This window comes from Lissotriton helveticus, chromosome 2_1 (assembly GCF_964261635.1).
Source record: "Lissotriton helveticus chromosome 2_1, aLisHel1.1, whole genome shotgun sequence".
Taxonomy (NCBI): domain Eukaryota; kingdom Metazoa; phylum Chordata; class Amphibia; order Caudata; family Salamandridae; genus Lissotriton; species Lissotriton helveticus.
In genome coordinates, this window is record NC_136059.1 from 1,902,775,407 (window position 1) to 1,903,928,839 (window position 1,153,433).

The following is a 1,153,433-nucleotide window of genomic DNA, read 5'->3' on the forward strand; positions in this document are numbered from 1 at the left end:
GATAGTTGCAGACTGTTATCTATCTTCTTCTATGCTTCTGCTGCTGACGTCGGCGAAGATGGCGGCGTGAGTCTTCACCTCCTCCCTTGGTACAGCTCAATCCCGCGTTATTACCCGCAACCCGCGGGAACAGATATTACCTTTAATAGGGAAAAGGCAGCGGGAGGTGGCGTGAATTCACCGAGCTCGCCTGGGAAGCTTTTGAAACTCAGAGAAGGTGCTATGCTACATTGGGTATCCCGGTCTCTTACCTGACCGCATTGGCATCGACACCGAGACCGGAGACCGGAGCCCAGACGTGGCTGACAACATGGTGGGCTTGCTGGTGGTCCTTCGGCTTCAAACTCAGCGACCGGAGCGCTCTTTGTGTGCTGCGTGGGCTTTGTTGATCAGCTGCGGAAAGAAGGTGGCACCAGCACCGGCAGTAGTGCTTAATTGTTCACCGGTAAGGCTGCGCGCGCTCGCACACAAAATGGCGGGCGTACTTGCTCCCTGCAAGGCGATCTACTAATGAAACGTGCCTACATCACACAGCTATACCTTCAAAAGGCACTAAATGACACATTTGACATAAGCTGTCTGTAGCAGGTTTAAGGCCATCTAGTAGCAGCTTATAAACACTGTTTGATCAATGTCTGCAGTCCATCAGGCCCACCAGGTGCTTACTTAAAATGGCGGCAACTGGCACCGAATGCCAGTAAAACGACTGATGCGGGCAAGATTACCGATGTATACTGCAACGGCCGGAGATCATAAAAAACAAACGAATGTCGACCAGCTCATCTATTTAATTCACCAATGGCAAAATCGGCGGCAAAAGCAGCAGTATAGCAGCAGTAAAAGCGGCAGTAGAGGCAGTAAATCAGTCAGCCCTAGATATTGATGGCCAGAGAGAGAGGCGCCCACCACAGTTTTATTTAGTAAATTAAAAACAAAGGATATAGTAACACAGTACATGTAAGTACAAGGCACATCAGAATGTGAAAAAAATTAAAAAGCCTAAAGCAGATGAATCATTTATAAAAATAAATATAAAACTTTAAAATGTTTGGGGAGAAACATAAAGACCTAAAAGATCAGCCTAAAGTAAAGCATGTGTTTGTCAAGGTCATTCAGAGTAAAAGACCTGTTCTGAAAGGAAGGAGCCCAAGTAAAAATAAACTTATTTTAAAGTTATTGTCCACAGGTCATTTAGTTTAAATTGAAAACTGGTCTCTAAATGGCAACTCTGTTGGGACAGGCACTTCTTCCTTTGAAACCAACATTTGGGTGGTCACTTAAACATTTGCACATTTATCCCATCTAAGGAGTTTTTTAGGACCTCATTCACCCTGCAGGAGTCACCTTTCAAAAAGGCTGGTCTTAGTCATTTAATTCTTTCTCTTAACAATTGGGGCATGAACATACAACGTGAGCTAAGGATTCGAGTCTGTACCCACACAGAAGGCAACTAATTGTGGAGTGGTTGTAATTTGCCCATTCTTGGCAACAATACAGTATTGGAATTGATAACTAGCTCAGAATAAAGCACACTGGTGCTTCACAGACCCTTCCCTTGATTTAGGAATCCTGCTGGAAATGGTCAACTTGATTCAGAGTGACAGCACTTGTAGAGTTCCATACCTTAGCTTTACATCTATTTCTTCTGCCTGCAATATAGGTCCTGTCAGAGGCTCGACGAGAACTTGAACTCCAGGCTTGACTTTCAGGTTCTTCAAAGTTACCTCGCTGAGCCCAATGCTACTAGCGGGGAATCCCGATATTGGCCACGCAGTACAGACCTAACAAGAAACACAAAACACAACACAGCGTTTCATCAAAGAGCTTGAAGATTTATAATCACAATGTTTTCCAGGTAAGGCAAATCCAATGTAGAAACATGAAGGAAAAATAATATGCTAAAGTAACATGGTACTCGCTGTACTAGTAGTGTTGGTAGAAGCTGTCACACCAATCACAGTAGTATTAAGAGAAGAGGCAGCAAGACCAATAGTTCTAGAAATAACTGTAGTAACAGTGATCTTGCCAACAGAGCTAGTATAGTAGCAGTGCAATACAACTTCCTGTAGTAGTAGCACTGCTACTACTAGTTGTAGCACTGATACTAATAGTGGTATTCCGATTAGAAGTTGAAGCAGAAGTTGAACAATTACTAATTCCCTGAATACTTTCCAGTAATAATGTTCTATGCCACAATCCTCATGAAACAAGAGTGGCCATCCACAGTCAAACACAGGCCTGTTGTTTTGTCTAAAATCAATACTTGAAATAAAGAGTTGGGTTTTTTTCTGCAACTGAGGAAGGACACCAGAAAGTAAGCACTATTTAGCTCATCTGGTCAAGTCTAAGACAGAAGTGCAAAAAATGATCAATGCTTGTTTAAATCACAGGGCTGGCAGAAGGAAGGCCGGACTGGAATAAACAAGAGTGGAAGTCAGTGTAATTAAGATTACTGATGATGTCTTTTTGAGAAACACAGCAGTTCAGGGCAGAACTACCAAGTTACCAGGTGAAAACTCTACTAGAATGTATCATGAGTTACACAGAGGATGTTAATGAATGCTTGATTGAGGTCCATTCTGTTCACCACCTGCATCCCCTCCAACCACCAGAAGATATTGTTGTCTGAGGACATGAGACTGTACCCTGCCAGTTTATGTAGTGACTTAGTTGTGGAGATAATCCTATAACGGAATAGCCAGAGTGCTCTTGCCAGTAGCAGATATTAACTCATGAAGTCATAATGTTTGCTCTCCCAATTACTACAGACTTTGCAAGAGAATCTGTAACTATGCCTGAATTGCTCTCAGGAAGATTATTCTCTCCAAGTCAAGAGTATTTGTATAAGGTCGCAGAATTATTTTATCTTAATTGAAAACTACGCTTACCTCCTAGAAGGCATTGCTTTACAGTCATACATGTTGAAGATCTTTATTTAAACTTTATTTCCCAGTTTTTGCATAAAGAACAAGGTCAGTCATTACAGTGCAGAGTATAACCAGCGATAATAGATCACATGTACAGCAAATATAAGATAGAATGATCACAGAAAAAAAAAATATTACTGATGATGAAATCAGTTTCCCCTACAGTACGGATTGAAGAGATATGCCAAGCAGTAGTAGGTCGAGCATTCGAGACCTCTTGTATATACTTTAGTATATACTTAAGTATATACTTAAGTGTGTGTGTACTTTGTGGGCTCTGGAGATCAGCCCTAGGACTTGTCTGCTTCCGCTTAGGGACTTTTCTTTCTGTTCAACTGCCTCTATTTATCTTTCTTGATAGAAAACGACCAGCAGAGGTCAGTAAAATACTAGAATCACTTCAGCATTCTCTAGATTCCAGTCCATAGAATTTGTCTTCCACGAGCACCCGTAGACAATAATATATTTTTCAAATCCTTTATTTTCAGTGATATGAACACCGAAGGCCCTGCTTTTATATTAAAAACAGAGCTTTGGACTATACCATTTCCCGCTGAAAGGCAATATTTCTTTCCATGTGTTCCCATACCTGGCATGTCACGCAGTTTGGTGCTTACTTTCCTTCCATGTTAAAGAACAGTAGATGTTTCAGCACCCAGGCTAATGTGCTGCATATAAGGTCCCAAAGGCGAAACCGATTCCATTGCAAATGCTTGTTTTGTTATAGATCATACCGTGGCAAAGATATTCCCTTATATGTGCATCTTTAATTCATCAGAAAGCCATCATTTTCCAAGGCAACTGTGTTGATAACCAAAAGGAACCAAGGTAGCTGCCGCATGAAGATTGTAATGCGAGACTGAGGGTATCAAGAGATACTAAAGTCATTTGCAGACAAATGTTGGTCATCAAACTACTCGCCCTTGAATCCACTCACATCAGATGCCGCAGAGCCCCCGTCGAAAGACCCTCAGCTACATCAGACTGCTCGATGCCAATGTGTGATGCAGAGCAAAGAAATGTAACACTTTGGTAGCAACCAAATGTACCATAAAGAAGGTACACATTTACTGATCGACCAACATCAAAAAAGTGTAACTGCGCCTCCTTGTAGAAGAAAGGCTCTGGAGAGAAAGGAAGAAGAACTATATCATATTTCAGGTGAAAGCTTGAGTGGATACTAAGGAGAGAGGTAAAGTAAGGGGCAGCATTCATCCGTCACAAGGACAACATATGTAGGGCTGTCTCCATAACAGTACATCTAGTTTGCCCTAGCAGGGAGACATTTAAATCCAACCAGGAGGAGGACCTACGTTAACAAAACATTCAGAGAGCTCCACCCATAAGATATACAAAAGAATCCTACTGTAAAGCCCTACATACCAGGGACCCTGGAAGGGGCAGGGAACATACAGCCTAGGCAGTTCATAAATACACTAAATCTGGATGAATATGATTAGGCCACTACTATCCACTTTCAAGGTCACCATCAAAAGATGTGTTCCCAGGTACGTGGAGTAGACCTGCAGTTCAATACCCCCCTTCCCACACGTTGACAGGGGAGGGACCTCAGGCCACGGGGCAGTGGGACACCAGCCAAGAGGAAGTAGCCGGGACAGGCTACATACAGGGTCCTAGACAGAAGCTGTGACACTTGAGTGGGAAAAAAACACCATATCGCAGACGGGAGGGACATAGGCAATGTGGCAAGAGTAGGGGGACACACGCCACAGGCCAGGAGTGCAATGGGAAACAGGTCATGGGGCAGAATTGTTGGGTGGGATACAAGCCAAAGGGAAAGAGTGCGGTAGACGTAGGCCAGGGAGCAGTAGTGAGGGGGGGGGGATACAAGCTATAATACAGTGCTAGGAGGAAATAGGCCAGAGGGCAGCAATGTGGGGCACAGGCCAGGAGCACGAGGGCAGGAACAGGCATGGGGAAGGATGATGGTAAAAAGAGCACACAGGGAGAATGCAGGGAAAAACGCAACAGTGCTGGAGTGGAGGACATAGGAGTTAGGGGGTCCACAACTCCACATGGAAGAAGTGGGAGGGGAGAGTCCATGGGACAGGAGTGGGAGCACAAGCCATAGCGCAGCAGAGGACGAGCGAAGGTCAGAGGGCAGTTGGAGGGGGGGGGACACAGGCCACGTGGCAGGAAATAAGGCAACCTAGGCCATGAGGCAGGAGCAAGGGGGCATTTGTTAAGTGAAAGAGTGAAGAGGCAATGGCCAAGGGGAAAAAGTGGGGGGAGGTCGCACTGGCGATGGGGCGGGAACGGGGGACACCACACGTGAAGGGGCATGAGGGGGAGACACAATCCATTGGATAGAAAGAGACGCAACCCACAGTGTAAGGAGGGGGAGACAGGAGTGGGAAGCAAGTCTTGGAGGAGTGAGCGGTGGAAGGAAAGCGACACAAATCACAGGGAAGCAGAGGTAGAGAAGCTATGAGAGAGATGGGGGGACATAAGCCACGGGGGTTAGCCAGGCATTTTGCATTTACTCATGTAGTGAAAGATGTATTTGAGAGATGAACCAGGCACTATTTTTTGATGCTGAAGGGAAAGAGACAGAATTTGGGAATTCAGAGCCCGTGTTAAATCTAGATCCTGCCAGGAACTCTGGGTGAACCCCGCAGGGGCTTTAAAGATAACTTAAAATACCATCAAAGGGGGGAAAAGTCCCTAAGCTCATCTCTAGATTTGTCCAGGAGGCACCAGACAGCACAGCCTTGCAGCTTGGTGAAAAGGCACTATAGAGAGCCTCCGATGTGGCCCAGTGAGGGGCACCTACAATAAAAGCCTACTAGGAGTTGGGGAACCAGAATAAGCTGATGCGAAAGGGCCAAAGTGCTCCCAAAACAAGCACTGTATGCAGCAATCCACATTTTTTGACTTTTCACTATCCATATCTCAGGTTGTGGGCAGGCAGACAACCTCTGATATGGAGGGATATTCTCACAATCCCTTACAAGAAAGGTGGATTTTCAGTCCCAGATCTCAAGAAATACTACTTTGTGGCAAAAGCTCAATTTGCTACATTTTTTAACCAAACATAGCTATTGTATTAGACCAAATAGACGTATGCCCACTGCAAACAGCTCTCGCGAAAATCTTATCCCCACGCCCCACTGTCATCCACAGCGTCACGGTCATCTGCATTACTTGGGCTTGCCACAAAATGTGAAGGAGGGCCAGATTCAAAGTAGTATGCTCTCCTGTTATTCTTCTCCTAGACAATAATATACTGCCTTTAGCCAGTAAAAAACATGCACAGACTGCCCTCAACGATAGGTTACTTACCCAGATTGATCACCGATTCATTGATAGTATGTGTCTAACACACTTGAGCAATTCAAAGAAATCTACTGTACTATAACACTGGAGGTCTTCACATATTTCAGACAAACATGTCGGTCACTCCACATATCTTATTTTTCCCAAGGAGCCTCCAGACTTCACTCTTGCAACAAGTCTGATTCAGATGCCAACCACTCATTCATGGTTGCCAAAATATATGCTCTTTTTATATGGGTCCGTGTTCTCCCAATACACTGGGCTGGCACTACATGGGAGATGGGCCTGGGTGCACATATCAGCGACGAGTGCACGAGGTTCTGTTGCACTCAAGCTAAATGAATATCTTTCAAATACATACATAAACTAATTCACTTTAAATTTCCATCACGGGTGTACTGCACCCTAATGGCATTTACAGGGGGTGATAAGCTTCTGGGACAAAGTGATTGCTGAGAAAGTAATCTTATTCATAGCCACACAGAGCCAACACTTCTCCTAGCTTTCCTTGGCAATGTTGCTGATATACCATACAAAGTAGGTCAAGGACTGCTTTGTTACCACTACTTGCAAAACACCCAATGGCAATGGCTCGGGTCAAAAATGCTACCCCAAAGCATACAGACCGGATACAGGAAGCTGTATTCCTTTGTCTCTTCAAAACCTAGTCACAGTGTTAAGGCACACCCCCTTTCACTGGGAGTTGCCCGTGTAGATACTGGCATCGATCCAACAAATGGCTGAAAATATATCATTTGAGGAATACCGGAACGGGAGCTGTGAGCTGTTGGGGGACTTGTACCCCAATGTACACTTTATTTAATTTGAGGATGCAAGGGCGGAGTTTGCATTGGGGGGGAAATTGACGGGGGTAGGATGCTGTAAGGAGGCAGGCAGATACACTCATGCGGCGGGCCCTCCCTCCACCCGGCTTGATTTAAGGTCCCTAGCCTACATGAGGGAGACACTGAGGCCTGAAGGGGTGGGAGAGTGGGAGACGGAGGTGGCTCCAGCCGTGAAGTACACTCCACCGAGGTGCTTGAGAGACTTTGTGGCTGCCCGTGGCCCTCCCTGGTGAAGCGTCTGTACATCGAAAAGAGAGAGCAGGGAGACCCGTGCCCATAGACCCAGGTGCTGGGCAGAGGATGGAGGCACCTGAAGGCCCACAGAACGGAGAGAGGGCTCAATCCCCTCTCCCCTTTGAGACATCCAGGGGGGTCACTACCCCTTCCCGAACCGCTGCCACGGACATCCACACATCCAGACAAGTGTGAGGATGCCGTGGTGCACCCCTCTTTGGATAGCAAAGGATGGCGAACCTTGAGGCCTCAAAGCCCAGCAGGGATCCATGCATAAATATACCAAATTTGTCCCAGCTATGTGGAAGTTGAGCAGATAGCCTTCCCCAGCAGATTGATGCGCTGTCCACATCCACTATACTCCAGGCCTTAAAAGAATCTTTCGAGGCGCGGAAACTTCGGATAGATGGTGTGGGATCAGAGGTGCCCCTCATCCACCACGACTTGCACGGAGCGCATGATGGAGATAGAGACCCTCCTCTGCCGAAGACGAACTTAGAGTCCTGAAAGATGGTTTTGTAAAACTCCATAGCTACCCACCCAGAGCTGTCGCCGAATAGGCAACAAATGACGACATTTTGTGTAGTGTACCCAGTCTTTATACACAATGTTCTATGGTATGATATTGTGCCTCTGAAGAAAAGTAACTGCAAGCAAACCTTTTCTGAGGACACTTTCTCTTATGGACACGTAAGCAAATGTGTGCTAAAAGTCATTGTCTAAAAAGATGTCAACTTTAAACTGAACATGTAGAATGGAAATGTTTGTGCACAGGGACTACTGCTGCAGCTTATTGCGGCACAGCAAGCCGGGAGCACGAGGAGGCCCAGACGAGCATTATGGGTGACCAATAGACTGGACAGGAACAGAGAAGCTGTGGAGATCCAAGGGACTTCTGAAATGAAGACTTGCGGGAGCGAACTTGCCCCACTCACTGTGCTCCCCTGCTAAGCAATCTGGAGCAGGGGGTGGAGTAGGTGACGATCGGAGAACCAGGGAAGCTTCAGTTCTTTCGGCAGGAATTGAAAAGGAGGGACCACAAAACACTGGTGGGAGCTGCACGGGGACTAGCATAATGGTAGGAGGGGCAGACCGTCAGGAGGCGTACCCCCATGTAGTAGTGGTTGTTTTGAACGATGTTGTAGGAGTTTGCATCATAGGGCGACAGACACTTCCACTCTAGAAGCGTGGGGAATTCTATATTGGGAACCGTTCAGGGACCTATGGTTTGGGAGGCTTCTTGACATTTCTTGTCCTGTTGTCTTGTTGACGTCACTATAGGTACATTCTCAGCGACACCTGGAAAGGAGGACCTAATAGAGTCCCAGTACCATCAGCGTGCAAGACCGCATGTCAGAGATGTTATCGCTCCACAGTCAAGCGCTTCCTTCTGTTCAGATCAGGAGTCCCACAACTCATCATAACCCATGGCAAGACTTGCATTAGGTGATAAGAACCAATTTACATTATTTTCCCTGGAATGTGAACGGTCTATTGAAAAAGATCAAAAGGGGGGTGTTACCCAATATATGCTAAGACATGCACCAGATTTGGTGCTGCTGCAAGAGACACATCTGGCAGGAAACCACTGCCCCTGTACGAACAGGGGACAATATACAGTGCTTGCACACACAGGATATACAAGGTGATTGCAAGGAGTTTACCAAGAAAACCTCCCTTCCCTGTTCCAGATAGTAGGGACATGGCAGGACCCGAAGAAGGTGGCAGATTTGTGGGTGTTGTAGGCTCTTGAGACAGGAAATCATTGCTCATACTCAGTGTGTATGCTCCATCCCATCCCCATCAATCTGTCTTTGACGCATTAAGTCACATCCTGTTAGAAATGGCAGCTGATGTACATATCGTGGGGGAAGACTTAAGCGCTTTCATGGACACAGCGCTTAACAGGTCAACCATGAGACTGCTGAATGTGCACACCCCTTCCCCTTTGTCACAATTCACATCATCTTCGGGGCTTCTGGACGTGCGCAGAACCAGACATTCCTGGGTCAGAAACTATTACATCAATCAGGGTAGGTAAAGCGCAATTACTCACCCGTGAGGGTCTCAAGGCGAACTATTCCTTCTTTTCCAAGGACTACAAGGTTTTTTCCTGCATTGACTATAGCCTAATACCATCTGCAGAATGCCCAGCCTCAGCTGACGCCAAATTTCTGCCAAGGGGTATCTTGAACCATGCACCGCTTAAGGTCACGTTGGGCTTCAGACACATAGGACTGGAAACAACTGGATATTAAATAGCTGGGATCTGCAGGATTGCAAGGTAGTGTCAGAGCGTCGCAGGGAATGCTCCCTTCATTTCAAGGAAAATGTGGGTAAGCTGGACTCACCAAGGATGATATGGGAAGCATATAAAACAGTGCTTTCAGACAAGGCCCAAACTATTATATGCCACATGAAACAACATAGATAGGAGCATCTAGCAGCACTTGAACAGGAGATCCACAGTGCAGAGGAGACCTATAAGAACAATAACACCCAAGCAAAATTAAAACCCCCGGAGGCCCTCTGCACAGAATATCATTCCCTAACATATTACCTGGCAAAAAATTACTTCTGGCGACACAATAGAAACTGTACGAAGTAGGGAACAGGTGTGGCGTCGCGGCCAGGGTGACTGACTCCGGAATCTGGGGATCACGGTTCGATCCCCGGGGCCGGCAGCAGATTAGCCCAGCACCATGTGTCTCTGGGCAATAGCTTGCTTAATCTTCCCGACGGCACCCAGCGCCTAGAGACCCTTACGGGTTATTGTTCGCGCTTTACAAATGTGGATTATTATTATTATTACAATGCGGGTCGCCTCTTGGTGTGGCTCACCGTAACAGAGGCGGCAAGCAGATGGGTGAGGGAGCTGCAGGCATCAGATGCAACTCCCATTGCCACAGATGGAGAGATCATCAAGAGGTTTGCCCCATACTACCAATACTCATACAGTGAGAGATCTGGAGGCGTTTCTTGTGGAGCTGGCCCTTACATTTCTACAGGGAGACGATAAGACCTGCCTAGAACAGGACCTCATTATTGAGGAACTGACCGAGGCGATGTGCCTAATGCAATCTAGGAAGGCTCCAGGCCTAAACGGCATACCAATGGAGTTCTATAAGCACACTCTGTCGGTAGTGGGACCCCATATACTTACTATACTGGAGTATGCCCTGCAGTCAGGTGAACTCCCTCCAGACTTGCATCAGGCCACTATCATAGTGATAGCCAAACTAAAGAAGCCGCACACTCAGTGTACTTTTTTATGGACTTATTTTCTTCCTAAAAATGGAGGTTAACATTCTCTTGAAAATACTGGCGCTCCGCCTTATGAGGATCCTTCAGACCCTGGTAAATAGGGACCAAACAAGTTTCATACCAGGTAGGGTTACCCGATAGAACCTGCTATAACTCCATAACTGGCTGGACTACCGTCACAATACACATGAACCCCTGGCCCTGCTCGCGTTACGTGCGGAGAAGGCCTTTGACTCCATCAGTTGGCAATACCTTTTCCAGGACCTTCAGAGACTGGGATTTGGCCCAAGATACTGTGACCTTGCTGCAGCAGCTTTACAGCCACCCAACAGCGAGGGTGAAAGTAAACAGTGTGTTCTCGAGGGAGTTCCATTTGGGGTGTGGGACACAAAACAGTTGCCCCCGTCACCGCTGATGTTCGCCCTGTGTCTGCAGACACGGCGAACTGGCTGAGACTCAGGATAGACATGGCAGGTTTCCCAGAAGTGATGGGTGAGTAAGAGAAAGTGTCTCTACACAGACAACATACTGCTACATCTTGCAGAACAAGTAACCTCTTTGCCTGAGGTTTTATCGTGTTCCGCACCTTCCAACGCTAAGCAGGTTACAAACTTAACTGGGACAAATCCATCCTGTACAGGATGGGTTGCTGGCCCCCTACAGCTGTGATCCCTATGGAGGGTTTCCATTACCTGAGGACAGAAATCACGACATGCCCAGTCCGGTTCCTGGAGCAGATCCCGGAGATGATCTACCGAAAGTTCCCAGATACATTGAACATTGGAGACGTTTGCCTCTTTCAGTCATGGGCAGACCTATCCTCTTTAAGATGATCACATTCCCAAATTCGTATATGTTCTCCAAAACCTTCCATTGGAAGTGCTGGAAAACTTAATCTACAAGGTGGAGGATACATTGCGTACCCCCCATATCGCACTCCAGACCTTAGTGCTTGCTACTAGGCCTTCCAGCTACAGGTGGTAAATGAATGGAGCCACGCACCCAGAGATGACCCAGCTACAAGGTTGGTGAGATACTGGATGGAAGGGAAATCTCATATACATTATATTTATGGTAGTCCATTTAGGCCCTCCCTGCTAGGACCAACAAAGATCTCTCTCGAGGTCTCTGATAAGGTGACCACCTACGTGGGATGGAAGGGTAAGTTATCTTGAGAGACCCCTTTTGGCTAGGTAGCCAACTGCAAAACTTTAATGGGATGAGACCTTGGGACTTCACAAGATTCTTAACCCTCGGAGATCTAGTGGGGAGCGAGGGTATGAAGTCCTTCCATGACCTACAGGAGGAATATGACGTGCATAATTCTCAGTTTTCAAAATATGTAGAGATCCAACACGCACTACGTAACAAGAGTATTGCATAGGAAGAACTTGAAGACTGTAGCCCCACAGAATACAGGATAATCTCGGTAGAGAGGGTCTCTAAGGCTATCTCGTATGCATATCACACAAATACCAAACCTGCCAATCTCCAGCCCCCCAGATTCAAGTGGGAGGCTGAACTAGGCCCAATGGCAGATGTAGATCAGGAAGCAGCCCTGATGCACCCCCGGGAAGTGGCGATTTAAACGACACAGAGGTTTATACAACTGAAGGTTCTACATAGGGTCCACTATCAGAAGCAATGGTTATTTAAGATGGGTAGAGCACAGACACCCAATTGTTTGCAATGCGAGCAAGGGGAGGGTTCCTTTTTACACACAATTTAGCAATATCCCCTTATTCAAACATAATGGAAGGCGATAACCTTAAAGTTTACCGCCATCCTGGGGTTACAGATCTCCTGCATCCCCCATCTTCCTTATATTGGGTATACTCAAGAGACAGCTTATTTCCAGCATGCTAGGTTACACCCTGACAAAACAAGACACAGTCAGAAGATGGGGCAGTCCAAACCCCATGACTCAATGGGTGACAGGCATGACACACTGTATGAAGGCAGAGAGGGTGGTCTATAGTCAACGGGAAGCCTGAATAAATTCTACAGAGTGTGGGGACCCTGGGAAGCCTATTATGGCCTAGACTGGGATTCCATAGCTTGCCCGAACACTCTGATGGAAGGAGATAACACACTGGGGGAAGGAGACCTCTTTGTACCAGTGGAAGCACAGCCTGAGGGTTAATGAGAATGGAGAGGGTGAGGAGGGTGCACTATTGGCTGGACTGCATCTCCCCGTCACTGTCTATCTGGGTAATATGGCACTTCACCCAGGAACGCTTCTGTATTTGTATGTAATGTATGCTGATTCTACAAGTTAATGCGGTGAGTTTTTATTTTGTATTCCCACAAAGCAAAAACCAATAATAAAGAGTAAAATAAAATAAACTAGGGATAAGTATAGGCACAAGCAGGACTAGGTAGAAGATGATAGGTAGAAGTGAAAAAAAAGAGTGAGAGCAGTAACAGGAGGGTAAGAGTACATAAAGTATATGTGAGTAAAACCAGGGCTTAGAGTAAATACGGGTGGGAGTAGAAGTAAGCAAGAGTAAGTAGGCATAAGAGCAGGATTAAGAATACGTGTAGGAGTAAGGGGGAAAATTAATAGTGGTAAGCAGGGATGAGATCAGGCATGATTAGGGGTAAGAGTAAGAGTGATAGAAGAAATCTAGTGTAGGGAGGAGGAAGGAGAAGTAAAAATTATAAAGAGTAACTGAGAGTGGGAGTAAGAGTACTAGCAGTAGTGGGCAGGTGAAAGTAGAAGAGTAAGTAGGAGTTTCATTAGGAGTAAGCGGAAGATTTGCTGCTAGTAGAATTAAGTGTAGGCGTAAGAGTAATGAAAGTAAGATTGAAAGAAAGAGATAACAGGAATAAAGATGATGAGAAGAGAGCAAATCCTTTCCCCTGCTTCCGAGAAAGAAGCCAGTGTTAATTATATTCGGGTGTGCTTTCTGTTTAATGCACAGATCACACGAAACGTAAGGGCCATTAATTAAGCATTGTTGTGGCATGCCTCACTTTCTTAAAGATCACGTGTGTGCAGCTGAACTAGGTAATATTTACATCTTTTTATGGTGATCAGAAACGGCAGACGTGTGTTACTTGGCGCTTCATAAAAGAAAGTTATTACTGCGCCCCTTGGTGGAGGTACAATCTCGGTCTGTACAATAGATCACAGGCACACCTGTCTCTGTAACATGGCCTGTGTGGAAGCAGCGAGCAGGGGAAGGTGGTCTGTGGTGCAGTAGCGAGCATGCACTCAAGGCCTGACTGCATTTACCGGGCTGGGTCCCCTATGATCTCCCTCGTATTGATAGATAGGCGTTTGCTGTGCCTGCCATTCTGCGGAAACAAAGCGCCCAAGACAATAACAATACTTGTGAACATACAATGCGACTTTACTGCAGACAGTTTAAAACAGTGTTTGTCTTAGGCTGGCTTATTCTGAGAGAAGGGAATGTGTCCTCCCTTTGAAGGAGCAGAATTAAGTGTATGTGACAATAGGCCTGTCATGAAGGCATGGGTGCAACGTATTGGCAGAGCACGAGAAATACCGTTTACAGCACTTCTGTCTTTACCACTAACATTTTATTTTTGGACATTTATATAAATTTTAAAACTCATGTTATTAACCCGTAATAGCCTGTGAGGTAATTATAGCACACTCTTCCCTGATTCTTACGAATGATATAGAAACTGGCATGCACATTTTAATGATAGTGCACTAAAAGGTTTACATTACAGAGCATAAAATGATTTCTCAAATCCACTCGGGCAGCACTTTTGAACTGTTCAGCTCAGGCTGAGCACGTGCAACATAACCCGGGGATCAGAAGTCTTTTTTAGGTAAAGCATACCAGACATCACAAGCTGTTTGGTTGCAAAGGGCATATTCTAGAGCGCTTTTAATAGATAAAAATTAATACAATTACATGTAGAAATAATTAGCAAGTGTTCCTAGAGTAGTGTATGGGGATTCTTCAGGCCCTTTGTCAGAGGGACTTATTATCCTTGCCTGAATCGATGCTGCTCTGAGACTCTACTGATTATCGTGAACTTTTCCTTATGGAAAGTGCTAAAACTGGTTAAGAATTGCTAAAAGCTTTAAGGTTCCACCTCTCGATGTGGAACTGTTTATGGGTTCTAAAGATACCTTTTCTCTCATTTCCTAGACATAGAGATTTACTTGTATGCAACACACTTTATGCAATTGTTCTGTATTGAATTACTGATGAATTGATTACCTATCTCGAAAGGAGATATTTACAAAAATACTCAAAAATTTGAAAACTCACCCCAAATCTCTTCACTGACTTCCAAGTAATGATAGTTGAACTGTGATGTATAGATTGATTTGATTTATAGTTCCTAATCATTTCTCTTCTTACATCCAAGGTCCTTTGAACCTTCCTCCAGATGAGTGGTAAAATTGATACTGTAAACCACATTTTTAAGGCCCTGCTCCACCATGAGCTTAGAGCCCTCCCATTGCTTACCACTGGTTGGCTTTACTGTCACTCATTTGCTTTGTTCTTATTCAATGGCTTGACTTGTCTATCTCGTGTGTGGGCGCTCCAAGCGATTTCCTTTCTAACCCTCATTCACTTGTTTATTGTATGCATAGAAAATGCTTCAGAGAGCTGTGAAGCCCTGATGCTGTATCGGTTGTTCTTGCACACACTCCTGCTTACCAAGAGAAGCTCAAATTGGGGGAATCCACAAGGCTCGCAGCAGCGTCTGAGGAACGCATGCCCCAGCCCCTACAACTTTACTGCTTTCCAAAACACCCTGCTACTTCTGGAAGTGAACACTTACATTATATTATCATTTTATTTTCCGTTTTGTGCACTGCTGAATTAGCAGTGGGGCGACGCTCCTCCGCCTTAGGGAAGGAGCCGCTACTGCATATTTAGTGATAGCATGTTCGAAACCAAACAGTCACATAATCACTACTTAGAAAGTGTTTTCCTTGTACAGGTTTGCCCATTTTAAGTGTAAGTGGACTATTTTTATTCATCAATTGCATTTCAATGTTTTTAATTCTGATTTTCTTAGAATGCCCGGTCGTATCTTCCAGTAACTTTAGAGTACATGAGTGGGTCAGTGTGCAAGGCTGCTATCAATACTGCACAAAGTACAGTGGCACCGGGTCCCAGAATGTGGTGGGGTGGGGTCAATACACATTAATTAGGGCTCTTATATGGTACATATTCACAGTTCTGGGAGTCTATTTTTTGCTTTCATCATGGTACGTGGTATCACTTTGAAGGGGAAGGGGCATAAACACATACTGTCCAGAGAGTTCTTTAAAGTAAAAAGGAAGCACACAATTCCCTTCAGTATACACCACAGCATAATACTTCCTACACAAGAAGAACACTACTGCCTTTAAAGTGCATATGTGGCCCACAGTGCTCTTCACTATACGGTGCCTGCCCACTTTCTCATTTAAAGCACAAGTGCATTCCAGTCCCCGCAATATATGCATGTTGCACACTATTATACCATAAAACATGCACCCATCACACAGCTGACTGATACATTCCATAAACACTTGGAGAATAAAGTTTCTTACCATATATAACTGCAACACACAACCTCTTCCAGTCATGTATTATACTAACCCCTTCCATGTGAATAACCATGTACACGTCTTCCCTTACATACAAACAAGCATGCTCGTACATGCAATATATCCATGAAACACACTACCACCTTCTTCATAATAATCTAATACACAGTCCTCTTTCGAACACGTGCCCTTTTTATAGACAGAAAACACAGCCAGCTATCATACACTCTAACATATGACAGCAGTTTCTTTCATGTTTCAAAACAGCATGATGCACAAATTCTTCTTATCTACACACTTGATGTGTACACTCCATTTCTGAATACTCTTGTATCACACAGCCCCACAATTTATTTTATTTTATTTATTTATTTGTGTGTTTTGTAAAGCGCGCAGCTACCCCAACGTGGTGTCCCGGCGCTAATAGAACAGGCAATAGATGGACGCAGACAGGTGCGTAGGAACCAAAGAGGAAGGTTTTGAGAGATTTGCGAAACTCAAGCTCAGACCGGCTCAAGCGGAGGGACAACGGAAGCATATTCCAACGCTGTGAGGCACAGGCTTCAAAAGTTTTACCTCCCATTCGGGATCTTTTGAATCTGGGACTCACAAGCAGAACTTGAGAGTTGGAACGAAGAGTTCTGGAATTACAGTAAGGACGTAAAGTGGACTTAAGGTGAGCGGGTCCTTTACAATCAATACAATCATTCTACATGGTACAAAATACCCCTTTCCCATACACAAGTATTTATTTATTTATTTATATGGTGCCAGAATCGACCCCTGAAGTGGTAACTCTGCGCTGCGGACAGACAACAGAAAAGCTGAGGGACTGGCACATGATCAGAGACAGAAAAGAAAGGTCTTAAGGTGCTTCCGGAATTGGAGGTGGTCCAGGCATTGTCTCAAGTACAAGGGGAGCAAGTTCCAGTAAAGAGGACCAAGGTGGGAGGAAGCCTTTCCACCCCATCTGGCCTTCCTAACTCGGGGGACCACGAGAAGGGATTTGGTTCCCGAGCGGAGTGGTCTAGATGGTGTATACGGCGTGCATTTCTCGGCCAGACAGGCTGGGCCGAGATTGTTTAAAGCTTTGTGGACCGTGCAGCAAACTTTAAACTTAATCCGCTCACGTACTGGGAGCCAGTGTAGCTGATGGAGGAGAGGGCGAGAAGCAGTCCGGGGATGGGCATTTAAGATCAGTAGATTCACAGTGTCCTGGGCTACCTGCAATCTGCAGAGCGAGAACTCATTGGCGAGGCCAAGAGGCCATTGCAGTAGTCCAGACGGCTCAGTATTAGTGCCTGCATCAGAGTCTTCCGAGTGGAGTCGGGAAGCAGGGGAAAGACTCGGCGTAATAGGCCCAATATATGTAAATAGGATCCAGCTGTCATAGCAGCGTGCTCTTTCAGAGTAAGACCCCGGTCTAGGCGAATGCCTAGGTTCTTGACAGTGGACTTGGGAGCAGGGTGGGGTACCTAGGTCCACCGGCCACCAATCAGGGGTCCATAGTAGGGGGGTGTCTCCGAATAGCATGATTTCTCTCTTCCCCACGTTGAATTGGAGAAAGTTACATCTCATCCAATTGGAGATGGCTTTCAATCCGGACGAGAATGCCGACTGCACAGAGGAAGTGAATTTATTGAAGGGAAATCGCAGCTGTGTATCGTCGGCGTAAGAGATGGGAATGAAACCGCAGGTTCTAAGGAGATTGGCCAAGTGAGCCACATAGATATTAAACTAAGTAGGGCTCAAACACGAGCCCTGGGGGACTCCCTTGGTCACTTTCATAGACGTAGAGTGATAAGGGCCAAGATTAATAGTCTGGGTGCTGGAGGAGAGAAAGCTCGTTATCCACCGGAAAGTAGAATCTCTTAATCCAATCTCTTCCAGTCTCCTGAGCAATATCTCATGTGAGACCGTGTCGAACGCGGCAGAAAGGTCCAACATCACCAGAATCGTCGATTGGCCCCTGTCTAGGTTCATCCTGATGTTATCTGCGACCGCTAGCAGGGCTGATTCGGTGCTGTATTTGGGCCTGAAGCCTGACTGGGAAGGGTCTAGACTGCCAGTGAGTTCGACGTGGTTGGACAGATGTTTGTTGATATGTTTCTCTAATAATTTGCTCAGGAGAGGGAGAAGCGAGATAGGACGGAGATTGGAGAGATCAGTCATAGGGGCCTTGGAGTTCTTGCGGATAGGCATAACCTGTGCTGCTTTCCTTTCCAGAGGAACGTGACCCTCTTGCAGGGAAAGATTGAGGAGAAACTCTATGTATGGAGATATTTAATGGGACAAGGAGGCTGCGACTTTGGCCGGAATGATATCTAGGGGTGAGCCAGATTTTACAATAAGTAACATTGTTTCAACATCTCCCGAGGTCGCAGAAGGGAAACTCTCTAATAGCTAAATGTTTGCCTGTTCAGGCAAGTTGTGAGTCAGGGTGACCAGAGGCTGGCTCCCTGATGAGACGATTTTATCGTATATAAGCTCTACTTTCTCTGAGCAATAGTGTGCGATGTCATTGCAAAGAGATTGTGAGGGGGCCTCCAAAATATCACATGCCGAGGGGTTAATAAAAGACTGGAGAATACGGTAAAGGGTTTTGGGGCGTTTCCAGCATGTGCTAATTGAGACGCGATATGCGCTTTCCTAGCGGCCTTAATGTTTTTATGGTAGTCAGAGAGAGTGGCCTTAAAACTATCTTTATCTCTCTCATCAAGGGTGCGGCGCCAGCATCTTTTGAGTTTTCTGCATAATTGTTTTTGAGTGCGAAGCTGAGGGGAAAACCAAACAGTCTGAGGGCGTTTTGAGGAGTTGGAAAAAGATTTCAGTGGCGCGTGCTGGTCTATGGTGCAGGTGATTGCAGAGTTGTATTTGGCAAGAGTGTCCTCTATATTGACAGGTGCATTGCCCCAGGGTGCAAGGAAGGTGGCCTGGAAGCGTTCTGGGGTGATTTTCTTCTATTGTCTATGGGCGGAGTAGGCGACAGGGGTGGGACCGTTCATCTCCCTAGGGCCATGAATAAAAAATTCAATTGATGCATGATCTGATCAGGTCAGCGGCTGGGGAGGATCACACAAAATGCAAGGTGAGTTAAAAAAATTATGTCCAGTGTGTGACCTACTATGTGGGTAGCATGAACTATCCTATGATCCTGCCACATAAATAGAGAGCGCAATTATCATTCCTGTTCCCTTCGGACACAAATGTAGTACAATTCCTTTCTACACATATGGCACACTGTGCCCTACGACACAGATGTTTCCTCCTTACACAGAAACTACCATGTCCGCATATAAAAACACTCAATGCACTGCAATGTAAACTGCTGTATACGGAGGCGTTGCCAACTAACATGGCCGGATAGATTCGTTTTTCGGCGCTCCCGCTGACGGCAATTCGCCATAATCTTGAGGTGTAGTCAAGACACGACCCCACCAACAGTGCCAGAATAATTAGCAGCCTTTCCCAGCGGTGTGTGACGAAAGAGCCGAGGGCCCAGCCGGCAAACGAGCTCCTGGAGGTTAAGGCCCTGAAGACCCCCGCAGACATCTTGGATATATACGGTAGACCGCCTGCAGGTCCCTGCAGGTCCCTGCGAGGGAGAGACGATCCGGTGAGCCACTCCAGAGGGTGACCAGATGGAATTAAGGGGTCCGGCTGACGAATGATTGGGGGTCGGGACCAGGAGAGATCGCTGGTCCGGGCTCCCTGGAGGCGGAGGGTTTCTATCCTCCAAGCAGAGAGCAGTGGCGGCACAAACTGCTGACAGAGGGGACGGCCGGGAGATGTACAGCTGCTTCGGAACAGTACAGGGGCTTGGTGGCTGTCGCTCCCAGAGGAACGAGTGAATCCAGGCCCCTGGCACAGGGAAGCAGGGTTGAGTCATAAAGAGCGGATCATGGTGGACGGCCAAAGGACGGTACCACAGTAATAGTCCCAGGTACAGAAAAAGTGGATGAGCGATGAGTACCAGAGATTAGGCCCAATGACCTGGGGAAGGTGAAGAGGCAGAGAGAAAATAACATCATACTAGACGGCCCTTATCCAGAAAAGAGGAGCACACAGCGCTACTTATAAGAGACCTGGACTGCAGAAGGAAGTGAAAGGAAATAAAAGGCTACCGGAGAAGAATCTGAGGGACAGTCCCTTACGTCAGTAGGACTGGGAAACCAGACTAAAGCATGGCCCACCGACAGTGACCGCGGGTAGAGCCTAAGAGAGGACTAATAATCCCTAGAAGAAAGCGGGACACCGCGTGGCGCAGTAGCATCCAGTCAATAGGAGGCAATTAGATCACAAATGGTGAAGGATAAGAGTAACAAAGTACAGACCAATAGAATCCTAAATTATGCACAGCCATGCCCGCAATGTCCAGATACACAGCAACTAAGTGCCGACAAACAGGGGGAGACAATACAACACCCCACAGACTGGGATGCCTCTCTAGCGGGTATCCTGGTTGCGATCCAATCCATGCAGGAGGATATGGTGCATAGGATTGATGTGGTGGCGATCAATGTCAACCTGTTAAGATGCGACCTGCACAAGGTAACTGAACGAATGACCACAAATGAGCGGAAGGTGGACGCAGTAAAAAAAGAGGTCCAAGCTCATTGAGACATGGTACTTGAACTGAAAAAAAAGTTGGGCAACTAGACGAGAGAGTGGAGGATGCGGAAGGCCTATCAAGAAAAAAGAATCTACGATTTGTGGGATTTCCAGACTGGGCCAAAGGTCCTTACGCAGAGTTGTTTTTGGAGAACTGGATTGTTAATGGCCTGGCCCCCAAACACCTTTCAAAACTTTTTCATGTTGAAAGGGCGCATAGAGCATTGGTTCCCCCGCCTAGACTATGTGCACCACCACGAGCAATCATAGCCCGCTTCTTTAACTATCAGGAGAGGGGTGCTATTCTACAGGCCACCCAGAGTGTAGGACAGTGATTCTACAAGGTCCATCTTAACGCGGTCTACCCCGGCTACACACAGAGTGCAAGATCACAGGAGATCCTTAAAGGCAGTCAAGCGACGTTTACAAGACATCGGAATAAAATACAATCTCCTTTATCCAGTTAAAATTTTAGTGGACCACAGAGGGAAAGCCATGTTTTTCTTTTCGAAGGAGGTGAGTAAATGGTTGGATGAAACTAGACAGTCTGACTGCTGCTTGGTGCCCCCCACAGGGTCCTCTAGATTGGCCCAAAGTGCGACCACGAATAAAAGCCGGAATCATCCGAATCAGGGGAGGCAACGTGCAGATAGTGATAGTCCAGGACGAATTCAGGTACTGCCCAAAGGCACTTTACAACTGGTGGAAGAGGTATCTGAATGAGAGGAGGGAACCCAAGACATTCTTCCTGACTCTAACAAGCCAAAGAACGCACTACGCTGCAATGGCAATAAAGAACATTCTGCTGGGAAAAGGATAAGTGTAAAACTGTAAAGTATACAAGCTACTGATGGGGGGTTAGGGTGGGAACTATGGTATTAAACAATTCACTGTCTGCGGGGGGCCTCGCCCTCCCTCCTAAGAGGCAGAGACATAAGAAGAGAACTGGAGGCCTTAGCCTCGCACTTTTCTGTCTGCTCAACCACTTGCATGGCATTAAAAAGGAAGTATGGGATACTAATCACCGACTTAACCTACAAAACAAACGCAACAAAATGAAGAGTATGGTGCACTGGATACTGATGTGGTTCAGGTTATGGGTTTGTTGGGGAATGGGCTGGCAACGGACAGTTCTAACTTTCCATTTAGAGGAGGGGATTGGACCTGCACTGCTGCCCAAGGGGTGGGGCCAAAGGGAGTTTCTAACGTTAACTGTATTGAATAATGGGGGTAGGGTGGAACATAATGTCTATGGATGTTGCTGATAAATGGTGTCTTGGGTTGATTGGGACGAAGGATGGGGGACAGAAGATGAAAGGGGAGGTTGAACTACACCACATGCAATTTGGCGGATATGGCATCTACCATAATGAAAATGCTCATTTGGAATGTTCGGGGGGTGGGTACTCGTAGGCGAGTATTTGCTAACTTAATAAGATATAATCTCCATTGCCTGTCTGCAGGAGACACATTTGTGGGATAGTGCCCTTCCATGTATCAGGTGAAGATGGAGGGGCTAGCTCTACGCAACTTCCTAGTACAGATTTGCCCTGGGGAGGGTGCTTATATGGGTGGCACTGGGGTGCCCTTTCAATACTTGCACCATGCGGTTGACTCGGAGGGTAGATATGTTATATTATATGATAAGCTAGAGGGACGAGAAATATGTATAATTAACGTTTATGCTCCTAACGTGGACTGTCCCAACTTTTTCCCAAATGTTATGACGGCTGCAACTCCCTATCTAGGAGCAGCAGTATTCATGACGTGAGACGTCAATTGTGTTCTTGAAGGTATGCTGGAACGCGAGCCCCCCCCGACTGAACACAAAACCGAATATGAAAGGGTCCCTGAAGGACACTATACAGGGCATACAGAGGGTGGCATCTGGAGGGTATGTTACCTGAAACCAAGGTCGTTTTCATGACCCCGGAAACGAATATTTTTAGTCAACTGGATTACTGTTTTATTTCCAAAGCTAAATCATCGGAAGTGGAAGGAATAGTCTACCTGTCTAAATATCTCTCAGACCATTCACCAGTTCACTAAGTGTTGGGGAGAAACGACCGGGACCGGCAATCCCCATGTGGAGGCTCCAAGAGAAGGCGCTGTTGGATCCTCCCTTTGCTGCTGCAGTGTCAGAGGCGATGACCCAATACTTTGAGGAAAACTGGGGGTCAGCCTCTAATAGAGCGTGTGAATGGGAGGCCATAAAGGTGGTACTCAGAGGGATGTGCATGCAGACAACTTATGGAGTTAAGCTAGACCAGGATATCCATAGGCAAGAAAGTAAGCTGAGTTAGAGGGACCCCTCTAATTTTAGAGGTCGACCTCCCCAAATCCCCACATGTCTTGGACGAGTGGTGTGCGGTGCACACAAAATTATTAGAATCTTGGCGGCGGATTGAAAATTTCACGTATTCAGCCTTCCGAGGGCGGATAGAAAAATTCACGTATTCAGCGTTCCGGCAGTGCCTGCATATGGGAGGGAGATAAATCCGGAGCTATGATCGCCCGGCTGGTGCGTAGAGAGACAGCCGGGGCGCCGATATTACAGATGCATGATACCAGCGGAAAAGTGGTACATAGCCAGAAAGCAATCTTTGAAGTACTAACGTAACATCTAGAAAATGTCTTTAAGAAACGGAGCCCTCTGCCACAGTGCATGATAAGGGAATTTCTGGCAACCATAGAGTTACCACATCAAGACCAAACCTCGACTAAAGAGGAAATATTAGCAGCTATCAGCCAACTTAAACCAGGAAAAAGTAAGGAAAGCGATGGTTTCCTGGCAAAATTTTACCAACTGTTTGCTGCATTGTTGGTGGAATGCCTCTTAGAAGTATATAATATGGTCTTATCACTGCAATCACTGCCGACTTCTATGAGAGAGGCAGTGGTAATTATGATGCCCTAGCAGGATAGGGGCCCTTGTTACCGAGAACCTGCAGACAAAGATCACTTTTAAATTTAGATGGGAAACTGCTGAGCCGGATCCTTTCGGCCAGATTTCTTCCACACATGTCCTACCTGATCCACCTGGAGCAGGCGGGCTTCATACCCAAAAGTAGTACCATGTATAATCTACGACGTCTATCACATGTACAGCACTCTTTAAGGTTTGAGGAGGATGGCTATTCTTTGGCGTTCTTTGACATAGAACAAGCCTTCGATTCGGTGGACTGGCCATATATGTAGTCTGTCCTCCAGCGGATGGGTGTGGGACAGGTCAGGTCAAAATAAGCTTTATTCGAAATCACAAAGCGAATAATAAAAGCTACAAAATACATCCATAACAAAGTTTCAAAAAGCCAGTATAAACGCAAAAAAAAAGACAAAGTGCTAAAAACTACTGTGCATAAAAACAGTAGTCGACTGCGCAATCAATTGCAATTTACTGCTTCCTACAATTAATAACGGCCAATAAAACCCGGGGCATTACTGAACATATGAATAAATTCATCAGCATTGCAGTTACATAAAAGCTTGTTGGTGCAAAAACAACAATTGATATGGACAGAATGCAGAACAATGTCATGCATTCACCCCAGTACAGACTAATTCAAGTCTCAGATAACCTCCAACTCCTTTATGTAAACGTGACAAAAAAAAGCATATATGGAAGAACACTAATCAAGAAATCAATCACTACTTGTCCCATGCTCCAGATGAAAGTAGAGGAAGTAAAGCCAGTATTACCTCTCAGTTCAGTTTATAACTTTATTCGAATGTTTAAAAAACATCATAAAAGTATACAATTTAAAACATTACATACACATGGTACTCAGAATACAGAGACAGAAATAACATTGTCACATGTTGTGGGAATTGCTACACATAAAATTACAGGAAAACCATGCTAAGTCTAGCTCTAATAGATTTCAGAATAAAAGTGGCAGTATAAAAACAGATATCTGGGCTTGAAAGTGAAAAAAGAAGCCTCAGAGCGCTATCAGTAGTACACATGTTATATTTAAGGAACATAGGCTTGAGGAAACAGATGCGTTGTGCTTTATACAGAGGACAGAGTAATAAAAAATGCATTGTACTTTGTTTTGAAGAGCCGTCACATGGACATGGGGTGACTGGATGAGATTTCATAATCGGGAAAGCAACCAAGTTATGCACTAAACCTAATCTTAGCCTTGAAAGAACAAACTGGTGGGACTGTCTGTGGATAACTTTAAGGTACATTGGGATACCCCGGCTATCATCATTCAGGGACAGGTGGAAAATATGTGTGGAATATTCTCTAGTAGCATAACTTCGCACATCCGATTTCGCCCTAAGATAGACATTTTTTAGTTCCTGTTTGTCTAGAGTGTTCAGACTGGTAGGGTCATTTCCTAGGTCCATGTCAAACAGGTCTTTAACAGTCATAACTACATATTTTAACCATGGAATACTTGAAACTTTATCCAAGAGCAAACAGTCTTTGATAATATCTTTGGTGAATGTTGTTTCCGACTTGGTAAAAATGGATTTCCATACCAACAGTGGCCTTAACCCAGTGAGGTCGGACAGGTAATCCAGATCTAGTTCCGAATGGGTTAGAACAGTAGATGCCGAGGTGGGGAGGCAAAGCAGCCGTTTAATGAACTTGTTTTCTTCAGTCTGCAGGGCCTTGGCATTGCAATGTCCCCATACCCCCGAGCCATACAATGCTATCGAAGTACATCTGTGCTTGTATATAGTCAACATATCAGCAATACGGCGGCTTCCTACTTTGGAAGCAAAGCGGAAGACGCCTAAGGATGCTTTCCCCATTCTCGCTTTGACATTTGTTTCCTCAGGGGCCCATGATCCTCTGTCGTTAAATGTGACTCCCAAATAGCAAAAATTTGTGACAGTTGCAATATGGTTTTCCTTAAAAGAAAAAGGTTTAAAAAGTTTCAACTTTTTCCCACACACCATGACAAACGTTTTAGAATTATTAATTTTGAGTTTCCTTTTCAATATAAAATCATAAAACCCATCCATCAATTTTTGTAGGCCTATAGGGGTCCTAGAGAGAAGAACTGTATCATCGGCATACAGTAATACCGGTATAGGGGTGCCTCCTACTTGGGGGGCATCAGCATGAATTTGCTTTAGTTCTTGTTCCATCGAGTTAATGAAGAGGGAAAAAAGCAACGGGGCTAATACGCAGCCCTGTCGAATGCCAGATCTTACTCTGATCTTCCGTGTGCACTCACCCTCGGACCGTAACGAATTTGGGCGGATAGGTTAGAATAAAGTGTGGCCAAGAAATAGATAATATCGGGGGGGGCTCCCATACCCAGCAGAGTTGTCCATAACAAGGCATGGTCGACCAGATCGAATGCGCTTGAAAGATCTGCAAAGCACAGAAATAGTGATCCCGGCTTGGCCTTGGTATACTTCCCTATTAAAAGGTTCAAGTTAATACACTGGTCGATCGTACCAAGGCCCTTTCTAAAGCCGTATTGGGATGGGGCAAGAATGTTATTATCTAAGGCCCAATCTTCCAAGCGTGCTAACAGGACCCTACTCAAGATTTTTAGTGAGGAATCCAAAAGGGAGATAGGGCGGTAGTTCTTGGCCTCTCCTCTATCCCCCTTTTTATAGATTGGAATGATAATGGATTCACCCCACGTGGAAGGGGTCCTGTTATCCATAGCAGCATTAAAGGCTATGGTCAATAATGGACTCCAGAGGGCTGGATCATATTTGTATAGGTCGATCGGCACCCCGTCTGGGCCGGGGGCTTTTCCCCCTTTACTATTCCTTATAGCCAAATCCACCTCATCGGTCGTTATTCTCGGGGGTTCAACTAGGGTAGTGCAAATGGTGTTATCACTGGCTAAAGACTCTCCAGTTGGATCGAAGATCCCTGAAAAGTGGGCCATCCATCCCTCTTCATTAACTTGGGCAGTGAGGACAGGGAATTCCTCTTTTTGCAGGAATGGGCTATTGATGGTATCCCAGAACAGTTTACTGTCCCGGAGGGCTGCGGCTTTACTCAAATCTTCCCAGGCTATTTCTCTAAGTTCTTGTTTCCTGGTTTCGAGCGCATTTTTATAATCAGCCCTCAGGGATTTAACCGCATCCCTGTCTCTCGGGGTGCTTGAAAGGGCAAGTTTAAGGGATTTTAGTGCCCTTGTACAAGCTTGGTTGAACCAGCCCTGTGTGGCCTGTCCGGATTTGGCCTTCTTTGAGGTGAGTGTTTGCTTGATTATGATACCCAAATTCTCAAAGTTATTTATTGATTGTGCTGCGGGGGCTTCCGTTTCCAGGCAACTGAATATCATATTTAGGCCAGCTTTCACCACCCTGCGATGTAAATTCTCTGCTTTTTCCCCACTCCACTTTATGCGGGTCCCGTTAGGTCTACATGGCGTAATGTCATCGACTACCCTACCAGAAAATACATCCCTATGGAGCTCATAATATAAGACCATGGTAAGTGCATTGTGGTCACTCAGGTCGTGATCTAAGATCTGGGTAACCGAACAATGGGGAGCTACCCGGTTGGAAATGATCAGGAAATCAATAATGGAGGTGGTCTTTCTCCCCGTGAAGGTAGGTGCCAGATTACCCTCCTTATCAGGTGCATGTTGGTGGATTGATATATCAATTTTTAACATCAAATTGTTAAGGGAAGTGCCACATGGAGAGTGTAAAAAGTGGAGTAAATTTTCCCCATTTTCCCCATCATAACCACAGGTAGTAGAATATGAGAGAGGGCAAGTTCTAATATTAAAATCTCCACCCCAAACAATATCATAAGATACAGTTGTTTTACAAAGAATAGAATCCAGAGCCGATTCAAGTTCGTCTACTACAGTGGTGCTGGAGGGGTCAAAGGTATTATTATAATGGTTAATCAACAATAGGTTTTGGTCCCTGCCTACCAGAATTTCCAAAATTTGCGAATGGGACCCCACAATATGGCTTTTTCTTACTCGTAAAGGTAGGTGTACAGAGAGTAAAATCAACAATCCCCCTTTGGCCCTCCCCATTGCAGATTCCACCGCATTACAGTTATAAGCAACAAAACCATCAAAGGCAATATCTTCCACTGACCACGTTTCCTGCAGACATAGGATATCATGAACCACAATGAGTTCCCTCCAACCCAGTGCTGAAACCTTCTGCCGCCACCCGGCAATGTTCCAGCTCATCAATGAATAACCCTTGGCCCTTTGGTCCATACCTGTATTAATATGGATAGTTGAGACAGAGGGTGTAATACAAGTCATATCTAGCGGAATCAATTCCGGTACAGTGGGGGTAGCTGGGGTAGGGGTGATGGGGGTGATTTCAGAACATTGTATGATGGGGGTTGTAACGGGTGTAATCTGGGCCAAATTAGTGGGAATAGCTTCGTTAGGGGTGGTTAAATGGACCATGGGCGGAACATCGGGTTTAGCCTGAGTGTTAGTCGGCTTCAGAGAGCGAGAGACAGGGTGTAGTCAGTCTACCCCCTCTAGGCCATCTAAGCAACCATAGCGGTTAGGATCCATGAAGGAGTGAAATTGGGGTGCGTATTGGGGTAGTCTTGGTGGTCTAGCATCATATGCTCGTTGTCTGCCCCTCCGTTCCACAACGGACCAATCCCCTCTTCTTTGTTGGTGGCGGATATTGGTTGGTGGGAAAAAATAGGAAACGGGAAGGGTCTGGATCGTTGAATCGAAGGACCTGTTAAAACCTGCACATATATGGGATACTGTGCGAGGGTCTCTAAAACTAACGGTTAGGCAGTCCCCATTGATGTTTTTAGGGGTCTTGCCTATCCAGGGGACCCTCCTTACCATAATTATCTCATTGTGCAGGTGGCCCGGGAGCGGTCTATTCCAATTGAGCCATTTTATAACTTTATTCTTCAAGGAGCTAAAGGTTTCTGATTCCCCTGTTTCTAGTGGTGGTACTCCGGCTAAGATGACAGTTAACCGGTTAGCCTCCGGTGGTAAATCAGGCCACCTGGGTCTAGGGGTATTAAATGCCTCGCTTGGTACTCCCTGGGTCCCCCCGGCCATATGGTCTGGTGGGTTAATTTGGCTTGGTTGTTGACTCGCCCCATTGTCAGTTGTTAAATTATTGGGCTGGGATTGGATAAGGGGTGGTATACAGATATTAGGTGGGGGGATATTAGGTTGATTCAAAACCGGATTGGGAGGAGCGGGAATAGCAGGGGTTATGGTAGTCGTTGGGGTGTGTTGGTTCTGAAGGTTACCAAGGGTGGCTAGGATGGCGGCAGATGTTTTCTCTACATTTGATATTCTGGAGCAAAGCCTATCCAGTTTAGCCTCTAATGGGGATATGATTGATTTAAGTAGTGCCACGGCCCATTCCATGGATATTTCTCTATTCGGGAATTGAGCATCACGGAGGGTAAATGTGGTCTGGGGTGGTGGTTCCTCCCGTACTTTAGCAGTTTTTGTAGCCCTTCCCGTTTTAACTTCTTTTTTATTGTACACTCTTTTCCGTTTCCTCACGGCACCCTCTCTTTCCCCACGGCTCTTAGACTCAGTAGTACTCACATCAGGATAAGATAAAATGGAGGCATTTTCACTTATGAATACACAGGTAGGGTCAGCAACAATATCCGTTGATATAACCGGGGTAGCTAAGTGGCTAGGGTCTTCTATGGGCGGGGATATTTTATCCGCAATAGCAGACTGATTACTATCTCTAGTGGGCGTTTTGGCGTTAGCAAGGGGTCCTATGGATGATCGTTTAAGGGAAATAAGTTCAGTAGATAAACGCTTTTCCAATATGACTATCTCCTTGTCTATTATGTTATTGGCCCTAATGAGGAATTTTTCCATACCTCCGGCGGTTGACAAGCTGCCAGTCAAGGAGGATTTAATCCTATTGTCTCTGCCGGCCATAGTCCTTAGGGATGGGGACGCACACAAGTTAGAGGGGTGGCCCGGTCCGGTCACTCCGGGTCACGAACGGCCACAAATGGTCCCGCCCTTGTCCCGGGCTTCTCCCGGTCGCTCCCGCGCGCTCCCGCGCTGCGTCGCTGGTCTAGTCAATTTGTAGGTCTGTGATAAAGGGGAGGGGTCCGCAGGGAGAGCAGCCCAGGTGCTGTTAATCTGGGCGGCAGGCGCTTCTGGGATAGGTAGTCCCAGCCCCCGCTCTCTGCTCGCAGCCCTGCAGCTCCTACGACCCACCTCTCAGGAAACAGGCAACTCCTGAGGCAACAACCAGACGATCCCAGCGATGCGGGACCCGCGGAGCGGGTTCCGCGAGAAGTTGGCTGTAAGCAATGTGGATCCCTGCACGCTCAGCCCGGCACACTCCAAAGATAACAGCAAAGCGTCCCACAGGTACAGCGAAGGCTCGGGTATTTCTAGCTGATGGGGAGGGGCCCGCAGGGAGAGCAGCCCAGGTGCTGTTAATCTGGGCGGCAGGCGCTTCTGGGATAGGTAGTCCCAGCCCCCGCTCTCTGCTCGCAGCCCTGCAGCTCCTACGACCCACCTCTCAGGAAACAGGCAACTCCTGAGGCAACAACCAGACGATCCCAGCGATGCGGGACCCGCGGAGCGGGTTCCGCGAGAAGTTGGCTGTAAGCAATGTGGATCCCTGCACGCTCAGCCCGGCACACTCCAAAGATAACAGCAAAGCGTATTACCTCTCTAAATAGGAGTCACCAAATGAGAGTGACAATGAAGTCCATGAATGGTAAGCAATGGGCAGGCTCTAAGCCCCTCCTAGTAAACATTATCTCTCGCAAGTGAGATCGTATGCGCTAGCAGCACTTGCGCTGTCACAGGCAAGACCTAAAAAGGGATATGAGAATATCTGAAAGGCATATATTTCTAATATTCAGACTTTTAGGAACTTTTTTTATCGTAGCTTGGAAGACATTTAAAATCATGATCCATATTGAGTATTCTTTTAGCTGCAGCAATACAAGTGCAGCTCGACATAGGACAAGCAAGTAGTGTGTGAAGGAAGTTGACATTATGTGAGACTCTGTTGGTGCTCCAGTTACTGCCTTTGGGGACAACCAGGGACTCCACAAAGTTTTGAAAGTAAGGCAGCAGTTTTTATAAGCCAATCACTTAACTGTACCATGCTGAAGCAAATCATACCTCTTGACGCCCATTAACACTGGTAAGTAAGACAGGACGCCCAATGCAAATACCAGCAGACTTCATACTGTTCAGCCCCAACTGCGCCAGGGAGCTTCTGTAGGACTTGGGCACCTTATCAACCTCTGCAATGACACAAAACAATAGTGATTAAACATGGTACAGACAATACAATATCTACCACGTGGGTATGATGAAGAATGCTTAATTTTGAACCTTTTTAGAGATTTTCAACATTGATAGATTTATTTTATTTCTATAGGTCTGTATGGGGTGTACACAGCCAACTGCACTAACAGCGCTTTTATAGTAAAAGACAAAGTTAAAGTTTTCCAAAAAAAAAAAGAATAAACACATATGCAAGGGACCACTAAAACCAAAGATCATACTTAACAAATATACATTAAAAAAACTGCAAACTAATAGTGGCAAAAGGGAGAGTATACAGGCGAAAGGAGAGATAAGAGAGCAGTTACCTCAAAGAATAAAATCAATAACAATTGCATGAGCAGGAACTTAAGTGCAGGAAAAATAAGGAGGGTTGTGGGAGCACTATGAGCCTGTGAATGAAGAAGACATAACAAGTAATAGAGGCCAGGCAAAATTATCTTCATGAGAAGAAATGGCAGGGGGATGATGAGAAGAAAAGGCAACAGGAAGAGGAGGCAACTATAGTAGTTAAGGAAAACATGAGGAGATACAAGAGAAATAACCTGGTTGATGCACATTCCGCTGGAGAAAAAAGGAGCGAAAACCCGGTGAAAAGACAAGGTTAAAAACAGGTGAGTGCACGCGTAAGCTAATTAAGAACCGAGGGAGGAGTACACTAAGAAAAATCTAAGTTAGAAGGCAGTGGTCAGAAAGGCAGTTAGATGGGTCCAATTTGGAAATGTCTGTGGGAAAAGGCAGTTGAAGGGATGTTGTAATATTAAAATAGCGCGTGTGGGTATTCTGTCGTTTGACGGAATGCATCCGCACCTGAACATCTGAATATTATCAACGGCATATACATGGCGGATGTCTTCACAAACTTCTCAGTCAGATACGACATCAGTCTATTCCTATACACTTCTCTCCGGCCTTTACTGTGAAAGCGATGCTTCTAGCCCCTCCCACAGTCACCAGCAGGGAAGTGTAGGACGTGGAGTTTCAACATGTGGCTTTAGAATTGTGTCGTGTGCTTGGAGTGGTATGTGAAATTCCCTCCCATTAGGTCAGCACTCTTACGTGATCTGGATCTTGTGTTAGGTGCCACAGCCTCAGAGGTAAAACGCTCTCGTGTGGTCTGAGGGGTGTGACAGGAGCTGGAGTGGTGCCTGAAATTTCCCAATTTTGTTAACGCTCTCGCACCCCTGAGTAGGCCTCAGGAAGGGGAGTTGCTGTGTCTTCTAAGTGCATATCTGTGCGCATTAGCTGATGCACAGAGGCGTAGCCTCAGGTGCAGTTATACCAGGGGGCCAAAAGTGTGAGGAACCCGTTACACCCCAATTATAGCTATATTATACTAATATATATATATTATACTACCAAAGTAGAGATTGGAGGCCCATTTTCCTTGCGTGCATTTTGGCCCATGGTGTCCTTCTTGCTCCATAATATCGCGGAGCTCCCTCGGTGGAGCGGGGACCTTTGCAGAAGTTGTTTGCACTCACCCTTGGGCACTGCTGTTGCTTGCTGCTTGCTGCTGCTGGGGCTGGGCTCCTGACGCCGTTAGTGATCCCCGACGCCATCTACCACCTCGGCCGCCGCGGGAGGAACTACGGTTCCCAGCATCCCTAGCGGCCGGACACCACCACCACCACTTCCTGTCCCGCGCACCAGGAGGTGCTCAAAATCGCGGAGCTCCCTCGGTGGAGCGGGGACCTTTGCAGAAGTTGTTTGCACTCACCCTTGGGCACTGCTGTTGCTTGCTGCTTGCTGCTGCTGGGGCTGGGCTCCTGACGCCGTTAGTGATCCCCGACGCCATCTACCACCTCGGCTGCCGCGGGAGGAACTACGGTTCCCAGCATCCCTAGCGGCCGGACACCACCACCACTTCCTGTCCCGCGCACCAGGAGGTGCTCAATATCGCGGAGCTCCCTCGGTGGAGCGGGGACCTTTGCAGAAGTTGTTTGCACTCACCCTTGGGCACTGCTGTTGCTTGCTGCTTGCTGCTGCTGGGGCTGGGCTCCTGACGCCGTTAGTGATCCCCGACGCCATCTACCACCTCGGCTGCCGCGGGAGGAACTACGGTTCCCAGCATCCCTAGCGGCCGGACACCACCACCACTTCCTGTCCCGCGCACCAGGAGGTGCTCAAAATCGCGGAGCTCCCTCGGTGGAGCGGGGACCTTTGCAGAAGTTGTTTGCACTCACCCTTGGGCACTGCTGTTGCTTGCTGCTTGCTGCTGCTGGGGCTGGGCTCCTGACGCCGTTAGTGATCCCCGACGCCATCTACCACCTCGGCTGCCGCGGGAGGAACTACGGTTCCCAGCATCCCTAGCGGCCGGACACCACCACCACTTCCTGTCCCGCGCACCAGGAGGTGCTCAATATCGCGGAGCTCCCTCGGTGGAGCGGGGACCTTTGCAGAAGTTGTTTGCACTCACCCTTGGGCACTGCTGTTGCTTGCTGCTTGCTGCTGCTGGGGCTGGGCTCCTGACGCCGTTAGTGATCCCCGACGCCATCTACCACCTCGGCTGCCGCGGGAGGAACTACGGTTCCCAGCATCCCTAGCGGCCGGACACCACCACCACTTCCTGTCCCGCGCACCAGGAGGTGCTCAAAATCGCGGAGCTCCCTCGGTGGAGCGGGGACCTTTGCAGAAGTTGTTTGCACTCACCCTTGGGCACTGCTGTTGCTTGCTGCTTGCTGCTGCTGGGGCTGGGCTCCTGACGCCGTTAGTGATCCCCGACGCCATCTACCACCTCGGCTGCCGCGGGAGGAACTACGGTTCCCAGCATCCCTAGCGGCCGGACACCACCACCACTTCCTGTCCCGCGCACCAGGAGGTGCTCAATATCGCGGAGCTCCCTCGGTGGAGCGGGGACCTTTGCAGAAGTTGTTTGCACTCACCCTTGGGCACTGCTGTTGCTTGCTGCTTGCTGCTGCTGGGGCTGGGCTCCTGACGCCGTTAGTGATCCTCGACGCCATCTACCACCTCGGCTGCCGCGGGAGGAACTACGGTTCCCAGCATCCCTAGCGGCCGGACACCACCACCACTTCCTGTCCCGCGCACCAGGAGGTGCTCAAAATCGCGGAGCTCCCTCCGCGTCGCGGACGCGCGCGGACGGCGTCGGGCGGAGCCCGGGCAGAGGGCGGGCCGTCTGTGGCCGTCCGGGGCAGGAGGAGGCAGGGCAGGGCCACCCCACTTTCATCCACCGTACCGGTTTCAACTTGTGGCGCTTCACTGTGGTGCCGCAACTCAGCATGTCAACTCGCTCCGGTAAGGCCTTGAGGGGTGGCGGGGAAAGTGCCCCCGGGGGCACTATGTTCGGCTCTATGGATAAATTCCTGACTAGGGTGGCGGCTGTCATCGACAACGAACTTGCCATATCTGAACGGCGTCTTTCTTTTGACTTTCCTCCTTCTAAAAGCCCTTCTCCAGCAATAGTGTTGTCCCCACAAAATTCTATTTCCCCTGCACCCTTGCCTGGGGATCTACCTGGGGATTCTTATATTGCACATTAGAGGGTGGTATAGAAGGGGTAGAAAGCTCACTGACCGGTAACCACGGTACTAGCTCCTGTGCCGTGCCTATAGATCCATGTACTGAGTTTTCCTTAGTAGGCCCCCCTGGCATTCAGTCCCAACACTGCCCCGAGGTTTCTGCTCTTGTCCCACAACCTCCGCCTAAAACTCGACCTAACCAGGAGCCTAACAAAAGGAAGGGGAAGAGGGCAATTTATACTCGAAAGGGCTGTCCATCCAAGAGTACTAACCATCCCAGGTACCCGCCCCAGAGGGGTTCTTCCCCCCTGGGTGCCGCAGGACCTGTATCTTCAGGGACATCTATCTGTGCTCCAACTGCTATTGATACAGTACTACCTTCCCTGCTGGCCCCACCAACGCCTGACCAGGCCAACGTGGGTCCCTCCTTGGAGTCGATCGAGAAGCTGGTCAAGTCTCTTGTGTTGCCACTTGTAGACCAGGTCAAGAGGTTGGGGGACAGGCTTGACTGCTTTGAGCAGGTTACCAGGGACAATTTTTTTGCCCTGAAAACCCTGCTCAAGCTCCAGCCAAAGCTCAGCGAGGATAGGACAGATAGGTTAGATAAGACTAATGGGATAGAGGTTCCAGTGAGACCCCCCTCGGGAGATCAGCTGACGCAGCCGCCCAAGCAACCAGCCTCTGGGAATTCTATCTTGGCTGCTCCTAAGGTTGGTCCTAGGCAGTTAAAGCCGAATGCTTCCACTCATGCTGCTCAAGTGCATGCTACCCCTCCCCCAGTAGTAACAACCCTGGTGTCTACCCAGGGCCCAAGGCAACATCAGAAGGGAGGGACGGGCCCTACTTCGCAACCTGGGGCCGTTTTATCTGCTACAACTGGCGGTGTAGCATCAACTCCTAAGGTTGCATCTATCCCCGTTCCACCTATAAACCGTTCCCCTTTAGGTCCTCCTCAGAATAGTAGACGAAAGTGCCCCCCAGTTAACCTCCCCCCTGAGTGTCACCCGTACGTTGTTATCCTTACCAAAGTCCCCCCTATTGGGAGTACCCAGCGGGAAAACCATCAGGCACTCAAGAATAAGGTCATCCACTGGCTGAAAGCCAACAGGCCCTTGCCTGCGGGAGTGGATGGTATTATTCTTGGTGTACGCAGGGTGGGATGGATTGGAAACGGGAAAAAATCGCTTGAAGGGGATTGTGTGGTGGTAAACTTCCAAGATGCTAGGGTCGCCCAGCTAATATGCTCTCAAGGTCAACCCACGGTTGGAACGGGTATCGACATAGTCGACTTGACATTCTTCTACCCACGGTCTATTATGACCACTCCCACCTTTCACCTTGGACAACCCACCTATATCAGCAGTCCTGGGGGCCAATTCTCTGTGGAGAACACTGTCCACGGCCTTTCGACCCCGGGAGTTTTTCCCCAGCAGCTATGCCTAGCTCCAGTGATACCAAACTGGGGACCCTGGAGCTGTTGACTCAGTTATGTTCCCGGGGAGGTCGCTGTGGCTCCAAGCCTTGTTGCTGAGTCAACACCTTACCTCAAATCCAATGGCTCCTCCTCCTCATCGCAAATTCAGACTACGGCCGAGCTTGTAGAGGAGAAGGGGGAGACTGGGGCATCCTATAATCTTCTGGCTAGTCCCCCTGGTGTGGGTCCTGTGGTCTTATCACCTCCTGTCGAGGATTGTAGTATTGCGGCTGTAACGGACCCCCAGATTAGGGTTTTCAGCTGGAATGTGGCGGGACTCGAGAGGAAGCTGGCGCTGCCGGACTGGAACGAGCGTGTGGAGCAATACTCCATATGCCTGTTCCAGGAAACCTGGAGTCGGGTGCCCCTACACAAGGCGGGCTATTCCACCCACTTTTCGCCGGCAGTAGAAAGTGCAACTGGCAGGGGCCGCCCTTCCGGTGGCCTGTTAATCTGGGTAGCCACTGAACTCAACTGTAGGGTGGAGGAGAGGGACACTAATTGCCCTGATCTCCTAAATATTTTGCTGAGAAATTCCCAGGGCAGAGTTATTCTAAACATTTTTAACATCTACGCCCGTGGCACTAAGGGGGGAAGAGAATCCCCAGTAATAGCTTGTCTGGAAGCCCAACTCCGCTCATCTCCCCACAGGTCCTGTACCTTGCTGGCAGGTGACCTGAACTGCACTTTCGAGCCCCTGGACCTGGATATCCTAGCAGACCAAGAGGAACTTGATAATGGGTGGGGGATTCCGCCCCTCGAGCTTAGTCCTATTAAAAAGTGGACTGAAGTGGCCCTCCAGATCAACTCACTAGTTATGGAGTTTGGTCTTAGAGCTGCCAACGGCAGGACTAGGTCCGACAAAGTAGGGGCGCACACCTACAACAGGCCAGGGCATATGTCACGGATTGATTATTTTCTCCTTGACATACACCTGTGGAGCCTGGTGGAGGACATGGTAATTGTACCTTCTGTAGAGAGTGACCACAATCTCCTGTCCCTCACCCTGTCCCACAGGTGTTTCAATAGCACCGTGAGTAGATCTCCTTGCAACCCCGCCCCGGACCCGTCAGTGGTTACAAACTGTGGTCGAAGGTTAAAGTGGGCAAAGCTAGCTCTTTCGGAGGAGAAAACTTCTGTGATTAGGCAGCTTCTGGTTTCAGCCCTAGCCAATCTTGATTGTCAAGAGGAAGGGCTGATGGAGGTGGCACCCAGGTTCTGTGTCATAATTCAGGCCATTGGCGACCTCTTTTTAGTTCCAGCTCACCCGAGTGGAAGGAAACCAAGCTTACGATCGGGTCAGGGCTGGTACAATCAGAAGTGTAGGGAGGCGAAGTCACTTCTCATCGAGGCAGTCAAGTCCAAATTACCGTCTAGGACTAGGGAGGCCAGGAGATACTATGCACTCTGCCAGAAAAATGCAAGGATGGAGTGGGAGGTTAATTTCTGGCAGGACCTCCTGGCTGCCAGTCGTGGGAAAGATGCCAAAGGTTTTTGGGACATGGTGGGCAAAAGGAATCGTCCTGACGACTCCTGGAGGACGTGTACCATCAATGCCCAGACTTGGTTCTCCCATTTCCAAAATCTCTATTCTGCTGTCGAAGGCCCACTTAATGATTCCTTTAAACTCCCACCCTTTACTCTAGTTCGTGACCTGGAACTGTTTTCTCCCTTGGATGTAACAAAGCAGATCAAAACCTTGGTCCCTTTGAAAGCAGCTGGTCCGGATGGCCTACCGGGGGATATCCTCCGTGCTTACCCGGAAGAATGGGGGGTATTAATCTCTGCACTCCTCAACGCAATCATGGGGGGAGGCCCTGTGCCTGACTCCTGGAGAGGTGCGGAGGTGGTCCCCATTTTCAAAAAGGGCAGTCGGGACTTACCCGGGAACTATAGGCCTATAAGCCTAATAGACTCAAGCCAGAAATTGGCTGGGAAAACCATCTTGGGGAGAATTACTCAATGGGTGGACGACAACCACATTCTGTCCGACATGCAGGCTGGGTTCCGTTCGGGTACAGGAACTATTGAACAGGTCTTTAGGCTTTTGTTATTACACTGGAAGGTGGTGGTACTGGGCAAAGGCAGTCTTTACTTGGCCTTTATTGACCTTAAGACTGCCTTTGACCTGGTACCAAGGGAGGAACTTTGGAGGGTGCTTCACGGTTTAGGGATGCCCCCATATTTACTAAACCTCCTTATTAATCTGCACACCAACACCTATGCCCAGGTTAGATGGGGGCTGAATGGGGAAAAGACCGATAAGATCAGGGTCGAGAGGGGAGTAAGACAGGGCTGTGTTTTGGCCCCTACCTTATTCTCCCTCTATATTAACGGGGTGGTAGATCATCTTCTGGGCGAACCATCAGACGCCCCCATTTTGGGAGGAGTAAAAATTCCAACTCTGTTGTTCGCCGACGACACCCTCCTCATCTCTAAAACCCCCCAAGGTCTACAGACACTGCTGAACCGCTTCCAGGACTTCTGTACCACCAAGGGCCTCGTCATCAACATAGACAAGACTAAGTACCTAGTCATGCATCCACCTCGCAAACTTGGCCGCCCTCCAATTCTGAACTCTATACCCCTAGAAAGAGTGGCAGAATTTGATTATCTGGGAATCCGACTGAATGATGCGATGAGCTGGACTGCCCACATTGATAAAATGACTTTGGCGCACAAAAGGGTGGGGGGCGCCCTTCTTAAGGAGTACAATAACTCTACAAAACATTGTGTTGCTCCTATACTTGAGATCTAGAAAGTACGTGCGGTCCCAGCGTCACTCTATGGATCGGAACTGTGGGGCTTGGGCAAAGTTGACCCATTAAGCAAGGCCGAAAACAAATTTATCAAGGATCTCCTTGCCATTCCATCGAGCAGCCCGACCATCCCAGTGCTCATGGACACTGGCTGTAAAGCCATAAGGGACCAGGCTCGGCTTCGTCCCCTTCTGCTCTGGGCACGCTTGTGGAGGGTCCCGGAGCTACAATCCTATGCCAATGGCTTGGCAGAAGTGATGCACGCTGATGGTTGGAGTAGCATCAAATGGCTGAAGGACATAAAACATCTCTTAGGGGAACTAGGTTTGGACTCTTGCTGGCATAGTCACTCCGCTCCTCCAAAGAAGATTTTAAAAAAACTTTTCTGGGAGTGGGTTTGTGTGAAGCGCTCTAGAAGTCAGCAGCACTGCAAAACCACCGCAGCTTTCCTGCTGTTCAAAGACGCTGTCTTGTACGAGCCATACATGGATATTATATCAGTTGCTATGGATAGGTCCTTGTATATCAAATTCCGGCTAGGAACCTTGCCCTTGGCCGACCTCTGCTCGAGGTGGAATAAAGCCCTGCCCACATCACGCTTCTGTGCTCTTTGCCAGGATAAACCAGAGACGGTGCCACATTTCCTTTTCGAATGCCCGGACTATGGTCGCCCCAGATCACGTTGGCTTGGTCCCATCTGCAGAGAACTGGGGACTTGTCAGCACTCCGTTGCCCTTCGGATTCTTTTAACTAATACAGCCCCTCCTATTGTTTGTGCTGTTGCCAAGTTTTTAAAATGGGCCTGGTTGATTAGACTTAGAAGACTGTCCACATCAATTTAATTCTTTTTTATCTAATTTATGCTGACCTAACGTGTTTTTAATTTTCATAATATTTGTACAGTCTTACTTATTTCGACATGCTGTTTTTATCTTTTTGTACTGCTTTTATGATATATGCATATCGAAATAAAGCAATCAATCATCAATCAATATTAAAATAGAAGTTGTAGAGCTGGAGGAAGGGAGCATGGTCAGATTGGTAAGGCGGACAATTGAGCAATGGTGCAGTGCCTAAGCGTGACCTGTGGGCTGTTTTTTTTTTTTAAAGTCCTCTGTTTCATTCCTCCCTTGCCAGGCCATCGCACTTTCTGCATTTCAGGCTATGGTGGGCGGGTAAGAGGAGTGAGTCTGAAGATCGGCCTCACGGGGGCTAGGGTTAGCCCTGGCTGTTGTGCCATTCTCACTTCAGACCCCCATGGGGACAGCCTGGCCCAGACACAGCATATTTCCCCCTCCTCCTCCCACACAGGCCAGGGTGGGCTGGGGAGGGTGGGAGTATGTAGGTGCTTCGCTGGAGCAGTGAGGTGATGTTATAGCCAGTGCTTTAAATGGAAAGAATTAAGTGCAGGTACTCATCAAATTGAGATGTGGACCAGGGGGCGGGGCTTTGGGGTGGGGCTTTGGGGGCAGGGCTATGAAATGTGAAAGGGATCCGACCCGGGGCACATATTTAATGTGATTGAGATTGAATTGGTGTGCAAATGTGCAAAATGATACTAAAGCATTTCTGGTGTATTTTTGATTATTTCATTTCCCTGATATGTACAAAAGGGTACATTTATCATTAAAGTGGACTTCTTTACTAAACCTTAATTCCCAGTGGTGTGCTACAGCATCACTGTCACCACCTTCCTCCTCGCTCTGGCTGCTGTACTCCGCTATGCCAGCAGGAAGCCTTCCCTTTGATTTTCTGAGTCAGGAGATAGGCCTGTTAGCAGGCCCTGCCCACACGCCTACCGTGCTATTGTCAGGGCTTTAAGTGGATCAGGTCTTGCCGGTGCTCAGCACCGCATTTCTAAAAAGCAGGCGCCAAAACGGGTCTCTATCGGGCTCTCCATTCATTTTTGCCCTCACCCTTGTTGGAAAAAATGATCTTAACTCTGCAGCAGGGCCAGCCTTCACTGCCTCAGATGTACATTCAAAGTGACTCGTTATACTTCTTACATAGTCTCATCATTTTAGAACTGAAGAATGTTCAATATTATATACAACGAAGCCAAAGTTGTTGCTTTTTTAATCTTATACAACTAACAGCCATTGACAAATTGAATAGTGCTGGCTTGGTGTAGGTGTAATATTACTTGTAATATGTATCCAGATTCTGGATGCAATGACAGAAGCAGTAAAATACCAGTCAGGCGACACACTGTGCTAACCACATATGTGTAGCTTAAGTGTTTTTAAGCCATGCCCTTAATTATACCGGTCACGTCCCTTTGAGAAACCCCCCAGTTATTTCATCTCACTTAAAGCCCTGCTATTGTCTCCACAGAGCGGACACAGTGTCAGTAATCACAGTGCACCTTGGGCCCCTCCCAAACGTCCTTTCAGCTCAGAAGGAATGCCTACGGGCCGCCCCTCAATTACCACGATAAAAGGAGAGAATAGCACTCGATCAGAGTGCTTCATGAAAACAAACGGACCCACTCATTGTCAGCTATGATGCGCTTCTCTTTAATGCCAATTTCAATAAGCTTTGTTTACGGCCCCATGAGTACCGGTACTCTCTTTGGACAAAGAGAAGTTCCGGTACTCAAGCGCCAGAAATTTAGAAGTGCCGGTACTCAGTACCGGTGAGTATCGGCCCATTTAAAGCACTGGTTATAGCCATAGGCCATCTGCACCTCAGCCCTTTCTCTCCCAGAGCAGCAGTAGCTGTGTGCTTTTTCTTCATTCCACCCCTGCCATGCCATCGCGCCGTGGCTTTGGTAGGCTGAGGAGGGCCTGAAGTAAGAGAAGCAGCCTCAGATTCGCTGAGGGTGAGGTGCTGTCATCTTGGTCTCAATGTCTTTCAGGTCTTCCAAGAGGGTCTATGCGTATTTCCATAGGCCTCACTGTGAGGAAACCTTTATTAGACCTTTATTAAACTTGAGAGGTTGTAGGGTCATGGGCAACTTTGGAACTGGGAAACCAGGTTCCAGCCACCGCGTCAACTCAACATCCTGTGATTCTGGACAAATAACGTATTATTTTATTTTATTTATTTATTTAACTTATAAAGCACACTGTCACCTTCCAGGCATCCTGGCGCTGACTGACTAAAAGGGCGAACAAGTATCGACGAGACGTGACAGAGCAGTAGGTAAACAGCCAGGTTTTTATCTTTCTCCTAAACGGGAGAAGTTCCGTGGTTTGTCTAATCTCAAACGGGAGCAGATTCCATAGTTTGGCAGCGGTCACCTCAAAGGTTCTGCCCCCTGCTCTAGCCTTCTTGAATCTAGGCACCTTCACCAACCTAGCCGTTGAGGATCGAAGCAGCCTGGTTGGTGTATACCAAGCAAATTTCGATTGCAGGGAAACAGGGCCAATTCCATGGAGAGCCCTGAAAACCAGGCAGAGTGCCTTGAATTGTATCCTCTGTCGCAGAGGTAGCCAGTGCAGTTTCGCAAGGACAGCCGTCCCATGTGCTCTTCTAGGAAGCCCCAGGACCAACCTAGCAGCCGCTGATTGCATCCTTTGGAGCCTATCCAGCAGAAACTCAGGGGACCCCAGCAGAAGGGCATTACAATAATCCAGCCTACTGAGGATTGTGCACCTTGCAACTTGAGCACGAGCCTGAGATGGTAAAAGTGGCAGTACTTTCCTCAGAGACCGCAAGATGGCAAAGCAGCAGGCGGGCATTTTTTTGACATGCGTCTCCATACTAAGCTTTTGATCAAGCATGACGCCTAAGTTACGGACTGAGTCCACAGGCCGTACTTTAGTCGCTGTTTCGGGAGGCCAAAAGTTTTCTGGAAACGGACGGGGGATCTTATTCCCAGCGCTAAGGAGCACCTCCGTCTTGCCAGCATTAAACTGAAGGGAGTTAGCCTTTAGCCACCGTGACGTATCCCGCAGACAATTGTGGAAAACCTCCACAGGTGTCGATTCCTCTCCCTCAAAGGAGAGGATCATCTGCGTATCGTCAGCGTAGTTTACAATCTTGATTTTATAGGTTTTAATGAGCGAGATCAGAGGTCTTAGATAAAGATTGAAGAGTATGGGACTGATTGCTGAGCCCTGTGGAACCCCATGAGGCACCTGAGTAAAGGCCGATTGAAAGGGGGGCAAGGACACCGCCTGCTGCCTATCCTGCAAAAATGATCGAAACCACATCAAGGCGCTACCTCTCACCCCAGCCTCAGATAACCGGTTCAACAAGATCTTATGGTTGACCGTGTCAAAGGCGGCAGATATGTCTAGCAGGATCAGAAACGCTGCCTGTCCCCTGTCTGCACGCCTCTGAAGCTCATCCACGGCAGTGACCAAGGCCGTTTCGGTCCCATGAGCTGGTCAGAAACCAAATTGATCGTCCTCTAATAAATGATGCTGTTCCAGGTGTTTGGAGAGGGTTGCACTGACCAGACACTCGACAATTTTGGCTGGGAAAGGCAGTAGGGAAATGGGCCTGTAGTTCTTGGAGCAATCCGGGTCTAAAGAGGGCTTTTTCAACAGGGGAGATATCACCGTCTGTTTCCACTGGGCAGGGACAATACCAGTAGCAAGGGATTGGTTACAAATCAAGTGAAGTGTAGGAAATAATTCCTCCTCATACTCCTTCCAAATCTTGTGTGGCACAGGGTCCAAAGGAGACCCGGAGGAGATCCCCCTTGCCAGCCCACTAAATGCGTCTTCCATGAGGAGTGTGGACCTCAAGTGATGGTGTCCCCGGCGCCCAGACAGGCTCGTCAGTCTTGTCCACCGGCAACCCAAGCATAAAGTAACAAGAATTTACAATGCAATCAGTCTCACATTTGTGAAAGTTATAGCCAATGGCGCTGTAAATTTACTTTTGTTTTCTTGTTTACAGTGATCGTTTTTGCATAGCACGACAGGACATACTACCACTCTGAACAAAGGGCAAACAGACTTGGATGGGAAAAATCGGTGCAGTACCATCCAAACTCTCCCTGCTCAGAGCTGATTTGAAGAACATGAGCACCAGAGTCAAGGAGGGAGTGAAAACCACCAAGAACTTATGCACCAAGACCAAAGAACTCCAATGAAAAGTGCGCCTATTGGAGACAGAAACCAAGGTACTTACCGACAAACTCGATGATTACGAAGGCCGGTCTTGGCGCAACAATGTTTGCATTATTGGGTTGCCGGAGGCGAGCAGCTGACCTATTTGTAAAGGAAATCATTCAACAATGCCTGCAACCCAAAGGACTCAAATTATTTCTCGTGGAAAGAGCACACCGAGTCCCGGGAGGGAGACCGAGACCAGGGGCACCCTCTAGACCAGGGGTCTTCAAACTGTGGGGTGCGACCCCCAGGGGGGCCGTGGAGCGATGCAAAGTGGGTCGCACATTCCCAGTCACACTTCTGCCCAGGCCCAAGGGTTTCAGCCCCACTCTTCCCCCGTTCTGTGTCTCAGCCCGGGCTGCTGCAGTGCAACACGAGCTGCTGGGGGCTCAGCTGGGCAGTGTCTGGAGTCTTATCTCCAGTGAGTTTTTCACAGGTCTTTAAAGACCATTTGCATATTTACATGCCTTTGTAAACTGGTTATAGAGGCTTTGTTTTTTTTCTGGTTCCAGTAACCCCTGGGTCCCCGCTCTGCCTTTTTCTTACATTTGTATTTTACATTTACTGCTGTAGTGTGAGAATGCATTTCATTAAAATGAATATAAAGTTGGGATGCCAAATGAAAAATGCCAGCCGTGAGTTGTTTAAAGAGCCTGCAAAAACCTCCTCATGACAATAAATAGACTTACAAATAAAAAAGTATGTATTCATTCGTTATGTGACTTTTCTGTTTTTGTTCTCTTTAATTATCAGTCATGGATCATTGAGGCAGCCCTAGAACACATTTAAAAGTGCTTTCTATTTATATTTGCTGTTCGAATTATGCACAGATTAGAGCTGAAAATACAGCTTTAGGCAACTGCTTATTTTTGTACCGACTGGGCCATCAAAATAATGAGCTGGCAACCCTAACCATAGGACTGGAAATGTATTTCCTCCACCCTCGATTAATGCCATAATAGCAATAGTTTAACTTAGATCTTAAACCCTACGCCGCTGTCAATAACATGCTGAGTCACTTCAAGTGTCTGGGAATGCACCCTGCATTCAGACAACTCACTCCACATTCTCGCCCTTCACTTTCACGCTCACCCTGTACTCACAACGATCACAATGCATTCACATTGATCACCATGCACTCACACCATTCACCAGCTCACCCTGCACTCACCGTGATCACTCTGCACTCACAATGCACTTGCGCTGTTCACCCTGTATCTCACTCTGCTGTCACACGAGCATACTACTCCTCCTGCACTCATGTGACACGTCACTTACCTGTCCCCCTCACTGCTCAATCTCAACTCACTCAAACAAGCCCATCACTAATCATACATTCATTCGTCCCATTCTGAACTTGCATACGCACCCAAATTCATACGGCCACCTCGTTCACCCTGCAGTCACTCCTCTTACCCTACTCTCACACTGTTGCATCGCTCACCGTGCACTCACATGGGTACTCTCGTCACCCACACAGTCAGTGTGTTAATGTGCCTGCTACAAAGAATATGTACCATGCAGATCACAGAAATGAGTGTGAGTAAACTATGAGTAGCGCTATAAAAAATGAAATGTTTGTCACAAAGGTGCTATAGAGAGATGAGGAGCATTGTTGGTGAGTGGTAGTGAGGGAATTCCTGGAGGAGGACACGGGGGTGGGGCACCAAAAAAGACTGTTAAACCGTGTGCGACCAGTGCTAGGGCTAGCCCTGTTTGGTAGTGTTAGCCCCCCTCCGAAGTTCTGGTCCAGTGGCTCCCCTGCTTCTGCCTATTATTATTATTTACATTTGTAGTGTGCTACTGTTACTAAAAGATGTCCTGGGGGATAATAACTTTCTTCTGCCTGAAGGAAAATGAGAAACACACAGAAGGAGAAGGAGAACCAACCAAATGAGGTAACCTACAGAGCATAGAGAAAGGTTTTTAAATCTTCCTAAAAGATAGATTCTTAGTGGAGCGGAGCAAAGAAGGTGCAAGTTCCATAACTGCGCGGCCTGCACCAAAAACAGCGAGACAGACAGCTCATGCCTTCTTGAATTAGGGAATAATAAGCAGAGTGGCACAGGCCAAGAGGAGCATACGGGTCCGACCCATATTCTTGGTGAGGAGAGATGAGAGAATTTGATTGAAGAGGTCAGGGATGAGGAGAAATGTGAAGTGCCGAAGAGAAGTGTGGACACACAAGAAGTGAGTGTGAGCCAAAGGTGAGGGCTTCTGTTAGGACAAAGGGAGATGTGAAAGATGAATGGGGGGACTGGAGGGCTGTAAGATACAAATAGACAAAAATTTGAATGGAGAGACGAGGTGAATGAGAAGTGCTGAGGGGCACGGGAGGTGACGGGGCCAGAGACACCATGAGATGAATGCGAGAGACTGTTAGAGATGAGGGCAGTGAAAAGACAGAATGGGAAGAGGTGAATAAGGGTGATGTGAGAGGTTAAATGGGGAGAGTTCAGAAGTTGTGAAAAGGGGTGAAAGAAAATGGCCTGCAAAGTGAGAGAGGGATCCGGGGTTGGGAGAGGAGAGAGGGGTTGAAGGGAGGGGGTGAGAGGAAAGCTGCATGGGTAAACTGCTTAACTCTCCACAGAACCACCAGGGTTTTAAGGGACCCCTGGCTTCTTCCGGCCAGGGCCAGGTGAGCTTCTAATGTGGCAGCACGTATTCCTGCGGAGTGGAAGGCCCTTCACAAAGGTTGACTAGAAATCTTTCTGATGTTGATTGCTGTATTTTGGTTATAAACTGGTACTGATGGGGTGAAATCTTTCCTCAGTGTTCCTGTGTGTAACAAATTTCAAAATAATGAAGCAATGCAATTCCAAAATATGCGGCATCACAGTACGTCATTTACATTGTCTTCCCAGACAATTTAGTCAAGCCTGTCGCGTAATTTGGTCCTCGCCTGTCTCATAATTCCAGTGGCCTGGCCTACAGGTTTAGAACATTTTGTCAGGAGGGGGTCCTTAAGCCTCCAAATGTTGATAGGGGGGTCTCTGCATCCAAAAGTTTGAAGACCTCTGCTCTAACCCGATCCTGGCCCGCATTTAAAATTTTAAAATTTTAGGGACCAAGACATAATTTTACAAACTGCACAGATTGCTCCTCCAGCCCACTTTGAGGACAAAACTATTACTTTCTTTCTCAACTACACGGCAGCAGTCACCAAACAGCGTTGCACGTTCCTGGAGGTTAAGAAAGAACTTAGGAAGAGGGAGCTGAAATATTCCATGCCTTTCCCGGCGCGTCGGAGGGTGGAGGCGGAAGGCAAGGTGTGGTTCTTCCACGCGCCGGAGGGGGCCCGAGACTGGCTGGAGGGATGGCGCCCTGCGGCAGCATCAGGGAAACAACACGCAGATCGGGCCAAACGTCCGCAATGAGTGCACGGCCTGAATCTAATGCTACTTCTATACCGCAGGATGGTTCACCTGAGCGGTACTGACCAGACTGGGACTAAACCTAAGATTGTCGGGGCTAGAACAACATTGTGGTTTCTCCACCCAAAGGCCAAAGGCTTGCGACATTCACCTGCTAATACCCAGGAGAATGGGATGAAGACGTAGCACGGACATCTCACTGAACACTACTATTACCAAACGCTCACTTGTTTGGTGGTGTTGAATTCAGGATTAAATCAATCATTGCTTCATGATGAGATGAAGGGGGGGGTTGGAAGGAGGGACCAAACCCCACTAAGGTAACTGGGTATGGGACATAAGCGCTCTGCAAAGTTGGGGAGGCGGGTAGTTTTAAGTCCGTCATGCAGGGAGGCAGGGAGGGGGAGGGACATTTTCTAAGGGGTACTAAACGTTTTGGTTTTGGAAATGTAGTTTCTTTTGTTGGTATTGTTGTAATGGTTGAAGACCTGCAAATAATAAGACACAGTCTCCGTGAGAACATATGTACACGTAACCTCAAATATCCAGTCTGTGATAGGGACCCACGCCATGTAAGACCTCACCTAACCCAATGACGCAACACACCATAACACCAACGCTATCGTTTGTCTCGTGGAAAATGAATGGTCTGAGATACAAGGTAAAGAGGGGGTTGGTGTTGCAATATCTAAAACGCAGGGCCCAAGCAGTCACATTCCTACAGGAAACAAATTTTGTGGGGTCCACGTGTAAAAGCACTGGACCGATGGGAGTTTAAGCTCATAGTACATTTGGAATTTACCTCAGGGTCCTGAGGGTGGGAATCCTGGTTAGAAAGCAATTCCCCCTTATTGTTCACTGTACTTTCCAAGATGATCAAGGTCGGTTTGCTGCGACCTCGGTCAAATGGGATGGCCATCTACTTAACATAGTGACTGTGTATATCCCACCCGCCTTGCACTCCTCAATGGCCTTCCAGGCTTTGGGTGCATTCTTGCTTACGCTGCCAGAGGAAGACTTGATACTGGGGGCGACTTTAACATGACATTAAATGACGCAATGGACCGTACACCCACCCAACCTCAACACCGTCTTATATCACGCTTGGCTGATTTCCTAGAGGCACATGGCTGTCTGGACACCTGGCGATTTCAAAATCCATACATGAGACAATATACTTTTCACTCAGGGGCGCACAATAGTCTCTCCCGCATAGATTACATTCTTACAGCAACAGACAATATGGGAAGGTTTGGGGCGGTCTCGAATCTGCACAGGGGACTCTCTGATCACTCCCCAGTGATGGCGGAGTTTAGATTACACGCTCCCACCCAGCATCGTGTGTACCCCATATATCTGGGATTCCTACACAATCCTAAGATTAGAAAAGGTATCATAACTACAACAACGCATTACTTCAAAGAAAATGAAGCTTCAGTCTCTACGGGCAGGCCATCTCGCTTATTGAAGGTCACAAAAAAGACATGAAAAAGAGATAGAAGCCTTAGAACAGGAAGTGCACCATTTGAAGTCCCAGCATGCCGGGGACCCCTCCGATGCCAACACACATAGGCTGCTCACGAAACAACAGGAATATAAGGAGTGCCTCTGGGCAGATGCCAAGACCCACATAACAGTAGTTCAACATAGGGTCTACGAATCAGGGGACAAAGCCGGCAAACTTCTTGCTTGGTTAGATAAGAGGGATCCGGGGACTAGTTGGGTGGCGGAGCTCAGGTCGGAGAACGGGGAATTAACACCAGACCCGCAAGAGATAGTGACTGCGCTGGCCGCCCACTTTGAGCTGGTGTACACGTCCACGACCACAACCACAGTCCAGGAAGCACTTGACTTCCTTAGGGACATACGCATGCCGGTACTCACGTTAGAGGAGACTGAAGGGCTTGATGTAGATATCACAGTGGATGAGCTCAAGGTGGCCATCCACAAACTACAGTCGGGTATGGCCAGCGGCCCCAACGGCATCCCAATAGAACTATATAAACGTACGGCTGATAGGGTGGCCCTTAATCTGTTGAAAATGTATGAAGCAAGCCAGGCCCAAGGCGAGCTTCCTAGAGATCAGCGTATAGCTACCATAGTGGCCATCCATAAACCTAGCAAACCCGTTGCGGAGTGCGCATCATATCGGCCGATATCATTGATTAACTCAGAGGCCAAGATTTTGGCCAAAACGTTGGCACTCAGACTTACCCCCTACCTAACTAAATTGGTCCACCCGGGCCAATCGGGATTCATGCCTGGCAGGAATACAGCTTTGAACCTTCGGCGCCTACATAGCAACTTGGGACGAAAGCATACAATATGCAATGACGCAGTGGTCCTGTCTCTTGATGCAAAAATGGCATTTGACTCCGTAGAGTGGGAGTTTCTTTTCGCTGTCCTCCAACACTTGGGGTATGGGTCTAAATTCTGTTTCTGGGTACACCTACTTTATGCTAACCCTATCGCACATGTGGTGGCTGATGGACACATGTCACAGGAATTTGCTCTGGGACACGGTACGCGGCATGGTTGTCTGCTGTCGCCACTTCTGTTTGCACTGGTCCAGGCGCTCCATCTTCAAACACCGTTACAGAGGCTAAGGCGCGATATTAAACATTGGAGAGCATTGCCGCTCACCCTACTGGGTAGAGCGGCACTTTTTAAAATGATGGCATTACCCAGATTTCTATAAGCCCTACACAACACGCCCTGCCGAGTCCCCAGTTCGTATTTTAGGGCAATAATCTCGGAAGTCACTAATCTTTGGGATAGCAAGCCGACAAGAGTGGCCGCATGTAAACCGATTAGAAGCTGGTACAACCGGGGTATCGATCTACCCGACATCCGGGCCTACTAATGGGCCTCACAACTGACAGAAATCAATCAGTGGATTCACGCACCTGACAGTGACCCTGCATACTGCTTAGACAGAGTAGCTCTGGGAACAGGGGGAGTCAATAGGGTACCCTACAACAAACAGAAAACGCGAGGGCTCCTGGGACCACCAGCGCACACGGTTCATGTTTGGCACACAGTGACAAAGCACCTGGGATGGGCTGACAAACTTAAGCAATACACCCCACTATGGGACACGAGCAGGCTGGGTACCCTGGTAAAGAGCAAGAGGTTTAAAAAGTGGGACTTGATAGGGATCTCCCGGCTGGGGGATCTCTGGAAAGAGGGAAAGGTCGTCACCTTTGCCTACCAGCAGGAACACTACGAAATGGCTCCTGGTGAAAAGTTTCGATATATACAGGTTAAACATGCACTAGAAGCAGCTATTCCAGCAGCGGAGGTACTCCCTGAATCGTCCCCCTTAGAGGACCGACTGTTGACAGACCACTTAGAAAGTAAGCAATTTCTCTTAAGGTTGGGGACTTAGATGACACTGACTGGCAGGAGGCGATTGCATCGCCTAGAGAGGTAGCGGTCTCCTTGAGGCTGCGTCTGATACAGCTAAAAATCCAAACTGTGGCAGGGCGAAGGAGCAAGCTCAGATGCTTTTTAGTCCCGGCACTGCGACTTGAAATTATTGATCCGGGCAAGACCAGAACCGGAACAGTTAGAAGCACATGAAAGGAGAACTGTTTTTTTATCATTTTATACACCTTATACGTCATAGCTCCTGTGGTTTCTTATGACCAAGCCTTTATAAAGCACTGCTGAAATACTCCAGGATAGAAGAGATGATCGATCTTTTCTACTCAATATATAATCATTGCTGCTGTTGTTTATTAAAAAGAACGCCAGAAAGAAGGCATTACTAGTAGAGCAGATGCTCACGCCTCTACCTTTGACGGCCTCTGAGGGATACATGTGGATTGAACAGCCACCTGTTTAGGAGGAGTCAGATCCCCTAATTACATTGATGCTTTAATTTTCGGATTGTGTTGGGAGATCGTTAATGGTTGTTGTAAGCCTGAAGAAGGTAGTCTATCAGCTTATGCCACCGAAACGTGTCGCTTTGCTTTGAGAAGTGCACCCAAGAGACCACCTGGTTCTACTAGGAGAAAACATATTTGGAAAAGTGTAAAACCTGGGTTATTAAGTTTAGTGCTCTGCACTTGGTGTGCCCATTTTGATTCTCTACTATTTGTGATATTTATAATTTTATTTTGACATTCTCATATGTTGTTGTCTTTAAATCATGTTTTAACCAATGCGGATATTTAAAGTGTAGTAATTATATATGCATTATTCTGAAACTCGCTTTTTTTATAAAAAATGTTTTTAACTTAATGATTTTGATAAAGAGCACAAACAAGAATAAAATATATTGTATTTCTCATAACACATTCTTTTGGTTTCCATATAAGGTTGGTGATGCATATAGTGTATGGATGATATTAATGTGTATGCATGATAGTGTGGATCTGGATGCTTAAAATAAACCCAAAGGGAATTTATTTTTGACAGAAACAGCTAAACATACTGCATAGGACCTACTACATAAGGGTGACAATGCTTAAGATAGGTAGAGCCACCAACCCGCGCTGTATGCGCCAATGTGATGAATTAGGCACATTTTATCACACTTTGTGGGAGTGTCCTCTGATTACACTATATTGGACGGCAGTAATGGATACTATCACAGAGGTTAGCGCGAACCCAGTCCATCTTGATCCCAAGTGTTGGCTATTGAACATATGGGAGCCAACGTACCTCAACCATGCGGATCGACAATAGGCAACAACAGGGATGATGATAGCTAAGTGGAATATAGCTCAGAAATGAGGGGCGGCGCAAGCTCCAACCCTGACAGAGTGGTGCAGGGATATGGACATGATCATGGTGGCGGAGAAGGCTACGTATAATGACAGAGGGTGCCCCAAGAATTGGGGGAAAGTGTGGGGCAAATGGAATGCCTATAGTGGCCATATATGTACCTCTCCTGTTGTAGATCGAGACTCAGATGATGAGGTATAATAATTGAACCTGTGGAACTTGTGTATCACTATGTACGATGTTGATTGGTGAGACATTGCCCTGTATTGTCTCCTTCATAAGAAATTTAATTGCAGATCTTGTTTTATGTACAATAAAATGTTTTTTTAAAAAACACATTGCGTTCTTATAGCAAGGAATTACGAGAAAAAAACATTACAATGACAGGCAGCTCTCCCCTGAAAGTTAACCACAAGATGGGAAACAGGACTGGAGGGAGAATCAAGTGAAATGTGACAGCTCCTCCTTCAAACATTTATCTCATAAGAGTAGCAGCAAGATAAAACAATAAGGCAGCACAAAAGTGGATGCCTGCTTGTGCCCCAGGCGGACTGCTGAGTGTGCACTCGATGGGAGCGTATTAATGCATTTTAATGCTTTTTGCCAGTGCATGTAGTTTTTGAAACCGGTTATATAAATGCAGGCTTGCTAGTAGCTTTGAAATAGGAAACAACTGCAAAACAAGTGATTGTAGGGCTGAGGGTTGTTTCCCTGAAGAAGCCCGCGGGAGAAGCCGGGTAGGTGGGCCTTTGGCGGGACATGAACACAAACACTTCTAACTACACAAGCAGAGGCAGGCCAACAAAAAAATTGCTCTGCAAGTATCATAAATTACATGAAGCATAAGAGCACATGTAACAGGGCAGTCCGTATGCACTCCATATGGGGGGTTACAGAAGTGCAAAAGGAGGGACTAGTAAGGTAATTTCACCAAACAAAAGCTGGAATTTACGAAGAACAGTAAGAGGGGCCAATAGAAAAGATGGGGGGCTTGAAGGCTGTATTCTAGATACAGCTTGCCTAACTGATGCTCAACCTAAGAATTAATTTGATCTTGTGTAGTGTAACAGGTGCTTATGTAAATTGCTCCAAAACCCTTGCACCAAGTTCACTCTATATAAAACTACAAAAAAAGCAATAAAACAGTTAAGAATCTGCAAAGGCTGGGCCAAGACAATTAAAGAGCACTCTTTATGTAAAAACATCTATATTCTTTTTTTAACATGGCTTTTCTCTCTTTGCGTAGTTTAACTATTAGTCACGGGTAAATCAAGCAGCTTTAGAATACATTCTGAAGTGCATTTAACCTTATGCTGACTGTTTAAAATACATACTTGATCAGAGGGAAAAACACAGACTTTGGGTGATTTTCTTCTTTTTCGTACTAGCCATGATATTAAAATGAAATACCTGTCCTGCCAGTAAAAAACAGCCATGTGGCAACCCTAGCCAGATCAGGTATTATGGGCCTTGGGCCATTTTACTTTACCACGCCAGTCGGCCAAAACACAGTGCTTCTACTTTTCCCTAATCTTACTTGTTCGAAAGACTTAAAAATGCTTACATTGCCAGATATTTCTCTAAAAAAAGAGTCCAATGAGACTACCCAAAAGATGTTTCATGAAAGGGCACCACACGTAAATGTGGGCCACTTTTTTTTAGCCGCCCCAGACCGAATTGCAATCCCAAACTGACCCTAGAAGGGAGTTCCAGATTCCAGTTGCATGGTCCAGGCACTACTGAGCTATAGTGCACTGTTTAAAGACAGATGGCCTTCAGAAGCTTTCAACTTTTTGGTGAGATAAAAAAAAGTTTGAGTGTAAGACTTTATCAGTAATACAGTCTTGCCATATAGATCTACTTAGCCTTAAAGGGAAGTCACTGGAACATTAGTAGAATGGCAGTGACATGAGCTACTTTTTTTGTCACCATTGTAGCCTAGCACGTGATCATAGTTTTCAAAAAAAATTTTTTGCGAACAATAAGTGTTCATAGACATATCTTAAAATAACCTTGTTTTCCCACAACATCTCAGACCAGATTTAAAATTGCAGTCTATGCCACAAAAACGAAATTTACTCTAAATGTATTTATTTATACTTTGACACCATGATACACTTAGAAATAAAAACACACACATAGTTAACATACAATACTATATAGAGGTGTGTGTACACGCTCTCTTTCTCTCTCGCTCTCTCTCTCATAAATATATGAAGTAATAGGGTTAGGTTAAGATATTTATAAATGTCAATTAAAAAATATAGGTAAAAATTGGGTATAGATTAAATTCATACAAATATAACAAGCATTGGAAAATCCAATAGGTCCCGCCTATGGGAGAGCTATCGGCTTTGTCAATTTCTTTCAGCCATATTGTACAGCAGCACGGCTGCTGTGAAACATGGCAGAAAGTTAGAAACCAAACGCTATGACATGGCCAGCACTACAGGAAACATCTGATCGCAGGACTGGCTGACTGCTCCTCAAGATGGTGGTGTGCCGCTGCCCATTCTTATTGGAGCCGTGCCCTGGCTTCGGTACTCTGTCACTGCTGGGCCTGATTTGCTGTATTGGAATGTTTTGCCCTGTTGCTTTTTCTATCTTAAAAACGAATTTAGTATGCAAGAACTTCCACCACAACAACATTACCTCCCTTACAGCTGCAGCCTACCCTCTATTGCAATTCTGTACTGCCCTTCCGTCAAGTCTTTGGGCAGTGAGCGTGATCACAGTCCAAGTTTGTTGGTGTGAGCGGTAGTGTTAGGCTTAGGTTCTGAGCTTTTCTGTCATCTTCATCTGCACCTTCTTCAGCTTCTTAGAATATCCACTATCCACAGAATCTCAGCTACTACCTGTGATAAGTAAAAAACACCTTACAATGGTTCTCTTCATGGGTCACTCCCAGTTTCAGCACTAGCAGTGAGGTCTGGTTAACAGGCCTCAGTGCACTTTCAGAATAAAAAAAAAACAGCAGCATCCTTCCAAAACTTTCAGGGTGACCATACAAAAAGAGGCATTTCATTATATGGCCCAACTCCAGACGAAGGGTGATAAGCAACTAACCTATATCCTGGTAGTTCTCAGCATCTAAGTGGAAGAACCTGGAAAGTCCACCTGCACTGGAATGGTCAGTCCCAGGTCTGTGTCCCACTGTAAAGGGAAATGGGAATTGCAACAGTTTGGGGTAAGCATGAGCGTAAAATCCGTTCCGCTCGCGGATTTTCGGCAAATTCGCAATCCGCGAACTTGCCGAAAATTCGTAAAATCCGTGCGAAGCGGATTTTTTGCTTGGTCGCACTTGCCAACTAGAATACTATACAATTTCGCGGGAGTAAACACTTGCGAACACGTAGATGCGGCGGGCAGCGACAATCTCGCAATTGCGAGATTGCAAAATTTGCAATTTCGGACAAGAAATCCACCAGCAGGCAGCATAAACCTTGAAAATTATGATTTTTATCAGAATAACTCCTCAGGTTGACATTTGCCTGCACTTTTTCTTTGCAAGGAGTCCATTTTGGGGGGGGCGGGGGGGGGGGGGTGGGAGGAAGGAAGTGCCCCACAGTCTCCAACTTCCTGTTCCTGTCCGGCAGGCTCCTCCCAGTGCTTTCTTCATGTGCTGGTCACTTTGATTTGGATCTTGACCTGGACGATTACTTTTTGTGGATGCTGCTGGATATTTGGATTTTTGCAAAACTGAAAGCACTCAGCAGGTGCAAAAGTTCAATCTTATCATTAGTAACCATTTCCTGTAGTGCTTCCTGAGGGGCCCCTTCAGAGTTCATTTGCCTACTTGCAACTATTCTATGACCCTGCTCTGACCCTCACAGCAGGCTCAGAGAATAGCTACAAGTATACAACAAAGGTCCTGTTAAAAAAATTACACTGCAACAGAAAGCAATTACAGACAAAACTGAAAGCACTCAGCAGGTGCAAAAGTTCAATCTTATCATTAGTAACCATTCCCTGTAGTGCTTCCTGAGGGGCCCCTTCAGAGTTCAGTTGCCTACTTGCAACTATTCTATGACCCTGCTCTGACCCTCACAGCAGGCTCAGAGAATAGCTACAAGTAGGCCACAAAGGTCCTGTGAAAGGAAGCAGGTGCCAGCCAGACTGGAAGTTTAAATTCAGTGACACATTAATCAACCCCAAATTAATTCATGTCAGTTGAAGCAGGGCAGGTGTGCTTGCTTTTTTTCACCCCCATAATCTACAGTGAAAAACCAACCAGAGGGTGGAAGTGATGTACCAGAGGGTGGCATGGGTGTACCAGAGGGTGGCAGTGGTGAAACAGAGGGTGCTGTGAACCTGTGATGATGAACCAGACGTAGAAACAACATATTCGCGGCCGTTGCGAGCCGAAAAGTAAGTTCACAATTGCGAACTGGTACACAACCCTCGCGAACTGGCAGAAACCCTTGCGAACACAAAAAAAATAAAAAATCCGCAAATTCGCGAGAGTTCGCGGATTTTGCGGATTGCGAATCCGTAAATACGCAAGTTCGAGGATTGCCAATTCGCAAAATCCGCCCATGCTTAGTTTGGGGTTCTCTCCTCTCTCAGCCACTAGAGAGGCCTGTGTTGTTTTGAGCTCTAAAATGAGTCCCAAATAGGTAGGGTCTCAGCTTCTTCAGGGGCCAAACCACAGCAAAGGCTTACCTCTCAATGGCACTCCAACACTGCTCTCTAGGGGGCAGTCGCCTACTAATAAAGGCAACTGGTTGATCATGGCCCAAATCATCACTTGTGACAAAGCTGCCCCAATTCCATGTTCAGAAGCATCTGTCTGGACAATGAACTCCTTACTGAAATCAGGTGCCTTTAGGACAGGTGCTGAGCACAGAACTTCCTTGAGGGTGTCAAAGGCCTTTTGATAATGCTCAGTCCAGATAACCTTTCTGGTTGCTTCTTAGAGGGGAGTTTTTTTTTTTTACTGATGTCATACCTTTTAACAAACCTTTTATAATACCCCATCAGGCCAAGAAAGGTTCTGACTTGGGTCTGGGTCTTAGGAAACTCACAGGCCAAAAGAGTCTGGATTTTGGGTTGGAGATGTTGTACATGGGCTCCACCTACTTGATGGCCAAAGTACACAACACATCCATGCCCTATCTGACACATACTTGCCTTGATAGTCAGGCATACCTACTGCGGGGCCGGAGGCACTTCCTTGAGGTGGACCAGGTGATCCTTTCTGTTGGAAGTGAATACAGCAATATGATCTAGATGTGCTGCACTGACGCTTTGCAAGCCTAAACATACTCTATTCAACAGCCTGTGAAAGGTGGCAGGGGCATGCTTCAACACGAAGGGTATCATTTTGAACTGAAAGTGGCCTTCAGTTGAAGAGAAAGCAGACCTCTTGTTGGCTCCTGTGGTGAGGGCTATCTGCCAATAACATAAAGCCAGGTCAAAGGTACGCAGATATTTTTCAGCCCCAACTTATCAATGAGCTCATCGGCCCTGGGTATGAGGTACGCATCAGTCTTGGTGACTACATTTAAGCCTCTGTAGTCCACATCTCAAGTTTCCCTCCTCTGGGATTGGGTTTGGGCACAAGTACCACTGGGCTGACCCAAGGACTAAAAATAGAGGGCTCTAAAACACTCAACTCTAGTATCTTGGCAACCTCCGCCTTAATGCTAGCCTTGGCCTGGTCTGACAGTCTGTAAATTTTACTCTTAGCCTGCATCCACATCATGAGTACACCAAGTAGTCAGACCAGGGGTCAGTGAGAACAGCCCAGCAAACTGCCTCAGCAACTGATAGCAGTCCTCCTGTTGCTGGTCTGTTAGGGTGGAGGAGAGGTCTACTCCTGCCACTGTACCATCTTTGATACCTAATGGTAGTACGTCGGGGAGTTCACTTGCCTATTCCTCTCCTCCATCTGTCACCATGGGAAGTGTGATATTTGCTCTGTCATGGTGTAGTTTTAGCTTGTTCACATGGGTAATCCTGTGAGGGTTCCTAAGTCTACTGATAGGTGACTTCCCTCTTCTTTTTCAGGACAGGATAAAGCCCAGTCCACTTGTCCTTAAGTGCTCTGCGTGCTACAGGCTCCAAAACCAACACCAACTGTCCTGGCTGGTATTCCAACATTGAAGACTTCTTTTCATACCGGGAGCTTCATTAGCTCCTGGCTGGCCTTCAAAATCTTGTTTGCCTTTTTCATGTTTTCAGCCATTCTAGACCAAAGACCCAATACATAGAACACAATGTCTTTCTTGAGCTTGTTGAAGGGTCTTTCCCAACCGTCTTTTACCAAGCTTAATGGGACCCTCCTCACAGGATGTCCAAAGAGTTGGTCAAAGGGACTGAACCCTTCTTCTTTTTGAGGAACCTCCTTGTAGAAAAAACAGGCATGAGAGGAGAACATTTCATCTCCTCCTGAGTTTTTCAGGCAAACCCATGATCAAGTCCTTTATGGTCTTGTTGAATCTTTCTACAAGGCTATTTTCCTAGGGATGGTAGGCGGTAGTGAACTTTTAAGCCACACCACATTCATCACACATTGCTTTCAGATAGGCTGACATTAAGTTAGTACCTCTATCTGATGACCGCCTCAGGTTACCCAACCCTGGTGAATATTCCAAGAAGGGGTCTAGCCACTGCCGGAGCAGTGACAGTACTAAAGAGAATAGCTTCTCTGTATCTATTGGCACAGTCCAGTACCACCAAGATAAACCTGTCCCCAGGAGCAGTTTATGGGTCTAGGGGGCCACAAATGTCAATGCAAGTCTCCACCACAGGCAGTGGTATCAAGGGAGCCTTTGGCTTGCCTCCGGCATTGTCACTGGCTTGACAGGTGACACAGGAGCAAAAAAAACCTCCCTCACCTTCTCAGTCATCTGGAGTAGGAAAAATTACTGACCACCCTTTCCCAGGTCTTGGCCGGTCCCAGGTGTCCAGCCATGGGGGTTTTGTAGGCCATGTTAAGGAGGAACTCTGTGTATTACTGGGGAAAACCAATCAACAGGTTGCTGCTGGTTTGGGGTCCCTTGCTTCACTATAAAGGAGCCCCTCCTCCTAGAATACCTTATGGGTACCACTGGCATCCCTTGTTCCTGTCTCACAGCTAACTGTTGAGGGTCCTCAAGAGTGGGACACGTCCTCTATCCCTGGCTCAAGTTCTCCATGGAGGGTCCTCCTGCTCCCTGGAGTTCTACCAGCTCTGGCATGTTTCCTAGGGAGGCTTCTCTTCAGGCAACAGGCCTTCCCTCTTAATGTAGGGCTCCTTCAGCAGACTTTTGGAAGGTGGCTTACCAGCTTACCCGCCCCTTCTCTTGATGCTAATAACCTGCTCCATTATTTCAGGCTCCAGAGTCCCTTGATTTTCCCTCAGGGCCTTTTGTGCTCTTGTGGAGAAACACACCCACTCAGGACGACCCAGCATAGCTGCATGGATATTTCTCTCCACCTCTGCCCAGGCAGAAGTCTTAAGGTAATTTCTCAGCAGACACTCCACTGGGATGGCAGGTGACACAACTGCCTTCTTAGAGCCAGTAACACCTCCCCACTCAATGTCCACCACAGCCATGGAATGGGACTTGGTTATTCTCTTAGCGTTGACTACTTGGTGCACCTCTTATGATATGATTTGCTCTGCGGAAACCAGCTTAGCCATGACTATGGTGAACTGACTCCTTTCCTCCTTGGAGCCTTCAATTCCACCCCATTGATCTTTGGCCACTACCTGCATTTCTCCATACATGGAAGGCCAGTGAGCCAAAGTTTTGATTATTCCCCCCCACTCAGGAAAACTAAGGTGGCCTCTGTGTACCTTTTGTGATCCCCAGAAACAACTTCCACTCCCATCCCTACATTAGCCATGTTTTTGGGATGGTCACAGTTGGTGCCTTTTTGGTGCACACAAAATCTCCCCTTTTGTGCCCGGTTGTCTACAGTCAAAGCACACCCCAGCCTTAGAAGGGTCATAATTCTTTCCCAGGTGTCCCCTCCCCTTGGGATGGAATGTGGCTCTGGGCTACTCCCTGAGCATGTATTGGGGACTCTTTGGGAGCCCCCCACTACTCTTTCCCTTGAACAGGGGGAGGGGGCTTTCCTTCTTTTATCTGGTCACTACCCTTTCTCTGCTAGCCACTCGCAATAACTCCCAAAGTAGGGTCCCCCAGTGTTGCATGCCCACCTTCCTCATGCTAAGAGCTGTCTGATAAGATGCTAGCCACTTATCTAGGTCATCCACCTTGACATAGCCAGGTACAATCCCTTTGGGCAACCGACCCCTTGAGCACACTTGTTAGGTAATTCACTCACCTGGTTGCTGCCAGCATTCTCTTTGGGCCTCATGCCCAGCCGGGCTCTTCTTTTTACAAGGGGCACATTATTTTCTTTCAGGGCCAGGGCTCTCTCTTCCGGCTCCAGTGCTGCTAGCTCCTATTCAAGTGAACTCCTGCTGCTGAAGGAGCTTCTCACACTTGCACTGGCAGGCACCCTTGGCCAGGTAATTATCTCTTCCTTCTCTTTCAATGACAGTCCTCTCATCCTCCTCCTTTTCTTCCCCACTGCTTTGATGCATTTCCCTCTCCAACACTGGTGGAGCTCTGTGGGCTTACTCCGAAGCCTTGAGGGTCATTATCAGGTCATCCTTCCTTGCTCAAGCTATGATGTTGATTTTTCTGTCCCTGCAGTGCCCTCGGCTCATCTCTCTTGAGGGTCAAGCTCCACGTTTCCTTGCTTGAAAGTAACTTTCTAAACTTTTTTTTTTTTATATATATTTTTATTAATTATAACACAAGAGTAGAAATGTACATTTCGGGTATCATTGGTATAACATATTACAGTGGCGAACGGGCAGATGAAATGAAGAAATACAATCTAATTGTAGGCCTCTGGAAAGTATCAATACCAGCCAGAGCTGGGTCAAAACAATACAAGACAAATAACCATAAGCAAACATTATCAGAATCTGCCCACCAAGGATACAGGATATAAAATTAGACACTCGACACCCGAATATGCATAACAACAGGCTCAGGAGAATACGCCACATCTCTTGTGGAGAGGGGAAAAGGGAAAAGATAGGTCATAGAACAAAAAAAAGGAAAAAAAAAAAAAAAAACCACAACCCCCCACCCTGCACCCCTGCGGATGGCTACGACCTAACCCCACTAGCAGTGTGCCTGTCGCCCCCTAAACTACACCCCAAGGAAGGGAAAAGACGGAGGAGGAATATCTTACGACCCAATGCGGGCTCCCGGACTCCCCTCCCCCCCCGCCGCGAACAGACGTTCCCCACCATGGTACTAAGAGAGGTAAAGCAGACTTATAAGCAAACTGATGGAGAAATCACCAGGAGAGAAAATACCATCCCGCCCAGCCCCAGACATAACAGAGGCAGCAAATCCCATTGCCGAACACAGTCAGTACACCAAAGCCAAAAAAAACCAGAATCCCATATGGCCCTCACTCCCACCGATACCACCCAGCAGTGTCAAAGGAAGTCTCTGAACAGAATTAAAACAGTCAAGTTCAACCCTGGCCTCTACGATCCATCACACAAACCCTCTCCGATAGGACCAGCACAATAGCAAAGGAGTCAGAACGTTGTAGAAAGGGGAGAGGATCAATATAGCATGAAAGGGTCAGAAGAGTCAAGTCTCGAAGTCTATCAGGGATACGAAAGTCAATCCAATGAATATCGATGGAGGTCCCCAGAAACGAAGAAAGAAATAAGTCCTGTGAGGGCGATGACTTTGCCGAGTTTGCTGGCTGGTCAGGGGCTCCAGTCGCGGGCCGCTGTAGTTGCGCAGATATAATAGGCGGCAGATTAGAACGATGCTCGGGGTTCTCCTCCCGGATAAAATCAAACTTTGCGGGGGTCACCATATAGTGCGGGTCTGACTCTGGACTAGGGTCCGGTCTCGAACAAACAGTCTCAATGCGTACGGTTAGGTTGTGGAGAGCAGCCTCCATTCGCCAGTGAAGAGCCCCGATGGCGGCCATGACGGTCCCCAGTGTCGGTCCACACGCCGTCCGATCCATCTCCGCTTAATCGATGACAAAGCAGATCATCAACCCCGGAGGCCGGCTACTCCGGGGAAACCAACTGGAGTGGGGTGGGCGAAGTCGACTGGCGACCGTCAGGCCGTGCGCTCTTTACACCGCTGCCGAGAGCGGGGGCCCCCCCCGGACCCCGAGGGCTGCAGCAGGGTCCCAGGAACCGGACCCCCACTCACCACGGCATCCACGTCTCGTCGCTGTCTAGCGAATATACGCAGGGACTCGAGACAACCACCAGGATCGAGAATTTGTGTCACTCCAATGAGACCGGACCCTGCCAGGTACCCGCGGCCGATGTTGTTCAACTGAAACCCGGCTGGGTCAGTACTCGAGGCCCCGGCTTACAGTCTGGAGAAGGCCCGAAAATGACAGACGGTGTAACTTTGTCAAAAAAGGTTATAAAGACTCCGGGATTGCGTTCCTGGACTCAGTGACGATTCGGACACACGGGAGTCTGGCGGGAGGTCAGGATTAAGTTCAGGATATATCCACCAGCGACGGAGGTCGACGGAGCCGGGAGCTTATGCGGCCATCTTGGTTGCTAGCGTAGCTCCTCCTCCTTTCTAAACTTTTTAAAAGAAAATATTGAAAAATGTTCCCAAACATTTTAAATTTTGTTGAAGCTTTGTCACAACTTTTCACAACTTCTGAAAAGTTAGTAACCCTCGGAACAATGCCTTTGGAGACTACACAACTTGACCACTACTTGGGAGACAAGAGAACTCTTTTTTCAGGGAGAAAGACCTCTTCAGCCGTACTGCCTGGAGAGCGTGCCCTTGCATGAGTAGTGCATAAAGTACACATTTTATATCAGTTATGGGTACACACATGGTCAGTTCTAAGATCATAGCACGTAAGATATGGTGGGGGCAACTCAAGGGACAGTTCAAGACACACACAGATGCCAACTCAGGCATGTAGAGATAACATGCCCCATCGTGGCCCATGGTGTGGTGAATGAAGGAAGCCGGAACACATACACAACCTGACACTTCTGGCGTGGAACGTCAATGGCCTAGGAAACAAATTGAAGAGGGTCCTAGTCTTTAAAGAGCTAAACAGATACAGTGCAGATGTAATACTGCTCCACGAGACCCACTTAGTGGAGACCCAATACAACTGCCTGTGGAGAGGTAGATATAGAGTTGCAGGCCACGCAGGATACACTTCCGATTCCAGTGGGGTGGCAATCCTGGTCAGGAAAGCACTGGCCCTCCATGTGTCCAGCACCTGATTGATGACAATGGATGTAACCCTGCTCTACTGGGCATCTGGGAGGGAGAGAGTGGGATGCTGTTTAATGCATACCTTGGACCAGGCCTTGAAACAGTGACTCTCACTAAACTAAGACGCCTACTGACGGAGGTCCCACTGGCCTTTACTATTATTGGAGAGGACTTCGACCTAGTACTTAATACACAGGTAGACAGGATGAGCGCCAAACCAGAAGGAGAAGCAACTGTAGGGAAACTGGAAAGTCTCACGTGAGAACTAGGTCTCGTGGATGTCTGGAAGGCCCTGCACAGGCAAGAGAGGAGTTATTAATTTTATTCAAATATGCACATGTTGTCTAGACTTGACTACTTTTTTTGCGCCACAGGAGACCCTGGCCAGATTCTCTGAGGCCATATATCTGGCACAAGACATTTCAGATCACTTCCCCTTATGCGCCACCCTAAACACTGGCAGGATAAAGGTACCCGAGGAATGGCGAACGGCAACCTGGCAGCTTCTAAATATGCAGGTGGTGAATGCGCTCAACAAGACCACAAAATACTACTTTCAGGGAAGCATTAGCACTTTCAAAAGTGCAATCGCACTGTGGGAGGCCTACAAGGCCACGATCAGCGGTGTAATTATATTGGGGGAATTGGGGAGAAGAGGGAGCGACTAAAGCAACTGACTGCATTAGAACAAAATCTGGAACAACAAGAGAGGGATCACAGCGCTAACCCGTGCCTCAACTGAAGCGCAACCTCGAACTGAAGTGTAAGGAATACAGTGAGATGGCAAAACATGAGATAGGCATCCGATTCACGACTCTGGACACGGGACACGAGAGAAAGTACACAGCGTACTCACACAGATACTTGGATATGGGGTTTCAATTTTGAAGACGTTTGGGATACTTTAATCGACCGATCACCAGAATTTTTTTTATATGAACATAAGGGACCATATTATATGATAAGCACAGTAACTCCCTGAAGTATTCAAATTCACTCAAAACCACAGGACCAGCCAGGTCGGAAGTAGAACCGGCGGAGAGGAGTTGTACACTAGAATGTTTTACACCTGACAGCCCTGAAGAAGTCGTGGGGTACACCCCTAGTGACGAAACACGTGTTGGCTAGGCACTGCGGATTAAAAAAGAAAAAAACATTCGGATTACGCTTTCATTGTGCGGTGTATACTGTTTGATTAAGAAAAGTTCATGATTGATTAGAGTGTGAGAATCGTATCAGAAATCCATTCACGAGGCCAGAGATAATGCTGGGAAATGTTTAGCATGGAACGGTAACAGGAAAAGGGAAGGGATGCACATCCATTAACTCAGACTGGAACAGGGAGTGACTGTGCAAGTTAGCAAGCAGATAACCAAAGCATTTGTAGACTACATGACTGCGTTCTATGAACCGAAGGTGACCGCCTCGGAGGAGTAGGTGAGAGACTTTGTGCGAGATGGCCCTGTGAGGCCCTTGAGTCTGGACCAGAGATAGGCATTGGAAGCGAGCTGACTGTATCTACAGTTCCACTGGCACTCACACAGATGCAAACCCGGGAAGGCTCTGGGCCCAAAAGGACTACCTGTTGAATTTTTCCCGCAAAATGTCCAGGAGAGTAGCCAAACCTTTACTCTAGCTGGACTTAGAGGCTTGTTGCACTGGGGAACTACCGGTGGACATGGGTATGGCGACTGTTGTCCTTATCCCCAAGGCAGGGAAACCCTGAGACAACTGCGACTCATACACACCAATCTCTCTATTTAATTTAAATTTAACTTAATTCATTTGTAGAGCGCCTGGTTACACCACCGGTGTGTCCCGCGCTGAGAGATGGCTCTGAGAGATTCGGCATTGAAGTGCAAGACCGGCCGCTCCGAGAGGCCAGACTGAGTCTTATCCTTGTTTAGGCTGCGCAAATAACCATGTCTTTAGCTGCCTACGAAATCTGCTTTCGCATGGCTCTATTCTTAGTTCCATTGGTAGGCTATTTTTACATTTTGCTGCATAGTACCTGAAAGAGCATTCCCCCATTCTTGCTCTGAAAATTCTAGGTATAGTCACCAGGGCTTTTACCAACGATCTTAAACTATGTCCTGGTATATATTTGGAAATTAGTGATTGCAAATATCTTGGGCCTTTCTTTTGTAGGATGCGTTGGCAATAGCACATTGCCTTAAACAAAACTCTCTTTTCCACTGGCAGCCAATGGAGAGCTGACAAGGCTTTCTTAGTGTTAGATCTTCTCGGAAGGCCGAGTACCAGACGAGCCGCAGCATTCTGTACTCTCTGTAATTTAGACAGACCCTTTTTTGTGGCTCCGAGGTATAGAACGTTCCCATAGTCTAATTGGGAGGTTATTACTGAATGTACAATGGTTTTCCTGCCATTAGTTGGTAGGAGATCCAGGACTTTCCGTAGAATTTTCATGGCCCCATAGCATTTTCCCGCTACCTTCCGGACTTGGTTCTCAAATGTTAACTAGGAGTCAAACCAGACTCTGAGGTTTTTCACCTCTTCTTTTGGGGGGGGGGGGGAGTCGGCCCAGTTCACCCGGCCACCACGCGGTTGACCATATAGATGGCATCTTGCCTACAATTAATATCTCGGTTTTATTCCCGTTTAACTTGAGGCAGTGATTCGACATCCATTGTGCTACCTCTTTTAAACATTCAGAGAAACGTATAGCTGCCTTGTCTTCATTCTGTGAAAGCAACACAATAAGCTGTGTGTCGTCTGCATAAGAGATTATCGACACCTTATGTTTCACCACTCTCTCTGCCAGTGGTCCCACATAAATGTTGAATAGAGTGGGGCTCAAAATTTGAGCCCTGTGGAACCCCCTGGGACAAAGGAAAACTTTCAGATAGATAGGTTTGTTGTGTGACTTGGAAGCTCTGAGCTGAGAAGAACGATGTCAACCAGTTCAGAGCACCAAGCCTGATGCCACATGTCTCTAACCTGTGGAGGAGCAACTTGTGAGAGATGGTATCAAACGCCGCACTAAGATCCAGCAGGATCAGTGCGGCTGTTTGGCCTTCATCTGCATGTTTTCTCAAGAGTTTCCGATGCCATAAGTAGTGCTGACTCTGTAGAGTGAGCCCTTCTAAAGCCTGATTAGGAGGGATGTAAGACGTCATTCCTGTTTATATGTTCTACCAGCTGTTTGTTTGTTACCTTCTCTGCAATCTTGGCCACAAACGGTAGCATAGATTTTCTAAAATGGTTTGATCAAGCAATGGTTTCTATTCAAGTGGTTTGACAATGGCCTCTTTCCATTTTTTGGGGACGACGCCGGTTTGAAAGAAGCGTAGCATAAGTTCCAAGATGTACGGCATAATTGCAGTAGCTCCCTCCTTTATTCTTTTTAGTTAAGCTGGATCCAAATGGGAGCCGGAATTGATCCCCTTTGCTATGACTGTAAGTTCTACTATATCCAAAATCTTAAATTCATCCAGCGTCACACCTGCAAACTTTGCCTGACTTCCGCCTAGTAGGCCTATTCCATGTCTCACTTCTACTGGAAAGGTGTCGTATATCATGGTCACTTTGTTCGCGAAGAATTCTGCTATCTTATTGCAGCTCTCCGTGGAGGCGATGGTTTCCTCTCTAGTTTCGTGTGTACTAAGAGACTTAAGTATGGTGAACATTTCTTTGGAGGAGTTGCTAGCCTTCTCAATTCTTTACGAATAAAAACTACTTCTGGATTTCTTAATTAGTGTGTGGTATTGTATTAGTTCCTTTTTATAGTTTTTCTTGCTCCTACTACAGTACTCCTTCCTCCATACTCTTTCAAGCCTTTTACATTTTTTCTTGGCCATTTTTAGTTCATCATTGAACCAAGGTGCCGTTTCCTTTTGTCTCCTTGGGATCCTGGTACTCCAGGGTGCTGCCTTACCTAGTGCCTCTATAATCCAGGTATCTAGTTTGTTATTGGCTAAATTTAAGTCTTTATCTAGTATAGGCTTTTTTTCCAGCAGCGCCTGGGTGAAAGAGGTGGGGTTAAAATTGTTCAATTTTCTACTAGTGATTTCCTTGGTCTGTTGTTCTAGCCTCATTCTGTGGGAGGGTACTGTAAATTGGATTAGATAATGATCAGACCAGGGAATTGGCCATGGTGTGTCGACCTTTATCTCCATAATGTTTGAAAAAATGGGGTCCAAAAAGTGTCCTCCTTGGTGCGTTTGTGTCTCTACCTTTTATGCTAAGTTGTGTGTCAATAAGTCCTTACATATTGTATTAGCTTCTTGGTTCTGTTTATTGAACAAATGTATATTCAGATCTCCAAGCACCAGAAAAGGTTTGTGTTGTAGAGCTCGGTGTACTACTTTCTCTTCCAAGCTCGTGATGAATTGCGATAGAGGACCTGGCGGGCGGTAGGTTAGAAGGCCAGCTGTGGTGTTATTTAATGCAGATACCAACATTTTAGCAAAAATACTGGCAAATAGTTTACGCACAGGGGTGACCGATTTAATACATGTGTAGATACCTAAGTTTAAGGGTTTTAGTATATAGGAAGTAATGGCGCTCAGCAAATTCACGTTAGTGTATATGGGTAAAACTAGTGAGTATGGTGCTAGCCAGGAAGGGGAGACCCTTGTAACCCCTTGATGTGTGTAGGGAAACCCTACAGCAAAACAGTATAGCTAAATCCCGTGCACACATACATAATCAAACAAGTAAATACAAGTGTCAATCGTAAGCAAATTGTACAGAATTTTGAGTGATGCCGTAATTTCTTTATTTTGGTGAAAAACGCTACCAGCCGACACGTGTTTTGTCAGGGAAAAGTGGTCCCACGACTCTTCAGGGCTGAAGATAGTTGCGTGAACTCAGTGATGTCCCAAGGCCGGTGATAATTCCAACCCGGTTGGGCACGAGTACAGAATAAAGGGTCCCAAACTAGATAGAAGTGAGGCATCTGGAAAATGTATCAGTAGTATTTCATATTCGGAATGCCGGTGATACTTCCAACCCGGCAGTCCTAAATCGGAACTTGTTTTTGCCTATTCCAATAGTTGTTTAAGGTTTTTTTTTGAGGGGGCATAAACAATTGGAGATTGAAGGTTGTGAAGTAGTACCTGTATTATAACACTAGCAGCGGCCAGACGCTGGGGGGGAATCAACACATGGCAGATTCCGAGAACAGGCTCAATCAATCAATCAGTCATTTGTAAAGCGCGCTACATACCCGCGAGGGTCTCAAGGCGCTGGGGGGGCCACTACTGATCGAACATCCAGGTCTTGAGAATCCTCCTGAAGGTCAGCAGGTCTTGGGTCTGTCGTAGGCTCAATGGGAGGGTGTTCCATGTCTTGGCGGCGAGGTGGGAGAAGGATCTCCCGCCGGTGGTTGCTCTTCGGATGCACGGGACAGTTGGTGAGTGAGAGGTCGGCAGAGCGTAGCTGGCGGTTTGGGATGTAGAAGGAGAGCCGTCTGTTGAGGTAGGCTGGGCCGGTCTTGTGGAGTACCTTGTGTGCGTGGATGAGGAGCTTGAAGGATATCCTCTTGCTGACGGGGAGCGAGTGCAGGTCCCTCAGGTGGGGGGTGATGTGGCCGTGGCGTGGAAAGTCGAGGATCAGTCGTGCCGAGGCGTTTTGGATGCTTTGTAGTCGTTTGATGAGCTTGGTCGGGGCTCCCGCGTAGAGGGCGTTTCCGTAGTCAAGTCTGCTGCTGATGAGACCCTGGGTGACTGTCTTTCTTGTATCTGTCGGGATTCATCTGTAGATCTTGCATAGCATGCGTAGGGTGTTGAAGCAGGAGGAGGAGACGGTGTTGACCTGCTTGGTCATTGAGAGCATTGAGTCGAGGATGATTCCCAGGTTGCATGCATGGTCGGTGTGTGTCAGGGCTGCTCCCAGTGCAGTCGGCCACCAGGAGTCGTCCCAGGCTGAAGGGTTGGAGACGAGGATGAGGACCTCCGTCTTGTCTGTGTCCAGCTTCAGGCGGCTGGTCTCATCCAGTCGGCGACGGCCTTCATTCCTTCGTGGAGGTTGGCTTTGGTGGTGATGGGGTCCTTGGTGAGGGAGAGGATCAGTTGAGTGTCGTCGGCATAGGAGATTATGTTGAGGTTGTGCTGTCGGGCGACATGTGCGAGCGGGGCCATGTAAATGTTGAACAGTGTCGGGCTGAGGGAGGATCCCTGGGGTACGGCGCAGATGATCTTGGAGGCTTTGGACCGGAATGGGGGGAGGCGGACACTCTGGGCTCTGCCGGAGAGGAAGGAGGTGGTCCATTCCAGAGCCTTGTCTTGGATCCCTGCGGCGTGGAGACGTGCGCGTAGTGTGCGGTGGCAGACGGTGTCGAAGGCGGCGGAGAGGTCTAGGTGGATGAGTGCTGCAGTCTCGCCATTGTCCAGCAGGGTCCTGATGTGGTCGGTGGCAGCGATGAGGGCGGTCTCGGTGCTGTGGTTGCTGCGGAACCCTGACTGGGAAGGGTCCAGGATTCTGTTTTCTTCGAGGTATCGGGTTAGCTGTCTGTTGACGATTTTCTCAATGACCTTGGCTGGGAAGGGGAGCAGAGAGATAGGCCGGAAGTTCTTGAGGTCTCTTGGATCAGCCTTGGGTTTTTTCAGTAGGGCGTTGATCTCGGCGTGTTTCCAGCTCTCTGGTAAGGTCGCGATCTCAAGGGAGAGATTGATGACGTTGCGCAGGTGTGGTGCGATGGAGCTGCTTGCTTTGTTGTAGACATGGTGCGGGAAGGGATCTGACGGAGAGCTGGAGTGGATTGTGCTCAAGGTCTTGATGGTGTCATCGATGCTCACGCTGGCCCAGGCTAGCAAGGGGTGGTGGTCGATGGTGTTCAGAGGGTCTGTTGTGTTGCTGTCTGTTGGGTCTGTCTGGGTGTTGAAGCTGTCGTGGATGCCTGCTATCTTGCGGTGGAAGAAGGTGGCGAGGGAGTCGCACAGGGCTTGTGACGGCGGGATGTCGTTGGTGTTGGAGCTGGGGTTGGGGTTGGAGAGCTCCTTCACGATGTTGAAGAGCTCCTTGCTATTGTGTATGTTGTTGTTGAGGCGGTCTATGAACGAGGATCTCTTGGCGGCTCTGATGAGGTGGTGGTAGTTGCGGATGGCATCCTTGTGTGCTGTGCGGTTGTCTGGAGTTTGTTCGCTGTGCCATTTCTTCTCTCGTTTCTGGCAGGCATGCTTGGAGGCTAGGAGTTCTGGGGTGACCCAGCTGGCCCTCTTGCTGGTGTCTCTATGTGGAGGTTTCTTCAGCGGGGCGAGGGTGTTGGCGCAGTCTTCGATCCAGCGTCTGAGGCTGTGTGCAGCGTCGTCGGTGTTGGAGGGTTCGGTGAGTGGGCTGAGCGCGAGGTTTGCAAGTAGTTGGTCTTCGGTGATTTTGCTCCAGCTGAGGTGTGCTGAGTGATGTTGAGGTGGTACTGGTGGTGGTGGTGGTGACTGGTGCTGAGACGATGCTGAGGTGATGTTGAATGATACTTAGGTCTTGCTGAGTGATGATGATGTGGTGGTGTACTATTGCAAAGGCGATGCGGAGTGATACTGATGTGGTGTTGAGTGATGTTGTGGTGGTGCTGAGTGATGCTGTGGTGGTGCTGAGTGATATTATTGTGGCCCTGAGTGATGCTGTGGTTGTGCTGAGTGATGCTGTGGTAGTGCTGAGTGATGCTGTGGTGATGTTGAGTGATGCTGTGTTGGCCTTGAGTGATGCTTTGGTGGTGTTGAGTAATGCTGTGTGGGTGTGAGTGATAATTTGGTGGTGCTGAGTGATGCTGTGGTGTTGCGGAGTATTGCTGTGGTAAGCTGAGTGTTGCTGTGTTAGTCCTGAGTGTTGCTGTGGTAGCACTGAGTGTTGCTGTGGTGGCCTTGAGTGATGCTGTGGTAGCACTGAGTGTTGCTGTGGTGGCCTTGAGTGATGCTGTGGTGGCCTTGAGTGATGCTGTGGTGGCCTTGAGTGATGCTGTGGTGGCCTTGAGTGATGCTGTGGTGGCCTTGAGTGATGCTGTGGTGGCCTTGAGTGATGCTGTGGTGGCCTTGAGTGATGCTGTGGTGGCCTTGAGTGATGCTGTGGTGGCGCGGAGTGATGCTGTGGTGGCGCTGAGTGATGCTGTGGTGGCGCTGAGTGATGCTGTGGTGACGCTGAGTGATGCTGTGGTGGCGCTGAGTGATGCTGTGGTGGCGCTGAGTGATGCTGTGGTGGCGCTGAGTGATGCTGTGGTGGCGCTGAGTGATGCTGTGGTGGCGCTGAGTGATGCTGTGGTGGCGCTGAGTGATGCTGTGATGGCGCTGAGTGATGCTGTGATGGCGCTGAGTGATGCTGTGGTGGCGCTGAGTGATGCTGTGGTGGCGCTGAGTGATGCTGTGGTGGCGCTGAGTGATGCTGTGGTGGCGCTGAGTGATGCTGTGGTGGCGCTGAGTGATGCTGTGGTGGCGCTGAGTGATGCTGTGGTGGCGCTGAGTGATGCAGTGGTGGCGCTGAGTGATGCTGTGGTGGCGCTGAGTGATGCTGTGGTGGCGCTGAGTGATGCTGTGGTGGCGCTGAGTGATGCTGTGGTGGCGCTGAGTGATGCTGTGCTGGCCCTGAGTGATGCTGTGCTGGCCCTGAGTGATGCTGTGCTGGCCCTGAGTGATGCTGTGCTGGCCCTGAGTGATGCTGTGCTGGCCCTGAGTGATGCAGTGGTGGCCCGGAGTGATGCAGTGGTGGCCCGGAGTGATGCAGTGGTGGCCCGGAGTGATGCAGTGGTGGCCCAGAGTGATGCAGTGGTGGCCCGGAGTGATGCAGTGGTGGCCCTGAGTGATGCTGTTGTGGTACGGAGTGATGCTGTGGTGGTGCTGAGGGATGCTGTGGTGGTGCTGAGGGATGCTGTGGTAGCCTTAAGTGATGCTGTGGTGGCGCTGGGTGATGCTGTGGTGGTGCTGAGTGGTGGTGTGGTGGTGCTGAGTGATGCTGTGGTGGTGCTGAGTGATGCTGTGGTGGCGCTGAGTGATATTGTTGTGGCCCTGAGTGATGCTGTGGTGGCGCTGAGTGACGCTGTGATGGTGCTGAGCGGTAGTATGGTGGTGCTGAGTGATGCAGTGGTGGCGCAGAGTGATGCAGTGGTGGTGCAGAGTGATGCTGTGGTGCATCTGAGTGATGCTGTGGTGCTGCTGCCGTGTCTTTGCTAGTTACAGTGAGTAGAAAAGGGGTGGTAGAGGGGTAGACTGGTGCTGAGACGATGCTGAGGTGATGTTGAATGATACTTAGGTCTTGCTGAGTGATGATGATGTGGTGGTGTACTATTGCAAAGGCGATGCGGAGTGATACTGATGTGGTGTTGAGTGATGTTGTGGTGGTGCTGAGTGATGCTGTGGTGGTGCTGAGGGATATTATTGTGGCCCTGAGTGATCCTGTGGTTGTGCTGAGTGATGCTGTGGTAGTGCTGAGTGATGCTGTGGTGATGTTGAGTGATGTAGTGTTGGCCTTGAGTGATAATTTGGTGGTGCTGAGTGATGCTGTGGTGTTGCTGAGTATTGCTGTGGTAAGCTGAGTGTTGCTGTGGTAGTCCTGAGTGTTGCTGTGGTAGCACTGAGTGTTGCTGTGGTAGCACTGAGTGATGCTGTGGTGGCGCTGAGTGATGCTGTGGTGGCGCTGAGTGATGCTGTGGTGGCGCTGAGTGATGCTGTGGTGGCGCTGAGTGATGCTGTGGTGGCGCTGAGTGATGCTGTGGTGGCGCGGAGTGATGCTGTGGTGGCGCGGAGTGATGCTGTGGTGGCGCGGAGTGATGCTGTGGTGGCGCTGAGTGATGCTGTGATGGCGCTGAGTGATGCTGTGTTGGCGCTGAGTGATGCTGTGATGGCGCTGAGTGATGCTGTGATGGCGCTGAGTGATGCTGTGATGGCGCTGAGTGATGCTGTGATGGCGCTGAGTGATGCTGTGGTGGCGCTGAGTGATGCTGTGCTGGCCCTGAGTGATGCTGTGGTGGCGCTGAGTGGCGCTGAGTGATGCTGTGGTGGCGCTGAGTGATGCTGTGGTGGCGCTGAGTGATGCTGTGGTGGCGCGGAGTGATGCTGTGGTGGCGCTGAGTGATGCTGTGATGGCGCTGAGTGATGCTGTGATGGCGCTGAGTGATGCTGTGATGGCGCTGAGTGATGCTGTGATGGCGCTGAGTGATGCTGTGGTGGCGCTGAGTGATGCTGTGCTGGCCCTGAGTGATGCTGTGGTGGCGCTGAGTGGCGCTGAGTGATGCTGTGGTGGCGCTGAGTGATGCTGTGGTGGCGCTGAGTGATGCTGTGGTGGCGCTGAGTGGCGCTGAGTGATGCTGTGGTGGCGCTGAGTGATGCTGTGCTGGCCCTGAGTGATGCTGTGCTGGCCCTGAGTGATGCTGTGGTGGCGCTGAGTGATGCTGTGGTGGCGCTGAGTGATGCTGTGGTGGCGCTGAGTGATGCTGTGGTGGCGCTGAGTGATGCTGTGGTGGCGCTGAGTGATGCTGTGATGGCGCTGAGTGATGCTGTGATGGCGCTGAGTGATGCTGTGGTGGCGTTGAGTGATGCTGTGGTGGCGCTGAGTGATGCTGTGGTGGCGCTGAGTGATGCTGTGGTGGCGCTGAGTGATGCTGTGGTGGCGCTGAGTGATGCTGTGGTGGCGCTGAGTGATGCTGTGGTGGCGCTGAGTGATGCAGTGGTGGCGCTGAGTGATGCTGTGGTGGCGCTGAGTGATGCTGTGGTGGCGCTGAGTGATGCTGTGGTGGCGCTGAGTGATGCTGTGGTGGCGCTGAGTGATGCTGTGCTGGCCCTGAGTGATGCTGTGCTGTCCCTGAGTGATGCTGTGCTGGCCCTGAGTGATGCTGTGCTGGCCCTGAGTGATGCTGTGCTGGCCCTGAGTGATGCTGTGCTGGCCCTGAGTGATGCAGTGGTGGCCCGGAGTGATGCAGTGGTGGCCCGGAGTGATGCAGTGGTGGCCCGGAGTGATGCAGTGGTGGCCCGGAGTGATGCAGTGGTGGCCCGGAGTGATGCAGTGGTGGCCCGGAGTGATGCAGTGGTGGCCCGGAGTGATGCAGTGGTGGCCCTGAGTGATGCTGTTGTGGTACGGAGTGATGCTGTGGTGGTGCTGAGGGATGCTGTGGTGGTGCTGAGGGATGCTGTGGTAGCCTTAAGTGATGCTGTGGTGGCGCTGGGTGATGCTGTGGTGGTGCTGAGTGGTGGTGTGGTGGTGCTGAGTGATGCTGTGGTGGTGCTGAGTGATGCTGTGGTGGCGCTGAGTGATATTGTTGTGGCCCTGAGTGATGCTGTGGTGGCGCTGAGTGACGCTGTGATGGTGCTGAGCGGTAGTATGGTGGTGCTGAGTGATGCAGTGGTGGCGCAGAGTGATGCAGTGGTGGTGCAGAGTGATGCTGTGGTGCATCTGAGTGATGCTGTGGTGCTGCTGCCGTGTCTTTGCTAGTTACAGTGAGTAGAAAAGGGGTGGTAGAGGGGTAGACTGGTGCTGAGACGATGCTGAGGTGATGTTGAATGATACTTAGGTCTTGCTGAGTGATGATGATGTGGTGGTGTACTATTGCAAAGGCGATGCGGAGTGATACTGATGTGGTGTTGAGTGATGCTGTGATGGCGCTGAGTGATGCTGTGATGGCGCTGAGTGATGCTGTGATGGCGCTGAGTGATGCTGTGGTGGCGCTGAGTGATGCTGTGGTGGCGCTGAGTGATGCTGTGCTGGCCCTGAGTGATGCTGTGGTGGCGCTGAGTGGCGCTGAGTGATGCTGTGGTGGCGCTGAGTGATGCTGTGGTGGCGCTGAGTGATGCTGTGGTGGCGCTGAGTGATGCTGTGGTGGCGCTGAGTGGCGCTGAGTGATGCTGTGCTGGCCCTGAGTGATGCTGTGCTGGCCCTGAGTGATGCTGTGGTGGCGCTGAGTGATGCTGTGGTGGCGCTGAGTGATGCTGTGGTGGCGCTGAGTGATGCTGTGGTGGCGCTGAGTGATGCTGTGGTGGCGCTGAGTGATGCTGTGATGGCGCTGAGTGATGCTGTGATGGCGCTGAGTGATGCTGTGGTGGCGTTGAGTGATGCTGTGGTGGCGCTGAGTGATGCTGTGGTGGCGCTGAGTGATGCTGTGGTGGCGCTGAGTGATGCTGTGGTGGCGCTGAGTGATGCTGTGGTGGCGCTGAGTGATGCTGTGGTGGCGCTGAGTGATGCAGTGGTGGCGCTGAGTGATGCTGTGGTGGCGCTGAGTGATGCTGTGGTGGCGCTGAGTGATGCTGTGGTGGCGCTGAGTGATGCTGTGGTGGCGCTGAGTGATGCTGTGCTGGCCCTGAGTGATGCTGTGCTGGCCCTGAGTGATGCTGTGCTGGCCCTGAGTGATGCTGTGCTGGCCCTGAGTGATGCTGTGCTGGCCCTGAGTGATGCAGTGGTGGCCCGGAGTGATGCAGTGGTGGCCCGGAGTGATGCAGTGGTGGCCCGGAGTGATGCAGTGGTGGCCCGGAGTGATGCAGTGGTGGCCCGGAGTGATGCAGTGGTGGCCCTGAGTGATGCTGTTGTGGTATGGAGTGATGCTGTGGTGGTGCTGAGGGATGCTGTGGTGGTGCTGAGGGATGCTGTGGTAGCCTTAAGTGATGCTGTGGTGGCGCTGGGTGATGCTGTGGTGGTGCTGAGTGGTGGTGTGGTGGTGGTGCTGAGTGATGCTGTGGTGGTGCTGAGTGATGCTGTGGTGGCGCTGAGTGATATTGTTGTGGCCCTGAGTGATGCTGTGGTGGCGCTGAGTGACGCTGTGATGGTGCTGAGCGGTAGTATGGTGGTGCTGAGTGATGCAGTGGTGGCGCAGAGTGATGCAGTGGTGGTGCAGAGTGATGCTGTGGTGCATCTGAGTGATGCTGTGGTGCTGCTGCCGTGTCTTTGCTAGTTACAGTGAGTAGAAAAGGGGTGGTAGAGGGGTAGACTGGTGCTGAGACGATGCTGAGGTGATGTTGAATGATACTTAGGTCTTGCTGAGTGATGATGATGTGGTGGTGTACTATTGCAAAGGCGATGCGGAGTGATACTGATGTGGTGTTGAGTGATGTTGTGGTGGTGCTGAGTGATGCTGTGGTGGTGCTAAGGGATATTATTGTGGCCCTGAGTGATCCTGTGGTTGTGCTGAGTGATGCTGTGGTAGTGCTGAGTGATGCTGTGGTGATGTTGAGTGATGCAGTGTTGGCCTTGAGTGATAATTTGGTGGTGCTGAGTGATGCTGTGGTGTTGCTGAGTATTGCTGTGGTAAGCTGAGTGTTGCTGTGGTAGTCCTGAGTGTTGCTGTGGTAGCACTGAGTGTTGCTGTGGTAGCACTGAGTGATGCTGTGGTGGCGCTGAGTGATGCTGTGGTGGCGCTGAGTGATGCTGTGGTGGCGCTGAGTGATGCTGTGGTGGCGCTGAGTGATGCTGTGGTGGCGCTGAGTGATGCTGTGGTGGCGCGGAGTGATGCTGTGGTGGCGCGGAGTGATGCTGTGGTGGCGCGGAGTGATGCTGTGGTGGCGCGGAGTGATGCTGTGGTGGCGCTGAGTGATGCTGTGATGGCGCTGAGTGATGCTGTGATGGCGCTGAGTGATGCTGTGATGGCGCTGAGTGATGCTGTGATGGCGCTGAGTGATGCTGTGATGGCGCTGAGTGATGCTGTGGTGGCGCTGAGTGATGCTGTGCTGGCCCTGAGTGATGCTGTGGTGGCGCTGAGTGGCGCTGAGTGATGCTGTGGTGGCGCTGAGTGATGCTGTGGTGGCGCTGAGTGGCGCTGAGTGATGCTGTGGTGGCGCTGAGTGATGCTGTGCTGGCCCTGAGTGATGCTGTGCTGGCCCTGAGTGATGCTGTGGTGGCGCTGAGTGGCGCTGAGTGATGCTGTGGTGGCGCTGAGTGATGCTGTGGTGGCGCTGAGTGATGCTGTGGTGGCGCTGAGTGATGCTGTGATGGCGCTGAGTGATGCTGTGATGGCGCTGAGTGATGCTGTGATGGCGCTGAGTGATGCTGTGATGGCGCTGAGTGATGCTGTGATGGCGCTGAGTGATGCTGTGGTGGCGCTGAGTGATGCTGTGGTGGCGCTGAGTGATGCTGTGGTGGCGCTGAGTGATGCTGTGGTGGCGCTGAGTGATGCTGTGGTGGCGCTGAGTGATGCTGTGGTGGCGCTGAGTGATGCTGTGGTGGCGCTGAGTGATGCTGTGGTGGCGCTGAGTGATGCTGTGCTGGCCCTGAGTGATGCTGTGCTGGCCCTGAGTGATGCTGTGCTGGCCCTGAGTGATGCTGTGCTGGCCCTGAGTGATGCTGTGGTGGCCCTGAGTGATGCTGTGGTGGCCCTGAGTGATGCTGTGGTGGCGCTGAGTGATGCTGTGGTGGCGCTGAGTGATGCTGTGGTGGCGCTGAGTGATGCTGTGGTGGCGCTGAGTGATGCTGTGGTGGCGCTGAGTGATGCTGTGGTGGCGCTGAGTGATGCTGTGATGGCGCTGAGTGATGCTGTGATGGCGCTGAGTGATGCTGTGGTGGCGCTGAGTGATGCTGTGCTGGCCCTGAGTGATGCTGTGCTGGCCCTGAGTGATGCTGTGCTGGCCCTGAGTGATGCTGTGCTGGCCCTGAGTGATGCTGTGCTGGCCCTGAGTGATGCTGTGGTGGCCCTGAGTAATGCTGTGGTGGTCCTGAGTGATGCTGTGGTCGTGCTGACTGATGCTGTGGTGGCCTTGAGTGATGCTGTGGTGGCCTTGAGTGATGCTGTGGTGGCCTTGAGTGATGCTGTGGTGGCCTTGAGTGATGCTGTGGTGGCCTTGAGTGATGCTGTGGTGATGCTGAGTGATGCTGTGGTGATGCTGAGTGATGCTGTGGTGGTGCTGACTGATGCAGTGGTGGTGCTGAGTGATGCAGTGGTGGTGCTACGTGATGCAGTGCTGGCCCTGAGTGATGCAGTGCTGGCCCTGAGTGATGCAGTGCTGGCCCTGAGTGATGCAGTGCTGGCCCTGAGTGATGCAGTGCTGGCCCTGAGTGATGCAGTGCTGGCCCTGAGTGATGCAGTGCTGGCCCTGAGTGATGCAGTGCTGGCCCTGAGTGATGCAGTGCTGGCCCTGAGTGATGCAGTGCTGGCCCTGAGTGATGCAGTGCTGGCCCTGAGTGATGCAGTGCTGGCCCTGAGTGATGCAGTGCTGGCCCTGAGTGATGCAGTGCTGGCCCTGAGTGATGCAGTGCTGGCCCTGAGTGATGCAGTGCTGGCCCTGAGTGATGCTGTGCTGGCCCTGAGTGATGCTGTGCTGGCCCTGAGTGATGCTGTGCTGGCCCTGAGTGATGCTGTGCTGGCCCTGAGTGATGCTGTGCTGGCCCTGAGTGATGCTGTGCTGGCCCTGAGTGATGCTGTGCTGGCCCTGAGTGATGCTGTGCTGGCCCTGAGTGAATCTGTGCTGGCCCTGAGTGATGCTGTGCTGGCCCTGAGTGATGCTGTGCTGGCCCTGAGTGATGCTGTGCTGGCCCTGAGTGATGCTGTGGTGGCCCTGAGTGATTCAGTGGTGGCGCTGAGTGATGCTGTGGTGGCGCTGAGTGATGCTGTGGTGGCGCTGAGTGATGCTGTGGTGGCGCTGAGTGATGCTGTGGTGGCGCTGAGTGATGCTGTGGTGGCGCTGAGTGATGCTGTGATGGCGCTGAGTGATGCTGTGATGGCGCGGAGTGATGCTGTGGTGGCGCTGAGTGATGCTGTGGTGGCGCTGAGTGATGCAGTGGTGGTGCTACGTGATGCAGTGCTGGCCCTGAGTGATGCAGTGCTGGCCCTGAGTAATGCAGTGCTGGCCCTGAGTGATGCAGTGCTGGCCCTGAGTGATGCAGTGCTGGCCCTGAGTGATGCAGTGCTGGCCCTGAGTGATGCAGTGCTGGCCCTGAGTGATGCAGTGCTGGCCCTGAGTGATGCAGTGCTGGCCCTGAGTGATGCTGTGGTGGCGCTGAGTGATGCTGTGCTGGCCCTGAGTGATGCTGTGCTGGCCCTGAGTGATGCTGTGCTGGCCCTGAGTGATGCTGTGCTGGCCCTGAGTGATGCTGTGCTGGCCCTGAGTGATGCTGTGCTGGCCCTGAGTGATGCAGTGGTGGCCCTGAGTGATGCAGTGGTGGCCCTGAGTGTTGCTGTTGTGGTACGGAGTGATGCTGTGGTGGTGCTGAGGGATGCTGTAGTGGTGCTGAGGGATGCTGTGGTAGCCTTAAGTGATGCTGTGGTGGCGCTGGGTGATACTGTGCTGGTGCTGAGTGGTGGTGTGGTGGTGCTGAGTGATGCTGTGGTGGTGCTGAGTGATGCTGTGGTGGCGCTGAGTGACGCTGTGATGGTGCTGAGCGGTGGTATGGTGGTGCTGAGTGATGCTGTGGTGGCGCAGAGTGATGCAGTGGTGGTGCAGAGTGATGCTGTGGTGCATCTGAGTGATGCCGTGTGTTTGCTAGTTACAGTGAGTAGAAAAGGGGTGGTGGAGGGGTAGAAGAGGGGTAGTAGTGGGGTAGAAGAGGGGTAGAGGGGTAGTAGAGGGGTAGTAGAGGGGGAGAGGGGTAGAAGAGTGATAGAAGAGGGGTAGAAGAGGGATAGAAGGGGGGTAGAAGAGGGATAGAAGGGGGTAGAAGAGGGGTAGAAGGGTAGAGGGGTAGTAGAGAGGTAGAGGGGTAGTAGAGGGTTCGAGGGGTAGTAGAGGGGTATAGGGGGAGTAGAGGGGTAGAGGGGTAGAAGGGTAGAAGAGAGGTAGAGGGGTAGAAGAGAGGTAGACGAGGGGTAGAGGGGTGGTAAAGTAGAGTTAGAGGGGTAGAGGTAGAGGGGTAGAAGAGGGGTAGAGTAGAGGTAGAGGGGTAGAAGAGATGCAGAGGGGTAGAAGAGATGCAGAGGGGTAGAAGAGAGGTAGTGTAGAGGTAGATGGGTAGAAGAGAGGTAGAGGGGTAGAAGAGGGGTAGAAGAGGGGTAGGGGGTAGAAGAGTAGAAGAGAGGTAAAGGGGTAGAAGAGAAGTAGTGGGGTAGAAGAGTAGAAGAGAGGTTCAGGGGTAGAATAGAGGTAGAGGGAAGAGAGGTAGAGTAGAGTGTTGCTGTGGTAGCGCTGAGTGTTGCTGTGGTGGCCCTGAGTGATGTTGTGGTGGTGCTGAGTGATGCTGTGGTGACGTTGAGTGATGCTGTGCTGTCCCTGAGTGATGCTGTGCTGCCCCTGCGGGATGCTGTGCTTGCCCTGAGTGATGCTGTGCAGGCGCTGAGTGATGCTGTGGTTGTGCTGACTGATGCTGTGGTGGTGCGGAGTAATGCTGTGGTGGTGTTGAGTGATGCTGGTGTGGCCTTGAGTGAAGCTGTGGTGGCACTGAGTGATGCTGTGGTGGTGCTGAGTGATGCTGTGGTGGTGCTGAGTGATGCTGTGGTGGTGCTGTGGTGGTGCTGAGTGATGCTGTGGTGGTGCTGAGTGATGCTGTAGTGGTGCTGAGTGATGCTGTGGTAGCCTTGAGTGATAGTGTTGTGGCCCCGAGTGTTGCTGTTGTGGCGCTGAGTGATGCTGTGGTGGTGCAGAATGATGCTGTGGTGGTGCAGAATGATGCTGTGGTGGTGCAGAGTGATGCTGTGGTGGTGCAGAGTGATGCTGTGGTGGTGCAGAGTGATGCTGTGGTGGTGCAGAGTGATGCTGTGGTGGTGCAGAGTGATACTGTGGTGGTGCAGAGTGATACTGTGGTGGTGCAGAGTGATACTGTGGTGGCGCTGAGAGATGCTGTGGTGGCGCTGAGAGATGCTGTGGTGGCGCTGGGAGATGCTGTGGTGGCGCTGGGAGATGCTGTGGTGGCGCTGAGAGATGCTGTGGTGGCGCGGAGAGATGCTGTGGTGACGCTGAGTGATGCTGCTGTTATTTTATTTTATTTTATTTAAAGAGTTTTATATAGGGCTGGCTAGACCCGGAGGTATCAGAGCGCTTTACATGAGAAACAAGAATGTAACAGAAAAAGTTCAACAATAACACAATAAATCCACAAACGTTTGGCAATACAAATAGGAGAGGAGAGAAAGGAGAGAGAAAAGTAGTGGAGTGGGCAGGGGAGGTGAGAGAGGGAGGATAAAGGAAGAGATAATACGGAGAGACGAAAAGAAGTCTGTCTAAAGACCGACTGGGTAGGTGAAGACCAAGGAGGGAATCCACGGCCCATCTCACCTATAGCTAAACCAGGTAGCTCCATCGGGTCATCAGACAAAAAAGTTCAGTCTCAATACATTGATAGCAATGCGAACCAGAAATGTTGCAATATTAAAGTAGCACTATGTATGTGTATACCGCAATGGTTAACGTTTGGTACTGACACCAACAAAAATCAACAGTGAGTCTGCACACACTAACAAAGTACCCTGAAACAAAATTCTAAGGAAAAGTTTATCAAAAACGAGTTCCCATCAGTCCACCATCGAGACCGCCCTTCATCATCTGGGATCTCTTTAGACACATATGACTATTGCTGTTAAAGGTGAAAAAACCTGCACTGGCTGATAACAAACCATGTACCAGGAAAAACCACAGCAATTATGTAGGATGTGAAAGAAGACGTGTCTGGTGGAGTACTGAATAGCAGTGCAAAAGAAAAAGTGTATGTGAAAAGAATAAGAAAAGGGGTTCTAAAATTAGGTCGTGTTCAGGGACAACAATTTTAATAAACACCGTCACACTCCTAAATCAATAAAAACAGTGCAATTAAGTGGCGTAACAAATAACCACTTAGTAGATGTATAAGGTCGACATGTTTCTGCAGTCTAATAGAGTCTCGATATCTCCTGCTGCTTCCTCAGGACCATTAGTGCTACTGCTACTCAAGATTGAGCTTAGAGGGACGACCGGTGTACCGACGGATAGTGCGGTGCATCCATCTACCTGAGCTCGCGCCAGGTGAGGTGGGGCTTTTCCTTCCCATCGAGTGGGATGGGAAGATGATTACACAGTAACCTACACTATCCAGGTGATATGGTTTATTTATTTTTTGATTCTTTGATCTTATCTAGCAGTAGCACTAATGGTCCTGAGGAAGCAGCAGGAGATCTCGAGACTCTATTAGACTGCAGAAACATGTCGACCTTATACATCTACTAAGTGGTTATTTGTTACGCCACTTAATTGCACTGTTTTTATTGATTTAGGAGTGTGACGGTGTTTATTAAAATTGTTGTCCCTGAACACGACCTGATTTTAGAACCCCTTTTCTTATTCTTTTCACATACACTTTTTCTTTTGCACTGCTATTCAGTACTCCACCAGACACGTCTTCTTTCACATCCTACATAATTGCTGTGGTTTTTCCTGGTACATGGTTTGTTATCAGCCAGTGCAGGTTTTTTCACCTTTAACAGCAATAGTCATATGTGTCTAAAGAGATCCCAGATGATGAAGGGCGGTCTCGATGGTGGACTGATGGGAACTCGTTTTTGATAAACTTTTCCTTAGAATTTTGTTTCAGGGTACTTTGTTAGTGTGTGCAGACTCACTGTTGATTTTTGTTGGTGTCAATTCTGTTCAGGGGATTCAACAGGTAGAGTCTTTAATATACCCTTGGGACCTTCCTTTTGTGATTAGTAACGTTTGGTACTAGCATAAAGCTCAATGTGCACATGGGTCAATGTTTTTGTTGTAGGTGATATGCAAACATATTTCACAAAAAGTAAAAACAATATGCTTTCAGAATGTACTTTTCACTTATTCTTACAGCAGCTACACTTGGTCCTGATGCAGGAATTATGCACTTTAAAGCAGATTCTGTGTGTCATTGTCACACAGCTCATCACAAAAAAGGCCAGCCACATACGGAAAGCAGACGATCAGTTGCACACTAACATATCCACAGCATTTTAACAGCATATTAGACATAACTTACCATCAGATTGACTCAAATTTGGTACTAGGAGCCCAACTTCCTCTTTGGAACAATATACTAATGTAAATGTACCATGCATAAAATTATTTAACTGCTTTTCGTTCAAAGATGTAATGGTTTGTCTTCGCAACTCTCTCCCCTTTCCAGCATCTCTGCCAACAGAAGTTATATAGTCCCTATCCAGCAAAGAACTTTCATCAGGGGCCTTGATAAAATTGTGCAGCGGGCACTTTTTAAAAAAATGGAATAAATCGTATGGCTATTAATTTTCCATCCCTTGCTTCTTTGACAAGAAACTATATGCTAAATGTTCCGATCACTAGATCAGTTCATCAAACCCGTGCACCCAGCCAAAAAGAAATGAAATATCCAAAAAAGAAGTGACTTAAACCAATGGACTCGCCAAAGAGCTCAAATATATTTCCACTACATCGTTTCGGCTACTGCCTTCCTCAGCTAGTACAAGAAAGCTTGCTCAGTGATTGATTCCTCTGATTGTTTGGACAGCCAACATTGCACAATTTCCAAAAAGAATCATCAGTGAAGATGTCATTTGGAATGTGGAATTAAAGCAGTGAGATAGCTCTTGAGATATGTAGTAACTAGGTAGTATTGTCAGTGATGTTCAGTCCATCTGGGTACAATGGTTTTAAATGCATCATCCAAATGTTTTTATAAAGTCCAGTAGTTCTTCTTTAAGACATGTTGCACAAGAAAAATCACCAAATCCAACAGCAAATGGTTAAAATGATTGTGTACATGCTGGTCAAGTTTCTTATTCATTATTGCCGATTTGCGATTCCTGAATCGTGTACGGAGGTTATTCTGTGTTTGGCCGACATATTGTTTTTTTACAGCTTTGGTATTGGCACTGGATTACATAAATGATGCATGCTGATCGACATAAGATGCCGTCTAATGCCATAGGTTCTTTTTGAGCTCAAACTGGTTACTGATTATGTTTGTAAAGGGTAGTGACACATGATGCTGCGCTGAGTGATGCTGTGGTGGTGCAGAGTGATGCTGTGGTGGTGCAGAGTGATGCTGCTGTGTCTTTGCTAGTTACAGTGGGTAGAAGAGGGGTAGTAGAGGGGTAGAAGAGGGGTAGATGGATGGTAGAGGGGTAGTAGAGGGTTAGAGGGGTAGAAGAGGTGTAGAAGAGGGGTAGAAGGGTAGTAGAGGGGTTGAAGAGGGGTAGAAGAGCGGTAGAGGGGTAGAAGAGTAGAGGGTAGAGGGGTAGAGGATAGAAGAAGGGTAGAGGGGTAGAAGGGTAGAAGAGGGGTAGAGAGGTAGAAGAGGATAGAGGGGTAGAAGAAGGGTAAAGGAGTGGAGGGGTAGTAGAGGGGTAGAAGAGGGGTAGAGGGGTAGAGGGGTAGAAGAGGGGTAGAAAAGGGGTAGAGGGGTAGGAGAGTAGAGGGGTAGTAGAGGTGTAGAGGCGTAGAAGAAGGATGGAGGGGTGGAGGGCTAGAAGAGGGGTAGAGGGCTAGAAGAGGGGTAGAGGGGTAGAAGAGGGGTAGAGGGGTAGAAGAGGGGTAGAGGGGTAGAAGAGGGGTAGAGGGTAGAAGAGGGGTAGAGGGTAGAAGAGGGGTGGTAGAGGGGTAGTAGAAGGGTAGCAGGGTAGTAGAGTCGTAGAAGGGTAGAAGAGAGGTAGAGGGGTAGAAGAGGGGTAGAGAGGTGGTAGAGTAGAGGTAGAGGGGTAGAAGAGAGGTAGAGGGGTAGAAGAGAGGTAGAGGGGTAGAAGAGAGGTAGAAACGGGGTAGAAAAGGGGTAGAGGGGTAGGAGAGTAGAGGGGTAGTAGAGGGGTAAAAGAGGGGTAGAAGAGGGGTAGAAGAGGGTAGAAGAGGGGTAGAAGAGGGGTAGGAGAGTAGAGGGGTAGTAGAGGTGTAGAGGGGTAGAAGAAGGGTGGAGGGGTAGAGGGGTAGAAGAGTGGTAGAGGGGTAGAAGGGTAGAAGAGGGATAGAGGGGTAGAAGAGGGGTAGAGGGGTAGAAGAGGGGCAGAGGGGTAGTAGAAGGGTAGCGGGGTAGTAGAGGGGTAGAAGAGGGGTAGAAGGGTAGAAGAGAGGTAGAGGGGTAGAAGAGAGGTAGAGGGGTGGTAGAGTAGAGGTAGAGGGGTAGAAGAGAGGTAGAGGGGTAGAGGAGTAGAGGGGTAGAAGGGTAGAAGAAGGGTAGAGGGGTAGAAGGGTAGAAGAGGGGTAAAGGGGTAGAAGAGGATAGAGGGGTAGAAGAGGGGTAGAAAGGGGTAGAAGAGGGGTAGACGGGTAGAAGAGGGGTAGACGAGTGGAGGGGAAGAAGAGGGGTAGAGGGGTGGAAGAGGGGTAGAAAAGGGGTAGAAGAGTAGAGTGGCAGTAGAGGTGTAGAGGGGTAGAAGGGTAGAAGAGAGGTAGAGGGGAAGAAGAGTAGAAGAGGGGTAGAGAGGTGGTAGAGTAGATGTAGAGGGGTAGAAGAGATGTAGAGGGGTAGAAGAGGGGTAGAGGTAGAGGGGTAGAAGAGCAGTAGAGGGGTAGAAGAGCAGTAGAGGGGTAGAAGAGAGGTAGAGTAGGGTTAGAGGGGTAGAAGAGGGTTAGAGGGGTAGAAGAGAGGTAGTGTAGAGGTAGAGGAGTAGAAGAGAGGTAGAGGGGTAGAAGAGGGGTAGGGGGTAGAAGAGTGGTAGAGGAGTAGAGGAGTAGAAGAGAGGTAGAGGGATAGAAGAGTAGAAGAGAGGTAGAGGGGTAGAAGAGAGGTAGAGGGATAGAAGAGAGGTAGAGTAGAGGTAGAATGGTAGAGTAGAGGTAGAGGGGTAGAAGAGAGGTAAGGATATATAGGCAAATTAAAAGGAAGCTGTCGACTTCAGGAATGTGAAAGAAAGCTCTCCTATCTTGAAAGCTGATTACAAGCATCTCCTGAGAAACGCGGCGAAACTTTCAAACCACGGAGTCGTTTAAAAGTTTTGCTGCGTTTCTCCGGAGATGCTTGTAAACACGAATAACCCGATTCATTTAATTTAACAGTTGGCTCCGCCCAGGATTGCTTAGTAACACAAATGACAAGGAAGCTATCGACTTCAGGAATGTGAAAGAAAGCTCTTGTATCTTGAAAGTTGATGACCCATGACGAGAGAGGAAAGCCAGATGGCGTCTCTGCTCGTAAGCGCGCGCCCGCGCGCGTAACAGCAAGCTCTAGGCCACAGTGGTAGCATTTTCTAAAGCCCGCTTACTAAAAGTCTTGTTAGAGCAACACGTGTTGGCTCAGGCGAGACCTAAAAATGGTCTTTTCAATCAACGGCAAAAAAGCATTGGCAAATTCAGCGAATTGGAAGCAAACTTTTTCAGCAAAAAGTTACTTCAAGGATGGATGCAGTTCCTTAGAAGCACTTTGGGGTACAAACTCCAGCGGGGAGACAGTTAGGGGGGCCAGGGAGGTCCTGAAACAGTTACTGTCACAAGGAAAGCAGTCTCCAGTCCAGTTACAGCATTAATGGTCACTTGCCATTGACTTCTATGACGTGGTCCTGATGCAAGGGATACAGGGTGTTAAAGTTGCTGAAGATGCTGTGTGGTTGACAGGGTTCTTCCTGGGGCTACTCCTCAGATTACGGTCCAGGTGGGGCAACTTTGGCCTGAGGATTCGACATCCCTCAAAGCCCGACGTGCACAACGGAACCCATGGTTTGCTTCTTTTCGTGATTTCTCTCTTTCTGGGTGACCAAACAGCACTCTGCCTGGCCCAGCAGAATCAGGTGCAACCTTTGGACCTCAGGTCTTAGTCTCCCAGGCTGCGCTGTGACTGGGAGTGACGATCCGTGATCTGGGCTACCAGCTCACCCTTGGCAGGCTTCTTCAGCTTTTGTGGCCTTGTGCTACAAACAGGAAGCCAGATAACTAACTTTTGGAGTCTCTGCTTCTGGCTAGGCTTGGGGACAACTTCTCCATGAGCAGGACATAGCAGGCACAGCCCTCTCCTATTCTAACCCATGGAGCAGCAGGTGCAGACCAATATCGGTGCAGTCTCTCTTTGCCAGGTCCAAGGTCAGCAAGGCAGTTTTTCTGCTCTCCTTTTCTCCAGTTCAAGCAAGACTTGAGTTCTGAGTGCCAGGGGTGCCTCTTTTATGCCCAGAGAGTGCCCTTATTGGAGGTTGCACTCACTAATCAATGGGCTACTTTGCTCCCTCCCACCCGATGACAACTTCCTGTGAAGTGTGGCATCTAGCTATCCTACTGTGCTCTCATGCCAACTCCCAAGACTGCTGAACCATTCTCTTGGTGTGTGGAGCTCGGTAGTCTGCTCTGCACAGTAGGCTACCTGGGGGGTTACACACCCATAGAAAAAACAGTTTGGACAGCTTTTCTCCTTCGCTGACCCCCACAGGCACCAGCCTACCTGGACGAAGGAGCAGCCCCTCACCATTTGGCCTTCAAAGATGGCTTCCCCTCTAAGCTCTCCTTTTGTGCTAACACCCAGTGTGGCTTCCTTTCAGGAGGAGATAACACCTCCTCCAGAGGCAAGTCTCTATTGTTACCTGTCCTGAGACTCATTAACATGTCTCCCCAGGTGGGCAGAAGACGGTTTCGTGGCATGCTTCAACAAATGGATACTGGACAACTTGGGCAACAGAGTGGCAACTTTCTAAAAGCAGCAGGTAGCAACAAGTTACAATAATCTCAACATGGGCATCAAGTCGGGCTTAATATAACTAGTTGTTTGATACCTTGAAGTACCGACTTTAGTAGTCCCTATCAGGAGTTAGCACGGCTGTGTGTCAGTGTGTAACCTTGTACTGGCCAATGGGGCCACTAGCCTCTCCCACAGTAAAAACAACAATTGTGACTTTTCACTGTGAGAAAATGTGACTACTTTTTAATATGCTGTCCCCTGCCTTAGTCCTCGATAGGCCTGCTGTAGGGGTGACTTACATATATTAAATGGGGATTTTTGGCTTTGTCACTGTTTTAAATGGCAGAGTTGAGTTAGCAGTTTTAAAACTGCTCTACCAGTCTGCAGTGGCATGTTCGGAGACAAGTTTTACCGTATCCATCTGAGGGTGGAACAACAAGTGCTACAGTCTCTGAGGTGACACTTAAGCTTACAGGCCCTGGGTACCCCGGGCGCCACATACTCAGGACTTATAAGTAAGTTAACTTATGCCCTTTGGGTATAGGCCAATCAAATATCAATCAATTTGGATTTGTGGAACGTGGCTAATCACCCCCAAGGGTATACAGGCTTTCGGTTCTTGCTGGGTTGAGTCGATGAGCAAGGTCCTGAGTTCCTTTCTGGATTCTGGTAGAGAGGATGATGTACTGAGGTGAAGGGGAAGGTTGTTCCAGGACTTGGCGGTGAGGTAGGAGAAGGATCGTCCTCCACTGTAGCTTAGGGAGTGTGTGCGAGGGAGATGTATGCTGGTCCTTGGCCGTAGAGGGTCTTGTAGGCGTGTGTCAGCAATCTGAATTGGCATCTTTTCTGGATGGGGAGCCAGTGGAAGTTCTTGAGGTGGGGGGTGATGTGGGTCCGTTTGGGTAGGTTAAAGAGGAGTCTAGCAGTTGAGTTCTATATCGTCTGGAGTCTCTTAACCCCTTCGACGCTCATGACGAGCTGGGCTCGTCATGAGGTAGCCTCCTCGCACGCTCATGACGAGCCCAGCTCGTCATGAAACATGGGAATGAGCAAATCCCAGCGTACGGGCGGAATTCCGCCCGCACGCATGCGGTTAAGGAGTTGGGTGGCGATTCCTGCGTAGAGTGTGTTCCCGTAGTCCAGCCAGCGGATGACTAGGGGTTCAGTGATTAATTTCCTGGTGCTGATGGGGAGCCATATGAAGATCTTTCGGAGCATGCAGAGGGTGTGAAAGCAGATGTAGGAGACTTTGTTTATCTGACATTTCATGGTGAGCTTGCTCTCCAGGATGATGCCACGGTTGCGGGCACGGTCTTTCAAAGTGGGTGAGGGCCACCAGGTGTTCTAAAAAATCAGCACTTCCGTCTTGTCCGTGTTCAGCTTCAGGCAGTTGGTCTTCATCCATCCAACCACACTCATCATGCAGTTGTGGAAGTTGGTCCTAGTGCTGGAGGTGTCTTCGGAGATTGAAAGGATGAGCTGGGTGTCATCTGCGTAGGAAATGATGCTGATGCCGTTGATTCTGACAATGTCGACCAGGGGCATCATATAGGTGTTGCACAGAGTGGGGTTGAGGGTTAAACCCTGAGAGATGCCAAGGTGAAGGGTGGTAGGTGGATACTCTGGGTTCGTCCTGTGAGGAAGGATGTAACCCATTTGAGGGCGTCTCTCTGGATCCCAATGTAGTGGAGTCTCTTGATGAGTGTGTGGTTGGATAAGGTGTTGAATGCTGCAAGAAGGTTGAGGAGAATCAGGGCCACTGTTTCACCCTGGTCGAAGAGGGTTCTGATGTTGTCAATGGCAGCAATCAGAGCGGTCTCAGTGCTATAGCTTTGTTTTTTATGCAGTTTTAAATAAGTTGCATTACAGACAGACACAAAAAATATTTTTTTAGGCATGGGTCATTAAATAATTTACCAAGAATCATTGAGCCTCCCGCCAGACTAGAACCTGGTACCCCATCTTTAAAGTCGGCCGCTCTGGAAATCAGATTGAGAGGCCTTCAGCAGGTTGTTTCTCTCCAGGTGTTCGGTGAGCTGGTGGTTGATGGCCTTCTCAAGGACTTTGTCGGGGAAGGGGAGCAGCGAGGTAGGGCAGTAGTCTGACCTCTGTGTGTTTACATCCATTGGGGAAGGCGGCCATGGTGATGAATGTGATAAGAATTGAGGTGAGATCACAGCTGATTTGTCTGCTCCAGAGGTAGAAGCAGCAGTGGACAGGAGTCTGTGGGTGCTCTGGAGTGCATGGCGTTCATGATGGCTGTGGTGTTTTGTGTGGTGAGCTGTTTCAATGCGGTGATCGGGTGGTTTTGGGTGGCGTCCGTTGGTGTGAGGAGGTTGTAGAGATTGGTGGATTGGGGTTCCAAGTTACTGTAGATGGCGAATATCTTGTTGTAGAAATAGTCTGCCAGAGTGTTGCAGAGTTCCTGGGAAGGGGAGATTTTGTTCTCGGTGGCTGACAGGCAGGAGAACTCTCTGGCGATGGTGAAGAATTCCTTGCTGTGGTTGGAGCTTGCTTCGATGGTGTCTGTCAGGGCGCCTTTTTCGTGTCTTTAAGGTATTTGTTGAGGGCTAACTTGAAAGTGGATTGGTCTGTGGAATCTCAGCTGGTGCGCCATCTTCTTTCTAGGCGCTTGCAGTTGTGTTTAATTGCCCTAAGTTCTGGTGTGTGCCAGCTGACTTGTTTAGGGAATTGGCTGGTTTGATGGGGGCAACTCTGTTGGGGCAGTTGGTGATTCAGGCTGAGAAATTGTGGACGACCTGTTCCAGGTTGGTTAAGGAGTCGAGTTGGTGGAGGAACCGGCTAGTGGTGTTTAGGGTGTCATTCCATTGGGTATCTAACACTTTGTTCCAGCTGCAGAGTGAGGAGCTGGGGGTGCCTGGTGGAGGTGCATGGGGATCCTGCGATGGTGAAGTGGATGATGGCATGGTCAGTCCAAGTGAGTTCGGTGGTATGACTGTACTTGACTCTGTCTCTGGCAATGAAGATAGGGTTAAGCGTGTGTCCTGCGCTGTGTGTGGGGTTGGTAACCAGTTGGGTGAGGCCGATGTTGCTCATGCTTCCAGGAGGATGGTGGAGTTAGTGTCTTTGGGATCACCGAGGTGGAAGTGGAGGTTGAGGTTGAGTGTTTGGAGTCAAAGGCTAGTTGGGCGATTAATTCGGGGATGGTGTTGCAGAAGTCGGGCGTGGTACTGGGGGTCTGTAGGTGAGGGTTTTCTGATGGTTGTTCAGCTATCGGTTTGGAGTTATAAGTGGAGGTGTTCCATGATCGCTGTGGTGTCCTACTCTGTGGCGATGCAATGGATGGTCTCTTTGTAGATAATGGTGAAGCCTCATCCGTGTTTGTTGGTGGGGTCCTGGTGTATCATCTTGTAGCCGGTGGGCGCTGGGGTGGCATTGTCAGGGAAGGAGGAGAGGTTGAGCCAGGTCTCTGTGATGAAGAGCACGTTGGGTATGAGGGTGGTCGTGGTGTGTTTGCAGAGTGATCGGGCGTTGAGCAGGAGGCAGTGGGGTAGCTCCAGGGTAGTCACAGTTGGTGCGGCAGGTGCAACAAGGGTTTTTCATGAGGGCGGGAGGGCCTGAGTTGCAGGTAAAGATGCAGCGACAGCAGGTAAAAAGGTCCTACTGTTGATCGAGGAGAAGCAATGCAGCAGTGTTTGCGGCATCGGGGTCCAGTGCTTGGAGCTCCACAGCGGAGTAACTGTGAGTGGACGGAGGGCCACGAATCCCGTCGCTGGGCACAGTTGTGCCGGTGGCACGCACGCTGAGCAGTTGTTCTGCAACCCTCATTAGGTAGATCCTTGCCGGCGGGTGTGGAAAAAAACAGCAGGCAGCAAGTGTGTGGTGGGGGGCGACAAACATAGTAAGGAGACAAAAGAATCAGGCAAGTGAACACAACATAGGCAGAAAATTATAAAACAACTGCAAGATGGGCAATGACCAGAAAATACAGGGGGCACAATAGCAGCACACCAATCAGAGGCATAGAATAGCAGAATATGGCAAAAACAAACGTAATATGGGCAAGGGCAAATAACCAGAAAAACAAAGGGCATATTAGCAGGCAAAACAATCAGATGTACAGAATAAGGCGAGAACAAATGCAATATGGGCAAAGAAAAATAACCAGGAAAACAGTGGTTAGCAGGCCTCGATGCCCTACCATAGTCGAACAACCAGTATGCAACAGTCCAAAACTTTTGGGGTGACCAAGTACAAAGAGGCAATTCCTTACAAATCTATACTTGCACATCACCCAACATCATCCGTATACGTTAGACATAACTTCTAGCACCATCATGCACACAAAATGGCTGAAAATCATACCACTGGCTAAGTGTTTGCTACCTCAATAGCATGTAATGATTACATCATACTTATACATCACCCTACAACAGTATACATTACCACAAATCCTGTTGCCATTATATGCACCATACAGCTCCAAGCTTTGAGTAGACTAAGCATGTAATGCCTCATCATGAAAACACAAAATGAAACCTACCATACTCACAACTACATACAATAGCATTAAAGCCCACAGTTAGTAATGGTATCTCAAAACTTAGCAACCACTTGAAACTGTGCAACGGACAACCATAGACCCCATTAGAATGAAACAACCGCCAATGTTTTTCGCCACAAATCCATGAACATAATCTTCAGATCTTTGAATTTGTGGTATTATTTCTATATTTTTAATTAAAAGGGAGAAATAAAGAAGGGTCACTGGTTCGTTGCTGTGTAAAGTACCACAGAGCACAAGGGATATATTGTCCAGATCGTTTCTGACAATTTCCACTGATGGACATTAGGGCTTCGAGTCATTACATACCGCTGGGTATTCTGCAATTTTTCCTTCTGTTTCACTGCTTTCACCTATCTTGCTTTCTCTGTATCCCTTCTCTTTCCGAGCTGTAAAGCATGATTTTCTGCAGGGTCTGGCTATCAGGCCTGCTCTTGCTGCCCTCTCAATGCCTGCTCTGCTAATGCTGGATCTGTGATGGTGGTAGGCCTGCTCTTCATGGCCTCCCTGCCCCATGTTGCTGTGCATAGAAAATGGACTGCAGTGGACAGCATTGTCCAGACTGTCTCACTGGGACCCTGTACTGACTGACTAGACTACCATCACACTGGAACCTTGGAGATCACCTGTCCAACGACAGATTGAGACCAGGCAAGATCAGAGTTCACTCACCAGCCTGCAAACACATCAGTAGCCAATGTCATTGCCCGAATACCGAGGGATGGTGGTGCTGGAGCTAAGGCAAGGGTGTACAGCAGTGGTTCCCAAATTGGGTGCTGCGGCTCCCTGGGGAGCCACCAAACCTAGCCAGGAGAGCCACGCATCAAGCACTTTAATGCATTTAATGTTGAAGGGTCTGTTGGCTTTAGTTAAACTAATTAGACTTAAACGTATGATGTTGATGATTTGTAAGTGACACACCTAAAGTTGTAAACGTAGTTCTTAATTGATGGCAGGTCGAGGGAGATGACCTCCATATTTCACTGGATACCCACGTTCGAACACTTCCAAAGTAAGCAGAAGATGCCCGATTTATTTTTTTTAGACTCGTTAATAGTTTTGTTTTTTTGCAAATGCATTTTACACCAATGCAAGTTATCAGGAAAGTACAGATGTCCTGTCAATTAAACACACTAAGTATTATTAAGTATTGACATGTGTACTTGATTCATAGGTACTTCCAGTACACATTTCTTTCAGTACACACACATTTCTAGATAGGCCTAGTATCTCCTGGAGCACAGGCAAGTAAAACACCATATATGACATAATGCCAACATTTGGAAGCAAGAAAGAGGGGAGTTAAAAAAATAAAGAGGAATGTATTTTACTTGCATTGATTTGGAGGCAATTTTAGGGAGGACACGGCAAAAATAAAGCTGTATGTGGTTTACAAAATCGTGAGTCACCCTGCTGAGACAGATGTGTTGGCACGTATGAAATGGGTAGAAATGGAAGGGTATGCAAATATTCTTAAAGTGCAGAAACACTTTGGCAAAAAGTCCTACATGCATAGGGGTGCTATCCAGCACTATAAGTTGGATAACAAAGTTTGAGAGGGTACTCTAAAAAAGGTATGTGCAAAGAAGTGGAACTATGAATATTTTATAAGAGGCGCCGCCTTAGTAATACGAAACACCCTGCGTATAGGATTATAATACCTTCATCAGCTTCATCCCAATCGTTTTCAGTGAGAAAAATGCAAGTACTCTGAGGCCGGGCTTACACCACCCCACCCTCCCCAAAAAATAACAGTGGGGAGCCATGGGCAATGGCCAATGGGTCAAGGGAGCCGCGGGTCAAAAAAGTTTGGGAACCACTGGTGTACAGGATAATATGATGTTTGCTCTTGTTTCATTAAGGCAAATAAAGCAAACACAAGGAGACGATGGATAAAACAAACTTTTCAGACACTCACCCCCAGTGACAGTGGAAAGACTTGGCTTGGCAAATCAGGTTAGACTGTTCCCATGAGGAACAGAGTCAAGAAGTATTTTCATATGGCTTTGTTTGCTTTGTTCTCCCTAAATTGGCAGGGTATGCCCAGACGTGGGTTCCTGATTCACTTTGCCACTGAATTCAAGCTACCCTTCCGGCTGATTTAATGCTATTGAATGAGAAGGGGTGAATGGCGAGTAAGCGCTGCCCGAGACGATCAGCACATTGGGGACTGCGCAGCGACAGGTCATTGGCCTAAACAACCTCCATGAGTCAGGTTCTGGTCTCCTGTGGGACTGCTGTTGGATATTCAATATGCTTTATGTCTATGCCCGAAGATAGGTACCACCATGACATGTTAGCTCATATTACATTCCTGCAGACCTGCAACTGCATAAGCCAAGGGTCCACCCCGGGAGTGGTGGAGAGCGAACCCAGCATATACTTGAGCCTGTTTATATGGCTTAGGAAATTACAGGATATGTCACCTCTGCCAATCGCTGCCAATGTTTTATTTTTATTTTTTTTAATCTGTTTTTTATTTTCATTAATAACTTCGGCAGAATAGTCAGGTTGTACATAATTACATATTACAGTTAGGAAACATAACCACAGTAGCAAATCACGTTTGATGTCTTCACCTATCTGTCTGATCACAATCAATTCACCAGGCATTCCATAAAGATTTGTCCTAATACATATATTATTGCTCATCTTCTGAACTTGCATCATCACAATCTGGCGGTGGCTCACTTATATCCCCCCCGGTACCTATTCAACGCGCTGCCAATGTTTTAAGTTAGTTATCTGTGTTGTTATTGTTCATGATTCAGTTAATTGGAATTGTACAGCACATCCGACATGGAAAAGTGTGAATTGCGGAATTGCCAATGGGCTATGCCCTGGGCCACTTTCGAGTGCACTGCAGGTACAGGAGTACACTCGGATATATGTAAGACGTTTTTTGTCCAACTAAGGTTGTGGAGGTTGAGTGTTCAGATGGATAATGAAACACTCATTGTTTGTAAAAATACCCCTCACACACCAACAGGCCCCTTGGTGTCATGCTTCATCATCGGGGTCTTCGCACCCCTCTATCGGGATGCGGCGTGCTGCGACCTACGGCTACGCGGGAGCACTACAGGTGTTGGCTATGTGTGGTGTCCAGTGTGTGGGATATGTTTATAAGTGAGTAGGGTGTGCAGTGAAAGTTAAAAAGTACCTGGCGCTAGAGTGAAAAGAAAATTTTTTATTCTGTGCTCTGGCTGGTACTGTTAAAAGAAAGTGCAGGGTGAGGTCTGACCTGTTATGTTGATGAACAGGACCTCTAGTGTGCTATTTGTGTCGACATGTTTCGGAGACAAGCTCCTTCTTCAGGACAGGGGCACAAACTCCCTTCCCTACTCACGTCTGTTTTACATAAAAAGTGTATTTACATAAAAAGTGAAAAGTTTTAAATTGGCTAAGTGGCTTTAGACTCAGGACGCTCTGGTCACCGTTTTACCCCGCACGCTGCTCCGCTGATGAGATCAGCGGAGCAGCGTGCGGGGTAAAACGGTGACCAGAGCGTCCTGAGTCTAAAGCCATTGATGCCACACCCCGACGTCCTACTTGCTCATGAAACCAGCCAATTAAGCTTCAGAAGTCATTGTGCCTCTAGCAGACCGCTGTAGGCACACTTAGCCAATTTAAAACTTTTCACTTTTTATGTAAATACACTTTTTATGTAAAACAGACGTGAGTAGGGAAGGGAGTTTGTGCCCCTGTCCTGAAGAAGGAGCTTGTCTCCGAAACATGTCGACACAAATAGCACACTAGAGGTCCTGTTCATCAACATAACAGGTCAGACCTCACCCTGCACTTTCTTTTAACAGTACCAGCCAGAGCACAGAATAAAAAATTTTCTTTTCACTCTAGCGCCAGGTACTTTTTAACTTTCACTGCACACCCTACTCACTTATAAACATATCCCACACACTGGACACCACACATAGCCAACACCTGTAGTGCTCCCGCGTAGCCGTAGGTCGCAGCACGCCGCATCCCGATAGAGGGGTGCGAAGACCCCGATGATGAAGCATGACACCAAGGGGCCTGTTGGTGTGTGAGGGGTATTTTTACAAACAATGAGTGTTTCATTATCCATCTGAACACTCAACCTCCACAACCTTAGTTGGATTTCTTTTGTTTATTCATATACCATTGGAGCACGAATCCAGCGATTGGCTCTACCTCCCCCCTATGTTTTTGATATAGACGTTTTTTGTCACCATCCTTGTATACTGTAACCAAGTGCGACATCATGTATAATGAGCAATGTGCTATTCTGGAACAAAAACAAGGTGGAAAAAAACTAAACGGAGCCTCATTTAGAGGGTCTCTTCCTCATATCATTCATATCTATCATCTTGAGCAACACAAATGCCCTCCACATGGACTAAAATCAAATCACCCTCTTTTCAAAGCTGAATTGCCCTCCAAACACTGCTCCTTTTACATTTGCTTTAATGGGCTCAGTCTCTTAAGCATCTGACTACAGCCTCATTGGACAGTCAAAAGGTTGACAGTACATTTATGAGTAAATAAAATGAATGCTTGTAAACTGGATTAAGATAAGTCATATAATACACTGAAGTCTGCTTTAAGCAAAGAAGGAAACCCAACACATGTCAAATTAATTGCAGTTTCCATTTGTTTCTGACCGGTTAAGTGTAGATGCCAGCAATAAAAACGCATCTATCCTGCAACTCTAGAAATAAGGCAAAAGTTAGCCTCCTATTTGGCCAGCATCTTGTTCACTGGTGGATGTTATCACCTTATTATGCCAGCATCTTATTCACAGGTAGAAGAAGTTAGCACCTTTTTCGACCAGTTGTCTTTCAATCATAACACATACCACTATTATGTCTATTAGGATTTAGTCTAAGACGAGCAACCTTTCCACCAAAACATGGCACCACTTTGGCGTCCTTAAAATTCATATTCATCTTAAGAAATGGAGCACACCTTTACAATACCTGCATTGTTTTGTAAACTGTCTGAGCTGATCATTATTTGTCACAACCGGTGGCACCAGATGGGTCGCCCTGACCTCATTGCATTCCTAAGCAGTTATGAGTGAATAGGTATTTATACTTTTCCGATAAGAAAATCACATTTACTCAAATATTTATTCTGCATTTCAAACACACCACATCGCCCTCCATAGTCCATGAGGAATTATTCTGAGCCCAGCAATGTTTCTACCTGGGGCCACTATGCCAACCCCCGAGCCAATGCATTCCTATAGAGTTATAGGTTAATAAGTAACCATCCTTTCTGTTGAGAATATCAACTGGCCTCACCAATTTTCATGTTGATCCTACTCAAGGGAAAATACCTCTGTACTATCTTTATGTAAATTGTAGGAGTTAAGCACAATTTGTCACAACACCAAAAAGGTCATCATTACCTCTATGTAGTCCTCTAAGTCCTAATAAGTAATCATAGGTCGGGGTTTAAAGCCAAGTCGGATCCCCTGTGGCATGGGACAAGTGCTGGCCATGCCCGACAAAGCTCAAGCCAAGGGCAGGCCCGATCACACCCATCAGAGCCATAGGCTCGGCCACCCCTCTTGTTTTTGCCTCTCTAAAAGGTACTCTGATTAATTCTTTTGTGACTATTTTATCAGTATATATGAGCTTTGTTTTGTCTCAACTTCTTCAGGGCAAAAACTTTTTGGCGAAACCCACACACTGACTGGATTGCGTGTGGTTATTATGCCGCTTGAAGACTGTTAGAACACTACATTGGGTGTCTTACTTATACTGCCTTTTGAAATACTGTGCGTTGCCAGAGGATCATAACATATGCAATATATATGAAGCCCTGAAGAAGTCTCTTAATGAGACGAAACGCATTGGCTATGATGATCTTGTCTATGGAAGAAGTTTCTGTTCTATGAATAATAAAAATAATTTTGGAACAAGAAACAAATCGATTGAATCTGGAAGCCTTCTTTCCTTATGTGCAATTATTTTCTTAACATTTACTTGAAGTAGATTGTAATAAGAAGCATTACTAATTTGTTTATAGAGTGCTGAGACAGTGTTATAGTGAATTTCAGATCTCCCCTTCTGGTGCAGAACCTATTGTTTGGACCCATATGTAAAGCTGGCAACAAGGGTGATATCAATCTGGTGCCACTAGGTTATTTCTACAAACGCAGCTCTCTTCAATCACAGGTAGTTAATCAGAGGGTGCCCATCGCTGACAGTGGCAGGAGAAAACGGGTTCTTACCCCAACTGTGCCCCAGACCTTGCAAGTGACTGAGTCCACCCAAGACGGTACACTCCTTGGTGGAGATCAGCTCTCTATACATGTTGCTAATCGATATGAAGCTCTTTCTAATGTGGACTGTCCCGTGGATGGTGCCAAGAAGTCTCTTCACACCACTAATTACAGGAGGGAAAGGGCAGTAAAGAAGGGCCTTGTGCCTAAAAGTGCTGATCATGGCTATTCCTTTCCGAGCTGGAACATTGCTGGATTCAAGGATAAGCTCATTAACCCGGCCTGGCTTAAACTTGTTACCAAATATGATTTTATTGCCCTACAGGAAAATTGGGACACCCCCTCTTCTTCTTGTAAAGGTTTTGCTTGCTATTCCCACCCTGCCATTCTTTCCACAGGTGGCAGGGCTCAGGGTGGTCTTTCGATCTGTGTTAACCTGAACCTAGGAGTGGACGTTTCAGTTATTGATACAGGAAGCTTAACCTTATGGCCCTGCTCGTTCAAGGACAATTGTAGTCTCTTTTATTTGATCAACTTCTGTAATAATGGATTTTTCAAATTCTGTTTGTGTTCCTTTGGCTCAGTTGTTTTCTTTCTTATCAGAACCAAAGACCTTAGAGGTTGGGTTTTCTTCCTAGCCCTTTGGGGGGACTTTAATGCCAAACTGTCCAGCACCTATGTGGAGCAGGGGTTAAAGCATTTTATCCCTTTTAGCTGCCACCCAGGTAGTAGGGGAAAGGAGCTTAGCCAGTTCTTGGCTGCACATGATCTTATTGATGTGGTTGATAAGTTTGGGGGACATGGACCACTTTCTGCAACTTTTAGAGGATCCGTATGGGTATCGATCATTGTTATGTATTTGTTGCCAAAAATGTTTTGTCCAGTTGCTCACAGGGTGCTATTATTGAGACAGAGCAGAGGGACCACAAAGGTCTAACTGCAATACGGCATTTCCAGGTGCTGAGGATAGATAGCCCCACTGAAATTATTTTTGTCCATCGGTATACTAGCAATGGCCTTAACTTAGTATGTCATCTAAATAAACCAGGAGGTACTCTTGGTCTACTCTTGAAGGCACATTTTAAGATTTTCTTAGACTGCCCGTCTGATGTGAGTGGAGAGAGTTTTGATAGATTTGTATGAGAAAGTATGTGCATGTATTAGAAATCATTTGTTGAAGCCAAACTGGAAAACCTCAGAGGGTCCACAATGGTTTGACCAGCACTGCACTACAGCAAGTCCCAGGCTGAGAAGGGCACTCAATACTATACCCAAAGATAATGCTGAGGTTAGTGTAGTCAGGAAAATCTACAAGCATAGCCTGAAGGCAAGGAAGGACACTCTGAACAAAAAGGGACTGGGAGTGTCTAGAGACTCTAGAATGTGCAGCGCTTTTGCCACATAGCAAACTATTCTGGGATGTGGTAAAAAGTTTAGACAAGGGTATGCCCTGGCAAATCCCCTTTCACAGTGCAAGTATCGGACCTGAATGGGTCTCACACTTTAGTGAAATCTCTCATACAGAACAACAGGAGGGTTTGGGGGAACTATTACTGGGCAAACTGGTTATTTCACCTACCATCTATTATCGTTCAGAAGTAGACGAAGGCATCAGAAAAAACCCAGGTGGCAAAGCTCGAGGGCCGGAAGGGGTCCCAACAGACCTCATTGAGTGCAATGTAAGTCTGTGAGGCCCTTTGAATATGAACACATTCCATAGTTCATCAGGCAGAAAGATCCCTCGCTCATATTTAAGAAAGGTGATCATACATCTCCAAAAGGCTATTGCCCTATTTCACTGATCAACAGGTCTGAAAAAATCATTGGGAGGGTGATTTTAATCTCTTAAAATCCTGGGCAAATTTAAATAATATCCTGATTCCTTATCAATTTGGCTTTCACTCAGGGCTGGGTATAGTGGAACAGTGCTTAAATTTACATCTGATGGTTGGAAAGTATACCATCGCCAAGCGCTGTCCACTGTACCTGACCTTTATAGACTTGTCAACTGCATTTAATTGTGTAAACATAACCAAATTATGACTGTTGCTCTTAGATCTGGGAGTTGAAGTGGACTTGGTGAATTTCTAATACAATCTCCATGGGAATACTGTTGCAAGGGTCCTTTTCGGCCCAGCAGGGGAAATGTCTGATACCTTCTCAATCGCTAGAGGGGTGCATCAAGGTTGCATCTTGGCCCGTTGTTGTTCATCAATAACCTGATCCCCCTTTCGATCAATGATGTTAAGGATATGCCAAGGCAAGAAATCTGTATGTACCAGACTTGTTATACTAACTGTACGCTGTACTTATGGTACGGACTGCGAAAGTCCTTCGACTATTAGCAGAGTCCTTTCTGACTTTCATGAGCAATTTCGATCTTCTAACAAATGTTTGATAATCAAGCCTGTGGCCCAGACAGGAAACATTTCTCCAAACTGGTGTTCAGCGGTAAAGCACTGGATAGCATGTCCAACTTTAGCTATCTGAGGTTCATTTTGATTCATTGGCCTCCTCGCAACCGCAGAGTAGCAGCTCCCACTTGAGGTGTAGTACGTCGGCAGGGGTTCTATCACACTTCCCACAACTATCAGGAAGGGAGACTATCTCTCCCCATTTGAACATATATAACGTCTCAGTATGTTCCAGCAGCTTTGTATGATGCTGGATTATTATAATGCTACCGCCTTACAAGTAGAGTTAAATTGTTTTTGCACCTTCCTCCTACCAACTACCATTTTATTATCCACTCAAGGTTAAATCTGGAGTATATATTGGACAAAGCTAGGTTAGCCCCACTCATGCTCTGGGTAAGCATCTGGACAAACCCAGAGGCTAGTTTTAAAGGGAACACCATATTAGATAGACTTCAAGAAGAAAAGGGCTCATCCCTTCCCTGGTTGGGTTACGTTTTTAAAGCCCTAAAAGAATTGAGTCTGCTAGATGTGTTTAATGTATGTACCAATCTAACTAAGAATGATAAGCTGAAAATTAAGGCCAGTTTCCTCGAGCATTGTCAATCTCAAAGATTGAGTCTTGAACTTACTAAACCTCTGTTAGAGATTTGTACACCTATTTGGCTTCTGGCAATTCTGCCATAAACTTAACTTTACTATTTACTTACTGGGAGAGATCTCTTCTCATTCGTTTTAGGGCAGGTACGGTGTGGTGACTCCTTTGTTTTTAAAAGCCATCTCGTTTCTAGGATAGTTTAGAAGAGGCTTTTCCCTGTGATGGGTTGCCCCAGCAAACATTGTTGTATTGTATGTTTTTTTGTAAATGTTATAGATTTTTCTGTACTCTTTTTCTTTAGCAAATTTTAAAGTCATCAAGGATTTGAAAGTGCAGGGTAGCACTATTTTATTTGCAGCTGTTAGGCAGTACGGATGTCTGTCATAGGGTCTGCTCATTTCTCAAAGGAACAGTGAGGAGCAGCAATAAATAAATAAATAAATAAATACATCGATGGGGGGCGAAGCCCTTTAGAAGCCATGTTGTAGTCACTTCTTATGTCAACTTATACCTACCAAAGTTCCAAGTGGCAAGGTTGAAGAACCCTGTTAGGCATCTCTATCACACGACCCATGCATTATATTTCACTTGGTTCCTTAATCTCTGAAGTATTACCAACATTAATTATGCACTATAAGCTAAGTGCTAACAGTGTAGATTTAAATGTAATGAGATTGTTTTATCTTCGTATGTTGTTTTATTGTATGTACCTTATTGGTCACTCCACTTTAGAATGTTTCACTATGCTGCTATTCTGGCTGTGTTTATTCTATATGTAGAATTATATGAACCTTTTATGGCCATTCTTTTGTGCCAAATAAAGAACATGATTGGTTGATTGAAGTAATCATAGTCCCTTAAAGGAAAATCACATTGTCTCACAAACATTTCCCCCTAATTCCCCCTAGAAGGCCCATAAGGATGTAGCCTGAGCCAGGCAATGTTTTTAATAAAACTTGGGACCACTGTGCCACCCTCCAGAAAAGGTATTCCTATGGAGTTATAGAAGAATTAATAACCATCCTTTCTGACATGAAGATCAACTTGGCTCACCAATTTTCATATTGGTCTTAATAACGGGAGCATCTCTCTACAATACTTGTATGTAAATCATCTGAGACAAGCAAAATTGTCACAATAGGCAACACCATACATGTAACCCTCACCTCAATGCCTTCCAATGAAGTTACATCAGAATAACTAATCAGACTTTTCCGATCAGAAAATCACATTGGCTCACAAATATTAATGCTGCGTTTCAAATATACTACAACTCCCTAGAAGGTCCATGACGATTGATCCTGGGACAAGCAATGTTTTAACCTGTGCTTACTGTGCCACCATCAAGCCCTTGCATTCCTATGGAATTATAGACGAATAAGTAATCATCCTTTCTACCATCAAAATCAGCTTGGCTCACTAATTTTCATATTGATTCAAATAAAGGGAGCATCTCTATGTAGTACTCAGATGTAAATTGTCTGAGCCAAGCAAAATTTGTCACAACAAATGGCATCAACCAGGCTGCTGTGCATTTACCTCAATGTATTACTAAGCAATTATGTCCAAATAAGTAATCTCAGTTCCATTATAGGAAAATCACAGTAGTTCACAAATATGTATACTGTTTTGGAAATACACCACATCCCCCTACAAGGTCCAAAAGGATATAGCCTCAGCCAAGCAAGGTTTCCACCAAAACATGTGTCCACTGTGCCACCCACCAGCCAATGCATTCCTATGGAGTTAAAAGCACTTCAGTATCCATACTTTTCCTTATGAAGATCAACTTGGTTCAGCAATAATCATAGTATTCCTCATAAAGGGATTATCCCTCTACACCACCTGTATGTAAATTGTCTGAGCTGAGTCACATTTGTCACAACAAGTGGTACCAATTAGATTGCCGTCACTTCAAAGCATTCCTATGCTGTTAAGTCACTGTTCTCTAATAAGAAAATCACATTGGCACACAAATATGCGTGCTGTTTTTTAAGCATACCATATTCCCCTATAAGATACAGGAGTATTTAGCCTGAGCCAAGCAAAGTTTTCACCTGTGCCCACTGTGCTACCCTCAAGGCACTACTATGGAGTTATAGATGAACACGTAACTATCCATTCTACCATGAAGAACAACTTGCCACCGAAAACATCATTGTAGATCTCTCTAAGAAAATAAATCACATTGGCTCACGAATATGTATGCTGGTTTTCAAACACACCGCACATCCCTACAAGCTCCATAAGGATTTAGCCAGAGCCAAGCACGTTTCTACCAAAACAAGAGCCCATTGTGCCACCTATCAGCCAATGGATTCCTATGGAGTTATACACAAACAAGTAACCATCCTTTTTGTCAATAAATCAATTAAGCTCATCAATTTTCAAATTGATGTCAATAACGGGAGCATCCTTCAACATACCTTTATGTAAATCACCTTTACCAATCAAACTTTGTCACAACATGTGGCACCTGGCAGGTCACACTCACTTTAAAGCACTCCTTTGCAGTTAAGTCCTAATAAGCAGTTATAGTTCTCTTATAGAAAAACCACATTGGCTCACAAATACGCATGTTGTTTGCTTAAGCATACCACATCCCCCTATAAGGTCCAGGAGTACTTAGCCTGAGTCATGCAATGTTTCCACCTGTCCCACTCTCAAGCCCACATTTTGCTATGAAGTTATGGACGAATAAGTAACTAACCCTTCTTCCATGAAGAACAACTTGGCTTACCAATGTTCATATTGATCGTAAAAGAGAAGCAGCCCTCTACATTATCTTTATGTAAATTGTGGGAGTCAATCAACATTTGTCACAACAGGTGGCACCAAACATCTCACACCCCACACCACAATGCATTCCTATGCAGTAACGTTTGAATACAAAATCATAGTTGTGTTATAGGAAAATCACACTGGCTCACACATATTTATATTGTTTTTCAAACCACATCCCCTACCAGGTCCATGAGGATTTAGCCTGAGCCATACAGCGTATCCACCAAAACATGGGCCCACACTGCCACCAACTAGTGAAAGCTAGATAGGAATCTATAGAGTTATAGAGAAATTAGTAACCATCATTTTTTCATGAACCCCAACTTAAATAGACAATATTCATATTGTAACGAATAAAGGGTGCATCACTAAACACTACCTGTATGTAAATTGTCTGAGCCAAGTCAAATTTGTAACAACAGGTGGTACCAAGAGGGTCGCCCTCAAATCAGTGCATTTCTATTCAATTACGTCTGAATATGTAATCATACTTTTTCTATAAGAAAATAACATTAGCTCACAAATATGTATGCTGTGTTTCAAACATACTACTTCACCTTCAACATACATGAGGGTTTTGTCTGAGCCAAGCAAGTTTTCCATCTGCTCCACCCTCAAATCAATGCATTCCCCAAAGAGTTATAGACAAATAAGTAACCATCCTTTTTCCCATCAAGATCAACTTGGCTCCCCAGTTTTCACACTGATCCTAATAAGGGGAGCCGTCCTCTGCATACTTGTATATAAAATGTCTGAGCCGAGCAAGATTTGTGACATGAGGATGCACCAAATTGGTTGCTCTCACTTTAATGTTTCCCTAGGCAGTTAAGTCCTAAAAAAAAAAAATCATATTGACTTACAAATATTTATGCTGTTTTCAAACACACCATATCCCCATACAAGGTCCATGAGGACTGAGCCAAGCAACGTTTGAAACAAAACATGGGCCCTCTGTGCCACTTCTCACCCAATGCATTCCTATGGAGTTACAGACAAACAATTAATTTCTCCAAAGAAGACTCTAACTTGACTCGCAAATTCTCATATTGATCCTAATAAAGGGAGTATCTCTCTACACTATCTGTATGTAAATCGTGTGAGCCAATCAAAATTTTGCAACAAGTGGCACCAAACGTGTCGCCCTCAGACTTCAATGCATTCCTATGCAATTACATCTGAATAAGTAATTATAGTTGACGTATAGTTAAACCACATTGATTCACAAACATTTATGATGTTTTTCAATTACACAACTTCTCTTTGCAAGGTCCATATGGATTTAGCCTGAGCCAAGCACCCAACATTTATCAAATAAGTGCCAACTGTGCCACCCTACTGCAGTGCAGTAAATCCTGGTGATATAAGTTCATCTGAGCTCAGGGAGTTTCCATTGACATGGGAGTTCTAGTATTACTGCTAGCCTCCATTATTCTCGCCTGGATAGCTACTTTCAACTTCAAAAGATAAATGATTTATAGTGTCTAAGTTTCATTTGACAGACCTGTATGTTTACTTCCAATGTATTCCTTACAACTACAGATGTTGATGTCTTTGCTCCCTTTCTAGCTAGAGATATCAACTCTGTCCCTCTTTGCATCCACTTTTTCTGAACTGTATTACTTTTCAATCCAAACTGGGAGACCAATCTAATAAAATGAGTATCAGCTGTATCTAAAACTATACTAAATGTAGCTGACACGACATTGTCTGAGTACAAATAACAAATAATAATAACATATTAACAAAAGCAGGTTCAGATGGATCCATCGTTTAGCATGCATTCTCAAGCTCTAGTGATAGGCTGTCACAGACAATGATACATCAGATTCCAGCAGAAGCTTTAGTTGAAAGCTCAGCCAGAAGACTGGCCTCCAGCCATCGCTGCTTATGTTCAAGCGCTGCTCAACTGTGCTAGGAAATAGCAAGCTTGCTATTCCAGAACGTTACAAGAGTCCACGTTGTGCCCACCACCTCCAAAATTCGAGAACAGACTTATTATTTACTGTCTCGGCTAAATCTAGTATAGCCCCTAGAGTAGCTCTAGGAGGATGTATAGAAATTAACAACAATGTTAGAATGTTTCCTGTTGTTTTCATTATCCATAACCAGCTTTGCTGCATTACTGTTCATATCCTGTGTAGTTACCATTCACATTTTTTGCACTAGAGTCAGATTTTAAAATACATTTCCTGTTTCTTAGTGCTGTTTGAGTGTATTATCCATTAACAAGAGGATTTGAAGTTTTACTGCGTCCCTGAACATTTCTTATGGGATCAGTCATTACCAGGATGCACTTCGTACACAATATTATTAAGTGGGTTGTTTGTGGGTTGCAGTCCAACTGGATTTCTAATTCGGGTTGGCACACTGACTAAATTCTTGGTGCCAGGGGGATACAAATCCAATTCCTGGGATTCTAGGAAGACACTAGAAAATGTACTACGAGAGTTTGAGGATGCATGCCACAGGATGTAACCATCTGAACATTTTACGTTTATTCTGTATGGTATCACTGTTACTCTCATACTGATTTTGTTATGTGCAAAGCTATTTCTAATCAAGGGATATAACATGTCGTTAGTCCCCAGGGTCTTGTCGGTTTATTGAGTTCCTAGAAGGCTTTTGTTTTGTGAAGCAGATGAGGGGTTAAGAAAATTAAGTGCTACACCTGTATTTGAAAACTACTCTTTAATGGAGGCTTCATCTAGAGGTTTTCGTTAATGATTGCATTATTCTGTAGGGTCAGCTAAATCTAGCATGTTTTGAGATTAGTCTCCCAGTTTGGATTGAGAAGCAATACAGTTCAGAAAAGGTGGATCCAAAAGTTGATAGAGTTGGTATCTCAGGACAGGAATCAAATCAAATTCTGCAGGTGTAAGGAAGAAGTTGTAAGTAAAATTCAGGTCTGTCAAATTGAGCTTAGACAAAATGTACCATATGTCTTTTGAGGTTGAACATAGCTATTCAGACAAGAATAATGGAGGCTGGCTGTAATACTACAACTCATATATCAGTTGAACCTCCCTGAGCTCAGATGACCTGAAATCACAGGGATCTACTGCATTGGTAGGAAGGTGGCACAGCTGGCATTTATTTTGATGGAAATGTTGCTTGGATCAGGTTACATCCTTTCAGAGCGGTTTGGTGGGTTTGGAAAATCAATATGAATATGTGTGAGCCAATGTGATTTTCCTATAAAAACAACTATTTGTTTGTGCCAAAACTCTGTCACCCACAACGACCACCAACGCGAAGCTCCGGTGAGACCTGCACTTTGCACAGACAGCAACGATTATCCAATGCAAGACTCATGACTGGCTTCTTGCAATACAGCAATGCCCAGGCACAATGCTCGACCTGTTCTTTGCATCGAAAGCCTTCTTCCTGTGGCCTCCTCTAATGAAAACATAACTCTATGCACCAGACTTGAGAAAGTAACTTATCAGCAGAACTAACCTGGTCGCATTATCCGACCCGATCAGAGTTGACCTGGACTGTTGACTTTCCCCTGGTCTAGCGTGACCAGATAACCACGAGTGGAGCCTTCTGCTTCTTGGTACTATTTTCACCAAAAACTTTGAAAATCAATACCTCTGGTTTTTACTGATTAGATTTTTTTTTCTTGCTTCATTCTATGTGTTTATGTTTACCCATTTTTCTAAAACGTTTGGGATTTTTCTTGTGTTGGGTTTCTACATTATTATTGTTTGTCTGATGCATACCTACTTATTGACTCTAAGACTCTCTGCTTTGTGTTCAAGATACCAGAGGATTAAGCACTGGTTAATTTAGTGTGGTTTGCCCTGATGAGGATTGTGGTTGTTGCCTGGGTGAGGCTTCCAACCTTCTTAACCAATAACTTAAATTTCTTAAAATTACATATTTGAACAGAAAACTGCATAGGAATGCATTGTGGTGTGGAGACGACCCGTTTGGTGCCACCTGTTGTGACAAAATTTGATTGCCTCACACAAATTACATAAATCTAGTGTAGAGGATTATTCGCAATATATATGAATATTGATGAGCCAAGTTGATCTTCATGAAAGAAATCATGGTTACTCATTCTACTATACCCCCATAGGAATACACTGCCTTTGGTTGAAACATTGCTTGGCTCACGCTAAATCCTCATGGACCTTGTAGAAGGTAACTCTATAACTCCATAGAAATGTATTGGCTTGGTGGTAACACAGTGCCCCAGGGTAGAAACATTTCTTGGATCAGAAAAAATCCTCAAGGATTTGGGGGTTGGGGTAGGGGGGTGTATGTGGTGTGTTTAAAAAACAGCATAAACATTTGAGAGCCAATGTGGTTTTCTTATTGGAAAATCATGATTACTTATTTGAACAGAACTTCTTATACATGCTTTGAATTCAGGGGGACCCACATGGTGACACTTGTGGCAAATTATGATTGGCACAGATAATTTACATACAGGTATTGTAAAGGAATGTTCCATTTCTCAAGGTGAATATGAATTATGAGGGTAGCAAAGTTGCCTGATGTTTTGGTGGAAAGTTGCTTGTCGCAAACTAAATCCTAATAGACTTAATAGTGGTATGTGTTGTGATTGAAACCCAACATATTCATAGTATGGCAATGCAAAGTCCGACAGAATAAAGTTAGCTGAATTATTTATGGTTCACTAAATGCACTGTATTTTTTATAAAATGTTCCCTGCAAATAAAATACTGGCCGAATAAGAATCTAACTTCCGCCGGCAAATAAGACGCTAACTTCCACCAGCGAATAACATGCTGGCTGAATAAGATGCTAACTTTCGCCTACAAATAAGATGCTAATTTACGCCAGCGAATAAGATGCTAACTTCCACCAGCCAATAACATGCTGGCCGAATAAGATGCTAACTTCCGCCTGCAAATAAGACGCTAACTTCCACCTCCGAATAACATGCTGGCAGAATAAGATGCTAACGTTCGCCTACGAATAAGATGCTAATTTACGCCTGCGAATAAGATGCTAACTTCCACCAGCCAATAACATGCTGGCTGAATAAGATGCTAACTTTCGCCTACGAATAAGATACTAATTTACGCTTGCGAATAAGATGCTAACTTCGACCAGCCAATTACATGCTGGCTCAATAGGAGGCTACCTTCTGCCAGCGAATAAGATGTTGGCAGAATAAGAGACTAACATCAGCATCATTCATACTAAGTTTATATAAGTTAAGGTTCAACAATCATAAACAAGACTTTGACGAAAACTCAACCCGGTGCGTGCATTAAGAGATAAAGGACATTTAATTTCCCGTGGCACTCTTTGGGATGACCTCGTCCCCAATGTATTACTTAATCATCCTGCAACCTGCCGGGGCCAACCTCTCATGTTTCACGCGTTTGTGAGTGATGCTGAGCCATCTGGAGAGGCTTGCACAGTGAAACTTTTGAAAACAAATGAGAACACGTGCGCAAGTAGAGAATAACTTGGGAGATGTGGAAGGAGGGTCTGAGGACCACTGCTCAGCCAGTCCCAGACAACGCACACGTGAGTGTAGACAGCCTAGCTGCATGATTCTAGTTGCCGCTTCCTTACCTTTCTCCAAACAAACAGTCAGGATGGTACTGCCGGGCTCTGCGCGGGGACACTCTGTCATGGTCCCAGCAGCTGCAACCAATGCTTTATTCTTTTTCTTGCTTGAAGACATAATTGTCCGATCCCTCAAATACTACAGTAAATGTTTATGCTTTCCAGTTCACTAAAACTACTAGACTGCGCATGCCTTAACCACCAAACCCGGGTCTATGTCCCGAGCGATGACCATGTTGAAGCCAGGCAAAGTGTCTTCTTCTATTCTGAATGATGGATCCCATGGAGTTGATACCGCTACGAGTAATCTGCCTGACTATAACATGGACTCTGCTTATAGCGTAGCACTGTGTTTAGATTTGGAGATCCATAAACACAACCACACGTGTTGATCGCAACAAGCGGGAAATAATGTCACTGACACTTAGCGGCCATCTTGGAAGTACAATTTCCCCATCTGAACGGGTACATGGTTTTCGCCAGCAAGATCAGGAAATAATCTTTTTTTAAATCAACTAAAGGACTGCGACGCGAAGATGCATCTATTGAAATATTGCTGTTTTATAGAGTGTTTAAGTTATTTTTTTATCGATTTCGAAATCTTAGTTCCGTCCGCTTTGTTAAGGGCGGGGCTAAATCGGCTGTCATCATCTAAGACAAAGTTCAAGTGACAGGTGTAAGAGGTGAAACGTTTAACGTTTTCGAGACAACGAAACTACTTTCGTTTTATCTCAAGCTCATTTAATATTCTGTGCACTATATTATTTTTTACTGTTTTCGATAAACTCGCATTATAATCAACAGTTTGTCCAATCAGTGGCTTTTGGTATACATTTATCACGACACCTGTTTTATGGTCGTCAGTGTCTAGGTTCTTTAAAGCGAACAAGTCTCACACATTTGGAGGTCTGGCGGAGCTGTGTCACGCGTAATTGCCATGACAAGCGCATTTAATGTTCATGGTTATTAATCTGTTCTTTTCAACCGAAGAACATTGGAGGTTATAACACATTTGATAGAGTCAAATTTACACTGTTAAGGTAACACATGAAAATATTCTCATAGAGTAATCTAGTTTGTAGTGAAGGGTGTAGAGATGCAGGCATACACTAATAAGGACTCTGAGGCCAGGAGATGGTTAACTGCTTTTATTTATATTCTCCCCTAAAGAGCGCCGAGCCTCTACCCTATTCCGGCTCTGCTCTGACTGCTCCGCGCTCTTCGCGCCACTCACACGCCTCTGCGCGCGCAGCCGATCCCGACCGCCCACACGTCACGTCGCCGACGTGACGTGCATCAACTAGACTGTCTCTACATATCTCCCTTTTTTCCACACAAACATTTGTAACTTACAGTCCGTCGCTCAGCTCATAGTCTCTGAACCTCATGGGCTTCACCACCACTCTGCCACTCCGAGTCTGTCTTACTGGGGTGGTGTGGTTCTCCTCCTTGCCGTTCCTTCTGCTTCCTCTTGCCTCTCCTTGTCCATTTCTGTCACCACCATTCTCATCTGCTCTTGTTTCCTGCTCGATGCTCCTTGCTTCCACTTGTCGTTGTTCTCCTCCTCTCGGGGCTTGTTCATTCTCCTGATGTTCCTGATGCCCAAGCTCGTTCTCTTCTTCTTCTCCACCTGCTCTTCCATGGTCCCAAGTTAGGATCTTATTACATCTGGCCATGCGGTCCTGTGACCATGTGTTACCGTCACTGAATCTGGCCGCTCTAACCTTAATTTCCTTCACTTGCATGGGCTTGCTGTATTTGCTCTCTCCCTTTCTTTGTAAGGGTGGGCAACTTTACTCTCACCCATTCACCTTCTTTGAGCTCTGTGTCACGCACATTCCTCCTCTCGTTGTAATGTCTTGTGTATACTGCCTGGGCTTTTTCTATGTTGGCACGCACCACTGCGGGGGACCATTCGCTTACAATCGTTTTTTCCTTCCATACTCGGTTGTCCTGGGTGAATGGTTCCCGGCCACGCAATAACTGAAAGGGGCTATAGCCAGTGCCCGTGGGAGTGATCCTGTATGCCCATAACATGTGCCATATGTCCTTCTCCCAGTCTTTGTTGTCCGAGATGGCCGCTTGGATTGATCCCATCACCACCCTGTTGAAGCGTTCCACTTGGCCGTTTCCCGCCGGGTGGTAGATGGATGTGTGTTTCGCCAGGATGCCATTTCTTTGCATGAAGTTGTCCCACTTTTCCGATCTGAATTGGGGCCCATTGTCACTGAGGATGGACTTGGGTATGCCCTCCCTCACAAAGGTGTCTGCCAAAAACTTTACTATTGTTTCGGTGTCCATGGTTTCCTCTATCTTCACTTCTGGCCATTTCGAAAATTTGTCGACAAGAACACACACGTACTTCTGGACTCCTTGTGTGTCTAGGATCGGGCCTAGGATATCCACTGACAGCTCTTCCCACGGATTCCTTGGCGTTTCAAATGTACCCAATGCTGGGCGCAGTGGTTTTAGTGTCTTGTCTGCACCTTGGCATCTCGCACACTCCCTTACGTGCCGTTCTGCTCTTATGTCCATTCCGGGCCACCAATAGTCTTGCTTGGACCGCAGTTTGAGTTTTCCGATGCCCAGGTGCCCTTCGTGTAGCATGTCCAACAGTCTGGGGATGATGCTTGTCGGGGGAATGACCTTTTCACCTCTATACATGAATATTCCTTGGTTGTCCAAGGATAGTTCTTCCCTTACTTCAAAGTATGGATTGAGTTCTCTCTGGATGTGTCTCTTGTCTGGCCATCCTTGGGTGATGTATGCTTTCACCTCTTCCAATGTCTGGTCCTCCTCATACGCCTGTGTCCATTCTTGAAGGCTGATGACTCTTTCGTGATCCTCCATTAGTGCCACCCATTCTTCTGTGCCGGCCTTGTCCTCCTCACCTGGTTCCATGGCTGCCGCTCGGCTCAAGTAGTCTGCGACCTTGTTTTTGCTGCCTGATATATGTTCCACATCGTACCTAAATTCCAGAAGTTTTAATGACATTTTCGATATGCGGGGCGTGGCATCCGCATGTCCGCTCGATGTTAGCACTCTCAGTAACGGTTTGTGGTCAGTCCGCAACTGGAACCTGGTGCCCCACAGGAATTGTCTGAATCGCGTGGTGGCCCACACCACCGCCAGCATCTCCTTCTCTATCACGCTGTACTTTTTTTCTGTTTCACTCAGTGTGCGTGAGGCGAAGCTAATCGTTTCCAACTGTCCTTGCCCTCGATCCTGCATGAGAACAGCACCCAATCCTTTATCGCTGGCGTCAGTGGTCAGTACGGTTTTGCCTTGAGGGTCGAATCCTTGGAGAGGTATAGCTCTGGCCACTTCTTTTTTGATGATCTCAAATTCCTTTTCTGTGTCCTCTGACCAGCTGAATTCCGTGTTTTCTTTTGTAAGCTGTCTCATGTGATGAGTCTTTGAGGCAAAGTGCTGCACGAATTTCCCGTAGTATTCTGCCATTCCCAGGAATGACCTGACCTGTCCTTGTTGGTGGGGGATGGTGCTTCGCATATCGCCCTGACATTTTCTGCTTTGGGAGTTACCCCCTGCTCTCCTATCTCATGGCCCAGGTAGGTTACCGAGTTCATCCCTATTCGGCACTTGGACCATTCAGCCGTGAGTCCTTTCCTTTCTAGGGTCTTCAGTACTTTTCCCAACTTGACATCATGGTCTGGTATGTCTCTTCCCATCACCAAGATGTCGTCCTGGAAGTATTGAACGTCTGTGATGTCCTTGAATAATTGGTGCATCATTTTCTGAAACACTGCCGCTGCTGAGGCTAGGCCGAATGGCATCCGGCGGAACTGATAGCACCCAAAAGGGGTGATGAAAGATGTTAGTTTTCGACTGTCCGGGTGCAGGGCTATTTGATGGTACGCGGAGGTCAAGTCTATGGTGGAGTACCACTTAATCCCCCTGGTGCTGGCCAGCATCTCCTCTATCCTGGGCAAGGGGAACCTTTCCACCACAATGTTTTTATTCAGTTCTCTCAGGTCGACGCACAGCCGGACCTTTCCATTGGGTTTCTTAACCACCACTAAGGGCGCGAGCCACTCAGCGCACGTGATGGGTTCGATGATCCCCTTCTTTTCCAAGTCTTGGAGTTCTTCTCTTACTGCTTCTCTTATCGCCAACGGGATATTTCTTGCTTTGTGGGCCACCGGGACGGCGTCCTCTTTCAGGATGATTTTGTGGGCGAACTTTTCCAGCTTCCCTACTGTTCCTCCAAACACTTTGGGGTATTCGCTCTTCCATTTGTCCAGACCTGGCACTGCTTCTTGGTCCGTCACAAGTATTTGCTCCTTGCCTCCCGGATCCAGCTTGATGCCCAGGTCGCCTTGATCCAGCCATCCCAAGACCGACGGGCCTCTCTCCGATACGTAGAGCTTGCAGTGTGCTGACCGGCCTCGAAATTCAAAGGTCAGGGGTCTGAACCCCGCCATAGGTATGCGGTCTCCGTTGTACGTGACTGGGCGGATGTCTAGTTTCTCCAGCTCTGGGCCGAGACGTGGTGCGAATTTCTCCTCCCATACTGCTCTCTGGATGATGGTGAAGGGCGAGCCTGTGTCTGCCACCACGTTGATCTTGACACCACCCATTGCCATTTCTAAAACTGGTTTCGTCGTTCGTCTTCCTTCTCTGTCCAGGACCTTGCCATCCGTACTTAGTACCTGGTCTTCAATGTAGATCACCGTGACCTCTTCTGCCTCGGTATCGTCGTCCGGATCTTCGTTGCTTTGACCCATGCATCTCACTGTGCTCTTGGAGGCTTTCTTCCTGCAAACCTTCTCGTAGTGGCCAATTATTCCGCAATACATGCACTTGGCGCGGAATGCCGGGCACTTCCTATCGTGTGCCTCGTGCGACCAGCTTCCACATCTGTAGCATGGCTTTCTGTTGCTCCCTGCTTGTTTCCCTGACGTGCTTGCGTTGCTTTGCCACTTGTTGGGTCCTCTCTCCGACGGTTTCCTGTTCTGATACTCTCTGCGACACCCTTCATCATCTACCTTGTTCACCATTGTACTGGACGCCGCCTCTTTTCTCGTCACTTCAGCACATCGACGTGCTAATTCCGCTCTTTTTACGATGACTAACACCTCTTTTAGTGTGGTGTCTCCGCTGGCCCATAACTTGTCTTGTACGGTCGTGCACGTGGTGTGCATCACCACCTGGTCCTTGATGAACTCTTCTTCCCAGTTGGCGTACTTACACGTAGCTGCCAGCCGTTTCAGTGCCGCCACGTACTCCTCCACCGTTTCTCCTTGCCGCTGCTTCCTCTGTTGGAAATTATACCTGTCCACCGACACGCACACTGCCGGTCTGAAATGTTCATTGAGGTCGTCGAGTGCATGTGCGTACACATCGTCGTCTGTGGCTGTTCTCTGTTTCGGGACTAAGCTCTTGTAAATCCGGAGACCTTCCGGGCCTAGGTTCAGTAGCAAGATGCGCTTCTTCCTCTGGGGTTTGAACACTTCTTCGTTCTCGTCTTCCAGAACACCTATGAAATTGTCTATGTATTCTCTCCAGTCCTCCCACTTCATGAGGGGTTCTCCTGGGCGAGGTAAAAACTGTACTGGCGCCGTCGCATAACCTGTTTGCGCGCTCATCTTCTCTCTCTTTACCGTGGGTGGTGTTCCTCCTCGGCTTCGGGGACTCCCCGGTGCGTCGTCCTGTTCTTCTTCACTTGCTAGGGTTCGGGGACTATCCGTGTCGGCCCCCTCAGTTCCCTGTGGGTTCTTCAGCGCGTGTTCTCTGGTCCTGCGGGTGGCTGTGTGGATTGGTGCCCTTTTTCTGGTTCCTGGGGTCTGTCCCCCCTTTTTTCACTCCTCTGCGCCACCCCCTTGGGTGTTCCTGGCTCTGCCACGCTCTTTAGGGTACCTGTTGTCCTGCACAAGGGTGTTTCTGCTCCTCCGTCCCTTGTGTGGTGGTCCTGGTGCCTCTGGTGCTTTGCTTGCTGTCCTGAGGTCGTTTGGTGGTCCTGCTTTGCTGGGGGGTCTTCATCCCACCCTCGTCGCCATTGTAGCGATGCAGGCATACACTAATAAGGACTCTGAGGCCAGGAGATGGTTAACTGCTTTTATTTATATTCTCCCCTAAAGAGCGCCGAGCCTCTACCCTATTCCGGCTCTGCTCTGACTGCTCCGCGCTCTTCGCGCCACTCACACGCCTCTGCGCGCGCAGCCGATCCCGACCGCCCACACGTCACGTCGCCGACGTGACGTGCATCAACTAGACTGTCTCTACAAAGGGGTAGTTTAGTAAGCATAAATAGGAACAAATGTGCCCAATAAGGAGGATCGTTGGGTTCAACTGAATTGAAAACCTGGAGGGAAATACGAGCATAACGTGGAAAATATGGGCTATAGTCAGGGCCGGCCATGAGCAAGCTGGTCGCCGGCCCGCGGCGCCAATATTACAAGGGGCGCAGCATGGAGCTGCCTGACTTAATGTTATCCAAACAGCATCTCGTCCATCCCACTTGGTCTCAATAGGGTGCCATTAAAGACTTTGTAATCAGTCTTTAATGTACCTCAGCCAAACTGTTATCAACCCCCAGCCTTCCTCACACCTCCTGTCGTCACACCGCAAACTTCGGAGTTTTGTTTTTCAGAGCTTCACAGTGTTCTTATACTGGAGACATTTGTGATGATGACATTCCTTTTGCCCTCTACCAGCTCAGCCACCACTATATCTTTGTAGTTCGACATTGCATCTTTTATTCTTGAGGTCCCCTTAACCCCTCCCCTGCTGGTGACGGAACCACTCCTTCATCAGCTGCGGTCGCACTGTGCTGATGACGGAGCGGTTCCGTCACGGCCCGCTCGGAGCACCTGCGCGGTGCGGATTCCGCACCTGCGCTGAGCGTTCCATTGAGCGGGCGGGGCCGTGACGGAACCGCTCCGTCATGAGTACAGCGCAACCGCGGCTGGTGACGGAGCGGTTCCGTCACCAGCATGCGGCCGCCCCGCCCCCTTAGCACTGCGGCGGAATAGCCGACGCAGTGAAGGGGTTAAAAATATTTGACTTGTTATTTGGGTGACACTATGAAGTTTTCCTATTCAAGTGGCTGAAAAGAACTGTGACTGTATTTGGATTTACCACTTAAAAGTTGGATTGGATTCAGAAGCCTAAATTTGAGAGAGCAGAGCTTCTTTACTTTCTAAGCAGACGACATCTGAAGGAGTCTTGTGGCATACTTCCTTTCCTCTTCAAAGCAGGCTTTGTGATGATGATCGTCTGAGTTCCACAAGTTTTGGTTTTCTTTCACTTTTTTTTTTTGATAAATACAGAGGAGGTTTGATGGTGTTTGACAAAGTGCAGAGTTTTTTCTTGAGAATGCAAATCTTTCATTTTGCCCTTTAACTAAGATCAGAGGTTCTTTGTAGGTAGAATTAGGGCCTCCTTCAGAGATATGGAGAAGATGAATAATAGTGGAGATGTTTGCAAAAGAAACAATTGATGGACGGAATGCTGGACAATGCAAACATTCACCCCCAGTCACAAGGATCTGGGTTTAATCCATCATTCTTTTGCTCACCACATCACCCCATGGCATGGTGGCATGGTGAGCAAAAAAACGATGGATATAGGCCCAGATCTCTATGCTGGGGTGAATTTGAATGTATGACATTGTTATGCATTCTGTCCATCAATTGTTCTTTTTGTAATAGGGGAGATGTATACATATAACATATATAGTGGTATTGTAAACGGTCTTACTCACCCTGATTGCTCAAAAAAATCAACCCCTCCCACACAGGTCCTCTGTGATAATCTGGCTCTGTTCTTCAATGATAAAATCGAAGCCATTATTCACAACTTGAGTACCACTCCATCTCTGCTCTGTACCCCGTGTTCTTGGGATGGAAGCACAGACGCTGGAGTTGGGAGCCCAGGTTGGCGGCCTGCGGACTGTCTGCTGGAGTTTCCCCCTATTACGGAGATGGACCTCGGCAGACTGGCTAACGGTATTTCATCTGGATCTCCTCTGGACCCTATCCCTCATAAGATTTGAAAAGCCTATGGAGAAGAACTCTTTCCTACTCTATGCAGGATCTGTAATCAGTCGCTGCTTAGTGGCACAGTTCCTGCTTCCTGGAAACAGGCTCTTGTCTCTCCATTGCTGAAAAAACCCTCCCTAAATCCAGAGTGTCTACAGAACTACAGACCCATCTCCTTGCTACCGTTTCCTGCAAAAATTGTTGAGCGCTGGGTGAGCTCATGTCTCTCTAAACATCTGGAGCATCATCAATTTCTGGACAAAATACAATTCGGCTTTCGCCCAGCCCATGGCACCGAAACAGCTCTACTTACTGCTATGGAGGACCTTCGAATGCATGCAGACAGGGGTCAGGCAGTGGCTCTGATTCTGCTGGACCTGTCTGCCGCATTCGATACGGTAAATCATGGGATCCTCCTGGAAAGACTGAGGGACGCCGGGGTAGGTGGCATTGCCTTGCATTGGTTTCGTTCCTTCCTGCTGGATAGGAAGCAGGCAGTATTCCTTCCCCCGTTTCAATCTGCCTTCTCCCCGGTGTCTCGTGAGGTGCCTCAAGGCTCGGCCATCAGCCCGATTTTATTTAACGTGTATCTAAAACCCTTGATCACGTTGATAAAATCTCACAGGCTAAAAGCCATCCATTATGCAGATGACACCCAACTCATCCTCTCTTGGGAGGGTGAGGAATCGATTCCTTTGGAGTCCTTTCATGATTGTCTACGAGATACGGCTGGTTGGCTACACAACAACTCATTACAGTTTAATGCCTCCAAAACTGAGGTTCTGTTCTGTGCTGGAAGTCGGATTCCTCGGCCTTTCCCGGTGGATTTCTGGCCCCCAGAATCTGCGGGAAAAACCCAGCCGGTCACCACTGTTCGCAATCTGGGTGTCATGATGGATAACAAACTGAGCATGGAAGCCCAGGTTGCGAAAACAGTGTCCACCTGTTCTGCCCTCATTCGGTCCCTTCGCAAGATCTTACAGGCCCGGACACTATTAGTCAGGTGTACTATTCTAAGTCACAAATGGGGGTGGGGTCGCACACTACTCACACACCGGCGGTGTCGCCCCTAAGGACTCTGGTCAATGTAGTAAAGTGTTCGGGATGCATCATCTTTCGATCTTCTGCTATCTTCGCTGTCTTCGCCATCCTTGGACACGTGTTTCGGGGTATGACCAGAGTCCTTAGGGGCGACACCGCCGGTGTGTGAGTAGTGTGCGACCCCACCCCCATTTGTACTATTCTAAGTCGCCTTGATTATTGTAACGCGCTGTTACTTGAGTCTCCAGGCCTGCTGTTAGACAGACTTCAAAGAGTTCAGTCTGCTGCTGCTAAACTGGCTCTTGGCTGGTCCAGAAGATCCTCGGCCACAGCGGCGATGGCTGAACTCCACTGGCTCCCGTTAAAGCAGCGAGTGACCTTTCAATCTCTCTGTCTCGTTTTCAAAGCCCTGCATGGACTTGGGCCTAGCTCTTTACAAGCCATATTTGCCTGGTATATCCCTACCAGAGCTCTTCGATCTGCAACGGCCTGTCTTGTCAAAGTGCCGAGATTTAAAAAGGTCAGGGTCGGGGGCAGATCTTTCGGAGTTGCTGCTGCTAAACTCTGGAACAGTCTGCCCCTGGACCTCCGCCAAACGGAAGAACTTCTTCTTTTTAGGAAACGTGTCAAAACTTGGCTGTTTCCAAAGGGTTAATTGATGGCCACCTTACTGATCTGCCTCTCTCCCGTGCTTCTTCCTCCTCGAGAAATTCTCAGCGCCAAGATGCCTGTAAGGTGATAGCTGCGCTATACAAATATTCTAAATAAATAAATAAATAACATTTTAGTACTGGTAGCATGGCACCTATCGTGAAGGGCCTGCGGATTTCTCGGAAGTCATCCAAAAGGAGGATTGCTCTGCAAATTCAAAAATATATATTAAGTGTGGTATGGAAAAACACTTGGGTCAGGTCTGTCAACCTCAGTTTGCAGGTCCAGTCCCAGAACTAAGACAATCTCTGATCCATCGGAGGAAGGAGAATCTAATGGTAAGTTGTATGTCATTTTGGCTGCACAGAAGGGGGAAAGGAACTGTGAGAGTCCTCCAAAGTAACCATTCAAAACTGAACAATCACACCTTTCATTGATAAGTGGACTACAGTCAATATCATTGCCAAAGACCAAATGTCACCCCATTGTAGCCTCTCCCAGACAGACCTCTTGTCAGAAAGCACATTCTGTGGAGTATGCTCCTGAACCAACTGCCCGCCTGCGGGCCCTCGAAACAGCATAGCATGAAAACTACTGGAGTTCTAAGCAGGTAATCGGCAATCGAATCTTCATCCTCCAGATAAATACAGACTCCTAACTTAGCAATTCTATAGGAATTTTTATCACCATCCGTGGTAGCTTCTTTCCACATTAAAAACAATTAATATTTGCCCCAATTAAAATGAAACCCAGAAGTAGCACTTACTTTATTTAACACTTACCAGGGGACAGGTCGATTACCGGCTTCCGTACCAACAGGAAACCATAATCTGCAAAAAGGACAAGCGAGTGCCATGTACGATATGGTTAAAATGTCTCTAGGAAACTATATATTATGAATCCTACATGCTGATGGCTTCACTCTCTTGACAAACAAGATGGATAATAAAGTGCAACCGTATCTTGCAGCGTGTTCTGTTGGGAATAGCACCAATATCATCTAGCCAGTTTTTACTTGTGCCAGAGAAGATTTTTTTTTTTATTTAAAAGACATTTTATTAGTTGCAAATGAAGAACAGCATATATGAATAAGGTCACCAAAAGCCGGGTCTGGTGGCTCAGTGGACTAAAGCAACCACTGCAGGGGTATGTGTTCGACCTCATTGTCATAGGTTCAAATCCCGGCGGGTCCACTTAGCCTTTCATCCATTTGAGGTCGATAAAATGAGTACCATTGAGTTGCGTAACAATAAACATCTGTTATTCAGCGCCAGGACACCTTTGGGAAATCGTGCACTTTACAAATACACCTGTTATGTTTTGTTTATCCCATGATACATATGTAGAGCACGTTGCAGCAATCGACATACGGGTTACAGAGACACACGAATTACAATATATTACACAAGATTGTGCTAACAATCGTCCATGGCCAGGTCCCTTCGAGAGTAATGTGGGGGATGCTAACATACGGGGAGACCCCCTTTTTGCCCTGTGGAGAGTCCGCCAGTGGTCTGTGTGTAGGCCCAGAGTGCTCCGCTCATCCTGCGAGGCCAAGTAGGTCCCCACAAATATCTTTAGGGTGGGATGCATTGGGCATGTGGTGCCAATCTTGCTCGAGTTGCTTGCGGCAATATGCCAGAACTCTCAGCCAGTCCAAAAGTTTAGCGACCGAGCCACTACCCCAGTGCACCGCTACTCTGCACTTGGCAAAGAGAAGTAACAGCACCGTAAGCCAACAGGTGCCAGCTGCAATGCCATCAACACACCCCAAGAGAGCAACCAGATGGGTCTTAGGGACCTGAAAGTCTGTAATGCGGTGTATAGTATTAAATATGGATGACCAGTACAAAGTCATCCGTGGACAGCTCAATACCAGGTGCATAAAGTTCATGTCATGTGACTAGCAGTGTGCACAGCATGCATCCTCAGCAAGATCTATTCAATGGAGCAGCACCGGGTGTGGTATAATCTGTGAAGGAATTTAATGTGTATTAAGCATAGTCTATAATTGGGTGAGAAGTCTCGGTTTGGGAGCAGCAGTATCACCACTGTTTCTCTAGGGTGAAGGGATCAAGATCCCTTTGTCACCCCATCTGAGCCTGTGGAGTGCATATATGGGCCTTGGCTTGCATTGTGGTGTACAGGCGAGCGATGAGCACCTGGAGCAGGAGATGCTTATGACAGCCCTACCAAGGCTAACATCTTGAGACAAAATTGACACCTACAATAGACTGCCTGGAGGTAGGTCAAGCTCGTTTGAGGTGTCACAGGCATCTTTCGACTTCATTAGACGCCACTTAGTGGCAATGTTTTATATTTTTGATGCATTAGGTGGGATAATATAGTTGCCTTGGAATAGATGATCAGTTCAATTTCAGAGCAAAACTGTTCTAGTCATTATGTATAATGTGGAGTAATACCCTTATTATACATAACAGAAGTTTACTAAGAATTTGACAATCAAAGTTGATCATTGGTAATGGTTTAGAGGAGAACTTTTGCAGGTGGACTCTGTCAGGCTTACAAATCACAACCATCATAGCCTCTCTAGTGAAAGTGGAAGGACACCGACTTCCCTAGTTAGCAGCATCATAAAAGTCTCTAAGAGTTTCTAAGAGCATGTCATGTAGTATGCATAAAACCCAGTAAATCATCCCACTACAAGCACATCCTTTTTTGTTTTCAATAAAGATCAGACCTTCCAAAGTCTTTCAGTTTTTCTACAATTAGTCCAGACAGGTCAGCCTTATCAATGAAGTGTTACAGGGACAGCAAATCCATATCTATGTATATTCCCTGCATAGTTATGTATAATAATCTAGGAAGATTCCATTTGTGCCCTCCCGTGCAAAAACTACATTGCCCGACCCACTGTAAACTCTGTATTTTGGGGACCAGTCCTGACAACCAGGCAAACAGCCTGACATTTCTATCCCTTTCCTCATGCTGTGTGGCAGAACACACATGAAATGTCAAACACTGGAGTCTGTATCTTTCTGTCAGTGTAGGTGCTTTAGATGTATTCTTCCATAAGACCTGGGTTCGATCTCCACCCAAGATAGTGGAATATTCCTTCCAATTGGATATGTCCTAGGTTAATTTCCTAGTTCTAACTATCTCTGACTTGCATATCCCTCTTAGGATGACCTTGAAGTCCCCCCCATTCCATAATAACATCACTATCTGTACCTGGGTTAGTTGCAATGTAACCACGGACGGCCTCTTTAAAAGATGCACTGAATTCACCGTCTCTCTAAGTGGTAACCTAGAATTGCAATATAGACAAACCCGTACGAGGGCATCCCGAACCAAGGCCCGATTACAAATTAGGTGCGGCTGAATTTTCAGTTACTGCCCAGAATCTCCACACATACACCATTACCTCCCTATTATGAGATAAACCCCCGTGACTGGGGAATAAATGTGGGAACCCAGAACTACCTGATGAAATTCTGGGTCTGAGTGAAGAGGATGATATTGCCGTGCAAATTGGAGCATCTTTCTCTCTGCCTTGCTAGCAGGTTAGGCTGGGGGCAGGCCTCAATACAGCTTATTTTCAATGCAATTTTACTGGCTGCAGTTTTTGTCTGATAAAATTAGGTCTAGTGTTCCTGCAGGAACAGAGGGCCACTCATAATTGAAGGGCATGGAAGTCTACCTGAGAATGCTCCTCAGCTCTACTTCTCTTACCAAGATATTCAAAATTCAAAACACAGTGCACACCCATCAAAGTAATCAGAAATGTGTTTAGTTAACTGTGCAAGTCATGTACTGTCAAGGAGGCTGAATAATCTTACATTAGGGGGGTGGACAGATTGACGTAAGTCTATAAATTCCTACTGCATTCCCTGCATTGTAAATCATGCAGTATCTTTGGTGTTGGCCACTATAGTAGGAGGTGGGTAGGACCTGTCCAAATTCAGGTCTGCATTGTAACTGATTCAATTCTGCAATGTAACTGAAGACCCCATCCCACAATACATAGGATGTTACGACAGCAGCCAGTTGTAGCTATTACGTGTAATAATGTACCTAGGTGCACATCACATAACATCATCAAATGAGCACCCTCCAGATGTCCCATAATCATTACACACTTGTCCAACCACACCCTTTCCTTTAAAAAGAGTTTCTGTATGAAACCAGAATAAAACATCTCTGGCATAAGTAGTGTAGTGATCATCTCCCCTTTCAATACCTGGGTGACTTCATCCTTTCCATAGTTAAGCTGCATCTCTTTAAAAATGCAAAGTGTGCATGGCGGTGTTGTAAATATGCTAAGACCTTATGATGTTTACCTGATTTAGCTAACCCTTGGACGTTCCCGGTCTGAAAGTCATTCATGGCGAAAGGTGACATTTTCTCTGCGATGGCTTATTTCCATGTGCCCCATTATGAGATCTCACACATTCCATATTTCTTTAATCCAAGAACCGGGATCCAGGGGAGACTTATTTGAAATACCACAGACTCAAGGGCCAGCAACCAGGACTAGCATCCTCTTGCCCTGCGATATCTCTTAGCTCACAGCTTGAAAAATCGATCAATACCCATGTCATCCACTTTAAACAATCATACTCTCCACATCACACTTCGCATCCTCGCAGGAACAAGATTGTCATTGCCATAAGGAAACCAATTAACACAGGCGTACACAGATCAAAACAGTGCATATACCGCCCTCATCACCACCATGGACAACATCCTAAGGATCATGGGCAGAGTTGACACCACAGCCCTCATCATACTGGATATTTCCGCAGCCTTCAACACCATAACCCACCCCATCCTTATCTAATGACTGCACCAAGCAGGCATTCAAGGTCCTGCACTGTACTGGATTTGTCTCTTCATGACAGGCCACACCCAGACGGTCAGCCTAGCCTCCTTCATCTCAGATGCCATCAACCTCATCTGCGGAGTTCCACAGGAAACCTGTGATAGTGAAAGAGGCAGGGTACCAACAACGTTACTGTTATGGGTAAGATTTATTGAACTTAAGTCTATTATCAGGGTGTAAGTTGATGGGTACAATCATATGGGTCCAGAGTAGAAGGGATAAGTGTGTTGCTTTAGGTTCGTCTTTGTCCTTTGGTCTTCAACATCTGGTGGATGCTTCCTCCCCACTCACTGGTTGGCCGTCAGGCGATGGGATACCCTGGAATGGAAACCCAGAAAAAGGATCTAGTTATTAGAATTAACTCTTTTTAAATATAGGCGCCACATAACCAATAGTGTGGTTTGCCGCTTCTTACTGTTGCACATGCCTCGGTGCACCTGCTCCCACTTGCGTGAGTCAAGTCCCCTTGTGCCTATTTATAGTGTATTGCGCGTGCCTCACCACCTCCACCAGAACGAGCGTGCTGACCCGGGCACTTTCCTCTGGCCTCGACCTATCTCCTGGATCATGGCATTGGGACCCTGGACGTCCCGTCCACTCCCTTAGCTGGCGAGCATGATAGTGCTGTATTGGAGCTCTTGGCTTCCTGCTCTCTCCTCTCTCTCTGCCTCAGGATTGAAGCAGACTGCTTTCCCCTTGAAGTAGCATCCTCCGGCATCATCTGTCTGCTTCACGAGGACAAACACCTTGCCTTCTCTCTGCAGTCCGTCTTTCTCCCTGGCATTGCCTCCTTTGACGAAGCTGACAGCAGCAACGTCACTCCTCTTCGTATCCTCTGTAGCACGTCCTGCCTCGCTATTTGATTCCCCTGGTCCTCTCACACTGGTCCTCCTGCAGTGAAGGTCAGAACACCTGTATCCTTCACGGGTCTAGTTTTGAGCAAGTAGGGGACGTGGTCTCTCCCCAGCTACTGCCTCCTCAACTACTGGAAAACTAAAGGCCGTGTCATACTGTCCTGCTTCATCAGCCATGCCATCCTTTGGGGCAATACCCCGTGACTCCTTAGAAAACCTCACTCAGTCCCACTCTGTTCAACACCTACATGACCTCACTTGCCAGCGTAATTCACACCCACGGAGCCCGCATCATATCATAGGCTAACAACACCTGCCTCATACCTTCCCTCTCTGACAAGACACCAAACACCCCAACCAATTTCTCTGCTTGCATGACCGAAGTCGCCAGATGGATGAGAACCAACTGCCTCAAGCTCAACACAGACAAGACAGTAGTAATCTTCAGCAAGACACCTAGCACCTGGTGGCCTGACAAACTTAAAACCACACCCCTCCCTGAAACCTATGCAATAATCCTCTGACTAGAAATCGACAACCAGCTCCCCATGAGCAGCCAAGTGAATGCAGTCTCTGTCTCCTGCTTCCACACACTCAAGATGCTCGAGAAGATCTTCAAATGTTTCTCCACCAACACTCGCAAAACTATCACCGAAGCCATCATCACCAGCATGCTGGACTATGGCAACACACTATGTGCTGGAATCTGCTCAACTGACCAGAATACTCCAGCTCATGCAAAATTCTGCTGCCAGGCTCACTCTCAACTCCCCACCCCACACTCACATCACCCCACACCTCAAAGAGCTTCACTGGCACACAATCCACAAATGAGCACTTTTCAAACTCCTCAAGCACGCATACAAAGCCTTACACACCATTGATTCCACGTACTTCAACAATCGCATAAACTTCCACAAATCTACTAGACACCTCCACTTGGCTGGACTCCTACTCATACCCCTCCTCAACATATGTAGACACAGATCCGGAGGTCGTGTCTTCTCCTTCCTTGCTCCTAATGCCTGAAAAGACATGCCCCTGCACATCAGGGTCTTATCCTCAGTTATTGTAGTCCTCCTGAAACTGAAGACCTGGCTCTACACCTAACCCTGACCCTGGCTCAGCCCATACACGCCCCTGCTTCAGCACCAGGATACCCTCACAGGTGAGTTTTGTACTATACAAATACTCAGAACATGACATCACATTATGGAAGGTGTCTATCAGACCATTCTGACACCTGTGATGGAACTGTTGGCCTTCAAGACAAGCCTATGCCATTATTATCAGCTCCAACCACTCCCCTCTATTTCATTGCCAATAAGGCACCTATACAAGAAAATAAACCACAAAAAAATAAACATCAGGATAATCAGCATAACGTAACTAAATATGCTCCGTTGGCCCCAGAAACGTAAAAGCAGATTAATCCACACTATTGTCTCATATTTATGCATAACACATATTTATGAATTGTCCATTGGACAACTTATATAGGTTTCATGTTATCCCTATTTAGATTCAGATGTTCGAATGCTCTACATGAGGCACCCCTGTTCCTTTACAAATACATCTTCTAATCATGTCACCATTCATGTATTCATACTTGGTTCGGTCATCATTCAGTTCCATCACAGTTTCTCTTAAACAGCAATCTGTTCAGTAGGGCAGACACTTTTTCACGTCACTCAAATTCCACATGGCACATGCTAATTTAAAGCCTTCAATCACCTTAATCATATGAGCCCTTAAGGTATGATTAGGTAACCGGGGGCCAGATGTTGCAAAACAATAATTGCAATTTGCAACCAGTATTTTTGCACCCAGCATGAAATTTTATGAACCAACCTAGGCAATAATAGGCCGGTTTGTAAAAAATTTGATTCAAATTGTTTCAATTTCACCTATTTCATGAATATTAACTCCACTGTTACTCGCTCCGATTGGCCGTAATCACAGAGATAGTGACCTGTTAGGCCTGGTAGGGTCAGAGACCACCATGTCTGTGATTGCCTTTAAATAAAGTAAACTGGAGGGCGCATACAAGATGGGGGAGAGAATGTGACCTAAGGGCTCGAACAGTCGACCTCGGAGCTGGGGAACCGGGTTTGAGACTCGACAGGGACGCTCAACATCCAGTGATTCTGGGCAAATCATTTAGTCTCTCTGTGCCTAACAAAATGAATTTGTCCATCTGTAACTCAACTGGTGCTTATGTAAAGCACTCTGATGCCTTCTGGTTGTGTTTGCTCTAAATAAAACTCCCAAAAAAGAAAATGGTGTCCCAGTAGCTGTTCACAGAACTCCGCCACCCACTTTGGTGAAATAGAGGATGCAGAGTGTCCTGGGCCACCATAAGCACCAATATTTGGGGGAAGTCGATTTCCAATCGAAGAGCTGCACTTTTGGACACTGAGCGGCCCTTACAACGCATAGCAGAGAGCTCCCTGACCTGCGAGAAATGCGCTGACACTCCCAAAATGGCAGCTTGCTGTGAAGCCCTGAATGTAACTGGCCCGGCGAGCTGACCGGCACAAACTTTATCCCTTCACTGCTGTTGAGGACTCATTAAACAGTGCTGGTAAGTCCTGATGCGGGGGCTGCATGAATTGAGTGACTGGCAAACTGCGGTGAGTGTGGATGTAACGTTAGGCTGGAGAGCTAGGTCCTACTGGTGACGATTACAGCAGAAGGCCAGAGGGGGCCCTGCCGTAATCCCATGTCCGTTTCCTTCTCCTGGGGTCGCCGAAGCAGAGGGGTCCTGCACCGGACCTGCTGGGGGCGACGCTGCGCCACTGGGAGGCATGGGATTGGAGCATGGGAGGCGCTATACTGCATACATTGCAACATTATAGGACAGGGACGTGGGAGATTTACAATAAAAAATTGGGAGAATGAAATTTCCCCATTGACTTCTATTATAGAAAATGCAATTTTAGGCGGGTGACAGCTAAAATAAAGCCATTTTTGGTTTGAAAAATCGGTAGTCTCCCGCCTGAATCAGGTATATTGGCATGTATGATACTGTGAAGCCACAGGACAGACGTTGCGATACCTGCTGCCTGCTGGGAGTAGCATCGTGCCCAGACATTTCAGAAGACACTTGCCCCTCACAGACAAATCTGCAATAAGGGTGAGAGTAATTGTGGTAGCGGCTCAGCAAGAGGGGCTGCACACTGCCTGGGGGCCTTTGCCGTGTGCTTGATCCTGCGCCTTGGTACGGCAGCTCCAGCGGCCATCTTAATTGACACTCACAGAGGGGCACCTGCTGCCTTCGTGGTCCCAGGGACCTTTAAACCCCCCTGGATACCATAGGCTTCACATTGGTGGGAGTTGACATCAGAGCTCAGGAGCTGCATAGGAGGGGCCTGCCAGACAGTGATCATCCAAACTACTAGAGAGATCGAAAAGACAGCAGTACACGCCTAGGCATCCAAAGTAGGGGATCCCCTGCCCCAATCTTGGGACGCCCTCAAGACGCAGTCATGGCCACACACCGCCACAAAAAGAACACTACTTCAAAAGACATACTTAGTAAACCCCCTACAAAAAAATCATAACAACGTCGTGATGTCTCGCCTACGGCTCCTTCCCACGCGGCCGGGAACACTGTGGATTCATCAGAGGAAGAGACGCCAGTCACCCACGCTTTTCTGGAGACTTTATTTCTCACACCGAAAGATAACATTGTGGTCCTCCAACAAGACATGGCAGCAGATGTCAAAGACATTAAGAGTGACCTGGAAGACCCGGGCCAAAGAGTAGCCACTCTGGAACAAACCAACAACTCATGCGAAGAGGAACTCGACGAACACTGATGTAAACTACTGGTGCTGCTGGACAAAATTGAGGAATTGCAATACCAGCTAGAGGACCTGAAAAAAGGTTGCTTTGCTCCAATATCAAAATCAAAGGAGCCCGCTCCAAGCAGACTTCTGGAAACTAGGGGACTATGTCACTCCCTTGTTCAGACAGGTAGCGCCGGAGCTGGCAGACAAGGACATTGTGTAAGATAGTACCCACAGAGTGGGCCGCCCCGCTAAGTCACCATGCATGCTGTAGGATATGCTAACATGCCTACACTCCTACCAACAGAAAGAAGCCATCATGGCATCCGTACAAGACCAGAACGCCATTTCCTTTGAGGGCACCAATGTATGGCTGTTCCAAGACCAGTCCCCCATAACGCTTAAGCACCTCAGGGCACTCCGTCCCGCCACAGCATTCTTACTAGAGAAAGAGATTCGGAATAAGTGGGGACATCCCTTTCGACTGATTTTCGTTTGGAATAAGAAATTACACGTTGTCTGCACCTTGGAAGAAGGACATTCAATATTGGGGTTTGAGACCCCCCAAGGGGATGAGACTCAGCACTCCAAGACGCGGAGGGAACTAAAGGTACTGTATCAAGACAGCGTCTGATTCGATAAAGATAATAGCTTCGAATTCTATTTTCATGGCCCTAGGGAGGTGCCAACTGAACTCGGTACTACGAGTTCCGCTTCAATTAAGATGTACCGAATTGGCTAAGGAGCCATGGCCTTCTTTAATAAACACCCAGCACCTTGACAACCTCCCTACTAACCTCTGCATAAAATTTTAATCAGACCTGGCATATGTTGGCTCAGCAGCAGGTGTGCAATAAGCGGCAACTTATGGTCTGAAGAACAAAATTAAATCCCTGGTCAATAAAATAACATAAATGCTAAAGGAGGTGCAAGTCTGTATGAGTTATTATACATATTCCAACAGATCTGCAATTATAACAAGGATGTGGCTATCATATACCCATGGGCATATATATCCAGATGACCATGCTATGCTATCCATTACAGCCCCAATGTCCAGTTACTGCCTCAATACCAGCCACAGCACCACATGAAAAGGCACATCTATGTATGAAAGTCACAGCGATCAGGAACAGCATCGATGGTAGCAGTGCAGGTTCCAATCATATTCATAGACTTCTGCTATAAGGGCTCAGGGAGATTCTCCACTGGGAAAATTATGAATGATATGGGGGTCAAATTTTACACTGATTGGCTCAATAGCCATTGGTGTGCCAAGCCAGTGCAGCCTGATGCTCCCCAGGTGTGGACCCCATTTATTCAAAATGTGCAGTGGATACACTGTGTATGTCAATTGGTGCACCTAATATGAATTGGGTGTATTCCCTTATGTTAACAATTACATAGAGTATGCCAATGCCAGCATTTTGCCAAGAATTACTTTAATATGCCATTGCCAGAAATGTGTAATTTCCACTCACAAACACACATGCTCACATGTTCACACAGAACCACATTCTCTCTCTCTCTCTCAGTTTCAGCAATAAACCAGCTCTCTTTCTTCTCTTTCCAGTTTAATCATCTGACCCTGTTGTGGCCATGCCTTGCCTTGCCGAACTGAGCCGAGCCGGACTGCCTGAGGAGAGACGCACGTAGACGTACGCAGCCCAGCTAATCGAGCGCAGAGGAGCGCCGAACACCGTGGACTGTGTGTGCCGTGAAGTAGGAGCGGCACAGAAGAGCGGTGGGGGAGCGGTCTGAACCCCTATTCTCACCCCGCGTTTCCCATCGAGCCAAGCCAGCGCAGAGAACGTAAGCCCCACGGGAGCCACTGCTCCAAGCCGGGGTGATCCAGCGGGGTGTGGCGCAACAGGCTTGGTGGGCGCAGAGGAGGACGCCAAGGAGCAGGAGCTCGAGTGCCCCTGTAGTTGGGGGCGGAGGCTGGTGCGGCAAGCCAGAGGAAGCTGCATAGAGCCCAATTCTCCTGCACCAAACCCAATGAGGCAAACGAGCAAATGAGTGGCTAAATCCTAGCCCAGCCCATCCATAAAAATACCAGGACACCCCAGTCTAGGGGCAGAAGACGAAAAAGGGAGACAACACCTGAGTGATAACACCAAACAGGGAAAAAGAGGAGGAAGGAGTATTCCCTTCAACTTTCGGCAAGGCAGGCCGGCGGATAGTGGCACAACAGAGGTAAGTGAGTAGGAGTGTATGTATAAAAGTCGGAGCATATTAGCAGTATCTTTTTACCATATTTGACTTCACTGGAAAGCCAAGAATAAATAGGGGAGCGCTGCAGATATAAGTCAGGCACTTCCCCAGTATAATATCAAAGAAAGGACATGGCCCCAAAACGCAAGCAAAAACCACGGAAGGAAGCTCAAGAAAATAGCCCGGAGACGAGAGAGTTACTGGCAGGATCAAGGTCATGGGAAGAGAGCCAGGAAAGCCAGGTCTCACATGAGGATATTATTGAGGGGCGACGTAAGAAAGGGAAATGTAAAAAAGGAACAAAACAGGCCCCGCAAGCAAAAAAGGGGTGTACTTCAATATCTTCCAAAAAAAAGATTACTGCATCTTCTAACCCCGTAAAGGACTTTGTAGGCAAACATTACAAAGTCCAAAATTTATCTGCAATAAACTTGGAATCTGAAGAGGAGCCCCGCCCGGAGAACACAATAAATATAGAAACAGAAGATGTGCTCCAGGTGGAGGAAAGCAGGAGGGGAGCGCCAGAAAAAGATTTGGAGGACGAGATAGAGGACCCCTTGCTAATGAATCTATCCCTCCAGAGCCAAAACTCAAAAATGGTGCCACCACGGCTCTCTTCATCCCCAAAACTTTTTTCCCTGCAAACGTCGGGGAATGAAGGGCAATTGAGAAGGGAAAGTCTTGAGCCTAGCTTTATTTGGGGGGCACCTTCAAACCAAGTGTTACTTAGCCACGAGGGGAAAAACAACTCAAAACCGCAGGACCCAGGAAGGACTGGAAGCCTAGTAATCCTAGAGAGAAAGAGTCCACAGGACTCGGATTTGTCAGCAGCACCTACCTCGTCAATTATGGAGCTATTACTAATGCTACAGAAAACTCTTCAGGGAATCCTTGAAGTTTCATTGCTGAACAATGGGGAATTAAATGCCCAAAAGTTATTCTTAAAAAAGATAGAAGACGGGCTGACAGGAATCTATGGACAAATGCCTCTCATGTAAGACCAGTAGGGTCTCCACAAACTATTGATCAAAGTATAGGAAGTGAACTGGAAGAGCCATTAGATAATGTGTATATATCTAGGCGTCCTATGCTGATAAAAAGGAGGTGCGATCATGTAAGGGTCCGCACTAAAGGCAGGGTAGGCAAAAAGCAGGTTCCACAGGTAGCGACAAAGGAAAATAGGAAGAAAAAGGAAGATGGGGGTACACTAAATGTCTCGGCCCGGTCCTTTGTACCTATCGGACCCCCGGCAACAGTGGCCATAATAAATGCGCAAAATACACAAAAGAAGAGGCAGAGTAGTAATGACCCAAAATAGAAAGCACTAAAAACCAAAACTATAAAGCAGAGAATAACTCCATCGTTGAAAAGCCAAATGCAGACCCCCCTGAGGCATTGCAACCTGGAGGCAACATCACAGCCACAGGAGCTAGAAACAGGGCCCTCAGGGAGGGAAGAGTTTAGACAGATAAACCTAGCTTCCCCAGAGAAAGGATGTGAGTGGGGAAATAATAAATGGGTCTATTTGGAACCAGCAGAAGCAGGCCAAAGGGGTAAGAAATCAAGGAAATTAAAGCCCTTAAATAGGGCACAAGTTCTGTCAGTCTTCTCCAAATGTATTAGCCTGAGTGGGATTGGTACAAAAGATTTGAGACAGGTGGGCTTTATAGAAAGCACAAGAGGAAGGGAAGTAACAAAAGTACTACTATACTCGGACCTGGTAAAAATGGCAATTATGAAAGCAGCCAGTGAGATACTCCAAGGGGGAGTGAGGGTGATCACAGAAAACGATCTACGGGGCGAATTACAACCTGGAAGGAATTTTCTAAAGTGCCATGCAGGTCTGGGGAGGAGACAGGTAAGGCTACAAAAGGTTAACGAAGAAGAGGGTAGCCGCCTGAAGGTAGTGATAAACAACACTGAAAAAGAGGACTTGTGGCGTAACTGGAGCCAAGGTAGTTATCTAGGAGACCCCTCGGAGAGATACTTGGAAGGAATGGAGGAAGCTGGTGGCTTAAGTGAGTTAGAATAGGAGAGAGAGGTGCCACATAGCCTATGTCTCTTATCGTGGAATGTAAATGGGTTAGGCAATGAGGTAAAACAAGAACATATAAAGAAACAAGTAAACAAAGTAGCAATTGTCTGCCTACAAGAGACCTGGGCATGTGGCGAAACCCCTAACTTCGAGGGCTACCACCAACTAAATCGTCTGGCCAAGAGGCAAAGATTTGGTCGCCCATCAGGGGGAATTATGACACTAATCTCGACAAAAATACTAAGTAATGTAGTACTGTTAAAAGTAAAGTGTAAATGGCTATTGGCTTGCAGGTTAAATCATCTGACCCTGGATAAGACATGCAAAATGATAATTGTCATAATTGTATATATGCAGTGGGACAATGTGGGTGAATATGTAAATTAGATGGGGAATTTTAAACAGGATATAGATGTTATTTTAGAAATGTATGCCTCAGACGTACTGTTAATTTTGGGGGATTTTAACCACAAGCTGCACCCAATAAAGGCAGATCGCTGGTATACAGAACTACTACATACCTATGGAATTAATTATGCCAGCTTCCCAGTATGTGTTCCCTCGAAACAGGATTGCGATTTGGTCAACTATTTAGGGGAAAAGGGCCTTTTTTGCTTAAATGGCAGGTTTAAAACAGACTGCCCGGCAAAGAAGACCTTTAAAAAAGGCTCATAAAACTCCCCAATTGACTATGTCTTCATGCTAGCCTGGAATTTCCCCTTAGTGCAGGAATTTAAGGTACATCAAAGCGAGAGTAGTGACCATAACCCGCTCCAATTGATGTTAAAAGGGGGAAGGTTGGAACCAAGAGAAAAGGCGATCCCACAAGAGATGGATTACCCAAAACGGGCGACAACAAGATTAACAGACGAGTACCAGGAAAAGCTAAAATCATTTCAACTAAAGGTAGAACTAGTAAATCACGAGAGGGAAAACTTGGAATGGTACGAGGAGAAAATAGCCCAAGTAGTCCAGTGCCTTAGGATAGAATTAAAAAAGGATAAAAGAAAAGGTACAATAAACCGGGTCAGTCGTCTGAAATGGTTTTCAATGGACTGCCAAAGTAAAACAAGCATTGGAAATGCAATAGGTCTTGCATTAGAAAAGTTGGAGCTATTGGTCTTGTAAATGACAAATATTTTATTTATTTGTTGGTTTTTAAAACAGCTAAATTGATAGCTTTGTCATTTACAATGCCAATAGTTATAACTTTCGCGAATGTGACACCTATAGCATTTGGAATGCAACACTGAAGAGAGGGTGCTGCCACAGCACTAAGTCATTCAAACTAAAACCTCCCTCCTCTAGATTTGCTTGGTGTGTTTGGACCATGGAGGCTGCGAGCATTGGAGGTTCGGGCACTGTGGTGGTGGTGTGTGTGTGTGTGTGTGTGTGTGTGGGAGGGTCTCTGTTTACATTTAGAGCTGAGCATAGGTATATAACCACCTCCCGCCTCACGGGGTTCACCGGTGGCCTACAAGTTGGAGACCCCCGGGTGAAATGCACAGGGCCGGAGGCTCCCCGGATACATATTTTGGCACCTGTAAGAAGTGGTGGACGGACGAAGTGGGAGAGTGGTGGGGGGGGGGTCAAGTGGGGAGGCTAGAGAATGGAAGATATCTCGTGACGGGCTCCTGATCATCTGCGACTTTGTGCTGATAAAATGTGTTTTCATGTTACAGCTATAGAGATGCACCTGCTCTCGCGCGCGCTTGTCCACATGCCACAAGCCTTACTGTACTTCCCAAGACATGTCTGCTAGGATCACACACCCTTTTTGCTATGTACAACGGAATCCAACAATTCCACAGTTGCTGCTCCACTCAGTTTGCACTGAGCCCAGCAACTTAAACCTGACTTTGGCCACATTATTTCTAATTTGCTTATTTGCTGCTTTTTGCATAAACGTGTCCCTACTTCGAATGAAAAAAGACTCATCTTTTATAAAAAGTCGACAAAAACACCAACATCGCTGGATACATAAGAAAATGGAATACTGTATTTGATTTAGAAAGTTCTTTTTACATATAGATAAACACGCAAGTTAAGGAAACAATGGCCAGCGCCCGAGGGAGCTTAGCGGGGGCCATAAGCTGCTATCAGATTCTCAGCAGAGCCTTTGCATAAAATGACTACAGCTGGCTCCTAAGCTCTCCAGAGCCCGGGGGCGGACAGTCAGGTTTGTCTGGGAACGGTAAGTGCGGGAGTGAGCAAGCGACGAGTGGGCATAGTGGAAGAAGTGGGGGATGAAACAAAGAAAGAGAGAAGGGGCGAGAGGAGGAGGAAGGATAGAAAGATGAGAGATGGAGAGAGGGGAAAAGAAATCGAGAGAAATAGAAGAGAGACGAGGGAGAAAACAGATGCTCACAGACAGGGAAACAGCACGAGAGGGGTTGTGTGGAGATATAGAGAGAGAAATAAAAAAAAGACTGAGAGAGGGGGTAGAGACAGGGAGAGAAAACATGGGAAAGGTGACAAAAGAAAGATGAAAGCGATATATTAGGGAAAAATGCGATATGAAAGGACAGAGCGTAACAGAACGAGCTGTCAAGAGAGGGAGACGTAGAGAGCGGGAGACCGTGAGGTAAATGGAGGAGAGTGAAACAGAGCGGGAGATATGAAAGAGAGGGCAGGGGGAAGACACGAGCCGGTGGAAATAATGGAGATAGTGCAGAGATAAAGTGAGAGGGCGATTCAGCTAGACAATGAAAGATAAGAGAGTGGAAATGTGTGAAACACTGACAGAGAGGATTGGAGAAAGAAAGAAAAAGAAAGTGGGGGAGAAGGGAGCAAAAAGAGATGAAGGTGGGACACGAGTGAGGCTGAGAAACAGAAAAAATTATTTAGAAATGCAGCAAGTGTAACAGAAATAAATGATTTACTAAGTAGGACATTTTGAGCGAGAGAAAAAAGTAAGAAAGTGGGACTGAGACAAAGAGAGGAATGGAGCGGGAAAGTAGAGACTGACAGCGAGGTATGAGAGTGAGAGAAGAGAGTGATTGGGAGAAATGGGCGAAGCTAGGAGAGAGAAATGAGAAAAAAGTAAGAAAGTGGGACTGAGACAAAGAGAGGAATGGAGCGGGAAAGTAGAGACTGACAGCGAGGTATGAGAGTGAGAGAAGAGAGTGATTGGGAAAAATGGGCAAAGCTAGGAGAGAGAAATAAAAAAGGGGAGGCTGAAAAAATAACACGGCCTGGCGGCGGTGAGAGAGAGGGTAGGTGCTGGCGGCTGGGGAGGGGGAGGAGAAATGCGAGCAAAATAACACCGCCCAGCTATTTTCCATATTTTTATCGGAATTACCGGATTGGCTAGAAGTGAAGTGTAGTGCCAGCCCAAGAATGAATGGTAAAAAGGTGCCGTGTCTGTTAAATGCAGACGATCTCGTAATAGTGGACCAAACAAAAATAGGCCTTCAAAGGAAGCTGAACTCTTTTAATGAATATTGTACAAAGAAATTTTTAACGGTAAATTTAGACAAGACAAAAATCCTATGCTTTGGGAAAAAAGCGACTAAGTTTAATTGGTTTTTAGGGGATCTTAAATTAGAATCTGTCAATGAATACCGCTACCTAGGTGTGTGGTTCGACAAAAGATTAAATTGGCAAACACACCTAGAAGACCAAAAAGCGAAGGCACAAACATCAATCGCTGGTTTAAAAATGTTTAACCGTGACTATGGGGATAAGTCTCATCGACCATTATTAAAAGCCTTCGGTGCAATGATTCCACCGCGAGTACTCTATGGAGCAGAAATCCTTTATTTGAGCGGTAAGGGAGCCTGGGACCTAGAGGAAGGAAAATGCCTGGAAAATCTTTTATCCCTGCCCCCATCAGCAATGGTGCAAGCAATAAGACCAGAACTAGGAACAACAGCTTGGGGGGTTCAATCACAAGTAGCAGTGATTAGATTTTGGAAACGCCTTGAAAAAGAAAAAGGACAAAAAGTTGCACAATGGTGTCGGAAAGAGATACAACTAAGTAACTTAAATTGGGCAAAAATGTGCAGGAAGAGAATGGTACAAGCCTGCGAGACCTTGAAAGTGGACATATGCCGAGACTCCCTAACAGTAGAGTGTACAAAAAATGAGCTAAAGTTCAATGGACAAGTAGCTACTAGAAGTGCGGATAGGAAATACCTTGTTAAGAAAATATCGGTAGAGTTCACGATGAACTCATGGGCAAAGGAAAACTGGTTCCCTTACCTGGACACCCTACCAAACCCGTGGTTTAGGCAAGAGATCCTAAGGTTGCGCATTGGGATTAACCCCTGGCTAATAAATAAAGACATTAAAACCAAAATGTTGGACCCTAATGGGTGTTGTAAATGTGGGCTGGGCACAAAAGGGGACGCCGTGCACATTTTGCTGGACTGTATAAACATCTTAGATTAGCGTAAACTTTGGCTGCGCCCTATATTTGTAAAATATGGTATAAGAACTAGGGTGCAAGCAATTGGGCTGATCACGGAATTACCTAGTATCGACATTGCAATTGCCCTAGGGAAATTCATAAAGGTTGTACAGAGTTTTATAATAAGTCAGAAATAATATTTTAGAATTTTATAACGAGGAATTTGAATCTTGTCTAGAGTTAGTTGGTTTTATTAATTTTAATAGGATAGGAATTAAACGAAGGAATCATTTGTATGAGCATCCATTTTTAAATGTCATGTATCTAGGGGGAGAAGATTTTAACTTTTAACCTACTTGAGAGATTGTTGGGGAACATTTTAAAACAATAATTAATTGCTATGTATTTGTATTTGTTTAAAGATTACGATCTAAATAAACATACTTTTTGACTTGACTCTCTCTCTCTCTGTCTCTCACACATACACACAATCACCCACACACACACACACAAACGCATACACATGCAATCACAGTCTGTCTCACACATAGACAGTTTTCCCCAACTTTCCAAGCATCAGCTGCCAGCATCAATCCACTACTGCTCCTCAGCTGCTGTTGCATGGACCCTCAGGCAGCATGCAGTTACTTCCAGGCTCAGGCTCTGAGGCAGGTAACTGAAACCTGACATCTGGCTGTCTTCACTGCGCAGAGTTCAGTTTTTCACTTCTAGATTTTTCTCTGTACCCTCTCAAATCATGTCACAGGATCGAGTGAGGTCAGAGAGGCGCCTGAGCTCACCCTTTGATGAGATGTAAGATGATGAGATGACAGCCTGGTATAGGGATGGGCCAGTCGCCAAGGCCAGTCTACTCTGCAACAAAACGAGCAGAGTTGCCACTGTAACTGGCGGTTGAAGTTCTCAAAGAGTGCTAAACGATTTTGTTGGAAGACAAAGAATGAAAGTGTGTAGAGAGTGAGAAACTGCGGAGGCCTGGATGACAGGGGGACAGAGTGATGGTTGTAAAAGGGAGGGAATTACAAAAAACACAGTTGATGGACAGAATGTAGAACAATGTCATACATTCACCCCAGTACAAGGATCTGGGCCTAAATCCATCGTTTTTTTCACTCCACACCACCCTGGGTTAGACACTGGCTATATGCAAATCAGCTCTGACCCTTTGCCACTTGGAGTCAAGCTAGCCGGGCTGAAGAGAGGTGTTACCTCGAAACCGGTCCGGTCCTCGGATGCTTGATTCCGGTCTGGGAAAGATATGGCTGTTGTAGTTCGGACTGGACTGTTCCCATGGGGCAACAGGGTCAGAGCTGATTTGCATAAAGCCATTATCTGACCCAGGGTGGTGTGGAGTCCAAAAAAACGATGGATTTGGGCCCAGATCTTTTGACTGGGGGAGTGTGTGACATTGATCCACATTCAGTCCATCACTTGTTGTTTTTTGTAAAAGGGAGGGGGCGGCATTTTTCAATTCTCGCCTAGGGCAGCAAAACACCTAGAAACGGCCCTGTGTCTGGTATTTTTCTATGGGAATGGTCACAACCCTGTTTAGAGACCACCGAAAAGGCCGCAGTATATTTGCCTTATTTTCACATAATCAAGATTCAAGAGCCATACTTAAAATTGATGTAATAGTGAGGATGTGGTCCGTTGGCATAAACGCCTGACGCTGGTGCTGGAAACCAGGGTCCGAGCCTCTGGGTCGCGTCCACGTCCTGTGATTCTGGGCAAATCACTTAATCTCCCTGTTCCTAAATGTGTAATGTAAATACGGTGCTCATGTAAAGCGCTCCAATACCTTCGGGTCGAGTTCACCTATATAAAATATGCCCAAAAAAAAAACATCTGTAAAACTTCCACAACACTTGCATGTAGATGTCAAACTAAAGCTGTACTAGTGGAGGAAATGTATATACTGGAACAACTTTGTTCAGGTATTGTTTATTGCGACAGACAGATAGTAACAAAAGTTTGTTAGTGAAAATATGCGAACTGAAGCAATTGTTGTTATATACGCTTCTCTTAACAAAATTACGGGACATTCTGTAGAGTGTCTTTCTGCGGCATTATAAGAGAGAGTACGGTAGTTGGTAAAGTGCTGTATTTGGCTTGCGCGTCTATTAAGGACAGCAGCGGGGCTGCTGTAGGGACACGTTAGTACGGTACGTCTATTACGTGCTTTACGGGTGCCCCCTGCTCAGCAGTCCTGGACCCTGGCCCCTCTGCTGGGAGTGGACTCGCCACATATTACGCAACCCTTGCTGTGGACTCCCCACAGTGGCCGTTGGGACCATGCTGGCTCAGGTGTTGATGCTCCGGCGGAGGCTTCTCGCCGCTCTCCCTGTTTCTCTGGGGTGTGTGCCCAAAGCTGCCTGCTCCTCTCTCGGCTTCGCCCTTCAGGGCCAGCTGGACAAGTTCGGGGGAGTCTTGGTATCTCTGGACACCCCTCACCCGGCTGACCGCCTAGACCCGGCCTCCTTCCAGCGCCACCTACAGGGCAAGTGTGATCCTCGACACCGCACACAGGTAGCCCTGCTTTTACAGGGCATGCAGCTTGACATTACATAACACCTCGTGTCAGCGATTCACAGGTCCCTCTGACCCCCTTCAAAACAAATCTAGTTACACAAGCAATCTCCGGAAACAAACTGACACCTAGTGTACAGAGCTGTGAAATCTTTCTTAAGGTCTTTCAATTATGGGTTATTTATTGTCCTCAAACCCGAGCTGTGATGTTAAATACAATCACATACGAATGAGCGACAGTAACAGAAAATGTATTGAAAGTATGTATAAGCTCTTACGTTAACACTAGTGAATAACTTGACGGCCATCCTGGATATCCACAGTTGTCCATAACATATGCACCATTTACTAATATAAATAGAAATCGGTACATAGTTGCGAATGATCCTGAAAATGTTTCAGGCCAGCCTTCTTCAAACAAGTTGTACACCAAGACCCCGGGCTCATAGATCTGGAGTCAGAACACATTGCTTCGATACAAATGGACGATACAGACTTGCACGCTTTTTATGAAAAAAAAATGTGTGGGGTAGTGTCTCTAGGTCGTGGATTAAACTTGTAAACGAAATATCTGCGATTCCCATAGCGTGCAGCCAAGCACCGTACTGGCATTTTGGTTCCTGTCTGAGCTTTGTTACTGCATCCAGCTATATACCATAATAGCTGACATATACCTAAAACCAGCCAGGACTATTTGCTTTTTAGTGGTTGTTAGTTGTTTAAGATAAATGAGTAAAAGCTTTGATATTGTGGTAAAAAATTATATTAAGAATGTTACAGTTCTATAATTGGGAGACTGTGAATTAAAGTTACCAAGGCTTATGGAAGGTGTAGTGGTCTTAGAGTGTCTCAAGCACTCCTGTTAAGTTCACTCTGTGTTAGACATGTACGCCTTTTTAGGGCTCGCCCCTTTCCTATTCCGCAGGAATAGGAACAAGCATTTACAATGCAATGGTTTCGCCTTTGGAAAAGTTAGAGCTATTGGCATTGTAAATGACAAAATGTGTATTTATGTGTTGGTTTTGAAAACAGATAAATAAATGGCCTTGTCATTTACATTGCCATTAGCTTAATCTCTCGCAAATGTGAGACCTATTGTACCCTACGGACGAGCTCAGCAGACAGCAATTAGTACCACACACACACACCCAGAGCCACACACACACACACCCAGAGCCAGCCGCACACACCCAGAGCCAGCCACACACACCCAGAGCCACACACACCCAGAGACTGCCATAGTGTACGAGCTATTACGCCTGCAGAACGCAATGTTGTCTGCCTGTATCTTGCTGCCTATATCTTGTCTGACTTTTTTTTTAACCTTCCCATATTTTGTGTGCTATGAAAATCGAGAATTTAGCTGAGCAATTAGCATTTCGGTCACTTTAAGGTGGCAACAGGGCACCCTCGCTCTGTCCCATCAGCCCAGCCACTTCTAGAATTTTTATAGTGTGGCCGTTTGGTTGAAAGATTGTTCCCTGTGGTTAAATTCCAAGCGAATTTGAGCTTGGCAAACAGAGTCCGATAATTAAAAAAAGTGAGCGATATAATCTAGTCTGCTTTAGTAAACCACCCATCTAATTTAAGAGGGCAGACTATCAGTCTGTATGTTAATGATGGCAAGAAAATTAATAATTAGTACGTTTTGTAGTAGGTCTGATCATATGGTGTGCTATAAAACGACCACTTTAAAAGAAAGGTGGTGGAAAGGTTGTGTTGTGTTAAAAAAAAAAACAAGAGAGTATTCTTTATTGGGGAATTTTGAGGTTAGGAATTTGAAAGTATATGTTTATCGAGTAGGGTAATTTTCGTTAAGAGGCAAGAGAGAAAGGACTGTCCGGGAGCTGCTCGGCCTCGTCGCCTTAAACCAGTTCAGCATAATTTCCAAGTTTGTCAGTCAGCTGCCTGCTTGCTTCGAGTTGCTTCCCAGCTCCGCGGCCCTGTTTCCGTGTTTTATACCTTGGAATGATGAGCCGCTGGCTGAGTCTGCCGCAGCTCTCAGCAGTAGGTGCACTCGCACACCGAGCTTCCTGTCCATCTTTCCAGGCTTCTCCTCACCTTACTGGCAATGTACGGAAGAGGCTTAGAAGCATCAAAACACGGGCTGTAATCTGAAACAACCCAAAACAGAGGAGTGCCCTTCCGGTTTTGCTTTTCCTGAGCGCCTAATCGTCAACCGCAGCATCGCCCCCAGGAAGTGGCCTCGCGATATTTCCTCTGCCAGTGCGCCCCAGCCCCATCAGAGCCTCACCCCCCAGGAGGCACCGGGGGCAGGGCACCGGCCTGCAGCAGTGGACAACTGCCGTGCACATCTGGATGGATCCCCCACTGGAGTGGAGCGGGTCTGACAGACTCCACCTCAAGCTCCTGTGCCGGGACAGGAGCAGTGGGGGCCTTGGGGCAGTACTCCTGTCCGGTGCAGGGGGGCGACCAGTAGTCACCCTTGCGGTAGGGACACCCAGTCTGTTATGGAAGAATGGGAGGGCCTCTTTTAATACCCATGTTGACTAAACAGTGCCCTCGTTACACGCACCCTAAGAGAAGAGCTCGTGCCCAATTGGCCGTAATTAGGCTGTGTTGCGCCAATTATTCACCCACTCCCAGGCCCTCCGAGGGGCAGCAGAGGGGGCTCCTGGGTGATCTGCCCTGGGCCTGGCATGCGCATCCGTCCGAGGAGCTGATGGGACAATTCACTACAAGAGAGCCCCACCCACTCGCCTTGCACCCAGAAAATCGAGAAAAAAAGTCCCTCTGTTCGCCAGACACAATATCTTTGTATTCCTAATGTCGGACATTTATTGAAAATCATTTATGGTGGCAGGAAGCCTTTGACATAGAGTGTAGAAGTGAGTTTTTAATCCCACTTATTTTAAAGCGCAGAGACGGCAAATGACGTTTTTGATTACTATGGGAGGATAAGTCCAAAGTCCGCATAAGTGCAAAGTCTGCTGAAATGGAATAATGTTTCGATATAGTGCACTGGCCATAAAAAAAAGTTTGTAGAAAATGGCCAGAAAATGTGGGGTTACGGCCAGAGGTGCTGATTTTCAGAAGTGGGGAGATAGGTTCGATTCTCCGCAGCTCGGCATCGTGTGATTCTGGGCAAATCACTTAAACTCACGATGCTTAACAAAAAAAAAAAAACATGAATTTGCCCTTGTGTAATGTAACTGGTGCTCCTGTACACTGCTCCAGTGCATTCCGGTCAAGTTCACGCTAAACAAAATGTGTAAAAAATCATAAACACTCTGTTGAAAGAGTTAATTTGAAAGCGGTCTGCATGCAAATCCCTCTGTATGTTTTTGTAATTTCGGTCAAATTCTTGTCAACAGACATGACAATGTGTAAACCGAAAAAATACATATGCCACTATGTTGGCGGAGTTCGCTGTTGTACACATTTATCCATTGTTTCGACATTTCTGTTTCAGCCATTTAACACAAAATAACAAAATCACAATATTGCACCCATTTTAAAGTAGATTCCGAGAAGGCGAGGGAAGAGAGAGGGAGAGTACCTCAATTTCTCAGCAGAGATGTAATACAACTTTGAATGGGAGCGTACCAGCACTTTCAACAAGCACCTACGGGCACACGGACAACGGGAGGGGGGGCGGGAACACGAACAACGGGAGGGGGGCAGGAACGGGCATACGGACAGCGGGAGGGGGGGGGGCAGGAACGGGCACAGGGACAGCGGGAGGGGGGCGGGAACGGACAGCGGGACATCGCGCAACCCATCCCTGAAAACGCCATTTTGGAAGTGTGGCGAAAACAAAACTTTAAAAAAAATAAATAAACCACCGCCCACCGCCGCCTGACGAGTGCAAAGGGGCGGGATGAGTAAAAATCGCGGGAACGCCCACGAATCTGCTCGGGGAATGAGTGACGCATCTATGCTCCAATGGCTAGCCTCCATTTATGGAGCTAGCCAATGGGACAGAGGGGCGGGACGAAGCCCCATACATGTAAACAAAAGTTTTTCGCTTGCGCAGCTTTCGGCGAGGCGAAACCTAAAAAGAGCCTAATGCAGCTAAACCAGTACTTCAGGCCAAGGGCTCTCCTCCAGAGGATTTTGGACAGTTCACGTGAATCACAATCACGTGACCTGCTCTCATGCATGAGCCTTCCCCCTGGCAGCAGTATTTCTCCTTTCATGGCCGCCAGGCCACATCAAAGGGTTCCACTGCCCTGCCCCCTGCTTCACGACCATCTGTTCCTCTCTCCCCGCACACAGCCTTACTCGGATTTCTCCTCCCCCCTCTCTTTCATCACTGGTCACCCAGGGGCCTCCCATGATTGTGCGACCTCGACCAGCCCTGCACTTCCCACCTTCAGGTAAAGCAGCCATCGGCAGCAGGCTTCCCCCTCTTTCTCTTACATTGGGGCCGTCGCCAGCAGATTTCCCTGTGCTGCTTGTTGTCCTTTTGCCTCGTTTCTCATAAGCTATTGCTCTTCAGCGATTTATTTTTTAAAACTTTCTGGTCTTTACCAGCACCAACTCTTTCTACCGCATCTATATCTTTCACTACTGTTCTCTCTTGAGCTCGCACCCGAAATGTCAGAGCTCATGCAAGATGTGGGCACAGCACATCTTTAGGGTCATCTGGCGCACTGTTGCCAACTTTCCTAGGCACACCCAATTAAGGCTGTGCTGCGGCACAAACCGGAACTCGATGTTCATTTCAGACCCTTGCATCTTTAACCCCTTCCACGCTCATGACGAGCTGGGCTCGTCATGAGGTAGCCTCCTCGCACGCTCATGACGAGCCCAGCTCGTCATGAAACATGGGAATAAACAAATCTCAGCACAGGAGGGGAAAATGCATAGCATCGATCTGGTTAAGGACTGGTTTCCAGCTAGGGATCCTGATAATAAGATCTGGTAAAAAGAATGTGGGTCAACTTTGTTAGGGAGGGAAAAAGTTATTGTGATCACAAATATACACTGTTAGGTTGAGCCCTAATCGGATCACAGCAGTACGCACATTTATTCCCAGCCCAAATAACTTCATCCCAGGGGGCGAATTCCCAGACAGCTCTGAACACCATTTAGTACGCCAGTTGCCCACCTCCACACGCACATCCACCCCCACCGGTCGCGCTCGTTTTACACCCCATATGCTCGCCCTCCCGCCTTCAGCCTCTTCCTCTGCAGCGCACTCTCTCCCCCTTCCCTCCTCCTCACCCCAACATTTGTCTCTCACACCACAGGCTGCTGCTATGTACTTTGGGGCATAGCTTTAACTAAAATCTTGTTTTGGTTCAGGACATGCTTTACTGCAACTGTGTCCCTTTTCAACTTCCTGCTGACTATTACATTATACGTGGTGGTTTCACCCGGCATGATGCGGGTGACGCCTTTCATTTGTTTTGCATGCTACTTCACATTAAGATCATTTGGCATGCTGCTGCATGCCCCTTGAATGTATCTCCTTCCCGTTGCTTCGCATTTAGAGCCTTCCATCCATGCAATATGCGTGCTTTCCCTTTAGCAATAACAGTACAACAAAGGCAGAAGTCGCAGAAACCCTCTCTTGGGCACAGACATCGAAGGTACATGGTGCTTCACGTTAAGAGCACCCCTCCTCCCCTCCCCACCCCGTCGGGATTTCTTTCTCACACCGCTTCATATTAAGGTCATTTTACATGCCGTTACATGCCCCTTGAAGTTATCCCCGTCCCTGCTGCTTCGCATTTAGAGCCTCCCCTCCACACAATATGTGTTCTTTCCCTTTAGCAATAACAGTACAACAAAGGCAGGACGTCGCAGAAACCCTCTCTTGGGCACAGACATCGAAGGTAAACTGCCTTGTATGCGGAGCAGTGCACATTTACCAAAGTCTTAATAAAAAAAAAACTATCTATACAATCGGAGCCCTGGACGTTCAAAGAGAGCGCAGCGGTGTGATGCTGGCTTACACAGCATCATGCCGAGATGTCCATTGTCTGCTTCTTTATTCACTTGCAGAAGTCTGCCACTCACTTTGTAACTGGTAAAAAAAAGTTTAGTTTTTTTTCTAAACAGAAGTGCCCACCACTAGGTACACAGACTGGCATTTGCAGCTAAATCATTTACCGTTTATTTGTTTAAAAATCGATTTCTGCCTCGGCGTCTTCTCCGAGTTTCGGCTAACTGTATTGCGGATGCTTTCAGCCCACCAGCTCCTCTTCCTTTTTTTCCACAAATGGGTCGGATTTGTCCGAGTATTGAGTAGTCAAGAAAACGGGGTTCCAGTCCCAGCTCCGACACTTAGCTGAATTATGTGATCCTGGTCAAAGAAATCTTCTCTGGGTTCTTTATTTGGCAAAACCGGGAGAGATGTGAAACTGACTAAACAGACCATAAAGTGCAATACTCTGAGTGTCATTTATTCTGCGAGGTGCCTCACGGAATAAATGATACGTTGAGTATTTTACTTGAGATGGACACGTCACCCTCATCATGGGCACCTTTGAACTGGGCAATTGTAGCATTTATTGTTACTACACTTAGAAACGGCACAAATATAGCATTAAGCGTTATGTGTTTTAGTATTGCTCTTTTATAATTATTATGATCACTGCAAATGTCACCCTGGCCTCAGCATACAGAGCAGTTGCCTGCATGATGCCACGTGCACATTAAATGATACTCAATGCTGTTCTGGTTGTGTTCCTGTATTTGTGGAACATCTTTTTAATTGGCTACCTGCATTGCCGATGCTTTCAGCCCTTCAGATCCTCTTTTTTTTCATAAATGGGTCGGATTTGTCTAATTATTGAGTAGGGTCTTATTTGTCCAACTATTGAGTAGAGTCAAGAAAACGGGGTTCCAGTCCCGACTCCGACCCTTGTTTTTACATGGATTCGTCAAGTTTGTAGGCGATCATTCATTTTAATAAATTATACAAAAACAGCTCTGCCTTATGACGCATAAAAGTTCACCCAATGGATACACCTTGGGTCACATTACCATAAAATTACATGAGTGTTTTAAAGTGCACGTTCAAACAGAAAGGTATCTTGGTACTGAATAGCATAAGTATATTGTGACTCAATTCAATGGATTAATTTTATCGACCTCGCAAGGATAAAATGCTGAGTGGGCCAGCCAGAATGTAAACATATCACCATAAGATCAAACTGGTCCTTCAAATTGTTGGTGCATTCGTGCAATGAGCCACCAGGCATACATTATGTTAGCACTACGAAATGTGCGTTGGGTCTGAACAATTTTGAATTGACCCTTTGTGACTCATGATTATCCAAAAACCAACATTTGCAACAACTGACATCGTACACAGCATATTTTCCAGTTGCCAATAAGAGCACATATCAGTATAAGACTAATGCAAACTGTACTGTCCCTAGTGCAAACATGCTCAGGGTAAGTGCCTCACACCGAAGAAATGTATGTGATCCAGAGAGCATCTTGAGGTGCCCTATTACCCCATAAAGCAACAGAAACGCTAATGCACTGCAACCCTCTCATCTTCGTATAATCTTAGTGTCCATATCTATCTATCTATCTATCTATCTATCTATCTATCTATCTATCTATCTATCGCCCTCACTCTATCTATCGCCCTCACTCTATCTATCTATCGCCCTCACTCTATCTATCGCCCTCACTCTATCTATCGCCATCTATCTATCTATCGCCCTCTATATATCTATCGCTCTCTATCGATCTATCTATCGCCCTCACTCTATCGCCATCACTCTATCTATCTATCACCCTCACTTTTATCTATCACCCTCACTCTATCGCCCTTACTCTATCTGTCTATCTATCGCTCTCACTCTATCTATCTATCTATCTATCTATTGCCCTCACTCTATCTCTCTATCGCCCTCACTCTATCGCTCTCACTCACTCTATCTATCTATCTATCTATCTATCGCCCTCACTCTATCTATCGCCCTCACTCTATCTATCGCCCTCACTCTATCTATCTATCTCCCTCACTCTATCTATCGCCCTCTATATATCTATCGCCCTCTATCGATCTATCTATCGCCCTCACTCTATCGCCCTCACTCTTATCTATCACCCTCACTCTTATCAATCACCCTCACTCTATCTATCGCCCTTACTCTATCTGTCTATCTATCGCTCTCACTCTATCTATCTATCTATCTCTCTATCGCCCTCACTCTATCTCTCTATCGCCCTCACTCTCACTCTCACTCTATCTATCTATCTATCGCCCTCACTCTATCTATCTATTGCCCTCACTATATTTATCGCCTTCCCTCTATCTATCTATCGCCCTTCCTCTATCGCCCTCACTCTATCTATCTATCTATCGCATCACCACAGCATCACTCAGCACCACCACAACATCACTCAGGGGCACCACAACATCACTCAGGGGCACCAAACCATCACTATGCCCTACCACAGCATCACTGAAAGCCACAGCATCACTCGTCGCCTCCACAACATCACTCAGCGCCACCACAACATCAATCTGTGCAACCATTCAACAACAACTGGTTCAAATATGTTCTCTCAATGTTTCAAGCTTTATTACAAATGTCACAAAAAGATGTTAATATTTCACTTCTGTGCTTGGATTTTCGTCACAATAATACACTGAACATAATCTTCACAAAAGTTATTTACAAAAGTTTAAGCTATTGCCATTATAAATTACAATAACTTTTATTTAAGTATTAATTATTAAAAAAAATAAAAGCCATTGTTATTTGTAATATCAATACATCTAAGTCACATAAATACAACACATATTGCATTACAAATGCTATAGGTGTAACATTTGCAAAAGTTAAAACTATTGGCATTGTAAATGTCAAAGCCATTAATTTCGCTATTTTCAAAACCAACACATAAATAAAAAATGTGTAATTTACAATACCAATAGATCAAACTTTCCTAATGCGAGACCTATTGCATTTCAAATGCTTGTTTCTCTCCACAACTCATCCATCTACATATCTAACACCTTAAAGCACACAATGCACCCACTCACTGTAAGCACTGCATTTTCATTTACTTTCGTCTGGCCAATATTTTGGTAATTGTATATCCTCCTTCACCCACATTTTCAGAGAATCAGAATTGCAACTGGAATACATGACCTTTGAGCTGTACACTCTGCAGAGAGGCAAAGGATTGGATGACTATGAATTCTGAACACCTTTTTGATCACTGACAGGCACAGTGAGAAATTCGCATTGCCTTTAGCCTCAACTCTATAGTGCTCAATTGTGTTATCAGTTCTAAACAACCGGTGGCAACTCAGTTCAAAGGATGCACTACACAAGAGTAATATGCGACACAAAAAAAATAGAAACCTAACACCATGGAAATAGCTAACACTCTTATGGAATGTTAGATTAAGTAAAATATGTAAAATATAAACACGAACTAAATTGCTGACGTTGATTAGCTTATCTTTTTTGACATTGATTTTTAGGGCTCGGCTGAACGCGCGGAAGCGCGTCTCCGCCGAGAACTTATTGTGGCCGTGTCTCCTTTCCAGGAGACAATCCTGGCCGCGCGCATCGCCTTGAAGGCGATTTGAAACGCGCACGCGAACGCGCTCGCTGCATTCTCTCAGACACACACACAAGCGCCCATGCACGCACGCACATACAGGCCCCCCACACACATAAGCACGCACACAGACACACGAGTGCCCACATCGCAGCGTTTTATTTTCAGTTTGTAGCTTGAAAAAATGAAATGTCTGAAGGGGGCCCGTGCACTATTTTGGTGGCCGTGGGACATCAAAGGGATTGTTTCGTTATTTGTTGACTATAGCGGAGCCTTGCAAACTTTCTTCTGGGTTTAGTATCAGATGCTATTCCCGTGCCTCCCCAGGGGATTCACTATTAAGCCCGGGAGCTCAAAGACACCGCTTCCTCCGGCCCGCCAACTTTTCACTGTTATAGTAAAGCATACCAGTGTGCGGCTGTAAGTTAAGACTTCCACACTCCAGCCTCGTGAAAATGCTTGTCTGTGCCGGGGGGGGGGGCGGATCGGGTTGCAGCTGTGTGTCGGCGCCTCACCTTGGCTTTGCCCTCGGCACACGCAGTTTCCCAGCAGGCTGACTAATGTTCTGACCCGGCCCGGGCCTGGTTGAGCAGCGCCTGTCAGACCTGTTCGCGTGCTCACTGTCCTGGTGTCCGTCCTGCAGCCCGGTCAACGAGGGCACGTGGGAGACCTCTCACTCCCAGTGAACCCAGGGAAGCCCTTTAGGAGTAGGCCACCATTTTGGCTGATGAAAAAACACGTTTACCTGCATTTTCATCGTTTTCGAAATCGTTCGCAGCTATTCAGCTTTCTGATGGGTGTGGTACCTACTTGTGGGAGACTCGTGCAAATACCACGACTTGCATGTACGGGGACTAATCACTTTGCACTTCCCGTTTCTGGCTAGCGTTGTTATTTCGGGAGATGACTGGGTCAGGAAAACCTAAAATTCTTTTTTTTTCTGTTGTTTTTCACAACATGAATCCTCCCGCGTCCTGACAGCTGAAGCTCTGCTGCTGCCGCGAGGACATTTGTAATCAAGGTGTGTGCAGGTGTGTTTGCAGGTGCACTCACCCTGCTCCCCTCGGGCTCGGCGCACGCGGACAGCTGGCCGCCTGTCTGAGGGCAGCTGTCAGTGAAAAGCCTGCAAACGCCACGCCTGCCTACACTACAGCAGGTGGCACTGAGTCCACACCACCGGCCAGGAAGTGATGCGCGTGGGAGGACACCCTGCATGGTGACGGGACACTGTGAGGGGGCAGACAGCACTGCTGTGAGAGGACTGCGAGCTCTCTGGGGAAACAGTGAAATAACTGGGATTTGTGAAGAAACAGTACTTGTGAGGGCAAAAAGGTGATGTGAAACGGGACACGCTGCACTCTGAGAGGATACTCCATACTGTAAAAGGGCGCAATTCGCATGGTGGAGATATACTCCTTTGTTAAAGGTTACAGCATATTTGCTCTCAGTGGACTCTGCGGTGAACGGATGAACTTCAGTGTCAGCACACATTGCAGTGTGAGAGGAGACTGTAGGAAGTGAGGCCCGCTACATTGGGAGTGCGCAGCACTGTTAGTGACTGTGCCGCATAGCATCTGTGTACACTGTGCACTTTCAAGATATACAGTGCACCGTGAGTGGATCTACGGCACTGCGAAACTACATACTACAGTCTGTGAGGATACAGCGCACCGCCAGTGAATCCACTGTGAGAGGGCATACTGGCACACTGCGCAGTGAAATGATACACGGCACCGCAGGTGACTGAGCTGCACTGTGAGAGGATACGCTGAACCGTCATTGTGTCGACTGTGAGAGGTTAAACTGCGCCGTGAAAGGACAGTTTGCTGTGTGCTGTTGAGTGCAGTGTGCTGTGTGCTGTTGAGTGCTGTGTGCTGTTGAGTGCAGTGTGCTGTGTGCTGTTGAGTGCTGTGTGCTGTTGAGTGCTGTGTGCTGTTGAGTGCTGTGTGCTGTTGAGTGCAGAGTGCTGTGTGCTGTTGAGTGCAGTGTGCTGTTGAGTGCTGTGTGCTGTTGAGTGCAGAGTGCTGTGTGCTGTTGAGTGCAGAGTGTTGTGTGCTGTTTAGTGCAGAGTGCTGTGTGCTGTTGAGTGCAGAGTGCTGTTGAGTGTGTCTGTGTGAGGGTGGTTCTGTGTAGGGTGTAGCTATTGGCATTGTAAATGGCAATGCCATTTATTTAACGATTAAGCTATTGGCAATGTAAATGACAATGCCATTGATGATTTTTAAAAAAAAACATGTCATGAGCAATGCCAATAGCTCTACCTTTAATGATGCCGAGACCATTGCATTGTAAATGCTTGTTTAGTATTCTGTCAGTATGTTTTCCATTACAACTAAAGACCAGTGGTATAACAGTAGCCCCTTTAGCCCCCATGGTGCTGTGGCCTTCAAGCTCCTGGTAGCCTTCTCCGGCACTATGCATAGGCGGCCCCTGGCCTGAGATCTTCTGACTGAGTCTGGAGCATGGGGGCCACTCCACGTACTCTGAAGGTAAGGCCCCCTTAAGCTTCGTTACGCCACTGCCAAGGATGTGAATAGAGGACCTGATGGGCCCTTTTCAATTATGTATTGTTTACTTAAGGTGCTTTGGGTCATCCTCTTCCAGTCGTTGGCTTCATTTGCTTTGGAAGCGCAGCTGTTGACCAGCAACATTGTCCATCTTTGACGATTATTGTAGTCTATTTTACTGTAGCATTGTATTGTACTGTATATCATTGTATTGAGGCATATGTATAGGACTTACTAGCAATAGGTTACTGGTGAAGTGCTTACTCACAGATAGTAAGATACATTGCGTAGCTAGGGTGTGTGGTTGAAAGAATATTGCTTTTGCTTTGAACGTGTGTAGTAAGTGTTTTCATATTGCGCAGGATGACCTCTTCCTCGCGTACGACTTCCACCCTCATTGTGGTGCTTACCACCTCTCCTAGCTTTTCTGTAAAAGCAAAGCATTAGGTATATTTTTGCTGGGGCAAGACAAAAAAGCAGACATTAAGGATAGTTTTTCACAATTCTAAATATTACTTGAAAGCACACGTCTATGCACACAAAGGCATAGCACTGATACCCCATAGCCCCCCTCAACTCTTACTTTGCATGCAACCACTGGGCTGAGAAAACCTGGACAAATACAAGGACACCAGAATTTTTTGGGGAGAAACGTTTTGCAGGTTTATTATTGCATATGTAGGCAAGACAAAATTGGGTTAACGTACGGACGATCCAGGACTGCCAGTGGATGAACAACCTATGCTGTGCACCCACCTGATTGACCAAAGAGCACCTGAACTACATACCAACGGGCTCTATACCTTTTGGGGTCCTCCACCCTTTGACCCCCACCAGAACTGAACTCACACTAGTGGTGGAGCGGTACAGGGCAAGCCTCCAGTTGCTCCCGTTTACAACTGCCCATGGGACTAACAGGGCGCCGTCACTTTTTTCCCAGTGTCCTGCTGTATGGACTAGCGGGTAGTTAGCAGGGAGCACCCCCACCTGGGCTCCCTCCTTGGTCGCTTTCTGCACCAGAAACCCTTGGATTGCCCTTAACTCCACCTGCAACACAAAAGAGTAACCACATGTGCCAATATAAGAAAAAAAACATTCCATCTCTTGAAAACATAGGGAGAGGGAGGGTGGGTTGTAGCCACATGTCTGCCAAAGATGGTGATTGGCTGCAGATGCTGGGTATTTATCCTTGATGCAGCCCCTCCCCCCAAAGTTTCTTCTGCCCCCGGAAGTGCTTGCCTTGACCCCAGAAGTCAGTTGGAGGCTTTCCAACCTGTCTGAACCCACCAAACCGGATGGTCGTGGGACGGGGGAGAGGGTATTGTTCTGAGGGGCATGGGGATGGCGTGCTACACCTCTGCCCCCAAAGTAGTCACACTGCGCGTAATGCGGGCAGCCTTATAGTGCTCATAGCCCCACTCAAATCCCCTTTTGCATGCAACCCCTGGGCTGTAAAAACCTGGAAAAAGACAAGGACATCAGAATTTTTGTTGGAGAAAACTTTTTGCAGGTTTATTATTGCATATGTAGGCAAGACAGAATTGGGTTAACTTATGGGCGATCCAGGACTGCCAGCGGGTGAACAACCTATGCCAACTGCCCACCTGATTGGCCAAAGAGCACTTGGACTACATACCAGCTGGCGATAAACCTTTTGGAGTCCTCCACCCTGTGACTCCCTAGAACTGAACTCACACCAGTGGCGGAGTGGCACAGGGCAAGCCCCCAGTTGCTCAGGTTTACAACAGCCCATGGGACTAACAGAGTACTGTAATTTTTTTCCTGGGATTCTGCCGTAAAGATTCGCGGGTAGTTAGCCTGGAGCACACCCTCTGTGCTCCCTCCTTGGTTGAATTCTGCACCAGAAACCCTTGGACTGCCCCGTAACTCTGCCACACCCCTAGGGGCTTTGCTTGCTTTGGAAGTTCAGCTGTTGGCCTGCAACATTGTCCATCATTGACGATTATTGTAGTGTATTGTACTGTAGCATTGTATTGTACTCTATAGCATTGTATTGAAGCATATGTTTAGGTTTTACTAGCAATATGTCAGCTGGGGAAGTGCTTACTCACATTGATAGTAGGATACATTGTGTAGGTAGGGTGTGTGGTAGAAAGAATATTGTTTTTGCTTTGAGCCTGTGTAGGAAGTATTTTCATATTCGCATGCTGGCCTCTTCCTTGCTTTCTACTTCCACCCTCCCCGTGGTGCTCCCCACCCCTTCTAGCTTGTCTGTTAAAGCATTAGGTATATTTATTCAGGCGCAAGACAAAAAGCAGACATTAGGATTGTTTTTTCTCCATTCTTCATATTACTTGAAAGCACAGGTCCAGGCACACAAAGCCATTTATGGTGCTGGGCGGCTACTGTGTTCATTTAACTGGTGTTTAAGGAAACTGGTGTCTCTTCTCCTGGTGGGCCTTAAATCTGCTCCTTTGGCTACAGCAGAGGACCAAATGGCTGAGCATTTGTTTCAGTTCAGAGTCCTGTCGAAAGTAAGTTAGGCCTTGGCAAGCATTTTACTTTAATTCTGACACTTCATTATGATTTGTAGAATCTGTTCAGAGTTTCCGGTGTACAAATATTTTAAAAATAAAACCATGGTGTTTATAAACATTGAAAATAAGGTTTTGAGCTTCCTTAAGATATATGTTTACTTTTCCTCCAGTATTTTGAAATGTTTTCTCTTTTTAAACAGTGCTTTACAAACAAGCATGGGCAAAGCCAATGTCTTTGCACTTACATTAGGCATGCCGGACCTATTTGCTTTGCCTTGCTTGTTCCTTTTTAGTTCTCGCGACCTATCAATGCGCGCAAGCGCATTGAGCGGAGCGAGAATTCAAGTGCTCAAAATCCTCGTCAAACCAAGGGCTTCTTGGTGAGGTTTTCTTTAAGTTCACGTGAATCACGTGATTAAACAAGCACGCGCATCAGCCTCCCTCCCTCCCTCCTAGTTGCATTTTTTCACGGCCGCACAGCACATCAAAGGGCTTCTCTCAGCGTGTGCTGTGCGGCTTCTCCTCCCCTAATTATTCATGGCTGGCCGGTGGCAGGCCGTACTTTCAGTTTCCAGGCCGCTCTGCATTATCAGGTACGTTTTGGTGACGATGTACACAGAACGCTTGTTTGTACTGCTTGCCACAGCTGAAAACAGTTTCATATTTTGCAGCGCTTGTTGCCTGTGTGTCTGTGCAACAGAAGCGTCCGTGTCTTTACCCGTGTGCCTGTGTGTGACACACATGTTTGTTTTTCTTCTCCACTTTGAACCTTTGCTTTCAATGTCCGCATGCTTCACGTGTGATCTTCCGCCGCCGGCACCCATCCCTCACTCTTACTCTGCTTCCATGCCCCTGATTTACCTATATTACCCTAGGTATATCCCCGGATGTGCAGTGCTTCTCTTGATTCTGTGCTTCACTTGTAACTCTTCCACACGTGTACCACTGCTCCACAAGTACCCAGCTTCCCATGCCTGATGCTTTGTGTGCGCTTTTGCCTCAAGTGTAACCGTCCTCCACATGTGCCGTGCTTCCTGTGTCTGTGCTTTCCTTGTAATTCTGCTCTCATTTACCCCTTCTCCCCACAAGTACCCCATTTCCTTGACGGATGCTGTACACGGAGTTCTGCTTCAGGTGTAACCCTCCTCCACATGTGCTGTGCTTCCCGTATGTCGGTGCTTCTCTTGTTATTCTGCAATGTTTTTACCCCTACTCCACAAGTAATCTGTTTCCCGTGCCTGATGCTTTACTTGGAGTTCTGCTTCAAGTATAACCTTCCTCCACACGTGCCGTGCTTCCCGTCTGTCCCTGCTTTACTCGTTATTCTGCCCTGTGTGTACTCCGTATCCCCACTAGTACTCATTCCCCGTGACAAATGTAGGGTTCTGCCTCCGGTGTAACCCTCCTCCACATGTGCCCTCCTTCTCGTGTGTCTGTGCTTCCCGTGTGTATGTGCTCCACATGTTATTCTGCCCCGCGTGTACTCTGTATCCCCACAAGTACCCATTCCCCCTTGACGGACTTGGAGTTCTGCTTCCGGTGTAACCCTCCTCCACATGTGCCCTGCTCCCTGTGGTCCGTGTTTCCTGTGTGTCTGTGCTTCACTTGCTATTTTGCCCCATGTTTACCCCTTCTCCACAAATACCCATTCCCCTGTGACGGTGCTTTAGGTGGAGTCTCTACCTCGGGCGCAGCCCTCCACATGTGCTGTGTCTCACGTGCAAATCTGCCCCCCGTGTGTACCACTGCTCCACAGTTACCTTGTATCCCGTGCCACATGCTTCATGTGTAATGTTGCCCCAGCCCTTTGCTTCCTGTCTCTCTGTGTTGCTGACATGCAGTCGTGCTTTTGCCGTAGCACTGCCCTACGTGCACCCTTGCTTCCTTTACTCCCGTGTTTCATGCATAACACGACCCCAGGCAATCTCTCCCTTTTGTGTATCAAGGCTTTGTGCTTGGCTCCTCAGGGTAACCTAGTGTCCCAGCTCCACGCAAATCATTGCCTCCTATGTCCCCATCCCCTTCTCGATCCTCAGATTCCTGTGTACTGCTGTTTTTTAAGCAGTTTTCACATTTAAGCCATCTCGGCTTTTACCCCTGATTTTGTGTTCCCTGCTTCATGTGCATCCCGTACTTCAAATCATGTAAACATGGGTCACTGACACCCAACTTTAGATTGAACACATTGGCTTCATTAGTAGCAGACCCTGGTGGCGTAAGATGATCACTACTTAACCTAAAGTCTGTAAGGTGTTCTTTAAGGAGGTTTTTGTATAGGTGGTGGGAATCTGAGGGTCGTCATCCAACACATAAATAAAAAAGCACTGGCGTTGCCAATAGGTTTCGCATTTGGAAAGTTGGAGCTTATGGTTTTGTAAATGACATTTTATATTTATATATCGTTATTGGCATTGTCAATAACAATATATAAATATAAAATGTCATTTACAAAACCAATAGCTCCAACTTTCCAAATGCGAGACCTATTGGCAACGCCAGTGCTTGTTCTTTCAGCACTCCATGGCAGTGCACGTTTTCTAGCTTTCTCCATCAAGTGCTGCTTCCACCCCACCAAACACCCCTGTATGTTCCTTGTTACTCCCTTCTCCCAAGCTTGCTCACTTCTTTCCCCCCTCCTATCTGGGTTTTCTTTTTTGTTGTATTTCTTTGGCCTTTCCTGGACCCAGTGAAAAGCACCTCTGTTGCTTCCTCGTCGCTGCCCTCTACGCATTCCTTTGTTGGTCCCTGCACTCCTCTCAGTCCTTCAATTTAAAAATAAATAAAATTTTTTACTTTTTTTTGTATTATCTGTTCCTACCATGTGCTCGGCCACTCGGAAACGTCAATGACATTTTCTTTATTCACCAATCCAAATGATGTGCACCATCTTGGTTTGCTAAATAAACAACCAAAACATTGTGCCCGTGTATGCACTGTGATGCGTGCAGTGGCATTTGTCATCACACATGCATGCGTCTAGGAAATGACATTGATGCCAGTACTGTCTGCGTCATTGTGCCTTTAGTTTTCTGTTTCCCCCCGATGCTACGCAATATCTGCAAAAAGCATTGGCAAAGCGAATAGGTCAAAAGGGTGAGACCTATTGGCTTTTCCAATGCTTTTTCTATTGTCTATTTAGGTGTGCACGTCTGCCTGGATTGAAATGTATGAGGGACTGTTTTGCAGTCTGCAAGTGTTATGGTAGGCCATGGGAGAGAACGCTGTCCACAGCTTCTGATAAATGGATGCTACAGTAAAGAAAGCAACCTTTTTCTGTTGCATCCATATTGCAGATGCTTTTGTCTGCACATTTTCCCAGTTCACAAACAAGAGTTGGCAAGCCAATAACACACAGTGCCAATGTCAAATGTGTTGGCTTTGGCAGTGCTTGTTTTTTCCCTTGTATTATCTCATTATCTTCTTGAAATTGGTTTGACTTATTTGGGCAGTCCACAGAGGACAGAGTTACCGAAATGGCTACAGTGCACACACACTGCACAAGATATGCAAAATCCAAGGCAGTACTTTATTCCATGTACTACTTAAACAGTAATTTCCATAGCACCAGCATGTGGCCTTGCGACTACTTGAGTATTTTCTAATAAATAAACAATACTGCGGTGTTGATGGTAATGATAACAGAGAAACCTTACAGGCGCTGTTTCTCTTTTCACACATAATCTAAATAATATGAACAACACCAATAATAGAACTGTTATCATCAGTTGACTGCTACCCCCTTTTATTATCTCCTGAGCTCTGATCCCAGCCATGCATTAATCTGGGAAGCAGTCTCATGCTTCACAGGTGAACGCTGGGGATTCATTCCCTGGATAGTATCAGTCTCCTCTGTGGCAGTCAGGGGTCTTGATATTCCTATAGTCATCGTAGTCAAAATCTCAACTAAAGGCAATGAGATGCTCTGTAGTCACTTGACAATGCAATAGTTGTGTGACCTGTCTATTTCTCTCTCCAGCGTGATCCTAGTTCCATTTATGCCACCACCTTCCATGACTGACTCTCAGACGTCCTCCAGGATGTCACTCTTAGACAAACAAATTGTCTCTAATTTGAATGTTTGGCTGATGCGTGACATGCATTAAGGCATGCAGCAGGTTATGGTTGTTGCTTCTTCATGTTGTTGTCCTGCCAGGAATGTTTTCTATTTGTTGTGTTACGAGGTCAGCATTGCTACCTGTAAGCGTGCATCCGTTTTCTTAGCCTCACATATTTCTTTGCTAGATAAGGTCTTGGATCTTGCTGTTGGAATTCAGTCTCGTATCTTGCTTAACATAAATTGTAGTGGCCTCCACACTTCTGCATCTGATCAGTGTGTCAGTGCGAGTATCAGTTACATAGAATTTTATACTGACTGAGCTAAGGCCACAATAAATGCGTGTTTCAGATGTTCCTGTCAAGGAAAGGGACTCATGCCACCATTTGCATACATTGTGACACAGGTTTGTGCTAAATCATTGTACATGACATTGACCAATGCCCACTAGACTTTGCCTGTTTACTCAGCGCTAAGGTTGAAAGTTCCTGTCTTCTCCTCCTCTGTACCCACACTCTCCATGCTGTGTGTGATCGATCACCACCACCTACTTTATTGAGTACCCCGCCCAGTGGTCACCAGTATTCGACCCTGCATGTTCACTGTGAGGTTCAGACGGCACGTGGCCTGGGAATTGTTTTGTGGCTCGAGCATAGGATCACTTGTGTGATTGGCTTAGGGTGATGATCGCATCGAGTACCATTTAGAGTGCTGTATTATTAAATTGAGGAAGTTTGAAGACAAAGAAGGCCACAATAAAGCCTTTGTTGGATTGGAAAATTAGGAATTTCCAGCCTGAAAGTGCAATGTTGTCTTGTATGCACCTCCTTGTTGGGACCATCTTCTGTGCAAGTGCTGGCAAGTTCCCTGAGCCTTCTTTTTTTTTTTTTTAAAGCTTCCTTTCTTGGTTTTTGTATAACTTGTATTACAGTAAGTGTGTTGCAGTTCAATGAGAAATAAAAGCAGTTTCAAAGTTGGCTGTAGCACGTTTAACATCCTCAAAGATATTAACAATCTATACAGTTGTGCCAGCAGCAAGGTCATAACAATAAGACATATCTGCAATTTAACGCCTTAACCGCGGCGGTTTTTCCGCCGCGGTGCGGGCGTTCTATTAGGTGGGCGGGGCTCGGTCGGCCGTTGGCCGACGGCAGCACTAGGGAGCACGCAAGGGGTTAATACAGAGCATTGTTATTGGTCTCAGGCCTTGTCACGGATTAAAGCTGTAACAGTTATTTGTGTTGTGTAACTTAAACTTAAAGAACATACCAGTTTCGGTTCCAAAAGCGTTCAGTATGATTCATGGTGTTGGAGTCTATGCGTGGGTCAGTGCTGAGTACCGACACCAGTCTGTGTCTTGGTGGGGAGTGTGTGTGTGGGGGGTTTAGGTAGGTAGCATCACAATCTGCTGAGCTATTCCAGGTGATATGGTTGCGGGTTTCGTCGCTTGGGGAGTCACAGGTTACGCCGTGCATCTACTGACGGTCGGGGGAGGGGGTGAAAAAACTGGTCACTACCTCCAACCACTGTTCTACCTGGGGTTGCTAGCATAGCCCTCTGTATTCCTCCACGTAGGACGTTCCTTCAGTCCCTGCCGAGTTGTCAACTTCCGCCTTCCATCTGCTATGCAGTGGGCAATTTGGGGATTTCAAGTGACGTGCTGAATCTCTGTGGGCCACCCTCAAGGCTAGGTCCAAAAATCTATTGCCGGCCTTCCGTTCAGGATGCCTGCCATAAGGGCCCAATAGGTATATCTCTGCCTGAGCAACTGATGTCTGTTTAGGTTGTGCTCTAAGTTGTCTACGGCTGTGTTCAGAAGGGTGTCACCACTGGGCAGCTCCACACCATGTGTAGGAAGTCGACATCGGTGAGAGCACATTTAGGGCATTTCAGGCCTGTGGTGTGCAGCATAACTTTCAGTCTGTTGGGTGTATAAGTGCAGTGCAAGTAATTGAACTGTGTAAATTGATAGGAATGTTTTACAGGTGCCGCCCAGTGTTGCACAGTAGATTTGCTTACACCAATTGTATGATTTCGTTTTCACTTCCAGAATCTTCTTACCATTCTTAATTGATCTTCAAGTTCTCTAGGTCCCTCCCTTCATAAGTTTTCTCCGCTCTCTGAAACACAAGTACATAATTTTCTTATGTCCACGAAATTGGGCTCTCCTACCGATCCTTGTCCACCTCCTAATTTACAGTTAGCACCCAGTTAAATAGTTACTCAGATCACTACTCTGTGCTGCCTCTCTATTGAAAATGCCACGGTTCAGCCTGCCTGGAAGTAAGCCCTAATTGTTTGTTTCCTGAAAAGGCACAACATCTGCAGGACGAGATGTCTTTGGCCGAGTTTCGATGAGGAACAGCAAACAGGATGACAGGGCTGGTGCCAAGTCAGTTGCTCTTCTTCAGTCTTCTGCTTCTTTCTCAGCTCTTTAGTGTCCTTCTTCGTAGTTTGACAGGTTCTGGGGACCAGGTTGACCCAGTTTTCCTACTTCAGCTCGGGCTAGATGGTTCGGGTGCAGTGGGGCTTTCCATCATCAGGGTTTCACAGTCCTGGCGCCTCATAGCTGCGTCTTTGGTACCTGCAGGATAAAGGGGAGCAGTTCCACTGCTCCACAGGAGTTCTTGATTCCTGGGTGAAGGGCTGGCAGGTCTCCCAAGATTTGAAGACTCAGCAGCTGCAGGACAAGTTGTCTTTTGGTGCAATTTAACAAAGTCAGCTGGCAGGCTGGCAGGGTTGGTGCCAAGTCAGTTGCTGGGTCTTCTATTCTTGCTCTTTGCGACGCTTCATGTCCATCCTTTTTTTTTGGGTCAGCAGGATATGATATTCTGTTGCCAGGGCCTCCCCTAAATGCTTAATTTAGGGGCGTTAGGGGAGTGTAGGGTAGTAGCCAATGGGCCACCTACCCTTCGGGTCACTACGCACCGGTATGACCACTTCCTTTGGGAAGTGGGCATAACCCTGTCTCAGAGTTTCTAAGTTTACCATCACCAAAATGGCTAATTCTGAAAAGTAGCCTCCGCTTTAGGTAGCCCACCTAGGGGTGGTACTGGCCTGAGGGCGTACATGTCTATCAGACAAGCTAATTTTTACGTCTGTCCGGGTGCCACAGGGCTCTGGACAAAGGGGGCCTTCACCCTCTTCTGTGAGAGAAGCCAGATTCACATACCAAAGGCAGTGGGCTCTTTGAAGCCCCCCTGCCCTGGAATGCTAAACTGCAGGTCATCCTGTGGGTGGGTTGTCAGCACCCTCTGTACGAGCAGGCTTGATTTCTCACCTCCTGAGACCGGAGGCCCTTACCCTTATGGTCAGAAACTTGTCTCTGGTGGCAGGCAGGGGAAACCCCCCAGAGGCTGGTAGGTTTTCAGGGGGCATCTCTAAGGTGCCCTCTGTGTGCATGTATCAATAAATCCAACACTGGCATCCGTGAAGGTTTATTAATACAAGGTGCTTGATACCAAACATCCCCATTTTCAATGAACTTTATAAATAAAAATAAATAAGCCATCATGTAGCTGGTGAACTCGTTTTCACCAGTGTCCAGCACATGAACCTAAATTGGCTCCCTTTTTCACTTGTTCTGGCAGCAATAGAGCTGACCAGCACAGGAGCAAATCGGCTCATGCAGATGTGTGCTCGAATGTAGCAGAGTGCACCCTGCCATAGGGCAGTAAAGCCTGCAATAGGGGTTACTTACCTATACTGCATGCAGTGTTTGTGGACATGGTGCACAGGGATATTTGCCATGTCAGGTTTTCATTTTTGTCTGCACCAAAGCACACAGCCTGCAGTGGCATCTGTATGTGTTTGGTGAGGGTTGCTGTAGGGTGGCACAATTTGTGCTGCAACCCTTAAGGACCCTCTTTAGCCTCCCTGCCCTAGGTACCAGGGATACCACATTAAATATTTTTATTGGTATTTTACTTTTTTAACATGGCTGACATCACGGATCCATACAAAAAGATTTAGATGTGGGTATCAGAAATGCAAATCCCATGTGTAGAATAGCTTTAACCGTCACAGCAGTATAGAAGCAGCACATAAATGCTATTCCCTAGTACTGACATTTATATCATACTTGAACATATGCACGAGTACCTCTGTATGCTATTGCCCACAGCTGAGCTACATCGTAGATTACCAATTAATGTCATTGCTATCTACTGCTTACTCATAACACATCTTATCTAAGCAGTCCTAACAGGAGCTTGCATGTGTGCACCAGGTTCATCCAGTGCTTAGCCGGTTGGGTCCTATCGTCAAATCACTGTTTAATAGGAGAAAGGGCGTAAATAATGATAGAACGCATATATCAATCACTAGTGAGTATCAATAAAGCACATTTCCCAAAATATTCTAAACATAACTGAAACTTAAAACATCTAAACAACATCTGCCATCTACTAAATACAATCAGTATTAACCATGCATGATTGTATGCAAAGATGTATTATCAGAACACCCCCACATATCCGCACACCTAATGGATAGTTGTCACATTGCACATAACAGGGCAGAGCAGCCGCCAACGAGGAGGACCCTTGTGTCCGAGGACGGAGGGGGTGTGAGGAGCCATCCATTACAGATCAGGAGGAGCGACATTAATCTACTCTGCGAACTCTGAGGCGTGTCAACTCTCCTTAGCTGAGTAGTGGGGGGGCTGGTGAGCTTATCACTGATTGGCTAACAGGGTGGCATCAATTACTGTCAGATTGCCAGTCTGCAAGGCGATTAGCAGTGTGTTCCAGTCTTGTGCAATGGGGAACTTACGAAGCCCAGCTATCTCCTCTCTGTGCAATGCTGTAATTTCAGCCTGAGCCCATACTATGAAGAACGCCTCCAACTAAGTTTCTCCGGGGGGACTGCATTTTTCCATTTCTTAGTTATGAGACGTTTTGCAGTGATGAGACCCAGGTCCCGAAACTTTCGAGGTAACTTTATTCTTTTTTGATCTGGCGTACAGGCCTAGAAGGCATACTTCCCATGACAATGGCAACCAGGGATACCGCATACTGGGGACATACAGGGAGTACCAAAGGTATTGCCAGTTGGAGTACACTCTCACAGTTTCGGGATCGAGATCTGGCACTGGGGATTTGGTTAGCAGGAACCCAGTGCACTTCCATTAGAAATCACATCAAATACTTGGCAAAAAAGGTGGGGGTGACCATATCAAAAAGGGGACTTTCCTACAAAAGCTAAATTAGCTGTAAAGCTGGTCCCTATGGTTTTCCAAACATTTGCTGCAATAAAGGCAGCAAAAGCTTGCAGTCCGTTGACACCGTGGCAAAGTTCAAAGAAGTGTACTATAAAATGGTTACCACATTATCTGTATTGACTAATGTTATGAATCTAAGGAGAAAAAACTTTTGAAAGAAATCATCATAACTTTTTTTCGGTGTAATTGCCATCAAAGTGCGAATAACACTGCTTTTACAAATAAATGAAAACATCAATACATAAATTGAGTTACAAAACCATAAAACCTTCACTATACATATATATAACTTTAGTAAATTAATTTATCTAACGAGGAAAAGAATAACAATACATATGTGTGATTGTATAATTCTATGTCATCTAAACAAGTATAAAAAAAGACAAAGCGATAGCCTGCACGAATGCAGGGACAATTAAGCGTTGACACCTAGAGCTACTGCTGCATTAACATTTTATGTCTGAATCTCCAAACGTCATTAAAAACCATGAGACTAAAAGAAATCATGAAACTCCACTTGTTAATTAAATTAATGTCAACTGCGACGGTTGGTATTTTTTGTCAGTTGTATATTTCGGTATGTAAACATTTTAAATGTGTATGATCTATCCTATATATAACAAACATAAAACATTTAAAGAAAAGTTTTTTTTTTACTCCACTTCATTGACAGTTTTTTTACTACAACACCATATTACACAATTCAAGTCATTTATGTCATACAATGAAAATTGTTTCGCTTATTATTATTGCTTATTATCATGAACCTATCTTCGTTACAACAACGTTCTCACTTGCTGTGTCATTTCTATACTCTCTAGGACAAATTTGCATCGAATTTTAGCAACACAGTGCAGCAATAAAAATTGCTGCGTAGTATTGTGTGAAAGGGAGAGAGTAGAACCGCGCCAAATCTACTAAGAACAAGCATTGGCATAGCCAATAGGTCTCGCTTTTGGGACCTTATAAGTATTTAGTTCTACAGCACAATATCCTTGGTGCAACAACTTCAACTGTTGCATGGGTAAACCACTTATAAGGGCTCAAAGGCGAGAACTAAATGCTTGTTTCCCCTGGCCCTGCCTTACACTTGCTTCCAAATGAGGCTTCCGGTGGGTTGATTTAGGAAAATGGAACACAAACTTGACTTTGCAGTCTTCAAATGTGAATGAAATCCGGTGATTGTTTAGATGAAAAGTAAGCAAAGCATGGATCTGTAAATGTATGGACTGGGCCATGTGATGTGATGTGAACAGGTGCTGCAGATACCTGCATTTGGTGATATAGAAATCATACTTCCCACTCTATGGGGATTGCTACTGTTGCTAGACAAACTGCAAAAATTATGGTCACTTAGAGAAGGAAAGTAAAAGAGAGACAGGTATGGAGAATTCTGAACAGAAGAAAAGATGGGATAAAAGGAGATATTTGGGTGTGGTAACAGCATAGTGAAGGGGATATCTGAGAAGAGCAAGAGGAGTGGTGAAAGGAGCATTTCAAGAAGTAGGGACAGAGCATGGAGAGACAGGCACCCAACCCTCCAAGTGTACTTTGAAAGAAGTGCTCTGTGGCCTAGCAGCCTGCATACGACTTGAGCACAATGCGGGTTTCGACCACAGGTTAAGAGCCACACTGAGTTAAGTTACAGCGCTGGAAAGTATAACTCATCACATTCAGGGGAACAATACTCCCACTTTCAGTGCATGTGTGCCAGAAATACTGACTAATGGGGCAAGAAGGCCCGATATATGAATGTAGGTCTCCGTCTAGAGGCAGGTAACCTAAACCAAGAGTACCGAGACGGAGAGAGCGAGAGGGGAACAGGCAGTTCCAGGGACACAGGGGCAGAAGACACAGAAATTCACTGAAGGTAGGGACGTGAGACAGTTAAAATAAATCGTACCAGGGGCAGTAGACAAGAGAAGTGGATCGGTCAATAGATAACACAGTGCTGGGGAAACTGGGGCAAAAGATGTGGGTGCTGACTGGAGGAGAGGGCAGGTGATACAGAGACATTACTAACAGACCGTGCCAGGGGGACAGAGACAGGAACAGGCTGGGTGGGGGCAGGAGATAAGTATAACAGGCAGTGCCAGGGGAACAAGAACCGGAAACCTGAGGGACGAACTGGAAGAGGAGACATGAAGTGGGTAAAACCGACAGTGCAAAGTGTACCAGGGCAAGAGACATGGGAGCTGAGTGGAGAAGGGACATGGGATAAAGAAAAGAAAACAAGCACTGAGCACTCTGTGGTGGGGGAGGGGCAGAGGGGTGCCGCGAGGAAAGCCAGATGGTAGAGTGAAGCCAAAAGAAGTGAGGAGCACAGTGGGGGCCAAGAAATGCACGAAAGTTAATTACCCACATGGCGGCTGCGCGCGTACACGCGCACCTGCAACCAAGTTTGAGGCCAGCAAAAGTCTCTGGTAGTAATCTGAAAACCCCCTCACTAAAAGTCGAGCAATCAGCGCATGCGCTGCTCTAGGCTCTACCTAAAAAGCACTGTTTATTCCTCTCCTTCTGCTGGCACAATGTTGGCTGCTTGTAGCTGCTTGCGAAAATGCGCACACCCGTGTACCATAGCGTCGGGATGTGTGATGTCAAGCATAGTTTTTGTATTTAACTGGTGTCCTTAAAATATAAAATACTATTCTTTGACATGTTTAACCCTTTTATAACTTTGTGTGTGTGCTGTATAGTATAGCATGCATGTAACTGTAGAATAGGTTTGAGAAAAGAAAACTTTTCTCTAACAATATGCCTGTCTCAAGGAGGTGTATAATTTTGGTACAAAACCAATGTTAGTAGATAGGGATTTTCGTCAAAAACCCTTGGATGGTTGCATGGGAATAGCCATGTACTACCCACTGTATGACCCATTGATGCAAAGTAGTGCTACATATTACAATGCGCTACTTTGTGTTTCTATGAAGCTACTTTCCAGCGCAAAACATGGATGGAGGATATGTGCATATAGTATGACTCGGCCACCCAAGCATCACATGAATGGAAAGCAGCAAAGAAAAAGATGACTCTCTTCCAATTGATTTGCACCAAAAACTGCACAGCTTTTCTAAGCAGTGCAACGGACTATCATCGTGGCACAATTATTTCTAAAGTTGACATTCTTTTGGGAGGGAATAGAGGCAGGATTCCAGGTATATTGGACTTTGAGGATTGCTTGAGTGCAGCAGGGTGCCTACAATGGACTTTTGGGAGTAATTAGCCCACTGAGCTATCCCAAAAGAATAGAAAGATGAAAAACAGTTACATTATGATAATTGTACTTAACGCAAAAATGCTGCAATAAATGGAATTGTGTGCCTCCAAATGTCAATTTTTATGCTGCAATTTCTTTAAATCGATGCCGCAATATCCCGGGGGCTCTTTAGCCCTCATCAGGAATGTTTCAGTATTTGACTGTGGCTTGAAGAGCCCAGACCGGTTTTGCTGTGTTGCAGTTTTTTCATCCTCGAATTCTGCAGACCAGAAAGGGGTTTGCACAGTAATGTCCCATGTTTCCTGTTTGCAGAGAGGAAACACAAATTTTGCCAGGTTTTCCCAGACAGAATTTCTGCAGGGACATATAGCACTTGATAGTATGAAATTATTGCACCACTCAGAGTTGAAAATATGTAGGCCTTAGCCCGAGGGTCTTCGCTTGGCATTGACAGGAACAATGAGTAGTAATATGGAGGCTGCACATTTTTCTCATAAGTGGAGGTTGTTAACGCACCCCTCTAAAAGGGAAACCACGAGTGGGCACTGCTTAATAAAAAAGCAATTCTTAAATAGGAGAAGATATAAGAGCTTGGAGTGGTATTGAGAATATGAAAATATACTGTTGTTGGCCAGTGTAGATTCAGGCAGTTACTAATTGGTTCCTATCAAGTAGCATGGTAGTGATTTATGAATAGATGCATGTTGATTTTTTTCCTGAATTGCAAAAAGATCAGAGAAGTTATAATGTAACAGGGATGTTGCTCTTGTATTTAGGTATGTAGGTAGATATAAGGTGCTTTCTAGTCTTGCCTTTGTGCATTACTTCATTTCTGTCTGGCGATGAGTTCATGGCTCCTCTGGTGGTGCTTCCCATCTGAGTTGGTTAGTTTCTCGGCCCGGTATGCATTGGCATGGCTTTGGGTGGCCTTATAGGCTATGCAGCTGGTCTTTTAGATAATGCAGTCTTGGAGTGGGAGCCAATGTAGTTCTTGGGTTGATGTGGTCAAACTTGTTTACAGCGTCGATGAGACGAACCACAACTTGTAGCATGCCTCTCCGGGGTACCAGTGTGATGTTGTGGAGGTACTAGAGCAATACTTGCACTATCATTGTCAAGTCAAATGTGGATTCCATAGTTTAATTCAGGGGTCTCCAAACCGGTCCTGGAGGGCCGGATCCATGCCAGATTTTTTGGATATCCCCATTGAGATACATGTAGTTATTTTAAAAATCTGGCATGGATCCGGCCCTCCAGGACCGGTTTGGAGACCCCTGGTTTAATTCTTTTAGGAGTCAGCTGGTACCATGCAGTCTTGTTCTTTTTGTTGCTATGTTTTATGTATGTTGTACGTGAATCCAAAGGATTTTGCATTAGTTGTAGATGGATGGAAAACCATCAAAGTTCACGTCAGATAGCCGTTATTTTTTAAAATGTCCTTTTGCCATTTATATCTGCCTTTTCCAACGGATTTCTACTTGCATTTTTTCAAAGACAAATTGGCAGGACAAGTATGCAAGCATTGTGATGTGAACTGTTAGGTCGCTAAAACCTCACCATTTAGGATTCGTTACTCGTAGGGACTGGAGCAGCGGTGATCATGGCTAACTTGTGTCCTCTTTCTTCTCTAGATTCCATAAAGCAATGGAAAGCAGAAGGCAGAATAGCAGTGTGGCTCCACATTCCCATACAGCAGAGCAGGTTGATTGCCAGTGCTGCATCAGAAGGCTTCACTTTCCACCATGCAGAAGCGACCTGTGCCACCATGACACTGTGGCTGGGGGACGGGCACAGCAGACTGCCAGGATATGCGACCCATCAAGTCGGAGTTGCAGGTTTGTTCTTAGTACTACTCAGCGATTAATGTTTTTTGGGACCTGGTCCCAAACATCTGTTGCATGGGATCACAACTTTCATGATTCGAGTGTTTCGGAACTGTTTTTCATGAAGGATTGAATCAAATTCGACATAGATTTAAATGGTTCAGCAATTCATAATTGTGTAAGTTAAATAGTTACTAGGCAGCTTATTCTTGTCTAACCCCAGGTCACCAGCATGTTCATCTACCACATTAACTGAAAGGTGTGGTGGATATTCCAGTTGTAAGTTTTCTCAGGACTGTCTGGCAGTGGTCCAGGAGCGGTGGGATTCTTGCCACGTTTCCAGGATATCCCAATCATATAGATTTATATACAACAAATGTAATGGATCATGTACACATAGTCGATGGTTAGCCTGAAAATCTGCTGTGGGTCCAGTGTTCCTGAAGCAGCATTGGACATCTATGGTTTAAATAATTAAAAGATATTCACAAGTAACGTACATTTATAGTGATTTTTGATCCTTGTCAAATGTCTGTATTTGAGTTCCATGACTAACCTGTGCACCAAGTGAGTCTACGACATATGAGGAGAGATCACTATCAGTTGTGCAACCATGTTTTTCAAATCTGTTAAGTGAATTTGAGTCTTGTGGTTTAAAAATCATAAACTCAGATGGTGTTTGTGGAGGTAATGAAACGATGAAACAAGCCCCGCCACCTATGGATACTCCTATTGTTCATCCCGCTTTCCTTGTATAGCCCTATTAGGAACAATCTCGCCGTGTCATATTCCACACTGAATTTTCTAGCTGGGCTCTGATATTACGACCTGCAGGTTATTGGCAATTCATTGCTTTAGGTGCATTACGCTATGAGCTATTCCCAAGGTAGTGATCCCAGACTGCTGAACCTTCCAATGCCGGCATCAATTACCAATCCTGACCACAACAGAACACTAGCCAAGAGTGACAAAATTCCCAGGAATGCTACAGTGGGATCATTCATGACTGAAACAGGACACTGCACCAGTGACTAACCGAAGGTCCTGGTAGGCAACAGCAGAATCCTCTCCTTGCTTAATATAATCAAGGCAAAATGTACAACAGCGATGCACAAATTGAATAGGAGCTATCGCATTGGGAACTTGAACTATTGCACCACAGAGCCACATTACAATCCTTTTGTGGATGGCTGTAATTAGTGCAAGTCAGACAACTGTAGAGACCAACCTGCAAAGGAATCCTCACTACTGGAGGTTACAGAAAGACTTCCCAACCACCTTCACCCTGGTGAACTCCCCGTCTTGCTTGAATCTGTTAACATTGCATAGTTCAGTGGTGAGTTTCTTGTCATTTAGTAGGAGCGATTTCTCAAATCTCACCATGGTTGGCATACCTGAGGCCCGATGAAGTTGTGGAAAACCCAGCGACGGATCTTACAGTGCTGAAATCTTTTGCTGCTGATTCAACATCAGTTTGAATAAATGTAAAGCATTTAATTCCATAGGCGTCAAAGAGGTCCCCCACCCTTATCCATCCCATCTTCCTCCGTGCGTTAAATCTAGTTTGATACGTATATGGGGAAAAGACTGTAGGGCCTTAAGTGGAAGTGAAAGCGAGGGTACCGACAACTTATCCCAAATGCCTACTCTAGTCTTGGTCACTTGGGAGGAGCCAGTCCCCCACAGCCCAAAATTCTGTAACCACAGGACCTTCTACATGTGCACCTCTGCTATCATCTGGTCTACAAAGCACCATTGGTTTTCAGACTTTACCCTTCTCATTCTACCATGTGCCACATGATGATATCTCAATGAGCAGGGTAGACCAAGCCCTCCTCTTTTAGCTGTTAGATTCAAAAGCTGTTTTGCAATCATTTGCTTCTCCCCTGCCCAAGTAACATTAGGTGTGATCTATTGTAGTTCTTTGCGATGCGAGGCTAAGGGAAGAGGGAGGCAGTGGAGTCATGAATCCTCCGCTTTAGCAGCTTAAATGGGGGGGAAACACTAAACGTCTCGCTGTCTGCATAGCTGCAGGCAAAAAATATCTGTGGATAGCAGGACATAACTGAGAGGTCGGGGTCAAGTGCTGTTATGTAACCCAAGATCAGTAAAGAAGAAATAAGTTATGTAAATGAGGAAAAAACAGAAGAAGGAACAGCAAATAGTGGGAGAGACAAAGACAAGTAAGAAAAAAATAATATCAGAAATGAAAAAATTGTGGTAGAATCTATAAAGGAGAAAGTGGAGAAGGGAGAAAAAATTGGAAGGAAGACAATATGAAAAGACGGAACGAAAGGTAACATGGAATTGTGGGTGAAAGAAAAAAGGAAGGATAGGTGCAAGGACTGATAGTTGAGAGGATGAAAAGTGAAAGAATGAATGGCTAAAAGAGTAAACGTATGGATAGATTTATGTGTGAAAAAAATGGTCGAAGGATGGCTGGACAGATGGATGAAATCATGGAAAGGGGAAAAGAGGGATTGTTGTGAGAGCTGATGGATGGATGTTGCCATATTTATTGCTGCCATTCTGCAGAGCCAGTACAACTCTTGAAGTTTCTGACTAATGGATTTTATTAATGGAGTATAATTACTATGGGCTATCTGTTCTAAGGCGAAGGGGATATGAAACCATAAATATTGGATTGATGCGACAGTCTCCTGAAACAGAAAGCATGCTGCAGTGTCTTTACTTGCTCATCCTGCAGCTGGACATTCAGTATCTGGAATTTCATCATATTGACTTTGAACAGTGGCGGCTCCTACGCAATGACGGAGGAGCGTCGCCTCACTTCCTGGCTCAGAGCCAGCAAATGAAAAAGGAAACAATGTCATCGTTTTATTTTTCATTTGTCGGCTCTGAGCCAGCTTGCGCAGGGAGGGGCGGGGCATGGGGAGAAGGTGTGCTATGTGCACCCCCTAAGTGCGCATATGTGTTTGGCCGGCCTTCTCAGACCAATCCCTGCACTGCTCTCCAATGAGAGCAGCGTGGGGATTGCAGGGAGTCCGTGACGCGGCTCCAGTGCTTGCTGGGACAAGGAAGGACGACGCGGGAGGCAGGTGGCTGCCCCAGGTTAGTGGTTTATTTAAAATAAATGTATTATTAAACACCCCCGGCCTGCTCGTAGCGCTCAAGCGCTTCAATTAAGTGTGGATTAGATGCCCTCGGGTCTTGGATAACCGGGACATCGTCAGTGTACATGGTCATTTTAAACTCCTCTCTCTGCACAAATTCCAATGATGTTGTTCGATCTCATTCTTCCTGTCAGAGAGTCCATCACTAAGGCAAATACATAAGGGTGGAGCGGGGTCAGACCCGGTTGTAGAGGGGTGGCCCGGTGGGCAAGTCCCTCCCAAATGAGCCCTCTGGCCCACCCAAGGCCCATCTATAAATAGAAGGGTGCCCATTTGTTTTATCTTTAATGTTTCATGTGTGCCTTAGGCCCATGGTTTTTACGCCATTCCCTTGCATAACTAGAACGTGCTGTTGACTTGTAAAACTTTGTGTCTGAGTGAAAGGTCGGTCACAGTGGGAATGCAGCCCTGGCTGTTATCTTCAGGCCTGTGCCTCAGGGGAACAACATGCCTTCTTGTTTTGCTTTGGGGACAGTGAACAGCGTCTGCTTTGACCCTTGCAGGCTACAGTCAGGTCTTTAAGTGTGGTGGCCCTGCCATTGCTCAGACCCAGCAGTAATTCATATAAAGAAAATATAGGGACATATTTTCAAGTCCTTCACTTCAGCAAAACATTGATCGATTTCTTAACAATGACTGTAAACACCTTTCTAATGTCCGTAATGTGATAAGTATTTACATTTCACATTCCCTTTCATCTTGCCTTGCCTATGCATGTTTGTTTTGTTCCAGATGTGTTACAGGTTTTTTGTTCATGCAGCGTATGAGTGTTTTACAGCTCATTCTGTGAACTGAGTAATCTCTACCTGTCTGGGTGAGATCAGGGTGTGTGTATGGCTCTTCATGATGGGACACAATTGAGAGCTCTGGAGTTGAGGCTGGATGCAGTGCTAGTTTCTCACACTACATGTCAGTGGTCATAAGTGCTTTGATTTCCTGCCTATGAAATCATTGTCTCTGCAGAGTGCCCAGAACAGTGGTCATATATGTGCCAATTGGTAATTGCCATTTTATGTGAAAGTGGGTATACAGGGCTGTGAAATATTGACAGAGCCAAAAGAAAAAATAAATCCTGCATTTACAGGTGAGGAGAGAGAGAAGGAGAGAGGGCATGGTGATTGGAAGGAAACACAAGGAAGTGCATGCATAAGGACAGCTTGAAAAGGTAGAAATGAAGAGAAATCTGGTGTGTGAAATAGAAGGATTATTTCAAAAATATATGGGGAGAAAAAGGGTGTACGTATCTACCAGAGTGAGATATATTGCCTAGGAAGATGGCGTTAAGGGGAGGAAGGGAGTGACTGAGACACTCCAAAGACTACTACCCTTTCCATAGACTTTAGTAATGGTTAATTTGCAGTCCCTTATTTCGAGAATGTATTTTTTTTTTAGTAAACTCTTTTTAATGTTTTGTGCTTAGCAAACAACGTGGCAGATACATTGTTAATTTCAAATATCCGAGTCATACAATGGTTAATTTGAGAGAGAAGGCAGTGAGCAATGTACAGAATGACAACCTCCCACCCTGACCCTTACAAAACCCAATATGACCGCAAGGGACACCAAACTTTCTCCCATTTCCCGGGGCACCCTATAGACTGATAAAAAGTCTGCTCTGCTTGCTGGCACCAATCTAGGTTTGTTTTCCTTTCTGATACTTTGGTGGGTTGGGCTGCTCCCCAGTGTTTCGCGATATTGCGCTTAGCGACCACAGCGGCAAGTGTCAAGCATAGTCTTGTGTATATAGGCCATTCTTCCTCGCCTGAAATCATTAATAGGAACCATTTAGGCTCCAGCGGGACCCCTGCGCCCATCACCATGGCCATAGTTTCCCCCATTTCTGCCCAGTACCTTTGTCTCCTTGGGCATTCCCACAGTAAATGGAGGAAGGTCCCCTCCTGCCCGCAAACTCTTTGGCATAGCCCACTCTCTGCTCGGCCCAGTCTATGTAGTAATGGCCTGGGGTAGTAAACTCAGCGTAGGACCTTTAATTGGCCTTATTTTCAGAAATGAAACATTTTCAATTTTAATTGTTTGCAACATTATCTGTGTTACTTTTTTTATCTGATACTGCTAACAAGCATTGGCAACATAAATAGGTTTGCCTTGTTTTAGGCATAAGTCCATTGTTGTGAGATGTCTGGCGGCCTTAATGAAGTGCACACAACTAAGCTGGCTTTTACCACAATATGTAGTAATTATTGTACCCTGACCTAAATGTGCCTCCATGAACTTGCGTCTTCTACTGCTCTTAGGTGGACTCCATAAAGTGGTCTGCTGTAGCCGTATTATAGAAGTGCCCCGGGGGCGCAACGGGCGTTTGCGCCCTCTTTGCGCACCCCCAGGGCAGTTTGGTGTTACAGAAGGGGTCGCAGATACTTGTGCCTCCCCTTCTATAATACCGAAAATGCTGGTGCTTCCTCAAGAAGGCATTCTCTCATTTGCATGGGGCCATATTGCAGACGTGTGCGCAGAGGCAAAGAAGCTCTCAGGAGGTGCACTGACAGAGTGCCACCTAAAAGGTGGTGCACTGTCAGTGCGCCCACTGATTGCAGCCCTCTGATGGGGGAAAGGGGGTCCATGGCCCCCCCCAGACATCCCCTTGCAGGTGGGTGCACTCACTCACTGCACCTACTTGCAAGGGGATCCTTAATCCCCTTCAAAAGTGCAGGCGGATTGCCGCCTGCACTGGGAAAACACAGTGCTGGTTTAAAGCAGCTGCTCCGTTTTTCACATGAATGCACTGCCCTGAGGGCAGCACAAGTTCACAGCTTCCCTGGGGCAGCGCATTCACCCCAATACTGCGCATTTTCCTTGATTGCACCAGGCTCACGTTTTAAAAGTTGCGCCCGGCGCAATGAAGGAACAGTCGCTGTATGTATAATATGGCCCCTGGTATTGTAAAAGCACATCCACTGGTCGGGCTCCTTTTGCTCTTGGATGGACTCAATAAAGTGATGCACTTGGTGGCCTAAGAGTACTACCAGAGGTTAGGCTCCTGTCGCAACTGGGTAGACTCCATGAAATGGCTTACTAGTGGCCTGACAGTGCCTGCAGCGGTTAGATTGTTTTGTGTCAAGACTGACTCCAGCCATATCCCCTTCAGGGGCCACCTTTTCTTGTCCTGCCAAGTAAACCTTGGATCTCGCCTCCATAAAGAATAATCAGTGTCAAAGCCACTGCTGTACAGATCACCAACAAAGACAAGGGCTCTCCTAAAAAGCAATGCAGATGAACTCCAATGACACTCACACTCACCTTTTGTATACCGCTTTATATGTGGGTGTGTTTTAATACTGCTTTGACAAATTTGACCCACACTCTCCGGGCACTCACCCATGACATGAAAACTCCACACTATAGATGGCACTGCAACCAACACCCATCTACATGTAAGATAGCGTCTGACCTAGTAGCCCACTTGGGGAGCGCCCTGAGGCCTCAACAACAGGTGTAGAATGCAATATAGAAATGCTACAATACCAATTGTTGAATAATGGTTATGAGTCATTACAGATGGTGTCTCTGAGAGGCTGATAGGGCTGTGTCAGACTCCATCACATGTTAGTGAATACATCATATATGTGGTTGCTGGGCATGTGGCGGAATCAGTCCCAGGTTGTTTCCACCTTTATACAGGTTTCAGGTTTCATACGTCTTTATTTCGATTTTTACATCATAAAAGACAATTATACAAAAGGAGATAAAAAATACATAAAACGAATTAAAAACACGATACATGCATAAAACATTCCATCATAAAAGGAATTAAACAGTGTAATAAAGACCCAGTGTATGAAATACCCGGCTTAAATTATGAATCAAGTAACTGCAAGTGTCTGGCTCTTATAATCCACGCCCACCCCCAGTACTTGGCCACACCTATTACCACCATCTCTGAGGTGTTGGTGCGTAACGCCCACAAAGCCTCAATACTCCCTTTGATTTTCATTTGACAACAGATAGGCCTAATCCATTTAATTCTTGGGGCATGATAAGCTGGACATGCGAATAGGAAATGACCCACACTCTCCTTATGATCAGCACACCAGGGGCAGAGATCGTTAGAATGAGCAGACCAGTTTTTGGTAAAGGACCTTACTGGTAGGGACCCAACTCGAAACTGATTATATAGTTTTTTATCTAGAGTTTTTGTAATAATGTCCCAATAGTTCTCCAGAAGAGGGTCCAATTTATGGGCCAACAATCTACCTGACAAGCTGATAGCATCAGATTGCACAATAGATGGAGGTTTAACAGATGCCCAGTAAAGTGCTTTAAAAGCTTGCTTCGGCGGGAAAGTAGTGGACCCCGGCGAAACCCACAGTTGGTTTAGGCCCATGTCCTCCAAAATTAGTTTCACCTCACGTAGCCAGGGAATATTACTAGAACCCAATGCTGATCTCACATCCGCCAGTTCGCTGGCAAATAGGCGTAGATCCGGTGATGTCCAGATCCGTCTCCACAATTCCACTAGCCGATATTGCGCCATCTTGTTGATCGGTTTGCAGCCCATATCCAGCAAAAGTGGTTTAATTGGTGAGGATTGGGGAAGGCCTACCAAATTCCGCATGAATTTGTTTTGTACTTTTAACAAAGGCGATAGGTCCTTGTAACCCCATAGATCAGCCCAGTACAAAATGGCAGAACTAATTTTGGCTTCGTAAATCCTAAGTGCTGGTGAAACCCGTTTGGTCAGCGACATTTTTTGCTCCCGAATTAAGCAGCCCGTAAGGCGTGCAAATTTTAATTGGAGCACATCAATCTGGGGTTTCCAGCGGAGGCGATAATCTGTGGTCACTCCAAGATATGTCATAGCCTCCACTTGTTCGAGACTGACACCATTCATTGTAACAAAACTTTTGACTGGCCGATTTTTGGTTAAAACCATAAATTTGGTCTTGCTCACATTTATTTGCAGATCATTTAATTTACAGAACACCTCAAACCTATTTAGTGCAGTTTGCAGCCCTTTACGTGTCTTTGAGAGGAGCAAGGTGTCATCTGCAAAGATGAGCATTGGAAACTTAGACCCACCTAGGGATGGTGCATCAGTGGGGGTATCAGCAAAGAACTTCACCACCTGGTCAATAAACAATAGGAAGAGGGTGGGTGCCAGGACACACCCCTGACGGACACCTCGTGTTACGGGGAAGCTGTCCGTCACCTGCCCTTGGCCTCCCCACCTTACCCTGGCAAAATTGCCCTCATGTAGTCTAACCACAAGGTCTAGGAGGTCTAGCGGTAATCCCAAATTTCTCAGGACCGCCCACAGTTTGGCCCTTGGCACAAGATCAAAGGCCGACCTCAGATCTACGAAGGCGGCGAAGATGTGTCCACCGCCTATCAGCACCACCTTCCAGTATATCAGAGTAAATCTGAATACCTGGTCGATGGTGCTGGTGCCTGATCTGAAGCCCGCCTGTAATGGGGAGAGAATGCTTTCCGTCTCCATCCACCCCTGGACTCTAGCAAGGACCATCCTGGCAATTTTTTTTGTAGGGAATCGATTAAACTGATGGGACGGTAATTCCCCGGTACCGAACGGTCCCCTTTTTTAAATATGGGAAGAATTTCTGCCCCTTTCCAGGACTCTGGGATCCTTGCCCCCTTAACGATAGCATTAGCAATCAGAGTTATATAGGGAACCCAAAGTTGGAGATTTGTTTTAAATAGGTCAGCCGGAATAGAATGCATCCTTGGGGCTTTCCCCGATTGGACCAGACTGAGAGCAGACTCGGTATCAAGAGTCGTAAAAACCAGCGAGTGACTATGGGCATGGTACAAAGATATCTGTGTCCTTAGCCCATTCAGAGGTTCTAAGTTAGGATCCTTAAACTGACGGGAAAAAAAGTCCACCCAATCTTCCGCAGACACATGGTTTACTGGGATTTGAGAATCGGGGTTCCTACCCCATTTCACAATTTCCCAGAATGTTGCCTGATTTGTGGACAAGCAGGCCTCAAAAAGGTCGGACCAATGGCACTTGTCCCACTCTCTCTTCGCCTCCCACTGGACCTTTTTATACAGTTGGCGTGCTGTTTTAATATCACTGGAGACCCTAGATTTAATAGCTTTGATTAGGTTACTATGTGCAGCCCTACAGTTCTTATTATACAATTTTTTCCGATGACCCATTGCCATCTCTTTCCCTTGTTTTAACGGTTGAGTCAGGAGAGCCTTAAGTTTGATGAAACACTGTTCATGAAGTTCACTAATCTGAGGAGCAGCATCCACAGTGGACGATAAATTCAACATGGCACTCAATATCGTCGAAGCTTCCTTCGATATGCCATCTAACAAAGTAACATCCTTCACGGCCCTACACCATTTGACCCTTCTTCTGGCATTAGTCAGGATGGCCTCGGCCGTTATACACGAAGCTAGTAGGGGCCTAACGGGGTTGCCTGGGAGCTGCATACTTAAGGACAGGGGGTTGTGGTCACTTTCTGGGCGAACCACAACTTCCATGTCAACCAGAAGGGGCCAATATTCCATTTTAATCAGGATATAATCTATTCTACTTTTGATAACCCCATTGTCAAAGGTGGGATGGCCAGCCTTGTCGGAAATCGAACGACCATTGGCCGCTCTCAGACCCCACTCCAAGCACAGCCCTGACCAATGGAGAGCGGCCTCAGTGCCCTTCTTGATATTATTCAATGACAATGACGGAATATTCCACACTGCATCTTCCTCGGACCCCAGGTCCTCACCCTCGCTAAACAAGGGTTCGAAGGTCCAGTTTAGGTCCCCTGCTATGAGAAGTAGTTTGTCTCTCCCAATCAGATTAAGGTAGGAGTCCAGTTCATCTACAATAACCGGACAACGCCCACCAGGGCGACCTCGGGCATAGATATTAATAACAACTATGTCCTGGTGATCTTTCTTGCATAACTTGATTCCCAGAAGGTCCGGATTATCCACTACAATTTCTGTTAGATTGTAGCCAATTGACTGCCTAACCCAGATCACTAGGCCCCCTGAAGCTCTGCCCTTGGGACCCTGAATCGCTGGTTTGTAAAAGTTTAAGAACCCTACCCAATATATTGGAACCGGAGCCCAGCTCTCTTGAAAAATTAGAATGTCAAAAGTATCAATAAAATCTGTCCAATCCCCTGAACCTAAACGCCCCTTTAGTCCTGCAATATTCCATGACGCCATTTTAAACGGCACAACCTGACTGGCGGGAGCAACGCGATCCAGAACGCACTGCTCCAAACTTAGACTCCTATTAATGCTGAAATGACAATCAATCAGCCGGCTGGTTATCATCTTTGTAACTCACAAGGGCTGTCCTCATCCCCTTCACTAGGTTTTCTCCCTCCTTACTCATTGTCACATTACATACTCCATCCCCCCCCACTATCATGATTGTTAGATTCACACCCTCTATCAGGTGCAAGATGGAGTCAATCGATGCCCTCCAGGCCAGAAAGAGGTTCAAAACGGTTAAACAAGCGAGGGTAAAAGGGGGAAAGTGGGAACCCAACAGCTTGGGATCTCCCGGCTGGTCTATTCGGCATCAAAGAATTGGCCAAGAGCACACCATGTCTCTTGGGGTAAAAATAGCCAAGACCCAGGGACTGCACATCACCCACCCTCCCAAACCTTGCTTCCCTACGTACGAAGTTCACCACCCAAGGATCCCTGAAGTTTATAATAATACAATCCCCTTCTAAATCCTTTGCACAATGTCCCACCCAGTCAACTCTTCTCACACTCCATATGTCAGTAGCGGAGGATGGTGGAAGGGGACGGTTTTTATGTAACCAAAAAACAACTTTATTTTTAAGATCCCCATAAGCTTCAATTTGGCCCTCCCTAAGGGGTGAGACACCTGTTAGGACGATCGTATAAGGGGTAGCTTCTATAGGTAGGTCAGTGCAAGGGGGTCCCCGTTTATTAGCCTTCAGAGGGGGAAGGATAGGGTTAGTAGAAGCACTCCCCATTGCTCTGGAGCTTATTTTGAAATGCGTAGATGGTATGGAGTCACCCCTCACATGGTCCTGAGGCCGAGTAGTAGGCATAGAGGTACTTGGCTGGGGCAGGGGATTAGGTTTAGAGCTGGCCTTCTTAGGTTTCGAAACCTGTATACTTGAGGCCGGTGCAGGAGTAATAGCGTTATGAGGAGACCTACCCCCTTGGCCCATGCAAGCAAAATTATTTGGGGCTGGCCGAATAGTGGTTGGCTTGCCAGATGCTAAAAGGGGCTGCCTACTGGTAACAACTGCTCCCTGAGATGTAGACTTAGTGGAGCTGATATAATTAAACAATGCCACTGGAGCTTTAGCTAACTTTTTTAACAAACCAGTGTTGATATTAACAAGATTCTCAAGAGCATCCAATTTTGAATTCATAAGTCTAGTTCTTTCAAGTAGGGGCAGCATAAGTGTTTTAAATAATACTTCAATTTTGCCCAGTAAGCCCTCGTCACCACTATAGCATACGGGATAAGAAACCGAAGACCCAGGTTGTACTTGGGGGGAGGGTAAGGGATCACTTACAGACAGGAGAAACTGTGTGCAGCTAGGGGCTTCACGAATAGTTACTGGCTGGGGTATACTGGTTGTTTTAGATATTTTAGGGATACCCCCCCTCTGGCAACCCTTACTTTGTTTTCTTTTACGAGGTGGATTCATAGGCGAATCCCCGTTTAATGATAAGTCTGATTGAAATTGACTTTCCAAGAGAACGCTCCCCCCGCCATACTCCTAGATGACTCCATAGAACACGAGTCGCTGTCAGATGGAATCAGAGACAAACCCTCCGCCTCACAATGTATGTCCAACGGTACAGGGACCAAAGAAGGAATAGTATCTGATGCCGGGTTTTCGGGACTAGGCACTGTGGCAAGGGCGCCTAACGAGGAACGTTTCCCACTAATGAGGTCAAGTGAAAGCCTTTTTTCGGCGAAAGCTATCTCCTTCTCCAGAATTCCTGTCGCCTTAATAATATAAGCGTCCAAGGGACCAGTGACCACCCCCTTAGTAGTCTGTAGTTGAACAGTTCGTTCCTTTCCGGAACGTAAAGGCATGATAGCAACAACTAGTATCAAGAAGGGGAACAAATATTTAGTGAAACCACAATAACTCGCGAAGTGTGAGAGGAGGACCAGGGGTGGTGGCCCAAACCAACCTCGACCGACCGCGGACGGCTGCAGACGGCCCCGCCCTGCCCTTGTCCCGGGCTTCTCCCGGGACGCTCCCGCGCCGCGGTCGTAGGTGCTGTTAATAAGGGGTGTGTTGTGCGCAGGGGGCGGGGCAAGCAGGGAGAGCGGGCCAGGTGGTACCAATTGGCCAAGCAGGGACTCCTGGGAGATAGAGTCCCTGCAGTGCCGCTCGCAGCCCTGCTGCAACCCCCAAGGCTCCCCAGTTAACACAAGCCTCCACAAAGTCCAGATTTTCCCCACTGTCTTCCTCAACGAAGCGGGACCCGCTAAGCGGGTCCGGCGAGCAGTTTGCCGAAGAACAGGAGAACAACCCAACAGAAGAGGTCCAATGGAAGAAGTCCACTCAGGGCAGAGTCAGTGCGCTTGCAATCCATCTTTATACATACCAACTTCTTATACTTTCTAAGTACATTGTAAAATAATTCTCTTATGTGCTTCTTCCTCACACCCTTCCAAGAGTTTATCACTGTACCGGCCCCAAGTGGTTTAATTGCACTATGCATTTTCTTAAAATAATTATTAGAGAGAAGCAAGAAGTCCCATGTAAAATCGAGTTTAATCTTTTGTATTTTAAGCAAAGTTACTGGCCCATTATGCATGAAAATGCACCATTCGCCGGTTTCATTGAAATTCGGCCAAAGACCCATCTCCTTAAAAGAACAAAATATATTTTGTTTTGATCAATGTTACTTGCCCACACTGTTATGCCAAACGTCTAGGGTGGTCGACCTCGGAGCTGGGGAACCGGGTTCGAGTCTCTGCAGGGACGCTCAGCATTCTGTGATTCTGGGCAAATCACTTAATCTCCCAGTGCCTAACAAAAATGAATGTGTGTCCATATGTAACGTAACTGGTGCTCATGTAAAGTGCTCTGATACCTCCGGGTCTAGTTAGCGCTATATAAAACTTCCTCCCTCCCCCCAAAAAAAAGAAAAGCTACATTAGTCACTGGTGCTTCCAAAAGTTCCCAAATAGAACTCCTAACCATATGTAAAAATATATTTAAATACTCTCAACTTTTGACAAGTGACACTGCTATATCTATGAAAGTGAAACATGTGTGGATGTTCCAAAACATTTTGACTGACGGCCAAGAATGAGATCCTGCAAGTAATCATTCACCAGGGCCACACAAAACCTTCTGACTTGTCTGCTATATGGATAGAGTTGAATTACAACACAGCACTCCAACTAAACACATACAGTGCAAGCTCCCATTAGAAGGTAGTTTCAAGTCAAAGATAAAAAAAGTTGGTAGTAAGGCTTATTTAGTAATGCTGGGTGCAGTGGCTACAGGTCGTACCCACTAGATGCAACATTACCAAAGATGTTACTTTTGCTTCTTAGACATGTTCATATGAGACAGATTTTGTCAGAGATAATAAGTTAGGAGTACGAAATGAAGTCAAAAGTTTATTTATATTTGCAATGTGGTCGCATTTCAGTCAGTCAAATAACTTAATTTGAATCAAATGAATCATAAAAGTTCACAGAAGAAAAAGTATACATTCAAGAATAAAAGTTTCTACACCAAAATGTTAAGTATACAGGACAAAGACAGCTTGCGGCCTGATCACACGACCCCTGTAAATTACTTTTACATTGCATAACGTTTCCTTATTATAAAAACAATTTTGATAAAACTAAGCACAGAGCTGCAGATGGAAACAGTTGATAATGACAATAAATAATTCAAACCCTCCTTATAGAAGCAGGGACGAATTGTAATTAAAATCGGTTTAAGGAAACGCACCCTAGGGTCTTTATAAAATGTCCAAAATAGCAGCAATGTGCATTGTACTTTGTTCTTTGTTGTGCTAAGTTATTACACTCAGTCATTTAGATTTTGGCTGTGCAGGGCAAAAGCACGCCTTCTTCTTTCTGAATTCCGCACATTGAGTTAATTACATAAAGTAATTGTAACACCTAACTAGTAATAGTGCTTCGAAATAAGAAAAACACTGCAGCATGAGCCGCAGAGACATGCCTTTGTTATAAGAAAAGCAGACCACCACTCTATAGTAACTTGGGCTTATGTTTCGAGTCACCAAAGAAAGTTCGTGTAACAGATCCGCAGAAATAAATGGTAGCACTGTTTGACCTGACGGGATGATTAGCAGGAGAGAGTTTGTAGTAATTCCCAGCACGATGCAGAAGGGGGCAGCATTGTCTTACAACTTGTATTGGTTCACTTTGGAACATGTTTCAACATGTCTTTCTGAGTTCTGAAAACGATAAGGCTTCCAGCAAATGTTTATCTAGTTCTGGCAGGGGTGCGACCAGGTATATACCCTCCAATCTGTTGAGTACCAGTAAACAGAACTTGAACATGAAATTAAGTATCGGGGCGAGTTTCTTCTCTGAAACATTTTTCAAAATGGTGGGAAATAGTGCCAAATCATGCATTTAGAAACAAACATAAAACATAAAACATAAAACTTAAAACATAGCCTTCCCACAAAAGAATGCAGCATGCACAGCACTTTGTATCGGGTAAACCTGGCAGAACTGTCTTAGATGTCAGAACAATATTATTGCGGTGTTCTAATTAGCCATTAGCTTATTCCTTCTTCAAAACCGGCTGCATTAGTTTACAAAGCCATCATGACCAGCGCCCCTGCTTATCTTTCATAGGAGCTCTCCATTTCTGTGTTCTTGGCGATCCCACAACCAGGATACCATCAGGCTGCAGTCTAAGAAGTGTGCAAACATTTCAAAACAAAGGCAGGAGGCCTTTTCCATCTATGCATTTAAGATCTGAAACACACCCCTGAATCCATCCTGACTGCCCAAAGATACCCCACTTCAGGAACACGTTGAAAAGCACTGCTTTGAAGAATACTACAATCAGTGCCTTAACATTCACTCCTTGGCTTAATGCCTGTCTTTGAGCCTGTACAGGACTCCACTGCCTTTTGGCCAGGTTTGTGCTATACAAATACAGCATACATTCCAACATAACACCCCTAGTTATAGTGGTGCAAATTCACTCTGTTGTCTCTTCTATAAAGTGCCAATCCTCTCTAATGGCCTCCAAGTGACACTCGTTATACATTCGCTCCTACCAACGTTAGCCTAAGACTCTGTGCCGCCTGAACCCCCCCCCCCCCGACCCCCACCCCCATGTCAGAATCCCTTTAGTTTCCAGCACCAGAGCCTGGACATAGTGTGTTCTCTCTCATCCTCCTCTCCCTTGTGTTAGTCCTCTGTGAGGAATCCTATGTGACTCTTAGTACCCTCCTCCTCAACTTTGCACACTCTACCTTGTTTCATACAAAAGCAGACACATCAGTTCACCCTTTTAATCCTTATTGTGTCTGATTGCCCAACAAAGGTTCCTGATGCCCATGCCAGCAGCTCTTGTTCCCTGTTTCTAAAACCAATACCCCAGCCACTTGTGGCCTTGTTTCTTCTTCACACACATTTTCGTATCAGCCTAAGCATGTTGTTGACACATACACCCACCCACTCTGTCATCCATGTATCCAGCCACTCACCAGTCATTGATCGGCACTCTCCTAGCCACTTACCAAACCATACTCCTCCTCTATCCACCCACTTGAGTACCTTACTCATCCACTTAATGACTGGTGGACCTTCAAACATCCACCCACTTACCGTACCATATGCCTCCCTTCTCAAGCTATGTGGTTACACAAACATACGAATAAACAACGTTTTTTACTTAACACTGCAGTAAGTACATCTTTTATAGTTCACAGTTAAAAACAACTATTACAAAGCATATATTTGCTTGTGGTTCAGGAAGAAGTGCACTTGGCCCATTGCGTTTACCGTTTACTCTCCCTGCTCTAAATTTGCCGAATGGACTTTTTGTCTAGATGTACCCTCGTTTTACTTCGACTGAATATCCCTTTCCTTTTCAATCTAAAGTTCTTAGAAGACTGGACTAAACAATTGGATGCAGAACTACTTTTACTCACTCAGTCATAGTGCAAGCCGATGATTCTCATCAAGCAGCAATGATGCTAGCTCCAAACAGGAGTATCCAAAACAAGGGTGCAATGAAGTGTGAGATGTCACCACCTGGCTGTCTGTATTTCTGAAGCAGTAATCGTAGACAGACAAAGGAGCAGGGCCTGCCTAGAAATATTCTGCAACTTGAAAAACAGATCCTGAAGCTCCACCCCTCCCCCTATCATCTATGGTGGTGCTCTTCAAGATCTATTCAGAAGCTCTTCTGTTAACAAGGACCTCATTGATTTCTATGGGCACCCCTGTCTACTTCTTCCCTCACTTCAGTGTTTCGATCTCTACCCTGCAGCCACAGGAATGCAGTCAGTACATTTATGTTCTATGGGGTAGGTGTATCCACCCTCCATCGCATGCCAGACTAAATCAGGGATCATCGAAAATGGATCCTACTGGTTCCAGTTCTCAGACTCTCACCACACACAGAGTCCTACTACCACACTTGTGCTATACATGTACTGGAGAAAGACATACACAGAATGTCAGTGCAAGGGATCGCGGTTCACATACAAGCAGAAATTTACACAGGGTGGTCAGTAAACAATGATTTCTTTTCACACAGAAAAAAAGGTCTGGTCACACTAATGATTCAATACCACCACTGCTTTATGTGACTTACCTAGTGTATCCCCTTTGGTTTTTCTTTGTTCGCCCTAAGTTGGCAGGGTATGCTCAGACGTGAGTCCCTTGCTCACTTTGCCACTGGATTCAAGCAAAGCCGGCTGAAGACGGCTGTAATGATGGCTGTAATGCCAGAAACCGGTCCTGGGAAGCTTGATTCCGGTCCAGGGAAGACATGGCTTGACAGTTCGGGCTGGACTGTTCCCATGAGGCACAGGGTCAGACTGATTTGCATATGGCCATGTCGGAACTGGGGTGGCGGAATGAGCTAAAGAACGGTGATGGATTAAACCCAAATCAGTTGACTGGGGGTGAGTGTTTGTATTGTCAACGCTCCGTCCATCATCCCCTTTGGTTTTTCCTTACCTAGTGTATCAACAGTAGTCCTATGCCTGCTGAGAGGGTACGCTTGGTGCACCCCTCCAGACCACGGAACAGGTTCTGGACTTTGTGTTACAAGGGACAGGCCTCTGTTCACACGTTTGATGAACATGATGGCAGGACCAAACAAAAATCAGGATACCAGTTTCAGCTGTACGCTGGCTCTCAGCGCAGGGGTACACACCCTTTTGCCATACAGAGAACATATGTATCCCAGCAGTGGGCACAGGCTTTATGATTGTGATGTTTATTACAAGGTTGCTGAGACGTGATCTTCCTCCAATCGTGAGAAGACTTTGAGATTTGCAAAGCGACGCTTATCAACAGCAGCAGTGGAGGAAGCAAGGGCTGAATCCAGGGTTAACATTTACTGCATTTGTTACTTGTACTCTATTTGTTTGGTTGTTTTTGTTGAGGGAGAGGTAGCATTAACTATTGCTTAGAAGGTTAATATTCAGCCATGGATAGGTTTGTATTTGTGTTAGAGATGTATTTAAGTAGAGACTTCCCTAATTTAGCCAAGTGCAAAAGGATAGAATTGGTGGTGGGGGGGGAGCTCTCCATCCTGTGTGGACTTGAGGATTTGTGTGGCTCAAAAACAATGTATAAGCAATTAATCCAGTGTAATAGTGCTTGGATAATAAGATGATCAGAATCACAAATTATAGGATTATTGATCAGTGCTGCAACTTTCTAATTGGGAAATGTATCCTCTTGTCTTTGGCATTTTCATCGGCACATGCTTAGACCAGTTAGGCTAATTTGTGAATACAGCTTTTGTGTAGAATCCTACCTTCACTGGATTTGTCTCCTCTGTCTCTAGAATTTAATTCAGTTGGACACCTCCTACAAGTTTCCTACTCTGGTGTCCATTGTTATGTTCCTTCGCCTTGTTGTGGCTCTTTTACAGTGAACAGGAGAGGTGGCACATGCTAAGATTTATTGTAGGACTTTGTGATATATTTGAACCTACATTATGGCACTCTGAGTTAGTTGCCTTTCTGACATCATTGAAGCTGAAGTGTAAAATCATTGGCTCAATTGTTATTACTGTGAGGTGGTGCCCGGATTCTAGGACAAGGCAGTGATAGGCGGCTGCCTAGGGTGTCAACCAGCAAAGGGAGCTGGGGGTAGATTACAAATAAAAAAGCAAATATGGGACCTCTGCCATGATGATGTAGCATTTGCTGGAGTTTTTGAAAAACAGATTTTTTTTTTCTCGAAATAAGTACAGTAGTCATAATGGTGAATGCAGGTCTTGGTGACTTATACCGGGATGGTGCGAGAAGCGAGGGTGGCTCTAAAGAACGAAATACATTTAGAAAAAAAAATAAAACCATGGTGTTGCTCATCCTAGAATGCTGCTTGTTTATCTCTCCATGTTAGAAAAGCATGTATAATGGATAATGTTTAGTCATTCAACAGCTGCACTTAGTCTGAACTTCTCACGAAGGCAAGAGTTCAGCGTTTGAGCTGTGCCAGACCATAGTTTGTGTGCCAAAGATGAAAGCTTTTTAAAGAAAATTAGTTTAAATGGTTTTGTTTGGGTAAACAATTGTCTGTGAGGAGGAAAGACTCCAACCATTACTTCTGCGGCCTCTCTTTTTTAATCGATACAGTGTACTGAAAGATTAAATCAGGTAATTCCACCTCCTGACCAGGTTATCAGCTTAAGCAAAAATCAAAATAGGGAGTGAAGAGGTAGTGCTTAAGAAGCACTGGGGTGGATGCACCCTCCTCCAGCCAATGGTATATTCAAACAACAAGATCCACCTCTAACAGGTTTTCCTGTGAGCCAAGATATGACAGGCATACACAGTATTTGTTAAACTACCCCTCACATACCAAAAGGTCCCTTGGTGTCATGCTTCATCATCGGGGTCTTCCCGCCCCCCTGTGTGAGGGGTATTTTAACAAATACTGTGTATGCCTGTCATATCTTGGCTCACAGGAAAACCTGTTAGAGGTGGATCAGGTTATCGGCTTGACAGAACTGGGCCAAAAAGGATCCTCTTGCTGATTGAGTGGGCGGATGTCTAGGTTCCTTATGGTAATGTTCAAGATAAAGCTTAGTGTAACACACTAAATGTTTTGAGAAAATCTGAATATATTAGTCGCCCTAAATACTAACACAGAAACAATGACATTGGACCCATAATGCTATCTTAGCAACTCTTTGCTTCTTATTTATAGCACCCAAGCTATAGAATTCACTCTCCTTAGTGTTGCATGTATGTAGGTGGTATTTGCATATAGTGAAACTAGCCAAAGGGCCATGGACCGCCATAGGTAAGGTACTAGAAATGGGGTCTCTAGTTGGCAGGGTTTGCACCTTTGTCCAAGTAGGGACCCTTCTTCCTTGTCAGGGTAAAGGGGATACACTTTTAAAATAACCCCTGCTTGCCCTCTTGGTAGCTTGGCACGAGCAGACAGGCTTATCTCAGAGGCAGTGTGTAAAGCATTTGTGCACGCATACAGCAACACAGTGAAAACACTACAAATGGACACCACACCAGTTTAGAAAAATAAGCAAACTTTTATCTAAACCACACAAGACAAAAAATGACAAATATCCAACATATAATATTGTAAAAATAGTTACTGTGCAAAATAACCTTTAAATTGCAGGAATAACATGAAAAACACAGTTACTCCGACTCGGTAGCTCCTTTCGGGGACTACTGCTATACTGAACACAACAGAGTCCAACATTTCCAGCCAACTGCGTCGGTACGGATTAGTGAAAGCATCGACAGACTGAGAGACAGTACCTTTCTTGTTGCGGCTGACACAATGGTACGAGCCGGTCGGGGGCAACCGTCGCGGTTGCGATGTGAGATGGAAGCATTGCAGCTTGCGGTGTCCTCACGACTCGGTGCAGGCAGCGGCTCGCTGACTGAGTCAGTGAGACCAGGGTTGCGTTGCGAAGTGAGGCGGTGCTCTCAGCAGTGCCTTCAGGACACGGAGTCTGCGACGGACTCGGTGACGGAGCCGGTTGCCCTTTTCTTCTGCGGCGACTGGAACCAGCGGATTCAGAGACGGTGCCCCGAAGGATGATGAGGTCTTTGCTATCTTTTCCTTTGTTCTCTGAAGGCAGAGAGTGTCTGTGCCCCGCAAAAACCAGTTCTGTCCTCACTGGTGCAGCTTCCTGGCACGAGGTGGAGACAGCATTGTGGAAGGCAGACCAGGCCCATTCAGGTGAAAGGACATCTCCTCCCACTACTCTAAATGCAGCCCAGGTCTATTCAGCCCAGATCTGCCTCATCCAGACTCACTGGAGCCACTGCACCTCCCCAGCCCCTGTCACACTAAAGCCAGACAACCAATACACATCGTGGCAGAAGCCCACTGGATGGCTAAGCAAGAAAATACCTACTTTATAAAAGTGGTATTTTCAAACACAGATGTAAAAATCACCCTCACTAAAATATGCATCTTAACTTTCTGAGTTCAGGCATATCCAACTTTATTTCCTTATGTTATTCCCTGGAGCAGTTATGTTGATAAAATGTTATAAGCAAACTCCCCATTCTATCCTATGGGAATAGTGAAAAACGAAATTGGCAGTATTTCACTATCAGGACATGACACACACACATGGCATATCCTACCGTTCACATACACTGCACCCTGCCCACAGGGGTACCTTGGGCCTACATTAGGAGTGACTCACATGTAAGAAAAGGGAACGTTGGGGCCTGGCAAGTGGGTGCACTTGCCAGATCGACATGGCAGAACCAGACTGCACATAGGCTCTGCAATGGCAGACCTGAGTTACATTTACAGGCTGCTTATGTGGGTGGCGCAATCAGTGCTGCAGCCCACCAGCAGCATTTGATTTGCAGGCCCTGGGCACACACAGTGCACTGCACTAGGGACTGACTAGTAAATCAAATATGCCAGTCATGGGATCACTAGTCCATAACTACAATGTGAGGTTGGCCCCACTCCTGTACCGAGAACCGCCCCTGTACCAAGCCCAGAACGAATCCCCACCCCTATACAGACCCCGTGGATTCCTTACCGGCATGAGGACGAGGACGACTCCAGTGTAGGACCGCCATCCCTAATGCACAATTTTCCCCTCCTCTCACAGCCACACAACCCGGATGCGCCCTGCTCTCTGGAAGGCAGGAACAACGGGCGCGACAGCCATTCGGAGCCCTTCCTACGAGAGGAACCCCTGCTGAAAAAGCGAGAAGCCAAGCTATTCGAGGCAACTGCGGGGAAGACACCGGAAGGAGTTTGTTCGAGGACCCGGGAGCTGCCAAAGGACGCGAACACCGAGGACGCCGGAGCTGAAGAGGATGAGGAAACCTGGAGTGAGGACTGGTGGAGCCTGGAGGACGCAAGACCCGCCACAACTCAGGAGAGTTGTGGCCACTAGCGGTACGTGGCGGGACAAGGGTCTAGGGAAGGGGTGGGTGTTACACTGTTCGGGAGGGGTGTTTATTCCACTTGCCTCCTTCCGGACCTATCCTAGCACCATCCTACTTTTCCCTGCTAAACGGCCTCACTAGAGTATAGAGCCTAACTCCAGCCCAGTTAAGCAGACTCCTCTATCGCCCAGAGCCTAACCTGCTCCAACAAAGTGCACAAAACTTCTTTAATTTTCTTTCACTTCCGTGGTGGGGTTACGGTATCCCTAAATAATTCCCTTTAACAGACAGACCCTGACGCCACTCTCTTTTTTGTTTGAGGTATCCAAGGGACCGGGCAGAACCCCAGGAAACCCGTTATAGGTTTCCCAAGACCAGAGGGACCCCTGAAACCCGTAATAGGTTTCCCAAGACCGGAGGACCCCCTGAAACCCGTAATAGGTTTCCCATGACCGGAGGACCCCCTGAAACCTGTAATAGGTTTCTCCAAGTCGGCAAGACAACTAGAAGTCAAGAACGGACGTCTAATAACAGAAAGAGAGCTGTTACATCCCAAGACTGTCTGTACCACGACCCTTCCTTTGTGTTTCTTTAATCTTCCTGAGAGCTATAAGAACCCAATAAAAGCTTCACTATTGACCATATACGGCCTCCCCACTTCTGCTTCCGACCATCCCTCCGACTTTTGGTGCCAGAAGTGGGATCGGAAGCCATGGAGGCCGTAATTAAGAAGATGGCCGAAGGGCAAGAGAGACTGGAGAAAATCATGGCTCAATTTTTGGAAACAGCAGAAACCGATAGGGGAGCCTTACACAAGACTATTACTGGACAGAGTCAGTCCCACGAAGCTGCCATAGGAAAGTTGGCAGAGACACTAGGACATCCTCGGGTTTATACTGCTCCCCCTTCAATAGTAGTACAAAAATATGTACCTGGGGAAGATCCTGATTTCTTTCTTTCCAACTTTGAAAGAATGGCCCGTGCCACTCAATGGCCAGAGGATAGGTGGGGCCAGTATTTGAGACCCCTCCTGAGTGAAGATCTTCAGGCTGCATACCAAGCCGCAAATCCCCTAGGTACAACTCCCTACCCGGAGATAAAACGTTGTGTCCTAGAGAGAATGGGTATAGACGAAGAGACCTACCGAATGCGCCTACGTCACATTGAGGGGCCACAAGAAAATCCTCGAGCTCTTTGTTATCGCATAAAAGATGCAGCAGATCGTTGGTTAAAACCAACTAGCACCTCTAAAGAAGCTATCCTTGAGAAAATCTATTTAGAACAGTTCCTTACATCTCTACATCCACCTATCCAAAAGTGGGTTCGCCAGCACACTGATCTGACCCGAGAAAGAGCAGTAGAAGTAGCATCAGCTTACTTTAGAGCCTAAGAGGTACAGAAAGGAAAAGACGAGGGCAACTGGAAACCACCTAACCATCCTGCCGTCAGACCCCCTAGAACATCCATGTTCCCCAAGAAACCCGAAACTGTGACACTGGTACCACATCCTCTCCCGACCGCTTCCAGACCCCCAGCCCCCTTAGGACCCCAGTGTTTTCATTGTAGGGCCTTTAGACATATAGCAAGGGTATGTCCACAAAAGGAAGAACCAATGGAAGTCGGTTATACCCGAGTCTTGTATGGGGGATCAGACAATGACCCCTGGTCCTTTCACCGACAAGTCGCTGTAAACGGAGAACCCCGAGAAGCCTTAGTAGATACGGGAAGCAAACAGACCCTCATCAGGCCTCAGGTAGTTCCAGGGAAGAATCCTCTTCCCAGAGGGGTGGTGAACATCCAATGCATTCATGGAGACAATAAGCTGTATCCCATGACCGATTTAGAGATTCAACATCAACCCACCCAGAATCCCGTAAAAATGAGAGTTGGCCTTCTTCCCCATCTACCTGAACCTATGATCCTTGGAACAGACTACCCTCATTTTAACCAACTCTTACCAGGAGAAAGAAAGGATACCATAGAATGGAGGGAAGAAGCACCTTTTTTCTCAGAGCCTTGTACTGGCTGGGAACCAGGCAAAGACAGGAAGAGTAGGCGGCAGCGAAGACCAGAAAAACAAAAAGGGAAGCCGGTTCTCTTGACAAATCCTGTTACCTCTCTATGGGAACATGACAGAAGTTTTCATGCATCACAAAGGAAGGACAGTACGCTACAGGAAGCTTGGAGACAAGCCAGCGAAGAGGAAGATCCCCTTCAAGTAGGTCCACAGTTTTTTATCAATAAGGGTTTACTATATTGGAAGGCTGGTAAGACACAACCCACACAGCTATTGGTCCCTGTACCTTTTCGAGAAAAGGTTTTATATCTAGCCCATAGTCATTTGTTAGGTGGCCATTTTGGTGCTGAGAAAACTGAGAAAGACATAACAGAAAGATTTTACTGGCCAGGGATTTACCACCAAGTCAGGAAATATTGTAGGGAGTGTGCCGTGTGCCAAAAAACCAGCCAATCTCTTCCTCCTCGGGTACCTTTAAGACCCCTGCCAGTAATAGACGTACCCTTGTCCCGGGTGGGCATGGATATTATAGGTCCTCTCCTTCCCTCTCGTAGTGGATGCCGCTATGTGTTAGTACTAGTGGATTACGCCACGAGGTTCCCAGAGGCTGTGGCTTTGAGACAGCCTAACACTACTCAAGTGGCCAAAGCGATGATTAGTATTTTTTCTCGAGTAGAATTTCCAAAAGAAATATTGACGGATCAGGGCACGCCTTTCACCTCCAGACTTATGAAGGAAGTATGTCAACAGTTGCATATCAAACAAATACGCACTGCAGCTTACCATCCCCAAACTGATGGTTTGGTGGAACGGTATAACTCTACCCTAAAACTACCCTAAAGAAACTACTGAATCTAGAGGCACGGAAGTGGGAGGACATGCTTTCTTTAGCCCTTTTTGCTATACGGTGCCACCAACAAAAGAGCCTGGGCTATTCTCCCTTTGAATTACTTTATGGAAGGCCTCCCCGCACCCTTATGGATATGGCCAGGGAGGAGTGGGAGGAGGAATCTGACACCTCTAAAAGTCTCTTGGATTATGTAGCCAGTTTAAAAGCTCACTTGAATCAAGTCTGAGAGATTGTACGCACAAATTTAGAACAGTCACAAATAGCTCAGAAAAAACAATATGACAAAAGAGCTAAAGAAAGATCCCTAGAGGTCGGAGATCAAGTGTTGTTACTCCGTCCTACCACTGAACACAAACTACTGAGTCAATGGCAGGGACCCTTTTTGGTAGTAGAGAAAGTCACTCCCGTGACTTATAAACTGGAAATGGATCCCCAGAATAAAACCACTCAAATCTTACACATAAACTCGTTAAAAAAATGGGAAGGACCCACCCCGGTACTGATAGCTCAACCCTCTAAAACATTAACCGAACAAAGCATCAACCCTGATCTTTCTGATGGCTTAAAGGAAGAGCTAAGAAACACTTTAGTTCCACTACAAGACTTCTTCTAAACAACACCGGGAAGAACTACCTTGATAGAGCATGAGATACACACTCCACCCAAGCAAATAGTACGGCTGAAACCATATCATGTCCCTGAAGCCCGTAGAGAGGCCATTGAGGAAGAAATACAACAAATGTTGCATATGGACATCATAGAACCTTCTAAAAGTGAATGGTGTTCTCCGGTGGTCTTAGTACCCAAACCGGATGGGTCCATACGTTCCTTTATTGACTTTAGAGAGGTGAATGAAATCTCCCAGTTTCATGCTTATCCCCTCCCTAGGGTAGACGAGATGGTTGAGAAACTCGGGAAGGCTCAGTACGTCAGCACCCTTGATTTATGTAAAGGGTACTGGCAAGTACCTTTGAGACCTCAAGACAAGGAAAAAACTGCATTTAGTACCCCCAAAGAATTGTATCATTTTAAGGTCCTGCCCTTTGGCTTACATGGGGCACCAGCAACGTTTCAGCGGTTGATGAACAAAATTCTTCATCCTCACCAGCAGTATGCTGCTGCTTATTTGGATGATATCATAATCTACAGTGACTCCTTGGAGGAACATTTATATCACCTGTCCCAAGTCATACAAGCACTAAAACTCGCAGGTTTAACTATCAATCCAGCCAAAAGCCACCTAGCCTCTAAGTCGGTTAAATACCTAGGCTTCTTTTTAAGGGGGGGGGTTGTATGAGACCCCAGGAGGAAAAAGTTGCAGCCATAGACCAGTTTCCTTTCCCCAACAGTAAGAAGGATCTTCGAGCCTTTTTAGGCCTCCTTGGTTATTATAGACGGTTCATCCCTCACTTTTTGGATATAGCTAGTCCCTTAACCAACCTACTAAGGAAGACAGGTCAGGCCGAGAAGAAACTAAAAAGTCCCTCATCCCTAGAATTGGATGCTTCCCATCAACTAAAACGGGCTATTACCTCTAAACCCGTTCTGGTCAATCCTGACTATAGAAAGCCCTTCCTATTACAAACAGATGCCTCGGATCATGGACTTGGTGCAATCTCACAAGAAGGTGACAATGGGGAAGAACATCCCATCCTCTTTATTAGCAGGAAGCTCTTTCCCCGAGAGTCAAAATATGCAGTTATCGAAAAAGAAGCTCTTGCCATTAAATGGGCGGTAGAAGCTCTCCTGTATTATTTAGATGGTAGAGAGTTTTTACTTTACACAGACCACACCCCTCTTGAATGGCTCTCTTGCAATAAAGGACAAAATCAAAGGATTTTAAGATGGTTCCTAGCCCTACAGCCTTTTAGGTATACTGTACACCATAGGAAGGGGAAGGATCATGCAAATGCCGATTTTATGTCCTGCTATCCATGTGGTCCGTTTCTTGAAGATAAGAAAGTTAGGGAAGGGGGATGTGAGGTTGGCCCCACTCCTGTACCGAGAACTGCCCCTGTACCGAGCCCAGAACGAATCCCCACCCCTATACAGACCCCATGGATTCCTTACCGGCATGAGGACGAGGACGACTCCAGTGTGGGACCGCCATCACAATTTTCCCCTCCTCTCACAGCCACACAACCCGGATGCGCCCTGCTCTCTGGAAGGCAGGACCAACGGGCGTGACAGCCAATCAGAGCCCTTCCTACGAGAGGAACCCCTCCTGAAAAAGCGAGAAGCCACGCTATTCGAGGCAACTACGGGGAAGACACCGGAAGGAGTTTGTTCGAGGACCCGGGAGCTGCCGAAGGACGCGAACGCCGAGGACACCGGAGCTGAAGAGGGCGAGGAAACCTGGAGTGAGGACTGGTGGAGCCCGGAGGACGCAAGAGCCGCCACAACTCAGGAGAGTTGTGGCCACTAGCGGTACGTGGCGGGACAAGGGTCTAGGGAAGGCGTGGGTGTTACACTGTTCGGGAAGGGTGTTTATTCCACTTGCCTCCTTCCGGACCTATCCTAGCACCATCCTACTTTTCCCTGCTAAACGGCCTCACTAGAGTATAGAGCCTAACTCCAGCCCAGTTTAGCAGACTCCTCTATCGCCCAGAGCTTAACCTGCTCCAACAAAGTGCACAAAACTTCTTTAATTTTCTTTCACTTCCGTGGTGGGGGTGACGGTATCCCTAAATAATTTCCTTTAACAGACAGACCGGAGGACCACCTGAAACCCATAATAGGTTTCTCCAAGTCGGCAAGACAATTAGAAGTCAAGAACGGACGTCTAATAACAGAAAGAGAGCTGTTACATCCCAAGACTGTCTGTACCACGACCCTTCCTTTGTGTTTCTTTAACCTTCCTGAGAACTCTAAGAACCCAATAAAAGCTTCATTATTGACCATATACGGCCTCCCCGCTTCTGCTTCCGACCATCTCTCCGACATAGAATTTATAAATAATAATAATAATAATAATAATAATCCACATTTGTAAAGCGCACAATCACCCTTAAGGGTCTCTAGGCGCTGGGGGCCGTCGGGAAGATTAAGCAAGCTATTGCCCAGAGTCACATGGTGCTGGCTAACCTGCCGCCGGAGCCGGGGATCGAACCCTGATCCCCAGATTCCAGCGTCAGTCGCCCTGGCCGCGGCGCCACACCTCTCCACCTGGGAGCATACGCACCCGTAGCACTGATCAGCAGTGGTAAAGTGCTCAGTCATAAAACCAACAAAAACAGGTCAGAACGAAAGCTACAAAGCAAACAATCTGGGGATAAACCCACTGTAAAAGCCAGGTCTAACATAAGGAAAGTAACTTGTGCAGATACTTAGCTCGTCCATTCACATTCTCAGCCACACAAAAACAGTTTACCTCTTAAGGTTCATGCCACTGGACACCCCTTCCTTTTAAGGAGACCCAAAAACTCCTGCGCATAAAAACGAATAGAGTTAAATATACATGAAAATGAATAGTCTTAGTTATTCAATCTGCCATACTCAGTGCACTATTCTAGCAGTTAAAGACAGATGTATCCTCATTAATGGATCCGAAGTCATCACTGCTTGCCAGTAAAGCCGACTGGGCAGTGAGAGGTTCCCTTGCCCCTAGGGCTAGAGAAACCGTAGTGACACCAAGGGAGCCGAAACGATGGAAGGGCGAGGACCAGTAGAAACCCCGATGGTCAAGGATAGTGTGTTCTTCCTAATTATCTTCCTCCGTGCCATTGCCAGGATCTTAAAAAGTGAGCTGTCTGGCTCAAAATGCACTTCTGCTGATAACCTGTATGAGCAGCAGCTTCAGAGAATTGATGATCTGCCTTCTGGTGAATGATAGGAAGCAGCCAACACATGTCGAGGCGAGTAGCTTTAGTCGGAGTCCACCAACCCCCCAAGAATGTGTTCACTAGATTAGAATTGAACTGGTAAAAATAGGATGGTGTAGTAAAGGGTGTAATGTTGGAAGGAAGAGTAACCTCCTTTGTGGAGGAAGTCGTTGAAGACCAGAACCAGAACAAGGTCAGTAAGGCATCAAATGCATGAAGGCAATAGTATGGGCAACAGAAAATTCTAGCATGTCTTATTTCAGCCTGAGGAAGTTGCTTAGACTTTACCCTTCTAGGGCTGTGCCTGTTTATAGGAATTCTCCTGATTACTAGTTGATTTCACATGTGCTGCTGTGCTGCCTGGGTGTGTGATCACCGGGGAGCGTTGCCCTATGAAAGCAGACTTTGCTTGCCATTGTCTTCCCGCTCCCTGCTGGAAGAGGTGTATTTGGGGAACCTGTTACTCTGTGGACTGCTATCTCCCATAATGACCACCGCCTCTATTATGCTCTTGTCCACTACTGCAGTCTCCTGATGGGACAAGTGTTAATACTCCTGAGTTTTAGGCCAATACTGAAATAAAATAAAAAGACTTATTCCTAAATGGTTCCTCTTTAGCAACATACCAGCATTGCTCCCGTGTTTGCAAATGACTTAGCTAGGGATAGTCAACATAGGCTGTCTTTTTCTGTGTTTGTGTTCCTGTATTTCCGGTTTTGCAACGAAACCATAAATACGTGCTAGTGCCTCATCCATAACACTTTTGAAAGGCAAATCCGAAGTATTCTAGTAAACAACTAGAACGCTAACTCTGCTGAAAGAATGTGCCAGCGCTGGGAGCTATGCTGCATCAGTCCAGGTTCCAATGCAACAGGTGGCAGAAAATTGTACATTTGTGCTGTTGTTTTCTGTACAGGCAAGAGTAATCCCAACCAATATCCTTTATTCCTCCGTAATTTAGATATTAAACGGTGGCAATTAATAGATTATTTATTCCATGTAAATTAATTGACACATTGTTCACACTTGCACTGGTACATTGCTGTGGGAATAGCCACAAACGAGAAGAGGTTTTAGGTTTAATAAATTGATCATTTTAGAAATGCTTGATTTATTGTCTGCCGTATTAAACATTATCCACCTCTCTTGGTTTGTACATTCTACATATTGGTGTATACTGGATTATTCAGTTCTTGACCGCGACCGCACTGGTCAGTAAAGCGCATATAGAATTATGTAGACGAAGATGTGCTAATAACTTAATTTCAATCAAAGCCAGTGATACGCGACACCTCAAGAGATAAGCTTAAGTTTAATTTCTACTTATTTTATTTGCAGTGTGTAGGCTGTCAGAAGAAGTCAAGCTTCCGAGCGCAAAACAAACAGTACAGTCATAAACAATATTTGAAACAAACAAAAAACATAAAAAATACAGCAGACATATGTTCGAGTAAGAAATTGAACAGCTTTACGCAATAGAATGCAGAGAGTACAATTTCAGTTTGTGTTTGAATAAATCTGTGGTATATTTTGGAAACTCTAGCTGGAAAGTTTCACATTATGAATAAATGAGAGGACTTTGTAAAGCACACACTGTTATCTGATCAGCGTGGCCTGGCACTACATAAACTGCTAACTTGTCTAAATTAAATCTTGTGAATGCCCACTCGTAAGTGCCGCTCTATGAGATGATGTCATGTGTCAGCTGTGCAGACGGGGAGAGGATGAAGGAAACATGCACTTTATGGCAGGGGCAGCTCCTCCATTAGGGCGGAGGAGCGTCACCTCACTGCTTTCTTGCAGTGCGAGAAGCAGAAACATACAATTGTATTTTAAATACCATTTTATGTTTCTACTTCTCACGCTGAGAGAAAGCAGAAGGGTATGCCTGGTTGGGGGCGGGCGGGTCGGGGAGGAGTGGCTTGCCAAATGCTTTGAGCCCTGAATGTTTGGTCAGCCCCTGGGGGCTGACCAAACCAGTCATGCGCACTCTGGATTTTCTCTATGTAGGCTGCATGCAGCCTCAATTGAGAAAATGGCCTCCCCATAGGTTCCCGGCTGGGCGCTGTCCTCACCAAACACAACGCTGCCATTGAAGCGTTGTGATTAGCTTAGGGGATGGAAGGGAGGCTGCCTTCTTCCTGTTCCTGTCGGAGGCAGGAGAGCAGGAAGGCAGCAGGAAAATGTGGGATTCGGCCAGGAGCGGAGGCTGCGCGGGACCCGATATCGTACGTTTTTATCTTTATTTTGAAACCCCCCCTCGCGCAAACCTCCGCACACCCCCACCTCCCCTCCCCACCCGTGAGTAATGCGGGCCGTGACTTCTTTATGGCTATCCATAGCTTTGTGAACATGCCTCTTCCTGCCCCCATTCCGTACCTTCAAAACTGTAGCCGGTGTCTTGATACACTATCCCATCTTCCTATTTAAAGCTCTTCCTCTTTTCCATTTGTTTTTTTTAAGGAAAACTTGGAATACTCCAACATTCCTCCACCACGACCAGGAGCCCATCCTCTAAAATAGAAACATTTCTGGTATCCTGCAAACTCTCTCCCCTCAAAACCACACCTCCTTCCAAAAATAGACCATCATACCTGGTATCCTGTCACCGTCCTCAACCTCCCTCTGAGCCTTAACTCTCCAACCCAGATAGCTGCGTTCTCCGCTTTAAATAGAGATTCTAGAGTAGGTGTCATGCTGGTATTATCTCAATCAAAGTCAATGAGACCTCAGAGAGAACTGTGATGATAAAGGCTCAACACAGCTGCCTCCAGACCCATGGCAGATCGAGGAGATGGCGTTTAGCGGTTTTCGAGTCACTAGCTCACTTCTGGTCTGCAGAGAACCAGGGGAGCTGGAGGAAGGAAGGAGAGTCGGCGTACCACCATCTGCTTTTCCACTGACTTCTGCAGGTCTCTGGAGATCCCAGGTGATGTTGTGGATCTGTATCCTAGCGAAGTAGAGAACTATGCCCCTTGTTTCTGACACCTAATTGTAGCCCCTCCACCACTGTGCTTCTTTCGCCTCCTTGCTCATGCACTCTGTGTCTCCAGCTCATATATTGCGTTCCTGCTTACCTCAGTACCCATTAGGCCTCTTGCTCATTGTCAGAATCCCGTTCAGAGTACCACGGGGGAAGAAGGAGCTGCTGGGCCCAACCAAGGGAGTTGAGAACATTTACTTCTGATGTCCTGGGACCAGACCTACTATGGATCCTGAGCAACTGGGCAAAGTCCCCTTCAGTACTTGACTCTCAGTGGTAGCGCGGGTAGAGCAGTCCAAGGATTTTCTGGCTGGGGTGGGTCGACAGGTAGACACATGGGAGTGAACGCAGGTTCACAACTTAAAATATGTTCAGCAGCAACAATAAATGACTGCCCAGTTAAATACTTACATTTACCAAACAAGCATTTACAATGCAATGGTTTTGGCTTTGACAAAGTTAGAGCGATTGGCATTGTCAATGACAAATTTTTTATTTATGTGTTGGTTTTGAAAACAGATAAATTAATGCCATTGTCATTTACAATGCCAATAGCGTAATCTCACGCAAATGGACGATGGTTACAAAAATTTTTGAAAAGTGCTCTATAGAATCAGGAGGAGTCGGGGAGGGATAATGAATAGAGATAGAGCCAAGAAGGGAAAACAAATTAGGGTGAGAGAGAGTGGTGCATTGGAGAGAGTTAGCAGTGTGTTGAAGGGAGAGTGAGTGACGGGATGAGAGAATGAGCAGAAGAAAGAGAGGCAGTGAGAGAAGGAGAGTGTGGTGAAAGGGAAGAGTGAGTGACGGGATGAGAGTAAGAGCAGAAGAGAGAGAGGCGGTGAGAGAAGGAGAGTGTGGTGAAAGGGAAGAGTGAGTGACGGGATGAGAGTATGAGCAGAAGAGAGAGAGTCGGTGCGAGAAGGAGAGTGTGGTGAAAGGGAAGAGTGAGTGACGGGATGAGAGTATGAGCAGAGGAGAGAGTCGGTGAGAGAATGAGAGTGTGGTGAAAGGGAAGAGTGAGTGACGGGATGAGAGTATGAGTAGAGGAGAGAGTCGGTGAGAGAATGAGAGTGTGGTGAAAGGGAAGAGTGAGTGACGGGATGAGAGTATGAGCAGAAGAGAGAGAGGCGGTGAGAGAAGGAGAGTGTGGTGAAAGGGAAGAGTGAGTGACAGGATGAGAGTATGAGCAGAAGAGAGAGAGGCGGTGAGAGAAGGAGAGTGTGGTGAAAGGGTAGAGTGAGTGACGGGATGAGAGTATGAGCAGAAGAGAGAGAGGCGGTGAGACAAGGAGAGTGTGGTGAAAGGGAAGAGTGAGTGACGGGATGAGAGTATGAGCAGAGGAGAGAGTAGGAGAGTGTGGTGAAAGGGAAGAGTGAGTGACGGGATGAGAGTAAGAGCAGGAGAGAGGGAGGCAGTGAGAGAAGGAGAGTGTGGTGAAAGGGAAGAGTGAGTGACGGGATGAGAGTAAGAGCAGAAGAGAGAGAGGCGGTGAGAGAAGGAGAGTGTGGTGAAAGGGAAGAGTGAGTGATGGGATGAGAGTATGAGCAGAAGAGAGAGAGGCGGTGAGAGAAGGAGAGTGTGGTGAAAGGGAAGAGTGAGTGACGGGATTAGAGTATGAGCAGAAGAGAGAGAGGCGGTGAGAGAAGGAGAGTGTGGTGAAAGGGAAGAGTGAGTGACGGGATGAGAGTATGAGCAGAAGAGAGAGAGGCGGTGAGAGAAGGAGAGTGTGGTGAAAGGGAAGAGTGAGTGACGGGATGAGAGTATGAGCAGAAGAGAGAGAGGCGGTGAGAGAATGAGAGTGTGGTGAAAGGGAAGAGTGAGTGACGGGATGAGAGTATGAGCAGAAGAGAGAGAGGCGGTGAGAGAAGGAGAGTGTGGTGAAAGGGAAGAGTGAGTGACGGGATGAGAGTATGAGCAGAAGATAGAGGCAGTGAGAGAAGGAGAGTGTGGTGAAAGGGAAGAGTGAGTGACGGGATGAGAGTATGAGCAGAAGAGAGAGAGGCGGTGAGAGAAGGAGAGTGTGGTGAAAGGGAAGAGTGAGTGACGGGATGAGAGTATGAGCAGAAGAGAGAGGCGGTGAGAGAAGGAGAGTGTGGTGAAAGGGAAGAGTGAGTGACGGGATGAGAGTAAGAGCAGAAGAGAGAGAGGCAGTGAGAGAAGGAGAGTGTGGTGAAAGGGAAGAGTGAGTGACGGGATGAGAGTATGAGCAGAAGATAGAGGCAGTGAGAGACGGAGAGTGGTGAAAGGGAAGAGTGAGTGACGGGATGAGAGTATGAGCAGAGGAGAGAGTCGGTGAGAGAAGGAGAGTGTGGTGAAAGGGAAGAGTGAGTGACGGGATGAGAGTAAGAGCAGAAGAGAGAGAGGCAGTGAGAGAAGGAGAGTGTGGTGAAAGGGAAGAGTGAGTGACGGGATGAGAGTATGAGCAGAAGATAGAGGCAGTGAGAGACGGAGAGTGGTGAAAGGGAAGAGTGAGTGACGGGATGAGAGTATGAGCAGAGGAGAGAGTCGGTGAGAGAAGGAGAGTGTGGTGAAAGGGAAGAGTGAGTGACGGGATGAGAGTATGAGCAGAGGAGAGAGTCGGTGAGAGAAGGAGAGTGTGGTGAAAGGGAAGAGTGAGTGACGGGATGAGAGTATGAGCAGAAGTCCTGCATCCTGGGAGCTGCATGACTGCAGAGCCAGGACCTGCCGGTGGCACCGCTGACCCCTTGCCACTCCTCGGGTTCCCCGCAAAGCTCAGCCTGGGATGCGGCCCCACCGGTCGGCACTGCTGCTGCCGGCAGCGATGTTCCTGCATTGCGAGGCAAAGTTCGGAGAGAGGAGCGAGTCCCGAGGGAGGAGACGGTGTAATACTTGACTTGACTGGGCAATGGAAGGGACAAACTCAAGCTGAACAGTCCAAATAAAAGCAAGAAAATGTGAGGTACAAAGCCACTGGCAAGCAATGGGTGAAATGCATTCTCATGGCCGCTTTCCGAAGGTCCAAAAGATGTAGGCTTTGACCAAAAAAACAACAAAAAAACACAATAGGTACGCCTGTCAAAGACACTCACCTAGCCAACAGAAAGCGTGTGGGGCCACAACACACAGGGCCTCTTGGTAGTTGTGTGACTACTGTTCGAAACAGAATGAGGGCATTCACACCCACCTTTCACTGCTGCTCTCTTCCTTTGAGCCTGTACACTGCTCTGCTGTCTTTTGGGAATGTTTGCGCTATACAAACACAACACATGTACACACAGTAAAAGTGGCACACAGTAATGTACTCCATTTAGGGTTAAATTTATAAATAAGTGCAGGGGCCTAAAGATTTTTTAAGAGCCCGCCACTGGCACTTACAAATGCCATGTTAGAAAAATACCAAGGCTGTCTAAACTGGATTCCACCTCACACCTTTCTTCCAGCAAGCCACACTGCCTGTCTCTTCATCTCACTTTCTTTTCCATCCATGCTTTCTCATTTATCACAATTTCCCTATTTTTTCTCTTCCTCCTTTCTTCCTCTCCTTCCGGTCTCTCCTACTCTAGATGAAGTCCGAGGATGAAAAACAAGCCTTGGTCCTTAAAAATGAGGGACAGTGTCCACCACCCGTTTAAAAAAAAAAAAAAAACCTGCACAAACTCCTTCTTTTGAAATAGTGGGTTCAACTTGCTGCTGCTTAAGCCCTGCCGATAGCCTCACAGTGCACGAGACAGCGCTCCACATAATTATTACATTCATTGTCCAGGACTTTCTATTGTACTCACCCTGCATCAAAGGTCAGCCAACAAGTGGTAACTGGGTGTCCCAACCTCCAGCCTTACTGTCTACTCTGCCAACACATTTGGCCACTATTTACTTTGGCACAAGTTAATCAGGTGAAAGGCAACCCGATTCTCTTATACACTCATTCCTACTATTGAAATGCAGAAACAAATATACAGGATAGCTCTATAGATACATGATCGATCCTTAGTTCTTTTTTTTGCATATTGAGAGGAATCTTAAAACGAATCTTCTGTGTATAGTATATTTAAGAGCATCTGCCTAACTTTCTTCACGCAACAGCCGGCTTGGCTTGAATACCTTATTTCGAGAACTGAGAAATTGATAATTTGAAGTTAACTCAATTAGATGGGATATAGTGATATTGTCTTTACGGTTGCTAGGCTTTGTGGCCACCCACAAACTGTGGAAAGGCATGACCAATCAGAACAGAAAACATGACGCATAGTGTATACCCCAGGGGACCGCACAGTGCATTCCGATAGAGAAGCACTCTAGTAGGCCCCTGCTTGTGCCCCAGGGGCAATTAAAGGTCACGCAATGGAAACAAAGTGAAGCGAGGAGAGGTGGCGTAACACATAAAGCTGCCGACCTTGGAGGTGGAGAGCAGAGTTCGATCCTCAGCTTAGGCTGTATTAGTTCTAAATAATTAAAAGAAGATCCCTGGCTGGGCTGTATATTAAATAAACCCATCAGTAAAATTTCTGTCTAGCAGACTTAGACTATAACCGGACCAAAGAGCCTTATCTATCATAGGCACTCTCCCCCTTCTCTGCCCTACAAGTTCTCACGTTATCCCTGTGGCCCAAAGAAGAAGAGAGTGGGGCTTTTATTAATATGTAATGCTTCAACCTAGCACTGCCACTCGTGAACACAAAGAGGCACTTTTGAATAAACACCTCGGTAAAATAGTGAGCTACGGAGCTTCTCCCACACGGTGGAGTTAATAGGGGCGTGAAGAGTATGCTGCCACCCGTCCGCCGGAGGCCCCCCCCCCCCGCTCCCGATGCCACTGCTAGGCAGTACACATTAAAGCTTTTAAAAAAAAAGTTGTATATAGCGCTAACGAGACCCGAAGGGGTTAGAGCGCTTTACATGAGCACATGTTGAGTTAGAGACGGACACATTCATGTTGTTAGGCACGGGGAGATTAAGCATCGACGGCGGGTGCCGGCAATGCCGGACCAGATTCGGGGGCGTTCCCGAGGGCTTTTGGCTGACGTAGCGTGACGTAGCCAAAAGCGAAAAATTCTCGGGAACGCCCCCGAATCTGCTCCGGGATTGACGGACAGAGCCGTCTCCCAATGGCTAGCCTCCATTTATGGAGCTAGCCAATGGGAGCAGGGGGCGAGTCCCTGTTCCCCACTGTAAGACATAAGGTTTTTCTAGCGAATGCGCACTTCGTGCGCATTTGCTAGGCAAAACCTAAAAAGGATTATTTATGTACAAACGCAAAATGCAACTCAACATTCACAAACATTACACACGTTCCGTTGAGGTCAAGGATCTAATGTTTTAACAGGCGGGTTCTTCAGTCCCACTTCTCTCTCGCTAGCGGTAGTGGTTATTCCAAAATTCATGTAAAGTTCCACTCCGACTCTTTAGTAAAGTCTAAGTGTCCCAGTGGCAAAGCGCTGTATGGCAGGCAAGTTCTTCTGGGTCAATCTTGCTCACAAATCACTCTTACCCGCACCAGCATGATGTGAACAACCAGGGTTTTTAAACAATCCCCTTTGTGGGCACTGAGGCTGCAGCAGCTGTTGGTGGTAAGTTGTTTACACGCATCCCTGGAGATGCAACGCTCAAGTGTCCTGGAGTTCCTCACACAAGATCCTCCTGAGGTAGCGGCCAGAGGTTCCTCGATGCTCCTCTGATTGCTAGTAAGTTTCTCGTGATCCTCCCAACAGGTGGGGGGAGGAAGGGACATGCCAGGTGCTGGTCCTCAGTTGGGGCTTGGGCCCGCTCTAGTCCTTTCGGCAGTCTCCTCCTCACAACGATTGTCTTGACCACACCATGCTCCTTGTATGGTCCCAGTGACCTCAACATTTGGAGGCACCATCCTGACTGTACACAGGTTATCACTTGATCAGCACAGCAGCAATATTCACGGCAACAGCACCTGACATACAGGGTTGCCGTCTTCCCTCTGCACGTGATCTTAATGGCTGCAATTTTTACTGTGAGTCCACCTGACATATGGGGTCACCGACTTCACTCCATTCACAGGATACTGCCCAACAGCATGGTAGCAATCCTCACGAGGACCCCTTGGCACATGAGGCTACCAACCTCAAATCTGCACACAGGTAATGATCCGATCAGTGCAGCCATGTTTACGGCTGTCTTTACAGCTGCCCTCCTCTAGCATATGGGGGATGCTGAGTTTTCCTTGCACAACTGCTATGACCCAATCAGTGCAGCCATCTCCTCACACTTTGCTGCAGGGATCCAATCACCAGGATCCGCCCCTGGACCTCGCTCCCTCCAGCCCTCCTCTTCCTCACACGGCACACTTGTCTTGGCAAGCAGGCAGGCGCTGGTGCACCAGGCTCCAGGTACATGTGGTCTTGGATTCCCAGAGTGATGGCCCCTCACCCAGCTTGGAGACTTGCAGGCCTCGGCCCCCAGTCTTAGTCACAGGCAAAGTCTTACAGAGCTTCTCCTCCTCGCACAGCCTAACTGGCTGCTTCACAGTTTACAGTTTTGGGGGCCTTTAGAGACCCTTCTTATACTCTATTTCCTGACACCAAACGTGATTTAGAGACTGATATTTGACGTTTATGTTGAGGGTCTGCTTCCTTTTGAAGTGCCCTCTCTTATACCCTGGCTTTCCTCCAGAAAGTAGCCTGTCACAGCAGGAGTGACTCCAAATCTGATAGCCTCACAACACAGGCAATGGGAGGTTCCGACCTGGATGTCAGCCACAGTGATTTGTGTATCAAAAGGTTACTACAGGGCCGCAGCTCTACTCTTTATGATTCTCTTATTAGCCCCATCTCGTTCCTGAGAAGTGTCCCGACCCCTTCCTAGAGACCCTTCTCTGAATTAAAGAATACCTTTTGAAATCCACTGAAGAGCCTGGCTCTCCTTTCCTCCAATGTATCCCACCTAACTCACAGGAATGCCGCAATTCATTAATCTGTCTGGGTGGGATTCCTCTACCTCCCCATGTTTCTCCAGTTAGCCCTTGCTCTCCCAAAATAGTATCCAGAATCTCCCTTATGTTGTACCTTTCACAGGCACAGACACACCAGCACATGTATTTAACACACACTCACTGCATCATCCCTGTATTGTACACACCAATCCAATGTAGGCCAAGGGTGAGTTAAGCACACTGCAAAGGAACTGTCAATGAGTGAGCCTGTAGGCCTCATTCCAGTGACACGGGTAAAAAGACCTGTTCAGTCCTACTGCTCACTACATGGTATGCCGGCACCACGGTGCTCATGGAGCTTAACTCCTGTGAAAGGCAGTAGCCTTTCACCACCATGAAGGTAGCGCTCTGGGCGCCCCTCCAGGTCCAAAAAGCGTGCAGAGTGTGAGACAGGCCTATGTCATGGCGCACACGCATGATCCTTGTTCGCCCATGACAACAAACATCAGCATCAGGGATCCAAGCATCATTACAGTTGGGGGCACTCCGGGCAGGGGAGCACATCCATCACCATGCGAGTGACTTTTCTGTCCCAATACCCATGTGGTTCCCCCACACTTGTGCCTGTTTATCCAATGGCCACTTTTTAACGTTGCTTTCATGACTTCTGCATCTCATCTCTAAAGCAGTACCAGTTCAGATCGACTCTTCACATATCTTAAAACCAGAGCTTCCTGCTTCCTGCAACATAAACTGAAACAACTGACCCATTTAGTAATTTATACCTGAAGCTTCTAGTGCTCTTGCTCGTTATGTGTCTAAAGCTTGCATACTCCAGTGTATTTACTGCACCTGGGCTTATTGTAAAGGAGTCTTGCACTGCTGCAGCCTAAGTATTTCCTGTATGGTGTCTCTTACGGAAGCTTGTAAAACCCTTTTCGATGCACAACAAGAATTGGCAAACCAATATGTCTCACCTATGACACCAGGCACAGACCTATTTACTTTGCTGCTGCTTGTTTGGGCTTTGCCACTGTTTATGGGGAAAAACCTTTACAATGGTCACCTGTCTGTGTGCACATGAGGTGGCCTCCTTGTTTTATACTTCATAAAGCATTGGAAAGGGGATTTTTAAAAAGGCCGCTGTGTGTTTATTCCACATTGGACTGTTTTTTTGTAAAGTATAAGAAAATGCATTCCAAGATGCCCTCCAAGTGTGCACACATGCACAAGTATATGTGGCCATCTTGTAATGATTTAAAATAACTAAATACATTCGCCATCTGCTGTATTAGTGGGAAGTAGACGCCAAGCTTATAGGGGGCGGTCAAACAGAGCTAGGAGAGATCTTTTTGTTTTTAATAAGTAATGAGATTTAAGCAGAAAAAAGGGTACTCTTTGCGTTTAAACTTCTTCAGTTTCATGGAAGATGTCATTATGTATGACAATAAAACTTAATAAACAGAAACAGAAAAAATTGACAAAGAAAATACAGTATAGAGGTGCAATTTAAGCGACACAGCATAACTTTTGATTCTTTACTCTTAATTAACCAAGGTGGACCTGATTAATTCGTTAAGATTAGGTTTAGAAGAAAACGCACTGAAAAAACTCCACAGTATGCCCATGTTCGATATTAATTTGTTTGTAGGGTCAACGGCATCCATAAGTTTAATACTGTTTTGTAACTCCCTTTGAATATTATATTTTATGCTGTCTTCTAAGTTCAGTAGAACAGCATTGAGATATTAAAAATGTGGTTGTAGCCTTTAAAATGCTACTTTCTTTTAGTGGTTATCTGTTGGGCATTGTTTTATTTAGTACGCTTAAGTTCTTTTGGGCCGAATTTATTTTCAACTAATTTCTTTTGCTTTTAATGGTACATTTCCAGGGAAGGAATCGTATATTTAATCTTTACCCAGGTTGAGCTTCGTGTTTTCCACATTACACTGAAATTGTATTTTAATGCCACCTTATGACCCTTCTGTTTTCAACATTTATATTTGTCTTGTTAAAAGCCTATCTCTGCAGACATTGAAGTAAGTTTTCATAGTGTCACCAAACAGGGATCCTGAGTTCCTTTCTTATGAGTTTTGTCTCGTGTACAGCAGGAGTTTGCAATATCGCGCTGTTTGTATTGCTATTTTCAGTCTTTTTGTGCTATATGTTAAATAATACAAGTGTAAGGAAGAACGCAGCCACTTGGTTTTCCTTCTATGATTCCTCGCATTCACTTTCCGCTACTCCTGTTTTTATTGTTTAATCTTAAAAAGTAGCATTTTGCATGTATGTCTCCTTCATCAGTTGTGCAGCGCCCCTTTTCCAATGGAGTGTCACTGGGCACTGCTCACACACCTTTTCCCCAAACGTAAAAAAAAGTCAAATTTGTGTGCAGAAAAAGTGGAAATTCCTACGGCAACATCCTGATTCAGAAAGGCTAGTTCTGCAGGTTTTTTCCATGCAGAGATATCACTTACGACTGAAGAGGTTCCACAAATTCTGGACTGTTGTTTTCCATATGAAAAAAGACAAACAGACATAAATGTGAAACCCCAACCATTCACCTTCAGATTTATTTATGATACAGATTTACATCAAAAAAAGATAGGCATTCACCGGCATAAACTACTGCAATCTTATTTTTACCTGCTGTGTACCCCAGGCTTCCGTGAATAGGGCGAGATGTTGGAAATCTACAGAGCCATAAGTATATGCCCACATAATTGTAAATTCTGCCAATAATTATGTGACCTATTGCAGTTTCTCCTAATCCTGTGATAATGCGCTCAGTTACTTCACTTTCTGACCAGGGTAAATGTAATCAATTATTCAAGCTATAAATTCAACTAGGCGCTACTGCACCGGAGTGAGAAGCGAGTGAGCAGAACGTTGCAGTATCTGATCATCATTTTTCCGTTTTTTCAGGTGCCGTGTTAGACGAAGACACTGGTAAAGTACTGGTTGTCCAGGACAAGAATAAAGTAAGTTAAGCACAAGCTGTTCTTTCCCTGCCATAAGGATGGCTCTGAACGTCTTCTCTGTGCCAAGAAGTTGAGTGACTTGGGTGGGAGGAAATATAAACAGCTATGCACTTATTGCACATGTTGGGAGATTAAGCAATTTCCAGACCTTCTAAAGAACGTGGATTCCTGGAAATTGTTTTGGAAATATCCGGGGGCAGATTCTTATCTTCCTCCTTTCAAGTCGGCCTGTAAAAATGACCCAAATCGTTTTTTTCTCTTTTTAGACTCTTACTTTAATTTGCAGTAGAAGATCACTGCTGTAAGACTTGCGTCCACTACTCTTCAGAGTGCTGTTTATCCAGCTCTAGGTCAGTGTTGTGCAGTTTATACTTTCCCTGTCCCCCTTTGAGCCCACCTTCCTACCCTCTCAGGGATGCATAAGCACAATCAATAATTCCTCAGCTGGTATAGACAAAATGGCACCCTACCTACCTGCCCCGTATGCTGACATTGAAGCACGCTAAGCTGGAGGACGGCTCAAGGGTGAATGTACATTATCTGATATATCAGAGTTTGGTATTTTATTGTTTAGCAATCTTAATGTTTTTTTCTTTTCTTCTGGTGTTCGTTTCCAGTATTGTTGGCTCTTAAAAAGACCCCCTTTAATTCTGTTTACTAACATTTCAAAGGTCCTTGTGCTTCAGTCTCAGCTGATCTAGACATGAAAATGCCCATGATTGGGTCCCTCCACCTTGGTTCCAGTAACACAAGCAAGAAACAAGAGTTGGATTGAATACACACTGTATGCGCATTACAGCAAATGTGCCGACACAAAGAACACGCGTGGGTAGTGGGAGAACGGTGGATGGTGGCGGGCACACACCTGTGTATACATGTGAACTGATAAATGTCTCCGAATTGCCAGTGAGAACACCTCAGCCAGTGTCAGCAGCTGTCCCGTCTGCCTTCAAGTTCTCTGCTGCATCCTGATCAGAGTTCTCCTTTCGGGGAATTCTACTCCTTGCTTGTTCCAGAAAGGGAAGTGTTACTGTGTGGCAAAGTGAATCTGAGGTACTCTGAGGATCAGATCCGTTGTGGAATTCGGTGCTACGTAGATGATCATCCGAGGAGCAGCTGCAGCCTTTGCTTCTACATAGAAGCTTCTGAGAATCAGATCAGCTGTGGCATTCACTTCTACATAGAAGCTTCTGAGAAGCAGATCAGCCTTGGCCTTGCTTCTACATAGAAGCTGCTGAGAAGTGTATCAGCTGCAGCATTCAATGCTACATAGTTGATCACCGGAGCAGCAGAGCAGGTGTGTCATTCGCTGCTACATTAAAGCTACTGTGAAGCAGATCAGCTGTGGTATATGATGCCGTGTAGGTGATCCCGACAGCAGCAAATCAGCGGTGGCATTCATTGCTATGTAGAAGCTGCTGAGAAGCACACCAGCTGTAGCATTTACTACTACATAGGTGATCACCTGAGGAGCCGATCAGCTGCGGCATTCATTGCACCGCGTCTCGGGTATTAAAAGCTTTAGTGAAAACGTGTCGCAACCTCAAAGAGTGCACTGCATTGGTTGTTACCCTGGGTTCTCCTCCATCGCTGTGCTTCACTTGACTTCTGTAAGTGTGTCGTTTGGTCGTAGGGCAGATTGCGTCTTTTCACACAAAGTCCTCCTATTATGTGGGTGTTCTCACTTATGAATCTTGTATTTATCTCTGTTAAATGATTCCTAGTCATTAGTAGATCGGAGACAGCCCAGAAGCCTTGGTGGTAGTTTTCCAACCTGCTGCTGTTGTCAGCAGAGATGCTGCTAATCGTGAGTTCGGCTCCCTCTGCATCGAATAGGGAAGGTCACTAGAACCTTAGCCACACCCTACTTTTGCAATGATAAAACCATGCAGCACCACGCAGCAAAGAAGGCAATGCAACGGCTTCTGGGACAGAGCTTGTTGAGGGTTTATAGGTAAAGGTAATGGTTTAACTTATGGGTGACCCCAGTGGTCGCTGCTGATGATGACATCCTTACTTGCCAGCCCACCAGATTGTACAACAAGCATCAAGGTACACTGCAACAGCACAAATGAAGCAGTTTTGTAACCGGTCATCCAGGGGCTTACCCCACTGCAGGAGACCAATGATCAGAGGAAGCCCCAGAGGAGTTACACCTTCTGGGTGGAGTGCAGGTGGGGCTAAAGAATGCATGGCCCAAGGCAATGCAGTGCTATGCTGTCACCCACTAAAAAAGACCCACTAAGTGAGACATGGCAGCCTCATACCAGACTGAAGATGGTGTCAAGGGCTGTCTCATGTCCCTATGCTTTTGTGGCAAAGATCACTCCTAGACCAGACAATGACATTTGGAGCTCCCCCTTAAAATTGTGGACAAATGGGAACCTTATTCTTAGTCTGCCTGCCTTCACGATGAATCAGAGTGGTTATAAGTGTTCCAGCTTCTAGATCTCTTGCTTAACATGGTATACAAGACAGCTGATTCTTATTGTGTACTGGCTGTGGAAATGGAAATTTTAAATTAATAGAGAATGTCCACAAAACGTCCTGATCACTTGCTTTGACAGCCACAAAACATGACATTTGCATCCCCTGTGGATGAAATGGCCTCCGTAACAATAAATAATCCCAGAGCAAGAGTAGTTGTGGCTGCAGATGGTCGCACAAGTGCTAGCCTTGTATGGTGTTGTTAGTAGGCACTCACCCTCTAATGGTCAAACTGCTCTAAAACCATAGATCAATGTAAACAGAAAAAAACTCAAAAGGGGGTGCCTCAAGAGTCCAACAATTGTATTATAGAGCTTGTTCTCTTTTTTCTCTCCTCCTTTCATGATAAACACGTAGTTCAATGGTGTAAATCCCGATATACTCTTCTCCAATACCGAAATAACGTGGAAGGCGTTGTGTGAAGTCTCAAAAACAGTTCTCTTTATTAGCTTCAATACATCAATGAAACAGCCCAGCTTTTTGTTAAGCATTTCATGAGAGTCCATATGTTTACCAGCTTTCACCGTCTCTTCCCAAGTGCCCTTCCATATTTCCACTCCCTGCACTACTTGTTTCTCTCTTGTGTACTCCCCCCCCACCCTCTCTGTGGTGCTCTCGCACTTTATTATTGTTTTTTTTTTTACCATCATGGTGTAGACCATCGTCTAAAGACAGGTCTGAAAGGTGAGGCCTGTTGGTTTGGCCTGTGTTTGTTTATTTTATTCCTCTAAGTATATGTTTTCATAATGTACAGTCATGTAAAGTAAAGATATCCGGCTGATACGGGAACATTAAGAAAATAATTTTGTTCAAGAAAAAAAGTTTGATTAACTGGGCATGTGTATTTTTTTTACGTTCTTGAATAAAAGTTGATTACTTCGACTTGGGGTGCAGCTGCTATTTTAAGACTGTTGCTAACGGCGTAGGCCGGAGCCTCGAATCAGGGACGCAGATGACATATTGGTAGGTGATTCGGAAGGCCTGTCCACTTCTGCAGACATATTCCCTTTCTGTTTTCTATCAACTCTAACTGTAGTTATTCAAAGTGCACACACAACTTCCATTGCTTTTTAACTTGCAAAATGCATCTCACACTGCGGGAGGCCACAATGGCAACTGAAACACGATCCACGGGAAATTAAACTTTTATCAAAATCAAAGTTGATGTGGCATGAATTGGCCTGTTCCTTGTCATTGCTGACTACTTCATTTGGTCACTCTTGTTTTTAAATTATGAAAAACAAAGTTTTTACTTTGGCCATAGTTAGTAAATGCGGAGAAAGACGGAAAAGAGTATCTCACGCTTATAAAATAATTGTAGTTTCACATTACTAATATGAAGTCGGAGCGCGCACGTATGGTACCTGTAACCGGAGGACAAAATGTGGAACCCATTACGGCAGCTGCGCGAGCTCCATTTAAACGTAAGCATCCGCTTCCCCCTCCTGCATCACTTCACATGTGCCAGCCCCTTTCCAAGGGTGCGCTTATTGCCTTGTCTAAAATAACGAGCTGCAGACCTTTCTCCTCGGTTGGGACCTCTACCTCCCGGCGCCTCCAGGCTCAGTTCTGGTGAAACTCCTGAAAGGCCGCATTCATGCTGCAGGTAGGCCCACTTGTACAACATCCCGAAATCCAAACCCTCGATGACGCATGGGATTAGGGGTGCCCCCCATGCAGGAGGAAACGCTACAAGTACTCCCCCGCTGCAAGGATGGGGCCCTTAGGAGGTTATTTTAAGGATGTGCCAGGATTTGGCAGGGAGAGTCTGGCTTATTCGCTGCTTGCAAATTTTGGCTGAAACGCAGCATGATGCAAGCTTCTGAAAACAAAACCCCACAAGGCAGATAACCCTAGCAGCACAGAAAGCCCGTGTGCCTGTTCATGCGCCTGTGTGTATTCAGTGAAAAAACACGTTAATGGACAGTTATGATTCTTTGTGGGCAGGAGAAAATAATGTTACTTATAACCTAGAACGGTCGACCTCAAAGCTGCGTGTACGAAAGTGCCCTCTTTTTGTATGGTAGCCTACACTTTTTGCTAAACTACTGATGTACTGTGACTGATTGTGCCCTGGGTTCCTGTCTAACAGGTACCCAGGGCCTATATTTTCCTAATCTGCATTAAAAACAAAACCCAATTGGCACTCTGTGGCCACAGCTCAGTCCCTTGTAAATGGTACCACAGCTACCAAGGGCACTGTTGCCAGGGAAGACCTCTAAGGGCTGTAGCATTTATTGTGCTACCCTTAGAGGCCCTGTACCCTGACACTCACACACACTGCCTTTGCAGACTGCGTGTTTTGATGCAGGAAAAAGTGAAGTCCACACACATCCCTGTGTGCCATGCCTACAACCCACTGGCCTGGCAAAGGTCAGCCACCCCTCTAGCTGGGTGCACTATACCAGTGGTGAGGGTACAGGTGCATGAGCCCTGTACCCCTACAGTGTCTAAGCCAATTCTTAGACATTGTAAGTACAGTATAAGAGTATATGGTGCTGGGAGTCTGTCATTACGAACTCCACAGCATCATTTTGGCGTTACTGAAAACTGGGAAGTTTGGTATCAAACTTCTCAGCACGTTAAACCCACGCTGATGCCAGTGTGGGATTTAATGAGAAATGCACTCAGAAGGCATCTTAGAGGTGCCCCCTAAAAAATGACCTAACACTAGTGTCTAGGCTGAGTGGCTGCCCGCCAGCTGCCACCACCAGACACGTTTCTGGACCCCTGGGTTGAGAGCCTGCTGCTCTCGGGGGTCTGAAACAATGCACATCCTGGGAGAAGATGCCAAGTCCTGTCCGCCGCGCCCCCCCCCCCCCCCACAGGATGGGCAGGGTACATGAAAGGGAAGCTTCGAAGGCTTGCCGCCTTAGTGAGCTACACCGGGCCTTTGCTGCTTCCAGCAACTGGCCTCCACAGGTTCTGACCCACACTTTGGGCACTCTGCACCTGGCCGTCCTAGTGCTGTTGAGGGTGTTTCAAGAGTGCATCCTTGACCCTGGGGGAACCCTGGTTCTAACCCCAGAATACCAACTCCCACAAATAACTACTTACCTGTAAACCGATATCTCAATTTCCTTTCATAGGATTGCATTGACTGCATTACTTGAAATTTGTGGGGTTTTTTTGTATGAGAACTTGAAAAACTGTAAATATCTAAAAACTGCTTTACTTACCTTTTCTCTAGGAAATGTCCCAGTGTGATATCTAGGCATATCACACGGAGTAGAAAAAGTAATCCATAAATTAATCCGCAAAGTAATCTAACAGTAATTTCAACTGTATTCAAAGTATTTACAAACTTGTAACAAAGTAATTTCCATTCAGCTTGCTTGTATTGTTGAACTTGCTTTGAAATGTACCATTTACAATTACCTGTGCCAGGCTTGCTTGGTTCTAGAAAATAAATATAAATAATATTTTTATGCAAACAAATTGGTGTGAGTTCAGTCTTTTGAGTATGTGACATCATTTGGTACCTGAGTGTGTAGAACAAATGCTTAACACTACCCTCTGATAAAGCCTTACTGCTCACCCACACTACCAGAAATAGAGAGTATGGTGCTTTCTACTTTTACCTCTGCCTACCTTTGGGGTTCCACTGGACTCTGTGCACAATATACCTCATTTTGGTATAGTATATACAGAGCCAGCTTCCTACACTGGGGAACTGGGTTTGAGTCCCGGCAGGAATGCTCAACATCCTGTGATTCTGGGCAAATTACTTAATATCCCAGTGCCCAGAAATGGATGTGTCTGTCTGTAACTTGTGCTCATGTAAAGCGTTCTGATACCTCCGGGCCGAGTTCATGCTGTATGTGGCATGGATTGTTTCAGGCCCGTCAACTTTTCGACCCAGATGTAAGTGCAGTTTGTGCGTCTCGGCGGGTCTTCTTTCGGACAGGGGATGCGCAATAGGACAGCCTGGATGAATGGCAAATAGTTCCCCATCCGGTGCTGGTGAAGAATAAATCTGAAGAGGTACGAGTCAGGTGCTTCAGACGCAAGAAACGTTGACTTGAACAATCCGGACCCTAATTTCTCAGCTCTACGCCAAAAGGAAAATCAAACTCCCAATGGTTCAGAGATTCATGCAATTAGGGATGATGGTTTTTAAAGCACTGTATCACTGTACATACATGTTCACAATCATCACTCCCTTGCACTTTGTCACTTCAGCACCTGCGCCGATTATTTATGTATATTGTCTGCAACAGCCTTGCATTGTTTTCCACATGCTAGAAAACATACAAAAGTACAAAAAGAAAAAAATCTTAACAACAAAAAATCTTTTTTCCTTTTGAATATTATACTTGATTTTTGTCATGACTTTAGTGTGTTTCTTGTTTTCGTTTAATTAATTATGAATATGGCTCCCGGTTTTATGGTATTTATATTTTTGTCATTTCCGTTTGTATTTATCCTTATTTATTTTTTGGCTAATTTTACCTGTATTTATCCATATTTGTTTTGGGTTTTGTAAAAAAATTAAGCTGAAATGTGTGTATATTCTGCATTTTTTTAACCAGTTAATGTGCACTTGTGCCTAAACGCCTGACAGGTTTCAATGATATATATACAGTCAGATGTTAAAATATGCACTTGTAAGAAAATATGTACATTTTAGTATCAAGGATGTGCAAATCTACTGGTGTTTAAGGCTCTTAACTAAAATCCCTATTTTTTAAAATCCCCTTGCTTGTCAATCCGCACAGCTATTGACCTGGCAGTCCTGATTGACAGCATTTTGCAGAGTTTTTTTTTTATATAGCGCGAACTAGACCCGAACCGAATCAGGTATCAGAGCGCTTTACATATTTTCCAGTTACGTTACATGAGGACACACTTTTCTTTTAATTTTCGGCACGGGGAGATTAAGTGATTTGCCCAGAATCACAGGAGGTTTTGGCGTCGTTACCGAGACTCGAACCCAGATCCCCAGGTCCGAGGTCGAGCGCCCTAGCCGTTAGTCCAACTCCTCTCTTAGAATCACTAAAAAACAACCCATATTTCCGTTTTTATCCACATTTAAAAATAAATACAGACAGGAAATAAATGTTTTTCTGTCTGTATTTATCTGTAAAAATCAGTAAAAACGGAAAACAGGGAGCCTTAATTCTGTATGAGACCAAAATGTCTGCATAAGTCATTCTGCACACCTATGAAGATAAGTTTTTATTGAATTATCAAAAGAGCAAATCTGTTCCCAACAGAACCACTTTACCTTTATAACCACCACGGTCCAGGACAGTTATCCACCAGAGCCGGGCCCCCTCTGGACATTGGCACACTTGGAGGATGACTAACGGACTGCTGAGACCATGCTTACGTTCCCAAAATTTGGAACCCTGTAGCCCTTGAGATGCCACTGCACAGGATCTTGCTACACAACGTTAACTGTTTGGGCAGCCAGATGTTGGTCTACCACCCTAGGATTGGGAGTTGGGAAAGTTGTGTTATTGTTAGATTCAATTCTGCCCTCGCAGACACACAGTATTATGCCTGGGAATGGTATTATGCCTGGGGATTACCCTTAACACCAAATTTACTGATGGTTGGGGATCCATCCTCCTGGCCTGCTCCCCTCCCAGGAAAATTGCCATAGGTAGAGTATCGTTCCAACCCTGGAATGTACGGGGCATGGGCACTGCCAGGATGTGTCATGCTGTCCACCAATGTATCAGGCGGCGAACGTTGGAGGGTTAAATGTATTGGTACAACTTATTCAGGCTTTGATAGGAGGGCAATAATTTGGATATGTCTCTCCGTAACTTGTCAATGCATAGGGATTGAGTTGGACCTAGGGGGGCGATATGTGTTGGTGGATGTGAAGTTGGATGGATGGTAGAAATTGCTGTACATGCCTAATATTGCACAGTCATGGTTTCTGGCACACATATCGGCCTCCTGAAAAATGGTCCCACCTGCCATGGGACGAGTGGTCTCACCTGCCATGGATAATTGAGACCAACTTTAACTGCGTACTGGACCCCTTAACTTGATAGGTCCCATCCCTCCATCTAAATTTCTTCACAGCACGCCCAATGACACAGCTAACGCAATGGTTTACACATTGGTCAGTAATAGATAGTTGACAGACCCTGAACCCGATCACTAGAGAATATTCTTTTTATTCCCCACCCCATGGTCTCCATGTCCGGCTCAACCATATCGTTTGTCACCCTAACACACAGCTTAAGGTAACGGACAGAATACCTAAGCAACACCATGTCAGACCATAATTCACTACTGCTACACACTGAATGGGGGGACACCCTCCCTGTCACTTACAACCTACTGCAATTGAGGACCCAGTATTCTGTGAAACAGTCCGCAAGACATTAGTTAATTACATAACCGGCAATAGTAATACAGCCACCACGTGCTTGATGGAGTGGGAGGCGCTGAAAACCATAATCCGCGGTCATTGCATTCACTCAGTCATGGGGGTATGGGGCACATAAGTCAGTAAATCACACAGGTAGAGTCCTTATTGAGGGCCTTGAGAGGGCAGTGCTGTTGGAAGACAGCGTGAACGCGCTGTTGGAAAACACATAGCGTACTGCCCTGTCGGATGCATGGGACTGCCATGTTCAGTTGCTTGAGTAACTGCATTGCCTAGACTAGAAGGCATACCAGACTAGGATGCATGTGGAGGGAGAGAAACCTGGCCGCCGACAGGCGTGGCTGCTTTGATGTGCGAACATCGAACTGATCACCTGTATCTGCATTTACCCTAATTCATTCGCCACCACTCAGGAGACGATCCATGCGGTATTCTATGGACATTACCAGACCCTCTTCAACCCCACGCCTGTCGAGTGGTAGCCTGCTGTTCAGTAATTCCTTTCCACTGTTGTTCGGCCGGGGATACCCACAGATAACAGGAAAGCCTTAGAAGGCCCAATAACGGAGCAAGAGATATGGTGTGCCATGCATGCCTCTCCCCATGCAAAATCCCGCCCTTGATGGCCCACCTATCAAATTCTACAAAACTTGTGAGACCCTCCTAGTCCCCAGGTTGTCAGAATTGTACTCGACAGCCCTGGCGGTCTGGCACCTGCCCTCATCTTGAGGGTGGCACTTCTGGTGTTGTTCCCGAAGCTGGGTATGACCCAGCGTTGGTTGCTTCATTCAGACAGCTATCCATGATGGGTAGTGATTATAAAATCCTTTGCAAGGTACTGGTGGCGTGCCTGTTGGAGCTCATGTCCACACTGATACACAAAATGGGTTTATACCGGGTAGGTTTGCAATTTGCAATAGCCAGAGATTGCACAGGCTGCTGCATGAGGCCCTATCGCACTGGCCTTACTCTGCTTGCTTAGTCCTGGATGTTGAGAAATCATTCAACACCCTGGACTGGGACTACACGTTTGAGGTCTTGTAGGGAATGAGTATTCAAGGCAGGCTCTCACGATTGATTAAAGTCCTTTACACAGAGCCGATGACAAGAGTCAAGATAGGGCAATAGATCTTGCAGTCGTTCCCAATAGGCAGAGGAGCGCCCCGGGGCTGTCCCCTCTCGCCTTTGTCTTTAGCCCTGGCGATGGATTCCCTTGCACAGCAGCTGCAGCAGTCTGGACACACCCCGGGCATACTGGTTGGTGGCCAGCTTCATGCTGTTTCCCTATATGCCGATTACATCCTATTGTACATCAGGTATGTAAGTGCTGGCATTGTGGACGTACTATATATTCTAGACCGCATCAAAGGCGCCTCAGGACTGGGAATCAACTGGGAAACCTTCGGGTAGCTGCGCGCTTAATAAATGTAATTATAATAATAATAATAAGTCCTGCCTATTCCCGCCTATTCCTGCTGCACTGACTGCCCTGAGCAGGTCGTCAATGCTGGAGCTCATGTTCCTCAGTGGGAGCTGCGAACCTTCAAATATCTGGGCATTAATATATTCCATTCAGCGCAGGACCTAAAAGATGGCAGTCTCTCAAAGGCGCTTTCCTCCCTGTTGCCCCAAAGTGCCTTCTGGTGTTCCCTTCCCCTCACAGTGCAGGGCTGGGTAGCGCTCGCAAAAATGGTGATGTTGTCCAGGCTCCTCTATTACCTCTCTAACCTACTGCAATGTGTCTCTCACAGCACCTTTCGAGTTTTGAATGTGATGCTGTACGGATTGATTTGGCATAGATGGAGGTACAGGGTTGCCCTCTCCAAACTGCAGATGCCACATGAGCATGGAGGGTTGGGGGCCCATGTGTTTGAGCACTACTACCTGGCAGCCCAACTGAAGTGGCCGGCGTAGTGGTTCGCAGGGCACAACCTAGGGTAAGTGAGGGGGTAGACAGAGGCTAGAGTGCGCACTCATATGCGGGAACTATTTCTCCCCGGCACTGCATTGCTGGCTTCCGCATGCCATGGTTCATCTCCGCATGTTCGCTCCCGTTAGCCTGGAAGAGTCCCGCCAGGCGATACTATCCAGCAAATCCGGCTCTCCTTTTGACCCCTGCCCCCCTATGATGCTGCACGCTCTAGTGGACACAGTGAATCCGATCATTAATACCATCATTAACTCCTCTCTGTCCTCTGCAGTGATCCCATTGGACTGGAAAATGGCCGCAGTAAAACCGCTGCAAAAAAAACCTCTAGCAGACCCTACCATGCTCTCAAACCTTCGTCATATTTCGCTGCTCCTGGTACTTTTTAAACTTACGAAAGCAGCAGTGAATAAACAACTGACAAGGTTCCTAGAGGAAAATTATATTCTGCACCCGAATCAATCCGGGTTTAGGGCCAAGCACTCCACGGAGTCCGCTCTATTATACACCGTGGAGAGCTTGAGGACTGCCATGGATCAGGGGAAGAAGGCTGTACTGATCCTGCTTGATCTGTTGGCGGCCTTCGATACGGTGTCACACTCCGTATTGATTGGCCGCCTTGTAGCATCAGGGATAGCAGGGGCTGTGCTTGAATGGCTAAAGAATTTCCTCAGCCACTGGAGGCAAGTCACGGTGCTCGGGGAGTACCATTCGGAAGAGAAAGCGCTGACAACAGGGGTGTCGCAAGGCTCAGGCTTAAGCCCCGTACTGTTCAATCTGTACATGACCCCCCTGACTGAGCTTATTACATCCTTCCACATCAGCACAATATCTTATGCTGATGATACTCAGCTCATCCTGGTACTAGATGGCAAAACGGTGAAGGCTGAGGAAAATCTTAGAGATTTCCTCGCCGCTACCTTTGACTGGATGAGAAACAATCATCTTAAGTGCGATTCGGGAAAAACCGAAATTCTACCGTTCGGACAGCAAAACTTCTTTTCCTCAAGACTATGGTGGCCGCTAGATGCAGAGGCCCCCCCGAACACCATTGTTACGGCCCGTAACCTAGGGATTAGGTTTGACGAGGCACTATCATTTAAGCAACAAGCAGGGGCTGTGGCAGGGTCCTGTTTTAGTATAATGAAGGGGCTAGAAGATTCTTTGACCTCCTTCCATTGGCAGCCAGGAAGACTGTGGCGGTGGCACTCATTACATCTCGCCTGGACTACTGCAACAGCCTATACGCAGGATCAAATAGATCAGTCCTGCATCGGCTGCAGATGGTCCAGAATGCCACCGCCCGTCTTGTCCTGAGATGGCCAAGGAAGTCATCTGCCTCAGCAGCACTCAGGACCTTGCACTGGCTACCTATCCACAAACGGGTGCTGTTTAAAATCTTAGTTATCACCTTCAGGGCATACCATCAACAAGGACCCAAATACTTTCTAAATCGGTTTCAGAGATATGTGCCGTCTCGGAACCTTAGGCCATCAAACTCGAACTTGCTGTTGATTCCTAAATTCAGGCTATCCACCAAGGGAGGAAAATCTCTTGGAGTACTGGGCTCTAGGGCCTGGAATAAGCTTCCGCTCCAATTGCGCCAAATCCCTCTGGAGAACCCTTTCAGAAAGTCCCTGAAGACCTGGGTTTTTAATCTTTCAGACAAAGCATGTATAGCTCTGATATAAGTATAATGTTATAGGAAATAGCAGACTGATGCTTGACTAGTCTTCCGGCCTATTCCACTCTAGGTGACGGGTTTTCAGCGCCAAGATGCTCCTTGGAGTGAAAGCTGCGCTCTATAAGAATTAAATTACATTACATTACATGCAACCTTCTTTGGGTGGCTCACAGGAGCCACTGCAAAGCATGCAGGTATTGCCTGAGGTTCCCAGGTATACCCAGGAGATACCCCTTGGGTCAGTGGGCATCTTTTGGACTGCTGTGGGCTGTGCTGGATCTAAACTCTGGGAGGCTGCATAGGTGAGCACTCTGGGTGATATTTTTTAGGGCGGAGCAATTATCCTGTTCGGCCCACTGATTAAGCAAACTGATCTCGCAGCGGGTCTATTCCCACCACATGGACGCCTTGTGGCGGAGTTGGAGCGCCTGTGAGCCATCACTGGCATGGAGCCTGTCCTGCACCCCCTGCATATGATAGGAAATGGATGCTGCCTGATTTCCTGGCTTACAAAAGCCATTTTCTATAAGGCACACAACCCATTGGCGACGCACCTGGAAACAAAATATTGGCCACGTGTTGACTGCGAGGGAGTGGAGAAAAGCACTGGTCTACCCACGCAAGGTCTCCCACAAATCCCTGTTCCAGTATATCCAACATTATATATTGCACAAAGCCTACCTAACATCAGCCAGATTACATATAATATACCCTGCAGTGCCTGCACTATTGCGCCACAGAGGTGGATATGATACTTATGTTTTGGAGCTGTTTGAGGACCCGCAGGTTATGGGTGGAAGTCTGCCCAGCCCTCGGTGTCACAGACCATGCCGACTTGGACAATACAGCTAGCAGCCTGCTAGGCATCTACAAATGTAGAAAAGCAGTTGGCACCACAAACCGCTTTATAGCTTTTGGTGGGCAATTGCAATGCATTAGAAGGTCCCGAAAATTCAGAGCGCGGCATAGTGGCAGGTGTTGGTTGTCCAGTGGGGAGGGGTGGAGACAGCTGCGCGTCACAGGGAGTAAGTGCAGGGAATGAGGAAGCGTGCCTGAGCTTCTCCCGGCGCTTCAGAGAGCTGCGGAGAGCAAAAGTAGCTCTGCATAGTGGAGGATCCCCGGCGGGATATCTACACCCCTCCGTTTCTTTGTTCCTCCCTGCCCCATTTCCCCAGGGTGGATCCTGGGGGGGAGGTGGGGGGGGGCTTCCTCTGCACGGCATCAGTTTGAAATTATTGCCCCAGATGCGACATTTATGAACACACTATGGCTAGTAATCTGTAAAATGGAAGCGTGCCTATTTCCCAGTCCTGCAAGGCATTAGGGTGTGATCTGACCTCCCACGAGGAGGGATCCAGGCTGAAGGTTGTTGTTCAGGTACTCATGTTCTAACACTGTTAGACCATTTTGATCCACAGGGCTTTGTTGGCATTGAACATCTATGTTGTACTATACAGTATGTGCAACACTATAATGTGATGCTCGTCACGACTGATGTATGAAGAATGTATCTAATAACCCAATAAAGATGATAAAGAAAAAATTTGGCTGTATTTAAAGTCACTTTTTATTTTTCCAAGAATTTTTACATTTTTTACTACTGGTCTAAGTAGCTTATCTAATTTCGCAAAAAGTTATGTTACTGAATAAAGCTGTTCTTTCTGCTTGGTGTGAATTTCTATTAAATTGTTGCCTAGAGAGTTAAATCTAAAAATCCGTACCTAGGCTTGTTTTACTTCGTTCTATTATGTAGTCCGAACAGGCAAATTCTTGGGTGTGAAGACTTCTCTTACCAGTCACCTATGTCAGGTTATTTTGCAACACTTTCTGTGTAAATGCTAACAGAGCCTCCCAGTTCTTGTCACTTAGCTCACTTTCCATGTTCCCAATTGCTTCCCAGTCCACTATAGGCTCTGATGAAGTGTTACTTGCCTCTTTCCACTCCGTATCGTATATAGCGGTCCAGACACTTAGCCCAATGTATCTTGCACTAGCTTAGTTAGTGACCTGTGTTCAAGTAACACCTCTTCACTGGCTTGTATTTGTGTGGTATTTCGGCAAACGTTGTAAGTTTACTGTTGTTGTATAACTCTCTCATTGTGCATACTCCCGATCTTAGCCACACGGTCACAGTATTAGTTTTCTCAGATGTTGCTCTGCCTGTCAGGCTATGCAGTCCCTGGGTTTAAGTTATCATGTTGCTGTGGTTAGAAACACCCATCGACTTGATAGCTCAGACATTTATGAACAGTTTAACCCTCTAACTTACGACAGAGATCTCCAACTCCGCACCAACTCCTTCTCTTGATCGACAGATCTTTGCTACCCTTTTAGAATGGAGCACAAGTGAAAATTCATCATCCTACCGCAGTTTAGAGTTCAGTTAATGCTGAGAGGTTTGGTAAAGTTGTAAAAGTTTTATTTCTCACTAAGAAATTTGTAAAAATGTTTGTCTTTTATTCAATTAGTCAGATATATCCAGTTATAGAAATATCGATAACATTTGGTTAGAGGCAGCAAAGAAAATAACAGCGTATTCCATACAGGAAATAGTCCCTATCTTAACCTAAACACCTACCCTATTATGAAACCCGTCAAGAGATCCTTTTCGAAAAGAGCACGAATGCAGATCATCAAGCTAATAGTTGCAAGAGAGCAAACTCCTCATTAAGAACAGTTCTGGAAACTCAGCCGAGTTCCTCGACAGCTGTAGTAGCAACCTCAAATCCAAGTTAAAAGGGATTTACTACAGCAGTAGCTGTGAACCATCATAAAGAAGGAAATGTCCTCACAAAGGGTAAAGAAACAAGTAAAAATCACTTTAGCAGTAGCTCACAGAAATTCGGGCAACAAAGTGCTAAGGGGCATGGGAGGGTAGGTGTGCGTAGCATGCATGCATTAATAATTCTTTGTAGCTAGGAGCACGTACTATATAGAAAGGCACAAAACATATGTTGCAAAAACAGGTGCTTAACAGCCTGATTCATCAAGCTAAATTGCACTTGCAAAGGGCAAGATTCTCAGAATCTTGCCTTTTGCGAGTGCAATTTTTGCATTTGGGATTCATCATCCCAAATGCAAAATTCGCTATTAAAGAATTCGCACATTTGCGAAGAATTGCATTTAAGGAATCTCTATTTGAGATTCCTTAAATGCAATTCATGAATCATTTTAAAATTGCAATTTTGGGCCGCTATTTACCGAGAGGTCAGACCTCGTGGTAAATAACAAAAACTAAGAAAAATGCATTTAAATGCATTTTTCTAAGTTGCATGTTACACACACACATGTCCTTTGGACATGTGTGTGTGCAACACCAATGTAGATTACATTTCAGGGGTGCTACAGGGTGTCCTTTGGACACCCCTGCACCCTTGAAATCGCATCCTTATTTGCGATTAGCAAATTGCTAATCGCAAATAAGGAACATGTAGGAATCGCAATATTTTTTGCAATTCCTACATGAATCCCGTTTTGCAAGTCCTTAATAGCGATTCCTTATGATTCGCTATTAGGGGCTTGCAAAACGGGAGATTGATGAATCAGGCTGTAAGTCCTTTCCAACCAATGAAGAAGGATCTTCTGATGGTCCGTCCCCTCTCCTCTCGGTTCCCACGAATAGCACGCAAGTTGACGTAAAGTTAGCTGAAGAGTGCTAAAGTTTTATGCAGTAGATACATTTGAAGAAGGTTCTCAAGAGGACTCTCAGTAAGCCTGTACTGCTAGTTCTTCACCGACCCGTTGTTCAATGGGCTAGTCTAATAAATGAAACCTTTTCTACTCGCAATGTCCTGGTTAAATCATAAGAAAAGTTTTCTTCAATAAGCCGTAATTCTACTAAACATTTTATGTTATCATAACACATAGCAGGGGACTTAATGTCATATGATGAAATCATATGGTGTGAGGAAAGAAAGAAAGACATTTTCTTGAAACAGCACATTTTCTGACAATGACATGTACTCCCGTTAAATATTAGAATAAATCAGAGGTTCTAAAAAGCATTATTTTATTAAAGGGAATGAGAAGGGAGAGAAAGAAAAACAAATATGACACCTAGTCATGTGAGCACGATGAAAATGAGAGCTTTCTACTGACTAATAAGCTGCACGTTTGATTTTACATATTTAAGAAATGCACATATTCCTACGGTTTGTTTTTTTATTAAGCATTGTCTACGTCATTTGCAAGGTACATTTTAACATCCGTGCAAGGTTAGCATGGTCTAAAATGTTCTGCTCTATCAACATTCTAAATCTTTAGATGTGCCATTAAAGAGTGTTCCAGTGCATTCACCAAATGTGCTTTGTACGGGGATTGTTGTTGCTGCCCCTTTTTGATCTTTTGCTTCACCCTGCCACTCCTCCCAGTTTTTTGACAGAAATGAAATAAAACTCTTGGTCTTTGATCAACATAAGTGAGCTTATTTGCTGAAGTGCTTGTGATAGAATCAGAGATGTTATGGAAAAAGATACCCACATCGGTCTTTTCTTCTTTGACATCATGTAGCACACGTCTAGGCTATATAGAGGCAATCACATTCTCCGTAAAACAAATAAAATTATTAATTTGATTGATCTAAATTGTACCACACTTAAAAACCCACAGACTGCAAAAAAATCAATAAAATGTTTCTAAGTTGCTTTATTTAGTTCAAAGAACACACATTAAATATTAAACCGTTACTATACAGATATTAAATATTGTACATGTAGTAAACAATTATTAAATATTGCATATGTACTATATAGTTATTAAATACTCTACTTCTACTTAATAATCAATATGTGAGCAAACAAATTCACCTTGAAGCCAGTGCAGGGTAGAACAGCACTACCCCTAAAATATATAGCAGTTCAGTATCATCGAGATTAGAGTAATGTGTGGGTGATTGATTATGTGTATAATTAACAACTGCATGTACACATAGCAGCTTTAAACGTGTCTCCTTCTGTGAACAAATGAAATAGCAGCAGCTTTATAAAATTGGGTCCGATTTTCAATGTATGCCTAAGGCCACAAGAATCCTTTATTTTAAAAAAAAAAGTCATACGCAGTAAAGATTGTCCTTGATGGCGATAGAAAATATTTATGACACCTTGTTTGTCCTAGCCTTAGGTTTCCAAAACTGTTTTTTTATATTCGTATTTATTATTCTAATGTTGGAGAAGAGGACGTGAATTTGGTAATTGTTTATTAGACACTTCCAAACTGGCAAGTGTGCAGTGCTGCAGAGGTACCAGCCCACACATGAAATGCAGCATGCTCTGTTAATAACTATCCGGTGCATCACAGGAATGAGTGCAAGCTTCAGCCCACACAGAATGGAATGGAGCCCTTTCTAAAAATGACTTAGCAGCCAAACAGCTACACAGTTGTCCAATTTAAAGCATTTGACTTGTAGATTTAGATTGTGTTATGTTATCTACCTCTAGGACACCATTCTCAGAAAAATGTGCGCAGTCTCACTTATCCAGGAATGAGCGATGCTTCAAAGATCAGTTCAATTTTTGGTAATAATGGGTATAAGAAATAGGACACTAAAGGTTGAGCAGTGTTGTGATGGATCAAGTGAAAATAATAGTGTTACTGATAGTTTATCTGATCATTTTTTGTCTTTTGTCAGTTTCTTGGTACTAAATGTTATTAATCTAATTACAAATGGAGCACTAATTTGTGTACATTTTCCACTGTGCAGACAACAAACGCATGGAAATTTCCAGGTGGACTGTCGGACCACAGTGAAGACATCGGTAAATATTTCCATATCATTGTTTCATGCCAACATCAAAATGTGTTTTTAGTAGAGTTATCATGGTTACACACACACATATATACAAACACTGTAAATTCAATATTTAGCAATACATTATTTGAAAAGGCAACGGTGTATTTATATGTGCAGTTTTCGAGGACCCTATCAAGCACATGTTGCACTCACATTGAACTTGTTTTTCTCCTCATAACCATTATTATTATAAACAGCTCGGCATGTCATGACTAATTGCTGAAACCCAAAAGTGGGTTCCAATGGAAGGCATTGCAGTAAAACAAGTTTGAAGACCTTTTAGATAACTGAGTAATGTTAATACTGAAAGCAAGTTGAGTAACACTGCTTATGCAGGCCTATTAATAAGACTGTACGGACTCTACAAAATAAATTCAAAGACATGGAAATGACTTGCACAACACTGATTCATTCAGTTACTCCCATGGTGAATTAAATAAGTTCAGTTTATTAACAAACTAAGTGATAAGTGAAGTGTTCAATTTCCTTAACATTTTACTAATGAACTACATACAGCTGCTGTGAAGATTTGATAATGACCTTTTTCCCTGTTGTGTTGCATCTATTTTAAAATTGGCAATTGTCCAATACCAATGTTTTTGCAATAAATGTGCACAAAAGCCACCTGTATACTCAGAAGGCTTGATAACTGACATTTAAAAAGGCTAGTGATAGTTTCACAATGCAATACTCCGCGGAACAAGAACATTTTGTAACTAGTCATGGAATAGCCACTGTTGCAAGGACTATCCCTATCAGATCCGAAGGGAGAGTGGACAAGGAAAAAACAGACAGCATACTGTCACTATTAGAGTAGCAACCATGCACAGTAGTTGAGGCATTGAACACTATATATCAGGAATTCATGTTCAGCAGGACTACTCACAAGACAAGAGATTTCCACACGAGGCCAGCTCGTACCCAATTCAGTGATTGCATACATTTGGAATCAGGAACAATATATGACTGTAACTCCTACATATGATTACATTCTGGAACAGTGTTCAACAGAAGGGTGCCCGGACCATGACACCAACGATGAAACGATGCTTACTGGGCTACTGTTCCACTGGCTATGGACATGTTAACACTAACGTTTCATGACTAGGTTACCGAAAGAGTATTGTAGGATAGCAAGAGGGATTTTATAGCCGAGGATGTACGTCCCATTCCCATTGCCTCCGGGTAATCAAGCCAAGCCAACTAAAAACATGCAAGAGAAGGCAAATAGTACTGCCACAGGAAAACACCACCCTTAATATGCTGGTGTTTTATGACCATTGTTAATTGCATTGTGAACACGATACTGAGATTCTTTCTTGATCCCTGAAACCTACAATGAAGTAAGATGCTGTCCACGAGGAGAAAGGGTAGGAACGAGAATGGTGACCTTTCTACTGATTTTTGTAATGACCTCAAGATGTATCTAATTATGCTCTACCTCAGCAGGACTACTAGTCTTGAGGCACAGCAACTGTCATATGGGTCCCCTTCAACGATCTATAGGTTTGCTGAATGAGTAATGCTAGTTTCTCAGCCAGACAAATTGCCAATGTTAGGGGATATCCTACAGGCAGAGAAACTGTTTGAAACACTCTATGCAGTCAGAGCAGATCTGCGAGTTTACACTTTGTAAGAAAACTGTAGCAGAGCAGAGATAGAAGCCCTATTAGCATGATTTATTATGGCTTCTCTACAATAAGTTATAGTTGACACAGTGAGGCTGTATACCACACAGGTGCGTGGGTGTATACTGGTGTGATTTCCTTTTGGTACACAGTTATGCCCCCAAATTTCAATACAGCCGCACCCTAAGGTCATGCCCCAGGCATGGCCTTTAGGCATGGTCAGCTGAGTTTGGGAGAGGATTGTCAACTTTCGACCACGTTGTGAGACCAAAGGAAATGGTCTTTAGGCCGCAGTTTTTGTTTCTTTGCTTGCCAAGAATTTTGAATGGTAATTCATTGAAAATACAACTTTTAAGTAACCGCTTAGTTGCCCTCTCTTCTCTCTCGACCAACCTGCATGTATTTATCTGTGCAAGGTCAAACCTAGGTAGGCCGAGTTTTTGGAAACTTTCATTCAAATGTGTCATAGAGAGCCAAAGGCCATTGTTTTTTAATACACAAAGCATGCACATATGCCTATGGAAATGTGTATGTATGATAAAGTCAGTTTTGGGACTCTTCCATAACAATCTTCATTAATCAATCTGCACTAAACTATGAGCATGTGCACGTTTTTACACGGCTTTCTATAGATTCACCACCAAGGCCAGCATTATTATCAAATGTTTTTTTTCCCAATACAAAGTTCAATTCTACCATAACTGCAGGGTTATTACCACAACACTGTACAATTTATATATTGCAGTGTCAGTGAAATTAACTGTTGTTATTACTGAGTTGATTAGTCAATAGGAAAAGCTCATTTTGATCTCTGATAACTTTGGTTGTTGTATTTACCTACATAAAACTTTTTTTAAACAGTGCTTATGCAATTTTATGCACTTACCACTGGGATATTTGGTCTCCACTGCAGTATAAACTAATATTCAGATTTGCACCTAGATATGAGGATAGCGCCTGAGTTAGGACTGAAATAAATTGATCATGTAGTTTGGTGTAAATCTGCTCAATAGTTTTGGTGAAATTTAAAATATGTGGTTATATCTAAGTGAAGCCTTTGCTTTCTTTTGGTTCCCATTATGGGCTCCGTGCGTTGTTATCTGTCTGGCAGGGAGGCTCAGCAGTTGGCGCAGCATCTCAACCAATTCACATACTGCAAGAAGCGCCGATTGGATGGGGAACGTAATGCTTTTTCAGCTTGCAAACTTGTATTGCAGGAAACACAGTGTGTGAAGGGAGCACAAGCCTTGCGTCAGAGGGGTGGGGAGGGGGGAGTGGTTCAAGGGGATACTATAGAAGAGTAAAAATGTTCTTCCAAACCAAAATGGAGGACCTGGGGTTTGCAAGCCAGAATATGTAGTTCACAAACCAAATTGCATCAGAACATGCCTAGTTTGTGAAGCGAGTCTCAGTTCCTCAACTGACTGTTAGGTTAAATAAAGGATATGCTGAGGGTGTGGACAAAGGGGACTGAGAGCAGAAAGAGGGGGCACTGCTGTGGTCCTCGGTTTCTTGGGCAGGGGTACTCTGGAGGGGCTTACTTGAAAGTGGAGGGTTCTCATTCTCCTGCCCCCTTACTCTACCTCAGTGATTTTCCAGACATTTCTCATTCAGCCCCGGATGTTGGGTCGCGTTGTGTATTAGAATAGAATAATACTCTTTCCAAGGATTCTTTGCATTTTAATCTGCCTGTACTTTCTTCACTATCATCAGGCTTCTTGTTATGGCTTTTCGGTACCCCATGGGCTCTCTTGCTGCATATACCCAATCCTCCTCAGCTGTGCCCCTTGCCTTCTTCTCTGAATACTCACTTCATGGACTGAGGTGTTCATATTTTTTATAGATGTTTTTATTCATTATAGTGCTGGCTTGACAATCAGGATGGCTTTTCACACCACCTAATGGACCACTAGTTACTGGTAGATATTGCCATTCTTCATATGTCTGGAAACTTTATGAAGAGTGCTGCTATGGCCTTTTTCTTTATATATTTGCTTTCCAGAATTCCCAAACCCGCTTATGTGCCGGCCCAGTAGTCGCAGCTGTGTCTAGCCATTGCAGCTGCATTGGTACCTAGATTCATTTCAGCATATCTCCTGCATTAATGCCTACCTCTTTATTCCATACCCCATGTTCTTTACTGTGGATTCTGCATCTGGCTACCATTGTGAGCCTCTGTCTTAATGAGTTAATTCAAAAACCTGAAATTGTGGCTCAGATCTTGATAAGATGCTATCTGTTACATCACAAGTCAGCACTTCACTATGTATGTAATTGTCTACTTCGTTATATAATGCTTAGATCTAGAGTGACGTGCTCTGCCAAACATGTTCTTTTCTTTTGAATTGATATAAAATTCCACACCCATCTCTCATGCCATAATGACATGTTTTGAGCTTTCAATTTATGACAGGATTTGTTAGTCATTACCTTGTGTCTTTACACTGTGAGGTGATCTGCTAGGACATGCAAAAGCCTACTCTTGAAAAAAAATCCTCTCTTCTCCATGAGATAGCGTTACAGTCTTTCTCCTAGTTCCATGCCTCCTTCCCGGGAACCGCACTTCTGTGTCACAACACTTCCTACCTTTTTACCTGTTGACCTGTTGTCAGATGAACTTCAGTCCTCAAGAAACCCTCTTCTTTGACTGGTTACTTTCATATTGGGGAGCATTTTGACACATGGCGTTTCCTGAAGGGGCATTCTCTGTTTCTCATATTCAGTTGCCTGAGGGTGGGATTACTTTGGGGTTCGTAACTAAAGTGTTAACAGGCATCAGCAAAGGCATAGAGAGCTTCTTGGGGTTTGCTTTCTACTGTGGATAACTGGTGTATTCCTTGCTTTGAAGCTTCCAGTTGTGCCACCTTTGTGTTTCGAAGGCCTTCTTTGTGACCATTACTCAATAGGTGGTTGAAAGGAAGGGAACAGGGGGTTGCTCTGACGATGTCTGAGCCATACATAAATTGCAGAGGCTAGCTCGATCTCTTTTTCTGGGTTGGAGGTTTGTTTATAGATTGTCATCAAGAAAATTGGCTTCCCCCTTTCTTACCACACTAAAAGACGAAGCATGGGAAGGCCTTGTACACTCTCATTGTCATGAGAGCCTTATGATGTCGCCCTTCCATAAAAGTATATTCATTGTTGTTAGATAAAATTACTTAGTTGTCCCTCTCAAACCATCTGCCATAGGATGATCCTCCTAGTTAGAGAGGAAAGGGTTCCTCTTTTATGAAGCTTGGCTGGTTCTCCCAGAGCAACAGAGCATTGTTAGTTGGAGTTTCCCTCCTGGGAAACTAGGTCCTTTGTCAAGGAAGTTCAGTGTGTGGTCTAATTGTAATATAGCTGTTCAATTTATTTGTAGCAATACTCTGGTGTAGGTATCCTATTTCATGTTTAGTATGGTATTATCACGTGTGAAGACTTGACTTAAACTTGTTTCATTCCAATGGTGTAAGGACTGGAACAAGGATGTTAAACAAGGGGGTTGGGCCCAATCAATTGCTAATAACTGCATTACTTCAAGTCCAGGTTTTCCTAAGTCCTGCCGTCCCCCCAGATTCTTGGTTCTCATGCTTGTGATTACACAAGATTGGTGCTGCACAGATGTGAATTTATGGAAAGGTGGCTTAGAACAAGCGAAAAGACTGGCACTGCAGAGCATATGAAGAAGAGGTTTTCTTTTAGGATCTTATTCATTTAGGGTGTCTGCTTCATTGTGTTAAGGAGTAATGAAGATTAATGCTGGTAAGTAAATAGCCATTAATTCTTACTGTTGCCTAATCTATTAAAATATATGTTGTAAAGTAGCACCCCAACTTGGGAACCTGGAATCATTGTGTTACCAACTGCAACAATGCATCCGATTCCAAGATTTAATACATTTCCGAATAAAACAGGAATGCATATTGAAGGTACACAATTAAAATCACTGCCATTGGCATTTGTCTTTATTACCTTTCTAATTTTATTTCGTTGTCTACTTAAGATATTGGTATGTCTGTTGCGTCTACTCCTATTTTGTAGTAGATTGTGTTGGGGTGTTGCACCTCATATCGGATTTACTACTAGTTAAGGGTGCACGTGAGGAGTAGAAAGCAGTAACCAGGGCAGAGTCCATGCAATATTGTATTTGGAGTCTGCTTATAAAATTAGGCGCCACCAATTCCGTAAATTTGTGGAAGTACTTACTTTGTATCATTAACACATTTGAAAACATAAAGTCGTGTTTCTTTTTAACCCCTTGCGTGCGGCAAAAATAGTTGCGCTGTGCGGGGTTTTTAATTATTGAGTGGGATTCGGACACCCACCGTGACGTGCGACGGCTCCCGGCCGTCACAAGCATGCAAGGGGTTAAAGTGAGAAAACATTACTGCTTGTTTCTGAAACAGAAATGGTAATTTGCATGTAGAGAAAAACTGTTTTCGGCTGGCTCATAAAGCTTTAGTCACAGTAAGGTTGCCAGCAGCGTGCACTGTAGGTCTTTATACACCGTGCCTAGGTGTACAACCTCCGCCACTGCGCTAACTAAATTCCTTTATGCCAGTAGTCTAACAATCTCAGGTTACTCACCAAAGAATGACTATTTGTGTTGATGCTAAAGAAAAAGACGCGTAGAATGATATGTGAATGTGCACAGAGGTTAATGCAAAGGTGTGATAAAAACTATACAAGCATTTTTGTAACTAGCATCAAGACCAAGCTCTTTTCTTGATTTGAGCACCAGGGAAGACCTACAGTTTAAGCAGGCCATCCAGTGTAGGGAAAAACAGTTCTCTTTGCCAGAAGTCTAGAACATTTTCTTTTTTTTTATGATAGCAGCTGGGGTTTTGAAAAGTACTGTGACATCAGTCCTTGATGACTCCTTTAACATCTCAAACCTTAATTTGCTAAAAGTACATAGAGATGTCTGTTTTGAATAAAGCAACAGCAGACTCACTATTTCAAGAATCTAGCCAGCAAAACCTTGAAAAATGATCATCATTCTTGGCATGCTCAGAAGAACATAAAACACAAATGTCCACTTTAGTTTTGTAGCTTTGACCTACATTGAACTACGGCGGTAATATATTCATCGTGAAAGGTTCTTTCTTTATGGTATGAAATAATGTTTTCATATATGTTCATTTCCTTTCAGGAGACACAGCAGTCAGGGAAGTGCTTGAGGAGACTGGCATAAAGTCGGAGTTTAAGTCCATCTTGAGTGTAAGGCAGCAGCACAATCACCCAGGAGCCTTTGGGAAGTCTGATATGTACATCATCTGTCGGCTGGCACCTCTGTCGTATCGCATTAACTTCTGCCCACGTGAATGCCTCAAGTGCGAATGGATGGACCTTGTCAAGCTTGCCACGACTACCCATACCACTCCAATCACCAGCAGAGTCGCTAAGTTACTGCTGTACGGGTATAGACAAGGGTTCGATAAGATTGATCTGACGATGAAAGAGTATCCAGCAGTTTACTCAGGCAAGGTTTACAAACTCTATCACAGGGAGCTGCCAGACAATTTGGGAAACTCTTCTGAGTCAAAGTGAACTTCATCTTTATTATTTATTAATCAGTTGAAACAAGTGCCTCATTTTTACTCTAGATTTCCAATATCCGAAAACAGAAGGCAGCTAATGCCCTTTCACTAGACCAATTTGAAATACAAAAAACATAAATCCAGCCAGAGCTACAATGCTCATGAAGACCTGTCCATTTTCTTGTTAATTCAATTTTCTTTCCACATCTTTCATGGGACTTGTATGACTACTCATTGAATATTTGCCTAACACTTATAACCTTTTTATTTTTTGCTTTTTTAACCACTGAGTTATGACTTGCATAAATTGTGGCAGGAACTACACTATTGTAAGCTTCTTCTCTTAAATGTTAGCATTTCCCTTTGTATGCATTCTTGTATTTCTGCACAACCCTAAAATCTATAAGTACCATGAAACTAATTAATGCAGGACAGAAATCATTGTTCCGCATACCAAAGTGAAAAACATGTGGATCTCAGTTAATGTGAACATTTTGTTGAATCGTCCAAAATGTATTGTTGGACAGGCAGAATGAATTTCCATAACATATAGTGAGGGTATATATATATTTGATCGTTGTTTCAACTTCAGGGAAATCTTCATTACACTATATTTAAAGGTAAAAATGGCCCTTCAATAACAAATGGTGAGGGTATATATATTTGATCGTTGTTTCAACTTCTGGAAAATCTTCCGTACACTATTTTAATAGGTAAAAATGGACCATTAAAATCAGCTCTTGGCCGACATGGGTAGAAAAAGGATTGCTTTCTGTCCTGCTCCGGTTTTTGATCCATTTTTGTATTGTCCAGTTCGTTTCAGCGCCACATACCAATCTGAATATTTCCGTGATCGGTACGTGTTATAGTTGTTGGACTCCAGTCGCTCGAAAAAGAAGCATTCATCGGTTATCCATTTCTGCAAAGAAAAGAAAATTAGGTTAGCACTGTTGGATACAGCCTCTGTAGCACAAAAAATCATCTCTTTGTGAGTATAAACCAGGAGAGCTATAAGATGCTAAACTGTGTTTCCGTGGATCAAACCTATGAAATCCTAACAGAAGTAGAGATTGCCAGTGGCTAATCAGTCGTCCACGGAAGTTGGGCAAACATGAGATACAAATAATAACACAGGTGTAAAAAAACTGGATTGTTGCTGAAATGGTCAATCTTACCTGCAAAACAGATCATAAGGAAATAAACTAAAAGATACATTTAGACACACCACTTGAACTCCAGAAAGAAATCATCATTTGCAAAAATAAGATGCTGTGAAGTGAAATAGTAGAAATTTAAAAACATAATGCATGCTTGTTTTTTCACTAGTGTAATTGCAGTAATGTCACAAACACACAGGCAAGGAATATGGTTCTTAAGGTCCCGTTAGAGTAGGAGGAAGAAGAAGGAGGATTTTGGGTCACATGATTACCTCACTGGTCCTTTCTTGCTAAACAAATTATGTCAGCTCAGAACAGGGCTGGATGGGGAATGAAAAGCAGCCCATGTAAAAATGTTCAGGTAAGTCCTGCTTCCTTCCTCCCCTTGCTTTTCTTCTATCCATGCTCTTTCTCTGACGTTTATGGTAGCTTGCGTGTGTGAGAGGCACTGCTGGTGAGTTGCGCTCTTGATCAGCCAGCCATCCCGGTAAGGATGGCTAACACATGGATGCCCGTGTGCTGCAGGTGTACCACCACTGTTAAACATTTTGTAACCACTTTAGAGGAGGTGATGACCCTGAAAAGCAAAACCTTGAACTGATGTTTGTCACTTACCACACACCGGAGGTAATGCTTTTGAGCTAATTGGGATGTGGAAATAGGCATCTTTGAGATTGAGGGCAGTAATAAAGTCGCCTTGTTATAGTAGAGGTAATACATCCTGTAGAGTGACAATGTGGAAATGTTCTGATAGGATTTATTTGTTGAGGAGACTGAGGTCTAGGGTAGGCTGGAGGGACACATTTTGTCTTGGGTATGAGAAAGCAGACGGAGTATACCCCTTGAAGCTGTGATGGTACTAGCTCTCTGGTGCCCTTGAGTAGGAGTGTCTACCTGTTCCAGAAACACACATTGGTATTTTGCGGGGGAGCGGATGTGTCTGTGGAATGGGATGTTGGGAGGTGTATTGGTGAGCTCGAAACAGTAACAATGCAAAATCAAAGGGGATGATGGACGGAGTGTTGAACATTGCAAGCACTCACCCCCAGTCAACTGATCTGGATTTAATCCATCATCATTCTTTAGCTCACTCTGCCACCCCAGTTTAGACATGGCCATATGCAAATCAGTCTGACCCTGTGCCTTATGGAAACAGTCCAGCCTGAACTGCCAAGCCATGGCTTCCCTGAACCGGAAACACTCATCCTGGGGCCGGTTTCTGGCTAATCAGCCTTCATCAGCCAGGCTAGCTTGAATCCAGTGGCAAAGTGAGCAAGGGACCCACGTCTGGGCATACCCTGCCAAATTAGGGCGAACAAAGCAAAACCAAAGGGGATAATGGACAGAGTGTTGAACATTGCAAGCACTCACCCCCAGTCAACTGATCTGGGTTTAATCCATCATCAATCTTTAGCTCACTCCGCCACCCCAGTTCAGACATGGCTATATGGCCTGGCTGATGATGGCTGATTAGCCAGAAACTGGTCCCAGGATGCTTGTTTCCGGTCCAGGGAAGACATGACTTGGCAGTTCGGGCTGGACTGTTCCCATGAGGCACAGGGTCAGACTGATTTGCATATGGCCATGTCTGAACTGGGGTGGTGGAGTGAGCTAAAGAATGATGATGGATTAAACCCAGATCAGTTGACTGGGGGTGAGTGTTTGATTTGCTCAAACGCTCCGTCCATCATTCCATTTGGTAATGCTTTGTTCGCCCTAAGTTGGCAGGGTATGCCCAGACGTGGGTCCCTTGCTCACTTTGCCACTGGATTCAAGCTAGCCTGGCTGATTAGCCAGAAACCGGTCCCAGGATGCTTGTTTCCGGTCCAGGGAAGACATGGCTTGGCAGTTCGGGCTAGACTGTTCCCATGAGGCACAGGGTCAGACTGATTTGCATATGGCCATGTCTAAACTGGGGTGGCGGAGTGGGCTAAAGAACGGTGATGGATTAAACCCAGATCTTTTGACTGGGTGTGAGTGTTTGATTGGTTCAGATGCTCCGTCCATCACCACCCCCTTTTGTAGAAGCTTTGAGGCGTTTCGATGGTTTAAGCTTATAATTCCATCTTTATCAAGACACAGTGATAATGTTCTCTCATATGTCTCTCTTGGTTTGACTCCCCTTGAAAAGTAGCGTAATTATACGGTGGCTTGTTCTTAACTTACCACATTCTTTTCATATGTGTAGCATTTCCTTAAACGTTCGTAGCTATCACTTAATTATACACTTCAATCTCGGTTGTGTTCTTTAAATCCCACGTATATATTGTGAAACCACAGCGCTCCCCTCGGGTCTTAATCCCGGTTAGGTAATGGGCCCCGTATTCTGCTTTAACTACGACGGACCCTCGAGGCTATCACTCCGCTTCTCCAACGTGCAGCCGATAGGTCTGCAACATGCTACCGGGAACACGGGTGTCGTCTTTTTGTGGTTTTAAATGGTAGAGTTGCAGAGTGGTAGCAGGAAATGTTGGATAAGAATCAATTGAAAAGGTATATTTCTGGGTATACCCACAGCCATGAAAAGTTATGCTTGTCTTGTTACACTTTGATGCTTCTATTTCAGACTCTGTATTTGATGCCCACATGCAAGTGTTTAATACCCGAAAGTTTGAAAAATCTTGCATGTCTTGTTGTAATATAATGTCCATCACAATCCACTGTATTGACTGTTCGTCCTTTATTAGGTCTCGGGCCTAGCGTCACACTGCGTAAGCCGTGTGGGCGGAGCTCGAGATTTAATGTTTTCCTACAGTGGGGCTTGAACCCGCCCCTCTTTTCCATTGGCTGGCCTCGTAAATGCTGGCCACCCATTGGAGGAGAGGGGCGTCACTCCGTTTAAGCCCCGTCTTTTTGGGACAGAGGGGTGTGTTTTTTCGTTTCTTTCTGTTTACTTTCTCTCCTCTTTTCATTGGCTGGAATTTAACATTCCAGCCAATGGGAAGAGGAGAGAACGAAAACATGCCCCTCTGTCCCAAAAATGACCCTGCGTTTCTCCGAGGCATACCTGCCTCGCCTCGGAGAAACGTGGTCGTGTGGAGCGCCCCTGAAATTTGGCTCTAGTTGCGCCTCTGCTGATATACAACACAGTACAATGACACACGACGTAGTGCTATTATTATTTAACACGTGATGCTAGGTGGCAGAGTTGGTCGTATACAACAAATCAGACATTAATACATAATATAGGTGACACATATTCGGATGAATCTTAAAAAAGCACATCCTAATAGAACTGCGGAAGTGACGGAGTCATGGCAACCTTGCAGGTTGTGACAGAAGAGAAAACTTTTTAATTCTATCCTAGGTTGTCGGACTAGGTGGGGGGGGGGCGTTGCTTCGCCTCTGCGAGGAGCCTCCAGCCCTGTTGTTGGTCTGACACAACAGCCTCCGACTGCATCCGCCATCAGGTGACTCACGCCGTCTGTCCCCGTCTCCGCGTCATGTCACACCGGAAACCAGCGCATCCAAGTGTTTGTGTTTGGTTCTTCCGTGAGACAGCACAGACTGAGCCCCCCTCCCTGGAGCTCTCGCCCCCTCCCTTCATCCCCATCTCCCCGTGTTAGGACATGATGACAGCACACTGTGTTCCAGAAGAGAGGCGGCACAACAGAGCCAGCTGCACGCAGACAAAGAGCAGAGGCGGCCCCCCACCAGAGCCCAGAGCGGGGGCTTCTGCACTCAGAGCAGAAGGGGGCATCGGGCAGGGCAGCCGCAGGGTGTCCAGGATACCAAGAGGGCGTGGGTGGGCCGGATGCACCCACGGGAAGACGAGAGCACTGGCGTGGGCGCTGTAGTAGCGCCTCGGTTTCTGGTGGGTGCTAGCTGCGCACCCACTGCTGCGTGCTGAGCGTGGCGTGGACCTCGCATGTTAACCATTGCACCCCCATATCGCTCAGCGCGGCGATCTGAGAATGAAAAGAGAGGCGTGTAGCGCTACATTGAGGAGTGAAGCACTTCTAGGCGCTTTCAGGCTAAATAGGACATGACAGTTTTGAGTTGTCCTGCCAGAACGGCTCCGCCTGTTTCAAAGCTGCGTCTTTATTGTGTCGGTGCACGCTATCACAGACATTTGTTTAAGGGGCAGCCTAGATAGACCCCAATCTCTAAGTCACAAATCGGCAATGAAGTCACTGGTCAAGTGACTTTTGATAACAACAATTGTGTGCACATTTAGCTCATCCCACATGTATAGAAATTTAGCACAAACGCGTGTGCCCATTGTGTTAGAGGCAAGCCAGCAGGTTTATAGGGCGAGCCGAGGTCTGGCGTGGCTCTCACACGCACTACACTGGGCATGTAAATTGTACAACAATCGTCAACTTAAAATATGATAAAGACGCTTCAAAGTTCTAAAGAGTGAAAGGTTTTTGTACAGCACACTTGATAGGGTGCTCAGCAAAGGGGAGGAGCTTCCACACAAAGGCTCCCCAGTTCCAACAGTAATCACATTCACAACCACTCCTTCAGATATCACCAGGAAGTGATTGAAAGCTGTCCGATTGATTCTTCTTTAGTGGCATTATTCTTTCGCAGATGGAGTTCTTGCCAGCCAACATGTTTCGTCTTGTGCCGTAATAACCAGATACTTCATCAGGGCTTCTGTAACCAAATATTCAGGCAATCGCCAAGTCAGTCCTCAACCCAGGGTATGGTTAAAAAAAGATTGGAACACGCTGACTGCTTAAACATCAGTACAGGGGGTACAAAAAGGGCCAGTACACAGAAGTGTGTGGGGCTCTGTGTGTGTGTGTGTGGGGCTCTGTGTGTGTGTGTGTGTGTGGGGGGGGGCTCTGTGTGTGTGTGGGGGGGGCTCTGTGTGTGGGGGGGGCTCTGTGTGTGGAGTTCTGTGCGTGTAGAGCTCTGTGTGTGTGTGTGTGTTGAGCTCTGTGTGTGTGGGTGGAGCTCTGTGTGTGGGTGGAGCTGTGTGTGTGGGTGGAGCTCTGTGTGTGTGTGTGAGTGGAGCTCTGTGTGTGTGTGGGGCTCTGTGGGCCCGATTCACAGAACTAACTTAAGACAAAATCCTAAACTTACTACCATTTTGGTATTCACAGAAGGCACTTACTCATGTTGGTATTCACAGAATGCACTTACTCATTTCGGTATTCACAGAAGTTAGGAGTCCTAACTTTAGGACTCTTAAATGCCTTCTGTGAATACCGAAAGTCTTAAAGTTAAGATTTTTCTCAATTTAGTAGTAGTAAAGTTAGGACTCCTAACTTTTGGAATCCTAAATGCCTACTGTGAATACCGAACGTCTTAAAATGGGGTTTTTTCTCAGTTTAGTAGTAGTAAAGTTAGGACTCCTTACTTTAGAACTCCTAAATGCCTGCTGTGAATAATGAAAGTCTTAAAATTAGGATTTTTCTCAATTTAGTAGTAGTAAAGTTAGGACTCCTAACTTTTGGAATCCTAAAGGCCTACTGTGAATACCGAACGTCTTAAAATGGGGTTTTTTCTCAGTTTAGTAGTAGTAAAGTTAGGACTCCTTACTTTAGAACTCCTAAATGCCTGCTGTGAATAATGAAAGTCTTAAAATTAGGATTTTTCTCAATTTAGTAGTAGTAAAGTTAGGACTCCTAACTTTTGGACTCCTAAATGCCTTCTGTGAATACCGAAAGTCTTAAAATTGTTTTTTTTCTCAGTTTAGTAGTAGTAAAGTTAGTACTCCTTACTTTAGAACTCCTAAATGCCTGCTGTGAATACCGAAAGTCTTAAAATTAGGATTTTTCTTAATTTAGTAGTAGTAAAGTTAGGACTCCTAACTTTCGGACTCCTAAATGCCTTCTGTGAATACCGAAAGTATTTAAATTAGGATTTTTCTCAGTTTAGTAGTAGTAATGTTGAGAAAAATCCACATTTTAAGACTTTTGGTATTCACAGAAGGCATTTAGGAGTCCGAAAGTTAGGAATCCTAACTTTACTACTACTAAATTGAGAAAAATCCTAATTTTAAGACTTCCGGTATTCACAGCAGACATTTAGGACTTCCAACGTAAGGAGTCCTAACTTTACTACTACTAAACTGAGAAAAAACCCAATTTTAAGACTTTCAGTATTCACAGAAGGCATTTAGGAGTCTAAAAGTTAGGAGTCCTAACTTTACTACTACTAAATTGAGAAAAATCCTAGTTTTAATACTTTCATTATTCACAGCAGGCATTTAGGAGTTCTAAAGTAAGGAGTCCTAACTTTACTACTACTAAACTGAGAAAAAACCCCATTTTAAGACTTTCAGTATTCACAGAAGGCATTTAGGAGTCCAAATGTTAGGAGACCTAACTTTACTACTACTAAATTGCGAAAAATCCTAATTTTAAGACTTTCGTTATTCACAGAAGGCATTTAGGAGTCCTAAAGTTAGGAGTCTTAACTTTACTACTACTAAATTGAGAAAAATCCTAACTTTAAGACTTTCGGTATTCACAGAAGGCATTTAAGAGTCCTAAAGTTAGGACTCCTAACTTCTGTGAATGCCGAAATGAGTAAGTGCATTCTGTGAATACCAAAATGAGTAAGTGCCTTCTGTGAATACCAAAATGGTAGTAAGTTTAGGATTTTGTCTTAAGTTAGTTCTGTGAATCGGGCCCTGTGTGTGTGGGTGACTTTGTGTGTGGGTGGCTGTGTGTGTGTGTGTGTGTGTGTGTGTGGACTTCTCTGTGTGGGTGTGGCTCTGTGTGTGTGGGGTTCTCTGTGTGTGTGGGGCTCTGTGTTTGTGTGTGGCATTTGCGAGAGATTAAGCTATTGGCATTGTAAATGACAATGCCATTTATTTATCTGTTTTCAAAACCAACACATAAATAAAAAGGTTGTCATTTAAAATGCCAATAGCTCTAACTTTTGCAAAGGCGAGACCGTTGCATTGCAAATGCTTGTTTCAAAGTCTTTATGGAAAATATAAATAAGCATTTCGAAAGCAATTAGGACTCGCATTTAAGGCCTATTCGGTTTGTCAGTGCGTTTTGGTGATGCTGCACAGCATTCAAAAAAGTATTGCCGGTTGGTTGCTCAGTGGGCAGTCATTTGTCCCCACCTGAATGTCATAAAGAATACATCAATATTCTAGCCCCTCACCTCCTTAAGTTATATGAGGAGTTACTAAACAAAAATATTCTCAAAAACATTCTTCCACCAACGCTTCGAGAAGTTATAGCAATCACACTGCTTAAGCCTGGTACACCCCCTCAGTTGGGTGATCCCAACAGATCCCACTCCCTAATCAATGTAGAAACCAAAGTATTTGCCAAAATGATGGCGAACGGCCTACTTTCTCTTTCTACCTTCCAGGTATGGTTGTCTTCAACAGTGGTGCTAGAACAATTTTTACAATAAGGGGGCTGTCATCAGTGTTACATCACTGAAGCAGGGATTGTGAACAATCCAAGCATCACACAAAGAACAAGTGTAGCAAATGGATTCAGTGGGAGAGTGGTAAGGGTGTGGGATGTAGCTGGTGATGCATTTCGGAGCACACTTGTGCTATATTACTAAAGCATGGCCTGGTGGCACACTCTTATTTATAGTCACTACAGTTTGCATTCAAATGGCCACTAGATTTATTTGCCCAGACATATGGTTTTATTGATATAACTATACAATGCCCAAACCATATTGTATAGAAAACCAGGTTTCAGTGAATATTTCATTTGTGCAACACCATGGGTATTCATTTGTTTGATTCTATTAAAATATTTGCTTCCATCACACTTCGAATTATATAGGAAGGACATAATTTGTGCATTCCTAACTGGTGATATAGGCTGAAATATGTGTACGGTTGATTTACTTGTATTAACGTTTTTATTTTGTTGTGTTAGGAAAAAATGATATCCTACAGCCTTTGCTTTTAAACTCACTGTAGCGAGTAAGATTATTGCATAGTTTACTATACAAAATCCTGTAACTTTGCAATAAGAGAAAGAAAAGTAAACACCAACCTCCCTTTTAAAACAATAAGCTGCAATTTGTCAGACATAGCCTGACATTCGACCTCTGTCTTTGAATGCACAGCAAATGTGACAAGATAAAATCAAAATTTAAAGATATCTTTATAGCATATTTATCTTCTGAACTCTAGCATCAGTAAAGGGCGAGGACCCCCAGTCGGGCCCGCGTGGGCCGAAGGCGCGCCAGTGGGCCAGACAGCCCAAAAAGGGGAGCCATGGCTGACAGAAATTCCTGCAGCTGGGCCGGAGTCGCCGACTGACCCGGGAAGGGTGGGTAGGCCAACGGTGACTGCGTAGGCTCTGCCGGAGCCTCTGGGGAGGCACCACCCGCACCCTCAGCCGCTCCGCACAATGGGCGAGGGGAAGCCGGAGAGCGATGGCGCTTCTTTGACTTCCTGTGATGCTTCTCCTTACCTGACCCTGAGTGCGAAGACTTCGATCCGGACGAGCAATGGTGATGGCTCCGCGACCGGTCCCTCAACCTCCCACGGGACAGGGACCTTGAGCGGCGCAGCGGGGAGCCGACAGCCGGACTTCAAGCAACTTTCGGGACCACTCCAACAAAGTCTTAGGCGTCGGGGTCCTGGTCGTGCCCCAGGCAGTAGAGACATACGTGGTGCTGGTCCGTCACTGACTTCATGCGATGACAGTCCCTGCAAGACTTGAAGCCAGGCTTCCCTACCGCACCAGGAGTCGATCGACTCGAAAAAGAGACAAAACGCCTAAAAAAACTCAGTCAAAAATGACTGGGTATACCGCTCTCACCAGATCTGCGCTTGCTGACGCGGAAAATGGAAGAACTGACGTCAGCGCGCGAAGGCGCCATCTAAGTAGCTGCCGCAACATCATCTCGGCGACCACAATGCCAAAGACAGACGTGGAGCCGCACAACGCCACCTTCCGATGCGCAGGGGTACTGCTGACGAAAACTTTCCGAAACCAGTCTGACACCGGTGGGAATTTTAAGGTAAGGAATCTATCACTACGTGTTTCTTTCGGATGTGAAGATACAGATAAGTGAGCATAAGAGCACTATCCGGACTGCCTTAACACAACCAAGCTCACATCTCATTATCTCGAGATGAGACATTCGGGCAATGATCTCCAAAGGAAGGTGATTGAGAAACTCAAAGGGGGTTTGGGAGTGTCACAAAGATTACTAGAGTAGGAACAACAATGGGTATATAGATTCAAGACTTAACGACTCCATTCTATGGAGCCAATTAATTAATAAATGAACATCCACAAGGAATAACAGTTCTAACTGAGGAGGATTCAGAGTTCTCATAGGTATACATTAACATCTTAAAACAGCACCCATAAAATAGATGCTGTCAGATATACCCATGGTACTAGTGAGATGCTGTATAACTATAGATACATTTGGTATCTCTCCCAAGTCTTCCTCTGAGATATGTGAGCCTTAAGAATGTGTACATAACCATAGCTGGGGAGGCAACATGGGCCATACATTACCATCAATTAACTGCCTGGCTTTCCCGTTACTTGCATGGGACACAAGAGTCACAAGAATACTAACATACGCATAGATAAAGTGATAACAGGGGTCACACAGACTTGAGACACAGTGGCCGCAGCATAAATACTGAAGTACTGGTAATCCGATACCATGAGTCAAAATAAGATAAATGTATGAGTGACCCTAGAGAAAGGGGTCGTGAAAAAATAAGAGTTGAACCTATGCCAAATATAATACCAATACGCATTTCTGAAATATCAATTTTAATGACCCAAGATTTACACACGGTCTGAATTACATGTTCAAGATAGTTATATGTAAAAAAAATGCGGGTGAAATGATCCTTTCAAACTATACAACTCCCATGTATCTCTGGGTGTGTGTAGTCTATCACGCACGAGCGACCACATGGATGACGTTACAGAACGCGCCAGGGGCGGGGCTCCTCCTCTGACCAAGCCGGAAACGCTGAGACAAACATACGCATAAAGACGTGTTCCCTGCACTCTGGTTACAAAGATGTTGGAAGACGTGGACCCAAGTAGGTGAGCATACGGGGCAGGACCCTTGATAAAGTAAGTAAAGCCGGTGTGATTGTGAACACGCAAGACTGGTTTGGGGGTAGTTTGGGAGGTGCCCCTTGGAGACCTGTAAAAATACCACGTTCTCTTTTTTCTTCCGATCATGCGCTTTCAAGGTTTGACTATAGGGCTACCCCTCTACCCGCAGTCTCTAGGGAAATGATAAGTCCACCATAAAAGGGTAAGGGCACATGAAATGTTTTACTGCTGGTAATATGTCACCTGTTGATGGGTGATAAAGATATGGATGACTAAAAGCACCCAGGTGTATGTTTTTAATGGTGCATGATGATATGGAATGGGTGTAGAAGCCTACACCTAGTTTTCACGGAGTGTGTGGTGATGTGCAAATGACACTACCACTTATTTGGGGGTATCTGGGGGTTCCAGGCACCATCTGAGTGCTATACAGGAATGTGAGCACCCCAAGCTTCATGCATGAATGCACGCTAAACCAGCCCACTTAGACTGGGCTTCTGGATAAGTTGGACACATGAGCTAACAGAAAATAAACTTTCTTCCACAGGCGGGACACGTTATACCAAATTACCAGATCAAGGAGAAGAATATATCAGACCGGTCGTATCAGTCGCAAGGGAGTACCTCACTGCAATCCAGGAGCGTAATCTAAGTTGCCCTGAAGAAAGCCCAGGACCCACTTGGGCCAATCTCCAAGGGCTGAAACATGTTGGCACTAAGCTCATATGACCATTACATCCTCACTTCCTTAAATAGTTTTTAATATCCCCTACATCTCTGCCAATAAAGGGAAACCTGGAGTTAACAGAGGATTTTTAATTTTTAAACCCCCTAGCCTATTTCTCCTAAGTGCTCCCTGGAAGATGGTCGAGCCCACCCTGACTTTTAGGAGTCAGGGTGAACACAATGATGAAGCACGACACTACTAGAGTGTGTGAGGGTTATATAACAAAAAGGAATTGCTTCCTTCCTGGCTCATGAGCGGATGGTGTACCACCTGATGAGAAAGGTGCCCGACTTTTCCTAGCAACAAGGTGGGATACTTATTTGTTTCCACACAATTTGAGAAGGAGGGGGGCTAGGAGCTATTCAGGAAAAGGAATGGAGGTCCTGTACCAATGCTCCATAGAGTATCGTCCTAAACACTAAATACTTATTTGTTTGCCAGAATGAACAGCCTCAAAATAAATGTCTTTTATACCTAGTTCAAACATTACCACTCTCTATTTCAAAAATGGCGATGGGCCAAATAGAAAAGGTTATATTTTCTATGGAAGGACAGACCTTCTAGGGTTGCACAGGTGACTTGTTTCCATCCGGAGGAGAATGGAGGGAGGCTTGATTTCTAGATATTAATACATATATTCTAGTGGCTTAGCTACAACCTTCCCTCGACTGGAACTTCAACTAGCCATGGTTCTCAAATGTTTCACTTTAATAAACATCATGATTTTCTCCTAAATCTAGACCCAAATCACATACTCTTCTCTGTGCCATTGCAGGTCTCCTGGATTACTTGTAGCGGGTACTGAGAAAGAGAAAATTGTTGTCCCACCCATTCCTATTGAGGCCAATCATCCACAATCACGACCTTCAATCAGGCCTGTCAGATCAGGGGTTTAGCAAATGGAACCACCAGGATTTCCCCTCAATCCCCAGGCTATGAGAGTTTTTTGGAGGATGGTGATCTTCTATTCCAAGAAGTCCTAAGGGATAAATTCAGCCTGAACAGAGAAGATGATTTGTGCATAACACAGGCACTACATTGGGTCAGCAATTGGGACCTCTAAGACAAAATTTGCAGAGACGAGACACACCTAAAATCTTCATTCATGTTAGACGACAGAGTAGTTTTGTTGCTCTACCTCTACTTGCTAGAGCTTGACTTACCTGTCAAAGATGAGTTGGGAAAGGGACTTGGGGAGAGAAATATTAGATGACACCTGGAGGGCAATCTGGAAAAGGTCAGCTGGGCCCTTTATTTGTATTCGACTTAGAGACAATGCCGATAGGCTTATGAACAGGTGGTACCTCTTCACTACTTGGTTGAAACCAATGTTTCGGGAGTCTGAAGATTGTTGGAAGGTTTGTGGAGAACAGGGCACACTAATGCAGTCATGATGATCTTCTATATACTTAGAGGCCTACTGGCAGGAAATCCTCTCACATCTCATGGCTATAAAGTGCAATTTATGCCATGAAGAAATTGACAGTGATTATACATAACAGAGTGTATAAATTCGAGAAAGTGTGGCACCTATTCACCACTCACATGAAGAGGAACCAGATGTTGGGTGGCAATCCCCGTAGTCCTATCCCAGACTTAGCGTCAGTCTGGACTGTTGAGTTAAGCTGGACATCAGAATGTGTGAGGTATTACTACTCTCGGATAATTGTCTACTTTGGCTGGCTACAAGTCCTCTATTTGTTTGAAGCATAGATAATGAAACTCATATATATCTTGTATGCTAAAGGTATTGCTATTAATATTGACTATCATATGAACTGAAAAGATTTGTCCCTCACTGCTGTAATTTTTCTTTTCTTTCAAACCAAAATAAAGATGTGTAAAAAAAGTGAAATTATTTGTATTTGTGTAAATATTGTTTACTATGGGGTGTTATTTTAAGTCTGTCGCTATTATGTTCTATTAGAGTCTTTTACAGTACTTGTGAGTGGGCTTGTGTGGTGCTAGGCCTACCCCAAAGATGGACTGGAGTACATTTACAAATATTTTGGGTCCTTTTTGACAGTAGGAACTTTAGAAGTGCTTGTCGGTGACTAGTAATGAACTTACTTTAGTGTAGATGGGTGATGTGTATTTGTATGTCCCTCCCAACCCCCCACCGCCCTAAACTCCACCCAGCTAGGTGTAAGTAGTCCCCATTTTCTAGCCACCCTCCTATCCCTCCCACATTTACTACTAAAATGTAGTCTTACCTGTATGACGATCTCTGCATAGAAAAGATAAGAGAGGTGGAGAAAGAGGTTTCCTCACATAGGTTTGTGCATTGTATTTGTAGTATGCAAATAGTACTGAATAGTACTACTGCTGCATTATTAAATGCACCAGTGCTTTAAATGGGCCAGTACTACCCAGTACTGAGTACCAGCACTTTTTTATTTTGAGAGGGAGAGTATCGGCACTTTTCAAGAAAGACGTAATACTTTAATTGGAGTAGCACTTCTCAGAAACAAGCAGGTACCCTGTAACAGAGTTCTAGTTGCATTTTGGGAATAGGCCCCTTGGTGGCAAATATTATAGAGCATCTAATTTTAATAGAGTTTTTGTTACAGCTTGCATGGATTTTCCTTACGGATACATCAACGTGAAACATTTGCCATATAACCACACAGTGAACATGAAATAATTGCTTCGGCTTCACTTTATCCAATAGATGTGTTATTTTCTGGAAACACTGGGAATTTATTCAAGACAGATGAGTGAGGTAAAAAAATAAATGGCCTGCAGACATCGCATACTGTGCCAAGGTCCCAGAAGCATTTACAAAACAACCCATATGGCTGTATCTCCGAATATTCTTCTGGATACACTCCACAGTTTGGGATCATTTAATAAGTCGCAAATGCCCTCAAATTGATACTCTTCTGACCTAAAGACACATCTCCTCCTCTACACTATAGGTTTCTGTACATACGTCCACATAGGGAAAATATTTCTCACTGAAATGGGCTTTAGTAAAGGACAGAGTGTCTATATCCAATAACGAGCTACCAGAACAGTGGATTACAAGAGTGGTTATGGACAGAAAGGAGTACCGAAGAGAGCATGTTTCCGTAAAAGGGGTTTACCAGAGTTTTCGTTGATTCCTGGTGAGTGATGTATGCACCTCTTAACACATAGGGTTGATCACAAAAAGAGGCACTAGAAAGTGTTTTTAGGTTAAGCCTGGGCAGTGCATGCGCTGCGAGGCATGCTGTATTGAAGTATTGTACTTGAAGCCCCACCCACTCTCCGCCCATATTTGTCATTGGCTTGTGTCATTGTCCATGACTTCTGATTCATTAATAGGCTTGTTAGTCCCTCCTTAGTACCACCTTGTCTTCCCATGAGGACTGCCCATTTTACTTCAGCTGTTGCACAGTACCTCTTATTTAGTCTGTAAGCACTATTTTCTACTGCAGGCACAACATGCTTTCCTGCAGCATTCAGCGCATTCAGGGGGCGCTTTTACAAACAAAAGCATTTGTTTGTCAACTTGATAAACAAATGCTTTTTTGATAAAAGCGCCCCATACCACACTTTCACTTTAATAGAAGCTGTGGACCTTTCTTTAGACACGACTGGTCTAAAGAAAGGGCAGTGGCCTCTAATAACATGAAAGTGCAGCATGGGGGCTTGTAAACAACAAGCATTTGCAATGCAATGGGTCTTGCATTTTAGAAACTTTGATGTATTGGTATTGTGAATGACAATGCCTTTTATTATTTTAGGTTTTTATAAACACATAAGTAAAAGGCATTGTCATTTACAATGCCAATAGCTAAAAATCTCACAATTGCGAGACCTATTGTATTGCAAATGCTTGGTATGTTTGGCATCAGGACAACGTAGAGCACACAAAAGTTCTTCTTTTCTATGCTGATGCCACTGTGTAGAGCTGTTGAAGAATTATTTTACAGCTAGGTGAGAGGCATGAGTGATGCTGGAGTATGCATGGTAAGAGACAGGACATGCTTGGGGAGGTAGGAAATATTTCCGTGTGTGGAGGAAGGAAGACCTGACAGCACATGTGCTTTGGCGAGTGAGAGGGAAATAATCAATTCTTGAGAGTGATCACATCACAAGGAAAAACACTCAGTAAGAGAGGAGAAGAGAGTTCATCCGGCGAAGTACATGCTGCAGTGGTGTGGAGGAGAAGGAATGCGGGTGCACAGTTGCTACACTTTAAGGACATGTTCCACTCTGCAATTTACTATGACCAATTTCACAGCATCCATAAAACTGCAGATTAAACACACACCAATGCAGTTTATACAAACAGGAGGGACATTACATGCAGTTAGAACAGGGAAAGAATGACAGGGAAAAAAACATTCTTGGTTCTCCCTTTCTGGGTACATAATGTTATCTTCGTGGAGCTATGGTGATTCTTCTCTGGATCTCAACTAACATATGTTCAAGATTTGCATACTTTTTTATTTAAACTCTAACTGCTGCAGTAAAATCATTACTTATTTATAACTTAAAAGTGAAAGATCTTTAAGCATCTTAATAATGCTATCTAAATATCTAAAATACTAAAATAATATACACAATAAAAACTGCCATTACCAAGCCAAAGTTTAATAATATGAAAAAAACACTCAAAATGGAAATGCGGTCTGTGGTTAAGCCTGGCTTGTTCAAAAGACTCAATGAAGCCAAACTATATGAAGAGAAAGAAAGCAGGCGCCTCTCCCTCCCGCTGTAGATTATTAGTTCCCGTGATAGACAGTAAAGCAGAATGACTGATGCCAGATTCTGTTCTCTTTATGGGACTAGGGATAAAAGGCAGAGTTGTACTTTAAACGACCCAAGATGACATAAAAACAATATATCTAAAATGGTTGTACTGCACTTTCAACAACTTCAAGTTTAAGTGCCAAATGAATAAATACTGAGGGTATTATTCACAAACTGCATTTTGTAGTACCTTAAGTAGTATTACAATAGTACTACTAACGGGCTCCAAAATACTATTCACAAACTGAGGTGCGGTGGTGGTCCACCTCCGTGTCTCCTATCATTTTCTGTGCAGAGATCTCCTCCTCAACTGTAGACCCTTCACACACGTAAGTATATGTTTTAGTAGTATATGTGAGAGAGGTGACTGGGAAATGGGGAATACTTACTACTAAACAGGAGGGGTTAAGGGAGGAGTTAGGATGGGTTAAAGAAGAGTCATGGTGGGGTTTCAGGGAGGTATGTGAATCCGTCCACAAAAGAGTAATCCCATTTCTTTTCACCAATGGCAATCCTTAAGTTACTACAGCAAAAAAGGACCCAAACAGTCATAAATGTACTCTAGTTCAGAGCAGGAGTATGTCAAGCACCATACATGGGCAACCGCTGGTAGTACGTGGCTACTCCTGAAGAAGGCGCTGGTCGCCGAAACGCGCGTCGTGAATTGTGCCACTTTTTAATTCTTATTCCTTTAATTATTTTGTTTTCATGTAAATTTGTGATAGTATCCTATTGTTGAAATGCTTTTATATGTTGCTATTTGAGAAATAAACCTTTTTATATGCACTATATGTTTTAAACTGAATATATTAATAAACAACTAAATGTGAAATATTATTTGTTTTCTCCTCTCTGCCTTAGTTATATGACAAGCTATTTTTAATTCTATGTCAGGACAGGAGGCTCTGATTATGCTTTTCTCATTTCTTTAATGAAATGCTCAGCAGCCAATAAATGAACAAAAAACTACATCTCCCATGAACACCCGGGAGTAACCATAGAGTATAGCGTATAAAAGGTCAACACATTAGTCTGTCTTCCTCTTTCTTTGCTGCTCCGCAGCCAGTTAAGTGCATTATCTTTATTACTCTTGGCATTCTACTGTTTATTTTACATTGTGCCTTGTTGCTTACTGTCGCTTTGTGCTTTGCCTTTGCGCAGTGTGTCGCGCGTCTGGGGGCTCGGTCTCCGTTGTTTTTCTTCGCGCTTTTCGCCGCTTTTAGCGTGCAGTTTGCCTGGTTACCGGAGCGTGTGTCTCACCTCCGTTTTGGTCGCCGAGCGCTTCCTAGCTGCTCGCGCGCTTCTTGTGGAGCGGGAGCAGGGGTTCCGTTTGTTTTGGAGCGCGAGCGCTCCTCGGCGGTTTTCACTGGCAGGCGACAGTCGCGCATGCGCGCTGTCCCGTTTCCGGTTGCTTTCTCTTCAGCTGGTTGAGTGACGGCGTTTGTTGACGTCTTGCCCACGGCCTGTCAGTGCAATTAACCCCGTCTGACGCCGAGGTCTTTTAGGACTTTGGTTGTATATTCCTGGCATAGGCTCTGCCTAGAGTGTGGTTTGGTGCAGGCTTTGGCTCCCTCCACGTCTTATTTGCTAGCAAGTCAGGTTTGTTCCTGCTTTTAAGCCTGCTTTGGGGTTTATACACTCCCCCTTGACTTGTGTTTTTCCAACACTCCATATTTTTTTCTAGTCGTCTTGTGGGCATTTTACCTCTACCTTGGTGTAGAATGGCTGACTATTATGATGACGCTGAAGACGACTACTATTATGCTGATGAGGAGGAAGGCTCCTTGGAACAGGATTTAGTTGAACAATTGGACAAGGGTGTTCAACAGTCCGTTAACAAAGCACTAGTACGTGCTATTAATCCTTTGAAGCGTCATCTCAATCTCTATGCACAGCAGCAGGGCTGGTTGCCTGCTTCCAAGAAAACGGCGAAGTCGCCTGTTAACCCTCACAAGACTGACTTTCAGCGTCTGGCGAAAAGTTTGGCATCTGCGCCATCCTCAACTGCTTGTCTTCACGATGCTGATTCGGACAACGTGCTATCTTCCGCATCTTCAGACCATGTTTCCCCTCCACCTAAAAAACGGGTCTGTAAAGAACATTTTGTAGACGCTCCCGAGCGTCCTCCGGTGCTCAATTTCGAGCCTGCAGACATCATTCATCCGAACTCTTCCTCATGGATGCCTTCTCCAGCTGTAGCTGCCTACATTGAGGCGCATATCCGCCAGCCTTTTGCGGCTTCAGTTCGTGCCCGGTTGCGCTCAGAGTGCCCGAGGCCTGATTTGTCTGCCCATTTGGCTGAGACACCTGACGTTGACCCCATGATGGTCACGTATTTGAAAAAATATGCCAAGGACCCGAAGAAAGGCCTTGATAGATCTTGGCGGTCTTGTCAAGATAAGATGTTAGACCTGCTTGGGCCTCTCACTAAGATTTTGGACCTAGGTTACAGAGCACAAGAAGCTTCTGCCCTTGTGAACCCAAAGGAGATGATCGAATGGGCGCAACGGGCGATTTGCCAATTGGGAAATGCAAATTGTGCAATGTCTGCGGAACGTCGCAGGTCCATCTTGTTGAAGCTTGACCCTCGACTCTCTGAATTAGCCACTTCAGAGTCGGGCCCTGAGGCGGACGGCCTCCTGTTTGGTCAGCCATTCCTTAAGGAACTCACGCGCTTTGTATCCACCTTCAGTGGCATCGACAAGGCGCAGGCCTCCTTGCGGCGAGCCATGCGTCCGGTTTTTGGAAAGGCCGGACGAGGTAGGGGACGCTCGTTCGGCCGTGGTTCTGCCAATCAGTCCCAGAGAGGCAATTCCTCTCAGCACAGAGGCTCCTACGACGCAGGTTATTCATCGAGAGCCAACTTTTATCCTTCCAGAAAAGGAAAAGGCCAGTACGGCAAAGGACGCTCCGGTGGTCATCAGGGACAATACCAGGATTCCCACTCTACAGGTGAGCCTGATTCGTGCATGCGATGTGATGTTGGGGGGTCGCATTCAGTTTTTCCTGCAGAATTGGCGCATGCTCTCCGGCGATGCTTGGGTGCTACAAACTGTTCAAGGGTTCAGAATAGAATTCTATCACCCGATGCATCAGACTTGTCCCCCTCCTTGTCTACGTTTTTCCCTTCAGGATCAGGTTTGTCTTTCCGAGGAGATAGACTCTCTCCTCAGGAAGGGGGCGGTTGTTCCAACCACCCGTCATCCAAAGGGTTTTGCCAGCTCTGTCTTTCTGGTCGAGAAAAAAGGGGGCGGTGCTCGCCTTGTTCTCAACCTGAAAGACTTCAACGGCGGAGTCGTCTATCGACATTTCAAGATGGAGGGAATCCATCTCTTGAGGGATCTCCTTCGAGAAGGGGATTGGATGGTCCGGCTGGACCTCAAAGATGCGTACCTCTCGGTTCCGATTTACAAACCACATCGCCGTTTTCTCCAGTTTCTCTGGCAGGGGGTCTGGTACGAGTATCAGGTTCTCCCGTTCGGTCTTTCGTCGGCACCATGGTGCTTCACGAAGCTGTTGAGACCGGTTGTGGAACATCTTCGGTCTCTGGGTGTCAGGTTGATTATTTATCTGGACGATATTCTCCTTATGGCGGATTGTCCTCTCAAACTTCTTCAACATCTGGAATTGTCCATCACTCTTTTACAGTCTCTGGGTTTTCTAATCAATGTTCAGAAATCGGTTTTGGTTCCAGCTCAGTGTATCGATTTCCTGGGCTTCCAGATCGACTCGGTAGCTTGTCAACTTCTCTTGCCCAACCAAAAGATGCGTTATATCAAGAGAGAGTTGACATCTGTTATTTCCAGACCGACTGTGTCGTTGAGGTCGTTGGCACGTGTAGTAGGTCTGCTGGCGTCGTCCATTCAGGCGATATTTCCGGGTCCTCTACATTACAGGGCAATGCAGCGCCTGAAAATTCTTCATCTCCGGAAAGGTCTCGGATATTCCGATCAGATTCCTCTTACGGAGGAGGTCCGGTGGGAGATGCAGTGGTGGTTGGACCACATGGAGGCCTGGAACGGCCGAGCCCTCTTCGGTGTGTCCCCGGATCTAGTGATAGAATCCGATGCCAGTCGGTGGGGCTGGGGAGCCCGTTGCGGCTCGGTCTCGACCGGGGGTCGTTGGTCCCCTCAGGAATTGACACTACATATCAACTGTCTGGAACTTCTAGCGGGTTCCTTTGCGATCAAATGTTTTTCCCCCCTGCAGACCAGTTGTTGTGTCCTTCTCCGGATGGACAATATATCAGCAGTCCGCTATGTAAACAAACTAGGCGGGACCAGGTCCAAAGTCCTGGCGGAGATCGCCAAAGATTTTTGGCACTTCTGTCTGCAGAGGAAGATCACTGTTATTGCGGAGTACCTTCCGGGATGCCACAATCAGATAGCGGACTGGCACTCCAGGCATCTCCGGGATTACAGCGATTGGAGGCTGCATCCTCGGGTCTTCCGTGCTCTCCATCGGCGTTGGGGTCCTTGCCAACTAGATCTCTTTGCCTCACGCCTCAATGCGCAGCTTCCGCATTTTTACAGTTGGAGGCCGGACCCTCAGGCTCTGGCCACGGATGCCTTTCTCCAGCAGTGGCCATCGGCCCTCTGCTATGCCTTCCCTCCATTTCTAATGATTCCCAGGGTATTGGCCTACTCCAAACGATTTCAGACGGATCTGCTTCTGATTGCCCCTCTCTGGAGGGCTCAAGCGTGGTTTCCGGTCCTTCTAGAAATGTGTTCGGCTCCACCGTTTCTCCTTCCCCCATTGTGGAATCTCCTGTTGGACCCTCTCGGAGATCCTCATCCCCTGATCCTCTCAGGCTCCCTCCCCCTTCTCGCGTGGAGGATCTCGGGGATCGCTGGTCGCTCCCAGGCCTTTCAAGCGACGCTTCCAAGCTCCTTAGTGAGGCATGGGCTCCCAATACTCACAAATGGTATAAGGGGTCTTGGAAGCGTTGGTGCGATTGGTGTTCACAACAACAAGTTGATCCCGTTTCAGCAGATATCAGCTTGATTGTTAATTTCTTGGCATCCTTAGCCACCTCTGGTCTGGCTTATTCGACTATCAATGGTTTCCGGTCGGCTATCTCAGCGGGTCATGCCCACATAGATGGGAAACCCGCGGGTGAACATCCTTTTGTTTCCAGGTTACTTAAAGGAGTTCGTTTTGCAAAACCCCCCACTCCTAAGTATGTTACCTTGTGGGATGTTTCAGTTGTCCTCAGATTCTTGGAGGCCTGGCCTTCCAATGCTTCCTTATCTCGCAAGCAACTATCTGCAAAACTGACTATGTTGCTATGTTTGGTCTCATGTAAGCGCGTGTCGGACGTACACGCTTTGGATCTGGCGGGTCGCAGCTTCACTCCTGAAGGAGTTTCCTTTCGTCTCTCCAGACGTACCAAATCTAATACGCCTTCTATTTCTTATCCTTCTTTTCCTTCTCACCCCAACCTTTGTGTGGTTCAATGCCTGAAGGATTACGAGGTGAGTACCGCTTCTTTGCGCTCAGACATGCAGGGTCAGCTTCTGATTGCATTACAAAGGCCTTTTCGCCCTGTCTCTCCAGCTACCTTGGCGCGCTGGGTGCGGGGGCTTATGTCTGAAGCAGGAATTGATGTTTCTGTGTTTGGCGCACACTCTGCACGTGGAGCGATGGCATCCAAAGCTTATTCCATGGGTGTTACTCTGTTTGATATCATGAAGGCTGCAGATTGGTCATCTGCTTCTGTGTTTAAGACGTTTTATTTTAAGCCTATTGATAGTGTTGCTTCTGTGGTGGTGGATCAGCTTTAAAAAAGCATAATCAGAGCCTCCTGTCCTGACATAGAATTAAAAATTTGCAAACATTCGTGACAAGAATTTTCAATTCTATTAAGGACTAGGAGGCGAGGATTATCCCACCCGTGTTTCATATTTGTATGCTAATGTATTATGACTGTATATACGCAGTTACAAATATTTCATTCCTTGTTCTCCCTCCCTGACTTGTTGTTCAGTAATATTACTTTGGATATTATGGCTTCGTATCTTTTTTCCAGGTTCAGACCAGAAGTGATGAATTTTGTTCCTCGGCGGAATCGGTTGCTCCTCCTGGTTTCTGGACCCATGGTTCTTCGGCTGCCTTTTTCAGGATCCTCTGGATGACAGCGGCCTGTTTGGAATTGTTGTTCCTGTTGTATTTAGGATTTTATTTTAACTTGGACATTTTCCCACAAAGAAAGAGGAAGACAGACTAATGTGTTGACCTTTTATACGCTATACTCTATGGTTACTCCCGGGTGTTCATGGGAGATGTAGTTTTTTGTTCATTTATTGGCTGCTGAGCATTTCATTAAAGAAATGAGAAAAGCATAATCCTCGCCTCCTAGTCCTTAATAGAATTGAAAATTCTTGTCACGAATGTTTGCAAATTTTTAATTGCCTAGGTTGTTATCTTTCATACACAACCACTGGTACTGCAACACCCTCCCATAGGTAATAAAGCTAAAATTCATAAAAATTATTTAAAACAGTTAAAATATATACCTAAATAGATTTTTTTTAAAAAAGAAAACTTTTTTTTAAACATATTTTAGTAGTTTTTTTATTTAAAAAATAATCGAACCACTTTTTATTGAAATATAAATAAATTATTTTTAATTATTCTCTACATTACTTTTAATGATAATTTATACATACAAATATATATTTTTTACCTTAGGCAAGTCATTTGTTTATAATTTGAACTTCGGAAAAATAATTTTAATATATTCAAAATAATTACATTTTAAATTTTAATTATGTTATTAATGGTGTAACATAATTTATTTTCTACTACATTAATAAAAAATCTAACATTAATTTACATTAATATTTCACATAAATTATTTTAAACTTTTTTTCTTCAAGTTTAATAAACGTTTTTACTTTTACCTATACTTTACCTTAGAGATCTCTCCCTCTCTGAACTACACACACTCCTGAAAGGCTCTATTCCACCGTCTCACGTGCAGCACTAACAAAATCTATGAGGAGGAGGAAAAGCCTTAAAGTTATGGCTAGCACCAATGAAGGTCAACATCTGTGTGGGGACCAGAAGGAATTTCTTGGCGCTGAGTGTGATATTAAATCACAGGCAAGGGTCAATGTGTGCCGAAGATGTGCAGGGAAAAATAGTTTCCAGACCCAGTCTTGTGCTTAGAGGATATTCAAGAGGTGAAGAATCAGCAGGAAGAAGTGTACATCAGAACCACAGTCAGGCAACGGTAATCAAACTGCACCTCTCACATGAAGCCCAATTTAAATAAATTTGTTTTGGGTTGCTTGTTTTTGCGTTCAAACGGGACCTGCTTCAAGCGGGATTGCTGTAACTGGCCTGGGCAAAAATATCATGGACTGGATTGCAACCCAGAGTACTTGCCAGTGACTGAGATTATGTCAAGCATTCCACCCATCACCCTTAATGCAACACCCTAAGGTTAACATGGATGCCCAGACGTAAGTCCTGTGTTCAGTATGCCAAAGAAATCAACTAGCACTTCACTGATGAAGCGGAAATAAGCAGAAACCTATCTGGGGTTGCCTGTTTTCGAAACCTATCTGGGGTTGCCTGTTTTCATTCAGGTGGGACCTGGCCAAGCAGTTTGGTCTGGAATGTTCCTATTGGAGAAGGGTCCAGCTTCGTTTGCACCCTGGTTGCTCCTGTGTGGAGTGGTACAGTTGGAAAAAAATGATGGACTGGAATCTGACCCATACTAATTGCCAGTGACTGATGTTAATCAAGTATTTCACCCTTCACCTTTTCATTTTCCTAGGACACTCTAAGAGCAATGGGTATGTCCAGATAAAGGTCCCTCACTAATGATGCCGAAAATAAGCAGAAACCTATCTGGAGTTCCTTTTTTGCTTTTCAGAGGAGTCTTAGCCTGGCAGTTCAAACTAGATAGTGGTTGTTGTCAGGAGTGACATAGTGGACAAAAAGTAGTAGACTGGGATGTGTCCCACAGTAAGTGTCAGTGGCCGAGAATAATTCAACATTCCACCTATGTGTTTTCTTTCTCCTCGCTCTGTCTATGCACATTTACAAACCATACGAGAGACCCAGTTATAATCCACCAGTATGATTTACGGATATTATTGCATAGGTTATTGCATGGCTTCACTGTGACACCTTCACCTCACTTATTCTGCTCTGGAAATCAACATTTCCTGTAACACCCTTCTCAAGCGGCTTAACTTTGATATTATGCATTTGCAAATCCGTGCCACAATAGGTAACCAATCGACTGGCCTTCGTGACGACAGAGGGGAGAATAAGAGAGAGAAAATATTAAGGAGTTGGCAGCATAGAATACGGATATAATATTCAGAAATATCTACCAGGACACGTTTTCTCAGAGAGGTGTGTGTTTATTAGGAACCTTGCCCAGACTCTGCCATAACAGCATTTTTTTTTGGGGGTGGGGCGAGTTTTATATAGCGCGAACTAGACCCAGAGGTATCATCAGAGCGCTTTACACGAGCACCAGTTGTGTTACAGACGGAAATATTTTTGTTAGGCAAGGGGAGATTAAGTGATTTGCCCATAATCAGAGGATGTTGAGCATCCCTGCTTCGAGGTCGACTGCTCTAGCTGGTAGCCCACATCCACTCGCCAAAGGCACGAACCACTCTCAGAGATGTAAATATTTGGGTGTTAGACACTTTTGAGCTCCTGACAGAGGAATGTCTGTCCATTAAATGTAACTTTAGGAATCGTGGACTTTATGCTGCAGGAGGAGCACAGTAGAATACTGTTGCACGGCCCAACTGGTAAACATATTTGTGCCTTAGTTGTGACTGTTTGATATTAAGTGCCCAACTGACAAAATGGGAATTGAAAATACTGTGCCAAAGTAACGCAGCTCGAAGTGCTGCTTTGTATTATGTCAGGCAATTTATGAAAGTAAATTCCGAATAAACATTGTGTGCCGGTTTGCATTACTTTTGTGACGTAAACTTAGAGGTGGGCTAGCAAACAACTTAACAGGAAGAGCCGAGCCACGGATCTTAGAGCTTTTGCACGCGCCAAGCCCTAAAAAATATTTGCTATGTAAATCATACAACAAACCACGTAAAATAAGATAATGTCTCACAAAATTATAAAAAGTGTATTTTACATGTGGAAGCTTAGACATAAATAGGGCACATTATTGCACTGCACTGAGAAATTGATCGTTTTCTACAACTGGTAGTCTGTACTCACACATTTGAAAGTGTTTTTAAATGCGCTAATTTATTATTCTTGGTGAAACATTATCACTTTTGGTGTGGTGCTAGTTTTCTGCTTATTTCTTTTCTTCTTCACCAATGGTGTTCTCCTGTTTTTACGTTTAATTATTTTTCCTCTAAAGAAGCCTACCCCTTTGAATGTAAATAGTGATTGTAATTTTCTTTTGCATAGTTATTGAAAACGCTCTAAAACGCTCTAACCACTGTCTGTCCTGATGATGACAGCATAGTCAACCAGCGGTCGAAACGCCGTCGACGCATTCTGTGGCCACAAACTGTGAAAGACACATTATGTTTGTTTTTGTTGTTCTTTCTGTATATGTAATGTTTGTATGTTAGCCACGTGTTTGGTAAAATGAATCGGTTGTCTTAGTCTTGCCAACACTTCTTTATGAGCGTTTATTTTACTTGGAATGTGTTTTCTAATAAATTATGAGTATTTTTTGTAATTGTTTTTGAAATATAGGCTTCTTTCGTTCTTTCTTTCTTTCCCCTTTCATTATTTGAACGAATTTTCCAGTAGAAGTTGTAGTTTGCTAGTGAATCTGTGTACCTGAACCTTTTGTTAGGTGTTATTACAGGAGCACCAGTCACATTATACAAGGTCACATACATTGTTTACAGGTTTGGGGAGATAAAGTGATTTGCCGAGAACTAGAGTACGTTGAGTCTACGCCAAGAGTCAAACCTGGTTCTTCAGTTCTACGTCGGCAGCTCTGACTGTCACGCCACATCCTGGGTAGAGGGAGGAAGGCCGAAACCAGGTAAAAGCTCGGCTCATTGTGGGCTTGAGGTTCCAACAGGACCTCGAGCTGAGCCAGAGTCAGGCTTCAGGTTGGAGCCTGGCTCAAGCTTTCAGTGGGTCGCCCATCTCCATGCAAACCTGATGCAAAATGCTAGTAAATCTGCCCCAGAGTGCCAATGCTGCAGGTCTGCTGCTAGAGACAAGGGGAAAATACTGCAATAGCAAGTTAGCCTGGTGAGCAAATAAATAGCTTACTATCAATTTCAACCTCTGGCAAATCAGCAAAATTAGAAGTCATCATGACTTCTTTTCGCTGATGGTTATATAAAGGGCACATGTGCCCCCACATTTATCAAAATTTTAAATGAACACACATTATATAATCTTAAACTAAGACCAAGTTTTATTTGTGAAAGAAAAGGTGTTATTTTAAGAATAAGCAAATACTTTGAGCTGTGTGACACTCTACAGACCTTAAGAGTGTAAAATCACATTGGATTTGTTGTCATCTGAGAACATGCCTCCAATACTATTATTTATCTCATGCCTTCGTTGCTAGGAGTAACCGAGCACTGGCAGAGGCAGAGTGGAATAAAGCGTCTGTTTTATATTAAGGAACTACCGACACTATGTTTTACAAATATATGTTTTGGCAATCATCAAGGTAGCAAAAGTGTACCCTTTTCATACACTTAACTTTTATTTCCTTCTTCGAAAAAATGAGCGTAGTATGAAAGATGACAAAATAATAATATTTTTGATCTTCAAAACCTAAAAACCTCCTCACATCTGTTCTGATTCATTGGGAAGGCTTTAAAAACGATCACAGGAAACCTTTTTAAATAAAAATACTTTCCCCCTTTTCCCCAGAAGCTATTTCATACATGTGCCACTAGATTTACTTTTTTATTCTTTTTTTTTAAACTCTTTTTTACTGAACAATTGCTCAGTATACAGCAGATACAGTTAATGGATTGAATGCATAGTGTATGCAAGTGAAAGAGCATATCAAATAATATACAGGAAAGCAATTATTGTAGCAAGCAGAGACTTACCAATGTATACCGGTGATCATGCCCTCCCATCACCCATATGAAAGAGATACAAGACAGTTCTACCCCCCACTCCCACTTTGAGTCCAGGTGTTTAATTGCCTCTGCAAGTACACCAATCACCGCCACTACATTTACAAAGTGATTTGCTAAACTTCAAAACAATTTCTTTTATTTGATAATTACCATCCATGATGGTCTTGCATATTATACAGGGGCTATGTTGTATATTTGTAGCTGAGAATGTTATCTGAGTATCCTGTACAATCATCTGTTACTTTTTTCAACAGTAGAAATTTTTACTAAGCATTAATTTATTAAACTATAATGAATATAAACATATGGACACTCCCTCTCTTCTAAAGGCCATAATAGAAGCAGTTATGGGTACAAAAAGGATATGTGACAGAGGGTTCTCTGACACCCAAGGCCCTATGGAGGGGGCTCTGAGAGACCCCCCCCCCCGACCCCCAAACAAAATCAGCAAAACAAGCTGCGATCCTGCGAGAGTCTTGCAATATTGAATTAAGAAAAATGGGGGCCAGGCCACAATTACTATTTTATGCCCCGGGGAGCCCACCCCCCGGGCTGTATTCATGAAGGGGAGACACTGGCGTAATGAAAAGTGAGGGGGCCTCCCTGCACGGTACTTAGAGATGCCCCCTCTGGGCTCAATCAGGAGCTCTCCGGCCACAGTGCAGTACCGAGGGGGCCCCTTGGAGCTAGAGGCCCCCCCGCACCGCGGGGGCTGTGTGGGCCTGTGTTACGCCCCTGAGGGGAGATGAGCTGCATGGCCCACCCCCGGGGACGATATTTCTTTATATGGGGAGACGGGCCATGCAGCAACCCGCCCCAAAAGGCCCCAGGGAGTCCAACTCCAGTGGACAAAATTTAAGAAAATGAGAAGGGGGGTTTCACGCGGCATCCCTCCCGGAGCCTCAAAAGGCCCTGGGGAGTCTACCCTCAGAGCCAAAATGTAACAAAATGGAGAGAGGGGGCCACGTGGCCCCTCTCCTTGGCCGTGGCTCAGCAGCTGTGTCCTGGGGGCCTACCCCAAGGACATAGCAGGCAGGGAAACCTGTGTGTGCTCTCGTTTGGTGGGCACATTTTTTAATTTCCCGCCAAGTGGGAGTAAACACAAAGTCTGCTCGCAGCAGGTGGGGGCTTTGAAAATACTCCCGCACGTTGGGAGGTTTGTTTCCCTGCCTACACTGCCCAGAGAGAGCAGCATTAGGAGCTTAACCCTGTGGACGGAGAAATGCCGGCTCCCGCTGTTGGGAGCCGGCACGGGCTGCGGGGACCTTGGGGCTCCCCTCACAGCCCCCAGCAAGAGTATGGTGGGTGCCCTGGGTGGGCAACAGGGCACCCACCTTTAAGTTTTAGGTCTTTGGTGAATGGGGTCCCTGGACCAGAAATCAGCCCCATACCCCTAAATATCTCACCTCGCCGTAGGGGGGAGGTCTCTGGGGCTGATATTGTCCCAGGGAGGGGGGCAGTGTACCCACCTCCCGCTGACAATAATGCTGGGCCCCAGAGAGGTGGTCCCTTGGGCTGACAAATGATCGGGAAGGGGGCAGCGCAGCCCCCCACCTCACATTAATTTTAGTAATGGCCCTGGGGGATTAGCCCTAACAAGGCTCAGAGAGGGAAGGGCACAAACCCTCCCCTCTTCTTAGTTTCTTCCAGGATAATCTTGCGCTTTTCTGCCCCCATATAAAGCTTCCAATTTTACCCTGGATTTTGTTAATGATTTTCTGTGAAAAAGTGAGAGGGATCGTGTTAAACAGATAAGTCAGTTTAGGAAGGACCGACATCTTTACTAGGTTTACCCTTCCGTAGATCGTCATAGGGAGGTTTTTCCAACTAGCAAAGAGATGATCTATGTCTTTTCCAATTTTAACCAAATTTAGAAGGTGGATTTTCTTCAGATCCTTCACTATTTTAATCCCGAGATATCTAAACTCCCCACTTTCTGAGCCTCCCCTGTGGGATGTATTCCAACACATAATTTCGGTTTTGGCCGAGTTAGCAAGGTATCCCGACAATGAGCTAAACTCCTGCAATAATATCTCGATCCGAGGGATGGCAATGTTGGGGTCACTGGTGTGAATGAAAACATCATCAGCGTAAAGTGCAATTTTGCACTGATATTCTTGTGATTTAAATGGTCCAATACCGTTATCCAACCTGATCATCTGCGCCAAGGGTTCAATAAATATATTGAATAACAGCGGGGACAGGGGGCATCCCTGCCTTGTTCCTCTCTGTATTTCGAAACTAGGAATCAGGGAACCATTTAACAAAATTTTCGCAGATGCCCTAGCGTAGCATTTTTTTAGGGTCTGCACAAATACTGGGCCCATTCCTGCAGTCTCTAACGCCCCCCATAGATATCTCCAGCACACTCTATCAAAAGCATTAGGGGCGTCTAAGGCCACTACCGCTAAGAGGTCGCCCCTACTCTCTGCCAGATCGATGTTCCTGATCAGAATTTGAGTTTGCTCCTGGATGGATCTCCCAACGATGAAGCCTTTCTGAACGGTATTTATTAGGCTTGGCGCCAATTTTGCCAACCTCCCTGCTAAAATGCCCATAAAGATCTTATAGTCGGCATTCAGCAGGGAGATTGGTCGGTAGGAGTCTGCCAACAGGGGGTCCTTCCCTGGCTTCAATATTAAAACTATTGTGGCCTCTTTCCAAGATCTTGGGACCACCCCGGAGGTGGAATAAACAGAATTAAAAAGTGTATGGAGAATAGGCAAAATCTCATCCGCTAATAATTTGTAAATTTCATTGGGAGAGAGTCAAGGCCAGCCGCTTTTTTTTTTTTTCCCTCTTAATTTGGGCCCCTATCTCCTCAATGGAGATAGGCGCTTCTAACGAATCTTTGGCAGCTTCAGTTAACACGGGTAGGGACTTGTCCCTTAACCATGAGCTAATTGCTTCAGGGGAAGGTGTTATGTCCTCTCTATACAGGGTTGAAAAGAGGGACCACAGGCATTCCTGCATTTCTACAGGCTTACTTGATTTAGTACCCTCACTATCTATGATAAGTTCGTTTATATCATTTTTTGCCTGGTCCAACCTTGCTTTCCAAGCCAACAATGCCCCGGCCCTGTCCCCATATTCAAAATTCTCCATGTTAAGTGCTTGCCACTGGGCCTTGCATTTCTCGTCTAGGAAAATCCTAAGATTGTGCCTGGCTTTCTCAAGTTCCTCCTCCAGATCATCCAAATCCCTAGCATTCTCTTGATTAATGAGATTCCTTTCTTTTTCAAGAGCAGATATTCTTGACTCTAGGGACTGTAGTTCCAGGGTCTTTTTTTTGTTTTAAATCTTATTTGACTGCCCAGCACCCCTCTCAAATTGGCTTTATATGCGTTCCAGACCTGATCTATTGAGGTGGAACCCATATTAAAAGTAAAAATTTCAATAGTAGCCTCTTTGGTTGCCTGAATGATCTTTGTGTCTGACAAGAATGCTCTATTCAAAGTCCACCTTGTTTGTGGACATGGACTACTCGTGGAGTATAAGAAAAGCAGAGGGGCATGGTCTGAAAGATGACTTGGTGCTATAGAGATACTGAGGATCTTATCTAGGGCCTCTTTGTTAATCATGACAATCTATCCTAGCTGAGTGGTGATACTTTTTACTATGGAAGGTAAAACCCTGTGTACTACCCATCTTAGCTCTCCAAACGTCCACCAGATTGATGTTTAAGAGGAGATTTTTCAAGACCCTTCGGGATCTTGGGGATCCGATGGCATGACTCTGATTGGACCTATCCTTAACCGGGTCAAGCCGGAAATTAAAATCACCTCCCACTATTAGAGGGGGTGATGCTGAGATGAGGTTATCCTGTAATTTAACCAGAAAAGAGGGGTCGTCCACGTTGGGGCCATAGAAGGAGGAACAAGTCAGCTTTTCCCCTTTGAAATTCAACTGGGCGATGATCTATCTTCCTGATTGGTCTGTTAAAACCGATTTTATTTCACAACTAAATCCCCTCTTGACCAAAATTGCCACCCCACGGCAGTTTATTGATTGTTGGGAGTGGCAAAAACATTGTATCCAGGGGAGTTTGGAAAACATGCTCTTGGACTCTGTATGAATTAGTGGGTTTCCTGCAATATGCAGACCTGCACTGGTAACCTCTCTAAATAGTTAAAGATCAGTCTTTGTCTTCTAGGACATCTCAAGCCATTTATATTCCACAAAATAAATTGGATGTTACGGCCCCCCTTCATTTTGTCTTTCCACACTGACTTGCCTGCTTAGCAAATAACACTTACAACATGGTCTAGATGACCAGTGAGATGAGAAGTTTTTTTCTCCTTTTTTCCTGCCACCCTGTGCCCCACCCCTCCCCATCCCCCCTCCCCCCTTCCCTCCCTGCCTCCTCGTGACCCCCTAACCCCCTTACCCCCTGAGGAACCCTACCTTCCAAAAGGCAAATGCCTATTCGGGCTCTTCCCCTCTCCGGGCTTTAAGAAAAAAACCATTAAAACATAATCGTAGACTTGACTCGAGGCGTTATATTGGACTTCTACGCTCCCCCCTCACAGGTCTCCCTGCTTATCAAGCTGGATTTTTGCTATCAAAGTGTTGACTTCTTGTGGTGAGCGGATCATGTGCATGTGGTTATTCCACATAAAACGCAATGTGGCAGGGAACCTCAATTGAGCCTTCGCCCCCAACCCATTCAACTCTGATAGCCTTCTCCCCAATTCCCACTGTCTTTCCGCTGTTATGTGAGAAATGTACGATCTAATAAAAAATGAAAAAGGAGACTGTTCTGAGAATGGAGAGGAGATAGCACCTTCCTTTGGAGCCGCTGACAAAATATGTTCTTTCACTGAGTAGGATAAGAAATTGACCAGGATTTTTCGGGGTTTCAACCTACCAGGGTTTCTTTTAAAAGGGTCTCTATGGACTCTCTGGATCTCAAAACGTAGATCAATTCTGGGGTAGTCTTTCAGAACTGTGCGTTACAAAAGAGAGATCAAAAAACCCTTGATATCATCTCCCTCCATTGCTTCAGGAATATTCATAATTTTCAGATAATTTCTCCTTGAATGGTTCTCCAACCTCTCGAGATCGTCTTTTAGATCTTTATTCTGGATAGATAGTTTTTCCAGCTGTGACGCAGTAGCCTCCATCGCGGTCTTGATCCTGGGGATTTCCTCTTCGATTGCATCAGTCCTTGAGGTAACTAGTTCCAATTTCTGGGCCAGCAGCTCACAGGAGGATCGGATGGCAGCCTGATTTGCCTCGGAAACCAAGAATCTGTTCGCCAAATCGGCTTGGTTTGCGTCAGAAACTGTAAATCTGTTTGCCATCTTGTCCTTCAAAGCCAAGAGAATATCAGCCAATGAGTGGGGGATTGGAATTGAGGAGACCTTAATCTCTGGGGGAAAGGAGTTTGAGTTTTTGGTGTACTGGCTGGTGGAACTACTTGGGTCCTCCAACAGTCCTTTTACCATCTCTTCATTTTGCTCCTCTATTAATGGCTCTGATGAATCTTGTTTACCCATTCCGTGCCCTTCCTCCTCCCGGGGTTGAGCTTGTTGTTTGGTCTAGCCCCTGGTCGCCCTCCTCCTGCTGGTCCAGGATGAAATATCTATTTACGAGAGTGATAGCTGGATGCACTTCTAGATCCTGATTAGATTTCATAGAACCTTCTGCCGTACCGACTGTGCCTCTTGACTCAGAGAGGGGACTCTCCCTCTGCACACTGTTCTGTCTGTTCTCGTTGACCTCCAATATTAATCCTTTCTGCCCTTGGGGTGGGTAGGAGGGGGAGGGAACGGGGGCAGGCAAAGGCACAGGGGACAGAGCGGGCTCTAATCTTGATGCAAAAGCTGCTTTGGGGCTGGAAGGGACTTGAGGTTGGGGTCGAGGATTCATTTTCGTAGAGGTGAGAGACATGACCTGGTAATAGGATTTCAGTGAAGGGGTAATTCTTACTTTGATCCCTGCCGATTTCTTTTCTCTTAGTTTCGTCTTACCCCTTTGAGTTTTTAAAAGAATAGGGGTTGCTAGGGCTCCTGAACTCCCCTCCTGTTTAATCTGTTTTCCCTTCCTGGTGAAGATGTTAACATCAGCCACAGGGGGGGAGACTCGCTGTGAGATAATCGAATGGATAATCAGCTTATTTGAAACTAAATGTGGCGCCTTAGCCCTTAATGAATATCTAGTAAGTTTGGGGGGAGAAGGGGAGGCGCTAGGGGGCGCACAGCGGAATGGCTGGGTAGCTACACAGCTCCGCCGGACGGCTCACGAAAATGTGCGTTCTGTGCCCGTTTTGACGATCGTTACCGCCAGCAACAACACCATCGGGTTCGTAAAGACATCAGGCCCCCGAACGACGCGATCACCGACGGAGGATCGGCGCTAAATCGACTGTGGGGAGGAGAAGATCGCGGACACCCCAGGCGAACGCTCACAAAATGGCGGCAAACCCCGAGAGCATTGAGACCCCGACGCACGGGTAAGACCTCCTGAGACTCCGGCACTTGCATCCGCAACAAAGATCGAGTGCGTTATGGTCAGGGGGGCGAAAACCTGATATGCACGGAGGACATGACCGAAATTCGTTTGAAGTCCAGTCACGCACGGCCCCTTTAAGAAATACCGGACGGTGGCAATCAAAATGGCGGCGCCCAGGTACACATCGTGGAGAGCGCCGGAGAAAACGGGAATGAAGCAATCTGTTTGCGGGTAAGACTCCTTGCCGCGCACTTCTAAGGTCTGAAGGCGGCTGCGGGGCGAGACGAGAAAGACGCGCTATGTGTTGACATAGCCAGTACACATGCGGCGGATCCTGGAACGTGGTAGCTGCGGACCATCCCCCCACAGATGCAGCGAGGATTTCTGTGTTCCTAGACTAGTGGCGCTGCAGATCATCCGCATATCGAGGACTGCGCTGAGCTACGGAAGTGGCGGGAAGGAACGGACAGCGTGATGGGCAGGTCAGTGCACGAAGCAAGCACACCCAAACAAAATTCCGAGGTCGCCCACTGAGATAGTGTAAGGATAATGGTGTGACCTACAGATCGACTGACACACTACATCCTTGGGCGTCAACATAAAGTGGCGTGGAAGTGGTCTTGAGATATTACCGCGAGGGGCACCGAGACATTGCACCATACTGCCACTGTTCATACCAGGGCGCATGTTACTCGCCATGAGAGGTGTAGACTATACTATAAAACAACGCTTCCAGCACTGCCCGCAAGAGCGATCTTACCAAACGAGTCATCGAGCATAGGCGAGTGGTTATCGTTATCCCGCATGGATCTGGAATGGTCCTCTAGGCAGCTACAGCACGGTACTGAACAACAGCCCTCGAGCGGGTAGATGACAGGCACGTCGCTGCTGACCTGGGTTCGGAGGTGAGAGTTGGAAGGAAGCTGGAAGCCCACGGACCCTCGAGACTCTCCGCGGGGATAACTACCAGGAGTGCTACCACAGCGGCGTCAATCAGGACCGTCAGGCAGACAACGCAGCTGACACGTACCAGGCCTCCTGAAACGATCGAAATGGGGAAATTGGACAAACAACAGACGAAAATCTCCTTTGAGAACAAAAAACCATCGAAAGGTACAGACCAAGCGTCGGAAGGGGACGGATCGGTGACTGCGGACTCTACGTCCACCATGGAAAAGATTTTGCTGTCCATACAAGCTAATGTACAAGACATTAATGGGAAATTAGACAGTCTTACTTGCAGGATGGACGGGATGTCGGGCAAACTCGAGAAACACGACGAAAGACTAGATGAAGCCGAATCAAGAATATCAGCAGTGGAGGACGAATCACATGCCACGACTAGCAAATGTACCGGTATGGAACGGGTCCTGGAGGTGATTAAGGCACGTGAGGAGGATTTGGAAGCCCGCTCCAGACGTAATAATGTACGCATAGCCGGCCTACCGGAGACCACCAACACGGGCAAAATGGAGATATATGTGGAACAGCTATGCAGAGACATTTTTGGAGCGGAGGCCCTATCCCACATCTTTATAGTTGAAAGGGCCCACAGATCATTGGCGCCCAAACCCAAAACTGGAGCGACACCACGGCCGATTGTGGCGAGAATACTCAACTACCGCGATAGGGACACGATACTGCGCCTGGCGCGCGAGAAAGGCAAGATCACACACCAAGGAAACACTCTGGAGTTCTACCCAGACCATACCATGGCGGTCCAACAGGCGAGGAAAGAATATGCGTCTGTGAAAACCAAACTAAGGGAATTGAACGTAGGATACTCCATGCTTTATCCGGCGAGACTGCGAGTGACATGGAAGGACAAGGTGGTGATACTACAGTCCCCGAAAGCAGCTCAGGATTTTGTTAAAAAAATGATACAGCAAAACAAACAACGCGCACGAGAGGAGCAACGCACGGACTCTGATGTAGAGGAGTGAGTTTGAAGGGGGTATGAACCAGACTTGTGGTAAGACGTTCCTTTCTTACTTTTGATATCACAAAGGTGCCATCTGCATAGCACATGCAGGACGCAAACTTGTGCATTAATAGTGCGTGTGCAGGTGATCTAGTCAGACATTGGGAGCGACAAGTGTGAAATTACATACACGAGGGCACTCTACCCTTTCCAGGCCCTAGTACTTTCAATTTACGGATCTATCTGTGCGAATTACATGCAAGGTTTGGCAGGGGATATTGCGGCTCCTCGTGAGGAGCATCACTGCAAAGAGGGTCTAAGATGGTGCACGAACAATCATTACGTTGCTTGGCTGAGTGGAGATTACGGACCCGGTCGCTCACAGGGGTACATGCTACATGGGAGGGTACCGAAAAGGTGGTCAACTGCTGGCATGTCTCATAAGATGTTGGCCGAGGGTCGGCGGGTGGACGTGGAACGGACACAGATAACTTGCATGGAAGTATTATGTCATTGTGGGTCGTCTGCACCCAGGCATATGGGTGTAGAGTTGTGCCCCAGGCGGACCTCCAAAAGGGTAAACCCCACCAAAGTTGTTCATATAGTACGGTTAATTGTATGAGTTAAAAATGGGTCAATGGCTTCGGCAGAATTGGGTTGCTGGAGTGGGTGGGGGAGGTGGGCAGGGGGGGTTTGTTAATGTTTTGAGACTGAAACTGATTATGCAAGTGCATTTATGGAATGTTGGTGGGGTGGAGTCTGAGGTGACTCAACTAACCTGCGCGAGGGAATCGAGATACTGTCTTGTGAAAAATAGACTCCAGTTGGCAGGAATGAAAATTCGCTTTGATATATGGCGCGGATAACAGGAGGCAACAGTAGAGATCATATTAACCTCTTAACATGGAATGTGAGGGGGCTAACTCAACCTAAAAAAATAAGACAGGTGTTCGCGTACTTGAAGAGATGGGAGGTAGATATAGCGGTAATACAGGAAACACATATTGCACCTCACACACGTACTCTGATTGGTGACAGGTGGGCGGAATCCACATACTTGGCTAACTACTCCTCATACTCGAGGGGTGTGATCACACTGATACGGAAAGGGGTGAACTTTGCGGTTAATAGGGTAATATGTGACCCGGGTGGCAGGTATGTTATTGTGTCAGGCACGCTACGTGGTCACAAAATAACATTACTTAATGTATATGGTCCCAACACGGACGCCCCGGATTTCTACCAGGAATTGTGGACACATCTTCAGTCACTAACAACAACACACATAATCTGTGGGGGGGACTGGAATGTGACAGTGTTGGAGGGGGTAGACCGCTCCCCAAATTCAATGGAGCCACATAAGCAGGCCAGGGTTAAACTTTCACACATGATTTCAGATCTATCACTGACAGACATATGGAGGCACAAGTTCCCAGAGGTTCCGGGAGCAACACACATTTCTGCAGCTCATAACAGCTGGTCGCGCTTGGACTACTGGCTGGGCTCAGATACCATTGCACTGTGGACACAGGATATTAAGGTCTTGCCAAGGACGCTATCGGATCACAACCCTGTGATGCTGACACTGGTGCTACCGAACTACACTACACCTCCCTTTCACTGGAGATTCAACTCACGCGCACTCACGGACACGATCTATGCAACCACTATTCACAAGGCGATCAAGGAATACTTCCTAATAAACGAACCTACGGTGGACGACCCGGGTCTTTTATGGGAAGCATTCAAGGCCACAATCCGGGGTATATGCATGAGCACTACGATCGGCATCTTAAAAGATATCCGACGGCAAATTACACGCTGTGAAACACGAATGAGGGAACTAGAGCAAGCTTATGACACCACACGTGACATCACACATCTAGGCGAGTTGAGGACTTTACACTCTGAACATCAGTCATTTGTAGAGGATGAGATCAAATACCTAGATAGGAAAATATCTGCCAGATCGTTTGGGGAGGGTGGCAGGCCTGGCAGTAGATTGGCGGCCAAAATCTGTGATGGTAAGGGACACAACCCTGTGCTACGTATTAAGGCGAAAGATGGCACGATACACACACAGGCTACGGACATTTTAGACTGCTTTGCTACAGAATACGGGGAACTATACAAATCGAGACCGACAGCCTCCAGGGAGGACACATTCACCTACCTAGAAAATGTGGCAATAGGATGGCTCTCAGATGGGCAGAGGGAAATGTTAGCATCACCCATAACGGTTGAGGAAGTGACAGACATAATAAAATCGCTACCAAACGGAAAGGCGCCGGGCCCTGACGGGTTCACTAATGAATTCTACAAACATTATGTTGATATCATTGCACCACACATGGTAGACATGTTTGGCGCAGCGTTCGAACACTCAGTACTCCCTCCAACATTGCGTGAAGCTGCTATAATAGCGCTCCTAAAACCTTGTAAGGACTCGGAGATCTGTGAGTCTTATAGACCACTTTCGCTTATCAATACTGACTCAAAAATACTAGCGAAGTTGTTAGCTATACGGCTGAAACCACTTATGACACGACTGGTCTTACCGGACCAATCTGGATTCATACCTACACGGTCTACGGCCCACAACACTAGATCATTGTTTGCATTATCCCACTATCTTCAACCATCGACCAAAGCTGTGGCGGTCATGTTAGATGCCGCTAAGGCTTTTGACTCCATCGAATAGGACTATTTAATCACGGTGTTGCTTAGGATGGGATTCCCCAAGCGGTTCGTGCAATGGGTCACACTCATATACACTAATCCGAGTGCAAGGGTACGCATTAATGGGTATGTCTCGGAAGCATTTAATATTCAGCGTGGCACTAGGCAGGGGTGCCCACTCTCTCCACTGCTATTTGCGCTGGCACTGGAACCCCTAGCTTGTGTAATACGGCAGAATTACAAGGCCTCGGCCTTACAGTTCCCATCCAGACCATTGCATATATCATTGTATGCGGACGACATGCTTCTGTATATACGCGACCCTGACACTCATTTAAACCCAATAATGCGTGAGTATATAAAATTCGGCGGCCACTCAGGTTTGACTATAAATTGGTCCAAGTCCTCCATCATACCTTTAACGGAAACGACAACCTCGCAAGCAACAGACTACCCTTTGGAGTGGCAGTCAGACCCGGTGCGGTATCTGGGGGTGTTATACCACAGAGATCCTGAAGTAGTGATTAGATCGAACTATGGTACGGCTATATCCAGACTGGAGGATAAAGTAACACGCTGGATACAGCTGCCTTTGTCATTAGCGGATAGAATAGCGATCGTAAAGATGAATGTCCTGCCTAAACTACTGTACCTCTTCAATAATATCCCTATTGAACCGCCAACTGCAATCTTCCGCAGCATTAAGTCCCTGATTTTACGACTGATCCGGGCGGGAAAACAAGCACGAGTGCCCTTACAAACACTCACACTACCATATAACAGAGGGGGCTTCGGGGTGCCGGATTTTCTGCTGTATTATCTATGCGCTCAAGCACAATACGCGGCATACTGGTTCCACGAAATACCATACTTAACGCACACAGCCATTGAGGAAGGAGATGCTGCACCCATACCACTATCGTCAATGCTTTCACACACTCGCCAACCTCTACATAAGCAGGATATCAATACGATTGACACCACCGTTAAAGCTTGGAAGAAATTGGCCAGATTAGCACGCAAAGAGCCATTATACGCGCCAGCGATGCCTCTTCCTCATCATCAGGCGCTCTCTGTCACGGGGGAGAAAGTAGGAATGTCACTACTGCGACAAGTAGGCATCGAAAAAATGGGGGACATGTTCCATGAGGGCAAGTTTCTGAATACAGTAGACTTGAATTATATTAAGAATAAAACTTTGCTGTTTCTATTTACACACTACCGGCTGCAACGCGCTATGCAAGCCTTTTTCCCGACATTTCCAGAGGAACCGGAAAGCCTGCAGTCACTACAAATGGTCATCACCTCGCAAGATACCTCACATTTAGTGTCTAGACTGTACGCCACAGCACAAGCCGAGATGCCAGAGGCTGGTACCAGGGCTAAGGAGAGGTGGGATGAGGCACTAGAGACCTCACTAACGGAAGAGGAGTGGCAACAAACATGCGCACTAACACAGATCCTCACACCTAACGGTAATTTACGAATTATCCACTACAAGTTTATACATCAAGCATACTACACACCGGAGCGTATGTATAAATTTGGCCTTCAAGATAATGACAGGTGTAAGCGATGTAATGCGGGGGGAGCAGGTTTCACACATCTGGCTTGGTGTTGCACAGCGGTACACTCTTACTGGCAGGAGGTAACTACTGAACTATCTACCATGTTACAGGTCGAGATAGACTGTACAATTAGAGTTTGCTTGCTGGGAGTGCTCCCACACCTAAGGGCTACAAAACGTAAATTCTGTGCGATAGCGCTGTTATTAGCCAAGAGGCAGATTGCACAATGCTGGCACAGCAGACAGACACCCAAAACGAGCAGGTGGCTACTGGATATGACAAGTTGCAGGGATAAACTACAGACTTATGAGGAGGAGTTACCTATCAGGGCTAGGCCCAAAGATTTCTGGTGCTATCTCACAGAATATCTAATGTCACGGAACACAGAAGAAGAGGGTTCACCATGAAATGATTTTGAAGGTGAAAATTAGTACGGCATCGGGTCCCGTGGGGTCCGGTCTGTCGACACCTGAATGCATATTGTTATTATATAAGAAGGAATGTAGAAGTCTCAATTTGGTTATGTTGATACTGTGGTAAGTTCTGAATCCACAACTGTCATGTTACTGTTTGTATCGAAAAGTTAAGACCTTAATATTGGCAAAATTGTATAAATGGTCTATATACACGAAGCTGGAAATGTTTGTATAATACTTACATAACGTGAATATGAAGAATTAGCAGCCGGCCCCAGGGTTGTAGGCACGGAGCTGTGTATAACTAACAACTTACAATAAAGGTCTTTTATAAAAATAAAAATAAAAATAAAAAAAAAAGTTTGGGGGGAGAAGTACCCTCTTGCGCAAAGACCCCGCTCTCCATACATTCACACAGAACTTCGCCTAAGATAGACCCCTCTGCTGTTTCAAGTATGCCTTCACTTATGCCCGTTCTGTTTCTGGAAGAGTATAGGAACGATTTATTCTTCGTTAAGTCCAAGATAGCCACTTCTACACCCGGGGATACTGCTCGGTCAGGTGAGCGAAGTGGCACAAAAACTTCCAGCAAATACTCCGAGGCCGTCCCTTGCCAGCGCTTCCTGGTCCCTCTCTGCCTGCTCCGGAGATGCATATGAGAAATCCGAGCCAAGAGCGCCGTCCGAGCAGCAGCGCGGGAATACGTGCAGCCGCCCAGTCTGCTTCAACACATCCGCCGCGTTTCCCCACCTCCAGTTCGGTGGTCGTTCAGATGTCCCACGTTCACTCTTACCCGACACCTCAGCCGTAGCCCAGCTTCCCAATCGCCTGACCTCGCTGCTCACTCCGGAACTGAAACCCGAGGGTCAGGGGCAGATTCTCCGCCCTGATCCTACCGCAGCCGCTGTAGCCGTAGACGCCAACAAAATGACAGGTACCGGTACTGAAGGAAAAAAATGAGATTCCCCATTTGTTGAATATGTTGAAGTCCACACCATGTTAAAAGAGGCTGATGCGGTTGGGTTTGTTGTTAGTTTGTGAGTTTAGCCCTGAAGTCACGCCGCCATTAGGAGCCCGGAGAGGAACGCCAGCGGCCGTTCAGTCAGCGGTCGCCATGTTCCTCCGCTGCACAGCTTTTTTTCAACTGAAAAAAAACCCGTTAAAGTAACGTTATAGTTAGGTGAATGTCATTGATAACTTTAACGTTTTGAACTAAAAAAACTCACCAGCTATATTTAGCAGAGCTAACTATAACTTGTGCCTGCATGGATTGCTTATGACCTCACATATTACATCACTCATGACATGTTCTATGACATCATTGAGGACATCACTGATGACATCATCCAAACTGTTTTTGTACACATTGCTCTATCAACAGGTATACCATTAGAGCTCTAAATTAAGTACAAAATAGCTCAGAAGAATATGAAGCATCATTAATGTATCACAGAAACAACTCCCTTAGGTGTAGAAAGCATGGGTTATGTGTCATATTAAGCATATACCATACACTTCATGGGTAGCGTAGTTCACATTAACAATCAACCACAGATATGGGTATTCAATCTATATACAACAGAGAAATCTAATTCCAAAACGAATGCCCTACTACGGACACCTTTTAGCTCCATCAAACCCCTGACAGTCACCAACCTACATTGAGAAATGAAGTTGATATAAGTTGAGAAGTGGGTTCTGTAAACAATATTCACTATATAGAGAGGGTTTACTCCATACCAGACTGTTTGCAGTCAGTGAAATTCTTATGAGGAATACACTATAGAGTATTAAAAAAGTATCTACTAAGTGTACACTGTGCAACACTTGTCACAAAAAAAATTTGCACTTAAAGTAAGCACCGCTGGGATGTGCATGTGCAGGGCTACAGGTGGAGCACATCTGAGAGTGGCACATGACAGAAAGAGATGCAGAACTAACTGAACCATTGGGTGGGTGTAACTGTAGCACAGAATCACATACAGGATAGGACTATGGAAGCAAGTGATTGAAGTGCCACAGAAACTGGTGTTTAGTAGGACCAAGACTGTCACTCAACCAGTTGATGTATATAGCAGGGAGTGGCATGGGATCAGCTTAATTGTGGAATTAGTAACTGTAAGGCACTGGAGTGCAAGAGGGTCGTTTGATAGTGGTGTGAGGGTGGCAAGGTAAATGCATGCAAACAGTGGTGCAGGGTCAAAAGGTGTGCAGAACTGATGAGGAATGCGATTGGGTGAAGTATGGAGCCACAAGTGAAGCATACATTATTCCCATGCAGCACTGGACCAGCAGAAGAGCAGCGCCAGAAGTGGCATTCAGCCATGTGAGGATCAGCAGGACTAGGGTGCGTGAGTAGAGTAGGACCGCAAATACATTGTACGCAGATTCACAGAATGATTTTGTTACAGATTTTGTATTTTAGTATAAGATTCAGTCATTCTAAATTGCTATACAGATGCTTTCTTACTTATCCTTCTATTGCGTCTGCCTGTTTTGGTCAACCTGTTTCATTCAGTGCATGTCATTTAACTAGACTTCATTTGGCCATTTCTTTCTTACCTTTTCACGTAAGTCTTCAGGCTGAGCACGTCACACAATCATTGCATGGACCCTTCTGACTTATACCTGAAGATATAAACAGGCTAAATGGGAATCAACCACCATGATGTATCTGGGGGGTGCAAAATTATAGGTCCAAGGCAGAGCAACCATTGGGGTGGGAGGAACATACAACCAGTAATGGCTGCTTTGAAGAGTAGAGTAGTGTTATGTTTTTGCGAACGTTACCAATATTAGTGATGGAAAGAGTAGCCCTTGCACTAAAGGTAGTCCTGCCCAGACTCTTCCAATCAAGATATCAGAACGGCTGTTTCAGGAATTGGAAGCTATCCGGTTAGACCTTATATAGGATGCAGATAGGTCTGGAGTAACACTGGCAAAATGACAACTTCCATAAATAAAGGCGGACTAGCCGCTTCCAATTTTTAGCTGTATTATGGGAGTATTTAGGCTGAGTGATGTGAGGAGTTGGTCGGTGGTGATTTTGTTCCATTTTCTTCGGGGAATGGGTTGTGGACGGTTGTGGGTCAGGGTTGTTTTGTAGCTGAAGTGAACACAGCTGTGATCCGTCCAGTGGAGAGCTGTAGTGTGATCGAAGGAGATGTGTTTGCTGGAGGTGAAAATAGGGTCGAGCGTGTGTCCGGCTGTGTGAGTGGGGGTGTTAACAAGTTGTTTGAGTCCGAGATTGGCCATGTTGTCCAGAAGGGTGGTGGTGTTGTTGTCGAGAATGTTGTCAAGGTGGTAGTTGAGGTCTCCTAGAAGAATGTAGTTCTCTGAGGCGAGGGCGTGCGGGGTGACGAAGTCAGTGATGACGTCGCTGAATTGAGATCGGGAGCCTGGGGGTCTGTAAATGAGGGTTCCTCTAAGTGTGGACCTGGGGTCGGTGTGGATCTGAAAGTGGAGGTGTTCGGCGGATGCAAGATTGTCGTCAGAGCTGGTTGTAATTTTGATGGTGTTTCTATGGACGATGGCGATGCCTCCTCCAGTTTGATCGGTGCGGTCTTTCCGAATGATCTTGTAAGAGTCCGGTATGGCTATGGCGATGTCAGGGGCAGAGGATGCATTCATCCATGTTTCAGTGAGGAAAGCGATGTCAGGTGACGCGGTGTCGATTAGGTCCCAGAGTTCGGTTGCATGTCTGTGGACCGAGCGGGTGTTCAGTATAAAAAACAGATATCTGTCTCCACAAGCTATTTTCTCCATTCTGATTTCCTCTGTCTAGCATCTTTCCACTTTCACCCAACTACTCACCCACTAACACAGCTTTCACCTTTAGCAAAAAGGCCTTTAATACAAGACAATACTAGCCACCAGGTGTGAGTCATTTCCTGTTCAGGACACTCTTAATTCAGGCTCCGTGGATCCTGGTTCCAGCAGGAAAGTGTGTTCACGGAGTCCGCTGGATACTGCAGCTTTCATCTGTCCTCGGAGAGCACAGCTTTTGCCTGTCTTGTTCATCCAAGAACTCTGGTTTCAGGGTCTACGAAGAAAATTTTAAGGAAAAGTCAAACTAACCCCTACTACTTCAACACTGGCCGCAATGATTTGCGCTAGCATTCCTCATTTGAAGTTGAAGTATGTTGTACGCTGCCACCTAGGAAGGATCAGGTACCCATCCTCCCTCAAGGCTGATCACAATTGCCATGGGTAGCATTCCTGATTTTTGGGTGCTTGATCCAATCCTGCTGACTCTTACAACTGCAGCTATGTCACTCACATCCTGCTTGTATGGCCCTTAGAAGGTGCAGTACGTTGAGCCCTGCCAGCTCGTAACTTTACACACCCTTTACTCTGACAGATTACATAAGCCCTTTAACACAGGAATTTTGGCACACTGTATTGTGGAGTTATCCAAGTTGTATAATACTATAAAAATCCCCACTTTATCATCAGTTACCAGCAGACAGTTCTTCCAATTATCTTGGTGATGTTTGCTGAATATGTTAAAATTTTGCATTTACATCTACTTTGCTTATTATTATTGTATGTTGACCCCTGCGCATGTCGGTTTAGACAATTAGCTGTACATATTTCTTATTGATTATGAAGCACTCTGTCGTCGACATGTGGTCTGCACTATATAAGAAAATCAGTGCAAGCTGGTGACATCCATAAGTAGAAAGGGAAGAAAAGAAATCATTTTGACCCACTGACAGGCACTGTGGGAAATCAGCAATGCCTTTGGAGTCGACGCCAAAGCTTTTAATCATGGCTCATTATAAACAATTTTTATAATGAACCATGCCTGACAGCTCTGGAGTTGAGGCTGAAGGTTGTACGAGTTTATTACAGTACCGGTCAGTGGGTCATAAAATTAAAAATAAAATGTATACTTACCCACTGGCTCGCCTCCTCTGGTCCTTGGCGTGCTTCCCGTTTGTTTGAGTGCGGTTTCTGAGCTAACTACCCTCTGCCAATCCAGACACTGATCTCATGCTGATAATAGTAAGCAGCATGAGATACGTGCCAGGATTGGCTGGAGTCGGCTGGTTCGACGCTCCCTCAGGCACTGGGGATCTGTGCCTGCTCTCCAGCCTGCTGTCTAAGACAGCTTGAGTTGGAGAGATTTAAAGTGCGCATGTCAAGCTGACAATTGCAAGACAGCTGGCAAAAGTGACATCTGCACTTGATGGAGCGAGGATGAAAATAAAACTTTTTGTACACCCCTCATGAAGTCACCTTCCCATAACCGTAATATGTATTAATTGTGTGGTTTTAAATTTTAACCAACGTAGAATAGAAAGCACATACACAAATACACGTGGAATACTAATTTGCTTGTGTTGCAAACTGTAATACATTAATTCCGTGAAATTGTCTTACAAATAGGGGCGCAAATGCTAAAATCTAATATAAGGCTATGCATGTATGCTTCTTAAAGGTATACTTGTGGCATAAATGACGGAGAATTGTAAGAAAAGAATGCATATGTGTAGCTTTAAAGCTAGGTAATAACTAACAGGGTGAACTTGGAATGGGGGAGGTAAACAGAAGGGCTTTACTTCGAACTCCAACGTTTAATTGTGTTTGTTTCTATAATAGTTCCCGTTATGGCCCATGCAGCCTAAATAAAAATGGAGGGTTTGCGAGACTCCAAGAGAATGTCTTTTTACTCATGCGCGACTGTGCTTGAGAGATGTGCAAGCAGTCCGTGCCTGTCCGGCTGGTGTTAAGGTCAGCGTGGCCCGGAGAGCAGAATGGTGCCAAGTTAAGATGTCCGTGTTGTGAGCCTGGGAAAGTTCGATGAAGTGACAAGTTAAAGGACACGAGTCAAAGAATGTAATAATCGGAACTTTATCGTGCTTAGAACTACGACTAGGCGGAAATATGGACAATGAGGAGATGAGGTTATCCTCATCCACCCCTTGAATGGACCAATGAGAAGTGAGTGCGGACCCTAAAAGTTTCAAATCTTAGTTAGATAGTTAGGGGAAAAGGGTATAAAAGAGGTTGTTTGGAGGAGAGAAAAAAAAGCTTGCTTTTAAATTAAATTACTTTTCGCACCACAACATGCTGTCGGACTGATCGATTTTTCCTTGGTGCAAAGACTTTAAAATTTTCTTGACTTTCCCTTTTGATGGGTCGGAGGCCTGATGGGTGGTGAACATCGAGAAAGAATAGAAAGGCTGTTTTTGGGAACGTTGCTGATTTAACCCTGTTTTCCATTGCCGAGAAGATTGGTAATATGTCTTTGACTTATTTTTCTGAACTATTCTGCTAATAAATGTAAACTGTTTGGATTAATTTTCTCTTTTTTAGATGATGAAAATATTTGTTTAATTAAATTAGAATCAAAAAGGTTTAATAAAGCAAGGTCATGCTAGAAGATCTAAAATAGAAAATAAATATTAAATGAATGGAGAATTAGGCTGGTCTTGCTGTCCATTAGTTAACTTTTACTAGCTGATCCATTGACCAAACAAGGGAGTGTCTTAAATGTTTTTCTCGAGAATTAAAACCATGGTAAGAGCTAATAAAATGCAAATGTATATAATGTATAGAATTTAGATTAAATAGGTGAAGTAGGACACTCCGCTATTTCCAGCAGCTCATCCTCTGGTTTTCACTGATCTTGGGAGCAAAGTGATTTGTGTGAATGAGTGACTCGCGGTGTTATGGGCCCCACTGACGAGTAAAGTGTGATAGCTCCTGGCAGATTTAGTGATGGTTTAGAGGTTTGTTTGAGAGCAGCGCTGGATCAGTTTTTCTTGGTAGCAGGAGCCTGGTTGCTATAAGTTAACTTGGACAGGCAATGTATAGATTTATTAGGGTAATGTATATAGGGTCTTGATGTACAGAAATTATGACTAACATTATATGTTGAGTCTGTATTACGTTATGTGTAGTCTGAAGTTGTAAGGCTTCTGAGAAGTAAGAAGCTGGTTACTCTGCCTAGGAAGAGGAAAGTGTTTCATGTAAGTCGCACAGTTACATTGTCTGTTTCAAAGTAGTAGCATCGTCATATGTTACAAGTTAGGGACATTCTACTTGTGAAAGTGGTGAATGTATAGCGAAGGCAACCTATAAAATCTTGGGCTTAAGCACAGGAATCAATGTGTATTCTGAGTAAAACGTATCCCTTAGAGAGTAATAGAGTTTTCACCTAAGCTTGTGAGAAGGGTAAGGTAGAGGGAAGTGCTACTTTATCGGCGAAACTAAAATTCTGTGGTAGAGGAGAGGTAAGCGATGTCTATCGGAAATACAGGATTCTTGTGAGTTTGAGGCAACTATCACTTTGGTTTTAGGGAAACAGGCAATGGGTATGTATTTTTGTAGTAACTAACAAATTTTCGTATTGAAATTGTATAAAGAATTGTACCGATAAATGACGTCGGAGGTGTCGTGCTGGGATTGGTCCGCATGACTAGAACATAGTGAGTGCTGATTGGTGCGTTAGAAAAAGCTGTGAAAGTATTGGTTGAAAGTAATTGTGACGTATTCTGTTCTGATTGGTGCATTAGTGTGAACCGCGCTGTGATAGGTTAGTGTAACGAAACAGTTTGCGGAAGAGTGTGCGATTGTTTGAAAGTTAGGAAACGATCGGAGAAAAATTTAATTTTATTATGGAGAAGAAAGAGAAAAACCTACATGGTTTAAGAAATTGAAGAACATGATTAAAAAGGACAAGGAAATAGTTACCAGAGAAGGAAAATTGCTCCCTCCACCTAAAACGCCTGCATCGTACATGATGACAAAATATGGCTATCATACCTGCATATGGTTAGAAAATTGGGCTAAATACACTAAGAATGATGGTGTGATGGCATTTCCAGAAACAGGTTCTTTTAGTACTGCTGCGTTACAAAATTTGAGAGAGAAAATGACTAAGCTTGAACCGAGACCTTGACCAACTCAATTTGAAGCATTGACCGAGTGGGAAGATGAAATGCATGAATTAGAGCGAGAAAGATCTTAGGAGTTCAGAGGACCTAGAGGTAGATTGAGAGGTTTGTGGGGAACGACTCATGAGAGTAGAATGCGGAGATGGAGAAATGCTGATATGTGTTATGGAATGTATCCGGTAAGAACAGTTGAGGAAATGGTAGGACAGAAGTGTACAGAAAAGAGGAATAATGTTGAACCAGGGAAAAAGAGTTATGGGGATGGTGAGACAGAGGATTAGGTGTTGGAGGAGATATTAAATAGAAGACCCCCTCCGTACCAACCGAGTCCAATAGCAGTGAGCCCAAATGCTCCACCAATGGAGACAATATTTACTGGTACTCCAAGACAATATTGTGAAACTAGAGATAGAATGGATAAGGTAGAAAGAAGATTTGAAGAAAATCCAAGTACGTCCAAAAATGTGCAATCGAAGAATGAATTGACTGATAAAATACAGGAACTCACTAAAATACAGAAGCTGTGACTGTCCCGTAACAATAGGTCCTGTAATTTCAGTGTTCGAAAATCAGAAAATAAAAGAACCATTGTTAACTATTCCTTTGAATCCAAGTTTACAAAAAGTAAAAGAAAAGGTTGATCCAGATTTATCTGAAGTTTGGCATACAAGTCATATGAGACCGCCTGATTTGACCTTTAATAAGAGTCTTCCATAAAAGTTCCCTATGGGTGCGGAGTCAGATTCTGCAACTCCTGAAAGGAGTTTAGAGAAAATTGATTTAACACAAAGTCCTGTAGAAAAGGAATTAATTGATTGGTTCAAAACGTTGAAATTAAGAGATCAAGAACCTAAAGCATTAGATGTGGTCAGATTAAAAATTGTCACGGAAGAATTAATAATTGGAACAATTGGAACAGATAGATTAAATACGTATCAAGATAATGAATTAATGTTCATGTATAAAAGCATTACATGGAGAGCTAAAAATCTGCATGACCGATTAGAAGGATTGGCTAATGAACTTGATATAGACTTTGCAAAGATTACATCATTACAAAAGCCTTATAGAGTAGATTTTACTGCAAAAGACATTGACAATATAAATACTGCCGGAAGATTAACTCAGATAAAATAATTGATTGTGTTGTTGAGGAAGTGGGGAGATGTGGAACGGTGGAAAAGTAAATGGACAAAGAAAGGAGAAGAAATCAATGACAAAACATTGTTAGCATTTCCAGTTAGAGAAAAAGAGCCTGTAGCAAATGGGTTTCCTATGAAACTCATTTGCTGAGAGAAATACCAGGAGGAGGATATGTGCATGTTCCTTGGACTAGACAGGATATATTGTCTTTTACAAATGACTCCCCTAGGTTACGAGAGAAACCGGTGGAATGGTACTGACAAGTGGATCGATTTGTAAAAGTCTCAAAAGTGTTATGGGAAGATTTAGATGGGTTGTTTGATATAGTAGTACCAGAAGATGTATGGTCTGAATGCAAGATTACTGTGGATTGGCCAAAAACAGAGTACAAAAGAGATTCAAAAATGGGTGCTCCAGGACCTGAAGTAATGCGGAAATATGAGCAGGTAATAACATTCTTGAAGAATAAAATTCCCCCAAAGGAAACAGAACGGGTAAAGATTGACAGGACACTGCAAGAACCCAAAGAATCAGTACATTCATATTATGAAAGATTGCTGTTAGTGTTTAAGCAGTACAGTGGATATGAAGAATTGAGGGAAAAGGATATGAGTCATTTCGTATATTGATTTGTCTTTGGATTATGATCAGAGATAGGGGATATGATCAAACATAACTTGATGGGGTGGCAGTCATGCTCTGTCAATGAAGTGTTGAGGCATGCAAAATATTGTAGTGATGAGATTGAAGTTAAGCAAAGAAAACTTAAAAAGAAAGCCATGTGGGCACAAGTGAAAGTGGCTAAACATCAAGTAACGCAATTAGTGAACAAAAGTCATGATGGAGATCAAGCGAGAATAAAAGGGAACCTAAACAAAGGAAAAGGAATGGGTAATTTAGAAGAGGCGAAGAAAAAGTTTCCATGTTACAATTGCGGCAGGTTAAGACATTGGAAGAAAGAGTGTAAGTTGCCACCAAGAGTTAATCCCGAAAATACATAATTGAATCCACAGGTGCAGAATGAGGTAAATCAACAGTCATCGCCACAGCAACAGGTAGGTACCCAGCAGAGTCAGGTGCCACAACCACCACTTCCACACAGTGTAAATCTACAGAAATGCAGAGACAGGATTCTTCGGAGGAGAGCAGGTAACAAGATCACCTCGAGTGAATGTGATTCCCCAGTATTGGATGAAGGAAGATGAGAGCGAGTCAGATGAAAGTTATTGACGGTGCCTAGGAGAGGGAGAAGAGTGCGTACTTGGCACAGCTCTAGAGGTAGTTCAATCTGGTCCTTTTGTGAATGGAAAAGTGAGTGGTGTAAATGTAACTTTCCTAGTGGACACAGGCGCTACCCGTTCTACTGTTAGATCAGTAGAAGTTCAAAATCTTCCTCTCTCAGGTGACTATAGCCAAGTAGTAGGTGTAGCGAATAGGCAGATTAAAACATCCCTTACTGAACCAGTTGAGGTTGAAATTGGCAAATTCAAAGATATGCATCAATTTGTAGTATGTGATAGTAGTCCTGTTAACCTTCTTGGTAGGGACATACTGTGTAAAATGAACTATGCCATTTATTGTTCACCAGATTGCATTGAACTCCAAACTCCAGATGAAGATAGATTGTATAGAATGACCATGTCAATGATAGATTCAGAACAAAATAGCATGTTTCCTGTATTTGACAAAGAAAAGATACCTGGTGAATTAAAGAAGACAGTCAAGGAAGAGGTGTGGGATTTCACAGGAGAAGATATTGGATTAATGAAAGGTGTGGATCCTGTAAAAGTATCTGTAAAGGAAGGAGTGAGCTACCCAAATATTCCTCAGTATAGATTGACAACAGAAATAATTGAAGGAATAACTCCTGTGATAAACAAAATGATTGAACAGGGAATTTTGAGAGAAATAATAAGCAGTCCATGTAATTCAACTATAATCGGATTGAAAAAGCCTAACGGAACATTTAGGATAGTGCAGGATTTACGAACAATTCATAAAATTGTTGTCCCATGCTGTCCTGTTGTGCCAAATCCAGCAGTGATCCTGTACTAAATTCCACATGATGCAGAATGGTATAGTGTCATTGACCTATGTAATGCATTCTTCATAGTTCCATTAGACACTGATAGCCAGCCAATATTTGCATTCCGGTTTGTATTTTGGCATGGTGCCGAATTCCTCAGGGGTGTACTGAGAGTCCCTCCATCTTTAATCAGCTGTTAAAGAAGTCACTTGAAAGTTTGAACATGCCTGGAAATTCAGTATTGGTTCAATATATTGATGATCTATTGGTTGCATCAAGAACCAAATATGCATGTGTTTCCGATACCATTGCATTACTAAATCATTTGTCAGAAGGAGGACATAAGGTGTCACCATCCAAATTACAATTTTGTCAGAAAGAAGTGCAGTATCTAGGTCACAAGATTGCTCAAGGAAGCAGACAAGTCACCATAGAAAGAATCAGAATGATACAAGGAATGAAACCTCCTAGAACTCAGAAACAAGTGAGAATGTTCCTAGGAATGGTAGGATATTGTCGACAGTGGATCAGTGGATTTTCCCTGATAGCAAAGCCATTACAGAGACTGACCAGAGCAGATGTGAAAGACCCTATAGTGCTAAACAAGAAAGAAATGGAGGCCTTTGAACGACTAAAAGCCGGTCTGTGTGAAGCACCGGCATTGGGTATGTTTGATTATGAGAAAAAGTTTGAATTGTATTGCAGTGAATGAGAGGGATGTGCATTATCAGTTCTAATTCAGAGACATGGGAAATTGAGAAAGCCAATTGCATACTTTTCAGCTGTATTGGATCCAGTTGCCAAGGCATTGCCAGGATGTCTGAAAGCAGTAGGTGCTACAAGTGTGAGTTTGGAGCAGAGTGAGGGCATAGTGATGGGGTACCCGGTAAAGGTATATGTACCTCATTCAGTGGAAATTCTCCTCACTAGAACTAAAACCCAGTTCCTTACAAATAACAGGATGACAAAGTATGAAAAAGTAATTCTGGGTGCAGATAATGTGACAATAACACGATGTGTAAATGTGAATCCTTCTACATTGCTGCCTGATGTCATGGATGTGGAGGTGAGAAATGACGTCGATCATGAATGTTTGGATGTTTTTGAGTATTGTACCAAACCAAGACCTCACATCAAGGATGAGCCATTACCTGAGTAAGATTACGTAATGTTTGTAGATGGTTCATCCTTGAGAACAGATGAGGGTGCTCTGAGTGCTGCATATGCTGTATGTACAGTGGCAGATGTCCTAGAAGCATCTTGTCTGAGAGGAATTCGTTCTGCTCAAGAAGCGGAGCTGATTGCTTTGATTCGAGCATGTGAATTGGGAAAAGAGATCAGAGTTACCATCGTGACTTACAGTCAGTATGGCCTTGGGGTTGTCCATGATTATGGTCAACTGTGGTCCCAAATAGGTTATTTAACTTCTGCAGGATCCCCCATCAGAAATGCTGAGTTTGTGAAAATGTTGATTGATACAATCCAGTTACCTGAGAAAATTGCTGTTGTGAAATGTGCAGCTCACAAGAAAGCAGATGATTATGTCGCCAGAGGCAACCGCTTTGTTGACTCTATTGCTAAATACTGTGCTAAAAATCTTGCATCTATATATCAGGACAGAAAAGAGAAGCATGTTTCAAGTCCGTTAATGCTAAAAACAGTGGTTGAGACTTGGCAGGAGGTAAGACAAATGCAAGAAGAGGCAAGTGAGGAAGAAAAAGACATATGGTTAAAAGCAGGATGTAGATAAAGAGAGGAGGATGAAATGTGGGTTTACAAAGATGAATGACCAGTAATGCCTGATAGCATGATCTCTAACATGGCCCGAATGTACCATGGTCAAGCTCATGTTGGGAGGGATGCCATGATTAGACTGTTTAGGCAAACCTGGTACAATCCCAAATTCAGGATGATCGCTGAGAGCCTTTGTCAGCGATGTCTTGTATGTCAGCAGATAAACCCAAGAAGAAAAACAGTTGTGAGTTTGGGAACCATAGGACGGGAGGGAGGTCCATTTACAAGAATGGAGTTGGATTTCATTGAATTGCCACCATGTTCTAGACCTCGATATGTGCTTGTGATCATTTGTCTGTTTTTCCGTTGGGTGGAGGCCTTCCCTACCAGGAGAAATGATGGAGTGACTGTTGCAAAACAATTGTTAAGAGAGATCATTCCACGTTTTGGTTTCCCAATAACAATTGAAAGTGACCAAGGAACTCATTTCCAGAACGAGTTAATACAAATGATTTGTGAGGCACTGGACATTTGTCAGAAATTACACTTTGCTTACAGACCAGAGGCTTCTGGGGTAGTTGAGCAGGTAAATGGAACAATAAAGGACAGAATTGTAAAAATGTGTCTGGGCACTGGACTGAAATGGCCTGATGCTTTGCCACTTGTTCTGATTACCCTAATGAGTATACCTGATAGAAAGACAGGATTAAATCCTCATGAGATTCTGATGGGAAGAGTGATGAGACAAGCATTTTTACCAGTTGGTAAACTGTTGACTGTTAATGATGATATCGTACTGGATTACTGCAAGAACCAGTCTGACGTGGTAACTTCTGTGTTCCATCAGGTGGGAACTGAGGCAAACTCAAAAGAGAAACATCCAGCTCATGATCTAGTTCCCGGAGATTGGGTTCGGATAAAGGTACACAGGAGAAGAAACTGTCTAGTTCCTCGATGGCAGAAACCAAGACAAGTCATTCTGGTTAGCACCACTGCAGTTAAATGTGCTGGAGTAAAGAAATGGGTGCATGCCAGCAATACAATCTGTGTACCTTAACCTGAGAATCCACAAGAAGAAGCAGAAAGTACAACTGACTCGGATTCTGAAGCTGAACCAGACAGAAATCCAGATACTGAAGCTCGACCTGTTCGTCGACATCTGGACATATCAGATACAAGCTCTGCATCTTAAGGAGATAGTGAAGTCATTGAAGTACCAGATTCTGAAGATCGACCTGAAAGTCGAGATCTGGCAAGGTCTGATACCAGTGTGAACACTGATAGAAATAAAGATAAAACTGGTAATCAGAAGAGTGCTAAAGGACAGTTTGAAAGCCCTGAAAGCAGGATCGTAAATCTTGAAACTGGTGAAAAGGAAACAACTCACTATAAGGATGAGCTTCCAAGTACCAGCTATGAGAAGGTTCCTAACAGAGTGAAAGAACTGATAAAAGAAAAAACAGATTCAGTGAATGAAACAGACATTATAAAGTTCACTATAAAGGAAACTGATGAGAAATCTGAAACTGAGTCTGAGGACAGTGAAGATGAAAGTCAATTAAGTAGGAGCTCAAGAAAGAGAGCTTGGAGAGTGGAACGTGGTACTGTTGAACCTGAAAACAAAAGACCACGTAAAGGAGATAATTGGCCTGAGGGAAATGATGGACTAAAATTCAAACTGGTTAACAAAGCTAAAGTTCAAGATCAAGTAAATGAAATAACCAGTCAAAAGGATTTGTTGGGAGAAAAAAATAGAGACTTTGCAAAGGCCAAAAAGAGTAAGGAGACCAAATCAAAAATACAAGTCATCTGAATGGACATATGTTGCACTGCCTCCAATAAAGGAAGTCAATAGCAGTCAAGAGAATTTGGATCATCAAAGTGAAGAAAAAGAAAGTGAGTGAATTGAAACTTAACAGAGACAAAAGAGTACCTAAATTGGGAAAACAAAGAGAGATATAAAGAGTGAGAGGAACAAGATTGTTGTTTTTGGATGATAAGGACACTTTTGAGTGAGAAGGGATTTGGAAAAGACACTAAAAAGTTAGAAAAGATTGTAATAAACGGTGTGTAAAAACAAACAAAAAAATGGCTACTAATGATGTACAAAGATCGAAATTTACTATTTTTGAAAATGGTGTAGGATGTGGTTAATGTGCACAGGGTTATTGATGTTAGTATGGTTGATATTGGCTATTGTGATTCCTTTCAGGCCTGATTTTGAAAAAGCAAAGGCAAATGAGAGTATGAAAGAAAAGGCCTATGAGTCAAAGGGTGAAATGAAACACGTTTACAAAACAGAAATGCATCAAGATAATTCCATTAGTGACTATTCTAGGAATATATTTTCGAAGCTATTGTCTGAATATGTCAGAACAGTAGATGCCAGTGATTGTTATGTGTGTGTGAAATTACCTGCATCTGTATCAGAGGTTGTAACATATCACCACCTTCCATTATCATATGGTGTTACATGTAGTGTGTTAGCTAGCCTATTTTATTAAACCGGTAAATTAGAATACTATTAGTCAAACTTGGATGATGTTTTTGCAAAATTGAAAGAGGTAGCTGGACTGAACAAAATAAAACCTGTGAAAGTTTTGGGAGAATATTTTTTGGAAACACAAGAACTGACCTAAGATTATGCGTTCCAACATAATTTAACTTGTAAATTGAGAAATGAGGAGAAAGCCATTTTGGACATGGTAGAGGAAAGGAGAATCCAATGTAAAAGAAAAGAAAATGCAAAGAAATCTAAATCTACAATGTGGACATTTGAGGATGACAATATTGAGGGACATAATGTGAATGTAGCCATAAGTATAGATACTCCACTATTAGGGAAGTTATGTATTCGAAGAGACAACACTGCTATGTAGGCCTGGTCTTTCCTAATATTTTCCATGTAGATAGAGGAACTAACGGAATTCATGAGATAGGTAAACCTTTAAGTCGTAGAAGAAGGGAGAGTGTGATAGAAATAATAGGTGATATTTTTGAGGCACTGATACCAGCAGTGGGTATATCTTTAAATGCAAATAGAATTCGGAAATTGTCAACAATAGTGGATCGTTTATCAACAGAAACTGCAGGGGGATTTTTAATGGTAAATACAGAAATGGTTGCTATGAGAGCTATGGAGATGCAAAATCGACTTGCTCTTGATATAATTTTGGCAAAAGAGGGAGGAGTTTGCGGAATTTTAAAGGTACAGCACTGTTGTACCTATATTCCTGACAAAAGTCAAAACATTGAAAGGTATATTACAAACATTACAGAATTGCATAAAGAAATTATACCACTGGAGGTTGATGGTGTGCTCGAGAAACTTGGTAAGAGTTTTTCAGCTGTTAAGAAATGGTTTTATGAAATAGGTAGATCAATAATAGGGAAAGTATTAATTCCAGTAACAATAATGATAGATTAGGTTGTAAACTTAGAAAAAGAAGAAACCTTAAAAAGTTTATAAAAGAGAAAATTGAAGAAAGCAAAGGAAGAGAACGTGAAATGGGGACATTGAAATGGAAGAGTATAAAGAAAAATTGTATCAAGAGAGAAAGAAAATGGAAGATACCAAAGTGTAAACCATACTAATTGAAAAGAACTTGAAACAGGTTTTGAAAATTTTATGAAAAAATGTTGGGTGTTATCTGGGGTAAATCACCAAAGGGAGGAGTTGATGGAGCGAGGGTGAAAACTAAAATTTTTGTATACCCCTCATGAAGCCACCTTCCCATAACCATAATATGTATTAATTGTGTGGTTTCAAATGTTAACCAACGTAGAATAGAAAGCATATACACAAATACACGTGGGATACTAATTTGCTTGTGTTGCAAACTGTAATACATTAATTCCATGAAATTGTCTTACTAATATAGCGCACAAATGCTAAAATCTAAAGTAAGGCTATGCATGTATGCTTCTTAAAGGTATAAATGTGGCATAAATGACGGAGAATGGTAAGAAAACAAAGCATATGTGTAGCATTTAAGCTAGGTAATAACTAACAGGGTGAACTTAGAATGGGGAGGTAAACTGAAGGGCTTTACTTCGAAATCTAACGTTTAATTGTGTTTGTTTCTATAATAGTTCCCGTTATGGCCCATGCAGCCTAAATAAAAATGGAGGGTTTGCGAGACTCTAAGAGAATGTCTTTTTACTCATGCGCGACTGTGCTTGAGAGATGTGCAAGCAGTCTGTGCCTGTGCGGCTGGTGTTAAGGTCAGCGTGGCCCGGAGAGCAGAAAGGTGCCAAGTTAAGATGTCCGTGTTGTGAGCCTGGGAAAGTTCGACGAAGTGACAAGTTAAAGGACACGAGTCAAAGAATGTAATAACAAACAATCGGAACTTTATCGTGCTTAGAACTACGACTAGGCGGAAATATGGACAATGAGGAGATGAGGTTATCCTCATCCACCCCTTGAATGGACCAATGAGAAGTGAATGTGGACCCTAAAAGTTTCAAATCTTAGTTAGATAGTTAGGGAAAAAGGGTATAAAAGAGGTCGTTTGGAGGAGAAAAAAAAAAGCTTGCTTTTTAATTACTTTTCGCACCACGACATGCTGTCGGACTGATAGATTTTTCCTTGGTGCAAAGACTTTGAAATTTTCTTGACTTTAACTTTTGATGGGTCGGAGTCCTGATGGGTGGTGAACATCGAGAATGAATAGAAAGGCTGTTTTTGGGAACGTTGCTGATTTAACCCTGCTTTCCATTGCCGAGAGGATTGGTAATATGTCTTTGACTTATTTTTCTGAACTATTCTGCTAATAAATGTACACTGTTTGAATTAATTTTCTCTTTCTTAGATGATAAATAAAATGTTTATTTGAATTAGAATCACACTGCCGACGAACTGAAATGGCAAGTGATTGACATGGCCACCATACCAGAGAGAGGGGGTGACCTCACCAGCATACTACAGCGTCCAGAATGCAGGTTGATAGACAGAGTGAACTCGAAAGAGAAGGGACTGAATTCAGCAGAGGAATGGAGAGGTTATGTGACAACACTGCACTGAGATGCACGCTCCTCCATACCTACCCAATTCTTCGCAGATCCCTCACCATCTGACTACAGCAGGCCTACCACCTGTATACTAGTGTAGGACTCCACGAAGACAGCAAATGGTCATACATAACACACTGTTCAGCATATGTATCAAAACACCATTGGCATTGTTCTAAGCTTACCAATATTAGCGTTTCAATAAAAAGAATGTGAGCGTGAGCCTTATACACGAGGGCTCGCGAAAGCCATAATGTATGGTAAACAAATGTAAAAATAAGTACGAATTTGCTTAATCTGCATGATATGTATATCCATATACTGCACTTAACATGCATCTCTCCTTGTAAATAAGAAAGTTAATGTATAATATGCAGACATTTTGAACTACTTATAACACGTGTGGAGATGTACAATAAGTCACCGTTACGCCAATTCTCCAGAAACCGCAGTTGGCAATCCACGTCTACTTGAGGCACTGACCAATGCTTTCACCACACACTCGATATAACTATTGCCGGCATAATATACTACATAGCACATCTGACTAGTCAGCGCCGTGTACAACCCTGACCGTCAACGTGAAGCTGGCAAGCTGTTACAAATGTGTAACGTTGTCCCGCCCTTCACTAAAGTACAGCTGGTACATTGGCCCCCGTAAATGCTACAGTGACAGTGCTTATTCAGAAACACTTGTCGTAGCCAGAACAAAGCACCAGAATCCAACCCCGACCGCCTACGAAACGCAGGCAGGTCATCAGGTTGCCTTGGCAACGTTCTGCCAATCACCAGATCGAACCGCTGAACTGAGTTCGTCCCGACTCCCTGCCGTACGGCAGCGAGGCGTGGCGGGAATATCAGTATTTAACCCACTCGCTTCCAGCACCCGGTGTCATCATACCAGAAGCGAATCATACGGCCGGGCTGCATCGGAATTCAGCACTGACCTTGCCGCCTACGGAGACCGTTCCGTATTACATCGCATATCCAAAGTAAGTAACATCACGCACTATCAGCGCATCTCCCTCACCCCAAACCACCCTCCCTCCCTCCCACCGCCCAGTTATATTAATAGCATTCTTCATCTTTACAGAAACCCGATCGCTCTGTTAACTCACAGCGCTTTCAGGAGCCCCAAGCTGGCCTTCCACAAGCCTCCACTACGAGCATGAGATTGCTACGGCCGTAGCAACGCATCAGAAGAACACATCAATCTTACAAGCCAGCCTTCCTCATTGTGAGGTAAGGTATATTTTCACAAAATCTTTGCCTGCTCATATTAACAAGGAATCTGACCTCGCAGAAACAAAGTATAACCCTTGCCCTTTGTTTTCCCCTTTGCACCCCATAATGCAGTACCCCGCTGGGTCCTCACGTGAGTTATTTTATTTTCACTCCCCTCCAAGGTACTTCACATTCACATAGGCTGCACCTGAACCTACCCAGGTAACCACCCTTCATTTTTTAGTCCTTCACTCTAGTGTCTCGCCTTTGTGCCGGTACATGGACCTGTTGCTTATCTTAATTCAATTCCAGATGTCCCTACATCGTTAGTCCTGAGGAGACCCCACATTGAAAGAATGGTCGAAACTCCGTCGACAAGCACACAGGGCGAACTATTGATCAGCTAGTGCCACTGTTTATCTATGCTGTCAAAAAAAGTGTATTTGAATGGTCGCTTGTTACAATTTATGGAAACCTTCTATCAAATCTTTCACTGTGTACAGTCACTTTTGGTTCCAACTTTCACTTGGGCACACTATGCACAAAGTGTTGCGCTTTTTGAAGGCAAGAAAGTTTTTATACTATTCACTGTGTTTTATAAATTATATTGAGAAAAACTGTGTAGTAAGTTCATTTTTGCCTTCTGACATTACCAAGTGCTTTGTATATTTATTGCCATTGCGCATTCTTATTGCTTAAATTATTTTTCCTACTATCCACTGGAACCACTGTTTTTGCATATATAACTCCGCTATTTCCAGCACCTCATCCTCTGGTTTACACTGATCTTGGGATTAAAGTGATTTGTGTGAATGAGTGACTCGCGGTGTTATGGGCCCCACTGACTAGTAACGTGTGATAGCTCCTGGGAGATATAGTGCTGGTTTAGAGCATGGGTACTCACAAACTTTCTCTCTGGGGCCATATTTACAGTGTGGTTTGTGTCCGAGGGCCGCACTGGTGGGGGCGGGGTCAGTGGGGGAGGGGGCGGGGTTAGAGCAACAAAAAAAACTGTGACCATGAGGTTGGACACAGGTCCCTGCAGCGGACGCCTTTGTCCACTGAGCCACCAGACCCGGCATACACACATTTCTCTATCTCTATCTCTCTCTCTCTCTGTCTCCCTCCCTCTATCTCTCTCTCTGTCTCCCTCCCTCTATCACTCTGTCTCCCTCCCTCCATCCCTCTCTCTCCCTTTCTCCCTGTCTCCCTCTCTCTCCCTCACTCTGACTGTCTCACTCCCTCTCTCTCTGTCTCCCTCTCTCTCCTTCCATCTCCCTCTCCCCCTCTCTTTCCCTCACTCTCCCTCACTCTGACTGTCTCACTCCCTCTCTTTCCTTCCCTCTCCCTCTCTCTCTCCCTCACTCCCCCTCACTCTGACTGTCTCACTCCTTCTCTCTTTGTCTCCCTCTCTCTCCTTCCCTCTCCCCCTCCCTCTCCTTCCATCTCCCCCTCCCTCTCCCTCCTTATCCCTCCCTCTCCCTCCCTCTCCTTCCCTCCCTCTCCCTCTCCTTCCCTCCCTCCCCTTATCTCTCTCTCTCTGTCTCCCTCCCTCTATCTCTCTGCCTCCCTCCCTCTATCTCTCTGTCTCCCTCCCTCCATCCCTCTCTCTCCCTTTCTCCCTGTCTCCCTCTCTCTCCCTCACTCTGACTGTCTCACTCCCTCTCTCTCCTTCCCTCTCCCTCTCCCCCTCTCTCTCCCTCACTCTCCCTCACTCTGACTGTCTCACTCCCTCTCTCTCCTTCCCTCTCCCTCTCCCCCTCTCTCTCCCTCACTCTCCCTCACTCTGACTGTCTCATTCCTTCTCTCTCTGTCTCCCTCTCTCTCCTTCCCTCTCCCCCTCCCTCTCCTTCCATCTCCCCCTCCCTCTCCCTCCTTCTCCCTCCCTCCCTCTCCCTCTCCTTCCCTCCCTCTCCCTCTCCTTCCCTCCCTCCCCTTCCCTCCCTCCCCTTCCCTCACTCCCCCCTCACTCCCTCCCTCACTTTCCTTCGCTCACTCCCTTACTTCCGCCTCCAATTGAAAAATACCCACTGTGTACCCATGGGACTTCAATAACCCAATTTCCGTTCTCAATTATACACAACCACCATATGTCTCTCAAAATAACCGGTATTAGATGTCATCAATATCTCCCACAACAAAGGATACTGAGCTGGGCCTCAGGAATCAGTAGATTTGAATGCTAGAAACAAAACAATTCCTTCCAATAATGGCAAAACAGAAGCAAATCATTAATTTTCTGTTTTGTTGGCGATGAAAATTCTTACGGCTGGCAGGGTGCACACAAACTTGTTTTTGGTTGATGGGAACAAAACACTGTAAACTTTTAATTTCTAAAACAGAGAGATTATGGTAGGCCTCTGCGTTTAAACGGGCTGACCAAAATAATACAAAACGACACTACTTTTACAAAGTCTTCATTTCAAGAAGGATTGTCAGAAGAGACATGCTTGCAGACAAGTGAATACAAAAACAGCTAAGCCCTTATAAAATAAATCATCTGCATACATGCCAACATTTCAGGAGAGCAAAGTGGGAGATTTGAAAAAAGAATCGGGAGAATGGGGCCTTGAATCGGGTTACTGGCATGTATGTGCTTTGGAAGTGTGCTGCTGTAGGATCGGACAATTGAAACACAAATGCACGTTTTTTTTCTTACCTTTCAGAAGCATGGAGCATAATGGCAGGCAGAGAGAGGGTGATGCAAGTGTTGTACACTGGCCTGGCAGGTTGTTGGCAGTGCATGCACCCCCCTGTGGCAGCCCGGGCTGAAACAACTCCCACCCCCAACCCCCCAGTACTTTGCCGGTCTTTAAAAGACGATTCCCTTGTTAATAATGCTTTGTTGGTTTTTCACCCCTTCGAGAGCCCCTGCATCGCCACTCTTTGCTGGAAGAATTAGCACTTCACACAATACCAAGCCCTGTCAGCTGAAACCCACAAGGAATCGGGTTTTTGCTTGTAGGAAACGGGAGGCGGGAGACTAGCCTTCAAATCGGTAGTCTCACGCCAGAATCGGGAGGGTTGGCATGTCTTCATCTGTTACAAACCAAAAACAACAACACACCAACCTACCCTGTCCATAAGAGGCAAACTATCTTTGCAGAAACAAGGCAGAAACGGATCTTGCCCTGCATAACACAGGAAAGAGCGAATGCTCTCGTGTTTACACTTACCCCACTTCTGCACCCAGCCTTCCTTGACAATAGTAATGTTAGTTATGGTAGCTCCCCTCTGCGCCCCCAACTTGAGGAATTTCTTGCTGCTGACTTCGGAGCTTTGGGGCTGCAGTCCTTTTCCTTCTGCTAGACTGAAGCTGCGAGCCCACGGTTCAGCGATGAGTCAGCCTGAGACAGGAACGGCATATCACCCTGTGTGTCGGCCCGGCTGAGACAGCTTCCAGGCACACACACACAAAGCCGCACCCGAGAACTTTACAGGTCTTTAAAAGACCATTTGCATGTTAATGGGGCTTTATTGTATTTCACCTCTTAGGCCCCTGCAGCTCCGCTCTGCCTATCACCGGAATGAATCAGCCGACCCCCACAGAGCAGCAGAGTCTCGCTCCGGTTGCAGACAATCCTTAAAAATGTGTTTTTAAAACACGGGTACGATGTCTGCAAGGTCCGCGGGCCGCCAGGGAAGGCTTGCCGGGCCGCTGACGGCCCGCAGGCCGTACTATGAGTATCCACGGTTTAGAGGTTTGTTTGAGAGCAGCGCTAGATCACACTTAAGTGTGGGAACTACTTCTCCCCTCCTGCCAATCAGCAGCAATGGCCTCGCCCTGATGCTCAGCTCTGGCTGGGAGCAGTGAAAAATAAAATGTTATAAATTAATTTTCCCATTTTGTTTTTCACCTTTGCTGTGATTTTAGCAATTGGGCGACACTCCTCTGCCCTAAGGAAGGAGTCGCGGCTGTAAAAAATTGAAATAAATAAATGATATGGGAATAAGGACGGTGCACCATGCAAAAGTCACATCTGTCCTTCTAGGACTTCTTCCAACCAAAGGGGAACATTTTAAAGAGAGAAAGCATAGTGTTCTTCAATTAGCGAAATATGCACAGCTCTGTAAAAGAAATCTGGTACTGTTCAAATAGGTATGTGTCACCCCAAGGTCAAAGTGTGCATTTCAAACCCACGTGTTTATGTGAAGTCACCATCAAATGCACTGTGTTGAGGTAACGTTGAGGTAAACATATACACCCATCCAAACAATAAACACACACCTGGCAGGTGCCTCTTTCTTCCAAGAGTCTCCCCTGCATCATTCCCCGTTCATCCATTGTTTCCTCAGTGCTGCGGACCAACTGCCCTATCCTCACTCGGCTTATTGTGTTGCCAGGTAGTATTGTCTGGCTAGAACCGGTGTAGTGAGAGTGATTGACTGGGAAGAAGGAACGCTTCCGAGAGCGATCGGAAGCTGGTCAAGAGACTGTGTGACCCCTCCCTCGTGCTTCTCAGAACTGGGCTGGTGCTTAAAGGCTTTTGTGGAACCTTTTGAGTGAACAACTCTTGCCCTCAGCCCGCTTCTGCTCTGCATCCTGTGGGTCAACTTCCAGAGTGGTGGCCAAATCCCCATTTCACAACTACCTCCTCATCAGTCCTACTACCTACCCCAACCTGTTTCCCTAGGACCCTGACTAAGTGTGACTTTGGCCGAGAGCAGCCTAGTATCTTGGGGGAGGGATGGTTATGGGTAGTCGGGGTGAGTTGGGGTGTAGGGAGGCTTGGTCCAAAGGGTCTGCAGGGTGCTATTAATTGAGCTGCAGGGTATCAGTTGTACTGCATTATGGTGCTGTGTGAGTATGTTGGCGAGTGCATTCTATACGGACCTGTCTGATATCCATTGCACCGTGTATCGGTGCTGAGTGAGTGTGTGTGTGTGGGAGTGACAGTCTGCAGACTCCCTGTGAGACACTGGCCAGTGGGGTTGCCTTACACATTGATTTCTTGCCAGAACACTACGTTTGACATTGGCTCATGTGGCTGCTAAAAAGTATAATAATTATTTGTATGTACATATTTCTAATATTGTTGTGACCAGGGGTGCACCCTATAACGAATTATAAGAATTGCCAGGGTGGGCTTGGATTTAATAACGTGTTGCACTGCATAAGGGTGCTGGGGTAGGGTTAGAATAGGATCTGTCCCTAGTGTGCATACTACCAGCGGCGGCTCCTCCGTTATGGCGGAGGAGCGTTGCCCGGCCTGATGCCAGCGCGGCAGGCAGATACATTCTTAAAATGGTAAAAAATACCATTTTATCATTTGTGGCAGGCTTGCACAGCTACAGCACTTGGGCAGGGGGTGGGGCTGATTAGTGCAATTGCACTATTACGTCGCCCCCCTGCCAGTGTGCCTGAAGGATTGGCCGGCTGTCTACAGCTGACCAATCTGACCTGCGCACTTCAGAGCCTGCAATTCCAAGGCTGAGAAACAACTGAGGAATTGCAGCCGCAGGCCCCCAGCTCAAAATGAGCGCTGGGTTAGCCTGCTCCAACCAATCCTGGAGCTAGCTCCAGGATTGGTTGGATTCATGTGGCCCTCCCTTTCTGCCAGAGTTTGAGAGCCTCAGAAGAGGAGAGAGACGGCGACCCAACCCTGTGGCCAGCAACATAATTATGGTGAGTTTTTTGGGCATCGTGCCTCACCAGATTTTAATGTTACCGGCCGCTACTGCATACTACTGATGTCATTTCAACACGTTTGGGCCTACTACTGATAGTAATATTTCCAAGTGTGATCTATACCCAGAAATACATGGTGTTCATTTTGTGTTGGTTACTGTGTGTGTTGAGTACAAACGTTCACATACATCACGTGTGAAGTGTCGTTTGTGATGCTCTGTGTATTTATTGTGCGTATGAACTGTGCCAATGTTTTACACATTGCCTCTGTGATAAGTCTAACTACTCAGTGTCAAGCTACCCAAGGCTAAGAGCAGGTTATACGGTGAGTGTAATCACCCACCCCTGATGGGAGTGGTAGGTTCTGCATGGCTAGGGCCTCGTCTCAGCTAACCAGAAAGTGCCAGTTCCAACAAGGGTGAACAATGTCTGAGTAAAGGGTGAGAGTGCAGATAGACAGATATCTACGAGCAAGGTGAGTGTTTTTTTAGCACAGAATGAATGGTCCTTAAATGCAGGGTAAGCAGTGTGTAAGTGCAGAGAGAGCATTGTGTGTAGGATGAATGTTGTGTTTAAATTGCATTTATGTAGCTTTTACTATCCCAGGCAAGGCGTTGAAGTGTGAAAATGTAGGGTCAACACTGTTGAGAGGCATGTGAGGAGCATGAGTGAAGTGTTTGCAGTGTAAGTGCAAGATGAGCAGTGTCTTGAGTGCAGAGTAAGATGTGTCTATGCACAGAGGGAGCAGTGCATGAGTGCTGGGTGAGTGACTGTAGTGCAAGGTGAGCATGCCAAGAGTAGTATGTGAGTGTGCAGGATGAGTTCAGTCTGAGTGTAGGGTGAGTGCTGTACAACTGTGCAGGATGACTGGTCAGTTTGACTGGTGTGTTTATAGTGTGTAAGTACAAGATGAGACGTATGAGCAGGTGGGTGAGTGCAGGGTGAGATGTGGATTAGTGCAGAGTTAGAGTTGTGTCAGTAGACTGTGAGTTTGAAAATGTTATTTGAGAGGCGTGTGTGAGCAGGGTGAGTGCTGTGCAAGTATAGAGAGTGAGGTGTGTGTTTGTAGAGGGAGCTGTATGTTTACACAGGGGGAACGGTGTGTCTCGATGCAGCATGTGGTGTGTGAATGCACGGTGAGAGGTGTGAGTGAAGGGTGAGAACTATGGAAGTGCATGGTGAGAAGTTTGTGAGTACAACATGAGTGGTTTGTTAGTGCAGGGTGAGCAGTCGATGAGGGCACGGTGAATGGTTTATGAGTGCAGGGTTAGTATGTGAGTGCAGTGGACGTGGCTGAGTGCAAGGTGAGGAGCATGAGTGCATCTTGAGAAATGTGTGAGTATGAGGTGGGTGAAGGCTTGATATGAGGTGAGAGAGTCCAGGGTCAGCAGTGTGGGTGAAAGGTGAGATGTGTGAGCAGACTGAGCAGTGTGTGAGTGCAGGGTGAGTGATGTTGGTGTGGGTTAAGTCTGCACAGTGATCAGTGCATGAGTGTGCAGGGTAAGCAGTGTGCATGTAGGGTAAATGGCATGCCTGTGTGATTGAAGGGTGAGTGGGTTGTCTGTATCGGAGCAGTGTACGAGTTGTGACCAAGGGAATACAGAGTGAGCTGCATGGTTTTGTGAGTGCAGGATGCAGAACATTAAAAGCAGACTTAATGAAATTGCCAGATCTTGTTTATATTAGTGAAATAACTAATTGTAACTCGAATACCAACCTGTCATATTATGGCAGTACACCGTTTGTCCACATACACCAGCGTTTTTATCTTTACAAATTAAACTAATATCCTCCAGGGGTCCAACCTCACAGCTCATGTACTGTTTCAAAAGTGCCAGGACACCGTCATGAGCCAAAAACAGCTTCTGCCCAGAGGCTGCAATCATCTCTTCCTTATCACTTTCACAAAGCTTTGTTTGGAGTCTAGGTTCAGCCCATCTATTGTCTTGTATCCACCTATGCAGTCTCAAATGCCCTATTAACATATTTAAATATTTGTACCAGAATCTGATGCCTAGGTTTAGTCTTGACGCCTTTGCGAAGTGTCACATTTCCCTGTACATTCTGAAAAACAAGCAATAGCAATGCAATAGGTCTCGCATTTATGAGCGTTTGAGCAATTAGCATTGTAAATATCAATGCCTTTTATTGATGTGTTGTTTTTAAAACGGATAAATAAAAGGCATTATCATTTATAATGGCAATAGCTTAAACTCTTGCAAATGTGAGACCTATTGCATTGCAAATGCGTGCTATACAATTTTTTAAAAACCTTTAGGAGAGAACGTGTCCTTCCTGCTGTTGCAGGCAGGACAAAGCTATTTGAGAAAATAGTGCTGGGAGGCTGTAATTAAAGCCTGCTGAGCAACAACACGCGTAACGAGATGTCGCCATGAGAGATTACAAAATGAGACAAGGCGATACTAAGGAGGGACAACTAAGCCTTTTGACCAGTGAACAGCCACAGTTTACAGTGGACAATGACACAAGCCAATGAAAAATAAGGGCGGAGAGTAGGTGGAGCTTCAAGTCCCTCCCTTAATACAGAATGCCTCACAGAGCAGCGCATGCGCTGCCCAGGCTCAACCTAACCAGTGTTGAAGTAATGTGCCAAGGACAACTTCCGGTGTCCGAGTTCAGTGTCATGTCTTATATACATCTTCAGTACTTAAGTCTGATATGGTAGAGTAGTCAAATCTAAAGCCAGCCCCTATCACAAATGCAGAGACGAACATCCACACAGTCACAAAAACGCACACATGCACATGTATCATATTTGCATGTGTTACGTTTGCTGGCCCAGTCTTTTAGGTTTTTGAGCTTTCTTTTACTGTTTATGTGTACTTGCCAAAAACAGAAGCAAAAATGCTTAGGAGGAAAGTCAAAAAAAGTATTGTGAGACTACTTATTTTTACATATAGCACGACAAGGGTCTCTTGGATCAATAAAGTTTTGTAAATGTTTTCAGAGTAAGTGGAGGAGAAAAGACTTCAGCGTGATCCGAGGTGGGCTCGATTTATCTTGTCTGTCAATGCAGCAGCCTACCGAAGTTTCTGAGTCTCACATTGATACTCAGGGTACCAGCCTCGCTATGCAGGTAGGAATGCCCGGCTGCAGATTGTCCACCTTTGAAAGCCTTCAAGAGCATTGGAAAGGGATGGACACGAAACACTTCTAAAGCTGGCTTCTCAGATATGTGAAATCTGGATAGCTACTGGTGATGTCACTATCACTAGTGCCATACCAATTGCTAAACTGTTCATCTGGAGTAAATGCATCACATTAGATAGCATCCTCGACTTTCAAAGTTTGCACAGGTATTTACCATACCGCCATCTAGATTGCTGTGTCTATTCTTTTGATGCTGCCCTGCGCTTCCTTGCTCCTCTGGATAGGTTTGTGCTGTATACAAGCCCACTATTAATTCAGCAATCCACACTTATGTCACTTAGCAGTAATACCTCCTGCAATACACATGGATGTGAATGGTCCTGAAATAACGCAACAGCATGTCTCAGATACCTCTATAGCACACTTTTTGAAAACTGCCACAAAACCAGAAACCACTCAGGGGGCTTCACATTGCGGTCTAACATCCAAAATGAACATTGCCGACATACTAGGGTAAGGGCAACCATAGCCACTTCACTCTGAAACCCAGGGGATATTTTACACATAACACTCAACATGTTATTCATGCTCTGGCCTACCATAAACCCAGACCATGCAGGAAGGCTCTCGCAAGCCAACTAAAATATAATGAGGCCATACCAATGGTAAACTAACACTACACAAGAACCACTTAACATAGTGCACATGTAAGAGGTCCGCGATAAGGGCGCGGATGCACTTTATTCAGTACTAGGGGCCCTGAAGTCAGAGTCCCCAAAAGTGGTAGACCGGCCCAGGCTTGCACCTCCTCAGACTACTGGGCCCAAAAGACAGATTGGGACATGGGAGGCACCAAGCTGGTGTGGAATGTTCATGTCCTCTGCTGCCTCCCTTTTTGGAATACACGCTTCTCCCCTTGCCATTGCAGGACTGCTTTTGGTTACCAATTGAAGCATAAAATATTATAGCATATGTTTCCCACAACTTCATCTAGCCAGTTACTACCAAAATTAAAATTACTCTGACTTCTGTCTTTTAATGAGAACAGCTGCTAAACACCTGATTTAATTAGGTGCTAATGAAAATAAAATACATTTCTAGACAAAGTGCTAAACTCAGAGAAAAATGCACATCCATCCAGAAACCAGAGGATTTTCCACCCAACTCTAAATCAGGCCTTGTGCCATCTCACGCAGTAAAGCAGCTCTTGGAAGACACGTATCATGTAAAAAACATTATAGTAATAACATATGCAAGGGTTTAAAACAAAAGAAATGAAAGTCAGGCTTCCAGTTCAGAGGGCAGTTCTATTGATTAGATCAATTTATCACTGAATTGGCTCATAACTGGGTTGGTTGGGATCTCTTCACAAGAACATTTTTTGTCGTCCTATTTAGTGATTGCCCCTAAACCGTAGCAGGAAATTGAACAGAATACTCAAAATGTTACAACAAAATCGAACTCTCTTTTGGATATTGCTCAAGATTTCGTGGCCTGCTTTACAGCTTGGTATTAACAGACAATCTTCGTATCCTTTGTGTGTTTACAGCCTTTTATATGTTTTACCTGTGTGTTTGGTTGTTTACTAGCTTCCATCCCGTTACATCACCTCTAAAAATAAAACTTGGTCTTTCTTCACTATGTTAAATAAGACTCGTCCTTGTTTTGTCGCTCTTGCAGCTTTCTCCACGTCTCACGCTGGTCCTGTTACCAGTATCTGCCTGTGGTTAGGTACAACCACAATTTCGAAACTCAAGACCCCAGTTCACTTGTTGTTTTTCGCGCTGCACATTAACACTTTTTATTGCTTTAGCCTTCGCGCGGAAGGCTCTCTGGTCGACAGACACGTCATCATATCCAAGACGGCTTTGAGATGTGTTTCAAGAATAAACATCCAAGCTCACCAAGAATACCAAAGTTACGTAGCAAAACAAAACTGTTTGATTTACTGCGCCACGGTAAACAGCAACTGTATTTAAAGCCATAATATTCCTCCTCGCTGGTAGAATATCAACACTAATGTCCAAAATTCGCATTTCATTTTTACATTTAAACTTCATAAGTCAGAAGAATATTGCATAAAAATGATGGTACACTTGTGAATAATTTCTGAATGCAGTTTTGTTTGGTGGAAACAACAGTTGAACAGTTTGAACATTTATGCTACCTCTTCTTTTTTTTTTAGATTTCTTTTTATTAAACTGTTCAGTTAACAAATTAAACACATCAAGTGACAAACTTATAAGTCTTCAATGTTTCTTAATGACATTCCATACATTTCAAAACATGTACAATTATAATATTTAGTGGATCAAGGGGACTTGTGCGCCTCCGCTTCTTCCTCACAGGTCGGTGGGGCACAAATATCACCCCTGTAGTGATTCCAAGCCTCCCAGACCTTGCCCCACCGCTGGCAGAATAGAGTGATCTCTCCCTGAACATACACCAGTCCAAATCCTCCTTCCATTTCTCTATCCGGGGCGGCTGGCTGGATCCCCATAGTTGGGCGATGTTCCGCTTCGCGATCATGAATGCCAAGGTCGCCCATTGCGTTTTGTACGAGTTTAGGTCCGTGTGCTCCCAGACATTCAGGATGCATCTACGGGCCTCTGGCTGTAAGTCTATCCCCAGGACCGTCCATAGCGTGCGGTGGACATCACCCCAATATGCTTGTACACTGTGGTAGTGCCACAGCATATGTGTGAACGTCCCTAGTTTCCCGCAACCCCTCTTACACTCACTGCCCGCTGAGCGACCCATCCGGACCAGACAGGGCCCCGTGACATATGACCTGTGTAGTATCTTAAGTTGCACCAGCCTCAGCCTCATTTGGATTGCCACCACCCGTGGGGAGGAGACCGCCTCCTGCCAGTCCTCATCATTTATCTCCAGGCCGTTCTCAGTCCAGTGTCATTTGACAGTAACTAACGGGTCTTCCATGTTGTTTATCAACTTCTTATATATCAGAGAGATGGTCCTCTCGGGGAGATGACCATCTAGCACTCTGTCCTCGAGGGGAGAAGCGTCTGGAAGTGTTGTGTCCCTGGGGATGTGCATGAGCAGCGCATGTCGGACCTGGAGGTAGCGGAAGTACTCACTGTCATTCAATTGGTACTGCAGCTTAAGAGCATCAAATGTGTATATTCCCCCCCCCCCTGTCTTTGACGCGCGTGATCCCTATGGGGTCCCACTTGTCAAACCCCTTTGACTTCCATAGACTTCCCAGCCTCTCAGAGTTCCAAAGCGGGGTGGCAAGTGTGAACTTCCCTTCCCATTTAAGGTGCCTGTTAGCCGCGTGCCACACGTGGACAGCATGCGCCGTAGGTCCTGTAAGTAGAAATCTGCGGGGCCTGGCGTACAGTGCCCTGGTATAGTCCCCCCGGGTAACTGCCATCGGTCCATAGCATATCCAGGATCCCTTGGGGGTCCATATATCCTGTGATTCACCGACGCTAGCTGGGAGGTCCAATAATATTTCCTTACGTCCGGCAATCCTATTCCCCGTCATACAAGGGAGGGTAAGTTTAGAAAAGGCGATACAGGGTTTACCATCCCAGAGTAGTTGTCTCTGGAGTAGGACGCGGGAACCAAATCCATCGCGTTCTGAAGAGCGTACAAGAACCGGGGTAACGCCATCATTTTAAAAAGTACCGCTCTAACCAACAAGGAGAGTGGGAGAGGCTTCCAGCGCGCCACGTCACCTCTAAATATCAATAGGGGGGGGCTCAGGTTATTAGTGTAACGGAGTTTCGGGTCAGGAGCAATGTAAATGCCAAGGTATTTAAAACCGTCGGGAGCGATTTGTATCGGGCAAGTGTCCGGAATGACCGGCTGGCCACCCCTTAGAACATATAGTACCGATTTAGACCAATTTACAGCGAAGCCTGATTACCTCCTGAAAATTGCCAACACGTCCAAAAAGCAGCTCGTGGACCCCCTCGGGTTGGTGAGGTAGAGCAGAATATCATCTGCGTAAAGTGAAATTTTGTCTGCCCACTCCAATGTCCATCTCATTCCACGTATAGAAAGGTCCTGGCGGACCCACGCCGCCAACGGCTCAAAGGCCAGGGTGAAAAGTAGCGGAGCTAGGGGACATCCCTGTCTGGTGCCCCTGCTCAGATGGAAGTCAGGGGACTTGCGATTGTTCACCTCCACCCGGGCCATAGGAGCAGAATACAGAAGGCGTACCCAGCCCGTAATGTCCGTGCCGACACCCAGTCTGTCCAATACTGCGAAAAGATAGGGCCATTCAACTCTATCGAACACCATGGTGGCATCCAATGACACAAGTGCCGCTGGCTCCTGAATCGACGGGGTCCTACTCAGCACACCGTGCAACCTTTGCAAATTGAGCGCCGTATTTTGATGTGGCATAAAGCCCGATGATCCGGATGGATCAAGGTGGTAATAACTTTAGTCAATCTCGTTACCAGCAGCTTTGCCAGGACTTTAGGTTCCACGTTTAGCAGCGAGATGGGCCTATATGACGAGCAGCTTGCCTTAGGCTCGCCATCCTTGTAGATGACCACTATATTAGCCACTCGCCGATCATATGGAAGTTGCCCCTCTTCCTTGCTTTCCACAAACATAGAGCGCAGAAATGGCGCAAGTTTACTAGACCTCAGTTTATAAAGCTCTATCGGGGTACCATTTGGTCCCGAGGCTGTCCCGGAGTGCACTCCTCTAATGGCCTGTGCCACTTCGTCATCTGTGAGCGGGGATTCCAGTTAATCTAGATGTTCCTTCGATAGCGTGGGCATTTGGATATCCCTGATCAACTCCCTGTTGTCCGCTTCCGTGTACACACCCGCCGAACTGTACACCTTATGATAATAGTCTGCAAACGCGTCGGCAATAGCTTGTGGGTCTGTGATAGTACTGGAATTTTCCCCCTGTAACTCTGGCACCAGCCTTGACGCCCATTCCCTCCTTTCCAGCCATGCAATCAGCTTTCCTGCCTTGTCCCCATGCTCATATACCCTACATTGAATCTCTCTGTTCTGTGCCCTGTCCCTGGCAATACCACCAAACTCATCCGGGCGCAGTTTCAAGCGGTGAAGACCCTCAGGGGTCACTGCATGAGACACCTCCCCTTCCAGCTTTATCACTTCCTCTTCAGCTTTTTTCAAATCAACCTGCTGTTCCCTCTTTTTTCCTGCTATCAGAGATACAGCCTCCCCTGGATAACAGTCTTATATGCCTCCCACAAGGTCTGCGCCAACTCCCCCATGCCCTGATTCTCCTGGAAATACCTATCCGTTGCTTTAACTATGCTTTTCTTCGTCGTAGGGTCTCTCAGGTGCCACCGACTGATAGGGGCTATCCTGCCTGCATTCACCTGGTCAAATTCCATTAGGAGCCAAACTGGGGAGTGATCTGAAACCCCCCTCCCAAGGTGCCACACCTCCCGAAGGGCGTGTGCCTGAGTGGCCGGGACAGAACGTAATCTATCCTAGACAAGCTATGGTGTGTGCACGACACTTGTGTATACTGCGCGTTACCTGGGTTGCGCGCCCGCCAGCCGTCTGCCAGCCCTATTGTATCCAGAAACTCAGGGAGCCACCTCTGCGCCGGTCTCAGCGTATGAGCAGGGTGCCGGTCCAGCTCACCGTCCATTACGGCATTAAAGTCGCCCCCCAACACCAGGAGGCCCAAGGGCAGGGTCAAGAAAATGGAGCCCAGATCCTGAAATGTCTCCGACTGTAGGCCAGGCGGTATGTAAATGGAGACAAAGGTAGCCGTCTTCCCTTCCCACTGTCCAGATATACCGATATACCTACCCCTCTGGTCGGACCAGGTAGCCTGAATAGTCAGGGGAAATGAGGTTTTTACCAGTATGCCAACTCCCCTTGACCCTGTTGTAAAACCTGCCGCGGCCCCAGCTGTTAATCAACATTATGGAGGGCCATGCACCTATTGGTACAAAAGGGGGTGGTGATGGACGGAGCATCTAAACCAATCAAACACTCACACCCAGTCAACAGATCTGGGTTTAATCCATCACCGTTCTTTAGCCCACTCTGCCACCCCAGTTCAGACATGGCCATATGCAAATCAGTCTGACCCTGTGCCTCATGGGAACAGTCCAGCCCGAACTGCCAAGCCATGCCCTGGACCGGAAACAAGCTTCCGAGGACCGGTTTCTGGCATTTCAGCCGTCGTCAGCCCGGCTTGCTTGAATCCAGTGGCAAAGTGAGCAAGGGACTCAAGTCTGAGCATACCCTGCCAACTTATGGCGAACAAAGCGGTACAAAAGGGGGTGGTGATGGACGGAGCATCTGAACCAATCAAACACTCACACCCAGTCAACAGCCATGCACCTATTTCCAATCAGATGTGTCTCCTGTAAGAGTACCACGTCTGGCGAATGTCATCTGATAAACTGGTTAACCATCCCCCTCTTTATTTTGTCACCCAATCCATTCACGTTCCAGCTCAGTACTCCTATCCCCGATCCCCTTCTATCGTTTATCATTTAACTGGTATAGAAACGTCTTGTACACTTTGCTGTCACCTGATGTAGCAAATCTAACTATAACTACAAACAATCCCCCAAACGGTGCGCCCCTAAAAACAGGGAACAACACGAACCCCACATCCCTCCCCCCTCCCTGCAGCCCTGCTCATGGCTTACGCCCATCCCCAACTGGCAGTGTGCCTGCCTCCCCCCACTCTAGACAACTAGTAACTAAAGGTAGTAATGAGGAGGAAGCTGATGTCCCATCTCCCCCCCCAGCCCAAATCCGGACAGTCTCCCTGAAGCCATCACAGCCTTGGATGTCCAATTGTCTACAAGTTCAAACAGGGGAGTTAGCCGTGGGTCAAGCCCCACTACCTGACAGTGTACAATAGTCCCATGAATCATGCGATCTCCTTCATTCCTGCTCCTGCGCTGCGCTTTCTCCATTTTGATCTCTTCCCTCCGGGCCTCCAGGGGGACGGCTGTCAATCCAATCCGATGCCACCTCCAGATTATCGAAAAACCAGGCTCTCCACTCGACCTCCACCCTCAATCGTGCCGGAAACATCATAGCGTATTTCATCCCTTTGTCTCTAAGTTTTTTCTTCACCGCAAGAAAGTTCCGCCATTGTTTCTGGACCGTTTGCTTGAAATCAGGGAAAAATGGGAGGGTGACATTTTCATACCGTAGGGGGACCCGGAGCGGGCCACCTGTAAGATCGCATCTCTGTCCCTGAAGTTCAACACCCTTGCAATCATCGGACGGGGACTGCTCCCGGCCTGGGTCGCCCTACCGGCACCCTGTGTGTTCGCTCAATGGTGAAAAAGTTGCCCAGTCCCTTAGGTTTAAGGTGATTATGGATAAGGTCCTCCACAAATAGGTCTGGGGCCGGGCCTTCGGTTTTCTCGGGGTACCCCAAGGATACATATGTTGTTGCGCCGGGCTCTCCCCTCGTAATCATCCAGCTTTCATTCAGTCAGGTCACGAGAAGCTTTGAGGTCTCTCACTTCTTGTTGGAGCAACGCCACATCGTCAGTTAAACTGGCAGTCTTGATATCCAGCGACTTGACTTTTTCGTTTATTTTCGTGAGGTCTGCCCGGATGAGGTTGACCTCTATTGTGACTGTTTCCAATTTGTTGTCAACCGACTCCATTTTCTGTCTCAGTGACGACTTGATTCCCTCTATGGCCGCCATTACATCCAGAAGCGTTGGCTCGACCGTAGGGACCGTAGAGTCTCGCCCCGCCGACTGAGCCTGTTTCGAGTCTGTAGGGGAACCCCTAGGCATTATGTAGCGGTCCAATTTGTTCGTCTGGATCTGCCTTGTCCCCTTAGAGTTTTGCAGTTGGTGCCTGTCAACCTCTGGTTTGGTCGCCATCAGAGATGCTATGCCTTGAGTGCTTCAGCACTCGTTCCTCCTGCGGGTATGATGATGGTTCCAGGCCAAGACAAACCCGCCAGCTGTTCACCCCGCTCCGTATGTACCTTGGTTTTGCCCAGGTGAGCCCAGTCCAAAGGCATGGTAAACCTGCGGGCAATGTGGTGGCGCGTAGCCTCCGGCGCCTGAGGAGCAGCTTGGATATGGCAACGCCGGGGCCCACCGTCGCCCACAACAATGTCACTCCGGTGGTGGTGCTCTTCAGAAGGCCGCACTGTTTCAGTGTACTTCCGGTCCCACAAATGGTCACCGAGGGGCCCACCAGTGATCACGGACCCCCCCGGAGCCACAAACCTAGCCACGTGGTCAGCTGCCAGGTCACCGTCTATGGCTCTTTTCACTGGCGCGGGAACTCACCGCTTATGCTTCCTCAGGATTTAGGAGGTGGGTGGGGGGGGCAACCAAACAAGTATCTGCCCTCCACGCGCTCCCGGACCCCAGGTACCTCCGGTGTCCCCCTCTGGCCCTCGCCGCCTCTTCACTGCCCTCGCGCAGCCCACTGTTCCTCTGAGTTTCTCCTGGTTCACACCTCACCGCCCGGGGGATCACATGCGAGGGGACGGGGGTGCCTCTTCAGCGTGCCCCCACTCGTCCGCCCCGCCACTGCCGGATCGCCTCGGTCTCCGCTGGACTCCACGCAAAAGCCAGGGCCGGACCGGCGACTTCCAGTTTACGGCCCCAGTGTTGTTCACTTTGAGCCTGGCCACGGCCCACTCTCAAGCCCCCGGCTCCAGGAACGGCACAGGCCGCACAGGCAAGGCGTTGTATCTCCGGCCAGTTTGTGTCACTGCGGGGCCGGAGTTACCATCGGGAGCACCGCTGCTCTTACTCTATCGGGCTGCATGCTCCGGGATCAGGATGAAGGACAGGATGATAGGGCTGGGGGACGGGTGCCGCGGAGCCGAGGTCTTACGCGGCCATCTTGGGCCGGCGTGTGGCTCCTCCTATGCTAACTCTTCTAAGGCTGGGGGTTGTTGCTTTGTACTTGTTCTGAGATGGATCAAGAAGGATTCTTTAGTCATAACTACACTTCTCATGCACATGTTTGGTAAACAGAACAAGAAACAAAGACATGAAAATATAGCTTGCTGTGCCAAGGGAAAGCTATAAAATGACCAACAGTTTAAGACAAGTGGCTATGAATGAAAGTTTGAAAAGTGTCTGGGCACCTTGGAATTGCTAAGAATTTGGAAACAGCAAGGATATATTTTTTGTGGTCAGCCCTATTTGAATTTGAATTTAAAATTATTTTTAAAGCGCACGTTCGCCAGCGGCTTCATGGCGCTACAACTTACAGAAACAGGGTGAACTGGCCAATGTGAAATAGAGCAGTTCAGGCTGTGGGGGAAGCAAATTAATTAATTAAAGGCTTTAGAAAACAAAAGAGTCTTAAGTTGTTTCCTAAATTGGGAGTAATGAGTCATGGTCCTGAGCTCAAGGGGCAGGGAATTCCAGAGGAGTGGAGCAAGGGTCGCAAATTTCGAACCGCCCCATTTCTTCCTACGGAAGCGCGGGACCGTGAGAAGGGCCTGGGTAGAAGAACGGAGGTCTCTGGTGGGTACATAGGGAGTGATTTCAGAAGAGATGAAGACCGGTGTCGTGCCCAGTCTTGCTTGGAAGGTGATAGAGGCCAGTTTGAACTGGACACGTTCATGAACAGGGAGCCAATGTAAAGATTTAAGGAGGGGAGTGACATGGTGAAATTTTGGTAGTTTGAACACCAGGCGGGCCGCCTGGTTCTGGATCTGTTGCAACCGCCTAAGACTGTATGCAGGTATACTGGCATATAGGGCGTTGCCATAGTCCAGGCGGGAGATGACCATCGCCAAGGTGATCAGTTTAAGGGCATGAAAAGAGAAAAAACGGGACACCTTGCGTATAGTACGCAGTGAAAGAAAAGAAGAGGAAACGACAGAGCTAACCTGGGAGTGAAGAGTAAGTTGAGAATTGAGCTTGATACCTAAAGTTTTAACAGAGGAAGAGGGGACAGGAGGGGAACCAAGGGAAAGGGGCCAAAACAGAGAAGACCAGGGGCTGGATGAACCACCCGTCAACACCAGCTCGGTCTTATCTGGGTTGAGTTTTAGATGGTTGTGGTTCATCCAGTCACGGATGTGGGTCATAATAGATTGAAAATTAGAGATAGAAGACAGAGAGGAGGACAGATCAAAGATTAGTTGGAGGTCGTCAGCATAGTTATATACTGCGACCTCCATCTGCTGTAAAGAAAAGATAAGTGGAGCAATGTAAAGGTTGAACAGGAGGGGAGAAAGAGAAGAGCCCTGGGGGACCCCGCACTGAACTTTCCGGAAATCCGCAGTAAAGTCACCCAGGCGAACAGCCTGGGTGCGGTCCCTCAGGAAGGAGGATAACCAGACCAGAGCAGTACCTCCGATCCCCGCCGCCCTGACACGGGAAAGTAAGATGGTATGGTCGACCGTGTCAAAGGCGGCTGAGAGATCAAGCAGGACCAAGGCCTGGGTCTTGTTGGTATCCATTCCCTCCCTGAGGTTATCAAGGACCGAGAGTACCACGGACTCCGTAGAGAGTGCGGGGCGGAAACCGGCCTGGCGGGGGGCTAAGGCCCCATGCATCTCCACAAAAGTGCTCAAGGTACGAGTAACGTGACGCTCGAGCACCTTTGCCAAGAATGGCAAAAGGGAGATGGGACGGTAGTTGGCCGGGACCGAGGGGTCCGCACCAGGTTTCTTAAGGATGGGGACAATGATTGCAGTTTTCAGCGGGGTGGGCACCACACCCTGAGAAAGTGAGCTGTTAAGGAGGTGAAGAGGGGGATCAGAACATGAAGAAAAAATGTGACGGAGGATGTGGGAGGGACAAGGGTCTAGAGGGGAACCGGATTTGACCAAGGGAATAATCGAGGTGAGACATTCCTTAGTCAATAGAGGAAGAACGTCTAGTTGGCCAGTAGGGGGGGGACACTGAGGGTCCACAAACGTGGGAGAGGGAAGAGGAATGTTGGCCTTGATGATAGAAATTTTCTGGATGAAGAAATTATTTAGGGAGTGACAGAGTTCAGGTGAAGGAGTGGGTTTCAGAGTAGTTCTGTCAGAGAATGCCAGGTTGTTCACAATCGAAAAGATTACTTTCGATTGGTTCTCTGCGGCGAGGATTTTGGAGGAGAAGTAAGCTGTTTTTGCCCCTAAGATGGCCTGCTTGTACTGGGCCAGTATATTAATAAACTCCAGTCTCAATAGGGGGCAATAGTTTCTCCTCCAAGCCCGCTCAGCTCTGCGTACAGCTAGCTTAGTAGACTTGAGGTCCTCATTGAACCACAGGTTGGCATCCTTCTCCCGCTTGGTCGTAACCCGCTTGAGTGGGGCAATCGAGTCGCAACCAGAGGTAAGCCACTGGTTGATGGAAGCGGCTTGGGAGAGAGTAGATAACCCCTGTAGTGAAGGGTAGGAGGCAGTAAGTAAGTCGGAGAGGTTGCCTGGGTATACTCGTCCCCAGGACCGGACCCAAACGTTTTTAGGAAGTGAGGGTTTAGCTGGGGAGTATATGGGAAGAGCAAAGGAGATTGAATAATGATCTGACCAAGTACAGGGTGTAATAGAAACAGAGTTTACAGGACAATTCAGGGACCAAATCTGGTCAAGCACATGTCCTTTAGCATGGGTGGGGGAGTGGATGTGGGGTATAAAATTAAAAGATCGGAGGGTTTCTGAAAATTCCTTAGAGGAAGAACACTCTGCAGGGTCTGACGGCCAAAAATTGAAGTCACCCAAGAGCAGGATGGAAGTATTATTAATAGCGATTGTAGCTAATACTTCTAGGAACGTAGGCAGAAACAATAAAGGTGATTGAGGGGGGCGGTAAATAAGTAAGCAGGTAAGAGGAGGGGAGATGGAAGTGGTACGAATGGCCAGGTACTCGGTCGTAGCAATATCGGGCAGAGGGAGAATTTGAAAAGGCAAGTCTGCTCGGGCAATGAGCGCTACCCCTCCCCCCGCCCTGCCGTTAAGGCGGTCCGAGCGTAGGGCGTAGTATGGGGCTGGTAAGGTGGCCAAAAGAGCGGGGAGGGAATCATCACGAAACCAAGTTTCGGTGAGAAACAGCAAGTCTGGGGCATGAAGGTCCAACAGCACCGACAGCTCATGCGAATGAGCCACGGCGGACCGGGTATTAAGATAGTAAGCTTTGAGAGTTTTAATGGGTACAGGATTGGTGGTACCCCTCAGAAGATTAGTGGGAACGTGGTCAGGAGGAGGGAGAACATGAGAGGGGGATAAGCCGAATAAGGAAATACGAGAACGGATGGCAGTAGGTAAAGACCAAGGGCCTTGAAGGCTTAAGAGGTCTGCTGAGGAGTAGGTGAGCAAATGGGCAGAGTGATGTGCCCCCAGCCCCGGCCGGCCGCGGACGGGCGCAGACGGGCTTGACTTGTGCGCGACTTCGGCGCGAAGTCGGCGCTCCCGCTGCGCTCGTCCGCTGCGCTTGCTCCAGGGTGTCATATATATCTGGTAGCCGTGACCCACTAGACCGCTAACCTGCACGGTGGAGAGGCAGGGCGGAAGTGGAGCAGGACCAGGTAGGAAGTGTCGCTCGTAGGCTGACCCTCCGCTCAAACGGCACACAGCCGGGGCGGACCGGGGTCAAGAGCGAGAAAGATAGAGGTAGGTTCCCCAAATACAAAATTTAAATCAGGCACAATGCTCTCATTCAGCATAAAAACATTTAAGATTTAGCCAGCATAAATGCACACACGAGCGCGCAGCGCTGTAATCAAAATGAAGGCTTTTAAAAATATACCAAGTGCGCAGCACCGCTATCAGTCAGCAGGGCTGAGCAATTTAAAATTCAAAGCGCTGGGATCAAAGATCAGAGTAGCGTGGGAGCGCGCGAGTAGCCTGCTACCACTGTGATCTATAAAAGTTGTCTGGCCGTGGGGAAAACAGGAACCAACATATACCTGGAGTACTGCAGCCACTAGACCGCTAACCTGCACGGTGGAGAGGCAGGGCGGAAGTGGAGCAGGACCAGGTAGGAAGTGTCGCTCGTAGGCTGACCCTCCGCTCAAACGGCACACAGCCGGGGCGGACCGGGGTCAAGAGCGAGAAAGATAGAGGTAGGTTCCCCAAATACAAAATTTAAATCAGGCACAATGCTCTCATTCAGCATAAAAACATTTAAGATTTAGCCAGCATAAATGCACACACGAGCTCGCAGCGCTGTAATCAAAATGAAGGCTTTTAAAAATATACCAAGTGCGCAGCACCGCTATCAGTCAGCAGGGCTGAGCAATTTAAAATTCAAAGCGCTGGGATCAAAGATCAGAGTAGCGTGGGAGCGCGCGAGTAGCCTGCTACCACTGTGATCTGTAAAAGTTGTTATTTGCTGATGGTTAGAGGTATGTACAAACATGTTCAATCTGTGCCAATATTAAGAGTTTACACAGTAAACCAATGAGTTCATTGAGACCCTTCCCTGTGTCATCTGGACCATATCCCATGGTGTCAATGGATTTTATTGTTGAGTTGACCAGAAGTCAAGGTAAACAGTACCAGTGGTTGAGAATCGTTTGATTAAGGTGGGCCATTTCATATATCTGCCTGGATTGCTTATCTCTTAAGAATGATCACAGAATATTGCACAACACATTATTAAATTGCAAGTTGTTTCACTGGCTCAAAATGACTAGGAGATACATAAAAGTCTAGATGCAACAGTTGTATGACAATGTCTGCATTTCTCACAAATATTTTAAGTTGTGTTGTAAAAAAAGCTTCTGAGCAATGTTTTCCTTAGTGTGGGAGTCACCAAGCCTAACAGCCATCTCGTCATGTGCTAAGCCACACCACAATATTTGTGTTTTTGGTTTCGAGTATTGCCACGTGTATATTTACTTATGGGTTAACCTTCAGTTTGTATAAAGCAAGTACCCAGACATTCCTGCTTCTGGTGCACATACAAATACCAAGTAGCTAATAGTTTATAGGACTATGAGATACAATTTCCTTTACAAGTATTGAAAAAGAGAAGCATATGCATAAAGATAAGACTTTGTAATTCAGAAGGAAGAATGCTAGGCCCGTAACGACATACAAGAGACATCTCAGACTCTAGCCACCCTCAGCAAAGGCCAGGTTTTTCAGTTGAATGAGCTGCAATAACCCAATTTGCACTGTAATAGTTGGATGGAAATTATAGCTTTTAGACAGGTATAAAAGCCTTCTCACAAAACTACCTGTACATGCTGTACAAGACTTTATACAAGAGTCTGCTCATCATATGCAGGCAGTGCGAATGAACTTATCCTCGTGCGATATAACAATTATTTCAAATCTGAGGAAGAAGGGATTAAACAAAACAATTGAGAAAATCCATAAAGTATAATTTACAGAGTAAAAGTAAAACAGAACATTCTTGGGAGTGTGGCCTATTAGGCCAACAAGGTGGACACAGATTATTGAGTCTCCTGTCTGGCCCGTAATCAATCCTGCACAATTCTGTATACCTGCAGCTGGCATAATTCACCTATTATTAAGCACAACTTACAGATAAGGGCGAGCAGCCATAGGCATGCAGGTAGACCAGGGAGGTGCTGAGTGAAGCTGCAGCCTGCCCACCATGAGGCGGAAGCAAGAAGAAGTGATGGCGGCTGCAGATCCCGTGCTCCATCTGCCTGGGACTCAGCACCATTTGTGATGCAGGGACATGGATCTGGGCCTGCCAGGAACACAACTCCGTTACAAGCTTGAGTGCAGTAGGCAGGCGACGTGGAGAGGAGGATGACAGCCGGGGCCAATGCAGCTGAGGCTTCCAAGGTTGTGGAGCATGGTACGGATTAGGTGGACCTGCCTGATGATGAGGTGGGTTCTGCACTTGGACAAATGTTTCTGCACAGCTTGAGGAGAGGATAAAGTCAAGCAGGACCGACACCTGAAAATGGAAGCAGGCAGCAAAAAGATGTCTGGGTGGCACTGTGCCATCCCTCCCCCGTGACTGCGAGAATAAGCAAAAGCGATAAGAAGCAACATTCTCCATTAATGATGATAGTCTATTAAACAGGCTCCTAGGGAGTCCTGTGGGGGCTATCTGTGTCAGCCCTGTGGGGGTGAGGTGCTTTTCAAGAACTGTAGGAAAGCAGAAGCACCATTGCTGACTGCACAGAAGTGGCACACTGCACCAAAGGTAGGCATTGGTAGGCCTGGTCTGACCTCTACTGGTCCTCCCGGACACTGACTTGGCGTGCCTGCAATTCCTAATATATAAGATATTTGGGAGAGAATGTAGATGAGGACAATATGAATACCCACTTGACCAGAGGGTGGACAACTGCTGGTAACGCTTCAGGGGAAAACTCTCCTGAACCATTCAGCCTCATGGAGACTGGTGGAACTTGAAACCTGGGAAACTCTGAGGATTGATGCAGGGAAGGGTTTACTCGCAGGAGGTAGACAAGCGGAGGGCCTATGGGGATCAATAACTGATAATCACTAAAAAACTGAACCAAGTATTGCAGCAACCAATAATTGACAGGTTCACGAAACCCACAACTGTAAATGATCATCAACTTGGTTGTGAGCATACAGCAGGCCAGAGGTGGAGCAACACAGACCAATGAAATTGCAATCATCCCCAGCATATTGAAATATAAGAAATGTGACTCCATCCTAAAGGCGTGACATTGATCCACATTCTGTCCATCACTGTTGTGTTTGCAATTTCCATCCTAAAGGCAGCACACAGAAAAAGCTCTAACAACTATGACTTTGCCCGGATACCCATCATCCTGGACTTCATAGCACTCATGCAACAAAAAGGAAAAAAGTTTGATGGAGTTAAAAAAAACATTATTAAAGACTCCGTCACCAATTGAAACTCAATGTTCTCCTAAATGCCAAAGCGGATTTCTTCAACACTAAATGGAAGATACAGGATATAGACCACCAGCCTAAGGACAGCCTAAGGACAGCCCTGCAGAACAGGCAGACCGGGAAAAAATCTAACCCAGAAGAGATTGAAGGAAAGACAGACAGCAAAGGAGTCCTAGGTCTGGGGAGGAAGAATGGGAAAAGACCAGTACCCGGACCCAGATTCAGAGTCGGCTCACATCAGCTCCAATGAGGAATATGATATGGTAAATGTTGTGTCCAGGTTTGTCGCTTAATTGAGACTTGAGGTTAGCTTGATGATTCATACTATTTATTTTGTTGCCAAAATAAGTCAATTGATGAGATTTTGAGGTACACAGAATATTGTAGTAATGAATAGCAAATGAAACAGAAACGGTTGAAGGAGAATTTGAAATTGGTGCAAATGAAAGCAGCACAGAGAGGAAGTCCGAGTCAACCGTACATAGAGAATGTTGATGCTATGCAAGGTGTATATCGCAGGGAGTTCCTATGATGCAAGGTGGAAATTGTTATCCACAACAGGGTATAGGACGAGGTGATCCAATTGATCAGAGTGCTGGAATTGATATTGCTACATTAAAGAAAATGAATCCATATAATTATTGTAACAAGTTAGGGCACTCGGAGATGGAATGTAGTCTTAATCCTAACAGAGTAATGAATGAGAATCACGTTCATAATTCAGAGTTCGTACAGACACAGATCAACAACTCTGTACAACAGAAAAATGTGCCAAGGCCGAGAATGCAAAGTCTGAATATATACAAGTCACAGTAATGCATTTCCTCAAGCCCCGATTCCACAGCAATATCTAAATGTCCCTAGATTTACTTCTAACCAGGTCCTGAATTTTAATCTGAATCACTTCCAGAACAAAAACTAAGGGTGGGAGGAGTTGGCGGAGTGCCACTTCGCGGAATTCCACAGAGTTGGCTAAAACTCTGTGGAATTCCGCTCCACCCCCTGCCACCTGACCTGACCCACCCAGAGTCTGCCGCAGGCTTACCTGGTCACTGCGCCACACTTCTCCGCTTCTGTGCCCTGCCTCGGCTGTACTCCTCCTCCTGGCTGTCTCTGTTTCCACTCCAGGCTCACTCCCAGGCAAAACAAAACTCCTATGTTCTATGTCTTGGGAGAACTGCGCATGCGCGCGCGCATGCGCAGTTGTCCTGAGAGTGACCTAGGGGTTTTGTTTTGCCTGGGAGCAAGCCTGGAGTGGAGAGAAGACAGCCAGAAGCTGGAGGACAGCAGAGGCAGGGCACAGAAGCACCGTGACCAGTAAGCCTGCGGCTGCCCTCGGGGTGGGTGGCACTGTGGCAGGGCAAACTCCGCTACACCACGGAGCTGGAGTTTTTTGCTGAAATCCGCACTCTCAGCAGAATGCGTAGTTGCGAAAAATCCGCAAACTCCGTCCGCGGACCAGAGTGGAATGCCCACGGTTAACAAAAACCTATTTCAAAAGTTTACCATGTTTGACACACTTGAGGGTTATGGTTCCGTCACTCTGATAGTGCCTATGGGGGGAGGAAAATCGCGTTCTTGGCGGAGTCTTAGAAGTAGACCAGAGTGGTCTATTCGTAGAAGGTGAGGTGAATGGCCATCCCGTATCATTCTTTAATGATACCGGTGCTACCCCTTCCACTGTGAGAACAGCTGAAGTTCCAGACCTATATTACTCGAGAAAAAGAATTAAAATTGTAGGATTTATAAATAAACAAATGACAAATCCAGTAACTCGAGAAATACCTGCCAAAATAGGGTCATTTGAAGAAAACCACCAGTTTGTGGTGTGTGATTCCAGTCCTGTAAATCTTTTAGGAGGTGATATATTGTGCAACTTACACTGCATCATTTATTGTAAGTTAAAGGGAGTAGAGTTTCAAACTCATGATAAAGACGTTGCCTTTAAATGAGAAAATCAAGGGACAACTATTAGACTGTACCCTTTGATGACAAATGATGATACAGAGATATGGTGAAGCCTGAAGTCTGGTACTTGTCAGGAAAGGAGTTAGGTCTCATAAAAGGAGTTGAGCTTGTCTGCATAACTGTCAAGCCTAATGTTGAGTACCCAAAAACCCCTCAGCACAATTTGACTGCCGAAACAATTGCTGGGATTACACAGGTGATTGAGTCAATGATACAACAATGCATTTTGAAGGAGATAATGGGGAGTCCATGTAACTCATCCATCACGGGTTTACAGAAGCCTAGCGGTAAGTACCACATAGATTTAATAAAAATAAATAGTACTGTTGTTCCCTGTTGTTAGAAGGCGACCTCAGGGGAGGGCAGGAAGTGTACCTGACCACCCTGGGACCCACCTCCCACGTACAAAGACGAGCACTGGCGGGAGACTTCTCAGGGGGAGAGTCTCGAATCTAGGATCGTACACACTACGCAAGCACCACACGACAAAGAGACACCACACCGTAGCTTTTTAAGAACGTTTCTTTATCTCGTGATTCAAGGGATCTTTATGATCGGCAAAGGCGGGTAGTTGCAAATAGAGCAAGAGCTCAAAGAGTCTCGGTCAGGGTAGGGGTAGCGGGACAGTCTTACGGGATCAGAGTCAATATCGGTGCGTATCCGGCGCACAGCTCTCAATCCTCGAGCCGGGGGATACGATGCGATCTTTGGGGTCCAGCCGGACCAGAGGAGTTAGGGAGCCGCGAGTCACTCAGCAGGGCTCCAGCAGGATGTCGGAGGTCTGACGATCTTCAGGCGAGCCACGAGTCACTCAGCAGGGCTCAAGCACGATATCGGAGGTCTTACGATCTTCAGGGGAGCCGCGAGTCACTCAGCAGGGCTCAAGCACGATGTCGGAGGTCTACGATCTTCAGGGGAGCCGCGAGTCACTCAGCAGGGCTCAAGCACGATGTCGGAGGTCTTACGATCTTCAGGGGAGCCGCGAGTCACTCAGCGGGGCTCAGGTGTTCCGAAGTTGCAAGGGAGCTGCGAGTCACTCAGCAGGGCTCATGTGGTTCTAGCAGTAGTTCTTCTCTGCCAAGTGAGCCGCGACCACGTCCGCAGGGCTCTCATCGTTCCAGAATCGAATCTCTCGATAGTCCCGGAGCATCCCCAGTTATAGGACTGCTCCTCTTTGATCTCCGGACCTCTGGTATGCAGGGGTCTTAACACCTGGGGGTCGCTTGTTGGGGTTTCCAGCCACCCGGCCCTTTGATCCATTCCTGTCAGGTTCGGGAGGAGTCCCAGACACACAGCAGGCATGGGGCCAGCCCTCCGGTTGGCCGGAGGGGCGATCGAAAAACCCATCTCTCGAGGGGAGGTCGGAGGTGTGAGAGGAACTGCTCCTCCCTCTCTCACTCAAGGGGAGCGCGCTGTCCTCCACCAGGGTGGCGCCTCTCGGCCTAGGCCGTGCTGGATCGGGCGGCCATCTTAGGGGCCGGGAAGTGGGCACACAGGGCCTACGGACCGGGAAGATGGAGGCACGGACGGGGAAGTCCGGGGACGTGGGTGTGTAACGTGGAGGGAAGGGTCGGCTAGGCCGGGGACTCAGGGGTCTGTTGTGGTGTAAAGCTCGGAAGGGTGTTGCTACGGGTCAGGGAGGACCACGGCACGAGGCCGGGTCTAACATGCGTCCCCCCAGCTGAAAGTCCGGGAGAACTACCCATCCTCTAGGGGGTTCTCTTCGCTGAGTTGGCGTGGTTGGTACCAGGGCGATGCTCTACAGTGAAATCCATCCCCTGGAGAGAGATCGAGCATCGTAGCAGTTTGGGGTTCTCGCCCCTCATCTGCATCAACCACCGCAATGGTCGATGATCCGTCTGGACTCGGAAATGGGTTCCGAACAAGTAGGGCCGTAACTTCTTTAGGGCCCAGACTACTGCGAACGCTTCTCGTTCGATGGTGCTCCACCTCTGCTCTCTGGGGAGTAGCCTCCAGCTAATGAAGGCTACAGGCTGGTCTAGACCTTTCTCATTCAGTTGGGATAGTACGGCCCCAATGCCGTGTTCCGAAGCATCAGTCTGTACCACAAACTCTTTTGAGTAGTCAGGGGCTCGTAGCACGGGGGCAGTGCACATGGCTTTCTTGAGGGCGTCGAACGCCTCTTGGCAGGCGGGGGTCCACTGCACCTTCTTGGGCTGCTTTTTGGACATTAGTTCTGTGAGGGGGCCTACGAGGCTGCCGTAACTCCTGATGAACCTGATGAACCTCCGGTAGTAGCCGGTTAGGCCCAGGAAGGCTCGGACCTCTGTTTGGGTGGTTCCCAGGCTAAGATGGCGTAGATCTTAGGCTGCAAAGGGGCGACCTGCCCGCTTCCTACCTGGTGTCCCAGGTAGACCACTGATCCTTGCCCAATCTGGCATTTGCTAGCTTTCACTGTGAGGCCTGCCTGGCGCAGGGCCATCAGTACCCTCCGGAGGTGCCGGAGGTGCTCACTCCATTCCGAACTGAAAACCGCAATATCGTTCAGATATGCGGCACTGAACTCTTCCAGCCCAGCCAGGACTCTGTTTACCAGTCTCTGAAAAGTGGCCGGGCGTTTTTCATCCCGAAGGGCATCACGCGGAAGCGATAGTGCCCATCCGGGGTGGAGAAGGCGGACCGCTCCTTGGCTCCCTCTGTGAGCGCAATTTGCCAGTATCCGCAGCTCAGGTCAAAGGTGCTGAGAAAATGAGCAGACCCGAGACGGTCAATGAGCTCATCGGCGCGGGGGATAGGGTGAGCGTCGGCTCGGGTAATGGCATTAAGCCCCCGGTAGTCCACGCAGAACCTCAGTTCAGGGGCGACACCAGGGGCAGCGGCTTTCGGGACCAGCACCACTGGGCTGGCCCAGGGGCTGTCTGAAGGTTCAACCACCCCCAAGGACAACATCTTCGAGACCTCGGCCTGGATGCAGGACCGGACTCGATCGGGTACTCGGTAGGCTCAGTGTCGCACCGGCTGGCTGTCTCCGGTGTCCACGTCGTGGACACACCAGTCGGTGACCTTGGGGATGAGGGAAAACAGGTCAGGGAACTGCCCCAAGAGCTGGCGGCAGTCTTCACGTTGCTGGCGAGTGAGGGAGGAAGAGAGCTTCACTCCTTCCACGGAGCCATCTTTCTCTTTGGTGCATAGGAGGTCAGGGAGAGGCTCCGTTTCCTCTTCCGCCCCGTCATCTGTGGCCAACAGTAGGCTCAGCTCCGTCCGCAAAAAGTGAGGCTTGAGGCGGTTCACGTGCAGGACCCGCAGGGGGTTCCGGGGGGACTGGACGTCCACCAAGTACGTGACTTGGCTTTTCCACTCGATCACCTTGAAGGGCCCCGTCCACTTATCTTGGAGGGCGCAAGGTTTTACTGGGGCCATGACCCATACCTGCTGGCCCGGCTGGAACTCGACCAGAGTGGCATTCTGGTCGTAGCAGCGCTTCATTTCTTCCTGGCTTGCCTCCAGTTGGCCTCGGCCAGCTCTCGGAACTTCGGAGTCTGGTTTCGGAGGGTCAGAATGTACCAGAACACCTCCTGAGGAGGGTCCCGGGGTGCCATCTCCCAACCTTCTCTGACCAGGCTGAGGGGCCCCCGGACAGGGTGTCCGTACAGTAATTCAAACGGGCTGAACACCAAGGATTTCTGGGGGACTTCCCGGTAGGCGAACAAGAGGCAGGGGAGCAGGACGTCCCACTTACGCTGGAGGGGCTCCTCGGGGCCCAGGATCACCCCCTTTAGAGTCCAGTTAAACCGCTCTACTAGGCCATTTCCTTGGGGGTGGTACAGAGTGGTGAACCGATAGGCCACTCCACATTGCTGCCAAAGGGACGTCATGTACCGGAAGATAAAGTTTTTCCCGCGGTCGCTCACGACCTCTCGGGGAAATCCTACACGGGAAAAGATTCCCATCAGCGCCCGGCCCACCACGGGGGCCGTGACGGTGCGTAGGGGGATGGCTTCAGGGTATCGAGTGGCATGGTCCACTAGGACGAGGATGAAGCGGTGACCTTGAGAGGTCTTGGGGTCGAGCGGCCCCACAATGTCAATTCCAACCCGCTCAAAGGGGGTACTGACGACGGGGAATGGTTGGAGGGGAGCCTTGCGCTTTCCTCCGCTTTTTCCACTAGCCTGGCACGTGGGACAGGACTTGCAGTGGGCCTCTACATTTGCTTTCATTTTGGGCCAATAGAAGTGCGTGACCAGGCGGCTATACGTCTTGTCTTGGCCCAAGTGGCCTGCTAGGGGTACATCGTGGGCCAAGCCCAGGAGGAAGTCTCGGAAGCGTAGGGGTACCACCAGCACCCGGGCTGACCCTAGCTCCGCCGACTTCTGTTCGCTGTAAAGGAGGTCATTCTCCCAGTACAGACAATGTGTTCCGGATTGGTCGCCCGCGGTCTGGGCTTCGGCCTGTTGCCGGGGTCCGACCAGGGAAGGACAGGTAGCTTGCTCCCGGCAGAACTCCTCTCGGGAGGGGCCCCCCTCGTGGCGCCACTGCGCCAATTCGGGCAGATCACCCAGCTCGGTGATCGGTGCGGGGTCGGGTGTATGGGTTCGTTGTCAGCGACATCCTCTCCTCGTGGTGAGAGGTCGGAGGTCTCGGCTGGATCGGCCCTGTTGTCACCCACAGAGGGGAGGCTGGCAGTTTCGTCCTCGACTTCCCCGTCGGGGGGCAGTCGGGCTGCCATAGATCGGGTGGTGGCGCACACCCACTCGGGAAGACCCATCATCCCGAGGTGGGTTCGGCGCTCGACCTGCTTCCATGGAAAACTTTCCAGGTCATTCCCCAGGAGGCAGTCAACAGGCTGGGAGGTCCGTGAGGCTACTTTTAATTTACCTGCTACTCCTTCCCACTCGAATGGTATCAGGGCTACCTTACACAAGCTCTCAGTGTTATCTGCTGAAATTACAGGGCACAGGACATTGGGGAGGATCTGGTCTTCTCGCACTAAATGGCTAAGGACACCTGTGATGCTGGCTCCGGTGTCACGGAGGGCCTCCACTCGGTGGCCATTCACTGTTACTAACTGGCGGTACTTCTTGGTGTTGGTAGGCAGGGCTTTCCCGGGGACCATCTTCCTATCTCCCAGGGATACTAGGGTCATGGCAGTAGGTTCCCATCCCTCGGTGTCCTCAAACTCCTCCCCTAGAGCTACATTCGCTATCTGCCTAGCCGGGGGAGTTGTAGTAGGGATACGTGGGGCCATGGGACACTGGGGATCACTGGCGTAGTGCCCGGGCTTTTGACATCTATAACATGTGATGGTCACTCGGTGCTGTCTGTCTGGGGGACCGGCCGTAGCTGGTGGAGGTGCGGGGATATTCGGTGGGGGGTTTCTCGGGGGGCTACGCTGGGGACCGGACTGGGCGTCCCTGGGTCCTCCTGGGTTTCCCCCCCCTCTCTGGTGGGGTGGTCCTTGACTGGTGCGGGGGTAGTCTCCTACGGGGCCCCGGGCGACCCGGGTGTTCACCCAGCGATCCGCTTTGATGGCCAGCTTCCTCGGATCTGCGAGCTTGCTGTCGAGCAGATGCTGGCGTAATTCCACAAAACAATTCGTGGACAAATGTTCCCACAGCATGAGATCAGTTAGTTCTTCCACAGTGGTCACTTTGCCGCCCTTGACCCATCCTTCGAATGCTCAGCTAAAAAAGTTTACGTATTCTACCCAGGTGGTGCCAGGGATCTTTTTGCAGTCCCGGAACCTCTGGCGGTACATTTCTGGGGTGAGGCCGTATCGTGTCAGGAGGGCCTCCTTCATGTGGCTGTAGGAAGTCTGCACAGAGGACGGTAGATCGAGCAGGGTGTCTCTCCCCTCGCTCAGGAATCGACCCCACCATCTGGCCCCCCAATCTTTCTGTGGGACTCGGTGGGAGGTCATGGCAACTTCGTAGGCCTTGAACCATTGCTGGATGTCGTCATTTTTGTAATATTCTTTGACCACATCTTTGGGGAGGTGGACCTTCGGCTCGGCCGGGGGTACGATCTCTTGGTTCCCCGGGGGCCGGTTCTCTTCGCTCCTCGCCTTGAGCTCGAGCTCCTTCAAGCTTTGCTCGTGCTCCAGCTGAAGTCTCTTCCCTTCATGCTCCCGCTGGAGTTTCTTCTCTTCTAATTCTCCTTGTACTTTCATTTGCTCGATCGCAAGTTTCTTTTCTGCCAATTTTATTTCGCCTTCGATCTTCAGTTTTGCCATCTCGAGTTCGTGGTGGCGACTTCTTTCCAGATCCGCGAGCGTTTCCGGGAATAGGCCCCCGCTGGTACGATGCTTCGTACCTGGCTGCTGCTGCTTTCTGTCTGGGGGAGTCCTGGTTCATCTGGCTGCGCCGCCGTTCCTTCTGTGCGGGGGACTCCGGACTCCACCCAAGCTTTCAATGCTTTCTGCATGTCTTCCTTTGTTTTGAGGCTAGTGGTAGCGATTCCCAGTTCTTTGCAGAATTCCTTTAGTTCTTTGTGCGTGTACTCTTCCAGTTGTTCTACACGAAATGCAGCACTCACGTCGACTTCAATGGTACTCATGGTGGTTTCTTCTGTCGTCTTTGCTCGGTAGTGCGTTAGTCGTGTCCTGTACGATCTCTAGATTGCGGCTCGTATCCCGTCGCTTGCCACCAATGTTAGAAGGCGACCTCAGGGGAGGGCAGGAAGTGTACCTGACCACCCTGGGACCCACCTCCTAAGTACAAAGACGAGCACTGGCGGGAGACTTGTCAGGGGGAGAGTCTCGAATCTAGGATCGTACACACTACGCAAGCACCACACGACAAAGAGACACCACACCGTAGCTTTTTAAGAACGTTTCTTTATCTAGTGATTCAAGGGATCTTTATGATCGGCAAAGGCAGGTAGTTACAAATAGAGCAAGAGCTCAAAGAGTCTCGGTCAGGGTAGGGGTAGCGGGACAGTCTTATGGGATCAGAGTCAATATCGGTGCGTATCCGGCGCACAGCTCTCAATCCTCGAGCCGGGGGATACGATGCGATCTTTGGGGTCCAGCCGGACCAGGAGAGTTAGGGAGCCGCGAGTCACTCAGCAGGGCTCCAGCAGGATGTCGGAGGTCTGACGATCTTCAGGGGAGCCGCGAGTCACTCAGCAGGGCTCAAGCACGATATCGGAGGTCTTACGATCTTCAGGGGAGCCGCGAGTCACTCAGCAGGGCTCAAGCACGATGTCGGAGGTCTACGATCTTCAGGGGAGCCGCGAGTCACTCAGCAGGGCTCAAGCACGATGTCGGAGGTCTTACGATCTTCAGGGGAGCCGCGAGTCACTCAGCGGGGCTCAGGTGCTCCAAAGTTGCAAGGGAGCCGTGAGTCACTCAGCAGGGCTCATGTGGTTCTAGCAGTAGTTCTTCTCTGCCAAGTGAGCAGCGACCACGTCCGCAGGGCTCTCGTCATTCCAGAATCGAATCTCTCGATAGTCCCGGAGCATCCCCAGTTATAGGACTGCTCCTCTTTGATCTCCGGACCTCTGGTATGCAGGGGTCTTAACACCTGGGGGCCGCTTGTTGGGGTTTCCTGCCACGCGGCCCTTTCATCCATTCCTGTCAGGTTCGGGAGGAGTCCCAGACACACAGCAGGCGTGGGGCTAGCCCTCCGGGTGGCCGGAGGGGCGATCGAAAAACCCATCTCTCGAGGGGAGGTCGGAAGTGTGAGAGGAACTGCTCCCCCTTCTCTCACTCAAGGGGAGCGCGCTGTCCTCCAGCCAGGGTTGCGCCTCTCGGCCTAGGCCGTGCTGGATCGGGCGGCCATCTTAGGGGCCGGGAAGTGGGCACACAGGGCCTACGGACCGGGAAGATGGAGGCACGGACGGGGAAGTCCGGGGACGTGGGTGTGTAACGTGGAGGGAAGGGTCTGTTGTGGTGTAAAGCTCGGAAGGGTGTTGCTACGGGTCAGGGAGGACCACGCCACGAGGCCGGGTCTAACACCTGTTGTCATGTGGTAGGAATCCTGCTGTGATTTTATTTCAGATTCCATGTGAGACTGAATGGTTCACTGTGATTGATTTGTGTCAGGTGTTTTACTTTATCCTCCTGCATGAGGACAGTCAGTACCTTTTCGCCTACCGGTTCCAGAACTGTGTTATGGCATACTGTTGAGTCCCATAGGGTATACAGAAAGTCCTTCAATCTTTAATCATATCCTTAAAAAAACTTTAAGTCTTTAAAAATACCCTGTAATTCAGTCCTAGTGCAGTACACTGATGACCTCCTGGTTGGATGTATGACGTTACAACGCATACTTTTACTCCGCATACCATTACAACGCGGTATTTACAACGAATACCGTTACAACGCATAGCGCTTAGAGGTGCTGGATAGTGGTAAGTATAATTTTCTATTCCAACTCCAGTCCCCGTGGACACTAGGGAAGGTGTTGGATAGAAAATTAAACTTATTCCCTATCCTAGAGCGCCCCCCAGCGCAATGCGTTGTAATGGTATGCGGAGTAATGGTCGCGTTGTAGTGGTAGTGCGGAGTAAAAATTGCGTTGTAACAGTTGTATACCCTCCTGGTTGCATCAGATACTCAGGAAGCTTGTAAACAAGGCACCATTACACTGCTAAACCATTTGTCTGAGAATGGACATGAAGTGTCCCTGAGTAAGTTGCAATATTGTCAAAAACAAGTTCTGTGTCTTGGACATCACATTGAGAAGGAAGCGAGGAAGGTGTCACAGGAAAACACCTTGGAAATTCTGAAAACAAATCTGCCAACCACCCCGAGCGTAGTCAGGATGTTTTTGGGAATGGTGGGATTCTGTCGTCAGTGGATTCCTAATACATAATTGCCTCCCTAGAGCTGAGAGAAAGTAGCTGTCATGCCCTGGCACTGGGAATGCCTGATTGTTTTTTTCATGGCTATCAATGCTCTATTTTTATATTTTTTTATATTTAAAGACCTTTATTGTTCAAGACATTTTGTTTTGTTTACACACAGCGCATAGCCTACAACCCGCAGGGGCCGGTAGCGGAAGATGGTAATCAAAGGAATTATGGGCGAGATGACACAGCCATTCAGCCGACAACCCTGGGGTCCGGCGGCGTAGTATAGATAGAACACTTAGACATTTTATAATACACAGCACGGTAAACAAGTAGGTCTGTGGAGTTTTCATTTTCTTCGTTCGGTAGTGTAGGTACATCAATGCGTCTCCGGCATCTGCACCATATGAGCAACAGTCCATATCCACAAGGAATATCAAGTAGTAGCAATGTTTGTTAGGTATTGCGTGGACAGGTAATAGAGGGACTGAAAATCCTGCGTTCGAGATGTCACTATGACGTGAACAGGTGTATAATGGTATAGCTCACTAAGGCAGGGGAGTAGGCTCGTATAGGCAGTGACGTCAGGTTGTGACTGGTGCAGCCAAGACCGAGAAGCCTGGTGGCTTGTTGTGTGTGGAACCCCCCAGTGACGGCCACGTAGGTGTGGACGTCAGAGGTAAGAGGCAACACCCAGGTTCGGTCTTCCGGTGTCGGAGGGCACCCGTCCCAGCCGTGGTCCGCAGCCCATGTGTGCAGAAGGTTGTGGCATGTCATTGCATCGGGAGTGCATTGTGTCAACAGGTACGTGACGACCCGCAACATTGTCACGGCGTGTAGAATGTCTTTGTCTACAGCAATAAAAGGCCTGGTCGTGGAACGTGACCGGTGAATGAACAAATACATGAACCAATACAATGGTGGGATAACAAAGGGTGGGAAGTAAGAGAACGATAGCGCCTGTCAGCGTGTTATGGGGCGGGGGGTCTTTGCAGTCATAGCAAGGGGTCAGTGGTCCTGGGGCTGGACGGGGCGGGGCCACCTCGTGAGCATGAGGGGGGTCCAAGTAGGGGTCCTCGAACGATATGTCCAGAGTGCAGCCAGGACAGTGGTCATGTGTCGAGGGGCATGGCCAGAGTCTGGTGCGCGGGGAACGCGGCAGGGCGTAGAGGAGAAGTCCGTCCGTCGTTAGCAGCGGGGCGTGTGGTGTAGGCAATCAGGGGCGAGAACATGGGTGCGGGTATGGCGCGGCTCAAGCATACGCGGTGTGGGGGAAAGTCAGGAGCGCTAGCATCGGCATGAGCACGGTGCTGACCAGAGGGGGGGGAAGAAGTGAGTGCTGCGGTGCCTCGCAGTGTCCCTCGTCAGCGTGGTGGTAGTGGGTCATTTCACCTCAAGTTATCCCTTGTTCCTGGTAGGCTTGCTGAAAGGATTTAAGGAGATCGTCCCAGAGCTGTGCAATGGGGAACTTCCGGAGGCCCGCTGTTTCCTCCCGCAGGAGCACCGTACTCTCTGCCCGTGCCCAATTAATGAAGGATGTGTGCCAGTGTCGGATGTGGGGGGGGTCGCTGGCCTTCCAATGTTTGGTAAGTAAGCGTTTGGCTGTGATTAGACTCACATCCCAGAACCGTGCTAGCACCTTGTTCAGCTTCGTGCGTTTATAGAGTCCCAGGATACAGGCTTCCCACGTTCGCGGCACGTGTTCGTCGGTACATTGTGTGAGCATTGTTGTGACTTCGTCCCAGTACGTTTGAATGTTGGGACAGTGCCAGAGCATATGTAGGAGATCCGCTCCCACCAGGGAACAACGCTGGCAGGCAGTGTCAGTAATTGAGAAGTATCTGTTAATTTTGTCGGGCGTGAGATAGGCTCGGTGTAGGATGTAAAATTGGATGAGCTTGAAACCGGGATTGCGTGGGATGTTAGTTGGCCCATCTAATACCATCGCCCACTCTTTGTCAGTCCAGTCCCTCCCTCTGTCGGCTGCCCACTTCTCCCTTAGCGGCAAGGTGGAAGGCTGCGTATGGGCCAGCAGGGCTTGCGGGGAATGCCTGATTATAATAAAGCTTTTGCTCTTTTCTGCAGTGAGAGAGAGGGCTGTGCTCTCTCAGTGCTTACACAATAACATGGAAATGCACAAAGACCTGTGGCCTATTTCTCTGCCACCCTCAGCCCCATAGCCGCAGGACTGCCTGGATGCCTTAAAGCGGTAGCAGCTGTAGGTGTCCGCATCACGCGATGTGAAAGTATTGTCTTGGGCCATCTCCTTACTGTATTTGTGCCCCATTCAGTAGAGATATTTTTGACACGTACATGCACCTAACGTCTGACCAATAGTCGATTGACTAAGTATGAATAGACTATTGTTGCAGCTGAGAACATGTCCCTTAAAAGGTGAGCTGCTTTGAACCCTGCTACTCTTTTGCCGCTACCTGAAATTGAAGGCGGTGACAGAGAAGCTGAGCATGACTGTCTCGATTTCACTCGATTTCGATGTTACTTTGGACAAAGTACTGATATTTTTGTTTAACAATAATGGTATATCTTTCATGAAAAGTACCAGGGGATAACTATAATTCTGGAAGATCAAGGTGGTAGCCAGGGGTTTCATTTATTTGAACCAAGAAAGGAAGACTACTCCCTATGGTGATACACTATCTCTCCCAATACATCTAAACACTAATCTAAATTAATTGGACCAGAAGTGAATATAATACAGTATTAACTTCAGTTGCGCTCAATGGATAATGCTATGAATGCCTATTTGAGCATGTAGAACTAATGTTGAGGTGAAACAGGGCTGAGATAAACATATCTATGTGGAAGTTTAGTTCCTGACCCGGTGAACTCTGCACACTGGCTAGGAATTGACAATTAGAGCCGAACACCGTCTGTCCATCCAAATAAGCAAAGTACAGGCACAGGGGAGTCTCCCCGGGAAAGAGTTGTGCGTTTCAGTACACTGGACTAAGGTGGCTGACTCCATATAGATACTTAAACATGCAAGGCTAATGCTCACTGTTGGGGCAGTCTGATAAGTGCAGTTTTTGAATAACAGATCGTGTATTAGTTGATGCCCCCGCTCTCCATGATACCACTGAATTGAACCTATACTAGATTCTGACAACACTGCTGTTACTATTACTCAGCAGATCACTAATCATCTACACATAAAAGGCTCCTGACATATGAATACTTAACTTCTAAAATATAATACAGATGTCCAGGAGTTAAACATAGAGGATGCTTTATTTATTCAAGACTGTGCAAATTCTGTCTCCTCCCCTGTTAGTTTTTGCATTCCCTGAAATGTGCCTGTAGAGCCCATTGCATTAGTGGCTTGGCCAGAAGAAACAAGCTGGACAAATATACTATGGCAAAATAAACGCTTGACAGACAAGCAAAGGGCACATCTCTTCTCAGTACCCTCAAACTTCTCAAATATGAATACAATAAGATTATAAATAAACTGATTTCAAACTCAGAAGAGCAAAAAACATTTCTACCCGAAAAAAGCTGGGAAAACACTAGCAGCCTACCTTACAGCAGTCTAATAACATCCATTAAAGATCGCCATAAAAAAAAAAAGAAACAATAGAAATTTTGAGGTATAGAAATCAATTTATGCTTCTGTCTATATAGTTCCATCAAAAACATTAAGTGAAGGATGGAATGCTTAAATTAATCTCAGCCACTGGCAATCGCTGGGGCTGCATCCCAGTGCATCCTTTTTCGACCACCAATCCACCTCAGTTTGGACCCATCCATATGTATATCAGCCTCGACCCTGCTCCAATCCAGCCCAAACTACCAAGCCAGATCCTCCCTGAGTCGGAACACAAGCAACACGGGATTGGTTTCACCCTTGTTATAAGCTCATCAGCCAGGTATCACTTGATTTCAGTGGCACAGTAAGCACGGTATCCACGTGTGGGCATACCTGTCACACTTAGGGCATGAAAAAACAAAGAGATGGATAGAATGCTTAAATTACTCTCCACCACTGGTGATCGTTCACCATGAAATCTTTATCTGATGATGACAAACTTTCTTTAAACAAGCCAAAAGAGAAGAGTGAAATCCTGAATGCAATTAAACTCACCCTCAAGAGCAAAGACCCTGGACCCAATAGTCTCTCTATTATTTTTTACAAAACAATTGGTTCCGCACTCTCAGTTCCACTTAATTTGTTGCTTAGTCATTTTGCTTCTTCTGGGAAAGTATCTGGCTCCGCAGCCGAAGCTACCATTGTTGTCATCCATAGAGAAGCAAAAGACTATTCGGATCTAAAACACTTCAGACCCATCTCACTGATAAATATTGAGGCACAAACATATGTGAAAATTCTAGCTAATCATTTGTAACCCCTTATAACCAAATTAATTAATACTTCACAATTTGGCATCATCAAAGGCAGGTTAGAGAATGATAGCATTCAGATGTTTTGCTATGTTATCAATTGAGCCGTGCTACCTCAGTCACCTGCTACTGTTGCCCTTGCAATAGACGCGAAAAGGAATTTGACAAAGTCACCTGGACTTACTTTGAAACCGCAATTTGTAGAAACAATCTTGGTGAATTTTACTCAGCGATGATCATGGCTCTGTATACCAATCCTGCTGTGTGAATTACAATTAATGGTGGCACCGCTATCCTGTTCACACTGCAACAGGGAACTAAACAGTGATGCCCACATTGATGCTACTATTTCCCCTAGCTATAGATCCTCTACTAATAATCCCTAACACTTCATCAGAGATTAAAGGTGTTTACTTTGGTTCATCCACTTTCTAAAACAGCAGCATAAGCTGATGATATTTTAATCTTTTCGGAAGATCCAGACTCAGCCATTCTGACTATCATCAAGAATATACATTAATTTTCCAGCTGCTCTGAATAGTCCTTAAATAATGAAAAATACTGAAGCATTGCCACTAAATATTAATTGTCATCCCTCATGCATTGAAGACTTGGGCCTTCAATGGCAATCTAAATGCATCAAGTATTTAGGCAGATGGATCTCTGCTGATTTATCTGAGTCAGTGACTTATAATGTACAAAAAGTGTTCAGAAGATTAAGGATCTACTCTCAGCTTGGTGTTCTAAACATTTTTCATGGTGGGGAAGATTGGAATCCTTGAATATGATGGTGACTTCTCTTGTCAAGTTTCTGTCCGCTATCTATTCATCTCTCTCAGACGATTTTCTCAGTAAAGCTGCAGAAGTTTCTCTTGTGCAATAAAATATCCAGAGTTGCCCTTAAAAAACTTTGATTCCCTTATAAGAAGGGAAGGTACAATCTCCCTAATTGTTTTTACTATCAAACTGCATTTTTAGCATCTCAAGGGACCTGTTGGTACGTTGAGATCTTGGAGGTTAGTCTCATATGGATACTTATGCAACGTTATATCTGCTATCCCATCTCCTTGACTGAAACGTTAACAATGTCTTGTTGCAACTTAGTTCACTCAGAATGCATTATTTCTGACACAATCGAGCCTTGCAACTTCTAGATAAGGACCTTTCCTCTAACATCAATAGCCCCTTCGCTCTTTCCTAATGAAATAATAAGACAGTAACAACAACCTCTGCGTCTATTGGTCCAGTCGGGATGCTTGCGGCATTTGTCTGAACTCGGATCTCTTCTCAGACTCCGAACTTCTTTCTTTTGCCTCTCTCCAAATGAAACACTCCATCTCATATCTAGACTTCTATGACTTTCTAAAAATTAAATCGAAAATAACCAAGTTAGGCCCTCGTCAGAAGCCAACGCACCTACATTCTTCAAATTAAATCTTACCAAAAGGACACATAGCATCAAAAATGTATATAAATCTATGAGCAAAGCCGGGGGCGCTAGAGGGCGCATGAGCAGAATGGCCGCCGCGAGGTGAGGCTCCTGCAACCCGGAATAATTATCCGCTATTTATCCTGTGAAATCGGAACGCATATTGCCCTCCCGAAGACAGCGTGCTTCTAACCACAGGCTCCACACTCGGTGAGACTTTGGTGGCGATTGATGCCTCGTAGGCTGAGATAACAGGCGCTGAGTTCCCTGCCAAGAGCTGCCCTGGTGAAAGTGGACCTCCTATCGGCGGCGGCCGGCGTCAGGAAAGGCCGGGGATCGCCACGAGGTGTGCAGGCCTCATCGCCTTGGGATGTGATCGCGGAAACAGGCGCTCGAAACCGGCAGCGCTGAGCAACTTCAGGCGGTGAGCATTTCACGGAGGATCAAGACGATTGCCTCATTCGCGCTGCTCCACAGTTGTATGTATAACCTCACACAACTTGTGGCAGGGACTAAGGCCGCGCACGAACTGTTGGGCGCCATCTAAATCGGCAGAGCGCTGCAAGGAGTCATACCTGGCCCTGCCACGTTATGCCACGGTCTGCCTCTGGCCCCCGCTCCCCGCTCCAGGCAGGGGGACTTTTGCATCACACTGCATAGCGCTACTTGAAGCACTCAGGGGTACGAAGCACTGGCTGTTGTAGTGGTGGTGTATACTTGGCCGAACTGTGGATGCCGGCGCTGGTCATACTCTGCCACACTGTGTGCATTGAGTGCAGATTTGAGCGCGGGCCCCCTGAGGAGTGACGTAGACCTCAGGTTTATGCACGGGGACCGGACGCTCCCACCATAGTCGGGTTTGTGCTGCTTGCAGGACCGGCAGCTACGTTGCGGTGGCATGGTCACTGGTACGCCAGCAAGAGATTGCGCTATCATACGTCGTGCAATGGCGGACATGTTGGTTACACGGCCTAGCATTGAGGGGTGACCGGATGCCGACATTGAGACCGAGATTGGCGTCACTGTGATCGATATTACTGTTGCTGCCCCGGTTTGGCGACGCGGAGGACGGCTGGTGGGACCCCGTGGTGGTACTGGGTCTGAGAAGTGCTGCATACTATCGGAATACCAGGTACAGGTGGCGACATGGGCAAGGCGGATGCTCGCCAACCGAAAATTAACTTTGAGGCCTCAAAAAGAGGGCCAAAACAAGATATGCCGGATGCTAATCTGGATACTGCGGACACATCGGCTGGCAATGCGACATCCCAAGACCTGGACATGCGGCAGATATTGCAGGAAATGCGACATGGTTTTGCAACAGTGGTTGACATGGTGGATCGCATGTCTTCCAGATGGACGCTATTGTACATAAGGTAGACAAGCATGAAGAGCGCATAACAGAGACCAAGAGACGCATTTCGGATAATGACGATATCACTGCTAGGCACGAGACGCAATTGACAAGAATGGATAACTTGCTACGTATCATCGCTGCAAAGAATGAGGATTTGGAGGCCCGCAGTAGACGCAAAAACATCTGCGTAACGGGCATTCCGGAATCCACAGACACTGGACGCATGGAGGATTTTATTGAAAAGCTGCTTGTGGCTGCCATAGGGGCTGAAGCCTTTTCCGCGCACCTCATTGTGGAACGAGCACATAGATCCCTAGGTCCGAGGCCAAAGCCAGGTACACCTCCGCGGCCCATCATTGCGCGTCTATTGAACTATCGTGACCGCGATGTGGCATTGCGTGTAGCACGTGCCAAGCAAAATCTGGTGTATAATGGGGTTTCCTTTTCGATCTTTCCAGACTTTACTCCAGTGGTGCAGGAGGGGCGGCGCAAATTCATTGAGGTAAAAAGGAAGATGCGCGCAGCACAAATAGATTATGCTTTACTAAATCCGGTGCGTCTTCGAGTGACTCATCAGGGGAAGCAGCGCTTCTTCACAAACCCACAGCAAGCCGAGGACTATCTACGGTCGCTGAAGCGGGTACAGCGAGGAGGGAATGGACGCGACACAGGTCAACAGGAGCAGGAGCATGGCGCGGACGAGGAGGCCTGAACTGTGGTGCCCAACAATTGCTCTCACTTCCTACAAATTGGCTGCTGGTGCTGCCGCAGCCTGATGGGAGATGGTACCTGAAATTGGACTGTGGACATATATCTCGGGAGGACTTAAGATGTTCCTGTGGTAATGTATTCCGGGACCCGCTACCCCCCTCAATTGGAGCCTAGAGGTCATACAGGTCCAGGGGCTCGAGGCGGGTGGAGCGGTGGTGTAACCCTCTAGAATGATCCCCTATGGGTATTCCCCAGATTTGAACTGTGTTTGTTTGGAAGGGGCTAATGTTTTGGAGGGGGGGAAGGGTGGTGGGTTGGTAGATTGGTCTGGCAAGTTGGGGTTGCTTCAGTGGGTGGAGGGTGGGGTTGGGGCTGGATGGGGGGTGGTGGGGGGACAAGTTTGTTTAGTTCATGACAGCGTAGATGCACGAAAAGACACTGTAAGAGACTTTGACAGGGGGGCAGGGGCTGATGTTATGCAGTCTGGATGGCACTATTTGCTCATTATGGTAGTTCACTGGTGCTGGCGACTCACCTAACAAATCTCTAGTGGTCCTATCCTGGAATATTAGGGGTCTTAACGACGCTCGTAAATGTAGGCAAGTATTGTCTTATTTGGATCGGCATAAAGCTCAAGTGGTGTTATTGCAAGAAACACACATTTCTAAGCAGACGGGCCCCTCCTTTGCCAACAGATGGGCTGGTAGTAGATTTTTCTCATCTTATTCCTCCTACGCCAGGAGTGTTGCAATATTGATTAATAAAGCTGTTCCATTCACCCCCCTTGGTCACCAGGCCGATGCAGCCGGACGCTATGTGATGGTGTGGGGGAGACTGGGAGATGGTACGGTTACTATTGTGAATTGCTATGCTCCCAACACTGACACTCCGGATTTTTTCACGTTGTTATGGGGTAAGATCCTTGATGTTGGCTCCACCCACGTAATCTGGGGGGGGGACTTTAATGTTGCATTAACAACCACGTTGGATAGGGCGGATGGGCTGGCACAATATCACCCAAAAACGGGGGAAGCTATACAAGGGATAATGGAGGAGGGTTCCTTGGTGGACAGCTGGCGACATAAACATCCGACGCAGCTGGAGGGCACACACTTCACATCATATACAGGTACATGGGCGTGTCTGGACTATTGTCTCTTGACACGGGGGTTAGCGGCTGGTGTGACTGCTGCCAAACATCTTGCTCGCACATACTCTGATCACTGTCCTGTATTGGTCACACTAACGGTGCCTGGATTTGACTGCCCTAGGCCGCCCTGGCGACTGCAGCCCACTGCTCTCCTAGATACAGCCTTTAGAGAAGAGCTGCGTACGGACATACAGGATTTTTTCCCACGCAACAAGGGTACTGTTGATAGCGGTGAAGTAGTTTGGGAGGCCTTTAAGGTCACGGTGCGTGGTTGGTGCATGGCGAAGGGATTTGGGGTGCTGAGTGATATCCAGCGCACTATAAAAAAAACTAGAGATATACCTCAAAGAACTGGAGAAGAGACTACAGAGGGGGGATGGGGCTGAGGCACAAAGTGCGTTTCGAACCAAGTTGTCGGAATATGAGGAGGAAGCGCACCGGGAGGTGAAATTCCAAGGTAAATACTGGGTTGCTCGGAAATACGGGTAGGGTGGACGACCGGGGAAGGCCTTATCTGGCATCATAAGGAATACACGCGGTACTAACACTATACTTGAACTCTCTGACAATACTGGAGGGACTAGTGGAGACAATACACGGCTCATGGAAATACTGGTCGAGCATTATCAGAGCTTATACACTACACGGGTGTCGGGCAATCTGGATTTTGATGGCTTTTTGGGTGATGTGGCATTATGTTGGATAAGCGATGTGCACAGGCAGTTTCTGAGTGCTCTACTGGAGGTAGATGAGATCAGGGAAGCGATTATGTCCTTGAGCAATGGGAAGGCGCCGGGACTGGATGGTATACCGGCAAAATTCTACAAATGCTATATAGACATTATGGCTCCTGTGCTGCGCGAAGTATTCGAAGATTCGTTAGAAGTGGGTATACTACCACAATCCATGCGGGAGGTGGTGATCACTTCCCTTTTGAAACCTGGTAAAGACCCCAAGGAGTGTGATTCCTACCGCCCCCTGTCCCTGATCAACTGCGACGCTAAGATTTTAGCCAAAGTATTGGCTACACGGCTATCGTTGCTGATGACTCAAATAGTGCTACCAGATCAATTGGGGTTCGTCCCGTCCAGAGCTACTAGTCATAACCTTCGCACCCTGTTATCTCTTACACAAACTGTATCACCGGAACTCCCATTAGCTGCTGTGTTTTTGGACGCCTCTAAGGCGTTTGAGTCGGTAGAGTGGCGTTACCTTTTTACTGTATTGCATAAAATGGGCTTCCCGCCCGTGTTTCTTGCATGGGTGCAACTATTATATAATAAACCTACTGCGAGAATTCTGGTCAATGATGGGCTCTCACCTGCAGTGTCTATAACTAGAGGTACGCGGCAGGGGTGCCCACTTTCCCCCCTTCTCTTTGCCATCGCAATAGAACCTCTGGCCTGCAGGATACGTCAATTACATAGGGACAGTGCGTTCCGCTGCCTCCAACGACAGATATCGATTTCGCTTTATGCGGATGATGTGACGCTATATATCACTGATCCCCAGCACAGATGAAACGCCTTGTTGAGGGAATGCTTGGTTTTTGGCAGAATGTCGGGTATCACTGTAAATTGGAGCAAATCGCAGATCTTCCCGTTGACCCCAGCAGTATCCGAATTCCCATTGGATTATCCCATTGAGTGGTGCCACTCAGATCTCATATATCTGGGGATCTGGGTGTCGAGAGACAAAGATGGGATGTTGAGGATGAACTATGGCACGGCTGTGATGAAACTAAAGGACACCATCACCCGCTGGCTTGCTCTACCTCTCTCTATGGCAGGAAGAGCCTCGCTAATCAAAATGGTTATACTGCCTAAGTTCTTGTATTTTTTCCTTAATATACCGTACCATCCCGGGGCTTTCTTCTTCAAAACACTAAAGTCGGAACTGATTAGACTAGTCTTGGGAGGGAAGCAACCGAGGCAACGATGGGCAGTTATGGCACAACTGTATAGCAAAGGGGGCTTCGATATCCCTGATTTCGAAGCATATTATCTGAGCGCCCAGGCGCACTATCTCTACCATTGGGTCCGGCCGACAAGGTATATGCCACAGATAGCAGTTGAAGACTGGATTGTGCAACCTCTACCCCTAAGCGGGGTTGTCCATGGACCCGCCACTGTTCTTGAGACACCGCCAACCACGGTAACGTGCACTATTGATGCCTGGCAGAGGATATTGCGCAAATTACAGTTCCCCATACTTTATGCACCGTTGCTGCCACTGACGTACCACCCCTTAGTGACCGTGATACAAGAAACTGGCTTCCAGAGATTGTGTAAGCGTCTCCGCTTTGCAAAGTGGGGAGATCTGTTTGTAAATGGAGAATTTCGCACTAAGGAACAATTTTTTATGATACTGCACATAGTCCCCTAGATCTCTTTTATTATATACGTCTAAGGGAGGGTATGAAGCCTCTCCTATCTGAATATCCAAGGGAACCGGAATCTACACCACCACTGAAAGTTCTATTAGGTAGCTCTGACGGCAAGCACCTGGTGTCGGGTATGTACAACAGCTTTCGTACCCACGCCTCAGTCGTGTCGGGCTCGGCCAGACAACACTGGAGTGAAGACTTAGGGCAGGAAATACCGGATGACCAATGGGAGTACTGCTGTGAGATAACGGGACGCATTACATCCAGTTGTAGATTTAAGATTATACACTATAAATTCTTGCATACAACCTACTACACACCGGTATGGAAATACAGATTTGGGCTCTCTGACTCGGATCGCTGCCCGGGAGCCGGATTTTACCATCTGGCTTGGGAATGCCCGCAGATATGGCAATACTGGGAACAGGTGCATGCTGCTTTGGAGAGCATGCTGGGTTTGAGGTTCGAGAAAGACCGGCTCACTATGCTTCTGGGTTACACGGCGCATATCCCTAAAGGTAGCAGGAAATTCATAGATACTGCGTTATTGTTGGCTAAACAAAAATTGCATGCAGATGGGGGAGGGGAAGAGCTCCTAAGTTCAAGGACTGGTTACGTGATATGACATATTGTCAGGAACAGGTTGGAATATACGCTGAAACACAACCAATGACCTCGAGGCCCAAAGACATATGGGGACCACTACAGGAATATATCTTACAACAGGGACACACTGATACGGAGGATGAGGATGAGGCGGATGGGGCTGGGGATGCTCACAATTAAGGACTGGGTCGTGCCTGGGTTGTGTTCTAAACGTTTTCAAGCTGCTGGTGGATGCATAGACCGTAAGCCCTGGTGCTCCACTGCAGGGATGTGATGGACTGTTCCCCTATACACATTGTACCAAAGTGGGTAATGTATCTCCAATCCCAAGACTCGGTCTAGATTGCTAAAGATATGAATAAGCTATTACCATGTCTAAAAGGTCAAACACTGCTCACATGTGATGTGAAATTTTCGGGGGATGTGCATTGATGTCTACGTGCTATTCAAGCTGTCTTTCTTTTTGTAATGTAACTGATTAAAATCGAAAAATAAAGTTTAAAAAAAAGAAAATCTATGAGCAAAGCCAAAGCAACTCCATTACCCCATGCAGAAAGAATGGTCTAAACATTTTCAAAATTCGAACTATTGCCCGCCATCGGAAGAGACCTGGCCTAAAATCTGCTCGAATGTTCTAAAAAATAAACTAATTCAGCCATTAGCCCAAACCAAATACTTTGCATTTCACTTTTTATACTGGACCCCATGAAGTGGCACAAACTAGGACTAGTTGACTCTGATAAGAGTTGCTGGTCCTGCAAAGAGTCCTGCAGAGATCTTGAACGCAATGTAAATGGCTGAACGGATACTGGGAGAAAGTAACTAACCAACTCAATATAATTTTTAACATAAATTTACTTTAGATTTAGTTTTTATAGTGCTGGGTCCATATGCCTCTCCTACTCCTCATCCTCTCAGATATGGACATAGCACTCTTTGATCTCCTAGTAATCATTGCATCAACATCATCTTCCTAGAATGGAAATCTACAAATAAAGTTTAATTCCATACGTGGTGGGCATGGGTCACTTACCTTAGATGCTGTCACAAAGACCTATCCCAACCTTAAAGGATCCCTTGCCTTCACAAACAATTTCGTAAATACTTGACAATTTTATTGTGACTTAACAATAGACCTTGATTCCCTACCACTCCTCCCTCTCGAACTGTCATGGTAATAAAGGGTTATTCCCATCAGAGGCAACATGACTTTCCTCCCCAATCCCGTAAACATCCTCTTCCTATTTTCCTTCCCCCTTTTCTTTACTCTTTTCTTTCCCCCTTTCTTGTTTAGTTTTGTATATTTTTCTCGAATAAAGATGCTTGCTGAAGTTGGATATTTTTACTGAATATTTCAGTATATAGATGATTCCATCTGCTATATATCTATTTTATCATTATTATAAATTTGAAATGGAATTGATGTTATTTTTTGACCGTTATATCTACATAAGGGTTTAACATTTAAAAACGCTGTACTACTTTGATACTTAATTGGTATGACCGGACAGGATTATTGCTCGTTATATGTTTCTATTCTTTGACAACCGATGAAATCTTTGTAACAAAAAAAGAAAAGGAAGTAAAAGGAACACAAAGCCCTTTGATCCAGGACAGTTTGCTGGCACTTGAGCGACATGAAACATTACTCCTACTTTCCAGTTGTTCACACTACAACACGCCCCTAATTAATACTAATTGTCCTTCTAGAGGCTTGTCAATTACACGGACTGCTTGTAAATGGATCCCGGGTCTCTGCTACAGCTCATCCCTCTCGTGCTGAGTACAGGGGCTCTGCCCACCCGCTGGTAATCCTGCACTCCGCACTCAGTTAGACAATGCGTTACTCATAACCGTGTCTTGAATAAATGAAGAGCGACAACCAAGGCGCTCAGTGCAGCGTTTCCTTATGCACACTAACAGCCTGATTCATCAAGCTGATTTGCGCTCGCAAAGGGCCAGATTCTGAGAATCTGGCCCTTTGCGAGTGCGATTTTTGCATTTGGTATTCATCATCCCAAATGCAAAAATCACTATTAGCGAAATCGCATATTTGCGAGGAATTGGATTTGAGGAATCTCTAATAGAGATTCCTTAAATGCAATTCATCAACCAAATAGAAATAGCGAAATCGCAATATTTGGTCTCAATTTACCACCAGGTCTGACTTGGTGGTAAATTGCGTAAATAGTGTAAAAAGCACTTTAGTGCATTTTTTTTCTTTTGCATGTTACACACACACATGTCCTTTGGACATGTGTGTGCGCAACACCTGTTCAAATGTGCATTTTAGGGGTGCCACAGGGTGTCCTTTGGACACCCCTGGCACCCTTAAAATCGCTATCAGATTTGCGAGTAGCAAATTGCTACTCGCAAATAAGGGATACTCCCCATTCATTCCTATGGGCCTTTTGGCCCATAGGAATGAATGGGGAGTTATTTCCTTTTTTTGCGAGTAGCAAATTGATACTCGCAAATAGAGAACATGTAGGAATCGCTATTTATTTAGCAATTCCTACATGAATACCGTTTTGCGTGTCCTCAATAGCGAGTCGCTATGATTCGCTATTAGGGCCACGCAAAACGGCCCGTTGATGAATCAGGCTGTAAATTCTTTATGCTCACTGCACTTAAAAAAGCAATGGATCAGGACAAATAATATTTGAAATAAATGGAAAATCGCAGCATGAGTAATCGTCATCCTCAAGAGAGCTGTGCTGGAGTGATACCATCCGTCGCAGAAAGCGAACTGTTTTAACAGGATTACAGGCGTCATGGCAGGCTGGTGTGGCTGAATGGTAACGGAGTGTGGCGCCCCTCTGCGGCCGCCAAGCCAAATATATTCCGCAAATACCACAACCGGCGTGACTCACCCACGCAAGAGTGAAATGACTGAAACGGGCGCCACATCCACACTCAGCATTCCTGCTCCTCTTAAGAGCGAGGAAATCACTCGGAGGAATAATCACTCGTAGAAAACTCCCCAGCCCATGTTCCTTCGTCTCCCTTGAAATACTCACACAGAGCTCTGCTTTCGCATCCTCAAGGACCAGTGCGAGGCGGCGTACACATTGCTTTTCAACTGGCAGGGCTCTGGTGCGAATTTTACCCACATCGACAAAAATTACAATATGTAATTTGGATGTCATCATTACCTACACATCCTCAATAAATAGGGACCCATTTTGGAAGCCTAATTTAAATGGCTAAAGGAAGAAGCATGGTCAAAAGTGGGGTGATCTCCATAGCTCTTCAGCACACAACACTTATAATACTTGATCTATGTATTGCCTTGGACTATTGGTGGAAAGATGCACTGCTTAAGAAGAAACACCAATCACTTGTGCCTTTTTAGAAACATCCATGGGCTTATTCAGATTTACTTTAAAACACAAAGCCTTTATCACTGAATACGGAACTGCCTCATGGTGGTTAAATAATAGCTGTAGTAAATACTGCTCACATAGATGAAAATAGGAGGGACTCATTCGAACATGTGTTGCCATGGTAACACTGAAAGCTCTGGAGCAAGAGCTCTCTTACCCTCGCTCGCGGGACAAAGCCCATCGCCAGAAACAATGTTACAAGTTTTATGTAACTTGCTGAGAAGATAGTGGTGTATGCCATAGTTTGTGGCTTCCGAGCGCTGTGGCCAACGAGGCATATTTATTTGTAGGGATGACCGAAGATTATTTTTCTGAATGTGCAGTAGAAAAGGCTCCTCTGTGACTGAAAAGTGGGACTAGTTTGCAGAAATAGTATCGTCAGGCCAAGCTGCTGGGTGAGCGTCCAGGGCTTGCGGCCCACATGGAAGGTGAGGTTGGTGAGAACCAAGAGGGTCCCTGCAGAGTAATTGTAAATTGATACTTGTATAGCGCACTACTCACCCGCAAGGGTCTCAAGGCGCTTGTACTGATATCGCTGTGGAACCCATCCTGGCTATCCCTGTGAGGTGTCCACTCCTGGGCACCCCCAAGGTGGAGGCCAGGCATCCTTAGCGTTGTGGGGGCCGTTGTGGAGATTAAGCAAGCTATTGCCCAGAGTTGCAGAGTGGGACTCCATGATTGGAATAGGCACCGAAGCGAGAATTATCTGGTCCGTGGAATTGTTTGAGCTCAAGACCGGCCGAGGCGGGGAATTGAACCCTGGTCCCGGGCTAGACCTCTGCATCAGGGTCTGCCGCTCTAACCATTGAGCCACACTTCTCCACTAGGGGGAGGAGGGGAGGTGATTACATTTTTTATTGTTGTTGTTGTTTTCTCCTATGTTTTTACTTGAAACCTGCAAGTGATGTAACTATCAGCCTGATTCATCAAGAAAGGAAACAGCGACTCTCAACTAGCGATTCACAGCGAATCGCAAATGGAAAGGCGCAGATCGGAATTCATCATAGATAGCGAGTAATCAAAGCGATTCGCACACGGGCGCTAAAATCGATAGCGAGAAAATGAAATCGCCGAAAAAGTCGCAAAAACCCAGATATTCCGTCTCTATTTAGCGCCACGCAAATCCACATTAGCGACATCTCGCCAGTAGCGAGACCTCACCAACGGGAAGTCGCTTTACGAGCGCCGTGATGACGTCGCAACCAGGAAGCAGGCAGTTGCCACACCCATTGTGAACTGCGAGGCTGACCGCGAGTCTGCAGCGAAACAGAGAGCTCCTACCGGGACACCTCCAAAGTAGCGCTAGTCACCCTTTAGCGACAGTAGCAATGACAGAGGAGACTGCACCAGGGCCCAGTGACACCGGGCGCAAGAGAAAGCTCAAGTTTACCGAGCCGGAGTTGGAGCACCTCATCGAGGGAGTGGTTGAAAACCACGCAAAACTCTTCGGAAAGGACTCCCGGAGGGTGCCAGAGATGGAGAGACGTCGCATCTGGCTAGGAATTTCTGCCAAAGTGAACGCTGTGGGCGTGACACACAGGTCACTGGACGAATTAAAGAAGAGGTGGTACGACCTCCGAGGTCGTGCCAAGGAAAGGGTGGCAGAGAGGCTGGGCGAGACATCTGGTACTGGGGGCGGAGACCCTACTGTCCCTCCCAATACCCCCATGGAGGACCGCGTGGAGGACACCCTCAAGACAGAGGCATGCATAGGTGTCACCAACCTGGACTCATCCCGACCCAGCCAAGACAGCCAAGGTAAGTGGCATGCGACTGCGACCCTGTCCCCTACCAATGGCCATGGCCCTATAGCCTCCCATATGCATTCCAAGTCATACAAACAATGCACATGAGATCATGGCCACAAGCAATGTCGGACATGTAGACTGCCCATAATGTAAAAGAACCCCAAAGCAGCCACACGTAACCCAAAATAAGCTATCGCTAAGCTGTACGTGTGACAGATACATGGCATTAATGTAAGTCCAATTCCCCTCACAGGTGGCGCCGACTACAGCAGCGACAGCGACATGCTGCAGATCGATGAGTCAGAAGAGGATGCGGAGGAGGTGCCAACACCAACACCTCCTGCACCATCAGGCGTAGCCCCACACACCGCAGCCAGGCCAACACCAACAGCTCCAGCACCATCATTGGCAGCACCAATCCCTGCAGCCAGGGCAAGACATACAGCGCCAGCACCATCCGGCGCTGCACCTAACCCTGCAGCCAGGGCAAGACATACAGCGCCAGCACCATCCGGCGCTGCACCTAACCCTGCAGCCAGGGCAAGACATACAGCGCCAGCACCATCCGGCGCTGCACCTAACCCTGCAGCCAGGACGAGACAAACAGCGCCAGCACCATCCGGCGCAGCACCTAACCCTGCAGGCAGGGCCAGACCAACAGCGCCAGCACCATCCGGCGCAGCACCCAACCCTGCAGGCAGGGCCAGACCAACAGCTTCAGCACCATCAGGTGCTGCACCTTTGCCAAGCACAACTCCACCACCCGTGGCACCATCTACTCCTGGTGCATCAACTGCGGTGACTGTGCACACACCCACTGTGGACAGCCAGCAGAGCAGCCATGTCAGGGCTTCCCACCATGACACATCACACAGCGGCAGGAGGGGGATGGCTGTGCGCATGCCAGGCATGAGCACTGAGCGCCGGATGCTACGCATTCACCAACAGCAGGCACGACGGCAAGGGGCCATCCAGCTGCAACTACATAAAATTGCCCGCAATGTGGCCAATGTGGGTGATAGGATTGAGCGCATGGCGGCAGCCATGGAGGCCAACACTGCTGCAGTTATATCGCAGCGCAACTCCGCCCGCCGACGCCACCGGCAGCTCCTAACGCGCCTGACAGCCTACACCCGCTCAAACTACATAATGGGGAATGCCACCTCCCAGCTATCACGACGGTGCCTGGCGCAGCAGCAGCAGCTGATACAATGTGTTGAGGATGTTGGACGGGTGCTGGAGCAGGTCACCACTGCCGTACTGGCACTCCATCCTACTGGTGAAGGCAATGTGGGGAGGGACGACACCAGTGAGTGCGCCTCCAGTGTCAGCAGCTTGTCTGCCTCAATGGTTGGCGTGTTACGCCGCAGCACCAGGCCCATTGCAGGGACACGTGCCGTCCCAGAGGAAGAGCCAGAGCGTCGTTTGGGGGCTGCGCGGCGGAGGCGCAATTGAGTTACTTGCAAGTTGCCTAGATAATGCTGATGATACAAGCATGTCCAGTGGCTAGTTAGGAGCAGTATGGCGCAATACTGCTGCAATATTATGAATGTAGACTTTACGTTATTATTGTGGATTTAACAATAATATTTATTCATGCAACATACATGGGCCTCCTGTCATTTTTTACATTGCCATGCAGGAGTGAATGTTGGGTGAGTGGATTGTGGCCTTCAGAAACTGTTCATAGTGATGTGGTTGCGCCGTCTGTGTCCTTCAGCAGGGTTCTCCCCGCGTGCATGCCGCACATGTGCTGGTGGACGGTCGTCCCCTTCAGACTCAGTGCCAGAGATCTCGACTGGTATCCGGCGCTTGGTTGCAATGTTGTGTAACATTGCGCAGACAGCCACAATGCGGCAGCACACATCAGGACTGTAGTACATGGCCCCACCTGTCTTGTGCAGTATGCGGAACTGGCTCTTGAGTAGGCCGAATGTCCGTTCTATACAATTCCTTGTCCGTATGTGAGAAACATTGTACCGCCGTTGCTGTGGTGTAGCCGGGTTGAGGTATGGGGTGAGGAGGTATTCCCGGAGGGCGTAGCCGCTGTCACCTGCATGTGAGGAGCAGAGGGTGAGTGCCTGTGCTGCGCAGCTACATCATTGCAATGTGTAATTGTTGACAATGTGTACTTACCAAGTAGGTGTCCTTCCCCAAATTCTCCCCTGGCCAGTCGTGTGTGGAGGCCGCTGTGCCGGAATATAAAAGAGTCATGGGTACTCCCTGGGTACTGGGCCACGATGTCAGTTATGATAGTCTTGGCATTGCAGACCATCTGTATGTTGAGGGAGTGGTATGACTTCCGATTCCGGTACATGTACTCCGTCGCAGCTGGGGGGCAGATGGCAATGTGGGTGCAGTCTATGCATCCTATCACAGATGGGAAATGGGCCACATTGTAGAAGTTTAACTTTGTCAAGTCCAGTTCCTGTTGGCTGGTGGGGAATCTGATGTGTCGGTGTAGCTGGGTGAGCATTGCGTCAACAAAACTCCGGAGGCAGCGTGACATGGTGGGCTGGGATATCCCCCCTGCTGCGGCTACTATCCCCTGGAAGCTACCAGAGGCCAGGAGGTGCAGGCTACACAATACCTGTACATGTGTAGGCACAGCATTGGTCCGCCTTGTTGGGTGCTGCATCAGGGGGTCAAGGTCGTGTATGAGTTGAATTATCATGGCCCCATTCAACCGGTACTTCGCATAGATCTGCTCCCTGGTTTGTCCCAGCAGGGTGATCCGCTGGCGGAATATCCTCTCCTGTATTCTGCGTCTCCTCCGTGCTGCTCGCTGTAGCCTTCGCCGCCTGACCACCATGTACATTCCTGGCATTGTGAGACACCAACTGCTGCTGCTGTGTCTCCTTATGTGTGTTTGGTCAGCCCTGTCCCTGTTCCTGATAGGCCAACTGTTTTTCAAAATTTTCGCTAATCACTTTTATGGTTACCACCTGCTTTGGGTTGTCCTTAATTTGCGCGGCGCTAATGGAGATTTTGAGGTTTTTCGCTATTAGAGAATTTTCATGAATTCCGATTGCGCTAGTATTGCGAATTCGCTAAATTTATTCTCTAATTCCGTGCTTTGGCGCTAACCTACAGGGAATCTGAGAATTTATTAGCGAATTCGCAATCTTTGTTTTGCGCTTTGGTTATTTTCTTCATGAATGCCGATTTGGGTAATTGCGGGCGCAATGGCATTTTCGCAGCTATTGCGCCCGCAATTTAGCTTCATGAATCAGGCTGTATGTAACCTGTAACACTCTGATCCTCATGTAAAGCGCTTGGATACCTCCGGGTCTAGCCAGCGCTATATAAAACTTCGCAAATAAATAAATAAATCTATTTGTTCGTCCATCGTGTTCCCTCCATTAAAGTTAACATAGTAACTGTGCTACTTCATTTGCTTTACAACAGAATGTACCAAAGTTAGAAATAATGAGAAAATGAACATCTCTGCCACGTGTCCCCGCTAAATACCCCACACAAACTCTTTACTGTCAAATCTCAATGACATAATCCAACATGGCCCCAATTTCATGTCTGAATGCACCAGTTTGAACAAGTGACTCCTGTAGTCAGGTGCTTTAGGCAAGTGCCTGCAGAGAGAGCCTCTTTCAAGTACTCAAATGCCTTCTTGCAATTTGTGGTAAAATCGACCACCACAGTTTGTTTCTTGAAGGTCAGTTTAGTCAATGGTGCTACATTGTTCAGTGTAAATGCAGTTCCTATATTACCCAGGGAACTCAGTCTTTTTCCATGATCTAGGTTTTGGAGATTCCTAGTATTCAATCAACACACTTGAAATAGGGCTGATGGGCTTGTATCTTCCCAATAGGCATTTGATCGCCTAGGCAAGCAGCAGGCACATGCCCTATCAGACACTCGCCAGCCTAGATACGGTATATATTTTTAGAGTGCCTGAGACACTTTCTTTGAGGTGTACAAGGAGGTCTTTGCATGTGCTACTAAGGACATGACGGGCTTCAAAATAAGCATTTAGGGATCTGAACCTCAAAGTATGTCCTGGCCTTAGGAGTTTTGCACTGACCAGGAACAACCTGATTTGGCCCAGGAGCATTTGTGTCTTCAGGATGAGGTTTCATAAATGTGTTAAGCGTTAGCGTTGTACTTTTAAATGGATAGCTTAAAAATACAATGAGCTTCAATAGGCCAAGCGAAACCAAACACACACCACCCTCATCTTGGCATACCCTCTCTTACATCTGCTGGTAGAATTTGCCTCCATTTTGCCGAACAGACGGTCTTTCTTCTCCTCTGATTATTCTTTTTATCATCATCTCAGCTCTACGTCACCTATTGCTTTTTCTTTCGTTTTTGCACCCTCACTTTCATCTCTTTCCAAATATATTTTTCTTCATCTACCACCAGTCTCGCCTGACATCCCTCTCGTTTATTTATTGATAAAGTTTTATATCTTCTGAAACTTTGCATCTTTGTAGCCCTTTCCTCCCAAGCCGGCCCCTCACTTCAAGTAACCAACTTAACAACCACATTTGGCAATGAGCCTAAATGTCTGTCATGTCCCAATAATGTGCGCCCATAATGTGCCAATTGGAAGGGGCTTTTATAGTGCAGAGAAAAACAACAACAATCATCTAAATTACACTAAATTCATACTGAATTGATAATCGTTCTCCCTTTCTTTATCCGAGTTACAATTAGAGGCCCCGGGCAATGAAATACCTTAACATCTTTAACTATCACCTCCTTTCTTTTACCGGATTAATATTTTGGATGATGGGTCAGATCAATATTGCCCACTTTTCTAACCACTGCTTTAACCGTAGCTGTGCACTTGGTACTTTGGCATTTCACAGCAGGAAACTGGCCAGAGTAGACTGCGAAGGATTACTATTTTGGAAACCTGATGCCATTTATTTTACTAAAAACACAACGTAAAAGTAGGGCCGCTTACAGACATATATGGTATTTAAATGTAAGTGATCATACATTGCTGGTCAGGCTTAACAATAATAAAACACATTTTAACGCATGGAAAATACTTAAAAGCAGGAAACTGTTTGTTGACTGCACTGGTAAATATTTTGGAAGGTCATAGCAGCAGACACTGAACTATAAAACAAAGAACTCCGAGAGTTGAGTGAATCACCGCCCTTAAAAGGTGATGATAAATCAGTGTCCTTGACTGACATGCTGGTGAAACCTATTTTCACTATTTATACAAACATATTGTGACAGCAGGAACTGGACTATTGATAGAGATATTGCACAGGCTTCCATGTTAAAAATGTGCAATCTAGCTGAATAGTTTGTAAGTGCAATAAGAAGGCTGTCAGCTGCCAAGTTATAAGAGAATAGTGCAGCTCACAGGGGAGGCTAAGCTTCTCCCTCAATACAAGCAGCTCTATTTGTGAGGTAAGCTACGAGGACTGTTCTGGATGCAGGTCAGTGCCCTAAATACTGTTTGCACTGAGCAAGCTGCTTGAGACCTCAAAACGTGTAATTTTTCTTTCCCTTTATAGACACCTCAGATTAGGAGCCTTTAGCAGAACTGTCCGTGTGGACGCCAGCACCATGATGCCGTCGGGCATTCGTTGCACTCTACAAAAATAAAGATCAAATCAAACCAAATGGCTAGCTCCATGGTGAGGTACACCATCTGGTTATTAGGGGTACGGTGGGGGAGTGTCCTCAGGTTCTCCTTGTGGGGTGCGGGCCATCATGAGTGCCCGGGTGGACAGCTTTTCCAGGTCGTCTGTACATGAGAAAGCTGCACTACAGGAAACGCATGCCACCTTACACCTCAGCAGCCGACAGTAGCCCCCACATCTCCCCTCCACCATGGTCACTCTAAGCAACAATAGGTGATCTTATTAAAGGAAACCGTTTGGGGACTCACATGCTGGGCTCCTTCCCATCTGGCTACCCTTGCTATTCTCTGCCTGCCTCCAACAATGGACTCCCCCCTGAAAACTGCCACTGTGACAAACATTAAAGAAATAAGCTCTCTACTGCTGCCTAGCAGCCATTTTCATCACAGCACTTACCCTGCACTGTTACAGTACTTTCAAATAAGGGGCAAATACCCTCGGAAGGTTTACTAATGTTTCTAAGAGGCTGCTGATGAAGGTACAGCACTACTGATTTTTGATCTAAGAATGAATGTCAACAAAAGATGCCACCCTTCAATGTTTCCATTCCATCCAGGCCCTGGATTAGTAACCTCTGAAAGGTGGCACATTAATAATTTATTCTAAAGTCTAGCACTTGAAACTAAAAGTAGTGGGTAATGTATCTCCAATCCCAAGACTCTGTCTAGATTGCTAAAGATATGAATAAGCTATTACCATGTCTAAAAGGTCAAACACTGCTCACATGTGATGTGAAATTTTCGGAGGATGTGCATTGATGTCTACGTGCTATTCAAGCTGTCTTTCTTTTTGTAATGTAACTGATTAAAATCGAAAAATAAAGTTTAAAAAAAAGAAAATCTATGAGCAAAGCCAAAGCAACTCCATTACCCCATGCAGAAAGAATGGTCTAAACATTTTCAAAATTCGAACTATTCCCTGCCATCGGAAGAGACCTGGCCTAAAATCTGCTCGAATGTTCTAAAAAATAAACTAATTCAGCCATTAGCCCAAACCAAATTCTTTGCATTTCACTTTTTATACTGGACCCCATGAAGTGGCACAAACTAGGACTAGTTGACTCTGATAAGAGTTGCTGGTCCTGCAAAGAGTCCTGCAGAGATCTTGAACGCAATGTAAATGGCTGAACGGATACTGTGAGAAAGTAACTAACCAACTCAATATAATTTTTAACATAAATTTACTTTAGATTTAGTTTTTATAGTGCTGGGTCCATATGCCTCTCCTACTCCTCATCCTCTCAGATATGGACATAGCACTCTTTGATCTCCTAGTAATCAATGCATCAACATCATCTTTCTAGAATGGAAATCTACAAATAAAGTTTAATTCCATACGTGGTGGGCATGGGTCACTTACCTTAGATGCTGTCACAAAGACCTATCCCAACCTTAAAGGATCCCTTGCCTTCACAAACAATTTCGTAAATACTTGACAATTTTATTGTGACTTAACAATAGACCTTGTTTCCCTACCACTCCTCCCTCTCGACCTGTCATGGTAATAAAGGGTTATTCCCATCAGAGGCAACATGACTTTCCTCCCCAATCCCGTAAACATCCTCTTCCTATTTTCCTTCCCCCTTTTCTTTACTCTTTTCTTTCCCCCTTTCTTGTTTAGTTTTGTATATTTTTCTCGAATAAAGATGCTTGCTGAAGTTGGATATTTTTACTGAATATTTCAGTATATAGATGATTCCATCTGCTATATATCTATTTTATCATTATTATAAATTTGAAATGGAATTGATGTTATTTTTTGACCGTTATATCTACATAAGGGTTTAACATTTAAAAACGCTGTACTACTTTGATACTTAATTGGTATGACCGGACAGGATTGTTGCTCGTTATATGTTTCTATTCTTTGACAACCGATGAAATCTTTGTAACAAAAAAAGAAAAGGAAGTAAAAGGAACACAAAGCCCTTTGATCCAGGACAGTTTGCTGGCACTTGAGCGACATGAAACATTACTCCTACTTTCCAGTTGTTCACACTACAACACGCCCCTAATTAATACGAATTGTCCTTCTAGAGGCTTGTCAATTACACGGACTGCTTGTAAATGGATCCCGGGTCTCTGCTACAGCTCATCCCTCTCGTGCTGAGTACAGGGGCTCTGCCCACCCGCTGGTAATCCTGCACTCCGCACTCATGTAGACAATGCGTTACTCATAACCGTGTCTTGAATAAATGAAGAGCGACAACCAAGGCGCTCAGTGCAGCGTTTCCTTATGCACACTAACAGCCTGATTCATCAAGCTGATTTGCGCTCGCAAAGGGCCAGATTCTTGCGAGTGCGATTTTTGCATTTGGTATTCATCATCCCAAATGCAAAAATCACTATTAGCGAAATCGCATATTTGCGAGGAATTGGATTTGAGGAATCTCTAATAGAGATTCCTTAAATGCAATTCATCAACCAAATAGAAATAGCGAAATCGCAATATTTGGTCTCAATTTACCACCAGGTCTGACTTGGTGGTAAATTGCGTAAATAGTGTAAAAAGCACTTTAGTGCATTTTTTTCTTTTGCATGTTACACACACACATGTCCTTTGGACATGTGTGTGCGCAACACCTGTTCAAATGTGCATTTTAGGGGTGCTACAGGGTGTCCTTTGGACACCCCTGGCACCCTTAAAATCGCTATCAGATTTGCGAGTAGCAAATTGCTACTCGCAAATAAGGGATACTCCCCATTCATTCCTATGGGCCTTTTGGCCCATAGGAATGAATGGGGAGTTATTTCCTTTTTTTGCGAGTAGCAAATTGATACTCGCAAATAGAGAACATGTAGGAATCGCTATTTATTTAGCAATTCCTACATGAATACCGTTTTGCGTGTCCTCAATAGCGAGTCGCTATGATTCGCTATTAGGGCCACGCAAAACGGCCCGTTGATGAATCAGGCTGTAAATTCTTTATGCTCACTGCACTTAAAAAAGCAATGGATCAGGACAAATAATATTTGAAATAAATGGAAAATCGCAGCATGAGTAATCGTCATCCTCAAGAGAGCTGTGCTCGAGTGATACCATCCGTCGCAGAAAGCGAACTGTTTTAACAGGATTACAGGCGTCATGGCAGGCTGGTGTGGCTGAATGGTAACGGAGTGTGGCGCCCCTCTGCGGCCGCCAAGCCAAATATATTCCGCAAATACCACAACCGGCGTGACTCACCCACGCAAGAGTGAAATGACTGAAACGGGCGCCACATCCACACTCAGCATTCCTGCTCCTCTTAAGAGCGAGGAAATCACTCGGAGGAATAATCACTCGTAGAAAACTCCCCAGCCCATGTTCCTTCGTCTCCCTTGAAATACTCACACAGAGCTCTGCTTTCGCATCCTCAAGGACCAGTGCGAGGCGGCGTACACATTGCTTTTCAACTGGCAGGGCTCTGGTGCGAATTTTACCCACATCGACAAAAATTACAATATGTAATTTGGATGTCATCATTACCTACACATCCTCAATAAATAGGGACCCATTTTGGAAGCCTAATTTAAATGGCTAAAGGAAGAAGCATGGTCAAAAGTGGGGTGATCTCCATAGCTCTTCAGCACACAACACGTATAATACTTGATCTATGTATTGCCTTGGACTATTGGTGGAAAGATGCACTGCTTAAGAAGAAACACCAATCACTTGTGCCTTTTTAGAAACATCCATGGGCTTATTCAGATTTACTTTAAAACACAAAGCCTTTCTCACTTAATACGGAACTGCCTCATGGTGGTTAAATAATAGCTGTAGTTAATATTAAGTTAGTGGTACTCATTTTTTCTGCTCACATAGATGAAAATAGGAGGGACTCATTCGAACATGTGTTGCCATGGTAACACTGAAAGCTCTGGAGCAAGAGCTCTCTTACCCTCGCTCGCGGGACAAAGCCCATCGCCAGAAACAATGTTACAAGTTTTATGTAACTTGCTGAGAAGATAGTGGTGTATGCCATAGTTTGTGGCTTCCGAGCGCTGTGGCCAACGAGGCATATTTATTTGTAGGGATGACCGAAGATTATTTTTCTGAATGTGCAGTAGAAAAGGCTCCTCTGTGACTGAAAAGTGGGACTAGTTTGCAGAAATAGTATCGTCAGGCCAAGCTGCTGGGTGAGCGTCCAGGGCTTGCGGCCCACATGGAAGGTGAGGTTGGTGAGAACCAAGAGGGTCCCTGCAGAGTAATTGTAAATTGATACTTGTATAGCGCACTACTCACCCGCAAGGGTCTCAAGGCGCTTGTACGAATACCGCTGTGGAACCCATCCTGGCTATCCCTGTGAGGTGTCCACTCCTGGGCACCCCCAAGGTGGAGGCCAGGCATCCTTAGCGTTGTGGGGGCCGTTGTGGAGATTAAGCAAGCTATTGCCCAGAGTTGCAGAGTGGGACTCCATGATTGGAATAGGCACCGAAGCGAGAATTATCTGGTCCGTGGAATTGTTTGAGCTCAAGACCGGCCGAGGCGGGGAATTGAACCCTGGTCCTGGGCTAGACCTCTGCATCAGGGTCTGCCGCTCTAACCATTGAGCCACACTTCTCCACTAGGGGGAGGAGGGGAGGTGATTAAATTTTTTATTGTTGTTGTCGTTTTCTCCTATGTTTTTACTTGAAACCTGCAAGTGATGTAACTATGTAACCTGTAACACTCTGATCCTCATGTAAAGCGCTTGGATACCTCCGGGTCTAGCCAGCGCTATATAAAACTTCGCAAATAAATAAATACATCTATTTGTTCGTCCATCGTGTTCCCTCCATTAAAGTTAACATAGTAACTGTGCTACTTCATTTGCTTTACAACAGAATGTACCAAAGTTAGAAATAATGAGAAAATGAACATCTCTGCCACGTGTCCCCGCTAAATACCCCACACAAACTCTTTACTGTCAAATCTCAATGACATAATCCAACATGGCCCCAATTTCATGTCTGAATGCACCAGTTTGAACAAGTGACTCCTGTAGTCAGGTGCTTTAGGCAAGTGCCTGCAGAGAGAGCCTCTTTCAAGTACTCAAATGCCTTCTTGCAACTTGTGGTAAAATCGACCACCACAGTTTGTTTCTTGAAGGTCAGTTTAGTCAATGGTGCTACATTGTTCAGTGTAAATGCAGTTCCTATATTACCCAGGGAACTCAGTCTTTTTCCATGATCTAGGTTTTGGAGATTCCTAGTATTCAATCAACACACTTGAAATAGGGCTGATGGGCTTGTATCTTCCCAATAGGCATTTGATCGCCTAGGCAAGCAGCAGGCACATGCCCTATCAGACACTCGCCAGCCTAGATACGGTATATATTTTTAGAGTGCCTGAGACACTTTCTTTGAGGTGTACAAGGAGGTCTCTTTGCATGTGCTACTAAGGACATGACGGGCTTCAAAATAAGCATTTAGGGATCTGAACCTCAAAGTATGTCCTGGCCTTAGGAGTTTTGCACTGACCAGGAACAACCTGATTTGGCCCAGGAGCATTTGTGTCTTCAGGACGAGGTTTCATAAATGTGTTAAGCGTTAGCGTTGTACTTTTAAATGGATAGCTTAAAAATCCAATGAGCTTCAATAGGCCAAGCGAACCCAAACACACACCACCCTCATCTTGGCATACCCTCTCTTACATCTGCTGGTAGAATTTGCCTCCATTTTGCCGAACAGACGGTCTTTCTTCTCCTCTGATTATTCTTTTTATCATCATCTCAGCTTCGTCACCTATTGCTTTTTCTTTCGTTTTTGCACCCTCACTTTCATCTCTTTCCAAATATATTTTTCTTCATCTACCATCAGTCTCGCCTGACATCCCTCTCGTTTATTTATTGATAAAGTTTTATATCTTCTGAAACTTTGCATCTTTGTAGCCCTTTCCTCCCAAGCCGGCCCCTCACTTCAAGTAACCAACTTAACAACCACATTTGGCAATGAGCCTAAATGTCTGTCATGTCCCAATAATGTGCGCCCATAATGTGCCAATTGGAAGGGGCTTTTATAGTGCAGAGAAAAACAACAACAATCATCTAAATTACACTAAATTCATACTGAATTGATAATCGTTCTCCCTTTCTTTATCCGAGTTGCAATTAGAGGCCCCGGGCAATGAAATACCTTAACATCTTTAACTATCACCTCCTTTCTTTTACCGGATTAATATTTTGGATGATGGGTCAGATCAATATTGCCCACTTTTCTAACCACTGCTTTAACCGTAGCTGTGCACTTGGTACTTTGGCATTTCACAGCAGGAAACTGGCCAGAGTAGACTGCGAAGGATTACTATTTTGGAAACCTGATGCCATTTATTTTACTAAAAACACAACGTAAAAGTAGGGCCGCTTACAGACATATATAGTATTTAAATGTAAGTGATCATACATTGCTGGTCAGGCTTAACAATAATAAAACACATTTTAACGCATGGAAAATACTTAAAAGCAGGAAACTGTTTGTTGACTGCACTGGTAAATATTTTGGAAGGTCATAGCAGCAGACACTGGACTATAAAACAAAGAACTCCGAGAGTTGAGTGAATCACCGCCCTTAAAAGGTGATGATAAATCAGTGTCCTTGACTGACATGCTGGTGAAACATATTTTCACTATTTATACAAACATATTGTGACAGCAGGAACTGGACTATTGATAGAGATATTGCACAGGCTTCCATGTTAAAAATGTGCAATCTAGCTGAATAGTTTGTAAGTGCAATAAGAAGGCTGTCAGCTGCCAAGTTATAAGAGAATAGTGCAGCTCACAAGGGAGGCTAAGCTTCTCCCTCAATACAAGCAGCTCTTTTTGTGAGGTAAACTACGAGGACTGTTCTGGATGCAGGTCAGTGCCCTAAATACTGTTTGCACTGAGCAAGCTGCTTGAGACCTCAAAACGTGTAATTTTTCTTTCCCTTTATAGACACCTCAGATTAGGAGCCTTTAGCAGAACTGTCCGTGTGGACGCCAGCACCATGATGCCGTCGGGCATTCGTTGCACTCTACAAAAATAAAGATCAAATCAAACCAAATGGCTAGCTCCATGGTGAGGTACACCATCTGGTTATTAGGGGTACGGTGGGGGAGTGTCCTCAGGTTCTCCTTGTGGGGTGCGGGCCATCATGAGTGCCCGGGTGGACAGCTTTTCCAGGTCGTCTGTACATGAGAAAGCTGCACTACAGGAAACGCATGCCACCTTACACCTCAGCAGCCGACAGTAGCCCCCACATCTCCCCTCCACCATGGTCACTCTAAGCAACAATAGGTGATCTTATTAAAGGAAACCGTTTGGGGACTCACATGCTGGGCTCCTTCCCATCTGGCTACCCTTGCTATTCTCTGCCTGCCTCCAACAATGGACTCCCCCCTGAAAACTGCCACTGTGACAAACATTAAAGAAATAAGCTCTCTACTGCTGCCTAGCAGCCATTTTCATCACAGCACTTACCCTGCACTGTTACAGTACTTTCAAATAAGGGGCAAATACCCTCGGAAGGCTTACCAATGTTTCTAAGAGGCTGCTGATGAAGGTACAGCACTACTGATTTTTGATCTAAGAATGAATGTCAACAAAATATGCCACCCTTCAATGTTTCCATTCCATCCAGGCCCTGGATTAGTAACCTCTGAAAGGTGGCACATTAATAATTTATTCTAAAGTCTAGCACTTGAAACTAAAAGTAGCCCTCAGGGGTGAATATTGCTTACCTCTTCCAGAAAGACAACTAGCCAGTACCCACTTGTTCAGTCAAAAGTAATATGGTTAATTGTTGGTCTCTAATATATTAATGAGCTTGTCAGCGTCAGAATATTCTCTTGGAGACAAGTAGTGGGAACACACACACAACTCATTTAAATCTCACCAGAATCAACATCGAAGACAAAAGGTATCTTTTGAAAAAAACGGGATTGCCAACAAACAGAGCACAACCATTAAATTTTAAAGTCCGGTCAGGTGAATCCTAAAGCTCCGAGAGGCGACCAGAGCAAAGGAATTGAGGGATCAGGAAAAAGACGAGAACTGAAAAGAGATTGGGAATGAGGATGCCAAATTATTATTCCGATGGCCTTCCTCAAAATCCATGCATCTCGGTGGAAGGGACCACAATGCATTGTTGGTGGCTATCCTTAGATTGACTGGACAGGAAGTACAGAGCAAGGAAAGTACAAATGAAGGACGTGAAGTAATGGGGTGAGGGGGAAGTGAGTTACCTCATTAATTAGCAGAGTTAGCAACCATGGTAGACAGCTACATTGCCACTCTTGCAGGCCACAGAGAAAGAGAACTTGAAATCAGTAGCATGTCCTCTTGTTGCTCACCATAGTATCTGCAGTCAGAGCGTTTGTGATGCCTCTGCTTTAATAATACATTTACAAGTTGGAATATGGCTGAAATGGATGAAGGAGTTGAAAAGGGAGGGCTTGGGGTGACTAGGTACAAAGCCTCACTCCTTGTGTCTTGGCGCTCAGGCGTCTGATAGGACAGCAGCCTCAAAGTTTGAGAAGGAGCCATTCATAGGCTGTTGAAGGCCAAGGCCTTTACATAGCATGAAGCAACATCACAACAAAGGTTACAATACAGACACTGACCAAGGGGAAAGATGCAAAGAACACTAGGATCGCATCAATGGTGCGGCACCATTAACATCCATACAGACAGGAAAAAATCATAGTGCTCCACTCCAAAGTCAATAAATGTAGAAAGGACTGGATCATCATAATCAGCAAAGTGGCATTTCTAGATATTGCTATAGTTTCTTTAATTAAACTTCTCACTTCCCTAAATTGGATTTTATAAATCAGATGATAATATTGTAGGGCCTCTAGGTCAGGATCTAATTCCTTCAGAGTATTGAAGTTTGACTCGCAATGAAACAGATCCGGAAACAGCCAAACCAAATGGCTGTACACAACACAGCAACACCTAACATGTTAGTTAGATAATTGGACGGATTGCAGGTCCGACTGGGCACTGTGGTTAATTCGAAGAATTGAATGTATGAATGTATGTATTCTATTGTATTGTATTGTATGTGTATTTGTGAGTGAGTGTTGTGTGTGCGCGCGTGTGAATGCAGTCGTGGAGGAAGCAAGGAGCATTTTGGATTCAGGAGGGTCAGTGGCAGTGATCCTCCTGGACCTCAGTGCTGCCTTTGACACTGTAAACCATCAAGTGTTGATCCAACGGCTGTCCAATGCGGGGGTCACAGGAGTGGCGTTGCAGTGGCTTAGGTCATTTCTGTGTGGTCGTACCTATCAGGTCTGGGAAGGCAGTGAGAAGTCTACATCTATCCCCCTCCAGTGCGGTGTGCCACAGGGCTCTTCGTTGAGCCCTACGCTGTTTAACGTTTATATGGCCCCCCTGGAGGATGTGGTTGCCCCTTTTGGGATAGAAATCGTCAGCTATGCTGACGATACACAGCTGGTGGTTGCATTATCCCAACTGGTGAAGAACCCAGACTCGCTGCGCCTATGCCTGACCAATGTACACACTTGGATGTGTGAATCGGCGCTCAAATTAAACGGTTCTAAGACCGAGATAATGCTGTTAGGGCATAAGACTCCCTCTCTTCCCTCGACCATTTGGCCTAGCTGCCTAGGTGAGCTCCCCAGCCCCAAGCAGGAGATCAAGAGTTTGGGAGTATGGTTGGAGCAAGATCTTTCTTTTAAGATCCAGGCTAAGAAAACGGCGGGGATTTGTTTTGGGCTTCTTCGCTCAGTCCGTAAAGTCCTGCCTCTCCTCCCCTTGCCATCGAGGAGGTTACTCATCCAGGGGCTAATTATTTCTAGGCTCGATTACTGCAACGCCATATTCCTTGGCGCCCCGGAAGTCACGTTCAGCAAGCTGCAGCAGGTGCAAAATGCTGCGGCCAGGATGCTGACTAACGCGCCAAGGAGGCAATCAGCTAAGCCCGCCTTGAAAACATTGCATTGGATCCCGGTGCGAGAGAGGGTTAAGTTTAAAGCTCTCTGCACTGCTCATAAGATCCTCCAGGGGAAAGGACCCCCCCCGCCCTAAGGAAGTTAGTGGTGCCCTACAAAGCGAACAGAGCTCTTCGCTCTGATCAGGAACTTTTGCTTCAGGTCCCCAGAGTTTATAAGGCCCGTACTGGGGGCAGAAGATTTTCGGTGCATACTGCTACCCTCTGGAATGCGCTCCCATTGAAAATGCGTCTTGAGACATGCACTCTTCGTTTTCGGAAGCTTCTGAAAACACTTCTTTTCCCGTCTTAAGATGCTGGATTTGGCTTTGCAACGGGTCGGCTGATACCTTGACAAGTGCTGGGATGCCCAAGGGTAACCACGCGCTATATAAGACTCATAATAAATAAATAAATAAATAAATAATGCGTGGGTGTAAGTGAATGTGTGTTTGTGTGGCTCCCTGCCCCTCTCCCTGCTAAAATTACCGACCGCCAGTGATGTGAAATATATATTTCTTCAAAGGCTATTTGTTTCATGAGTACAGGAGAAATCAGGGAAAACAGAAGAACTGGGGAACAGACAAGCAGAGCAGTCCGCAGACACTCACCAGCGCCATCAGCCGGCCGTCATCCTTCATAGCGAGATAGCGGTTTGCACAGACTCCCTTGATGGACACCACACCGCGCTCTTCTGCTTGAAGCTGCAGTTTAACTGGAGGAAATGAAGAGGGTGCGAGTTAAGTCTCAAGAACTATAACATCTCCAATAAACACTCAGCTCTGTAGCCTAAAACATGAATGACATTCTATTCTTTTCAAGTTTTAAACAAACCACTCTTCACAACAAACAAAACTAAGCGCAAACACTTACAGCATGTAAACAAACGTTGCAGTATGTGTGGAAATCTCGGAAATGACATGATTAAAGAAGTCCAGATCTCATCTTTCATCCTATAGGCCACAGGTAAAAGTTCCTTTCTGTAAGTCAAGTTGTCATCATACAAAGAATGAAAAACGATCAAATTGCCACTAGGCGCACAACCTGCCCCAATGAATGTCTCCACTCAAACTTGCTTTATAAGAGTAGGAATAAACTGCGTTTTTCTGAAAGTTATATTATTTTTTTTTTTAAACAAGTACATTGTAATGTATCAGAATTACTGAAAGGTTACGGCTTTATTATTTATGGCTCTGTGCTGTACCATTTGATTTACGGTTTCTGTGACGTAAGAGGATCAAATTAATGTTGCACTTGATATCATGGCCTTGTTAATGCAACTTTTAAAAAGAAAAAATGGAAACTTTGAAGTTGAATTTTTTTAAGTAGGCGGTGGTCCTTGGGACCACTGCTTCCTCTTAAAAAATATTTTTCAACATTCTCAAAGGGTAAGGGGTCCCAAGGGCACTCATTCCCAAATACAAATCGGGTACCGCCACTTTTAAAATGGTGGTGGTACCCTTGGTGGTATTACTCTTTAGCGAACGAAATTTGGTTGCAAAACAGTAATATATACCACACCGATTCGGTATTTGGAGGGGACGCACAAAACACCCCCCTTCCAAATACTGAATCGCAAATGCAAACTGTGATTTGGTAACAAGTTACTGAACTGCATTGTGTACCTTTGAAAAAGCATTTTTCTGGTTAATAATATGCCTGATTCTCTATTTCGACTTAGTGCCAAATGGGATCATGATGTAGCTGGACTTTAGGAGGAATGGCTCGAAGCCCTCGCTTTACCTAGGGAAACAGCCATTTCTTCAACGCTCAGACTTGTACAACTCAAAATACTTCACAGAACATATCTTGCAGGACCAACACTGGTCAAAATGGGCTTTCGATCGACTCGGACTGTATTAGGAAATGTGGGCAGGAGGGCTCTTTTATACATATACTCTGGGATTGTGCGGTAATCCAAGGGTTTTGGGCCGAGGTGACTAGAAGCATGAAGGAAGTGATGGGTACCCAAATAGATAGCAATATAAAGACATGCCTTATTAATATCTGGGACCTTACTGACCTCAACACTAAAGAAAGAATATGGGTGACACTTGGACTGATGATAGCCAAAAGGAACATAGCCAGATTGTGAGGGGCGCACAAATCTCCGTCCTTGGGAATGTGGGACAAGGACATGGATCATTGTATGTTTACTGAGAAGACAGTGTATGAATCTAGAGGCTGCCCTAACAAATGGACACAAATTTGGTGCAAGTGGAATGAATATAGGTGATTGATCTGTGAACCACCATTGACAAGACGAAGGCAGGAGTCGAAATAGACGGGTCCTATATCGATGGATTGTGTATTGTTTTAACTGTTTAACTGTATATACAATTATGTGCCTAAAGGGAACGAATCAGCGGAGAACCAACTGGTACATCGTTTGTAAATTAATTTTACTTATGTGACCTTGTCATTAAACAATAAAATTATTTTAAAAAAAGAAAAAAACATTTTTCCAGTCGCGAATCGGGCCATTTTCGATTGGAAAAAATGCTTTGTGCATCTGGCCCCGAGTTCAATAAAATATAGAGCAAAACAGTGCAAAAAAACACAAGCAAAAGTGTTGGTCTAGCCACTGAAAAAACAGCCTCATCAATGCGCATGCTGGTTGAGGAGAGGAAATATAACTGTTGTTTGGTTCCAGTACCTCCAAGGCTGTACTGCATTTCCTTTTGTTTGAGTGAATGCTTTTCTTTTTACACAGGTCTCTATAAAATGCCCCTTGCCTTCCCCAAGCCACCAGAGCTTTCTGCAGAGGCCCTGTAAACCGAAAATAACTTAATTAAATAAAATGTACAGCATCCAGATTTAAGACATCCTCATTCCCTACTCCTCATCCTTACTTATGCCAATTTCTCGGCCATCATCCCTACTTCTTATCCATCATCCCTACTTCACATCCATAATCCCTCCATCTCAACCCTACTTCTCATTTATCACCCCTACTTCTCATCCATCATCCCTATACTCATCCATCACCCCTTTGGCAAACAATTGGCATTTGGAAAAAATACTATCATATAAAGGAAGCAATTACACCCATGACCCTGTCTTAGTAAAAATACCTTTGTAAGCAGATAACATCTATTGTCACAATAAAACCTTCTGTTGGCAAGATAATCATCCATTTCAAAGGGGAAAATGGCTTCTTTGAAGAGTTTGGGGCATGGTAACTAAGTTACAAATGGCAAGAGGCTTAAGAAGGATGACAGAGTAAAGGAAAAAATAAAAGTAGTGCCTCAATCACAGTGCAATCAGCACAAGGACAGCAATCAAGCTGAAGCAATCAGTACTTGGTCCATGCTCTAGTTAAAAGAAAAGGACGTGAAGTCAGAATGCACTAGCCAATTAAAAGGCAGCAAATAACAGCAACAATTAAACTAACACATTTTGCTGAGAATGGACAACGTCTCTGTGTTTTGTTACATCAACTGCCTGGGAGGGTCCAAGTCAAGGACGTTGCCCGAACTGGCCAAAGATTTGTGGCATTTGTTCCAGGGCTTTTGAGCCAAGCTGTGCAAATTACCCAGAAGGCTTACAGTATCTGTATGACAGTGGACGTTCATCTCTGTCGAGTTCACCAGCTTCTGATTTCTATTAAGAAGCTGTTTGAGATGGTTTTGTCTCTTCAATTCTAGGTGAGTATGGTCAACCATGTCAGAAGCAGGTATTGATTTCTAGATACAAGCACATTCTGCTACTTAGGCTATGGGTTCCAAAGTAGGGGCAGAACAGAGGATATACTCAATGGAGTGGAATGGTCTTATAACTGTGCCTTCAAAAGGTTTTACTTTAAACCGGTGGGAAATATAAACTCTTTGGTGGTAAGCAAGCTTCGAACTAGCATAATCCTTGCATCCGTTTCCAATGTAGAATGAAAAGTTTTCTAGTTAAAATAATTAACGAAGCTCTTGAAATTGTTGAGGAGTTTTATTATTTGGGGGTGCGGTTCTGTACAAGGGGGTTTGCCAGCGTGTGGTGAGATTAGGGTCTTTTTAATTTTTTTAAAATACTTTATTTTTCAATTTTCAGATAGGTAATACAGCTTCTATCCCCCCATGGCATCTTTAAAAAAAAAAACACATTCGTTCACAGATCGAGGGACTCATTATGGCACATTTGCGGAGTATGGCGACTTCTGAAAGTATACAAGACAATGCAGTTAAGCGGTGGAACATCAGCTTAATCGTGAACACGTGAGGATATCAGGTCAGGCACAGCATCCTGCGCAAGTTCAGGAACCCCCCTCCCCTTTCTCCCTCCGAGTCACACTCAGAGAACAACTCCCCACTTGTCCCCTCAGAATCACTGGGTGACGAGGACCCCTCCGCCGCCAGCCCGGTCATGCACATGGTTCGCCACGCTAGCAAATCCTCATTCAGTTTCTCATCCCTCCTAGTACGTTGCATATGTGTTTCTTCTGCTAGTGTCCATTCTTTCACATCTCTGAGCCATGCATCCACCTCTGGGGCCCGCTGTCCCATCCATGTAATGGCAACCCTGCGCCTGGCCAGCACTAGCATCAATTGTAATAGCTTATAGAAGAGTTTCCGCTTCCTTGGCTTCGGGACCAATGCCAACAGACAATGTATGGGCGTGATCTCTATTCGGAGTCCCGTGGTGGTCCCCACTCGGGTTACTACCTCTGACCAACATCTCCCCACCAACGGACATTCCCAAGCCAGGAGCAAGAATCCTGCCCCCCCCCTGCGCCGCATCTAGGGCAATTGTCTCTACCTCTGCCCGAGAATCGACTGATCGACTTCGGGGTAAGGTAGGCGCGGTGCAAAAAATTGAAGTGGATAAGTTTAAATCTCGCATTACAAGAGACCCTCCGGGTGAGGGTCCCCACCCGCGCCCTTCGACTCTGTGTCAGAGCCACTCCCAGATCTGCCTCCCAAGCCGCCATGCCGGCGGCACCGGAGGCGCAGAGTCCCGCTTCATAGCCGCATACAGCAAAGTTATTAGTCTACGTCCTCTTCCGCAGGACAACATAATATGCAACGTATGGGACATCGGTGGAATCTCCGGACACTGTGGCAAAATTGAGCGTACTATGGTGCGCAGCGCCTGGTAATGTATATATTGGCTGCTGCCTAGGCCAAAGGACTCCACTGCCTGTTCGTAGGTCACAAAGCTCTCTGAGGGATACAGGTCAGCCAGAACCTCGCAGCCCCCAATTCTCCACTCCCGAAAAGACATCTGATGTTCTAACTCCACTATTGGGGCCAGGCTCCAGAGTGGCAGATCTCTGTGGAACGGGGCTGACCGTTGCACCCGTTCTATGACGCGTTGCCATACGCCCGCCGTATGTTTGACCACATAAGGCAGTCCTGTGTCAGCACCTGCCCCTCGCATCAGTGCCCTATGTAGCTCCTGCACTGTCGCCCTTCCTGCGAGCAACTGCGTCTCCCATACATCAGCGTCCGCAAACCATCTGGCCGCCAGGAGCAACTGTGCCGCATAATAATAAAGATCAAAGCGTGGGGCCTCCAGGCCGCCCTCCTCAAAGGAGCGCACTAGGGTACGGAGGGCTACTCTGCTCCTCCTACCCGCCCAAAGCAGAGCTGTGAGCAGGGTGTTGAGGGTTCGAAAGATCTTTGGCGGAAGTGGGCACAATGTGTTCTGAAGGACATACAATGTCATTGGCAGCATCACCATCTTGGATATGGCCAGTCGCCCCATTAGGGACAGCGGGAGCGTGTTCCAGAAGGACACTGAGCTCCGGAGAGACTTTATGACCCGATCTATATTACGGGCCAGGGACTGTTCCACAGAAGAGGTCACCTGAATACCCAAATAGCGAAAACTGGTGTGCTCCCAGCGGAGCCCCAATTCTGGCAGTTCGTCCTGGGGGACCGCTGCAAATCCCGATAGTGGGAAAATGAGGGACTTACTCCGGTTGATCCGCAACCCTGACGCCTCGCCAAAGCGGTCCAGGTGCTGTAGCAATCTCGGGAGTGCCTCTCTCGGAGATGCCAGATAGAATAAGGCATCATCCGCATACAGCGACAATACGTTGCATGTGTCACTCACTTGAATGCCCCATTGCCTCATCTCAGACCGTAAGAAGACGGCAAAGGGCTCGATTGCGAGGGCGAAAAGCAGCGGCGAAAGGGGGCACCCCTGTCTCGTGCCCCGCTCCAGCCGCCACTCCCCCGACCTCGCAGCTCCCAGACGCACCCTGGCTCTCGGGGAGCTATGTAGGATGCTGATCCAACGTCGGAAGGTGGGCCCGAGTCCCAATCCACTGTGTCAAATGCCTTGGCCAGGTCTATTGAGACCAAGACCGTCTGCTCGTCCCTGTCGCTCATCTCGTGCTGGATATGATTTAAACGTCTTAAATTCATTGCCGTGTTCCGCCCGGGGATAAAACCACTTTGGTCCTAATGAACTAAGTGCGCCATGTGGGGCGCCAGGCGTAAGGCCAAGAGCTTGGTCAGTATTTTGACGTCCGCGTTGATCATGGTTATCGGCCTATATGCCGAAGGGTCATGCTTGTCCCCCCCGGCTTCAGGAGCATGCATATTTCCCCCTGGGCCATACTCTGTGGGAGCACTCCGCTAACGAACGCCTCGTGAAAAACTTGGAGAAGGAGCAGAGCCAAGACTTCCCCGTATTCCTGGTAAAATTCTGACGGGAAACCGTCGCTCCCAGGCGCTTTTGCGCGTGGCAAACGGGCCAACGCCCCCCGGACCTCTGCTAACATCAGCACCGCGTCCAGCTCCTCCCTATCAGACTCTGAAAGGGTCAACACAGGTAGGTCCCGCAAGTAAGGGAGATATGTGTTTTCCGAAACAGCAGGGTCCGCCGTGTAGACTTCCTGCAGATGGGACTGAAGGACCCCAAGGACCGCCCGCTCTGAATACACCACTTGTCCGTTCTTGTCCCTCAAGGCCACTATGCGCTCCGGAGTTTGCTCTCTCCTCAATATCCATGCCAGGAGCCGCCCTGATTTATCGCCCTCCCTGTGAAGGCGCTGCCTGTATTGGCCCAGTGTGTATTTATCAAGCCTGTCTAATACATCATGTATCCTTGCGCGGGCCTCCAGTTCCTCCCGCTGCTGTTGGGCACTGGGGTACGTTACAAGCTGGGCCTGCAGCAGGGCGGCCTCCTCATTCTGGAGATCCCGGAGGAGTTGCTTCCTCACTCCGTATGCGAGCCCCATACAAGCTCCCCTTACTACCGCCTTCAGGCCCTCCCACCTAGTGGCTGCTGATAAGCCCCCCTGCCCCCAGTTGAGATCCACGTAATCCCCAATGGCCGACTCCACATGCGCCTTTCCTCTTTGGTCTTGAAGTATATCTACCGGAAGCCTCCAGGCCCGAAGACGAGCTGTCGAAGGCCCCCATTTAACCATACACGCCACCGGCAAGTGGTCCGACAGGAAACGTGCCTGGTGAGCAACTTCCACTTCCATATCGATCCCCGTGTTCGCCACTAGGATTCTATCCAGACGACTGTGAGTATTGTGTGTGGGGGAGAAGCAGGTGTATACCTTTTGTGTTGGGTGCCGCTGGCGCCAGACATCCGTCACCCGTATGTTACTCATGACCTCCCCAAGCTTCACAGTCATACAGGGCTTCGTGCCCTCCCTGGGCGGGGATCTATCTAGGGCCGGGTCCAATATGCAGTTGAAATCCCCACACCAAAGCGTCAGGGTCCCCAAATCGTGAACCAGTACATCCTGCAGATCCCCATAGAAGGCCGGGTCGTCAATGTTGGGTGCGTATGAATTTAGAATAACAATCTCCCTGCCGTCCAGCTTAGCCTGGAGGAGCAGGTATCGACCGTTGATATCCGCCTCCATATACTGCATGGCGAACGGCACCCCCGGGGCCACCCAGATTAAAACTCCCCATGCGTATGTGGAGTAGGACGCATGATACATTTGTCCTCGCCATTTTTTGGCCAACTTCTGCGCCCCGTCATCCACCAAGTGGGTCTCCTGAAGGCAAGCAATGGACAGCCCATGTCTGCGGAGGAAGGAGAGGACCCTGTATCTTTTAGTGCACGTGCCTAACCCCTTCACATTCCAGCTCATGAACTTGTAACCCATAATGCATTCTCCATCTCGTCCCACCACACCCTCTCACTTCCAGAGCCATCCCCCACTCGTGCCCGATCCGTGATACAAACAATGCCAAAAACAGTCCCCTCAAACAGTCCCTTCAAACTCACCCCCCTCCCACGAGCAATATAGCGGTAACCATCAAATATGTCCATATGCCCTTTCCCTGCCGGTGTCAGGACGTGCACAGCATCCCCATTCACCCAACTTGATAAAGTTCACTCAAAAACAAGAGCAAAGAACTCCCTCCCCCCCACCCCGGCTCCCCGCAGGCCTAGATCAATGCTTCCTCGCCGGGCTCAAACTATCAGTTTGTAAACAGCTCCCCCCAACTTCCTGAAGATTCATCTCAGTAAACTGACTTCTTGTCCATTGCACACACTCCATTCCCCCGCCATGTAGACAGTTCAAGAAGGATCCACCGTCTCAGGGGTCCCAACCCCCGCAGTCTCAGGGATCTCCGCCGCAGTTATTGACATGTCCCCTGTCCGGAGCGGCAGTGTGTCAGGGACCAATACTTCTGCATCTCCCACGGACGTCGAGGGCATCTCCCCATCTTCCCCCTCGGGGGGCTCCAGAAGCAAGGCACAGTCTGATCCCACTAGCACTCTATGCCTCTCCCCGCTCGCTGCCGCCTCAGACCGTTGTCGTCTTCTGTTCACCGCCTCCGCGGGGCTCGAGTTCCCCATTCAGCTCTGTTTCCTCCCCGTTCGCCAGGCGTCAGGTCGTCTCCGCGAATCTCCAGCCATTCTCAGACCTCTTCCGGGCACTCGAAGAAATGGGCCTTCTCCTGGGCCAGCACCTTCAATTTGGCCGGATATAGCAACATGTACTGCAAGCCCATCTCTCGGAGCTTCCGTTTGACTCCTAGGAAGGATTTCCTCTGTTCTTGGACTTGCTGGGTGTAGTCCAGATATATGGAGATTCTGTTGCTTTCATAGGAGAGGTCCCTTGACTCCCTAGCCGCCTTTAGGATACAGTCACGGTCCCTGTAATTGAGAATTTTTGCAATCAGGGCTCTCGGGGGGGGGGGGGGGGGGGGCGATCGTGGCCGCGGGACCAGCGCCCTGTGAGCTCGCTTTATCACGAATACCTCCGAGAGACCCCTCGGGCAAAGTTGCGTTCTAATCCAGCCCTCTAGGAAGCATTCCGCATTTCCTGCCTCTGCCCGCTCCGGCACGCCGAGGACTCTAATGTTGCTGAGACGCGCCCTCCCTTCTGCGTCTTCCGCTCTTCTCTCCAGAGCCCCGGTCGTAGCCTTGAGTTGAGCAACAGTCTGTTTGAGAGTCGCCACCTCTCCCTGCAGCTCTGTGATGTTGTCCTCTGCGTCAGAGACCTTATCGGCCACCTTCCTCAGGTCCGTCCGCAGTTGGTTGACATCTATGGAGACCGTCTCAATTTGTCGCTCCAAAGCCGAGTGCGAACCCTGGATCGCCTTCAAGAGCTCCGCGCGGGAGGGCTCCCCGGGCCCCTCCGCCCCCTCGTCCTGCCCCGTCTGTCGCGTGATCCTCTGGGATGGGAGCCTTTGAGTGGCAAACTGCGTAATGGTGTTCTGTTGCATGGATCGCGACATTTTGTCCTTATGCATTGCTGGTGTCCCGAAACCCTCTGTCTGCACCCCGGTGGGCCGTCAGACCGTCGGTGGCTCTTAATTTGTCCGCGTTCAGGGCAGCGTCCGTTCCCAGGGTACCTTCTCGCCGTCCGGCGTTGGTCAGCAGTCGTCACCCGTTCAGGGACGCCTCTACCGCTGCCCCTCTGGTCCGTGTCCCCCAGCCGCGTGTCCCGACCGAGTGTTCAGGGGGAACAGGGACCGCAGTCAGGCCCCACCGCCGCTTCCAGGTTCGCAAACCGGTGCCTGGTCCCGAAGGGGACACTGTCGCAGGTTTTTGTCCCAAGCAGCCAGGGCATCCCAGGGGCGGCGCAGACGGGGTTAACGGGGCCCACTCGAGGAGCTTCACTCACCACTGCTCACTGCCGTCTCACTTGCCGGGCTCCCACGCCCGGGGGCCCAAGGTGACTCCAGGGCCCTCCGTAGGCTCCTATCCTAGCCGCTCCCGCCCGCAAGCTCCGGGCGAAGTGGGCGTCACGCTGCAATGCTTAGGGCTCCCCTCCGCTGCAGGCCACCTCCACAGGTCTTCCGACGAGCCCGCCGGGCGCCCCCGCAAACTCCACAGTCTCCGGTCGTCCCCACAAGCGGCCGGGTCGTCTCCCCTCAGGAGCTGGGCCGGGGTGCCCACAGTACTACCCGGCCTGGCAGCCGCGTGTTTCCCACGCCCGGGGACCCAAGGTGACAATAGGGTCCCCGCGACCTCCCCGCCAAAAGCGTCCTGTCCACAAGTACCGGGCTCGGGGTGCCTCGCTTCTCCTCACCTCCAGGCGCGGAGGCCGATACTCAAGGCTCCTCCCCTCTGCTGATCGCCTCTGCCTGTCCCCCGACAAGCCCGTCGGGGACCCGTGCAATCTCTACGGTCTCCAGCCGGACCTCTGCAACAGTGCCTCCCAGCAGCTCAAGAGAGGAGCCGGGGCACCCACGATATTTCCCGGCCTCTCCGCTGCGATCACACGCCGGCAGCTTGATTTCAAGCACGACGTCAAGCACTTTGCAGGCTTCGCTCGCTGAGTATTAGTTGGCTGGCAGTGCTACTATAATAACAAGCATTTACAATGCAATGGCCTCTGCATTGTTAGAGCTATTGGCATTGCTCATGACATTATTTTTATTTATGTTTTTGTTTTTTAAAACATATAAATAAATGGCATTGTCATTTACAATGTCAATACCTTATCTCTCGCAAATGCGAGACCTGTTGCATTTGCACCCACACACAGAGCCTCCCACACAAAGCCACCCATACACACATACAGAGCCACCCACACAGAGCCACACACACAGAGCCACACACACACACACACTGCCACCCACACACACACAGAGCCACCCACACAGAGCCACCTACACACACACACAGAGCCACCCTCACACAGACCCACCTACACACACAGAGCCACCCTCACACAGACCCACCTACAAAAAAAGCTACCCACACAGAGCCACACACACAGAGCCCAACACACACACAGAGCACAACACACACACAGAGCCCCACACACAGACAGAGCCACACACAGACAGAGCCACACACACACACACACACACACACACACACACACACACACACACACACACCCACACACACACACAGAGCCACACACACAGAGCCCCACTCACACAGAGCCACATACAGAGCCACACACACACAGAGCCACACACACACAGAGCCACACACACACAGAGCCAAACACACAGATCCACACACACACACAGAGCCACACACACACACACACAGCCACACACATATACACAGAGCCACACACACACACAGAGCCACACACACACACAGAGTGCCACACACACACACAGAGCGCCACACACACACACAGAGCGCCACACACACACACACACACAGAGCCACACACACAGAGCCACACACACACTCAGAGCCACACACACACACACAGCCACACACATATACACAGAGCCACACACACACACAGAGCCACACACACACACAGAGTGCCACACACACACACAGAGCACCACACACACACACACAGAGCCACACAAGCACACACACAGAGCCACACACACAAACACACACCCGATTATATTAAATGGAAGATAAACACTGGAGGATGAGTACTCCGCGCACACATACGCCCGTCAGACAAATCGTAAGGCATTAAAGATAAAACTGGATGGTTAACAGTCTTTATAACCCAAAACTGAAAAGTGAGCATGGGGCATTTTCCCCGTCTCCTACTATGGTGACGCCAGTGAGCGGCAGGCTCCCAAGTGATAATTCTCATCCATATCCACATGGTACACATGCATTAACACCTCGATTCCATGCACTCTGAGAAAAATTAAAACACCAGTATCCACGCCAACAGCATTAACACAGGACCACCGTTTTAAACCTTGAACAATATATTATTCAGGAGTAAGAATGTGAGTGTTACACTGCATTCTGGTACTTGCAGTTCAGGGTTTTTAGAGGAATATAAATCAAAACTGCCAGTGCCAGACTCAAAGTAAACTCATCAGCCTCCACGGGTCCACGGCCAGACTGCTGACACGCTGGGCACTTGGGCCAGTAACTAGTAACCAGACAGCATTCACACAGGTTGCCACATCCAAGCCTGAGCGGCCCTGCAGGTGCTGCGCACTGGCAGACGGCCATGCTGCCCTCTGCACGGACTGCAACCATGAAACAGGGAAAGGCCGCGAGAGTGGATCGCAGTTTCTGGCGCACTCTTGTGATTTTAGCACCCCACGAGTGAGCATTGTGTGAGCCCCTGGACTCTCCCGCTGCCGTAGAGAACCGGGGGTCCCGGGCATGGCTTCATCTTCTAGTTCCCGGGGGCAGCAGCGCTCAGTCCGCAGCTGAGGGGCAGTAATGCCCAAGTAGTCTGAACAGGTTACGGACACCGAGTTTCCTGCATGTTGTCGCCTGATGATGCGTAGTTAGTTGCAGAGGACAGAATCATATTACCCTAATACGAACGCTGCCGGGAGTTGCGGATATATGAGTGTACTTGAATAGTTTGATCACCGGAAAGTCTGCAAATAAAGCGCACTCTCGCATCCCTGTGAATTTCGCCTTCTCTGTGCGAGTGGGATGGGCGCCAAAAGGCGCTCCCCACTGTCCTCTTTACACTTTTACTGCCCGAGGCAGGAGGCAGCTCAGGGATTTATGTTCCCGCTGAGCTTCCATGTGAAGCCCGGGCTGCTGGCTCCGAGGCCTGGTGGTGGAGGAGGGAGCAGGAGGGCGCGCAAGGGATGTCGGAGGGCCCGGGTCCTAGAATCCCCAGCGTCCGCCCGCCCGCCCGCAGCAGCACCGAGGCGAAGTGCCCCCCTAACTGTGCCAAGACATCGCCGGGTCCGCAGAGCGCCCTCAGGGCGCCGATCAGGGAGATCCCGGACTGCGACAGGCTCTGACGGCCTCCAGGGGCCCGCCATCCCAGACTGGCATGGATGCCCGCATCGGGGCACGGAGAGGGGCTAAAAATAGACTCACGGCCGAGGCGCCTCGGCCGAGTAGCCCCCACTGAGGGAAGGGGAGGGAGGGGAGGCACTGTGAGTCAGCACATCTCTGTCCCTCGGGTAGGGCCGATGAGGGGCTCCAGCTCTGATCGGCACGGGCTGGGGCAGCCAGGGTAGGGAAGAGGGAGGGCACCGAGGGGTGGGGAGGAGCACAGAAGGGGCAGAGAGAGAGACAGAGGGAAAGAGAAGGCCATTTGCATTTAAGCCCCGTCCTTTTCAGACTGGGGGGCGTGTTTTGGTCCGATGATGTCACGAATAGAAAGAACATGAAAAAACACGCCCCTCAATCCGAAACGGACCGGGCTTAAAGGGACAGACAGAGCTCTTCTCCAATGGCTGGCCGCCGTTTAGGAAGCCAGCCAATGGAGAAGAGCTGGCTCGTTTACCTCCCTACTAGAAGACATAATTTCTCGCCAGCAAGACTGCGCAAGCGCAGCCTACGCAGGCCGAGACCTAAAAAGCAGAGGAGATACACTGAATAGATGCTACTGCTAAATAAACTGAATGGGGCATATTAGCAAGAAATGGCGATAACTATCGCTAACCTAGGTTAGCGCTAGTTTTTTTATCTCCGTTGATCCCCGCAAGTTATCGCCCTGTTAGCGACGTATTAACCAACGTGTTGCTGATAAGGCGATAGCTTCACGGAAAACTGCCGCTAACAGCGTGATGCCCTTAGCGACTTAAAAAGGCATGCTAAACAGCAAGTGTGGACTTAGCCTATCAGTCCACCTCCAACATGAGCGATGTACAAATAAAAGTATAATTGCAGATTTGAGAAGCCAGGGCCCAGTGCAGCACACATCAACAACCCCTTCAAGCCACCCAACATGCCGGTTGACCAGGATGAGAGTCTGGATGCCTCACTGGATCTGCGTCTGGTTCCTGGTTCCCTCGCTGGACCTGGGTCTGGTTCCTGGATCCCTCATTGGACCTGCGTCTGGTTCCTGGATCCCTTGCTGGACTTGCATTTGGTTCCTGGATCCCTCGCTGGACCTGCATCTGCTTCCTGAATCCCTCGCTGGACCTGCGTCTGATTCCTGGATCCCTCGCTGGACCTGCGTCTGGGGCCTGGAGTGGGATCGCAATAACTGTGGAGTCGATGAGCCGTGGCGGGAGACATTGATGTGCGACGATCGCCCGTACCTGGTGGTGAAGTCTGGCAGGTCGCATGGAGACACATAGCTGACCTCTTTGAGAAGCCTGCCTTGTGCACCTTGGAGCAGTCAATGGTAGAGGTGATCCTGCGCAACAACGTAGTGAGGTCCGCTTCGCATACTACAATCCACCACTACACCGGTGTGCACGGAGGGGATTACCAACGGTGGGTGCCGTCTCCCTGCATCACAGGACGGATGATGTTGGGCTGGCCGGACGCTCTGGAGCCTGAGATCCCTGTGCTACGCCGAACTTGTATGTTCTGAGCGCTACAACTACACACCTAAGGGAGCCCTGCTGCATCAACTGCATCGGGTGGTTCACCAGCGGACTACGAGGTGACTGCTGTACCCAGCCCAGTGAAAGCACACCTGGCTCAGGCTCCTGCTGGCTGTGTCACAGATTTTGAGCGAGTGCAGTGGACTGCGCCACGGGGTCAATGTCCAGGTATGGAGAAGGTGGTACGTGTAGCGCAGAAGGGCCGAGGGGGGAGTCGCTCATGCCAATCACACATAGATGACGCACCCCCAGTGGCGGCTCCACCACTATGTTGGAAGAGCGTTGTCCCACCACTTCAAGCAGGGCAGAAGAGGAACAATCATCACATGATGATAACTCAATCAATCACTCACTCAGGGGAATTGTAAGTGCGCCACTCAACCGCGAGGGTCTTGCGTCACTGAGGGGGGGGCACAGATCTGTTAGCTGAAGAGCCAGGTCTTGAGGGTCTTCCTGAAGGTGTTCAGGGCGTGGGCACCTCTGATGTCTGCCGGTAGCTCGTTCCAGGTATTGGATGCAATGTGGGAGAAGGACCTTCCGCCTGCTCTGGCTCTGTGTATGCGCGGGGTTTCAGACAGTGCGGGTTGGAAGATCGGATGTCTCATCTGTGTATGTGGTTCTGTTGTTGAGGTATTTGATTAAGTTGTTGTGTAGGTATTTGTAGGCATTAGTGATGAGTTTGAAGGTGACTCATTTGACCACGGGGAGACAGTGGAGTCTACATAGGTGTTGGCTGATGTGTCAGTGCCGGGGGATGCCGAGGACGAGTCTGGTGACGGTGTACTGTAATGTTGGTAGTTTGTGGAGTAGGGACTTTTAAACAGCAGCCTAGAGTGCATTTCCATAGTCCATTCTGCTGGTGATGAGTGCACGGGTGACTGTCTTTCTTGACTCTGGGGGTATCCATTTGAAGGTTTTGTGAAGGATGCGGAGGGTGTTGAAGCAGCAGGAGGTGACAGCGTAAACCTGTCTGTTCATGGTATTTTTGATCTTGAGGTGGCACTAGGTTCCACGCTTATCGCAGAGCTCTTCAATCAATCAAGCATTTGTAGAGCGCACTAATCACCCGTGAGGGTCTCAAGACGCTGGGGGGGGGGGGGGATTGGTGCAGCTACTGCTCGAACAGCCAGGTCTTGAGACGGATGTATGACGTTACAACGCATACTTTTACAACGCCTACCTTTACATCGCAAGTTGTACAACGCATACCATTACAACGCATAATGCTTTTGGGCGCTGGATAGTGAATAGTTTAATTTACTATTCCAACTCCAGTCCCCGTGGATAGTAGGGAAGGTGTTGGATAGTACATTAAACCTATTCCCTATCCTAGAGCGCCCCCCAGCGCTATGCGTTGTAATGGTTTGCGTTGTAAAATTTGCGTTGTAATGGTAGTTCGTTGTAAAAGTTTCGTTGTAAAGGCTGTATACCCTTGAGACATCTCCTGAAGGTCAGCAGGTACTGCGTCTGTCGCAGATGGGTGGGGAGGGTGTTCCATGTCTTTGCGGCGAGGTAGGAAAAAGATCTGCCTCCGGTGGTCATCCTGTGGATGCGTGGAACGATGGTGACGAGGCCGAGGTGAGCGGAGTGAAGCTGGCGGTTCGGGGTGTAGAAGGTGAGTCGTTTTTTGAGGTATGCTGGACCGGTGTTGTGGAGTGCTTTGTGAGCGTGGGTGAGGAGCTTGAAGGTGATCCTTGTGTTGACTGGGAGCCAGTGCAGGTCTCTCAGGTGGACTGTGATGTGGGTGTGGCGGGGATGTCAAGGATGAGGTGTGCAGAGGCGTTCTGTATGCATTGTAGTCTCTTCTGGAGTTTGGCCGTTCTTGGGACAGGGTGATGTCTGTTGCTTCGCTGCGTGGGCTGGTGAATTCATGAATTACCTTGAAGAGTTGCCTGGAGTTGGTGGAGTTATTTAGGATTTGGTTGTGGTAGTCCGTCATGGCGTCCTTGTAGGTGGTGAAGATTTCAGGTGTCTTGGTGTTTCTCCAATCCTTCTCTAGGCATCTGCTGCTTCTTGGAGATCAGTGGTGAACCAGGTGGCTTTCCTGGGGTGCTGTTTGTCGGACTTGCGTAGCGGGGTGAGCTTGTATGCGCAGTTGGAGATCCAAGTGTGGAGTTCCTTGCTGCAATGCTGGTGTTGGCTGTATTGGCGCCGGGGTGGTGGTTAAGGTCTGCCGGCAGTGGAGGCAGGTGAACTGGCCATGGGTTATGTTTGGCGAGGCCTGTTGTCAGACTCTGAGTTTTCCCTTGTTGAGTGTGTGGAGGGTGGCTGAGCTATAGCAGGGGGTGGCTCGAGATCCAGGGCTCCTGGCGCTGGTCGCGGTCGGGAAACGGCCGGGAGCAGATGGGCTTGCCTTAGGTGCGCCTTCAGTGCACCAGCAGCGCGCGTCTTCTCCGCAACTACGCAGCGGCTGCCATTAAGTAGGGGAGGAACGATCATCTGGGATACGGGAATGCGCGAGGACAGTGGTGCGGGGCCGCAGAGATAGCAGCTGCGGGAATCGGGAAGTGCGGGCTCAGAGAAGACAAAAATACAGAATGAAAAGGGAAAAACAAAGGATAACTAACTGATGTGATCATGCTATGTATCCTCAGGGTGTGGGAGGGTGGGTAGGACTGCTCCAAACACGGAGCAGGGCATGGGCGGATTGGCACGTCACCTCAAGTGCGCAATGACTGATTGGTCGGCCCACTCATGACGCCCAAAGCAGTCATGCACACTTCCCTGTTCGCAATGCAGGCTGCATTTCAGCCTGCATGGAGAACATGGTCACCCCTCCGGCCCCTGCCTGCATGACGTGTCCCATTGTTGATTACCAATCACACCACCGCATCGCAGTGTTGTGATTGACTCAGGGGAGGAAGCCTGGCTGCCTACTTCCTTTTCATGGAAGCAGACGCAGGAGCGCAGGAGCTACGAAGACATGACACACGGCTTCGAGGTAAGTCTTCCCTCAATAAATTTTTAGCAACACCCACTCACACACACATCCCTGCGTCCATGCACCATCCAGTGTTCTTTCCGGTATTTACCACCTCACAGCTGTCCAACCCCGCACTTCGCAATGGTGGCCGCTGTGTGCCCATGCACAGCGGGCATACCTCTTGTGCCAAAGGAACATGCGTACTTGCAACGCATGGCATAACATCGCATTCCATTCCAATGCATACTAATACTAGGCACATTGTAACAGTAGAATAGGTGTTGCAGAGCGGAGACTTCAAGAACACTGTTCCTACTTCGGTGAGTGCAACCCAAAACTATCCTTTGCACCACAAACCGAACCGTGAAGCCTGGAATTCCTTTTTGAACACCCACAACACACCCGAAAATTCTCATTTGAGACTAATGCACACCCCATTTTTCATATTTTACCCCAAAATACACCCCATTTTTCATATTTTACCCCAAAATAGACCACATTTTTCATATTTATTCCAATTAAGACCCGAAATTTAAATTTTACATACGAAACCCATACCCACCCAAAATACTTAAATTACACCATTACTGATCTCACAATACGTTGTATTCAAATGCGAAGTAACGCACCTGTGTTGTCAGAGTTGCATTGTTAACGATGTACTGCCTGCGTTGTAATGGTCGTCTCCCGAGCCAAAGGCAACCACAGGCTACGACGATTGCGTCCGACTGCCCCTGGACCGCGCTCAGCACCAAGGATCATTCCTCTTGGAAACTGCACCAGTACGCCACCAGCAACCTCCTCGCCATCAACCCTGGATGCCACATCGCCTGCCAGGACCAACCTATGCTTCGGACATCGCCATCGCCGTCACTGACAGCTGCAGTGTCACCCTCAAGGAGCACCCCGACCGTCAGAGAGGAGGCATTGCCATCACCTACAGAAGCACACTCTGACTGACCACGCACTCTAATGACCCAAGGGTGAGCATGTACTACGGCAACCACAAGATCTGGACCAGGCCTATGAACATCCTCTGCGGCACTCTCATGGGCAGGCCCCCCCAGGCCATGGCCTCCATTTGCCAATTCCATTGTAGACCTCATTGCACCTCAGGGTCTCCCATCCACAAATGACGTATCTGTCATTAATTGTGTCATGGAGAGCTGTCCAGTGGCATGCTGTTGCAAGGGGGGCGTAATGAGAAGTGTTGCAACGCTGTCTTGTCACAGTGCAGCACTTTTCATGACTGGGGCACAGGAATGTGCACTATCTTCTTGATGGTGAACATTCCTGCACTGTATTTGTGTCACAGGGCAGCGCAGCAACATTGCCTGCAGTGCTGTCCAGCACCAAAAACATGCATAGATGTGGGCCCAATACTTGTCCCCCTTCTTAAAACCAGTTATTTTCTGGTTTTAAGTTTCTGCAGCTAACGGGCCTTAGCGCAACTTTTTTTTTTCAGCGGGTCCGGGCCATCCTTTCTAATAGGGTGAGTGTGGTTAGCGGGAGGTTTTTTTTCAGTTTTTTTTTTTAGATGGATCACCTCTGTTAGCGGGAGTTTTTGGGATATTTAGAGATGAAATATCTACCTTGCATGTCATTAGCGAAAATTATCGCTGGCATGCAGGGCAATAGAAAAACCGGCTGCTATCGCCGGAAAGCTGTCGCTAACGCCTGTTAGGGACAGCATGCTAATAGGGAGATAAATATATTGCCACTTTAGCGGCACAAAGGTTCTGCTAAAGCGGCTATAAGCCCTTGCTAATATTCCCCAATGTGTTCACTGTTCCGAATACGGATTGTGTTTCCAATTCCTCTCTAGGATTTTATTTTAAGACGCTGCAAGATGACCTATTCTCAGACTCGATTCTAAGGACAGGATTATATGGTCTTGGCATGTGCTACTAAATGCAAATCCAAACACTAAGTTTCACTTTATGTTGTAATTATTTTTTGTGAGGGGCAGACTTTTTGGAAAAGCAATAAAAACAGTGTTTTTCCATTGATTCCTTGGAGCTTTATTCTTCATTCAGTGTTTTAAATTCAGGTCGATCCCTTGCACAAAGTAAAAATTCTCTCACACACACTGGCATATTATAGAAACTGTAATTTCCCGAACTTGCTCTGGAAAGGAAAACAATTATGTTGTTTTGGTTACATGCACCAAAACGGGCAAGTGAAAAATTTGAAACAGGTAATTGATGCAATTAGAGCCTTTAAAAGTACAGCAAATACATTTGCAGCCAATGTCTTACAGTTATATTTATGTTGTTGTACAAATATAGACTATTTCCACTTTTAATACAGAAATTTCATAAACTAGCCAAAGGTTACTTATAAATGTCTTCATTACTCACTGGTAATCTTAGGTACTCCGCGTCCAGGGGGCAAAGTGACCTGCGGGGCAACGTTTGTGTGTGCCCTCTTTTTACACGCCACCGTCAGGACACTTTGGTATGACAAAAGGGGCTGCAGATGCTGGCACAGCCCCTTCTGTAATAAAGATAGTGCTGGTGCATATTTAGCATCAAAGCTTCAAACCTCTGTTCCCTCAGTTGCATGGAGGCATGGCTCAATGCAAATAAAGCAGATTTTTCTCTGTGGCCACATGTATTATAGATGCGAGCGCAAAGGCAAAGAGGCCATCATACTGATTGTGTGCCACTTGGAAGAGAGTAAGGGGCCCAAGGGCCCTCCCAGGCATCACTGTACAGGCTGGTGCACTTAATCACTGTCTCACCTGCAGGGTGCAGCTCTTGCAAATGCAGGCCGAATTGCCACCATCACAGTGAAAGGTGGACTGATTACGCCCCTGTGATTGCTTCAAACAGCCAGTGCAACTTTCAATAATCCACTGTCGTCAGGGCAGGCACCAGTTCGCAGCTACACTGACACTAATGCGTTCAGTGTGATAGAAGGCAATGTCCCTGTAGTATTGGTAGTCCCACTCTGCACCCTGTGCAGCCAGCTAAAAGTGTGCTTGTTGCATCACAGACCAGGGCAGTGCACCCTATCTGTAATTGAGGTCCTCGACTTCCCCATCACTGGCCTTACCACGTGAAGATGAGTCCTTACTAATGAGACAACACCCCAGCCTGCACTATGATTTTGTTTCAGATTTCTTACTTCTATATTCCTGGACATAGTTCCTTTTCTATTCTCCTTGACCAGGGCTCCTACCACCTGATAACATTAAAAGTCTAAGGTCTGGACTGTGCCCAAGAAAACATGGACTCAGAACATTGAAGCCTGCTGTTGACTCATCAGGGCATTACCACTTTGCACTGTCTACCTCATCGCAGTCCCTACTGAGAGATAATTCTCCAAGCCCAACAAGTCGGCTGGCTGCCAGGCCATAAGAACCCAGATCACAAAAATGTAGTTATGAGGGTGATTTATTGGTGATAAAAAAGTGACAAATCCACAGTGACGTAAAACAGAACTCCATAAGAACATGCATATAGCACATTCAAACTGAAGAGTCGGACAAGTGTGTGACGGGAGGGCACCTGCAATTGCTTATCCTCAGCCCAGAAATCAGACATGTCCACAGTCGAAGCCCAAGAGAACCATCTAAACTGCAGACTCATAAGTGGCAGAGACAGCAAACTTGACCAATTGACTGGGGGTCACAGTGATAGGCTTCCTACCCTCCCCACCAGACACAACAGTAACCGAAAAAGACTGACAGGAAAAGCAGGACATAGAGCAAGCTTAATACCAGCAACGCCCTCCAAATATCTACAATATGCAAGGCAGCCTCCTTAGGAACAAAGAGATTCTCATCAACTCCCAGCAAACAATGCCTTCTTTTAAGCAGAAACTGGAACATACCTTAGGGCAAAATGCCCACCCAGGCCTCGGGACAACACGATCAAGGAGGAATGTGAAGTAAGATTCAACAATAATAACACAACCATCAGTGTGTCCAAATGCTGAGCTGAAGGACTAGCCAAACAAAATCAAACCTTAGCTGGCAAAAACATAGAAAAGAGAAAGAATACAAAGGCTTGAAAGGAATATACTGGAAAACCATGAAAAAGGGGGGCAAATCCTCCGAATGCAAAGGGATATGTAGCACTAGCCTTCATGGCTCAAAACACTGAAGCAGCAGCCTGCCAATAAAACCAGTGCAGCCATTTGGACCCTGAGCAAAGAGATGGATAGCTCTTTGGGGAAACCATCCCTGAGGACCTACAGAACAAAAATGGGATCACATGAGACAGAATGCAGACCTTGAAGAGGGGTCACTTGGAAAATGCTGCTAAAGTCTGACGTAGGAGATCCAAGTGGAAGGGCAATGATGTTGTTGTACACAGAAAGCTACCTCCTGGAAATAACCCAGATGCTGGAGAGCTAACAATTTAACCGCCAGGCACGATGAAGTTAACCTTTTCGGTGCTCATGACGGCTTCCGCCCGTCATGAGTCATGGTAGGCTTGTGCTCATGATGGCCAGGAGCCGTCTGAACGTTGCCGCTCCTCCCACGCGCTGTTAATTCCCCGCCTGTGCGGGAAAATTAATCAGTGCTCGGACGGCTCCCGGCAGTCATGAGCACACGCCCACCGTGATTTATGACGGCCGGAAGCCGTCATGAGTACCGCAGTGCCACGACCACCCCTACTCCCCCCTTGCACTGCGGCGGAATTCGCGTTGCGGCAAAGGGGTTAATGCAGAGCACAATGAGAAAGACTTTGTCACAGAAGGAAAATCTTGTCAGGGGTGATTTGATAGGGTTCTGGGGCTCCTCAACGATAGAACACATTTCTAACTTATTCCTATCTTGGTTGCAGTGCTCTGAAAGGTAGGGAGATTCACCCAACTCCCTAAATATTTATGATCAAAATTACAAATACATGACATTCAAGCCTCAAGCACATGCTAAACTAAATGTCAGAATAAACAAACATATATTCTATAACAGGATTTACATTTTAGTGATCTTTTTAGGTCTCGCGACCTATCAATGCGCGCAAGCGCATTGAGCGGAGCGAGAATTCATGTCCTCAAAATCCTCGTCAAACCAAGGGCTTCTTGCTGCGGTTTTGTTTGAGTTCACGTGAATCACGTGACCAAACAAGCACGCGCATCAGCCTCCCTCCCTCACGGCCGCGCAGCACATCAAAGGGCTACGCCCAGCGTGCGCTCTGCGGCTTCTCCTCCCCCCTAATTATTCATGCCTCTCCCCGTCGGCTCCAGAACATCTTGGAAGCTCCCGGGGACTCTGCACGGCGTCAGCAGTCTCGGATTCGGATCGCCGTTCTTTGATTGTGGCCAAGTTGTTGTAATATGAAGCTCGTAAATTCAACTACTCTCTGCATGCAGTACAGCACACACAAGTTGTACCGCAAACGTTATATTGCTCAGCCCCCTTATTGTAGTGAGTACACACAAGTTGTACCGCAAACGTTATATTGCTCAGCCCCCTTATTGTAGTGAAGCTCCAGTTGCAAAGCAGACATTACAGAAAATCACCCATTTTGTACGGCACTTTCATAACCACAGTACTCGCTAAGCACAGCACTCATGTACAGTACAGCCCCCACATATAGTACAGCACCATTTCACAACGTTAAGTGTCTTCTTTTATTATACAGTGTCTGCTTGTTGACAAGCACCTATCATACAATACCGCCTGCATATTAAACAGCTCTCCACCTCCATATTGCACAACACTCCCATACAATACATCACCCCTCAGTACCCTTAAACTGAACAAAACCCATAGAATGTACTGCACACAAGTGACCACACTGTACCTCAGCGCTGTACACCACCTCCATTATGCACTGCAAACTTCACCACTATGCAGCAACCCCATATTTTCAAGGATCAATTTTGTGGCACGCATGCGATACCACAGAGCACGCCAAATATTTTACTGTTTTACATTGTATGTCATTATTCACACAGCAGAGGGCACCTTTCGTAAACCCCTAAAATCCACTTTCAACATCAAAACACTTAGGAAGGTAATGAGTGTCCCTTCAACAGACTTCCTTTCCTTAGGTTTCATATTAGTTTTAGTTTCCCAAACTAGGGGCCACCCCCAGCAGCAAGAATTCGAGTGATACAACTCTGTGCGCCTTTGTCTGAGAGGATGCAGGAGTGTGTCTGGAAGCAGTTAGTTGTCAAAAGTAGTTTATTTCACTTAAAAGCGCCAAAGGGCTTCGCCCAGCGTGCGCTCTGCGGCTTCTCCTCCCCCCTAATTATTCATGGCTGGCCATACGCCTCTCGCGCGCATATGGCTCGTGTTGTTTCAGCACAGCATGCACCTCTCCCCGTCGGCTCCAGAACATCTTGGAAGCTCCCGGGGACTCTGCACGGTGTCAGCAGTCTCGGATTCGGATCGCCGTTCTTTGATTGTGGCCAAGTTGTTGTAATATGAAGCTCGTAAATTCAACTACTCTCTGCATGCAGTACAGCACACACAAGTTGTACCGCAAACGTTATATTGCTCAGCCCCCTTATTGTAGTGAAGCTCCAGTTGCAAAGCAGACATTACAGAAAATCACCCATTTTGTACGGCACTTTCATAACCACAGTACTCGCTAAGCACAGCACTCATGTACAGTACAGCCCCCACATATAGTACAGCACCATTTCACAACGTTAAGTGTCTTCTTTTATTATACAGTGTCTGCTTGTTGACAAGCACCTATTTTAAATGCACGGAAAATGCTATTACTTTGTAGTCGTCAAGTTAAATAAAAATGTCATCTTTGCCTATATTTTACAAAGAGAACGGACCCAGGAAACTCTGTCAAAAGCCGTAAAATACATCACCAAGAAAAGATGTAAATTAAAACATTGGACCCAGGAAACTCTGTCAAAAGCCGTAAAAAACATCACCAAGAAAAGATGTAAATTAAAACATTAGCTTTACTTAAAATACTGTTGGACAGGCCCCTTGCCCCTATGCGTCTTAGTGTCACTGCGCCTGCAGCACCACTAATGCATACATGTAAATCGTCAGTGTGAACTATGCCCATGCTGTTAATAGGATCTCTGCTAATATTACAAGGAACAATTTAATAACAGCCCCAGCAACACTAACAATACATATTAAGTCCAGTAAACTCAGCTGTCAAACCGCAAGTATTAAATCGTAATTAAAGCACTAGTCCGGGCCATTACTACAGTTTCTGTGTTAAATATTAAGGGACACCACCACACCACTCAGGGACACCATCACACCACTCAGCAACACCACCACACCACTCATGGACATCACCACACCACTCAGGGACACCACCACATCACTCAGGGACACCACTACATCACTCAGGGACACCACCACATCATCACTCAGGGACACCACCACACTACTCAGGGACACCACCACACCACTCAGGGACACCACCACACCACTCAGGGACACCACCACACTACTCAGGGACACCACCACACCACTCAGGGACACCACCACACCACTCAGGGACACACCACACCACTGAGGGACACCACCACAGCACTTGGGGACACCACCACAGCCCTCAGGGACACCACCACAGCCCTCAGGGACACCAACACGGCACTCAGGGACACCACCACAGCCCTTAGGGACACCAACACAGCACTCAGGGACACCACCACATCACTGATGTACACCACCACATCACTCTGGGACACCACCACATCACTCACGGACACCACCACATCACTCTGGGACACCACCACATCACTCTGGGACACCACCACATCACTCTGGGACTCCACTACATCACTCTAATACCCCATCACATCACTCAGAACCATAACAGCATCACTCAGCACCACAACAGCACTGCCCTTGCTGGCTAACAACAAGCATTCCCATAGCCAATAGGACTTGCATTAGGAAAGTGTAAGCTATTGGATTTGTAAATAACAATGCTATTAATTTATATATTTTCAATGCCAACACATATTAAAAAAAAAATGGTCATTTACAATACCAATAGCTCACACTTTCCTAATGCGAGACCTATTGGCAACGCCAGTGCTTGTTTTATTTCTTGGCCTGCAGGCCTTTTCTTTGTTTTTAGCCTTAAAGCCAAAACGATTTTTTGTCGTATTGGGTTGTGCCCCACGACTTTCTCAGAGCTGTATGTTCAATCTAGTCTACGTAATGGATTTATCCCTAAGTCCCGGATAAAATCAATGAAACTGTTCATAAGCGCCACCACTGTCCTCAACCTTGTTATACATCATGAGTCTGTTAAATTAAAAAAGTAGCAAGGCATCCTATAAATCCACAGAAATCCTACCTTTACAGAACTGCCTGTTCCTCTACAACGTGAAAGGGTGTATGCTCTAATTCCAGAGTTCTAGAATGGTATTCAACAACTTTCGCTTACTTTCAAGGCCAATAATTAATTTCATGTATATAACCAAGGGGTGCAGTGCAATGCAACCATGATTTCCATATGTAGATACCCTAGGGCTATTGTTAGCTAATGAGGATTGGGAAATTCCTCACCATATACTGGTAGAAAATACTTTTATTGCTTAATATAAATCAGTATGAGGGAAGAAGCCGTTCCAATTGTGTTGCTCATCAATTAGCTTGGCTAATAATGAAGCTGGGGCTTAGAGTCTGCAATGGACATACTCCCTCAAATCATACTACTACCGCTACCCATGGGGCTACAAATCTTCAGAGCCAAATTGGTTATATCTGGATTGTACTATTCGGACTTGTTTTACCAAGAAAAATGTATTTGTATGAAAATTATTTATGCATTTTATTTACAATAATATTTGTAATTATTTGTATTTAAATTTTTAAATATAAAATAGATTTGTAGTTTTGTTTGTACATATTTATATTTTTCTTTATTTACTTTGTTTAAAAAAAAATTATTTTGTAAAAGATATTTTGTTTGTTTTTAACGCTGCACTGACTAGATTGGGAATTAAAAATGGTACCCCCCGCAATCCAACACTTTCACTACTGTTGCACTTACTGGAGTGGGAAAAGTAACTTTTACCCCTCCAGGTGGCTAAGGCGCGGAGCGGAATGGCTGCCTGATCGGGGAGCTCCGCAAGCCGGAATATTATTTGGCTATTACCATCCTCTAACACCCTCAAGGAGCAACGTAAACCCCCCGAGGCTGGAGACAATAGCCATTGGAAATGTCGCCGAGGTCAGGACCACTGTGGAGTTAGGAGAAGTCTGGTGAGAAAGTGGATTTCCTCCGTGGGCGCCGAGTGAGAAAATGGCGCCGGAGCAGGATTTGCGAGGCGGCCACTGTGCTATTACCCGGTGGACAGAGAATCGGAGCCCTGGGGACGCCCTGCTGCGGAGATTCTAGTGCAGATGGTGAAGGAAAGTGCGGGATCTGCGGCGTGAATCTCCCGACTAGATCAGCGGCTGTGTGACACACGGCGGGCAGTTGAGAGCGGGCGTTGCCATGGGATCAGACGGGAGACCCCCCTACCTGCGGGGGCCTGAGCTGTGGATCACTGCAACGAAAGGAGCGGCCGGAGGAGGGATCGGCTGTGGACATCGGGCTGGTGCGGGACTGTGTGCGAACCGGCACAGGAAGGCGGACATATCTTAGCTGCGGAGCAGAGCGGGCTAAAGAACCGAGCAGTGAGGCGGCGGTGCGGGCTGGGCCTGGGCTGCCAAGGTGGCGGGATCCCTCCTGGTTTCAATCCTGCGCGTGCGGGGGGGCCCGCTCTACTGGGCAGCCGTGGGTGCGGATTAGTGGCGCCACCTGCAGCGTGTTTTGGGCGTGTGCTGGTCTGCTGCCCGGTGGCGGGGGGAGGACGTCTGTGGGGCTCTAGAGTTCTGGCTGACCCGAATACAAAGGGCCGGAGGTACCAGGGCACTGCGGGCAGTCATTTTCAAAACATTAGCCCTTAATATTAAGGACAAATGTAGGGCGTCTATTATTTTCAGATCTGTCACAATTGACTTTAAAAGCTGGGTAAAATTATCTTTAACAATTGAACCTGTTGCTGAGCTAACCCTGACTCCTAGATAAATTGCTGAATCCAAATATCTATTATTGTCTCTTCTAATATTATCCGGACAGATTATTTGAGTCTTGCTCTCGCGTTCAGGAGATACCCTGAACAGTGACCAAATGACCCTGCTATTCACGTGAGTGCTGCCATAGCCCCAACTGGTTCAGGGGTAATTACAGTCAGATCGTCGGCATAAGCCAGTAGTTTGGTCTCATACCCGTTAAAAACCACTGGCATAGTGTCGCCGCACCCCAGAATCCTTCGAAACAGCGGATCCATATACAGGGCGAAAAGGGCATCCCTGACGTGTCCCCCTAGAGATATATATATATATCCTTTCTGAACTTTCACCCATTAACTGCACTCTAGCCTTAGGATCAAAAAGGGTAATGGCACATCTGATGTGATCCGTTGTTCCATGGCCTGGGATAAACCCGTGCTGCCACGAGGAGACTAGACCGTCGATGATAATTCCCAACCTTTTAGCAAGAACCTTTGCGTAGATCTTGGTATCCGCATTAATGAGGGAAATAGGGCGGTATGAGCCAGGGTTTTCTTTAGGTTTCCCTTTTTTGTGAAAGACCACAATATTTGTTTCTTTCCATGAGTCTGGAATTGAACCAGTACACATTATCCCGCTAAATAAATCCAGCAATATTAAAGCAATCTCACCCTGGATGCATTTATAAATTCTAGCGGGATACTGTTAGGCCCTGACGCCTTTCCTGCTGCTAGCTCCTGTATCGCTTCCAGTACCTCAACTATTACCAAGTCTTTGTCTAGGACTTCTTTATCTAAATTATTTAGCTGGGGGCCTATATCCTTGAACTCAAGGCTGACACCCTCTGGACCTTTCTCCTCTTTATATAGTTCCTGATAAAAAAAAAATTAAAAGTCCTCAAGATATACCTTGGCTTTGTATATTCCTGATCACCTTCCTGAATGCTTGATATTAGATTCTTACTTCCTTTTTGCCTGATCCGTAGCGCCAACAATTTGCCCGCCTGCTCCCCAGTCTCATAGAGCTTAATCCTATGAGTCTGGTATTCCCCGAAAGCACTTTGGGCTGTCCATCTTTGCAACTCTGTCTTAATTATGAGGATCCTCTGCTGACTCTCCTCTCCCTCTTTCCCTTGCCTAATATCACTCATATGGCGCTCTTCTGCCACTGCTAATTGGGCCATCAATTTCTTGATTTCTAGTCTTGCCTCTTTTCTGAGCCTAGCTGCAAAGCTGATTGTTTCACCCCTCAGAGCTGCCTTAAATGCGTCCCAAACACCATTCCTGGATGCGCTATAGCGATTCATATTATAGTAATCCAGCGCCCATTTCCTTAAGTGTTCTACGTATCTGGTGCCTGCTAATAACTTCCTCTCAAAAGTCCATTGAGATTGCCTTTTATTAGCATTGACAGCCTCTAATTCATATTGCAAGATTAATGGACTATGGTCAGACATCATTTTCGGAAGCTTATAAATGTTAACCTTTTTCAACTCTGTAGCAGATACCAAAAAGTAGTCCAACTTGGTATATTTCTGGAATGGACATGAGAAATAGGTGAACCCAGGGTCATTAGGTTCTTTAGCCCCCCAGACATCATGCGAATTAATTAAAGAACTTAGTGCCCGGAATACCCTTGATTTTCGCCCTGTGTATGGAGGGTTGTTCGTGAAATCAGCAGATATGTTCAAATCTCCGCACACGATGATGGGTTTGGGCCAGTTTGCTCATTCCAATGCTAGAAAATCAAAAACCTCCAGGTCATCCTGATTAGAGCCATATATCACACAAATTGTACGCCCCACCCCAAGCTCGATCAGTGCCCACTTCTTCAAAGTGTCTGCACCATGTCGCTTTACACCGCCAAGCGTGGATTTAGCTAATACTGCCACCCCTCTAATTGTTGACACCTGTGAAGAACAGGCCAACAAATCGAAGTCTCTAATACTGAGCAAATGTTTCTTCTCCCTTGGTAGATGGGTCTCCTGTAAACATAATACGTCTATATAATTTGAGCTGACAAAATGTCCCAGCCTTTGCCTTTTTTTCAATCATTAAGACCCCCGATATTCACTGAACAAATATTAAGTTTCCCCATTTATCCTCTTCAGGAAATGACCTTTGTAAATCCATCTATTCAGCTGTTTAAATGTATCTAGCATTGAATCATAAGACGCTACATAGCACCAGGTATTTATATTTTCTGAAAATTTAGCTCCCCTCCAACCCCCCACCCTCCCTTCAGCTCCCTCCACCCCTCCTTCCTCATCCCCACCCCCCCTTGCTCCCACCACCCTCAGAAAGCGCTCAGACCTAGGTCTGTGCATGTGATGAATGTAGCAATAATGGTCTGGGTCATTTCAAACCAGTTTCAGACAGAGCATTTTCCAATCCCCATATCCTAACCAATCAGAAAAACATAAAGAGAAGGAAAAAATAACCCAAAAACCTAAAAAAGCAACAAACCACACTTCAAATAGCTTAATAGCTACTTATTTACTTAACACCCAGTCATCCCCCAACACCCAACCTAAACTAGACCCATAGTTCCTTCGAGTCCAGCAAAAAATAGTCTTCTGAAGTGCCTACAGCCTCCAAAAATTCTTTTGCCTTTATCTCAGAAGAAAAATATCTAGTATGTCCGTCATGTATCACTTTCAGTTGCGCCGAGTTGATAAGGTAGACCTGGATATTCTTCTCCTGAAATGGCTTAATTAGCTGCCTTAGCCTCCAACGTCTCTCCACCGTTACATGACAGAAATCAGGGCGGACGAAAAATGAGACCCCCCCCCACTTAATCTCTTTGACTCGGGTCTAGCCTTTTCTGCAATTGCCTGTCTCAAAAGAAAATTTCATAGAAACACCAAAATCACCCGAGGTTTGCCCCCCCCCTTGCAGAGTCTCGAATCTTAATCGGGGTACGGTGTGCCCTTTGAATTTCGGCTGACCAGTTCCAATCAGGCATCTCGGGGAAAGCAGATCTAAACAGTTCCATTATATACATTCTTGTGTCTGATCCCTCTGCCCCTTCCGGGACCCCCAGCACTCTAAGATTATTCATTCTCTGCCGTTTTTTTAACTCTTCCAGCTTCCACTGGATATCCTTGATTTGAGCGCTTTGAGCCTCCGCTTGGGTAAACTCACTGGTCGCCTCCGCTTCAGTTGCGACTATCCTTTCCTCTAAGTTTGCCACCCTCTCTCCTATGTTTGTGCAAACCTTAGAGAGTTTCCTCACCACCCCCAGCATCTTTCTCATAGCAGCCTGTGCCTTAGGGCTATCCTGGCGTGTCTCCTCCCTGTGGGAGAGGATAGCCTGATGTATGATATCCAGCGTTGGGGGGAGGGGGCGTGATATATTCTGATAGAGTTTAACCAGATAGTGGGGTGGCCAAGGAATAGTCTCATTTTAAATTCTTCCCACCACGGGCTTGTGCATCTGTCTGGGGATTACATTTCTTGGTTGTAATGGGAGGGTCTAGATCGCTCCCTTCCGGGTCTGAGTCCAGATCGCTGCCCCCTGGGGATGAGCTCAAATCGTCAGACCACTCGGCCCCTTCTGAGACAGAGAAGAAAAAGTCTCTGGGCTCCTTCTCTTTATCCTTATCCAGGTCCGAGCTGTCCTTATCCCCAACTGCGAGGTCTAAGGCCGCCAGCAAATCACCAGCCCCTGCCTTGGCTGTCAGGTGAAGCAATCCCATCTCTTTTTCCACCTCTCCAGGTAAAACTGAAGCCTTTTCTATGATGGTATTTTGGCTATTATTTTCCCCATTTTGACTTTGATGGGGGAGTGCCGTTCTACCTCCAAATGTGTTCAAAACCCCAGACTACCCAATATTATCTTTTTCCTGGGGATATCCCTCTTTCTCAGTATTGGTGCTGGGTGGAGGGGGGTCTATTACAGGTAAGGAATCTACTTTTACTGGATTAGGCTCTTTACTTTGCGTGTACTCTTGATGCCCATCTGGGCTCAGCTCTGTAATTTGTTTCCTTTTCTTCCCTTTCACTGCACTAGACACCACCTCCGCTCCCACTGCAGTCCCAGCTGTCTCAGTCAGCGGCTCTTTGCCTCGCCTCAGCATGTCTGCCACCGAGGGGCTGGCTGGTCGAGTCTTTCCAGCAGTGCCGCCTCTGCCTCTCCTCGGCGGGTCCTGCACAGGCGTCCGCCGAGATTCACCGGGTGCCTGCTCAGCCGGACACTGCTCCATAGTTGTCTCCATCCGCAGCCTCTGCGCTGCCGCGGCCGCAGCAGCCTTTGATCCAGCACTTGCAGCGAGCTTCGGGCCATTCCTCCTCCTATCAACAGGGTCACCAGGTAAGAGAGACGATCCCTGACAGCACGCTCAGCGATCTTCAAACAGACTGCCCAGAGTCTGTAGTACGATCTCCGTCTACCCTGCACACGGATTAGGGTGTATGGTTTTTTCTTCTTTTTTTCTTTTCTCCAGTTTCTCTGATATTTAGCTACTTCATGCGGTCCGATAGGGGTCTTTTCGCACTTAAAACCTGACCCAGTTCATTAGTGCTACTGTCGACCTCCTACACGGTCGCCATCTTGCTTTCCCCGATTAGTTTAATAATAATTGTTTTGTAAGTATATATATATATATTTAATTATATATAATAATCAATATATATCTGTGTTGAACTTTTTTTATTAAGTGTATTTGTTATATTTGTTAAAATATATATGAAATCTATTTTATTTTTTTAATTAATGTTACTATTTAATATATTTAATATTTATTATTTTAATTTATAAATATTTAGAAAGCAATATTTAATACAACCATATTTATAACATCTAAAATCAGGAAACTGCACTTTAAAACTCTGAATCAAAATAAGAAACTAAGGGGCTCATTAGGATGGAGGATTTTCCGCATCCTCCGGGCCGGCGGAAGCCACCGCCGGCCCGGAGGATGCGGAAAATCCTCTGCGGACCCACAAAAGACCCACCGCCACATTAGGATGGCTGGTGGGTCCTGGTTTCAGTCCGCCGCTTTTCCGCCGCGGTTGACTTACAACCGCGGCGGAAAAGCTGTAACATGGCTGGCGGTGTCTATCAGACACCGCCAGCCATATTAGGATAGTGTGAAAGAGATGCTTTTCCACGGCGGCTTTTCCGCCGTGAAAAAGCATACGGACTTTGACTTCGGGGGCCCATTGCGGGCCGCCTGGGTGAAGGGGGTGTGGGGGGTGCACATGGGGGGTACCCATGGTACCCCCCTGATGGGTACCCCTGCATTTGTATGCAGAAATCGGCAGGCACCGCGCGGTGCCTGCCGCTTTCTGCATACAAATGCAATGTATGCATTTTTAACATTGCGGCGGGTGCAGCTTGAAGCTGCACCCACTGCAATGTTATAGAAAGAGGATGTGACCGCCACCCTGGCGGTCACATCCTAATCTTCACAGAGGGAACGCCGCTGCCCATGCGGACGTTCCCTCCTACTCTGGGGAGTCCGTCCGCGATCCTAATGAGCCCCATAATGTGCAACTGGAAAAATACCATCAGCTGAAAAAATTGCGGGAAAATGACTCCATAATAATACGAAACTCCCACAAGGGCTTAAACGTGGTCATCTGGCCAAAACAACAGTATATGGAGGAGGCCTTGCACCAACTGGGAGACCGCAACTGTTACAAACTAAGCCCAAAATCTATCGCAAAAGTAAAGCAGGATGAACTAATTACTAAATTACTAGCATGGAAAAACATGGGACTAATCAATCAGGAAGAACTCAAGTTTCTTAAGAACGAACACCCGAGAATGCCAGTAATATATTTCATCCCGAAAATCCATAAGGACAAACTGAGAACCCCAGGCAGACCAATAATATCTGTAAAGGAAAGCCTCTTGGAAAATATATCTGTTTACATAGACTCGTTTCTCCAAGAGCACGTAAAACCTCTACCGTCATATATACAGGACACTACAGACTTTTTTTTTTAAACTCTTTTTTATTGACAATTATTGACTCCAGGCAGGAAATAACGCATAGTATAATCTTAAGGACAATTCAGTCAGGCACATAGAATTTTGGTTACAATAGAACGCATCGTACTCAGTGAGACAAATTAAGTAGAATGCATGTCATCAGAGGTTGATTGCAGTGGTGGGGTACAGATGTCACCTCTATAATGATTCCATGACCCCCATATCCGGGACCAATTCCTAGGGCACCCACGGGCCACCTATACAGTCTTCTCGCAGAACATACTCCAGTCCATGTTGGTCTTCCAGTCTTTTAACGATGGAGGGGCGACTGCCCCTCAAGCCTGGGCTATGTTCCTTTTAGCCACCATAAAACCAAGCGTGGCCCATTGTGTTTGGTACGTGTTCAAGTCTGTGGGCTCCCACAAGTTAAGTAGGCACCTGCATGCCTCTAGGGGCAGGGGGACTCCCAAGACCATCCCCATCACTCGATGGACCTCCCTCCAATAGGAATGAACAATTGAGCAATCCCAGATTATATGTAGGAACGTACCCAGCTGGCCACACCGCCTACCACAGTCCCCGAGGGTGCCCTACCCATCAACACAAGTCTAGGTCCAGTCATGTATATTATGGGCAGGATTTTAAGTTGGACCAGGCGCAGTCTACCAGAGATACCCACACCTCTGAGGGAGGACGCTGCCTCCTGCCAGCCCTCATCGTCTAGCTCATCTAGCCATCCATTTTTGCCGGAGCTGTGTGAGGGGGTCATCCATATTATGTATTAGCTTATTATAAATCAAGGAGATGGATTTCTCAGGGAGATACCCGTCTAATACCCTAGATTCCAATGGAGAGGACTCAGGGGGGAAGGAACCTTTGGGGATGGCAGAGCGCAGAGCGTGTCGTATTTGTATGTAACGAAAGTGTTCTGTGTTGGCTATGTCATGCTGTTCTTGTAGGGTAGCGAACGGTTTTATGTCTCCCTTTTCCCACATGTCCTGAATGTGGGAGATGCCTATCATATCCCACTTATCGAAACCCTTCGTTTGCCATAGGCTTCCCAATTTCGCAGACTCCCATAGGGGGGTGGCCACTGTCAATTTACCCTCCCAGCCCAGAGATCTGGTGGCGGCACGCCAGATGGTCACTGAGTGCCCGATGGGGCCGGTTAGTGCCAGGCAAACTGGTTTGGAATATAGGGTTCTGTTATAATTCCCACCTGTCCATTCGATAGCCGGGGTCGTCAGGCGTTCCATAGGTGCCGTGATAGATGGAGGCCAGATGGGCGGCCCAATAATATTCTTAATGTCAGGAAGGGCGATACCTCCGTCATATCCACTTAACTGGAGCCTCAGGGGGAACAGAGGGTTCAGGCCGCCCCCCACTCAATCTGTAATGAACAAAATATGGCCTGTCCTTCCAGACACTCTTACTCTTTTTATTTCACACATAAGAAATGTAGCGGTGTAAAAACGTTTACTACCACATGCCCAATGTTTTTAGGCTGTTCATAACCATGCAAGTGTCAAAGGCTCTCAAGGTACACAAAAGATACTGTTAAAATTGTCACAATACCATCACCAACCACAATTTTTGTGGAAAAAATGTGGAGAAAAGAGTGAGCCCCTCACGGTAGCACCGCCAATGGGGTTTTCTGGCTAGCAATTGCCAGTGTACCCATTTATCATCATAGGTGACTCACTCTTGTAGTAGTGGAAAGGAAAGACAAACAAGAGAAAAAGACCAACAACATATAACAGTGCTTTTTCATAACATCAGCCAGGCAGTATACTGATTGTTCATACAATAACAAGTCAATGTAAGCACTTGCTATTTTAGTGTACACATACATCGGCACCCTCAGTGAGAAAAGAAACCGTGAATCTCACACAATTAAAATTAAAATTAAAGAGCTCACTGGCCACTCTTGATTTATTCTGGGCTGTGAGTTCTCCAAATTAAAAACGATTCACACCAAGCAGAATCTTGTGTGAATCATTGTCGCCAACATGTTTCGTTGCTCTTATTTTGCGCAACTTCTTCAGGGCAAACAGGGGTTATCCACTTCTATTTCCACTCTCTTATAAACCACAACTGTGATGGTAAAAACGACAAATCGCAAGTAAAAATGAGCCGGGGGTTCAAGACCCTCGCATACCAGCCAGCTGGATCAAATATAGTACAAGGTTGTGGCACTCAGATCATCTGTGACATAATCACCTGGGGTTAGCGTCTTTCACGCGTACCTGCTACCCCATTTACTGTGGACATCCGTGTCTTGAAAGATGTACAAAAATACAAAAACACCGGATTCAGTCAATTCTCGGCCATATCACATTCCGCTTCTCACCCGGTCTATGCTATCAATATCCTTTGATCACAAGGGCGAAGGGTCAGTTACCAGCACGCACTCAGAACAGCGCGCACCCCACCGCTGTTACATTCCTACGTATCAGCCCATTACCAGCCGATCACCTTTAAATCCGCCCCGGTAAAGATAATGGCTCGCTACTCTTACCGCATGGGATAGAACCTCTTACCGTCGCCGGATCGCCGGCAACTCTCGACCTCAGACGAACCCAGCAAAACTCCCGCGGGTGAATTTCAAGGTCCGTGGAGTTCCGTACGTGGCGTCTTGTGTCACATGACCCAAGTGTGTTCAGCGTGGCGGCCATCTTAAGACGGACCCAATATAGTGTGTTCAGATGTGAGGGTCAAACTACACTTCTTCCACCTCCTACTACTAACCTTACAGGCGCCACAAACCACTGCATGATTAATAATCTTATTATGCGTTGCGTGCCCTCAGCTTGATAACTGAATGAAAACACCTAATGCACAGGGGTCATTGGGTTTATATAGCACACCCAGCCCTATGTGGCGGCCATCTTAGAATGGGGCACTAGTGATCTGATACCATATGTGTTCTACAGTGTTCAGACCTGATCTTCCCAACATTCTACAACTTACTGATTTAAAGGACTCTAGGCCACCCAATTTTTACAATCACCGTTTGCTAATCTTGTTCCATTCAATGGAATCATTTAACCCCTCACGATCAACCTGTTCCTGGTAAATCCAGCGGGCTTCTTTCAGGGCCAAAATGCTTTCAGCATTGTGACTCTCACACATTACTCTCTCTAGCACAACCCACTCTAGATCTTTGGGATCATGTCCCATCTCACTGAAGTGTTGCACCAGTCTCGTGGTCAGCTTTTTTGCTCTAAGAGTACTGAGGTGTTCTTGTATTCGGACTTTCACCTTTCTGGATGTAAGTCCAATGTAGTGGAGGCCACATTTGCAGGTTAGTCTGTAGATCACGTTCACAGTATTACAATTACTGAACCTGGTAAGATGCCAGATTCTACCATTCCTCAGGGTAACTGCCTTCGTCGTTTTTGTCAAATTGCATACTGAGCAACTAGTACAAGGACGGTGGTCCATTTGTAACCTGTCTGCATATGGGGTATTTATGGTCCGGGTATGGACCAATTTGTCCTTCAAATTAGTAGCTCTATTAGTAAATCGTGGAGGTGGCATCTTTCCAACACTGGTGTCGAGGATCGACCAGTGTTTCCTCACAATTTGTCTCAATTTGGTAGATAAGGGATCAAAAGTCATGACAACCGGGATGCATTCCTGTTTGGCTCTCACATGTCTTTCAAGAAGTCTTTCAAGAAGTGCCTCGCGGGGCGTATTCAATGCACGTTTACGGGCTTGCTTCACAACCTTCTTTGGATATGCCCTTGCGGTTAGTTTCTTAGCCAGATCTTCAGACTGTTCCACAAATGCCTCTGTAGTAGAGCAATTGCGCCGATAGCGCAAAAATTGCCCTACGGGAAGATTATCTCGTAAGGCTCGAGGATGAAAAGATTGATAATGAAGCAGTGAATTCTTGTCAGTCTTTTTATGGTGTACAGTCGTAACCAGTTTCTGGTCAGCTGCCAAGATATCAACATCCAGGTATACTGCTGTAGTTCTGCTGATAGACCAAGTGAACTTAAGGCACTCATCCATCTGGTTTAGCCATGTTAGGAAGCCCAAGAGACGGTCCTTTGTACCTGTCCAGATGCAGAGGACATCGTCAATGTACCTCCTCCACAGGGAGATATGGTCCCTGAAGGGGTTGTTGTTCTGATGGAGGACCACATTCACCTCAAACTGGCCCACATAAATGCAGGCCAGACTTGGGGCAAATGTGGCCCCCATGGAAGTCCCGGACACTTGCAAATATAGTTGGTTTTTGTACTCAAAATTTTTTTTTGTCAGTGCAAGTTCTATACATTGCATAACAAAAGTGGCAGGCGTGTCATAAAACCACTTCAGTTCCCCCAGGGCCCGTGCTGCTGCCACCAGCGTGGCGTCCTGGGGGATACTGGTGTACAGTGACTCGATGTCGATAGTCACTAATAATTGCGAGTCAGGGTCAAATTGGACTCCATCAAGAATGTTCAAAATGTCAGTGGTGTCCTGAACATAGGACTCCTGGGTGAGCACTGCTTCACATAAAAAGAAATCGGCAAATTGAGATAACGGCTCTAGCACTGACTGGATGCCCGAGACTATCGGGCGTCCTGGAGGTGGTCGTTGGGGTTTGTGGATCTTCGGCAAGATGTAGAACGCCGGAATACGTGACTTTTTGTTGACAATAAAGTCCGCCTCTTTCGGTGTTTTCCACTTCTTTTCTAAGGCATCAGCCACCATACTGGTGATCATCTCGAGTAAGTCGGGCGTAGGATCTCTGGCCAGGGGATGGTAATTGGTGTGCACATTAAGTAGTCTCAACACTTCTGCCTCATAGTCACATGTGTTTAATACTACAACGGCGCCACCCTTATCGGCTTGTTTTATAGTTAGAAGAGTATTATCTTGCAGGGATTTAACAGCTTGCCAGTCCTGTTTGCTCATATTGCTACCATGATGTTGTTGTGGGACTTGCTCCAGAGTGGCAATGTCACGGAGCACTCTCTGTTCGAACACTGCAACCTCTGGGCCCAAAGAACCAGTAGGCGGACAAAAGTTGGAAGGGCGATGGAGATTCGTACTAAACATCGACGGATCAACTTTTTCTTTATCTGAGAAGAACTTGTGCAGTTTGATTTTCCTCATCATCTCATGTAATTCTAATCTGCAAGTGAATGCGTCATGACGCGGAGTGGGAACAAACCCCAGTCCCTTATTTAAAACCCCAATTTCTGCTGATGTTAATGTGTGGTCAGATAGATTTACCACAATATCGCTTGGTATTATGTCATCTCCAACTTGACTCATTGCTGGCCAGTCCTGCCCCTGTTGCGGGTTATCCGTGGGGAGTACTGTTGCCAATTGGGCTGGGATTGTGCTCTGCCCCTTCCTCTCCCTCTGAACGTCTGACTGCCTCCACCCCGTGTTCCTCTCTGATTGTGACCTAAAAAAGACCTCAACAGAGCTCCTAAATCCTCGTCTGTCCTGGTTTCTGGTGCAAAGTTGACCCTGTTAGTATTCTGAGGGACCGGATGGGTGGGTGCGTCCTCCTCCTCACTGCTAGTGTTGTCGAACACCCAGTTATTTGGTGTTCGTCGCTGCTGTCTATTCCCCCCTCGTTGAGGATATTGCCCCCTCCTCTGGAAATTTGGTTGTCTAGATTGATCTGCTTGTGTATCGTAGTACTGATCCTCAGTGTATGGAAATGCCCATGCGTGAGAGAACCGATCCAAGTTCTTTTTAAGACCCCTTATTTTCTGGTTGACCATATAGGTCTTGTAATCAGTCAAATCACTTTGGATCCTCTCTAACTGTTCCCTAGCATCTGTGAGTGCTGAGTTGTTCTTTATGTTTTCCTCCAAATCAAGTATTTCTTTAAGTAAATCCTCACTGAGTCTTTTAGCGGTGTTAATGATTAAGATAAGCCAATCCCGTGTGCATTTGTTCGCAATGAAGCTCCAATCCACACGGAATTGCTTGTCCTCCCAAAAACATGTTGGGTTTGAGTTTTACTATCAAACTGGGAGGTGCTGCTCCAGCTCGCAAATATTCTGTCATCAATGCCACATGTAAGGCTACTCGAATCTGACGTTTTCTAAGAGTTGATAATTTATCCCATTCCTCCCATGCTGTGGAACTAGATCCCAACGGGACGTCGGGCAGTAGGGAGGGACCAGACAATATTAAAGCTATTTGCTTGTCTGAGAACGCCAAACAATTCATCCCTCCTCACAATAATGGTGCTAGGGACCAAGAAAAGGACCAACTGGACAAATTATGCACAGAGTCACTGAGACCACAACTATGTATGCTGGGCTCAATTTTCTAAAAACCTTATGTGTACCAAAAAAACTGCTAACGCAGTTGGACTCTCACGGCTGGGCCGCCGTACTAAATCATATCAACTTAACTGGAGCCTCAGGGGGAACAGAGAGTTCACGCCGCCCCCCACTCAATCTGTAATGAACAAAATATGGCCTGTCCCTCAAGACACTCTTACTCTTTTTATTTCACACACAAGAAATGTAGCGGTGTAAAAAACTTTTACTACCACGTGCCCAATGTTTTTAGGCTGTTCATAACCGTGCAAGTGTCAAAAGCTGTCAAGGTACACAAAAGATACTGTTAAAATTGTCACAATACCATCACCAACCACAAACTTTGTGGAAAAAATGTGGAGAAAAGAGTGAGCCCCTCACGGTAGCACCGCCAATGGGGTTTTCTGGCTAGCAATTGCCAGTGTACCCATTTATCATCATAGGTGACTCACTGTAGTAGTGGAAAGGAAAGACAAACAAGAGAAAAAGACCAACAACATATAACAGTGCTTTTTCATAACATCAGCCAGGCAGTATACTGATTGTTCACACAATAACAAGTCAATGTAAGCACTTGCTATTTTAGTGTACACATACACCGGCACCCCCAGTGAGAAAGGAAACCGTGAATCTCACACAATTAAAATTAAAGAGCTCACTGGCCACTCTTGATTTATTCTGGGCTGTGAGTTCTCCAAATTAAAAACGATTCACACCAAGCAGAATCTTGTGTGAATCATTGTCGCCAACATGTTTCATTGCTCTTATTTTGCGCAACTTCTTCAGGGCAAACAGGGGTTATCCACTTCTATTTCCACTCTCTTATAAACCACACCTGTGATGGTAAAAACGACAAATCGCAAGTAATACATTTTCAGAGTCAGTTTTCTGAAGGCTATTCGCGGCAGCCCATCCCACAGAAGCTCCCTCTGAAGTCGTTCAATTTCTTTGAAATAGGTGGGGGGAACTGCTTCTAATGAGTTTTGTAGGGCATAGAGGAAGGGGGGGAGGGACATCATTTTAAAAAGGGCGGCCCTCCCCAATAGGGACAATGGTAGAGTTCGCCAACTTGTGATGTCTCTCCGCAAATGATGGAGAGGGGGAAGGAGATTTTTATTATAGCGGAGAACAGGATTCAAGAATACAAAGATCCCTAAATACTTGAACCCCGATGAACTAATTTGAATTGGGCAGTTGGAGGGCAAAGCAGGCACTCCCCCATAAAGTGGATACAGGTGAGATTTAGTCCAGTTAATTTTTAATCCGGAATATCTCCCAAATATTATCAATATATCCATTAGAACTATTAAAGATATTCGAGGGTTGGTAGGATATAGTAGGATATCGTCTGCGTACAGAGATATCCTGTCTTCCCAGTCTGCCAACCAGCGGAATCCTCTGATCATCAGACCGTGTCGGATCCAGGCCTCTAGTGCCAAGGCAAATAAAAGGTGGGAGAGCAGGCAGCCCTGACGGGTGCCTCGCCTCAGAGCGAAGGTGTCCGATTGTTTATTGTTGACAACTACCTTTGCTAGTGGCGCCACGTACAGAAGGCGGACCCAACCAATGAAATCAGGGCTGAATCCCAGTTTTGAAGTATAGCGAAGAGACAGGGTCACTCAACCATATCACACGCCATAGTAGCGTCTAGGGAAACTAAAATCGCTGGTTCACCTTTTGTAGTTGCTCTCCCAAGTACCTCGTGGACTCGGCGGAGGTTTAGTGCCGTGTTCCGGCGTGGAATAAAGCCTGATTGATCAGGGTGTATAGGAGTTGATATGACCTTGACCAGGCGATTTGCAAGAACCTTCGCAAGGATTTTCGGCTCAGAGTTGAGAAAAGAAATAGGTACGAAGCACAGTCGGTTTTTGGCTTGCCTTCCTTATGGATTACAAGGATGCTGGCTATACGCTGGTCTAGTGGAAGTTCCTTCAAATCCCTACTCTCCTCAAACAAGACTTTAAGGTGCACTGATAGTTTATCCGGACAGAGTTTATATAATTCTATGGGTGTATCATTAGGGCCAGAGGCTTTTTCCAGATTGAAGCGATTTGATGGCGTGGGCAATTTCATCCGTGGTTAGAGAACTGTCCAGTAGTTGCTTATCTGCCGAGGCGAGGGTGGGGAAGGTGATATCTTTTAGTAGTGCAGTGGAGTCCGCCTCGGCGTAGGGCGTACCCGCCATATAAACCGCCTCGAAGTGTGTTGCAAAACAAGAAGCTATATCTTGGGGCTCCACTATGTCAGTGTTTAAGGAATCGTGGAGGACCGGGACCAGTCTACTTGCCCACTCCAGCTTGTCTAACCAAGCTATCAATTTTCCTGCGTTGTCCCCCAAATCATAGAGTCGCCCAAGCTTTTCCTGTCCTAGGGTACAAACTGCGTTTGTGACAAGAGCTTTATATTCACACTGCTTAAGCCGCAGTAGATGGAGCGACTCCATAGAGTCAATTTCTACCAGTTCTCCCTCCAGCCAAAGGATATCAGTTTGTATGTCAGTTACTTCTTTTAGCTGTTCTTTTTATGGCCTGATATTAAAGACAGGGCTTCCCACCTGATCGCCGTCTTGAAGGCCTCCCAGAGTGTTTGGCAAGAGGATACTGTGTCCACATTACCTGGGAAATAGCTGTCTGTGGCGGCTAGGAGGTCTTTACGTATTTTGGGAATACGGAGGTGCCAGGGATTGAAGGGGCGATTCGACCCACCCGCATGTGATCTAGGAGTAGATGAGCTCAAACCGGTGACTGGTCAGAGATGCCTCTGGCTAAGTGACGGACCTCCCGGATGTGTGACGTTTGAGAACTAGGTACCAGGATGTGGTTAAGGCGGGAAAAACTGTGGTGGGCCCCAGAGTGGAATGTGTATTGCTTTGTTTCAGGGTTGAAAGTGCGCCAGGCGTCATTTAGACCCAGGGCCTCTAGGAAGTCTGGCAACCCACGGGAAGAGGGCCCCAATTCACGAGGAGGATGTCGGTCGAGCACCCCGGAGCACACTGAGTTTAAGTCCCCCCCCAAAAACCAACAGACCTTCCGGTAGGGAGAGATCGGTAGTACGGAGGTCTTGAGACGTAGTTGATTGTAGGCCAAGTGGGTTATAGATGGAAAACAGGGCGAGGATCTGCCCCTCCCAGGAGCCAGATATGCCAACATAGCGACCCGTCGTCGGTCCAAGTGGAGTCAATGCAAAGTGGGAACGCGTTCCTAACCATGATGCCCACCCCTCTGGGGCCAGTAGTGAATCCCGCGTGTGCAGCTAATTTGTATCCGTATGGACTCATTTCCTTATAAGTGTGACCCATAAGGCGAGTTTCTTGGAGGAGTACGACATCCGGGCCCTGCTTCCTGATATACTGCAGGACTACACTCCGCTTAATTTTGTCCCCCTGCCCTTTAGCATTCCAGCGTAATATTTTAATGCTTTTCCCTCATTGTGTGTGCGTTAAATCCATAGTAACCGTTTTGTGCCGTCTGAGTGCCCATGGTCATGCGTCGATGATAAAACGTATCAATGAGAACCCCCCCCACCAACTTCCCTGCCAACAACCCCCCTCTCTGCTTCCCTGCCATCTGGACTTAGAACTGCCCATCATAAACTGGCAGAGTGCCTGTCACCCAATATACTAACACTAGAAAATAACTAAAGGTAGAAAAGAGGAGGAAGGCCAACCCTCCGTCCTCTGCCGCCCCAACCCCGAAATCGCAGGTCAAGTGTCCCCAACAGGTCATTATAAGCTTCCCTGATGCACTACTGCTCTAGGCGAGCTTGTGTCCAACTATGGGGCCCCATGGACCCCAGTACCTTAGTGTGTTCATGGGGACGGCAAGGGTGCCCGGAAGTGTTCACGCTTGTACCTGCAACTCTTGATCTTTGCTCCCGCTCCTTCCTCCGGGGCCGTGGACAGGTCGACTGTCCAGCCAGTCCAAAGCCACTTCCGTATTATCGAAAAACCAGGCCCTGCTCCCAACTTCAACACGGAGGCGGGCCGGAAACATCATGGCGTATTTAAGTCCCTTGTCTCTGAGTTTCTTCTTGATGGCCAGAAATGTTCTACGTTGTCTCTGAACCAGCTGTGTAAAATCCGGAAAAAAGGAAAGGGTGGCATTCTCATAACGCAAGGGGGGTGCAGACCGAGCGCTCAGCAGGATAGCGTCCCTGAAATTTAGGACTCGGGCTATGAGGGGGCGCGGAGGTGTGCCGGGCTTAGGTCGCCCACCTGGGATTCTGTGCACGTGTTCAATGGTGAAGAATTTCCTAAGACCCTTAGGTTTGAGGTGGTTTAGGATGAGGTCCTCAACAAACAGGTCAGGAGCTGGCCCTTCTGATTTTTCGGGCACCCCCAGGATGCGGATGTTATTGCGTTTGGTTTGTCCTTCGTATTCGTCCAGTTTGCGTTCGGCCGTTGCACAGAAAGATTTGAGATCCCGCACTTCTTGTTGGAGCTGCGACACGTCGTCCGTCAAGCTGGGCTTCTTGATATCCAGGGACTTGACTTTCTCATTGATTTTAGTAAGATCGGCCCGAATAAGGTTCACTTCAATGGAGATAGTGTCTAGAGATGATTTGATCCCCCCTATGGCAGCCATGACGTCCTCAGAGTCAGTTCCGAGGATGGGCTCACGGATCCTTCCACTACCTTGGGGGTTTGGCGGGGGTCAGTCGGCAAGCCCTTGGGCAGAGTGTAGCAGTCCAGTTTGTTTGTTTGAATCTGTCTTGTACCTTTTCGACTCCTGGCAGGGCACTTATCCGTTTACGATTTACTGGCCATTTTCCGTTGCCCAGTGACTCTCCGGTGATGTAAGGACTATGTCACTGGATGTGGGTGCCTAAAGGAACAGCTGAGATGGGGAGCCCTCCGTGTGCAAGCTGGCCCCTCACCGGCAGATAACGAGGTCGGGCGTGGCAGGTGCAGGGGGGGCGCCAGCCACCCGCTTCGAAGTCCCATAGGTGCGCCAACCAACCATGCCAGTCTATTCCGAGAGTCACTGTGTCGCTGCAGCACTTCCCAAAATGACAATGGACAATGCTCAATTCCAAGGGGAGGGGGGGGCGCTCTTTGCTTATGGTAGGTAGCCACAGTTGAGGAAGTGATGGTGACCGCACAGGTGCAGTTTCGCAATGCTGCGGCTTTACTTGAATCACAGCATTGCATCCGCCACTATTTCAATGTACACTACTTTGGTGGGTCTCTTCTCCCCCATGGGGCCACGTCCCTGCTGCAGTGCATTAGCGCCCCGGGACAGCTTCACGTGATAGGCCGCAGGAGGGCCGGCGGGTGCTCGCGGGCAAAGAGGCGAACCGGTTCCAGCTCCAGAGCACACCCCGCCGGTAGATGCCACTAGACCTCCGGAGGAAGACAAGGGGGCAGTTCACCTCCGCTCCGCAGGCAGGGCAGCCAGGCGCCAGTCCCACCGGGCCGCCGCCTTAAGTTTCGATGAAAGGCAGTGGGAGCTGCCGCAACGATATTCGGACCCGAGGGATGCGGAGGGAATCCACTGTACCGCTGTGCTTGTGGTCGGTGCCGCCGCCTCAGGGAGTGGCGACGCCACCAGCTCTGCAGGTCCCACGCCGACCGGCGACTTCCAGTACGGGCGGCCGGCTCTTCCCCACGCCTGGCCAGCCGTTTCCAAACTCCAGCCCCCGGCCTGCGACGCTCGACCAGGCCCAAGTAGACGGGTCCCGTATCTCCAGCCCCGGGCAGTGCTCGGGGCGCGAGTCACATCAATCGGCTGCGCTTGCCCTCCGTCACAGTTCAGGGACCTCGAGGGGGAGGATACATGACAGGATGTTTGGTTAGGGGGACGGCGCCAACGGAGCCGAGGTCTCAGGCAGCCATCTTGTGCCGACGCCTGGCCACTCCCCCAATACGGACTTTTTAAGGCAATTACATGATCTCAAATGGCAAGATGACTATGTTCTGGTGTCCATGGATGTGTCCAATCTATACACTTCTATCCATCATAGGGATGGGTTAAGGGCAGAAGAATAATATCTAAGTACAAGGCCCATTGAGTATCATGTACACAACAAAATGCTTATTGATCTCACTAATTTCTGTCTGAATAACAACTACTTTATGTTCCAACAGCAGGTATACCACCAGGAGAGAGGCGTAGCTATGGCCGCGAGTTTTTCGCCTAGCTACGCCTGTCTCCACATGGGGTGGTGGGAGGAGAAGGTGTAAAGAATAGAAGATAAAAAAGCTTGGACAGAAAATGTGATCAAGTGGGTCCGCTTTATTGACGATCTGTTCATAATATGGCGTGGGGACAAAGAAAGTGCTGAAAATGTTATTACCTAACTGAACAACAATGACATGACATTGTAATTTATATCTGATATAACCACAAATTGTATATGTTTTCTGGATGTGGAGGTATATGTACAAAACAACAAGGTACATACACGATTACATCAAAAGCCCACAGCAGAGAACACACTCCTACATTCAAGCAGCTTTCATCCCAAACTTACAGTGCAGAGTATCCCATACGGGGAAATGCTGCGTATTCGTAGGATTTGTAGCAATGACAATGAATTGTATATAGCCCAACAGGAATGTAAATTAAGATTTCTAGCAAGAGGTTATTCACAAAAAGTCATAGATCAAGCAATTAAACGGACCAAATCTAGGTCAAGAGAAGATCTGTTGTTTAAGCCCTTGAACAGCAAAACAAAAGAGGCAGATAACACAGAAAATACGGCAAACACTCCTAGGCTAATCCTAACATACAACAAACAAAGGGATAGTCTCAGGAAAATAATCAAGAAAAATTGGCACCTGATTTTAAGTGACCCCCTTATAGGGGATAAAATGTCAACCAGTGACTATCTAGTAAGCAGCAGTCCTGAAATTCCCACCAATACCAATTGGTTAACAAAACGCAAAGGCTCTGTGAGGTGTACAACATGCAAAGCATGTAAATATGGAGAAAACAAAACTACATTCCATACACCTTTTAATGACAAACCAATTTTAATCAGTAAGTTTTTAACAAGTAAATCTGAGTTTGCTGTTTACGTATTAGAATGCTCTTGTGGACTGAGATACGTAGGTAGTACGCGCCTCCAGGTCCACAAACGAATATAACATCATTTACGGGCAATAACCAATAATGTAGTTCCTATCAGGTAGCCCGCCACTTCAACGAAATCCACACCAAAAATCTCAATCAGTTGAAGTATTACGTAATTGACAATGTGCCCCATTGAGAAGGGGAGGAAATAGAGATGCAATACTCAGAAGACTGAAGACAAAATACATCTTAGACTTAGATAGTAAGAGTCCACACGGATTAAACACGACTGAAGATCTGTATACTTGGCTATAATATGAATAATTTTACCCTGACAACATATCCTTTTAAATGTACTAAATGACTTTAATTATGTCCCCTCTTCCCGTAACAAAATGTGTTTTTTTTTTACCAGTGGTGCACATGGGCTCATGGCACACTGGAAAATAATAAATAAAGCATGGTGTTACTTTATTTTTAAGAGATGAATAGCAATCATCACAATAGCACTTTAGCACTTTGAGAGCACGCTTTGCACTAACTTTGTACTGTGTATAGAATATAGGAACCCAATTACAGAAAATGTTTGGACTCTAATAGGATTAAAATCAATATATGCAAGGATGGACAATGGAGTAGAGTTGATTAGCCATGAAGAAAAGGTAGATCAATATTACTAATAATTGGCATCCAAAATTGACTTGAGTTTTACTGTGCGTAATTTGCTTTAACAACATGTACAGTCATTGTTTTTAAATGGCATATTTGCACAGGATGGCTTCTCATAAGAAAAATAAATGAAACTGATGAGGAAAATATCTTTTTAAGCATTATTCAGCTATAGGCAGAATTTACTTGTCTAATTGTCACCTCCTTTTTAACATGTGTTTAATATATGTATTTATACCGCAATATTTATTGATATTTTTAACATATGTTTTTAAGAAAATGTTTTAAATCTATATACAGTGAAATTTGTTAGAAGCATGACTTCGGAACAGAGATCAAACAGATAGTCTGTCTTCTATATTTATTTTTCACGTTATGCACTGTGTCACTTTAAAAATGAAAAAAACGAGAGCATGTCATGTGATCAAGGGCTCTGGGTAGCCCGAAACGCGTCATGGCGGCGACAAGCACAAAATAAAATACTAAAGCACGTACTAAGTGGAGCCTGTTCCGTTTTTCTTTGTGGATACAAGGAAGGAGTAACGAAAAAAAAAAACACACACATATATATATATATATATATATATATCCAGTGGAAGGCTAGAGTAGCGGAAACGCGTAGGCCGTCCGTTTTTTGATGAGCTGCATCCTGCACATGGTGTGTGAATAATAAAAAGTTTTGAAAGACTTACCTGCTGCTGTGCTGTGACTTCTGCCGACAAAGTGAGGGGCGAGGAGAATCCAGGGGAAAAAAAAATATATATATATATATATATATATATATATATATATTTATTTTTTTTGCTTGTTATATTTTTATATTTGAAATGTTGAAATAATAATATAAATTAAAAGTATTTGTTTAATAATTGTTTTGCGAGTAGATATATGTAATTATATATAATAATTAATATATATGTGTGTTTAACTTTAATTAATTACTTGTATTTATTATATTTGTTAAAATATATATGAAATCTATTGAATTTGTTTAATTAATGTTACTATTCAATATATTTAATATTTACTATTTTATTTTATAAATATTTAGAAAACAATATTTAATACAACCATATTTATTACAACTATGGGTCTAATTACAATGTCAGGCGGATTCGGGACCGGCCGATTTGTGATCAGCAGTTCCAACCACGGGATTACAATGAGACCGAACACTGTTGGGTCAGATTCCCATTGTTTCCTATGGGAGCTCGTGTTAAGCCCCAGAACTGGCTGTAACACAGGCTCCTATTGGGAATTGGGGTGTGTGTGGAAAACATGTCAACCTGTCGCAGGCACCCCATGGTGCCGGCTACACAGTGCAATGTTTCACAGGTCGGTACTTTAGGTACCCCCTCGGCCACCAACCGTAGGCTGCTGGGCTAAGAAGCCTGCCAGGGGCCCCAAAGTCACTTTGCAATGCCTTTATGTGTCGGACAGGCCAACACGGAAAGGCTGTTGGAAAGCAACATCTTAATCCCGACGGTGGAAACGCTGTCCACTGGGCGTTACGATGCGGTTCTGACCAACAGGAATACTCCACAATTCGGTCGGAACCGAGTCGGAATGACCGGCCGGTTTACTTTCTGATCGTGAACATCTTAATCGGGCAGTCGCACTGTACACCGACCAAGTCAGTAGGAAGGGCTCCAACATGGTCGGGAAGATTCCGACTGTCGGGCGGTGGCTTTCCGCCTGACAATGTAATGAGCCCCTATATTGTTCCCGATATTTTTGTACTTACCAAGTATAGGATGACGATATTTTTGACATCGATATCTTGGTCACGATATTTCAGTAAGGGGATATTTTGAGTGTCCATATTCAGTAAGTTAACCATGCCAATGCACTTGACTGTAACATTCACCTCAACGTCCCTGCACTCTATGCCAATCCACTTTATATATATCCACTATAGCGGAATACCACTTTCAAAGAAGCTTACTTTCAACACTAGCTACCCAGTATAACCACTTTGATCCTCGCATGTCAGAAAGGAGATCGTAAATCAATTACATGTTTTGAGGTGTAATATGGAGATTCGCAATTAGTTATATTGGGTTTGCTGTCAACTACCTAATCCATTTCCTTGCTGTAAAATGTTGCCCGAGGCATTTGAGCATATCCAAAAATGTTGAGAAACTGCTGCTGCGCTCTCCAGATGGTTTTTCATGTAACAATTGCTGGGTAAACCATAGAATGGATTCGGAAGGCATAAAACTTTGTCTAGCGTGTGTGTGAGTGTGTGTAGACACACACATGCTTTCAAACGAAGTGTCAGATCTTGAAATTATGAATCTGGAAGTAGGTGTATATTTTCACAGGTGTGTGAGTATGGAAAAAAAGATCACTCGGTATTCAAGAAAATGTTGGCATAAAATAAGAAAATACAAAAATAAGTTAAACTATCACAAAGAGATCTCTAAAGATACAAACAGAGAAGGAGCAACTCACAGGACAAACAGTACAAATGTACGACTGAGCCAGCTACTCACAGGAGTAGTAATGAAAATTAATGAAAGCAGAGTTGCACCAAACACATGTAGAATGACAGGGGATCACAGAGAAACTATACTCACAATTGTAAGAATAAGTAAAGGTGAAGGATAATGCAGAGACACCTGATACTGACTTTAAAAGATAGTGACTTCAAAAACTCTATCACCTGAGATTGTACAGGTCAGAGACATACACATGCAAGGAAAGAGGAAGAGTTCAGGGGTAGCTAAAGGACAAGACAAGGAGAAATAACGCAGCAATAAGCATCATAAAAAGTCAAACAATCTGCCTCGCAAAGAATCGCACAATAGACTGCTGCTGGCTAGCAGCCCAGCAAACACAGAAAGTCAAAGAGGTAGTTTGTAAGTAAAACCCATTTGAAGTTAAGTAATGAGGATAACGAAATTTGGCACCAACAAAGCATTACATATGTTCCGTCTCTCCAGTACACTCTATTTCCTGAGGCTAACTTGGTGGGGACTGCCCTCATGAAACTCCCAGACAGAGAATTTACAACAGGTACATTACGTTTTATCAACCACAAAATACAAAGAGGAAATATGGTGCGAACCCGGAAATGTCCTTTCTTCAGCTACTTTTAGCATCAGTTCTTTTTCCAAGCTAATAAACTTCAGGATGTAGTGAACTGCTCCGAGCCAAGGGGCACAGCTCATAAAGCAAGTGTATCCATAAGCAAACATCTGCACTTGAGACCCATTCTGGAAAAATATATATTTGATGGGATTTACTATGATATATTGTCTAATTAACTACAAAGTTTGGGTTCTCTACAATTGCAATTACTAGCGTATAAAACATGTAGCGAGTCATGCTTCCAAATTGTCAAATGAATGATTTTACTGTTTTACACTGCACTTCACAGCCAAGAAGTGGAATACACTTAGACGGCATTCTATAATAAATCGCAGAATGGGATTTTTTTCCCACCAAGTAGAACTCATATGCTTGCAACAGCACATTTTTACTTAAGGGCAGTGTTTTTTTTGTGAAAGGCCTCAAATGTTGGAAAGCAAGACTAATTGAAATTAACTCATGCTGTCTGCTAATATTTGTGGGCAATAACTTCACTCGTCGCTGCAATTTAGCTACAGAAGCAAAATGCTATCATTAATAGTGCATAGTGCAATTTCAGGATTATGGATTGATACCAAACAATGACACATGGAATCTAAAATGTATTCATTATTGCTTGTAAAACCAAATGTATATGTTCAGATAGGATCATTTTTGAACAAGCATCGGCAAAGCAATAGGCCACAACTTTAGTTTCAATAGTTTCTATTATTGAGTGAATGCTTATAAGAAACAACATTAAGGTGGGCCCACTTACTGAAATGTGCCCCCGTAAGTCACCCATCGACAACTATCCCCTTACTTAACCTACCCACACCCCTGACCACTTGCTTATATAACCGTGAATGCTGTTACACCTCAATTGCCTCACATATATCATAGTCTAAGCAACAAGGCCTAAGGCTCTCAAGGATGATGGACAGGTAAAATTCTTATAGTCCCTGTTTAGATATAGCAAGATTGGATTCCGTAATTGGTTAAACTGACTGGAATTTTCCGCTAAATCATATGCAATTTTCCCATATCCCAACAGTGTCCAAAGATAGTGTAGTCACACCTCATATGCAGGGCGCGCTACGAAATTCGTTTTATTTATTAAATTGTTTACTTACCTTCAATTATCCATACTCCGGTTTTTAGCACCCCCCACCCTGCCCCTCCCCCGCCCCGCCTCTCCGCCCCACCATATCTCCCTCCACGGGCCGTGGCTGCTCATATGTCTCTGCAGTGGTTTGCCCCCATAGGGACAGAACAGATTTCTTGGCCACCAACATGAGGTCGTGTTTTCATTTGCCTGTGGAGGAGTGTATGGGGTGTACTCCCTCCACCGCTCTGCCTAGTAGGGTGAACCTAAGTAATTTGTCCATGGTCTGGCCATTAACTTGCATGATGGCTAGACAGATTTTGTCCCAAAAAAGTCCTTTACTGTGGGCAGGACAACATGACATGAATCATAGAACCTCCTTTGCCGCAACTCCTCCAGCAGGCATTGGCATTTGTCTGAATGATAGAAGCGCCTTGAGACCCTCCGGGTAGGTAGTGCGCTCTATAAATGTCCTTGATTGATTGATTGATTGATGGGGCAATGCAGGTGTAAGGTACCAGCAGAACAATATTTTGTGTCTCTTTATCCTTGGTGTGTCAAGCAAAATTATTAGGTCGAATGAACATAACATGCTATTGTTCTACATCAAGGGAGGAGTTGAGGTCTTTTTCCCATTGTGTCAGGAAACAGGGCTTGCTTGTGTTTACTGAGGAGTTGAGCACATATATGTTAGAGACTAGCTGCCTAATGGAGGTTAGGCGTTGAAGGAAGTTCTCAAAGCATATCATCTCCCTCGTGGGACTTTCTTTAACGCCACTCTGAGGTAATGGAAGCGCTTGTTCTCAAGGAGCCCATACTCTTGCTTAACTTCCTCAAATGATTTCAAGGTGCCTTTAAAGTAGTGTCCTGGAGCTTGAAGCATCCCATCTGCCTCCAGATCTGGAACTCAAATTTCTCCATCCGAGGCAAAAAATCAGAGTAACCAACTATCAGTGTGAGGGGTAATGGGAGCGTGGTAAGACCCACCATATGCACAATGGAGTCCCTGACCTCTAGCATAGTTCTAGTGACTGAGAAGACATAGAGGAGGAGGCCTTATGAGCTCGCAGGGACTTAGGGTACTTCTTCCAGAGGTCTAGCCACTAGGATCTGGTCAAATAAGAACAAGTGCTTATCAGTTTGCCTGCCCAATCATGTATTGTAACAGGGAGGCTTGGTAGTAGCACAGTAAGTGTTAAACTCCCAAACCGCCATCCCTCAGGTGTTGCATGAGGAGCAGTCACAGAATATCGGGTCAAAAATACTGTTGACATAAATATCGTTTTTCTGTACTTATAAAAGCCAGTACAAAAATAGTAAAACTTAACAATTTGAATACATAACTATTATATCATGTATATTGTATAAAAGCAAGTAACATTTCATAATAAAAAATAAATATATACTTATGTAAACATACACACACAAAACATATATAAGTGTGTATGTTTATATATACATATCTTTAACAAAAAACTAATATTAAATATAAATATTGTACATTAACGTCATTTTTTATTTCCTGATATAAAAAGTATATATATATATATATGTATATATATATATAAAACATTAAAAAATTAAGAAATGAAAACAAATAGAAACATTAAAAAACACATTTACTAAAAATATTAATATTTTTCTTATGTTTTATACACACATATATATACAAATAATATAAAATTTAAAAAACAATGTGACATATATTTTAACAATATAAAAAAATTACTAAACTGTGTAAAAAATAGACATACTATTTCCACTCTAGATTGTGCAGCAACAGGGAAAGCGTTAGACTTCAGAGGGTTAAAATTCACTATTCTCAATCAAGTCTGTGCAGCAGTAGGGAGAGCGTTGGACTTCAGAGGGGTACAATTTACTTTTCCCACTCCAGTCTGAGCAACAGTAGGGAAAGTGTTGGACCACAGAGGGGTAACATTTACTACTAACTAACAATGTACATAATTAATAATATATTAAATATATAATTAAAAATACTAATTGATTGATAATTACTTATTACTTAATTAACTTCCCACCCCATACCCCTACAAACACAATCCACACCTAAAAAATAATATAAAAATGAAAATTACACAATTTACATGATTAATGATCAATTCAACATTTAATAATAAATTAATAATAATCAATTATTACTTAATTAACTTCACACCCTATAACCCCTACAAATGGAGAACACCCACCCAAACTATCAGTAAAATATATAATCACACAATTTACATAATGATCAATTACCTAATTAATAATAAACAATTAATTAATAATTAATCAATTATTACTTAACTTACCAACCTATACCCCTACAAACAAAACAATACAATAAATAACTTACAAAAATATAATTACTCAACTTACATAATTATCAATTAAATACGTATTATCAATTAAAAATGAATTATTGCCGGAGGAGCTTCGCGCGTGCCCAAGATGGTCGCGTGAGCACAGGGCTCCCGGACCCTCACCGCCTCCACCGACTATCCTGTACTTTATCCTGGCTTGGACGACGGGTGTTTATTGGCGAAGATGTGCTGATTCTTTATCCGTTCTTTGAACTTTAGTTGGACTTTGGGGTCCAGAGCTACGGACCGCCACAGTTTTTGGGCCTGCTCCATGGTGACGCCCCGGGCTATCCTATCTTGGCCGGCCGTCCAGTAAGTGAACAACAACGGATTGCTGGATTCGCCTGGGCCTGGCGATCACTTTCGGTTTCGATTCCTGTCCAGAGACCGGCTTGACTCTGCCAGCTGCGCGGCAAGCCCGAAGTGTCTTTGCTTTTTGGTCTCTCCGTTTCCGATGCCGATCTATCGTGGCTTCCGGTTCTGAGACTGGCACCGACTTCATCCCTCTTGGTCCTGCTCATGCTACCGCAGTAACCATTTTCACCCGACAACAGGCGACCCTCAAGGGTCCGGGATCTAAGATGGCCACCAAGCCGGAGAGTGAGAGACGCAAGACCAAAACGGGCGTTCGAGGTAGTGCTTTGCAAACGAACATCATGGACCGGTACACCCTTACTAAGGGATCGCCGGGTGCAGCATCCAAATCCTCGACGACTATTCCGGAGGACTCCCCGATTGAAGAGGAGCTCTCGCTGCGGGATGTCATGGGTGCCATTTCCGAAATGAAGGCTTCTTTGGGACAACAATATGAGGCCTTCACTCTCAAGCTAGATACTGTTTCGATAGACGTCAACTTGATTAGGACGGACCTGGCGAAGACGAACGAAAAGGTCAAGTCCCTGGATCTCAAGACCTCTAGCCTAATCACTGACGTCTCCGACTTACAAGCCGAAGTCGGGAACTTGCGGAAAGCTAATGTCTATTTCTCTGGGCGTCTGGAGGACTTTGAAAGCCGTGCCAGGCGCAACAATATTCGCCCGATTGGGGTCCCGGAATCATCGACTGCTGCCTCGGCGGACTTATTGGTGGAAGACCTGGTGCTGAATCACTTGGCGCCCAAGGGTCTCAGTAAATTTTTCGCTGTCGAGCGTGCACATAGGGTCCCTGGTGGCAAGCCTAAAGTGGGTGCTAACCCACGTCCCATCATTGCGAGGATCTTCAATTTCCGGGACAGAGACGCTATCCTGCAGGCTTCGAGGCAGTCGGGTCCCATTGCCTTTGAGAACTCTACAGTCAGCTTCTATCCAGACTTTACACAACAGGTCCAGAAACAGAGGCTGGGGTTTCAAGGTGTCAAGAAGAGACTCAGGGAAAGATCTATGAAGTATGCCATGCTCTTCCCGGCCCGTCTGCGGGTTGTACATAATGATCGCGCCTTTTTCTTCGAACATCCTGGGGCCGTGAGTGACTGGCTTGATTCGCTGCCTACGGATCATGAACGTTCTGAGGACTCTGGCAAATCGGACCGAGCGGAGGGTGGCCTAACGGAGCAGGAGTAGATATCGTCTTCGACCCTCGTTCCCTTACAGTTGACTTTGATTTGTGCTAATGCCGTGCCATTAATGTCTGCAAGTATTAGTCCATATGGGGGCGGGTGGGGGGGCGGGTAGGTCCTTTCTCCTCCTGGGTTTTCTTTTCGTAGACTAGTTGGGTGGTTGGGCGACAGGCACACTGCAAGTTTATGGGGCTTTTTTGGTCTTCAGCAGGGGTGCGGGGTGGGGGGTGAAGTTGTTTGGGTATTGTTGGGGAAACGGGGATGTTGGTTTGACTTTTGTTGTTATTTGCAAGGCGAAGGAAAGACAAACTCCTGTTTTTTGAAGTTGCCTCGGGTGTGGGGCGGGGGGGGACTGACTTCGGGGATGGGGGGTAGGGGACTTCGGGTGCTGTGTTGGAACGTAAATGGGTTGGGGGATGGGATTAAGAGGAGGGTGGTATTGCAACTGCTGAAACGTTTGTCTCCTGATGTTGTCTTACTGCAGGAGACACATTTGCTCGGCAACAAGTGCTATGCTCTGAACAGGCGTGGTTATCGCCTTGTGGCGCACTCGGGTTTCACTTCGGGATCCAGAGGGGCGGGCATTTTGGTTCGGACTGATAAGGGACGATACGCCGCCATTGTTGGGCGTTGGGAAGGGAAGGTTGTTATCCTGATTTCCGTATACGTGCCCCCGGGCCTCCAAGCCACCACATTCGCTGACTTGAGTGGACTTATCCTGGGTCTCCCCGAGGGTCTGCTTTTGGTTGGGGGTGATTTTAATGCAGTGGTCTCGGGGATGTGTGACCGTCACCCTCCCCGGGAACTGCCTAAGGCCCAGACTTGGTTGAGCGACTTTCTGGAAACGCTGGGGCTAACTGATTGCTGGCGCTTGCTCCACCCGGGGCAGTCGCAATATACTTTTCACTCTGGTGCTCATGGTAGTCTCTCGAGGTTGGATCATATTCTACTGCCTTCTGCCCATGCTTCCATCATACGGGAAGTTAAACACCTGGCGAGGGGTATCTCAGATCACTCTCCGCTCTGGCTGGTGGTTGATGCACGGCAGGGTTCGACGGGCCGTCTGGCTCCGATTAATCCCTGGTATTTGCGGGATCCCAGGGTCAGGGCTGAGCTAGTCACAACGCACGATTGTTATTTTGCTGAGAATGTGGGCTCTGTTTCCTCTCCAAGTTTGCTTTGGGAGGCTTACAAAACTGTCATTCGTGGCCAGGCCCTCTCGTTGATTGGTGGCGTGAAGTGGGCTAACCGTGCTGAGGTGGTTCGCCTCGAGGGAGAGGTCACGGCTCTGGAAGGGAACTTGGAATCTGGGGTCACCGCTGAGGGGCTACACTTGTTGGAGCTGAAACAATATGATTACAGGGCTTTGGTTACGGACGCAGCTAAGGAAATGGGCAGGGACCAGCAGGGCCGCCTGTACGATGTGGGTGATAAAGCTGGGAAGCTGCTTGCTTGGCTGGATAAGAGGGAGAATGCAAGTCGAGTAGTCCCTGTGATTGTTGCGGAGAATGGTGAGTGTTATACTGACCCTGCTGATGTGGTTACATGTTTTGCTGACTACTTCCGCGAGGTGTATTCCCCGGTGTCTGACCGATCTGAGCAGGATTCCCACTTGCTGTTGCGGGATATCGCACTTCCCCGATTGTCTGACACTGATATGGATGCTCTAGATGCGCCGCCTAGTGTGGAGGAGATCGCCGCTGCCATCCGTTCGGTCCGATCCGGCAAGGCATCGGGCCCTAATGGACTCCCCATTGAGCTCTATAAACTGCGTCCGGACACGCTGGCCCCGCACCTACGCTCGATGTTTCTCGAATCTTTGGAGGTGGGCTCCCTCCCGCCGGACCAGAGACTGGCCTCTATAGTTGTCATCCACAAGGACGGCAAACCTCGGGATCGCTGTGCCTCTTTTAGACCCATTTCGTTGATTAATGCTGAGCCTAAAATCCTGGCCAAACTACTGGCGACACGTTTGGCGACTGTCATTGGGGACCTTGTTCACCCTGACCAGTCCGGCTTTATACCGCACCGCAACACGGCACTTAACCTTCGAAGCCGAGACGCTGCGTGAGCCCGCCATCTTGGCGTCCTTGGACGCTACGATGGCGTTTGATACTATAGAATGGCCATATTTGTGGGCGGTTCTTGCAAAGTTTGGTTTTGGTCCGGATTTCATTCGGTGGGTCAAGTTGCTTTACACCGATCCCATCGCTCAGGTGGTGGTCAATGGTCGGGTCTCTGCTCCCTTTGCATTGGGCAGGGGAACGCGACAGGGCTGTCCTCTGTCCCCTTTGTTGTTTGCTCTTGCCTTGGAACCACTGGCGGCTTGGTTGAGGTGGGAACCGTCCCTGAAGGGCATTAGATGGAATTCGGAGTTTGAGGACCGTGTATCTCTCTATGCGGATGATATTCTGCTGTATCTTACATCTCCCCGTAAATCCCTCATTGTATTGTTTGATGTCTTGACGTCCTTCCGTAAAAATTCGGGTCTTATCATTAATTGGTCGAAGTCCTGTATATACGTCCTGTCGGGAGACGCTCCTCTTTTGCCCAGGGGGTGCCCCATTGCGATTGCGCGTGATGGATTTCGATACCTCGGCATTTTTATCACTCTGAAGCCTGAACTGCGGTTTGACCGGAACTTGCCTTCGGGCGGATGTTGTTGCTTGGGGGAAACTTCCTCTCTCTCCACTGGGTAGAGCGGCATTGTTCAAGATGATGTCGCTGCCCCGCTTCCTCTATGCGTTGCAGAACACACTTGACATAGTCCCGGCCAAATATTTCCGCGAGATTGAGACCCTACAGAGACAATTGGTGTGGGGGGGTAGATCCCGAATTGCCATTGCTAAACTGACGCTCCCGTGGTATGACGGGGGTATTGCCTTGCCTGATCTCCGTCGCTATTATTGGGCGTCTCAATTGGGGGCGATAAATCACTGTATGTACGGCCCTTCCCCGAACCCAGCCTTCGAGATGGATAAGTGGCTATTGCCAGGGGGTGACTATAATAGAGCCCTTTACTCCAGACTCACCCCTCGAAATGTAACGGGCCCCACTAGGACGGCTGTCCAGGTGTGGAGACATGCCTCCATGGCGCTTGGGTGGTCTGATAGACTGACTCGTGCCACCCCATTGTACGCATCTGATAGACTTGGTTCTCTCTGGCAGTCGAAGGGGTTTGACAGGTGGGACTTGATAGGCATCAGTAGGGTGGATGACGTTTGGACCAAAGGGAGAATTAAAACGTTTGAGGAATTGAAGGCCGAGTACGCTTTGGGCGATCGTGAATTTTTTCGTTATGCGCAGATTCGTCACGCGGTGCTCTCGGTCTTCCCGTCCGGAGTTGAGATACCGGAAGCGTCCCCGCTTGAGGATAGGGTACTGGACGGACATGTTCCTGATAGTACTATTTCGCTTATTTATAAAAAGCTCATCAACTCCAGATCCGATCTCCTGCTCCGTCTTAGAGAGGTCTGGACTAGTGATGGGCTGGAGCTTGACGACGAGGATTGGCAAGCGGCGATCTCCTCCCCTAAAGAGGTGGCTATCCCGGCGCGCCTTAGATTTGTTTAGCTCAAAATCCTACATAGAGTGTATGTGACTGGTCCCCGCTTGATACACATGGGCTTTTCTGTGGATGGTTTGTGCCGGCGTGGCTGCGGTCTCCTGGGCACATTTCTGCATATCATTTGGGAATGCCCTGCGATAGTGCGATTCTGGACCCGAGTGCATGAGGTGATGAGTGAGGTTACGGGAGTGCGATCGGTGCCGGAGGCTAGGAGATGCTTGCTGAATGTGTGGGAACCGAATGACTATAACGTATCGCAGCTTCGATGGGTGACCTTGGGAAACATGATAGCCAAGAGAGACATTGCGCAACTGTGGGGTGCTCAGGGACCACCCGGGATTCGGAATTGGAAACAAAATATGGATTGGTGCATGTTCAGGGAAAAAACTATATATTTCTCTCGTGGTACGCCCCGTAAATGGGGGAAGATATGGACTCAATGGAACTCTTATCGTGGTGATATATGTACCCCCCCTCTCCCAGACCCGGATACTGAACCTGTGTCCCCATAACTCGTTAGTTCCTCCACTTACTATTATGTATTAGATTATTTTGTGCTCCCTCTGCTCCCCCGCACGAGCCTCTTTGTTTGAAGAACCCTTCTGTTCAATGGTTGACCTTTCCCGCTATCACACCACACAGTGCAACGTTATTTGTAATGATGTCTTCTCCTGTTCCTTGTTCCTTGCGAGTTGTTTGTGTTTATAAAATCAATAAAAGTTTCACAAAAAAAATGAATTATTAATTAATTATACTTAATTAGCTTGACACCCTGTACCCCTGCAAATCTCACAACATGCTACAACACTATAAATTAATATTAACAATTAAATAAAAAATTATAAATAACCGCATTAAAAATAAAAATTGAAAATTAATAACAACGATTATACAAACAATATATAACATATACAATTAAAATATGAATTAAAGCACATACAACAAATGAATATATATATTTTTTACAACATTATTGAAAATTATATTAAAAATACCGATATTCTTGTAAAGGATATTACTTACCTAAAACTTTATATTTTTGTCCAACGATATTTATGCATCACAATATTAATGTATCACAATATGAAAAACTCAATAGTTCTGTAATCAATATTAATGATTCAATATTATGTCCAAATACTGTTGCAAACAATTACTGAGAGTCTTGGTGTCCCACCCTCACAGATATAAGCCAAGCAAGTTGCTTGTAGACATGTAACATCTTCCCCCTTTGGTGGAGTGGCAGGACCTGGAAGACATACAAAATCCATGTTAGTAATGGCCTTTTCAGTACAGCTTATCTCCTCACCCAAGAGAGAGCGTGTTTTTTTTTGTGGCATCCAGGGTCGACCTGGTCTCATGAAGCAGCAATTCGAAATTCAATCCTGTGCTCATAAGAAGTCAGGAGTCAGGTATTAGCTGAATGCATAAATATTTAAATATTTAATGCTATCCAGAGTCCAACGAAGTGAATGACGTTCACTGCGACCCCCTCCTTCCGCTTCTTGTACACACTGCACTCTGCCCACCCATTATTTCACCTGTGCTGGCTGTGGCTTTTCCACCGGTAAGATGCTGCTTTCAAAGACACAAATGACTAAGACGCATCACCGGGGTAAAAGGAAGCCCACTAAGAAACTTTTAGCCTCCCTTCCTCTCCAATTTTGGAGTATAAATTGCAGATCGCTCCCTAAAAATAAATTCAATATATTTGACTTTATAAATGATGAGTCGCCTGACGCATTGTTTTTGACTGAGACCTGGCTGCACGAAAGCTCAGGACCTGACATTTCTACAGCCGTTCCCAATAATTATGCCATGGTACGTCAGGACAGGATCTCCGGGAGGGGTGGGGGGATTGCTATTATCTTTAAAACTATTTACCAATGTAAACTGGAGTCGTTCCCCCTTCCTGGAAGTGAGGCCGCACTTTTTAAATTAATGATTGGCCCTCAACTAACGCTTTCCGGTCTTCTTATTTATCGGCCTCCGGGCAATGCTGGCCCTTGGATATCATCATTGGCCGATATTATTTCCCCCGTGTTACTTAAAACGGCTAATTTCACCATTCTTGGTGATCTAAATATTCATCTTGAAGATGCGGAAGGCACCCTCAGCCAATCGTTACTGTCTGATTTTGAAGTCTTTAATCTTTTCCTGTGTAACTCTGGGGCCACTCACTCGGCCGGTCATCTGCTAGACCCAATTATTTCTAATTTGCCCTATGATTGTTCTCAGAAGGCCCGCCCATTAGACTGGTCTGACCATTTCGCGGTACATTTCATGTTACCTTTTTCTTCACCTATATCCAAGCCTTGTGCTGGTAAGAGCAAGCCCTCCTATCGGTGGGATAAGCTTAACATGACGGCATTTAACCAACATCTTACTGAATCTATTCAGATTCTGGAAAGTACTAGTTCAGAATCGAATGCCGCTGTTTCTCAATGGTTAACAGATGCTGTAATTGCATCCTCTCCTCCTTTATCTAATAACCACAGATCCCTTCATCCCCCTGCACCTTGGTTCTCTGAAGATTTAAAATTACAACGAGGCAAGTGCAAGGCGCTGGAAAGAAAATGGAGACTTTTCTACTCTACCCCTAGCAAAGTGGTATATAAAACTGCATTAAAAAGCTACCATGTTAATTGTAAACTGGCTAAGGCAGCTTTTACCGCATCTTCGATTACCCAGGCACAGAATTGCTGTGGTAAAAAAGTTAACGGGAGCAGATACAGTACCTTCTGCTCCGGTTTTGGATAAATCACAGTGTGACGCCATTGCAGAGTTTTTTATCTCTAAGGTGGAGCGTATCTATGAAACTTTAAATACTTCCACGCCGCTTGCTGACTTCCAATCAGCAGCTATTTTTCGCAGTCCTCTCCCTTCCCCTTCAATGTACATTCACGATTGGCTTCTGTTTGATGACACCACTTTTCTTTCATGCTTGAACAGTATCAGGTCAGGCTCCCCACGGGACCCTGTCCCTATGAAAATCTTGAAACTGTTGGACCTTGAACCACGGAGAGTCCTGATGAGACTCCTAAATTCATCTCTTACAGAATCTCTGGTGGCGCAAGAGTGGAAGCATGCCATGGTTGTTCCCTTGGTGAAAAAGATTGGTGTGGACACCTCGAACTTAGCCAATTTCAGGCCCATATCCCTGCTGCCTGCATGTTCCAAAATTTTGGAGCGACATGTGAACACTCAGCTTAACTCATTTGTCGAGAACGTGGGATATCTTCATCCATCCCAATCCGGGTTTCGAGCACACTATTCTACTGAGTCCGCTCTCCTCGGGGTGACGGAGAGGCTTCGGCACGGTATCGATCGCGGTGAGACCTTTGCACTCATCCTCTTGGATTTGAGTGCAGCGTTCGATACCGTGTCTCATTCCATTCTTCTTGACTCTCTCCGCTCCCTTGGTGTTGCTGGATCCGCGCAGGCCTGGATTACCTCCTTTTTAGGTGAGCGCACCTTTCAGGTGTTCTCGACAGAAGCTGAATCTGCTGTCTACTCATCGGCATACGGCGTCCCCCAGGGGTCCATTCTCAGCCCTTTGCTGTTTAATATCTATATCAGACCCCTTGCTACCATCGTGGAGGACGCCGGGCTAACAATCTATTCGTATGCCGACGACACGCAGATTGTGTTCTCTCTTTCCAGCAGTGAGGGCCATGAGATCTTGGCCTTGAAATCTGGCCTGTCACGCGTTGCTACTTGGATGCACGACCATCTGCTCAAGCTCAACGGTGACAAGACCGAGGTGGTTATCCTGGGCAAGAACAGAGATCTGTGGGGCCCCCGACATTGGCCCAGTGACATGGGTCCTCTGCCGCAACCAGCCCCCGCTGCCCGCAACCTAGGCTTTCTCATAGATGATAAGCTCTCTATGAAACAGCAGGCAACAAAGGTCGCCGCTATCTGTTTTTCCAATCTAAGATGGTTGCAAAAGATCTTGTGGATGCTGCCTTGTCCTACGCGGAGAACTGTTGTCCAGGCTCTAGTAACTTCTCGTATTGATTATGGGAATGCGCTTTATCTTGGAGCCGATAAGGCCACTATAAATAAACTTCAAGTGGTGCAAAATTCGGCAGCCCGTCTACTGTGTAATGTACCTCGGAGATCTTCTGCAGCTCAGGCTTTGTGTGACCTTCATTGGCTTAAAGTCCCGAACCGTGTAAAATTTAAAACCTTATGCCTCCTTTTTAAAATCAGGCAGGGTTCTGCTCCTAAATATCTGCAGAACCTGGTTCAAGACTATAAGCCTGGTCGGATTTTAAGATCTTCCACCAGTGGCGACTTCTCTGTTCCAAGAATTAAATTGGCTAAAATGGGCGGCCGCTCATTTTCCTATCTTGGTCCAAAAATGTGGAATGCCCTTCCGACGGTTTTGAAGGCTGAGACTGATCTCCTTTCTTTCCGTAGGAAACTGAAGACTCTTTTGTTTAACTAAATCTCGCACAGCTAGTTTCTGTCTGGACCTTCGGCTTGTTTCTCTCTTCTATCTATCCCTGGCGCCGGGAAACCCATTGAGGGTAGCTGTGCGCAATACAAGTTTAAATAAATAAATAAATAAATAAATAAATGTGACATTTTTCAGGTTTGCAGCCAGAGTGCCACCTCCAAGTCGCGCTAGGCCCTTAGATTTAGTCATATTCATGTAGAGGCCTGCCAACGCCTTGGTATTCCTTTAGGAGTGAGATGAGAGCCTGAAGTGACTGAACGGGTTCAGTGAGGCGAAGGAGCATATAATCTATGAAGGTGGACAGCTTAAATGAGTCTTGGTAGAAACACATGCCCCTGATACGAGGATATTCTCTAATTTTCTGTAAAAGGGGTTAACGAAAGAGATCAAAGAGAAGAGGGGAGAAAGCGAATCCCTGTCTGGTGTCGCTTGCTATGTGCAAGTGAGTTGAACACAGGCAGTTGGCCTTGACTATTGGTTGACGGTTGCAGTATATGGCCACCATCCAACTAAGGAATCTAGTACCAGAGGCAAAGTACTTTGCATCTCAAACAACACTTCCCAGTCAATCCTTTCAAATTCTTTTTCAGCTTCAAGTGACAGGAGAACTGCCCCCCACCCCTTTCTCCCTAGCAACATCTATGAGATGTAAGGCCTATAAGATGTAAGGCCTTCTTGGTGTTATCGCTTTCTGTTTGGTGAAGTATGCAGCCGCCTTGGTCGGGATGAATCGTATCTGTCATCAATTGGTCTAATGAACTGGCTAAAACTTTAGCAGATATTTTAATATCAAAATTAAGCAGCAAGGTGAGGCAACAGGATGGGCACAACATTGGATCTTTGCCTAGTTTTGACAGTAGCGTAATATGTCCCTCCGTCATCCCTAGAGAGACTTCAAGCGTTAAATATTGCAGTCAAGATAAGGAGTTGAGGCACAAAGTGTTTATAGAAAAGAGCAGTGAATCCATGCAGGTCCAGCCCCTTGGAAAGTTTTAGTTGCCAAATTGCACCCAATACGTTGTATATGGTAAAAGGATCATCTAGAGTGCTAGAGAGCTCTTAAAACAATTTAGGGAGTGAAACTTAGTCAAGATAGGTTACCTGTGCCCTCTAGGAGGTGTGGCGTCTGGGAGGTGTGGTTAATAGTATAGAGGGTTTGGTAGAACATACAAAACGCCTGAAGTCTGCAGATGTGTTGTGTATGGTCCTTTATCCCTGCCCTAGAGCTTTTTCGACAGTCGAGCGCCAACGTAGGCACCCTTACGCCAGGGTGCCTCCGTTGCAAACAGGATTGTTTTTGTGCAGGAAAGAGAACCTTCCTGCACAAAAACAATCTTAAGCTGTGTTTTTCTCCTGCTTTAAAGAGAAGAAATGGTCGGGAGGGATCAATATCAAAAATCTTATACAAATCAAGGGATATTAATTCCCTGATAGGGGGAACCCAATTCTCAATCTTAATTTCAGATTATTTTATATACAAAAGAACACATGCCTGGTCATCATAGTGATTACTAATTTTATTTGTAGTAATCCGTACTTTAAAGTAAACAGTTTTTTTCTTATTATTTACATTTTATCGTATCAAATGCACATATATACATACATCTCAATTTCAAAAGGATATCTATATACACATTCTTAAGTACAAAAAAACAAGAAAACACACACTCTATTATATAGAGGCAATTCTTTTTTTCTCTCTTTCTTTTTTTCTTTTTTTCACTCAACGAAGAACTATTGAATTAAAGAGAGTGCCCCCCTATTTGCTCAGGGGGTCCACTAAGAGGAAGTAGTGTACCAACACAATCGATTCTACAAGTTTGTGAATCAAACTTTCAGATTGTGTTCAACAAAGCATGTTCACTCAAGTACAACGTATCAAACAGACTCCTCTTGTCGAAAAATGGCGTGTCGACCCGGACGCGTTTCAGCCTCCAGAAATCTTGGCCTCCTCAGGACAAGGGTAATTAGAGAACCTATACATATACAAAAAAACATGCCCGTAGAGTATCAGGTCTATTTGATTAAAAAACAAATGTCTCTGCGCCACCCTAGTGCAAGGCGACTGCCACCAACACCACAAAGTGATAACGTGTGGAAGAACTCAAACACCACAGTGTCATTCAACCACTCCAAATAAGTGTATTTCCAAGTGAGGAAAATAAAAATAAAACTACAAACCCACCACGGGCAAGTACCACCTTAAATCCTTCACATTGAAACATGCACAGGAATAATACGTAAAGCGAATAAACCAACCCAATACAAGACTCAACACATAACTCGAGCGTTAAGGGACCCGTATAAGAAAAGACGCTATCGCTCACCCTCACACAGCACTCTGTTCTACCCACAAATAGTACTCTTCCCAAAGTGACTGTTGGCACCAAGGTCACGTACCTGTGTGTTTTTAAGTAAACACGTAGAGCCTCTGAATTCTATCCGATCCAGCGAACAAGGGACGCGAGAGCGGGCGCCCGACTAATACCTAGCTCGGCATCCCACGTGATAGTTTCTTCCGGGTCACATGACCGGCCCCAGCGTACACGAAAACTAAAAAGGGACTACAGCCTACAAGGAGTAAGTTCGTAAAGTAGCCCAGGGGGCGAAAAAAGTCAATGCTGGCTTCATGTTTTCTATCATAGTAATCACAAATCCCACCTACACCAGGGGTTCCCACAACATTAATGGGCTTATGTGCAAAAAAATATAATAAATAAATAAAATAACAAAAAGTTAAGTGATTAGAAGTGAAGGGAAACAGAAATGAATGTAGAAAAATAATGAAAAAAATCGAAAGAAAAAAGAGAATCAAGATACATATCAAAAAACAATTCCAACAGGTGTAGCGCAGAGACACATGACAATCAAATGTAAACGATAAGCACATACATACACACAGACTACATAACACATAGGAAGAGGAAAGAACAAGGAATCAAAAAAAGTTATTTCTCGTGGTTACGCCATACCTCGGGAGGCGTAAGGATTTAGCGCGTCCATGGGTTCGTATGATTTTGTAAATCTGGGGCAGCGTCAAAATCCATCGGTGCCTTTTTAAGAAGAAATGAGATTGGAGCACACTGTCTCACATCCCAGCAGAGTTTGCCCCGTGCAGTGAGGTGAATGCAGTTCAAAATTAGCTGTTACTTGAATATTAGTAGTAGTATTTCACAAAAGTTGGTGCAGGTAGTGCTGTTATCTCTAGACACATGTTTCTGGGTTCACCAGGATGCAATGGGAAGAACTGTGCTGGGATGAGAAGCAGTGTGCTCCCACCCCCTTGTGTTTGAAAGGCTCCCTTGAGCCAATGAGCTGACAAGCTCCCTTGGGATACACCTATGTGCCTGTGGAGTGGTACTGTGACCTGTGAAGACTTGGACAGCATTTCAGCAACCTGCGCCAACTTGAGTGAAAAAGTAGAGCAACTTTGAAGTAAGCGTACTGCATTTACCAGGATGCAATGGGGTGAACTGTGCTGGGATGAGAGGCAGTGTGCTCCTCCTCCCTTGTGTTTTAAAGGCTCCCTTGAGCCAACAGACTCACCTGGCATGCACCTGTGTGCCTGTGGAGGCTTCACTGTGACATGTGAAGCCTTTGGCAGCATTTCAGCAAACCCAGTTGTCTTTTCTCTATTCTCTATTACTTCTGCTCTCTATTGATGAAGGGCTAAACCTAGAAACACATGTCTAGAGATAACAGCACTAGCTGCACCAACTTTTGTGAACAACTACAGCAACTTTGAAGTAAGCGTTGTGCATTTACCAGAATGCAATGGGGTGAATTGTGCTGGGATGAGAAGCAGTGTGCTCCCTCCTCCCTTGTGTTCAAAATCCAGGGGTGTTGCATGGGAAAGCCCATTTCAACGCCCATGGAACTCCCAGGAGCAGAGTAAGGCGACACAGCAATTTGTGCTACTTTGACTTACTCAAGATTTATAAGGCCATGCAAAGCCATGCAGGGTGACTTTATGTGGCTTCATTACTCTGATTTAGAGCCCGCTGTCACGCATGTACCAATTTACGTGGTGCAAAAGAGACACAGGTCTCTTATAAATTAGCCCCACAGTGATCAGCCATGGGCTTTCTTTTAATAAGTGTTATAAGTTGTACTAACCAAGTTATTCTAATGAAGCCAACACTAGCATACACAATATTTTTAAATAAAAGCACAGGCCTCATCCATTGTGCCCTTGTAACATGGAGCGGGGTGGTAATTTAAAGAATGTTTTATGGAGGGAAATGTCATGGATTTGGAGGGAAATGATGTATTTTAAAGCAGCGGTGTAACGCAGGTCCGTGCAGCCCCTGCAGTGCGGGACGGTGGGGTGTGGGCAACACTTCAGGGACCCCCATTCACCCATATCCAAGTAGGATCTCTGACTAAGTGACTCATGTCACCTTCTGTGGGGGGGGGGGGAGATAATTTTGAGTTACACCACAAACTATCACTTTAGTTAAATGTCTGTTTATGCAGTTACATATGATCTGATGTACTAATGTAAAACACTTCCACATGTTAAAGAAATACACTTTTTTATCTTGAATTTTGTATTATTTTTTTACATAATGTTTTTTGTATCATATACATGCCAAAAAATGTCATGGCTCAGCTGGTGCATTTAGTCTTGGAGCCAAGCCAAATCCATAGCTCGGCCTACCTACCAATGTGCCTGCACACCCTCCTTTATTTGGACTCAGGGTTAATACATGGAGCCGCCAGTCACTTGATAAAATGATTTGTAAAAGTCAAGGACTAGAAACATAGAGCCATGCCCACATGCACCAATTTGACAACCATACCATCAAGGCTTCTTATAGCAGAGACTAAGAAGAGTGCATGCAATCAAAATACTTTTAAAATAAGGATCCCAGTTCAGGGACTCCAGGCTGCTGTGCTGTATGTGACGATAGTCATGAGTTGTCAGGGAGAACTACAATGCCAAGGTGGAACAGGCATGGGCGTAGCATCACCGGGGTTGTTTGGGCGTGACAACTCCCAAATGGATTATTGGTTCGGTAGGTGAGTCTGGGGCACTTAGTTGCAGGGACATCTTAAGGATTTTAGGGGCCTTAGGCCAAACATATTTTAGGACCTCCTGTTCGGAACAGCTCTGAATTTATGATCCAATGTCAGCTCTTTCATATCTTTTATGGGCAGGTCACTGACAGTGCACAGGCACACTCGTCCAAATTCTAATGGTGTTTACATCTAATATTCAGGGATAGTGACGTGTGTTTTTAATCTTGAATTTGTAAGACAGCAGCTGTTCACTAATATTACTGCAAATAATCAATGCGACACTTCCTGTCTTGATCTAAATGAAACTTTTTTTATTGATGTTGCATCAATCAATAAATCAAGGATTTGTAGAGGGCAGTAAATCACCCGTGAGGGTAGCTGCAATGTTAAAATCTGTTCTTTCAAACAGCCAGGTCTTGATTCCTGAATTCCCAGAGTGATGAGGCTGTCCTGAAGTGCAGGGGAAGGCCGTTCCAAGCTTTGGCCACAAGATGTGAGAAGGAACATCCTCCGCTGTTGCCATGGCAGATACAGTGGAGGGTCATGCATTTGTTGATGTATACTGGCCCTTTGTTATGCAGGGCTTTGTATGCATGGGTCAACATCTTAAACTGGCATCTCTTCTATTTCAGGAGCCAGTGTAGTTTCTTGAGGTGTGGTGTCATGTGGGTCTGTCAGGGGAGTTCGAGAATGGGTCTTGCTGCTGCATTTTGTATGGTCTGTAGGCTTTTTCAGAGGCGTGCAGTAATTCATGAAACATAAACACACATTTCTCTTCAAAATGTCTGTAATACTCTCACACATCACACACATTAAAAATAAATTAAAGGAAATCAGCATTTAAAATAATCTATTTAAGAATGATTAAAGCTCATCATGGCAAGACTCTCTGCAGAAAAGAGCTGGCTCTATCAGGGGGCCCCTGAAAGGCTCGAGCCCTGGGCCAGAGCCCACTTTGCCCATGCCTTAAAACGTCTCTGCTGAGTTGGGTCTGCTGTCTGTGTCAGGTGTTCCCACCATTCTCATTTCACTAAAAGGTTTTAACTTGTTCAAATATTTTGGATTAAGATCTTATATATATACATAGTGACTGGTGAATCAAAAAAGTAGTAAAATCTGCACATACAGACTCATTCCTTGAATAGTGTTAATTTACTACTTACTGAAATTCAGCAACATTGGCAGTAGAATGCTTGGAAAGCTGCACCACTCTCAACTTTCCAAGCATACTACAGGCAATCAAACCCCCAAAAGGTGATGGGATGAATGCTTTCAAATAGTCTAACCAGTGGCAATTTGCTCCCATCATATTACACCCACTACTCCACTCTAGCTAGAGGCCCACTTAATGCATATCACTACAGACCCTCCTTCTCATGCAAACAGTACGTCCAGAACCTTGGTCATGACACCCCTCCAGCCTGAGCTTACTGGTTTTCTAGTTGAACAATTTGAGATTCATCCCCCCCAAATCTAAGTGACTACGCTAAGCTCTTGGGCAAGAGCTGAGCACACAGCAGCAGACAGACTTCTTCCTAAACACTGGTGTGATAAAGATCAATTCAAAATGGTCAGGCGATTTCAGTAGATGTTTTCTAAGTTAAATTTGCCCGGCGTAAAACGCCTCTAATACCATACGAAGTTTATTCAATAAAGAGGCAGGCGCTGGAGACAGGAAGACAGGAAACAAGTTTATTCCGTCGGAGTAGAACACATCAGATCAGACAACAAGGTATCGTCTCGAGGTGCTCTCTCAACCTCTCTGAGACCTGGTCTTTTATACACTGGTCTAAGACATGTGAACGTTCTTTATTACAGCAAGGACATTGTGAAGTATGAGAACGACATCCCCGGCACCCCCCCAGTTCCGGCCCATTCCAACACATGACAACAGTAGAGGCCCTTTCCCCTCATATGATTGGGAGGGGCTATCACGCAGCTGAGTGTTCTGCCGATTCCTTTGGAATGTGTGCGCCTGATCGAATCTCAGGGGGTGGGGACGTCATGATCAATAGTGGTCTCTTTCAGGAGAGGCGAGTGCATACAGTAGTGGGCAATAAACTGTATCCTCGGGCTAAGGGATGACCAGCGGTTCGTACAGGCAGTCGGGCTCAGAGGAAGGGGTCATCAAAGGAGGGGTATTCATGGACGGAAAGGAGGTGTTGGTCAGGCGCGGGTTGTGATTCCCTGAGACAGAGTCATGGGGGGGTTTCATGGCTTGTGCATGTGAGCGCGGGGGCAGCCAGGAGGCGCGGGGAAGGCTTGCAAGGTTCAGGGAAGTGTGCTGATGGGCGATCGTGAACAGGGAGACCATGGTACCTAAAATGGCTGTCGTGTATGTTCATACGTGAATCGGCAAGATGGCGTAGATGATGTTTAGTACACGAACTAAAATTCCACAGTCCTCCCTTTAACATGTCTCGCCAGCTTGTCAGTTCGGATCGATCCACATGAGACCACGCACCTCTATCTCGTATAGGGGACTCATGTGCTCAGGTTTAAAGTTCAAAGTCTTTGGGCACATACAGTTGGAAATGAGTGCACATAAAGGTGGTAAACATTGATTCTCCAGTATTCAATATTTCATAGATTCACATGCTTGTATCTTCCCCGTCGTCATGGTGGGAGTCTCCCGGTATATAATAACCATAGCAGTAGAAGAAAAAACTGCCTGGAAGCCATAGAGTAGTGTAACCACTAGGTAACCTCTCCTCCTCATTATGTGGCCCAAACTACAGCCAATCAGCAGCCAGCACCAGCCTACACCATTCCCAGCAGAGCCACCATACCTGAGATTTCCAACCGCCTTCGTGTGAGAAGGAGTCTCCCTGAGCTCTGCTCAGTTTATTCTCTCTTCACTGAACTTTTGACCTTTCACAGTTGGAAGTCAGGTACTGTTCTTTATTATCAAGCTTTATTTCATTCAATATGTCTGAAAGCTCCAAGAAGAGCCTTTTCAGAGCTTGCAGGTCCAGTGGCAAGGCCAGACTGTATTCTGAAGAGCCTCACAAGGAATGCTTGTACTGTTTGTACCCTAAGCATATTCCTAAGGACTGCAAATATTGCCGGACCTTCTCTGCTAAAACACTGAAGGATAGAGAAGCGCGCCTCTTATTATGGCTTCAGAAAAGGAAAACTCATGACTCGGAGTCTGAGGGAGAAGCCAAGGGACACACCTCTAAGAAATTGAAAAGAGGGTCCTCTGAGGAAAAGGGTGAGGTGAAGAAACAAAAATCAGGAAAATCTAAGGAAGGTGAACCTTCTACTTCACTCCCTCCAACTCCTCTCAAGCCTTCCTCAGAAAAGAAGGCTCCGTCGTCGCTTCCGTCGACGAAATCTACTGAAATTCCAGTCAGACCGTCGACGAGGCCATCGACGACCTCGACGGCGACCGTCTCGTCAACGACGACAATCTCGACGACGACAGCTTCGTCGTCGACGACGACGACGACGACTCCGTCGACGGTGAGTGCCAGACCTTCGTCGACGAGTATCCCGCCGACGATGCGAATGATTGTCCCGTCGACGGCCCCGTCGACGGCCCAGTCGACGGTCCCGTCGACGATGAAAAAATCGTTGGCGATGCCATCTCCAACAAGAATAACATCAACATATATTTCTATAAAGAGCATTGCTCCGTCGACGGGAGCGTTGACGAGCAAAAAAGGGGAATTTTCTACGCCCAAAATTTCACCCTTGCTGCCCTCTACCATTCTGGACTGTCAGGAATCAGAGGAGGAAGGTTCTTTTGGTGTTGCTTACAGTCCTTCGCAACTCCATATTAAACATCAGGATTCCGAGGAGGAAGACCACCAGGAGGCACAGGAACACTTCTCTTTTGCGGATCGGCCGGTCAAAGGCCAGATGAGATACGAGTCATTTCACCAGGCCTACCACTATGATGATGAAGAGGAAGTGGATACGCCTGTGCGGGAAGAGGCCATGTCGGTGCCTATTTCTTTAATATCAGACCTTAGAAGCATGATAGATAGCTATTATCGTAGCTTTCCTGAAGATAATGCTCCTGCGGCCGCTGGAAAAATCTCTCAACCTGCAAAGGAAATACCACTGGCTCAGCCGCCGCCTCCTCCTCCTCAGAAGGAGGTCCAAAACGTTATTACAATTCGTGATGACTTAAATGATTCCGATCAGGACGATCAAGAGGAGGAAGGGGAACTTCCTCAGGATGAGGAAGTTGGAGATGAGTGGGATCAATATGTTGCTCCAACGTCCCCGGCTTCACCTTTTCCTCAATCAAGCTCTCCTCCAGAGGACATAGCAAGCTTTCATGATTTGATGGGAAAAGCGGCAAAGAGATTTAAGCTGGATATGCCAATCAAGGAAAGCGAATGCTTCCTTTATGATTTCAAGGAGTCCTCCAGGAAGTCGGTAAGAGCCATTCCTATTATTGAACATATCTGGGATGAAGGGCTCAAACTAATGAAGAATCCTGCATCAGTCCCAGCATCCATACCCAAGCTGGACAAAAAGTATCGTGCTATAGAGACGGCTCCAGCATGTCTTATTGGTCATCCTCGACCGGACTCAGTTGTGACTCAAGCAGCGCAAAAGCGCTCCAAGAACCCTATGGCAACATGTCTGGTGCCCCCCGATAAGGAGGGCAAGAAGATGGACGGCATAGGTAAACGTTTTGCAGTCATGGCAGCAGCTTCCATCAAGGCTACCAACGCGATGGCCCTTCTGAGCCGATTCAATAGACAGATGTGGTCTGACATCGCTCCATTCCTGTCGCACCTTCCGGAGGACAAGAAAGAGGAGGCGACTACCATCCTGCAGGATGGAGCTAGAGCGGCGTCGGAGTCCATAGACGTGGCAATGGACATAGTGTCTATAGCTTTCCGCCTGATGGCGGGGGCGGTAACCCTACGGAGACAAGGATGGCTCAAGGCTACATCCTTTCGGCCGGAGGTCCAGGCTAAAATATTGGACATGCCATTCGATGGCGAAAGCCTCTTCGGTAAACGGATTGATGAAACGTTACAGGGGATAAAAGCAGATACTGATACTGCTAGATCCTTGGGATCTTTACAGCAAGGTCGTTATCAGTCCTTTCGTGGACGAGGATCCAGAGGACGCTTTCAACAGCAACGTTCCTCTTACCAATCTAATCGGTACCAACCTTACAACCAACAGGGATACCGCCAATACTCCTCCAACCAACAATACCGGTCCTCGAACTCTTCTTTCCAACAACAAGGAAGAAGAAAGTCCGCCGCCAGAGGGAAACAAGACTCTGGTCGCAGACAGTGATATTTATCAGGCGCCTCCAATTCCTCTTCAGATCGACCAGTTCCACTACCTCTCTCAGTTTCTTCCGCATTGGCAGTCCATAACATCGGACAGATGGGTATTAGACATCATTACACAGGGTCACACCCTGGAATTTTCGCAAAGGCCTCCAGATCGTCCTCCTCTCTGCAGAGTTCATCAACATATGGCAGCTCTCAAAGCAGAGATCTCATCACTCATTCTGAAAGGAGCGATAGAGGAAGTCCCATCAGACCAGCGAGGAACGGGGTTTTATTCACACTTCTTCCTTATAAGGAAAAAGCAATCATCAAAATGGAGGCAGGTACTGGATCTCAGAGATCTGAACACATACATAAAGAAAATTTCTTTCCGTATGCTGTCCTTGCAGGAAATTCTTCTACTGCTCCGCAAGGGAGACTACATGGTCTCTCTAGACCTGTTGGACGCATACTTCCACATTCCGATACACAAAAAACACAAGAAGTATCTGCGATTCATGGTGGCGGGGCGCCATTACCAGTTCAGAGTTTTGCCTTTCGGCCTGAAGTCTGCCCCCAGAATATTCACAAAATGCCTGGCTCCAATAGCGGCGCATTTAAGGCAACAAAGTCTCCAGGTGTTTCCATACCTGCACGACTGGTTAATAAAAGGACCATCGTTTCAGGCAACACAGAGATCCCTTCGGATGTGCACAGATCTCTTCCACAAATTAGGCCTTCGGATAAACAAAGAAAAATCATTTTTTATTCCGACTTGTACTCTGCAATTCCTAGGAGCAATCTTGAAAACACAGGAAATGAAAGCTTACCCATCAGAAGAACGGGTAACAAAAATCTTGAATCTGACTGCATCTCTAGCAACAAAAAAGTTCACTTCCATCAGAATATTCAAGTCATTACTGGGAATGATGTCCTCTTGTATCCCATTGATTCCCAATTGCCGTTTACAGATGAGACCGTTGCAAGAAGCCCTGGACAAACAATGGGTCCAAGCCCTGGGTTCCTTCGACGACAAGCTGGTCATAACCCATCAGATCAAATATGCAATGTCATGGTGGGGTATTAGGAGCAATCTAACAAAGGGCCTGGTATTCGAAACTCAATCTCCAAGCTACGTCATGACATCAGATGCTTCATTACGAGGTTGGGGGGCACATCTACAAGACCTAGAGGTTCAAGGCCTTTGGTCTCCTCAGGAGACAAAACTTCACATCAATCTCTTGGAATTGAAAGCCGTCTTCCTGGGCCTTCAGGCATTCCTTCCCAGGATCCAAGGTTCATCGGTCTTAGTGCGAACGGACAGCACGACAACAATGTTTTACCTGCGCAAGCAAGGTGGAACGAGATCAAAACCTCTGTCGATTCAGGCACAAAGAATCTGGAAATGGCTACTGTGTCAAAACATATCGCTGCAAGTGGAACATGTTCCAGGAGTAGACAACTCAAAAGTGGATCTGTTAAGCAGGTCATCCGACATTTGCCACGAATGGGAACTATGTCAAGTCTAGCTGAATCGGATTTTCAATGTGTGGGGCAAGCCAAGTCTGGACCTGTTTGCAACTCGAGACAACAAGAAGTGCAGACATTATGCCAGCAGGTTCCCCCAACAGGGTTCGAGAGGGAATGCTCTTCACCTCCGATGGACAGGGATGTTTGCTTATGCCTTCCCTCCCTTTCCACTAATTCCCTTATTATTGAGGAAAATGAGATCAGAACCTTGCCAAATAATACTGATAGCCCCAGCCTGGCCGAGGCAGTTTTGGTATACAGAGCTTCTCCAGTTGTCGGTGGAGCCAAGAATTCAGCTACCATCAACCAGGGATTTGATTTCCATGAACAGAGGCCAAGTACTTCATCCGCAATTGACATCTCTAAAATTGTCGGCTTGGAACCTTTTGAGCACGAGTTCCAGTCACTAAATATCACCCCGGAATGTCGTGAAATCTTGCAAAGTTCCGCAGCGCTGTCTACCAACAAAACATATTCCGCTAAATGGAAGCGATTCTGTATTTGGGGACTTGCTCATGCAGTACATCCTTTGACGTCTTCTCCAGAGCAAATTCTTCCTTATTTGTTGCATTTAGCCAGATCAGGGCTTGCGCACTCGTCTATTAAAGTCCACTTGGCAGCAATATCTAGATACAGAAGATCTCCAGGATGTCCATCTCTGTGGTCTAACAGACTGATCAAGGAGTTTTTAAAAGGACTATTCAGAAGGTTCCCTCCAATTAAGCGTCCTCCACCCACATGGCAACTTAACACAGTCTTGTCACAACTTATGAAAGCTCCGTTCGAGCCGATCCACAAATCTGAACTGCAATTTCTGTCATGGAAAGTTGCATTACTGCTGGCACTCACATCAGCCAGAAGGGTCAGCGAGATCCAAGCTTTTTCTATACAGGATCCCTTCATACAATTCAGGCCAGATAAGGTGATGCTAAGGACTAATCCGAAGTTTGTACCTAAAATACCTTCGTCTTTTCATCTAAACGAACCAGTGATCCTACCTACATATTTTAAAAATCCTTCTACAGCGGCTGAGAAAGCTCTTCATACTTTAGACATTGGCAGATGCCTAAAGTTCTACATTGAAAAGACTAAAAGCTTTCGCAAATCAAACCAACTGTTTGTCTCCTACTCGGGGCCGAGAAAAGGTCTGGCCCTATCACGTTCCTCCATCTCCAGATGGATTGCATCCGCCATTGTTTTTTGTCAAGAGAAAGCAGGAAGGCCTCTCGACATGAAAGTCCGGGCCCATGATACAAGGAAGATGGCGACGTCTTCTGCATTGCTAGCAGGAGTATCACTTCCAGACATATGCAGAGCAGCGACTTGGTCGAATGTTCATACATTCACGAAACATTACTGTCTGGACACGGAATGGAAAACAGATGCGGCAGTGGGACAGGCAGTTCTACGACATCTTTTTAAATAAGGTACATGTTTATGAATGTTATTCAAATGTTTTTTCTATATAATGTGGTTTTTTCCATCTGTGCTAATATCTGAAATAGCAAAGTTTTATTGTTAGTATTTTTTTAATTTGTAATGAGTTCTTTTTCTGAAAGGAATTTATGGCACGCAGCCCCGATAAAAGAAAGGGGTCTAGCCTAGAAACACTCTAACTACAAATACTGCTATCTACTCTGATACAAGCATGTGAATCTATGAAAGATTGAATACTGGAGAAAGAACTAGTTACTTACCTGTACACTATGGTTCTCCAGTATTATCTTTCATAGATTCACATGCGCCCGCCCGCCTCCCCGTTTCCTTTAGGTAGACCACCTTTTTATCTCTGGTTTCCTGCATAGCTCACTCTTGGGCGGTAGGAAATCTGAGGTATGGTGGCTCTGCTGGGAATGGTGTAGGCTGGTGCTGGCTGCTGATTGGCTGTAGTTTGGGCCACATAATGAGGAGGAGAGGTTACCTAGTGGTTACACTACTCTATGGCTTCCAGGCAGTTTTTTCTTCTACTGCTATGGTTATTATATACCGGGAGACTCCCACCATGACGACGGGGAAGATACAAGCATGTGAATCTATGAAAGATAATACTGGAGAACCATAGTGTACAGGTAAGTAACTAGTTCTATACCTAGGCAACACCCACACAGTATCATGATTGGTATCAATAAAAACGTGAACAATCTCCATCCCCAGTTCTTCAAAGTGTCCCAGAACCAGCCTCCAAGCGACCATCCTTCCTGCTCCTGGTGAACCTCCGAGGACAGTCTGTGGAGGTGTTCGATTGCCTTGTAGACTGAAGGTGAGTTATCTGGCACGTAGGTGCAACAGCTGGAGCCGATGATGCGGCATGCTCCTCCGCGGTCGGCCAGAACCACATCTAGAACAAGACGGTTTTGAAGAGCCACCAGGCGGACGGCCTGAAGCTCAGCCGTGTTGTTGGCGAGGATGCCAGTGGTGATGTTAATGGTTGTTTCTAATGCCTGAGTCAGGTGTCGGATAGCGCGGCTATTTGCCATTGGTCCCCACAGAGGAACAAGTCCCTTTGCTGCATCCAGGAACTGTGCTCCGGTGGAGTCGGCTTGTTCAACATCTCCGGCGCGTTTTTGCCGGTGGTGGTTGGCTGGAGCCACATACGTGGGAGGAAGAACGAAGGCGATGTAGCACGTACCCCTCCAGCCTTTTAGGAGCCAAGTGTAAGCTTTGGTTCCACAAACAAAGTACATATTCGGGGAAGCAACAAAGGTGGGGGGGTCAGCTGAGACCAATGTTTTGGTGATGCGACAAGAACTGTGACCCACCAGCTGCGTTCCTTGTCCTTTGAGGCATACGAGTCCTGTGACATTGATGACAGACAGGGCCACGGTCAGGGTGGCAGCCGTTTGTTTCCGCAGGTGGGAGAAGGTGGGTCTGGCTGGATTGTGGAGCACTTGCATTTCGACCCTTTCTTTGGCAGGGATGTTCGTAAGGAAGGTTGAACCTGAAATTGCAGGACAAAAGGGCTTTCCTGTCTTGTTCAGCCAGAACCCATAGTAGAAGTGTGACACTGTCTGACCAGAAGTGGCGTTGTCCTTGTGGCTTTCCTGCATGAGGATCAACCAGGCGAGGCAGGAGCCGTGAACTGAGAAAGGAGAAGGGATGAAGGGGATGGAGTGTCCGGTAGCATGTGGGAGCAACCCACAGATCCAGCAGTTCGTGGCATTTGCAGCAAGGTTGTGCTGGTGCAACAGTTGTACGAAGGAATTGTTCCAGAACTCCCTACGCCTTTCTCGGAGCTGAGGTGAAAGGGTGATCAGGTGGTGCTCTTTCATGGTTGTTGGCTGGACAGTGGTTGGCAACATCTGGTGGGTGGGTGTGCTTTCCTCCAAGATCCAGAAGGAGGTCATGAGGAGGAGGCAAAAGAGGAAGACAATGAAGAAAGCGATTGTCTTTGATTTGTGCAAATTGTCAATCTTTGGGTTCCTGTAGTGGGTATTTCCTGTTGCTTCCGACGTCTTCTTATCTGGCGCTTCCATCATCTTCATCTTCAAGGTGCTCGGTAGTGGGCAGAACCACAGACTTTGTTTAGCTTCTCTCCGGGTAACCCTTGGTTGCTTTGGGTCACCGTTCTGAGATTTTTAACTTAGTCAGTGGCCTACTTAGCCGAAGCTCCCTCCTTTCGACGCAGGAAATACCCTTCTCGAGATGGCACAGTGGGATCAGAGTGTTTTGCAAGTTCAAGTGCCTCGGTATCAGGATAGCAGTTCAGTGATGGTCGGTCTTTGTTCAGGAGCTCTTCTTGGGTGCTGACGTTGTCTGTCGTGGCCAGGGTCGAGGAAATCTTTTTGCAGTGGTGGGCGTGCAGCCAGTGCTTCTTCCCCTCCACTCGAAGACCCGTCCGAGTGGTGATCAGTACTTGCCAGGGGCCCGTCCACAGGGGTTCCAGACTCTTCGCTCGTTGAAAGTTCCGGACTAGGATGTAGTCACCCGGTTGGATATCGTGACCGGGACACCTGGAAGCATCGGGGATGGCCTGCTGCACCTGTTGATGAATGACAGACAATGTTTTAGTTAACTTTGTATAAATAATCTGACAGCAGGACGTCGGGGACGTCGTGAATGGAGGTCGGTTTGGGGGCAGTCCAGAGGTTCATAGGCCGCCCAAACACAACTTCGTAGGGGGTCAAGTGGTGCTTAGTGGGAGTGGAGCGCATCGATAGTAATGCCAGTGGAAGGGCATCTGGCCACTTAAGTCCTGTGGTGGCCACTATTTTTGACAGTTTCAGTTTCAGTGTAGCGTTGTGTCGTTCAACCAGGCCAGCGGATTGGGGGTGGAAGACCGCATGGAACCTTTGTTTTACCCCCAACCCCTTCAGGATTAGCTGGATAACTTCAGCTATGAAGTGGGGGCCATTGTCGCTCCATAAAATTCGACAAAGGCCGTATCGGGGGAAAAACTCTTTCAGTAGTACTTTGGCAGTAGTCATGGCAGTGTTATCTCGGGTCGGATAGGCTTCCACCCATTTGCTGAAGGCACATACAATGACTAAAACGTACTTCAAGCCTTGGCACCTCTCTAGCTGGATGTAATCCATCTGAAGGACCTCAAAGGGGTGGTCGGGGATCCCAAACCCTCCCCGGGGTACCACTGTTCCTTTCCCGGGGTTGTGTTGTAAGCAGATAAGGCACTGCTGGACTAGGCGTTTGGCCGAGTCGGGGATCTTGTTGTTGTGCCAAACTTTGGAAATGAGTTCAATCATGGGGGCAGAGCCTATGTGTGCAGGGGAGTGTGCCATTGTCAGTATGGGGATCAAATATGCATCAGGCAGCAACCATTTGTTCGTGTCCTTTGTCCGCCAGCAGCCTTCATCGTCCCTTAGACCCACCCGCGCCCACTCAGTCAATTCGTGTGGTGTGCTGGCCGATTGGATGTCCCTGATCGTTTCCCTAGCGTCAGTCCATTTTTCTGCTTGTGACCTGGTCACATACATGCGTGTCGTTGTCCTATTCTCAGCTGTGGTTCGGGCAGTGATGTCGGCTAGTGCGTTTCCCTGTCCAACTAAATCTGTCACCTTCTTGTGTGCCTGGCATTTGATCACTGCTAATTGTCTGGGGAGAAGAACTGCTTCAATCAGGGCGGAGACTAAATCTCCGTGAAGGATGGGTGTACCGTGGGACGTCAGGAATCCCCTTTCCCTCCACAGGAGCCCAAAATGATGAACCACCCCGAAGGAGTACTGGCTGTCCGTGTAAATGTTTGCCGTGGTTCCTGCTGCTATGATACATGCTCGTGTGAGGGCAATTAGTTCTGCTGCCTGTGCGGATCGTTGTGTGATGCGAGCGGTTTCAACTACTGTTCGAGCTGTCGTCACCGCATAGGCAGCAGAAGTGGTGCCGTCTGGGAGTTTGATACAAGAGCCATCTACCCATAGTTCTCCATCAGGATCTGTAAGAGCAATGTCTCGGAGGTCAACTCTACTCCTAGTCTGTTCGTCCGTGAGGGTCACACAGTCGTGTATAGGGGGCACATCGGGGTCATTTTCGGGCAAGGGTAACAGTGTAGCAGGGTTCAATGTCGTGCATCTCTTCAGGGTGATGTGGGGTGCAAGTAGAGTCAATTCGTACCCTGTTAGTCGTGCGCTAGTCAGATGTTGAGTCTTAGTCTGGTTCAAAAGGGTGTCAACTGCATGGGGCACTAATACCATGAGGGAGTTTGAAAGTACAATTCCCTCACTCTGGCGGATCGAGACAGCAGCAGCGGCTACTGCTCGAAGGCAGGCAGGTAGAGCTCTGGCGACTGGATCAAGAGTGGCAGAGAAGTAGGCACAAGGGCGTTGTTTGGCGCCGATGGGCTGAGTTAGAACAGACAATGCGCATCCCTCCCTTTCGTGAGTGAAGAGGGAGAAGGGCTTGGAGTAATCTGGTGTTCCTAGAACGGGTGCCGAGCAAAGGGCATCCCGCAACTCCTTAAAGGATGCTTGGCATTCGGGAGTCCAAGGGAGTGGGAACGGAACATCTTTGGCCAACAGGGAGAGTAGGGGTTTTATAATGAGACTGAAATTTGGTAACCATTGTCGGCAGAAAGAAGTAAGGCCCACTAATGAACGGACTTGCTTCTGTGTTTTTGGAATGGGGGTGTCTAGGATGGTTTGGATTCGGTCGGGCGTAAGTTTCCTCCCTTCTTTGGACAGGAGATGACCTAGGTATGTTACTTGGGGCTGGCAGAACTGCAGTTTCTTTTTGGAGACTTTGTGGCCATTCTCCGCAAGGAAGTGCAAGAGGTGGATAGTGGCTGTGATTGCCAGTGGAGTGGTGTCGGCCGCCAGAAGGATATCATCAACATATTGGATCAACACCACTCCATCTGGTAGCTGGACGGCGTCCAGCTGTCTTTTGAGGGCCTGGCTGTAAATGCTGGGACTTTCAGTGTAGCCCTGGGGAGCTCTACAAAATCGGTACGAACGTTTTTTTAAAGTGAAGCCGAAGAGATAACGGCTGTCTGGATGGATGGGGATAGAGAAAAATGCATTTTTAAGATCAATAACGGTGAAGGTGGTGGCAGTGGACGGGATGAGAGTCAGAATGGTGGCGATGTCTGAGACTACGGGGTACTGTGGCACCACCACTTTGTTGACTTCTCGCAGGTCGATGATGAAGCGGTACGCTTTCTCATCTCCCTCACCTTGTTTCTTGACAATGGGTAGGATAGGGCTATTGCAGACATTACTAACCACTTCCTCTACCACTCCTGCATCTACCAAGGACTGAATAATCGCTACCAATGCCTTCTCGCCTTCGGGCGATATCCGGTACTGTGGGAGTTTCGGGAGTATTGCATCTGGTCGAACAGTTATGTGTACAGGGTCGATCATCATTCGTCCTACATCCGAGTCGTTTCTGGCCCATAGGTACAGGGGTAGGGTATCGAGCAAGGATAGGTCAGCATCTGCTATGGTGTACATATGTCGTGCGGGGTAGGGTCTGGACATGCTTGGGTTGTCGTACAGGATGACTCGGACTCCATCCGGGGAACACCTAATAGTAGCGCGGAAATGTTTCAGTAAATCAATACCCATAATGGCGTCAGGGGAGTTGGAGGAGAGCAGAAATGTTGTGTCAGTGGGATTGTTGCCTAGGTCAAAGGAGATAGGTACAGACAGGGGATTAGTGGAGGGCGTTCCATCGAAACCTATCGAGGTAATGTGTGAGCCAGACAAGGGTGCCCTTGGAATCAGTCGTTTTGATAATACACTACGTGTCGCTCCAGTGTCTACCAAAAATGGAGACTTTGTACCCAGGACCTTAGCAGTGACGTAAGGACCTTGCTGGTCAACACAGAGCTCGACTGGATCCCTCCCTTGCCCCTGGCAGTCCTATGCAGAGTCGTGAGCATTGTTGCCGTCGGACTGTTGGCACTGATTCTGTCGGGGGCGGTCAAATGTGTTTGGTCTGTCAGATCGGTCATTGGTGGTGTCGCGGGTCTGCCCTCGTCCCTGCCCTCCAGTTTTGGAGCCATTTGTCATGTCCCTTGTTTCTTTATTTTTAATCATTTCCCGAAGGGCCAGGCATTGAGACTTCCAATGCCCAAATTCTTTGCAAAATGCACACTGGTTCTCATCGAGGTCGGTTCGTGGAGCGCCAGGTGTGGGGTTGCGGTCTCTAGGGGCCGAATTCCTAAGGGCATTCGACTGGTAGTTTCCCCTATACCGTTCCCTTCCTGTAGTCACTCCCTGCAATTGAGCAATCATTACTCGTTCCTTTAAGTCCTTTTTCTTTTTCTCAGTTGCCCTTTCGTTCTCGTTCTTTTGGTGTTCGTAATACTGAGCCATCTGAAGGATAGCTGCAGGTTTAGAGGCTCCCCAACTACTCTCGCTAGTCTGTAACTTTTGGGAGACCTCTTGCGATAGCCCCTTTACGTAGTTTTGCACGAATAGGTGTTGTCCGGTTGCGGTGGTCATATCTTGGCCACTGTAGTCGGAGAACACTGTTTCAAATCGTGAGAAGTATTCTGATACATCTTCCTGAGGTTTCTGGCGACAAGCCGTGACTACCGACCAGTCTACCTTCTTTTCTGGGATCAACGTCTTTAGCTTCTGCACTATTTTGTCGGGGAGTTCCAGTATGTCTTTTACAGGTTTCTTTCCGGGCTCTCGCTGCCTATCTAGGTCATCGAGTTGTTTCCAGGTGTGTCCGAACAGGTCTGTGTGGTCGGCTTTCCGGATTTGCTTCCGTACATCAGCCGGCAGACACAACCCGAAAAACAAATCAATGTCCGCTAGAGTCATTATGGTTGAGCCCAAGGCTGTGCCTAGTTCTGTATAAAAGGCTGTAGGGTTCTTTCGTAAATCGGGCAGGGTTTGCCTAAAGGTTAAAATATCTTGCCGATCCCATGGTTGGTAAACCCAGTTGTACACAACCCTCCCTTTTGCATCTGCGTGGTTGATATCATCGTTTGTTCCCTGACCTCTTGGGGGAACCCAATAGGGGGCGGCTTCTCTGATAGGCATCATCGTGTTGGCTGCTTCTAATGAGGGCTCAATCGTCTCAGGGACTGTGATCTTGACCTCTGGTTTCTGTTCCGCGAGGTGGCGGAAGACCTCAAGCGTTTGCATGAAGAGGTCCGTCACATCGCTCTCAGTTCCATCTCCAACATCGACCCTTCTATATAGAGCCGTTAATTTAGCAGGACCTTTATTCTGGTACCTATCCTCATACGCGTTCAGGGTGTGGTAGCTGAACCGTAAAATGAAATGCCGTCTGTGACTACCGGCATGTGAATTGTGCATATTCATCGTATATTCTTCGCTCTCCTTCCGTTCTACCAATGTTTTTGCTATCTTGTCGATTCCATCCCGCTCATCTTTGCTCAACCTATTTGGTCTGGCTGTTAGGTGCCTGCTAGTCTCATGTTCATCTGCTGTTGTTACCAATGCGGCTGGTGCGAAGGCCGTAAGAGCCGGGGCACTAGCGCTAAGGTCACCCACACCTGCACCTTGAACTGGTGAGTGTTGTGCAAGAGGCTGGCTGGGAGCATAAGGAGGAGGCATGTAGATAATTGGAGGACCGAGCAGTAACTCGTCATTTGCCTGCTGTTTGGAGGGCATCTCCGGGTAGAGCGCAGAGGTGGTCCTGACAGGGCATTGGCCTGTCAGTCCTGATTCTTGCGTTTGTTTAACTTCCTCTCTTCTTCTTATTTCTTCATCTAGTTCTTTTGCGGCCAGATGGGCGGCTTTTCGTGACTCTCTCACTATTTTCGCTTCCTCTCTTTTCCTGCGATGTTCTGCTTCTTTGCGCCACATGCCAATACTATCAAGCATAGTGGGCGTTGCCTTATTTATTTTTACAGCTGCTTCTAGTGTTTTTATTTTATTTTTGTCAAAAGAACCTATCAGTGGCCCCTGACTTTTAGGATCCTTTTTTGTATATTTATGCCATAACTTACTATAAGCTATAGCGACTAGTCCTTGTTTAGTAAACATGTCCTTATTAGGGGTGCCTTCCAGTGGAGCTGGATGGTTCATCTCTAATAAGCGGTCCGGGTTGACCCAACTATGAACCAATGGGGAGAAGATAGGCACGACGGATTACAATGGGGGGCAAAAGCCTGCACTACCTATCTTTTCACTACTTGCAAAGACTGGACAGAATATTCTATTCTACACTATTTGCAAATAGAGAATACCTCCAAAAAGAACCAATTCCCAAAACAGTCAATGTTCGGGCAAACAATCAATCAATGAGGAACGAAATAGGCACGACGTGTTAAAGGTTTGCGTTACCTACCCTTCACTATCGGCAAAGGGAGAGAGAATATTCCTATTCTTCCCCGTTTGCAGGCAGAGAAGATCCTTAAGAGAACCAACTTCGAACAATTCAATGCTCGATTCAATCAATCAATAAATGAGGAGAAAAAAATAGGCACGACGTGTTAAAGGCTTGCGTTGCCTACCCTTCACTATCTGCAAAGACTAAACAGAGTATGGCGATTCTGTGCTTGTTTGCAAATAGAGAATTCCTCAGAAACAGTCAATAAGTAATACTAGTATTTTCAAACAATCAATCAATCAATTTCGCAATTTGTCGTGTGTCACGACCTTACCCGGACCGTATGGACAGTTTCTCGTCTTCCGCTTCCAGCGCCCGATCGTCCTCTATTCTCTTGTTGCTATCGCGGCACTCCTGGTGGTTCCCAGTCAGGACCGTAGATCACTCGGGAGAGGTCTGCTCGGAATCAGTGAAGTTCAGATGATCGGCTGTCAGACGAGGGTCTATCGGACAGGAGCTCTTCCGATCGTTGCAGTTGTTCACTCTGTCGTCGGGACCTCTCCCACTGGATCCACGTGTCGCTGATGGGCCCCGCGTTTGGGACGCCAATTGATAAAGATCAATTCAAAATGGTCAGGCGATTTCAGTAGATGTTTTCTAAGTTAAATTTGCCCGGCGTAAAACGCCTCTAATACCATACGAAGTTTATTCAATAAAGAGGCAGGCGCTGGAGACAGGAAGACAGGAAACAAGTGTATTCCGTCGGATTAGAACACATCAGATCAGACAACAAGGTATCGTCTCGAGGTGCTCTCTCAACCTCTCTGAGACCTGGTCTTTTATACACTGGTCTAAGACATGTGAACGTTCTTTATTACAGCAAGGACATTGTGAAGTATGAGAACGACATCCCCGGCACCCCCCCAGTTCCGGCCCATTCCAACACATGACAACAGTAGAGGCCCTTTCCCCTCATATGATTGGGAGGGGCTATCACGCAGCTGAGTGTTCTGCCGATTCCTTTGGAATGTGTGCGCCTGATCGAATCTCAGGGGGTGGGGACGTCATGATCAATAGTGGTCTCTTTCAGGAGAGGCGAGTGCATACAGTAGTGGGCAATAAACTGTATCCTCGGGCTAAGGGATGACCAGCGGTTCGTACAGGCAGTCGGGCTCAGAGGAAGGGGTCATCAAAGGAGGGGTATTCATGGACGGAAAGGAGGTGTTGGTCAGGCGCGGGGTGTGATTCCCTGAGACAGAGTCATGGGGGGGTTTCATGGCTTGTGCATGTGAGCGCGGGGGCAGCCAGGAGGCGCGGGGAAGGCTTGCAAGGTTCAGGGAAGTGTGCTGATGGGCGATCGTGAACAGGGAGACCATGGTACCTAAAATGGCTGTCGTGTATGTTCATACGTGAATCGGCAAGATGGCGTAGATGATGTTTAGTACACAAACTAAAATTCCACAGGTGCTGGGTCTTTAGCAAGTCCGATTTTGAACAATTCTCTTAATATAGGAACCTTTCACCATGAACTCAAGAATTCCTTTATCAGTTTTTCTTAGATACCAGCCTCTGGCACTGCTAATTGATAGGCTTGCTGAATACCAAGGCCTGATTTCACCTCATGCCTCTTTCTTCCACCCCCTACACTTACTGTATATTCATATCACCTTTACAGGTTCTTTTTCATCCCTGCTTTCTTCTTTTGTAACTATTGTCTGTATTTCTGTTCCACATCACCTCTTTGCCATTCCCTCACTTTAATTTGAGGCAGTCTCCACCAGGCATCAATCCCCAAGTAATTAGTAGATAAAAACCTCTCCCCTCTCCTACTATTTTCTTTTACCAGTAGCTGCTGGCATGGCTCATGGGTGGTGAGGGCGGGGAGTGGCGGTGGTGGGGTGTTGGAGGGGTTGGGGGGCAGTGGCGGCTGGTGACATTTGAAAGTAGTGGGGCGTAAAAGTTCAGGATGAGTGTCACCAATTTTGTATTGTGTCCACGGTTTGAACTGACCACTCTATTGTCCTCTGTACACACATTCCTCACTGTAACCAGCATCCTTGTATCCACGACCAACCAACCATGCAGTGCAATACCCATCTACTAATGAACTTTAGCACTTTGTCAGAGATATGAAGGGCAATATAAATGCATCCTAACTGCAATAAAATATAATGCTCTCAATAAGGTTACAATAGGGACGTGTGCCCCAGTGTAATATTCGAGCTGCTGCTGCATTCAGACTGGCCTCTCTCTCACAGTCACAGCCATCCCTCAGCAAAGTCTTAAGTGGACTTTCAGAGCTTGCAAACCTCCAAATGTTTACTCAGCCATGAACACGTTTTGACGTGTTTAGATATGCACAGCAGCACAGCACTGTTAGAAATACTTTGCAATCAAAGTTCAGTAAAAATAAAGAGCAGTGTATATTTGTTAAGGAATGTCTGTTCTCGTTCGCCGCCTGAGCTTCTCTGACATCCAAGGTGGAAATAGTTGCAAGAAACCCCCCAGACGAGCGATCACTCTCCTACAACTGCTCTTAAATCCTAAATCGAAGAAGCACTCAGACCCTGCGGCAATAAAATGCAAGATAACACACCGACCCCAAATAAAGAGGAGATCCGTCTTCATTATCAACTGACAGACCTGTCCTTTTTCACAGGGAGAGTGTCAATCTAAACTATGAATTACGCAGTACAAGCATGCCACATTACAAAAGCGGGTGGGGTGCAGTTCAAGTTGCAGATCCCTCATAAATCAAGTGTTTATCGTAAAAGAAATGTTCAGCAACCATAGCGTTTTTTTGGGGGGTGCTATTTCCGCATTATCTACGTGAAGGTATCAGAACACTTTACATGCGATAAATAACAAAATATAATAAAACTTACCTTGGCTTCCCGCTTTTCTCCCGAGCCGAGACTGCAGACTCACGACTCCCGCCATCCTGGATTTTAAAATCGTCTGACGTCTGGGCTCTCGTCAACAGGAAGGCTGCAGGCAGCCTCCCTCCCCTCCACCGCAGCCAGCGCTGCGATTGGTTCGGCCGGCTGCCCCAATTGCGTCACATTTCTCTCTCTGTATGCTGCCAGAGAACAGGGAGAGTGGGAGGTGGCAGGGGGGAGCGGCTTGCCCACTGTTGGTAATACTGTCTGTTTGGGCAGCCTGAGGCTGTCCAAACAGACAGTATTAACAACAGTGGGCAAGCCGCTCCCCCCTGCCCTCGAGTAACACCGCCCACTCTAAATTCTGCTTTCTCGCCGTGCGAGAAGGCAGAAACAAATGGTAGTTATTATGGTAATAACTACCATTTGTTTCTGCCTTCTCGCACGGCGAGAAAGCAGTGGGGCGGCGCCCAAACGCCCCCATGGACGAGCCGTCTGTTGGGGGGGGGAGGTGGAGGGTTGCGATAGCTGATTGTATTGGTAGGCACCCAGGCTCCCCTGACCAATCACAACGCTGCAATGCAATGTTGTGATTAGTTTTGAACAGCCCCAGCATGGAGAACGGGGTTAAGTGCACATGACTGGTTTGGGAAACCCGAGAGGGCTGACCAAACAGTCATTGCGTGCTTAGGAGTGGGCAAACCACTCCTCCCCTGACCTGCCCAGAGAGCAGAGCAGCCCCGCACACCCGCCTGCAAAGTAGCACAAACATTTTATGTTTTTACTTCTCGCACTGCTTGAAAGCAGTTGGGTGGCGCTCCACTGCCATAGCGGAGGAGCCGCCCCTGTGTTTTACCAGATCAATATGTCAGCTGCCTGCCGAGTTGCAGCTGCATCTGACTTCTAATTTATTATTGTTTGAAGTTTTGAGAAGTTGTGGAGCTCGTTGCATTGTGGTGCAGCCCTGTCTGATTTTATCTAGCAGGGAGCAGATGTGAAGAGGTTCCATGGCAGTTTCAGCAGAGGTCTGTTTGGACCAGAAGTGACAGGGTTGTGGCGGTCCTTGAGAGCTGGAAATGAGCTTCCCGGTTCAGGGAGCAAAGCGAACATGCACACTCTAGCCAGACACTGGACTCCTGGGCTTTCCAGGATTTGTGCGGCTTTCCATCATTTGTGCATTGATGCAAGGAAAGTAAGTCACAGGTTGTCTTTTCTGTATTTATTCCAAATATTATGGCTCATTGTCTGTTTTGGGATTTCTGCAACTTTGTTTAACAACCATTGGGTGCTTTAAGAGCTTGGGTGGCGGGGTCTCTATTGGTTAGCTCCCCAACGCCTAAGTAATGTATTTAAAGACATCCTGGCAGACTGATTCAGTTTAAACGGTGGTAATGGGGGGGAAGAGAAGTTCAAGAAGAGTCCTACTTCCTCTTCTTTTTCTGACCATGAAGGTCCCATTCCTATTAGAAGAAGTAGATATTCTACCTCCCCTTCTGCCACCGTGGACGTGAGAGCTTTCATGATTGCATTTGAAGTACAAAGCATGATAGAGGCAGCAGTCACCTAAGCACTGACAGAAAAAGCTAGGTACAAGCCAGCCAAAGATTCTAGAGTTCCTGCGATAGTCCCCAGTAGATTATTTGACTACTAAAGTGCGTCCCCAACTACAACTTCGTGCAAATATATAAAAAGAGAGGAGGTGCCAGTGATTTTGGGGCACATTATGAACAACCTTGGTTTTTCGCCATTCCCTTCTGAGGAGGAGGAGGAGGAGGAGGAGAGAGATTATTTCCACAATATGCAAAGCATCTACTATTTTCAATGCTTCTTCGTGGAAAGATCAGGTACTTTATTTTTAGAAAGTGGAAGGTGTTAGAATGGTCATTAGTGCTCAGATCCTTGCAGAAGTTACATAGCGTGGAAGAATCGCAATAGTCTTCTGCACAATCTAAGGGTAAACACTATTCTGGTTAATTTAACAGGAAGAACATCAATAAACCCTGAGGATTGCTCATCATCAGATGCCACAGTTAAGAAGATGGAGAACACTTTAAAGAGAGCCTTTTCAGCAGAAAAGGTGTCCTTAAAAGAGGCTACCTATTCTGCTTACGTGGCACAATCTCTAGTCAAGGATTTTGGCAATCTTCTTCTTGCAATTTGGGAAGGCCTGGATGATCTTGTTCAGACCAATTAGGTGCAGTGGAACAGCAAGCCAAATTGTTGGCAGACATATCTTCGGATGTTCTCAAATGCCCAGCTGTGGCTACTTGTTTGGTAGAATCTGCATGAAGGAGCCGCAGAATCAGAGACTAGAATGCCGAGGCATCAGAGAAGCTTGCATTACTAAAGATTGCATTTTTGATGACAAGAAAATCTTTGGGGATCAATTGGATGCGATGATCGCCAGAGCATTCAAGGACAAGAAGCATCCTTTTTCCATACAAAGGGAAGTCTTCCAGTTCACAAATGTACTGAGGTCGCTCATCACATGACCCTCCTGAGAAGGAATCTAAATCATCATCGTATTTTTATGAAGATGTTTCAGCTTAGGAAGTGAATAAGAGCAATACCAGCACTAACCAGGCTGGATGCGACAATGGGAAGTCCTAACAATTACAGTTGTGTTGTCAAACCAGACTGGGTGACAGGGAGAAGTGGAAATTCATGCAAGCTTGGAGAAAAGATGTTAAAGATCGGTGGATGTTCAGTGTCATCAGGAAAGGCTTGTTGAAAAGAGGGCAATTGTCCAGGTCCCACATTCAGATCAAGATAGAGGGGCTTATTGGTTTTTGTTCCTGGTGCTCAGGTCAGTATTAGACTTGAAGAGAGTAAACTCTTGGGTGAGCACAGTTCACTTCAAGATGGTTACGTCATATCAATGGTCAACAAGAAGGAATTTCTGACATCTATAGACTTGCTAGATGCCTACCTCAAAACACCAATCTTGGAGGATCATCAAAGAAGTTTGGGTTTTGCCATACGAGTAAACATGATTTTTCAATTCACAGTGCTCTCTTTGGGCTAAAATTAGTTCCAAGTGTTTTCACAAAGGTGTTAGCTCCTTTATTAGATCAGTTACACAGCGGCAGCACCTCCGTAATTACAGAGAAGGGTCACCCCGCTGACTCTGAGCCAGCAGCTGACAAATAATACGATATGTTACTATTGTTTTATTTATCAGCTGCTGGCTCTGAGCTTGCGTGTGCAGGGAGGGCCAAGGCATGGGAGGAGGGAGCAGGAGTTGTATGTGCACATTTAAGTGAGAATGTCAGTTTGGCCGACCAAACTGGCATGCGCACATAGGTTTCTCCAAACCGGCTGTATTGTACAGCCGGGTCGGAGAAAAAAGACCAGAATCCTTGATCCGGAGCGAACGTCTTTTCAGCCCGCTCAGGCCAATCCGCGCGCTGTTCTCAATCTTGAGAGCAGGGCGGGGAACGGATGGGGATTCCGATAATGTCTCAGGGACTGCTGGGACCAGAAAGAGATGAGCGCGAGGTGGCCAGCAGCACAAAGTAAGCCATGTTTTTTAAATGTTTTATTATTAACCCCAACACTGCTGCAAGCTTCCCGCGAGCCTTCCCTCCCCTTCGCTACCCTTGTACCCCCCAACCGGTCTTTGTCTCCATCGGCCGTCACTGCTATTACATCAGTAGGGGATATTTCTATACTCATATGTAGATGACTGGCTAAGTGAAGTGGCATCAAGGGAATGAGTACATCAGTAAACAGAAAGTATTCTTTATTTACTGCATGACCATGACGTTCTAATACATTGCTTAATACTATCACAAGACCAACTTTTCACTGGAACAAGATTCTGCATAGATCAAGGTTTGGTGACTCTTCTGTAGAGAGCCACTCGGCCTCTAACCTACAATGTATCCATTCTAACATGCATGCACACACCCTCGGGCGGGCTCGCCTCGAGGTATATAATAAATGGGCGGAAGACCGCTCTGGGTCTTTCCGGCATACCTGCAATCCAGTGTGTCCGTGTGTTTATCTGCAGCGTCCCCTGACCACGTGCGAGGCCCCGACCTCGCCTTGAACATTGGCGACGAGGCCGGTACCGCCCCCGCGCGTGCCCTGCCGCCTGCTGGTGACTTCAGCTGTCTTCCGCCGGCTTCCGCCCCTACGGAGCTGCCTGCACTGTCCAGATCTGGCCCGGAGCCCACCCGCTGTGGCCATTCGCCCGACCGGCCGGTCTCCCGGTTCATCTCCTGCCTGCGTGTTCGGCTCGAGGCCCCCGCCCACGCGCCTCCTGCACAGGAGCGTGTTCAGCCGGCGGGTGCCCGCCTCATGCGAAGACCGGGTGAGTGACTCACTTGCGGCCTCGCCCGCGTGGCGCACCTGCGGCCTAGCCTGGCCCCCCGTGCTGCGCGCGTCCAGGGCCCAACTCCCAACTCTGAGCCCAGGCGCGTAGCTCTTGCGCGCTTCGCCTCGCGCGCTGCCCCGGAGGGGGAGGGGTGAAGAGGAGAGACGGTGCACGTCTGCTCCGGGCCTGCCTTGGCCCTCCAGCCTGCGCCGCCACCTACATCGCCGCGCTGACGGCATCGAGCATCGGACATTCAATTTCCTGCTCAGTCTCTGTCACAATACAGTCGGGAATCAAACAAGCAGTGGCAACTCCAAGTGATTTCCCTCTTCTCTGCCCTGCGTGATCTCTGCACATCTGCACACGGCCACCAGAGGGACACACTCACTTTGTCCCCAACAGCCCGTGTCTGGAGGGAATAACACGTGCTCACGACCACAGGGATGTCAGACCCTGCGACAGGAGGCGCGACGGCAGCGCCCGCCACCGGCACAGCGCAACCGGGCCCCGCTGGCCAGCCCCAGAACCGCGCCACAGGCCCGCAGTTGATCAGCCATGCCCACACAGGGGTCGCCCCCTTCCTCCTTTCAGTGAGACTGCTGACCCGGCAACCGCGGCACCGCGGTGGAAGGCGTGGCTAGGCCGCCTGAATCTGAATTTTAAAGGCACCCGTGAGACCGACAACACGGTGAAAAGGTCTCTCTTGATCCTCTATGGGGGCCCTGAAGTTTACGACCTCTTTGAGACCCTCCCAAACACAGGAGGGGAAGATGACTACGACGCTGCGGTAAACGCGCTGAATGCTCACTTTGCCCCCCAGCTAAACAATGACTATGAAAAATTTAAATTCAAATAGGCCTGGCAAACGGAAGCTGAGTCCGTTGATATGTATTATGCCAGACTACGCCGGCTGGCCAGTAGCTGCCCATTCACCGACCCGAGGGAGGAAATCAGAGATCAAATTATCGTGGGGTGCAGGTCAAAATTGCTCAGAAAACTCATCCTCAGACAGCCCGGGATAACGCTGGACGAAATCCTCGTCCTCGCTCGCTCCCATGAACTGTCAGATTCCAGAGCCGATGAGATGGAAATGGCACTACGCTCGCCCATGGCCCCGCCGGCTGTCCCCAAGATGGCGCCCATCAAGGAAGAAAGGGTGGACGCGTTACAGAGAAGACCACCAGGTGGTCGCGCACGCCAGTGGCAAGCCCGAGACGCCCAGTGCGCATACTGCGGTGGAGATCATCCGGCGACAGCAGTGTGTAACCAAAAGGAAAGACATGTTCGAAATTTGGCAGACTCAACCACTTTGCTGCAGTGTGCCAAGGAGGGAGATACAGACCCAATGCCCCCAGGTCGCGGGGTGGATATGGACCCAGGTCGCTAACTCAAAGGGTGAGGCAGCTATCGCTGAAGCCAGAATATCCGCCGCCCGACAATCAAGCTCAAGACAGAAGGCCGCACTACGAAGATGAGGACGATGACGAAGTATACGTCATATCGTACGTCAGCCGAATCTCCACAAAGAGGAGACCACCACCCATGTGCACGGTCTCAGTTGAAGGTACTGAAATGAGGGCGCTCATCGACACCGGGGCGTCAGTGAATGTAATGGACTCCGAACAATATGAACAGATGTCGCCCAGGCCCACGCTTGCTCCCTCGAGCGCACGCATCTACACATACGGCGGCACTGACCCACTGCCACTGCGAGGAGTCATCAGCACCACCATCGTCAATGGCGAATACTCGACAGAGGCCCGGTTCCATATCACCGAAGGCAAAAAGGGCACACTCCTCAGCTGTCACACGGCCGAGGACCTGGGACTAGTATTCTTCGCCAACCAAGTCCATCAATCGCATGCAGATAACATGTTACAGGACTTCCCAGCACTGTTCAGTGGCCTCGGGAAGCTCAAAGGAAAGAAGGTTCGGCTACACATCGACACCTCTATACGCCCAGTCGCCCTGAGACATAGAAGGGTGCCCTTCAATCTCCGACCCCAGGTGGAGGCGGAGCTCAAAAGACTAGAAGACCTAGATGTCATCGAAAAGGTGTCGGGGCCAACTCCCTGGGTGTCCCCACTGGTCGTAGCACCTAAACCCAAGCAGCCTGGCGCCATCAGGCTGTGCGTCGACATGAGGCTGCCCAACGCCGCTGTGAAGAGGGAGCGCCACATCACCCCGACGATGGATGACATCGTCACCGACCTGAACGGTGCGAAGTGGTTCTCCAAGCTGGATCTCAACGCAGGGTACCACCAGCTGGAGCTGGAGCCTGAAAGTCGGTATATAACAACCTTCTCGACTCATGTCGGACTCCAACGGTACAAGAGGCTGAGTTTTGGCGTGTCATCCGCAGCCGAAGTATTCCAGAACGCAATCAGAGAAGTCCTGTCGGGGTTGAGCGGAGTAATCAACCTGAGCGATGACATCCTCATATACTCCAACACGTTGGAGGAACATCACGCCAATTTAAGAGCCACGCTGCAGAGGCTCGAAGAGCATGGACTGACCCTGCACAGGGCGAAATGCTCCTTCTATCAAGAAGCTGTCGACTTCTTCGGCTATACGTTCACGCGTGAAGGTCTCAAGGCAGACCCGAAGAAAGCAGAGGCCATCAGGAACGCGAGCACCCCCCGGAATCCATCCGAAGTACGGAGCTTCCTCGGAATGGCTACATACTGTGGCCGGTTCATACCCAATCTAGCGGCCCTAGCAGAACCATTGAGAGCGCTCACGCGACACGACCAGGAGTGGGAATGGACATGCACAGCGAATCAAGCATTCCAGGACGTCAAAACGGGCCTTCTAGACAAAGCAATAATGGCGTACTTTCAACCGCGCAGGAGGACCGAACTCGTCGTAGACGCCAGCCCGGTAGGCCTGGGGGCTGTGTTGCTACAAGAATACGGCCGAGACGAATGGAAACCAGTTGCCTACGCCAGCAAAGCCCTCACCGACACGTAGACTCGATATGCTATTCCCAGATCGAGCGAGAAGCGTTAGCCATAAAGTGGGCCTGCCAACACTTTCACTTATACCTCTGTGGACAGGAGTTCACCATCGTGACTGACCATAAACCACTACTGCCACTCTTCACCGGTTTATCCAGGCTGGCTCCCCCACGGATCGAGCGGTGGACTGTCCAACTGCAGGGCTACAACTTTAACCTAGTGTTCCGGCCAGGGGCCCACAACCCGGCGGACTATCTGTCTCGACACCCAGATGTGACAAAGAAGGCACTCCCGCTCGCGGATGGGCAAGGAGCCGAAGAATTCGTCCACATGGTATCTATGGCAGCCTGTCCTGACACGTTAACTCTGCAGGAGATAGGTGAGGCCACCACCTCGGATGAGACACTGACTCGAGTTAAAAGGGCCCTCGAAGATAACAGCTGGACTCGGTTCCTCGACGGGGTCCAAGGGTTGAGACCGGAGGTGAGCCATGCCCGACAACAGATATGGCAGATCCAAAATGAACTGAGCGTAGGAGATGAGGGGATTGTACTGCGAGGACATCTCATCGTCGTGCCTGAAAGCCTCCAACGACACATGCTAACCATTGCACACGTGGGCCACCAAGGGATGGCCAAAACGAAAGCCCGGCTGAGAAACAAAGTCTGGTTCCCTGCCATGGACAGCATGGTAGATGACATGGTACGCTCGTGTCACGCTTGCACCATAACCGGGCTAGACCCAGCCCCAGCCCCAATAATCCCGGAAGACGCACCGTTAACCCCGTGGACTCACCTGAGCGTCGACTTCGGGAGCTTCCCGGATGGCAGACACACACTGGTGGTGGTGGACTCATTTTCAAAATTCCCAGTAGTGGAAGTCATCCCATCAATAGCTTTTCCCCAGGTCAGGAAGGCACTAGATCACATCTTTGCTACGATGGGGCTCCCTGAGGAAATAAAATCAGACAACGGGCCGCCATTTCAAGGAAGGGACTTTCAAGCGTATCTGGAAGGCCTTCGAATAAAGCACAGAAAAATAACACCACTATGGCCCCAAGCTAATGGAGAAGTGGAACGACTCATGCGGACCCTCAACAGGGCCCTCCGCATCGCGGTGGAAAATGGGAGTGACCCGGAGGCTGCCCTGGACCAATTTCTAAGCGCATACAGACAGACCCCACACAGCACCACAAAATGTGCCCCCGCACATGTGTTATTCAAGAAGGCTCCACGAGGCAATATACCAACGTCCCCCACCTGGACACCAGAGATAAGAGACAGCGATGCTATCCAATCGCGAAGACTCATTACCAACCAGAAAGCGAGCGATGCTCGACATGCGAAACAACCCGGATTACGGGAAGGAGACACCGTGGTGGTCCAGGACCGTCATCCGGGGTGGAAGTTCAGGACTCCTTTCGAACCAGAGAGGTGGACAGTTGAGAAAGTCCAGGGAACCATGGTGACGGCGCGTCGAGGCCACCAGGCTGTCACCCGCAACGTATCTTGTTTGAAAAAGGTGGGAGGTCCGGCCGGCATTCCCACGAACACCGTGGAAGCATCGGGTGCAGAACCTGACAGTCAAGACGAAGACGGACCGTGGGCCGAGGCCCCCGCCCCGCGACCGAGCCAAGACAAACCGGACGAAAACATCAGCCAACCCAACACACCTCGAGACACCCCGGCAGGACCGTTGTCTCCAGTGCGGCAGACTGAAGTGACCCCGGCTGGGGTTGCCAGCTCCCCCGCACGTAGAAGCCACCGGTACCATCTGAGGCCTAATCCCGGCCCGAGCCAGAGACTAAGAGACTTCGTGTGGACATCACCATAATGAAAAATGATTTCCGAAACAAACTAAATTGAAGGAGGGATGTAGAGAGCCACTCGGCCTCTAACCTACAATGTATCCATTCTAACATGCATGCACACACCCTCGGGGCGGGCTCGCCTCGAGGTATATAATAAATGGGCGGAAGACCGCTCGGGGTCTTTCCGGCATACCTGCAATCCAGTGCGTCCGTGTGTTTATCTGCAGCGTCCCCTGACCACGTGCGAGGCCCCGACCTCGCCTTGAACATCTTCCACTAGAAAGAATGGTAAAGATTCAAACTCACATGCTGATATCTTTTCTCAGTCAGCTCTAAAAGTACCATGTTGGCTTCAAGTTGAGGGAGATCTAGCAGATCAAACTTTTCAAGTGCCCTGAGACAGGTTTTATCTTTAGAGGCTAATGAGGCGCATTCTGGCACACTGGAGTACTCGTTCTCAGGACCGATATCAGATTACCGATGTCACAGGAAGTAAAACTGCACCTAGTTTGGAGAGGGGTGAACTTTTGTCTCTTCCTTTCCGAGTGGTCATTACAAAGGATCCCAGTCTGACAGTCTAGGGAGATTGGTTGGGGGTCATTGTTTCATACTTTGCTACTTTTCTCTCTCTTGCTCTGAGTCAAAGCCTGCTGATGAATGAAAAGTTCTGATACCCCAGAAAGAGAGCTGGTGCCCAGCACTTGCACCTATCGGCACAAACTAAGCACTGCTTTAGCACTGGTAATTAAGCAGATACATACCTTTAAGAGTGCAAGACCTAAATTGCATAAGGAACATCAGCTGGTGCTGAGGTCGTACTTTACAGCTTGCAGTATTTTCCTTTAAGTCCTATAACAGATTCTGCAATCTCCAGCATCACGTTGGACGGCTACACAGCCTTAACTTTCAAATGTATGTTGTCTGTATTATGTTCTTCCCAGACATATAAAGCAGTGCACCTCCGAATCACCAAGTACAGACTCATGTGGAATAATTGAGTCAATCAGCACGTCAGAGGGGATGCTTGGTTTCTCTTTTCATGTTATCATTTACAGCCTCTATGCTTGAATGAGTACATCGTTTCGAAATAATGCAAAAAAAAAAAGAATGTAATGCAGTACTCAAAAAGTAGTGCAGAACAAGACTGCAAAAGTACTATTAAAGTACTTGACCTGATGGTGAATGATTCAAAGAATAAGATTAGTAGCAACACAAAGAGAAAGCAGATCGGTTATCCTGCACGTATCTACATTTCTTTGTAATAAATAATGTGCCGTTAAAGAATGGAAAGAAAGAATCACCGAAAGTACGAGTTTAAAAAGTTGACCCTGAAAACAAAGAAGTGAACATATAATAAAAACCTCACAAACGCACAAAGAAAAACATAACGCGCACAACATGTACGTTTGTATAATGACACAATGTGAAGAAAATGCAAGCACTGTTGCAAAGGTATACATCTAAGTGCCGTACTTGTAACACTAAAGCAGAAATAATACATTTATTTAAATTGAGAGAAGGAAGCCAACCACCTCCCAGAAAGCAAGAATGAGCGGTGAGCTTCAATGGTTCCTTTTACTCTGCGCAGGAGGCTGCGCTGCTTCATTCAGATATCACAGGCAGGTTGGCCATCGCTTAAGCTTGCTCAGTCACATGCACCATGGAGTCTTGCATTATTCATATTTACTGCAGGTCAAAAACTTCAATTTGAGGCTCGACGAGTGGACACACCTGAATGAAGTGACACTCAAAGGGCAGGTGACTTCAGAGGCTTAACAAAATTTGAGGGGGGCCCCTCTTGCAAAATATGCGGAAAGGGACCCCACACCCTGATCTGCACCCCTCCCCCCCCCCAATTCATTTACACACAGCACGTTTTTCATTGAATTTGCACCAACATTTACTGATAAAGCTATACTGCATTGCACACAAATGATCAAGTGTGGAAATCGGGTTTCAGGGAATATTTATACTTTGTGCATCACCAAGTAAAGTGTCTTGATTTGTTCTGATCCTAATAAAATCTTTGTTTCAATCACACTTCAGTATTTCAAAAAATGTATTTCATTTCTGAATTTCTACCTGCTGAATGTGTACAGTTCATTTGCAGATATTTACATTTTGTTGTGTGCTATCAAACATGACATCCTAGAGCTTTTCCTTTCCCTGTATTTCAGCTAGACTGTGCCATAATTCACTTTCATTTTCTTTCTCTGACTGCAAAGTGAGAACAGTTTTGTTAACGCGGGATTTCTGGTCTATAGTTATAGATCTAGATCCCAACTCAGGTCGACTGAACCGTTGGTACCTGTCATAGAGTAAAAGGCAATCCACTACTAGGTCAAACAGTTAAGGACTTACACCACTCTAAAGAACCACTTACTAAGAATAAGTTTTAAAAGTTTATGTCAAAGCCAAAGTTAACTGGAGATACAAACATCTCAAAATAAGGTTCAAAAGATATACGGGTATCAATACAAACATGAATTTTCTAAATGCTCTTAGTCGGCAGAAGAATATCACCAAAACCAATTCAAGAATCACCAAAGTTGCAAGAATAGACACAAGCTGTAGCTTGTGAGTCATTTACAGAAAGAAAGAAAATCCAGATTAGACTGTCCCTACACTAGACTAAGTGACATCCCTACTTAGCAAGTTCTTAACCTAAAAAGGTGTCAGCCGTGGTGACTTCCAAAGAAGATCACACACTTCTCTTAGTCTTCGTTGTGAATCGAGGTTTCGCCGTTAACCTATCTGCCTACCCATCCGCTCTCTTAGGTTCCTCAGATCATCTGCCTTAACTCCACCCAGGGGTGCTGTCCCTAATACAAAATCACATTTACAATAGAAACGCCCCTTAGAGACGCCCCTTGATAGGGAAATACTGGCACCCTCCCAGGAGCATATCATGAATGAAACTCACCAGACATAGCAGGTTGCACAGAAACAAAGTGAACTTTATTAAATGGTACCAAAATCATGCATCATTGCTAATTAGCAAGGAAGAAGTCAGATCTGCCACCTTAGGGGCTCTCAGACCGCTTCTTCCCAGAGTGACAAGTTTCTAGGTCTTATATACTGTAAGAAGTGCCATTTCAGCTGAACTACAATAAGGCACCAAGCCAAATATGGCTGACATGGATGTGCAATGTCTGCACCATCCAAAACAGCCAGATATGGGCAGGCCAGAGAGGCAGGCTCTGCACTGTGTAACATTTGCATATCATGTAGTCAAGACAAGCAAGGTGACCTGTAAGGGTGTACAGAATAGCTTGTTGAAGCTTGTCCAGTCAAGGTCAGATAGGAAGCCATGTTGAGCTCCAGGCCTCATGTTAATGTGATCTTATATACTCATGAACTCTTTGGAAGTACATGCAAATGAATTTATATGGATATTCATATATATTTTGTAACAATCCCCCTTTTGGATATACCTATCCAACATTAGTGTAAAACCAAAATATATATATATGTCATTAGTTACATATCTTTGGATGGCATTACACAGTCTTTGCATAAAATGCATATATTGTCACATTGATACATCTTGATGATATCAATATTATATCAGCAGGCTGTTGTGATACCAGCAGTAAGTGTCCAACAAATATTGTCTCTGTGCAATGCATAGTGCTAAAGTGTCACTCAGTTCCTGGGCACTTTTTGCAATTGTCAGTAATTTAAAGGCACGCAGTGAGCGGTCGTCTGCTTCTCTTCCTGGTCCGCAGTCGTCTTGTTCAGGGGCAGTGTCACAGTGCGTTGTCCTCTTCAGTCTATTTTTCTGCAGGTGCAGGTGCAGACCATCATGTGTACTTCACTCAACAGCATCAGTAGATGTCCATGTCGTGTCCCTCTGACACTGTATGATGGGCCCTCATGGATCGTGGAAATGGTCTGGTCTGTCCTCTTCTTGACTGCTGTGTTGCTCAGGTCCTCTGGTGATAGATGGTCATCTCTTTCTGGTACCGTCCTCTCAGGCGTTGGGGCGCTGCCTTGCATCTTCTCCCCTCAATCCATTCATGGCGTTTGTTCACCGTCTGTGGTCCAGTCCACCTAGAACTAAAAGAAACAGCTTTTATTTTTCTCGCAATGACCATGTATCCATAATCACTTTAGAAGTCCTTGCCACATTGCAGGCAGTCCTAAATTCAGAGCACCGGGCCCTTTCAGGAATGTTCCATCAGTTGCTTTTACTAATAATTTATTTCTTTATTTTTATTTTGGAGTTAATTTACTCCTCCTGGCCTCAAGTTGGAGGGTGGTATGGGGTATGCATGTTATACTTTATTCCCAGATATAACCTCTTCAGCATAAATGTAGTCACTAAGTGATCCCCTTTTATCGCTATTTATGCCCTAGTGGGTCCAAACCTTGGAGAGATGGCTTTACTGAAGTACTGCTCCCCAGCTGCTGCATTATTCTTTCCCGCTGGATACACCTCCATTCATTTTGAAAACATATCCACCCACACCAGCAAATATTTAAATCCCTTCACTGGGAAGCAACATGCATCTGCGCATTCATCCTCCCTTGTGCAATATCAGAGGTTCCCTTTCACTGGGAAGCCACTTGCATCTGCACATTCATCCTCCCTTGTGCAATATCAGAGGGTCCCTGCTCCAGTCTTGTAAGGGAAAGTATCATACTGCGTGGGGACACAGGCATCTATCTCATCCTGGTAGGCCCATACTCTCTTCATTATTCAGCTCACATCCATCATCAATCCTCCCTCTATATCTGTTGTTGGAGACCATTGTTCTTCCTTTACATTAGCTTACAACAATTGTCTCTGAATGAGCTGTATTTTTGGAATGCTTTTATTCATTAGTTCCATCTGCACTGGCTGTAACATATTTTCATTTAATGCTGTGTCAGCAATGGCATCATCTTTGGCTAACTTAGTATTAGCTCCTGTGTATGCCTCACATTTTATTACCGCTATCCTAAAGTACAATAGTATTTCTTTTAACAAGATCCTTAATAAAGGACCATTTTTAATAAGGCGCCCTGTTTCTGTTATGAATCTGTGATACTTCCACAGCTGGCCACAAATAAGGACTGCAAAGCATAATGTGAGTCAGTTTAAATGTTTAACAGTTTTACCCTTGACTAGTATTCACTATTTTGTCACAGCATACCGCTCATCTTCTTGGGAAGGTGTTCCAAGAAGCAGAGCTGCACTTCAGCTATTGCTATGGCATACCCTGCTCTGTAATCTGTGTCTATCGCTATGGCATACCCTGCTCTGTAATCAGTGTCTATCAGTCTGCTGGAGGAACCATCAGTGTACCACTCCTCTAGTCTACCTTTTTTAATAGTGTCTAATCTTGGCGGGGTGTCGTTTTCTACAATCTCAACACCAACTTACTTAGGGGTCATATCTTGTCCTAAGAGAATGGATCTCATTAGAATAACCTATTGCAGGTAATACTTTTGACAAATTAACAGGTGGGAATCTTACATGGTGCCATTATAACCTGTGTGCCTGCTAGCAGAAAAATGTTGTGTCGATCCAGACAGCAACCACTGCCCCAATAAGGCACCTAGACAATACAGGTATAGTCCAACACAATGAGAGCCATCCTCTCCACCATCACAGCTGCTGACCCCTAGTCACTGCAGAAAGCAAAGTCACATAGTTGTGTCCCACAGGTCTTTCTTTTCCAGCTGTGTCAGCACATCATTGGCAGCATCACTTCATTTGCACTGTTATTCTGCTCTGAAACAGAGATGGAAAGGCAGTTTGTAGTCAGGCAGTCTCATTCCCCATGAAGGCGCAGTACACAATGTCTCTTTCAATTTCTTGAAACAGTTAGCAAGTTCATTTTGTAACAGTCATAGCATCTGCATTCATTATCCATTGGTGGCAGCAGTTCATCATCCCCAGGAAGGACATCATTCCTTTCTTGGTGGGCAGGAGCTGAATGCCCAGAAACAATGTAATTCTGTCAGGTGATATGCTGTGGGTACCTTGGAATATCACAAAACCCAGGTAAGTCATCTCTTTTTGGCAGCACTGGCATTTTGACAATGAGGCTTCTCTTCTCTCCTGGAGGTAGTTCAGCAGAGATACAGTGTCTTTTGTCACAGGCTTTCACAGGCCTCAAGTGATGGAGATGTCACAAGGAGGTTATCAGCATACTGCAAGACAATGTACCACCTTCCAGGCATCGGTGGCCCAAGTCTCTCTTTACTGCGTGCGGCTTGACATTGGGACTTACAGTGAACATAGTGGATTTGGTATCTCAGTATGATGGCAAAGAGTTTCACACACAGTGGATGGACTTTAATGCTAAAACCCACTGAGGAGAGAAAAATACTCTGCCTCTACAGGTATAAATAATAAGCACAACAGGCTCTAAGGGACCCACAAGCTCAAACAGTAATCACTTTATGGGGACAGCATTTATTTTCACCAGCCTCTCTTTTTTTTTTTTCTTTTTTTTTTTAAACTTTTTATTTATTTATTTTAAATATCACTTTGTAGTGAGGGCATTATATCCTTCGGTATCAAGTTTGCGCTATATAAAACTTTATAATAAATACATTTATCCAAAACCTCGCTGTTCCCTATATCTATAAACTTCTTGTTAGTTATGTGTACATCCATCCATTTCCTTTTCAAATGTAACAAACTGCAGTCTAACAGCATCATTCATCATCTCTCAACACATCCATACGTGCACTACAGAGGTTGTATACAACAGAGAATCCTTACTGAAGCTGTAAGCAGTACTTGCCCTGTTCTAACCTATCATTAGGCATTTGTGAATAAATTCAATTTATTAAAAAAATATATATATACTGTTGCAAAATTATATTTATTTATATTAAAGTTGTGAAATGTATCCCTTTATCTCCCACATTAGTGGAAACACCTTCCACTTTAGTGGAACCATAATATTCTCCTTGGGCATGTCTGATATCTTCATCCTGATACACTGTGCAACTATAAAACTGATACCATACTCCTATCTACTCTCTGGTATTTACTCTGCACCCCTTGATATCTCCTTCAAAGTTATTATTTCTCAAAAACTGTTATATCCCCATCTGCTACTAAAACAATGCAATTGATCCTTTAGCTAATGGTACCTAAACAGATCTTTGGTGTCCAATGTTGTTCCAGGAAGGCTAATGTGATATCCCTAATATCATTACCATGAATTGAGACTTAATTTGGACCCTAATGTCCCTAGGCACATTATGCATTTAGACATCATTAGAGCAAAATTTACATTTACCTGTAGTGTTGTAACCTACAATGGTAGAATCAGGATATTTAATTAATATAAAGTAATTTAAGTCGTTTAAACTACTCTTCAACATTACAAGCTTTCATAGTGTAATGTAGAAATCACATACTCTCACAGTGGCTTAACCTCAGATACAAAATGCTCAAAACTCCCTGTGTGGACAGACTTCACATTACTTGTACAGGACTGCAGACACTTATGAAATTATTTATTTTAATAAAATCCAAAACTGCTAATTTTACAGGCATTCTTGTCGGTACATTTTCTTCAAGATCCAAACTATGCAACATCAGCTCTAATAAGCATGGTCAGCTTATTTACACAGACTAGCTAATAAAGCAATGTAGGCTACGTATCCTCTTATTAAAACATCAGACTGGATGGGCAGTAACATAGCAAATATATATTCATTTTATCAATGCTAACACTTTTTAAAACCTTATTACTGAATAGCCAATTAAATGTCTCATGGCTATTTCATAGACAGTTTAGACAGGCTCAAAAGATATTGAGAAAAGGGTGAGCAACCACATTTTTTCTGACCCTTAATTTGTACAGGAGCTAACCACCTTGCTCCATTTTGAAAGTAGAAAACCTGAAACAGTTTTCACTTGTGTCAACACTATCACCCCTATATGTAGAAACTGGGCATTTAACAAACTCTGAGGAAGTAAATAGCATATTTAAACAGCATTGTTCCTTAGCATGAGTGCATATAGTTCTTTCTTTAGAGCAAACTTCTCGTTTTCTCTCCCTGTGCTGCCATCTCCTCTTTCAAACTTTTTAAGAGGTCAAAAATGTCAAAGACAGCCCTTGCTCTTGAGCCCTTTTAGGCTTCTAAATGTGGACCTCGACCTTCTAACCTATTAGCAGCTGTTCTTCCAAGGCGTTCCCTATGTGTGTTATTTGTTGAAGGAACTTCTCCAGAAGCAAGACTGAGGGTCCGTGGTGATATTTTAAAAGGTACAATCACATTTGAAAGTATCTCTCAAGAAGCATGGCTGAAAAATATAGCTGCTCCGCGCCAGCACGCCCATATATCTTTCTTTTAAGGTAGGATCTTTATTATTTATTTTTTATTCTTGTGTACTAAGCTTTTCTAGTAACCTAAAAAGTGGCTCAAAATATTTCACTTTTCAGAATGCTTTAATTTTCTCCCAGTATTCTTGTGCATGAAAAAATGCATAAATGCGGGTCTCTAGATCTACTCTGCATTTCTTTTGAAAGCCTTTGTTTTTGACAATGCAGCTATTAGGCCATACTACATTTTAAGTTTGTCACTAAGAGACAGAAATATTGGTGTTGTTAGATAAATTAATATCCACACTTTTCATGTGGTGCAACAACATAGTTTAACCAGTAGGAGATACATTTTAATGTGCCCATTCAAAATCTGAATATATATTTTTATATACTTTGCGCAGAATATTTTTCAACAGTGCTAAATATTCCAAACCAGTCTAAATCTATTAGCATTTTTAATTTTACAGCAGCACATCCTCTGAGCAGCCACCCTGAGCAGCCACCAATTAATGTGAATGCCTTTTAATATTTAATATCATGTATCTAAGGCCACATCAATGTCTTTTTTCATATTTGTTATGTCCTAATTTTGTAGAAACACACAAATTCGTTTTTCTCTGAGGCCTACTTTTTCTAAGTAGTGCATTTTCCTAGGAACAGTCTTTTACATTTATCATGTAAAAATGTGTTTTAAATACACAATGAGGTAACCTGGTCCGTCTCTACCAAACCATTCCCTGCACTCCTACAAATCTATTTCTGCTGACCTTTTCTGCCCTTTTGACACGTCCTGTGTTAACAGCTGCCAAGAAACCTCAGATTCTGACTGCACCACCGCTGGTAGTTCCAGTGAGGCTATGTAGAATTATCCGTCTTTTTATTTTTATTTTTCAAAGCATGCCTTCTTCTAGGCATTGTTTTTCTAAACCCATATCAGTGTTGAAGCTGCTGGGCCCTCACCATTCTAACAAGCATTGGCAAAAACAAAAATCAATTTTTTTTTGGTCTCAAAAAGTACTCATTGCAACAGGTATTCTGTGCACTGTACAAAACTACTTTGTGGGTCTATATGCTCCTTGTGCAAGAGCAGAATACAGTCACTCACGGTGATGCCAGCTGAGAGAGAGAGTGACAGGCATACTTTTAATATACACAAAAAGTCATGGCTAACGCCAGGCCTAATTAAAAGCCCACGTGTTAAACAAAGTTTCAAAAAGTGCATGCATGGTGTTTATCCTTGCATATATAGGCCAAGAAATAGTACTCCTAGAAAATATTTGTGAACTGAATTTTTCCATGAGCATCTCTGCATGTGTAGATTTGTTCATGTGAAAATCTAAATCTTTCCAAGTTCACTTTTCAGGTTTGCACAGACTCAAAAGGGAATTCCAACCCTACTTTGTACTTGCTTTACTGTCCATATTACTTTACTTCATATTCTTACCTTCATTTGAATTTTTCTCTCCGGACGGTTTTTTTAAACAGCTTTTTAGTGCGCTTACCATAATTTTCATCTGAGATCCTGTCTTGTGATGTCTGCTTTGTACTTACAATGTGCGCTTACCCTGAAAGATAAATTTAAAATATCTCCTGCAAAGGAAAAAGTGTTAGGGCAATTTCCCTCTCTCAAGCACTAATGCGTCTAATTTTAATTTTTTTTTTTATATAAATCATGAAACATAGATATTCAGTACTGAAGATCAATACCCTATTCAAATGCAGCCATTCATCCATGACATTACTATGCATATTTCAAAATTATTCACTGTGTTCCGGTGCAACTAGCAATCAGAAGCTCCACTCACTATATTCTGGGAGTGTTTCTTTTTGTGGGTAACATTAATACCCCCTCCTAGCAGAGCTCTCCTGAAATGGATTTTATAAAACTCCCAAAGAGTCTAGCCATTTGTCAATATTTATTGACATAAAGTAACTTAGTTACTTATCAGTCACCTGCTTCACTACTTCTTATATGTGTAGGTGCACATACATTATTCTCTAACCCAGGCTCTCCTGCAGTGTATCCACATACCAATTAGTTTATTGATACAGAGAATATTTTTAAAAACATTCTCTACAGTCCCCTGTCTATTTTAAATGCCAGTCAATGTCCCTTTGTATTAATACTATGAGTTAAATACATATTTGAAAGACTGAAAGGTCACTTGCAGCAAGGCAAGTTAGTTATTTAACTTACATCACAGTCCTCCAATATGTCCCACTTCTAACACCATTCTGATAGGGAAATACTGGCACCCTCCCAGGAGCATATCATGAATGAAACTCACCAGACATAGCAGGTTGCTCAGAAACAAAGTGAACTTTATTAAATGGTACCAAAAGCATGCATCATTGCTAATTAGCAAGGAAGAAGTCAGATCTGCCACCTTAGGGGCTCTCAGACCGCTTCTTCCCAGAGTGACAAGTTTCTAGGTCTTATATACTGTAAGAAGTGCCATTTCAGCTGAACTACAATAAGGCACCAAGCCAAATATGGCTGACATGGATGTGCAATGTCTGCACCATCCAAAACAGCCAGATATGGGCAGGCCAGAGAGGCAGGCTCTGCACTGTGTAACATTTGCATATCATGTAGTCAAGACAAGCAAGGTGACCTGTAAGGGTGTACAGAATAGCTTGTTGAAGCTTGTCCAGTCAAGGTCAGATAGGAAGCCATTTTGAGCTCCAGGCCTCATGTTAATGTGATCTTATATACTCATGAACTCTTTGGAAGTACATGCAAATGAATTTATATGGATATTCATATATATTTTGTAACACCCCTCATGTGGTGTTGGTTCTGGTATGTTCCGTGCTGATACTCCTCTGGACCCTTCGTTAGAGTTGACCTTGCTTCCCAGGCTCCTCTCCGGCAGGACGGTGCCCCCCAGGAAATTCCTGAAGACTCCTCCAGGCCGGTGCCTGGTTCCCGAGACAAAAGTCTATTCATCACTCTCTTGATTAAAACCTCCTCGCACCTGCAAACAGACACTTGTACTGTGGGCCCCAAATTCCGACCTCCACCGTATCTTCTTAAGTCGTAAACCATCGAGCAGGCTTCACAGTTTGTGCCTAACACGACCTTTCTCTAACGAGCACATGCAGATCAAAAGGAATGACTTTCTCTATTCAGGCCTATTAGAATTACATGAAACGGGCCTATGCACTCTGCAAACCTTTAACTTATTTGTCTAAACCGTATTCTAACTTATTACACACAATGATTATATGAAACACTTCTATAAAACATATATTTCAGTTCTATAATCAACAATACTTTGAACTACAATAACATTAAAATCCATGTCACATGAAAGTGTAACAGCATCTTTCGTTTCCTGTGAACTGCCATGTGGCCTACACATTTCTTCGTTTAGTAGAATTACATTTTCTTCTACAACAGCAACATAACATAGGATTTCAACATCATTCTAACATCTCTACACTCTTTTACATTAGTTTTTCACACTGATATATGTATTCTTATTCTAGTTAAACACTCTTATGTATTTGCACTCTATAAATTCAACACTCCTACATAATATTTACTAGACTAATACAACGTGCTTGTAAATATGGTGCACTTCTACAATTTTTCCCAAATTGCGCTCTCTCAGTCCCCCCTTTGATGACTTTTAGTAGTCATCACCATCCCAACACCATCTCTGAGGTAAGAATTGAGTCAAACTGAAGTCGTTGCAGTACTCCCTCGTTTCATCATCTCTAGAGCTCTCAGACTCCTGTACTGATTATCCTGCATCGTGGCTAATCTCCTCTCCTGCTCTCTCATAGATCTCTGCAACCTATTTGATCTATACCATTTGTACAGTCTCACCAATCCCCACAATGTGATTACACAAATCACTATTATGATGATGGGTTTCAGTATGTACCAAATGAAACTCTTTCCTAGGTTGGCAAACCAACCTCCAACTTTACCCATTCCTTTACCTACTTTTTCCCCACACGTTTACCTGCGTCAAATCCTCAATCTCATGATGAATTTCAGTAATGTTCCGTATGTACTTTTCTAGAGGTTTTGAATTGTCTGGAATGTAAGTGCAACATTCCTGGACCTTCAAAGCCTTACAGACTCCTCCCTCTTTGGCTAACAGAACGTCTAAAGCAAGTCGGTTCTGAAGAACCATTGCCCTTATCGATTGCATCTCTCCCTCCACCAGCATTAATGATCTAGCAGTACTGGCGGACAACCTATCTACAACTGTTGCCAATCTTCTAATCTTGATGTCATTCAGTATTATCCCCAAAAGAGGAAATGCAGCACCAAATACATCTCCAACTACCTCCTCAGTGCTGACATCTCTTCTTCCTCTAGCTTGTGTTCCTCCCTCTATGATTTCTAAATCCTCAGCATGGTATATTTTGGGGAAGACAATTGCCCAATAACATGATCCATACCAATTATCCGGTAGTTTCACGTATGCATTTCTTCCACATACAAAATATACATTTGGAATCACCTGCATTTCCTTCAAGAAGTTCTTAGAGTAATATTCTAGTTGGAAAGCATGTTCACAATTTACTTCTCCCACAAACACATTTTCGTAATAGGTTTCACCCCTATGTATGCACAGTTTCCCCTTTTTCTCTCGATCTAAAGCTATTGGACCATTACTACCCTTTCGTTGGTGTGACCTTTCTTCCTCGGTCCAATCTGTTTTCCATTGACCTGAAGATTTTAAAATCTTCTGTCTCCTATACCGATCATCCACCTGCCCTACAAACTTTTTCTCAATTTCTGACACTTTACAAGTCAAATTATTTCTTCGGGCATGTGAAGTATCCAACGTTTTCCAAGGAAGGAAAAATTTCTGTAATCTGTCTTCACTCTTATAATAATCCCACTTGTTTAAATGCTTGTAGTTTGGCACTTCTGGTAACACAGAATCAAAGTTTGAAAAATAGTATTCAAAACCATCACGTTCATAAAATATGCTCAGCAACAAACTACATGTGATTCCATAAGTCAATGGAAGATGATGATATCTAATACCTTCGTCTACAGAGGCTGGCAATTTCATGCACACACAACAATGTTTAGCCTCCATAGCATCAACATATTCATAAAGCAATTTAGCATATGCATTTGATTTAAAGTTTCCCTGCGATTCATCTACATGTAACCTACGAGTCTCAGCTGCTAATAAAGTGTTATCTTTCTCAGCATTGTCCCCCTTTTTAGCAGTAATAGTAGGTTTCTGGGTCGATACAATTTTTGCTTCCTTTGTTGCTTTCTCTTCATTTTCATGTCCCACTACATAGGATATAGTAACCACTAAAACTATAAGAAAAATCACTCCCACTAAAAGTGTGCCTACTATGCATTTTGTCCTGCGGTTCGGGTTGCCAACCTCCATGATCTCAAGACAGTGTAGTTCTGGTTTTCTTTCACAGCACAATATCTCTTTCCTTTGCACAATGTCTCTTTTCGAACCACACCTGGAAGCTGATAATCCCTTCCGCAAGATCAGTCTTTGAGTTCCATAACAACAGACAACCCTAGCCCTTCTCCGTCCTCTATATGGAAATCCCTAAATCTCTTCTTCCACTCGGCGCTAGGTTATCTCTCAATCTGTTTATTTACAAAGTCTTTACAAAGTCCTTTAGCAATCCAGAATTATACGTGATCCAGCGACTCTAATCACGCACTCTAATATTTCCAAACGAAGAAGGACCTCCCCAAGTATTGACCTTCTTGGACAACAAGTCGGGAAATCTATTCTGTTAAAAATCATGTCTCTTATTCCGCTCAGATAAGGAGGATAGGGGATATTGAGTGTCAGCAACGCTTCGACCTCCACTCCCGGTATCAGCAACACTATTTCCACTGTTATGATGGGGTCAGTACTGGTCAGGGTCACTTCCCTCACCCTCCCAGATCCCTGTACACTGGACATCTGCAGCGAGGTAGGTCCACTCAGGAGTAGCGTATCTTCTGCAAGGCACTCGCACTCTCCTCGATCTTCTCGGACCTTCCTGTTCCTGTCCTTGTGCACTTTCGTCCAAATCCGAGTCTTCAGATGTAGGAGCAAGTATTCTCTCTGGAGTTGACTTCAAGCTCGGCCTCTTTCTTCTTTCAGGCCAACTAGCTTCTCCACGCCTTGTTCTCCTGTATCTTGTCCTCTCACTCAGTTCTTGATCACTCTGGACTTGTTCTGAGTCTGAGCCGTATTCACAGCAACTTTCTCCTTCTGTGGCAACTTCAGTTTCACTGTCGTCCTGTCTTTCTTCTTCTGGATCTGTAGCGCTCCCAACTTCTTCCGACACCCCACAGCTTGACTGATCCCCTCTAGTGGTTCGCTGTCCACAGCTGGATTCTCATCTGCGAGAGGAGCTGTTTCTTCCAGGGGTGCTGGAACTCTTCGAGTATGGGAAGCGTGGATCCAGTTTGGCAGCCCTCCACACTTCACGGCAGTATTCGTTGTCAATATGACCTGATAGGGCCCCTTCCAACGCACGTCTAGGCAGTTCTTCCGGACGTGCTTCTTCAATAGGATCCAGTCACCTGGGCACAAGTCGTGACATAGGTCTCTTGAAGATGGAACTTCAGCGGCCTGCACCTGAAGAGACACAGAATGAATGGCGTCAGACAGTCCCTTGCAGTAATCCAGGATCAGGTCATCTGTAATATTCAACAAGGCTGTAGTCGGTACAGACGGAAGTCTCATTGCCCTCCCCATTAAAACTTCGTGTGGAGAGAGGCCTGTCCTCCTGTCTGGTGTGCTACGCATACTCATGAGTACCAAGGGCAGAGCATCAGGCCAACTTAAGGAAGTCGATGAACATACTTTGGCTATTCGGGACTTCAAAGTGCCATTGATCTGCTCCACGATACCTGAAGCCTCTGGTCGATAGCTACAGTGCAACTTCTGATCAATGTTCAACGCAGAGCAAAGCATCTTCACAACTTCCCTGTTGAAATGAGTTCCTCGATCTGATTCCAGGGAGGTCGGCACCCCGAAGCGCGGGATCAACTCTCTAAGCAACAACTTTGCTACTGTGAGTGTATCGCACCTGCGTGTACGGTATGCTTCGACCCATCTGGAAAATATGCATACAACCACCAGAACATACCTGAGGCGGTTGCTTTTTGGCATCTCTATAAAATCTAATTGCATTCTGTTGAAAGGCCCCCCAGACCTCCCAATGTGACTCATTGTAACTGGTGTTCTTTTCCCTACGTTCAGTTGCTGACAAGTAACGCATCTCCTACAGACTGCTTCTGCTGCAATCCTAAACTTAGGGCAATACCACGTCTGCCTAAATACCCTCAGCATGGCATCCCTTCCTAAGTGTACTGGACCATGTATCTGTCGTGCCATTGGACTCACTAATTCCTCAGGTAATACTGCCCTTCCATCTGCTGAAACCCAAAAATCCATTTCACTTTTCACACAACCTGCTGTTTCCCATGCCTTTTTCTCAGAATCAGGTGCATTCTCTTGCATGTTTTTTAAATCCTCCCAAGTATCAACTGTTTCTAGCATCATGTTTAACTCGGTCTTTTCCTGAGACCCACCTACTTTCACCTCCGTGAAAGAATATCCTTGCTCCGCACAGTAGCGGGCGACTTCATCCGCATATCTATTACCTTGTGATACAAAATCTGTATTTTTGGTGTGGGCTACACATTTGACAATTGCAATTGCAGCTGGACCTTGTAATGCTTCTAACAACAGTCGCACAAATTCTCCATTTCGAATAGGCGAACCAGAGGAGGTCATGTAACCTCTCTGAGACCACAATTGCCCAAAATCATGAACTACACCAAAACCATATTGGCTATCGGTATAAATGGTGACCCTAATTTTGCTACCTGCTATACAGGCACGTGTCAATGCAATGATTTCGGCTACCTGAGCGGAGTGTACTCCTTCCAGGCAAGCGGCTTCCACAACTCCAGTAATGGTGCAAACAGCATAAGCTGCTCTCAATCGACCAGTATCATCTCTTAAACATGAGCCATCGACAAAGAAAATTTCATCAGGGTCAATCAACGGCTCATCCACAATATCTGGTCTGGGCTTCGTGCATAGTTCAGTCACATCAAGGCAATCGTGATCTTCACATTCTTCGCCTTCTATATCATTAGGAAGTGGCATCAATGTAGCAGGATTCAAAACAGAGCACCTCTTAAGGGTCACATTCTCCGCAGCAAGAATAACTTGCTCGTAGCGCGTGAGCCTACTATTGGTCAAGGGCTGTGTCTTGGTCCTGGTCATTAACAGTTCTACAGAATGTGGTACATACACCACTAATTGATGTCCCATCACAATGTTCTCACACCTCTCAATGATGACACCTGTTGCAGCAACGGATTTGAGACATCCGGGCAACGCTGCGGCTACCGGATCTAAAGTAGCCGAGAAGTATGCAACTGGTCTACGGGCATTCCCATGAGTTTGCACTAAAACTGACAAAGCACAACCCTCTCTTTCGCAGCAGTAAAGTGAAAATGGTTTCTCATAATCTGGCATTCCCAAAGCTGGAGCACGGCACAAATCCTCTCTCAGCTGTAGGAACGCCATCAAACAATCTTTGTCCCATGGTACCGGATCACTCACCTCCTTGTGCGTCAGTTTTTGTAAGGGTTTTGCTTTCACTGAAAAGTTAGCTATCCACTGTCGGCAATAACCAACCATTCCTAGGAACATCCTGACTTCTCTCTGTGTCGTAGGCGCGTTCATCTTCATTATCGCCTCTATCCTATCTGGTGACACCTTGCGCTTTCCTTTTTCTATTCGGTGACCCAAGTACTGTACCTCTGTCAGACAGTACTGCAATTTGCTCGGAGATACCTTGTGTCCATTTTCAGCTAAATGGTTCAGCAAGGCAATGGTATCTGTCTTACAAGCTTCTTCTGTTCCTGACGCAACAAGTAGGTCGTCTATGTACTGGACCAGAACCGAGTTCTGTGGCAGTACTAGACTTTCAAGATTTTTCTTCAACAGCTGGTTGAAAATCGATGGGCTTTCTGTATACCCTTGTGGGATACGACACCATGTTAAAACGCGACTTTCCAGTTTAAAAGCAAAAAGGTACTGGCTCTCCTCATCTAATGGAATTGAAAAGAAAGCCTGACAAAGGTCTATCACTGTGAACCACTCAGCTTGGAATGGTATCTGAAACAATATCACTGATGGATTCGGTACCACTGGACAACATGAAACAACTATGTTATGAATTTTCCGAAGATCCTGTACTATTCTAAATTTCGCACTAGGTTTCTGCAAACCCATAATCGGGGAGTTGCATGGACTACCCACGATTTCCTTCAGTATTCCCTGTTGAATCATAGAGTCGATCACGGGTTTTATTCCTGCAACCGTCTCCGGGGTCAATTTGTATTGGGGCGTTCTTGGATATTCAACATTTGGTTTCACCATGATCTTCACTGGTTCTACTCCTTTGATCAATCCTATCTCTTCTCCAGTGAAATCCCATACCTCTGATGCCACTGCATCTCGTAAGTCCCAAGGAAGGTCCTCCACAGTCAGGGTAGGATACAGTTCTACGCATTCTCTCGAATTTGCGACTTTAAAAGTAGCATCATCGTCTGTAGTCTGTACCTCCACTCCCTGAGGTGTGCAGTATATTGTGCAGTTCAGTTTGCACAATAAGTCCCTTCCTAACAGACACACAGGACTTGAATCACATACTACAAACTGGTGTTCATTGGTGTAGTTTCCTATTTTCACTGACACTGGTTCCGTCAAAGGGCTAGTCATTCTCCTATTAGCTACTCCTACCACCTGAATTGTTTCCCCAGACATTGGTAAATCTGGAACCACTGCCGATCTCAAAGTTGATCGAGTAGCTCCGGTATCCACCAAGAATGTTGTAGGACACCCTGCCACTTCAGCCTCAACAAACGGTCCTCTTTGATCCACCTCTAGAACTGCCCCGAGGGTACAGTCCTCTTCTCTACTTACACGTCGTCCTGTCAATGGATCGACGTAGTAACACTCTCCTTCGTCTATAAAAAGAGGCATTTGTCGATGAATCTTTCCCCCTGTCGTAATCCTTGGTGGCTGCGGGAACTGAGCTTGTGGAGCCGAAGTCCCCCCTTTGGCCACATTACTTCTTGACACTGTCACCCCTTGAACTGGAACTTCTTGAACTTCCTCCTCTACTTCTAGTTCTCCGTTTTCAGGGTTATAGGGACACTTGCGTCTCCAATGTCCCACCTGGTGACACTGGTGGCACTTTGTCGTTTTTTTCAATGTAGCAAAATCTATTCTAGGTCTCAGGCTTTCCTCGTTGTTCTTATTCTGACCATTTGATTTCCGTCCCATTGTCCCTGTTCCCTGTTGCTGCTGTCCACCCTTTCCAGCTGACTGCATCTGCACCATCATCAGTTTCTCTTTTAATTTCTTTGCTTTGGAATCTATTTCATCACTGCAATACCTTGCGTATCTCAAAATTTCATCCAATGGTTTGTTTTGACAACAAATTAAATGTTGCTGAATCATCAAACAAATATCAGGTCTCAACCCCAAAACGAACTTTGATACAAACTGTCCTATATCCTTGGGATCCATTACATCTAGTCCACTGTATTGTTTGAATGCTTTCAGCAATCGCTCATAGTACTCATGAACTGTCTCCTTGGGTTCTTGTCTTGTTCGGTCTATTTTTACCCAGTCTATATCTTGTGGTGGCACCTTCTCTTTCAGCCAAGTCATCACCCTTTCATATTTTAACATTACGCTTTCTGACAGTCCATTAGTACGAGTATCCCTTTCGGGTTCTGCAGTTGGCCATTCGACACTAACCTTGCATGCTATCCACAAATCTCCTGGGACCACAATGTCAAACAAGGTGTTCAAATCAATCCACAATACCTTTGAGATCTTCACAAACCTCTCTACCTGCTTGTACCACTCTACAGGGTTCTCCCTTAACTTCGGAAATGAGTTGGTAAATGCAGCTAAATCTCCCCTACTCCAGGGCACGTGTACATAACTCCCATTCGCTATTTCTCGCAAAGGGAATGCCTCCATCTGCATTAGCCTTCCCTCCGGAGACATCGCATTCACGCTCCGCCTAACAGTTCCCTTTTTGGACCACCTCTCTTCCCATTTGTCCAGATCTCTCCATGCTCTTATTCCTGTGATCAGTTCTCTTATGTGTGTTTTTAATCCAGTCGTTCTCCTCTCATCTAAGTCCTGATCTGAATAATGCAACCTATGGTTACCCTGCAATGCCTTGGTTCTGGACAAATCTACCATATACCTGTTTGCCAGTTCAGACAGTTTCTCATGAGTTGCTCTTGCCTTTCGAGTAATATCCTTCGCTATAAACAGCAGCTCATCTTGCTCATACATCTCAATCCTTTCTATAGGCAACGTACCCTCTATTATATCGTCCAGATCAGATCTTAAGCTGGTCACATCGAGTCTTTTAGCTTTTATCACAGCTTTCAGTATGCCATCTCTAGAGAGTCCATTAACATCTCTCCCATCACAGCTCTGAGTCCTACGTCTGGGCTCAGGCGTGTTATGGGGAGTCCTCCCATGCTCCCATCTCTCCAGGTCCCATGCAGTTCCATCCTCTCTGGGTGTATAGTGAAACACTTTCCTATTTCCCATAGTCTCACAATTCCCATCCTGCCTGGTTTCTCTAGGTGCATGGAAAGGCATTCCGTTATTCCCCATTTCTTCACCATTTGCCGGTGGTCTCTGATCACTCGACACATGGCAAGATCCTTCACTGTTCCCTATGCTCCCACGACTCCAGTGCTGTACGTTATCACCAGGTGCGTGGTGGGTGCACTTAAACCTATCCCTGTACTCTTGTGTCCTTTGGTCTCCCTCACTTTGAATGAGACGAGATGTCTCCCCACACTCCGTACTTCTGCCTCTTTGCTCCTGCCCATTCCCTCCGTCAATAAGACGTGTAACTCCTCTACTCTCCTGACCTTTACCGTCCCACTCCTGACTGCTTTCGCTAGCCCCGCAGTGAGATAATGTCCCTTTTCCTCGACTTCCCCATCCAGCTTCTGCTCTTGACCTGTTGCTCGGTGCTTCCATGGACCTATCCCATTCCCTCAAGTCAGCCCTCAGCTGCTTGAAGGATTTCGGCCGTGGTCCCCTCAGGTCCATCGGTCCTCTCTGACCCCCCTGCTCTGTTACGGGACCCACTGCTGAATCCAATGGGGTGCTCCAGGTTATCGGTCCTGGCAATTGCCTCCAGGCATTTGTCGTGTTATTCCTTCTTTCCATTTCTACTCGTTCTCTGTCTAGCTGTACCTGTTCTTCCTCTTTCCCTCTCTCTGGGTGATAAATCGACCGTATAGGACCTATGGTAACGGGTGCTTGAAGAGCATCTGGCAATTCATAAGACTCAACCCTCTCGGTTGCCGGCATCTTCTGCACTGCAACCCTTCCGACTACCTTCTGTACAGTACCATGTTGAGGTGACCCTTCGTCTTTGGTAGGTACCCAATCCGCTATAGGGAGTGGCCTATACCCTTCTATGTCTACCCCATCTTTCCTTGGGAGCCCAGTACTTTCCATCTCCCTATTGTCCGGAGGCGGTCTATCTATCAACAACCTGTTTATTAAGCCATCCTCCGACTCGCTCTCTTCATCTTCTTCTAAGGGTCTCTTTTCTCCTGTAACCTCTCTCATGGGGTACAACTTATCTACTCCAATCGTCTGTACCCTCTATTTCTTGGCTTCCTCATCCCATTTAGCATCTTGCACTGCCCTTACTGATCGCCTTACCCTTTCCTGGCGTCTGTTCTGACTCCTGTCGTGCACCGCCCTAATCCACGCATTAAGGGCCTCAAACTGTGTTCGTCTAAGCAAAGGTCTCAGTGAGGACATGACTGCTTTCAGCTGGTGTAACACCTCTAGTCTAAACGTTCCGTATTTCGGAAAAGTCAGTTCCTCATTCCCTTCTGTAATCTTACTCCAAGTATCAAGCCACAGTATAGTATGCAACCCAACATTCACTGCCATATAGTAAGCTGGTGTACCCTCTGGGGGTGCCTCTTCCCCGTAATAAGATCCTCTTCTTTTTCTCTTAAAGATCGCTCTCAAACATTTAAAACACTTCATGTTTAAAACCTACAAAATTTCTATTTTCTCCGCTTTCGTTTACTTCCTGATGACAATCCACCAATCTCAGCGCGGTTCTCGCTGACTGGCCTATCACAGCGCGGCTTCTCGCTGACGTCACACCAACCGCCCTATCACAGCGCGGCTTCCCACCAACCGCCCTATCACAGCGCGGCTCTAGCCGACGTCACACCGACCGCCCTATCACAGCGCGGCTCTAGCTGACGTCACTCTCCCCCTTCGCAGCAGTTCCCCTCCTTTCTCAGCTCGTCTCCGCGGTCATGCATGCGTCCCATTCATACTCTGAAAAATGATTACTTCCGACCAAGCAATCACTTTCCTTGACTGTACGTCCACAGTCTAACTGTAATTGTCACCTTAACTGACGAAATGTCTTTCCGTGTACGTCTAGACAATCTCCTTCTCTGATAGGTTACTTGCACACGGTAACTTTCGACCTGCGTCCGTTACCCACACACTCACTCTTGCATTCCCCCTATCTCGGTCCTGCAGGCGATCAATGGTACCTCATGACCCCCTTACTCTGGTCGACAACTACTCTGGTTGTTCGATACACCCGAACCACTTAAGCTCTGCCCCGAACTTAAGATTTTCACCAGTTCACCGGTTCACCCGTTCCCCAGGTTGCCAGTTTACCAGTCTACCAGGTTGCGCGCGCTCACAACCCTCTCTCAATCACTCTACAGGCATTCAACTCCGCATGACATTACAATACAAATACAACACAAAACACTGCAATCTGTCAACGCATGACCCTTGTTATACTCACTCTCGTCCGATTCTGCTGCTTTTCTCTCGCACCGTCAGCACCTTCTTCGGCAGGCCACCTCTCGATCTCTAGGGACCTTGGGGTAAACTTAACCTAGTCTAGATCACCTTCCTCAAGAAGGTAACCATCCTCACTCTGCTACCAACTGTTAACGCGGGATTTCTGGTCTATAGTTATAGATCTAGATCCCAACTCAGGTCGACTGAACCGTTGGTACCTGTCATAGAGTAAAAGGCAATCCACTACCAGGTCAAACAGTTAAGGACTTACACCACTCTAAAGAACCACTTACTAAGAATAAGTTTTAAAAGTTTATTTCAAAGCCAAAGTTAACTGGAGATACAAACATCTCAAAATACCAGTCTACCAGGTTGCGCGCGCTCACAACCCTCTCTCAATCACTCTACAGGCATTCAACTCCGCATGACATTACAATACAAATACAACACAAAACACCGCAATCTGTCAACGCATGACCCTTGTTATACTCACTCTCGTCCGATTCTGCTGCTTTTCTCTCGCACCGTCAGCACCTTCTTCGGCAGGCCACCTCTCGATCTCTAGGGACCTTGGGGTAAACTTAACCTAGTCTAGATCACCTTCCTCAAGAAGGTAACCATCCTCACTCTGCTACCAACTGTTAACGCGGGATTTCTGGTCTATAGTTATAGATCTAGATCCCAACTCAGGTCGACTGAACCGTTGGTACCTGTCATAGAGTAAAAGGCAATCCACTACCAGGTCAAACAGTTAAGGACTTACACCACTCTAAAGAACCACTTACTAAGAATAAGTTTTAAAAGTTTATTTCAAAGCCAAAGTTAACTGGAGATACAAACATCTCAAAATAAGGTTCAAAAGATATACGGGTATCAATACAAACATGAATTTTCTAAATGCTCTTAGTCGGCAGAAGAATATCACCAAAACCAATTCAAGAATCACCAAAGTTGCAAGAATAGACACAAGCTGTAGCTTGTGAGTCATTTACAGAAAGAAAGAAAATCCAGATTAGACTGTCCCTACACTAGACTAAGTGACATCCCTACTTAGCAAGTTCTTAACCTAAAAAGGTGTCAGCCGTGGTGACTTCCAAAGAAGATCACACACTTCTCTTAGTCTTCGTTGTGAATCGAGGTTTCGCCGTTAACCTATCTGCCTACCCATCCGCTCTCTTAGGTTCCTCAGATCATCTGCCTTAACTCCACCCAGGGGTGCTGTCCCTAATACAAAATCACATTTACAATAGAAACGCCCAGGGGGACTTACCTGCAGCGTGGGGGTGAACTCTGTCCGGGGTCCTTCTTGCGCCAGCCACCGCCGCACTTGCTCCTGTCTACCTCCCTCCCGCCGCCGCAGCCCACAGCCACCAGCGGCCGCAGTGCGGAGGGGGGGGCATCACGGACTACTACTCCCAGACGCCCTAGCGGCACCGGAAGCCGCAGCACATCATTTCCGCGCCAGGAGGCGCACAAAAAGGGTCACAACCTCCGTGGAGTGGGGGACTTACCTGCAGCGTGGGGGTGAACTCTGTCCGGGGTCCTTCTTGCGCCAGCCACCGCCGCACTTGCTCCTGTCTACCTCCCTCCCGCCGCCGCAGCCCACAGCCACCAGCGGCCGCAGAGCGGAGGGGGGGGGGGGCATCACGGACTACTACTCCCAGACGCCCTAGCGGCACCGGAAGCCACAGCACGTCATTTCCGCGCCAGGAGGCGCACAAAAAGGGTCACAACCTCCGCGGAGTGGGGGACTTACCTGCAGCGTGGGGGTGAACTCTGTCCGGGGTCCTTCTTGCGCCAGCCACCGCCGCACTTGCTCCTGTCTACCTCCCTCCCGCCGCCGCAGCCCACAGCCACCAGCGGCCGCAGTGCGGAGGGGGGGGCATCTCGGACTACTACTCCCAGACGCCCTAGCGGCACCGGAAGCCGCAGCACGTCATTTCCGCGCCAGGAGGCGCACAAAAAGGGTCACAACCTCCGTGGAGTGGGGGACTTACCTGCAGCGTGGGGGTGAACTCTGTCCGGGGTCCTTCTTGCGCCAGCCACCGCCGCACTTGCTCCTGTCTACCTCCCTCCCGCCGCCGCAGCCCACAGCCACCAGCGGCCGCAGTGCGGAGGGGAGGGCATCACGGACTACTACTCCCAGACGCCCTAGCGGCACCGGAAGCCGCAGCACGTCATTTCCGCGCCAGGAGGCGCACAAAAAGGGTCACAACAACCGCGTCGCGGGACCGCGCGTGAGCTAAGCCCGGGCAAAGGGCGGGCCCTCTGTGGCCCTCAGAGGCACGAAGAGGCCGGGACGGGCCTCTCCATTTGGCTCCAACGAAGGAGGAGGTATCGGGTTGTCTTTTATTAATCCCTGTTTTTGAACTCTCATTGCATTCTTTCTTTGGTTTCCTCTCACCATGTCCATCTGGGAGGAGTTAAATGCCTTGTGTGGTACGAACTACGCCCAGGATGTGTCCACCCCCCCTATAGTGGGTAGAGATCCTGATGCGGAAAAAGACAATGACATTGGGAAGTCACCTAATGCCGATATAATGTGCACTAGCCCCTTATTATCTCCTTCCAATCCACCTTTAATATTGCCGTTTGAGACCGTGAACACAATACCTGACTCTGTATCACCACTTCATTTGACCTTACTGGCCCAGATAGAGCAACTGTTAACATCTGCTTTATCACCCCTGGTCACAAAAATCGACGCCCTGGGAGACAGGCTGACCATTATGGAAAAAACAATACTAAGGAGCTATACCCCAACTGAAAAAACTGCTACATCCATCCTCCCCATTTTCCCCAGCAAAAATGAAAAGCTTAAGCTTACGACATGTACGACAAGTACGAAAGCTCAAACTCTTGAACCCCTTATGCCTATACCCAATCCAAGAAGCCGGAATATTACTTTTAACTCTGAACCTGTACCCCATAGAGTTCCCAGGACCGCACTCCGGATTAGTTTACCTCCGGAAGCCGCCCCCCTATGTGGCTGTTCTCTCTGGGGTCCCTGCACCTAGGCAGAGTAAATTGGAAACTCACCAAGACTTGTTACACAAAACCATTTCCTGGCTACATCAAAACAGACCATTGCCATCTGGTTTAGATGGTGGAATCCTGAGTGTCAGGAGGGTGGGGTGGCTAGGCACGTCGCCCAAAGACATCCCGGGCGACTTGATTTTAATTAAATTCAAGAGTGTGAACATCGTCCCCTATTTGCGATCTTCTCTGCCCAAAGAGGGAGATGGCCCCATTTGCATCTGGGACCTGCATGATTTCTATCCTGGCCCCCGACTCAATCTGCCCAAAACGCAAATGACATTGAACCACAATTCTTGGTGAAAGGGGTTTCTAAGAATTTTGTGCCACTGACCATCTACCCTTTTTGATTTTGCACGTACATTGTCAAATTGATTTTTAGTTGTTTTCAATAGTTGGATCCTTCTTATTTTGTATATGTTCTGCTGAGTCATTTTTACATGTATGTATTTTTACTTGCTGCTTTTATGGTTTTAAACAAAAGGAACCGAATAAAGCTTATTTTGATTTGATTTGATTTGAATAGAAACGCCCCTTAGAGACGCCCCTCACGTGGTGTTGGTTCTGGTATGTTCCGTGCTGATACTCCTCTGGACCCTTCGTTAGAGTTGACCTTGCTTCCCAGGCTCCTCTCCGGCAGGACGGTGCCCCCCAGGAAATTCCTGAAGACTCCTCCAGGCCTGTGCCTGGTTCCCGAGACAAAAGTCTATTCATCACTCTCTTGATTAAAACCTCCTCGCACCTGCAAACAGACACTTGTACTGTGGGCCCCAAATTCCGACCTCCACCGTATCTTCTTAAGTCGTAAACCATCGAGCAGGCTTCACAGTTTGTGCCTAACACGACCTTTCTCTAACGAGCACATGCAGATCAAAAGGAATGACTTTCTCTATTCAGGCCTATTAGAATTACATGAAACGGGCCTATGCACTCTGCAAACCTTTAACTTATTTGTCTAAACCGTATTCTAACTTATTACACACAATGATTATATGAAACACTTCTATAAAACATATATTTCAGTTCTATAATCAACAATACTTTGAACTACAATAACATTAAAATCCATGTCACATGAAAGTGTAACAGCATCTTTCGTTTCCTGTGAACTGCCATGTGGCCTACACATTTCTTCGTTTAGTAGAATTACATTTTCTTCTACAACAGCAACATAACATAGGATTTCAACATCATTCTAACATCTCTACACTCTTTTACATTAGTTTTTCACACTGATATATGTATTCTTATTCTAGTTAAACACTCTTATGTATTTGCACTCTATAAATTCAACACTCCTACATAATATTTACTAGACTAATACAACGTGCTTGTAAATATGGTGCACTTCTACAATTTTTCCCAAATTGCGCTCTCTCAGTTTGTACACAAGTCCCTCTATTAAAGAAAAGCAGCAATTTATCAGAAGAGGTAGCATGATATTTGTAAAGTGCAGCAAATGTGACAAGATAAATACAGATTTTAAAGGCATCTTTATTTATTGCCTCAACTTCGAGACCCACCAAAAATCACCTCAAAACCAGTAGCGGTCGGCAGTAGGTGTTTCTGTAGGGCGGTGACGTGGGCAGGGGGAGGGGCAGGGTGGGGGGTAGTAATGTATGGATTATGGAGTTTTACAGGTAAGTAAACATTTAAATAAATAAAACAAATTTCGTTGCGCACACTGCATCACATTTTGCGATGCAGTGCGCGCAACAAAATTCGTTTTATTTATTTAAATGTTTACTTACCTGTAAAACTCCGTAATCCATACATTACTACCCCCCACCCTGCCCCTCCACCTGCCCACGTCACCGCGCTACAGAAACACCTTCTGCCGACCGCTACTGCTCAAAATCCAGTAGTAGACCCAGACCCACAGTTTGGGAAACATTGCTCTACTTCTTTAAACACCTCTAGAGACCCTCAAGGATCCCCTCTGTCCCCTAATCTTTTCAACTTTTAGGTTAATCACTCATGAACCTCACAGGGGGCTTAGGCCTCTTCTATCACTAATAAGTTGATGACAACTCATTTTGACCTTGCGCTGGATTACAGTACTTATACATTTACTTAGGCATCCAATAATTTTTGCATTATTGGGGGATGGATTGCAGAATAGCAGACTGAAGCTGAACAGCTCCAATACAGATGACATGCTCCCAACCCCCTGAAATCTGCAAAATTCCCTCACAGTTTACCCTCACCTCCAACATTCGTTGGTCACTTGTTAAATTTAACATGATTTGGGAGCTCTACTTGACTCTGGATTTTTCCTAACGGGGATTTGTGGGGCAGCCAACCAAAGGGAGGTCTGCCCCGCCCCCCCCACCCCACCCGGGTATTTTGGGAAAGTGGTTGGTACCCCTAGTTAGCATTTTTGCATGATGCATATTGCAGTGTAGGATATAATCATGGGTTTGCGTGGTTAGCAGTGGTAGTATAGTCATGAGCACTTATTTCTGCATGATGGTGGCAAGTATGTCCTTCGAAGATGAGGGCCCAGGCTTGGCAGCTTCTCGACTAGGCAGGACACCTTGATTTCCTCATGGACAGGGGGCCACTGTGTAGCTGTTGCCCAGTCAGGTAGGCAGCGGAGGGGGGTCACAGCCACAATGTTCGCGTGTTCGCAGTCCCCCTGGTGGCTCAATGGGGCGGGCGGGCGGGCGTGACACTGACTTATGGCAACACACTTTGGGTCCTGCTAAGTTTTTCAAGACTATTTTATTGCTAGCAGCTTATCGATTATATATTGGCCCTTTCAGGGTTGGAAGTTTCAAACAAAGGACAGGGTATTCACCTTGGGGCTTGCTGAAACTACAATAAGGGACTCTGCATCAGGGAATTTTGTAAGTTCTGGCATGAATGCTCAAAATGTGCAGCCAGACATCTCATGGACAATTGCTTCAGGGCGGAGGGGTCACTTAGCTCAGCAGGGCACGGGCATAAGCACGAGCAGGAAGCCATAGGTGGGCAACAGCTCAGGGCCACAAGAGGGTGGCAGCATGGTTAAGGTGACGGTTACAAAGTGGAAGGGGCAGCCAAGGACCTGGAGGCAAAGCCTTGTACGCCTATTTAATCGGATGGATTGGAATTTTGTCTTTCTCATTTTAATCGGAAACATGGCGCCATAGTACTGCTGAACGGATTCAAGTGGGGGGTTTAGACTGGGATATGAAGGCAAGAGAGTAAGCTAATGGCAAAATAAGCCAGTGAACACAGGAAACTTGTGAGAGACAGGTAGCTCAGAGATTCAGGAGGGTAGGATGGCGGGTCTCTTTGAAGATTGGCCTCTCAACACAATAGTGTCTCTGACTGGTGAGGTTCCCAAAGCAGCAGGGTGATTTTAGGTTGATTGAGCATCTCTCTTGGCCAGAAGGACAGTCAGTCAAGAATTTCATACCTACAGAACAAGTCTTTGGGACATACTCATCAGTGGATGTGGCAGTAGCCTTAGTGGAAAGAGTGTGACAGGTGCACTTATGGCTAAGAGCGACATTAAGTAGAATTTCTGTGTGTTGTCAGTACACCCTGTTGACTTTTACTTGCTGGGCATACAGTTTGAGGACAGATTGTATGTAGACAAAGCATTGCCAATGGGTTGCTTTATTTCTATTCTCTTTTTGAGTGTTTCTGCACGTTTTGCAATGGATTGTCACATGGAGCACGGGACATGAGCTCATAACGCGCTACTTGGATGACTTCTTCGTAGGGAAACCCAGTTCTGCAGACTGCCAGAGTACGCCGGTAAGTTTCCAGGAGCTCATGGGTGACCTAGGCATACCACTGGCATCAGAGAAGACGATGGGACCCACCACAGTCTTGTCCTTTCTGGGTATTGAGATTTGTTCAAGGGCTATGGATGGCCGGTTGCCTGAGGAGAAGAAACCTATGATGCTGAAGCCTCGGCATGCAATGCTGGGGAAGCAAAGTCACAGTGAAGGAGGTACAGGTCCTGTTGGGCCATTTGAACTTGTGTGAGAGCAGGGAGGATATTTTGGAAGAGGTTGGGCCGATCACTCAGAGTTCATATTACCACACCATCATATCAGGCTGTCAGCAGGAGTCAGAGAGGACTTGCGGATGTTACAGGCCTTTTTACGATCGGTTAATGGGGTTCCCATAGCGGCTTTGACAGATATGGATTTGGATGCTCTGATATTTTTAGACACAGCAGGAGGCTCAGGTTTTGAACCTTATTGGTAAGGGCATTTGTGTGCCGAAGAGTGACTGTCAGAGTGGAAAAGGGGGGGCCGCAGTATTGCATTTCTAGAGTGGCACTGTGGGCCAAACAAGAGACTGCTCTTCTGAGTTGACAGCATGTTAGTTGAGCAGGTGGTTAACAGGCTAGGAGGAGGTCAGAGGCATGGGACAGGACAGGATGTAGTTCAATTGAATGTCCCTCATAGAAAAATGCCGGACAAGGGTGACTATTTCTGGAAAACTGGCAGGCATAGCATTTAAGGGTAGGCTCTAACGGGAATCTGCCCCTTTTAGGTGGTGTGTTAGGGAGGAGGATGTTAGAAGGCTGGGCCAAAGAAGTGGGGTGATGCCGAAGGCTCTTCAAAGGATTTGCAAGGGAGAATGTGAGACAGTGATGTTGACTGCACTTATTTCGTGGACGTTCTTTGGCTCCTTACGGGTGCCTGATCTTCTGGGCGGTAGAGGGGTAGGGGAGTTATTTGGGGAAGGTCAATGAGCAAGAAGAAGGTCTGCGATTCAGGATATAAAAGTCCAAAAGAGATTAGAGGTGCGCGAACAGGAGCATTCTGCTCCAGGTATATCTTGTTGCTAGGCTCGGCCCGGTTTGCTGGGGGTAGCTATTCTGACTCGGTCCGTTTCCGGGATGGAGAGGGTCTTTCAGCATGAGGAGGGTAAACTAGTTGCATCTTTTCAATTGTTGGCTATCTTGTACAACGTGCTCACCATTATTGGCATAGATGCACAGGGTTTCAGTACTCACTCTTTTAGAATAGGTATCGCTACAGAAGCAGGTAAGGGGGTTGGGGTCAAGGAGGCAAATGGATCTGGGTAGATGTTCACCAGATTGCTTCCAGAGGTATGGGAAGGGTGTAGGAGAGGTTTTGATAAATAATCGTGCAGGTTGTCAAATTTCTGTTTCGGTTTCAGGTTGTGTTTCCAGGCCTGAGGCTGCAGGTTTGCAGATATGGATTGTGTGCCACTCCTTCGTTAAGTGAGCAGAGTGATATGCAAGATCCAGCGCCCATGGGGCAAATTTAGGTTTCAATGTTGACATTCCAACAATTGCTATGGGAAGGGGACCATGAGTCGGAGAGAGATTATTCCCTGTATGAACAGGCTTTGTGTAGTACATGTAAGTTATCTTTCTAGTTTATTTGGAATACCTATTAGCCTATGTTCTATATTCCATGTTCTTGTGTTGTTCGCTCATTGGGTTCTTCACTGTGGCAGTTGGTGTCTTGCTGCTGCTGTGAAGGGTCCGCTCTTACTTTACTACATATAATACAATAAATACCTCTACATCTACCTATCTACGTTTGATGGATTCTTTCACTACAACATTTTGGCGACGATACATCGAATCCACGAATTATTGACCTCGTCTTCTGACCAGAAAACCAAGAGCGGACCAAGATGAGGTAAATCTGATGTCGTGCTGTTTCACACAACATTGCAGTGACTCCAGAGACTACATACAGAAGTCCAGTGACTCCAGAGACTACATACAGAAGTCCTACAACTTTTACATCCAAGCGCTGGCAAGTACTGTTCCCCTCTCCCTCACCTACCTGTTCTGCCGCATCGTTCTCCCTCTACTGTTCCGGTCTGTTCCGCAGAGTGAATGATGACGTGTTAGAACACTCGAGGAGAGTTAGTGGAAGATTGCCTGACGTCTGTATACGCGCGAACCCTCTAAGCCCTCTAAGCCTGCGTGATGGCAGTAGCACTTCTGTAACGTCAACGCGCATCAGTCGGAAGTCACGTGGGCAACGTCATTTGGTCTAACGTCAGCACGCATCAGGCAGCCATTTTGTGTTGCCGGAGTAACCGAAGATAGCGGTTCACTCGTTTTACCTCCAGCAAAGCAACGACGATGCGCACGTCTTTTACGCATTCACTTCAAGTAAAGTACTAATATTATATTACCCTCACTAAAGCGCTTTTGACATCGCTATGTTTAATGACATTTCGAAGTTTTTTTTCTTCCTTTCTCAATGCCTATCTTGATTAATTAGCACCTACTGACTATTACCACAACTGTTGTGATCTTGCACATTCAATAACTTATCCCAGAAACCAATATTACCATGTCAGAACATGTTGTCTTACAAAGTGGTGCTGTAGTCCTACCACCTAGCTTTCTTCCCATACCAGGTCAGCCAAGCATATCCTGGGAGGATTGGTTTCCTATGTTTGAAAACTATTTGGATGCCTTGGATGCTCAAGATTACTCAGCTAAGAGAAAAAAGCGCTACTTTTGAGTTCACTAGGTAAAGAGGGTCAACGTGTTTTTAAGTACTTACCTCAAGTCCTACAAGCAGGTGCACAAGCATCTTTAGATGAGTACAAAGAGGCTATTTCGACATTAGAGATAAGATATGCCAAGGAAGAAAATCTAGTAATGAACAGATACAAATTTTACACGAAAAGTCAAGTTTTACACAAAAGTCGTTTGTGTGGAGGGCGTTTCTGACCGCAGGCCCACCCCCTGAGGGTGTCACTCTGCACCAGAGGCGGGGACGGTGCCTACATAGCCTCCTTCACTTTCTCCCGCGCAGCGGACGCGCGCGGCGGGTAGCCGGCGCGTCGCCAAAGGCGAGCCCGTCTGCGCCCGTCCGTGCCAGACCGCTGCCCGTTGCCCTAAACCTTGGTCGCTCGTCAAGCGATGGCGCCCTATGCCCGGGAGGAGCTACTCGCTCTCAGATATCGGTCCGACTGCTTGGCTCACACATAGTATCCTAACTCCTCCATTACTCAATGTAATCAGTGTGGCTTCAAAATCCCTGCGGCCTGTTTACCGCCACCTTCTGCTACCTCAGTGACTACTGGCTCTTCTAAACTACATATATTGAGCCTGAATTGTAGGTCCCTTGTGAAACATGACGAGGACATCCATGAGCTCCTCTCTGACAAGTACCCTGATGTTCTGTTTTTAACAGAAACCTGGCTAACCGAAGATTCCTCGGCCATTTTAGCCCTGGCCCTTCCCCCAGGTTATTGTATCTGTGTTCAGAACAGATACATAGGCAGGGGAGGTGGAATAGCGGTGATTTATAAGTCCAAATTCATCTGCACTTTTGAACCCACTAATGTAGCAAACAGCGAATGTGCATTATTCAAGATAAAGGTCTCTGATACCTACACCCTCTCAGGACTTCTTGTCTACCGTCCCCCAGGACCAGCGATCTCATTCCAAGAGTCGTTGGTGTCAACGATTTCATTACTAGCGCTCCAATCAGCCAATTTTAGCGTATTCGGAGACTTCAATCTCCATCTTGAACGCCAAGACTCTCCTGTTATATTAAAGTTCCTGGGTGACTTGGAGGCATGTCAGCTCCACCAGTTGATTGTGGGTCCCTCTCATCAGGCAGGCCACCTTTTGGATCCTGTCCTTACCAACATAGAGGAAGCTACGGCTGAACCCCCTAGTCCTCTCAGCTGGACCGATCACTTCTTGGTCTCTGTTTCAGTTGAGATCCGAGTAAGCGGCAAGGAGAATCCTCCCCCTCTCATATGGAGGCGCCCCTGGAATAGCCTAGATAACTTTTTACTAGAAGCTAAATTGATCCAATCACGCCCTGTCTGGTCGAATAATATGGAGGAAGCAGATTCTGTATACAGAGAGTGGATAAACACCTCACTGGATCACCTCATTCCCATAAAATGCTCTAGGCCTAAGCAAGATTATTCTCACCCCTGGTACTCGGAGACGCTTGCTGACACCAAAAAACAATGTAAACGGCTAGAACGTATTTGGAGACGTTCGTATGACCCTATGGCTAAAAGCGAGTTTAGGCTGGCCACTAAAGCATACCACAAACTCATAAGAAAAAACAAAGCCACATACTACACTGACCTGATCACCTCTAGTACCAATCATTCCAAAATGATCTTCTCCCTGGTAAAAGAAATGACCAAGGCCCCGGACGGTATGGGCAACCCGATAGTGTCAGATACACAGTGTGAGGAACTATCCTGTTTCTTCATTAATAAGGTCAAAGGGATATATGATTCATTATAACCAGATGGCCCCTTGGGGTTCTCCAATCCTACTAGTGATCAAGCTCTTCTCTCTCACTCCCTCTCCACTATTCCATCCTTAGAGTGGACAGAGATGGAACACCTTACACTAAGAGTAAAATCAGGATCCCCAGATGACCCTATTAAACCCGAATTGTTTAGATCTCTTCGTGATTCCGCCCTGCAGGCCGGACGGGAGCTGATTAATAAGTCCTTTCAGCTAGCCTCCATCCCTAAATCATGGAAGCATGCCAAAGTAGTGCCTCTCTTGAAGAAACCATCTTTAGACCCCTCTCGGCCTGACAGCTTCCGCCCCATTTCACTGCTTCCCTACCTTGCAAAAGTGGCAGAAGCACATGTCAACCACACTTTGACTGCCTACCTGGAGTCCAATGGGATCCTGGATGAGTCCCAAAATGGGTTCCGTGCGAACCATAGCACGGAATCGGCCTTGCTAACAGCTACAGAACATCTAAAAGCTTCATTGGATATGGGCGCAGCCTCTATTTTGATTCTGCTGGATTTGAGTGCGGCTTTTGACACGGTCGCCCACAAGATACTGCTCGAGAGACTGTGGGAGATCGGAGTCAGGGAAACGGCCCTGGATTGGTTCGTGTCTTTTCTATCTGACCGTTCCTTCCAGGTGCACGCCCCCCCCGTACTCATCCAGCAGGCTCCCCCTTGAATGTGGGGTGCCTCAGGGGTCTGCGCTCAGTCCCACATTGTTTAATGTGTACGTCCACCCCCTGGCCGTGATGGCCCGGGAACGTAAGATACAACTAATATCATATGCGGACGATACACAACTTATCTTTAATTTCTCCAATAACAATGTGACAGACCAAATGAAGTTCCAAGAAGACATTTTGGCCATATCTAAATGGCTATCTAGCAACTGTCTTCAACTAAACTCCTCCAAAACAGAGGTACTTCTGATTGGCAATGGCACACAGACATGGGATGAGCATTGGTGGCCTCCTGTGTTGGGACCAGCTCCTATACCTAAGGAGTTGGTAAAAAATCTAGGAGTGATGCTCGACAACTCGCTCAATTTGGATTCCCATGCCAAAAAAGTGGCGGGCATCTGCTACGGGCGCCTGCGCTCTCTCAGACCCATTTTGGGGTTCTTCGAGCCCCCCACCCGTCAGCTCATAGTCCAGGCGTCAGTCCTTTCTCACCTGGACTATTGCAACTCCCTCATGCTAGGCTCCAACACGACCACAATAAACAGGATGCAAAGAGCACAAAATGCTGCTGCCCGTGTTTTGTTTGCTCTACCCAAAACCTGTCACACTTCCCCCTTTCTCCGGCGACTACATTGGTTGCCTATAAAGCAACGCATCCAATTCAAAACCGTCTGTCTTACCCACAAAATCTTGTATAGCGCTGGCCCCCAAACTCTTCAAGGACTATGCTCCTTTTATATTCCTACGCGCGCACTTCGCTCAGCGGACCTCTCCTTAGCACGTACCATTAAGATTCGGAGGAGCAGAGCTGGTGGCCGTTCCTTCAGGTATCTGGCCCCTAAACTTTGGAATTCCATCCCCTTAAAAGCTCGAGCCACTTCAAACCATCTGCTATTCCGCAAACTTATAAAAACTTGGCTGTTTGCGTCCATCTAATACATCCTCTGTCGCACTAGTTGTAGGCATGTCCGCAAGCGCTGGGACGCCCCGTTTCTGGGGTAGCCATGCGCTATACAAGATTCCAAAAAAAAAAAGGTTGGTGAAACTATTGATGATTTTGTGTCTAGACTAAGGGAAATGTCCGTCAAGTGTAAATTCGGCAACATGACTGATGAGTTAGAGACCAGCTCATAGTACAATGCAACAACAAAAAAATCCAAGAGCGCTTATGGGCAGCGAAGAATCCTAATCTTCAAACTGCGATTGATTTAGCCAAGATTGTTGAACAGTCTGAGGGTTGTATGAAGGAACTGGAAAAGAGAGCAGTCACTAGTGACGTTAGTGAAGTGTCTAGTCACACTCACATGTTTTCTCCACACGAGGAGGATGATCAGGATGAAGTCGCTCTCATCAAACAGAAGAGGTTTCCAAACAAGAAAATGGGGAATGTGAAAAGTCAGAACACTTTCAAACCAGCAACTCTTAAACAATGCTTGAGGTGTGGTAGCTATGGTCATGTCACCGATTCAAAATTTTGTTTTGCACTTAAACAAGAATGTCTGAAATGTGGCAAGTTGGGGCATTATGCTAGAGTATGCAAAAGTAGACCTCGGTCTTCTGTATCTTGTGTAAATGATATGCCAAAAATCTAATGAGGAATCTAACATAATTTTAGTAGTTAGCGATGATGATAATGTTCAACATGAAGAACTCAAACGGAAAAACAGACCCAAAGCTTTATTTACTATTAACGAGAAGAATGTACATTTAATGGTGGACACCGGTTCACTCTACACTATCATTCCTAAGTGTGTTTATGTGGAAGTGTGGGGTATGGGTCCTCTTCTTCCGAAAGACATTTCTCCAGGTGGCTATCAGGGTGAACCCCTAGACATCCTTGGGTATTTTCAGGCCACTATCAAGTTTTCCACGAGACAAATTCAAGGGAAAGTTTATGTCTCTGAGTCTGGTCCCGCTATCCTGGGTTGGGTTCACCAATACGATCTTTCCATCATTGTTAATCCCCGTGCAGATCCTCAAGTCATGGTTGTAGATGACTTAGAATTATATTCCACACTTTCAAATTTCAAAACGGTTTTCAGTGAAAAATTAGGCCATCTTAAAGGTTATTCCCATAGAATTATACTTAAAAAAGATGCCATTCCTGTCCAACACAGGGTTAGACACATTCCCATTATTATTAGAGACGATGTTAAAGCTCTTTTAGATGACATGTTGATTTCTGGAGTAATTGAACCAATTGAGGCTTCTCCTTGGGTTTCGCCTATTGTCGTCACGAAGAAATCTGACGGCAAGCTCCGTTTCTGTGTCGACCTCAGGTCCCTTAATCAGTGTGTTGTAGCTGACACCTTTCCATTACCCAACATAACTGAACTTGTTACTACTCTTAATGGTGCAAAGTTTTTTTCTAAATTAGATATCAGGAGTGCATACCACCAAATTGATTTGCACAAGGATTCTAAATGCTTGACAGCATTTATCACTCCATGGGGAACCTATCAATTCACTCGACTCCCTTTTGGTCTCATTTCAGCAGCGAGTGTTTTCCAACGTATGGTCTCTAGCATTTTTGAAGGTGTACCAAAAGTCGTTTACTTTCAGGATGACATTTTGATTTATGGTCAAACTGAAAGTCAACACAATGCCACACTTACGTGTGTTTTGGAGAAGTTATCCACTGCAGGTCTTACCTTGCGTAAGGATAAGTGTTTGTTTGGAGTGGACCAGGTGGATTATTTAGGTTACACCATCACTTCCTCAGGCATTAAACCCCAAAACAATTTGTGTGAAGCTATTCGTTCTGCACCTCAGCCATGTGATAAGGATCAGTTACGTTCCTTTATGGGACTGATCGAATATTATTCGAAATTTGTTAAAAGAAATTCTGATAAAACTGTTGGAATCAGATCTTTACTTAAACGAGGTGTGAGTTTTACCTGGGGAATCCAACAACAACAATGTTTTGATAACATTAAGAAAGAGATCTGTGATGCCAAAGTTTTGTTTCCTTTTGATATACATCACAAGTCTATTGTCACGGTGGATGCCAGTGCACATGGTTTGGGTGCCATGCTCTCGCAAATGAAGGGATCATCAGAGGTTACCATAGCTTTCGCATCAAGGACTCTCACAGATACTGAGAAAAATTACTCAGTCATTGAAAGGGAGGCGTTAGCTGCATCTTGGGCTGTAGAATATTTCCGCACGTATCTGTGGGGCATGAAATTCATTTTAAGGTCTGATCACAAACCCCTTATCAAGATACTCTCACCGGGAGGAGCAGGTAAAGGTTCAGCCCGGATTATGAAGCTTGCAGCCAGATTACAAGAGTTTCAGTATTCTGTAGAATATATTCAAGGGTGGAGGAATGTTCAGGCCGATTGTCTTTCAAGGTTGCCGTTGGACTGGCGTTCTTCTCTTAATTCGGAGGTGTCCTCGGACAGTGATGACATTGCTGTGGCTTCAGTTGAGGATGCTGTTTTTGTTGGTGAGGGTGTGTTCTCTTCCAGTGATTGGTTGAAGGAGATGACTGCTGACGCAACCCTTCAAGAAGTTATCAAACTGATTAGATTGGGATCAAGACGTGAGAGTTCTGTCTCAGTATCTGTGAGACCTTATATAAAGGTTTTGGATGAGTTGTCAATTGTCAATGACATTCTTTTTAAGGGTGAAAAATGTATACCACCTTTTGGGTTGAGAAACAAGTTACTAGCTTCGGCACATGAGGGGCACATGGGTCAGACTCTCACTCAGAGACGCATGAAGGATCACTTTTGGTGGCCAGGCATAGATTCGCAAGTGGTTGAGTGGGTTGAAAATTGTCCAATGTGCAGAGAAGGGGAGAAACGTCTGAAAACTGGTCCTAGGGTAGTTCCTGATACTCATATTCAGAATACTGGTTTACCTTGGCACACGATTTGCTTGGACTTCATTGGTCCGATGGGTGAGCTGAATGAGAGGGACAGGTTTGCCATAGTGGTAGTTGATGTTTTCACTAAGTGGTTGGTTGTTCATTTTACTAATGAGATCACTACATCTTGTACCATCAGATTCTTAGGTAATCTCTTTAAAGAAGAAGGTCTACCTTCTGTCATCATTACTGATAATGGACCTCAACTCACTTCCGGAGATATGATGGCATTTTTGAAAGATTGTGGTATCTCTCATCATCGCACGTCCTTGTATAACCCCCAGGGCAATGCAATATGTGAGAGGGCGAATAAGGTAGTCAAGGGCATTATTCAGATGGCTTCCAGTGGTGGGTGTGTTGTCAGAAAGATGGTGGACGAAATGTTATGGGCCTACCGCACCACGCCCTTGGTTGTTGGGGATTTGTCACCATTTCAATTGATGAGAGGGCGTGATCCTGGGTTGAAGCTGTTTCCTTCATGGATGAGAGATGTTGTTACTTTGCGGATTCAATCTAACACTTTTGATGAGGAAGAGGTTGATCCATCCTCTTCTCATGATCCTGTTTCTCCTTCTTTTTTAGTAGGAGATTTAGTTAAAGTTAAGTTGGGTAGACTGCAAAGAGGTTTGTCCAAATTCAAAGGACCTTTCAAAGTGAAGAAGGTGTTGAACCATTGTGTTATACTTAACAATGGTGAGTGTTGGAATTTTAGGCGTGTGGCTCTCTACAAAAGAGTGAAATCTACCTTGCCTTCTGTTGCTCTGCCTAAGAGTGATTCTACTTCTTGTGTACCTGATAATACAGCTTCTTCTATGAGTGGTTACCTATTGGCTGATCATATGTCCTTGGAGTCTCCTCTTCCTTGTCCAGTTACTAGCTCGGGGGGTGGTGATGCTCCTGTTTCTTCACAGGTTTTTCTCTCTACAAACAATGATCCTGTAAGTTCACGTTCACTTAGGTCTCGACGGCCTCCTGCTTATTTGCAAGATTTTATCTGTTAAGTTTTTTTTTTCTTTTCTCTCTTCTTTAATTTTCTTTTTCACAACAGAAAGGGAGAAGATGTGTAGTACATGTAAGTTATCTTTCTAGTTTATTTGGAATACCTATTAGCCTATGTTCTATATTCCATGTTCTTGTGTTGTTCGCTCATTGGGTTCTTCACTGTGGCAGTTGGTGTCTTGCTGCTGCTGTGGAGGGTCCGCTCTTACTTTACTACATATAATACAATAAATACCTCTACATCTACCTATCTACGTTTGATGGATTCTTTCACTAAAACACTTTTATTAGGGGGCAAGTGTGGAGATATACTCCTGATACACTTAGGAGAGAACAACTTAGTTGTGCAGAAAGGATTGGCATTGATAAAATGTATGAAGGCAGGCTTGAGGGAGATTCACAGGTTGTGGGCTAGTTGCCAAGTAATATGGACTGAGTTGGTTCCATGAAGGTTTTGGCTGGGGGGCGTGAAGCCAGCTCCCATAGACAGGGCTAGGAGAAAGCAGAACATAGAAATGTGTTTTTTTTGCAGGGCCTCATCTGGGTAGAGTTGAACATTCGGATCTTTGGTATGACGCAGTGGAATTCTTATGCAGGCATTGGGTGCATTTATCATTCATGGGCGTAGAACTTTCCTTGTTGCTGATAAAGCTGGTGGTGGCTTAGGTGCTTAATATCAGTTAATCAGGAAGGATTTAATCCTAGTGTAACAGTGTGGAGGGGGGCAGGAAAAGGTGGCAGGCACTTAGGCCTGCCTTCATTTTTCAGGGTGTCAGTTGGCAGAGAAGTTGCCCATGGTTTACCAAAGATTATTGCTCTTGTCAGCAGCAGTTCAGGCTGAAAGGGAACAGGTAGGCAAGTTCACACCTGGACAAGCCAGGTAGTTTGAGGTTCTGTAGGAAGTTTAATGGGTTAAGAGGTTAATATATGTAGGAAAAAGGGAAGGGATTTTAGACGTCTCATTGGCAGTTGACCAGCCCTGGAGCATATATAATATTGATGTATTACGTTGTTTTAAAAGGGGAGAAATATCTTAGAGGTGGAGGCAGCTTACTATAGGTGAATAACTTTGTATAGTGAGGTTGTAGTTTTGTAAGGCGAAAGGCAAGGTTGCTTTCTGTGATGTGCATTTGTTTCAATAAAGCAGCCTTTTCCACACACACCTGGTGTCAGTGGTCTTTGCTGCTCTCCTCTTCCCCAATCTTGAAAACTCAGAATACATTTCCTAATCATGTTACTTAAATCTGCACTAATGCCTAGGGGAGTACATCTTTATTTGCCAACGTAATTATGTGTAACTGTATACTTGGAGAAAAGAGGTACCATTGCTTATTTTCAGGGATCCCTCTATTAACCTTCAATCGGAGCAAAAGGTACGTTTAAATAGCTAAGATTAGATATTTCTGTCTTGCAAACAAATGTCTTTCCGTCAAATATTTTCATTATCTACCTTATGTGTAAGCTCTAAGGCACTCAGTCTTAAAGATTTATATTTTTGGTAACAAAGCCGTACTCTGTCAAGTTGCCAAAGTCCTTACATTCGTTGTCAGTAGAAAGGAGAACACTAACTTTTCATTTTTTTGTAAAATAATGATCACAAATACTTTTGCTTAAGTAATGGACTTTTCGTGCTGTAGTATCTATCAACATCTGAACAGTTAATTCCTAGGGAAAATGTATTTGACAATGTGCATGCTACAAATCCCCGAAATATATAACTACACTGTATGCAGTAGAGGCAAGCGCGTAATAGAAGCAAGCCCCCACATCCCCTGCAGCCCCTGCGGTGGGAGTCAAAACTCCAGGGGGCCACTCAGCTAAATTGGTAGGTGGTGGGCCGGTGGTGGGAGGGGGGCTTCCATGCACTTTGCAGCCCCCCCCCACACCCCCAACTTGCCTTACGCCACTAATAGAGGGGGTCAGGAAATAAGCAAATTGTTTAACATAAACCACTTCATACAGCTCACACTAGGTTTATTGCAATTAAGTACCCTTGCACAGTTGTTTTGCTGCATGAATAGGGCTTCAAAGCTTTACATCTTCAAAGTATAAGCTGTACTCGAATCAACTCTGCTAACCCGGTAACAGAACCGCCAAGATGTTCATGTATAAAACATTTAAGCTTTCTGCAGCTTCCAAAAGGCAACATGTCGGTCCTTAATATACAAATGATTCTGCATTAGAGGGATATAAGTCTATGGTAGTTTGAAAGGTTGCCTTACCTTCATATTCTGTAGCAGCTGAGATTTCTTTAAACTATCGTGTTTCCAAAGCAAGAGCCAGGAAATAGGAAACTTATTCAGTTAACATTATCTGTTAAAGCTAACTTGAATCAGTACAAGACCGTATAGAGATGGCAAACTCAAACTGCAGCGGACTGTATCAGGGCAGAACAGGAGCCCAGGTGGCAGTGCCAAAGTAAAATACAGTGGTCTACTGTTTTGGTTTTTAATACAGCTGATGTTTTTCTTGTTAAATTCCAGATACTTGTTGCGGTGAGAGTCTGGGAACTCTTTTCTGCAGAAAAGCAATTACGTTTCACTTGGCACAGAGTTTATTTTCCCCAGCTTTCCCTTCCTTCCTACTATTCCGTATGTAAGTATTTGACAAGTTGGACCCGCAGAGGTTTATGGAAGGGGTATGTTTGGTTTGCAGAGCCAATTACGGAGCTCCCTGAACAGCCTCACTACAAATGGGAACAGAGCAAGAACTGGTCTGCTGATGTGCTCATGTGACATCTATACTTTACTGAATCTCAGGCTACAACTGCTTAAGAGTTCAAAGGGAGTGAAGGGAGCATCAGACTTTGGAAAGGAAAGAGAGACCACAGAGAGCAAAAATCAGATCTGGATTCACAAAAGGAAACTTTTTTTTATGTAGGTAGGCATTTAAAAATTCATTAGTAGCGCTGGAACAACTAACTCAGCAACTCGTTGAAATAGGAGACAACCCAAGTCTAATCTTTCAAAGAAAATCTGAAGGAAACTTACTTTAGTGAGAGGTCAACTGCGTAACCTGGAAAATAATAGATCAAACTATATATTATCTACAAAAGGCGTCCGATTTCATGAAGGAAGCAATTAAGTGGGCACCCCTAATCAAGCCTGCAAGTATATAGGTGAGATCGTGTTTCAAATCTTCATTGGCACTGTTAATTAAAATCAGTGCATTTATAAAATAGAAGAAAAACGACTATAAATGTAGTCAATTTTTCCAGACATTTGTTACGACCGTAAAACCAAATAAGAACTAGAATTGTAAAGTGCATGACATCAACGGAAACATTATTACGCACTTAAAAGCTAAAATACATTCGACAACAATTTCAGAGCACCAAGCCATGAGCAGATTGCTGTCGTCTGTATAACCCTCCCTAAAACACAAATTTAGACAGAGCCAATCCAGACGAATGCAGCATAAACATTCGACTTAAAAACAACCCCCCTTATGTTGCAACAGTTGAAACTTAAAAAAATATATAAAAGAGAAAAAGTGCTAATCAATACGAAAGGTTAGATAATCTTCTCTTATCATCAGGGAAATCAGTACTAGCTAGCCAATGTGTGCAAATATTCTAAAAAGACATCAACAAAGTCAATGCAGACTAGTGCATCATAAACATTCAATTTAACAAGCATTGGCATAGCCAATAGGATTCGCCTTTTGGACCTCATAAGTGCAGCACATTATCCCAAGTGCCTTGCTGCCTGGGATTGAAGAGCTATACAATTACTATAAACTGGATCATGCAGTCTGAGTCAGGAATGCATGCTTGCCTCGGGAAACATTGTTGACACATTTAAAGGCTTTTTATGCACAGAACGAAAGACAAGTGCCTTGGTGCAAGTCAACAGCACTATAACATTCTGTGTGCGACTGCATCACTAGAGTACTGAACAGCCTGAAGAATCAGCATCAGGGGCAAGTTATGTTTAACACAATAAGATGATAAATTTAACACACCTCCCGCTATAAACTATGCACTGAATTTATAAAAGCCCCATTGATTGAGCAGTGCATGAACCTGGCTATACGTGAGTTCAGGCTGTCTCCGAAGCACCAGAAAAGTAGTGATCTGTTCATGGACTCCCCACCCTTCACAGTGCTGTATTGTAGTCGCAAAAATATTTTGAGAGCATTATCCTGTCTTTTTAATAACAACAAAAGAGCGAGAAAAGAGAGGGAAAATAGCTGTGGCAGCACAAGGGGAAACCTCTTTATTTAAAAGAACCCTCACTCACCAACCTAGTTGGTGACATGCTTCATCATTGGGTTCCCACCAGAGGGACTGGGTGTCCCCCTGGTGTGCTTCGACGCCTGAATTACAGCGGAGCTGGTTTTTAGATGGATAGTGTGCGTGTAGGGGTAGTGCAAGTTAAAAGATCGCTGGTTGTTTCCCTAAGTAATTTTAATGGTGGAGAACCAGTGATCGTTTAAAACAAGTGAGACGGACGTGAGCTGGCTGGTAAGTCAACCAGGAGAGTCCGATTTAAACAAAGACGTGCAAAATGGTCAACATGTTTCAGCTTGTAGATGCATTATTAGTTAAGCATTCTTCAGGACCAGAAACCCCATGGCGGTATTTGCACGCTAAGGCGTATCCTAATCTATGGGGGGGTGTGTGTAAGGCAAAACTCACGGTTTTACCAATGTAGCCCTGTTAGGATTTCCAAAGAGCCCCTGTGTTCTGAAAGAGAGAGAACAAACATGAAAAGCACACGAATACTGTGTGACCGATGTGAAATTCCTCAACAAGTGCAACGGAGGATACCAGTGCTATACCACCTCGTGCTTAAGAAAGTCTGGGCTGATTGCTCAACCGCAAATCACGTCTGGCCCAAAACCAGGCAAACGTGCCACGCATACATCCACTCCGTGTGATAGTATTGTCGGAGGGGTCAAGACACGCGTGAATTTCATTCATACGAACGTGTCTCACAGACTACCATTCTGTGGAATTGGTTGGACCGAGGAGTCCTGAGTGCAGGTCAATACCCGTATAACTTTGACTGCATTGTGGTTAAAGTTATCGCATAATTAAAAGAAAATTGCTCAGTGATAGTGCCCAGTCACAGTGCTTGGCATACGCGCTGTGGCATGGTGGATTCAGCTGAATCATAAAAGCATGGAGAACTCGGCGCTTACGTGAAGGCGTGTGGAGCTTCACTTCATGGGTTCCGGGAGGGGGTAAAGCTACCTGCAAGCTGTATAAAGGTAGAATTACAGCATTATCCTGTCTCCACTTTAAATGAGGACCCGTGATTTCTGACTGAAATGTAACTCCCATGGCTCCCTCCCGACCCCTCTCAAAAATAACCCTCACTTCCTTAACATGGATGAGCCTTTTATCTGCATATAAAATCCCAGGGTAGACGAATCAATGTAGCCTCTAATGAAAAAAAAGCAAAAATATGTTCAAATAAAATACCCTGGGAAACCAGACCATTATCTAATTCCAGATGACATTAAAATACTTGCAACTGGAGGTCTGAAAATGCCCAATATGTTCTCACATACAATGTCCCTCAATAAATAGGGTCCAAAACGCCTCAATAAAACCCAAAATATTTCCAAGGGGAAGAATGGAAACACTGCTAGTCAATGCAGTCCATAGCAGAACCTTTGTCTCTCTGAAGTACATACCTGCTGCATACCCCATTATGGGGACACTGTGCTCTGCATGTAATTAGAATCTCTTCCTAATCATTACCAAATGGCATGCTGCCGAAATCTGGTTCCAGTTAATAGTGCTTCAACGTTGAAACCAGAACAATGCGCACCACCTCCACATAAGTACTCAAAAACACCTCCAAATCCCATATACTCCTGCTTGGCTCAAAATTAATAACAAACCACGCCCACTTCTGTATCTTTACTATTCCATCAGTGTAGTCTTGTCACTCACCATACCATCATAAGATTATGTTGCAGATGGATGAACCGGTGCAGCGAGTCACAAGAATAAAGGCCAGGGCCACATCTGGTGGCCAACTTTCATGCTGCGTTATTGATATGTAATAAATATGTCCTTACCGAAACCTATTTTCGGTACTTCTCCTGGAGACAATTTGTTCTGTGAGTGCTGTACGTCTATTCAGGGTTGGCCAGCCTACAGGGCAGTCAGGCAGTGCCTGACAAGCTGTCTGACAGGTCAATGTGTGGATCGGTTTATTACTGTTTGTTGATCTTTTTTATGATCTATTGTCCTCCTCCTCGGAGACCTGAACTTCCACCTCGAGAACACCAACAACAGCAACTCCACCACCCTGCTCGACAACCTCGACAACCTCGGACTCTAACAGCTCGTCACGACTCCCACCCCCTCCGCCGGACAAACGCTCGACACCATCTTCTCCGCCAGCTACCACGTCACCACCGCACTCCACTGGACCGACTACCGCTGCATCCACTTCACCTTTGAGAAATCGACCACAAACCACCACACACAATGGACCCCCTGCCATAGCTGGAACAAGGTCACAAAAGACCAGCTAATCGCCACCCTCGCCAAGATCATCTGCGGCTTACCCCAAGGATCATCCCTCAGCCTGACACTCTTTGACGTCTACATGGCACTGCTCGCACACAAAGCCCGATCTCATGACCTCATCTCATACGCTGACGACACCCATCTGATCCTCTCCCTCACCAAGGCCCCCACCACTGCCAAAACCAACCTCCATGAAGGAATGAAGGCCGTCGCGGAATGGATGAAGAACAGCCGCCTGAAACTGAACTCAGCAAGACGGAGGTAATCATCCTCGGCTCCACCCCCTCCGCCTGGGACGACTCCTGGTGGCCGGCCACACTGGGAGCTGCACCGACGCCCACCGACCACGCATGCAACCTGGGGTTCATCCTAGACTCATCACTGTCAATGACCCAGCAACTCAATGCTGTCTCCTCCTCCTGCTTCAACACACTCCGCATGCTCAGCAAGATCCACAGATGGATCCCCACCGGAACCAGAAGGATGATCACCCAGGCCCTCGTCAGCAGCAGACTGGACTACAGCAATGCCCTCTACGCTGGAACCTCGGCCAAACTCCAGAAACTACTACAACGCATACAGAACACCTCTGCACGCCTCATCCTCGACATCCCCCGCCACAGCCACATCACACCCCACCTGAGAGGCCTACACTGGCTCCCCGTCAACAAGAGGATCATCTTCAAGCTCCTCACCCACACTCACAAAGCACTCCACAACGCCGGACCAGCATACCTCAACAAACGACTCACCTTCTACACCACGAACTGCCAGCTTCACTCAACTGACCTCGCCCTCGCCACCGTCCCCCTCATCCGAAGGGCGACCACCGGCGGCAGATCATTCTCCCACCTCACCTCCCAGACTTGGAACACCCTCCCCATCCACCTGCGGCAGACCCAGGACCTGCTGACCTTCAGGAGACTCCTCAAGACCTGCCTGTTCGAGCAGTAGCAGCACCCCCCCCCCCCAGCACCGTAAGACCCTCACGGGTGAGTAGTGGATTGATTGATTGATTAATTGATTGATTGATGTTTATTATATAGGACTTCTCAGTTTTGGCTGAGTTGCAGTAACTGATTCATGGGCATCACTGGTTTATATTGGGATGTAGAAACAAACTTTAGTAAAGAGTAAAGGCTTGTAGAGGCAGGGTTGGACTGGGACAGAAAATAGGCCACAGGCACCAAATTAAAAGTCATTTTGAGCTTGTGAAAGCGTTTTGCAATGTATGGAAGTCTGCATGGGGTTGAGCTTGCTGCAGGCAATGTCTGTTGTAATATCAGGGAAATGAACATTAGTCACTATGTCCAGCGCTTCCATAGAAGCACTGTTGTTGAGTAACTGCAAATGATTTAAGCAAATTCGTCATGACTGGACATTCTAGATGGGATAATGCATTCTAGTGGAAAACCAGCAGACACTCAAATATAACACCACAAAATGCTCACTTGCTGGTAAAATCTGAAATATACTCCAAAGAAAGACTCAAAGAGTCTTCATTTAAGCCAAAAGAGTGCTCAATATCAACGACAGAAACACAAATCCTGGCCCTGGAATGTACCATTCACAGAAAAATGTTTCGCGATAGTCTGACATCAATAACCCATTCCTGCAGACACAGAAGGCGGCTACCTTCCTCAGTGAAGCTGAACGATTCCTGAAAGATTTAATTTGGGAAAATGTTCAAACATCCACCACCAAGGTTCAAGTTGCCAGTCAGGGCACCTAATGTCCAAAACAACACAAAATGGCAGTCTCCTACCCGACAACAGGTAGCAGAGGGCGTCGGAGCCGTGATGATTGGACATAGGAGCCAAGGGGGATGATACTCTTTGTAATTGGTCATGTGTTCACACCTTCGGATTGGTTAATGGCAGTCTAATATTCTGTTGATATGTTAGATAAAGATTTATCCAACATAGTTTCAGGTGGAGAGAAAAGTAGAGGGACCTGGCTCATTTGTGAATAAATCATTAAGGGCCAGATGTAGGTAATTTTATTTTACCGACTCATAAATACCGAATTTTACCGATTCGGTATTTATGAATCGGTAAAATAGAAGTACCGAGATGTAGGTAAATCCAGATGTGGATTTACCGAATCTTTAAAAGTCGGTATGTACCGATTCGGTAAATACCGACCTGTAATGCTCCATTCATTCCTATGGGCTTTGAAGCCCATAGGAATGAATGGGGCATTACAGGTCGGTATTTACCGATCGGTAAACACAGATTTTTGGCAAGGGTGCAGGGGGTGTCACTTTGACACCCTCTAGCACCCCCAAAAAAGGTTCGGGGGCCATATGGCAGGCATACCTGCCCTAAGGGCAGGTCTGCCTGTCATATGGCACAGGTGTGCATGCGCACATTTGCATGCACACCTGAATCGGTATTTCACCATCAAATTGAATTTGATGGTAAAATACCGATTTCTAAGGCCTTGTGGGACTCATAAGAGTCCCACCTACATAACGATTTTACAGATTCTGTAAATATACCGGTCAGTAAATTTACCGACCGGTATATTTACAGATTCTGTAAAATTACCTATCGGTAAATTTACAGAACGGTAAATTTACCGATTCTGCCCCCTACATCTCAAATTCCTTTTACCGGTCGGTAACGGCCGAATTTGGCCGTTACCGACCGGTAAAACCCTACCTACATCTGGCCCTAAGTCCTAGGAAATAATGTTTCCTGTGGACAAACTGACTACTCATGTCTGAATTGGTACCGAAAAATGTTTAGGATTAAAAGCGAGCAGTGGTGTTTCACGTCCCCCAGCAGCAGACTGAGCATGCGTTTAGCAAGGGGAATGTGAGTGGGTGCAGAGCCAGAGCGGCGAGTGAGCAGGAACCTGTTGGCTGCGATTGCACCGTGCTGAAGGTGCCGAGAGGAGCAGAGGGCACAGCTATCAGCCTGCACAGCCACAGCATGATATTTTTGTGAAGACGAGCAAACAGAGAAAGGTGCCATTGAAGCCACATGCGCTCATCAAAAGCGCCGGTAAACAAAGAAAAAGTTGTCCCGAAAACAGTTCCTAAACGGGACAAGTGTAAGGGTACAAGTAATTTGGAGGTGCTCCGTGGGAGGGAACAACCCATGAAAAGGCGGGACAAATAGGAATGATTAACCACTTGGAAGCAAGGCTTTTTAAAGGACACTGCAAGAGACAAATGAAAACCAATGGGTGGGCTGTAAGCCTACAAAGTATATATCATTAAAGAAATGGGGTATCGCCCATAATGGCCACGGACCTGGGTATCGAATGATAAAAATGAAAAGTGGTCCTAGACCTATAGTTTATATTCAAGCAAATAAATCAAATAATACTATTTAACCGCATCGCTGCGGCGGCTTTTCTCGCTGTGCGCGGCAATTTTCAAAATACCGCGTTACATGACGCGCTCAGCTCGTCATCAGCGTACGGCAGGTTACGCTCATGACGAGCTGAGCTCGTCATCAGCATGGAAGGGGTTAATAGGAACTAAACCTTAGCAAAACATATCACAAGAGAAAAAGCCCAATGCGTTTGTCTATACACACAAATAATACATACCCATCAATAGTTCAGAACATAATGCTCACTCGGAACATATTCATTTATTTTGATATTTACAAATTCATAAAATACTATATACACAGATCAAAGGAAGAAATATTGCCAGGTGCAATACAGAGTGCAGAAAGTTGTGCTCATGTGAAAAAGGAGAAAAATAATTGTGAAAGAAGAGTCAAATAATTCCAAACAGCAATACTAAGGTACAATTCCTTACAAACGGAAACCTGACCTAAAAGCTTTGTCAAAACAACTATTATTCAAAATAGCACAATAGGGGGATGGGGTAAGGGAAAAGAACAAAGTTCAGGTTTCACAAAATGGGGGGGAAAAAGTCGACGTTCGACCCTAGCGCATTGGTGGGAGGATTAACACCTCAGCTGCGGGTCTTCATCAGGACAGGGGATAGGGTAAGGAACCTGAGAGAAAGCCAAAATGGAATAAATCATCAGGCCAAAGTCTAAAGAAAGTAAAATGTTTCTATAAACGTTATCCAATTACTGGGTACATTACCTAAATTGAAGAAAAGCAACGCCCCACGTTGGTGAGCCACCTACGGATAGACAAAACGCAAAAAAGGGGCTAAGCGCCAAAATACCAGATAATGGCACTAAAGTGATTTTGTACACTACTCATTCCCAATGAATGAGAAAAAGCAACAGCAAAAGATGAAGGACTCACCAATAAATGATGTACTCCACCATCAAAAATGAGTATAATCTGTCCTCAGTCTGTCAATGACGAGGTGCATCCAATAAGGGAAATTAATTCCACAGGCTACAATACAAAAAGCATTGTCCTCTTTGATAGCAATATCCAGAAAATTAATGGTGCTATTACTATACTCCAGGGAAAACTGTATGTCCTTGTTCATGTTGTTCAACCATGTGTGGAATGATGTAAGATGTTCGTTATTACCACTCCACACAACAAGGACATCGTCGATATGGAAGTCGGCTATCTCGTGCATTGAGACGCCGTCCCGCTATATGCTGTCTCGATTTTTTGGATTTAGGAGCGCTATGAGCCCTATGGAGACCCGTGCTTCTGCTTAAAGAAACACAATTAGGTACGTTTTCTGGGGCTGGATATTGGCACCACTCCTATCCGATTTTATATCTTAATACGTCGTTCTGACGAATTGGACTAATCGCGGCCTGGTATTTTATTTTGTGTTCTCCTAGACACGGTCAACAAACCCTCGCACCACCAGTGCTCCATACTGTCTTGGGGTCCTCTTTACAAAGTTATACTGACCCGGTGAGTTCCTTTATCCATACCACATTGAACAGTTTAACTAATATTTGGTAAAGCCTTTTTTGTAGTCTCGTCCTTTGTAGTCAGGTTCTTATAATTATGTTCCTCAACTCTGTTTGTAGTGTAGCCTGTGGAATTAATTTCCCTTATTGGATGCACCTCGTCATTGACAGACTGAGGACTGATTATACTCATTTTTGATGGTGGAGTACATCATTTATTGGTGAGTCCTTCATCGTTTGCTGTTGCTTTTTCTCATTCATTGGGAACGAGTAGTGTACAAAATCACTTTAGTGTCATTATCTGGTATTTTGGCGCTTGTCCCTTTTTTGCGTTTTGTCTATCCGCGGGTGGCTCACCAACGTGGGCGTTGCTTTTCTTCAATTTAGGTAATGTACCCAGTAATTGGATAATGTTTTTAGAAACATTTTACTTTCTTTAGACTTTGGCCTGATGATTTATTCCATTTTGGCTTTCTCTCAGGTTCCTTACCTATCCCCTGTCCTGATGAAGACCCGCAGCTGAGGTGTTAATCCTTCCACCAATGCGCTAGGGTCGAAACATCGACTTTTCCCCCCCCATTTTGTGAAACCTGAACTTTGTTCTTTTCCCGTACCCCATCCCCCTATTGTGCTATTTTGAATAATAATTGTTTTGACAAAGCTTTTAGGTCAGGTTTCCGTTTGTAAGGAATTGTACCTTAGTATTGCTGTTTGGAATTTTTTGACTCTTCTTTCACAATTATTTTTCTCCTTTTTCACATGAGCACAACTTTCTGCACTCTGTATTGCACCTGGCAATATTTCTTCCTTTGATCTGTGTATATAGTATTTTATGAATTCGTAAATATCAAAATAAATGAATATGTTCCGAGTGAGCATTATGTTCGGAACTATTGATGGGTATGTATTATTTGTGTGTATAGGGAAACGCATTGGGCTTTTTCTCTTGTGATATGTTTTGCTAAGGATTAGTTCCTATTAAATAGTATTATTTGATTTATTTGCTTGAATATAAAATATAGGTCTAGGACAACTTTTAATTTTTACAAAGTATATATAGCATGTCTCTAAGAAACAGTGCAAGAGCTGCCTAGACTTAACCTATAAACATCCCACCCATTAGTCACGGCAACTAAAACTATGCATAAGATGTGAAGGAGAGAGAGTACTTATATGCACTTCAATTTCAAATGGTTTCTCAGGATAGTGTTCATGTAGGTTTGAGCAATTGGAGCCTTACAGAAGTTAATTGTCATTCATGCGAGTTTGTGTAATCTGAATTTTACTTTAGCTTCCCACTAGGAGATCTTTCTTAGTTGTTTATTTAGGACATGCTTAAACAGCTGGTGCAGCAGTTTAGTGTTCCAAAGCTGTTCTGCTTCCAGATATTTTATTGAAGCTGTTATTTTTGCTGACCAGCTATTTGTGTTCTGAGTAGAATGGAGCGCAATTCTTGCCATAATAACTCTGTTAATGTATTAGCTTTAGCATTAACTAGGAGACAACCCAGGTATAACCTTTCAAAGAAAATCTGGAGCAAACTGACCAGTAAGAGGTCAACTGGCAATCTGGAAAATAATAGAGCAAACTATATATTATCTACAAAAGGCGCCCGATTTCATGAAGGAAGCAATAAAGTGGGCACCACAGCGAGTACACTTCTTGTCAATCAAGCCTGCAGGCACAAAGGTGAGATCATAAATGAAACTGGAAAAATTCAAACTTATTATCAGATGATATGCACACCCACCAGAACTAAGCCTAATGCATGATATGCTTACCTGGAGTCTAACACAGCGGAGTGCCTGAATGTTCTATAGTTGAAGAGGGACTCTTAGGGGTGATAAAGATTGTGAAATTGGGCACTCGGACCAAACGATCTAACCCCTGATTTCTATAAGCAAATTTCCCCCAAGGAGTGAAGGATCCCACACACTATGGCAGAAGCAATTTCATAGCAAAGCCAGGTAAAGGTCCTATTAAATGTGCCTTGTACCACCCAAATAACCTGCTAATTACTGATGTGAAGGTATTTGCAAAAATATTATCAAACGGCTTGTCCTAGATGATGTACCTACTGGTTCACGGTTAGAAGACAGCTTTCATTCAGATACAATCAATTAGCGACAATATTAAGAAGGCACTTCATCTGACATCGTGAGAAAACAGATCAAGGTTGCACTATTCCTGTCTCTTGACAGGGTGGAATGTGGGTTGAGGAGCGATTTGCTGATAAGGTTTGGGTTGGGAGACCATTTAACGGACTGGACAGAAGCCACCTACAAAGCGCCCAGGGCCCGATTCCGAATTAATGTTAGGCTATCACAGCAAATCAGTATTTCGTAAAGAACATGACAAAGATGCCCCCAGTCACCTTTTCTTATTGGCTCCCTAACTTGAACCCGTACGTTAAAGAATAAGAAAAAATACAGATCAAGGGCATCTCGTTTCACCAAGATGCCTACAAACTGTTGTCGAATCCAAAGGGTATTCTTTTGACGCTGACTGAGCGTGAGCAATTTCTGAGGGCTTTGATTCATCGCTGGAGGAACAGTGAAACCTGGTGGATCTTCAAATCAACCTCACTAAATTGGAGAGTTTGATTCTGGTGGGAGTCAGACATTTGTCCCTCATCTATAATCCTTGACCCCCTTTAAAGGGTCTGTGGACAATATCCAATACTTATGTAATGAACACTAAACTTGCAGCTATGCATGAGGAGAAACTTCAAGACACTTCTGAAGGATGCAACCAATCACTTTCATGGATCAGAAGGAAAGCGGCCCTTAAGATGACACTCCACCTAAAGATCTTCTACCTATTTCAGGCAATTGCACTATCACTCACAAAGGATGATTTATTCCACTATCACTCACAAAGGATGATTTATCTCGTTTACATGATGTGTACAACACATTCATTTGGACAGGGTAGTAGGGCAATGCCTTAGCTGGAAGGTATGCATGAAACATACTACGGGGGGACTAGGACTACCCCATATTTGCCACCATTACCACACCTTCTAATTTTGCTACATGGTAGAACAGTTTCGGGCGAGACTGGTAAGCACTGCTGTTTTATTAAGACTGAGCTGACCAGCATATGGGCGATGTATTTTGGATACCTAAACCTCACAGGGGCTGTAATCTATATGCATCTCCATTCACCGGCACCATACTGCACATATGGGATCACGTAGCCAAGCAAAGCATGCATAATCACTTCCTCTCACCATTAACTCCTTTATTTGGCAAATCAGACTCTCTCAGCACTAAACACTTTAAATTTCAAACCTTCGAAGTTTCATGGAAGTTTCAGACTTTAGAATTGCTCCACTGGAAACACTCTCAGAACATTTCAGGAAATCAACGAAAGGTACTCCATTCCAGAGTCAAAGTACTTCCGCTATTTTCAACTCTGACACTGGGCTCTACACCAGTCTGAGCTACATGACCCCTCATACCTTTGAGCGATTCCTGCAGACACTCAACTGTATCATATATTTAGTTTCCAATGTGTATGCGACTCTCAACCCAAGACAACCCCGTTAAGATTCACATATAGGAGTGGGAGAAAGACTTGGACATGACCCTAGATCAACAATGGGACAACATCTACACTAGAGGGAACATGTATGCTCAGCATTCCAGGGGAAGGAAATGTAATGCAAAATCCTCTATAGATGACATTACCCATCTGAACGATTACATAAAACAGTTAAGACTAAATCTAGGGAATGCTGGAGACAAAGTGGTAAGACTGGAACGATAATCCACATGTTATGGTCCTACCCGAGACTCATACAATTCTAAAAGGAGGTCAAATGAAGCATAACCCAAATAAGGGGTGGACAAATAGGCAGAAACCAGATGCATGACCGATGAATACAGAGATTATGGACTTCATTAAGCCACAAGAAGTTAGCATACGATTCAAAAATCTGTCACACAAATATAACAAATTATGGACGCCAGGTATAACAATTTGAAACTATAACAATAAAGGCTTTAAGTGCCTTACTTGGGGAATAGTGCACTGAGGATTAGTTAAACTAGGAGATTAGACTGTAAACTGGGATATGATGAGGATGGGTAGGAGTCTTATTTAAGAGATGTTATCTGCTGTGAATGCCCTTTTGTTGTAGGATTACAAAATATTAATAGGAAGGATCAACATCTAAATTCCAACAGTTCTACCAAGTATGCTTGTTATCCCATAATTCTAAGAGACACCTAGTTGATGTTCCCAGAAGAGTGGCAGGGTGGTGGTTCATAGCATGAGGTGAACTCTCACAGAATTGTAGCATTTTTGCTATACACAGGGCTTTAAGTGGGCCGGGTCTCACCGGTGCTGAGCACGGGCAGTTTTTTCACGGGGGGCCTCGAAACGGGTCTCTATCGGGCTCTGTTTTGCACCCTGGGACATGCGGTCTGCTTTTTCCCGGACTGCAGTGACAGCAGGCACATCGATGTGTGCATGCTCACACTGCTTACTTCTCACTAGTGGAGAAGTTACGGCATGATGTCATGCCAGGTGAGCGTTGTTGGGGAAGGGAAATCCTTTAAAGAGAGTCATTTTCTCTCTGGATTTCACTTCTCTTTTTGACACTCAGGAGCAGCAACATTGTTGTGATGTCACTAGGGCTTTAAGAGGAAGCTTTTTCAATATTAGCACGACTAATGCTGCACACAACAAATATGTTACTGGAAGTGCAGAAACGTTGGAGGAAGGCACTACAAATGTTTATGTATATCCAGGGCTTTAAGTGGAATGAAAAAACTGCGGGGTGTCTCAAAGTGGAGCAGCCAATGTTATGTTATGTTATGTTATGTTAAATGTATTTTTGAGCGCACAGCTGCCCCAGCAAAGGGGCGTCCTGGCGCTGTATCTGAAAAGGAACATAACAAACAACAAAGTAGGAAGCTAATAGGGGAGTGGGAAAAGATGAGTTTTCATAGCTTTCCTAAAAGCAAGAAAGTTTTCTAAAGAGCGAATGTGGACAGGAAGTGCATTCCACAATTTGGTGGCCAGCACCATAAACGATCGACCACCCAATCTGCATTTGCGAAATCGGGGAATAGATGCCAAACTTTGGCCAGCAGAGCGCAGACTGCGCGAAGGGGTGTAGGCAGTCAGGAGGTGCTGAAGAATGGCAGGAGTATCAGATTTCAAGATTTTAAAAGCAAAGCATAATGCTTTAAATTCAATGCGTCTGACGACTGGCAGCCAATGTAGTTTAGCAATTGTACTGCGGGCTGAGCAGAACCGTGGAAGGCCTACCAGGGCCCTAGCAGCCGCATTCTGGACCCGTTGAAACCGCAAGACTTCCGCCTGGTTAGCGCCCAGAAGCAGTGAGCTTGCGTAGTCAAGTCTAGATAGTACACTCGCTTGAACTACCATCTGGCGGGTGGGGGCATCCAAAAATTTGAGGATAGGCCTCAACCCACGTAAGATGCCGAAGCACATAGATGCCACCTTCTTAGTGTGACATGAGAAGGTAAGTTTGGAGTCCAGCCAGACGCCAAGGTTCTTTAATTCAGACACCGGTTTTGGGGGGAGTCCTAACTCCTTAGGCCACCAATTTGCACCCCACAGATCTGGCTGTTTACCCAGTACCATCACCTTGGTTTTTAGGGCGTTGAGCTGTAAGCAGTTGGTCGTTAGCCAGCTAGCAACTGCCCTCAAACCGTCCGCAAAGTTGGATGCCAGTTGGTCGGAATCTCCGTTAAGGGCCACCGCCAACTGGGTATAATCGGCGTAGGATACCATTGTGAGACCCCATCTCTTCGCAACTTCCGCTAATGGTTGAACATAAAGGTTGAAGAGAGTGGGGCTCAACGCCGACCCCTGCGGAACTCCTTGGGTGATGGCACGGGATTTAGATCTGAATGGTGGTACAACCACCTGAAAGGAGCGTTCCGACAGGAACGACTGAAACCAGTCTAAGGCACTGCCTGAGATACCAGCCTCCCTAAGCCTTTGGACAAGAATGGGATGGGATACAGTGTCAAAGGCGGCACTAAGGTCCAAAAGGACCAGTGCCGCCGTTTGACCGGCATCTAGTACAGAGTGGAGATGTTCAACCATATACAGGAGTGCCGTCTCTGTACTGTGTCCAGGTCTAAAGCCGTTCTGTGTGGGATCCAATAGTTGAGCTGAAGTCAGATGTTTTGATAGAAGATTATTCACATGGGACTCTGTGATCTTTGCCACCCATGGAAGGAGAGAGATTGGACGATAGCTCTCCGGCTTCGATGGATCCAGTCCAGGTTTTTTTATAATAGGCATAACACAGGCGGCTTTCCAGGCAGGCGGAACTGAACCGGTGATTAGGGATTGCTCCACAAGATGACGAATGGGAGGAAGGCAAAGGGGCGCTGATTCCACAAATTGGGCCGGTCTTAAAGGGTCATCTGGGGAGTCAGATTTAACCTTGGCCGCCAAGAGGTTGAACTCTGATTCTGATGGTATGGGAAGAGCGGCCATGCCCAGAGAAGTACGAGATGTTGTAATTGTACTATCCAGGTCAACTTTGGGAAAAGAGCGATAAATAGCGCTGACTTTTTCCACAAAGAAACTGGCCAGACCCTCACAATGATCAAGGGAACAGATCTCGTTGTTGGGGAGTCTGTTCACAGTGAGCTCCTTCAGGATCTTAAAAACCAACTTGGAAGGGTTAGAGCTAGCCTGAAATTCCCGTGCATAATAATCAGCTCGGGCCCGACAGACAGCTCTATGGTAAGCCTTGACCTTTACCAGGTAGACGACTTTTAGGTCTTTCTCAAATCTCTTCCTCCAAGCTCTTTCGGCTTGACGACAGGTAGCTTTTAATCTCCTGAGATCCTCCGAGTACCAAGGGTTAGACTGGGAGGAACGATTCCTACTCCAGGTAGCTGGTATCAGTAGGTCAAGCACTTGAACAATCCAGGCGCAAAAGGTGTGATACCCAATTTCCACGTCATCCGAATAAACTAAGGGTGTAATGGTCAGAGCACGATGGAAATCCTCCAATTTGAGCTTTTTCCAGGGGCGCCTGAAAGTTATTTTATCGGGCTTCCCGGTGGAGCAAGCTGCCGTGGTAATAAAAAGCTCAATGAGGTGATGATCACTCCATCCCATAGGTTTAGGGGGGGAGACCTCAATCAATTGAAGGTTAGTGAAGACCGGATCTAGAATATGGCCACCCTCATGAGTTGGAAGACGGACCAATTGGGTCAACTGTACAGCTTCAAGATCGTCGAGTAGACCACTAACCGCTGGTACTTCCAAGGCATCGAAATGGATGTTAAGATCGCCGATAATAGTGAGATTGGAGGTGAGCAGAGAGAGAGAACTTACCAGCTCAAGAAGAGCTTTCCTAAAGGCACAATCACTCCCAGGAGGGCGGTATATTAATAAACCAGAAAACGTTTGGTTCGGGCTAGTGCTGATGGAAAATTGAGCACATTCAGCGCCCACCAGGTCCATAGGCTTCCAAGTACAGGTGAAACAGGTTTTGAAAGCCATGGCGATGCCTCCGCCTCTCCCCTTGCGATTCAGGGTGTAAATAGCGTAGCCTGGGGGGAGGGCCAGATTAATAATGGCCGAATCCTCATCTCCTAGCCAGGTCTCCGTCATGAAGAAGACATCAGGGCCTTCTAAAGAGATAGCTTCGTAAATATCTCGGTGGTGCTTGGACAGGGACCTGACATTATGGGGCCACACTTTAATGACACTAGGAGGAGGAGGTACCTTATTCCGGTGCAACATAGCCTGACTAGGGGCCCTTTGCGGAGCCAATAATTCCCAACGGCCACAAGGGCAAGTATGGGGACCACACAGGGGATAAAAACCCATATGTGGACAGGGGGGCAATGTATGTCTGATCAGATGTAACGACTCAGAGGAATACTGGAGAATCATTCTTGCGGAAGGGAATAGAGTCTTACCACAATCCACGCGTCCTGGCGCGGACGGGCGCAGACGGGCAGGACTCTGGCTTGACTCCGGCGCGAGTCAGGTGCTACCGCTGCGCGTCACCGCTGCGCGACTCGGGCGAGCTTTAAGTAGGCTCACCTGTTGTCCTGAGCAGCGCTAGAGCGCTGAACCAAGTGGCACACTCGACCCTTGCCTCCCCCAAGATGGCGACCAGGCGCCAGACACGAGAGTATGAGGTAAAAGATCCGCTCAAAACGCGGTGGGGGGCACGATTAGAATGCAAGTGTGTGGACGCTACGTGAAAGATTTAAAAACAGGGAAAATGCAATTAGAAGAAATAAAATACAAAATGCGGTAATTTTAAAACTAAGCTGCGCTTACAAAGAGATTACAGCAGCATAGCGCGCGTGCGTGCTAATACCTTTTCTGAGGCCGAGCAAGTGAGATGCTCGCCTTAAGTAGGCTCACCTGTTGTCCTGAGCAGCGCTAGAGTGCTGAACCAAGTGGCACACTCGACCCTTGCCTCCCCCAAGATGGCGACCAGGCGCCAGACACGAGAGTATGAGGTAAAAGATCCGCTCAAAACGCGGTGGGGGGCACGATTAGAATGCAAGTGTGTGGACGCTACGTGAAAGATTTAAAAACAGGGAAAAATGCAATTAGAAGAAATAAAATACAAAATGCGGTAATTTTAAAACTAAGCTGCGCTTACAAAGAGATTACAGCAGCATAGCGCGCGTGCGTGCTAATACCTTTTCTGAGGCCGAGCAAGTGAGATGCTCGCCTTAAGTAGGCTCACCTGTTGTCCTGAGCAGCGCTAGAGCGCTGAACCAAGTGGCACACTCGACCCTTGCCTCCCCCAAGATGGCGACCAGGCGCCAGACACGAGAGTATGAGGTAAAAGATCCGCTCAAAACGCGGTGGGGGGCACGATTAGAATGCAAGTGTGTGGACGCTACGTGAAAGATTTAAAAACAGGGAAAAATGCAATTAGAAGAAATAAAATACAAAATGCGGTAATTTTAAAACTAAGCTGCGCTTACAAAGAGATTACAGCAGCATAGCGCGCTTGCGTGCTAATACCTTTTCTGGGTGTGGCTTAAAAACATGTGCGCTAAAAATCTGTGCTTAGTATAGAATGCGATTTTTTTGCTGTTTCTGCCATTGCATCCAGATATATGATACAACAAGAATCATAATACCTACAACAGGTCAGGACTATTGGCTTTGTCAATGGTTGTTAGTCGCATAAGATAAATAAGCAGCAACTATGGCTTGTATATAATATTGAAAAAGTGCAGAAACGTTTGAGAAAGGCACTATAAATGTTTATGTATATCCAGGGCTTTAAGTAGGATGAAAAAACTGCGGGGTCTCTTAAAGGGGTGCGGCCAATGTTATTAAGGGCGTGGCTTAAAAACGTGCGCTAAAAAGCACAGATTTTTAGCGCACATGTTTTTAAGCCACGCCCTTAATAACATTGGCCGCACCTCTTTGAGAGAGCCCGCAGTTTTTTCATCCCACTTAAAGCCCTGGATATATATAAACATTTGTAGTGCCTTTCTCAAACGTTTCTGCACTTCCAGTAACACATTTGTTGCGTGCGGCATAACAAAAACTTAAAATAAAAAAAAACTATTTGCAGTTTTTAAAAACACTTCAAATATCACAAACACATTAAAGAAAGTGATACCTTACAACATTTGCTTTAATAATCCTCACTTATTCTTTCATACGTGTAGAGAAAAATAAACAGTGTTCTATTTCCCGGCGTATATTACTCACAATCTTCAAAAATAAGCATTGCCGAATGCTGCTTTGTTTGATGAAGTCTTGTAACATCACTCAGTGGATGGCCCATTTAAGTATTAAAAATGTTTCCGAAAATTCTGCTGCTTAAAAAAGAACAAACCTATGCAAAGAAGATACAAATTGTCTTCATCCCCACTTAAGTAGTTGCACAATAACCTTTGTTCCCTGCACCCTCTCTTCCACATGCAGTCCTTGATTGCTTTACATTTTAAAGATTCGCCTTTGAAAAATCTATACTTAGCCTTTGAAACTTGACACACCTGTATAATCTGACAAATACCCAGCTTCACTAGTTTGTGACAATATGAAATGATATACTATGTTACTGACCTAGTGAATTAAGGGGCTTATTTACAGTTTGATGAACAGTATTCCATCTATCAAGGTAGATGCTGACTTTGTGTCCACCACCCTGCTCGACTACTATTAAATTTAGAGATGACCGCCAGCCCAGTGGTCATCTCTGTACATTGAAAGGAACCACTGTCATGGTGGTTCCTTAGAATAGACAAAATGTTTGGTGGACGGCTACCGTCGGTTTTCCAAAGTTTTTGTACTTCTTAAACAAACTCTCTGAGCGGAGTTTGCCTGAGAAAAAAACAAACAAGCATTTGCAATGCAATAGGTCTTGCATTTACAAGAGTTTGTGCTATTGGCATTGTAAATATCAATGCCTTTTAATTATATATTTAAACACGCACTTTGTGCATATTTGTGCAGTCATTGCTGATGAAAAGCTACACTGGCAGTAACTATGCCTTTTTTACTGCCAGTCTTTCTTTTCGTAAGCAGGGACTAAACGTGCGTGTTTACGCACCGCTTGCAGCTTTTCCGAACACATAAATAAAAGGCATTGTCATTACAATGCCAATAGCTCAAATTCTCGCAAATGCAAGACCTATGCTTGTTTAGAACCCAGAAAGTGCTGGTCACTGTTTTCCAACAAAACAATGATTTTTAAATGAATACTGAGTAATAGCACAGCGTCACAGGAGAGCAGTTACAGTACATTACCCCACCATGTGAATACACATGCACACCTAATACTTGTTTAGATTTAAACAAAGCTCTGGAGGGGAAACGTTGCACCTGCTATCATGTGTATGCAACATAGCTCCCAAATTTTCAGATTGCTACGTGCGACATTTTTATAATTTCAGTGTAATTATAAGTAACATTCAAAGACTATAAGTGACACTTCCCCGTTTCTGCAAGCAAATACATGGCTGCACGTACAATTTTTCAAAATGTTTCCAATGCTCCATTGCAAAGACCAAATAAAATGTTTGAGATAGAACCATAGCCGCAGAAGATGAAAATGTAGTACAAGCAGACATCCCCTTTCAGTATGTGTTTAGTAGAATACAATATGCCATGTTAAAATGTTCCCAAAAATGTAAAGGTAAATAAATTATAATTGAGCACGTCTCACACATCCATGCCATTTATTTGCAGAGTTTTCTATAGCGCTTGCTAGACCCGTAGGTATCACAGCGCTTCACATGAGAACAGATACATTTGTGTTAACCTACTACAGTTAAGCCCATGCTGCTGATATCAAATAAATACAGTGCACAGCATGACTAACCTGCCTGCTCCCATGTCACAAGTGCCTGGGGGTCTCCAAGCTGAGTACTTCGGCCAAGCTTTGTTTACACATCTTCAGCTGCCACGTTTCTTGGGCCTTGGAGATGGAGAGTCTGAGGCAAGTCTCCTCTCCTAAGGATGTCTCGCTCTGGTTGGCAGCAGTTTCAAAGGATTCGAAACCCTTCGCATGTTGTTTTCCGGCAGGATTTTGGAAAATTAAAAAGCATGCTGCCTGATATCAGTCATGCGCACTGAAAACCCTTTTAATGGCTGGTAGCATACAGAGAGTGCAGAACCAATGAGGCGCAGCGTGGACAACAGGATACCAGCCTCACATGCTCTCTGCCTGCTGTGGGCGCCGAAAAACGAAAAAGAATGTTTTAATTGATTTGCCAATAATCCAACACATTTTATCCAGCCAATTTCACACTGGCTGTCTCCTACAGCATATGGCAGCAGCTCATTTATCAACGAAAACATAGGAACCCAGTTAGATCCCTTTTCAGGCAGCACAGCCTTGCCTGTCGCTCCAATGAATCCAATACATCAAGTTTATCAATGTCTATACTTCAATTTATGTACTCTTTCACACTATTCCTTTTCTTCTTTTTTCATTTTTAATCGAATTATTTTATCCACTACTAAATTAATTCCAAGAATAATTATAAACAGGAGGTATTACCACATGTCACAACTTTATTGCAAATGCACCCAATGCATTTCGGGAAAAAGATTTCCCTTCATCAGGGGTATCTATAAAAAATCCATAAATACAGCATCATTAATTTTTTCAATATATTACAACTTTACATCTATGCCCAAACAATATGCCTCTCATGATACCTCACGATCACTCAATGAACTGTGTATATCTGTCATTAGAGCTACATGCACATAAAAACTCAACTTTAACTTTCGTAATGATTCACATGTTAATTAAGACTAAAGCCTCTGTTCGATTTCACCACTTCTTTAAGAGAAAACACAATATGTCTCTTTACACTCTTAGATTACTGCCATTAACCCCATTGACCCCGTATCATTCTCAAAGCTGTAATGACTCAGATTTATTAAGAGCGCGCTTACCGTGACATGCGTGACTTTAAAAACATCAGTCAGAAACCCGAGTTGACTCCATTTCTAGAGTTCATCATTGTTATGGCGAGTGCCTCTGCACGTCTTCATTCACTGTGGCTATTTCAACAAATACAATCTCCTGCCCCAATATGTAGCTCCTCCCCATGCCCTCAGGTGTGCAGTCACTTATCTAACGGCTTCAACTTCAAAATTTTGCACGCTCCCTTGGGTAAAAGAACGACAGTAAAACTACAATTCCCAGAATGCTGTATCTGTGTTTTAAAATGAGAACATTATATTTTGGCTCTCCCCACTTCAATTTGATATAATTATGAATGATCAATAATTAATACATGTGAACTAACTGGACGCTCCTATTTGAAGCAACCACATAGTAGAAGGTAGTATATCATCTATCATTTCTCGCGCTAATTCCAGACCAACTCCCTCCTAATATAAAAACACAACAGTCTCTAGCGTGTTAATGTTATTCCCATATTTCTTGTCGCTTCTATCTGGAAACCAACACCCCTGTATAGAGGGAAGATCTTGCTATGGTTAATGTTTCGTTTTCCTGCTTTTCACTGTTAATCAATGTGCTTAACCATGGGTGCAATATCGCCGTTTTGGATGGAAATTCAGACAACGTACTTATGCAATGATGAGATGCACACCTTTGTACTCTTGCTTTATCAATCTTTTTTGACTCTGTTTAGCTGCTTCAGACCTATTGTGGCATACAATGCAGGATACGCGCTCCGTCCAATTGCGCTTACGAATTTGAAACGAAACCACCGGCACCCAGTTAGATTCCTTTTCAAGCAGCACATCCTGTCCCCCTTCGGACGCAAAACCCACAACAAAATATCTCGCCAAGGCGAGTAGCGCATGCGCTGGGTCGCTAGGTGAGACCTAACAAGGCGCGCAGAACATGCGCTGCATCGCTAGGCGAGACCTAAAAAATTCATTACCCCAACACCTTGGGAGATTCCTCCCAGGGTGTGAGGGTCATTATTACTTCTTTCTGTCCCTCTCTGGCACAGATAGATGGAAACAAAAAAGACATTAGACCTCTCTCCTCCCTAAATAGGGCAGGCAAAGTAATGAGCTTCCTTAAACAGTTCCTACCGAGCCATGCTAGCAGGGGAAGTTTTCCGTTGCCAAAGGGGAACGGCTCCTTCGATGGAAAACAAAAGGTCCACCCTCTCTAAATGAGGCAGGAGGACCAGGGGTTTTGCACACAGAGTAGTCCATCACTAATGCGATAGAGTACCTTGTCTGCCGAACTCTATATCGGGTCCTAAGTTGTGAGAATCCTAAAAAATCTGTATCAAGAGAATTACACAGAGCTTTCAAGAATGCTTGCATTCTTCGCACACCAGCGCTTACTAAGCAATGTCTCTTAGCAATGTACAGACCACGGAAGAAGACCAAAATACATGGATTTGGGAATTAAACGTATACTGGGATTTAGGACTGGGTGATAGACAACAGATATATGGAAGGAGAGGTTCATGACAGCAGTATTTGGGAAGGGTTTGGAAACTCCTTTTTGTGGAATAGCAAATGTGTTTCATTTGTGTACATGGAGAGTTAAAAAGCCACCAAAGATTGAGTAGAATCACAACACCGCACATTTGACTGAAATGCGTTGAAGTCTGACAAATGAATAAGGGGAAATTAGTTGAGTAGGACATGACATCCGCTCTTAGTATGTAGCAGCCCACCAGAGATTTGACGAGAGCGAAATATGCAACTGGTATCTAGGGAACAGAAAAAGCAAACAAAAGCAGGACATCAGGCATTTGGGGAGGAGCAGAAGCATGGTACTGGGGATCTGGGGATTCGAAGAAGCACATTTTTCAGTATTTGTGAAAAGGAGCAGATGCAGGATATTAGTTTTGCAGGGAACTCTGACACCATACGTTTGATGAGAGACTGAGATAAATAGGACACTGAATAATGAGAATGGGGTGTACAGAATGTTTGCGCATTGAAAGTAATAAAGGAGATTCAATTATATAGAATATTACAAGTCATAGTCTTATGAAGACAGTCCGCATAAGTCCTTATGGGTCTTCATGAACCAGTATGTTGATTATGTACCGTTTGGGCTATGTTATCCCGTATATACCGCTGCAAAAGTATGAGTTGTTTTTAAGCCATATGCACAGTTGAAGTACCAGAGTGGACTAAAGGTTTTTATAGAAAAACAAGGGAATCTGCAAGGTAAACAAGCATTTGCAATGCAATAGGTCTCGCATTTTTAAAGTTTGAGCTATTGGCATTGCTAAATAATGCAACACCAATAGCTCAAACTTTAATAATGCGAGACCTATTGCATTGCAAATGCTTGTTACACAAGGTATGACTCTTGTGTGGAAAATTGAATTTTGCCTTGTTATATGTGCCTTCGTGTTCCCCATCCTATGTTATATGTGCATGATCGATATGCATATATCCCCCTATGATCGATTAAAGACGCAATCATAGTTGTGTCCAACTCTAGTATGCCAGTTTCCAGTTCTCGTGAAAGCAACGAGTATTGGGCCTATGTTGCCACGTTTTACAGTGTGCACGTTATATTCCCCGCATTGTCCCCGTTTCTAGGCCTCAAAAGGGCCCGGACACCAGATTCAAGCTCCAGTCTCCTGAACCCACTCCGAGGAGCGATACAGCCCCCACTTGCATCCCTGGCCCTTCACTTACTTCCTGCCAAGCAGCGCGGTGCCCGGCCTGGCTCTGCCTGCCTGTCTGCCAAAGAATATGTTATGCTTCCAGTTATCAGTCCAGCTTTCCTTCTTCACATTCCTAAGCTACTGAACCGCATAAACAGTTTCAGCTATAGTCTAGTCTTTCTGTCTCCATGTCAGAGAATTACTGTATTAATATTCATAGAAGATTCATAGCACACGCAATACATGTAGAATATATGCATGCACCAGCCTTAGTGTCAAGTAGCCTTTGCCCTGATAAACTTTTAGATTCTATCAACATGTACTCCAAACACCAGATACCAGATATGCTATAGGTACATGTCGTTCTGACATCGCAGACTTTCGTCTCCTCTTCTAGTGCAGAAGTCATAGCCCCCAGTTCTCCCCGGTAACACGTCATTGCCCGTTTGCGCGCACCACTAGGTTAAAGGTCCCAGCTGCTCAGGTAGCCCCCTCCATGTTTCCGCCTATTCATGACACTTCTGTGACGTTCTCATCACATGTCTACGTGCACGCCCTGTGCACGCCTTCTTTTCCGCCCATGTCTTCTTATCTTACGCTTGTCACTAGTTACGCCTACTGTATGTAATGTAATTGAAATGTTCTACTATATATATGTAACCTGAACTGTTAATGAGGCGCTGCAGCTGCCTCTCCATTTTATTTCAGGCTGTCCCGATCCAGTCCCTTCCCTTTTGCCTGAATAAAGCCTGTTCAACTCGGATACATCGGATCCTGCCTCTTATTTATTGAGCTATCTGTTATTGTTAATATATTCAAAAATAGTACCGGTATTTAATTATTTATTTACCACATAATGGCGCCCGAATAGGGACTTACCCCTTCCTCACGCGCTGGCGATGTTACGCAGGTCCCCTGACCCTCTGCAGCCGTGACGGAACTATACCGTGCACGTGCAGATATTTCTGCTTCAAGTCTCCCTCAGGCCCACGGAGGAGACGGAGACTGCGGTCCGGCATCCAGACGAAGCGGTGTGGAATGCGGTTCGTACCGACCAGAGCCCAAGCCGAGAGAGCAAGGTCCGAGGTATCCGGAGGCCCACCTGTTTCTGAAGTCCGAAGTTCGTAACCAGACGTCGTAGCAGTCCAGTCCAGTCCGAGGCCTTCCAGTTTCTGCTTCCCGGTGAGTACCGTTGCGGGGGAAGTATCTAGACAGGATCATTAGTTTGTTCCTGGTCCGATGGGTTTGGGTACGCAGATCCAGTCCGACGTGTCCATCTAGGTGGATACGGTATGACGTGTCTCTTTACGAGACCGGTATGTTCTGTACTGTTTTAGCAGTGCATCCAGTAATTCTAGTAAGTCCATTCTCGAGAAATTCATGTGTTATGTTTTCAGTGTATCAGGTAGTATTCTGTTCGAACTGTTATTAATGTGTTTTTATGTCGTGGTATGAGTGATTTGTTTGCCATTACATTACTGTGATTTTTGTGTATTGTGTTCGCAAGTAGATTCCCGAAATGCCTCTGTTCTCGAAATTACGTCAGATAAAAACCAGAAAAGGGTTACTCGAAGAAGCAGTTCCTGTCCCCCCTAGGGACAGTCCTGTACATTTTATGTATCACAAGCATGGCTTAGATGCCATATTATATCTAGATTTATGGGCGGATTATACTAAAGATCTTGAAGAGAAATATAGATGGCCTGTATCAGGTACATGGGATGCCGAGTGCATCATGCGAGTAGAAGAAGCATTATGGAAAAAGAAAGCCAGACAGTCCCAGAAAGATGCCATCGAGTTATGGCGCAAAGAATCTCATAAAAGAACCGAAAAAGAATTCAGAAAAACAGAATTAAGTAGGGAATCCTCAGAAAGAGCCCAAGAAAGGGAATTAATAGAAGAAGGTGAACGAGTTAGAGCAGAACAGTCAGACAGACAGAGGAATGCCCTTATTAAAGGCATGTATCCTCTTCTTGCCGAGGGCTTGCCGAAAGCAACCCCGGAAGCACCCTGTAATTTACCGCCGCCATTGGTCCCGATTAAGCTGCGTCATAAACCGACCGCAGCTGAAATTTTTCTTTCGTCCTACTTGGACGACACAGTCCCAGAATATGCAAATCCTATTCCGCCTGCTCACCCACAGCCTCCCGTTAATAATGTAATTCCTGTTCCTCCAGCCACTGGTCCCGTGGGTCAAGTTAATGTTACAGCACCCCCGGACCAGCCTACAGTAGATGTACCCGCTTTGCCAGTTACCTTACCAGCACGTACAGTATTCACCGACGATTCTAGTTCAGGAGCAGCGGGGGGAAGTGCTCCCAGCACCCCGCCCCAAGCAAGACGACTGACGCTGCATGACGTAGCGTTACAGCGTACGCCAAAGGTGGCGACATATACAGATCTCAAGCGACTTCTTACTGACTGTATATATGATCCAGTTCCAGGCGAAGATCACATGATCTTATATTCAGTACGTTTAAGACGGGTTGACAGCTTTTTGATCACCCTGCCCGATATGAAGGAACATCTAAACAGAATATATCGTTTTATCCGTACAGGAGAGAATCCAGGAAGTATTCACGAAGCTATGGCTCACAGGAAAGCCGAGGTTCAACTTATGATTTTAAAGTTCTTGATTAACTGTTTAATAAGAGAGCAAGATTATCCAGATAAAGACCAAGACGAGATGAAAGCCCTGACCAGGTGGAGTGACAATATAGCAGAGGGAAAACACAAGACACAAGGTAGTGTAGAGAGTATGTACAAGAAAATTCGTAAGGAAATAATACGTATACACCAGAAGGAGGAAGAAAGAAGAGCAACCGAGAAAGAGAATGACTCTTCTAGTGAAGAGGTAGACAGCGAGAATCCTTCCAGAATAGCGTATGTAGGTAGAACTAGACTTTCCGACCGACATTCACGCCTAGATTACAAGAAAGTTTTTCCTCCTTCAGTACCCGAACAGTGTTCTCTTGAGCAAGTATTCCAGGCCACCGATCAAATTCTGAAATCACGAATAGGTTATAGCGAGCTTAGTACAATGCATGAACAAGAACTAGCCCGATCAGCAGTCCGTTGGACTAGTGATTCTACCACTTTTCCAGATGAAATAGTGGCCCAAACGTTTCTGAAACTGCCCCCAGCCGAGCAACGTCTGGTGGGTATGTATATGATCCAGCGCCTCATTACACTGAGGAACAGCATTCTGATCCAGGTCCGCTACATGATATACTGAACGAGTTACTCCTAAATAGATGGAAAGGTCTAAGTACCGATTTAATTAGTGTCATATTAGAACAGCGCCACAAATACAGAGCGTTTCTGAATCCACATTTTGTTCCCGTCTCACCCCCAGAAAGAAAATCATTCTACATAGACAGACAGAACCCGTTACGGGAAGTGCATCCAGTTAAGGGAGAAGATGGTAGTCTAGAACGAGTATTTGTTTACACCCCTATCACGAAAATAGAACTCTTGGAAATGAAAAAGTTAATTCCCTGTCATGATAAAGATCCAGCAGGGTTCCACCGTGAATTAAAGGACATGCTCCGTATGGGAGAATACACGTATCCTGATATCATTAAAATGTTAAAGGTCCAGTTGCCTGCGGGCATATATGAAAAATTAAAAGAAAAAGAATGGGAGGTGGGAGAGAAAAAGATAGATTGGACAGCATTAGAAACTGAAGATAATACACGAGTTCCAGGTACCGGTCTTGGGGATAAAGCTAAAGCTTTGCCCGAATTGTTAATACAAGTGTTGCCAAGATTACTAGCCACGAAAAAGGAAGATTGGGATGCCATCTCAGCCTGTAAACAGAAACAAGACGAAGATACTAGCGATTTCTATTCTAGATTTGAGAAATGTTTCATTATTAATAGTGGTCTGAAAACAAGTAGTGAGTCGTATCCCCATCTTTTTGTTACCAAACTAGTCGAGAATTCAAGTCCACAAGTTAAAAATCGAGTACTGAAAGTCGAGAGTACCTGGCAAGCTAATACTCCGTCACAGATGCTCCAGATGCTCCAGTATCACCAGAACAGAATCAGGGAAGAGCAGGAACACGAAAGGAGACGTATGAAAAACACGAAAATGAAAGTACTAGTTGCACAGTCTGTTCCGCAAGACAGTCAGAAGAGGGGTCCGAATCAAGCCAGTCATCCTGCAGCTCCCGTTAAAGGGACATGCAATTACTGTAAACAGCCAGGTCATTATATAAACGAATGTGCAGTTCTGAAACACAACATAGCTACTGGTAAAACTAAAGAAAGACCACGTCCGCCTAGGCAAGAGCAAGTTTCACAGAATTCCCAGCCACCACAGAATGCACAACAGACAATTACAGTACCGCAGCCTATAGCTTCAACACAACAGGTTACACAGCAGATGTACCAGTACGCACAGTCAGAGTATCCAGAATATCAGCCGTATTCATGAAACAGCCTAGAGAGGGAGGTTGGCTTGCCTCTCATCGAGATACCTGTAGATCAAGAGGGTCCCTATGTACACAGTCAAGTATTAGGGAGAGACAGAAAGTTTCTGATTGATACAGGGGCAAGTAGGACTACCATCAGTCATGACGAGGTTCCAGGGGCTCCACTCTCAGGCTCTAGAAATGTTTCCCTTGGATTTTCAGGAAAGCCTATTGTTAATGAAATATCGAAACCAGTTACTCTAGAAGTTGGTCCATTGTCCCGAACTACAGACTTGTTACTCACAAAATCATGTCCAGAAAATTTGTTAGGCATTAGAACTCTGAAAGAATTAGGAGCAGTAATATGCTGCTCCCCAGAAGGGGTGCGACTGTTTCTGCGCGATTTTAAAGGTCATTATGTATTACGTGATTTTGATCCAAGATTATTGAATGTACCACAGCATTTATGGGCGCAAGGTCCAACTGATGTAGGTTGTATGCACATCACACCCCATCGTGTCACTCTGAAGAAAGGTGCTGTATTACCACGAATCCGACAGTACAAATTGCCACCTGAGGCTGTAGCAGCCTTATCCAAAATTATTGACAAGCTTATTGTTCAAGGAGTAGTTGTAGAAACTGACTCCAATGTATGTAATTCTCCTATCATTCCGATTCTGAAACGTACTGATCCAAATGCACCTCCAGTTTATCGATTAGTGATTGACCTTCGAGAACTTAATAAATGTATCATACCCCAGTACCCAGTGGTTCCAGATATTTCTTCCCTATTGACTGCCATTGATTCAGAAGCTACGTTCTTCACTGTTATCGATCTCAAGAACGCATTCTTTAGTGTCCCCATTCATCCAGACAGCCAGTTCCTTTTCGGATTCTGTTTAAATGGAAGAAGCTATAAATTTACACGAGCACCTCAAGGTTTTACAGAAAGTCCTAGCATTTACAGTCAAGCACTTAAAAGACAACTAGACAATATTCACATGCCAACTGACACTGCCCTGCTCCAGTATGTCGATGATCTATTGATCACAGCCCGTTCTGAACGTGACTGCGAACGTGCGTCACTTACAGTCTTGTATTTTCTGGCCGAGATGGGGCACAAGGTGTCCCCTTCCAAATTGCAATTCTGTGTCCAGCAAGTTGTCTACTTGGGACACTTACTGTCCAAGAGGGGTAGGCAGTTGACACCTGACCGTATCCAGTTAATAGCACGTCTTCCACAGCCCAAGACACAGAAGGAGGTACGAGCTTTTATCGGCCTCACTTCTTACTGTAGACAATGGATTCCTCAGTACGCATTTCTAGCCAAGCCACTGATACAGTTAACGACACAGGAGGCAGCCGTATCGACTGTCCTCCCTTGGACCCAGGAACATACACTTGTTTTTAATGAATTAAAGAAAGCTTTATGCCAAGCACCTGTTCTAGCGACACCGAACTACAGTAAGCCTTTTACACTTTTTGTTACAGAACGTGATGGTACTGCATTATCTGTTCTGACACAAGATCAAGCAGGACAATACAAGCCCTGTGCTTATTTTTCTAGCACATTAGATCCGGTGGCCCAGGCTCTGCCTGCGTGCCTCAAGTCAGTTGCAGCCACAGCTCTAGCTATCAGACAAAGTGATTCCATAGTGTTAGGACACTCCCTGACAGTACAAGTTCCACACTCCGTGGAAGTTCTTTTAAACCGAACACAGACTCAGCACTTGACCATTGCACGTTTAACAGGTTATGAACTGACACTGTTTCAGCCACACATAGAAATCAGACGCTGCAACATTTTAAATCCAGCTACACTGTTACCGTCAGCTACCTCAAATCCTGCCACACATGACTGTGTGGAAGTTGTTAACACCATGACAAAGCCAAGACAAGACTTGACAGACATTGCATTACCTGATCCTGACCTGACACTTTATGTGGATGGTTCATGTATGAGAACAAGTACAGGAGAACTAGTAGCCGCGTATGCAGTGACTACTGAAACCGAAGTTATAGAAACACATCGTATTGACACCCTGTCTGCTCAAGCAGCAGAGCTTGTCGCTCTGACCCAAGCCTGCATACGAGCGAAGAACCTGAAAGTAAATATATACACAGATTCACGTTATGCATTCGGAGTCGTACAAGACTTTGGAGTGCTCTGGCAAGAAAGAGGTTTTATGACTTCTCATGGAACCAAGATTCAGCATGGCCCCCTCATTCAAGCTCTGTTAGATGCAATACATTTACCGACAGCTATCGCCATCATGAAGTGCAAGGCACATACGAAAGCCACTGATATCATTTCCCGAGGTAACGATCTAGCAGATCGAACAGCCAAGCTTACAGCTCAGACTCCAGACAGTCCAGTTAACACTTCAGATCAGACTACTTGTATGACAGTTAAGGACCCTACACAAGATGTAATAGATATACAGTTACATGCTACTCCCGAGGAAATCAAGAAATGGTCCGAACAAGGAGGGGTCCAGACAGATCAAGGATGGTTGACGAAGGGAAAAGCCACATGGTTTCTCCCCGACTCTATGGTTCAAGTCATTATTAACACCGCACATAGTCCAGCACACTTAGGAGAAAAAGCCATGTTAGACAGTATTCAGAATCTCTGGTTCAACAAGCATTTACGAGCAGCAGCCAAGCAGAAAGTGCGTACCTGCATGATCTGTTGTCAGTTCAATCCAGGTAAAGGTGTCCCGGTGGAACAAGGTGGATTCCATCCTCCCGACCACCCTTTTGAAGTCCTCCAGATGGATTATATTCAGATGGAGCGATGTCGAGGTTTCAAGTATGTCCTCGTAGTTGTATGCGCTTTGTCCAGATGGACAGAAGCATATCCAGTTCCAGATTACACAGCTGCGACCACTGCCAGGCAGTTGGTTCGTGAGTATTTTCCCCGCTATGGATTACCTAGGGTCGTGTATTCAGATAACGGCCAGCCATTCTCATCCGAGCTCATGAAACAAGTATCCCTTCTGTTAGGGTACCAGTGGAAGTTCCACTGTGTACGACATCCTGAAGCAGCCGGTCTCGTAGAGAGACATAATCAGACTCTGAAAATCCGCATTGCTAAAGTATGCGCAGAGAAAGGCGTAGATTGGATGGTAGCACTGCCCGTCGCCCTTTTTTATATGAGAATGGTTGCTCATTCCCGTTCAGGTCTATCTCCGTATGAGATAGTGTTCGGTCGTCCCCCAAATATGTGGGGTACACCTAGACCACGTACAATTACAGATGTTGACAGTAATATGCTGACAGATTACCTTGCCTCCTTGATGTCTGCACTACAATCTTGTCGTTCACAGGTTGCCGCTGCATTTCCAGACAATACCGAAGTGAAACCGCATGAAGTTGTTCCGGGGGATTTTGTGTTGATTCGCAATTTCGATCGTTCAAGTCCGCTGGAGCCCCGCTGGAAGGAGCCCCGCCTCGTTCTTCTCACCACCCGGACAGCAGTGAAAGTAGAAAACAGAAAAGGATGGCTACATTCCAGCCATGTCAAGAAGTTTCATGGACTCAAACCAAAGACTTTTCTCAAAGACTGCCCCGTTCTCAAGGACTGCCCAGACACTGAATTTAAACTTCCCCTGATAGAGAAAACTCCGCAGCAGGAGTATAAACAGAAATTGAGGTCTAGTTAGTCAGTCAGTTTAATTGTCTAAGTCCCTCTCGGGTGAAACGGTTAGACAGGTTCCTGACATGTATGAAACAGACCCACACAGTGAGAGAGTTAGTCAAAACTCTAAGAGATGTATCATTACTCTGTTCTTTCTATTATTTCTGAGTCTTATGGTTACATGCATAAGTTATGCTTTACATTTATGTTTTCCTATTTCACATGTACATATGTTTTCTAATGTTACAGTAGAGCACACATTTAGTGACCTGCCTCCTCACGAGTTATCATATCGTCTTGCTATGCGTAAAAATACTTTTATCCGAATGCTGCATTATTCACACCAGACCAGCAATGCCACTAATTGTTGGGTGTGTGGTCGACTCCCCCCTTTCCAGACACCGAAGGGAGTTCTGCCACTCTTTCCTTATCCATTCTCACATAATGGTTCGTGTGGAGCATGGTCCACGTTAACGTCATCCTCAACTGATATGTCCCTTCTGAATCGAATATGTTTCCCAGACAAGGAAGGACTTTCCCATAGAACAGGGTTAGATCTAGAAAATGAAGTATATGATCTAGGTAATTATTCTTCGAATTTCATGGTTTTGAATGTTCAGTCCGAGACTACTCCAGATTTGCCTGCTATTTCAGTTCTACCAGTTAAAGGCGAATTATGTGTCAGAAAGAATGGTTCCGCACATGTAGGACATAGTGACTGTACTACTATGGTCGAGTATAGTGACAGTGGGAAATCTATTTTCAAAGCCTCACGTCATTCTTATTTTGTTTGTGGTCAGACCGCATATGTTCGTCTGCCCCTCGATTGGGATGGAACATGTTACATTGCCTTCCTACTGCCACCAGTTTTCCTAGCCCCATCCGATTATCACAGAAACACACATCTAGTACACATTAGACATAGAAGGGAGACTGAGTCCCCAATTGTCGATCAAACTGAAACTGCCCTAGAACAATATCAAGACTTCAATAAAGGTTTCTTTTTCTTTATAGGTCCGGTCCAGAATAGTAAGTTAATACGTAGGTTAACCAGAACCCTTGAAGCAGTAGTGAATGAGACTACTTTCGCTCTAGGTAACTTAACTGAAGAGCAATCTGCTATGAGATTTGTCGTGCTCCAAAATCGTCTCGTCCTTGACGTCATACTGGCCGATAGAGGAGGAGCTTGTAGAGTCATCGGATCTAGTTGCTGCATTTTCATTCCTAATAACGCGCCGTCTGTTTATTCAGCTATAACCAGACTTCATAAAATTGCCCATCAGTTACACCAGAATCCAGGCACCTGGACATGGTCCGGTTGGCTCTGGAGTATAATATCTGCCTGGGGATGGAAGGTATTGTCATTCCTAGGTATAGCAGTAATGATCATATTCAGTTGCTGCCTCTGTCTACAATGTGGCCCTGCGATTTGCGGCTTGTGTGCTCACTCTTGTATTCCTAGTCCTAAGTCCCGTTCCCAGACAATTCGAGACGAGCAAATGATGCTATATGAACAGATAGATGGTATCATGAATATTGATGTTTCCTGATGGAAACGTAGGGCACAAGGAAGGAATGTGGAAAATTGAATTTTGCCTTGTTATATGTGCCTACGTGTTCCCCATCCTATGTTATATGTGCATGATCGAAATGCATATATCCCCCTATGATCGATTAAAGACGCAATCATAGTTGTGTCCAACTCTAGTATGCCAGTTTCCAGTTCTCGTGAAAGCAACGAGTATTGGGCCTATGTTGCCACGTTTTACAGTGTGCACGTTATATTCCCCGCATTGTCCCCGTTTCTAGGCCTCAAAAGGGCCCGGACACCAGATTCAAGCTCCAGTCTCCTGAACCCACTCCGAGGAGCGATACAGCCCCCACCTGCATCCCTGACCCTTCACTTACTTCCTGCCAAGCAGCGCGGTGCCCGGCCTGGCTCTGCCTGCCTGTCTGCCAAAGAATATGTTATGCTTCCAGTTATCAGTCCAGCTTTCCTTCTTCACATTCCTAAGCTACTGAACCGCATAAACAGTTTCAGCTATAGTCTAGTCTTTCTGTCTCCATGTCAGAGAATTACTGTATTAATATTCATAGAAGATTCATAGCACACGCAATACATGTAGAATATATGCATGCACCAGCCTTTGTGTCAAGTAGCCTTTGCCCTGATAAACTTTTAGATTCTATCAACATGTACTCCAAACACCAGATACCAGATATGCTATAGGTACATGTCGTCCTGACATCGCAGACTTTCGTCTCCTCTTCTAGTGCAGAAGTCATAGCCCCCAGTTCTCCCCGGTAACACGTCATTGCCCGTTTGCGCGCACCACTAGGTTAAAGGTCCCAGCTGCTCAGGTAGCCCCCTCCATGTTTCCGCCTATTCATGACACTTCTGTGACGTTCTCATCACATGTCTACGTGCACGCCCTGTGCACGCCTTCTTTTCCGCCCATGTCTTCTTATCTTACGCTTGTCACTAGTTACGCCTACTGTATGTAATGTAATTGAAATGTTCTACTATATATATGTAACCTGAACTGTTAATGAGGCGCTGCAGCTGCCTCTCCATTTTATTTCAGGCTGTCCCGATCCAGTCCCTTCCCTTTTGCCTGAATAAAGCCTGTTCAACTCGGATACATCGGATCCTGCCTCTTATTCATTGAGCTATCTGTTATTGTTAATATATTCAAAAATAGTACCGGTATTTAATTATTTATTTACCACACTTGTATAGTGCATATTGTAAACCGATTAGCCTTTAGGTGTATGGGTGAGTTCAGGTTGTGGGTGGGTGTTTATGATGCAGCAGGACTGAGAACTCTGCAGCTGAGGCTGCAGAAGAATGAGTTGCTTTCAAGTCCTGTCAGTGGGTTATACAGGTATTCAGACCGCATGCACATCCCATCCTTGCCCTCTCCGCAGAGTGCACAGAGCGATGGTCTCATATGCTCCAATTATAACTGTGGGGAAGTGTGTGAAGGAAGTACACGGCTGTCAAAATAGAGACAGTGCCAAAGGAATAGAAATGAAACGCTTCCAGGTGTGTGGGTTGTGTGCGGCAGGGATGGTGACTTGGAGAAGATAAAAGCGGGTATGTGAAGAAAGAGAGAGCGAAAGGAATGGCGCGGAAGAGGAAAGAGATGATACGATTTTGCAACTGCGTGAAACAGAGAATTTTAGCTTTTGTGTTTTCAGCCATGCCCTTCCTAACATAGACCATGACTCCTGGAAAATAGTCCTAATTCTACTTCTTTTGACACATCCCTTCTAGAGACCTCCTCTCCGTTTTTATCCTACTTTAGCACTGGGTATGTATATAGTGCAGTAGGTAAATGCACCTGTTGCCCATATGCGCGCATAACCCGCAGACAGCAGGCTCGGTTCCTCGTTTGGCGCGTTAACACTCACGCTGCAGACATCTAAAGCTGCAGGTTCAAATCCCAGACCCACATTTCATCACCCTAAAGAGATAAAAAGTGGACCATCTAGATATATCTTGGGGAAATATCAACGTGTTTATCAATACATAGCAGCCCGTCCCGACGTTGTCCGGGTATGAAATAGAATGTGTGTAATGTGTGTATTCAGATACGGCCATTCGCGTGTTCCCCCGCTTGAGGCCCAGCTGCAGCCCTGGTTGATGTTAGCAGGCGCGTGTCCCCCCACTTGAGGCCCTGCTACAGCCCTGGTTCATGTTAGCAGGCGCATGTAATTAGTGTAGTAATCCGCCGCCTGAGCCCGGCTACAGCCCTGGCTGATGTTAGCAGGCGCGTGTAGTTTGGTTTAATGTGATAGTTCAGTAACAGCGCGCATGAGAGGCTGCAGTAATTGTCCCCGCAGACACGCTCAGTCGCGTCTGCCCCCGCTTGAGGGCCAGCGGCAACCATCTAACAATTAGAATTTTGTGAGTCTTGAATGATTGTTTCCCGCTGTGCTTATTTTTTTATGACCCACACCGACGCTCTTCGGCCCGAGTGCTTTTTAGACGCACCCAGGCCAAGCCACACACTGCGTTCGGCCCTTTCAGACGCACCCATGCCAAAGCACACACTGCATTCGGCACCCCCAGTATGTGTGAGACAACGGGCAGTCCCCCAAGGGAGTCTTGCGAATGGTTACTTACCACGCTTCGAGGTGAACGCCTTTGTGACGCCCCAGCACACGGCCACAGCAGACGATCTGATTAATGTACGACCCAGATGGCATGCAGTGCGGAACGTAGCACATGCCCCCAGCATTTGTCACGCCCCCAGTGTGCCCCTTGATGCGGCGCAATTGCGTAATTGGCACTTCACATGGCATGAAGGGCGGACACACGCCCACAGCGCGGACACACGCCCACAGCGTTTGTCACGGCCCCAGCATGCCACGCCCCCAGCGTGCCCCTTGATGCGGTACAATTACGACTCACATGGCATGAAGGGCGGAACGTACCACACGCCCCCAGCGTTTGTCACGCCCCCAGCACACGCCCACAAGGGACTACTTTGCTGGCACGGTTCTTTTACCTTTTAAATGTATATGGTGGCCGTCTGCATGCCTATGTCCTTCTGCTGCAACTGCCCTTTCCAACGCTGTATTGGATGTTGTGATTGGTGCTGTGGTTACTGAGATTACCCGCCTCAAAGGTTTGGGCTCTCTCTTTATAATATTAGTATGGATGGATATGGATTGATACCCCTCGGTTCCTTTTCGCCAGAATTTGCAGCGCTCTCTCGCCGGTTCGTAAATCCCCGCGGCAGAACCACGTCGCATTTAAATCCACAACCAATTCCCCCAGCTGGGAGAAAAACACGTTTGTCTTCACTTATTGGGTGTTGTGATTGGTGCTGTAGTTACTGAGATTACCCGCCTCAAGGTTTGGGCTCTCTCTTTATAATATTGGTATGGATTATGTGCTGGAAGACATGAAAAGTCGCTCCACGTTAATAGGAACAAACTTTACTGCCGAAGACATTACTGTAAACAATTCATAATTAAATCAGGTGGGGCTTACCTGTCATCCGCCTGCCACTCTCCCAGCAGGAGGTCCTTGAAGCGATATCTGGGGGGCAGCGACAGGGCGTCCTTCTCCAGCTCCCCCATTTTGACTTGGACGACAGGGGGCACATCTTGGAAGAAGGGGTGGGGACTGCCAGGCGGATGGGGGATGACAATGACAGGTGGTCATGGGCACGCGGGTGAACTTTAGGAGGGGGCTATGGGTGATCAGATGGGAAGCACCACCTGAGGTTGAAAGGGAGTTTAGAAAGGGTTCTGGAACAGAACTGCAACTGTGGGAGGGGCACGGGGTGATGGTGGGGTGGTCGTGAGAACGTTGTGTGTAGTAAAAGGGTGCCCAAGTGGGGCAGAAGGGGCAGCTGTGTCGAGTGTATTGCCCTCAAAAGATGCGCGGGGCCAAGGGGCTGCTGTTTTATGATGGTGAACGGGAGGGCACTGGGGTGATCCAAACCATGTGCTTGGTTTTAAAGGGGCGGGAACATATGATATGGTTTTTAAGGAATGGTTTATTAGGCGGGGGCAGATTCACCTGCTTGGAAACTGCCTTTGCTCCTGCAGGCAAGCAGGGTAAGCAGGGGTCGCTCCTACAGCGGTGAGCGGCGGTCCTGCACCGGCAGGTGTGCGGCTCTTCTGGGCGGAGGGCTTTTGTGATCCCTGGCAAGCCAATGGTCCTGCAAGGGTGGGGGCAGTGGGGGGAGGGGAGGGGGCAGAGGGCCCGGTGATAAACGGGGGGAGGGTTTCTTGGTCCTGTGAGAGGGGTGCTGTGATGAGTGGGGGGTCGACAGTTCATTGGTCCTACGGGGTGGATTCGGAGCTGTTAAAAGTGTGGGGGAGGGGACACCTCGACTCTTCCTTCGTTCTGCGGGCGGGGGGCTGCTATAAGTGTGGGGGGCACCTCGGCTGTTGCTTGGTTCTTCAGGGGGTTGCTGTTATAAGTGTGGGGGGCACCTCTGCTGTTCCTTGGTTCTGCGGGTGGGGCGGTGCTGTTATAAGTCTGGGGGGCACCTTGGCTGTTCCTTGGTTATGCGGGGGGTGCTGTTATAAGTGAGGGGGGCACCTAGGCTGTTCCTTGGTGGTTCTGTGGGGGGCGGTGCTGTTATAAGTGTGGGGGGCACCTCGATTGTTCCTTGGTCCTGCGGGGGGGGGCGGTGCTGTTATAAGTGTGGGGGGACCTAGGCTGTTCCTTGGTTCTGTGGGGGGGTGCTGTTATAAGTGTGGGGGGCACCAAGGCTGTTCCTTGGTTCTGCGGGGGGCGGTGCTGTTATAAGTATGGGGGGCACCTAAGCTGTTCCTTGGTTCTGCGGGGGGCGGTGCTGTTATAATTGTGGGGGGGCACCTCGGCTGTTCCTTGGTTCTGCTGGGGGGCGGTGCTGTTATAAGTGTGTGGGGCACCTCGGCTGTTCCTTGGTTCTGCGTGGGGGCGGTGCTGTTATAAGTGTGGGGGGCACCTCGGCTGTTCCTGTCTTGGTTCTGCCAGTGGAGGGGGCCTCGGTGGTTTCTTGGCTCTGGGGGGTGGGAAGCTGCAGAGGAGGAGGTGTTGGTGATACATGTGTGGTGGGGGGCGTGTGGGTCCTGCTGCTACAGGTCATCAGTTCTACACAGGGGGCAGCAGGCTCGAAGCTGGGGTGTGGACTGGACGAAGGAGCCTTTCGGGGGTACAACAGGTGCCCGTTCCTGAGCGGGGTGGGGCTGGGTGAGGATGGAGAGCAGTGTGGCGAGGATCTCAGTGCCAGGGGCTGCAGGAAGGGGGCGCTTCCAGGGGTGAGGGGCCTTATGAACTGCAACAGGTGTTGCTTCTGTGAGAGATACGATTGTATATAAAGGGGGCTTGAATTCACGGCGGAGGGGGAGGGGCGGCTTAATGCTTGATGCAGAAAATGTGCTTCATGCGGGAGTCGCCAAGAGGAGGCCCTTGCTTTTGGGAAAGGGTGCAATGGGGGGAGGTTAGGATGGAGGAGATGTCAGCTGCGGCAGAGGCGCCTTCGGGGGAGGCGGAAGGATGCGAGACCCTCGACCCTCTAACCGGTCCTCTGTGGCCCCTGGGAGCAGGGGTGATGGTCAGTTCCCAAAGAGCAGTAATGTCCCCGTCACCCGGCCCAATGCGAGTCAGACTCGAGCTACAGCATGCCTTGGGGCCACATGTCCCCGGAAGTGGGCCCCGTCTTCTGCGGTGAGGAGCCTTCTGCAAGAAGTCACATGTTGCACCCTTTGGCCATCTTGCCCTTGACTCGCCGTGCCCTTTCTTTCCCCTCCTGGACGGAGAAAGAGCTATTTCCCCCGCAATGCGCCCCAAAGGGATACAGAAACTCAAAACATTCAGTAGAACGATCTGTGTAAGCTGTTGCTCAAAAGTTCAGTCCTGGAGGCATGGCCAAGATGGCGACCTGAGAGGCAGCAATCCCTCGTGGCTCCCCGCTCCTGGTCCCCTTTACCGGCCTTAAACTCGTCATTTCAACCCTGCGTGGCGAGGTTTGGGGCTGGGAACACAACCGAAGTACAGTGCTCGCCTAGGAAGCACTTGGGGTACGAAGGCGCTACAGAACCAGAGGCGGGCGGTGATCAGCCCCAGCATCATGGCGGCAGCAGGACCCGGGCACTGAGAAGTGGACGCCCTGTACGGTCGGACCCTCCAGTCTGGGGAAGGTTGCTGTGGCTAGCGGACCCCCGTCAAGGTGATACGGCGGGCGCTGGTCCAGGGAAGCGGAGGTAGTGGCCGGAGAGGTAGCGGCAGAAGGTGGAAGCGTCCTGCGGTAGCTGTGGGCCCTCCGGTGGCTCCGCGAAACTCGAGCCCCCGGAACCCGAGCCTTCTTTGCAACGAGGGCCGTGGCGGAGCTGCGTTGGACGGGCTGCCAGTGGTCCTTGCCAGCGGTCGCGGCATCCCCACGGACCAGAGGCGGGGAGCAGCCCTTTGTTGAGGAGCGGAGAGAGGCGGCACGTAGCAGGCAACGACGGGGCCCAGGCCAGCGGACCTCCGGTAGTCGCGAAACTCAAGGCTGGGGCTTGGCGGCCTACGCGCCTGGCCCGGGGGCGGCTTGGCCTGACATCCAGGTGCGGTCATGAGGTGGGGGGGCGTGACCTGCAGCCCCCCCTAGGCACCCAACGGGAGAGTGTGACCGGCGGGGAGGGAAAGTCCCCCAGATAACGCCAGGAGTGGAGGCGCTGGTCAGGGCGCCATTTCGTGATCGGGACCATTACGCAGGAGCTGCTGTGGCCTGGGGCGGACAGCTGGTAGTGTCTCAGGTTACCCAGGGGTTATGGAGGCGTAGTGCGGCTAGGAAGGAGGCGGCTGGAACACAGGCTAGAGGGGCTGCTACAGGACTCCTGGGGGGTGCTGCGGGCGAGTAGCGGCCCCCCACAGCGAGATCACGGGAAATAATAGCCAGCGGAAAGCGTTGGGGCAACCAGGACGCACCCGGGGGCTGGACGATAGTGCTGCTGGAGACGGAGTCCCCTGGTCTGCCCTGCTTGGTTAGACACGACGATTGCCCCAGGGCATTGGGGCCTGGAGGAATGGAGGCCTAACAGAGCGGACGTTTGACCCCCGCATAGGGTGGGGGCGAAGCAATTTGGCCCAGTGAAGCCCTACCATTGCAGAGGTGAGGAGCGTGTTGGTGGCCTTGGGACAGCCAAGAAGTGGCCTACGACATCTGGAGCATTGGCTTTGGTCCCTGTGGGGTGGATCGCCGCCCCCAACGTGATATTCAGAGGCCGCACCGGTTCACTCTCCCACGAGGCTTCTGGAAATAAACTTGAGGGTCTGGGGGCCAGCTGGGGTGAGGTGGCTGGAGTGGGATGTCTCAGGTGCAGCAAGCAACGCCATGAAAGAGAGATCTAGTGGGGCAGCTCTGCGACAGAGCTATTTGACGCATTCTCGGCTCACTGGCACCCGATTACGTCATGGCCAACGCCAGGAAGATGGGGGAGTGATCCCTCAGGGACATGTTCGTCAAATCACCCACCGCAGGAGATGTTGGAGGAGCGTCTCAAACGAATGCACGGTCACAACAGGACTTAGCGTCAATGGTGACCCCCATTACTAGAGAGTTCTTGGAGGCTCTGTTTAATACCCTCCGGGATGATTTTCGGTCCTTAAAACAAGATGTGGAGGGCGAAGTCAGAGAAATTCGCCGAGAGGTTGAAGGACTGGGAGAGCGGGTTGCTGCTGTAGAAGAGGGGGCGCACTCTAATTGTGAGGACATCGAATCCCTGCAACAGGAGATTATTCGCCTCAAGGACCAACACCTGGACCTTCAAGCGCACGCCTAGGACCTAGAAAACAGGTCCCGACGCAATAGCATTCACGTCAGAGGAGTCCCGTCGCGAGAAGAAGGATCGGATATGGTGGGCTACTCAGAAGGCCTCTTCCGAGACATCTTGGGCGAAGATACCGACTTTGGCATTCGCATCGATCGGGCGCACCGGGTGGGCCTGGGTAGACGAGCGACGGCCCCACCTCCCGATATTTTGGCTTTTCTGCGGGACTTCGTGTTGAAGGAACGCATTCTGCGGGAGGCCAGGAAGAAACAGCCTCTTCACTACCTGGGCCACCCAGTTGCCCTGTATCATGACCTTGCCTCCATTACTCTGCAGAAACGAAAGGCCTTTAAAGATGTGACATCCTATCTAAGGGACAAAGGGGTGCCTTACTCATGCGGTCACCCCTTCCGCATCATCTTCAAGTTGAATGGCAAGCTGCACTAGCTGCGATCCCTTCAAGAAACTTGTGATCTGCTGGGCATCGAGATTCAAAACCACGAATCATCGCCTCCCCCAGCCCAGAGACCATCAAGGGATGGTTGGCAGACCGTGAACCGGCGTCACTCTCCTAAAACTGTTCTGAAGCCTGACTCTCAGGCGTCGTCCCAAGAAAGAGAAGCGGCCCTGGAGGCAGTGAAGCGTGACACCACCAACACGGAATGAACATGTGGAAGCAGCTGGGGTGTGCGTAGCACGAAGGCTTAGTTGACCGGGGGGGCGGGGTTGCCCGGACGCCACGTGGACCACTTCTTCTCTTTGCTCTTCCACATGCTTGTGTCCCAGGACTGCAGGCGCTGGACAATGGAGATGGGTTGGGACAGCATGGTTGGGGTTAGGGAGGGGGGCATGGGGTGTTGGGGGGGTTCTCGCGGTTGGGTTAGGATGGAGGGTGGACAGGAAGGGGGTTGGAGGGAGGGGACGGGTGGTTGGGAGGGTGGAGCCGGTGTGTCGTCTGTGGGGTAGACGGGTATCGAGGTTTTAGCGCCGTGGAGCTCATGCATTGTGGGGGCCTGCACACAAGTAGCTTGCACTATTCCCTGTCAGGAGACACTGTAGGACAGCGCCTTATTAAGGTCCTTCCTATGACACACGGCTTAACGCTTAATGTGAAGGGGCTGAATAACCCCATTAAGAGACGCCCGATCCTAAGCTATCTTGAGAATTCTGGGGCCTCCATCTGTTTATTGCAGGAGACGCATCTCCTGCCTAAAGACTGGCATCGAATGAGGTCGTAGGCCTTTCCTCAGCAGTTTTATTCCTCCATGCGGGACAAGAACGGGGGGGGGTGGCCGGCTATACTCCTGGCAAAGCACTTTAAGGGCAGGGTCGGGGACAAGGTGGCAGACACGAAAGGCAGACTTTTGGCATATAGGTTTTGGATGGGGGATACTTCAGTCATCATAGGTTCTATTTATGCCCCTAACCCTGGACAGGAGCCATTTCTCATAGACTTGATCTCGGACATCCTCCGTCACCGGGACAGGCGGGTTTTGTTGGGAGGGGATCTCAACATAGTCATGGACCCAGACAGGGACAGGTCAGGTCACAGTTATGGAAATACAGGGGCCCTTTCCAGGGTGGGGGTCGACTGGCTCCTCGATAGAGGCTTGGTAGATATCTGGAGGGTAGCTCATCCTCATAGCACACAATATTCCTTCTATTCCCATGTCCACCGCACTTATGCGTGCCTTGATCACTTCATAGGCTCTTCCGAACTTAATTCCCTGGCCCGTGCGGTTGAAATTATCCCTGCGGCGTTGTCAGACCATGATGCGGTCCACGAGTCAAAAAACGGGTAAGTGGTGCCTACAGGAGTCTCTGCTACAGAGGCCGGATGCCCGACAGCAACTGCAAAAATGTCTGACCAACTACTTGGCATCTAACGATATCGCCGGCACTCCCTTGCCTACCCTTTGGGGGGCTCTCAAAGCTGTGATGAGAGGCGAGCTTATTGCGATCTCCGCAGCAGACAACAAGGCGCGTAGGGAAAAGAGAGAAGAGTTGTCGGCCAAGCTGTTGGAACTCGAACGGGTTCACAGCCGGACTGGAGACCCGCGTATGTGGCGGCAACTCAAAGCAGCTAGGGCACAGTTGGCAAGTCTAGATGTTGACCGGGCGGAGTACGCTGCCCTGAGGCTTAAACATTCCTATTACATCGGTGGTGATCATACCGGGAAAATTCTCGCTAGCAAACTCAGGGCGCGCACAGAGCGCTCCAGGATTGCGGCGGTCCATACTGCGACTGGGGATAGAGTTGAAAGTGACGAGCAGATCGCGGAAGCCTTCCGTGTTTTCTATGCTTACTTGTATAGCAGACACTCCACCATTGTTGGAGCGGGTGAGGAATACCTGCAGAGGGCAGCTACTACCGCTATTAATGCTTCAGGGGCTGCGGCGCTTGAGGCTCCTATTAGGGTCGAATAGGTGTTTAGCATGATAGCGCGCCTCGAACTGTTGAAATCGCCGGGCCCGGACGGGTTCTCCGCAGGCTTTTATAAGACCTTCAGTCCCTAGCGCCGGTGCTGACGCGTCTGTACAATTCATTTCAAGGCCCAGGGTCGATTCCGGCAGAGATGCTGGAAGCCAACGTCATTGTTCTTCCTAAGCCCGGGAAGCACCCCACCCAGTGCGCGGCATATCGGCCAATCTCCCTCCTTAAGATTTGAAGATATTCACTGGTGTTCTGGCTGCTAGGTTTGGCCCGCGCCTTCCAGGTTTAGTCGAGCCTGACCAATCGGGCTTTATTCCTAACAGACAAAGCAGCGATAACACCAAGAGAATCATGCATCTAATAGATAAAGCCCTTTACACAGGCCTGGATGCCCTGGTGCTCTCGATCGATGCGGAGAAAGCGTTTGATCGGATGGACTGGGGGTTCCTTGATACAACACTGGCTCATTTCGGGGTGGGCAAACGCTTCCGGGCTTGGGTTGCGAGTTGCCATGACAAACCTAGGGCAACGATACGGGTCAATGGAATTTGCTCCAAGCCTTTTGATATTCAGAGGGGCACCAGGCAGGGGTGCCCCCTCTCCCCCTTGCTTTTTGAGTAATACGTCAAACCCTTGTCTCTGGGGATTGTCTCCAAGACAATCCCCAGATATCCGGCATCCCCTTCGGGGGGGAACAGCACACGATCAGCTTATACGCGGATGACATTTTGGTGACGCTTTCCTCTCCCCGGCTGTCAGTACCAGCCTTCCTGAGAGAGCTGGAAGAATTTGGCAAGGTCTTGGGATTCAAGGTCAATGTGGGAAAGTCTATGCTCTTGCCCTTAGGCCTTCATGAGTGCGCCCCGGGGGACACCTTTCGGGAGTTGGTGGGTTTGCAGACCCAGAACGAAATCCCTTACCTGGGGGTCACCCTAACACCGTCCACCAGCTCCACTCTTACCTGCAACTACTCCAACCTCACCCTTCAGGTGACTGCCGCCCTGTGGCGTTGGAAAACGCATCCCCTATCGCTGTTGGGTAGGGTGGCCGCAGTGAAAATGTCCATTTTGCCCAAATAAATGTATGTCTTTCAGACGATCCCAGTCATACCCCCTCTACACTATATACACACGCTGCAGGCCGAGATCCACCATTTTATCTGGGCCGGGAAACGTCTGAGGCTTCGTCGTGATAGCGCCTTTTGCCCTCCGGAGGAGAGAGGTCTGGGGATTCTTCATCTTATGACATACTACAAAGCCGCCCAGCTTCACTACTTGGTAGAATGGAGCAGACCTGAATCCGAAACGAGGTGGCTATTTCAGGACAGGGCCATCGCCTGCCTCCCTCTGTGGAAGGTCCCTTTTTTAAAACCAACCTACTGCCTCTCGTACATGAGATAAATCTCCAATCACCCGCTCAGTGATGCGCGTGTGGGATTCGGTCGCTGTACAGCGGAATCTCACGTCCTTTTCCTCGCCTCTTACTCCTCTTTTTGATAATCCAGATTTTCCTCCAGGCACAGAAGCGTGGGCCTTTCCCAAGTGGCGTGTATCTACCTGCCGTTCGGCGGGCCATCTGTTTGACCTTCAGGGCTTCATTTCCTATTTGGAGCTACATGATTGGTACGATATTAAAGACCCCCAACGGTATCAATATTTTCAGCTCCGTCATTGGCAACTCCACCCAGACGTGATGCCCTGGGTTAGCCGTAAACTTACAACCTTTGAGAGATGGCTCCTGTCCAAACACTCTGACTGAAAAATGATCACTGAACTCTACCCCATGCTGCTTCCCCCTGCACTGCAAGACAAGTCAGCGGGTCAGCACTGCTGGGAAGCGGAACTAGGCCGTAGCCTATCGCTATTGGAATGGTAACAGATTTATTACAGGGCTCATCACACAGCACGGAATATTGGGAGCAGGAAAGCGGCGGTCAAGGTGGCCACGTATTGGCATTTGACGCCGGTACGATTGCACCAAATCAACCCCGACCGTAGCCCTGACTGTTGGAGGGGCTGTGGAGAACCAGGCACCCTGACACACATACTTTGGGAGTGTAGGGAGGTGCGAGGGTTTTGGGCGGAAGTTCTAACTGAGGTGGACACCTATTTTGAAACAGAGATTTCCCGCTTTCCCGCCTATACCCTCCTAGGTTCGCCTAATGCACTTACGTTTCCACTTAAATCTTTACGGGGGAGACAGATGGGGATAGCCCTAGAGGCAGCTGTACATCACATCTTATCGCTCTGGGACTCTCAAACCAGGCCCTCACACACAGGATGGCTGCACAAGTTGTGTTATATTATAGGCATGGAGCGCTTGCAAGCCACCCTCACGGCCTCAACAGCGTCGTTCCATGAGGTGTGGCGACCACTCATCTCGCTGCTGGCTGAGGAATTTAACGAAATGACTTGCCCCAAATATCTGCGGCTGCTCAGGCTCACAGAAGCTCCGGCGCCCGCGGAAGGATCGCAGGAGGTGTAAGCTGCTATTCCCACATACTGTATGACACACCGGTTCCGGGTTTTGGGGTTGGGGTGGGGGGGGAGTTGAGTCTGGGGGGGTAGTTTGGAGGGTTGTTGGGCGGGTGCAGGTCGGGAGACGACGAGTTTCTTGTTGGCTACAGCACCATTGGCACTACACAACGGGGGGCAGGTATCTCATTCTTGTCCCGGGAACTTGCTGATGGGATATCGAATGCGACTGCTGGAGCTGGAGGCTTGGTTTGTGCGTATGTTGGTTGGACTCTGGGGGGGCTCAAAGGGTCTTTCCCTGACTAATGCACATGTGTTTATTTTCATACATAAAATCCATAAAATAAAGATATTAAAAAAAAAAAAGTTCAGTCCAGGGTTTTTTTCCAATCCTCTTGTGGAGTTATCTGCGCAACATCCAACCCAGAGGCTCCTATCTGCCTAGGGTAGCCTGTCTGGCTAGCGCGCTTGCTGCGGAGATCGGGGCGCAACCTGTGGATCATGCATTCCAATCCCACCAGAAGGGCACATCAGGAGACAAACCCTTCCGAGGATGAAGAAACGAGCTGGGAAATCACAAAACCTGGTAGCACACTACGTACAGGGCACAAACCTAACAGTGGAGAAGAAAAGGAAGCAGCACTGAAAGCGATTGCTTTCGCGATCGCTATTGTAAAATAAAAACAAGCATAGTTCTTGAGGATGTGAAAAGAGACACCGCCATCGCGAAACCGAAAGCGATCGCTGATCGCTTTAGAAAACAACAAAACCGTGAGTGGTGCGCGTGCGCGCCATATGCTTTCAATTATCGCGCCCGTGTCTGGGCACGATAATTGAAAGCATATGTCAGGAAATGCGCGTAATAGACAGGGGCAGAGCTATGCCATCGCCTCTGGCCTATTGGTGTCTATTTTACAAAACAGCAAGCAGTGAAAGGCCAATAGCAGGCCGCAAATGGAAAATCACACGCACAAGCATGTGGAATTTCCAGGTCCATTTGCAAAACCCGGACAAAAGGACTCTTGCAGCACTCCTGCGCAGTGCAACGCAGGGCGTGAGCCCTTAAAAGGACCGTGGGTAGCAGTCATGTATTGAAACATTGGTCCTTATAAAGTTCAAATAGGGATATGAATAGATATAGACTGAAATCAGAGCTATACTTGTAGTGTCCAGCCAGACAATCAATGTAATCAACAAATAAACTCAAAACAATGCTGTGAACAATACAACAATATAGTGGGACACTACAAGCATAGCTCTGATTTCAGTCTATATCTATTCAAATCCCTATTTGAACTCTATAAGGACCAATGTTTCAATACATGATTTAGATCTTGGCGGACGGGTTACTCCGTCACAACTGTGATGGATATCCTGTCTGCCGATATATTAATCCCATAGGTTATAATGGGATTTATTGTGACGGAGTAACCTGTCTGCCAAGATCTAAATTAGGCCCTAATTTAGGAAAAGGATCTAATTTCTACTCAACAGTACTGCAATACCATCATAAGTTCCAGCATTCAGAATCCACTTAATCATCCCATTAACATTCAATGTCAAGATCACTGATATTTAAACATAAACTATTTAATTTGATGTGTGTAAATTTATGACTAACTGATTCACTTACAGCCAACGCAGTAGCAAGTTTATTAATAAGCTGCACGATCGTGCATGGATTAATTACACCAGTGGGAGATCGGCCCATGTGCTGCATGGTTCTTTTTGTGCTTTCAGGGAGGCAGTATCAGGGGGCCTTGCTATGAGTTTATTGATTAAAAAGCCATGTTTGAAGTGCTTTCCAAAATTGTAGGAGATTAGTTATTTCTTTCAGTTTGAAGAGGCGAGAGTTCCACAGTTTGGTTGTACAAGCAACAAATCAATTTCCTCCCAAACTGGATTTCCTAAATTTGGGGACTAAAACATTTTTTGCTGCCATAGATCGTAATGGTCTGGCAGGGATATACCAGGAGAAGCGTTGTGTTAGATACTCGGTCCTGTATTGTGAAGTGCCTTAAAGGCACCTTCTTTTTTAATTGGTAGCCAATGCAACTCTCTGAGTGCAAGGGCTTGTGACTGGTGTTTTGGTATTTCAAAAAGGAGATGTGCTGCTGCATTTTGCAATATTTGCAGTTTAGTCAGTAGTTTGTGTTGCATATTAACATACAGCGTGTTGCAGAATCTAGTTTAGATAGAATAAGTGCTGTGACAACTGTCTTTTGGAGGTTAGTTGGGGTAAAAGGAAGGATCTTCCTTTTTTTAAATTTATTTTTAACTTTTAATGTTTTTTTTATTGCAAGCAAATCAGCTACATATTTCATACTGAGAGAAAATATACAAACATAGTAAGAGGAAAAAAGGAAAGAAATATATTACAGATCTACAGATGCTCATATCGAAAAAGAAACAAAATTAATCTTTTTAGTTTATATTAGACAAAGATCTTCTAGGTTCCCAATTCTGCCTGTATCCAATGATGAATTGGAGCCCTTAATTTCCCTCCCGCTAATCTTTTAACACGACCTTTCACAGCATAAATTGCCTGTTCTAAATTATACTTCGCTACAAGCCGGGCCCTACAAGTACAGAATTGCGGCGGATCTGGGCTAATCCATTCCTGAGTAACACAAGCACGATAAACAGACATACAGATAAATAAGAGCTTTTTTTATCTTCAGCAATGTTATCAGAGGATATACCTATCAAAACCAGCTCTGCTGTCAGGGTAATATTACAGCCAAGGATTTGAGACAGAAAAGTCTGTATCTGAGTGAGTACTGATAAGAGCAGCGGACATAAAAAGAACATATGAGCTGCAGCCGCTGCTTCTAGCGAACATCTCTTACAGGCAGGCCCGGACTGGCCGTTGCAGGCACCGGGCAATCCCCCGGTCGGCTGCGAGGGTGGGGGCCGGTTTTGGGCCCCAGGGGGCCGGTTTTGTTACAGGGTCGTTTTTTGCAGCATAGCTGCAAAAACGGCACTGTAACAAAATCGGCCGAAAACCGGCCCTAGCAAAGAGCGCGGTCGCACCCCCCCAACCACCCGGGGGGGGAGGGGGGGCCGGCCGAGCACTTTGCCAGGGCCGGTTTCGGTTCCCAGTCCGGCCCTGCTTACAGGCTGTACCTGAAGATGCTCCCCATTTAGAAATTTTTTCGGGGGTATGGTATAAATAAAAAAGGACCATATAGTGCTGAGTACGAGATCTACCTGTCAATAAAATAGCGGTAGCCATCAGAATGGAATCTTCTATCAGCACATTTGTCACCCCAAGTTTTTCTGTCCATCTGCCTTGTACTATAGATAAATCATCTGAATAAGATGAAATCAATAAATTATAAAAAAAAAAGCCTATCTTTCTTTTAGTATATAAGGATTCAAGCAAAGATATTTTCTGGAGCCCTAAACGTTGCTCTAATGATAAAGTGTTAAAATAGCTATGTATTTGAAGTAATCCAGAGTTGAAATGTTAAACTTAGCCTGAAGAGACTGAAAAGAGGTCATTTCATCATTATACCATAAATCACTGACATACTTAATTCCTTTTTTGCTCCATTTTAACATAATGTGATCCCTAAAAATAGCAGGCAATATATGCTTGGATGACAGGGGGTATATCTCAAAATTCTTGGAATTCCTAGATGTCGCTTGATAATCTTCCATGCCTGGTATGCTGATATTACAATCTTAAATTTAATCTTCTTGAAATAGCTTGGTTCTACATTCTTTAGAAAGCAGCCACGAGCTTCTACCCCTAAAGAAAATTCATAGATGGAGGGAAAGTGTGCATCATGAATTGGGGCTTTAATACCAATAATTAAGGGATTAATAAACTGTAGTATTGATGCTAGGTAGTAAAATAAAAAATGTGGCGTACTCCATCCTCCTCTATCCTTAGGGAGAGTCAGCTTTTTAAAAGCTCTGCGGTGACGTTTGTATCCCCATAGAAATCTTCCCGCCATTCTCTCCAGTTGTTTAAAAAATTCTATTGGAAACTCAAGAGGTATGGTTCGAAAGAGATACAGAAATCGCGGAACTATTAAAATTTTTAGTACATTATTTCTGCCATGTAATGACAGATGTAAGTGATTAATCCGTTCCAGAGTAAGTAGTATTTGCTTTCTTGAGAATGGGGATAAAGTTAAGCTTGGGAATATCTGAAATCGGGGTTGTGATCTTAATTCCTAAGTATGTTGCGGTGGATACTATGTTAAGGGGTGTAGGTGGATTCTGGCCAACAAATAGAATTTGAGTTTTGGAGGAATTTAATTTATAGCCTGAAAAAGCACCGAACTCTTCCGCTATCTCTTCAATCTTTGGGATTGCCTTTACAATGTCTGTGGTGGAAAAGGAAGGATCTTCCTGATTATTTTTTTGAGGATGTAGAAACCAGAAGAGGTAATCTGACTGATCTGGCTGTCAAATGTCAGCCTATTTTCAAGCATGATACCTAAGTTCCTTACTTTTTCAACAGTGTTGACAAAGCACCCATATCCTGGGGCCACCAGCTAGGGAACCAAAAGGAGGCATTGTTTCCAAAAAGGAGGATCTCAATTTTAAGCAGTTGTTATTCATCCAGTCTCCTATATTTTTTATGCAGTTCTGGAATTGGACAGCCGTGTACCCTGGGTTGCCTGAGACCGAGACCACAATTAGTGTGTTGTCAGCATAAGATATTACTGAGAACCCAAATGATTTTATCAGCTTGGCCAGCGGAGTGATATACAAATTAACGAGGTTAGGCTTCAGAGAGGAGCCCTGAGGCACTCCGCACGGGAAGGTAAATGAGTTTGATACAAATGTATCCAAAGCTACACTTTGTTAATGTTCGGGCAGTTTACAATACCATACAATCTAGGTTCATGCAGAGAGTGTACTTCCCACATAAAAGTCTTTGGAAAATGGATACGGTCCCCTTACACAACTGCCTGGGGGTGCAGGTGTGTGCACTCATTTTGTGTGCACCCAGGGCACTTTGGTATTACCGAAGGGTTGTAGAGGCTTCTGGGACCCCTTTTGTAACACTGATAGCACTGGCATGCGTGCAGCACCAGCACTATCTTAAGAGGGTGTTAACTCATTTGCATCGGGGCATGGCCTCATTCAAATGAGGGAATCCCTTTGCCTTTGCGCCAGCGTCATATTATGGATGTGGGCGCAAAGGCAAAGAAGATGTCAGGATGCACACTGACAGTGCACCACAAAAAAAGGCGTGCACTAAGTGCGCCCCCAAGAGCAGTCCCTTAGAGGGGACAAAGGGGGTTCTATGGGCCCTCCAGACTTCTCGCTGCACGAGGGTGCAGTCACTCACTGCAGCTGCCTACAAGGAAATCTCTGCCCCATCTCAAAAGTACAGGTGGGTGGCGCCGGCGCTGTGAAAAACAGAGCAGCTGATTAAAACACCCACTCCATTATTTCACTGAAAGCGCTGCCCCCACGGCAGCCCTGAGTTTGGGGCTGCCCTGAGGACAGAGCATTCATTGTAATCCGGAGCACTGTTCATGTTTACACCTGGCGGACCTGTTTAAAGGTGGCACAAACGTGAACAGTGCGCCGGATACATAATATGAGCCCTGGTGTCAATCTCCTATGGAAGGCTTTTTCACTTAATCTAGGGCTGTAGAGAGATCCCTGCATACTGGTCTTTAGTGGCCTGACCATTAGCTGAGGTCCTTCAGCTACCCACTGATTGTCTGCCAAACTGGCATTGCTGGGAATTATCGGGTGGGCGGGGGCATTCCCAAGGAGAGCCTCAACACTCATAACCTGGGATTTCTTCTGCCTAACCGAGACATTGACAGCCTCTGCCTCTACCTTGCAGGAGGACCACCAGGGAATGGACAGATGCCCCATGTTTGAAAAAAATCTATTTATCAGGCTACGGATTGTCCCCAAAAGCATGCAAATATTTGGAAGCCACGGTTGACCCATTTTACAATCAAGCTGCATCCATTTACATGGGAGGTACTGTCCCACCAATATGCCACGATATGATGCTATCCAGTGAGCGTTCCTCCTGGCACCAATTATAATCACTTCATGTGTTGAGCCACCCACCTCTATATTGTCTATCTATGCTTAACTAGTGAACAAATATGAATAGAGAGTTATGTGGCTGGGTGAGGAGGAGACAGGATGGCCCTTCCAAAACAGGACACTCAGTACTGGTGGAGGTTAGCAATTGGAAAACGCTTATTGGTATAACCCCATAACTTCGGGTCAGGACCATCCTGTATAGACCGCTTGAGCACGGACAGTAGGAAGGAAAAACAGCGAGAAGACGAGAAGCAGATTATGGTCCACACAGATGACAGAAAAATAGGAACTGATAATAGTGCAAGCAGCTTTTCAGAAAACATATAAAAAGCAGTTAGGATGGCACCACTGCAGAGCAGGTCACTCACTAGATGAGCACAGCAGAGAACCTGTGGTCAAAATACCTCACTGAGCAAGAGATGCTCCTATCTAGTATAACGTGTTTCTTGTGAGTTACTGGTAGAGATGGGTGGAATTTGCGTTGTTGCACTACACAAAGCTTAGCGAAACGGTAAAAAATCTCTGCGAGCACACAGAGCTCCACAAACACGCGGAATTGCTTGTTCTGCCCGTTAGCAATGCTTTTTTCCTGTTCGTGAACGCTGTTTGCCTGCTCGGGGGAAATATCTTGTGAACACAGATTTTGAAAGCGCAAACAGGCAAAAAATTCTGCATAGCCGCGGATCGCGGAATTTTTGGCAATTCCGTTTTCTCCACGGAACGCAAAATTACCCAAATTCCGCGAGCGGGAAGTAATTTACTGCCCAGGCCTAGTTACTGGGCAATTAAACATTTGGAGGGTCTAAAGACAGTGGAATGCTGCTGTACAATTGGGTGCAGTATTTGTGAGGTAACTAAACATATGAGATGCGAACATTTAAAAGACATGGGGCCAGATTCATCAAAGTAAAATAGGCTCGCAAAGGGCCAGATTCGGAGAATCCGGCCCTTTGCGAGCGCTATTTTTGCATTTGGGATTCATCATCCCAATGCAAAAATCGCAATTACAGAATTCGCTAAATTGCGAAGAATCGCATTTAAGGAATCTCAATTAGAGATTCCTTAAATTCTATTCATGAACCTTTTAAAAAATGCGAATTCGCAATATGGGGCTGCTATTTACCGCGAAGTGTAACTTCGTGGTAAATAGCGAAAACTTAGAAAAATGCACTTTAGTGCATTTTTCTGAGTTGCATGTTACACACACACATGTCCTTTGGACATGTGTGTGCGCAACACCTGTGTACATTTGCTTTTATGGGGTGCTACAGGGTGTCCTTAGGACACCCTGGCACCCTTGAAATCGCTTCCTTATTTGCGATTAGCTATTTGCTAATCACAAATAAGGAATGAATCCCCATTCATTCCTACCTATGGGCCTTGAGGCCCATAGGAATGAATGGGAAAGCCATTCCTTATTTGCGATTAGCAATTAGCTAATCGCAAATAAGGAAGCAGTAGAAATCGCAAAATTAATTGCGATTTCTACATGCATCCCGTTTTGCGAGTCTTTAATAGCGATTCCTTAATAATCGCTATTAAGGACTCGCAAAAGAGGACAATGATGAATCTGGGAGATAGCCCCTGTGGAAAGTGTGAGAAAGCTAGGATCATCTCTAGGAGCATCTCTTGCTCAGTGAGGTATTTTGCCCCCAGGTTCTCTGCTGTGCTCATCTAGTGAGTGTCCTGCTCCGCAGTGGTGCCATCCTAACTGCTTTTTCTGAGTTGTATGTTACACACACACATGTCCTTTGGACATGTGTGTGCGCAACACCTGTGTACATTTGCTTTTCAGGGGTGCTACAGGGTGTCCCTTGAAATCGCTTCCTTATTTGCGATTAGCTAATTGCTAATCGCAAATAAGGAATGACTCCCCAGCCATTCCTTATTTGCGATTAGCAATTAGCTAATCGCAAATAAGGAAGCAGTAGGAATCGCAAAATTAATTGCGATTTCTACATGCATCCCGTTTTGCGAGTCTTTAATAGCGATTCCTTAATAATCGCTATTAAGGACTCGCAAAAGAGGACAATGATGAATCTGGGAGATAGCCCCTGTGGAAAGTGTGAGAAAGCTAGGATCATCTCTAGGAGCATCTCTTGCTCAGTGAGGTATTTTGCCCCCAGGTTCTCTGCTGTGCTCATCTAGTGAGTGTCCTGCTCTGCAGTGGTGCCATCCTAACTGCTTTTTCTGAGTTGTATGTTACACACACACATGTCCTTTGGACATGTGTGTGCGCAACACCTGTGTACATTTGCTTTTCAGGGGTGCTACAGGGTGTCCCTTGAAATCGCTTCCTTATTTGCGATTAGCTAATTGCTAATCGCAAATAAGGAATGACTCCCCAGCCATTCCTTATTTGCGATTAGCCATTAGCTAATCGCAAATAAGGAAGCAGTAGGAATCGCAAAATTAATTGCGATTTCTACATGCATCCCGTTTTGCGAGTCTTTAATAGCGATTCCTTAATAATCGCTATTAAGGACTCGCAAAAGAGGACAATGATGAATCTGGGGGATAGCCCCTGTGGAAAGTGTGAGAAAGTTTGTGAGAAAAATATAACACGTGTATCCCCCCCAAAAAAATCAATAACTAGAACTATACAGTGCACAGAGGTGCGCTGTGAAAAGTACCTGGGGGCAGATTTACAAGCCCCTTGTGCCACTTTTGCGTCACTTTTCCCATGTTAAAAGTGACGCAAAAGTGGCGCAAGGGGCTTGTAAATAAGCCCCCTGGGTTTTAGAAATCAGTCTAGACACGCATATAAATGTGACTGAAAACAGATTCAAGAAGAACAAGAAAAGTGTGAAGTAATCTGTACACCATAAACACCCTGCAAGTGCAACGAGCTTAGAAGTCTGAAAAGAAGAAGCGATAACTAACGGGTAGCGCTAGCAGAACAAAAATGTTCATTCGGACCAAATTTGTTTGGGGGTTTACTTGGCATAAAGGTTTTATGCTGTGTGCCCTGTGGTGGCGCGAACTGTCACTCCGAAGATTCTGGAATTCCTTCAAATTTGCACCCGCAATCAGATTTCCGTGGTGTCACTAGGCAACCGACAGGCTGTGACCCAAACACATACAATATGAAGCCAGCCGGCAGAACGGGTAAAAGGTTTGACATGACAGCGGTTTGTATCATTACACTATTCGGTGTTCACTTTTTCATTTGGATACTGAATAGCTTGTTCGGATCGAAAAGTGATCTGTTTACATGCTGTTTAACATTAAACAAACTGGGAGCATGGAAAATAAAATAATGTAGAACAGTAGTTGGCCTCATACACACACAAATTAGAATCCAGGCCACACTGCGGAAGTCGCAGCCACAAAACCTTAAAACCTATAATTTAAGGTAATATCCTTTCTGTGAATTCTACTCTTTAATTTAACACTGCACAGTATAATCCAAGACTTGGTAAACATGGCATGCTGCCGGCACACCATCTATGGTTGACCATGTCGGGGAGGACAAGGATCAAATATCCGTGGGAGGATAAGATCATGGAACCAGGAGTCAGTTGTTCCTAAATTTAGGTTTGTGTTCTGTCCCTTGGATGTAGCTGTTGACGTCATTTTTTTGGATCAGAATTATTTTTGCCATGAAACATTATTGTGGGCATTTTTCATAATTTAAATATTCTAATTAGTGTCTTTCGATGTAGTGCTGTTGCACTCCCTATATTAGCCCCATCCTCTGCCTCTCCTGTTGCTTTGGTCTATACAACCAGTCTAATAATCAGAGCACCTCTAGATAGTTAATGAAAGTGTACCCCGATGCGCAATCTTGGCGGACACATAACCTGCGTGTTATATCACTATGTGAATAAATAAAGGACCCAAATTTCATTGCTAAACCCCTCTCCTTACTTCGTAACCAAGTCATCTTCTCCATTGCCAAAGTGTTTCACACTTATATATACCACTAGCAGCCCGTCCCGACGTTGTCCGGGTATGAAATAGAATGTGTGTATTCAGATACGGTCATTTGCGTGTTCCCCCGCTTGAGGCCCAGCTGCAGCCCTGGTTCCTATTAGCAGGCGCGTGTAATTAGTGTAGTGATCCGCCGCTTGAGCCCGGCTATAGCCCTGCCTGATGTTAGCAGGCGCGTGTAATTTGGTTTAATGTGATAGTTTAGTAACAGCGTGCATGAGAGACTGCAGTAATTGTCCCCGCAGACACGCTCAGTCGCGTGTGCCCCCGCTTGAGGGCCAGCGGCGACCGTCTAACAATTAGAATTGTGTGAGTCTTGAATGATTGTTTCCCGCTGTTCTTATTTTTTTATGACCCACACCAACGCTCTTCGGCCCGAGTGCTTTTTAGACGCACCCAGGCCAAGCCACATACTGCGTTCGGCCCTTTCAGACGCACCCAGGCCAAGGCACACACTGCATTCGGCACCCCCAGTATGTGTGAGACAACGGGCAGTCCCCCAAGGGAGTCTTGCGAATGGTTACTTACCACGCTTAGAGGTGAACGCCTTTGTGACGCCCCCAGCACACGGCCACAGCAGACGATCTGATTAATGTACGACCCAGATGGCATGAAGTGCGGAACCTAGCACACGCCCCCAGCGTTTGTCACGCCCCCAGCGTGCCCCTTGATGCGGCGCAATTGCGTAATTGACGCTTCACATGGCATGAAGGGCGGACAAACGCCCACCATGCGGACACACGCCCACAGCGTTTGTCACGGCCCCAGCGTGCCCCTTGAAGCGGCGCAATTACGACTCAGATGGCATGAAGGGCGGAACGTACCACACGCCCCCAGCGCATGTCACGCCCCCAGCACACGCCCACAGCAGAACGCAGACACGCCCACAAGGGACTACTTTGCTGGCACGGTTCTTTTACCTTTTAAATGTATATGGTGGCCGTCTGCATAGCCTATATCCTTCTGCTGCAACTGCCATTTCCAACGCTGTATTGGGTGTTGTGATTGGTGCTGTGGTTACTGAGATTACCCGCCTCAAAGGTTTGGGCTCTCTCTTTATAATATTAGTATGGATATATATCTATATATATATATATATATATATATATATATATATATATATATATATATATATATATATATATATAGATAGATATATTACCTACTGGCGGTCGCCAGTAGGTATATATAGTTAGGATTTTTTCCCTATGGGATTTTTGAAAATTCTATGTCTAATAACTTTGGCGTTTGTGGACGGAATTGGCTAAAATTTTCAGGAAAATGGAACATTTTGTTTCTGAGCAGCCCCTGAAAATTTGGGGGGGGGGGTTCGTCAAGGGGGGGCCGAGAAAAAAGGGGGGTCCCAAAACGCCTTTTTCCAATGTTAATTTCCATAGGGCGGTTGGCCTCACTTTTAGCCCGAACGGCTGAATGGATTTGCACGAAACTTGGCAAAATTGTAGGGACTGTTAGCCCGATGTGCCTTTGCTAGGTCTCAATATATGTGCTCCAGAGGATTTTGAGAAATTAACGTTCAAAAAAAGATATATATCTGTGACAGCGCACCGGGCAGCGCTCCGCTTCGCGTACTTTTTGCGTTACGGAGCTTTGCGAAGCGAAGCTGATTGGTTCTCCGGCGTCTGTAAACATTCCAAACAGTCCGTAGCGGCCGCCATCTTGTCTCTCGGTAGGATCGAGAGACAAGAGGAGGCCAAAGCGAAGGGGCAAATGACCATAAGGGGGCATATTAGATCCTCCCTGACCCCCTAGGTTTGATGTGGAGGTTTTAAAAGGGCCCCGCGGGGCAAAAAAAAATAAAAAATCGAACGGGTTAATGGATTTGCATGAAACTTGGCAAAATTGTAGGGACCGGTAGCCCGATGTGCCTTTGCTGGGTCTCAATATATGTGCTGCAGTGGATTTTGAGAAATTAACGTTCAAAAAAAGATATATATCTGTGACAGCGTCCTGGGTAGCGATCTGGGTCGCGTACTTTTCGTGTTACGGAGCTTTGCAAAGCGAAGCTGATTGGCTCTCCGGTGTCTGTAAACATTCCAAACAGTACGGAGCGGCCGCCATCTTGTCTCTCGGTAGGATCGAGAGACAAGAGGAGGCCAAAGCGAAGGGGCAAATGACCATAAGGGGGCATAGTAGATCCTTCCTGACCCCATAGGTTTGATGTGGAGGCTTTAAAAGGGCTCCGCGGGGCAAAAAAATAAATTAAAAAAAAAAAAATCGTTTTTTTTGGTGGGGTGCGCCCGATTAGCGTTAAGGGAAGCGGACTGGGGCGCGTACTACAAGAATGATTGACTTTTAACTTATTGTATGTTTATAGACTTTTTTTTTTCTTTTTTTTCTGCTGAGTGACGTCTCGGCCTATCTCCACGGGATGCAGTCCCTACCATCTCGGCGTTTAAGCCCAGGGGGACCGGTAGTGTGGGAGAGATAACGTCTGTTAACGTTCGATTCGAAGGAAATCAGGAAGTGTTGAAAAACATTGTCTGCGCCATCTTGCCTTTTTTCAAATGCCACACTTTTGTCGTGCACGGCAGACATTTTAGATGCCTTGACCAGACCCACTCTCTGCACGCTGTCGATCCTTAGCATGGCTCCCCACCCTCGCAAGCATCTCTCCCAGGCACTGGTCACCCCCGCTCTCTGTCTTATGCATGGGCAATAAACCTCCCCCCATCTGCGCTGTTCTTCCCTGAGAATCACACCCTGTGCCCGCCCGACACCTCCCTTTCGCCCTATTCACTACCGCACCCTCTGACACTCCTCTTCCTCTGTGTCCGATTGTCCAGGCCGGTCCCAGGCTATCAGGTAGCCCTGCAGATGTAGTTTATGGCCCCAGCTGTAAAGAATCACCCCTCTTCAAAGGAGTTATAGTAGATCAAGGCCCACACCCGATGAGATCCGTCACACCACACGCGTTCCTACTATCTGAAAACCATCCTTTATTGTGATTGGGGAGGGGACCAAGCCTGAAGCGGAAGATTCCAGGGATGCCTCTTTATACATCAAAGTTTTTACAATTATGTGTCACATTAAAAATATATAGCACTCCAACAAAGTAGTAGGATTATAAAACTTTAATAACTTATAAATATATACAACGCAACAAAAACAGTAAAAACATTTAAACATTTTTAGGAAAAAAGAAGGAACAATGGTCAGTAGCGGTCGGTTGTGCGAATAGTCCCAAGGCAGCACAACGTCCTGAGTTCTGGATGGCACCCAGGTGATGTTGCCTGGGTGCCGCACTGGTTTTGGGTATCCTACAATGCTGCTCCGAATAATGGCGTGGGGCGTCCCGGGGGGTGGGTCGTCAGTAGCGGTCTGTTGTGCGAATAGTCCCAAGGCAGCAGAACGCGCTGAGATGTGGATGGCACCCAGGTGATGTCCAGTAAGTTGCCGCACTGGTTTTGGTATCCTACAATGCTGCTCCGAATAACGGCGTGGGGCGCCCCGGGGGGGGTGAGGCGGCGTGAACGGGCCTCCCCAGGTGGAGGCTCGTCTGCTGTAGTGGGGCGCCCCTTTACCGTTTCAGTTGCCATTCCGTCCGCTTTTGGTACACTGTGACAAAATCCGCCATTCAGCTGAGTTGCGCCCACTCTTGCGGTGCAGCGATAGGCGGCTGCCACAGGACTCTCAAAATGGCGGCAGGCTCTTTCCTTTTTGGGCCTGGTCCACTGAAATGGCCCTGGGACACCTTGGAAATCGGGCGCTTGTCTGCTAGGTCTTGGACCCCATTCTCGAAAGCGTCCCCTCAGCCTTGAGGATTCTACAAAAGTCTTGGGGGCCCCCGACTCCTGCAGGCTTCCGGTGGGGAGCGGCTGCCATGATTGCTCGCGGAATGATCACGACGGAGCCACGAGATGGTGGTGCTCTCATGCTGACGCCAGCTTCAGTCTGAAACATCCAGAAACAAGGTGGGGCTTTCATCGTTTGGGAAAAAAAAAAGTTTTCATCCAATGAAAAGTGTTATTTTTAGGTCATATGATCAAGCCTTCCATCATTAGGAAACCAAAAGTAAAATGAACCAATGAAAAGTTTTATAAACAAGTCACATGACCTGTTATGCGGCATAGGGTATAAAAAACGTAGAAAATCCGTTGGCACGTGAGGCGGCGTCAGTAGCGGACCGATGTGCGAATAGGCCAAAGGCAGCACAACGCGCCAAGATCCGGATGGCACTGAGGTGGTGTCTAGCAAGTTGCCGCACTGGTGTGGCCATCCTACAATGCTGAAAGTCGGCGTGGGGCACCCCGTTGGCCTGTGAGTTCGCGTCAGTAGCGGACCGATGTGCGAATAGGCCGAAGGCAGCAGAACGCGCCAAGGTCCGGATGGCACCGAGGTGGTGTCTAGCAAGTTGCCGCACTGGTGTGGCCATCCTACAATGCTCAAAGTCGGCGTGGGGCGCCCCGTTGGCCTGTGAGTTCACGTCAGTAGCGGACCGATGTGCGAATAGGCCGAAGGCAGCACAACGCGCCAAGATCCGGATGGCACCGAGGTGGTGTCTAGCAAGTTGCCGCACTGGTGTGGCCATCCTACAATGCTGAAAGTCGGCGTGGGGCACCCCGTTGGCCTGTGAGGTGGCGTCAGTAGCGGACCGATGTGCGAATAGGGCCAAAAGCAGCGCAACGCGCCAAGATCCGGATGGCACCGAGGTGGTGTCTAGCAAGTTGCCGCACTGGTGTGGCCATCCTACAATGCTGCGCCGAAAGTCGGCGTGGGGCGCTCCGTTGGCCTGTGAGTTCGCGTCAGTCAGTGGGGGTTGTTTGAGGATCTGACTGCATTGGAAAGCAATGTGATGCTGTGCGTCGCCCCCAAGATGAAGGTTCCTCGGCTGCAGTGGGGCGCCCCTTGGTGTTTCACTCGCTATGCAGCTGAGTTGCGTGCGCACTTGCGGCGAATAGGTCGAAGGCAGCACAACAATATTTTCTGAATAGAAGACACCACAAGGCGCTGAGATTCGGTTGGCACCGAGGTGGTGTCTAGCAAGTTGCCGCACTGGTGTGGCCATCCTACAATCCTGCTCCGAATAATTGCGTGGGGTGCCCGAAGGGGGGGGGGGGGAGGAGGCGGCGTGAACGGGCCTTCCCAGGTGGAGGCTCGTCTGCTGTAGTGGGGCGCCCCTTTACCGTTTCAGTTGCCATTCAGCTGAGTTTCGGCCGCTCTTGATGCTACAGCGACAGGCGGCTGCAACAGGACTCTCAAAATGGCGGCCTGTTCTTTGGATTTGGGCCTGGTCCACTAAAATGGCCCTGGGACACCTTAGAACTCAGACGCTCGAATTTTTTTTCCTTTCCTCTACATGCAAAAAAGGTAAATGCCCGGTACGTTACACGCCTCATCTGCCACGATGTACTCTCCAGAGGAACCGAAAAAAAATATAGTTATGGTAACTATACCATGCATCGTCATATGGAGAGGTGGCACCGATTAATTATAGTGCTGCATAAAAGAGAGATTTGGAGGAGAACCCCCGACCTGCCAGTACATTCACCAAAGAAGTGGCACTGACAGCACCAGAGGCAAGGGAAACGGTCCCAAATATTTAGAAGAACTTTGGAAAGATTAAAATGACATGTTTAGATTGTGGCAAATTAATTTCATGTGGACAGATGAGTGTTACTCTAATAAATACAGCATATGAACATCATCATAGTCGATGGTTGGTAGAGACATTTTGACTATATCCTGGACCTGCCCGTCCTCGCCCAAAATGGCGCCGGAATAAATGGGACTCGTAACTCCTTGTTGTGTACTGGTTGCAGAACCTTGAAATCACGAGATACGTATGCAGTTTTAAAGCACATGGCGGGTGGCGACGAGAATTGATTGAATATTTCGACATCCCTATTGATATTAAGTTCTGATGTGTTATTGATTACTGTACTATTGAAAGTTCGAATTAACGTCACCCATGGTACTTGCCCGCAAATGTATATCTAGATAATTTTATTGTAACTGGCTCTGTCGTATTTTAATTATAAAATGTACGTCCACCGATTCCGCAACTGTTAGACACCTTAGTTCTTCCAACCTAATGGCCCGCCCGCTACGTTCCTCTACAGTGTAAATGTCTACTCATCATATACGATTACAGTTTGCTCCGTGGTCGGCCCACGTGGTTATAGGCCCGTATTTGTATACTGACATTTTCACAATAAAGGTTTTTAAAAGAAAACATGGTAGTAGTTTTTACATTGGTAAAGTTTTTAATAATAGTCAGTGTTTTAGAATCAGTAAAAGGCAAGTGAAATAAAGCAGTCCAATTACATGAAGGGTAAAAGGTATAATACGCAGGAACGCAGTAAAGATAAATGGTCAAGGGCTGTTGTGTTTTTCACTCCTGCAACATAAAGTGATCGAAAAGAATCTGATATTCAGGCGTATCGGCGACTAAGACAGCAGGCCGAGCCTCTTTTGCTCAACGGCTCCGTCATGGGACGAAGAAACGCCCTTTTTCTCGAAAAAGGAATATATTTTACTTGCAGGACAGTTGTAAATTTTCCGGGAAAGTACATTAGCCTGGAACATTAGAACATATGTTTAAGAAAAAATAATGTTCGAAAGTAATAAAAAGCGTAATTTTTAGGTCATATGACCAAGCCTTTCATCATTAGAATAAGAAAAGTAAAATGAACCAATAAAAAGTTTTATTAACAAGTCACATGACCTGTTATGCTTACGTTACGCGCTGCGCGCCGCGCCCCGGATCGCTTCCGGGAAGCTGCACTTCGCGCACCGGAGCACTTCCGGGTGCGCTAACGCGGCGCGTCATATGACGCATTACGCGACAACGCCGGTCCACAATATAGTCAAAATGTCTCCACCAACCAGCGGTCGGAACACAACTCCTTTCAGCAGGCTAAATAGTTCTGTTAAATGACAACAGAAGGGACAGGCAACAAGAACCATCAGTCAATAAGAACACCAATTTCTCTCTGACCACCTTCCCTCCCATTAAAAGTGAAGAACTTGAAACACTAATGACCCATGTAAAATCTGGGTCTCCAGAAGATCTGATTCCTGCCAAAATTTTAGTCCCCCTGAGTCCCTTGCTGGGCCCCTATATTCAAGAGGTTATAAATCAGTCCCTAAAGAAGGGAAACGTGCCCACTGTGTGGAAGAGAGCGGTGGTGAACCCCATCCGCAAGAATGCTGTTCTCCCGTGGTCGGAACTTTCCAACCTCCGACCCATCTCCCTCCTACCCTATTTTGGTAAGCTTGCAGAGAAACACGTCAACGCACACCTGTCCATCTACATCGAGGCAGCGGGCGGCCTAGACCACTCTCAATCTGGTTTTAGGCCTAACCATAGCACAGAGTCAGCTCTCCTGTCAGTGACTGATACTATCAGGATGTCACTTGATGGGGGGAGCTCAGTGATTCTGGTGCTATTGGATTTGTCTGCTGCCTTCGACACGGTGTCGCATGACATCCTTCTCGGCCGGTTGAGGGAGGTGGGAATAAAAGGGGCTGCCATGGCATGGTTAGAAAGCTTTCTTGCGGACCGCCAACAAGGTGTCAAATTAGGCTCCTACAATTCCATCTGTAGGAAGCTGACCAAGGGTGTGCCACAGGGCTCTTGCTTGAGCCCCACGTTATTTAACGTATACGTGGCCCCCTTGGCAGACATCATAAGATCCTACGGGTTCACCCCAATCTCCTATGCTGATGACACCCAGCTGCTGTTTCCCTTCCAAACTCTTACACCAACGGTTATAAAATCTTTCCAAAATGGTATGCGAGCCGTGGCAGATTGGATGGCCCACAACTTCCTCCAATGCAACGTGACCAAGACTGAAGTCATGTTGTTTGGAGGGGCCACTCTGCTATGGTCTCCCGAATGGTGGCCATCTGAGCTAGGACCTGTTCCGGCACCAAAGCAGACCGTAAAAAATCTGGGAGTGCGTCTAGATCAAGCATTGATCTTAAAAGACCACGTCAATCAAGTCACGGGAACTTGTTTCCGAGTGATAGGGTTGCTTCGACGCATATTCCCCTTCCTACCTGACATCCATAGGAAGACGCTGGTACAAGCATTGGTCATCGGTCGGATGGACTATTGCAATGGACTGCTTATTTCTGCCAACCAAGAACAGCTGGGTAGGCTGCAGGTGGTACAGAATACCGCGGCAAGACTCATTTTGAATGCTTTGCCCCGTACTCCCTAACGCCCTCTCCTCTCTTCTCTTCACTGGCTACCGGTGAAACAGCGCATTGACTTCAAAGTATGTTGTATAATGCACAAATGTATCTACGGATCCGGCCCTCAATATCTAAGAGACATATTTGTCCCCTACTTACCAAGACGTGCTCTACGTTCCAGTAGCACTATGCTGCTTCAGGTCCCTAGGGTGACGAGAGCAAGACAGGGAGGACGGGCCATCTCACTTAAAGGCCCGATGCTCTGGAATTCTCTGCCCCCATTGCTGAGACACACCTCCAACCATTTGTCCTTTAGAAGGAAGTTAAAAACATACCTTTTTTCCCAAGACTAATGTTTTCCCCCGCAATCGCAGCAGTCTTATGTCCTTGGTAGTTCCATGATACCTGCTCAGAAGCTACGCGCGGAGATACCCCTTCGGGGCTGATTCAGGCGCGAAATAAGCATATAAATAAATAAATAAATAAAGAGGGGAGGGCAAGTTCTTCTCTACCGGGTCACGTTGGGGCGCTACCGGAACTGATCGAATTGGTAGTCTACAGTGTTTCTGGATGTTTCAGACTGAAGCTGGCGTTAGCATGAGAGCACCACCATTTCGTAGCTCCGTCGTGGCCATTCCACGAGCAATCATGCTAGGCGCTCCCCACCAGAAGCCTGCGGGAGTCGGGGGCCCCCAAGACTTTTGTAGAATCTTCAAGGCTGAGGGGACGCTTTCGAGAATGGAGCCCAAGCTCTAGCAGACAAGCGTCCGAGTTCCAAGGTGTCGCAGGCCCATTTTACTGGACCACGCCCAAATCTGAAGAGCCGGCCGCCATTTTGAGAGTCCTGTGGCAGTCGCCTATCGCTGCACCGCAAGAGCGGGAGCAACTCAAGTACATGGTGAGCGAGACGCTGTAGTTGAAAGAGCGGGCGGTAAACAGCTGAATAGCGGAAGAGGCACAGTGTAGCAAAAGCGGGCGGAATGGCAACTGAAACGGAAAAGGGGCGCCCCACTACAGCGTGTCTTTAGGTGAAACGGATTGTGGGACAAGGTCAAGAATGGAAGAGTCACCAAAAGGCAAAAAGTTCCGCTTGACACCGGGAGCCGGCTACCTATGTCGGGGGCGATCTCAGGCCACACCAGGGCAACACGACTTGGGGAGGGGGCCGGAGCCAAGCGCCTCCTCCGAGTCCGCGCCATGACACCGTCCCTCGGGGGCCTCCGTCAAGCGGTTCAGGGTGGCACCGCATCACATTGTTTTTAAATGCAGTCACGTCCTCAAACAGCCCCCACTTACATTAAGAATAGTGAAGCTGAAGCAAGTGCAAGTAGGCTTCAGACAGTGTTACAAGCACTGCTCAAAACTTTGAACCATCAGAGTGCATGAGTTTCATGCTCGATCGATTGAGCTAGCCGGATCGGGCAACAAAAAGTATAAAATAGTTATGTAAATAGTTATTTAATAAAATGGTTTACCCTGTTACTTTGCTGGTGTGTTGTATATATTTGTAATATTTGCATAGAGTTTATCGTTATTTTGGGCGGGGTGGGTGGCGGAGCCGAGCTGTCTTGCATACATCATGGTGTGGAGTTCAGTTCATCTCACTAGTTTCGTATTTCTCATGAGGGGTTGTTCCTAATGTTTCTATTTTAGCGAGGTCAAAAAGAGATCCCATTAGTGGCCTACTGATTTTGCTTGATTCCTTTTGTTTTTTTACACGATTTTTCGCTATCTGCAAAGACTAAACAGAGTATTGCGACTCTGTGCTTGTTTGTAAATAGAGAATGAACCAAAGAGAACCAATTCTAAAATAGTAAATGCTTGGATAACAATCAATCAAATGGAGAGAGAAGCAGGCACGACGGATTACAACGGGGGCAAAGGCCTGCGTTAACTACCCTTCACTATCTGCAAAGAGAGAGTATTCCTAATAGAAATGAGGGGGGGGGCAGCATTCAAAGCAGATCAGTGTGCATATACACGAAAATGTTTTTTCTTACCACGTACTTGACATTCGACAGCTTATGATATTTGCTATTAAAAAACCATTGAAATTCACTGAAAAAACCATAGGTTATAGACCATATATAGTTAGGAATTAGCATTTACAAAACCTTGAAAATTCACTGAAAAAACCATAGGTTATAGACCATATATAGTTAGGAATTAGCATTAAAAAACCTTTTTTTACTCACACAAAACCATTGAAATTCCATATATAGTTAGTAGTACTAACTATATATCGCGCACCCGCAATCCACTGCTGATCATGTCACATATTACATCATTCATGACATGGTCAGTGACATCACTGATGACATCACTGATGACATCTCAAATGACATCACTGATGACATCACTGATGACATCTCAAATGACATCACTGATGACATCACTGATGACATCTCAAATGACATCACTGATGACATCACTGATGACATCTCATTTAACATTACTGATCACATCACTGATGACATCATTCATGTGATAATACGATGAACCTCTTCAGACTCTAATATAACCTTAGATACACTCAGTGTAAACAGACACTCACAGACTGTCACTCATCCATGGAGTTACTTACACACCTAGTCAGTCATGCAAAGAATCAATCACACCTCCATTTCCTCAACTATACAGTTATACACACCTTACTTATTCAAACATATACTAACACATATTTAGTCTCTTTTACAATCCCTGATACAAGTTCACAATCATCCATACAGCCACTCACACATTCACTGGCTCTTATGCACAGTTATTTATATATGCCAACTCTCACAAGTACTGTGTTTTACATATGTACTTACTTTGACATGTAGCACTGAGATATCCATTCACTCACCAATACACTGATGCACACAGTCAACCACCCATACAGCTGTTTCCACGTGCACTTTTGAACCCATACATCTAGTGAATCAACTGCTCACACATCTATGCACAGAGTCATACACCTCCCAGCCACCCACACACACACTCAGTCTCCCATACAAATACTTGAGCAACCAAACAATAACCCATACACTTACTCATATAGCTACTGATCAACACATGCAGCAGTTTACAGTACAACAAACATAATGATGCACAAATTAACACAGTTCAGTCACTAACCCATGCACTCAATGAGACACATTTAACCACTCACTCATACAGTCAGTCATGCACCTACTAAATCCTTCATCCAGACACTTCTACATCCACTCATTCTTCAATATGTAAGACATATTTTAACTTTACAGAAATACACAGTCACTGGATGTTGTCATCAGTGATGTCATTTGAGATGTCATCAGTGATGTCATCAGTGATGTCATTTGAGATGTCATCAGTGATGTCATCAGTGATGTCATTTGAGATGTCATCAGTGATGTCACTGACCATGTCATGAATGATGTAATATGTGACATGATCAGCAGTGGATTGCGGGTGCGCGATATATAGTTAGTACTACTAACTATATATGGAATTTCAATGGTTTTGTGTGAGTAAAAAAAGGTTTTTTTTCAGTGAATATATATATATATATATATATATATATATATATATATATATATATATATATATAGATATATATATATTACAACAATGTTTGTCTCCGAAGGGAAAAACTGGGTCACACCTGAAAACTTGGTTTCTGCTTCTTTATTGATGAGAAAACAGCAGCTTGTGGCATAATCCTGACATGTTTCGTTCCAACATGGAACTTCCTCAAAGGTAAGCCTTGCTCAATTCACAACCGCCGTCCGATGTTTCAAATCATTTCGTTTGCCTCCAGTGGCATTCTTTTATGGAATCACTTCCGGTTTGAAATGGCTTGTGGGACTTGTGGTCGTGCATGTGCTCCAGTCTTTTTGTGTCACAGTCCGAATTCTTTCGAGTTGGTTTTTACATGTTTTATGTCTCCCCATAACGTTCTAATTCCAAATTGCCCTTTAATTTGGAGACACCCGTTCGGACCTGTGATTTGAAAAGGCTGCTTGCTAATTGTGACCCTCCAGTGGGTAGAGCATTGTGCTATTATTTTTTCAGCGCTTGTTTGCAGTGTCTATTTATCCCAGTTCTTTTGGTTTCCTTGTCCGTTTTCTTTCAAGTTCATTTTCATATCCCCTCTCGTGTGTCATATATATATATTGATACCCCTCGGTTCCTTTTCGCCAGAATTTGCAGCGCTCTCTCGCCGGTTCGTAAATCCCTGCGACAGAACCACGCCGCATTTATATCCACAACCAATTCCCCCAGCTGCGAGAAAAACGGGATGAACTCGAGTTTGTCTTCACTTATGTGCTTTTTTATTTAATCCTCACAGCATGGAGTTTCTCAAGCAGGCAGGCACAATCAATTTGGCTCCAGGCTCTCAGTCTCAATATAGCGAGTCACATTATGACATCATTCCCTTTTTGATGTTATTTTGGCCCTCGGCCTTCTGGATGATGTAGTTTTTTGCAATTTTTTTAATACATTTTTTTTATCCATCTGCATAGCCTATGTCCTTCTGCTGCAACTGCCCTTTCCCACGCTGTATTGGGTGTTGTGATTGGTGCTGTGGTTACTGAGATTACACGCCTCAAAGGTTTGGGCTCTCTCTTTATAATATTAGTATGGATATGGATATGGCTTTGTATATGGTTAGTAATAACTTAGTAATAACTTAGGCCCAAGGACTTTTTGCCCAATCCGATTTCTGTCTGCTTGTGTATCCACTTCTAATTTCTCCATCCATAACACTTGTACTTAACTCTCAGGGCTTTCTGGAATGAAAACCCAACAATATTTCAATAGTGGCTGGAGTCTTCTTCCAGAAGGCATGAGCACCAGGTGTGGAGTCATGCCTCATTCACCACAGCCCTTCCAAACACTCATCAGAATCATATGGATACATTTCATGTACTGTCATGTACTGTCACACATTTTAGATACCTGAACGACATTATTTTGCACACCATTCTGTATTTTCCAGGTCCCACCATAGGCTAGACCAGAGATGGTCAGCAATCATTGGAGGTTCGAGGCTGTCTTCTCTGAAAGATGGATGTTGTTCAAAAGGCAACTCCTGTGTTGAGCCCAGTACAGGCCTAGGTTTTACTGCTGAACCATCATGTGCCACCGGGCAAGGGGGACCAGTTGAATGTCTGAGGCCAAGAGCTCAAGAAACATGACTACAGCCCACACATGGAACCTAGCATCACACTGGGATCATAAGTTAAATGTCCTGGACTTGTTGTGGGGGTGCAAAAGCTTTGCATGCCACTGTGTCAAGGACAGCTCCTATAAAAGAGATGCTCTGTGTAGACTGAAGGTGGGACTTCGATTCGTTGAATGACAATCCAAGGGAAAACAGACAGCTGACAGTTGTCTGCAACGGACTGTGCCGAGCCCACCTTCAGTACGTAGTTGAAGAAGTACACAAATACATGTATATGGCCGCAACTACAACCATCACCTTCGTAAATACTCAAGGGGCAGAGGTGAGGTCAAAGGCCAGGAAGGTGAAGTGGAAGTGTTCTGACCCTACCAAGAACCGAAGGAAAATCTATGTTCATAATGGGTACATGAAAGTCAGTGTCCTGCCAGCTCCATACCGGCCAAAATTACCCTCCTCCTGTCTCGAGCGTCGCCGGTCGAAATTGGATACAGAGGATTGCAGGCACTTCTTGGAACGCTCTAAGCCACCTAATGATTCCCTCATCCACGCAGCAGACACCAAGTTCTCTGCTTGGATTGAAAATTCCCTCGACTTAACCCTTCCCAAGACCCCAGTCCACATCGCTAGGGGTAAGCCGCGATCCCCATGGTTCAACCAGGAGCTCCGCTTACAAAAAAATAACTATGCAAAAAACATGAAAGAGCTTGGAGGAAAGAATCCACCCCCCAAAAAATGAAAGTTCATAGATGCGCAATCCTTATCTATAAAAAAGATCTTAAATCCGCTCAAGCAGCTTTCTTCGAGGAAAAAATTAGAACTTCCTCCAACCCAGCCAAAGAAACGTTTCGCATAATCAATAAACTTTTAAAGACACCAGACCCTCCCCTACCTGATGACCCGCTTAAGGATCTTTGTAATGAATTCGCCGAATTCTTCAACGTAAAAATTCGAAACATATTAAAATCTCTTCCCCCCCCTCACAGACGACACTTCCCCCGATCCTTTGCCCCTCACCCAGTTGCAACCCGGCTCCGGTCTGAACGCCTTCTCCCCCGCCACAGAAGAGAACCTTCTCCCTATTTTTTCATCCATCAAAAGTGGTTCCCCACGTGACCCAGCCCCCCCCCCCATATTCTTAAATCAGTCACACCAACCATCCTCCCACCTTTGGTCCAACTTACAAACACTTCCCTTACTCAAGGCATTGTGCCCCCAGGCTGGAAAAAGTCCATTGTGAAGCCTCTATTGAAAAAGCCACATCTCGACCCAATAGATCTGGGTAATTACCGCCCATCTCCCTTTTGCCCATAGTGAGTAAAACGGCTGAAAAATTTGTCAACAAGCAGCTCTCAATCTATTTTGAAAATAACAACCTCCTCCACCCTTCCCAAACGGGCTTTCGCCCAGGTCAGGGCACGGAGACAGCCATAATGGCTGTCATGGAAGAAACGCGCAAAATCTTGGACTCAGGAGGATCAGTGGCAGTGATCCTCCTGGATCTAAGCGCGGCGTTCGACACCGTGAACCATCACATCCTGATCCATAGGCTAAGGGCATTAGGTATCTCAGGGCCAGCTCTAGCCTGGTTGGAATCCTTCCTCCACAACCGATCCTTCCAAATTTGGGAGGGATCCTCTAAATCTCACTCCACTCCCTTACCCTGTGGCGTTCCTCAGGGCTCCTCTTTGAGCCCTACCCTTTTTAATGCTTACATGTCACCCCTCCTGGAAATTGTGTCCCCTCATGGACTCAAGCTAGTGACGTACGCGGACGACACGCAGCTTGTAGTATCTCTCAACCAACCTGACCGCTCCCCCGACAATCTCTATTCTTGCCTTTGCGACATCTCACGCTGGATGGACCGATCCCACCTTAGGCTTAACGGCGAGAAAACTGAGATCATGGTACTAGGTAACCCAGCCCACTTTAATCCAAACTCTCTGTGGCCTTCCTGCATGGGTCCAGCCCTGACCCCTAAATCTTCTATTAAAAGTCTGGGCTTATGGCTAGACCAGGACCTCTCGTTCACAACCCAAGCTAGGAAATCTGCTGGAGCATGCTACGGTATACTCAGGACTACTCGCAAAATCCTGCCTTTGCTTCCCCAAGACACTAGGAAACTCATCATCCAGAGTTTTTTAATATCTAGACTCGACTACGGTAATGCCCTGTATCTCGGCGCCCCCAAAAAAGTAATTGCCAAACTTCAGGGCGTACAGAACTCGGCAGCCAGGCTGCTAACAGGCACCACCCGTAGGAGCTCGGCAAAACCAGCCCTAGGGCTTCTCCACTGGCATCTGGCGCAGGAGCGGGTCAACTTCAAAACGGTCTGTCTGACCCATAAAATCCTCCACACAACGGCCCACCCATTCTCAAACATTTCATCAGACATCATGATACTAAAAGAAACCTGCTCTCCGCTCATCTCCATCTGGCACATGTACCTAGGATCAAAAAGGCCCGCTCGGGAGGTCGTCTTTTCTCCTTCATCGCTCCCAAACTGTGGAACTCTCTCCCCCTTACCCTGCGAGCGGAACCCAACCATCTCACGTTCCGCAAGGGTCTGAAAACTTGGCTCTTTCCCTGATCTTTCCTCCTCTGCCACTACTTTGTCATTAGCGCTGGGACGCTCAAGGGCAGCCATGCGCTTTATAAATCCCAATTTCATTTCATTTAATTTCATTCAAGGACACCATCCAGTCCCCTAGAGCCAGGATGGAAAGAACTTGGCACAAAGTTATCATCTAGCACTTGTCCTCTCGAAGGAAGGTGTTATCCTCTCGGTCTTGCATCCTTTTTGGGCACCAAAAAAGAGTGGGAGTAAAACCCCTTGCCTTTCTCTGCCTCTGGAACCATCTCTATGCCCCTTTGGCCAGCAGAAACTACTCTTCCTGTGCCAGAATGGAAGCCTGATCTGCTGATGTCTGAACAGACACAGGTTGAAAACAAGGGTGGTGTATGCAAGGGGAAGGGCATAACCCCCTGAACTATCTGTTGCACCCACCGGCCTGAAGTTGTAGCACATTGGTCAGACAGAATAAAAAACATATTCTGACACCTTTCAGGCACACAATATTATGGGAGGAGGAATTAAAGAGCGTTGGGCCCATCTTGGGCTATAACAATATGGAAGCTAGGAGTAGAGCACTTTGTTGAACACATTTCGTTACCAGAATTAACACATACCCTCAAAACAGAGTGTTTTGAAAAGGAGTGTGATTATGTAATTTATCTTGTAACTGGTGAAATTAAAAGGCACACACAGTAAAATACTGCACAGTAGACACTTTTTACAAAAGGCCTCTATTTTTGTTGTATCCTTAAGAAAGTATATGTGTGCTAGCTTTTGCTTTGAGAACAAAAAAACATAAATCCAACAATATGTTGTCATGACAGTAGAATAAAAGAAATACATGTGCAAAGGTGATTAGAGAATAGTACTGTCTTGATAATAAGCTAAGCCATCCAAATAGCATATACTTCATATACAAAAAAATCCATAAACGAGCAATTAAAATGTCACTCTGTCTGCAAATATATATATCAAAGAACACACACTGACTCTCATGTTGCACGTCCAGTCTAACAGAAGAGTTATTTAATGCCCTATCACCAAACCCTAAGGGAAACACAAATGGAACAATGGAACCATTCCCAAAATACTAAGGACTTGATGGATAACTCGTCCAAGCAATCAATGACAAAGTCTGACCAATACATGAAAGACAATGGCTGAAGGGGGCTGACCCAAATTCAACTGCCTCTCCGAACTTCATATTTATTGCACATTTAAAAAATAAATGATGACATGAATTCTCAACAGAGCTAAACAAGTCTGAAACCAGATCTAAACAGTATTTAAATCATCAAGTTCCATCATCAGCCAAGTTTCACAAGCCTGTTCATCATCAAAAACAAATGCACTGAACCCGAACTAGGATCTGTCCTGACACAAGAGAACAGCAAATGAGAATCATATTTTATTGGTTTCTTTGTATAGGAGTCCTCCAGTAGCAAATGAAAATTATTTTGTGATTGAATAGGAATTATTTGCTAACAAAGAAGCATGCATTACATTGAGACATCCTCTTCTAAGACTGTGATTATAGAGAACGGTTCGAACAGACCATCACTGTCAGATAGTACTGCAAGAACTCGAGTGCCGAAACACTCAACAGACCAGGCAGGCCCTCATTTTTTCACAGTACAACTTTCTTTTCTTTACACTCTTTTATATTATTTCAAGTTGCTGAATATATGACGTTACAACGAATTCCGTTGCAACGCATGCCTTTACCACGCATGCGTTACAACGGAATTCGTTTTCCACGCATAACCTTTTCCTCGAATACATGCGTGGTGACGTCATACGTCGTTAAGAGAAAGCGGAAGTTTATTTTCCGATTTCTCTTAAACGACGCTGATTTTCTGCCTATCCCGACGTGACTTCAGGTGAGTTTTTTTTTAGGGGGGGAGACCCCCCCAAGCCCCCCTTTTTTAGGTCTCGCCTGTCGATGCGCATGCGCATCGAGCAAGCGAGACTATGGGGGCTTATCCACTCTTGATCCACTGCAAGGAATCGTGGCGATTCCTTGCAGTGCCCGTGACTTTTAAGCTCAATGTGCATGCGCATTGAGCTTAAAAGCGCGTGCACGTCCGTCTTGTTTTACCCGCTCCGCCCCCTCCCCTTCCCGCTGTGTACCATTTCTCCTCCCCCCTCCCCTCTCCTCCGTCCGTCTTGTTTGTTTAATTTAACCCGCTCCGCCCCCTCCCCTTCCCGCCGTGTCGCATTTCTCCTCCCCCCTCCCCTCTCTTCCCTCAGTCTCGTTTGTTTAATTTAACCCGCTCCGCCCCCTCCCCTTCCCGCCGTGTCGCATTTCTCCTCCCCCCTCCCCTCTCTTCCCTCCGTCTCGTTTGTTTATTTTACCCGCTCCGCCCCCTCCCGAGTTAGCCCACTGCTCTCTTCCCAGCTCTGAAGATCATCCTCGGCAAAAGAGCCGCCGACCCGCAGCCAGCATCAATGCGGTACAGACCTAGGACTATGCTGGTAAGTACTGGCCTCCGGTGCAAATGCTTGTTTCCTTTGTTGAAGGATGGGACATGTAATTTCCTGCCTGACTTTAACGTGGCCGCTGGATCAGTGAGCGAATTGTGTATTTTGTCTGCCTTTCTGGCCTCTTACCAAGCCCGGTCATGTGGTTCTAGAGCGCAGATGCGTGCGAGGGCTGCAAAGAAGTAAACAAACGAGTGGGCGCTGTGGTGTGTCACCGACGAGTTGAATAAACAATTTCCCACGGCAAAAATTGTGAAATAAAGCTCTTATCTTTGATTTATGGTAGTTGCGCTGTTGAAATGAGATATACTTCTATCAGCCCCACCTCTTGACAGAATGTACACACATCATGACACCGTCCCAACTTTATTTCTTGGCAAGCAAGCGCAAATAATACAGAAATCTACCTGTTTAGCATGTACTGCAGTGCATTTCCTTAATTAGGATCCACACCACAGGGTATCCGGGTGACCCGAATGTGTAGGGACTGTCCCGGGTTTCAACATCATTCTAGCCAGTACATTTAGCAAGTAGACAAACGAGTGAACAAAGGTGATTTGTCATGCGCTCCAGTGCAGAATGAGTTAGAAGCCCTCTACGGAAAATAATTAACTGAGAAGATCTGATGTGTAAAAGTTTGCATTTATTTACTCCTTATGTTTGTTTTCTACATTGGTGTTCTGTGGCCCTCAATTGATGCAAACTTGTGGTCTTGCTTCTGTGTTTCAGCAATGTCTCGGTGTTTGGTTTTCAAAGTCTGATCGCCATGCCTTAAAAATAATGCATTTTGCAAGCTGCATGTGAACTTACACTACAGCTCGTTACAAATAAATGCATCTCTGTTGACACCACTCATTCCTTTGGACGTACCTCTTAGGCAATTGTGGGGAAGAATGACTTGTGTATTTTTAGTGTTTTGAGGGCCCAGAATGTGACAGAAAGCATTGTGAAAATGAAGTTGTTTTAAACTCACATTATACCAGAATACGGTAGGCTGTCACAAAATGTGTAAAAAAAAAATAGGTTTAAGAAAAAAGCGCTTTCAAATTATAGATTTTTTGTAATACACCATCAGACTGTAACTCGTGCAAACATTTTTATACGTGTCCATTACAATCACGCACTCCACAGCTCAGCAGCTGACACCCTTACAGTGCCTCTCAAGTAGCATAGATCTATGTCATCACAAGGTTTCAAAGGGCTCCATCAATTAAAGCCTCACCCTCACCAACCCTCACCCTCACTCACCCTCAACCCCTCACCCTCACTCACCCTCACCCTCACTCACCCTCACTCACCCTCACTCACCCTCACTCACCCTCACTCACCCTCACTCACCCTCAACCCCTCACCCACCCTCACTCACCCTCAACCCCTCACCCTCACTCACCCTCAACCCCTCCCTCACCCTCACCCTCACTCACCCTCACCCTCACTCACCCTCACTCAGCGCAACCACAGCATCTTCACTAAATATATTTAATAAACTTTAAGCTATTGGCAATATAAAATAAAATCCATTTTATTTACGTATTAATTATTAATTGTTTTTTTAAGCCATTGATTTTTTTTATATCAATACATATAAGTCACATATAAGTCCCGTTAATACAAAACATGTTGCTTTACAAATGCTAGAGGTGTCACATTTACAAAAATTATAACTATTGGCTTTGTAAAGAAGAAAGCTATTAATTTAGCTATTTAGAAAAAACAACACATAAATAAAAACCAAAAAAAAAAATAACACCTATAGCTCAAACTTTACTACTGCGAGACCTATTGCATTTCCAATGCTTGTTTACTTTTTACCTTTACCACATATGCCTTTACTACAAACCTCGTAGTAAAGGTATGCGTGGTAAAGGCTTTCGTGGTAACCACGCATGCGTTGTTCTGCATGCGTGGTTAAGGATTTCGGGAAACGGCTACGTTGTAGTGGCCGTTTCCCCAAGTTGCTCAGCCACATACATGTTGTCAGAGTATTCGATGTTGCACATTTTACAAACTCTTAGACCAAACTGCACTCTATATTTCCCAGTCCCTTTCACCCTGAACTTCTTCCATTTCATCATGCACACCACATCCTCTCAACTTCCCCAACCAAACACTTGGGGGTTCTTATCCATAACATACAGAAATACTTCTGCCATGGCATCAAACTTTTTGAAACCTTACCTGGGTGATCTCTATTCTTAAATACCCCCTTTTCCACTAGCAATCAATAGAAAATACGCTTCAACCACTTGGCAATGCTTGGTGCATCCCTCAACACTGATTATATGGTGTATTCCAGTTTTGCAATCATCACACTCTGACTCCACAAAAATGATTGTGTACTTTGCTGGCACTGACAAGGACAGCATGCTTAGGTTCCATATCACAAGCAGAATGATCTTAGGCACACACAAAGCAGAGCTTAGCCTCAAGCTATACTCCAAACGCAGTCACTCTAGTCTAAATATCTCCCACCTCCCTCCAAAACTGATGGATAATGGGCAGTCCTAATGCAAAAATGCCACGTCCTTCTCTCCCCCTGCACATTTAAAACATGGGTCCCTAGCTCAATCTGCCATGGGTCTACAGTGGCATCTCATTGATGAGGCCCAACAAGGGTGAAACTGCTCTGGAGCTGCTTGTGTTCAGAGGAAGTTAGTCCAGTGCTTAATTTGTAAAAGAATAAGTAGGGCTCAAAGCATTGCTCAGAAGCACACGGCTGGCGCAATCCAAGGTCAGGGCTGGAATATCAAGAGCGTATCATCTGGATTCCACCTGATGCTTCTTTAATCCTAAACCAGACACTTCCTGTCTCTTTATCTCACTCATACACATTCCTGTTTTCTCTCTTTGTCACTGTTCTCCTTTTTCTTTTGCCCTTCTGTGTTTTCTCTCTCTCTTACTTTGTATCAAAGTCTGGTGAGGAAAACTAAGTGCAATTCCCCAAAAATGAGTGCCGGTGGGCCCCACCTGCAACCACAAGCTAACATTAAGCACTGAGTTGGTCTAGAAGTTCAGGATAGGCTGTTCCAACTGGAGCAGGGCCATGGCCGATTGGCATATGCCAGGCCAATGTCTGTCACGACATGGACAAGTTAAAAACAATTCCCAGAGCAATTATCAGTTTCTGTTAATTCAAGCATTTTCAGCAATAATAGATTGGCGGTATCACGTGTGCAGCACATTATTCATCACAGAGAGTCTGGCTAAGCAATCCCTTCACAGGTAAATGAATTCTGCTATAATAATTAAAAAATGAAAACCCACATAAACACAAAATGCTGTTTTTTCAATGGGAATATGTGTTACAATGGTTCGTTTCACTATATAAGCAATATAGCTGCAACAAGGTGCTACGTGCAGAGTGTAAAAAGTGCTGGTGCAATAAGTGAATGTGCGTGAAAAAGACAGACATTGAACCATAATAAATTCCATATAGTTTCAGCCTAGTTACATAATGTATAAGTGTGTTTTAGCTGGGTAGGTATATGTTTGTTTTAACCATACACAGTGACGTAGTACAGGCAATTCTATTTCCGGATTTGGAATAACCCTAACCCTGGGCGTAGTGCTACTAGTTTGCGCTACTATGCACTATGCGAATTGCACGTAGCACAGTGCAAAAATGCGTAGCAGGCATTTTTTGCTTGCTCGCGGGCCGCAACGTCAAGTTGGCGACTGCGAGCAAGCAAAATCAACATCCCGGCGAGACTTTTTCCTCATTCGCGATCAACAACATCAAGTTGGCGATCGCGAGCGTGGAAAATAGACCTCCCGGCGAGATTCTCAATGCGATGAGGTCAGGCTTCTCATTGTGAGTGGTCGCGTATGCTCGCGTCCGCTCGCGATGAGAAAACTGCCGCTCGAGTACAAATCTACTTGAGCGGCAGAAAACGACTGTTTGCACTGTGCAAGATGCTGTTTGCAAGGATTGCACAGTGCGGACAAGCATCCAGCATTGTGCAATCAGTGTGAACAGTATTTTCCCTACCGCCCTACGCAGTTCGCGTAGCTACGCGTAGCGTGCGCAGTGCAAAATGCACTTCGCGTAGCTATGTGTAGTGCTACTACACAAACTACACCCAGGCTTAATTTGGAATTGATCATCTTTCATTGTATAGCTTTTTCAGACCCATTCAGTTATTGCCCAAGCACTTTTTAGCATAGTTTACCTATGAGGGATTGTTTTGACAGCCTCTCTCCAAGTATTGTAGCCTGAATTAATAGATCCAACAGAACTATGGTGTTTTATGTACTGTAACTAGTCCAGGTTCTGAGGAACACAGGGGGACACCACTGATTGCTGCATGGCATTACTAATCTCATCACATGCATCAATAGTAGGAAAAGAGAAGCGACCAATGAATGATTCTATACAAAGCATTCTAAAAACGAAATTGTCAGAGATAACTAAGCTGCGTTAGTAGCTTAGCTATGTGAGAGACAAGCTTAAGAACAGGCGTTATTATCACCCAGTTCAGAAGGACACATTTTTTTTAGCTATTTTTCTTATACTTATCCAACAATCATACATACAGGAATTTTGTCCCGAAACACCATCTTTTGCTCGTCACTCTTATCTTTGATTAGCCTACTCCTCCAACATATCGCTGCACATAATTCACAATTCTATTTCTGGGTTGTAGTACACATACAATGTGGTTCTACAATCTTATTTTTCAAGCTGTCATTCCTGTTTTGATGCCAAAAAATTATATATTGTGGAGAGTTACATCACTATACATTCTTGTAAGCCATATCTTGTTTTAATGAACATTCACACTGTCCCAGATCTTGGGAAATCATATAACATAACGTTGTCCAGTGCTGTGCCATTTGTATCTAGGATATTTTGAATAGTCTCCCGAGGGGTATGGGTGCGTGGGTTCGTCCCTAGTATTGTCACATATCTATCGCCCGCAAACCTTCAGAGGTGTCACTATCATTACCTGTGTTCGCCTTTATGTCTCCCTGTTCATTGCTATGCACATCTTTCCTACCAGCTCAGGATCTCATTATTTCTGTCCATAGCTCGGCAATAGGGCATTTATGGAGCCCTCTAGCCTCCTCCCTTTGCAAGGCTCTTATCTACGCCTTGGCCCATCTACCCACTGCCTGTTCCCATATCATTATTGGAGGACTGGTCGGAGCTTTCAAGTTTATGACGATATATCTACGTGCCAAAATTAGCACCAAGTCTATGAATGGGGAACCCACTTTCATAGCCTTCGGTCTAGGAAACAGTCCCAATAAACATACCTCAACCGTGCATGTAATTTGTCTGTGTAGGGTGAGATTTATCTGGGCCAGCACCTCTTTCCAATAATTTTGCAAGACCCCACATCCCAATGTCATATGCGTGAACCCCACATCTTGTTGGTTGCATCTAAGGCATCCCCGGATTTCGCCTCCATGTATAACGTTTAACCTATGAGGCGTAAGATAAACCATGTGCACATAATTGAATTGGATACGTTTCAGTGTAGCATTTCTAGAGATTCGTTTCGGGCTCTGCAACATGTGCCTCTACTCCTTGTCCCGTGGTCTCTCCCTACCACTCTGCTCCATCTTGCCCGCAGACCTTCCAAAGGTGTTTTCACCATATTAATTGGTGCCCTGTATTGCCACTTCACTAAGTGTCTAGCAGACCCCAGTGTTAACAACACCTGTAGACTCTCATGCGTTTGTGGTTCCTGCTGAGCTCTGCCCCATAATTCTTTAAATGTACCTACTACTACTGCATTGTGGGTAAGGATTTGGCCGCCAGCTAGGTCATAGTGGGCGAGAAAGTCCTCCAATGGGATGAGCATACCGTCATCATAACAATCTCCCACTGTTGTCACCCCAGCTTCTATCCAGCTGGCCATTTGAGCGCCTGTAAACAGAGTGGGTAGTTTACCTCCCGGAAGCCCTACCAGAGGCAGGCTTGGAGCGTACAGCAAACATTTTGCCATGAGCTTACAGCACCTTTTCCAGCAGGACAGTGCCACCCGCAGCAGCACCCCGGGGTCTTGTGTGACCAACGCGGGGTGTAGTAGTCCAGCCATCAATTGTTGGCGGTTAATAACCGAGTTCCTAGTGTGCAGTGACTCCGCATTCCAACCTTCTAGCCACTGGGCTAGCCATTGCATTTGGGCCGCCAGATAATAAAATTCAAACTCTGGGGCCCCAAGTCGCCCTCATCTGTGGTTCTTTGTAGTGTAGCCAGCGCGACTCTATGTCGTCCCCCATCCCAGATCAATTCACTTACTAATCTGTTAAGCCTGGAGAACCACTGAGGACGAATTATCAGTGGGAGATTCGTAAAGTAATATAGCAATCTGGGGAGCATATTCATTTTGGTCAGCGCAATCCAAGCCCTCCTGGGCATTTTAAGTGTGGCAATTCAGAAGGACACATTTAATCAATATCAGACCAAGATATGGCTCAGTCATCAGCACCGAGAATGAAACCAATGACCAATGGCACAGATATAAGAGGTTAAGAGAATAACCCACCTCACTAGTAGTATGTGGTGAGACACATGCCCTCACGCCCCTCCCGACTCCACGCCACCGCCACCGCCCAGCCAACAGCGCAGGATTTCACTAGTTGCTGCTGATACAATCTGAGGGCACATTTTGAAATTTGTACTAGCAGTAACAGGCAGCTCGTTTATTTGTGCCCCCACCCTAGTGCAGTAATCTTTAAATCAAACACAATTTCCACCGATGTTACTGACCTAATGTGCTTACAAAAGCACCACCCGCAGACATAGCCCCTAAATAATCTTTGGGCAAATACCCCAACATGCCTCCTTAAGTAGTCTTAAAATCATATGCGTTTTGGGCAATAGGAACTGCCATAATGTGTTTACACATGCACTATATGCCATTGCATTTGTGCCCAGCGCTTCCTGCTAAGGCCTGCCAGACGCCCACCTCAAGGTAAGTTATCAAAGTTTGTCACACCCCCGGCACCCATATCCCCCCACCACCACCTTTCTCCTACCATCTTGGATACATTCCTTATTTGTAAAAATGTGCTGTGTTTGAAGGGAGGAAGTACAGCATATTTGTTTCTATTGTAATGTTAAATGCGTTAAGATAAGATGCATTCCACCCCCCTGCACATTCATCATACACATTCACAGTTCCACACTGGAACCATTATAAACTGGTGTAGGCTGTCGACGTCGCATTTCCAGGAGCACGTTCACGGTCGAATAAATTCCAGAAGGGCTGCCAGCAAAACAGCATACTTTAGAAAAATATGTGTATCTAGTGAACTGAGAAATACCTTTCCCTCCCTGCCTGCCTGGCGCGTCTTGGGCACTGAGTTACTCGTTAAAGCAACGGTGTGCACAGACTAGTATAGAGCGACTTTTCATCTTCTTTGTAAGAGTGAGAGTTCTAACCCATACACAATCTCTGAACACACCTCCCCCGTCCCAATTACACACCAACGCATTCATGAGTACACACCGCCTAACTTGTCCATTTAAAGGCATCCAGAAATATGTGTGCGTGCCCTGGTCTGTGGCACATCTGTAAAATATTGTAAGAGGCCCACTCTGAGGAAAAGTTTAATGTAAATTCTTCTGAGGGCGCTTCCTAGGTAACGTGGAGGTGGTGCAGTGAGATCACCACACCCCCCCTCCTTCATCGAGCAGCTAATTCTGAAAAGCAGGTCCTACTGCCAGCGTCTGCTGACAGTCCCAATCCAGAACGTCTGAGTCGACTGAGGGCCACTTGTATCAAAATAGCATTTTGCGACTACCACATAGCAATTTTTATCGAATCGCTATTTGGTAATCGCAAAATGCTATCTGCCAGATTCATCAAAGACCGTTTTGCGAGTCTTTAATAGCGATTCATAAGGAATCGCTATTAAGGACTTTCAAAACGGGATTCATGTAGGAATTGCTAAATAAATTGTGATTCCTACACATTCCTTATTTGCGAGTAGCAAATTGCTAATCGCAAATAAGGAATAACTCCCCATTCATTCCTATGGGCCTAAAGGCCTAACAGCCTGATTCATGTACATTCCGTTTTGCGTGGCCCTAATAGCGAATCATAGCGATTCGCTATTGAGGACACGCAAAACGGTATTCATGTAGGAATTGCTAAATAAATAGCGATTCCTACATGTTCTCTATTTGCGAGTAGAAAATTGCTACTCGCAAAAAAAGGAATAACTCCCCATGCATTTCTATGGGCCAAGAGGCCCATAGGAATGAATGGGGAGTATCCCTTATTTGCGAGTAGCAATTTACTACTCGCAAATAAGATAGCGATTTTAAGGGTGCCAGGGGTGTCCAAAGGACACCCTGTAGAACCCCTAAAATGCACATTTGAACAGGTGTTGCGCACACACATGTCCAAAGGACATGTGTGTGTGCAACATGCAACTTAGAAAAATGCTTTTAAAAGCATTTTTCTAAGTTTTTGCTATTTACCGAGAGGTCTGACCTCTCGGTAAATAGCGGCCCAAATTTGCAAAATCGCAATTTTTGAAAGTGTCATGAATAGCATTTAAGGAATCTCTAATAGAGATTCCTTAAATGCTAATCCTCGCATATTAGCTAATTCTTCATTAGCGATTTTTGCATTTGGGATTGTGAATCCCAAATGCCAAAATTGCACTCACAAAAGGCAAGATTCTGAGAATCTTGCCCTTTGCGAGTGCAATTTAGCTTCATGAATCAGGCTGCAAAGGCCCATAGGAATGAATGGGGAGTTATTCCTTATTTGCAATTAGCAATTTGCTACTCGCAAATAAGGATGCCATTTCAAGGGTGCCAGGAGTGTCCAAAGGACACCCTGTAGCACCCCTGAAATGTAATCTACATTGGTGTTGCGCACACACATGTTCAAAGGACATGTGTGTGTGTAACATGCAACTTAGAAAATGCATTTAAATGCATTTTTCTAAGTTTTAGCTATTTACCACGAGGTTTGACCTCGCGGTAAATAGCGGTCCTAAATTGCAAATTCGCAATTTTTAAATGTGTCATGCATAGCATTTAAGGAATCTGTAATAGAGATTCCTTAATCCCAAATGCAAAAATTGCACTCGCAAAGGGCCAGATTCTCAGAATCTGGCCCTTTTGCGAGCGCATTTCGCTTGATGAATCTGGCTGTAAGTATGTAAGGAATTGCCAAACATTTTGCGATTCCTTAATATCACCTAATAGCAATTCGGTAAATAGAGAATACCTATTAAGCAATATTACAATAGGTGCGAATGGTTTTGCATTCGCTAATTTGTGATTACCTAATTGGGAAACGCAAATTAGTAAATACAAAGGCAAGGGTGCCCGGGGGCCTTAGGCCCCCCTGTAGCAGCCCAAAAAATGAATCTGCACATGTAAAGCGCACACATGCCCTAGAGGCATGTGTGCGCTACATGGCGCTTTGAAAAATGCAATTTTGTGCATTTTTCAAAGTTTGCACATGGTTACCATCGACTTGAAATCAATGGTAAATACATTTTTCTAAATGCACAGTTAGCATTTGAAAAATGCTTCATATATGTGCTTACAGAATCGCAAACTGCGATTCCCTATATTTATTCCCTTTCTTTCCCAGACGTTTTCAGCCATTTTTCTTACTTTTTCCTTGACCTTGCTTCCCGGCTTTTCCAAACATTTAATCACTCCCTGCAAATATTGACTTCCCTTTCTGCTGGTCTGTAATATTTAACTAAGCACCTTTCATTTTCCTAAGGTGGCTTGCTGCACAGCTGAGAAAAGGGAGGAATTCAGAATCAAATAGAACAAGTAGAGAAGGTTAAAGATCTGGATACAGGATAAGGCAAGGAGACAGGAAAACCCAGTATATGTGAATGGGTGCATTGAAAAGGTTGGTGAGGAAAGGGAGACATGTGAGGAGTGGTGAACAGATCGAATAGGGATGAATGAAGAGAATGAGGAGAATGGGGAACTTACAGCAAAATTGCGAAATTGGGAAAGAAGTTGTGGAGTGGTGAGCGAACTTAGAAGATGAGACAAGGTGAGAAGGACAATGAGAACTGAGGAAACAGAAGACAGCAGGGGAGGGGAAAAGGGGAAAGGAGAAACCTACACAGAAAAGTAAAAATTATGGAGGGAATAGGAAAGAGGGGAAGAACCAGGAGAAAGGAGAAACCAACATCAGACAGACATGTTTTATGGACAATGATTATGTTTTATGGTCTATAGTTGATTAGCTGATGTATATGTTTTTATTTAATTTATAACAATTGTATGTAGAATTATTTTATGCTTTTATCGCGCAATGCCGACGTTTTTAACTGACTGACCTGTGCTACAGGTTTGACAGATGACCCTACAAGATTCCTTGCATTAACATTTCCTTTAATCTAGTTACTTTTGGACTGAATATACTTACAGACCATACAATATGTTCTTCATGTCTAGTCATCTGTCCAACTAGCAATCATAGCGTTCCGAATCACATCATTCCAACACCAGCCAGGATACAACACATCCTCTTCTGTCTCTCCCCTCGAAGTAGGCTGAAGTTTGATATTTTAAGAAGGTGCTCCCATCAAAGGCTGGGTAATTATCACATTTTTGAACTGTGATGAACATTTAACGAGAGGATAACATCCTCCACCACCCACTAATTTATATTCAAAGCAATCAGATCGTTAGGGTATGAAGAGGATGTCATAATGCATTCATTGCAGGTATATGACAAATAAGTTCTACGCATTACCATATTATGTCTGAATGCGCAATATGTCAACATCTGTATTGGGAATGTCTCGGTCGCACTTGCACTGTGGCGGTCAGTTTTATCGCACACATGCTCATAATATTCCACGCTCTCAAAACACACTTTCCGCAGACCACATCACTTGCCACTCAATACCATTAGCAGCTAAGAATTGAATGTGCTAAGATTAGCCTTTGGAAACCTCACGCAGTGTAGACGTTTGGTTTCATTTCACATCAATATAGAGAAGATGTGGTCTAATTACTAAATGGAACAGAAAAAAAACCAGGGAAACAGGATTCTTATGTCTTCTTCCCACCTTGTCCACACTTTGTGATGCTGGGTAAGTGTACCAATCACCACACCTTTAGAAAAGCTACAAAAGAGAACAACCAGCGGCCATGCTAGTGACAAAACCTATTTTTAATCTTTCTAATTCTACCTTATTTTAAATTTGCTTAATTAATAGGTGGAGTACAAAAAAACGATTCCTTTTATAAAAAAAACACCTAACTTATCAAGGGTCACTGAATTTTGCGTAGCAATTAGATGTCAATTACAGAGCTGCGAAACACTTTTTCAATCGGAGAAACAATAATTATTAATTATCAAATATTTGTGGCGAACAGGCAATCTATTGTAAAAGTTGCCCAGATCTCAGTGAACAACACTAAAGTGAATACCGGATTCTGAACCTGGGTGCTCACTGCTATGACGTAGCAAGTTTCCCACTGTTGCTACTTCGTAAAGGAATTCCGGGCAGCTTTGATAGGACTCTCTGTCAGTGTATTGCTGGCTCTCTGCTCTGATGGACAGCAGAGTACAGCGTGGGCCCGGGCAGTCAATCAATCAATCAATCATAACATTTTGTATAGCGCACTATTTACCCGGAGGGGTCTCAAGGCGCTGGGGGAGAGGGGTCCGTTACTGCTCGAAAAGCCAGGTCTTGAGTTGCTTCCTGAAGGAGAGATGGTCCTGGGTTCGCCGGAGGTGGATGGGGAGGGAGTTCCATGTCTTGGCTGGCAGGTAGGAGAAGGATCTTCCTCCGGTGGTGGCTCTGCGGATGCGTGGCACGGCGGCAAGGGCGAGGCTGGTCGATCGTAGCTGGCGGGTGGGAGTGTAGAAGGTCAGGCGGTTGTTGAGGTACTTGGGGCCCAGGTCGTGGAGAGCCTTGTGTGCGTGGGTGAGGAGTCTGAACGTGATCCTCTTGCTGACGGGGAGCCAGTGCAGGTCTCTCAGGTGGCCGGAGATGTGGCTGTGTCGGGGGATGTCCAGGACGTGTCGTGCGGAGGCGTTCTGGATGCGTTGGAGTCTTTTCTGAAGCTTGGCTGTGGTTCCGGCGTAGAGGGTGTTTCCGTAGTCCTTTTTTTTTTTTTTTTTTTTTTTATTGAAAGTTCATGGTTATACAGTACACACTAGAAATAACAATATATACAAATGTAAAAATAAATATACATAATATATAGGCAGGAGCAATTGATGTAGTCATTATACAAGAAACAACAGGGATTAAAAGAGTGGTGATCATACCAAGATCAGAAATTTGAAGGACATTATGAGGCCCCACACCTCGACAACCTCCATGTAGCCACTGGTGCCCAGATCCGTAGCCCCATTTCTCTAGATTTAGTTCCCTTTAAGGCATACAATTCTGACTCGATGTTGTGGATCCCTAACATCCTACAAATCCACATTTGAAAGGTTGGGGCCTCAACATCCTTCCAACCAGCAGCAATTAATATTCTAAAAACAGCTATTGATATAAAAACAAGCGCCTCCATCTCTATGTTTAGACCCAGTTTAGCATCACAACCAATTATTAAAAGTGTCGGGGATAGGTCTATTCTGACAGCTAGCAGCCCCTCTAAAAAAGCTTCAATCTCCTTTTTGATGGGTCCTAGTTTACCACAGCTACAAAACATGTGCACAATGTCAGCTGGCCCGTTCCCACACCTAGGGCAGATGTTGTCCGCCCTCTTACCCCAGTCAAATAATTTCGCCGGTGTGTAGTATAAATTAAAAAGGGTCTTAAAATGCTGCGCTCTTAGGTTTGTGGATCGCAGGAACCTTTTATCCATTAGAATAGCTCTATCCAAGTCAATATCGGGATCCCCCAGTTTTGAGGCCCAGGCTGTCTCTGTCTTAACCATGTCATCAGGGAGCACTTCCAGGAATATCTTGTATATTTCCCTAATTCTACAGCCACCCCCCTTCATGTAATCCAGTAGTGCACATCCTTTGGACACATTTATACAGGGTCTTTTCGATTTTATTGTATTTACCAACTGTATATACTTGAACTCTTGGCACCCTTGCAATGAATACCGTGACCTCAACAGTTCAAGGGGCCTACATACATCCTTTACTTGACCCAGTGTGGTGATTCCCTGCCTTTCCCAGTGTCTCCATGGGGCATCGATACTTAGATGCGGGAATAGTCCTGAATTCCAAAGTGGGGTGTGTTGATTATACCTTGGAATGTTCAGATATTTCTGTACAGAAGACCATAGCCCCCAGATGTCTTCCAATATTTTATACCCTGATGCCTTAAAGTATCGTTTGTCGAATTTCCTCAGCAATACCCCATATGCTTCACTCCCGAGGGTCAGCTGGAAAATAGAAGGGATATCTTCCTGGCTGTAAATACGGTCCTCTGGTAAACAGAGTATCGCCATTTCTGTGAGAAGACAAGACCAGTTATAAAACCTGAGATTAGGTATTCCCAGCCAACCCCTTTCCTGGGGAAGAGACATGAGTTTGCTTGATCTCCTCACCTTACCGTATTGCCAGACAAAGTTCATAAAAATAGCTTCCATTTCCTTAATCAGTATATCGTCTATTCTGTAAGGGATAGACCTAAGTTTATATAAAATCTTCGGGAACATCGTCATTTTAATAACATTGGCCCTACCTATGACTGACAAGTGGAGTGTATCTATTCTTTTTAAATCCTGTTTCATTGTTTTCAATAGCGGTACAAAGTTATCCCTAATAATATCCCTTGGCTGAGCATTAATTGTTATACCTAAATACACTACTGAATCCACATATCTGTCATCCTGTTTGACTATATTTCTAGAACATAGTACCTGCGTCTTCGCCACATTTAAGCGGTATCCAGATAGCCTCCCAAAGTCAGTGGTAATGCTAACTATTCCCCTCATGGCACTGTCGGGATCCGTGGTGGTTATTGCTAGATCGTCCGCATATGCGAGGACCTTGGTATGGAAACCATTAGTAACAACTGACATAATACTGGTACTATTCATTATGAGAGTTATTAGAGGGTCTATATATAGCTCGAAGAGAATGGGTGAGCACGGACACCCTTGTCTTGTGCCCCTCGTTATATGAATCTGCCCAGAGCTCTCACCCATAAGCTGAATACTCCCAGTAGGATTGCGATACATAGCCTGAATTGCCTGAAGGAATATGGGACCAAAACCTCTATCTTCCATCACTTTCCACAAAAAGCTCAACCTAACACGGTCGAAAGCTTTTTCCGCGTCGAGGAGGATCATTGCGCCCCCCCCCCCCCGGGCAGCATGGATGTCAAACAGCGTTATAGCTCTTCTTATGTGGTCAGTCGTACCCCTGCCCGGGACAAAACCATGCTGCCAGGGTGAAACCAGAGTACCAATAATCCTCCCCAACCGTGTCGCCATGATCTTTGCATATAGTTTGTTATCGCTATTTATTAACGATATTGGCCTATAAGAGCCGGTGCTTTCCTTAGGTTTTCCTCTTTTGTGGAATACTACGATATTGGTTTTGGTCCAAGACTCCGGTATACCTCCAGTATTCATAACCCCGTTAAATAGGTCCAAGAGAAGGGGTGACGTTTCTTCCTTCAAGCATTTATAAACCTCCAAAGGTATGGCATCGGGCCCTGCTGCCTTGCCAGCTGATAAGTCTTGTAGTGCCTCAAGTAATTCGTCCATAGTAATATCCTGCTCCAAGGTCTCCCTCTCACAGAGGGTAAGTTTACTACCTACTTCTGGCAATTTTATACTCGGGTCGTTGATAGCGGGCTCTTCCTTATATAAGTCTTGATAAAATCTCCTAAAGACATCGAGAATTTCATTTGGTTTATTAAAGATTCGATCCCCTACTTTAATTTCAGTGATGATGTTCTTGGATGTGGCCTGCCTTATCCGTAGAGCCAGTGCCCTGCCTGCATGTTCCCCTGTTTCGTATAGCCTGGCTCTCTGGGTTTGATATTCTGCTGCGGCTTTTTTAGCCAATTGCCTCAGGATTTCAGCCTTAATACTATTCAGCCGTTCTAAACTTAAAATGCCCTGACTCCCATGACTTACATCCCTCCTGTGTTGTTCCTCAGCCTCTGCCAGATTTCCCAACAGGCGTTCTCTCTCTTCCTTAACTCCTTTCCACATTCGGCCCGTGTAACTGATTGTCTCCCCCCTCAAACCTGCTTTGTAGCTATCCCAGACAGCGACACGGGAGGGACTGTATCTATTCGCATCAAAGAAAGACTGAGACCAATCCTTCACGTGCGCTATATAGTTGCTATCTACTAGCAGCTTTCTGTCAAAGGTCCAGGGTCTGGCTTTTTTCATTTGTTTATTGATGGTCATTGTTAAAACAAGAGGGTTATGGTCTGATATTAGCCTAGGGAGCATTGAAATTCCTACATTAGAGTGATAGGTAGCCGATATAAAATAATCCAATTTTGTATGCTTATTGAATGGGTGTGAGAAATATGTAAATCCGGGATCATCTTTTTTTAAACTTCCCCACACATCCCTCAACCCATGAGATTGAATTATAGAGGACACTGCTCTAAATACCCGGGGCTTACGACCTATATACGGGGTACCGCTTTCAAAATCTGCTGAAATATTGAGATCGCCACAAATTACCATAGGGGCCGGCCAGTTAGTTAATTCCCTCTCTATGTGATCCATCACCCCCGGGTCATCCAGGTTAGAGCCGTATATAGAGCATAGAGTGATGCCTAAATTCAATTAGCATATTGCCCATCTTCCCAATGCGTCAGCCTTACATCTTTTTGCCCCCCCAAACCTGTCCTGCCTATGATTGCTACCCCCCTTATCATTGATGTCTGCGAGGTACAGGATAGAATTTCATACCCCCTTAAGTTTAACCAGTGTTTCTTTTTCCAGGGTAGGTGAGTTTCTTGTAGGCATAGAATGTCAGCCCCTATTATTTTGACATACTCCTCAAACCTGCCCCTCTTTTTCCAGTTATTCATACCACCTATATTCAGACTTACTACCCTAAGCCTAGACATAACCCTGCAGGGAACGTAGCCACTATACTAACCAATCAAATGTTCTCCTGAGCATATCATAAAAATACCATTTTTCTTTCAACGTTTCAGTTGTATTGATGTACACATTTATTGCATGAACTTTCTTTTCTTTTGCTTTCTCCCACCCCCGCCCCTCCCTCCCGCTCCAAACCCCCTCCTCCCTTGACCCCAACCCAAACCCCCACCCTAGTGGAGCGTGCAGACTGACTCTGTGCGTGTGATGGATGCAGCAAGGCATAGCAGTGGACTCCCTAAATACAACTTGATAAACCCCACCTCAAAATCAGACAATAAACCCTCAGATAGTAACACCAAAAAAAAAATAATTTAGAAAAACACAACCTCAAAAATTCATGCACTGTCCCTGACAGCCAAGATTCTGCCCCCCTTAAACTTCATCGTTCTTTTAAGCGAGTCATTAAGGAACTGGTTAGAGGGCGTGCTAAAAGTTACTGGATTAAACAAATCCATTACTAAACTGAATCCAGGTACTCCTGTGCTTTTATTTCTGAGGAAAAGTATATTGTCTTGCCCAGGTGAATTACCTTTAGCTGGGCTGGATTAATAAAGTACACCTGTATTCTTTTGTCCTGGAAAGGCTTAATTAATTGTCTTAATCTCCAGCGCCGTTCAACGGTGGTGTGACAGAAATCGGGCCTTACGAAGAAAGAACCCCCCTCGAAGGTTCTTTTAGCATCTGGCCTAGCTTTCTCTGCGATGGACTGTCTCAACAAAAAGTTCCCTATATATATCAGAATTGCTCTGGGTTTATCTCCTGCTCTGGCATTCTGCCTCACCTTGAACGGTGTCCGATGCGCCCTCTGGATTTCGGTGGTCCAGTTCCACCCAGCAACATCTGGAAAAGCTTTCTCAAAAGTTTTGACAATGAAGGTCTTAACGTCCTGCCCTTCACAGCCTTCAGGAATCCCCAGGACTCTTAAATTGTTCCTCCTTAGCCTGTTTTCTAGGTCTTCCAGCTTCCATTGGACATCCTGTGTTGTGCTCCGAAAGATTCCACTCTGCTCGTGGCGGCCGCTGCCTCCACTTCAGTAGCGACTATCATCTCTTCCAAGTTTGCAACCCTGTCACCTACATTCACACAGGCCTTTGAGAGCTTTCTCACCACTCCTTTCATTTTTCTCATCGCTGCTTGAGCCTTGAGGCTATCTGATCTTGTCTCCTCTCGGTGCGCTGTAATCCCTTGATGAATTGATTCCATCATTGACATCATTGACATCATTGAGAGTTGCGTGGTCTCCTGATTCTGTATATGGCTCAACCCCTGATTTGAGTTCCCTTGTAGCAATGTTGTCGGAGAATGATCCCATGTCAGCTCTGCTTGATTTTTTGGGGGGAACGTAGCTTTAACGGCCGTTGACGGTAGCCCCACATCTTGCTCGCTCTCTGTTTCTAAATTACTGCCATCGATATCAGAACTATGCAGATCCTCCTCCTCTGACCAATCTGCCTCCTCTGCTACAGAGAACAAGCACTCACTGGGGGTCTTCTCCTTCTCCTTCTCCCTCTCCCCATGAATTGGGTCCCTTTGATTGGTGTTTGTTAATACTCGTCCTTCCTCGCCCAGAGCCATGGTGACCACAACAGTCTCTTTTGATAGTTTGCAGATGTTCGAAAGAGTAGAGCCATTATTAGGCACCCCTGGGGTCTCTCCCCCTTGACCAAGCCTGTCATTATCACAGTTAATATCTGTGGCAGAAGGACCGGCGAGCTGCACCGCCACATCTTCAAAAGACGTAGTTGCCATATCCTTAACCGGTGTAGGAGCTCTCACCTCATTGCCCACACCCTTATCGGTGCCCAATACCACTGAGGTTATTGATCCCGGGGGGTACGTATTGCCTGGAGCAGCATTCGAGACAACATCCTCACATTCAGATTCCTGGTGTAACTGTAGCTGTGGCTGTGGATCTGTCTCTGGCTCATGCTCATGCTCAAGCTCTATCTCTAGCTCTGGCACTGACTTCAACACTGGCTATGGCTCTGGCTCTGGCTCAAGCTCCCCATCTTCTTCTGTAGCCGGTGGCGAAGTAGTTACTACTACTGGGGCCGGTCTATTGTTTTAAGTTTATTTTGCTTGTCCTTGCGGTTCATCATTTCAACTATACTTACAGTGGCGGTGGTTGTAGCAGCGGCTTGTCTTGTTCTAACGGATGGAAGCCTCACCTCTTTAGGGGTTCCTTGTCCTGATATCTGTTGCCTTGTCCGAGCCCCAGGCTCGACTTCGAACAATACTGCCTCGGTGCCAACACTGTCCGCAGCAGCGCTTACAGAACTTACGGGATTGCCCACTGCACCGGCACCGGCACCGGCATTTGTGTTCACGTTTCCTTTTTTTTCCCCGGCGGCTTACCTCCAGTGTTAGTTTTTGGAGCCATCCGTGAAAAAAGCTGCCGCTTTACCCGTCTTTGCCTCCTATCTCCACAGCCCCTGAGCACCGCTCCGCCACTGCTGCTGCCTCCACTCGACTCTGTCCAAGCGCCTGTGCTGCTCCGCCCCCAGGCTCCGCAAACACCGCGAGTCCCACAGGTGAGCCTGCCGGCTAACCCAATCCTCAGCAACAGTGCAGCGGCAACCCTCAGCAGCCCGGGGGGGAGTGCCTTGCGGTAGAAAGCAACCAGAGGCATCCAAGCCGTTCGTCAATTTCACTCCCGAGGTTCTCTTGTATTCCTTCACCTTTGTGCTTTTTCACTTGAAAAGTCTCTCCATTAAGCGCCCAGGGACCAGCGGGTGTTCTCGGCAGAAAAAGTCTCGACTTTTAGACAGAAGGTGATTGAGGTGAGCCCGCACCCATGTCCACACTGCTAGCGCTGCTGCTGCTCAGCCGTACCTTACGGCCGCCATCTTGCTCCCTCCTGTTAGAAAGGGTGTTTCCGTAGTCCAGTCGGCTGGTGACCAGTGCCTGGGTGACCGTCTTCCTGGTTTCAGTGGGGATCCACCGGAAGATCTTGCGGAGCATGCGCAGGGTGTTGAAGCACGATGATGAGACGGGGTTGACTTGTCTGGTCATCGAGAGGGAGGAGTCCAGGATGAAGCCCAGGTTACGTGCGTGGTCGTTGGCTTGGGAGTGGTGCCCAGGGCAGGGGGCCACCAGGAGTCATCCCAGGCGGAGGGCGATGATCCCAGGATGAGGACTTCCGTCTTGTCTGAGTTCAGTTTCAGGTGGCTGTTCCTCATCCACTCGGCGACGTCTTTCATCCCTTCATGTAGGCTGGTTCTGGCGGTGGCGGGGTCGTTTGTGAGGGAGAGGATCAGCTGGGTGTCGTCGGCGTAGGAGATGATGTTGAGGTTGTGTTGGTGTGCGATGGCTGCGAGGGGGCTCATGTAGACGTTGAAGAGGGTGGGGCTGAGTGATGATCCTTGTGGTACGTCCCAGATGACTTTGGTGGCCTCGGATCTGAACGGGGGAGGCGGACTCTCTGGGTTCTTCCTATGAGGAACGAGATGATCCACTCCAGTGCCTTCTCTTGGATTCCGATGTTGCTGAGGCGCTGTACTAGGGTGCGGTGGTAGACAGTGTCCAACGCTGCGGAGAGGTCCAGGAGGATGAGGGCCGCTGTTTCCCCGTTGTCGAGCAGGGATCTGATGTCGTCAGTGGCTGCGATGAGGGCGGTCTCGGTGCTGTGGTTGGTTCGGAAACCGGACTGCGAGTGGTCGAGGGATCCGTTCGTCTCGAGGAAGGCGGCAAGCTGTCTGTTGACAGTCTTCTCGATGACTTTGGCAGGAAAAGGGAGGAGCGAGATGGGGCGGAAGTTCTTGAGGTCGGTGGGGTCCGCTGTTGGTTTCTTCAGAAGGGCGCTGAGCTCGGCGTGCTTCCAGCTCTCCGGGAAGGTGGCGGTGTTGAAGGAGGTGTTGATGATGTCCCGGAGTTGGGGTGCGATGATGGAGTCGGCCTTGTTGAAGACGTGGTGGGGGCAGGGGTCGGTTGGTGATCGGAGTGGATGGTGTTCATCGTGCGGGTGGTGTCTTCGGTGCTGACCGGGGTCTAGGCGCAGAGGGTGGTGGTGGGGGCGTTGGTTCGGAGGTTGAGTGCGTGGTCTGTGCGCCGAAGCTGTTGTGTATGTCGGCGATCTTGCTGTGAAAGAACTAGGCGAGTGAGTCGCAGAGGTCTTGCGAGGGAGTGATGTCGTTGTTTCCGGCGCTGGGGTTGGAGAGCTCTTTGACGATGCTGAAGAGTTCCTTGCTGTTGTGGGCGTTGTTGTCCAGTCGTTCTTTGAATGCTGTCTTCTTGGTGGTGCAGATCAGCTGGTGGTGTTTGAGGGTAGTCATGTTGTCTGTGGTCTGGTTGTTGCGCCAGGCTTTCTCGAGGGTGCGGCAGTTCTTCTTGGAGTTCTTGTGTTCGTCAGTGAACCATGAGGCTTTCTTGCTGCCGGGTCTGCTGGGAGGGGTCTTCAGTGGTGCGAGGTCGTCTGTGCAGTTGGTGATCCACTGTGTGAGGTTGCTGGCTGCTTCGTTGGGGTCCGTTGTGCTGGCGGGAGGGTTCTGGCGGAGGGAGGTGGTGAGCTGGTCGGCGGTGATCTTTTTCCAGCTCCTGCGAGGAACCTGTTGCGGGTGGTGGTGGGTCGTGGTTTTTCTGAAGCTGAAGTGGACGCAGCTGTGGTCAGTCCAATGGAGTCCGGTGGAGTGGCTGAAGGAGATGTATTTGCTGGAGGAGAAGACTGAGTCAAGCGTGTGGCCGGCGTAGTGGGTGGAGGTGTTCACCAGTTGCTTGAGTCCGAGGTTGGCGAGGTTGTCCAGCAGGGTGGTGGTGTTGCTGTCCTTGTTGTTCTACAGGTGGTAGTTGAGGTCCCCTAGGAGGATGTAGTCAGCGGAGGGGAGGGCGTGCGGGCTGATGAAGTCTGCGATGTCTTCGCTGAATTGTGTGCGTGGTCCCGGGGGTCTGTAGATGAGGGTGCGTCTGAGTGTGGTCTTGGGGTCGGTGTGTATCTGGAAGTGGAGGTTTTCGGCGGCGGTGAGGGTGTCCTCGGAGTTGGTTGTGATGCGGATGGTGTTCTTGTGTACGATGGCGATGCCTCCTCCAGTCTGGTTGACGCGGTCCCTCGAGGTGATCTTGTATCCGTCCGGGATGGCGATGGCGATGTCGGGCGCTGAGGAGGCGTTCATCCAGGTTTCCGTGAGGAAGGCGACGTATGGTGATGTTGTGTCGAGCAGATTCCAGAGTTCCACGGCGTGTCTGTGGACGGAGCGGGTGTTGAGCAGGATGCACTTGAGGTGGTTGCTGCTGGTGCGGTGCAGGTCCGGAGGCAGGTGAATCGGCAGGCTTGGCAGGTGAAGGGTCTGTGTGTGCGCCTCGGGTGGCTTGGTAGCAGGCGGCGGGTCGGCCGGCGTTGAGTGCGTGGAGGGTGGCGGCATCGTAGGTCTGGCGGGTGGGCTGGCATCGGCAGGGGCCAGGGGTTCTGGTGCTGGGCGTGGTCCAGGCGCGGACGGGCTTGCCTTTGGCGCGCCTTCGGCGCACAATCGGCGTGAACGCTGCGCGTACGCGCGGTCCCCGCCATATATGGCGAAGTGGGAGGGAGGAGCAGCTGGGAGGCGGGAGCGGGGCGGAGAATGAGGGTCGGGGAAAAGGAAGGGGGCGGGGCCGGTGCTTTCCAGTGGTCAACACCAGAACTTATTTTACCGGGCCAGGCCTATAAGATTTTTCTCCTCCAGCAGATGGCCCGATAAGTATTAAAAATAAATTCCGGCTCTCTTGTGGCTGCCTGGTATGTCCTCATAGGAAGTTCCACCCTGGTCCAGACATATTGAAAGAGCGCCGTCATCACGTTAGCAGATCATGCCTGCCTTTCACGGAACATTGTTTCATTTCCGTTGGAGAATGGCTGAGGGCAGGCTTTTGGCTGACCTGGGGCAAGGAAAGGCTGGAAGTGTGCAGGACTGCCCATACAAGTTTTATAGTATCATACAACGTCCGGGATATACGAGCGCCCGCGATCAATATAGGTATAATTTTCATAGATTGGATTTACTTGCTTCATAAAAGCATTAAGAGCATCACAAACAATAAATAACTATCCGGCATTACGGCCCGTTCTATTCATCTCCTGTCTCCCATGCTGAGGTCCTGCGCTTCAGATTTAGTGCCTTGTAAAATCCGGCCAATGATTGCCAGAGGCTGTGCTTGAGTCTCATAGTTTGATTGCAGCATGCTTTGGAAATGAAATCCTTCCTAGATTTATTTTGCTCCCCTGCCTTTCTGAAATTAAAAAAGAGTGCGTAGGATGAATTTTTATCAGCACTGACAGAAGCTGTCTGTAATGGTGCATTCGAAGTGCTCATGGCCCACCATTAACTACGTTGTGCACGTGCTGCTCTGCAATTATTAGTCTAAGGCAGTTTGGGTTGGTCGGTGCTAAAAAATTTCTTTTGGTGGCTTACCAAGTTTGAAAACGGATTTCCATGCCTTTAGGCACATAAGCATATTATAATGGGATCACTTTTGACTTTAAAATGTTTTAATACATTAAGGATGCGACCACGGGTCTGCAATGCCGGAAGAATGTTCAATACTTTTGTCCTTTTGATGTGAAAGGAGATAGCTACGCTATAAAAGAACACATTAGTATAGCTGTTTAGATCGCTATCGGGACTAACACTGGCACATGTGATTTCTTGACATTTCCCCTAAATTAAATTACTAGATGAATGAATACAACAGCTGAAACTGATTGACCCAAACATACATGCCTGTTGATTAAAGTGTCCAAAAGCAAACTGAGCAATAGTATGCTACGGAAACCATTGTCCGTCTCCCTATTTAAATCCAATTATGGTAAAATGCCACCTCTGACCCACTGCACTGTATGTAATTGGCTTATTATAGGATGGAAAGGGTTAATTGTTTTGAAAAAAAAAATGATCATTTAGGAGCTAAATTGAAAGAGTCATAAATGACTTTTCTTCTTCCACCACTGTTGCCGCTTAAGGACTAAAGAGTAATTCATGTTGTGCAAAGAATTAAGTGCACACTTGTTAAAATGTAAAATGTCTACGATACACTACACAGGTAGGTAGACCTGTGCAAACATGCCTGACGTGGGCAAATTGTAAAAGGAAGCCACAGTTTAAAAATATGACTTTGTTTCTATCTTAACATGGAGTTAGTTAGTTTGTGATGTATTTTTCATTACTCAAGTCAATGTGAGTGGGTGAATTAACGAGTTTCTAAGTGAATGTGTTGACAGCACCGGCTTTAGCGCTCCTTACGCCAGATGCAACAATCTCTTTTGGCGGCACATGCACAAGCTCAAGAAGGTGTGGGGGAGCAACATGTTCACATACACTCTTAAAGAAATAGTCCAAAGAACTAACAATGGCACATGCTTTCAGAGTGCATGCACAAATGCCCCCCCCCCCAAACTAGCTACTCAGTGATATGGTATCTTAAATCGTTATTATGTGTCTTGGACAGCACAGCTATGCATTGATGAGACAGGCCAAGAAGGATATAGCCCTGTCACCTCATAGCTTTACATAATTATTTGCTCTACATAAAGCAGAGGTGTACTCTTTTCTTGCTCTTCCTCGGTATCTGCTTTTCTTCCTCCCCTTCACACCTTACTCATTTCCTTCTCTTCATTCTTTCCACCTTCTACCAAATGTCCACGTTTCCTCTTAATCGCCACCTCCCCTCATTAACTGCTTTTCATTTTTCACCTTCTCATCTTTCCCTTCCACTATCTTTTCACGCGCTCCCCGCAGTCTGCTCTTCTTCACTTTCTCCTCTTTCCTTTTTTCATTCTCATCATGTTCCACTCAAGTCTTACACTCTCTGCTTTCCTCACTTCTCTTCACATTTTTGTCTACCGTATCTGTCTTTGCCTTCAGACCTCCCCTCTTTCCTCACTCTCCCTTTTATGTTTTTCCTTCTTGCGCATTTCTTTATATCCCCTCCAACGATCAGTGTTTGTTCTCAGGGTCATAAATGTAAATCTTGGGGCGGCAATTCAGTCTTTCATCTTTCTGAGGTCGGCAAAATGTGTGCCATTGAGCTGGATAACAACATATTAAATTCAATGTCAAGGCCCCTTTTGGTGAATATGTGCTTTACAAACATGCATGGTATTTTAAGTACACAAATGTATTTCAATATTTTGTTTGAAAATTTCTTGGCAATATTACACTGTCATTATTCTCTCTGTCCCTCGTTGGCCCAGTACCTTTCATTCTCGTATCCATTCCAGACCTTTCTTTCCTTCATTCCATCTTTTTCTTTTCCTTTTTTCTCTGCCACAGCACCTTTAGCAATGCCTCCTTTCCCCGCTTGATTCTTGCGTCCTTACACTTTCATTCCATTCTTGCTTCCTTATGCCCTTGAGAGAGCGCAAACTGACCTAAATGTATGAGTGCATCACACTTACCTGTAGTAAGCACAAATCATGAGGAGAAATGCCATGAGTGCTAATAGTATCTGCAATTATATTCTGAATGTATAGCTAATGTAGAGATTTAAGTAGAAGTGGAACTAATACAGAAATGTGTGACACTATATGATTTTATTAGATGTGATTATTCCTGAATCCATGTCGTGTAGCTGTTAAAATGTAAGATGGCATGTGGTTAAACGCAGAATGTGGTAGGCCTCAGGGCCAGAGCTAGAAGGGAAGGGGAAGGTGTTTCTTTTCACGACATAGATTGTACTAATGTTTTGGTCATTGCATTAATGGGCCATGATTTATAGATGTGTTTACTGAATAATAGAATAAGAGTATTAACATGCTTTAATTAATGAAGAAGTTGAATGCTATAATCATTATGAGAAATGCTGTAGGCCTGAAATGTTTTAACGTTGGTTTACACGTACATGTCTGGGCCAAGAAATGTTGCGAACCTTTTTGGAAGTCTATGAGAGTTGGGATCTTGGCTGCAGATGTCTGTCTGCAAGAGAAAAGGGGGAATCCAATTATAAATAATATGAATAGAGGTCTGTTCAGGAGACGGCTCAGACATGGAGGAGGGTTCTGGAATGTTTAAGGGGTATCAGCGGGCCGGAGAAGAGTCTGAGAAGCAAGGTCAACTCCAACGTATGAGGCCCAATACAAAGCAGCATGGAAAAAGCCAGAAGCTACACCACGTGAGGGGCGTCTCACGAGGGGCGTCTCAAATGTTGTTGACTGTTTTGTATTAGGGACAGCACCCCTGGGTGGAGTTAGAGCAGATACCTGAGGACCCTTTAGAGAGCGGATGGGTAGGCAGAGAGGGGTCATGACTGGAGAACTATAGGTTTTCACCAAGAGACTAAGAGTGAGTGACTTCCCTTGGGGGTCATTCACTGCTGACACCTTTGTTAGGTTGAGATTTGGTTAAGTAGGGATACCATCTAGAGCAGGGTAGGGACAGCCTAACCTGTGCGTTTTTCCTCCAACTTAAATGAAGGAGAGATCTCAATATGCGTCAATGCTGATAGCTTTATTATTCTTAGAACTTGTGTTAGTAATTTCCGTTGCTCGTCTGAGGGCTTTCAGAGAGCACATGTATGTAGTTGGACCTGTGTATCTCGTGAATCTCATTCTGAGATGCCTGTATTTGCAGCTTATCATAAGCTTACAATAAACTTTTGAAAGCTAGAAGTTGTTTGTGATCTTTGGGAGCGGAGTCCTTTATTGGGTGCGCTAGCTTGGTAAGAGATGCACTTTCTTCCTCAAAGACAGGCAACAAAGGTTCAGTCGACCAGATCGAGGTTTGGATCAATAGTGATAAGGTATCGATCAAAATCTCGCCCTTCCAGTTGGTAGCTATAGAGGATGGTTGCCTTCTTGAGGACGGTGACCTAGGCCAGGTTAGCTTACCCCAAGGCCCCTAGAAATCGATGATCGGAAGAACCGCCCGCTGAAGAAGATCCGGATGACGTGAGACAGAAAAAGCAGCAGTATCGGTCGAGAGTGAGTATAAAGGGTTATGCGTGTTAGATTGCGGTGTTTTGTATTGTATCTATGTTGTAATGTCTGGCGGAGTTGAATGTCTGTAGAGTGACTGTGGAACAGGTTGTGAGCGCGCGCAACCGGTGGAAATCTTAAGTTCAAGGAGAGCTTAAGTGGTTCGGGTGTATCGGACACCCAGAGTAATTGTCAACTGGAGTGAAGGGGGTCATGAGGTACCATTGATCACCCGAAAGACCGAGATAGGGGGAACGTAAGAGTGAGTGCGTGAGTAACGGACGCTGGTCGGAGGTTACTGTGTGTGTAAGCAACCTATCAGAGAGACGATAGACATTTCGTCAGTTGTGTTGACAATTACATATAGACTGTGGACGTACAGTCGAGGGAAGTGACCGCTTGGTCGGAAGTAGTCATTTTTCGGTGTATGAATGGGACGCATGCATGACCGGGAGACGAGTTGAGAAAGGAGGGGTGCTGCTGCGAAGCGGAGAAAAGTGACGTCAGGAAGTGTCGCGACGTGATTGGCCGACAGGAGAAAGACCGCGCTGTGATAGGCCAGCTAGCAAAGACGTCAGAAAGTGTCGCGACGTGATTGGCCGACCGGAGAAAGACCGCGCTGCGATAGGCCAAGTTAGCAAAGCCGCGTTAGGATTGGTGGATTGTCATCAGGAAGTAAACAGAGTAGCGAGGCTGGATATTGTGCGTATAATTATGAAGTGTTTTAAATGGCTGAGAGCGGTGTTTAAAAAAGAGAAGCGGGGATCGGAAGAAGGGGAAGAAGCCCCGCCGGAGGGTACGCCGGCTCGTTACATGGCAGTGAATGTTGGGTTGCATACGATCCTTTGGATATCAGAGTGGAGTAAGATTACGGAAGGAAATGAGGAACTGACGTTCCCGAAGTACGGGACGTTCAGATTAGAGGTGTTACATCGATTAAAATCAGTCATGACCTCAATGAGACCCTTGCCTAGACCGACCCAGTTTGAAGCCCTTGATGCATGGATTAGGGCAGCGCATGAAAAGAATATGAACAGACGACAAGAAAGGGTGAAACGATCGGTAAGGGCAGTGCAGGATGCCAGGTGGGATGCGGATGCTAAAAGATGGAGAGTGCATAACATGGAAGTAAATAAACTGTACCCGGTGTTAGAGGTGCCCGGAAATAAAAGCCCCCTAGAAGAAGATGATGAGAGCGAAACAGAGGACAGCCTGATAAACAGATTATTGACAGACAGGCCACCCCCGTATAATAGAGCAGGGGGGGAGGTCGAGCATAGTGAAAGAGGAAAGGGGGGCAATGCAGGGGAGCATGGACCGCTTCCCAGTTCAGAGTGGGATCCTGAGGCAAAGAAAGAGCTGTCCCAGCCTAGTCAGGTGCAACAGGTAGTCGGGAGGTTTGTGGTACAAAGAGCGCCGGAAACGGAGAGCGCCACATCCTACGCATTACCAGATGCACTACAGGTACCTGTTACCATAGGTCCTATAATATCGATATATGACCAAGAGAGAGCAAGAGGGGAAGAACGGGTACGGAAGGACAGAGAAAGAGCAGGGACGGCAAGGAGGAACGATACGATTAATTCCCCAAGTCAGATGCCGATACCAAGAGAGTGGAGCACCCCGATGCACCCAGCAGGGGATCCAGGAGGGGATCCTGGGGGCCCTAGATGGCCAGTGGATCTGAGGGGATCTGGACGAAAATCCTTTCAAGAGCTAAATGAGTACATGAAGAAGTGGGATGAGGCAGTGGAGGCTCATAAGAGCATCATAGCTGCAGAAGCCGAAAGGGAAAGTCAGGACAGCAGAGCTCGGACTCACTGCGGGGCTGGGGAGAGCAACCCGGAGTGGGACGGGAGAGAGAGAGATAGTAGGGGAGTCACCCATTGGGCCCGGAGTGGAGATAGAACGGACCTGGAAAACGGGGGCCCCGGGAGTGGAGGGGTGGCGCGCCCAATACTCAGTGAAGGGGAGAGGAGAGCGCAAGAGTACAGAAACAGCTTTAAGTGTCCACACTGTGTGCCCGGCACCAGAGAACTGAATGGGAGTTGTGAGAGGTCGCATCATAGTCCCTGTGATGACGGAAATGAGCGCAGCCCAGGGAATATGGGGAACCAGGAAGGATCGTATCGGATACTGAGCGATACTAGGCAAAGGGAGAGTAGCGACCAGAGGGAAAATAACAGAGAGGCGTACGGAGAAAGGAGAGAAGAAGAAGAGAGTGGGCAGAGCAAGAGTGGGGGTAACAGGCCCGTGTTCCATCACCTTCCAAGATCGGATGGCCGAGCATGGGACCTGGAGAGATGGGAGCAAGGGAGAGCACTCATTAACTCTCCCGAGCCCAAACGTAGAGCTCGGAGTTGGGATGGTAGGGAGACCAGTGAGCCCCCTTCGAAAGACATATTGCGAGCTGAGATAAAAGCTAAGAGACTCGATGTCGCCAGCTTAAGGTCAGACCTGGATGACATGATAGATGGTACCCTGCCTTTAGAAAGAATAGAAATGTATGAGCAGGATGAAATACTGTATATGGCAAAGGACATCACTCGAAAAGCGAGAGCAATCCATGAGAAGTTAGTCGAACTAGCAGGCAAATATATGGTGGACCTGTCAAGAACCAAAGCATTACAGGGTAACCACAGGCTACATTACACAGATCGAGACCTAGATGAGAGGAGAACGATTGGGCTGAAAACGCACATAAGGGAACTGATCACTGGAATAAGGACATGGAGGGCACTAGATAAGTGGGAAGAGAGGTGGTCCAAGAAAGGGACCGTCAGGAGAAGCACGCTTGGTATGACACCAGGAAGGCTGCAGGGAATAGAAGCATACCCTTTGCGTGAAGTCGCCAATGGGAACTATGTGCATGTCCCTTGGAGTAGGGGAGATTTAGCTGCTTTTACCACCTCCTTCCCCAAATTGCGGGAAAACCCAGTGGAGTGGTACAAGCAAGTCGAGAGATTTGTAAAAATCTCAAAGGTCCTATGGATAGATCTGAACACGCTGTTCGACATTGTAGTACCAGGAGATCTGTGGACAGCATGCAAGGTTAGCGCTGAGTGGCCCACAACGGAGCCGGAGAGAGATGCTAAGACTAATGGGCCGTCCGAGATTGTGATGGCAAAATTCGAGAGAGTGATGACTTGGCTGAAAGAGAAAGTGCCAATGCAAGACATAGATTGGGTCAGAATAGACCGAACTAGACAGGAACCCAAAGAGACCGTCCACGAATATTACGAGAGATTGCTGAAGGCGTTTAAACAGTATAGCGGCCTGGATGTAATGGATCCAAAAGACATAGGGCAATTCGTGTCCAAGTTCGTCCTGGGACTGAGACCGGATATTAGTTTAATGATTCAGCAACACTCGATTTGTTGGCAAAATAAACCCCTAGACGAAATACTGAGGTATGCCAGGTACTGCTGTGATGAGATAGACTCCAAGGCTAAGAAACTAAAAGAAAAGTTGATGGTGGTACAGATGCAGGCAGCAGGAAAGGGGGGACAGCAGCAACAGCAGCAAGGAATAGGTACAGGAGGAAAGAAGCAGTACAGTCAGAACAAGGGCAATGAGGAGAGTTCCACCTTTAGACCCAGATTAGACATAGCTGCCTTGAAGAAAACGACTAGGTGCCACCAGTGTAACGAGGTGGGGCATTGGAAACGCGAGTGTCCCTACAATGTAGAGATAGGAGAACAAGAGATAGAGGAGGAAGAGGTCCAGAGCGCGCCTACAAGAGGGGTGACGCCATACCAGGGAAAGGTGCTCAAAGGGGGGGGGGCTCCTCCCCGAGCCCAGTTCCCGCAACCTCCTCGAGTAGGGACTATGGGTAAGACCTATAGACAGATGCCCCTGTTTGTAGAAGGAGAAGAGTGCTATTATGTGGACCCATTAACCGGACAGAGAGTGGAAAGAGAAGACTGCACCCTCGGGGCAGCCTTGGAGGTGGACCAGAGGGGACCCTATGTCGAAGCAGAAGTAGCAGGGTGCCCCACGACATTTCTGGTGGACACAGGAGCCACTAGGTCCACGATCAGATCAGCTGCAGTTCCAGACCTGCCCATGTCTGGAGAGACCATACAAGTGGTGGGGGTCGCAAACAGGAGAATAACCAGCCAATTGACAGAACCGGTACAGGTGAAAATAGGGAAGTACAGCGATGAGCACCAGTTTGTGGTTTGCGATTCAAGTCCTGTGTGTCTGCTAGGGAGAGACCTGTTGTGTAAATTGAATTGTACTATATACTGTACACCTCAGGGAGTGGAGGTATTGACCAATGATGATGACGCAGACTTCAAAGTTGCAAACTCAAGAATATGCGTGGAGCTGTACCCTACTTTGACAGTAGATGAGCTCCCCTGGGACTTGAGAGAGACAGTGGCACCAGAAGTATGGGATTTCACTGGGGAAGAGATAGGATTGGTCAAAGGGGTGGACCCAGTGAAAATTGTAGTGAAACCGCATGCTGAGTTCCCAAGAACACCCCAATATAAATTGACTCCAGAAACGATTGCAGGCATAAAACCCGTGATTGAGTCCATGATTAAACAGGGAATACTGAAAGAAATCGTGGGTAGTCCATGCAACTCCCCGATTATGGGTCTGCAGAAACCAAATGGGAAATTTCGGATAGTGCAGGACCTCCGAAAGATTAATAACATAGTCGTTTCGTGTTGTCCAGTGGTACCGAATCCATCAGTGATACTGTTTCAGATTCCATTCCAAGCTGAGTGGTTCACTGTGATCGATCTTTGTCAGGCTTTCTTTTCGATCCCTCTGGACGAAGAAAGCCATTTTCTTTTCGCATTTAAGCTGGAAGGTCGCGTCCTAACATGGTGTCGCATTCCTCAGGGGTATACAGAGAGCCCATCGATCTTTAACCAGCTTTTGAAGAAAAATCTTGAAAGTCTAGTGCTGCCCCAGAAGTCAGTTCTGGTCCAGTACATAGACGACCTCCTCGTGGCATCAGAAACAGAAGAAGCTTGCAGGGAGGACTCCATTGCTTTGTTAAATCACCTAGCTGCCAATGGGCACAAGGTGTCCCCGGGAAAATTGCAGTACTGCCTGACAGAAGTGCAGTACTTGGGACACAGAATAGAGAAAGGCAAACGAAAGGTGTCACCAGACAGGATAGAGGCGATCATGAAAATGAATGCGCCTAAGACACAGAGAGAGGTCAGGATGTTCCTAGGGATGGTGGGTTATTGCCGACAGTGGATCGCGAACTTTTCACTGAAAGCAAAGCCCTTGCAAAAAACTGACGCACAAGGAGGTGAGCGATCCGGTACCATGGGACAAAGACTGTTTGATGGCATTCCTACAGCTGCGAGAGGACCTGTGTCGTGCTCCGGCATTGGGAATGCCTGATTACAATAAACCATTTTTGCTTTACTGTTGTGAGAGAGAAGGTTGCGCGTTGTCTGTGTTAGTCCAAATCCATGGGAATGCCCGCAGACCAGTTGCTTATTTCTCGGCTACTTTAGACCCAGTAGCCGCAGCGTTGCCCGGATGTCTCAAATCCGTTGCTGCAACGGGTGTCAGCATTGAAAGATGTGAAAATATCGTCATGGGGCACCCGTTAGAGGTGTGCGTGCCCCATTCTGTTGAACTGTTGATGACCAGGACCAAAACACAGCATCTGACCAACAGCAGGCTCACGCGCTATGAGCAAGTTATTCTTGCTGCAGAGAATGTGACCCTCAGGAGATGCTCTGTTTTGAACCCTGCCACCTTGATGCCACTCCCAAATGATATCGAGGATGATGATGAATGTACAGACCATGACTGCCTCGATGTGACTGAACTATGCACCAAACCCAGACCCGACATCGTAGATGAGCCACTGACCGACCCAGACGAAATTTTCTTTGTCGATGGCTCATGTGTAAGAGACGAAGTTGGGCAGTTGAGAGCAGCTTACGCTGTTTGTACAATTACTGGAGTTGTGGAAGCTGGGTGCCTGGAAGGAGTACACTCCGCTCAGGTAGCCGAGATTATTGCCTTGACACGTGCTTGCTTGGCAAGCAATCAAATTCGAGTCACCATATACACCGACAGCCAATATGGTTATGGGGTGGTTCATGATTACGGGCAGTTATGGTCTCAAAGAGGGTTCATGACCTCTTCAGGCTCTCCCATTCGCAATGGAGAGTTTGTGCGCCTGTTGTTAGAGGCGTTGCAATGTCCAGCAGGTATCGCAGTTGTAAAGTGCACCGCACATACCAGAAATGAGGACTTCGTCTCGAAAGGCAATAGATATGCCGACGAAGTCGCGCGGTATTGCGCAGAACAAGGGTACTCTTTCACAGAGGTGGAAGTGGGTGGAATAAATGTAAGGACTGAATTAGCCATGATATTGGAAACTGTTGATACTTGGGATGAACTGGCAAACATGCAAGAAAATGCTCCTGATTTTGAAAAAGAAACATGGGAAAAGGCAGGATGTGTAGTGGGTGAGTCCCATTTTTGGGTCTCAGCAGACGGCAGAGCAGTGTTGCCCAATGAGATGGTGAGCCCAATGGCCAGACTCATACATGGTCCCGTACACTTAGGGAGAGATGCTATGCTGAGAGTGTTTAGACAGACCTGGTACAATCCTAAGTTTAGAATAGCAGCAGAAGCAGTGTGCCAGCGTTGTGTGACCTGTCAGCAGCTGAACGTAGGAAAAAGAACACCAGTTGCACTGAGTCACATAGGAAGGTCTGGAGGTCCATTCAATCGAATGCAGATAGATTTCATTGAAATGCCGAGGTGCAACCGCCTCCGCTATGTCCTGGTGGTTGTTTGTGTATTCTCCAGATGGGTTGAGGCATACCCTACACGTAGGTGCGACACCCTCACAGTGGCCAAGTTACTGCTTAGGGAACTCATTCCGCGCTTCGGGGTGCCGGCCTTTTTGGAATCAGATAGGGGAACGCATTTCAACAGCGAGCTTGTGAAGATGATTTGTGCGGCTCTGAACATAGATCAGAAATTGCATTGCAGTTACCGACCAGAAGCCTCAGGAATTGTGGAGCAGATCAATGGCACGATCAAGGCCAGAATTGCAAAAGTGTGTTCCTCAACGACCCTGAGTTGGCCTGACGCCCTGCCATTGGTCCTCATGAGCCTTCGTAGTACCCCAGACAGAAGAACGGGGTTGTCACCACATGAGGTGTTAATGGGGAGAGCAATGAGGCTGCCATCTGTCCCAACTACTGCACTGTTAAATATCACAGATGATATGATCCTGGACTATTGTAAGGGGCTGTCTGACGCCATTCGTTCTGTGTCCCTTCAGGTGCAGGCTGCCGAGGTTCCATCGTGCCAGGGCCCGTGCCATGACCTGTACCCTGGGGACTGGGTCCTGGTGAAAAAACATGTGAGAAGAAGCTGCCTGGATGTTCGTTGGCGTGGGCCCTTCCAGATCATCCTGATCACGAACACGGCTGTGAAGGTGGGAGGCCTGCCCAATTGGATCCACGCGTCACATACGCGAAGGGTTCCAGCACCTCTGGAAGAAACAGCTCCTCTCTCGGATAGACGTCCAACAGAGGACCGAGAAGCCATAGAGGGGGCTAGCCAAGCTGTAGAGGTGCCAGCGGAAGCAGGGAACGAGTCTGACCAAGCTGAGGACGGTCAGTACAACAGCGAAACAGACGACGCTACAGAAGGAGAAAGTAGCTGGGAGTACGAGTCAGACACTGACAGGTCTGACAGAGAGCGAGAACAGACAAGAAGGAGAAGGAGTAGAAGGGCACGTGGAGAAGCTAATTGGCCGCAAAGAAGGAGCTCTAGCTTGAGGTCAACTCCAGAGATAACCCTTCCTCCGATATCAGAAGACTCAGACCCGGAAGAAGGTGTTCAGGGCGCTGAAGCACCGGACCGAAGAAGGTCAAGAAGAGTGCGTGTGCCTAGCAGAAGATACTCCACCCCTGAGTGGACATATCTGGCGACAAATGTCTGTGAAACAGGAGACAGGGAGGATCCGAGCGGTGGTGGTGTCCAGTTCTGAGCCCATCGTCACCGTGGAAATACGACTGTTGGTACCCGGAGTCGAACAAGAAGGGTCACTAACATTCATGCTCCCCAGACCTCCCCGCCTCAGCAAGTTAAAACATATGTTTCTCTCAGAATTGCAATTCCCCGACTTTGGTACAACGATAACAGCCCATGAAGAGCACAATCTTCGTTTGGAAATACTGAACTTTGCTATCGAAGCTGCAGGCACAAACCTGATAGTAGATGCTTAAAGGACTTTGTAAATAAAGCGAGCAGAAAAAGAAGATTACCTAGCGCCCAGGAAGCAGAGAATATTAGGGACCTTCCCTTGAGTTGATGGAGAAGGGCTAGGGTTGTCTTTATTGAACTGTTAAAGGACTTTTGCGAAGAAGGTTGTCAGCTTCCAGTTGTGTGGATTCTAAAGACAAAAGGATTAAAAAGAGACTGTAAAGGAACGAGAAGAAAAGAACTTTTTGCTAAGATAAGAGAGAGCCATATTGTCTGACGAAATGGAAGCCGGCACCCAGAACCGCAGAGCTAAATGTATAATAGGTACACTAATAGTAGGAGTGATAATATTGATAGCTTTAGTGGTAACAATTTCTTATGTAAAGGGACATGAGGAAGAGGCGAAGGTAACTGATGTGAAATCTGTAGAAACGCTTACACCCACTGTTGCTGGTGAGAAAAGGGAAAACACTCAAGAGAAAGCGTTATTAGCTGCAGAAGCCCGCAGGTTACACGTAGATGAGTCCCAAGGAGACTTTAGGTCAAATGCTTATGCTAAACTCTTATATGAATACGTGGATGCCATGGAGGTTAAGGACTGTTACGTCTGCATGCAGTTGCCGGCGTCTGTAGATGAAGGCATTAGATATCATCACCTCCCGCTGACATATGGCATTACATGTAGCTTATTGCTTAGTATATTTTATGAGAGAGATAGTTTTGAATACTATTTCTCCAACTATGATTCAGTGTTGCCAGAAGTCCCAAATTATAAGCAGATGAACAAATGGGACTACTGGAAGAGTGAAGACAGATTGGCCAAGTTCTTCATTCCTTGGATTACCTTAGATACTTCACATGCCCGTAGAAATAACCTGACATGCAAGGTGTCAGAAGTCGAGAAGAAGTTCATAGGGCAGGTGGATGATCGTTACAGGAGACAAAAGATTTTGAAAAAATCAGGACAATGGAAAACAGATTGGACAGAGGAAGAGAAGGCACACAAGAGAAAGGGTAGTAGTGGTCCAATAGCTTTAGATAAGACGCAGAGAGGAAAGCTATGTCTTCACCGAGCCAAAACGTATTATGAAAATGTATACGTGGGAGAAGTCGACTGTGAACATGCTTTCAATATAGAGTACTATACTAAAGATTTCCTGAAGGGAATGCAAGTGATTCCAAATGTGTATTTTGTATGTGGAAGAAATGCCTACGTGAGACTACCTGACAACTGGTATGGATCATGTTACCTAGCAATTGTCTTCCCCAAAATATATCATGCACAAGACTTAGAGATCATTGAGGGCAAGACATCATCGAGGGGAAGGAGAGATATAGGAGATGCAGAAATGGTTGGAGATGTCTTTGGAGCTATGTTCCCTCTTCTGGGACTAATCCTTAATGATGTTAAAATTAGACGACTGGCAACAGTCGTCGACAGGTTGTCTGCCAGCACTGCTCAGTCCTTAATGCTGGTAGAAGGAGAGATGCAATCGATAAGGGCTATGGTTCTTCAGAACCGTCTTGCGTTAGACGTCCTACTAGCAAAAGAGGGCGGAGTCTGTAAGGCTTTGAAGGTCCAGGAATGTTGTACTTACATTCCAGACAATTCAAAGCCCCTTGAGAAAGTTATTAGGAACATAACTGATATTCACAAGGAGATCGAAGACTTGAGTAGAGAAAATGTCTGGGAAAAGGTGGGCCACGGAATGAGTGAAGTTGGAGGGTGGATTTCCACCTTAGGCAAAAGCTTTGTGTGGTATATACTAAAACCTATCATCATAATATTGATCTGTGGGATCATATTGTGGGGATTGGTGAGGGTATTCAAATGGTACAGAGCAAAAAGGTCAGAAAGGGCCCAAAGAGAGCAGCTGCAGAGATTGGCTGCCATACAAGATAATCAGTACAGGAGTCTGAGGGCTCTGGAAGCGCAGAGACAAGTTATGCTAGCAATAACTGCAGTTTAAATGTTAGTGATGACCCCGAGAGGTCATCAAAGGGGGGAACTGAGAGAGCGCAAACTGACCTAAATGTATGAGTGCATCACACTTACCTGTAGTAAGCACAAATCATGAGGAGAAATGCCATGAGTGCTAATAGTATCTGCAATTATATTCTGAATGTATAGCTAATGTAGAGATTTAAGTAGAAGTGGAACTAATACAGAAATGTGTGACACTATATGATTTTATTAGATGTGATTATTCCTGAATCCATGTCGTGTAGCTGTTAAAATGTAAGATGGCATGTGGTTAAACGCAGAATGTGGTAGGCCTCAGGGCCAGAGCTAGAAGGGAAGGGGAAGGTGTTTCTTTTCACGACATAGATTGTACTAATGTTTTGGTCATTGCATTAATGGGCCATGATTTATAGATGTGTTTACTGAATAATAGAATAAGAGTATTAACATGCTTTAATTAATGAAGAAGTTGAATGCTATAATCATTATGAGAAATGCTGTAGGCCTGAAATGTTTTAACGTTGGTTTACACGTACATGTCTGGGCCAAGAAATGTTGCGAACCTTTTTGGAAGTCTATGAGAGTTGGGATCTTGGCTGCAGATGTCTGTCTGCAAGAGAAAAGGGGGAATCCAATTATAAATAATATGAATAGAGGTCTGTTCAGGAGACGGCTCAGACATGGAGGAGGGTTCTGGAATGTTTAAGGGGTATCAGCGGGCCGGAGAAGAGTCTGAGAAGCAAGGTCAACTCCAACGTATGAGGCCCAATACAAAGCAGCATGGAAAAAGCCAGAAGCTACACCACGTGAGGGGCGTCTCACGAGGGGCGTCTCAAATGTTGTTGACTGTTTTGTATTAGGGACAGCACCCCTGGGTGGAGTTAGAGCAGATACCTGAGGACCCTTTAGAGAGCGGATGGGTAGGCAGAGAGGGGTCATGACTGGAGAACTATAGGTTTTCACCAAGAGACTAAGAGTGAGTGACTTCCCTTGGGGGTCATTCACTGCTGACACCTTTGTTAGGTTGAGATTTGGTTAAGTAGGGATACCATCTAGAGCAGGGTAGGGACAGCCTAACCTGTGCGTTTTTCCTCCAACTTAAATGAAGGAGAGATCTCAATATGCGTCAATGCTGATAGCTTTATTATTCTTAGAACTTGTGTTAGTAATTTCCGTTGCTCGTCTGAGGGCTTTCAGAGAGCACATGTATGTAGTTGGACCTGTGTATCTCGTGAATCTCATTCTGAGATGCCTGTATTTGCAGCTTATCATAAGCTTACAATAAACTTTTGAAAGCTAGAAGTTGTTTGTGATCTTTGGGAGCGGAGTCCTTTATTGGGTGCGCTAGCTTGGTAAGAGATGCACTTTCTTCCTCAAAGACAGGCAACAAAGGTTCAGTCGACCAGATCGAGGTTTGGATCAATAGTGATAAGGTATCGATCAAAATCTCGCCCTTCCACCCTCATTCATTCCCCATACTTCCTCCCTTGGTGCATTCAGTCTTTTTTATTCCATTCTCTCCTTACTTTCTTTTTTCCCTGCTCCTTACTTCACTTCTTCTTTAATTTCTTCCTTTCTTATCATCAACCCTTTCTTATGCTTATCTTGCTCCTTTCCGTTCTTCTTTCTACTCATCCATCACACATCATTCACTTCCGTTCTCCCTCTATTCCTTCATTCCTTCCTTTCACTTTCTTTTCTTATTTCCTCCTTCTTTCATCCATTGTTCATATATTTCCTCACTCCAGTACTCCCCTTCCTACCTGCTTTTGTTGCTGCCTTCTTTAATGTAGTCCTTCCTTCACCCCGTCCTTTCTTTTAAACAGCACAGTACAAGCACATTCTCTTTAGTTCGCAAAGCTGCCTCAAGTCCTCGAATTACCTTTCCTAAAGCTGCATTTTGAGACTTACACACATTCTCTAAATTGAGCTCACTATTAAGTTGTTGTCATAGGCTTTCCATATGTTACATTATGTTATATTGATTTGTAGAAATACTAATCGCCCGAGAGGGTATCCAGGCTCTTGGGCAGGTGTGTAGGTGTGAGGTCCTCGAAGGGATTATGTGAAGACTCAGGTCTTCAGCTTCTTGCAGAACTCAGGATGTGAGGAGGTGGTTATGATGTGTTGAGGCTTGTTGATGTAGGTGGAACCAATAGAGGAAGTGGATGATGCCTCTGGAAGAAGTGGGCAGAGCCGGGAAAGTGGGTGTGGCCTCCTAAAAAAATTTGAGCACCTGCACTTAATATTTTACAAATTAAGCACTTGGTCCGGGAGCCAGAGAGCAGGTACTGAGGGTGGTGACTGTGGGTGGCAAGAGGCCAGGTATTCTTTTTTACATCTAGAAGAAGGAGGTGAGGCTAAGCTATGCATGGCTTGCCATACTCCTCTGCCCCTGCGTAGCAGCTGAAATCAGGGTAACATGTTTTGGGGCCATACATAACACAAAAATATAGATGGGTAAAAAGAAAATTACTGATGTTTTTCACCTAAGGGTTCTACATGACATCATAGACAACTCAAGCTTCACTCTCACTGTCTATTTGATGTCCCTCAAAACATTTTGGTTACATACATTTTTCTTATTCACTGTTACCCATCTATTATAAGGGTCAGACTGGCATATAGGGCAATCTGGCAGGTAATGTTGATTATCAAATGTAAACAAAAACCCAATAAAAAATGTTAAACAAACAAAATAGGGCAATCTGGCAGTGTCAGAAGGGCTGGTCTTACAGATCAATGTTTGGGCTGTTATTTTGCCATTTGTGGACCTATTTTATGATCTGGTGTCCCGGTTTTTACTGCTGATTTCTCTGATATTACCATAAACATTGCCTGCAGCAAGCACAAATGCGCATAAACAGCCTCTCTCTACAAGTTTGAAACTGTCTTGATTTGCAAATGTGAAAAAGTGTTTAGCTATCTGATTAGCTAATGTGTAACATTTTTAATTTGGTGCCCTGGCCTTTTTTCTGTTACAGTTTAACTCGGTCCATAATACTGTATGATAAACATATACACACATTGTGTCTGTAAATACCTCAACATATAATTCAATGTGTATATTCTAGGATTCCACCATAGTGGCACAACTCCTGTATGATACCTCAAACTAATAAAACCTTTACAAATCGCGGGTGCCGTTTGTAAAGTGACAGTTATCTTTAGCAGTATTTTCGGATCAGACGATCTTCAATTTTATGTCACATGTATACACAGCTCTGCTATATACATAAGAAGAGCCACATGTAAAGACAACAAGACTTTTGTCCAATTTATTTGGATCCTTCAGTATGCTTTTTTGAGAGTCAACAGGTTATTTTCTGAAGGTTCTGGCGACTGAGTTCAGCTTTTGTTTATCTGAGGCTGGGTTGGGTGTTTTTTTTTACACAGCTGTGAAGAATCTATGCTCATGTGACAACAGCTCTTTTTGATTGGATGGCAAGCACTCAGGGCTGTGATCCTAAAAGATTCATGTTACCAACAGATTTGGTAGTGTTGCTTGTCCTCCTCATATATCTCTTCCATATGACCAGAGCCCACGCTTGTGTGGAAATGTCCCTTTTGGCAATGAAAATGATGGTGAGATTCGTGCAGCACCCTCTACGCAGGCGTTGCTCATCTGATAGAGTTTGCTCAATGGTTCCTTGTGTGTAGACTCAGTTTCAAATGCTGCTTTTAAATGTCTTCTCTGACTACGTCTTTGCTTGGTGTTTGGATGCCAACACACTCTTTGCCAGCACTCAGGCGCGTAACACAAGCCCCTGCAACCCCTGAGGAACATTGGGGGGGCCCAACCCTCCAGGGAGCCCATTCAGCCCAAGGTGAATGAATATTTGTGAGATATGGGAGACTCATCGCATTCTGAAGGGTTTAGGGACCCATCATTTCGCATTACGCCACTGCCAGTACTGTGTTTCGTCAGTTAATACAGCAAACGTTGCTGGAAATTTATATCCCTGATTATCCATATTAAAAGTGAAATTTACAGAACCTCCGCTTTTAAAGCTCACTGCCTAATGCACAGGCGACCTGTACTACAATAATGTAAACAAGGTACGCAGCACTTTTGCTTTGTTATTGGGTTTATGATGAGAATTTTATTTGCATTGCCATATGTCATCCAAACTTCATATCTCACGAGTTTAAATAAAAATACAAATTTCAGGCAGGAACATTCATGTTAGTGTGGTGACTAATCAATTTGATTCATTTTGCATAACATCAATGATTTACACCATTTTCCTGAAACATGTGCACACCCACTCTCTAATACGCTTGCCCTGTCACTGCTATGTACCCTTCCTCGGCACTATCCATGAGTGACGTGCTCGCCCGTAATGTATTCTGTCTTCGAATGCGACTGCATTTCAATTCGGAACAACTTTGTTAACGGGTTGCATCAGTGCTTTAATGGGCCGGAACTGTCTAGTACGGAGTACTGGCACTTTTTTATTTTGAGAGGGAGAGTACTGGCACTTCTCAGGAGAAATGCTATACTTTTAATTGGAGAGTACCAGCACTTCTCAGAAACAAGCAGATACTCTGGTACTGAGTACCTGCACTTTTATTTTTCAATTTCAAGCACTAGGTTGCATGCCCTGCCATCGAAGTCATCCAAGAATAGGGACTTCATCCGACAAGGCAACACCACCGTGCAGAAGCAATGAAAGGGTTAAACAACACCATTTCAATTAACAACCGGCATCCGCTTTCACTGGAGAAAGAGGCACAGGACAGGAGCGCCTGCTAGCCCTGTCGCCATTTGCCTGTACTCCCCACCTGCACCACAAGTAGTCGATGGAATGCACATGAATGGATTATTTTATATTATATTAATTTATTTATTTAATGCGATTTTATATAGCGCAAACATTACCCGAAGGTGTCAGAGCGCTTTACATAAGAACCAGTTGCGATACATAAGGACTTGGGATTACATGAGTTACATAAAAGATACAAACAGAAAAAAATCGCAAATGTACAAGTTGTAGAGTCACACAAGGAAGAGATACACACAGAAAAAACTGCAGACGTACAAGTTGCAAGTCACTCAAGGAAGAGATACAAATGGATTAATTCTAAGAGTCACATAGGAATGGTAAAGAGTACAGGTCTACTACATATACTAGTGGTTAGAGTTATCTCTATATCCATACTAATATTATAAAGAGAGAGCCCAAACCTTTGAGGCGGGTAATCTCAGTAACCACAGCACCAATCACAACACCCAATACAGAGTTGGAAAGGGCAGTTGCAGCAGAAGGACATAGGCTATGCAGACGGTTAAAAAAATGCATTAAAAAAATTGCAAAAAACTACATCATCCAGAAGGCCGAGTGCCAAAATAACATCAAACAGGAAATGATGTAATAATGTGACTCACTATATTGAGACTGAGAGCCTGGAGCCAAATTGATCGTGAACAAGGGATATGCTATCCCGAAACGTGCCTGCCTGCTTGAGAAACTCCATGCTGTGAGGATTAAATAAAAATGCACATAAGTGAAGACAAACGCAAGTTCGTCCCGTTTTTCTCCCAGCTGGGGGAAATTGGTTGTGGATTTAAATGCGGCGTGGTTCTGCCGCGGGGATTTACGAACCGGCGAGAGAGCACTGCAAATTCTGGCGAAAAGGAACCGAGGGGTATCAATATATATATATATATACTGACACTGCAGGCGCTGACGAAGGCCGATCCGGCCGAAATGCATTCGCCATTTCTTCTTGAAATAAAGGTGTTGCCCTGTTAATCCCCTCTGAGGCTCCCGCTCCTTTCTTTGAGAGGAGATTTCTCTTTATATATATATATATATATATATCCATACTAATATTATAAAGAGAGAGCCCAAACCTTTGAGGTGGGTAATCTCAGTAACCACAGCACCAATCACAACACCCAATACAGCGTTGGAAAGGGCAGTTGCAGCAGAAGGACATAGGCTATGCAGACGGCCACCATATACATTTAAAAGGTAAAAGAACCGTGCCAGCAAAGTAGTCCCTTGTGGGCGTGTCTGCGTTCTGCTGTGGGCGTGTGCTGGGGGCATGACAAACGCTGGGGGCGTGTGGTACGTTCCGCCCTTCAAGCCATGTGAGTCGTAATTGCGCCGCATCAAGGGGCACGCTGGGGGCGTGACATGCGGGGGCCATGCAAACGATGTGGGCGTGTGTCCGCCCATCATGCCATGTGAAGCGCTAATTACGCAATTGCGCCGCATCAAGGGGCACGCTGGGGCGTGACAAACGCTGGGGGCGTGTGCTACGTTCCGCACTTCATGCCATCTGGGTCGTACATTAATCAGATCGTCTGCTGTGGCCGTGAGCTGGGGGCGTCACAAAGGCGTTCACCTCGAAGTGTGGTAAGTAACCATTCGCAAGACTCCCTTGGGGGTCTGCCCGTTGTCTCACACATACTGGGGTGCCAAATGCAGTGTGTGCCTTGGCCTGGGTGCGTCTGAAAGGGCCGAACGCAGTGTGTGGCTTGGCCTGGGTGCGTCTAAAAAGCACTCGGGCCGAAGAGCGTCGGTGTGGGTCATAAAAAAATGAGAACAGCGGGAAACAATCATTCAAGACTCACACAATTCTAATTGTTAGACGGTCGCCGCTGGCCCTCAAGCGGGGGCACACGCGACTGAGCATGTCTGCGGGGACAATTACTGCAGCCTCTCATGCGCGCTGTTACTGAACTATCACATTAAACCAAATTACACGCGCCTGCTAACATCAGCCAGGGCTGTAGCCGGGCTCAGGTGGCGGATCACTACACTAATTACATGCGCCTGCTAACATAAACCAGGGCTGCAGCTGGGCCTCAAGCGGGGGAACACGCGAATGACCGTATCTGAATACACACATTACACACATTCTATTTCATACCCGGACAACGTCGGGACGGGCTGTTAGTACATATATATACAAATAGTAGATTTTCTCAGGTCAAGACCCAAAAAACCAGGAGAGCAGAGTTCCATTAAGTGGGGTCGGAGGGGGGACGTAGTCACAGCACCAAGGGAGGGTGGGAGGGATACAAGGGAATAAAGAAAAGGCAAATCAGATGATCGTCAAGGGGGACATGAGGGAAAAGGGTTAAAGGACGAGGGAATGGGCAAGATGGCGGGTCAGGGTCCATAGGAAGTGGACGAGAACAGCAGCAAAAATAACGGGCAGGACAAAAGTAAAGAAGTCCATGGGAGTGACCCAGTGAGTATGAATCAAAGTGCCAGAAGAAGTCCGGGGGGGGGGGGCTTCGGTACACAGTCCAAAAATCAAAGTCAGGAAGGGAGAGGGGGCGTGCAGGCTCGGGTCCCCTGGAGCAACGTCGAGGACAGTGAGCCGGTCGTGGCTCCCGCGCCCCCACACCTGGGAAAAGTTTACTGGGGTCTAGAAACTCGATGAAAAGGCAAGGCAAAATCCAGGAATATAGCCTGCATGGGGGTGGGGGGGGGGGGGGGGCAGCGGGGCGACGGTGAAACTGGCAGGCAGCCACTGGCAGGCATTCATATAGCTGGACTACGTTCACTCTTACACTATTGTCAGAAACAGAGATCTGAATGTCCACTCTTCGCAGAATATGCTCAGATAAATAACAAGCATTGGCAAAGCCAATCGGTCTCGCCTATACGAGATCTGTTGATTTTGTCAATGATAATAAGAGAGGTGTTTTTTAAACTTCCAACTATGTTGTACAACAGCTGTTGTACAACATGGCTGAAAGTAAAAAAAAAAAAGCATTATGACGCGGCCAGCACTGACCGGATCATATCGCTTTCATTTTTTTACTTTCAGCCAAGTTGCACAGCAGCTGCGCTGCTGTGCCAAATAGCTAAAATACATTGACAAAGCCAATAGGTCTTGCATAGGCGAGACCTATTGGCATTACCAATGCTTGTTTGGCCTACTTTCACTGGAGAGCTTTCACAGTATGGATAGCTGAATGACACCAGGCTGACTTGTCAGGGGTACAGAGTACTTTTTGATCATCTGCCTTGGGCCCAGTAGTGCTTCCTGAGAAGGCATCAGTGAAAAGAGAGAAAAAAGACACAAAGAAGCATTTAGAATGATACTCATTTCATGAGACTCTCTGTAGACCTCCCCACTGTGACTGGCGATATCAGACTCATTAACACGAAAGTCTTTTTCATTTATGCTGTGCAAAATAAAACACAGTGTGCCGCAATGGGCTTTAAACAGTTAACCTGGCATGCTTTCACTGAGCTGAAGACAGTAGCCCTCATTGAAAAGCAAGTGCAGAAAACTTTGCTTGACATTTGGACCATCAAAAGCACAGAGAGTGCTGTGTTTATTTTGTGCACAGACAAAGGCAACAGATGAAATCAACAATAGCATTTAATACTCCCTGCCGTGGGATATGTTACAATGATATGTACGTTCGATCTAGTGTACAGTGCTTACCAGTGGCGGGCAGCGGCAAATAAACCGGTGATGCAAATATTTGACCCACTGGCAGGCACTGATAAAACCCAGCAGTGCCCTTAGTCTCAACACCAAAACTTTCAATTGTGGTCCGTTTTAAACAGTGTTTATAAGGGGCCATGTTTGAGAGGACTGTAGTGGAGGCTGAAGGCACTGCGAGTTTCTCAGTGAGTTAAATCAACTTTAAATAAATAACTTTAAAAATGTACTTACCCACTGCCTCAGTGTTCGGAGCTCCTCTTCCTCTCAGTAGTTTGTGGCTCCAGCACAGGCTCCCAGAGCCTCAGCCAAATCCCCTCTACCAATCCAGACGCTGCTTGCATGCTGTTCAGGCAGCATGAGCTAAGCACCAGAATTGGCAGGAGTGTGCTGATTCAAAGCTCCTTCAGGCACTGGGGGCCTGCGCTTGCTCTCTACCCAACTGTCTAAGACACTCGGTTGGAGTGTTTAAAGTGTGCATGTCAAGCTGGCAGTCGCAAGACAGCCGGCCACCTGTGACATGCGCACTTTAAACTGAAGGGCAGACTGTTCCTCCCTGCTGCTGACCCTGCCCTCAGACTCGGCTCCCATTTCCAGCATGAAAAATAAAATGGTAATACAATTTTTTTATTACCATTTTATTTTTCATGTTTGCTGCCCTCGCAGCGGAGTGGCGATGCTTCTCCGCCCTAATGGAGGAACCGCTGCTGGTGTGTACTGTATTCCACCAGCACACAGTGCAAGAGTGTAAAACAGCATTCTATAGGAAATCGATCTTATAGTCACCACACGTCTGAAACACACTGCATTATAAGGCCAAATGCCATGTTAACTGCACTACAGGGGAACAATATACACAGGTTTTTAAGCAATACATTAATAACAAGGAGGTGGGTGGGAGGAAAGAAGCTACACAAAAAAACTACCTGGATCACAGCCCGATCAGAGGAAGGACAGCAACAAAGGGGAAGCAATCAGTACTTGGTCCATGCTCCAGCCTTAAAAAGAGGAAGTCAAGCCAGCATGTGCTGCCCACTGACGAAGCAAAAAATGAGAGTGACAATGAAGCTGGCGTATTGTAAGCCATGGGCGAGCTCCAAGCCCTTTATAAACAATAGTCTCGCAAGCGAAAGAGCATGCAGCGAACGCGATGGCGCATGCTCGATCTAAAAACAGAACAGGTGAAATCGCGAACCCGTACTTTAAACATCATGACTGTGCGACACACCAGGAGACTGACTGTGCCTTGGTCTGTTGGTTTAGTGAATGCTGTGGAGAAGGTATTGTATAATATTTAAAGTACCCACAATAAGAAAGGGCACTTTGCTCAACACGTTGACCGTACGTGAAACACATCTCAAAATGATTGTGTTATCCGTATTTTATCTGCGACTTTGAAAGAACTCAGAAAATGCACAATGTCCAATGTCTCTTTTGAGGAAATGCAGAAATATAACGACACTACTGTGAGAAGTTGGCCTGGTATAGGATGTTCACTATTCTAGTGAGCACCTTGCACCAGTCCAAACAACCCTTATGGTGATGGTTGTAAAGTCAACCTTATAGACCAGCTATCCTAGTGGTAGCATGGACAAAGCAGTCTTAGGCTAAACTCAAGAGGGCATGTGAAGCCAGCTGTTTTACCATATGTAACCCTTGAATACCAAGTGAAAGGACACCACACAGGTTATATATAAAATATATATGTATTTATTACTCAACACAACCCTCTGAACTCTTTATGAGGTCAGAGGCACAAGCACATAACAAGATACTTAATTATCATACAATAAGTTGCACAAAATACAGTAGGGCCCTAGGGGCACGCAAAACCCTATACTAAAATAGTGGTATAAGGACCACGTCACGATCAAAGAATAGGCCTAGGGCCTAGGGAATCCCTGGGGCTACGCTGTACTACCCAGAGTTAGGAAGCAGGAGACCCACGGGAGGCGTGCGCAGTGTCTTAACACACACGCGAGTTACCATAGAGTTAGAATGGGAACGTAAGAGTTAGAAACTAGGGGGTAGATGTATCAAGATTCCATTCTGCGATTTCTAAATAGCGATTTTTGAGGAATCGCTATTTAGAAATCGCAAAATGGAATGTATTTAGAAAATCGCTATTTTTTAGCGATTTCTTAGTCTTCCTTATTTCCGAATTCGCAATTTGCGAATTCGCAATTAAGGAATAATTTCCCATGCATTCCTATGGGCCAGGAGGCCCATAGGAATGATTGTGAAACATTTCTTAATTTGCGAATCGCAAGTTGCGAATTCGCAAATTGAGAATAATTTCAAGGGTGCAGGGGTGTCTCAAAGACACCCTGCTGCAACCCTGAAATTTACATGTGTGTGCATATGGCGCACATACATGCCCTATGGGCATGTATGTGCATCACATGCCACCTTCACAAATGCCAAATAGGGCATTTTTAAATGAAATAGCAAATTACCACCAACTACAAGTTGGTGGTAATTTGCGATTTCTTAACACAAATTCGCAATTTCTAAAACCCACATACATCGCATTTAAGGAATCGCAAAATTTACAATTCCTTAAATGCTTAAGCAAAATAAGGAATCGAAAATTTTTGAGATTCCTTATTTTGCGATTTTTTGATACATTTCAAAAAATGCAAAAAAGCCGAAATTCGCAAACGGCTTGATACATCTACCCCTAGTTCTTTTAGGACACTTCCGGATGGACTAGGAGAAAGCTACTTAAAACTTAGACACTAGGATAGTCAATACCCACAGGAGCACCGAAGTACTCGCGTTACCTCACCCACAGGAAGCGGGTGCATAGGTGTCAAAGTGTGTCGGGTTTCGTCGCTGAATCCTATGGAGCCTTGGAGAAAGATGCTGTAGGCGACCAGGAGAGAAGTGTCCGGTTGGATCCAAGGGCGGATCGAGGATGAAGAGTACCTGAAAGCAGAGTGGACAGAGTCTGGGTCACTAGCCAGTGACCAGGAAGGAACCAGGCGATGTCACGAAGCAATCAGGTGATGTCGTGAAGCTTGACTCTGCAGCCACGTGGACCAGGGGATGTCGATGATGACCAGGAGCTGGATACGGACTGTCCCACGAAGGCTCTCGCTGTCGGCGGTGTCGGCTTCTGGATTGGAGTCAACAGGCCTTGGCAAATGCAACCCACGCACGAATCGAATATTCGCTTCGGGGTGGACCAGTAAGGTCTATGGGGTCTCTCTTTTGCAGGGAAGCAAGGGCCAACCTGGAGCAACCAGGCAGGCGGTTTAGATTCATAGGTCCGTCGTCACAGAGGCCACTAGCCAACGGGCAAGTGACCGGACAGACGCGTCAAGCAGGAAAATGCAGAAGGGCCCCACGCAGAACTCGTGGAGTGTGGAGGGTTGATCTTCGGTGCAGATGATGCTCGGGGCTGGGGCTTCTCAATCCCCAATGCACAACTTCGAGGGTGCCTCAGAAGCTGCACAAGTAGCAAAGAGCAGGCTTTTCAAGATGGCCGGTCCCACGTCTCTCGTCGACTCCACGGGTCTCAGCTTTGCAGGGACTGTGGATTGGGGTCAAAGAAGTCTGGAAGTCTGGCTCCTGTCGGAGCTCTGTGCTCGGGCTCCGGTGGGAGTGTCGACAAAGTAAACCGCAGATTGCTGGATGGTGCCTGTAGGTACAGGGTGGTCACTCCTTGACCACAAGGGAGATTTTTCAGTCGTCTTCTGTGAAGTAGATCGTCGAAGGTCCAGAGTTTCGTTACAAGTTTCAGTTCAGGATAAATCTAAAGTCTCTTGACTCAGCTCCTACCTTTATACCAATCTGAGGGGCTGGATTACCTGCTAGGTCCCTCCTATGGGTGGGACCAGGGAAGGGGGTGGTTACACCCCTTTCCCTTTGTCCAGTTTCGCGCCATAGCTGGGGCTAGAGTGCCCCAGCACCGGTTTGAACCGGACTATGCATGGGACACCTTGTGTGCCCCAGGCAGTGTCTCATTTCATTCAGCCCTCCCTGCCCCAATACACTATGTTTTGATAAAGCCAAACCAGAGTTAGCATTTAACCGCGAGGTTCATAATGCACTTAAGAGTATATGGTATGGCTATATCCTAGAACAGCTATAAGGACATGGTTCCGAAAGCTGCAGACAGGCTCAGCTCATGCTAGAGCCTCATCTCACATAAACCCAAGCACTCTGGATTGTTAAGGCCTGCCATAGGTGTGACTTATAGGTGTATATGTGTCTAGATATAAGGTTAGATATAGGAATACTATATCTAAGCAAGGGGTGATTACACGACCTTGCCCCAGCTGAGTGGTCAGCCAGTTGTGTCAGTTTGGATGGCCAGCCAGGGGTGGCATAATACATGCTACAGCCCCTGGTAGGCCTTGGATGCACCTATGCCCTGGGTGCCTATAGTACACTATACAGGGGCTCACAAGGTGACCCAATTCCCAATTGGAGATGTACCTAAAGTACATGGAGTCCATTTTACAGTGAGAGCAGATAGCCCGGGGCCCTGATTTGCAGGATCCCAGGCCAACTAAGTCGAAAACCAGCTAAACACTAGGCAAAAAATATGGGGTAACCATAGTCAGGTTCCCACCTTCCTACAACTACTACTAATAACAAATTTTTGTGACAAGAAATGATTCACACTCAAGGAAGTTTTTAATATACCGATTTTACACACCGCTGGAATAAAATCCAGGTTGTGGAAGATAGCCATGTAAGAAGGAAAACTCGCTGCTCCACTGCAGATATCCAAAAAAGAATTTAACCCCACAGTGCTGCAGTATAAATTTCAAAGTCCCACTGTGGAATTGTGTTGCGGTGCTTGTCAAAAGCTGACCAAAGGGGCTCAAGGGCCTCTCAGTAGAACTTCATATGCCTGTTGAGTTCTGAGCGCCTTAATCCAGGGTTCCATAGTTTGTAGTATCAATTCATGTGCTTGGGAAATGAATCTCCTAGTCTCCATGAGTGTAGTGCCCCCCGTTCTATTTGTGCAGACCCACACTGTTTTGACCCAGCTACCACCTGATCTAAATCAGTAAAAGTGCATCAGTGCACCCCTTCCAGTGAGGCGAATGAGCATTAAACAGGCATTTAAGTTTAATGTTTATTTTGCGTTCAAAGACAGTAGTCACATATCATTCAGCGTCTTTTGACAAAGTGCAGCTTATTTACCATAACTATTATGTTTATTTTTCCTTGCCTTGACTGCAACGTAAGGAAACTGTAATGTGAAACAAGTGTCAATCTTTTTGAAGTTCAGGACGTATGAAAGGAAAGACTGTGAGATGTCAGTAGTTTTCTAACACACAACACAATGTAAATACTTGTAAATGAAATGTACAAATATTGCAAAATGTATCAGCAACAAGAAACCCTCAAATGAAGCATTTAGTATGTTGTGGAATTCTGAGGTGTGATTGAGACAAAGATTTTAATAGGACCAAAACACTTTACTTGTGTAATACACAAACCAATGCATAGGTTTAACAGTGAATCTGTAAGATGGCAAATGTAGTGACCATTCCATGGGAAAATGTAACTATGTAAAAGGCAGTAAGCTAGCACAGGAGGCTTTATTCGTTTACTTAGGGCAATGTACTCCAAAAAGCACCTCTGGACATGCAGCATTCTCCCGCCATTCTTCTGCCAAGGGGGCATGGCTCACTTGCTACACTTCCTGATACTCTTAGATTTTTCACCACTCCTATGACTTCACTGACAACATTTATGGCAGCATTCCCACTCTGAAAATTGTTCTAGCACCACTGAAAGTCAGTCGTATGCGCATCTCCCCTGATTATTACTTCACCAGTGGCCCCCATATTACACACTGGGTGCCAAGGGATTTACATTACAATATCATATTCTTTGCACTCTGAGGCACAAGAGGCCCCCCCCCACCACCCTGATTGAGAGTTAATGGCATATACCGCTCTCCTATATAATTTGCCACAAACTCTGTCATCTGCTATTATCTGTTTACTAAAGCAACAACTGTGTCACTACTCACACAGACTGGCAAGGCAATTTAAATAGATGTGTCATGCTGGGGTAATCTGTAGTGGATAATTACAGGAGCTACAGAGGTATCTAAGGGAGAAAAACCACAAGATCTCTAGCAATCAGACCTAGAGTTGAACACACCGCAGCAGAAAGTGTGATTCACTTACACGACGACGCAGTCTAATGCTCAACTCAAAATAGTTTGTGAAATGAGTTTAGGTACAGTGCAACATTATATAAGGTATAAAGTACCCCCTGGCGTACATTATAAGAGGTAGAGTTCCTTTTTTAAGGCGATGGAACTCTGAGGTGACTGGCAATATCATTATCATGTATACAAGGGGAATATTTATCCCATATCACACATGGTCACACCCTCACCTTTCCCACAAACCACTTAAAACCATGGTGCGTAGCTCTTTCATATGAAAGCGATAGCACGTTTGCAAACATGAAGAATAGAAATAAAACCTTTAGTGCAAAATTAAGTACATCAAAAACCTGTTAGATATTTGGTGCAAACATATATTAGAAATAGTTCACTGCACGTCAGAGTGTAAAAAAATTAATAAAGCTACAGGAGTTTGAAATGTGTATAAAACATATAGAAAGATTCTAACTTTTCTTTGAGTGCAAAAAATAAACATATTCTCTTTGCTTGTCATTGTAAGATATTAAAATAGAGCAGAAGAAAAAAAAGCAACAATTAATTTGTTGCTTTAAACAGCTGTTTTAATTATGCTCCGTGACCTGCCTTTCACCACAGCTGCTGGCAGCAGGCATTCTGACATCAGAACTCGACTGTAATAACCATACAATAGTAGAGTTCTGATGTCTTTTCTTTATAATCGGCGACTTGGTGCATCACAAGTCACCGATTACAAAGAAATTAGGGACTGCCGTTTATACAGGGATTACAGAATTTCATGTATTAGAATCCAATAAACAAAGAATAAACGTCCAGCTAAGGTTTGTGGGTAAGCATCACTTTTGACGAGCTGAGTTCGTCACAGACCCGCCCACTCATTAATTCTCCCGCACAGGCGGGGAATTAGATGCGCGTGGGCGGGCTGCGGCAGTTATGACGAGCTCAGCTCGTCATGAGCACAGTTACACTGTGCCACATGACGAGCTGAGCTCATCATGAGCATGAGAGGGGTTAATTCATACGCTTAACATATATTGTCACCATAAACAGCAAATGCACAGTAAAAACATGATACACAATACTCAACATGCATTAATGGCACAGTGCTCTCCCTATGAGGCTGGCAATCTTCAAGGGAAGCACTGAACAGAAGCTGATCAGTTAGTGAACATAAAAAAAGTACGAAAATCTAGGACTATTGGCTAAACTACTCTATGAAATGTTTGTGATCAAATCTAATTTTCATGAACCCTGGAACGTACTAGGAACACCTTGCAAGCAATCAAGACAAAGCACAATGCATATATACCTGGAGTTCGCAACCAGATATTTTTTTTAAACTCTACAGGTACAGACATACATTGTTAGAGAAAAATATAGGTAAAGAAACCCTTTCTATCGGCATAGGAAACTTTGTTTTCAAACATAACTGCTCACCAATATAGAATTAAAACAACAAACAATACATAGAACAGCAACAACAGTAGCACAGCTTCAGCAAAGCAAGGGAACAGTGTCTTGGAGATTGTACACATACTTGGAGTATGGTGGATGTATACAAAGAGCAATGGCTTAGGAAAACAAGGTGTGCAGCATAGACAACAAAGGCCCCAGGACATGGCCAGCTGTTTAGCCAACAAAGCAAGGGACTGACACAGGATTCAATGAAAATGTGAATTGTGCGTGCTCGTCAGACTGAGGGACCCTTGTTTCAACTATACACGTCAAGTCAACCTCTCATGCAGTTTGTTTCCGTTGCTGGTGTCTAGGGGCTCAGCAGATGTTTGTGAACATCGGCACCTAAAGGGCATGGCCAAGATGGCAGCCTGAGAAGACGCGCAGCTCCATGCTTCGGAGGTGGGCCTGGTGAAATCCTGCAAAATCCTGACACAGATTCACTAGGAGCTCCAAGGTCAGGCTTGACAAAAGTAGCGGGAGTCTGCCCGCCTCGAGTTACATGGGCATGGGTCAGCGGCCCCAGAAGGACTGGGAGCAGCATGTGGAGCACTGCGGTGCCTGGAAAAGCAACAGTTTCACAGAGAAGTGGCCTGGTCCCCAGGCCGATGGTGCAGTGTGGGGTGCTGCGGCCGGTGTCGGAGCTTGGGCTCCAGTTGGACTGTGAGACCGCTCCCACATTGATCTGCTGTGCATTCTCAGCGCAGGTAGAAGAGGACCCTGAGCTCAAACTGAACCACGAGAACGGGCCCACATTGGTCAGCCACGCACTCTGAACACAAGTAGAAAAGGACGCCGGCCTGCCCCCGGGGACCACATCAACACTGCAGTCAAAAGATGGGTCCAACAGCTGAGGCCTGGGACACAGCAGACATCGCCTCTTTGGATCATCCGGCTAACTGATCCCCGGGCCTTCTTTCATAATAGGAGCCCTCCTGCATGGTGCTAAGGCAGCATCCAGATGGCGTCCATCAGAACAAAGCCAAATGTTAATTTATCCAGGGACATCATGGGGTAGGGAGATGGTCTAATGTGTTTTGGATTGAGGAGGTAACCTGCTGGTAAAAACACATAGCTCCGAGTCTGCCCCACCATCCCACACACACTGAACTGGAGGCCTGCCCTGGTCTTGGGAGAGATTTTTGGGGTGGACACCAGCACCTGGCCTCAGTCGAGAGTCAGTGAGTCCACACCTGGGCCATGATGGTGAAACCTAACCCAGTCAACCTGATGCCCACCACCTCCTGTGGCATTAGAGATGCCTTTCTGCCCATGATCCGGGTCCCAAAGGCCAACTGGAGTTAACTTTGTGAAAACATTACAGCCAGTTTAAACAGATTCTGCTGACCACACAGGAAACTAAAACCATGCTGGAGTCAAAGGTCACTACTGTCACTATTTATTTATTTATTTATTTATTTATTAACAGTTTTCTATAGCGCGTACAAGACCCGTGGGTATCAGAGCGCTTAACATCGCATGGCATGAGTTGAAACAACAATGTGTAGAAGTCAACAAGATCTTAGCAACAAAAAACCTAATTGGTATTACTTTAGACCTAGTCTATAAGTATCTAATATACTGTTTTCATTTAAGGCTCTTTCAGTTCCCTTCCTATGGTGAATTTCTAGCGATCGCCCCATAATAAGTCTTAGATGGCGATATGTCGTACCTATGGGAGGAACTTACTCATAAGAAAGAGCTTAATTTCCCTCTTAAATATGATAGAGTTTGTGATTTTTCTGATGTTTGCGGGAAGGGAGTTCCAAATTCTGGGGGCTACGCCTGAGAATGACCTCTCATATGTTCTTTTCTTCTTGAAGATTGGTGGTCTCAGGAGTAGGTAATTTGCCCTTCTGGCTGGTCTATTTCTTCCTGCAATTTCTATTTTGTTGGCGAGATATCTAGGTGTGTTGTGATGAATCGCTTTATGAGTGATACATGCTATTTTCAGCTGTACTCTAGCTCCATATGGTAGCCAGTTTAAAGCTTTCAGGTGAGGGGATATATGGTCAAATTTCCTCGATCCTGTAATAAGCCTTGCTGCTGCATTGAGGCAGGCTTTTAGGGGTGCTGTGGAGATTTTTGGTAGTCCTGCTAGCGTTGTACATCCATATTCGATCCGTGATATAACCAGTGATTGCACAGCTAGTTTTAAGTCAGTCTCCGATAGAAAACATTTCATTTTTCTCAAATAGTTCAAGTGGAAACGTGCGTTTTTTGCCATTGTTTTGATATGAGTTTTCATATCAAGGTTCTCATCCAATGTGATTCCGAGTGATTTCGCCGAGTCAACTAGGGTAGGGATGCAATTTAACGCTGTGATCATTTTGGACCATTCCTTCACTACGGATTGATTCTTTTCTGGTGTGATAAGTAAGAATTCTGTTTTGTTTGCGTTTAGCTTGAGATGGTTGTTGGTTAGCCATTTTAGCGATATTTTGAGGGCTTCATTCATTGTGGTAATGTCTTCCAGGTTCGAAATCTTGATGTAAAGTTGCGTGTCGTCCGCATACATGTGGTACGATATTTTTGATTTCTTCAGAATTTCTGTAAGCGGTTCAATGTACAAGTTAAACAATGAAGGAGATAACGTGGATCCTTGTGGAACTCCGATTGTGTTTGGGCATGAACGAGAAAGCGATTGGTTAACTAGGAATCTCTGAGTTCTGTTCTGTAAGAATGATTCGAACCATTTCAGTACAATGCCAGATATTCCCATCCTGTCATGAAGTCTGTTCAGTAAATTTTCGTGATTAACTGTGTCAAATGCTGATGACAAGTCTAGGAGGATGAGTAGACAAGATTGATTGCGATCTAGTGCTTGAAGTGTATCATCGACAATGTGTAGGATAGCTGTTTCCGTGCTGTGATCAGCTCTGAATCCCGATTGACAGTCATCTAGCAGTGAGAAGTTGTCGATATGTCTGCTCAGCTGATTCTGTACACATTTCTCTATCAATTTGGCCAGAAAAGGGATGTTGGTCACTGGACGATAGTTGTTTGGATCTGTTGGGTCGACTGTGGGTTTTTTGATGATCGGGACCACTTGTCCTGCCCTCAGGCTTTCTGGGAGGACCCCCTGGGAGAGTGAGGCGTTTATAATTTCTGTCCATATTGGGATCAAAGTATGGCTGATTTCTTTTAGGCATTTCGATGGTAATGGGTCGTTATAATGGTTGTTGGGTTTAGTGGTCGCTAGTGTTTTACTATAGAGCTGTGCCTGCTCTGTGCTGATCATAGGAAATTGTCTTAGAGGGTCCATCGTGGGGCTCGACCTACAGTACATGAGATGCAAGATTAAGTGCATCAGCACCCACGAAATGTGCAATATCTACAGGAACGGGCGGAAGATTGTGAAGGCTGCTCCAGGCGCAATAACATTCAATTATTAGGAATCCCAGAACGTGCGGAGGGCCCGAAAGTGGAATTATTCCTAGTGAACTGGCTGGCGGAGACAGAACTGGCGGGCAACCCCCCGGTTCTTTTCCACAGAACGTGTGCATCACATCCCTGGGCATTTGCCACGACCAGGGGTAGTCCCACATCTAATTACAGCATGACTGTTGAACTAAAGAGACAGGGACTTGATCCTGCAGTTATTCTGTGTGGCAGAGCCCTGGAAGCATGAGGGCTCAACTATCAAAGCTTACCCAGATTACACAGCAACAGTCTAAAAACAACATTAGTCCTACGTGGCAGGAAAATACCAACTATGCACTATGGGCCTGACATATGACCCCCTGTTTCCAGCAAAGCTCCAGGTGGTTGAAAGAGATTCTACTCATTTCTTTGGCATCACTGAGAAGGCATGGAGCAGGCTCACCTTGACTTACACTTTGAGGTTGGGACGTCTAATGGCACCTAGAAGCGAATGAAGACATGGAAGCGGCAGAAGTGACAGGCTCCAAACCGCCTCAAAGGAGCAGGTGGCTAGGTCTAGAGCGTAGGTGGTAGCAGAAGTATGGCATTATCGCAAAAACACTTTGAGCTCCTGACACTGGAACAAGGCCTAGACTCTGAGGGGAGTACCAGCAGGTCGGGAACCTTGGATGGACTCCAGCAGCAAGGCCCGGCTCTAAGTCCTTGCCTAGCAGACGACCTCTAAGGTTAAAGCCTGGAGCATGCCTGGAAACTATGAAGGTATCAGGTACGGGGCGGTTATGAGGAGGTGGGGCTATGTGGGTCTTCACTCTTGAGTACCCGGACTATCAGGACTGCAGGACTTATTTTCAGATGAGCTCAGACCCGACCCACTCAGCACAAGGGGATGGGGCCCTAGCAGCATCGTTCAGTGACGTGTCTTGACCCTTCTTGCACCACAAAGACCTACACAACTTGTTTCAACAATGTTTTGGCTTCTCAGTCCTGGGTGAGGGCGTTGAGGATGATATTGTGAGTTCTGTTTTACTGTTGCCCTATATTACAGAGGAGGGAGCTCACATTACTAATCCTGAGTAAGAACATATCGGGCAAGAAACTCTTCAGGGACATCCAAATTTTATATATTATCTATAAAAATCATACCATGAAATGTGCAGGGACTTAATTCCTCCAGTAAAAGATACAATGTACAAGCATTTCTTAAGTGGTGGAAGGTGCAGGTGGCATTCCTGCAGAAGAACAATATAGGTGGGACGCACACCTCTTCAACACCTCCGTTTTAACTAATATTCACTCGTGCAATTGTACTCAATATTTTTAACCTCTGTCGGTGTGCAGGCATCTCGGCGCTCTGCCCATTTTGCGCTGCAACATAGTAAGAACACAAAGGGACCAATTTCCGGTACCCACTGCCGCGACAACCTATTTGAAGGAATTCAATTAATCAAATTCGTACTCATACAGAAGACACATATAACTAAGTCAGAGGGTCAGGCCCCAAATAAACAGTGGAGAGACAGGGTATATTGCACAACATATTCCTCTCATACCCACCTAAACCGCCATCCCAGCATGGATCCCGTCGGTAAGCACACATATAAAATAAACTACCCACCCTCACTCACCAAAAAAGCCGCTAAACGCTATAAACACAACTTCCTGAGATCCCACCCTGAAACCCCCTTTGCCGACACCTACTTCTCACCGGTCAATGGTTCCCTGAACACTGATATCATCTTCCACACAACACACAGAGCTCAATGGAGAAAAACGTTCCACACCTTACTCACCGTCTCCTCCACCAGGAAATCCGCTCACGGCCTAACTCTCTCCATCACACCATCACATCTCTTCCCAGGCAGAGCCACCATTACTATTTACAACAACGGGATGGTCCTATCTCAATCCACAGATAGGAACTTGGAACTACTAGACAACCTGTTCCCCGCTCTCATTGATCACCTCTCCAATCCGCGGTCAGACACTCACATTTCCCTCAGTCCCACCACCCCAGACCTCACAGCTCCCATCACACACAACCCCTCTAACCTAGCACAGCACCAGGTAGCTGCTACACACTCATCGGTCAATGACACACATACCACCCCTGACTTCTCAGCTCCCACCCTCAACCCTTCTCCCCCAGTTCAGAACCAGGTAGCAACCACTCACACCTCAAGCACAGACACAGATCCTTCCCCCTCTTACAACACTTGCACCCCCACCCCTCCGTCCGGACCTAGGACCTCCACACATACCATTATCACTGCTCTCTCCCTGGACATCACAGCCGGCATTAACACATTTAACCTAGTTCTGCACCAAAACGACACGCACAACGACAAATCCCACCCTCTAGCCCCCCCACTCTCAGTCCCCACCTCCCTCTAACCAACTACGCAGAACACACCTCCTCTCTTAATTTAACTCCCCCTCCCCATTTAACTCCCCCTTCCCACAACAGGACCATCTCCAATCCCAATACCATTTCCCCACCCACTCTCAGCCCCCATTACCCTTCCTACACCTCCAGCTACACTAACATACACCCATCCTCCACTCTGATCTCATCACCTAGCAACAATGCCCCCACTCATACCACCAACCTCCCTACCTCATCCACACCACACCCGCCCAAACACTCTCTCCCCCCTAATACCATCTCGTACACTAACACAACTGAATCCTGCAACAACACCAGCCCACTCCCCCACCTGCACGACACCTCCCTGGTCAGTCACCCACCTTCGACCTCCACCCCCACCCCCACCTCCAACACCTACCCCACATTGGACATGATTATGGCCACCCTCATCCAGATCAAAGGAGACATGCACAGCATCAAAGAACTACTCTCCACACACCCCATACACCCCCCACCCATCTCCACCTCCACCTCAAACATGCCCCCTACCCTACCGGTTGACCCTCTCACTCAGCACTCCACCCACCGGACTTCAATCCCTGCTCGTAATCGCAACCACCGCCCCAGTCGCCCCTGCAAGTCCTCACCCACGCCCACCTCCTCCTCCCCTCCCAACATGTCCCCCACTCCTTCGGTTGACTCTCTCTCCCAACACTCCCCACACTGGACTTCAATCCCTGCTAGCCATCGCAACAACCGCCCTCGTCGCCCCTGCAACCCTCTTTCTGACCTCGACACACTCACTCTCCTCCGTGCGTATGACCCAACCCCCCAAAATGACACATCCACCACACACCTCACCATTCCCACGATACACTCAAACTCCCTTAGACACCCCACACTAAACAGCAGAATCTCCAACCCCAACAACCTTAGAAAAGTCCCTCTCTCCCTAGAACCCTCTACCGCCCTCAACGCACCCCGTCTCAATGCACCCCGTCTCAAATGCACTCTCCTCAACTGCAGATCGGCCTCGAAACATTCCGCCGCCATCGCTGATCTCCTCTTATCGCTGGACCTTGACCTAATCATTCTGACTGAAACATGGCTAACTGAAGCCTCATCACCTATAATGGACATTCTGGTTCCACCCAATTACCACATAATTAGACTTGACAGGCCAGGCAAAATAGGTGGTGGAATCGCATGCATCTACAGGAACAACTATCCGTTCTGAAAGGCAAGTCCACCTCCATAGCATCCCCAACATCCTGTGAATACATCTGCCTCGACATTATCAGTGAGGGTAAACCGATATGCTCTCTACACAGCATTTACCACCCACCCAGAGACAACCTCATCTTTTCCCAACAAATCATGGATATGATCTCAACCAACTCCGGAAGGCAGCTCACCCAAATTTACCTTGGCGACTTCAACCTCCACTGGAATGATCGCAATGACGCGGTGGTAAATAGTCTTAAAAGTTTCCTCAATGCCCTTGACCTCACCCAAATATGCAACAGCCCGACCCATGAGAAAGGCTCTATCCTCGGCCTTATCATCTCCAAAGAGGACTCTATCCAACTCGAGTCTATCCAACCCTGTGACTGGTCAGATCATCATATTGTCACATTCTTCATCAATGTAAAAGTTAAATCTAACCCGGCTCAAACGTCCAAGCCCAAAGTCTGGAAAAGAGACATGAAAAAACTCAACCCAAGCTCTTTGCCTCTTAACAGCTGCAATCTCCTAATACCACCGCCCGGCGCTCAGGACGTTCAATCACTGGCTGACCACTACCTCAACGCTATGACCTCAATAATAAATGAGGCTGCACCTTTGCAGTTAAAAAGAGTCTCCACTAAAATCTCCAACCCATGGTATGACGGAAGTCTCAATGAGGATAGACGAGACATGCGACTGGCAGAACGCACCTGGAGATCAGCTCCCTCCGCACTGCACCTAAAAACTCTGAAGAAAAAGAGAAACGCTTATTTCAGGAAAATAAAACGCTCAAAACTAGACTTCTTCAGCCTCCAGCTCGACCAAGCAAAAAACCGTCCGAGAAAACTGTTTGAGCTAATCAAAACACAATCAAAGGAACAACCCCAACCACTCAGCACTGTGCGCGAAGCTCCCTCCTGTGAAGACTTCTCCGCTTTCTTTATCCAAAAAACGGACAACATAAAGAGCGATCTCCTCATTGACGCAAGCCTCTACTCCAAACCCCACTGCATAGCACCCATTGAACCTAAAAACAATGCTACATGGTCATCCTTTGGTACATACTCTGAAGAGGAAATTGGTAAACTGCTCAGCACCTTGAAACCATCCAATCACCTCACAGACCCCCTTCCGGCTAACGCTGTAAAAGACTTTGCCCCTTTGCTTCTCCCACTCTGGACTAAAATTATCAACGGCTCCCTTCAACAAGGAACCATGCCTGACTCCCTCAAAATTGGACAAGTCACACCTCTACTAAAGAAACCCACAGTCGACCCCTCTGATCTGAACAATTACCGTCCCATCACTAATATCCCCACTCTCGCCAAACTACTGGGAAAATGCGTACAACTACAATTGACTAAACACATTGAACAATTTGATCTTCTCAATCCTCATCAATCAGGCTTCCGAGCAGGACACAGTACAGAAACTGCTATGACCCACATAATTGACGACGCGCTTCAAATGCTAGACCAAAACGACACCTGCCTCCTCATTCTTCTTGATCTCTCTTCAGCTTTCGACACCGTTAAACATGAAAAATTACTCGAACTACTAAGCACAAGAATGGGTTTATCTGGAACTGTTCTCAAGTGGTTCACTTCCTTTCTACACAACAGGTCGCAGAAATTCAAGAGCAACAACCTGATGTCCTTGCCAATACCTGTAACACTGGGCGTCCCCCAAGGATCCTCCCTATCCCCAACTCTGTTCAACCTAGTTATGGAACCTCTCACCACCTTGCTACAAGCATCCAATTTACACTTTCACATGTATGCCGATGACACCCAACTATATCTCAAACTACAAGCCCCCAAAGACATTTTGCTCCTGAACTCAACGATCAGAAGCACCCAATCTTGGCTTGCCGATAATCATCTCAAACTCAATGCTCTGAAAACAGAGTTCCTTCTGATCACACCTCCAGCGAAGATCTCCACCACTCAAAGTTGTCTCAAACACCTAACGGCACTCAATGTCCAACCCACCATAGTGGACTCAGCAAAATCTCTAGGCATAACTCTCGACACCAATCTAAACATGCAGCAACACATCAGCAAGGCAACTAAGGGAGCGAATTTCCAAATAAATACCCTGAGCAAACTTAAACCGTTCTTACCAGCCAATGACTTCCAAACCGCAGTACAAGCACTAGTCATCCCTCGAATAGAATATGGCAGCGCCGCCCTCTGCGGACTCCCACTAACTACCACTGCACCCCTAAGAGCCTCTCTAAATGCTGCAGCGAGGCTCATCACTGGGTCAAAAAAGCACTCTCACATTTCCCCTGACCTGAAATCCCTGAACTGGCTGCCTTTTGAAGCCAGAATACATCTGAAAATAGCCTGCATGACCCACAAGACGGTACACCTGAACTCTCCCGGCTACCTCACTCAGAAGTTGACAATCTCTGGCGGCGCTAGAAACACTAGAGGCACAAACAATCTTCTGCTGAAACCCCGCAGATTCCGTAAGGAAAAAACATATAAACGCTCCTTCTCAGGAATGGCACCCAGAATCTGGAACTCACTCCCCCCCGAAACTAGGCTCATCTCTTCCACTACACTCTTTAAGAAAGAAGTGAAAGCTATCCTCATGGCAAAATACACCTGAACTATTAATTCGGTCTCCTTAAGATTATGCACAGAACTGTATTACTTGTCTGATACCGCTGCATATTTGCATTACTTGTATTATTGATTTACTGATTTACATGATTGGCTTTGCCCTCATTTATTTGTACTGTAAGCTCCTCTGATTTATTGGTTTGACTATGTTCCCTAATGTACCCCTCTATGTAAAGCGCTCTGATATCTGCAAAGATCTTGTTCGCGCTATATAAAACTTTCAAAATAAATATTCAGGATACCCAAGGGGGGGGGGGGTGCTCATATGGATACGACCGGGGGTCCATTCCACCCTCAAATGGAGGTGATAAATTGAGAGAGACGATATGTTGTACTTGAAGGGCAGCTGGATGGGAAGGACATTGCATTTCTTAACATATATACACCAAATGTGAATCAATGCGCCTTTCTAGACACACTGGCCCCACTCCAAGCTAAAGTTACCAATTATCCCCTACTGGAGGAAGGTGTCAGGGCTAGGGTGGCTTGCGGTCTAGGGCCCGCCCCACTCAGCATTCAGGGGTTCCCGTGTGGGAAAATGCATCTGTCATTCTTGGGAGGGCGTTGGTGGCTGATGTGCGCTAGGCCTGCTTGTTCATCTGTCTTACATCCCTGTTAGGATGTTTGTGCAGGCTGTCTGTCCTTAAACTGCTGTTTTATGCTATTCCGCCTAATGCGTGAGGTTTGGCATGTCGGGAACGTCCGCCTAATGCGTGAGGTTTGGTAGACTGGTCGCATGCGTGAGCGCCGTAAGCACGCTAGCTTACGCGACCGCGCCCTATCTTCTGTGCTTACTATTCTGGACTATTCTAGGGATAGGTTGTGCCTCTCCTTTCTCCCCAACTTGTTTTTTGGCAGATCCAGCGTTTTGGAGCAGGAAATCACCGGAGGCTTTCGGAGATCGTTCCTGGGGGCGTGGCAGTTTCCAGCTTTCCTCATTTACAGGATTCCAGGAGAGAAGAGTCGTTTTGAGTGCCCAGAAGGGACGTTTAGTCCTTCAGAGTAGTAGAGTAGGTCGTACTCTACAGGTAGGGGCTAAGAAATCAGAGTTCATGGCGCAAATTATCTGAAGTGCATTCTCATGTTTTAAAAGTGACAATTAGGCTGCTAATTAACCATTGATGTTTTAAATGCACTGTAAGTTTAATTCGCTTTATGTTTTTTCCTTTGAACAAGTGAAATGCATCTCATTGCTGGCAATGGTTACATGTTTTCTGAGAAGCGCAAAGCTATTTTATAGCGTGTTAATTCTATTTAAGAACAGTATCTTTTGGCGCTATTCTTTATTCGAGATTTTTGGTGAAAAGGTCAAAAAGTGGTTTTTTATGTGAAAGACAACATTGTGATAATTATAGTTTGCTCTTCAAAGCTTTGGTAAAGGAGTGTATTTACTTAGAGTGGTGTTGCTTCTTAGAAAGAAGAATCTGTCGCAATTCACAAGAGAAGAGACTACACAACATAGTGAATAGAACTGTGATTTTTGAATGCTTATTTACAAGAGGCTATTTGGATTCTCAGAGAGAGAGTTTGATTAGAGACTGGTGTTTTAGAGAATACCCAAGTTTGGTTTTAAAGGTCTTTAGTCAACTTTGGATTCCGGAGTGTATGTTAATAACTTTTCCTTTTCAGATCTCCTTCCCTGCTGTTCCCTTCCCAATTCCCTTTTCCCCCCCCCCGCTTGATCACTCCAAGATTCTGTGTAATAATTACATTCGGAATTGGAGGTATCGAGAGGTGGGTCCTTATTACTTCACGACAGACCCCGAGGAAGACTTCGCCTGACAGAATAGTAAGCCCACGAATAATTTTCCTCCCGGTCTGAACGTGAAGTCATAATGACTACCATCAATGACATAATGTCTGCAATCATGCGTATGCAATCAGACTTAAAAGAAGCCATGAATGCAACTGCTTTGTTAGCAGCTAAAGTAGACAACATGCAATTGCAGGGTACTCCTCTTCCTGATGATGTTCAGGAAACTGGGGCTAGTAGAGCAACCACTAACATAGCTGTTACAGTGCCTCCTCAGATTCCTTTAGCAGCTCCTGAACGTTTTTCTGGGGATTCTTCCAAGGTGCAAATCTTTTTGACCCAGATAGAGTTACATTTTGCTTGTAGACCAGCTGCGTTTCCAACCCCTCAGTCTAAGATAGCGTTTTTAATTTCATATTTGACCGGTGATGCCGCAAACTGGGCAGTTCCTTTGGTCAGACAAGATGACACCCTGTTATACAACTGGAAACGCTTTGTGGAAGAATTTGAAAAGGTTTTCGATCGACGTACTGTAACCTTATCAGCAGATCGAGAACTGCTTCAGTTAAAACAAGGAAATAGAGACCTTGTTTCTTATTTGTCTCACTTCAACAGATTGATCGCTGAAACTTCTTGGCCAGAGGAAAAAAGAGCAGCTCTTTTTTATCAAGGTTTAAAAGATGATCTAAAAGATGTTTTGGCGCAAATAGACCCTCAACCAATTGTTTGCTCTGATTTGATTAACCTAACTCTGCGATTGGATCACAGACTCTCTGAACGAAGAACAGATAGAAAAAAGATTGACAAACCCAGTTGGAGATCTGAAGTCAAATCTAGATCTTAATTTTCAAACACTGAAGCTAGTTCTGAGCCAATGGAAATAGGAACGTTAAGACAACCATTGTCAAAGGAAGAAAAAGACAATCGACGAAAGAATGGACAATGCCTTTATTGTGGTCGAAAAGGTCATTTCGTGAAGGACTGTTTGACTAAGCCTAAAGGAAGATTTCCTAACCCTAATAAATCAGCCGTTCTGGAAAAATCAGATCAAAAGTCGGAAAACTAACTGGCCCAAGATGTTTGAAGGGAGATCTCTTGGGAACCATTGCCTTCCCTTCAGTGAACTCATGTGTCTCTAACTACAAAGCACATTTTAGATTAGTAGTGCAAATCAGGTTAGTTCGAGAAACATGCCAAATGGAGGTTTTAGTTGATTCTGGAGCTACAGGTAATTTTGTGGATTTAGAAACTGCCAAACGCCTAGGAATCATCTGTGAACAAAAAGAGACTCCAGAAATTGTCCAAGCAGTGGATGGAAAAATCTTAGCTGGAGGGCCAGTAACCATGCAAACTTCTAAAGCCGTTATGTTCTGTGAGGATGCTAAGCAACAAATACATAAGGAAGAGCTCCAATTTGATGTTATCCAAGCACCTCAATATGGTTTTATTCTTGGAATGCCTTGGCTTTGTTTACATAATCCAACCATAGATTGGCGGAAGAGAGAACTGGTGTTTCTGTCTGACTTTTGCCATTCATCTTGTCTAAACACCTCAAAAACAACTCTAAGTCAATTGGCCACAGCAGAAGAAAAAGAAACACTTTTGCCTAAAATATACAAGGACTACGCAGAGGTGTTCAGTGAAGCTAAAGCAGCCCTCCTTCCTCCTCATCGTAGCTATGATTGTCAAATTGATCTCGTACCAGGTTCTAGTGTTCCAAATTGCCGCATCTATGCTCTGTCTGAAAAAGAAAACCAACATTTAAGACAGTATCTTGATCAATATTTGGAGAATGGTTTCATCCGCCCCTCCAAGTCCCCGGCAGCATCTCCGTTGTTTTTCATTCCAAAAGCTAATGGGGAATTAAGGACCTGTACCGACTATAGGGCGTTGAATAAAATCACTGTCAAAAATAAATATCCATTACCACTCATCCCTGTTCTGTTAGACCAAGTTAAGAAGGCCGAAATCTACACTAAATTGGACCTTAGAGGGGCCTACCATTTGGTTCGTATCAGGCATGGTGATGAATGGAAGACTGCTTTCAAGACTCGATACGGATTATTTGAATACTTGGTAATGCCATTCGGGCTGTGCAATGCACCAGCAGCTTTCCAGTTTTTTCTTAATGATGCCTTGAAAGAATTTTTGGATCTTTTTGTTATTGTCTACATAGACGATATTTTGATCTATTCCGATTCTGAAGCCGAGCATGAAGGTCATGTCAAAAAGGTTTTGAGCACTCTTCAATCTCACAACTTATATTGTAAACTATCAAAATGTGATTTTCATGTTCGAGAAGTCGAATTTCTAGGAGTTCTCCTCACTCCAACTGGAATGAAAATGACTGACAGAAAGATCAAGGCGGTTGCTGATTGGCCTACTCCGACATCAATTCGAGACATACAATGCTTCTTGGGCTTCGCGAATTTTTATCGACGCTTCATTGATCACTTTTCTGCTGTGGTGGCTCCTGTTACACGTTTGTTGCGGAAAAAGGTGAAATTTGAATGGACCTCAGAAGCTGAAAATGCATTTCAGAAGCTAAAAAAAGCCTTTACTGAAGCACCCGTTCTTATGCATCCCAACGTAGAAGAACCTTTCATCATTGAAGCTGACGCTTCTGATGTAGCCATAGCAGCCATTCTCTCTCAAAGGCATCACACTACTGGTCAAATGCATCCAGTTGCTTACATGTCTCGAAAACTAAATCTCGCAGAGCAAAATTATGTTATTGCTGAAAAAGAATTACTTGCTATTCTCGAGGCCTTCAAAGAATGGAGACACTACATAATGGGAGCGAAATTTACTGTAACAGTTTATACAGATCACAGAAATCTACAGTTTATGAGTTCAGCTAGAATGTTAACCCCACGGCAACTCAGATGGATGATGTTCTTTGCAGGTTATGATTTCATAATAACTTTTCGCCCAGGTCAAGACAATAAGAAAGCTGATGCCTTGTCTAGAAAAGACTCTTCCTTGCATCGATTTGAAGGGACACCACAACCTATAATCGATCCTGGCAAGGTAATCAGTGTGCTCTCAGCAGATCAGTTTCTGGAGAATATTCATGAAAGTTTTCCTCCTTCTCAGTGGAAACTATGGTTGAACCCCAAAAAGGATCAAACTATCAAAGAAGGAATACCTTTCCATGGAAAACAAGTATATCTGCCCTCTTTGAAATTACAAGAAACTGTGTTCAACTGGTTACATTCACATCCAATGGCAGGACATCCAGGCCCCAGAAAGACTGTGGAGAAAATACAAAAGATGTTTTGGTGGCCTACGCTACAGAAGGATGTAATAATGATGGCTAACGATTGTGAGGTCTGTGCAAGATTTAAAACTGATCACACGAAACCAAAAGGTTTTTTGCAGGTTTTACCAACACCAACTGAACCATGGAAACATATTTCATTGGATTTCATCACTGACTTGCCACCAATCAATCAGCATACTGTGATTCTAGTGGTTGTGGACAGTTTAACCAAATACGCACATTTCATTGCTTGTAAACAATTGCCAACTGCTGGACAATTAGCGCAGTTATTCTTGCAACATGTGGTACGCTTACATGGCTTGCCTTCAGTTTTGCTTTCAGATCGTGGTTCTCAGTTCTCTTCTAAGTTCTGGCAGCAATGGTGTAAAAATCTACAGATCACTTCCAATATGTCCACCAGTTACCATCCTCAAACTGATGGGCAGACCGAAAGACTGAACCAAACATTGAAGCAATACTTGAGATGTTATGTTACGGACTCTAAGAAATCCTGGTTGGATTTACTTTGGATCGCTGAGTTTGCATACAATACTTCGCCTCATTCGTCAACCGGGTCCTCCCCGTTTGAAGCTCTTTACGGCTATGTACCTAACACCATTCCTTTGACTCTGCCCAATGATGGGAGTGGTGTGCCGGCAGTTAGAGACTCTGTGCAGTTTATGCAGGCTATTCATCGTCAGGTTCAGGATCGTTTATTGCAAAGCAAAAGGAAATACAAGGAGCAGTATGATAAGAGACATCGTTCAGGTCCTGAATATGCCCCTGGAGACAAAGTTTGGCTATCCACGAAGAACTTGAACTTTAAACACAAGAGTATGTTTCAACCTAAGTTCATTGGTCCTTATCCAGTCCTGCGTCAGGTGAACCCTGTGACATTCAAACTGTTGTTGCCCAGGTCCCTGCGCATTCATCCGGTCTTTCATACTTCCCTTCTTAAACCTGCTAATCAGAACCTGGCTCCTCGTCCAGCACCAGTTTTGGTTCATGGCAGTTGGGAATATGAGGTCCGGAACATTTTGGATTCTAAACGTCGAGGCTCTAGGTTGTGGTATCTTGTCTCCTGGAAGGGGTACGGTGCTGAGAATGATTCCTGGGAGCCGGCTGGCAATGTTCATGCCCCGCGTTTGGTACGCCGTTTCCACCTCCTTCACCCTCTGAAGCCGGGCCCTAGACCGCTCTTGGGAGGGGGGAGTACTGTCAGGGCTAGGGTGGCTTGCGGTCTAGGGCCCGCCCCACTCAGCATTCAGGGGTTCCCGTGTGGGAAAATGCATCTGTCATCCTTGGGAGGGCGTTGGTGGCTGATGTGCGCTAGGCCTGCTTGTTCATCTGTCTTACATCCCTGTTAGGATGTTTGTGCAGGCTGTCTGTCCTTAAACTGCTGTTTTATGCTATTCCGCCTAATGCGTGAGGTTTGGCATGTCGGGAACGTCCGCCTAATGCGTGAGGTTTGGTAGACTGGTCGCATGCGTGAGCGCCGTAAGCACGCTAGCTTACGCGACCGCGCCCTATCTTCTGTGCTTACTATTCTGGACTATTCTAGGGATAGGTTGTGCCTCTCCTTTCTCCCCAACTTGTTTTTTGGCAGATCCAGCGTTTTGGAGCAGGAAATCACCGGAGGCTTTCGGAGATCGTTCCTGGGGGCGTGGCAGTTTCCAGCTTTCCTCATTTACAGGATTCCAGGAGAGAAGAGTCGTTTTGAGTGCCCAGAAGGGACGTTTAGTCCTTCAGAGTAGTAGAGTAGGTCGTACTCTACAGGTAGGGGCTAAGAAATCAGAGTTCATGGCGCAAATTATCTGAAGTGCATTCTCATGTTTTAAAAGTGACAATTAGGCTGCTAATTAACCATTGATGTTTTAAATGCACTGTAAGTTTAATTCGCTTTATGTTTTTTCCTTTGAACAAGTGAAATGCATCTCATTGCTGGCAATGGTTACATGTTTTCTGAGAAGCGCAAAGCTATTTTATAGCGTGTTAATTCTATTTAAGAACAGTATCTTTTGGCGCTATTCTTTATTCGAGATTTTTGGTGAAAAGGTCAAAAAGTGGTTTTTTATGTGAAAGACAACATTGTGATAATTATAGTTTGCTCTTCAAAGCTTTGGTAAAGGAGTGTATTTACTTAGAGTGGTGTTGCTTCTTAGAAAGAAGAATCTGTCGCAATTCACAAGAGAAGAGACTACACAACATAGTGAATAGAACTGTGATTTTTGAATGCTTATTTACAAGAGGCTATTTGGATTCTCAGAGAGAGAGTTTGATTAGAGACTGGTGTTTTAGAGAATACCCAAGTTTGGTTTTAAAGGTCTTTAGTCAACTTTGGATTCCGGAGTGTATGTTAATAACTTTTCCTTTTCAGATCTCCTTCCCTGCTGTTCCCTTCCCAATTCCCTTTTCCCCCCCCGCTTGATCACTCCAAGATTCTGTGTAATAATTACATTCGGAATTGGAGGTATCGAGAGGTGGGTCCTTATTACTTCACGACAGACCCCGAGGAAGACTTCGCCTGACAGAAGGGGACTTCAACTGTGTAGCCAACCCACTCCTGTTACACCACGGGAAGGACCACTGCCCGTGACGCCTCTGTCTTCACCCCCACGGTTCCAGTTCAGCCTACTGCCCCTCCCTCCTCATCTCGGGCACACTCCGGTTCTACGCAGTGGCCAGCAGTTGCTGTTTTGGCATTGTGTGTGTGGTGACCTGACCACCGACACGGGGCACTAGGACCCTGTGGGTCACAGGGCAGCGTCCAGGTCACTGGACACGACTTCCTGTGGACAGACAGGAAGGGGGCATTGAAGACCAGGACGACGGCGAGGACAGACGTGAGGTGCCCCTCAGCATGCATGATAATAAAGACCTGCAAACTGGTACCTGGTCTCCTGCGTGTTTCATTACCGAGCTGATGCAATAGAATACGACAACTGGCGACGAAGCGTCTGATGATCGCACGCGTGTGCATTACTCGCACAAAGAACGACTGAAAACAGGAGCCCACCCTGCATCGCCGCCACAGAAGGAAGAGAAGCATCTCGTTGAAGCGGGAGCCCACCCCGACTGGCGGCGGACCGAAGGAAAGACCGCCATCTGAGCCCCCCGCCTGATCGGGTAAGCGCTGAAGAGAAGCGCGCGAACGAGTGAAATCGGCGCGAGCTCTCGCGAGAGTCTCGGCAGCCATCTTGGGGTCAGGCGGTCTGGGCCAATCGGAAAGCAGCAAAGCGGAGCGGCCATTTTAAAGACAGGCAAACGAGGATTGGGCGTGAACGATCGCGAGACTTGGCGGCCATCTTAAGGTCAGGCGGCCGAACCAATCGGAAGAGCCGAAAAACGGGCGGCCATCTTAGAACCAGGCAAAAAGTCGGAAAAAGGCACAAAGAAGAAGAAAAGTGCCGAAATAAGGGACAAAGTGGTCCAAAAAGAAAGAAAAAGAACAGGGGAAAATAAAAAAAAGGACAAAAGAGAGTACAAGAAGGAGCAAAAGGGCAGCCAGGTGAAAGGCAAGAATACAAATAGAAGTACAAAGGCGACAAAGAAAAAAAGAAAGAGAAAATGCCAGAAACAAAGCAGAGTGCGCAGTATCGCACACCACTATCGTTCAGTGTATCAGAACAACAAGTGGGAATACGATGGGAGAAGTGGATCGTGAAATTTGAGCGCTACGTGGAAGCGACCGATGTAGTGGACGGAAAGAAACTAGGACTATTCCTAAACCTAGCGGGGGATGACGTGGAGGACCTCCTCATAACACTGCCCCCGAGCGAAATAAAAACATACGACAAATTGATAAAATGTCTCACGACCAAGTTTGACCCCCAAAGGAACGTCGATTTTGAAAGATATAACTTCAACATGGCATTTCAACAGCTGGATGAGTCAATGGATGACTTCGCAACAAGACTAAGAAAGCTAGTGGCTCATTGTGAATTTGACAAATTTGACAATGAACAGGCCCTTCGCCTAAGATTGATAGAAGGCTGTCGCGACACAGAATTTCGCACAAGACTACTTAAAGAACCGGCCAGCGTAGAAAAAATTCTAGTCTTAGCAAGAGCGGAAGCTAGGGCAATGGTGCAAGCCAGGCAGATGGACCGAAAAGGAGAACAGATACACCGAATGACAGATACCCGCAAGACGGGCAACTGGAAGAAAGGATCAAAGGAACAAGGAACAAGGAAAGAAGGTTCTCAGTGCTACAGGTGCGGTCTGGACTTTCCGCACCGAGGAGCATGCCCGGCATTCGGTCAGACATGCAGAAAATGCAACAAAAGCAGCCATTTTGCCACCATGTGCCAAGGGGCACATTTAAAAAATGAACGAGGAAAACAAAGAGCGACAACAAACAGGCATGTACGGCACATGGAAGCGACCGCAAGAAGCTCGTCGGCAGAGTTGGGAGATGAGGAAGAAGAGGAGAGAGCAGCCGGAAAGGTAGAACGCCTCTACCTCATGTCCACGGAAGAAGGGCATGAAGAGGAGCACATCAGACTAGTGGATAGGAAGTCAATAAAAAAGACGGATTAGGTGACCATCGACGTGGGACCCCATCAAACAGAATTTGTGCTGGATAGCGGGGCCACGTGTAACATAATGTGTGCCACGGAATATGATAAGATGAAGAAGAAACCACCACTTAGACCGTCAAATGTCAAAGTATTCACCTGGGGTGCACAGAATCCAGTAACGAACATGGGAAAATTCACAGACACCATGACGCACAAGGGCAAGACTATCACCGAAGAAATACATGTGCTACGAGGAGACATTCCCGCACCATGCCTACTGAGCAACGTCACAGCAAAGATCATGGGCCTACTAAAGATGATGTATCACATGTCGGACAGAGAGAACATCCTACAAGAGTACCCAGCACTAACAAACGGACTTGGAAAGCTGAAAGGAAGACAAATAACACTACACATAAATGAGTCGGTCGGGCCTGTGGCCCAGCATCACCGAAGGGTGCCCATTCATCTACAACCTCAGGTAGAAGAAGAAATAAAGGCACTACTAGAACAGGACATCATCGAGCCAGCAGAGGGGCCAACGCCATGGGTGTCCCCAATAGTAGCGGTACCAAAAAAGGACGCCGCCCAAATTAGAATATGTGTGGATATGAGAATACCCAACACGGCCATCGAACGAGAACGACACCCAGGGCCGCATCTAGATGACATGATAAGTTGCCTGACCGGCATGAGGAAATTTTCCAAGCTCGACCTATGCAAAGGGTACCACCAGCTGGAGCTGGACCAGCAGTCCAGATACATCACGACCTTCTCAACACACCTCGGATTATTTCGCTACAAGAGGTTAAGTTTCGGAATATCGTCAGCAGCAGAGATCTTCCAGGAAACAATTAGGCAGATCATCAGACTGATCAAAAACAGTCTGAACTACAGTGACGATATCCTGGTGTTTGGCAAATGTGATGACGAACACGACAAGGCTTTGAGAGAAGTGTGTTCACAGCTAGTAGAGGTGGGCCTAACAGTGAATGAGAAGAAATGCGAGCTGGGCAGAGAAGAACTAGTATTCTTCGGACACATCTTTTCGAAGAAAGGAATGAGACCAGATGGTGGCAAAATAGACACCCTTGAAAAAACAAAAGAACCAAAAGATGTCGCTGACGTGCGCTCATTCCTCGGCCTTGCCAGCTACTGTGCAAGATACATAAAGGACTTCGCGACAGTGAGCACGCCACTGAGAGAATTGACGAAGCAGGGCCAAACTTTCGAGTGGACCACAGAGTGTCAACGGGCGTTCGAAGAGATAAGGGCATCAGTAACGGCAGTTGACCACCTGGCCTATTTCGACCCGAGACTATGCACCGAACTGACAGTGGATGCCAGCCCGGTAGGTCTGGGCGCGATATTGGCACAACAGAAGCCAGGAAAAGACTCACCTCGACAGATAGTGGCCTACGGAAGCAAGAGCTTATCGGACATTGAGAGGGCATACTCTCAACCAGAAAAAGAGAGCTTGGCGGTAGTATGGGCATGTGAGCACTACCACATGTTCATATACGGAAAACCGTTCACGATAATAACAGATCATCAAGCCCTAGTAACAATATATGGAAACCCAAAGGCAAAGATACCACCAAGAATTGAACGGTGGGGGATCAGGTTGATGGACTACAACTTCACGATTGTCCACAAACCAGGGAAAGATCAAAATCCAGCGGACTACATGTCACGGCATCCGCTTCCCTATCAAAAAGGTGGCCCCACAATGGCAGAAGAATATCTAAACTTCATTGTGAGACAGAACACTCCGGCATCAATAACAAATGAAGAACTAGAGCGAGAAACAAAAGGAGACCTGACAATGAGGGCCATCGGAGTGGTGGTACAGCAGCAGAGGTGGAGACACATCAAGAGCAACACCATCACAGAAGAAGGAGTCAATAAAGAGGAACTACTGGCATTCAAAAAGATAAGCGAAGAACTGTCTGAAACGGAAAAGGGAATCCTGATGAGGGGCTCAAGAATAGTAATACCACGTCGACTAAGAAAGAGAACAGTGGAACTAGCACACGAGTCGCATCGAGGCATTGTAGCAACAAAGAAGATGTTGAGAGAAAAAGTGTGGTTCCCGGGATTGGACAACATGGTGGAGGAAGAGATATCGCACTGTCACACCTGTCAAGTAACAGGACCTCCTGCCAAACCGACACCCCTGAAAATGTCAGAACTGCCACCTGCAGTATGGACAGAGCTTGCAACAGACTTCTATGGGCCACTGGAGAATGGAAAGTACCTACTAGTGGTCATCGACGAATTTTCAAGGTTCCCAATAGTGAGAGAAGTATCGTCGACGTCGGCAAGTGCTACACTACCAGTGTTAGACGACATATTTGCCGCCTGGGGTTCCCCGCAGACACTGAAAACAGACAATGGTCCTCCCTTCTCGGGAGAGGAATTCCGTAGATTCCTGGAATATCTGGGGATCAAGCATCGGAAAATAACTCCTTTGTGGCCACAGGCCAATGGAATGGCAGAACGATTTATGGGGACTATCAAGAAAGCCATAATGCGGGCAAAATTAACGCAGATATCAATTGGTCAAGCGCTTTGTCAAGTGCTCAGAGACTACAGGAATACCCCTCACAGCTCCACCGGCAGGTGCCCAGCAGAGCTGGTGCTAGGGAGATCGAGCAAAACAAGGCTACCTCAGATAGACGCAACGGAAAGTACGACCAGAAGTGACATTGCAGACAGAGATCACCAAGCGAAAAAGAGAATGAAAGAATATGCTGACAAAAGGAGAAATGCAACTGAACACCAGCTGACTGAAGGGGATCTGGTGGTAGTGCGACAGAAACAACAAAGAAAGTCGGATAGCCCATTCTCAAGAGACCCGCTGGTTGTGACTGACGTAAAAGGAACAATGGTGACTGCAGCTTCTGACAACAGAAGAATAACAAGAAACAGTTCCCACTTCAAGGAATTCAAAGTGGAAGAGGAAGAACGCGCAACAACAACAGAAGACCGAGAGCAAGTGACAACAAGAGAGACAACACCACCAAAAGAGGAAAACGGAGGACAAGAACAGAGCAGAGAACAACGACCAAAAAGGGAGTGCAAGAAGACAAGAAGACTACTAGAAGAAATGTAGGGAATTTCTTTTCTCTCTCTCTCTCTCTCTCTCTCTCTCTCTCTCTCTCTCTCTCTCTCTCTCTCTCCATCACCATCGGTCTATCACCATCGGTCTATTATCGCCTCGTCATGAGGTACTGTGCCAAGGACTTGCACATGTGACACAAAAACGTTCTGTTTGGAGCAAATGGGGAGATGTGGTGACCTGACCACCGACACGGGGCACTAGGACCCTGTGGGTCACAGGGCAGCGTCCAGGACACTGGACACGACTTCCTGTGGACAGACAGGAAGGGGGCATTGAAGACCAGGACGACGACGAGGACAGACGTGAGGTGCCCCTGAGCATGCATGATAATAAAGACCTGCAAACTGGTACCTGGTCTCCTGCGTGTTTCATTACCGAGCTGATGCAATAGAATACGACAGTGTGTGCGTCCCACGACGCCCACACATAATTAGCAGTGGGCCGCAGTTCAGCCCGTGGCTCATCTCCCCACATATCAGGCTCGCCGCAGATCCATGCGGTGGCCCGATGCTGTTCCTTTAATGCTTCAGGGGCGCTGCAGTTCTGGTTTCGGAGCTACGGCTCCCTGTGCACTACTAGAGCAATGTAACACTTAACACACACTTAGGAAATAAGAATAACAAACTCTAGCAGTCACGTCCTGTTTCTGGGTTTATAATGGGCTGAACCTTTCATCTCTCTGCGTTGCAAAACTTCCTGCTCCTCCTGGTGTGTTCTCGTTCCTGTGTTTGCATCTTGCTCCTGACTGACATATCCACGTTCCTGTTGGCGATTCATGTTTTGATTTGGATTCCATTGGTGCCTTTATTCTCTTGCCTGGAGTCTCCTGTCTTCTGGTCTGATTCTCCCTCGCTGGTATATTCTGGTCTCACAAGTGGATTTCTTCTATCACCTTCTTTTCTTTCCTGGAGTCTCAGCCTGCAGTAAGAGGTTTTTTCCGTCGAGGCTTTTTCCTATTTGGGACTCCTTCCGGAAAGCACAGTCTGTTCTGGCATCACATTGTAGACAGCACCGTGGCTACTGGAAAGGGTCGCCTTTACCTTGTATAGACCAGAACCTTCAAGAGCCGAAACTGAGAATCATCTCAGCACACTAAAGTTGGTAAGAAAAGTTCAGATTGTGACACACTCCTGGGTAGATTGCATCCCCCTCTACCCATCGCCCCTACACACAAGACTTCTTCACTTGGCAATGGCAGCAGCATGGCAGGAGTAAAGAGCTCTGGCTTTGTCTCTGCCAGGAGAAAATGGGCAACATTCAGCTTCCACAACCTGGATGCAGCTATGTAATAAAGGGTCCCTGGAGGCCCAAGTCTAGGAAAAGTTCAGGGAGCTGCATGGCAGCTTCAGGTTATTATCACAAAGGTGGACAGCAGGTAACGAGCCAGTCACAATTACTGTGCAGTGCATCTCACAATTCAAACGTGCCAGCTAATCAGACTGGGGACAATTTTTCCTCCTGACATGTGAGTGTGGGATAACTGTTACTTCAACCTTACATGGATGGTGTCTGGTTAAACTGTATGGATACAATTCAGGAGGCTTTGCTCATAAATTACCTGAAACAAATAAAGAGTAGGACGAATATGCAGGGGTATACATGTCCTCTTCTGGCATACTCATTCTCAGCCTGGCAGCACTGTTCTCACTATATGATAAATATAATGTAGTTCAAGCAGTATGCACGCATAACTCAAACAGCAAGGGTGATATGCAAAGCTTTCCCCAAAAAATCACAGAATGCACAGACTATGGCGAATATGTTAGTTTTGGTGGGAAGGAGGGGGTGGAGGAAGGAGGCTGGTAGCTAACTTGTATAGGGCCCCAAGGCCGGGCAAGGGAGGGGGATCCACCTTGGCATATGACAAATGAACAACAAGCATAGAAGAGCTGCTGACCACTAAATAGTGGGACAAAGTCTGCCAAGCAGTAAAGAGTGTGTCTTTTAAGGCCAGATTTAATTTGGTCCCACATATCACTATAATTAATGCCACATGATATACCTACTTCGAAATAAGTTGAGTAAGACCTAGATGGGACGCTAGTTTACTTATCTAAGATGTCTGAAAGCTACAGCAGATTTTCTACATAGACCTAGCACTGTCCAAAAATGAAAGATTATTGGCAGAAATGTCATATAAACACTCCAAGGATGCACGGAGGGCCCTTAAGCGACACCAAAACAATGCCTGCTAGGTCTGATCCCTAGGAAAAGGAGCAGAGACACAGGATAAGATTGGCGTTTGCTTCCCGAAGGGAGGTCCCAGCCAACAGGCAGATCGCATTCACTGGCTGAGCCCACGCCCTCCTAGATAAAATAAATGGATCGGCAACATGCAAGAATGGTTAGTAGCCAAAAAAAAGTATCATGAAAAAAATAGGATAGATGAAAAGCTCATGGAGTGAGCAGATATGATGCATCCACTATAGGCCCTCTTGGTAATCAAAATATTATTGGGGGAGGAGCGTGGATGTTGGAGAATACAAACAGGTTCAAAGGTGATATGTGATGTACAAGAAGAGAAGAACTGGGTGAACGAAAAAAATATGATAGGAATAGTGAAACTTTGCAGTGCAGAATTAAGGAATGGGATAATTTAATAAAACATACAATACTTTCAATCCATAACAACATAGCAGGCTTGGGGCAGGACAAACATGCTACCACCTTGGTACAGGTATGAAAGACATACCTCGTATATGCAATGGTGTTCTTAAAATAGTTCTGTTTGCATTCGTTATATGACAATGCATATACTGACCCTCTGTAGAGAAGCATACAACACGGGTTGTAATAAATGGTGATGCATACTGGATGGAATATTCAGAATACTTTCAAAAACAAAAACACAGATGAACTTCAGAGAAAAATTGCCTAGGATGCTTCCTGCAGCCTGCCAAAGGCTTATGTTGTCACAATATCATACAACAGCGTTTCCCAAACAGCCCGATTTTTGGTGGGTCACGAAAGTCCCAGGCATTAAATAAAGATGCCATTAAATTCTGTAGGAATCTTGTCACCTTTGCAGCTCATCAAAGACAAGGGGTCAAATGTCAGGCTATGTCTTCTGACAAATTGTTGCTTATTTTTCCAACATGGGTATTGATGTTGACAAACTTCTCTTACTTTGCAGTCAGAGAAAGAAAAGTAAAGTGAATTATGTAACAATCTTGTGGGGGCACAGGGAGTGTTAACCTGTTGCGTGCTGCCGTTGGCCGTTGCGAGCACTACCTTCGTAGTGCTGCGCACGTCCAGTGGACGACGCGGCCCCACCGCGCAAGGAAACGCCTGCACCGCGGAGGAATTACCGCCGCGGTTAACGGGTTAAAGGAAAGGCTTGGATATCATTGATTTGAAACACAACAAAATGTAAACGCCTGTAAACAAACTGTACACATTCAATAGTTAGGAAAGCAAAATTTGAGTAAATTTGTTTATAAGTGTGATGGAAACAAAGATTTTTATAGGATCAAAACAAATCAAGCCACTTTACTTGGTGATGCACAAATTATAAATATTCACTGATTTCCACACAGTGGCCAGGTGTATGAAGCATTTTTCTGCTCGCAAACAGGCTGATGTACCAAACCCTATTTGCGATTCAGTAACCTATTACCAAATCGCAAATAGGGTTTGAGATTCATGTTAGGAAGGGCCGTGTTTAGGGCATCCCTTCCTAAGACCGAATTGCAGCGGTATGTAAGAATGTTTTACGATTAAAATGTGGTCTCAAAACATTCGTATTTTACCACCAACTTCAAGTTGGTGGTAACCCATTTGCAAACAGGAAGGGGTCCCCGGGGGACCCGTTCCCTTTTGTGAATGTTTGTAAAAACATTTTATAAGAGCAGGCAGTGGTCCCACGGACCACTGCGTGCTCTTGTAAAATGAAAAGAAAACTTTTTTCTTTTTTAAACGAAAAAAGATTGCTTTACTTAAAAGCAACCACAGACACGGTGGTCCAGTAGGCCACCATCCCTGTGATTTTAGCGATTTCTAATGGGTCACAAATTGCGACCTACCTCAATAATATTAATGAGGAAGGGCGATTTGCAACCCATGGGAAAATACTAAATGAAACTCATAGTTTCATATATTCAAATCGCGATTTCCTAATTGCGATTCACAGAGAATCGCAATTAGGTAATTGCTATTTGAAATAATAATACATGTGGCCCATTACCTTTTGTGTGCATATATCCAGTAAAACTGTGTGTTTGTGCACATTTAGTGGCCCTTTAGATGGAAAAGTGGTGTCTGGAAATGACAGTCTGCTACCACATGATATTATAGTTACATTAAAAAAAAATCCACCTCATTTCCATTTCCACGTACAGTATTTCCTGTACGTGTTTTGTTTTTGAAATGCATTTCCACAGGGAGCCACACATTTAAAACCAACTCCCAAACAGCCTTTTAAAAAGCCATCGACAGAGCATGTACTGGAAAAATGGCAGCTGGCAGGGAGTTTCAAAACTGATTAATGTCAGTGAACGCATTAAAATCGTTACAAATGTTTTATGATTTTCGTCGAGACCTTGAATACCAATCAAATCTATATTCGATAGAGGTTGTTTAATTTAGAGCAGGAGCACAAAAGGCCCAAACTGGGTTCATCATTGACATTGGATACACTTTCATGGCGTGCGCCAAACATGCGTCAAGAGTTTGCCTGAGTGAAGCCCAAAGTATATAAACCCCGAGTATCGGAGTGTACTTTCCAAACACTCGGACAAAGTCGGCCTTTATACAGCGAATCTGTGAATGAGAATATCCCATGAATCCTTGCATTCATGCGTCCTTCACTTAGTATTATTACCATCGGGCTACACAACCTGAAACTAACAAGTGCCCTTGAAACGCTTCTTAAACAGCTGCAGTGCAAGACGAAATATGCATGCATAAAACGTAATGCTCATCGGGCTGTGCGAAGATTCCCATGCAAAAGCCAAAGTGTAAAAGTTCCCAACCATAGCATATTTTTTAAGTTTGTGGCAAAATTTCACTAAGTTTGTCAAGAAAAAATAACTTCGCACAAAAACAAAAGTGGCATTGCTAGTAAAAATGTGATCAATATTTTAACTCAAATATACAAAGTCTACCATGTACCAGGAGTGTGTGTTGGTTTGCTCCAACTAATAGAAAATGTTGCTCAGAAATGTGTTTTTGTTAACACTAAGAAACTTTTCATTTTTGTTTTTGCCCCAAAGTTCCTGCACAACAGCACTTAGCGACAAAAAAGTTATAGTAGTAAAGTGAAAATTAAATCCTTAGCACGTCGCTATGGGAGGTGGAAAACAAATGCCCACCTTCACAGCAAATGTAAAAAATTTAAAAAAAGAATCTGTCCTGTCCTTCTTGCATGGGTGGGAAAAAAACAAAGCAAGCAACTAGGTCATGCCTTTTAAATGAACGCACAGAGTTACTGACTTTGTCAGTGCTTATTTGTTTTGCCATAGTTTATGGCCAAAGTTATTTGAAGGTGGCCATAAGTGCATGCATATGTGTCCGGACGCAAGAGTGGACTCGAGATTTTTTTTCAAAAGTATAAAAAAAATCCGAGATGGCTGTTTTGGTGTGCACATACATGTGTTCGCATCAGCAATCGCCTTAGAATTATTTGTGTTACAAGTTGAAAAAACACTCTAAGATCAGCACTGTGCATGATTCTTTTATACTATATTTTTAATTTACAATCAATCAATCAATCAATCATAAAATTTGTATAGCGCGCTACTCACCCGGAAGGGTCTCAAGGCGCTTGGGGGGAGGGGTCCACTACTGCTCGAACAGCCAGGTCTTGAGTTGTCTCCTGAAGGCGAGATGGTCCTGGGTCAGCCGAAGGTGGATGGGGAGGGAGTTCCATGTCTTGGCCGCCAGGTAGGAGAAGGATCTTCCTCCGGCGGTGGCTCTTCGGATGCGTGGTACGGCGGCGAGGGCGAGGCTAGTGGATCGTAGCTGGCGGGTGGGCGTGTAGAAGGTCAGGCGGTCGTTGAGGTACTTGGGGCCCAGGTCGTGGAGAGACTTGTGTGCGTGGGTAAGGAGCCTGAACGTGATTCTCTTGCTGACGGGGAGCCAGTGCAAGTCCCTCAGGTGGCCGGAAATGTGGCTACGTCGGGGGATGTCCAGGATGAGTCGGGCGGAGGTGTTCTGGATGCGTTGGAGTCTTTTCTGTAGCTTGGCTGTGGTTCCGGCGTAGAGGGTGTTTCCGTAGTCCAGTCGGCTGGTGACGAGTGCATGGGTGACCGTCTTCCTGGTTTCGGTCGGGATCCATCGGAAGATCTTGCGGAGCATGCGTAGGGTGTTGAAGCATGATTAGGAGACGGCGTTGACTTGTCTGGTCATCGAGAGGGAGGAGTCCAGGATGAAGCCCAGGTTGCGTGCGTGGTCTGTTGTCTTGGGGGTGATGCCCAGGGCGGGGGGCCACCAGGAGTCGTCCCAGACGGAGGGCGATGGTCCCAGGATGAGGACTTCCGTCTTGTCTGAGTTCAGTTTCAGGCGACTGTTCTTCATCCACTCGGCGACGTCTTTCATCCCTTCGTGTAGGCTAGTTCTGGCGGTGGTGGGGTCTCTGGTGAGGGAGAGGATCAGTTGGGTGTCGTCGGCGTAGGAGATGATGTTGAGGTTGTGTTGGCGTGCGATGGCTGCAAGAGGTTCCATGTAGATGTTGAAGAGGGTGGGGCTGAGTGATGATCCTTGCGGTACGCTGCAGATGACTTCGGTGGCCTCGGATCGAAATGGGGGGAGGCGGACTCTCTGTGTTCTTCCGGCGAGGAACGAGATGATCCACTCCAGTGCCTTCTCTTGGATACCGATGTTGCTGAGGCGTTGAACTAGGGTGCGGTGGCAGACAGTGTCGAACGCTGCAGAGAGGTCCAGGAGGATGAGGGCCGCTGTTTCCCCGTTGTCGAGCAGGGTTCTGATGTCGTCTGTGGCTGCGATGAGGGCGGTCTCGGTGCTGTGATTAGCTCGGAAACCGGACTGTGAGGGGTCAAGGGATCCGTTCGTCTCGAGGAAGGCGGAGAGTTGTCTGTTGACGGTCTTCTCGATGACTTTGGCAGGAAAAGGGAGGAGCGAGATGGGGCGGAAGTTCTTGAGGTCGGTGGGGTCCGCTGTTGGTTTCTTCAGCAGGGCGCTGAGCTCGGCCTGCTTCCAGCTCTCCGGGAAGGTGGCGGTGTTGAAAGAGTTGTTGATGATGTTCCGGAGTTGGGGTGCGATGGTGGAGTCGGCCTTGTTGAAGACGTGGTGTGGGCAGGGGTCGGTCGGAGATCCGGAGTGGATGGTGTTCATCGTGCGGGCTGTGTCTTCGGTGGTCACCGTGGTCCAGGTGCGGAGGGTGGCGGTGGGGGGCGTTGGTTCTGCCGTTGGCAGTTCCAAGATGGTAGACAGCTAAAGCTGCCAATAAGCAAGACCTAAAAAAAAAACTTCTTCTGGTGAAGAAGCTGCCAAAAGAACCAGAAGTTCTCATATTGAAGGCAATTATGCCCACCCCAAAACGCATAAGACCCGCCTGTACCTTGCCTTCCTCTATCCCCCAGAAATGCCCAACTCATCCTCCCCTCTTCCAAGACAAACACACACAATGGCGCACTGTACACTCTTCCCATGTTCCGGTGCACTAATACGAGATCGTCCACTAGCCATACAAGGAAAAGGAGAGGCAGCCAAGAGCACCAGCGTCAGTCAGGATGGCAAATGCAAAGTGTGGGCATCCATTCCTTATACCCATGCCTGATGCCCATTGCCCGCTCCTACTAAAATGCTGACCCTGACACAATGATTGCAACTCTTGGCAATTTGTAGAAATCAATTGGATGATGCTCAAAGCCCATTCCTGGTAAAATACTTCCAAATAATAGTAATTCTTGGCAACTTGCAGACATCCATGATCCGATCCCAATTGCCCATGCCTGGTAAAAGACTATCACATATATGTGGTATTTCTTGACATGCTGGCTACGTCCATGAAATGGTATCAAAATTCCACCAGTGGTAAAATCCTGGTCCAGTGACAACAGTGGTAATATTTGGCAACTTGTAAAACTGTTAAATCTGCCAGTACAGCCTATTCCATAAATGGGACGCGCCTGTCCTTTATTAATTGGTACCTTATGCAGTCAAATGTTTACTCTGTCCACACAGTACATCTCATTGCAGTAAAACTGCATTGGCCGATCCTCGCAGTCCTATGTCAATGTGCATTATATAGCAAGTATATTGACAGTCTTAGTTCAAAGACAGAAAAAACTAAAACTGAATACATTTTACACAATGCAATCATATTTTACAAAAGATGCTTTCCTGCACATGAATCTCTCTCTCTTCCTCAGGAGTAATTTTGTAAGAGCAGTTTAGTTAAATTTCTTTATTTAGAATTCCATTAGCGTGGGAACACAGCTATTAACTGTTGCGATCTACTTCCGACCTAACGGACAGGACACCCTGCACTTACAAAGAGGGGTGTGGAATTTAATAAAATGTCTACTTGTCCGAAGGGATGGGTTGCTTAAAAAATCTTCTTGTCCTGTTAAAAAAAGTTCACTTGTCCCTTTGGTGCCACATAGTGCGCCGATAAATTATGGCAACACTCTCATTATATAAGAGCTCCAATAATAGCCTCTCTGATTATGCCAGGTTTCATCCTATAGTAGAGCTTGAATTCCAGCAATTCCCCCATCCATTTTGCCACCTTTCCACAGATCTACAAACTGGGGATAGAGGTAGCATTAAGCAATAGTTCCAGGGTTGGACTACACTCTGGAGTCTGTGCAAACCTACTAACCTGCATGTTTTAGGGGTTTTCACCAGTTTTTCTCTCACCTTTTTCAATACTGAGAAAGGTTGGAAATTTACTCCTGACAAGGGCAGAAATAAAACTTTCATGGTTGGGGAAAAAGTGGTTGGAGGAAAAGTGAACTTGTAAACGCTCAACAGAATTTTACACGATTAAAAGCATATTTGCTCCTGCTAAAATGCAGTTCACAAACATCTTCTAGGAATTCGATTTCATGGCCTACTTCTGTAAATTATTGTGAAAGCTGTAAATCCGCACTAATGCAAGGGCATATACCATGAGTGCACTTCTGTGACTTTATTTAAGAATTGGGCCCCTAATTAGATATTCAGTTAACCAAGACTTTTTGTTTTTAATAAAATTCTCTCTCTCTCTCTCTCTCTCTCTCTATATATATATATATATATATATATATATGCACTGCTGATGATGTCACATATTACATCATTCATGACATGGTTAATGACATCACTGATGACATCACTGATGACATCTCAAATGACATCACTGATGACATCACTGATGACATCTCAAATGACATCACTGATGACATCACTGATGATATCATCCAGTGTCTGTGTGTTTCTGTAAAGTTAAAATATGTTTTACATATTGAAGAATGAGTGTATGTATGAGTGTCTGGATGAAGGATTTAGTAGGTGCGTGACTGACTGTATGAGTGAGTGATTAAATGTGTCTTAGTGAATGCATGGGTTAGTGACTAAACTGTCTGAATGTGTACATCATTATGTTTGTTGTTGTGTAAGCTGCTGCATGTGAGAGTTGTCATATATAAATGACTATATATAACAGCCAGTGATTGCATAAGTGACTGTATCTATCAATATGTACTTGTATCAGTGATTGTAAAAGACAGTAAGTATGTGTTAGTCTATGTTTAAATAAACAAAGTTTTGTGTGTTTAACTGTATAGTTCTGGAAATGGGAGTATGATTGATTCTTTACATGACTGACTAGGTGTATGAGTAACTCCATGGATGAGTGGCAGTGTGTGAGTCTCTGTATAGGTGTATGAGTGCATATGTTGGTCTTGTATTGATGAGTGACTGTATGTATGAAAGATTGTATGGGTGAATGAGTGGATGTGTGTGTAGACCTAGAAATCAGTGAGTGCGTATGTGGTAAGTGGTTTTACTGTGTCAATGGTTTCAGGAATGGTAGTTTGTATTTAACACTAGGTGTATCATGGGTTAGATTAGAGTGTGAGGAGGTGTATTGTATTATCACATGGATGATGTCATCAGTGATGTCATTTGAGATGTCATCAGTGATGTCATCAGTGATGTCACTAACCATGTCATGAATGATGTAATATGTGACATCATCAGCAGTGCATTGCGGGCGCGCGAGTTATAGTGAGTCCAACTAACTATAACCTGGGAATTTCAATGGTTTTATGTCAGTAAAATTTCCAGCTAACTATAACTGGTGTCAAACCTATGGTTTTTTCAGTGAATTTAATAGGTTTTTTAAATGCTAATTCCTAACTATAACTGGTGTGAAACCTATGGTTTTTTCAGTGAATCTCATAGGTTTTTTAATAGCAAATTTCTATAGCTATGAAATATAATATTTTTTATAATGAATCCTATATTGTATATTTATGTAATACTTTTTTTTAATGTATATTGTTCATGTTTATTTATTTATTTATTTTTTGCCCTGGAGCGCCCCCGGTGCGCGTACCGGTGAGCGTCCCGTTAGCGATATTGCCGCGAACGAAAACATCATCGTGACGTATCGCGTAGCCGCGTGATGCGTCTTATGACGCACGGCGTAAGCGCATCCGGAAGCGCCCGAGCGCATACGATTGCGCTATGTAAGCGCCCCCGGGCGCGCCCCGGGGTGCGCAGCGTGAGCGCGTCGGGTCATGTGACCTGAAAATAACACTTTTCATTGGTTCAGAACAGTTTTGTTTTCCAAATGATGAAAGCCCGGGTCATGTGACATGAAAATAACACTTTTCATTGGTTCAGAACAGTTTTGTTTTCCAAATGATGAAAGCCCCCAGCTTTTTTCCTCCTTCTCACTGTGTTCTTTGAGTGAGGAAGACCTGTTTCTATTCATTGAGAAATGGCTACAGTAGCAGCAGCAGCAGGAGCATCTGCACCACCACCACCACCACCACCACCACCACAAGGACCACCACAACACCACAGTGGTGGTGAAGAAGAAGAAGAGGAGGAGAAGGAGGAGGAGGAGAGGCACTTCCTGCCTGAAGATAATCCCCCATATGAACCTAAGGAGCACTTTGTGTGGGAGTTTTTTAAAATCCCAAAGGACCAAAAGAAAGTCAATGCGCCAAAAGTGACATGTCTGATCTGTGGCACTGTACTTTCCAGGGGGAACCCTGCAAAAAAATATTCATTTGGGAACAATACAATGCTTCGCCACATGCAACGCCGGCATCCAAACAACTATTCTACGGCAGAGGTCAGAGAACTGACCAGAAACCCTCCCCAATCTTCTCCCAGCACCTCCAAAAGCAAACAACCCACTCTATCGGGTCCAGAGACAAGGGAGATGGTCCCAAACATCCAACGCCAGTTTGCAGATTACAAAATAATTTGTATGCTTTGCGGGAGTACAATTTCCTATGGGGAGCAAAGCATCAAACTCATCAACCGTGCTGGAGACAACCACATCTGCAGAAAGAAACCTTAATTTTTTCCTGATTTTTTTTGCTCCAGTTGAGCCGTTTACAATTCCCAGTTTTTGTTTGTCCCCATAAAAATTACAGAAAAAATATAAAATTGTTCATAAAAGCCCAAAAAAGTAAAAAATGTTCAAAAAAACAATAAAAAAAATATAAAACAACAAAAAGAATTAAAAAAACTGTTCTTTTTAGAACTACCTCCAATTTATAAAAAAATGCAAAATTTTTTAAAAACTCTGTCATTCTTTTTTCTCCAGGGTACGCTCCCCGGTACGCGCACCGGTGCGCGTGCCGGGCGCTCCCCCCGCGTAAATAAAAAAAAAATTGCCGTTTCTGCCTGTTACCAAAGCAACTCGCTCCTCACTGAGCTCTCAGGTTCAAAAGTTTATTCTACAATGTTGCAAATGAACTCAGCAAGGATGTTTGACCTCTCAATACACCAGCTTATCCGGAGCAATGTTTCTTTAAATGACTTTTTCTTAACCATTCAAATTACTTCTTTTATAGAACAGAACCATGCACCCTAACTTTCAGTTTTCAACTATCTGAATCCACCAATCATTGCTTGTGATTCAAGAGCACTGAAACTCCACAGTTTTTTTTTTGCAAACTCCTACTGTTCCAACTGTCATTCCATTCCCACACTTCATCTGACTGCACCAGAACCTCCTCTCACCATGTATTCTGTCTGGATTATTGGACATAGCTACATCCACTGGGCTCAAAGGTACGCAGCTATCAGAAATTTTCACAACCTTGATTTACCAAATGTGGACATCAAGTGGATTGGCCAGAGAGGATTGAGATGTCACCAATTGATACCATTGGTGAAAACCTTTTTGCATCTGCCACACCCTCACCTCATAATTCTGCACTGTGGTGGAAATGACCTAGGCACTTTGACTGGGGTAGGTCTGGAAATGCTTTTAAAGGACACCTTTGGGCAATTGATGGCACTTTTTCCACAAACTGCCTTGGTATATTCCAATATATGCCAAAGACAGAAATGGAAGTGGTCCAACCAATTTTGTCCACAATTTGAGAAAGCACGGAAACATGTGAATAAATCTGTTTCTGCTTACATGAGAGACTATGGAATGGGTTCAATATACAACAATAACTTGCGTTACAACATGCAAGATATCTACAGAGGAGATGGTGTGCACTTCTCAGATGAGGGGAATAGAATATTCCTCCTGAATTTAAGACTGTGCATTGGAACCTACTTGTAGGTACCTAAATCAGCCACAGAACCCAAAAGCTCTTTTCAGGGCTACCCTACCTCTGATCACTCAAAATGATTATTTTACTCTAACTTTTTTTCACTATTTTTCACCAAAGTACGCTCCCCCCACGAAAATCGAAAAAAAAAAAATGTTTTGCCCTGCGGGGCCCTTTTATGGCCCCCACATCAAACCTAGGGGGTCGGGGGGGTCTACCCTGCCCCCTTTTGGTCATTTCCCCCTTTGTTTTTGCCACCTCTTGTGTCTCGATCCTACCGAGACACAAGATGGCGGCCGCTCCGGACTGTTTGGAATGTTGACAGACACCCGAGAGCCAATCAGCTTTCCGCTCGCGTACTCGCGTAGCGCGCTGGTACGCGCCCCGGTGCGCGTACCGGGGCGTGCTTATAGATATATATATTTTTTTGAACCTAAATTACTCAAAATCCACTGGAGCACATATCTTGAGACACAGCAAAGGCACATCGTGCTACCAGTCCCTACAATTTTGCCAAGTTTGGTGGAAATCCATTCAGCCGTTCGGGCTAAAAGTGAGTCCAACCGCCCTATGGAAATTAACATGGGGAAAACACGTTTTGGGACCACCCTTTTATCTCGGCCCCGCTTCACGAATCCCCCCCAAACTTTCAGGGAAGGAGCGGAGCGGAGCTGGCCATTGTCTTTGAGAAATTCAGCCAATTCCGTCCATCAACGCCAAAGTTATTCCCAATAGAATGTTGCGGAGTTCCTATGGAAACTAGGTCCTAACTATAACTACCTACTGGACCGCCAGTAGGTAATATAGGCAATATATATATCCACGGCTTTATTATTTGTTCTATAAAAAGAATAGATTGTTGAATTTTGCCCCTTGCTAACGATGATTTGTCCAATTCATGGATTAATTTTGTAACGGTTTCGAATGTAGGAAACCATTCAAAGATGGCTTTCATTGTAATGCTGGAAGGGCGAGTCCCTTGTTGTTGTTTATGAATTACCACATGACCTTATTTAAATCTGTGTACAGGAAAACGGGTTGTAACACCGACGAAGGCTTTTTGCCGAAACGTTTGTTGTGCTGAAATAAACTGCACGTTGTTCAAGTAACTCCCCGGAGTGCTGCTCTTCTTTTTCCTAAACGGAGGAGTTTTGAGCGTTATGCCACAGCATGCGCCAGGAACACAAATGCCGGACCAAAAGTTGCGGTGCTCAAATCTTTTATTCGCTTGTCGGCTTCATATATATATATTACCTACTGGCGGTTGCCAGTAGTTAGTTAGTTATAGTTAGGACCTATTTTCCATAGGAAATCCGCAACATTATATTCCCAATAACTTTGACGCCAGTTGACGAATCTTCGCGAAATTTAAAAAACTTTTGGCCAGCTCCAGTCCGCTCCTATCCTGAAAGTCTCAGGGTGATTCGTCAAGCGGGGCTGAGAAAAAAGGGGGTCCTAAAACGTGTTTTTCCCATGCAATTTTCCGTAGGAACCTTTAATCGCAGCTACAGCCCGAACTGCTGAACGGAATTACACCAAATTTGGCAAAGAGGTAGTCCTTGGTTCAGACTCGTGCCTTTTTGTTAAATGGTGTAAATCTGTTCACTCGATTTTTTAGATATTAAAGGAAAAAAATATATATATCTGGGCGGAGCCTAACCCCACATCTCATCGTGAGATCTGAATGGCTGTCAGCACTTCATCCAAGAAGTGTTGGCAGCCATCTTGGGACCAATATACATGATAGCACCTCATTAAAAAGCACTGCAGTTAATAGAAGGTTTTAAGACTTTAGTTACATTATAAATCATTTGTTGATGGTACCATACTCATTTTAGGAATTGAGGTGTGCTCTAAGGTGATTTTACCATGTGAAAAAGCATTCTGCTGAGATATCATGAATCATGTTTGAGAGAAAACTATTTTCTCATGCTTTTCCCACAGAGGTTTGGGAGGTGAGCTATAAGCTAAACTGAGAGCGTATTTTCTGTAAATTCACATTATCTTTCTCAGTCATGTGAGAATGAAGTCTGACATTCTCAGTAAAACATGTACATCCAACAAGGGCAGTGTGGTGTTGATGCATTCCATGTTGGAGTGTATCCACATCACTGGGTGGAATATAGAATGTGTAAGGTAGGGAAGTTCTGGGGAATTCAGTTGAAGCAGTAATGAAGATAAGTAAGATGGGAAGTAAGATGTGGAGTTGCTATTACTAATAAAGACTCATCTTGCTGAAGAAGTTGTGAGAATACTTTACAAAGTTGGCGACAAGGACGAGGAAAAGAAAAGCAACTCTACGGGACCCACATGTGGAAGAACTTTGATTTTCAAAACAAGTTGAAACGCGATTTGTGCATCGTAAAGAATTTAATTTCACAAAAAGAACGGAAGGTAAGCACAAGTGTGCAGCGATAAGGGGCCAATCTGATTTGAGGAGGATTTTCTTAAATAATTAATTTGAAACCTCACCGTGACTCGAGCAGTCTATAGCGCGAGTGGAAGCGCGAGAAGCATCATTGTTATTGTTGCTCGAGAAGTCTGAAGCGCGAGTGGAAGCGTGAGCTGTAGTGACGTATGCACAGGGAATCAGCGCATGTGCGTGCGTTGTGACGTATCGTTGAAGGAGGCTGAGATTCACCAATTGTAACGTGACGTCTGACATATAGACGTAGCACGTTAGCGGCCATATTGGATTGGGAGGAATTTTCACGAGCACAAACAGAGGAAATTTTTCGTTCTTGATTTACAAAGAACGAAGATGGAAATTATCGCGCTAAGAAGCACTGGGCAATAGCGTAATTTAAAGGTATGGTGAAAAAGAGTCTTCTGAACATTATCAAGCGTTTTGAAGAATTTAAAGCGTTTTTATTTGAAGAATTTTAAGGTGTTTATAGTTTAAACGTTTGCAGTATTTTTTTACATTGAGACTATGAACAATTGTCTATAAGCTGAGAGACAAGACTTTTACTTGCAATTGGAGATATACATTGAAGCATTTTTGAGGAATTTTGTAATGCAAGTAAGAGGAGTTAAAAAAAAGTGTGAAGATGTGTGCAGCACAAACATTCGCTTTAACGCCTCCTATACCCTTTTTACCTGAGCCTGGTGAACCAAAGATCAAGTGGCAAGAATGGAAAGTTTACTTTTTGAACTATATGGTTACTATAAACAATGAAAGTATGACACCAGAAATAAAGAAGGGTATTTTGTTACACTCCTTAGAACCGGAGGGAATTAGACAATATCATCGTATGCAAAACAAGGAAAGGAACAACGATGAGGTGGATGTATATGCAAACGCTTTGGAGGATTTAGAAAATTATTATGCACCTACAGTTTGTGTAGCTATTGACAGATTCAAATTCTTCAGGAGGAAGCAAGATCAAAATGAGAAGATAGATGATTATTTAAGTATTTTAAGGAAGATGGCAGAGAAATGCAGATTTAGTCAAATAGAAGAAGAATTAATAAGAGACCAGATCATTATGTTGACGAACAATAAAAGAGTACAAGAAAGGTTGTGGACTATGGGTGATGGCACATTAAATAAAGTACTTGCTGTGGTGAGGAAGGCAGAAGTTTTGGTAAGATGTGCTAAAGCAGCCCTTGATGATAACAAGGAGAAAGAGAAAGAGAAGGAGGAAGTTTGTGTCGTAAAGAGAGTGACGAAAACATATAATAAGAATTCTGATAAGGATAAAATGAAAGAATGGAAAGGAGATAGAAGGACCAATATTCCGATAAGAACAGAATATAGGAGAGAAGGTCAAGCGAATCTAGCTTGTTACAGGTGTGGAAGCTATACCCATCTGGCAAACAGTAAAAGTTGTAGAGCAAGAGATCAAAAGTGCACTGTTTGTGAATTAATTGGACATTATGCAAGAGTTTGTTATAGGAGGGACAAGGACAAAACAAAGAGAATAAAATATGTGACTAGTAAAGATGAAGAAGAAGAAAAGAATGAAAAAGAACGTTCTGACGATGATGACATTTTAATTGTTCAGGATGTTGTTTTAGATATAGAGTGAAGGAAGGGGCAAGCCAAAATGTGAGATTGTTGTTGCTGGTGTGGAAGTGACGTTGATAGCTGACTCAGGGTCACCTTACACTATTGTGGATTTGGACATGTGGAAAGAAAAATTGGTAGATGAGATTGGGAGAGAACTTAAGAAGAGTGATATTAATCCGAAGAGTTTTACAGGCGAGAGTATTCCCATGGTAGGATGCAGAGATGTAACATTTGAATTTAAAGGAAGGAGAGCGGATGGCGAAATGTATGTGGCTGAGTATGGACCTAGTGTTTTGGGTTGGAGAGATCAAGGTAAACTTGATATAATTTTAAATTCTAATGGAAAGGAACAAGTTTTGGTATTGCGTGATGGTGATGATGAGGTAGGCAGGAAAATAAGAGACGATTTCAAGGATGTTTTTTCAGGGGGAATTGGCATGTTAAAAGGATTCAAACATAGAATTAAGCTTAAGCAGAATGCTGTTCCAGTAAATTTTAAAGTAAGGAATGTTCCTTTTGCAGTAAGGGGTGAGTTGGAGAAATAATTGTTAAGGTTGGAAACAGCAGAAGTGATTGAACGAATTGAATCGTCTGAATGGATGTCTCCGATTGTGGTAGCACGAAAGTTGAATGGTAAGATCAGGTTATGTGAGGACTTGAGAGGTGTGAACAAAGAGATTCCGGTAGATAAGTATCCCTTACCTAGGATAAATGAACTGTTGGCCAGAACAAAGGGAATGAAATGGTTCTCTACTGTGGATTTATCATCTGCGTATCATCAGGTACAATTGCACAAAGAGAGCAGGAAGATAACATCATTTATTACTCCCTTTGGATGTTTCCAGTATATTAGGATGCCGTTCGGTCTGGCCTCAGCGGCGGCAGTGTTTCAGAGACTGATGAGCGAGATCTTAAAAGAAGTTCAGGGTGTTTTGTACTTCCAAGATGACATTTTAATAATGGGAGAGAACAGGGAAGTTCATGATAAAAGATTGGAGGAAGTGTTCAATGTTCTTAAAGAAAAAGGATTAACAGCTTAATATGTCAAATGTAAATTTGCGAAAAGGAAGGTAGTGTATTTGGGTCACAACATTGGGGTGGATGGTATCTCGCCAAAAAAAGAATTGGTTGAAGCGGTTAGAGATGCTCCAGAACCAAAGAACAAGGAAGAATTGCATTCATTTTTAGGACTCGCTGAGTACTATTCGAAATTTGTACGTAATTTTGCTGTGAAATCGTATGATTTAAGACAATTACTAAAACAAAAAAACAAGTTTGATTGGAATTGTAAGTGTAAAGAGAGTTTTGAGATTTAGAAAAAAGATATTTGCATTGCTACACCTATTAAGGGGTTTGATCCAGATTTAAGATGCACTTTAACTGTTGATGCGAGTGGAAGAGGATTGTGTGCAGTTTTAACACAGAATGAAGAAGGAAACAAGGAGGTTGTGATTGGTTTTGCTTCAAGAAGTTTGACACCTACTGAAGAGTTATATTCGGTAATCGAAAGGGAGACTCTTGGATGTGTGTGGGGAATGGAACATTTTAGAACGTTTTTGTGGGGAAGTGAATTTGATGTCAGGACGGATCATAAGCCTTTGGTGAATTTGTTGACAACAGGTGGAATGGTGAAAGCATCAGCACGAATTGCAAGGTTTTCAATGAGATTACAGGATTACAATTACAGAATAAAGTATGTACCAGGTGTGCAGAATAGGATTGCATATTGTCTGAGTAGAATTCATTTAGCTATTAAAAAGGTGCCCAAGAGTAGCTGGGATGACTATCAAATTGCTGTGGTTGAGGATGAATGTTTAAAATCTATAAATAAGGATGAATGAATTTTGGAATACAGCAAGGATGAGTTCATGAAGATGATTAAATGTAAAGTTTTGGAAGGATGGGGAGAAAGGAAACCTTAAGTTGCAGAAGAAAGAAGTTATTGGGAAGTAAGGAGTGAGTTAAGTGTAGAGTCAGGATTTGTGAGTAGAGGAGGACAAGTTATACCACCGAAGGGGTTAAGGAAAAGAGTGATTGATTTGTGTCATGAGGGACATTTTGGTATTGTGAGAACCAAGAGGAGAGTTAAGGCGTCTTATTGGTGGCCAGGAGAAGATATTGAAGTGGAAAGGATTGTGAGAGAGTGCAGAGAGTGTGCAGATTCAGATAAAAGTTTGAAAACAATGAGGCCACAATTTTCACCTACCAAATGTCCTGACATGGTTTGGGATTTAATTGCAATGGATTTTGTAGGTCCTGTACAAACAGAATATGGAGAAAACAAGTTTAGCATTGTTTTGATCGATTATTTCAGTAAATGGGTTGAGTTGGAGATTGTTGAAAAGGCTGATGCAGACACTGTGATAACATTTTTAAGTGATGTATTTTTGAAGGAAGGTTTACCAAAGAGAATCATAAGTGATAATGGTACCCATTTTACAGCAGTGAAAGTAGAGGAATTTTTGAAGAGGAATGGTATTGTGCATGCTAGAACATCAGTATATCATCCATCAGGGAATGGTGCAGTTGAGCGATTTAATCGCGTCATAAAGGGAACTATTCAAATTGCAAGTCAGAACAGAAAGAATTGGGAAGTGGAGATAAAGAAGATGTTGTGGGGTTATCGTTTGACACCATCTCTTACTGGTCAGAGTCCTTTTGTGTTAATGAGAGGAAGGGAACCTTTCACGAAGGATAACATAGGATGGATGGATAGTACAAGGCATGTTGAGTGGTCACCTGGGAAAGTGAAGGAAAACATTATCAAGGCACAGATGGTATACAAAAAGAATTTTGATAAAAGGAATGTGACTAGGATGGAGGAACTTAAGGTGGATGATTTGGTTAAAACTAAGAAATGGGGCAAAGTAGCAAAGGGAGAGAGTGTTTTTTCGAAACCATTAAGAGTGGTTGAATGCTTACAACATTCGGCACGATTGAGTGATGGTCGTGTATGGCATATAAGTCGTATAGCTAAGTGTAAAAATCTTGGTAAAACACAGGAGGAGGAGGTTGATGAAACTACTGCCATGTTTAATGATTGGTTGTGGAATGATGAAATTGAAGTTAATGAGGAAACAGGAGAGAGTGAAGAAACATTTGAAGAACATCAGGATGTTGAGGGTAATGCTGGAGTGCAGGAATGTACAGGAGTGAATTCTAGAAGAATGGGAAGATTTGAAAGAGTCATTCAAACTCCTTATAAATTCAAAGATTACATGTTGTCATTAATATATTATTTTGCTGTATATAGTTTTTTAAAAATATTATTTGTATAGGGGGGAAGATGTGAGGTGTTGATGCATTCCATGTTGGAGTGTATCCACATCACTGGGTGGAATATAGAATGTGTAAGGTAGGGAAGTTCTGGGGAACTCAGTTGAAGCAGTAATGAAGATAAGTAAGATGTGAAGTAAGATGTGGAGTTGCTATTACTAATAAAGACTCATCTTGCTGAAGAAGTCGTGAGAATACTTTACAGGCAGAGACTGTCAGTTGATTCCTTTGTGCTCTACTGCAGCTTCTCAGAGTGTTCTAAAGAACACCTAGAGTGCTAACAGCCTTACTTATGACAAAAGTATATATAGCACATCTGAAGCCATCTTGATTGGAATGAAGTGGTAACTCTTAAAACATTTAATTTAAAAAGGACAAAATGAGGGGGTTTATTTTGCCATAGAAAGTATGATTAGTGCTGTAGAAAGAAATTTTAGGGCACATTTTGAGTGACTTCTTAAATCCTCTTCTATTTCATAAAAAAAATTCTGACATGCAGACTGAAACATGTACTTTCAATACCAGCAGCAGACTTCTCTGGTGAGCAGTAGCATTACTACAGTGATCTAATGAGCAACTAGAGTGCTAACATTCAGAATGTATGGCAAATGTGTGACACATCTGAATGCCTTATTGATGGAACCAAAGTAAAAAACTGAAAGTATTTACTACTGAGGAGACTGTAGTAAATGAAGAAACTAGGAAACTTCATAACAAATAAGTCTCCCTCGATGGCCGCCAGAGACAAAAGAGCCCAAATGTAGCACAAATATCACCCAGATGTAGCCCAAGTATAGCCCAATGACAGAATTTCCCAGAGTGTGCTAAAGAACAACTAGAGCGCTAACAGTCTTACTTATGACAAAGGTATGGAACACCTGAAGCCATCTTGATTGGAATAAAGTTGCAACACTTAAAACATTTAATTGGCAAAGGAACAAAATGAAGGGCTTCATTTTGCCATAGAAATTATGATTAGTGCTGCAGAAAGAAAAAATTAGGGCACCTTTTCACTTCTCAAATCCACTTCTATTTCATTAAAAAAAATTCTAACATGCAGACTGAAACATGCACTTTAAATATCAGCAGTAGACTTCCCTGGTGTTATTAGTGTTTTTAAAACTTACATGTACATAACATGCATATGTATGCATATATGTATATGTATATCTATGCATGCATTTATATTTGTATTTATATAGATATGCAGATTATACATATGTGTATATATGTATGTATATATATATACACATACATATAAATGCATATATATGCATATATTTATGTGCATATGTGTGCGTGTAGAGAGAGGTAGAGAGGCTAGAGGTGTAGAGGTAGAGGTGAAGAGGTAGAGGTAGAGAGGTAGCGGTAGAAAGGTAGAGGTAGAGAGTAGTAGAGAGAGAGGTAAAGCGGGGTAGAGAGGTAGAGAGTAGAGAGTGAGTAATAGAGAGTAGAGCGTGAGTAGTAGAGAGCAGTAGAGAGAGTAGCAGAGAGTGAGTAGTAGAGAGTAGTAGAGTGAGTAGTAGAGAGTGAGTAGTAGAGAGTAGTAGAGAGTGAATAGTAGAGAGTAGAAGAGAGTGAGTAGTAGAGAGTGAGTAGTAGAGAGTAGTAGAGAGTTAGTAGTAGAGAGTGAGTAGTAGAGAGTGAGTAGCAGAGAGAGAGAGTAGTAGAGTGAGTAGTAGAGTGAGTAGTAGAGTGAGTAGTAGAGAGTGAGTAGTAGAGAGTGAGTAGTAGAGTGAGTAGTAGAGAGTAGTAGAGAGTGAGTAGTAGAGAGTAGTAGAGAGTGAGTAGTAGAGAGTAGTAGAGAGTTAGTAGTAGTGAGTAGTAGAGTGAGTAGTAGAGAGTGAGTAGCAGAGAGAGAGTAGTAGAGAGTAGTAGAGAGTGAGTAGTAGAGTTAGTAGTAGAGAGTAGCAGAGAGTGAGTAGTATAGAGTAGTAGAGTGAATAGTAGAGAGTGAGAAGTAGAGAGTAGTAGGGAGTGAATAGTAGAGAGTAGAAGAGAGTGAGTAGCAGAGAAAGAGTAGTAGAGAGTAGTAGAGAGTGAGTAGTAGAGTGAGTAGTAGAGAGTGAGTAATAGAGAGTAGTAGAGAGTGAGTAGTAGAGAGTGAGTAATAGAGAGTAGTAGAGAGTGAGTAGTAGAAAGTGAGCAGTAGAGAGAGAGTAGTAGAGAGTGGCAGTTCAGTCTGGACCATTCCTATTGGAGCAAGACCTAGACTGGTTTGCATATGGCTGAGCCACATCATGTGTAGCATAGTGGGCAATGAATTATGGACTGAATGCTCCCCCGAGTGATTGCTAGTGGTTAGACTTATTTCAAGCACTCCTCACAACATCACCTTTTGTGGGCTTTAAAAAACTACTAACAGTAGTAATTTACTTCATTTTACTTGCTTCTAGCCAAAATATATGAATAACCATCCATTGTTTAGTCAAATGCTCAACTTAAATTCATGATCACAGATTTGAAAAATGTTCACAGAGAATGATTGCTAATGAAAAATACGTTTAGAGAAAGAGGCTACTCTGATGAAGTATTATTAAAAAAGGGTGTTTAGCCTTCGTAGAAACAAAAAATATAATTATAATAACAGAACAAACATGAAGCTTCTCCATTACTTCATGTGATGCAATTCTAATCAACACAACAGAATTAAAGCCAACATTCTACCTCATTGGAAAATGACTGAAGAGGATGATTAATTGAAATCACTTTTTGACTGAAAGTTACTTTTTTTCCATGGGAAAAAGGAAAAATTATCCGAATGCTGTTATGAGATCCATTACCTGGACAAATAATCAGCAAGTAAAACAATCAAGACCAGATGTACTGAGCAATTTAAGGGTCGCACACACTCCAATTTGGTGTTTGCAACTGTTAAAATACTTTTTTTGTGTAATAATACCCTTTTAGGAGTCCGAAAAGTTTGTCCATCTCCTAAAATGGAATTCTGAATGGATATCAATTTGGTATTTGGAAGAAATATTTTGTAGACATCCCTTCCAAATCAATGGTTAGCGATCAGATTGCTATTTTACCCACACACATAGGAAGTGGTAACATATTTGCAAAAGGGAAGGGGTGCCTCCCCCTAAATATAAAATAAAATAAATAAAACTATTTTTCCTCCCAAACACAGCTCATTTCCTTTAAGAAAAACGAACTATATTCAAACACAAGTCTTTGCTATATTTAAAAGCATCCACAGACATGGTGATCTGCTGGCCCCAAAAGGTCGCCATTCCTGTGATGGCCTCCAATAGTAAGTAGTGAGTAGCAATTTACGACCTATCTCATTAATATTCATGAGGTAGGTCAGATTACGACCCGCTACTATTCAGGTCTTTAAGAACCGACCTATTAATACATAGGTCAGTTCTTAAAAAAACTCATTACTACTTGCAAAAACATTGTCCGCAATTTGCAAGCTGAATTTTTACATTTGTACATTTGTACCTAATTTCTCAAACGAACAAGGGAAGCTTGCCATGTTTACACTGCATGAACAGCAGGTACATTCAACATGCACTAGCAAAGACAATAGGTCTCGCCTATGTGAGATCGATTGGCTTTGTCTATGTTTTTAGACATGTTACACAGCAGTGCGAGTTGTAATGCAACGTGCCTTAAAGTCAAGAAAACAAAGCGCTATGACGTGGCCAGTGTTGACCGCACCATAGCGCATTTTTTTACTGACTGATCCAGGGTACATAAGTGGTTGGTACACACTCTGACACAGAGTGAAATGCTCCAGAATCAAATAAAAACAGTACAGTATTATTGTGTTATATCAATGTTTCGACCCTAAGCATACAATTTAGACAGGGTTATCATCAGGACGTAGGTTTTAGAAGGCACCGGTCCAATATATAGGATGAATGAGGAGGGATTTCAAAGTGCTACAGACGCATGGGATGCTTCAGAGGGGTACTGGCACATGGGACGGTTTAGGAGTGGCTGGGATTAGCGCCCACTCTAAGTTGTGTGGTCCCCAGTTAGAACATGTATGCAACAGTGTGGGATTCTGGGCCATGCAGTATGCTCTAGATAGCCCTACACGGTTAGATTTCTCAACAGGAGAAAATGGGAAACAGGCATCCTGTGTAAAGTAGGGGAAACAGTCATTGCAACGTGTTCATAACCACGCATGACCATTACCATGCATCCTTTACAACAATTATGCCTTTTTCACCCATGTACGTTACCGGGGGGTTTAGGGCCCAGGGCCAGGAAAAGGGGAGGATTTAGGGTTCCAGGCCAGGCATGGGCTGCAGCAGGGGGCGGTTTTGGGGTTCAGGGCAAGAAAAAGGGGCTGTTTTATGGTTCAGGGCTGGGCAGGCAGTTTTAGGGCTCAGGACTAGGTGAAGGATTTTAGGGTTCAGTGTTCCTCACACCCCTGCCATACGGTACTTTTCATCGGAGGTGAAACTGTATGGTGGGTCACTCCAGATTTTAAAAAAGACTGCACCATTATTTAATCACTTGTAGTGTGGCTTCAGTTAATTTTCTCCTTAAATAATTCAGTTGAAACGCAGAAGTACACATCCATTCACAGTGTCTATTTACCTCTGTGACCAGGTCAAGTGGGCTCTCATGTAATATCTGTTCACTCGCTAAGGGAGTGCAATGGACCCATGGCTACTCCTTATTTAAGTAACAGCACTGTGTCGAAAGATAGAGCCATACGAAACAAAGATTGCATTTACACGGCAAACAACATTCCAGTTGCTGTGTTTGTGCAATCCATGCTAAGACTGTTCGAATAATGGTTTACAACAAAACAACAAGAAAGACAAACAACAGGGAAGTCGACCAGACAAAAGCACGTTGAGCGCCCCAACTGCATGCATGCCATTATCAAGCATATGTTTGTACCACGCATGCCAAAATTTCTACTACGCATATGTTTTTACCAACCATGCCTTTACAATGAAATTTACGTGGTAAAGGCATGCGTGGTAACGTCATATGCGTGGTAAAAATGTTTGTTGTACATGCATGCATGATAATGACACATGTTGTACTGACAACATGCAAAGGCATGCATGGTAATTGCACACGTTGTTCCGTCGTACAACTGCAAGTAGTTACCCCAAAGCGGTGTGCTGGATTGTCCCTGACTGTGGAACCTCAAATGAGGGCAAAGATAAATCAAAACATCTAAGGAGAATGTGGCCACTTGAAATGAATTAAGCAAAGATTCCTCCAGCTACAATAATTGCTTGACTAACGCAGCACAGGAGTCAGACGTGTGTGCCTGAGGGCTTAGCTTCATTCACTTAAAATGATCAATTCTGCAGTCAACTGATTGTTTTGGTTGGAGAAATCTTTGCTCAATTTATTTCAACTGGCCACATACTCCCTCGATGGTTTGATTTATCTTTGCCCTCATTTGAGGTTCCACAATCAGGGACATTCCATCACAGCGCTTTGTGGCAACTTTTTGCCACAGGTTACCTGTCCCATTTTCTCTCATTAAGAATTGTAACCGCGGAAGGTGATCTACTACATACTGCACAGCTCTGACCCGGAATCCCATACTGTTGCATACATGTTCTAACTGGGGACCACACAACAGAGATTGGACACTACTCCCAGCCACGCCTGAGCCGTCCCATTCACCAGTATAACTCTGAAGCATCCCATGCATCAGTAGCACTTTTAAATACCTCCGCATTCATCCTATAGATTGGGCAGGTGCGTCCCAAACCTACGTCCTGATGATGACTCTGTCAAAATGGTATGCTTAGGGTCGAAACGCTGACATGCCAAAATAACTGTGTACTGTTTTTATTTGATTCTGGAGCATCTCACTCCTTGTCAGAGTGTTTACCAACCACTTGTGCATCCTGTATCAGTCACTCTTTTATGTTATTGCCCAAATGCACTTTACACTCACTTAATTCACTAGCACTGCGTCGTTTGGAAACACCATCTTACTAGCAAATTGATTTAAATATAAAATTGCAATATTTTTTTCTATTGTTTGAGAAATTGAAATAAAACTGTCTTATTGAGAAATGAAAGCAATCTCTTGATGGTCAAAGTTACTCTCTCCCAGGACGCAGAGGTCCATACTTCCTCCTTGAGGGACCACTGTTTTGCTTTATTACTTGATTACCCAGGTCCCAGGGCTACTGGGTTGACTCTTTTCTTGTACAGCCAATTAGGAGTCAGCAAAGAAGTGTGCCAATGAAGCTAAAAAGTGTTATGAAAATGGTAGGCTCCAAGCCTTTATTGTAAACAAACACGTCTCGCAAGGGAAAGTGCATGCAGCACATGTGCTGTCGCAGGCTCGACCTAGAAAGGAGATATCATCTTACACCCTAGCAGACGAAAAAAAAATCACTTTAACAAACGTTGACACTTGAGATAGCACGAACAGCCTTTACCATAATATGTCATTGTAGAAACTATTATATAAAGATGACTGAGAGACTGGTGAACCACAGGTGGATTGAACATTGTTAGAATATATGCATAGAGATATGTCCTGCCGAAACCCATTTCTTGGAGGCACAACATGATTTAAAGCAGATTTGTTTTATAATCCTGCAAATTATACAATGACCAATAAAAGGGTGGAGATCATGGGAAACGGATCATACACGACAACACCTGCTGGATTGAACTATTAAAAGTGATAAAACCTAAGGGCTTCGGAAGATCTCAGGGCCAGATGTACGAACACATTTTCCCATAGTCACAGAATAGGTAAAACTGTTTGATACATCTTGCCGTTAGTGCCTTATTACGACTTTGGCAGTCCTACTGCGGGCCGTCACTCCAGCGCCCCGCAGGAGGACCGCCAAAGCCGTACCTACACCATCTGCCGGATTACGATTATAATCCGTTTCCGGTGGTGGCAAGGCGGCGCTGCAACAGTGGCGGTAAGGATCATTGGAGAGCCTTACATGCAGACTGCTGCAGTGACAGCACCGTCTGCAAGTTCCTGCATGGTGCGGCACTTGGGTGCACAAATACAGTGGGGCACAACATGTGCCCCCCTGATTGCACAGCCAGGCCCTGGAGTGGCAGGGGGCTCTGTTATGGCTCCCTTTGTTGCCGGCTGCAGCACTGCCAGCATATCTTTCCCAGGGAAAGACTGCCGTCCCAGTGGGATCCGTGATCCCGGTAGTGTTGGCCATCTCCTGGAGGTCTGACCGCCACAGCTGTAATACTGCAGTCAGTTCTGCAGTGCTGAAGTGGTCGGACTGTAATAAGTTGCCGTAGTCGTAATAAGGCTCTTAGGGCCAGATGTAGGTAAATTTTATTTTACCACCTCTTAAATACCGCATCATACCGACTCGGTATTTAAGAAGTGGTAAAATAAAAGTACCGAGATGTAGGTAAATACAGATGTGCATTTACCGATTCGGAAACAATCGGTATTTACCGATGCGGTAAATACCGACCGGTAAATGCCCATTCATTCCTATGGGCTTTGAAGCCCATAGGAATGATTGGTCATTTACCGGTCGGTATTTACCGCATCGGTAAATACCGATTGACACAAGGGTGCAGGGGGTGTCACTTTGACACCCTCTGGCACCCCCAAAAGAGGCTCGGGTGCCATGTGACAGGCAGACCTGCCCTAAGGGCAGGTCTGCCTGTCATATGGCATAGGTGTGCATGCACACATGTGCAAGCACACCAGAATCGGTATTTTACCATCAAATAGTATTTGATGGTAAAATACCGATTTTTTAATGCTTGTGGGACTCAGAAGAGTCCCACCTACATATCAATTTTCCCGATTCCGTAAAAATACCGACTCGGTATTTTACATAATCGGTAAATTTACCTATTGGTAAATTTACCGAGTCTGTAAAATACAGGGCCCTACATCTCAAATTGCATTTACCGGTCGGTAACGGCCGAATTCGGCCGTTACCGACCGGTAAATGCCTACCTACATCTGGCCCTTAGTCTTATCTTATGTTACTTAGATGACTTATATATAATGTTCACTTTTTTGTTATTCTAATGCTATTCTTGATTATAGCAAAATTGTTGCTGACACGTTTGTCTCTTTGACTGGTATTTATTAGTATGCAAATTTTTACTAATATTTGTACGGTATTTACTCTGCTTTATATTTTAGCTTCAGTCCTCTTTTTACGATTTTGAATTAGAAATATGACTGTATGCTTTCTGCTTTCTTCTATATGCTTACTGAAATAGCAATAGTTAAACTAATATTTTTAGAACAAGTGATTCAAGCACAGAAGGAAAACCTTGTTTAAAATTTGATTGAATTATTTAAATATGTGCAGCTCCATTTTTTTCAATCCTCACCCTAAAGCGGATACTCGTTCTATAACATAAATAGGAAGAAGAGGATCGGCAGGGCAGTTTTCCTATGCCCACATGTACTGCTTGGACAGTACAGACAGTCTTACTTAAGGTAGGACTAGCGCATTCGGTATATAGAAGCCACTGTACCTGAAGATCCTATAAGATCCAGTGACAAGAACAGTAAATTCAGTGACGAGGATAGATGTATAGATTATTTTATTATTAACGAATCAATATAAGTCAGTGCTTATAATTTAATTATAGTAGTTTCATAGATTTCCCTGAAGACAATATTAGTAGCGAAATGCATTGGTTTTGAATATATGAATGATGACTGAAACAATAATATACGTGAATTATGGATCAGATACATTAAAACAAGATTCTACATCTTAAAAATTGTTCATTGGTGAGGGGCGCTAGAGAGCCGGCGGACAAGATGGCCGTACTCTAGTGAGGCTCTGTTAGCCCGAGGCAATATTCTTCAACATCCTACACTTGCCCAGGCACTGTGCCAAAGGACTCCTCAGTATAGAGAGTACCAGGAAAACTATCCTGAGACCCCCACAGAGCCGCACTTGACGCCATTGAAGCCCGCTCCTGCTCCCGAGCCAGGCCGCAAGATGGACTGTAAGATGGCGGCCCCCGGGTGCTAAGAAAGTGAGACCCAGAGTCCTGCAGGGCCGGAATCCACGCATGCGGGCACCCACCTGCGCTCTGATGCTGCAATCACCCGTCATCCGATACTGCTGGGCGAGGCTGCGGAGACGCCTCGGTGAGACTGCCGGTCATAACCGCGACCTGACAGATACTGCCGAACGGCCCACGTAGAGGCCCAGGCCTCGGCCGTGGTGCGGCCTGCGGACCGGCGTGTAAGCGAACATAGATACACTTGAGGCTCCGCTCCCTGGCTGGATTTGACGAGAGCGTACGGCGTCCTCCATAACGCTCTGTGAGCGCGCAGGTCTGCAGGGACTCTCTGCTGGGGCACCGCGATCACTGCTCTGGGCCGGACATCAACAGACAGCGTCTACTGAGGAGAAAACTTGCGGAGGCGGTGCGAGCTGGGAGGCGACATGTGGTGCAGCCAGCAGTCGGCGTTTATTCGGCTCTACCGAAGTTCTGCCCCCATAAAACAGATCACATGCTGCGGGGGCCTGTGAGGCAGATGCAGTGATTGCCTTGCATGGAGACCTAAGAGGAGGTCCTGAAGGTCCCCCCAAAGGTTGAGCTGACTAGAAGAAAAGTCAAGCTGCACAGAACCCCTGCACGCTCTCTTGGGGCATCCTGATGCACAAGTGACCCACGGGGATTGCCTCACAGCCGCGGTCGGTAGGGGAGTACCTGCCGGGGCGGTGACGTGGGGAGGGGGAGGGACAGGGTGGGGGTTAGTAATGTATGGATAATGGAGGTTTGCAGGTAAGTAAACATTTAAATAAATCAAATGAATTTCGTTGCGCGCACTGCATTGCATTTGGGGATGCAGTGCACACAACGAAATACCTTTTTGGCAGATAGTAAAAACTCCCTTTTTAACAGAAAATAATGATGATCCTTCTTTGGATGTCGCCATAAACGCAGAGGACTGGGTGCACCACTTCTCAGGGGTCTTTAGAGAGGACAAACTTACAGACGCAACTCCCCCGGACCCCCTTCCGCTGGTGAAATATCCACTAGCAATTCATTTTACAATCAACGAAACGACGAAGGCTATAAAGATTGCTAAATCTGGCAAAGCACCAGGACCAGACTCGGTTCCGATGGACTTATATAAATTCCTACCCGACCTTTGGTCCCCCCTCCTCACCAAAGTATTAAACGCGGCGAAGGAGACTGATCTCCCTGACTCTTGGTCTACCTCGACACTCGTCCCCATATTTAAGAAGGGTAACAGAGACAGCCCCTCCTGTTATCGTCCCATCTCCCTCCTGGACTCGATCGGAAAAATGGCAGGGCGCATACTTCTTGATCGACTCCAGGAGTGGTCAAAAGAACATGGGGCACTCTCAGACCTACAATATGGGTTTAGGACAGGACTGAGCACAGTGGACCAAGTCCTAAATTTAACACTACTGGCTGGAAAATACGTAAATGCAAAAAGATCTTGCCTACATATGGTTTACGTTGACCTCACAGCAGCGTTTGACTGTGTAGAACACTCAAAACTTTGGTCTATAATGCTGCAAATGGGGATTGAACCACCTATAGTCGACTTTCTCCGCGAATTATACACCGGAGCCACGGGTAGGGTTAGATTTGGGACAGGTGGACAATTAACTGACAGTTTTCCAATACAGAAGGGGGTCAGACAAGGCTGCGTGCTGGCCCCTTTCCTATTCACGCTTTACACTAACGGTCTAGAGGCTGCAATGTTAAAGGATGTAAAAGATTTCCCAGAAGCCGGTCGTCGGCAGAACCCAGCATTATTATACGCCGACGACGCGGTAATTTTTGCCCGAACTCCAGTCCAGCTTCAACGGGCTTTAAATAACTATTGCTCTTTTATGACCAGCCTGAATCTAAAAGTCAACATAAAGAAAACATGCGTGATGCACGCCGGTACTAAGGGTAAAAAAGTAAAGAAAATCCATGTGGATAACTTACCGCTCGAATGAACAAACACGTACCCTTATTTAGGCATCACCATTGACGAGGCATTTAATTGGAAAGAAGCGGTTAATTCCCGAAAACTGGCCCTTATAAGAACAGTCGGTGCATTAAAGGCCTTCTCTCTACGTCTCGGTAAAAGACCTCCGGCCGAGATGATTAAGATATACAATGCTAAATGCATTAGCACAGCCACCTTTGGAGCAGGGGTCTGGGGAATGACAAAAGTAGAACAGTTACAAAAAGTCGAAAATTCTTTCTTAAGATTTTTATTGGCTCTGCCAAAAAGCACAACCACATTTGGATGTCACCTTGAACTCGGAGTGGATTATATTTCCGATATCATTAAAATCCAACCGATTATGTTATGGCGCAGAATCTGGGCAACGGACCAATGCCAGCTTACAAGAACAATAATTCTGGACTGTATGAAACTTGACAACATGATAAAGATAAAATGGCTGGTCTACGTGAAATCCTTTCTTACAGACATTGGTTTCGCAAGATTTTTTGATGACCCCTTATCAGTAACAGACATATCGAAAAAAGAACTAAAAACACTTTGTCTGTCGCACTTATCTCAACTACGGTTGTTGAGTGAAATAGGGAAGCCATCAGTTCAACAATGTTTACTAATACAGCTTGTCCCCACCATCCAACCGTACTTGCAGTATGATTTAACCCAGTATGAAAAATATCTTCTTACTCGTTTCAGGTTTAACTTATACCATTATATGGTTTTATTTCCTAACCAGAATGACTGGTCACATAATATTTCTGTGTGCCCCTGTGACCAAATGTCCCTACAGTCTACAATTCACGTCCTCCTTTTTTGTAAATTTTATACGCCACTACGCAGGCGGTGGATAATACCATTACTAAAAGTTTTTAAAATTCGCAAATGTCGCCCTGCCTACTTGGTATTACAATTTTTGGAAAATAATCTGATGACCAAATCTATTGCACAGTATCTTAAATTATGTATTAGGCACCGAATGAACTTATGAATTCTGATTGAGAAGCCTCTTTTGATATAAGATGGACTGCAAAAAATGCGCTCTCAAGACATTGTTTGATACAGAATGAATGTTTTTTAATATTTTTGTGTTTTTATGTACTTTTATGGCTTTCAAAAAAATGGAAACCGAATAAAGATGATTTGAACTCACCATACAGTCTCCTGCACCAATGGCGCTTGGCTACGCATGACAAAGGCAATGGATAAGGCTCTGCCCTATTCCCCACTAGTGCCAATGTCATACCTCCCATACGCCCAAGTCACACAGGAAGCGGGGTGCCGGAACATGCTGCGCAAGAGTGGGCTGCACACATGGGACGACCTATACCAGGGGGGAAGGTTTAAAAACCAAAAGGAGCTACTGAGAGGGGACAGGCTCACCCCCCTGGAGGTTTTGCTCTACATACGACTCAAACATGAGATAGGACCCAATACACTGAGTTTTCCACATGAGCCTACTCCATTGGAGGTCCTATACACTACATTAAGTTGTCGGGCCCCTCACATGCTGTGTTTCGCATCTATCGTGCGGCACTGCTAAAAAGGCCACCGGCGCCATCAGGTGCCAGATGCACAAGGGATCGTGACCTGGAATCCCCCTTAACAGATGCACAATGGAATTACTGCTGCATGCAGACCGCAGAAATCACAGCTAGCAGTAGACTGTGCATAATTCACTTAAAGATTTTACATAGAACTTACTACATGTCCACACTTCTGCGTAAATACAAACTCCAGGAAGATGACCAATGTATGCGCTGTCATCAAGAGGGGGCTGACTTCCTGCGTTTGGCGTGGTCCTGCATGCAAGTCCAGATTTACTGGCAGGAGGTGCTGGAGGCGCTAGCTGAAATGACTACACTACCCTTACCACTATCCCCCTTGCTTGTGCTCCTGGGACACACAGCGGACATTCCTAAGGCGCACCAAAAGTTCACTGCGATTGGCCCTGCTCCGGGCCAAGCGGAGGGCTTGCAGATGGGGCAGAGGGAGAGCCCCCAAATTCAAAGACTGGTTACATGACTTAGTCTATAGCAAAGACCAACTAACAACCTATGCAGAGCTGCTCCTGATTACATCCCACCCTAAAGATATTTGGGGACCACTAATATCATACCTTCAGGAATACAGCGAGGATGCTCAGGGTGCTACATCGCTGGGCACTCGGGTGGGGGAGCCACCTGTAGTATAGCACAGCAGAATGTTGTGCGACATGTGTATATTGTGAACGTCATGCAGAGCTGAACTGCAATTGGACCAAGTAGGTCTTCTGTCTCTCGCCTTTTTCTGACTGTACAATGACCTAAGGGTACTCCATGGATGGGCTGAATGCTCTGGAGGGAGAGGTCGGGCTAGGCCATAGGCCTGTGCAATTAAATGTAAATTAAGATGCACTGCACAAGTGAGCACTAATGCGCGCTATTTTTAGGTCTCGCCTGTCGATGCGCATGCGCATCGAGCAAGCGAGACTATAGGGGCTCATCCAGACTTTATCTAACTTGCAAGGAATCGTGGCGATTCCTTGCAGTGCCCGTGACTTTTAAGCTCAATGCGCATGTGCATTGAGCTTAAAAGCGCGTGCACATGCCCCCAGCCGCCTGCCTTGCCTACTCTCTCTCACAGCCTCCCCCAGCTCCGCCCCCTCACTACTTGATTGCACGGCCGCTAGGCCGTGCCTCCCCTACTCTCCTCCCCCCTCCTCCTCTCCTCCCCTGCCTGCCTGCCGCTAGGCCGTGCCTCCCCTACTCTCCTCCCCCCTCCTCCTCCTACTGCCGTGTCGCACCTCTCCCCTCTCCGCCCCCTCCCCTGCCAGCCGTGTTACGGTGAAAGGCTTGTCTGGCTCTTGGAACTTGTAACATCACGAGCACACCGTCCTTTTCACACAATCTCCCCCACAGTTCTGAAATGAGGAACAAACAGCAGCTAGTGTCCGGCGCCGCAATTTTCACCCGTTAAAGATTTAACAGCAGCAGCGATGATAGTGTTGCAAAGATACGACCATGATATTCCCTTACCGTGAGCTCGTAAGTACACACACATAACGGGAGGCAGAGGCCAGGTGCCGGTTTCCGACGGACGCCGTCCGCCTCAGCCTGCCAGCAGCAATCCTGACTCAAAGTACGGCCCCTCCGGGCGGCTCGCATAGGACTCCGCCCTCTCCTTCCTAATGCTGCTATGTCTAATCTCACACTCACCGTCTCCCCTGAAAGCTCCTCCTCCCTGTACCGCCCACCTCATCTCAACCGAGCTGTCATGCCCTCCACAGCCCGCAGCCGGTGTTCTGCATCTGGCTTGCTTCAAGGTCTCTTTCTTCGAACTTCACTTCTCTCGCCTATTCCCTCATCTCCCTACTTTAGCCCAACCTGCTCACATTCTTGCAGTTTGCGCCTCACCCGGTCACTGCCTCTTACTTTCTCCTTGTGGACACTCTTTCTTTCCGCATCGACTCTTCGCTACTTGCCTCAACGTGTCTGACCCTCCCATTTCTTCTAATCTACCTCAATATACATTTGCTCCGCCCTGTTTGCCTCCTCTGTCTCTCTCGTCCCCTTTCACCGTTACCTGCGCCCCCTTCTCCTCCCCCGCCTGCACCCAGTGCGCTTGCGCAGTACAATTGAGTCTGATAACTGTACCGCCGCCCCAGGTTTTAATTTGGGTAAGACTTCGCCTGAGTAAATAACTTTGCTGACCTAAAACTGAGATTTTTCAGCCGTAAACATTTTTGAAAAAGGCACAAGGCGAGTTAGTTGCAAAGGACCAGCTTGCTGCCTGATACTTGAGTTTACTCCGGGTCAGTCGGGGATACCTAAAGATACAAGACATCAAAACAAAACCGACACAGCATAACATGGCTGCTGGGGGATGAAGTCTCCCATTAAGTTTTGTACTATTTGTCTGTTTTCTATGTCGCTTACCATGAAGTTGAATAAAGCAAATGGACAATTATGCTTATTATAAAGCTTATAAAGGGACAAACCCTTTCATTAGGTATCACATTTAAACAAGCATTGAAAATGCAATAGGTCTCGCCTTTGATTAAGTTAAAGTCATTTACTTTGCTAATGGTATTGTATAGCAAAGCAAATGGCTTTAACTTAATGAAAGGCGAGACCTATTGCATTTTTAATGCTTGTTATAGGATGTATTTGAGTACCATGTGAAGAACGCTATAAGCTGATACTGTGATCTTTTTGACGTTTGTCTGAAAATGATAACTTTTTTTAATTGTTTATTGGTAAATATGTAAGAAGTCACAAAGACTATTAAGTTGGTTTAAAAACTGTGTACTCTTCGCTATGATCTTTTCACTGAATAAGTGAACCTTTTCAATTTGTGTAAATGTATGCATCATGTCGTGATGTCAATCTCTGACTCACCATTGCATAAAGGCAGCCATGGCAGAACGTTGATAAATCTTTGCATACTGTAAGCATACAATATACAATGATGCTTAACCCTAGCATAAGGTTCACCCTGGCACAATGGCAGTTTTTTGTGGCATAGTGTAGGCATCCAGGTGCAATAATGGTGTAGCGGTATTCTGGTATTTTTGCCACTTTGGGGGCATTCTCCACACAAGTATGTTAATTTTTGGCATAATATTAGCATCCTTGGCTACCACAACTGCTATAATGCTTGCCTCTTATAATGGCTGTGATTGATAACATAGTTTGGGCATGCTTGGCAAGACGAAGCCCACCCTGACATAATGCAAGCACTGACATAATGCAAGCGCTGAGTATGTAATTCCAGGCATACTCTGCACAACCACTGTATAATGATGCAAAGGCTTGGATGTTAATATTTTTCAAACCATAAAATTCAAGCAGGCTGAGGAAATGAACCTGCGCAAATGGATGTTTAGCCTATCTTCCCTCCAAAGCCAAGCACATATACACGCTTGCCAATGCCATGTTTTGGAGGAATACGTCAGTGGGCATGGCGAACGCTACTACTGCATTTGTAAAGGTTTCTTTTTGTGCACAGGTGACCATTTTAAAGCTCATTAGCTACATATGTGTAGATTTTTTTGTAAAACTGCATATGAATTATTTAGAGGAAGATAAGACGATTATTCATCAAACAATTTCGTACTATGGGTGCAAATAGCTTGAGAGTCAGGTGGTCTAGTGCCTAACCGCTGAACTATTTGCCATAAACTCTGGTTCCTTCATGGACATGATACAACCCATGTTTGGGTTGTATCATGGGGCCCCGCTGAGGACAAGGCCCTGCAACAACAGACTGAATGTCAACATGTGGTAAACACAGCTCTACTTAATCAACTATAGCCCAAGCAGTGTGAACACGAAGCAAGATGGAGCCCTAATAAAGAGGATCCTAGTATTAGAACAGGGACAACATCTCCTCTTAAAGGCAGCATTTTTGTCATCATTGGTGTGGTTCTGTTGACAGATCATAGAGTGACGCTGGCTTGACTGCAACCACAAAGGGGCACAGCAGCATGGCCGGCACTGCACACAACCCAGCCTTGTACAGGTAGGCTTGTTTAGGTCCATTCTCGCAAAGATGACTTCAGTAAAAGGAGATCTCATTAGGGCCCCTCAAGGAAGGTGGCTTTCACTGATCTCGGGCTCGGAAGAAGGGATGGGGGGGGGGGCGGGGTTGTTGGAGGTGCAAGGCCATCGTCAAGAGGAGCATTGATCATGCCCTTTGGGTACAGAGAGAAATCCCATGCTGAAAATTGTGCTTCTTTTTAGTTAAAGCAAACAATGATGAGCCGTAAGTAATTACGAAGTATCACTGCAATGTCTGACTTGTTAAATATGCACAGAGATGTCAATTTTATAGAATAACTGTCAGATATGTCTGTTATTCTGGGGTGACCGATGAATTCTTTTTTACATGCAGGGAGGCGCTTTAAGAAGATTGAAAACCACTGGTTGGGGGGTTGTGAAAAAACTGGGCTCAAGGTAAAAGGAGCATATGCAACAAGTTTCACATTGCAAAACATATCACATGTGCAGCCTGTACAATCCTACCCCCTAGCTATTTTAACATTTTCTTAATGTGCGGTTTGCACCTCTATCACCTCCGCTGAGAGTTGATATATGTTCCCTTTTTAGTGTACTCAGCCCTGATATTTTCTTTTTAATAATTTATTTTCATTATTATTTTTGTGACAAAAACAGCAAACAATACATGCACTTCAACAGATTCAGACACAGTATGCATAAAAACCATTGTTTTCATGTGTAGACATGATGACCAGCATCAGACATCATTATGCTCAAACAATAAAAGTGCACAGGGATGGAAAATGACATAACAATGAATCCATCCAGTAAGAGAGACATTGAGCCTGGGTTATGAGCTCCATATTTTGCCTGGATGTTTTCTAACGCGAATCTACATGTCCGAAATAAACCCTAACAGTTCACGTCCAAAATTACGCTTTCTTTGGCGGGTGAACACTGATGAAAAAAAACCGCAATCTAAAATTCATTGTGTTTTTGAGTTCCTGGACAGAACTAGAGCAAACAAGATTATAAGTGCAGAAACACTTAATAACGCAATGAGAGTGCGTTTGCGTGAAAGGCAGGCTTCTCGAGAGAAATGTAAAGATGCTGTGTGGGTAATGATGCTGTGCGTGTGACAGTGATGCTGTGAGCTCTGCTGTGATGCCTCTTTGCTGACGTAATAAGCAGTGGTAATGTGGCAAATGGAGGGCAAAGTTCTCATAGTGCAAGTGATACTAAGTGCTGACGCAGGTATGTATACACGTGCTGGTGTGCCAGGGTACCTGCAGGGAGCGCTGCTGACAGGCCTGAACTTACTGTAGGCGTCGCTCTTCTCTCGGGCTCCGTCCACCCTGCCGTCGGGGTTGATCCGGAGAAAGAAGCCCCCGTTCTTGCAGTACAGCCTCTTGGGCTCTTTGAATCCGCCGGGTGTGAAGGTGCCGCCATTCCCGTCCTCGGGGAGCGCAGGGAGGCTGGTGATGCTCCCGGCAGCCATGCCCTCCAACAGAAGACCCTCCTCACCCCCAACCAAGACAGAGTGTAGCCGAGCAACCAGAACTCGAGAAGGTCCCGGCAGCAGCTGCAGCTTTTACCTCGGCTTTCTCTCTTCTCAGCAAGAATGACGGTAACTGGTGCCAAACATTAGGAGGTCCCCTGGACCCGAGCAGGATGCCTTCCCGGTGAATCCTGTGCACTTCCCGCCCCTACCCCCGTCTCACTACGGAGCATCTTCACAAAAACTTCTCCCTCCTCTTCATTCCCGAAGGCTCTCCTCCAGCGCTTTCCGACAAGCACTTCGCCACGGTGCCCTCTAGACGGCTGAGCGCTGGAATGTAAACACAGCGGCACACGTGGGCAACGAGCACCCCGAGTCTGCTGCGCCACCGGCCGAACCGCCTCGAACTCTCTCTGGTGCGGACTGAGAGCGGCCCCGCGAAGAGCGCCCCTCTGTCCGCCCGCGCTGCTGGCTCGCGGCCGGCAGGGGGAGTGCGCGTGCCGCCAGTTTCTATTTATTCCACCTCTGTTGCTCCAAGTGACGACGTTGTGATAATTAATTTACCTCAAAATATAAATCTGCTGGAGCGTCATATTTTTTAAAATGAAAGGAGTTAAGCGCAATCTTTCGGAGACACCTTTTCGTGGTTAAAATCTATACTTAAAGCTTTGGGATAACAGTACTTATTTTCCTGTGGATCCATCTGAGGATAAAATAGTCACGTCTTCAACCGGTGAGATATTGGCACAAGCGCAACGCCTATGGTCAGACGGTAGCTCATGTTTATTTTCTGAGGAAGGAGTAAAAAAAAAAAGAAAATGGGAGTAATCCTGGCTGGTACATAGCTCATCGTTTAGTGCTAAGCGTTTTTACCGCTGTATCATATAAGCAGGTTTTTTTTCTTCTCACTTGTCAGCAGACGAGAGTCTGCTTGGGGGCACATGATATCACCTAACAATATGACAACAGTCGGGGAGAAAAACACAACACAGCCACAAAACACGCCAACACAACAGACATCAAGGGCATGGTACAACACACAAACAAAATACAACACAACTAATTACAATACACCAACAAAACCTCAGCACACCAAGACAACATAAAAACTCATCAACACTCTAAAGGAACAACAAAATAAAATACACTAACAAAACAGCAAACAAACTGTAGCGTCTTGTGAGTTAGGGATGACAGGACCCTTTTGGTTCCTGATGGGCTCCGTAGAACTGTGATGTAAGCACAATGGTGAGGTTGATAGAATTCATGATGGAGAATGTTCAGTTAACAGTTAAGCGCTGAGGAATAAAGAAGTGTAATACCAATCTCTGTGTGTGTCATTTACATACTCCTAGGCAGGGAAGGATGCTACAACTGGCGATAAAGATGGGATACTTAACCCAATGAAACCAACAGTGCTCTCCCAGAGAGATTGCTGTGGTCCATCAAACTGTTTGTGCATGCCAAACGCATCTCAGTCGAAGTGAAGATTGATGGTTGACGTATGTGGAATCAAATCAAGCCAGTGCAAAGCTTTGGAAGAAGAATAGAGCCTTACCACGAAATGTGTGTATAATCGGCTGGGAACCTGCTGGTGAGGCCGTGAAAGAGATACAATGCCACACGCAACACAGACCCATACGGAACAATAATGCTAAAGGCAGCAACAACCTGGTACAGAGAAGCGCTAAAGGCAGTGAAAGCCAGGAACAAGAAAGCGCTAGAAAGAAATAGCTAGATATAATGCAGAAGACTGAAAATGGTGACAAACATGCAAGAGACAAAACAAGTACCTACTGTAAAAGAGGAAGAAGGTGCTGAGTGTCTGCTGAGTGGACTAGACAACCTGAGTGTCAGTACTGAGCCAGCATATGCTCCCACCATCAGTTCGTTCTACAACTGGTTATAATTAGGGCTCCCTTTTTTATGGTATTTATTTTTTTGCCATTTCCGTCTGTATTTATCCATATTTATTTTTTGGGCGTTTTTTCTGTATTTATCCACATTTATTTTTGTCACAAGCAAAAGACGACGCTACAGCATTTTTCCACATTTATTTAACTTGTGAATGCACACATGCGCTCGGTTGTTATTGGTCAACGCTATGCTATACATTCATCTGAAAACGTTGCCATTTGCAGCATGTCCCAAATATGCTTAAAAGTGCTATCACAAGCCATTTGTCTCAGAGCCTTGCAGTTTCTGCCATCGCAGGGTGCCACATCCTCCTCCCCCACTGAACACCTTACTGCCACACTGAGAGGCTAGTGGTAATGGCATGTAATGACGTGACTGAATGCCAATTTAGGCCTACATTTCCAACGTTTAATTTTTGAGTGAAAATCAGACGAGGATTTTAATTACTCAATATGATTGTTAATTATGTTAATTTACCCCACTTTCGCTTTCACTGAACCTAATTTGTTAAGCCATTTACAGGGTACTTGCTTATCTTTGTGGCACTATAAAAGTTTTAAAATGTCTGCAAACTGACAGGACCTAAGTGTAGTGGCACTACAAAGCCGGGGCGCAATGCAGACCCCTGCATTCACTGTGGTGCAAGAAGGCGCCCACCCTTCCTGGGGCCCCCAGTCAACCAGAAGGATACGATTATTTGTGACGTAGAAGTGTCTCAGGGCCCCTCAACATATTCTCTGGGGAAGGGGAATTATTTTGTATCATGTCAGGGCTACCAATTGATACACATTGAATCATGCAAAAATGATGTTATTATTTACATATTCACAAAAAATAAAGCAACAAAAATGATGGCACACTTCTGCACATGAAAGTTTGATTCCCCTCCCCCATACACCCCTACTTATGAGTGCGCAGGAACCATGGCTGCCCCCAAATCATTGTGAATGGGACACGTTCTTTCCAGCAGGCATATTAACCCTCTGTGCTATAATGAGTCAGAACCTGCACTAGACGAAGCTTCGGTCTCTCTCCGGGAAGAACATTAATCACCGTAATGGTCATTTTTATTGATGCCTGAAAATTGCTGGGACAATGCAGGCGGGATTAGGTGCTTTTAAAACGATGCACATGACGCCCCCACCCTAAGTCAGCGCCCAGTGCGGTGGCACCTATCGCACCGCCCTGATCTTTCTTTTGCATTGCATTGGATGTACCCAACATTGTTAATACTTACATGTTATCATGTACAGGGGGAAGCACCCAAAGTAAATCAAACACAATTTTAACTGACTACCAAATTGCAGACTATTTTGGATATACAGCCTGGGGGGCTCAAGGGCGGTGATACCGGGGCCCCTACATCGGGTGCTGACTTCAGGGTGCGTCCTGTTTGCAAGTTCATTTTAGTTTTAAAAACACTCGCTGGCCAGTGCTTTGTCTCCAGGACTTTCCGAGGTTGGGCTGGAGAGTTTTCTTCCCTGGTTGCTATACTTGGAGCAATCGGCAGAGTGAAGAGGCAGGGGCTGAGGGGTGAACAATAAAGCCTCATTAACATGTAAATGGTCTTTCAAAGACCTGTGAAGCACTCGGGTGCGGCTGTGTGCGCGCAGGGAAGCTATCTCAGCCGGGCTAACACCTCTTAACCCTCTAAGGAGGGGGAGAAATCAGATGGTTGGGGGTGTGATTCTATTGAAGTGAATGACTAAATATACTAGTATTTTCCCGTTTTTATATATAAATACAGACCAAGGAAAACTTGTTTCCCATCTGTATTTATATGTAAAAATCCATTTAAACGGAAAACCGGGAGCCCTAGTTATAATGCAGCCGCTTTCCTGAAACCACAGCTTCCATTTGTTTCCACGAAAAAGCAGAATGTTTGTGCCAGAGAGAATATTAGGGCCAGATGGACTGCCTGGATTGAAACCTTTGATGATTTTATCGATGCATTGGAAGAAACAGATATCAAAAAGATCATCAAATATCTCAAGAATCCTGTAGGTGAAGGAGAAAATGAATTAATAAAGAACATACCACACAGTGATGAAGTCTCATATCAAATTAAAGAGGCACTAAATATCAAGTTCAATCCAATGCCGAATGTCGATTATGAAAGATACATTTTCAACCAAGAAAGGCAGAAAACTGGTGAAACAATGGACAAGTTTGTAGAAAGACTTGATACCCTCATCAAAAGATGAAGAAATAATACGTCTTAGAGTTATAGAAGGTTGCCTATCTGTTTCATTCGAACGATGAATGCTTAGAGAAACGCTCAGCCTAGAGTGAGTATTTATGGCTGAGAGAGCTGAAGAATGTGCAGACCGACAAGCTACTGACATGGAGGCCAGAGGAGTCAGAGTGAGTCATCCTTGAATGTGAAAAGTAAGCAGAGACGAATAGGACACTTAACATCGCATGTGTTTACAACGCATGCGATTACAACGCCGTCGTTACAACGACCGCGTTGTTACATCGCAGTACATTACAACGCAAGTTGTTACATCAACTTGCTGTAGGGACTTAGGAATAGTATAATTTACTATTCCAACTCCAGTGTGTGCAACAGTAGGGAATGTGTTGGAATAGGAAATTATACTATTCCTTATGTTAGTGCGCCCCCTACAGCAAGTCGATGTATGTACTATGATGTAACAAAGCAGTTGTCGTAACGACCACGTTGTAATTGCATGCGTTGTACCGCACGCGATATAATGGCTGTTTCCCGCAGAGACACAAGGCTGAGGGGCACAAAGTGATGTCTCCCAAAAAAAAAAATTGTGCTTGAGAAGTGGCTATTCTTTTCCACATGAAGGCAAATGTCCCACCATTGGACAAATATGCACAGGCTGTGGGAAAGAGAACTATTTTGTGATGGTTTACAACCAGGGGGGGTGCATCCATTAGGGTATGGGGGCGTTGTCCCACTTATATTTTGCCCCCCTGGCCAGCCAATTACATTCAAGTATGGCGTATCTGTATTTAGCTGACTAAGTGAAAAAACAACCCAATTTTGAAAACTTCAGCCCCGGCACTGCAGTATGTAGAAGCGGCCTGAAGGGGTGGGGCTTATATATGACAGGCACTGCAGACTCCGGTATTAGGAAGTTAGCCAGCACAAGTGCGCATGTCGGATTGGATGGCGGCCTTTCTCCGGCCAGCCCGACATGCTCACTAAAGGGCATCCATCTACTCATTACTGAGCCGGGCGGTGACTCCTAGCTGCACCCCACTGGTCTTAGAAATGAGCGGTGCGGTCCCCTGCCCCAGCCTATCCTATGCTGCTGTAACAGCAGGAGCAGCCCCAGGATTGGCTTAGAGAAGGAGGGGGTAGGAGGAGGCTGTCTCTTGAGTCAATTCAATTCAATTCAATAAAAACTTTATTCTGTTACATATAAATAACCATAAAAGCACACAATAAAAATATATTAAAATATACACGGCAAATATCAGTATTTAAACCAATTAAGACCGTTCCTCATACGCAGCAAAGATTTCATTGTCATAATTATCACATCACAATCGATTTCCTATATCTAAAAACATTTTTTTTAAAAGCGGAAACAGAGGCGACAACAAATATTGTATCTAAGTGTTGGAGAGCCACAAAAGCTGGGCAACACGACCTCATACCAAGTGTTTTTAAAACTGGAACAATCCACCTTTTTCTCTGTACAGAATAAAATTTACAGAAAAATAAAACATGTATGGTGGACTGATCAGAAATGTCGTCACACGGTCATTTACATAGCTGTTTTGACCAGTCATTAATAGTTGGGAAACTTAAGGATCTATACAGAGTCCCGATGCGGAAGCGCATCAATAAAAATGTATCATAGTCGTTAGTTATAAGGCATAGGTATGGCTGAGTTTTAAAAGTTGTGCTTGTACCGTAACCTTACTCATTTCAGCATTAAGTCTCTGTTTGCTCAGATAGCGCAAACATTCGTTCTTAAGATCTTTCCTAGATTGCCTTACCATAGTGGGCGGATCATCATAAAATTCTCGATGGCCTATATTGTATAAAAACATTTTAACATAAGACAGCCATCTAATATTTGCCACTCCATCTAGGCCCGCACAATCTAATAAGATCCCCCGATTAAACTTTGTTTCCTCTGTTGTCCATATCCTATGCCACAACAGAACCGGCTGAGTCTTTAGGATATCTTCTAAATATGGAAAACCTAGTTCCGTGAGGCATATGAAAGAGGAGGTACCATTAGGAACCATTAATAAAAATCTCAAAAACGTGTTTTCAGCTACCTGAAGGGAGCTTACATCCGCATGTCCCCAAACACCTGCTCCATATGAAGCTACAGTAACACTTTTTGCCTTATGAATTTTCAATAGTTCCACCGTGGGACATCTGCCAAGTTTCCTACTAAAATTCGCGAGTTCAGATAGAGTTTTTATGTACAGTAGTCTCCTAGTTTTTACAACCTTCATCCATGACCCCGTACGGTCAAATAAAATTCCTAAATAAGAAAATATCTTAGTATTTTCGATCCGTTTCCCCTCCATGAAAATTGATCTGGTCTTATTACATCCAGTTCCACAATTCATAATAAATGTTTTAGTTGAATTAATAGTCCCCGTTCTGTCATAAAATTCGTAAAGCTGGATACTTCTCTTTGGAGTCCTAGTGGTGTGCGAGCTATTAAGACCACATCGTCAGCATATAACAATGCGGGAATAGGGCGTTTACCAGCCACAGGCAGGTCGTTACATTCCTTGACTAAAATCTTTTCAAGGTCGTTTATATATAAGGTAAAGAGGAATATGGAGAGGACGCAGCCTTGCCGCACACCACGTCTTACGTTAAGATGACCGTGCATTCCCCGCCCACCCCAAATCGTACCCTAGCCTTTGCCCCTAAATATAACCCTCTTAGAAAGGAAATTAAAACTGCTTCAACACCCAGCTACTCTAAAATCAACCACAATTTATTGTGCCTCACACAGTTAAATGCCGATGATAGGTCGACAAATGCCAAATACAGGGGTCCCCTTTTTGCTTTAATATATTTATTCAGAATAATGTCTAAATTTAGACCTCTCCTTCATTTTCAGGAGATTGGAGACGGAGACAGTCGCTGATAACAGCCAACTAGGAGGATGACCGATTCAGCGGCTGCTTCTGCCAGCTTCAGAATTCCCCCATGGACTACTCACCACTCAGACTGGTAGGCTGCAAGGTGAATAGTGTTGCTAGTGCGTGCTCCAGTGCTCAAACGTTCCACTCTAGAGGTCAGCCACAAGTTACACCCGATCGTGTTTTCACCTGGTAGCTTAGAAACCACACACATGCCATATTTAGTTTATTTCAAGATGCCTAGAGCGCTTCGACTTACGCTCTCAATGAGTAATGTTTGTGCTGCACAATGGGGTCACCACCTGCTTAATAGCAATTCTAAATATTTCTGTACCCTCTGGTTTGCTGCTACTCCTTTATAAAACTATTTGATCAATACAAATAACATCCCCCTCCCCCACGCGCCATTATGTGTGTGTGCTTTTTCGGGTCCACTATACCACATGACATACTAACTATGCCACTGGTCAGATCCTCGGTTTGCATATTATGCGTAGATGAGCCCACTGTTAACCCACTGAGCTGGCTTACAGTATCCCCAAGCAAGCGCATCATTTGATGTGGATTGAGTTTTTTGTTCTAATTTATTAAACACCTTGGGCTGCCGTTTGTTTTGTAATAATGAACAGCACGCCCAGGACAGGGCCTCTTCTTAGCGCCTTGAGGCGCTGCACGAAGGAGGCCGGGCGCGAGTTCAATGCAGATCAAAGTGACAAAGTCGTAACATCAGAATTCTATGAGTCTGCCTTTTTAAATGATTTCCCTTGTTCATCGGGTGTGTCCCCAAGAGAAGAAGCGGGGGCAATTCACAAGAGCACAAGAGAGAGGTTTGCACACAATCTGACCCCGATCACAAAGAAAGGATCGGTGCATTTTTGTGTGTGGGGTTTTAAGAGTGTGGAAATTTCATCATGGAAATAGATTACTCGGCAGCCACAAGCGACACAACTGATTCAGATTTTCAATGACTGCCATTAGTTCTCAATACTGTACCCCCTACCCCACCCCACCCCAGGTTTTATTCTCCAAGCACAAAACTGGAGGAGACCTGAAAACAAGACTCCTACAAGGCCGCTGTGAAGGCCCCGAGCAGCTGAGAAGGGGGTGGGGGCAGGTTTGGCGCTCTTTTCTCAACAAGAGTCTTACCAGCTCCTATTACAGGAACTCCACTCCTGGGACGAGATGAAAACCAGAGCAGAATATTCTTACCACACGGATTACTTCCAAAGTAAGGGACACATTGGTTTCTCGAAGAGATGTTCTCACAAGACTCCCCCACCACTACCTTCTTTTCTCTCCTCTCTTTCACCCCTTCCTTCCTTCCCCCACTCCCTCTCTACGTTTCTTCCTAAAACCTCTGCCTTTCATTGCCGTCTATCACCTAATACTCCTGCTTTCCTTCCTCGCCTCTCTCTGCCTCTCACCCACCACATCTCCATTTCTCTCCTCATTCTCTCACCCACCACAACCCTTTTCCTTTTTCTCCCCTCTCTCTTCTCTCACCCACAACTCCTTCTGTCTCTCTCCTCACTGCCTCACCCACCACTCCGCCTTTCCTTTCTGTCCTCTCTCTGACACTCACATTCCACATCTCTCATTCCTCTTTCCCACCAAGTTTCCTCCTTTTATTTTCTTTACCTTCTATGCTTGTCACCAACTCCTTCCCCTGCCTTCGGTTATTCTACCACTTGCCTCCTTATTTCTCTCCCTCTCACTCATCTTCTCAACCACCTCCCCCTTCCCCTCTTCTCTCACTCACCACTCCCTCTACCTTTCGATCTCTCTGCCCCAGCTCCCCCTTTCCTTTATCTCCCCTCTCCTCTCATCCAACACTCCCTCTACCTTTCTCTCTGTCCACCCAGCTCCCCATTCATTTCTCTGCACTCTCTATCCTCTCAACCACATCCCTCTATCTTCCTAGCTCTCTGTCCCTCCAGCTCCCTTTTCCTGTCTCTACATTCTCTCTCCTATTACCCACCACTCTCTACTAGACCGATGATATCTATATTCTATGAGCGAGAAAGAAGAACCTGTTAGAACTTTGGTTACCAATTCCACCATGGTAGCTTGGCGCGAGGCAGGAAGGCACCCGAAGGCAATGTGTCAAGCAGAAGTGCAGCACACACTCACACTGAGACAGGGAGCACACGCAATAAAATGACACCACACCAGACTGTTCCTTAAAACAATACTCTTTATCTAGACTTTCTTCATTGCAGGTAAGTAACTTTCCTTATATTCTAGGCATTAATTCAGGTAGTAAACATGTCTCAAACACCAGGCCAATATCACTGCAAGTATCTCGCTATTATGCAGGGGCAGTCCAGGCAATCACATTCCTTGTAAGCAGGTTCATTAACTGTAACATTGCATAGGTCTGGTTTCAACACTAAAACATCCCTTGTGCTCGTGGAACTTTGCAATAATTCACAGAGGCATAAATGTCACAACAGAATCATGCTTAACATTTCCTCAATAGGGTCACGCTAGAAGGAACGGTCCCCTGGGAAGGGGTTAACTCAGGCACAGCCCAACATTGTTCTAATGCAGTTCTTGGGCCTTGTTTGGAAGGCCTTCATTCACCTCGACCCTCGTTCCAGGCCTTTATAGGGTTAATCAGGGCTAATGGGGTCCAACTACAGTCTCCTGCGGGGATGGGCGGTCGCGGGCTGCCTCTCTGTTCTCTTGTGGCTCCTCGGCAGCCCCCGCTTTCTCCTGGTGCCTCCGCCCTCCCCCAGGGGTGTTACCTTACTCTTCTGCCCTTTATGAGGCCCTTGCGGTGTAATTTTTAGCCTGGGCAAGTCGGGGGTTTCTCACGTTCCTGGAACCCCCTTGCCGGTGTCTCAAGCCGGCCCCGGACCTCAGGACGCTTTCTCCGTCCCGGGGACCAATCAGAATGCAGTGGGGCAGAGGCGCGCCCGCAGCCGCCAATCTCAGCGCGGCTTGCGGGGTGCGGTAGCCTCGACCAATGGCTCTGCGGCGGCTAGTGGGGGCGTGGCCTATGAAACGGCCGGCGACCCGTCACGTGACGGTAGCCGCAGCAGCTTCCAAGGCCCAGCGCGGCCTTAAGTAGTACTGCAGCGGCCCTCCCCAGGCTTCGGGGGCCGCAGCGGTGAACTCGGCAGCAGGAAGCGATGTGCAGAGACTAGCGTCGGGGCTGCAGCGGTGATGTCAGGCCGGGATACGCTTCCTTCAGCTGCACAAGGGCTGCGGCGGTGAGTTCAGCCCCACAATAGTGCTTATTCCTCTCCGGAGCGCTCAACCACGCTACCAGCAGGCGCCGGGCTGCGGTGGTGATGTCAGGGGTAGTTAGCGCGCCTAACTAACACAGCGCCTCTGGAGTCAGTCACGGAGGGACCGGGGTGGTGAGTTCAACAAGTAGCGCCTAGAGGCCAGGGCCGGACTGGCCGTTGCGGGCACCGGGCTATCCCCCGGTGCGCCGCAAGGGTGGGGGCCGGTTTTGGGGCCGTTTTTGTTACAGGGCCGTTTTTACAGCATAATCGGCCGAAAACCGGCCCTGGCAAAGAGCTCGGTCGCACCCCCAACCTCCTCCCCGGGGGCCGGCCAAGCACTTTGCCAGGGCCAGTTTTGGTTCCCAGTCCGGCCCTGCTAGAGGCCCCAGCAACGGGTGGTAGTTCTGGGTTGGCACAGCGCTCAGGGACTACAACGCCTCGGGGGGCAGACAGTTCCTCCAGACTCACACAGAGCTTCAGTAGCTCAGCGCTGGGGGGCACAGTTCTGGACCAAATAGCGCTTGGGAATTATAGCACTTCGCAGGCAGAGCCCAGTATGACCTTGGGGCATCCAGCAGCAGGAGCCTTAAGCAGTTCAGCGCTTTAGGAGCACAGCACAGGGGGCACAGCGCTTGGAGATTACAGAGCCAGCAGCACAGTTTTATCAGGAAAGCGCTTAGGTGGTGCAGCGCTGTTTACCTGGTTGATCCCCCAGCAGTGCTCTCAGCAGGCAGTCCACTTCTTCTTGACAGCACTTAATGGATGCAGCGCCTTTCTTGGGGGGAAGAAGGGGGGGGGTTGAGTTGGTGGGCTACAGAGGCAGGATGGTTCCCTTGAGCACACTGGAGTTGGTTCCCTAGGTTCCCCCTCGCTGGGCTAGATCAGCAGACTGGCAGAGTCCCTCATATAACTTAGGAACAGCAGGGCCCAAGCGCAGTCAGTCCCAGCAGTGTAGGTTCCTCCCCTAGGCCCAGCCGCCTATACTCTAGCAGAGGTTCCCCCAGGTCCAGTGGTGCCCCAACTGACAGTCAGGTTTCCCTCCTTTACTCTTAAACCCCTAGGTCAGGTGAACCTCCTATAAAGGCGGCAAAGCGTAACCCCTCCCATGGCTGGAAGGTTTCAGGAGCTTCCACATTTTAGGCTATGGAACAAAAAGGCAGGATGGCAGTGATACTGTAACAGGATGTCCCAGCCTGCTCCTAACTACTAGTGCGTGTCTTCATGGCCACTCTGCAGTAGCAGGGGCCTGTGGCAGCCATGTTGTTGGGAGAGAGCTCCTGCTGTCAGGATCTAGCGTAGCGGCACCTGCCTGGCCTCTTAAACTACATATCCCATGAGGCCATGGCAATGACGCACGCTATGTAAGGAAGGCGGGCCTGGAGGGCGTCGTGCGTTATTGTTTCGGCTGTTCCGGAAGGTGTGGTTGCGCGGCGATCAAGGAACCGGAGAAGAAGCCTGGCGTATGGTTCGGAAGATCTGAGTTAAGCTCGGAAGGTACGAGCGTTTGTTTGACGGACGGCCCCTACTTCGTTGGTCTGAGTAAACAGGGATCTGTTTTCAGAGAGAGGTGAGCGGGCGCGTTAAAGTTGCTCCATGCAACGTAGGAACATTGCAGGTTCGGGCATTGTACGGCGGTACTGATTTCATGATAAAGTGAGAGCGGGATGCAGCGGTTCATACCACGCATCACCGTTACGAAGCAACATGAAAATTAATGTTATTCGTGACTGACGGATTATAAATACCAAAGCGGGAGGCAGTGGTAGGCTTATCACACCTCGCCGTGTTTGGGGGACTTCTGTAAGGATTGTGTAGCCTTCTTCTTAGCACTGTGGATTATAAGTACCAAAGCGGGAGGCAGTGGTACCAGTTACTACACCTTTTCCGTATTTGGGGGTTTGGTTTACTTTCAAAGAACTAACATCGGTAATAGCTTGGTGTGGTGATGGAACCACAGTTGGCCAAGTAGTTTTGTTCGGAGGATACTAAGGATGTCATTAGTAGTTTACTCCGCCAAGTTTTGATTACGATTCTCTGCCTCATACGGAGTAGATGTATCCTAATTTATGGGAACTCTGGCCAGAGTATAAGTTCCCGGTTTGATCTTCTTTTCCTGAATTCTAGAGCGGGGGGTAGGTTGCTGTCTCACCCAAGTAATATTGTATTCCAGTCCTTCCTAAAATGTCATGGTTTACTGATGTGTTTCTGTTACCTAGGTGAGCAAGTACCTTTGGTAGATTGAAGCATCATTGAGACAGGAATCAAAGGAGTTGCAAGGTGAATTGAAATTCCATAGTGAGAAACTACGAGTGTATACTGTATTCTTGAATGTACATTTATGGTGTGTTCTCTCTTGCAGGTTTCCCTTTCCCCGCTGTTCCCTTCCTACCCTTTCCCTCGCCCGATCGCTCAAACACTCTGTATTTCTATAAGTCAGTGTGTTGGTGAGGTCAGGAGGTGGACCATTATTGCTACATCTGGATCCTGCGGAGTGCGACCTGACACCTGCACCTCAGCACTGTTTGCAGTGGTAAGGCTCCCAGAGACCTAGGTCCAACAAAAGACGGTGGCAAAAATAAGGCGAAAGGGACAAAAAGACAGGGTAAGACCACCCTAAGGCTGAGAGGTCTAACAGCACCCATTCCTTGCACACGAGGGAATGCACGGGCATCTTGAAAGCAAAACATGCTTGTTTAAGTGGAAAAATATGATGGGCATGTGGCTGGAATTAAATGTGCGTGCTTTTTTAAGCTACCTACATCATTATCATATAAAATCTCTTTATTTATGTCATAACTACACTTTCACAATTGCTTTATCAACTCTCTTGCTTCCTCAAATTTACTTAAATGCACCATTTGCCGGCTCTTTTTCAAAACTTTTCTCGGGGGTAGGAGTTTAAGGAGAATCTCCCCGAACCCCACCCTATGGTGGCTGGACCCGTTTGCTACACTCGCTCGCCTCTGGGCACTCATACAAAACTTTTATGCCCAACCACTTTCAAATGTCACCAGCCACCACTGTTTACAACGCGAAGGGAAAACTAAGTGTGTCACGTTGAGAAAACAAAATGGATGCCCGAAGGTTCCAGAAGCGATGTTCTAGTCATGCTCGCAAGGCCAAGAGGCCATATCAGTGGAGGCACATGGAAACTAAGCAAAGCCGATCGTCGTCTAAATCCTCATCCAAAAGTTCTTCAATGTCATCGTCAAGCGACAGTGAAGAAGATGGATGTTCGATGTTAACTAAATAGAAGCGTGCGCATGTCAGATTGGCCGCATGCAAGGAACAATGAGAGTTGCAGAGAGATCAACAAGTGAAGTCACGAAATTCATTTAGACATTGTACTAAAATCACACTAAAGGTGAATGGCTGTTCCATACCTTTTATCATAGACAGTGGTGCGGCGATCAATATTATGCCTGAGGAGAAGTACCACGCACTGTCACCAGTGTCATGGCTCGTCGAAGACTAAAGTGTATACATGGGCTGCATCAATGCCATTAAAAAGTCAAGGTTCATTTGTAGTAACCATGAAGCACATAAAGACAAAAGTACAAGCACAAACTCACATACTTCAAGGTACTTCATCAAGTGCCTGTTTACTCAGTTTCAGTACTGCTGCTGAAATGGGACTGATATCTGTAAATTACAACAAAAATGCTCATCACGAAATAGTGAGTCCGTTTCCATCGTTGTTTCATGAACTAGGAAAAGTTAAGACAATGAAAGTGCAACTACATATTAATGAGGACACTCATCCTGTTGCTCAGCAGCATCGTCAAATTGCATTTAATTTACAGGAAGCTGTTGAAAAAGTGTTTAAGACCTTACTAAAGCATGATATCATTGAGCTATCTACTGGTCCAAAACTATGGCTGTCGCCCATAGTGGTAGAGCTTAAAGGACAGTGAAGGAGCTGTACGCACCTGTGTTGATATGTGTCAAGCTAACAAGGCAATTGAAAGTGAATGACATCCAGGTCCATACATTGCTGATATGATCACACAGCTAAAAGTCACCAATGTCTTGCCTTGATTTGAACAAAGGATATCATCAGTTGGAACTAGAAGAAAATTGCAGGTACATTACTACCTTTTCTACCCATATTGATTTTTCAGATTTAAAAGATTACGTTTAGGCGTGTCATTAGCTGCAGAACTCTTTCATGATGTCATTCATCGCGTAATACAGCCTGTCACATATGCTTTCAATTACAGTGATTAAACATTGGTATTTGGGGTCACACGAAAGGAACATGATGAAGCTTTTACACATGTGTGCCATTTACTTGTTGATGCAGGTCTCACTTTTAATGCCAAGAAGCGTAAGTTCCACTAAACAAAACTCAAATTATTTGTTCATATTTTCTCTGATGGGGAAATGACTACAGATCCGGCTAAAGTACAGGCTTTGTCAGCCACCTGCCCCCACAAGATGTTACAATGGTACTCTCTTTACTTGGCATGGTCAGCTACTGCTCTAGGTACATCTGTGATTTTGCTACAGTAAGTGCCCCATTAAGAGAGTTAACAAAACAAAATGCTTGATTTCAATGCTCACATGAATGTGACCAAAGCTTTAAGAATATCAAACGTGCAATTGAGAATACCACTGAAATCGCCTACTTTGATCCAAAGCTACATACCAAAGTTGTTGTTGACGCAAGCTAGGTAGGGCTGGGTGCAGTTCTTGCCCAACACAGTGTATATCCAAATTTCTTGAAGGTATATAGTTATTCTATCAGAAGTTTGTCACAAACAAAACGTGCCTATTCACAGCCTGAAAAAGAAAGCCTAGCTGTGGTGTGAGCTTGTGAATATTTTCATGTTTCGATATGGAAAAAATGTCACTCTTGTCACAGATCATAAAGCACTGCTTACCATCGTTGGTAATCCTAAAGCCAAGATGCCCCCTCGCATTGTAAGGTAGGAGTTGAGACAGCAGGAATATGACTACACTATTGTGCCCCTGCCAGGGAAAAATCAAAACCCTGCTGACTACTTTTCACAAGTGCCAGTACAATGTCCCAATACCAGGGCCGGACTAGCCATAGTGGGCACCAGACGTTTCCCTGGTGGCCCGCCGGGGTGGGTGTCGGTTTTGGGTACGTGGGGGCCGTGTTTGTTATTGGGGGCCGGCAATATCAGCCTGGGTAACAAAAGCGTCTGAAAGCGGCCTTAGTAAACAGCTCGACTGCACCCCCCTTCCCTCGGGGGTGGGGCAGGGGGCTGGCCAGCAGTTTGCCAGGGCCAGTCTCAGTTCCCAGTCTGGCCCTGCACAGTACAACTTCTAAAATGGCTGAAGCCTACATCAACTTCATCGTAAAGTCCAGTACATCTGCCGTTATATCAGTAGAGCAAATCCTTTTTGCCACAAGCACAGACAGTGATATGCTAATACTTAAAGACAATATTGCACATTAATACTGGAAACAGAACACTCAATCTCTTACAAATGACAGGAAATATCAAAGTTAAAAAATATGAAAGATACATTTTCCATTACATAAGAAGGAATCATCGTACTAGGTTCGAGAATTGTCATACCATAGTGTCTGAGACAGAAAGTCATTAAAGTGGCACAAGAGGCATTGTGGAATTGTTGCCACTAAGCGAGCTCTCCGAGACTGAGGTTGGTTTCCTCATCTTGATGAAAGAGTTGAAAGGGAATTAAAGGCATGTCATTTGTGCAACTGTTTATCTCCCAAAATAACCCAACATATTAAACATTTCTGATCTTCCAAAACATGTGAGGGAGAAAATCGCTGCTGACTTCTTTGGGTCCCTTGATAATGGGCATCATTTAATGGTCGTCATTGATGCCTATTCTTGTGTTGCCCTGGATTGACTTCTCGTCAATCACTCAGGAAAAAGTAATTGAGAGGCTACATGGTATTTTTGCAACATAGGGCATTCCTTCAGTTCTAAATTCCTACAATGACCCACCTTTCCACAGTCAAGAATTCAAAGACATCTTTGCTCAGTTGAATGTTAAGCATCAGAAAAGCACACCTCTTTGGCCACAAGCAAACAGCACTGTTGAGCATTTTATAAGAATTCTAAAACAACTGTTCAGCGTGCTGCACTGGAAAAGCTTGAAATCAAATCAGATCTTTATTCTGCCCTTTGTGTATACCTGTCGACTCCCCATTCAACCATGGGGGAAAGTCCTGCAACCCTGATGTTTGGGAGAGCCACGAAGATCAAGGTGCCACAATGGATTGCTAAAAGATTGATTGATGATGTTGAACTTCATCAAACTGATTAATTTCACAAAGACAAAATGTAGACCTATGCAAACAAATGCTGATGTGCAAGGAACACTGTCTTTACAGAAAGGAGACCGAGACCTTGTCAGACAGAAACAAAAACACAATTCTGATGCTCCTTTTGATGCTGACCCATTGAAGGTTGCGCCTTGTAGAGGACACATAATGTCTGCTCATCATCCTGGAAAGTCCATTACGTGAGATTGTTCGCATTTCAAGCACATGCCTCGACATTCGCCAACTCCAGATGTCAGAAGTGAGACTTTTCCCATCAGAGAGCACTGAGAGCCCAAAGCATGCCTCAGTGCCTCTGTCACCCATGCCAGTCATGGACACTTCTTCTCTATTCCCGCAGCCTCACATGACAAGATTTGGGCAATTGATTTGAGCACCAAAACGACTTATTGAAGAGTTATGATGTATATATGTATAATTTGTACTTTATATTTAACAAAAGGGGAGATGTAGTGTCCTGTGAGTTAGAGATGACGGGACCCTTTTGGTTCCCGATGGACTCCGTAGAACAGTGACATAAGCGCTTGGGTGTGGTTGATGGAATTCATGAAGTAGAATGTTCAGTTAAGGATTACACGCTGAGGAATAAAGACGTGTAATACCAAACTCTTTGTGAGGAGTAATCATTTACCTGCTCCGAGGGTGGGGAGGACACTATACAAATAATACAGCACAGAGCATAAGTAAGCAATATTACAATTGGGTTGTTGTGTTGGTCTGTTGTGATATCTATTATTGTGATGTGTTGCATTGTTTTGTGCTGTGTAGCAGAGTCTTGGTGCTTTATATTGCTTTGTCATTTTATATTGGTTGCCCTGAGTTGTGCTCTCCTATTATGTTCTATTGTATATATGTTGTGCTGCTATTGAGCTGTTACATTTTCATTCAAAAGCAGGTCCTTAAATGAAAACTTACATGGAAACATTTTCAATTGTCAAAAGCAATTGCATAATTCCATGGCTGCTAGGCCTTTTTGGCCCTAGAATGGTGTATTTGAATTTGAATTTTTAAGGATTTGTAAAGCGCACGTTCACTATGCAGTTTCTTGGCTCTGGGGGGAATACAGGGTAGAAAAGGCACAGGACTGGGGACTAAGGGACCGATGTAGGTCGGTCGGTAACGGCCGAAAATCGGTATTTTCGGCCGTTACAGACCAGTATTTCAGAAATGGTATGTAGGGCCCTTAATTTTACAGAATCGGTAAATTTACCGATCGGTAAATTTACCAATTCTGTAAAATACCGAATCGGTATTTTTACCGATTCGGTAAATTTGAGATGTAGGTGGGACTCTTCTGAGTCCCACAAGCCTTACAAAATCGGTATTTTACCATCAAATCCAATTTGATGGTAAAATACTGATTCCGGTGTGCATGCACATGTGTGCATGCACACCTCTGCCATATGACAGGCAGACCTGCCCTTGGGGCATGTCTGCCTGCCACATGGCACCCGAGCCTGTTTTGGGGGGGCCAGAGGGTGTCAAAGTGACACCCCCTGCACCCTTGTGAAATTCGGTATTTACCGATTCGGTAAATACCGAATCGGTAATGCCCATTCATTCCTATGGGCTTCAAAGCCCATAGGAATGAATGGGCATTACCGATCGGTATTTACCGAATCAGTAAATACCGATTTTCTCCGATTCGGTATTCCAGCACATCTGGAATACCTACATACCCACCCCTCAGATTTACCGATTCTTAATTACCGAATCGGTAAAATTCGGTAATTAAGAATCGGTAAATCAATCCTACCTACATCGGGCCCTAGAAGCTTGCTGAAAATGGTGCTTCTCAAACTTTAAAAAACTTTTACAAACTACATTTTAATTTTTATAACACCAAACCTTCATGCTCTACCTAGCTTAACGGAAAGGATGCAGCAATTACATTCTTTAAAACTCCCTCTCCGCACCCTACTATGCACATCCGTCATCGAAGAGAGAGGTCTAAAAGGAGAGACCAGTCCCTCCACACACTCTACTACACAAACCCATACTCTGAGAGAGAGGTCTGAAAGGTGAGCCTAGCCCCTCAATGCACCATACTATGCACACCTGTCATCTGAGAGAGATGTCTAAAAGGAGAGGGCAGTCCCCTCCCACACTTTACTATGCACACCTTTTATTACAGAGAGGTCTCAGCAGAGTGGCCAGTCCCTCCACACAACCTACTACGCACACTCATCATCTGAGAGGGAGGTCTAAAAGGAGAGGCCAGTCCCTCTCTGCACCTGACTACGCAAACCCATTATTGCAGAGGGAGGTCTCAGCAGTTAGGCCAGTTCCACCACATACCCTACTTTGCATATCTGTGATCTGCCAGAGAGGTTTGATTGGAGCGGCAATTCCCTCCACACATCCTACTATTGTAAGAAAGTGGATCTGTATATACAGGACCAAAGTAAGGCACAGTGTGCACAGAGTCCATAGTCCCCAGAGGTTTGGCAGAGGCTAAAGTTAGATATAAACTTACTCTCTAAAGTGGTAGCTTGGTCGAGCAGTAAGGCAGTATCAGAGGACAGTGTAAAGCATTTGTTGTACACACTCAGTCAGCAAGTGGCCTCACACACTCAAGAACTGAACTCTAGGCCAATTGTTTTGTATCAAAAGATGTAGTTTTATTTTAGAACCAACAAGGTATCAACATATACTTTCTCAGAATGAGTTACTGTAGTTAAATACTTTTCAAATAGGCAATAGACTTTTTGATTACAATACAGTTGTTGCAATAGGCAACATAATTTCAAACACAATGCAACATTGAGCTCAATGTGAATTTCTATTTAAATGCAAGTAATTACTTTGCACATTACTTTTCTAACCACAGGACTGGATCCTAGATTCAGTCCTGGAACATTTCCTGTAAACAGTTAAGTAAAAGTGTTTTGGTTACAGTAGTGATTTTTAAGGAATGTTATTGTATTTTAAAAGTTGACAGAAATTTTTTCACATAGAATCACCAATGTTATCCTACGGGAGGAAATTCACTTAGCAGGTAAGTAGTGTTATGATTACTTTTTCTTACTCAGGGTTGGATCCTGGATCCAGCCCTGGTGCATCTCCTGTAAACAGTTGAAAGAATGCCTTTAAGTTATACAGGTGATTTTTAAGGAATATTTGTAGTTTCTGAAAATCGACACTTAGAAATTTTTCTGGTGAAAACCAGACACTGGATCCCTATGGAAGGAAATTCAAGTTACTGGTAAGTACGGTTCGGATTACTTTTCAGGGTCAGTGTTGGGCTAAAAGGTGATACAAAAGGGGGTGGTGATGGACGGAGCATCTGAATCCATCAAACACGCACACCCAGTCAAAAGATCTGGGTTTAATCCATCACCGTTCTTTAGCCCTCTTCGCCACTCCAGTTCAGACATGGCTATATGCAAATCAGTCTGACCCTGTGCCTCATGGGAACAGTCCAGCCCGAACTGCCAAGCCATGTCTTCCCTGGACCGGAAACAAGCTTCCGAGGACCGGTTTCTAGCATTCCAGCCGTCTTCAGCCCGGCTTGCTTGAATCCAGTGGCAAAGTGAGCAAGGGACTCACGTCTGAGCATACCCTGCCACACTTATGGCAGCCAAAAGCGGTACAAAAGGGGGTGGTGATGGCCGGAGCATCTGAATCAATCAAACACTCACACCCAGTCAAAAGATCTGGGTTTAATCCATCACCGTTCTTTAGCCCACTCCGCCACTCCAGTTCAGACATGGCTATATGCAAATGAGTCTGACCCTGTGCCTCATGGGAACAGTCCAGCCCGAACTGCCAAGCCATGTCTTCCCTGGACCGGAAACAAGCTTCCGAGGACCGGTTTCTGGCATTCCAGCCGTCTTCAGCCCGGCTTGCTTGAATCCAGTGGTAAAGTGAGCAAGGGACTCATGTCTGAGCATACCCTGCCACATGTATGGTGGCCAAAAGCGGTACAAAAGGGGGTGGTGAAGGACGGAGCATCTGAATCAATCAAACACTCACACCGAGTCAAAAGATCTGGGTTTAATCCATCACCGTTCTTTAGCCCACTCCACCACTCCAGTTCAGACATGGCTATATGCAAATCAGTCTGACCCTGTGCCTCATGGGAACCGTCCAGCCCGAACTGCCAAGCCATGTCTTCCCTGGACCGGAAACAAGCTTCCGAGGATCGGTTTCTGGCATTCCAGCCGTCTTCAGCCCGGCTTGCTTGAATCCAGTGGCAAAGTGAGCAAGGGACTCACGTCTAAGCATGCCCTGCCACACTTATGGCGGCCAAAAGCGGTACAAAAGGGGGTGGTGATGGACGGAGCATCTGAATCAATCAAACACTCACACCCAGTCAAAAGATCTGGGTTTAATCCATCACCGTTCTTTAGCCCACTCCGCCACTCCAGTTCAGACATGGCTATATGCAAATAGCCATGGAGTGTGAGGGAGTGGACTAAAGAACGGTGATGGATTAAACCCAGATCTTTTGACTGGGTGTGAGTGTTTGATTGATTTAGATGCTCCCTCCATCACCACCCCCTGTGCCTCATGGGAACAGTCCAGCCCGAACTGCCAAGCCATGTCTTCCCTGGACCCGAAACAAGCTTCCTAGGACCGGTTTCTGGCATTCCAGCCGTCTTGAGCCTGGCTTGCTTGAATCCAGTGGCAAAATGAGCATGGGACTTAGGTCTGAGCATACCCTGCCACACTTATGGCGGCCAAAAGCGGTACAAAAGGGGGTGGTGATGGACGGAGCATCTGAATCAATCAAACACTCACACCCAGTCAAAAGATCTGGGTTTAATCCATCACCGTTCTTTAGCCCACTCCGCCACTCCAGTTCAGACATGGCTATATGCAAATCAGTCTGACCCTGTGCCTCATGGGAACAGTCCAGCCCGAACTGCCAAGTCATGTCTTCCCTGGACCGGAAACAAGCTTCCGAGGACCGGTTTCTGGCATTCCATCCGTCTTCAGCCCGGCTTGCTTGAATCCAGTGGCAAAGTGAGCAAGGGACTCACGTCTGAGCATACCCTGCCACACTTATGGTGGCCAAAAGCGGTACAAAAGGGGGTGGTGATGGAGGGAGCATCTAAATCAATCAAACACTCACACCCAGTCAAAAGATCTGGGTTTAATCCATCACCGTTCTTTAGTCCACTCCGCCACTCCTGATCAGACATGGCTATATGCAAATCAGTCTGATCCTGTGCCTCATGGGAACAGTCCAGCCCGAACTGCCAAGCCACGTCTTCCCTGGACCGGAAACAAGCTTCCCATGAGGCACAGGGTCAGACTGATTTGCATATGGCCATGTCTGAAATGGGGTGGCTGAGTGGGCTAAAGAATGGTGATGGATTAAACCCAGATCAGTTGACTGGGGGTGAGTGTTTGATTTGCTCAAACGCTCCGTCCATCATCCCCTTTTGTAGGGCTAAAAGGTGAAGCACTGGGTTCTCTCCTGATAACAGGTGAGTAAATCGGAATTCGTTGTTCAGCTGATTTTAGTTGAATATATTTATATTTTTTTTAACTATTTTTATTAGAACAAAGAAAAGACATTACAAAAAGAAAATCAACTCTCAGGTGAGTGCATTTGGTTCCAACGCATGGGTCAAAGTGGCATGAAACAGAATCAAATAAACAACATTTAGTACTAGGATCTTGGGGAGTCCTGTGCTCCCAGGTTTAATCCTGGCGTGGGCGGTTCGCAGATTCCTCCTCGGTGGCTATTCCATGCTCCCCATATCTTCCCCATTTCTTTGGGAAACCCCTTGCCACATACACTGCTCTCTCTCTAAACATACACCAGTTAAGGTCTTCCGCCCATTTGTTGATTCGGGGCAGCTGGCTGGCGCCCCAGAGCTGAGCAATATTTCGTTTAGCCACCATATATGCCAGTGTCACCCACTGCTTCTGGTACACATTTAAATCGGTAGGCTCCCACACATTCAACAAACATCTCCGGGCTTCTGGTCGTAGCTCTGCACCCAAAACTTCCCTCAGCTCATCGTGAACCTTCGTCCAATATGTCTGTATCGCTGCACAGTGCCAGAGGACATGCAGCAAGGTGCCGATTTCTCCACACTCTCTCCTACAATCTCCACTCTCGGCTCGCCCCATTCGTACCAAACGAGACCCAGTTATGTACGATCTATGCAATATCTTCAACTGCACCAATCGGAGCCGCATCTGGATAGCGGCTACCTTGGGGGACGAAACCGCCTCCGGCCAATCCTCATCATCAAGTTCTAACCCATCCGCACTCCACTGAGCTCTAATCCGCTCCAACGGGTTCTCCGAGTTGTTGACCAATTTCCTATATATCAGCGAGATGGTTTTCTCGGGAATATGCCCATCTAGTACACGGTCCTTAAGAGGAGATGCCTCCGGGAGCTCCGTGCCCTTTGGGGCATGGGTGATGAGGGCATGCATCACCTGCAGATATCAGTAGCATTCGTTTTCATGTAAACTGTATTGCTTTACGAGGGATTCAAACGTATGCACACATCCTTTATCTGGGTAATTCCGATAAGGTCCCACCTGTCGGACCCCTTAGTCTTCCACAGACTACCTAGCTTCTCAGAATGAAGTAAGGGGGTGGCCAGTGTCAATCTGCCTTCCCACCCGAGACATTTATTGGCCACGTGCCACACCTGTGTCACATGTGCGGTCGGGCCAGTCAACGGAAACCTCCCAGGCCTAGAATACAGAGCTCTATCTATCATCCCACCCGGGGTTAGACCCCGGTCCATGGCATAGCCCGGATCCCCGTGGAGTCCGTAAACAATATGGTTCACTGCGGCCAGCTGTGAGGCCCAGTAGTACTTCCGTACGTCCGGGAGTCCGATCCCGCCGTCATACCACGGAAGAGTCCGTTTAGTGAAAGCAATACGGGCCCTACCATCCCACAGGAGCTGTCTCTGAAGAGTTTCTATTTCCCTGAAGTATGCGGTCGGCACTGGGTCCATCGTGTTCCGCAAGGCATATAGAAACCGGGGCAAAGCCATCATCTTGAAGAGAGCGGCCCTTCCAAGCAAGGAGAGCGGAAGAGCCTTCCAGCGCTCCACATCTTTCTTACACCTGTTCAGTGGGGAAGCTAAATTATTATCATATCGCAACTTTGGATCAAGCATAATAAATATACCTAAATGCTTGAATCCTACCATTTCAATGTGAATAGGGCACGACTACGGAATCACCGGCGGGTGGCCCACCAACACAAAGAGCACTGATTTTGCCCAGTTAATGGCTAATCCAGAGTATGGCAAGCACATCGAGAAAGTTGCGGAAGGATTCTTTGGGGTTGGTGAGATAAAGCAGCACGTCCTCTGCATATAGCAAGATCTTGTCTTCCCAGTCAGGTGTCCATCGCAAGCCTTGTATCGATCTATCCCATCTAACCCAGGCCGCCAATGGCTCCATTGCGAGTGCAAAGAGCAGTGGGGACAATGGGCATCCCTGTCTGGTGCCCCTCTCCAGAAAAAAATCACCAGACTTACAATTGTTGACGACCACTCTAGCCAGGGGGTTTGCGTATAGCAGGCGCCCCCAACCGATAAACTCACTTCCAAAGCCCATCTTCGCCCATACCGCAAACAAATATTGCCACTCCACTCTATCAAAGGCCATTGTGGCGTCTAGAGATACCAGCACCGTCGGCTCCTGGACCTTTGGGGAGCCCCCAAGGACTCCATGCAGTTAGCACAAATTTAGTGCCATGTTCCGGTGTGGCATAAAACCAAATTGATCAGGGTGAATCAAAGTAGTGATCACCTTGACCAGTCTAGTAGCCAGGAGTTTCGCTAGTATTTTGGGTTCTGCGTTGAGAAGCGATATGGGCCTATAGGAGGAGCATTGTGTCTTAGGCTTGCCGGCTTTATGTATGACCACTATGTTGGCAACTCGCTGATCATAGGGGAGTTCGCCCTCCTCCCTGCTTTCCACGAACATGGCTCGGATGTGGGATGCGAGTTTACTAGCATTTAACTTATACAACTCAATAGGTATCCTGTTGGGACCTGTCGCTTTACCGGACTTTATCTGCCTAATCGCTTGGGCAACTTCATCGTCTGACAAAGTGGAATCAAGATAGTTCCTGTCCTCCTCTGACAGACGTGGCATAATAATATCCCTGATCATTTCGCTGTTCTCCTCCATATAGACCCTCCGGTAGTATTCAGAGAACTCGTCTGCAACAGCCTGCGGATCTGTGATCTTACGTGACTCCAACTCCTCCAACTCAGGTACCAGCCTAGACACACGCTCTCCATGATCAAGCCATGCAATCAATTTACCAGCTTTATCGCCGTGCTCATACACACGGTTCTAGACGGCATTGTGTTGGGCCACCGCTCTATTCCTAACAAGAGTGTTATATTCCTCCTCCCGGAGTCTCAACAGATGGAGTTCCGCCGGCGTGTGTGACCTAGCTACCTTCTCTTCCAGAAGTATAACTTCCACCTCCTTCTGTGCTACTTCCGCGTAGCCTTTCTTCTTCTTACCTGACACCAAGGATAATACATCACCTCGCGCTACTGTTTTGTACGCTTCCCAGAGGGACTGCGCAGAGTCCACCGACCCCTTATTCTCCAAAAAGTAACGTTCTGACATCTGAAGAACCTCCTTCTTAATTGCTGAGTCTTTTAACTGCCAGGCACTAATGGGAGCTATCCTACCCACTGTTGGCAGATCGAAGGCGAGGCGAAGCCACAGTGGAGAGTGGTCAGAAATACCCCTTCCAATATATGTCACTTCGTGGACCATAAATGCCATCGCCGCCGGCAGCAGTATATAGTCCAGCCTAGACAGGCTACCGTGAGCGGCCGAGACATGGGTGTAGTGTGTCAATGTCGGGTTACGTACTCGCCAACTGTCTACCAGCCCCAGTGTGTCCAGGTTATCCGAGAGCCAACTCTGAGTCTGTCGGAGCGCTCGTGATGGGCTGCCGTCCACCTCCCCATCTAAGACAGAATTAAAATCACCACCTAAGACTAGGCCACCGAGGGGCAGGGGAGGAAGATAGTACTCAAATCTCGAAAGGTCTCGGTCTGGAGGCCAGTTGGCACATAAATAGACAGTAGAGTGATTGTCTGGCCCCCAACCTGTCCCGAGACACCTGCGTATCTGCCCCTTTGATCAATCCACGTAGCCTGCACAGACAAAGGAAAGGAATTCTTAACCAGGATACCGACCCCCCTAGAGCCAGTTGTGAATCCAGCGTGTACCACCAATTTATACCCTCCCTTGTGGAGGGCCATGAACCTATTACCGACTAAGTGTGTCTCCTGCAACAATATCACATCTGGGGAATGTTGTCCGAAGAGTTGGTTACCATCCCTCTCTTGATTTTGTCACCCAAGCCATTTACATTCCAACTCAGCACTCTTATCCCTGATCCTCGACTATTCTGTGTCGCCGAACCCATGTGAAGAGGGTGTCACTACATTCTTATCACCTGAGACAAAAAATTACAAAAAAGAAAGCCACAACCACACATCAACAAATACAACAACATTCCCCACCCCCTCCCCCCACCCTGCACACCTGCTCGCGGCATTCGCCAACCCCCAACTCGCAGTGTGCCTGTCGCCCCATACTCTAACTAACCAGCTATCTAAAAGTAGATCTGAGGAGGAGTTCGGCACTCCGCGTCCCCCCACCGCCCCTAGGATGTTCTTACACCTGTTATAACTCTCCATCCCGAGAAGCATACCCGCAAAAATGTCCCGTACGTGGCCCCCTTCCCAACAAGATCATATATCACAGACGACAATAGTACTCATCATTCCTGTTCTTGTGAGCTCTCTCCATCCCCGCCGCTCCGTCTCTGAGGCTCCTCTTGGGAGGAAAGACTCTCCACCCAATCTGAGGCAATTTCCGGGTTATCAAAGAACCAAACCTTTCCTTCAGCCTCAACTCGCAACCTAGCAGGAAACATAATGGTGTATTTAAACCCTTTGTATCTAAGTCGCTTCTTGACTCCCAGGAAAGTTTGCCGCTGTCTCTGAACCGCCTGAGTAAAGTCTGGAAAAAAGTTGAGGGTGGAATTTTCGTACTTAAGAGGGCCCCTGGATCTAGAGGCCTGCAGGATAGCGTCTCTATCTCTAAAGTTGAGCACCCTCGCGATCATTGGCCGAGGTGGGGCTCCAGGACGTGGCCTTCCTCCCGGAACTCTGTGTGCACGTTCTATCGTGAAGAAGTTCCCTAACCCTTTCGGTTTCAGATGATTGAGTATAATATCTTCCACAAAAAGGTCAGGGATCAGACCCCCGGCTTTCTCCGGGACACCAATAATATGGACGTTGTTTCTCCGGGCCCTTCCTTCGTACTCATCCAGCTTGCGGCTTGTCATGTCACTAGAGGCTTTAAGGTTCCGAACCTCCTGCTGCAGCTGCGCTACGACGTCCGTCAAACTCGCCGTTTTCATATCTAACGACTTCACCTTCTCACTTGTTTTGGTGAGATCAGCCCGGATTAAGTTGACCTCTATGGTTACCGTGTCCAACTTTTGGTCCAGCAACTCCATCTTCTGTTCGAGGGAGGTTTTAACCCCGTCTATGGCGGCCATCACGTCTTGTAGTGTAGGCTCTGACGTAGGACCCGAGGCTTCTCCACCCCCGTCTTGTGGTCTTCCAGAGCCCAAAGGCGAGCCCCTGGGTTGCGTATGTTGGTCCAACTTATTCGCTTGGACGTGTCGGGACCCCTTGGTGGACCTGGATTGCTGTTTCTCCGCTTCAGGTTTAGTCGCCATTTTGGTTTTGAGCACAGAACAAGCCACTCGGTCTCCCAATTTCTTTGCGGCGGTAATGAAAGTCAATATTAACAGCAGGCTAAGCACTCCTGTCCTCTCACAAGGCCCGCCGGTATCCCTCACTGCCGGCGTATTTCAACTAGAGAACTGGAGAACCAGCCAGCACTGTGTCAGTATTTTCACCCGCTTATCAGCGCTCCATCTCCTCATCTGGCCCCATCATCAACACTCTGGGTTGGTTGCCAAGGCCACAGCTCTGCTTTAAAATCACCAGCGACTCACTGCCACGCGGGCCCCCCCAATCGTCCCATTCGGGTCACAGCCTGTTGTGCAGATGCGCCCCCAGGCGAGGTCCCCACGCTCGGGGGTCACTCTGTTCCGCCCCAGCAGCTGTTAACAAACCGGGAACACCTGGGCCCCACACTCAGTTCACCGGCCCTGGGACCTCGCGCCACCACCGGCCGCCCGCCACTCCAGGCTCAGCCCCCGTATGCGTCCTATTTCGCTGCGCTATTACCGTGCGTGGCTTGAGGGCGGAACGAAAAGTACCTTTACAGATGGACAGCAATCTGACTGGGGATAAACAGGCTTCTATGCTGCTTTATTGTTATTTCACTGTCCATCCACTACCCTCCATCTACAACACAGGAAGATGCTCCTTCTCCTCATTCCCTGCTTCTTTGGTTTTGTCAAGGGTGCTGGCGGAGAGGGCCTCCAGCAGACCTGTTTCTTTGTTTTTGTCAAGGGTCCTCCAGCAGACCTGGCTCACGATGTCCACCAGAAGTTTCATGAGGGCGGTACTATAGTAGGTTGGTATGGGCTGCCCACCTCTCGCTTTCCCAGGCAGTTCCCTCGCTGTGGCTGTGACTGTGTTGGCGGTAATGGCGGCAAGAAGACAGACAGCCCGGCCGCTGTGTGCCCGGTCACAGGCTCACCGGGCTATTCACGCGCTGTACGCCGCTCTCCCTTGTATCCCGCCCCAGCTGCTGCTGCTCACTCTTTGCGGCTCTCCTGCACGTCCCACCCCAGCTGCAGGTCTCGGGCTCTCTCCGTGTCCCGCTGCAGCTGCGGGTCTCAAACCACGATTTTTGCCACTATGTTCTCCCGCAGCGGCGCTCAGCTTACCGCGGCTCACCGCGGCTCTCAGTTCTCAGCGGCTCTCAGCTTAGTGGGGCGGGGCGGGGTGGCGCGGCAAGTGGCGGCGGCTCTACTCCTGCCTCTCCTTACCTTCCTCGGCCGCCCGCCACTCCAGGTCCAGTGTCCATAGGCGCCCAGTTTCACGGCGCTATTGCAGTGCGTAGCCACCCGCGGCGGCGCGAGTAGAGTCTCCCTCGGCCGTCCAGGTGGAAAAGTCAGCAGGGGGGGGGGCGCTCGCGGGGCAACAGAGATTCGAGCCTGTCGTGGGGCCAGACCGGCGACTTCCGGTGTCTGCCCCGCTGTTGTTCCACTGCAGCCGGGGTTGGAGCCAACCCGAGACCCCGGCTCTCCCGCTCACAGGCCACAATCTTGCCGGCGATGCAGCTCCGGTTTCCCACAACGAAACGGGACGCGGAACCCCGCGTCCAGCGCCGCTTCCTCTCCGCCGCCAACTTCTATGCTCAGGGGACAGGATTACAATCAGGAAGTCCCTGGAGGCGGCGGGGGTTTCGGGAGCCTAAAGCTCACGCGGCCATCTTGGACTCGTGCGTAGCTACTCCTCCGATTAATATTTTAAAGTTTCAAAACTCCACACTTGAAAGAATTTCCAAGTGAAACCAGTCAATGTTAGCCTATGGAAGAAAAGTGAGTTATTAGCTTTTAGGTAAGTACTTGACTGGCAGAGTTAAGGTTCTGGGCATAGACTCAGGGGTCTCCCAGGGTCAGGTAGGTACAGTTGGTACACCCTCTGGGGCAGTCGGGTGCAGAGGTAGTTAGGTCCAATGTTATCCAATGAGAGGCAGGGGGCCTTCGGTTGGTGGCTGCTGGCAAGCAGGCCACGCGGCTGTGGGAGCTGGGCTCCTAGTCACCTGCTCAAGGCAAATGGGGAAGTAGATTAGGACAAAGGTTGCACTGCCAGGGGCACTCGGGCGGCTGGGTGCAGGGTGCTTTTGAGCCGTCAGGCGCTCAATGTTATTCAATGGAGATCTTGGAACGTGAACAAAGGTTGCAGGCTTGGGGATGGTGATTCTTCAGGAGCCATAAACACTTCGAGGGGTAAGTTGGGATCTTGGAGAATAGGTAGGCACCTGAGTTGGGCACAGGGGGCCGGGGGCGCCGGGTGCAGGGGTGTCTTTTGATGTCGGGAAATCTTACCCTCTGCTGGTCGCGGTTGGAGGGGTCCCTTGTTCTGAGGCTGCAGGTATCGTCTGGGTCGTCGAGGAGGGTCCTTGGTCACTGGATTCCAGGTCAGAATGACAGGGAGGATGTCCTTAGGGTCTTTGTTCACTCAGGCACAGGCCGGGCTCGGCGGGTGAAGAGTGGGCTGGATTTGCGTTCCTGGCTGGCACCAGGGGTATTGCTGTTTGAGCAGAACCACTGCTCATGGGAGTCCCAGTCTCTAAGAGGGTCAAGGCAGGCCGGTCCTCTGGGGTTCTCGAGGTTGCTGTCCGCAGGAGATGCCAGGATTTAGCAAGAGGAGGTTCAAGGATCAACAGGCCTGTAGGGCTGGGGCCAAGTCAGTTGGTGTCATCCTCTTGTTAGCAGCTGCACGGCAGGTCTTCTTCTTCTTGGTCTTCTTTCTTGTTTTGAAATCAGGATCTGAGGAAGGAAGGTTCAGGGTGCCCCTAAATACTAAATTTAGGGGCGTTACAGGTAGGGGAAGGGCAGGGACCAATAGGTCCCTGTCCTGGGGTGAGTACACCCCCTACCCTGCTCCTCTCCTGTGGGAAGGGGGCAGGAGCCTATCTCTGATTGGGCAGGGCTCCCCATCCTCAAGATGGCCTGAGCTCGGAGTTGTGCTTAACCTCGCCTCTTCCACCTGAGGGGTAGAGTTGGCACAGGTTAGCACACCACCTTTCCTCACTTAGGGTTTACCAACAGTCTTCCCGCCAGAGTGGGGGTCAGAACCAGTGGGGGCCAGTTGCTGAGTACAGTAAGGGTCCTGGAGAAGCTCACAAAAGTGGCAGGCCTTTGAATCCTCCTCCTGCCCATCCTGGGGGAGAAGACCTAGTACCTCACCCAGGATGTGCATTGTTGCAGGCCCAGGAGAGCCGGGGGCTCTCCACCCAGGGGTGCAGCAACATGTCTGCGGTGTCGCAGCCTAGACCGCCTCTCAGACAAGACGTGGAGTGTAGGTTAGTTTTCAGGGGGCAGCTCTATGATGCCCTTTGTAGTGCATTTTACATTAAATTCCACACTGGCATCAGTGTGGGTTTAATGTGCTGAGAAGTTTGATATCAAACTTGTCAGTCTTCAGTGTAGCCATTATGGTGCTGTGGAGTTCGTAATGACAACCTCCCAGCACCATATACTCTTAATGGCATCACTGCACTTACAGTGCCCAGGAATTAGCCCTGGGTACTGTAGGGGCACAGAGCTCATGCACCTGTGCCTACACCACTGGCATAGGGCACCCAGCTAGAGTAGTGACTGATGTATGCCAGGGCAGTGGGTTTGTGGGCATGGCACACAGGGATGTGTGCCATGTCGACTATTTGTTGAGTTCTGCACCAGGACACTCAGCCTGCCAAGACAGTGTGTGTGTGTATCAGGGTACAGGGCCCCTAAGGGTGGCACAATAAGTGCTGCAGCCCGTAGGGGTCTTCTCTGGTCACAATGCCCTGGGTACCTTTGGTACCATTTACCAGGGGATGACATGTGGCCAGAGATGCCGATTGGGTTTTAGCTTCAGCACAGTTTTAGGGAAGGAGCACAGGCCCTGGGCACCTGATTGGCAGGAGCCCAGGGCACACTCAGTCAAAGTACATCAGCAATTCAGCAAAAAGTGGGGGCATACCATGCAAGAAAGATGGCACTTTTTCACAACTATGCATACCCGTCATTCAAGAGACAGGTCTCAGCGACCCATTATCTAAGAAAGGGGTCTTAGTGAAGAGGCTAGACCCTCCCAGGTACTACTTTTGCCCTACAAGTATATTGCAATCCTGCAAGAGTCTCGCAAGAGTACAGTGCAAGGTTCAGGGGCTGAGGCTTGCCACATGAGGCTTGTGCGATCCTGTGAGACACACGCAAGACCCGAATAGAAAATGACTGGGCTTGCCACAAGTTGTTTTATGATCCCTCGAGAGTCTTGTGAGATCATATGGGGAGAATTAAAAAGAAAGGGCCGAGGCTCAGGCAATAGTTACCATTCTTATTACATGGTTCAAGAAATGCTGGGATGTGATTGGATGCAGAACCAGAGATATCTCAGTTTGTCCCTGGTGCTTGGGAGGAGAAGGAAGTCTGTTTCAGTTGTGCTCAGCAGAAGTGAATGTATATGCGATGACAGAGACTGGTGTTTTCATCTGCATTTAGAAAGAACTTCAAGTTGAGGTATTTAATAATCCAATTTAGAAGCTTTGTTGTGAAGTGTCAGTATTTGTACTAATGTAGGTAAAGTTATTCTACACCATGTTTACAGAGTGAAACACTATTTGGGAGGTGTAGATCTCTTAATATAGCTGTTCAGAGGTAGATATTAGTATTGCAGGTTGTTTTGAAAAATGAAGTATTCCAAGTGTATGTACTTGTAAGTAAAGAAAGTTTGTTGAATGTGTTAATACAATCCCTAGGGTTTTTATGAACCTCACTGTACATATATTTTAGCCCTATGAGGTTTTTGAGTGGTGATATTGCTATTTCTACTGTGAAATACTGTGGTGAGTGTTAACAAAGGTGTGTAAAGATGAACGTGTACATTTATAAATTGATATGGAAGCAGAGTTCATGGCATGTTATAATTGAATTACAAAAATATGAAAATAGACTAGTTAAGGGTGTGGTATTTTCAGGAGAAAGGAATAACAAGTTAATGGAGCACTAGATATAAATATAGGATTCTGGGTCTAAAATGCAGTTAAGCTAAGACAATATAATGAAGTATCACTGTAATTAATTATTGATCAGTGTGTAACTTTTGTCTTTTTTGTTATTTTTTAGAAGGAAAATGGAAAGTTGTCTCTAGGAAATCATTATCTGCTTACATAGGCAGCAAAAAAGAGCCTTGTTAACACAAGTAGAATTATTGTGCTGTTCAGCATTAAGTACCTATTGAAGCACCATGTTGTCAGGTTGGAAGGATGTGGAAGTGACCCAACAGTTGTGGAGTTCAGCAGCACGAACTAACGCTGCACGAGCTAGGCTTTGTGAACTGTAATTTATACATATGTTGCTTTCCTGAAATGTTCATGCACCTAGCCTGCTAATATATACTAGGAAACTGAAGTATTTTGGCAGGCTAAGGTGGATTAAAGACTGGAAAAGAAGTGCTACATGAATCCTAATCCAGTAGGCAAATAAAGCAAAAAGAGGGGGAGGCATTGGCACCTGCTGTTAGTGTAAAAAAATGTTATAAGTTATAAAGTTGTTTGTTTTGTTTGTTTAATAGTTGTTCATACAATTTGTTAATATAGTGTTGTAGTGTATTCTAAAAGTGTTTTATTGTAATACAAAAGTTAAAAGTTATTTGTGATTTCTTTGCCTAATACTTATTATACATTTCAGTTGTATTATAGTATTGCAGTATTCACCAAACCTAGCAGTTCTGTCTTCAGGGACTATAAATATGCTGCTCTATGTAGGTTTCTCTCTATGGCAGTATTCACATCTTTTATTCTACAGGCACTTGGTAATGGAGAACCCACTTATTTTGTTATGCAGCTATGGTGAGTTGTCATGCAACAGTGAAGTGTCAGTAGAGAGATCAGTCCTTGTCCACGCTATGGAATAGGGCCCTCTGATAGAAGAGAGAGGTATTGGCACAGACTAAACTCTAATACGCACTCCTATTAACTGCTGGGCACACAGTATTATGTAGGACTGTCGCCATCTGGAGCAGTCCGAAAGAGAGGTGAGTATATCCCCACAGTCAAATATGGACACCAGTTGCGCAAGATACCATTTAAACTGAGAAGATATTCCATTTTATGCTCTACAATGAACATTCATCATTATGAAGAGAAGTATGCACAGAAAGAATAGTCTCTAGCCACAGTCTACTTTGCACATGTTACTCATGGAAGATGTATCAGCTGACAGGGCAGTGTGTTTCCATACCATAGTCTCTATAATTGTTTTGGGAGGCAGGATAGAGACAATTTCATGCCTACACCTTACTTGTAATCTGTCATTCCGGGTGGAGCTGTGACTCGAGAGGTAAGCTCATTTTCACAGCTTAAATTCCACACCCATCATCAAAGATGCAGGTCACAGGAGAGGGGCTAGTCTCTCCCCACACTGTATGAGGAAGACTTATCATACAAGAGAGATGTGTCAGCAAACAGGACACTTTCTCCCCACAGTCTACTATCCTATACCTGACAGCATAGGAAGAGGTATGAGCAGAGATATATGTTATTCTGAAACCCTAATACAGACACGTTTCACCCTGGTAAGATGTGTTACCGAACAGGTCGCTCTCTTCCCAGGCACCACTTTGTATCCCTGTTGGTCTGAAGGGAGGTTTCAGCAGAGCGGCCACTCCTTGCCAACACCATACTGCATATCCATGTTGTTCTGGAAATACATGTTAGTGGGGAGGAGAATGTTTCCCTATACACTACTGTATATGTCTGTCAGCCTGGGGAGACTTGTGACCGGCCAGTCAAATGCATACCCACATCCTAATATATATAGGTATTTTCCTGCTGAGAGGTCTGAGTGGAGAGGCGAGTACTAGTTATACTTACTATGGAATAGTAACATCTTACAAATGAGATGTGCACATTCCCCACCCTACTAGTCATACTGCTCTGACTGGGGAAAGGTGTGAGTGAATGGAGAGACTGTGTCTTTTTAACCCCTACTGTTTACTCTGGTTTCTTGCATGCAAGATCTCACTGGATAGTCAGTTTGTCTCCATAGTCTACTATACACAGTTGTTAGGTTGTGGAGAGGTGTCAGTGAGATACAAGTGTCTACCTACACCCTACTGTGCACTGTTGTTATACTGTGAAACGGTCTCATTTTAAAGTCTACTGATATAAGTCTGTTCCAATGGGAGCTTCTTCACTAGGTTGTCTCCTGAAGGATATTGCGTCCAGGAGGTACCTTCAGACTGTCTCTACTCTCAGTAAACTCTAGCTCAGAGAGTTCACATTACATTCCGGCACTCTCCTAAATGAATGGTCACCAGCTTGACCTCTGGGCATGGTACCCTTGCCCACCAATCCTGTCTAACTCTCAAGTTTTACTGACTTGCTCACTTCAAATTTAATATTTCCAACAAATCTCTAGGAAACAGTTGGAGTCCGTCCGAGACATATCTTGCCACAGACTGACAAGTGTGTTGAAAATGGCTGATTATGTTCTGAGGCCTTTGACAACTTCTCCTTTGCATTCAAACAGGGAATTTAGTGGAAGTGTGGTGAATTATTTGAGCACCACTGAAATCTCAGTAGACAGCCTTATTCAGAGGTGCAAGTTTCCCAGGTATAGCAGGACCTCTAAAACACTGCCGGAGTCCAGTCATTCCCAATGCAGGGTCCTGAAACTGATCAAGCCTCTCTGTAGATGTGTGCTGCACAGTGCAGGCCCTTAAGATGCCTTGGCACCCCAGCATGGAGTGGTGTTTTGTAATCAGGGGCTCAATGTGCATCTTTGGTGTCTTGGTTAATACACAGTATTCCTCCTTCAGAGATGTAGAAGGCTCTCCCCTCAAACATTGTTTTTATTTCCCAGCATGACTGGAGTGCAGCAAATCTTGAATTTCTCTAGTACTCGAACAGGATTGGCAAGGCTGAGGCACCAGAGTATCAAATGACAGTTTTCACCACATTAGTAGCAGAAGAGGAGCTACTCAGCTGGCCTCTGCTGGTTCTTTCTCCTGATGTCTCTGGTGTCATGCCTCCTGGGAAGTTCTGCACATACTCTATTCTGGCTTACTGCCCTACATCCCTGCATGCCTCTATCTTATGGGGACTATTGGCCTTATTATGAGTTTAGTAAGTCACCATGGGGTAACCCAGTATCCCTCAGAACCTGAGCAGTAGTAAAAAGATATACAATTGGTTCTGTCGGGTGCGTACTATTTCTTCAATTTTTTTCTGACTATTCAACCAATTAATCATTTTCAAGCTATACTTTTTCAAGTGAATTCATTACAAGAAATACAAATACAAACTGTCTAAGGTACACCAAAATATTTTTATAAATTGCTTCATTTATAAATACCCTTATTTAAATATTTACAAGGCTGTTAACAATACATAGTGGCGCATCATATGTGAAAAGAGTGACATTCAGTGCTCAGTGATATTCGTGAACGTGTAATATATACAGTGATAACTTTGAGTAAGGGGAAAAAAAGGGGGGGGGGATTGGCCAGTAATGCAAGGTTTTTCAGATAGTTCTACGGACCGCATGAGTTAGTCTCATTGCAGAGTCCATTAAGCTGGTCCAAAAGGTTCTAAAGTCGACGTTTCAACCCTGGAAAAGCACTCTTAAAGTGTCAATGCAGGTCTTCATCAGGACTAGGTGAAGGGGGGTTGACAGCCTCAAGGGGTGGGGGGGGGCAGGTGAGCGTTCCTGGAACTGGCTCAAGCAGGCCCACTTGTTGTTCTGTGGCAGGCTAAGGGTTTTGGCTCCCTTAGTTTGGTGATTCTCGATTGTCAACAGTGCTTGACTCCACCCCACGCAGCGTCTGCAAGTAGCAACCACTATCCACACTGAGTGGCGGGACTAGGTGCCAGCAGCATTCGGTAACTTCAGGCCATGGAGGCAGGGGCGGAATTTCTTGCCTTTCTTAAAAACACTGCCCTTAAAACATTACGTGCTATCATTTCCCTTGTTCATGAGACTACGTCTGCTGACACCCACACGCATAATACGTCAGGCAGACCGAAGGTGTGGTGGTGGTCAAAACGGCACCACGAATACGGCAGTCCTGTGGACCCCTGTACTCGTAAGAAGGCCTTAAGTCTGGTTGATCTTGATAGCTGTCACCTGTTCCTGAAGCTCTTCAAACGTCTTGAGAAGTTCTTCTTTTCCATTGCTGGAGGACTTTACTTCCATTGTATGGCGTCATAGCTCATGTGAGTCAAGAGGCTCTCTGTGCACTTTTATCTGTGAGGCGTTATTGAAGTTGGGGGGGATTGTTTTCCATTCTTTAATCTAAAGCTGGAAAATGAATGAATAAATCAATTAGAAACACCTTTTCAGGTCACTGTTAACTTTGCAATAGGGTGTCCTGCGTCTTAGGATAAAGATTGACACTAAGAAGTAATCTGGAATAAGCAAAAGCTAGTTGAATAGCCAAGATTTTACTTTTCTCCAAAATATCAGATTATTCTGCTTTATGTAAAGGATCCGGGGTAAGTGATTCCAGTAAATTGCTGTCAACTAAGAGAGAGATCATCCTGCCACCTGTGCCTTTTTAGCAGCTGGGACTCGATGCTGGTGAGCTGTAGAAGAGGGAAGGGTATGGGAGAAGAAATCAATATTTGGACAGACAGAGGGGCCTGGGTAGTCATGTAAACTTCCTTTCCCCCCTAGAATAGCCGGAAGGATTTCAGATTCAAGCAATAGGAAGATATCAAAATCAGGACACACAACATAGTTTCTTTACAGACAAGGAGGAGACAGTATTGGAGTCCCTAAATGGTGTAGGTACCAATAATGTTCTTAACATCAATAGGGTTCATGAAAATGATTTGTGAGGCATCCCTTTATTTAAATAATCATCAGTAGAACTGGATGCCTAACCCACGGGTTTGCTGCCCGGAGGGCTCACATTTATACCATGTCAGACAGCTAATAAGCTTGAATTATACCATGATGATATATGCGTCAATGTGATGAGATTCATGAGGATAAAAGATCAAACCTAAGGTTACCATCTACCTTTACCCCAAGTGTAGAAACGATAGGACCAGAGGCTTAAATGTTTTTAAAAATCAGATCTAAAGATCATTCAGGTTGTTATGATATTCATCCCTAATCTTCCATGTAATCTAGGTGGTGGGGACAGAGATGCTTTATGTGCTCAAAGATCCAACCTTAATATCACAATTAAGCCTTGTAATAAAGGGGAGGCATCGTGGTTATGAGCACTGTTTAATATAAAAACAAGATGACAGAAATGTTGGCAGTGCAGGAACATTAGTATGAAATTAGGATAAATCAATTTTGAATTAGAGCCCAAGCATTGTTAAAAATAGTTCACAGAATGTATTGCAGTAGAGTTAATATAGAAAATGCCCCATCCACTAACTGCAACGTAGCTCTTTGGTGTGCAGCATACACCTGACCCATTCAAGGGGCCTCAAAGACTTATACAGAAGCCAACATTCCAAAAGCCCCAATAATACAACACTGATTTAAAGGTTGCCATAGGGGTACAGGAAATCTCTAGAAATGTCTTGGATGGTGGGGATAGCTGCAGAAAGAAATTAAAATTCTAGCAGAGAGAATATCCTTGGATTCCGGTTATCTATGGAGTACTTAAAACATGTGCGTCACAGCCTTAAAATGCGCCACATGATATCAAAGATAGAGGGTACGTATTTCAATGAGACACATGAGCAGCATGTCACCATGGACAATGAGACATTGTATACAAATATACCTCAAATGGAGGCCATAAAATGTATTAAAACACTTTTGGAATACAACAAAGGAAGCAGACCAATTGATTTCATATTGGAGTGCCTGGAAATTGTGCTTAAAAGCAACGTTTTGGAGTTTGATAGGAGTATATATCAACAAATCAAAGGTCACAAACAGGGGAGCTTCCTATGTACACTCCCAGCATAGCAAAATAGCAAAAATATACACAGATCTGTTTGAGGAGAGATATATGTTAATAAGGTGGCACTGTTCTCTGAAAACGTCAAAAGTTGGTCCAGATTTATAGAAAAAATTGTGTTTATTTGGTAAGGTGATAAGGAACAACTCAATGAATTTATATAGTGGACAACAATTTTAAATTTACTGCCAACAATAGAAAGAATAAGGTTGAGTTTCTTGATATATGGATTCCACATCGAGACTACAAACTTTAGGTAAATCTATACACCAAGAAATACTTTAATTCACTAAAGTAGTTTCTATCCGAACTGCCAAAAGCAAGAAATTCTGTTTGGGCAGTTTCCTCGGTTGAGACGTAATTGCTCGAATCTGATCGGTTTTCATACACAATGCAGAGACCCTGCTAAAAAATGTTTGGAAAGAAGATGTCCTAAAATAGTGATCTCTTTAATAGGTCTAAGTTCTGTAATAGGGACACCATGTTTCAAGAAAGGCGTCAACCCAATCAGAATAAATTGGTTTGTGTTGCAAATAATTCGACCTAAAACAACAACATCTGCCACATAATTAACTCACATCGGCATATATTGAACACCAAATCCAATGACGCTACTCTACCATATCCTTTATTAGCCTTCTGCTGCAATACCAATTTGAGGGATACATTGGTGCATTCTAGGGCTACAAAGATTCCAAGATTTATAAAAAAAAATATCAGACTATGCCGGATTATTTTTGGGGGGAAGATAAAATCCACTTCAAATGATGATAAAGTGAAAGTATGGAAGATCAGGGAAGTATATTGGATTTTCATTCTCCAGACCTAATGTAAAGGTTTAGAGAAAAAAATAGCATGGGAGTCAGTGATTTTGTGATTTCGAGCACGCTATGTTTCATGATGTGAGGGTGGTAAAAAGTAGTAGTTATTGTCAAGTATTATAATGATATTTTTAAAGGGACCATCTGTATGGTTGGGCCAGGAGACAGAGGAAGTATATGGTTATGAGCTTATAGCTCATGCATGTTGACACTTGCCCTTTCCCCCACCTTTTTAACAAGAAGTGTATACTGTTTGAATATTGTGCCATGTGGATTTGTCTCATATGGTTAAGTGCAAGCTTGCTTTTGTTATGCGAGGTGGTCTTGATTTACTACTGCCTGTGATGATTGGAGTATATTTTAAGTTGGAAATATTCAATCAACTCTCTGGACTTGTTCTCACTCATTTTGATAATAACACTGCAACAGTATAACGACTAGTTAAGACTGTCTAGTTCATTACAATCCGAAGAATAGTTATTAAAAAAAGTTTTTAGTTAAATGGCGTTTCCTGTACCCATAGAGGATATTGGAAAGATATGTATTTCTGGGACTAGAAGAGGTGTATCATTTTGTTGTTGTTCACCCACTGATATACAATGAGTGTGAGGATAGATGGTGGTATATCATCAACATGGGCAAAAATAGAACCCCAGAGGAGCGACATTGGTGACAAATAAAAAAAAATACAATTTGCCATCTGGATCATTTGTCTAAGATCGTGTGAAGGGAGGAGATTCTTGATATGAGGTGAGATAGGCTATATATTTAAGTAAGTCGTCCACATTGATCTGATGAGTAACAATGAGGATAAGGCCTTTTGTGTTATCAAAATGTATGGAAGTACCATTCCAATTTGGCGGGAGCGTAAAATGGTGTAGTCAAATGACCTTTGGGAATTGTCCTCAACAGGATTATAAAAAAGTAATGCTGGGGTTTTAAACAGCGTGCCCATTTGCAGCATCGTTACATATCTTTCCCAGAAGGAGTTGAGTGTATAGCTGTTGACGCATGGAAAACTGTTAAGTACTATGTTACACAAATTGCAACTGTATTGTTGTGAGTGAGGGGAAACATAGGCGACTGGCAGGAGGCCATCTAAAAGGTCGAGTACCCACTTGCTTGGATGCTGGACACTGCACTTTTGTCTAGGATTGGGCGTAAGTTAAATGTCACTAGTTCACTGCAGCATCTATTGTGCCTTCCACTATAGTGGCAGTGCAAACATGACTTCAGGGGTACCAGTGCTGCCTGACTGTAGCATTGTAAAAACTACAATTCGACCTGTTAGCCTCTTAATGGGTCAAACCCTCCCTCTAAAATAGCAATGTCACCCCTGTGCATGCCTTTTAGTCCACTAGGCAAAGTCCATGGTGTTTACAATTACAGTGACTAGCACTCAAAAGCTTGTTTTTCACTATGGCAAGCTTAGCTGTCCTATGTGGAAAACCAGAGAACAGATTAAAAATCCTAATACTGTATCTTGGTAATGGGACTTGCTAGAACACCCATTTTTAATAGTTATTAAAAACCCTATTCAGTGGTGAAGTCAGATTTGTCATAAATATTAGGGGAAAGTGACGTTAGAAAGTTATCTTTGCCCTATGTAATGTTCCCGGAGGCTAAGTTGCATTTGCTCTCAGACTTCCCCCAACCACTGATTAACATTTGAGTAGGTATAAAGAAGGTGTGAAATACCTCCAGGGATCAATAAATACACTGACCTAAATGGGCAGAAATGGCTTCACCGAATCTACTCAAATATGGAGGGTGAGGGCTGTGAGCATGTTATGTTATGTTATGTTAATGACCTCTTATATAGCGCATGAATCACCCGGGGGCATCTCAGCTCTTATCTAGAAGAGACCCAGTAAAAGCTGAGAGACAGATACCAGAAACCATGAACAGGACGCGTGCATTAGAACAGAAAGGCTTTAAGCAGTTTTCTAAATACAAGATAAGAAGTGGATTTACGTAAAGCCTCAGGTAGCGTGTTCCAGTATCTAGGGGCAACGTATGAGAAGGATTTGCCCCCTGTACGGCTGAGACGGATACGTGGGACCTTCAGCAGTGCCAAAGAGTTTGACCTAAGATTACGTTTAGATTTTTGCTTACAGATCTTATTTTGCAGGTAACCAGGACCCATTCCGTTAATGGCCTTAAAAGTAAGGCAGCATATCTTAAAAAAAGATCTCTTTTTGACTGAAAGCCAGTGAAGCTCTCTGTGCAAGGGCAGTGATGGAGATTCTGGAGGGCGATTCAAGATCATTCTTGCTGCAGTATTCTGGATAACTTGGAGCTTGGCTAATATAGTCTCTCCCACCTCTGCCAGTAGGGAATTACCGCAGTCCAAGCGACTCATGACCATCGCCTGGACCACCTTTCTGCGGTGTTCTAGTGGCAGGTATGGGATCATTCTACATAGCAAATGAAGGCTGTAATAGCAAGAGCCCATGATGTTTTTGACATTATCCCTCATAGTCAGCTTGTCATCCAACTGTATTCCCAAACGTTTTACAGAGGAGGAAGGAACGGGGGCCACTCCCAACTGGGAAGGCCACCACTCCGTCATCCAGATGTTATTGGCTCTTCCCAAGAGCATAAGCTCTGTTTTTCCTGGGTTAAGTTGAAGACAGCGTTCTGTCATCCATTTAGAAATGGCGAGCAATCCCGCCGAAAAACGCTGTTTCTCCTCTATAAGGTTGGAACCTATTGGGAATATCAACTGGGTGTCATCTGCATAGGAGACTATCTCAAACCCAAAAGGCTTGACAACTTTGGCCAGAGGAGCCATATATATATTAAAAAGTGTAGGGCTTAAACACGATCCCTGTGGTACTCTCCTGTCCAACTGAAATTTCCGAGACCTAAAAGGGCCCAAAATGACAGTCTGCCCTCTGTCTGACAGAAAATTTGTGAGCCATTCGAGAGCGAGATCCGCAACACCACAATCCTGCAACCTCCCCACCATCAGTCGATGGGAAACCATATTGAATGCTGCGGAGATGTCCAAGAGGATGAGTATCGCGCATCCGCCCTCATCCAGAATTTGTCTTATTGAGTCTGTGACTGCTACTATCGCGGTTTCGGTACTAAAACCTGTGCGGAACCCTGACTGCGATGGATCGAGGATCCCATTAGATTCTAAGTAGTGGCTCAGTTGTTTATTAATTTGAGTCTCCATTATCTTAGCTAGCAGAGGTAACAGCACTATTGGTCTATACTTGCTTAAGACCTGGGGATCTGCAGTAGGTTGTTTTAGAATCGACCGGAAAAAGGCTTCTTTCCAGGCTACCGCAATAGAGCCCGTCAAAATTGAGGAGTTAAACATTTTCAGAATTATTGGAGCCCATGTCTTCTCTGGACCGGCAGTTCGGGCTGGACTGTTCCCATGAGGCACAGGGTCAGACTGATTTGCATATGGCCATGTCTGAGCTGGGGTGGCAGAGAGAGCTATAGAATGGTGATGGATTAAACCCAGATCAGTTGACTGGGGGTGAGTGTATGATTTGCTCAAACGCTCCGTCCATCATCCCCTTTTGTATCGCTTTGTTCGCCCTAAGTGTGGCAGGGTATGCTCAGACGTGAGTCCCTTGCTCACTTGGCCACTGGATTCAAGATAGCCTGGCTGATGAGGATTATGAATCCGAAACCGGTCTCAGGATGCTTGTTTCCGGTCCATGGAAGACATGGCATGGCAGTTCGGGCTGGACTGTTCCCATGAGGCACAGGGTCAGACTGATTTGCATATAGCCATGTCTGAAATGGTGTGGCTGAGTGGGCTAAAGAATGGTGATGGATTAAACCCAGATCAGTTGACTGGGGGTGAGTGTTTGATTTGCTCAAACGCTCCGTCCATCATCCCCTTTTGTATCGGTTTGTTCGCCCTAAGTGTGGCAGGGTATGCTCAGACGTGAGTCCCTTGCTCACTTGGCCACTGGATTCAAGATAGCCTGGCTGATGAGGATTATGAATCCGAAACCGGTCTCAGGATGCTTGTTTCCGGTCCATGGAAGACATGGCATGGCAGTTCGGGCTGGACAGTTCCCATGAGGCACAGGGTCAGACTGATTTGCATATAGCCATGTCTGAAATGGGGTGGCTGAGTGGGCTAAAGAATGGTGATGGATTAAACCCAGATCAGTTGACTGGGGGTGAGTGTTTGATTTGCTCAAACGCTCCGTCCATCATCCCCTTTTGTATCGCTTTGTTCGCCCTAAGAGTGGCAGGGTATGCTCAGACGTGAGTCCCTTGCTCACTTGGCCACTGGATTCAAGATAGCCTGGCTGATGAGGATTATGAATCCAAAACCGGTCCCAGGATGCTTGTTTCCGGTCCATGGAAGACATGGCTTGGCAGTTCAGGCTCGACTGTTCCCATGAGGCACAGGGTCAGACTGATTTGCATATAGCCATGTCTGAAATGGGGTGGCTGAGTGGGCTAAAGAATGGTGATGGATTAAACCCAGATCAGTTGACTGGGGGTGAGTGTTTGATTTGCTCAAACGCTCCGTCCATCATCCACTTTTGTATCGCTTTGTTCGCCCTAAGTGTGGCAGGGTATGCTCAGACGTGAGTCCCTTGCTCACTTGGCCACTGGATTCAAGATAGCCTGGCTGATGAGGATTATGAATCCGAAACCGTTCCCAGGATGCTTGTTTCCGGTCCATGGAAGACATGGCTTGGCAGTTCGGGCTGGACTGTTCCCATGAGGCACAGGGTCAGACTGATTTGCATATAGCCATGTCTGAAATGGGGTGGCTGAGTGGGCTAAAGAATGGTGATGGATTAAACCCAGATCAGTTGACTGGGGGTGAGTGTTTGATTTGCTCAAACGCTCCGTCCATCATCCCCTTTTGTATCGCTTTGTTCGCCCTAAGTGTGGCAGGGTATGCTCAGACGTGAGTCCCTTGCTCACTTGGCCACTGGATTCAAGATAGCCTGGCTGATGAGGATTATGAATCCGAAACCGTTCCCAGGATGCTTGTTTCCGGTCCAGGGAAGACATGGCTTGGCAGTTTGGGCTGGACTGTTCCCATGAGGCACAGGCTCAGACTGATTTGCATATGGCCATGTCTGAACTGGGGTGGCACAGTGAGCTAAAGAATGGTGATGGATTAAACCCAGAACAGTTGACTGGGGGTGAGCGTTTGATTTGCTCAAACGCTCCGTCCATCATCCCCTTTTGTATTGCTTTGTCACCTTAAGTTGGCAGGGTATGCTCAGACGTGAGTCCCTTGCTCACTTTTCACTGGATTCAAGATAGCCTGGCTGATGAGGATTATGAATCCGAAACCGGTCCCAGGATGCTTGTTTCCGGCCCTATTATACCCCTAAGTAAGTGTCAGACAAAAGGATGTTCTTCCACCAGACAGTCATCAACTGGAGCATGCCCTGCCAAAATGGCAGACGTGAAGGCGTTAATAGACCGGTAGGCCAACCCTTCTTCAGCTAGTCTGGACAAAAAATTCTGGATTTGGACAACTCCTGTGTCCACGGGACCCATCCCGGTCGCAGAGCCCAATGCACCCATCTCGTCCAGGCTGATTGATAATGCTTGGTCCTGCTATTCACCCAAGCCTTGGAGAAGAGGAACTCAGCATGGCACAAGAGCCCTGGCAGTGTCCAGCGTCGCCTGTAAACTGCCAGTCCATCAGCTGCATGGAACCTACCATCACCAACCTGTGTGGTGTGAGATCCGGACTCAGCAGAATACGAAGTGAGATGGAAAGTCAGATGGAGATCTCAGGAGAGTTCCAGAAGAGCAGGATATCACACTTCAGACCTCCACCAGGTGTTACTATGACCACTGCCGCCCGCTGGTGCTGCACCTGTGCTGACGCTCTGGTGATTATTGAAAAGGGGGGAAACGCCAACGCCTTCTCCCGGGACCAATCTTGGAGAAATGTGTCTGATTCCACCACCTGAGGGTCTGGTCTTCAGCTGAAGAACCGTGGCATCTGGTGGTCGAGTTGAAACGCAGACAGATCGATTGCGAATGGGCCCTGTCTGTCGTAAAGTTGCAGAAACACCTGCAGGTCAGCTTCCACAGACTCGCGTCGTGAAAGTGGCGAGAGTGCCACTCCGCTATCTGATTTTTCTGACCAGGGAGGTACTCCGTTGTCACGGAGATTTGATTCTCTAGGCAAAAATTCCCCAAATTCTTTGCCAAGTCTGCCAGGGCTGAAGATGGCTGAAATGCCAGAAACCAGTCCTAGGAAGCTTGTTTCCGGTCCAGGGAAGGCATGGCTTGGCCGTTCGGGCTGGACTGTTCCCATGAGGCACAGGGTCAGAATGATTTGCATATGGCCATGTCTGAACTGGGGTGGCAGAGTGGGCTAAAGAACTGTGATGGATTAAACCCAGATCTTTTGACTGGGTGTGAGTGTTTGATTGGTTCAGATGCTCCGTCCATCACCATCCCCTTTTGTACCGCCTGGTACCCACCCCGGTGATTGATATAATGCACCACACATAGGTTGTACATCGTCTGAACATGCCAGGAGCTCCAAACAGTTGATATAAAAATTCTGCTTGTGGGGTGACCAACTTCCTCCTGCGGAAAATTCCCCACACCAAGCGCCCCAAACAGACCAGCTTGCGTCAGACTCTATCACCAAGTTGGGAGCAGACCTCTTGTTCCAGACCTCCATGTACTCTAACCACCAATCGATCTCTTCCTTTGCCTCATCCAATAGTGGGATGGACTGGGAATAACTTAGACCCGTGTGCAGGTGATGGGCCTTGAGGCGCTGGAGTGCCCTGCAGTGAATAGGGCCGGGAAGATTGCCTGAATAGATGAAGACAGCAGACCTACCAGGCACGCAATCTGCCTGAGAGAGGTCTGAGGCTTGGCCATGGTCTGGTGCAGTTTGTGCTGAATCTCTGCCATCTTCCGGGACAGAAGGCGGAGTGTAGCCATGGTAAAGTCTATCACAAAACCTAGAAAGGTTGTTTGCTGAGCTGGATACAAGAGACAAGCTGATTATGAAGTCCAGCCCTTGTAAGAGGTTTACTGCTGTCTGGAGCTGCTGAGGCAGCTTTAGGGGACATTGGGCCAGTAACAGGATGTTGTCCAGATAGACGATGAGCCTTATCCCCTGGGCCGGAAGGAACTCTATCGCTGGTTTCAGCACCTCCGTGAAACACCACAGGGCAGACAACAGCCCGAACGTAAGGGTGGCAAAATCAAACATCTGGGCACGCCAGACAAATTGGAGACACCGACAGAGTAGCGGTAAGACAATGATCGTGAGAAAGGGTCCTTAAGGTCGAGATTTACCATCCAGTCCATGGTTAGTAGGACGTCTCTCAGGAGATGGATGCCCTCCATCTTGAAATGGCAATAAACCAGACACTCGTTGAATTCTCTGAGATTCATCAACGGCCTCTGCCCACCATTAGCCTTGTCTATTAAAAAGATGTAGCTGATGAAACCACTAGGATGTGTTAGAGAACGGAAAATGGCTCCTTTTTGTAAGAGGTCCTCTACCTCCTTGTCTACGAGCCTAGTGGACTGCTGGGAAAAACAAATGGGGCTAGGTCTGGAGGCCTGATAGGGAACCCCATCGAACTGACTAGAGTTCACATATGGATGTCAGCCACAATCTCCCTATTGAGATGTGTCTAGGCCCCTTTCCTTGGAATCTCTCATTGAATCTAAGAGCACCATTAAAGTGTATGGGGGGCTCTCTCACCCATCTCTATTGTGTCCCACCCGGCTCACAGGAATGCAGCAATACACAAGTCTGTCTGGGGGAATTCCTCTCTCTCCCCATGTCTTCATCATGCAGGTTTGGGCTTTCCAAAAAGGAACACAGGGTCCTCTATTTAAGCACACTTGCATTACGTGTATGTACACAGTGTACAGACTGTCCAGTACTGCTACCTCCATGTATTGTGCCACACCAGGCACACAGACATTCAGCATACATTCACTTTGCATGCACTGCTCAGTACTGTAGCCTCTCTGTATTGTACTATGGTGTGCCGCTTGCCGGCACAAACACAGCCACCACACATTCACCATGTGCGCTGCTAACACTATACCCTCCTTAGGTATTTCTCAGAGGTACACATATGCCCAGGACATGCATTCACTTACCACCCACTGCACAGCACCACATCTCTTATGTAATGTAGTCCTTGCAGGTATACATACATTCAGTACATGCACTCACCATGCACGCACTGCCCAGCACTGCACTACCCCTGTACTCCACCCTTCCCAGGCACACATGCATCCAGCACAGAATCTCTACTACTGCATTGCGCAGTACTTCACATCTAGTTGATGTAGACCAAAGGGCGAGTTAAGCACACAGCAGGGGAACTTTAAAAAGGTAACACAGGTTAAAAAGGGCCTATTCATTTCTACTGATCACTACACAGTATGCTGCCACCACTAAGCTTGTGTTGCCTAACACCTGGCGAAGGTGGTAGCCTTCCACCACTATGAGGGTAACGCTTGGGCGCCCCTCTAATGAGGCTTATGTCATGGTGCATGATCAGTGTTTACCTATGACAACAAAAATCAGCGTTATGGATCTAGACAACAGTTCAGGTGGGCTCTGAGGGCAGGGTATGCGTCCATTACCATGCAGAGGACTTTTCTGTCCCAACAATGATAAAATTGGCATATACCTAATGAGCACAATTCATTTATTTGTAAGTCTCTTGTATATGGTACAATGTGTACCCAGAGACTGTAACTTAAATGTTACTTGTGGGTAGCAGCACTCATTGTGCCACCCACTAAAGTAGCACTGTAAAACATGTCTACAGGTCTGACATTGTGGGGTGGGTAGGCAGTTTTGAATTTTAACTGCCATTCGACGGGACAAAACAACCCTTTTACCAGGCCTAAACCTTCATTTTCAATACTTATTAGTCACCCCTTGGTAGGTCCTGAATGCCCACAGCAGAGGGTGCATGGTGTTAAAAAGTAGAAAACATCCTATTTAAGCTTTTACATGCCTTGGCAGTAAAAAAACCTTCAAAGTCAATCAATCAGGGGGGTTAAAGTGCACTATTCACTGGTGAGGGTCTCAAGGCTCTGAGAAGGGAGGGTGCAGCTCCGAGTTAGCCAAAGAGCCAGGTCTTGACGCTCTTCCTGAAGGTGTGCAGAGTGGGGGAGCGTATGATGTTGACTGGGAGCTCATTCCAGGATTTGGCTGCGATGTAGGAGAAGGCTCTTCCACCTGCACTGGTTCTGCGGATGTGCAGGGTTTCTGCTAGGGCAAGGTCGGCGGAGTAGAGGTTCCTTTTGGGTACGTGGAAGGAGACTCTTTCGTTGAGGTATTTCGGTCTGCTTTTTTGGAGGGATTTATAGGCGTGGGTGAGTAGCTTGAAGGTTACTCTCTTCTCGACGGCGAGCCAGTGGAGTTCTCGCACCTGTTGGGTGATGTGCTCATACCTGGAATGCCGAGGACGAGTTTGGCCACGCTGTTCTGGATGGTCTGGAGTTTGCGTAGCAGGGATTTGTGGATTCCAGCATAGAGGGTGTTTCCGTAGTCCAGTCTTCTGGTTATTAGTGCGTGGGTGACTGTCTTTCTGGCTTCGGGGGTGATCCACTTGTGGAGGGTGCAGAGGTTGTAGAAGCAGGTGGAGGCTACGGCGTTGATCTGTCAGATCATGGTGAGGGAGGAGTTGAGTATGATGCCGAGGTTTCGGGTGTGGTCCTTGGGGGTGTGCGGAGTGCCAGGGCAGATGGCCACCAGGAGTTGGTCCATGTGGAGGGGGACGGTCCGAGGACTAGGACTTCTTTCTTCTCCGAGTTGAGTTTCAGACAGCTGCTGCTCATCTAAGCGGCAACATCTTTCATTGCTTCTTAGAAGCTGAGTCTGGTCGTTTCGGGTCCTTCGTGAGGGAGAGGATGAGCTGGGTGTCGTCGGGGTTGGATATAAAGCTGAGTTCATGCTGTATGACGATGGCGGCGAGGAGGGAAACAACCTTTACAATGCAGTCATTACATCGCACTACACTTACCACACAGTCATTACATTGCAACATCCTTTACAACGCATGTCACTACAATGCAGGCACTACAAAGCATGCCTCTATCTTGCCACTTTTAAAAAAGCCCAACTTAGACAAAGCCGACTTGAACAACTTCCGTCCCATCGCCAGACTTCCCCTCCCAGCTAAAATCATGGAGGGCATTCTAAACAAACAGCTTAGCACCTTCCTGGGAGCAGGAGATAAGCTGGACCCCTCTCAACACGGATTCAGGGTGGGACATAGCACAGAATCGGCGTTGACTAAATCAGCCGAAGACATTCGAAGGGTGCTGGATGCGGGGGGCAGAGCTGCCCTGATCCTGCTGGATCTATCAGCGGCCTTCGATACGGTCCACCACACATTATTGGTGGACCGATTGAGGGCCAGCGGGATTCAGGGAAAGGCACTTGACATCTTGAAAGCCTTCCTCTCCGGTTGGACTCAGTCGGTGGCCCTCGGGGATTTCGAGTCCGAGCTATTTAAGCTCCCATGCAGAGTCCCACAGGGTTCATCCCTGAGTCCGACTCTTTTTAATGTCTATGTCTCCACCCTGGCGCCAGTGATTAGATCCTTCGGATTTGATCTTACATCTTACGCTGACGACACACAGATTGTGGTGTCGCTGCGTCCGGGAGAACTGGACAGCACAGCAGATCGGTTTAGATGCTGCATGCGGGAGGTGAGCAACTGGATGGCAGGAAACTGCCTCAAGCTCAACTCTGTTAAAACAGAAGTGCTGCTGTTTGGAGCAAGAGACAATTTCTGGTCCCCGCGTTGGTGGCCGGAGGAAATGGGGTCTCCTCCCTCTCCGGTGGCAAAGGTAAAAAATCTGGGAGTTTTGATGGACGACTCCCTGTCCTTTAGGCCACAAATCAATGCGCTGTCTTCATCCACCCATTATGTGCTCAAAACTATCCGGAAAGTTCTGCCATTTCTGCCAGTAGAACACAAGAAGACAATAGTGACTGGGCTTGTAATGTCGCGGTTGGATTACTGCAATGCGCTACTACTGAATGCCCAGCAGGGACTTTTAGATAAACTTCAAATCCTGCAGTATGCAGCAGCACGCTTGATTACGGGCACCCCCAAGTTTGCCTCAGTTTCTCAGGACCTAGTAAAGCTCCACTGGTTGCCAGTTCGCAAGAGAATCATGTTTAAATCACTCTGCATGATATTCAAGGCATTGCATGGCATGGGCCCCCAATGTATGATCCCTCTTTTCCAGTGGTACAAGCCAGTACGTGCTCTAAGATCAGCCGAGCAGGGGCTGGCCGTAGTCCCGAGAGTAAGGAAAGCCCGCTGGGGAGGCAGAAGTCTATCCCTGGGAGCCGCTAAGGCATGGAATGCGTTGCCTTTCAGCCTCAGACAGATTCCCGATCTGCTTAAATTTAGGAAAGCACTCAAAACCCTGCTCTTTACCCGCTAACCCCCCTATCCATACCCGCTAGTGATCATTCAGCGCCAGGACACCTCTGGGTAGCAGCGCGCTATAGAAATGTAAAAAATAAATAAATTACAACACATGACACTACATCGCATGTCACTACAATGCAGGCATTACAACGCATACCATTACAATGCATAGTACCTCTACACTATCCAACACTTACCCTACTGTTGCACCCCCTAGAGTTAGAATAGTAATTTGTAACCCCTACACTATCCAACACTCACCCTACTGTTGCACCCCCTGGAGTTAGAATAGTAATTTTTACCCCTACACTATCCAACACTTACCCTACTGTTGCACCCCCTGGACTTAGAATAGTAATTTTTACCCCTTTACTATCCAATACTTACCTTAAATGCAATGTAATGGTATGTGTTGTAATGGTATGCGTTGTAAAGGTAGTATGCGATGTAATGGAATGGGTTGTAAAGGTAGTTTTTTAAAATGTGATGTAGTGTCATGCGAAGTAATGGAATGCGTTGTAGAGATGGTGCAATGTAAAAACTGTGTTGTAAGTGCATGAGTTGTAAATATATGCGTTGTTACATAATACATTCCGAGGAGGGCATGTAGATGTTGAAGAGCGTGGGACTGAGAGAAGATCCTTGTGGTACTCCGCAGTTGATTTCTGTGGGTTCAGAGAGGAAAGGCGGGAGTCTGATCCTTTGGGTTATGCTGGCGAGGAAAGAGCGGAGCCAGTCGAGGGCGGTTTCCTGTATTCTGACGTCGTGGAGTCTGGCTGCGAGGGTGCGGTGGGAGACGGTGTCGAGGGCTGCGGAAAGCACTCAAAACCCTGCTCTTTACCCGCTAACCCCCCTATCCATACCCGCTAGTGATCATTCAGCGCCAGGACACCTCTGGGTAGCAGCGCGCTATAGAAATGTAAAAAATAAATAAATTACAACACATGACACTACATCGCATGTCACTACAATGCAGGCATTACAACGCATACCATTACAATGCATAGTACCTCTACACTATCCAACACTTACCCTACTGTTGCACCCCCTAGAGTTAGAATAGTAATTTGTAACCCCTACACTATCCAACACTCACCCTACTGTTGCACCCCCTGGAGTTAGAATAGTAATTTTTACCCCTACACTATCCAACACTTACCCTACTGTTGCACCCCCTGGACTTAGAATAGTAATTTTTACCCCTTTACTATCCAATACTTACCTTAAATGCAATGTAATGGTATGTGTTGTAATGGTATGCGTTGTAAAGGTAGTATGCGATGTAATGGAATGGGTTGTAAAGGTAGTTTTTTAAAATGTGATGTAGTGTCATGCGAAGTAATGGAATGCGTTGTAGAGATGGTGCAATGTAAAAACTGTGTTGTAAGTGCATGAGTTGTAAATATATGCGTTGTTACATAATACATTCCGAGGAGGGCATGTAGATGTTGAAGAGCGTGGGACTGAGAGAAGATCCTTGTGGTACTCCGCAGTTGATTTCTGTGGGTTCAGAGAGGAAAGGCGGGAGTCTGATCCTTTGGGTTATGCTGGCGAGGAAAGAGCGGAGCCAGTCGAGGGCGGTTTCCTGTATTCTGACGTCGTGGAGTGTGGCTGCGAGGGTGCGGTGGGAGACGGTGTCGAGGGCTGCGGAGAGGTCGAGTAGGATGAGGGCTGCGGTGTGGCCTCAGTCGAAGAGTATGCGGATGTCATCGGTGGAAGTGAGGAGGGCGGTCTTGGTGCTGTGGTTGCTGCAGAATCCAGATTGGGAGGGGTCGAGGATGGAGTTCTCTTCGATTAAGTTAGTCAGCTGGGCGTTGACAATCTTCTCTGTGACTTTGGCTGCGAAGGGAAGGAGAGAGATGGGTCGGTTGTTCTAAAGGTCCATCATGTCTTCGGAGGGTTTCTTGCGGAGGGGCTTGACTTCTGCATGTTTCCAGTTGTGTGGGAAAGTGCCAGATTCCAAAGTGGTGTTGATGGTGCGTGGTAGCAGGGGCACAATGGAGGCGGCGGCTCTGTGTAAGATGTGTGGAGGGCAGGTGTCCTGGGGGCTCCTGAGTGGGTGCTCTTCATGGTAGTAGTGGTTTCTTTGGTGGTGACCGGGGTCCAGGCGGTGATGGTGGGCTAGCTGTTGTTGCTGGAGGGAAGGGTGGTTTCTGGAGTCTGCTCGCTGAAGTTGTTGTATAGGGCTTTGATATTCTGGTGGAAGTAGGAGCCCAGCTTGTTGCAGAGGTGTGTGGCTTCGCTGTGGGGCTTGGTGAATTGCTTGATGAAATTGAAGAGTTCCTTTGAGTTGCTGGAGTTGGTGAGGATTTTGTTCCGAAGGAAGGTCTTCTTTGTAGACCTTAGGCGTGGCTGAGGGTGGAGTTGAGGTGCTCTTCAGTGACATTGCTCCAGTTCCTTCGTGGAGGGCAAGGAGTGGGTTTGACAGCGGTGGTGGTGTTGAAAGAGAAGTAGGGTCACAGTTCTTTGTTGGCTAGATGAAATGAGGCATTTTAAATGGTTGAATAAATTGGCAGTCATGGCCGGCATGTCTCGCTGGTGGAAGGGCAGGGGGGTCATGCGGGGAGGGAGTCACGCGGGGGATTTTAATTTTTAAAAAAGTTAACTTACCTTCACCGACCGGTCCGGTCCTTTGTCGTCTATGCTCCTCACAGGAAGCAGCCCAGGCAGCCTCCCTACCCACCCCTAAGCCAATCACAACGCTGCAATAGCAGCGTTGTGATTGTTTGGGAAGCCGACCACACAGGCGTCTATGGGGAGGCCATTTTCTCCATGTAGGCTGCATGCAGCATACATGGAGAAAATGCAGAGTGCGTAGGACTGGTTTGGTCGGCCCTGAGGTCAACCAAACAGTCAGCACCCTCAGAGTGGGCAAGCCACTCCTCCCCTGCCCTAAAGCAGGACCACCCACCTGCCTGTCCCCAACCAAACCCTTCTGCTTTCTCACAGGTGAAGAAGAAGAAACATAAAATGGTATTTATAATACCATTTTATGTTTCTGCTTCTCGCACTGCGAGAAAGCAGTTGGGCGATGCTCCTCTGCCCACATGGAGGAGCCTCCCCTGTAAATTCACTTATCAGACTCCACTCTAGGCTAGCGCAGTGGCACAGTTACCCAGGTTAAGGTTATAGGACCTCATAGAGATAGCATATCTAGGGAATATTTTACTGCAGGATCACATTATGTCTTCCGAACAGCTGGCTGCAGAGTATGAGTTCCACTAATCACAATGTTTACAGGTACCTACAAATCCGTCATGTACTATCCAGGTACCAGTAAGAACTGAAGGGAGTTTCTCGCTTTAATCCGTTGGAGGCCAGGCTAGTGCTGGAGCCCATGTGCCGTAAAGGAATATCACTACTCTATAGCTCCCTAATCCTTAACATCTCTGATCTACTTACTCGTGCTCCCTGGGAGCATGAGGTAGGAGATTTAGTTGCTGATGAATGGCACATGGCAACAATGACATCTAGAGTTCCGACAATCCCTTTCAATTTCAGACTGATTCAATGTAATTGCTTTCACAGAACCTACAATAGCCCGGAAAAGGATTTGGAAAATAAGTCGCGTGAGCAGTTCTCTCTCAGCAGGGAGACAGAGATCATAGGTACCGCATAGGACCTGGTTCCCAAGTCAGCGATACTGGGGATCACTGTATATTGGGTAAACAGGAGGGTGCAGAGAACATTGTTAGTATGAGATTATTAGTAGCAAAGATTGACAAAGCACAATGTTGGCATAATACCCCCAATTAGAAACTGGTATAGAGGACTGGATTACTATGTGGCTGCTAAAAGGATGGCTTATAAATGGAGAGGATGTCATTCTAAACACTGGAGATTATGGGACCAATAGCTGCTCAGCCAGTTAGTCTTTTCACTGATTAAGGGGACTGTACCTAAGTTAGTTCTGATACATTGGGGTTTCTGCAAGACACTCCTAGTTATCTGGGGCTTATGTTTTGCATCCTGGTGTACTCTGATAGTAAAAGCAATTAAAAAAGATATAAAAAATGCTGTAAATTATTTGAGGTTCCAAACCTTGTATTGTTTTGGCTTCCTGAGTGGAGGTTTGCATTAACATCCTGAGAACCTATTATAAAATCCACGTTTATTGTTTGCTCTTCGTATGACCCGCAGTTTAGAAAAATATGTAATTGGGTTGGCAGGGTTTCTATGATGATTATGTTGGATGCAAGGGCCAAGTGAGCTACAGTCAGCTCAAGCCGATAGTGCAAGTCACCAGACCTGTAGGTCTAGCTCGATTTTAAAGATTTTTCGAGGCCTGTACTATCCATACAGTCTACCCTTTCATCAACAGGAGACACAGGGTCGGACTGACACCCTACTAAGACTGCATGAGATTGGCCACTCCCAAGAATCATGGAAGGGAAAAAGGCCCTCCAGCCTCGACTCCTCTCGAACACAGGCCTTGATAGATTTGTATATAGTTGGCTTAACTTAACTGCATGCTTTCCACTGCACCATATTCTATTGCGATGTATACACAGCTCTTGAGACTCCCCCGCCTGTGATTTATGTGCTTTAATTACACACTGTACTGCCTTTGATTTGTGCTCTACCTTCAACTGTCCTGTGCACATGTTATATTGCTGCTAGGTTATGTCATTTATTGCTCGTGTTACATGCCTTCCCTTTGACTGTCTTGTGCAGATTTATCGTTATCCTGTTGCTGTGCTATGGACTACATTGCCTACTATACATGCCCAACCATCGACCGTCCTATGCATACTTCTTAATTTGCTGCGGTGTTATGTAAAGCGCTCTGATGCTCCAGGACCCAGTACCTGCTATATAAAAACATAATATTATGACAAAGGTTTAGAACCGAACATGATTAAAATAAATTAGATATGTATATAAAAAAAATTACAACGAAGAATGAGCAACTCTGGTTCACTGGAACAAATGTTTCTCAACAGTTTACATTGAAAATAAAAGACCTAACAGCCAGTAGTTTAAGACTAATGATAGCATAATGGGAATGGGTCAAATCTGCCATCTTATCAAGCGTACTATCTTTTCTATTTATATTATTTATTGTACACATAGATTAAAATTTGTGTTTAATTTCTAAACCACTTCTACTTAAATTCCATTACTCTCCATCATACTCCCTAGCTACGATTCATCACATTATGAGGCTGGCCTGCCTCAATAGACACCAACAACCACTCACCGTTTCCAATAAAACTGACCCTCCCTTGTCCTGTTGATCTGAAGCCCAAAGATGCAACCTTAACCAGATGGCTTGGGATGGACTGGGTGGGAAGAAGGGAAGTAATTAATCAACACAAGAGAGTATGACTCAGAGTAATGCAATTACCAGCCAGTAATTGGAGCCTTGTCCCTCCATAAATTAAACTCATTACATTATGAGAGATACTTAATCAAAGTCCAGGACAACCAAGTCTGCATGCTGAAAACAATTTATTTAAAAAACACAAGCAAAACCTTTTCCCCTCTATTACTCCATGGAGGAAAGAACCTTGGAACCAAAAATATCTTTTAAATCCAACTCACCCATAATCCTGTAGCGATGAACAAATGTACTAAGAGTAGACCAGGTGGCTGCCTTGCACATTTCCATGATGAAAGCCCTCTGCACTGCTGCCAGAGAAGCTGACATGCCTCTTGTGAATCTACCCTGAACACCAAAAGACACCGAAAGAACCTACAAAGGGAGGCGGACTATCCATGGCCTCTTGTCTTTTTTAGGATGAACTCTTTTTATTTGATATTTAACACATGTACACACACCTACATCTCAAAGCTGGTGGGACTGCCGATTGTAAGTAGCTGTGTATTAAACAGCATTATGCATAAGGTGGGTCACATAGATCAGATTTATTACATAGAGCGAGATGCTAAAAAGAAAATTAACTGAACAACAAAGCTTACACAACCTCCCAACTCACCCATCTCTCCAACCCACAACCCTGGAGATCTCCCCTTCCCTTCCCAGTGTTACATTACATGATGCACATTGATCAGATCCCCTTATGGGTCCCAATATAGGACAGCACTAATCCTGCCTTTGAGGGCTCTTGGGTGACATCAATGTGATTTGTAGAACTCTCTAATGTAACCTCCAATAATTCTGTTGTCCGCATGTTCAAGCAGGTAGTCCAAAGTTACTCTAATCTGTCCCATCTGCCAGCTAACCCCAGAGAGCCCTTTTTTTTATCCTAAGCATTTCTCAAAATTGGTATAACCAGGTTCTCTACACAGGCACATCTTCTCTGCCCCAATACCGCAAAGTAGCTTGTTTAGCAGCACCTAACAGAAGAGTGATCTGGTGGCCTTTGTGAGATTTCAGGGGATAGGAAAGGCAGTGCCCCACTCCCAGGATAAGGTGTGCTGGAAATCTTAGCAGCTGAACAGGCATATCATCAATCTTGTCTCTCCTGCAGGATATGGGATGGGGGGGCGACAGAGGATATCACTCTGCCTCCTGCGGCAAACATCTAGGGAGGGAGGACAGGTTAACAGCTGTCCTAGAGACTTACTATGCTGATGAGCTATTACAGTGGCTGGCCCGGTGGCCGGGAGGTGAGAGAAAAGAGAAGCCGGTCACCATGGGAGATCCCTAGAACAAGGAGGCTCTTAAAGGCCCTAATGATGGGTAGGAACACTAATGCACCAGATCACATGAAGATACTTGTCCCTGGAAGAGGTGTTAGAGAAGGACAATGTGAAAAACCGTGGGAAGACCCCTATACGACCTTGCATTTCTGCTGGTAGGAGCTTCGATAGTCGGGGGATATCTCACTACCTGTCAGTTGATCGAGTGGACGGATGCCGCAATACGGATGTACATAGTTACAACGCATGCTTTTACCACGCATGCTGTTACAACGCAAGTTTTACCACGCAAGCCATTACAACGCATTGCTTTGTGGGGTGCTGGATAGTGAATAGTTTAATTTACTATTCCAACTCCAGTCCCCGTGGATAGTAGGGAAGGTGTTGGATAGTAAATTAAACTATTTCTTATCCTAGAGCGCTCCCCAGTGCAATGCGTTGTAATGATTTTCGTGGTAAAGCCTGCGTTGTAAAAGCACTGCGTGGTAAAAGTTGCGTTGAAAAGGATGCTCCCCCGCAATACTCACTATTAGGGACTGTTACACAAACAACACACTGCAAAGCTTCGTAATCCTAAAGATCGCGGAGGGCCTACCGAGATCTCAGTTCCTGATATATGGGACTCTCATAGGCAAAATACGGACCCCAATCACATGATACCCTCCAGACATCTCTCACATTCGGGAATGGCAGAAACCTAGTGCACTGGCTCTACAAGACTATCCTTGCAATGACACATTAACTGGGTCACAACATACCGGGAGGGCTCATTGGGATGAAAACTGTCATCCAGGGAGTGGAAAATGGTACTGCAGCATACACGCCAAGTTTCTACAAATACCAGACCCAACTTAGTTAACTCCATATGACCTACCTCACACCACGTAGAATAAATGTTATAACGGGCACCACCAACAAGTCATGGCCCCAATGCTCCATGGTCGGTGCAAGATTCATGCACATTGTGTGGAACTGTCTGCCTATCTCTGCTTACTGGTGCCGAATTGGAACAGGTCAAGCACCGCCCAAGACTCAAAACACTAGAGAGCTGGTCTTTGGGCCTGCACGCCAGAACCCTGGCCAATAGTGTGGGTTCTAAATGTAGTGCCTTGGGACTAGTGTCGGCCAGGTGACCAATCACCATGCACTGGTGGTCACCAGATGGCCCACCACACAACAGAAAGAAGGAGGCGTTTAGAAAGTTGCTGACAGCTGAGAAGTACGCACTGCAAATAGAAAAACAACGGGCTTAAGACGTAAACCTATTGCAGCTGACTGGGCAACCATTATTGCTAAACTTACTAGACGAGAGGGAGACCAGCTGCAACATAATCTCCCATGTCAAACACCACACAGGCCAGCAATACACAATCACCACGGGGCATAGACCGTTAAACAAAGACTGAAAAATGGGGTGGGTCAAGACCGAATGAGACACTCTGAAGGACCTTGGTCTATTGAGATGGGAGGACATCAACTGAGTAGGACTAGTTAACGATTTCTATTGTTTCAAAGTTACAATCTCCAAACTTCTGCAAAGAATATTGATTAACTACATATAGTGAAACGTTATGCTACCAATGAAGATTAAATGTATTGAATGTAACATAACCCTGATCTTAAATTTAGGCAATTCTCTGATAAGATATGCCTGTCTGGCTAAATTAATGAATGAACAGCAGCGCAGCAGAATGGAAATAATTCCATATAGTGATTCTTAAACTTACTAAAAAGATATTTTAAAAAACACGATCAATCTCATCCATGACTTCCTTCCTGTATCTCTGGAGGTAGAGGCAATGCCATAGTAAATGGAGAAGGGACCCAAAATTGGCACAATTCCTCCAAAAAAGGTGATTCTTGTTCAGAGTCCACCTGTTTAGTCTACAAATCCAACAGGTCGCAATCTTCATAGTATCTCCCTCATTGTCGTGCTAGAAGCTCTTAACCGGGGTCTCGCAAATATTTACATCTATTCTTTGTTTGTGATCCTCCTCCTTCCAATTTCTGCATCCAACCTTAGCTGGCCCACTGTCCTTGTCCTTTCTTGCCCTTTTTGCCAGCCCAAAGTTAAAAAAAAGAAAGTCAGCAATTCAGAAGGAGGAAACCCTTTTAAGATATATCACATGCAACCTGTGCAGTCTGACCTCCTCCTCCAGTTCAGGAAAGGGAAAAATAACTGGCAAAATTACTGGACCTGGCCTCAGAACAATTCTATAGTCACAAATCTTACAAAAAGGATGTCTGCAAGACAGGAAGTCTAGAGTTTCTCATCTTCAAGCTGATGCAACTGCCACTAGAAAAAAGATCTTTAGTGTTAGACTCTTAATGTCAACTGCGTGTAAATACTCAAAAGGTACATCTTTTAACGACTCCAAAATTAAAGAAAGATCCTAGGAAGGAAATGTAGGAACTGCAACAGATGTTATCAAACCCCTTAAAAGGTTTATGAACTACACCTTCCTTATCTAAAACGTTTCCACGGCAATTGCTGAAAGCCCTGATGGCCCCGCCATTGAATCTTTAAATGGGAGGTCTTCAGACCCATCCAGAAACCATCCTGAAGAAAAGAAAGGATGTGAATCTACTCAACCATGTGTAGATCACACTGATTCATTTCACACCGTTTATGAAAAGATCCCCAGTGCTTAACATAAGATTTTAAGGTGGGTGGTCTTCTAAATGTCTGAAGTGTAATGGCTACCAAATTTGAAAAACTCTTACATTTCTATCCTAGTCTTCCAACCTCTAGGTCATTAATCAGAATCTTACTAAAATCTCTTGATGTAATAATGGAAAATCCAGTGGAGGCAATTAAGAAACCAACAGGAGCAGGGCTATGCAAGTACAATCAAAATCACTGACACCTTCTTCCTCCTTACTCTGGTAAAAAAAACATGAGGATTAGCGGCACAGGAGAAAAGGCATAAAGGAGCCTCCGAGGCCCTTGGCAGAGCAGAGTATCCACTCCTCCCAGGCTCCTGGAACACTTGGCCACTACCTTGTTTTTCCTTTCTTAGGTAGTGCGATCTTGTTGGAGCAAGATGTGTTCCCATAATCTAGTTCCCAATGCCACTGAAACACTGGCACCACCCGAATCCTGCCAAAGGGTTCAAACTGCACAAGTCCTCTGGGGAAAGAGAATGTAGATTGAAAAACAGAATAGAAACCTCTTCCTCTTAGACTGTTAGTGTAATGTGCCCGCATATATCTAACAAAACATGTAGAAAATTGTATTAACTATGAGGTTCTTCTTGATAGATAACTCTGCCCAACGAAAGCAGAGCTTACTCTTTACCACCTAAGGCTTCGGTGTAGGGAATACAACAAAGGCGTTCAATGACCCCTGGAGAAAATCAAACAATTCAATCAAGCATGACACTCTAGGGGCAATGTTTTAGCAAAAATACTTACCCTTGTTGGGACCCTCCTTAATACTTATTGTGTCACTCATGGAGGACCTTTCACTATTCCCAGGACTTGAGAATCGGTTACTCATTCCCTAAATACTTCCAACTATTAGAGCCAACAATTAGATTAGGCTGGATCAAAGGAAATGCAAATCAAGGGTCTCCCAATATACAGAAAGGCGATTTTAAATAATAATCATGAAACCATGCACTTTTCCTAATCACATGTAATGTCTTTCAATGTTCAGGAACTTCAGAATCTGGAGATAGTGACACACAGAAACAGGTATCCATTCCAGTAAGTAATTCTCCAAAAGAGATTTATACTTTTCACCTTAACACCTAGTAGCAACCGTTCTACTGCTGTTACGGAATTCTGCTTTGTCGTACATATCCCCGGCGTCTTTCTGAGAGTGGTGATTCAGGCTGTAAGACAGACAGCAGCCAAAAATAGCAAGCATCAAGGGGCAGATGTGCCCCGCAGCTCCGCCACCCTGGATGCGCCGCATTTACAATGCGGTGCACCATGGGGCAAAAAACGTCACAGATGCGTCACGCATCTGTGCCGTAAAAGCGGCGCATTTCTGGAGTTGCGTCGCAAGAGCGACGCAGCTCCAGCAATGCTCTGGGAGGCCCTATCTCACAATGCTGCATCAATCCTTACACCTGCTTCAAGCAGGCGCAGGGTTTTGACGCAGCATGGGCCTAAAAGTGACTGAGTGAAATCTTGTAGATTTCACTCAGCCACTTTTGGGAGGCGTTCCTGTGCAAATATGCATCTTGAACATCTATGATGGTAAGATAGTCTTTGGAGAGAATCACAAGAATGATGCTTTGTAGTGTTTACCACGTTGAAATGGTCTGTCTCTACTGAGGAACTCAGCCTTTTCTAGAACAGTACAGGCCTGCAAGATCCCAAATACTTTTGAACCAACAATAGGTTAGAATGCACCCCTTGTTCAATCTCTTTCTGCAAGAGTGGAATGATAGCTCTTTTTTCAAAAAAGTGTGAACCTCTTCCTACAGTGCTTTTGTGTTTGACAGAGACCCTGGAGCAGGAGAAAGGATGAGCTACGACTCTAGGATAATCTAAGAAGTCTGTGATTACCTCTCCTAATAATGTTCAAATCCAACTGTTAGATTGTTCTTTTTGCCAAATCCGGAAAAAAAATCTGAATACTTTCACCTACTGCCTCTGGTGGAATTAGAGGATCATTTTCAGAACGTCCACTTGGAGCCTCCTGTTTGATGGCCAGAGTCGTCCATTTCTCGGCTGTAATTTGTTCTTATGGGAAGAAGAACATCTGGTATCCTTTCTAGAAGGGTCATAAGTATATCAACCCCAAGTCTTATACGAACTGGACACTTTTCCTTCGTATGGTATTTGTATAGTAGAGCATTCTATCTTTCCTTAAAAGCCTTGGTGATCACGGTATCCATCCGATCCCCAAACAACTTCTTTCCGTTACAGGGAATTTTCAAGAGGGATGACCTCTCTGTACCATCTGCTTTCCATTCACACATCCAGAGGTTCTTCTGGCTAAGATGGTGGTGGTTGCTGCTGTCACAGAAGTTGATCTCAGCACATCAGAAGACACATTAGTCAATATTGTAACCTGTTAGCATTGCATGAAGTGTGATGTAGTTTGCTCCAGATGGAGTTCCAGGTATGTATTGAAAAAGAACATTGTAGGTCCGATTCCCAGAGAATCTCTGTTTTGCTTTCAGGGCTGTTTGGTATAGAGTAGTGAAGATATTTGTATATATAAGAAGCCTTAAAAGGGAGAGATAAAATAGATAGAGGAGGAGACAGAACAGATGTAGAGGAAAGAACTTGTGAAAGAGAAGAAATGTGTTGTGTTAAAGAGGTCTGTAGTAGTTCATACTTACGAAGAGAAGCATCCGAGAGAGCAAATTCTGCCTGTAGTGCATGAGGGGAGAAGAGGCGCATTCCTTGAAAAGGTACATAACCTGAAGTATTCCCTTCGCAACCCAATCTTTCTCAAAAATTGTTCGATTCAATTTCTTAATATGTTTAATGTGCCATATTGAGGATTCTAAAAAAGCATATAATGGAGTGAAACATTTAGTTAAAATTGGAAACAGGGTGGAGATAGAATATGCAATGGTGGGTGATGCAAAAGACGAAGGTGGCTTCGAAAAATGGGCAAGAGAATGAAGGGGAAATACTTTTATCATAGACTATTCCTGACCCCTACTTCTATTAGTAAATATAATCCTAGCCTATCACATTCATGTTGGACCTGTACTAGCACTCATGGCATGTTATTTCATGTATTTCTTTTATTGTCCATATATTTTTTCCTTCTGGAAACAAATCTGTAAGGTGATTTCAATTATGGGTTCTGTAAACTTCCCCTTTGAAATTAAGTCCATTTTCTTAGGCTCTTCTTCATATATTTGGATTGGTGCTCGCACACTGGGTAAGTTTGCGACTTACTTATTGCAATCCCCTTTCAAATCATAACTTCCAAATGGAAAGATGTCACCCAAGTTACTTTTAATGGATGGTGGAATTTACTTTGTCATCACCATTGGTTTGACAGAGCCTCTGCATCATCGACTCTACATTTATTTCAGAAGGACACTTTCTGGTCACCTCTCACCACATATAGCTCTACTCCTCCTGTAAGGATGCGAGATAGCAATTCTATCTTCCAACCACCTTGAACTAATTATTTAATGCTGATAATTTAGCTTGTTGCTAATTGTTATTCATTTTTTTCTTCTTTATATATTTGGTTACCTGATGCCGTTCACTATATGAATACTTGAATTTTTCTGTATTACTAAGTTTACTATGCTTCTTCTTAACAGGCCTTCCCAAAATGAGAAATTACATAACCACCTTAGTGTCAAGAGCACCACTTGACCTAATAAAAGAAACATCCCTTTTTCACACAACAGCACAAATCCAAGTGTATGTCTACACTACATTCAACCTTTCTTCTCTTTTGTGATATGTTCCAAATTAACACGAAACATTCGCAGATTGTTTCAAGCCACAATTAGTAGGCACACTTAAATTGAGAATAACAACACTTGCTGCATTTAGTAGTGCCTCTGGGTCTTTTATGAGTTAAACTTTAGTTTAATTTTTTTTTCTCTGCACTCTCAAGCACTCAACACTCCCACCATAGGGGCGTGTCTTTTCTCTATGTCTACACTCCCACAGGGGCGTATCTTTTCTCTATGCCTATTCTCTCCTGCAGACTCATCAGAAGACAGCCTAAACCAGCACCTGAAACCCTTTGAACCAGTCACAGCGGTTCCCAATTAACCAAACTCGCTGACACCTGTTGGAACTAGCAGAGTATTTAAACCACCACCCAGCTCCACTCATTCTACCACGGAGCTACATGGCGGCTGAAGCAGGTACTGAGAAGGGTCCTAGACCTTGATGAAGTAAGTGGGAACATCCTAAGGGGGGTACGTTTTAACACTGCCTCTCAACCTCGCTGCAGGCACTCTCCCACAGCCAAGCATGCGGGTACATTTTAAATTGCCTTTGTCTCCTCTTTTAATTTCTGTCACATAGAGTGTGACGACAGGTCAGGCCCCCACATGGAACTCATGAGGCACTTTCCGGATATTGTCTGAGTAAGATACCTTGCTTTTTTCGCAATCCATTTTTAAATTACACGATGCACCACGTTATGCGCATCTTGATTATCAATCAGTACCGCATAAATTACCAGGTGTCTATTATAACTGATTACGCCACACCCTGTCCTCACTGTGCCTTTGCCCACATAAGAGCTCGGACACACCGCTCCTGAAACAACTATACCAGTATGTTAAATGTTTCTCTGTTTGTTTGTTTATCTTTTCTTTCCCCACAGGAAAGCGCCACTAGAGGAAATTCTCCTCTACCACATATCACACCGTAGCGCGTGTGTCACATATATGGTCTTTTAATAACACGTTTGTAGACCACTCACTTTGCACCACACATAGGTCCTGAAGAAAGCCATACCACTAAGAGATCATGGCTGAAACACGTTGGCCGACTAGGATATTGGAGTTACCTTAAGATCTCCTTAAAATATCCAACTCTTGTTTTTATTAACTGCCAAGACCCACTCATTAAAATAGTCATTTTTATCCCAGGGACCCTTAGGACAGCTTTTTTAACTTTCACTCACTTCCTTTCACTGCACTCTCACGGCACAATACCATCTCCGCTGTATTCAGGCATCGTAGCACACCCAAGGTGCACTCGGTGCCTGGGGTGGGGCCCGATGATGAAGCATGTCACCAATGATGAAGCGTGTCACCAACTAGGTTGGTGAGTGAGGGCCTTACTATAAACATAATGTGATTCCTTTCCAAAACACCCACTCCAGAGCTAGATCTTTTTGATAAAACATATATACCAGGGGAAGTGAACTGGCTCCAGTACCTTTCCTCGCTCTCCTTTTGATTCTTCTTATTGTTGCTAGAGATGCCAGCAAATTTACAGGGAGAGCCCAGCCAAGGGCCTGGTTCAAATCTTAGAGCCAGTGCAAGAGCTGAGACCTGAAAATGCTTCCTACGTAAATTACACAAGAAATATTACGTAGAAATATGATAAAGTTGTTCAAAATTCTAAAAGTGTATTTCTTTTACAAGTGAAGCTCTGCCATTAATACATCACATTATAGTGCTACACTGAGAAGTATTTATTAAATGATATGTAGAAGAAAGAGCTTTGGTGAAATAAAAGACTTGCTTACGATCATTCAATTTAAGCAGTGAAGCTGCTATTTATCCAGGTTTTCTGGTTTCACTTTGTACAAATCAGCCAGGAAATGGGTTTCTCTTTGTCTTTCCTTATGTTAAGGCTTTATTTTCACCTCTTCTTGACCTCCACCCAAAGAACAAATTGGAGCATTTTAGATTAATACAAGTTGATTACGTTAACTGTTTATAGGCATGGGTAGATTAAGCGATTTGCCCAGAATCAGAGGATTTTGAGCTGATGCCGAGACTTGAATCTACTTCCCTAGCTCCAAAATCGGCAGCCCTGGCTGTATGTAACACCACATCCTGGCTAGAGGGGGTGGGGGTGGAATCAGCATTAAAGCGTGGCTCATTACAGGTTCCACAGGTTCCAACAGGACATCAAGCTGAGCCAGGCTTCAGGCTTGAGCTTTCAGTGGAATGCCACCTCTTGTTGACACTGCTATTATGCATGACTTTGAAGTGAAGAGGAATGAAACATAGGTGCTCTCGACCGATTCTAATGGATAGAAGTTTGTGAGTGCATTATGGGCTTTGTTTGGAATGCTTTGGTATGAGATGAAGGGTGCTGTCCTTCAAGGGTGCAAATATAGTGATTTCAGCAGTTTAAGAGCACCAACGTTTACCCAATTACCCCCAAAGCAGCCTCTATGGAAGGAAAAATCCAGATGCACTTTGCAGTGCAACCATACCTACTGCACCCACCCACAATAAACTGTGCTAAAAAAGCAACAACTACCTGGAACTAGTGGATGAGCTTGGAGGGCTGGCCATTAATTCAAACCATTGATAGAACCTCATGAACGAATGCAACTCTTCTTTTAAGATTTTGTTTAATTGGCGCTTTATGTTAGAAATTGTTTTGAAGGCACTGAGAAAAAGTTAATTAACATTTATTTTCTAATGTAATAAATATTTTACTTTTAATTTAATCTAAAACCCTTTTTGAATTGTTTCCTGTGCATAGCACCTTGGGCCTCACAAGCATTGGGAAAGTGCTATAGAAATCACAACATTACACAATATCACTAACTGTCTAGTTCAATTACATTTTAAAGGATGGTATGTATAGTATTGCCTTGATTACTTGGGGTAATCCCCATTACTCTTAGTCCTACTCGTCCTCGACCCAGTCATAACACATGAGGTATTCCACCTGACAGGAAACAAAACAGGAAACGCTTTTTAGACTCCACCCACCCTCCTATCAGGTGCTATAATACACCTCACCACCAGAAGCAAATCCTGATGTACCAAGCACCAAAGGCCCGGCAAGGGAGGGCGGGTGGGTTGTATGACTGGGTCGAGGACGAGTAGGACTAAGAGTAATGGGGATTACCCCAAGTAATCAAGGCATTACCTCTACGTCCCTCGTCCTCGACCCAGTCATAACACATGAGGCATACCAAAGCAACCCCAAAAGGCCTTTGGCACACCACAACCAGAAAACAGAACAGACACAAAGGCGTGCAGCAAGACAGAGTTTATTAACAAACAAATCAAACATGCGGGGGAACCCCCACCGCGCGCAGCACACCAGAACCAAAATTAGGACGGTCCGAAAGGGCACAATTCAGGCAATAATGTCGCACAAAAGTGGATTCGGACCCCCAGGTCCCCGCCCTACAAATCTCATCAAGGGGAACCCCATGGAAAGCCGCCCATGAAGCAGACACACCCCTGGTAGATCTCGCCTGAACACCAGAAGGGCAAGGCAAACCAGAGCCCTGGTAAGCCAATGAAATCACCGCCTTGATCCAGCGACCCAAAGTAAGGCGAGAGGCAGCCTTACCCCTACCAGCCAGACCAAAGGTAACAAAGAGGGAGTCAGAGGACCGAAACCCAGCAGAACGATCAACATAAACAGACAAAGCCCGTCGCACATCCAAAGAATGGAGCAAGACGTCAGAGGGCGAGGAAGGAGAAGGACAGAAAGAAGGAAGAATCAATTCCTGGGAGGAATGAAACCTGGAACGGATTTTTGGCAGAAACCCGGGGTCCAAAGAAAGGACCACCGCGTCGTCCAGAAACCTCAAGAAGGGGGGAGAACAGCGCAACGCCGTAAGTTCGCCCAACCTCCGAGCAGATGTAACAGCGACCAAAAAGGCCACCTTGAAAGAGAGGAATTTCAAGTCCACTGACTCCAGAGGCTCAAAGGGAGGCGACTGCAAGGCACCCAAAACCAAAGAAAGATCCCAGGGAGGAACCGGGGAGCGGACAGCAGGAGCAGAAAGAGAGAAACTGCGAAACAAACGGGAAACCAACAACCCGTCCGAAGGCAGAAGAGAAGCTGGATCCCGAAAGGCCCGGATAGCAGCCCACTGACCCTTCAAAGTGGACAAAGCAAAACGCTTCTGAAACCCATCCAGAAAAAACTGAAGAATAGAAGAAACAGCACAAGAGGCAGGGGACAGGCCCAAGGAAGCACACCAAGAAGAAAAAGAACCCCAGTGCTTAGAATACGATGAAATCGTGGACTTCCGACGGGAAGCCTGCATCACAGTGATGAGGTGATCGGGCAAACCCCGGACACCAAGAGACAGCCGTTCAACCTCCAGACCGCCAAGGTGAGAGGTATCAACAGGGAGGACGACTGGCAAGTCAGAGGAGACGGGAAGCGGGGCAGGATCCAAGGAGGGCCCACAGCCAGTCGCAGCAGAAGGGGGAACCACGAGCGGCGAGGCCAATAAGGCAGGACAGCCACCACCTGAGCCCCCACCCGCTGAACCTTCAGCAAGAAGGCAGGGATCAGAGGAAAGGGGGGGAACGCATAGAGCAACCAAGGAGGCCACAGGGCAGTCAATGCATCCACCCCCCAAGCCCCCAACTCCGGAGTCCTGGAACAGAACAGGGGAAGCAGGGCGTCCCTCCGCGATGCAAAGAGATCCAGCACCGGAGTCCCGAACCTCAGGCACAGCAACCGGAAAGTCCGAGGCGACAGACACAAGGTGAGTGAGGACGGGAACCGCCGACTCAAGGAATCCGCAACCACGTTGTCCACACCCCTGATGTGTTGAGCAGAAAGGGCCACCAGATGACACTCGGCCCAACTCGTAATGGCACAAGCCACCAAGTTCAGAGAAAGGCAGCGGGTACTGCCCTGGTGGTTGATGTAGGCCACGGTCACAGTGTTGTCCGATCTCACCAACACGTTGCACCCCAGAAGACGATCCTTGAAATGGCGAAGAGCCCGCTCCACCGCCGACAGTTCCCTCCAATTCGAAGACCGGTGCGACTCCGAAGGGAGCCAACGTGCCTGGATCGCCCAAGGACCCAGAGTAGCACCCCAACCGGAAGCACTGGCGTCCGTCGTCAACACCAAGGGGGGCGGAGGATGGAACCACATGCCCCTCGAAAGATTTGAAGAATCCAGCCACCACTGGAGAGCAGACCCCAAACCCGGAGACACCGGAACAGGAATCGAGAAGTCCAGGACCGGAAAGGGCACCCAACGCTGAACATGCCACAGCAGAGGCCGAAGATGAACCCTGGCCCAGGGCACCGTGAACACCGTGGCAGACATGTGTCCCTGAACCACCAGCCACTGTAGGAGAGGAGCCGACTTCCTGGAAAGCAACTTCCTCAGCAAGGACTGCAGACGCAGAAGCCGGGACTCCGGGAGAAAGACCTTGCCCAGCACTGAGTCGAACACAGCCCCAATGAAGGTCCTCCGAGTAGACGGGTCCAGGTGACTCTTCGGTAGATTGACAAGGAAGCCATGGTCCTCGAGCGTACGCATGGTCAAGGAAAGGTGGACGGACATGACCTCCGAAGACGGAGCCTGCAGCAGCCAATCGTCCAAGTAAGGAAACACGGACACCCCCAGGAGATGGAGATGAGCCACCAAAGGAGCAGCCACTTTGGTGAATACCCTGGGGGCAGACCGGAGACCGAAAGGAAGGACGCAGAACTGCCAATGACGACCATCCAGGCAAAAGCGCAGGAACTTCTGATCCTCCAACGCCATCGGGACATGTAGGTAGGCATCCTGGAGATCCAGCGACGTGTACACCCAACCCTCCTGGATCAGGGGAATCACCTTCTGCAGCGTCTCCATTTTGAAAGGAATTTTCTGAACAAACAAGTTCAAGGCCCGAAGATTGATGACAACACGGAACCCCCCCGTGATCTTCGGAACCACAAAAACAATTGAATAAGTCCCCAGTCCATGCTCCAGGGCGGGAACCGGGACAATCGCCCGTTTGTCGAACAGCGACCCAACTCCCTCCAGCAACGCCCGACGGCGAGCAGGGTCCGCAGGTAAAGAAGTCACCACCACCCCCGAGGGAGGAGGAGGGGACAGGAACTCCATCCGGTAGCCCCTTGAAAGAACATCCAGCACCCATTGGTCCGAGGTCGTCACCAACCAAGCATGGAGGAACAGCCGCAGACTCCCACCAACCGCGGGCTGACCACCAGCGAGAACGGGCACTGGAGCGGAGTAGTCAGGAGCGAGGAGCACCAGACCCACCATCCGGCTGGGGCTTCTTCTGGAACCTCCGAGGAAAGGACCTGCGAGCACCACGCTGGCCCCGAAATGAGGACTGCTGGAACCTGGAAGGCTGTCGAAAGGACCTGGCATTCGAGAAGGACGACCCCTTCAGAGCGGGAGTATGACGGAACGACAACGAATGCTTTCTCTCCTTGAAGACTTTATGGAGCTTGGTCTCCAGGGCGTCCCCAAAAAGAAGAGTACCAGAGAAAGGCAACCTCAAAGCCATAGAACGCTGCGCAGCATCCGTCTTCCAACCTCTCAGAAGCAAGTTCCGACGGGCAGCCACCGAGGAACCACAAGAGAGTGCAGAAGCCCTGACCGAGTCAAAAGCGATGTCCGAAAGGAACTCAGATTGACGTTCCATAGACTCCAGCAAGTCCGGACAACCGATCCCCTCCTGCATAGCAGAGAACAAAGTCTTGAAGTCAGCCAGCAAAGACTGCGCCACATATGCACCATAGACACCAGACCGCAGCGCTAAGTGAGAGCCAGCATAGGACTTCTTCAGAGCAGAGTCAATCTTTTTATCAACGCCATCCTGTAGGATATTATCATCAGCCATGGAGGGCCGACCAACCAGGGAAGCAACCACAGAGTCCACCTGCACCGAATCCGGCAGGGCAACCTCCAAATCCTGCAAAGGATACAGCTTAGACATGAATCTAGGCACAGAAATATGGTCTGGGTCCTTCCATTCCTTAAGGAGGACATCCATGACAAACGGGTGTACGGGCATAGAAGAGGACGCAGGCCTCCGAAACTGCGGCAAAACAGCATCCTGGGAAGTACTGGGCACAGACTCCACCGGGAACCCCATATTCTCCCGAACATGGCAAAGCAGATCAGGCATCAACTCCCTCGAAACGTACTTGCCCTGCAGATCCAATGCACCCAAACTAGCCTCATCAGAGGATGCGGAGGAAGAAATATCCGAATACAGGGGAGCAGTCTCCCCAGAGCGACCGCCTGCCCCCTTCTTGGAAGTCTTGAGACTGGACAGAGTCTCCAACAGCAGGCGCTTCAGGCGCCTAGAGCCCCTCGGACCAGCACACCGACCAGCAGGTGCAGAATCCCGACTGTCGGAGGAGGAAGAGGAGGAGGAAGAGGACCGAACAGGAGAGACATGCTTTCTCTTCCCATGGTGTTTCCCCATCATAAGCAATGTCTTCAAACACAGGAAAACAGCCACACGTGAAACACAGCAACACCAAAGCGTCACAGCACAGACTGAACTCCAGGCAAATAAATAGGCATGAAAACACTCACCCCCGCAGCTGTAGCCACTGTGAATCCAAAAAGGAGGGGCAGAAAGCAGCCTCCCAGCAGCGACCAATGAGGAAATCCAGGCCCGACACACCCGCCCGGAGCCAATGACGTCATCAGGAAGTGCCATCAGGAAGTGTCACCCCGGCTCTCAGTAGACCGTCAGGGAACCCGGAGCCCACCCGGGCGCCCCACCATGCCAGACGGAGACAACGCAATGGAAGCGACATCCGGAAGCGTCCCGCTCCCACACTCGGACTCCTCACGCGTCCGAGGACTTCCCGACCCTCAGGTCACAGGAAACACCGCCTACCCGGCTCCCGCCAATCAGGGGCCGACAGGGAGGAAAGTGAAGAGAGTGCGTCCCGCCCACAAACACCGGCAAGTGCGGGACGCGCGGGCAGCCACCTGCCCCTCCCAGCAGCGGTCCGCCCCTCCGGGATAGTAAATGAAGACACGGAAATCCACGGGGACCCGAGAAGCCCCGCAACCCAGGGTCCCCGTACGGAGGAAAGCACAGGAAGCCCAGCAGCCCGGCTTTGTAAAGGTCCCACGTCGGTCCATGAGCACCCCCAAGGCCCCGCCAAGGAAGACACCACAGGACTCCAGAAGCAGGTAAGTGCCCGGCACTCACCCCAGCGTAACCCATCAGTATTCCGACCGACAGGAAACAAAACAGGATTTGCGGTGGAATACCTCATGTGTTATGACTGGGTCGAGGACGAGGGACGTAGAGGTAATTCTCCTTTTTAGAAGTTAAGCTCTGACAAGTTACTGCTGCAGTGTGTTTATCAGAGGGGAGATGGGCGAGATGCATATTGTGCCTTCCACATGTCCCCCACCAAGTCTTTGACGCCTTGCAAATGGGTTGAAGACAGCTCGACTGCAGGGTGCACAAGAAGAAATTTAAAAATAAAAACAGAGCCTCCGCCACTTTTCGAATGTGTTTGGGTGGCCAGTAAAGCACAATAGCTCAGCGTGCAGGTCTGCTTAAAGAAGAGAGTACGAGGTGTGTGGGGGGAGGTAGGTTAGGAGTCATTTACAGGCCTTTCAGCCCAATGGGCGTTGCGCGCCTGATGCTCATACAGTTAACCTCAGCGTGGCGTTCCTCAGTGTTGGACTGCAGGTACGTTTTCAGCTTGGATGCGAGCACCTGACATGTTTAAAAGCTTTTTTACTGGGAAAATAATTTTCTAGTCTCAAGTAGCCTAACCCATGGTGCCACCGTCTTGCGGAAGCTACCACTCTTACTTCACTTCCTGGGTGATGATACGAAATGCGAGGCCGCGGATGAATTACCAGACGTGTTTTCAGCAGGAGGAGTCACTTTTAAAGCTAAAGCCTTACATTTTTTTAAATAATTGCCCCTTTTCCATACAACTTCAACTCAGAAGTGGCTTTTGGTATCGTCCACCCGCGCGTCTTTTTTCCTCACAGTAGAGGACAAAGGCTGGAACTATTACGTCACGTAAAGCGTCACTGGGCGCTAGTAGCATCCGCTCAACGCCCCTCACTCCAGTCCCCTTCCCACCCTTAGCCTGCAAGTTCTGCCCTGTTCTTTATCTGTCTCGAGCACCACCTTTTCCATTGCCAGTACCCGGCCTGTTTTTTTCAATCTAACTTAAACCATGTCTACCTGTCCTGCCGGCGCCGACACCTGCCCCACTGAGTCTTCTCCTGGGGACACCTGCCCCACTTCCAATGCTCCTAAAGATAGCTGTCCCACAGGTAAACCTGACTCCTGTGACTCGGGTGCTACTGGCCCTGCTGCTTGCCCTGCTGATACATGTAGTACTGGCAAGGCGTGACACGACAATAATCTGCCCTTTAGCCCCATCTGCTAGCATCTATCCTCCAGAGGCTCTTCAAGCAACCGGGCGTTTACCAGCCATTAATGCCTACCTGTCTGTCTGGCTGTCCCTTTTGCTGGGTTGTGCCTGCGCTCCTTTTCCTTCCCGGTAATATCAATTCTTATCATAATCTTTGATCTCACCCATTGGTGTTGCTGCACTGTTTTTCTCACTCCTTTAAAACCCTATAACTCGTTATTTCACCGTAGGGTGTGCATGCGACTGCCCTTTGTTTGCTTGCTAACTATAATATAAGCCCCCCTCCCCCATCCATGGATGGGGCGGTAAACATTACACCTATCTTTTCATGTACTCAGTGTGTCTCTAAAATGTTTGCCCCCAGGGACATCACCACTCAAAATATCAAAGTTCTTGTCATCGCCTGATGGTGTTACAACCCCTCTGCTGTCCAATCATAGCCTGCCTTTCATTCATTCTACATGTGATTTGACAGGCGTCCTTCCGCTATCTCATTGCTTGTTTGAACACGGGTTACTTGTTTAGGATTACAGTCATTTTTTGCGTGTACATCACAGCAGGATTCCTTCCTCGAGGTTGATGTAATGTCTCACATTCTCTTCTCAACAGATGAAATCAATACCCAAGGTAAGCAATCTGCAGTTCTGTTTTGTGATGGTGGAGGGCTGGGCATTAATTATGTTCCTCATTTGTAAAAATCCAACTGGCAAAGGCATAAGGCATATTGAGACCCATGATGCCCAACAGCAGAATGATATCCCTGTGTTCCATCCTGGTGGGACTCCACAGTGTAGAATTGGTCTAATTCGCTACTTACAAATACACGCAAATGGGAGACTAAGGGCGATATGTATCAACATTCCGTTTTGCGATTCCTAAATAGCGATTTTTAAGGAATCGCTATTTAGAAATCGCAAAATGATATGTATGTACAAAATCGCTTCTTTTTAGCGATTCCTTAATATTCCTTAATTGCGATTAGCAAATTGCTAATCGCAATTAAGGAATAATTTCCCATTCATTTCTATGGGCCAGGAGGCCCATAGGAATGAAGTGGAATTTTGCGATTCGCAATTTGCTAATCGCAAATTGTGAATATTTTCAAGGGTGCAGGGCTGTCCAAAGGACACTCTGTTGCACCCCTGAAATCTGCATGGGTGCACATGTGGCGCACATACGTGCCCTAAGGGCATGTCTGTGCGTCACATGGCACTTTGAAAAATGAAAAAAAAAAATATTTTGGAAGGAATTCGCAACTTACCACCAACTAGAAGTTAGTGGTAATTTGCGATTCCTTAAGGCCAATTTGCTATTTTTTTTTGCTTCTTACATTGGATTTAAGGAATCGCAAAATTTGCGACTCCTTCAATGCAATCGCAAAATAAGGAATCGCAGATTTTGCGATTCCTTATTCTGAACCACGTTTTGTTTAATACATACCATTTAGCAAATTCGCATTCGCAAAGGCCGAAATTCTGCGAATTTCGGCCTTTGCGAATGCGAATTTGCTTGATACTTATCGCCCTAGGTGGCTATAACAGTGTATGAAGGGCAGAATGGCATTCTGAAGATTATGTGGACCAATTCTTAACTGTTTTGGGGTATAGTTGCAGGGAGGGTAGACATGCATAGCCTACATAAATGCTCACCCTTTGTTAGGGCCACATTGTATGGGAACTTAAGCTGCAGCACACTTGCTTTAACATAGAATACCTTCAAAAGAAAACTGCTAAACCTTCCTACTAGCACCCATTTTGTCCCTCTCTTACTGGATTCCAGCCAAAAAGATTTTTCACATTTAATGTTTAAAGCCTCTAGCCTTTTAGATACATATCTGGATTGGTTTTAATTGACTTCTTCTGTGAAGCTACCAAAGATATAAAGGTGAGGCGTTATGCCCAATTCCAGTGGTTAGACTACTTAATTATGTTCAAAGAGATTGACAAAATCCGCAGCTGGTTCCTTGAGGAGCAAAATAGTAGGTGAGTGAGGACTATTTAGATATTATGTAACCAATTTTGTCTAATAAGACCATGCACATTAAGATTAGTTTGGGATTGTTACCTAATGGTTTTGCCGCTTCTACCTGTTGCCCAAAATAGACGATTGTCTGGTCTGTATTTATTGTAACTAAAAAAAAAACAATTTTCTTTTTCTTTGTCCACTTTGCACGTCTTTGAGAATGTACCAATGAAAATCAGTTCTTTGCAATTATAAGATCAGTGAGTCTGCAAAATGTTCAATGATCGAAGCACATCCACTCCAACATTTAGGATAGGCATGGGACATAAAAGAAATTTAATCAAACTATGTGTTGGACCATAGTAATAGAAAAGGAACTTTACAGTAGAGATGCACGCATAACAGGCAGGATTGACAATCACAAACTATTAATGACATTGCTATGCATCATTTGATATTTTTCCATTTTAATAATGTTCTCACTATTCAAGAGTGATTTTATTTGGTGATAAGCATTGAATGTTATCGTTTAGTAAAAAGGCCTAGGGATTCAGGAGCTTGCTTGACGTCCTCTTGGTGCAATACATCTTGACCCGTGAACATCACTTTGAAACTGGTTCAAATATGTCCTATTATCATTTATGTGAAGTGCATGTACTATAGAATTTTACGTATCCTTTGTCAATTTTATTTGATGTATTATGAAATTAAGGTAGGCAACATCTAATAATGACAACATTATTTACAGATTGTGTTACAGTAAAATACAATCTCTGTGTGAGAAGATTGGTAAGAAATTAAATCTTAAAGCTTGTGTATTTAATTGACTTTCATTAGACTATGTGTCTGTTAAATAGAGAATGTCTCCACAGACTTCAAGTCAGGGAGGTTTTCAGGCTAGAGACTGACTCCAGTTGGTTGCATAGAGTAGACTCCTCCAAACCAGATAGATGTCCCAAATGTAAGCAAGTTACTGGGACGTATATACATATGTGGTGGGAATTCCCAGGGATAAGAGATTTTTGGGAGGGAGTTATAAAGACACTAAAAGCTTTGATTGCCTTGCCTCTGAAATACCCTATTCAGATATGTCTACTAAATTTACCAAACATGCATAAAGAAGCGTGAATTAGGGCTAGTGGTTGCAAAGAGAGGTATTGTGAGACGTTGAATTACATCCACGCCACCCACCAGTAAGCATTGGTTACGGGAGTAGGTGCGATGGATGAGTCCTGAATGTGGGGTGAGACGTAAAATTGGTTTGTACTTGGCAGAGTCAGGATTGTAGGATGGTATGGAAATTGGGGGAGATACAATTGTTGCAAATCATAGATGATACGACAACGGAACTAAATATTATAGAGGTTGAACCATAAAATGGCACTATTGTTAATTTATCTGCAATGCCGCCTACATGCTTGATGATCGCTGACATTTGTTTTTACTGTAATATTGCTGTAATTTGTTGGGACATTTACAGCTGGATATTGTAGCTTGCTCCTTCTTGGATAGAGTAGAGAAAGGGGTGGGAGGGAAACAGTTGAGATGCATTATTGTATTTGATGTAAAACTCAATACAAATATATTTTTTTTAAAACGGAGATTAGATTACAAGTTAGATAGAAAAATATAAAAAAGCTAATCCAAGCTGAAAAAGATCGCAATTTTACTGCCAAAATTGAAGCTGCAAAAGAATCATCAAAGGAACTGTTCGCAACAGTTAAAACATTTTCTAAGCTCCTGGAAGCAAAACATCCCAAGGTCAACTAACAGTTCTGTAATAAACTGGCATCTTTTTTCAAGTAAAAGTAAAATCTGTATATTACTCCTTCCTAGCAGTAAGTCAATCTGATGGCCTGACAATAAGTCAAGAAATGACAGGGCCTCCTTTTGGTACAAGCACTATGATTAATAAATCTGGCATGAAACCTCATACTGAGGCAGCAGCGGTAAATCATTGCTGCTCATTGGCGAGTCTGCCCCATAATATGAATGTTAACACCTTATCTCACCTCTCTGACTTGTCGATAGATCAGGCAGGAAAGCTCCTAACACAAATTAAATCAGGGTCTCTTCGGGATGTATTTTCCCCCAGAATTATTTATATGGCACTCAAGGTCATAGCTCCCTACCTCACATTCTTCTTCAACAACTCAATCAGCACAGGATATTTCCCAAGAGAGTGGAAGATAGCAGCGGCCGCCAGCACAGGTAAGTGCGGTGGCACAGGATATTTCCAGAAAGAGAGGAAGATAGCAGCAGCGGCCAGCACAGGTAAGTGCGGTGAGGCTTTGGGGTGTCGACAGACGATGGAATAGGCATCATTAAATAAATAAATAACACCTGCCGCACCCTGCCCCGCCCCACCGTGCTGGATTCCACGCAGTTTGGATTTTGTAGCCATCACAGCCATCTGGCATTAATCACAGTCACTGAAGAAATCAGACAGACCATAATTGGCGGTGGAAAAGCAACCCTGATTCTACTGGATATTTCAGCTGCGTTTGACACGGTCAACCACACCATCCTTTTTGACCGGCTTGCCTATGTAGGAATCACAGATAAATCCTTGGATTTTTTGACATAATTTCTAACAGACCGAGTCCACACAGTGAACCTAGGAGATTTTTGTCACCATCTTTCTCTTTGCCATGTGGGGTGTCACAGGGTCTTCTCTGAGCCCCCACCCTTTTTAATCTAAATGTCACTTCACTAGCAGCATTGATTAAATCCAATGGCTTTGCTTCATTTCCTATACCGACGACACTTAGATCATTTGCTGGCAAGCTAGATGCCCCGGCAGTTAAATTTCATGACTGCATGTAGGATGTAGGTAACTAGATAGGGGATAATTGTCTCAAATTAAATTCCTAAAAAAACTGAGGTCCTGTTATTTGGAAATAAGCGCTCTTTTTGATCTCCTAATTGGTGGTCTCAGGAGCTTGCAACTCTTCCCACCCCATGTGTTAAGGTGAAAAACCTAGCGGTGATTTTCAATACCAAACTATCTTTTGAAGGTCAGATAAACCACATCACATCATCATGCTTCTACAATTTTAAACTTCTTAGAAAGGTTCTGCCTTATATTCCATAGATTTTACAAAAAAACTGTAGTCTCTACCCTTGTCACATCCAACCTTGATTATTGTAACAGACTGTTTACTGACATTCAACTCACTGGACTGCACTCAATGCGGCCCAGCTCCGGCCGACTTCTACCATATGGCCTGGCTTTGCCCAGGCCTTGACCCATTCTGGTCTGGGGTGGAATCTGAGCTCACACAGACCTTGGGTTGGCACGTTTCAGATGATCCCTTACGTCTTCTCCTGGGTGTATTTCATGGTTTGTACGGCTCTAGAGCAGACAAACATTTTCTGGGAACGGTGGTAGCTGTGGCTAAACGAGATATTGCAGCGGCCTGGGCCCGGTCCAACCCCCGTACCCTGCGAAAGTGGCGTAGGGGGTGGATTGGTGCTCGGCCCAGGAGGAACCTCTCTGAGGCACGTGGTTGTCCCGCGAAGTTCCATAAGGTTTGGGGCAAATGGCTGAACCTACTGTTTTAAATTACCAGCTTTGGCTCTCCCATGTAACGGGGTGCTGCTTTCCAGCTTGGTTGGCTTGCATAAAAACTCCTACCCTAACAGTGGGGTTTTTACTGCCTGTTGGAGGTGGAATTGGCTTTACTGTGTGCGATGTATGCTGTCATTTTGTTTGTTTGTTTTTCAAGATGAAAATAAAAGTGATTATATAAAAAAAAATCATTCAAAAACGTTTTTTGAGTAAGCTTCAGACGCTTCAAAATGTGGCAGCATGTTTGTTGCTGGGCATTCCCAGACACAATTCTGTGGCCAAGCGCTGGGTCAGTTACTCAAGCTTACCATTGGTAAACTTATACAGTTTAAGACCTTTTGCATAGCCTTTAAGTCCCTACATGGCCTTGGTCCAGCGTATCTGGAATAACGTTTTCAACATTACACCCCTATAGGATCTCTTCGCTCTTCTTCGAGTGGCAATTTAATTATCCCTAAAATCAAAAAAGCTAGATGGGGTGAAAAGAGCTTTGTGGCCTGCACAGCAAAGCTGTGGAATTCACTTCCCTTAGAACTTAAGAAAAAATCAAATCTCTTGGAATTTTGGAAAAGTCTGAAAACTTGGTTATTCAATATGTAGTACTATCTTTCTGCCTTTACTGTACGCTGTTTCTTTCTCGGCTAACTTAGCACCTAGATACCCCCGGGTGATAGTTGCGCTCTAGAAATTCTATTTTCATTCATTCATAAATATTTATGTGAATAAAAAGCTAATAATGTATGACAATGTACTCTCTTTATCCTCCTATGTTTATATGCTCCGGTATGATTATTTTGTAAAAACTTTAAAAAAAAAGATTTTGAACTAAAAAGATAAAGAAAATCTTACAGCAGGCAAAGAATGGAAACAGACTAAATGAGAACTGTCTCAGTGTTCACGACAGAGGGGCTTTATTTTGATGGAGTCTAGCAATAGCTGAGACTTCTTTCTGTATGATAATAGGTTTCTCTAAAGTTTCTAATGCTTGTTAGCAAGGACATGTATACCAATGAACCTAAGATATTCAGTAATTTCTATATTACTTCTGCAGAGTATAATTTTTTATAGAATTCTTGAAATGTTTGGGCTATTTTTAGATCATCTCTTGTCTCGGGGTCATTGTACATCTTGAGGGAGTGCATCCTGTTTTTGGGTAACCTCGCCCTGAGTTTGCAAGCCATTCGTCTGCCTTCTCTGTTACTCTAGCTATAGTATTTCTGCCGGGTATGCCACAGGGCCCTGTTTGTATTCAGTAGTCTGAGTTGGGCTCGCTCTTTGGGAATGGTGTTCCCTATTTCAGTGCCCCCCCCTCCTTCACCACTCCTTTCAGGACTTCCCATAATACGCCCACCTATTCTATTTTCAGGGTCAATTTTTATACTGTTTTTAACCTTAATTTTTTGCATTTTTCAGAACAGTAAATGTAACATTCAGTGCATATTATCACTTGCGGTCGATATGTACCATGTTTAGCCTCCCTGAAAACGATATGCAGTAAAAAAAAAAAAGTAGTGCATATAAGTCAACAAGCCACCCCAACCTATGTATCAAGGAAATCTGCAGTAGGTGATCCCATCAACTGACATCAATGTACATTTTGTTGATGTTTATGTATCCTGTTAACTCTTGCCTTAGTCCTTGCTTCACTGTTCCACCTGTACAAAGTATCAACCAGGCACAGTAAGCTACCCACTTGAGGAGATTCCTTAGTCTACTGGAGGAGGCCAATAAGCGCACTAAAGGGTTGGATTCATGAGCAAGTTGAAGTCCTCTTCAATAATTGTCAAAGCAGTGGGGGAGTTTATCAACATCCTGGAAATCAAAACAAGTGTGTCATCAGCTAGATCCGGAGTGTTCACTAATCAAGGATCTCACTTGCCAATTCAGCGTACTGCTCACTCTCAGGAACCTATGCAGGGTGTCTGTCTGTGTCACAGTTACCATGAACAGGAATTTTCCTGAGCAGGACTACCACCCCTCGGATCCCTGAGTGAACCCAAAGTGATAAACCCTCATGTATCTGCGGCTTCTTAAAAAGTCACATTTGGTGCCAGAAGGGTGAGTCTTCTGTAGAAGAAGGGAGTCTGGAGAGTATGTGTGCATGTGTTTTCAACACACTGGATTGCTACTTCATGCTTGAGCTTATCATTTAACATTGTCACTTTCCAATAGATAAAGCACTACTGCCCATGAGTTATGTTGGACAACCTTACACATAAAAGTTCCATACTGAGTTTGACTGACCTATAAAAGATGCACACTGTAAGAATTCCCAACCACAATTGTATTATGATGAGCTCCTGCATTGAGATTCTTCCATTAACTCCCTTCTATCCCCATATTTCGACTGTGTTGCAGTACACCTGTTAGCACACCATTAGCACACCATTAGCTAACCCACACTTGCCTTTAGTGATACCAAAGAACCAAACAAACCACCAAACAAACACATCTTAACATACGTCTAACCCCTAGAGTTCCCCCACTCTATACTTCCACACTTGAAGCATCTGTCACCCACAAAAATTATGAACTATTAAGTCTAACTGAAAATGTGTGTAAGGATGAAATTAATAACAGTCTATGCTTCGATCCTTCGATATTACACCTTACTTATGGCCACAGACCGAGATGAGACCTCCCTACCCAGTCCAGTCAAAAGAGTATTATAAGAATTAGTAAGTAGAGGTGACCATTGTGCAGGAGTCAGTGACCCAGAACAAGGGCCAACTTGATCTCAGATTCACAGCACTGTGGTCATGAAGCAGAGGGTTCTATGGAGTCCGGGGCAATAGCCTCCACATGATCCTGCTAACCAGGGACACTCGTCTCCTCACCATTGCTGTAGGGAGATGATCCCCTGTTGTCTCCCTCACCCTTGATGTGTGCTGTAGTTCCTGGATTGTGATCTTTGTCCAGTTGCCTTTGAAGAAGGTCCAGAGTGATTTATAGGCCCTTTCAGGATCTTCAACTCCTTTACCCTGTCTCAAATAGCATTAGGTGTTTCGAAGAAATGGGTCTTGCCTCGACGATAACTCAGAGTTTAACAGGGTACATCAGGACATGTTCTGGCTAAAGCACTTTTGATTTTTGCTTAAATGTAACCAAGGAGCATCTCTTGAAATGTGCCAGGTGTGTGTTGTTAGAGAATATCAATATTTTCCAGTTGTTGAACAGCAACGCCTCTCTCACAATGGCATCTCTGTCCATGTGTAGTGTAGTTCCTATTATCCCAATATTTATTTATTTATTTATTTTTGACACTTGTAAAGCGCTACTTATACCCTTAGGCGTCAAGGCGCTGAAAACCATTATTGAAGAAGTAGGAGAGAAGAATGAACAGAATGAAAGTTGAACATGGTTAATGAGAGAACAGCCAGGTTTTCAAGAGTTTACGAAACTGAAACAGCGTAGTACTTCGTCTGATGTTAAGAGGCAAGGTGTTCCAAAGTCTGGGGGCCGCCACCAGAAAGCGACGGTCTCCCCAGGACACTGTTTTGGTGTGTGGGACAGACAGTTGATTAAGAGTGGCTGAGCGTAAAGCTCTTGTCGGTTTGTAAAGTTGCAATTTGTCTCTCAAAAAATATGGTCCTTGATTATTAACTGATTTGAAAACTATACAGAGAGCCTTGAAGTGGATCCTTTTTTGTACAGTCAGCCAGTGAAGGTCTTTTATGTTTTGGGCAATAGGTTCGAACTTTGTTTTGCCGGTAATGAGACGGGCTGCTGCATTCTGTATAGTTTGAAGTTTTGTGGTGACTCGAGATTGCGCGTTGAGAAATAAACCGTTACAGTAATCCAGGGATGAGAGAACAAGAGCCGAGACCAGTGTCTTAATCGCAGATTCAGGTAGAAAAGGACGAATTTTGCGAATCATTTTTAGTTTTAGGTGCGCTGTGGATGCTGTCTTATTGGCATGATCCATGAAATTCAGTCCATCATCGAAGATAACCCCCAGATTCCTGACCTTCGAGGTCGGTGTGGGAGGGGTACCAAAGATCTCTGGCCACCAACTGGTGGACCAGGCTGGGGACAATGGACCGAAAATGAGCACCTCAGTTTTCTCTGAGTTTAGGCTCTGCGCATTGGAATAATACCTTCAATAGTATAGACCTAGGGCATAGGTTAACTAGGTCTTCTACTGTCGATATTAGACTTAAAGTTTTGTGTTTGCCAGCTAGCTCAGAGTTCACTAGAAACTTTCTCGAATAGGCAAGGAGGATTTTAACCTCCCTGGATAGACAAGAAGGGATTTAGTTTCTGACAACCATAGAACATGACAACTTTGCTCTCCCCTAATCAAGAGTGTATCTCTAGAGTCGTGTGAAAACAAAAGACAACTTATTTTACTCAGTCAGTTCAGTGCATTCTTAGTTTCACCAGATTGTAGAGAAAAGGAAGAGACGGGCGTGTTCAATAAAAGATGTTATTTATTGATCAGTCTCTTTTCTCATACAAGAGAAATGGATCGATATTATTGCGATACTTATGGTTAAGTAAAGTGCATACAGTAAAGACGAATTATAAAATAATACTGTAGAAGCATTGATATGGTTTCTTAGCCATATGATATTTAAAATGGATAAAATAGATACATACATATATACATTTGACTAATCATACTCAACTGGTGCTTCTAACTACGCCTACCCCGGTGTACCTGACCTAAGCCTAATACGTGGGCGGGAGTAGATAAGTAGCAGTTTAAGTTAAGTTTGTTTTGCCAAGGGACTGACTCAAGAATTCTCTGCAAGGGGTTATTCAGTTCTGTACCTGGGACCTACAAGTCTGGAGGGCTGGTATCTCTCGTCTTTGGTCTTGATATTCCAGCTGCCTGCAAGGGCTGCTTGGAAGCGCCGGAGCTGGATTTCTCGGCAGGAGAAAGGTAGCGTCTCCTTCTCAGCGCGTCAGGAAGGCAGGGCAGCGTCTGTGGGCTTTGCTTTCAGCTGCGCTCCTCGACAAGTCTCGCTGCTCCAATCGCGTCACCACCGCGTGTGTTTGCTTAAGGCAATGTCGGTAATATTTATACCTGAAAGGTGCCGAGATTGACGTAAGGATGGACATATATACGTCAATAAGGATGTCATACAAACGGGTTCGTTCGCACATTCTTTACTGAAGTTCTCGGTGAAATCAAAACAATGGCTATGGGATTTTCCCAGGTTGCTGCAGGTTTGATTTGTTTTGAGAACTCCGTATGCCTTATCAGGGGCTGGAGGAATAGTGCTTGCCTAATTAGATGGCATGCGTTATGACCTAATCAGATAACTAGCTTCTGTGCCGTGGTGTGGCTTAATCACATAACGGGTTTTTGCGCCGTTGGATGGCTGCTAGTTACTTATTTAACCAGACCAGGGTCAGGAATAGGGGGATCGATACAGTACCTATAGGAATACATCACACCCACTCCACGTAGACTATGTCCATATTTACAAATCTAGGCATAGTAAACATAACAAACTGTGCATGTGTATACCATACCACCCCAAAATACATTTATATGCATTTTGAAATTGGAAATGCGAAATACACGAAACGGATGAGAATAGTTACTATATGCACGCAAGCAGTATAATAATGCAAATCTATTACGCATATTTTTAAATCAGCATGAATAAATGCGAAAATTACACATGAAATGGCTCTTATTACAGAAGAAAAAAGTGCGAGACCATCTCATCACAAAATAAAATACTTATGAACATGCTAGAGGGTAGCTAATGTCTCTAAAGTAGCTAATGTCTCTAAAGTACCTAAAATAGAAATTTAGTTCTCTAAGAATAGTCTCTACTTTAAGCAGAAGATAAGTATCCCGAAAAATATTTTGGGGCTGTAGAAACAAATTATGTTCCGCTGTCCGTAAACTGGAGAAAAAAATCGTTCACATTATTTTATTATCAAAGTTGAAGGCCAAATTCAGGGTGTTGGGAACGCCGTGTGCTTGCTTTCTCAAGCCATTATTTCTGCTCTGGTGAGAACATCATATCACTTAGACTGTCGAAAAAGCTGTCAACAGCTTCCTGTGAAAGTTCCACTAACTCGGAAAAAGTTGTTACCATGCATTCATTAGCATGATTGCCTTCATTGATGTTTAGATCAGCATAGCTGACAGAAGGTCGTACCTGATCGATGCTGCTTTCATCTCGAACTTCACTACCCCTCAATCGTAGTGGTGAAGTCTCCACGAATGCCGTCATCAGGATTGGTAGCCGCTGGGGACAGCACAATGCATGAGCCGTTATCGGACCCAACAAGGTTTCTGCGTCCATTGGCACATCCGATTGTAGTGTCAGGCAGGTGTCTAACACGCATTCTTCGCCACATAGCAAGCACCTTAATACAGGCATAACACAATGTTGCCACATCGGTCTAAATGAAAGAAACCAAGTCATATTCAGCTCCCGAAGCCGTGCTAGTCCAAGGACTTTAGTGATGCGGTCCCGGTAGCCAATGGCTAGGATTGTTTCTTCCCTTGTCGCAGGTGTTTTGTCTGTGACACGGTCTGCCATAGCGAAATAACAGGATCAAAAATAGGATACCCGCTATTAGTCCCAAAAGGAGAGGAAGTCCGCCAAAAATGGAATGGACAAAGTCTGGAAAAATACCCAGGATTGCTTTGAATGGGGTTAAAGCTCCTAAAAACACTGCTTTAAATACACTGGAGACACCAGTGGTATCAGAAATATTTAAGATTTCGTTCAGTATTTCTGCGAAATGTATGGGGGAATTAGTTGATAACAATGAATGAATCTCTGCCGTTGTCCTTGCAACTTGGAGATCATACGTTTCTTTTGATGACCTTAGCCTGGTTGGCGTCTGTAGGAACACTGTCTTCATTCTGCTTAAAGTATCAATTCGAATAGAAGCAATTTTCAAACTAGGCCATAACCTTGCCTCCCTGTCTGGTGAAGCGCTGGGGAACAATACTCGTTCACAGCACATGACCTTCGCAGTCACAGTTATGAGATAAGGTTTTCCGGGCAGTAAACTACAACATCTGTGATCTACAATTAGAATGTAACTCCCGTTTGAGAGCCTCCTAAAGAATGGTTCTATTTGTGTTGCAGGTGTGCCTAGCTGGTGACATGAAAGGTTATTTGAAGTCCCTTCACAGGCTCCATGTAAACTAATACCCTGACACAGAAGTGTACCGCTTAATGACCTCGCACAATTATTGCCACTAAGAAACACACTTTGTCCTTTATTACTAACACATGCGTGTGTATAGGGCAAGTTCCATGTTGACTTAATGTATCCTCTACCCAACCTTTCATACTGGCCTGCCTGTATATATTTTTGGCAGTATTGAAACTGGAAAGTAGTTATCGGAATATTTATTATCCCATGAATTATCCATTCAATGACAGGTCGTTCTGACATTGTCAATTGTAATCTCTCAAGTTTTTCAATGCTCAGAATTGTATAGTCAGCACCCTTCTGTGCCAAACTGATTTGTTTATCAGTAAGGTTATAGATATTAAATAGTGACGTAGTGTTGATTAAACGCCAAGGCACATAGCCTGAACGCAGATTTTGTAACGTCCAGCCTAGCTGTACAATAGAACGCAATTGTGACTGACCGTGTTGTAACAACAGTAAGTCTTGCGATATTATGTCGATTGCTGAAGACACAATGCTGTCCAGAGAGTATATTCTGGAGGACAGAGTCATTAACCCATTGTCCACCACAGAAAGTGATTTTTCCAAATTAATACGGTCAATTTCCCGTATTTTCTCTGCTGTCTCAATTTGAGTTACTTTCCAAACTTCATTGTAAGCTGCATATATAGAGGCCGCTATGAAACGTTTTTGACGCTGTTTGCGTGGTCCCATAATGAAATCACGCAAGTGAGCACCTTCTGTAAGTAAAGTTAGGTGTTGCTTAATTTCAGCCAGTGTGGACGTTTGTAGCCATTGAAGGCAGAGCTTGCCCACGCTGTAGGTGGTTACTATCCCTGGATGTTGTCTTTGGGAATATCTAGGGTCTACCCTGGTCAATGTGAACCCCTGTATTTTGTTCAGGAATCTGTCTTGACAGTTATTTGTATCTGTGGGCCAGATCAACCATTTTTTCCAGTCAGGGTGTGTTCTGTTTTGGTGTAATATATGGTTTACGTCTATCTCATCTTCTATAGAGTTATTACTGTTCGTTGTAGGCTTTGGAATAGACGGTTTGTTTAAATCTTTGATTTTGGCTAAGCCAAGACAGGTAGTTTGTTGAATAGTGTCATTCAAGAATATAATTTGTTCTGGGATCATGCAGGCTCTAAACAATGATTCTATACCTTGTACTTGCCAATCTCTTGTACCCCAAACAGTTTTTGCTTCAATATTATTGTTCCAGAAATCAAAACCAAATGTATTCATTTGCTCAAAAAATGAATCTGAATATATCAATTTTGTGTCTGTAAGCATGGTCTTCATACCTGTCTTATTTGACAATTTGAAATAAAATGTTTCTGCATTACTTGTGTTAAACCCTGAAAAGTATGAATATTTATCATAAAATGTTTTCGAGCTACCTTTTGGAGGAGTAGCACAATGTTCCCATTGGTTATAATTTAAAACATTTCTAGGTTGTGCAGATTTATGTAGATAATGGTTACCATAGTGGTTGTAGCAGAACATCTGATCATAATTAGACAAACCCTCCAAATAATCATGTTCTGTAGATTTAGCAGACATCACAAGATCAGACATCATATCATTAATACTTTCAAAGTCCCAATCATCAGCAAATGTGCTTGGTTTTACAAAGTCACTCAATGAGATCTTGAATTGGTGTGGATACTTCAGGATTTCAACCGGACCATAGATTTCGTAATCAGTATTGTCCCATGCTACCCCACCGGGTATAGGATTGGCTGTGAAGTTGACTGAAGAAAGTTCTCTTTTCTCGACGTGTGATGATGTGTGTGGTTTAAGGACCAAGTTGATTTTCTGGCTTGCTGTGTCCATTTTAGCATATTTTCCCTCAATGAAATGCCCCAAGCATAGTACCATGATGAGCCAAAGTACGAGGATGAATGCACCTAAGGCCACCCAAAATTCAATCCATGGAGAAATTAGATAGGTTTCTTTCAGTTGTTGAAAAAGTCCCTTAGCTTTATCTTTAATAGTTTTTGTTGATGTCTGTTTCTTAGATTCACTCAGATTTTCAGATGAATCATCGAAGTTAATGAAGTAGCCGGATGCTGTTCTGTCTATTGTTCCAATTGCTTCTGGATTACTTTTTGTTCTAGAAGTTTCCTTTGTTTCATCAGCATAGTCATATGTTACTTCATTACAGGTTTGTATGTCTCGACTAAATGTTTTTATTTGGGTTGTTAGAGGTTTAAGTTCCATTGCTTTGTTGCATAGTCCTTGTTGATTTTCTGTAGGCATTTCGAATGTGATTAGCCTCTTAGTTTGAACCTCTGTATTTGTAGCAAACTTTGGTGTACTACTACTTATCGGGAGTCCACTTGGCCTACTGTTTGTTATCGGCCACATGATTGTGGTTTTACCAGGTCGATTGATGCAACTCGGTTCTCCTTTTTACCAGCAAGAGGCGGTAGTATTACTGATCTTGTCCCGTTGATAGACAAGACAGGAACTGCTTTTCTGTAAGAAGGCCCAAATTCCTTCTTTACCGCGATCTTCTCTCTGACTAGATCCCCGACTTTTGGAATCCAGACAGGTCTTGCTGGGACAGGTGGTATCTCTTCAGTGGTTGTTGGCTGTTGTTTCAACTTTATGTTGCTCAGGTCTTTCCTTGTTTCGTTTAAGTCCTGCAAAATAGCCAAACGATCTTTGATATCAAAGCTTTTTTCTTTAACCACTGAAGTCTGACTATCAAGATCTAAGATCATCATCCTAGTCCCAAACAATAGTTCGTACGGACTGAATCCCTTCAGAGAATTTCTTGGCAGGTTATTTAGACTACTTTGGACACTTATTAGATGTTTGACCCACCCAGCTCCCGAACCTAATACCTTTTCCGTTATAGATTGCTCTATGCCTTTGGTTTTTTCTTTACACCATCCCGTATCCCTCAGGACGGAAGTGAGAAGAGTCCCGCTATGCTATGCTCATTTGGCCATGCTTCCTCATAAGCTTGAGGGCTAAATGGAAGATATTAGTCCTAACGTAGCATGCTTCTAGCGTATATGCCATTATAGACTCGCAAATCTTTTTATAACAGTCCAGACCTCAGCCTGGCGCTGGGGTCTACATTATAAGTGAAAAATAGTCTTTACATGTTATTTTGACGCAATATCTACACTGGGTTTTTATTTTTTGTTGATTTGATTCATTCTGGAGTGAAACGACATGGTAATATACCGTTTCTCTCGCCACTGCGATCTCTGTTGCAGTCTGGGCAGTTTTTTACAAAAATGTGATGATGCAAGCTCATGCCTGGCCACCAGTACACTGATTGTAATTCTTCCAGAGAATCTTTTAGCTTGAGGTGTCTAAGACCCTCACCCATGTGTGCGTCCGCTATTAACAAGCTTCTCCTGTCCTTGTTTGGAATTACTCTATCCCCCACTCCAGGGATTCGAGCAAAAGGAACGGAGTTTGCATCGATTATGTATGTATAGTTGAGTGGGTAATTGATCGGTAGCGCTGAGCAGTCGCCCTTTGATGACGTTTTCACCGCCAGCACTGTTTCACCGTCAATGTTTTTTACTGTACGCTTTTTTGTAGCTACGGAAGCCGGTTTAGTTGCTACCGCTGTGGCTGTCTCAGCCAATGAATTCCCTGCAACGTGAACGCCATCACGCTGATGACTCACTGAATGTATCACGTGAGTTTTTGGTAGTTCTTTCCTTAAGAGAACTACTTGTTCCCAAAGCGCTTTCTGCTTTATTGTGGCACCTGTGTCATCTTTGTAACCATTCTGAATCCATTTCTGCAAATCGGTATTGTATGATTTGACGCAGTAATACGAATCGGACACTATAAGTGTCGGGAATTCGCGATCGGCATTATCTAGCGCCATTTTCACTGCTATTATTTCAGTCTGTTGTTCTGAATTAGTTTCTACTGAGTGTGTTTTTATTAATAGAGGTCTCAGTTTTCCTCCACGCCATACTTCTTTTGTAATTTCACATGTGGGGTTGTACGCTTGTTCTCCCTACCCAGGTGGTTGAGCATGGCCGTCTGTATAAATTACACAGGCGTACTGTTGTAAGGGCAGAATGTCGATTGGCAGAGGGTATTCTCTTTCGTATTCTAGATATTTCAATTCCTTTAATTCTGGATCAAAATAGTATTTTACTTTGTCCGTGTCAATAGAATTCACCCATTGTATCCATTCTGGATCCAATGCTGTTGTTGGTAAATTACATGGAGTTGTTAATGCCTCAAAGGCTGATTCTGCTGTTCTGACTGTGATACGTCTACCGTCAGCTTTGTCTTTTTCTCTTACTACAGCCGTTTGAACCGCATGAACAATGTTTTCTATAATACTGAACTTCTTCTCAGTTTCTGTGTACAAGTGTGATTTGTATGTAATTGGTACCTTTTCTCCCTCATTAGAGGTCAGGTATGTGAATCCGCATCTCCCTGGGATGACTCGAATCACAAGGTTGCGTGTGTTATCACATGTTTGTAATTTTGTTTTAATTAACATGTCTGTTTGTAAGGATCTCAGAATTTCTGTGTGTTTTTGAGTCCAATAGATTCTTTTAAAATCTGGTTTAATTAGATCATAAAGGGGTTTGACCCTTTCTGCGTAATTTATAATGTAAGTTCTTCCGAAATTTAGGAAGCCTAGAATTGATTGTAAGTGTTTTAGTGTTCTAGGTGCTTGGATTATAGCGCATTTCTCTAGGAAATTGTCAGCCAGGCTTTTGCCTTCACTTGATAATTCATATCCTAAAAACAGGACTGTTAGATGGGCAATTCTAGATTTTTTAAAGTTGAATTTTTAACCCTCCTCTGCGAACTCAAGTATTATGGTGTTCACTCTTTTCAAGTGAGTATCCAAGTCATCATCTGTTAGACAGATGTCGTCGACATAGGATAATGCCTCGTCATCATATGTTTGTAGTAACTCTGTTACTCTCGCTGAGAATAACCCTGGGCTGTTCTTGTGCCCCTGGGGTAAACGGCAGAAACTTTTTTGCGAGCCATTTACCGAGAACGCGGTCAAATATCTGCTTTCTGGTGCTATATTTTGACAAAAGAATCCATTAGAGATGTCTAATGTTGTTTTGTATTTTTTGCGCACTATGTTATTCATTAGTGCAGCACTATGCGAGTTTTGCACTGCAAAAGTTTTGCAACATGAGTTAAGATGTCTGTAGTCCAAAACAAGACGATAAGAGTTGTCTGGTTTGGAGACAGGAAACAAAGGAGTGTTCATTTGTGAGTTGCAAGTTTCAATCACTCCCTGGTATTCAAGTTGATCTAGGATCTCTTTTACCTGTTTTTTAGCTTCTTGCTTAATTGGGTACTGTCTCTGTGCAGTAGGTTGTGATTTTAACTGGATTTTGTGAGGAGGAGAATCCTCATCCCATCCTACATGATTTTTATATAAAGCAGGAGCTTGAGCTACTGCCCATTTCCTTGCAAATGTATATTTTTTATGAATTGGAATATGATTTGAGAAGGCAGGCATAATTATTTCTTCGCCATGAGGGTACTCCCTGACAAACTCGGGTGGCCAGTCTTTTTCAGCTAGAAGGATGTCATAGCCCTTGGAGAGATTATCCCAAAATAGTCCCCTTATTTTTCTAGTCTTATCCCCCTCTATACGCAATGTTATTTCATATATTTTATGAGGTTTGCTAACTCTGGTATCTGCAGTTTCCACTTGAATGTATTCATTCGTGTCCACTGTCTCCAGATGATTCATAAGGATCTTGCGAGCTATGCTCACTTCTGCTGCGCTGTCTAGCATTGTCTGAGCCCATTCTCCGTTTTTCAGCTGTGTCCTCAGAATTCTCGGCATCGTTGATTACTATAATGCTGGCTACATTCTTTTTTGGAAATTGTAATTTTTTATTTGGATGAGCAGGTTCCTTGTCTTTGGACTTGACGTGCTCTTCCCTGTGTTCTGATCGTCCTCTTCTTTCTGCGAGGAAGTCTGAAAAGATTGAGAGGGACGTGTATCAATATCTTGATATCTATCAGGTTTCTTTATATTATCCCTATTTCTAAGGTTGTATTTTTTCCCAGAGGGCTCACTTTGGGGAGACCTGTGTCCTTGGTTCGGAGATCTTTCTCTCCGCCGAGGAGACCTTCCTCTGGACTGGAATCTTTTTTCTTTGGGAGTGGATTGTTTATTTCCATCCCAGCTCTTTCTTTGAGTGTTTAGAGTATTTTTAATAAATACCTTTTCAGGACTTTCAATTAGTTGGGGTTTTACCGGTATTCCACCTGAACTATCTCTACCCAGTTCTTCATAGGATTTTTCTATAATTCTGGCAATTTCAGATGGTTGGTCTGCTATATTTGTCTCTTTTAACCTCTGGCGGATCGCCACATTCGCTGCTTCTCCCTTTATGTTGGCTAGTAGTATTGCCGAGACCTGCTTGTAGTCTTTCAGTAATTTCATACCGAGAGTTAAAGCGGGTTCTGGACCGTATTCATCTTGAATTTGTTTTAGCATATCTGGTATTACTGACATGGATGGAACACCATGTGTTTTTGTGTAAATGGAAGCAAAGACTGTTCCCCAAGTGTCACAGTCCTCCACATGTGGTGCGATTCCCATTGGAAGACAGATAGTCAGAATCCTGTGTTTCTCAAGAGGGGTGGTATCTGGAAATACTGCCTCTATTTGAGTGATTTTTTGTGCTAACCAGAATGGAATTTGTTCCCGTTTAGCTGGTACTTTACCCAGACAGGACTGTATGTTCTGTGGTGTAATTTTATTTGTGTTCCCCTGATGAGGGGTCAGCTGTGGAATTTTAATTACTGGTTGGACAGTTGAAGTCCGCATTACATATTGGACTAATTGTCTATGTATTTTAATTAATTGTTTTAGTTGTACTAAAAGTTCTGGTGCAGGCATTTCTTCAATGTCTGGATGTGGTGTGTATCCGGCTAGGACCGGCCACGTCGCTCCTGGTCTACCTAGTGGACCGAGCCTGGTGATGTGATTATTATGTTTTAGGGCGCCATTAAACAAGAGCAGGTGCTCTTGGAATTTGAGTGGTACTTCCACCTCCTCGAAAGGAGTGTACTCACTAGGAGGTTCCTCTATTTTGTAATAGTGGAAGTCATTTGTTGCAGCGTTTGCTGCTGGAAAGTTTATCCATGAATAGAACACCTCTGTCTGCCGATATTCGTGTACCTCTATTACGAATATGACTGTGCCACCTCTCGGTGTCAGTCCATTTTCTATAAGTTTCAAAGTTATAGATTTTCTTATGTTGACCGGGATGAGATTTATATCCGGGTCATTTTCCAGCAGAGTATTATCAGCCGCTATGAGTTCAGCTGCTACTCTAACTGTCTCTCTTTCTTCTTCACTCTCTGTCATTTTGCTGACAAGAGGATTTTGTTTATTTACAGATCAGGTTTCCACGGAAACAAAGATTAGATGCACAATATTTTGGAACAGTGTATCCTTCAACGTTGAATAAACCAAGAACCGTACATAGGAGTCTCCTCCTGCGAGGTTTGGCGGATTTAACCTTTCACCCACTCCAGACGTCTTTGGAGTTTTATGGGAAAAAAGGTGCTCTGTGTGAAAAAGCACGACTGAGTTACTCTAATGTCTTGCGTTAGTTTTATCGCCTATCCAAAAAGTTTGGGCGCCATGTAGTGTAGTTCCTATTATCCCAATAGGCTCTGCGCATTGGAATAATACCTTCAATAGTACAGACCTAGGGCATAGGTTAACTAGGTCTTCTACTGTCGATATTAGACTTAAAGTTTTGCGTTTGCCAGCTAGCTCAGAGTTCACTAGAAACTTTCTCGAATAGGCAAGGAGGATTTTAACCTCCCTGGATAGACAAGAAGGGATTTAGTTTCTGACAACCATAGAACATGACAACTTTGCTCTCCCCTAATCAAGAGTGTATCTCTAGAGTCGTGTGAAAACAAAAGACAACTTATTTTACTCAGTCAGTTTAGTGCATTCTTACTTTCACCAGATTGTAGAGAAAAGGAAGAGACGGGTGTGTTCAATAAAAGATGTTATTTATTGATCAATCTCTTTTCTCATACAAGAGAAATGGATCGATATTATTGCGATACTTATGGTTAAGTAAAGTGCATACAGTAAAGACAGAATTATAAAATAATACTGTAGAAGCATTGATATGGTTTCTTAGCCATATGATATTTAAAATGGATAAAATAGATACATACATATATACATTTGACTAATCATACTCAACTGGTGCTTCTAACTATGCCTACCCCAGTGTACCTGACCTAAGCCTAATACGTGGGCGGGAGTAGATAAGTAGCAGTTTAAGTTAAGTTTGTTTTGCCAAGGGACTGACTCAAGAATTCTCTGCAAGGGGTTATTCAGTTCTGTACCTGGGACCTAGAAGTCTGGAGGGCTGGTATCTCTCGTCTTTGGTCTTGATATTCCAGCTGCCTGCAAGGGCTGCTTGGAAGCGCCGGAGCTGGATTTCTCGGCTGGAGAAAGGCAGCGTCTCCTTCTCAGCGCGTCAGGAAGGCGGGGCAGCGTCTGTGGGCTTTGCTTTCAGCTGGGCTCCTCGACAAGTCTCGCTGCTCCAATCTCGTCATCACCTCGTGTGTTTGCTTAAGGCAATGTCGGTAATATTTATACCTGAAAGGTGCCGAGATTGACATAAGGATGGACATATATACGTCAATAAGGATGTCATACGAACGGGTTCGTTCGCACATTCTTTACTGAAGTTCTCGGTGAAATCAAAACAATGGCTATGGGATTTTCCCAGGTTGCTGCAGGTTTGATTTGTTTTGAGAACTCCGTATGCCTTATCAGGGGCTGGAGGAATAGTGCTTGCCTAATTAGATGGCATGCGTTATGACCTAATCAGATAACGCGCTTCTGTGCCGTGGTGTGGCTTAATCAGATAACGGGTTTTTGCGCCATTGGATGGCTGCTAGTTACTTATTTAACCAGACCAGGGCCAGGAATAGGGGGATCGATACAGTACCTATAGGAATACATCACACATGTAACTAAGGGAGCGGGTGATGGTAAGTCTTGGGCGGGCACCCTCTAAACAACCTGGGTGGTAAGGCTCTGTACACCCACTCAATGATGAAGCATGGTGAGAACTTATCATCAGGATTCCAAGCGTGCAGCGGTTGTAAGAGCACATTCCAGCAACGTGCCCTCTATGGCTTCAAGTATGACAACTACACAGATGTTGTTTCTCCAGGCTCTTTTTCATTTTTTTGTAAAACTTTTTATTGGCATTCAACATAACACCATTTGTTATGTAAGAATCAACTAACCTACCCATGTAATCCCCCCTCCATCTTGAACCCCCCCTCAGACAGTCAGTGTGATGAAATTTGTGGCTGCGTGAGGCTAGGGTGGCTACCCCCAGGCCTCCAGTCTTAATTGAGTACCAAACAGAGGTCAGCACCCCGTGCATTAGCAGCTCTTTAGGTCTGCGGGCATCATGTCTGGGCTTCTTTCCATATATCTCGCGTAGTCTCTTCCTGTTGTCTGGCCCCCTGTCTGCCAGCCCGAGCCTTCCAGGACTGGCCGCTGCTACTGGCCCTTCTCTCCTCTCTCCCTCTCAAGCCTAAACACTGGGGAGACGTCCGTTAGTGACTAGTGTCCTCACTTTCTCCAAGCTCTTCCTCCTACCTCTTCCACTCTCTGTTCCTGGTGCCTCAGCACCTCTATTAATTATGTAAGTGATGTAAGCATGGTCTGTGTTCTATATGCCAATGTTGATATTGGGTTTTCAATATCAGTGCGCATTTCACTTGTGTTGCATAAATCTTGTCATCAGAGTGAGACATCTGCTTCAACCTCTTCCATATGGCCAGGGACTACCGAACATCCCCCTCCCCCGCCTTGTGTACACCAGCATTCATTAAAATTGGACATGAGGGAGGATTTCTTTGGAGGCGGGGGGTAGTCCAACCCCCGGCTGTATTTATTAAAATATGAAATCAAACATAAAATTGAAATAAACAATATTTATACAATTATTTACGCAGAAACCGTACTTGACATTAGATTACAATTCATGTACACAGATATCAGATGGCTAACCTTAACATGTTTCTAATACATAGAAATTCCTATCCGAATCTAATATCCTGAATCATAATCATACATTTATGCTTTTTCTGTGTATCCTATTGGGCCTACAGCAAGTTCGCTAACTGGTGTCAGATCCTTATCACTCAGCCACGCCCTCCCGTAGGAGTGTGCATGCGCAGAGGGCCCGTTTACCGAGAGGGTCCTTCCCCCCCGGTTACCCCCGTACGCTCCATGAATCCCATTACCAAAAAAGGAGGACCTTGCACTCTGCGCCGTTTACTGACGTCATTGTGCCCGTGCGGGGTTGGTAACCAGCCTAAAGAAAGCGTGATTCCCCCCTACCCTGCACCCATCCAGCCAACCGGATTTACCGCCCCTGGAGTTCTAGGAGAGACCACTTGTCCCTCCCCCTGTGCGACCCTATTCAAGAATAGCGCCTCCCCCTAAGGACCTTAAATTGACTGCTCACCAATCATGACCTTACCGCCTGACCAAGGCATTGCAATAAATACGACGATGGATGACCTATAAACGGGAAAAAGTTCTAAGGAACAAAATATTCATACATTACACCTGTTATATTGGGAAAAAACGATATTAACAACATCATCACACAAGAATCACTATCTGCTTTAAGGGGATGGTGGGTGGGTAAAAAGATAGCAGCCTCCTGCGAGGCTGAGGTAATGGCAGACCTGGGAGCGCGGGAACAAGAGAACGCCTTCCGCGCTCCCTGGCCTTTTTAAACCCCATGGAGGTCAAGCCAGTTCCAACTGGTCTGACCCCTGGCTCCCCGATGACCCGGAAGCAATCCCATCGCTTGGGTCACCTGGGAGCTGTATCACCAATCAATGGTGAGGCGCGCTCACCGCGTCTTGATGACGCGGCGGGGCGCGCCCCACCATGGACTGTAGGCGAGGGGGGGAGGGGGGGTCAGTGCCCCGCCATACCGGGGGCGGGGCTGATACCGGTCCCGCCTTTCTCTTTTTCACCTCTAAAGATGGTCTGGTGTCTAGTATTGTTTGTTGGATGATCATTTCGTCAGAGGTGGCAAACTCGCCTGTACCCCTAACCAGAGGCACCGCGCCACCCACAGCCCCCTCCTCCCTTGAGTTTTTTGCGCATTTTTCAATCTTTGCTTGAGACTGATGAATTGCTATTTCTTGTCCTTAACAATGCTTGCGTCTGCAGGGGCACTGAGGGAACAACGGCATTCTTAGATGTCAGCAGTCAGTATGGAGAGGAACGAGGGTCACAGACCACAAGGAATGGTGCTCAAGCCACAACGGATGTTCAATATCACCTTCTACATAGGTTGAGGTCCGCAGATGCCAGGTTGATTAGCGGAGCCACCGCTGTGTAAGGAAGGCAAGGTCTACACTCCCCTAGGCTTGCAGAGGATGACAGGGTGGCACCAGGAGGCGGGCTTTTAGTTCATCTGAGGGGGGTAATGCAGTGTGAAATACCTCCCAACCCCTGACTTCGTAGCACCAGGTAACACTTAAACAGACAGAGTGTATCCCCCTCATTTCCACTCGCTGCTGGTCTCAAGAATAGGTTGGTTTGCACCCCTGTTCAGCCTCTGAAGATACCCTAGGGTACCACAGGGAACAGCGAGTGGGGAAGATATTCATTTTTGCCTTTTCTCTCCCATCACTACTTTTCAGTCTTCTCAACTGGAGACTGTTCATGTCCTACATAGCAGGTCTCGCTCACAGCAGCCTTCTTCTCCCTTGATGCAAAGGGAGTTAGCAGACCAGTCGTGCTTCTCACATCAGCAGTGCTGGGTTCTATTTTGTAACACATGTCCCCTCAAGTGGGTGCAAGGGTTGGGAACACCAGCCACACTCATATCGTTCACAGCCACAAAGAAGACCAGGATGTCGCTGGCCAAACAACCATGCCAGGAGGCGGGGGCCAGGCCAGGCGAGCAGGAGTTCTGTGCCTTCATCCATGGCAGAACAGTGTCCAAAGGCCAGCAGTGGTTCTGTGTATAAATAGACACTATGGGGCATATTTATTATGAAGTGGCGAACCGTCCTTGGCTTAACATCAGGCTCTGCCACTTCTGAAACTCAGGGCTGCACCATATTTACAACAATATGGTGCAGCCCAGTGGTTCCCCTGTGCTGGCGCAAAATTTAGCAGCCTAGTGCCAATGCAGGTGCAAGGGTGTCTGCATTGAGGGGAAGATTGTTTATGTGCAGGATGGTTTCCCTTCCTGTACATAAACAATCTTTAAATGGTGTTTTCTAACCTTTATGTGTGCTGCTTAATGCAGCACACATAGATACTGCAAAAACGAGGAGAAATAAAACATTTCTAGTTGCACCTGTTTAAGACTAGGTTTTTCCTGATCTCAATTTTGGCACTGCCCCATATTTACATATAACTTCAAGTAAGCATTTGGGTTATAAGACAGAATGTATTGCTTTTAGAGGGAAAAGTCTTCTTTTGAAGATGGCTTCTGTGTTCTACAAATAGTCCATGGCATATTCTGAAAAAAGCAACTCATTCATTGCAATAGAATCACTCACTCCCTAGGAAGCAGAGTCATACACCCAATAACTAATATCATGATGGTGAGACAGTCCTCTTAGCTGATCAAATACACAATTGACGCTGTCTTAAAGAAGTGGATGAAAAGGAATGATTTAGAGTCCACTCTGTGTATTTTAAAGAGGAGGTTGACATTTGTGGGCCTGGAAAAGGTGATTGCTCTTGAAAAATGATCTACACTTAGTGAAGTTTGTCTCAAAGAGTTAAGTACATCAGACCCCATTTTACATCGGTTCTTAGGTTCTGGTTCTAATAGACAGGAACACCATCTTGTGTTTTCTAGCAATGTTTTTTTTAGGTCGAGCCTAGACAGCGCATGCGTTGTTGCAATACCTGGAGTAAGCAGTATACTGGCGTTAAATCCGCCTGCCGCTTGGCGTTGGCTAACTCCTCTGTTGCTCTTCTTTCTTGGCTCTGAATAGGTTGGCCGTTCCGATACTGACTTCCGTTGTATCGGAAGCAACACCGACCAACTACGGTTTTGTCACGCAGTAAAGTGTCTAGGTCTTTCGTTTGGGACTATTTATTCTGTTTTGTGCTTACGGTATTTTATCAAAACAGCGCCAAGCGCTGCCCCCGGTTTCATGCTATTTTCTTTTTTTTTTTACAACATGGTGCCGCTTCATGGGGCTGCATGCGCATATCCTAAATATGCACGGGCACTGCGCTTTACAGTTTAGGGCTAGCTTTGCTGCTGCTTTCATCATTATTGTAGGCTCCTCATTTTTTTCTTTCACAGGTATACTGTGGTGTTCCTCGTGCGAATTATAAATGCGATTTAAACGAATATTCTTTTTGCCTGTATGTTTACCTTGAGTGCTTTCGCTGAATGCAAATCGACATTATACCCACATTTCTATAGTATTTTATTGCCATGGTCATGATGTGAGGGCTTTTTCAATGCGCCTAGTGTAAAAAGGGAAGCAAGTTACTGCAAATAGGCATCATTGTGCCGGGAATGTATAAACAGCTGAGAATAAAGGCGCAACATGCTCGTAATGGAAACAGAAAGCTCTTCATTGTGCCCCAATTGTCTGTTCTTCCTTCCCAAACGACGCACCTTTTTTCTCAATGCAAAGTTCTTTTTGGCAAAATGAGGTGCATTCATGCTACCTGAAAGGGCTTTTAAAGTTGAGCCGTACCCACACAACAGGGGAGGCAGCGGCGGAGTCCTAAGAGCAGAAGGAGCAAAATTTGGTCGATGTTTATTACTCATAGCTCGATGCTGGTGAAGAGGAAGGTGGGGGCAGAAGGAGCCCCACATCTTTTTGTTCGGCTGTATAATCTGCTATGCACACTTATGCACGCGCGCACACACATGCACTCAATCCACACTCACACACAAAGCGCAACATAAACAATGCAAACACACCCACAAAAAAACAAGAATGTGCACACATATAGACACAACACACACAATCACATCGCACAAAATAAAAAGCCACAACACACACACACATATATAAAGGCACACAGCACAAACGCACACACACACCACAGCACATACAGCAGCAGCACCCACACCACAGCACATATACACACAGTAGACATGCCCAATATTTGTTCTTGGCTATGAGTTGATTTTTTCCCCCTTTTCGTTCTCAATCTCTTGCCTGCTTACAGAGGCACTGGAGAAGAGCCCTTGGCCTGATTAAATGGGCCCCTTCCAATCGGAGGCAGGCTTCAGGAGCAAAAGAGGATCCCTGGTAATGTAGACACAGTTTTAATTTCTTGTCACCCAATTTACTGCAATCATACTGCGCAAGAGCAGAAGAACTGGGAAGAATTGCCGCGGGATAAGGAGCTGTGCCGTCCGGAGAACCTTTATGCAGTGCACAGTAGCCCCGATTTGTTCTTCTCTGACAATAAAGTGCCAGTTTCAGCACTTAGCCGCACACAGCAAGCGTACAGGCCAGCTGTAGTCTTTAACTCGGAGTGAAAAGCCATTCAAAGATCTTTTAGGTCGAGCCTAGACAGACCAGGAGTAAGCAATATACTGGTGTGTAATCCTGCCTGCTGCTTGCCGTTGGCTAACTTCTCAGTTGCTCTTCTTTCTTGCCTCTGTATTGGTTGGCGGAGGTTAGCTGCATGAGCCAACAGTTTGAGAAATGACGTGGTGGAGGAAACATTTAGGAATAAATGACTGGCGGGCTTCCTTTACCAGTGTAAAGCTTCCAACCCCCACCAACAGCCCCCCATCTTTATTGTGCTTTAAAAAAACGAAACATTCTAAAACCTCAATATAGGAAACATATTGTATATCTGTGAATCCCTTTAAGACTAGCTGGCATGGCATGATTGTTGTTTTCCAGAAAGGGTGGTTCTACTATGCAATAAGTAGAATGAGCATTTGCTACGCAATAGGTCTCGCATTTGCGAGAGTTTGATCTATTCGCATTGTAAATACCAATGCCTTTTATTTATGTACTTTAAAAACCTGCAAGCGGTGCGTAAACATGCACTTTGTACCGGCAGTTGTTGCTTACGAGAAGCAAGTCTGGCAGAAACTATGCCTTTTTTACTGCCAGCCTTCCTTTTCGTAAGCAAGGACTATAAGTACAAAGGGCGTGTTTATGCACCGCATACAGCTTTTCCAAACTCATAAATAAAAGGCATTACCGTTTACAATGGCATTAGCTCAAACTCTTGCAAATGCGAGACCTATTGCATTGCAAATGCTTGTTCTTTTCAGTCACCATTTTGTCTTGCACTTTGGCAGGACTGAACATTTTGTTGTGCGCGTATTTGATTAAACTTTCCCTGGAAGCATTTTTCCCCTTCAGCTGAGTGAGACAGATTTGTCGGGGTTTTCTCATCTGATTTCTTAGTAATCTGCTCTCGCACGCCACAGCAAACCTTTTTAGATGTTTTGAGGGACTTTCACGTTTCTTTTTGCCGAGGCAAATCAAGGTGCTCTCAGTGCCACTGTCATTGTCATCTGCCGTCCTCAGGTTAACTCGCGCTGGAATCTGTCCATTGAGGCAGTCGCTGGTAAACTTGCTGCTCTTTTAATCGGTAGGAACTTAAAAGTTCCTTGAATAATCCATGGTTAAGTAAGTTGTCCCCTCTGTTTTAGAAGCACTGGGTGCATCACGCCTGGAAAAGTAATCATTCAGTTGTCCATTTCATACCAATTTTAAAACCGCTTTTACAAATAAAATCCTTAGAACTGGACTATCTGGCTTGCGGCAAAATGAAATGCTGCAGACTAGTAAAGCAATGAAAGTGTCCGGGCCTGGAAGAATCAAACTTGCCCCTTCAAGTTATCATTGCTTCTGAAAAAAGATTGGGAGTTGCATTTTGGTCTATTCGATTAGGCGGATGCAGAAAATCGTGGAAGCGTCTGATTAGCTGAGCCTCCTTTAGGCTGTGTTGGAATGTCCAAGAAAGTATCCTGCAATATGCCTTATGCTATTGTTGGACTCTCCAACAGAAAGAATTTTCGTCCTGAGGACGCCATTTAAAAAACTGGATATTAGAATATGTCATGACGTTATTATCACTTGCTTTAATAATGTGGGCATGCAGTTAGCCAGCAGACTTAAAGTCCATGAAAGTAATTGGCAGCCAAATGAAAGAGGCCTGTGTATTGCACAACAATCACATTTAATAAGAAACACCCACCTTAACTAACTTATTTTTACTTTCTGTACAAGACTAGAACAGATCTGTGCCTCAATTATTCCTATGTTAAAATTTTATATTTTTAACTTTTTTCTTTTTTAGACAATGCTAATATTGAAAAGGTTTTTATTAACTTGTCAGTAAATTAATATTTCTTTCTACGGCTTTCGGTGCTGGGACTGTTTGAGACCTCAAAAACCAAATTTTGATAATGGGATTAATTCTGAGTACCCTCTGGGTGAGAAAGGAAATGTCAGTGTGAAATTCTTCCCAAACGCTCATGTGTAAAAACAATTATTTGTTGGCGTGCCCTTTGTTAATAACCTGCAATTTACCTTATCACGCTAGTAGCACATTTTTGGATGTGATTTTATTTTACAGTTGTATCCGGTAATATTTTATTGAGCCATTTTTTATTTTCAGTTGCATTCTACAAATCTTTGTTGCATGTAATTTTATTTGCATGTATGCTCACATGCAGAAATGTGCATATGATTACTAGGTTTGGTTCCTTTTATCTATTTGGGAGGCAGATGAAAATAAAGGAATTTAAGGGATAGTCGAGTTTAAGTCCCCCTCCCTCCAATTAACACAGAGACTTAGCATGTTCTTTATTCTGGGCAGCAATAATTTACCAGATGTGGTGAAGCTCTTTGCATTGAATTCATGATCGCATGTTCATTATAAACTGTCCTCTCTTTTAGAGTGCTGACTTCAACATCAGATGTTCATGCTTCTGGACAAGGCAAACTCATACACTTATGAAGGATTCAATCTGGAAATGTACATCAGTGTTAGAGAGGACCTTTTCCATTCTTGGTATACCTGCTGTCACAGTTATCCTAGAAAGAACAAGGTAAGAAGTGTTGGTACTACAGCCGGTACAGCAAATAACGCCACTGCCAAGCAGTAGACTGGGCAAAATGGTTATCATGGTATAATACTGCTTTCAGGAACATAATTGTAGGAGTATGTACTGTATGTATATACATATATGTGAAGGCAACCACATTTGCATGTAGCTCAGAGCATTACATTTTCAAGGCAAGAAGAAAATTTTTTCAGGATCAATATTTATCTCTCAAATTCTTACTAGCATTGATGGATATTTCACACAATAAGCCCATTATCGCAATATGTTACAAAGTGAAATCACAGACGTAGGATTTTAACGAAAACATCAAATATCAAAGAATTTTCTTATTGTTAGCGCTCTATCAAAGTATTTTGTAATCATTTTACAAGAGCAAAATTAACTATGCTAAATGAATATGCTCCACCCTTTGTTAGCTTTTTGTTTCGGGCAGTTTATTTTTGCATAAAGTAACGAAATTGATTGGGTTTTAAAAAAAATGTAACGTTGTACTAACTTAAAGGTTTTTTTTCTCTAAGAAAAAAAACGTGTTTGTCATTAAATTAAAAAGTGTTATGCTCATTGCCACCACATAAACAAAACGCACTGCAGATACATTAGCATTAGCCCAACAGCACATCCACTTGCACCTGATAAATTCTTGTGACTGGACACCTGCATGGGAGATTGAGCGATCCATTGTGGTTGCCTCAGTGAAGAATGTCTTTGATCCAAACAAAGTCTGGGAGCTGAGGTGATTTCTGATGGTGTTGGCCCCAAATTTGTCCTGTTTGGTAGGATACTCTCAGCAGATGCTGTAGAAGGGCACCCAAAGGCTGAGGGATATGCAGGGCTGGACTGGCCTTTTCGGGCACTGGGCATTTCCTCGGTGGGCCCTAGGGTGGAGGCCGATTTTGGGCCCCTATAGGCCGTTTTTGTTACAGGGCCGTTTTTGCAGCTTAGCTGCAAAATCGGACCCTGTAACAAAATCGGCCCTGGCAAACAGCTTGGCCGCTCCCAGGTGGGCCGGACGGGCTCTTTGCAAGGGCCAGTTTTGGTTCCCAGTCCCTGCCTGGGGCTATGATCTAAATCTCTGTTTATCTGTGCAAATAACACAAGCCTAGTCTTGTTCTCACACTTTTCTTGGCTGAAGTGATTGGACAGAAGAGTAGCAAAACTTTCAGTGGCAGCTATAACAGTTACACTCGCTATGTACGTGAGCTGGAAAGGGTACAACGGGCCGGTGCCACTTCTGGGTAATTATTCCAAGTTATCTAGCAAGTTATCTTGCTTCTATCTGGCAGGTTTTCCATCAGCCAGTTCCACAGGCCTCCAGGGGTGGACTGGCTACCGGGCAGTTGTGTGTGCTGCCGAGCAGGGGGATGATTTCGTTGATGGGGACCTGTGTGTGCAAAACAAAATTTGTTTTGCTTTTTTTTATTTCAATGGGCACGCAGGTCCCCATCAAGGAAATAAGCCCACACCACAGAGAAATTAGCCCCCAGCTCGGCAGCACACACAACTTCCCGGTAGCCAGTCCGGCCCTGCAGGCCTCACCCATCCCCGTAATTTAAAGAATATGAAATGATTTGAATGCACCAAATCCAACCAACACATGTCACAGTGTGCGTTTGTTGCAAAGTGTAAACCCACCACACATCATCTTTGTCTACAATATGCCTGAGAATGCTCTTACTGCCTTCAATGCCCTCAGCATCATAAAGAAACATTTTTGTTTGAACTTCCTCTTGCATATAATTGCATTACTTGAGTATGAATATCTTACTCTTTTCTGTAGCGTAAGAACAACTTTATTATATTTTATGATGTTTCTGCTTTTTAAGTAGTGAAGGAGCCGCGTTCCACATTGTAAACTTACTCTGGAACCCATGGCCGATGGCTCTTTGTTGCCTGCTTGTAAGTGTGGAGGGGGAGAAAATCCCTAGCCAATTAAACATTACAAAACACAGACTCCAGATCCAAAGTTTAGTAAATATATTACAAAGCCAAGAAAAGTTGGACTTACAAACACCTCAAGAAGAGGGTGTAAAAGTATATGGGCACTAATACAAAGCTAAATCTACGAGTGAAATTTAGGCGGTGCACATTCACAGGATGACCAATTCCAGAATCAGAATGCAGAATATAACTCCCCCGACATCAATAGCCCCCTACATTGGTGGTTAGTAAGTGAAACGCATTAGTCTGTCCCTACACTACTGCTATTGTGACATCCCTACTTAGCATTTCCCAGGCAAGTTACAGAAAAGGTGTCAGCACATGAAGGTTTTCTAAGAAGTACACTCACGTTGAATGGGTCAAATAGCATGAAGCTACAGAGCTCATTCTAAGATGCTATCTCCTCTCAAGGCACAACAGAAGTCCCCGGACTCTGTCCCTAACTCCAACACAAAAGTCGAAGGTCACACCCCTCATCACAACACAAGGTCATCCTATCCAGCAAGACACCTCCTTGACGGTAACTTTCCATGCAGCAGCGGTGCTCCCAGGCTCTTGCTCGATGACCTTTATTCCCAGGCCTTCTCTGGTGAGAAAAAACACTGTCCCACAGTATCAGCATAGCTTGTTCAAATGTATCTTCTCCCTCTAAGCCTAGCTCCTAGAAACAAAAGCGTTATTCTAACTAACAAGGAAGAATTCCTCCACCTGCAACAGAAAAATGAGAAAGACAAATTCCACATGCACATGAATTCTAATAGCAACGCTTAACATGAGAGCGAGCAGGGAGAAATACACATTTAGGCCTACCGAAATCGTCAACATAAAGGCAATGCATAAGCTTTAGGGAGTACACGCATGTATAAATCATTAACTTCGTCTTGTTACATAAACACATTAACATCGAAACTGTTCATTAACTAAGGATTCACTTTTATCCGTTGGGATTTCATCTAAACATGAATAACTACAACATTAATCCTTCGTTTCCATGGAAGAATACTTAACACTTCACTTTGCACATTATTACAATACATAATCTAATGACCAAATGTTAACACGACAAAGGATTATATGGGATGCGAACTACTCATGATTATAATGCACCCCTACAAAGGAAAGACCAAAATGACGCTCTATCAGTAGCCAGTAGATAAAAGAAATGTGTTTGGTTTGATCATCTCCTATGACTTCAGACCATTTGTTTGCCACAGTTTTTGTCAGTCTGCCTACAAGTGCCTTTACTTCGTTTATCTCGTAAAAAGGACTTCAGGATTCAAAGATGATTTTTATTTCACAACAAATTTTATTGGGTTTTGAAAATGATCCGTGGCCTTGTAGGCCAACGAATATAGACAGTGTGATAGTATCAACATACCTATAAACATTAACAAGAAACTGCACATCTGACAAACCAAGCACAACACAGCGAAAGCATAACACTGACATCAACTTGGTCATTGGTTACTTGTCCTCTCCCCTTTCCCCCCGCATTCATACATTTTAATTTTCCAATCAATATACAATCTCGAGGAGCAAACAGGCTCTAATAGAATTCCCCGGTATTCTGCTGACTTCTGCCAAATTTTAGGATGTTTCTGTGGACATTCCCTTGCCTGGTACACCCCGTCCTCCAGTCCCATACAATGGTCCATCCTCAACGATGATTTTTACTTGGTCCAAGTTGGGTTTACTAAACTGATTTTGTATGTAGGCAATCACTTTCGTGGAGTAGTATAAAAATATATTGGTCTTGCCTGGTATAATCATATTGACAAATGGCAGGTCAATCTAGAATCTCCGTATCAACATTGAATCATGATGTGTATCACCCTTAATTCAAGAACAGAGTTCTCAATACACTTATGTAGGTCGGACTTCTCTTTACAGTTCAATGAGACATTGTCTGATAAAAATGTTGGATTAATATTGTTTTCTTGACAGAAAAGGTCATCTGCATCTCCATAACAAATCTGACAAACTGTGCCTAATTTGAGGAACACAGTTATGTCTTGTTTTAGCAATTTAACTGCTATTTGAGACGGATCATATTTTGATATTTGTGATTTTGGGTTGAACAGAAGAAGCATGTTTCTGGTAATATCCATTTCTTTTTGCTTTTCACATTTTACAAGTCTTCTGTTGAAAACGTTCATACTCAGGCTTTCCACATATCTTTCTATTAGCTTAATTGAATCAACATCAGTCTCATCCACTCAGCAGTATTTAGAAACAATAGTTCTTCACCTGTGCCTTAAAATGAATTACTCTTTTTTTTAATGGCAGCTGCCAGATTAAATTCTTTATTCAGAAACTTTTGTTGCTTGCTAGGAGTGGCATCAAGTTGAGAACATTGCTCGTTTTAAGCTGGTGTGGTTAGCCTCACAGACCTATTCACAATCTTAGCTATCTCTTGTGCACACACAATCCATCTTAGTAGGGAATCTGATATTTTTCTGTTATGCCTATTGCGCCTCCTGTAACCTTTGCTTTGGCATTATTATGCCCAAGTTCTTTACTAAGAATCATGTTGGAAAATAAATCAAGAATCTAATTTAATAGCTGAACTTTCCATTCATAAATGTTTCAAAGACATCTGGGTGGGACACGGCACAGCTGGGTACACTGGGTACACAGAGAGGCTTTGACAAATGGGACCTTCTTGGCTTTTTCAATATGGGAGACTTCTAGACACAGGGAAAAGTGATCCTGTTCACAGACTTACAAAGCAAGTTTTAACTGGCCCTCACCCTATAACTCGCCCACCGGCATCTCTAACAGAGCTGCCTCCAGACCTCTGACCTCCACCCCACCAGTCAGCCACCAAAATCGCGAGCTAGGTACACCACTAAAGACCCTGGAGTCTACTCAATCCAACCTACCTTCCCCAACACCCTTACTTGCCCCTTGGACTGCTCCCGAACCTTTGCCTCCTTGTCCTCTTGCACCCCCTGCTTATAGTGATCTAGAAACTCTGCACTCCAGAGTGACTAAATTCACTCAGAGCATTCATAGATCCATTCCGGACCTTATTAACCTCCTTCACCTTGCCGAGCTCTCTCTTGCCAACCTCAAGTCACCTCTTACCTACCCCCTCCTTTCACTGAAACCCCCAAGCATCAACTCCTGCTACCTCTGAGACATATTCACCAGCGCAAACAACCCTGCCACCTCTCAGACGAGGTATCCCGAGTTCTCACACTCTCCTAAAACTCTACTACCGCCTCCTTCAACATTCTAGACCTCACGGGAAACGAAATCCTAGCCATCCTCCAAGACCACAACCCTGCCCAAGCCATCCCGTGCCCACTAGACACGAATCCCGGACACCCCATCAGCACGGTCACCATCAACCCCAACAGGCCTCCTACCCTCCACCACAGAAGTGTGATGAAAAGCAACATCGCACCTGTAGTGCTGACCGTCCAAACCCCTGACACTCCCCCAGACCCCTCCCTATCTGGTCTCTTAATCAATTGTCGTTCAGCAGTCAAGCATGCCGCTGATATTGCTGACCTCATCCTGAATAAAAATTTAGACCTAGCTATACTTACAGAATCGTGGCTCAATGAATACTCCTCCGCCTACCTGAACTTATTAGTCCCTCCCAATTACAATATCGCCAGACTTGCCAGACACTCCAACAGGAAAGGAGGAGGCATTGCCTGCATCTACCGTTCCTCCCTTCTTGTCACGGAACTCGACCACATCTCTCCACATATGAAAGCCCTGAACTGGCTCCCGCTAGAAGCCAGAATCCAGTTGAAACTGGCATGCATTATACACAAGGCCCTATACACAAATTCCCCTGCCTATCTGGCACAGAAACTAGTGGTATCAGGAGGAAGCAGAAATTCCGGGTCCGCAAGAAACCTCTTACTCCAACCTGCCTTTTTTCAGAAAAAAAGAACCTACAATAGGGCGTTCACTGGGGCCGCACCAAGAATTTGGAACTCTTTCCCACCCGACATCAGTAAAATCCCTTCTCTCGCACGCTTCAAGAAGGAGGCCAAAACCTTCCTCATGGGTAAATTCCTCGTCTAATGCCGGCCCTCACCCACCATATTATGCCTGATGAATCTAAGACTATTGCTTCTGAATGAAGCTAGAACTATTTCCTCATCCCCTGATCACTAATTATCCCGCAAAGAATATGTGGGCCTCTGTTTTTACTGTCTCTAACTATGATTGTAATCATTTGCGTGTATCCCTTTTCTCTACATCCAACACCCCTGCCCCCGCCAACCTTTTGTATAGTTCTGTATTTCTCTGCATTTTTAAGTTAGTTTGTTGACCTTGTATACCATGTATAGCGCTCTGATACCCTCACGGGTCAAGTTCGCGCTCTATAAACCACTAAAAATAAATTAAAAATAATAACATAACATAACAATGATCATCAAGGTGGACTATGTGCCCCAATTGAAAACATTAGTCTTGATGCTTTGTGCCTGAAGTGCCCAGACCCCAATGCTGCCCTGTAAAATTGTTTGGGCTGGGGGCTGGGTGGGGGACCGGGGTTTTCTAGAGGCAGTGTCTATGTGTAATGCTTACTGTCACTGTTCTCTTGTTTGCTTTACTTTCAACAAAAAGATGTTTTTTTTTTTTAAAGAGTGTATGTACAGAGCAAAACCTCCCTCATGTAAAGCTCTATGACAATTGAATAGTTCCAGGTCTGTGGCACATACAAGGTTTCAAATCTGAAACTGAGGCTACTTTTCCTCTTGAAACTTCCACCGATCCTCAGATAGGATGTCAGTTTGGTCTGCACTCTTACTGTAGTACTCCTGGTAAACTTCCTGCCTAAGCCTGCTCGATGCCATGAGAGAGTATGCTCTCCGTGGTTATGCAATTTTTACCTGTTAATGATACTGTTACGCAAGAGTCTATTGTGCACTTCAGGAGTTGATGTGGAACCCACCAACAATAACAACAAAGCAATCCTCGCATAAGTATCAGACCTCTGTGAAATGCTGTAGCATAGAAACTGACTCAGCATCATCTTGAAATAGGGTGAGTAGAGCAGTTGTCATGATGTGTATATATGTGGTTTCTCATTGTTTTGATCAGAGTGGAGAGCACACTAACTTGTATTAATTTTTTATCTTGTCAGCACTTTCTGTCTTTCAATCAGCTCAGGAACATGCCTGCACTAAGTATGCTCATCTCATTAAAAGTTTAATTTCCTAGTTCTCCAAGAGCATATTCAAGAGCAGGGAATTTTGGAGAAAGATTTTCAGCTTGGTAAGATTAACTGGAGGTACTAATAAATGACTTGCAGGCAATCTCATCACCCTTTTGGAAGAATGTCTTCTAATTCTGATCATTTCACTTGCACCACTGGTTTTCATGTCAGGATGTTGGAAAATAGAAATTATGGTTCCCTGGAATGATCCCTCTGCTGTTGTGCAGAGGATCTATAATCCATGGTTTAAGTAGCAGAGATTGTAAAGATACCCATTAGCAGCCGCGGCCGCTGCAGGTAAGAGCGTTGGGGCGGTGGTCGTCTCTCGAAATCCCCCCCACCTGGCGCCACCGTCCCACTACTCTTACCTGCAGCAGCCGCAACTGCCCATTTGTAAGTTCAGAGGGGCTGCATCACCAATATCAAGATAGGTCTTGTGGATACACTATCTGGCTGGCGAAGGTCTCTGCCTTTGTCCTACTAGACGTCTGTCACTGGGCTTACATAATAACCCTTGGGACACACTTGAAAGAAGAAAGAAAAGGATACCAAGACAATTCTTGTGGAGCAACGGTCTGGTTGCTGAAGGACACTGCTTTTGTCCTACTAGACGTCTGCCACTGGTTTCTGGTGGGAATAGTCGCTGCCTCAATCTGGATTTTTGTGTTAGATGTGGGAAGCACTAGGATTTTCATAGTACACTCCCCTCATATAGCCCTAGCCATCATAGTCCATGGTTAATGTGGCTGAAGACTTTCACCATCTTGAAAACGCCCATCCATTGGTAGAGTTGGCCCCTGGAACGTTTACCTCATTTGTTATGCCGTGCCCAAGAGTCATTCCCACTCAATAGCTAGTGCCAGGCATAAATGTGGCACCTCCAGACACCCACTTCAAATCACTTTTTGTGCTTGCAGAAAATCAAGTGGATTAGTCCTGCTGTCTGTGACCTGAGAGGAGCCCTGATAGACTGGACGTGCTCCTTTTTGTACATAGGACAAAGAAGTGGAATCTAGGGGTAATAAGACTGACCTACTGTTCCAGCTACAGGGACTGAAAGAGGCCTCTTCCTGGTAGTACCTAGCTTATGATTGGCAACTGGACCTGGACTGGACCCTGCTGGTGGCATCTGCCTGACACCCTGTGAATCTTTAAGTATCTCCTCTGTGGAAATGAGAGTCTTTAGAACTGTACTTATGGTTGTGGATTGAGACTTAAAGAACTAAGTCAGAAGGTAAAATCTTTGACAAGGACAAACCTGGGGGCATATTATCAAGGGCCAGCGATAAATATCGCAAAGCGCACTTAGCGCTTGCATATTTATCCCCGGCTATCTCTGGAATTTATTGCCCGGTTAGCGTGTTATCAACAACGCGCATCGCCGAGGTGATAAAAATTCCACCATTCCATGGTGGAAAATGGTGATATTCTAGATGATAGGGCCTGTGGTCTTAGCCACACAATCCACCACCCCATGTTAGGCATGCCTTAGTCAAGAATTTAACAGACGTTAAATTCCTGCGTTAAGGCATTCTTAACGTGATTTTTAATATTGCTAACCTTCGTTGTCAATATGACGAAGCTGGGTTAACGATATTTTTCAAAGGGAGTCTGGTCAGGCACGCCTCCTTTCGCATCGCTAATGAGATGCAAAGGAGGCGTGCCTGACCACACTTCCTTTGTAAAATATCGCTAACCCAGCTTCGTCATATTGACAACGGGGGTGCTATTTCTACTTAAAACTTAGAAAATTCATATCTCTAGTTCCGCTTATTGAATTTTTTGTCATTTTGGTGTCTTAAAGTTTACTTTATTTTACAAATATAGTTTACATTTTGTATTGATTTTCATTTTGACTCTATCACTGTTTTGGTATTGTCTGAATAATGTATACATTGCCCTAAATTAATCCTCTCTGCTTTGTGCCATAGCTATCAAGTGGCTGTGATCATGTTAATATAGTGACTTTGAGGGTTCACCCTGAAAGGGAATATGCTTTTTGCTTGAGGTGGGTAGTCACTTACCCCAAATAATAATTCAATTCCTTGCACTTGCCCTCTATCTACACCTCAACTTAAGGGAACCATGTTAGAATTTATTGTTTTAGCATTGTGGAATGTACACTAGGTGAATTTCTTCCAAGCTGCTTAATTATTCTTCAGTAGATCTATTTAAAGTCACACAGTTGAAAAACTGAGGTATTTTCTTCCCATTCTAGAGTAGATTTAACGAGAGCCATAAGCTCTGCAAATGCACCCTGAATCATCCTGGCTTGTAATTTGCTATTTGTACAATACAAGCATGTGAGGTACACTACTTGGGTATACTGCGTCCCCAACAATCATATCTCCCTCAGGTAGCTTGGCAATTAGTTCTTCACCTTGCAGAATAAAAGCTATCCGCTTTACAAGGTGAAGCACAGGACAGTATTTGTATCTGCATTTCTTGGCCCTTATTTTCACAACAGAAACATTTCTGTTCTGACTTTTGTTGACCTGAAGCATCATTTCCCTTTGTAAATAGACTTGTAAAAGGGGTATTATATTGAACTTTTTGATACCTGTGTATCATTACACTCAGTAGGATCCTGTGGCTCAGGAAATGCCCTTCCTTGTGGGTCAAGTACACTATCACCTTCTAGTAACTTAAAACCTGTCTTCATGGTTTCATCCCATATTCAATTTTCAATTAACAAACACTTCATAAAAGTACATGTTCCACTAATTCCACTTTTCTTTAGCCTGGACTCTTTTGAAACCTGAAAAATACTGAATCATTGCTACCACTTACATATTACAGCTGCTGTTATGAAGGTGAAAAAGGAATCTTCCATCCCTACAAACACACCACTACACTTCTCAGTTAGTGTTGGGACCTGCAATGGGGTTAGTAAGCTACAAATCAAGGTTGCTTCCAGTATATTTTTCTTCATTTAAAAATTTAGACCCTGGCTATGCAGTGACCCTTATATCTGTACTTTTGCCTGATTTTTATGTACAACAGTTGCTTATATGCAAAATACTGTTTTATAGCCAACCAAGACCATAAACACCTCAGCTGCAAATTGAAACAAAGGCATATCGACGAGGAATGGATCAAGATGTATGAGATGAGCAAAAATAGCAAACCGAAGCAATTCTGGGATTATGTAGCCAAATTGGAGAACAAAAAACAACAGATCAGTGCAACTCAGTAATGGCAGAAGCACCCCTAGGTCACGTAGCTGAATATATTCAACCAATCCAGGGGCATCGTGGCAGGGGGGCAGTGAGACTCCATTGGCAGATAGCGTTTTAGCAGACAAAGGGTGGCCCAAAAATAATGTAGGTAAGGCACAGGAACAGCAGGCTTTCATAAAAGTTATAAAAGAAAAGATAAGACGGGATGGGGCACCAGGGCCCAACGGCCTTCCCTGGGGCATGTTCAAGATATCTTGTACATGGAATGTGGGTCCCAAGCAGATGTTCCGGACTCCTGGTTAGGCGCCTTGCTGCAACGAATATATAAGAAAGGCGATAAAATGGATCAAAAGAACTACAGGCTAATCGCCCTGTTAGACATAGAAGGGAAGGCATATGCCGGCACTCGATTGAATGAGCTAAATGACTGGATTAAGGAGAATGACATCCTACCCTTCTACTAAACTGGGTTCTGCAAAGTTGGTTCAACTGTCGTTAATATAGTAGTATTACTATAGTAGCACTATCATATCTAGCTCAGCAAGGGAACATCAAGAATAATTTGCCAGGGTTCACCCGCTTTGTGGATTACTCAGCGGCGTTTGATGGTGTCTCCAAAAATAAGCTATGGAAAAAATTGAAGAGCTAAATATCCCAGATAACCTCCTGAAGGCTGTTATCTCGTTCTACAGTAACACCTGGGTGAGAATAAAGCCAACTGAGGACACAATTCTCAGTTCAAGATATCTTGTACATGGAATGTAGGTCCCAAGCAGATGTTCCGGACTCCTGGTTAGGCGCCTTGCTGCAACGAATATATAAGAAAGGCGATAAAATGGATCAAAAGAACTACAGGCTAATCGCCCTGTTAGACATAGAAGGGAAGGCATATGCCGGCACTCGATTGAATGAGCTAAATGACTGGATTAAGGAGAATGACATCCTACCCTTCTACTAAACTGGGTTCTGCAAAGTTGGTTCAACTGTCGTTAATATAGTAGTATTACTATAGTAGCACTATCATATCTAGCTCAGCAAGGGAACATCAAGAATAATTTGCCAGGGTTCACCCGCTTTGTGGATTACTCAGCCGCGTTTGATGGTGTCTCCAAAAATAAGCTATGGAAAAAATTGAAGAGCTAAATATCCCAGATAACCTCCTGAAGGCTGTTATCTCGTTCTACAGTAACACCTGGGTGAGAATAAAGCCAACTGAGGACACAGTCTCTCAAAGGCTACACACAGATCAAGGCTTAAAACGGGGACTGCGTCTTAGCCTCAACACTTTTTCACCCTTCAAGGATTGACTTTGGTCACCCCAAAAATAGGGGCCCACAGATTACATTTATTCTAGTATGCGGATGAACTGGCAAACTTCGATCACACCGGAGTAGTCTTACAAAGGGGAGTGAAAGCCCTGAACCTATATAATGAGGCCAATGAGTTAGTTGCCAACGCAAGTAAGACAAAGTGGTGGTTTCTGGTCTACATGTAGGAAACATTCGCCTCAGGTTGAGGCTGGGTTATCTGTCCTTAGGAAAAGTAGATACCTACAAATACCTGGGGCCATAGCTAAGTGACACTGGGAAGGCAAAGGTACACCAGGCCAAGATGAAGGTAAAAACAAAAGCAACCATATGTGCGTTATTCAAATTACAGGAGAGACTACGCAGTCTTACCACGTCACCCATCAGGAGAGTATTAAAATCTAAATTGCTAGCGGTTGCAGGTTATGCGTAGCAAGCTAACCGAGAGCAAATGGAATCAGCAGGGCTACAAACCTGTCTTCAAGTTACCAAAGTACACACGCAACAGTTTGCCCAGCTGGAGTTCGGATTGGTCCACCAAAAGTACGACTGCCGACTGCATGAGCACCCAGGCGAAATATTATTTCCAGATCCTTAAAGCCAGCACAGTATCTTTAAAGGAAATACTCATTATTTGATGGGGGTCCAAACCCCTGAAATAGCTATATGCAAGTTGGGGTGACAAAATTGAATTTAGTAACCACCAGTTGGTCTTCGGAAGAAGTAGATTTTGCGGTAATAAAAAAAACACTGAATAAGTAAGTCTCTCAGCTTTCAAGGAAGGAGGAAATGGGTAGATGCAAGGAAACCAGAGGAATACCAGGCCTGACCTCTTCCTATGAGCCATACTTTATTCAGCCATATTTGAATGCGCTGGGTGAGAAATGGCTGAAAGACATCGAATGGGCCAGGATAGTACAGCTCCCAATTAAGGAGTTGAACCCTGGATGGAAAAGCCTACAGCAGGCAATTGAATGTTGACTGTGCAAATATAGAACAGAGTCCCTGCTACATCTCTTATGTTGCTGTTTTGTTTTGTTTCTACAAATCTGATGGCTTCTAAGGCCAATGTTTCTACAGTACGAGATTAGAAAATGTGCTTTAGCCAGTTCAGGGCTCTTTGCTTGTAAATTGCCCTCGTATTTGGCCAAATTTGGAAGGTATATAAGAAAGGTTCGTAATGAGCTGAACAAGATAACGAGCCGACAAGTTATAACAAATATTTTTTTTAAAAAGTGGAAATTGAGTAAGCAACTATGAAGAGGTAAGTCAGCTCAGCTACCTCTCTCCGTCAGTGGTCAGTGAATATACAACCCATGTCCACCTTGGAGAAGGCATATACGTGCGGTTCAATGCCTTACTTTGGTGGTAGCATAGTAGGCCATAATTGGAAATGCTGAATGTCAATGCCCAAGCAAGTGAGAAGTTATTCTTGGGAAACCTGCATGTAGCACATGCACCTTTTACGCTATGCCCATTAGTAGCGCACAGTCCATGGGTGGGCTCTATCTCCAGGACTATATTCAAAGGGTGCGGCAAGCTCGCACAAGTATGCCAAAGCACAAGTTAGAAATATATTTTATACTAAGACTATCTGAATGTATGAGGCTGACTTTTTGGACTAGATTGTTTTTTATGTTTAGTCTTAATTTCTGGGAGGCAATCAGAAGAGAGGAAACAAAGATGTATTGGCTTCCCATTTTATCTTTTATCCTTTGATATCACTTGTCTATATATGTCAATGTCAAAGGTTCTTATATAGCGCCTTTTCACTGCACAGTCTCAAGGCGCTTGCTTTGGGAACCCGTCCTGGCTTTTCCCTGTGAGATAACCCATACTGGGCATCCCCAAGGTGAAAGCCAGGGATCCCGCCGCAGGGGGGCCATAGTGGAGATTAAGCAAGCTATTGCCCAGAGTTGCAGAGTGTGAACCCATGATTCGAGTAGGCACCGAAGCGAGAATTATCGAGTTCGTGGACATTTGGGCTCAAGACCCTGCCGCGTCGGGAATTGAACCCTGGTCCCGGGTCTGACCTCTGCTTCAGAGTCTGCCTCCTCTAACCAGTGAGCCACACTTCTCTATATACATGTGTATATGCAATGATTTTAGGTAAATATGCAATAAATTGTTTCATTCATTCATTCATACTGATGTATGTTTTTTGTAGGGAAATAAGCGCTGAAAAAAGTAAAACAAAATAAGATAAATCTGTTGTTCCGTTCAGGAGTTATAAGCGAAAGATTTATTTGGCCAACCATTTTCCAATATGGCGTCTTGTGGTGATTTTGCCTAGTCACTACAACTCCTAAAAATTCTATTTGTGTATAAGAAATACTTCTGCCATGTTTCATACCTTTACCTAAATAAATGTACAATTTTAGATCTTCCTCTGGAGTAATGTCCTTAATCAAATCTCTAATCAAGGAAACTGCTCTGCTGAGAGACTGGTCTGGTTTATCTTGGATGTGCATTTTCTGCTGTATCATCTTATGTTACCACTTGTAAAGTACCTGATTTCCATACGTTTTCTTATTGTCATCTCCATCCAGATTTTTTATGTTTCTGTGAAAAGTCTTTTACTTGTTGGGGACATTTTTGTTTTTCCTAAGGCATAAAGTGTTTGTACTTATGGCTGTGGTTCTGTAGCAATGTGCAGATATTTTGGTACTTTATTTTAAGAGTTGGTGATTGGCGCAGAGTATACTTAGGTAATGTGCAAAAACGTGTGTTTGTATATATGTGAACCAATGCAGTGCAAAGCAGTTTACAAAGCAGTGGAATAGTGCACATTGGGATGGTGGTACAATACATTGAGAAGCGGTAGTGTAGATAAAGGGTTGTGTGAAAAGATTAGGTAAACAAAAGAAGAACAGATGGGCAGGTGCAGGAGAGGACTCCTGCAGGTCTAGCAGGAGGTAGCCTTGGTTAGAGCAAACTTCTAAGTTCTGTGAGAACTAACCTAGAGTGTTACAGCACACAACTGAATGTTGTGTTGTTGAGGAATGTTTGCATGGCATGTTCCCTAATATTCTTATCCAGTGCTCCGTAACCTATTTTAAATTTGTTTTTTTTAGCTTTCTCACTTTGACATCACTGAAGTATGTTTACAACAAGCTGAAATAGAATGCCCAGCCTACGACACTTGAAGGGCTCATAATTGCCACCTGTATGAAGCCCTCTCAACCACCAATGATTGAGGTATCCTCCACTATCATCAGATAATGCAAGCCTAAATATTAATTCCTTTAATTATGCAACCAGAGAGGACCCATCAACTGATATGATGCACTTATTTGCACTTATATGACGCAATTATTTATGATTTTTACCTGGGATCTACTTGACTTTGCCTAGTTCCTTCATTCAAACTCTAAACAGGGACTACTACTCTAACGTGTGCCGAAGAAATCATTGCCTCCATGGACTACCTAGGCCTAACTCAAGCGAGGAAGAAACCAACTCATTGTGGAGGTAACACTGTTGATTTTTTGTTGCTGTTTAGGGCAGAACTCCAAATTACTAATGGCCTGATTACAAGTTTGACGGTGCAGCACCAGGTCTGCCATGCTGCCACACTGCCAAATCCGTGGTCAGACCGCCCACCAGATTACAAGTGCTTCTCTTGTCTGGCGTTTTTTTCTTTTTTTACGTTCCCACGGCGGTGCCTTAGAAAATGGGCACTGCAATAGGAAGGCCAAAAACAGTTCCTGCACGGCATGGACTGTAAAGTCCATGCCACGCGGGAACTGGGGTGCAAGTACTCAGGGAGGCACATCTTGTGCCCCCCTGCATGCACCCCATGGCCCTCAAGCACAAGCGGGCCCTGCAGGGCCCTCTTTGTTTCCTCTCTGCCATGGTTTTCATAGAGTCGGAACCGCCATGAAAACCATGGCGGAGAGGAAACTTGTAATATGATTGGCGCGACCGTGGCAGTCCTGCCAAGCATATTGTGGCCTCAAGACCACCGCAACTCCGCCAGGGAAAGGTGTTTCACTGGCGGCTCCAGCAGGGGAAATGGCGGTCGACTGCCCTAATTGTAATAGGGTGGTGGGAAGACCACCACCGCCTTGCCTCCGCACGTCTGGCAGTCCATGGACCGACATACTCACTCATAATTGAGCCCTAAGTATTTACCCATCTCTTTGGCAGACTATGTATTTATTTTATAGACCTTCTTTTATTGAGTTTTTAGAATCAGACAGAGTATACAATTACATCATCATTTGCGATTAATTATCTTTTAGTACACTAAGTTGCAGAATATAGTTCAGTTCAGATGGATGTGTGCTTGGGTGTGCATTAACCGGCGATGACAGACTATGTATTAGTAAATTCCAGTATCAATGGTGAATTCCGCACAAAGCCCAAGCAGACACCTTCCAGGGCTATCAACCTCATTTATAGACACTGTAAGATCATCAACACAGGGACTTTAATCGCATAAACCCTCAAAGCTCTAAAGGGACCCGCCTGTGTCTACCACCTCAAAAATTCTAACTCATCTGGAGTGTAAAGCCACACACTCACCTGTGTCTTGAGTAATTGGTTTCTCCAGTGCTTACCATAAACCACTCTGGCAGTAGGATGGAAAACCACTAAGACCTCTTACCTACACCATTTAAAAACACAGGAGTGTGGATAAAATCTCAGTCTTTTGCTGACCATGTTATCTGACAAATTCACTCCATTGTACATAAGGCTGCTTGTACCAGAGCTTTAAGAGCACAGTTTCAAACTTGCATTTGCCAAAATTACTTTTTAGAATCCATACCAAACTTTGCTTTAAAAAAACTGTGCATTTGACACCGTTCTTCTTCTCTAGACCCATGAAACAGCCTCAATTCATTATTTACTAATACAATCACCACCTTAAGAGGCAACTATCCACACACCCCTTGGACTACTCAATACAGTAGTGGGAGCTTGCTAGTCTCCTCCCTCTCAGCAGTGACTTCACCCTTATTCAAGAACCTGCTATCACTAAGATTTTGTCATTCTCATAAAGATCTTTCTTCCCACTAACATGTGCCACTCTAAAACCATAATTTCCTGCCTCTCTGCTCTTAATCCTATCATCCATGCCCTCCTCAATACCTCACTGCCCAAAGGTGAAACCTCATAAACTGAAGCACGATATTACCATGCCACTTCTGAAACAAATTGAACTCTGACCTGCAAATTCTATCCAGGACTGCTGTTGGTCAGGACATTGCAAGAGTTTTGGAATCAGTGGTGAGACCACAGCTCATTTCGCATCTGAAGATCAACAACCATCTAGGCAAACTGAAGGTCGGGCTTCCTTTTAGGGAACAAAAAAAACCCTTGTGAAGAGAGTTGAGAGAGAATCTCCTAATTGTTTGAGACTCAGGCTTCTTGCATCTTCTGATCTTGGATCTCTTGACAGTTTTCAACACCATAGACCACACTGGCTGCTCAGTCGGTGGACTATAAATACACGTGTCAGTGGGACTGCTTTTACCTTACTTGCTTACTTCTTGAGCATGAGCAACAAGAAAGTTAAATTAGGTTCCATTCTATCTGAAATCACTTCCGATGAATGCAGGGTGCCCCAAAGATCAGCATCTAAATTGTCCACCTCCCTTATATCCTGAAAGCTCGTCATTCTAAGATAGTCCTGGCAGTTTGTGAATTTTGTTTCCACCCAACAACTGATTCAGTTCCTTATTGGCACACAGAAAAGCAAAACACTCACCAAATAGGTCTGAACCCAGTTACATCAATGCTCTTAAAAGGCTCTAGACCTTCAGACTTTGTAAAGTTCAGAAGAACTATGTTATTTGAAAATTAAGTTACTTGCTAGTTGGGAGGAGAAGTTAAGCAAGTTTACCTTGGCTTAATTTTAATTGCTGCTGCAAGAGGGCACAAAGAATGTTCTAACCGTAATGTGCATAGACCCACAATGGGTAACAATTTGCCTCTACACCTAAGATTTAAAGAACATTATCAGACTTTTTCGCAAAGTGTGAATACCTACCTTTTCTTTCTAACCTGCGATTAGAGCTCCATCGCTGTCTCTGACCCTTTAAGATTAACTCCACACAACAGTCTGGTGACATGCTTATGTCTAAACCTACTGTGAAGCCAATCCTATGCCGGTGCAAATGTTTATTGATCTTTAATGATAGTTTTCCATCTTAACCACAGTAGTTGCTTTGATTATTGAACTAATATGAGAGGAGAGCATTTTCCTGTGTTACACTGAAAATCTATCCTTGTAGCTGCAGTTCCCAGGTCATCCCACACAAGGCACTCGGAGGTGGCTCCCATTTGGTGAGATACTCTTTACAAATTAAACAAATAAAATATTGCTCAGCAGTCTATATGGGTGAGATATCTGTCTTACTTTGATGGATTTTTCATATTTTTTCCCCTCAATTAGTCTTCCTCCAGGCTATTCCGTCAGTCAAGCAGTAAATGAGGGATTCTTCATCGCAAATTGATCTCCCTAAACAAATGCATTCCTAAGAAATTTCAGTATCGGCTTCTCAATTTTCTTTATGGTCGCACATAAATCTTGAGCGAAGTGTGATTTGTTTCCTCCAAGACCTATTACCTCTTTTATATGGAAGAGACTGTGCTCTCATATGTTACAAGGAGCAGATTGCAGAGCCTTATATTGTGACCTCTAAATACATTGGGCAATCTTTATCGTTCTATTGGAGCTCTACTGCTGTCAGAAAAGGTATTCAAAACATTTTCCTATCACTGATCCATCTTTACATTCCTGGTTGTTTATGATCCTCTAGTGACCCTTGAAGGAACTTTACTTTAGTTGAAATACTAGCTCCTTTGTACAGTCTTAATAAGGTTTTCTTTATGCTAATAGAATGCAGGCCTTTAATGGCCGGTTTAGCCCAGCTATGGTGGGCCATGCGGCTATTAGAACATTCTGCCCCATCAGGGGAGAATGTTCTTACTAGTGAAACAAAGGCCTCATGGAACCCGAGGGGGTTGAAATCCCATCAGGCTCCGTGAGGCCTCTGTTCACAGCTGTTGTTGTGGAAGACAAACATTGGAATATTGGAGCTCTGGACTTTTACCAGCCGTTAGAAGCCTGGAGCTACTCCATTCTCTTGAATGGAGTGCTCAATATTCAAATGTTCTAATATAGTCTTGGAGCCCCCGGTAGAGGGCTCTACTGGCCATTAAAGGCCAGATCCAGCATTAATAAGGGAGCGGGCCTTTAATTGCCGGTAGAGTCCGCTACGGAGGCCTCTAAGGCTATTAGAACATTCCACCCCTAGAAGGCAGAATGTTCTAATTTGTGAAAGAAAGTCCTCAGGGAGCCAGAGGTGATTGAAAATGCCTCGGGCTCCGTGAGACCTTTAACAAATATTGGAATGTTGGAGCTCCGGACTTCTACCGGCCATTTGTAACCTGGAGCACACCATTATTTGCAATGCAGCTCCCGACATTCCAACATTCCAATGTTCTAATACTCAAAAGAGTTATACATTCTTCAGAAGCTTGCTTAGGTAGAAACCTCCAATACTGACCCGCCAGTGGATTTAAATATATTAGCATTAAAGAAAGCTTAATGTTCTGGATCTGGGGAAGGTACTTTGTTGGAAAAAGAAAAGATACTTATGATTTTATTTAGCTTTACTTTTTATGTTGTTTGAACAGGAAGGATAGCAAAAACCTGGAATTGAACTTATTTCATGCCATTCTTAGCATGTTAGAATCTAGCCTAGCTCTTAATGGTCTCCTACCAGTCATTTTCCCTCAATATTTTATTCTTATAGTTTGTTTGAAATTTAATTTAAAATAATGATAAAGGAGGGCGTAGCCAAGATGGCGGGGTGAGCGGTCGCACTCTCCGCGAGCTCCCGTAAACCTGGGCCCCTGAACCGCTAATCTCTGCAGATCTCCCCCCAAAACTGCTAGAGATCTGCGGCGGAAGTTGGGGAGTAGCCAGCGACACTGACCGAGGTGCTGGGCGAGCCAGAGGCCGTGGCGGCGGAGCCCCTGGAGTGCGGCCAGAGGCAGGGGCAGCACAGAAGGAGGGCCGGGAACCGAGGCCCGCGAGAGACACGGAGGCACAGAATCCGAGCCGGAGGCGACGTGGAGCAGGGCGGCCCACCCGGCGGTGGAGGTCGGACCCTGCCCGAATCTCCGGTGGGGCCCAGCAGTGAAGGAACACCCGGTGTCCAGGAGCGGGAGAACCGGAGCGAGTGCCTCGGCGTGGTGCCGCTACGCGAGGCCGGGGACGCGGCCTATCAGTGGACCTCCGGCTGAGCGGACCTACTCCCAACCTGCCGCTGTTCGGCGTCGGGGGTGCGGGAACACCAGACGGATCGCCCAGCGCACCGAGGGACCCCTGAACCCGCAGCGACGGAGCCCCGGGGGAGCAGCTGAGGGCAGTGGCGGCGCTGGGGTGAGGCCGAGACCCGGCAGGGAACAATAGTCGAGGCCTGGGCCCGAGCAGATCACCCTGCAGTGGGAACGAGGTCCTGTCGTGGCCCCGGTGGGCCCTGCGGCGAAAGGACAACTGAGGACAGGCACCGGTCAGACCAAGCACGTGACCCAGCATTGGGCCTACAAGCAGCGCGGCTCCGGCCCTAGAGTGAGACGGGGCGGCAGCGAACCTCGCTGGGGGCGAAAGTGAGAGCAAACGGGCGGGACGAAGAGGACTACAGAGGACGGTTAGGTCTCGGGCACAGCACCGGTACGCCGCCGGGCGGTCGCATCGGGCCTGGTTCGACCGTGTTGGACGAACACGACCCCTCAACAATCGGCCCGAGGACGACCAGTCTCCGTGGCAAAGACCGGGGAAATGAACCAGGCCCCTCCATAGCCGACTGAGAAACCCTGGTGGACGGGGAGCGCGGAGACGATTGACCGACAGAGCCTGAGGCCTAAGTGAGGAGCACGACAGACTTTGGCAGCGGTGGAGCGGTGGCCCCGCTGGACCGAGGGGCCTGTGGGTCTGCTGGCGACGGGGACGGCCCGGGGGTGGCCGAGGCTGGGTCGGGGAGCACTTAAGAGCCGGAGACGGGTCTTCATGCCGGTGGTGGGCGCTTGATGCACCAGGTGTCCGAAGAGACGGCGGAACCAGCACGTGTTGAGAGGACGGTGGTGGGGCACAGGCGCGCTCACTGGAGGAACCCTGCTGCGGCCACCCTGGGGTTGGCATCAGCCACTTCCCTACGTCTGGGAACCGGGAACGAACAGAGGGCCCAGAGGCGGAGGTAGGCGGACCACCGGACCCCTCGGGGGTACTGCACCGGACCCGGGCACCATAGGGGGTCGGCTCCCCGGACAAGTGGTGGTCCCTGCACTGTATTGATTAACGCAACTGGCCGACGGCGCGATCAGCCACTTAGCGAGAAACCCCCGCTTTTAGAATGGCTGGCAACAGAGGGGGCAAGAAAGGGGAGCGGACATTACCGGAAATGCTGAATAGGGGCCCGCGAAACAAGATAAGGGACAGCGTTCGCCAGGCCCTTCGAGCAGCTAGCAGGGGGCGGACGGAGGGGAACCTCCGGTCTCTAGATCCTTCCTTGAGTCTCTTTACAGTTCTCTTCGGGAAGATTTCCACACGCTGAAGCTGGAAGTGGCCGGAGAGGTTCGGGAGGTACGGAGGGAAGTCGACAGCCTTGGCGAACGGGTGGCTACCGTGGAGGAAGTGGGGCACACAAGGGACGAAGAGATCGCACAGCTGCAACAGGAGGTGCTACGATTAAGGGATCAACAACTTGACCTTCAAGCGCACAATGAAGACCTCGAGAATCGGTCCCGGGTCCGGGGTGTTCCTTCTAAAGAAGAAGGTGAGGACGTTGCTGGGTACCTGAGAGACCTGTTCAGGGAGGTACTAGGTGAACCAGAGGATTTTCCTATCAGAATTGACAGAGCGCATAGAATGGGCCTGGCACGTAGGGCTTCAGCACCACCCCCCGATATCCTAGCCTTCCTTCCAGACTTCCCTTTGAAGGAACGGATCCTCCGTGAAGCGCGGAAGCAGCAGTCATTATGCTTCCGGGGGCACCAGGTTGCTCTCTTCCAGGATCTATCGTCAATCACGCTCCAGAAACGCAAAGCATTCAAAATAGCGACAGACTTCCTGAAAGAACACGGACCGCAATACTCCTGGGGCCACCCTTTCCGTCTCATCTTCCGGTGGAACGGAACTCTGCACCAGCTTCGCTCCCTCCAGGATACTTGCAGAGTGCTAGGAATCACCGCAACGGATGAAGATGTGCCCACGCCTCGCCGCAGACGCACTACCAGAGACGGCTGGCAGACAATCCCTGAACGGCAATCCTCCGCATCCTCCGCACGACCAGACTCACCCACTATCCGAGCGGAAATGGACAACGCGGTGCAGGAGTTAGCCAGGGACACGGCATCTAGTGATATTGCACTAATGGCCTGAGAGACCTCCGGGGGGAGATCGACACAGCCTTCTCAAAATGCAGGTTCGGGGGTCCTGGGGGAGGGGGGGTGGCGGGTGGGTGCGTATTGGCTGGACGTCCACTTAAGTAACTTACCACAGACTTGTCCACTGAGGACTGGACTGAGACAAGGGGGTTCTGGGATCAGTTGGAGGGACGGGCTGAAAGCGTGGGAGGCAGTTGGGGTGGTTTCGAGTTGGGGTTGAGGGGGGGTGGCTAGGGGGGAGGGTTGTGGGAGTTCTGGTTGGGAGAGGGGGAACCGGGAGGGGAGGGTGGGTCGTCCAGTGCACTATGCAGGTCTTACTCGCTTCAGCGGCGTTCATGCACCTCGCTCCACTCAGGTGGAGACTCTGCGCTTTCACTTCCACTATGTCTCATGCCTCCCACAACTCTTAAAGTGGTGACCCTCAATGTCAGGGGCCTAAACAACCCGGTCAAGAGACGAGCGGTGTTGTCTCTCCTAGAGAGCACCCACGCAGATATCTGTCTTCTTCAGGAGACCCACTTGCTGGCCCGCGACTCCCACAGGCTGCGCTCCCATAAGTTCCCAATACAATTCTTTTCTTCTAGCACTACTAAGACAGCGGGCGTAGCAATCCTAGTGGCCCGACACTTCAAGGGGGAAGTCCTTCACAAACATGCAGAACACAAAGGCAGGCTATTGGTCTATAGGTTTAGGGTTGGGGGGGTTACCTTTACGATTGGGTCCCTGTATAGCCCTAATGAACAACAGGACCGCTTCTTATGATCAGCCCTGGTAGACGTTACCGCTTCACAAGACAGGCACATTATCGTTGGGGGAGACTTCAATATGGTCTTCGACTCGGCCCTGGATAGATCCGCCCAACGCTCCCCGCAGGTCGGGGAGTTCTCGGCCGGGAGTAAAGCACTGTTGTCGGAAGTGGACCTCCACGATCTCTGGCGTTCCATGTATCCCACTGATCCGGGGTATTCATACTACTCCCACGCACACAAAACGTACGCGAGGTTGGACCATCTTTTGGTCACGACCCCGGTACGTGCTCTGGTCTCTTCTGACATGGGAGTGATATCCCTATCGGACCAAGCCCCGATCACCGCTACGCTCTGTCTGCCGCCGGTGTCCTGCCCTCCCAGGGTCTGGCGCCTTAGGGACACTCTACTGCACAGGAAAGTGGTGGTTAAGCGTATAGAAGATGCGATCCGGGATTATCTATCACACAATGATAACCCCGATACCTCCCTGGCGACACAGTGGGCGGCCTTGAAGGCAGTCCTCAGGGGAGAGTTTCTGGCCATCTCCTCAGCCGAAAATAAAGAACGACAGGATAAAAGGGAGGAACTCACTCAGCGGGTCCGCGAGCTCGAACAGATACACCACCGGACGGGGGCCCCTCGGATTTGGAAGCAGCTTAAAGAGGCGAGGAAACACCTAACGGACCTGGACATCGACCGAGCGGAGTATGCTGCGCTTCGTTTGCGCCATACCTACTACACTGGGGGGGACCGCTGTGGCCGACTATTGGCTAACAGGCTCCGAGTGACGCACCAGCGTCAGATGGGGAAGGAGATCTCTGACCCCACAGGGTCGATGGTCACGGAGGACGCCCATATTGCCGAAACCTTCCGCAGGTTTTATGCGGACCTCTACGCCGGGGATCCCCCGGATGAGTCTTCGACATCGGCATATCTGGACTCGGTCACCCTCCCGTCCCTTACCCCTCCACAGGTAGAGCACATGGAAAGAGAAATTCGGATTGAGGAGGTGATCTCCACCATCGCCAAACTTAAGAATGGTAAGGCCCCGGGGCCGGACAGATACACATCTCTCTTTTATAAAACGTTTTGCGCGTCACTGGCTCCGCTTCTCACCCGCCTATTTAATTCGTTCGCCGCTCCGGGGGCCATCCCGCCTGACCTTCTGAGGGCCTCCCTCACGGTCATTCCCAAGCCGGGGAAGGATCGATCGCACTGCGGCTCCTACAGACCGATATCTCTTTTAAATGTAGATCTAAAGCTGTACACCTGGATCCTCGCAGCCCGCCTAGCCCCCCACCTGCCGGAACTTATAGACCCAGACCAGGCGGGATTTGTCCCTGGGCGGCAGACGGTTGATAACACCAAGAGGATTGTCCACCTCATAGAGAAGGCCTCCCGAATCCCGGGAGAGAGGATGATGTTAGCGGTTGACGTCGAAAAGGCGTTTGACCGAGTCCATTGGCCCTATCTTGAACAAGTATTGATGAAGGTAGGTATAGGAGAGAAATTTCGATCCATGATCCTCAATTGTTATAAGTTCCCGACCGCAGTAGTACGGGTGAATGGTTACAATTCACGGAGCTTCGACATTGAGAGGGGTACTAGACAGGGGTGCCCGCTCACGCCCCTGCTCTTCGCCCTCTATATGGAGCCCTTCGCCCAATGGATAGGTACCAACCAGGCGGCGACAGGGGTGAGGTTTGGGGGCTTTACTCACACCATAAGCCTCTACGCGGACGACATTATATTGTCGTTAGATGAGCCCCGGTCTGCCCTCCCGGCGTGCATTGAGGAGCTGGACTCCTTTGCTGCGGTTGCCGGCTTTAGAATGAACATGGGGAAATCGGTAGCCCTGGACGTCTCCCTTGCACCGGCCACTAGATCCTACCTGCAAGGCATGTTCCCAATGCTCTGGTCATCGGATCTGGTGCCCTACTTGGGGATCCAGCTGGCTCCCACGTTGCCAGCCATGGTGACGGCCAACTACACCACGCTGGGCAAGAAGATCCGGGAGGAGCTGGGGAGGTGGAATCGTGGCACCCTTTCCTGGTTGGGCAGAATAGCGGCGGTAAAAATGACGATCTTGCCCCAAGTTCTGTACCTGTTCAGGGCTTTACCGCTTCAACCGCCCACTGGGTGGATCCAACAGACACAGGCAGACCTTTCGCGTTTTATTTGGCAGGGCAGGAAGCCCAGAATGCCAAGGGCGCTTTCTATGTTGGCCCCTGAAGCTGGAGGGCTTGGGATCCCGGATCTCCGCAAATATTTCCAAGCGGCACAGTTGCGTTATCTCGTAGAATGGAGTCGGTGGGAATCGGATAAGCACTGGCTTTTCCAGGACCAGGCGATGGCGGGCCGTCCACTGCAGGAGGTGCCGTTTCTGCGCCGGCCTCACCGCCCCGCGAATTTATACGCCTCCTTCGCCACCAGGGTGCCCCTGCGGGTCTGGGATGCCACCAACATCGTTCACAATCTTACCACGTTCCCGTCCCCACTTACGCCGCTGGTGGACAACCTGGACTTTACTCCGGGGATGGAGAGGGGGGCCTTTACCCACTGGCGAGCAGCCGGGTGTCGGGCCCTCTGCCATTTGTATGGCCCAGAAGGGGTCATCCCCTTTCCACATTTCCGACAGGTACACTCATTTCCAGAGTATGAAAGACTCCCCTACATGCAGGTTCGCCACTGGGCATTACACCCGCAGGTACGGGAAGCGGCCGACAGGCAGCTACTCCGGTATGAGAGGTGGCTCATGACGCGCAAGACAGATACGAAATTGATTACAGACCTCTATAAACTACTGCAACCGCCTTCTTTTCACCTTTACAATCCTGGGAGGGAACGTTGGGAACGGGAGTTGGGCAGGACGCTGAGCCATAAAGAATGGGAGCAGATATCTTACAGGGCAAGGCACTCGGCATACCACATGGGACTCACTGAAACACTGACAAAGGTCTCTACCTATTGGTACTATACGCCAGAACGGGTACATGAAATGGACCGGAGTAAGGATGGCGACTGCTGGAGGGGATGCAAGCGAGTGGGCACACTGACACACATTCTATGGGACTGCCCACTGCTGGAATCTTATTGGAAGGAAGTGCTAGATGAGGTAGACTCCCATTTCGACACTGAACTGCCGCGCTTTCCAGCATACAACCTGTTAGGACTCCCAAACAGATTGATGTATCCACTCAAATCTCGCAGAGGCACACAGATAGCTATAGCATTAGGCTCAGCTGTTCAAAACATTCTGCTACACTGGAGCACTACCACACTCCCCTCTATCACGGCTCCATAGACTGTGGCATATACTGGGCATGGAGAAACTGTCGCTTACAGTGGCGGGGGACATAGAGCAATTCGACGATCTCTGGCAGCCGTTTCAGTCCTTGCTGGTCACTGAATTCAGGAAACTCACCTGCCCCAAATACCTCCGCCTCTTGAGGCTCACGGCACCTGCAGAATCGACCACTTGAATAGACACACGGTTGGTCTCTTTTGCTAATAAGTGGACTGGGTGGCCAGCAGGGTACGGACCTGTGCAATGGACGAAGGGGAGGGGGATCTGGGTGTTGGGGTTGGGGGGGGGGGAGTTCGGGAGGAGAAAGTTGTTCTATTATAGCAACGTTAATTGCTCTTAGATGTCGCTGTGGACTAGTCTGCGGTCGGAATATCCTTTTGAAGACGCAACGTCGAGAACGTGGCCCTAGCTGCAGTGACCTAACACCTCATACGCTTGTATGTTTGTTCTTTTGTGTTGCACCAATAAAATACTTTAAACTTAAAATAATGATAAAGCAATTCTTACTCTGGCACATACATAATTTTAGAAAGAAATTGAAATTACGCACATTATGATGGTACTTGAGCTCATGGCTATTACAAATTTGAAAATAAACACTTTGCCTTTGTGTGTTTGGTGGCTTCCAATTAATTGGATTGTGTAGATTGAAGCCTGCTCTGGAATAAACTGTCATCTGTGAATTTATCTTTCCCCATAGGTTGCATACTAAGTTAAATGTATTAACATTCTTTGAAATAAATAGGTACTGTGTAAGAACTGGGACCGCCAGTTCTCCGGGGGGTAGCATGGCTCGAGCAGGAAGGCGGCCAGGGGCTTTTGTGTAAAGCGGCCACTTAACACACACATCCAATAAAACACACAGTGGCGCAATAATGGAGACCACACCAGATGTTGTATTTGAAAATCAAGATCTTTTATATAGGCTTTCAATTAGAGCAAGGCATTGGTAATTCACTAGCATTTCAGATAAGCATTTCATTAAGACATTCCATGTATCACGTGCAGTTTGCATTTCCTGTGAAGAATAAACATTTCAGTAAGGCTTTTCATTAAAACTACAGCCAGCTCATCTATGCAATGAAACATTAACTGACCCCGCCTGTCGCATCAGACTCTTGGACAGGCAAAGGGGTAATGGTATAAACCTGGAGGATCCTACAAGAAGCGACAATTATAATGCATCTAGGTAGCACATCAAACCTCTCATGGACGCTTTTCCTAGAAAGGAATAAAACATATCAGCAAGTACTTATCAGTCTAACAAAGAACCTCAAAGAACACAGCCTTTAGTCGTCTGTGACAAGCCTTTCTTCTTGTGAATGCGGGTCGGCTGCGACCCAGATCAGAGCACTAAAAGTGTTATGGAAGTCCACCTCTGCAAGAAAATTCAGTACAGTGAAGTGACTCTCCCCCTCATTAACAGGCTTGTAAACATGGTACACTTTCACTCTTGCAGGCTTGTAAATATGGCTCACGAAGAATAATGCAGGCTTGTAAATATGGCTCACGAAGAATAATGCAGGCTTGTAAATATGGCTCACGAAGAATAATGCAATGAGGCACATTCAGAAAGGGGGCCAACAGTGCCAGTCACAGTTAACCCCGGGGGAGGGGCGGACTCGGGCCTCACTCGGCCTACCGCCCTCCTCCCCAGGGGGTTACCTCTATTCTTCGGCCCTCTGGGGCCCTTGCGTAGTCGATGGTGAGGGAAAGGGGTGTTCGACCCTTCCATGGCCTCACTCGGCCCAGCGCTGTGCCAGATTGGCTTCGGGCACCAGGCGCCGGGGCCTGAGCGAGATCAGAGGGGAAGGCTCCACCGGGGGCTCTCTGGCTCCACGTCCCCCTCGGAGGGGAGACACGGCTTTCCCCAAGCGCCGAGCCTTGTCAGCGGGGCCCAGTGGGAACAGCCAATGGCGAGGCAGCTTGGGCGGGGGCGCGGCCGATGACGCGGCGGCGCTCCCGCTCACGTGACGGGCTCCAAGTAGGCTTCAGGCCTAGCGCGGCCTGTCAGTTTCAATGCAGCGGCCCTCTCCTGGCACCGAGGGCCGCCGAGGGGGCAAACATGGCGCTGGACACAGCGTAAAGGTGGGCAGCCCCAGGGCGGGCCGGCAGGGCCTCAGAGGCGTCGCGTGGGTGGCGCTGATGCCGCGGTGACGAGGGGGCTTCCCCAGGCGGCCAGGTACAGCGCTCTGCGGCGCTTCTCAGCGCTAGGCGCCGGCAGGGCAGGAAGGCAATTTTGACGATTCCTGACAGGGCAGGCAGGATCTGACACAGTGCTGGGCAGGAGGGCAGATTACAGCGCTCCACAAGTTAGTCAGTAAGATCTGCAGGCAGGATGGGGCAATTTATAGCGCTTGTCATTCAGTTCAGACAGGGGGTGTCATGATCCGCCGAGCGAAGGAGGGAAAACGGATCAGTTTTTCGCTCGCCATACGAAAATGTTGCAAAAAACTACAATTCCCGGCATGCCCGGGGGAATGTCGCAAAGGGCGCACAGGAAGTGCGCATTGAACCTTCAAAAGGAACGGAGAGAATGGAGTCGGTGCCGATTATTCAAAAGGTCCGGGAGAACTGAGGACGTGGAGCGGTTTGGAGCGGTAAGGACGCTGCGTCTACACTCTGGAGAGATCTTTCGTCTTGGTGGTGTCGTAACCCTTTCTCCGAGACCCGCTCTGAGGTACACCACATGTGCCCTTTGACTGTTCCCTACGGCTGGAGGGAAGAGAAAAGAATCAGCTGGGTGCATTGCCAAACGCCCAGTAACAGAGCCCCGTGTCTTTGGGACTATTAGGTGGTGAGCGTGCTCAGGAGCGGTACGCCCATTTGAACTTGGCCGGGGGTGTAGTTAACACCCGGCACTTGGTACATTGGACTTAAAAGTCTATAACTCGAGCGTGCATAGAAACTGCACGCGAAGTAAAGCGTAGGAATACAAGGACGCTTGTATTTCCTACCGCAAAGACATGTTACAGACAGTACCTTGCCTACAAGATAAATCAGAATACCTAGCGCGTTCTTCCTAGAAAGAGAAGAACAGCTTTGTTGTGCACAACGCTAGGATACTGGCGAGGGGCAGAAACTGGGTTTTGGTGTGATTGTCAACACCAGGTTCAGTACCTTTGTGAAGTTGTTCCAAAATATTATTTGCCTTCACTTGTACCCTCTGTTCTATATTGTTTATTTGTACAGGTAGCAGACTCCAAGCGGGGCATATTACAAAGAGAAAACCTCCCCCCTTTGAGGATAGTACTTCGTTCATATTAGATGGGTGGAGTACCTGTTACCTCGGCTTGAGAGTCTCCTCCTGATTTACGTATCCCTTTCTTTATTTACAGGTCTCCCTCCCAGCTGTCCCCTTCCTTTCCCTCCCCGGGTGAATCCTCTTGGTGGTCTGTATGTTATCTGTCAGACATTGAGGCGGTTCAGAAGGGGAGGTTATAGGCTTATCAACACAGCCCCAAAGAGGTCGGAAGGCAGAGCCTGACAGAATAATCGGCCCAAGAATTCTATCCACTTCTTGGCTGTGTTGATCTTGAAAATGACGACATTAGACGACGTGTTAGCAGCGTTAGCGCTGGTTCAGGCAGAATTGGCCTCATCTAATAGAGAAGTGGCCGCCTCCCGAGCAGAAAACGCTCAGTTAAAGGCACGCCTAGACAGGATGCCTACTGGTCAGGTAGCAGGGGATGGGGGAGCCACGGCCGCCACTTCTGTGGTAGTGGAAATGTCCGCTCAGATCCCTTTAGCCCCTCCCGAAAGATTCTATGGGGATAACAAAAAGGTGCAAGTATTCCTCACTCAAGTCTTAATGCACTTTATGTGCAAACCCAAGATGTTTGCCACTAACCAAGCAAGGGTAGCCTTCCTAATCTCTTATCTAGGGGGTGAGGCTGCACAGTGGGCAGTCCCTGTGGTTCGACGAGACGACCCTCTTCTCTACGATTGGGATGATTTTCGTGCAGAATTTGAAAAGACTTTTGATAGAAGAGCGGAAACGTTCACAGCGGATAGAGAGCTGTTGAAACTTAAACAGGGAGACACAGACTTGGTGACGTATCTGAATCACTTCCGTCGGTTGGTGGCAGAAACCGACTGGCCCGAGGCTAAACAAACTGCTTTGTTCTATCAAGGATTGAATGGAGACCTCAAAGACGTTCTGGCTCAAATCGATCCACAACCCCGGACGTGTAAGGCCCTCATAGAACTCACCCTAAGGCTGGATCATAGAATGAAGGAACGTAAGGGGGACCACAAGAAAAGAGAACGACCCGTTACGCCCTATGAGGGTTCCGCCGCGGGAGAGAAATCAGCCCCTCCGTCTGAGTCGATGGAGATAGGAGCGGTAAGAGCTTCCTTGACCACAGGAGAAAAAGACTATCGCCGCAAACAAGGGTTGTGCCTTTATTGCGGGAAAAAAGGACATTTCCTTCGCGAGTGTCCCGTTAAACCCAAACCTGGTAGAACAAAATCAGGACACTCCTCTGCAGTACTTTCCGGACAAGAGTCGGGAAACTCCAAGGCTTGACGGTGAATGAGGGGGAACCATCAAGCACGTACACCATCCCTTCTATAAACCCTGCATTGGACCATGAGAAAACTCATTTATACTTAACCATGACGCTTACTATGGGTGATGAGGAAAAAGAAGTGCGCGCTATGGTGGACTCTGGGGCTACGGGGTGCTTTATGGACCGCGGGGAAGCCCAGAGACTGGGAGTACAACTCCTCAGGAAAGAAAGACCCGAAATAGTGTATGCGGTGGACGGGAAAGAACTCGAGGCAGGACCCATCACGCATCACACAGCTGATTATGTGCTCACTTATGAAGGTGCTCATAGAGAACTCATGACATTTAACATAATCCAAGCACCCCAATATGGCATAATACTGGGTCTTCCGTGGCTGCAAACACACGAACCGGTGATCCACTGGAAGAACAGAAAGGTGCAGTTTTTGTCTTCTTTTTGCATGGAACACTGTTTGGCTGGGCCAAGCGGGCCATCACAAGTGCTGGCCAAAACAGCCTGGATAGCGACGGCAGACGAAAAGGAAGTGTCTCTTCCTCTTTGCTATCAGGCATATGAGGCTGTATTCAGCGATAAAGAAGCGGAGTCACTCCCTCCACATAGGGCATATGATTGCCGTATCGATTTGGTTCCCGGGGCAGCCATTCCCAATTGCCGTATATATGCTCTTACGTTGCCTGAAAACGAAACCCTTAGGGTTTACTTGGACAAGTATCTTGCCTTGGGGTTTATCCGCCCTTCTAGGTCTCCAGCAGCTTCGCCACTGTTTTTTATTCCTAAAGCAAACGGAGAGAAATGGTGCTGTATCGATTATAGGGCGTTGAATACCATCACCGTCAAGAACCAGTATCCGTTGCCATTAATTCCTGTTCTATTGGAGCAAGTGAGATCCGCTGCTATTTACACCAAGCTGGACCTCCGGGGCGCCTACCACCTTGTTTGTATCAGGAAAGGCGACGAGTGGAAGACGGCCTTTAAGACGCAGTATGGACTTTACGAATACTTGGTCATGCCCTTTGGGCTATGTAACGCCCCAGCCGCGTTCCAGTATTTCCTTAATGAAGTCCTGAGAGACTATCTGGACCGTCATGTCGTTGTGTATATCGACGATATACTCATCTATTCAAACTCCACTGAGGAACACGTACACCACGTGCGTTTGGTACTACATGCATTGCAAGCGCATCACTTATACTGTAAAATCACAAAATGTGAGTTCCATGTGTCCACGGTGGAATTCTTAGGAGTGATGCTCACCCCCTCCGGACAGGTGATGGCGGAAAGGAAGGTGCAAGCGATCAAAGACTGGCCTCGGCCGTGCACTGTCAAAGACATCCAAAGTCTGTTGGGATTTGCGAACTTCTACAGGCGTTTCATACAGGGTTTTTCTGGTATGGTGGCTCCTTTAACCCGGCTCACGAGAAAGAATGAGAGGTTCCAGTGGACGGAGGAAACACAAAGCGCCTTTGACCAATTGAAGGCAGCATTTTTGGCTGCCCCAGTGCTCTCTCATGCCAACCCCGACTTACCGTTCATCGTTGAAGCCGATGCTTCCGAAGCCGCAGTGGGAGCGGTGTTATCTCAGCGAGAAGAAAACACAGGCATGTTGCACCCCATTGCCTACATGTCGAGAAAACTCAGCCTGGCGGAAAACAACTATACCATTGCGGAAAAGGAACTGCTGGCCATCCGTGATGCCTTCTTGGAATGGAGACATTGGCTGTTGGGGGCAACACACCAAGTCACTGTGTACACGGATCATAGAAATCTTCAATTCCTCCGTGCAGCGAAACATCTAACCCCCCGCCAGTTGAGGTGGATGTTGTTCTTTGAAGAATACCGGTTCATAGTAACCTTCAGACCCGGTACACAAAACAGGAAAGCGGATGCTCTGACTAGACAGGAGAATCCTATCCTACATGCCTCCACACCAGTGCGGGCCATCATTGCACCCTCCAATGTCATAGGAGTAACCCAAACACAGGACTTCCTGACAAAGGTGAAAATCGGAAGCCAAACGTGTGTGTGGAGGACCTGGTTAAGACACCACCCGGAGTGGACGGTGACACAAGGAATCCCACTGCGTGGTGTACAGGTCCTGGTTCCTACTCTTTCTTTACGCCGTACTGTGTTCTCTTGGTGTCATGGCATTCCTTGCGCAGGACACATGGGTTTTGTGAAAACCCTTGAGAAAGTATTGAGACAATTCTGGTGGCCTTCGGTTCGTCCAGATATACAACAATGGGTTGCCTCCTGCACGAAGTGCGCTCAGATGAAGGCGGATCGTCAAAAACCACAGGGACTGCTTCAGCCATTGCCCACTCCAGAGCTTCCATGGGAAAGGTTTTCCGTTGATTTTATCGTGGGGCTACCCAAAGACCAGGGGAAAACTGCTATAGTGGTGGTAGTCGATTACGTCACAAAAATGGGGCACTTTATCGCGTGTGCTCAGGTCCCATCTGCGGGTCAGCTGGCACACCTTCTTCTGGTAAACGTTGTTAGACTACACGGGCTCCCGAGAGACATAGTGTCTGATCGGGGTGCACAATTCACTGCTAGATTCTGGAAGGCATGGTGTTCTGAATTGCACATTCAGTCCTCTTTGTCTACCAGTTTCCACCCTCAAACCGATGGGCAGACGGAGAGGCTGAACCAAACACTGAAACAGTATCTAAGGTGTTATGTGCAGGAAAACACGGATTCATGGGTGGATTGGCTCTGGGTGGCAGAAATAGCCTATAACAACTCCCAACACTCCTCCACGTTTCATTGCCCCTTTTCAGAGCACCTATGGTTTTCACCCTCGCTTCACCCCAATGCTAACACCTAATTCTGGCTCAAAGGTGCCTGAGGTCAGGGAGAGGTTGTTACGTGTGCGCAAGGTTCTCCTAGCCACACGGAAAAACCTAATCAAAGCCAAAGCCCGATATAAACACCAAGCTGATAAACACCGTAGACCTGGCCCTGTGTATAAAAAGGGGGATTTGCTGTGGTTGTCTACCAAGCACATCTCGTTTAAAAAGCGTAGCGTGTTCAATCCCCGGTTTATTGGGCCATACCGAGTGGTAGGGCATGTGAACCCAAGCGCTGTTCGTTTACGTTTGCCTACTCATTTTAAGATTCATCCTGTGTTTCATGTTTCTCTCTTGAAGCCCTCTCGCTGTCCTGTGCGTCGGGCTCCTGTGCCTGTTTGGGTTCAGCAGGACCAGGAGTACGTGGTGCATAGGGTGCTTGATTCTAAATGGGTGAGCGGTCGTCTGCATTACTTGCTTTCCTGGAAGGGATATGGCCCGGAGGAAAACTCTTGGGAGCCGGCTGCGGCCGTTCATGCTCCTAGGTTGGTGGCCAGGTTCCATCGTTTGTGTCCGGACAGTCCTGGTGCGGAGTCCGCCCCTTTGTGAAGGGGGATGTACTGTCATGATCCGCCGAGCGAAGGAGGGAAAACGGATCCGTTTTTCGCTCGCCATACGAAAATGTTGCAAAAAACTACAATTCCCGGCATGCCCGGGGGAATGTCGCAAAGAGCGCACAGGAAGTGCGCATTGAACCTTCAAAAGGAACGGAGAGAATGGAGTCGGTGCCGATTATTCAAAAGGTCCGGGAGAACTGAGGACGTGGAGCGGTTTGGAGCGGTAAGGACGCGGCGTCTACACTCTGGAGAGATCTTTCGTCTTGGTGGTGTCGTAACCCTTTCTCCGAGACCCGCTCTGAGGTACACCACATGTGCCCTTTGACGGTTCCCTACGGCTGGAGGGAAGAGAAAAGAATCGGCTGGGTGCATTGCCAAACGCCCAGTAACAGAGCCCCGTGTCTTTGGGACTATTAGGTGGTGAGCGTGCTCAGGAGCGGTACGCCCATTTGAACTTGGCCGGGGGTGTAGTTAACACCCGGCACTTGGTACATTGGACTTGAAAGTCTATAACTCGAGCGTAAAGCGTAGGAATACAAGGACGCTTGTATTTCCTACCGCAAAGACATGTTACAGACAGTACCTTGCCTACAAGATAAATCAGAATACCTAGCGCGTTCTTCCTAGAAAGAGAAGAACAGCTTTGTTGTGCACAACGCTAGGATACTGGCGAGGGGCAGAAACTGGGTTTTGGTGTGATTGTCAACACCAGGTTCAGTACCTTTGTGAAGTTGTTCCAAAATATTATTTGCCTTCACTTGTACCCTCTGTTCTATATTGTTTATTTGTACAGGTAGCAGACTCCAAGCGGGGCATATTACAAAGAGAAAACCTCCTCCCTTTGAGGATAGTACTTCGTTCATATTAGATGGGTGGAGTACCTGTTACCTCGGCTTGAGAGTCTCCTCCTGATTTACGTATCCCTTTCTTTATTTACAGGTCTCCCTCCCAGCTGTCCCCTTCCTTTCCCTCCCCGGGTGAATCCTCTTGGTGGTCTGTATGTTATCTGTCAGACATTGAGGCGGTTCAGAAGGGGAGGTTATAGGCTTATCAACACAGCCCCGAAGAGGTCGGAAGGCAGAGCCTGACAGGGGGAGACAGGTAGGCCCAGCTGAAGGCAGGGAATGCGCAGGGCAGCTCAGTCCAGTACCTGGTCTCATGAAGTAGGTTTCTGGGCGCTTGGATGGTTCTGCGCCCTTAGTTGCTTGTTTCTTGAAGTTGAAGAGGGGGGGTGAATGAGTTGAAGGCTTGAAGAATTTCTCCTCAGTCACTGCAGATGGGCCCTGGGGTTACCTACCAATGGGCCAGATCAGGGGGCTAGCATTGGACACCTCACTGAGCTTAAGAGGAAGCACCTAAATCCTGTCACTCCCAGTAGCATAGGTTCCTCACTAGGCCCTCCCGCCTAAAACTCCTGTGTGGGTTCCCCAGGTCAGTGATGCCCCAACTGACTGGAAAAAGTTCCCTCCCTGGCTTATATATGCCCAGGTCAGGTGACCACTCTCTAAGGCGGGAAAAGTCAGGTCCGCACTTCCTTCTGGAAGGTTCCAGGAGCTTCCCCACTCTAACTATGGAAAGGGGCTGGGTGGCTGGTGTTGCAACAATGTATGGGGACCCAGCCTGCTCCTGGCAACTAGGGTGCTACACTAAAAAGACCACGCTGCAGTAGCAGGGGCCTGTGGCAGCCATGTTGAAAGTAGAGAGCACCTGCACCCTAACATATGTTAGCTGCGAAAAGGTGCCCGAAGACCTAAGGGCCAACAAAAAATAGGTGGAAAAAAATGAGGCAAGGGCAAAAAATCACCAGGAAAGACCACCCTAGGGCTGACAGGTCCAACATGCGTCCCCCCCCAGCTGAAAGTGGGGAGAGCTACCCAACCTCTAGGGAGTTCTCGTCACTAAGGCGGAAAAACCGGGAGAGACCGTCAGCATTGGCGTGGTCAGCTCCGGGCCGATGTTCCACTCTAAAGTCCACCCCCTGTAGGGAAATGGACCACCTTAGCAATTTGGAGTTTTTGCCTCTCATTTGCATGAGCCAGCGAAGGGGTCGGTGGTCGGTTTGAACCAGGAAGTGAGAGCCAAAAAGGTATGGCCTCAACTTCTTCAATGCCCATACCACAGCAAAGGCTTCTCGCTCGATGGTACTCCATCGCCGTTCCCGAGGAAGGAGTCTTCGGGAGATGAAGGCCACAGGTTGGTCTTGACCATCATCGTTGAGTTGCGACAGCACGGCGCCTACGCCATGCTCTGAGGCATCTGTCTGCACGATGAATTCTTTGCGGAAGTCCGGAGTGGCCAGCACCGGAGCGGTGCACATCGCGCGCTTCAGTGTTTCAAATGCCTCCTGGCAAGCAGCCGTCCAGATGACCTGACGGGGCTGCTTTTTGGACGTCAACTCGGTCAAGGGGGCCACGATGGTACCATACCCCTTGACGAATCTGCGGTAATAGCCAGTGAGGCCGAGGAAAGCTCGGGCCTCAGTCTGAGTTTTGGGGGGCTCCCAGGCCATGATGGTCTCAATCTTGGCCTGGAGGGGTTGCACCTTACCTCCACCCACCAAGTGTCCCAGGTACACGACAGAGCCCTGTCCAATCTGGCACTTGCTAGCTTTGATGGTCAAGCCAGCCCTTTGTAACGCCCGCAGCACCTCCTGGAGATGCTGCAGATGGTCCTCCCAGGTGCTACTGAAGACAGCTATGTCATCCAGGTAAGCTGCTGAGAAGGACTCCAGGCCAGATAATATCTGGTTCACCAACCGCTGGAAGGTGGCCGGAGCATTCTTGAGCCCTAAGGGCATCACTCGGAGGTGGAGAACGCTGTCTTCTCCTTTGCTCCATCGGCCATGGCAATCTGCCAGTACCCTGATGTCAAGTCAATGGTGCTGAGGTACTTGGCTGCTCCCAGCCGGTCAAACAGCTCGTCTGCCCGTGGTATCGGGTGAGCATCTGTCTTAGTGACAGAGTTCAACCCCCGATAATCCACACAGAACCGAAGTTCTGGTGTGGCGCCCGGTGGAGCCGCTTTTGGCACTAGAACGACCGGACTAGCCCACGGGCGGCTGGAGGGCTCGATTACTCCCAGCTCCAGCATCTTGGTCACCTCACCCTGGATGCTGTTCATTACTTTGTCGGACAGCCGGTAAGACTTGGTTTTCACTGGCGGACTGTCCCCTGTGTCCACATCATGGGTACACAGATGTGTAATTCCAGGCGTGAGGGAGAACAACGAGGCGTGCTGCGCCAAAACCTGGTGGCAGTCCCTCTGTTGTTCTGGGGTCAAGGATGGAGAGAGGGCAACTCCCTCTAATGAACCATCCTTCTCCTGAGCCGCTAGAAGGTCAGGAAGAGGCTCACTTTCCTCCTCCTCGCTCCCATCCGTCACCATGAGTAGAGCAAGCTCTGATCGCTCATGATGAGACTTCAGGCGGCTGACGTGGAGCACCCGGTGGGGCTGTCGGGGGGTCTTCAAGTCCACGACATAGGCGGTCTGGCCTTTACGCTCCACAATCTCGTACGGACCAGTCCACCGGTCCTGGAGGGCACTAATCTCCCCAGGCTCCATGACCCACACCTTCTGTCCAGTGTCCAACTCCACCGTCCGAGCGTTGTGGTCATACCACTCCTTCATGACGGCTTGGCTAGCCTCCAGATTGTCTGAGGCTTCTTTCCACAGCTTAGCCATCTGGCTGCGGAATGCCAGCATATAGTTGACAACATCCCGGGGAATCTTCTTCGAAGTCTTCTCCCAACTCTCCTTGACCAGACTAAGGGGTCCCCTAACGGGGTGGCCATAGAGCAATTCGAAGGGGCTGAATCCGACTCCCTTCTGGGGTACCTCACGGTACGAGAACAGCAAGCAAGGGAGAAGGATGTCCCATTTCCACCTCAGGTCTTCTGGCAGACTCCGGATCATCCCCTTTAAGGTCTTGTTGAAGCGCTCCACGAGCCTGTTAGTCTGGGGGTGGTAAGGAGTGGAGAACCGATAGGTCACTCCGCACTCCTTCCACATGGCCTGCATGTAGGCCGACATGAAATTTGTGCCCCTGTCCGACACCACGACCTTGGGGAATCCCACTCGGGTGAATATCCCCATCAGGGCCCGCGCCACTACAGGTGCAGTAACGGTCCTCAGAGGAATGGCCTCCGGGTACCGAGTGGCGTGGTCCACTAACACCAGAATGAACCGATGTCCCGCAGAGGTCGGAGGGTCCAACGGCCCAACGATGTCAATACCGACTCGCTCGAAAGGGGTCCCGACCACTGGGAGTGGTTCCAATGGGGCCTTCAATTTGGTCCCCGTCTTGCCACTGGCCTGGCAAGTCTTGCAGGTCTTCCAATAAGTCTCAGAGGCAACTCTGATCCTAGGCCAATAAAAATGTAGGACTAGCCTCGCAAAGGTCTTGTCCTGGCCCAGGTGTCCGGCTAGAGGTATCTCATGCGCCAGTTCCATCAAAAAGGCTCGGTAGCACTGGGGGACCACTAAGGCCCTCGAGGACCCATGCACCGGAACCCTTGGTTCACTGTACAGGAGGCCATCCTCCTAATACACGTGGTAGTTGCCGGTCTCCTTGTTCACCACTTGGGCTTCGGCCTGTCGCCACATGCCTTCAAGCGTGGGCACTCCTTCTGCGCCCGACAGAATTCCTCCCGGCTAGGACCTCCTTCCACATGCCACTCGGCAAGGGTTGGCAAATCCCCCACAGGAACGACATCCACCTCCACGGACTCCGGGGTTACCTCCGCAGGCTCCCCATCCGTCACACGGGGTGTGTCCTCCACAACACTCTCCTCTGGACCGACAGTGGGTTGGGCCGTTGTTTCAGGCTCCAACCCGGATTGAGGTTCTTGCCGGGCAGCCATGGACCGCGTGACTACGCACGTCCACCCTGGTAATCCTAGCATCTCAGTGTGGGCCTTAAACTCCACTTCCTTCCAGTGGAGAAGCGTGGCTCAGTGGTTAGAGGCGGCAGACCTGGAAGCTGAGATCGGCCTTGGACCAGGGTTCGATTCCCCTCCTCGGCGGGTCTCGGGCTAAAAAATTCCACGGACTCCACAATTCCCGCTCCGGTGCCTACTCGACTCACGGGGTCACACTCTGCGACTCTGGGCAATAGCTTGCTTAATCTCCACTACGGCCCCTCGCAGCGGGATGCCTGGCTTTCACCTTGTGGATACCCTGCCGGGGTATCTCACAGGGGAATACCAGGACGGGTTCCCTAAGCAAGCGCCTTGATGCCTTCGGGTGATACGTGCGCTATATAAGTCGCAATACATTTCCAGGTAGTATGTTCGAGGTCATTACCGAGCAGACAGTCCACAGGCAAGGCAGGGCTGATCGCAACTCTCAACGGGCCTGACACTCCTCCCCAATCAAAGGGAACTTGAGCCACGGGATAGTAGCTCATTCTGCCGTCAGCCAACACGGTCGGATGGTACACATCAGGAACAACCTGCTCAGGGGACACCACCCGCCTCACTACAGTAGTCATGCTGGCTCCTGTGTCCCTCAGAGCGTCCACCTCCTCCCCATTGACCTTCACCCTCTGCTGGTACTTAGCAGTATTCGATGGTAAGGGCGTCTCTGGGACCATCTCCTTATCCCCGAGTGAAACCAGGGTCAGGCCTGTCCACTCCCCTTCCCTATCTAGGGGCAGCTCCAACCCAAGCGCTATACTAGCCACCCCGGGACTCTTGCCACCAGTGGGGGCTGGGGGTCGTTTGCCACACTGGGGGTCTCCCTTGTAGTGTCCGACCTCTCCGCACTCATAGTACCGGACTACTTTTGGCTGCTGACTCTTGTCAGGGTAAGTGGGTTTTGGGGAACGGTTCTGAGGTGGGGTACCTACTCCTTTCCCAAACTGTCTAGTTTGTGGGCCTCGTGAGAACTCTTGTCTTTTATCACCACCCTCTTTCTTCTGAGGGGCGCCCTGTCCGCCTTTCCGGCCATCTCCCGGGTGCTAACCCAAATATCCGCCTCCTCTGCGAGCTCACAAGAATCAGTAAGCTTGCGGTCCACCAAATGTTGGCGCAACTCCGGAAAACACTTATCCAAGAGGTGCTCTCTCAAAAAAAGGTTCTACAAGCTCTCAAAATCACGCACCTCGCTGCCACGCACCCAACCGTCCAGAGCCTTTCGGGCATACTCAAAAAAATCCACCCAATTCTGCGTGGACAGCTTATGGCTGCCACGAAACCTCTGGCGATACCTTTCAGGGTTGAGGCCAAAATGTTTGATAAGCGCCTCCTTCATGGGGGTATACCTAAACTGGTCTGCCTTCTCTAAATACAGGAGTGAGTCCCTGACATCAGGAGGTATATACCGGTACAAACCACCTCCCCAATGTTTCTCAGGCACCCCATGGGCAGTCAAGGCTACTTCATACGCCTCCAACCACCTGGCAATGTCATCCCCCTTGGTGTAGCTTGCTATCACCTCCTTAGATAACCAGAATATGGGCTCCTGCTGAGCCTCTGGTCCGCTACCACCATTAGGACTTCATGGCGCACTCAGCTGCAATGCTTGCAGCTCCAATTCTTTGAGCTGCAGCTCGTGCGCCAGCTTCTTTTCCTCCAAAGCAAACTGCCTATCTTCCCTTTCTCTCTCTCTCTCGTGCTCTAACTTGGCAAGCTCCCACTTCAATCGCCTCTCTTCCCTCCTGTCCTCGTACTCCTGCGGTGACACACCCTCCCCAGATGCATTGCTCCCTGCCCTGGAACGTGGTCCTGGCAGCACATTATCTGATATGTCAATGTTGAGCAGGCCTGGGTCTTCCTGAGCATCCACCTCCCCGTGTGTGACCTGTTCCCCATCCTCCTCTTCCTCTGGGTGGGCCCTTACCCATGCCCTTAAGGCGGTACGGAGCTCTTCTTTTACAGCTCTTGTCCCCACAGGCACCCCATCCCCTGACAAAACTCCCTTAACTGCACTGCAGTATACTTATCAAGGTCAGCCAGCTGGAACTCCATTCTGTCAGGTGAGGACCTAGATAACCTGGAAGAAAAATTCTAGGACGTAGGCAACAATATTGGTTCAACACACTTTGCTGCAGGCTAGACAGTGGTGAGCAATTGGGTTTGCTTGTAGCACGATAGGTGTCCAATTAATTGCAGCACACTCTGTCTCACTGGAGGGTGTTAGGTAGCTACAGGTCCTGGATCCCACCCCTCGGCACCAATGTAAGAACTGGGACCGCCAGTTCTCCGGGGGGTAGCACGGCTCGAGCAGGAAGGCGGCCAGGGGCTTTTGTGTAAAGCAGCCACTTAACACACACATCCAATAAAACACACAGTGGCGCAATAATGGAGACCACACCAGATGTTGTATTTGAAAATCAAGATCTTTTATGTAGGCTTTCAATTAGAGCAAGGCATTGGTAATTCACTAGCATTTCAGATAAGCATTTCATTAAGACATTCCATGTATCACGTGCAGTTTGCATTTCCTGTGAAGAATAAACATTTCAGTAAGGCTTTTCATTAAAACTACAGCCAGCTCATCTATGCAATGAAACATTAACTGACCCCGCCTGTCGCATCAGACTCTTGGACAGGCAAAGGGGTAATGGTATAAACCTGGAGAATCCTACAAGAAGTGACAATTATAATGCATTTAAGTAGCACATCAAACCTCTCATGGACGCTTTTCCTAGAAAGGAATAAAACATGTCATCAAGTACTTATCAGTCTAACAAAGAAACTCAAAGAACACAGCCTTTAGTCGTCTGTGACAAGCCGTTCTTCTTGTGAATGCGGGTCGGCTGCGACCCAGATCAGAGCATCAAAAGTGTTATGGAAGTCCACCTCTGCAAGAAAATTCAGTACAGTGAAGTGACTCTCCCCCTCATTAACAGGCTTGTAAACATGGTACACTTTCACTCTTGCAGGCTTGTAAATATGGCTCACGAAGAATAATGCAATGAGGCACATTCAGAAAGGGGGCCAACAGGGCCAGTCACAGTTAACCCCGGGGGAGGGGCGAACTCGGGCCTCACTCGGCCTACCGCCCTCCTCCCCAGGGGGTTACCTCTATTCTTCGGCCCTCCGGGGCCCTTGCGTAGTCGATGGTGAGGGAAAGGGGTGTTCGACCCTTCCAGGGCCTCACTCGGCCCAGCGCTGTGCCGGATTGGCTTCGGGCACCAGGCGCCGGGGCCAGAGCGAGATCAGGGGGGAAGGCTCCACCGGGGGCTTTCTTGCTCCACGTCCCCCTCGGAGGGGAGACATGGCTTTCCCCAAGCGCCGGGCCTTGTCAGCGGGGCCCGGTGGGAACAGCCAATGGCGAGGCAGTTTGGGCGGGGGCGCGGCCGATGACACGGCGGCGCTCCCGCTCAAGTGACGGGCTCCAAGTAGGCTTCAGGCCTAGCGCGGCCTGTCACTTTCAATGCTGCGGCCCTCTCCTGGCACCGAGGGAGCAAACACGGCGCTGGACACAGCGTAAAGGTGGGCAGCCCCAGGGCGGGCCGGCAGGGCCTCAGAGGCGTCGCATGGGCGGCGCTGATGCCGCGGTGACGAGGGGGCTTCCCCAGGCAGCCAGGTACAGCGCTCTGTGGCGCTTCTCAGCGCTAGGCGCCGGCAGGGCAGGAAGGCACTTTCGACGATTCCTGACAGGGCAGGCAGGATCTGACACAGTGCTGGGCAGGAGGGCAGATTTCAGCGCTCCACAAGTTAGTCAGTCAGATCTGCAGGCAGGATGGGCAATTTATAGCGCTTGTCATTCAGTTCAGACAGGGGGAGACAGGTAGGCCCTGCTGAAGGCAGGGAATGCGCAGGGCAGCTCAGTCCAGTACCTGGTCTCATGAAATAGGTTTCTTGGCGCTTGGATGGTTCTGCGCCCTTAGTTGCTTGTTTCTTGAAGTTGAAGAGGGGTGAATGAGTTGAAGGCTTGAAGAATTTCTCCTCAGTCACTGCAGATGGGCCCTGGGGTTCCCTACCACTGGGCCAGATCAGGGGGCTAGCTTTGGACACCTCACTGAGCTTAAGAGGCAGCACCTAAATCCTGTCACTCCCAGTAGCATAGGTTCCTCACTAGGCCCTCCCGCCTAAAACTCCTGCGTGGGTTCCCTAGGTCAGTGATGCCCCAACTGACTGGAAAAAGTTCCCTCCCTGGCTTATATATGCCCAGGTCAGGTGACCACTCTCTAAGGCGGGAAAAGTCAGGTCTGCCTTCCTTCTGGAAGGTTCCAGGAGCTTCCCCACTCTAACTATGGACAGGGGCTGGGTGGCTGGTGTTGCAACAATGTATGGGGACCCAGCCTGCTCCTGGCAACTAGGGTGATACACTAAAAAGACCACGCTGCAGTAGCAGGGGCCAGTGGCAGCCATGTTGAAAGTAGAGAGCACCTGCACCCTAACATAGGTTAGCTGTGAAAAGGTGCCCGAAGACCTAAGGGCCAACAAAAAATAGGTGGAAAAAAATGAGGCAAGGGCAAATAAGCTGTGAGGGCTTTATTACGTTGAAACAATGCCTTTAGTACATCAATATATCTCCATGTTTTGGTGAGGCATAATACAGAAAGATAATTGAAAATCATTTATGATTAGACTCAGATTCTCATTTTTGGGAGGATACCTTCTGAGCGTGTACAGCATACAGCATACATTGTTTTTAAACCAATGTATTAATTTATGTTAAGCATATTGTCACTTATTATCACACTTTTTGAAACCATATACTTGTTGATTACAACTTGCAGAACAAAACATCAATGATTAAACTTTGACAGGCAATAAATCTGTACATAATACAACACTATCATATCAAAATCAATTAGTACAGTTAAAGAATTTAAAGAAAAACTCCAAGGGGGGCCTGAAAGGTAAAGTACAGCAATATCATGGGAGGTGGTTCCTATAAAGAGAACAAAGCAGGCGCATTCATGTGTGGCTAGTGTGCAAGCGTGATAACATTTGTATTGTTTGCTTATTCTCCTTCCTACTCTAACTGTACCGGGCCTTGTACGATTAGACAATCTGCAGCATTTTCATTTTCCACAGAGGCAATGATCTTCTGATGAATTGTTCTCCCCCAATAGCAAGGGGGTAAATGAGGGTGGCCAAAACCCCACATTAGCTGTCCAGTGAGGACCATTAATTGACAGCCAACTCACAAATTTGAGATGAGATTTAGGTACACCATTCCTAAAACCATGCTGTAGAAATAAAGAATAGAAACGGGAAGACCCAACCTCCTGGTCAGAATTATGCCCACCAGATGCTCTGCAACAGCAACACAAAATAAAAGAAGTAATACTTGATGTTGTGATATAATCGCTGATTCCCCCTTTAAACATTTGTAAAAAAAAAAGCACAGTTTAAATGGAAGAACTGACAAGACTCAATAATAGATTCAGACTGGTATTAGATTAATTATGTTATTGTATTAAAGATCCAGAATTTATAGCCATTAGCAGTCTTTTGAGAATTTCAGTTAAGAATATCACAGCTTGCATTAAAGCCGGAAACATTTAGGCAAGGCTTTATCTGGTGGTTATTATCAGAATCAGTTTACAAAGTTATAGAGTCCCACTACCATTAAGGTAGAAGGATAGATTGTTGTTTAACAGCTTAAATCCTACACAGAAGGGGAAAGTATTCAGATGCAAAGTCCATTAAGGGTGAGTCTATTAGCATAAACAGGGAAATAAAAGAAATAAAAAATTAAAATAGTTTGGCAAAGAAGGTTTCAGTCCATCAGCTACCAACTGTAGCATCAGCAAGGCAGTCCAGAGTAAGGAAAAGTTTCTCAGTAAAAATCGATCAGCATAGCATCCTCTCGCAAGGGGAAAAGAAAAAGTATGCTGTTGCCCCTCCTTTTGGGTTTTTCCTTTTATGCAGTCTCTAGAAAATTCCAGGGATGTAGCATCACACCACCATTACACAACTGTTGTGTGCTCAAATTCACATAATGTCACCTAGGTCACGTCAACAGTGAGGTGCTTTTCCGTGCTGGTCATAAGAAACAAAATATTTGAGAGTCCACATAGGCCTAATATCAGTGAAAAAGAAATACACAGTCTCCATCTAAAGCAACAGCTGAAATCCTGTTCCCACAGGAATATTTCACTGTGAACATTGAAAAAACATTTAGGAATGTCGATATAAATACATGTACAGAACAAATAAAGCAACATATCACTATTTCTAAATAGTTTAATCGTATTTGGTCATGGTAAAGGTCAGCCTTTAAGTTAGCAATACACGTTTTAAATTAAATAAACTCGAAATCATTATCAAATACAGTGTAATAAAAACAATTCAAATTGCGAATATGTAGCATTTTCACCAAAGAATATTATATGGGAATAGCTAGAGTTAGAAATACCCTACTACCACAATTTTTCTCAACAATCATATAAGTGTATATTTTTCTAAGTTTATACTACAAAATTCGTTTTGCACTCTTCATAAACTATAGAATCTCTACTATTACTATGTGAAATTTCAAGACTGTACCGGGTTTCTACACATTTTTGCACGGACATTTCGAATTGCTGCTTTCTAACAGAAAACCCAAAAAAGACTAGGCCACTTTAATTTCATCAGTAAACGTAAAAAACTGCATATTCATAAGAAACTCTTATTAGTGCACCTCGTTTATAAGTATTAGAATCACTTTAGTATGTATGTTTTCTTTATCTTGCATTTTAAAGCACACTTTTACAGTGCTTCTACTACACTTGTCTCATTTTCTTGTGTCACATCCCTGTGCTGAGTGAAGACACAAACACACAGCCTGTATACACAGCAGACTTGCATTGCTGAGTGCAGGCACGAGGCAGAGACACAATCTCTAAAGACTAGGCTATTTTTTATGTTGTGCACAGTGCAAGCTAATGTACAGACAGGTTGTCGTTCGACATTATTGAATGGTAATACGCTTCTCCATGGGATTGCATACGGTTAAAACTTGGTTATTTGTAGCATTTATTCTGATGACTAGGTAAACAACTCTTCCTTGCTTGATTTTGCTTGCAAGTGTCACTCATAGTCATTGAAATGTCACTCATAATTACACTGAATTTATGAATATTTCACAGATCGCAATTTCAAACCTTGGCAGCTATGATCAGGTTAGAATATGAAAAGTCTCTTTAGAATTGAAAACTCCTTATTTCTTTAACACACTGAAGTGCTTCAGCTTAATTCATAAGATTTTGTGAACTTTGGGGCATATTACCAAGATTAAGCGATATTTATCGCTTAACACGGTTAGCGGCAATATTATTATCGCCGAGCTCTGCCGATTTTTATCGCAGATAAACCTTGCTATTATCAAGGTTTATCTCAAAAGCGATAAAAATCGGCCGTAATGCATGAATATCGCTGAAAAGTCAGCGATATTCATGCATTACCGAGCTAATGCTCTTAGCCATGTTATCCACCTACCATTGGATAACATGGCTAAGAACTGCTCTGGGCAGGCGTTAGCTTTTGGAGATATTTGCGCTTAGCGCGAATATTTCCAAAAGTACGCCTTTGTAGGTAATAGGAGATAGCGATGTTAGTGACTGTTTACAGTCGCTAACATCTTGGCACGCCCACTTTGCATGTCATTAGCGATAAATATCGCTGACATGCAAAGTGGGCCCCAAGATGATCGCTATCTCCTACTAGCTGTCGCTAACTGGTGTTAGCGACAGCTAGGTAATAGGGCGATTAAATTATCGCCGCTTTAGTGGGAAAAATTCCCGCTAAAGCAGCGATAAGGCCCTTGGTAATATGCCCCTTTATTCTTCAAAAGTGTATGTTTTTAAACTTCAACTGAGTAACGTTCCTGTGCTTAACCTCTGCCAGGATGACAACAGCACCACTGCTTAACTTGGGCTGTTATTTGCCAGCGAAGGTTCTTATGTTTTTTTAGACCAATGCTCATTTTACTAGTGCCACGGGAGGCCATCCTGATCCAGTCCTTCAAAAGTGGAAATGTCACATGGCTGCATTTCCTTTTGGCAAGGACGCCAAGGCACTATGATGAATACTCTGCACCAATATGCATTAGGATGCAGTTGAGCTTGGGCAGTGTGTGTTGTTATACAGCATGGGCACAGCCAGTACTGTGCAGTGCAAATAAAGTATTGTGTTTGATGCCCTGGTAGTCTTTCTTCACAATGGTCGTGGTGTCTCCGAGAGGCTCATACTATCCCTGGCCGTGCACAGGCAGCACAGCAGACTGCACAGAAGGGACTCGCGAGCAGTCACAGGACTCTTGTATGGAAATAGTGACCTTAATAATTCATGCCTCCATTCATGCTCTGGTATCGCCAAATAAAACCTGCCATGATGAAAAGGAAATACTGTTGTCCGGCCTGGGCCAGAGCCTAGGGTTGTTGAGTCGAGGCAGTGTACCTACCTGCAGTACTGAGGGTGCTTTCTTTGCCCATAAATCAAAGAAAAGGGACACCTGTTGCGACCAGGCATTACCAAAGACCATAAGTTACTGTACTCTGATCTGTGAAATTTGGAATAGTTTTATAAAACACGTTTTAAAAGTATGGAGCGTGTGAATTCTTAAATACTTCTGGTAATATTTAAATAAATACAAAAAATGTTGACCCCTTTTTAATTCTGCATTTATTAAAAAAGAAATAATGCATTCAAAATGCACTGCACGTAAAATTAAAGTTCATTTGAAAGTCTTTACCTTTTCATGAACAAATCTTTAATGCCAGGATTATGTGGATTTTCTAGAGTTGGAAATGTACTTGGGATAACAGCAATGAAACTCTTCTTCCTAGGGCTATCAAAGGATCATTCTTGGTGTGTGTTTCTAGCTTTCAGGTACATTATTTCGTGCCTCATTTTTCTTTGTTCTCAACCTTGAGAGCTAAAGCACCTGACAGTACAATGAGGGGCTATATGAACCACCCTAAAAGTAATTTAAATGTTGAAGGAAGAGATCAACGTGTCTGTGGGCCTCTTCCTTTTTAATTTATCCAATCATTTACAGTGTTAACCTATTAAAGGCCGAAACATACAATAGAACTGTAGAAAGCGACTGCTGTTAGAAAGCATTCTACACACATACAAGTTTTCTACTGAGATCTTATGGCTATTAAGGCAGTGCATACTTGTGTTTGTGTGCAGTTATGGCTAGGTAAAAATAATGCGCACTGTGCTACTGCTCTACACGTTACCAATGCAAAGTTTTTCATGACTGGCAGTGTGCTGTGTAATCCACAATTTGAATCGGTTTTGTTCAAAAGTTTTCTTGGGAGAGAGGGGGCAAGAAATACACTCGCGTAACTCTTTTGAGTTTGGCTGGCTCGCAGCGCTCACACATTTTCATCAGACCTACAGTTTTCGCCCACCATGTTTAAAAACCACCAGCCGCCACTGCTTTAATTGCTGTTTTCACTAATGCTTTGACTGAATTTAACACCGCTCATACGCTGAGTCCACTTATCATATTCTACCAGACTGGTTACCTCATTAGACTTGAGTTGAATTTCCATCAAGTTGGCTAAGGGCCCTTGAACATGTATTATTGTGCTATTTTATAAGCAGTAGATCACTAATTAACCTCTGAAGTGGACTTTAGTAGAAATTCGATTTGACAGTAAAGGAAAATATTCAAACTTTATAAATTAATGTTTAACAGGTTAAACCTTACTTTAGAGTACAAAACCCTAGCAGGAATATCAAATGGTTAGCTATTTTAGTGAAAGCCACTGGACAAAAGTTCTCCCAGAAGTAGAGCAAAACTAAAACAATCTACCATTATTAGATTACTTACAATATAGGTCCCTATCACTTCGGAGCCTATCACATAATTTTGTTTTGTAGCTTGGTAAAAAATTATATTTGAGTATAGGAACTGCATACTGTGTAATGGGGCTGTTGAGTCATTATGTTTGTAGTTTGGTCTGCACGATTCGAGCAGTATAGAGTCAAAATATCGAGTTTTTAATTTTGAGTAGACACAATATCGAGTAAAAAATATAGAATGGACATAATATCGACTAGACATAATATAGACAACAAAAATATCGACTAGAAAAAATTAATATCGAATAGAATGGACATAATATCGAATCAAAAATATAGAATGGACATAATATCGACTAGACATGATATAGACAACAAAAATATTGAATTAAAGGTAAGTTAATATTATTTTTTATATTTTGTATAATATAATTCTGTAGCGGGTTGTGGGTTTATAGGGGAATAGGGTGGGAAGTAATTTAATTATAATTAATTAAATTTGTTAATTTATTTATTGATATTTATTTAAAATTAATTGTTAATTAATTATTAATTGTTAATTAATAAAAATTTAATTGGTAATTAATTATAATTGATTAATTGATAAATATGTTAATTTTATTAAATTATTTTCTGTAGCGGGTTGTGGGTTTATAGGGGAATAGGGTGGGAAGTAATTTAATTATGATTAATTAAATATGTTAATTTATTTATTGTTAATTATTTTGAATTAATTGTTAATTAAATAATAATTGGTCATTAATTAAAATATAATTGGTAAATAATTTTAATTGATTAATTGATAAATATGTTAATTTCATTAATTTATTTTCTGTAGCGGGTTGTGGGTTTATAGGGGAATAGGGTGGGAAGTAATTTAATTATAATAAATTAAATATGTCATTTAATTTATTGGTATTTATTTAGAATTAATTGTTAATTACTTATTAATAGGTAATTATTTAAAATATAATTGGTAATTAAAATTAATTGATTAATTTTTAAATTGTAAATTAATTTATTGTTAATAGGTAATTAATTAGTATTAGTAGGTAATTTTTATAATTAAATAATTTTAATTTGTATTTATAATTTATTATTTAATATATTTTATACAATTGTAAAATATTTTATTTAATTTGTAATTGGTATTACTATTTATGTTATTTATATTTATATATGAAGTATTTACTTTCCCTACTATTGCACTCACTGGAGTTGGAATAGTAATTTTTACCCCTACACTATCCAACACTTTCCCTACTGTTGCACTCTCTGAAGTTGGAATAGTAATTTTAACCCCTACGCTATCCAACGCTTTCCCTACTGTTGCACTCTCTGGAGTGGGAATAGTAATTTTTACCCCTACGCTATCCAACGTTTTCCCTACTGTTGCACTCTCTGGAGTGGGAATAGTAATTTTTACCCCAACGCTATCCAACGCTTTCCCTACTGTTACACTCTCTGGAATGGGAATAGTAATTTCTACCCCTATGCTATCCAACGCTTTCCCTACTGTTGCACTCTCTGGAGTCGGAATAGTAATTTTTACCCCTACGCTATCCAACGCTTTCCCTACTGTTGCACTCGCTGGAGTGGGAATAGCAATTTTTACCCCTACGCTATCCAACTCTTTCCCTACTGTTGCACTCTCTGGAGTGGGAATAGTAACTTTAACCCCTACGCTATCCAACGCTTTCCCTACTGTTGCACTCTCTGGAGTGGGAATATTAATTTTTACCCCTACGCTATCCAACGCTTTCCATACTTTTGCACTCTCTGGAGTGGGAATAGTAATTTTTACCCCTACGCTATCCAACTCTTTCCCTACTGTTGCACTCGCTGGAGTGGGAATAGTAATTTTTACCACTACGCTATCCAACTCTTTCCCTACTGTTGCACTCTCTGGAGTGGGAACAGTAAATTTTACCCCTACGCTATCCACCGTTTTCCCTACTGTTGCACTCTCTGGAGTGGGAATAGTAATTTTTACCCCTACGCTATCCAACGCTTTCCCTACTGTTGCACTCTCTGGAGTGGGAATAGTAATTTTTACCCCTACGCTATCCAACAGTTTCCCTACTGTTGCACTCTCTGGAGTGGGATTAGTAATTTTTACCCCTACGCTATCCAACTCTTTCCCTTCTGTTGCACTCACTGGAGTTGTTACAATAAATTTAAACTTCTTGCTATCCTACGGTAAAAATATTGTATGTTTTGTTAATAATATGTATATATATATATATATATATATATATATATATATATATATATGTATTAAAAATAAATTAATTTTTTTAAAGTTGTATTAATTATTTTTAATGTTACGTTTATATAAGTATTTTAAATAAGTTTAAAAAAATTATTTATTATTATATTACTTTTAAATTACTTTTAAGACATTAAAAAAAATAGATATTTTGACAGTCTATATTTTTTACACTCGATATTTTGGAGTCGAAATTTTTGTACTTACCTGTTTGAAGATAGGCAGTCGATATTCTGGCATTCTATATTTTTACCTCGCTATTTTGGCAGTCGATATTTTTACCTCGATATTTTGTCATCTCGATATTGTGACTGTCGATATTCTGTCAGTGATCCGATTAGAGCTACATATAAAGATACTCTTCATATACAGTTTGCATACAGGATGTTGCTTCTAGATTACAGATTATTAGTGAACTGGTATGTTAGTTTTAGAATTATTTTAATTACTATATATGCTATTTTAAACCACTTATTAACTATTAGTAAAATAAAAAATGATATGAACAATAATTATTCAGCGAGGGTATTCTTTCCAGATTCATACCAGATTTTCCGGCTCTTCATTTAATAGTGGTTGGGGAATTTCTGATGTGTTTAAAAAAGACTGAGGTTCTATAGACTTTTATGTGCTACCATGTGTTAGGTATGTCTGCACTTCTATGTTTAGTCTGACAAGTGTGGTGCAGCTGATGACCCTAACTTACAAACTATACAGTCTATCATACCGATGCACATATTTTGTCACAGCCACGTTAGCATTTAGTACCAAAAACACTGACTATTAACTAGACAGGCATCATGGAAGCACTTGAACACACAGCTTCATTACTGGCTGCCCTGTATAATAAGAAAGTGAACCGTGCAGCTTCTACTTCTTACTTACTACACACATTTACAGAGCATGCAGTGTGAAACAGGGGTAATCTAATACCTATAGGCTTCTTCGCATGTGTCATCAAAGCGTACCCCTAAAAAGCACTGTACACTCATTGATGTCTTTAGAAAGATGCTGAGACTCACATGAGTGGCATGACAAGAGTCGATCTTTCATTTTGGCTTAGGCCTGGTATTGCAAGCTCTGCCCCTCTAATGAAACTGGTAGAGAAAAGCAAGCTTTAAATCATGTTCAAGATGTATTAACCATTATCCTAGTCCATATAAGTCTCTGCAACGGTGCAAGTAGGCTGAACTGAGTGATGTGTGTGCTTTAAACTGAAAGCGTACTCTGTCAAGTTTGAATATCTGAGTGCTACCATGCCTCAGATATGTCTGCACTTCTACATGCAGTCTGACACGTGTGGTACAGCTGATGACCCTAACTTAAAAAGCATACAGTCTATCATACCTCTGCGCAAATTGTGTCAGTTACTTCAGCTTGCAGTCCCACAACCACAGATCTCTTAGCTAGGCAGGAGTCATGGAAGCACTTGAACAAACAGGTTTATATGTGGTTGACTTGTATAATGAACAGCAAGTGATGCATGCAACTTCTACTACGCACATTTGGTGGGCATGCAGTGTGAAACAAATATAGTCTATTACCTATAGGCTTCTTTACATGTGTCATCTTGTTTCCGAAAAGGCACCGACACTCTCATTTAGGTCTCTAGAAAGATGGTGACACTCAGAAGAGTAGCATAAAGGTAGTCAGTTTTTAGGGCTTGCAAGCGAAGCGAAGTAAAGCGAAACAAAAAGCCCTTTTGGTAGGGTTTCAAAAATGGACCTGGAAATTCCACAGAGCTCGTGCGTGTTATTTCCTAGGTCCATTTTGATTGGGCTTTGAGTGCGTGTTGTTTTTAAACCGAACACGCAATAGGCCATAGGCGGTCGCGTAGCTCCGCCCATGGCCTATTGGTGTCTGTTAACCGCACCAAAGCCCATATGTCTGCAATTATCGCGGCCAGACACGGCCACAATAATTGAAGACATATGCTCGCAGTGGCGCGCGCGCGCACCACTCCCGAGCTTTTTTTTTTTGGATCCATTTCACGGCGAAGCAACTAAATGCGGACGTCTTGTTTTGATTGGGGATGCAGGAAGCTGTTCATGGGAAGCTGTTCACGGTGCCATTGGCAGGTGGCACCCATTTTTACCAATATTAGTGCCATTAGTACTGTTCAAAGGTTAGAGAGGAATGTGGACGTGTGTAGACTAGGTATTTTTCTTTTCTTACTGAAGGAGAAAGTTCTGCCTGATTTTTTATCTAAAGATGGTGATGAGGATGAACTCGAGGCATGCCTTGTTTCGTAAACTTGCTAGTGACACCTCCTTCCCAACCTAACCCAGCGTAAAGATACTAACGCAGTACTTACCGTGCCCTGGAAGGGAGGTGCAACGGAGCGCACTGTACCATCGGATAGTTCTAGGTTCGGAATTCAACACGGGATAATTGGTACCCATCACAGATTTTCAATTTCCAAACGGGGGATAAAATCTGCGTGTCCTAATAATTGCTTGGTATTGTCAATAGTTTAAATCCAGCAGGACTTAACTGCGCCCAGGTGCTCCCGCTAATTACTGAGTCCGGCAAACTCCTATTCAATTGAATTGCGGCCCCATTCTCAAACGTGTGTGTGCAGGACTGATTTACGAGGGCAGCCATAAACGATGCCCTGCTGGCAGGCTGTAATGTCAGCTGCTAGATAGCCCTGGTAGTTCCTGCTTGCAAGTGCGCAGAAGAGTGCCTCGTGCATACAGTGTGCTGTAAGGCGCTGTCTTTGATGCCTGACCGCCCCATATGTGAACTTGGTGCGCTCAGACCGAAAACAGTGGAAGGGGAGCACTGGTGATAAACATATGTGCCGCAGAGCGGGCCTTTGTGGTGCATTTAATCCCTCAGTTGCAAACTGTGTGCAGCCGATTTGCTTTGTTTTGAGTGAGGGTGGCCGCCTGAAGCCCCTGGATTAGCATATCCTGCTCTCAGAAGATCGGGCACCCTGTGTTTGCTTTGCTTGGAGCTTGCTTGCTATGTGTGAGCATCCTGCTGCACATGCACCTCCCAGCTGAATTTTGAAGCACTCATCCCCTTGCCAGTTTGTTGCTGCTTGGCAGGTTCTGCCATTTATCCTTGTGATGCCAAGAACTACCTAGTATGTATGGATATATTTATATATTTTTATCTCCATGAAAGCGGCAGATGTGTGCTGTGCAGATGCTGGTTAATGTGTTTCATTTGATATTTTTAATCCAACCCAGGATAAATAACAGAAAATCCTTTATTTGCTATTTTGCGGGGCCTTTTGTAATCAATAAGTGTGTTCTTAAGATCACTTGGTGTGTGCACTCGACCCATTCAGAACAGTAATGCAAAACATGCCATTGTGACGTGCACCAGAGGAACCAATTATTAGCACTATCCACAGAGAGGGCTTGAAGCATGCACTCTAAGCAAATTAAAGTCTTCCCTTACAGTCTGCACGAGCAGTGCCGCTTCACTGGTTGGCTTCATTCTGCTGTGCTGCTTGAAAAGACTGTCATATATTGGGGTGACTCACAAGCACTTTCCTACCCCCTAAAACTATTCTAGTCCCGCCGTATTTTTAGCTCTCTGGGTTTTGACACAGCAGCTGCCAGACTCACCTATTGCTAACAATATACATCGAGGAGACTTTTGGCCTGCCTATTTGGACAACTGGTGTTTTTCAATCAGTTTCTTCCTGCCATTGGTTTGAGCCTTTGTCAATCACGCCGTAGCTCTGCCTAGTGGCCTATTAATCTCTCGCCTGTTGCTATTGGCTTTATAGACATAACTTACCAGAATAATATCCAATTGAGTCGAACTGCATGAAGAGCTACTTTACAACTATAGCCCTCTCTGTTCGCTCATGTTATGTGCCTTGCTCTAGTGTGCCAAAGCTGTCTGCATTAGTACATTAAGCCCACACCTGTTGCTTGCTTAGTAAAGCCAAGAAAACCTAAGTTTTGTGCATACATTTCACAGTGAACCTCTCCCTGATCAGTGAATGGTCAGTAAGCACTCTTGGACAGCAAGGACTCAACTCACTTGTGCTCTTTGAATCCCTTTATTGCTCAAAGCACACTGATGAGCAGAGTGTGTCTGTGCCTCATGAACGTGAATTCAGAATTTCAGGCTGAGATTTCCTTTTAAAATTTGGTTTGATATTGTACATGCTATCTTTCTGTTTACAGTCAGATCGTATAACCTGCAAAGGCCTGTTACAAGGTGTTCTGAAAGTGTTTTTTGGTCAATACGACAGTCTTGCCAAGTCATCCATTGAGAATTGAATGTATCTTTGGCCCACAGTCAAAAACTTCTCCTGAGACTGCTGTGGAGAAGAGGGTGTTATGAGTATGAATATGTGACGGTGAAAGAAACTATATTAAGTGATATGTTTTGTATTAAAAGTGTCGCACTCGCTAAGGTGCGTTACGTGTAAGAGGGGGATTCCCTCTACTTTAACTTGCTGTTTGCCGTTAAAGCCTCCTTGGGTCACCTGGCAGGGAGAGAAGACCGGAATTGCCGGTCTATGTGCTCCGTAGACCTGTTGTCCTGCTGCGGTGTCCCGCGGTGCGGTGACACAAAACATATCACTTAATATAGTTTCTTTCACCGTCACATACTCATTGGTCCTGAGGAAAGCCAGTTTTAATCCAAAAGGCCTGGCTGAAACATGTAGACCACACAGGACGCAGGAGATCATAATTCCCTCCACCGCGTCCGCTTGCCTTTTAAGCTGCTAACAGGGGCCCAGGTATTAAAGTTTATCCATACACCCTCGGGCACTGGGACCCACTGTATAGCTTTTAAAACCTTTCACTTTCACACTCACCAACACTGCACACTCAGCAAGTATACCAGCTTCTCAGTAATCTGGAGTCGCAGCACACCCGGGACACATTCGGTGTCACTGTGGTGGGCCCGATGATGAAGCATGCCACCAACTAGGTTGGTGGGTGAGGGCTTCATGACCAAACCGAATGGTTTGTCAACAGGCGCACCTATTGAGTCATTTATACACAACGTAGCTAGTCCTTATTGATTTACTATTTACTGCTATGAAATGTCCCACTCCATGGGCCAAGGCCGGTAGCGATCCGTTTTAAAAATGCATTTTTTCAGAGACAGAAGTTATTTTAAGACACTTAAGACACTTTTTTGCAATAATTCTTTATTGTTTTTCAAACATAGAGGAAAGGTAGACACATCAGTGGTCTGATCATTCAGGTTAACACATCAGTGTAGCACTTTTGGGAATATTTTCCAACAAGATGATTTCATCAGTGCACATTGCCTAGCGAGTAATACACACTGTACCTTCTTCTGAAAGTTATGCCTGCTTCAAGTGACCTATCTTCTTTTGGTATTCTTTCTTGAGGCTTTTTGTTCTGACAGTTTCTTGAGGAAATCTTGTTTTCGAGCTCGTTTCCAAGGAACATCTGCCGTGATATTTCTTTTGTGAGACAGTCTGCTCTGGTTATTTCAAAAGGTTGTTTGTAATAGCACGTATCCCAAAGGTAGTCTGCTATTTCACTTCATTCTAGTGGTACTATGTTCTGGGTGTCCATGAAAGAGGAGGCCTTGATAGTTTATCAAAAACTACATTTTACACTCTATAAATTCTTCCACCACTCTGACACCGTGCAGATAGTCAGGTGCACTAGCCTGACCTCTAACTATGCACATTGTAATGTAGCGCTTACTACCCCTGAAGAGTGGTCAAAGTGCTTTTCGTCAAGTTGCACGCTACTCCGGAACCCAATAAGTATTAGTTGTGAATTAGTGAAGGGAAATATGAAAATTAATTTGAACATTGGACATGTGAGTCTGTTAGTTGGATTAAAAAGGATAGTGGAAGCATAGAAGAGGGAAGGGTCTAAAAAGTGTTTATTTGGAGATCATAGCAGTAGGAGGAGTACTGGGATAACCAACCTCCAAATGCCACTCAGTTCCACATAATTACACGCCACATAATTACACTGCACTCAATGTAACATACACTCCAAATACCACTCAGTGCCACATAATTACACGCCACATAATTACACTGCACTCAATGCAACATACACTCCAAATACCACTCAGTGCCACATAATTACACGCCACATAATTATGTGCTACATAATTACACTGCACTCAATGCAACATACACTCCAAACAATGCCACTCAGTGCCACATAATTACACACCACACAGTTACACTCTACTGAATGCAACATACACTCCTCATAATACCACTCAGTGCCACATAATTACACGCAACATAATTACACTCTACTCAATGCAACATAAATACAGTCCACATAATACCACACACTGCCACATAATTATATGCTACTTAATTACACTGCACTCAATGCAACATACACTCCAAATAATCCCACTCAGTGCAACATAATTACAAGCCACACAATTACACTCTCCTGAATACAACATAACCTCCCCATAATACCACTCAGTGCGACATAATTATATGCAACATAATTACAATGCAATCAATGCAACATACACTCCAAATACCACTCAGTGCCAGATAATTACACACAACATAATTACACTCTACGGATGCAACACACACTCCACACAATACCACTCAGTGCCACATAATTATATGCTACATAATTACACTGCACTCAATGCAACATACACTCCAAACAATACCACTCAGTGCCATATAATTAAATGCTACATAATTACACTCTCCTCAATGCAACATACACTCCAAATATCACTCAGTGCCACATAATTACACGCCACATAATTACACTCTACTAAATACAATATAGACTCCCCATATTACCACTCAGTGCCACATAATTACACGCCACATAATTACACTCTTCTCAATGCAACGTAAATACACTCCACATAATACCACTCAGTGCCGTATAATTACACACCTCATACCTACACTCTACTCAATGTAACATAAATACACTCCACATATTACCACACAGTGCCACTGTAAGAACTAGGACCTCCAGTTCTCCGGGGGGTAGCATGGCTCGAGCAGGAAGGCGGCCAGGGGCTTTTGTGTAAAGCAGCCACTTAACACACACATCCAATGAAACACACAGTGGCGCAATAATGGAGACCACACCAGAGGTTATATTTGAAAAATCAAGATCTTTTATATAGGCTTTCAATTAGAGCAAGGCATTGGTAATTCATTAGCTTTTCAAATAAGCATTTCATTAAGACATTTCAGATATCACGTGCAGGTTGCATTTCCTGAGAAGAGTAAGCATTTCAGTAAGGCTTTTCATTAAAACTACAGCCAGCTCATCTATGCAATGAAACATTAACTGACCCCGCCTATCGCATCAGACTCTTGGACAGGCAAAGAGGTAATGGTATAAACCTGGAGGATCCTACAAGAAGCGACATTTATAATGCATCTAAGCAGCACATCAAACCTCTCATGAACGCTTTTCCTGGAAAGGAATAAAACATATCAGCAAGTACTTATCAGTCTAACAAAGAACTTCAAAGAACACAGCCTTTAGTCATTTGTGACAAGCCTTTCTTCTTGTAAATATGGGCCAGCTGCGACCCAGATCAGACCGTCAGCATGTTATGGAAGTCCACCTCTGCAAGAAAATTCAGTACAGTGAAGTGACTCTCCCTCTCATTAAACAGGCTTGTAAACATGGTACACTTTAACCCTTTCAGGCTTGTAAATATGGCTCACGAAGAATAATGCAGGCTTGTAAATATGGCTTACGAAGAATAATGCAGGCTTGTAAATATGGCTCACGAAGAATAATGCAGGCTTGTAAATATGGCAAAACAATGCAATGAGGCATATTCAGAAAGGGGCCAACAGGGCCCAGTCACAGTTAACCCCGGGGGAGGGGCGACCTCGGGCCTTACTCGGCCTACCTCCCTCCTCCCCAGGGGGTTACCTCTCTTATTCGGCCCTCCAGGGCCCTTGCGTAGTCGTCGGTAAAGGGGGAGGGGTGTCTGACCCTCCTAGAGCCTCACTCGGCCCAGCGCTGTGCCGGACTGGCTTCGGGGCACCAGGCGCCGGGGCCGGAGCGAGATCAAGGGGTGAGGCTCAACCGGAGGGGGCTCTCTGGCTCCGCGACCCCCTCCGAGGGGAAGTGCGGATTTCCCCGAGCGCCGGGCCTTGTCAGCGGGGCCCGGCGGCAACAGCCAATGGTGAGGCAGCTTGGGCGGGGGCACGGCCGATGACGCGGCGGCGCTCCCGCTCACGTGATGGGGCCCAGGCAAGCTTCAGGCCCGTCACGGCCTGGCAAACTTGGTGCGGCGGCCCTCTCCTGGTACCGGGGGCCGCCGGGGGGAAATCAATGTCGGCGCTAGCCACAGCGCAGGACAGGCGGCCTCGGGACAGGCCGATGGTGCCGCTGAGGCATCGTGTGGGCGGCCTGGCGCCGCGGGGGCAACTCTCCTCACGGGCCTCGAGGCACCGAGGTACAGCGCTAGCGCCGATCCCGGGTAGCGCTTTGGGGGATTCACAGCGCTAGGTGCTGGCAGGACAGGGAGGCAATCTCGACGATCCCTGACAGAGCAGGCAGCCTCTGACACAGCGCTGGGCAGGAGGGCAGATTACAGCGCTCCACAAGTTAGTCAGTCAGAACTGCAGGCAGGATGGGGACAATTTATAGCGCTTGTCATTCAGTTCAGAAAGGGGGAGACAGGTAGGCCCAGCTGAAGGCAGGGGATGCGCAGGGCAGCTTAGTCCAGTACCTGGTCCCATGGAATACGGTTTCTTGGTGCTTGGATGGTTCTGCGCCCTTAGTTGATTGTTTCTTAAAGTTGCTGAGGAGAGGGGGGGTGATGAGTTGAAGGCTTGAAGAATTTCTCCTCAGTCACTGCAGATGGGCCCTGGGGTTCCCTACCACTGGGCCAGATCAGGGGGCTAGCTTTGGACACCTCACTTAGCTTAAGGGGCAGCACCTAAATCCTGTCACTCCCAGTAGCATAGGTTCCTCACTAGGCCCTCCTGCCTAAAACTCCTGCGTGGGTTCCCCAGGTCAGTGATGCCCCAACTGACTGGAAAAAGTTCCCTCCCTGGCTTATATATGCCCAGGTCAGGTGACCACTCTCTAAGGCGGGAAAATTCAGGTCCGCCTTCCTTCTGGAAGGTTCCAGGAGCTTCCTCACTCTAACTATGGACAGGGGCTGGCTGGCTGGTGTTGCAACAATGTATGGGGACCCAGCCTGCTCATGGCAACTAGGGTGCTACACTAAAAAAACCACGCTGCAGTAGCAGGGGCCAGTGGCAGCCATGTTGAAAGTATAGAGCATATGTACCCTAACACAGGTTAGCTGTGAAAAGGTGCCCGAAGACCTAAGGGCCAGCAAAAAGTAGGTGGGAAAAATGAGGCAAGGGCAAAAAATCACCGGGAACGACCACCCTAGGGCTGACAGCTCTAACATGCGTCCCCCCCAGCTGAAAGTGGGGAGAGCTACCCAACCTCTAGGGAGTTCTCGTCACTAAGGCGGAAAAACGGGGAGAGACCGTCAGCATTGGCGTGGCGTGGTCAGCTTCGGGCTGATGTTCCACCCTAAAGTCCATCCCCTGTAGGGAAATGGACCACCTTAGCAACTTGGGGTTTTCGCCTCTCATTTGCATGAGCCAGCGAAGGGGTCGGTGGTCGGTTTGAACCAGGAAGTGAGAACCAAAGAGGTATGGCCTCAACTTCTTCAAAGCCCAGACCACAGCAAAGGCTTCTCGCTCGATGGTACTCCATCGATGGTACTCCATCGCCGTTCCCGAGGAAGGAGTCTTCGGGAGATGAAGGCCACAGGTTGGTCTTGGCCGTCATCGTTGAGTTGCGACAGCACGGCGCCTACGCCATGCTCTGAGGCATCTGTCTGCACGATGAACTCTTTTTGGAAGTCCGGAGTGGCCAGCACCGGAGCGGTGCACATCGCGTGCTTCAGTGTTTCAAATGCCTCCTGGCAAGCAGCCGTCCAGATGACCTGGCGGGGCTGCTTTTTGGACGTCAACTCAGTCAAGGGGGCCACGATGGTGCCATATCCCTTGACGAATCTGCGGTAATAGCCAGTGAGGCCGAGGAAAGCTCGGACCTCAGTCTGTGTTTTGGGGGGCTCCCAGGCCATGATGGTCTCAATCTTGGCCTGGAGGGGTTGCACCTTACCTCCGCCCACCAAGTGTCCCAGGTACACGACAGAACCCTGTCCAATCTGGCACTTGCTAGCTTTGATGGTCAAGCCAGCCCGTTGTAACGCCCCCAGCACCTCCTGGAGATGCTGCAGATGGTCCTCCCAGGTGCTACTGAAGACAGCTATGTCATCCAGGTAAGCTGCTGAGAAGGACTCCAGGCCAGATAATACCTGGTTCACCAACTGCTGGAAGGTGGCGGGAGCATTCTTGAGCCCGAAGGGCATCACTCGGAACTGGAAGTGACCCTCGGGGGTGGAGAACGCTGTCTTCTCCTTTGCTCCATCGGCCATGGCAATCTGCCAGTACCCTGATGTCAAGTCAATGGTGCTGAGGTACTTGGCTGCTCCCAGCCGGTCAATCAGCTCATCTGCCCGTGGGATCGGGTGAGCATCTGTCTTGGTGACAGAATTCAACCCCCGATAATCCACACAGAACCGAAGTTCTGGGGTGGTGCCCGGTGGAGCCGCTTTTGGCACTAGCTCGACCGGACTAGCCCACGGGCTGCTGGAGGGTTCGATCACACCCAACTCCAGTATCTTGGTCACCTCACCCTGGATGCTGTTCTTTACTTTATCGGACAGCCGGTAAGACTTGGTTTTCACTGGCGGACTGTCCCCTGTGTCCACATCATGGGTACACAGATGCGTAATTCCAGGCGTGAGGGAGAACAACGAGGCGTGCTGCGCCACAACCTGGCGGCAGTCCCTCTGTTGTTCTGGGGTCAAGGATGGAGAGAGGACAACTCCCTCTACTGAACCATCCTTCTCCTGAGCCGCTAGAAGGTCAGGAAGAGGCTCACTTTCCTCCTCCTCGCTCCCATCCGTCACCATGAGGAGAGCAAGCTCTGATCGCTCATGATGGGGCTTCAGGCGGTTGACGTGGAGCACTCGGTGGGGCTGTCGGGGGGTCTTCAAGTCCACGACATAGGTGGTCTGGCCTTTACGCTCCACAATCTCATACGGACCAGTCCACCGGTCCTGGAGGGCACTAAGCTCCCCAGGCTCCATGACCCACACCTTCTGTCCAGTGTCCAACTCCACCGTCCAAGCGTTGTGGTCATACCACTCCTTCATGACAGCTTGGCTAGCCTCCAGATTGTCTGAGGCTTCCTTCCACAGCTTAGCCATCTGGCTGCGGAATGCCAGCATGTAGTTGACAACATCCCGGGGAAGCTTCTTCGAAGTCTTCTCCCAACTCTCCTTGACCAGACTAAGGGGTCCCCTAACGGGGTGGCCATAGAGCAATTCGAAGGGGCTGAATCCGACTCCCTTCTGGGGTACCTCGCGGTACGAGAACAGCAAGCAAGGGAGGAGGATGTCCCACCCTGGTAATCACAGCATCTCAGTGTGGGCCTTAAACTCCACTTCCTTCCAGGCGGTATGTTGGAGGTCATTACCGAGCAGACAGTCCACAGGCAAGGCAGGGCTGATCGCAACTCTCAACGGGCCTGACACTCCTCCCCAATCAAAGGGAACTTGAGCCACGGGATAGTAGCTCATTCTGCCGTCAGCCAACACGGCTGGATGGTACACATCAGGAACAACCTGCTCAGGGGACACCAGCCGCCTCACTACAGTGGTCATGCTGGCTCCTGTGTCCCTCAGAGCATCCACCTCCTCCCCATTGACCTTCACCCTCTGCTGGTACTTAGCAGTATTCGATGGTAAGGGCGTCACTGGGACCATCTCCTTATCCCCGAGTGAAACCAGGGTCAGGCCTGTCCACTCCCCTTCCCTATCTAGGGGCAGCTCCAACCCAAGCGCTATACTAGCCACCCCAGGACTCTTGCCACCAGTGGGGGTTGGGGGTCGTTTGCGACACTGGGGATCTTCCTTGTAGTGTCCGACCTCTCCGCACTCATAGCACCGGACCACTTTTGGCTGCTGACTCTTGTCAGGGTAAGTGGGTTTTGGGGAACGGTTCTGAGGTGGGGTACCTACTCCTTTCCCAAACTGTCTAGTTTGTGCTCCTCGTGAGAACTCTTGTCTTTTATCTCCACCCTCTTTCTTCTGAGGGGCGCCCTGTCCGCCTTTCGGGCCTTCTCCCCCGGGGCCCTTGTGTGACACCCGGGTGCTAACCCAAATATCCGCCTCCTCCGCAAGCTCACGGGAATCAATAAGCTTGCGGTCCACCAAATGTTGGCGCAACTCCGGAAAACACTTATCCAAGAGGTGCTCTCTCAAAAAAAGGTTATACAAGCTCTCAAAATCACGCACCTCGCTGCCACGCACCCAACCATCCAGCGCCTTTCGGGCGTAATAAATAAAATTTCCACCCAATTCTGCGTGGACAGCTTATGGCTGCCACGAAACCTCTGGCGATACCTTTCAGGGTTGAGGCCAAAATGTTTGATAAGCGCCTCCTTCATGGGGGAATACCTAAACTGGTCTGCCTTCTCCAAATACAGGAGTGAGTCCCTGACATCAGGAGGTATATACCGGTACAAACCACCTCCCCAGTGTTTCTCAGGCACCCCATGGGCAGTCAAGGCCACTTCATACGCCTCCAACCACCTGGCAATGTCATCCCCCTTGGTGTAGCTCGCTATCACCTCCTTGGGTAACCAGAATCTGGGCTCCTGCTGAGCCTCTGGTGCGCTGCCACCATTAGGACTTCCTGGCGCACTCAACTGCAATGCTTGCAGCTCCATTTCTTTGAGCTGCAGCTCGTGCGCCAGCTTCTTTTCCTCCAACGCTAATTTCTCTCTCTCCAAATGTAAACTGCTTATCTTCCCTTTCTCTCTCTAAAGCCAGATTCTTATCTTCCCTTTCTCTCTCTCTCTCTCGTGCTCTAACTTGGCAAGCTCCCACTTCAATCGCCTCTCTTCCCTCCTGCCCTCGTACTCCTGCGGTGACACACCCTCCCCAGATGCATTACTCCCTGCCCTGGAACGTGGTCCTGGCAACACATTATCTGACATGTCAATGTTGAGCAGGCCTGGGTCTTCCTGAGTATCCACCTCCCCATCTGTAACCTGTTCCCCATCCTCCTCTTCCTCTGGGTGGGCCCTTACCCATGCCCTTAAGGCGGTACGGAGCTCTTCTTTTACAGCTCTCGTCCCCACAGGCACCCCCATCCCCTGACAAAACTCCGTTAACTGCACTGCCGTGTACTTATCAAGGTCAGCCAGCTGGAACTCTATTCTGTCAGGTGAGGACCTAGATAACCTGGAAGAAAAATTCTAGGACGTAGGCAACAATACTGGTTCAACACACTTTGCTGCAGGCTAGACAGTGGTGAGCAATTGGGTTTGCTTGAAGCACGATAGGTGTCCAATCAATTGCAGCACACTCTGTCCCACTGGAGGGTGTTAGGTAGCTACAGGTCCTGGATCCCACCGCTCGGCACCAATGTAAGAACTGGGACCGGCAGTTCTCCGGGAGGTAGCATGGCTCGAGCAGGAAGGCAACCAGGGGCTTTTGTGTAAAGCAGCCACTTAACACACACATCCAATGAAACACACAGTGGCGCAATAATGGAGACCACACCAAAGGTTATATTTGAAAAATCAAGATCTTTTATATAGGCTTTCAATTAGAGCAAGGCATTGGTAATTCATTAGCTTTTCAAATAAGCATTTCATTAAGACATTTCAGATATCACGTGCAGGTTGCATTTCCTGAGAAGAGTAAGCATTTCAGTAAGGCTTTTCATTAAAACTACAGCCAGCTCATCTATGCAATGAAACATTAACTGACCCCGCCTGTCGCATCAGACTCTTGGACAGGCAAAGGGGTAATGGTATAAACCTGGAGGATCCTACAAGAAGCGACATTTATAATGCATCTAAGCAGCACATCAAACCTCTCATGGACGCTTTTCCTGGAAAGGAATAAAACATATCAGCAAGTACTTATCAGTCTAACAAAGAACTTCAAAGAACACAGCCTTTAGTCATTTGTGACAAGCCTTTCTTCTTGTAAATATGGGCCGGCTGTGACCCAGATCAGACCATCAGCATGTTATGGAAGTCCACCTCTGCAAGAAAATTCAGTACAGTGAAGTGACTCTCCCTCCCATTAAACAGGCTTGTAAACATGGTACACTTTAACCCTTTCAGGCTGGTAAATATGGCTCACGAAGAATAATGCAGGCTTGTAAATATGGCTCAAGAAGAATAATGCAGGCTTGTAAATATGGCTCTCGAAGAATAATGCAGGCTTGTAAATATGGCTCACGAAGAATAATGCAGGCTTGTAAATATGGCAAAACAATGCAATGTGGCACATTCAGAAAGGGGCCAACAGGGCCCAGTCACAGTTAACCCCGGGGGAGGGGCGACCTCGGGCCTTACTCGGCCTACCTCCCTCCTCCCCAGGGGGTTACCTCTCTTATTCGGCCCTCTAGGGCCCTTGCGTAGTCGTCGGTAAAGGGGGAGGGGTGTCCGACCCTCCTAGAGCCTCACTCGGCCCAGCGCTGTGCCGGACTGGCTTCGGGGCACCAGGCGCCGGGGCCGGAGCGAGATCAAGGGGTGAGGCTCAACCGGAGGGGGCTCTCTGGCTCCGCGACCCCCTCCGAGGGGAAGTGCAGCTTTCCCCGAGCGCCGGGCCTTGTCAGCGGGGCCCGGCGGCAACAGCCAATGGTGAGGCAGCTTGGGCGGGGGCGTGGCCGATGACGCGGCGGCGCTCCCGCTCACGTGATGGGGCCCAGGCAAGCTTCAGGCCCGTCACGGCCTGGCGAACTTGGTGCGGCGGCCCTCTCCTTGTACCGGGGGCCGCCGGAGGGAAATCGATGTCGGCGCTAGCCACAGCGCAGGACAGGCGGCCTCGGGACAGGCATCGTGTGGGCGGCCTGGCGCCGCGGGGGCAACTCTCCTCACGGGCCTCGAGGCACCGAGGTACAGCGCTACCGCCGATCCCGGGTAGCGCTTTGGGGGCTTCACAGTGCTAGGAGCTGGCAGGACAGGGAGGCAATCTCGACGATCCCTGACAGAGCAGGCAACCTCTGACACAGCGCTGGGCAGGAGGGCAGATTACAGCGCTCCACAAGTTAGTCAGTCAGAACTGCAGGCAGGATGGGGACAATTTATAGCGCTTGTCATTCAGTTCAGAAAGGGGGAGACAGGTAGGCCCAGCTGAAGGCAGGGGATGCGCAGGGTAGCTTAGTCCAGTACCTGGTCCCATGGAGTAGGTTTCTTGGCGCTTGGATGGTTCTGCGCCCTTAGTTGCTTGTTTCTTGAAGTTGCTGAGGAGAGGGGGGGTGATGAGTTGAAGGCTTGAAGAATTTCTCCTCAGTCACTGCAGATGGGCCCTGGGGTTCCCTACCACTGGGCCAGATCAGGGGGCTAGCTTTGGACACCTCACTTAGCTTAAGAGGCAGCACCTAAATCCTGTCACTCCCAGTAGCATAGGTTCCTCACTAGGCCCTCCTGCCTAAAACTCCTGCGTGGGTTCCCCAGGTCAGTGATGCCCCAACTGACTGGAAAAAGTTCCCTCCCTGGCTTATATATGCCCAGGTCAGGTGACCACTCTCTAAGGCGGGAAAATTCAGGTCCGCCTTCCTTCTGGAAGGTTCCAGGAGCTTCCCCACTCTAACTATGGACAGGGGCTGGGTGGCTGGTGTTGCAACAATGTATGGGGACCCAGCCTGCTCCTGGCAACTAGGGTGCTACACTAAAAAAACCACGCTGCAGTAGCAGGGGCCAGTGGCAGCCATGTTGAAAGTAGAGAGCATCTGTACCCTAACACAGGTTAGCTGTGAAAAGGTGCCCGAAGACCTAAGGGCCAGCAAAAAGTAGGTGGGAAAAATGAGGCAAGGGCAAAAAATCACCGGGAAAGACCACCCTAGGGATGACAGGTCTAACATGCGTCCCCCCCAGCTGAAAGTGGGGAGAGCTACCCAACCTCTAGGGAGTTCTCTTCACTAAGGCGGAAAAACGGGGAGAAACCGTCAGCATTGGCGTGGTCAGCTCCGGGCCGATGTTCCACCCTAAAGTCCATCCCCTGTAGAGAAATGGACCACCTTAGCAACTTGGGGTTTTCGCCTCTCATTTGCATGAGCCAGCGAAGGGGTCGGTGGTCGGTTTGAACCAGGAAGTGAGAACCAAAGAGGTATGGCCTCAACTTCTTCAAAGCCTAGACCACAGCAAAGGCTTCTCGCTCAATGGTACTCCATCGCCGTTCCCGAGGAAGGAGTCTTCGGGAGATGAAGGCCACAGGTTGGTCTTGGCCGACATCGTTGAGTTGCGACAGCACGGCGCCTACGCCATGCTCTGAGGCATCTGTCTGCACGATGAACTCTTTTTGGAAGTCCGGAGTGGCCAGCACCGGAGCGGTGCACATCGCGTGCTTCAGTGTTTCAAATGCCTCCTGGCAAGCAGCCGTCCAGATGACCTGACGGGGCTGCTTTTTGGACGTCAACTCAGTCAAGGGGGCCACGATGGTGCCATATCCCTTGACGAATCTGCGGTAATAGTCTGTGTTTTGGGGGGCTCCCAGGCCATGATGGTCTCAATCTTGGCCTGGAGGGGTTGCACCTTACCTCCGCCCACCAAGTGTCCCAGGTACACGACAGAACCCTGTCCAATCTGGCACTTGCTAGCTTTGATGGTCAAGCCAGCCCGTTGTAACGCCCCCAGCACCTCCTGGAGATGCTGCAGATGGTCCTCCCAGGTGCTACAGAAGACAGCTATGTCATCCAGGTAATCTGCTGAGAAGGACTCCAGGCCAGATAATACCTGGTTCACCAACTGCTGGAAGGTGGCCGGAGCATTCTTGAGCCCGAAGGGCATCACTCGGAACTGGAAGTGACCCTCGGGGTGGAGAACGCTGTCTTCTCCTTTGCTCCATCGGCCATGGCAATCTGCCAGTACCCTGATGTCAAGTCAATGGTGCTGAGGGACTTGGCTGCTCCCAGCCGGTCAATCAGCTCGTCTGCCCGTGGGATCGGGTGAGCATCTGTCTTGGTGACAGAATTCAACCCCCGATAATCCACACAGAACCGAAGTTCTGGGGTGGTGCCCGGTGGTGCCGCTTTTGGCACTAGCACGACCGGACTAGCCCACGGGCTGCTGGAGGGTTCGATCACACCCAACTCCAGCATCTTGGTCACCTCACCCTGGATGCTGTTCTTTACTTTATCGGACAGCCGGTAAGACTTGGTTTTCACTGGCGGACTGTCCCCTGTGTCCACATCATGGGTACACAGATGCGTAATTCCAGGCGTGAGGGAGAACAACGAGGCGTGCTGCGCCACAACCTGGCGGCAGTCCCTCTGTTGTTCTGGGGTCAAGGATGGAGAGAGGACAACTCCCTCTACTGAACCATCCTTCTCCTGAGCCGCTAGAAGGTCAGGAAGAGGCTCACTTTCCTCCTCCTCGCTCCCATCCATCACCATGAGGAGAGCAAGCTCTGACCGCTCATGATGGGGCTTCAGGCGGTTGACATGGAGCACTCGGTGGGGCTGTCGGGGGGTCTTCAAGTCCACGACGTAGGTGGTCTGGCCTTTATGCTCCACAATCTCATACGGACCAGTCCACCGGTCCTGGAGGGCACTAAGCTCCCCAGGCTCCATGACCCACACCTTCTGTCCAGTGTCCAACTCCACCGTCCAAGCGTTGTGGTCATACCACTCCTTCATGACAGCTTGGCTAGCCTCCAGATTGTCTGAGGCTTCCTTCCACAGCTTAGCCATCTGGCTGCGGAATGCCAGCATGTAGTTGACAACATCCCGGGGAAGCTTGTTCGAAGTCTTCTCCCAACTCTCCTTGACCAGACTAAGGGATCCCCTAACGGGGTGGCCATAGAGCAATTCGAAGGGGCTGAATCCGACTCCCTTCTGGGGTACCTCGCGGTACGAGAACAGCAAGCAAGGGAGGAGGATATCCCATTTCCGCCTCAGGTCTTCTGGCAGACTCCGGATCATCCCCTTTAAGGTCTTGTTGTAGCGCTCCACGAGCCCGTTAGTCTGGGGGTGGTAAGGAGTGGAGAACCGATAGGTCACTCCGCACTCCTTCCACATGGCCTGCATGTAGGCCGACATGAAATTTGTGCCCCTGTCCGACACCACGACCTTGGGGAATCCCACTCGGGTGAATATCCCCATCAGGGCCCCCGCCACTACAGGTGCAGTAACGCTCCTCAGAGGGATGGCCTCCGGGTACCGAGTGGCGTGGTCCACTAACACCAGAATGAACCGATGTCCCGCAGAGGTCGGAGGGTCCAACGGCCCAACGATGTCAATGCCGACCCGCTCGAAAGGGGTCCCGACCACTGGGAGTAGTTCCAATGGGGCCTTCAATTTGGTCCCCGTCTTGCCACTGGCCTGGCAAGTCTTGCAGGTCTTGAAATAGGTGTCAGAGGCAACTCTCATCCTAGGCCAATAAAAATGTGGGACTAGCCTCGCAAAGGTCTTGTCCTGGCCCAGGTGTCCGGCTAGAGGTATCTCATGCGCCAGTTCCATCAAAAAGGCTCGGTAGCACTGGGGGACCACTAAGGCCCTCGAGGATCCATGCACTGGAACCCTTGGCTCACTGTACAGGAGGCCATCCTCCCAATACACGTGATAGTTGCCGGTCTCCTTATTCATCACTTGGGCTTTGGCCTGTCGCCGCATGCCTTCAAGCGTGGGGCACTCCTTTTGCGCCCGACAGAATTCCTCCCGGGTAGGACCTCCTTCCACATGCCCCTCGGCAAGGGTCGGCAAATCCCCCACGGGAACGACATCCACCTCCACGGACTCCGGGGTTACCTCCGCGGGCTCCCCATCCGTCACACGGGGTGTGTCTTCCCCAACACTCTCCTCTGGACCGACAGTGGGTTGGGCCGTTGTTTCAGGCTCCAACCCGGGTTGAGCTTCTTGCCGGGCAGCCGTGGACCGCGTGACTACGCACGTCCACCCTGGTAATCCCAGCATCTCAGTGTGGGCCTTAAACTCCACTTCCTTCCAGGCGGTATGTTCGAGGTCATTACCGAGCAGACAGTCCACAGGCAAGGCTGGGCTGATCGCAACTCTCAACGGGCCTGACACTCCTCCCCAATCAAAGGGAACTTGAGCCACGGGATAGTAGCTCATTCTGCGTCAGCCAACACGGCTGGATGGTACACATCAGGAACAACCTGCTCAGGGGACACCAGCCGCCTCACTACAGTGGTCATGCTGGCTCCTGTGTCCCTCAGAGCGTCCTCCTCCTCCCCATTGACCTTCACCCTCTGCTGGTACTTAGCAGTATTCGATGGTAAGGGCGTCACTGGGACCATCTCCTTATCCCCGAGTGAAACCAGGGTCAGGCCTGTCCACTCCCCTTCCCTATCTAGGGGCAGCTCCAACCCAAGCGCTATACTAGCCACCCAGGGACTCTTGCCACCAGTGGGGGCTGGGGGTCGTTTGCGACACTGGGGATCTCCCTTGTAGTGTCCGACCACTCTGCACTCATAGCACCGGACCACTTTTGGCTGCTGACTCTTGTCAGGGTAAGTGGGTTTTGGGGAACGGTTCTGAGGTGGGGTACCTACTCCTTTCCCAAACTGTCTAGTTTGTGGGCCTCGTGAGAACTCTTGTCTTTTATCTCCACCCTCTTTCTTCTGAGGGGCGCCCTGTCCGCCTTTCGGGCCTTCTCCCCCGGGGCCCTTGTGTGACACCCGGGTGCTAACCCAAATATCCGCCTCCTCCGCAAGCTCACGGGAATCAGTAAGCTTGCGGTCCACCAAATGTTGGCGCAACTCCGGAAAACACTTATCCAAGAGGTGCTCTCTCAAAAAAAGGTTATACAAGCTCTCAAAATCACGCACCTCGCTGCCACGCACCCAACCATCCAGCGCCTTTCGGGCGTAATAAAAAAATCCACCCAATTCTGCGTGGACAGCTTATGGCTGCCACGAAACCTCTGGCGATACCTTTCAGGGTTGAGGCCAAAATGTTTGATAAGCGCCTCCTTCATGGGGGAATACCTAAACTGGTCTGCCTTCTCCAAATACAGGAGTGAGTCCCTGACATCAGGAGGTATATACCGGTACAAACCACCTCCCCAGTGTTTCTCAGGCACCCCATGGGCAGTCAAGGCCACTTCATACGCCTCCAACCACCTGGCAATGTCATCCCCCTTGGTGTAGCTCGCTATCACCTCCTTGGGTAACCAGAATCTGGGCTCCTGCTGAGCCTCTGGTGCGCTGCCACCATTAGGACTTCCTGGCGCACTCAACTGCAATGCTTGCAGCTCCATTTCTTTGAGCTGCAGCTCGTGCACCAGCTTCTTTTCCTCCAACGCTAATTTCTCTCTCTCCAAAGCAAACTGCTTATCTTCCCTTTCTCTCTCTAAAGCCAGATTCTTATCTTCCCTTTCTCTCTCTCTCTCGTGCTCTAACTTGGCAAGCTCCCACTTCAATCGCCTCTCTTCCCTCCTGTCCTCGTACTCCTGCGGTGACACACCCTCCCCAGATGCATGACTCCCTGCCCTGGAACGTGGTCCTGGCAACACATTATCTGACATGTCAAAGTTGAGCAGGCCTGGGTCTTCCTGAGTATCCACCTCCCCATGTGTAACCTGTTCCCCATCCTCCTCTTCCTCTGGCTGGGCCCTTACCCATGCCCTTAAGGCGGTACGGAGCTCTTCTTTTACAGCTCTCGTCCCCACAGGCACCCCCATCCCCTGACAAAACTCCCTTAACTGCACTGCCGTGTACTTATCAAGGTCAGCCAGCTGGAACTCCATTCTGTCAGGTGAGGACCTAGATAACCTGGAAGAAAAATTCTAGGACGTAGGCAACAATACTGGTTCAACACACTTTGCTGCAGGCTAGACAGTGGTGAGCAATTGGGTTTGCTTGAAGCACAATAGGTGTCCAATCAATTGCAGCACACTCTGTCCCACTGGAGGGTGTTAGGTAGCTACAGGTCCTGGATCCCACCGCTCGGCACCAATGTAAGAACTGGGACCGCCAGTTCTCCGGGAGGTAGCATGGCTTGAGCAGGAAGGCGGCCAGGGGCTTTTGTGTAAAGCAGCCACTTAACACACACATCCAATGAAACACACAGTGGCGCAATAATGGAGACCACACCAGAGGTTATATTTGAAAAATCAAGATCTTTTATATAGGCTTTCAATTAGAGCAAGGCATTGGTAATTCATTAGCTTTTCAAATAAGCATTTCATTAAGACATTTCAGATATCACGTGCAGGTTGCATTTCCTGAGAAGAGTAAGCATTTCAGTAAGGCTTTTCATTAAAACTACAGCCAGCTCATCTATGCAATGAAACATTAACTGACCCCGCCTGTCGCATCAGACTCTTGGACAGGCAAAGGGGTAATGGTATAAACCTGGAGGATCCTACAAGAAGCGACATTTGTAATGCATCTAAGCAGCACATCAAACCTCTCATGGACGCTTTTCCTGGAAAGGAATAAAACATATCAGCAAGTACTTATCAGTCTAACAAAGAACTTCAAAGAACACAGCCTTTAGTCATTTGTGACAAGCCTTTCTTCTTGTAAATATGGGCCGGCTGCGACCCAGATCAGACCATCAGCATGTTATGGAAGTCCACCTCTGCAAGAAAATTCAGTACAGTGAAGTGACTCTCCCTCTCATTAAACAGGCTTGTAAACATGGTACACTTTAACCCTTTCAGGCTTGTAAATATGGCTCACGAAGAATAATGCAGGCTTGTAAATATGGCTCACGAAGAATAATGCAGGCTTGTAAATATGGCAAAACAATGCAATGAGGCACATTCAGAAAGGGGCCAACAGGGCCCAGTCACAGTTCACCCCGGGGGAGGGGCAACCTCGGGCCTTACTCGGCCTACCGCCCTCCTCCCCAGGGGGTTACCTCTCTTATTCGGCCCTCCAGGGCCCTTGCGTAGTCGTCGGTAAAGGGGGAGGGGTGTCCGAACCTCCTAGAGCCTCACTCGGCCCAGCGCTGTGCCGGACTGGCTTCGGGGCACTAGGCACCGGGGCCGGAGCGAGATCAAGGGGTGAGGCTCAAACGGAGGGGGCTCTCTGGCTCCGTGACCCCCTCCGAGGTAAAGTGCGGCTTTCCCTGAGCGCTGGGCCTTGTCAGCGGGGCCCGGCGGCAACAGCCAATGGTGAGGCAGCTTGGGCGGGGGCGCGGCCGATGACGCGGCGGCGCTCCTGCTCACGTGATGGGGCCCAGGCAAGCTTCAGGCCCGTCACGGCCTGACGAACTTGGTGCGGCGGCCCTCTCCTGGTACCGGGGGCCGCCGGGGGGAAATCGATGTCGGCGCTAGCCACAGCGCAGGACAGGCGGCCTCGGGACAGGCCGATGGTGCCGCTGAGGCGTCGTGTGGGCGGCCTGGCGCCGCGGGGGCAACTCTCCTCACGGGCCTCGAGGTACCGAGGTACAGCGCTAGCGCCGATCCCGGGTAGCGCTTGGGGGGCTTCACAGCGCTAGGTGCTGGCAGGACAGGGAGGCAATCTCGACGATCCCTGACAGAGCAGGCAGCCTCTGACACAGCGCTGGGCAGGAGGGCAGATTACAGCGCTCCACAAGTTAGTCAGTCAGAACTGCAGGCAGGATGGGGACAATTTATAGCGCTTGTCATTCAGTTCAGAAAGGGGGAGACAGGTAGGCCCAGCTAAAGGCAGGGGATGCGCAGGGCAGCTTAGTCCAGTACCTGGTCCCATGGAGTAGGTTTCTTGGCGCTTGGATGGTTCTGCGCCCTTAGTTGCTTGTTTCTTGAAGTTGCTGAGGAGAGGGGGGGGGTGATGAGTTGAAGGCTTGAAGAATTTCTCCTCAGTCACTGCAGATGGGCCCTGGGGTTCCCTACAACTGGGCCAGATCAGGGGGCTAGCTTTGGACACCTCACTGAGCTTAAGAGGCAGCACCTAAATCCTGTCACTCCCAGTAGCATAGGTTCCTCACTAGGCCCTCCTGCCTAAAACTCCTGTGTGGGTTCCCCAGGTCAGGGATGCCCCAACTGACTGGAAAAAGTTCCCTCCCTGGCTTATATATGCCCAGGTCTCTAAGGCGGGAAAAGTCAGGTCCGCCTTCCTTCTGGAAGGTTCCAGGAGCTTCCCCACTCTAACTATGGACAGGGGCTGGTTGGCTGGTGTCGCAACAATGTATGGGGACCCAGCCTGCTCCTGGCAACTAGGGTGCTACACTAAAAAAAAAACACGCTGCAGTAGCAGGGGCCAGTGGCAGCCATGTTGAAAGTAGAGAGCATCTGCACCCTAACACAGGTTAGCTGTGAAAAGGTGCCCGAAGACCTAAGGGCCAGCAAAAAGTAGGTGGGAAAAATGAGGCAAGGGCAAAAAATCACCGGGAAAGACCACCCTAGGGCTGACAGGTCTAACAGCCACATACGTATGTGCTACATAATTACACTGCACTCAATGCAACAGACACTCCAAGTACTACTCAGTGCCACATATTACACGCCACATAATTACACTCTACTGAATGCAACATACACTCCACACAATACCACTCAGTGCCACATAATTATGTTACATAATTACACTGCACTCAATGCAACATACACTCCAAATACCACCCAGTGCCCCATATTTACACTCTACTGAATGCAACATACACTCCACACAACCACACACAGAACCACACACACACAACCACACACACCTAACAACACCCATACACACAACCACACACACACACACAGCCACACAGACCTAACCACACCCATACACACAACCACACACACAACCACACACACACACAACCACACAAATAACCACAACCACACACACAACCACACATACTACCACACACACACAAACCCACACACACAACCACACTGTCAGTGCACACTTTCACCAGGCACAGACACCACCAGACGTCAGTGCACACTTTCACCGAGCACAAACACCACCAGCCGTCAGTGCACGCTTCCACCAGCACACACCACCAGATGTCAGTGCACACTTTCACCAGGCACACACTCACCACCAGCCGTCAGTGCATGCTTTCACCAGGCACACACTCACCACCAGCCACCAGTGCAAGCTTTCACCAGGCACACACTCACCACCAGCTATCAGTGCATGCTTCTTCCAGGCACACACACCACCAGCCATCAGTGCACGCTTCCACCAGGCACACACACCACCAGCCTCCAGTGCACTCTTCCACCAGGCACACACACCATCAGCCATCAGTGCACAATTTCTACGGGCACACACACCACCAGCCATCAGTGCACACATCAATTGTTAACGCATCCACAATTAACTATTGTAGCAATCGCAGTATGGCACACTTTACTTTTAAATATATTAATCTAAAGCGCAGCATGCCACCATTGCTACAAAAATAAATACACTTTTTTTGTCCTACAATTTTTAGACTTTTGTTGCAATTGGCGTTGCACTATTTAGCAATGCCAATAGCTCAAACTTAATTAATGCGAGACCTATTGCATTGCAAATGCTTGTTCATTTTGGCTTAGGCCTGGCATTGCAAGCTATGCCTCTCTAATGAAACTGGTAGAGAAAAGTGAGGTTTAAAACATGTTGCCAGATGTATTAACCTCTATCCGAGTCCATATAAATCTCTACAAAAGTACCCTGTAAAAAGGCCATAGATAGTGAGTTATGTGCTTTAAACTAAACGCATACTCTGTCAAGTTTGAATGTCTGACTTCTACTATGTCTTGGATATGCCTCTACTTGTATGTGTAGTCTGACACTTGTGCTGCAGCTGATGACCCTATATCAAAAACTATACAGTCTATCATTCCCTTGGACAAATATTGTCAGAGCTACGTCACCATTCAGTCCCAAAAGCACCAAACTGTTAGTTAGGCAGGTGTCACAGAAGTACTTGAACACATAGCTTCATACCTGACTCCCCTGTATAATGACCAGAAAGTGATCAATGCAGCTTCTACTACACAGATTTGGAGACCATGCACTGTGAAACGGAGATAAACTAGTACTTAAAGGCAATTTTATATTTGTCATGTCACTCCTAAAAGGCACTGACACACTCATTGAGGTCTTTAGAAAGATGCTGAGACTCTCAAGAGTGGCTTGACTGAAGTTGGCCTTTCATTTTAGCTTAGGTCTTGCATTGCGAGCTCTGACTCGAAACTGGTAGAGAAAAGTGAGCTTTAAAACATGTTGCCAGATGTACAGAATGGTAGAAGCCTGAACATAATAATGTTTTTTTCCTTTTTACAGGTGTTGCTGTGAACAAAGGCCTCTCGGACTCCGAGGGGATTCAAACCTCCTTGGGCGCCGAGAGGCCTTTGTTTTTAGTTATTATATCATTCTGTCCACTACGCGAAGAATGTTCTATTAGCCATAAAGCCCTCTGAAGAGGGCTCTACCTGTCATTACAAAAACCTGATTCCTTGTTAAAGACCTTCATCTTTGGTTCAGGCCTTTAATGGTAAAGCGCGCCTTTAATGGGCGGTAAAGACAGCTATGCTATATTAATTTTGTGCTGAAAGGGACACCTTCCTGTACAAAATCACAGTGCACAATTCAGCACACATAGAAAAAGGAAATAACACAGAGAAATAAAAACATTTGTTCTTGTTGTGCCTTTCTTATGTTACCACTGGGGTGGTGTTAGATTTGTTAGATTCTGACAATTTCCCAGATTTACGATTTTCGTAAACCTGGGCATGGTTCAGATTTCATGAGTGTTCTGTAGGGACACCTTTGGCAACAACCATTAATACTCATTTCACTCAGTATTGTGCATCAAAGGGGCACATATTTACAAACAGTGGAAAAGCCATGTAAAGTGGCTTTACCTAGCCTTGTAAATATGCTGCTGCACTTTTACACCTCCACGTATCAAAAAATGACACTGTGGTGGTGCAAAAGTGCCACCAGGACCCTTATAAATGAACCCTCAGTGACAGACTCAGACATACATTTAACAAATAATTCATCTTTCTTTTAGGCAGAATAGGTGGTTCTGAAGAGAACCGTTTTTTAACAGTTTTTTGTTTTTACTTTTCTAACTATTGTTTAGATTTTTGTGGGTGTTTTTATTTTATTTTTCAACAAAAAAAGTTTAACAAATCACAATACAAACCATCTGTGCTTAAAAAATAATGCAAAAAAAGTTGCACTTATGTGCATTGATGGTTTAAATCAGGGTTGAAACGACTTGTTCACCCACTCCAACAGAAGTACTGCATTTGGGACAGTATATTTTGATTTTCCCAAATTCAGTGATGGTGACTGATTATTGGTCAGTACAGTTCCTGCAGATGTTTCAGCAGCACTTCCTCCAGCAGCAGCCTCTTGATCTCTAAGTCTCTGCATCTAAGTCAGTGAAATGCTAGTACATGCTGGAAGAACCGCAGCTTTACTTTTTCTCACTAGCCAGGGAAATAATTTTTATCAAAATGGAACAAGTACCTTTCTGGGCATTGACCTTATTTTAACCTTCTGGTATGGTGAAAAACTGCCACGTAACACTCTCTTTCTTCTTCTTGGGTGGCTCTTCTTCCTCTCCTTCCTCACCTCAAACATTCTCAATTCCACCTCCTCCTGTTGCCTGGAAGAACCAGCCATAGTTTTTCTCATACAAATTAAGCACACTAAAAAAATGTGCCTGCTTCCTAACTAGTAGAAATCAGAATGAGAATCACACCTTCCTATTTCTAGAAACAGGTGGAAGTTTGAAGTTCCTATGATTGAAAGGTGTTACACCAATCAAATTCTTTTTTTGTCGGTCACATGGGGTGCTCCAGTGCGAATCCACCACACTGGGAGCGTGATTCGGTAAAATATATTAAATAATAATCTATTTGACAAATTATTGAAAATGTAACTTTTTTTAGTATTGTTAATAACCCTCGTCATGATTTATTGCAATTTAGAACATCTATATACTGATTTAGAACTTTTTTTCTGATTCATAGAAATTGCGACCCCAACACAACCACGGAAATACGTAATGTTGCGGTGCTCGGTGGTATTGCGGTTCCTTAAAATACTATTAAGATTAACATTAACAAAAAATATAATTTACTGCTTGATGCATTATTATTGTATTACTTATGAATTCCACTTTTATAACTAAGTACGTACACTTAACAATATATATATCTTTTGCTAAAATTGCGGGTACAAAGTTGTAAAAACTTAGAAGTGAAAACTATTATACATTGATTTTTAAATAACTATATATAACCTTTTTTTCAACAAAAATGTCAGTAAGAGACGTGTGGGTGCGCGATTCCTGTGAAAAACAAAACACAGAAGCGCAAAGTCCTGCACTTTATTAAGAATCATCCTCGGGTGGGTCATGTCCCAGGGGCATCTTTGAAAAATTAATTTTAAAAAGCGGAAGACGGCTTATGGCCGCCCTCCCTACCCCAGGGACCACCACCTCCACGGGGCTATATCTTTGAGAAATGCTGGGGAGGGCATCCGGCCCCCTACCGCAGCCCTGAGGACTGCCAACTACCCGGGGCTATAACAAAATAGTGAAATGTGGGAGGGCTATGGCCCCACCATGCAGTCCCGGGGACCACCACCTCCCAGGGACTAAGATACATTGATAGCAGTAGTCCCTTGTGGATCCCCGGCCTTGTGGACAAACACTTCCCCAGGGTTAACTTAACTATTAATGTGTAGGGGGGCACTACCCCATGCAACCCCGGGGTCCGCCATCTCCTCAGGGTAACTCATAAAAATTGTATACAGGGCGCACGCGGCCCCAGCCATCCTGGTGACCACCACCTCCCCTGGGTTTAATTTACAAAGGAGGGGGCATGTGGTCCTCCTCCTGGAGCTGTATATGGCCCTGGGGACAACCCACCCCTCAGGGCCGGCTCCAGCAATGTCCCGGGGTACTCACCCTTGGGACATTTCAGTTTGCCATGGCATGGCAAGAGCACTGCTCCCACCATGCCATAGTAAACTTGCTCCGCTTCTAATAAGTGAAAACAAAATTTTTTCCCGCCTACTAGAAGTGGAGCACAATTGCTTTTGGACAAACAAAGCTGCATGTGAGCAGCTCCCTCTGTCCAAAAGCAATACGCCAAGAGCTGGCTAGGACCACAGCGTTCTTGAGGCTCACCCCAAGGTCCCCAACAAAGCAGCCGGGTCCCGGACGATGGGTTCCCCAGGGCAAAAAAAAGGCCCAAGATGAGCAGTTTAGCCCTCCTTCCTTCAAATAAAATAAAAAAGAAAAGGCCTTACTGTGGGGATGGAGCTCCAGGGCTCAAATTGACTTGGCGAGGTGGGCCACACAGCTCTCCTGCCCTTTAAAAAAAGAAAGCCATGCCCCTAGGGATAGGGTACCCGGGGACAAACTCATCCTTAGAATGGGGCTCGTGGGCCCCGTTTCCTTCTTTTAAAAAAAGGGCACGCCCCAGGGATGGGGTCCCTTGGGCAGAAAATAACCCGGGGAGATGGGCCACTCAGCCTCCCCTTACTTTAAATTAAAAAAAATAAAAGAATAGAAAATGCCGGGCCCCGGGGATGGGTCCCCGGGGCCAAAATGGTCCATGGAAGGAAAATGTTTTTAAAACGGCAACTCGCCAGAGGCCTTGCCCCCTTTCTCAACAACTCTATAAACATGCCTCCTAGCGTGCTGCTGGTTGGGGACTTAAGTCCCCTTGCCTGCTGAGGGTCCTTAGGGGCCAACTTTCTGTTACCAACAGTAAGCTCCACACTGAAGGATTGCTGAGATGTGGTCAAAGGCAACGCTCTCTTTCTACACCACTCTGCACCTGTGCCTCTTGACGCACAGCTGGTTTTAATGTCTTGGGAAAGCTACCAGTGGGCGATCTGTGGGAATGAGTGCTGTCCATACCTAAGTGCCACATGAGATTAAGTTCCACCATCAAGATAACCTCACCTTCTGTAAATCCTCCTCTCATGGTCAAGAGTGAGTGCATAAAGGGAACCTGGTTAGAGTTCGGTGCGTAGATCGCAGCAAAAGTTCCCATTCTCCCCCTGAGGCATCCATTCATGAGGACAATCCTACCCTCTTTATCCATCCTATACCCCTTAGGTTTAAATCTTAAGGAGGCTGTGGAATAGTAGTGCTACCCCGTTTTGTTTAGTAGGTGCTGAGGACTTATACATCAAGGGGTAAGCTTTGCCTCTTAATCTACGGTCCTCATTGCATTTGAGATGTGTCTCCTGCAAGCCCACCACATCATAATGTTGATCAAGCAGGTATTTCCACAATTTGTGGGGCTTGTTTGGTGAGTTCAGGCTCCTAATATTCCAGGAGAGGATAGTGATCACCATAGTCGCTGAAGCCCCCTGTTTGTCTGCCCAAAGCCTCCTTTCCAGTCAACTGCCCCAGCTCCTCCTCTCTTTAGAGTCTTCCCCTTGGCCCGCTCTCGTCTCCAAGCCCTGTCCTCCACTGCTGCATCCAGTTCTCTTGTCTGCCCCCTGAAAAAAAATACCATCCATGTGCCAACAAGTATAGTAATTGAAGGTACAGGAAAATGCGACTTCTAGGCATATCGGTCGAAGACTGCTACCGAGGCATTAGAGTAGCATTATTAGTTAGGCATGTCAGAATATGTAAAGTTAACCCAGATGGTACTAGTTGAGTTTGTCTGTCCGAGAGAGGATCCACCCTAAATTAGTCTCTGTCGCTCATTGTCTCTGTAAGACTGGGTAGTCCTTGGTGAGGGGCATGCATTATCGCATCTAAAAGGATAGACCTGCTAAGAGATCTCAATATTAGTGCCATTCACCGCTTTCTGTGCTGCAGTTGACATCTCTTAGAGAGCCCGTCGTAAGATCCATTTGTGCCACTCCTCAAACTTTCCTGGCCATCCACAGATTGTTGCACTTTGTAATTTGGTATCTCGAAGAGCAACATGGCTTCTGCCAGGTCAGTGACATGATGGACTGTTGTGTAGTTCAAAGGCGCACTCAAAAGCCAGCAATATTTGACATATGTTGCGTCGTAGCCTGTCTGTCACTGGTCTAAACTGTTGGCATCGGGCGAGGGTTGTTGGCACGATGTCTTGAGTAACCAGGTGGATTCCTGAAATGCAATCTTGTCCATTTTTCAGACTGCCAGAAGCCTCTTTCACCTTAAAAGAGTGGAGTTTTGCTAGCACATCTCACATATGCTTCCTCTCTCCTGTTGTCAGGTTTCCCACTTGATTGAGGCTCTTTCATTGAACCTTCATCGAGTTACCCCCGAGTAGCTCTTACAATAGGTCTGTGATAAAGGTTTCAAAATCTGGACCCTCCACCCTCTCCTCCATATCTCCAATCCTTATATTGTCGCATCTCGATCTGTTTTCAAGGTCTTCATTCTTCAAGAGAGAGGCCTGCTGTTGTGCATGGAGGGATTGTGTAAGGTCCTCCATGCAGCGAGAGCATTGTTCTAGGTCGAGAGACTTCGATTCCAGGTCTAGTACCTGGGTACCAACGGAGTCCACGTCTTGCTGGAGGGAGGTGAGCTTTTTCCAAAGAAGAGGCCAAGTTAATTCTAAGTTACTCCCGAAGTTCCATTTTAAACTCTTGCAAGGAAGAGAAGAGGTCTTATTTCATGAGGGACATAGTGTCTCTGCGGCTCCTGTCGATAAGCTGTCCCGACACTACTGGGGTGAAATAGCTGGACACCCTGTTGAGCTGTTGTCTTTTCAGAGGCATAAAGAATGATGATGCTGTTAGTTACAGAGTCCGGTATTGAGTACTATTCTCAGGTGAGACCCATCTCTGTCTAGCTTAGGTCTTTGAGAGAGGTGAATGGCAGACCTGAAGGGTGTCCCCATTCCTGTCCCTAGAGTTCTCACCCACGTGGTCACTCCATGCTGCAGGGATAGTCAGTGCCCATAGGTGAGGCGTGCTCCAAAGAGACCAACACGAGGCTCCACTCACTGTTCCGCGCTACCTGTATACTTTGGTAGCAGTTGACTACTCCTGAGAGCCCCATGAAAGCTGGGTCTGGTCGATACTCTGAGCATAATTTGTGCTCCTCCATGGCCCCTCCCAATGTGTCTGTGCAGCCGCAGGATATATGGTTTGCGCAGCGGTGCTTGATTCAGATTGAGGGGTCTCTGAGGCTTATCCTAGATGCTTGTTTCCTTAAAAAAATGGTTTTACACACATGCGCTAGCTGTGGCGAAGCCCGAAGGGAAACTTTACCAGCCTTGGGAGGGCCTCATAGGATCTGCGATTTTGCGATCAGTCAGTCGGTCGGTTCTCTCCCTGATGATGTGGACCACCTTACCCAGAACACTTGTGCAGAGACCCTCAGGTATCTACCAAAACTAGCGGGAGTGGGGAGAGAGCTATTGGGGGGAGGCAGGGTCAGCTTGTTGGGCACCTTTGTTCCTGTGCATCCACAAGTGCTGCCACGTCTGGGATGGGAATGCCCAGACGTGGGTCCCTTGTTCATTGTGCCACTGGATTCAAGCCAGCCTGGCTCATGAAGGGGAATACCCAGAAACCGGTCCCAGGATGCTTGTTTCTGGTCCAGGGAGGACCTGGCTTGGCAGTTCGGTCTAGACTGTTCCCATGAGTCACAGGGTCAAGACTGATTTGCATATGGTTGGGTCTAAACTGGGGTGGCACGGTGAGCAAAAGAACGATGGATTTAACCCAGATCGTTCATTCCCTCCCACAGGCGACATCAAAAGCTATCCAAGGCTTGTTCAGCACAGTAGGATGGCTCTATAATGCGGGGTCGAGCTGCGGCAGGCCCGGGTGTGGGGACGTCACTTACAGCGCCCTATTCTATGAAATCTTCAGTAGCCCCTCTGCACCTCCAGTGTAGTACTCTGCTCAGAGCCACTTGGGGTAGGGTAAATTCATCTCAACCCTGGTCCTCTCCACCATTCAGTCCTGAGGGCCGATGTTACATGAGTCTGCCGCCATCTTGTAACCGGCCTCATTCTCCAACTCTGTGCTCATCCGCCTCACTGCTGGGCCCACCATCACTCAGTAGGTTGTCCTCGGTGACTCTGCATGTTTATGTTGCCTCTATGGTCCAAAGTGCTCTGTTAGCAGATGCTTTGCCATAACTTTGCTAATAACAGTAGCGGAGCCTCCATTGATTATGTCCACTCACCCATCTTGGCTGGCCACTCCCCCCTTGCTTTAATTTTTGAGTGCAATAGTTCCTAAGGTCCTCGTACATTAGTTCTCACAAGGAATTCTTCCCCATAATCACTGACTTCCACAGGACCTCCCAAAAAGTTTAGGCAGCCAGATGTCATCATGATTACCATCTTAACACAACACAAGGGTAGCAATTGTGTCTAGGTATCGTACATAAAAAATATGATTGAAGTGTGAATGTGTGCATGTAAACACAACAAAAATAAAAAGGCTTACCGGGCCAGATGTACGACCCTAAATTGCATGTGCAAGTAGGTTTGGACCCATTTGCGCATGGAAAATATTACAGGGCCATGTATAATTCCTAATTAGCTAGTCGCAAAGTATTTGCGACTCTCTAATTAGGAATTGCGAGTCACTATTAGGAAGGGGCGTGCCAAGGGCGTCCCTTCCTAATAAATAAATAAATCTGTATTTGTAAAGCGCAAACTACTCACCCTTACGGGTCTCAAGGCGCTGGGGACCATCATGGAAATTGGTGGTGAGCTAAGCTCCCGCCGGAGCCACAGATCGAACCGTGAACCCTGTGTTCCGAAGTCAGCTGGCCTGGCCGCTACACCACACATCTCCACACTTAGAGCATCATTAGGATGTCCGGCCGCCATCCTCACGATAAAAGAGATCACCCGCCATAAGGGCGGGGGTCCCGTGGTGGCAATTAGGATGCGCCCACCACATTGGTGGGCGCTTCCTGCATTCCTGGCATTGTGGCGGGTGGTGCACTCAGCACCACCCGCCACAATGCCAGGAAGGCATGTTGTGCACTTCCATGCACAACATGGCAGGCATCGCGCGGTGCCTACCATGTTGTGCATGGAACTGCTGTGGGGTACCATAGGTACTCCCCATGTGCACCCCCCACCTCCCAGATTACCTGGGGACCCGCAACGGGCCCCCACCCTCCATGGAAAGGCATCTCTCCACACCCATGTTAATATGGCTGGTGGTGTCTAACAGACATCGCCACCATATTAAACCCTTTTCCGCTCGGTCAACTCGTTGACCGGGCAGAAAAGCGGAGGACGTCCTCCGCGGTCCCCCCCACCATAGTAATATGGCAGGGGAAAAATGGGTGGCGGGCGGGGTTGGATCACAGGCGGATTGCCACCGCCATGTGGGTGGTGGCGATCCATCCGTGATCCTAATGGGCCCCTTAGCGAGGCTCCACCCTATGTAAGAATGGTTTGCAACCGCAATTGTGGTCAAAAAACACTTGCAAATTGCCGCCCTCTTCAAGAAGGTGGTAATGGAGTCGCAAATGGGAAGGGGTCCCCAGGGATCTCCTTCCCCTTTGTGACTGGGTCTCAATTTTTTTGTGCAGGCAGTGGTCCCAGGGACCACTATCTGCCCTTGAAAAATGAAATGAAAACGTTGAACTTTTTTTTTTTAATGCATCCTGTTTTCCTTTAAGAAAAACTGGCTGCATTTTTTTTTTTTTTAAACTGCTTTATTGAAAAGCAGTTCCAGACATGAAGGTCTGCTGTGCCCAGCAGGTCACAATCCCTGGGAAGTCCAGCCATTCCAAATGGGGTCGCAAACTGAGAGTGACTCATTAATATTCATGAGCCTCGCATTTTGCGACCACATGGGGAATCACTAACAGTGTCTCTGACACTGTTGTACATTTGCTTTTGCGACTCGCAATTTTTTGCAACTTGCGAGTTGCAAAAGCAAATGGTTGTATATCTGGCCCACCATGTATAGGTGATTACATTGGCATGTTTTTAAAAGGTAAGTATATTTTTCTGCTGTAAATGTAGATTTTTTCAGCAGGATGCAATTCACATTAATGGCTCAAGTCTGTGTTTTCTCCTCCAACTGCAAAACTGCATAAAACTAAGAAAGGGAAAAGCAATACTTATTTAGGCGAAAGGGTAATATTTTAAATTAAAATCAAATGAATTAAATCTAATTACTGGCTCACGCCATTTATAGCCCACTTAAAGAAACCACTGTAAGATGCAAAGTTAGCAAGCCTAGTGCACGATATAAAAACCGCTAAGGTAAACTGCTTGATATACCTCAGCTCCTTGCAACGTGACCTTTACCGTGAGGTACTCCGAGGGCACAGGGTTGAATCGAGATTAAAAATCGGCCGAGGCACACTAAAAAGAAGTGGCCCACATTTGCATATTGCATATTGTCTTTCCGCAAAACACTGCTTCGCCGAAGTTTTATAAAAAGAACGGGGGTTCTCTGACAGAGGCATGTTTTCTCAACTTTACTTAGATAAAAAAAATGCACAGATTAGTTCACACTGGTGAAACACACCTGAATATAAGTGAGGTCACTTCTGCTCAGGCCCCCTACCCCTGCTCAATCTGCATACATCAATGGACCGGCACTACTAGAGACTGGGAATGACACCTCCCCCCCGTTGATAAAAGGGAGGTAATAGAGGCCCATCTGCCTCCAGAAAGGCACCCACTGGGCCGCTGGCGGCATCCGAAAAGAACAGATACCCACCAATTCAGCCCCCAGGCTGCCCAAAAAAGCAGCCGCCGACAGCTGGAACTCGGACACTGCCTTTGCCCAAGTGCCCGCCTTACCAATCCGACCATGCAGGGCAGTGAAACATCTACCCTCTCATGAATGCATGCCTTTGCGTTATAACTTCCTTGACTTTATGTTGTTGCTGCACAATATGCTACTATAAATCATTTTGAATCTATGGATGGATGTTTTGTCTTGCAGGTAGAATGGGGATTGACCGGCTCACACTCGAAAACCTGTGGCTTATAAGGAAAACAACAGTCAAGAAGCACACAAGCTCCAAAAACATACAGAAGGAACCGCCAGAGTCCAAAATACACATCCCTTCACCCAGAGGAATCTCCTGAGTCCAGAACACACATCCCTTCACCCAGAAGGAACCGCCAGAGTCCAAAGCACACATCCCTTCACCTGATAGGAACCACCTGAGTCCAGAACACACATCCCTTCACCCGGAGGACCCACAGAGTCCATAACACACATCCCTTCACCTGGAGGACCCACAGAGTCCAGAACACACATCCCAAGGACCCGCGGAGTCCAGAACACACATCCCTTCACCCGGAAGGAACCGCCAGAGTCCAGAACACACATCCCTTCACCTGGAAGAACCTGCCAGAGTCCAGAACACACATCCCTTCACCCGGAAGGAACCGCCTGAGTCCTGAACCCACATTCCAAGGAACCGCCGGAGTCCAGAACTCACAGCCCTTCATCACTGCAGTGGCACACCCTCGTCTACCTAAAAATAAAACATGACAAATGTGGCCTCTTGCGTTTGTCTCTTTTTCACTTTGAAGCAACGAAGCCCAGTGCTTGAAATGAAAGTATAATTTGTGCATAACTTTATTTGCAGGGCCCCATTCACCTCTCCTGTTCTCTAGTATTTGCCCAGCTGAAGACACGAAAACAACTTGGATATTATAAAGCAACAGCTAATAGCATGTTATAAACAAGGCGGGTTTGTCTCTGTCACAAATAGAATGTTAACTTCCAAAAATTGAGTTGTTAATTGCCCCTCTCCATAAAACCCATAGCATAAGCAAGCATTTAACCTTCAATGACCACAAATAATGATAGTGAAATGCTTTAAATTAAAATGTTTTTGTTCACACCCATTACATCTCACTCATGGAAGCTACTGAAAGGTGCAGAGGTAGGCCAAGTGCAGACTTGAAAGTGGGACCTATTTCCAGTGGAATTGGTTCTGCTGTCCTTTTTTCAAATATTTTATTGTATTTGGATAAAAAGAAATACAGTTTCGAAGCAACAGCCATACATAAAAAACAGAAATTGATGCATACAGGTAAGGAGTTAAAAAGTTAGAATGGGTTACATGACAAGCAATATTTGAGCTAGGATGAAAATTATCATATACAAATGATCATGTAAATATCATGACAGATAACAGGTATTACAAATTCATCAAGTACTAATTATAATCCCAAGAAAGATAGAACAGAAGAAAGGTTATTATATGGCGCAGTAAAGTCATCATGACAGAATGCGTATCACTTGGTAAATAGAGCACATCAGTAAGGGGAAAGGAATGAGAAAGGAAAGAGAAAGAATAGAAGAGGAGGAGGAAAGGATATTAGGAGGGATGCTGCTGTTCTTTTAACCCCCAAAATAGTTGTTTCAGCTCATGACAGTATGACCTCATCATGGCAGGGAATTTAACCCAGAGTGATATTTCTGGGTTAAATAACACCAGGCCTTTGACTAATACTGGATGCCCTGGCTCCTTCCTGCCCCCCCCCCCACAGCAGCCAGGGGGGACAGAACTTGCTCCCTGTGGTCACGCACAAGCTGGCAGTGGACCCATGTCCCACCAACCCCATCACCACTTCCTCTGACACTTTCCAACTACTCCGAGCAGGGGGAAAATATCAGGGTTTTTATAGTCGCTAAAATGGTGAAAACCTGTCCGGTAAAGCATCGTGGGCCATATTATCAAGATAGGGCGATAGATTATTGCCGCATTTATCGGCAGGAAACTGCCGCTAAAGTGGCAATAATGGGCTTGATAATATGCCCTTGTGAATTCTCATAGAAGCCCAGTTTCTGGTGTTAACCTGGGCTTCTATGGGAATTCACAAGGGCATATTATCAAGCCCATTATCGCCGCTTTAGCGGCAGTTTCCTACCGATAAAAGCGGCGAGAATGTATCGCCCTTTCTTGATAATATGGCCCCTAGTAACTTTGGGTCTGAGTAGTTCTTCACCATTTGGGAGTAAACCTCTTAATGGCCAATCTTTTGTGTGGAGATACAAGCCACTACTTTTAATTCCACTCCCAGTATCTGCACCAAAGTCCGACAAACCTTTAATGAAGGTCAAAGTGTGCAAAGTTAGATAGCATGCTTTTCCCAGGGAGCAATGTTGTAAATCTTAATTTCAGTTACAGAATTTTAGGCTCACAGATGTACTCAAGAGAATCAAGAATCGATTCTTTAAAATTTAACATTTTAAATTCTTCAAAATTAAAAAATTTAAATGTTCCATTTTAGGGTTAAATTTGCATTATTGCAGGTCTCATGAAAATTAATAATACAGTATGAAAATCACAAAAACACCTAATCACTTAAGTTCTAGATATCACAAATGTCCCTTCTCAACTAGCTAGAAAGTATACAAAGAGGGTCCTATTCACTAAAAAAGCTGTTAGAAAACTACAGGTGGAGACCCCACTTCTGCTTTAAGGTACTTTTCTGACTTTTTGCTATTTATCAACATTCATAGGAGTACACCTGGAAAGCTGTGTCAGGTGCAAGGTTCTAGTCGAACTCCTAGGAAGGCCAGGTAACGTTTCCTGCAGGCTTCAGTCCTGCTGTGCAGGGGTCTCCATAGTGGAAAACTTCACAGGTGGAATAGGAACCCCTCGTGCAAATCCACATTTTTTTTGTCCGTGAGACAAAATATTTTTCCTCATGAAAAAGCTTTTTCCCTACAGCCCTAGCAAATCGCTACCTTTCCCACCCTGGGAGGGCAGTAGCCTAAACTCCTTCCTAAAGAAAATGTATGATCTATTCCAGGGATCGAAGATCAGGCAAATGTCCATATTAAAGTGTGTTCTCAAAATTCCAAGACAAATCATAATTGAACACCATCTTCCTATCCCTGGCGTGGGATTAATGAAAGCGGAAATCTTTGCTCTCATAAAAGCATTTTTGCCTGCCAGGAAACCCTTTGTGGATTCCTGAAAAGTATGAGATAGGTATGTATATAATCAAAATTACCTTTGCGAATAGGTCCCAGAATTTCCAAACTCTTCCGAAGACAAGAATTGAAAATGCAAGAGGTTTCGCCTTTGATTAAGTTAAAGCCATTTGCTTTGCTAATGGCATTGTATAGCAAAACAAATGGCTTCGTAGGGTCATCTTTTGAGCTGCCGGGCTCTTGATAAGTAGAAAAAAAGGTTTCAAGCTACTGATGTTGTGTACCTTTTGTTTAATCCAGGTATTGCATTGCATTTAATAAACCAAGATTTTAATTTAGTAAAATATTTTTCTTAATCCACTGCTCTCTGCTATTGATAAAGTGTCACTGAAGGTGTCATACGTGACGCATGCATGCCAATGCACCCGATTCGGGCGGGAGACTCCCGATTTGTGATGCAACAATTAGATTTACTTTTGCTGTCTCCCACCTGAAATTGCTTCTCCTTTCAATTTCCTCCCTAAAATGATGGAATGTAGCTCAAAGGTGCGTGCTGAAAACTTGACAGGACAGCTATGCAATGTACGGTTTAAACGTGTATTCAATAATGTGTCATCAGCCTCATCAAATTAAATGTTTGGATGCATGCGCACATTATACCATAATGCTGTCACGTTACTGTTTGAACAAGGCATTACAGAGAGAGACCATTCGGGAGTTGACCACCAAGCTGGCCCGCTGTGAGTGCCATCCCGCATCAGGAGCCAGGAAGAAACGCACAGCCACACTGGCAATGGGCAAGAGGAGAGCCATGGGGTTCACGAGATGGAGCTCGGAGGACAGGAGCGAGGCCACGGATATGAAGAGAGCCGTGGACATAGCCGGGACCATGGCAGCCATGAAAGAGAGCACGGCAGCCACGAAAGGGACTATAGGCAGGAGACAATGAGAGAGAACATTGAATCCTTGATAGGATTCGTGGGCATAAGCGAGAGTATTCACCAGAGTGGGAGCATGGGCATGAAAGGGGGGAGCATGGCGGGAACAAGAGGGAGCATGGTGGGTATGAAGAGAGCCATGGACACGGTCGGGACACCCCTTTGGCCATCGCGATTACCACGAGCAGCAGCAACAGCCTCTCCCATACCGCAAAGGCAGCCAAACCCAAAGCATGATGGGAGAGATTCCCAAGGAAGCAGCGCTTGACTCGCTACAGATGGAAACAAGCTGGGGCCATGCAATGGAATTATAAAGTGAAAGTGTGCCATGCGCGTGGTGCCTGCCTGCAGCCCTGCCTCCTTTTGGGACTGGATCAGGGCTTGTTTATATAACATGCCTCATGAAGATAAGAAAGTGTTTCACCACAGACGTAAACCAAGCCATCCAGTCCGGAGGGGCCGTCCCAAAAGGCGAAAGGGCGGAAACCAAAAAAGCTAATTTCCAACGGCAGGCCACCGTTTAGCATAAACTGTGACACCAGCCAATGGAAATGAGGGGCGGGGCTTCAAGCCCCCTTCTGAAAGTCATCATCCACAATATCTCTCGCTGGCGAGCAGCGCATGTGAGCTGCAATGCCAGGCGAGACCTAAAAAAAGGGTAGAGCAAAGTGGAGAGTAAAGAAAGTGACCACACATTTCAAGAACACTGCTAGAATAAAAAGAGCATTTCCCCCACACACCAACTCAGCGTAGGGAGGAATTACACAGAGCAAATAATGTCTTCTTGGTTAGCCAGGTTACTTATGTAGCACAGTTCCCGGGACTACGTCACAATGGTTACTCGTTTGCTCTCCAAGAACTCTTGGCTGACTTGCTTCTATGAAAACATAAGGACCCAGATTTACAAAAGTGTCACACAATGTAGCAAAGCAGCTAAAGTAGTGCTAGTGCTCCCAGCGTGGGGCTGGACCCATTAAGGACAATGGCAAAAAACCAGGGTGACCCCCCCATTCACCATAGATTATTATAATTTCTTTAGTATATGAGACATGTGGACCTTTTTACCATGTCATTATCATTGATTTTGAGATCATGAATTTCGAGGAACAAGTCAAGAATCCACTGTGAAATAATTTCTGTGCCAATTTTTTTTAATAATACATTTATTGTGTTCAGCATTGTAATTCGTTTTTAAAATTAAACAAGGCCATAAAACAACAAAACTTACATTCAGAATAACAAAGCTGTGTGAACGCAACATATGTTTTTCATAACACGTAGATGACATTTTCAAATATTCAACACTTCATTTGGTTTTAATCCCGACCTATTCCTAACAATGTTTGAACAAAGACTTTGTCCACTTTGGATAAACAGTACCTCTTTTTTGGGCTGGGGCGTCCCCTGCCTCGATGCTCTATCCTAATGTATTCATCTAATCAGTGGGCAAAATTGTATAGGCTTTGTTATTTTGATAGCGTTTATGAAATATTCAGATTCGTGCACCCCCCAGTTCCCTTGATTTTGGGGCTTGGTATCTTGTTGACAAAAAACACAATATGGGCCTAAGTTGCTTTAAAGTGCATTAAAAAGCTATTTATCCCTGCACTTAATGCCCAGTGGTGAAATCCTTATGTACGAACTATCACCTTTTGGGTCTGTCAATTTACACTGTGGGGAGAAGATAACTAAGAAATGACGAGGAGCGTGAGTCATCCATCTAGAGGTAGAAGTGGTTCCATAGCTTCATTTGTCAAGTGACTTATTGGTTCTCGCTTTCAGTTGCAGTAGCGTGTGCTCTTCCTCCTTTCCAAAGCGCCAATCTCCAGCGTTGGTGTTTGAATCTGCTCCGCTTTTTGTCTGGGCATCCCACAATTGACATGTGTGGCGTTATGGGCAGTTCTGCTTGCATAGGCCCGCTCGTCAACAGCTTTTCTTCGTTTGGAAGCCTCTATTGCTTCTCTTAATATGCTTACCCGCCTTGCATCCTGCGGGAGAGGCATCCTGCAGACAGTGGGGTAACACAAAATGATGGGGCCACCATGCAAAATATGATAAGGGGCCAATCAACTCCCAGATCGCACAGATATTCATTGGTCTTGGGCTCAATGGGGTCCCACTGAAGGGGTTGGGACCCACCTATGCTGCAGGTGGCCTGCTCCGGAAGGCAGAGTGACTTTCCCAAGCAGTCACCTATATCTTAGTCCATGCCATTGCACACATTCTGCAAGGCATGCAATGGCTTAGCTTTGAGAGGTGATGGAGCCCCCACCAAAACAAGGAACCCGTAGGCCCCCGAGCATTGCGAGGGGACTCCGTTATGCCCCTGCTTACAGATCACGAGTCCTTGTCCTTGCATTGTTCGGGCCGATGTGATTCCTCACAGATATGGAACCTGTTGTCTTGCCGCCAAGCGTGAAGTTTCATTAAAGTGTCATCAAGGCTGCTGTCACTCCATTATCAGTTAGCTGGTTCTTTTGACAATTATACTTGGTTGAATAGACAGAGTCGTCTCAATTTATTTGAGTTTTTTATGGTGTTTCTTCACACCAAGCTTCCTTAGTTTTAGTTCTCTCACATTTATTAGTCCTGCTTTTGCATTGTGGTCATGAAGTTCGGTTATAGCATGTCATTGAGGAATCTGTCTCTCAATTATCAGTTAACTGGTTCTTTTGAAAATTATACTCGGATGTGTGGACAAAGTTGTCTCTATTTGTTTGGAGTTATTCAAGGTGTTTATTCATACTGAGTATCCCATGAGCTTTTGTTTGTGCGAGTCATCAAAGATAACTCATTTGTTAATGCACTGTAATTTTATGCATCCTATTTTTGTTATGTTTAAGTAACAACAATTATGGACGTTTTACAATTTTGTAAAGATTTTAATTAATCATATACAAATAAATATTTACTTACTTACTTACTCATTTGTTAATGGGGTATTAGTTTTTTTTAGGGCACCTTTTGGTTCAACAGGACAACATGTATCTCTTTATGATATGTTCTAGTGTGAATGTTGGCCCTACTATTCAGTGCCATTGTTTTGAAATTCCAGTTGTTTGAGGTCTTTAGTAAGTCGGGGTCACCATTTTAAATGGAATTATTTTCCAGTCTAGTTGCTGCCTTTTTTTAGATGTTATTGATCTCTGGCATCTCATTGAGACCTGTCTCTGCTGTACGCAGCTTCAAGATCATTCTTGCTTCCACTCTCAGAAGTTTCACTTCTATATCATTGTTCCGTGCAGTTGCATGTTTGAGGACGCTCCATGCAATATAATTTTCTGTGTTTTTGTCTGTGTATTGTTTTACTAGCGGAGCACTCAATACTATCTTGCTTATGCGGGATTTATATTGGATAATGGGAGCCTTGATCTCTTGTGTTGTCTTTCCGACATATGCCATGTTACATGGGCATTTAATGATGTAAACTACATTTTTAGTATTGCAGTTCATAAACTCCGGATGTGGAGTTTTGTGTTGACTGTGCATCATTTTCGTTCTGTCTATGGTCAATTGCTTTACTGAACAGTTGCCACAACTTGTGGTGTCCCTTTATAGGGGGTAAGCCAAGCATTGTAAACATGATTGGTTTCTTCTTTATTTCTTTTTTGGAATGAATAATTATGTCCTTGATGTTTTTGTTACGTTTTAGCATAAACTAGGGGTTGCCTATTGTAATTCTTTACGAAATGCCAGTTTTTTCAGATGATTTTTTTGCCTTACTCCTCCAATATTGTTAATCTTGTTTTTGTTGGCCTCTGGACTCTGTGCACTTTACCACTGCTGACCAGTGCTAAGGTGCATGTGCTCTCTCTTTTAAACATGGTAAAAATGGCTTACACCCAGTCAGCACATTTAATTTACTTGTAAGTCCCTAGGAAAATGGTGCTACATGTACCCAGGGCCTGTAAATTATATTCTATTAGTTTGCCTGCAGCACTGATTGTGCCACCCACTTAAGTAGCTTTCAAACATGCCTCAGTGCTGCCATTGCAGTCTGCATGTGGAGTTTTAAATTGCTATTTCCACCTGGCAAAATAAACCTTTTTCAGGCCTAAACCTTTTTTTAATACATAGAAGTCACCCCTAGGGAATGCCCTAAACAGTCTATAGAGCAGGGTGCAGTGTATTTAAAAAGTTGGACATGTACTCTTAAGTTTTACATGTTCTGGTAATGAAAAACACTTAAATTAGTTTGTCACCACTGCACTGCCTACCTCTCCCACAGGATAGCATTGGGTTAACGTATTACATTTAATGAGTGATAACTTTCGATTGGGAGCAGGTAAGAATGTTGAGTTTGCTGTTTAAAGAATTTTAATGTAAAAGTCTCTTTAATGGCAAAGTCAGATTTTAAGTGCCATTTTGAAAATGCCACTTTTAGAAAGTTGGCATTTTTCTTGTCCCAACCATTTGGTGCCTGCAGCCTAAATACAGGATCACATGACTAAGTGTAGCTGGCAGTTGGTCTTTGTGTATTACTCCCAGAAAGTGAGACACAGGGGGAATAGTTGTTGGTAGATAGGCCATCTTAGAATTGATAAGGGGGAGGGGCTATCACCTTCCACACTTGCACATCACAAGGCTCTGCCATGCACTAGTTTTGCACTAGTCTTTTGTGTCCCCAGACAAGCTAGGGCCAGGGCATGGAGACAGGAAATTCCAAACACTTCTGAGGCTGGAAACCGCTAGAACATTTTCCTATTTCAAATTGGGCACCAGGTATAAATAGTGGATCTCTACTTGAACCCTTATAAAAATGTTGTGACTCTTTTCTGCAACCAGTGGTAAAGAAAATTCCTTCTTTCCTACAAGACACACGAGATGTTCTCCGCCTCATTGAATCCTTTGAGGGGAGGGGAAATGTGGACCTCCTCCTCACGATGGATGTTGAGGCACTATACACTAATATCCCCCAACAGGCTACTCTGGAGGCAGTGGAATCCACCTTACTTTTGGAAGATTGGTCCTCTCCAACCCCAGTTTCATTCATCATGGCTTGTGCTTCCTTGGCTTTGACTGAAAACTTTTTCCAATACGGTTCCCAACTCTACCACCAGATCCAGGGGACCTCTATGGGTTCTACATTTGCTCCAAGCCTGGCATGTATCTACATGGCAACTTTTGAGGAGAATGTTATTCAATCTGCACTCAACCCCTACCGTGATAATATCACGCTGTGGCGCAGGTATATTGACGATATCCTGGTCTTTTGGAAGGGTGATCGCGGAACCTGTGAGGCCTTCTGCAGTTGGATCAATCTCCAAAATCAATATCTTAAGTTCACGGGAACAATGTCTACAACCACCATCCCCTTCCTGGACTTATGCATTAACCTCAATCCCACTAGTCTGAGCACGACTCTTTTCCGTTAAAAAAAAAAAACAAAAAAAGAAACTGACAGGAACAGTCTTTTATTGTTCCAGAGCCATCACCCACGGGCCTTGAGAGATAACCTTCCCTTCGGCCAATTCCTCAGGATCAGGAGGAATTGCACAGATACAGCAGATTTCCAAAGGGAAGCCACTCTGCTTCAACACAAACTACAGGACAGAGGGTATCCTACCAGACTAGTAAACCAGTCACGCAAAAGAGCCCTGAATAACCCAAGAGTGAACCTATTGGAAGAACATCCTAGGGCCCAGGATGAGTTGATAACATGTGTCACCTCCTTTACCCCGAACTCTACATTTCTCAAGAAAACAATAAATAAACATTGGCCAATAGTCAACTCTGGTGGGCTAGGAATTCCAAACCCCAGATTCGCTTTCAAAAGAACTGCAAATCTCAAGGATGCCCTAATACACACACGCCCTAGACAAAACACCATCGATAACCAAAGGAGGCTGTGGGACCTCCCCCCAGTGGTTGGTCATTTCCCTTGTGGCGGTTGTGCGGCATGCCCCCAGAGATCCCAATGTAAAGAAGTAAAAATTACTGATACATTTTTGTGGCAACTACGCAAGCACACTAACTGCAACAGCACTAAGTGTATCTACATGATTACGTGTCCTTGTGGCAAAAATTACATAGGAATGACCATGAGGCACATTAAAGTGAGGATTTTAGAGCACAAGAGCAACATCAGGTGCTCTAAAACACACACCAAACTATACGAACATTTCTTTCAAAACAAACACCCGGCAGACTGTCTCACTTGGTTGGTCTTAGAAGCCCATCCAGGCATTTCCAAGCATTTCCAAGCAAGCCCTGTTCAGGATTGAACAAAGATGGGTCCATCGTCTCCGATTGGACCTGGTTGGGTTAAACGACTCTGTCCCTTGGGTGTCATTAGGCATGTGATCCAGCCATCCATATACTTATGCGAGGTACATTCCATGCAAAGCTATGCCTTATTTTGGAATCTTCCGATTCATGACACTCACTGGCAAATACACATTAGGGTATTTACATTTGCACGCTTATTCCCCCAAATATCCAGCTCAAGAGGGAACTGCTAAATATCCACCTTCCCCGCCTCTATTGTCCAGTAACCTGTACCTCTCAAAGATGGCCGCCACAGTCATCAGACCGCCCTGTGGTTCGGCTCCCACCACCGCAACACATGCGTAGTCATGGGTGGGGGCGGGACCACAATAGCGTGTGACGCCTAAGCAGGTAGCGTCTGAGGCACTTAAATAATGCCCGCGCGAAAAGTCAATCACCAGCTGCTCTGCGTCTTCAACCAGACGCTGCTCGTGGGGTAGGTGTATCGGCTTGGACTGCTGCCGCCGAAGGTGAGAGTTTCTCAAACAGCCGCCCCTGTCCGCCGACCTCCGACCAGGTAAGCTCTGCTGTGCCTTCTCTTTCGGACCCTCGAGTGTGTGGGTCTTTGGATCGCCGCTTCTTGCTGCACTGCGGTGCAGCTCGCGGTTCTGGTGAGCGGTTGGGCGCGGCCGCCGGGCTTGGCTGCACTGCCGGTCCGCGCTGAGTCTCGGATGTACGATCTGGGGCGCGGTGCGGTCACGGGGGGCGCTGGGCTCGGGGCCTGCCCCCGCCTCGTAATCGGTGCTGCCCTGGCCGAGTGAGGCAGTTGGGGCCATACAGGATGACTCTAGTGTCCGGATTACGAAGGAAGGTACAACATCTTACCCTGTCTTCCACTTTATATGGTTAGGCAACACGTGGACTGCAACACTACAGCTAAGAATAACAATAGAATTACCAATTATTAAGTAACTACCATTCCCTGCAAATAGGTACCATACCTTCCCAGCCGGTCCCACGGGAGAAGACTGCGAGGTCCGTCAGGGAACCTGTTAGGGTAAGGTTACATAAAGAGCCCTCCTCTGTTTACACAGCACCGTTTTTTGATTTGTTTCTTTATGTCACCTTTCACCGTTGCATGAAATGGCATGAACTAGTTGGTCACATCAATGATTTGCCAATTATTTACAATGTATATGCCCTGTTTTTTATGATAAGCACGGTTAGTGTGTGTGTGTGTGCTCTTGCTATTCTCTTGAGGTGAAACTTCATTAATGCAGTTATCCTGTGTAATGGCCTCAATTTCATTCCTACAGGTTACTATACTGCAGCAGGACCGATTGGCCTGCACCTGGTACTATTGACTAAACAAGGTCGTATACCTCTCTGCAAGTTTTGACCCTTCACTTAAATATATATTTTTTCACTGTGTGGTACAATCCAACTAGGTCCTGAAGAATTGCCACCAGGCATGAAACATGTTGACCAATAACTGAGGGTAGTAGTTTAGTTTACTCCAATAGTTTTAGGGTAAATTTTCTCCCCTCATATACCACCACCCTTTGTTTTTAACCAAGGGAGTCTACCACAGGAATAAAATGTGTTTGCGGACTGACTCACCTTTTTTAATCTTGCACTCACGTCACGACCACACTCCATAGGCCCTCTCACACACATTCACCATATGGCGGGAACAAAAGATCTCCGTTAAAGAGCCCCGGTTTCGGGAGCCCGTCAGACATTGCAGCACCAGTCTGACGAGGAGCAGAGCCCATATGATGAAGCATGACACCTAGCTTGCTGGGTGTGTGAGGGTTCTAGTTCCAACTAGGGGATTCCCCCCACTCACTAGCACACACACCCCTCTCCGTCACTCTTCCCGGGGAACTTTGTACACTCATTTTTGTGCCACTAGTCTTTGGACGAGTACACTGGACCCCATAAAATATTGTCCAACCCCAGTCCCCCCCTTTTTGTATTGATAAATAGTGGATCATCAGATCCAACTCTTCACCACACCTTTGGAAGATTCCGAAGAACTGCTGTGCTGCTCTGCAAGAAAGGCTCCTGTCTTACTGAGAAGGACTGGACCTGCATCTTGAGCCCAGGACCACCAGAGTGATTCCAAGGGCTGGTTGGCTGGACATCTGAGCTGAGCCGCAGGGAGAGAAAAGGCCCAAGCTACCTTGAACCCAGCACCTGGACTCTTGCCCTTCCTCCGTTGTATGGCTCATACTTTGAGTAAAACAACCCTGACTCCCCAAGGAAATCGTGAAAACAGATCTAAAACCCATTTGTTTGGTAACTCATGCATGGCTAAAGGTAAACACAAAAAATAATCGAATTGGCATTTCAGTGTTTATTCAAGCAATAAGATTCTTGTGTAAAATACGTGTGCTGCAATTATCAATTGAAGGAAACAGAACCAAGTACTCAGTTTTAAAAGAATGGTAATGAAAATGAACAGTTCTACCATTGTGCTGTTACGTAGAGTATAAGCTGGAATATGAGTATAGTTATAGTTATGTCCCTACCTAGTGCTCCCTATCCTAGTGTGCCTAGGGCCAGTGAATCTGCCAGAATCCCTATGGATAATCAACCTCTCCAGTCACCTGTGGATATGTTTCATCTGGGAGCCTGTCTTGGTGTAGAGCTGGGCACCATCCTTCTCAGGAGTGAAATAGGATTCAGCTGGGCTGGAAATCCGCCATGAGGCAAACACGACAGTGTCAGCGCAATGCCCCTCCCGCTAAACAAAGGAGTGATGTCGTTTATATAATAAACGTCACCCCTGTTGCCATGCTGAAGCCCCAGTCAGGCCGTCATTATTGATTCTATCCTGACAAAGCTGTCCCAGAGCGAACAATAACAAACAACAACATTTTGCACAGTGAACTTAGATCCCATACAGAATGTTAAACGCTCTGATAATATGCATTTGAAGATGTGTAAATGTAAGCAAAGTTATTTAATAGAACATTATCCCATAGAAGCATGCAAACAAAAGTGTGTGAAATATTAGAAGATTGGAATGTTGGGAGCTCCATTGAAAACAATGGGGTGCTCTGGGCTTGTTAAAGGCCCTCGCCTTCGGCTCGGGGCCTTTAACGCTGGAGAGGGCCTTTAATAGCCGGTATAGCCCTCTACGGCGGGCTATAAGGCTATATTAACGTTCGAGAAAAGATGTACATTTTAAACGTGAGTGAATAAAATGGTGGAGTTCCTGTCCAGGCGTAATGTGACTACATGACACTCTAAGTGGTGCAACTCCAGTCCTGGACCCTGAGAAGAGTGACTGAAGGTGCTCTGTCTGCCAACTGTGGTCCTAGCAGACCCCACGCAGCATGACTCATCTCCCCACAGCCAATTGTAACGGTCTCTGTGCAATGCACCTGGATGCAGGACCTCACATCGCAGCCCCGCAGCTCCTTGAAACTGCCCCTGGCGAAACATCTCAATGCATGACCTCACAGCGCAGTCCCACAGCACATTGGAACTGCTGCTTCGTGACACATCCTCTACACGAGATCCGGCTACAAGGATTTAAGGTACTTGGTTCGGTGGGCCTAACTTGGTCCCTGTACATGGCCTGCGCCCCATTGCGGGCAGCCTTAAGTTGTGAATTCGTCCCGGTCCGACTTGACCAGATTACCACAGTTTGCACTTTGTGCTTCTAGACACTATTTTCACCTAAATCTTTAAAATTGCATATCTCCGGTTTTACTGATTGCATTTTTATCGTTTTGCTTTCAGATAATTTATTACCTTTTACTCTATTTTTCTGAATTGGTGGGGGATTTTTTTTGTGTTATGTTTTCACTTAGTTAGAAAATGCTTTATTCGATTTCACAAATTGATAAAATCATAAAAGCAACAATTCATTACAAATATACAAGCATAATTAAGTTAAGAACAAGTAATACATTTTCTTTTCCTCAAAATACTTTTTAAAAAGCCAATCATGATTCCTACACAATACATATCATTCAATAATTTAAAAAATAAAAGGGCCGGTTGGCATTGCCGCCATATACCCTGCTTTAAAAAGGGTATGATCCATCTGGCCCGTTCTATTGCGTAAAATTTACAAAAGAAAATCACGTGTAATGAAGATTGATTTGATAAGTTATCACACAGACATTTAATACGCTGTCTGGACAAAACTTTAGTTTTAGGGAACGTGACCAGGAGAAAAAAACAATCAAACCTAAACCTGGTCAGAATATATCTATCATATCTCCCTAAACACCACACTAAGTAGGGTTGAATGGAGGTAGAGACCAGAGTAAGTTGATGTTGGATCAAGTTTTATTTATTTAGCTCCAGCCCCAATCTTATCGACTCAAAATGGTTCAGACACAACACTTTAAGATCTTTTCTAGAAATGTTGAGTAAGGAATCAGGGTTACTATAACACTCAGGCCTACCCAGATCTTTAGAAAGATTACAAATGTAATTTAACCATGGAATCTTTCTAGCCTGATCCAGACCCATGGAGTCTTTAATTATATCTTGGTTTAATCCTAGATCAGGTGATGTCCAGACTCTATGCCATAATAGTATCGGTTGCATTTTGATCACATCTGTAATATAGCGAATACCCAGTTCGCTATGACAATTAAAAACAGATGCACTTTGGGGAGTTGCTAAAATAAATCTTTAAAAAGCATTCTCTATCAGAGGGCGGAGCCAGCGACCAAGATGGTCGCTTAGAGACCGGCTCCGGCCGACCTCATTCTCCCGACTCGCCATTCTGTCTTGCATTCTGAGCCCCGACCCGTCCTCTGGGCAGGGGAACTGAGGCGGCGCCTGCGGGGGAAATTTTTGGCCAAATCGGGGCTACGGCGGCCGAGCTATGCCGCCCGAGGGTTTGCGGCCTGCTGGGCTCGGAAGCCGGGGCCTCAAGTGACTGAGGCCCCCGGCCCGAGTGCGTCAACATCGGCCGCCGGGGCCGTCTGGAGTCGGCCTGGCCGTAGGTCGGGAGAAAAGTGGCTTGGAGCGGTGGCGGTCGCTCCACTGGTGCTAATCGGCCCCCAATTGACTGCCTATTGTGGGGGCCGGCGCCCTGTCGTGGATGTACCGTCTTCTCCTCACTTTGCCTGCCGGTCGGAGTGAAGACCCGGCGGCCATGCTGATGGAGTGGTGACCGGCTCCTGGGCTAGAGGTGGGCCCTGATATTTCCTGATGGTGGCTTATCTGTAGAGGCCAGAGATAGTAGCGAGGTGGCTCTGGAGGTACTGCTCAGTGCTGATACAATACTGGTGTCGCCCTCCGGCACCCCTGTGCTCTGAACTTGCTGGGCAGCACCCCAAAAGGAGAATTGAGGTGCGGCCATATCCCTGGTTGCCGCTGTGGCCTGCCTGGCGGTGTGTCGTGTCCCCAGGGGCATGTGAGAAAACCGCGACCACCCCGTGACGCCGGGAGGGCCCGATGCCGCAACTGCAAGCCCTGATGGTCAAGGTGAGGATCTGCTGATGAGTGGACTTTTGGGTCTGTGAGACTGGTGATCCTGGAGGGTTCTGGCCGGTCTGGTTGCTATCGGGCTGGCCGGTGTAGTGATCTGATGTCTGTGCCCCACAGCGATTGCCTGCTGGAGGGTCTGAGGCAGGCCTGCCTGGTACCAGACTGTTATTGTGCCTCTCCCTGACGGACCAAGTTTGGGCTGGACCCAGGCTGGATCCCCGGTCGGGTCGGCCCGGAAAGAGTGTGGCAGGGGAGGCGGCGACCCTCCGCTGAACTTTGTGGACTGGTGGGGACGCCGTGACATCGACGACAGGTGTGTGATGGAGCGCAGTTCCCCGGGGGGCGAGATGGCGGCGAAGGCGGACAAGGATAAATCCCTGCCTAAGTCTACTAGAGGGGCCAGGCAAATCCAGTCTAGCAAATTGGATAGGTATACCCAGCCTAAAGGATCTCCAATCGATTCGAGGAGGGGCCCAGGTGGAGGTTCCGATGACCCTCCTGCAGGGGAAGAGCCGACGCTGAAGGATCCTATGGTGGCCATTACGGGAGTTCGGACCTCCCTGGGCCAGAAAATGGAGGCCTTGGACAGCAAACTGGACACCGTCACGATTGAAATGGGGCTGATCAGAGCGGATTTCACAAAAGCAAGTGAGAAAGTTAAATCACTGGAAGTCAAAACAAAACAACTAGCCTCATAGATGATGTTAATTTGTTGCAGCAGGAAGTGAGGGATCTTAAGGCCTCCAGGGAATTCACTGACCGACGGCTCGATGACTACGAAAGACGGGCAAGACGCAAAAATATTCGTATCCTGGGAGTGCCGGAGAAATCGGAGGGTCTGCGCCGGATCTGTTCGTAGAAAACCTTATCCTTAATCATCTTAAACCTAAGGGTCTCAGCAACTTTTTCACGGTCAAACGCGCCCACAGGGTCCCGGGCGGTAGACCCCGGCCGGGGGCGAACCCCCGTCCAATGATCGCTAGAGTCCTTAATTTTTGGGACCGGGATGTCATCCTCCAGGTGGCTCGGGCTGCAGATCCATTGGAATTTGAGAATGCGACCCTCTTGTTCTTCCCGGACTTTACCCGGGCGGTGCAGAAGCAATGGCAGAGATTTTTGGCGGTTAAAAAGAAACTGAGAGACAGGGGTATAAGGTATGCTATGATGTTTCCTGCCCGCCTTCGAGTGGAGCTTAATGGGAAAGCCTGGTTTTTTGATAAACCTGAAGTGGCGGCGGACTGGTTGGATCGTGTCCAGCGGCTGGGATCTGAAACTCAGGACCAAGGGGAAGCAGATGAACAATGACTTGGCTGGGTGCGGGGTTGACATGGGCTGTGAATTGTTGTGAGTGGAAGTCGGTTCAAAGGGGGGCAAATATTGGGATTTCCTGCCTAGATGTGCTTCTAATGTTTATTTAGGTGATTTGAAATGCGCAGGGGGATCTTCACTGAGTCGGGGGGGGGAAGGGGTGGTGGGCCCGCTGGTAGGTCTTCCTATGTTTACTACTTTTAGCTCTTTGTAGATTAGTTGGGGGCGACAGGCACACTGCTAGTTGGGGATGAGCGTACGCTACATGCAGGGGTGCAGGGAGGGGGGTCAGTGGTTTCAGTATGGGGTTTGTTTAGGTTTTGTTGTATAGTTTCTTTTGCATTGGGTATCATCATTTGATTCAGAAATGTTGTATTATCATAATGTCTTCTGGTAGACGGGGATTGGGGATTTCCGCACTCAGTTGGAATGTGAACAGGCTAGGGGATAAGACAAAAAGAGGTATGGTTGGTCAGTTGATCCGGAGACACTCGCCGGATATGGTATTGTTGCAGGACAAGAAAGTTATTTAAGTAAGTGCACACCTTCCCTTTTGTGGTAACTAAGTTGTGACTATACTTATATGTAGATGCGTGCATAACAGCGCCGTGACCGTCCCTTGTCACAGCATCTCATTAAGATAATTGATGAGATGAGATGCTGTGACAAGGGACGGTCACGGCGCTGTTATGCACGCATCTACATATGAGTATAGTCACAACTTAGTTACCACAGAAGGGAAGGTGTGCACTTACTTAAATAACTTTCTTGCTTTGCAACATTTGTCTCAAACGTGAGTTGCACCCCACGTGTTCACTAAAATGTTTGAAAAATAGGTCTTTGAAGGATTACCACCCTGGAGACAGCATCATAAACTTTGAACTCGAGCAGATTGCTGACAACACGATTAATTTTGGACTGCATACACGATCTGATTGAAGAAGAGATTTCAGTGGGAGATTTATCAAGAGGAAATGCATTTCTTCATATTCTTTTTTTACATTTTTTCACACTTTCGGTGTGCATGTTTTTATACACTTCACACGTTTATCCAAGCTGCGAGTACTTGTAGCATTTGGTGTCTGATGTCTATGCATTTATCTGTGATGTTGTGATATCAGGGATGCAGTTATTTCCAGTTCAATGCACAGGTTTCAATCACCGTAGAAGTGGGTTATGGAAGTGTTAGTTTCTTTGACCATGTTTTTTTGACTAAATATTGTGAACGTAAGAGGTCACGGGGTTTGGAGCCAATTAAGGGTTTTATTTAGTACACATGTGCGTGTGAGATTTAATGAAGATTGTGGTGGGCGGTTGGTTGATTTACTTTTGCTACATATGCAAGAAGACACGTATATTTGAAGCCACCGGGTTTGGCAGCAAGGTAAAGGGAACATCATCGTATTTTGAGATATGTCAGAACAGCATGGGGAAAGGGGAAAGCATTCGGATGATATTGTGTCTTTTCTTACTGCATTAAGCACTGGGCGAGTGAACAGGATGAGTTTATGGGAAACGTTTTTGGATTTTATGTTTCTAGAGCGTGAGGGTTAGGGAGAGGAATTCACATTATTTTTGATTAATCATACATGGGAGTTGATTAGGGGAATGCAGCAGAGGGTGGGTCATGGTTATTAATTTTACATGATGAGGTTTCTGTTCATATCATTATATTTACAGTTAGATTATTATTTGTGCTTCAGTCTGATTGTTCATACAGTTCTTTTTGATTCATTACAGTGCCCCTGAGGAAGAACTTAAAATAGTTCGAAATGCATTGGGTTTTTACTGTGCTAGCTCGAAGGAATGTTAAAAGCACGTATCATTGTTTAAGCATAATTAGCGACATATGATATTTGAAAATGCGGAATAAACATTTTAGCACCATCAGGCTGTCTCCGGAGTTAATTAATAAACTGGGATTACTTGGACTATTCCACTGGTTTACTATGGATTAATATTGATTACTGGAAGAAATTTGGTTCACTTTGGAGGAAGCTTTCCCCATTTCCGCTGTGCAGCAGCGGGGGCACCAATGTTGCCCCCTTTTGGAATTATCGTATTGTTGCAGGAGACACATCTCATGGGTAGGCGCTGTATGGCTCTACACAAAGGGGGGTACAAACTGGTGGCGCATGCTGGCTTCACTACTGGATCGAGAGGGGTGGGGATCCTGGTAAAAAATTCCTTTCCGCTAGCCATTCAGGCCACATGGGCCGATAATAAAGGTAGATATGTTGGGATTTCTGGGCCGTGGGAAGGGAGAAATGTTACCTTATTGTCTGTTTATGTCCCACCGGCCCTCCAGACCGACACTTTTGTGATCTGTGTAAGATTTTCTTGACGCTGCCTGTTGGGGTGTTGATTGTGGGGGGTGACTTTAATGCGGTGATGGATGGTGAGGTGGACAGACACCCGTCCCAGGCTCTGTTGCCGTCCCGAAGGTGGTTGTGGTTGTCTGACTTTGTGGGGACCACTGGCCTGGTTGACGGGTGGAGGATGAAAAACCCCGATGAACTTCAATACACGCACGCCTCAGCGGCGCATAACTCCCTCTCGAGGATAGATTATGTATTGGTGCCGGCTTCGCAGGCAGTGTCGGTCCAGGAAGTGCGCCACTTGGCTAGAGGAATCTCTGATCACTCGCCGGTCTGGCTTGATGTGAAGCTTGGAGGGGGGGATGTGGCTAGGATTGCCCCGATTAGCGCATGGCGACTGCGGGATCCAGACACTAACAAGGAGATTGTACGGATTGCTGACGGGTACTTTAAAAAAACGCGGGCACTGTGGATTCAAAATGCTACCTGTGGGAAGCTTACAAAACTGTTACTAGAGGGGAATTGCTGCCGATCATTTCGGGGAAAAAGAGGAAGAGTCGGGCGGAGGTCGATAGGCTGGAGTCCGCCCTTGCTGACACTGGAGAAGGAGATGTCGATAAATGCCACTCCGGAGGGAATGCACCGCCTCCGACTCCTTAGAGATGAGTACAAGAGTCTGGCCAGAGATAGGGCTAAGATGCAGCACGCAAATACCCAGAGCAGGGTTTATGAACACGACGACAAGGCTGGGCAATTGATTGCATGGCTGGAAAAAGGGGAGTGGGCGTCACGCTTAGTGCAGGGAATTAGAGACTGCAGGATCGGGTAGAAGTACAGATCCGCAACAAATAGTGGAAGGATTCGCAGGCTATTACAAGGCGGTGTATACAGCCGAAAGCGGCTACACCGAGTCTGAAAACGCAGATATGATACGTGATATTCCGATGCCCTCCCTGTCGGGTGAGGACAGGGACTACCTATATTCCCCGTTCACGACCGACGAGGTGGCGCAGGCTATCAGAGGGGTCCACTCTGGGAAGGCCTCTGGCCCGAATGGTCTACCCATAGAGCTCTACAAAGTGAACGCCAATAAACTGGCCCCCTTCCTTAGAGAAATGTTGGGAGAAGGGTCGGCTTCCTTACAATCAGCGAGTTGCCAATATTGTAGTCATACACAATGATGGTAAACCGAAGGTGGAGTGTTCCTCTTATCGGCCGATCTCACTCCTGAACTCCGAACCGAAGGTGTTATCAAAAGTACTTGCGACTTGAGTGGTAAAGGTTATTACGACGCTGATCCATCCAGATCAGTCCGGCTTTATGCCCAGTCGGAATACCGCTCTTAATCTGCGTATACTGCATGGGATCCTGAATGGCGCATCGAAAATACATGAACCGACAGTCCTGCTATCGTTGGATCGTTGTATGCTACCATGGCCTTCGATAGAGTCGAGTGGCCTTATCTATTTGCTGTTCTGGGCAAGATGGGCGTTGGTCCGGAGTTCACTGATTGGGTCCGTCTTTTGTATTCTGATCCCTTGGCCAGGGTGGTGGTAAATATTCATAGGTCTGCAGATTTCCCCTTGGGGAGGGGCACTAGACAGGGATGTCCTCTCTCCCCTTTGTTGTTTGCACTAGCGCTTGAGCCGCTCACGGCATGGGTCCGTTGGGACAGGTCAATCAGGGGGTTGAGGTGGACTTCTGAGTGGGAAGATAAAATATCGCTTTACGCCGACGACATTCTATTATACCTGACCACCCCCAGGAACTCACTGATTGCATTTCTGGATGTCCTGGCAATAATTGGGCGAAGTCAGTCCTCTTTGTTCTAAGCGGTGATCCCCCTGCTATTCCTGCGGACTGCCCAGTCAAGTTGGAGTCGGTGGGGTTCCAGTACCTGGGAATATTTGTGTCTCTGGATCCCAAGATAAGATATGATAACAACTTGCTGCCCCCATTGGCTAGGTTCCGGAGGGATGTGGTGAGATGGAAATCATTGCCCCTTTCCCTGTTGGGACGCGCCGTCCTGTTTAAAATGATGGCCCTTCCCCGCTTCTTATATGCCCTCCAAAACTCCTTGGACCCGGTACCTTTGCCATATTTCAAGGAAATTGAGTCACTCCAGCGGCAACTTCTTTGGGATGGCAGGCCGCGGATTGCGTTTTTCAAACTTACGCTGCCATGGTATGACCGGGGGATTGGCCTGCCTAATATCCGGAAGCCAGCTGGCGGCGATCAATCAAGCAATCTATGGGTCGCCGATTGACCCCGGATACGCAATGGACCATGGTCAGATGCCAGGCGGTGAATACACTAGGGCTTTGTATGCCAGAAAGGGGCGCTTTCCCCTGGTTGGACCTGCGGCGGTTGCGGTGCAGGTGTGGCGTGAGGTTAATCGTTCTCTTAAATGAGATGGGAAAATAACTTTGGCCACTCCACTATGGAACGCTGATTGTCTGGGAGGCTTATGGGAGGCTTATGGAAGATGAAAGGTTTTGACAGATGGGATCTCATCGGGATCTCACAGGTCAGAGATATGTGGGGGAAGGACGGGACCCTTACGTTCGAGGCCCTGCAGGAAAGTCATCAATTGCAGGAGAGCACGCGGTTTCGGTACATGCAGATTAGACATGCGTTGCTGGCCAATATCCCCCGTGGAGCTACGCCCCCAGAGGCCTCCCCGCTGGAGGATCGAGTGTTGGACGGACATCTTCTGACCAAAGCAATCTCCCTGATCTATAAAAAGCTCATTAACCACACGGAGGACCCGCTTGTAACTCTCAGGGAACAATGGGGTACAGATGGCTTGGTTTTGGATGACGAAGATTGGAGGGAGGCTGTGTCTTCCCCAAGAGTGATTGCAATACAGATGAGACTCTGGTTGGTGCAGCTGAAGGTTCTTCATCGCTCTTAAGTCACGGGACCGCGTCTGGTGAGAATGAGTCTGGCTGTGAGTGGAGAGTGTCGAAGGGGATGTGGCGAGGCCGGAACATTCATGCATATGTTATGGGACTGTACTGACATACGGAGATATTGGGTCCAAGTCCATGATAAGATACGTGAGGTGTGGGGTGTGGATCTGGGGTTGAAGGCCCTCCGTTGTCTCCTGAATGTTTGGAAGCCAACCGATCTTACCGCACACGAGAAGACATGGGTTACATTGGCGTGTGCCATAGCCAAACGCAATATCGCCCAGCTGTGGGGGGCCAATCAGACCCCCCAGATTGGGAAATGAGCGGAGGACTTAGACTGGTGCATGTTTAGAGAACAATCAGTATATGTTGCCATGGGGAGGCCCGGGAAAGGGGGGAATATTTGGGGTGCTTGGAATAGCCACAGAGGAGATATTTGTGCACCCCCTGTTGTAAAGGAGGACGCTGATGTGTCGGAAATACTCTGAGCACCATAACAATTATTTTTTGTTTAATATTCTGTAATTTGGAAGATGTATCAGCAGACACTGTATACTTGGATGTCACCCATTGCTTATTTTTCTTTTGTTGTATGTGTTAATAAAAAATAATTTAAAAAAAAAAGCTTTCTCTACCACTTGAATAGGTAAAACGTCATGAAACCCCCAGACCCCTGCTCCATATAAGGCTATACTAATACACTTTGCCTGATATATTTTCAGTAAAACCTCTGGCGGCCTCATACCCATCTTTTTGGCAAAAATCATTACTGCCGCCGTTGACCTCTTGAATAATAGGGCCCTATTCTTTATAGCTGGACCCAAAGAACCTGGGTCCTTCAATAAGATGCCAGGATAGGAGAACGTTTTTCTTGGTTCGATTTTATCTTCCCCGGCTACAAGGGTACAGGGCCTGCTCTTACCCTTACCACAGGACATGACAAATGTTTTCTTAACATTGAGCTTCAAACCCCTACTGTCCATGAAGTCAATATACGTGCTTAGGGCCTTCTAGAGAAGCTGGGTTCTGGCCATTAAAACTGCATCGTCTGCATATAAAAGTGAGACAATCTGGTTATTATTGACTTGCGGTGAGTCTCTCACACTGGCCACCAGTGCCTCCTCCAATTCATTGGTGTATAAAGTGAAGAGGAACGGGGCAAGAACACAGCCTTGTCTTACACGCTTTTTCACATGGAAAGGCTTAGAACATTCCCCTTTTAATCCGAACTTCACCTTCGCAGAGGCCCCCGCATATAATTGTCTCAAAAATAATATAAGGGAATAATATAAGGGATTGCTCTAGCTCTAATCCTTCTCAAATCTGCCATAGTCTGTTATGGTCTACGCATTCAAAAGCCGTGGTAAGTTCTACAAAGACCGCAAATAGGTTACCTTGCTTAGCCTGGCTATATTTCCCATGTAACATGGAAAAGTTTAAAACCTGCTCAACAGTACTCCTCCCCTCCCTAAACCCATATTGAACCGGACTTGGGACCTTGTTCTCTTGTGCCCATTGTTGCAGTCTATTCAAAATAACCCTTCCTGCAACTTTTATGAGGGAGTCAAGCAAGGAAATAGGTCAGTAACATGCTGGATTTCCCCGATCCCCTTTTTTGAAAATAGGAATAATTATGGACTCTGACCAGGATTTAATAAAGCCCTTTTCACAGCTGGCCTCAAGGACTCGTGTTAATAATGGAGACCATAGCTCAATCATGTGTTTATACAGATCGATCGGAGTCCCATCCGGGCCTGGGGCCTTACCTCCTTTGCTCGCTTTTATGGCCACTAGTACTTCCTCATACGTAAAATGGATATCAATCGGTAAAAAATGTGCGTGTTCATCATGTACTACTTGTTCACTAACTATTTCAGTGTCATGACCCCCAGTACCATAGACCAAAGAAAAGAAATCAACCCGGGAATCTTCACTTATTGCCACCTCAATCCTCGCTCCCTCACCAGTCGAGAAAAAAGGGGCCTTCACTGCCTCCCAAAAAAGTGAGCAATCCCGCCGTAAGGATGCTTCATGCAGATTTGTCCAGGCCTGTTCCTTGATATCCTTCTTACGCTTATTTCTAGCTCGATTGTAAGCCTTCCTGAGACCCCTAATTTGCTCATAATCCTTTACCGATCTATGTAGGGCAGCTTTTAATAGGGAGTAAGCTTTAGTACAATGGGTATCAAACCAGCCATTTTAAAAGATTTTTTGCTTCCTACATGAACTATTCAAGATTTTTTAAGTTATCCCTGTAATTTGGGAAAAAGCACTCAGAATCTCGGTAGGGGAGATCTCTTCTTGCAAACACTTAGGCCCCCATTAGGATGGTGGGTGGATCGCCCCAGCCAGGCCGGCGGTAGCCATCGCTGGCCTGGCGGGAGCAATCCGCCCGCCATCCTAGCCTGAATGACCCCCCGCCATATTAGTATGGCTGGGGGGTCCGCGGCTGATGGAAAGACCGTCCGCCGCTTTTCTGCCCCAGTCGCCCGGCGACCGGGGCGGAAAAGGGTTTATATGGTGGCGGTGTTCATCCGACACCGCCAGCCATATTACAATGGGCTTTTTCAGATGCCTTTCCGTGGCGGCATTGAAAGGCCTGTGGTGACTACAGCATGGCAGGCACCGCGCGGTGCCTGCCATGCTGTGCATGGAAGTGCACAGCATGCCATCCTGCCATTGTGGCGGGCGGTGCTGAGTGCACCGCCCGCCACAATGGTAGGAATGCAGGATGCGCCCGTCACTATGGCGGGCGCATCCTAATTCTAGCCATGGGACCCACGCCCTTATGGCGGGCGGTCCCTTTCGCCAGTAGGATGAAGGGCGTCATCCTAATGACCCCCTTAGTTATTAGGATTTTGGCCTGTACCATTATTTTCGAATTCGTGACCTCAGGGTCACTCTTAGCCCAACGTAGTGAGTATCCGTTCTGTTGTTCCAGCACACAGCCTTGAGTCCAGGCTAAACTCTGTACCACAGAACCGGTACTCGTGTGGGGGAATAAGATGTTAATGCTTAATGGAAGGTGATCGCTAATCCCAATTGGGTGGGTGATAAATTCCTCCACCCATGTTGCATATTGATTTGGAAGAATAATGAAAGCAATCAGTGTACTTTGGCCTCGACCTACAAACGTGGGGCTAAAATCAATAGGTGGGGAGCACATCCTATTGGCAAACCCAAGGTCATGCGTTGCCATAACTTCATTAAAACTTTCACCAATAGTTGAATGTACAAAGTGAGCCATTTGACCTAAATCCTCTTCATCCGGATCCCCATACCCACACGGGGACTGGGTACAAATGTTGATATTGAAGTCCCTGCCCCATATTATAATGGAATCCTTCCCTAATGTATCGCTTAGCTTCTTAATTTCCTCGTTGAGGCCATATAATATATCGGTGACATTAGCCCTGTCTATATTATTGTAAAGATTAATAACCACTATCTCCACCAATGATGAAAGATAAATAATAACAATATGATGATAGCTAGTCACTTTTAACGTTTTTATCCGCAAAACCCCCAATAAGTTTGAAATATACACACAAATCCCCCCTTTGTGCCTCCCATGAGTTGAACGGCATGCAGGGATATGGAACATTTAAAAACCATCAAGATGTATTTCATCCAGCAGCCAGGTCTCCTGTAGGCATAAAATGTCAAAATCCTTAATAAAATCTATCCAAACTGGATTGTTGACCTTTGATTGAAGCCCAGAGATGTTCCAGTAGACTATTCTCACCCACCCCTGATCATGCTTAGATTGAATCCCTGTCACCCTATCTCTCCCCTCCCCGTCTTGACCCTTCCTTAACTCTATGATGGGGCACACACTACTATCATTACTTCCAGTGTAGTGTAGTTCCTATTATCCCAATAGGCTCTGCGCATTGGAATAATACCTTCAATAGTATAGGCCTAGACCAGACGTTAACTAGGTCTTCTAGTGTCGATATTAGACTTAAAGTTTTGGGTTTGCCAGCTAGCTCAGAGTTCACTAGAAACTTTCTCGAATAGGCAAGGAGGAGTTGAACCTCCCTGGATAGACAAGAAGGGATTTAGTTTCTGACAACCATAGAACATGACAACTTTGCTCCCCCCTAATCAAGAGTGTATCTCTAGAGTCGTGTGAAAACAAAAGACAACTTATTTTACTCAGTCAGTACGTGCATTCTTAGTCTCACCAGATTGTAGAGAAAAGGAAGAGACGGGCGTGTTCAATAAAAGATGTTATTTATTGATCAGTCTCTTTTCTCATACAAGAGAAATGAATCGATATTATCGCAATACTTATGGTTAAGTAAAGTGCATACAATAAAAGCAGAAGTATAAAATAATACTATAAAAACATTTATATGGTTTCTAAGCCATATGGTGGTTTAAAATGGATGAAATAGATACATACACATATACATTTGACTAATCGTACTCAACTGGTGTTTCTAACTACGCCTACCCCGATGTACCTGACCTAAGCCTAATACGTGGGCGGGAATAGAAAGTAGCAGTTTAAGTTAAGTTTGTTTTGCCAAGTGACTGACTCAAGAATTCTCTGCAAGGGGTTATTCAGTTCTGTACCTGGAATCTAGGATGGTTGAGGGATGGTATCTCTCGTCTTTGGTCTCGATATTCCAGGCTGCCTGCAAGGGCTGCTCGGAAGCGCCGGAGCTGGATTTCTCGGCAGGAGAAAGCAGCGTCTCGTTCTCAGCGCGTCAGGAAGGCGGGGCTGCGCCAGCGGGGTCTGCTCTGCTCTGGGCTTCGGCAAGTCTGGCTGCTCCGATCTCGTCACCACCGCGTGTGTTTGCTTAAGGCAATACCGGTAATATTTATACCTGTAAGGTGCCGAGATTGACGTAAGGATGGACATAGATACGTCAATAAGGATGTCATACGAATTGGTCGTTAGCACATTCTTTTGCTGAAGTTCTCGGTGAATAATTACTATTTGAATATGAGAATTACACATGAAATGGCTCTTAATACAGAAGAAAAGTTCGAGACCATTTCATCACAGAATAAAATAATTATGAACATACCAGCGGGCAGCTAATGTCTATAAAGTTTCTAAAAGTAGAAATTTTGTTCTCTAAGAATAGTTCTTACTTTAAGCAGAAGATAAGTGTCCCGAAAAATCGTAAAAATATTTTGGGGCTGCTGAAAAAATTGCTGTCCGTGAACTGGAGGGAAAATTGTTCATGCTACTTTATTATTAAAGTTGAAGGCCAAATTCAAGGTGTTGGGAACGCCGTGTGCTAGCTTGCTCAAAAGTTGTTATTTCTGCTCTGGTGAGAACATCATATCATTGAGACTGTCGAAAAAGCTGTCAACAGCTTCCTGTGAAAGTTCCACTAACTCGGAAAAAGGTGTAACCATGCATTCGTGTGCATGATTGTCTCCATTGACTTTTTGATTAGTATTGCTGACAGAAGGTCGTACCTGATCGATGCTGCTTTCATCTTGAACTTCACTACCCCTTAATCGTAGTGGTGAAGTTTCCACGAATGCCGTCATCAGGATTGGCAGCCGTTGAGGGCAGCACAATGCATGGGCCGTTACCGGACCCAACAATGCTTCTGCATCCATTGGCGCATCCGATTGTAGCGTCAGACAGATGTCCAACACGCATTCTTCTCCGCACAGCAAGCACCTTAATACAGGTAAAACACATCGATGCCACATTGGTCGAAATGAAAGAAACCAAGTCATGTTCAGGTCTCTAAGCCGGGATGGTCCCAGGATTTTTGATATCCGGTCCCGGTATCCAATGGCTCGGATTGTTTCTTCCCTTGTCGCAGGTGTTTTGTCTGTGACATGGTTTGCCATAACGAAATATAAGGACCAAGAATAGGATTCCTGCAATTAGTCCTAAAATGAGGGGAAGTCCGCCAAAAATCGAATGGACGAAGTCTGGAAAAATACCCAGTATGGCTTTGAATGGTGTTAATGCCATTGAAAATACTGTCTTAAATACTTTTGAGACTCCACTGGTATCAGAAATATTTAAGATTTCATTCAGGATTTCTGCGAAATGTATGGGGGAATTAGTTGATAACAATGAGTGAATCTCTGCAGTCGTCCTTGCGACTAGGAGATCACACGTTTCTTTTGATGACGTGAGTCTGGTCGGTGTCTGAAGAAGCACTGTTTTCATTCTGCTTAAAGTATCTATTCGAATAGAAGTAATTTTCAAATTAGGCCATGCCCTTGCCTCCCTGTCTGGAAAGGAGCTGGGGAACAATAAGCGTCCACAGCACATGACCTTCGCAGTCGTACTTATGAGATAAGGAACCCCGGGCAGTAAACTACAACATCTGCGATCCACAATTAGAATGTAACTCTTATTTTATTTATTTTAGGTATTTGTAGAGCGCAACTGATACCTTGCAGGCTTCCTGGCGCTAGAGTATACTCTACTGAAGGAAAGAATGAAAAAACCGGGGTGTCTGTCAGGCAGGCAGAATTTTTAGGGGAATAGCCACGTCTTAATGCGCTTCCTGAATGGAAGAAGATGTGGGATCTGGCGAATATCCGAGGGCAGGCTATTCCATAACTTGGCCGCTGCGACCCTGAAGGACCTGCCCCCAGTTCTGCCCCCAGTTCCCGTTATAGAGTCTTTTAAAGAATGGTTCTATCTCTGTTGCAGGTGCGCCTAGCTGGTGACATGAAAGGTTATTTGAGTTCCCTTCACAGGCTCCATGCAAACTAATTCCATTACACAGAAGTGTACCGCTTAGTGACATCGCACAATTATTGCCACTAAGAAACACTTTCTGTCCTTTATTACTGACACATGCATGTGAATAGGGCAAGTTCCATGTTGTCTTAATGTACCCTTTTCCCAATTTTTCGTACATGCCAGCCTGTATATATTTTTGGCAGTATTGAAACCTGAAGGTTGATATTGGAATATTAATTATCCCATGTATTATCCATTCACTGACAGGTCGTTCTGACATTGTCACTGGTAATCTCTCAAGTTTCTCAATGCTCAGGATTGTATAATCAGCACCCTTTTGTGCCATACAGATTTGTTTATCAGTAAGGTTAAAGATATTGAATAGTGACGTTGTGTTGATTAAACGCCAAGGCACATAGCCTGAACGCAGGTTTTGTAACATCCAGCCAAGCTGTACAATAGAACGCAATTGAGACTGACCGTGTTGTAACAACAGTAAGTCTTGCGATATTATGTCGATTGCTGAAGACACAATGCTGTCCAAAGAAAAAATTCTGGAGGACAGAGTCATTAACCCATTGTCCACTACAGAAAGTGATTTTTTCCAAATTAATACGGTCAATTTCCCGTATACTTTCTGCTGTCTCAATTTGAGTTACCTTCCAGGCCTCGTTGTAAGCTGCATATACAGAGGCTGCTATGAAGCGTTTTTGACGCTGTTTGCGTGGTCCCATAATGAAATCACGCAAGTCAGCACCATCAGTAAGTAAAGTTAGGTGTTGCTTAATTTCTGTCAGTGTGGAAGTTTGTAGCCATTGAAGGCAGAGTTTGCCCACACTGTAGGTGGTTATTATCCCTGGGTGTTGTCTTTGGGAATATCTAGGATCTGGCCTGGTCAATGTGAACCCCTGTATTTTGTTCAGGAATCTGTCTTGACAGTTATTAGTATCTGTGGGCCAGATTAACCATTGTTTCCAATCAGGATATGTTCTGTTTTGGTTTAATACATAGTTTACGTCTATCTCTTCATCTGTAGAGCTATTGCTGTTTATAGTTGGCTTTGGAATAGACGGTTTATTTAAGTCTTTGATTTTGGCTAGGCCAAGACAGGTAGTTTGTTGAACAGTGTCATTCAAAAATATAATTTGTTCTGGGATCATGCTGTAGTGTAGTTCCTATCTTCCCAATAGGCTCTGCGCATTGGAATAATACCTACAGCAGTAAAGGCCTAGGCCAGACGTTAACTAGGTCTACTACTGTCGATACTAGACTTAAGTTTTGGGTTTGCCAGCGTAGCTCAGAGTTCGCTAGAAACTTTCTCGAATGTTCAGGAAAGAATTAACTCCCCTGATTAGACAAGAAGGGATTTAGTTTCTGACAACCATAGAACATGACAACTTTGCTCTCCCCTAATCAAGAGTCAATCTCAAGAGTCGTGTGAGCACAAGGCAATTATTTTACTCAGTCAGTACGTGCATTCTTAGTCTCATCAGATTGTAGAGAAAAGGAAGAGACGGGTGTGTTCAATAAAAAGGTGTTATTTATTGATCAGTCTCTTTTCTCGTACAAGAGAAATGGATCGATATTATTGCAATACTTATAGTTAAGTAAAGTGCATACATTAAAAGCAATAGTATAAAATAATACTGTAAAAACATTGATATGGTTTCTGAGCCATATGATGTTTAAAATGATTAAAATATATTTACATACACATATACATTTGACTAAACGTACTCAACTGGTGTTTCTAAATACGCCTACCCCGTGTACCTGACCTAAGTCTAATGCGTGGGCGGGAATAGAAAGTTACAGTTTAAGTTAAGTTTGTTTTTGCCAAGTGAATAACTAAAGAATTCTCTGTGAGGGGTTATTCAGTTCTGTACCTGGAAGTTAGGATGAATGAGGAATGGTATCTCTTTCTCTGCTCTCGATATTCCAGGCTGCCTGCGAGGGCTGCCCGAAAGCGCCGGTGCTGGGTCTCTCGGCAGGAGATAGCAGCGCGTCTCTCAGCGCGTCAGGAAGGCGGGGCTGCTGCCAGCGGGGTCTGCTCTGCTCTCGGCTTCGGCAAGTGTGGCTGCTCCGTCTCGTCACCACGCGTGTGTTTGCATAGGGCAAGATCGGCAATATTTATACCTTAAAGGTGCCGAGATTGACGTAAGGATGGACAAAGATACGTCAATAAAAATGTCATACGACTTGCTCGTTAGCACATTCTTTACTAAAGTTCTCTGTGAAATCAAAACAATGGCCGCACGGATTTTCCAGGTTGTCATAGGTTTGATTTGTTATGAGAACGTCGTATGCCTTATCAGGGGCTGGAGGAATGTCGCTTGTCTAATTAGATCTCAAGCGTTATGACCTAATCAGATAACACGTTCCTGTGCCGTAGTGTGACTGCGTCAGATAACAGTATCTGCATCATGGGGGCTTTTCTTGCCTCATGGGCTGACTGTTAGTTAACTTGATAGTTAGTTTAACCAGAATAGGGTCAGGAATAGGGGGATCGATTCAGAACCTATAGGAATACATGACACCCACTCCACGCTAACTATGGTCATATTTACTAATCTATGCATAGTATAACATAGTACAACATATTATAGAGTATAGTGTATACCTTACCACCCCAAAAGACATAAATGCATTTTGAAATTTTCAAATATACTGAAAAATTGCAGTCATATATATTGTATGCACTCAAGCTATGAATTAAACGCTAAAGTAAACACGCATTTGCATTCATTATTGCTTATTTGGTATATGAGAAATACACATGAAATGGCTCTTAATATGGCTATACAGAAAGGAAGTTCGAGACCATTTCATCTCATAATAAAATATTTGTGAACATACCAGCGGGCAACTAAAGTTTATAAAGTATCTAAAAATAGAAATCTTAGTTCTCTAGGAATAGTTTCTTACTTTAAGCAGAAGATAAGTGTCCCGAAAATTTTGTAAAAAATAATTTGGGGCTGCTAAAAAATTGCTGTCCGTGAACTGGTCGGAAAAATTGTTCATGTGACTTTATTTTTAAAGTTGAAGGCCGAATTCAGGGAACGCCGTGTGCGAGCTTGCTCAAAAGTCTCTATTTCTGTTCTGGAGAGAACATCATATCATTAAGGCTTTCGAAAAAACTGTCAACAGCTTCATGGGAAAGTTCCACTAAGTCGGAAATAGGTGTAACCATGCATTCGTGCGCATGATTGTCTCCATTGACATTCTGATTTGCATTGCTGACAGAAGGTCGTACCTGTTCAATGCTGCTTTCATCTTGAACTTCACTACTCTTCAATCGTAGTGGTGAAGATTCCACGAATGCCGTCATCAGGATAGGCAGCCTTTGAGGGCAGCACAAAGCGTGAACCTTGGTAGGAACCAACAATGTATCTGCATCCACTGGCGCATCCGATTGTAGCGTCAGACAGGTGTCTAACACGCATTCTTCTCCGCATAGCAGACACCTCAATACAGGTAAAACACACCTTTGCCACATTGGTCGAAATGATAGAAACCAAGTCATGTTCAGGTCTCTAACCCGGGAGAGTCCCAGGATTTTTGATATCCGGTCCCGGTATCCAATGGCTAGGATTGTATCTTCCATTGTCGCGAGAGTTTGGTCTGTGACATGGGTTGCCATAACGAAAAATAAGGACTAAGAATAGGATTCCTGCAATGAGTCCCAGGATCAGGGGAAGTCCGCCAAAAATCGAATGGACGAAATCTGGAAAAATACCCAGTATGGCTTTGAATGGTGTTAATGCCATCGAAAATACTGTCTTAAATACCTTTGAGACCCCAGTGGTATCAGAAATATTTAAGATTTCGCTCAGGATTTCCGCGAAATGTACGGGGGAATTAGTTGATAATAATGTATGTATCTCTGCAGTCGTCCTTGCGACTTGTAGATCATACGTTTCTTTTGATGACGTGAGCCTTGTAGGCGTCTGAAGAAGCACTGTTTTCATTCTGCTTAAAGTATCTATTTGAATAGAAGTAATTTTCAAATTGGGCCATGCCCTTGCCTCCCTGTCTGGAAAGGAGCTGGGGAACAAAGAACGTCCACAGCACTTGACCTTCGCAGTCGTAGTGACTAGATAAGGAGTCCCGGGCATAAGACTACAACATCTGCGGTCTACAATAAGAATGTAACTCCCATTATAGAGTCTTTGAAAGAATGGTTCTATTTCAGTTGCAGGTGCGCCTTGCTGGTGACATGAAAGGTTGTATGAATTCCCTTCACAGGCTCCATGCAAACTAATTCCGTTACACAGAAGCGTGCCGCTTAGTGACATAGCACAATTGTTGCCACTAAGAAACACTTTCTGTCCTTTATTACTGACACATGCATGTGAATAGGGCAGGTTCCAAGTTGTTTTAAGGTACCCCTTTCCCAATTTCTCGTACATGCCAGCCTGTATATATTTTTGGCAGTATTGAAACCTGAAGGTTGAGATTGGAATATTTATGATTCCGTGTATTATCCATTCACTGACAGGTCGTTCTGACATTGTCATTGGTAATCTTTCTAGTTTTTCAATGCTCAAGATTGTATAATCAGCACCCTTTTGTGCCATACCGATTTGTCTATCAGTAAGGTTAAAGATTTGGAATAGTGACGTTGTGTTGATTAAACGCCAAGGCACATAGCCTGAACGCAGATTTTGTAACGTCCAGCCAAGCTGTACAATAGAACGCAATTGTGACTGACCATGTTGTAATAACAGTAAGTCTTGCGATAATATATCGATTGCTGAAGACACAATGCTGTCCAATGAAAAAATTCTGGAGGACAGAGTCATTAACCCATTGTCCACTACAGAAAGTGATTTTTCCAAATTAATACGGTCAATTTCCCGTATTCTCTCTGCTGTCTCAATTTGAGTAACCTTCCAGGCCTCATTGTATGCTGCATATACAGAGGCTGCTATGAAACGCTTTTGACGCTGTTTGCGTGGTCCCATTATGAAATCACGCAAGTCAGCACCATCAGTAAGTAAAGTTAGGTGTTGCTTAATTTCAGGCAGTGTGGAAATTTGTAGCCATTGAAGGCATAATTTGCCCACACTGTAAGTTGTTATTATCCCTGGGTGATGTCTTTGGGGATATCTAGGGTCTGGCCTGGTCATTTTGAACCCCTGTGTTTTATTCAGGAATCTGTCTTGACAGTTATTTGTATCTGTGGGCCAGATCAACCATTGTTTCCAATCAGGATGTGTTCTGTTTTGGTTTAATATATGGTTTACGTCTATCTCTTCATCTGTATCAGAGCTATTGCTAAACATTGTTGGCTTTGGAATAGACGGTTTAATTAAATCTTTGATTTTGGCTAAGCCAAGACAGGTGGTTTGTTGAACAGTGTCATTTAAAAATATCATTTGTTCTGGGATCATGCAGGCTCTAAACAAAGCTTCTTTACCCTGTACTTGCCAATCTTTTGTACCCCAAACACTTTTCAATTCAACATTTTTGTCCCAATAATCAAATCCAAAAGTATTCATTTTTTCGAAGAATGAATCTGAATATATCAATTTTGTGTTGGTTATCATGGTTTTGGTTCCTGTCTTGTTTGACAATTTAAAATAAAATGTTTCAGCATTACTTGTGTTAAAACCTGAAAAATATGAATATTTGTCGTAAACGGTTCTTGAGCTCCCTTTTGGAGGCGTAGCACAATGTTCCCATTGATTATAATTTAAAACATTTCTAGGTTGTGCAGATCTATGTAAAAAGTGATTACCATAGTGGTTATAGCAATACATACTATCATAATTTGTAGAACCTTGCAAATAATCATGTTTGGTAAATTTAGCAGACATTACTAAATCAGACATCATATTATTAATGCTTTCGAAGTCCCAATCATCAGCAAATGAGTTCGGTTTTGCAAAGTCACTCAAGGAGATCTTAATTTGGTGTGGATATTTCAGGATCTCGACCGGACCATAAATTTCATAGTCAGTGTTGTCCCAGGCTACCCCACCAGGTATCGGATTGGCTGTGAAGTTGGCTGAAGAAAGTTCTCTTTTCTCGACGTGTGAAGATGTGTGTGGTTTGAGGACCAAGTTGATGTTCTGACTTGCTGTGTCCATTTTAGCATATTTTCCCTCAATGAAGCGTCCCAAAGTTAATACCATGATGAGCCAAAGTATGAGGATAAATGCACCAAAACCCACCCAAAATTCAATCCATGGAGAAATCAGATATGTTTCTTTCAGTTGTTTCAAAAGTTCCTTAGCTTTGTCTTTAAAGGATTTTGATGATGGCTGTGTCTTTGATTCACTGAGGCTTTCAGAGGAATCATTGAAGTTGATGAAGTAGCCGGATGCAGTTCTGTCAATTGTTCCAATTGCTTCAGGATTTTTGTTTCTTGCATTTTCACTTGGTACTTCATTATAGATTGGTGTGTCTCTGCTAAATGTTTTTATTTGGGTTTTCAGAGGTCTGAGTTCTATTGCATTGTTGCATAGTCCTTGTTGTTCTTCTGTAGGCGTTTCGAATGTGATGAGCCTCTTCGTTAGGACCTCTGTACTGGTAGCAAACCTTGGTGTTCTGCTACTTATTGGGAGTCCACTTGGCCTACTGTTTGTTATCGGCCACATGTTGTGGTTTTACCAGGTCGATGGATACAACTCGGTTCTCCTTTTTTCCAGCAAGTGGTGGTAGTACAACTGATCTTGTCCCGTTGACAGACAAGACAGGAACTGCTTTTCTGTAAGAAGGCCCAAATTCCTTCTTTACCGCGATCTTCTCCCTGACTAGATCCCCGACTTTTGGAATCCAGACAGGTCTTGCTGGGACAGGTGGTGATTCTTCAGTGGTTGTTGGCTGTTGTTTCAACTGTATGTTGCTCAGGTCTTTTCTTGTTTTGTTTAAGTCCTGCAAAATAGCCAAACGGTCTTTGACATCAAAGCTTTTTTCTTTAACCACTGAAGTCTGACTGTCGAGGTCAGAGATAATCATTCTAGTTCCAAATAATAATTCGTACGGACTGAATCCCTTCAGAGAATTTCTTGGCAAGTTATTTAGACTACGTTGGACACTTATTAGATGTTTGACCCACCCAGCTCCCGAACCTAATATCCTTTCCATTATAGATTGCTTTCTGCCTTGGTTTTTTCTTTACACCATCCCGTACCCTCAGGAAGGAAGTGAGAAGATTCCCGCTGGACTGTGCTCATTTGGCCTTGTTTCCCCCCAGGCTGGTGTGCCTGAGTGAAAACAATGGTCGAACGTAGCATGCTCTTAGCGTATATGCCATTTAGACTCGCAAATCTTTGTATAATAGTCCGGACGTCAGCCGAGTGCTGGTGATCTACATTATAAGTGGAAACTAGCCTGTATATGTTAATCGCAAGCCATTCTTTTTACTGGTGATGTTATCTGCAGTCAGATTCCACTGTATTATATTTTTTCTCTCCCCACTGCGATTTCTGTTGCAGTTTGGGCAGTTTTTTACAAACATGGTATGATGTAGGCTCATGCCTGGCCACCAGTACCGTGATTGTAATTCTTCCAGAGAATCTTTTAGTTTGAGGTGTCTGAGACCCTCGCCCATATGTGCGTCTGCGATTAACAAGCTTCTCCTGTCCATGTTTGGAATCACTCTATCCCCCACTCCAGGGATTCGAGCAAAAGGGACGGAGTTTGCATCGATTATGTATGTGTAATTGAGTGGATAGTTGATCGGTAACGCTGAGCAGTCGCCTTTTGATGACGTTTTCACCGCCAGCACTGTTTCACCGTCAATGTATTTTAATGTACGCTTTTTTCGAACTACGGGAGCCGATTTAGTGGCTGCCGCTGCGGCTGTTTCAGCCAATGAATTCCCTACAACGTGAACGCCATCACGCTGATGACTCAGTGAGTGAGTCACGTGAGTCTTTGGTAGTTCTTTTTGTAAAAGAGCTATTTGTTCCCAGAGCAGTTTCTGCTTTATTGGTGCATCTGTGTCATCTTTGTAACCGTTTTGAATCCATGTCTGCAAATCGCTGTTATATGATTTGACGCAGTAATATGAATCTGACACTATAAGTGTCGGGAATTCGCGATCCGCATTATCTAGCGCCATTTTCAATGCTATTATTTCAGTTTGTTGTTCTGAATTAGTTTCAACTGAGTGTGTTTTTGTTAATAGAGGTCTTAGTTTACCTCCGCGCCACACTTCTTTTGTAATCTCACATGTGGGGTTGTATGCTTGTTCTCCCCAAACGGAGGGTTGAGCATGTCCGTCTGTATAGATTACACAGGCGTAATGTCGTAGAGGCAGAATGTCGATTGGCAGAGGATACGTCTTTTCATATTTTAGATTTTTAGAAAATTGTCAACCATGCTATACTTGATAATTCATATCCTACGTACAAGACTGTTAGATGGGCAATTCTGGACTTTTTGAAGTTGAATTTGTAACCCTCTGCTGCGAACCCAAGTATTATGGTGTTCACTCTTTTCAAGTGAGTCTCCAAGTCATCATCTGTTAAGTAAATGTCATCGACATAAGATAATGCTTCATCATCATATAGTTGTAGTAATTCTGTTACTCTCGCTGAGAATACCCCCGGGCTGTTCTTGTACCCCTGGGCTAACCGACAGAATTGTTTTTGAGTGCCATTTACTGAGAATGCAGTTAAATATCTGCTCTCTGGTGCTATATTTTGACAAAAGAATCCATTGGAGATGTCCAAGGTTGTTTTGTATTTTTTGCGCACTATGTTATTCATTAGTGCAGCACTGTGTGAGTTTTGCACTGCAAAAGTTTTGCAACATGTGTTAAGGTGTCGGTAATCCAAAACTAGACGATATGAGTTGTCTGGTTTGGAGACCGGAAACAAAGGATTGTTCATTTGTGAGGTGCAAGTTTCAATCACCCCCTGGTATTCGAGCTGATCTAGTATTTCATTTACCTGTTTTTTAGCTTCTTGCTTAATTGGGTACTGCCTTTGTGCAGTAGGTTGTGATTTTAACTGGATTTTGTGAGGAGGAGAATCCTCATCCCATCCTACATGATTTTTATATAAAGCAGGTGCTAAGGCCACTGCCCACTTTCTAGCAAGTGTATATTTTTTATGAATCGGGATTTGATTCGAGAAGGCAGGCATAATTACTTCTTCGCCATGAGGGCACTCCCTGACAAACTCTGGTGGCCAGTCTTTTTCAGCTAGGAGGATATCATAGCCCTTGGAGAGATTATCCCAAAATAGTCCCCTTATTTTCCTAGTCTTATCTCCCTCTATACGTAATGTTATCTCGTATATCTTGTGGGGTTTGCTAACTCTGGTGTCTGCAGTTTCCACTTGAAGATATTCATTCGTGTCCACTGTCTCCAGATGATTCATAAGGACTTTGCGAGCTATGCTCACCTCTGCTGCACTGTCTAGCATTGTCTGAGCCCACTCTCCGTTTTTCAGTTGTGTCCTCAGTATTCTCGGCATTGTTAACTACCTTGATACTGGCTACCTTCTTTTTTGGAAATTGTAATTTCTTTTTTAGTTGAGCAGGTTCCTTGTCTTTGGACTTGGCGTGCTCTTCTCTTTGTTCTGATCGTCCTCTTCTTTCCGATTTCTGCGAGGAATTCTGAAAAAGATTGAGAGGGACGTGTATCAATGTCTTGATATCTATCAGGTTTTTTAATATTATCCCTATTTCTAAGGTTATATCTTTTCCCAGAGGGGTCACTCTGGGGTGACCTGTGTCTCTGGTTCGGAGATTTCTCCCTTCGCCTAGGAGACCTTCCTCTGGACTGGAATTTCTTCTCTTTAGGATTGGATTGTTTATTTCCATCCCAGTTCCTTTTTGGTGAATTGTTATTAAAAAATATTTTTTCTGGACTTTCAGTCAGTTGCGGTTTTACTGGTATTCCACCTAAACTATCTCTACCTAGTTCTTCATAGGATTTTTCTATGATTCTGGCAATTTCAGCTGGTTGGTCTGCTATATCTGTCTCTTTTAACCTCTGGCGGATCGCCACGTTTGCTGCTTCACCTTTTATATTGGCTAATAATATAGCCGAGACCTGCTTGAAGTCTTTTAGTAATTTCATACCAAGAGTTAAAGCAGGTTCTGGACCATATTCGTCTTGAATTTGTTTTAGCACATCTGGTATCACCGAAATGGATGGAACACCGTGCGTTTTTGTGTAGATGGAAGCAAAGACTGTACCCCAAGTGTCACAGTCCTCTATGTGTGGTGCGATTCCCATTGGGAGACATATAGTCAGAATCCTGTGTTTTTCTAGCGGGGTGGTGTCAGGAAACACCGCCTCTATTTGGGTGATTTTCTGTGCCAACCAGAATGGTATTTGTTCCCGTTTAGCCGGAACTTTACCTAGGCAGGATTGGATGTTCTGTGGTGTAATCTTATTTGTGTTCCCCTGGTGAGGGGTCAGCTGTGGAAGTTTAATCGCTGGCTGAATTGTTGAAGTCCGCATTACATACTGGACTAATTGTCTATGAATTTTTAGTAATTGTTTTAGCTGTATTAACAGCTCTCCTGTAGACATCCCTTCGATGTCTGGGTGTGGTGTGTATCCGGCTAAGACCGGCCACGTTGCTCCTGGTCTACCTAAAGGACCGAGCCTGGTGATGTGATTATTGTGTTTTAGGGCGCCATCAAATAAGAGCAAATGCTCTTGAAATTTGAGTGGTACTTCCACCTCCTCGAAAGGAGTGTACTCATTAGGAGGTTCCTCTATTTTGTAATAATGGAAGTACTTTGTTACAGCATTTGCTGCTGGAAAATGTATCCATGAATAATATACCTCTGTCTGCCGATATTCGTGTGCCTCAATTACGAATATGACTGTGCCACCTCTAGGTGTCAGTCCATTTTCTATAAGTTTTAGGGTTATAGATCTCCTTTTGATGACCGGGATGAGTATTATATCCCCGTCTGCAGCCTGCATGGTAGCATCAGCTGCTGCGAGTTCAGTTGCTAATCTAACTGCCTCTCTTTCTTCATCACTTTCTGACATTTTACTGTTAGAAAGGTTATTCTTTTTGTTTGCAGATCAGGTTTCTTATGGAAACAGAGATTAGATGCACAATATTTTGGAACAGTGTATCCTTCAACGTTGACTATACCAAGAACCATACATAGGAGTCCCCTCCTGCGAGGTTTTGGAGGATATTACCTTTCACCCACTCCAGACGTCTTTGGAGTATTTGGGAAAAGGGGTCTGAGTGAGAAAGCACGACTGAGTTACTCTAAATGTCTTACGTTAGTTTTATCGCCCTTTCCAAACGCGTTGGGCGCCATGTAGTGTAGTTCCTATCTTCCCAATAGGCTCTGCTCATTGGAATAATACCTACAGCAGTAAAGGCCTAGGCCAGACGTTAACTAGGTCTACTACTGTCGATACTAGACTTAAGTTTTGGGTTTGCCAGCGTAGCTCAGAGTTCGCTAGAAACTTTCTCGAATGTTCAGGAAAGAATTAACTCCCCTGATTAGACAAGAAGGGATTTAGTTTCTGACAACCATAGAACATGACAACTTTGCTCTCCCCTAATCAAGAGTCAATCTCAAGAGTCGTGTGAGCACAAGGCTATTATTTTACTCAGTCAGTACGTGCATTCTTAGTCTCATCAGATTGTAGAGAAAAGGAAGAGACGGGCGTGTTCAATAAAAAGGTGTTATTTATTGATCAGTCTCTTTTCTCGTACAAGAGAAATGGATCGATATTATTGCAATACTTATAGTTAAGTAAAGTGCATACATTAAAAGCAATAGTATAAAATAATACTGTAAAAACATTGATATGGTTTCTGAGCCATATGATGTTTAAAATGATTAAAATATATTTACATACACATATACATTTGACTAAACGTACTCAACTGGTGTTTCTAAATACGCCTACCCCGTGTACCTGACCTAAGTCTAATGCGTGGGCGGGCATAGAAAGTTACAGTTTAAGTTACGTTTGTTTTTGCCAAGTGAATAACTAAAGAATTCTCTGTGAGGGGTTATTCAGTTCTGTACCTGGAAGTTAGGATGAATGAGGAATGGTATCTCTTTCTCTGCTCTCGATATTCCAGGCTGCCTGCGAGGGCTGCCCGAAAGCGCCGGTGCTGGGTCTCTCGGCAGGAGATAGCAGCGCGTCTCTCAGCGCGTCAGGAAGGCGGGGCTGCTGCCAGCGGGGTCTGCTCTGCTCTCGGCTTCGGCAAGTGTGGCTGCTCCGTCTCGTCACCACGCGTGTGTTTGCATAGGGCAAGATCGCAATATTTATACCTTAAAGGTGCCGAGATTGACGTAAGGATGGACATAGATACGTCAATAAAGATGTCATACGACTTGCTCGTTAGCACATTCTTTACTAAAGTTCTCTGTGAAATCAAAACAATGGCCGCACGGATTTTCCAGGTTGTCATAGGTTTGATTTGTTATGAGAACGTCGTATGCCTTATCAGGGGCTGGAGGAATGTCGCTTGTCTAATTAGATCTCAAGCGTTATGACCTAATCAGATAACACGTTCCTGTGCCGTAGTGTGACTGCGTCAGATAACGGTATCTGCATCATGGGGGCTTTTCTTGCCTCATGGGCTGACTGTTAGTTAACTTGATAGTTAGTTTAACCAGAATAGGGTCAGGAATAGGGGGATCGATTCAGAACCTATAGGAATACATGACAATGCAGGCTCTAAACAATGATTCTATACCTTGTACTTGCCATTCTTTTGTACCCCAAACACTTTTTACTTCAACATTTTCGTCCCAATAATGAAAACCAAAAGTATTCATTTGTTCAAAAAACGAGTCTGAATATATCAATTTCGTATTTGTAAGCATGGTCTTTGTCCCTGTCTTATTTGACAATTTGAAATAAAATGTTTCAGCATTACTTGTGTTGAACCCTGAAAAGTATGAATATTTGTCATAAAAGGTTCTTGAGCTTCCTTTTGGAGGGGTTGCACAATGTTCCCATTGATTATAATTTAAAACATTTCTAGGTTGTGCAGATTTATGTAAAAAATGGTTACCATAGTGGTTGTAACAGTACATACTATCATAATTAGACGAACCCTGCAAATAATCATGTTTGGTAAATTTAGCAGACATCACTAGGTCAGACATCATATTATTTATACTTTCAAAGTCCCAATCATCAGCAAATGAGCTCGGTTTTACAAAGTCACTCAACGAGATCTTGATTTGGTGTGGATATTTCAGGATTTCAACCGGACCATACATTTCATAGTCAGTGTTGTCCCATGCTACCCCACCCGGTATAGGATTGGCTGTGAAGTTGACTGAAGAAAGTTCTCTTTTCTCGACATGTGAAGATGTGTGTGGCTTGAGGATCAAGTTGATTTTCTGGCTTGCTGTGTCCATTTTAGCATATTTTCCCTCAATGAAGCGCCCCAAGCATAGTATCATGATGAGCCAAAGTATGAGGATAAATGCACCAAAGGCCACCCAAAATTCAATCCATGGAGAAATCAGATATGTTTCTTTCAGTTGTTTCAAAAGTTCTTTAGCTTTATCTTTAAAGGTTTTTGTTGATGGCTGTGTTTTTGATTCACTGAGGTCTTCAGAGGAATCATCGAAGTTTATGAAGTAGCCGGATGCTGTTCTGTCAATTGTTCCAATTGCTTCAGGATTACTGTTTCTTGCATATTCGTTTGTTATTTCATTGTAGGTTGGTGTGTCTCTACTAAATGTTTTTATTTGGGTTTTCAGAGGTGTGAGTTCCATTGCATTGTTGCATAGTCCTTGTTGTTGTTCTGTAGGCGTTGCGAATGTGATTAGCCTTTTAGTTGGCACCTCTGTATTGGTAGCAAACCTTGGTGTTCTGCTACTTATTGGGAGTCCACTTGGCCTACTGTTTGTTATCGGCCACATGATTGTGGTTTTACCAGGTCGATGGATACAACTCGGTTCTCCTTTTTACCAGCAAGCGGCGGTAGTACAACTGATCTTGTCCCGTTGATAGACAAGACAGGAACTGCTTTTCTGTAAGAAGGCCCAAATTCCTTCTTTACCGCGATTTTTTCTCTGACTAGATCCCCGACTTTTGGAATTCAGACAGGTCTTGCTGGGACAGGTGGTGGTTCTTCAGTGGTTGTTGGCTGTTGTTTCAACTTTATGTTGCTCAGGTCTTTTCTTGTTTCGTTTAAGTCCTGCAAAATAGCCAAACGATCTTTGATATCAAAGCTTTTTTCCTTCACCACTGAAGTCTGACTGTCAAGATCTAAGACCAACATCCTAGTTCCAAACAATAATTCGTACGGACTGAATCCCCTCAGAGAATTTCTTGGCAGGTTGTTTAGACTACGTTGGACACTTATTAGATGTTTGACCCACCCAGCTCCCGAACCTAATATCCTTTCCGTTATAGATAGCTTTATGCCTTGGTTTTTTCTTTACACCATCCCGTTCCCTCAGGTAGGAAGTGAGAAGAGTCCCGCCATGCTATGCTCATTTGACCTTGTTTTTCCATGCGCAAATAAGGCACGTGGAAAAACTTTAGCCTAACGTAGCATGCTTCTAGCGTATATGCCATTATAGACTCGCAAATCTTTTTATAACAGTTCAGACGTCAGCCGAGTGCTGGGGATCTACATTATAAGTGGAAACTAGCCTGTATATGTTAATCGGACGCTATGCTTTTTACTGTTGATCCTTTCTGGAGTGAAACGCCACGGTAGTATACCGTTTCTCTCGCCACTGCGATCTCTGTTGCAGTCCGGGCATTTATTTACAAAAATGTGATGCTGCAGGCTCATGCCTGGCCACCAGTACACTGATTGTAGTTCTTCCAGAGAATCTTTTAGTTTGAGATGACTAAGACCCTCACCTATATGTGCGTCTACAATTAACAAAGTTCTCCTGTCCATGTTTGGAATTACTCTATCCCCCACTCCAGGGATTCGAGCAAAAGGGACGGAGTTTGCATCGATTATGTATGTATAATTGAGCGGATAGTTGATCGGTAGCGCTGAGCAGTCGCCTTTTGATGACGTTTTCACCGCCAGCACTGTTTCACCGTCAATGTATTTCACTGTACGCTTTTTTTCTAGCTACGGAAGCCGATTTAGTTGCTACCGCTGTGGCTGTCTCAGCCAATGAATTCCCTGCAACGTGAACGCCATCACGCTGATGACTCAGTGAGTGTGTCACGTGAGTCTTTGGTAGTTCTTTTTGTAAAAGAGCTACTTGTTCCCAAAGCAGTTTTTGCTTTATTGTTGCACCTGTGTCATCTTTGTAACCGTTTTGAATCCATTTCTGTAAATCGCTGTTATATGATTTGACGCAGTAATACGAATCGGACACTATGAGTGTCGGGAATTCGCGATCTGCATTATCTAGCGCCATTTTCAATGCTATTATTTCAGTCTGTTGTTCTGAATTAGTTTCTACTGAGTGTGTTTTTGTTAATAGAGGTCTTAGTTTACCTCCGCGCCACACTTCTTTTGTAATCTCACATGTGGGGTTGTATGCTTGTTCTCCCCAAACGGAGGGTTGAGCATGTCCGTCTGTATAGATTACACACGCGTACTGTCGTAATGGCAGAATGTCGATTGGCAGAGGGAATGTTCTTTCATATTCTAGATTTTTTAATTCTTTTAATTCTGGATCAAGGTAGTATTTTACTCTGTCCGTTGTAATTGAATTCACCCATTGTATCCATTCCGGATTCAATGCTGTTGTTGGTAAATTACACGGTGTTGTTAATGCCTCAAAGGCTGATTCTGCTGTTCTGACTGTGATACGTCTACCGTCAGCTTTATCTTTTTCACTAGCTATTGCGGTTTGAACTGCATGAACAATGTTTTCTTTAATGCTGAACTTCTTTTCAGCTTCTGTGTACAAGTGTGATTTGAATGCAATTGGTACCTTTTCTCCCTCATTAGAGGTCAGGTATGTGAATCCGCATCTTCCTGGGATGACTCGAATCACAAGATTGCGTGTGTTATCACGTGTTTCTAATTTTGTTTTAATTAACATGTCTGTTTGTAAGGATCTCAGAATTTCTGTGTGTATTTGAGTCCAATCCGTTCTTTTAAAATCTGGTTTTATTAGATCATAAAGGGGTTTGACCCTTTCAGCGTAATTTGCAATGTATGTTCTTCCGAAATTTAGGAAGCCTAGAATTGACTGTAAGTTTTTTAGTGTTCTAGGTGCTTGGAGTATGGCACATTTCTCTAGGAAATTGTCAGCCAGGCTTTTGCCTTCACTTGATAATTCATATCCTAAGAACAGGACTGTTAGATGGGCTATTCTAGATTTTTTAAAGTTGAATTTGTAACCCTCTGCTGCGAACCCAAGTATTATGGTGTTCACTCTCTTCAAGTGAGTATCCAAGTCATCGTCTGTTAGGTATATGTCGTCGACATACGATAATGCTTCGTCATCATATGTTTGTAGTAACTCTGTTACTCTCGCTGAGAACAATCCTGGGCTGTTCTTGTACCCTTGGGGTAACCGACAGAATTGTTTTTGAGCGCCATTTATTGAGAACGCGGACAAATATCTGCTCTCTGGTGCTATATTTTGACAAAAGAATCCATTAGAGATGTCTAATGTTGTTTTGTATTTTTTGCGCACTATGTTATTCATTAGTGCTGCACTATGCGAGTTTTGCACTGCAAAAGTTTTGCAACATGAGTTAAGGTGTCTGTAATCCAAAACTAGACGATATGAATTGTCTGGTTTGGAGACAGGAAACAAAGGGTTGTTCATTTGTGAGGTGCAAGTTTCAATCACCCCCTGGTATTCTAGTTGATCTAGAATTTCTTTTACCTGTTTTTTAGCTTCTTGCTTAATTGGGTACTGCCTTTGTGCAGTAGGTTGTGATTTTAACTGGATTTTGTGAGGAGGAGAGTGCTCATCCCATCCTACATGATTTTTATATAAAGCAGGAGCTTGAGCTACTGCCCACTTTCTTGCAAGTGTATATTTTTTATGAATTGGGATATGATTTGAGAAGGCAGGCATAATTATTTCTGCGCCATGAGGGCAGTCCCTGACAAACTCTGGTGGCCAGTCTTTTTCAGCTAGAAGGATGTCATAGCCCTTGGAGAGATGATCCCAAAATAGTCCCCTTATTTTTCTAGTCTTATCCCCTTCTATACGTAAAGTTATTTCATATATTTTGTGAGGTTTGCTAACTCTGGTGTCTGCAGTTTCCACCTGAAGGTATTCATTCATGTCCACTGTCTCCAGATGATTCATAAGGACTTTGCGTGCTATGCTCACTTCTGCTGCGCTGTCTAGCATTGTCTGAGCCCACTCTCCGTTTTTCAGCTGTGTCCTCAGTATTCTCGGCATTGTTGAATACTTTAATGCTGGCTACCTTCTTCTTGGGAAACTGTAATTTTTTATTTGGATGAGCAGGTTCCTTGTCTTTGGACTTGACGTGCCCTTCCCTGGGTTCCGATCGTCCTCTTCTTTCCGATTTCTGCAAGGAAGTCTGAAAAGATTGAGAGGGACGTGTATCAAAATCTTGATATCTATCCGGTTTCTTTATGTTATCCCTATTTCTAAGGTTGTATCTTTTCACAGAGGGCTCCCTTTGGGGAGACTTGCGTCCTTGGTTCGGAGATATTTCTCTCCGCCGAGGAGACCTTCCTCTGGACTGGAATTTCTTTTCTTTAGGATTGGATTGTTTGTTTCCATCCCAGCTCTTTTTTTGACTGTTTAGATTATTTTTAATAAATATTTTTTCAGGACTTTCAATTAGTTGGGGCTTCACTGGTATTCCACCCAAACTATCTCTACCTAGTTCCTCATAGGATTTTTCTATAATTCTGGCAATTTCAGCTGGTTGGTCTGCTAAATCTGTCTCTTTTAACCTCTGGCGGATCGCCACATTCGCTGCTTCTCCTTTTATGTTGGCTAGTAATATTGCCGAGACCTGCTTGAAGTCTTTTAGTAATTTCATACCAAGAGTTAAAGCGGGTTCTGGACCGTATTCGTCTTGAATTTGTTTTAGCACATCTGGTATTACTGAAATGGATGGAACTACATGTGTTTTTGTGTAAATGGAAGCAAAGACTGTACCCCAAGTGTCACAGTCCTCCACGTGTGGTGCGATTCCCATTGGAAGACAGATAGTCAGAATCCTGTGTTTATCCACAGCCACAGGGGTGGTGTCTGGAAACACCGCCTCTATTTGGGTGATTTTTTGTGCTAACCAGAATGGTATTTGTTCCCGTTTAGCTGGTACTTTACCTAGGCAGGACTGTATGTTCTGTGGTGTAATTTTATTTGTGTTCCCCTGATGAGGGGTCAGCTGTGGAATTTTAATTGCTGGTTGGATTGTTGAAGTCCGCATTACATATTGGACTAATTGTCTATGTACTTTTATTAATTGTTTTAGTTGTATTAAAAGATCTGCTGCAGACATTCTTTCGATGTCTGGATGTGGTGTGTATCCGGCTAGGACCGGCCACGTTGCTCCTGGTCTACCTAATGGACCGAGCCTGGTGATGTGATTATTATGTTTTAGGGCGCCATTAAACAAGAGCAGGTGCTCTTGAAATTTAAGTGGTACTTCCACCTCCTCGAAAGGAGTGTACTCTTCAGGAGGTTCCTCTGTTTTGTAATAGTGGAAGTGCTTTGTTACAGCGTTTGCTGCTGGAAAGTGTATCCATGAATAGAATACCTCTGTCTGCCGATATTCGTGTGCCTCAATTACGAATATGACTGTGCCACCTCTCTGTGTCAGTCCATTTTCTATAAGTTTTAAAGTTATAGATTTTCTTATGTTGACCGGGATGAGTATTATATCCGGGTCTGCTTCTTGCATAGTATTATCAGCTGCTACGAGTTCAGCTGCTATTCTAGCTGCCTCTCTTTCTCCTTCGCTGTCTGACATTGTACTGTCCAGAAGGTTATTCCGTTTGTTTGCAGATCAGGTTTCTTATGGAAACAAAGATTAGATGCACAATATTTTGGAACAGTGTATCCTTCAACGTTGATTGAACCAAGAACCATACATAGGAGTTCCCTCCTGCGAGGTTTGGCGGATATGACCTTTCACCCACTCCAGACGTCTTTGGAGTATTATGGGAAAAAAGGGGTCTGAGTGAAAAAGCACGACTGAGTTACTCTAATGTCTTGCGTTAGTTTTATCGCCTTTCCAAACGTTTGGGCGCCATGTAGTGTAGTTCCTATTATCCCAATAGGCTCTGCGCATTGGAATAATACCTTCAATAGTATAGGCCTAGACCAGACGTTAACTAGGTCTTCTAGTGTCGATATTAGACTTAAAGTTTTGGGTTTGCCAGCTAGCTCAGAGTTCACTAGAAACTTTCTCGAATAGGCAAGGAGGAGTTGAACCTCCCTGGATAGACAAGAAGGGATTTAGTTTCTGACAACCATAGAACATGACAACTTTGCTCTCCCCTAATCAAGAGTGTATCTCTAGAGTCGTGTGAAAACAAAAGACAACTTATTTTACTCAGTCAGTACGTGCATTCTTAGTCTCACCAGATTGTAGAGAAAAGGAAGAGACGGGCGTGTTCAATAAAAGATGTTATTTATTGATCAGTCTCTTTTCTCATACAAGAGAAATGAATCGATATTATCGCAATACTTATGGTTAAGTAAAGTGCATACAATAAAAGCAGAAGTATAAAATAATACTGTAAAAACATTTATATGGTTTCTAAGCCATATGGTGGTTTAAAATGGATGAAATAGATACATACACATATACATTTGACTAATCGTACTCAACTGGTGTTTCTAACTACGCCTACCCCGATGTACCTGACCTAAGCCTAATACGTGGGCGGGAATAGAAAGTAGCAGTTTAAGTTAAGTTTGTTTTGCCAAGTGACTGACTCAAGAATTCTCTGCAAGGGGTTATTCAGTTCTGTACCTGGAATCTAGGATGGTTGAGGGATGGTATCTCTCGTCTTTGGTCTCGATATTCCAGGCTGCCTGCAAGGGCTGCTCGGAAGCGCCGGAGCTGGATTTCTCGGCAGGAGAAAGCAGCGTCTCGTTCTCAGCGCATCAGGAAGGCGGGGCTGCGCCAGCGGGGTCTGCTCTGCTCTGGGCTTCGGCAAGTCTGGCTGCTCCGATCTCGTCACCACCGCGTGTGTTTGCTTAAGGCAATACCGGTAATATTTATACCTGTAAGGTGCCGAGATTGACGTAAGGATGGACATAGATACGTCAATAAGGATGTCATACGAACTGGTCGTTAGCACATTCTTTTGCTGAAGTTCTCGGTGAAATCAAAACAATGGCTGCAGGGTTTTTCCCAGGTTGTCATAGGTTTGATTTGTTTTGAGAACTCCGTATGCCTTATCAGGGGCTGGAGGAATATTGCTTTGCCTAATTAGATGGCAAGCGTTATGACCTAATCAGATAACGCGCTCCTGTGCCGTGGTCTGGCGTAATCAGATAACGGTTTCTGCATCATGGGATGGCTGCTAGTTAACTTGTTAACCAGAATAGGGTCAGGAATAGGGGGATCGATACAGAACCTATAGGAATACATCACACCAGCAATTACCGGTTCGTACTGTGCAGGCTTGGTCACTTGGGCATTACGCTCCTGTTCTTCAAATCTTATTGTCAAAATGTCACCCATTTTGTATGTACCCAAACAATTTGTTAGGTTCGTGCTATCGTAAAAAGGTGGGGAAGGAGCTGCTACTAGCGAAACCTCTGACTATATCCTAGGATCTATTTTCATAAATTTCACCACAGGTACCCATTCACCATCACTTTGGAGAACTATAGGCCCTTGCTAATTACAGACTTTCGGGCAACAGTAGCTATCATTTGTCAATCCACATCCTCCAGTGAATATAATGGACCTAACCTGTTTGAGACTTCTAGGTTATATTTCGTATAATTATTAGGAGGGATACCAGCCAGGGCTATATTATGATTGTCTAACATATTTGTCCGATAGAAAAAACCCAGGGGTAGCACATTTATCACCTCTGCTGTCAGTCTACTAGAACCCGACCGGGTCAAAATTTCTTGTACTAAGGGAGGGGAGCCTAAGGATGGGACTATACAATCCGCTTTAAAAGATTTTTTACTGGGACCTACCCACCTGACACGTCTCACCATTTTAAAGGAATTAAACATCTCTTGTCTCAGGCCCGTCTTAAATCCTAGAAAATACAGGAATTTGTTCCTCAACGTTGCCCAATTTTCCCTGTCTCCCTCATTAGATGGTGGAACATTTGCCAAAATCAGAGTATACGGGGCTGCTGCAGGTGGAAGATTCAAACTAGCAAGAATATTACTGTGGTCCTGGTTATGTGTCATTTTACCTGCTGGTCTAATACGGTTATCTACAGGAAGGGAGTTATTACTACTTGTTCTATTCGACTCATTTATACCCCCTCTCTCTGTTGCCATCCTTGGTACCTGCACAATTGGGCATTTTGACTTCTCAGGCCCCAATCCCCCAAAGCGACTAGCTCTTTCCCCACTGATTATCTGCTTGCCATGAATGGGGGCACAGTCTGGTAAGGACTGGCTGTAGTATATCTCTGTCCCCCCGCCTGGGCAGGTTTCTGTGTGCTTATACCCTTTAGGTGCCCTGAAAGTGATGCCAGACTAGACTCAATTAAGTCAAGTCTATTCTCCAAGGTGCCAATTGCATCTTTAATAAAAGTAGTTAGGTCTGTGATAGATTTCGTGATTCCACCCATGGCAAGGCTAATTTGGCCTTTATTTATGCCCTTATTATGAGTACTTTTTGCACGTTCTTTTGCTTTGTTGTTAGCTGGGCACTCCTTTCCTGATAGTGTACTCTGCTGAGATTTTAAATTTTTTGATGTCCGGGGAGCTTCATGAATCTGTGGCGGTAAAGCTACGCTCTTTTTAGAGGGGGTAATAAAGTCCCTTCCAGATCACTTACAGATATCTCGTCGCTCCCTAATTGTACACAGCCATTTTGTAAATCATCTAATGTCACGTGGAGTGTTGGTTTTACAGCCACATTGAGTTTTTTTATTTCTTTTTTTTTTTTTTTTATTAAACTGAGCGATTACTTAAAATCTTTACAGTATAAAACACAAAGAACATCACCCCCCCAATGTGCCCGTTGCCCAGTAAAACCATATGTACAACTTTAAAATAGAATAATGGCTAATTTTGCCCCTTTTTGTCCAATCAAAGTTCTATTAGAAGAAGGAAAGTTTTTGTCTGTTCCTTAGCTTCACGCCAATTAGAGTCTTGGGAAAGTGTGGAGGTTTGACATGAACGTTTTCACTGCGCATCACCAAGGATGGGTTCTTCAATTGGACCCTTGTCCGACCCTGGTATAGTTTCTGGGTCCAGTTGTTCCAGTTACTTAGCGGGAGCTCCCTAAGTTAGCTGTAGACTGACACTCGTTTGTGCTCCAGTTTGTGCTCCTTACACAGTGTCGAGACTCTTAGGATCTATGGCCTTTTGATGGAGGTCGAGTGCCATTTTGACTTGGTGGGTGAACTTACCAACCCTGGCTAATAGGCAGGTCGTAGTTTCTGAGAAGCACCAGTCTGAGGCTTCTCTGCATGTTCTATGGCCTAGATTCCGTAAGGCCGGGCGCAGCAGACGATGACGATCGCTGGCCAACTTTGTACAGCAACATAGCAGGTGTAACCATGACTCTCTGTGGTAGTTGCATAATCGACAGGCGATGGCACCGTCCGTTCGTGCCCATTTTGGATTAAAGTCCGTGATCATGAGAGCCAGGAGGCGCAGATACAGGATTTTCTTTCTCACATGTGTTGTTAGTGAGTCTTGCAGGGATGGTTGGGGTTTCCCGAGAGTATAAGACTTATCCAGGGCCAACGTTAATGGGTTGTGCCGTAGCGATAGAAGATCAAGCTCGAACGCGATGGACTGGACTTGACGCTTTACGGCTTGTGCCCAGGCTGAGTATGGTATTTCATTGAGGTGCAAGCTCTTACCCTCAATTTTCAATAGATCAATGCCTTGTGCCAGCTTAGAGTGCCACGGAGAGCCCACTTCACCAAATGTAGAGTTTAAGAAATGCTTTAGGGTGTTTTCGGGCGCTTTCAGTACTCTGATGTAGTATTTTATCAGGTCCCCCAGTAATGCCAACTCCGGTCGATTAAGGCCTATTTCTAGCCTTAGCCTGTTATTCCTAGTCTGTCTAGGGGCCTGTAGCACCAACTTATACGCTTTCGCCTGGGCCGCATTGACCACTTTCTCGAATGCACCTGGGTAGGCAATGTGGCCATACGTAATGGAGGGAATCAGTTTTGCCCTGAGTACTGTCAACATCGGTTCTGCTGAGGGGCTGGCCAAGCGATAGCTTAGGCGTCTTAAAAACAGAATTGTTTTATCTATTCTTGGTTTTATCTCCTTTAGATGTTTAGCTGCAGTGGCCCTCTCTGACACCCAAACTCCCAGATAGTTATAGGATGGGGCAGTAGCGATTAGGTTCTCCCCCAGGATCCATGTTGCTTCTTTTTTGCGCCGATATTTGCCAAAGATTACAATCTTGGTCTTGCTAACGTTTATCCGTAGGTCATTTTCTTTGTTGTACGTCGCCAGGCTATTTAAACTCTTTGAAGTCCCACCCTGGTGTGGTCCATGACCACTGTGTCATCAGCGTACTGGAGCGTTCCCAGGACCAGCTTCCCCAATCTTGGCGGTACTAAGTTGGCGTCTTTCAGGGCTTGCCCCATGTCAGCTGTATACAGGTTAAAAAGTAGGGGGGCCAGAACGCACCCCTGCTTGAGTCCAGATTTGGTCTCGATTCTTGCTGTTGTGATTGTTGGACTTAATTTCACCTGGACCCATGTCCCCTCATAGAGTGCTTTTATAGCTTTTAGCAGGACTTGTGGAAGCCCCCAGGTCTCAAGTTTTGCCCATAGTCGGCTTCTGATCACTCGATCGAAGGCCATAGAATAGTCTATAAAACAACAAAACAGTGGCATCTTATCCCTCGTATTGGCCTTCTTCGCCAGGTAGGAGAGCGCTATGATGTTGTCTAGAGTGGAACTGTTGGCCCTGAAGCCAGTCTGTGTGGGCGGGAGAATGCCATTTTTGTCCACCCAGGCCTCCAAGTCCCTTAAAAGAAGACGGCATAAACCTTGGCTTCTATGTCTAAAAGGGCTATAAGCCTGTAGTTGGCCGGGTTCGAGTGATCACCCTTCTTGTAGATGGGAAATAGGACTGAGCCTTTCCAGGAAGTTGGCAGGGTCGCAGTAGCGAATGAATGATTAAATAGAGGAGTAAGTGTTGTTGCAAAGAAGGCTGAGGCAGTTTTAAAAACCTGGGCAGGGATTCCATTTGGGCCAGGAGCTCCATCGGTTCTGGTTGCCTTAATGTACTGTAAAACCTCCTCCTCTGTGTACTTTGCATGTCGACTATGTCTTGGGGCTACAGACGGCAAGCTTTGAGTTTTGATGGTTGCGGCAGCCGCCTTGGACCACTCTAGACTTCCAGGTTTAGCCCGGTTTGGCTCACAGGTGTAGAGCCACTTGGCATACTGTTCCCACACAATCCCTGCGACACTGTTTTCCTTGTGCACTCCGCTAGAAGTCAGGCTGTTGATGAAGCGCCATAGCTTGCGGTTATCTTTTTCTTTAATTAAAGAGAACACTGTGAGCCAGTTTAGTTCTGCGCGCTGCCTTTTCAACTCCCAGACTTTCTTTTTATAGTTGGCTCGTAGGGCGGAGGTGGAAACCCTCCCTTGCAGATAATCGCCCTTCTTTTTTGTTGCCCTGATTGCCATGTTAAGTGAGCGCTTGCTCTGTGTTAAACTCCGTGATTTTAATTGTCTTGGCCTGGTGTTATTATGGCGGTGTCTTAGTTGGTTGGTGTTACCCAAGCACTTCATTAAATCCTTGGTCAGTGTTTCCCAGAAGTGTGTGATGTTCTCTATATCTTGTGACCTGAATTCAGCCTCCCTACTGGTTACAAAATCAGTCAGTCTGTGGCCAAGATTGGACGTCCATTTGATTCTTTTGAGAACTAGATGATGTTCTTCGCCTGTGGTTACTCCGATTGTTACCTGAGAGTCCACCTGTTCCCGTGCCAGGTTAAATGTGGCTTGGAGGGGCCTGTGGTCGCTTTCATCTCTGTCATTTACAGTGAAGTAGAATTCCTAACGGTGGTTGCCGTGTAGCCTAAACGGCATCAACCGCCTTCAAGTTCTTGTGGCGGGAGCTGTGATACACAAGCGGCTTCAGCCGCGTCTCAGTTCTTGCGGCGTGTGCCGCGATACACAGGCGGTTTCAGCCGCGTTTCAGTTGGTGTGGCGGGAGCCGCGATGCACAAGCGGCTTCAGCCGCGTTTCAATCGTTGCGGCGGGAGCCGCGATACACAAGCGGCTTCAGCCACGTTAGAATCCTGGCGGCGGGTGCCGCGGTCAATACCTGGCGACGGTTTCCCGTTGTGCACCAGCGTTGTGCACCAGCGCCGTCAGCCGCGTTCCACTCCAGTCGGCGTCTTACAATCCTGTCTGGACTCACTGCAATCACCACTGTAGAGAGACTCCTCGAATGGGAGAAAGGCGGAGATGAAAGATGGCGGAGAGACGGTGGAGACATTGAGTTGTGCCTTTGAGGGGGGATTGTTTATACTCGAACCAGTAGGGCCAAACGACTCTTTGTTCAGCTCCTCCTCTACATTAGAGATTTGTTTTTCTAGTGCTCCCACCGCCCCTGTCAAATATTTAATGAGGGAAGCACTAGAATCTTTAACCTTATTCGTTTTTTAGCACAGAGGTGGGGTATGCAGTTTTCTTTTCCCCATTTTGTGCCCCCTAAGTAGTTACTATCCTAATAAGAAGAAGCAAAGCAAAGCAAAGCTTCTCCTTCCGTTATTCCTGAATAATAAAACTCGGTTAATTGGCAAAGGCCCTTTCTTTCAATACAAATCTGGGGACAGGGTGTAATCCAGAACTAGTATCACAGGAGATCTAAAAGTATATCCATAGATTCTGGGATATTGATACCTTTTAATAGATTAGTCCCCGACCCCCCAACGAACAACAAACAATGAACAGCAGATTATGAGTCCCGAATATTTAAGAGCCAAGGCTCAGACTTAACCCATTTGTTGAAAATGTGGATAGTTACCATAAAACAGACGAGTTGGAATTATTTCAACAGAAATACAAAACCAAGAGTCCTGGCCCAGCCCGGCCTCTTCCGGCCAATGACGTGTAAGGATGGGCCCGCCCTTGGCCCGGGCGAACCCGCGCGCGTCCCGCGCCACGGGAGCTCCCGGCGTCTCTAGTAATCTCCCTGATGATGCCACCCCTCTTGCAAGACCGCGCTGCCCTCTGGATGGTGCAGTCCAGGCAGTCGTCGGTCCACTAGTAGAGGCTATCGAGGCTGGTGAGGAGTCCCGATTCCAAGTCCCCTGGGCAGCGGCAGTGATGTGGGGTGATAGCGAGGTTCACAAACAAGTTAATGGCAGCAAAGGAAGAAGCCTCCCATGCCACGGGAGCTCCCGGCGTCTCTAGTAATCTCCCTGATGACGCCGCACCACTCTCGATACCGCGCTGCCCTCTGGATGGTGCAGTCGTTGGTCCACGAGTAGAGGCTATCGAGGCTGGTGGGGAGTCCGGATTCCAAGTCCCCCAGGCAGCGGCAGTGATGTGGGGTGATAGCGAGGTTCACAAACAAGGTAATGGCAGCAAAGGAAGAAGCGTCCACACTTAATTTCTGTTTAAAGTGCTGCATAATTACTGTACACATTGCCTCTAAGTTAAGTTTGACTACTTTTGTGCCAAGCTACCAGAGAGTTAAGCACAGATTACTTTTGGGTTTGCTTGTGTTTCTCTCTGACAGAGATTGTGGTTGCTGCTTGGGTAGGGTTTCACCCCCCTCAAAACAGTAACCCAATTTCCTGCAATTTTCATGGATGTTGTACATTGCTACGCACACCAGTCTGTTAGTTTTTGACATAGGTTTCTTCTCCAATAGCATTTCTCTTGGAGTACACCATGCTCTTTTTAATGTTGGGGGATTTCTAGCCTGTCATTTCTCAAGAAGTTTATTTGCATGCTTTAAGTAATCCTCTTTTTTGTGTCAATTTCTTAGGATTCTGAGAAATTGGCTATATGGCAAATTATTTATAAGATTGCGCGTATGAAAGCTTGAAAAATGGAGAAATTAGTTCCTGTCAGTTGCTTTTTTATACACTGTGGTAAACATTCTTTAATCCTGATGTTTTATAGACTGGTCCAAGAAAAGTATTTCTTGTTTGCTAAAATTAAATTAAAATTTGATGTCAGGAGTCCCCGATTTGAACCACTAATGTAAGTTTTGTAGTTCCTCTGTTGTTCCTCTCCAAATTAGCAAAATGTCGCTAATACATCTTTTCAAACCGAATTCTTCTCTTTACATGGGCTGTTTTCATATACCCATTTCTCCTCATATTGTGCCATAAAAATTGCACCGTCTGCTCACTGTTCCCTTGACCTGGATTGTAATACTCTTGATTAAATTTGAACAAGTTCTTTCTTTTAAACAAAGTTTTGCCAAATGTAAAATACATTCTGTAGGGCCCAGATGAGGGTGCGTCGTCATGTCCAGGAACCATTCCAAAGATTCTGGGGCGGTGTCTTTTGGTATTTTGGCATATAAGCTTTCCACGTCCATAGTTACCAAAGTATCCCATTCTTCATCATATTCCATGTCCTCAATCTTGATGTCTGTTGTGTCCTTGACGTAAGGTATAACCTATTTTATGAACAGCTGTAGAAAGATGTCGATGTACTTGCCAAAGTGTTCAGTGTTCGAATTCTCCCCTGATATAATTGGTCTTCATGGAGGCTAGTTGAGGTTCTTATATATTATAGGCACTGCATATAACACCGGTGTCCTTGGGCTGCTATGACCAGATATTTTGCTTCATTCTTAGAGATCCGCCCCTCTCCTTAGCGCTGGTGCACAATTAGGCTGCCTCGTGCTACGCACACACCTTTGAACCGTAGCATGTGTTTACGGGAGTCTAGCATAGGTTTTCTACTGGAAGGGAACCTTTACAGCACACAATAATATAGTTAGATGAACATTAAAACTTTTCCCACTTAACTTTTCCCCTGTACAGTGCAGTACAATTGAAAAGTGGGAAACGTTAGGATAAATGAAAGTATTTCTCCCTTTCAACGCCTGTTTCCAAGTGTGCTCCCAGAGAGCCTTGTTCTTTCTAGTTTACTTAATGAGGCATATTTTGGATTTCGGCCCAGAACCACTTCCACTTTCAATTATTAGCAGTGAATGATAATTCAGGGTAAGAAAGAGGCAATGCACTGAAAAGAGACTACACTGCATCCATTATTTTGGCTAAGACTATAGCAATGCACCGATTTGGTAGTACTCAATTTGTTCAACCTTAGCCCAGCTCTTCTCTGACCTGTGAGTCTTTTTATATATGTCTCCACAAGTCAATTTCTCATCCAAGCTCCTTTGTGTGGTCTGTTTCCACCCTACCCGTCCTCTGTCCTTAACTTTGTTGTCACCTCTAGCCAGAAGCCTTTAAACTAAAACAATAGTAGCCGATAGTTGTCATTATCTGTTCTGGACAACTCCTTACTCTGCCACTCTGAAAGCTGGCTCCAGCCAGCACTGTGTGTTGACTGCTTCTATTAAATACTGCAACTTTGGTCTGCTCTGGGAGAGCAGAGCTTTTTCCTGCCTTATTCATTAAAGATCTTTGGCCTTAGGCCACACAGGCACATTTATGGGAAAGATTAGACTACCCCTTACTACTTTAAGTCTAGGCATTATGTCTCAGGATAGCCTTGCTAATTCCTGGCTGCTTAGTGCTTCCTGCTGCCCCTTCACATTGAACAGATATAACAACAATCTGCCTTTCTCAGCATTTGAAGATGTATGTTCATTAAGCCCTGTCAGCACACCCTACCATGTTAAAGCTAGTTGCAATGTCTTGGGTTAGGCTTGCTGAATCCTAGGGAATTGTTCCTGACCTGCTGATCATTCCCATTGTGAACATATTATCAGACACCGATCTCTCTTAATGTGATTGGGAGGGGCGCTGACAGGGATAAGTGAGCGACCTTGGGTGGTCCCTTACAGAAAGCAAATCCCCCCTCGGTATTTAGGGCCTCCATTGTGCTATGCTGTCGTGGGTACCTCTGTTTCCTCTTCACTTCTGGGCCTGATTCTGCCCTAGGACTCCCCCATGAGTGGGTACAAAATTCTGAAGCCAGAGCAGACCCTTTATCGCATGAAACCACAGGCCAGAAGAGGGCATATATTGAGCTTGGTCTAAAGTGTTGGGCTGTGTCTGGCATCAAACTGCTCCTTCCACTGCCACAATGGGAGACGATCAGATGGAGGAACCCCTGAAGGGAGAACGCGACGCGAATACCATGGAGATAAAAAGATTGCAGTAGATACAACCTCCGATTATGTCTTTCTCCATTGTTCTAACTGCAGTGGGTGCCATAGTCAGCGCCGCAGACTAAATCGACTTGCACTGAGAGATCAGGGCCCATATATACATCCAGCAGTAAAATATTCTAAAGTGGCTGTCATGAAGTGAGCTCTTGAGATTCTTTTGTGACAAAGATTATTAACAATAATCTGCCAATCTCCTATCTGAAAGGAGCCTGATGCAGAAGAGAAGGTAATCCTGCAGCTACCCTTTCTTCAGGGAAAACGGGCTGAGGAATCTAGAGAAACAATGGATATTCCCCCACTGGCTTGATGATAACTTGGTTCTCACCACTCAACCAGTAACTCCTCCAAAGACTCAAAAAGACTCACGTTTCTCATGTAGATCAAAGACAGATAAGGTGATGGGAGCAATGCTTCCAATTGCCTAATCCACTGGCAATTGCTCTGAGTAGCATTCCAACCAATAATGTTTCCCCCCTTGTCACATTCTAGACACAAACCCACCATATGGGAAATGTGTGGTCATCAGATGGATAAGGAGAATTTCCCAGACGCTCATATTAAGGCATCATTTATTGCATATCTTAATGGTAGGTTCTTTAGTGTTTTCGTCAAATGGGCCAGATGTACAACCTCACCCAAGAACTACTAGAGCAGCCTGAGGGAACGGATAGCTTAAAGGTGATGAATGGCTGTGTAGGCAGCAGGTTCCCGATTTCTATTGTGGTGCCAGCTGAAGATGTTGGAGCTGGACTAGCTGGCAGTAGGTGGTACTTGACTACACAATATAGCGGCTACATCGGACACAGCTGCACTCAGTATTTTTAAGGAAACACGCACCATCCCAGAATGTACAAATTTCACACTCAGTGATGCTCCTGTATACTGTTCTGGGCCTTTAGGAGTTGAATAAATTGGCCTATCCGAGCCTTCTGTTATGTAGTTGCACCCATCAGGTCTCTACTCATGATGTTGACATTGTTGCCTGCACCCTTAACCTCCCTCTCCGCTGCAGGTACGGCCTCGGTTGTTTCCAAACCACCCTGTGACCTTGACTGGGTGGCCATAGGTCTAGTCTGTTCCTGACTGAACAACAGGTTTTGAGGCTATGTTTCTCCACATATGTTGCTGGGATGGAGCTAGAGGGGGATTATGTGGGCAATGGTGTTGATAACTGTGACGGAATTCTGTTGGAAATTCTGCCTTTTGTATTTCTGGCCAGCCAGACCTGACTGGCCAGGCTGGCTGTCAAGATGTTCCTCATGGGCAGGAGTAGAGCTGCTCCAACTAAAGTTTTGGGAGATTATATTCTCAGGCAGAGTGGACAAAACTGTAGAGCGAGATGATTGTGATCCTACAACATCACTTGGAAAAGAAGGAAACAAATACACAATTTTGTAATTTTGGAACTGATAGCTTCTTTTATACATTCTGTAATTGTATGCTTTTAAACATTGGCCCTTTATTTATGTTTGTAAAATAAAACACCTCAACTATTTTCCTCACCTTACTTATGAAATGGAGGGTCCTACATGTTTGTGTAAATTAATATTCCTACGGTATCTTGAGTGGCCTAGTGATACAGGGTAAAGTAGTGTTACTGAATGTTCCCCTCTCAATATCCTTTGGTTCTTTGTAGAAAGACATACAGTCTGTGTTATGGTGTTTTTAGATATTATTATAATTCATGCTGTTGGTTTGTAGCATATTGTTATCGCACATGTGATTGTTTAAAACTTTGAAGAGACTTATTGTAGCACAGTGGCCATAGGCTTTTACGCTCCTTCCATTTCCTGGGAGAGGTGTGTATTTTGTGTTAGTAAAGTGTGTCACCGACTACCTTAGGTACCTTCCATGTATGATTTTATGGAACTAATTTCTCATATACATACATTTTTAGCAACATGGTGTCAAGTTCAACCTCTTCAGCACCTGGCTGTTGGCTGTTTAAAATTATTGTACATTCCAGTGCTTCAGTAAAAGCAAGGACTTTATGTCAATGTAAAACACAATTATACACATACAACAGCATATAGCCAAAATGCAGATGGGAGATGAAGACATCTAGCTTTACTGATTCCCAATGACTTTACCTATACCCCATGATAGTGTAGGGTCTATTAGGCAAGATACACAGTGAAGATGCAGCACTACACCTCAGTTATTACATTACTGTATTTTTAGTACAAACTCTCACCCACTCTCTGGTCAGAAACAGGTCACTGTGGGACTCCAACTTACTGGTCAAGTGTGTGGTGTACACATTCTGTCTCAGTTGAGTATACCTGAAAACCAACATCAGTCTACCTACCACAATGTCTATATTCATCAAGGTAACAGGCAAGTAGATCTGTTTTTATGAGATATGTTGTGTGATCTGACTGTGACCCTGAACTACATATGGAAAATAGGGGTAGTAATGACTTTTAGTGGGGCATCTGCATTGGTCCTGACGAAAGCCCCAGACCCACAGTAGCCTAACCATGAGGGCTGAAACATGTCAATGCACATTAGTTTGTAGGGGCATTGCAGCCTCTAAAAAAACTTGAATGACAATTTTAACTGTTTCTATGGCATCCAATATTAAAGGGATACTGGAATGTTCTTCAGGTATTTTTATCAGTAGACATGGTTTATTTAGTATCGCTAGTGCACTCTGGAAGATGGTTAATCTTATCCTGGTTTATAGGGACCAGGATGACACCCGATAATGAAGCATGACACCAATAGGTAGTGTGAAGTTCAGTTCAAACTCTCACCTAAAGCAGGACTCCTAATCAAGACTGAAGTATATTTAAAACAATAGTGCTCTGTGAATGAAGTGATCCCACTGTGGAAGTGCAAATACCATCAATATTATATGGCAAAAAGATGTCACTCAAATTATGAAGGTCATATAGTAACAGTTTTGTTAGTAATTCATTAAACTTGTACATGCTCTACGGAACAATTATTAAGTATATTTGGCTGATCATTTCTGCATATCGCCTCTTTTCTGATCAGGTGACCGGTCTTACTTGGTTTATTTTCTTTGTCACTTGCACTCTGTGATCACTTAATTCACTGAGCATTGTTGTTTTTTGTAGATCTTATGTGCAGAGCTTAATTTGTAACACAATGACTGCCGGTGCCCAAAGCACTGTTAAAAAAACAGCACCCACTGATATTAAATGTACCGCTCACGAATACCAATTTTGCGTAGTCCTGAATCCACCCCTCATGCCATGCACTATGTATGCCTTTGCTGAATCTGCATGTGCCTCTCAGTGTTAGAGCATCTGAAGGGGATGTTGTGCTGTTCAGTGTGTGCAGTATAAATGCATGTGATAGGTGTATGTGTACCTGTGGGTAGTTCAGTACATGAAGGGTACAGTGCATGCATGTTAAATGCATATGATGGATCTATGTGTGCCTAAGAGTGGTATCATACATAAAGGATACAGTGCTGGTCATTGCCCGCATGTTAAATGCATATGCTAGATGTATGTGTGCCTGTGAATGGTACAGCACATGGTGGATACAATACTGTGCAGCGTGTGTTTGCTGTATACAGGCACTGGGTGTATATGTTTCTGTGGATGGCAAAATACATGGTGTTCCCTGGCCTCATTTTGAAGACCCAGGCCTACATGATGAAATATGGAGAGGAGATAGAGAGAACCCTCCCAGACAGATTTGTATACTGCTGCATTCCTTTAAGCAGGCCTCCCCTATACACTTCACAGGGTGCTGTTTGATTCGGTGAGAGGTACAAAGATGGAGCCTGGGCACATCTCAGGAAGGCGATTAGGCTGATAAGAGAAAGAGTAGGGCTGTGGACCCTGGACTAACCTTTTAATGCACAGATCCCAGTGTCTGACATCCAAGTGTAAACTCCAGTGATTTTCAAGACTTGTGTTGTGGGACTATCATCTTTGGAGACAATCCTGCTGTGACAGACTGTTTTTCAAGAGGAAGAGAGAGCAAAAGAATGGATACTTCGAAAGAAGCAGAACCCCAACATAAAACTTCAAAGACTCAAACCCTGAATCATATTTGGTGTCTGGAAATGGACTATAAGAAGTGGAGATTGAGACCCAAAAAACTGTCCTCTCCCAAGCAGCCAGACGGGCTACATAACGAGTGGAAGTTCTGCAAGACTTCTGCCTGTGCCCAGGATTGCGAGGCCAAGGCCTGCTGGTCTCCCTGCTGGGTGAGGGAACATCACCCATGACTCCAGGACCACCTGCCCTGAAGCCTAAGGCACCAGTTCCTGCCTTCTTGCCAAGACCAGTATGTCCTGTTAGGAAGAGTAGAACATTGGAAGAAGCGAAGTCCAGTGGAGAGTCCTGTTAAGTGGACTACTTGTGCGAGGTGTAAGAAAACGGCTGCTGCACCGATCGGGTCATTGCACATGTGCAGGACAAAATATGTCAGGAGAAGGGTGTTGTGAATTTTGCCATGCATTGTGTTGCTCCGATGTGGCCAGAGTCTGTGTGTGGTATCGAGGCAGTGACCCGTATTCCAGGAGGGGCCACCAGAGAAAGTCTGTTGTTTGGAAAGGGGTCGTAGCCCTGTGTGGTAGCAAAGCGGCAATCCTATATGCCAGGAGGGGCTGCCATGGAGAGTATCACTGTGCTGATCGGGCCGGAGTCCATGTACTGTGAGTTGGTCTGACTTTGTACGCACAAGAGAGTCACTAGGAGCTCCAAGGACTGCGAGTTGCTCGGTCTTACTGGAGAAGTGAGGATGCTGTGGGAGTACTGGTGCACTGTGACCCATACGAGGGACCCAAAACAGAATTGTCGTAGACAACCCTCATCGGGAGCCAAACTAACTAGCTCTTACCCCACAAGAAGAGGCACAGAAAGCCTCAGTTCCTTCACGAGCATGACTGCAAGGGAGAGACTACGCATCCGCTGATTGCAGCTACCTGGGCCACGTGTGGCTGACTTACTTGAACTTGGCTGCAAATGCTGCAAGATCCCATGACCATCGCGCACTCAGGAACCCCAAACGTTTCACTCCTGTTGGTGCGAGTAAGACTGGTTTTGTGCCTATTTGCCCCAGGGTATCTTGCTGCTCATAGAGCGGCAGCACCAGAACATTGTTGACTTTAACAGAGAGGCAAAGTGGACTCTTGAAACTCAGACTGCTTGTAGAGCATACCCTGGATGTAACCAATAGTGAATTGGGAATATTCACTATTGCTTACACAGGGAGAGAGTGGAACATGGAATAGCCATAGAAGAACTAGAGCCAGACCTCAAGAAGAATTGTCTGTGAATGTCATATTTTTCCTTTGTGTGGGTAGTGGAAGTAATAAAATACTTCTCTTTCCATAAAAGTGAGTATTTGGCTGGACAATTATTTCTTTCTGGTGTTGTGCGCATTTTCAGTTGTGACGATGTGTTCACTACCCTGTATCCACATCTCCGCCCGAGGGAATCTTGGACTGCTCAGACCAGGCAACCCTGAGTGTGAAGAGCAGAAGGGGTATTTGGCCCAGTTACTCAGGATTCATAGTAAGTCGAGCCCCGGTACATCAAGACTAAAAGGCTTCAACCCCAACGGTTGGGGCCAGTAACCCCTTTATGCCCCATGGCCCTCTGAAAGGCGCTCTGACACCAACTTTGCTAAAACATCATCCTCCACCCTTGGAAGGTCATATAACCACAAAAGTTTGATATTTAAATGTCCCTATAACACCCAGAATCTAACCATCTCTTGGACACTGTAAATGGAGGGATGTATTCCTTGAGACCATCACCCCCCACATCCTCTAGCAACATTAGCTTGAGTTACTGGTGAACATATTGCGTGGCAGTGCAACGACATACATCAAGCAATGGGGAACATCAGCAATTGCACTATCACTAGCTGTTTGTTATCAGATACCATATATTGTACATAAAAATAAAAAAGCTAGTAAAGAACATTTCCCTCTTCCTATAATGTGGCACTCAGGACCCAAGTGATGAGCCTCTTGGAACAATAGTAATCTATGAAAAGGGTCCCCAACCTTTTCTGTAATGAGAGCTACTTCTGACCAGTGAAAATCGTTGTGAGCTACTGAAGGCCATGTAACTCACGCATTGTTACCAGACATCCCTTCGCTCAGCATCATTGACTTTAAACCTAATGTCTATGGAGCCCAATATTATGGTTTAAACAAAATGTTGTGACTAGGGGTACTATGAATGGACTGTCATGTGCATCAGTGAGTGCATGGTCTGTGGGGATGTATGAATATGTGTGAATTAATGGGATATATGTGTGTATGGATGACTAAGAGCCTGTGTCGTATGTACTTGTGGCACAGGACATAGCTTACGTCATTTCTGGCACCATTCCATGCACAACACAAGCATACAACCATTTTATTTTTAAATGGGAGAAAGTTATGGTGCTGACAAATGTTCTTGAGAAATGTTCATGACAAGGACATTTTTCTGCACTTTAAATTTCTCTCATTAAAAAATACAATGTCTGTATTTTTCAGTTATCAATATGGAAGCATGCCTACCAGCCACTGGGGCCAAGATGCGTGCTATGTGTAAATGTGACACTTTGAAATGGGCGAAAATTAAAATGATGAGTTAACTTAATCATTAAGTTAGCTCTTCATTTTAATTTTCTCTCATCAAAGTATTCAGAAACATCATTTTGTTCCAATGCTCCAATATTGAGTTGAGAACAACTTTTAATTAAGAGTTAAATACATCATTGCTTCAGTTTTGAACCGCTGTGACCCACAACGGTGATTAATCAGAGTGGAGCACTGCTCGTTATCAGGCTCTGCTATCTGCAGCCTAATAATGTAAAATAAACATAGCACTTCCTTAACTTTAAAAGAAAAACGCAACACTTATTCATTGCAGTTCTCGGCTAAAAATGAACTCAAGGGTGGGAGCTACTCTGAAGGTTTGTGTGAGCTACTGGTAGCTTGCGATCTACTGTTTGGAGACACCTGGTTTGGTATGTCAAAACTGTGTTACCACATCTTATTTGATTTGTCCAAAATCCCATTAACATGCCAGGACATAGCACTCCAGAAACTAGGAGCACTAGGGCAAACTGTACCCCACCATCCTGCCGTCACAGTTCTTTCCTGTCCTGTGTACCACCCCAATATGCATTGGAAATCCCCGAACAAGACCCCAACCCAGTAAACTATTTCTGCCCCCGCTTAAGAGTCCCGTACTCCACAACATTGTGTGGCACCTTCCCAGTCATCATGCTTTCACATTTATAACAGAAACAAAATGAGCGGCAAGTGCCCCTTAGGATCTCAGGTCACAGCTAACACAGGTCTGTGCATTTGTAAAGAAAAATTACATCTACAGAACTCACAGACACATTGATCAAGGAAGAGTTCCTGAGGCCATTCATCATCCAATCAAAACAAGATACACGTTCAGCAAGTCAGTAAGGTGGTAGAGTCCATTAGGAGTAAGTCCTTGACAAGCCCCTCGTCTGAGCCTGGCCCCACTCGGACTGCCAGGGGCTATCCTCTACCTTTAATAGATTTTCTAACAGTCCCACAATCTACCCTTAACGACTTACCGCCTTCATTATCTGTAATGTACTCTGTAGTGTCGCGGTCTAGTCCTCAGCGAGCGCGTGATGCCGCAACACGCTAGGACGAGACCGCGGGAAGTGGTGCGCATGCGCGAATGGCGTAATGCGCATGTGCAGAGCAGTTCAGAGCGCGATATGTGTAAGACGCCCGTCGCTCTTTCTGTGAACTACGAAAATAAAGAAACAAGCTTCATAAAGCTAACCCTGAGTCTGCTTGGTACTTCTGGCCATAGAAAGGAACATTACAGTGGCGACAATGTCGGGATAATTCCCACAAGAAGCACGAGCTGGTTCACAAAAAAAAAAGGGGGAAAGAAGCACACACAAGGGTAGCAGCCATTGGAAGAAGACTGCAGTGCACTGGTCAAAGGCAAACAAGCACACTGGCAGAGAGTGCAGGAAGAGCGTGGCAGTGGCGCAAATTCGTGAGAAGCCCCCCACCACGTGCACCAGGGCCAAGAACTGAAGCACACAAGGAAAGGAAGCACGGTAAGAAGGTAGAGACACCACACTGAGGCCCTGGCGGAACGGGGAGAGAGAAGAGAAGGGGGAGAAAGAGAACCCCGAACCAGCACGGCACGAGGCGGAAACGCAAGCGCGCCTGGCAGCCCTAGAAATCAAGGGGGAGACCAGGAGGAACAGGCCAAGATGAGTACTCAAGCATCTTCCCCTACAGCGCCCATTCCGTTTCTGCCCAAACCAGGGGAACCCCAGATGAAATGGGAAGACTGGAGGGAACACTTCAAGAACTATCTAGAAACCCTAGAGGATGAAAATGGAGAACCCTTTCCGAGCGTAAGGAGAAGAAGGATACTCTTACATAATCTGGGTCCGGAAGGGATAAGAGTTTTCACGAACTTGGTGCCCACGACTAGACCCGCAGCCGATGATGACGTTTTCAAGCATGCCCTAGAAGATCTCGATAATCACCACCGACCTGCGGTGTGCGTCTCCATTGATCATTTTAACTTCCAGCAGAGGAAGCAAGAAACGGGAGAATCAATCGACGACTACGTTGCGGCGTTGAGAAGGTTGGCGATTACATGCAAGTATGGGGCTTTACAAGACGACTTCATAAAAGACCAAATCGTGATGCACACCACCAATAAGGCGGTACAGGACAAGTTGTGGGCGCACAGGGAGGCAACGCTGAAGGAGGTAATAGCTATGGTAAAGAAGGCGGAACTGTCGAAGCGGTGCGCTGACGCAGCAAAAAGGGAGAACGCACAGAGGCCCATGGTGAACAAGGTGGACGATGCAGAGTACACTGGACGAAACAGAATGACGGCTGGGGATACTAAAGGAATAAACAGATGGCCAGAAAAGTCAAGTCAAACGTGGAAAACGTCCCCGGAGAACAAATCCACATGTTACAGGTGCGGAAGTACGAACCACGCGGCCCAAGACAAACGTTGCCCAGCATTCCGGGCGAAATGCATGTTCTGTGGCCTAATAGGTCACTATGAGAAGGTATGTCGCAGGAAGGGCAAGAAGACAGTCGTGAAATACGTGACACAAGACCGACCGGAGGGTGAAGAAGAGGAACTGGACGATGACGATCTGGTACTGTGCATCGAGGAACAAGTGCTGGGAATAGACAACAGACGCTCGAGTAAGCCACGGGCTGACATGCTGATTGGGGGAGTGAAGATCAGAGTTGCGATAGAGTCGGGCTCCCCATACACCATAGTCCAAAGATCCGTATGGGAGGAATAGTTCAGACCCAGCCTGGGTTCCAATTTAGAACCACCTGACATTCGGCCGGTATCATATACCGACACCCCGATCCCCATGGTGGGCTACCGGATCCTGAAGTTTGAATTACAGGGAAGAACGGCAGACTGCAAACTGTATGTGGCGAAGAAGGGCCCGTCGGTGTTGGGATGGAGAGATCAAGGAGACCTGGGGATTAAACTGGACCCGGGAGGCAGAGAACAAATACTGTTAACAGACTATGAGTGCTGGCCAAATCTGGAGAAGATGAGGAAAGACTTCCCGAACGTGTTTGGAGGTAAAGTTGGGAAACTTGAGAAATTCACGCACAAAATCCTGCTCAAGGAAAACTCTTGCCCGGTGTCCCACAATGTCCGGAACGTGCCCATAGCGGCAAGGGAAGCGGTGCAACAAGAACTACGCAGACTGGAAGAACAAGGGATAATTGAGCCCATAGACAGTTCAGAATGGCTATCTCCCTTAGTCGTGGTACGAAAACCCAATGGCAAGGTGCGTTTGTGTGTGGACCTGCGAGAGTTAAATAAATGCCTGATTGTGGAGAAGTTCCCGTTGCCCAGGATTGAAGAAATTCTAGCCAGAACAAGGGGAGTGAAGTGGTTCTCCAGCTTTGACCTAGCATCTGCTTACCATTAGATAGACTTGCATCCATCTTGCCAAAAATTCACGTCCTTCATAACACCGTTTGGATGTTATCAATTTCGCAGAATGCCCTTTGGGCTGGCATCGGCCGCAGCGGTGTTCCAAAAGCTGATGCACCGTCTGTTCAAGGACGTGGACGGCATCCAATATTTCCAGGACGACATCTTGGTGATGGGGCTAGACCGTGAAGACCATCACCGGAAACTGAACAAAGTTCTGAGCGTGCTACAGGAGAAGGGTTTGACAGCTGAATGGGACAAATGTCGGCTAGGAATGACATCTGTCACCTACCTAGGTCACGAAATTGGAGGACACGGAATCACCCCTAAGAGAGAAAATGTGAAGGCGATCTGTGATGCCAGAGCTTCCTTCAGCAAAGAGGAAGTGAGATCCTTCCTAGGGATGGCCGAATACTATAGTAAGTTCGTTCAGCACTTTGCTACAAAAACACATCAATTGAGACAGCTCATAACTGGATGAAGAAGCACAAAAAGAATTCGAAGTGTTAAAGAAGGACATAAGCCAGGCGGTGCCGTTGCATGGACATGATCCCCTTGGACAGACCATACTGACCACTGATGCCAGTGAAAAGGGACTAGGGGCGGTTCTTGCTTCTTAGCTTCGCAGCCAGGGCGTTATCCCCTACTGAACAAAAGTTCAGTGTGATCGAGAAGGAAATGCTGGCGGTGGTATGGTCCATGGGGAAGTTTAGGCAGTTCCTGTGGGGCACGAGATTCCAGCTGCAAACGGACCACAAACCGTTGGTCAAAGTACTCACCTCGAGTGGGCATGCAACTGCCACCCCACGCATAGTCAAAATGACGATGAAGCTGCTGGAATATAGGTATGACGTGGAGTACATACCGGGGACACGCAACAAGGTGGCTGATTACCTTAGTCGAGCCTCGGCTATGGAGGAGGCGCCAAGTGGGTCGCTGGAAAATGAAGAGATGATAGCTGTAATGGAGGATTCTGAAGGAGTAATCAGCAGGCAAGAATGGGCGCAGGCGTATGAGGAGGATGAAGGCATGAAGGAGGTCAAAGACTGCGTCCTTGGTGGGTGGCCAGAAAAAAGGAGGATGAAGGAAGTTCTCCGGAAATTCTACGAAGTAAGGGATGAACTGTCGATGAGTGACTCTGGAATCTTCCTATATAGAGGTGACAAAGTGGTGCCTCCCAAGAAACTGATCCCGCTCCTGCTGTGCCAGCTACATGAAGGACATCTGGGAATCGTTAAAACAAAATTGCATGTGAAGCAAATGTATTGGTGGCCGGGACTGGACAGTCAAGTGGAAAGGCACGTGAGGGACTGCGACCAGTGCCAAGGAGCAGATAAGATATTGAAGCCATTGAGACCTGCGTTAGGAAGGTTTGACCAACCGCGCAACCCGTGGGAGGATGTATCGGTTGACATTCTGGGACCCGTGTTAGATAATCAAGGGATGCCAAAATACCTGTGTGTCTTGGTGGACAAGTATTCCAAATGGCCAGAGATACATGTGCAGGAAGAGATGGACACAGACACAATCATCAAGTTTCTCACCTCAGTGTTCCTGAGAGAAGGAATCCAGAGGATGATCCTCAGTGACAATGGTCCACAGTTCACGTCGGAGAAGTGGAACAAGTATGCGGAAAGGAATGGAATCAAAGTGAAACACACATCAGTGTACCACCCGTCGAGCAATGGACAGGTGGAGAGATTTAATAGAGTCCTCATGGGATCCATACAAGCTGCCATCACGAAAGGAAAAGATTGGGAAAAGGAAATCCAAAGCATGTTGTGGGCGTATAGGATCACCCCCACCTCCACAGGATACAGTTCTTTACAGATCCTAAGAGGCAGGCACCCGTTCACGAAGGACAATGTGGTCTGGAGAGAGAAAACCAGCACAAGCAAGTGGTCGCCTGCTGTAGTCCAGCACAATCTCGAAAGAGCCCAAAAAGTATATACTGAACACTATAACCGGAGGAGAAATGTGAAGGAGGCAGCTTTGGAAAAAGGGGAATGGGTGAGAGTCAAGTTGGCTGTGCTAAAAAGGAAAGGAGAAAGTAAGTACAGCCCACCCATGCAAGTGGAGGAAGTATATGACAGGGCTGCGCTGCTTAGTGATGGAAATGTGTGGTCCCAAGACCGCATGGCTAAAATCAACAAGATTCTACAATGGCCTGAGGAAAAAGAGAAAAATCAACAAGACCAAGGATTGAGAAGCACAGGAGAGATAAAGATGGAAGAAAGGGCAAGCCAAGAGGAAGGACAGGTGTATGCAGAAGGAGAAGATCTGGAAGCTCCGAGGGTAGAGGAAGAGAGGGTTGAAAAGGACTTGACACCCCAGGAAAATGAACTGAGTCAAATGAGAAGCGGAATGTTGAGCCCGGTGAGAAATGGTGGCCGAGAAACTTCTACCCCGGTAAGGCGTACACGTGCTGGGAGAGCGGTAGTCTTACCCGCTCGTTTCAGAGACTTTGAATTGGGGGGTTGTTGAAACCGTGGACTTCTAGCATGTTTTGTTGGCTGTATTAAAAGAGGGAGATATGTAGTGTCGCAGTCTAGTCCTCAGCGAGCGCGTGATGACGTGACACGCTAGGACGAGACCGCGGGAAGTGGTGCGCATGCGCGAGCGGCGTAATGCGCATGTGCAGAGCGGCTCGGAGCACGATATGTGTAAGACGCCCGGCGCTCTTTCTGTGAACTACGAAAATAAAGAAACAAGCTTCATAAAGCTAACCCTGAGTCTGCTTGGTACTTCTGGCCATAGAAAGGAACATTACATACTCTGATGTACAACAGCTTCCTCAGCTTCTGACTGGTCTTTCGGACCCTCAGGCAGTGCCCGATGGGCTGGTCTGACGGGTCAGTCTGTGGGCCTGTTATGTGACCTGCTTGGCCGATTTTTACAGTTGATTTTCCCGATATTAATATAAACATTGCCTGTAGTAAGCACAAATCCATGCAGTCTTCCGTACTTTGCAAAACACTTTTGCAGTGTGTCTTTACAAGTTCAAAATTGCCCCAATTTGCAAAGACGGGTACCTAATTTACTAATGGGGTGCACTTTTAGTTTGGAGCCCAGGCCTACTTTCTGTCCCAGTCTGACCCTGCTCCTCTATGTCTTTTGATCATATTAGTATATGTCACAGGTCTTAGCATATGGATGGTAACATGGACCATATTTGTGCTTTTAACTGTATTCATTTATCATTTGGCTTTAAGACGTAGTCTTATAGCATGTTCAGTCCGCACTACGTTTTGGTTTGCTTCTGCAGAGTCTGCAGGACGATTTTTTATTTTTGTGTGTGCAAGATTGCAACATGCCTTCTAATCCATGATGCTTAGTTTGAAGGTGAATTTTCAATTTTTGACTGATTGACATTATGGATAGCTTTTAGTCAGTGAAAGAAAAGTAAAGTGAGTTATGTTATAATCTGCTGAGGTGCACGAAGTATGAACCAAACAGTTGCAGGATGTTATTTTTTCGTAACACACAGCACAATGTAAATACCAGTAAATGAAAGCTAGACATTTATCAATTGGGAAGGGAAAAATTATGCACTTTTTTTGTAAGTATGATATGTGATAGAAACAAAGATGTCAATAGGATCAGAACAAATAAAGACACTTTATTTAGTGAGGCACAAATAATAAATATTCACTGAAACCCGATTCCCACATATTACCATTTGTCTGCAATATATGTTATTCAGTAAAACGTTTGTCTCTGTAAATTTAGTGGGCATTTCAATGGAAAATGCGCTATCTGTAGTTACATTAAAAAATCGCCCACCTCATGCCAAAACAGCTAGGTGGGTGGTGAACGTTTTTATGGACTAATAAGTGGGTCATGATTCTAAAATGTTTGGGAAGCACTGAGATAGCAACCCCCTAATATAAATAGGAGGAAGCTATACCATTAGCAGTGGGGGCCTCCTGATTGTGTTTCTGACCCCTCTAATTTTGTTGAAGTCCCTAAGAGTAGTAGTAGATAAGCATTAAGTTCCCAGGAATCACTGTGCATCTTATTTGTGCCCGTTACATTTAATGTGTCGTTTCAATAGCATACCATGACTAAAGTATATTTCTTGTGAAGTATAGCAACTGGTGGTATATTATTTCTTGATTATTATTTGTTTTGCCAAGTGCTGAGTTTCCTCCTTATAGCTCCTTCCTGAATAAGTCTAGATCTCCTTGACTTCACTAGCTGGAGAGTAAAGTACTAAAGGGGTGTACTTGTTGCTCAGTTTTGGATTCAAATGTAAGGTAAACACCCAGGCCACCAGAGGCAAAATGCTCCCATCATCACAGTTACAGCCCAGTAAGCCTTGATGTCCCTGGGACTACTAAAAACGTTGCAACACATTGACTATGAACTATAGTGTATGTAAGTATCCCCCGCCAGAAGCCTGTCAAAGGGATATTGAGAAGTCAATAGATGATGAAAGGTACATATACTTTTTATTTGCAACGGCAGAGGGATGTAATGTTGAGAATGCTACTTATATTTTGTTTTTCTGTCAAGGCACTAGCCAGTGGCCAGACCGGCTGTGCAGAGAGTAAAGAAGGCGTTAGAGTACATGGGTGCCAGTCTACGTCATGCACTTATCAAGTGTGACAATGTGTTTATTCATTAACACATTCATCACTGTGACTTTGAGAACTTTGACAGCTATTACTATTAAAAGGCCCTTTGCTGCCAATCTGCCACTTCTCATCTAAAACTGCCACAAATATCTTGTGGGTCATGAACTTACAGACGAGTCAAAGATTCAACACCCACCAGAAGTAAAAGTTGATGCATGTGCTACTGCAGTGATTTCTGCCTCCCCAACTCAGTGCATGTTCCACATCTGTAACAAGCCAAACACTTTCAAAGCAGCAGCTTAACAGGGGCGGTGGGTGACATTTGAAAGTGGTGAGGCGTAAAGTGATTTGCATACAGCACCGTAGCGAGCGAGTGCAGCAAGCGAGCTCAAACCCCAAAAGGGGGGTTTGTGTGGTTAACCCCCCCCCCCAAGAAAATTTTGGAAAAATCGTGCATTTTCAAGCAAATTTGAGAAAGCAGGAATGTTAATAAAGCAATTGTGAAAGTGCAGTTATTACATTAATAGATGGCATAACATAGGTAGCTGCTTATTCAGTATAACCACAGAGCTTCATACATTCCATCCTATTATGCTCAGACTGAATCCTGTCACCAGGCCAACTGGCTCACTTTCAAGAACAGGACCGTATTCAAACCACTTACATGGACATACAAATCAGCAAATGACATGGCATTCAACCTACTCTCTGACACCTTACCATGCTACACACCAACTCGGAACTTTAGATTCACCAATCACAACTTTCAAATCAGCAAATGACACGGCTCCCAACACCCTCTCTGACACTCTACCATACTACACACCAGATCAGAACCTTAGATCCACCAATCACAACCTTCAAACAACACCAAAGCCACCATGTTTGCCTCCTAGTTCTGGGACTTTTACATCTCTGTCCTTCTACACTGAAACTCCACATCACCCAATATGTGGCCCATCCAATCTCTGCAGGAATTTCAGATGGCATTGAAAAGACATGTGCTTCAAGGAAAAAGCACAGCGGCATGGCGGATGTCGACAATGGCATTTAAAGAACGTGCAATACAAAATAACGGTATATGGGCAAACATTTTTGTTGTTTTCCCCAAACATTTTTTATTAAGTAAATAGAACACTATGAGCGATCCGTACAGGAGAGCTGCATAATTGTGACCAATTGACTACAATCAACAATCAAGGGGAGAGGATGCAGCCTTACGGCTAAAGCGGTCGGCTTCGAAACTGGGTAACCTGGTTAGAGTCTCAGCAACAACACTCTACATCCTGTGATTCAGGGCAAATCACTTAATCTCCCCGTGCCTACCAATAAAAAAATGAAGGTGTTCATCTATAACGAAACTGGTGCTCATGTAAAGCGCTCTGATACCCAATGTCTCAGGTCTAGTTCACGCTATATAAAACTCAAAAAAGAAAAAATCTGAACTTCAAGATCTGCTTAGCCATACAATATGACTATTCAATGATCAAATTATACAGGTCCTACACACGGTCACTGCGAGGAACCTATGAAGCAATGACTGATGACTCATATGCCTTCCCCATAGGCCTATACACCCAGGAAGCAGCACGTGACTCTTGCTGTAGCTACTCTGCGAGTCACTCTTGTGGAATGCTCAAGAGGAACTGACCCTTTTCTAGGCGGAACAGCTTTGAAAAACCGGAAAGAGAATGACCTTTACTCTGTAATGCTAGGAGTGTTGTCTTTATATCTTTGGCACCTCACCTGTTCTAGGGCCCTCCGGTACGCATGCTTGAGCCTGGAACTTCCCATTATCAGAATAAGTGAGTGGATGTGGTTGTCTGCTTGTTGGTCTCTGGTGTTTGTGGCTGTGTGCATGTGTGAGTATGGTTGAGTTTACATGTGCTGGTGTTTGTGGCTGTTTGCATGTGTGAGCAGGTTTGCGTTTACATGTGCTGGTGTTTTTGGCTGTTTGCATGTGTGAGTATGTTTGAGTTTACATGTGTTTGGGAAAAGAATTACAATCAATGCAATGAACTCCCCACTGTATTTATGTCCTGAGTAATTTGCCACAGCCTCCTGTGCACTGAGATATCTACACAACAATAATAACCTCCTCCCTGCAGCTAGGCAACATGCAGAAATGCAATTTCATAAAAACTCATACTTACAGGCCTTGGGGATAGCATTTATATCAGATAAAAGCCAGCCACTCTGTTTCTATTAATGTCGGATTTCTGCATCCGTTATCTCTCTAGAGGAACCATGACCAAGGCTGAGAGGTAAAGTGGGCGTAAAATTAGACTTTAAATTTGCTTTTGAAGTGAGATGAAATCCAAATATTGGCAAAGCGAATGTGTTTGACTTTTATAGTAAATACAGATACACACCATCCAAGCACATGTTGACTCCACATAGATGATACATGCATGTAAACATCCATGCACTCTCAGACTAACACACCTACAGTACCACATACATACATACCATCGGGCAGACCCCCATGCCGACAGAACAACAGACCCCAGGCAAACAGAACAAGAGACCCCCCCACACACAGAACAACAGACCCCCATGCACACAGAACAACAGACCCCCCCAGGCACACAGAACAACAGACCCCCAGGCACACAGAACAACAGACCCCCAGGCACACAGAACAACAGACCCCCAGGCACACAGAACAACAGACCCCCATGCACACAGAACAACAGACCACCCCAGGACAAAGAACAACCGGCCCCCTGGCACACAGAACAACCGGCCCCCTGGCACACAGAACAACAGACCACCCCAGGCACACAGAACAACCGGCCCCCAGGCACACAGAACAAAAGACCGCCCCAGGCACACAGAACAAGAGACCCCCAGGAACACAGAACAAGAGACCCCCAGGAACACAGAACAAACCCCCCACACACAGAACAACAGACCCCCCCACACACACAGAACAACACACCCCCATACACACAGAACAACAGACCCCCAGGCCGACAGAACAACAGACCCCCAGGCACACAGAACAACAGACCCTCATGCACACAGAACAACAGACCCCCAGGCACACAGAAAAACAGACCGCCAGGCACACAGACCAACAGTCCCCCAGGCACCAAGTTCCCTATTCCTATTGAGTAGCAGTTCATGTTAGTAAACGGAACGCGTGTCACGTCGAATCGGACAGCTGGAGAAAAACAGATCGGTGTGCCCTCAGTCCTGGTGACAAGGCCACACATTAGTGTGTCTGTGTTATTCATCAGGACAGCGACATGTGGCACACATGACATATCACACCCAGTGTCTACATACTGCTAGCACTGGGACATGTCTATAGATTAAGGTTGTACAATAAAGCTTTTTTCTAAAAAAAAACAAAAAACGGGCAAGACAGATTACTTTTGCAGTTTTGTACAAAGCGAACTCTTCCCAAAGGTATTGGAGAGTTTTACATTACAGACAAACAAATTCATTTTTGATAGGCGCGAAGAGATTTATTAAGTGGTGTACCCAGAATGACATGAGGTTGAGCCAAGGTCGAGAATCGAACCTTGGTTCCCTGTTGCAAAGTCGGTAGCTGTGGCTCTTACGCCACATCCTCTCACAACTTCTAACCGAAAACAGCCTACAAGGATACGCCTGAACATATTTGAGACACAATTTGGCGCTAATTAAATTAAAAAAGTCTATGTGGTATAAGAAAGAGAGTTTTCGCTGCCATAAAACACACCAGACCGGGCAATACATTTGGTTAAAACGTAAACAGCTGCACGGAAACAATAGTTGCTCTACTTACTCACCTAAAAATGCCCGGATTTGGTCTTGACAGTGTGCCAGGTAGGTGCCCCAGTGCAGAGTGGAGTTAGAGACGAGCAGCAAGCGTCTCCTCGACCCCATTGTCCGCACGCCGACCGACCCTGCAGGAGAGAAAGAGGGAAGCTGTCAGGCTGCCTTCGGGGGAAGCGAGTAAATGCCCGCCTTTACTCCTGACACCTTCCGAGCGGTGGACTAGCCAATCCTGGCGCTGCATGCAGCACCAGGATTGGCTAGGGGGGCACATTTACTACTCGCCCTTTATCAACCTGTTTTCAGCGGTGGCGCTGCTGTAAGAAGCAGCACCCCCCTTGGTCCCTCTCTATGGGGAAAGTCTAGCCAGCCCCACCCCCTGCGCACTCCCGATTGAGTCGGGTGTGTCCCACTCCCGGCGGATTCCCGGCTGGTAGCGCTAATAATAACACCAAGAGGTAATTATTGCCAAAAATACCACGGTGCGTCCATGTGGCTTAGTGGGGCTTCGCCCCTACGCCCCAATGGACGCACCGCGCCTGCAGCTTAAGTCAAAATAAAAGTACAACATCTCAAAATTATTCCTCCTTGAGCCAGAACGACTAAATGGCTGACTGGCACGCCCATCTGTAAGCTTAGAACATGATACCCACTCTGAGACACAGCAGCCCACTTCAGCGCATTGTTATCAGATAAAGCATCAAGCATAGCCAAAGTTTTCTCCATCTGAGAAGCATCCTCACAGACAATGACAATGAATTGTCTGAACTAGTCCTCAGTCTTGGAATGAACGAGGTACAAATTTCGTTCCTTCTGGATACCAGTGCCACCATCATTTTCATTATGGATGCTGCCTTTGCAGCGCTACATGAAAAGCCTTTTTCATTAGTGGCTGATATGTGCATATATGCACATTGTCCAAAAAGACCCCTCAAGTGCTTGCGACTTTCTATCCACAGCTCTCCCATCAGACTCATCCATTTGACTTTGATGCTACTGTTGTTAAGGCTGCTGCTGGCACACAGTTCTATGGGCCATATGTATCAAGGCCAAATGGGTTCGCAAACGCCGAAATTCGCAGAATTTTGGCGTTTGCGAACCCATTTTCGCTAAATGGTATGTATGACACAATTTGGGTGCAAAATAAGGAATCGCAAAATTTGCCATTCCTTATTTTGCGATTGCATTTAAGGACTCGCAAATTTGGCGATTCCTTAAATGCAATGTATCAAGGAAAAAAAATATTCCAAAATGCCGTAAAGGAATCCCAAATTACCACCAACTTCTAGTTGGTGGTAAGTTGCGAATCCTTTAAAAAAAGCTTTTTTTAAATCCAAATGTGCCATGTGACGCTCATACATGCCCTTAGGGCATGTATGTGCGCCATATGCGCACACATGTCATTTTCAGGGGTGCAGCAGGGTGTTCTTGAGACACCCCTGCACCCTTGAAATTATTCTCAAATTGCGATTAGCAAATTGCTAATCACAAATTGAGAATAATTTCACATTCATTTCTATGGGCCTCCTGGCCCATAGAAATGAATGGGAAATTATTCCTTAATTGCGATTAGCAATTTGCTAATCGCAATTAAGGAATTTTAAGGAATCGCAAAAAAATTGCGATTTTCTTCATACATACCATTTTGCGATTTCTAAATAGCGATTCCTTAAAAACCGCTATTTAGGAATCGCAAAAGGGTATGTTGATACATATGGCCCTATATTTCAAAATTGTAATTGTGATGGGCCTCCACCAAGTCCTTTGACAATGCAAAAAAAGTAAACAAAGATGAAAATATTGATGTTGTGAAATGTTTCTAAAACTTTTTCAAGATATTGGCAAACAGACAAATTTGTCTAATTATAGATGATGTTGCTTAGCATTTTTGTGGGATACCTTTCAACATTCAAAGGCAAAATTAACAATCCTGTTAATCAGGAAATCATAGAACTGGTGGTTGGGCCTTTGCTGTGGGTGTCTCGAATTTTTCATGTAACAGAGCATAATGCTGTCGGAAAGATTTGCATATGTGTTGTTATGTGCCAACCTAAGTTGGCTTTCCATTGAGAAAAGCACATGGCACCTCAAACCCAAGACCTAATACATCAATTAAATGAGGCCATTTATTTATTTATTTATCAAACCTAAATTTGAATGAAGGTCATCATCACCTCGACATTGATGAAGAATCATGATACCTCACCACATCTGCTACTTATTGTGGCCTATGTTACGAGAATGCCAATTCTCAAAGCAATCGTGAATACAGAATCATGATTTTATTAAAGACAAAGAGGCTAGTATTATGCATAACCTTTTATTCACCAATTCTAATCAGCAAAGCTTCCAAAAACGTATTCGTCTTTTAGCGCTTTCCTTGGTCATTCTGCTTGCTATCTCTTCCAAATCCAACTCTGTAAATTCTCAGCAAAAACAAAATATACACATGCTGTAAAATTCTAAACCAATAACCTAACTCATCAATACCTTATTACCTTATTGCTGCCATTCCAACAAAAACACATTTAAATCAAAGTAATATTTGCATCTATCGTACCAAACCATTATATTCTACCCCCTACTTCAAATGCCACAGGGGGTAAGAAGGGAGGGATAATGCTATCCTCCTTGCCTTTAATAATATCACGATTCTCTATTCACAATTGTTTTGAGAATTGGTATTGTATGGCTTTATGCATGTTCAAAGCTCCTCAATACGAAACTAGACATGTTCAACTGGTTTGAAATAGAATTTCATGAAAACGTCTGCATTTGACCAATCTTCCGCTTTCATTATCTCCTCCAACCGAACCTCTACACAAAAGACCCCGGAAGCCATATCTCCCCTCAAATAATGAGATATAAATCTCTCAACATCAACTCCTGCTACCTTCATGACACTCTTCACCCATCTTGCAACAGTTGCCCCTGATATTGCCCTGTAAGACTTTACATAGGAAATCAACAGTTTAGTCATACCATCTGCTTTAAACTCCTTTATCCTTGTCTCATATTCCCCGATGCAACTCACCACGCAAAACTTTGGGAACTCCTCAAACTTTGAATAAAACACTGATTCTAACATAGTCTTAGTTCTGTGCCTAATTTAAAAAAGAACTCCATCTGGTTGATAAAACCTACTCACTAAGTCCAATGCTTGAACATCATACACTCTCCTAAATGAAATCAAACAAAGAAGAGTTGCCAAATTCCATGTCAGTTCTCTGAATGCTAGAAATTTATTTCCTGGCCAATCATTGAACAATTTCAAAACTAAATTTACATTCCAAAGACTTCCATATCTGGATATAGGAGGTCATTTCAAGCGAATACACGTCATTACTCTATAAATCAACTAACTTTTACCTATAGACAAACCCTTTAAAGAGAGTGTCCTGCTGCAATTGCTACCCCGGTAACAATTCAGTGTCCTATAAGAAATACCTTTGCTAAGCTGTTTTGCCAAAAGTTGTCTACCTCTGTCTTATCTGCTTCCACTGGATCCAAATCTCTTTCCATGAACCAACGAAACCAGACATTCCATGGACCCTGATATCTCTTGCTTCTTCCTGGTTCACAGGATTCATTGAGAAGCTGTATAGCATGTCCTAAGAGACCTCAGCCATACTGTCAAAATAACATCTAACTAATATATTACCCAAATGTTTCCGCCTCAAATACTCCTTTCCAGACTTAAAAAGAAGCTTAGAATAATGAAGCCCTGTTCTTCAATGCCCTCCAATACTATTGTTCATTATCTACACAAAATAATCGACATGCAACTCCAGTGTGCCGATAGCCTTTAAAATCAGACCGAATGTTTGTTAGTAATGCCAATGCATCTAAAATAAGACGACTGCCTTGCTAAAAGCCTTCGGAAATTATCCCAATGCACAGGATGCCCAATTAAAAACGTATGTTTTCATGCTTATTTAACTTCCTGGCTTCGCACGTCACCACGTTCGTGTCCAATGGGCATCTCATCGATAATAATCTCGCATCTGGAGTGCGAATAAACTGCCTCCTGCTTGTGATCTTGCGTTTGGAGCGCAAGTACAAGCCTTCTGCTCGCAGTGAGAGCGCGCTTCTCCCCACGCACCAAGTTCAATTGTATACGGCAGGTAAAAGCAACCATTTCGTTTTAATCTCTACATTGCCAGCAGTTCCTATTACAATTCTTAGTTAATTTACAACGTTACTGTAACCCTTCTGAACTCTGAATAAATAGTGAGATTAATCGATTTAACAATCAAAGAACAACTATGATTCCTCTATGCTCTAAAATATTTTAAACCAATCCAATGTACAATCTCACTTTAGTTATATTAAACCCTATTTATGCCGCTCCTTAAGAACCAATAAATTGTGTTTTTTCCTTCCATACTCTATACCTCCCATATCACACAGCTTTGAAATGTAAGATCTTAAAAATATACTTATCTGCAGATTTTTAAAACTTTAAACGGCTGTGGCTTAGAAGTGGTGACTAAAAGGTTATGCATAATGCTAGCCTCCTTTCTAGTCATAACGTATTGAGTTTTAAATAGCATGTTGCAAGAAGTGCAGCAAAAATATTGATGACCAAAACTTCAGCAAGGCAAGAATATATGGGTAAGCACAGGTTTAGTATACTTCAGCTGCACGTATACATACATTGAGGGTATATATCTTCAAGTTACTTGCTGTGGAAAGACTATTGACAAGTCCGCCTCTGCCCTTGATGGTCCAGATAGTGATATCCAAAATGCTTTTCTGCCTAGTAGTACTTCATGGCTCTCCCCTTGAAGATAACGGGAGGAGATAGACATAGAATGGCGCTGTGAAGAGCATACCATCCCATAGAGGGGGAGGCATGGGCGCTCGAACTACAAGGATTATTATTTAGCAGCACTGCTGCAGTTGCTAATGCGCTGGATAGGAGGGGCTTTAGATGCAGTAGCTACAGACATAAAGCGCTCTATTGGGCAACAGGAGTACTTAGATATTTTATGGGGGTGTGTGTCACTTCCCCGAGCTGCCCTCAGAGCACTGCAAACAATTGTGTGGTGTGGTGAAAATACTCAAGACATGCAGACACAAATAGTCCATATTCCCCCAGAAATATCCATATGGGCTATCCTGGGCGTAGGGAATGAATCATTGCAATATACTGATAGAGCGCTTACAGCATTCTAACTTGTATGGGTGCATTATACTCATGGTTTAAATGCACTCGCATATATTTTTATTATTGCAGTGTATTATGTTTATCAAGGGCATTTATTTTACATCTAACAAGAAATGTAATGTGCACTTTTAAATAGAATTATCATGTAATAGAGACACCATCATTTCTGTATGCATAATGTGCAGAATGACTTTATATTCATATTAATGTAATCATGTGTGTTAAAGTTGCCTGCACTGTAGGCCCAAAGTTATAAGTTGTTGATAGTTTCGTAAGCCCAGGTTGCTGAGGAAATAATTAAATGTATCTTTGTGTGTGCCAGAACAGTATGCTCTCACCCCAATGCAGGTATCGGAATTCCACTTCGTTATTTTAGTTTAAGGAGATACCCATAATGTCTTTGCAGAGTCTGAGAAGCGACAAAGGGAGGATATCTACTGTGCCTGGCCTATTTGAACCTCAAGGCCACTAGAAGACAAGAAGATTTAATTAAAGAAGAAGTGGAAAGTTACTGAAAAACCTTGCAAGTGAAATAATTTGGAGGGGGCTGAATTAGGTCTTTTTATATGATGCGCAGGGACAGAAAATCAGACTTCTAGACTTTCCGAGGAGAAGGAGCCTCTTAAGAGCAAGCTCCATTGCCTTAAGCTATATTGACCCATTTGACATGAGTACTTCTAAGGAAGTCTACACGTGCTGACACCTTTGGGAAGAAGTTAGGGTACTCAGTTAGCAACCCTGATGAGAGTAGAGTAGGGAAAGATAATTCATGCTTTTCTTCCTAATGAACAAAGAACTGTCACTTTTTGCCTCTTGTGCCGAATTAATTATGTGTAGATTCGGCTTTGTATTGATTTTTATGTACCTATATTCATTGATTCTTCGATGCGTATACATTCAATTATTTTTGGCCTTATAATAAAATCCATAAAATTGAAATTTAGCCCATGAGAAACAGCCATACCCACCAGACTACGACTTGTACAATTGCAAGTGCTGCATCGCGTATATTACACGAGGGACACACTGCACATAATAGGACGGGCGGCACACCGCTTCTGTCTACGGGGTTGCGGTGAGGTGGGGACATTTTACCACACCATATGGGAATGCCCCAAGATTGCAGGGTACTGGATTAGAATTATGAGAACCTTTTCACAGGTAGTGGAGGTGACGCTCTCCCCGGAGCCCAGATGTTGTTTGCTGAATCTATGGGAACCAACTGACCTCTCCCACCCCGCTCAGGATTGGGCTCCCCTAGGTATGATGTATGCCAAACGTAATATAGCAAGATGTTGGGGAGCGGAGGAGGTGCCGGTGTTGAGGGATTGGTGCCTAGACATAGACGCAGCGATGGTGGCAGAGAGGATGGTATATTTGCACCGGGGATGTCCCCGGAAATGGGAGAACGTCTGGGGGCCTGGAATTAATTTAGGGGTAATTTATGTGAGCTGCCTACATTAGAAGCGGATAGTGATTCAGAGGAATAATGGACGGGAGGAAGGGATCGGAAGAATGTATTGTCTGTAGGATTCCACCCGGCGGCTGGTTTTGTAGTGAGATTTATTGTTAATCTGGTATAGTAATCAACTTTCACATTCATGATCTGTATCAATTCAATGCCGAATGTCCTGTATTGTTTGCAAGAAAAACTTTAATAAAATTTGAAAAAAAAATAAAAAATAAAAAAATTGAAATGTAGAGTTTGTGGTCCTTTAAACATGACTATATTGTAAGTATAATTGAAGTGTTTATTCCCCTCGACAACTTTCAGCAGGCAAATAAAATACCATCAGTGCTAAATTTGGAAGGTAAGGCAAGGTCTCAATTTAGTGCAATCAATACAGAGAGGATCTGGGCCAACGCAGGCAGATATAAGGCTGGAGATCTGTGCAGGGAAGGTGCTCTTGCTTTTTTTGAGGAGGGATGTGCTGATTTTGACACGTGCATTGGTTAGTTCCTCACGTTTGGGGCAGTGGTGGATAATAATAAAACAATGTTGTGGCTGGCTGGGGTGGAATGACGTAGGAATGAGGAGCTCCTTCTAATATTAACACTTGCACTTGAAATTGGTAGAGAGGCAGTGCCCGTCCTATATTCAGCAATGGCACCAACCTTTTATTTAGATATAAATACGATTAGAGCACATTGGAAAGCCACCTTGCAAACACAATCAACAGGAGGGGACTGGTCTTATACCCTAGAGTATGTGAAGACAATAAATCAGTGTCTCACATTTACATTTACACAGTTTACTTACGTCCACCAGAATAGCACTGATAGCTAAAATATACCCCACAGCGTCAGATGTTTGTTCACCTTGCAGCTACCCCGGGCTGGGTTCTATCGTATGGTGTGGGAATGTGTGGATATACAACAAGATTGGACCCGGGGCCTTGACATGAAAAATGACCTGGGGGCTGAACTTACAGGTGTCTGTTTGCTTGGCAGGGTGCCCATGTCTAAGGGTAATAAGCAGGCCTTCATGTTTGCAGATTTTGTTTTGATATGGACAAAACGCAGCTGGTGATGAAATGGAAAGTACGTGCAGCCCCCAGTGTGGAGGAATGGTTGTTTGATGTGCGAAATAGAGCGGTGCAGAGGTTGTGGCTACAGTCACACAAGAGTGATTGGCAAACCTATACCGCTTTGATATTTATTTATTTATTTATTTATTGATGACATTTGTAAAGTGCATCAAATGCCCAAGGGCGTCTCGGCGCTGTGAACATGGCAGAGAAGAGGGGAGAGTTATTGATTGAACAGCCAGGTTTTTATTTTTCTCCTGAAAGCTAACAGAGTGGGACTGGATCTAGTATCCAAATCAAGAGAGTTCCAAAGGTTGGCTGTGGAAACAGTGAAACGGCGATCGCCCCAAGAAGCCATTTTGGTGTGCGGTATGGACATCAACAGGGCGTTGGTAGATCGTAGGGGTCGGTTGGGAACATGGAAGGCTAAGGAGTTAAGGAGAAATCGGGGTCCTTGCTTGCGTGAGGCTCTATAAGCGATGCATAAAGCCTTGAATTTGATGCATTTTTTTACTGCAAGCCAGTGGTAGCTTTTGATGATATGGGCAATGTGTTTGAACTTAGGAGTTCCCGAAAGCATTCTTGCTGCCGCGTTCTGCACCGACTGTAGTTTACGGAGGACTTGTTGCTGGGCATTGATAAAGAGTCAGTTGCAATAATCCAAAGAGGACATTACGAAAGCTGTGACCAATGTTTTTCCTGAGTTGGGGGGGAGAAAGGGAAGGATTTTTTTTATGGTTTTCAGTTTGTAAAAGGAGGATGAGATGATAGTGTTGGCATGAGCGGCAAAGGTGAGTTTGTCGTCAAGTAGAATGCCTAGGTTTCTAACCTTGGTAACAGGGTTAGGCGGGGGACCTAACTCTGTGGGCCACCAGAAAATGGGCCAGGTCGGGCTGAGCTTGCCAAAATCATGACTTCAGTTTTTTGAGAATTCAATTTTAAACAATTTGTAGCCATCCAATCGCTAATGGCGATCATGCCATGCTGGAGGTTAGCCGCTACTTTCTGTCCGTTGTTTTTTATGGCCAGGACCAGCTGGGTGTCGTCCGCGTAGGACAATAATTCTAGAACAAGCAATTCCAATGCAATAGGTCCAGCGTTTATGTGAGTTTGAGCTATTGGCATTGTAAATGACAATGCCTTTTATTTATATTTTGTTTTTTAAAACAAATAAAAGGCATTGTCATTTACAATGCTAATATCTTAAACTCTCGCAAATACGAGACCTATTGCATTCCAAATGCTTGTTCTTAGAGATTCCGTTTTAGTTTTTTCTAAGCGCTCCAATTTCTGTAAACTCTGAATGTTCATTTGTTTTCCATCTCACAATTTTTTTACTGTCTCTCAGCACTTGCAGTTCGGCCCTGTTTTAAGCTCCTGTCAGTACTGATCTGATTCTCAGCACTGCCGATGTTTGTAAAAGCACCCTATGCCACGCTTTCACTTTAATGGTGGCCACGCCCGGTGCATAGCAACCATTATAGTGAAAGCGCTGTATGGGGCGCTTTTACAAAAAAAAAGCATTTGTTTGTCAAGTTGACAAACAAAAGCTTCATTTCAAGAGCTTGTGAGCCACACCATAGGTTCGGGACCTGAGGGGCACCACTTGGGGGTCAGGAACTCAGTGCAGCTGGGTCTAGTTACTGGCTGGTGAGCCTTTTATGTCCCTGAGGCTCAGATCAGGAGGCCAGCAGACTAGCCCTTTAAGTCACTCTGGGGTCCTGGGTGTAAGATGAAGTTGCAGGTCCAGTTCTTCTTCCCCAGGTAAGAGGGCAGCAGGCCAGAACAGCAGGGCTGCACTTCCTTTTAGAGCAGCAGTCTAGCAAAGTGGCAGTTCTTGTAGCAGCACAGCAGTCCTTCTTCCTGGCAGAGTATCCACTGGTCCAGAAGGGTACTGAAGAGTTGGTGTATGTGGTCCTTCTTTCATAAACAGTTGTGCCCTTTAAGTGGAGAGAAGCTTCTAGAGGCTTCTCTTTGAGTGCACAGATGCCCTGCCTTCCTGGCTTCAGACTAACTACAGGGTGTATGCAGCCTTTTGTGCAGAGACAAGACACAGCCTATCCAAGTGTAAGTAGGTTTATGCCCAGCTCCTCCATCTCATCCTGACACTGATTGCCCATCCAGTCACACCTACGCTCCTTTTATATGTGGCTGTCTAGGAGGATTACACAAAGCCCAACTGTCACCCACACCCAGTCACGTGACCCAGAGACATGTAGCAGTTACCAAATGGCAAAGGCAAGAAGATGTAAACTTTCTAAAAGTGACATTTTCCGAATCGTAAATTGAAATCCAAATTAACCATGTTAGGATTTTAAATTAGGATTTCGGAGACATCAAACATGATCTGGTTATCTTTTAGGGCAACTCCAATGTTATGGGAGCGATAGGTATTGCAGTAGTGAAAAGCGAATTTAAGAGGTTTTCACTACCATGGCATGTAAAATTTAAAAGAACATGTCCTACTTTTTAAATACATTGCACCCTGCCCTTGGGGCTGCCTGGGGCCTACCTTATGGGTGACTTATACGTATTAAAAAGAAAGGTTTGGGCCTGTCAAAAAGTGTATTTTGCCAGGTCGAAATGGTGGTTTAAACTACACACAGAGGCTCTGCGATGGCAGGCCTAAGACATGTTTAAAGGGCTACTTAAGTGGGTGGCACATTCTGTGCTGTATTTGCATATGGCTGGGTCCAAACTGTGGTGGTGTGGTGAGCAAAAGAATGATGGATTAAACCCAGATCCTTGTGACTGGGGTGAATATTTGCATTGTCCAGCATTCCGTCCATCAACTGTTTCTTTTGCTTATGTCGCTCTAAGTGGGAAGGGTATGCCCAGACCTGGGTCCTATGCTCACTACACCACTGGATTCAAGCTAGCCTGGCTGATGAAGGGTGATGCCCTGAAACCGGTCCCAGGATGCTTGTTTCTGGTCCAGGGAGGACCTGGCCTGGCAGTTAGGGTTGGACTGTTCCCATAAGGAACAGGGTCAAGACTGATTTGCATTTGGCTGGGCCCAAACTGGGGTGGTGTGGTGAGCAAAAGAATGATGGATAAACCCAGATCCTTGTGACTGGGGGTGAATGTTTGCATTGTCCATCGTTCCGTCCATCAATTGTTTAAATTGAACATGCCAATTAGGTACACTCCAATGTAACCATGTTTTAGGGAGAGAGCACAAGCACTTTAGCACTGGTTAGCAGTAGTCAGTGCACAGAGTCCTGGGGCCAGCAAAAATTAGTTTAGCATGGGGGCACTAGGTGGCGCACGTGCAAGATGGCCGCACAAACGTGAGGCTCCCGCAGCTTGGCGCCAAAGATCCGTTATTAATCTTGCCCATATACATCTGAAAAAGTGATGACTGCAGCAATCGGGAGTCCAACGACAGCTGTAACTCCGGCGCAAGTTTGAACCTGGCAGCACCCTCCTGGCAGCAGCTACAAGACCATTCTTGCCACACCGCCGCGGTCGCCTGAGCTGTCTGGAGTGGCTGATCGGCGCCCAACACTATGCGAGGCCCGTGGCTCCCACGTGGTGGCTGGGCCTCCATGACAGAAATCGGAGGGGGAGCCCTGCGCCGGGAGAAAGTGAGGCAGTATCGCACAGCTCTTCACCACAACAAGGCAAGCACGACTCCTGACGCCAAACGATGGTGACATTGGGGAAAAACTCAAATGGAGCCCCGGAAAACGAGAATGCAGTAAGAGGCGGGATGCATCGGTTCGGCCCGAAAATCCCACACTCCCCTCTCCTGGACACAACGGACAGCCACACCAGTAATTAATGCGCTCCACAGTGCAATGCGCAGGACTACTCTGAGGGGGCCTTATTCATAATTGAGGGACGATCTGCATCTAAAAGCTGTCACTGCACAGCATAAACACTGTACTGCTGCCATCTACGCTTCACACTTTAAAGAGGGGGCACACGTACGGCGCTGGGCTCCCCTTGCCCATTACCGACACAGCCAGTGTCATATGCCTAAACCGTGAAAAGGGTCAGGACACAACGGTCACAGGATTTGCATATCCGGGGGGTGCGGACACCTGGTGAAGCACAAAAGCTACGCTCTGACCATAGCCTCAACATCCGAATAGTGAGCGCCCCTGCTGCATGTTTCCAGAGGCGGTACCCCTGCAGACATAACTGGCCCCCATAGAAATAGACTGTGACGATCCAAGTAAAGGGCATATGTAATAAATGGTACAGGTGAACGGTCGACCCAAAACCATCTAGCTCAAAGACCGGTACGCCCCCCACTCCCAACCGGGCCAGGGAGTGTATCTGTCAGTACTGAAACCGTAATACAAACGAGGAACGACATCACTACGGCCTGCAATGAAGCACCCTGCTGAGGCCCACGATGGGGAAACCAGACACAAGACAACCACGACTTACATTTGAGGCCAAGAAAAGTAATCGCCTACAACAGGAAGAACAAGGAGCGACCGGGGGGGATTCCGCTCAAGAGTCTTCCACCATGCAAAACGAGGACATGGAAACTATCCTACAAGAGGTCAGACAGGGATTCAACACCAAAGCTGAAAAAATGGATAGCATGTCAACGCGGATGGACGCTATTGTTCATAAGCTAAAGGGTCACGAGGAAAGCATCAAGGAGGCAGAGCGCCCCATCTCGGACACTGAAGACACCACCTCTCAGGTTAAAACACATGTCACACAAATGGACAAACTCTTGAAACTAATAGCGTCCAAGAATGAAGACTTGGAAGCGAGAAGCAGGTGTAATAATATTTGCGTCCTTGGTATTCCGGAAAGCACCAACACCAGAAAAATGGAAGAGTACATTGAAAGATGTTGCTGTCACCCATAGGTGCAGAGTCCTTTTCATCTCAGTTCATCGTTGAGCGTGCACACCGCACCTTGGGACCACAGCCGCCACCGGGGGCACGCCTCGGCCCATTATTGCAAGACTCATGAATTATAGAGACTGGGACGTCGCACTTCGTGTGGCAAGGAACAAAAAACAGCTGAACTTCGATGGCATCACCTTTACTAAATACCCGACTTCACAGCGACAGTGCAGGAAGAACAATGCAAATTTACACCCGCAAAACAAAAACTGCGACAGGCCCAAATAGATTATGCACTGCTTTACCCAGCGTATCTCAGGATTACTCACCAAGGCAAGCAGATCTTCTTCACCAAACCACAACAGGTGGATGAATTTTTAAAACATCTTAAACGCACCAACCGAAATCCTGGTTCATCTAATACATCTCCCAGACCCACCTCCCCGATCAAAGAGACTGATCCGCATTGAACACTTGCCAATTACCAACCACGCGGCCAAGAGAAACAACAAACGATGGCGGCATCCGGAGAGTCCTACCTTACAAAAATTCTCCAAATGATTTACTCTGTACATTACGACATAATGAGGTGACATTATGGGTTTTTGCTCTAATGATGCGCCAAGAACCCTCTGCTCTCTCTGAGATCATTCACACCACCCACCATGATCTCTGACGGCGAGGGGTACCCATGCCAGCACCTAGGGGTTCCCCCCAGCGGGCAATCCCCCACTTTTTTCAGCTGCATAATATGCGCAGCATATATCTGTTGTTATTGGGAATTAGGGTGGGGGTGGGGAATGCACTACTGGCATATTGGGGTTGCTTTAGTGGGAGGGGGAGGTTTTTTTTTCTTCAGTTATAGCACATTCACAGCACAGCAGAATAGTCCAAAATGTAGTTCCATATCTGATATCACATTCACTGAGCAACTATTGAGCCACTTACTGCACACATCCTGGACCCATGACTGACGCAATATCTTCCGGGAAAATTAAAATCAAAATCCTCACTTGGAACGTCAGAGGGCTACGAGACCCAAGGAAACAGCACCAAATGCTAGCCTATTCAGATAGGCACCAAACCAACATAGCGATGCTACAAGCAACCCATATTAATCCCACCCACAATAAAAACTTTGCACATAAATGGGCTGACCACAGAGTCTTTTCATCATATTCATCATATGCTAGAGGGACGGCCATCATCATTAAAAAACGTACACCATTTGCTCTGGCCGGTGCAATCAGCGACCCTGGCGGGCGTTACTGCCTCACAAGGGGACGACTAGGCACAGATTCTGTAACGCTTGCATGTTTTTATGGCCCCAATGTAGACAACCTGGATTTCTTCATGACCGTATGGGGCAAGATTGTGGAGACAGGCTCCACTCACATAATTTGGGGGGAGATTTTAATGTAGCACATGATCCTTCCATCGACCGATCCAACCCTGCCCCACATTACTACACGAAGTCCTGCACAGCCATACAAGGTATAACCAAGGATAACTACCTCATCGACGCATGGCGACACCTACATCCTCACAAACAAGAAGGTACACACTTCACAGCACAGGCGGCATTGTGGGGGCGTCTGGATTACTGGTTTCTTTCACGGGGGCTCGGCCCTGCCATAACGAACGTCACACATTTGGCGCGCACATATTCAGACCCCTCTCCAGTCCTGCTAATGCTGGTTTTGCCAGGATACGACACCCCTCGCTGCGGATGGCAATTGCAACCCTCAATGCTATTGGATACAGTTTTCCATAGTGAATTAGAAGAAGAAATTCAAGACTTTTTCCACAGAAATAAATGCTCGGTGGAGGAAGTGGGTACCATCTGGGAGGCCTTTAAAGTTACCATCCGGAGAATTTGCATATCCAAGAGTGCAGGGGTACTTAGAGACATACAAAACACACTACAGGAACTAGAGACCGAACTAAAGGCATTAGAGACACAACTTTCTGTTGGCTCGGATGGAGAGGTCCAACGGAAAATCCGCGAGACACTCTTGGACTACATAGACACCGCAAATCGAGAAACCAAATTCAGAGGCAAATACTCGGTAGCTAGGCGTTAAGGGGAGGGAGAACGCTCTGGGAAAGCACTGGCAGAGACCATAAGAAAACCACGCTTCTCCAATTATGTCCTAGAAATAAACGGTCCGGGAGGGACACTCCACCGCGACATAGCCGACATGCTCAATATATTCATCAGGCATTACTCCTTGCTATACACTTCCACTAGAAATGACTGACTTGACCTAGATGAGTATCTTGATGAAGTAGCACTGGGATGGTTGGAGATATGCAACGTGAGTTTTTGTGCGCCCCTTTCGAATAAGATGAGATACGGGAGGCTTTAATGCATACACAGTCCGGCAAATGTAGGCATGGACGGCATACCCATCTAATTTTATAAGACATTTATAGATCAACTGGCTCCCATTCTTCACAAGGTATACGATGACTCCCTGGAATCTAATATCCTCCCCCGTCCATGCGGGAAGCACTTGTAACCTCATTGCTTAAACCCAGGAAGTCACCAACCAACTGTGACTCGTATAGACCACTTTCCCTGATTAACTGTGACACTAAAATCCTACCTAAACCCAAAGCCAACAGACTCAATCTCCTCATGGGAAAGTTGGTCCTTCCTGACCAATCAGGCTTCATACCTGGGAGGGCAACTACCCATAATTTGAGGGCCCTTTTCACAGTTCTTCATAATGTAGCGCCGGAACTTCAATTGGCTTTGGTCTTTCTAGATGCCACTAAGGCATTCGACTCAGTCGAATGGGATTATATATTCAGGGTGATGCAACACATGGGCTTCCCCCCTTTGTTTCTCTCCTGGCTAAAGCTTCTCTATCAACGATCAATGGCCAAGGTTCTTATTAATGGTCACTTATCCCAAGCTTTCGACATTTCTCGAGGCACCAGACAAGGCTGCCCCTTATCGGCCCTACTCTTCGCCCTAGCGGTAAAGCCATTAGCGGCTATATTGCGGCAACACCATCAAAACAAGGCACTGCACTGCAGTCTATGTCAGATTCTCGTATCTCTCTATGCGGATGAAATAAACGTATACATCGGAGACCCGCAGGAGAATCTCAAACCTATTTTAAGTGAATTTGTTGTATTTGGGAAGCTGTCCGATATACATATAAACTGGGAAAAATCCCATATTTTCCCTCTCACCACATCGACTATTAGATTCCCCCTAGACTTCACATTAGAATGGTGCGACACTGACCTGAGATATTTGAGTATTCGCATCTCTCGAGACAGGGAAGAGCTGATGCGCCTTAACTATGGCACCGCTATCAAACGCATCAACGACTGCGTCTCCCAATGGAGTGCATTACCGCTCTCTCTGGTGGGGCGGGCATCCCTAATCAAGATGGTTGTACTCTCGCAATTACTATATTTGGTTTTAAATATTCCCTATCACCCCGGGGGATACTTTTTCAAAACGCTGCGGACCGAAATTATCCGACTGGTATTGGGAGGTAAACAGTTGCAACTGCAGTGGAACGTCCTCATTAGACCCTATGCACAGGGAGGATTTGACATTCCTGATTTTCAGTTATATTACCTCAGTGTGCAAGCTCACCATGCTTATTATTGGATACATCCCCCACAATACATGCCGCAAGTGGCGGTGGAGCATTGGTTAGCCGACTCAATACCCATTGAGGGAATACTTTACACTGTTGTCAACCCATGGGATAAAGAGCCCACCACAATCATGAGTATGATAAAGGCCTGGAATCGTACAAGCACTATCCTGCAATGCCCCATGCTATATTCCCCATCGCTCCCCCTTGCATACCACACTAATATGCAACTCCTACAGGAGATGGCATTCCGACAACCCAGAGAATGCACCCGCATCACCACATGGGGAGATCTGTATCATGCAGGGACATTTCAAAATTCTGACCATTTTTTTCAAGAGCCCCCACCAACCCCCCTAGACGTTTTATTTTATGTACGCTCCGACAGGGCATATGCTCCATCACCCCGGAGTTCCCACAAGAGCCTCCCTGCCTCACCCCTCTACATCTGATGCTCAGTGCAACCTCTCCAAAACGGCTGGTTTCCATTATATATCACACAACACATAATCAACAGGAGAGATCCGCATGCCCCGCACGCGCATATTGGGAATCAGAACTTGGCCATGCGCTATCAGATGACCAATGGACATACTGCTGTGCGCAAACGGAACAGATCTCTGCCAGCAGAGGGCTACGCATTATGCACTTCAAATTCCTCAACTGCCTGTCCTACACTTCTGTTAAAATGCAAAAATACAAACTCAGGGAATCAGATTGTTGCGATAGACGCGGAGTCCCTGGTACAGATTTTCTACACCTAGCCTGGAACTGCCCTGGAGTACATGACTATTGGAGGCAGGTACTGGAAGTCATAAAACAGATGACAGCAATGACTATTGAGAAAACTCCCTTACTAGCATTACTGGGGTATACCCACCACATCCCTAAACCACAATGCAAATATGTCTACCTAGGACTTTTGATAGCCAAAGGACGCGTTGTATGTTGCTGGGGCAGATGGAGAGCGCCCAAATTTAAGGATTGGCTAAATGACCTAATATATTGCCAGGAACAGCTGTCCCATTATGCAGAACTACTTCCCAGCATATCACGACCCAGAGACATATGGGGACCCCTCAAAAGCTACCTCCTCACACATCCGAGGGCGGACTCTGCTGACAATATATCATCAAATGCGCCTTAAAGTTTGATCCACTAGAGACACGAGAAACAATTGTGGGGTATGTACCGGATATTATGTTTGGGAATTTTCCCTATGCCGAATCTCCAACATGTTGTTGCTTATCATTATCATATTTAGCTCTAAGGAATGACTGCCACACTGATGCTGCATTAAATAGCTAACAGTTCTACACCTATTGCACGCTATGAAACTACTGCAAATGCTCTATACAGGAGCCGATTTCGATGTCGGACGGACTCAGGGCCGTCCGACATCGGTCAGGAGCAGTAACCCACTGACCTGCTGTCGTGGGTTACGGCCCTGCTAATACGATGTGACCAAACAGGGTTCGGTCGCATTTGTATACTTCACAATGCAGGCATGCATTCCAAGCGGAACATGGTTCGGACCCCTTCTGACCCGAATCAGAATCGGCCCCACAGTGATATAATGTTAGAATTGACTACAAGATACACACAATGAATGTGTTGTACTAAGTCATTGATTATAAAATAACATACTACACCAAATGAAACAACCAATGTAAAGTATACGTATATAGCTGTGTCTTTGAATAAGTGCTTTTGTGCTCTGTATTGATTACCTTGAAAAAACAATGAAATCCTTTTTTTTTTCTAAATTATGTTGGCAAATACAGGATGTCTGATGGCAAAATTTTAGGGGGTAACCACACCAAGGATGCCAGGTCTAACACATATGGAGATTTCTTGATGTTGCATTGTAAAAACAAATGCATAAAGTGAGATAGGAAGAAATGTTACAGACATACCCCTGCCCTGACTGACCCCGGACAACGTGATTTATTAGACCAATCTATCACGCTAGAGGAAGTGGGTAAAGTGCTCTCCGATGTAAACCCAGGGGAAGCTCCAGGGCCAGATGGATTTCCAGTGGACTATTGCCATAAGTTCCACTCAGAGATCCTCCCCCTATTCTGGATCTGTTTACAGAGACAACCGTTAGAGGGAGCTTACCACTAGAGACAGACTTGGTAATAGTAGCGGACCCGCCAAATCCCGGCCCCCCTGAGATCAATGTGCACTCTATCACCCATCTCTCTTGTCAACACAGAAGTCCAAATATTTGTAGTTCCAAAGAAGGGATCAGCCTTAGCTGTTCCTCTTCCTGTGCGGCTAATCACAGCTCTGAAACCTCCATTGTCTCTGGATCAATGACACAACACCGACTTCAATTACATCGACCTACAAAATGATCGAGTCAATAATATCGTATACAGAAATATCGACAACCAATACCCAAAACTAAAATATCACAAATGTCAATAAAAAATCTCATTAGAAAAAATATTGACCCCAAAAACATTGAGAACAACATGTATTACAACAAAAATATCGATATGCATAATATCCATGATACAAACATGACAAAAAGACATATAAACTATAAAATAACATTTAAACATTAAAATAAACTATTTTCAATAATATAAACAAATAACATATTTCGAACATAAAAAACAAACACTAACAAAATTAATTAAAATATTATTAAAACTAAAACACAAACAAATATGCCTAAAAATCAAAAACAAATAAACAAATAAACACTACAACATAAAGAAAATTACCACTATCAAAAATAAACACACAAATATACATAACATATAAAAAAATATATAAAAACATTTTAAACAAACATTTTTATTATATTACTAAACAAAATAAAAACGAACATTAAATAAACGTAATTAACATTAAACAAATTAAATTATAACGGCCCAAAAAATTCTAAAATAGCTATCTTATTCCACGAATTTAAACAACACCAACACAAACCAATAGAAAACCCTAAATAATGAAATAAACACTATAAAAGCAATTATTAATTAAATGTAAATGTAAATGTAAATGTACAGGAATTTATATAGCGCAAATCACCGAGCGGTTTCTAAGCGCTTGCTTAGGGAACCCGTCCTGGTATTCCCCTGTGAGATAACCCCGGCAGGGTATCCGCAAGGTGAAAGCCAGGCATCCCGCCGCGAGGGGCCGTTGTGGAGATTAAGCAAGCTATTGCCCAGAGTCGCAGAGTGTGAACCCATGAATCAAGTAGGCACCGGAGCGAGAATTGTCGAGTCCATGGACATTTTAGGACTCAAGACCCCGCCGAGCCGGGAATTGAACCCTGGTCCCGGGCTGACTTCTGCTTCCAGGTCTGCCTCCTCCAACCAGTGAGCCACACTTCTCCAATTAACCCAAAATGTACTGGGGAAACAGGTGATATACATAGTTAATCAATCAGGTTCATGCGCAGATGTTCAACCAGATATTTCAAGTAGACTCTTGGTCGTGATCCAGCCGGCAGCTCTTCTTCTTAGGTCTTTAAATTGTCCTGACAATATGCCATATCACGGAGCCATTGACAAACCATAGGGGTGTCCTTACTATCCCAACACAACGATACCCTACATTTAGCAAGAAGCAAGGCAATCTTGCAAAATGTACGTTTAGTTGCTCGAACATTGCACAATAGCCCCAATAGACATGTACGACTTGAGCAGTCAATTGCAACACCCACCATCTCGCTCAGTGTCTTAGTAACCTTTTCCCAATATTCCCGTATTGGTGAACAGCACCATGCAAGATGCAGGAAGTCTGCCGATTCAGTTCCACAGTGTTTACATCACGCATCCTGACGCAAACCATATCTTTGGATTCTAGCTGGAGTGTAATAGGTTTTATATTTTGGAAAGCAGGGGACCCCTACAAATATATAGTTTGCTATACGTAGGGAAATGATATCGCGTTAGGAAAGTGAAAACTATAGCAAAACATTCAATTAATTACTGCCAAAGCTCTCCCTTATTCATACTCCAAACAAAATGATAACTGCATAAATTATATATAGGATTAGAGTCAAGGTTTCTTTCTTTTATATGAAAAACATTTTTTAGTTTTTTCCCATAACAATTAGTTCTTTTTTCAAAGTTTTTTTATATATATATAAAAAAAATTTAAAACATGGTATTTTATTCTTCATCTGATTCTTCATAGTTCAAAAATCATATATATAGAATATACACATTCAGTACATTAACTAGACAAATGACAGTAGAACCGGTCAATGTTCTTTATAAAGTAGGCAAAGCGGTGAATTAGGACTACGCGCGTTTCGGCATTCGCCTTCGTCAGGTGACCGTCTTTCGCACACACACGAGACAAATTATACAAGCACACATATATTGGATGACAAAAGGAGGGATTCCTATACAGCTGGGCTGCAATTGTTTTTTAAAATCTCAGTGAGTCTTCTAGTTTATTCGATTCTGTGATTATGAAGGACCTGCATATAGTCCTCACAGTATTCGTAAACTGCTGTGTCTTAGCATTCCTGAGAGTTTTCACAAACTGCAAATCAGAGGACAACGGCTGCCTTTAATTTGTATCTATGGCGGCTGAGTCTCGAGAGTTCCGATAAATCTGTTCTGAAACAGTGACGCTAAAGGTGGCTTTAAGTTCTCAGTTTTTAAAAAGTGTATAAATGATTCTTGGGGACGCCCAAAACACTTTTTGCTACCTGGGAGAGACGAAGGACCCACAGACTCACGGAGCTGCCCTGCCTGCTCTTTTCTCTCGGGATACCGCTGCTTCCGCTACTGCTCGCCGCACCCGCTTCGCGGGTGCCGCTTCGCGGTCAGCAGCGAGGGGCTAAGGCTGGAAGGCTGTTGGGCGGTTTGAATATCAGCAAGGAGGACTGAACCATCTACAGAGGGCGTGTGCAAGCAGGGATTCGGAAGATCAAGAGAGTCCCTCCGCCGCTCAGGTGTGCACGGCCGCGCCCCCAGTGAGACACGCCCCCCACCTGCAACGACCATTACTTAACAGGTTGCTTGGCGTTCAGCGGGACGCGAGCGGGACGCCGAGCGAAGCCCGGGCAAAGGGCGGGCAGTCTGTGGCAGTCAGGGGTTGTCAGAGGCTGGGCTGGGCCACCCCCCCTTCATCTACCATCTTTAGTGCCAGAGTTACTGGCTCCTTTGGGGGTTTAGAGGCCCAAATGTCTACCCGTTCTGGGAAAGCCCTGAGGGGTGGGGGAGAGGGTGCTGCTGGGAGTTCTATGATAGGCACTCTGGACAAATTCATCACAAGAGTAGCTGCTGTCATTGAAAAGGAGATTGTGATGATGGAACGCCGCCTCTCACAAGATTCCTTCCCGGCCAGACAATCTTCGTTAGGAGCAGTGGCACATGCCCTGTCCCCAACCTTTACCTATCCTGCCTCCCCTACTCCTGGGATTTTGTTTGAGCAGCCACGGATTGCTGCAATAGGGGCAAACATTGATAGGTTGGAAAGCATGGTAGCACAATCCCTGCCCACTAGTTCCAGTCCAGCGGTTTTAGGACCCCATCTACTACACCCCCAAGCACTCCCACCGGCCAGGTGTGCCAATTGCCCCCTCAGGTCCTTTCCCCGGCTTCTAACCCGTCGTGTTTGGCACGTGTCTCCCTGGTTCGTACTAAGAGAAAAAGGGTTACTAGTACACAGAAGGGTAGCTTTATATCACTTCATAAGCGCCCGAGGAAGTATGTCCCAAGAGGCCGTGCCCTACCAAATAGCTGTAGATCTGCCACACCGACCATTGATCCAACCGGAGGAAATGATCCCCTGGTAATTGTGGATGGAACTTCACAGGCAAACTCCATCACCCCTGCACCATCAGCAGCTCCCCACGAAGTGCCTTCCCCTAAGCTCATTGAGAAGCTGGTTAAGTCCTTATTGGTCCCGCTTATCGACCAAGTTTAGAGTCTGGGGGATAGGCTCGATAGGTTTGAACAGACCTCCCGGGATAACTTCTTTTCCCTGAAAACTCTTATTAAACTACAGACTAAATCTAGGGAGGACAATGCGGGTGGGAATGTAGGGAAGGGGGATTTAGGGGGCTCTATCCAGGCAACACCACCGTTAACGTCTGTATCTGCCTTAGCAGTAGGGAAGGACTCGGTAATTGGTTCCGAGACCCCTGCTACTGTAAAATCGGGAACCATAACTCATACTGTCCAGGTCCATGCTAGTACCCCCCCGATAGCGAGGAATGCAAAGTCCAAACCTGACCAAAAGAAGTTGCAAGTGGAAGGGGCTCTTACTAAGCCAAAACGACCGGCTCTCCAAACTGTTGATGCCAGGGTAGCTACCCCGGTCCTAAAGGCACATGCAGCAATGAGCCATCCTGGAGCCCCTCCCCCTGCGGCCTTACCGCAGAAGGTGGCCCGAAAATGTCCCCCAGTCAATCTCCCCCCAGAGTGTCATCCATACGTTGTCGTCCTCATTAATGTTCCCGTCTTGAAGGACGCCCAGTTAGAAAACCACCAGGCACTGAAGAATAAAACCATCCACTTGCTTAAAGCCAACAGACCCCTTCCTATGGGTGTGGATGGGCTGATTCTTGGAATGTGTAGGGTAGGATGGATTGGACAGGGAAAGAAATCGTTTGAGGGTGATTGTGTGGTAGTCAACTTTCAAGACATGAGAGCTGCTCATGCAATATGTAACCCAGAGCAGGCTACGGGTGGACCAGGTATTGATGTGGTTGACCTAACATTCTTTTACCCACGGCCGGCTATGAAATGTCCTGGCAATCTCCCTGTGGCTACCTACCAAAACACCTCTGGCAGCCAATGGCATCCTGCAATACCCTTGTTCCAGCCGCATGCGGTATGGCCGAGGTCGATCTGGGCCCCCAGGGGGTACTGACTTGCTGATTCTCTTGGGGAGGTTCGGGGGGATTTAAAAATTGTTGGAGCTCACCACCCATCCCTAAAGTTGACGGGTTCACCTACCGCAATAAGGAAGCAGGTAGCCCTAATGGCTAGTCGGGAATCAGGTGTGGGGTGGGACCCAGAGGAAGTTGTTATTGACCACCCCATTTTGCCAGAGGCAGGTTCGGACAGCACCGTCGCGTCCAGTAGCGCTGCAGCTGTGACGGATCCATCTATTAGGGTTTTCAGCTGGAACGTGGCCGCATTAGATAGGAAGTTGGCCCTACCTGACTGGAATGCTCTTGTGGAGGAATACTCCATTTGTGTGTTCCAGGAGACTTGGAGTAGGGAGCCCCTACACAAGGCGGGTTACTCATCCCACTATACACCTGCTGTTTACCCGGAATCAGGCAGGGGTCGTCCTTCGGGAGGCCTCCTTATTTGGGTATCTTCCTCCCTTAACTGTAGGGTAGAGGAGCACCAAACTAATTGTCCGGATCTCCTTAATATCACTTTAAAGAATTCCAGGGGTCGAGTCATTCTTAACATCTTCAATATTTATGCGCGGGGCATAAAGGAAGGTAGACAATCACCCACTATAGCTCTTTTAGAGGGCTTGCTTAGATGTTCCCCCCACAAGCTATGTACCATGGTCGCGGGCGACCTTAACTGTACGTTTGAGCCTCTTGGCTCAGAAGTCACTCAAGACCAGGAGGAGGAAGACTATAGGAGGGGGATACCGGCTCTAGAGCTTAGCCCAATCAAGAGATGGACGGAAGTGGCACTTCAGGTCAATTCTCTTACCATGGAATTTGACCTGAGGGCCCTCAATGGAAGGACTAGATCCGACAAAGTGGGAGCTCATACGTACAATAGGCCTAACCACACGTCAAGAATTGACTACATTTTGCTTGACGTCCACCTATGGAGCTCGGTGGCAGATATGGAGATTATATCCTCCGTTGAGAGCGATCATAACCTGCTCTCTCTTGCCTTGTCTCCTGGGCGGTTTGAGGGCATAGGGGGTTTGCCTGTATGTGTTACTGTTCCCGGTGAATCAGTTGTCTCGAACTGTGGCAGACGGCTGAAGTGGGCTACGCTCACGCTCTCGGTTGAGAAGATGTCCATCATAACGCAGCTTCTAGCCACAGCCTCAGACAATTTGGATTCCCTTGAGGGTGGGCCGGTGAAGCTGTTCGATCGGTTCTGTAATCTTACTCAGGCCATAAGTAACTTGTTTATTGTTCCATCCAGTCATAATGGGAGGAAGATACGCCCCCGGAAAAGACAGGGATGGTTTAACCACAAGTGTAGGGTAACTAAGACACTGCTTGTCGAAGCAGTGAAATCCAAGTCCCAAATAAGGATTAGGGAGGCCAGAAGGTTGTACTCACAATGTTTGAAACTTGCCAAAAAGGAATGGGAGGATAACTTTTGGCAGGATCTCTTGGCCATAAGTCGAGGGAGAGACGCCAAAGGTTTTTGGGACCTGGTGGGCAGTAGGAATCGCCCTGATGACACCTTGAGGACCTGCACGATTCCAGCCCAGACTTGGTTCAACCACTTTAAGGCCCTATATTCAGCTGTAGAAGGGCCACTTGACGACCCATTTTCCCTTCCCCCATTTTCATTGGATGGAGCCACTGACCCCTTTACTGTACGGGAGGTTGCGAACGTGATTAAATCTCTGATACCCCTGAAAGCAGCTGGTCCTGATGGGCTGCCAGGGGATCTCCTCCGAGCCTATCCGGGTGAATGGGGCACACTGATTTCTGCTCTTTTGAATGCCATCTTAGAGGGAGGTCCTGTCCCTGAGTCTTGGAGAGGGGCAGAGGTAGTCCCAATTTTTAAAAAGGGCTGTCGGGACCAACCGGGGAACTATAGGCCAATAAGCCTCATCGACTCAACCCAGAAGGTGGCGGGAAAAGCGATTTTGGGGAGGATTCTTCACTGGGTGGATGAAAACCACATATTGTCCGACTTGCAAGCAGGCTTTCGTTCCGGTACAGGAACTATTGAGCAAGTGTTCAGACTATTGCTTCTACACTGGAAGGTGGTGGAACTGGGCAAAGGCAGTCTTTACCTGGCCTTTATAGACTTAAAGACTGCCTTTGACCTCGTTCCTAGGGAGGAACTCTGGAGGGTCCTGCAGGGTCTCTGGCTGCCCCCTTATATTCTACTGCTTCTCATTAAACTACATAACGACAACTATGCCCAGGTGCGATGGGGACAGAATGGGGAAAAGACCGATAGGATCCCGGTGAACAGGGGTGTCCGACAGGGTTGTGTACTAGCTCCCACACTATTTTCCCTGTATGTGAATGGTGTGGTAGAGCACCTGCTTGAAGAACCAGCAGACGCCCCCTCCTTGGGGGGCGTGAGGATCCCAACCCTGTTGTTTGCGGACGACACCCTTCTCATCTCAAAGACTCCCCAGGGCCTCCAAAAGCTTTTGAACCGCTTTCAGGACTTTTGCACAAAAAGAGTGTTGGTTATTAACGTGGACAAAACTAAATATTTGATCATGCACCCTCCACGCAAGCTTGGTCGTCCTCCAGTACTGAATTCTGTTCCCCTCGAGAGAGTCTCAGAATTTGATAACTTGGGGATTCACATGAGTGATGTCATGAGCTGGTCACCCCATATTAACAAAATGACCCTCAGTCACAAAAGAGTGGGGGGAGCATTGTTGAACGAGTACCGCAACTCTTCTAAGCAATGTGTAGCTCCAGTAATTGACATTTACAAAGCTAGAGCTGTCACGGCATCTCTCTACGGGGCTGAGCTATGGGGCCTTGGTAATTCGGAGGCTCTATCCAAGGCTGAGAACAAATTTCTGAAGGACCTTTTGGCCATTCCGCTGAGCACTCCAACAGTTCCGGTGCTTTTGGATGCGGGTTGTAAATCAATTAAGGACCAGGCTCGCCTCCGGCCCCTTCTTTTATGGGCTCGCCTGTGGAGGGTTCCCGAATTGAAAACATATGCGGACGGGCTGTCAGAGGTGATGGGAATGGGCGGCTGGCATAAGATCAAATGGCTCAGAGACATCAAAAATCTCCTGGGAGACCTAGGTCTGGGGTCTTGCTGGACTACACAATCTGCCCCGCCGAAGGCGACCCTGAAAAAACTATACTGGGAGTGGGTCTCTGCCCAGCTCATCAGCAATCCACGTCACTGCAACTCCACCGCAGCCTACTTGAAAATAAAAGACGTTGTTGCCTTTGAGCCCTACTTGGACTTAATTACAATTTCTGCTGACCGGGCACTTTATATTAAATTTAGAGTAGGCACCTTATCGTTAGGAGACCTGCTCTCAAGATGGAATATGCCCGCGCAGGTTTCACCACATTGCGCTTTATGTACAACTAGGCCTGAAACTGTGGCTCATTTCTTTTTTGAGTGCCCTGATTACACCCGCCCAAGAAGTCATTGGCTCAAACCTCTCTGCAGACAACTGGGAACTCGCCAGCATATGGTGGCTTTAAGGATTTTATTAACTGACACATCCTCCCCCATAGGTTGTAGTGTGTCTAAATTCCTAAAATGGGCATGGTTGATTCGCTTAAAAAGACTGTCTATATCAATTTAATTCCTTTTTAAATAATTTATTTGTCGTACAATTAGAAATCTTTTACTCGACTTGGTTTCTAATTTGTACAGTTTTTTACGATGTGCTATTTTATATACTTTTGTAATGCTTTTATGATATTGCATATCGAAATAAAGCTATCAACCAACCAACCAAATGATTCTTCTGATAGTGGTAAATGTTGCTCGATATTATAGCGTCGAAAGTAGCAGCGGCGCTGGAAACACTCTTGTTGTGCTTCATGATAAAGAAATATATCCTCTATGGGGGTGCTGTTTCGTGGGCCGTGCCGAAAAGACTCTCTCCAGGATCGAAAATAGGTAGTAGAGGTGTAAAAGGTTTTATGCAGGTATTTGTAATGCAGTATTCTTAGATTTCCATTAGGCGTCAGCATTTCTGTAGGAGAACATGCTATCGACCACTCTTCCTCTGTAATTAAAGTATCCAGTACCTCGTTCCATCTCGCAAGTGCTCTCTGTGTTGTATTGGCTATTTCCTCTTGGACTATATTGTATAGCCAAGATACTAGGTATTGTTACTAGGTGTAGTTATTATCAGTTGCAGCGTATTTAATTGCAGAGGTTCCGCCGGGTATGTGGGATATAATTTCTTAATCGCGCCTTGGAGTCTGTGGTACGTGAAACTAAACAATTGTGTTTGATTGCTTACATAAGCCAGGTCATTTGGCATTTTAAATACCCCCTCATGATAGAGATCTCCCATAGTGTCAATGCCCACCTGTCGTAACAGTTCCATGATCATCTCTTCTCGTGTGACCGATAATTCGGGATGATGATGTAGTGGGAGAGCGGGGGTACACAACGGTAATTTACGTGCCAATCTTCCCAATTTACACCAGGCAGCGTTTGTTGCGTTTATAGTATTAATATCCTTCGAATGCAATGGTGGCCTGTGATGAGTGATTACCGCTGTTAGTGGGACAGGTAATGCGTCTCCTTCCTCTATTGCCGTGTGTGTGAGATAGGGGATCTGGTGGTACCAGTAGTGTGCATACTGCGCTTGCGCACATAAGTAGTAGAGCAAGAAATCGGGCACCTTGAAACCCCCCCGGGAATAGGGTAGTGTCAAAACTTGCAGTTCTATGCTGGCCTGTTTGCCCGCCCAGATAAGTTTGGTCACCAATGACGACAGTCTTCGAAAAACTTCAGCTGGAGGAGGGATAGGTATGTCATTAAAAAGGTAAAGGAATTTTGGCAGAATTACCATCTTAACTATAGCTAACGTATCTGCGAATGATAGGGGCAATTGTATCCAGCGACTGATTTTTTCGTCTAGTGTACTTATTGCTCTACCATAGTTAGTGCGAATGACAACCTCCGGATCACAATGGTACTATACTCCGAGATATTTCACCGGCTCTGATTGCCACTCTAAAGGAAATTCTGTAGTATGAGGGTGTGTGGAATCTGTAAGGGGGATAATCAAAGATTTTTCCCAATTGATTTGGAGACCAGATTGCCTTCCGAATTTGATATATTCACGCAATAGGGGGGCAAAATGTTGCTCCGGGTCCTGCACATAAATCATCATATCATCCGCGTATAAGGAGATATGTAAGGGCCGTTGCGGGAACTGCAGAGCCGAATAGTGATGCCCCTGTCGAATTTTACAAGCCAGTGGCTCAAGTGCCAACGCAAATAGTAATGGGGACAAAGGGCATCCCTGCCTCGTCCTTCGTGCTATGGGCATACTATCAGAAATATAGTTATTGACTAGGACACAGGCCGTTGGTTTAGTATATAACAACTGGCCCCACTGTAAAAACATGGGGGGAAACCCATCCTCTGGAGCACCGTCAGTAGATACGGCCATTCTATAGAATCGAATGCTTTGGCAGCATCTAGCATAACTGCGGCTGCTCTGGTGCTAGGTATTAAGTAATGGGAGAGCGCAAAAAGTGTCCTGGTATTGTGTGCTGTTGACCTTGCCTGTATGATCCTGATTGATCCGGGAGGACCAAGTTGGTCATGAGGGGCTTCAATCTCACTGCCAATAATTTAGCAAATATTTTGGAATCTACATTAAGTAGTGACAGTGGCCGGTAAGAGTCGCAGTACTAGGGGTTTTAGCGGGCGTAAGGAGGGCAACCAGCACAGCTTCTCTTAAGGAAGGAGGAAGTATCATCTTATCAAATGCATCACCATACATAGCAACCAAATGCGGAGCTATCAAGTCCACGAAGGCATTATAAAACTCACACGTAAACCCATCGGGCCTGGGGCCTTACCATTAGGCAGCGACTTAATGATCTCCGTGACCTCCTCCACAGTAATTGGCAAAGATAGATATTCTCTTTGCGCATCCGATAGCCATGCTATAGCTACGTCTGCTAGATAATCCACAATCTCCTCTGGTGAGGCGGTAGGTTGGGATTCAGATAATGCGCCGTATGTTTTCACAATTTCCTGCAATATACCCTGTGCGTCAGTTCGTACATCCCCGTTAGCATTTCTGACCTGTAGGACAGTTTGAGGGGCACGGCCTTCACAAATTTTCGATGCTAACACTCTACCAGGTCTTCCCCCTTCACCAAAGGCCCTAGCATTAGTTCGCCTCGCCATGTATTTAAGTTTGTCCTCTGCAAATGACTGATATTCTGAAATGACGCTCCTAATGTTCCCTAGTGTCTGCGGGCTCTGTGTAAGCTCATATTCATGCTCTAGGGATTTCAGCTTGCTCTCACATCTAGATAGTTGCCTGAGTATATCTTTCAAGATTCCTACATTTGTACTTATGCCTACACCTCGTAACGTAGCTTTAAAAGCCTCCCACAGTAAGCTAGGGTCATCAGTGGTTGTCTCATTTAGCAGAAAATAATCTGATATGGCCATGGTAATCGTGTCCATGTACACAGAGTCCGACAGCGCTTTCGCGTTGAAGCACCAGCTATAGGGGGGTGGTGCATAATACGGTATATTAATAGATGATAGTATGGGATTATGGTCAGATAGAGTCCTGGGTAGATGTTTCATAGCCTTGGTCCAAAGCATTATGTTGTTGGACCCTATCCAATAATCAATACATGACCAGCTATTGTGTGCAGCAGATGTGTGTGTTGCTTCCATACGCGCCGGATTTTGAGCTCTCCAGATATCATTTAAATGCATTTCTGACATAATATCTAGCAATTTAACCATCGCCTACCGGTGTGGCTCTGTGGTGGAACCAGATCTGTTGAGGCGCTCATTTAGTACTAGATTAAAATCCCCTCCCCATAGCATGGTCTTACCCACCACACCATGTAACTTCTGCCAGATCTCATGATAAAAGTCAGGGGCACCCGTGTTTGGGCCATATGTGTTGATAAGTGCAATTTGCTGCCCCCGAAGTTTGCCCGTAACAATGATATACCTTCCCTGAGAGTCAGCAATGGAAGCGTCAACAGCGACATTCGTTCCCTTTTTTATTAAGACTGTAACCCTTCTAGAATACGAAGAGTATGTCGAATTATGTATAGTTTCAGCCCATTTACGACCAAAGTTACTACCTGAGCGTGGGGAGATATGTGTTTCTTGTAAAAGAGCAATGTCAATATGTAATCTATCAAAGTATGCAAACATTTGCCTAATTCTTTGGGGGCTATTGAGCCCCCTAATATTCCAGGTGAGTAAGTTTAAGTGTGTGGACCTCGATTCAGCAGCAGCCATTTCGTTTATAGACAATCATACTTCAGCGCATTGTAACTATCATAAATTGCACTACCCCAATGTGATACAGTTTGTGTGGAAAAGTATATACCATTTCATGAATAACATAATCAGTGCGGATTGTAGCGATTCATCTCAAGCACTCTGGTCTGCATAACAGTTTCCCTCCCTTACCCACCCACCCACCACCCACTTTAGCATCCCAAATATGCCAAAGACAAATCCCCTCCAAAAAATACAACCAAACCATAAACTTCATGAGGAACTCCCGCGTGAGGGTCCGCCATGGCCACACAACACCATCCACGCTAGTGGATGTGGTCAGGGTTCTGATGTGAATGCAGACTAATCTTAATCAATCACAATGGAATCGTCTTTGCCATAGTTCAAACATTTTGTGAGACACTATGCTGTAGTTCAGCAAGCATTTGTTTCCATACTCATACCATTATAACACAGTCTGCTAATACTGGAGGATCCCCTCAATGATAGAAAAAGCGTTGTAATATTTACATCCAATTAAGTAGCATGTACTAAAGTAAGTGATCAATGCATGCATAAGTCATAACTCAGTGAACAGCCCGCCCCCGGTCAGAGAGCAAGTTTTAAAGCACCCCTATCTGCTTGGTGCAACCTGTAGTGCATAAGCAACATTGCCATGGAAAGGAGGTCAATGTTTCCCCCGGAGCAGTTCAGGTACATAGTCTGCTATCAACCAAAATCCAAAGAGCCAAGTGCTGTTAATGCATTCCACTCTATGCTCATCCTCACAGCTCATGTCCATACCGCAATGTGAAGTAGGTATGCCATGCTGTCCACTCAATGAGTGAGGTGGTCCAGTTTCCCGTTAATATCCTGTAGACTTGTTTTAATCGCTTTAAGGACAGTTTCCATTGCGCCACTAGCTGCATATTCAGTTTCCAATTCAGTATCAGAATGTGCTGTTGCACCATTTGTTTGTCTTCGCAATTCGAATGAGAGTTTGGGCTGCTGTTTATCTGGTCTGTCCATGATGCTTAAGGATGATACAATCAGAGTATGACAAGTGATGTCTCCGCTCAGGATGATCCAATAGTAACTTTATGTCACCTGTCCTTGAAATAGGGGCACTCTTCCAACTTTATGTTTTATACCCCCTCTGGATATTACCACAATCTAGCTCAGCCGCTGGCTTGGGAGGAACTCATGTGTACACGTACTGGCGACAACTGGGACGGTACATAGATGTGTGTTGAGAGGTAGTACAAGACTGTAGGCTTCCACCCACAGCACCGACATTCAGGAGCTCACCATAAAACCCCAGTGTCGACCACAGCTAATGCTTTGAAAAAGGTGGCAAAAGACATCGGGATCACTCGGTGACAAGTGTGGCCATGGGTATCAATGCAGCAGTGCACCGGCACGGTCGGACAATGGGTCCCGGGTCCTGCAGGCGGAGCGCGGTCTCCTACATCACCTCCAGGCACAGGAAGGGCCTACCCCTGTCTCGCAAGCAAATATGCCAAATAGTACTGCAGGTCTAATATTACAATTGTGAATCATTGCAGTTCATTTGTGTGGGATATATCGGAGCTGGTGCCCGCCTTTGTCACTGTTCCCTCAATGTTGCCGCCATTTCGTGACTGACTGTTATTTGTATCGTGATTCACAAGAACATCACAGGGCCGCTTTATTGCCAGATCTCATGCTGCTCATCGACGAGTAGAGTAGAGGCCCAAAATTTTGCTTCAGTACATGCCCCACACCATCAGCATCCCCGCAGAGTTTTGTTATTTCATGTAAGAAGGACTCAGTACAACAACAGCTTAATAAAATACTCGAGGCCATAGGGGACACGAGAGCTGCCCTCCATCAAGACATTAGCAGGGTAGCGGTTGGTCTTGGACTATTGAGGGAAGAGCAAAAAAAGCTCACGGAGTGGGTTAAGAAGGGTGAGACCAGTGTGGCAGAACTGACACCGGCACAAAAGGCTATGGAGCAGTAGATGGGGGCCCTCACGGACAGGGTAGGCTTGCTGGAGCGCAGGGCAGAAGATGCGGAAGGGCGCAACCAAATAAATAGTGTCATGGTCGTGGACCTGCCGGAAGGAACAAAGGGAGTCAATATGGTGTCCTTCTTTGAGAATTGGTTGAGGAGAGTAGTAGCCCCGGAGGGCCTATCGACTTTTTATACCCTGCCAAGGGCCCATAGAGTAACTGCCAAATTGTGGGCACCTGGGAAGCCTCCGCGACCTGTGGTGGTGCGCCTGCTTTACTTTTGTGATAGGGAATTACTCCTGCAAAGAGCGAGAGCTGAAGGTCCTTTTACTGTGGATAACAACAGGGTCACCCTTTTTCGGGATTACACACTGGAGGTACAGAAGAAGTGAGCCTCCTATGTGGCGGTTTAAAAAGCACTTAGAGGCTAGGGCCTCCAGTAGTCTCTGGTGTTTCCAGCCCACTTGCTCATTATCCTGGACAGGAATACACACTACTTCAATTCTCCCAGAGATGCCTCGGATTGGTTAGATACTTACAAGGGTGAGACGCCGCGAGGTGAGAAACCTGGAGTTACCGGGCAAAACCCCATGGAACCCCGGGAAACGTTTGAACCGTCGACTCCACAGAAGAACCCCGAAGAAGCTGTCATCATCTCAGACTGAAAAAGAAATGGCTGATGCATTACAGGCGGTGGTGGTGCTTGTGCTGGCGCTGTCGAAGGGTCGGAGTCCTACCCCTGAGGAGGAGGCCCATCTTCCAGAGCTTCAACGGACAATGAATTGGATACATCCCAGAGTGATAGTGTGAAGATGCCAGATGTGACACCTAACACAGCAGACAATGGGGCATATTACCTAAAAGTGCATTAGAAAACGCACAACGCACATTCCCATATCGCCGGATATCGCCGGATTTCTGCGCCGTGATAGCGCGCAATTATCTATGCGCATCACGTAGGCGAAATGAAATCCGGCGATAGTCGGCGATATGGCACATTAGCGCATGAAAACAAACGTTGTTTTCACACGCTAATGTGTTCCTTGATAATATGGAGGGGTGGATGATGGAGGCGTTATGATCCACACCCCCATGTTATCAATGCCCTAACACCTGGTCAGAGCAGGCGTTGGGAGACGCCCCAACGCCTGCCTTGGTAATAGGGTGTTCTCACCTCCAACTACATTTTACATGTGGTTGGACGTGGGAACGCCCACTTTGCATGTCATTAGCGATGTTTGTCGCCGACATGCAAAGTGGGCTTGAGCCAGGCATTAAAATGCCCTTGTGGATAAGGCTCTAGAAGTATCGCCGCTTTCTCGGCACAAATCGCCAAAAAAGCGGCGATAATTACCCTTGCTAATATGCCCCAATATTATTTGACCGAAGGTGGTTAGCTGGAATAGTTGAGTTGTTTAGAAGGGAGGCTGGCTCTACAATGACTGATAGAGGCCCCAGACTACCTTTAATTGTATGGGGCTGATGCGCCACGATTAGTGTGAGCACCTCGAATCAGCCACGCTCCCTTATACCTCTGTAGCTACCAGAGGATTTGGTGTATTTTTTCAACAGTTTGGATGGGTGCTAGTTTGATAGTAACTGTCCTAGGGAGGGGGAGTTGTTTTTTTGTTGTTGTTAGCAGGGTTAGATAGGGCCAGGCATGTCACTAGGGAGGATCCTACTGGGGGACTGTTACTATTATTGCGATGGGATCTACCAATTACCTAAAATGTATATTGTGGAATGTGTGGGGAATGCATTCAATGTGGAGACGTCATAAAATACAAGCATACCTAATCCGCAGGAGAGTTCAGATTGCACTACTTCAGGAAACACATTTGCAAGCGCAGGAAGGGGTGGCAATGCAGTGCAGGTGGCGTGGCCAAGTGATTTATACTACTTGTTCAGCGTTTGCCAGGGGAGTACTAATTTGGGTGGGGGCAGGTGGGTCCTTTCAATGCGAGAACCAAATTATAGACTCAGAAGGTCATTATGTGGTGGTTACTGGGACACTCAATGGTCGCGATATAGTCTTGGAGAGCATATACGCCCCTAACACAGAACAACCCGCCTTTTTTCACACCTTTCAGGGAGATTGACACCCTTCCTTACAGGCTCAGTACTGCTTGGGGGGATTTTAATTGTATCGCTGATGTGGTTCTAGATCGCTTGCACCCTCCACTTCCTAACGCCCCCATTCATAAAATAGCAAAGTCACTGCGAAATTGGTCTTGTGCGCTGGCTAAGATACCTACATGGTGCCTGCGCCCAGAGGCCTTGGAAGACCAAGTCTTTTGTGAAAGGGTGAGCACTACCATTACTCACTATTTCCAGGACAACACTGGTACAGTGACATCTGCCTTAGTGGAGTGGGACGCTTTAAAAACGGTTATCAGGGGTTACTGTATCTCAGAGGTGGTGGGGGTACGTAAAGTGCTTTTAGGGGAGATACAATAAGCAGACCAGCGCCTTCGGGAAGAAGAGCAGGATCGCCCTGTAAGACCAGATAAGCAAGGGGAGCTCTTGGAGGCAAAAGAGACAGTGGCAACGGAAGCAGAGCGCTTACGCTTTTTTGATTCTAAAGCATATAGTATATGTGCCCATGCAGTATGGGACAAATCTGGGGCTCTCTTGGCATGGCTAGCTAACCCGATGCGAAGGGGCTCCATGATCCTGGAGCTCCGAGATCACCATGGAGATCACCATGGAGTGTTGCACTCAACAGGGCATCAACTAACTATTTCTTGAGTATTATGCTGAATTGAATACAAGTAATTCGACCATAATGGAACCTGAACTGGGTAGGTTCACGCATGAAGTAAGGCTTGGATAGGGAGCAAGCGGATCTGCTGGGGAGGAATATTGAGATTGGAGAGGTGAGAGGGGCCATTAAACATATGTCGACCTTAGTGCATAAGGACCAATCCGGGTTCATCCCGACCAGGAACACGTCTATTAATGTGTGTCGCTTGCTTCAATTTTAGAAGCTGACTCCTACCCGAAGGACAAGGCTGTGGGTTTTGCGTTTGACATTGAAAAAGCTCTTGATAGCCTTGAATGGCCCTACTTGTTCCACGTAATCTTTAAAGTCGGGCTTGGAGATAAATTTATACAGTGGACGGTCTTATTATATAAGCACTCTACGGCGAGGGTTAAAAAGGGGGGATTGTTTTCAGACACCAGTGGCGTGACTCGGGGCAAGAAACAGGGATGCCCGTTATCCCCCCTCTTGTTTGCTTTAGCGGTGGAACCGCTAGCGGCCATGGCCAGGACAGGACAGCATTACCAGGGGCTATACGTGATGGGACAAATTCACCATATGGCCCTATATGCAGAAGATTTGCTAATGTCTCTGGCGAATTCGGAAGAAGCGCTTCGAGGGGCAAAATAATTACTCTATGATCTCAGTACAGTAGCAGCACTTTGAGTGAATTGGACAAAGTCCTGCTTGGTCCCGACCATCGGAAATACAACCGGACCGCAAGATACGGACGGGTGAAATTGGAGTACAGAGGGCAATAGGGGTAGAACTATTAGATGTCTGAAGGGTGTTTTGACTTTACGGGGACACTCCTACTGTCACTGGCTGGACGTGTGGCTTTACTTAAAATGGTGGCCGTGCCGAGACTATTGTACTATTTTGGAACACTGCCCATATGGATCTCGGTGCGTTATTTTAAACAATTTAAGACCATGGTGACGTGCTTCCTTTGGGGTGATGGTAGGCGAAAGGTGGCGTTGACTGTTTTGATGCGATCATGATCGGAGGGAGGTTGGGCAGTTCCTAATTTCGAGGATTATTACATAGCAGCCGAATTGCAATGGTTAACACAAACCATAGCAGCTGGAATGCGGGGGACAGAAGAGCTGAGAGACAGAGCCTTGATACTGAGAGTGCTATCCCAAACTGTGCTGAACCTTCCTGTCCGTGCTGGCGCCCTCCCAGGAGACCTTAAAACAGCACAGCAATGTTGGAAAAGGAGCTTGAAAAGGGCAGGGATTGGAGTTCCATATGCGCCTGACATCCCACTGTCTATGTGTGAGGCGTTGCCCCATGGAGGTACCTGGAGGGGATTGGCAAGCTGGAAAGAGAAAGGTCTGTCTACCATAGGTGATGTATATGATGGGGGCACAATGCTCCCCTTTCACGACTTACAGGAGTGCTTTGAAATATTGGGGGGGGGGGACTTTCTATTACATGCTGCACTTACTGCGGCCATCCGTAAGCATTGGAGGGATGGCTTTATTGAACCTAAAATATCACTAGGATGTCAATACATAGTGACAGAAGCGGGAACCCTTACGGCAGTCACATGCCTATATAGACATATGACACTGGAGATGCTATTACCCCTAGATGCACTGCGTCACAGATGGGAGGAAGATGTGGGGGCAGAGATTCCGGGAAAGGTCTGGGCTGAAATTGTAGAAATGGCGTGGAAGAGCACCAGGAATGCCCGTTTTCAATTAGTGCACTTTTACATATTGCATAGAGCCTGCCTTACCCCGGCGCACATTAAAAAGTAATTTGACGCAAACTCAGATGCATGCCCGCGCTGCCGCAGGGAGGGAGAAGACTTCCGCCATATGTTCTGGGGGTGCCCGCAGTTGGATACTTATTGGCCTTAAGTGGTGTCTTTACTAAACCACGTCACAGATAGGGACTTAGAACCGACTATAGGGCTGTGTATGCTGCATTGGTTTCCTCACAAGGCCAAAAACAAGATTACTAGTGATGGAGCAAGGATTCGCATGTAACGCGACTTGCTTGTATTCAGTCCTCGCGACATAACAATAATGTACTAATCAACATGTTTGTTTTATTAATATTGCAATTCACGACACTTTGGGTAGCTAGAAGAAGCTTGCATATGTGTTTTTACTAACGATAATCCGCTCGCATTAAAAACGGCTGTTGCTCCGCGGGATTTCTTACTGCGCATGCGTCCGTCAAACTCACGTGACATGACGTATTCTCTGCTTTGGAGGGAATCTTTTGCTTCTGCGCACTACTACTAAGATGGCTGCTCTGTGTTACAGCATGCATGAAGCTTGCACTGCTGCTTTTTGCCAAGCCGTTCGTTCTGCCTAATTTCTAATGCAATAGTTAAAATAAAATATTGGGAATAGAGTAGAGATAAGTGGTATACAGTACATTCATTTATTCTTTGTTCTAAAACTGTTTCTTTTCTGCTTTACTATCAGCTCGTGTTTGGGCCTGAAATGTATCTGTGACTCTATTTTGAAACCCACACCACGCCTGTGCAAAGTTTACAAGAAAACTCAAGCTGTGGCATTGAACCATTGCCAGCTACTGTCCTACCAAATGATGCTCATGAGAGCGTGAACTTTCAACCCCACATGAAGAAGCTGGACTGTACAAGCATAAATACATTGTTTGATATTGTTACATTCACTGCCGGGTGGAATAAAAGTGCATGGGAAAATAAATTGATGGGCGGGAATGCAAACATTAATATTCATTCTAAAAGTTTCATTTGGTATGGTGTGATGACCTCTCCCCATCTTTTGTCCAATCAAATTTGGGGATCCTCACACTTGCAACATTGGGTGGATGATACACTGACCTGAAAAATAGTATAACTAGGGTAGGCTTAGTTAGTTAATTTGTCCGACTTGTCCGAATTGCTGACCTGTCACTGACCCAACGCACTCAATAGGGATCGAGGGCAGAGGTGCTGGCGGAGCACTCAGTCAGAAGGTTTGAAACCAAGATCGGGGTTTGAGAGCTGAAGTGCTGGTGAAGCACTTTGTCGGAGAAGATCTATAACTCTTACCGGGTTCTGGCTGTTAGCTGCAGAGAGGGAGTAACGCAGACGTTGCAACTTTAACTGCGGGTGCGGGTCTTAGCCTGTGGTGGTCATGTCCGGATAAACTTTGGCTTTCCTGTCCTGATTCTGATCTGGACCTGCCTGCCTTTATGGTGCCTGCACTTTCGGGGTTCTGTGTTTTAAACCGACCCGTGGACAGGGTTAGTTCTTCACACCATTCTAGGTAAATATTCCATGTGGGTATTGTCCTTGTATTGTTTTCTTCTCTCTTCCCACCCTAATGTCAAACGATAAAGGTTCCGCATATTTTTGTATGTCATTATACTGTTTCCTTCTCTCTCCCCACCCCTAATGTCAAATGCGTAAAGTTTGCTTTATAAAATCTTTGCATATTTTTATTCTAATTGTTATCTTCCTGATTGAAAATGTTCTATTGCTCAATGCTTGGATTAAGACATTTAAAGAATTTTAGATAAAGAGTTTAAACGTTTCCCGAGTTTGTGATTATTACACAAGTGCAAATGTTGTTTTTTCCTACTTATTATTCTAACTGCTTTCATCCCTTAGGACTTTAGGTACCGATTACAAGGATTGGTAAGTCAATGGTATAGGTCCTAAATGAAATTCATAAATCACTGATGAGAGTAAAAGTGCACAGGTTACCTGATTAAACGCACATATAAGTTATGTTGTTTTATGGGCCCAGGTGAGTATGGTAAACTGAGTCCGGTGACCTGCGCGCTCTATCAGTATTTCTTTTGGTAGCAGCATGATGGTTAGGGATTAGTTAAGATAGGTAGTTGGTTATAGTAAGTTGGCCAATGAAAGATATTTTTACATATTTGAAATTGTATTATTGATTGTATTGATTTTATGTATTAACAAAAATTGTTTGTACCTGTTTAATGTTTTGCCAGGATTCCCTGGGGGTTGAATAGCGGGTGGTAACTGGAAGCCACACTGCAGTGAGGTCACTTACCTGTAGGGAATCAGTGCATGGTTAGGTAAAACCGGAAAAACTATTTAGGAACTTTCTGTATCAATGTGTGAATAAATGATAGCAAAGAGTTCGCTAGCAAAACTTTTTGTATGATATCACCTAGAAAGGGTCACACGGAATGAGCAGCAGGTTCATCTGAGCTTGATTGATAGTAAAGGGGTTCGCTGGTGAAACTTTAGTCTTAGTATATCCCAGAAGGGATAAGTCTGAAGAAGTAGCAGGTTCTCTAATGCTTGCATGAAAGGTAGACGGAAGAGATCTACTTGTAGTGTATGAAGAGTAAACGGAAGGGATTTACTCGTAGTAAGTGAAAATGTATTTTTCCTTTAAAGTAGTCACTCAGGTACAGTGGCGAATGTTTTTACGTTGTTGAATAATAAAATTTTGCGTTAAAAATGAAAGAAATTAAGTTTTGTATTACCTTGCAAAGGAAGGAGTCAGTCGCGGAACTGCGCTGACGTCACTCAGAGCCGCGCTGGTATTGGTTGAGACAGCGGGTGTGTAGCTGAGATAGTAATTGTAGGGGTGAGTACAGGAGTACAGGAGCGTGAGAACTAGTCTCACAAGAAAAGCAGCGCAATTATTGATTGGATTTATTTTGAATTCTAAATTGTGATTGGTCACTGAAAGATAAAAGACGCGCTGGTATTGGAAGTAATTTTGTAAACAAAATTTTGAGAATACTCAGAAGATTTGTGGTTAGAAAATATGTGGCATGTAGGTCCGCTCCTAGGAAATAGACCCAATAGGAGATATTTAGGGTTTGCACAATAACAGCATATAAGAGGAAGACCTTTTATCATGTACGGAGGAAAGAGAAAAATGTCATTTATTAAAAGGATTAAAAATTATTTCAAGAAAGATAAAGTAATTTAAACAAGAGAAGAGATTATTATTCCACCACCAAATACGCCTGCATCATACATGATGGTTGAAAGGGGCTATCACACTTGTGTATGGTTAGAAAATTGGATGGAGTACACAAAAGATGATGGTGTTTTAGCATTTCCAGAGAATGGTACGTTTAATGGCAGAGTTTTGTACAATTTGAGAAATCGCATGAATGAATTAGATCCCAGACCTAGATTAACGCAGTATGAGGCATTGGAGGAATGGGAAACTGAGGCTTTTGAGCGAGATAGACCCTAAAGTAATGGTAATTGGAGTAAGTTTTATCCCTGATTTCCAAAAGAGACGAGAGACACACAAATGAAACAGTGGGGACAGTCTATGTTAGTGGAAGGCTTGTATCCTGTATTAACTTTAGAAGAGCCCACTGGAAGTAAAAGGACTGAGAAAACAAAACATTTAATGACTAGTGGTGAATCGGATGATGATTATTTGGAGGATTTGTTATTAAAAAATCTGCCACCTTATAATGAGGAGCCAAGCACAGTTAATCCAAATGCACCATCCTTGAAACCACCTTAACCTGTAATACATGAGACTTCATTAGAAAAAGTGTTACAGGACAGGGAACGAGAAGTATTAAATAAACAAAGAAGTGAGCTAATTCAGAAAATTTCCCAGTTAAATACAAGTCCTGAAGCCCTAACAATTCCGGTAACTATTGGCCCAGTTGTTCCTTTGTACGGAGATAAGCAGGCTAGTCCTAAAACTCCCGTTCTAACTACACCTATAGTTCAGTCAAGAAAAGAACCTCTAATAGTTGATGATCAAGCAAGTGAATGTGAATCAGTGATTTCCTTGATGGATTTGCCAATAAGAGAACCAGTGAGTGATTTGATCAGGAAAACTACTCGTATCAGCTCTAGAGAAGTGCAGATGGAGACATCCTCAGGTACAAGAAGTGCCACAGTAGTAACTCCAGAGGAAATAGAGAGATGGTCACGAGAAATAGAAAAACCCAAGTCACAGCCAAAGGTATTGGATATATTCAAATTAAGAGTCGAATTAGAGGAAATTATGGCTGGGAATGTGGGATTGGACAGATTAAATACATTCAGTGAAGATGAATTGTTGTTTATATGCAAAAGCATTACTAGAAATACAAGAGTGGTTCATGAAAAACTAACAGATATGGCTGCTAATATGGGAATTGACATTGGTAAGTCTAAAGTGTTACAGAAACCATATTGAGCTGAATTCTCTGACAAAGATTTGGAAAATATGAATGTGTCAGGAAGAAAGGTACAAATTAGGGAGCTTTTAGACATTATTGCAAAAATGGGGTGACATAGAAAAATGGAAAACTAGATGGGCAAAGAAAAAAGAAGAGGCTCGATCAAAACAAACTGCATCTGAGTATGTACTAAAAGAAGCAGAAAAAGTGGAAAGGTCGTGTCCCATGAGAGAAGTACGGGGTGGAGGTTATGTGCATGTCCCATGGTCCCAACAGGATATTTTGTCATTTACAAATGATTTCCCAAAACTTCGAGAAAAACCTGTAGAATGGTACAGACAAGTCGAGAGATTTGTGAAAGTTTGAAAATGTCTTTTAAAAGATTTGGATGGGTTATTTGACATTGTTGGTCCTATGGATTTGTGGACAGAATGTAAAATTGCTATTGATTGGCCTAGTGATGAGTACCCTAGAGACCCAACGACAGGAGCACCTTCCGATGAGGTCATGAAAAAATACAACCAGGTAATACTCTACCTCAAAGGGAAGGTGCCTGCAAAATAAACTGATTGGACTAGAATAGATAGAACCACTCAGAATAAAGATGAATCTGTACATGCATATTATGAACGCTTGTTACAAGTTTTCAAACAGTACAGTGGTTTGGATAATATTGACATGAAAGACATGACGCATTTCATCTATCGGTTTGTGTCAGGATTAAGGCCAGAAATTTCAAAATGGATTAAAGATCATAGGATTTGTTGGCAGGCCAAACCGATTGATGAAATCCTTAAATATGGAAAGTTTTGTGAGGACGAACTTGACAATAAAAGAAAAGAATTAAAGGAAAAGGTAATGTGGGCACAAGTTAAATTAGCAGTGTAGTGTAGTTCCTATTATCCCAATAGGCTCTGCGCATTGGAATAATATCTTCAATAGTATAGACGTAGGACAGAGGTTAACTAGGTCTTCTACTGACGATATTAGACTTAAAGTTTAGTGTTTGCCAGCTAGCTCAGAGTTCACTAAAAACTTTCTCGAATAGACAAGGAGGAGTTTAACCTCCCTGGATAGACAAGAAGGGATTTAGTTTCTGACAACCATAGAACATGACAACTTTGCTCTCCCCTAATCAAGAGTGTATCTCTAGATTCGTGTGAAAACAAAAGACAACTTATTTTACTCAGTCAGTTCAGTGCATTCTTAGTTTCACCAGATTGTAGAGAAAAGGAAGAGACGGGCGTGTTCAATAAAAAGATGTTATTTATTGATCAGTCTCTTTTCTCATACAAGAGAAATGAATCGCTATTATTGCAATACTTATAGTTAAGTAAAGTGCATACAGTAATAACAGAATTATAAAATAATACTGTAAAAGCATTGATATGGTTTCTTAGCCATATGATACTTAAAATGGATAAAATAGATACATACATATATACATTGACTAATCGTACTCAACTGGTGCTTCTAACTACGCCTACCCCAATGTACCTGACCTAAGCCTAATACGTGGGCGGGAGTAGATAAGTAGCAGTTTAAGTTAAGTTTGCTTTGCCAAGGGTCTGCTTCAAGAATTCTCTGCAAGGGGTTATTCAGTTCAGTACCTGGGATTTAGAAGGCTGGAGGGCTGGTATCTCTATCTCAGGGCTTGATATCCCAGCTGCCTGCAAGGGCGGCTGGAAGCGCCGGAGCTGGATTTCTCGGCAGGAGAAAAGTCAGCGTCTCTCTCTCAGCACGTCAGAAAGGAGGGGCAGCGTCTGTGGGCTTCGCTGTCAGCTGGGCTCCTCGGCAAGTCTCGCTGCTCCAATCTTGTCACCACCTCGTGTGTTTGCTTAAGGCAATGTCGGTATTATTTATACCTGAAAGGTGCCGAGATTGACGTAAGGATGGACATAAATACGTCAATAAGGATGTCATACGAACTGGTCGTTCGCACATTCTTTACTGAAGTTCTCGGCTAAATCAAAACAATGGCTGTGGGTATTTCCCAGGTCGTGGTAGGTTTGATTTGTTTTGAGAACACCGTATGCCTATTAGGAGGCTGGAGAAATAGTGCTTGCCTAATGAGATGGCATGCGCTATGACCTAATCAGATAACGGGCTTCTGTGCCGTTGTATGGCTAATCAGATAACGGGTTTCTGTGCAGTTGAATGGCTGCTAGTTAATTACTAACCAGACAAGGGTCAGAAATAGGGGGATCGATACAGTACCCATAGTAAATACATCACACCCACTCCACGTAATCTATGTCCATATTTACAAATCTAGGCATAGTAAACAAAACTAGTAGTGCATGTGTATACCGAACCACCCCAAAATACAATCAAATGCATTCTGAAAATTGGAAATGCGAAATACACGAAAATCTAATATGCATATTATGAAATCAGCATGAACGAAATGCGGAAATTACACATGAAATGGCTCTTAATACAGAAGAAAAAATTCGAGACCGTTTCATCACAAAATCATAAATACTTGTGAACATGCTAGAGGGTAGCTAATGTCTCTAGAGTAGTTAAAAATAGAAATTTTGTTCTCTAAGAATAGTTTTACTTTAAGCAGAAGATAAGTGTCCCAAAAAATCGTAAATATTTTTGGAAATGGATGGGGAAAAAAAATGTCTCGCTCTCCGTAAAAACTGGTGAGAAAATTTCTTATTGCTTTATTTTCAAAGTTGAAGGCCAAATTCAGGGTGTAGGGAACGCCGTGTGCTAGTTTGCTCAAAGTCATTCTTTCTGCTCTGGTGAAAACATCATATTGTTGAGACTTTCGAAAAAACTGTCAACTGCTTCTTGCAAAAGTTCCACTAACTCGGAAAAATTTTGTAACATGCATTCATGAGCATGATTGCCTTCATTGATGTTTCGATCAGCATAGCTGACAGAAGGTCGTACCTGATCGATGCTGCTTTCATCTTGTACTTCACAACTCTTCAATCGTAGTGGTGAAGTCTCCACGAATGCCGTCATCAGGATTGGTAGCCGCTGGGGACAGTACAATGCATGAGCCGTTACCGGACCCAACAAAGTCTCTGCGTCCATTGGCACATCCGATTGTAGTGTCAGACAGGTGTCCAACACGCATTCTTCGCCGCATAGCAAGCACCTTAATACAGGCATAACACAACTTTGCCACATCGGTCTAAATGAAAGAAACCAAGTCATGTTCAGGTCTCTAAGCCGGGCTATTCCAAGGACTTTAGTTATGCGGTCCCTGTAGCGTATGGCTAGGATTGTTTCTTCCATTGTCGCTGGTGTCTTGTCTGTGACGTGGTTTGCCATAGCGAAGTAACAGGATCAAAAATAGGATGCCTGCCACTAGTCCCAAAAGGAGAGGAAGTCCGCCAAAGATGGAATGGACAAAATCAGGAAAAATACCCAGGATGGCTTTGAATTGGGTTAAAGCTCCCGAAAACACTGTCTTAAATACACTCGAGATTCCACTTGTATCAGAAATATTTAAGATTTCGCTCAGTATTTCTGCGAAATGTATGGGGGAATTGGTTGATAACAGTGAATGAATTTCTGCAGTTGTCCTTGCAACTTGGAGATCATACGTTTCTTTTGATGACGTTAACATGGTTGGCGTCTGTAGGAGCACAGTATTCATTCTGCTTAAAGTATCAATTCGAATAGAAGAAATTTTCAAACTGGGCCATAACCTTGCCTCCCTGTCTCGAGCATCGTTTGGGAACAATACTCTTTCACAGCACATGACCTTCGTAGTCACGTTATGAGATAAGGTTTTCCGGGCAGCAGACTGCAACATCTGCGATCTACAATTAGAATGTAACTCCCGTTCGAGAGTCTCCTAAAGAATGGTTCTATTTGTGTTGCAGGTGTGCCTAGCTGGTGACATGAAAGGTTATTTGTAGTCCCTTCACAGGCTCCATGCAAATTAATACCCTGACACAGAAGTGTACCGCTTAGTGATCTTGCACAATTATTGCCACTAAGGAACACATTCTGGCCTTTATTACTAACACATGTGTGTGTATAGGGCAGGATCCATGTTGACTTAATGTACCCTTTACCCAACCTTTCATACTGGCCTGCCTGTATATATTTTTGGCAGTATTGAAACTGGAAAGTTGTTATCGGAATATTTATTATCCCATGTATTATCCATTCAATGACAGGTCGTTCTGACATTGTCAATAGTAATCTCTCAAGTTTTTATTCTGGAGGACAGTCATTAACCCATTGTCCACAACAGAAAGTGATTTTTCCAAATTAATACGGTCAATTTCCCGTATTTTTTCTGCTGTCTCAATTTGAGTTAATTTCCAAGCTTCATTGTAAGCTGCATATATAGAGGCCGCTATGAAACATTTTTGACGCTGTTTGCGTGGTCCCATAATGAAATCACGCAAGTCAGCACCCTCTTGAAGTAAAGTTAGGTGTTGCTTAATTTCTGCCAGTGTGGATGTTTGTAGCCATTGAAGGCAGAGCTTGCCCACACTGTAAGTAGTTACTATCCCTGGATGTTGTCTTTGGGAATATCTAGGGTCTGGCCTGGTCAATTTGAACCCCTGTATTTTGTTCAGGAATCTGTCTTGACAGTTATTTGTGTCTGTGGGCCAGATCAACCATAGTTTCCAATCAGGATGTGTTCTGTTTTGGTTTAAAATATGGTTCACGTCTATCTCAACATCTATAGAGCTATTACTGTTCGTTGTTGGCTTTGGAATAGACGGTTTGTTTAAGTCTTTGATTTTGGCTAAGCCAAGACAGGTAGTTTGTTGAATAGTGTCATTCAAAAATATAATTTGTTCTGGGATCATGCAGGCTCTGAACAATGATTCTATACCTTGTACTTGCCAATCTTTTGTACCCCAAATAGTTTTTGCTTCAATGTTATTGTTCCAGAAATCAAAACCAAATGTATTCATTTGCTCAAAAAATGAATCTGAATATATCAATTTCGTGTTTGTAAGCATGGTCTTCATACCTGTCTTATTCGACAATTTGAAATAAAATGTTTCTGCATTACTTGTGTTAAACCCTGAAAAATATGAATATTTATCATAAAATGTTTTAGAACTACCCTTTGGAGGAGTAGCACAATGTTCCCATTGGTTATAATTTAAAACATTTCTAGGTTGTGCAGATTTATGGAGATAATGGTTACCATAGTGGTTGTAGCAGAACATTTGATCATAATTAGACGAACCCTGCAAATAATCATGTTCTGTAAATTTAGCAGACATTACTAGGTCAGACATCATATCATTAATACTTTCAAAGTCCCAATCATCAGCAAATGTGCTTGGTTTTACAAAGTCACTTAACGAGATCTTAAATTGATGTGGATACTTCAGGATTTCAACCGGGCCATAGATTTCATAATCAGTATTGTCCCATGCTACACTGCCTGGTATAGGATTGGCTATGAAGTTCACTGAAGAAAGTTCTCTTTTCTTGACGTGTGAAGATGTGTGTGGTTTAAGGACCAAGTTGATTTTCTGGCTTGCTGTGTCCATTTTAGCATATTTTCCCTCAATGAAATGTCCCAAGCATAGTACCATGATGAGCCAAAGTATGAGGACAAATGCACCTAATGTCACCCAAATTTCAATCCATGGAGAAGTCAGATAGGTTCCCTTTAGTTGATGAAAAAGTTCCTTAGCTTTGTCTTTAAAAGTTTTTGTTGATGGCTGTACTTCTGGTTCACTTTGATCTTCTGAAAAATCATCAAAGTTGATGAAGTAGCCGGATGCCGTTCTGTCAATTGTTCCAATTGCTTCTGGATTACTTTTTGCTTTTGGATTTTGCTTTGTTTCATTAGAAAAGTCTGTAGTTACATCATCGTAGGTCGGTGTTTCTTGATGAAAATCTTTGATTTGGGTTTTAAGAGGTTCAAGTTCCATTGCTTTGTTGCATAGTCCTTGTTGTTTCACTGTAGATTTTCCAAATGTGATCAGTCTTTCAGTTTGAACCTCTGTTGATGTAGCAAACTTTGGTGTTCTGCTACTTCTTGGGAGTCCACTTGGCCTACTATTTGTTATCGGCCACATGATTGTGGTTTAACCAGGTCGATGGATATGACTCGGTTCTCCTTTTTACCAGCAAGGGGCGGTAGTACTACTGATCTTGTCCCGTTGATAGACAAGACAGGAACTGCTTTTCTGTAAGAAGGCCCAAATTCCTTCTTTACCGCGATCTTCTCTCTGACCAGATCCCCGACTTTTGGAATCCAGACAGGCCTTGCTGGGACAGGTGGTTTTTCTTCAGTGGTTGTTGGCTGCTGTTTCAACTTTATGTTGCTCAGGTCTTTTCTTGTTTCATTTAAGTCCTGTAAAATAGCCAAGCGATCTTTGATATCAAAGCATTTTTCTTTAACCACTGAAGTCTGACTATCTAAGTCCTGGATTAACATTCTAGTCCCAAACAATAGTTCGTACGGACTGAGTTCTTTCAGAGAATTTCTTGGCAGGTTATTTAGACTACGTTGGACACTTATTAAATGTTTGACCCACCCAACTCCTGAACCTAATATCTTTGCTGTTATAGATTGCTTTATGCCTTGGTTTTTTCTTTACACCATCCCGTTTCCCTCAGGAAGGAAGTGAGAAGAGTCCCGCAATGCAATGTTTATTCTGGCCAGGCACTCCCCATAAGCTGTTTTAGTGCTAAAGGAAAGATTTTGGTCAGAACGTAACATGCTTCTAGCGTATATGCCATTCTAGACTCGCAAATCTTTGTATAACAGTTCCGACGTCAGCCGAAAGTTGGGGTCTACTATATAAGTGAAAAATAGTCTTTACATGTTAATGTGACGCATTATTCATACTGGGTTTTTATTCTTTTTGTTGATTCGAGACATTCTGGAGTGAAACGCCATGGTATTAAACCGTTTCTTTTGCCACTGCGATCTCTATTGCAGTCTGGGCAGTTTTTTACAAAAATGTGATGATGCAGGCTCATGCCTGGCCACCAGTACACTGATTGTAATTCTTCCAGAGAATCTTTTAGCTTGAGGTGTCTGAGACCCTCACCCATATGTGCGTCTGCTATTAACAAGCCTCTCCTGTCCGTGTTTGGAATTACTCTATCCCCCACTCCAGGGATTCGAGCAAAAGGGACTGAGTTTGCATCGATTATGTATGTATAATTGAGTGGGTAATTGATCGGTAGCGCTGAGCAGTCGCCTTTTGATGACGTTTTTACTGCCAGCACAGTTTCTCCGTCAATGTATTTTACTGCACGCTTTTTTGTAGCTACGGAAGCTGATTTAGTTGCTACCGCTGTGGCTGTCTCAGCCAATGAATTCCCTGCAACGTGAACGCCATCACGCTGATGACTCAGTGAGTGTATCACGTGAGTTTTTGGTAGTTCTTTCTGTAAAAGAACTACTTGTTCCCAAAGCACTTTTTGCTTTATTGTTGCACCTGTGTCATCTTTGTAACCATTTTGAATCCATTTCTGTAAATCGTTATTGTATGATTTGACGCAGTAATACGAATCGCACACTATAAGTGTCGGGAATTCGCGATCGGCATTATTTTTAACGCTATTATTTCAGTTTGTTGTTCTGAATTATTTTCCACTGAGTGTGTTTTTGTAAGTAGAGGTCTTAATTTACCTCCGCGCCACACTTCTTTTACAATTTCGCATGTGGCGTTGTAAGCCAGCTCCCCCCAAACTGAAGGTTGAGCATGACCGTCTGTATATATTACACAGGCGTACTGTCGTAAAGGCAGAATGTCGATTGGCAGAGGGTATTCTTTCTCATATTTTAGATATTTTAATTCTTTCATTTCCGGGTCAAAATAGTATTTTACTTTGTCTGTAGCAACAGAATGTACCCATTGTATCCATTCTGGATTCAGTGCCGTTGTCGGTAAATTACATGGTGTTGTTAATGCCTCAAAAGCTGATTCTGCTGTTCTGACTGTAACCTGTCTACCGTCGGCTTGGTATTTTTCTTTTGCTACAGCTGTTTGAACCGCATGAACAATGTTTTCCTTAATGCTGAACCTTTTTTCAGCTTCTGTGTACAAATGTGATTTGTATGCTATCGGTACCTTCTCTCCTTCATTAGAGGTCAGGTATGTGAATCCGCATCTTCCTGGGATGACTCGAATCACAAGGTTGCGTGTGTTGTCACGTGTTTGTAATTTTGTTTTAACTATCATATCTGTTTGTAAAGATCTCAAAATTTCTGTGTGTTTTTGAGTCCAATTGATTCTTTTAAAATCTGGTTTTATAAGATCATAGAGAGGTTTAACTCTCTCTGCATAATTTATAATGTAAGTTCTTCCGAAATTTAGGAAACCTAGAATTGATTGTAAGTTTCTTAGTGCTCTAGGTGCTTGGATTACAGCACATTTCTCTAGGAAATTGTCAGCCAGGCTTTTGCCTTCACTTGATAGTTCATATCCTAAAAACAGGACAGTTAGATGGGCAATTCTTGACTTTTTAAAGTTGAATTTGTAACCCTCTGCTGCGAACCCAAGTATTATGGTGTTCACTCTCTTCAAGTGAGTATCCAAGTCATCATCTGTTAGATAGATGTCATCGACATAAGATAATGCCTCATCATCATATATTTGTAGTAATTCTGTTACTCTTGCTGAGAATAATCCTGGGCTGTTCTTAAACCCCTGGGGCAAACGACAGAAATTTTTTTGTGCGCCATTCATTGAGAACGCGGGTAAATATCTGCTCTCTGGTGCTATATTTTGACAGAAGAATCCATTAGAGATGTCTAATGTTGTTTTGTATTTTTTGCGCACTATGTTATTATTATTCATTATTCATTAGTGCAGCACTATGCGAGTTTTGTACTGCAAAGGTTTTACAACATGAGTTCAAGTGTCTGTAGTCCAAAACAAGACGATATGAATTGTCTGGTTTGGAGACAGGAAACATAGGATTATTCATTTGTGAGGTGCAAGTTTCAATCACCCCCTGGTATTCAAGTTGATCTAGGATCTCTTTTACCCGTTTTCTAGCTTCTTGCTTAATTGGGTACTGCCTCTGTGCAGTAGGTTGTGATTTTAACTGGATTTTGTGAGGAGGAGAGTCCTCATCCCATCCTACATGGTTTTTATATAATGCAGGAGCTTGGGCTACTGCCCACTTTCTTGCAAGTGTATATTTTTTATGAATTGGAATATGATTTGAGAAGGCAGGCATAATTATTTCTTCGCCATGAGGGCACTCCCTGACAAACTCTGGTGGCCAGTCTCTTTCAGCTAGAAGGATATCATAGCCCTTGGATAGATTATCCCAAAAGAGACCCCTTATTTTCCTAGTCTTATCCCCCTCTATACGCAATGTTATTTCATATATTTTATGAGGTTTGCTAACTCTGGTATCTGCAGTTTCCACCTGAATATATTCATTCGTGTCCACTGTCTCCAGATGATTCATAAGGATCTTGCGAGCTATGCTCACTTCTGCTGCGCTGTCTAGCATTGTCTGAGCCCATTCTCCGTCTTTCAGCTGTGTCCTAAGTATTCTCGGCATGGTTGATTACTTTAATACTGGCTACCTTCTTTTTTGGAAACTGTAATTTTTTATTTTGATGAGCAGGTTCCTTGTCTTTGGACTTGACGTGCTCTTCCCTGTGTTCTGATCGTCCTCTTCTTTCCGATTTCTGCAAGGAAGTCTGAAAAGATTGAGAGGGACGTGTATCAATATCTTGATATCTATCAGGTTTTTTTAGATTATTCCTATTTCTAAGGTTGTATTTTTTCTCAGAGGGCTCCCTTTGGGGAGACTTGCGTCCTTGGTCCGGAGATCTTTCTCTCCGCCGAGGAGACCTTTCTCTGGACTGGAATCTTTTTTCTTTAGGAGTGGATTGTTTATTTCCATCCCAGTTCTTTTTTTGAGTGTTTAGATTATTTTTAATAAATACCTTTTCAGGATTTTCAATAAGTTGGGGTTTCACCGGTTTTCCACCCAAACTATCTCTTCCTAGATTTTTCTATGATTCTGGCAATTTCAAATGGTTGGTCTGCTATATCTGTCTCTTTCAACCTCTGGCGGATCGCCACATTTGCTGCTTCTCCTTTTATATTGGCTAATAATATTGCCGAGACCTGCTTGAAGTCTTTTAGTAATTTCATACCAAGAGTTAAAGCAGGTTCTGGACCGTATTCATCTTGAATTTGTTTTAGCACATCTGGTATTACTGACATGGATGGAACACCATGTGTTTTTGTGTAAATGGAAGCAAAGACTGTACCCCAAGTGTCACAGTCCTCCACATGTGGTGCGATTCCCATTGGAAGACAGATAGTCAGAATCCTGTGTTTCTCAACCGGGGTGGTATCTGGAAATACCGCCTCTATTTGAGTGATTTTTTGTGCTAACCAGAATGGAATTTGTTCCCGTTTCGCGGGTACTTTACCTAGACAGGACTGTATGTTCCGTGGTGTAATTTTATTTGTGTTCCCCTGGTGAGGGATCAGCTGTGGAATTTTAATAGCTGGTTGGACTGTTGAAGTCCGCATTACATATTGGACTAATTGTCTATGTATTTTAATTAATTGTTTTAGCTGTGCTAAAAGATCTGGTGCAGACATTTCTTCAATGTCTGGATGTGGTGTGTATCCGGATAGGACCGGCCACGTTGCTCCTGGTCTACCTAGTGGACCGAGCCTGGTGATGTGATTATTATGTTTTAGGGCGCCATTAAACCAGAGCAGGTGCTCTTGGTATTTGAGTGGTATTTCCACCTCCTCGAAAGGAGTGTACTCATTAGGAGGTTCCTCTATTTTGTAATAGTGGAAGTCCTTTGTTACAGCGTTTGCTGCTGGAAAGTTTATCCATGAATAGAATACCTCTGTCTGCCGATATTCGTGTGCCTCAATTACGAATATGACTGTACCACCTCTCGGTGTCAGCCCATTTTCTATAAGTTTTAAAGTTATAGATTTTCTTATGTTGACCGGGATGAGTATTGCATCCGGGTCTTGCTGTAGGAGACTATTGTCAGCCGCTAGGAGTTGAGCTGCTATTCTAGCTGTCTCTCTTTCTTCTTCATTTTCTGACATTCTACTGTCAAGAAAGTTATTTTGTTTATTTGCAGATCAGGTTTCTATGGAAACAAAGATTAGATGCACAATATTTTGGAACAGTGTATCCTTCAACGTTGAATAAACCAAGAACCATACATAGGAGTCTCCTCCTACTAAGTTTGGCGGATTTAACCTTTCACCCACTCCAGACGTCTTTGGAGTATTATGGGGAAAAGGGGTCTGTATGAAAAAGCATGACTGAGTTACTCTAATGTCTTACGTTAGATTTATCGCCTATCCAAACCGTTGGGCGCCATGTAGTGTAGTTCCTATTATCCCAATAGGCTCTGCGCATTGGAATAATATCTTCAATAGTATAGACGTAGGACAGAGGTTAACTAGGTCTTCTACTGGCGATATTAGACTTAAAGTTTAGTGTTTGCCAGCTAGCTCAGAGTTCACTAGAAACTTTCTCGAATAGACAAGGAGGAGTTTAACCTCCCTGGATAGACAAGAAGGGATTTAGTTTCTGACAACCATAGAACATGACAACTTTGCTCTCCCCTACTCAAGAGTGTATCTCTAGAGTCGTGTGAAAACAAAAGACAACTTATTTTACTCAGTCAGTTCAGTGCATTCTTAGTTTCACCAGATTGTAGAGAAAAGGAAGAGACGGGCGTGTTCAATAAAAAGATGTTATTTATTGATCAGTCTCTTTTCTCATACAAGAGAAATAAATTGCTATTATTGCAATACTTATAGTTAAGTAAAGTGCATACAGTAATAACAGAATTATAAAATAATACTGTAAAAGCATTGATATGGTTTCTTAGCCATATGATACTTAAAATGGATAAAATAGATACATACATATATACATTGACTAATCATACTCAACTGGTGCTTCTAACTACGCCTACCCCAATGTACCTGACCTAAGCCTAATACGTGGGCGGGAGTAGATAAGTAGCAGTTTAAGTTAAGTTTGCTTTGCCAAGGGTCTGCTTCAAGAATTCTCTGCAAGGGGTTATTCAGTTCAGTAACTGGGATTTAGAAGGCTGGAGGGCTGGTATCTCTATCTCAGGGCTTGATATCCCAGCTGCCTGCAAGGGCGGCTGGAAGCGCCGGAGATGGATTTCTCGGCAGGAGAAAAGGCAGCGTCTCTCTCTCAGCGCGTCAGAAAGGAGGGGCAGCGTCTGTGGGCTTCGCTGTCAGCTGGGCTCCTCGGCAAGTCTCGCTGCTCCAATCTTGTCACCACCTCGTGTGTTTGCTTAAGGCAATGTCGGTATTATTTATACCTGAAAGGTGCCGAGATTGACGTAAGGATGGACATAAATACGTCAATAAGGATGTCATACGAACTGGTCGTTCGCACATTCTTTACTGAAGTTCTCGGCTAAATCAAAACAATGGCTGTGGGGATTTCCCAGGTCGTGGTAGGTTTGATTTGTTTTGAGAACACCGTATGCCTATTAGGGGGCTGGAGAAATAGTGCTTGCCTAATGAGATGGCATGCGCTATGACCTAATCAGATAACGGGCTTCTGTGCCGTTGTATGGCTAATCAGATAACGGGTTTCTGTGCAGTTGAATGGCTGCTAGTTAATTAGTAACCAGACAAGGGTCAGAAATAGGGGGATCGATACAGTACCCATAGTAAATACATCACAGCAGAGCAACAGGAACTTCAATTGAACCAAACGAACAATAACCAGACTCAAGGTGATGGTAATGGGGGTAAACCAAGGGGAAAAATCAATAGAGAGGAAGCCAAAAAGAAGTTCCCTTGTCATGGGTGCGGCAAGTTGGGGCACTGGAAAAACGAGTGTACGGTCATACAAACCAGTAATGTGCAAACTAATGATTTGAACCCACGGACGCAGAATGAAGTGCCTCGGAAGCAGCAACAGCAGGTAATACAAAACCAGTTACCCTTAGCACCTATGCCAAATTATAGGAGCAAAGCACACCAGAGTGTGGATACCACAAATTGGGAGGGAAGTGAAAGGAGAGACACTGCAGCATCACAATTTCTTTTGAGTGACACGTTTTTGAGTGAGGACACATACTGACGGTGCTTGAGAGGGGAGGACGAGGAGTGCGTACTTGGTGCCTCCTTGCCGGTAGATCAGTCAGGTCCATACATTGAAGGAAAGGTTGAAGGAAATTATGTTACTTTTCTATTGGACACTGGTGCTACCCGCTCTACTGTGAGAACAGCAGACGTTCCAAACCTACCCCTCTCGGGAGAAGCGATCCAAGTAGTGGGCGTTTCTAATAAACAAATTAGTACCCCAGTGACAAAGCCAATGGAAGTTAGAATAGGCAATTTTAAAGAAATGCACAGATTTGTTGTGTGTGACTCGAGTCCAGTGAACCTGTTAGGCAGAGACTTGTTGTTCAAAATTAATTGCACCATCTTTTGCACTCCAAGTGGTGTTGAAATTCAAACCCCAGATGAAGAGGGAATTTATAAACTAATGTTAGCAAAACAAGAAATAGGAAATAAAAAGTTAACTGTAGAAGACTTACCAGGAGAATTACAGCATGCTGTGAATCCTAATGTATGGGATTTTACCGGGAAAGATGTAGGACTAATGGCAAATGTTGATCCGATAAAAGTGACGATAAAAGAAGGTGCAGTCTACCCAAATACTCAATAATATAAAATGAGCCCAGAAATAAAAGCAGGAGTTGCGTCAGAAATAAAGCGTTTGGTTGAAACAGGCATTTTACAAGAAATAATGAGCAGTCCATGCAATTCGCCCATAATTGGCATAAAGAAACCGAGCGGCAAGTACAGGGTCGTACAAGACCTCCGAAAAATCAATAAGATTGTTGTCCCATGCTGTCCAGTTGTGCCAAATCCTGCAGTAATTCTGTATCAGATACCGTGGGAAGCTGGATGGTTCACCGTAATAGACTTGTGTCACGAAAAAGTCCATTCCGGGTTTTGCGAGAGTGAGAGCGGAAGCAGGCACACAAGCAGCAGCAAGAGAGCGGCGGCGGCGGTGATGGCTGCAACGGTAGTGTCCCCCCAATAGGGTGTGAGAAGCCAAAAAACCTCCTGGGATAGAAACGGCAAAACCGGCAGAACCAGCACCGCGAAGCTTCCGGGTCAGGGGCCGGTCAGGGACCGCGCTGGTGTCGCAGAGCTGCAGAGCTGCGGAGCTGCGGAAGGAGCGCCCGAGCGTCTGGAGCTCGGGAGGCTGTGTTGTACCAGGCTGTGTTGTGCCGGTTTTAATCCTCAAGAGAGTGCCGTAAGAGCCGAGACTGAGCCCTCAGATTTTCCGGCAGCACAACTGCGAGAGGCAGGTGAGGCAGAAAAACGCGTGGGGCAGCCGCTGCCAGAGGCACTTCGGAGTGCTTCGGCCACCGAGCTCAGAGCCACTGAGTAACTACCTAGCCCCGAGCTTCGAGTCCTGTAGGCAGCCAACCGCCTCTTGAGCCCCTTCAGTCAGCCGCCCCCGCTGGCAGCCGCAGTATGCAGCGGTGCGAGGAGCGGCACGGGGTGGGAGCCGGGGCGCTGAGAGCGCCGTGAAGTGCAGGCTGAAAGAGGAGTGAGGCGGAGGGGCTCAGTGGCGGCACAAGGGCCCTGTGGTCTGTCGCGTAAGCTCTGCCGCATTCCAGCCTGCTCCTGAGTGGTTTTCACAGCCGCGACTGCCCAAGCAGGGGCCGAATCCGAACCTCCCAACCCTTAGCCTAATTGGAACAGAGCCAGTCACTAACGTTGCATCGGCGGAAAGGACCGAGACCCCCATGGAGGAAAAGAGAGAATGGGAAAATTCTAACAGCAGTTTCGTACCTCCAAATGTAGCCCTCGAGGGACTAACAACTGCCACGGGCTCAAAGGATGGAAAACAATCAGCCAGTCTCAAGAAAGAGGGCCGATCAAACACAAAATGGACTAAGGCGGAAAAAAAAAAACATTATCAAATCCGCAGCAAACGCAGCCCCTAAGGAAGTAGTGTACATCAAATCATTTTCTAACATAAACGATTCAAACTTGGTGGAAATCCTAGAAATATTGGAATCTAACTGCCAGGACAACGAACGCCAAGGAACAGACCCACTATTAGTTTCAAGAAAAAGAACATCACAAAGTAGATCCAAATTGGTTTCATCTACACCTTTAAGCCCACAAGGCAAACTAGATCCTAAGCTTTCAGAACTAGAGGAGGCCAGTCATAGCTCTATAAGAGTTAAGCAATTGAATCTTTCATCACCAATAACTATTTCCTCTGTTAGCGGGACAGATCTCGGGCCAGAGGCCCCGGCGCAGCACAATGAAGATCATTCCAACACTCAATGGGCTCAAACCCTGATTCACACTCTAGAACAAGCCATAAGGGTTTTGAACTTCCAGTCGGACAAAATGGATGTTCAAATAGACCTTGTTAAACTCATTACCAGTCACATCTCAGGTGTAAACACCAAAATAGATTTAATAACATTCCTATTAACAAATAGGGAAAACTTGGATCTGCAAAGAGACATCAACAAACAATCATCCACCTGCTGTTGCGGTCCCATATTCAAGAAACTGGCAACCCTCCCCGAAATTCTAAAAGACGTCCTGGGGCAGTAAAACAATCTTGCAACAGTAAGCAGTATAAAAATCCCCCAAAAAGTGTTGAATTAGAGGAAAGAGCAGAATGCATCAAAGTAATAAAAGAAGGAATCAGTGACATCAATGAAGAATTAGAGAAAACGGAGACCGAGGTACAACCTGATTCAATAGATCTTCAACCAGACGCTCCAGAGGACTCTTTTAAACCAGTAGCGGTGGTTGCCAAACCGACAAAACGGGAAAGAATGCGCGCAAGAAAGGGTCGGCTTAAAAACAACAAACAGCCAAGCCCAGTCTCGGATAAAATATTCCCGTTATTTACAACAAAACCAGCCAGGGGGAAAAAAATATCTCCCCCCCCCCCGCGTGGGGCGGCACTCCCTGCAGTAGATCAACCTCAAGTCACTCAGTCCCCTAATTTAAAGCAACAGTGTACAATCCAAACCCCCATACTTCAAAATTCACTTCAAGTCTCACAAATGGACGGAAGAGCATCCTTAGAGGCCAAAGCAGCCCATAAATCCATCCTGGAAGTGCAGCAACAAGGAGGAAATTAATTATCCAACACAGGAGAGGGGCAAGAAAAAATATAGCTCACGTTAGGCAAAAGAGAACCGGGGAGTAGTAGAGGTCCGAGCACACAATCGTGGGATTTCCAACACGAAGAAAGGAATAAGGGGTTAGAATTAGAAAAGCAGAAAGCTTCTCCAGTGAAGAAGCTTCAGCCACCAACACCCCCCAAGGCTCAAAGCCTTACCAAACCAATCGCGGTTACAATAACTGGAAAAGCCCGACATTGTAAGCTTTTTAACTCGGACCAGGTGCCGGTGCAAACAGGGAAAAGAGCATCTAAAAACCCGGGAACACCGAAACGGATACCTGAGGAGACAACCGCTGTCCCCATGGAGTGTGAACCCCGACGTGAAAAAGACACCCCATTAACAACAACTTCTGAAGTCGGAAGAAAGGAAAACGTACCCTTCTGTCACAACGACCAAATTCAGTCAGAGGAGTTCGAACTGAAACTGTCATTCATCCCTGAATATTCGACCAAAGGAAGACAAGACACCTTAAACAGAGGGAACCTGTTGAGGCTTTTCAACGAAATCCCAGAATTAAAAGGAATCCGCTCTCGTGACCTAATATCGGTTGAATTCAAACAAACAAGGATGGGAGTTGAAGAGACTCTGACAACCTGGTCATGTAAGGACCTGGTGGATAAAATATCCTCAATGAGTGCAAGGTTCGGAGCCTGGGGAATCATGCTGAAGGCTCACAAACGCCCAAGGTACCCGCATCCCATCCTTAAAAATCCAAAAGAGGTGGACACTCCGGGGAAAAGCTATACCACATGTGTACGCGGTGCACGTTCCAACTCGCCTGCAGCACCTTCCATCAAGAACAGGCACAACACAAGAGAAAGCCCCGGAAACATGGAGGGCAGCTCACAGGAAACCAGGGACTGGTCTTGGGTGTTTAAAAAACACAAAATAATAAGCATCCCTAACCAAGGTAAGAAAAGCACAATAGCAGAAAGGAGGATGGCCCCTAAAGCGGAACACGCATGCCCAGCCAACATCACGCTCTGCTCATGGAATGTTCACGGATTTAAAGATATGGGGCAAGATCATGAAACCATATCCTTCTTCATCCAACAAGATATAATCCTGCTCCAGGAAACCTGGAATCTGGTTCTAACCCCAATTCCAGGATTCATAGAACATCACTGCCTGGCAGAAAGACTCTAGTTTTGGGCACCCAAGAGGGGGCCTATCAACATTCGTCACACAAAAACTGAACTGGTCAACATAAGATCTAGACACGGGGGCCAACTGGATCCAAGCGACTAAAGTAAGTAGCAAACATGCGTCCAACGAATTAAAGAGGCCTACTAAATAACGTCTATATTCACCCGGAAAGAAAAAAGCAGAAAGGAAAATATATAATCATAACTATATTAATAAAATCAATGTAGAGAAGCCACGTGAACTGTCAAATAGTTATCTCAGGCGACTTCAATAGCAATCTCACAGCTAGTACTCCGCTCGGAAGTAAAAGAAAAGATACTCAGATAGCGAGAGCATTAATGAGCGGATTAGAATCTCTCGGCCTGACAATCCTGAACGTCAACACTCCGGGGGATACCCCAGCTGCCGCAACATACTTGAGCGGAAAAGTCTCCTCAACGATAGACTTTATCATCATCAGTAACAACTTGCTCCCACAAATTGACACATTTAAAATCACTCCACGAGCCGAAAGCGATCATCTTCATCTCATCCTAATAATGAACAACAAAGTAAAGTTTGCACAAAAAATTAAGTCTATCACGCAACCCCCTGAAAATTCAATCTTCGAAAGTTCAAATGGCGGGGAGTGGCACCTCAATCTATTCAGGAGGCAGCCAGGGTTTTCTTGGGCAAACAGGGCCCTCAAGCAGAGAACAATCGCTTTAAAACCTGGGAGCAGCTGGCGCAGTCATTAGTCCAAAAATTCCCAGCCTCTCTGGGACGCACTCCAAGAATGGTGACCAGAAGCGATCCATGGTTCAACCAAGACCTCAGAAAACAAAAAAGAGAGTTTGCAAGAGAAGTGTGATTTCAATTGCAAGCAGCAAAAATGGGTCGTAAAACAGAAAAATCGAAGCTGTGCGTACTGAGGAGCAACTATAGAAGGAACCTGAGGAGAGCAAAAATAGCGCACAAAGGGACCATCTGGCTGCAATTATTGTCCGCTAGCAAAAAGCCCAATAGCAGTGAATTTTGGGGTATAATAAACAAATTGTCAACCGGCCCAACATTACAACAAGAAGCGGGAATTGGTGAAGGCACGTGTATTGCCCACGTGCAATCTCTGTATAACAACACAGAAACGGGTCTCGCAGGAAGGCCCTGTGGGCGGTATCTCGACCAGGAAGAAATACAATCATCTCCCGCCCCGGAACACGCGGAAGGCAGATCATTACGATCAGAGTAATTTAGCAACGAGCCGGATAGCCTGACTAATGCGAAGGAACTAAGAGGCTTTATATTAAAACTTAAGACCGAGGAGGCGGCTGGTCCAAATGGCATCCCCAACGCCATCTTTAAGAACGACCCAGAATTTTGGTCCTCCAATCTCACCCCCCTCTTCAATGAGATCTATACTCAGACCAACGTCCCGGCTTCCTGGAAGGGAACATCATCCACCCCATTTTTAAAAAGGGAGACCACCGTAAGCCGGGAAACTATAGACTGATCTCATTGATTGACGTAGAAGCTAAACTTTACGCCTCTTCCCTGTTAGTCCAGCTGCAAGACTGGATGGAAGAAGAGAACATAATCCCCAAGTTCCAAATGGGATTCAGGCAAGGAATGGGCACCACAACCAACCTCGCTATCCTTGCACTCCTAATTGAAAAAGCGCAAAAAGGAAATCTCGGCTGTTTGCTTGCTTCGTTTATATCAATTCTGCCTTTGACAGAGTAAGCAGGAGTCATCTCTGGAAGAAACTTAACGTATGGGGCTTACCAAGCTCAATGCTCAACGCCATAATTTCCCTGTACACGGATACCTGGGCAAGAGTTAAGCTGGGCGATGGGTTGAGCACAACTGCAAGTATTTACACGCAAAGAGGCTTAAAACTAGGCTGTGTATTAGCTCCCAGCCTATTCAATCTGTTCCTATCAGACATTGCACTTTACATTGAAAAACCCGATTCTCACCCTCCGAAAATGGACAATGAGTCAGTTGCCATCTTACAATATGCAGACGACATTGTTTTGCTGAGCCAAACTCCCATTGGTTAACAGAGATCAATAAATAGTCTCGCAGCCTATTTGGATAAGGAACAACTGGAGCTAAACAAAGAAAAAACAAAAATTGTCCGCTTAGTGGATCGCAAAAAAAACAAGTTTAAATGGACGGCCAAAGGGGCAATTGGGGAGGAGCAGAGCTCATACAAATATCTGGGTGTAACAATTGGGCAGGGCGCATCTCATAAAGAACATAAATCTGCATTAAAAGCAAAGGCTCAATCACTAATCTATGCATATAGATTATTACGTAAAAAAGTGAACAGCCCAAACTACACCCATCTGTTAAAAGTTATGGCTGCCCAAATCCAGCCCAGTCTGTCCTACGGCCTGGCTCCCTGGTGTGGCAAAGAAGCCCACTTACTGAATGAGCTTCAGACAAAGATCTATAAAGCCGTCTTTGACCTGCCAAAATCTGCCTCTCCTTCCCAGGTTAGATTGGAATTCGGCCTTCAGCACCAGAAATTCCGGGGAATGAGCGGCTTTATTAAACTCTGTCATACATTCCGCTCTTCAAACCAGGACACTCTGAACAGATTATGGGATGAAATTAAGCACCAGGCGGATCTCGAAATACCGAACTCCTGGGGAAGCTTTTTGAGAGCATCTCTGGCCAAGCTGGAACTACAAACAGCATGGGAAAACGGGGAAGACAGAACAAGCTTTGGGAAAATAGTAAACACCGCAGCCAAAAAGAAATCCTTGTTGGTTGAATAAAAGGCAATCACCAAGCGCCGGCACGGGTGGACAGTCATAAACTCCTATAGATCTTTAAGGCCACAAGCATATTTGTTAGAAAGGCGGTCCCAGGGGAGGCAGAAGATGTCTGACTGACCACCCCGAGACCCACCTCTCCTTCTGGAGTTGGCCCAGCGCCGTCGAGAGGCCTCCTTGGCGAGGCTCCTCTCCTAGAATCGTAACAGCCGAGCAATCACACCACTACAAAGGGACACCACACAAGAGGGTAGATTCTTAGAGTCTTTATCAGCAATAAAGGTAGGTTCTCTCAGCAATATGTACAAACGGATCGAGGGATCCGTAATGTCTCGGTCACTGTGGGAAGGGGGTAGCGGGACAGTCTTAGTACCAGCCTGGCACGGGGATACCCTACGCACAGCTATCAATCCTCGAGCTGGGGGGTTCCGCAAGGTCGAGCCGCGACGTCGTCAGCAGGGCTCCGAAGATGGTTCAGCGTGGTCAGGCCGCGACAGCGTCAGCAGGGCTCCGAGGATGGTTCAGCGAGGTCGGGCCGCGACAGCGTCAGCAGGGCTCCGAGGATGGTTCAGTGAGGTCGGGCCGCGACGGCGTCAGCAGGGCTCCGATGTTCCGTGAGGATCTTCTTCTCAGCAAGTAGGGGGGCCGCGACCAGGTCAGCAGGGCTCCGAGGTTCCAGGGTTCAAAGTAGCGAGTTCTTCTCAGGGTCAGCCGCGATTCAATCAGCAGGGCTCTCGACTCCAGGATACAACTGCCGACCCATTCCAGAGCTGCCCCAGATATAGGTCTGGAGTCCTTTGATGTCTGGACCCTCGTGCCTGGGGGTCAGAGGAGCCGGGATGAGAGTGTCCAGACACCCAGCAGGGGGGTGGAGCCAGCGCCCAGGGAGGCTGGAGAGCGATCGAAACCAGGTGTCCGGGGACGGCTGGAGGGCCATCGAAACTCCCCTCCTCCTTGATCCGTCAAGTGGCCGCTTTACCACCTGGTCTGATCTTGGTGCCTCGATGTCGTGGAGGGCCCAAGATGGAGTCGGGGCCTGAGATGGCGGCCCGGGGTAGGGGCCAGACCAGCAGAGTGGGGCGAGTAGGGGTCGCCATGTTCCTGAGGGGGAGAGCCGGGGATCGCCAGGAGTGGTGGCTCTCGTTGAAAGTTGGAGAGGGTAGCTTCAGGGGGGAGGACAGGGGTCGATGCCGTCCAGGGCCCGCCATGCGGGAGGAGTGGGACCACGCCACGAGGCCGGGTCCAACAATATTTATCTGCCCACTTCAGTTCACAGCTCAAAAAGAGCTTTATATACTTCCGATTGGGTGTGCACGACTCACAGGACTTGTACCCATCGTGGAAAAAGGCCTTTAAATCAGAGACCTGTCGACTATGTGGCTTTAAACAAGAATCCATAACCCACCTACTATGTGCCTGTCCAGTCGTCCTGGACCAGAGGAGACAGCACCTGAAATAAATTTTTACTGATCTGAACATTCGTTCAAGCAGGCAAGCAGTGATATGCTGGTTAGAGGGCACGTCCAACATCCTGGCTTGCCCTGGGGTTAAATACATGAAAATAGTTAGTAGACTTTTACGGCAAGCCGATGGAGAACTAACAAAATAAGTTGGATCTATGCAACCACGCAAAAGCTGAATCCTCAGATTAACAAGTGGACAGAATGCTGACCCACAATAAGATCCCCCCGCCGCAGCTCCCAAATAAGAATACAGCTCAGGAAATTACACTCGAGCATTGGGGCCCCACTGACATTATCATCTTCTTTAAGGGGTTTACATACCATTAAATCTGCTGTTCTGAGTTAAATATACAAATATTTAGCCCCTATTGGCGCTGTATTATGCTGCTTGTTGATTGTTTTATGTCCAGAGAATGTTGTTAAAGTAAGGACCCTTACATATGAATTTTAACGATAAGTATTTTTTTTTAACTACCTCAACCATGGTATCGTGTTAAAATTATGTGCATTTTAATACAGGATTGTAACGCTATTTATTTATTTATTTATTTTATATTCTTATAAAGCGCCAGACTAGACCCCCGAAGGGGTATCTCCGCGCTATTGCTGCAACACGAGAGTGTTCTAATACTGAGAGTGTGTCCAGTAAGAGGGAATGGGAGCTGGAAGGCATTATTTATCAGGATACAGATATGTTTTTAACATTTTCCGAAAACTCAAATGATTGGAAGAAGATCTAAGTTCTGGGGGCAGAGAATTCCAGAGAGCTGGTCCGGCATAAGCTAATGCACGGCCGCCTTGTCTGGCCTTTTTTACTCTGGGTGTCTGCAAGAGCTGCTGATGGCTGGAGCGCAGAGACCGCCCTGGGATGTAAGACTGAAAGATTTCGGTCATGTATTTAGGGCCCTCCCCTATCATACTCTTATGAATAGTGCATAGAATTTTAAATTGGACTCGTTTCCTCACTGGGAGCCAGTGGAGTCTCACCAGCAGGGGACTGGAAGGAGTCCTTGATGGAACATTCAGGACGATCCTTGCTGCTGTATTTTGGATTACCTGCAATTTACTAAGTTGCTCCTCGTTAGCTCCGAGGAGCAACCCATTGCAGTAATCCACCCTGCTGATGACCAGAGCCTGCACTAACGTTTTTCTATGATGGTCCGGTGTGTAGGGGAAGACTCGTCTCAACATCCCAATAGCCCGGAAGCAGGTACCAGCAACCTGATTTACATGTCCCTTAAAGGTAAGTTGCTGATCGAAAAGCACTCCCAGGTTCCTAACAGTACTCTTGGGGGTAGGGACAGGACCTAGCTCCAAGGGCCACCAGTCAGATGACCAATATGTTGCCGCTTGTCCAAAACACATAACCTCCGTTTTCCCCACATTACACTGCAGACAGTTTGTTGACATCCAGTGTGCAATGGCTCTCATGCCATCTGCAAAAGATCTTTTTATTGCAGATGTGAGAGTTTTGAAAGGGAAAAGGAGTTGGGTGTCGTCGGCATACGACACCGGGGTGAACCCGAAAGATCTGGCTAAGTTGGCTAGGGGGGCCACATACACGTTGAAGAGTGTAGGACTTAGGCATGAGCCTTGTGGCACTCCCTTATTGAGCTCCCTTAGTGTGGATTTATGGGAGCCCAGCCTAACTTCTTGGAAACGACCAGTCAAAAAGCTCTTCATCCATGTCAGAGCCTCTCCCTCCACACCTACCTTACCTAGGCGGTCAAGAAGCACCGTGTGAGACACCGTATCGAAAGCGGCGGAAAGGTCCAACAGTACCAGAATCATTGAGCTGCCATCATCCAGTGCCATTCTGATGTTATTGGTCACTGTCTGAAGGGCTGATTCTGTGCTGTGGTTTGGCCTGAAACCAGATTGTAAATAGTCCAGGCCATCCGTCGCTTCCAGATGTTGGGAAAGATAGGTGTTCACGTGCCTCTCCGTAACCTTACCCAGGTAGGGCAGGAGGGAGATAGGTCGTAAGTTGGAGAGGCCTGTCCAAGGGGAAGATGCCTTTTTCCTAATCGGGTTCACCACCGCCCTTTTCCAATCTGCTGGGACCTGGCCTTTCGTTAGGGAGATGTTAATCACATCCAGTATGGGAGGTCCCAAAAAAGAAATCATGGGGCCAACCATCTTTTTGGGACCTCCCATACTGGATGTGATTAACATCTCCCTAACGAAAGGCCAGGTCCCAGCAGATTGGAAAAGGGCGGTGGTGAACCCGATAAGGTCATTAGGCGACCCAGATTTGATGTGGCTGCAGAGGGAGAAGAGCTCTGTGTTGGTAATCGGAGGGAAAGATGTTAAAGTGGGTTTGTTGCTAGTTACCGGAGTGTTAGGATGGCCTTTGTTAGTAATTTTTATCGCGCCATTAGCTGCTACTATTTTTTCATAGATGTTATTTATTTTGTCCTCAAAATATGTCGAGACTTCATCACATAGATCTTGTGAGAAGTCCTCTGAACTATCACAAGCAGTCGGCTTAATAAAATTCCGCAAGATGTTAAATAGCTCCTTAGAGCAATTGCCTGCCTGTGCTATCTGCTGCGTTAGATGTTGTTTCCTGGCTTGCTTTATGTTTTTGTAATACTTGGATTGAGTATCTAAGAAAGCTACTCTACTGCTTTCGGTCTTCCCTTTCCTCCAAGCCTTCTCAGCTCGCCTGCAGTTTTGCTTTGCTACCCTCAAATCGTGGGTATACCAGCTATCTTGTTTTGGCACAGGATACTGTTTGTGCTTTTTTAGTGGAGCTACAGTGTCAATAGCTTGCTTAATAGAAACATTAAGCTTAGTTAAGGCCATATCAGCTGTATCAGTTGCTGAAATTTCCGGATTAGTCCAGGATTCCTGGATGTTATTGGCAGTGACTTTATGCCACTGTCGTCGCCAAGTGGGGGGAAGAGGAACACTCTTAACAGTTCTTACAGGAGTTACTAAAAGGAATTCAAGCATGGAGTGGTCTGTCCATGTTATTTCTTTTGCCGGGGAGCAGATTACTTTGGCACAATTACAGAAAAGTAGGTCTAGCATATGTCCTCCTTTGTGGGTGGGTCCATGATTTTGTAATTCAAGTCCTAAGTTGGAAAGGTCTGTAATCAGGGCAGTGGCGTCAGAAAGTGTGGGTAAATCTACGTGTGTATTAAAATCTCCCAGAAGAAGAAAATCTTCTTTAGATTTAATATGAGGGGCTAAAATTTCTTGAAGGTTAAGTGCAAAATTCGTGTTAGGTCCTGGAGGCCGATAGACCAACGCACCTTTCCAAGTTATGTGGTTAGTAAGAGTAAATTTAAAAATCATTATTTCTAGCTGTGAGTGCATATGTTGCTCACTAATAGTAACTTTTATGCAGTCTTTGTGTATAATTGCAAGACCACCTCCGGTTTTTATTTCTCGGTCTAAATGTTTAATTTTATACCCAGCAGGGATCCCCATGGCAATGGCAGTAATTGTGTGTGGTTTTAGCCATGTTTCAGCCAGGAAGCAGATGTCTGGCTGCATAGAGTGAATTAAATCCCAAACTTGATGTTGGTGCTTGGGTAATGACCGTACATTGAGAAAAAAGCTCCTGAGGCCCGGTAAGGGGAGTTTAGGATCCAAAGGGGGTATACTATTTCCGGATCGACGCCGACATTGCAGACAAGAGAAGCCTCCCTCTACACGGTGCCATGGAATTTTTGTGCTACATGACAGTGATGGTCTAAGGGTCTGTAGCATTTGAGACGAGTAACTAACTCTCTGCGTGCCCTTACCGGTCGGAGCTCGGCGGGCAGGGTCAGAGTCCATCGCCCCTCGCCCCGTCCTGTCGCGGACGGGCGCAGACGGGCTTTTCTTCGGCGCTTCTTAGGCGGGGAAGGGCGTGGCTAAATAGCCCGGAGTGAGGTAGCCACTAGAGCGCTAACCTCAGCTCCGGGAAAACCGGAAGTGCTGCCTGCCTGGCTCTTGCCTGTCCGCCCTCCGCACAACGGCACTGATTGCCGGGTCGGAACGAGGCGGGCAGGCGGTAAGATTGAGCCCAGGCAATGGAGGGAGAGAAAACAGTTTTTGATGGGACACGTGAGTCTGTCCACAATAAAATACTAAAATACTGCAAAGTGATTTAAAATACTGCAGACTCTAAAATCAGTCCGCCCGTGCAAGCGCTTCTCGCAGCCCTCACATTTACCAGTAATCACTGCAAAAGACACTCTCAGGCACAGCAGCGGGTCTGGGAGACACTGCCACCGTCTCCCTACCGCGTTGGCCCGAGGGTCAGGTCGGCCTAAATAGCCCGGAGTGAGGTAGCCACTAGAGCGCTAACCTCAGCTCCGGGAAAACCGGAAGTGCTGCCTGCCTGGCTCTTGCCTGTCCGCCCTCCGCACAACGGCACTGATTGCCGGGTCGGAACGAGGCGGGCAGGCGGTAAGATTGAGCCCAGGCAATGGAGGGAGAGAAAACAGTTTTTGATGGGACACGTGAGTCTGTCCACAATAAAATACTAAAATACTGCAAAGTGATTTAAAATACTGCAGACTCTAAAATCAGTCCGCCCGTGCAAGCGCTTCTCGCAGCCCTCACATTTACCAGTAATCACTGCAAAAGACACTCTCAGGCACAGCAGCGGGTCTGGGAGACACTGCCATCGTCTCCCTACCGCGTTGGCCCGAGGGTCAGGTCGGCCTAAATAGCCCAGAGTGAGGTAGCCACTAGAGCGCTAACCTCAGCTCCGGGAAAACCGGAAGTGCTGCCTGCCTGGCTCTTGCCTGTCCGCCCTCCGCACAACGGCACTGATTGCCGGGTCGGAACGAGGCGGGCAGGCGGTAAGATTGAGCCCAGGCAATGGAGGGAGAGAAAACAGTTTTTGATGGGACACGTGAGTCTGTCCACAATAAAATACTAAAATACTGCAAAGTGATTTAAAATACTGCAGACTCTAAAATCAGTCCGCCCGTGCAAGCGCTTCTCGCAGCCCTCACATTTACCAGTATTGCTATTGCTATTGCTTAAGTAATCCTTTTTATCTATTCCAGGGGGGTATTGTAATGATTTTAATTAATCAAACAATAAAAATGAACTTGAACTTGGACTGGTGTCACACATTTTTCTCGATTCCATTGCATCCAGATAGCAAGTTTATTTTTTCTTTTGAATTCGACAGTCATGTAAACGTTTGGAACCGCGTTCCTCAGGGGTATACAGAGAGTCACTCGATTTTTAATCAGATATTGAAAAAGTGCCTTGAATCACTGGTACTGCCCGGACAGTCAGTCCTGGTCCAGTATATAGATGACCTATTGGTGGCGTCTTAGACTCGAAATGACTGTGTTGTTGATACCATTGCCTTGCTGAACCATTTGGGTGAAGGAGGGCACAAAGTGTCACCTGAGAAATTACAATTTTGTACCACATCAGTGAAATATCTGGGGCACCAGATAGAAAGAGGGGTCAGAAGAGTTACCTCAGAAATGATCACAATAATCAAAAACATGAATCTACCTCAGACTCAAAAAGAGATCAGAATGTTTCTTGGGGTTATAGGATACTGCAGGCAGTGGATTGTGGGATTTGCAGTCGTAGCAAAACCTCTAATACAAATGACAAAAAAAAGAGCAAAGGACCGAGTAGAATGGGACGATGAAAGCATTTCTGCTTTTTTGAAATTACGAGAATGTCTGTGCACAGCTCCAGCATTAGGGATACCTGACTATTCAAAAGATGTTGCATTATTCTGTGACACACGAGACAATTGTGCACTTTCAGTTCTGGCCCAAACTCACGGTCTGATGAGACGTCCTGTAGCATATTTTTCTTCCACATTAGACCCAGTAGCATCTGCATTGCCAGGATGCCTGAAAACAGTAGCTGCAACTTGCATGAGCCTTGAGCAAAGTGAGTCCATTATTATGGGACATCCAGTGACAGTGTATGTTCCACATGCAGTTGTGATTTTGTTAACAAGGACTAAGACTTAGGGCCAGATGTAGGTGGCCAATTACCGGTCGGTAACGGCCGAATTCGGCCGTTACCGACCGGTAATTGGATTTTGAGATGTAGGGCATGCATTTACAGAATCGGTATTTTACCGATTCTGTATTTACCGATTCGGTAAAATTACCGAATTGGTAAATACAGACTCGGTAAAATACCGATTCTGTAAATGCAGATGTAGCTGGCACATGTCAGAGTGCCACAGGGCTTTAAGAATCGGTATTTTACCACCCAATCCAATTGGGTGGTAAAATACCGAATCCAGGTGTGCATGCACATGTGTGCATGTACACCTGTGCCATGTGACACACAGACATGCCCTTAGGGCATGTCTCTGTGCCACATGGCGCACATGCCTATTTTTGGGGTGCCAGAGGGTGTCAAAGTGACACCCCCTGCACCCTTGCTAAAATCGGTATTTACCGATTCTGTAATTACAGAATCGGTATTGACCATTGATTCCTATGGGCTGCAAGGCCCATAGGAATCAATGGGCAATACCGAATCGGTATTTACAGAATCGGTAAATACCGAATCTTAACGATTCGGTATTTACCGAACCTGAAATACCTACATCTCCCCCCCTCTATTTTACCACCTCTTAAATACCGATTCGGTATGAATCGGTATTTAAGAGGTGGTAAATTAAAATTACCTACATCTGGCCCTTAGTATCTCACTCCTAGTCGGCTGACTAAATATGAGCGAATCCTTGTAGGTGCAGGAAATGTAACCATTGCTAGGTGTAATATTTTAAACCCAGCAACATTGCTACCTGATTCACACTTTACAGAAGTGAAGGGAGAAGTCGAACATGATTGTATCGCCCTGACAGAATACAGTACAAAGCCACGTCCAGACATAAGAGAAGAGCCATTAATAGATTCTAAATATGATCTATTTGTAGATGGCTCATGCATGAGACATGAGGAAGGAGGTTTGAGTGCTGCCTATGCAGTGTGCATGTTGGGGGGGTCCAACTGAAACATCCTATTTACCTGGAGTCAAGTCTGCACAAGTAGCTGAATTGGTTGCATTAACAAAAGCTTGCAAATTTGGGAAAACTTGGAAAGTAACCATTTACACTGATAGCTAGTATGGTTGAGGGGTTGTGCTCGACTTTGGCCAGCTCTGGATGCAAAGGGAGTTTCTGACTTCTTCAGGTACTCCTATTAAAATGGTCATTATGTAAAAGATTTGCTTGATGCAATAAAATTACCAAATGAAGTGGCTGTGGTCAAGTGTGCTGCTCACCAATCTGGAAATGATAAAGTGACAGCTGGTAACCGATATGCTGACCAGTTAGCCCAACATTGTGCAAAATATAAAATGGCTGTGAACAAGAAATTGAAACAGGTGAAAACAGCTGCCAACTTATGTTGCTTGAAGGTGTGAGAACGTGGGAGGAAGTGAGAGATTTGCAAAATGAAGCAGAACCAAAGGAAAGGGAAGATTGGAGGAAGATAGGTTGTCAGAGAAGGGTTGAAGAGGGTGTCATTGTTTAGCTTGATGGTAGGCCTGTGCTACCAGACAGTATACTTGCTCCTATGGCTAGGACGTACCACGGAGACTCTCATCTGGGAAGAGATGCCATGATACGTTTGTTCAGACAGTCATGGTTTAATGCGAAATTCAGGAACATAGCAGAAGCACTTTGCCAGAGATGCTTAATTTGGCAGCAAATGAATCCTGGGAAGAAAACTGTAGTGTTACTGATCCAGCGGGCTATAGGAAATATGTCATAAGCAACGCTACCCAACTCTACTATATACACTATCAATCAATAAACTCTCATAAGGCCCATAAATCTAACATGACATATTATAACCAACTGAATCATGTGACCTAATTAACCTATTCACAAATTATATATATTTATATATAACCATGGTAAATGAATTCATCATACTTCACAAACCTATAAGCTAATTAAGCCACTGTGGCGATAAGATCTAGCTATGAATAACCTATTTCCATGAAAATAACAAGACCAGCTTGTTTTCCAAAGTAAGATTTTTATTAGCTACTCATTTGGAAAATGTATTAGAAATTTTATTAAAGCATTTTTATTTGAATCATTGTAAATAGTTATGACAATTTTATTATGAATCAAATTTATTATTGCAAATGAGAATTATCAGTTTGGCATTTTTCAAAACCTAAGTCCCTAGCTAATGCTAACTATAAGGAAAAATAAAGAGTAAAGTCTTTGAGGGCTCTTACGTGTTCCAAGAGAAGTCCAACAGCATAACGCCCTCATCAAAAGGTCTGCAAAGAGAAGCATAACTCTTCCACAGGGTAAGAGTTTTTATACCTTTCTACGCTAAGCTAATCTAAGAAAAAGTAATTTTCATTGCTGAAATCAGAGCCTCATTGGTCCAAAAGTGACAGGCGACGTGTCACCACATTTCAGAATTATAGTTCCGTCATCATTCTTAGAGACCATTGTCTCTTGTCTTCGAACAACGCAGTTTCCTCCAGTTCGCAACAATTGAAACAAGTGAAGTTTTTAACTTCCTCGGATGCGTGAATTTCATAAGCCTTTTGCCGGTTCCTGGCCTTGGCCTTGTTCAGCTAAGAGAATGTCATCTCAGCACGACAAACTTTTCAGACGGAGAAAACTGTTGCCATCATGGACTCACTCTGGCTCCAAGCAGATTTTTGCAAACGCGGAAAATTTCACTAGGCCCAAAGCCTTTTTATTTAACTATTGTATAAACAAACACAAGAAAATAATTAATGCGAGTAATATACATTTTCTGTTTCCACCCTTTATTGCTAATAACTAACCCATTAGTCTAAGTTACCTAGCAGAAGCAAACAAATAAAGCAGCATTTTATATCTACCATTCTTCTTATAATCCAGCAAGGTTCTTTATGCACCTATAAAGAGTAGAGTGACACCACATAGACAGGGAAGCAAAATAAGCACATGCCATTTATTCTAAACAGCTGCAGTTAATTTTTGACATGACAAATAGACACGATTAAATTATTATTTTTCACAAACAAGGAAATGCAACATAAAGCACGTTTAGGAGCCCACATGTTAGTATCCCGCGTATTCATGTGTAGCTGCAACTTAAACTAGGTTGTATTAATACATACACAGCACAACTGTTAATTTTTTTTATTTTTATGGAAGTGTGACTTCACGAGTTGAAATGAAAAACATTTCTGAATCTCGCTCCATCATTACCAGGAAAGATTGGGAAGGCAGAGGGTCCCTTCATACGATTACAAATTGATTTCATTCAGTTAACCCCGTTGTCGCGGAATAAAATACATCCTTGTTATTGTCTGTTTGTTTTCTAAAAGGGTGGAAGCTTACCCCACACATAGGAATGATAGCATTACTGTAGCCAAACACCTACTCAGAGAACTCATACCACGTTTCGGTTTTCCATTAACAACCTTAATTGGCCTAATCTGTGAAGCATTCAAAATTATGCAAAAACTACACTCTGCATACCGCCCAGAGGCTTCTGGAGTGGTAGAACAACTGAATGGCACAATCAAGTCAAGATTGGGAAAGATGTATGAATATACCCGATTAGAGTGGCCAGACGCTTTACCTCTCGTTCTGATGGGGCTCAGAAGTATTCCAGACCGGAACACAGGCTTGAGTCCTCATGAAATACTAATGGGAAGAGCAATGAGGCAAGCATGGGTGCCAGGACACAAGCTTATAAATATATCTGATGATTTAGTACTGGAGTACTGCAAAGAACTGGCTGACTAAGTGCGTTCTATCTCTCACCAGGTTGGGGAAGACGCTGTCGCCAGACAAGCAACTCCAGCACATGATCTGAACCCAGGTGATTGGGTAGTGTTAAAGAAACACACTTGAAAATCTTGCCTTGCACCGAGGTGGGGAAAACCACGTCAAGTAATTTTGGTTACCACCCCAGCTGTAAAGTGCGAAGGAGTTCCACACTGGATCCATGCCAGTCACACAAAAAGAGTGACTGAGCCTGATGAAACTGAAGCTGAAGGTTGTGCAGCTGAGGGGTCCCAAGATATCGATCCTGAAGTAGCTGAAGAGGAACAACCGAGCACCAGTCAAGATGATTGGATCCCAGTAGTTGAGATACCTGCAGAATATGTGAAAACCAGAAGTCAAACTTATCTAGACAGTCAGAGTGATAGTGAGGATTAGATAGGTTTAGAAGAACGTACTCAGATTACAGAAATCCAAGCTAACAGTAACTCTGAGGAGGACCAGGTAGGGAAATATAAAGATATTCAGACATTCTACACTTCACCAAGAACTCCAGAGTCTGAAGAGGAACGGATAGATATTAGGGCGGAAGCTCAGGCAGAAGAAAATCAAGGGTTCAAAGAGCTTGAGCAGGACCAGATAGAAATAGAAAAATGTGTTCAGGAAGAAGAAGGTGAATCAAATCAAAGTCAAATCCAGCGAGCACCTGAACAAGGCCAGATTAGTAACCAGGCAGAAGAAATAGAAATAAGACCTAGATCTAGTCAGATAGAGAGGGATACAGAAGACAGCATTGAAATAGATGTGCCACAACTGAATGTAAACAAGAGAACACTTGAAGAAGGACAGAGCACAGTGCCAACTAAGAGGCTCAGAAAGGGGACAAGTGGCGTAGGTTTGTCAAAAGATTGAGATTTCGTCTATAGACAATAAATGAAGAACCAGAACAAGTAAATAAAATAACAAGTCAAACTGAACCATCTACAGTACAACCAAGAAGGAGAAGTCCACGATTGAAAAGGCTCAGTAACAAATTCAGAGGCCCTGGAAGGACTTACATTGTCCTTGAGGATTTCGAAAACTTAGAAATAAGTGATGAAAGTGTTGACGAATTAATTGTTGACCAGACTGACGGAGAAGTGAGACCCACTTGAAAAATTACATAGGTTGAAAGACTGTGAAAAAGCTACAAAGAGGGGTTAAGTCTCCTTGGTCAAAAATGGCTGATCATACTGTTAATGGAAGACCGAAAAGAAACTTTCTAAAAACATGCTGTAGAATATGCACATGTAGTATAGTGATAGTACTCATAGTATGGTTAGGACTGACAATAGCTATTTCTTACTTAATGAGTAGAGACATGAAAAATAATACTAATGAGCTACAAACGATAGATACACCTAGAAGAATAGATATACAAGAAAAAACACTCAGCATTAAACAACAGAAGGTAGATTTAGAAGCATCTGATGAGGAAAGACTAAATTATACAGGAATTAAAAATAAAACTCACCTAAATGTATTTGCAAATCTATTAGTACACTATGTAGAAGCTATGAAAATAGAAGATTGCTATGTTTGTATGAAATTACCTACTTCGGTAGAGGAGGGTGTGACTTACCATCATTTACCCTTAACATATGGTATTTCCTGTAGTATTTTAGCTAGCTTATTTTACAAGAAAGGACCTTTGCAGTATTATTATTCTAATTCAGATGTGATATTTTCTGAACTTCCTATACGTAGTAACCTGAACCCTGTGCATACTAAAAGTGATGTAACACGTTATATGGGTGAATATTTTCTAACAATAGGTACAATAGATATAGCTGAAGCACACAAGAATAATTTAACATGCTTATTACATGAAAAAGAAAAGATATTTTTAAATATGGTTGAGAAAAGGAGAGAGAATTTCCAAAGGAAGGCAAATGATAAAAATCACAAAATTCCTAAATGGGCTGAAAATGTAGGGTTCACCCCAAATGGCAAAACTCATGCTGCTATGTTGCTGGATTTTGAAAAGAAAGGGAAACTCTGTCTCCATAGAGAAAGAACAAGTTACTATAACAATATATTCATTGGTTCCAGTGAATGTGAACACAATTATAGGGTAATTGGGGGTTGGGGTTTCAAAGATGTAACTGAACCTGTGTTTCCTGGAATTTATTTTATATGTGGAAACAAGGCATACTACAAATTGCCAGATCATTGGTATGGGAGCTGCTATTTTGGAATAGTGTTCCCAAAGATATATCATGTGAACAAAATCACTGGAAACTATGAAGAAACTAATGGATTAATACGTAGTAAAAGAGCTAGTTTTGGAGAAATAGTAGGTGACATATTTAGTGCATTGATACTTACAGTGGGAGGGGCTCTGAATACACAAAGAATTTGCAAATTGTCAACAGTAGTGGATCATTTATCGACTGACACTGCTGGAGGGTTTTTGATGGTCAATACCGAAATGGTTGCGATCAGATCAATGGTTTTACAAAATCGACTTGCTCTTGATACATTATTGGCAAAAGAGGGCGGAGTCTGTAGAATGTTGAAAGGGCAACATTGTTGCACTTAAATACCTGACAAAAGTGTCAAAATTAAAGGGTATGTGAGGAATATAACACATTTGGAAAAAGAGCTTAAACCATTGGAGGTTGATAGTGCATGGAAGAGACTTACTGATGGTCTCTCCTCTATAGGCAGTTGGATTACTAATGTAGGAAAAAGTTTCGTGGGTAGAATACTGATGCCAATGGTGGGAATAGCCCTATTGATTTTAGGGATAATAATTTGTTGCAAATGTCAGAAGCACAAAAAGAAATATACAGTGAATAAGAGAGGGAAAAAGAGAAATATTGATGAACTCGAATTAGAAGAGCTGAATGGAAATATATACAAGAAAGTGAAAAACTGCCACAAAAACGAGGAAAAGAAACAAAATAGAAAGTTTGAAGAGATTGAGTTGGGAGAGTTTTGAAAACTGGGCATCTGCTTCATTAATTGGTGATGATATAAAATATCATCAAAGGGGGGATTGATGGAGCAAGGATTTGCATGTAACGCGACTTGCTTGTATTTAGTCCTCTCGACATAACAATAATGTACTAATCAACATGTTTGTTTTATTAATATTGCAATTCACGACACTTTGGGTATCTAGAAGAAGCTTGCATATGTGTTTTACTAACGATAATCCGCTCGTATTAAAAATGGCTGTTGCTACGCGGGATTTCTTACTGCGCATGTGTCAGTCACACTCACGTGACATGACTTATTCTCTGCTTTGGAGGGAATCTTTTGCTTCTGCGCACTAGAACTAGGATGGCTGCTCAGTGTTACAGCATGCATGAAGCTTGCACTGCTGCTTTTTGCCAAGCCGTTCGTTCTGCCTAATTTCTAATGCAATAGTTAAAATAAAATAATGGGAATAGAGTAGAGATAAGTGGTATACATTACGTTCATTTATTCTTTTTTCTAAAACTGTTTCTTTTCTGCTTTACTATCAGCTCGTGTTTGGTCCTGAAATTTATCTGTGTCTCCATTTTGAAACCCACACCACGCATGTGCAAAGTTTACAAGAAAACTCAAGCTGTGGCATTGAACCATTGCCAGCTACTGTCCTACCAGATGATGCTCATGAGAGCGTGAACTTTCAACCCCACAAGAAGAAGCTGGACTGTACAAGCATAAATACATTGTTTGATATTGTTACATTCACTGCTGGGTGGAATAAAAGTGCACGGGAAAAAAATTGATGGGCTGGAACGCAAACATTAATATTCATTCTAAAAGTTTCATTTTGGTATGGTGTGATGACCTCTCCCCGTCTTTTGTCCAATCAAATTTGGGGATCCTCACACTTGCAACATTGGGGGGTGGACACTGATCCGAAAAATAGTATAACTAGGTTGGGCTTAGTTAGTTAATTTGTCTGACTTGTCCGAATAGCTTACCTGTCACTTACCCAACGCACTCAATAGGGATCGAGAGCAGAGGTGCTGGTGGTGCACTCTGTCAGAAGGTTCGAAACCCACATCGGGGTTTGAGAGCTGAAGTGCTGGTGAAGCACTTTGTCGGAGAAGATCTATAACTCTTACCGGGTTCTGGCTGTTAGCTGCAGAGAGGGAGTAACGCAGGCGTTGCAACTTTAACTGCGGGTGCCGGTCTTAGCCTGTGGTGGTCCTGTCCTGATCCAATTTGGCTTTCCTGTCCTGATTCTGATCTGCACCTGCCTGCCTTTATGGTGCCTGCACTTTCAGGGTTCTGTCCTTTAAACTGACCCGTGGCCAGGGTTAGTTCTTCACACCATTCTAGGTAAATATTCCATGTGGGTATTGTCCTTGTATTGTTTCCTTATCTCTTCCCACCCTAATGTCAAACGATAAAGGTTTCGCTTATTTTTGTATGTCATTATACTGTTTCCTTCTCTCTCCCCACCCTAATGTCAAATGCGTAAAGTTTGCTTTATAAAATCTTTGCATATTTTTATTCTAATCGTTATCTTCCTGATTGAAAATTTTCTATTGCTCAATGCTTGGATTAAGACATTTAAAGAATTTTAGATAAAGAGTTTAAACCTTTCCCGAGTTTGTGATTATTATACGAGTGCAAATGTTGTTTTTTCCTACCTATTATTCTAACTCCTTTGATCCCTTAGACCTTTAGGTACCGATTACAAGGATTGGTAAGTCAATGGTATAGGTCCTAAATGAAATTCATAAATCACTGATGAGAGTAAAAGTGCACAGGTTACCTGATTAAACGCACATATAAGTTATGTTGTTTTATGGGCCCAGGTGAGTATGGTAAACTGAGTCCGGTGACCTGCGCGCTCTATCAGTATTTCTTTTGGTAGCAGCATGATGGTTAGGGATTAGTTAAGATAGGTAGTTAGTTATAGTAAGTTGGCCAATTAAAAATATTTTTACATATTTGAAATTGTATTAATGATTGTATTGAGTAAAAATGCACAGGTTACCCGATTAAACTCGCATATAAGTTACGTTGTTTTATGGGTCCAGGTGAGTATGGTAAACTGAAACGGGTGACCTGCGCGCTCTATCACTAGTAAATTCCTAGATATGGGTCTCATATTGGCTAAATGTGAAATCAATCTGCATTGGAAAACGCAGAGGGGTCCCAACATTATCAGATGGAAGAAGGACTTCATTAGATGGGCGGAGTATGAAGGAGTAGTGCGGATGCAGTTGGCGAAAAGGGTGGGAAGTGAAAAGGTACTGGAGGCGGCACAGGCATGGGAAACATTGGTGGTGCTCCTAAAAGTCACAGACAGCGATAGTGACGCAGATCCCGTGAGTGCTGTCCCTGAAGTAGAAGTAGTGGATTGAGACAATTACACTTGAGTGTGACCTGATAGGATACCCTTAGACACATCATACAACAGGACTATGCAATTATTGGGTGTTCACCGCTCACTGTTGTCCACAATATATTAATGAAAGTCACACGCGGTAGACCTATGCTGTAGCCCATAAGGAGAGTTGGGGGTGACATGCCTGGTGGGAGGGTTGGGTGGAGGGAGGGGTTGGAACGGAGCTATGATTTGAAGTAAAACTGGAATGAGCGCTGTATGATCGCAACACAATGTGGGGGTTGTGCCTTATTGCCTTTTTAGGTCTCGGTACTATCCGGTTCGTGAGAACCGGAAGTAGAGAGATCTTATGTTTCTTAGAGGGGCTCTTGATCCCGCCTCTAATTTCGGCTCGCTCCCATTGGCTGGCTTCCTAAAAGGAGGCCAGCCATTGGAGGAGAGAGCCGTCACTCCGATTTAGCCCCGTCTTTCTCGGATTTGGGGGCGTCATTTTTGCTGTTCTTTAGACAGTGACGTCATCCGTCACTCAGAACAGCAAAACCACGCCCCCAATCCGAAAAAGACTCAAGCAGCCGGGCGCCATTTTTTTTTTCCTTCGACGAGCTGCAGGACTCCCTTCCTCCTCGCCTGTGCTGCCGGGCTCTATTCCGCCTTGTACCCGTGTATTTCCGGAATCTTCCTGAGTTGTTATCAATCTGTGTAAGGATCGCTGGAATAGGACTGAAAGGTGTTTTGAACAACCTAGTGCTGTTTCCCTACTGCTGTGTTCCGACATCATGTTTGGACCGTGAGGCTGAATGGCAATGATCATGTCGGGCGACGGCCGTCCCAGAGAGTCTCAGATGTACTAGTCTCTGTCAGAGTGACGCTGGCTGTGGCCACAACCAGCCTGACTTGGCGCCGCCGTGGTGGTGGTGCGCGGTAAATACCCCGGCCGGCGAGTTGGACACCGGCGCGGCCGGGGCGAGGTCGGTCATACTCACGGGGGCACTGTGACTACTAGTGAAGTGACTGAGTCAAGTCTTCAGTCACTAGTGTCAGCATTGCGTCGACTGATGTGACCCGCCCGTGAGACTCTATAGTCACTGACGCTTCGCAAAAGAAATAAGGTACTGTGCTTTATTCTTTTAGTTGTAGTTTAACTTTACCCTCAGTGAATGGTGTCCCAATATGTCTCAGAACCTAACCAGACGTCTTCAAACGAACATTCTAGAATGCCTTTCAATTTTGATTTTTAGAAATGCCGTTCTGTGAAAGGAGAATTGTTTTTGTTTTCACTGAATTGCCCTTTTAAGGTGGGTGACTGAGGGGACAATTGTGAGGTGCGCTTTCGAGGGAATTAGAGAGGAAGTTTGTTTGGGTGGATGAAAGTAATCTGGGTGGGCGAGATGGAGGAATGAATGAACTATGGGAAGTGGGTGGGGAGGGGAGGATGCCGGTGAACTGGAATGAAGAGAAGTGTGCCGATTATTTGAGAGGGGGAACATGAGAGGTGGGCAAGGGGGAGGAGACTGCAGGTGGATGCGGGAGGTAGACATGGAAGTGGGAGGCGGGGGTGAGAGCAAGTCGGGTGGAGCATCAATTTTTGAAGTTGAGTGAGGGGGGCGAAGGGTCCGAATCAGGGTGTTAAGCAGGAGCTTTAAAAGAAGGAGGGGGGGGCCTTGAGCGCTCGTGTGAGGCGCAGAGGGTTAAAAAGAGACTAGCATAAAGGCGAATTTAAGAGACGTCTAGGCATAGAATTCGACAGGGTGGGTTTCGGGGGTGTGGTGTAGTGTCACGAAAACGACATTTGCATTGCAAAAGGCTGGAGGGAGTGACGAGGGGGAGGGAGCTCGCGCGTCAGAGCTCGCTCACATAAAACCCCGAGACAGAGTCATTCATCCATCTCGTCCGTACAGAGGCGCAAGCACCGCACCGGAGACCAACACCCGAGGCAGCCAATCCCAGCGGAGCTCAGAAACACCCGGGAGCGCCATGAGGAAACTACTGGCCCTGTGTCAGGGGGTGCTGGCGCTGGCCACCCTGCTACCCACGCAGGTGAGCGCGAGGGGGTCGCGGTGTGTGGGGGGCAGGAGGGTGGGTGGTATTATTAACTGCCACATTTCTGGAACAGGGAGCGGACGCCACACACACTAACTGAACAGTGCCAGGCGAATGGGACAAGGGCGTGGTTACCGAGCGTGCAGCAGGTGCAGTGCCACCGGGGCCAAGGGGCGTGAGGAGCCCACTGCACCGCAATCAACTACCAAACCAGGGGTCGTGCGTGCCTGTAACATCGAGAAGACACCGCACAGAAAAATTTAACAAATCACAAATATCAAATTCAGCAAAAGGATGACCACGGTGACGCCGCCTCGTCCCGTACTTATTTTACCGAAACCTTTGTTACCCTTCATTGCGAGCCCCTCCCCCCCTCCCGCATCGGGGCAAAGTCAGCTATGCGATGTCCTTCTGCCCGAGTGAGTGAGCCAAGAGACCTCCAGTCCTCAGCCAGTAAAGTAAGCCATGTTTGTTTTTTTAGGCTAATCTTATGTTTCTTTTCTTTTTTCTAGGTCCAACATGGCCCGTGGCGTCTCCCTGCAGCGATGTGCACCGCTGTTCCGATACGCGGCTCTTTTGCATTGTTGCTGTTTTGCTGTTAGACGAGGTAAGCCATTTTGTTTATTTTGCTAATCTTATGTTTATTTCTTTGTTTTTCAGGTCCAATATGGCCCGTGGCGTCTCCGTGCAGCTGTGTGCTCCGCTGTGCACGAAGTTGTTCCGACGGGTATGTATGCTGCTGTTTTGCTGTTAGAGGTAAGCCATTTTGTTTATTTTGCTAATCTTATGTTTATTTCTTTGTTTTTCAGGTCCAATATGGCCCGTGGCGTCTCCGTGCAGCTGTGTGCTCCGCTGTGCACGAAGTGGTACAGACAGGTATGTATGCTGCTGTTTTGCTGGTAGAGGTAAGACATTGTGTTTATTTTGCTAATCTTATGTTTATTTCTTTGTTTTTCAGGTCCAATATGGCCCGTGGCGTCTCCGTGCAGCTGTGTGTACTGCTGTGCACGAACTGGTCCCGATATGCTGCTCTTTTGCTGTTTGAGGTAATCTATCTTTTTGATTTTGCTAATCTTAGGTTTTTTTCTCTCTTTTCTAGGTACAACATGGCCCGTGTCGTCTCCCTGCAGCTGTGTGCACTGCTGTGCACGAAGTGGTTCAGACAGGTATGTATGCTGCTGTTTTTCAGTTAAGGTAAGCCATTTTGTTTATTTTGCTAATCTTATGTTTATTTCTTTGTTTTTCAGGTCCAGTATGGCCCGTGGCGTCTCCGTGCAGCTGTGTGCACTGCTGTGCACGAAGTGGTTCAGACAGGTATGTATGCTGCTGTTTTTCAGTTAAGGTAAGGCATTTTGTTTATTTTGCCAATCTTATGTTTATTTCTTTGTTTTTCAGGTCCAATATGGCCCGTGGCGTCTCCGTGCAGCTCTGTGCACTGCTGTGCACGAAGTGGTTTAGACAGGTATGTATGCTGCTGTTTTGCTGTTGGAGGTAAGCCATTTTGTTTATTTTGCTAATCTTATGTTTATTTCTTTGTTTTTCAGGTCCAATATGGCCTGTGGCGTCTCCGTGCAGCTGTGTGCACTGCTGTGCACGAAGTGGTTCAGACAGGTATGTATGCTGCTGTTTTTCAGTTAAGGTAAGGCATTTTGTTTATTTTGCTAATCTTATGTTTATTTCTATCACTCACTGCTGCACTCTCTCCTCAGCCTCTTACTGCACCATCCCTTCACTCTCTCCTCAGCTCCACTATACCGTCTCTTCACTGTTGCACTCTCCTCAGTCTCTCACTGCACCATCCTTTCACTGCTGCACTCTCTCCTCAGCCTCTCCCTGCACCATCCTTTCACTGATGCACTCTCTCCTCAGCCTCTCCCTCCACTGTCCCTTCACTGATGCACTCTCCTCAGCCTCTCCCTGCACCGTCCCTTCACTGATGCACTCTCTGCTCAGCCCCCCATTGCATCGTCGCCTTAACTGCTGCACTCTCCTCAGCCTCTCCCTGCACCATCCCTTCACTGATGCACTCTGTTCAGCCCCCATTGCATCGTCCCTTCACTGCTGCACTTTCCTCAGCCTCTCACTGCACCATCCCTTCACTGCTGCACTCTCCTCAACCTCTCACTGCACCATCCCTTCACTGCAGCACTCTCTCCTCAGCCTCTTCCTGCGCCATCGCTTCACTGCTGCACTCTCTGCTCAGCCCCCCATCCAGGCTGCAGCCCTCACTCCTCCACTGCACCATCACTCACTGCTCCACTCTCTCTCAGCCTCTCACTGCACCATCCCTTCACTGCTGCACTCTCTTCAGTCTCTCACTGCACCATCCCTTCACTGCTGCACTCTCTCCTCAGCCTCTCCATGCACCGTCCCTTCACTGATGCACTCTCTGCTCAGCCTCCCATTGCATCGTCCCTTCACTGCTGCACTCTCTTCAGCCTCTCCCTGCACCGTCCCTTCACTGGTGCACTCTCCTCAGTCTCTCACTGCACCATCCCTTCACTGCTGCACTCTCTCCTCAGCCTCTCCCTGCACCGTCCCTTCACTGAGGCACTCTCTCCACAGCCCCTCCCTGCACCGTCCCTTCACTGCTGCACTCTCTGCTCAGCCTCTCCCTGCACCGTCCATTCACTGAGGCACTCTCCTCAGTCTCTCACTGCACCATCCCTTCACTGCAGCCTCTCCCTGCGCCATCGCTTCACTCTCTGCTCAGCCCCCCATCCAGGCTGCAGCCCTCACTCCTCCACTGCACCATCACTCACTGCTGCACTCTCTCTCAGCCTCTCACGGTACTGTCCCTTCACTGCTGCACTCTCCTCAGCTCCACTATACCGTCTCTTCACTGCTGCACTCTCCTCTGTCTCTCACTGCACCATCCTTTCACTGCTACACTCACTCCTCAGCCTCTCCCTGCACCATCCCTTCACTGATGCACTCTCTCCTTAGCCTCTCCCTGCACCGTCCCTTCACTGATGCACTCTCTCCTCAGCCTCTCCTTGCACCGTCCCTTTATTGCTGCACTCTCCTCAGCCTCTCCTTGCACCGTCCCTTCACTGATGCACTCTCTGCTCAGCCCCCCATTGCATCGTCCCTTCACTGCTGCACTCTCCTCAGCCTCTCCCTGACCATCCCTCCACTGACGCACTCTCTGCTCAGCCCCCCATTGCATTGTCCCTTCATTGCTGCACTCTCTGCTCAGCCCCGCCCCCATCCAGGCTGCAGCCCTCACTCCTCCACTGCACCATCACTCACTGCTGCACTCTCTCCTCAGCCTCTTACGGTACCGTCCCTTCACTCTCTCCTCAGCTCCACTATACCGTCCCTTCAAACTCTCTCTCTCACTACCTCACTATCTCTCACACTACTACACTATCTCTCATTCACTCTCTCTCTACCTCAATCTCTACCTCACTACTCAACTCTCTTTCTCACAGCATCACAATATCACTACCACAGTAACTATCTCTCTAACACACTACTTCACAACTTCACTCTCTATCTCACTACCTCACCCTCTCTACATCACTACCTCACTCTTATCTACTACTATCTCACTATCTCACTGCCTCACTATCTCATGACACTCTCAAAAATTCACTACAACACACTCTCACTACCTCACAACTTCACTCTCTCTCTCTCTAACTCACTGCTTCACTCTCTCTCTCTCTCTCTCTCTCTAACTCACTGCTTCACTCTCTCTCTATCTCACTACCTCACACTCTCTCTATATACTACCTCACTCTATTTCTATCTCACTATCTCTCTCTCACTATATCACGACACTCTCTCTAAAGTTCACTACATCACTCTCTCACTACCACACAACTTCACTCTCTCTTTAACTCACTACTTCACTCTCTCTCTATCTCACTACCGCACTCTCTCTCTCTCGCTCTCAAATACACTAACTCACTTTCACTCTCTCATACACTACCTCACTCTCTCTCTAGCTCACTACTTCACAACATCTCTCTGTTTCTATCTCAATACAGCACAACAACTCTCACCCTCACTACCTCATTCTTTCACTACCTCACTCTCTCTCACTACCTCACTCTATATCTACTTCACTCTCCCACAAAACAAAAATAACTACATCACTACTCAAATTATATCTATAACACTATCTCACTCTCTCTCTCACTAACTCTCTCCATAACATCACTCTATCTATTTCCATATCACTCTCACTACCTAACTATAACACAAGTCACTCACTCAAAAAATAACTACAACACTCTCTCGCTGACTCACTCTCTATCTCACTAGCTCACAAGTTCACTCTCTCTCTCCAACTCACTACGTCACTCTCTATCTAACTAACTCACTCTCTCTTTCTATCTCACTAAGTCACTTTCACTCTCTCTTACACTACCTCAGGCCTTCTCTATCTCACTATGTCACAACATCACTCATTGTTTCTATCTCACTACCACCAAAAAACACTCTCCATCACTAACTCACTCTTTCACTACCTCACTCTCTCTGTCTCACTCTATCTACCTCACTCTCTCACTACCTCACTCTCTCTATTTCTATCTCACTAAGTCACTTTCACTCTCTTTCACTATCTCACTCTCTGTTTTCGTTCAGAGGTAAGCCATTTTGTTTTTTTTTTGCTAATCTTATGTTTATTCTCTCTTTTCTAGGTTCAACATGGCCCGTGGCGATTCCCTTCAGCGATGTGCACCGCTGTGCACGGAGTTGTTCAGGCAGGTATGTATGTTGATTTTAGTTTATGTTAGAGGTAAGGCATATTTTTATTTTTACACTGCACTGTACTTTTACTGCTGCACTCTCTCCTCAGCCTCTCCCTGCGCCATCGCTTCACTGCTGCACTCTCTGCTCAGCCCCCCCAATCCAGGCTGCAGCCCTCACTCCTCCACTGCACCATCAATCACTGCTGCACTCTCTCCTCAGCCTCTCACGTTACCATCGCTTCACTGATGCACTCTCCTCAGCCTCTTACTGCACCATCCCTTCACTCTCTCCTCAGCTCCACTATACCGTCTCTTCCCTGTTGCACTCTCCTCAGTCTCTCACTGCACCATCCTTTCACTGCTGCACTCTCTCCTCAGCCTCTCCCTGCACCATCCTTTCACTGATGCACTCTCTCCTCAGCCTCTCCCTGCACTGTCCCTTCACTGATGCACTCTCCTCAGCCTCTCCCTGCACCGTCCCTTCACTGATGTACTCTCTGCTCAGCTCCCCATTGCATCGTCCCTTCACTGCTGCACTCGCCTCAGCCTCTCCCTGCACCGTCCCTTCACTGATGCACTCTCTGCTCAGCTCCCCATTGCATCGTCCCTTCACTGCTGCACTCTCCTCAGCCTCTCCCTGCACCGTCCCTTCACTGATGCACTCTCTGTTCAGCCACCCATTGCATCGTCCCTTCACTGCTGCACTCTCTTCAGCCTCTCCCTGCACCGTCCCTTCACTGGTGCACTCTCCTCAGTCTCTCACTGCACCATCCCTTCACTGCTGCACTCTCTCCTCAGCCTCTCCCTGCACCGTCCCTTCACTGATGCACTCTCTCCACAGCCCCTCCCTGCACCGTCCCTTCACTGCTGCACTCTCTGCTCAGCCTCTCCCTGCACCGTCCATTCACTGATGCACTCTCCTCAGTCTCTCAATGCACCATCCCTTCACTGCAGCCTCTCCCTGCGCCATCGCTTCACTCTCTGCTCAGCCCCCCCATCCAGGCTGCAGCCCTCCCTCTTCCACTGCACCATCACTCACTGCTGCACTCTCTCTCAGCCTCTCACGGTACTGTCCCTTCACTGCTGCACTCTCCTCAGCTCCACTATACCGTCTCTTCACTGCTGCACTCTCCTCAGCCTCTCCCTGCACCATCCCTTCACTGATGCACTCTCTCCTTAGCCTCTCCCTGCACCGTCCCTTCACTGATCCACTCTCTCCTCAGCCTCTCCTTGCACCGTCCCTTTATTGCTGCACTCTCCTCAGCCTCTCCTTGCACCGTCCCTTCACTGATGCACTCTCTGCTCAGCCCCCCATTGCATCGTCCCTTCACTGCTGCACTCTCCTCAGCCTCTCCCTGCACCATCCCTCCACTGACGCACTCTCTGCTCAGCCCCCCATTGCATTGTCCCTTCATTGCTGCACTCTCTGCTCAGCCCCGCCCCCATCCAGGCTGCAGCCCTCACTCCTCCACTGCACCATCACTCACTGCTGCACTCTCTCCTCAGCCTCTTACGGTACCGTCCCTTCACTCTCTCCTCAGCTCCACTATACCGTCCCTTCAAACTCTCTCTCTCACTACCTCACTATCTCTCACACTACTACACTATCTCTCATTCACTCTCTCTCTACCTCAATCTCTACCTCACTACTCAACTCTCTCTTTCTCACAGCATCACAATATCACTACCACAGTAACTATCTCTCTAACACACTACTTCACAACTTCACTCTCTCTCTCTCTCTCTCTAACTCACTGCTTCACTCTCTCTCTCTCTCTCTCTAACTCACTGCTTCACTCTCTCTCTATCTCACTACCTCACACTCTCTCTATATACTACCTCACTCTATTTCTATCTCACTATCTCTCTCTCACTATATCACGACACTCTCTCTAAAGTTCACTACATCACTCTCTCACTACCACACAACTGCACTCTCTCTTTAACTCACTACTTCACTCTCTCTCTATCTCACTACCGCACTCTCTCTCTCTCGCTCTCAAATACACTAACTCACTTTCACTCTCTCATACACTACCTCACTCTCTCTCTAGCTCACTACTTCACAACATCTCTCTGTTTCTATCTCAATACAGCACAACAACTCTCACCCTCACTACCTCATTCTTTCACTACCTCACTCTCTCTCACTACCTCACTCTATATCTACTTCACTCTCCCACAAAACAAAAATAACTACATCACTACTCAAATTATATCTATAACACTATCTCACTCTCTCTCTCACTAACTCTCTCCATAACATCACTCTATCTATTTCCATATCACTCTCACTACCTAACTATAACACAAGTCACTCACTCAAAAAATAACTACAACACTCTCTCGCTGACTCACTCTCTATCTCACTAGCTCACAAGTTCACTCTCTCTCTCCAACTCACTACGTCACTCTCTATCTAACTAACTCACTCTCTCTTTCTATCTCACTAAGTCACTTTCACTCTCTCTTACACTACCTCAGGCCTTCTCTATCTCACTATGTCACAACATCACTCATTGTTTCTATCTCACTACCACCAAAAAACACTCTCCATCACTAACTCACTCTTTCACTACCTCACTCTCTCTGTCTCACTCTATCTACCTCACTCTCTCACTACCTCACTCTCTCTATTTCTATCTCACTAAGTCACTTTCACTCTCTTTCACTACCTCACTCTCTGTTTTCGTTCAGAGGTAAGCCATTTTGTTTTTTTTTTGCTAATCTTATGTTTATTCTCTCTTTTCTAGGTTCAACATGGCCCGTGGCGATTCCCTTCAGCGATGTGCACCGCTGTGCACGGAGTTGTTCAGGCAGGTATGTATGTTGATTTTAGTTTATGTTAGAGGTAAGGCATATTTTTATTTTTACACTGCACTGTCCTTTTACTGCTGCACTCTCTCCTCAGCCTCTCCCTGCGCCATCGCTTCACTGCTGCACTCTCTGCTCAGCCCCCCCAATCCAGGCTGCAGCCCTCACTCCTCCACTGCACCATCACTCACTGCTGCACTCTCGCCTCAGCCTCTCACGTTACCATCGCTTCACTGATGCACTCTCCTCAGCCTCTTACTGCACCATCCCTTCACTCTCTCCTCAGCTCCACTATACCGTCTCTTCCCTGTTGCACTCTCCTCAGTCTCTCACTGCACCATCCTTTCACTGCTGCACTCTCTCCTCAGCCTCTCCCTGCACCATCCTTTCACTGATGCACTCTCTCCTCAGCCTCTCCCTGCACTGTCCCTTCACTGATGCACTCTCCTCAGCCTCTCCCTGCACTGTCCCTTCACTGATGCACTCTCTGCTCAGCTCCCCATTGCATCGTCCCTTCACTGCTGCACTCGCCTCAGCCTCTCCCTGCACCGTCCCTTCACTGATGCACTCTCTGCTCAGCTCCCCATTGCATCGTCCCTTCACTGCTGCACTCTCCTCAGCCTCTCCCTGCACCGTCCCTTCACTGATGCACTCTCTGTTCAGCCCCCCATTGCATCGTCCCATCACTGCTGCACTCTCTTCAGCCTCTCCCTGCACCGTCCCTTCACTGGTGCACTCTCCTCAGTCTCTCACTGCACCATCCCTTCACTGCTGCACTCTCTCCTCAGCCTCTCCCTGCACCGTACCTTCACTGATGCACTCTCTCCACAGCCCCTCCCTGCACCGTCCCTTCACTGCTGCACTCTCTGCTCAGCCTCTCCCTGCACCGTCCATTCACTGATGCACTCTCCTCAGTCTCTCACTGCACCATCCCTTCACTGCAGCCTCTCCCTGCGCCATCGCTTCACTCTCTGCTCAGCCCCCCCATCCAGGCTGCAGCCCTCCCTCCTCCACTGCACCATCACTCACTGCTGCACTCTCTCTCAGCCTCTCACGGTACTGTCCCTTCACTGCTGCACTCTCCTCAGCTCCACTATACCGTCTCTTCACTGCTGCACTCTCCTCTGTCTCTCACTGCACCATCCTTTCACTGCTACACTCTCTCCTCAGCCTCTCCCTGCACCATCCCTTCACTGATGCACTCTCTCCTTAGCCTCTCCCTGCACCGTCCCTTCACTGATGCACTCTCTCCTCAGCCTCTCCTTGCACCGTCCCTTTATTGCTGCACTCTCCTCAGCCTCTCCTTGCACCGTCCCTTCACTGATGCACTCTCTGCTCAGCCCCCCATTGCATCGTCCCTTCACTGCTGCACTCTCCTCAGCCTCTCCCTGCACCATCCCTCCACTGACGCACTCTCTGCTCAGCCCCCCATTGCATTGTCCCTTCATTGCTGCACTCTCTGCTCAGCCCCGCCCCCATCCAGGCTGCAGCCCTCACTCCTCCACTGCACCATCACTCACTGCTGCACTCTCTCCTCAGCCTCTTACGGTACCGTCCCTTCACTCTCTCCTCAGCTCCACTATACCGTCCCTTCAAACTCTCTCTCTCACTACCTCACTATCTCTCACACTACTACACTATCTCTCATTCACTCTCTCTCTACCTCAATCTCTACCTCACTACTCAACTCTCTCTTTCTCACAGCATCACAATATCACTACCACAGTAACTATCTCTCTAACACACTACTTCACAACTTCACTCTCTATCTCACTACCTCACCCTCTCTACATCACTACCTCACTCTATATATTACTATCTCACTATCTCACTGCCTCACTATCTCATGACACTCTCAAAAATTCACTACAACACACTCTCACTACCTCACAACTTCACTCTCTCTCTCTCTCTCTCTCTAACTCACTGCTTCACTCTCTCTCTCTCTCTCTCTAACTCACTGCTTCACTCTCTCTCTATCTCACTACCTCACACTCTCTCTATATACTACCTCACTCTATTTCTATCTCACTATCTCTCTCTCACTATATCACGACACTCTCTCTAAAGTTCACTACATCACTCTCTCACTACCACACAACTTCACTCTCTCTTTAACTCACTACTTCACTCTCTCTCTATCTCACTACCGCACTCTCTCTCTCTCGCTCTCAAATACACTAACTCACTTTCACTCTCTCATACACTACCTCACTCTCTCTCTAGCTCACTACTTCACAACATCTCTGTTTCTATCTCAATACAGCACAACAACTCTCACCCTCACTACCTCATTCTTTCACTACCTCACTCTCTCTCACTACCTCACTCTATATCTACTTCACTCTCCCACAAAACAAAAATAACTACATCACTACTCAAATTATATCTATAACACTATCTCACTCTCTCTCTCACTAACTCTCTCCATAACATCACTCTATCTATTTCCATATTACTCTCACTACCTAACTATAACGCAAGTCACTCACTCAAAAAATAACTACAACACTCTCTCGCTGACTCATCTCTATCTCACTAGCTCACAAGTTCACTCTCTCTCTCCAACTCACTACGTCACTCTCTATCTAACTAACTCACTCTCTCTTTCTATCTCACTAAGTCACTTTCACTCTCTCTTACACTACCTCAGGCCTTCTCTATCTCACTATGTCACAACATCACTCATTGTTTCTATCTCACTACCACCAAAAAACACTCTCCATCACTAACTCACTCTTTCACTACCTCACTCTCTCTGTCTCACTCTATCTACCTCACTCTCTCACTACCTCACTCTCCCTATTTCTATCTCACTAAGTCACTTTCACTCTCTTTCACTACCTCACTCTCTGTTTTCGTTCAGAGGTAAGCCATTTTCTTTTTTTTTGCTAATCTTATGTTTATTCTCTCTTTTCTAGGTTCAACATGGCCCGTGGCGATTCCCTTCAGCGATGTGCACCGCTGTGCACGGAGTTGTTCAGGCAGGTATGTATGTTGATTTTAGTTTATGTTAGAGGTAAGGCATATTTTTATTTTTACACTGCACTGTCCTTTTACTGCTGCACTCTCTCCTCAGCCTCTCCCTGCGCCATCGCTTCACTGCTGCACTCTCTGCTCAGCCCCCCCCATCCAGGCTGCAGCCCTCACTCCTCCACTGCACCATCACTCACTGCTGCACTCTCTCCTCAGCCTCTCACGTTACCATTGCTTCACTGATGCACTCTCCTCAGCCTCTTACTGCACCATCCCTTCACTCTCTCCTCAGCTCCACTATACCGTCTCTTCCCTGTTGCACTCTCCTCAGTCTCTCACTGCACCATCCTTTCACTGCTGCACTCTCTCCTCAGCCTCTCCCTGCACCATCCTTTCACTGATGCACTCTCTCCTCAGCCTCTCCCTGCACTGTCCCTTCACTGATGCACTCTCCTCAGCCTCTCCCTGCACCGTCCCTTCACTGATGCACTCTCTGCTCAGCTCCCCATTGCATCGTCCCTTCACTGCTGCACTCTCCTCAGCCTCTCCCTGCACCGTCCCTTTACTGATGCACTCTCTGCTCAGCTCCCCATTGCATCGTCCCTTCACTGCTGCACTCTCCTCACCCTCTCCCTGCACCGTCCCTTCACTGATGCACTCTCTGTTCAGCCCCCCATTGCATCGTCCCTTCACTGCTGCACTTTCCTCAGCCTCTCACTGCACCATCGCTTCACTGCAGCACTCTCTCCTCAGCCTCTCCCTGCGCCATCGCTTCACTCTCTGCTCAGCCCCCCCCCCATCCAGGCTGCAGCCCTCACTCCTCCACTGCACTATCACTCACTGCTGCACTCTCTCTCAGCCTCTCACGGTACTGTCCCTTCACTGCTGCACTCTCCTCAGCCTCTCACTGCACCATCCCTTCACTGCTGCACTCTCTCCTCAGCCTCTCCCTGCACCGTCCCTTCACTGATGCACTCTCTCCACAGCCCCTCCCTGCACCGTCCCTTCACTGCTGCACTCTCTGCTCAGCCTCCCATTGCATCGTCCCTTCACTGCTGCACTCTCTTCAGCCTCTCCCTGCACCGTCCCTTCACTGGTGCACTCTCCTCAGTCTGTCACTGCACCATCCCTTCACTGCTGCACTCTCTCCTCAGTCTGTCACTGCACCATCCCTTCACTGCTGCACTCTCTCCTCAGCCTCTCCCTGCACCATCCCTTTTACTGATGCACTCTCTCCTTAGCCTCTCCTTGCACCGTCCCTTCACTGCTGCACTCTCCTCAGCCTCTCACTGCATTATCCCTTCACTGCTACACTCTCTCCTCAGTCCCACTGCACCGTCCCTTCACTGCTGCACTCTATGCTCAGCCCCCCACTGCACCGTCCTTTTACTGCTGCACTCTCTGCTCAGCCCCCCACTGCACCGTCCTTTTACTGCTGCACTCTCCTCAGCTTCTCCCTGCACCGTCCCTTCACTGCTGCACTCTCTGCTCAGCCTCTCCCTGCACTGTCCCTTCACTGATGCACTCTCTCCTCAGCCTCTCCCTGCACTGTCCCTTCACTGCTGCACTCTCCTCAGCCTCTCCTTGCACCGTCCCTTCACTGATGCACTCTCTGCTCAGCCCCCCATTGCATCGTCCCTTCCCTGCTGCACTCTCCTCAGCCTCTCCCTGCACCATCCATTCACTGACGCACTCTCTGCTCAGCCCCCCATTGCATCGCCCCTTCATTGCTGCACTCTCTGCTCAGCCCCGCCCCCCATCCAGGCTGCAGCCCTCACTCCTCCACTGCACCATCACTCACTGCTGCACTTTCTCCTCAGCCTCTTATGGTACCGTCCCTTCACTGATGCACTCTCCTCAGCCTCTCACTGCACCATCCCTTCACTCTCTCCTCAGCTCCACTATACCGTCCCTTCGAACTCTCTCTCTCACTACCTCACTCTCTCTATCACTACCTCACTCTCTCTTTCACTAACTCACTATCTCTCTCACTACCTCACTATCTCTCACACTACTACACTATCTCTCATTCACTCTCTCTCTACCTCAATCTCTACCTCACTACTCGACTCTCTCTTTCTCACAGCATCACAATATCACTACCACAGGAACTATCTCTCTAAGACACTACTTCATAACTTAACTCTCTCTATCTCACTACCTCACTCTCTCTACATCACTACCTAACTCTATCTATTACTATCTCACTATCTCATTCTCACTGCCTCACTATATCATGACACACTCTCTCAAATTCACAACACTCTCTCACTACCTCACAACTTCACTCTCTCTCTCTAACTCACTGCTTCACTCTCTCTATCTCAATCCCTCACACTCTCTATATACTACCTCACTCTATTTCTATCTCACTATCTCTCTCACTATATCACGACACACTCTCTCTAAAGTTCACTACATCACTCTCTCACCACCCCACAACTTCACTCTCTCTCTATCTCACTACCGCACTCTCTCTCTCAAATACACTAACTCACTTTTACTCTCTCATACACTACCTCACTCTAGCTCACTACTTCACAACATCGCTCTGTTTCTATCTCAATACAGCACAACAACTCTCACCCTCACTACCTCATTCTTTCACTACCTCACTCTCTCTATCTCTCACTACCTCACTCTATATCTACTTCACTCTCCCACAAAACAAAAATAACTACATCACTACTCAAGTTAAATCTATAACACTATCTCACTCTCTCTCTCAGTAACTCTCTCCATAACATCACTCTATTTCGATATCACTCTCACTACCTAACTATAACACAAGTCACTCACTCAAAAAATAACTACAACACTCTCTCACTGACTCACTCTCTATCTCACAAGTTTACTCTCTCTCCAACTCACTACATCACTCTGTATCTCACTAACTCACTCTCTCTCTCTTTCTATCTCACTAAATCACTTACACTCTCTCTTACACTACCTCAATCCTTCTCTATCTCACTACGTCACAACATCACTCATTGTTTCTATCTCACTACCACCAAAAATCACTCTCCATCACTAACTCACTCTTTCACTACCTCACTCTCTCTGTCTCACTCTATCTACCTCACTCTCTCTCTCTCACTACCTCACTCTCTCTATTTCTATCTCACTAAGTCACTTTCACTCTCTTTCACTACCTCACTCTCTCTCACTACCTCACAAACTCACTCACTGTTTCTATCTCACTACCTCAGAACATCCCTCTACCTCACTCTTTCACTACCTCACTTTCTCTGTCTCTCACTACCTCACTCTCTATCTACCTATCTCTCACTACATAACTCTCTACCTCACTACTCCACTCTATCTCACTACCTCACAACTTCTCTCTCTCAAAACATCACTACATCACTCTCTCACTACCTCACTCTCTAGCTCACAACCTCACAACTTCACTCTCTTTCTCTAACTCACTACCTCAATCACTCTCTATCTCACTACCTCACTCTTTCTATCTCACTAACTCACTTTCACTCTCTCTTTCACTACCTCTTTCTCTATCTCACTACATCACAACATCACTCTATGCTTATATCTCACTACCTCACAACATCCCTCTCCCTCACTGCCTCACTCTTTACTACCTCACTCTCTATCTCACTACCTCACTCTCTCTACCTCACTCTCTCTCTATTTCAATACCTCACTCGCTCTCTCTATCTCACTACCTCACTCTCTCTCTGCTAATGCAATAGGTATCACATATGCAAAAAACAAAGCTAATGCCAATACAAATGACAATGCCATTTATTTAGGGATACAAAAAAGATTAAAAAAATAATGAGCAATTCTGATAGCTCTACCTATAATATTGCCGAGACCATTGCATTGTAAATGCTTGTTCCTTTTGTTATAAAGGGAGGGAGGGAGGGTTAGTCCCAGACATAGAAGATAGCATTTGACTGTGTTTCATGACTGTATCGATGCTTCCTTTGGTATGTATCTTGTGACACCATTGTATACAATATGTGTTTGCGCAGAACTGAAAATCTCAATAAATTTTGTTTAAAAAAAAATGCCTTCTAAGAACCTTCAACACTCTAAAACCCCAAAAAAGAATGTATAACATCACAATACATGGCTGACACAAGAGACAGACATTATTAGGCCTTCTGAGTGGCCATCACTGTCCTAGAATAAAGTGTGTTTCCATATATATGTTGTGGGGTGATGTAGTGTTCCCAGTTCTGCCTGACTTGGATGTTGTTTCCTAGGTGCAGTCTGATACTCCCCCCTGCGGTCGGCCGCTGTCGCACAGGATGAGGGAAGGGGGGACAGACAGAGGTGCACCAACGCAGTCCACGGCGTTCCCAAGAGCGTATTCTGGATCTTGTACTTTTTTTTTCCAATTACAAACAGAACTACCAGTCGAGGCGTTCATGAAATAGGCGTAATTGGTTTTTTTTCAACTCAACCCGAAGGTATTGGAGCGATTTGCATCCGCACCAATTACATTACACAATGACGCATTCATTTTTTGTGTGTGTGCTTATGCACGGGGAGATTAAGTGATTTGTCCTGAATCACAGGTCAAACCCCGACGTCAGCTTTCGCCGTTGCGCCACATCCTCTCCCTAGTTATCGAACAGTAAAATATGTCCGAAGAGTTTGTGGCTATTTTTCGGTGAATTGAGTGGGTTTGAGAAATAAGCACTTAACCACGCCTGCATCGGCGTCACTGAATCCTCACAATGGGAGACAATGCCATTCATGCAACGTTACGTCCTCGGTCTTAGGGGCACTGTTTAAAAACGCCCTTTCGCTCCCAATTACTAAGCTGTCTTGCTAGGCGAGCGTGTGCGCCTTCCCTTGTGTTTTTTTCCTTCCCGCCCATCCCCTTTTTTCCCGTTTTCCCTCCCCTTTTTTAAATGGGCACCATCTGTTTCACTACTTGCTCTGTTCTCTATCTACCCTCACAAGTCAGGCATGGCCAAGAAAACAGGTGAAGAGCCTGACAGCTCCTCCTCCGAAGGGAAGCTCAGACGGCACCGCTCTGCATCGGATGAGCCCAAGAGAGCTTCGTCAGATAACACCGACTCTACAACCAGTTCCAGGAAAAAAGAAAAACACAGCAGTAATGCCCAAGAAAAGTCTTTAATCCAGGATGAGCCCAAGAAAGCTCCTTCAGCTAAGGACACCGACTCTACAACCAGTTCCAAGAAAAAAAACAACAGTAAGGACCTTGAAAAATCTTCAATCCAGGATGAGTCCAGGAAAGCTCCCTCTGAGAAAGACACCGACTCTACAACCAATTCCAAGCACCAACCCAACAGTAAAAACCAAGAAAAATCTTCAAACATGGATGAGTCCAAGAAAGCTCCCTCGGAGAAAGACACAGACTCTACAACCAATTCCAAGCACCAACCCAACAGTAAAGGCCAAGAAAAATCTTCAATCAGGGAGAAAGACACATGCTCTACCACGAATATCAGGCACCAACCCCACAGTGATGCGCAAGAAAAATGTATCTCATCTGCTGCTTCTCAGGAGAATTCTGACCTAGCTTCAGACTCCGCAAGGTGTACCTGCTACGTCACCATCTGTCCTTGTCCAGAGAAAAAAGCTTCTGATTCTGACCTGAAAGACAGCGATCCAGAATGCTCCTTCTTGAATAAAACCTCCTATCGCACGAAATGCCCTGGCCCATGTCCCTTCCCAGAAAATGATGATACCTGTGCTTCTGCTGCAGAAACTGACGACCCAAACGTACCCACTAAAAAAAAAAACAAGCACCCAAAGAATGCCGCTCATGGTCCTATCCCAGACGAGTGCCATTCCTCTACTGCCGCTCTAGACAACAAGCCCTCTGAAGAAGATAGTGGCATCTATCCTTCGTCTTCGTCTTCGTCTTCGTATTCGTCTTCCTCAACCCTAGAGAGCAACAGGCCCTCTAAAGAAGATAGTGGCCCCTATCCTTCGCATTCGTGTTCCTCAACCCAAAAGAGCAACAGGCCCTCTAAAGAAGATAGTTGCCTCTATCCTTCGCATTCGTGTTCCTCAACTCAAAAGAGCAACAGGCCCTCTAAAGAAGATAGTTGCCTCTATCCTTCGCATTCGTGTTCCTCAACCCAAAAGAGCAACAGGCCTTCAAAAGAAGATAGTTGCCGCTATCCTTCGCAATTGTGTTCCTCAACCCAAAAGAGCAACAGGCCCTCTAAAGAAGACAGTTGCCGCTATCCTTCACATTCGTGTTCCTCAACCCAAAAGAGCAACAGGCCTTCAAAAGAAGATAGTTGCCGCTATCCTTCGCATTCGTGTTCCTCAACCCAAAAGAGCAACAGGCCCTCTAAAGAAGATAGTGGCCCCTATCCTTCCTATTCGTCTTCCTCAACCGAAAAGAGCAACAAGCTCTCTGAAAAAGATAGTAGCCCCTATCCATCCTCTTCGTCTTCCTCAACCCTAGAGAGTGATAGTTTGCCTTCTTCTACAAACAACACACCCATCACTCGTTCCTCAGAGAATGTTGAATCTACTGAATCAGTGGATAAACTTTGTGAACCACCATTAAATAATGCCAAGTCTTCTGATTCTTCCAGGAATCCCAAGCGAAGAGCTCATCGTGATGGCACCATGTGCAGAACCTGCCCTACCCCTGTTGCACAACTCCGAAATATAGGCCCTTGTCCTATCCAACCCAAAAACATCTGTTCCTCCATTTTGGGATCCAGGAATAGATGCACTTGTTCTAGTAATGACAGCTGAGGCGCTCTTAACTCGTTTTGGATGCCCACCAGGTCTTACTTTCTCAAGAAAATTCAAGTTATCTCTGCAAATACTGCATTTTAATGTTATAATCATTTTTTTTTTTACTAATGGGCTAGATCAACTAATTTGTAACTAGTGTCCCCTTGTGTTGGTGTTGTCCCTTGTACCTTTTTATGGAATGACAATCCACCTCAGTTTTCATATTAGGGACTATTTTACATTTGCTATGGAATCTGGGTTCTCTACTTATTTCTTATGAATCATTCTCAACTCCTGACCAAGCGCCACTACGTTCTGTAAACTAATATTGCACAAAGACAGCATACTAAGTGTAAGCGAAAGACGTAGAATTCAGAATGCTGATAAGTCGGATACCTGAGGGATGCCAGTAAAGAAGCAGATAAAAACAGGTACAGTGAACCATTCTGGAGCGTAGGGTTTTCATTGATATGTCAAGGTGGATTTACTATTGTGCACAATAGGGTTGGCGGGGGGTTAAGGTTTAGTTACAAGTTGGGATTTGTTACGCTGAGATGTTATTGCAGTGTGAGCAGGCACTATCAAATGCACAAATTTCCGGACTCTCCAGTAAATGCCAAATATTGTTCTTATTATTGTGCTAGCATCAGAGGTTGCTCCCAGTAATTAATATTTCAGGTGAAACATAACAGATTGGTAAGAGTTCTCACTACCGCTTGGAGTACTAATTTCCATGTAGGTTGTATTAATCCTAAGGCATTCTCCCTTTTAGGTAACCACGATTATCTGTATCAGAGTACTGTGACCATGAGATTGCTTGATGAATACTTGTCTACTCATCTCAAAGTAATAACTATTAGTCCCACATTGCTCCTGCTCCTCACTTTCATTCTTGTAAGGTGATTTTGCCTCACTGACAGGAACCCTGTTCTTATATATACATTTTTGTGTACTGATTTACCCTAGCTATGACTTCCTTCTTTGCCATAGGGCGTCATTTCTCAATTTATTCACAATCCTCCGTTTTTGTTCCCGGACTCAGTTGTTTCTTCCCTGCTTGATTTGGGATGCACATACTTAAAATAGTGTGCTTGGTTACTCTTGAGAGGATTTTTTTCTCCCAATTGGTCTTTAATGAAGTTTATTAATATACAATGGGAAAACAAGAAGACAATGTCTTGAGACATTTGACAGTCCGATACGACACTCAAGCATGCAACTTTTTGGCATGAAACGTGGTGGTGGTTTCTTTGCACTATGATCTTGGGTATTCGTGCGCATAGACGTGAGGTGGGGGTGAGTCGGTTAGTCTGTGTGCAGTTTGTTTCTCAGTTTCTTTATAGCCTTGCTACTCTTGAGAAGGCTATTGCAAGTTCACCAAAATTTGCTAGCATGTTATACAATACATTTTGTAGATGCACCAGGAAGAATCCCAATTGTATGAAATTCCTCTTGGAGTGATAATATGCTTAGCTAATTCATTGAGCAGTACATATTTAAATGCAGAGATCACCCAACCCATTTCTGCTTGAAATATGTCCAGTATTTATAGGACTCCGCTGCTCATTTCACGAACACCGAAAAGTCTGCTCTCCTGAGGGCTACTGAAAGTCTCTTACAGAATGAGCACACCAAAGATGGAGAGCCACAGAAACGGAGGACGTTGCTCTTGGGTTTACATACAAGACCTGTATTACATCTAGAAAATCTTCACCCAAAGTTTGCATTAGATTGGAAGGGGGTCATTTATTTCAGACACACCCATCAAGTGTTTTGAGCTTTAATTGCCAAAATTGTGAAAGGAGGTCTACTTGGGATAGAGGCTGTCAGAGAGAGTACGATCAGAGTCTGGAACTTGTGGAATATATAAGTTAAAAAGCCTTGCTGACCGATGTGACTATGGGCAGGTTCTGTTCTATTTGACCAGTTAGAGGAAACTTATTATACATTTTAGAATTAAATGTAGTTAGGTCTACACTTTATGAGTGCCATTGCAGAACATTTTCTTGCTTCTGGTTGACATTCTTTTTAATTAAAACCTTTTACCTGTATCCAGATATCATGATATTTTTTGTAGGATTATGTTCGGAAGACGTTTTAACAAATCCATCCCAGTTATTTCACTGTGAACCACTTGAATCACACAAAACATGCAGAATTCCCCAAGATTTAATTCACATAGTGCTTTCCAGGTTTAAATTTGAAGAACTACCAATACCTTCATGATTCGTTTTACACAGCCCCCTTCTTCTAATCTGAATGTGGAGTTTTCCTGTACACAAGGAAATGACAACTTGATCTTAAAGAATTGCAGCGTAAAAATAATCTTCTACTCATAGAATATAAAAATTGAGGAACTTTCCCATATTTTAATAATGCTAACTCTGCCTAGTTGTGGCTATTTTTGTCCAGATCTACAAGGACTTTTAGATCAATCAAAGGCTTGTGGAAATTTTTTGAAAGTAGATCAAGCTATTTATGAATTGATGAAATACCTCATTACCAATATGTAGTGTTGAGAAGCACAGGAATATAGGGCCATATGTATAAAGGCAATTTTGCGACCACAAATGCCGAAATTCACAGAATTTCGGCGTTTGCGATCACAAAACAGCAGTGTCATATGTATGACACAAAAGTACCCCTCGCAAAATAAGGAATCGCAAATTTTGCGATTCCCCATTTTGCGTTGGCATTTAAGGAATCGCAAATTGTGATTCCTTAAATGCAATGTAAGAAGCACAGAAAAAGTGCAATTTGGATTTAAGGAATCCCAAATTACCACCATCTTCAAGTTGGTGGTAATTTGCGATTCCCTTAAAAAAACGCACTTTTATGCATTTTTCAAAGTGCCATGTGACTCACATACATGTCCTTAGGGCACAGCTTTCCAAACTTTTCATGTTGGGGACACACTTTTTGGAGATACATCAATTTGGGACACAGTATGGCAGTGTAGCGAGCGAGCGTAGCGTAGCGAGCCTGAACCACCTAACAGGGGTTCGGGGGGTTCTCACTCACTCTCTCTTGCTCTCTCTCTCTCTAACTGTCTCCCTCTCATGTCTTCATCTGTCTGTCTCCCTCCGTCTGTCTCCCTCTGTCTGTTTACCTCCCTCTGTCACTCTCTGTCTGTCTGTCTGTCGCCCTCTGTCTCTCGCTCTCTGTCTCCCGCTCTGTCTCCCGCTCTCTGTCTCCCTCTGTTTCCGTTCCTCTGTCTCCCTCCCTCTGTCTCTGTTCCTCTGTCTTCCTCCCTCTGTCTGTCTCCCTTCCTCTACCTCCCTCCCTCCCTCCCTCTGTCTCCCTCTCTCTCTGTCTCCCTCTCTTTCCCCGTCTCCCCCTGACTGTATCCCTCCCTCTGCCTCCCTCCCTCTATCTCCCTCTCTCTCTGTCTCCCTCTGTGTCTGTCACCCTCCCTCTCCCTCCCACTGTCACCCTCTGTCTCCCTCTCTCTCTCTCTCACTCCCTCTGTCTCCCCCTCCATCTCTGTCTGTCTTAGTCTCTGCCTGTCCCTGTCTCTCCCTCGAGCAGTCTGTCTGTCCCTGTCTCTCCCTGTCTCCCTCCCTCTGTCTCCCTCACCGTCTCTGTCTGTCTCTGCCTCTCTCTGTCTGTCCCTGTCCCTGCCTCTATTTGTCTCTGTCTGTCCCTGTCTCTGTCTGTCTCTATCTCTCTCCCTCTCTCTGTCTCTCTCCCTCTCTCACTGTCTCCCTCCCTCCCTCTCTCTATCTCTCTCGCTCTCCCTCCCTCTGTCTCACTCACTCTGTCTGTCTCCCTCTACCTCTCTCTGTCTCTCTCCCTCTCTCTCTGTCTCCCTCTGTCTGTCTCCCTCTGTCTGTCTACCTCCCTCTGTCACTCTGTCTGTCTGTCTGTTGCCCTCTGTCTCTCGCTCTCTGTCTCCCGCTCTCTGTCTCCCGCTCTCTGTCTCCCTATGTTTCCGTTCCTCTGTCTCCCTCCCTCTGTCTCTATTCCTCTGTCTTCCTCCCTCTGTCTCCCTCCCTCCCTCTGTCTCCCTCTCTCTCTGTTTGCCTCTCTGTCTCCCTCTCTCTGTCTGTCTCCCTCTCCTTCCCTGTCTCCCCTGACTGTCTCCCTCCCTCTGCCTCCCTCCCTCTGTCTCCCTCTCTCTCTGTCTCCCTCTGTCTCTGTCACCCTCCCTCTCCCTCCCACTGTCACCCTCTGTCTCCCTCTCTCTCCCCTGTCTCTGCCTCGATCAGTCTGTCTGTCCCTGTCTCCCTCCCTCTGTCTCCCTCTCCGTCTCTGTCTGTCTCTGCCTCTCTCTGTCTGTCCCTGCCTCTATTTGTCTCTGTCTGTCCCTGTCTCTGTCTGTCTCTATCTCCCTCCCTCTCTCTGTCTCCCTCCCTCTCTCACTGTCTTCCTCCCTCCCTCTCTCTATCTCTCTCCCTCTCTCTCCCTCCCTCTGTCTCACTTACTCTGTCTGTCTCCCTCTACCTCTCTCTGTCTCCCTCGCTCTCTCTCTCTGTCTTCCTCCATCTTGTCTTCCTCCCTCTTGTCTGTCTCCCTCCCTATGTCTCCCTCCCTCTGCCTCCCTCCCTCTGTCTTAATCCTTCTGTCGCCCTTCTCCCTGTCGCCCTTCTCCCTTTGTCACCCTCCTCCCTCTGTCTGTCTCCCTCCCTATGTCTCCCTCCCGATGTCTGTCACCCTCTGTCTCCCTCTCTCTGTCTCCCTCCCTCTATCGCCCTCTCTCTGTCTCCCTCCCTGTCTCCCTCCCTCTGTCTCCCTCCCTCCGTCTCCCTCCCTCTGTCTCTCTCCCTCTGTCTGTCTCCCCCTCTCTCTCTGTCTCCCTCTCCCTCCCTCTGTCTAACCCAGACTCCCTCCCTCTGTCTCCCACGGTTTTCCTCTCTCTCTGTCTCCCTCCCTCTGTCTCCCTCCCTCTTTCTCCCTCTATCTGTCTCCCTCCCTTCCTCTGTCTGTCCCCCTCTGTGTCTCCCTCTGTCTCCTTCCCTCTGTCTCCACCCCTCTGTCTCTGTCCCTCTGTCTCCATCTCTCTCTCTCTCTCTCTGTCTCCCTCTCTCTGTCTCCCTCTATCTCTGTCTTCCTCCCTCTATCTCCCTCTGTCTCCCTTCCTCTGCCTGTCACCCTCTGCCTATCACCCTCTGCCTGTCACCCTCTGCCTGTCACCCTCTGCCTGTTACCCTCTGTCTGTCACCCTCTGTGTGTCTCACTCTGCCTGTTACCCTCTGTCACCTCACCCCAGCTTACAGGGCACACACACAGCCGGACCTGAGTACTTCTCAGGTCTTTAAAAGAACATTTACTTGTTAACGAGGCTTTGTTGTGAATCGCCGGCCCCCAGTGCAGAGTCTCTCAGAGTCAGCACTGCTGCGGCAGACTCCGAGACACTCTTTCAAAGGAATGCCTCTTAATTAGCAGCAATTATGTGCGCTTAATACCGGTGTCATCCTGCGACACACCCACCATTTGCAGGCGATACAGTACTGTGTCGGGACACAAAGTTTGGAAAGCTCTGCCTTAGGGCATGCATGTGCGCCACATCTGCACCCATGCTCATTTCAGGGGTGTAACAGGGTGTCTTTTTTACACCCTGGCACCCTTGAAATTGCATTCGCAGTTTGCGATTCTCTAATTAGGAATCGCAAATTGAGAATGATTTTCCATTCATTCCTATGGGCCTCTAGGCCCAAAGGAATGAATGGGAAGGTATTCCTTAATTGCGATTCACAATTTGCGATTCGCAATTAAGGAAATGTAGGATTCACAAAATTATTTGCAAATCCTACATACATAGGGTTTTGCGATTCTCAAATAGCGATTACCCAAAATTCGCTATTTGTGAATCGCAAATGGTACTTTTCATACATATGGCCCATAATGTTGTACATTTCATCATATTTATCAAAATGTTGTTTTTATTTTTGTCATAGTCCGATATCTTTCCAACCCCCATCTGGAATTTATAATTATTTCCTGAAGTGTAACACCGTACACTGTACGCTATGGAGTATAGGACAGGATGCTAACGGCAGGAAGCAATATTTTGAGACTACGATTTTTAAAATGGAAACTGAACTTGACATGTTGCACCACTAATTAACAATATTGTGAAAGGGGTTCTATTTGAGCTTGGAGAGACATCTGTAGGAGAGTGTACAATATATTTTATTTATTTATTTAATTAAAAAGTTTGATAAATATACGAACAATACCCGACAGAACGCTGTACATATAGGCAAAACCATAAAAGAAGTTAAACAAACATAGGGTGATCATATTAGGTATAAAGAATCAAAGCATTGTAAAGTCGAAAGGTAGACCCATGATGTATACATGAAGCAAAAGTTAGTTTGGTGACTTCAAGATGTTTGCACCTTGAAGAAACTATAAGTTAAATATCCTTGCTGATCAACATGACTTGTTGCAAGTGCCACTGTCAATCTTGTTAGCTAAAATTTTACTGTATATTTCAGAGTCAATATTTATTAACTAGGACTTCAGTTTGTGATTGCCATTTTCAAATTGTTTTCTTGTTTCAGCATAACAAGCTTCTCGCGATAACAAATAATCCTAGGGAGGCCTCCATGCATATTTAATATTTAATATTCAGTGCCTTAATTTTTTCATAGCTCTCCTTAGATCACTTCGATTCTAACCTTGAATTTTCTGTGTGCTTCTTGCTCCAGGTTAGGCTGAATTTTACAGAATTGGTTTCAGCTCAGTTTCGTTTGGTTGCATAAACATTATCCAATGTCTTTGGTGTTTCTGCTATGCTCATACAAATCTTACAGCCCTGGCTTGCAGTCATTCAACACTGAACAACAAAGTTCTTTGAAATAAGTCAGGGGCATATTAGCAAGAACCTCGTTATAATTATCGCCGTTTTAGCGGCAGGAAACTGCCGCTAAAACCCCGATAATGGGCTTGCTAATATGCGTTATAGAATTCCAATAGAAGCCCAGTTTAGATGTGCAGGACATCTAACCTGGGCTTCTATTGGAATTCTATAACGTACAAAACTGCAATAATTTTAACGAGGTTCTTGCTAATATGCCCTTCAGTGTGGCCTAACGGTAACCATTACAACTCTCCTACTTGTTGTGTTGTAACTTCACGTTTTCCATGACATGTGAGTGTGGCCTACCAAGATATAACACACAGTTTCCCACTAAGCTTTGAGGAACGGGACACTTTAGGGATGCACACTTCAGTCATTGTTTTGTTTTGAATGCTGACAGACCAGGGCCAGTTTTGTGCCCTGATTCTGCTAGCTTTGTTGACTACTTTCAATGTTGTCTCACAAGATCTTCTAATGCTTGGATTGGATGAGGCTGGCACCTGGGGAAAGGAGTTAAACTAGCTATCATCATATTTATCACATGTAAAGCAAGCAGTGTCATTTTCAGATGTGGGTTCAAGCGCCTGCCACAAGGGATCCCACCGGGTTCGTCTCTCAGTCCGACACTTTTTAATCTCTTTATTAGACCTCTGACTCTCATTTGGTACGGTCATTCGGATTGAGATTCATGAACTAGGCAATGGATACCCAAATACCGATCTCATTGGATCACAATTCGACAACTGCTATGGAAGCTGCCAACAATTTCCAACAGTGCCTTATTACGATGATGAGCTGGCTTGCTGACAATATTCAGTTCAGACAATACAGAGGTTTTAATAGTATCCAGATGTAAATCTGTTCCTAGATTACCACTTCTTATGGCCAATTGAATACTGAGAAGTTCCAGTACCTTCTGACTCCACAATCTTGGATTTCATTTTGATGCCAAATTATCTTTGACAAGCCAAGTAAGCCAACTGTCAGCTGCCTGCTGCCTTTTCTTGAGGCTGTTATGTAAGGTTCTATGTCAGGACACGGAGGCGAGGATTAGGCATTTCTTTCTTCTTTATTTTCACACAGCAGCCATGTTAACCAACAACAAAACCACATCGGATTTCATTTCTCATGTTCCCAGGGAAACCATGATGTTCCAAAGACAACAAGTTCTTCCAATCAGGTGCCTCCAGCCTCTGTAACTGGTGTTGTCCCTCTTCGATCCTCCTCTTTCTTTGCTGCTGCAGCCGTTTTCAGATGAGTACAGGGAAGATGGCCCCTTTTCATTTCCTTCTCTGCTTGTTGTGATGCCTATTGTCTATTGGTTGCAGGTTGTGGTTCAGCAAAGTCTCCACTTCGCCTCCACGGCTGCGGGAATGCTCTGTCGCTCCTTTGCGGCCGCTCCTTTAATTATCTTCCCTATCAGGGGTTCCTAGGCCAGAGTACGAGTCAGTACACTTGCCGCTAAATGGCGTGCCTCCCATGTCAGTTTCTAGATGTGCTTGACTTGGTGTGGAGCAGAGGGCGCGTCAGTTACGGTTTGAACTGAGCACCTCCAACTGCATTTATGGTCTTGCCGAGTGTGTGGGCCCCTGTCAGTCTGGAGCATGACATCCTTCAGGTTACTGGGTGATTAAACCTGCACATTGACAGATGTGCCCAGGCTGCCTAAGTTCCTTACTTCCCGTGTTACTCTGAGGGGGACTGGTCTGCCTTGGTCCTCGCTGCAGCATAGCTCTGCTTTGACTGCACAGGGCCTTCTAGTGCCTCTTCACCCCTGGGGCTGAGAGCCTGGTATTGTCTTTACCTCATAAGGGCTGTAATTACCTGTTTACTGAAGACCTCACAGGGTGTGTGGTTGTACAGTTGCCTTCTGGGTCTTCCCCAGTCATATTACTCAGTCTTACCTGGTGGGTGGCCACCCTTCCTGATTTCTACCTCCTATAGCCAGCTAGAAAGCTGTGATACTGTGATACTTAACTCATAGAGCAATTTGGGGACTATTATGAAGAGGAGGAGAAAGTGCAGTATTTCCCGCCTCTATTGTCAGGGCGGTCTCGGATGCAATGGGCCCTCTGGAGAAGAGACTAATGGATTTGGCACAATGATACCTACAACCCCTCGCACCAAGGAAAGACCTTCCTAGGCCCTTAGTCCCTAAGCCACCAGAGCAGACCACTGTACCCCCCGCGTAAATGCTCACAACCTGAAGGGTGGACCTGGACGCCCTTGACAGGCTTAAGAAGCCAACAATCCCCCCACCTTGCCGCTAGAGGTCCCGGCTGGCCTTCTGCCTGCGTGCGAGTCAGGGCTTTATTGCCCCCCTTCACCTACCAATGATTCTCTTGCGGGATCATACAGGAGTCAGACCACAACTGGTCCTGATGGCCTTCCCCCAACCTACCCTCTGACTCGTGCCCTGATATGGATGCCCCACGGAATGTCCAGTCAGTCTAAGGAGCTCTTACTCCTCGCTCCTCTGAGTGTTTCCCATTTGATAAAGTTGTCAAGTATGTGGCCAGTAGTAAACCACTGGACCAGGAGGTCTGCTCCCAACTTAGGGCAGAATGCCCCGGCCTTCTTTGAAGGACAAGGTGAAGGTCGCACCCCGAGATATATGCTCGTATGGCTACCTTCTTGGTCAAATACATCAAGGACCCGAAGAAGGGCAGTTGTGCCAAGATAAGCTCCTGGATATTACTGCCCTTTGGGAAAAATCTTTGGTAAGGTGTCCAGAGCTCTGATTCCACCCCATGTCCTTACTAGTTGGGCCCAACGAGCGAACATATTTCCCGTCACTGCCAACTGTGCCATTTCCACAAAAAGGAGCAGGTCATTGTTCATCAAACCCCTAAGTTGGGGGAATTAGCCACGTCTGAGGCAGGTCAGGTGGCTCAGAGCAGGCTCTTTGGTGATTCATTGGTCAAGGAGCTTAGCAATTTTGTGTCCACATTAAATTCCCTGTCCCAATCGACTGTAAAGTGCATTTTTAATGCATATGTTTTCTTTGGGGCCGGCTGTGTTGGGGGCCCTCGGCTGGCTGTTCCTCCCAGTCCACTTTCGGCAGAGGCCAACCTTCCCAGAAAGGGCAGTGGCAAGATTCTTCATGCTTTGGAGGATTCTACTCTACCAGGGGCCGATCACGCCACAGAGGACAGCGCAACGGCCCAGCGGCGGAGGAATGCAAACTCCCCTGGCGAGTTCTTTAATAGTCTCATGCTGTCGCTTGGGGGGTCAGCTAGTGCAGTTCATAGACAACTGGCGGGCTCTTACAGTCAACGCCTGGGTGCTTCAGATGGTGCAAGAGTTTCAGGTGGAGTTTATAGGTCTCTCTTCCAACTGTCCCCTCATCGAGCACTCCTCTTCTCCGGCTGAGAAGCTGCTCTCATCCAGTGGGAGGTATAGGAGATATTGTTCAAGTGGGCATTTGTCCTTCCACTTCATATTCCTTGGGATTTTTTAAGTACCCTGTTCTTGGTGCAGAAGCTGGACGAGGGTCAGCGCCCGGTGACAAATCTCCGGGAGTTCAACCAGTGGTTGGTATACCAACACTTCAAGATGGAGGGGATCCATCTGCTCTGCGACCTCCTTTGGCCTAGTAATTGGATGATCAGCTGGACCTCAAGGACGCGTTCCTCACATTGCATGTTTCTCTAATTCCAGTGGCAGAACCAATCTTTCACATTCACCTCTCTTCCTTTCAGCCTGCCGTTACCACCCTTGCTGTTTCACCAAGGTTCTGTGCCAGTGGAGGAATGCCTAAGGGAAGTGGGCATGAACATGATTGTGTACCTGGACGACATAGTGTTCATGGATCAGTGTCCTGAGACCCTCTCTCGCCAGCTGTGAACAGCAGTGGAGCTTCTTCAGTCGCTGGGGTTTGTTATCAACCAAGCGAAGTCCAGTCTCTTGCCCTCCCGTTCGATCACCCTTCTGGATTTTGTGATCAATTCTGTAGAGGCCACGCTGGATCTGCCCTTCTGGAAGATAGCTAAGATCCGGCACAAGGTAGGACGGATGCTAGCAAAGCTACAGACCTCCCTTCACAACTTTGCCATGGTGGTTGGTCTCTTATTGTCTTCTACGCAAGACATTTTCCATGGTTCCCTCCATTTTCATGCCCTGCAAAGGCTCAAGGCATTTCACCTGCATCGCGGTGAAATGCCTTGACGTACGCACAGAAGGAACCCTTGTCCGACGAGGCCAGGGAGGAGCTCAACTGGTGGCTCTCCCATATGGAGGTGTGGAATGGGCAAGTTATTTTTGGCTCTCAACCAGATCTGGTAATCAAATCAGACACCAATTTTCCGGTTGAGAGGCCTTTTGTGAAGACTCCACCACCGGCTGCAAATGGTCTGCTGTGGAACAGTCGCTGCATATCAACTGCCTAGAGTTGATGGCGAGCTTCTTTGCATCAGGTTTTAGTGATGGCAGAACATCTTCTGGGTTCGGCCAACCAGGTAGCGGATTGGCAATACCGCCATCATCGGGACTCGAGTCTCTGGCGACTGTTCCCTCCAATGTTCCAGTCCCTTCTCTCCCTATGGGGCCCTTCACGTTCAACTTGTTCGTGTCATGCCTCGATCACCTTCCCTGGTACTACAGTTGGAGGCCCAATCCGGGGGCAGTAGTAACCGCTGCCTTCTTCCAGGATTGGGCGATGGATCAGGGTTATGCCTTTCCCCTGTTTGCCATGATCATGAGGCTGACGACTCATGTGCACCGACAGAAGACAGATTTGGTGGTGATCACGCCGGTATGGAGTCGCAAGTGTGGTTTGCAGTTCTGATGGAACTTTCCTGGGCTTCTCCAATCTGTCTATACCCATTGCCTTATCTCATGAGCAATCTAGCTGGCAACTCTCACCCCCTGGTGACGAACAGCCGTCTTCCGTTTATGGCATGGGCCTTAAGAGAAGTGCAACAGACCTCCCCTCTCGAGCTTGGGCAGACGGTACAATTAAGAGATACCAAGCAGCCTGGTCTAGATGGAAGGGTTGGTGTCTGAGATGAAGCTTAGATCTCATGGGGGCAGCCTTGTGCACGTCCTCAACTTTCTAGCCTCCCTCGCGTCAGAGGAAATGGCTTCTCGCTCAGTCAATACATTTTGGTCGGTGATTTCAGCAGGCCAAGAAGCAGTGGCAGGCCTTCCCGTTGGAGAAAATCCTTTGGTCAGGAAATTGCTCCAAGGGATTCGGTTATCCCTCCCACTGGAACCCAGGTACTCCATCCTTTAAGACGTTAATAAGGTTTTAAATTTGTTGTTGGGATTACCTAGCAACATGTACCTCTCTCGTAAGCAACTATTGGCCAAGTTGGCCATTTTTTGTGTGTGTAATCTCTTGCAGGAGAGTGTCGGATGTCAGAGCCCAGATGGGGTCACCTTCCACGTGACTCATCACATTAAGGGGGTCATTAGGATGGCAGGCGGACTGCAGTCCGCACCGCTAATAATGATGCGACCTCCACCCTGAAGGTTGCATTCCGCATTTCTAACATTGCAGCGGGTGCTGCTGTAAGCAGCACCCGCTGCATTGGTGAAATGGCATGTTGTGCCTGCCGCCTTGTGCATAGTAATGTAGGGGGGGTACCCCCCAAGTGCAGCCCCCCACCTCACCAGCCTTTCTATGGCGGGATCGCCGCCATGGAAAGGCCTTGATTCCCAACCATTCTAATATGGATGGTGGTGCCTGCTAGGCACCGCCACCATATTGAGGCCCAATTCCACCCGGCCAGCGATCGGAACAATTGCTGACTGGCGGAAAAGCGGCGGACGCACTTTGCGCCTGCCGAGATACCCCAGCCATTATAATATGGCGGGGGGTAAATCGGGTTGCGATGGCGGGCGGATTGCCACCATCGGGCCGGCGGTGGCGATCCACTCGCCATCCTAATCAACCCCATAGTGTCAGTCTCAGGTGATTTCTTACCCGACTGTCCCGGATGCACCCAGGTTGTGCATGGTGAGGTGCTTTAAGACCTATGAGTCCATGACAGCAGAGCTGCAGCCTCATGGGGAGAAGCAGCTGCTAATTGCTTTGTGCAAGCCCTTTAAGGCAGTCTCATACCCGACTTTACCGAGATGGGTTTGGTCGATTATGCAGGAGGCTGCCATTGACACTAAAACGTTTGGTGCTCATACAGCTCGGTGAGCAATGGGCTCAAAAGCCTTTGCGTTACGACGTCGCTTGGAGGAATCTTGAATGCAGAAGACTGGTCATCAAATTCAACCTTCACGAGGTTCTATTTCAAGCCAGTCTCCCCCATTGCGCTTCTAATGGTGGTAGAAAAGATTTGAACTAGCCTAATCCTCGCCTCCGTGTCCTGACATAGAATTAAAAATGTCCTTGCTTTTGTACCGGAAAGTTTCAATTCCATTAAGAACACGAAGGTGAGTATGAATCATAACCCGCCCGGGTTATTGGAGCTACGTCTTGGCGTAAGTAAATGGTTTTCTCTTTCTGTGTAATGACATGTTGCATAGTTATGTTTAAATAGTGCTGATTGCCAGTGAGTTACTTCCTTGTGTTTATTGGTGCTCTCTGACTTACAGGAAGGGAGCCTTCCAAACATGAGTGAGAATCTTCCACGGTCGGCTTTGTCACACAAAGAGAGAGGAGGATCGACAAGGGACAACTCCAGTTACAGAGGCTGGAGGCACCTGATTGGATGAACTAGTTGCCTTAGGAAATTCTTGGTTCCCATAGCAAATGAAGTCCTATGTTGTTTTGTTGTTGATTAACAAGGCTGCTGTGTGAAAATAAAGAAGAAAGAAATGCCTAATCCTCACCGCCGTGTCCTTAATAGAATTGAAACTTTCCATTACGAAAGCTAGGAAATTTTTCATTCTAATACATTTACCAGCAAAAACACTTACCTTGGTGGTTTAGGCGACTATATTGAGACACCTTGGGGGTTTACCAAAGAATGATTAGGTGATTGCAAAGAATACAAAATATTGCAGCTAAGCTTGCACTACAAAGACGTTGAATCGCCTCTGCCACTGATGGATTGAATGATCATTACTGGTTGCTAGTCGAAAAGAGGATTCTTTTTATGGCCATGTGCCTGGGTGCTTAGAGAAATTATCAGAGAAAAAATATTGTGTGGATAAAATATCGTGTCGAGAATATTGAGGACAACATTTTTATGAAGGTAAGTTTCTATTGTTAAGCAAAGTTTTACTATATATAACTCCACATATGTTCACCTTGATGATATATATAATGTGATCAAGGGCTGCATAGCCCGAAACGCGTCGTCGTGAGGGGTGATAAATAAAAGTATTCTTGCCTGAAAAATTTTGCTGCAGAGGCCTGAGTTTCCTTCCTCGCCGGGGGCTTCCTGGAAGTGGTTGGGTGTTTCTTCGGATATATATATATATATATATATATATATATATATATATATATATATATATATATATTGGATGCACAAAGGCTTACCCATGAAGAAGTTCAAAGGTTGACTGAAACGCTTCGGAATTAGCCTCTGCAGAAATAAAGGAATAATTAAACTCACCATGGGAGTGCGGCTCAATACTTTTCCGCAAGGCGAGTGTGTTGTAATATATATATATATATATATATATATATATACACACACACACACACACATATCTTCAAGGTATGTAGTTGTGGAGTTACGAATAGTAAATCTATACTTACCTATTTGCCCTTACCTTCTTGGTATTTTGGTCCTTGACATTTTTGACACGATATATTGCCCACATGATATTTTTGTTTCCGATATCCTGTCAGTGATCCATGTGCACTGGTTCTTTGAGCTTTTCATCACCCGGGACCGTTCTATCTCCAACATAATTTTGAACAATATTGTCCCACTCATAAGTTAAAATCGGCCATTAGAGTCAGGGTCCCTTTGCCCTGAGTTAAGCAAACTATGGGGCCGATTAGGATGGCGGTGAATCCGCATCCTCCGGCCTGGAGGATGCGGATTCACCGCCGCGGCCACAGGAAACACCCACCGCCAGATTAGGATGGCGGTGGGATTGCGGTGGGACCAGCAGCGGACGGCAGTTCCGTCCACCGCTGATCCGCGGGGTGTGGAGGGCTATTTGGTGGCGGTCTCTACAAGACACCGTCAGCCAAATTACGATGTGCAGAGAAACATGCTTTTCCGCCGTGGAAATGCATGTGTTCTTTGGTGTGTGGGGGCCCGTTGCGGGCCCCCAGTTGTCGGGGGTGGGGGGGCACATGTGGGGTACCTATGGTACCCCCCAGCATTTACACGCACAAGCGGCAGGCACCACGCGGTGCCTGTTGCTTTGTGCATGTAAATGCAAAACATGCATTTTTAACCTTGTGGCGGGTGCTGCTTCAAGCAGCACCCGCCGCAAGATTAAAGATACGGGATGTGACCGCCAGGGTGGCGGTCACATCCTAATTGCACCGGAGGGACCGCCGCTGCCCCTGCGGACGGTCCCTCCACCTCGGGGGTGGCGGACGGACTCAGGTCCGTCCACCATCCTAATAGGCTCCTAAGTCAGTGGTTGTGCTTTCTTGGTTATGGGAGCTAAGACATGGAACATCTTACCCTCCCATTTAAGATCTGAAACTAAGATATGGATCTTCCATGAGGCACTAAAAACCTGACTGTACACACTCTAGCAGCTTTAAACTAGTTAGTTGAACTCAGATGTTCACTGTTTTCTGGCAGTTTGGCACCAGGACACCTGTTGGTATCAGAGTGCTCCATAAATGGGGATTACATGCTTTGTAGTGTAGAGGAAGCTTCATCTACTACTCTTTTTGTGGGAGGGGAGTTATTTTTATTTTCATTTTCAACCAACATGAAAACTTCAGTCATTACATTAGTAAGAGAATCATTCTACACAATCAGTTTTGTATCAATACATTCAGTAATATTTGCCAGGAAACAGGGGTATAAGAATACGTTTCAAGAATCACTTCCCCTTCTCCTTCCCCTCCCCATCCTTAGCAGCAGTTCCTTCCTCTTAAGATGTATGTATAGAATGATGGAAGTCACAGATTGTATTCTGTTCTTGTGTGGGTGGGTGCATGTTATTGGTTCCTGCCCCCTCTGTTTCTAGGCCATAGAAGCTCAGCCATGGAGCATATCTAGTTTGTAAACTTTTTGGGGCAACCTCTGGCAGCATATGTTGCCTTCTGTGCTCCCATATATAGGTCCATACCAGCTCTTCACTCCTTTAGAGTGGGCACGTGCAGTCATCTACTACTCTTAGCAAAGAAGCCAAGAAGCCAAGAGTAGTACATTCTCTGCAGGACTGTTTATCTCTTTCATGGTTGTATATCACAATCTTCCGCCAAAGAAAATTAATGGGAAAAAGTATTGCAAAAGTATTGGAGTATAATCCTGAAACGTGGTGGAAAGTACTCTTCTTTGACCATGACTATCTTACTTTTGGAATTGTATTTCCTCACCTAGGCTTCATCTTGTTTAAATGATAACGGCAATGTTTGTTCTCTCCGCAGTCCAACATTTTATGGAGGTAGTGCTTGACCAGAAATGCTTCTTTGAGCGTATAGTTGTTTGGATGGTGGGATCTGCAATCAGGGCTAAATATTGATGAATTATTATCTCATGATGAGTTGTTCAGTCATCGACTCAGCTATTTAATGAGGAACTAGCTGTTTTGTTCCTTTTGATACATAGGAAGTGTTTTCTTTAGCTATGGTACACCCCACGTATCCTTCACAATGTTTTTTAGTTTTAAGCTCCGGAATATTCTTGCTATTTACTGAACTGTTTGGTAATACCATCTTTAGAATTTCACTGGAAAATATTTTGGGCAAAGCATATACTTTTAGGTATATTTAGGCTACCAGAGCATCTGGTACAGTACTGTGCAGCATTCTTTCTCTTGAAAATCAATTTTCTGGAGATGTTGGGCTAGCCAATGAAGATTTCAGAAACAGAATTATGTTATACTAAAATATCTGACTGTCTTTAATATCAGGCAAAAATATAATGAACATGTTCTAGTTTAATGGTGTGTTTGATGTCATGGCATGCTTAATGTCAGAAATATGTTTGAATACTGTAAGCAGTAGAAAGAGCTTCAAAGAGTTGAGAGATGAAGTTCAGTTTTCTTAAAATGATTAAATGTTAAATAAATTAGGGGTTTGCCAAATGGTATTACATTTGGACTGACCCTGTCACCATAAATACTGTTTTGATTTTTCGAGATTCATGGATACAGTGCATGTTCCTAAATGACACAGTTGTCTGAAGGTAAAGGGTGTTAGGGTCCCATATTTATAGATCAGAGAGACATTGAGCTCTTTCATAAATATACATGTTTGACCCATACCTACATTAGAACTCTTTGATGGCGTCTGGCTGCTTTTAATTAATGTTACCAAAACTGACACATTTGTTTAGTCTCCACTTGGGTAAAGGCGTTTGACATTAGTGCTTTGAAGATTTTGGTATCATGTACCATCCTCCTTATTTTTTAGCCACGATAAAGTTTCTGTAATTTAGTGTTTTCATCTATTATTATGTAGCTTCTCCTCATAAACCCCGATCCTCCACCTGATGGTATCTCTTTTCAATCTTTTCTAAGGTTATGAATCTGTTGAGGATTGTTTGCTGGAGAAAACAAAGTTACTTACTGCTAGCAATTTTGTTTCACCGAAGGTACTCTTAATGCGTTCATAACAAACAATTTTTTCCTCCCCTCGCTTTTCTTCCTTGTGAGCAGAAAACTTAAGTGAAGATGTTTTCCTTAATAGGAGCCTTCGGGGGGGGGGGGGGGGGGGGGGGGGCTTCAAAAGCTGGCTGGCTAAAAAATATTGATTGATAGCCCAATTTCACTTTGACCATTTGAAATGTTTCTTCTTTTTCTTATTGGTCGAAAAAGTTTGTTAGAAAAAAACATTTTAATGTATTTACTTGAATAAAATAATAGATATTTCTGAAGTTTAATGTGTAGGTGAGGAAATTATTGAAGGTTTTGAATCTATGTGAAATACCCTATTTGGAAGGCTATTTCTGAGGTAATTAGTATTTCTTTATGGTTAAATGTATTCTGACAAATGTCATATTGGAGTAGGTAGGCCATTCTCTTCTGATAATGCTTACCATGAAATTAAGAGCCGTTTCTGAGGATTATATTTCCAAATTGTTCATTTTTATTTGTTGTTGTTGAAACAAAAGTACAGATGTGCAGAGTGTCACATTATAAATGTACATAGGATACATCACATTCTATAGCAAAAGACATTTAGCTCTTTTAGAAGAGTTAAGGACGTCTGCTTCCTTGGTGGCAGTGCAATTGTGTGTTAGGCCCAAGAAGGTTATTAAAGTGTTAGGATGGAAGCAGAATAACCAGCCCAGAAATTAATAACGTTGCTGAGACTTTGTATTTAAAGTATGCCATCTCAAAACGTTCCTAACGGTGTGGCCTGCTTCTACTGGCAGAATGAAGGTAGTTACAGTCAGCCTATATTTATTCTGCTTCTATTTCTTTTCATATGTGAGGGAACTCTGTACTCTTCTTAGTACCAGGTTTTTGAATTCTTGTTGAAGGATCTTGACCATGCATCAATGCTGAAATCTCAACATTTAGTTATATTTTAAATGTTCTCCTAGCACCACTGTACATTCTGTTAGTTAACAGTTCAGCCCAATCAGCTATAAATGCTATTGTGTTTGATTAAAATCATCTTCGAAGATAAACAAATAAATTAATCAAATCAATGTGTTAAATATCCCAAACATTAAATTCAGGAACTAGGCTCTCTGACAGCTTAATCTCGGACTGTTAAAATTGTTGTGAACCTAAATTCTAAATACAGATGGCACGGTTTATAGACTTCTTTGCTGAATCACTCACTGTAATTTCCCATTCTCTCAGCAATTAGCATACTTTACCAAGTCTCTCTGTGGTGACCCTCCAGATCTTTGATATGCGTCTAATAACGTGTTTACTTTTATTAATGAAATATAGTGCAGCAGCAATGTTTATGGTCCTGCAAGATTCTTCCTTAAATAATAAGCACAGATATTTTTGTGCAAATATAGCAATGCAGGAAAAATTCCAGTTAACTGGTCAACTATCTCTAAATCAAAGGAACAAAGGTGGCAAAAAAGATTCTGTTTGTTAATCACACTCCATGAGCTAACAAATTTTCAAAATAGGAATGTGTAACACGTCAACTGAGAAAGTCGCGATCGCATGTGCATCAAGAGAAGATATCAGATTAGGCAACAACCTGCAACGTAACTAGATATTATACATTTTGACACAAGGTTCTGCAACAACTTTGCTAAATCAGACACAAGCCTTGTGGTTCTCCTAAACAGTTGTTTCCATTCAGCATTAACCAACTTCAACAGTAGATCCCATGTGTCTATCAGACTGTTTTAATAGGTCTGTGTGAGCTTCGTGGTGTTAAAAAAAAAACAAATTGTTGCCAGTCTGACCAGCAGCCAACCCGCTGTGCTCTACGTGGGTCGGTGCGAAGATCTGGTGCATGCCATAACATTATTTTAAAACTCTTATTATCAAATATGACTGTGAGTTTTAATTCGAATTATTTTCTGTGGTGGTAGGTAGATTGTCGAAAACTAAATAATTACTGCACACAATTCATATGAAGTGTTTCTAAGCTGGTATTTCAATTACTGGATAATATGGTCATGTCATAGGGTACAACTAAATTAATTATGGTTGAAACAACTGTTTTTTCGTCTGAGATAGCACTTCCATAGTGTAAAAAGTGAAAATATTTAAGCCCTCATGTTACACTGTGGCATCTAGAGGACAAAGCTTGCCGAACAGCTTTTCCAGGAAGCCACATGTGAACGGGTCATCTGGATGATCCCCAGTGGGTTTCATGTCCTTATCGGGGGTTGGGCCGCCTGTTGCTCAGAGCCGTGACCACCAGCTCTCTTGGTACCTGGTTTCTGAAGGAGGTCCTTAATTGTGGGGTCCTTTTTCGCTCGCTGCATGGTCATCTCTGTGAGGCACCTCCGTGAGGGACCAGGAATCTCTCCTAGTCAGTGGGCCGCGTTCCACCCTCATCAAGTCAACAGGTAAGCCAGTGTCCCCCCACACTTGTGCCGCAACCAAGTAATCACAAGCCCTAGGAATCCCGAGGTAAGGGCCAAGATAAGCACACCAGCCCACTAGGACCTCACACCAGCCTCCTCCCCGGTGGTGACTTGCTTGTGTATCCGGGGGGTGAAGATCCCAGCCTCAAGATCTAGTTTGAAATAACAGCAAGGACCCACGGTCCACTCAGAGCCCTACAGCCTCACCCTGGAGCCTTCCTCGATCACCGGTGCTCCAATGCCTCAGCTATAGCTCTTCAGAGGGGCCTCAGCAGGACCACGCTGAAATTCAAGTCAGTGGAGACCATGGGGTACACGAGAGTCAGCACCTCAATCCCTGGTTCCCGATATGCCTGTGCCGCTCCTTCGCGCGTCTGCAGGGCTCCAGCAAGGGATCCAGGCCTACCTGCTGGTGGATCCCCTTTTGTGTCCACCAGAGCTTCTCCCTACGGGCAGCGGCCACTGGAAGACACCGGGCCAGATCGCTCCTTAAGGCGGCGCACTGCCTGAGGCTCACCTCCAAAGGGCTGCCAGGTAACTGGCCTCCCCAGCTGTGTACACAACCACACAGGCCGCACATCATCTGCACCCACCGCGGTGCCACCAACCCTCCATCTGGAGCGCCTCTCGCGGCACGCCTGTCGACTCACTCGAGCAGGGATCACAGCTGACGTCAGCTCCACAGTTTCTCTGCCTAAGTGCAAGGCCACACTCCGTACACTTCGTACCAGCCTCAGAGCCGCTCAGACCTCCTGTCTGCTAATATTGAGTAATGGATCAAGTTAGGTCTCTGCCATTTTCATAGTGTATAGCAAATTGTGTTAGAAAAACCAACTCTGCTAAAGAAAAAGTGTCAAGACCTTAACAGTAAATAGTCTGTAGCAGTGGTTCTTAATCTTTTGACTTCTGTGGACCCCAACCTAATGATTGCTGGAACTCGGGTACCCTCATTGATTTATTTTTGAAATCTTGGGACCCCCCACTGAGACATTACTGGAAGCCGGTGTAGTGTAGTTCCTATATTCCCAATAGGCTCTACGCATTGGAATAACATAAACGATAGTTTAGACGTAGGACTGAGGTCGACTAGGTCTCTACTGAATATGTTAGACTTAATTATGAATGCCAACTAGCTCAGAGGTCACTAGAAACTTTCTCGAATGAACAGGAAGGAGTTAACTTTCCTGATTAGACAAGAAGGGATTAGTTTCTGACAACCGCATAAACATGACAACTTTGCTCCCTCCAGAACAAGGAGTATATCTCCAGAGTCGTGTGAAAACAATAGACAGCTATTTCACTCAGTCAATCGTGCATACTTAGTTTCACCAGGAGTGCAGAGAAATAGAGAGACGGGCATTTTCAATAAAAGTTGTTATTTATTGAGCAGTCCTCTTTCTCATGCAAGAGAAGTGAATTGCCGCAATTGCAATACTTATCATGAAGTAAAGTGTGTACAGTAAAAGGAGTATTATGAAATAATACTGTAAAAGCATTTATATGGTTTCTGAGCCATATGATACTAAAAACTGATAAAATATACACATACATAAAATCATTGACTAAACGTACTCAACTGGTGCTTCTAAGATACGCCTACCCCGGTGTACCTAACCTAAGCCTAGTACACGGGAAGGAGTAAGTGAGCTGCAGTTTAAGTTAAGTTCGTTTTTGCCAAGAATCTGAATCAAGAATTCTCTAAGGATCTAATCAGCTCCGTACCTTGGATATAGAATGAAGGAGGTCTTGTATCTCTTTCTCAGGACTCGATCTCCCAGCAACCCGCAAGGGTGACTGGAAACACTGGAGCTGGATTTCTCGGCAGGAGAAAAGACAGCGTCTCTCTCAGTGCGTCAATGGGAGGGTCGGCTCCTTCGGCACTCGCTACAGCTGGGCTTCGGGTAAGTAGATAGCCGATCTGCTCCAAACCACCGTGTGTTTGCTTAAGGCAGATGCTGGTATATTTATACATGGAAGGTGCCAAGTTTGACGTAAGGTTGGACATAAGACGTCACTAAGAACTTACAGTTCTTTCTGGACTCCAGGAGTTCTTGTACAAATCAAAACAAAAGCAGGGGGAATTCCCGGGCTGCTGGAGGCTTGGTTTGTTTAAAGAACGCGTTGTACTTTCTAGGAGTCTATGGGAGTAGCCTTGCTGTATTTGGACTGCATTGGCTATGACTAAATATGGATATGATTCTTTTGCCTTTATAAGGATATGTTTTGTTATAACCACATAAGGGCATGAATTGGGAATATTTAAATAGGGTCCTAGATACGTTTACAACACCCACTCCACGTGTAATATCCATCATTACTAAATACTAAGCAATACTAAACATATAACGATGCATGTGTTTTCCAACCCACCCTAAAATACATAAATTGCATTTGAAATGGTGTATGGTATATACACGAAAATGAGTATTTATACTGTACGTTTTTCAAGCAGTGGTATCATTCAAAAAATGCATATATAGTACGTTTTGGCTGAATGATTTGCGAAAATTACATTTATGAAATGGCTCTTAATACAGAAAAGAAGGTCGAGACCATTTCATCACATATTTATACAATACTGTACATGTGCTATCGGCTAAGTCAAAATATTGTCTCTAGAGTCTCTAAAAACAGAAGTTCTGTTCTCTAAGAATAGTTCTACTGTAAGCAGAGTACCATGTGCCAGAAAAAAGGTAAATATTTTGGAAATGGAAAAAATAATTTCGCTTTCAGGGGAAAAAATAGTTCCAATTGTTTTCAGTAGTGTTGTTTATCAAAAACTGAAGGCCGAATTCAGAGTTCAGGGAACGCTGTGTGCTTGTTGTTTCAAAAGTTATTCTAATTGTTAGGAGAGAACATCAAATCAGACAGGCTGGCAAAAAATTCGTCTACAACAGTAGGTGAAAGTTGGAGCAGGTCCGAAAAAGTAGAAATAGTGCAAATGTGCGAAGCATTGCTATCATCGATGTCTGGATCAGCAATGTTCACGGAAGGTTGTACCTGTGTGCCGCTTTCATCTCGTACTTCACCGCCACCAAATCGTAATGGTGAAGTCTCAACGAATGCCGTCATCAGAATAGGTAGGCCCTGGGGACAACACGTTGCATGAGCCGTTACCGAACCAAGCAAAGTATCGATATCCATTGGTACTGCTGATGGTAGTGTAAGACAGACGTCCAACACGCATTCTTCTCCGCATAGCAGACATCGTAGAACAGGTAAGATGCAATCTTGCCAGATTGGTCTGAATGAAAGAAACCAGGTAGTACTCAGATCTCTTAGCCGGGCAAAGCCGAGGACATTAGTGATCCGTTCTCGGTTTCGTATAGCTACGATCGTTTCTTCCATTGTAGCCTGAGTTTTGTCTGTGGCTTGACTTGCCATATCGGAGCAGAAGGATCAAAAATAAAATTCCTGCTACGAGTCCCAAAAGAAGAGGCAGGCCGCCATACACAGAGTGCACGAAATTCGGGAAGATGTTCAGAACTGTTTCAAAGGGTGCTAACAGTCCCGAAAAAATTGTCTTAAATACATGTGCGATGCCACTGGGATCTGACATGTTTAAGATTTGGCTTAACATTTCTACGAAATGCACACGGCAATTTGTCGATAACAGGGTATGTATCTCTGCCGCTGTCCTTGCAACTTGCAGATCATACGTCTCTTTGGACGAGGTTAAAGGCACAGTTGTCTGTAAAAGAATAGACTTCATTCTGCTTAAAGTATCAATTCGAATAGAAGAGATATTCAGAAAAGGCCATATTTCTGCCTCCTTGTCTGGTTTGCTGTTTGGATACAATACTTGCATACAGCAAATGACCCTGGAAGTAACGCTCACGAGATAGGCTTTTCCTGGCACCATCCACAACAGCTGTGGTCACTTATTATAACATAGCTGCCGTTGGAAAGCTGTCTGAAAAAAGGCTCTATCTGTGTTGCAGGAGTGCCGTGCAGGTGACATGAAAGGTTGTTTGATGAACCCTCGCAGGCTCCATGCAAGTTAATACCTTGACACAGAAGTGTACCGCTTAGTGATTTTTTACAGTTGTTACCACTAAGAAATACCTCTTTTTTACCCTTCACTATAACATTTATGTGTATAAGGTAAATTCCAGGTTGACTTGATGTATCCTTTACCCAACCTTTCATACAGGCCTGCTGGTATATACTTTTGGCAATACTGAAACTGAAAAGTTGTTATTGGAATTGTAATTGTACCATGTATTATCCATTCAATGACAGGTCTCTCTGACATTGTTAATGGTAATCTCTCAAGTTTTTCAATGCTCAGAATCGTATAGTCTGCTCCCTTATGTGCCAAACTGATTTGATTATCAGTAAGGTTAAAGATAGAAAATAATGACGTTGTGTTGATTAGACGCCATGGCACGTAGCCTGAACGCAGATTTTGCAACGTCCAGCCTAACTTTACAATAGAATGCAATTGGGACTGGCCATGTTGTAACATTAGCAAGTCCTGCTCTATTATATCAATAGCAGATGATACAATGCTGTCCAGTGAATAAATTCTGGAGGACAGAGTCATTAACCCATTGTCCACTACAGACAGTGATTTTTCCAAATTAATACAATCAATTTCTCGTATTTTTTCAGCAGTTTCAATTTGCATTACTTTCCAAGCTTCGTTGTAAGCAGCGTATATACCGGCGTATATGAAATGTTTTTGATGCTGTTTGCGAGGTCCCAGTATGAAATCTCGCAAGTCAGCACCTTCTTTAAGTAAAGTCAAGTGTTGCTTAATTTCAGCCAGTGTGGATTTCTGTAGCCATTCGAGGCATAGCTTTCCTACACTGTATGTTGTAACTATCCCTGGATGTTGTCTCTGGGAATATCTTGGGTCTGGCCTGGTCTGTTTTAACCCCTGTGTTTTGTTCAGGAATCTATCTTGACAGTTATTTGTGTCTGTGGGCCAGATCAACCATTTTTTCCAATCAGGATTTGATCTGTTTTGGTGTAAAATATGGGATACGTCTATCTCCACATCTGTAGTGCTATTACTATCAGGTATGGGCTTTGGAATAGACGGTTTGTTTAAGTCTTTTATCTTGGCTAGGCCGAGACAGGTTGTTTGTTGAATGGTATCATTCAGGAATATTATCTGTTCTGGGATCATGCAGGCTCTAAATAATGATTCTAAACCATGTACCTGCCAGTCTTTTGTACCCCAGATGGTTTTTGTTTCAATGTTGTTTTTCCAAAATTCAAAACCAAATGTAGACATTTTTTCATAACATTTTTCAGAATAAATCAATTTAGTATTTGTCAACATATTTTTCATTCCTGTCTTATTTAACATTTTGAAATAAAACGTTTCTGGATCAGTTGTGTTAAACCCTGAGAAGTATGGGAATTTCTCATAAAATGTTTTCGAACTGCCTTTTGGCGGTGTTGGACAATGTTCCCATTGGTTATAAGTAAAAACATTTCTAGGATTAGCAGATTTATGCAAGTAGTGATGACCATAATGATTATAGCAATACATTTCTTCATAATTTGATGAACCCTGCAAATAATCATGTTCTGTGAATTTAGCTGACATTTCTAAATCTGACATCATATTATTAATATTTTCAAAGTCCCAATCATCAGAGAAAGTACTTGGTGTCACAAAGTCACTTAATGAAACCTTGAACTGGTGTAGATATTTCAAGAGCTCAATCGGCCATAGATTTCGTAATCCATTTTGTCCCATGCTATACCACCAGGTATTGGAATGGCTGTGATGTTCACTGATGACAGTTCTCTTTTCTCGATGTGAGAGGATCTGTGTGGCTTTAGGACCAACTTGATGTTCTGACTTGCTGTGTCCATTGTACTATATTTTCCATCAATAAATCTACCCAAACATAAAACCATGATGAGCCAAAGTAGGAGGAAAAGTACACCTAACACAATCCATAATTCAATCCATGGTGAAATCAGATATGTTTCTTTTAGTTGATGAAAGAGTTCAGACATTTTTTCTTTAAAAGTTTTTGTTGCTGGCGTTTCTTCATGTTCACTTGGATCATCAGAAAAGTCATCGAAATTGATGAAGTAGCCAGATGCAGTTCTGTCAATTGTTGGAATTGCTTCCGGATTTTCTTTAGTCTTTGAATCTTCTTTTGTCACATTAGTATAGTCTGAAGCTACATCATTGTAGACAGGTGTTTCTTGACGAACTGTTGCAATTTGGGTTTCAAGAGGCGCAAGTTCCATGGCTTTGTTGCATAGTCCTTTTTTATTTACTGCAGGTTTATCAAAAGTGATTAGTCTCTCAGTTTGAACCTCTTGGATTGTAGCAAGGTTTGGTCTTCTGCTACTTCTTGGGAGTCCCCTGGGCCTACCACTTATTATTGGCCACATGATTGTGGTTTTACCAGGTCGATTGATACAACTCTGTTCTCTTTTTTACCAGCAAGGGGCGGTAGTACTACTGATCTTGTTCCGCTGACAGCTAAGACAGGTACTGCTTTTCTGTAAGAAGGCCCAAATTCCTTCTTCACCGCGATCTTTTCTCTGACTAGATCCCCAATCTTTGGAATCCAGACAGGTCTTGCTGGGACAGGTGGTTTTTCTTCAGTGGCCGTTGGCTTTAGCTTTATGTTACTTAGACTTCTTCTTGTTTCATTTAAGTCCTGTAAAACAGACAAACGATCTTTGATATCAAAGGATTTTCCTTTCACCACTGAAGTCTGACAATCTAAATCCTGGATGATCATTCTAGTACCGAACAAAAGTTCGTATGGAGTGATACCTCTTAGAGAATTTCTTGGCAGATTGTTAAGACTACGTTGGACACTTGTTAGATGTTTGACCCACCCATCACCCGAACCTAATACCCTCGCTGTTATAGATCGCTTTATGTCACATTTTTTTCTCTCCACCACCGCATTTCCCTCTGGATGGAATGGACTAGAGTACCGCAATGCAATGCCCATGCTGGCCATGGCCTCCTTGTAAGCTCGAGAGCTAAACGCAGGACCCTGGTCAGAATGTAGCATGCCGATTGCGTATGTGCCGATAAAGACTCGCAAATCTTTTATAACAGTTCTGGCGTCAGCCGAGCGCTGGGGCCACATCCAAATGAATCTCGTGCAGGAATCCACTGCGACCATGATATATTTATAGTTGCCATCCCTTTGTAAGGGACCACAGTGGTCCAGGTAAACACATGCTAATGGTTTATCTGAGATCAGAAGGGGCGTCTGTGCTGGACGTTTTACTGTTGATACTTTCATTCTTTGGCATATTTCACATTCTAGAACATAGTTCCTAGTTTGTTTTCTCATTCGCGGCCACCAATATCTCTGTTTTAATAATGATACTGTGGCGGAAACACCAGCATATGCAGAAGCGAGCCCTTCGTGTGCCACTTAAATTAGTCCTAACCTGTGTTCCATGTTTGGAATTGCTCTATCCCCACTCCAGGGATTACAGCAAAAGGAACATTATTTGCATCAGTTTTGTATGAGTACTTTACTGAAAAGCCTTTTGGGAGTGTCTTACCACTGCCTTTTACTGAACCACTGACAGCCTGCATTATTTCGCTGTCTATTTTTGTTTTTGACCGGGTGATGGCAGCTACGGAAGCCGATTGCACAGCTGCCTTCGCGGCTGCATCAGCCAATGAATTCCCTGCAACGTGAACGCCATCACGTTGATGACTCAGTGTATGTATCACGTGAGTCTTTTGTAGTTCTTTCTGTAAAAGAACTACTTGTTCCCAAAGCATTTTATGCTTGATTGTGCCACCTTTTGCATCTTTGAAGCCGTTTTGAACCCAGTTCTGCAAGTATTCATTGTAAGACTGAACGCACTAAGATGAATCGCACACTATTAGTGTGGGGAATTCGCGATCGGTATTTTCAAGCACCATCTTAAAAGCCTGTAGTTCAGCTCGCTGAGCTGTACAATCTCCTAGAGATTGAGTTTTAGTGACTAGTAGTCTAAATTTTCCTTCGTGCCAACGACCTTTAACAATTGCGCACGCAGCACTATATGCTTGTTTACCACCAACCGCGGGTTGTGCTGAACCGTCTGTATATATTATACAGCCGTAATGTTCGAGAGGACATTCATATTCGTATTGGAGAAATTCCTGTGTTTTTAGGTTAGGATCAAATTTGTTTACTACGTCTGATGCAGCAAGAGAACTAACCCATTGTATCCATCTTGGATATAAATCTTTAGCATTGGGAATGCTTGCTCTTGTTACTGCTTCTAGGGCAGGTACTGGTGTAACGATTATTATTCGTTTACCTTTTGCGAGGGCTCTTTCTTTTGCTACAGCAGTTTGACCGCAGTTAGAATTTTTTCAGTAGAACTGAATTTCATTTCAGCTTGTGTGTACAAGTGTGATTTATAAGCTATTGGTACCTTTTCTCCCTCATTAGAGGTCAGGTATGTGAATCCGCATTTTCCTGGGATAACTCGGATTACAAGGTTGCGTTCGTTTGCGCGTGTTTGCAGTTTTGTTTTAGTTAACATGTCTGTAATGATCTTAAAATTTCTGTGTGTTTCTGAGTCCAATTAATTGGTTTGAAATCAGGTTTTATTAATTCATATAGAGGTTTAACCCTCTCTGCATAATTTAGAATGTATGTTCTTCCGAAATTCAGGAAACCTAGTATTGATTGTAAGTTCTTCAGCGTTTTTGGTGCTTGGAGTACTGCACACTTCTCTAAGAAGTTGTCTGCTAGGCTTTTGCCTTCACTTGATAATTCATATCCTAAAAACAGGACAGTTAGGTGAGCAATTCGTGACTTTTTAAAGTTGAATTTGTACCCTTCAGCTGCAAACCCAAGTATTATGGTGTTCACTCTTTTCAAGTGTGTCTCCAGGTCATCGTCTGTAAGATAGATGTCATCGACATAAGATAACGCCTCATCATCATACATCCGTATTAACTCTGTTACCCTCGCTGAGAATAATCCTGGGCTATTCTTGAATCCCTGTGGGAGACGAAAAAATTGTTTTTGGGCCCCCATACAGGAGAAAGCGGTCAAATACCTGCTTTCTGGTGCTATATTTTGACAGAAGAAACCATTTGAGATATCTAATGTCATTTTATATTTTTTTGCGCACAATGTTATTCATTAGTGCTGCACTGTGTGAGTTTTGTACTGCAAATGTTTCGCAGCAGGAGTTTAGGTGTCTGTAGTCCAAAACTAGACGATATGAATCGTCTGGCTTGGAGACAGGAAACACAGGATTGTTCATTTGTGAGGTGCATGTTTCAATCACCCCCTGATATTCAAGTTGATCTAAGATCTCCCTGACTTATTTTTTAGCTTCTTGCTTAACAGGATACTGCCTTTGTGCAGTAGGTTGATTTTTTAACTGAATTTTATGGTGAGGAGAATCCTCATCCCATCCTGCATGATATTTATATAATGCAGGGGCTTGGGCCATTGCCCATTTTCTAGCAAATGTGTATTTTTTATGAATTGGAATGTGATTTGAGAAGGCAGGCATAATCATTTCTTCGCCATGTGGGCACTACCAGACAAACTCTGGTGGCCAGTCTTTCTCAGCTAGCAGGATGTCATAGCCTTTTGATAGGTTCTCCCAAAAGAGACCTCTTATTTTCCTAGTTTTGTCCCCCTCTATACGCAATGTTATTTCATATAATTTATGGGGTATGCTAACTCTGGTGTCTGCAGTTTCCACTTGAATGTATTCATTCGTGTCCACTGTCTCCAGAAGATTCATCAGGATCTTGCGAGCTATGGTCACTTTTGCTGCGCTGTCTAGCATGGTCTGGGCCCACTCTCCATTTTTCAGTTGTGTCCTCAGAATCCTCTGCATGTTTTATTTTAATACTAGCTACCTTCTTTTTTGGAAATTGTAATTTTTTACTTTGATGAGCAGGTTCCTTGTCTTTGGACTTGACGTGCTCTTCTTTGTGTTCTGACAGTCCTCTTCTTTCCGATTTCTGTGAGGAGTTCTGAAAACATCGAGAGAGACGTCTATCAATATCTTGATATCTGTCAGGTTTTCTTAAATTGTCTAAGGTTGTATCTTTTTTCAGAGGGCTCTGTGTGTGGAGACTTGCCTCCTCGTTCTGGAGATCTATCTCTCCGTTGAGGAGACCTTCCTCTGGACTGAAACTGTTTTTCTCTGGGAGTGGTTTGTTTATTACCCTCCCATCTCTTTTTTGGAGTATTCAGATTATTCTTAATAAAGGTTTTTCCTGGATTTTCAGTTAGTTGTTGTTTTAGTGGTTTCCCACCCAAACTATCTCTACCTAGTTCTTCGTAGGATTTTTCTATGATTCTGGCAAGTTCAAAAGGTTGTTCTGCTATATCTGTTTCTTTCAATATCTGGCGGCAGGTTATACCGTCAATTGTCAATTGAACTAATTCTCTACAAGCTTTTTTTAATTCTTTTAGTTTAACTAAAAGTTCTTGGTCTGACATTTTTTCAATGTCGGGATGTGGTGTGTAGCTGGCTAGAACCGGCCATGTGGCTCCTGGTCTACCTAGTGGACCGAGCCTGGTAATGTGATTTTGATGTTTTAGGGCGCCATTAAACCAGAGCAGGTGCTCTTGGTATGTTAGTGGAATTTCAACGTCCTCGAAAGGGGCGTATTCCGTTGGAGATTCCTCTATTTTGTAATAGTGGAAATCGTGTGTTATTGGATTTGCTTCAGGAAAATGTATCCATGAATAGAATACCTCTGTCTGCCGATATTCATGGGCCTCTACCACAAATATGACTGTACCACCTCTTGATGATAGTCAATTTTCTATAAGTTTAATAGTAATTGTTTTTCTTACATTTACCGGAATGATTATAGCATTCGGGTCTTCTTCTTGGAGACTTGTGTCATCCGCTAAAAGTTGAGCTGCTATTCTAGCTCTCTCCCTTTCATCTTCACTTTCTCCCATTTTACTGACAGAAAGTTTTTTGTTGCAGATCAAGTTTTCAAGGAAGCAAAGATTAGGTGCACAATATTTTGGAACACTGTATCCTTCAACGTTGACTAAACCAAAAACTAATACATAGGAATCTCTTCCTACTAAGTTCTGGCGGATATTAACCTTTTACCCACTCCAGACGTCTATTGGAGTTTTTACGGGAAAAGGGGTCTGTGTGAAAAGCACGACTGAGTTACTCTAGTATCTAGCGTTAGATTATCACCTTACCAAACGTTGGGCGCCATGTAGTGTAGTTCCTATATTCCCAATAGGCTCTGCGCATTGGAATAACATAAACGATACTTTAGACGTAGGACTGAGGTCGACTAGGTCTCTACTGAATATGTTAGACTTAATTATGAATGCCAGCTAGCTCAGAGGTCACTAGAAACTTTCTCGAATGAACAGGAAGGAGTTAACTTTCCTGAGTAGACAAGAAGGGATTAGTTTCTGACAACCGCATAAACATGACAACTTTGCTCCCTCCAGAACAAGGAGTATATCTCCAGAGTCGTGTGAAAACAATACACAGCTATTTCACTCAGTCAATCGTGCATGCTTAGTTTCACCAGGAGTGCAGAGAAATAGAGAGACAGGCGTTTTCAATAAAAGTTGTTATTTATTGAGAAGTCCTCTTTCTCATGCAAAAAGAAGTGAATTGCCACAGTTGCAATACTTATCATGAAGTAAAGTGCGTACAGTAAAAGGAGTATTATGAAATAATACTGTAAAAGCATTTATATGGTTTCTGAGCCATATGATACTAAAAACGGATAAAATATATACATACATAAAATCATTGACTAAACGTACTCAACTGGTACTTCTAAGATACGCCTACCCTGGTGTACCTAACCTAAGCCTAGTACACGGGAAGGAGTAAGTGAGCTGCAGTTTAAGTTAAGTTAGTTTTTGCCAAGAATCTGAATCAAGAATTCTCTAAGGATCTAATCAGCTCCGTACCTTGGTTATAGAATGAAGGAGGTCTTGTATCTCTTTCTCAGGACTCGATCTCCCAGCAACCCGCAAGGGTGACTGGAAACACTGGAGCTGGATTTCTCGGCAGGAGAAAAGACAGCGTCTCTCTCAGTGCGTCAATGGGAGGGTCGGCTTCCTTCGGCACTCGCTACAGCTGGGCATCGGGTAAGTAGATAGCCGATCTGCTCCAAACCACCCTTTCTTTGCTTAAGCAGATGCTGGTATATTTATACCTGGAAGGTGCCGAGTTTGACCTAAGGTTGGACATAAGACCTCACTAAGAACTTACAGTTCTTTCTGGACTCCAGGAGTTCTTGTACAAATCAAAACAAAAGCAGGGTGAATTCCCGGGCTGCTGGAGGCTTGGTTTGTTTAAAGAACGTGTTGTACTTTCTAGGAGTCTATGGGAGTAGCCTTGCCGTATTTGGACTACATTGGCTATGACTAAATATGGATATGATTCTTATGCCTTTATAAGGATATGTTTTGTTATAACCACATAAGGGCATGAATCAGGAATATTTAAATAGGGTCCTAGATACGTTTACAACACCGGGGACACAGGCATAAACATTTTCCATTCTGTGAATTGCAAACCACTACACAAAATATACAGAAACAAGCACTGATCAAACAAATACACAAACGATAAAATATTGTATTTAATTCAAAAACAATATTTTAGGGGTAAATAAGATGAGTGCCCTTGTGCTCCAGTGGCTGCAATTAGCCTGTTATTTATAAACACCATACATAGCTAACCAGATGCTATGCAAGTTACCTGTAACCTTGATTCATCTTGGTGCATACTGTATTACTGATATTTATGATATGCATCATAGGTATTAATTATCATGTGTACTAATGTCACTGTATGTCTTTGGAATTATGTTGATATTACGTGATCTTCACTCCACATTTTTTCACACCAAAACACTAGTTTATTTTCATGAACATTTTTATCAACGTGTTATGTTTTTGAAAGAATTTTTGAATGTGTTATTTTCATTTTTCATGGTATTGACTTTTGCGTTTTTTGTTTACACAGTGTCTGACCTCGCACCACCGTGGTAGAGTCTGTTTTTTATTTTCGTCTCAGACACACGCATCACGTGATAACTGAGGCTCCCAATCGAGTTAACTCTGCTTAAACAACACGGAAACGCCGAGAGCGTTCCAGTGAGCGTATTTCAATTGCGTCGGATATGAACTTCTAAACAAGGTTAGTTATGTACTCTTAGGAATTCGAAACGTGAGCTTGAGCACAGATGTTTGGGCATTTACAGTTTTTTATTTTTTGATCTTTTCCTTTAGAGACGCGAATATTCGCAAAGGAAATGACATGTAAGTTTAGTTTCTTTACACTCAGTCGGCACTTTACCGGGTCACTTTTTGAGTCACATACATTTCACGGGTACACCTTAAGACAGAATTTTGACACTTACAGACGTGTGTTACACAGTCACCACAATTCACCGCAGAAATCGATTATATAAACAAAGTTTTTTGTTGACATATGAAAGATTGGCGTGAATATGTTATTCTTGAATTAACAGTGATGCTCCCTGAGGAAGGGCTGTTCATTGTCCGAAATGCATAGGAGTTAAAAGCAACAATGTCAGGAAAGAATAATGATGTTTAAATCCAATGGAATGATAAATGAATTTCATTCAGGAAATTACTCATGAATTTCAACTTTACTAACATAAGAAAGAATATAAATTCATTGGACTGTGTGGAGTCCTCAGTTTGTTGGAGGAACCCATGATTGAGTGCCTGAAGGAGATGCAACTAATGATCCATTAGGAGCACATTTCGCTTACAAGTTACGTCTCTGCCATTTTCATAGTGTATAGCAAATGGTTTTAGAAAAACCAACTCTGCTAAAGAAAAAGTGTCAAGACCTTAACAGTAAATAGTCTGTAGCAGTGGTTCTTAATCTTTTGACTTCTGTGGACCCCAACCTAATTATTGCTGGAACTCGGGTACCCTCATTGATTTATTATTGAAATCTTGGGACCCCCACTGAGACATTACTGGAAGCCGGGGACACAGGCATAAACATTTTCAATTCTGTGAATTGCAAAACACTACACAAAATATACAGAAACAAGCACTGATCAAACAAATACACAAACGATAAAATATTTTATTTAATTCACAAACAATATTTTGGGGGTAAATAAGATGAGTGCCCTTGTGCTCCAGCGGCTGCAGCAAGGTGAGGGAACAGTCACCCTCTTCATTTACCATGGATATTCTCAGTTCAGACCCCTTTCCCTCAGGGACCCACGACCTTCACTCTTGTCACCAGCACTGCTGCGTGACCTAGTGAGGTTCATCGTTGACGCATTCCATTTCTAGGGGCTCACTGTTGAGGATTCAAAGACCACTTACTCAAAGTTGACGTACTGTTTACCATCAAGGCCCTTTGTGAAAGCTTCTCTGCCTAAGATGGTGTCTGTCTTGATGCCTTTAACTTTGAGACGTTGCACCCCAGTGTCTAATGGAAAAGTGAGAAATTGGAAGCAGATCCCAAATGGTACCACTTCAAAGGAGCATGAACAACCTACTGAAGAGTTGCCACCATTATCAATGACAGAGGTTCAGCTTGTGGCAGGTTTAGAAGATTGTACCCTAGTGGCAGCAGGAGCTTTATCACATGCATACATAACCAGTCTTCCCATTAAAGGCAATCACTTTGCCACCTCTGTAACCTCCTCTTCTGCCTCCACCTGAGTTATCAAAAGACAATAGAGATGGTACCAAGAAACATGAGGGTAAAGAAGATGATCCTCACAAGAAGAAATTAAGTCAGGGTGAAGACACAGATCCAGGAAACTAGAAGCTCTTCTTCCTCCACAGGATTTTCTGCCAAGAAGAGATGCCTCAGCATCCACTTACTGCTCTTTGGATAAAGGCATACGCTCGTATATAGTGACCACTCTGGACTTCTGGACTTCCAGGGTGTCTCTGGTTAATGACTTTGCTTTACCAGAAATGACAAATGAGGCAGCTAAAAGGCTAAATATAGTAGCCTCAACTCCTGTATTCAAGAAACTTCTCCCCCAGGCAAGGCCTGTTGTTCCCTTAGTTTTTGTGGTTGTTGTAATTTTCACCTGCAGAAACCTCGGCTCCAGAATATCTACTTGTGCTATATGGTCAATGTACCTTAAAGGTATCTCCAAGGTACCTAGACATGGAGTTAAGAATAGTAAACCTATTCTTAGCCATAGAGCTCTAACTGATGATATAGTGATAGCCAACACTCAGCTAGTTGTATCCAACTCACACTGAGGGACTTATATCTAATCCTCATCCTCGGGCTGAGGTATAGCATTAAAAATATAATGGCTGATAGACATTTCAATAGATAAATAAGTAATTTCACACAATCTACTAACTATAGCGTGCCAATATATATGATTACAACTCCACGCCATATTTAAAAAAATCAGCACAACCCTCTCTAGATCCGGGGCATTCTTCTGAAAAACTGGTTGGGTAGCTCTTGTTGTAGGTGTGACATAGGTACAAGGAGGAATTTGAAGTGCGCAAGCTGAGATCGGGCATTGCTAGAAACTAACAGCACATACGCACAGGCTTGTTTTCAATCACAGTTTATCAAAGATGTTAATAATTTCTCATCTCATATCGGTTGGCACGGCAACATCAACATGTCTCTATCAACCTTAAGTGTTTTATAAAGTCAGGATACCATATGGGCAGTATGACCCAGCTCCAGGATTCCAGTCAGAATCTCAGAAGTAGGGGTAGTGCAGGATACTCCAGCCAAATATTTCTTATTGTTCTTGTCAGACATGCATACTGTAGGAATTACCGTGCTCCCACTGCGAAGCAGAGGTGTGCATCCTCAAATGCAGGAAACTATCTCCTGGAAAAAGGGCACCAAATAGTGTGCACCTCCTGCCACTGAACCATGGACATATCCCTCACAATAGTTCTGAATGGCTGTAGCTACTAATACATGTTGTGTTGCTATCTTTTTTCTGGCGTGCTCACAACCATGAGGCAATGTCTGCATGAACTCCCATCTGTGTCTTCGGATCTTTATTCCGATTACCACCTGCGGGGACTGGGTAGGGCGGCCTTTCGTCTGGTCCCGGTTTAGCCTGCATCTGCCTGCTGGCGTGTCAATTTGTGATACTCAGGTTTCACAAGAGTGTATTGCGTATGTAAAATTAAATGGTGTGTGAAATTTTGCATTTCTTTATTTTATCAGGGTTCAAGGTGTGGGTGATCGGTCACTCAGGCATCACTAGGGTGACGCAATGGACCAGGACTTGGAGGCATGGGTTCTTCCGCACACAGATAGCCTGGTTGGGGTTCCCTGGCATGCGATGGCAAAGCTTGCTCAATAAGCTGCAGCAGAGACTAGCTGGGTGTGGACCCCCCTAACATTTTGCTCATTCACATCGGTGGCAACGACCGGACATCTATGAAGAGAAGGGCACTAATACAGGCAATGAAAGCCATGATGGGTGAGATTAGCAATTGCATGGGGCAATGTGAGTTATGGTGGTCAGAGATCACCCCGTGGAGGATCTTGCATGGGGCCAGGTTGGGGGAGGCCATTGAACATTCTCGTAGAAGGGTAAACAGTGCCATGCACAAGTTCACGGAGCTGAGCGGTTTTGGCTTCATTACACATGGACTTATACATGCCAACGCTCTGGGTATTTGGAGGAGGACGGGGTTCATCTGTCAAAGGTGGGCACGGACTTGTTCTTGTTGGACCTGGGTGAAGCCCTGGAGCCAGCGGGTTGTTAGTGAAGAAAGTTGCCTACCTTGGTGGTGGGCCCTGGATGTGACGGCTGCCACATCCACATACAGAGTTGCAGGGCGATTTGGAGGCTGAATGGTACATAGGGGTACCCTCTTCGGAAACACAATAAGGGTGCCTATGCCAAACCCCAGGTGTTTTTACAGAAGGACCCTGGATGAAAACAAAGGTGCCCCGCTAGTCCTTCGGGCGGTTGTAAGCCTGAGCAAACGAAGGGCCCGATTCACAGAACTAACTTAAGATAAAATTCTAAACTTACTACCATTTTGGTATTCACAGAAGGCACTTACTCATTTCAGTATTCACAGAAGTTAGGAGTCCTAACTTTAGGACTCCTAAATGCCTTCTGTGAATACCGAAAGTCTTAAAGTTAGGATTTTTCTCAGTTTAGGAGTAGTAAAGTTAGGACTCCTAACTTTAGGACTCCTAAATGCCTTCTGTGAATACCGAAAGTCTTAACGTTAGGATTTTTCTCAGTTTAGGAGTAGTAAGTTAGGACTCCTAACTTTACTACTCCTAAACTGAGAAAAATCCTAACTTTAAGACTTTCGGTATTCACAGAAGGCATTTAGGAGTCCTAAAGTTAGGAGTCCTAACTTCTGTGAATACCGAAATGAGTAAGTGCCTTCTGTGAGTACCAAAATGAGTAAGTGCCTTCTGTGAATACCAAAATGGTAGTAAGTTTAAGATTTTGTCTTAAGTTAGGTCTGTGAAAAGGGCCCAGGGACTTGCGTTGCCACGCTCCGCCCCTAAAAAGGTGTGAGTAAAGTAATGGACTGGTGGTCCACGGTATTTAAGGTGGATAATCCCCACCAAATGGTAGCACCGATTGCGTTGGCCACTGTGCAGTTGGCTCATAAGGTGGGCAGGGCAGCTTAGGTTAGTCACCGCTGCCTGCCCTTGGATTGCACGTAAGTTAATGCACCACGTTGGCATAATGCTTGCATGAAATAAACCTGCAGCAAACTGTTTTCCAACAAACCTGTCTTGTGTGATTATTTATTGCAGCACATGCTATGTTCATCATGCGTTGGGAGGTTGCCTATATTGGCACTATGAGGCTGCCCGTGGCCCACGCAGTGTGCCCATTCAAAAGGGCGGCCACCTTAGTGCCACATTAGGCACATCAACACATATAGGCGCGGGTCCCCCGAGAATCCCCAAAGTCCGGCGCTGATCCCAACGTCACTTCCGGCTCATCAGAGGGTCGGGTGAGGTACTTATACCTGCCCAAGCCCATCCGGCCTTCCTCTTGGTTTCTCCTGGTCACGCTGTCTCCCTCCCTACTGCATACCCGGCGTGTTGGCTGGAGGGCGCAGCCAGATAGGGAGCATGTTAACTTGTTAATTTTGTGTTGCAGGCGGAGTTACAGGGTGATCCAGAGGATGCATGGTATGTAGGGGTACCTTCTTCAGGAGACCAATACGGGTGCCTATGACAAACCCCAGGAGTCTTTATGGCAGGACTCTGGATGAAAATGACAGCGCCCCACTAGTCCTACGGGCGGTTGCAACCCTGAGAAACCGGGGGCTTGCCTTGCCACACTCCCCCCCTAAAAAGGCATGAGAGTGTTGATTGACTGGTGGTCCATGGTATTTAACCGCATGCGCGCGGGCGGAATTCCGCCCGTACGCTGGGTTTTTTCAAATCGCACTTTACGTGACGAGCTGGGCTCGTCATGAGCGTGCGAGGAGGCTACGCCATGACGAGCCCAGCTCGTCATGAGCGTCGAAGGGGTTAAGGGGGTAATCCCCACAAAATGGTAGCACCGATTGGGTTGGCCAAGGTGCAGTTGGCTCATCAGACGGGCAGGGCAGCTTAGGTAAGTCACCGCTGCCTGCCCTTGGATTACCCATAAATGAATCCACCATGTTGGCATACGTCTTGTATGAAATAAACCTGCAGCAAACTGTTTTCCAACAAACCTGTCTTTTGTGATTATTTATTGCAGTGCATGTATGTTCATCATGCGGAGGGAGGTTGCCTATATAGGCACTATGTATGCTAACTCACAGAACCCAGTGCAAGCACAAAATAAAAACTTGAAGCAGGGCTCCGAATGCAGTGAGATATGCACTCTATGTTACCCCCCTCCCAAAGAAACCACAGAGAGGAGGGCCAAGTCCCAAATGGGGAGGTCGGAAATGAGAGAATGATGAGCAACACTGGTGAATCTGGCATACATCAGCATGGCAAGTGCCATATATAAAGGGGTCTGTGGAGGCGGCCAAAGCAAGTAAAGACTGCCTGGCACCTGGGGATGTAGGGGGGATGGCTGATCAGCTGTGGTATAATTGAGAAGGGATGGTGGAGGAGAGAGAATGCTACCCTGCCTGGGAGCCTCTGGAGCTGACACGTCCAACTAGGAGGGGAGAAAGTGCATGGTTCTGACCAACTATCACATAAAAAAGCGAACAGGCCAAATTGGGCGTGCAGAAACGAAAGGACTATTTTGAGGGCCAGCTGGGCAGTTAACAGAACAAGGTAGGAGTATAGAAAACCTGCAATGGATGGTTGGTGTACTCACTCACATAAGTAAAGTAAGAAGAACATCTAGAAAACCATCACAGAGGGAACAAAATTGCCCCACAATTCCATCTGTAGGAGAAGACCTATGAGACAAGTGAGAGTGGTATGGCAAATCGAACAACCCCTATGGATTCTCCCCTGTGAGAGGTGCAAGAAAGACTGTGGAAGGAGAAGTTAAGGAACAAAGGGGAACCCCCGCCCCAGCTGCTCCCATCATATGCTACCTGCAGCAAGAGATAGGAAAGGGGGGGGGCACAACTTATCACAAGGCATGCAAAGGGAATTCAAATAAATAAGGGAGAGAATAACAGCACTGGGTAGAAACTCACATAAGGAAGGGGAGAAGTAAAAGCAGAATATGGTCCCAAGGGTACAAAAGAAGTCCACAATTACCAATGCTGCAAGGGATCAAAATACATCAGATACATACTGGTGAAAAACATAAGCTTGGAACAATCCCTATCAAAAGGAAATTTGAGAAATATGTGAAAATAAATGCTAGTGGAGGTAGCAGCTAAATACATCGAGTGACACAGCCGGCAGAACAAGACCCAGGAAACGGAATCCCTGCAATCTCATATGGGGTGGCCGTAGTGCAAGAAATAAAAGACAACAAAACGTCTCTAAAGGTGAGCATTGGGGAAGTTGGGGTAGATGTAGCATTACTAAGACAAGACCTTTGCAATGTGTGCCACTCCATGCAAGTGGCCATCCCAAAAGATGGAGCCAAACACGGAGGTGCCGCTGCCGAACCTCAGCAGATGGCTCCCACTCTGCCTCAGACAACCTGCTCTTGGACAAAGGGCACTGTTGTTCCCAAAAACGATCTCAGAAATCCTCACTGAATAAAGCCCTGGACCAGGAAGCCCCCCAGGCACGACCAACAGAACTAAAGCCTCCAGGGATTTTAATGTTCATAATCCCTGTCAGTACAACTGTATCCTTTGTATAATGTGGGCCACCTCGGACCTGAAAAGGGAGCATTCCTCCTACATTACATCTCAGTTCGTTTTAGTTTGCTTTCGGGGGTGGGGCAACAGATACTTCCGGGGGTAAGTGTGGGGTGGGGGACGTCGGAGGGAACACTGAGGTTCACACAGTTGTTAAGTTCTTGGTATTTTACACACCATGAAGCTTGCCACTGTACTCACAACACTCACGCCTTAGACTCACGGAATGTACTGTTGTTGTTGGCAGGCCCAAGCATGGGGCATGCTAGCCGTGCACGACTGTTCTCTCCCTCCTGAGATGGGCTTCTTTATTTGAATGACATGGAATGTTAATGGCTGTAATGACCGTATTAAGCATGGGACAGTACTCTGCTTTGTTTTGCCAGATACCATGGACCACTGAGCACCAACTGCCCTTCTTGGCCCATTGTGGATACCGTAGATTTTACCACGCAGTTACACACGTGGATCATGGGGGGGGGCAGCAGGGCTCCTCCATAAGGCATTTCCCTAGTTGTTTCCAAGGTGAGCCCAGACCTTTTGCAACAGTTTGCTGTGGGGGGAGGGCACTACTGAGGGCCATCTACATAACTTTATTAGTGTGTATGTCCTGCCCAACTTGATTCGCTGCACTATGGATGACCTGCAGGAGGAGATCCTCTGCCTCCCCTATGAACGTCCCTGTGATTTCAATGATATTATGACACCCCTCCCCACCCACACACACACACACACACTCAATTTCATGAGCCTCAGAACCATCCGGGATAGAACAGGAGGTTTGCTCAGTTGAACAGGCAGCATGAGATTCTGAGACACCGGGAGGGCATGAAACCCTCAGGTATGGTTGCACACCCACTTATCTGCTGCACACAACTCTTTGTCCCTAATTGCTCTGATACTACTCCCAGCCGTTGACTTCTAGCACACAACAGGCTCCCACAAACAACCCCACGGCATCTCCGATTACACCCTAGTAACCCTAACCAACGACATATGAAGACAGGGGAACCCACCCAATGTGGTGGGATTAATTCCTTGCACCTGCACCACTGCGACTTCAGGGATTTTCCTGCCCAAGAATAAGTAGCTGTTACAAACTCAGTTAAGACACCTTTGACTCCCTGGGCATGCTGTGGGACGTGGGCAAGGCCACCGTGTGAGGAATTGCACAACCTCACTTAAGAGGGAAGGAACGGGCCAAACACCAACAAATGGCCATCCTGGAACTTAACATGCCAATGATGGAGAGAGTCGGCCATGCTAACATGTCTGACTCTGATCGCCATTGCATGACACTAGAGAGAAAGTCGCTGTGATTGCTGCCTCTCAATGGGCCTGCCACTGCTGGCTAGCATTGATGAACAGGGTTTACAAATGGGAGATAAATCAGGCAAGCTCCTCTACCTGGTGGTGCTAAAAGACGCCGCCTCTCAGATCGTCCTGTCAATCATGACCGCAAATGGCACAGATACCACAACAGCCCCCAGGCATCGCATCAGCTATTGCTGCGTATTATAAGGGACTATACAAACCACACGGACAGCCCCAGAGGGAAGCCTTGTCCACACCGTTGACTTACATCCCAAAGCTGAGAGTTAGTGGCGTTGAGAAGGCTGAGCTGGATCTTCCTCCCTTGACAGAGGAAATTACACTAGTACTTCACAACATGAACTCAGGGAAAACACCTGGTCCAGATGGCTTCTGAATGGAATACTACTGTTACTTCCAGGCACACCTGATCCCTCATCTTCTTCAGCTATACCAAGAGGCAATAGATAAATCACACTTCCCACCTGAACATGACTTAGCCACCTTAGTGGTTTTGCCAAAACAGGGCCGGCCACTGGATCAATGTGTGTCTTATCACTCTCATCAACTATGAAATAAAAGAATTACAATAAGATACTGGCCAACATGTTAATTAATATTCTCCCGCAGTTGATTCACCCCTGATCTATGCAGGTTTATGCCCAATTTCGGCACCAGCACTGTCTTTGATGACTGCATTTAGCCCTGACATGACTCTCTCTGCTTGGAGGCCAGACCACTCTCCTACTCATATACTTTGATTTCATCAGTTGGGCATTCCTTGAGGATGTGATGGCAAAAGTATACATCAAAGTATAGCATTCCATTCCTCAGGCCCAGGTCCATGTCAATGGCACCCTTTCTACTCCCTTTGCGATATGAAGAGGCACCCACCAAGGCTCCCCTTTATCTTTTCTCCTCTTTGCACTGGCAAGAGAGCACCTGGCAGCCTCGATATGTTGTGACGCGTAGATATGAGGATTTGACTGGAGGGGTAGCAACAAAAGACCCGTTTGCCCTATATGCAGGCAATATCCTTCGCTTCATCTCATGCTCTGCCCTCACAATCCCACAATTGCTTCAGACACTTAACCTCTACGGATAGGCATTGAATAAGCATCAACTGGCCCAAGTTGGTCCTGGTCCCTCTGAAAGGAGATGAGCAGGCAACAACTGGTGCAACAACTGGTGCCTCCGCTCACAACCCACAGACTCAGCGTCTACTACCTGGGGATTCATATAGCGCTTGAACCAAACGTAATCTTGAACCTCAACCTGAAACCCCTCTTGGCCCGGCTCACAACAGCTATAAACAGGTGGGTGCAGCTAACTCTCAATGTTCTAGTTTGTGTAGCCTTGATTGTGCTGCGGCACATTCGGAAGACCTTATAAAATGACCTACTGCTGATACCGCATGCGTGGTTCTGTACCTAAATGGGCAAAATATGCGCTTTACTCAGGCTTAATCATCCCTCCTGTATCACATTTGGCAAAAAATACCCAATCACCCTATGAGGGAGGTATGGGCATGACAGATATCCGCCTCTACTACTGGGAAGCAATCTGGTTGGTGGTCAATGAGTGCCTAAAAGGCAGATGGGATGACCTAGAGGTAGCAACCATGGATCTAGATAATGTCTGGAGTCTGCTTTATGGAAAACCATCCCCCTTACACCTTCCTGAGCCAACTCAAATGGATCCTCTAATTTGGTGCTAAGATGGACTTGCTCAGACACCCGGATCACGCAAGAGACCCTCCTGTGGATGGAACGATGGCTTCGCCTTTCGTCGCACTTAGCGGGATTTAGAGACTGGGATCAATTTGGGATCTCCAAGGTGGGAGACTTGTGGCAGTGTTCACATATTAAATCATACCAATCCCTTCAAGCAGAATACACACTTCATAAATCTCAATCCTTTAAATACCTGCAACCGCACCATGCCCTTGTGCAACATGGTAACTCGCTGGATGCAGTTTCAGAATACAGCCCGCTAAACTTCCGAATCCTCATGGGCCCACTATAGGAGAAGGGCATCGCACAGATTTACAAAACCTTCATTCTTAACTCACCAGAGCTGTTTGCACCACCCTGGTCCCACTCGGATGGATGGCTGAGCCCCCTGGATAACTCTGACTGGAGGAATGCATGCATGGACATTTGTCTTCTACACAAGGCTCAGATTCATCCAACGTAATTTCCTACACAAGATGTACAGGACACATGTGCGACTATGGCCCGTATGAACAGTGGAAATCCTAGCCTTGGAATTCCTATGGACTACTCAACACTGGAAGTAAATCTTTGCCACCCTCATGGGAATACTGGAGAGACTGGTGGTTCCATCCCCTGAGGCAGCCCTCCTGGAAGTTCTGGACAGGGTGTGCAACGCAATGGGAGAGGGCCTTGGTAGGGTTAGGAACAGTGATGGCCGGGAAAGACATCTCCTTTCTCCTCTGGGTGATGGACTGGTGTGCCTGACAAGAAGAAGTGATTTACATATCATACAGAAGCCCCAAAAACCTTGGGAAGATTTGGGAGAAATGGCTGCAATTCTGGGGACTGCCCTATAATATAATTACTGTGATATTGGTCATGTAGAATATTTGTTTATTTTTTATCATCCATACGTGCATGGCTATGCATTATCGTGGCACTTGTTTCAAAACAATGGTACAATTCAGTTTATAAAAAAAAGAGGGAGCATTGATGGAAACGTAGACTACAGATAGATGAATTGCACCTGAATAATGACATTCTATGGATCGCTTTTTCACAAATTTCGTGATGAGCCAACTTACACCTACCTCCACATAATAATCAATGTAGACTATGATTGGTTTGTTTATTGTACAGTTAATAAAAACTCACAATATAAAAACTTACAAATATATAAAAGAAAACCATAGTTACATTTAAAATGTAAGAAGAGCGGGTCGGCTCGCATGTTAAGATCATAAGAGTCACGATTTAGGTTTGGTAAAGGTTGTGAGGATTAAGGAAACAAAGTTCTCCGAGGAAGTTAGAACTTACAAATATGTAAAAGAAGACCGTAGTTATAATTAAAATGCAAGAAGAGCGGGTGGGCTCGCATGTTAAGATCATAAGAGTCACAATTTAAATTTAGTAAAAGTCATGAGGATTAAGGAGACAAAGTTCTTGAGGATTAAGGAGACAAAGTTCTCCGGGGAAGTTAGCACGGCTTTGGCTTGGCTAGTGCACCAGGTGAGCCCTGTGACTATTTCGTAAGTCTACTAGCCACTATGTCGAAAAATGTTGTTAATCTACAGTTTAGCTGAGTCTCTTCTGGATTAAAACATAGCATCACAGCCTGCCTGCAACTTGTTATGCCCTTCTGGTTCCATAGGACCCGAAGTAGGGAACGCCTTATGTCCAAGAGGTTTGTATAGATACAAATGATGTGTATGAGGTCCTCTTTTCCTGATGAGCAGAGTCGGCAACAGTTTGCTGAGCTTTCCCTTTTCCAAGGTGCCAAGTGGGGTAGTATGGGTATGTTGCCAAGGCGCATGTTCAAAAATGTGTTTTTTGTTTTCTGTGTGAGGCCCGTTTTTAGGTACTCTTGTGGCTTAAGAGCGTTGAAGTCTTTCAACACTACCCATCAATGGGCTCTCTTAGTCAGGGTGTCTTTGTCCTCAATAGATGAAATCATCTTGGTGACTTTCGTTACTACTTTTTTGAAGGTGTGAAGGTCTGTCGATGACTCCCAGAGGTTTGTTAATCCCAAGATCTCCAGTGATTCTTTTAAGTAATTTCATGCAGGTGAGTTGTCTCTAGTGGACAGTTTAGTCCAGAGTTGGGCGTTTAAGGATCCATGGTCGGCGTCTCTAATTTTCCGCCAACTTTTTATGTATGCGCCTCTTCTCTCCACCGTTTGTTTCAGTAGCCCGAATTCGAGGCGGATTCGAGCAGGCAATGTCGATGTATAGGTGGATAGATGGAATAGTGCCCTTATGCTCGACTGATGGTGTTGTCTAATGTCGTGGCGTCTTTACCTTGCATGGATTCGCTGCCATAAGTGAGCATGGGCTGTAAGCATGCTCTTATCACCTGCAGGAGGGGGTCTAATGACCGGTCTGGGAGAGCTTTCTTCAAGGGCTTTATCGACAGATGGAATGTCATGCCCTTCCGACGGATGGCCTCTAGTTGGTATTTGAAAGTGCCTCTACCATCTATAAGAACGCCTAGGTATTTGTAAGAGGCTACCTGGTCTAACCTCTGTCCGTCCAGAAACCATGCAAATTTCCGTTTTTTGTTGTAATTCATTGTCATGACTTTTGTTTTGTTTAAATTAATCTTTAGTGAGTTAGTTGTGGAGAATGCATTGATATTGTCCAGAAGGTGTTGGAGGCCGATGGGGGACCGGCTGATGAGGACCAGGTCGTCTGCATATAAGAGGTTTGAGAGTGTGGTGTTGCCCAGCTGCGGGGCATGGGATTTGGCTTTCTCCAGTTCAACGGGGAGATCTGCGAGGAAGAGGTTGAACAGCATAGGGGCTAGGACGCAACCTTGTTTCAAGCCTTTGCTGGTGCTGATTTGTCTTGAAAGGTGCGTGCCGGAGCCCAGTTTGATCTTGACCGAGGTGTTAGTGTGTAGCATTACCAGCTGCTGTAGGAGTGGGCCTGGAATTCCCCATCTATCCAGCTTCTGCCAGAGTTTATGCTGGTCTATGTGGTCAAACGCGGCGCTGTATTCGATGAAGCACAGAAATAGTGAGCTCTTAGTGGCTTTTACCGCGTCTGCCATAAGAGTTAGCGCCATGATGTTAGTCGTTGTACCCTGGCCTCTGCAGAATCCGGTTTGGGTTGCTGGGATGATGTGCTTTGCGGTTGCCCAGGATGTTAGATCCCCCAGGACGAGGCCCGCATAATACTTTGCCTCAGTATCAATTAGGGCTATAAGGCGATAGCTGCTTGGGTTGTTCCTTGCGCCCTTTTTTATAAATCGGGCTTATTATGGAACCTCTCCAGGATGTTGGTATTATTTCTGATTCCCTTATTTCATGGAAGGCTGGTGTCAAGGTATTGCTCCAAAAGTCAACGCCTTGTTTGTATAATATTGGTGGAATCCCGTTAGGGCCGGGGGCCCCCTCAAGTTTGCCTTTTTCCAAAAACTGGAGCTGTTCTTCTGTTTCGAATCGTGTACAATTTTTAACCAGAGGTCTTCGTTCAGTTGCCTTTTCCTTTCCCAGGTCTTCTTCTTTAGCTGTGATTTTAAAATGCACAGCTCCTTTTGAGAGACTTCATTATTTGGATCTTTACAGAGCTGCTTAAGAGTCTGGTTTATTTCTCGTTTGATGGTTTTTATCTCTGGTGTTGTTACTTTTCCGTGAGTGATCCGTGATGTGTTCCCTTTTTGGATTTTTAGCTCTGTGGCATATTTTGCTCTGAGTTCCAATGCAAAGTCTTCCCAGGCGTCTACTGGGTTTATGTTTGAGCTAGATATCTGGTGCATGATTGTTTTTGCACTGGTTGATAATTCCTCTGCTTCGTTAATCTTACACCTTATTCGTCTGTAGTTGAAGGTGTACTCTGTGCCGATATATATTCTTTCCGCTACTTTGTTCCTGCAGGACGTACCTAGTTTTACTTCTAGTGGCAGATGGTCGCTTTGGGCGCTGTCTCCTACCTTAAACGAGCTGATTTTGTGTGAGGAAGTGCTTGAGGAGAAATATGTTGGTACTGGTTGTGTGTCCTCTGTGAATCGTCCGTTGAGTACTCTCAAGTTTAGCTGCTCGAGGTCTTTCAATAGCTGATTTGAACTTTTTGTATGTTTGTTTAAAGGGGGAATGGATTGGTTTGGGATTTCCCACACTATGTCCATTTCCTTTGTCATGTCGTCAATTGGTTTTTCTCCAAAGAGGTAGAGGTTAAAATCTCCTGCCATGAGTATGTTCTCCATATCCCTTTCCTCCATGAGTCTTGCCAGTTCGCTGACGAGTTCCCTTGACCCTGATTGTCTGTGCTTCGGACGTATGGATTAGTTACTTACCTGTAATCCTAGTTCTCTTCAAGGGGTATCCTCATCAAAGTCATAAGCATTAGAATATTCCCGCCCATGCGCGGGACCCCGGAAACAATATATTATATGTGCCCCACATATATATAGACATATATATATAAATATATATATATATATATAAAAATAAGCAATTGCAGCCAAATAAAACAATAGAGCTGGAATATGCCGTGAAGAATTTCCACCATACAGTGTATTTTGCATTAGAAACATGAGAAACAACACCAATGCTTGTTTAGAAACTGTTTTAATGCTTAGAAAACAGTAGAAATTCTCATAACACACTGTAAGCATATACAGCTCCCAGGCTGCATTGCAAATCCCCAGTCTAAAAAGACTGAAAAGCTAACCTGTAGCTGAATGTACCAAAACTGACGCCGTGCCTTTAAGGCAACTCTGCCCCCAGCTTCCCATCATGCCTCAGGGGTTACAGTTAGGTCAGTTGTTCTTTTCGGAGACTGAAAACCAAACCATGGTAATAACAGGTTAAAAAAACATCTCCTATGTAATAAACAAAGTCCTTTGCCCGGGGAGGCGGGAGGGTTGCTTATGACTTTGATGAGGATACCCCTGGAAGAGAACTAGGATTACAGGTAAGTAACTAATCCTTCTCTTCCAGGGGATCCTCATCAATAGTCATAAGCATTAGAATAGAGTAGCGAGCCTCACCTCATCCCTGCGGGCAAAGGAATCAACAGATAACATTCATATCCGTGGGCCCAAAATTAGGCCTTATTCTACCCAAATAGGTTTCTGAAGGAGGCTTGCCCTACTTGAGAATCCGCTCTGGAATCAGACTCTAGGCAATAATGCCTTGTAAAGGTATGGACTGATTTCCATGTCGCAGCCTTGCATATTTCTGACATAGGAATGTCATGCAAAAAAGCTATTGTGGCTGCTTTCCCTCTAGTGGAATGAGCTTTGGGTGATTGCAACAAAGGTTTGCCAGCCAGCTGGTATGCTAGTTTGATACAAGAGACAATCCATCTGGAGATGGATCTTTTGGCTGCTGCAAACCCGGTCCTCATAGCACCATAATTGACAAAGAGTTGGTCTGTCTTTCTGGTGTCCTTCGTTTTTTCTAGGTAAAACTTTAGCACCCGTTTAAGATCCAACGAGTGCAACGACCTCTCAGCTGGGGTCGATGGGTTAGGAAAGAACGAAGGAAGGGTAATCGTTTGATTTATATGAAAATCCGATACCACCTTTGGAAGAAAAGATGGGTGAGCCCTCATTACTACTCTGTTGTGGTGAAACACAGTGTAAGGTTCCTTGGTGCAGAGTGCTTGTATCTCGCTAACCCTGCGCGCAGAGGTTATTGCCACCAAGAAGGCCACCTTCCAAGTGAGATGCTGCAAGGAGGCCTTGTGTATAGGCTCAAACGGTGTAGACATCAGTCTGGAGAGAACCAGGTTCAACTCCCAGGGAGGAGAAGGATTTCTCACAGGGGGATAGACCTTCTTTAATCCCTGAAGGAAATCTTTCACCACTGGGACTTGAAAAAACGATGTTTGTGTAGGTGATTTTCTGTACGCTACTATGGCAGATAGATGAACCCTAATAGAAGCGTATTTCAACCCTGATGTCGCTAAGTATAGGAGGTATGGAAGAACTACCTCTTCTTGTCCTTTGGTGGGATCAAAGCCATGGTCCTTACACCAAATGAAAAATCTTTTCCACTTGAACGCATAAGACGCCCTTGTGGAAGGTCTCTTTGCCTCTCTTAAAATATTCATACATTCCGGAGGCAGATTTAAGTGTCCATATTGCAAGACCTCAGGAGCCATGCAGTCAGGTTCAGCGACGGGAGGTTGGGATGCAGGATCCTCCCGTTCATCTTGCTCAGCAGGTCTGGCCTGCACGGAAGACGTCTGTGTGGACACAGCGACAGATGTAACAGGTCTGGATACCACCATTGTCGCGGCCAGTCCGGAGCAATTAGGATCATGTCCATGCTCGATCTGATGAGCTTGGCCACCACCTTCGGAATCAGTGCCAGAGGGGGAAAAGCATAAGCGAACATTCCTGTCCACTCCAGCAGGAGAGCGTTCCCTTGCGTCCCTGGCCGGTGGAACCTGGACGCGAAGGCGTGGCATTTGGCGTTTTCGTCGTCCGCAAATAAGTCTGTGTCTGGACGACCCCAGCAACGGAAGAGTTCTTCGACCACTTCGTCGTTTAGCACCCAGTCTGGCTGATCTTCGAAGTGCCTGCTGAGTGCGTCCGCTTTTGTGTTTAGCTCGCCTGGAAGGTGCACTGCCACCACCGACAGTCCCCGAGCCAGAAGCCAGTGCCAGATTGTCTGGGCCTCCAGAGACAGAGGGCGAGATCGAGTTCCTCCCTGCTTGTTCAGATAGAACATAGTTGTAGTGTTGTCCGTCTGAACCAGGATTTTGTCCGTTGTTATTGCTGGAAAGAACGCTTTGAGCGCCAGATGAACTGCTCGAAGCTCCAGCATGTTGATGTGGTATGTCTGAAGGTTGGTCGACCAGCGACCCTGAATCTGAAGATGACCCATGTGAGCACCCCAGCCTTCTAGAGATGCGTCCGTTACCACAGACAGCGAAGGAAGAGGTTGCTGAAAAGGGACTCCCTGCAGGACATTCCGAGGGCGAGTCCACCACTGTATTGAGGTCAGTGCTGCTTGAGACAGGATGATTCGATCCCCCCAATCTCCAGTCGCTTGGTCCCACTGATCCTCCACAGACTCTTGTAGAGGCCGCATCCTCAACCTGGCGTTCGGTATTAGGAAGATGCAGGACGCCATGGAGCCCAATAGAGACGCTACTTCTCGCACCTTTGGACGAGGAAACTGAAGTAACTTTTTGCACTTTTGCCCCATGGAAGACAGTCTCTCCTGCGAAGGAAACGCTCTTCCTAACTTTGTGTCTAGAACTGCTCCCAGATAGTGGATAGTTTGCGTGGGATGCAGGACCGATTTTTCTGTGTTCACGTGGAGGCCGAGCCTGTGTAGTTGTTGGAGACACAGGTGACAGTCTTTGGTGGCTTGACGAGGGGACGGACTCTTCAGGAGCCAGTCGTCTAGATATGGGTACACAAAGAGACCTTTTTTGTGTAGACACGCCGCTACCACTGCCATGCACTTGGTGAAGACCCTTGGTGCGGATTTGAGTCCGAAAGGAAGCACTTTGAACTGGTAATGCTTGGTCCCTACCAGGAACCTCAAGTACTTTCGATGACCTGGTGTAATAGGAATGTGGAAGTACGCGTCTTGTAAATCCACCGAACACATCCAATCTCCGATTTGTAGATGAGGACATATTTGGTGGAGTGCCAACATGCGAAACTTCTCTTTGACCACCACTTTGTTGAGGAGTCGAAGATCCAAAATCGGTCTGAATTTGCCTTCTTGATCTTTTTTGGGGACAAGGAAATATCTTGAGTACACTCCTTTCCCCCTTTGGGAAAGGGGTACCTCTTCGATTGCGTTTTTCCTTAAGAGGACGCTCACTTCCCTTTTGAGGAGCTCTAGTTGGTACGAGCGAGACTTTTTTGGAGGAGTCGGTTGTGGTTTCTTCCGGAAACGTAGCGCATATCCATTGCGCAGTATATTCAGCACCCACCGATCTTTTGTGATGCTGACCCACTCTGCCAGGTGTTGTGCAGCACTTCCTCCCACTGGAGTGGGTAACGGCGCCAGAGGAAGCCACTGCTCAGGCCTTTCCTCCTCTAGGCGTGGTAGAGGACTGATGATGTCCGCCTCTGCATCTGCTCGACCTTCCTCCTTTGTATTGCGGCTTTCCTTGTGTCTTGTTTTGAGACCATTGAGGGGTTTGAACCCTCTGTTGGCCTCCCCGGTTCTTGTTGGTCTTGAAGCGTCGTTTGAACTGCGCTTTCTGTTTTTCCAGACCCACTGCCTTTACTGTGTCCAACTCAGTCTTCATACGGGTCATTTCCTGATCGGCATGCTCCCCGAAGAGTGAAGATCCGGAAAAAGGTAGATTGAGGATGCGCTGCTGGGCATCTGGTTTGAGTCCAGTTAAACGCAGCCAAGAGGATCTCCTCGCACATATCCCATGTGAGTAGGCATGTCCTGCTAGAAGGGCGTTGTCTGCTGATGAACTAATCATTCGGTTTGCCACCAAACAGCCCTCCGTCACTGTCTCCTCAAAGTCTTTCTGGTCCTCCTTGGGCAATTTCCCTTTGAATCGTTCCATGGAGTCCCATAGGGCTCTATCGTACCTTCCCAGAAGGGCTGATGCACTAGAGACTTTCAGGGATGAAGCTGCTGTGCTGCATACCTTGCGTCCCCAAGAATCTTGCGTCTTGCTGTCTTTGTCAGGAGGAACTGACGAAGAAGGAGCGACTGTGTGATTCTTCTTAGCTGAGGCTACTATAACTGAGTCCGCCGCAGGCTCTCCTTTAACAAAGATAGGATCTGAGTCGGCCGGCCTATATTTCTTCTGGATACGTGCCGGTACTGCCCTGATCGTTGCTGGCGTGAGGAAAACCTCTTTGATTGGGTCCATTATCCCTGGAACCAATGGGAGCAAAGGCCGTGTATATGATTTGTGATGAAGAGTCTCAAAAATCACAGTAGTGGACACCTCTGGAGTAGCCATCTCTATATTAAGTTTGTGAGCCCCCCTTTGCAAGACGTCCAGATACGTGTTGACGTCGTCAAGCGGGGAAGCTCTTGAGCGAGGGCTGTCTGCCAGCGTTGGAGAGTAATCACCTTTAGAATATCTAGATGAAGATGAAGAGGAGGATGATGGAGTTCTTCTTCTCCTGTGGTGAGAATGCTCCTTCCTCACTGGTGATCTCCTAGGTCGTTCCTCCCTTCGAGGAGAACGTGATTTCCTCTGATGCACTGGAGATCTCGATCTCTCAGTCCGTACCTCCTTTCTCGGTGTTCGAGATCTGGGTTGTTCCCTCCTTGGTGATTGGGAGACCCTGGGGGTATGCGATCTGTCCGCTCTTCTCTCTCGTGAGCGTGATCGGTGAATGGCAGGACTCTGTCCATCTACCTCTTCTGCCAGCTGCTGAAGAGGGGACCTGTGGACTGGACTCAAGTACCTTTGTAGTCTCTCTGTTGCACCAGAATCCTTCCATTTACTCAACGGACCATACCATCTTGGCGAGAGTCTTGCCTGTGTGATGTACCGCCGCTGGGTACTCTTTTGCACAGGACTCCTACTCCTAGAAGAGGACCTCGATGAACCAGAGGCACTTAAGGAGGAATGATGAGAAGCAGATTGCGTCACTAGGACTGTCGAAGGCACTGAAGGAGATCTCCGTCTCACCGGTGTTGGAGGACGTCTCAAAAGCCTTTCCCTCGACGTCGAACGCCTCGGCGGCGTCGACGGAGTGATAACCTTCGACGTTGAATGCTTCGGCGTTGACCTGTGGTCCCTCGACGTCGATCGGCGATGATGAGCCGACGACGGAGTCTTCTCCCTTGACGTCGAACGGCGTCGTTCTGCCTTCGACGGAGGTCTCGACGTCGAACGGCGTTGCCCTGCCGTCGACGGAGGTCTCGACGTCGAACGGCGTTGCCCTGCCGTCGACGGAGGTCTCGACGTCGACCGACCTTGGTCTGTCGGCGACGGAGATGTCAATCGACGTTGTCCTGTCGTCGACGATGCCCTCGACGTTGACCTGACATGCGACGTCGAGCGCCGACGTGCCGTCGATGACGATCCCTTCCTCGACGGCGAGCGTCCGAGGGGGCTCTTACTGCTCGACGCCGAGCGCCTCCGTGGAGACGTCGGCGGAGGTGTCACACTCTTAGAAGCCTGTCGACGTTGAGACAACGGCGGGTGTGATCTGTGCCTCGACGCCGATCGTCGCCTGGTTGACGACGGCGGAGGTGATTCAAATCTTGACGTCGATCTTCTCGTCGACGGCGATCTCGTGGCTTCTCTCGACGCCGATCTTTGCCTAGTTGACGACGGCGGAGCTTTCTTCGTCGTCGGTGAACTTCTCGACGACGACTCCCTCATCGACGCCGGTCCCGACGTCGACGGAGCTTTTTCTCTCGCAATGTCTATCAGATGCCGTTTTTTCAGCGCCGAGCCCGGTGCTGAGGTTGATGGACGCTCTGACTTGCCTTTGGAGGGAGTTCTGGGTCTCTTTGAACTCTTCCTCTCTGTAGATCTTCCTCTCATGGATCTCTGGGCCAGACCAAAGAGCCTGTTCCTCTCTCTGTCTCTAAGAGTCCTGTCAGACAGATTTTTACAATGTGAACAGTCTTTAGGATCATGATCCTCTGGCAAACATAAAATACAGACCTCATGAGAGTCTGTTTTTGCCTTCTTGTGGCCACAAGAAGGGCAATCATCAAATAATGAGGGCATCCTGACAGGAAAACCTCACAAAAAATCGACTGCTAAGCAGCTATTTACTTGACCCTGTTGTTAAAAGTCAAAGTAAATCAAAAAAATGTTCTATAGAAGCTTGTCTGACTGAAAAAGGCAGAAAAGTGTGGAGCTGTGTATCCAGGGTCCTTCCTGAAGGAGCCGGAAAGAACAACTGACCTAACTGTAACCCCTGAGGCATGATGGGAAGCTGGGGGCAGAGTTGCCTTAAAGGCACGGCGTCAGTTTTGGTACATTCAGCTACAGGTTAGCTTTTCAGTCTTTTTAGACTGGGGATTTGCAATGCAGCCTGGGAGCTGTATATGCTTACAGTGTGTTATGAGAATTTCTACTGTTTTCTAAGCATTAAAACAGTTTCTAAACAAGCATTGGTGTTGTTTCTCATGTTTCTAATGCAAAATACACTGTATGGTGGAAATTCTTCACGGCATATTCCAGCTCTATTGTTTTATTTGGCTGCAATTGCTTATTTTTATATATATATATATTTATATATATATGTCTATATATATGTGGGGCACATATAATATATTGTTTCCGGGGTCCCGCGCATGGGCGGGAATATTCTAATGCTTATGACTATTGATGAGGATCCCCTGGAAGAGAAATATGTATTTATGATGTATAACGGTTGGGTGACCTGGTTGTTTATGGTTGTTATAGCTAGGCCTGTATCGCATTTGGAGAAGTGATATTTGCACTTATTTCTTCCATTGTTCCAATAGTTGATATTGAGGCGAAGGATGCCAGGCCACCTGAGCTGTGGCCATAAATATAGACTATGAGACTTACAGACTATTCTGTCACACCAATAGCTAAATAGCATTATATTGCCTGCCTCTTAGTGACAGTTGTGCCCATTTTGATTTTTTGATGTGATATTATTCTGTCAAACAACCGCCACACCTACATCTATGTGAAATTGCATTGCCTTTTACCAGCAATCACGTTTTTATATTCTGGAGTACTATTCGCATGATGACACCATGCAGACATCACTATACACTCCAGGAGCACTATGTCACTTACGCATACCTGCTCCCTTGCATCTTTGTGCAGTGACTTAATAAGGTTGTTCTGACCCTGAACCGGCATCCCTTGACTACGAAGGACAGGACACTCACTCTCAGCACAGGGCAATCAGACAGGACTATGCCCATTTTGGGCTCACATCGTCTCATTCGACTGCAGTTTCCATATTGACTCCAATGAGACTGGAGCATCCTCTGCTCCCTACAAAAGAAATTGAAATGAGACTCATGCACTTTTAATACAACGTACTTGCATTTGGTTGTTAAATTAAAGATATTGAAGCCCCTCCTGCACCGTTGATAAGAAAGGATGTTAGTAATTTTTATAAACCTTACTTGCACTTGAATGAGTATGCAAACAAACTGTTATTTTTTGTATAAACAGATTTTGTTGTGCCAAGTGTCAAATTCAATGCAGAGCTCTGGAAACCAAAAGCTATCTGCTACAGTTTAAAAAAACAAACTGTTATTTGACTTAATTTTGGTGTACACATATGAGTTGATGAATTAAGAAATGAGTACTCTATTAAATTTGATAATGGTCCTAATGCAGTGTCATGTAGGTGAATAATTCAATTAGAAACATACAGTTGAATGTTTTGTATTGTTCTATAAATATGTCTCTGTACATATGATGTATTTTGTTTTTGATGTATAATCTTGTGAACATTATAAATATTCTTGTCGCCCTGAAGAAGTCCCATGGGGAACGAAACACGTTGGCTATGACTACTATCAAATGTGTTTACAAAGAAGACCATGAAGAAACAAGTTTTACAACTGGCTGCTCTGGGGCTGGAGACTTATTGCATTATATGATGTGATGCATGTTGTGCAGGGGCCCTCAAAGTTGATGCCTCAATCCCCAGGATCTGAGGGACCCAGTGAACAGATCAGTCATACCACTGGCATAACTGAATATCCTCACGTGTACTGTGGGAAGCCATCAAAGCTACTATAAGGGGAAAAATATTTACTATAGAAATAGACAGTGCTAGAGAGGCCTGACTCGTAGGGCAAGCACTTACATCTAAGATCAAAGCTCTGGAACTCTCCAACAAAGAGAATCCCTCTCAGGCTACCCAACATCAGTTGACCATGAGGTGAGGCCAACTGAAGTGACACAAGACCAGCCATGTTGAGCAGTAGCGGTTGGTGGTGGGAGTGCTCCCGGGCGGTTACCTGGGGCAGGAGAGGGGCAGGGTGGGAGGTAGTAAACAATGGAATACGGTCAAATGCAGGTATGTAAACATATAAATAAATAAAACGAATTTCGTTGCGCGCACTGCATCAAATTTGGCGATGTAGTGCATGCAACTAAATTTGTTTTATTTATTTATGTTTACTTACCTGCATTTGGCCGTATTCCATAGTTTACTACCCCTACCCTGCCCCTCCTCCGCCCCACGTCACCGCTCGACAGCACTCCCACCACCGACCGCTACTGATGTTGAGTGGTCCCTGCTAGCCTTGGGTCAACCATTCTACTACAAGAGGTACAAAATGGGCTCACTTCTGGCACACAAGATCACTCTTCACAGAACCAAAACAATTATCCCACAAATCTGCAGGCCTAGTGGTGTATGAACAAAGGGGGATCCAAGAGGTGAGTCATATTCCATGCTTTTTTTGCAGACCCTGTATGAACGGGGACCCAAAAACCACACTGACTTTAACTTAACTTTATTTGTCTCTGTTTCTGAATCTGTAGCAGTTGTAGTTTTTCCATATACCATCCATCTCATTTAGCATTTCTTTGATAGCCCATATTTCACCTGTTACAATCCCTTCAGAACTTTACAACACAGTAGAGAAAACTACTTCTGAAGAAAATGAAAGGCAGTCCTATATACAGCAGTAACTCCATATACGGGACTCATAGAATCTCAGATGTATAAAGCCCATTTGCAGTCGGAGATGGCCTCGATTTGCAGAATAGGGCCGTTTGCAAATGCAAAAAGGCGTTTTCTAATGATTCAAACCCAAATAGCGATTCGGTAACACATTACCGAATCGCAATTTGGGCTTGCGACCAAATACCAATGCGGTATTTGGAAGTGGCGTGTTTAGGGTGTCCCCTCCCAAATAACGAATTGTAGTGGTATGTATTACTGTTTTGTGACTAAAATGCAGTTGCAAAACATTAATAGTTTATTGACACCACAGAGGAGGTGGTAGCCCGTTTGGAAATGGAGAGGAGTCCCTAGAGCACTTATTTCCCTTTGAGAATGTTGAAAAAAACATTTTTTAAGAGTAGCAGTGGACCACTGCCCACTATTAAAAAATAAAAATGACACTTTGCATTTTTTTTTGTTTAAATGAATCTCGTTTTCCTTGTTGATTTTTTCAGAGCAATGGTGGTCTGCTGATCTCAAAATCTAGCTCATCAATATTCATGCGGTTGGACGAATTACAAATCTGTGATTTGCAAACCAACCTATTAGTACAAAGGCCGCTTTGCAAATTATCACACTGGACACAAAAACTACTGGTTGCAAGTTGCGATCAGTATTTTGCGACTAGTTGCATGTACATCTTGCCCATTTTCAATTTTTTTATGCCTTTTAAAGAAGAGAAATATTATGAGGTAAAGGAGGCATTAAAAGGCCTACTTCCAACCTTACTTACCTCATCATCTCCCATACTACCACTGAATGCGACTGGGTCCTCCTACACCTGTATGCTTTGAGTCCCAAAAGAGTTTTGTGAAATCCCTTAAGGGAACAACAGTGGACCCCTAAAATAGATTTTCTACTCCTAAACCACAGGAAAACAAATCATACTATAGTCTCGACCGTATACCAAGCTAAAAACACTACATATTCCAGCTATTTAAAATATATGTATGAAAATTCCATATATTAGTGCCACTAACTCTGGAGAATGCATCTATCCCTGCATTTCCCAAACTGTGGGTCACAACCCACTGGTGGGTGTAAGTCGATTTTCGTTGAGTCTGAAAAGTCTGAGCAATAAACCAAGATGTCTACATTTTTAAATTCTGTGTTCATCTAGTCACATTTGCTGTTCAAAGACAGAAGGCCACATGTATTTGGAAACAACCGATCGGTTTGTTTCCGACCTAAAAAATGCTTTTTTCTACGTACAAAACACAAATTGCATTTTCAGTCACATGTTACTGAATCGCAATGTGTGTTTGCATTTCAGTATTTGGAAAGGGCATGTTTAGGGCATCCCTTCTAAACACCGAATCTGAATGGGATGTATGAATATTTTGGGACCAAATTCATTCAGGTTTTCAGGTTTTACAGACTCTGTGAAGGAAGTGGTAATCAATTTGCAAAGGACCCCTTCCACCTTGAGAATGGAAAACAAATATTTTTTTAAAGCAGGCAGTGGTCCCACGAACCATTGCCTACTGTCAAATATTGAAACTGCAAAGTTTTCTTTTTTCTTTTAAATGCATCCCGTTTTCCTATAAGAAAAAAATGGGCAGCATTATAAAAAAAAGAAATATATTGCTTTATTAAAAAGCAATCACAGACATGGTGGTCTTTTGGCCTAGGCAGGCCACCACCCCTCTGAGGGCTGCAATTCCTAATGGGTCCCAAAATGCGACCAACCTCATTAATATGCATGAGGTCGTTTTTTTTGCGACCCACTAGGAATCGCTAATGAAACTCAAAAGAGTTCATACATAAGGAATACCTTTCCTAATTGCGATTCTCTCAGAAATGCAATTAGGAAATCAGTATTCCTATTGATAGAACATCTGGCACTAAATGACTTGCACCTCCACTGCAAGATACCCTGCAGTAACAACCTAAAGTCACTTCACACAGGTTTTGCCAGCAAGTCGCATTAACTCTATACGCCCCTTTGCAATGTAATTGCAGGGAAAATCACAAATCCAGCACATATCCACTTTCTGTGTGAACATGGTCTGTTGGATTGCAGCGTTCATCCCACTCTGCCACACCAAAGTCAGTACTCTACTCTTATGGAAGGCCCCTGGTCACTTCACCATAGGACTGGAGATAACAGTAGTGCTCTTTGCTGAAGTGCTTATTATAAATATATGCAGGCAGAAAATTTGAAGATCATGTTATACCGCCACAAAACATTACTTCTTAGAAGTTCAAGCCAGATAAGTATCCAGAGGGAGACAGGTAAAGCTTAAAAACCTGTCCAGTAAAACGAGCCTCATTCCTGTATTTCACAATGGTTTCTACTGCCTGATAGTCTCAATCTAAGCATCTGAATCTATGAAAGCTCCACTACTAAAGAAGAAAGGATAGTAACCTTTAAATTAATAGATTCACACATGACCCATCATCTTCTATGGAAACCTCAGTCTGCTGCCCTATGGAGAAAGGGACTTCCAGCTCTCTACGCCTTACTGGCTGCATGCGAAACTTATAGTCACATCAGGGCAACAGGACCCCCCACCCCACAACATAAGCATGCATCCCGCAAATAACACACTAGACACCAGTGTTAGATTAGGAAAAACTGCTGCAGGTTTATTACATACAGCGTTATGTAATCATAGTGGGTTATCTTACGGGCGATCCTAGGGCAGGCGGTATTCTCGCCACCTGCCCGCCTGCTGAGCCAGGCAGCACCGTGGCGAACCACCTATGTGCTGCCCCTTCTCTGCTTCCGGATCGCCCTGTAACTCCGCCTGCAACGAGAATTAAAACATTAAGGGCCAGATGTAGGTCACCAAATACCGGTCGGTAACGGCCGAATTCGGCCGTTACCGACCGGTATTTGGTGATTGAGATGTAGGGGTCATTATTTTACAGAATCGGTAAATTTACCGAATCGGTAAATTTACCGATTCTGTAAAATACCGAAATTTTACCGATTCGGTAAATCCATATGTAGGTGACACTCCTAAGAGTGCCACAGGCCCTTAAGAGTCGGTATTTTACCACCCAATCCTATTGGGTGGTAAAATACCAAATTCAGGTGTGCATGCACATCTGTGCATGCACACCTGTGCAATGTGACACACAGACATGCCCTTAGGGCATGTATGTGTGCCACATGTCACACATGCCTGTACTTGGGGTGCTAGATGGTGTCAAAGTGACACCCCCTGCACCCTTGCAGGATTCGGTATTTACCGAATCGGTAAATACCGAATCGGTATTTCCCATTGATTCCTATGGGCTTCAAGGCCCATAGGAATCAATGGGCAATACCGAATCTACCGAATGTTACCGATTCGGTAATTCAAAAACAAAAATTACCTACATCTCCCTCCTTCATATTTACCGATTCATAAATACCGAATCAGTAAAATTCGGTATTTATGAGTCGGTAAATAGAAGTTACCTACATCTGGCCCTAAAACGTTCAAACTGTCCCCCCCAAGCTGACACACAGGGTGAGAGGTCGGGAGGGAAAATGTGTGTCCCCGCTGGCAAGGTCACCACGACGCGTCCGGTGCGGCAAAGAGGCATGGAAAATGGCGAGGGGGACTTAAGTACCCCTCGCCCTGCCTGCCTCACCGGACATGCCCACACAGCCCCTCCAACGCTCCCTTCGGGACTCCTCCTGCCCCGAGGAGGAGAGGGTGCTGGAAGGGGGCAGGGGAAGCCCACTGTGACTAGGAGGCCGCCCTCCTAATGGTCACTGCGTGGCCTCGGGCTGCCGCACAGTCACATCAGGGCAACAGGACCCCCACCCCACAACATAAGCATGCATCCCGCAAATAACACACTAGACACCAGTGTTAGATTGGGAAAAACTGCTGCAGGTTTATTACATACAACGTTATGTAATCATAGTGGGTTATCTTACGGGCGATCCAAGGGCAGGCCGCATTCTCGCCACCTGCCCACCTGCTGAGCCAGGCAGCACCGTGGCGAACCACCTATGTGCTGCCCCTTATGGTAATGATTATACTCACGCCCCTTGCAGGGCGTAGCTAGGCAAACCCCCGGTTGCACAGGCCCACAACCGCCCCAAGGACTACTGGGGCGTCAACACGGATTCCCGGAACCTCCCCTGAGGCCCCAGGTCTTAGGCTCTGGCACCCCTATGTGCCCGCTGAGGTACAGTGCTGCACCTCTCTGCTTCCGGATCGCCCTGTAACTCCGCCACAGCCCGGCCGGCAGCCACCGTCGCCGCCGGGCCCCCCACTACTTAGCTTCCTTCCTACCTGAAACCTCTTAGCTGGAGTGCTACCTGCCTGTCTAGGAGAAAAGGTTCACCCTACCGTTGAGAGGTGGACCCCGCCACCACGTGGTAGCCCTAGATCTGTACCTGAATCAACCCATGCCTGCGAGTCCCGGAGCCCTCGCTCGTTGAACTTGCCCAAGGCACTGTTGACTCGTCACCAAGACCTCTCTACTGCTTCACAGGATAAATCACCCTGCCACCCTGCGTAGCACGATCTCCAGCGATCCTACCTCACATTGAATCAGGGCCCCTACTTGCGCCCCAATTGCCGTACAAAGAAAACATTCATTTACTGCACATGGGCTGCACCATATGCCTGGACACAACGCATGTGTAAAAGGAAACACATTACACTTATGTCACAGGGCATGCCTGCGTCGCATACAGACTCCCACTGCTTACTGACAGAACAGCCCAAATATTGCCCAGTACATAACAAATTGCTCGGTACAACTGACGTTTCAAGCGAAACATCCAAAATTGTACAGTAGCGACCTGCTAAGTTCAGATGCACCAGTTGACTACGATGTACAACTACCCAGGGGTGTAACCTGCATGCCCCACAAAGGTACCGACCTGACACCTGTAGAGGACCTGGGGGACCCAGACCCTCGCACACTGCCCCCAGCATGCTATGACCTTACACCTGATGGTAGTAGGTAGACCCCAACAGTAAGGTGGTTCTCAAGTACGGTTCATGCATCTGAGACATAGAACATCCATTAGAATCCCTGCTCCCCTTCGTAATTAATATGGAAACTCTGCCGTGAGACAGGGCCAAAATTGCCCCCCCCCGCTACAGCTGCCAAGCTTGTTAGCCGGTTACGAGAACTAGTTACCCACAATACATTCCTGAAGGAGATGGGTGTGGCACATACTGCGTACCTCTAGCGCCAGATGCCGGCTGGTAGTGTCGTGAAACTAAGACCAAGATTCACATGCTAAGTCTGATGATGACCATTGCACTTTGGAGTGTGTGATTTAGCGTCACATCCCACTCTACCCATTCTAATTCTTCTCATAGTCACCTCCTCCTCCCAGGCCTTCCAAACTGACCTCGCCATTTTTCGCTTCAAGGACACCTCCCCATATCGTACAAGCCCTCTTTATCTGATTGAAGACCTATAATGTATAAACTTCAATTATCCTTTACTATGGGAGTGTCCTCCCCGTGTGTACTAGTGGCTGGGGGTCTGCCCTGTATGAAGCGTACTCTTACTACCTGTGGTAGGAACTCTCTTGTAGCATGCACGCGTCACTTATCTCTGTGCACACTGAATGCTACCTCAAACTGTGTTTGGTTCCGGTACCTGCACAAGTGCCACCTTTTACATACGTAACGTGGGGTCTTGTGTATTGAGAGTGCTCTTAATATTGTGACAAGCACACGTCGCTTTTCTCTTGTCCCACACACACTGGTACCTCTTGCCAAGTGTTTGGTTCTGTTGCATGCACGAGTGCCACCCTTGCCTATGTACGTACGTTCTAGTGTTAGCGTGTCCTCCATATGATGTGGCATTATACCTCTCATGTACTTAGTGTGCTTATGTAACTAGCACCCGTCACCTATCCTCCTGTAATGCAGTTTTCTACCTCTTGTAGTATTTGCTCTGCGACTAGATGTCCATGACCAAGATGCAGGGAACCGCTAGTTACCCAGCGCGCACTGGGTGCCTCGCAAATACTTGTTCACTTTAGCCATGCTGCACCACATCAAGGCATTGGGATGCAGTGCAGGATTGCTAACAACCGTTGTCAGAACCAGTCGGTGCCAGAGGCCAGGCCTGGTGGCATTGCACGTGCTAGTTGAGGCTCGGGGCACGCTCGGGAACGTAATACAGGCGAGACAGCGTGCGGGGTGATGGAGTAAAGGGACATCTCCCGCTGGGGGAGTGAAGCTGGAGCGCTGGCAATGCCTCGAGCAACGGGGCGTGTGTAGCCTGCCACCTACCCCGGACAGGGGGCGGGGGGGGGCGCGCCAGGGCACACACGGGATCTGGCCAGTACATGGTTAAGGAAAGGCGGCATATGTGCACCAGTGGTTGCATAAAGGACAACACTGGAGGTAAACGCCCAACGGCAGGTGTAGATATGGATTGGCAGAGCAAAATTCAACAATACAACCTTTGACGTGTATTACTTGGGAATGCCAGCCCTGCTCTGTTTTGAACAGACCCATATATTATGCCACAACGTAACAACTTGACTGAAAATTAACACCTATAGGCACACTGATTCCACACTATCGTCGCCTACGTGATTCTGTTCTGACAGACGCAGCACTTCCTTGTTTTGATAGAATGTTATGATGTCCAATAGTGACGTTCCAGATGGCCCTCTGAATGCGCATAAGCAGGTGTTCGTACACCTACAAGTACACTGTGTGCACATAACTATGCGCCTCACCCGGCCCGAGCAATTATTCACAAGTCTGCTGTGCACACCACCATGTCTGTTCCCTGCAACTCTTCTGCACAAGCCACTCATTCAAATGCCCTCAGGCCACAGCATGCAGGGTTTGGTGGATCGCGCATTGCCCACAAACCTGCACTCAGTCACATGTAAACCTCGGTTATGCAGTGGACGGCTTGCTCTAGTAGACGGCCCCTAAAGGTGGGCACTCAGTCCCCTATACAGTTATCCTCGTCATACAATGTCTGCACGCTGCTGACCTGAAGTACTGCACATTACCTGAAAACCAGCAAACAGTTGTGTGTGCATAACGCCACACCATGCGGACAGCATTTGCTTGGCTGGTGTAACACACATGTCCTAGAAACGGGAACCCGGCACCTGTACATACTGATCACCTCATACATTGTTGGCTTACTGTTCGTCTGGAATAGCACGAATCTCTTAAGATGGGCACTCAGTTGCACGTGCACATTAGCCCCATCATACAGTTCTAGCTTGCTGCTTGCCTGATGTATCACACCTCTTGCACAGGAGCACCCAGTCACACGTACCCCTTAGCGGCATCATGCAGTGTACACTAGCTGTTGGCCTGGTGTACCGCACACCTCAAATGCAGGTACTCCACTCGTATACATACTGAGTATATCATCTTATCTTATATGCAGGCACTCAGTCGTCTGTCCCTACTGAGTATATCATGCAGTGTCGGCTTGCTGCTAGCCAGGCTGCCTCACACATACTGCAGCCCTTCTAAGTCAGGTGTACACAATCCCCAATGGCAGAGCATAGCTTGTGTAAATTGAAATGCTTCCGCTCACCTCCTCTCCTACGCAACTGTAGACGTTTCTGTCTAATAGCGAATTATGTGGGCTAGAGTCAATGTAATGCAACTGATACTCTGTAAAGCGCTCTGACACCTAAGGGCAAAGTTTGCGCTATATAAAACACCTTTAAATAAACGCAGCTACAGCTCCTGCCCCGCAGCATGAGGGAAGCATTAAACATGGCTTGTATTTATTGCGCAACTGGTTCTTCTATGCAGCGCTCTGACACCCAGGGTAATGTTCGCGCCAGAGCTTGGTACGAGTGTGTAACATACACAAGCCACTCTTCTCTTGTAACACCGCTTGTAGTCTGTTCACTTGTAAATTTCACCTCCTGTGTCATTACTGGTCCGATTGTGAAGCGCCCGACGCCTTCAGGTAAAGACCGTGCTATAAGAAACGCATACATAAGTGTATATGTAAAGCGGCTGAACTGAGCTAGTACTGTATACCGGAGGCAACAAAATTAGATACCATGTCTGTACTTCCAGCCGTGGAAGCACCAAGCCGTAAGGAATTCGCCAAGAGCCAGATCGAAAACCATGCAGCACGGAAGGCCACACCTCGCTCAGGGAGACCCCACCTCCACATCCACCCCCGCAGGACCCCACCACACGGCCCATCCAAAGGCCCGGGACACAGTGCAGGGGCAGAAGGCGCACCAAAGGGAAGCGCCGGGGACATCCGTGCTGCGCAGCATGGCTCCGTACCTCTGCCGGTATTAGAGCAACTGTAATAGACCCGGTCCGTGGCACGAGCGGCCTGCCCGGACGGAGGCCTAAAGAGGGGGGCAAGGGACCCCTGCAACCGCCAGGTCGAGCGCCCCACAGACTTACTAAATAGTGCGATAGCATCAGTGTGCTCCTCGGCCTCTGAATGTGATAACCGCTGCCTCGAACACGGCCCGGGTCTAGGGTGGGCATTCTATAAACTTGGGCGACCTCAAAATCTCTCTTGTTCCCGGCCCTTACATAAGCAGGTCCGCGTAACTAAAGGGGTGGTAAAACTTCGCACATAGCTTAAACCAAACATGACTGCTAGCCCCAATGTAAACACAGGACGAGACACAAATACCACCAAAGCTCCTTCCCCGACGAATCCACAGGTATCTAGGCAGAAACAAATAAAAGGACTTTCTCCTCTGGAACAAACGGAAAGAAAGGAATCGTGCCAACCCTGAAAACACAATACCCCAATTCTGAAGGCGCGACAATTCATATAGTGGTAGCATGGCACCCTCAGCTAAGACGCTGCACGGCGCATGCTGACCGACAGCACTATAGGGCCTCACAAAACAACCTTGCTGATCCACAAGTAGTAGCAAATACTGTACTACTCCAAAGCGCTTCCAGGCTATACGAGGACACGCCGCCTATCCCCTACTACACTATCGTGGAGAAAGCAGACGACTCTAGCGCCTGCCGTGTCTCAACCGGAGACATAAACACCCGCTGTACCTCTAACCCGGCCCCCAACGCTGGCACAGGCACAGCCTCGGCCGGATGCAGAACCAAGAAAGAATCAGGGGACCCCACAGGAATCCCCTACACGTAAAATACGGAGGGTCTGGGGCATCCCTACCCGAGACCCGCAGGCGGGGAGAATGTGTCTTTATGTTGACTCAGGCTCCGCGGGCTTACGACTCAAAGCGCCCCCACCTGCGGTTGAATTCTTACCCTCCCAGGGAGGAACAGGCCCGTAGCAAAAGTCAGCCCGTCGCACCGAAACCGAGAGACGTGTGCGCTGCCGGCCCGATTCACATACAGTTAAACGTGCCCGGGTAACAAAACACTACACGGAGAGCAAGTTCAATAATATCATACAGTGCTGTTTAATGAAATAGCAGGAGAAAAACCCATTGAATGGACATGCCAGACTTCGGCGTGTACGGAGAAACTGTAAAACCGTGGGAAGTGCCACCCGGTGGCCCAAACAGCTCACTGCCCTCGTATGAACACGAGCGAAATATTTGCTAAAACATCATTAAACAATTTATGCCCCAGTAAACTAAGAAGGGCCCCGTGGAGCAGTGTTCATCCAGCAAGTTACTGTTGAGCACCGCTCGAGTAAAACAATCTGAGCCTTTTAAGTGAAGGTTGCCCGGACGCTATCCTTTTACTTAGAATTGTCCTGTGTGTGAAATAATCCCAAAAGTTGTCTACTGATGCACAGGGAGCTATCCTAAGCCCAGAGTCCGAAGCTCTCTATAAAAAGCGCTCACTGTACATGTGAACTGCCATAAGCCACTAAGTAGCTGAACATTTGTTAGTTAGTTAGTTTGTACCTATTAGTTTGAATTATTATCATGGCCTGCAGGCTTACGGCCACTCACATGGGCCAAGGGCAAGAGCCCTCAATGAGCACTGGGTTAATTGACACAGGTCAGAATATTCTTTTTTCGGTGGCCCAAACTTGCCCCGTGCGTGTCGGAGCGCATAACCCAATCGGCGTACCAACGCGGCTGAAAGCAATCGCCATGAGAGTGGGTGGGGAATCCCCCCCCCCCCGCCTGCAGCCCCAGAAACCGGGCAAAACAACCCATGCGCGCAGTCGAGGCCGCCGATGGTCAGGTCGCCCTACCCGCTGTGAACGCACAATACCACCTCCAGGTCGCCATCTTACACCTAGGGTAGCAAAGGAGACCTCGGTCACCTACATGCTTGAAGGCAGAGGTGGTACTTCCAAACCCCCGCAGCGCAACTCCAACCAGGGCGCAGGAGCGGTCACTTACGGGGACGAAAGACGGCAAACTCAACGGCCACCCCGGCAGGGAGCTGAACCCCGCTCCCCACGGATGCGAAGCACCACATATGCTTGGCCAGCCTCTCCCCTGCACTCGAAACCGCTGGGACAATGGAGCGCTTCGACTGAAACCGGAGGCCGTATGAACTCCGTGTCTATAAACACAGGCGGCGGCGGGGTGAGGGGGAGCACAGCCGCCCGGAGCGCAAGGGAGGCAGCGCGCGGAGGCATAAAATGGCGCAATTAGAGGTCTCAGGCTGAGGGGTGTCGTGGGGAGCTCTACTGAGGTAAAATGCTCGAGTTGGAGAGGGTTGTTGGGACATCTCCGGGACTTCTCCCAACTCAGGTGGGAAGGGAGAGCGCAGCATATGGATGGCACAGGATAGGGGGTTCAAGCGCCTGGCTCGGGAGGGTAAACATGGTAATGTGTATTTAAGTCGGCTGCGAGTTACTGTTCGAGCAAACGAGGATGTCTGCTGGGAGCACATGCGGGGCGAGAGCCGTGGCATGGCCCGGTCACCTCCCTCCGGCCCCTCGTGCCCCAGTGCGGGATCACTCCTCAATGCTCCCACCTGCACGGACGTGACAAAATTGCTCTGTTTGCCGCCACTTTTGCCCCCCGGGAGCTGAAGCCCTCCCACTTGGAGGCAGACGGACACATCGATCGGCAATGGCCGAGCTAACCGCCTCAAGGGGCTGCCCCATAATGGGGAGGGGGTGGGGGGTTGAAGAACCGGGCTTTTTAGTACCCAGCGGCGCCAGGGGCACGCCCAAAGTCTTCGGGTTCACCTGTCTTAGAATACAGATACACGAGATACTTCTTGGTGGCGTCAAAGATCGAATTTATTAGCTGCAACCAGACACAGAGGTCCACGAAGTACAACACCGCGTATATTCGCAGGAGACTGCTCAAATTTGCAAAAACGAGTCATCCCTTTTATGCCAAAAAACCACATTCTGGACAAACAACCATTATTTACAATTTGTCCAATCATAGGCATTATTACAGAAGGTATCGCATAACGGCAAACCCACTTTTCGGTTGTCCGGCCCACCGCCCACCATCAATTATACAGAAAAGCCCAACATTCCTTCTCACATAAGTCGGACAAAACCCATAATAAAAGGACCACAACCCATGTCATAAAAGAGGCCATAAAGGAAGAAACAGAAACAGATACAGAGCAAGATAAGGGATGTGTGTGTATATCAAACTTTACAATGTCCTGTGCTCTGATCCTTAATCTTGATCAGCTATAGGGCAAGGAACTGGTTTAGCAAGGTCAGCTCACTTGGTTCATCCAAAAGTCAGCACGAACTCGAGCCGACGTGTACGTGTACCAAGGACTCGTTCGGCCGCAGTCGACGGCCTATGTGAGGGCAACCAGAAATGGCTGCCATGCACAAAATGGAACCCATGGTCCGGAACGAAATCTCCAAATATATAGTGAATCTGTAGGTCTAGCATGACGAGATCACTCGTACTTGCCGAACTCACTAGTTACGGTTTGCTACTATCAAATTCGTAACAAAACCATGCTATTTATAAAACGGGTTCAGAATTCACGGAACCACAGACCCTCCTTTTGCCCTTACATAGGCAATCACTCAGTCTGCGTCTGAATCGATGTCAATATTCATCAGATCATCAAGATGCTGCTGGAGCATCATCCTATTACTCAGTACTTCTCTCGAGACAGGTCTTCTCACACATGTAATAGCACAAAGGCCACATATGGCAGGACCACACTGTACACAGAGACAACATGAGAAAAGAATCGCTAAAACCATCCCGATGATCATCAGAATCTTCCATTCCCAAGTTGATAACAGCCCCCAGAACTATCCAGTCAACGACCAATCTCCTTTATCAGGGAAACATCACTTACAACGCAACTTTTACCACGCGATGCTTTTACATCGCAACTTTTACAACGCAAACCATTACAACGCATTGCGCTGGGGGGCGCTCTAGGATAGGGAATATATTTAATTTACTATCCAACACCTTCCCTACTATCCACGGGGACTGGAGTTGGAATAGTAAATTAAATAATTCACTATCCAGCGCCCCAAAGCACTATGCGTTGTAATGGTATGCGTTTTAAAACTTGCGATGTAAAAGCATGCGTGGTAAAAGCATGCGTTGTAATGTCGTACATCCCCTTTATCAACTTGTATAGACTCGGAGATCTTATGTAACCTAGAAATGGCCTGGTATACTGTAGGAGCATTATCTGGTATGAAAACGCAGCAACTCGATTGGATCAATTTACATACCCCACCTCGGTCTGCAAGTATGACATCTAAAACCATTTGATTCTGTTATGTCATAAGGCGATCCGCTTGAAGCTCAGCGGTCAAATTACTAAGGGCACCGGCAGTTTCATTTATGGTGGACTCAACCACTCTCGTCAATTGCCGTATGTTTCTACTATTTGCCATAGGTCCCCAAAACGGTAGGAAACCCTTGAGAAAGTCTCCCACTTCTTGTCCCGTGGTATCTTCCTGATTGAAGACACCCCTAACAACTCTCGTTCTGTGGTAATCTACAGCAGCAGTATACGTAGGAGGTAACAAATGTGCAACATAACAGGTTCCCGAAAAATCAGGAGGCAACCATGTGTATACTCTATCATAGCAAACAAAATACCTGCCCTTAGCTGCTAAAAACGGTGGGGAAGTTTGGGACGCAAAGACATACGTCTGAGTACAAACACTCTTCCCTAACTGAGCTCTCGGATTCTTGCCTTTACCTTGCAGACAAAAATGACCACGATGGGGTACGATCCAAATCGGAGGTGACCTTTTTCGTCTCTGCTTTTCATTCAGACTAACACTATACCCAGTCACGTTCCATCCGATATAAGCTAATGCCTCATCCTTAGGAATAGTCTCATATGTATCGATATCTCTGATCATATCTGTTATTCCCTTCACCAAGGCACTATTACTCGAGTTATCTTTCATGGAACGCAGGGGATAGACTTCGTTGGCATAAATAAACATCGTCTGATATGCCCATACAGACCCATTGTAACTGAATGGCAGAACCAAATAGGGAATACCTCTATCCGTAGTATGTGGCATAAGACCACACACCCAACAATTAGTGGTGTTCACTACCAACTGGTGTTGATGCAGAAGTTGTACAAAGGAATTATTAATAAACTCTGACCTTCTAATCAGTTCATGTTCAGGTAAAGTGTGGAACGAATGCAAAGAAATAGTAGTAGGGAAAGACATAGGTTGGGAGGTGGGTGCAAATGTCAATTGGGTAGCATAAACAATCCCACCCATCAGAGACAACATCATGCTAAAAAACACTATAAGAGACGTTAATAAAAAACATTTGCTACGAATCAATTTACACAATTCTGTCTTAAAGTTAATTTTTGCAACAGCTCTCTCAATCTCAAAAAACTCCATCCTCTACCCGTGCTGTTCGCGGCAGTTGGTTTTCTTCGCTCAGGTGTGCGTCTGTAAGTCTAGGGAACGCCCTAGAACAAACCAGAACCGTCGACCTTGCGTCTACACGGTTTGCCACTCTAAGTTTTGATACCGCGACCCTACAGCTGAACCCGGATGGTGGTTCGAAAAAGGAGGGGGAAAAAAAACTGCTTCTTGGATGAGAGAGTGCAGGAAGGGCAGAAAGAGATTATTTTTTTATTAGTCCATTGTTTCTTGGTCGCAAATTATAACGGCCTTTACCAGGCACCATCTGATCTCGGAACAACAATTCCGGCTCAGTGGTGTCCAATCTCAAAGGCGGAGGCACAGCTGCTTGCAAGATATTGTCGTCCTCTCGCTCAGACCTGGTCCCTACCAAATGTGCGTCGCTAAATGGCATAAATTTCGGCACTCTTTCTGTTTCTGAATCACCAATACCCTCACGGATCCACTGGTCGTACGGTAGAGGTAAAGGTACCTTCTTACAGTGTACGCCGTTGATCCAATTTTTCTTGCCGTGGACTCTTACTGCTGTTTGTGTCGATAAAAGTACTTGGTATGGGCCGGTCCAACGGGGCTGAATGTTCTTGGTCCGCTGGAAATTGCGCACTAATATCCAATCTCGAGGATTGATGGTGTGACCTGGATCTTCAGATGCTTGTGGGAGGTTATCATGAACCTGTTGATGTAAAACGCGTAATTTAGCCGTCAGATCATACAAGTAATCAACCAACACAGGATATTCGATGTTGCTGAACTTCGTTGGTCTCGGCACTTCCCACACATTTGCCGGGCGACCAAACACAATTTCGTATGGACTAAGTCCTATTCGGGATAGCTCAAGTGACATTATTGGTTGAATAGCCAGGTCTTAGCTTCTTTACGAAATTTAAGATAACAAGGTTCCGTGCGAAGAGATAAAGGAAGAGAGTTCCAGAGGGATGGGGCCAGGATGGAGAAGGAGCGACCGCCCATCCTGGCTCTCTTGACTCTGGGAACTTGGGACCTATGCTGATTAGAGGATCGAAGGGTACGGGCAGGATTGTATCGATGCACTAGGGTATTCAGGTATAGAGGGGCCTGGCCTGTGTTTTTCCTGTGCATATAGCAGAGGGCCTTAAATTTCGTGTGGTTTTCAATATGTAACCAGTGCAATTTACGAAGTGAGTTGGAGGTAGGAGATGTGTTAGGTAGTTTACAGAGCAGCCGAGCCGCCATATTTTGGACTGTCTTTAATTTACGGGTTACCTCTTTGCACGCCCCCAGGAGAAGAATATTGCCGTAGTCCAGTCTAGAGGTGATTAAGGCCTGGACTACGGTTTTCTGGGTCTCCTGAGGGAGCATCCCGATGATTTTACGAAGCCACTTGATGGTAATACAGGTGGAGGAAATTTTTACCACATGATTTTTCATGGAAAGTTGATCATCGAAAATGATGCCCAGATTACGAGCTGTTTTAGATGGTATGGGGGGCTTACCCATTTGTGAGGGCCAATGTTGGGGGCCCCACAGGGTAGTATTCTTGCCAAATGAGAGAAGCTCTGTTTTCCCCCCCTTCAGCTTAAGTTTGTTTTCGTGCATCCACTTAGCGATGTTATTAAGACCGATACAGAGGGAAGAAGGGGTGGAATGGGAACCAGTTGAGAGAGAGTAGATGATCTGTGTATCATCAGTGTATGAGTAGATGGTTAATCCTGCCTGTTCTGCAATGTAGGCAAGAGAGCTGACCTACAGATTGAAAAGTAGGGGGCTTAGGATGGAGCCCTGGGGAACACCATGCGCTGATTTATAGATTTGAGAGGCAGAGGAGGGGGAAAAGACTTGGAAAGTGCGGTCTGAAAGAAAGCTGATGAGCCAGTTGAGGGCTGAGCCGGTGATGCCAGATGATCTGAGGTTATTTATGAGGATGGGGTGGGAGACCGTATCAAAAGCAGCACTCAAGTCGAGTAGAATGAGTGCTACGGTCTCCCCCTCATCCACTCGGCAACTAATAGTTTCTGAGACCCCCAGCAGGGTGGATTCTGTTGAGAAACCAGATCTGAAACCAGACTGAGATGGATGGAGGATCTTATTGGATTCAACATGCTGAGTGAGTTGTGTGATAATATGCTTTTCTAATATTTTTGAGAAAACAGGGAGGAGAGAAATGGGACGGAAATTGGATAGGTTGTTGGTGTCAGCATTGGCCTTTTTTAATAGTGGCTTGACCATAGCATGTTTCCACGCGGAGTGGACCTTGGCTTCTCTGAGGGAGGAATTAAGAAGATCCAGAATAATATTAAGAGAGGGGGTGTCCAAAGTTTTTAATATTTGAGGGGGAAGTGGATCCAGTGGAGAACCAGATTTAATATTGTTGATGCTGTTGGTGATTGAGGATCTGTTGAGAAGGTTCCAAGTACTAATTAGCTGGGCAGGGGAAATATGAATTTCCTCTGAGTGTTCGGCTTCAGGAAGGATCATAGATACCGATCTGTTGGTGGAACTACTCAGCTACAGAGAAGTGGTGAGCTTGTCCACAGAAGCTTCTGGGACAGATAGGGTGGCTGAATTAGATAGTTTTGGGGAAGGGGAAAGGGGGATCGGCTTGTCAAAATCAACATAAATGGAGTCAATTTTGGAAATAAAGAATTCAGCTAGGGAATTGCACCGTGGGGCGTCTAGGCAGGGCGCTTTGGGCTGGCATGCTGCTCCCGATAGTTCTTGTACTGCCTTGAAAAGAGCCTTGGGGCGATTTTGTGCCTCGAGTATTGTGATATTAACGTAGTCTCTTTTTGCAGTTCTGCAGAGTATATGGTAATTATTTAGGGCAGTCTTGTATCGTTGTTTAGAGCCTATGTCATAGTGTGTGCGCCACTTGCGCTCAAGATTTTTACATAGAGTTTTTTCTTTTTTCAAGGCCTCTGTAAACCAGGGCGCGGGGGGGTGATGCTGGTTATGCTTTTTCTTTTGCAAGGGTAGACATACATTAACAGCTTCAGTTAGCCAGGAGTTAACTAAGGAGTCTGCTTCGATGTTGTTAACTTCCGTGCATGGTATAGTATTCTCAAGATAAGCGTTACATTTTGTAGGGTCCAGATTAGTCCATTTTCTGAAAGGTCTAGATTCAGTGAGAGTCGAGGGAAGGTTAGGCGAACAGTTAGCAGTGACAGAAAAGGTCACCAAATAGTGGTCTGACCATACGATGGGTAGAGATGGGCTGCACACAATAGATTAAATATTGGAGAGGATGGGGTCAAGAAGATTCCCAGCTTTATGGGTGGGGCCAGAGTTGTGTAATATGATGTTAAGAGCTGCTAGGTCCTGAAGAAGATTGGATGTAATTGAGCAAGAAGAGTCATTAAAGTGAAGGTTTAGGTCACCGATGATCGTGAAGTTCGTGGAGTCCTGCAGTAGGGGGGCAATAAGCTCGGGAAGGGCAGTTGCCCACGAGCTGGCAGATCCAGGCGCGCGATAAATGAGCATCCCAGAAAAAGTAAAATTAGGGGATAGTAGAAGTATAAAATATCCTGCCTCACTGTTCGGTATGTCGAAGTCCTCCCATTTACAGAGATATAATCTGTTGAAAATGATGGCGATGCCGCCACCCACTTTCCGCACTCTGTTTTTTCCTATGTATGTGTAGTTGTTGGGGAGGGCGGATGCGATATCAGGGCCAGAGTGATCTTTAAGCCATGTTTCAGTGAGAAATAAAGCCGCTGGTTGGATAGAGATAAGAAGATCAAAGATGTCTCTTTTGTGTTTCCCTAGAGACCTACAGTTTAGGCTAAGGAACGAAAAGGCTTGTGGGGGTTTAATATGTGTGGACTGAAGATGAGTGGAAGGGAAGTTGCAGGTCGCAATATTTGTTAAAGAGGGGAGGGAGGAAAGGGACAGGTTGCTAATAGAGCAGGTGATGGGGGCCAGGTGACAGTTCAGGGGCGGACTGTGTGGGCAGTGTGCTGGCCTGAGACTCAGAAGGGCGTCTCTAGAGTAGGTAATAGAGGAATCAGGAGATGAAATATCAGGGGGCATGGCCCCTGGTCCCGGCCCGTCGCGGAGGGGCGCAGACGGGCTTGCCTTAGGCGCGCCTTTGGCGCGCAAACGGCGTGCCCGCTGCGCTTGTCCGCTGCGCGTCCTGAAATTACACATTTTTATATGTGCAAGGGGATGGCTAGGGGGGGCGCGGCCTCGAAGAGGGGCGTGGCCAGCGACCTCGCCGGTGATGGCGGCGGGGTGTTTGGCTTTGCTGAAAGTCCCATGTCAGCGCTAAATCCGCTGCCCGGTGAAAGATTGGAGCGTCGTATGGCCCCTGAGTGAGGTAGAGAGAAGAGATCAGGTAGGTTTAAAATATAGCAAACACAATTTTTAAAACAATCACGAGCTTAGCGTACTCCCGGCTTTCCGCCTCAGGAGCAATGGTATCTAACGGCGCTCGCAATCAGCGTCGTTAAATAATGTGGGCGGGGGGCGTGGCCTCGAAGAGGGGCGTGGCCAGCGGCCTCGCCAGTGATGGCGGCGGGGTGTTTGGCTTTGCTGAAAGTCCCGTGTCAGCGCTAAATCCGCTGCCCGGTGAAAGATTGGAGCGTGGTATGGCCCCTGAGTGAGGTAGAGAGAAGAGATCAGGTAGGTTTAAAATATAGCAAACACAATTTTTAAAACAATCACGAGCTTAGCGTACTCCCGGCTTTCCGCCTCAGGAGCAATGGTATCTAACGGCGCTCGCAATCAGCGTCGTTAAATAATGTGGGCGGGGGGCGTGGCCTCGAAGAGGGGCGTGGCCAGCGGCCTCGCCGGTGATGGCGGCGGGGTGTTTGGCTTTGCTGAAAGTCCCGTGTCAGCGCTAAATCCGCTGCCCGGTGAAAGATTGGAGCGTGGTATGGCCCCTGAGTGAGGTAGAGAGAAGAGATCAGGTAGGTTTAAAATATAGCAAACACAATTTTTAAAACAATCACGAGCTTAGCGTACTCCCGGCTTTCCGCCTCAGGAGCAATGGTATCTAACAGCGCTCGCAATCAGCGTCGTTAAATAATGTGGGCGGGGGCGTGGCCTCGAAGAGGGGCGTGGCCAGCGACCTCGCCGGTGATGGCGACGGGGTGTTTGGCTTTGCTGAAAGTCCTGTGTCACCGCTAAATCCGCTGCCCGGTGAAAGATTGGAGCATGGTATGGCCCCTGAGTGAGGTAGAGAGAAGAGATCAGGTAGGTTTAAAATATAGCAAACACAATTTTTAAAACAATCACGAGCTTAGCGTACTCCCGGCTTTCCGCCTCAGGAGCAATGGTATCTGTTCCCTTGCCAGGATTATGCATCAGACAAACCATGCAGTTCTTGACCAGATTCTCCGCACACTTAGGAATTCCACCATTCTTCCACGCTGGAGCCAACAATTTACAAATCCCTTTCGCACTAATGTGAGCCATTCCACGTGCCATTGTAACCACTGCAAGCACATACGCATCAGGCAACAACCATCGCTGGTGTTCCGACAATTCAATCCAACAGCCAGTCGAATCCAACATTCCCGTACTCTCTCTCCACCCACTCAATTCTTTCTCAGTAGCTTCAGCCTGAATCAATTTCACACTCTCTATTGTGTCTTCACACATTCTTCTATCCGGAACCCATCTCGCTGGACCTGCAACATACATTCGACTCGTCACATCTTTCGCCGTTTCTCTCGCTACTTCATCCGCAAACGCATTACCACGACTAACGTCATCTGTAACTTTCTTATGTGCACCGCATTTCACAATCGCAACTTGCGTCGGCAACGTAAGCGACTCAAGAAGTTCATTCACCAACTGTCCATGCTGAATCTTCGTACCATGGGAAGTAAGGAATCCACGTTCCTTCCACAATCGCCCAAAACTATGGGCGACACCAAACGCATATTGACTATCGGTATACACAGTCACTCTTTTTCCTTTTGACAACACACACGCTCTTGTCAGTGCAATCAATTCTGCTGCTTGAGCTGAATTCTGTGGAATACTTGAAGCTTCAACGATCGTGTGCAAAGTCGTAACCGCATACGCTGCAGTCGTATCGCCATTCGGAAGCTTAAAGCATGAACCATCTACCCATAAGGTACCATCAGAATTCAAAAGAGGAGTATCTTTCAGGTCAATTCTACCCTTCGTCTCTTCCTCTGTCCTGAGAAAGCAATCATGTTGCTCTTGAACATCTGTCTCTACAGAAATCGGCAACAACGTGGCTGGATTCAACTTGTTGCATCGCTTTATGTGCACATGACTCGCCAAATGTGTCAACTCATAACCTGACAACCGCGCACTAGTCAAATGCTGAGTCTTCGTTCTGTTCAATAAAGTATCCACTGAATGTGGAACCATCACAATCAACGTATTGTCCATCACCAAACCAGCAGACTGTCGAATAGAAACAGCCGCTGCCGCTGTAGCTCTCAAGCAACTCGGCAATGCTTTAGCTACCGGATCCAAAGTTGACGAGAAATACTCACATGGACGCTGCTTGTCACCAAACTGTCGCGTCAAAACTGACAATGCGCAACCCTCTCTCTCGTGAACATAAAGTGTAAAAGGCTTACTGTAGTCGGGAGTACCCAACACTGGAGCAGAACACAATGCATCACGTAATCCAGAAAAACTTTTCTGACATTCGTCAGACCAAGGAAGAGGATTCGGAGTATCCTTAAGAGTAAGTGCCAACAGAGATTTCGCAAGTAATGACAAATTCGGAATCCACTGCCTACAGTACGAAGTAATACCCAAGAAAGCACGCACTTCTCTCTGTGTGGATGGCACAGTCATTTGCGCAATCGCTTGAATTCGTTCTGGGGTCAACCTTCTTCCCTCCTTCGACAAGAGATGACCTAAGTAGGTCACTTCTTGTCAACAATACTGCAACTTTGAAGGTGACACTTTATGGTGAAGGTCAGAAAAATGTCGCAACAAAGAAAGAGTAGCTTCTTTACAAGTTTCATCATCATCAGCAGCAACTAACAGATCGTCCACGTACTGAATAAGGGCAACACCAGCAGGTAAGACAATCGCATCAAGCTGTGTTTTCAAAGCCTGACTATAGATGGAGGGACTTTCACAATAACCTTGGGGAGCGTGCTTAAACCGGGAGCTTCGGCCTCCTAAAGAGAAGCCAAAAATATCTCTACTCTCCTTGGCAATTGGAATACTGAAGAAAGCATTCTTCAGCTCTATAATCGAAAACCAGGCAGCTGAAGCAGGAATCATAGTCAGCAAAGCAGTAATGTCTGGAACAACAGGAAACTGTGGCACGAAAATCTTATTGACCTCTCGAAGGTCGATCACAAACCTGTAAACAGGCGGCTGAGAAGAGTCAGTATGCTTCAGAACAGGCAAAACAGGACTATTACACACATTACCTCTCGTTTTTTCAATCACATCTTTCTCAATCAAATCATAGATGATCGCTAAAAGCGCTCTTTCACCATCGCTAGAAATCCTATATTGGGGAATACGTGGCAATTTAACATTCGCTTTAAGCGTTACAACATAAGGTGGAATCTCCAAAAGACCAACGTCATTAGGACCAGTAGCCCAAAGAGTATCAGGGAGAGAACGTAATTCCGGTGGAAGCCGATCTTTAGACAAATACATCGGAGAGATCACTTTCTTACCCAATGTAAGCTGCACTCCCGAAGGAGAACAATGCAATGTCGCATTCAACCTTTTCAACAAATCCAAACCCAACAAATTCTCACCACAACCTGTCGTTAAAATAAGGGGTGCTTCCAATTCACAAGGCCCGATAGAAAGAGACAAAGGACTAGAAACTGGATTACGAACTGGGGCGCCAGAGAATCCTACCGAAACATTCGTTAAGCCAGACAAAGGTGCGCCAGGGAGTTTAGAGTGCATGATAGAACTCTTTGCTGCACCAGTATCCAAAAGAAAAGGCTCTACTACACCCGATGTGACTACTGCAACATAAGGTCCACTCTGGTCTACTGGAACTGACACTACTCCCTCCCTTTATCCTCGGCTATCCTAGCAGTCATTATAACCAGTACTCTCGCTCTCAACATAATAATCATCAGCATAATATTGAGCAGATCTGCCAGTCGGAACATTCTGCTGATCAAAATAATTCATAGAATTCTGTGGGGGAAAGGAACGCTCGTTCTGAGGACACGCGCCATGCCCTCTACAACTCGATACTTGCTGGAAACCACCACAACCTCTCGGACCCGACATACCACTCGCACGTTGTCGTAAAACAGGACAATCACTCTTGAAATGCCCGTCCTCCCTACAATATGCACACTGATTCGGACCTAACGGCGGCCATGGAGGAAAATACTCAGGCTTCTGTGATATCCTCTGAAACTGTGGCTGTTGCTGAAACTGCGAACGTTGCTGTGACTCTTGTTGAGTCGGGCGAGGCGGATACGCCTGCTGCAACAGAGCCTTTGTCTTTAAATCTTTAGTCTTTTTCTCTACTCTATCTTTCTCATCCTTGTCCCTATTCTCGTAGTACTGTGCAGTCGTCAATATCTGGGCCGATGAAGAAACAGCCCATGAACTCTCAGAATCTTTCAACTTATTACAAAGCTCGGGTAACAAATTAAAGACAAACTTGACCACAAACAACCTCTGACCACCTTCCGTACTCATATCCTGACCACTATGATCTATAAATGTCTCCTCAAACTTAGTGAAGAAGTCAGACACACTTTCATCTTTCTTTTGCTTACATGCGGCTAATTTATCCCAATTCACTCGTAAAGCCGGCATCATTGTCTTCATAAGATTGATAATCCTGCCAGGTAAATCTGCAACTAAAGGCTCAGGCTTAGCTCCACCAACCTGTCTACCATCCGCAGCAGCAATATTCACCCATGTATCACCTAACTCTGGCGCATGATCCTCATGACAAATCTTTGCCCACAAAGGTTGAGGAACCACGTTACCCAACAACATGTCTATGTCAGCTAAATTCATGATGCATGCGTCAACTGTCTGGGACAACTCCTTGTAATATCCAGCCGGATTCTTACGGGGATCAGGTAAAGACTGTTTAAGAGCCAAAACCTCAACTCTCTTCCACGGAACATGTACCCATACTCTTTGAAAATGTGCTGGTATAGCTGGGGGATTATTAGTCACACCAGCAGCTACCGCATCGCGCCATACTGGAGGAACTTCTCTCATCGGATACTATCTCAATTTCCTCCTAACAGAATGATCAGACTCAAACAGTGGCTGAGAAGGAAGCTCGCTCCTAAACGCGAGTATCGTCGCAACTGCTTTCTCAACGCCGGGACCCACTATCGTCCCTTCGCAAACTCGGACTGTACATTAAGTAATTCCAATGGGACCTGACCCGATTCATTATCTTCCCATTCCTCACGGAGGAAAGTACACATAACATCGAAAACGTACCTTTGCTTCGGTGCCTCCCACTGCTGGAAGACATCCATAACTAACTCTAGATCATATCTCAAGATATTCGAAACCCATCTACGAGCCAAAATATCTAACACTGCCCGTTCTTCGGGACCAGGAAGCTGGCTACGTAATTGTTTACGTGCAGAAACAGGGGTCATACTCAATGACCCAAAGAAAGGAGACAAAAGACCAGTAACAGTATCAGTCATTCTTTGTCGAGCAGAAGGAAAAGCTGTCATAAGGACAGGAGACAAAGTATTTTGAGGTGATAGAAACGTAGCAGTAGTAGTAAGAGAAGTCGAAGGTACAGGAGAGTGAGACAAAGAAGTTTGAGGCAGAACTGATAGCAAAGTCGGCGGCCCCAGAGGAGGCTGCGCCGTAGGAGGAGAAACCAGCTGAGGAGGAGCAGGCGGCTGAGCAACAGCAGGAGGTTGCGGAGGTGCTGTAGCACTCTGCACATAAGGGGGTGGTAATCTCAACAAATGTGACATCAAAGGATCCTTTTCAGGGTCCTTTGTTGCACTTTGTAGAAGAGATGGCAAAGCTGGATAACATTTATCGATGGCTATTTTATGTTGCCTATGCAACTCCTCAAACGCTTGATCTTCTTCATTTTCTTTAAACTGCTTAGCAGCTTGCATTATCGATACACCTTTTCTCTCTTATCTCTTTTAGCTTGTTTAATCTCTTGGTGTTTGGCTTCCTTACGCCAAAGGCGGAAAGAGTGAATCATTGCCGGCCGGGCTTTCTTCCTAAATAATACAGCTTCCAAATTATTTAAAATCTCGGTATTGAAACTACCATGTTGAGGCCATCGTAAGACACCATCTTTCCTAGTATCGCGGACCCATACTTCATTAAACGTAATGGGACCCACGCAATGTTTAGAATAGAGCTCATAAGTCGGAGTTCCAACCGGAGGTATCGGACATGAGCCCTCCAACCGGGAATCCCTGTTATGACCACAACAAAATATCTTCCTAATTTTGCTAAGACCAGGCATCTTCGCTCACTAATCTAGCTTCAAACTTCAAGGGATTGCTCCCCCTGTGCCCCTGTTTCCCGCTCCCCACTTCCCGCCGACGAGCGTGAGGCCACGCCCCCTTTTCTTTGTGTACCCTCCCCGCTCCCGCCTCCCAGCTCCTCCCTCCCTCCCACATCGCCATATATGGCGACCGTGCGAACGCGCAGCATTGACGCGCAGCGGGCGCGCCGATTGTGCGCCGAAGGCGCGCCAAAGGTAAGCCCGTCTGCGCCCGTCCGCGCCTGGACCGCGCCCAGTGCCAGGACCCCTGGCCCCCGCAGACACCCGCCCACCCGCCGGACCTACGACGCCACGGAACTCAACGCACTCAACGCCGGCCGTAGCCCGGGCTGCTACCGAGCCACCCCGAGACGTACCCACGGCCCCTTCGGCTGCCACTCCTGCAAGTTCACCTGCATCCGGACCTGCACCACTCCAGCACTGACCAAGACCAAGACGAGCATCAACAGAAGCCACCTGAAATGCATCCTGCTCAACACCCGCTCCGTCCACAGACACGCCGTCGAGCTCTGGAACCTGCTCGACACCACAGCCCCAGACGTCGCCTTTCTCACGGAAACCTGGATGAACGCCTCTTCAGCGCCCGACATCGCCATCGCCATCGCCATCCCAGACGGCTACAAGATCATCCGGAGGGACCGCATCAACCAGACTGGAGGAGGCATCGCCATCGTACACAAGAACTCCATCTGCATCACGACCAACACCGACGACACCCTCGCACCCGCCGAGCACCTGCACTTCCAGGTCCACATCAACCCCAAGACCACCCTCAGAGGCACCCTCATCTACAGACCCCCGGGACCACGCACACAATTCAGCGAGGACATTGCCGACTTCGTCAGCCCGCAGGCCCTCCCCTCCGCTGACTACATCCTCCTCGGGGACCTCAACTTCCACCTGGAGAACAACAACGACCGCAACACCACCACCCTGCTGGACAACCTCGCCAACCTCGGACTCAAGCAGCTGGTGACCACCCCCACCCACTACGCCGGACACACACTTGACCCCATCTTCTCACCCAGCAAGGACATCACCTTCAGCCATGCCACCGGACTCCACTGGACAGACCACAGCTGCGTCCACTTCAGCTTCAGAAGGACCACAATCCACCACCACCAGCAACAGGTTGCACGCAGAAGCTGGAACAAGATCACAGCCGGCCAGCTCGCGGCTTCCCTGAGCAAGAACCCTCCCACCGACACAACGAACCCCAGCCAATCGGCCACCAACCTCATGAAGTGGATCAGCGACTGCGCAGACGACCTCGCCCCCCTGAGGACCCCGCCTAGCAGACCCGGAAGCAAGAAAGCCCCATGGTTCACCGACGAACTCAAGAGCTCCAAGAAGAACTGCCGAGCCCTCGAGAGAGCCTGGCGCAGAGACCCAACACCGGACAACATGACTGCCCTCAAGCTGTCCACCCGAAAACACCACCAACTGATCCGCGCCACCAAGAAAACTGCATTCAAGGAACGACTGGACAACAACGCACACAACAGCAAAGAACTCTTCAACATCATTAAAGAGCTCTCCAACCCCAACACCGGAAACAACGACATCACCCCGTCGCAAGACCTCTGCAACTCCCTCGCCTCCTACTTCCACAACAAGATCTCGGACATACACAACAGCTTAAGCACTCAACCGACGCACGCCACGACCGAACCACCGCCCCCCACCACCACCCTCTGCGTCTGGACCCTGATCAGCACCAAAGAAACCGTCTGCACGATGAACTCCATCCACTCCGGATCACCGACCGACCCCTGCCCTCACCACGTCTTCAACAAAGCCAACGCCATCATCGCACCCCACCTGCGGAACATCATCACCTCCTTCGACACCGCCACCTTCCCGGAGAGCTGGAAGCACGCCGAACTCAGCGCTCTACTTAAGAAGCCATCAGCCGACCCCACCGACCTCAAGAACTACCGCCCCATCTCGCTGCTCCCGTTCCCTGCTAAAGTCATCGAGAAGACCGTCAACAGGCAGCTGGCCGCCTTCCTCGAGACGAACGGATCCCTCGACCCCTCGCAGTCTGGCTTCCGGGCCAACCACAGCACCGAGACCGCCCTGATCGCAGCCACCGATGACATCCGAGCCCTGCTTGACAACGGAGAAACAGCAGCCCTCATCCTCCTAGACCTCTCCGCGGCCTTCGACACTGTCTGCCACCGTACACTAGTGCAGCGCCTCAGCAACGTCGGAATCCAGGAGAAGGCACTGGAGTGGATCATCTCCTTCCTCCCCGGAAGGACGCAGAGAGTCCGCCTCCCCCCGTTCAGATCAGAAGCCACCGAAGTCATCTGCGGCGTTCCTCAAGGCTCCTCGCTCAGTCCAACCCTCTTCAACGTCTACATGAGCCCCCTCGCAGACATTGCACGCCAGCACAACCTCAACATCATCTCCTACGCCGACGACACCCAGCTGATCCTCTCCCTCACCAACGACCCCGCCACCGCCAGAGCCAACCTACACGAAGGGATGAAAGAGGTAGCCGAATGGATGAAGAACAGCCGCCTGAAACTGAACTTGGACAAGACGGAAGTCCTCATCCTGGGATCATCACCCTCCGCCTGGGACGACTCCTGGTGGCCCCCTGCCCTAGGCAACGCACCCAAACCAACAGACCACGCACGCAACCTGGGCTTCATCCTGGACTCCTCCCTCTCCATGACCAGACAAATCAACGCCGTCTCCTCGTCGTGCTTCAACATCCTGCGCATGCTACGTAAGATCTTCCGGTGGATCCCCACCGAGACCAGGAAGACGGTCACCCAGGCCCTCGTCACCAGCTGTCTGGACTACGGCAACTCCCTCTACGCCGGAACCACCACCAAACTCCAGAAGAGACTCCAGCGGATCCAGAACGCCTCAGCACGACTCATCCTGGACATCCCCCGCCGCAGACACATCTCCGGACACCTGAGAGACCTGCACTGGCTCCCGGTCAACAAGAGAATCACCTTCCGTCTCCTCACCCACGCACACAAAGCCCTACACAACCATGGCCCAGGATACCTCAACAGCCGCCTCAACTTCTACGCTCCCACACGCCAGCTTCGATCGACCAGCCACGCCCTCGTCGCCGTCCCCCGCATCCGAAGAGCCACCACAGGGGGACGGTCCTTCTCCTACCTCGCCGCCAAGACTTGGAACTCCCTCCCGACCCACCTCCGCCTGACCCAGGACCATCTCGCCTTCAGGAAGCAACTCAAGACCTGGCTGTTCGAGCAGTAGCGGACCCCCCTCCCCTAGCGCCTTGAGACCCTCTGGGTGAGTAGTGCGCTATATAAATGCTTTGATTGATTGATTGATTGACAAACGATAGTCTCATAAATGTACGAGTCCCTCGGCTTTGGCACTTGCAAGAACCAAATCAAAGACCCAAAGAAACCCAAAACAAAGGACTGGGAGCGACCCACTTATACTTAGCTAAGGTATCAGTCACACCACCAGAAGACCCGTCTATTGTCTCGCCGTACAAATCATCACAAGGGGGGTGTCCAAGACAGGGCGACAGTCAGGGCAGCAGTCCTTCGAAGCCGTCAGGAAAAGCGGGAAGCCTTGCAGCAAAAACCTTCAGTCCACGTTCAACATACCGGGGTCGATGAAGTGGGGGCCCTCTTCCGGAATTTCCTCACAAAGCTCCTCGCAATCTTCGGGCTTGGACCGGTACCACTGAAGTCGCCTCGCGTTGGGCGCCAACTGAAGAACCGGGCTTTTTAGTACCCAGCGTCTTCGGGTTCACCTGTCTTAGAATACAGAGGCACGAGATACTTCTTGGTGGCGTCAAAGATCGAATTTATTGGCTGCAACCAGAAACAGAGGTCCACGAAGTACAACACCACGTATATTCGTAGGAGACTGCTCAAATTTGCAAAAACGAGCCATCCCTTTTATGCCAAAAAACCACATTCTGGACAAACACCCATTATTTACAATTTGTCCAATCATAGGCATTATTACAGAAGGTATCGCATAACGGCGAACCCACTTTTCGGTTGTCCGGCCCACCATCAATTATACAGAAAAGCCCAACATTCCTTCTCACATAAGTCGGACAATACCCATAATAAAAGGACCACAACCCATGTCATAAAAGAGGCCATAAAGGAAGAAACAGAAACAGATACAGAGCAAGATAAGGGATGTGTGTGTATATCAAACTTTACAATGTCCTGTGCTCTGATCCTTAATCTTGATCAGCTGTAGGGCAAGGAACTGGTTTAGCAAGGTCAGCTTCAGGCAACGAGGTCAGTTCACTTGGTTCCTCCAAAAGTCAGCACGAACTTGAGCCGACGTGTACGTGTACCAAGGACTCGTTCGGCCGCAGTCGACGGCCTATGTGAGGGAAACCAAAAATGGCTGCCATGCACAAAATGGAACCCATGGTCCGGAACGAAATCTCCAAATACATAGTGAATCTGTAGGTCTAGCATGACGAGATCACTCGTACTTGCCGAACTCACGAATTACGGTTTGCTACTATCAAATTCGTAACGAAACAATGCTATTTATAAAATGGGTTCAGAATTCACGGACCCACAGGGTTGTGGGCTCGACTCACCGCGCAAACGGCACCAGGAGGAAAGCAGACCTCCAACGGTGCCAAGAAAAGGAACAAGACGGCGTGACCCGCGAGGGGTTCGCAGACCTCCCCGGTCCCCTCCCCCTGCCCGACAAAACCGAGCGCCCGACTCCTAAACAGAGTCACAGGAGGAAAAGGGGGGGACCTATGGCTGCAGTGCCCCACTCACCGGAACACCCGACGCCAGACCAGGTACGACGCGTCACCAGGACGAGCCAACGGCATCAGGGCAGCGAAGGACAAAATGTGTGTCCCCGCTGGCGAGGTCACCACAACGAGTCCGGTGCGGCAAAGAGGCATGGAAAATGGCGAGGGGGACTTAAGTACCCCTCGCCCTGCCTGCCGCACCGGACGTGCCCACACAGCCCCTCCTACCCTCCCTTCGGGACTCCTCCTGCCCTGAGGAGGAGAGGGTGCTGGAAGGGGGCGGGGGGAGCCCACTGTGACTAGGAGGCCGCCCTCCTAATGGCCACTGTGTGGCCTCGGGCAGCCGCAAACAATGAAACAGATAGGCTACATACAACGCTGTATTAGTTCTGTGCATTGTAATAGTTCTCATTTAAACTTTTCACTGGGGATTCCCAGCCTGACAGCAGGGAATAACTTAAGTGAATATGAGAACGATGCCAACTCTGAGAACTGTAGTTACAGGTAAATAATGTCCTACTATATGCATTAAATAATACCAGGTTTAGAAAATGGAGTGTTTGAAGTCTCTGTACAGAATGCTCGCTTTTGTTGCAAAGCCAAGAAATGTTATATGATATTTAATTGTTCTGCTGCCATAATTCAATCTCTTGTGTTTCTCATTTCATAACATTCTGACTACCGGGTGCAGTTTTGAAGTAACAGCTTGATTGCTGTATGTTGCATTTTGTGGTTTCTGTTGTTTTCTTTTGTTTTTAATTAGTTGTGGACTTTTTCTTTTTGAAGTGAATACATGTAGAAATGTTCTAATAAATATATAAATGATTTATGTATGCTTAGACTCATTCCACTTACAAAACACCGCTCATTAATCTAATCCTGCCAGGCATCGACATAACACAACATAAACGAGCAGTTTCAGCGATTGCTATAGAGTTTTATTTTCCACTTGTTCCATCGGGTTATTGGAACACAAACACATTGCGACGACTCACCTCCGAGGTATTAGGTTCTTTTTATGACATCAGTGTATTGCCGTTAAACGGTCATGGGACTTGAATTAGTCACACCATATGTGTGGGCCAGTCTGCTCCACAGAATTGCCAAGAGGCCTTGAAATCATCGCTCTAATATATCTTAAATTGTAAATGGGAATCTTGACCATTCGTTGTCCAGAGGTGAATCGGTCCTTCGAGGCATTTTGGAATCAGCGCGTTCGCCAGCTCCCGTGCCAGAGGTCAAGGGTCAGCTTCTCGTTCCCAGCGCATTACCCGTTGTTCCCTGAGCCTGCGCGCTCGAGCCGGAGGCGGATGACGTCATGGCGCCAATGTTCAGCACGTTGCTTGAACATAATTAATCATCTATCTGGCAGCCTGCCTTGCTTGTGTTACCGCACCGATTGTCGTCAGGAGAAACAGTGACCTGAGAGTAGGCAACCTTTATTCGGAATATGATGAATTTTCCACTTATATTTTAATCTCTTTAATAATGTGGAATGGAAATTACAGTATCTCTTTTAAGACTCCCCTTGTTACAGCTCCCTCGAAATGTCATTTTGTTCCTGTTACATCGTTGCCAAGACACAGCACGTTTTAAATGTAGCAGGTAGAGAAAATGTGCCAACCACTTGCCTTTAGAAAGACATAACCACTACCACAACAAAACCAACCTGGGATATATAACATCAACTCAGGGTGTGGGACCACCGTCTACCCAAGGCCATGGTCTAGTAGTTACCCAGACCAATGGCTTGCCACACCAGAGAGAAACGATGCACAGAAAGCACAGCCAACACAGATTCACCCTCAAGTAGTTCCCTAACATTTCAATAATCATTCAAAACCCTCTGCCCAGTGGGCAGGAGTTTCCTTAAGTGAACATTCATCAATCACCCTCTTCACTGTTGAGTTTGAGATTCCATCATGAAAGACCGTCGATACAGGATCTTGGCCAAGAGGTTTCACGAAGAGTTGCCTCCTTGGTTAAACGTGAACACCACTCCTCAGTCTTACTGAGAATACAGCAGAGCAGTGGCATTGGAGGATGCCTCACAGCACAGACACGTCGTATTGACAGAATGATTGAGACATATGCCCCCCTAAATCTTTATCAGGTAGGTGGGGCATGTGTCATTTATTCCACTCAATTCCTTTTGAGGAACTTCCAAAGACTATGGCATATGATCGAAGCATGTAAGGACTTCACAGACCGCTGGTTGATGATAGAGAGTCAATTCTAGTTGTTATCAAAGGCCTTGACCACCACATTTTTTATGTCTGCTAGGTTACAACTCTGGTTCCATGTCTTTAAAATCATTCCTATCCTCGAGTCTTCGTTGTCAGTAAACATACTGCGTGGATCTTAGCTTGGGAAGAAGGTGAACTGACAACAGAAGACAAGAATGTGGAGTCCCACTTTGCCCAAAGCTGGGACATAGATGTGGACCACAGAGGGGCATTGTGACCAGTGTTAGCACACCAGTATGAGTTATCTTACAGAGAATGGTTCAGAGACAGCTTTTCCAATCTGGGATGGTCATACTGTACTGGGGTTCAAGCGCCACTCCCTCCTCGTGTTCTGACCAGACACTGACACAGGCGGTCACAGTCCACTGCCTTTGTACAAGGCCAAACTATGGATTCAGATGTTCTCTGGTGTCTGAGCACGGTGTGTTTGAGGCCAGAGATTGGTGAAATGGTGGAACAGGGTTATGCCTGGTATTACATCGTACTGGATATTTGAAAAGTGTGTGTACTCAAGGGTTTGTTTGCACTAGGGATTGAAAGCTAAGCACTTACCACAATGTGTGATCATGTTCGACAGCAAAGAGGATGGTTTTAATGGCCTTTCTAATTTTAGGTTACAAAAAAAGGGTAAACCCAAAATCACTGGGGCCTGGGTGCAAGGCAGTATATATTATGGTGGTCCCAGAATTAGAACATCAGAGTTGTGAAAAGGAAAAACATACAATAATATTCTAAAACACTAAGTTAATGCAAGACCAAATCGGTTGTCCCAGTGTTATTTAATCACACTGAAACTGGTTAGCATATTGTCAAAAATGTATTATATGGCATACATTTTTTGTGAATGAACATTATCATTAAAGTGCCCAAAGGGGGGGGGGGAGGGAAGGGGATGAAAAACGTGATTTGAGTGAGGTAGTGAGATAGGTAAAGTACACGTAGTGATAAAAATATCACAATCAAACGTTAAGGCATATGCTGTTTACATGCCCTAGAATAAAAAAGATTTTTAAATTTGTTAACGTCTATACATAAGTAGCCATGTAGCATACAAGTCCACAGAAAAGTAAGTACTGTTGAAAGAGACTGGCAGAGATAAAGTGTCGACGTTTCGACCCCTGTGTGTGTAGGTTCTTCAGGCCCTTACAGGTGGGTCTTCCTCAGGACTGATGTGTGAAGTGTGGGGGACACCTAACGGGAACAAAGAGGGTGGTGTATCAGGACCATATTAAAAAAGATTAAAAACTATGTCAGGTCAGTGACCAACGTGGTACTGATCAATATAGTTACTGTGAATGGATGGGGGCCTCTTACAATTCGCTGGTGGAGGAACAATGGACACAGTGGTTCCCAGGTTAAGGAAGGCAGGAGTGAGAGAACACCTATAAAAAATGAGTTGGTTGTCAACCAGCTGAACTGTCTAGAGTGTGAGGTAACTGACTATTATCTATGGGAGGCAGTCACTTACTCTTGACATTGTAGCAGGATTGGTCCAAATGAAGCATGGATCCAAAAGTAGAGTGGAACGAATCCGTATAGAAGTTTCTGAGATCCCGGATCAATCAAGGGAGTCTACAGGATTAATCAAGCAAAGAATAGAGGAGGAGGGACATCAGGATCCAATGAGTATAATGTAGTGATCCGCGAGGGTCAAGCATGCTCTGACCCTGGTGTTTATGCTTGCTTATTAAGCAGTGTCATTGGCATTGTTACAGCAATAGTGGTGGTATCACTTCATGCAGAGTTTACAGGGTGGAGCAGGTTACATGCGGATGTAGGATCAAAAAGCGAACTGCGTTAGCATTCTAGGCAGTTCTCAGACACACGCATATTGGGTAGATATGCCGTGTAGAGATAAATAAAGGCCGCTCTCACTTGTGGTCGTGAAGAAGGAGTAAACATGCGCCCGAAAGCCATGCGCGTTTTTTTTAAAAAAAGGACTGAACATTAAAGTATACATGCAGGTGCTTGGTGTTCAACTGGTGACCACCCCCACCCACCTCGCCGGACACACACTCGACGCCGTCTTCTCATCCAGCAAAGACGTCACCTTCAGCCACGCAACAGGACTCCACTGGACGGACCACAGCTGCGTCCACTTCACCTTCAGAAGAACGACGATCCACCACCGCCAGCAACAGGTGGCTCGAAGAAGCTGGAACAAGATCACAGCCGACCAGCTCACCGCCTCCCTGAGCCAGCACCCTCCCGCCAACTCAGCGAACCCCAGCCAGGCCGCCGACAACCTCACGAAGTGGATCAGCAACTGCGCGGACGAACTCGCCCCTCTAAGGACCCCGCCCAGCAGATCCTGCAGCAGAAAAACACCATGGTTCACCGACGAACTCAAGAGCTCCAAGAAGAACTGTCGAGCCCTCGAGAAAGCCTGGAGAAGGGAACCAACGACGGACAACATGACCACCCTCAAGCTCGCCACCCGGAAACACCACCAACTGATCCGCGCCACCAAGAAAAATGAATACAAGGACCGGCTGGACAACAACGCACACAACTGCAAGGAACTCTTCAACATCGTGAAAGAGCTCTCCAACCCCAACGCCGGAAACAACGACATCACACCGTCGCAAGACCTCTGCAACTCCCTCGCGTCCTACTTCCACAACAAGATCACGGACATACACAACAGCTTCAACAACCAACCAACGCAAGCCACAACCGCAACGACGCCACCCACCACCACCCTCCGCACCTGGACTCCGATCAGCACCGAAGACACCATCCGCACCATGAACTCCATCCATTCAGGATCTCCGACTGACCCCTGCCCTCACCACGTCTTCAACAAGGCCGACGCTGTCCTCGCACCCCACCTGCGGGACATCATCAACACCTCCTTCGACTCCGCCACCTTCCCTGAGAGCTGGAAGCACGCCGAACTCAGCGCTCTCCTCAAGAAACCCACAGCAGACCCCACCGACCTCAAGAACTACCGTCCCATCTCGCTCCTCCCGTTCCCGGCCAAAGTCATCGAGAAGACCGTCAACAAACAGCTGGCCGCCTTCCTCGAGACGAATGGATCCCTCGACCCCTCACAGTCCGGCTTCCGAGCGAACCACAGCACCGAGACCGCCCTCATCGCCGCCACCGACGACCTTCGAACTCTGATGGACAACGGAGAAACAGCGGCCCTCATCCTCCTGGACCTCTCCGCGGCTTTCGACACTGTCTGCCACCGCACCCTAGTACAGCGCCTCAGCAACATCGGAATCCAGGAGAAGGCACTGGAATGGATCACCTCCTTCCTCGACGGAAGAACACAAAGAGTCCGCCTACCACCGTACAAGTCAGAGGCCACCAAAGTCATCTGCGGCGTACCCCAAGGATCCTCGCTGAGCCCAACCCTCTTCAACGTCTACATGAGCCCCCTCGCGGCCATCGCACGCCAACACAACCTGAACATCATCTCCTACGCCGACGACACCCAGCTGATCCTCTCCCTGACCAACGACCCCGCCACCGCCAGAGCCAACCTGCACGAAGGGATGAGAGACGTAGCCGAATGGATGACGACCAGCCGCCTGAAACTGAACTCAGACAAGACGGAGGTCCTCATCCTGGGCTCCACGCCCTCCGCCTGGGACGACTCCTGGTGGCCCCCCGCCCTGGGCACCGCACCCAAACCGACGGACCACGCACGCAACCTGGGCTTCATCCTGGACTCCTCCCTCTCCATGACCAGACAAGTCAACGCCGTCTCCTCGTCATGCTTCAACATCCTGCGCATGCTACGTAAGATCTTCCGGTGGATCCCCACCGAGACGAGGAAGACGGTCACCCAAGCCCTCGTCACCAGCCGACTGGACTACGGCAACGCCCTCTACGCCGGAACCACGGCCAAACTCCAGAAGAGACTCCAGCGGATCCAGAACGCCTCGGCGAGACTCATCCTCGACATCCCCCGACGCAGCCACATCTCCGGACACCTGAGAGATCTGCACTGGCTCCCGGTCAACAAGAGAATCACCTTCCGGCTCCTCACCCACGCGCACAAAGCCCTACACGACCAAGGCCCGAGCTACCTCAACAACCGGATCAACTTCTACACTCCCAAGCGCCTCCTCAGATCAACCAACCACGCCCTCGCCGCCGTCCCCCGCATCCGAAGAGCGACGACAGGAGGAAGATCCTTTTCCTACCTGGCCGCCAAGACCTGGAACTCACTTCCGACCAATCTGCGCCTGACCCAAGACCACCTCTCCTTCAGGAGGAAGCTCAAGACCTGGCTGTTCGAGCAGTAGCGGCACCCCCCCCCCTCCCAGCGCCTTGAGACCCTACGGGTGAGTAGTGCGCTCTACAAATGACCTGATTGATTGATTGATTGATTCAATAATCAAAGAGAGAGTTAGCCCGGCATGCTATTACAAGGGCTGAGTGCATGGCGGAAAATCTATCTGTGAAAGCGTTGCGGGGACTTCTGAACGACATACATCAATTATCAAACCGAGAGTGCCTACAGAAGTTAGTGCAATTACACGGGCTGGGTGCATGGCGAAACATTAGAGCGTGAGCGATTGTGCTAATGCATCTAGTGAACACCGTACAGCAATATTCAAAAAGAGTTAGCCGCGCGTGCTTTCACACGGGCTTCAAGGAATAACCTTACCCGATTGAATGTTAATGGAATCAAAACATTGATTAGGTGGTTTTTTGCTATCGTTCCAGAATGTGTATTAGTAATTGACGAGGAACAAAGAATACCCCAGCACACTTTGCGAACAAGTAATAACAATTATACAGTCAAGGCACAACAAGTATTCCAAAGAAGAGTCAATGTTGTAATTATTTTCGATTTCATCCTTTATTTTTCTTTTTGTAAAAACTGTTGAAACCGCCAACGCGTTTCGTCCACACACGGACTTCTGCAGGGCTACAAAAGTACATAAAAACACTATTTTCAATATAATACAAAAATATTTTTATCTTTAAAAGCCAGAATCCAAAAAACATCGACATCATTAACATAGTATCATTCTCCTGATAACATCAAGTAGTTATTTTATAAATGTATCAAATTATGTTATCACATTTCACATATTTAAGTTTTGTATGTTTATCACTAAGACCCAAACAATGTCCACAATTGACAAGAAATTGGAGGAGGGAGGATCAACTCCATTAACCCGTACTGGACACAGATCATAAATTCATTTAAAAACTGTCATCCATACATACCTTTAAGTATGATTCTGTAGCGCTGTTATCTAGTTGTTTCTCAAGTATTGACACCAAGTATTTCTGTAATGGAATTGATGAGAGATCTCATCAGGATTTATTCATTAAAGACATAATTCAGACATACTAGCCATCGCTGAACATTATTTACAATCTATATCGAAGATGTCAGAGAGCCACTTACTTTAACATTAATTTGTAAGATCCCACATTGAGGTCTATTATGTTCCAAATACTTTTTCATAGATGAATATGTATCCTAAAACCAGAACATATTAAATCATTCAGTAGAACTCCTTATACTATACTATTTTTAACATTCAAACCTTTAAATGGTAATCACTTATATGTATCCTCAGTCTGATATTCTGAGTTGTAAGAATTGACCCAGGGTTTATCTTTTTTGAGTTTTTTGTAGAGACCTTTTTCTTAACACATACATTTTACAAACAGAGTCTGAGGATAGTTTCAGAATTCTTAAAAAGAGTACCAAATGTGTGTCTACTTCAACATCTCAGAAACATAGCGTTTTAACATCTGATAAACTGATATAGCGAGAGGTTTGCATTTTCATTAATTGCTTCAGAGACATCTTTCTTAAAACACATATCATTTGAACAGTTATAGTTGATCAAACATGTGGTGAACATCGTATTTATTTTTTTAGCAAACTATCTAAACTCCAAGAATCCCTTCCAGCTCATGCTAATGTTGACACAAGACCTTTAATGACAGTTGTAAAAGAAGTTTTTTTAACACACATACCATGTAGACAGTTATTAAGATTTAAAACTGTTATAGTTAATACCAAGATTTTGCTCTCCACTTGTGTTATGTTCGGCAACATAGGTGGCGGTCATGTCATTTTACTTTATTGAGTTCAAGAGACGGGTCACCCTTATGTTACTATTTGCAATGTATTTCCAAAGATGCTAAAGATCATTCCCCACTTACGCTATAATCTAAAAGGGTTGACAGCCGTTTTAGACTAATGGACTATAAAAACAAGTATAGAAAGTTTTTTTCAAGCATTCCCCTCAGACTGGCATAGTTAATACCATCCATATGTACATCTCTAACAGAGACCTCATAGAGTATTGTATAATCGCTACTGGCAAAGTATTTTCAAAATGCCTGAGACTCAGTCCCCATTCAGGCTGTAATCGACAGAAAAGGGGGCGGTGGCCATTTTAAACTAGTACGGTCAATGTCCGAATACACATATCGAAAATTTATTTCATGCAATCTCCACAGATAGTAAATACCATCCATATGTACATTTCTAACAGAAACCTCATAGAATATCGTATAATCGCTATTGGCAAAGTATTTTCAAAAATGCCTAAGACTCAGTCCCCATTCAGGCTGTAATCAACAGAAAAGGGGGTGGTGGCCATTTTAAACTAGTACGATCAATGTCCGAATACACGTACGAAAAGTGTATTTCAAGCAATCCCCACAGACCGGCATAGTTAGTACCGTCCATGTGTAAATCTCTATCTGGGACCTCATGGAGTATCGTATAATCGCTAACGGCAATGTATTTTCAAAGTTCATCATTATCGGTCCATATTCAAAGTGTAGTCAGCAAAAAAATGCTGGCGGCCATTTTGAACTAGTACGATCGGTGACCGAATACCGAGATTTTTTTTATATATAACCTTCTCACAACTCCCTCGAAAGACAGAATTAATACCACCAATGTAGATCACAATTATTGCACAATTGGCGACACACAGTCTCAAAATGTACCTGTAGTCTCATCGAGTATGGTGTAATTCCATCAGTATGGTCCCCTGCAATGTAGGGCTGCGCATACATCCTGCCTAAAAGCTCTCCTTTATATATGCTTAAGTAACTGTTAAATTGGTAATTGAGCTACTTAATTGTCTCTAATTTCCCGCCTCATTTTCGCGTTCGCTACCGTTCTACAGTCTTAGCGAGCACCGGCGCCATCTTAGAATGGTCTTATTTAGGGACAAGTCTCACATTATATATATTTCATTGTTGGCTTATTCTTGATAACCCAAGACCAAGGTAATATTCGCATTTTATATATGTCACCAACTCGGCCGTGTTATTTTTGATCGACTTATCAGCAAGTAGTTATTTTTAGTCCAATATTCAAAATTTCAACATATTATAAAGAATCCAACATCATTTTTTTCTTTCCATGGGCCGCGCGTGAATAACGGATCCATATTGGTCATTAGATTATAAGGATATACTATTTCCCTTTATCAATGAATATACGGGAACCATCTTACTGTCAACATTTAGTTGTATGGGCGCCATCTTGAAGATGTTGTTTTACTTAGATTCTTTTTTACTTTCACCCAATACAGTATACTACTCCTATATTCATGTGGATAATTTCATATTATTACACTATTTATATCATTAGCCCATACTCATACACTATATTCCATTTTACAAATCAAAAAGCCACATTAATAGAAAAACACGTATTCGTTTGTTTTCTATTTTTATATTATCGGGGTTCATGTGCCATATTTGAACATCATATTTTCGCTCATTCAGGCACTCCCATCATGATTGTCACTATTTTTAGCTCTCGTTTCATGAACCACAACCATTACTGTATAGCATTTGTTTTGATCAGCACAGAACTCTAGCGGAAAAGAAATGATTTTCGGTTACATAAATTTTTCTCATCAAAACCCATTTTTAGTCATCTCCCTCATTTTAATCACCATCATGATATTCATCATATTGGAAAAGACAAACATGAATATTCCTAAGTATCGATGGTGTCTGGAACTCTCGCCGGAGTTGTGTTTCAAGCAATTTCACTATCATGTAATAAGGGGATAATTTCTAAAACGGTGTCACTGTCATGTGATAGGAGGATGATTGTTAAACGGGGTTAGCTATAATTATGATACATGGTGTCTCATCAGAACCAGATCTCGTAATAGTCCTGTCAATTACAGAAGCCTTTACATACATTGGAAACAACCATTAGTGTGACACAAGCTAAGAGAATTTAATCATTGAAGTAGGGTATTCCTACCCATAACAACAATGTGAAGGATTCAAAGGTAATTATCCTTCACAAAAAGTAATGAAACTCACTATTAACATTTAGGCCCAGCATAATACATCTTAACCTACAGATCCACCGAGATTCCATCTGTCTCAGCTTTAAGGTCCTATCTCCACCCCTGACATTAGCATCAGCACTGTCAATTGCATGGAAAGTAATGACCCTTTCTCCTGGATAGTTTTCTAAAATGTTTTGTACTATTGGATTACTCGTATCCCCATGTCGTATGTTTCTCACATGCTCCTGTACTCGAATCTTAAGGCATCTTACACTGCTCCCCACATAGATTTTATCACAAGCACAGATGATTTCATACACAGTGTATGTCGTATTGCAATTAATAAAAGATTTTATTTGGTATTCTTTGGGGCCATTATACTTGAACGATTTATTTTTGTTTACACCAAGTTTGCACACAGAGCAACCCCCACAGGTATAAAAACCCTGTGGCTTCTCTGGTAACCATGTGGATGACATCAGTTTTGGATTTTTTACATGACTCGGGCATAGGACATTCTTTATAGTTGAGCCTTTACAGTAAACAACTTTGGGTTTCTGTGGAACAAGATCCGATGGAAGTGTTTCAGATTTCAAAAGATGCCAATTTTTTCTTAGTATGTTATAAACATGGTTACTGTAGATGCCATACTCAGTAATAAAAGTGCACTGGCCCTGAATGGTTTTATCTTTGGTACTTGTCTTTTTTACCAAGGTATCTTGTCTTTTCCTATTTCTGATTTTATTTTCTGTTTTCTTTAGACATGTTTCATCATAACCTCTAGCTTTCAAGTCACATTTGAGACTGCATATATTCTGTTCAAAACTGCTTTCTTCGCTACATTTACGGCGAATCCTTACCATTTCACCGTTTGGTATGGCAGAAATTGTTGTTTTCGGGTGACAGCTTGATGCATGTAACACACTGTTACATGCAGTGGGTTTTTTGTATAAGTCACTCTGAATTGTCTGGTTTCTCACATATAGTCTCAGATCTAAGAATGCGATCTCATGTTTGGAGCTATTTATGGTCAGCCTGATGTTTCTTGTATTGTTATTCAGATAGAGGAAATATTTGTTAAGCTCTTCAAAATCCCCTTTCCAAATCAGAAAAATGTCGTCGATGTATCTAGTGTAGAAAAGGATACTATTGATCCAGCCTCCAGCGCCCGGGCCCCAGGCATGCTCCATCTCATACATCCTCATAAACAGGTTAGCATATGATGGAGCAAACCTAGAGCCCATGGCTGTCCCCTGCTTCTGTAAGTACCACGCCTCTCCATGTAGGAAGGCATTCTGGGTCAGGATCATTTCAGTCATTGTCAGTAACATTTGCGTGTGCTCCAAATGACACGCATTGCGTTTGTACAGGAAATTTTTTAAGGCTCTTAGCCCATCCTCCAATCCTATACAAGTATATAAACTCTCCACGTCCATCGTAACAAACGTGAAGGATTCATCCTCCCATATGAAATCTTCTAATTTGCGTAGAAGTTCCCTGCTGTCCTTAAGATACGATGGGAGATTCTGTACTATGGGTTGCAAAAAAGTATTGACGTACCCTGACAGATGTTCAGTTGGAATGCCATTGCCCGATATTATTGGACGACCTGGGGGGAATACCCCCTCTTTATAGATTTTTGGCAGCATGTAAATACACGGATGCCTTGAATTGTTAGCTAGAAGATATTTATATTCTAGATCTGTTATAAGACACGATTCTTGCCACTCAGTTAGTCTCCCATTGATGTTTCTCTCAATTGTTTTGGTTGGATTGGACTGTAATTTCATGTAACATTCTGTGTTACCTAGCTGTCTGTCGATCTCCTTTGTATAATCTAGGTAGTTCATTATCACAATATTACCGCCTTTATCAGCCTCACGGATGACTATGTCCGAGTCATCTCGGAAAGCTTGAAAAAAGGCTCTTTCATTTTTCGTGATATTCAGAGGATGCAGACATTTTGAGTTGACCGAATGGTTATCTTCCAATTTATATAGATCCTGTGTCATTTTTAAAGCAAAGTTGTCAATGGCAGAGTTCCCATAGCCCAGAGGCATGAATTTAGACGTGTTTCTCAACCCACTGTCTATACTGGTATCCTCAGTAATCTCAAGGTTCCTAGCATGTTCCACTAAATTGCACATATTATCTTCTGCCAGAGTTGCAATCACATGTGAAGTAGCAATTTCAGATATTTCAAATTCAGACATACAGGGTGCATTCAAAATTGGAGGGCGGACATGTGGATGTTCAGAAAAGTATTGCTTTAATTTCAATTTTCGTACAAAGCGAAAGATATCTAAATGTACATTGTCCAATGATTGATTCCCTGTTAAGCAATAATTGAGACCTTTACTCAAAATCATCATCTCATTCACATCAAATTGTTTAGATGAAAGGTTCACAACATTTACATTATTTGTCTCCATGGGTTCTACAACTCTGTCCACATCGTGGTGCACAATCTTGTTAGTAGTCAATTGTTCCCCAATTTTGCCTTTGTGACGGACCTGGTGTTTCTTGCCACCCCTTCTGATTCGTCGCCTATGTTTTTCTTTCTGTTCCCCAAGCAGTATCTCTGGACCTCGCGTAACAAATCTGAGCCTGGGATTAAACTTGGGCTGGCAGTACTAATGCCCTCCCCTGGATTACTGTCAACAGAGGAGATTGATGACACAGAGGTACTACTCGAAGAGATACTGGCAGACTTCTTCTCTACTAAGGGCATCAGGGTATTTTTTGTCCCCACATCATCATATTTTTGTGCAAACGTAAAGATGCGCCCACGTTCATAATCTTTTCGATCCCTTTCTATTTTTTGTTGTTTTTTACCGTTTAGTTAAAGTTGGTATGCTGCCAGTTCCTTTTTCACATAATTCTTTTGTGTCACATCTGGTAAATTCATTTAATTTATTTCTTTTTCAAGAATTAGAATCTCCTCCCTGATCTATTTTACTCTATAATCCGAATTACGGATCAATATGTCCATCATCTTGTAAGAGGCAGTGTGTAAACCGTCCTCCCACTCTCCCAGCAAATCCAGTTCTAAATCCTCATAGTTGGGGAAGATAAGTATGCGAAGGCCTCTAGGGATGCGCTTATGTTCTAGGTATTATTTTAACGTCGCGCCATCCCACCATTTCGTGAGTTCTTGTTTTTTTAATTTTTCCAATCTCATGAATTTATTCTTTAGGCCATCTTTTTTAACAGTTACAGTTGGATCCTGAATACTGGTTCCATCATTTTTATTGAATAGATCATCCAATAGTTCCTCCCTATTATCTTCAAAATTCATGGTATTGGTCAGAATAAAGTTTTCGAAATGTGAACAGTAAATTAAGGGTTCAGACTGTACTTGGCGGCCCACAGATATACAGATTGCACAACTTTTGGGAATCAAAGCATAGATGCCCGCACACGTCTTTATGTCCCTTTTTATCAAAATCAAAGGGAAACATCCTTTACAACGCGGTGTTTACACCGCGTGTCCTTTACAACGCTGCCATTACAACGCAAGTAATTACTACGACTTGCGCTATTCCTTAAGCTATTGCTTAAGGAATAGTTTGATTTTCTATTCCAACACCTTCCCTACTGTTACGTGGGCTGGAGTTGGAATAGAAAATTAAATTATTCCACAATCCAGCGCCCTCCAACGCAAGTCGTTGTAATGACTTGCGTTGTGAAAACTGCGTTGTCAAGTACCGCAAACAAAATGATCGCGTTGTACTGACATACATCCAAATCAAAGGTGCAACAAGGGCTTGAGGCACAATTCCCTATACCTCCAATAAGTGGGGAGCTGCTCGAATTACTACCAGCTTACCCAAAATCCAACAAACAAAGAATAGCCTAGCACACTTTGCGAACAAGTAATAACAATTATACAGTCAAGGCACAACAAGTATTCCAAAGAAGAGTCGATGTTGTAATTATTTTCAATTTCATCCTTTATTTTTCTTTGTGTAAAAACTTTTGAAACCACCAACGCGTTTCGTCCACACACGGACTTCTTCAGGGCTACAAAAGTACATAAAAACACTATTTACAATATAATACAAAAATATTTTTATCTTTAAAAGCCAGAATCCAAAAAACATCGACATCATTAACATAGTATCATTCTCCTGATAACATCAAGTAATTATTTTATAAATTTATCAAATTATGTTATCACATTTCACATATTTAAGTTTTGTATGTTTATCACTAAGACCCAAACCATGTCCACGATTGACAAGAAATTGGAGGAGGGAGGAACAACTCCATTAACCCGTACTGGACACAGATCATAAACTCATTTAAAAACTGTCATCCATACATACCTTTAAGTATGAATCTGTAGCGCTGTTATCTAGTTGTTTCTCAAGTATTGACACCAAGTATTTCTGTAATGGAATTGATGAGAGATCTCATCAGGATTTATTCATTGAAGACATAATTCAGACATACTAGCCATCGCTGAACATTATTTACAATCTATATCGAAGATGTCAGAGAGCCACTTACTTTAACATTAATTTGTAATTTCCCACATTGAGGTCTATTATGTTCCAAATACTTTTTCATAGATGAATATGTATCCTAAAACCAGAACATATTAAATCATTCAGTAGAACACCTTATACTATACTATTTTTAACATTCAAACCTTTAAATGGTAATCACTTATATGTATCCTCAGTCTGATATTCTGAGTTGTAAGAATTGGCCCAGGGTTTATCTTTTTTGAGTTTTTTTGTAGAGACCTTTTTCTTAACACATACATTATACAAACAGAGTCTGAGGATAGTTTCAGAATTCTTAAAAAGAGTACCAAATTTGTGTCTACTTCAACATCTCAGAAACATAGCGTTTTAACATCTGATAAATTGATATAGCAAGAGTTTTGCAATTTCATTGATTGCTTCAGAGACATCTTTCTTAAAACACATATCATTTGAACAGTTATAGTTGATCAAACATGTGGTAAACATCTTATTTATTTTTTTAGCAAACTATCTAAACTCCTAGAATCCTTTCCACCTCACGCTAATGTTGACACAAGACCTGTAATGGCAGTTGTAAAAGAAGTTTTTTTAACACACGTACCATGTAGACAGTTATTAAGATTTAAAACTGTTATAGTTAATACCAAGATTTTGCTCTCCACTTGTGTTATGTTCGGCAACATAGGTGGCGGTCATTTTACTTTATTGAGTTCAAGAGACCGGTCAACCTTATGTTACTATTTGCAATGTATTTCCAAAGATGCTAAAGATCATTCCCCACTTACGCTATAATCTAAAAGGGTTGACAACGATTTTAGACTAATGGACTATAAAAACAAGTATAGAAAGGTTTTTTCAAGCATTCCCCTCAGACCAGCATAGTTAATACCATCCATATGTACATCTCTAACAGAGACCTCATAGAGTATTGCTTAATCGCTACTGGCAAAGTATTTTCAAAATGCCTGAGACTCAGTCCCCATTCAGGCTGTAATCGGCAGAAAAGGGGGCGGTGGCCATTAAAAAATTTTTTTTTAACTCTTTTTATTTTGTTGAAAAACAAATATAAGTGGCAGTCATCACAGTTTAGATAGAGATCAATCACATGTGCATCTAGAGTAATCACAGTACATACAGTGCATTTTAGTACAAACACATTTAGAATAATGCATCACAGTTTCTTTAAAGTGCGAGCGGTTCGTCAGTTGGGGTTAGTCAGGGGGGGTTCGCAAATGTTGCCCCTGTATTCATTCCATCTGGACCATACTTCTATCCATTTCCGTGGGCAGCCACGGGCCACATACACCGTTTTTCCTGAAGCATGCACCAATCAATATCAGTCTTCCAGGGACTCAATCTAGGAGTACTAGTCGCCCCCCATAGCCTAGCTATATTACGTTTGGCAATGGCAAATCCCAGTGTTGCCCAAAGCTTCCCTCGGGACGGCAGATCTGTAGGTCCCCAAATGTTTAAGAGGCACCTCTTAGCTTCCACTCGGACCTCCACCCCCCACACCTCCTGCATACAGCGGGTCACTCTAACCCAGTAGTCCCTAATCAGCGGGCATTCCCACAGTATATGAAAGTATGTCCCCACCTCCCCGCAGCCCCTCCGACAAAGCCTGTCCTCTCTTCGTCCCATGAATTGCAGTCTGGTTACTGAGAAGTATGCACGATGCAAGATTTTCAGTTGAATCAACCGGTGCCTTGCCGACATGGCCACCTCCTTAGGGGAAGCCAGCGCATTCCCCCATTCTTCCTCATCTATGTCCAGACCGTCTGCTTCCCATTTCCCTTTAAGGGAGAGCAGGAGGTTAGGGGAATTGTTAATGATTTTTTTATACGTAATGAGATGGCATGTTCGGGGAGATGACCATCCCGGAGTCTGTCCTCCAGGGGGGAATAGTCAGGGAATTGTGTACCCGCAGTGATATTCCTCTGGAGGGAGTGTCTGGTCTGTAAATATCTGAAGTATTCTGTATGTGCCAGCTCGTGGGTGTCCTGGAGTGAGGCAAAGGACACCACGCCCTCCGGGCCTCACAGGTCCCGAATTTGGGAGATGCCTATGAGGTCCCAGCTTCGGAACCCCTTGGTACGGTTCAGCGTTCCTAACTTCTCCAAAACCCATAAGGGAGTAGCCTTCGTAAGGGTGTCAGCCCATCCCAACTTCCGTTGCCACAGCTACACCGAGTGCTGCGTGGGTCCAGTAAGTTGGTATCTACCAGGCTTAGAATAAAGCGCCGCCTCGAAGTTTCCCCCCAGCAGGAGCCAGCGGTCCATGCCATATCCTGGGTCGTCACCAGCACAATATGTACCCTGCTTGATGGCCGCAAGGTGGGCAGCCCAGTAGTACTTACGGATGTCCGGGAGCGCTATGCCTCCGTCATACCACCCCAAGGTCAATTTTTGGAGGAATATGCGAGGTGTTCCAGACCACAGCAGCTCTCTCTGTGTGGTTTCGATAGCCTTAAAGTATGAGTGCGGGACCAAGTCCGGGTGGTTCTGCAGTGCATACAAGAATCTTGGCAACGCCATCATTTTGAAGAGCGCCGCCTGCCCGAGGAGGGACAGTGGGAGCCGTAGCCAGGAGGCAGAGTCCCTTTTGAATCGTTGTAGGGACGGCAGGAGATTCTTCTCATATCTGGTGGTCTTTTTTCCTTGGAGATAAAGATCCCAAGGTATCGAAACCCCTCAGTGGTCACTGCGATTGGGCAATTTCGTGGTGCGATCGGGGTGCTACCCTGTAGGGTGTACAGTATGGATTTATCCCAGTTAATCCGGTATCCTGAGTTCTTCCCGAAACTGGCAAAGATATCCATGGCCACCATAAGGGACTTACGAGGCCTCGTGAGATAGAGGAGGATATTGTCCGCGTATAATGAGATCCTGTCTTCCCACCCGCCAGTCCAGCATATTCCTTTCAGGGAGAGGTCCTGCCTAATCCAGGCAGCAAGCGGTTCTAACAAGAGCGCAAACAACAGAGGTGAGAGAGGGCACCCCTGCCGCATCCCTCTTTCAAGCGCAAATACTGCAGAGGTTTTATTATTGACAGAGACCTGGGCCAGGGGCTTAGAGTAAAGTATATGCACCCACCCTATGAAGTTAGGGCCAAAGCCCAGTTTTCGGAGGACAGCCATCATATATGGCCATTCTAGCGTGTCAAATGCCATTGCGGCGTCTAGGGATACCAAAACCGCATCTTCCCGGAGGGTGTGACAGCGTCCCAGCACCCCGTATAGCCGTCGGAGATTGAGCGCTGTATTGCGGTGAGGCATGAAACCAGACTGGTCCGGGTGGACTAGGGCGGGAAGGACAGGTTTGAGCCGATTCGCAAGTACTTTGGCTAAGATTTTTAGTTCTGCGTTTAGTAAAGAAATGGGCCTATATGAGGCACAGGAGTTCCTTGGTTTCCCTTCTTTCGGGATAGTCACTATGGTGGCAATACGTTGGTCTCGTGGTAAGGTGCCTCTTTCCTTGCTCTCTTCAAACATTT

At 46.0% G+C, this 1,153,433-nt stretch overlaps 3 protein-coding genes across 3 annotated transcripts in view; 1 reads left to right on the forward strand and 2 right to left on the reverse strand.

The window, feature by feature from the left end:
* AFG2A (AAA ATPase AFG2A) overlaps positions 1–109,703 on the reverse strand; it is a 1,761,034-nt gene extending 1,651,331 nt beyond the window's left edge. The window contains exons 1-3 of the mRNA XM_078676815.1: positions 109,518–109,703; positions 30,773–30,897; positions 1,624–1,781 (exon numbers count right to left, since the gene is read on the reverse strand). Of these exons, the coding sequence (XP_078532941.1) occupies positions 1,624–1,781; positions 30,773–30,897; positions 109,518–109,629 (395 nt within the window). The 5' untranslated portion in view covers positions 109,630–109,703. The remainder of the gene's footprint in view (positions 1–1,623; positions 1,782–30,772; positions 30,898–109,517) is intronic.
* A 29,886-nt stretch (positions 109,704–139,589) lies between these two features.
* NUDT6 (nudix hydrolase 6) lies at positions 139,590–236,468 on the forward strand. Its single transcript, XM_078676816.1, has 5 exons — positions 139,590–139,806; positions 168,471–168,674; positions 209,801–209,856; positions 228,002–228,056; positions 234,854–236,468. Exons 1-5 carry the CDS (start codon positions 139,602–139,604, stop codon positions 235,249–235,251), a joined length of 918 nt encoding a protein of 305 aa, XP_078532942.1. The 5' UTR covers positions 139,590–139,601; the 3' UTR covers positions 235,252–236,468.
* FGF2 (fibroblast growth factor 2) lies at positions 235,243–688,406 on the reverse strand. The gene is made up of 3 exons (XM_078676817.1): positions 687,786–688,406; positions 363,462–363,565; positions 235,243–236,160 (listed from the first exon to the last, which is right to left on the reverse strand). Exons 1-3 carry the CDS (start codon positions 687,961–687,963, stop codon positions 235,975–235,977), a joined length of 468 nt encoding a protein of 155 aa, XP_078532943.1. The 5' UTR covers positions 687,964–688,406; the 3' UTR covers positions 235,243–235,974.
* Positions 688,407–1,153,433: the final 465,027 nt, after the last annotated feature.

Excerpts from the sequence above, each read along its gene's own strand:
- NUDT6 (XM_078676816.1), top strand. The coding sequence starts at position 139,602 with ATGCTGGCTCAGGTGTTGATGCTCCGGCGGAGGCTTCTCGCCGCTCTC. Across the intron at positions 168,675-209,800 it reads CCATCAAGTCGGAGTTGCAG|GTGCCGTGTTAGACGAAGAC; the intron begins GTTTGTTCTTAG and ends CCGTTTTTTCAG. Across the intron at positions 209,857-228,001 it reads TTGTCCAGGACAAGAATAAA|ACAACAAACGCATGGAAATT; the intron begins GTAAGTTAAGCA and ends TCCACTGTGCAG.
- FGF2 (XM_078676817.1), bottom strand. The coding sequence starts at position 687,963 with ATGGCTGCCGGGAGCATCACCAGCCTCCCTGCGCTCCCCGAGGACGGG. Across the intron at positions 363,566-687,785 it reads AGAGAAGAGCGACGCCTACA|TTAAACTGCAGCTTCAAGCA; the intron begins GTAAGTTCAGGC and ends CATTTCCTCCAG. Across the intron at positions 236,161-363,461 it reads ACGGCCGGCTGATGGCGCTG|AAATGGATAACCGATGAATG; the intron begins GTGAGTGTCTGC and ends TTTTCTTTGCAG.